At 41.3% G+C, this 1,153,433-nt stretch overlaps 9 protein-coding genes and 2 pseudogenes across 28 annotated transcripts; 7 read left to right on the forward strand and 4 right to left on the reverse strand.

Moving 5' to 3' along the window:
- Positions 1-307: 307 nt before the first annotated feature.
- On the reverse strand, positions 308-584,200 carry PRKG1 (protein kinase cGMP-dependent 1). Of its 5 annotated transcripts, none has more exons than XM_053388608.1 (19): positions 511,775-512,104; positions 463,693-463,859; positions 323,579-323,692; positions 179,991-180,096; positions 149,308-149,371; positions 125,090-125,167; positions 117,929-118,023; positions 83,067-83,132; positions 65,972-66,046; positions 31,715-31,811; positions 14,487-14,626; positions 13,210-13,299; positions 10,655-10,796; positions 9,061-9,224; positions 6,955-7,077; positions 6,365-6,427; positions 5,249-5,315; positions 3,826-3,930; positions 308-1,913 (listed from the first exon to the last, which is right to left on the reverse strand). In XM_053388608.1, the coding sequence occupies exons 1-19, from the start codon at positions 512,083-512,085 to the stop codon at positions 1,815-1,817; spliced, it is 2,166 nt and encodes a 721-aa protein (XP_053244583.1). In that variant the 5' UTR covers positions 512,086-512,104; the 3' UTR covers positions 308-1,814. The 5 variants fall into 5 exon arrangements, with proteins under 5 accessions (XP_053244583.1, XP_053244586.1, XP_053244584.1 ...); XM_053388607.1 differs by lacking the exons at positions 308-1,913; positions 511,775-512,104 and adding exons at positions 583,488-583,907; positions 584,046-584,200 and having other exon boundaries at positions 1,926-3,930; XM_053388611.1 differs by lacking the exons at positions 3,826-3,930; positions 511,775-512,104 and adding an exon at positions 583,488-584,188.
- A 36,060-nt stretch (positions 584,201-620,260) lies between these two features.
- Positions 620,261-647,971, forward strand: A1CF (APOBEC1 complementation factor). 6 transcript variants are annotated; one of them, XM_053388615.1, is made up of 12 exons: positions 620,261-620,352; positions 629,088-629,231; positions 630,031-630,165; positions 633,196-633,326; positions 634,491-634,729; positions 635,263-635,427; positions 637,778-637,875; positions 638,634-638,904; positions 640,879-641,087; positions 642,650-642,786; positions 643,539-643,672; positions 646,515-647,971. In XM_053388615.1, the coding sequence occupies exons 2-12, from the start codon at positions 629,133-629,135 to the stop codon at positions 646,661-646,663; spliced, it is 1,767 nt and encodes a 588-aa protein (XP_053244590.1). In that variant the 5' UTR covers positions 620,261-620,352; positions 629,088-629,132; the 3' UTR covers positions 646,664-647,971. The 6 variants fall into 6 exon arrangements, with proteins under 6 accessions (XP_053244590.1, XP_053244592.1, XP_053244591.1 ...); XM_053388617.1 differs by having other exon boundaries at positions 640,903-641,087; XM_053388616.1 differs by lacking the exon at positions 620,261-620,352 and adding an exon at positions 627,056-627,120.
- A 22,111-nt stretch (positions 647,972-670,082) lies between these two features.
- SGMS1 (sphingomyelin synthase 1) lies at positions 670,083-747,621 on the reverse strand. 4 transcript variants are annotated; one of them, XM_053388619.1, is made up of 8 exons: positions 747,429-747,621; positions 715,404-715,462; positions 706,082-706,153; positions 688,014-688,854; positions 684,993-685,110; positions 674,251-674,404; positions 672,348-672,514; positions 670,083-671,717 (listed from the first exon to the last, which is right to left on the reverse strand). In XM_053388619.1, exons 4-8 carry the CDS (start codon positions 688,631-688,633, stop codon positions 671,538-671,540), a joined length of 1,239 nt encoding a protein of 412 aa, XP_053244594.1. In that variant the 5' UTR covers positions 688,634-688,854; positions 706,082-706,153; positions 715,404-715,462; positions 747,429-747,621; the 3' UTR covers positions 670,083-671,537. The 4 variants fall into 4 exon arrangements, with proteins under 4 accessions (XP_053244594.1, XP_053244595.1, XP_053244596.1 ...); XM_053388620.1 differs by lacking the exon at positions 747,429-747,621 and adding an exon at positions 747,295-747,335; XM_053388621.1 differs by lacking the exon at positions 706,082-706,153.
- A 21,574-nt stretch (positions 747,622-769,195) lies between these two features.
- On the forward strand, positions 769,196-798,320 carry MINPP1 (multiple inositol-polyphosphate phosphatase 1). 2 transcript variants are annotated; one of them, XM_053388626.1, is made up of 5 exons: positions 769,196-769,955; positions 773,749-773,946; positions 776,883-776,980; positions 778,284-778,417; positions 798,008-798,320. In XM_053388626.1, the coding sequence occupies exons 1-5, from the start codon at positions 769,364-769,366 to the stop codon at positions 798,303-798,305; spliced, it is 1,320 nt and encodes a 439-aa protein (XP_053244601.1). In that variant the 5' UTR covers positions 769,196-769,363; the 3' UTR covers positions 798,306-798,320. The 2 variants fall into 2 exon arrangements, with proteins under 2 accessions (XP_053244601.1, XP_053244600.1); XM_053388625.1 differs by lacking the exon at positions 798,008-798,320 and adding an exon at positions 787,993-790,408 and having other exon boundaries at positions 769,226-769,955.
- Positions 798,321-809,957: 11,637 nt separating this feature from the next.
- PAPSS2 (3'-phosphoadenosine 5'-phosphosulfate synthase 2) lies at positions 809,958-855,129 on the forward strand. Its single transcript, XM_053387403.1, has 13 exons — positions 809,958-809,981; positions 832,001-832,115; positions 832,990-833,225; positions 834,014-834,152; positions 834,631-834,749; positions 834,872-834,985; positions 838,024-838,135; positions 839,204-839,233; positions 843,671-843,876; positions 847,982-848,117; positions 849,281-849,549; positions 850,716-850,945; positions 851,856-855,129. The coding sequence occupies exons 1-13, from the start codon at positions 809,958-809,960 to the stop codon at positions 851,995-851,997; spliced, it is 1,872 nt and encodes a 623-aa protein (XP_053243378.1). The 3' UTR covers positions 851,998-855,129.
- Positions 855,130-858,075: 2,946 nt separating this feature from the next.
- Positions 858,076-860,329, forward strand: LOC128413996 (Krueppel-like factor 1; annotated as a pseudogene).
- Positions 860,330-863,722: 3,393 nt separating this feature from the next.
- On the reverse strand, positions 863,723-882,138 carry ATAD1 (ATPase family AAA domain containing 1). 3 transcript variants are annotated; one of them, XM_053388627.1, is made up of 10 exons: positions 881,957-882,138; positions 873,968-874,143; positions 872,056-872,154; positions 871,370-871,490; positions 870,049-870,249; positions 868,743-868,849; positions 866,846-866,935; positions 866,317-866,367; positions 865,857-865,990; positions 863,723-864,907 (listed from the first exon to the last, which is right to left on the reverse strand). In XM_053388627.1, exons 1-10 carry the CDS (start codon positions 881,967-881,969, stop codon positions 864,787-864,789), a joined length of 1,113 nt encoding a protein of 370 aa, XP_053244602.1. In that variant the 5' UTR covers positions 881,970-882,138; the 3' UTR covers positions 863,723-864,786. The 3 variants fall into 3 exon arrangements, with proteins under 3 accessions (XP_053244602.1, XP_053244603.1, XP_053244604.1); XM_053388628.1 differs by lacking the exon at positions 881,957-882,138 and adding an exon at positions 877,863-878,021; XM_053388629.1 differs by lacking the exon at positions 881,957-882,138 and adding an exon at positions 877,859-878,021.
- Positions 882,139-892,524: 10,386 nt separating this feature from the next.
- PTEN (phosphatase and tensin homolog) lies at positions 892,525-944,751 on the forward strand. The gene is made up of 9 exons (XM_053388623.1): positions 892,525-893,505; positions 915,354-915,438; positions 918,215-918,259; positions 921,325-921,368; positions 922,233-922,471; positions 932,758-932,899; positions 934,881-935,047; positions 940,373-940,600; positions 941,906-944,751. The coding sequence occupies exons 1-9, from the start codon at positions 893,427-893,429 to the stop codon at positions 942,089-942,091; spliced, it is 1,215 nt and encodes a 404-aa protein (XP_053244598.1). The 5' UTR covers positions 892,525-893,426; the 3' UTR covers positions 942,092-944,751.
- An 89,440-nt stretch (positions 944,752-1,034,191) lies between these two features.
- RNLS (renalase, FAD dependent amine oxidase) lies at positions 1,034,192-1,132,435 on the reverse strand. 2 transcript variants are annotated; one of them, XM_053388630.1, is made up of 7 exons: positions 1,132,187-1,132,435; positions 1,131,038-1,131,143; positions 1,127,829-1,127,971; positions 1,125,580-1,125,741; positions 1,065,723-1,065,896; positions 1,051,452-1,051,627; positions 1,034,192-1,034,487 (listed from the first exon to the last, which is right to left on the reverse strand). In XM_053388630.1, the coding sequence occupies exons 1-7, from the start codon at positions 1,132,305-1,132,307 to the stop codon at positions 1,034,335-1,034,337; spliced, it is 1,035 nt and encodes a 344-aa protein (XP_053244605.1). In that variant the 5' UTR covers positions 1,132,308-1,132,435; the 3' UTR covers positions 1,034,192-1,034,334. The 2 variants fall into 2 exon arrangements, with proteins under 2 accessions (XP_053244605.1, XP_053244606.1); XM_053388631.1 differs by having other exon boundaries at positions 1,125,580-1,125,738; positions 1,132,187-1,132,411.
- A 6,867-nt stretch (positions 1,132,436-1,139,302) lies between these two features.
- Positions 1,139,303-1,148,227, forward strand: LOC128414000 (gastric triacylglycerol lipase-like). 4 transcript variants are annotated; one of them, XM_053388637.1, is made up of 11 exons: positions 1,139,304-1,139,422; positions 1,140,122-1,140,171; positions 1,141,488-1,141,600; positions 1,142,572-1,142,695; positions 1,144,148-1,144,346; positions 1,144,652-1,144,761; positions 1,145,095-1,145,231; positions 1,146,403-1,146,549; positions 1,147,072-1,147,143; positions 1,147,234-1,147,302; positions 1,147,892-1,148,226. In XM_053388637.1, exons 3-11 carry the CDS (start codon positions 1,141,499-1,141,501, stop codon positions 1,148,123-1,148,125), a joined length of 1,194 nt encoding a protein of 397 aa, XP_053244612.1. In that variant the 5' UTR covers positions 1,139,304-1,139,422; positions 1,140,122-1,140,171; positions 1,141,488-1,141,498; the 3' UTR covers positions 1,148,126-1,148,226. The 4 variants fall into 4 exon arrangements, with proteins under 4 accessions (XP_053244615.1, XP_053244612.1, XP_053244614.1 ...); XM_053388639.1 differs by having other exon boundaries at positions 1,142,572-1,142,689; XM_053388638.1 differs by lacking the exon at positions 1,139,304-1,139,422 and adding an exon at positions 1,139,933-1,140,027.
- LOC128414008 (small ubiquitin-related modifier 3-like) lies at positions 1,143,604-1,144,116 on the forward strand (annotated as a pseudogene).
- Positions 1,148,228-1,153,433: the final 5,206 nt, after the last annotated feature.

The following is a 1,153,433-nucleotide window of genomic DNA, read 5'->3' on the forward strand; positions in this document are numbered from 1 at the left end:
TGTAAGTACAAAAAAGATGGAAGCTAGGAGAAACACGGATTTTTTTTAAAAAAAGAGGGTTAAGTTAACTCATAAAGAGCAAAACTGGAGATGAAAATTGCTTTTTTGGATTCAGGTTATTGTGAGACTGCAGTGGTGTTACGTTGACGGAAATGAACAAGGGGATAGATGTGTTTATCTTCAGTGGCATTTCATATTATGTGATGGCATCTTAAAAGTGGGTTGTAGGGGTTGTTTTTTATTGAACTAATAAAAACTCTGTTGTATACGTAAGGCTGCATTAGGAGTGAGATTACTTCATCTAAAGGTGCAAGTATATTGGAAGTAAACGTTTCCTGGTAGATGTCTTCACCGAGATTGCTATCATTATTCTATGTTTTTATAATCTATTACTGTCAAAAGAGTGACACATATATGTTAGAAAGCTCAAGCCTAGTAAGTATGATTCACCCAAACTGGAACATTTTAAACTCTCATTAATTTCCGTATGCACTCAACTCTCCCTTTGAAATGAATAGGATTTTGAAGTGGCCCATTTCAGCTGCACACATTTCAGCTCCATGCTTTTTAGACTGATTGATATAACTTGTGGTTGTATTACGTTTCACGAGGAGAGTGGAATTATTTAATGTTTGCAATAAACAATCAAAATACAGCTAGAAAACAGTGGGTCTAAAGATTTGGCAAAAAGCAAAACAAATGATGGTAATGCTATATGAAGGAGCAGCAAAAACGCGTGTGTGTGACTATTATTTTGAGATTTTAGTTGACAGTCACATTCCGTGCTACATATTTTCCTGAAAAATGATTGTGGATGTTTGGTTATTTCATGGATTAAAAAATGTACATAGCACCTATATAGTATGCAGTGAGTCTTGCATTTTCCCTCCTTGGGCTCTAAAAGGTAAATGTTATTTTAAGTTCAGTGTAAATTCCTATTGGACCAGTTGGCTGCTATCATTTCCTTTCTAGGACCTTTTGATAAGCACATTTGTCTTTGTTTATAATATAGTTATTATATATATATATAATATGTAAAATGAGTAGTTTTATGAATAATCTTCTACATGCTCTTATGTAGCTGTACCAACAAAATTAAATGTTAGATATACCTTGTTCTCAGATACGTGTGAGAACCGACCGACCCATACTTGCTTTAACAGTTCAATAAAAACTGTAGCAGTTGTGCTTTTGTTATCAGTTTGGGAGGGGAAAAGCACATCAGAAATTAAATATGGAAAAGGGTAACATTCATTCTTGTCATGAATACTGCTCAAAAAGAAAGACAACCTATATAGCACTGCTTTGACATGAACTCCAAGACCAATAGCTTTGTGGTCCTCATTGGTTTAATACGTTGGCCCGCTTTAAGAGGCCCAACACACTCCTTTTGCTTTTTTGGGAGTACCCCAAATCCCACACTGTAGATTCTACAGTACTTAACATTTCAGAACAGAATTAGCAATACAGATATTGCAGCTAGAATTATGTGCATCTTATTCTATCAACTTTCAAATTACGACTGGAGCGAGTTCATTACAGTGATAGAAAACACATTTAATTACTGGTGAAAAAGGCTTTGCTTCAGGACCACCATGTCAACTGCTATGTTAAGTTCAAACAGAAAACATGTGAAGAGCACTATTGTCATCTAAGCAAGAAGTCCTAATGCCACTGTAGTGTTACTGTAGCAGCATCAATCAAGGCATCATGGTGACCCCGAGCACTAATCCTTCCCAATTCCTTCAGGTCTGCTGGCAGCCATGTCTCAGGAAGCTGTCTTCAGCAAGGCAGAAGCAGGTAAGAGAAATACATTAAAAGTCTATGTCCCATCCTGAGTTGTCATCAGGTGGTGGTTCATCGTTGTCCTCAGGGAAGCTATCAAAATTGCTTGTATCTGTTGGAGATGCAACCTGTCCAGTGGGGAGAAAAACAGACTTTGTACTGTTGATGATGATGATTTATGCCCAGGCTGGAATCATTAGACAGTTTTCCGATTTCAAAACTATAGCTTCATGCTTGCCAGTGAGAATTCCAAAGAACAGCTTTGGAAAGCACAATATTTCAGATACTAGAGTTTCCATTTACAGTACTGCCATGAGATGTTTTGTTTGTTTAAATTTTCTGAACAAGCATGTCATGGGTTTTGCATTTCTGGTTATATAGTTTGCGATCTGACTAATGTAAATGTTTTTTTACTGGCTGTTGATGGTCACTTGGATGAGAAATTTATCTGCAGCAATGGGATCTGTGATGAATGCTTGGAAAGGAGGCATGGGGGGTGGGGCTGGGGCCATGGGCACAGTTTTTTTGGGGGGCATACTTCTTATGATGCCCTGCCAGCCTGACAGTACGTCATGAGCTGTTGTGTCCTTTTCACAGTGCCCCCATAGCTGGAGGGTGCTATGAGAAGGACACAAGAGTTCACAGTGCCTGCAAGCCTGGCACTATTTTGCACCCTGCCCTGCTGCGTCCTTCTCAGCTGCTCTCAAACTGGAGGGTGGCTTGAGAAGAATGCAATAGGCATGCACTTTGCCTGACTTGCACCACTTTTGTAAGTCTTGCAAAGCAGTGCTGGGTTTTGCATAGGTGATATGAGTGAGCCCCTCGAAGCAGGACTGGGCTTCCCACTGTGCAGTTGCGAAGGTGGCACAGCACAGCCCTGTTTAGCTCCATTGGGCGCCCACAATGAATGCTCTGTCACTGTCTTGGAATATTTTGCATGAGAAACAGCAGTTCAGGAGCATTCAGCAGTTTGGAAAAGTCATAAAATGACATGAGAGAAATGTGCTGAGTGGGTCAGGGTACAAAGGGAGACTTTGTAAAACCTTCTCAGCCATGAAACTTACTGGGTGACCTTGGGCCACTCACCATCTCTCAGCCTAACCTACCTCACAGGTTTGTTCTGAGAATAAAGTGGAGAGGGGGAGAACCATGGCCACCACCTTGAGGTCCTTGGAGGAAAGGTGGGGCACAAATGTAGCAATAATCATCATACAAATTCTAGAAGGTACAGATAAAAATAGTACATGCTTTGTTTAACTAAATCTTGAAAAGAATTGATTTGTTTATTGAATTATATACAAATGGCTGTTGCAGTAGAAAAACAAGAACCAGTACAATGGCCAGAATAAACACAACGCTAGTAGAACAGACATAATTAGAAACGGTTGGGCCCAAATAGCGATGGTTAAGCATAGGGCACCACAGATACAAAAATATATGTTTGTAGTATAAACATGAAAGCCAGTGATACAGTGGGCTAGTTTGCATGACACAGTAAGCCAGACTATGACTCCATGAATGCTGCAGCCAAGGTTTCTTCTTGATTACAGCTCAAAATTAGTGAGGAGCCTGCTAAACCACAAATCCCAGTTTGGACAACTTGGGAAGCCAAACCTTGACTTAGCTCCTCTCCAGGAGACCACACATTTGTGTGTTAAAAACTAGTTATAAAGCTTACAAATTCATAAAGCTATATATGCATCCTTTATATTTCTCATAATTCCTTTTTCTATAGGGTCAAGGGGGGGGGGAAGCCCCTGACCACAGCAGAAGTTGGTGGTGAAGGAAATGTTATTTTATCCATATAAATATATTTTGAAAAGAAACAACAGGTGACAGTGTTAAATTTGGAAACATGGAGAGAAGGAAAGAGAGTTTTGAGTTGGCTGAAGGCAAAGCATCTTGGGGTGATGGAGGAGCTCTCTCTCTCTCTAGGGATGCATACAGCATAATGGAATTTCTAGGTTTCAAGACTGCCTGCTTGTCTCCACTTAGGTTCTGCTTGGATATTTGGAAATAAAGCAAATAGTACAAAGACACCTTAAGTCTCCAGTGCTCGCTCATCCAAAGGAAACTAAACTCGGAAGCGCTGCCCCTGGAACTTCTGATTGCTTGGGTAAGTGGGGAGAAGGTAACAGTCGGTACCTAAAGATAGAGGGGAACCCACTATTTTCAGAAAACTAAGCTTCATGACTCCTAAATAAATTTCAAGGTTTTGTACATTTAAAAGTGATAAATTCATTCATAATTTGCCACTTTAATTTGTGATTTACTATTTGTTTTAGGGATTTTCAAAATTGATGGATTGTTTTTCAATATATCACATGAGTTGCAGATGGGGGAAGCTTCAGTTTTCACAGTGAATTCTTAAAACCAGAAAAGTGAAATTTTAAAGTATAGTTCACTGTATGACTCAAAATCAAAAATTCACTTTCATTCAGACATTGGAAAAATACAATTTGGTTAAGTCATGAAGCTCATGCTTTCAGGATATACATTGCTTAGCTATATAATATGGGGAAAGGGTTGCTGAGGATCTGAGAATATTTGTTATCTAAATTAAAATATATAAAATTAGATTGTATCCAAAGAAAAACGCTAAAACAACCAGAGCTTTCACCATTCCTCCTTTTGGAACGGTCTGTGGGCTTAAAAGGTGAATGTTTGCAAGTATATAGTGACTACGGAGAGCTTTCTCCCATTGCTTCATTCCCTGCTGCTACAGTACCGAAACCTGGAGGTACATCCATGAAGTTTGGAGCTCTGGTACAGAAACAGCTGTGCTTCTGTTCAGTCACTTATAAACTACTGTGTTTGGAGGAATCTTTTGTATGACTGATGGAAGGGAAGTGATTACAACAAAGAAGAGGTACCAAAAAGCAAACTATTTTGGACTACTGTACTTTTTTTTGGGGGGGGGGAGTGTGCCGTCAGCTTTGACTCTGTTTTACTTTGACTTAGTCCCTGTTTTATCATTTGGACTAGCATGGAGTTAGTACAGCAGTTGCAGGTGGTAGAGATATGCCTGACAGCAGAAGCACAGCCTTTAGCACTGGTATAGAATTGCAGGAACTTGGCAATTGGGAAGGAAAGAAAGGGCATGTTGGAGAGACAGGAGGAAGGAGTAAAGGCGAAGCACAAGAGACCTAAAGCAAACTGGCTAGGAAAGAAGAACTAGCAGCTTTACTGCAATTAAAAGGAAAACAATATGTCTCTGGAAATACATCTCAGCCCAGGACTCCACATATGTGCACAAGCTCTGATGCATCAACGTCAGGGAAAACTCTGCACTCTTAATGCATGCCCCTGACAACAGCATCAGTGAGAAACATGCTTATATAGATAAGCTCCAGTATAGCTGGAGCCCCACAGGGCTTTCAACCAAAGCTGTTTGTTATTGTAGCAGTTTCTCTGTTCCAATCTAGCATGTATGAACAAATAACAGAATAAATGGTATACTCACACTTGGTATTATAGGAGGTGTCAATGTACCTTTTCTTAAACCTTCCCAGTTAAAGCCTTCAAACCACCTAAAAACAAGGAAATGAATAAGGCAAGGAGCAGGATTTGCAGCCCCCCTAAGTCTCCTGAGGGTCTACAACTGTATGGGATATGGCATAGAGTGTGGCAGTTGGTAGGGGGAGTGGTGAAAACGGGGTGCCTCATTGTGCACCACCCACAACCACTTATGCTAGTGAAAAGTCACACTGCATATAGCACTATAGGAACAAGAATGGCATTTCTCTATACATGGTAAATGTCAAACAAAATGGGACTTATATATATACAGAAAGCATGATGTTTGGCACTTCATTATGATATGTTGAGTGGGAACTATTCCTGCATTGGTATTTTTTAAAAATATATAAATTATGTTCTTTGAAGATACTGTCAGTTAAAAACCACCAATATATTAACCAACGTTCCAGGCATTTGTTTCAATGCAAATAGCTCACAGAGCCAATGGCACCCAGTTTTAGGAGCTATAAAGCTCAAGTCCATTGAATTCCCATCAGTGGGAATACAGTGGTGCCTCGCAAGAAATACAGTGGTGCCTCGCAAGACGAAAAGAATCCGTTCTGCGAGTCTCTTCGTCTAGCGCTTTTTTCGTCTTGCGAAGCAAGCCCATTGACGGATTAGCGGCTTTTAGCGGCTTAGAAAAAGGGTGGGGGGAGGAAAAAAACCCACAGGAACTCGCAAGACATTTTCGTCTTGCAAAGCAAGCCCATAGGAAATTCGTTTTGCGAAGCACCTCCAAAACGGAAAACTCTTTCGTCTAGCGAGTTTTCGTCTTGCGAGGCATTCGTCTTGCGGGGCACCACTGTATTGGTTGCACCCCAAAAGCCTAGAGGTGGTTTAAATTCAAAACAAATGCCTCATAATAAGCAATGAACTTGTTTCAAGCTTCAAACTAAAAGAAAGCCTAAACACTGCGTATATACTTCTCCTGTTGCCCTTGCTTCTGTCAGAATTTTCTCCCTCCGTTTAGTACTGGGGCAGGACTGTTGCTTCTTATACCATCTGGAAAATGTCCTATGAACTGATGGTAATAACTTTTCAGCATCTGAAACATACGTACTTGTGCTTTTGAATATCCTTGACACCGTTTTTTAAGTTCCCTAGTCTTTCTGATGGGTTGTCCCTGTAAGAAAAAGAAAAAATAACACCCCAGCACACAACAGAGTGGAACGAAAAAGCTAGGAGGTAATTCCATTCTCTACTATCCTTTATTTATTTAAACATTCTCTATCCCACTGTTGTTCTCAACAGCATGCAAGGGAGCTAACAATCAAAACAGTGGACTGTCTACTCCAAGTATGACTCTAAGGCTGTAATCTCAACCATGTCTATTTTACACCCAGGCCTTTGGCACCCGAGATGTGTTTTCAAGACCCACCCTATTATCGTGAATGTAGTATGCTTTATAACTGCCTTTAATTTGGAACATTAGGTTGTTGAAATCCACCCTTTGACCTGCTGGTGAAGGGCAGGTAAAAGAATTGATAACAACAACAACATCTATTCAGAAGTAATCAGGACCAACCCGAATACCAAAACATGCACAAAAATTCTATAGAATACAAGCAGCATCAAAACAGCAAGAACTTGTGGTGCTAATTCACATTCCCTTCTTGACAAAACTACTAATGCAATCTACAAAGTGTTTACCTGCATAGTTTTTTAGTTAGGTTAGCAGCATTTTTGGCAATCTTCTTTGGAAATTCAATCATGTCAATCCCCCTTAGTATGATGTTATATGTTTTCATGGGGTCTGGGCCTGAGAATGGTGGACTAAAGAAAAGAAAAGAAAAACCCAAAGTTAAAAATCTGTTTTAATATGTCGTCAAATGTTGTAAGATAAGGCAATAAAAATCTGTTAAACTCCTGAAAGCTTTCATTATATAGCAGTTACGTTCAAGCTGATTTTAGTGCTGTTACTAGATGCTATACCATCTACGGTATCTTTCCCCATTGTGGTGCCCTGCAGTTGTTTTAGACTACTACTCAATGGCTGGGGTTTATGGAAGCCGTAGTCCAAAACATCTGGAGGGCATCAGGTTGGGAAACAATGATGTGTAGGCCCTTAAAACCAGCAATACCCATGTTACCAGCAGCAAATACATATTAAGTTCTGCCACTTTAAACACAGGGAAACACACATTTTAATGTGATATGCCTATTTATTTAAACTATGACAGAATGCAGAATTTTTGTGTTTCTTTGGTGTAAGGTAATACAGCTCTTGTCATCATTCCTTCTGAGTTGTAAATCTATAAACTGATGAACCTATTTCTATATATCTGGCAAATAACTGTGCCTTTTTACAAGAGCAGGTACTACGATAATGCTGAATTCATATAATTTTGCATGCTATATATATGGGATGAGATTTCAGTTGAAAATCTTGCTTTTTCGCAACGTGAGAATACTTTTCCAGTTCTACATGGATTTATTAAACCAATATAGGCATCATGTTGGGAAAATCTGAGAATTATGGTCTGAAGAAGTGCATCATTCTAGGAACAGTCAAAGGTACTTTAAAATGCATATATTTGACCCTGATTTTATCACACAACAATTCTGAAAACTCTCCTGTAGGGGAGAGATAGAAAAGGGGTTGGTTCAGAATTTCTATGTGCTTATAGTTCATGGATACAAAAAGGAAAGGATAGGGTGCCTTAATGACTCCCCAACTAAGTGAAATATTGTCTTACACAGCAATGTTTCCTTTAACCTTTACACTCCACTAACACAACAGTTTAGCTGAATAATAGCTTTTGGTGTTCTTTAAAAAATGCCACTAACCATGGCCAAAACATATTTTGGAGGACAATATTTTTCCAGCATTTTTTGTGAATTGTAGCTTGCTAATGCTAAAATGAGGACCTAGACCATAGCATCATGAAATTGTTTTGTCCTGCGTGAGTTAAAACTGAATAACTTTTTGTGACTATTCTATTGTTTCTAGACAACGTGATGATTTGTCCGCTTACCAAATTACATAGTATTCTGAAGTTGCAATATCTAGAAATTACGCAAGGTGTGCTATTGTTACTAGAAATGGTTTCAGTACCACATCTTAGCATTCAAAGTGCGTTACAGGAATCCATTGTCCCTTTAAAGCTGGCATCCCCAAACTCGGACCTCCAGATGTTTTGGGACTACAACTCCCACCATCCCTAGCTAACAGGACCAGTGGTCAGGGATGATGGGAGTTGTAGTCCCAAAATAGCTGGAGGGCCGAGTTTGGGGATACCTGCTTAAAAGGCTAAGCTGTGGTGCTCCAGATGTTCTTGGACTCCAACTCCCACAATCCCTGACCATGCTTCTGGAAGGCCACAGGTTAGCCACCCACTGTTAAATCATTCCTGACAGATGCTTATGCTGCCTCTATTAGAAATGTAAAAACAGACCTGTTTTACATGTGTTTGCTGTACAAAAAACAACAACAAACGGCTGCCAGAAGAACAAGGAATGGAAACCAAGAGATTTAAATTTGTAACTCTGCACCTCAGTTGTCCAAGCTTTCCCCTTCTGCTGTCTGTTCCATACGTTTTATTTGCTAGAATTCTGACTGTGAACCAGGGCAAAATAATAATGAGCAGCCTCAACAATAAGTTTGTAGTCCTTTTTTTTGGGGGGGGGGGGAGAGGGCATAATCATTGCATATGCAAGCTCTGAACCTCTAGTGCTCCTAATCAAAGTGACAAAGGCAGAAATATTCTCTAATTTGCTGATCTATTTTTATCAGTAGCTCCAATTCAATGCCCATACCTGCCAGTCAAGAGTTCATACATTAAGATTCCCAGTGACCAGTAGTCTGCTGAAATGTCGTGACCTTTGTTCAGGATGATCTCTGGGGCTACATATTCTGGAGTTCCACAAAAAGTCCATGTTTTCTTTCCAAATCCTATTTTTTTTGCAAAGCCAAAATCAACCTGTGAAAGAAAGTTCACACACCCATCAAGAAAGAAAAAAATAAAGAGCAATTATGCAGACACAAAGGCTTGAGGAGATGCTCATGCTTTGCTTAGAATAAACCAGTTCAGAAAGAAATCTTTCATGGGAATATACTCAGAGTGAGAATGTTGATTGCCATATAGGGCTGTCACAGAAAGCAGAAGTACAGGAAGCTATGTAGGAACATCTTTCAGACTTAAGATTTGTACAAAAACAAAATAAATGAGTTCATAACACTTGTTTAAGACTTCACGTTTTACAGATGGTCAATAATTTGATCTGTCCACCGTCAGCCATCATAACTGGCTATTTTATGTAGGAGCTAACCATATGCAGGCAACTCCCGTTTTGCTCGCATTCAAAAAGTGTGCAACCCTGCAGGCATGGGCCATTTCCGAATTGGGAAGAGGGTGGGGTGGGGGGCGGGCTTATGCACACTCTACCAACACACGCAATGACCCAGAACGTAACCCCCATGCAAAGCAGGGGTTGCCTGTAAATAAATAACGTAGAGCAGTGTTAAACAGGTTCAGCTGTCCCTAGTTTTAAAATGATTCTATTGGGGTTAAGTTACAAGAGAGTAGATTTTGTCTCAACATTAGAATAAGCTTCTTAATGGCACTAATGGCCTAGATGGGTGGTGAGCTCTCACTGTAGGTCTTCAAGCAGAGGCTGAGCAGCCATCTGTTAGGAACACTTTAGTTCTGGATTTCTTGCATCAAGCAGGGGTTGGGCAATGAGCCCCCTCCTCCAGCTCTGTGATTCTGTGTGGTTTGTACTTGAACACTTCATGGTTTATAGCATAAAAGGAAAGGCACTCCTATCAGCCTTAACGATTGTCCCACCTGCAGCCATGATGATCTCTTTCAAGAACAGCATGTAATAAGTCAGGCATGTATGAGGCCTAATTATTTTTCTATCGATAATAGTGTAGCACAGCACACAAAAACTAGGGGATTGAAATAATGGACTATTCGCAGAAATAACAAAGGTATTGTTTGAAAAAGAGCCGTTACAGATTCAGTGTTTCTTTGGATGAAATGTTGGGGAAGATGTCAAGCTCTTTATCTAGTACTGGAATCATGTGGTATGAACAATAAATTTCTGAGCATAATGCCACAAAGGCTATTTAAAACCAACTGTGAACTTCAACTTCTGCTCATCTAAGATTCGGAAACAGTGAGATTAATTTGTTTTCATTAGTCTTTTTTACAAACTGATTTGTCCTGGCAGTACAGAGCTGAGTACTGCTGTTCAGCCAGAAGCACTATTTTATGGCTGTTATAAACCCATTGGAGAAGGCATTTTATTATAATGGCGAAGGAGACAGACCCTTAACTACAATGCAGTGAGCATCTCAATGTAATATTTTATTGCTATTTGGAAGAAAAACATCATGAGTACTCACCAGTTTGGCATAACCTCGGTGATCTAAAATGAGGTTTTCTGGCTTGAGGTCCCTATAAATGATTCCTTTGGAATGCAGATAGGCAAAAGCTTCTACCACACATGCAGTATAAAATCTGGTTGTAGAATCTTCAAATGAACCTCTGCAACCAGGGATATGGGGTGTGGGAAGTGAGAGGAGAAAGACTGAGAGATCAACAGTGCTTTACAATTTATGTTTCACATGAATATATTTGTATTTAAAACGTTTCATATGCATTGTTTCTGTAACAAACACATCTGTTTGGGGGTTTTTTAATCTCCATGTTGGAGATAATGAAATACAGTAGCAACTTACCTTAAGGCCACTTGCCACCATGGGCTCCTTCAGGAGGAAGGGCAGGATATAAATTGACATCATCTCATGACAAAGGTTAAAATTGAATTTAGGGTGCCCTGGTTCATAGCTCAATGTCTTAGCTATTACACAACACCAGCTCCAGTGTACGAATAAGCAGAGAGGCAAATCGTATCATTTTAAGGACTCTCTCCTCTGATATAAACTTAAACCAGTCAACTTAGCTCATCTCCTGATGCCCAGTGCTGTATCCTCCTACCATCTGACATACAGTGAGACAGGGCTCTCCTAGTGCTACTGATATAGAAGTGTGCTGCAGGTGCTGGAGGGTTTGGATGTGAAAAGGAGCAAAGAGGCATCCCTTCCCTTCTATACCTGCTAGTTGAGCAGGTACTGGGTACTGGGGCCTCTTGGGGATTTTGAGGATGAATCTGACCCTGTTAATGGTCCTCGTTATGACACAGTGGATGCTGCAGTATAATCTGACTAGTATAATCTTCAGAATAAACCTAGATATCCCCCCAGTTTTGTTTGGATGGAGAAGGGGGAAATTGCTGAGCCTGGTTGCTGAGCTTGGTTACAAGTCATACTAGAGAAGGCTTCACCAGTCGCTGATCTCTCACAAACCACCCTAATCACTCATAAGCCACTTTGTCCATTTTCCTTAGAAACCTAACTCCTAGGTGACAAATGCCCCCCCTTACCCTGTAGGGAAGGATCAAAATAGCAGGGACTGGCCAGTTAGAACCACAGAGCATGTCTGATTTGGGACGCAAAGAACCTAGAAGCTCCATCATTATGAAGGTAGGCATCAGATTAGTTTGGGTCTGCACTCTAAGAAAGGTTTGCTTTTGCATGGCTGAAAAGTACTTTGGGGGACATTGCAGTGACTTGTGTAACTACATACAGGGTTTTAAGTGTGGAGTAATTGCTTTGATCTCCACTGGCAGCAGTAAACCTTACAAACCGAGAAAGCATCGTTCAACCATTTTTAGCATGTAATGCATATAAAAACAACCTAAAGGACTTGTGGTGTCAGGAAAGCATATTTCATATATTAATGACTTGACTGCAGCAGCCCCACTGGCTGCCAGAAAAACACTACTGTGAAACAGCTGTAAGGTTATCATGGAATCATATTTCTTTGCTTGTTTGCTTAGTTGTTGAAGGCTTATGATTTTTTAAAAGCCACAAATATCTTCCTCACATGCTGCACTAAAAATAAAAATAAAAGTATTCGAGTGGGAACAAAGACAGGTATCGATACCACAATATTCTCACGAGCATACCGCAAGGTTGAAAATAATTGGTATATATTACAGTCAGCTGTCAAACATTGTATTTCAGGAATTGGAAATATTAGATCTTAAATTCTTTAATAATACTCCAAACTGTTTATTAGCAAGCTGTTTGCAGTATGCCCCCCACACCCCGTTAATAGAAAAAAAGTCTGCAGGTACAAACTTGTTTTCAACAACTATTCTACTCTTACATTCCCCACAAATACTTTAAAGAGAGCACTTTAAACCCTGGGCTGAAGCTTAGAAAGTGTTTCAAAAATCCAATCATTTACGAGCCATTTAAATATTGTACCAAGCATTTCCCCCCCAATATAAATTCAGCTTCTACCTTGAATTTCAATGTAAGCTGAGTTTCAATCATAGGTTAACATTTCTATTTCTGCCTTATAACTGGTCAGGAAATTACCTTTAAATCTACTGAAACTTTTTCTATTTCCAGAGGTGAATGCTGTTTTGATGCCATAATGTTTCAGTTACTAAGTAATATTAATGGATGGTCTGAGGAAAAGCAAAAGATAAACCCTTTTCAAAGCTAGATGGCAGTATATACCATGACTATCAGAGAAAAAGAGTTACAAGGATTTCAAAGGGTTTTTAAAAATAAGTAAATAAACAAACAAACCCCAGCACCTTGCAATTTGAATGTGTTTGTGTGTGTGGTTTTTGGTTTTGTTTTTTTTACTAAAGGTTAGGAATTTACTACTGAATTTTTTTTGAAGGACAAAAGAAAAGTAACTTTTGGTAAATAATTATTATACCCTTCCTCCCTTTGTTGTGCTATTATGTTAATGCTGCTGGTTCCTAACTTTCTCCCTATTATCAGTAGTTTATTCTCACTAGTTCTTAATTCAGAGTGACCATTCAGTATGCTGGAAGAATTTCATTTCCTATCCAAAGGAATGATGCAGTTTCCCTTACCTGTCCCTGAGAATTGTCCAAAGCTCTCCACCTAAACAGGCTTCCATCAACATATATAAATATTTGCTGTCCTTGAACGTCCTGTATAGCCTATTCGAGAGGGAGAAGAAAACTTGTAATTTTATGTTGTGAACTGCCCTGAGATCTACAGATATGGAGGGCGGTGTTAAACAAATGTAATTATTAAGAATAATAACACTAGGATTTGAACATTTTAATCAATATAATCTATGTATTATTATAATCTAGGGGGTAGAAGGAAGTACTGATCTCCAGAGAGTTTAGGGATGATATTTTTGATACTTTGGAACTATAATGCTATGCCCATTTGCTTGGATGTCACTCACTGAACTCAGTGGGGCTCGCTTCTAAGTCAACATGCATATGATTGCACTTAGTCAATAGATGCATCCAGCAACATTGTATGTAGGGCACCCTATACAGGCAGAGAGGCACCTGGCTGCAGAAGTTAACATTCCAACTCATTGAAAGTGATGGGGGCAGCAATGGGGCTTAAAGCTTAGCATGCTTGTCTTTTCCCCCCATCTTATGTTGAGTCCACTTGGAAGAAAAACGTCTTGTATACTAATAAAATGCATATATATATATTCCTGTATTTTGATCTCTTCTGTTATTTTGGAAGTTTTATATTGCGCTAGGTTTTACCTTCAAATACACTACAGATACAGACTACACTGCAACTCTCACATAAATCGTACATAAAGATAGAATAAAAGATAATTCACACACTATGCACACATGCACAAGCACAGCTTGCTCCACCCCTTCCTCCCTCTCTTGGTAAGGTTGTCAAAACTGCCAGCGAAGAAGGGATGGAAGGAGTGTTCCCGTCCCCTGTTTGAATGTTCTCCCGTGCTTTTGAAGTCTCCTTGAAAGGGTTTGAGATTGGATTATCAAGGTATTGGTATAAATCAAAGCTGTGCGTCACAATTCCTGCACTGCATTTGATGCCTCAGGGCATTTGAATGTCAGCTATAATGTTTAGAACACATAAGGAATAATCCATGTTTAATCAAACACTGCAAGTGGGGTTGAAAAGCACGTTCCATCTGCACACATAGGAACACACCCTTATGGTAGGTCAGATCAGTATCACCAGCATTGCCTGGCATCAGCTCTGCAGGATTTCAGACAGGTCTCTCGAAGCCCTACCTGGAGACAGTGGGATGGGACCTTCTGCATGCAAAACAAATGCTCTAACGCTGAGATACAACCTTCAACCAGTAAGGATTTATCAAGTGAAACCACAATAGTACCTCACAATAAAATCTGAGTGAGCCCCTTGCATGATCTGCTTCTCTGAGCGGATGTGCTCCTGCTGTCTTGTGTCCACTATGTGGCGTTTCTTTAGTATCTTCATTGCAAACGTTTTTGATTCATCGCTTTTCAACTGGACCTTAAGGGTGGGGGGAAAGAAAATGGCAGATTGGAATCAGGGCACATAATGACTCCTCAAGTAGCTAAAACGCTGAACTTTGAACTACAAGTGAAGATAAAAGTTAATACCGTTGATATATTTTAACATCTGGACCCTATCAAGTTTCTAAAAGTGCAAACACAAAACAGGTGGCCATATACATACATATATATCTATATATCTACATAAGAATAGTTGGTCTCAAACTGTTGAAAGGACTTGCAAACTTCCCTTTCCAGCATGCTCACCAACTCTGCATCCTGCCTCCTCGCATCATGTATTCTTCAGTTACAGAGCCTTTTGCAGTGAACCACATGCTAGCATTGATTTCAATTCAGAAATTCATCAGTTCCAACAAAACAGATGAGCTTCTCTGATATATGTGCACATCAAACTGATATTAAAAACATGTTTACCAAACAAAAAACAAACCCTATAATCCCTATTATCCACATCAGCTGCAGTTCTCATGTCATCTTCAAGGTCATCATACAGTAATCAGATCAAGAGGCTACCAGAGGATGGACTCCTGTGGATTTTCTGTGCAGGAATGGCTGCAGCTGGCTGACCAGCCAAAGTGGGCCAGACACACTTCAAGCAAATGAGGTCACCCAGTCCACATTTGGGCCTAGAAATACCTCCAAGTGTAACGTCTTCTAGAGTATGTCATCTGCCTAATACCTGGAGCTGAGAACCACAAACCCACAACTGTATCTTGTCAGAATCCAGCTTATTAGCCCTTATCCTGCTCACTTGATTCAGATGGCTAGAAATAGATACCGATGGCACCACACTCTGAATCCCCTGATTACCACTCCCACTGGCTTGAGGTATTCCACAGCTTAATTGCCATTGAGCAGAGCAAAAGTCACCCAGTGCCACCTTCCGGAAGTAACCCTGCAGTTAGGAATAGAGCCACCATATCACCATGCCTCCACCCTGCAGAGCCCATCTAGTAACATACAGTGGTCAATTGAACTGAACACTACTGAGAAATCTGGGAGTATCACACTCTCCTTGTCTATCTCCAAAAGAATGCCTAAAGCTGTCTAACCATCTCTCTTGATCACCTTGCCCAGGTCACAAATGGTCAGGCCCACTAATTATAATATGATTGCCAGAGTGCATACAAACACAACTTTAAACAGGCCCCAATTACTACATTTCCCCCTCCTTTGGGGCAAAACCACATTTGCAATCCATTAAACAGACATACTTTGGAGAAATTTGCTTATTCAGTTCTCTAACATTTGCTTTCTCACATACTTCTGGTGGCTCTCCCCTTTTTAAAAAAACCCCACCAAAAACACTATTACTCATTTTAGATGTTTGTTCATCATGATAGTTTTAGAAGAAGAAGAAGAAGAAGAAGAAGAATGAAAAAGTTGAAAATTGCTCCATGGATTAATTGGGCAATGGCGGCAATCAAAGGTAGATTTGTGATGAGGCAGTTCCCATCCAATCACCTTTCTGCACAATCTCTTTCTACTAACTGGAGGAACACATTTTCTTAAACTTAATCCTGGAAAGGAAACTGTTCACCTGAACACAATTCAGTGCATACACTTCCATAGCAACTTCACTGCTCAAGTAATATCCATTTGCATGCAGCTCCAGACCAAAAGCTGATTTGTTTAACAACCCTGTGCTCTGGGATGACTTGATATCACCAGTCTGCAGTGGATGAGGAAAACACTCTTTCATTCTCAATTTCTTTGCAGTCCCTAAAAGACAATTTGATCGCTTAAAAAGGCTTTCTGCCTGGATTCTTCTTTTGAATTCAATTGACATTTTCTCCAATAGGAGTAAACGAGCAATTTAGCAGTTTGGTTTCAAGAGCTAGGATGAGATACATGTGAAAATGTCTCACATGTATGGTTGGTTGGTGTGTGTGTATGTGTGTGTGTGTGACAGAGAGAGAGAGGGGGGGAGAGAGGAGGGAGGGCTTCATTTTACAATAGACCAATTAAGGCCACCAAAAGTATCCTACAACCAATGGCTTGACAGCTAAACTAATAATCCTAAAAAGAAAAGAAAAATGGCAGGTCATCTATAATTCAGGTGTAATAGAAAAGAATGCTAAAATTGAGACATTAACTTTTAAGAAGTTTCCCATTTATTTCAGTGGGAGAGTTAAACCAAAGTGTTTTTAAAAGGCTTCTAAGTGAACCTCTTTTTAACATTTGAAAAGCACATAAGCTAGGAATGAAATACCTGTGGGGTTCCTAGGGCCTTCCTCAACATTAAAATGAGTTGGACAGCTCACGCAGAGAGCCATATGTACTATGGAGCTGCTGGATTGAAGTGGTAGTTTCAGAAGTTGACTTGGGACAGAAAAGGTATGTATGGATTGATTGAATGAATGAATGTAATGAAGGTGCTTACGAACCATAGAATCACAGAATCATAGAGTTGGAAGAGACCACAAGGGCCATCGAGTCCAACCCCCTGCCAAGCAGGAAACACCATCAGAGCACTCCTGACATATGGTTGTCAAGCCTCTGCTTAAAGACCTCCAAAGAAGGAGACTCCACCACACTCCTTGGCAGCAAATTCCACTGTCGAACAGCTCTTACTGTCAGGAAGTTCTTCCTAATGTTTAGGTGGAATCTTCTTTCTTGTTCTTAAAAAGTTCCACCTGTGTTTGTCCTATGGCATGATAAGGCTTTTACCATGAATGTCTGCTTGTGTATCAGTGTGCCGAACATCACAGCTGAACATTCAACAGCAGTTCAGAGCTGGCAGAGTGAGGGATAGCAGAATTAGGACACATTCCTAGACACCCTTCCATGCCCCCCTTTCTGCTTGAGGAAAGAGGCTACTAGGTCATTCCCCAATTGACTTGATTCTTCACCATAATACAACTGGCAAATTATTGCTCTGGAAACCATTCAGAGAACTACAAATATTCATTATAAATACAAAGTACAGATGGACTGTGAGGGATGCTTATATGGGGTTCCAAAATACACACAGCCTGATAAAAACAAACACAATTCAAATTAGGTGGGTAATGCTTATTTTTTAAAAAATATATATGTTTTTATAGGGTTTGTCAGTGATTTTCTGTTTATGTATTGGTTGGTTGTCGCAGAACTATTCAGCTATAAAAATAAATGACAAAAGAAAACAAATCCTATTTGTAATGCCTGCATTACTAGCCTGGATGGCGTACTTGCTTTTGTTTGAAATTATTCATGTTGGCAGCTGTTTTCTTTTTATTGAATGCATAATTTTGAGAGGAGCCTGGGCAATTTGGCAATGCTAAATGGATTGTGCAGTAAATGCAGTACTAATTTTTAAAGCTTTGTAGACATAACACACAAAATAGAGGATAAATGCAAAACTTCCAACAGTGGGAAGTTGAAGGAAAACATTTCCCTTCCAGCTGACCAACAAAACTACACATTATCACATCAATTGCAGTCATAAATGTAAGCGCTGCATGAATGAGTATAACCTTGTGAAAAGCAGAACGGTTCTTCCTTGCAATAGGGTAGGAATGTCAGCCTAGGAGTATTGGTGGAGCACAGTAAGCTGCCTTATATTGAATAAGACCTCTGGACCATCTAGCTCCGTATTGTCTAGAGCAGTGTTTCCCAACCTTTGCTGTTTTCAGACTACAATTCCCATCATCTCTGACCATTGATCTTCCTAGCTAGGGATCATTGGAGTTGTAGTCCAAAAACAGCTGGAGATCCAAGGTTGGGAAACACTGGTCTAGAGTCTCTAGACTTACTGGCAGTGGCTCTCTAGTGTATCAGGCAGGGGACAATCCCATCCCTGTCTGTAGATGCTGGGGATTTAACCTCTGCATGCAAACATTTGCTCTGCAACTGAGCTATGACCCTTTTCCCATGCTAAGTTTCATGATGGATTCAAGCTGCTAGCCAAAAATGGAAAAACTCAAACACCAGAAATGAAATAATACTGAAACTCAAAAGCCATGATCCATCCTAATGTTTGTGCAACAGCCAAGGGTGTGCACACATAGCCTGATCGGTGAAAGAAGCTTGGATCCCACTGTTTGGCAGGAAAGAGAAGCTGGGGCAGAGCTGCATCCAAGTGCTCTGTTCTTCCAGATTTCCTGGGATTCCAGCTCTTTGTTTACTGGCCTCTGTATGTAGCATCTTGGTTGCTAGATTGGAGTGGGGAATTCTGTATTCAGTATTCATTTACACACATGAGTCTCCTCTAGGAACCCGACTTCTAGCTGGATCCAGATGGAAGAATTTCAGAATTTCAGAAAAATATATTGCCTCTTATTCCATAGGATCCATTTTCCTTTTACAAAAGGCAACAACACAGTTGCTCCAACAGCCATGGTAATAGTTTAAGCACACCAGGCTTTTGCAACAAGCAAGAAATGAACCCCGTTCAACTGGCTTTTCTGAAACAAAGCAGTTTTTTCTTCAAACAGGCAGGAACCTTTGCAGAAAGTGGATCCCTGGCAAGCAATATGCAAGAAATCTAAGTAATCTGAAGGAGTGCTATCTATCTTAAGTTTCCTGATATCATTAGAATTCATCAATCTTAAATAAACTGTGTCATACATAAGTCAAGAACTTCTGTCGCTTTTTCTAGGGGCAAAGAGTAAAAGTGATTGATGTCTCCGACAAACATCCACACGCTGTCTGTGTCTAAGGTCATTATAGGTGGAACTTCTTGTGTAGACTCAATAAAGCAATGATTTTATGAAGATTTTGTCTGCAGGGGGGAAAATGGAAAGTTCACAAGCAAAGGTTTTTTTCTTCTTCAAATATACATTTTAAAACTCTTAAATTCTTCATTGTAACATTCAAAATTCTGTGATAGTGGGCCCAAATCCTGCAGCTGGATAATCTTTTAAGGCTTTACAGAATGTGCTTATTTTACAGTTTGTTTCGAAGGCTTTCCGCACCCACAACAGAATTTATAAGTTTTGGGATTCACATCTCCTTTGGGAACAAGGCAAGTATAAGCTATTATTATTATTATTATTATTATTATTATTATTATTACCCCAATCCTTTTGGAGCTAGGTTCTTAAATTGCTGGCTGCTGCTATTACTTATTTGCTCTTATATGATATTTTAGGTTTTTTATAATGTTTCACAATGTTTTCCTTGTTTTGATGAAAACAATATTTGTGGAGTATTTCTACTTAGGGTAGAAAAGTAATATGTAAATAACAACAACAATAATAAAATGAGATCTCCATGTTTTCTATCTGGAACTGTGCAGGATAAACTGTAACCACATTACTGTGGAACTCAGTATTGCAAAACCTATTCCCATACTCACAAGTGCATGAATAGTTGAAGAGCTTCCTATGTATATTAAGTAAAAGCTGTGAAAAAGCATATGTGAAGCTTTATGTGTATGCTATAATGCTGTCTCATTTATTTTACAACTCATAATGCTAAACATCCATAATTGGCCTCAATTCATGCCTTTGTGCATCTTTCTATTTGCATATTCTGCACCCTGTTTAGGAGACATTTTACAGTTTCTGCTAAATATCTTTTTGTTTGGACATAAGGTCTATTTCTGCAGGGCATTAACTGAATAACAAAATGCAAAGAGACAACAATACTTGATATGATCTGGACTGCTCATAGCATGGGTCTGTGCACGTCCTCTTTATGGATTCTCGTAAATGAATACTCTCTCATGCATAATGAAACACTAAAAGTAACCTTGGTGCTTGAATCCCACACTGATATTTGCAGCATAACTGTACATGAGGCACACAAATAGAACTGAGGGTCTCTGTCTCTCTCTTTGGAGGGAGGGGGAAATGGTCTGCAGACTAATGACATGAGCAAAACGAATCCTTGGTTAAAAATAAATTAGCCAGCACAAGCTGAAACATGAGAAAAGCGGTGTCCTTTTTATTTTCTGAAATGCCTTGCTTCATCAAACACCATCATGCCTAAAATGCTGCATGGATAATTAACTAAACCACAGAACCTTATTTAGCCAATGCATGTGGTCAGTACAGTGTATTCCTGCTCAGGTTGCTATGTTCATGGTGACAAGATCAGCTGAATTTTGTGTGTTATGGCATCTGTGCAAAAGTTATGTGGATTGTCTCATTGCCCATTTGGAAAACAAAAACAGCCAACCACATTTTAGTGGACATTGTAACTGGTCCTGATACATATAGAGAGCAGGCCAAGATGTAACATTGGTTCCCTGCTAATTACAGTGAAAAATTGGGAGCCAGCTTCATGAACGTGCACTTCCTCCTTGTAGCCCAGGGATGGGGAGCCCAACCTTTTCAAAGTACTTGAACTGCTTAACACTGTAGTGAAGGACTGCCCTGGAGAGCAAAGAAGTTGTAGCATCTCCAGATGTTGTGGGCTACAGTTCCCATTATTCCTGACTGATGGCTCCACTTGCTAGGGCTGATCTGATGGAGCTTGAGTTCAACAGCATCCTGAGTGCCATGGGTTATTCATTCCTGCTACAGATTTTTTTCCTTCCTGGAGCAAACTCCTTCACTACAAGTTACAGTTAAGCAGTTCAGTGCTTCTGAGCTTAGCTTAGGTGAAGTCCTGGTCTCCCAAGATAGGCAGATACCAACAAAAGAAACATTATGGGGGAGTAGGATCTGACAGAATGTTGATGCTCTGAACCTCCCACATTAGGCTTAGCCTATATGAATACAAACCTGTGTGAATAAAATCATCAGGCTCAAGTAATCCTCATTCCAAGGAAACCAAACTCAAGGTACAGCTGGACCTCTGAAACTACTCACGTATCCATGATTGGGATGTGCAGAACAACATTATGCATTCTTAACACCCTGTACGTGCTGCTTGCTGCAAATACAAAGTGCAAGAAAGATGTTGATCAGCCTCCAGACTGATTTACACCCATTTTTAGGAAACTGGATTGAAGCTAATTTTGAATATTTTGCCTTTATGTATATGGGAAAGATTTGGCCTGCCTAACCTTACAAACTTCAATTCTAAGAGGTTATATAAATTTCTGGCCCATCTCCATGACAACAGGAAATTAGCTCTCCTCTCCCCCAAATATCTTAAATAATTTAAATAATTGGACATCTTTGTCCATTTTCTTTTTTTTCTTCAGATGCTCAGCTGACCTACTAATCAACTTTGTTGCCAGACAAAGTGAACGAGGTCACCATGCTTTGAGCACCTTTATTTTTTCTCTGTCTCACAAGTTATACATCTTATAGATTCAGAAACCACTGTTTAAAATAGATTTGACAAGCTTAACTGTGGTTTGGAAGGAAGGAGCATGGGGGAGTGAATTGTCTGGGAGTGCAGAGCAGGAGGGAATCACATTGTAGACAGGAAACCTAAGGCATTGGGGAGGCTGCATCCCTTCGCGTTCTAGGAAGAAAAACATGGCCAAGGAAAGACCAGCTTAGCCCTATCCTTTGGCCAGAGAAGGAGAAGTTGCAGAGGATTTGCTTCTCCCCTCCTTCCTTAACAGAAAGAACACTGGGACTGCAGAGTAAGAGGGAAAACCTGTCCTGGTTCTGTCATTGCCCAGGGAACTAAAAGCTACTGGATTTAAGGCATATGCATGAGCCGAAGTGTCTGTGTTTGTACTACTGCAACCGTGGGAAAATTTTGACTGAAAGGAGGGCTATAGATTTTAAAAGTAAATAAATAATAGTGTTGTACAACCATGACTAAACAGACTAGTGAATATCCTTGGGGGGGAGGGGGGAATCATGATTAAAACTATCTGTGTGTTTTTCTGTTGAAGTTAGGAGTCTCACTTCTGGGAGATTCAGGTTTCATTTGGAGAACTGGTTTCAGTTTAACCTCTCTGCCATGGGTAATTTTGATCCTCTTTTTTGTTGTCATGGAGAATATGTGCTGGAGCATAATGGAGGCAGGTGATAGCCTTGCTAAGTCCTAGATACAGCCTTGGACATGGACTCTCTTAAGAATACTGTAACTGTATAAGTATACAGCTCCTAAGTTGTGCAACTCCCCACAGAGGTTCATCTGGCAACTTCAGCCAGATGAACCTCTGGCTTCCGGCAAATGCTGAGGACATGCCTCTTTACCCTGGCTTTTGACATTTGAGATGCATATTTTTAAGATCAATCTTATTTCCATGACTGGAAGTTGTTCTGCAACTGTTTTAAATATTGTGTTCTAATGTTGTAATCTGCCCTGGGACCTTAGGGTGAATGGCAGAAATAACAACAACAACAATATACCCTACCCCCATGAGGTAAAGATATACTATGCTATTTGCTTTAAACCCTCTGCATCTAACCCACTTGTCAACTTACAGAGTGAAAGAGTAGATTGGGATCAAGACATGCACAGAAGCAATTGCATGAGCACGTACTCAGCTGAGGAAAATCTCAAACCACATGTATTCAACCAATATCCCCACTTTAAAAATCCTGCGTATGACGGGGCTCTATGAATTATATGAAAAATCCAACAACTATGATACAGACCAGTCAGGCCTATTCCATGCAGACATCACATCATGTTCTAAAACTGATTCAGGAATAGATGAAGTACTGCCAATTTGTAAAGTCTGCCCTTTCATATCTGATCACTCTTCCACATGAACAATGCTCAGTTCTTAAAGTTCCCATAAGTACAGTACATATTCACTGAGATATCTTAGAAACAATGAGTAAGTTTTTTTAAAAAACAACATTAAATTAAACAACATCCCACCATAATTCACTTCAGAATACAATAACACACAACTATACAATCTATACATCATCAATCATTACTGTTATCTATTACTAATCTACAGAACAGAAAGAAAAAAGAAAATAAAGAGAATTAAGAGAAAATAAAGTTGACTTCCGATTACACCATTGTACTATCACTTGATTGTTTTACACACAACATCATGGTATTATTTTGTTTTCCTAATTCTTATCCAAAGTACATGATTATTTATCACATTCGTCTTACAATGAATAACTTGGAGCTTTAGACTTGTAGTCAGGCTCTAATTTTATTTTTCAACTAATTTTGTACCTGATTAAATTTGCTGAACACTGCACATAAGATCACTTGGGTCAGGAGGTGCTAAAATTAGGCAGAATATTCTCCCACGCTGTTCTTGAAGTTCACATTTCATTTTCTTGACATGTGTATGGTTCACTCAGCTTCATATAAAATGTTTCCTTGTAGAAGTTGGTCCTAGGTTGCTACACTAATTGCATACAGGGTTGACATTTTTCTTGTATCATTTCAAACAATGATAGATATATTTTGATCTTTTTCTTTTTTATATCAACTGTTAAATAAATGTTCATTTTGCTGGAGAGTTAACAAATGAAGGAAGCAAAGTAACAAACAAAACCACCCCGTTGAAAAGCTTCATGGTGTTCTACAGGTTTTGGAGTAAGGAATTCCTGAGCACACTTGTGAATAATTAAGAGTTGCATATCTTGCCTTATTTTCTCTGCTTCAAATACTTGCTTGGGTTTGCTCTTTAAACTCTATTGTATAACTGAATCTCATCCATTGATTAAGTTAGTAAAAAGCTTAAAAAGATAAATGAAGGCCACAATCCAATGAAGGTTACACAATTTAAGTTAGAAATTGTCTCAAGGGGAGAATTAATGGGACTGAAAAGTGCTTAACTTTTTCCAAAATGTAGCCCAAATAAATAAATAGATAAATAAGCAGACCAGGAAGCACAAAACACTGTAATTATCTTAGAGAGGGAAGAAAGGGACATATCAAAGCAAAGGATGCTCACAATCTTTTAGAATTCTACTATTCATTTCATCAATGTAACCTTTGAATATTGATTAGATGAAGAAATTGCAATCACCTAATTCGCAATTATTTGTCTCCACAGGTTGTAAGTTAATGATCTAGGCCCTCTGGTGTATGAACTTACATTGTTTCATGAGCTTATGCTCCATAATATGGTTACATGCATTTCTTTTCTTTTTTTGAATGACTCTATTCACTCTGAGAACATTTAGAGTGGTCAAGAGTGATTACTGCTCTGCAGAATGGCACAGTTTTTATAGGATACAGCATCCTAACCAATGTAAACCACCTGCCCTGGTATGTGCTGTGTTGGGAGAGTTAAGCAGGCCCCCACTTCCTCAAACCCTCCTTTAAATTAATGGATCCACAAAGTGTATGTGTACTTCTGATAGGCCACGTGTAGAGGTCTTCATTTGTAAAGATAAAGTGATGCCTAGGCACCACTTGACAAGTATTAATTCATTGGAGGATAGGCACAAGAGCATACTTTCCTTCAGTCCTTCAGTCCTGAGTCCAACCAACTCTCTGCAAATGCATTTATGGGAATAGGGAAAGAAGCATTCTCAAGGATGGATGGCGGCTAACAGAATGAGGTTGAATCCTGACAGGACAGAAGTACTGTTTGGGGGTCAGGGGGTGGGCAGGTGTGGGGGACTCCCTGGCCCTGAATGGGATAACTGTGCCCCTGAAGGACCAGATGCGCAGCCTGGGAGTCATTTTGGACTCACAGCTGTCCATGGTGGTGCAGGTCAATTCTGTGTCCAGGGCAGCTGTCTGCCAGCTCCATCTGGTATGCAGGCTGAGACCCTACCTGCTCGCAGACTGTCTCGCCAGAGTGGTTATCTCCCGCTTGGACTACTGCAATGAGCTCTATGTGGGGCTACTTTTGAAGGTGACTCAGAAACTGCAATTAATCCAGAATGTGGCAGCTAGACTGGTGACTGGGAGTGGCCGCCAGGACCATATAACACTGGTCCTGAGAGACCTGCATTGGCTCCCAGTACGTTTCCAAGCACAATTCAAAGCGTTGGTGCTGACCTTTAAAGCCTCAGTCCTGTATACCTGAAGGAGCGCCTCCCTCCCCATCATTCAGCCGGACGCTGAGGTCCAGCGCCAAGGGCCTTCTGGCGGTTCTCTCACTGCGAGAAGCAAAGTTACAGGGAACCAGGCAGAGGGCCTTCTCGGTAGTGGTGCCTGCCCTGTGGAACGCCCTCCCATCGAATGTTAAGGAAACAAGCAACTATCCTACTTTTAAAAGACATCTGAAGGCAGCAGCACTGTTTAGGGAAGTTTTTAATGTTTAATGCTGTATTGTGTTTTTAATATTCAATTGGGAGCCGCCCAGAGTGGCTGGGGAAACCCAGCCAGATGGGCGGGGTATAAATAATATTTTTATAGTATAAGGATATCTCATTGGAGCATGGGATAAACCTGCACCATAAAATGGAAAAAGCAAGACTGCCTCTATCCACTCTAGACAGTCCTGTCCTGTGACTCATTTCTTGGCCATACTAGTGTGACAAAAAGATAGAATCCAGGAACTGAATCTCTCTCTCACACACATTTTTAACTATAGGTGTTGTTGTTATAATGGGTGATAAGAGGTATTATATATTGCAAGGCCTTCTTGAGTGGGTAGTGCAGTCCACAGAGACAAGCAGTTAGAAAAAAGCTCCTCTATCATAATTTTGTGCATGTATATGTGTGGAGAAGGGGGTGGGGAAGAGATATTATTTGAACTTGAAGCACCAGTGACATTGTAAAAAAGATACTCCACTGATTTTAAGGGGAAAGGAGAAGGTGGTTTTCAAAAGCATGTAAAGCAACCACTATGAGTTGTGACTGAAAAGCCATAGGAAGTCAGTGCACATTTTTGGCACTATTTTGGGCACATACAAAATAAGCTGATGGATAAAGTATATCTTAATAAGCACATGCTAATTTACACAAGGCATATGAGTAGATATTTTAAAGCAGGCATAGGCAAACTCAGCCCTCCAGATGTTTTGGGACTACAACTCGCATCATCCCTAGCTAACAGGACCAGTGGTCAGGGATGATGGGAGTTGTAGACCCAAAACATCTGGTGGGCCGAGTTTGCCTATGCCTGTTTTAAAGTATAGGAAGAAATGATATACTGAAGTGGAATCTTGGGCTTTGTACCAATGTACTGACAAGATCTGTACACAGCAAGTCAATAACAGAACCTCTCTGATAGCAATATGTTATGCTTAAATGATAGGTATTGCAGCAGACAGCCACTATATAATGGACCCACGAGAACAGTGGTAAACGGAAAACATTTCCAAATCAATAGTTCTGACTGACAGGGCTTGGGGAACAGACTATAATTTCTGCCAAAGTGTCCAAAAGTTTCAGATATGTTTTGTATTCACTGATTATTCTTTTTTGTCTTTCTATAAATATTCTCAACTTTAAAAGTGTTCCCCGCCATATACTCAAACAATTTTATCCCACCTTTCCACAATTATACACCCAAGTTTTGCGAACAATACAAAATAACAATTACAACATAATAAAAGTTAAAAAAATAAAACTATAAAAACATATAACGCAAGCCACTAAAAAGCAGTAGTCAACTTCAGTAATAAGGTTCTTCTGCTTAGCTTCAAGAGTCCACAAGGATGGTGGTGATCTTAATAGTACATCAATGCATGGGGGAGCAGTATATGCACTCCCTTTTTTCTGATATACACTCTAGGACAGGCATGGCCAAACTTGGCCCTCCAGATGTTTTGGGACTACAATTCCCACCATCCCTGACCACTGGTCCTGTTAGCTAGGGATGATGCGAGCTGTAGTCCCAAAACATCTGGAGGGCCAAGTTTGGCCATGCCTGCTCTAGGATCACCATTATTTTTATAAATTTGTATTTTTGTTAGCAGCCGTGGATGCTTAATTGTGGAAATGCAGGATAACAACAACAAATAATAATAATAATTAGTTCTTGGTCAGGTCCCCATTGGAAGCCAGAGAGATCATACTGTCTTGCTTTCAACACCCTACATTCATTATCAATAGGAGATTGAGCCCCCTGCACCCAACTCAAAAACTTGGATTATACATCGAAATAAGCCTAGATCCAGCTGCTGGGAGGATTCTTTTCCAGGAGCAACAACAAAATAACTTTCCCACAGCTTTCAAAACTTTGGCACATGTCAGTCAACCTCATGCATCAAGAGCAAATGACAATTAGCATCAACTTGATCCTTTGGATAATATTTTATATTAGGCTCTCATGACTGCTACTTCCCTGCTACCATCAAAATCTCCCTCCAAGTGTGTGCTCATATGGAAGGATCTTGGCAGTGTGATGCCACAATGGAAACCCACTGCTAGTGTGTCTTTCATGTAGTTTAACTAAAGGCTTATGCCAGACACAGTTAGTGAAATGTGGGTCTCAATATTTACTCATGTAAGGCAAGTTGACAATGCTTTTAGAGAATAAAGTTATACATCATTGCATCTAATTTTTATTTACATTTTTTCTGGTTTTTACAACAAAGACAAAAAGAGGTGGAATACCTGAATGATAAGGCCCATCAGGCCTGACCAGCACCCTTTAGGAATTAAGTGTGAAGTTTAGAATATGCCCTAAAGTTCTCTGGAGAAGACAGGATTCACTGTGGGTAGGGAGTTTGGAAGCCACTATGCAGAAAACTATTAAGTTACATTCATAATTGTTGATAGCTGACAGGCCCCGTTGGGACTAAAACCAGGTATTCTTGGTTTCCTATTTTTGGCTACTCCATGTAATGAGCCACCATGGCTGAAGCTGAGAGAAGCTTCTTAGGCAGTGAACTGTTGGACTTCCCATGCTCTGATTTGCTCCCCACCCACCCACCCATGCTGGCCATTGGTTCTTCCAAGACAGGACAAAGTATAAAATCTTCCTATCTGGACTCAGGTGTGTTCTTCAGCTTTGCCTCCTGGATTTGTCCCTCATCTTTGACTCAATTCTTAGTTCCCAGCACCTGGCTTTCCTCTGACAGCAGCTGACAACTGTCTTCAATGTATAAGCAGGGTCTTATCCAGTTAGGAGATTTGTTCATTTCCTGTCTTTCATTGAAGTAGTTGCTGCTAAAGGCTAGATTTTAGTTTTTTGCATTACAGCCTATGTGCTTTACAGAAGAGATGTTCCGTATGGCGCAATGTATGAGGTCTTACAGTCAGGCATAAAAAAGTCAGTGTGTGGAAACAGCCTCCCAGAGGGAAGGTAATGTGTAGCTCATCTCTTAGTCAAAAGACAAGAATGACTTTGTTTATTTCTGTGGCGCTATAGCTGTTAAAACAGGATGTCTGGTTATCTTATATTGCTTCCTTTTATTTCATCTTAGGCAGAAACATGAGCTGGACATTTCTTGGAATAGCCTCTACTTACTTGGCAGACTCGGTGGAGATTTATGATGGTGGCTGTTAGGAGGTCACTAAGACTGATAAATGTTTAGATCAGGCGTAGGCAAACTCGGCCCTCCAGATGTTTTGAGACTACAATCCCCATTATCCCTGTCCTGTTAGCTAGGGATGATGGGAGTTGTAGTCCCGAAACATCTGGAGGGCCGAGTTTGCCTATGCCTGGTGTAGACTGTGGGCATCATGAACTGTTATTTTTATGCATTTCCTTTACTTATTTATTTATTTACAAAAACAGACTAAGGGGGCAAAAGGGGTAGATTATATTCTATGGTTCTTTGATAGGAATGAATACTGAGGGGCCAGAGTTACAAACCCTACAAAGTCCTTTGTATGATTACTTAACCCATATTTCAAACACCTGATTTCTAAAGGCAACGTTACCAAGGCTATTCTGTTTGAATTATCAGTATTAATACCGGCATTTATTTATTTATTTATATTCCACTGGATGCCAAAATAGGCTTCTAAGCGCTTTGCAAATTTCATTATTTCTTAGTGGATGTGTGGAGATAGATTTGTAATTACTCTCACTAAGAACCCAACTCTGCAAGCCATTTATACTGTTTGCTTGAAAATTGAACAAGTCTCTTCCTGTCTCTTTCTGCAAGATCCTTATGGACACCACCAGCCATTTGAGGTGAAGAACAGGCCTAAAATAGTACCTACTGAGAGATAGTGTAATATGAGACTAAGACCAGATTTCTTAAAACAAAAAACCACCCAGGGAACTGCATGAATATACTAGTCTTCTCGAAATGTCTATTAACTTACAAAGACAACCAAATTATATAGGAGGGACCCCATTACTGCATATGATAGCTTACAATTTTCACTGCGTTAAGTTTTATGATGTGGCTTACTATGATGTGGCCTTTTATGCTGAGGAAAACTCCAAATTTCCTAAATGCCATTCCAATCTTCCTTGAACTGACAATTATTTAAATGTCTGTCTCGTTTAATGGACATGTACCTGCATCTAAATTGGTCCAGGGAACACATTCTTAAATCAACTGGCACTCACAAAGGTGTCTGGAGCACTATCCATGTACTTATAACAAGCCACATCTGAACATTAAACTGTCGGCCAGTGCATTCTTGACAGCCCACCAGCCAGTACTAGCTCTGAATCACAGATATTCCAGTTTTCAATCTTACCACTGATTACATGAAAGCAAAGTTACACCTTGGTGATGGGAGAATTCCCACCACAAAAGTCAAGTTAGTGCTATAAACGGCATTTAAGCAATGTGTTGTTGTTTTTTACTTAATTTTTTTCCAGAGAAATAAAAAATACAACTCTAAGAACATAAGAAGAGCCAAGCTGGACCAGGTAAGTGGCCCATCTTGTCCAGCATCCTGTTTGCATAGTGACCAACCAGATGTCCATAACATTCTACACCTGTAACTGCACAGTAATTTGGTGCTTGGCGGGGAATGGAGAAGAAATTGGTTTGGTCCACTTTTCACAGTGGTCTAACCCATTCCAAAGTTCTTGAACTTGCTTGATATGAAGTCTTTTAGCTTAGCATTTTCTTTTCACATGCCTGTAGTTAGGTTGGCTGAGATTATTCTTAGTCTAGGTAGATGAACCGGGCATGCCCAATTAAATGCCGGACATCCCTCCCAAATGGCAGGCCCCCAATGCCATATCATAATCTCACCTGAAACCCCAGTCTGTTTCAATATGCATTATATGAGCTGTTGTTCAAGGAATTGTGGCACAATCATATGCATATTTACTTGGAAGTAACTCCCACTCTGTGAGGCTTACGTCTTCCCTGGTAAGTGCATTTAGTATTGCAGCCTTAGCTGCAGAGTTCTTTGGCTCATAGCAAATCGCCTGCTTAAACTTTAAATACAAATAATTCTGGGTGTACTGTGTGTACATCTCTGGATTGTGCTCACAAACTGCAAGTCAATCCGAAGAAAAGGTTGTTAATGGCATGACTGCTTGCTTGCCTTGCTTTTATGGAAGGGATATCCCTTTATTTTTGGAAAGGCAGCAGAAAACCTGTTTACTGCACTGTACATAACTTAAAGGAGTTCCTAAGAGTCTGACAGGTGTCACGTATCAGGGAGTCCTCCTTGTTGCTATAAATTTGTTACTCACAAATGAGTCACCCAACTAATAATATATTCTCTTCTTATACATTTGATACATACACATGTATAGAACAAAAAAAATACATATTGATCACCAGTATCTTCATTTTATATATATTTAAAGGTCAATATAATTCTATTAATATTGTTTACTTATTTATGTAATATATATCTCATGCCTTCAACATAAACCTTTGTGTCATATATATCACATGCCTTCAGCATAAATTCCCACGGGACCTAACCATACAAAGCCATATAAAACAGAATGCAAACAGAATATATAAAATTAAAGCAACAACAACAGCTCATTAAAATTGCTATTTTGGTTATTGCATAATTCTATTACAAGTTGGGAAATGGTTGTTTTTTATCTTAATTGCAAATACCTAGAGCAGAGCAAACATAATCGCAATGAGGAAATGATAAATATTGCATTATTTCTGAAACTGTACCACAGCCCGTGTGAGTCCTTATTTCAATATATTGGCTGGAAGATTCCCCTGTTCCCCCAGCTGTCACATTATTTAAATACAAGGTACCCTGGAGAATGAAAAACCCAGACTTACAAAGGCAGTGACAGGAGTTTATTCAGATTTTTTCCCCCTCACTACTGCAAAGTTTATCACTGCTTTTTGGTGACTGACAGCTTTACACCCTTATCTTCACTAATATTTCTCTTCATTGGGTACCGAACAAGGAAAAGATAAATATCCTTCCCAATCCCCTCTCTCCCCCCACAAGCAAACCCACAAAACAGAGTTAACATGTTAAAAAGAGAACTGTTACCTACCAGCTCAACTCTTCCAAAACCTCCAACTCCAAGTGTGTCAATGATGTTGAAGTCAGATAGTTTCAGGTTGGCAAAGAAGGCAGCTTCGGCTTCATATCTGGATTTTTTAATGCGAAAAAATGGAAATTTCTTAGAAGTGCAAACATGAGTGCTACATAACTCTGTTCCTGGATGACATGCGCGCTGAATGGAGTTTACGAGCTTAATTTCCATCTTGTCTCTCAAAGTTTCTTTGTTTTCTCGCCCATTGTCTTATTGGTCCGCGTTCAAAACCTATTTGCATTTCCGCCCCCAAAATAAACCAGAGGTGCCAAGAGAATGTCTGTGTAATGCAAATGCTTTGCGCTATAATTCAATTCCAGTTATCAACTGAAGGCTACATCTTGACAGTTTCTATTAATCTTCTCGTGAAGGTGGGGTGGGGTGGGGTTTTTTTTGGAGGATTTTTTTTTTTTTTTTGCTTTTCAATATTTCTGGAAGATAAAGTCTTTCATATGAGTTTCTCTTGTCCGCAAGCTGGCAGTTTCTATAAATGTTTATTGAAAGTGGCAAGATCATTAAGGTCCCCGGAGAGAAACCACAGCCAGGTTTTATGAAATCAGATCCAATAAGCTGAGGAACTGGCGTGTGGATGTCTGAAAGGAATTATTTCAGACACCCATTAACATTTCTAAAAGAACATTTCCCCTCCTCCTGCGTTTAGAAACTCAGCCTACAAATTCAAAAGCTTTGTGGTTCCCAGATCCAGGAGTTGTCTCTCGAGTCTGTGTACAGAGAGGCTTGTAATAAGTGTGCACAGGACGAGCTATGTAAGCCATGTGAAACTGACACATGTGCGCATGCCAAAACTAAGCCTCCCAAGGGTATACCCATGCAGATGCATCTCCCAAAATAGCTTCTTCTTGGGGATTACAGTATTTTTAGAAAGGCTAAGAGGGCAAATGGGAGAACAGGTTCCACTCACTTACTGAAGTTTCATCTGGGAAGTACTTGGGTGCCAGAAAAAGAAAAAAAAGACCTCACGCATGTGCTGCCACCTTTGTTCTTCAGAAACTGTATACGGTTCTAACATTTACCATGAACAGAACAGATGGTTTCTCAAGCATTCCAAAACAGACTATGTGTAAGGTCACATGGGCTAACTAAGTAAAAATTAGAGGGTACTTATTTAGCTGTGCCCTTTTAGATCATTTATTCCAGCTGGATGTAGGTGTCTTCCTGAAACACACTCAAAAGCGCTTCTTCTTTTTTTAAAGTATACTCCTTTAGGTTTCAAAAACAGGTGACCATGTATTATGGGGGTGAACACAGTTCAGAAGAAACTCTTGGGCATTTAAAACTAGTTACACCTTGGTCAGTGTGTTTAATTTACTAGCATGCCTAATAAAAATGTGAATATTTGGTGTTAATGGTATTTTTTATTTTAATTACACATGTTTATTTTCTGCTGGTTGTCATTACTCGGGAGCACACTAAAATGCACACCTTCATTTGTGCCGGAGAGTACACCACCAGCAACAACAAAAAAATCACATGACCAAAAATAACCACATTTGACTGCTAACATGACCAGCAACACACACACACACACACACGATTAGAAATGTTAAATGCATGTGCAAAGCAACCATAAGACATTATGCTTGACTAAGGTTTCAACATTTTATTCATATTGCTAGACTAAAAAAAGAATGTAATTCTGATAGATCTTCATGAATATTATTTTTCTCCCAGTTTAATATATGTATATAGCAGTGATTCTGTCATACCTGTAACTGTTTAGAATCTAATCTATGTGCCTGGATAGACTTGTGTAAACAAAAATGTTTTAAGCAGGTGCAAACGAGTTCAGCAAAGGCACCTGCCTGATGTCAATAGGCAGGAAGTTCCAAAGTGTAGCTGCCACACAATATACAAATTTATTACAAGCACAGATATTATTTGACACTTGTAAGCAAGCAGTGCTGGTTCCACAGACTGAAACAGTAATTAAACAGACAAACAAGTTAACCAGTGCAGATCTTTGAGCAGAGGTGTCACATGCTGACAGCAACTGCAGTTTCCAGGTAAAGTGTAAGGGAAGCCCCACATATAGTATATGGTAGGTAAAAGGTAAAGGTACCCCTGCCCGTACGGGCCAGTCTTGACAGACTCTAGGGTTGTGCGCCCATCTCACTCAAGAGGCCGGGGGCCAGCGCTATCCGGAGACACTTCCAGGTCACGTGGCCAGCATGACATCGCTGCTCTGGCGAGCCAGAGCCGCACACGGAAACGCCGTTTACCTTCCTGCTAGTAAGCAGTCCCTATTTATCTACTTGCACCCGGGAGTGCTTTTGAACTGCTAGGTTGGCAGGCGCTGGGACCGAACAACGGGAGCGCACCCCGCCGCGGGGATTCGAACCGCCGACCTTTCGATCGGCAAGTCCTAGGCGCTGAGGCTTTTACCCACAGCGCCACCCGTGTCCCATATAGTATATGGTACCTCGGGTTAAGTACTTAATTTGTTCCGGAGGTCCATTCTTAACCTGAAACTGATCTTAACCTGAAGCACCACTTTAGCTAATGGGGCCTCCAGCTGCCGCTGCACCACCGGAGCACGGTTTCTGTTCTCATCCTGAAGCAAAGTTCTTAACCCAAGGTACTATTTCTGGGTTAGCGGAGTCTGTAACCTGAAGCGTTTGCAACCTGAAGCGTATGTAACCCGAGGTACCACTGTGCATTGCTTAGGCTCTCCTTTAGTTAAAGAACTTTGTTTGGGTGGGTGGCTGAGGTATGGCCAGCTGTCTTCTGTGCCCCTTGATCCACTGGTCCATTCACAAAACATGGGTTAGCTTTAAGGTAGAGAGTGTTCCCACTCTCTCTATAGGTGTTATTTTCCTTGTGTCCACTACTCAGTGGGTCCAGACCTAAAGGTGGCAATCAGCTGCAGCAAAAGTCCCCATCATCCCTCTCACTTTGGGTATGCCATGTGGCAGTTCATCCTTTTTCCTGCTGCTACCTGATGGACCCAGAGGGAGAAGGCTCTGGTTCTTGTGGTAGTCCCTGTTGCTGCTGCTCTACCTCATCTGATAATCTTATGAGCACTGAGGAGCATAAACACAGTGATAAAGAAAATTCAGCCACAATGTTGGGAACTCCAATCAGGGCTCCTGTCAGCTGTTACTGTCTGGGACTTGGGCCATGGCAGCTGCCCAACTATGTTGTCCCCTAATGGCCGTAGGTTGGGAGGGGGATGCTAGAAGTCAGAGGAGCAAAAAAAGATTACAAAAAGCAAAAGTAAATAGAAAAACTGCAAAAGCATATTGTGAAGCAATCCTGGTAATCCTATTTCAAAAGGTTCTGATGGGAAATAAACTCCATTTGATTGTTTATTAGGTCCTTTCCATAACCTTGCATCTATGGCCAACACATTACATCTGATCTTGGAAGCTAATCAGCTCAGAGCCTGTGGTGGTTCATGGAATAACCTTGTTTGACACAGTTGCTTATTGATCATTTTACACTTGCCATGATGTGCATGTTAAAGGGGTAGGAGGCTAAAATGCTGCCAAATGGAAGATCAACTTACAAATCTCTTCATAGCTGAATTATAAAGAACATATTGTGATAAGCTTTGTAACCTAGTCAATGTACTTCACAGATCTATTTTTAATCCAGTTAGGATGCTTTTTTTAGCTCTTACATTTTCCATCATAGTTTATACTGGGATGTTTCTATTTGTAATGTAGGTAAAATGTAAAGGTAAAGGACCCCTGGACAGTTAAGTCTAGTCAAAGGTGACTATGGGGTGTGGCGTTCTTCTTGCTTTCAGGCCAAGGGATCCGGTGTTTGTCCACAGACAGCTTTCTGAGTTATGTGGCCAGCGTGACTAAACTGCTTCTGGCACAGTGGAACACTGTGACAGAACCCAGAGTGCATGGAAACACCGTTTACCTACCCACCGCAGCAGTACGTATTTAACTACTTGCACTGGTATGCATTCAAACTGTTAGGTTGGCAGGAGCTGGGACAGAGCAATGGGAGTTCCCCCCATCACGTGGATTTGAACTGCTGACCTTTGGATCACCTTATGGTCTAAACCAAGAGACTCCGTGGTTTAGACCACAGCGCCACTGTATCCCTCTTATTTGTAATGTAACGTCACATTTGTCACAAGTCTTAGCTGAAATTACTAATCTTATTTATGTGGAAGCAAGTCTCACTAATCCAGAAACAAGTGCTTCAGAATTATCCTCCCTGTTGAGGATTACAGCAAAAGAATGGATTTGGAGGACCACACCATTCACATGATGATTACTAAAAGATAACCTGCATTTAATAAAACAGTAAATAGCCATACAAGGTCTATTCCTTAATGGAAAGACAGTTCCATATTAACGGGCTGTTAAACACATTGTCTGAATCCACTTTAAGCCTACATTGTTAAAATAACATAGCATCTTGTTTCCTTTGGGAAACAGGAAGCTGGAATAGATAGGCCTTTGGTGTGATGCAGCAGGAGTATTTTCCTTATGTTTGCATGTTTATACAACATCCTAGTAATCATAACCACATTCACCACCTAATTGTTGCCACACTGACAGTCCAAGGAAATGCCTATTTGATTTTTGTTCCAAATATCCTATTTTGTAGAACCCTTTAAAATGTAGCTTTTAGCTTACAGCTGCTACATATAAGTCCTTGCCTCTATTGGCCATCCAAGCATGGAGAATAATGTTTTAGATTCATGCCCTATCAGAAAATTTGCTAGTCCTGTTGCAGTTTTTTGTTCCTCTTCATACTCCTCAAATGTTTCTCTTGAGCAAGAATTTCCAAATTCACCTGGAAATCATGCTTCATGGAATAGTTGGTAGATACAATAGTGGTGCATTTAAGTCACTGTAAACCTGGTCTTATGGGAGTCTCTTGTTATAGATGGCAATGTGTATTACTTGGATTACTTCTAAACATGGTAGGCCAGGTCTGCTGCATTTGAGGACCCTCTTGCAATTTTTTCTGAGTGAGGAGCTAAGGCTTCTGCCTCAAAGGCATTCCCTAACTATCACCCTTGCTGCCCACACATAATTTCTTAATTGTTTCAGAACACCAAACAGGACGTCTAATCCTGGTAAGAAGCAGACGATAGTCTACAACACAGTTGGGCAACTTGCATTAATGTTTTTCTGGGTGCCAATACCACCTCTATGAAATTTCATTATTCCTCTCCCCCTCAAAATTCATTTTTCCTTCCAATCTAAGCTCCAAGATCTCACTTTAAACCAGATTTGGTGACCTCTCTACTCAGATACCCACAAGGACATGCACCACTTGAGTTCTAATGCTGCGTGATGCAACTGGAATGACAAATTTTCAAATGCAATTCTTTGAAATGTACTGAAAGCAACATAGCATTGGAGCAAAAAGAAAACTAAATTTCTGTCTGATCATGTTTCTGAAACCAGTTATATTACATAACATTTTATTAATTTTAAAGTGAATTGCTCATATAAAGAGAAAATCCGCTTGTGCTTCGAGCCCCAAAACCCATCCCCCATGGAAATAAAGACACAGTGGAGACAGAATTTAGTTTAAATGTTAATGGGCAAATTTTGGCCACAACTTTATTAAAATACACAAATGTGACTGGTATTGGTTTAGGCATTGGTATCAAACTATATCTGGCTCCTGCCCCACCCTGCAGGAAGCCTGGAAGGGTAAACAACCAGCAGGGGGAGTTCCATCAATGTACATAGACTGGTGCTCACCCCTGGAGTCCTGGCATGGCCCTAGCCCCTCTCCGGCTTCAGTTGAGATCCAGACCCCCGGATTCCTTTAACGGAATACCCTATTCATTGGAGGGGCAGGAGATGGCTGCACCTCCCCTCCCCACATTCCCCTAAACCAATGCCTAACCACCAAACCTTGCAAAGTTGTGATGATTGCTAAGAGGTAGGCAAAAACCAAGTGGCCACAGCCAATCTGCCACGTTGGAAAAAAATCCTACCTGGCCCCCATTCCCAAACAGGCGACCAACCAAAGTCCAAAACAAGGCCAAACACGACCTAATTAACGGGTGGGTGGGCAGGTGTTTGGCAGTGCAAAGCAAAAGGAGGTCCCTACGTCGTGCTGCAAATAAATACCCCCAGCCTTGCCACGCTGCTGATTGGCTAAAGGCCATTGGTATAACTGTGGCACCACCGGCTTGGAGTGGGGCAAGCCCTGCCCATAAGCCGATTAGGGAAGAGTTTCAGGGCCAAGCACAACATGGACCCTCTGTTTGTACATCAAAATTATGGGGGAACAGAAGGAGCTCATACAAAGAAGCCAAAAGCAGCGGGGAGACTTTATAGTTCCAAGGTTAAGAAACTCCTGTGTATACCTGTCAGTGTTTCATAGTTCACCTGGGCTGAACTTGGTGTAACAGGCAATTATAGCAGCAAACACAAAAGAGAAAGCCAATCTCAAGGCTATGAAGTTTAAGTATGTAAAACACGGCTACATTTAAATTCATCTCTTTTTACTCCTTCCTCTTTTACCTTTCCATCTGTAGTCTTCTTCCCATACACTGTCAAAATTTAGATTGTTAGCTCATTGGCACACAGATCACATAACCATTCCCTCTAGTAGCAAATACGGTGGCTTTGAGCCAACCAGAAGGGCAATGAAACTGGGTCACCCACAAACAAGGCACATGTTTCTGCATACACTCTATATATGCAGAAAAGCATTGCATTGTAAAAACATAACAAAATCACCCTGGAGCAAATCAAAAAACAAAACACCCAGAATACTGTCAAGAGCTATGGATGAGTAAATTCCTCCAATAAGAATGGAAATTAGAAGCACTTTAGAGGCCTGACAATGAGGCAAGTGGGAGAGGGGAAGTTGGGTGACAGAGTTGAAAATGACAGCCTGAACAACTGGAGCAAACTATCAGGAGTACTGTAGACTTTGTAAGAAAAAAGAAAAATACAGAATAAATCACAGGCCAATTTCTGAGACTGAGGATGGAAATATAATAGGAAAGTGTTATAGCATAAAATATTCCATTATATATCTGACAGAAGAAGGGGAAGAAAATAAAGTTTTGGCAGTTTGCAAAACATCAGTAAGATGTCCAGATTTCGAGAGCAGCAACTATTGAAATTGAGCAAATAGGTGATCAAATAAGTCATGAATTGGAGCCCCATGTTGGGCAAAAGATTCCTGCATTGCAGGGCATTGAATTAGATGATCCTCGTGGTCCTAACTCTATAATTCTATGAGGCATTCTAAGTCAAGGAAGGAGAAATGAAAAATATGAATGTGAGTTGACTTCAAATTAAGACACTAACCACTAATAGCAAGTCCAAACAATAGCTCAAGAACCAGAGTGCTAAGAAGCATTCATCCAGTGCTATCTTCTGGAACCATCCCTGGGGATAAATAAAACCAGAATCACAGCAGAAAAGTGCCCCCTATACCCATCTCCCATAGACAGCCCAGGAGGATACCATGGCCAATGGTATCAAAATCTGCTGAGAGATCTAGTAAGAGCAACAGGGGCACACTCCCCCTGCCCCTCTCTCTATAGAAGTCATCATCCACTAGGGCAACGAAGTCAGATTTAGTCCTGAACTCAGGCATGAGTTCAGATTGGAATGGGTCTAGATATCAGTTTCCTCCTTGTGAAATTTGGAAAATCAACAAAAATAATTTGAAAAAAGATAATTGGTTCCTGCCTGCAGCTACGTTGCCATGACTGGCAGGGGGTCCAAAGGGCCCATCATTGGGCTCATACTTGCAAGCCGCCTGTAAACCTCATCAGGCTGCAAAAAGTAGAATTGATCCCACAAAACATGGCTTATTATGTCATTGGAAACCTCATGAACTGTATCTATCGTGGCATCTAGCTCGCTACAGAGATGAATGACTTTGTCCTCTAAGTGCCCAGTAAAAAACTCACAGAGAATTTCAGAGGTGTCTCAGGCTCCACCCACTGAATGGACCAGTATGAATTAGCAACTCTTAAAATAGATGAATTGTGGGGGGTGGGGCGGGATTTGATCAAAGGACATCTATCATTTCGAAAGATAAAAGTTGGGTGTTTGGTTAAGAATGGGCACAGAAAGGTTGTAAGGGCTGGATACTTTGAGGTACCTATGTGTAAGAGTGAGCAATCCTTTCCCTCTCAAACATGGGAATTTGAATGGGTAAGATGGAGTTAGGAGGCTGTAAGTGTTATCTTCTATGTAGGATTCTCCATAAATGTTCCTATCCTTGTGGTTTCTCAGCTGGTTCTAACTTGTGATGGCAGGTTTGTGGCTGTGGGCTGATTCTCCCTTTCCCAATGGACACATTCCCACGCGCTGTCCTGATTCCAAGTCCTGGTTTTATACAACAGCTGCTATGAAATAGTTAATTATTAATGGCACATTGGAATATAACTAATCAAAATGCAGCATATCTGTAAAACAATGAACAAAGATATTCCAAAAGTGTGCCAATGCAAACCTCTAACAATTCTTGTTGTTATAGTAGAAAACTGCATAACAAATAGGCAAAAGTGTGTGAGAAGCAAATTGTTGCAAGCCCTATGTTTAAATGCTCCATTTTACTTAAAAGGCATCACAGTTCTAATCATTCACAAAATGATAAATGAGGTCTGAGTTTTGTAATTATTCTGCTTTAGGTTTATGAATTTGGTTTTAGTAAATAAAGGAGATGTGTTGAGAAACATCAGACATCTGTTACATGCAGCATCCTCTCAGATAAGCAGCATAGCTTGATTCAGCTACGCAGCAAACTACTATGTAGATAGGAATTATAGCCAGCTGGGAGACAGCAATATCTGAAATCAAAATAATCTAACATTAAATGATGAAGACCTGTCTTTCAAAAGGAAAGTTCATGCATGGTACCTCGGGTTACAAACACTTCAGGTTACAGACTCGGTTAACCCGGAAGTAGTACCTCAGGTTAAGAACTTTACCTCAGAACGGGAACAGAAATTGTTTGCTGGCGGTGCAGCAGCAGTGGGAGGCCCCATTAGCTAAAGTGGCACCCCAGGTTAAGAATGGTTACAGGTTAAGAATGGACATCCAGAACAAATTAAGTTCGTAACCAGAGGTACTACTGTAGTATAATGTGTAAGGCTACAAGTCAAAATATAGTGGTAGCAACTTCCCTAACTGGTTAGCCACATTTTGGACCTCTTCTAAACAATGACACATTCCTTGAGTACTCAAGTAGCCAGCTCAAGTTAGAAAAATCAGCCCTATATCCTTTGCACATCCCGTCAATTTGGCAAGCAGATGGGAGTTTGGGCTGCAGCTCCTTCCCACATCACTCCCACTTGCTTAATTTCCTTCCCCTTCCTTCCTTGTTTTAACTTCTTCCCTTTCATCCCCCAGATGGCAGAACAGGCACCCATTATCTTGTTTATTGCTGGTTGCATATCACTGTAGTCTTTGTACTACTATGTACTTAAACAGGAAGTATTCCACGTTCTGTATGTACATATATATTTTTTGTCCTAACTACAGATGAGTGAATCCATCCATTTCAATTCCTCTCAGGTTCTAATTCTTCCTATCTTAAATTCAGCTCTCCTCATTTGATTTTTTTTAAAAAAGTCCTAATGAAAATTCACCAGCATTTTAGTGTGAATTTCTCCTAATTCACATTTTTGTGTTCAATTTTGCCTAATATATTCACTTTTGCAAAGCAATTTCTTTAATATAATGTATTTTTGTAAGTTATTCTCACTAAAATATGCACTTTTATGCACACATTACCCTAGTATCTACTTGTTTGTACACATTTGTCCACTGGAGAATTGCATTTGTAAAAAATTGTGAATTTCAAAGGCTGGCTGTTGTTCAGTTTGCATATTGTTCCAGAAAGTGAGAATTATGTAGGCTTGCCTTTAAATGAGAACTGAATAAAATTGCTCCCCTTATCCCCTTGGCTGCTTGCAGATATATCCACATGAAGAATATAATAGGAGTTCAAGGAGACTATGCTGAAGAAAGCATATTCAGGGCATTTTGTGCATACATTATTTTAAAGCAGAGAGAGCAAGGGGCAAATGTTCAGTTGCAAAGTACAGCTAAACAAAGATAGCATTATAACGTGTGTTTGTTTCTCAAGGTAATGGTGCCAGGACTCATGTTTGGCTTCGATCCTCTTAAGGAATATGTGAGAAGAAATTCCTTTCTAGTATAGACATAATTTCTGTGCTCAAATATCGCTGCCAAGATTAATGTGAACCCTTGGCTCAAGATAGCATAAAACCACTTCAGCCAAATAGCTATGCAAGCCAACATGTTTTTTTTTATGTGTGTGTGTAATAATAGATTTTGGATGAAACATTTGGTCTAGGCCTGGCTGAATGCAGGTGTAGGTTATAAAAAAAGTAGCCAAGGTGAAGCTGCCAACTATGATGCTTTGTTACTCATGAAACTCAAAGGAAACACTAATGGACTGGCAATATAAATCAGTTGCAGTTGACTATGATAGATAGTCTCACTGCTCTAAAACAATAGCTCTGGGTCAATGGCTTGGTCTCAGGAACCCCCCATATTCTGATACTCTCTTTGGTTCATTGCAAAAATCTCTCAAATTCCTATGGCATAGTATATTATAGATAGTGTAGGCCTAGTACCTGTTAAATTCAGGCTTGGTAGAGCTTATTTCCTTTTTCTTCTTCTCATTTCAAAACAAGCAGTAGGGCATGTCACTGTGATCCAGTCTTTATTGGTCTAGCAAGGAATACAGGTATCCAAATACTAAGAAAAGTGGAAAATCTCAATGAGATTAGGCAATGGAGGCAGGGCAGTAAACCAGGCAGGGCTCTGTATCACATGATCAGCTTCTAAAAACCACTGTAGCCATGGAACACAGCTGCAAATTGAGCTATTTTTCTACCTTTCTCTTCCAAATTTTAGGTGCAGTTCTCCTAACACACATTTAGAGACATCATGTACATTCTCAGATAATTAGAGGATGTAAGCCAGGGCTGGCCCACACATGAAGCCAAGTGAGGCAACCCCCTCAGGTGTCAGGAACCACAGGAGCAGCAGATCCTGATGTATAGATTGAATCCCCTGCTTGTTCCAGATATAGACTGTCACTGACCCCTTCTTCCCTAGCAGGGAGGACAGCACCATTTTTGTGGGTCGCCTCAGGTGGCAAAAAGTCTTGGGCTGGCCCTGATGTAAGCACATCTATTGAAGCCTGCCCAGGTACCCTTGGAGGGGCATGAGGCTTTAGGTTTATGAAACACCTTTAAGGATTCTTGTGGGAATCTCCCATATGTTCATGTGCATCATTATGGCAAATGTTAGGTGACCACAGCAAACAGCACTCTGAGCTCTCCTGAATTCAGGATTCTGCAATTATTTTCTTGGGTTGTACTGCCGTTCATGAAGAAGAAGAAGAAGAAGAGTTTGGATTTGATATCCCGCTTTATCACTACCCTAAGGAGTCTCAAAGCGGCTAACATTCTCCTTTCCCTTCCTCCCCCACAACAAACACTCTGTGAGGTGAGTGGGGCTGAGAGACTTCAGAGAAGTGTGACTGGCCCAAGGTCACCCAGCAGCTGCATGTGGAGGAGCGGGGAATCGAACCCGGTTCCCCAGATTACGAGTCCACCGCTCTTAACCACTACACCACACTGGCTCTCATGCAGATTTCTGTAAAACATCTGCATCTATAAATAACTGCTGCTCTCCTACGATACCTGTCTTTGCTTCTACCTCTCAATAGCTTGAGGCAGATAAATACATATCGAGTTCTGCAATGCTAATGGATTAAAATATGATCATTAAAATGTTTTTATTAGTCAGCAAATGGGACTGGTGCACTGATGTTATAATATTGGCAAAGAGCTCCTAATTGGTCAACTGTGCTAATTCTGTACAGTGAATTCCACCCTACCTCTTTACCAAGTCTCACGAGCAGATAAATATATTTCACATTGTTAATTAGAGGCCGCGGACTCAAAATCTGATCATCTAAGCATGTAAATACTTGATGGGCCTCTTGTCTCTAGTCTGGAGACTGAAAGATAGCATGGCTTGCATAAATAAAATGTTCACCACGGCAACAGCAATGCTCTGCTGAATAACTTAATTGCTCTTTTTGTTTATTTTTTAAAAAGAGAAACAAAAAAAATGGAAAGGAGAAAAAGAATCACATACCATCTGCCTGCCATATATAACCTGTTTGGCATGGTGCATATTTATTTGTCCTGCTCTTCATGTCCTTTAATAACTATGTATTGATTGAAATTGCAATGGAGAACAAGTCATATTGCATTGCTCAGATCTCTGGCTCTTGGGAAACTATCATATTAACCTGTTCCATGTTCAAAGATTTCCTTTCAAAATCAATTGGAAATATTCCCTTGACAAATTCATAGCCTCCAAGCTTAAGCACTTGGACCTGTAAATATATCTGAGGACAATGAATATTGAGTTCATTGTATGTTTTATGGGCACTGACTTCTTGTTACAAATCTTTATTTACTGTAAATCATTTTGAGACATTTTATAGTAAGATGTCTGCAAGATGAAGAGATAAATAATATGAGAAGAATACATTTGGATTTTAGTTAGCTATTTTGTCAAAACTAAAAATCAATTTTTGTATTCATCAGGTATTTAAAAAACGTAAATATCATCTCTGATAGTGACTCAGGTTTAAACCACACATTTTAAAAACTTTTTAGTTTTATAGCTATGCCCATGTCACAAAGTTACCTAGTGTAAAATAATGAACGTTTACTGCCATCCTTATTGGTTCTGTCCCCAACTCCAAAGTTGTAATCAAAGTAGTCAACCATATTTCCTGACAATGAAGAATCAGGACCATATCTATACTGATTTCATAGGAATGAGTGTTTTAAACAAAACAATAAAGGCCAAGATATTCTAATCAGTGTTGTCTGTTGCTCTGTTTATATTTCCCATTTCGTTGTTGCAACTGCTGATTTCATACAAGAACATCTTAACTACAATAGTCTCCCTATAATTAGTTAATAGTGATTGCTTTATGAGTTTAGCAGATTGAATAGTTACAAAACTCTGTCTAGAAGGGAGGGGAGGCTAGAGTCAATGCATTTCCTCATTCCCCCACACTCACATTTCATTTTCCTGCTAAACAGCTGATTTGCAGGATTTCAACACACACACACACACACACACACACACACACACACACACAAAGGCTACTTGTGCTGTTTGGAGTTTTAAAAAGTTATTTAGGAGATTTAAAAACAACAATTTAAGTTCATTGAAAATTGATTATGTGTAAAATTGTCCATGTGTAAGTATCGGTGCACATAAATACAGGTTTAATAAATGAGAAGATGATACCAAATAATGGCCTGAGAACAGTAGTGAATGCATATGCAATGCAAAACACAAAATTCTGCATAGTGAAGTGGTAGTTTTGAAAAAAGTTTTTGCACTCTCTCTTACACAGCAGACTTAACATGTGCTAAAGGCTGCTGTGAGGTATGTTTTATACTTCCACTGGGGGGCAAACATGTTCTAGTCTTTAAAAAGGAAGAAGCCCTTCTTGTAAATGTCATTCATTTAGCATATACAGTGATGGACTTACATTCACTTGAGGAAAGGTTTTTATATCATGTAAGCTTTGGGATTTCCTTTCAATTTCTTACCAATCTAGATTTATTTATTTTTTAAAATCTACACCACAACTGGGCTTTCAGAGGAATCCCTGCTCTCCATGTTTTTGTGCTATAAAATGCAACTATTTGAATATAGCACAAGCCTGCATTTAAAAATAATGTATGCAGTCTTAAGGGGTGAAAACGATTCCCCTATGTAAACATTTATTTATTCATTCAGTCATTTATTTAAAGTGCTATGTTTCTGAGCCAAAAAGATAATAAGACAGCTCACAGTAATAACAAAAATAGTATCAGAATATGAAATATTCTAACTAAAACAACAACTTAATAGAATGAAAAACCAGCTCTGCAATCCACAGAAAACATAATGAGACTAAGTAGTGGTATTTTTAAAATCCATCAGATTTTATTAATAGTGGATTGAGGGGGAGGTGAGTTACTTAAGCCTCATTTAGAAATGGCTAATGAGGGGGACAAATGTTCATCCTGTGGGAGAGCGTTCCACAAAGATGAGGCCACTGCTGAAAGGGCCCTGACTCTTGGGCCCACCAATCTGATTATGCATCATTTAATCTATTTAATACTTGCTGATTCCACTTTTGAATCTCCTCACAAAGCAGCAAACATAACATATTGTTGCATATCACCCCAAACTCCAAGCGGTTCAAGTTGCCAGGGGTTCCAGGTGCTTACCCAGGGTATTTTCATTTGGAATAAGGTACGGAGGAGACTGAGGTGTCTTTATCCACAAAAGCTGGAAGGGACCACAAAGGCCATCTAGTCCAGCCCCCTGCCATGCAGGAAACTTTCTGCCCAATGTGGGGCTCGAACCTACAAACTGGAGGTTAAGAGTCTCATACTCTACAGGCTGAGCTATCCAGCTGGCAAGTCATATGGTTCATTTACACATACATACAACCTGAGCCTACAATGGAGGGGTTGGCAGCTTTAATACTGCAAGGGGGCCTTGCTTTCCCCATAGCCACAGACTTGGATTCAAACAGGAATCAAGCATCACTGTGCCCCTCTGGCTTCCCAACCTGCTGCTTCTAGCTTCTGTCACTCAACCCTCAACTCTTGCCTTTGTCTTTTTAACTATTAGCCAGTTGAGGAAGGGAGCCCATCCATTTGCTGCCTAGCACAGAGCTACACCACCTTACCAGGAAGTGAGCTTGGCTATTCCAAGAATTTGAGTCCCTGCTTGAATTTTAACACTTGCTGGATCCAGGAGTTAGAAGGGTCTCTGCATACAGCCTACTCCACACAAATCGTAACAATATGATAACACAATTTTATGTTTTAATACACCTTGGATCCTTAAAAATAGCCAGCATATAAAAGAAATTCAGCCAACATGGCTACAAAGCACAATAGTACCAGCAAAACAAAACAGTAGCACCACAGCAACAGCAGCAGAACACCAAAAATCATTCAATAAAGGGGCAGAGTACGGATATCAATGTGAATTTTTCCTTAGGGTAAAGCTATACACTACACTAGAGATCAGTGATTGTATTTACTGGTATATATATTTAAGTGCAGTTGGGGTCTGGGTTCTACCAGTTTGCATAACTGAGGAAGGTAACCATTCTCTCCAATACCATTTTTGTGATCTAAAGCCCCGCTCTCAAATCTGTTATCAGACCCATGTGTGAAAAACAAGTCAATGTTCCCTTTGCAGCATCATCTCCCCTATCTAAATCGACCACTCCATGCTACAATTAGCCTTGCGAGGCGGGGAGCATTCTCAAGCAAAGGTAAAGAAGGTAATGAAAAATGGCTTTAGGAGAAACAGCTCTGTAACTTTACACTTCCCTCTTATTCTGCAGATCATCTTTCTGCGTTTCCTCTCCCTTAATGGGCATATTGTCAATTGAAACTCCCAGCAGAGCTTTAATGGCTTCTATGTTTCCGGAAATTAGCACTAGTGGTTTCAAATTAGTATCTATTTCTACAATCTGGAGCTGGAAATGCACTTGAGAAGTCTGAACTTTCCTGGGCCTTTTACTGTAAAACACCTGACTATTACATAGAATTTGCTGTCTGATTAACAGTAGTGAAATCACTAACCTTCTCTTTTCCCAGCCTGAGAAAATTCAAATCTGAAATTGGCATCGTGAAATGCCACGGGCAATAATCCTGGACTTGGAGATGACATGAGAGCAAAATGCACAACATAATATCCACAGTCCAAGTGGGGGCAATTGTCATGTAAAGCAGGGGCTGGGGTTGATGGGAGTTGGGAATCTAACAATATCTAGAGGGCCACAGGATCCTCATCAGGAATTGTGAAAAGATTGGAAGACAACTTCAGTAGAATATTATTATTACTGCTTCTCATAGAAAGAAGGGGAACATAAATCCATCAGAAGTGCTACCTCTCCTTGTATTCCATAATGATAATTCCTTAGAAATACCATAAGTCTAGCCAATTCGTTGATTAAACATGCTGATTATTAACCCAACTCTTAAGGACCTGGCAGAACACAGGACAGACTGGTTTAGAAAAACAATTAGAAAACCATAACAACATGAAGCTCAAATGGACTGGGGCATGCATCTCTTGACTCACAAAATTTGCTGCCCCTCAGAAGTCCCTAAGCTTTAACTACAACAACTGTGCACTTCCACCAGGTGGGTGTAAAATAATGTGGCAATCTATATATGGGTTGGTTAAAGATGTTATTTTCATTACCTGAGGACTTCATTAAGTAAATCTATCTCACTATCTACCAGACATCTGCTTCCAATGAAAAAAGCAAAGAAAAATGATCTGTGACAGTTTTTACACCCTAATTGAATGGGGGGGGGGACAGTAATTGTACACAGGCTAAAGACATCAAGATAGCAGTAGAAAATAATGCAGACCAATATGTTGGATGAACAGAAAACAAATAGTATGGGAGTCATACAGTAACAGGAAAAGCCCTATGGTACAATTGCAATTCTCAGAATGGCTTGAAGTATATCTAAAATATTAATGTCAAGATTTTCACAGAGAATCATTTCACACATTATGCAGAGGCAAAACCAAGTGTACATTCCGCAGGGAACTGCAACTAATCACATATGATACATATTGTTTTCAAATCTGTGCAGTCACATAAATGCAAAGTGTCCCAGAAAGACAGTATATTGCTTAAAATCCTTTGGGGTTTATTTTGACTTTGCTTGGGGGCTATATACCTCCTTTGTAGGGCAGTTGACTCTCAGAGTGAAACTCTCAGTGGAACCTTACTTGCACTAAGGGGAGCAGACAGATGAGGGTGGCCATGTGTCCTGTTTAACACACGACAATTCTCAATTCTCACAAGCTTTCAGATGAGTCCTCTATTTCAGGGGTGGAGAACCTTTATGGCACTTTGTGGACCAACTTTGACAGACGAGTGGGGTAATACACTTGTCTATCACGCGGCATCAAATCTCTTATGCCAACCATTTAAGGTTGACCCCACAATCCTGTCTGAGCACAGGAGAGCTGGGACTCAATGCTCTTTGCAGCAGTCTAAACGCCCCTTTAAAGATCACTCCAGCAACCTTTGGAGGGGTGGGGGACAATGCTTCAAACAGTGCTGAAAAACACGTGCCTGTTTCTTTATCACTGTGCAACTGGGTGGTCCTTGTCAGAGTCAATGCCTGTATAAAGCAGACATTGCCTCTGGCAGGGATGCAGCAATGAAGAAAGAAAGAAAAACAAGAGTCTGCTTGCTTTCACTGCACATGCTGATTCTTTTTGGAGACTGAAGGGATCAGGGCAAGGTAGGTTTACATCACCCATTATGGCACCTGATGGACAGCTGGACATGGTTTGGGGAAAATGGGCTTGTGGGCCAAACTGGACTTCTTGGTGGGCCCAGATTGGCCCATGGGCTGTAGGTTTGAAGATTTGTGGGCTCTCTAGCCTGAGTCTGGTTTAAGAATAAGTAACCATAAAACAGAAGAGGAGCCTGAAGCTGCCAATTAGAAACACATGGCTAGCAGACTCAGCAGATATACAAATTCCCTTCCATATTCTCTACTGTGGTAAGATTGCATTTTTATTTACACCACTGCTGCACGCCACTCCAATCTTCAAGTGGTGTGGAATTCAAGGGTTCCAGGCACTGGCCCAGGGTTCATGTTTCCTTTTGGAAATGAGGCACAGCTAGGACTGTGGTGTCTTTATGATATATGGTTTATTTACACATATATACAACCTGAGCCTATGGTGGCGTCTTGTTTCTCCCATAGGACTGGATTCAAACAGACATAAAACACTACTCTGAAACATTGCTCTCCATCACATTTCTGCCAATTCTCACCTCTAAACTCAGGCCTTTGTCCTCTAAGAGTTGGAGGAGCAGCCCCACCCATTTGCTGTCTTTCCCTTTGCTCTCTCAATGGACCATCAACGTGCCTCTTTTCTTTTAATGACCCATCACCCAGGCAATTACCTCATGAGCAAGCTAGCCTGCCTTGTTTTTTCAAAAACACTTACTGAATCCTGGGGTTAAGAAAACTTTATTAATTTCTAACACATACTGGATTAAGGAATTACAGTGGACGCTCGGGTTGCGAATGTGATTCGTGTGGGAGGCACATTCGCAACCCACGTCTGCGCACGCGCGGGTTGCAATTCAGCGCTTCTGCGCATGCACGACCGCTGAAACCCGGAAGTAACCCATTCCGGTACTTTCAGGTTTTGGCTGTCCGCAACCCAAAAAAACACAACCTGAAGCGGCTGTAACCCGAGGTATGACTGTATAGGTATCTGGCACCCACAAACTCATAACACTATAGTAATTGTTTATAAATTTGACATAAAAACAACCACATGCAAAGTAGTGTCCTAATTTATAATTTTCTTTGGTGATGCAACTTATATTTTTTGGTCATGCACAACCCTCCAACATATTCTGTGAACCCCTGCAATCTGAACAAAGTTGGATGGGGATAATTTCATGTATACGTATGCCAGTGCTTTTACTCTAGAAAAAAAGGTGCTGGTACTGCATACCCTTGAGTAAAGAAAAAGGACTGCTTATACCATATGCTCTGACATTGGGCTGCCTTTGGGAATCTCACCGAGCTCTTTCCTTCAGAGCACTTCCCATTTCAGTGCATAAATGAACCAGGCACTTTAGTTATGTCAGGAGGACCAGAACAAGTTAATAATTAAGTTGAACAGAATAGGCCGTGCAGCGGGCATGGCTGCTTCCCTATGCTGAAGGCACTGAATTCTCAGGACCCCTGCCTGCCTGCCAACTTTAGTTCTGTGAGGTAGCTGTCAGTTGAATACATCCCGAGGTCTGCTTCACATGGCCATTCAATGCTCTCAGGGGCAAGTTTACCCACATATTTTCATGCATACATACTAAATGTCTCAGGCCAATCGTTCATCTATCCAGGTATGCTTTTCTCTGAAAAAAGTCTTTCACATTGCCTTCTACCCGATTCCTTTTCCTTTCAATATTCTTTTATTAGCAGAAGCCAGGAAAGTAACCTGGGACCTACAAAGCATGTAGTCTGTGGCTGAACTATGGTCCCATACATACAGTGTCCTTCAAATGTTATGGAAAATACGCTGTTGTGGAAATGTAAGAATTCATTATCTCAGCAACATGTGAATTCTCAACAATGAAGCCGAAAGGCACCAGTGGAAAGATAAAAAAGACATTGTTCCATGGTCATAAATATATTTGGTACATGGTGACATGTCCTCTGCATGGTACAACAATATACTTATGTTTTCTTTTTAGACATTTACAGCACCATGGTTTTTATTTATATCTCTATGAGAATGATTTGGTCTATTGAAAACCACTGTTCTTTAGGAGTAGGAATTTAGTAGCTATTGAAATAAACATATTATGGTTTTCAGCGTATTATGGACAAACCTTTGTATGAAATCTCCTATTTGGATAAAGGCCAGATATCAGCCTCTTCCAAGACTGAGTTTATTTATAAGATTTTATTAAAGATTTTTCATGATACAAATTAGCTTTTCATCTTTGTCTATATAAGTGTCTCTCTGTCAGTAGTGCTGACTTGGGCCCTAGATTGTGGGTGCCCAGCAGCACGAGCGCAACATGACACATGACGTGTGTGCACCCACTGCATAGTCTCTGCCTTCTGGTGCTGACCACTGCCTTGCCTCTGCTGGCTCTCTGTTGGGGCCTGCTGTGGCCTCAGACATGCTTGGGCACCCACAGTGGAAGTTTTGTGGGTGCCAAGGCACCCAGGACCCCCCAGAATTTATGCCTATGCTCTTTGCTGTCATAATATACTGAGATATTATTCCGTAGTTCTTTTCTTACTGTGTATTCATTATTTTGCACCCAGTTCAGTATATTCGGTCCCATTCTTGTTGTATTTGCCATAATTTTCATTCCATTTCCTTTTCTTCCATTCCATTTCCTTTTCTTCCATTCTTTTTCCAGAGAAGCACGAGAGGTTTTATAGCCTTTTCCTCTGAATTCATTCCAAATTATACACAGAATCCTTTCTCTCTGAACTCTATCTCTGCCATCTTAGAATATCTCTTGATCTCTCCATCCACACCTTTGTTCCACTCCTCCAACATCACAACTCTGCCATTTGGCTTTTCAATTCTTCTAGACACCTGTGTGAAGGACTTGTCTATTTCACCATCTGTTGCCTCCAGTTCTACCATTTCACTCTCCTGTTCTGGCAATCCATTATCAATATTGTTATCTAAAGTCTCTGATTCCCCTTTAATTTCATTTCATTCTTCTCTGTTCCAGTGTCATGCTCCATTTCATCAATCCCAGTTCTAATTTCTTTTAATTGCTTATCCAATAATTTCTGTAAGGTGCCAAGAGTCAATGGAATGTCCCACAATGTATTTCCCATATTGAATGTTCTTGGTTTTGTTAACAGTTTAATCTCCACCTTAAGATAATCACAGTCTCCACCTTAAGAACTTCAATTTCCCATCTCCACTATTAGATCTTCACAGCATTCTTCCTGTTCGAACCACATTCCTTTCCCAGGGGAGGAAATGTGATGTAGAAAAATTACTTTAGATATCCGTAGGAAAACAGAAAAGGTTCTTACATGGCTTCTGGGCACAATGTTGGTTCCTCTTAAGTTGCCCACCCTCATCTATGTTCCCAGGAGCTGGCAGCTTCTCAGTCTCCCAACTTAGTGATTTTTCCAGAGCATCAGAGGTTAATCCTCCATTCATTCTTATCTCTAGAGTGAATTTTGATAGCTAAGATTACCTTGGCTATCATCAATCATCATGTAATTATCTCCAACGCAGTTATTTCAGCACGCCCTGTATCGGGCATTTTTTGGGCATCAGATGGCAGGACAGAGCCTCAAACAACGATGTGCTCTCCCAAGACCACATTCCCAGCATGTTTGCACATCATCAATGTCTACACGACTTGGTCATGTCCACAGATTGGAAGATGGTAGGATCCCCAAGTATGTGCTCTACAGAGAATTGGCTTCAGGCACCAGGCCCGTCAGCAGACCAACTCTGCACTACAAATATGTCTGCAAATGTGACAAGAAGGTTGCCAACAACAAACCCGCCATGTGGGAACCTCCTGCAGACAACTGCAGTGCCTGGAGACAGTCAGTCAGGTTGTTCATCCACAGCAGTGATCAGAGGAGGACTGACCACTGAGAGGACCACAGAAAGAACGATGCCTTCATCTGCCTCTGCTGCAACAAAACATGTCTCTTAAACGTTGGTCTCTGCAGCCACAGCAGGCACTGTAACTCTCTGATGGTTTGACTTCATCCCTGAAGGTGCACTCTTCCATTGTCTCCCAAGACAGACAGATGTCAACGATGTAGCACAGGACAAAACCACCCTTACTTGCTTCTTACAGTGATCCCACATAGCACTTCAACTAGCATTAATTATGCTACTTTGACTTTCATAACAGATAGTACAGTTGAAGATGATTAATGGCATATTCAGACAGTAAAGGGATTAATGTGAGATGATCTAGATTCCATGCATTTCCATGCTAATGAGATTAAAAACTAGATAGCTAGCATTTGTCATGACAAACAACGGATACTGGATGTACCCCAGATAGGACACTTTCAATAGTGTTGGTGAGATAACTTAAGTGCTAAACTAGAAAGATATACTGAGAAAAGAAAGTAAAAAAAACCACAGGGTGGAATCTAGCATTTGGGTTGTGTCATCCATGCTGGTCTTGTTATTCCCCACTCTTCCATTTTAAACCAACCACGAGGGCCTCAGTACCCCTGTAGCTTGTGAGAGTCCAGTGTGTTAGATCAGAACTCCCCATTGACATCTCTATAAAAACATTTCCCCAAATGTAAGCAATTTTGTAATCTTATGAATGCTTACTTTCTATGTTCTTTATCCAATATTCCAGCCAGTCTTTTTGAGTATAGGTGCATGGATTACTAATAGAAACAGACTAGGAAATTAGACTATGCCCTTTCCACTCTCCCTCCATAAAATTTGCAATTTTATTTTCTAGAATATACACAGCTCAAATGCTAATACCTAGATTATTTCTGACGGGTATATAATCCATGGAATTCTATATTGAGTTCATTTATATCCTTGAAGAACTGTCTTCATCTCTTTATTCTCTGTTGTCATACCAATTCAGGTTTCCATGGAAACTGAGACGAAATAGGGAAATTGTAAAATCTAAATGAGCAGGAGTAAGTTGACAATGTTATGTTTCATAATACATAAAAATGCAAATAAGCCAAGAAGTTATGGAATGAACAAACTAGATATAAACCTAAAAAGATTACAAAGTATTGTAAAAAGTGATATTGCGTTTTAATGTGAAAACTAGTCGATAAACCTTAATAGCACACACTTGTACTAAATGAGATAATCTGCTATATATTAGAAACTGAGCACATTCAATCACCATATTTTGTGAAAATTACTGTTTATTTCTGTTGAAATTTTGGCGCTTCAGCTTTGGTGTGACATTTGCATCAGAATCTAAAACAGCTGAAAAATGAATTTGATTAAAGCAGTACAATTATTTGGTAACTTGAAATAAATAGTACAGGTCTACAAGAAGTAGACATGAGACATGGATGGGAAAACACACTTGCTTAAAAACTTTCTTGAAGTAGAAATCAAATGGCTATTCCAACTTTTAAGTACAGATCCATGGGATCTTTCTGCCACATATGCCACCAGATTGCTTGGGACAAAACTATGTGTGTTACATATATTTACATCATTTCTATGCTATTTGACACTCTCTTGTCCCTGTGGCTGCTGCCGTTTATTAGCCCCTTAAAAAGGTTGTCCTTGCTGCCAGTCCAACTTGCCATTATGGCATTAAATATGTTTGGCTGTGATGTGCCTGGTGGTTTTGTTGACCACTGTGATGCTAGCTCTAAAGTTCTGATGTCATAAACATCACAACACACACACACGTATCAGCACAGCTAATCAGATAACATATCAATGGTGTCCAATGGGGCCAAGGAAAGTGAGAACAAGAATTAAAGTTGAACTATGAAAATGAGAGACTTTCAATGTTTGGCAAAGTATTTTTTCAGCTATTGTTATTTGGAACACATATGCAAATTTTAAAGCAAATATCCAGTATTAAGACACTATCCAAGTGAATACTGATAATTATTTGGTTCAGGCCCAATTTATATATACCTGTTTCTGGCAGGTGTGTATGCACACAGTATATTTTTCTATCTTACTTTCCTTCCAATGTATGGCTAATCTGTAGCACATTGTACTTCAATACAGAGCTGCAAACACACAATCAACTGAAAGATTTTCACCTTTGCAAATGTAGGTTAAGAATGCAATCAGGAAACTAATTAACTACTCAAGGGTCTCATTGACTTTAACAGAACTTCTCATGAGTAAGCTGTTGAACGCTTAGAGCAGTTTAGAGGAACAGATGCAAAGATAATTGAGTTGTCCTTACGTATGGTTTCATTTCATCTGATACGATAAGGAGTCGCTTTCACTAAAACAACAGCTTCTATTGCTGATAACAGAATTATTTTAACAACTTATAATGCTTATCTCAGAAACCTTTTTGGTACTCAAAGGTATGTCCTGATCCTTTCCAAGGGAATCGCTTTATGATGTTGTAAACAATGCATTTTGTAAATTAGATACGTTGATGAATTAAAGACACAAAATAAGAGTAATTTAGATTTGCACTGAGACCTGAAATTTCAGATGAGACTAGAGCAGCATTTTCACTTCAGAAATAAGCTGGGGAAAACATATAGCAATTAGAACTCAGATACTTTGCGCTACAAACAACCATAAAAAGAAACACATGCAAATTTTCATAGGAAATAATTTAAAAGGAGTCAGAGAGTCATTTGTCTTTCTTCCAACTAAAATTGGTTATATTAAATATGCAAGTAGACACTTTAAATGTTATGTTTTATTTTATCCTTTATAAAACAACCTAAGCTTTATTCTTATTTTATTTGTTTTGCTTTTTTATTTATCCCAGCCTTTTTGATACCAAGGCATGTTCTAAACATAGAAAAACAATAAATAAAATACACATGAATTGCATACTATACAAAAAACGCAGCTAAAAACCAATACTCAGATCAATCTGCTTTATTATTAGTTACAGGTAGGTAGCTGTGTTGGTCTGCCGTAGTCGAAACAAAATAAAAAAAAACCTTCCAGTAGCACTTTAGAGACCAACTAAGTTTGTTATTGCTATGAGCTTTCGTGTGCATGCACACTTCTTTTTTATTTTGCTTTATTATTGTTTACTACAGCTTATTGCTTATTATAGTAATTTTTATTATAGCTATTGCCCCAATCAATTGAACCACATTCAACGTTATCCCTGAGTATCATCTTATATTAATTCCACACTCAATACACCCCTCTCTAGACTACATCCAGGCAAGCAAGAAGAATGATCAGAGTTCAGGGATACTTTCCAGCCAGACAAAAACACTCAAGGAGGGTATGAAGCAGGGTCAGTGAGGGATGAGGCTTGGGAAGGATGTAGCCAGTCTAGAGGGCCAGGCAGAGAGCTATGGAGGCCCATATTTGGTCCCCAGATCTGAGGCCCACCCCCCAATCTATCCCTTTCAGTACAGCTTCTCTCTGTGAGAGTGGCAGTAGTTGAATAATGTGCCCCCCCAGCCTGCTGATGGGGGGAACTGCCCAGACTATTTTGTGGTCCTGTCTATTTTATTTCTCTTTTAGATATGGTAGTCATGGGATCTTGAAGGCCTCCCAGAGGCTTCAAAATCCTTTACCTAAGATGGTTACACGGCTAAGCTTTATCTGCATTATTTACATTGCTGATCAGCAATGAAATTTCATAGTAATGAAACATCAATAGTGACATTGTCTTAAATAGTTTGGACTAGCAAATCTCCTCCATTGTATTATAGGGCTACAGTTTTGGCTTTATGTGCAGGGCGAGACAAATGAATCACAAATGAATCTGCCTTTATAAGCAGAAATTGGAGCAGATGGGTGGGGTAGGTGCTACAGCTTTTACTTAGAAAAATGGCTTAATTCTGCAAATTTATATATGATTCATTGAAAAGCATAAACTTCCACAAATGTTGACAATTAAAAATTATACATTATATAAAACTTCAGACATTAAAACTGTTCAACATTAGATAATTAACATTGCAGTACTGGTCACACTTCAGGGAAAACTGTGTAAAAATACATTTTTAGCAAATGTCTAGTGCAGAAGGAGCTTGCTTAACATGCACTGGAAGGGAGTTCCACACAATCAGTGGTGCCACATTGAATAATCTGATCCTGGTGACCGCAGAGTGGGAACTGCACAACACTATTAAGAAGAAGAAGAAGAAGAGGAGGAGTTTGGATTTGATATCCCGCCTTTCACTCCCTTTAAGGAGTCTAAAAGCGGCTAACATTCTCCTTTCCCTTCCTCCCCCACAACAAACACTCTGTGAGGTGAGTGGGGCTGAGAGACTTCAGAGAAGTGTGACTAGCCCAAGGTCACCCAGCAGCTGCATGTGGAGGAGTGGAGACGTGAACCCAGTTCCCCGCTCTTAACCACTACACCACACTGGCTCTCTTAAAAGCACTATCATTTATGAACATGGTGGTTATGAACAACACGTTGTTGTTGTTTAGTCATTTAGTGGTGTCCGACTCTTCGTGACCCCATGGACCAGAGCACGCCAGGCACTCCTGTCTTCCACTGCCTCCCGCAGTTTGGTCAAACTCATGGGTCACTGCCTTGCCGTGGTGAAGGGGCCTGAATAACTCAAGAGAAGCTATGAGCAATGCTGTGCAGGGCCACCCAAGATGGACTGGTCATAGTGGAGAGTTCTGACCAAATGTGATCCACCTGGAGCAGGAACCAGCAAGCCACTCCAGTATCTCTGCCAAGAAAACTCCATGGACAAAGACAACAGGACTAGAATATATGCGGCAAATAAATTGTCCCCCTACTTGCTTTTGGCCTTTAACATAACATGTGAAGCAGGAATGTTTTCTGTTAATTGAATTGGGTTGAATGTTTCACTCACATGAACTTGGTGGTCTTTTTGCAGCACAGTGTTAGATTTCACAACATTAGAATCTACATAAGCCAGAACATAGTTTTTGTAAAGAAAAGAAAAAGCACTATCCTGTTATTTTCAAACATTAACATAATGAGCAGCCCCATTACTTTGTGGAAAGATGTTTAATTTGGGAATAGAGGGCCAATAAACACATTCAACTTCTCATTATAGCTTTCCCTTGAACTAGCTTAATTGGTCTTTCTTCCACTCATTGGCAAGTTTACTGAAGTTTCATGGATAAGGAGGAAAACATTCTTAGCCTTCAAGACATGTTCTTAGCTGTTGGCACTTTTTAAATGTAAAAAGTTGCTCTTATTCAAGTATTTTCTTTGTTTAAAGATCAAAACGATGCCATTCAGCGTCTTCTCCTCAGTGCCTCTAGTGCTTTGTTTCCATCTACCCTACATTGCTCTTGGAGCCTGAGCAGCAGCATAATAATTGCAATGAGGAAAACTGCCTAAAGCTAGAGGAAAAGCCAGTGCTGAGTGCTGGACAGATTTGGAAACCTGCACTCAAACCCTCTGCTCAGCCATGAAGCCTTGGTCCAGTCACCATCTCTTCACGTCACAGTTTATGTTGTGAGTATAACATGCAAGACAACAGCCAGGGTTTTTCTTCAGCTGGAACTCACCAGAACACAGTTCCTATACCTCTTAGGTGGGCGCCATTGCTATTATAAGAGAACAAAGGAGGCTGGTGAGTTCCGTCACCTCTTCTTCTAGAAAAATAGCACTGACAACAACAAAAGGCCCATGTATGCCCCCTTGAGATCCTGGGAAGGGTAGTTTGCCAAACACGATTAAAATAGAGAATTCCTTGTGGGGGGGAAATGCAATGGAACCAAAAAATGACATCCTGTATGTGTAAAAGGTGGGGACGCGGGTGGCGCTGTGGGTAAAACCTCAGCGCCTAGGACTTGCCGATCGTATGGTCGGCGGTTCGAATCCCCGCGGCAGGGTGAGCTCCCGTCGTTCGGTCCCAGCTCCTGCCCACCTAGCAGTTTGAAAGCACTCCTAAGTGCAAGTAGATAAATAGGTACCGCTTTATAGCGGGAAGGTAAACGGCGTTTCCGTGTGCTGCGCTGGTGCAGGCTCGCCAGAGCAGCTTCGTCACGCTGGCCACATGACCCGGAAGTGTCTCCGGACAGCGCTGGCCCCCGGCCTCTTAATCGAGATGGGCGTGCAACCCCAGAGTCAGTCACGACTGGCCCGTATGGGCAGGGGTACCTTTACCTTTACCTTTATGTGTAAAAGGTAATTGGAGTCTGTCTTAATTTTAAGTAAATGTAAAGAAGGGATTTTTGTATCAATAAAAAATTGTAATTTGTTCTAATTTGATGTGACCCAAGTATAATGCATGGGACCAAGGATAAACATTACACATAAATTTATGTGTACTTTATTGTACTATTATTGTATATTTCTTTTATATTCATCTGCTTTGCACCACTTTGGGAGTCTATGGTATATACACAAACCATCATGTAACAAATATATGCCATCCAATTGCTTCTTGAGCAGTCCATAAAAATGACAGCATGGCATGCATTAGGCAACAGCATTTGCTCAAAGGCCATAAAGGATTCTGAAACAAAAATGAATTCCTACAGAGAAGCACAATATACAAGCCTAATTTCAGATAAAGGGATCTACCTTAGTAATGTTCATTAATTTCAGTGGATATACTCTGAATAAAACTTAGCTGAATATTACTCATAATTTTTAGGCAGGTAGGGCCAAGCTGTGTGTGTGTGTGTGTGTGTGTGTGTACTAAATGTACTAAACAGTCATGGATAACTTTGATATCCAAAGTTGATGCTTCCCATTATAGGAGATTAAGTGACTCTTTTTAAAGAGTGGTAGTTCACAGTGGTTCTATGTATATTGAGTTTATTATTATTTTATTATATTTCTACACAGCCTCCCAGCAACCCCTTCAAGGATTTTTTTAAAGCATAATAGGTGGATCACTCCAAAATACACAGCAGATTAAAAACAATAATTCAATACACCACAACTACATACTAGTGAGCTGCAACGGCTGAGGGACAATGAAGGGGGAGATGATTCCTCTACTTTCTTATGAAAAGGCATCAATGAGAGGAGAGACGGCAGAAATAGGGGTGCTAAAGGCAGCACTATGATGGTGCAGAGCTGTTGAAGACCTAGCAGCACCCAGCAAAAGACATGCTGCCAAACACTGTGTTCCTTTCCATCCTGCTCCATCCACCATTGATTTGGAGGGTTTTCAGAGGTTCCAATTGTAGCTGTTACTTTCATATTGTTAAAGGCAAGGAGTCCTGAATTTAAAAAAGGAAGGAAGGAAGGAAGGAAGGAAGGAAGGAAGGAAGGGGGAAGTGCCAACTCTACGTAACAGGTAAGATCCAATTTTCTGGCACAAGTGGAACACACCGTTGACCATGTCCCTTTAAGGGCAGACAGAACAAGTAATCACTACTGACGAGGAGCCCGTCATAGCACACAGAGTGCTGCTCCAGAGTATGATTGCTACAGCCACCCAGCCCGGTTCTTCTCCACTAAACGATGGGCCTTTAAAATATTTAGTTTTCAAAAACTACGCAGGTTCATCAGCACATCTTTATCTGGTAAGCTCCCAGGGTGTGTCGAGGCACCCACAAAGCCAATTGCTCACCCCTCTCCCCAAATCAGAACTGGGCCTGTCTGTTGTGAGGGAAAATGGGATAAAAAATACATATGTATGCCAAACCAAGTGTCTTGAAGGAAAGACAGGAGACCAGAATAATAAAGATTTAGATATTCCATAACTTAGGAAGCAAATTAAACATTAAAAAAGCAGACTTTTGCTGGCAATGAGTCAACTGCTTTCTTCAGCTGTTGCATATGGAATTTGCTTCACAGATAGGCAACAAGAATTAAGTCCTAATCTAAAATGCAGAGCGAAAATAGGGTTGGAAATTATTTTTTGTAGTGTTGCCATCTGTAATTCATTTAAGTTGATAGTTCTTTTCCAGACTTATTTCATGTGCAGCATAATTAAGCCATCAATAAAACAATGCTTTTTTTTTTTGAGAACTCAAGAATATTTAAAGGAAAAAGTGTAGATTCTTGTTCTTTTGGCACTACCACATTTTTTTTTTTGGCAACATGATATTAATATTGATGTTCAAAGCAGAATTTATGAAGGAATTGCTTTGAAATGTCTGTTTATGATATACTGTAATTTTTGTTTATTTTATATCAGTATTTAAATGTAAGTAGCTGGGTGAGATTCACCATAGTGCAAGTGGGTCTCTGTTCACTCAGTAGGGTTTCTCCTTTCTTTTGCCACCCCTGGCAGCTGCCCCTGTTCAAAAAAACCCCCTGCTCTGGAGGGTTGGGGGATCCTGCAGAGGTTTTGAGGGGACACAGTGGGCTGGAAGGTGAGAAGAGATGTTCTGCTGTGCAAACAAATTGCAGTTGTGCATCACAGGATGTCATTCATTGTTTACTTGATGATACAGCTGGAATTCTACTCATATGTAGGATTTGTACATTAGAGAAGATTTGTATATGCATTTACCAGGCTGACAGTATTTATGACTATACCATAACTAAGATAACGTGGTACTGAAAGGCATGCCCTTGTGGCTGCTTGTCTATAGGAAGAAAGCAAAGTTTTCTAGAGCACTGCCAGCACAAAGGCTGCATTCAGACATCACACAAAGCCACGGCTTCAACTGTGCTTGTTTCAGAGAAAAAACAGTTAACGTTAACCAGTTTATCAGTTCAGACACGAAAAGCTGTGGTTAAGTAAAAATGAAAACAACAGCTTTTGAGCTCCTCGCAGCTATACCAGGGGAGAGGGGAGTGCAAGTGCCCAAGGCTTGCTGCAGCAAATTCCAGCTCATTTGCACTGCACTACAGTATGGTTTGATGCAGGTGGCACTGTGGGTTAAACCACAGAGCCTAGGGCTTGCTGATCAGAAGGTCAGCGGTTCAAATCCCCGTGACGGGGTAAGCTCCCATTGCTCAGTCCCTGCTCCTGCCAACCTAGCAGTTCGAAAGCATGTCAAAGTGCAAGTAGATAAATAGGTTATGGAGCGAATGCAGTCTGCGCAGCTATCCCAGAAGCCAGAACAGCAAGAGGGATTGCTGCTTTCGCTGCGCAGCAATCCCTCTTGTTGTTCTGGCTTCTGAGATTCAGAATATATTTTTTCTTGTTTTCCACCTCCAAAAACTAGGTGCGTCTTGTGGTCTGGTGCGTCTTATAGAGCAAAAAATACTGTAGGTACCGCTCCAGTAGGAAGGTAAACGGCATTTCCGGGCACTGCTCTGGTTCGCCAGAAGTGCTTAGTCATGCTGGCCACATGACCCGGAAGCTGTACGCCGGCTCCCTTGGCCAATAAAGCAAGATGAGTGCCGCAACCCCAGAGTCGGCCACGACTGGACCTAATGGTCAGGGGTCCCGTTACCTTTACAGTATGGTTTAGGAATGCGGGTGGCGCTGTGGTCTAAACCACTGAGCCTCTTGTGCTTGCCAATCAGAAGGTCGGTAGCTTGAATCCCTGCAACAGGGTGAGCTCCCGTTGCTCGGTCCCAGCTCCTGCCAACCTAGCAGTTGAAAAGCACGCCCCCCCCAAAAGTGCAAGTAGATAAATAGATACCGCTCTGGCGGGAAGGTAAACGGTGTTTCCATGCGCTGCTCTGGTTTCAGTGTTCCTTTGCGCCATGAGCAGCTTAGTCATGCTGGCCACATGACCTGGAAAAACTGCCAAGCTAGATGAGAGCCGCAACCCCAGAGATATCTGCAAATAGGGGTCCTTTGTGGTGTAGTGGTTAAGAGCAGTGGACTCGTAATCTGGTGAACTGGGTTCGATTCCCCGCTCCTCCACATGCAGCTGCTGGGTGACCTTGGGCCAGTCACACTTCTCTGAAGTCTCTCAGCCCCACTCACCTTACAGAGTGTTTGTTGTGGGGGAGGAAGGGAAAGGAGAATGTTAGCCGCTTTGAGACTCCTTAAAGGCAGTGAAAGGCGGGATATCAAATCCAAACTCTTCTTCTTCTTCTTCTTCTTCTTTACCTTTTTTACAGTATGGTTTAGAGTGACATCCAAACATGGCAAAAATCTTTTCATTTCTCATAGCAGGTTAGATGCAATAGTGTGGAAGAAACACAAACACTTTAAGCTTACTTAAGACACTGTCTTATCTGAATGAATACACACACACACACACACACACACACACACACACTTCTTCACTATCTGGGAAATGCACAATCTGTTCCCACATCTCTGTTGCACATCCCCAAATGAGTGATATAAAAAGTCTGCGTTCCCTTGCACACATCATGTTGCTTTGTGACGCCATCTTATCTGAAGCTACTAATAGGAGCTCAGGCTGACAACAACCAAGTACAGTGGTATTATTGGTATCTACAAGATAACTAGCCAATGCTCATTGGCTGAGAATTATTCAGCATGATAGATTAAAATTGATCTGGTGCTGGGAAAAGGAGACAGCAACATGCTTGGGAATGTGAAATTGGGATTCGGGCATAGGTGCTGCCAAACAAGTACCCTATGTCCCTGCAAGTGATGAATCCTTGTGGTTACCTGAGGGAAAGGTACGTTTCACAAGCTGGTTCCCTGAAATTCACTTTGTCCAGTTTGTGTACCCGTGCCGCCCCCCATCTAGTGTTTTTCTCTGACACTGCCACTAGTAGGAGAGGCCAAAATAAAGCCACTGGTTGCAATCCAGCAGTTCAAATGCAAACAATGAGATTTCTGTGTGAGGGGAATTCTCCATTCCCTTCTCCAAGAAAGATAACACTGCACAATGTGAAATACCTGGGCACATTGGGGTTTATATTCTTTTATAGAGCAAACTAGAAGGAACCTCTGATGTGATAAATCTTTGAATTGCACACATTGTGGCCAGGAATCAATCACTGAGTCAGCTTTCTATATATAAATAAGTAACTTAAACATTCCTCAAAGTCACTATGATCGGTGCTCAATAATGTGATATTTTCCAGTGCAAACTGACAGAAAAGAATAATATTCTCCCACTTATCTTATTAGCAAGCGTGCACCTTGCTTACACAGAACTGTATCTCCTGCTGTCAATTCACAGCCTGATACTTGAAATATATTCCCTTGAAAGGCAATTAGTTGAAGTCAATTAGAGCAACATGAAAAACCATCTTATAGGAGCTCTGCCAGATGAAGGAACTGTTGAACAGAACACCTTTATGAAGCAGGTTTCAGTATGACTTCTGTTAGGTACAACAAATTCCATATGGATACTTTCAACATGCCTAGCAAATCTGTCTGTGGTATTTGACTAATATATTTTCTGAAAAGTTGTTGTGCTTTGTAACATCTAGATGTATGAAGCAGTGATACCTTCAGCTTAACAAAGTCAAAGACCACTTAATTCAGCGACTTCAAGATTGCATAGACATGCAAGAAAAGGATGGGCAGAGCAGTCTTAAGAGGGGCCTGGGAAGAGTGGAGAAGCAGATTATCCATAGCATCCTCAGCCCTGCCAGCTCCTGTCAAGCAGGATGGAACATTGGGAGATAATTTTTTGCAGCACTAGCTCCAGGCTGGCATAGCAGAGGCCCAAATCAGGCCCCCTCTGGGAAATGATTCAGAAGATCTATGAATGCCTCAGCTCTGCCACCACCCTAAAAATTAATGCCCTGTGTCAGGTTCCTCTGCTGGCTACCACTGGAGCTTGCTAGACATCTATAATGTTCTGACTTAACATCAGGGTCAAAAACATACTAGGCTCTCTTACACATTTCTCAACAATACCCTAGACTAGTTCCAAATATGGCAATAACAAGTTACCACTTAAACTTTATACTGTTTAGGCACCTTTCAATTTGTGCCTCTCAAGAACCTTGAATTCTGCTCATTTTATTGCAAAAAAAATAATAGAAGTCATTTCTGGTTTCACAGAGAAGATTAAACTATAATGCACACTTGTAAGACTTTCTATTAAGATCGTTCAGGCAGGAGAATGTCTAAGTCGCAATTATAGCAGCCCTTATCATCAATTTGTTGGAATGTGTACTATTATATACAGATTTCTGAGGAGTTGAGAACATATTCCCAGGTTGTCGGTGTCGTGATTCCAGCTAGTCTGCTGGTGGGAATATTATTCCTTTCTTAATATGAATGTTGACTGAAGCACTAGCTAGTCTGTCAAACCAACCTTTCTAACCTGCTAGGTTTTTTTAGCTGCAGTTTGTGTAATAATTCCTGATGTGGGGGGAGTTGGGTTTATCAACTAGGGGTGAAAAGGATGGTGTAAAGGGAGAAAGCAGGCTGTCCTCCTCTCTGTTGTCCTCTCCTTTCTATGTGCAGGACCAAGCAATTCAGAGGTTGCAATTGCTGCTGCAATGTGATCACTCAGCTGATCCTGGGATGTAGCTGCCTTGCTTTGGTGTTAAGAGTGAATCTACCAGCTCATCTTCTCCATGTCTTAGGCCAGAAGGGCAACTGCCTGCCTCCTTCCAGCCCATCCCAGGCCCATATCTCCTTGCGTCGCCACTCCTCTTTGACAGGACAAGCAATGGGAATAATTGCTGCTATAGGAGCCAGCCCAGGTCTCCACTACTTGAGAGCCACACATTTTTTTGACTTGTTGATCTTTTATTTATTGTCTCAAAGAAATACTGTGCAACAGAGTTGTACTTTTGGAATATGGCAAAAAAATTTACAGTGGTACCTTGGGTTACAGATGCTTCAGGTTACAGACTCTGCTTACCCAGAAATAGTACCTTGGGTTAAGAACTTTACCTCAGGATGTGAACAGAAATCATGCGCCAGTGGCGCGGCGGCAGCGGGAGGCCCCATTAGTTAAAGTGGTACCTCAGGTTAAGAACAGTTTCAGGTTAAGAACGGACCCCCAGAACAAATTAAGTTCTTAACCCGAGGTACCACTGTATACACATTGGTACTGGTCACATTTCTTTAATTTTATATTTTTAGGAGTTTTCTTTTACAACACTAAACGACTGTTTTCAGAAATATTTTAATTTGGTTCCCCCTCCCCTTTCTTTTAAATAAAGAAGCCCAAAGGCAAGTATTTTGAAAGAAAGTATATAAAAGAACCATTGACTGACACTTACTTTGCTTTTGCTTCGGCATCCTCATATGCTTTATTGGAAACATCATCCAGGCCTCCAATCAGATGTTTGAAAGAGCTGTAAAGTAAAAGGAAAATATTAAAGAAAAATATTCGAGTATAATAAAAACACCGTTAAAAAAAAATCACTCATTAATTACATCTTCCTTTCAAGAAACTTCTAAAACATCATGGTGGGAGGGGGGGAATGGAATATAATAAAGGTTGCAATTCTATACTGGTCCTGTTTGTTGCCAGTAATCAAGCCTAGTTGCCTTGCCTTCTTAAAAGCCTTTGTGGGCCTGCCAGAGGCTTCAACTTATTGTTAAGAAGGACTGAAAGATGAAGTACAAAGAAGAACCAAATTTGCTTTTGTGGTAACACGCAACAGAAGAATTATCTGCCTTTAATGAGCAGCAACAAATATAAGTGCCCCATTCCTGAGAAAACCAACATTTAAGTGAATAAAAACGGGATGCTCAATATGGGGTGGATCTTTGTTGTTGTTTAGTCGTTTAGTCGTGTCCGACTCTTCGTGACCCCATGGACCAGAGCACGCCAGGCACCTCTGTCCTCCACTACCTCCCGCAGTTTGGTCAGACTCATGTTTGTGGCTTCGAGAACACTATCCAACCATCTCATCCTCTGTCGCCCCCTTCTCCTTGTGCCCTCCATCTTTCCCAGCATCAGTGTCTTCTCCAGGGAGTCTTCTCTTCTCATGAGGTGGCCAAAGTACTGGAGCCTCAGCTTCACGATCTGTCCTTCCAGTGAGCACTCAGGGCTGATTTCATTAAGAATGGATGCGTTTGATCTTCTTGCAGTCCATGGGACTCTCAAGAGTCTTCTCCAGCACCATAATTCAAAAGCATCAATTCTTCGGCGATCAGCCTTCTTTATGGTCCAGCTCTCACTTCCATACATCACTACTGGGAAAACCATGGCTTTAACTATACGGACCTTTGTTGGCAAAGTGACGTCTCTGCTTTTTAAGATGCTGTCTAGGTTTGTCATTGCTTTTCTCCCAAGAAGCAGGCGTCTTTTAATTTCGTGGCTGCTGTCACCATCTGCAGTGATCATGGAGCCCAAGAAAGTAAAATCTCTCACTGCCTCCATTTCTTCCCCTTCTATTTGTCAGGAGGTGATGGGACCAGTGGCCATGATCTTCGTTTTTTTGATGTTGAGCCTCAGACCATATTTTGCGCTCTCCTCTTTCACCCTCATTAAAGGGTTCTTTAATTCCTCCTCACTTTCTACCATCAAGGTTGTGTCATCTGCATATCTGAGGTTGTTGATATTTCTTCCGGCAATCTTAATTCCAGCTTGGGATTCATCCAGCCCAGCCTTTCGCATGATGTATTCTGCGTATAAATTAAATAAGCAGGGAGACAAAATACAGCCTTGTCGTACGCCTTTCCCAATTTTGAACCAATCAGTTGTTCCATATCCAGTTCTAATTGTAGCTTCTTGTCCCACATAGAGATTTCTCAGGAGACAGATGAGGTGATCAGGCACTCCCATTTCTTTAAGAACTTGCCATAGTTTGCTGTGGTCGACACAGTCAAAGGCTTTTGCATAGTCAATGAAGCAGAAGTAGATGTCTTTCTGGAACTCTCTAGCTTTCTCCATAATCCAGCGCATGTTTGCAATTTGGTCTCTGGTTCCTCTGCCTCTTCTAAATCCAGCTTGCACTTCTGGGAGTTCTCGGTCCACATACTGTTTGAGCCTTCCTTGTAGAATTTTAAGCATAACCTTGCTAGCGTGTGAAATGAGTGCAATTGTGCGGTAGTTGGAGCATTCTTTGGCACTGCCCTTCTTTGGGATTGGGATGTAGACTGATCTTCTCCAATCTTCTGGCCACTGCTGAGTTTTCCAAATTTGCTGGCATATTGAGTGTAGCACCTTAACAGCATCATCTTTTAAAATTTTAAATAGTTCAGCTGGAATACCATCACTTCCACTGGCCTTGTTATTTGCAGTGCTTTCTAAGGCCCATTTGACTTCACTTTCCAGGATGTCTGGCTCAAGGTCAGCAACCACACTACCTGGGGTGTACGAGACATCCATATCTTTCTGGTATAATTCCTCTGTGTATTCTTGCCACCTCTTCTTGATGTCTTCTGCTTCTGTTAGGTCCTTACCACTTTTGTCCTTTATTATGGTAATCTTTGTACGAAATGTTCCTTTCATATCTCCAATTTTCTTGAACAGATCTCTGGTTCTTCCTATTCTGTTGTTTTCCTCTATTTGTTTGCATTGCTCGTTTAAGAAGGCCTTCTTGTCTCTCCTTGCTATTCTTTGGAAATCTGCATTCAATTTCCTGTATCTTTCACTATCTCCCTCGCATTTTGCTTGCCTTCTCTCCTCCGCTATTTGTAAGGCCTCGTTGGACAGCCACTTTGCTTTCTTGCATTTCCTTTTCATTGGGATGGTTTTCGTTGCTGCCTCCTGTACAATGTTACGAGCCTCCATCCATAGTTCTTCAGGCACTCTGTCCACCAAATCTAAATCCTTAAACCTGTTCGTCACTTCCACTGTGTATTCATAAGGGATTTGACTTAGATTGTATCTTACCGGCCCAGTGGTTTTTCCTACTTTCTTCAGTTTAAGCTTGAATTTTGCTATAAGAAGCTGATGATCTGAGCCACAGTCAGCTCCAGGTCTTGTTTTTGCTGACTGTATAGAGCTTCTCCATCTTTGGCTGCAGAGAATATAATCAATCTGATTTCGATACTGCCCATCTGGTGATGTCCATGTGTAGAGTCGTCTCTTGTGTTGTTGGAAAAGCGTGTTTGTGATGACCAGCTTGTTCTCTTGACAGAACTCTATTAGCCTTTGCCCTGCTTCGTTTTGATCTCCAAGGCCAAACTTGCCAGTTGTTCCTTTTATCTCTTGATTCCCTACTTTAGCATTCCAATCCCCTATAATGAGAAGAACATCCTTCTTTGGTGTCACTTCTATAAGGTCTTGTAAGTCTTCATAGAATCGGTCTATTTCAGTTTCTTCAGCACCAGTGGTTGGTGCATAAACTTGGATTACTGTGATGTTAAAAGGTCTGCCTTGGATTCGTATCGAGATCATTCTATCATTTTTGAGATTGCATCCCAGTACAGCTTTCGCCACTCTTTTGTTGACTATGAGGGCCACTCCATTTCTTTTACGGGTTTCTTGCCCACAGTAGTAGATGTGATGGTCATCCGAACTGAATTCGCCCATTCCCGTCCATTTTAGTTCACTGATGCCCAGGATGTCAATATTTATTCTTGCCATCTCATTTTTGACCACCTCCAACTTACCCAGGTTCATGGTTCTTACATTCCAGGTTCCTATGCAATATTTTTCTTTACAGCATTGGACTTTCCTTTCGCTTCCAGGCATATCCGCAACTGAGCGTCCTTTCGGCTTTGGCCCAGCCGCTTCATCAGCTCTGGATCTACTTGTACTTGCCCTCCGCTCTTCCCCAGTAGCATGTTGGACGCCTTCCGACCTGAGGGGCTCATCTTCCAGCGTCATAACTTTTATATGCCTGTTGTCTTTGTCCATGGAGTTTTCTTGGCAAGGATACTGGAGTGGCTTGCCGGTTCCTCCTCCAGGTGGATCACGTTTGGTCAAAACTCTCCACTATGACCTGTTCATCTTGTGTGCCCTGCTCGGCGTAGTTCATAGCTTCTCTGAGTTCTTCAAGCCCCTTCGCCACGGCAAGGCAGTGATCCATGAAGGGGGGGGTGGATCTTAGTGATTACTTATTTGAGGGTTTTTTTGGGGGGGGGAGGACAGCCAGTGTATTGGCTTTTAACCGCCAGAATAATTGCTCATCAAAGCAAACAATGGATATGTTTTTGACAAAATCAGCACTATTTATCTGATACTACGGAGACCTTGCTCCTAGTGTTGGAGAGCGCTCCCTCCAGAGGCAGTGAGGAGCACCAATCCAGATGGCTTTAAAGAATGATTTAGAAAAAAATTATGGAGGACAGCTTTCAATGGTTATTAGCCATGATGGCTGTGCACTGCCTCCACAGTTGGAGGCAGCAAGGCTTCTGAATACCAGTTGCTGGAAACCACAGGAGGGGACAGTGCTCTTGTGCTCGAATCCTTCTTGTGGGTTTTCCCCAGGCATTTGGTTGGCCACTGCGAAAACAGGATGCAGGACTAGATGGGCCAGTAGCCTGATCCAACTGGCTCTTCTTATGTTCTCTCGTTAGTATATTAATGAAAGAAGAACAAGCTGCCTGCTAATACAGTAGCAACATGGCCAAAGTTCAATTCTCCTTTGAAATGGAAGGTTATAGGAGGGTTCATATGTTATAAGCAACTAAAATGGTATTTTAAAAATAAAAAGTATTGGGGAAATCAATTCTTGGCAGGGTGAACATTAATATGTATTTAACTTTCACATTTTTTGAACTTCAACAGGAATGCAGAAATATTAAGGACATGGGCCAGTAAAGTCAATTCTTAAAGTATCACCTTGAGAAATGAGATAAGGAGCATTAAGCTGATCATAGCAACAACAAATACAAACCATTAATTAATTATTTGGTAGTGGTAATTGCCCGAAGCAAATATAAGAAACTAAATTAAACTTCGGCAACTTTCTAAATTAATAACTCTCTGAACTAATAATTAAAAAGGTTGCTGCTTTGGCTCTGTTTTTTATTCAACTGTTAAATACGAGATAAACATACTATTAAACATAACAAAACCATAGCAAAAGGATTTCACAGTTTTTGACATGCAGAATTATATGATTCCTCATAATCCCCTCCAGCCACTCATTTGTGCTTTCTACTTTACCTGTCATTCTTCTTCTTTTTTAAAAAAGTATCTACACACAAAAATATGGGAGGTTTTCCCCCACCCCATAAATTCTATTGAAACTTTTCATTGTAAAATAGACTAAAAAACAATCTAATCTAAAAAAAATTAAAACAAAACAAAATAACATCAAAAAATAAAGAGAGGAAGAGCAAAGAAAATACAGAGCCCTCTCTCAAAGGTAAATATTAATCCTTCTCTCACACTGAAGGGGGTGGAGCTCCCCCTAAATCACAGCACATCAGCATCCTTGACTAATTAACAACATGTATATTTTGGCACTTGTAAGTCATACATCAAATAACATTTCCAGAATAATGGAGACTATGGCATATGTGATTCGTTAAAATATATGGTTGAGATAAGCACAATTTTTAATTTAATTTGCAATCATTTAACATTAAAAATATGATGGGATTCATCTCTTAGGCATCACAAACCAAAAATATTTTGAAGAGAGAAACATTTTGTACATACTCAGCTGCACCTACTTGTTTTTGCACTTACAGAAATAAATTGTAACATTTAATGCACATGTTTTCCAGGGCTAAGGTTCCTCCATGCCAACTGGAAAGACATGTTGCCTTGCCAATCAGCTGAGAGAAAAAGGTGGCATAATACCTGAACGGGGGGAAGGAATGGCTTATCTAGGGCAATGTTGCCTTGGATTAGTGCTTTCCATACTGCTGGAATACACTAGTGTACTGCAATAAAATACTTTTGTTAAATATTTAAAACAGGCATAGGCAAACTCGGCCCTCCAGATGTTTTGGGACTACAACTCCCATCATCCCTAGCTAACAGGACCAGTGGTCAGGGATGATGGGAGTTGTAGTCCCAAAAACTTCTGGAGGGCTGAGTTTGCCTATGCCTGATTTAAAAGCTATGATGACCCTAATTTCAGAAGGGGGCACGGATAGAACCTGTGAGTGGCTGTTCCATCTGGTGAGCTATCAGAACTGCAGCTTGGAACATCTTAGTGTCAAGCCCTGGCTTTGATTTCAGATCTCCATTCTCAGTCCAGGCACCAGTTAATCTTGCAGCACACTTATTTCAGAAATTCCATAGCTAGATAGATATTTTATGGGATGCAACAGTAAGATGGGGGAGACAGTACTGCACCCAGTTTTCTTGTAGAATTAATGGTGCATGAGTAGTGCAAAGCTGAGGGAATTATTCAGGTTATATTATGGAACTTCCTTTTACTCAGGCTCTTGGTTCATCTAGCTAAGTAGTGTCCAGTCCATCTGACAGAAACTCTGCAAAGTTCCAAAGTTTGTAGCTGAAACCCATTAATTAGAGGCAGCAGGGACTAGAGTTGGGAGCTCCCAAATTCTACCTGAGAGTAGAAAAACCACACTTTTTTAAAATCATGGAAGTAGATCATCTGTGAGTCTCTTCCTCTGACATGACACCAGTCATGTGAATAGAGTAGCATTCATAGGTTGGCCAGCTATAGTAACATTCTGGGCCAGTTCAGTACAATGCTATGTCTAAATGCCATCGATTCCAACAGCCTGATTGATAGATATGGGTCTGGCAAATGGCTCGATTCCAACAGCCTGATTGAAAGATATGGGTCTGGCAAATGGCTCGATTCCAACAGCCTGATTGAAAGATATGGGTCTGGCAAATGGCTGGGAGCTGCTGGCAGAGTCTGAACAATCCTCAAAATTACAATATCAATAGCAGAGCTTTCCAAACTATGTGTCGTGACATGTTAGTGTGTCAGCTGAAGTGTGTAGGTGTGTCGTGTGAACTACAGTTACCAGCATTCTTTGGCGGAAGTCCACATGCTTTAAATGTGCTTTAAATGCATGGTGTGCGCACAGGAAACCAAATCTACCAAAATTCATTTTTCCTTCACCCAGTGTGAAGCCACTATTCCTGTTTTATCTGATAGCAGAAGATGTAGTTACTTAACTGGATTTATAGAGATGGTACAGCAATCACATTAAAAATTTAGAAAGGTACTTTGAGCAAATGGCGAATTTGTAACTCTGAAAAGCCTGAGAACATGTAATGCAGCAATCAGCACATTTTTACTCGTTCCTGTTACTCAGAGGCGGTAATAAAAGAAAGAAACCTAGTCAAGCAATTATGCAGATGATGCGTTGAACAAGAGGACAAACATTCCAGTTTGATTTCATGATAAGGTATGACATGTACGTTCCCAACATAGGGACAACATATTTTTCTGCTATTAACAGCTCCACTTTTTCCTAATTCTTTAATCACTCCCTCTAATAGCAAACACAGGCATTAAATAAGGCTGGAAAAAGGGGGGGGAGTATCAACATTCCTTTTCCATTTGGAAAATGAAAATGAAAAACTGGGGTCAGGGATGGAATGCCCTGCTTTATCCCCTTAAATATCCTGGAGAAACATGGCTAAATATGCAGGAAAATGATTTTGAGGAGATATGGAAAGTTTTTGTAGAATTTGTACAAATCATCGCAAGAGGTGTTTGGGAGGTTGGATAGTCTGGAATGGTCTCGGTGGTGGGGTGCACATTCTTATCCTTATTTATTTATTATTATTACTTTGTCAAGGAGGAGGAGGCGGCAGAGGAATCCTAAATATGAATACTCCTTCTAGCAGGAAACATACTTCAGTTGAAGGTCCCATCATTCAAATATAGAAACCAGTCAAAAGGGGCACAATTAAGGAGCAACAATAGCATACACACTATGCCAAAATGGTGTGCTGAAATTTAAACTGCTTATAGATATCCCCTAAGCACTCAAAAAAACAATCTGCATTTCAGTGCACAATTGTCAATAAATAGGGGTGTGGGGAAATATGGCATGTCCACTTTTATTTTTATTTGCTCTTTGGCTAGTTGCCAGATATGCAAGATCATGATGATGATGATAATTTTTATTATTTATACCCCGCCCATCTGGCTGGGTTTCTCCAGCCACTCTCATTCCTTCCTATTTTTCTTGCTATGTGCCTAATTTGATTCAACAATGGTTGTGCTGGGCTGTGGCTCCAGACCTCCTAAAACTGCTGGTACCAAAACCGCTGATTTCAAGAGCTTGGCAACCTTCCTTCAGTGATGCAAACTGTGGTAGGGAAAGCAGATAAAACTGATTACAGTCAGAGACTTCAAATGTGAGTCTAAGGGAACTGTAAGTAGTTTTGAACTGGGTTTTTCAGATGTTTGGGGCTTTGGGCAGAAACAGTCAGGAGTTTTCTGAGTTTGTTGGGCTTGGATTCTGTCTTGGGAATCCATCAGTCTAAGCTGGCTGTTCCTTCTCTACCATTCCTTCTCAGCTTTAGACTTCTAACAACAAATATATTTTCACAAATTCACCAAACAACTCCAATGATCTTTTCTCCAAAGGACAATGCCCTGGCAAATGTTGCTCAAACTTCCTACTGCCTGGGGTAATAAAAGCTGAAGAATTCTATTATTTTAATATACCATCCTGCAGAGCCAACTAAATATCCTAAACGAAGAAACAATAAGCTACTTGGGGAAGACTGTGATAGCATAATTCAGTTCACAGCAAAATGAAACACGGTTATAGACGTGGTGAAGGTGAAACCTCCTTCTCATGTGCAAAAAATGAAATGCAGCTCAACAGCTTTTGCTCTTAACATTGTGTATACATATTAATTAGACCAGTCTGCTTACCCACCTTGGGTGCAGCCGCATTGCAGGCTGGCAATGCCTCCTGGCACTGAGACCTGATGAGGACTTTGGCATCTGAGGATTGCCCTGCTAGGATGGGACAGCTTAGAGCTCACCTTGCTGGCTGGTGTCTTGGATCCAAGGGGCCTGCAAATTGGCCAATGACAGGCAGGCTTGGAGGCAGAGCTGTCCCAGGGGGAGGGCCTGATGGAGCAGGTAGGCTCCCTTCAGGTCCACTCCCAGGAGATTTAAGGTGGCCCTGTCCTAGCACCTTGTTTTTTATTGGATCTCCCTGTTGAATGGTCTCTTTAAATGTGAAGGTTCATTATTGTTTCACAAGATGTGTATGTCTTTAAGGGCTAGGGCAAATAACGAGATCCAGTTTTACAGCTGTGAAACATAGCAGGTGCTGCTAAGTTGTGTTAATTAAGCTGTGTCAGCAATTGGGTATAGTATATAAAGAGCAGCACCTAGCTCTCTCAGTACCCTGGGGGATGGGTTGGTGGTTAGGTCATGCTTGTTGTTATCTTTAGTGTAAAATGAGTTTTTGTTTTTGTTATTAAAACCTTGTTAAAGTTATTTTGAGTTCCTTGTTATGCATGGTCTCCCCAGCAAGCTCTCTGCAGCGCTACTAAACGGCAAATAGCCAACACTCCCACCCACCCACCTACCTCCTTTCATGCTGTCTCAGACCTTGCTATGGTATTGGTGGTCGCCATGTTCAGGCCTGAGCAGAAATTTGTCCACTAGGCAAATTGGCTCTAGCCTGGTGTTTTTGCCCACCTCATACCAATCATCACAACTTGGGCAGTTTAGGCATTGGGCAAACATTAGTCTTGCTTGGGGGAGGTTGTAGTTTCTGCCTGCCCATCCCAAAATCTAGGGTATCCAGTTAAAGGGGTCTGGGAGGAGTTGCTTCTGTCTGTATGCCCAGGCGGGGGCTTGGACCTCAGCACTCAAGGCAGAAACCCCCATGGGGGTGCCCCCATTTGATGTAAGTCACAGGAACTCCCATTGCCAGATTGACCCTTGACATCACTTCCGGCAGGTGGACTGGATGTAAACTGGGAGGGGTGGCTAACACCCCAGAGGACAGGATCACACTTCAAAATCACCTTGACAGATTAGAGAACTGGGCCAAAACAAACAAGATGAATTTTAACAGGGAGAAATGTAAAGTACTGCACTTGGGCAAAAAAAATGAGAGGCACAAATACAAGATGGGTGACACCTGGCTTGAGAGCACTACATGTGAAAAGGATCTAGGAGTCTTGGTTGACCACAAACTTGACATGACCCAACAATGTGATGCGGCAGCTAAAAAAGCCAATGCAATTCTGGGCTGCATCAATAGGAGTATAGCATCTAGATCAAGGGAAGTAATAGTGCCACTGTATTCTGCTCTGGTCAGACCTCACCTGGAGTACTGTGTCCAGTTCTGGGCACCACAGTTCAAGAAGGACACTGACAAACTGGAACGTGTCCAGAGGAGGGCAACCAAAATGGTCAAAGGCCTGGAAACGATGCCTTATGAGGAACGGCTAAGGGAGCTGGGCATGTTTAGCCTGGAGAAGAGGAGGTTAAGGGGTGATATGATAGCCATGTTCAAATATATAAAAGGATGTCACATAGAGGAGGGAGAAAGGTTGTTTTCTGCTGCTCCAGAGAAGCGGACACGGAGCAATGGATCCAAACTACAAGAAAGAAGACTCCACCTAAACATTAGGAAGAACTTCCTGACAGTAAGAGCTGTTCGACAGTGGAATTTGCGGCCAAGGAGTGTGGTGGAGTCTCCTTCTTTAGAGGTCTTTAAGCAAAGGCTTGACAACCATATGTCAGGAGTGCTCTGATGGTGTTTCCTGCTTGGCAGGGGGTTGGACTCGATGGCCCTTGTGGTCTCTTCCAACTCTATGATTCTATGGTTATCCAAAGCCTATGCCAAACCTCTTTCATTTTTTGTTAACATTAAGTTGTGTCCTGATTTGAGCCCATTCAAGCTGTGTTGGGTCCTTTTTTATTTACTGTTCAACTGCAGAGGTGGGGGCTGGGGGTGGGAACTGCGTAGTCTGAGCATGCAATCATAGAAGTTTCCTATTTGAGACACTGGAAAACAACCAAACAAGTCTTAACTGCATGAGGTTGGGCAAATCAATATTTGTTTCCCTCATGCTGCCCCAAGCATGTATACTTGGCTCAACATTTAATTCTCTTCTGCTTTTATATTTATCATATGCAGGTTTTTGAATCTTTTCATAAGGATTTAGCTGTGAATACCCACAGAACAACTCTAGTTGTTTTGGGCCACAAACTCATTCCAGCAACTGTTGAATATTTACTGCTAAATAGTGCCAACTTTATTACGGAGCTGGCTGCTCTTGAGACCACTGTCTGGAGAGTAGCATGGCCCACAAGATTACAGAATTTGGCCATCCCTGATCAACAGGCATTTTGTGATGTGACAATGCACTGACTGCTGGGGTTAGGATTTTTGAAAGAGCCTTTAGGAAACAGCTATGGGCTGAAGTAGAAAATAAAAATAAAAATCTGCTTGGGGTGACTGACCTGAAATACAGATAAACTAGATTCTATAGTCACTCCTTTTTTACATACGCTCTTCAAAAAGCCTGAGGAAAAAATAATTTATCCAAAGAGATTGAACTGAGCCACAGTCAGTCCATAAAAATAAAGAAGTATTTGAAATCTAAACCATGGCTGAAACCCATACTGCATAAATAAAATGTGTTTGGTATTATAACAATCACCAGATGTAAGTGCTCCGTGACCAAGAGAGTATAAAACTGACAGGAGTAAATGGTACTGAAAGTAGATGCAGCAAGTAGGTTTCTATAAAATTAGTCAGATCGTTTGGTAAAGTGATGTAAAGCTAGATAATGGTAGATGCTCCTTTTAATTTGAAAGGACATCAAAAGTTGTAACATCTACTCCAAAGGGTTTTGCTATGAATTTGATTGTGGCTTTGGAAACAGCATCCTCAGCCTGGAGCTGGTGCAGGGTCAGGCCCAATCTGCCTGCCTCACCTCACTCTCAACCTCTGACACCACAATGCAGATAAGGTGGCTGCTCTCCAGAGCCCCAGTGGCGGGAGTGGGGAGTTGGGATTGCTATGTTTTGTCTGTGGAAGAAGATGATAATTCATATTCAGAGGAACACTGTTTCTGTGTTTAGAGGGGGTGCATCTCTGAACACCCGTTGCTGGAGAAAAAACAATGTAAGCAGGCTGTCACCTTCATATCCTGCTTATTGGCTTCCAGCAATTATCTGTTGGGAAAGGTAGGACTGGCCTGAAAGTGGCTCACCATCTCTGAAGCCTTGTTCTCAAGCTGTAGAGATGGTAACTCAGTTTCTGCACATTTGAGAATGCACTAAAGAAATTGTTGTGATTTTCAGGAGTGGGAGATGAGTGAGGAACTTACAGTTTTAAAATTCTGGGAGACTGGAGGTGTTTCTATTTGTTGTTTATTATTTCTTTATTATTATTATTAAAAAATGGGTTTGCCTTTGTGGGAAAGTGGTGGCAGTGATCTGCCCCATTTGGGTCCATTTTTCCCTGCAAAGCATCTGAGGAAGAAATCTACATCACATTGTAGCATCCTTTAGAGTGCATGGCGGGAGGAGGCATCGCCAAGCCTACTACTACTACTACTACTACTACTACTACTACTACTACTACTGCTACTACTACTACTACTACTGTATGGAACAGGAGACAATTGTGTTTTCCTCTATCTGTAAATGAAACTATGAATTTCTTCCTCAGAGGCGCTGTGGTGACAATGCCCTGGAAATGGGGGTGATCATGGCCACCACTTGCCTATGCTGATAAAATCTATAAAAAATTATAAAAAGTGCAGGGGGGGGGGGAGAGAGAGAAGCCCCTGCTGGTGACTCATAGATTACAGTGTTTCTTAAATTCCGCTGGACCACAACTCCCATCATCCCTGACCATTGGCTCTGCTAGCTAGGGATGATGGGAGTTGTAGTCCAACAGCAGCTGGGGACCCAAGTTTGAGAAACACTGAATTACTTATAACAATAAGTAACTGCTCAAAAAGTGTTCCAGGCATCTTGATAATGTTTTCATGCCATTGTGTTTTTTTTGCCCTTCTCACACCCTCACGAATGTGCCAAAAATATTCCCGAAAGAATGTTCAGCACAGTCCTAGGGTGAAGATGGATGTTTCATCTGATCCAGCAAGGCTCTTCTTGTGTTTTTATTTACTTTTCAATTGTCTATTTTGTTGTTACTTTGGACTTCAACACATATACTCATTTGGCTAGTGGATAAAATGGGAAATTGCTGCAAATACTTTACTGGCATATTTCCTTTAATTCTGAAGCTATTCTCAGCATGGTGTTTCACTTCATATCACCAGTATTCTGTCAGCACTAATGAGGCTCTCTTTAAAAAAACATAAAAAAGAACCAGAACAACAAATTCAGAGAATTGATGTTGGGAATACTCGGTAAATCCATTAGTGTTATATTATACCAGCTGCCCTAGACCAAGCTATTTTAAGTCCTAACCTGTCTGCTCATACATCTGTTGTTAACATAGGGTTGGTTTCAGATAACCTTTTCTTTTTCTTTTTTGGTGCCACAATATTTTTATCCTTCAATTTCCCAATGTTTAAACATGGAGCTGTACTTCAGAACAGGCACTTATTTGCCTCAAAAGTCACGATCGTGAAAAGGAGAACCCATCTGCTGGTTGGATCACAAGGCTCGGCAGAGGTGTTTGGAGAGTTTGACGTGCAGGTGTCTGCTTGATGTGATGTCTACTGGTAGAGCAGTAGAGCCCAATGGAGAGGACAGGTGTGGTGCTTTGCCCTCAGTGATGTGTGTCACTGAGATGCACAGAAATAGAACCCATGCAATAGACATGAGATGCACAGAAATAGAACCCATGCAATAGACATGAGATTTGATGAAGGTCCAAACCTCTGAGCTGATCTGTTCTACTTGTTCTGGAGGAAGAGAAGTTGGGCCTCTGGAGGTGCCCAGCAGGGTTTTCAGGTAGACTAGCTGATTGTTTGGATTGGCTCTTCTTGAAGTTTACCAGGAACCTATAAGTCTGGAGGGTGTTGAGAGTGGAAATTTTCTTTGTCCCAGGTGATGGCAACCCATGCTATGCCACTGGCCAGGAGTAGGGTTCCTGAAGGAAGATGTCCCAAACAGCCTGCTTAATCTGTATAAGCATGGCTTCTATTGACTGAAAAGGTGGAGGAGAAAAATCAAAAGCGGTCTGAGGCAACAGGTGCCTTAGCAATAAAGAAAGGGGCCTCCCTGCGATTTCCCACCCCAGGGATTTCTTGCCACCAAGTCTTTTCTGGCTACCCGCTTATCTGTGTGGTATGAGGTAACAACTTTCTTGCCTAGTGAAGGCAGAAATTGTAAATGCTGCTGGCAAGCTGATCTAACTCCCTTTTTTAATTTTGACAGGAAAAGACAAAGAGAGAAGGAACCAAGGAAAAAACACCAGAGAAGGAGCTTGTGGACCAGCAGAACAGAGGAAGAACAAGCTACTGAATTAAAAACAGCAATGTAAGAAGGGGCAAGACAAGGTATGTATATGAAAAACACCCAAGGAGAGAGCAAAGAATGGGACAAATGGAGATTTGGCTGCACTCAACAAAGGCATGAGCAAACTGAATTCTGGGAACCCTGCATCCCCAAATGCTCCTAGCTACCTTTGAGCTGTGGGCAGAGCCAAGACCCAATCTGCTGACCTTTCATTTCAGGTATGGTAATTCTCATAACAAAAACCTTCTTTATGCTTTCTGTTCAGATTTAACCATTTCATGGGATTATACAGGAGAGGCTCAAATGTGATTAAATACTCATGTGTGAAAATTTTGCAAGCCTGGTTAAATTGGAATCCAAGGGATTTAGATTCTCTGTTACCTGTGATTAACTCTCTCTGGGGTTGCACTCAAATTTTCAAATTCAGTGGTCTTGTGAGAGCAGATTTCATTCACTACAAAGCTAGGGATAGTTCTGTGGAGCCACTCCCTTTGTTTCTAATGAGCCGCCACCTTCACGGAATTGAATAGAATTTAAGAATACAAGAGCAGCTCCTCTGGATTAGATCGAAAGCCTATTAAGTCCTGCAACCCGTTTCTTGTGGTGGTGGACAACAAGATTCCTCTGAGAAACCCAGAGACAATTCTTAAAGAAAATAACCCTCAGCTGTAGTTGTAGCCCAGCAATTTGGGGGAAGAGCTGTGGCTTAATAAAGCATCTGCTTTACATGCAGAAAATCCAAGATCTTCCCAAATTCTGGTGAGCTACTGCCAGGACATGTAGGCAATACTGAGCCAGATAGACCAATGGTATGACTCAGTGTAAGGCAGCATCCTACGTTTGAATGACATTCAGTGGCATACTACCTTTGAACGTGGTGATACCATATAGCCACTATGACGTGGTCATTGATGGACCTAAACTCCATGTATTTGTCTACTCCTCCTTTTAAAGCCATCTAACTTTGTCATATTCTTGTGGCAGTGACCTTCATACACTAATCAGAGAATATTCATTTACATCAAGGGAGCTCTGACACCCACAATAAAATATGTAAGTTTGACATCATTGATTTTAAGGGACATAAGCAAGATGATGATGATGATTAATGGTTTCGGGACTACATCCTCTATATGAAACTTGAATAATGTGTGAGGGAAGAAAGCATTGACGTAAGCTATTAAAGGAGACTTCAAGCATGTCCTTTATTTATTTATTTTTCTACAAAGCCTAATAGGTTTCCCATAATCTACAATGAGTTTCTCCACTTAGCTTCATGTATATAATTAATTGAGTGTTGGAAATGGATACGCTGTCTGCAAAATCAGATTCTCCAGGGTCACAATACAACTAAGTACATATTCCACTATAAATAGCATGAATGCAGTCACACTCAGCTGCACGACATTGTTGAAATCTCTGGTACGCAGTGGATTAACTTTGAGTCCCAGAAGTTTAGAGTTATATATGCACTCTCCTGCTACTTCAAGGACATTGTCAGTAGTAAAAGAAAAGCATATTAAGCTGCTGTCATAAGAATAAAAAATAATTACCAAATGATTAAAGACTAATTTTGGATTAATTCTACCTATTTATTTTGATTATGATTAAGTTCCAATTGCAAAATGTTTGTACTGAATAGTTCAAATAAAATGTGAGTAATTATTTAGCGGCTTTCCTCAATGAATATCTGTCGAATGTGTCTAATTGGGTTCATTAATTTCCATCTTTCCCTATGGATTTATGCAGCATAATGGCTGGTTTATGTAACATGGAACCTTTCTTGTAAATGTGTCACAGAAGCTATTTAGTTCAAATTCCTAACAGCCCCCATCTGTTTATATCAGATACAGCCCCAGTGAAATTCCAGTGGGTTGTAAGTTAAATTAACAATGTATTTCCTTTGAAGCAGTGTTTTCTTACACTTCAATAAATAGAATACATTGTCAATTAACTTCTTGCAGCTATGTATGTATGTATGTATGTATGTAAACCCCCCCCCTTACACATTTATGGTCACAATAGAGCTTTAAAGTAAAATAATCTAGAACTTTTTGCCATACTCCATACTCCATGTATTCTCTCAATGTTACTATCTAATGTTTCACCCTCCATCCCTTTGAGTGTATTTCAATTTGAGGATTTCATTAAAAGGGTATGGGGATCATTTATAGATTGATTAAAGTGAAATAAGAGCACATCCAACATATTGTAATTTATATGAAAACTCTCATTTAGCAACCCAATAATTGCTTCATATTGATGTAGGAATTAAGATAAAGAAATGCTAATTATTCTGTTGTTGTTGTTTTTTTAAAAAATCACATCTCCAGGAAGCTTGGAACTGCTGAATTTTTCTGTTGTGAACTGCCCTGGGACCTTTGGATTAAGGGTAGTAAAAAATTTTAACAACAACTACAACAACAGTGAAAGAATGACAGTATTGGGGATCTGTGAGACCAGATAGGAGTTATCCTTGTTAGTCATTTCAAATCCCAGAGTCCTTTTACTAGAACTGTGGTCACTGCCAAACATATCAACTGTAACTTAATTTGTGTATCTTATGCCAATACCGGATTAGTAAAGTGCCCCCCAATGTAGGAAGGGGGTACTCTTGGGGGTACTCTGTCACGAGGTCCAAGTGCTTTTGTGTGGCAAGGCGTGTCTTTTACCAGCTATGGCTGGTTCATCAGTTACAGCCATTCCTGGATCAGAATAACATTCCACTGTAGTGCATGCTTCCCTTGAGGATGGCCCGGAAACTGTGCCATAGTCTTTGGCAAAACCGCTGCCATGGACCAGTAAAGCACAAAAAGGAAGTCTTGTTTAAGGCTGCTTATTTCTTTGCAGTACTACGTGAAGGTGTGGCTGTTTGAGTATCTGAATCTACGATGTGCACAGTGAGGTTTGGGTACTAATTCCTCATGTTTGGATAAGTGAATTTTTCATATAAAGAGCATTTGGCTAGCGGGACCTAAGTGTATACAGTATTGTGTTAAAAGTCATCCTGTGATCACTTGTATGATGAAGGGCAATACACACAACTTCAATAAGGATCAGTTTGAGATAACTGGTATCATAGGGTAAAAAATGGCACACTTACTCTCTGTCGATGACAAGACATGTTACGGCTTCAGCAGCGATAACATTGGCTGTCCGAACATCTTCCCTGAAAGGACAATAATATGCATTTTACACAATTTGCCAACAGTCTCTACAGTAAAGTAAACAAATGAGAATTATGTTTTAGTGATTTATTATATTTTAAACCATTAAAAAATAATGTCTTGTTTTGTTTTAAATCTTGAGGCTCTTTAGAAATGCTTCCAAAACAACATTATCATAAGAAGTCATTTTCTCAGCAGATAGGTTACTCAGTCATTTCTATGCCTTTTTACAAATTCATTTATCTTGATTATGGGTCTCTCTGACTTTGCGGTTCAGTATGAGAGAAATGAGCAACTAATTCAGCACCAAGGGCCACGTAAGAAGCATGAATATTTAACTGAGTGTTATTATCATTATCTGCATGTCATTTTTAAAGATGCCAAAAAAGTTCTTCAGAAGATCACATCCCAAACTAGATGAGATTGCTGCAGAACTGCGGCTTTAAAAGCAGGCCTGTTCTGGATTAAAATCTATTTTATTTATTTATTTATTTAGACTATTTAAAGGCCACTTTTACAAGTTGAAATCACTCAATACCACATGCAAAATAGCAGGTAAAATACAATTCTTATGATAATAAAATATAATACATTACAAAACTTCCCATAAACCCAATTACTAAAACCAGTGATAACAAATACACATTCAGCCCTAAAGCAAAACGCAGCATTTTTTAAAGACCACTAAAGAACTAAAATGCAGCATCACAGAGAATCACACCTACACATGCCAGTGAAAATAATTAATTGGGTCTTCAAGGCTTTTCAGAGGAAACGAAATGCAGCAGCTTTGCTGGTAGTGAACTTCAAAGTCATGGGGCAACCACAGAGAAAGCCCTCACCTTTGTACCTGACAACAGGCAGTTGAGTTGCAATTTAAATAGTCAAATGTACTAAGCCTCCCCTTCTGCTTGGGTTCCCCCCTACAGCTTTTAGTAGACCACCTTCTGGTAGTGGACTGTCAGTTTGTGTGTGTGTGTGTGCATGTGTGTGTGTGTGAGAGAGAGAGAGAGGGGGGGGAGGGAGGGAGGGAGGGAGAGATGGGTTGCAGGGACAAAAGCAGTTGGCAGGGGCCCATTTACAGACCTCCAGTCTGCCACAGTCATGTAGTTTTGGGCCTTTATACCATCATTATTTTGAGCCAGTACTGGTATTTACCATATAGCCCACAGCCAGGGATAATGGGAGTTTTAATCCAGTGAAATCTGAAGAGTCATAGGTCCCTCACCCCTCAATATATACATATTGCAAACTCAGGAGGCAATACATAAGGTGCTAAAACTTCAGCAGGGCCTCTGAGGGTGGGAGTCACAATGGCCCAATGAAGATTGAGCATGATCAGTGGCAATAGAATATACAGTGACTATTAAAGGAGGCGGGGGAACTGAATGGAACAGTCCTCTGGAAAAGAAAATGTCACACTACAACATTTCACTGTAGCTGCCACTTGTTATCCTCACATTTGGATTTTATATTGTACCTGCAACACCATCTCTGTAATGCTGTTTGAAGGCCATTTGCAATATTGCACTGATAGCTTATCAACACTTTCCATAGAAGCACTGCTCAATCAAAAGGGGTTTTAGTACAAAAGAACTCTGTTCTCTTACTGATAAAAATGATACTTTTCTATGATATACAAGTATACAAATTGACTCTCAACTTTATAAATCAAAATCTGATATGAAGTTGGCAGTGTAATATGGCTTTTTAAAAAGGTATGTATTTAATAAAATTATGGTATCAGCAAACCTGCAGTAACACATCAATCCTGATCCACTGCTTTCAAAGTTTTAGCTAATTGCAGAATACTCCATTTCTTCATTGCATTGTGTATGCATCTTTAATGCTGGCTTTTGGTTACCGTCATTGATGACACTATATGATTTTTAGTGCCGAAGCACAATGTGCAAAACACAGAATTTACACATGCCTTCTTTTTCTTTTTTTAAAGTGCATTTCAGTACTGGCTGTGAAGGCAGGGGTAGATCAGGAAGAAACAAATGTTACTTAATGTTTTCTTTAACGTAAAGAGTCACACACAATGAAAACAGTAACGTAACAGAGCTTACTACAGTTTATTTTAGAAACTGAGCTCAAACTTTTAGAAAACTAGCAAAAAAGAGCCAAGTTTAATTACAATTTAGGAATACTAACCCAATTACATTAAGTTACATATCTGTCTGTCTATGGTGCTTAATATACCTCTAAGTTAATAACAGTTTGTTTACGTCAGTAGATTAAGATGTGAGAAATGATTCCAATTCCAAACATGCAGCAAGTTATTAATACTCCTTTCTATTAGTCTAATCCAAATGTTCATTATAATGCAGTACACAGTAGACAATCACACTGCCAACCCCGCTCCCCCCCCCAACCCACCAGCATAAAATCATTATGAAAATACAATCTGGTGAGCACTGACTCGCAGGTTTGTTCAACTTCTAGGCTGTATTCTTCATCACTACTTCCAGAGAGATAACCCTCATTCTCAGAGTCACTTTCACTGTCAGAGTAGCCCATAGTTAAGAGCTTGCAGTTACCATTTTCCTCCTTGGGAAAACTACTGTTCCCTTCTATCCAACGACCCTACCTTGGGCTCTGGCACAGCTCAGGAATTTTACAGACCTTCCAGCTTAAAACCTTTTAGGCTTGGAAAAGGTCACAGCTGCTCTGGGAAGTATCTCCTGCAAGCAGGATGCAAAATATAAGAAGAGCATATTGCTGAGCCACAAAGCAGCACAAAGTTCATCTACTTGAAGGCACCTCCTCTCATCATCCACACTCTCTTAACAGCTCTGCTGCACTGAGATCTTCTGCCGCCAACAGATGTAGTGGCAAATGCTTTATACTAGCACACACTTAAACATGACACCTGTTAACCCACATAAGGGATCAAGCTAATCTGCATGCCAAAACTTTTTTTTATTCTTATTTTCTTGTCTAGCTCAGCAGTTTCCTACAGTTCCTTGTGAAGAACACATTCTGTTCTTCAGTATCAAAATGAAGCTGCTTGCTAAAATCAAAATAAAACCCTTAAAGGTGGGTGGGGAGGAGCTTTATTCGGTTAATGATTCCTAGAATTGGTTCAAGATGCATAATAGTTTTATGACAGTGCTACTCATAAGTAAAACCCATTGATTGCAATAGAACCTAAGTGTGAATAAGACTGCAGCCCCAAACAGGCCACCAGAGCATATGACTAGTACTTGAAATACACCACGTGTTATTCTGGAGAAGAATAAATTTTCATGAATATTCATGCTAATAGTAATAATAAAAATAATAGTCCATAAATATACTGTAATTCAGATATATTTATCTCTTTCTAGTTATTTCAATACATGTGTTAAGTGTTATTTGTAGGTTGCGGGTAAATGCAAACTTTCTGCTGTTGTATTCATTAACATCTGATTGTGAAAATCACCTGATAAATGAAAAATGAAGGATAAGAACTATTATTTGAAAAATTGAGGTTTAAATTATTGGTCATTTGATTGTACTTCAAATGAGAAATGCAGAATATATGTTTTTAAAAATGAATGTCAGACACAGGTGTCATGTTTTACTGGGATCTCCACAAAGTACTATTACATCTGATTTCAGTATGGAAATCCTGCCTACAATCTCATGTACAGTTAAATGGGTTTAATCCTGTGTTGGATTGTGGCCAAAGTGTTTTACAATTCTTCTCTATCTTCCCTTTGAGGTAGGATGAGTGATAATGACTTGTTCCAGGCTGCCCAGATAGTGTCATGACAATTTCAACATTAATCTCCTATGTCAAATGCTATCCACTTCACCACACTGCCTCCAGGCAAATATGAATGAGAAATACATGTCTCCCACCAAAACCTATTGAAATAAATCCCTGTAGTTCCAAGTGTATGCCATTTCAAAAAAGGAGACAAGAGGTTCCTGGTTGAGGTTCCACATTTGACAGAATATCTCATGCCACTGTAAATTGAAGGGCGAAGAAGAATGCAAGCATTTATTTATTTTTAAAGGAAACAAACAGGAGTCTGTACCATGGCATAATTTCTATAAATGCAGGATTTTGACAGGGAAACCAGAACCTGCTAAACCTCTTTTGGCCAAGCTGCTATGAAAGCATTCCAAGAACTGGCCGTCATAATAAAAGACAGTTGTCTGCAGTGGCTACAAACTGCAAAAGCTGAGGATCTCATTGCTCAGTATCAAATGGAAGAGAAGTTGTGAAGGAAATGGATTTAAAATTCATTATGCTTGAGTATATAATTTATGGCACCATATGCCATGTTTCCTAAATATTTTTTATTAATTGCCACTGAAACCCTGCTAAGTGTAGCTTTTCAAATGAACCCCTGATTAATACAGTCAAGCTATAGTTTTCTGCTGTACACAATCTGTGCTAAGCAGGTGGCTATGCTGAACTGACAGTATTAATTTTTTTCTTAATTCACCAAAGAAGATTCAGATTACAGAGCAGGCAGAAGAAAATTATATCAGCAGTGTGTAATTCATAGCCATCACTGAGTCCTGGAGATTAGATGCTTCTGAAATGTCCCCTTTATCATGATTTAGTCATGCACTTCTTTCTGATTTCTGTTAGCAGGTTCACGCTGTGAGATTCTTTTCTTTTACTCCCTTGCTAGCACCACAGAAGTTCCGGTGCCAAGAAGTATTATTCGCCTTTGCTTTATGTGTTCTACTGTGGCTGCATCCTCTTGTGACTGGCATCTCCCCCCACCAATCCAGTACACCTCTGTCTATGCCCGTGCATGTGTATGATCTTGGCATGCATAAGTTTGGGAACAACTTGGAGCACCACCCTTAGACTATAATTCAGGGGTAGGGAACCCTTTTCAGCCTGAGGGCTGCATTTCATCAGAGGCAACATTATGGGGGCCAAATGCCAGGGACAAGTGTGGCAATGGATGCAATTCTTGTCTCTGTACAGTAGGCTGAAGTCCAACCATGAAAAATTCCACCGTTTCTACACATGCATCTATCTATCTATATCTATCTATCTATCATCTATCTATCTATCTATCTATCTAGCTATCTATCTATCTATCTATCATCTATCATCTCCATCCAGACAAGCAAAAGCAAACAAAAGAACTGGAGGAGGATGTGGAGCAGAACCAGCAAGGGGTCTGAAAAGTGGGTGTGTGGCCTGATGAGAATCTCAGCGTTCACACAGAGAAGTCTAGAGGGCAACCAATGACCCCCTCCCCTGGGCCTGAGTTTCCCCATGGCCCACTCAAGTCCCCCACGCTATATCCCATTCTGTTCTGAAGGGTGCCCCAATCTTCAGAAGCAGTCTTTGGGGTTTCATACGGTCACTGGGCAGGGGTGATCAGTGAAGATCAGTCTCTAGCCTTGCATGAGTCAAACCATGCTCTTGGGTATGAGCCAAAGTAATCCCCCCAGCCCAGGAATCATCGTTAATGTTTTATATTCATAAAACTCAAAGAAATTAACTTTTTTCGTTGTGAAAAATGTGTTATAAATACTTCTAAAGTCTCCTTTTTGCTGGAGGGCAACAAGAGTGGAACACAAGGAATAATTAAACCTCACAAAGGTAACAGAGTAGAGTTGAGAACACCCACTCATCCCTAGTAATGCCGAGAGGTCATAGAATGGACCTCTAGGGGTTTTGGTTGAGGGATATAAACTTAATCTCTGGCATTTTAAAACATGTTTTTGCCACTGGGATAACTGTAGCTTCAAAATTGTAAGATATACTGTCAAAGGATTTTTATATTTGTTTAGAAGAAAGCTTCCAGCTTTTGTGTTGAAAGGATGCTTCACCACCACCATCATCATCATCACAATGCCACCTGCCTTCTACGACAGTGGTTGAGGAAGAAGGGAGGCATGAGTATTGGTTTGTTTGTACACTCCAATCACAGCTAAAAGTAACACAGCAATATCTTATAATTTCGAATCTAAAACAGTGCCAATGGCAAAAACATATTTTATGTTACCAGATATTAGCTTTAAGAAAATAAACTCTAAAATGAATTTTTACCGACACTCCTTTTGAAGTATCATAAATATTTTATGCAAAGCTGCGCTCTGTAATCTTAAAAAGTCCATCCAAACTACGGAGCTGACTTGAAAAGAAATTAACTACTCTCTAGCTCCAGTGGGGGGTGACATTAGTTCGACCTACAGGAAATTATGTTGCTGGGCATATGATAGGAGTGTTAAGAGAGCAATTAGGGCTGTCATCCACCATATTCCCAGAAGGATAGGGATGGATTTTCATTTCTGTGTTTTACACAGATAATGCCTTGCTGTTGAATGTAACTCTTCTCTAAATCGAATCTTAAAATCAAAAAGCAGGCTTATCAAAGTTTGTACAGTGGTATCTCGGGTTAAGTACTTAATTCATTCCGGAGGTCCGTTCTTAACCTGAAACTGTTCTTAACCTGAAACACCACTTTAGCTAATGGGGCCTCCTGCTGCCGCCGCGCCACCGGAGCACGATTTCTGTTCTCATCCTGAAGCAAAGTTAACCTGAGGTAATATTTCTGGGTTAGCGGAGTCTGTAACCTGAAGCATATGTAACCTGAAACATATGTAACCCGAGGTACCACTTTACTTTTCTTTTTATGCTGGGAAATCCATCCCTGAGCTTTCGTTCTGACTTCTAACCAATGCATTAATTACATTTTTTGTCAACTTTATGGAAATTAGGTATATGTTCATTTGCATATAATAAAATACAGCTAGAACACAGGTCGAGGTTTGGTATTTAGCAAACTCTGAGGAGCCACAATTGGCTATTGACATGGTGTCAGAATGCTTTGCCTTCGTGACCTTGCCTTCCCTCACCTCTTCAAGCTTGCAAAACGTGTTCTTACTGATTCTGCTGTTAACACTTGCTTTCTGGCTTGCTGTTATGTATGTGTCACAGCTTTAGCCTGCATACAGTGAGGGATGGGAAAAGATGAAAGACAGGGTATAAATTTGACTTCTGAAACACTTGAATAAGCATGTTGGACCATTCTCCTGAAGGATTTCAAAACTTCAAGATGAAGGATGGAGCCATCCATTCTGTTTCTTGGAAAGCGTATTGATATTTATAATTCTGTTTCACAACAGAGCAACACAGCTATTCTGTTAGATGATGGCAAATTCTAAAAACAGATCACCTCCATATGCAATGTGTTGAGATGGTAAGGGAATCTCAGAACCAGTTATAAGATGCCAGTTACTTCCTCCAAGAAACTGGGAAGAATTTGTTGGTTGAATATCTGTTATGACTATTTTATGAGCTAGCTTGCACTTACTTTCTGTAAAAGCCCAAAAGAAAGACCTACTTTAGGGAGGACAAAGTGTAGGGTAATGGGGGGGGGATGCACCCCATGTGCTACCCTCTCCACTCCCAACTTTTGTGTACTTAACACTTATGTCTGCGCAGAGTTTCAACGCAGGTTCAGCTAAGAACATTTTGAAGGCTCCCTATAACTGGGATCTGTATTATCAGTGTTCTAAATCACAAGAAGGTTTCTACATGTTTAGACAAAGCCACTTAGGGCCCAGCCACACTTTTGTTTGTCAAGTCACAGGCCTGAGAAGTTTTGTGTTTGGCCCGCTGTTTTCCCCATGAAAACCCACTGTTTACTGCTGAATTGGAACAAATGTCAATTTGCAGAAAACCTGATAGATGTCTGTGGCCTATTTAATGTTCAAACAATGTGTGTGTGTTCCTTTTGGCCTTGTCCTGCAAAAAGTTGTATTCAAACGGCCATATGATCATATCTCTTTCATATAGCTTCTTAGAGCCACGAAGCACGTTTACATACAGGTGAGGTTTGCACATACAGTATTTGACTTATTAGTTGCAAAACTAGTTATTTAGTTCTGACCATGTTGGCTGAAACGTGCTTGGTTATGCTTAAGGCTGTTACCTTTATTTGTTCAGTTTGTTTTAATTCTTGTATATTTTTATGGAAGTTCATGAGCCATACTAATCAATTTTGAAAATTTTTGCTTTGGACGTTATTAGAGAAATAGTTTTCAATTGGTATTAGATGTTATTAAAATATCTTTAATATACTATAGACACTCCATCCATTTATATTTCCCCATCACATACAGGGAAGTCCCACACAATGCAACAACACTTAGAAAGTATGGCAAGTGTTCTTATGCTACTATATTCAAAATGTGTCTCCTTGCATTTCAAATCATTCTAGAAATCCTTAGATTTCCCAGGGAGTTTTCAGAGCAATAATGGAACATGGCATTTATACTGAACACTGAAAGTGCCCTTCCTATCGCAAAAATTATTGTGTGTCTAAGAATATAGCAGTAGGTACAGTTAATTTTATTCCCAATAAGAAGTAAGCTCTGAATAATTGATTAATTAGATGCATTAATTTACCATAAACTGCAGATTAATTTAGCAAAGTTCCACACTTAAAGAAATAAACAAGATTACAGTCTTCTTATTCCCTTCTCATTTCACACAAATTTCCTAAGTGCAATATGTGATTAACCATATTTACATAAGGCAAAGGGATTCTTTAGGTCATTAACATCATGTAACTACCAAACAGGGAAAGCAAGCACAGAGGAAAATGAGACTACCTCCACAAATGTCAGATTTCATTAGAATGATATACAGCAACTGTCAGATAGCCACGTGCTCTGAATTTCACTCGTTTATTTTGCAATTCGCTTGGTTGTATTTAAAATCCAAGGATTTATTTTCAACTAAATGATGTATGAATTTTTTTTACAATTTTGACACAAATCTTTAAAATTACTAACATTGGTAACTAAGAGATCAAGATCAAATATGAAAAAGGGCCGACTGCTAGGAACTCCTAAGTGACATATTATTTGGTTGAACAACATAAACAACCCAGGCCTGTGACCCACAAGGTTATAATCCCAGACTGCAGAGTAGGATGGCTTGATTTAAGCAGACCTTTCTAAACATAGTGTGTTTTTATTTCACTGTCCGATGCCCTTTTGCTTCCCTTCGCTGCTGCTTCTCAATACCATTTAACTTCTTTTTTGCCCTCATGGCACTCAGCGTATTACTGCTGCCTGATTTGATTGGTTGGAAGCTAATGGGATTTGCTTAGGGATATTAGTGATGTCATCACGTCAGACAGTGTTATGACATCATCAATGAAAATAAAGGTCTCCACAGCCAATCAAATCAAACAGCAGAGAAGACAAACAAGGCCAATGCAGGCAAAAGAGGAGAAAAATGCCACATACAGTGCATTTTGTCAACAGCAAACAGCTCTAACCCACTTAATCCATGTGATGACACAAAGTGGCTGCCTTCTGCACACGTGACCCATTTGAACAGGAAATCATGTGTGCAACTTATGGTCTCGTGTGCAGTTCCATCTCAGCTCAGTTAGCCAGGGCACCCCATCCAGGGTACTTTGGTGTGTGTGTTTTTAAAAAAAGCTACATAATGATGTGAGGAGCACTGGGGGTTGAACTCAGTCCCTCCTGCCCCTTTCCCCTAACAAACAGCTTCTTAAGGTTGTTAATAAAATACCTGTGAAGCCCTGAATGATCTGCAGAGCAACATTGGATCAGATCACTTTTTATGAGGCACTCAGAAAAGTTTTCTGTTTGGTTTCCACGACAGTAAAAGGTTTGACAGACAGCTATCATAGTAGCATAGGAAGGTTCAGGTTGGAGGGAAAGCATTCATGTAGAATGAATAAATAAAATTTTAACAGTGCTGAAAATATATAGAAATGTATGCTCTTCTTTGTTACCACTTGTGCATAGCATGTTATCTGTTTTAAAGCATTATAATTGCAAAGTTTTGACAGTTATATTCTCTTGCTTCGCAGTGAGGATTCTTCAATAGATTCCCATGACACCTGCTCTGTAAATCAAGTACAGCTCCAAGGAACAGAGAACAGCAACATTTCACTTCACTACTCTAGTTTTTGTTTAATTCACGATCTCACTGTTTGTAGGCAGCAAACAACTTGGTTGCATTTTTAAGCAGACTGATTTATTAGATGAACAGTTTTTCAGAGAATATGTTTCACAGTCCATATATATATATATAGAGAGAGAGAGAGAGAGAGAGAGTGTTATCATTTGTTACCTTCTTGATTTCATTATTAGTATTTGGGAGAAGTGATAAATCAGAAATCTAGATTAAAATAAAGTTGACAAAATTAAGAAGTGCCAGAGAAGTAGGATACATTTAATTTAATAGAACTAGACAACAAACACCACACAGGTGGAAAAGGGAATATGTGGCCCTCCATATGTTTTTGGATTATGACTATCATTATTCCTGATTATTGGTCATACTGGCTGAGGTTGATGGAGGTTTGAGTCTAACAACATCTAGAGGGGCAGAGGTTTCTCATCCCTGACATGCAGGCAGTGCTGGATTTATGTATAAGCAAACAAGCTATAGCTTAGGGCCCCACTCTCTTGCCCCTCCCCCAAATTTAAATTCTTCTTATTTGTATTTCAGTTCAACAATTACTTTGATAAAATACATATTTTTTATGTGCAAATGGCTTTAGATACCTATTAGGTCCATTAATTACTATATAGCATATATTCAACACAAAAAACAGCAACAATTTGTTGTTGACAAAGGACAGCTGGACATATAAAGGGCCCTATTACCTTCAGTAGCTTAGGGCCTCATCAAATCTAAACCCGGCCCTGCATGCAGGGTTGCAATAATTGTACTACAAGTGAGATCTATACAAAATTATTTCAGACAGAATGCTCAGTCTTGATTGGGGTTGCTTTGTCTCTTTAGGGCAGGCATGGCCAAACATGGCCCTCCAGATGTTTTGGGACTACAGTTCCCATGATCCCTGACCACTGGTCCTGTTAGCTAGGGATCATGGGAGTTGAAGTCCCAAAACTTCTGGAGGGCCAAGTTTGGCCATGCCTGCTTTAGGGTTTTTGTTTTAGTGATTCACTGTAATTCCACAAAACTTGGGTTTCCACTGAACAAGCTGATGCCTCCCCTCTTATTTCCCATGTTTTGACACTGGTTCTACTGGCAGTCACTACTCGAGTTTGCTATTAGAGCAGGCATGTCCAACTCCTAAGAGACTGCGATCTACTCCCAGTATAAAAAACTGGCAGTGGTCTACCCATTGTCATTGGAGAGAGGAGGAGTGTGTGTGGGGGGGGTGGATTGCCCAGAGTTGTTGAGCTATCTTTTTTTAGGAGGGAAGTGCCCAGAGTTGTTGAACTTTTTTGGGGAGGATTGCACAGAGATTTAAAGCATTTTGCACACGATAAGGATCCCACAATCTACCAGGATCAGCCAGGAATCTACCAGTAGATTGCGATCTACTGGTTGGACATCCCTGTATTAGAGGAAGGGCCAAGAAAGGTTAATGAGATGGAAAGAGAGAGAGAGAGGAAGAGATGCATCTGTCTAGCTTAGAAAAAGAGAAGATAGGGAAGACACAAAATATAAGGTTATCATTGTTCACATCCACAATATACATTTAAAGCACATGGTTTCCTCCAATGAATACCGAGAATACCTCTCAGAGCTACAATTCCTAGAACCCATAACAAACTATAGATCCCAGGATTCATTGGCGAAGTCATATTCTTTAAATGTAATTAAAAATGTATGGTTTGGATATGACCAAAGTGTAAATAAGGTTCAGTTGGCTACTATGCACAGGAAATAAATAATCAGTTCAAACAAACCAGGGTTGGATGTTCCACATAACACAAGCAGAATATCCTAGCTGCACAGGGGATATGGTGAAATCTTAATTGCTGGATAACTTTCAAAGCAAGTTAGACAAAAATGTGTTGAAATGAATTCAATTCCTGAGGCAGGAAGATCTCTGCTGGCCCATTATATATATTCCTTTATATCCAAGAGCACTGATAAGTGGGGGTCCTTTAAAATGAATTCTATTGTGTACTATCAAAGTGTGCATGCACACGAAAGCTCATACCAATAACAAACTTAGTTGGTTTCTAAGGTGCTATTGGAAAGATTGTTTTTATTTTATCCCTTGATGTATATATATATAAAATGTATTATATTTGTACAAATACTGCAATGCACTTTCACCTCAGGGACTCATGGAATAAATCTAAGCATTTACATTTTGCTCCTTCTAGTTAGTTGACATTAAAACAAAAGAAATTCAGAAATATTCTATTTACAGGTTTTCATGTTATTAGCAGCCCCGTTCAGAGATTTTCTTTACCTTCTTGCAACAATTTTTTCTAACTCCCACTGAATTATTTAATTGGTGTCATAGTCACATAGGTCGTGAGCAGTTTGTGAAAAATGCTAGATAATTAAAGAAAAATCCAACAAATGAGGCGAATTCCTCTGGTGCTCATGGTTTATTGATCAGTTATGGGTCACACTTTGTAAACAGTGTAAGAAGGCACTTCTGTCATTAGCTTTTTACACAACACATTCTACAGGAAGAGGCCTACTAGCCTGATTGCATAGATAGTAAGACTGATAATGAAGTAGCGGTAATTGTTGTCTTGCAAAGCAGCTTCAGAAATTCTCTGTTATTTTACCTGCCATTTACAGCTGCAAGCTTTTAGTGTATTTTATTTAATGCATGCAGAAATCTAAAGGAAGGGTACTCTGCTTAATGTAAATTGGAAGATGACTATATAAAAGTTTTTGATCAAAAATGGATCCATGTATATATAAGAGGCAGACATCTAGACCTAGACGGCTGAACCTGAGTGCCTCTCCCTGTATTGGCTTGCTCTAGCATTAAAATCTTCTGAGAAGGCATTTCTCTGCATCTCACTTTCAGGAGCTATGGGGACACAAAGGGGGGCCTTCTCCAAGGTGGCACCCTGCCTGTGGAAACTCTCCCCTTCTCTGAGGTCTGGCTGGCGCTGACTTCAGCATTGTTTCAGTGCTCTGAGACCAGTGTTGTATAGGCCAGGCTATAAATAATTTAAACAAATAAATATCTCTGGCTGATTTTTGAAAAAGAATGTTAAGTTGGGAGTTCTATTTACTGAAAGCCATTATAACCTGTAGTTTGGTCCTCGGATTTTCTCCTGCATACATGTACTATAATAGGTAGTAGAGGAAAAAATAGTAATTAATAAGGGAATATGAAGAGAATCTTCATATGAACATGCACTTTTATTTTAGGTTTTGAAATTGATTTTAAAGGTCAAATGAAATAAAACAGATACTAAGATATTAATGCAAATTATTCACAAATTCTGTTAGCTGTTTTAACAAATTACTCTTTCAGTACAACAAATTATTGGTTCACTGGTAAAATTAGCAAAAAGCTTGCTACCTAAAATCAAGTAGGGGGATCAAGTAGAGTACTCTTAATGGAATCCATGTGCTTAGAGAACAATGCTTGTTCCCCCGAATTATTCCCCCAGAAGAGTTCAGTTTGTTTATAATGCATTGAGATTTCTTGAATAAATATTATTTCTTTTACCATTTTCTATGTTATAGCTTGAAGGAGTTTTCTGTGAAAAAGATTTCCCAGTGTATAAACACTGAGCCAAATATTTCTTTGCAGCATGAAGAAAAAACTGGATGTCCCAAATTTATACCATGAAAGATAATGTGATATTTATGCCATTTAATTAAGCCCTTTGAAATTATGGCTTTGGAAGATGTTGCTAAAAATTAATATCCCACGTAGACGCATTTCTCATTAAAGTTACACAGCAATTTACCTACCTGAATATGAACAGCTTAGTAAGTGGAAAAGTTGGCATATAAAGATAAGTAGAATGTACAGGTGTCTTTTACCTATTCTTGCAAATCAGATGCAGGGGGGCGGGAGATAACAATAACTGTACATGCTTCTTTCACAGCCTCTGGCTGCATTTCAAAATCCCAGTTGTGGAATTTGATGTCAACTTCTTCCCCATGTAAACACTTTCCCACTGAGAAGCCACTTGAAGACTCAGGGAATACATTTCTGAGGCAACCTTTGAAGATGGCAAATGCATCGGTTGCAGTCCAAAGCTTTCTTGGATTCAGAAAGGTATGTGCAGGTGCCCTTCGGCTTGTTTGTTTCTAAGGAATGTGAGCCTCTTTCATGACATGAAAAAATATTTGTTGCTTTTTCTCCTTCCACATGAAATCCTTCAATTCAGAGGTTAATGTGTCTGGCTGGTCTGCAAAGTAGAGAAGTTTCTGAGGAAACAGCTTGTATGTTTCCAGCAGGGCTTACCTTCAATCAGTGGTCTTCCTCCTCTTCCTCATTATGTACAGTTTTCCCCCCATTAGTGGCCAACACTCTCTTGGCTCACCTCAATTTCTGTTGCATGAGTTAAGTAAACAGGGTACTAGGAGAAAGCCTCCTTAGAGATCAAGACAGGCACATGATTAAGGCCTGCCACTGCCTTTCTCTCTCTCTCTCTCTCTCTCTCTCTCTCTCTCTCTCTCTCTCTCTCTCTCTTCTTCCCTGTCCCTTACCCTCTCTGGCAGTCTCTGCCTCCCGTTGTCATGTTCTCTGTCTCTCTTCCAGAGACTGGAATATAGCAACTGCATATCCTAGGTGCAAGGAACCCCAGTGAAATTAATCTCCAGAGCTCCTGTCAATGGATAACACCCATGTGCATTGTACTGAATGGAGTTTCTGTTAAACCTTTTCTCTGTGATAGGTCATGTCTAGGACGGAATCAAACCATCTCCGTCTGTAGATTTGTCCATCTTCCATTTCTTTGGACCTAAACTATGTATATTCATCTTTTATTTGGCCTGTTCCACGTTAGCTCAGTTGCTGCCTTCCCCCTACTCTGAATCCCTGAAAAACAACATCATCCTGGCTGACTACTCTATAGAAGGACGAATAACAGAAATGTGTAACGATCTTTAAATGCCATTTAGAGATCTGTGTGACAATGTTTTCTAAAGATGCTTCAGGACTCCTGAGTGCAGAAAAGTGGCATTTGAGAAAATAAAACAGGCTGGCATTTGAGAAATGTGCTTATGTAGAGACCTCTGCCCCAAATATATTTAATAATGTCATTAGGGTCAGTCTGTACAAAGAAAGCATATGGGAATCCATTCTTCTTGAAGTATAGCCTAGCCTGGGATACAGTTATAACTAAATCTGGTTAAAAGATCAAAAAAGCATTGGCTGGAAGGAAACAAAGCCCTATTATTGGGGAATCAATGACTTTTCAAATCATGTTAATGAGCTGAATTTCGTGTAATTAAATAGGAGGAAAGTCTAGGATCAAAGTCTAGCTAACGAAAACAGATGCTCTCTGGATTAACTTGAACAGAATCAGTCAAGAATATGAATTCCCTCACTTTCCTTCATGTCCTAATTCAAGGCATTCTCACACATTTGAATTTTACAAAGGAGGGGAAAACAAGGAAGAAATGGTGGATGGAGGTTTTCCTTGTATTAATATTTCTCTGACAATACAAACAATGGGTGGCATTCAACTCAAAGTAGACCCACTGAAATTAGTATCACCCATTGTTATAGGCATGTTTTTCTATTATGGAATGTGGCTCCTTCATTGAGTTTGGCATGACATCATAGGGGAAAAAAATCTATTAACTATCCCAAGTATTTTGAGGTAATTAGAGTGGTCCGAGTTGGAATTGAAAGCTAATTTATAGTCTTGGGGGAAAAACAATGTGCACCAAGTGAGCTGAAGGAGAACAGGTTATTTTGGGTTTGGAGCTAACCCCAGGTGCTCAGGGCTTCTAGTTAAGAAATTTTGAGGTGTTAGGCTGATGTTGGTTTAGGAATAACACTGCCTTCTTGAGTGTTTGCTTGCTACTTGCTCTACTTGTAAATAACGTGATGAAGCCAATATCATGTTAGGCTCCCAAATGACTTTCAGGGCTATGAATGAGTTGTTTCAAAAGAGTTCACAGAATACAATTTTGATCATTATTTAATATGATCAAGGTAGTTTTTGAAACCTGGAGCCTACAAAAGAGTAGCAGATTGACTGCTGTTACACAACTCAATCTAATCTCTGAATTGATAAAACAAATTACAGAAAACAAGGGACTGAGGTTTTGAAAAGGCCGCACCACACTCAGGGGCTAAGTAGTATATTTCTGCATTAAGAGAATCACTTGTCCACTCCACAAGGCCTGCAATTTATTTCACGCCCTCCCCCAATTCCTTGGCATCGGCGACCTTTCAGAGCCAGAAGCTAAAGATCACCCTTCTTCAGTTTCCATCTTCAGTATGGCTGTCTCAAATTAGAATTCCCAGTCCTATGCAGGTGTATGCGGACGTAAGCCTCAATTGTGTTTTATGGGGTTACTCTCTCAATAAGAGTACAGAGACCTGGTTTTTCTGCAATAAAAGATAAAGCTGTTCTGGAAAGCAACAGAAAGTAATTATTGCCTGACTTTAGTGTGCCACACATGCACACATCACAAAGCCTGCCAGTTTGTTCTCAGATACCTAGGTGGGGTGGGATTCTTTTCCCCAATCCATACAACAAAAATGAAATGAAATGAAATTGGTTTGATCAAATAAAATGCCTCCCAATTGTTCTAAAACTATAGGGGACACCTTAAAAAGCCAGGAAAAATAATAATAGAACATACAGGAATGAAGGAGCTTTCAAGGGATGAGAGAATTGGGGTGTGTCTGGAGGTGTTAGGGCCTGCGCAAAATGAGGTTGGGGGGTCCATGTGGCCCCCCACTCACAGGTGGCTCACTTGTGCTTTAAGAGGAAAAAACACAGGCAGAGGTCATCTGGCGTCAGCTTCTTGCCCCAGTGAAGGGACAAAGTGATCACTAATATACTAGTCAGGGGAAATGGAACAGCCCTTTGCCTTTCATTTTGATATCTCCAGTTCAGCACACAAAAGGAAACTGTGTTTCATTCCTTTGCTTGTAAATTGAGAGCATAATTCTGCGGAAGGTTAAACAAACATTTTTTTTTAGACATAACAAGAAGAACTGTGTTAAACTATAACATGCTTTTCTAAATTAGTCTGTATTCCTCTGTGATTTCGTGCTTGGAAACATATTTGAAAAATGTCAAATCTTTCACAAGAGCACAATGGCATTAAGGATGAAACTTAAACCTTTTTGTAATTATTTTGCAGCAGCAGGGCAATACACCAACAGGAACAAAAGAATTTTGTGTTCAAAGTATTGCCAAGTCTCTTACATAGGACCTTCTTCTGCAAAAATGTCAAGCTGTTAATTTATTTCTTGGAGACGAGTGAAACCTTTAGCTCACAGGATGTGGCTCTTTGTCTAGCTGAAAGGCAGGTATCCTACACAAATGGCCTCACACAACATTACAACACCGGAATGAAATGAATGGCACTCTATTAGAATTAAAAATGAAGTCAGTGGCATTCAGTGCAAATACATCATTCACAGCATAATGCGTCAAAGTACCTAATAAAACCACTTGTGAAGATCTTAATCTTGGAAGTGGAACTTTATCTTCATCTTGGGATTGTCCTATTTGAGTGATTTTACGCCAGCTATGTGGACACCAATGTTTGCAGAGCTAAAGGCTTGCTGATACATAATTTGCTTGCAATCTACAGAAGATCCCGTGTTGGGCTCTTAGCATCTCTAGTTAAAAGATCTTGGAATGACCCTGAGAGTCTGGAAAACCTGTACAAACCAGACTAAAAGTACTGGGCTATACAGACCAGTGTTCTGAATCTATATAAGATGACTTCCTATTTCCAACTCCATAAAACGTAAGGAATGTAAGTCTGCCAACAGGGACACACAGTGGATTTTTACCAGCAAGCCCAGTACCAACCATGATTCTTATGGTCCACCACATGTGCCCAAGTATTTGGAGATATATGTCTGTCTTGTGTACCTAGATGCAGAGCCCCACCTCCATCCCCAGGAGCCTGGCCAACTAAGGGAGTAGAAGAAATGGAAACAGCCACTCACCCTGGAACCTAGTGAGCAGCAATTTCCTGCACACTTCATGGTATTTGGTATTGCTTAGCAAATACCATGCCCTTACTATGTAAAGTAAGACCTAGGTTTGGCCTAGGTTGACACTATGAAGTGTAGATCTCCTTGAAAAGTAAACAATTTTTCCTTTAGAATTACTTCTTGAGGTAAATTAGCAATTTCTGTGAGACACACACATTCCTATGTGGTTGTCTATCAATTTAGACACTTGCACTCAGCTAATAATCTTAAAATTGTACTTTCTTTCTCTCTGTATACTGATTTAATAGCATACATTTACTATGCATGTTTGCTGAAAAGTAAGCCCCAACATGGCTTCTTCCCAAGTAAGGGTGCACAGGTTTTTACTGCATTGGGAAATAAGATTTTTTTCCCCATTCTACTTCTGTTGAGTGTTATTTGTAATCATTAAGCATTTCAAACAAATTTGACCACTTTGCAAAGGCTTTTCTGTTCTGCAAGGCAACAGTGACAGAAATATCTTTGTTTCTTTGGCATTATGTCAAAGAACTCTTAATTACAATTACACTGCCATTCAATTCTTGGCCCAAGGAACAGGAAAACCATCTGATACGTAGCCAAGAGGAAAAGTTGATGGAAGAGAGAACAAGTTGCTTTAAATAAAAATATCAAAGATGGCTGTGTTTATCTGCAGATACATGATGTTATGCAAGCCTGAATTATGATGATTTCACTTTTGTCATACTTGTCAAGAATATACCACTTGCGTAGTTTACCATTTAAATACTAGCCTCCCATTGACATGTCTAACCATTTTGATGCAAATGTTTAAAACTCCTAAATGTGTGCTTTTAAGAAATTTCCCAAGAGCTGAATTTAAAAGAAATCAAGGCCCTTTTCTGCGAGGGTGCTAAGTGAACCACACAATAATAGATGTTTCTTGATATCATATTCCCTGGTTCTGCTACTATTTAAACTATGAAGGTTATACCAGAACTTGGCAGTACAACATCCATTCCACAAACTCACAAAGTGTTCCAGAAAATCTTCACAGTTACATTTATTTTTCTGGTAAACAGCCATGAGTGTAAAAGAAGGAACAGTGAACTGAACTCAAATGTACAAAGTTAGCATGGTGATGGTCAGTAATAAATGATAATGCCATGCATTTAAAGGTTTACTGATTTATATGTGTTTATCTTTCACCCTGCCACAAGTGCTCCATGCAGATAACAGCTTTATATCCCTGAATATATTTCTTAGTCTCAAAGTGCTGTAGCCCTTTCCACATTTACTTGGGAGGTTCACTGCACTCAGTGGGACTTACCTCAGAGTGCACATGTATAGTCATGAACTTATTATTCCCTTGTTGTTGTTGTTATTTAGTATTAGTATTATTAGTATACCACCTTGCATCCGAAGATGCAACACAAAACATAAAATGAGAATACAAAACAAATAAGCAAAACAACAACAACAACAAAACCCCACACTGGGCCAGGGGCAGAGGAAGGGGTGTGTGGTGGGGGCAGGCCATCCCAGGTGTCACCACTGAGGGGGAGATGACAAAATGCCGGGCAGCACTCACCACGGGTCCTGCATCACGCCTGAGCCATGCATCTCTCCTGGGAGAGACGTGGTGGTTTTGGCGCACGCAGGCTCCATGCTGCCCAAACAGTCCGCCCACTGCCTCCCCCCAGCTGAAGGGCGGCTGAGTGGGAGAAGGCAGGCAAAGTTCTCGGAGGCCCCGCGGAACATCCTACACTGGCTCGCCCCACCCCTGCAGGCGGCTGGCCCCACCTGTGCCGCCCCAGGTGCCCTTGCTCCACCACTGCATTGGGCCACATACTCCACTGGCAATACCTGCCTAAGGTAGGCAGACATCTCTCCCAGCAATGCTTTTAGCTGGCAAAGCTATGGGTTGAACACATTCCCTTTAGAGTGAAACGTATGTTCTCTAGCACTAAGCTATGACTCAAACATTCTTGGTGTTATGTACTGAAGTTCTCACCCTGGGCCAGCAGGGGGATACTGTAGATAGTTTTCACTCAGGTCCACATGTAAGGGATTGAAAGTGATGTTCAGTGATTGGATAGTTACAGAAAGTTGTTACAGTTGCGTGGTAGTGGAGCTCTATATAAGCAGGCTGGCTGAACCCTTCAGTTCAGTTCTGTTCTGGCCTGTGAATAAACAAGAGCTGTTTGAAGAATTGCTGTGTCGTCTGATATGTTCACCCACAACTTAACACTTGGTTTCCTCCTTTCTGTTACTTACTTTTAAAAGATAATAAATTAAATCACCTTATTTATTTTTAAGTCAGATTCATCTTGACACTAAAGGTAAAGGTAAAGGTACCCCTGCCCGTACGGGCCAGTCTTGACAGACTCTAGGGTTGTGCGCCCATCTCACTCTAGAGGCCGGGGGCCAGCGCTGTCCGGAGACACTTCCGGGTCACGTGGCCAGCGTGACATCGCTGCTCTGGCTAGCCAGAGCCGCACACGGAAACGCCGTTTACCTTCCCGCTGGTAAGCGGTCCCTATTTATCTACTTGCACCCGGGGGTGCTTTCGAACTGCTAGGTTGGCAGGCGCTGGGACCGAGCAGCGGGAGCACACCCCGCCGTGGGGATTCGAACCGCCGACCATGCGACCGGCAAGCCCTAGGCGCTGAGGCTTTTACCCACAGCGCCACCCGCGTCCCTATCTTGACACTAGGATGTGCATATTTCCCCCAAAAGCTACTCAAATTCTCAAAAGGCGAACCCTATTGCATCACAAATCATTCCCTCTCCTTCCCAACATACTATAGCTATAATCATGAAGATGATTCCAAAATATCTACCACAGCCACCAAAAATACCTCTGATTAGGTGCTGTTCCCTTTGACAGTTAAACTATGGCCCTTGAATTCGAGGCTGGGAGAACAAATGTGTTTTAATTAAGCGACAAAAGCTCATCAGCGATGGAGCGATTTATACTTCCAGGGGGATGGAGTTCCAGAGTCAGGGCACAAGGAAGGAGGCAGCCCTGTTTCTATGTACATATGATAACAGTGAGAAAAGTAACTAGATGATAACAGAAAGTGACATCAGAACAACCCTTCTGTGCATGCAAAGGTTAAGAACAATATGTATTCCATTTGGAAGGCCATGCTCAGATATCTTGTTTACTTAAAAACAACATGTGACCATGCATATTAATAGCACTGTCCTTGTATTTTTAAACACTGTGGGCACAATGCACCAAGCAGTGCTCCTGCTTCTTCCAGCTGGGCTTATTCAGGAGCCTCATGCAAACACCTATGAAGTGAACTGAGGCCAGTTGCAGTTTGGCATACTGGAATTTCCGGTCCGCAGGAAAGAGAGACAAAATATGCTCTTTGAGAGGCTGTGTGAATGGAGTGGTGTGTGTGTGTGTGTGTGTGTGAGAGAGAGAGAGAGAGAGAGAGAGAGAGAGAGAGAGAGAGACAGACAGACAGACAGACAGACAGACAGACAGACAGACAAACAGACGGTGGGGGGTGAGGAGAGAAAGTACAGTGGTACCTCGCAAGACAAATGCCTCACAAGACGGAAAACTCGCTAGACGAAAGGGTTTTCCGTTTTATGAGCTGCTTTGCAAGACGAATTTCCCTATGGGCTTGCTTTGCAAGATGAAAACGTTTTGCAAGTTTGTTTCCTTTTTCTTAACACCGTTAATACAGTTGCGACTTGACTTCGAGGAGCAACTCATAGAACGCAGTGTACATAGTAGCCTTTTTTGAGGTTTTTAAAGACTTTGGTGATTTTTGAAGCTTTTCCAAAACTTCTTTTGCAGCCATTGGGTAAGTTAAGCTTTTAAAACTTTTTTGGGGGGGGTTGGATTTTGGGTTGGAGTGTTTGGAATTCAAGGACTTGGTGTTGGGGAGGGGTTTGCAAGAATCTGGAAGCTTGTGTGTTTTTTTTCTGCATTTTTATGATTTTCTGTGACCATTGGGCCACTCTACTGTTTTTTTAAAAAAATCTGGATTTGAATTTCTGTGTGCTGGGTGGGTGGGGGAACAGTTGGGGAGGGGTTTGCAAGAATCTGGAAGCTTGTGATTTTTTTCTGCATTTTTATGATTTTCTGTGACCATTGGGCCACTCTGCTGTTTTTTTTTTTAATTTCTGGATTTGAATTTCTGTGTGCTAGGTGGCTGGGGGAACAGTTGGGGAGGGGTTTGCAAGAATCTGGAAGCTTGTGTGTTTTTTTTCTGCATTTTTATGATTTTCTGTGACCATTGGGCCACTCTACTGTTTTTTAAAAAAATTTCTGGGATTGAATTTTGAAATGCTCTTTACAGTATGTGTGACTTTAAAGAGCACTTAATAAACTCTTGTTGTACCAAATTTGGCTTTGTTTGGACTTTTTTTGACCATAGGAACGCATTAATTGATTTTCAATGCATTCCTATGGGATTTCGTGCTTCGCAAGACGAAAAATTCGCTAGACGAAAAAATTCGCAGAACGAATTAATTTCGTCTTGCGAGGCACCACTGTAATTGGGAAGCAATCATTTTTCCTTGTGCTGTCTATTCATGTTTTCTTGTCCTCTTTTCAGAGCCATACTTGTTCTACAGAAGGAAAATGAACGGCGGAATTTAGTCATTTACTCCAGTACAATGAATTGTTATTGAATATACTCCTAACGCAAAATACTGTTCTCAAGCATGTCAAGACTGTGCCAGTTAACTGGTGTGTGAGCACTTTTGTGTGGGAAGTTGGAGGCTAATGAGGTGTTTGATTCCTCAGAAGTTGGGCTAGATGTCCAATTGGTTCTTTCTAATACAATGTTATCTTAAAATACCAGCGTATTTTAAGAAAATACAAAAATAATCTTCTAGTACTTACAAGACGAAATAATCTTCTAGAACCCTGTAAGATTCATTGTGGAATAGGATTTGTGTACCATTCATCAGAATCCTTTTCCTTAAGGTTCCACTAAATTATTTTCTGTGTTTACTATAATCTTTCTGTAAGACTTCAAGTACCATTCCCAGCACAACTGAAAAGGTTGTGCTGAGTAACTTTTTCCCACATCTTCATTTGCATTCTCTCCCTTCACGTACTTTAATTGCTTCCATTTCCAGCTTCCTTGGAGATCAATCTTAGGGTTGGGCACAAAGCACAGCCAATGTTTCCCTACTTGCTTCAAAACCAGCCCTTTATACCTTAGGCAACCCTCACAAGTGGGAGCAAATCCTTCTGGGATGCATTAGCACTCAAATAATTAGAATGGGAAAAGGTGGCCGGGGAGGGGAGAGAGAGATGATAAGCTGAAGACAGGGATGCAGCAAAATTAAAATACAGTAAGCAGTAAGAAACATACATGTTATTTTGTTCCATTAAATGCTGGAGCAATCTCAGGCCAGGGAAGCGAGTGAGAAGGCTCTTAATTTCTATTTAGAAATCTCCTGTGTTATAAAGGATTGCCTGGGTCTATCTCATAGGCAACTGAAAGACTAGAAATGGTACAGTAAAATCTATGAAGATCAACCACTTCTGTATTACCTGAATGTTTCCATAGGTTGTAATCAAACTATTTATTCCGAAAGAGAGCTACTAAGAGTTCACCTAATTAGATTCACACAAGGGGCTATTGGGGAAGGTGGCGGTGAAGCTTTTTCCCCATGAACTTCCTTGAGTTAACTTATTTTGGGCAATTATCTCCTTCCCTAGCAGTACACTACTTCTCATTTCCCATTTCTCAGGAGGCTTTTTGGGGTGGAGCACAAGTAGCTGCAGGGGAAAAGAAGGGACAAGGAACTTTACTTCCATGAACTTCATTTGTTACATTATTAGGTAAGTTTTTTAAGGTGGTTGTAGCCACTTGCCCCGGTTTTATCCTTAAAATTATTTTTCTGCACTTCAGGTATTAAAGGTGAGTGCTTTTCTTATCCCTTCTATAACTCCACTGCCACCATTTAGTTGCAAATAATTCCAGTATTCACCTTTTCCCCAATATAATGGCTGTATTTAGGAATACAATATGATATAATATTATTGACAAGTAACATGTAACATCTTTGGTAGTTATTTGCTTTAAGATGTAATACATACTTTAAAGAGAAGACTCTTTACTTGTTCTTGTTCTCTTTCCTAATCTAAACTAACAGCCAGTTGCCTTTATGCTTCTCCTCCCTCAGTTAATTCACAGAGAGGAGTTCATCCAAAGTCTTCCTTCCGCTCAGGGATTCATTCACCCAATAAACCTACAGAATTCACCAGGGTCTTTACCCAAAGTCTTCTTTCTGGTCAGATTCATTGCTTCCTGAAGAAAACTGCCCCAAGCTGACTATTAGCTCTTCTGCAGAATTGCTGGATGACACTGACTGACTGACTGACCCCCAAATATGCTGCCCCAGTGCTCCCCAGTCTGAAGGCTCTCTCACCTGCTAAACTGTCTCTGGTGGTTTCCCTTGGTGGCAGCAGCTCCTGCTCCTCTTATCTGAAGCCTAGGGTGGGAGTCTTTTTAGAATAAAGCTATAAACTCAAACAAAAAAAAGCAACTTGTCCCTGGCAGGACCTCCTGGCTGTCTTAGCCCACTGAGGCCTGGGACAACTGTACCTGGCTGCCCCCACCCTTGGCACAGGCCTGCTCTCAAGCTGTCTCTAACCTCTTCTTTAGTGCCCCAACAAATCACATCAAGTCTCCTATAGACCAGCCAACTGATTTAATGGCTGCTAAATGGAGCCTACCCTTTTATTCTCTCCAGAGCCCTCCAATCAATCACCAGGTTCTTATTGAAAATCGAAAACCTTGTTGGCCTGTAACTGTGAACCAATTGGTTTCAGTGAGATGTCTACAAAATGACCTTTTAAACTGTACCCCATCATTTAAAAGCTAAATTCCACAGCCATTCTTACTAAAAACCTCACAAGTTACCTAGGGTGGATCTAAACACAGGGAAAAAAACTGCTATAAATTAAATCATTACAGCAAAAGATTGGGGGGGAGGACAATGCTATGTAAAAATGCTATAACAAGGTTATGTGCTCTCTGGTGCCATCTGGTATTTATGTTGTTGTTGTTTAGTCGTGTCTGATTCTTCATGACCCCATGGACCAGAGCACGCCAGGCACTCCCGTCTTTCACTGCCTCCCTCAGTTTCATCAAACTCATGCTGGTAGCTTCGAGAACACTATCCAACCATCTCATTCTCTGTCGTCCCCTTCTCCTTGTGCCCTCAATCTTTCCCAACATCAGGGTCTTTTCCAGGGAGTCTTCTCTTCTCATGAGGTGGCCAAAGTATTGGAGCCTCAGCTTCAGGATCTGTCCTTCCAGTGGGCACTCAGGGCTGATTTCCTTAAGAATGGATAGGTTTGATCTTCTTGCAGTCCATGGGACTCTCAAGAGTCTCCTCCAGCACCATAATTCAAAAGTTACATGTTTATAACACATTCAAATAGCTGTATTTTGACTAATGTAGCTGAGTCTCTAGTCTTCAGTGACACTATCGGCTCTATCTGTTCTTGTAGACTGTCAACTGAACCCCAATATCTCTCTAGTTTCGGTAAGGTCAGTCATTTCCCCTCTACACGGTTAACTGTTAGAAGAGAATTTCTCCCAATAAAGATCTGATTTCTTCACAGACAGACATACAGTTGTTTTAAAATATGGCCAGACAAATTAAACATGAAGCCTGACCTAGTATTTTTTCTTTGTAAATGTGTGACTAACTTACCTGGAAACAGCTTTAATTTATATTTTAATTATATTTCTCTTCATGTGGGGTAACCCATATTTGTCAAAATAGGACATTCTTAGAGACTTTTTTTGGGGGGGGGGTTCTAATTTCACAACAGTGAATTATGCCTAAATCTCCAGTCCCAGCAAGAACTTATTTTTAGAAAAAAACCAATTGTGTCATTCCTAAATTAGCACACTGCCAGTAGGGGAAGCTAGGCTTTCACAAACTGGAGGCACAGCTGGGCTCTCTGTGATACCATGTGTACCAAAAGCCATGTGCAAGCCACAGCGCCACTTGAAACTCTTTGAATCACTTGCACAAGCTCCAGGTCTGGATTGGAATGCCCTGCATTTATGGCACTTCTGAATCAGGAGCACTGACAAAGGAATGCAAGATCAGAGCAAGAACATGGGAAGTTTAAATAAGAAATTTCTGACAAAGTCAACCAATATTCTACTTCCCACAGAAACAAATGGTTCCCAAATTTTTTTCATTAAACTCTGCTTTTTACCTTTGCTTGAAGCCTTGTATTGATTTTGGAACTTCGCTTTATAAAAATACTTGTCTTACAGATTAAAAAAGAGTGGACAACTTTACTTCTCTTTTCTTGAAAGAAGCATAAACTATTCATGCATATTAAATAGAACTATAATTTATCTTCTAATAGACTTTTGCCAAGGGATCTATTTTTTTATCAGGCAGTCAATTAAAATTTGGCATTTTCTCCCTCTTACAATACATAGAAAGCAGGTTTTATTCATGGAATTTTTATTAACACGATTGTTTCCTTTGAGTATCTAATGCATTTCATTATTTTGTGTTTTATGTAAACATGTTTTTTTGAAATGCAAAGTGGCAATTTGAAATTCAGCGCAGAAGGCAGACAGCTGATAAGGCACAAAAGATTTCAGTTTTAGTGTTCACTGATCTTCCAGCTCCAGTGTATATTATATTCATTTGTTCATTACCCATAGTGCTGTATTTGCTAATGTTGTTCAACTGGGATGAATTGCTGTGGTTCCGTTTTATTATATAGGAAATCTACATAAAAGCACACAGGCAATTGCACATCATTTCAAAAAGTCTTAAGACATTTGCTGAAAAGTTGAAAAATAAGCTCTTGCTTTAATAATAAAAACAAGCTCTTGCATTACTTAAATCCAATATGGCTAGAGTCTTTTTATGCGACTAATACCACAGTTTCGAAAGAGATTCATTTAAGTCATAATCCCTCCCCATCAAATACATTCATGTTCCCACTTGAAAAACCTAATGAAAATTCTCTCAGGTATGTCAGCTGGAAAAGTCTCCCAGATGCACACTTGCTGAACGCTAATGTATCAGAATTCAAGATGACCAGCTGCTGATTTCACATGACATCTATGCATCTGAAGAAGCAGTTTTTCCTCAAGCACAGATTGCAATGTGAACACGAAGAAGTGATTGCCTGAATCATTCAAACTAAGCTGTAATCTTCCATGCCAATCAACTTCCATAAACATGTAAAACTGAGTGATGGCCCTTTCTCCAAAAATGTTGCCTGCATCATACTCCAACCATTTTGTATTTATTCTGAATGCTAAGCAGGTACTTAACTTTACCACTGAACTCTATGGTATGTTAGAGTACTTAGGTTTGCCTGAATCATGCCTTGAACTCCATCAAACTTGTCTCTATTAACACCGTCAATACTACAAATGTATTTTTTTATTTTTGCCATTTTCCAGAATATGTATGCAAAAATAAGTTTTGACATATTTAAAAGGAATATGCAACATATTGGATATCAAATTCGAATAAATGTTTTCAAATAAACAATGGAAGAATTAAAATGACAGTATCTTATAAATAAACGTTGAACGAATGAGAATAAAAATAGGATGTGATCTTATTTGTTACCTCAGTAGGTCTGTCATTTAAGCTGCCTACATGCCCATAGTATTAAAGATGTTCTTGAATTCATGTTTAAAAAGGAAACTATAATCTCCTTTCCCAGAGGGATCACATGAACAGCACTGGAAGGTTATTTCTGAATATAACCATCATGCTCTCCATGACAATGCCAACCACGAAAAGTATTATTTTTTTTAAAAAATGTGATCATAAATCCCTATGGTCCCACATATGTGCAACAAACAAAGGTGTCTGCTGCTATAATTTGGAGCAAGGCCATAGCTCATTGGGAAGCCTCATGATTTGTATGCAGAAGGTACAGGTGAAACCTATAGCATCTCCGTGTAAAGAACCTCATGTAGTAGGGCTGGAAAAAACACATTGACTAAAATTATACTGAAAGCACATGATGTATGTGCTTGTGCTCTCAGTATTTTGATCATATGAAATAAACTTTGCTGAAACTTTGATTGAATGTGTTTCAGTCAGAACAAAGCTACTAAAGACATTCCTATTGCGTAGGTCTGCAGCTTTTAGCTCAGGGGATGTACACAACACAGCTTCAGCATTTTTCATTGTCTTATGGAATAGCATTCCTCTGAACTTTAAGCAGATTTTTTTAAAAAAAGAGCTCAGAGATTAGTTTAACGCAATATCTTATTTTTGCTACAGGAGTGTAGAAATACTATCTTTTTCTCTAGTACTTCCCACCTTGTATATTGGAGCTCACCTGAAATCTTACTTAACTGGGATCAAACTTTCCTAATCATTGAGATTCCCACACTCTACATATTGGTTTACTACATAACAGAAACATATATAATAAGATAAACAATGTGGCACACATAAAGGCAGCCATCAACCCCCCTACTCTCTCTCTCACACACACACACACACAAACACACTCACATTATTACACATATTTCCAATTCTCCACCACTGCCGCCACACACACATTTGCGGGGTGTGGGAGACAGCAAGTCTTTCCTCCATTAAATATCGCCATATATATTCTTTCCCACTCATCCCTTCGTTTTATATATTAAGTCATTTTACTAATCAGCTCAGGATGAAAAAGCTCCCAACACCTGGTCTATATGGAGCAAATTAAGCTGCATTTACACATCCATGCAAACAGATTGTCAGAAGCATCAGGAAGATCTCCACAGGGGCACTCATGTGCACTAAGGTATTTTCAGAGTGGCTTTGAACATGCATTGCACGCAAATGCCACCAGCTGCCTGCACAATTACTTGCACACTTCTACCTTAAGAAGTTGTTTGTAATGTTCAAATGATTTAGTGCAAAGGAAAGTTATGTTGGCTGTGTAAGTAAAACCAACCTAGGCAGCAGCTGATAACAAGTCACCTGTAAAACCTGAAACTGCTCTCAGATTTCACTAAAACTTGCCCTAACTTGAGGTTATTCCTCACACACTCTTCTTAAGGATCAGAAGGTACAAGAATCAAAGAAGTTACAGGTAAGTAGAATTTGCCGTATTTTTACTACACTAAGATTGCTTAAATAAATTCCAGATTTGTTGATATAAATTGTCTAATAAATCCTACTTTCTGCAGAAACTGGAGATAATTGTGTTAAAAATCCAGCAGCTATTGAGATTCAAATGAAAGGCATGACATTATACAATCAGACTGACTCCAGAACTGATGCACCATGTTGATATTTAATGATAAATCTACTGAAGGCGATTCAAATGGCATTAAAATACACAACTATTCAGGCATAGCAGAGACGGAGAGGAATGAGAATGAATTTAGTAAATTAAAACTTGCATTATCTATCCCAACAGGTGATTTGTAATACGTTGTAACGTCCCTGTGTCAAATGAAGAGGAAAATAGGAAGCCATTTGGCAAACAATGGACTGAAAGAGCAAGTTATTTCTATTTGTAGCAGGAGACTAGCTTCAACAGAATCTCACTTTGTACCTGAGATTTGGTGGAAATGTACAGTCACCTTCTGAAACTGGGGCCGAATCTACCTAGATGCTATCCTGTGTCACTAACATGAAAGTGGCAGTGAAATGAATATGAATATCAAGACAAGTCTCAGGAAGACTAAGCTCAAGACCACATCCTCTGGGTCAGCTACAGTTCTAGTGGGGAATTGCACCAGAGCTTTTACACAGCTTTTGTTCATTTCAGTGAAGCTTATACAGAAGAACTTGCAGATGGTTCGTGCCCCTTACCACCTTGTGAATAGGCAACAAGTATATATATATATATATATATATATATATATATATATGCTCAAAAATGTACTGTTTGACATTTTTCAACATTTTGAACTAGGGAGGAAATTAAGAAGCAATTATGGAAAAAAATATGCATCTCAGTTCAGTAACTCAAGTAAACATAGTACAATTATTTTGAACATATTGTGTGGGATAGCTTTAGTTTTACTGTTGTTTAGCTGTTGTTTTAAAAGGATGTTTATATGCTGTGATTTCAGTTTTATTGCTTTCATGGAGGTTTTTATTGTTCCTTGATATTGTACCCTAGCTTGGTGAAGCTATGTTGACAGGATAGATAAAAGTTTGCTACAGTTCTACTTTGATGGTGCAAGTTCTATGCTGGAAATAAATAATGGCAGACAGATCTTCTGCAACGTGTTGAAGTAAAGACCTGGTTCACACATAACACTAAACCATGGTTTATGAAACTATAGTTTATGAAACTATAGTTTCATAAACCATGGCTTAGCATTATGTGTGAACTCTTCCCAGCAGCTTAACTATAGTTTGTTTACTGCCAACAAAGCACAGTCTGGAGTCATTGTTTGTTAAAATATGAAGCTTGGTTTGTTTTAACTATAGATCAGTGTTATATGCAAAGTCAGCATCTCTTTTAACCGGGACTTGTTTGAACACCCCACTGCAGATATTTGCAAAACTACAAAAACACTAGGCAAAAGTGGCTGAAAAATAAGAGGAACTTTGGTGGGGGGGACAAGTTGTAGTTTGTTCCATCACTTGTGGGAAACTCATGAATAATTCATGTTTTGTTAAGAAAACATTGGCTTTACACAAACCATGGTTAGCCTTACGTGTATGCCAGGTGTCTCTCAGACCCAGAAAAATCCCAGCAAGCACTCTCTCTCCAACCATCACAGCTACTGATGATCAATATGGTATCCTACACATTTCTGAAGTTCTTTTGGGCAGCAATGATGCTGAGTGAACTCTTGTACTTTGAAAGGTTGAGCTTGATTCAAAGTGGAGTATACAACTTACTTACCGTAACTCAGATGCACAAGACCTATTTGCTCTGTTGGATTGTGAATTGACTCCTATCAGCTATAGCTTTGGGATGTTCCTCCATTTAAGGAAAAATAATACCCTACTCTGCTTGGCTTTATGTGAAATAAGAAAGAAATAGGATGAGAAATATAATGATTAAACTGCACAGAAAACCTCCCGGGGTCTAGAACAGAAAAAATAGGTGCTAAAATAAAAATGTAATATTTGTATTTGTGCCTCTGAATAATTAAAGTATGCATGCATACCCCGCCCCCCCCCCCCCACCGCCACAGGTATATATTAAAAAATCAGCAACATTGCCCAAGCCACAGTGCATTAGTGTTCTAATGCATATTGATTTCTGGGCAAATATCATCTTCTATAAGCTCTTAAGAAAGTCTCTTTGGTTCCTTTTACAATCCACAAAACTTTATATAGATTTTACGCTCTAAAAAATTCTATATCTGAAAACCAACCTTTCCTAATGCATTTTTTCTAACTATTCATGGTAAGTTGGGGTTTTTTAAAACTCTAGTGAATACAAGCAAAAAGACACTGCACATTAGGCAAGGGAGCATAAGAAGAGCCAAAAATAAAATCCCAAACAGATTATCTTTCATGCAAAACTGCATGAAATCTAAACGGCATATCTAGTGCAGTCTCCTAGTTTTGGGGGGAACCCTATAGAAATGTTCCTCTCCTTTGCCAGCACACAGGACACACAAAAGGATGGCATTAATTTAAGATTTACTAGTGTGCAATAAGGATACGGAACACATTGTAGATATCTATCAGACCACAGAAAATAGCGATTATAATGGAAAATGTCACACACAGGGAAGCATAACAAAGCTTGTGGTCAAAGGAGCATTTAAAGATTTAAAAGGGGGGGAAGGACCAGCAAACAGAATGGTACAGTGCCCTTGTCAAATGGTCCATCAGATAGCAAAGAAGATGAAGCTCAACCAATAGTCAAGCTAAAGTTACCATCAACAGACCTTCTCATGGTATAAAAGATGGGTAGTTCCTTGATGTGCACATACTTTCCAAATTATTTTTTAAGCCTCATGGAAATTTCCCAGAATTTTAGTACAAAACATTTCTCCTGAGGACCACTTTTTTTTAACAAGCAATTTACTCTACTACAATGGCTTTCTGTAGGTTATTTGCACTGACATATGCATTTGTGTACACTTTTTGTTGTTGTTGGAGAACTGCCATCTCACAAAAGTGGAAGAAATGAGAATTTGGAAGCACAGCTGCATTTCACTTTGTGTATTTTTTTTTGAAATGCAAATTAAGTAGGTTTGCATTAAAATGTGAGGTGTACCAAATTTATTCCCCATTTCTAATGGTGGCATGCTTTTGTTCAGGGTTCTAGCTAGCCAAACACGCCCATTTTCAGGATCTGTTTTCCATTTCTTCACCCCAGCCTGATTTTCTGGTTTGTTTCCCACAAACAGAAACTCAGCATCCTATAGTCTTTCTTCATGTCCAGCCCTTACTAAATAAGGGTGGGAATGTGTATTCACAGTCCCCTCCCCCTAATATTCTATTAAAAGTACTTCTGCAAATTGGACTTCACCTAAGCCAAAACTGCCTTCTTGTTTGCCAGTGTTCTAGGTCTGGCAACATACCTGTCGCCACTCAGCATCTGAGTTTACTATCATAGGGTGTGATGGGCCAGGCTGCCTCGGAAACCCTCTGGCATTAGCCATTCAGGGTGAGAGAAAAGCAATTAGCTTCATTTGCCCTCTAGGATATAATTTAATTCCTGTCATAATTTTATTTGTATGTACAGGTTGCCAGAGAGGAAGAAGAAAGAAAACATAGTGTTGCTGCAGCAGTTGTTTTATGCAAACTACTATGGAAAAAGGTCAGAATTAGCACCAAGGAAGGCTTTTGGGGGGGGGGAGAAATCTCTTGTAAAAGTGCAAAATTTGCTCTAAAAAGTCAAGAAGTTGGATCAGCCCAAAGAATTTTTTTTCTTCCTGTAGTTGTAAGAAATTAGATAAGATTGTAGAATCAGCTCATCATTAGGAGCTTCACCCTCCTTATGCTATGAAGAAAGGTTTTTGTGGGGTGACACTGCCGTGAGGAGGACATACAACACAACCTCCTCTCATATGGTCCATGCCTTCTGACTTTGCTTGAGTGATCTGTGAAAAAGCCGCACTGCAGCAACTTCTGTTATGCAGAGATTCCCAAAGCTGGAATTGTCCTTTCAAAAAGTTTAACATCTCATAATCACAGAGTAAATATTCACAGCACTGGTTTAAAGGTCTTGCCCCGTATGAGAATCAACGGACAACAATCAGCTAAAATGCCAAAGAGGCTTTGAAAATATAATGCTAAAACGCAGGTGGGGAAAAATGATCCAATCTGTGAAAATAATAACATGCCAGCTGCTTATCTTGGGCAACTATTCACCAGCATATTTCACTGATATGTAGCGATATCTCAGCAATTTAACAAATATTGCTGAAATCAAGTCTTGCTCGAACACAACAAACTTGCTAGCAATCTAGGCCCTGCAGGAGTTCAAGAATGTATTTTCATTCAAAAAGGATTTGCATAATTAAGCTTTCCTCTATAAACTGGGAACGCTTGATAAATATTCCCACTGTTTCACCTGAATTTCAGAAATCAAAGTAATGGAGTATTTTAATGTACAAAAATTGCCCATGTACCCTTGTCAATGAATAAGAATTCAAATGAGTAAGAACTGCCATTTTGGAATAAATAATATCAATACAAACTGCTTAGGGAGATTCATCATTTCATTTTGAGCATCTGGTCTTCTGCTGAAATGGATTAGTTTGGTTTCTTCTAGTTTTTACGTTAATTTAATGGATAGTTTATAACAAGACAACTATAAAGTATCAATACTGGGAGGTGATGAGGAACACTCTGTGCTTTGTGTACCAATAGAGTATTTAGGAGAATGTGTATTATCTATTATATGAAAGAATGGAGCTGTACAATACAATAATATTTGGTAAAAATTAATGCCTATCTTAGAAGTAGGGATGCCTGAGAAATTCAGTCTCTGTAAATCTGATATAAACTGAGTTAATGTGCACCTCCCAAACTAATGTGCAGAGTAGAATTTAGATCAACTAGATTTCACATTTCTTGAATGGCCCAGCTCAAAATGCATATTAAAATACTTTTCAAAACGCTATTTGAGGAAAAAAATGTTTAGAAATTGGGGGGGGGGGGTTATATGAATTAAAATGTGAATTTGTGCAGGAATTCTTAAATATACAATGCAAATTAATGAAAACAACAGGACAGGCTTAGGGCAGATAAAGATGTTTATCTAGATAGCACTCACTGGGCAGTATCTAACATAGTACTTCTGCTAGTGCAATGGAACTTCTCCTCCCTTCCCTCCCACCCCAGGCCCTCCCCAGATTTGCTCTAGAGTGTTTGGGAAAAACACAGATTGGGGATGGTGTGGAGGGGTGCAAGGGAAGGAGGGGAAATTCTACTTTGCAGCCAAAAGTCATTGCACTCTTGGAAGTATGTTGTTGGATAATGACCCCCTGTCTCCAGTACTACCCTGGAACAGGTGAATAAGCAAGGAGATTTTTTCACACCATAGCTATGATCATCGGTTTGTACTAATGAACTGCCCCACCAGCCACAGAGTCTTCTCTTCACCATTCTTGCATAAAGTAATAAAATACAAATCTGAAAAGTCTATTTAGCAATCCAACCACAGCTTTATTTTACATCTTTTGACTTCTTACAATGCCCCAGCAAGGTTCAATGAAGAGAAAAGAAAAGAGGGGAAAGTGGGAGGCAGGAATGAAAGCAAACATTTTAGCAGCTTGATAGATCATTTAGAATCATAACAAGGCTTACATACAATTGCAAAGAATTATAAATCATATGCAGCCTGCCTTCTGCTTTAGTACAAAACGATGAGTGAGAGTGGCCGAGAATTCTATTTCCTTAAGTTCTAGCTTACAATTTAGCACAGCTTTCATTATAATGTGGCATTTATGCCACTAATTTTTCAGCTATTCAAGACAAACGTTACTTGAAGCAAATCTAAATTGTGTATGTAGGCAAAGTTTAATACTTACCCCTGGAGTGCTTTTTCTCCAAACCAATCTCCCTTTCCTAAAGTACGGAGGAAGATTGAATCTTCTCCAGGCGAATCTTCACGAGTAACATTTACCTGAACAGAAGAGTTTTTAAAAAATGACAGTGAAAGGATATTGGCTCTGAAAAGGTATATTGTACTGAGAAAAAGCTGTAAACTAAATTTTCTGTTCATATGCCAGTTCCATAATGAAGCCTTCAAGAGACCTTTTCCAAGCTAGCATTTTCAAACGTAGGCCCCATCTTGAAAAACGGGGCTATAATACTGGACTAGGAATCTTGCAAGTGTTACTAAGTTAATTTAAGGGTATACTACAGAGCACGGCATTTCTATGTGCTGCTCTGGTTCGCCAGAAGCGGCTTAGTCATGCTGGCCACATGACCCGGAAGCTGTACGCCGGCTCCCTCAGCCAATAAAGCGAGATGAGCGCCGCAACCCCAGAGTCGTCCGCGACTGGACCTAACAGTCAGGGGTACTTTTACCTTTTACAGAGCAAAAAGAAAAGATGTCATATCAATACTTTGATATCCTCTTCATCGTAACACTGTGATGTCAAATACCTAGATTTTGTAAAAGCATCTTATGATGCAGAATATCATGTGTTTCTTCACCCAAAGCCAACAGATTTTGTTTCACATGATTCACAACACATAACTAGAGCTGGATTGGGCCAGTGTTCTGAGTCTTACATTTATATAAGCCCTGGCTCATCCTGTTTTGAAACAGAAAAACAACAGAAATACTAAACAATACTCAACCATTTATGCAGTTCAACAACAGGGTTATAGGACACACACAAAGAACTCAAGTTATATTTTAAAGAACTGAGAAAATACTTGGGAATCTTTTTTCCTCTCCCAGAGGAATGATTGGCTCCATCGGTTACTATAGGGGTGGGGAAAAGATGCTGCAGGAGGTATATCTGCGGGGGGGAGGCCTTCACTGGGGAATGGGGACTTTGTCCAACCCCTGGATTTGGCCCTCACGTGTTTTAAAATCATCAATATGCAATGCAATGTGGGTATGTGGCCAACTTTCAGAGGGTTGTGGGTAGCTTTGCCAGCTGAAACAATTGCCAAAGCGCACACAATCCCTGGCTGACAAAGGCTTTGCTCAGGCAGTACAAAGCATTTTTCAGGCGGAGAAGGCAGTAATTCTTCTCCTGATGGATTTTCATCCAAGCGGGGGTGGGGGGAATGAAGGTTTTAAGAGCTTGCATCTCTCCTTTGAGACAGGCAATTTAACAAGCCCATGAAATTCTTTCCTGAGCCTGGCGCAGGAAATGTTCACTCACATTCCCAGTTTTGGTTGATATATTTTTCTCCTAATAGTTTCACAAGGCTGGAACTGAATGTTATGGCAGGTGCTGGGTTGCTGCCCAAAATAGCAGCCCCTCATTCTACCCCCTTGTTCACAATGTCAGGAATATGCTACATGGGACATAGATGACATCATACAGCTGCGAGTTTTCCTGTTTTAAGAGTGGAGTATGAAAACTTGCAATGTAATAAAGTCATGCAACATCAAGGATCTCTAGATATTTAAGGGAGAATAAAAGAGGCCTGTGGATGGGGGGCTTATATCTGTCATAAGGTGAGGTTTCAGATTCAGAACTGGCCCACCTGCTGGCAATTATGAAAGGTGGGGCTGCCCACCTGCCAGTCACATGACATCATATGACACCAGGTGATTCAACTTCAAAAGCAGGCTGCAATGGATGAATCAATGCAAACTATGGCTGTAAAGGAAGATTCTTTATTTGCAGCCTTGACTTGAATTCAAACAAGTATCTAATTCAAGCCGCAGTGGCAACTGCAAAGGAAGAACTAGAAGTGCACTCGGTGGCTGCATTCCTATGGCAGTTTATTTCATCTCCATTACTTTTCTCTAACTGTTAAGTTCTGCATTATATCTGAGCTTTCACACGACGTAAAGCCACTTCCGAAACTAAAGTGGGACATAGTGTAAGTTTAGTGTCAATTTCTGTGTTATTTACTTCCAGAAAAAAAGCAGTTTGCAAATAATATGGAAATGAGTTTTAAACTTGTGCTATATTCCACTATAGTTCTGGAACTGGCTTCTACATCGTGTGAAAACTCCAATATAGCATGGAAGTTAACAGTTAGGGAAACATTGTGAATGTGGAATAAATGGCTATCTGAACGCTCATCATGTATACAGCCGATTCCTCTTTTTCAGCTTTAATCTGGTGCTTTAGCTCTTCATTTTGTTGTCAGAGAGACAGAAAAAGGCGTCAAATTCAAAAACTGAACTCCACCTGCAGGTGGGAAAGGAAGAATTGGGAGTGCATTTCAATTTCTTTTGAATTTGGTACTACAGCTTTACCTGTCCCATGCCTGGTATCATATGTCATTATGGGATGGGCAGATGGGTGTGTTTTGGGCTAAGTCACAGCACAGGTCAAATGGGGAGGCTGGACTGTCATAATTAGGCCTGTAGGCTGAGGTTTCCTACTACTGATAATATGCTTCATTATTCCCTCTAGAAAAGCCAAGCCTCCACATGTTTCTTCCTAAACACAGTTGCCATGAAATCAGTTGCTGGAACTATGGCCAGGGAGGTGGGGGTGTGGGGAGAGAAAACTAATATGTAGTATACTTAACATAAATATAATAAATCCATTTTATTAATTTCTAAGGTATTTACATAACTTATGCTTTGAGCTTAAGTAAATATCCAACATTAGGGTCATTATGTTCGGTTACCAACTAGTCTTTGCTCATTCTAATTACCCTCCACATTAAGCAAACAGATAAAGCAAAGTTCACATCCAGTAGCTGCGAAACAGAAGAACTGCAGATTATGCAGTTTAAGGAGGAGGTCTCCATAACAGGTCAGAGACAGGTGGCATGCATATTTGTGGTACGACAAGGTTAAAGCACATAAAGCATTTAAAAACCATATTGTCAGGAAAGCATTGTTTAATATCTGGATAAGATATAAAGACTTACTTGAAAATAAAACCCCAAGGTGGTTATCACCGATGGAAGCAAAGGCTCAGAAAAAGCTCAATATGGAGGCCATGGCCGAAATATTGGGAAATTTTGGAGCAAGAAGGAGACAAAATGAAACTGCAGAGTTTTGAGAAATTAAAAGATAAAGTGCGAGACTGGCTTCACTATTATCAAACAAGAGAGGCTTATAATTTGGACAAAAAAATTGGCTTCCAGGTGGAAAAATCAAAACTGGAAACAGAACTGTTAGATCCCAAAACTAAGATACTTTCAAGAATGTATAACTTGTTGTTAAAATGGAATACTCAGGATGAAACGGTTAAATCTGCTATGATTAAATGGGCACAAGATGTTGGACATAACATTATGTTTGCTGACTGGGAACAGTTGTGGACCACTGGTATGAAATTTACGGCATGTAATGCCTTAAGAGAGAATATTATGAAAATGATATACAGGTGGTACATGACACCAGTCAAGCTTGCAAAAATATATCATTTGCCCGATAATAAATGCTGGAAATGTAAAGAAAATGAAGGTACATTCTTTCACCTTTGGTGGACGTGCCCAAGGATTAAGGCTTTCTGGGAGATGATCTATAATGAAATGAAAAAGGTATTTAAATATACCTTCCTGAAGAAACCAGAGGCCTTTCTCCTGGGCATAGTCGGCCAATTGGTGCCAAAGAAGGATAGAACTTTTTTTATGTACGCAACAACAGCAGCAAGAATACTTATTGCAAAGTATTGGAAGACACAAGATTTACCCACCCTGGAAGAGTGGCAGATGAAGGTGATGGACTATATGGAATTGGCGGAAATGACTGGCAGAATCCGAGACCAGGGAGAAGAGTTGGTGGAAGAAGATTGGAAGAAATTTAAAGACTATTTGCAGAAATATTGTAAAATTAATGAATGTTAAAATGATGCTGGATTGAAATTAAGTGGTATTAGCAACAAGGTTAATAAGAATATGCAAAAATGGATTGATAATGGATGAAATTATATAGATATAATATGCTAAGATATAGAGTTAAGACAAATGAAAGAGGGTAAGGATTTGCTGAATTGATTATGTAAATGGGAATACAAAAAGGGGAGGTGTGAGGAGGTCAAGGAAATATGCAAATGAGCTTAAAGATTTCAAAAAATGGATTTGTTTTTAATTTTTTTCTATCTATGTGTTTTTTGTATTTTGTATTTTCTTCTTCTTTTTTCTATGTATTTTTGTATTTTCTGTCTTTTCCCTTATTCCTTTCTTTTTTTGCTTTCTTTTTATTCTGTAAACTTCTGTTTTTTGTAAAACCTTAATAAATATTTCATAACAGGTCAGAGACAGTTGCAAGTTTGAAGGCCATGTTTCTGGCAGGCTGCCCTACATCCTTTCTCGATAAACCTGATCTCTGCAGTAAGAGGCAATGCATGTTCAGGACTTTCCCTCTAACTTATTTTTTTCTACTAATTTGTTTCATCCTTGTTAAACAAAACATATTAATAAAAATTAAAATAGAGCACAGCAAAACTATTAAGATAGCATTAAAATAGGAGTATAATTAATACAAAGCATATAATTTAATGTAGAATGCACCAACAGAAAAATCTCAGAGCCAGATTAAAATATTACTAAACTGGAAATAGAATCATAGAATCATAGAGTTGGAAGAGACCACAAGGGCCATCGAGTCCAACCCCCTGCCAAGCAGGAAACACCATCAGAGCACTCCTGACATATGGTTGTCAAGCCTCTGCTTAAAGACCTCCAAAGAAGGAGACTCCACCATACTCCTTGGCAGCAAATTCCACTGTCGAACAGCTCTTACTGTCAGGAAGTTTTTCCTAATGTTTAGGTGGAATCTTCTTTCTTGTAGTTTGGATCCATTGCTCCGTGTCCGCTTCTCTGGAGCAGCAGAAAACAACCTTTTTCCCTCCTCTATGTGACATCCTTTTATATATTTGAACATGGCTATCATATCACCCCTTAACCTCCTCTTCTCCAGGCTAAACATGCCCAGCTCCCTTAGCCGTTCCTCATAAGGCATCGTTTCCAGGCCTTTGACCATTTTGGTTGCCCTCCTCTGGACACGTTCCAGTTTGTCAGTGTCCTTCTTGAACTGTGGTGCCCAGAACTGGACACATACTCCAGGTGAGGTCTGACCAGAGCAGAATACAGTGGCACTATTACTTCCCTTGATCTAGATGCTATACTCCTATTGATGCAGCCCAGAATTGCATTGGCTTTTTTAGCTGCCGCGTCACACTGTTGGCTCATGTCAAGTTTGTGGTCAACCAAGACTCCTAGATCCTTTTCCCATGTACTGCTCTCAAGCCAGGTGTCACCCATCTTGTATTTGTGCCTCTCATTTTTTTTGCCCAAGTGCAATACTTTACATTTCTCCCTGTTAAAATTCATCTTGTTTGTTTTGGCCCAGTTCTCTAATCTGTCAAGGTCGTTTTGAAGTGTGATCCTGTCCTCTGGGGTGTTAGCCACCCCTCCCAGTTTGGTGTCATCTGCAAATTTGATCAGGATGCCCTTGAGTCCATCATCCAAGTCGTTGATAAAGATGTTGAATAAGACCGGGCCCAAGACAGAACCCTGTGGCACCCCACTAGTCACTCTTCTCCAAGATGAAGAGGAACCATTGATGAGCACCCTTTTCTCTCAAAAAAGCTTTTCTCTCAAAAAAGAACTCTACTTTCAGCCTGCTGTAACAGTATTTATTTATGCTCTACATCTTTGGTTTACTTTGTATATTAGTAATAAATAAAGAACTCTACTGAGTGGGCACTTCCACTGAAACCCTACCACCTACCATGGGGCCTGGCAGATTGGAGAGCCAACAGAATAGTACAGAATAGTAATCAGATGAATACAGAATACAGAATAGTAATCAGATGAATCAGCTAGAGACAAGCCATAAGATTCATATGGTACAGACTATTTAGACAAGTAAAGATGATAACCAGCACACTGAATTGGTCTGAAAAATAGGAAGAAAGTTTTTTCAGACAAGCTAGAAATGGAATAACGTGCTTTCATAACCTGGTCATGATAGATGTGGCACAGAATTCTGCACCGACCACAACAGAACCATGACTTAGCATTGGTGACAGGCCAAGTCCTCCCATCCTAACCAGATTTTCTATAAAAGAAGTTGAGCTTCTTTCCAGAAAACAATAAAGATAGACAGTTTGGCTCAGAAAAAAAGCCAAGCTAACTGCCCACCCCTTCCCTCTTGGCTAGTCATCCCATCCATGAATTGTCTTCCCTGATATTCCCGTGATGACCCCAAACCCCTTATACCTTTCTGTTCAAATTATATTTAGTGATGGCACACTAGGAGCAGAAATGGCGGTGAAGACTGCAGCAAGGACAGAGATAAGCCCTCTCCAATCTTTCCCTCTAATATGCTGCTACTATGCAGGACCAGAAGTCCTGGCAGCCCTTGCAGGTTGTAGTTTTTCCAAGGGTTACTGCCTCTCTCCTTATCTTAGTCTCTGATGCTGCCTGCCAATGCTATTGCTGCCCCACTTTCCAGTTACAAATGTTATTTAGGGGGAAAGGGATTAGGGAATCAATGAACTGATGGTGAGGAGGTCTGAGGTATTGGAGAAGCCAAAGAATAAATTCTGGAGCTCCTATCCGAGCCTGTTCATCTTTAATCTGCACATTGACTGTAATTCACAATTTATGTAAGTACCAAGTTTCAAAACTGTTGAGATTCAAAAGCCGTTTGCTATACAGTCTGAGTGGGCTGACGTGTCAAAACAGATGCAAAAACTCCAGAGAAACATGCAGATCTCCTGGATATAACTTTGTTGTATTATAAACTGGCGTGTTTATATTTCTGTACAGATCTGGGGATCGTTCACAGGAGTCTTATCGTGTTTGGGAAATGTAACAGGTAAATTAGTTTTAACAGCTACACAATCATGTGATCACTGCAAGGGAAAAATGTGTACAGCTCTGTGTAATAAAACTCTTTAGGTTTTTCATTTGAAAAGTGCAGCCTCCATCGCCAACACCAAGTCACAACATCAAATTAAATGTGAAATATTGCACCCCCCTTGGCACTGCATGGGGAAAAAGCGAGGGTTGGTGTTACATCCCTATAATATGCAACTATTGCTTATGACATGCACTTTAAATAGGGTGCCACAAGAGCTTACCTTGCCTTTGCTGATTATGAAGAAAGTGTCCCCGCGAGCACCTTGCCTGATAATGTACTCTCCATTTTCATAGTGCGTCTGCAGAAAATAAAAAATTACAAGAACAAAAGAAATGTTGAATGCTTGTCACCCAACTTGCAGCTTTACATTTTCATAACATAATTCTTAGTGATGCAGCAACAACAACAACAACTTTGTTCAGGCATTGCAACTTGCATACTTTAAGAAAATACCTGTGGCAAGGAGTAAAAACAACTCAAAAGAAATAAACAGTCTTTGTCATAGTTTTCATCAAAGTATATTTCACACACTGTCATATACAAAACTGGTGATTAAGAGACACTTCACAAGTCCTCCTATCATTGTTTGTAGTAGTAATTCTGCTTTTCACTTTTCTCATTATCAGTAGTCATGATGAAATGGGAAGATAATATAATTTTATTTCTGAATCAATCTGAATTTGGCCATTTAACCCACCAAAACATCCAGTCCTAAACTTGTCATTTGCAGAGGACCCAAGGGCATATTTTCCTGTTAAATTGACAGTTCCGCAAAAAAGGAAAGATCCTTCCGGCAGAGCAGGAGCTTAAAGGTAGCTGTATAGAGTAGCTGTCAGTATAGAGGCTACATTCCCAAAGCCGGGGGACGGGGAGGTTCCTCTTGCCCAAAAATTAAGTCCACTGAGGTAGTCAGTTCTTCTCCAGCAAGGATAATCAGGGGACAGTGTCTTTTATCAAAGTTTTAAATTACATTGTTCATTAAATGACATTCTATTATGTGGAAGTCAATGTAAAAAAACAACAACCCTGAACAAATAAGCATTGAAGCATAAAAAATGAGGAGTATTAAAAAGGTGTAACAAAGTATAGACCTAGTTTCCTTCCAAAAAGTTGTTCACCATACATACTGATTTGCTTGCAAGGAAATTAGACAATGTCAGCTATTTATTATAGCTCCCATATAAAACACAGTCACAGCAATATGCTTGTTCCTCAACTATGAGAAAAAGCAAGTGTATGTGTGTTTGTGTGTAGATCAGGAAAATAGTATAGGGGAAGGCCTTGAGGGATTATTGTCTGGAGTAATAATGGATTTTCCACATCTTGCTTGCTTAGGTCCTAAATTTAAACCAATAAATGGCTGTGATCACTGTGTCTCTATTTGGGGTTCGGAGACAGTGAATACTTCCATGAGAAGTAATCAGGGCTGACCCACCCATGAGGCAAAGTGAAGGGGGCAGGACCCAAAAGGGTGTTCCAGCCTTCAAGGAGCACATTACCAGCTGCTACAGTGCCAAGAGTGGCTGTAGCCACTTGGAGGCTGGGTCAGCCTCCTCCTCAGCAGCCCCCCCCCCCGCTAATTCCACAGCAACTCTGGGCAAACAGGCAGCACTGCTGGTCTCCTCCCACCCTTGAGGAGGGAATGTGGAGACTGCCCTCTGGGGTGTCCTGGACAGGCCTCTTCATCCTGTAATCACCTTTGTTTCCCAGTTCAGCTGTTGGGTGAGGTTAATTTGATTCCTCACTCCCTTGTTCCCAATGTAGATCTTCACTCCCCCTCGTCTCTGGCGGGGAAGCACCATTTTGTGGATAAACTCAGCTGCCAAAATACCGGTATATCAGGCCAGCTTTGGAAGTAATCACATTACTGTTTTTAAAGGGGGAGGTTTAGAAATAGTAAGATGCCTCATTTTAATTTCTGACAGGACTAACTGCATGGCAATTATTTGTAGAATGTAAATAATACATTTATTTATTAGTGGGATTTTTTTTATTAACCTCAGGGAGAAATTGTAAATTCTTCATGGGGGGGGTAACCAATAGGAAGGCCTCAGTTATCCAATAAAATAGCATAACATTTCATAGACGCTGTAGCTAATTATGCCCTGAAAGAATCCAGAATTTTCTTTGTTTTCCCCGTTTTCCTTTCCCTGTTTTTTTAGAGGCAAACATACATTTCAATGTATTCTATTAACTGTTAGCATAACATTACAATAACTCTAAGACTTGAAAATATATGCAAACTAGTTGTTGTTTTTTACAATGTTAATACCTAATACCTTGAGGCAAATAATTCTATTGTAAAATTATCCAGAGTAGCAACAGAATCCTATACATGTCTACTCAGAATTAAGTCTTATTGGATTCAGTGATGCTTTCTCCCAGGTAAAAGTTTATAGAATACCATCCTGAAATTATATCCAATTCTTATGTTTAAATTATTTATTTCTGAAAGAGCAGCACCCTTCCCCATTTCCTTTCCAAAAGAGACACCTTCACTCTTTTTAGACTCCATGCTCTTAATCGTTTTAGCTGCCCTTTCTGAACTACAGTCAGTCATGCAATATCCGTTCTGAGATGAGGTCAGCAGTATGGCAAGCTGTATTTCAGGTGAGGATGAACCATTGACTTCTATAATAGCATTATGGTGTTTTCTGTATTCCTCTCTATCCCATTTCTTACAAATCACACTCCAGGCAATTTACCCATGTAGAGCAATGCAGTATAGACAGTAATACAGGAGACACATTACTTACTTCCATTCCACTAATGTGAATGGCACTACTGTGATTGACATTGAATTTCACTCACACTAGAGAAGTTGAATTGCTAAGGTCAAGAAAGGCCAAGCATTATTAAATCCTCCTCCTCTTGGAATAAGTTAATTGTTGGTCCTAAATATAGTAGTAGTAGCAGTATATAGTAAAGGTAAAGGACCACTGGACAGTTAAGTCCAGTCAAAAGTGACTATGGGGTACGGGGCTCATCTTGCTTTCAGACTGAGGGAGCCAGTGTTTGCACACAGACTTCTTTCTGGGTCATGTGGCTAGCATGACTAAACCACTTCTGGAACAATGGGACACCGTGACGAGTACCAGAGTGCAAGGAAACACTGTTTACCTTCCCGCTGCAGCGGTACCTACTTATCTACTTGCACTGGCATGCTTTCGAACTGCTAGGTTGGCAGGAGCTGGGACACAGCAACGGGAACCGCCAACCTTCTGATTAGCAAGCCGAAGAGGCTCAGCGGTTTAGACCACAGTGCCATAATAATAATAATGCTCATTGCTATACCCAAGCCAGGATGGGAAGGAGCCTTATATATTGCATAAACACAACTGAGATTTACCAGTCAAAACCCTGAGAGATAATCTGCTTATATGCGCATTCATGGGTTGTTGTTCTTGCTAGCACTTGGTGATGAAATGGCAGGGCAGTAGGTGAGGCAAGGTATAATGTTAAAAGCATGCTGCCCCTTTCTGGGTTTTTCTTGCTACAGCCCTAAGGTCTTCTGCTGTCTTAATGACTCAATTTTTCAACTTTGCTATCTAGGATATCTCCCCACGGAAGCCCTCTGCAGATACATCCTGCATTTTCTGGAATGCAGCTGAAATTCCCTTAGGTAGCAGTTAGCCAAGAATAATAGGGCTCACAATGGGGTATTTTCACTAATAGCAGAAGCTGAAGGATCACATGAATCTTGACAATTAGGCAGTGTTGCCAATAACAGTTACTTGGATCTCTCATTAAGTTCGGTGGAAAAGTTTACTGCACTATCCAATGAGCAAAATGGGGAACATAGTTTTCACTTGCACAGATGCAGTCAGTACTTTTTATGCCTTTTCTCTCCCCATAGAGGGCTTAATGGAACTGCCAAACTTATTTTACTGTAAGTTTGTATATGTGCAGGAAATCTAAAATGGGTCATTTTTGTGAAATACCCAGCAAAGCCCTACAATTTATGGTGTGTGTTTTTTACCACTGTGGATTATATAGTTTCCTCAATCAAGCAATTAGTTTTTGTATTATTCAAATAACCCCTTCTCAGAAGCAAAGTCAAACACCTGCTAGATACTCTCAGGATTATAAAAATAAAAAGTTTGTTACCATTTAAAACTGTCACGTGAAGGTTTACATTAAAATTTTGGTAATTAGATTTCTAGCTGATTCAGTTTCCATTTAGCAGAAGACCGTGACACACTGAACAAATGAATAGGTGTTAAACCACAGCAGTATACAACAATTCAGAGGTAGCACTCCTGATGGTTAAAGGAGACAAGCACAAAGTTGTCACAAAATTCTTGTCAAACTCATAATCTAACCTCCCTCCTGGTATTGGGGATGCTGAATCTTTTCCCGAGGTACCTGAGCACCTAGGGGAGATGTCAGAAATCACATCCCAGTGCTCAGCAACACATGGGACATGTATCTTTAAGGATGCTGGATGTTCATATTAAGGACTAAGGCACCTTGGGAAACTACAGTGGCCTGGCAGTGGTTAGTTAGCCAAATGTTTCGCAGAGACTTAAAACCAGGGGCATTATGGTAATATTCATCTCCTTTGGTTACTCTACAACATTTAATAATGAATGTTTATTGTCTTAAAAGGCCAGTAGCTTAATTTATTGATCAATCCATCAGTTGACTAGAGCAGACTAATAATCACAATAATTTATGACAAGTGAATGGGGGCGAGTCATCTAGATAGGCTGGTGGACCAGGATTCTATCAGAAAACACACATATAACTAATTAGGAGTTTTAGAATGAAGGCTGCAATCCTGTCAGTGGTACTTGTGGGCAGGATTAAATTCCAGGTGAACAATTAATTTAAGCAGGGTGACAACAAATCATAATCAAAGATAGTTGATTCCATGTTGATAATTTAATTCTTCCAGCTACTGTACTTACAATCAGTCTATGAATACGGGACAGCTAGGAGAGTAGCAGTTATGGTAAGTTATTAACAAAGATTGAGAACTGTTATTAGGAGGTCTGCTGCCTGGAGATGAATCTGTTTGCAGGTGGCAAGTGATGATTGCCTCTCATAATGAGAACCTTTCAGTGGGGTGTGGCACTGTCTGCTTATTATTGTTGCTATTACCATTTTTATCTTAGTCTGCCTTTTGGTCAACAGGTCCTCAAGATAGCTTACCAAAATACACAGAAATATAAAGCATACTCAATAAAACCTCTTTAAAACAATCACAAAAACAGTTCCTGAAGCAAGTCTGCTGCATGAAATGAACTAAAGCAACCCCTTTCCATCAATATTGCATTCATTTCCCAAGAAGTGGTAAGAAGAGGATTTACAAGCCCTTCACATTTCCCCCTATTTTGGTCTAATTCCTGGAGCCATTCACTTATTCGGCAGTTACATAATAGCTGAAAAACAACCTCAAGTCATGTATTCTCTGGTTATTCTATTAATTGGAGGAAGTGAGAAGTGGTAGCGTAAAATTTCTGCTAAACATCGCTGGATGACAGCGTGCCTTCTCTGGGCTGCTGAGTGTTGTAAAACCAAGCTCTTGAATGGCGCTATAATTGCACTTGACAGATGTCTTTACTGTAATCTGTATTTAGAGTTTATGATGACTAGAGCTTACTTTAGGTATTTAATATATTGTCCTATGTTACCAAATTCCAGGTCAGCTTTCAAAATACAAGCTGCATATTTTAATACAACAGTATCTCTAAACATCAACACAACAAACCACAGTAAAAAAACAACAACACACAGCTTGTTATTAAAATCAACAAATGCTTGACAAAAATACTTTTATAACTTTTGCCAAAATACAATTAGTGTCATGGAACATGCCCCATTTGGGAAGATTGTTTTCATGTATGTTTTCTTAATTAACTCGTTTTTATTCCTTAACTTCTCAACTTGTTCTCAAAAAGCAAATATGACAATGATCAAGTTTTACTGATACCCGAGTGTCATTACCTGGGACCCAGGTGAATGTCATGATCTGAGACCCACTGGGGTCAACATAGCAGGCAGGCGTTTCTAAGCATACATTGCTTTCATACATTGCTTTCACAGCACTCATATTTCTGCTTTGAGTCAGTTTCTGCTGAACAATAGCTTACAGTCCACTATCAGCAGCTAGCAGGAAGAGCAAGGAGAGGTTGTGCCGATTAAGAACGCAGGAGATCTGCCAAGTTCCTTCAGGCTAGCTGGAAGGTGAAGTACAGAGTACCCCTATACTGACATGCTCTCGCCCTCTGTCACAGAACAGGTTTCTGATACACAACTGACGTCAGCCTGCTGAGCCTGCATAAACATTTTCAGTCACAACCACAACGTATCTGTGCCATTGTCCTGCATAAAGGTATATAACTAGCTAAGCAGAGATTTTTCATGCACCTCAACCTGTCTTTTTGCTAATAAGCAGGGGTTCGCTTATCAGCTTCACATACCAGAAATGTGAAGTGGCCTTGAAGAGAGTAGAAGCTCCAAAATGATCGCTTCATGTAACAGACGACCAAACATGCAACATTTTGAACAAGACAGAAGAGGAGTGAATTTATAAACTTTGTTCAGAACTATCTGTTGCCATGCTTATTTGTAAACCAATTAGAAGTAAACATGAGGAGTCCACAAGCTGTCCACACATTCTGTTATCCAATCATGTTGCTGAAAGGGATTGTTCATGAGGTAAGCATGTAAAGAAAATGTAAAGAAAAGTATCTTGAATTTTGTATTTGCGCTCCAGAATTTGGAGAACTCCTCGGGATCATTTATTCTGCAATAAATTTGAACCCTTTCCATGACGTTGCTGCCTTTATTTGGCTAAAGAGGACTGGCATATTTCCAGACCCCCTTTGTAGGGTAGCATTACTACTCCTTCAATAAATCCTTACATCATTTGCACAAATACTGAATAGGAAATCAATTAATATTGTGCAACAGGAGCTGACAATACATAGTGTAAACCAACATATTGGCGATTACATTTCCTCTTAATTTGAAAGACATTTCCTTTCCCCAACTCTGTCCCTTTTTCATATTTTGCCACAAGGAAAATATATATATACTTTTTCTGGTGAAATACAGGGTGTTGGTTTAAAAGAAAGAAGATTAAAAAAAAGATTAATTGGAGCTGTTCATACAGTTTCAGTGATATGCTGCAATATAATTGTATTCTTAGAGCCTAGATTGCAAGCCTTACCATACAAATCACAAGGCCTTAAGAGATGCACATATCAACAAAGAAATTATTACTTAAGCCAAGAGAAAAGTTACAGTATTGTTGAGTTGCATAGCTTTAGAATTATGCAAAAGAGAGAGACATAGAATTGTACAGTTGGAAAGGGACCAGCCCCCTGCAATGCAGCCATAAACAACTGTTCCATGCAGGGATCAAACCTGCAACCATGGGATTATCAGCACCAGGCTCTAATCAACCTCAGCCACTTCAATCTGATCATGGAGCACAGAGCAGTCCTTCACACAGCACATAGGTAAACTGTGGAATTCACTGCCACAAGTTGTAGTAATGGCCACCAACTTAGACAGCTTTAAAGGGGTTTAGACAAATTCATGGACGATAAGGCTATTAATAGCTACCAGCCACAATGGCTGTGTACTGCTTCTAGTTTCTTAGGTGGCATGCATCTGAATACCAGTTTCTGGAGAATTAGGGAGAGGGTGCTTTTGTCCATGTCCTGCTTATGGGCTTCCCAAAGGCATCTACTTGGCCACTGCGAGTGTAGATCACTGAACCATAGGCCTTTAATCTGACCCAGCAGGGTTCCTCTTTTGTTCTTATTTACACCCTTGCAGCAAGTCACCACAAACAATAGTCTGCTCAAGCTGCTATTTAAAATGAGAGATTTTTTTTACAATTACACACACACACACATTTTCCACTTAAAATAGTAGGGTGCCATGATAATGAAAACAATCACAAACATTCCTTTCAAATTGCAAATATGGCTGAATCAATTTGAATGTTTAACATCCATTTTCCTCCCTAGAAGGTCCAGAGCCAAAAATGAAAATCTAACCAAGCTTATTTCTAATACCAACAAATCAGGCAAACATTTTGGACCTGTACGCTTCAATGAAACAAAACAAAAACCACCTCTCTCTGAACCATAATCCCAGTACATAAATAATCCCAGTACCTATGTTAAAATGGAGTAATCCTCTGCACCAGAAACCAGAGTTATTAAGAAAAAGGGATATTAGATGTCATGAACTGGCAGGACAACAGAGGGAGGAAGGGGAGGATCCCAGCAAGGGCTGTAGCTGGGACTGGGACACACTGGGGCATGCTGGGGATGGGGAAAGAAAGGTTGATATAGGAAGTACTCACAGGGAGGAGGAGGAGGAGGTGGGAGCCAGTGCATAGGAACCAGAGCAGCAGCACGCCTCACCAGAGTAGGCCCTGTCTCCACTAACACAGCAGGCTCTGAGGCGTAAGGAGCAGCAGGCAGGGTGCTCCAGGAGGCTAAGGCAGGCAAGGGCCCACTAGCTAGTTCTGGGAAGAAGTGTGTGATTCCTCAGCTGGAGTAGGCTTGATACAGGTGAGGGTCATATGCCTCATCAAGCTCAGATGCTGCAATCAGCAGGCAAAGTATAAAGGAGCAGCAGAGCTGAGGTGCTGTGTCTGCTCAACTGCCTATGTTGATGGGCCTTGATTTGGATGCTTCTGGACCTCCATGGGACTGTGCTTCAGGTTTGACTCTAGTGTCTTGACTGCTGGCCTTGGCTACTTGGATTGACCCTGAACCTCATTTCCTGATCTTTGAATTTTGAACTTTGCTTGCATGGATCAACCCTGGGACTCTGAACTTTGGCATACTGACTTGCTGACAACTGTAGCTTACACTAAAGCACACACTTTATTTTGTGGCACTTTTGAATCATTCTGTTGACTAGAAATCTTGATTTCATAATTATACTACTTGTGATATGAAAGTTGAAATTCCATATACATTTGTAGTTGGCATTTTACCTAGGCAGGAAAAAACAATGCCCAGATTCCTGCCTAGCTCCTGGACTTGATCGCTTGTTAAGCAAGTGAATTTTTTTAACGTAAGAAAACCGACAACATACTTCTTACCCTCACAAGTTCCTATAGGAAGTGGCTTACTATTTCCTAAAATCCAAGACAAATAAAATAACGAGGGTGCAGTACATTGCAGTGGACAAAATGCTAATTCCAGCCAAGGGAAGTGAGTCAAATCAAATCCCTGCTCATCCATGAAGCTAACTGTATTATCTTAGCCAAGTCACGCAAGAAGAGTTTTGCTGGGTCAGGTTGACCTAGTCCAGCAGTCTAACTGGTCAGCCAGATGCAGCGAGTTCCATCCTTAGTTATGAGATAAGTATGTTATCACTTGAAAGAAACAGCAATATGATTATTAGATCCCCTTTGAAATCTCTTGCCTGCTGGAATGTTAGGATTTGTTTTGATGTTACTGGCTTCTTCTTCTTCTTTTTAGTTCCCCCCTCTCAATATTCCTTAATCTACCCCATTTCTTAATTAAACAAAACAACAGAGAAGTGTTCGAGTTTACTTGCTTTAATGTTGGAGTATGTTTTCCAAGTATGCCATCATTCTGGCACCATGTAATAGTTGTGAATGTCAACAAGGCTGCTTGCTCAGCGCTCAGAGGATTTCCCCTGCATTTGGAATCTAAATACAATATTGGCCCACTCCACATAGAGGGGCTTCTGCAGCACCACATCTGTCAGTTCTGACCTAGCTATAGGGATTTGGTAAATAAGAAAAATGATGCAGGCAGCTCATGTTATAGCCTCCAAGCATATAGTCATTGTGACAGCTAATATTTCATTTCTACTGCTAGACATCTGTTATATCAAAGTTGTAAACTGCTGATGAAGAATCAAATATCATGAATCAGGGGATTAAAGTTCCTTTTGCTGTGTATAACAAAGGTCCATAGAGAGAAACCAAAGATGATTCACTCAAAACTGACACTTGCCCTTGCAGCTGGTGTGTAACATCTAGGAATCACTAAGGCTTGCACATTGTACAGCTGGATGTATCTGCTCCTGTTAAACAATAAACATCTAAAGCTGTATTTGAAAGGCACGGCTCAAGTTCTTTACAAAAGCCTGCAAAATTTTCTTTTTTCTGCCTATGTTTTCCTATGAAAACTATTTCCATTTTTATGAGGGCATTTAATGTACAATTTCCCCCTCCCACCGGGAAGCTGGGTTTCTGGTGTTTTCATGCCCATCTGATAGGCAAATTGTTTTCCTCCTAACAAGTTGGTGCTGAACCGCATGCTCCAATGTCTGAAAATGATCACTATGTATCAATGCACAATGGTGTCTGAAAAAGTGCACAACTGCTTGGAGTCAGTGTGTGCTATGCCATGTTTAATTGCCTTTGCAGGCATTGCTATTCCACATGGCTTCATATCTGAAAAATATCAGCATGTATTAGTCCACAGCCAGTATAAATCTAGTGCTTTTCTGAAAAAGTGCACAACTCTTGTGAAAAACTGAGCGACATCACCACACTAGGTTTTTTCACTTTTGTTTAACATAATGGTGTTGTATTCTAATGAACAGCAAAAGACCATTGTGAAGTTTACATGGGAACATATAGGTATGCCTTACTATTGGTCAGGCTATAGGCTGGCAGTATGGTCTTAGGTCTTTCCCAGCCTTACTACATAAGATTGATCTAAATTGTAGATTCCAGAGACTGATCTTGGGTGCTCATGGATACAGAGAATTTGGGATAGCATCGGGCTATGTGTCTTCCCAATCAGGCAGCTAGACCTCATTTGGCAAGCAAAGATGCTGGTCCATGTACTAACACGTTTTGGCAACTTTGGTTCAGTGCACTGTTTGTGTATTGCTATTTGACCCTGCTGGGTGACATTTTAATGCCCAGAATCCTTTGAAACAATATTAACAAACAATCATGATGGTGAGCTGAAAACCATTTTTCTATTTAATGGAAAATAATTGTTTGAACAAAATGTTTATAATATCAACCTTTTCGACTAAAGGTTAGAGGCTGTTTTTTGTTTTTTTAGGATACACTTTATTAAGTTGTTAAATGTCATGTTCAAAAGAATATACAGAACAAATGAAAGAGAAATGTCCCAATCCAAACACCTATAAGTCACAACAACGTATCTTCTACCCCTCGTGTTAAATTCAGAGCATTCTTCTCAAAGCATATAACTCAACAGGTGGTGAGATCTAAAACTGAACAATCATTCCTAGTATGAAATAAAATATTAGTGCCAAGTCCTTTTTACATAAAGGTATATTATTTTAGGACGCGGGTGGCGCTGTGGGTAAAAGCCTCAGCGCCTAGGGCTTGCCGATCGAAAGGTCGGCGGTTCGAATCCCCGCGGCGGGGTGTGCTCCCGTCGTTCGGTCCCAGCGCCTGCCAACCTAGCAGTTCGAAAGCACCCCCGGGTGCAAGTAGATAAATAGGGACCGCTTACCAGCGGGAAGGTAAATGGCGTTCCGTGTGCTGCGCTGGCTCGCCAGATGCAGCTTGTCACGCTGGCCACGTGACCCGGAAGTGTCTGCGGACAGCGCTGGCTCCCGGCCTATAGAGTGAGATGAGCGCACAACCCTAGAGTCTGGCAAGACTGGCCCGTATGGGCAGGGGTACCTTTACTTTTATATTATTTTAAAAGCTATATGCTGCCTTATAGGTCCAGGCAAGACAGTGAACAAAATAAATGCATAACAACACAATGCAGTATTATAATAAAACTTTAAAATTAATATGTGTCAGAAGGCAGTACATGAAAACCAACCAGTATGAAAGCCATTTCCAGAGGCATCGCAATAAAGCATCAATAAAACAGCAGCATGACAATAAAACATACATTAAGAGACATGCATAACTGGTTGTTTTTCAAAGCCTTTTGAAATACTGCAAAAGAAGAGTCCAAGCACACCTCTTAGGTGGGGTTGGATTCCACAAGGCAGGGATCACTACTAAGATGACCCAGTCCCTACAGCCCACCAGTCTAACTCAAGACCAATAAGTAAAGTACGGCCTCCAATGCCAAGCTTATAGCATGGGCAGGTTTGTGTGGCAAAGGCAGTTCTTTAAACAAGGTGGGCCCAAACTAGGGCTTTAAAGGTCAAGTCCAGCACTTTAAATGTATCAATAAAATATGTTGTCTGGCCTCAACAGTCACACCAGTGGCCACATGTGGTACCAGCTGGTTTCCAGATCATCAAAGGCAGCCCTATGTACAGTGCATTAAAATTTTAGTTAACTAGATTGCAGTCTAATGCTAGTTAACCCCTATTCTCTTCACACGCTTTAGCTGACTTATTACTGGTTTCAACCTACGGTATATTTTTGTAGGCTACTTTGAAAAGGTTCCTTTAAAGTGAGTCAGAAATTCATCATCCTCATCATTAGAATTTATATACCGCCCTATACCCCGAGGTCTCAGAAATCATTTTAATGTAATCATTTAACAAATAAATTGTCTGAAATATCTGCCAGGGGCAACAAAAGACAAATGCATAAAAGCAGCTGGTGTCAAGGTGAGCACTGACATCTGGATTGAGGCAGAAGGTTGTGGTGTGTATGTAGATACAATATTAATTATTCCTTAATTGAAATAATTTGTTATTAAATCTGATTTTGCATCACAAATCCATAATATCACAGAACTAGATTCAGCTTAGCAATGTATTTATACCACAGAAGGTTAAACAGGAAGAAATTTGCTTTTGATGCAGCTATATATATATATATATATATATATATATATATATATATATATACTTTTGAAAAAGATAGATATTCTTATTGATTATTTTTAAAAACCAAGGCAGAGTAGCGTTCACTAAAACATTTCACCCTCTATGTTTAATCTTCAGCATTGCTTCACAATATGAATTAGGTCACAAAGAGTAATAATCTATTTTCACTGGGACAGAAAGATGCGGCCAATATGAGGCGAGATCTTCAGGGCTGCTATATTTTATACAAAAAGATAAAACTGCACACGTTTCTAAGAGCAGCCAGGGTCAACTAATAAATCAGAGTGATAGGGCAAAGTGCCGTAGCAGAGCACTACATAAAGCTTTCTAATCTAAGATATAAATCCAAGATGAAATGTTGTCATCCGGCAAGAGAGACAGACACAGCACTGGGGCAGTGTGGCTTGCATCATAGCAGAGGGCAGCACTGGAACATGCTGATTTCAGTACTGAGTGAGATTGCTCAGCGGTTCTTGCAGAATTGAGCCCACATGGCAATATGAGAATAAATCATATGGCAAAGCAAAAAGAAAAAGTGACATAAGAACTAATGGCTATGCCCACCTCTGTATATTACTCATTAGTGGGGAATGAGTGCCATTTCAGGAGTTTAATTTTCAGTGTATGTTGAAAGCATACTATCTGAGGGATAGAAGCATGTTTTAAAAGATGATATATACAGTGGTACCTCGGGTTGCAGACGCTTCAGGTTTCAGACTCTGCTAACCCAGAAATAGTACCTCAGGTTAAGAACTTTGCTTCAGGATGAGAACAGAAATTGTGCTCCGGCGGCGCAGCGGCAGCAGGAGGCCCCATTACCTAAAGTGGTGCTTCAGGTTAAGAACAGTTTCAGGTTAAGAACAGACCTCCAGAACGAATTAAGTACTTAACCCAAGGTACCACTGTACATATTTCTGTGGGTCTCTCTCTCCCTTGTGTATACATACATATATTCTGTAATATGTGTAAGTGGTTCTAATGATGTTCAGCACTGTGTTCCATTGTCTGTGAATCGAGTGCAAAAAGCCAACCCCCGATTGCACTCTGGGTCATTGCATGTGACGGCAGAGCATGCATAAGCCCACGCCACCCTGTTACGACCCCTTTCTGGCCACTTCCGGGTCACAGTGATATGCGCATAAATCGGTTGTTGCCTAAACACTGATATGAACTAATGTACATTGGCTGTAATAGGATGAATTTTCACTCCTCTTGCCTCAAGGGTTCCACAGTAGCCTGGGTTCTGTTAAGGCAGAGCTTTAATATTAGTGTGTGTCGCGGCACATTAGTGTGTTGGCTGCAGTGTGTAGGTCTGTCGCACCTAGTTTAACCTCCAGTTTGCTAGTAAAACTGAATCACTGTGCTGCAAAATGATCCTTGTCTAAAAAGTGTGTCACCCACACGGAAAGTTTGGAAAGCTCTGTGTTAAGGGGTCAGTGTTGCTGACTGTGGGAGCAAAGGAAGGAAAGGAGATGTGCGACAAGATTATGTTGTCCATTATTATGATTATGACAAGATTATGTTGTTCCATTATGTTGATGATATATGCCTTAACCAGTGCTACGTGTTACTACAGACGATAATGGCAAGCAACAACAGCTATTCTTGTGTATCTTGGGCAAAAATAAAATGGTTTAATTTTACCTCTCCCTTCTATCATCTGGTACTCAAATGTATGAATAAGGTCAAAAGGCCATGGCTTCCTATTTTACTATTTATAAAACAGTTTTCATCCTCTCTTTCACTTAAAAATATGTCTTAAGGAAAAGTTACACACTTGTTCAAACTTCTCTGAAGCAACACCCTAAGGCAGTATTATAACACCACACTCTTTAAATAGTAGCTCATCAGCCTTAAGTTTACACATGAATAATTCATTATTAAAACAGTCATTTTCTGCTCTTCAGTCCTTTAATTACTTGGCTGTCTATTAGGCTCTGCTCCAATTGTTCACTCAGAACCACTCAGGATTATACCAGATGAAATAACCAGAAAAGAACCCCGTGTTTTAAAAAAATTATCACAAATGATGTCAATATATGAAATTATGATTTATTTATTTATTTAGAAATCCAAAGAAATTCAATTTTTTTCTTTGTAAGAATAAGCTTATAACAATTTATTTTATATATATATATATATATATATATATATATATATATATATATATATGTGTGTGTGTGTGTGTGTGTGTGTGAAATGTAACTTCTCCTTTAACAACAATTAGCACTTTTGACCAGCACCCTATCTTCCATGTACTGAAATATAGAAACTAAAAAATATTTCCCAAAGGACTGTTGGAGAAAGAAATAACAGCAAAAGGGTAAAGTATGTATTCTGACCTGAAGGCCCCCCCCCCTTCCTGCCTCTTTCCACCTAGGGCGGGGCCTGACAGGCTTCATAAGAACTGCTGCTGCTCCTGCCCAGCAAGGACTGGGGTATTTGGGGGAAAATTTTGTCAAGAGTTTTTGCTGTTATTTATATTAATTATAACACAGGTGGTGCTGTGGTCTAAACCACTGAGCCTCTTGGGCTTGCCGATCAGAAGGTCAGCAGATACAATCCCCGCAATGGGGTGAGTTCCCGTAGCTCGGTCCCAGCGCCTGCCCACCTAGCAGTTTGAAAGCATGTCAAAGTGCAAGTAGTTAAATAGGTAAACGACACTCCAGCAGGAAGGTAAACAACATTTCCATGTGCTGCTTTGGTTTCGCCAGAAGCGGCTTAGTCATGCTGGCCACATGACCTGGAAAAAGCCATCTGCGGACAAACACCGGCTCCCTTGACCTTTAAAGCGAGATGAGTGCCGCAACATCAGAGTCGTCTGCGACTGGACTTAATTGTCAGGGGTCCTTTACCTTTACCTTTTTATATTATTATTTTTTGTTTCTTTTCTTTGTATTTATGTGGAAATTGTTCAGTTTGGTTATGTAGTTTTGATGTGTTTTATTTATGTTTATGACTACTTTGCTATGTTTGTAATTATGTAAATCTTTTCATATTGTAAGCCGCCTTGAGCATTGTTTTAACTGTGGAAAGGTGGCATACAAATAAAATGATGATGATGTCAGAAAAAAAAACAAAAATATTAAAAATCCATCTCATAAAACCAAGGACAGGATGAAACTAGCATTGAGGTAGGAGAGACAAACTTAGAATTTTTTTTGCCTAGCTTTTAATTTTAATGAGAGGAAAGTAACTAAACTGCTCAATCTGAAAACACTTTTTGGGAAGAATTTTCACCCCCCCCCACACACACACATTCTACGGAAGGTAAATGACACAGCTAATTAGTATTATTTTTTATATGCAGACCACTAGAGGAAGTGCATGATTGATGCACCTCCCATTCTATCCCTCTTTACTGCTCTCCTGCAGTGAGTAAAATCCATCACTAATTATAGAAAAGGTGAATGAATGCTGAGGAGAGCACCATGTTCTGAGTTACAGCATTTCACTGTTCATCAATATAATATTTATGAGTTGGCTGTGCATACATGGCCTAATTGAATTTCAGAAAAGTTAAAGCAGTTTTAAATCCCTTCTGAACAATTTTCCAGAGCTAACACCCTAATTTATAAAACCACCAGCAGATGATCACAAGGTACATTTTAATCTGCTTTATATGCTTGCAATTCAATGTTTTCTGGATTTCAACACACTTTGTTATTTGCTTAAAACAAAGATGGTGTGTCATCGCTGGGTCAATCCTTTCGTTTCTATCACAACTGCATAACAAAACACCAGCATAACCCCTAGGGGTTGACAAATACCAAGAAGGAAATTATGTAATTATGTAAATCCTTTACTTCTTTAGCTTCACACATTGGCTTAGATTCATACATTTGTGAAATGGGCATGGACCACTATAGAACAGGGTCAGTGCCAAACTGGAGACCCAACAAGAGAAAAATATGACACTATGTATGATCTAGTTAAGATTCCTGCAGAAGGTTGTGTTACAGTTAGATGATCCTTGGGGTCCCTTTCAACCCTATGTTTCTATGAATCCATTACCACATTGGTATGGATAGTATTGTTATTCTGGTTATAAAGACATTATCCCAAGCACATAAGTTGGAACCTTTACTTTATTACATAATCAAAGACCATGTTTCTTGTTGTGGGTGGCGGGGATCTGCTATGACCAGTTCTTTTTTCTGGGGGTACGCAGGGTTACGCATACACCTAAACATTTTGTGAATCTAAATTTGGCTTCATTGAGGGACAGCAATTCAATGAGTAGGAAAACGAGAGTACCCCTAAATTTTTTTAAAAGAAAAAAGCACTATTACTGTAATCCTGTGTACACCTACCTAATAGTAAGTACCATTAAAATCAGTGGGCTCTACTTCTGAGTAAACCTAATTAGTATTGTGCTTCACATAGTGTACAAGAATCAGAGAACTTGTGCCCCTAGTTACACCAATCAATAGTGCAATCCTATGCACAGTTTGCGTGGAAGTAAAGCACACTAAACTGTAAGTAAAACCAGGCATAGGACTGCTTCAGATTTATAAGCATTGCCATATATTTCTTACCAGTGGAGATACTGCAGTGATGTGACTGAATGTGGCAGGGGAGGAAACAGGAGGCTACAGAGGAGCAGGCAGCAGTGAGGGGGCAGAAGAGCGTGAGGAAAGTGGCTGACAAGTATGGATGGTGGAGAGATGCACACTCCTCATGGACCCGGATCTGCCGTACCCTCCCAGCTGCCCCCAGCCTGCCACCTGAGGCAGCTGACTCACAAAGCCTTATGGGTGGGCCAGCTCTGTTCTTGCAGAATGTAACAATCTTGGGAGGAGAAAGAAGTTTGCATTTCTTAGTAAAAATGCTCTCTGCTGTGAGAAAATGACCTTCCAGCTGTGAAAAGTTAATGGGCAGATTTCTATATAACTATGCTATTTAATAATGTAAGAACAGCATGTGGCTTCAGGACAATGGCTCATCTAGTCCAGGATCCAGTGGGCAAGCAGATGCCTGTGGGAAACACAGGCAGCACATGAGCACAACAGCCTCTGCCCACCTCCAGTTCATATTGCCTCTTGACCTCCAAGGAAGGGCATTTATCTACTTGTCATTTGTCCTATGGTCACATTGATAACAGGAAATAGAATAAAATCCCCATGAAACCCTAGCCCTAACAAAAGCATCTTACAGAATGGCAGGTGGATTGGCTCACTTGTTTATGTTTCATGGAACTATTGCTCTATGGACCTCTTTTCTTCCCTTGAACATATTATTTGATTAAAGTACACTGAGATTCTTGGTTGTCTAGGCTGAACTGTAGTAAGCTACTGTTTAGAAATCAATGTGCTTTGCTGGCACAGACTGTGCAATCTAATGTTCACAACTAGTTTTGTTTTTGTGTTAGCTAGACTTTAGATTTTAATAATCTTCCTCTCTTCTTCCCGAAGTTTGGGACTGACTTCCCCATACCTTTTATTCTAGACTCCTTTATGCTCCCAGAGTGTTCTGTGCCACACTATTACACTTCAATTTATCTTGAGTTTACAGATCAGTTTCTTTTTATGAGGTATGCTATTCAATTCTGTCAGCCTCTCCACTCTCATTATTCACAGAGAGTTGAATACAAACCTGTTATGGGAGCATTGAACAATTGAGTCCTCCCCACTTCAAAAATACTTTTTAGTGACAAATACTTGAGTCTGATGAAACAAACAAAAAAAAAGGGTCGCTTTAACAGCTTGCTCTAAAAGCCAGTTAAACTGAAATGCTAGAATTTAGTTGATAGCATAGGGGAAACTATTTTTCTCCCATCAAATAATTCAGGGCTCACATATCCATACTTAAGACTCACACAGAGGTATGTGTGTGCATGACTGCAGTCATGGGCTGCAATTTCTTACTTTATTTATAAAAAAATATCTATAAACCAACCACCTGCATAAAATATCAAGACAGTTTAAACCAATGCATACAGATACAGGCAACCCCCAATTTGCATGGGGGTTGCTTTCCGGGTCATTGTGTGCGATGGCAGGCCATGTGTAAGTCCACCTCACCATGTTATGCCCTATTCAGTGTCCAACCATGGCGCATGCATGTACGGTCATGCGTGCCTTGAACACACACAAAACGGTCGTTGTCTGTACAACACATATGCACCAGATCTATGCATGTATCTTTTGCTAAATGCCAACACTGTTGCTCAAATCCAGTAAACATTGTAAATATTTAAAAGTCAGGTTTTTTACCTGGATCTCTGCTGGGGTTTTTTTTATGTTATTACTATCACCTTTTTCCTATGCAAGTTAATGGAAAGATCTCTATCTCCCAAGAGGAAGATAGAGGCTGTATCCCCCAAAATCTGTGGTTGGGGCAGAGGTCCTACCTCTTAGCAATCACCCTTGGGGTGACAACTTGCTGGGAAGATGACATTTCTCCCAGGACTCAACTAGACTGGTAAAGGAAAAAAACGATTTACCGTATATGTGTTGTATGGGCGATATAACATGGTACCACCAGATGGCGACATGTAGTCCTGTTTTTTCTCTACCTGCTTTCCCTGGTTAAATTAAAACGCTTTAAACTGAAACACTTCTTTGATGTGTCTAGATCCAGCCCCAATCTTTCCTCAGGATCCATGGTCTTCGCCTGCTCTTTCCCCCTCAATCTCTTCTCAAGTTAATGGAGAGGTTTCTCTCTCCCAGTGAGAAGAAGCTGTATACCAAAAATCCAGGGTAGGGGAGCCACCACCACCAAAGACCTTGAGATACGAGGGCCCTTGCTGGAAAGGGCACAGTTTCTTCCACTACCGTCTTCTCTGGTGATCCAGAGGCTTTTTCCACCTATACAAGTCAAGAGAGAGATTTCGTCTCCAGGGAAAATAGGCTATAGCCCTCCAAATTGGGGGGTGGGGTAGGGGACAGAAGTCCACTTCTCAGCAACAACCCTTTGGGCGACAGGGACTTTACTGGGGATGACATTTTCCCACATCAGTCTTTCTTGGGGATCCATGTTCCTTCCCCCTCCCCCAATACCCACCTGCTATGATTCCTATTTCACCCCCAGGTCCAAGGTGAGATCTGTTCTTAAGGGAGAACCACTGCAGATATTCTGAAACTTGCCCTTTATGAAGGGGTATACTACAGTTCAAATTATGTGGGGTGGGGAAAGGGGGAGTTGCAGCCATTTTTAGATTCCCTATTATAGTGAATGGTGCTGAAACCAGAGTTGTTAAAGAAAAACAAGTCAAATTGGAAAGGCCCAGAGTAACAAATCACACTGCTTCCCACAGCTACAAATACAAGCTAGATCTTGGGGCTAGTGTGCACATTCTCCACACACACAGAGAGACCGGGGGGGGGGATTATTTTTGTGTGAAAGAGCTTTCAATCATGTCAGCTCTCACCTTTAGTCTAAAGTTGTACCATGCATTGGAACAGACTTCCAGAAATGTTTACACAGAATTGTGGCCTTAAGCTATTTTAGTTCAATGATCAGTATTATTCTTATACTATATATATTTAAAATAATTCACTGCTATTAGGCATGCCATAGGATGATGACTTGCAGGGCCATCTTAAGCATATGTGGTGCCAGAGTGCAAAGATCCGCCTGGCACCCCCCCCATTGCCCAGAGTGGTCGACCTGTTTTGGGGGGGTACCCCAAAGTTGTTGACTTTTTTTAGGGCAGGCCAGCGAGGCGCGCACGGCAGAGCTGGCCTGGCTGGCTGTCTCAGCAACAACAGAGGAGCCCGAGGCAGTGGCAGCAGAGCAAGGCCGGGGCTGGATGCCGGGGGAGGAGCAATCAGAGCCCAGTGCAACACCGCCTGAGGCGGTGGCAACTAAGCAAAGCCAGGCGCCTCGTGTTAGCAGCACGTGCAGGAGGGCGGAGCCGGCCGGCTGACTTAGTGAATCACTCGCCCGTAGCAGAAGAGATGCGGCGCTCTGACGGGCTCTGCACCGCTCAGCAGCGGCTGTCGGCTCTTCCCAATTCCTGGACCCCAAATCTTGGCTCCGGACTCTTGGCCTGGTGCCCCTGAGAGCCTGGCGCCCTGCACCCCTAGCGCCTATGGGTAACACGGCCCTGATGACTTGGTGCTTTGATAATTCACTTCCATTACAATATGCTAAATAAAATCATCATACAATTTCCAATTTTAAAGATGTGATCTCATTACATAACAGCCTTTTTACCACCATCCTCACAACAGCATTTGCACATAAGAATCGCCTAATAGGCAATTTCAAGTAGCTTTTTTTGCTTCTGTGTATTAGCTAACAGTTTGTAAGAGAGCTGCACTGCAGCCATCCTAGATTATTCACAGTTTCATAAGGAGAAAGAGGATATTAAATTGTGCTATGAAGAAAGGAGAGATTATTCCTTGCCTCAAACAGTGCCTGTCAGCTATTCTCATTCAGTGCTTGTAAGACTACCAACCTAGATAAAATGCTGTTACTTTGAAAGATAATTTAAGTACCTTTGATTTTGATGAAACATCACAGGCAGAGAGATTTCTATCATGCATATGGAATGCTACCCATAAATAAAAACAAAACAGAAATCCAGAAAACCTTCCGAGATAAACCATATTAGATAAGGTTGAAAAAGAAAAGCTGTGCTCCTAAGCACATGTATTGGTAATAGTGCAATCCTATATATTATGTGTTTGACCAAACTGTGGGAGGCAGTGGAAGACAGAAGTGCCTGGCGTGCTCTGGTCCATGGGGTCATAAAGAGTCAGACACGACTAAACAACAATAACAACATATATTAGCAGTGTGCAGAACCACAGAATTTGGTTCAGACCCTGCTTATGTGCTCTGCAGATCACCTGATTCAGCTTGGGGTCCTTAAAAAAAAATCTAATTAAAACTCCTCTGCTTTGCTGTCTGATGGAGGCTGAAGCTCCAAAACCAGCCCTTAGCATCCTAAATGCAATCAGAATGGGATGGAGGTAAGTGCAACTGGATGTATTTGCAAAAGGAAAAGCTATTGAGATGGCTTGCATGCACTTTTCTACTCTGCTTCCAGCCATTAGCTCCTATGTCAACAAGTTACCTACTTGACCAACTCTTCAGTTATGTAAAGAGAGAGATTTTTCTAGGGCCATGCCATTCTCAATGGAAGTGGAAACTGATTTGAACATTTTTGAAGTTTCTTTTATGGCCTAATGCAATGTATGCAGAAAAAGGAAATTGCTAAAATGATATATCCATTATAGATACATTATTTATTTATTTATTTACTTAGATCATTTTGATACTGCTTAATCTATATTAAAAAAAAATTGAAAGCAGTGTTTACAAGCATATAATACGTGAGCGCACGTAGTTGTTTATATTCTAATGCAAGCTGGAATGGGGAAACAGAGAGCAAGGAGCAAGACAGAAATTAGGGGGAAATGGTGTGGAATAACCCAACATTGAGATTTTTTAGAATGGTTTTCATTTCCAGAGGGGAGGAGTCTGATACTTGTATACATCTCATGTCAGGCTTCTTATCATTATTGATGGCTGATGTATTTAAAATTAGGATGCAAAATTAGGGTGGAACTATACAACACAAAGAACAAAGGGCTCCTTCACTGAATAATATTTAGTTCAGCCTGATATCATTAAGATCTGCACTAACAGCAGCCAATTATGTAGAGTAGGCAAAAGTAATGCTCATTGTAATAACACCAGGCACTAGAAAGAGGAAAACAGGTACTTGAAAAGGGGGCTATGGCTTCCAGCATCAATTTTTCTTAACATGTGGTGTGGGCCTGGCAACATTTAATTATAGTGTTTGTTCTGCAGGCTCACCACTTTCCCCATATACCTTATGTTTCAAAGGAACAGTTTACATGTTATACAATTTCCCACTTTCCCCAAATTACTATTTTTCCTGGCACATCAATTTCATTGTCCATGTGCTAGAATCTAGCAGCTAGATAAAAGCAGAAAAAGACAGTATATAAATATTAATGAAGGTCAGATGGTAACTGCTTTTAAAATGTCAAAACTATCCTTGTGAACATTTAAATAGTGAGTTGTTGCTCAAGAAACACAGCTTATTTTCTTGTATAAACCAAGAACATGTGAAAATACATAATCGCAAGGAGAACGGCACACACTTTGCATGTATAGATGTCATATAATTAACGCACATAAGATGACATATTAATGGACATTAATTGTGCCTACAGGACTTGCTAGTATGCAATTTTGCAGGTGCAAAAGTAGTAATTAGGAAGCAAATTACAAATAACATTCACAAGTTGCTTGATGTGAAATTAACATGTATTTAATACATTTTGAATGAGCGGATACAAGACTTCCCACATCCCCCAGGACTTGAGGGTCATTAAAAATGGTTCATCAAAATTCTAGCATTAGTATACCTTAATTGCATGGAATTATATGAAGCCTAGCTCATCAGAATTCCATTGAAAAGTGAGATGGGGCAGAACTGCAGAGAAGATGGAAGGCATAAGGCTACAAGAGTGATGGAGAAAAAGTGGGCACCGACTCTTCTATAGGCAGTGAAACATGTATTCATTTAAAAAATATTCATGCTAGCAGTGCAACTGCCGAAAGGCAATGTATTTTAAATCTAGTGAGCTAAATTTCAATGGAATAACTGCCTGGAAATATTTGTTAGACCAAGTAGCATAAGCTGGTCAAAACTTCTGTAGTGCCAGACCAGTCAGAAAAGACAAGGAAGTCTGGTAGAGAGGTATCTGAGACCCTGTTTTAAAATTCCTTCAGGTCTTTTATCACTTACGGTTTTCAGCCAGTCTGACATCCAGGAGCACTATGTCAGCTGTACATGCTGAAATCAACTGTTCAAAAAGCTGTGGTTACAACTGGACATGTGATTTCCCTTGAGATGAAATCTTAATTGACTAGATATTTTACACTTTTTTTCTCTCTGAGAGAGCTTGGAAAGACTGAGCCTGAGTGAGTTTTTACCAATCCTCCACAATTTCTGCTCTCCAAATTTTTTAAACTTCCCTTGCAAGGTGAGGAAAGGGAACCTAACAGTGAAGGCTGACAATGACAGAGACCTCTTCCTGAGGTCTCTAAGCTCCCTAGCAGAAATGGATGCTTATGGCTTTCTTGGCAACTATGGCTGCTATATGACTAAGGCATCCCCTACCATCTAAAGCCATTCTCCATTCCCACTGGAGGCTACGTTTAGGATTGTGGTGGGGTGGCTGTTAGGCTTCAGGTTGTAAAGAGCTGGGGATCATTCCTGAATTCACAATTCCAACCACAACCCCCATAACAGCACTAAGCACCACTATTAAATGAATGCCAAACCCAAATTGAGGACTGAGGTTATATCTGGTGCCGTGCTAATTCACATCCAATACAACGAGTATGAGTATGCTAAATACACTTTTTAAGTTGTTGTTTTTTCCAACTTTGAAGGTGTGATCTCATTGTTCACTCACAGTGTTTAGTCTACAAGCGCTGTGTGGACAAGTCTTCAGAAAAATGTCAATTTTGTAATTCCCTAGAAACAGAATCTCTGCTGAAGTAGACTATATGCCACTTGATCTTCTCACCTTATTTTTTTTTCAAAGGACATCAGTTGCACCATAAACACCATTATCCAAGAGAAGATACTTTACTTCAGCAGAAGTGCCCCAGAAGTGGCTGGCATAGGTGAACTACGTACTTTTGTAAACAAAAAACTCCCTACTATACTCCTCATACGAACACAAAACATTAAAAGTTAAATACCTCTTCCAGGACATCAGCAAGCTTACTGAGTATCTCTTCAGGAAGGCTCTGGAATGTAGGAACGCTGTAATATAAAGTGAAAAAGGCCATAAGGGTATAGATAAAATCACATCTAGAAGCTCGTAACCACTTACAACAGCAAAGTAAGTTATAGCTTTTAAACATCCATACAGATTAACACAGGTTCAATAGTTCTTTTCCAAATAAAAGGTTAAATGCCAATTTTATATTTAGCTAGAAGCATCAAAGTGTTTAGAACATACTAACAGAAAAAATTGACACCATTTTAGGAGGCAGATCAGAAATTCTGTGTATCTTTTCAAACTGTGTACATGCATATACCCATGAGGAACTTCTGTGTCTAGCAAAAGGAGATCAAGGACTGTAATATTACTCGGCACCACAATTTTAATGATATTAGGTTATTCTGAGTTTTCCTGGCAATAAGGATGTGAGTAAGAATACAAAATAGGAAATCAGTGTTGCGCCAAAATTTGTCTTCCAATTTCTTAAAAGTTTTCTTTCACCAAAAAAAGAGGCTTCCATCTTTCTGCTCATTCATAGGGCACTTTAAAATTTCTTTAGAATTTTGGGAAGTGGGAGGTTGCACTTATCACTGCAATATATGTGTTTTTCTTTCCATTAAACATTTCTCTAGCGCTCTGCTGCCGACTTTTCCTGATATGAAAATGCCCCATGGATAGAATTAACTCATATCTTTCCCTGGGCTTTAACTGAAGCATGGGAAGCTGGCTACAAAGTGCCGCAAATCAGCATTCTTGGTGGTTTGTTTTTAAATGGGAAGTCCTTCCTTATATTTACCTTGCCTGCATATATATATATATATATATACATATATATTATAGATTTTCACATTCACATTCTATATTATAGAATAGCAATAGGCATTTAACATAACAGTAAACCACAGATCCATCCTTCTGAGAACTTTCAAATTCCTATCCATGAGCATACTATCTAAGATAAGGTATTTTCGAGTAGTGAATAAAATTCTGTTAGGAAAGAATCTCAGCAATGTTGTGCAAGTCTGCAATATGGTTAGTGAAAAGACAAAGGCAACAAAGTGGTAATGCCCAGATCTCTTTGTAGGCAACGTATTCACGCCATCTCTGTTCCACACTGTCACTTGGAAAAAAAAAAAAAGAACGAAGCAGCACAGTAAAAAATTGCTGTGGAAATTGGTTAATTTTGCCCCCTGTCGTGCTCTGAATCACAGATTAAAGTCATAATTAACAGAAGCTAACTCAGCAAATTAGTGCAGGCAGAAAATGGAATGATATTTCAAACTGTTAATAATGGATAAAGATGGAGCTACCAAAGGGTATGCCCACAGGGAAAAGATTTCTGTGAGGGCTGCTGCTGGACTTGATTAAATCATTTCCTCGATCTTTGATATATCTGATGAACTTTATCTCAATGAACTAAAAAATCTCAACGTTGCAAATATAAGGTAAGGAGCAAATTAAGTTCACACGTAAGTAGGGAAAATTGGGGGGAGGGGGAGCATTCATTTCTAAAGCATTATTTCAGCAACAGAGCAGATAATTAGGCAATTAGAAATATTGACAGAGCACAAGTCCAAAATAAATGATGTCCCAGAGTGACAAAATTACTAGTATAGTAAACAAGACACTTTGAACAAGGATTGCCAACAGTACACATAACCCATGAATGCTTCTAAATACCTGGAAAGTGACAGCATTTATATATTTATACCTTATACTACTGAGATAGCATGATTTTTTTTAAAAAAAGAGCTCGATGAAAAATACATATTTACAAGAATGTATAAATGCAGAATTTCATACTTGAATTATCAGCAAAAAATATGCTTGAGTTCCTTGGCATCATCAAACTGATGACTAAGGACTTAACAGCATTTCAGTAAATGATTCGACAGCATGGTCCATACATAAAATTCTGTGGAATTTCTATGCATATAGAAAACAAGCAGAGGAGATTCTTTAAGGCGGGGAGTTCTTTATCTATTATCAGCCAACCTGAGAGGTTTAAATATGGTCCTTCCAGTGCATTTGCATTGCTCAGAGGGGCTTACAACAACGTTTAAAATACAAGGCTGTAATAAATCAATATAAAAACAGTAAGTGTTATGCCTCCTGCGATGTAAGGTTTTTCCAGCTGGGGATGGTGGAGATCTTACAGGTTTAGGATTATACAGCATAGCAAGACAAATCTACTCTGTCACGATGCATTATTTAGGAGCAGGGTACAGAACAGCCCCTCTGAAATAGTCTTTTTTCTTACATGTATTGAAGTTTTAAATGTCTGCAAAACCAAAATAATTCTAGCACCTGGAATTAATTTTATTTCTATCCTACTTCTCAAATATTGTTTCCCAAAGCAACTCACACCAATTTTTAAAAATGAGATAAACCGTGCCCTTTGGTTTAAAAACTAAAAAGGCATAACATACAGTACAAGGAAATGGGTGTGGAGGGAAAAGGTAGAGGAGAACCATCACAGCAATGCCAAAATGAAATACATACCGTATTTTTTGCACCATAACACTCACTTTTTTCCTCCTAAAAAGTAAGGGGAAATGTCTGTGCGTGTTATGGAGGGAATGCCTACAGATGGCATGCCTACGGATTTTCCTTCTCTAAAAACTACGTGCGTGTTATGGTCGGGTGCGTGTTATAGAGCGAAAAATACGGTAAGTTCCTGGCTGGCCCACTGGTTTTCAAACTTCCTTCCCCATTAAGCACTTTTAACTTTAACTTTAACAATAATTCCTCTGCTACAAAGCATCTCCTGTGCATTGCAAAGGATTCTGGAAATCACCATCTCTGTTGGGTCAATGTGGCTCACATGCACTAAGATGTAACCTGGAAAATATAAAAGCTCCCCTACAGTTGCATATTGAAGGGTAGAAAGGCTGTTTTTCGAGGGATATTTCTCCATGAGTACTGATCTTATCAAGGAACTTCAATATTCCTTATTTTAAAAGCCTAGATTTTAGTTTGCACTTCTGCGATCTGCTGATAAGGGGAACAAACATTTTACAAAAGCCATTTAGTAGTAATCGTGCTGCCGTGCTTATCCTTCACTTTTTCCTTAAGCCAGCAGTCTTTACAGATGTGTATATTGAACGAACAAAGTACTAGAATGAGCATGGGAACAACTCTCTATTTCCCCCCATGCTTCTGTGACTTATGAGCCACAGCATGTACTTTCCAATCACAACATCGTTTTTAAACTATCATGTAACAAAATTGGGGCAGGATGGTACATGAAATGACCCAAAAGGAAAAACTATATATAATAAAAATGCCCAAAATAAATAAATCAGCCAGTCACATGATTTGGAGCTATCAAGTCACATTACGTTAGGTTGCCTGAAGTGTGAATGATGAAATGAACTCTGATACCATCCTGCATTTAGCAGGCAAAATTTCTGCAGCAACTCAGAAGTATGGCAACATAATTTATTATGCATGGGATCCCACAATTTATGCTGGCTGTAGCACACTCATGACTCTTCATGAGTTACTGTGTAAGGCAGGGATAGAACACCTTTGCCAGCCTAAGAGCCACATTCCCTCTGGAGAATCAACTGGGAACTGCACAGCAGTGGTGGGCGGAGCTAGAGGTGAAAGTGGGTGGAGCAAAGGCAAAATTGGGCAGAGCAATGGATGCGATAACACTCTTTGAATAGCAGGCTACATTCAAGCCACACTAAAGCCAGGAGTTTCTACACACACACACACACACACACACACACACACACACACTTTCCATCCTCCTCGCCAGGCAATGAAGATACTTCACACTTCATGTCAGCTAAGCAAAAGCACTTGAGGAATATGAAGCAGATGATGGGCGGCGAAGGGGGGGTGAGGGTCAGATAGAGAGACCTCAGTCACCCCCAGGTTTCTGATTTTCAACATAAGAACAAAAAAAAGTCTTCAGAAGAATAGTTGCATTATTTGACAGTCAATTTCTTTTTGATATTTATGGGTCTGTTGGACACAAGATTACTTCAAGACTCTGACATTTGAACCTAGGGGGCTGTATTCAATCATGCCCCTTTGATAACTGAAGGCTGTTGGTATCTGCAGGGGCATTTGTTAGTGGAACAGGAAAACTAAACATCCCCCCCCCATATTTACACCCTCCCTTCAGCTCCATCACCCCTAGTTTGGGATATGCTTTTAAAACAGTGGGGAGAGGGGAGTGAAAATTGCATCCTTGCCCATTATATTGATTGGAGCTTCCACTGAATCAAAGAGTCTTCAGTCAGCAAACTGGATACAACTGACAATCATTTTGAAGACCATCAGGAAGCAATAGTATGCAATACAGGTTGCTTTCCGAGAAAGATGCATGGTACCTTGACATAAAGAAATAGGTTTTCTTTTTTCTGTTTAGCAAGTTACCTGAAAACAGAAGTGATGTGTGATAAGGGCTATAGGTACAATATGACAACTTTAGAAGCCTAAGTAGATGGAGCTGTGGCAACACTGTTATCTAAGAATGATGTTGGCACTAACAAGATGTTACACCTGGTATTCAGGGATTTCTGCATGGACAGCCATTGCATTGTTCAAGGGAGTGTAAGAAAATTGAATTTTAACAGGAGAAGCCAATAAAGCGTGGCATTTACCAATCTGTCAGCCATACTAATATTTGTCAAAAGGGACAGGGAGTACCAAATGGACAAAGTTTTGCTTCTACACAGAATATATGATCCATACAAGTGTAACAATTACATAGGCATCCTTGACTTGGAATATCATTTCAGAATTGTGCATTCACTCTTGTGAGTGTGTCCAAGGAAGTACTGTCTCTAAAGGCTATTTTTATATATTTAGACATTTGGGTATTAATCGCCTTAAAGACCAATGGGATCATTAGGGCAAGGGATACTGAACCCTGTCCGATATGTCTTCAATCAGTGATGGGAGCCAAATGCTCCAGGCCTCTCTACCCAGCCTCAAGACTCTCCCTAGAACACACCCCACATTGCCCCTGTTTTGTGCCCACCTCAAGTACTTTTGTCTGACTGAAAGATGCCCTTGAGCTACAAAGCCTCTTGCTTGCCTGGGTGGTGTTTGGGCGTGTGCAGAACCCTGTGATTTTGTGTGTGGCTGGAATATAGCCTGACGTATGAAGTTACGGTAAGTCACATCTATTGCACTACCCACTTTTTGCCCCCTGGCTCCACATATCACTGGCATCCAGCTCCTATAAGGTTGCCCATGGGTGGGTAAAAAATCCCCCAGCCCTAACGCAAAGGTTGCGGGCATTATCCCAGCCATAGAATATCTTTTTTAAAAGGGTCTCACTGGATGTAACAATCTAAATGAATTCTTTTGCATGGCAAAATGAGCATCTAATCCCCATAAAATCATAGAAAGCATACTGGAGGGAGAAAAAAGCCAAAACCTAATCCTCTTACTATTTTGACACTTTAGAGATAATAAAAACAAAACTGTCTTTGTAAAAGACAAGCTGAAGCTCAAAGTCACAGACAACACTAGCTCCTTTGTCTTAGTGAATGTCAAAGCTTCTAACTGAAGAAAAGGCATCACTACTCTGCAATTTACATTCATTGAGATATGAGCCTTATGATTTCAAAACTAGTTAAATATTCACTGACAATATCTACAAAGGATATTTATGATAACCTAAATCAAGTTCAACTGACCATTTGATTTCAGTCTAACAGCTATGCCTGCTACACTTGACAGTATATCAGCATAATAATATATGTTTTGAATATTACTTTGGCAGGACAAATGCAAGTCATTTTTCTCATTATTTTCAACAAAAAAGGAAGGAATTGTATTATTCATCTAATAAAATAGACTTCCTTTCTAATATTACACATTTTCTATACAGAATTATATACAGTCATACACCATGCTGTATTTTTCCTAGTGCATAATCATTCGGCAAATGAGGATCTTCTGTATGAAAATAATTGTATACCCTTTCTGATGGAGTTTTGGTACAAACAGATTGTGTTGAGCATAAAGTAGGTCCTCACCTTACAAAGAAATGCAACAAGTTTTTCACTGCATGCAATATTAACACATTCAGTACACTCTGCTTTGCCAAATTTCAGATGCAACCTCTGATGCAAACCCCTTGAAGGAAGGAATTTATTGTTTCTAATTATATTAAAATGTGTATCTTGAATGTGGAGGCAAAATGTATACACAGCACCCCTGTGAGAGAAAGGTCCTCCAGGAGCATCGGAGGAAGAGCCAGTTGACTGCTTCCCAGTGGTCCTTGGGGTCTCAAATTTCAGTGATGCCCTGTGCAATGCCAAAATTTGCCTCCCCACTGCTTCTCATGCTCCGTTCTAAATCACAGTTGTGGTGTCCCCTGCAGCACCCCCAAAGCTCAGTACCCAGTGCGACCGGACCAGTTGTGCTCCCCTAAATCCACCTTTGCAGTGGAGCACTTGAGGGTACGTGGCTCCTTGCTGGACTGAAGCTCTGACTCAATAGCTCCAAGGAACATCTGCCACATCACTCCCAGCTGAACTGCATCAGCTGGACAAAAACATTCTTCTCTCAGACCTTTGGCTAATGAAACAATCTATGGCCTTTTAAACTGTGAGGGAGTTACTATTTTTTGTTTATTATTGTGTTATGTATTATTGTGTTTTTATATTGTGCTCTTCAGATGAAGGGTAACATAGAAATTTATTAATAAAATAAAATAATTATACTCAAGATGGCTTACAATGCCTTAAACTAAAACATGGTAAAATATAATCAAATAATATTTGATATCAATAAGGAAGACTAAACTGTCTGGAAGGTATTGCTATCCTTGAGAAATGGTCACGAGATATATTTTTTATAATCTAAATAGATATTCATATTTATCTTACAAAAGAGGTATATGTTATAATGCATTGATACTGGGATCTTTTCCACAATGAATCCAAATATATTTAGAATTGTTTACAAGCAGAGATGCCAACAGCAGCAGTAAAGGTGTTCCAGATCTCTTGAAAGGCTGATACATCGGTTCAGAGATCTTTAGTTCTGAACACTAATTTCACTGAGCAGTTCAATTAGTGTGGCAGGACTCCATGAAAGCTGTTGTTTGACTAATTCCTGTGTCTCCCATCTAACATAGTGAAGAACAAAGTATCCTCTTAATCATATAACCTGCACAAGCTAAAGGCTAACCTAAGCAGAATGCTTCAATAATTGATACTTGTGCAGAGATGGAGGAAGAATACCCACTTCAGGATTTGCCCAAGGCAATAATATACTGACAACACGTCTATGCCTATTTTAAGAAATGTCACCACTATCTTTGCAATCTTCTCATTTGCTGGTTTTCTAAGTATAAATGGAACAGACATTATTGATTGTATGTTTTGTAATTCAGGACATTTACCCTCTGTGGATTCCTGAAAACTAACGAATAGTTGATGTTTTTAACTCAGCATTTAGGCCTGATTTTTATTATCACTGTTCAGTATTGACCTCTGTCCCAGTGTTTAACTTGACATGTAAGTGACTTATGTTCAAGAATTGTGTCCTTTGTAGTTCAGCATGTACCACTACACTTGTCTACTTACAGATAACCATCTACTTTTCACACAATTTTCCATAAAGAAACCTTCCTTCTGCTACAAAATTAGTGGTTTAGTAGAACCTCAGACACTATATCCTAGCACCAACAATTACTGTTAATCTGACAAATGAACAGACAAAAGTAGGGCTGGACCAAATATCCATTTGGGGATATATTTGGTGGTGGCTACTTGACAATTTCTGCATGTGAAGCATGTTCTCTGCTGGTAAAATATCTCTTCCTCTTGACAATGGAAACAGTGACAAAACTGGTTCCAAAGTCTCAGCATATTAGGGCTTCATTCACAGATGTTATCAATATTATTATGCCTTGGCCAGGATGAAACTCGACAGATGATCTGGCCTACCGCTTTCCCATTATAATGGAATCTGATTATTTCAATAACTTGTTGATCAGCACCAAAAGTGCATATTTTACTAAAATCTACCAAAATGTGTACAGTACAGAAATACATCTTGCATACAAATACATCCCAACCTCACCTGGACATGGGTTAGAGGTCAATGAGAATGGGGATCATGAGCACAACTGGGCTAATGGAGATGCCATATTCCAAGAGTTGCTAGATGTTCTGCTCAAGATTTCCCCAACATTGACACTGATGATGATAAGTAAAGCATGCAATTAGTTGCAAGCTTCACAATTCTGGCCCAGTTTGCATGTAACATATCTAACCCAACCCATGGCTAAGCATGCATGTGCAAGCATGCAAGCACATTGACTGAATATCATGGGTGATTTGTGCCTCATGTGATTGTGCTGCTGCCACACCACCCAGAATTAAGCCATGGCTTGGGTTTAGCAGTAATCCAAATCCAAACTTATGGAATGTCTTGGCCATGTGAGAGAAACCACAAGTCTGAGTTCACTGTTCTAACTTAGACTTGGGAGTACAGAAATGTGATATATTTCACTCCGTCCCATAGCAATAGATAATTCCTTGCCACTACACCGTTAAAAACTAAAATGTTTAAACACAGTTAGATATTTTAGTGTCTTGTTCTGCTGATTGCCAGGTTCCATGATAAGGTAGTTTTATTTGAAATCAATAGAAGTTACTTCCCAGGAAAAGTGTTTATAATTAGAAGACTGATCTACTATTTTTGACTATGCTAGTATTTCATCATTCAAGACTGCAGGACATGTTCATGTTCCAAGCTTTAGAATGCTGCTAGCTGTGATATACAATTCCTTTGAAGTTACTGTTACAAACAGGATATTGGACTAAAAGGGTACGATCCTTCAATTCTGTTCTAACGTTATTTAGTATATTCAGCTTCAGATGGCTGCTTTTCATGTCACACATTAAAGAAATGCAGTTCTCAGAAGCCATGCAAACATCTTAGCAAAAGCACTTATGAACAGCTGTTCATTTCTCATAGATTACCACAGTGAGTAATCCACCCATTTTGCCACAAGGAAAAAAAGCAAATTGGGTTCCCCTGATTTCATGTGTGGTGAGTCATAGTCAACAAGAAGTTAAATTACAACTGCTTTTATACAACACACTCTATTAAACATAGGGTTTTAAATAAGGTCTCCTTTAGACACTGCTTCTTTCTCTTATAATTTATTTTCTATTAATTATAAACACTGATATGTATGTATCAAAATACATTTGATATCTTAGTTCTTCAGCCTGTATAATCCCTTTAGGATAAGCTCATTATGGGTACTTTGTGGCGAAATGCCAAATCTCGAGTCAATTGCAAATCATGCTCTGTGCAACAAGTAAATTGAAAGGTCAAAATATCTGTCAAAGCATTCTCACAAATGACAAGATTTAGCCCTCCCTTTGCAGTTGTGTAGAGAAGGCCTTCCAAAAAGGGCATGGATAGTTGCCGAAAAGGTCATAGATGAATAGAACTATACTAGATATTTTCCTATCTTTTAAGAATTCTGAGAATTTAAATGGTTTGCACCAACTTGGTGGGTCTTGTGACCATTTTTCAGGTTTATATAAAGCAGGTTTTGATCACCGTCTCCATTCCTTATTTATTTTCCAGAATACAAATAAAGCATGGAGATGAGCAGCAGGTTAATTGGTGAGTTTGGGAGCTGACTAAGTGAGCTAGACATTACATAGCTCAATAGTAATAGTTCAGAGGAGACTGAGAGACATATACCCTCACTGCTAGTATTTTTTATTTTCTGGTTGTGGGTCATTGTTTGCAGTTGGATCTTCTCCCTGGTATTACCTGCTGCTCTGGTGTTGTGGTAACTCTAGGCTTCCCACTGGGCTTGCTGCTACCTTCTCTTCTGAGACTGAAGGGGGAGAATCAAGAATCTAGGCAGGGCTTGGGATGTGGTTGGAGTGGTTATTGAGTTGCTCATTCAATATATTCACGATACGGGGCACTCTAGGCTGTCTTTTTATAATTTCTGCATTGAAAGTATTTCAATTAAACAAGATAAAGTTGGAGGTAAAAAAGGAAACAAAAGGTGCCTAAAAATTACAAAAAAAAAGAATTTAAATTATTCATTATTATTCATACCCTGCCCATCTGGTTGGGTTTCCCCAGGGATCAGAGCCACTCCTCCTCCTATCCTGCAACTATAGTGTTGTGTCATTGTATAACTACTGGTCCAAGACTCCCTGGGGGAAAATAGTGACTATTGAGCCAGTTTGTGTAAGTGATATAGCTAGTTCCTTAAAATACACAGGATTTTTGAAAGGCAAATCTGTATAGTTTCTATGGTGAAGAGTTATATAGGGGTCTGGAAGTAAATTCTCTGAGAATGAAAATGACTCTCACATGTAAACTGGCACTCACAAGAAATGAAAGAGCATTGCAGTTATAATAATTTACATTTACTGAGATTTTTTTTAAGTCTTAACATTAATTCAGGCTACAAAAGGAAGATTAGCAAGTTGGAGATACTCTGAACTACAACTCAGATCAGCATAAGAAAAGTAATATGCAACATTTAAGAACTCAAGCTGGGTTGTATTTCTTAATACAGTTTTTAAAAGGCCCTTGCATTAAGTCACCCTCAATGTTATATAAACCAGATATTAAATCATTGCCATAGCAACAAAGCTTGTATTGCCTGCCCTACTTTTGTATCTTATGGTCATCATTCTCAGTATACTATTTTGCTGAATGAATTATAGCTCAGCTTGAAGTAGGAAAGCTATATATAGTTGTATAAGGTACCCAAAAGGCACTTCCCCCTCAGAAGGAATCTGGTTGAAATTCATTGGGGAGGAGGGAAGAGAAGAAGAAAAAACTATTTACAGTTTAATGGGGTTTTAAAATCAATTTTCAATAATTATGACAATACAGAGGTGAGAGCAACTCAGATAATGAAGATATGCACAGAGACAACATAATACATGCATGAAAACAAAAATTCTGGGTTGAATCAAGTACCAGCCACGGTCAGAGAAGATCCATTGAAATTAACAAATGTTACTAAGGTTCATTAATTTCAGTGGTTTAACTCTGAGCAGGACTTAATTGCCTACAACCCCTAAGTGCCTTAGACAATTTCTTATATGCTATACAATTCACCCTACTCCCATCAGAAGGATTCACAAATCACTGTCTGCCACCAAACTTAATGCAATCTAGACCTCTGTGTGCAACAAGCAGAAAGAACTGGTGTTTCACATTATGCTGCCTGAATGAATGAAGTATAGCAGCACATGCTTCAGTGGAAGATACAACTTCCAAACTTTCAAAATAGATGGTGCGCAACATGTTAATAACAGAATTCAATAGAATCTTTCTACATGCAAGCAGTTGGGATTTGAGTAACGAACACGGCCTTTTTACAGATTCAGTGCAGCTCAAAATATACAGTCATCCCGTGCTGAAAAATGTGAGTAGACGTGCTCCTGGGCTGTACCAATCATAAACTGGATTAATCCATTTGAAGGACTGTTTAGTCCGAGTCTGATTTAAAGATTAATAATCCCAATGGCAGGGGCCTTGAAGTTGTCAATCAACAATTATTACCTAGACAACCCAGTGAGCTGGAGCACAGCTTACCTGCTAAGCCTGCTATTATGAGATATATTGCATTTCTATCTAAATTATAGTAATTGTAAGCTAATTTTCATATAGCTTTGCAAATGAGCACATACAATTTTTCTGCAAACCTGTGCCCCCTTTTATTCTCTTTTTGGAGATGTTGTGTTTTATCGCCTCATTGAAGATGGCTACTGGGAAACATGGTCAACATTATGGGTATGTTAACAGAGAAGACTCTTTCTGTATTCACACAGGGAAAGTCTATAATTAACTATTTGTTGTAGCAAAGTATTACAGTATATTTATGTGAAGGCTGCCAGTATCATCCACTTAATCCCCACCCAAAGGTTCCAAGGAGGAAGACAAAACTGTATTTTTATTTAATTACACTCTATAAGGGTTTAATGCTTGATGGTTTTGCAAGTGAGTCACAAAACTTAGTTTACCGTAAACTCTTAACAGATAAACTTTTAATCAGTACTATTTTCCAACCAAGTCTCAGGTGGACTTTTCCCATCTAAAATGGCAGTGTTCCTAAACAGCAACACCCACTCAGTCCTTCAAGGATTTGACTTTCCCTCAGGGAATCAAAACCTCCTTGCATTGCCTAGCTAACCCCACTCAGAAAGTCCAACTTTGTCTGCCCACAGACAATCCCTATCTCTGAGAGCCAGTTCACTATCTGTCTCCACTGACAGAGTACTGTATCCTATCTGAGTGCCACTCAGATAGACAGAGACCTCATCTGCCCACCCAGAGAGAAAGTCCCTATCCGACTATTAAATTGTCAGCAGCTCACTTAAACTCCACTCTCTCCTGATTGGCTGATGGTCACACCAGTTCTGGTTATTGGGAAAGCTGGAAACAGAAGCAAGGAAAAGGCTGACAAGCTGGGGAAACTAGATGGCTGTGAGAACTCTTCTGCAGAAAAAAAGAGGGAGATGTGTAACAAAAGTGTCTCATAGCTTCTGCATGATCAAACATTTCAGTAATTTATAGACTGAGATTAAAGAGAGCGTTGTTTCTTGATCTTCCTGATATGTTACAGTAGGTAATTTTTGAACCCACAGGTTAAGGAACTTTACATTTGGGGAGAAAAAGAATCTGAATTTAATTAACTTTCAAATCATTGCCATTTGTTTATATATGAAATGGCATCCTCTAATCCTCCAGATCTGCCTCCTAAATCACCCTGTAATAATTAATGACCAATTGCCCAGTCAATAAAATATTATTATTCCTTGTCATTTGTATTTAGGCACTTGATTTGCTCAGTTCCAAAGGATGTGTCTGCCGTTGTATTAAATACTGGAAATGGGTTTGAAGAATATTTATTTTCAGTCCTTTCCATCTTTTGCTTGGAAATCACTGCAGTCAATCAAGTGACAACGGTTCAAAAGATTTAATAAAAAGTCACCATCTAAATTCAGGCAGCGTTCACACAATCATTTTACATGTGGGAAAAGGCACATCATCTCCCTAACCCCCCCCCCCCGATATTTATTTAATATCATTTGGCTTGTTAAGACAACATGAAATTCAACTGAAATGTCACTATGAAGCAGACAAAAAAAGGATAATGGGCCCTGTTTGCAATTGTCACTCAATAAAATTTCATAACTTTTCCTTCCTTTTTACAAGACAGCAACAACTAAAATCATTGTGTGTCTCTGAGAGAGAGAAACTGCGATGCCTTGGTCATTTTAGGGGTTTTGGTTTTTTTAAAAATAACTCAATGATTTCACTGAGGTCATTTTTCATGTGCTTACTTCCACGCGGGGTCTGGAGGATGGCAATGGGCATTTTCTGCAACAGCTTCCTGCTTATGGAATGCTCTCCCCAGGGAGGCTTGCCTGGTACCTTGGTTACATGTCTTGAGGCACCAGGCAAAAACATTTGTCTTCTCCCAGGCCTTTGCCTAATTATGGCCTTTCAAGCTGTGTGTGGGCTTATTGGCTTTGTTTGCTACTATGTTATGTATTTTTTGTGCTTTTTATTGTGCTCCGTGATCCTCAAATGAAGGGCGGTATAGAAATTTAATAAATAGATAATAATATTGTTTCTTCAAGGGGAGTATTGCCCCATCCAAAACACACCAAATTCCTGTTCTTTGCAAGAAAGACCACTACCTTGTGTGCATTAAGCTTCACTTGTTTTGGCCCCCTCCAGCTCAGCACTGCTACCAGGTTAAGCCACCTCAATCAATCCATCAATCAATCAATCATCTAGCCACACTAGCAATGCATATTGAAGAATCAAATCCATAGGTAACCCAGAGACTACTGATACTAACAAATAACACTGTGCACTGAAACACGCTATAGAACATTAATAACAAATTATAGTTATTTATGTGTATGCAGTTCAACCTACACACACATTCCTACACACAGCCGTAATGAACCACTGTTTATGCTGTTCAATTTCCTTTCATAATGTGAGCAAATGTAATCATTTGACAGGATAATTGCCTAAAATTAGTCAATTTACATTTGTTTGGATAGCTCTCTCTCATTTTTCCCCGAGTGTGAATTACTCTAATCAGGAAATGAAGGAACAAAATCTGTGAAAATAAAATAGATAGTGATGATCGGGAAATCTGTAAAGAAAAAGAAAAAAAGAATCTTGCACCCAAGGAACCACAGCAAAACAAAGTCAGGAAAGCACTTTCATTTTCTTAATTAGAGATATACAGCACGTTGGTTCCACTTCATTTATTTAGAAAAAATATAACTGGAGATTATTATTATTATTTGTTTTTAAAGTAGCTTAAAATTACCACAGCTCAGCTGTGTAGATTAATAAATACAGACCCATGGCCACGATAACCAATCTTCATTATGTATAGTGCTATTACATATTATCATTAAATAATTGTCCTGATTAGTACAACTGTAAACAGGATGAATCTTTGGCCCTGCAGTAGTTCATGCAAACATTAGCCTACACAGCTTGTTTGTTTTATTTTGTTTTTGAAAAGAAATACTTTTAGAATTCATTGAGCTTTGTCCATCCTCATCCAAGATGAAGCTGAGAGTGCATGAATATCAATAATAAAAAATACCGATACATGCAAGCATATTATAAAATATAGCAGCTGAAAGCCACAGTAAGAGTGTATAGCCCATATGGAGACATTATAAGCCAGTGATGTAACAGCACAATGGTAGCCAATGGAAACAAAGTTTGTTAATTTTTTTGTGGCAAATGCTAGACTTCTGCCTCGGGTGTACTTTAGAAATAGACTCTGTATGCATCTACTGGCAATTTTCCTGAGAATGGGATGAACCAGACTAAGTTGTTTGAACTTAAGTTCCATTGATTTCAATGAGAACTAAGCAATGACTAATCTTGCCCATTTATTTCAATGGTACCTAAATGTAACTTACTTATTCTGGAACCAATCCAATATACATAAAAGTAGCAATACCTCAGGTGGCGCAATGGGTCAGTGTGTCTGGCTATTAACCAGAAGGTTGATGGCTATGGCAGGACTAGATGACTCTCAAGGTCCCTTCCAACTCTACAAAAATTCTATGACTACTGAACTACTGAAAATTCTATGACTACTTCTTTGGAAGGATGTGATATTTATTTGTTTAATAAATTTGTAATCCGTGTTTAAAAATACATCCACAGCTCAATTTAAATTTAGCCATTGAAAGCCACAACAAAAATGTGGATCTTCCAGGCCAGTTTAAGTCTCTGTTACAGGGTCTTCTCAGACTCTTAAACACCTCTGTTTTCATTTATCCCGGGCAAGAAAGCTTCATTCCTTTTTTTATTATTATTTAATGCTTGTATTAGTATCCTCTATCCTATTTTGCAGAGCACCTCAAAACAAGTGAATGAATGCACAACCACAAACAAATTAATGCATAGCTCCCCACCCATACATAAAATTAAAAATCAATACTGTTTCATTTTAAATCAGAATCTACTCATTTTAAAAGAAGCAGTTTAAAACAGAAACAGCTGTAGATTAGATATTTGCAACTAATCTTTTTTCTTAAAGAAAAATCCTGGCATGTTCTTGCAAAGGATAAAGGTAAAGGTAATGTGACCCCTGACCATTAGGTCCAGTCGTGGCTGACTCTGGGGTTGCGGTGCTCATCTTGCTTTACTGGCCGAGGGAGCCGGCGTACAGCTTCCGGGTCATGTGGCCAGCATGACTAAGCCGCTTCTGGCAAACCAGAGCAGTGCACGGAAACGCCGTTTACCTTCCCGCCTGAGTGGTACCTATTTATCTACTTGCACTTTGACGTGCTTTTGAACTGCTAGGTTGGCAGGAGCAGGGACCGAGCAATGGGAGCTCACCCCGTTGCGGGGATTCGAACCGCCGACCTTCTGATTGGCAAGCCCTAGGCTCAGTGGTTTAACCCACAGCGCCACCCACTTAGCGACGATGAGGAAATAGTCACACATAGCCATGCACACGTATTTACGCACATATGGGAAGGCTTTTGGTCTGGTGGATGCCTCCAGCAATGAAAGAAGAGGGAAAGTGATATTTGCATATTTCTCCCCCATGCAGCCTTTGGCAAAAGCCGAAAATTGGCTCCCTCAGACCTTTCAGATCAGGGTGGAGGACGTCACCAATGCATGGGCACCAACTGGATCCCACTGTACACAATATCCTCCATACAGCTCTAATCTGAGCAACACCTGTAAAGCATCCCTAACCATATCTGAAAACCTGTCTTTATTTATTAACCACAAATTAATTTATCTTCCTTACTTCAATAAGTGTGTGAACTCCAACTTTTCAAATAAAGCTTGATGATTTGGGACAGGAAACAGGAAGAAGAGAAGAAGAAGAGTTTGGATTTGATATCCCGCCTTTCACTCCCCTTCAGGTGTCTCAAAGCGGCTAACATTCTCCTTTCCCTTCCTCCCCCACAACAAAAACTCTGTGAGGTGAGTGGGGCTGAGAGACTTCAAAGAAGTGTGACTGGCCCAAGGTCACCCAGCAGCTGAATGTGGAGGAGCGGAGACGCGAACCCGGTTCCCCAGATTACGAGACTACCACTCTTAACCACTACACCACACTGGCTCTCCGACTATGAGAGGAGGCAGTGCCAACAGGCAATCCGGTTCTTTAATACAAGTTACCTCAATAACTTTAAAGTGGTTGCTATTTTATTTATTTATTCAAAGGCATTGATGAACCACTTAATACCAAACAGAGCTATGCTGTAGACTGAAAACAGGCTCACCTCAACAAATATTTTTGTTTTAAAATAAGCACTGATCTCCTTTACTTCCTTTAGCTGCTCCAAAATCTACAGTTGGAAGCTGTTATGTACCTATGGACTTGGAATCCGTTGAACATAATTACTTATTTCCACTTACAAGGCTTTGACATATACAATGCATAGCTGTAAGCTAGTATATAAACTTTACTATATTATGACCAAATAATATAGTAAGTTTTCTTATTTACACAAGAAAGGCATCAAGAAAGGGCCTCTCATGCAACTGAAGTGAATCAACAGAACTAGATACCCTTATACACCCATGTGAAGCAAGAAACTTGTTCTATTGCAGTGATTCCAAGCTCATGCTACTCAGCGTATACAAATGTCTGAAGTTGAATGGCCAGATGCTTTATGTATGTTAGGACTGCAACAGGGACTAGAGGATCCTTTTTTGAAAATTGCAGCAAATAACTTGGGAGAACAAAATCAAATATAACTCCTTGTAAAGCTTCCAGTCATACATCTGGAAGAATTGAAAAACCTAAGAGCAAATCCCCAAATCTCTGGCAGCCAGAGCATTGACCCCATCTTTCTTGTTTATAGTGTGAGACAGGTCACTTGATTGCTTACAGCTATTTCTCCGATATCTGAAGATACAGCTGAACACCTAAAGGGCCAATATGATTTAGTGAAAATTGCTGCCTAATTGAGCCAATTTCTTGTCAGAAAGGCTTCTTTGTACTATTCCATCCAGCTGTCTACGCGATGGTCACCTACTGTATCCACTTGTTATTTCTTCCAAGGGGGATTGCTTTCCCAAAGGTTCACAAAAAGTGAAGCCAACTTGGTCACAATTCTCTCTTTAAAGACACTGAAACTTTATGAATTATCATTCCCAAGCCAAGTGGGGGAGAAAGGAATAGTACTCAAAATTTGCTAAGCTTTAACAAGGACTAAAAGCAAAATAGACAGCTGAAGTTAGATAAACCTTGAAAAATAGAGGGCTGTCTCATTGGCTTCTTACACCAGCATATCAATAGAAGCAAAGATTTAAAAAAGCCTAGGCTATCCAGGCATTTGCCCCAAACCTATTGGCTAAAAGTGGGGAGGGGGCAGGGGTGCACATGTAAGCCTTGCCTCAGGGTCTTCACATGTGCTGGATACACTTCAGATCTTCCTGCACTGATAGGGGAGGTATGAGGGGGCGTCAGAGTATGTTTAGCTAAATGTGCTTTAAATCTGCCCCATGACTGAAAATCTTGATAAGCTGGAAAGCGCTGAAGTAGAACAGCCACATGCAGGGACATTTGGGGCAAGGTTTGCATGCACACCCTGATGCCTACCCCTACTTTTAGCCCATGCTAAATACAGTTTCAGCCTCTACCTAATCTAGATTACTAGATCTCCACTCCCAATGTGAATATAGACTTGCACACTGGGAGAGTGAGGTGAAACCTAGGGAAGGTTTAGGGTCCTTGTGGGTAAATTTATGGGGAGGTAGGTTATAAGGTAGATCTTGCTTCTCTGGCACACCAACCAATCCCCCTACATATCATCTTGATTATTTTGTTTTTACAGTGGTACCTCGGGTTAAGTACTTAATTCATTCCGGAGGTCCGTTCTTAACCTGAAACTGTTCTTAACCTGAGGCACCACTTTAGCTAATGGGGCCTCCCATTGCCGCTGCGCCGCCAGAGCACAATTTCTGTTCTCACCCTGAAGCAAAGTTCTTAACCCGAGGTACTATTTCTGGGTTAGCGGAGTCTGTAATCTGAAGCGTATGTAACCTGAAGCGTATGTAACCCGAGGTACCACTGTACTGTACTTTAAAACCCTCCCCTTCCCCTTTTTATTGCTATGCAAATGCATGCTTCATTGCGAGACGACCCAACAAAATCCAAGGAATCTCACAGTAACTCTTCCATCAGAATCCATAGGCAAACTTATATACGGTGGTACCTTCGGTTGCAGACGGTATCCATTTTGGAGGTCTGGTCAGATCCTGAGGTTTCCGCAACCTGAGGACCGCTTCTGCGCATGTGCAGACTGTAATTTGCTTGCAGAAGTTCCAGTTATGTTGTGGCAGTGAGCTAGAGGAGTTGCAGATGCATAACTGTGTATGCAGTTAAGGATCACAGTTCCCCTAAATAGATCTTACACTGGCATTTCTTATAGGGAAAGATCTGCACCACTCTTTGGAGACTGGTTGGCTATAAGACCTACTGTGATAAAGCCCTCATTGTATGCAGCGATCTTTTGCATAAACACACACAGTTTAATTGGATTACAGTTTGCATTGATAACATTTTCAAAAACCACCAAGCTATGTGTTAAGTTTATTTTAACAAAACCAGATCATTTGCCTTTTCTTTGCCAACAAAAAGCAGTTTCTTCCTTTCATTAGAAGCCAGTAGAGTAAATGTAGTGAAAAGAACACTTACAATGAAGGTCTTGGTTTGTTTTGCTTTGAAACTTAACATTATATCTTCTAAAACAACAGACCCTCTGGCAAATTAGACCTTATCCCAGTAAGAAAACTCGTGGCTCTATTGAAAAGGACATTTTTAAAAAAGTCAAATACTTCAAAATCCTTAACATCCGCAGATGTCTTATTACCTGCTACCACCTGTGGCCTCTGTTGCAGAGTCTGTGGCTTTCATTTTTATGTGCTACAGTTCTCTATAACAAGCTGTTTCCTAGCAGACATACCAATTCATCATTTCAGGAAAGCCCTAAATTGCCCCACAGATGGACATTACAGAGAACAGGAACAGCCAACCCCCAGCCTTTTGTGAATTATTTGACAAGTCAGAATTATAACTGTCTTGGGCAGAGGTAATCATATGTATAGCACTGGGATGTATTGTGTTGGTTTTTTTAGCTATTAGGCAGGCCTTTGGTAAGAACGCAAAATAGCATATCCATATGAAAGAAGCAGCGAAAATACAGGTGGCAGCTATAAGAAATAAAAGAAAACTGAAAGCATCAACAGCGTTTGTTGCAGAACCTGTAATTATATAACTATAATAAACACCAGGTTATGTAGCTGTAGATTGAAACCACATGATCTTATTCAGCTGCTGCCATTGCTGAAAAGTTAAGAGAGTGGGATCAATGGATCTGAGAATTCCATGTTTCAAAAGCTTTTGGGGACAACCTAAACTGCCAAGGGCAGAGCCCTACAACCTAATTGCCATTCTCATTATACTGATGCATATTTATTTCATTTAGAAAATATTGCCCAATATACATGTCTCCTTCCAAATTGTTTCTACATCTTTTCAGGGAACCACTGTTCTTAGTTACGGAAGCAAGTGCTGAGCTATATTATTATGAGATAAAAAAAGAAATAAAAGAAGTTCTCCTAGTTTGCAATTGACTGGGAAGAAGGTAGGAGAACCTTGTGGGAAATATTCTGCCAATATTCTCCCGGCGTGAGCCCTTTGGAGAAGGGGCAAAAGCCATAGGTACTCACAAGGGCAAATGGAGTTGTGGGTTCTGTGCACAGATTCATCCAGTGAGTAGCCTTCTTTCTCAGAAGATATGCCTCAGAATATCTACCAGGGACCCATCTCCACAGAAAGTCAGGGAACAGATAATTTATGGTTATTGTATAAATATATATTGACTGGTTTGCCCCAAGACTGAAAAAGAAATAGAGCAGGAGCAAGAATTTCTCATTGTTCCTCTATTTCATACAAAAATGAAGAACTGCAATGGCCTGGTGGTGTATACCTGTATGCAGAGGGTACCAACGCTTGGCTTACGGACATCTCAAATGGTATTTGAGAATGGTTGCAGGAGCAATAGGGTTGTCAGCAAGCCGGTAAACTGCCATCTTTTGTGGCATAGGAGGCATTAGGCCAGGGGCCCTCAAACTTTTTCAGCAGGGGGCCGATCCACTGTCCCTCTGACCTTGTGGGGGGCGGGCTATAATTTTTTGGGGAGGGGAATGAACGAGAGACGATGAGCGGCGCGTGAAAGGGCTCCGGAGAGGGGCTGCTTTAAATGGCGGCCGCTCGAGAGGGGTGCTCAGCCAACCACGGCTCCTGTGTCTTGCGAGCAGTAGGGGCTGGCGGCGGAGGGACGATGAGCGGCACGCGAAAGGGCTCTGGAGAGGGGCTGGCACCAACAAAGCCCAGCCCCCTTCCTCCTCTAGGCAAGGCAGAGAGAAGCCAGGAGGAGGGAGGGAGGAGGCACTGCTGCTGCTGTGTGAGGGAGAGGGAACGAACACGTGCGCTGCCGATCCACACGGCGATTCCTGGACCGTCTGCTGGCCGGATTTAGAAGGCAATTGGGCCTGATCCGGCCCACGGACCTTAGTTTGCCGACCCATGCATTAGGCTGAAGGGATAGGGGAGGGGCACTCTGTCACAGCCCACAAGGGACCCCCTTAAGGTATCTTGGTGGGGGCGATTTATGTCCTGAAGTCTAGCTCTGGGACTGATGGGCCATGATGCCCTAGCTGCGGCTCATACCATGGTGAATCTCAGCAATTGTCAACCCTTGCTATCAAACAACGAGCTGGTTGATCATGTGGATATATGCCCAGTGCCTATGCCCAACCTGTTACATTGTAATTAATAAAGTTGTGGTCTATTTTTATCCAGTGCAGATTGTGTTTTTCATTCTTTACTACTTCCACCCCCACCCCACAGCTAAACTGTATGGGTCCATGATTATGTATGCTATGCTATGCTATGCTATGCTATGCTATGCTATGCTATGTTATGTATGTTTGCTCAAAAGTAAGTGTGCATAGGATTTCACCCTTAATTTATCTAAAATAGATGCCATTGACACTGCAGGTGGTGATATCTGGAAATTAATTTTCAATATGTGACTCTTAAATGTGATAGCATCTCTAATCTTTACTGTACTACCTTTTGTAGAGACTACAGCTGGCCACTAACGACATGCCATTTTTCTTGCTGTCTGCTATTTAAATATTTTGAAGCTCATGCTTAATTCTGAACTTAACTGACTTTCACATTGAAACACATCTAGCTTCCAGTACAATCCCTTATTGATATGCATGGGTTCTCCAGCTGTAGGAACCATTAGCATTAAAGTGAGTGCTCCATAGATGTCCCTGAACTTTATAATGATAGTAAAGAATCAGTGAAGGCTCTACTAATCAAAATATTGAATACAGTGAATACCTAATTTAAAATCACTTTACTACCTGTAAGTAGGCCTAAGGTATGTTATATAAATCCCCACAGACTTGTTAAGGAAAAGTTCATTTCCATTATTCAGATTTCCTTCTGTGTAAAACCAGTGAACCATTTTTTTAAAAATGTGACAGAAAAGGCACAAGCATTATTTAACACTTCTCACTGATTTCCTCTTCGGCTGGGGCATATTAACACTACAGGAGACACCCCAGAGAAAATTCCTAAGAAAAACTCAGTCCAGAAAAAAAGACTTCATGTATATAAAAATATAACATAATCTACTTTACATATTTTGCTAGCCATTGCTCGGTGTCACCCTGGCTGAGAAGTGATTATTAAACTTTCACACCCAATGTTAAAATTCTCAAAATGCCATCCCAATCCTATGCAGACTTTTAAATAAAAATAGAAAGTCAACTGACCAAGGCAAAAAAAACCAAACTTATTAAAATGGGGAGTATGAAATTGACAGCTTGATACTTTGGCACTTTAGTTCTGCTCCACTGCTTGGCTGTGCTCAGAGTTTTAGTGAAAAACACCTTATTGCTTTCAGTTCTTTACAAGCAAACCTCCTTCAGAAATAATATCCATGTGTTTGGACTTCTAGATGCACTTAAAGCAATATGGAAAAAGAGGATAAATAAGGAAAGGACCTGCTGTTCTTATAAAACTTGTGCCATATGCTGCCCTGAGGACCCACTTTAAGCCCAACATTTGTCTCGTAAAAAAACTACCCAACGCTGGAAGAAACTTGCACTGTGGTTTGAAAGCTGCCCTGTCTGTGCCAGTGCTTGATGGTATTTCACTGGTGATGAAATAAATCTTCCTACCACACATCTGGAGGACCACATACTGCAGGAGGAACAGCTTTTGCCATCCTGGTGCCCTCCAGATGTTTTGGATTACAACTCCAATCAGCCCCAGCCAGTTTATTATTTATTATTATTATTATTATTAATAATAGTTTTGTTCTTATTATTTCTAAAGAGCAGTGCGAAGCAGGGCTGCGTTCTCACCCCAAATCTCTTTAGCATATTCTTCTCCCTGGCGCTCTTATATGCCTTCAGCATGTAAGAACTGTTTCACTCGGCTCTTTGTAGGGAAGACATTATAAAGATGTCTGCAAATGTGTGACATGGAAGCTGCCAAAATCTTGGTTCGGTGAATTAGGTTATCACTAGCCTTCAATGAAATCTGTTTAGCTAATGTAGATATAACACACTCTGTGTTAGCATTTCACACCTCTGATGCTGCAGATGAGATTGGTGTAAATCACATGCTTGTCTGGGAAGAGTGTGGGAACGGAAGACAGTCTTATCTCTTCCACTGTATGTACTATTTGTACTGTACTTTTGCTTTTACTTCTGCCCATATCTTCTCTTGGAGCTGGAGAGAGAGAGACGCCATGATTCCTTTGTCTGTACATAGTGTGTAAATAAATATGTAGATTAGCTCTACAATGTCTCATGCTTCTTGCTGTGTTATGCTAAAAGATTAGTGTGCATATATCATTCGATATATGTCGCTGAAGCGCACTGGAGAAGAAGGGAAATGCCTTTTCCAGAGCTGCGCATACCAGAGGACGCTCAGACTTTGGGGGCTGCAGGGACACCCCAGGACGTTTTCCAACATGCTGTACCAAGAGAACTTGGGATCCAGATCTTGGATCCCCAGTCCTCTTTTCACTGCAGAATCTACACAGAAGTAGACCTATTGCATAGTCATCCTAGGACAGGATGGAAATCCTGTGGCCCTCCAAAGGTTGTTGAATTCCAACTCCCATAAGACTCAGGCATCATGGTCAATGGTCAAATATAGTGGGAGCCTCAGTTCTACAGATTCTCCATTCATATTTTAGCTTCTGATACCTGCATAGAAGCAAATAATGTCCCTGAATTTCATTTAACGTTACAGCTTTGTATCTGGCACAAAAATTGTACAGAATGTTTCTGGAGCATTTGAATTTGCTGCTGGGATGTCAATTTGTACCAGTTAATCTTAACATACTGCAGTAATTGAAACTCATCCAATGATGAAGATCTAAGTGTTTAGAAATTTTCTTTTGAAAACCAAAAAGAGCATGGGGGGGGGGAACTGCCCCAAGAAATTCTGATTTTTGCAAAAATGTTCCATTGTATTTTTCAAGCAATAACTGATCCAGGAAAGCAAATATCACATTTGGGTAGTGGGGTGGGGCATTTTAGTATCCCAAAATAAACCAATTTGCCAGTAAGGGTTTGATCAGTTGATCCCTTGCTTGCTTATACTGCCCACAATGCAGTAGGATATGCTTCATACAATTGATCCTGGGAACATAAACAAAGCCTATTCTGATAGGGGATGCCTCTCAGTCTGCCATTTAGAACTTCCAAGGGAAATACATTTAGTCTGGCTTTGGTAAATAAACCCCGATAGGTAGGTACAGAGAAATTCCTAAGGTATGAGGGTATCTGAAAATTGTACCCGTATTGGATTCCAGCTGATACTGGGATACAAATTACATAAGATTGGGATTGCAGGTCGCTATGTAAGATGTCCCAAAGCCTTTGCCTCAGGGATTCAAGGGCAGTGTCGGAACCCAGATGATATAAGAGGGATGATGGCAGTCCAATCGAGGTGGCTTTTCTGACCATAGTTTTTAGCCATGGGCTGACAAACTTCTTGTTGGTTAAATGTACTAATAATCCCTTCCCCAGGCCGAATACTGAGATCTTGAGTCAGTATCTCAAGGAAGCCCACCATGCTTTGGTGGAGAGTGGGCATTCACCTGTTTCCAGAAATAGAATAAACTGGAATGTAGCATGGGTCAAAAAAATACTTATAAGTTTTATTATAGTCCTGGGTCACAGGCCTAAAAGGAATGGGGAAGACAAGGAGGAAGGGGCTTGGTGAGCCTCAGAAATGATTAGGAAATCCAGAGACTTTACATCTGCACCAGGCCAGTATTAGAAAGCTCCTCTTAATTTCTGTCACATACTGCTTGCTTTCAAATTAAGGATGAGCAAACTCTGTGAAGTCTGCATCTAAATTAATCTTGACAATCTTTTAGAAAAGCTCTACTAAAATCTGAAGCTTAATCACTTAATATTGGCAGAGCTTTGAAAAAGACAGAGGGATAAAATTATAATTCTGAGATTGGAACTGAAAGTAGTCAGTGTATCATTTTGGGGGGGGTTCATAATTTCAGAAATCTCCTTAAAAGAACAAATCAACATTTTCATGCCTTCACCCAAAATAAAGTAAAAAGTGACAAATCTGTGGTGATCATGATTCAGAACCATTTTGTACAGTGTAAGAAACTCAGATATATAAGCTAGGCGCCAAAAGGCTCCTTAAACCAGGGTTACAGTTGCCAAAATGGAATGTCTAGTTGCCATTTTGGTTGTCGAAAGAGGCATGTTATTTTCTCTCTATTTTTGGTCAACAATATACTTTCCACTTAAAACTTTTGATTACATTACCTTGTACTATATGAAACTAACTGGCATCTTGGGATATTTTCTAAACAATAAGCTTTGATTCCATGGAGATCATCTCTTCTCTTTTAGACTGGGATGGAAACCAAGTGCAACAAAAGTAATTATCAGCGGCTGATTGCACAATACATAGGCAAGATAATAACTTAATCGGTGTACTCAATCAGATCATTTTTCCTGCGGGTTTTTTTTAGCACTGACCAAAATCAACAAGGAAATTGGAACCAATGATATAGTGACCACTATGTCCCTGGTGTGAACTGGTTATTGTAAGAAATAATAGATGCCAAAGGCCAACACAGAAATGTATTGAAATGTCTCCAGCTCTATATATGTCTATGCTGCAGTTACTTAGGGCCTTGTGCATCCTGGGGACGATTAAGGACTGAATCAACCATAAGCACTACAGTGTCATGATGCTTATGATTATTGAACATATTCATATAATGAGTTAGATGGTCCATTGCATTTGCCTTTTAATACATGAGCGTCTTTAACTGCAACATAATTTGAGCTCAGGCCACAGTTCCACTCAATTGCTATGAACCAGCACTAGGAACAGAATCAGCCTTAAATATTAGGATATCCAAGGTCTGCATGGTTTTGTTTTGATTGCAGAACTACAAGCAATAATAAGATCAAGAAAATTTAATATATATATATATGAAGTATCATAGTTGCAAGTCACTTTACAAACTATGAGTAATCATACCAAGTCTGTTTCAACTAGGTGTAGTATAACAAAATCCTAATTTCCTGAGGAAAATTATTTTCGTATTGGATTCTAATAAGAAATTCTGCCAAGTTACAACCCATCCACCTGAATGGAGATAACAGAATTCCTCCTGTTATGACTCAGTCCTTGTACCATTTGCAATAGTTTACTACCTATGCCATTAATTAACGTCACCCCCCCCCCGCCGAATACAGCCTATCACTCTTACCACATGAATGTCAAATGGATTTTACTTTATCAAAACCTGGTGGTAAGAATCACTGCTTGCACTTGGGTTTTGTGATGTACAAACATGATAGATTGCATCTAGTTGAAATGGACCCTTACTATCATTCTGTAATAATCAATATGATCATTTATATTTGCATGGTGCACTGCAATTATGATAATGTAAAATATATACATATATATGTTATATATATATATATATATATATATATATATATATATATATAGTATTTTGGCTATATATATGTTATGTGTGTGTGTGTGTTTATATATATATATATATATAGAGAGAGAGAGAGAGAGAGAGAGAGAGAGAAAGTATTTTGGCTCTCACACCGGTTTTTGTATTTTCTAACTCAGTACCACAATACCTCAAGGACCATCTCTCACCATATGCACCAACCCAGACCCTGCAACCATCATCTGAGGCCCTTTTTTGTGCCCTTCCTCCACAAGAGGTCCAGAGGATGGCCACAAAAGAATGGGCCTGTTCTGTGGTGGCTCCTTGTTTGTGGAGAATTGACACAGACCTAATTCTTTATCATGTGAGCCCCAGCCTATTGAATTACACTGGTCATGGGGGGATTCTGGTGCCCTTACCAGTTTTGTTGGTCATCTTTGTGACTGCTTGTAAAAAGCTACAGGGAGATATCAAATGGCTAAAATTTGCAGATATCAAGGAATGACTTGTGAATTCCATTACAGCCCCCTCTACCTTTCTCTTATAATTTGAACACTACAGTACCATCCCATAATTTAATATACTCTAGACATAACATTGGCACCTCACTAAGAACTAAGCTTTAGTTGGGCCTAGTAGCCCACTCAGCCCATTAGGACTGGAAGAGCTGTTCTGTTAATGGGTAGACAAAAAAAGCATAATTAAAACCATTCACTAATGAATAAAAACAGCAAGGGAAGATCAAATTATCTGAATTTCTAGATCTCAGCTAAGGAGTTCAGAACAAAATCTAAGTGACATATACATTACAATTCTACTATGTGAGTGTACAGGCATAGGTTCTCCAGTCTTCAAAGTTTTTCTTTCAGTATTTTCCACATCCAGTAAATCATTTGTCATTTTGCTGTGCTTTGGGGCTCAATGTAATAGAGCAGGTATCTGAATTTCAGCAACACGACTGGCTGGACCAAAGTCCATGTCCTAGTATTAAGATTCCCCTGTTTGTTTTCAATCAAGCTGAAAAAAGATTTCCACTCCAGTCTCAAGCCCTTGTCACTCCCTGTTATTGTGTTATAGGTTGGAATTGTGCAAGACAGCACGTTGTGACAGATTGTAGTGACAATGCTTATAAAGAGGGTGGTGGCATTAGGCAATAATAAGAAGACAATTTTACAAAGATCATTTCAGGCACTATGAAGAGTGCAATCCTTATTACTATATGGGAAATTCCAAAATGTTTAAATTTGTACAAAATAAGCAAATTTAATAACTATTCAGATTTGCTGACTTCATTGATTATATGGAATTTTAATATACTTTTTTCACGTTGTATATCCAGTCTACATTGCACTGTCTGGTGCTCTAACCACACTGTTCTTTCCTCCATTAAATATATGCTGATCAGAGTGTTCACTTAACAAATTATGCCAAATTAGGCATGCTTCATACTATACCAGCTGATCTAATCCACACTACCCATACTAATGTGCAGGCTGGAACTCAGGTTATTTCACACTTCCCCAATGTCATAACACAGTTATTGGCTCAATTAAAAAAATATCAAAATGAATATTTTGAGACCAAATACAGGAGCTTGGCATGTTTAGCCTGGAAAAGAGGAGACAGAGATGAGATAAGATAATCATCTACAAATATCTTAAGGGTTGTCACAAGGAAGATAGAGCAAGCTTGTTTTCTCCTGTTCTGGAGGGTAGGACTTGAACCAATGGCTTCTAGTTAGAAGAAAGCCGATTCCAAATAAACATCAGGAAGAACAAACCTGCTTCACTGGAGGTTTTTAAGCAGAGGTTGGATGGCCATCTATCTTGGATGCTTGGACTAGATTACCCTTGGGGGTCCCTTCCAACTTTATGATTCTATGTTTCTAAAATTCTATGTAAAACTATACAATTAAGAAATAATAATTCATAGCTTAATACAGGAAAAGATAGCCCAGATTTAAAAGTGAACACATACAAAAATGACATGGATTGGAAATAGTCTGATTTGTCCAGACCTACATCAGACACGCTCAATTAATAGATATAAGCAGCATTTGTATGTTTTGGGGACATACTATATGGACTCTGAAGGTAAATAAATCTTATAAGTAGGTCCCATGTTAAAAAAAAAATCCTTCAGAAAAACACAGACAGCTCAGAATCAATGTCAAGTTGTCTACTGTATAGCAAAATCCCTTATACTTCAGCTCTCATCACCCGTTAACCCATGAAATATTATATATATAGTATCATATAAGCAAAGTGATACAACATAATACAAGCACAGTGTAATAGATGCAAATACAAGGTGAGACATAGCCCAGTGGTAGACCATTGCTTTTCATGCAGAAGATTCCAGGTTCAACGCCTCGCATCTCCAGGAAGAGACGCCTGTCTGAAATCCTATCTCAAATCTTGGATAGCCCCCTAACAAGTCAGTGTAGCTAGATGGACCAATGATCTGACTCAGCTTACTATGTTCAAAGCAAATAGTTCTGGATAATTCAAGTAAGTGTGCCAAGTCAATCAATCCTCTTCCACCCCAGAAGAAGGACAAAGCAAGCAATCTAGCTTGGAGACACATTTTTTATGATCCCAAATATTCCCAGTAGTAAAACTGAGAGAATGTCCGGAAACCATATATCAGATAGTCCCCAAAGCTGTTTTCTAGGGTACCACCACCCAGTATTCAGTTGCTACAGCAACAGATGTAGGACAAGCAGAGGAAGGAGAAGTACGTTCTTATCAAAGGGCACTATGGAGCTTCCATTGATCTTTGTGAGTTCAGAGAGATTCAGTGAGACTTGCTCTCTAGTAATTCAACATAAGCATGCAGCATAAAGTCCAACCTTATGCTGAGTCAGGTATACCTAAGCCTCTTGGGAGACATACAATGATGCCCACCATGTTGCAAAACAAATTTCTGCTTCTGCTTCTTCTCACTTGCCCTGTAGCCCCCAACCCTCTGAACCAGGTTTTGGTGATGTGAGGGGGGCTGCAGGGAGGGAACAGAGGAAGGAGCCACACCTGCTTGCACAACATTATCCCTAACTCCACATGGGATCAAGATGAAAGCATATTTATTGATAATGGCTTTAATTTTTACAATTCCAGATTCACCATGAGATTAATCGACTTCATTTGGAAATGGCTTTAGCATATTTACTTAGTACTTCAGTTCATTAATCTACAAGATCTGTTCTCTTTCCAGGGCTCTGCAAGTTTGACACATAGAAACAAACCAATCATTGGACTGAAAGATTCAATGGGAGTAGGACAAAAGGCTAATGGGAACACTGTTGCCCAGGCAACAAGACTTGTTGGATATTCCTGGTGGCTTTTGGTGGTATTCGTTTTTTCTCTGAACAAGGACCACAAGTTTATTTTTAATCTTTGATTATTTATAATTAAAATACAACTAATATATACATTAATCAGCTGTGGTAGGTTTATAATGTGGTATGTTTATAATGTGGTATGTTTATAATGATGTGGTGGGGAAGAAATACTAGCATAATTTGTGAGAGTTTAAATTCAAGTTTAAGGGATAACAAGACACATCCTTATGCCTCTCTTCTTCTATGACTCATTTGACCCATATTTGCAGATGCCTCCAGCAAAAAAGCTTTTGTTTCTCTTAAGCCTCATAAATTGCCTCTATTTGGAAGTTATATATATGAAAAAATGTTTTAAGTGGAACAGTTTGCAAATTAGGTCATATACCATTTTTCTGAAACACATTTTTCTTCAACATGTCTTTTTTTTAATGAGAGATCTTTGATTTGCACATATTGAAAATGGTATTTATATGCTTACTGTATGTTTGATGTTGGTGTTATTTTTCCACAAACAACCATGCAGATGAATTATAATGAGTGAAAAGCAAACAGTTAACGAGGCTGAGATTTTCAGTTATCATTTCCCCTTCTTCAAGCTCTTATGCCAAACAAGTGGGTAAAACATAAAATTAAAAGTGATGAGCAGAAATGAGTGCTCATTACACTGCATTCAAAAAAGAAAGAGAAAAAAAGATCCCCACAAAAACCCAAGAAGTGAGGGCAGCAAATTTAGTGTGTGTTTCAAAAAATAAACAAGTGTCATACCTTTTTAAAAATTCCATATACTCTGTATGCTTGATGAGGCCTGTCCTCATCATTATTGTTTGAAAACATTGCCGATCAATAGCCCAAAGTTTCACATTTACGAGAGCTGGAAAAAAAAAACAAGACAAGGGGAAATTTTAATTAGCAAATCTTAATTCGAGGGGAAAAAACCTTTGTGAATTGCAAACAAAATAATTTGTGAGAAAACGTGAGAATGATCAATTTCTTTTTCCAAACTATAAAATTAAAAAGAAAGAAAGAAGGAGAAAGAAAGAAAGAAAGAAAGAAAGAAGGAAGGAAGGAAAATCTACCAAGCAATGGATTTCAGATGCATTATTCCAACTACAGAAGTTTTATTCATCATCAGCTGATTCAAAGATCTCATCATAAATTTGGAAACAAACTTAGAAAGAGTCATATCCTCAAGAATAATGAAAGGAAGATACAAAATGAGTTTTCTTAAGCAGAGCTCATACCTAGTAATTTAATAAAAAACCTTTTGACACGGCACAACCCTTTCCTAAGATCATATGATCATATGACATATGTAGTAGAATAAATTCATTTCTCTTGTTTTGTTTGAAATAAACAATCAAATTCCTAAGTACATCTAAAATAAAAAATAGGATTCTCCAATGAAAAGCTGACAAAATACGAGTTAATAAATACTTATTTATGACTGTCTACTATTATAATAGTTTATTGAGTCATATGACTTTTACAGAAAAGTTTTTTTAAAAAAACAAACAAAATATATACATTAGGATATATAACCATTTTTTAAAATTCTCACTTTTCAAAAGTCTGCTAAGTTCACAATGTTGGCAACTACAAGTGTGCACTGAAGTTAACCAGTGTAACAGTCCATCAACCTAAAAAGCTGATTTGACTTTTCACACCCAAATATCTACATCAGTTTTTAAAATATGCCTAGTCATTCTTATGATGATGACCATGACAATGTGAAGGCCATGCATTTCAAAGGCTGAGACACTAGACTGCTCACCAACTCCCAATCTCCCAGCCTCAGTTTCTCTCCCACAGAATATCCCTCTCCAGGACCACAATACCTCCCTCTGCCAGCCTGTTTCCCTCCCCATAACCACAAAATCTATATTCTCCATTCCTCAATTCCACCCCCCCCCCTCCGGCCACAATGTGTTTTTCACCCTCAAAAATTCTCCACAATAGATCCCCCACAGATCACACTTTCTCCTACCCACAGTACCCTGCCAAATGATATATATCCTGACAGAAAAAGCTTCCATTTATTTGTGCAGCATGTAGAACTTGACTTCCTAAACATATGCTGTGTGATGGGGGGCGGTGTTCAAAAAATTCTTCTCTGAGAAAGTTTGGCTCCACCCTAGGATTAATAACCAGAAACGACCAAAGCCACTCCTCCCTCTAAATGCCATGCTCAGTTCTTCTTTCATATAAAAAGCTATCTTAATTCAATAGAGCAGGGGGAGGGGGGAGTTCCTTAAAAGCAAAAATACATGAGTCCAAAACTAAGAAGGCAGAATGACAATTTCAAATGATCTCATGATTTGAAAACTTCCTGCATTAGGTGTTTGGATTGTCATTCAACTTTTCAGGCTGGGGCTTTCCGTACCCTGAATGAATGCATGGCCACTTGCATGGTGCTGAATAGCAAATACTCTGGTTGTCTGCAAGATGATAGAGCGACTGCAGAATGAATTGAGGCAGTGTGCTGTCATGCGTTTGAAGCTGGATTAAGAAGTCACTTAGAATTTTGCCACTGAAGTTTGCCATGCCTGCTGCATCCTTTTTTGGCCTATTTTTCTGGTTCTCTAAATCAATCACAAAACGATTCAAAATGCTCAAGAGTAAAAAAAAAACACAAAAAAAACTAAAAATCAGAAGAGTTGCCTTGAAGATAATGAAAATGTTCTGGTGCATTCATGCATCTGGTAAAACTCATCAATAGCCACCTGTTCAGTTTTGCTGAGGGATTACCTATATCCGTGCATATAAATATTATCTCATATGTAGACATAATACAAAGGCATAATTGTGAGGGCAGACGTTGCTGTGAAGTGGAGATAGACATGAAAACCCTTTTGAATTTGACTTGGTATTCTGTGTTTGAACATTTTGTGTTTGAATTTATCAGCTAAAATACCTAGGGAAAGAAGAACATGTTGTACTTGCTCCCCAAAGATGTGTCTGGTGATAAATGCAATATGAAGGAAAGCATTTGCTGGGCAGAAATGGCTTCGTGTGTTTGTGTTGCTAACCCTTCATGAGTTAGTCAATTTTAAAATGGAAATAACTTCACCTTCCTCAGTCATTTCTCTATGTGAGGAGGAAATAGGGGAAACCTGGCCAGGTAGCATGTGCAAGAAAGAATTGCAGGAACGGTTAAACAATGGCACCTGCCCATTAGCTGTCTGCTGCAAATCCTGTCTCAGTCCCACCTCCGCATTACTATCCTGAGGTGAAGGTGAATTTCCTTCACAATACATAGTTCTTCTCCAAGTCTCCATTTTTTAATAGATACCCTCTACTAATGTCTCCCTTACTGAGGAACATCATCTCAGGCAACATTATCAACTTCCATGAATATCCACTAATATAACAGAAATTCACAAATATCAATTTTAGTTATAGTTGCTGTGATATTTAGTGGTTAAAGATTCTCAGCCTAGGATTTAGGAGAGCCACTCAGGCACAAAGTCCATAGGATGACCTTGGGACCATCATTGTTTTTCAGTCTATAACCTGTTTCACGGAACTGCAGTCCGCAGGGATGGAGGGGGTGCTACTTTGAGCTTCTTGTTAGGGAGGGGAGAGAGAATGCAGGATATATACATAGTAATAATAATTAAAAAATGTAATCTACTTGCACTTTGATAGTGCAAGATATTTATCAAGAACAAATACATGCATGCAACATTACTCCACTGACCATTTTTAAATACGAAATCAGCTTACAGAAGAGTAATCTTAGAAATGGAAGCAGGGGGTATGTAACCCTGACCTGGTCCCACTTTTCCCATGAAGCCTTTTCCAGTGGGGTTCCATGTTTGCAGTGACCCTGATACTGATTTCCAGTGAGTTTTCAAAAACCAATTGAAACATTACTGAATGTGGCAGTTCCCTCACACTTTCAATAACCACTAGCCTGTCTCAATCAGGTACAGTTGGAGACTTGTCTTTATTTAGACAGAAATGCATAATTCTTATAAATTTGTTGTGGCACCTTGAAACTTGCTGTGCATGCCATTCAGAGCTCATACATACAGTGGTACTTTGGGTTATGAACGCTTCAGGTTACGAGCTCTGCTAACCCGGAAGTAGCTGCTCCTGGTTGCGAACTTTGCCCCAGGATGAGAACGGAAATCGTGTGCTGGCGGCACAGCGGCAGCAAGAGGCCCCATTAGCGAAAGCGTGCCTCAGGATAAGAACAGTTCAGCTTAAGAACGGACCTGCAGAATGAATTAAGTTCATAGCCAGAGGTACCACTGTAGATCCATGTGCAAGAGATCAGGAGTATCTTATGTGACTGCAGTGAAATGCTTAGATAAAAAGTATCTTTTACTTGCTACAATAAGATTCATAAAAACTTATCAATGGTTTGTGAAGATACTACATTCATTCGAAACACACCTCAAAGTGTGTGTGTGTGTGTGTTGCGATAAGCCACATGTAGACACTTGTATGTTCTTCATCAGCAAAGGCATTCTGAAATAGAACATCTTTCCCTCTCCACCACCCTTGCACCACAAAATATATCTTAGAGGATCACTGCTCTAATGCACTTGCTGGGTTCATACTTGTTTATAATTTGTTTCACAATCAAAGGCCCAATGAATTCAATTTAGTGTGCTTTTGGCAAAAAACTTATTGCTGTAAGTCTATGCCATGTAATGAACGTACATGGACTACTTATTAAAGGAAAATTAGGTTGGCCTATAATCAATCACACTTAACGGCTGCTGTTTATGCTGTTGCCCCTTTCAGCTGCAAATTAATATATGAACCTGAAAAACACTTAAGTGCTGGACTACGCAGTTAACATTTTAGTACACATTTGGGTACTATGCAAAAACAAAAACAAATCACAAATGAATAATTATAATCTCTGGGTTCCGCCAAGGACTATGAATTGTGTCTAAGGACTATCATCTTTCTCACTCTGAGGATAATAATGTATTCAACAGTAAAAGAACAAAACACTTTTTTTGTAAATTGCTTTAGGCTGCAATCCATATTCGTGTTCCTCAGGCTAAGTCACAGTGAACTCACTTACTTTGTGGGGTTGGGATGTTAAGAGCTTTGTCTTTCATTCTACATTTGTGCACACATCTGAATAGTAGTAATAATAATTCAACATAGGACTACTAGAAAGAATCTACAGAATGATCCAGAGTGTGAATTTGCTTTTGATTGTTTAGGACAGGGTTTACTACAGCATGATCCAAAGCTATGATACCCCAGAACAAAGTAAAACTCAAGCGCTCTCTCTCTCTCTACATACATATATATATATATATATTCTAATTTTAAAATAAATATAAACTGACCTGCGTTTGCATGGCATCAAAAGCAAAATGAGAAAATAATGCCATTCAGAAAGGACCAAAACAAGCAGAATTGTGGGGCAGAGAGAGAGAAAAATGATGCTTGTCAATGCAAGTCAAAGGCTTGTTTTGAAACTGTCATTTTTATTCCATGCTGAAGCATGGGAAAGTGATTGTAAAGTATATACGGAATAGAAAGCAATCTCAGCTTTTTGTAAAACACAAGCAAAAGGCTAATTCCTTTTCATATTCCAGAGTGGATGGAGATATATACACACACACACACACACACACTTCTAAAGTCTGCTTAGAGCTATCAGGCTAAAGCTATTTTAATAATAATACACAGTAACCTCTCTATAGCCGTTTTCCAGTAAGACAGACCATTATAATGTCACTGTTTTTCCTTCGAGCTATAACTCACCCACTACTAAAATATTCAAGAAACATTGTGGCAGTTGTGATTACATGTTTGAATGGTTTACTTTCAAATATATGTAATATTATACTCGGCATTCATTGTGCTGAGCGCAAATAAATGTAATTTTAGTCCAGGCTTACAATTTCACTAGGGGATGGGCTGCTGCCCCTTATTTGAGCTCCTGTTGCTTCTTCTCCCTTCCAACTGTCCACTTTTCACCAAAGAGAAAAAGTTCACAGGAACCACAGATGCCAAAACACTGTTGTCTGCCCCGAGTTCGGATCTTATGGTATGTGACACCCAACTTTGATGCGTGAATAAACTGAAGCTAAATCCTGGCAAGATGGAAGTTGCATAGGTAGGTGTTTCATCTGCTAATGGAGATGGGGTTCCACAACTTCTGGATGCAGTGACACTCTCCCGGAAGGTACACGGCTTGGGGTGCCCCTCAATACATCTTTGATATTAGACGCTCAAGAACAAGCAGCCTCTGTGGAGCTTAGTGCCTTCTACCAGCTGAGGTAGCTGTGTCGGCTGTCTCCTCTCCTCAGCAGAGATAGCTTGGCCACAGTTGTCCATGCTCTGGTGACATTCAGGAATGTCTGCTGTATTTTGTTCTACATCAAGCTGCCATTGATGATTATTTAGAAACTGCAGTTAATACAAAATACAGCAAGCTGGGTAGTAATAATTGGGACTGGGTGCAGGAAACATAGCACACCAGTGTTTTAATAGATTAAATGGCTCCCTGACTTTTCTTCTTCCTTTTTAGCAGACGTCAAAGTACTGGCACTCACTTTTAACACCATACACAGTTTGGAGACCTGGGTATCTGAGAATGCCTGATCCCATATCAGCCTGTTCATGCACCAAGGTTATCTACAAAGGCTTTCCACTGAGTGCTCCTTCAGTCTTATGTGAGACAGGCAGTAACCAGTGAGACAGCCTTCTTAGTTACAACACACACATAATGTTTGGAATTACCTTTGTAAATAAAAGTTTGCTTGACACCCACATTGTTATCCTGTTAGACCAAAGTAAAGACTTTTTGTTCTCCAATCCCTCCGAATTTGATGTATTGTTTTAATTTACCCTTTTATGATCTTGCATATTTACTACTATTTTTATACAGAACTCTATTGCTGCAAATGCAGAATATACATCACAAACACACACACACACACACACACACACAGAGAGAGAGAGAGAGAGAGAGAGAGTGTGAGTTAGTTAGTTTACCCTGCATATGCAACACGGAAGCCAGACCTGAAAACCTGAAATTTGCCAAATTTGAAGCAAAACATATGCAACAGTTACCCCCACCTTCTAACTTATTATATATTAAACATCCACAGTGCTAGTGTACAGACTGAGAGACACAGCAAGACACGGAGTGCACTGTCCAGGTGGTCCCAATTAATGGGGAGGGAGCACAACTCTGACATGTTTGGTTGTACTTGTTGCTAGGTGGCAGCAAGGTAAAAGGTGAACCAGGGTTAAAATCCAGTAGTACAGTATGTTGGCACAGCTTGCTTACATTGGTTGCTGTTGATCATGGCACCTAGAGCAGCGAATGCTGGCCCACCCCCAATTTTCTGCCTCTGCCAAGTTTTGGCTCCTACCAGTTAATACAACCTGCCCTCATCCTTCTATTCACATAAATTATTGAAAAGAACATTTTTACTGTTAGCTTAAGAAAGGTTTTTTGTTTTTTTTAAGTACAGAATTTTCTTCTTCTTTTGATTTCTACTTCCTACAGTTTTCTGGATAAAGAAAATAAATTTCATCAAGAAGCAGCACAAGTAAATTTAGTAGTTTTTCTTTTATGTCCAAAAAAGGACAAGTGATGCCCTATGCTTCAAAACCAGGCAAGAGCATAATATAAATTCACGATACCTAATTCTATCAATAAGATACTGATACCACAGGAATGGTCCAAAATGATAATTTAAAGCAAGGTGATTTATATGCTACATCTTGTTTAGAGTGAGCATTTTCATTAACAGGATTGGATATGACACTTTGAAGTGAAGGCATAAGATTAAAGACTTGTTATGTAACCACAATAATGCACAGAAGATGTAAAATCATCTTGACAAGCTTTTAGAAAATCTATTAAAGAATTGCAGATTATCTTTTCAAATATGAACTGTTCTGTTCAACATTTCTTCTACATTGCTACAATAATTGTAGTATACACCAGGCATTACTCTTTTTCTTTCTTTTGCTAGGAATTCATTCCTCTCCAACTCCCAAGTACAACATTGTTTTTAGGCTATAAAAATTATGTTGTACTAATGTGGATTAAGGAAACATTATAAAGTTTGGAATTGAAGATAAAAAAGGTATCCAGATGATAATATGAATCAACTTGGTATGTAACTAGATAAGAAGCTTGTACATTGGCAGCTAGAATTGTGATAGTATATTTGTAGGTCCCTCTGAAGCTGGTCAGAAGGCAAAAGGGGATTTGGAAAAGCTGGATTTGCTATGGAGGTCAGAAACGAAGCATTTGGTTCCTTAGCAAGAAGATATAGGTCAGAGAATAGGTCAGGCAAAACACCCAGAATTTACAATAATGTCTAGCTAAATTTGTAGCATAACATTCACAGCGAGCTTGTGCCCAATATATTTATGACTGCAATATGTACAGCATTGCTGTTTGGATCTAGAGCTTGGAGTCTGAAGAAGAGAAATGGGAAGCCAAAATGGAGTTTGCAACAGGAGCAGCTTGCAGGGAGGGGGTGGTGCCACAGACCTGGGCTCTTGGCAGCAGCATCACTGCCATGCACAAAGATGTGGAGGTTCAAGGCAGTAGTGAGGTTGCAGCAGTGTGAACATGCCAGTGGAGACAATCCAGTGCTCCCATCAGTGAGCCCACGCCACCACCCTGACCTTGCCTCTTCCCTTCAGTATCCTGATCAATGGCAGTGAGGCCAGTGCTAGGGGACTATCTTCATACTTTTCTGTCTGTTTTCCGTGGTGGGTGGGTTGTCCGCTTCTGTTTTGGTGTACTGACCTCAACTTGCTTCTTTTGATTTATGGCTCTGCCCTACCCTTCAGTGAGATGCTGTGTTCCAACTTGCTTTATAAAGAAACCCTGACCTTACCAAGAGGAGAAATGAGGGTCTCCACAGTGTGTGGCTTAGCCCTGTCTTGCATTACAGCTGATCTGGCAGAAAAGCAGCATGTGACAAGGGCATGTATGAAAATTCAACTCAGAACTGTTCATCTTAACTAGTTGTCCATCAAAGTTAACAACTGATGGCTCTTACATGTTGCAAACACCTGAGAAATTTTGCCGAAAGCTAAAAGCATTTGGATAAGGTTAGAAAAATAATAATTGGCGTGGTGGTGAGGTCCCATGTGCAGTTTACTGCACCACTGCAAAGTGTAGGCAGGAGTAGATGGAATGGTCATGGTGTGGTGTTCACCTGACCTTCTGACAGCTGAACCACTACTAATTTGTGAGGAAGAGAGGAGGACTAAGGCGGTAGGGAGGTCAGCATGGTGCAAGCAGGAGTGCCAGGAGTGCCAGCTTGGCTCTGCACTATGCCACTTCAATCAATTGACAGGTGGGAGCAGCAGACCCACCATGCTATCTACTACTGTGTGTTGGATTTTTCTCTATGGGCTGAGCACAATGATTAAATTATCAACCTATCAAATCTGAGAAACTGAAAATATGTCCCCACCTTGTTGATAAAAGAGAATGATAAAAGTCCACCAGTATGCAGAATTGTGGAATCTTACTCACCAAAAGGAAAAAGAAAAACAGATGGCAACAACACTTGGATTAACGTTTAGGATTTAACCATGCATAATACTGTCACCATTCATATTTTCTACAGCACATCTCTACATAATTTCTACAGCACATTAGTCTGGAGACTAATTATCATATTTGTCCTTAAGATAGCCTGCTGACATAGGCGATTGTTACTGTTCTTTTACAGAATGGCAGAAAATGACTTGCCCATGTGCATCTAGAGCTTAAGAAAGACTCCAGCCGAGATCCAAGTACGGCATTCAAGAGTCGTGCAAAGCTATATGCAGGCTAAGAAGACAGATTAGAAAATAAAGAATTCATTCAAGATAGGTCAATCGCATAACACTTTGGTAAAATACATTTATGACTAAACAAATTGTGGGAGGTAGTTTAATTTCATTATGTTTCATAATAACTAAAAAAAAGACATTATTTTCATGTCCTTCCAATTCTAAAGGATGCTTTTTGTGATATTACATCATTAGCTGGACAGATATATGGAAAATGGCTAGTGGAGCACACTCCTTATAAAGCTTATTCAAGCAACAGACCAGCATGAAGCCATGTGGAAATCCATTTACGCAGTTAGATACTTTCACTTACAATCCGGCCCTGCTGGATACTTTAATTCATGAATAATAATAACCCCCAAAAAGAGAAAGGGCGAGAGAATGAGGACTGGGCATGGCTTTGTTGTGTTTGAGAAACTCACAGAGCATCTCACAGCAATTCATTTTTTATTATTTGAATACCTCAAAATAAAAATAAAAACCTCTTGCCTCTAATTAGAGCCACAAACATTAGTAAAAGCAGAAAGAGAAACCCCATTCATTACGCAGAGTATAACAAGCATCAAAACATCCTTCTACTACTGCATCTCATGGTTATATTATGCATGGTAGCACCTGACACTTCTGAATACAGAGTTTACTGCTAAGCCTATTAAGTCCCCCAGGGTTTCATCCACAATTTCACTACTTTCTCATCTAACAGTCTCTCTCTTGGAATCACAGAACGGTGTATAATCTGAACAGCATTGAGAATGTAAAAATGTTTCATCCTAGTAAACTCCCCCAATCTCAATGATTGTTTCAGCAGGAGAGAAAAACTTACATACAGCACTAATTCTTAGTAAAAAAAGATAAGATAAAATTAAGTTAAAACAAAAACCACCCACACACCAAGAATACAGTACATTGACAGGGCTGGGGGGCGGGGGGGAATTACAGTCAGATTTTAAAAAAGCAAATTCTGAACATATATGTTTAGGAAGGGACATGCCCAAAACTGTACTATCAGGGTATTACAAAACACAGTATGGAACTGGAATGGAGGGAGATTTGTCAGAATAAATATACAGGACTGAGGTACCTAAGAGGCAAAACTAATCTGAGCACCTTTGGTCTAAGATGCTGTACTATAAGGAAAGCTGGAGTTCCATTCTGGGTCACTGTGCACATCACCATGACACATACAAGTGGGTATTCCCTGTTCTGCCCATGCCCCGCTCTACTCTATCCCCATTCAGTGCCATTTTTGGCACATGTGTCAGCACGTGTGCTGATTGTGTGCAAGTGGAGACACGCCTGTATAGAATTCCGCTAAAATGTTTCCTAACAAAATTGCCTTCTTGAATTTTGCGACATTTCTTATTTCTTTCAACATTTTTAATGGACAATAATATACCAGTGTTGTCTGCTTTCTTAAATCTGAGGATGAAAGCCCCTGGCAGATTTATGCATCCTCAAACCCTATAGCAAACATCTGCTAAGCACTTAGAAAGGAAACTATGTTCTCCACACTACCTATAGAAATTACTCATGGTGTCTGAATATGTTAGTCCTTTATTTAAATGGAAACCTGTTTTATCTGCTTAATACATCCTTTCTAATACTTTGAGCTTGCCTTATGCACACTAGAAGCAAATATTTTCTTTCTACACCTCTCTCGTTCAAGCAAATTTTAATCTTGCAATGTAGAATTTCCTCCTGGACTCATTTCTGTCAACCACTTTCTATATACAAACTTATCTTTCACTCTGTGTAACATGGTCAAAGGTTGACCATTATCTGTACTCCCTCTCTTTCTTTCTATCTCTAAATTGATGCTGCAGCTAAGTCATATTGCTTCTTTATGATGTCGCTGAAATTCATGTTTTACTTTCTACTGACTCAGCAAAATCCTTTAGCTTTTATTGCACATTTCTGCAAAGCTTTATTTTCAGTTGTTTCATAGTGCAAATACATCTTTGCGTCTTCTTCTTGTGTTATATAGCTCCCTTGCTGGAATGATCAAGTATCTTCGCTTTTCTCATCATCAACTTCCCCCATCATATAAAGTTGTTCCATCTTACTTTTTAAAAGTATTGATGGGCCTGGCATTCCCTATCCCTCTTCCTTACTCTCTCTTTACCTGCCTTTCCACACACATTCTTTTAGTTGAACTTTCTTCTCCCTGCACTCTTTTCTGTCTCACTGCCGATATGGTGATGTTCTATTTTATTTAAAACTCTCTGCAAGTATAATTCACCCCTCCATTTTCCTTTCCCATTTTGAACATTCACTCACCTCTCCCCAAATCTTTACTTACTTCCCTTTTTCTTCTTCCTAGCATCTAATGAATCTCTTTCCCTTCCTCTCTCCGTGTCCCTCCTACCTTCCTTTTTTGGTGTATGTGTGTGTGTGTTAAACACACAAACACATATAATATATATTAATAACAAGCTCCATGACCAAAGTTAAACTGTTAATAGATGGAAGAAATATAATTTAGTAGTATTAACTTCTTCCAATCTCACCACATGAAGCTCTATAAATCACTTTCAGCCTTAAAAAATAAAAAAATAGTAATGAACTAAATGCCAGGTGTTAACATTTGCTACAGATGATGAACAAATACTTATTAAAACAAGGCAGACAAAGGGAGCTTCACTGTCTGCAGAACATTGCTTCAGAGAAAGCACAGCAAGAGATTTACATTTCTGGAGAGAGCTATAATAGACTGCAGCCCTACAGGGTGGAACAGCTGAAGATAATGTGCCACACAATGATCCATTTTAGAAAGCCAATGCCAAAGCAATGAGTAGGCTTTCTCCCTCTTTTCAAGAAGACACAGCTGTTGTTAAAGCATACTCTTTATTTCCAGAAATGGTAGGGAGAATCCATTTATATTAAAGGTTTGCATTGTTCATGTATGTTTACTTTTGCTACATGTTTACTGACAGCATTTTCAAACAAACACATATGGAAGCCAAATTCAGAAATGAAGTAGAAGATAATTAATATTTCTAACCACAACAATGTTAAGCAGATTATTGCTTAAGCCACAGATGCATTAAATCTACTCAAGATAGAAAAAGCTCTGCAACTTGCCAAATCACGTTTTGGCTTTAAAAAAGTCCTTGATAAATGAAAATAAAGTGGGAAGGCTATGCACAACATAGTATAAATAAAAACTAAAACCTTAATAAGTTCAGAGTGGTCTCGAGAATTTAAAAGGCAGCTTTGTTCAACTAAAACATTATTTTTTACTAAAGGTTTGCTCCATATTAATAGATATAGTATTGCAATTCCATGTCTGTTACTTCTACCAAAAAGATGCCCTAGATAGTGAAAAACCGTCTAGAGTTTGTTTTTATTTACATTATTCTGGCTGTTTGCTTGAAATCTACCCGATGAGAGATATGGTTGGAAGTTGCCATTAACTATTAAGGAACTCAGACTCCTTCATAGCAATCCGATAGGAAGCATATAATAATACTTTACCAAAGATAGCCTTCTTGCTGTACAAAGATCCAGTACGCAGAGGCTTCAATGGGGCTTGTTGAGGAGAGATACAGCAGAGAAGTATGGTGCAGAGATGGGGGCCAGGAGGGGACTGCAACGGCTGGTGTGGGTATGAGGAAACAGTAGCAGGGTTGCACATTCTGATAACGATGAGGGATTGGCACAAGTTCTGGAAGAGGAAGATGTGGCGATGGAGACTCTTGGTATGGGAAGGTATGTCATGGCCCTGCCTTCCAAGTTTAGAGGAAAATGAGTGGCCAAGTCCAAAGCTTCTGTATCACTGGCTGAAGAACTGAAATGGGTTCCTAATATTGAACATGAGGTTAGCAGTGAAGAGCATGCAGAATCCAAGGTAGGATGAATTCACCCAAGCCTGATTCATCTGAACACCCACCCATTTCACAAATGCTGCCCAACAGTGCAAGGAGCACACTAAGTAGGAGGTCACACAAAGGAGTATACTTGCTTGCCTTCAGGGCAAGGGGATGGCCCACATGTTTCAGGTGAGGGGGGATGAGCTTGGAAAGGGTTGACTATATTTGGAGTATGTTCTTCATGATGCTGCAACCACAGGACTGCCTTGATGGATTGGGGGTACTTCCTATCGATGGATCAGAATGGTTTGCATGGTTTTTTTTCTTAAACAGATACTCTCTTGATCACTTCAACAGATTAGGAGTCTGAGCAAGAATTCCAAATGGAAAACATCCGACTCAGGTGGCAACCATTCTGCTGATGTCACCATGCTTGCTTTTAGCTAGAAGAGATTGGATCGGATGTCAGTATCTAATCATTGAGCCATCCTTTCTTTTCATAATAATAGTACTAGAAACAAATCAGCTGGATTACAGGAAGGATTTGCTGCCAGTGAAGCTTTTTCCAGGAGGAAAGGAAAGTGTTTTTTCAAGCTTTGCAAGCTAGTGACCATATTTCAGCTGCCTCTGATGATAACCGATAACAGTGGGTAATAAGAACGGCTTTCACAATATTCTCCCATGAATTCAATCAAAGTGCTCATTGCTCTAACACTGAACTTTTGTTTGTGCGAAAAAGAAAAAGAAAAACCATTTTCTATCTGGGGACTGTGTGGCTTAGAGACTGGAAATAGCACATAAAGCTCTTCACCTCTGGGGTCACTGCTCAAATCTGGCTAGGTCAGTGGAGCACCAAACTTACCACTGCATGCTGGTTATTAGCTGGCTTATATGGGGAGTGCAAGGAAGAAAGAGTTAATGATTTCAGAACTAAAGCCTGATCTGGTCACACTCCACTGAAACCATTTGCAGCAGCAGAACCCATATTGTTAATTTAGATAATCTCCCATAATAAGATGGGCCACATAAGGAAAACTCAAGTTCTGAGCAACAGAAGCTTATCTAACTTCCAGAACAGGAAGGGTTGTACAATCTGTCAAAGAGGAACCCCGTTCCTTTTGCAGAGGTTCAGGCAACAGCAAATGCTTTGCATCACTGTGTAGGGAGAAATAGCACCTCCTGCCCCAAAAGCTATTTGCCCTGTTGCTTAGTGGATTAACGACGACTTCTGAGTGATCAGAAATAGGTATCTGCTAGCAATGCAAGCCACACACCATGTGGTTCTTTGGATCCTGGCTCATGAGGAGACACAGGATTTTGTTCCCACCCATTTCCTTCATAATGTGAACACAAAGGCAGACATCTGCAGATGTAAATCAGCAAGAAGGAAGAGTGTTTAATAATTTCTTTGCATTCCAAATCTCTCCTGCAAATGCTGCCAACCCCTGCCATTTTAAGGTGTCTCTCTGTCTCCCCTTTTCCACCCCAGGCTTTTAGACCAAAAGAAACCTGCAACAAGGAAAAAGCATCCCATGGGCATTTGCTGAAGGGAATCAACAATGCATAAAGTGTTCAACATCCCTCTCTCGCCTACTAATCCTTCCTTCCAAATGCCTCTGCTCCAAGATTAGCATTAACCAGCAGGTGCGTGTTTGGGGAAAATATCTGTCATTATAAAATCCAGTTCTGCCCTCAGTCTTTAGCACTCACAAATAAAATGATGATGCGACATCCACCCCTATTACTCAGGCAAATGAAGAGTGCAAAACAATATTGTGTGTGAGGTGGCCCTTAGAATAATGCATAGCAGCTTGCCTAGGAGCAGTCTATATGTGAATGCATTTTAAATTATTTTTAATTATGTTACAAATGGGACCTGCAACCAGTGGTGGACCTTGGAGTCTTAAATTTCAGCAGCACCTTGTGCAACAGCAAAATTTGGCGCCCCCTTTGATTCTCACCTTCCATTTTACCTTATAGTAGTGGCGGCCCTGGCAGCGCCCCAGAGGCTCCATGCCCCAGTGCGACCAAATCAGTCATGCTCCTCTAAATTCACCTCTGCTGCAACAGTGTTATTCTTCGCAGTTGGTGTGCTCATGTTCAGGGTTCCAGCTACCCCATTCTTCCCCCCCCCCGCCCCGGTCTTTTCATTTTACTTCTACTACCAACATTTAGCATCCTCTAGCTACTGAGCATGCTCAGTCCTCACTGGTCCATGATGAATCAACACCATCTAAACAGATGGAATGGATATTCCCCTACAGTTAATCAGATTGTGCTTGTTCTGGTCATGACAGAAAAATCACAGCCAGCCTCTTTAGTCTCTCACATAGGCTCTCCCAAGATGGCAAAGCGCTCTTGCAAAATATCATGAATCCTGTTAAGAGTTCAGTTCTTAAACAATAAGTCATTTTTTCCTGGCTAAAACCTGAAAGATGACTCACAACTTGGTATGTTCCTTCTATTGACATCACATCCAGACATTTAGAATATACATACGCTTCAGGTTACATACGCTTCAGGTTACAGACTCTGCTAACCCAGAAATATTACCTCAGGTAGGCGGGATATCAAATCCAAACTTTGCTTCAGGATGAGAACAGAAATCGTGCAGCAGCGGCACAGCGGCAGCAGGAGGCCCCATTAGCTAAAGTGGTGCTTCAGGTTAAGAACAGTTTCAGGTTAAGAACAGACCTCCAGAACGAATTAAGTTTTTAACCCAAGGTTCCACTGTACTGTTTAAATTTAAGTAGATGTATCCCTTCATTTTCTTTGTCAATGAGTTTTATACTTCGTTGGCTATTTTCCAAGCTATTGAGTACATACCAAATCAAACACAATTCTGTACATTTTATTAGAGAAAGCAGCGGCTTTTCAAAATACACTGCAGGATGGCACTTAAGGGGGGGGGGACAGCTCTCCTTCTGCTTCCTTTGAAACTGTGTGGGTTGCACATCTAACACGAGCTGTTAATAAATATAGAAAGTGAATAGAAATATAGTGCTGTAATACAAAGGCACCATTCTACTGTTATAAACAATCTCTTTTTTAAACCAAAAAAAAATACCACTTAAATCATTGTCTGAAATGGGAACTCATGCTGAATAGGGTCTAAGGGAGCTCTTTTGTAGAGAGAAATAGATCTTTAAGGAAAATCATATTTTCTCCTAGTGGGCATTTCATACAGGTGCACTGATGTCAATAGAGACTAATACCCACTTACCGAGAGTAAGCCCTATTGAAACAAATAGAGTTTACTTCTGAGCAAGCAGGCATAGTATTGCACTGTAAGACACCAACAATGGCTGCAATTAGGTGTAAGTAATACCATAGATCTGGTGGGCTGAGAACATGTAGTTTTTCATAGGACTGGGCTGCAATTCTGCTGGTCTTTACAATTCAACTTATCACAGAGATCAGCAATATAAAGCAGTCCACAATCTACCTCAGTATCAGAATTTCATTATGGACAGTTCCTTCACATGGTCCATTTTAAAGAAGTTGTGAGTTATACCTATAAGCTGCCTTTGCATCCTACATAAACAAAACTACAGGTTCAGGCCTCTGTGAGCTATGACTGACCCCCGTTTCCTAGCATGTGTTCCCAAAAGTAAAAATGAATACACTTCAAGGAGTAATGAAAAGATTGCCTGCTCTCTTCCAGAGAGCCAGTGTGGTATAGTGGTTAAGAGCGATAGACTCGCAATCTGGGAAACCGGGTTCGCATCTCCGCTCCTCCACATGCAGCTGCTGGGTGACCTTGGGCCAGTCATACTTCTTTGAAGTCTCTCAGCCCCACTCACCTCACAGAGTGTTTGTTGTGGGGGAGGAAGGGAAAGAAGAATGTTAGCCGCTTTGAGACTCCTTAGGGTAGTGATAAAGCAGGATATCAATTCCAAACTCCTCTTCTTCTTCCATTTCTCATTTTCCCATTATTAAATTCAGCCCTCCACATTTCTGCAGCAATTTGCCCATAAAAAATCACAAAAATTGTTCAGCGTTTTAGTGCATTTCTCCCAATAAGCCTATTTTTGTATGTAGGTTTTGAATAGTGTATGCATTTTTGCAAGCAGTTCATTCTAATCAATGCATTTGTGTGTGCTATTTTAATATGTTTTAATATGTCCTGCAATAAATAGATTGGGGAATGCAATCTTGCAGCCCAATGCTAAATACATTCTGTGGAAAGTGAGGGATGGTTCATAGATGCATGTACGTCATTTTACTGCATATGTAGACAGCATTTGTTATGTTTTACCAATGCTAATATTTAGAATAACACTAGTGTGGTTTTGTTGCCAAAGTTGTTCAAGAGGTTCGCAAATGAAGATAAGCACCCCAAAAGATAACAATGAGTAGCACAATCAGGCTTGGAGTGAACTAGTTCAGTTTAATGAAGTTGACTGAATTAGTTCCAAAAAATCTGAAACATACATGAAAGTAGTTCTCAGCACTCCTGCGTGAACTGACTGTAAATTAAATTTGTTTTGGGGTAGAACTTTGAATGATCTCTAGTTAATCTTCAAGTTTATTCTCTTACATTTTTTGTTTTACTCCTTATTTGTTTTTATTTGTTATTTATTTATTGCACTTATATCCCACCTTACCTCCAAGGAACTCACGTGGCATACATAGTTTTCCTCCTCCCCATTTTATCATCACAACAACCCTGTGAAGTAGGTTAGGCTAAGGTTATCAGATTTTTTTCAATGAATCCAGGGACACTTTTCAACTTCAATGGATTTTGTATGGGGACTGATTTGTAAATCCGGGGAATGCCCCTGGGAAACGGGGGCATCTGGTAACCTTAGGTTAGGCTGAGAGTTATGACTGGCCAAAGGTCATGGCTGAATGGAGACGTGAACCCTGGTGGCCCAGGTCCTTGTCCAACACACTAACCACTACATGGCACTGATTCTTTGGGCTCTTAAAGATCAAAACTGCTGGGGAAAATAAACTAAACAACTCACATCCTACTGCATGTGTTCTTTGATGTTTTCTTAGTCTCCTTAAGTATATTTTACACTTCAGCACAGCAGCTTGTAACATTAGGAATGGTTAAAAAAAATGCTGGCGACCATTTGGATTAACTTGAATTGAATTATGAACAGAACTTGTTTGTTTCATAAAGAGCAAAAATGTGAGCAAAAATTAGTTCCTTTTGGGACATGCTGGACTCGAACTACAGCTAGTTCCTTTTCAAAACAAACTTTCCAAGCTCTGAGCACAAGTAATTAAAAACAATTATTTAAACAGATGGCTATTTAAAAAGCAGCTAACTAGGTAATCTGGGTGTGCTATTTTACTAACATATTCATTTGTATGCACATTTTACCCATTATATGCATTTTTAGAAACATTGGTTGACTGCAAACTGCATTGCAAAACTGGGATATATACAAATTTTGAAGGATGGATGTATTCCAGTTCTAATATTGTTTGAGAAGGTGCAAGTCTGATAAGATTCAGCTTTTAATGTCAACTGAATTGAAATTTTCTCCTCTCCTTCAGGCATGGCAGATACCCAACAAGTCTGTGATATGTACACATCAAAACAACAGAACTCACGCAAGGAAACAAAGATATTTCTTGGTTCTACAGATATCACTCTATGGAACAGCTTTCTTTGTAACTCTGTTTCTTATGCTAAACAAGCCACGAGCATTACATCACCCAGATATTACCCTTGCACATGGAGTTACCTCAGAGCAGCTCCAAAGGGAACTAGAGATTTCCTGAAGCGTAAGCTATTTTGGGAAACCAGAGAGGATGACATCATTTGCAGAAGTGGCTGTGTTTTGCTTTTAAAAGCAAATTTCCCCAGCTCCTGCTAGAAATATTTCAGTGTCTATTACCTATACCTCCTTCAAAACCTGCTTTTTACTTCCTCTCATTGGTACTGCAGATTTTCAAAAAAAATTCAACTACCTAAGGTCCCTCTATGGACTTGATCTCTGTATGGCAGACATCATTTTAGATTTTGCCAAATGGATGTAGCTACTGGTTTTTCTGTGTTGCATTGATTTATTTTTATCTTCGAAATGCACGTATCTTTAAAACGACGGAAGCTGAAATAAACATAATTAAACTCCTGCCCCCATTGAAAGAGTACAGACCTATGTAAAGGATAGCATATGACACTCTGCTTAGCACAAAAAGAAAACATTTTTTAATACTGAATTATAGCTACAGGAATACTTACTGCTTTCATTTATTTATGGAATATCACTTTTCAGCTGACATTCCAAAAGCAGCTTGTACAATAGAAATTAAAACCAATCCATAGAACAGTGCTCATGTGAACACAACCTAAGTAGCAGGGGCTGTTGTGGTGTCATTTCCACTGTGTCCAGAGACAGCACTATTGAGGCAGTGGCTTCAAGATCAAGGCCAAGGTTTGCTCTCTAACAAAAGTAGTTTTCTTCCATTACGCTGGAGTCAGATTCCTCCTCTTCAAGGGGAGGAAAGTGAGGTATCTGAAGGAGAAAGGAATGGCCATGCAGGGCGAGGTCCAGAAACACTCTTAGATGTGTCTGTGGGGCCAGTGAACAACCAGCTCATCCACCATAAACAGGGCCAGATTTAGGTTTGATGAGGTCCTAAGCTATTGAAGGTTATGGGGCCCTTTGTATGTCCAGCTGTCCTTTGTCAACAACAAATTGTCGCTGTTTTTTGTGTTGAATATTTTAGGGAGCAGGCTAGCAGGCAGGGCCCATTACTTATATCATAGGAGTCCCCAAAAGAGTGGGACCCTAAGCTATAGCTTGTTTAGCTTTTAAGTAAATCCGGCACTGACCATAAACTGCTGTAATAAATGCTCAGAGATGAGGTGGAGGAGAAAAGGAAATGGCACCTGGGACCTTATGCATGCAAACCAAATGCTTTACCATGAGGCTATGGCCTCTCCCCCCACTCCCAATTACTTGCTACAATTTTACTGTTGTTTAATGTGATCTTATCAATGTCTTTTAGTCCAACTTGTAAACTCACCCCCAGTACATAGGGATGGGTGAATCTGTCAGTTTCAGCTTCTCAGTTTTCCAATCTGTTCTACAGATTTCCACACCAGCTTTGCAAATAAATACGGTAAATAAGATCAAAACAAATCTTCACAAAAAATTATGAGCATTTTAATGTGAATTTCTCATAATATATACAGTTCTGCAAGCCATTTCCCTTAATATAATGCATGTTATGCTATTTTTATGAATATGTGATTGTTTATACACACACAGTGCTCTATTAGATGTATTTCTGTATGCAGTCTGTGGGTGGAGAGCTGCATTGCAAAATTCAGAGAAGGGTGAATTTCGAGGGAAGGCTGTGTTTCCATTTGCATATTATTTCAGAAAGTGTGAGTTAGTTAAGTTTGTTCAAAAATGTGAACCGAACTGAATTTCTACCCCACCAGTAAAGCAGGATATAAATAATTATAATGAAGAAAGCAGTGTGAGAAATGCAGGGTGGCCGTTTAGTCGAATTATAATTTTTTCCTGGCTCTCTTCAATCTTTCTGAGGTTGAGTTGTTGTATTAAACTTATTTCTTTTAAGCTGCTTTGGATGTGCATTTGCCCAGTATGGACATTTGTGGGATTAAACACCATTTTGCAGAGAACTCTCTTGTTGATGTATGGACATTTGACCTGTGGTGCTCCAAAGATCATATTGGGTGTCTACCCCCACTTCCTTATTCTTTTTCTACACATTTTGGTGTGCTTATATGCACTTGACCATCTCTTGAGGAAGCTTTGGCCTGGCAGGATTCAACACTCTCCCAGAAGCTTGGATGTATGATTTGTGGTGGCCCAAAGCATATTCTTCAGTGGCCTCTGCTGGTTCCTTATTTTCTATCATCATGTTTCAGCTATTTTTGAAGTGCATATATAGACTTCAACTGTGCATTTACTTTGTTTTGAACATGCATGCAAATAGGGGACTGAGAATGAATAACCAACTTCAGCATAGTATTTGTTATTTGTTAGATATGTGATAGTATAATTTATGTCACCCACCAACATAAACCAAGGATAAGCATTGGTTTTACAGCCTCATGGTTAGTCTGGAGAGAGCTAAACCACAAGCCTGGGTTCCATCACTATACTAAGCCAACCTGTGGAAGTGTGGCACAGCAGCAACATGAGCAGAGAGGAATAAAATGTCCACAATCTCCTCCCCAGGAGCCTGCATGTGTGGGAGCATAGTTTGTCATCACATGACATGCAAACCAGGCCATTCTCTTCAAACAAACCCAGCTTCTTCAGAGTACATTTTCAGTTCCACTTGTTTATCTAGAACAGGATTTACTTGAAGACTAATTAGCCATGTTTCTTACTTCTTGCACACATGACCTCCAGGACTACTCAGTCAGCTTCACACACACAACCAAGTTCAATGAAAAATGCAATAGATGCAAATACACACTGTCCGTTTCTCTTGCTCCTTCATTCTCCTTACTGTGCCTCTTTTCATTGTACAGTGGACGCCCCCCCTAGATATGAACTTAATTCGTTCCGGGGGTTTGTATGTACCCCAAAAAGTCCGCATCTAGAGGTGCCACTTCTGCGCACACGGGCAGCATGATAGAGCTCTTCTGCGCATGGCAAAATCCTGGTTTGCTGCGTTCGCAACCCGAAAGTTACGTTACCTGAAGGTAACGTAACCCAAGGGGCCACTGTATTTGTGTAGCACCTACAAATCTAGACACACAAAAATCTAAACAGATGCCATTCATATCAAGAGTGAAAGCCAGATAGACAGACATTTCTACAGAAAAGCATATATAAATTACTGTATACTAATTAAAAGGATGGCACAGAAGAGCAAATATTTTAGAAGGCACATTATACATTAGACTGAGTTAATTCACTCCAAATGAAACCTGCCAAATTTTACAAATGACAATGTCGCATTAAAGAAAAATACCTGAAGTTACACTTTATGGATTTGATTATGAATTGTATATAAATCAACTTCAATACTAAGATAAAAACACCCACAGGGAAAGAAGGTGTTTTGATTTGGGGGGGGGGCATGAGAATGACAATGCAATCCTGCATTCGGTTTTTCAAAAGCAAGTTCCACAGTGTCCAACAGGGCTGAGTCCTGGATAAATAGGTTTAGGACTACAGCCTAAAAGAAAGATGTAGGGAGGGAAAGAAGGAGAAGCCGACAGGATATCTTTAATATTACATAAGCATAGCATCTAATGGGCTTTTCAGCGCAGAAAACACAACAGTGTATCAAAACCAGTTCAGCATCCTTTGAGCTGGTGACAGTTCAACCTGAACAAAACAAAGCCCAAAACATACTGAGTAAGGGTAAGCATATCCTCTTGCTCTCCCAGGAGTTTGCCTTCATTGGTAACTCCAGTAACAATTGACAGTCTCTACACTAGCTGTGCTAATGGCAGTTGTCACAAAGGCAAGCATCTGTGCTTCAAGCTCAGCTATATTTACCCACACCTAGGTTTTCTTGCTCCTTTCTTTCTCCATCATCGTGAAGTTTAATTATTGTCATTTTATATCCTACTTATACAAGGGAGGCAATTCTCAGAGTGTCCTGCTAATGGAAGAAACGTGGGGAGTCCAGAATATACTATAGTGATTTCCCTATCATTACAGAATCAACTTCCCAGACACGCCAGGTTCACCCTTTACTGAGCTTCAGAAATACAGCTTTTTGTCAGGCCTTACCTAGTTAGCTGCTTTTTAAATAGCCATCTGTTTAAATAATTGTTTTCAATTAATTGTGGTCAGAGCCTGGAAAGTTTGTTTTGAAAAGGAACTAGCTGTAGTTCGAGTCCAGCATGTCCCAAAAGGAACTAATTTTTGCTCACATTTTTGCTCTTTATGAAACAAACAAGTTCTGTTCATAATTCAATTCAAGTTAATCCAAATGGTCGCCAGCATTTTTTTTAACCATTCCTAATGTTACAAGCTGCTGTGCTGAAGTGTAAAATATACTTAAGGAGACTAAGAAAACATCAAAGAACACATGCAGTAGGATGTGAGTTGTTTAGTTTATTTTCCCCAGCAGTTTTGATCTTTAAGAGCCCAAAGAGTCAGTGCCATGTAGTGGTTAGTGTGTTGGACAAGGACCTGGGCCACCAGGGTTCACGTCTCCATTCAGCCATGACCTTTGGCCAGTCACTAACTCTCAGCCTAACCGATGTTCCCATTTCCCGGGGACATTCCCCGGATTTACAAATCAGTCCCCATACAAAATCCATTGAAGTTGAAAAGTGTCCCTGGATTCATTGAAAAAAATCTGATAACCTTAGCCTAACCTACTTCACAGGGTTGTTGTGATGATAAAATGGGGAGGAGGAAAACTATGTATGCCACATGAGTTCCTTGGAGGTAAGGTGGGATATAAGTGCAATAAATAAATAACAAATAAAAACAAATAAGGAGTAAAACAAAAAATGTAAGAGAATAAACTTGAAGATTAACTAGAGATCATTCAAAGTTCTACCCCAAAACAAATTTAATTTACAGTCAGTTCACGCAGGAGTGCTGAGAACTACTTTCATGTATGTTTCTGATTTTTTGGAACTAATTCAGTCAACTTCATTAAACTGAACTAGTTCACTCCAAGCCTGATTGTGCTACTCATTGTTATCTTTTGGGGTGCTTATCTTCATTTGCGAACCTCTTGAACAACTTTGGCAACAAAACCACACTAGTGTTATTCTAAATATTAGCATTGGTAAAACATAACAAATGCTGTCTACATATGCAGTAAAATGACGTACATGCATCTATGAACCATCCCTCACTTTCCACAGAATGTATTTAGCATTGGGCTGCAAGATTGCATTCCCCAATCTATTTATTGCAGGACATATTAAAACCAAATAAAAAACAAGTGGTGCTTGCTTCATAATGTTGTGTTGTGAGGTGCTCCTACTCAGGGTTCTGGCCAGTCTGCCATGCCCCTTTCAAGGATATTTCATTTCAATCCCCTACCCGACAGCAGTCAGTCAACCCTCATTAAGCAGTTCCAGCTTTTTTTGGGGGGGGGGTATGTTTTCTGTTATTTTGGCTACATGAGGACCGGCACTCAGAAAATTGAGCGCAATGATGACTTCTGGTTAGTTTTCAGACGCATCATTTCATACCATCTGAAAGTTGACTCCTAGTCAGTCTTTTATTTTTTTCAACTGATTAACAAGTCAAGAAGCTTCAACTTTATTTTATGAAACTACAATTAGAATCTACAAATGGTATAATTTGGGAAATGTAATGGTATAAATTGGGACATGTAATCTATGCATGTAGAGGCATTCCTGTGTACATGCAGACATGACACCATAGAGCAGAGCTTTCCAAACTGTGTGTCGCGACACGTTAGTGTGTCGGCTGCAGTGTGTAGGTGTGTTATGCAGACCTCTGGTTTGCTAGTAAAACTGAAGTACTGTGTCGCAAAATGTTGCACGTATAAAAAGTGTATCACCGACATGAAAAGTTTGGAAAGCTCTGCCACAGAGTGCTACTTCCATTGAAATGAACAGTGTGGCCTGCAAAGCCAGGGACTCTATATGCATTAGAGAAGCACATGCTTTGTTGGGACAGCTGAATATATAAATCTGTCTTTACAGGCTATCATATGCTTATGGATTTTTTTATTACTCTTTCCATTCTATGTATTTATAATGAACAAAAATGTCACCAGCTAAAACGCAAACATTATTCTTAATTTACTACAAGATGAAAAGCATTAAGAAAACATGTACAGCATATTTCCGACAGGAGATAATTCTCATGTGAAATTAAATATAACTGCTCATTCCTCATAGGCAGAGGAACATCTATGCAGAGTCAGGCTGTATGTCAGGTTTCTTTTAATAAAGGAAACAGCTTTTTATTGCTCTTCATGTTAAGCTTAATCTAATGTCTTTGGTAAAGGCAGTTAGGTCCACCGCCGAGGGCCTTCTGGTGGTTCCCTCACTGCGAGAAGCAAAGCTACAGGGAACCAGGCAGAGGGCCTTCTCGGTAGTGGCACCCACCCTGTGGAATGCCCTCCCATCAAAGAGATAAACAACTACCTGACATTTAGAAGACATCTAAAGGAAGCCCTAAGGGAAGTTTTTAATGTGTGACATTTTAATGTATTTTTAATCTTTGCTGGAAGCTGCTCAGAGTGGCTGGAGAGACCCAGCCAGATGGGCGGGGTACAAATAAATTATTATTATTATTATTATTATTATTATTATTATTATTATTATTATTACTACTACTACTACTACTACTATTACTACTACTATTATCTAAAATTATTCATTCTTAGGAGACCTCCAGATGGAATGCTTTTTGAGTGTCAGGCACACTGATTCTGGAAGGTTAGACAGACAATTACATTGGGATATGGAACAGAACGAAGATCATGGCCACTGGTCCCATCACCTCCTGGCAAATAGAAGGGGAAGAAATGGAGGCAGTGAGAGATTTTACTTTCTTGGGCTCCATGATCACTGCAGATGGTGACAGCAGCCACGAAATTAAAAGACGCCTGCTTCTTGGGAGGAAAGCAATGACCAACCTAGACAGCATCTTAAAAAGTAGAGACATCACCTTGCCAACAAAGGTCCGTATAGTTAAAGCTATGGTTTTCCCAGTAGTGATGTATGGAAGTGAGAGCTGGACCATAAAGAAGGCTGATCGCCGAAGAATTGATGCTTTTGAATTATGGTGCTGGAGGAGACTCTTGAGAGTCCCATGGACTGCAAGAAGATCAAACGCATCCATTCTGAAGGAAATCAGCCCTGAGTGCTCACTGGAAGGACAGATCGTGAAGCTGAGGCTCCAATACTTTGGCCACCTCATGAGAAGAGAAGACTCCCTGGAAAAGACCCTGATGTTGGGAAAGATGGAGGGCACAAGGAGAAGGGGACGACAGAGGACGAGATGGTTGGATAGTGTCTTCGAAGCTACAAACATGAGTCTGAACAAACTGCGGGAGGCAGTGGAAGACAGGAGTGCCTGGCGTGCTCTGGTCCATGGGGTCACGAAGAGTCGGACACGACTAAACGACTAAACAACAACAATGGAACAGAGACAAGCTTTCTGATGCAGAAATTCCAGCCTAAAAGAAAATAATAATCAGTGGAATGGGGTTCTTTGGAGGAGAACTCTGCTAAATTGACCAAAAGCTGTGCTAAGCTTCACACAATCAAAACAAACTCAGCATTATTAAGCTTATAAATGTTGGCAGCTCTATCATTTCTCAAGCAACCATATAAACTTTGGTATTACTTTAGTATTGATTTGTTTTCAATTCCTTATTCCTCTAATGCAACAAGACATCTCTTTCATAAAATCCATGAAATGAATCCTTCGGAATTGTAAATGCTAGACCAAACATTGCCCCCCCCCCCGCTTTCTACTTGAAGTATCTTATCCAGTTGCTCTCTTGATGTTTGATATTGTCGCATTCCACCCCAATCTCTGAGCAGTGCAAGAGTCCAGGGGTCCCAGGCGTTTACCCAAGGTTTTTGTTTTCTTTTGGAATGAGGCACAGTGGAGACTGTGGTTTCTTTATGATATATGGTTTATTTACACATACACAACCTGAGCCTACGAGGGAGGGGTTCACAGCATTAACACCCCAAAAGGCTCTTGTTTCCCCTATAACCACAGCCTTGGATTCAAACAGAAAGCAAACATTGCTCTCAAACTTTGCTGTGACTCTCCTTCCAGGTCACATTACTGCAAACTCTCAACTCCAAACTCTGGCTTAATTCTTCTAACTAACCGCGAGCTAGGGGAGGGTCAGATTTCGGTGAGATCTTACCAGAAGAGACTACTGCTTCTCCAGCAGAGGCAGCAGGCTGGGCAGGAAGCCTGAAGGGGCACCTACCTCTTGAGGTTCCACCACCCAAGGCGGCTGTCTCAGCCCTGCCTGTAAGGGCATGTGTGCTAACACACAAGAAATAAAACAATTGCAGGTTTCCCTGGAGGAAATCAGGAGGCAGGGTGGATACTTACAGAACCATGTATGCTCTTACAAGTTGTGGGAAAGGCCTTACCTCATATGTTTGATTCAGCATCTAATAAATGCGTGAAAAATGGCTTTTGCCAAATATAGGCTGAATTATTGGGCGTGGCAAATAAAAGCTGCAGTTCATCAAGCGGATTTTACTAGAGCCACCACATATCTAGTTGGTTGTCTGAAACTTAAGTAAGAAAAAAACTGGTATTTTTCTCTTCTGCAAACTGCCCCCCCCTTTTGTCAACCTGTGGCAAACTTCTGAACTGAGTTTTGCATGTGCTAGTTTTATCACTGAGGGCTGGTGCTTCGAAACATTTGCAATGACTCAAGAGAGAACCAATGAATTCTGACTAATTCCCTGGATGTTCCATGAAGATCCCCTGTCATTATCGGGCTATGATTTATTCTGAAGAAACCAATGGTTTGGTCCATTTCTAAGAAAAATTGTTCCTAGAAACCTATGTCCAGGGTAAAATACATTCCCAGAACTAGAAAAGACTATTTAAAAGACACATGTGTTTTGAAGGTTTGAAAGGTTTACAAACCCAAACTGGAAGACATTTAAAGTGCATACCCATCTGCCACAGATTTTCTTTATTAAGTAAGTTATATTAACTGAAGTACCTAGAACTGTTGCAAATCCCAAAATAAAGGCTAAAACCAACTTGTTTTAACACCAACCAGGATTCAGCTAATACTCAGTGTAGCTCCTAGAGCTCAGGTCTGATATGATCTCTAGCTGAAACACCACTTAATAAAGCACTTTTCATTTTCTCTCCATCTGCTTTGGCACTTGAGATATAAAGCACCCTTTCTCCATTTTAATAGATTTTTTTTGCAGCAACAATGTGCTCTCATGCAGCTACTATAAAGGCAACACTTAATTTTATTTTAGTTAAAACTTCTGGTTCATTTTGTGAATGCTTTCTGATAATGGAGCAACTCCTAAGTGGCTGGAACTGTGGCTCACCTCCGAAGCAAGAAAGAAAAACAGAGGTCCTGCATCTTGCTGTATACTGAAATACACAGACCCTAAACATGTTTACTTAGAAGCAAGTTGTACTGAGCTCAATGGAAATTATAATACTGCATGGGACTGCAGCCTATGAAGCGTTATTTATGACAGCTAAACCCCCAAGGCATAACATAAGCAGAGCTAAGCTGAAATAATCTTTTTAGTTCTGTTTTCATTGTCACTATTGCTAAAAAACCACCTCTATACTTTCAGTTCCCTTTTCAGAATTTCATTTAGCTTTCATCTTGCAAGTCCTGGAAAACTGGAATGCACTATGCAAAAGCCTCCAAAGGCTGGCTTTCAATAATCCAGGGAATTGTGCAGTCCCTGAGCTACCCTACAAAAAGTACCATAAATATTCATGCTTTTTACAATAAAAAAAGCTTGTGGACTCTCATCGTACTAGACAACCAGTACCACCTGTTAACATAGGAACATAATACCGATAATATCCCTGCTGGATCAGGGCAATGGCCTATCAAGTCCAACATCCTGTTCTCACAGTAACTACCCAGATGTTCATGGGAAGCTTGCTTGCAGAAGTTAAACACAGCAGCACTCTCACCTCCTACAGTTTTCAGCCAATGGTATTCAAAAGCTTAGCCCTCCAACCATGGAGGCAGAATATAGCCATCGTGACTAGTAGCCATTAATAACGTGGTCCTCCGTGAATTTGTCTAATCCTCTTTTAAAGCCACTCAAGCCATTGGCCAGCACTGCTCTAATGGAAGAGCATTTCATAGTTAGTGGAGAAATAATTTATTTTGTCTGTTCTGAATCTTCCTACATTCAGCTTCACAAGATGTCTGTGAGTTCTCTTTTCTCTACCCGCTTTCTCTATGACATGCAAAATATTACACACTTCTATCACGTTGTCTCTTATTTGCCTTTTCTCTAAGACTAAAAAGCCCTAACTTCTGTAAACTTTCCTCATGTAGAAGTTTCTTCACGCCCCTGATCATTTTAGTTTCCCTTTTCTGAACCTTTTCCAAATCTACAATAACCTTTTTGAATTTAGGTGACCAAACTGCACACATTATTCAAAATGTGTTTTTACCACCTATTTGCATAACAGTATTATAATACAATTTTTATTTTATTTATGATCCCAGCATTAAGTTTCACAGAGCAGGGGGAAAAGTTGTGGATTAGCTTCAATGTGGTCAAATTCCAAGCTACAATCCTTTGATTTCATATTTTCACCACTGAAATTATTGTTTTTGTGTCCCCCAGGTAATCCAAGAACTGGATATCTCAGTGACAAGGGAGCAAAGGACAGCGATTAAAAAATACACTTGTCACAGAAGTTTGTGATAAAGTGTCTTGATAAAATCAGTGGAGTATTCCTTCTCTTTCAGATGTAGGCCATTTATTGTAGCATCTGTTTATAGTCAGATAATTTCTCTTAAAACACACTGCTTTCTTCCAACATCCTTCTCAGGGTTTTAGAATCAGTATCTTTGCCCACTGGTTACAACCTTATCGCTTATGCACTTCTGAGATAACAACAGAATCTGAAACATGTTCCGCTCCTGATTCAGTCTACTTTTTTTTCTTTTACGCATTCCTCTCCCATCACTGTGTTTTTTAACAAAGCACTAGGTATCCTGCTGGGTGTAAGAAATTATTTGGCTGCATACTCAGCTGCCTAAAGGAACTGAATTTTATTTAGCACACTTTGTTGACAGCCTTGCAATATAAGCGTGGGATAAACAGTTACACATTTATGTGGGTTAAATGTTAAGTATCAACTTTATTTGGGCTCATAGCATTCCCAAAGTGATAAAAGATAAAAAAGCTTTCTTCCCTCATGATTATATTCTATGTATCCATACTTTGTGACTGCTTAAAAACTTATTGTGGCATTATGCAGTATATACAGTAAGTAATAGTAGTAGTACTAATAATGATGGTGTATTCTCCTCCACAAAGGGGAAGATTCTTCTGTGACATTTCATACCCCTTTCTCACACTCTGCATGTGTTCCAATGGTGTGAAGATTTCATCAAAAGGGATTTAGAGTAAGTTAAATTGCAGTTAACATGAGAAGAAAAATGAACAGCATGTTATTGGGACCTAAATTACTCCAGCACTGTGAAAACTTTAACTTTACAGCAGGATACCTACTTTACGTTGATAATTAAGGAGGAGGGAATCATTCAGTGGTCCCCCCCACCCCACGTATTTTAACTAGAAGACAGCAAATCAGTACAACCCCATACATGTAATGATGTACAGCACAGCCCTGCCTGTTCCCCAAATGACCATTGGCCAAAACACCAAATCGCTGTATGTTTGGTAAGCATTAGAAAGGATTCCACACACAAGGGGGAAACCTAGGCGAATCTGGAATGCTCCTTGTGCAATGTTTATACATGGCTGAGCCAGGATCCACCCCTTACATGTAGAACACCTCATGCTTGCTGAACATGTGGCTGAGAATGATACTTTTGGGGTTGAGGCTATACAGTGTGACCCTAAAGCTTCCTCACATGTTTTTAAATGTGAGTGGTTAATCTGAACCCCAACCTCATGTATAGACTTAAGGTAAGAAGTGAGTAGGAAAGGTTTCAGAAGTGTGTGAGGCCATCATAATGTTCTACCCTACCATCCCTGTATGATTATACACTAAATAATATCCTAATAAATTGTTACATTAATTTGGAATCATCAACAAAAGTAATTTAACTGGGATTTATTTGATTCTAATACCACACACACACTCATACACACACAAAGTGTAGAAAGGTCAAGAGTTCTGTTTACTATTTATAATCAACTTGGTTTTTTCCTCTGTGCTGTTTGTTTGTTTTAGCCTCTCATTTCCTCTCCTTGCTGTTATTAATAAATGCAGTGGAGTATATCTTACCTGACAGCTGTGAAGTGCTGCCACAAAAGCACTTATGGGGTACATATATTTTTAGCATATAAAAATCCACCCTATGAATAACACAGGCTCATTAGTAACAAACATTATCATGGGGGGAAATAATAAATGATACAATGAAACCACTGTCTGATCTTGTTTGCATACTGCAAAACTGGTTGTGCCCCCTCAAGGAATGTCTTCCTGTCAAAACATATAACTCTACAAAGCCAAACAACCACGGGTGGTCATTTAAAGATTCATGTATGAGTAGGATGGAAAACAGAAAGACGATCCATTTGTTGTTTTAAATATACAACCACTGAAAGAATTTGTGTCTAAAAATATGTGTTTCCTCACTGAAGAAGCGAAGAAACAGATGGAAAACAATATGAGCAGCTTTAAGTACAGAAAATAAAGCTTCATTTTAGGACACATTTTAAGTTCACCTAATCTCAACGTCTCTCCAGGTTTTGGAGCTTGGTTTTGTTTCCCAGGCGGAACCAATGCATCAGAAATTCTCCAGTGCAGACAGCACAAAAGAGACAGACCTGATACTGGATTTTAAAAGGCCACAAATTTATGTAGTAAACAACAACCAGGCCAATGGTGAAGAAAGGACTGGTTTGGCTCTCCTGCCACAAATGTCCCATGAGCCCTCTGGTCAACCTGAACTGTTTATATTTGGGCAAGGGGACCCTCCCACCAAGGATGAGCAATGATCTCTTCAAGTCTCCTGAGCACCACCATCCATATATTACCCTTGCTATCCCTGGAGAAATCACAGTATCCGCTGCTGTCTGATCACTTCCCTATAATCCAACTATTTGTGTGTGTGTTCTTTTCCACCCAATAGCTCCTCCTCCACTGCTGGTCCACCTGCTGAGTTGTACTAAGAATTCCCATGTATAAATTGGCTCCATTCTGAACCCTCCATCAGTGTCTGGGGAGGATGAAAAACATATTCTACCACATGTGATCCATTTAAAAGTATTTCCCTGAGAGAAAAAATAGGGCACATGCTCATGATAAGAAAAAAAGAGGGGGACACGCATGAAGCCTGAGTGGCTCAAATTAAGTGGAAAGGGGTGCAGGAAACTGGTTTAAATAGCCCCATTTCTGGTTTATCTTTAATTTCTGGCAGTGCTTAGGAACTCCCAACTACCATAGTATTTCAACTGAAATGCCGTTCACTGATCACCACAAACCCTCGTGCTGCACAGTAGAGATGAGAGGTCTTATTCTACTTTTTTATTATTTCTTAATGTTGTTATTATTCGTATTATTTCTGAATTTTGTACAAAGCACTGTGTACAGTAGAACCTCAGGTTATATACCATCCTCCTTACGAATGCTTTGGGTAACGAGCTCCACTGACCCAGAAGTAGATGCCCCTAGTTGCAAACTTTGCCCTGGGATGCCAGCGGAAGTCACGCGCCGGTGGCACGGCAGCAGTGGGAGGCACCATTAGCGAAAGCGTGCCTCATCTTAAGAATGGTTTTGGCTTAAGAACGGACCTCCAGAACGAATTAAGTTTGTAACTGGAGGTACCACTGTATTTCAATTTTCCACTGTGTTCATATTAATATACGCATGCTCCCACATTTTTTTTAAAAAAAACCCTGATGTGAACAATACACAATAAGTAAGTCCCCTCTTTTTAATAATATTGGTGTGGCCAGAGCAAATAAAGAGGCCCCTCTTTCTTGTATTTTGTTCAGCTAATACATTATGCTTTTTTCAGTGAATACTAATACTACATCATGTAACAGATTTCTTTCAATATTAAGTGGTATATAATTTTATTTTCCCCCCCCAACAGTTCTGTAATGGTTCTTGTAAAGGCTGGTGCTTACTAGCAATCTTATTTAATATTTATTTATTGAAACAACTTATATAGAAGCAACAACCATTTTAGGCGCTTCTAATTGACGTCTGATCACCAATGTGTGGGTCCTTTTGGACACAGAAGAGGGCAGAACAGGAGCGGGGCAAGACATAATGGGGGGCAGCTATATGTGCTCCACTGACATGTGGGGGCCAGAAATGGAACCCCTTGCTTGAAATGGTCATAGCCTGTACCACTTATCTACAAATGCAATAAATAAAAATAAATGTCTCTAAACATTGTACAAGTAAATACAGGAAAAGCTAAAAATTAGTTAAGTAATATTGATGTGATTTTATTCTTGACTACATGCCATGTTTATTGACACATGTATATCAATGAATCATCCCTAAATTTGGTGTGTAATTCAGAATTAATTCAAGTGGCTATAGTTATCGGATGCTTTTTCATAGAGAACTGATTAAAAGCAAAACAAAATTCGTAAAAAATAAAATGTAAGTGCCACTTAATGTATCACAAAAGCCTTACAGGAAATCCTTTCATTGTCGGGAAACAAATGATTTAATTTGGCTGATAAGGTCAAAATGATCAGCCAGTCATCAGAGCATTATGGATCAAGTTTTTCATTAGATGATTAAAAAAGGAAGTTAAGTATTTCTGTGACTGTTTCAACTGCTTGAGATTATTACTGTACTCTGTAAACACTGTAAAGATGTTGTTTGAAATATTTATCTCACTCTTTGCAAGTTTATTAGGAAATATTAGCACCAGCTGTCTTTCCTGTGTGATAAATTCATCTCAGCTCATATCCATGGTTAGGTTGCTAATTCTACCTTTCTTCCTGGGGAAATCTGTTACCAATTAAGAGGTACCAACTTTGAGACATTAGATTATAGCACGAGAGAGTAGGAATCCTGACAGTGTTTGGAAAACTGAACTAGTTCTAGTTCACTCTGTCTAAAAAGGAACTATTTCCAGTTCACCCTTTTACAAAATGAATTAGTTCAGCTCAAATTCATAAAAAGTTGATTTGAAGATGAAAAATCAGAATTCAGTATTCAGAATGTTACAAACTTCTACACTGAAATATAGGTTCTAAAAGTAAACCAGGAGCCACACACAATTTATAAGATGTCTCACAGACAGAATGTCAGCTGGTGAAGCTTATTCATACCAAGTATGTGATTAATAAAATGTGGGGACAAGTACTTCTGGTACGTTGGTACTGCATGATTTGCTTCTCCTAATGCCTTGAAGAGGGGCAACCAAGGATTTAGCTTGTTTCTTTTCTAACAAACCAATATGTGTAGCCAAGGTTTATTTCCTAATCACGGTTTGCCTTGAGTGAGATAAGCTATGACCCCCAGGTTGGACATAACACTAGAGATTGTGGTTTGGTTCTCCTGCATGCTAGCATGGAGGAGCAAGGCAGACATGATTGTTGTGTTTGTGGTAAACAATAAAGTGTGACTTATTGTGATGGAGGAAATGGGATGGGCATTAGTGTGACATTGAGCCAGATGTTATTAATTATTCCAAACCGCTAGCATTTGCCAACAATTTAATTGGCTGACTTCAGCAGCATTACCAACTCTAGTTCGGGGGGGGAGGGGGGAATTATGAAAACTTTCATACTTCACAGTCCTATTATCATAGTAAAGAGTCAGAAAGGTACCCAAACAATCTCACTCCTCATCAGGTGCCTTTATGGCCCCAGGGCAAACACAGCATTGCTGGGAATAGCAAGCAGGATAAACCAACTTCAGTCAGTTGTCTGTCAAGTTGCTAACCAAAGTCGCCCAACAAAGGTGCTAAACAGTCCTTTGGGGCTCTGCTTCACAGCAGGTTTCATCTCCAGTTCAAAGACTACTGCCTAAAACCTACACACAGTTCTGAACTCGACCCTTTTTCAGATTGACATTATATTTCCTTCCCTTTCAAATTTGCTGGAAGAGGCTTTAAAGAATATATTGACAATATGCATTTCTCAGAGGAGCAGCAAAATGACCTCTTTTGCAACCTCTTTATAAGCCAAGCATAGAACCTATGATCATTAGATGAAAAACAGCTCGCTGCTCCTGACATTTCTAGAGTCTAGGCTCCCTGAAATCTGTAATGAGACCAAGATGTGCCTTGCAAAAAGAAGCTCAAAAGTTGCAGAGATTCATTGAAAACTGTCTGCATTACAGAAGGATCATTTGATCGAGGATGGTCACTAAGCAACTTGTGCTAGGCAGAGCTGAAATAAAATTCTGAAAATCATTCCAACTCTTTATTTTTTTTTTACTCTTTCTGTTTAGATAACCTATCTATTCTGTCGAACCAGGGGAGTTAAAAATGTGGTTTGCTTGTCTGGCAATAATTGATGGCTGCAGGAGTGAAAATTTGAACAAAACATCCAGCTGAATACAAGAAACAGTGCTTATAATATTTAAGAAGTATGCCAAAACCTTTATGAAAGAAGTTGTAGATACAATAGTCTTACTCATTTTAATTGGGATTTTGAAAAACTATCAGACTAATAACGTTTGCAGAGCCAGATTACACTTGGTGAAAATAACGGGAAACTGATGGATGACGGTGGGTCTACTTTGCCCAGTTCAAGTGTGGAGATGCTGCACGTGCTCAGAAACTTATAATGAGCAGCACTAGCAAAAAACAAAACTGTAAATTTTCACACATGGACTAGTGATGTTGTAAAGTAGTTCATGTTGCCACTAAATTCCTATGCTGACGAAGTAGTGGATGCCCTGTTCCTAAAATTAATGCAGCTGGTACATGTCTCAGCAAAAGCCAATCACACCTTAATTCATTGTAACATTGCTAGTAATTTGCTTCAGCAGGCTGGTGAGCATTCAAGACCTTACCATCAAAAAAGTTGATGGTATATACCATAACCCCTTCATGGATCACTGCCTTGTCATGGCGAAGGGGCTTGAATAACTCAGAGAAGCTCTGAGCTATGCCGTGCAGGGCCACCCAAGATGGACAGGTCATAGCCGAGAGTTTAGACTAAATGTGATCCACCTGGAGAAAGAAATGGCAAACCACTCCAGTATTTTGCCAAGACAACTCCATGGGCATAAAAAAGGAGAAGCTTTAAGAAGAAAGTGAGAGTTTCCAAGGCTTGCTTTGGTTCATGGTGTCATGGAGAGTCGAACCCGACTAAGACAACAAAACAACAATATACCACAACACTTTCTGTACTTCATTCAAATGTTAATTCTTAAGCACACATTTAAGTATTTCACTGAATTAGCCTACATTGTTCCAATTTCAGGTCTAATTTGACAGTCATAGTTCCAGAAAGATTAAAATCAAATGGTAACAAGTCTCCAGATAATTTAATTATTGTGGCAGGAACATGCTAGCTAGGTTGTATTATTATTATTATTATTTAATATGGAAAACACTGTCAAGTTTTTAAAAGATTTGTCCCACCAATTCACTTTCTTTTTTCTTCTGCAGAAGACAACACAAAATCAGGACACAATTATTTAGTTAAAATCACTCAGGACCAAATCTAGGCATGGGGAGATAAAGTATGCATAAAAATGCATGCATTCATGAAAATAATATACAAACTGCATTGTGTTGGGGGGAATGCTTGCAAAAGTGTGTATATTACATAACATTGCACAGAAAATTGTGTATATTAGGAGAAATGTACACTAAAATACTAATGCATTTTCAAGAGGACTCTCTATTTTTAAAAAAATGCAAACTGACATGAAGATGTGGCAAACAACTTAAGATTTTAAAAGAGTTTTAAAAACAAGAAGCAGAGAGAAACAGAAATTCTTATATCCTAATGTGATCTAGACACTTGTGACTGACATGTCAAGGAACATGTATCAGTATCAGTTGCTTATCTAAAAGTATAAACGCTTGATCTGAAGTTTTAACAGATAATATAAGTTCACCTGAAAGAATAGTTCAGCTCTTAAGAAGTTCACAGGTGGAAATTAAATCCTGGACGTCCAAGTTTACATCTTGGCATTCCTTTCTAGAGACGATGCAAGGTATATTATACCTTTTATAACTAATTTTACTTGTTGTCACCATAAGCTTAAATTTGTCTCTTCTTTGAGTGTTTGCATTTACCGGCCCAATGTTACTGCAAAGGTAATCCCTCACCTGCTTATGCATAAAGCCCATAATTAATATTTATTCCCAAAACTTGGGGTGATTGCTTTCAAGCTAATGTCACAAAATCACAGACTATTCATCAGAGGATTTCAAGTTTCAATTGCTACATCTAATTAACCTTTGCAAAATTTTGACACAAGTAGATAGATATATTAGCATAGATTTGATTGAAATAATATTTTGCCCCTGCATACCAAAGGGCTATCTAAGAAGCAACTGCATTAATATTTTCTCACTAAAAACCCCTTCTTTTAATTACATCAACTTGATTATGTCTCAACAAGCACTTAATGATTCAACAGACTCACCCAATTAAAATGACCTATGGTGATCGTTCCTGAAGAAACAAACCCCCAAAATGAATTCTTGGGGGAAAGGGATAGAACGAGAAAAACTACTAAATTTCATTATTTTAATCCAGATCTTGAACGCTTAATCAGTCAAACATACCATGGAATTTAATTTTCATATTGCTCCGGAACAGGACTCTAGCCCTTGAAGGGACTGCAGTGAAATGCACCCAGACACTTCACTTTCAAAAGTTATCAGAAATGGCTCCTAAGCCTTGCTCAGCTTTGCTATAGAAATTCACCTGAGGACACTTGTCTTGCCCTGTATCCTTCAATTGCAATAAACCTTATTAAAAAAAGAAGCAGGCAGAGACTGCTGACTGGCTGGTGTTATTAATCACTCCCCTTGGCTGTGCTCTGAACTCCCCCCTTTATTTATTTGTTTGTTTGTTTGTTTGTTTGTTTGTTTGTGTTGCAATACATATATGATTTGAACTTTTTTCTTACTCTTTTGTTATTTGCCTTGCTTCCTGAATCCTCATGGGTCTATCGGCCCTTGTATGTTATTTATTTACTGGAGATTATACTGCTTGCTATAATATAGAAATCTCTAAGAGGCTTACATAAAAACAGTAAAAATACAACTGTATTCAATAAAATTTCCTAAAACCAGATAAAAACAAAGTAGAACTGTATGTCTGTGGGTTTTGTGGGGGTATTTGACATATGTAACGTAAAATAATCAACTGATATTTTTTAAATAAAACTGAGCAGTGTAGAAGATAAAACATTAACAATTAAGAGTGAGAGTCCTTGAAAGCTTGGGTACAGATTCCTTAAGGGTTGGCATTCAAGGTGGGTGCTATCGACATGAAGACCTGCTTCCATGTTGTCACCAAGTGACAATCTGCTGACTATAAGCACAGGGCCTCATCAGAATCATTACCCTGGTCTGGAACTTCTCATTTGGGGCAGGAGCATGCGGTAGTGCTGCTCAGTAAATCACTATGTGGCCAAGAAAGAGAGTAGAGAAATGGTACAACAGGGAACAGGTAAAGGGATAGGGAAAAGCCCCTCTATATATGGCACCTTGTGCTCCTTAGTGGGACGGCAAAATACAATTCAGTCACCTTGTTCTTTTTGGTCCTCAGGAAGCCAGCTACATTGCCAGAAACCTACTTCCTTTCCATGGATACATCGATCTGTCTATCTAAATAGCAGTCTCAAGTCTTCAAGTGTGGAGTGTGTGTGGCTAAAACGACATCCTCCACATGTAAGAGGGAGGTATCAACAGGCTTGGGAGAAAGTCATGGTTGCAGAACTACAACATATCTTTAGAGGGAAAACTAAATGCAGGAGAGGCAGTTTTACTATGGGGAAGAGTTATCTAGTCTAGATTCTGTCTGGATTCATACCCACATCCATCTTTTTTTTAAAATTTTTTTTATTAAATTTCATATTTCCAAATTAAACACATCAAATCAATTAGTCCAAATTATAACAATACATATCATATAATCCAATTGTTTTCCAAATTATACATTTTTGTGGGGGGTACCCATGCTTCTTGATTGGCAGGAGTCCAATCCTTGAATATTTGTTCTGCTTCCATATTAAGAATGATGTTTCCAGTCTCCTCTTCTCAATACTTGTCATTACTCATTTTCCTTTCCATTTTCCTCTGATATGCTCCGCAAGTGGGTTGAAAAAGACAGTTTTATTTGTATTTCTGTGTGGGCTTTGTGCTGCTCTCTCGTAAATCACTCTCCCCCAACAGTCCTTTCCGCTCGAGCGAGTAATCGCCATTTTTGTCATTCCGATGAAATACAGTCTAGAAACTCGCTCTTTAGCTTTTCCGACCTGTTGCATCATAAATTAGTCTTTTTCCAGGAGGGCTGCCCCTTCCAGTTCGCAATCTCCTCGAAAATGATATATCTTCGGCTCGCCCTCCCCAAGACCAACTCCAGCAACACAGGTCTCTTATCAAGTTTCCATTCTTACTGCGTCACAAGAGAGAGCCCTTCTTCTTTCCAAATCCTTCACAGAGTAAAACCTTTAAGTTCATAATTATTCCCACACAATTCCTTTTTAGTCCCATTTGCAATTAATTTCTGTGACAGATCTTCAGAGGGAGGGTTATTAATAATCACATAGAGCAAAAGAAATAAAAAGTCGTTCCCCCCCCCTAGTTCCGGCATTCCAATCCACATACCATATTTGTAGTGCTTTGATGTAATCTTCCATCTCAGTCCGTCTCAGTCTTCTTCCTTTCAGTGGTAAAATTGTTAGCAGATAAAAACCTCCTGCCTCTCTTGAAGCATGTGCGTTATCTTTCCCAATTTTTTTCCTTTTAAGTAACGCAACTAGTTTCGCACCTGGAAGCAGCTTCGGAGGAGTTCCGAGGCCTGCCGAGGGTTGTGCACCCAGTGCCTCACCCCCTCCTTCTTCCAAACTCGGGCGTGATTTATGGCAACAGCGGGTGAAAACGGCATCTCTCCCCCCTGGAGAGATGAAGGGAGACTGATATACTCCCCATAATCAGCCTCTAATTACTTCGTGCGAGCTGGATAGATGTTAATATCTGCCATCTTCCAAGGCGCCCCCTAGCGGCCCCCCATACCCACATCCATCCTGGTGGGATGGTTATATTGTAATCGGCTTAGGTGAGTTGGAAAGAAGGAAAGAAAGAAAGAGTTGCCCCAAGCAGTTTTCCAAGTATCAGTAAAGAAAGTCTATTCATAAATGGAGGGGTGGCGGAGATTCCAAAAGAATTCAGGGAAGACTGAATGTGCTCACTGGCCCCAAAACGTTAAACGACTGTTGTCACAGGTGGGGTAAGGCAAAGAATGGGACATAAAAAAACAAATGGAAAGGGGAGAAGAATAGAGTATCATAAGGGGCAGCTCAAGAGACTGTGCAGCCTGAGTTGGGAGGAGGAAAGTGTTTATAATCAAATTGTAAGTCATAAACAGCACAGATAGTATCCCCACATGCTACATGTTGCTGGAATTAAGGTTGAAACTATTCTGCATGGCAGTACTGCAAGTATGCATATCTGTAAGATGGAGCACAGTTGTTAGTGAAAATCCTATATAAAATGCTAGAGAGTAAGTTGTGGTTGGTACTTAGCTTTCAAAGAGGGATGTAATCAAGAGTGGCGAATTAGCCAGACCGACATCTGTCAATTAGGCAAATTGCTTTTCATCCCAAGATCTTTTAAACTGTTGACTCACAAGGCATTTGGGCTGAAAATCTTTGAATAAGGCAGAGTTTTAAAAGATGTTAGTCATCAGCTGTATTCATTTTTCTTGCTTGTGATTTAGACAGAGGTGAAGCTGTTTGTATAAGAAAATAAATGTGCATAATTGCAGTGTTTTGTGACTGAATATAGAATGATTTGAGACTCTTCTAATTGAAGTGAAACAAGGAAAAATTACTTTCTCCTTTTTCTAGAAGGATCATACTTCAGTTAGTGTTATTTCATTCACCATAAAATCAAGTCAGCGTATCAAATGAATGTTTTCTAATTTCCATGATCAGAAATCAGAATCATTACCAGAGTTTCACTAAAGGCTCTAACCTGCCTTTACAACTTGTAACCACAAAACCAAATGCTACCAGTCATGTATTGCTTACAGCTGAGCGATACCTCCCCCTATCAAACAGCAGAAACAAGTGGTTTATCAAGCCCTATGGCTAGCAGGCTGCCATTTGCTTGAAGGCTCACAAGTTGGGCTAACCTAGTTTTAACTGAGAATAATTCTTAAAGAAAAACTTATAAATGAAATAATTAGAACAACAAAACCAAATAATCATATTTCCAGTATTTAATTATCAGCCACAATGGACTACAAAACAAACTGCTGGATAAAGTGTTTGTATTTTCTCATATAAAGCTATGGTTTAAAATAAACATACCATTCCTTATTAAATATATATTAAATATATATTCCTTATTAAATATATAAGTCCAAAATTAGTGAAGAATTCAGTAATATGCCTTCTAGCATGGGGGTGTTCAAACACGGAGTTTGGGTCCTGTTTCTGCAGTAGATGCCATGTAAGTGGAACCATGAGCCTCAACAGATTATTCTAGAGCAGTGTAATGTTTCAGAAGGGTAGAACCTGGTGATAAACATGTTTATTGAAATAATACAGGTTCATCTATCTCTCTTGCAGACAGTACCAGAAATTGACATGTCCTCGAATACCAGTGCACTAGAATATCCAAAGCACCCACCCAATACATGTGCAGCCAGCCAAGCCCTAGCAAAAACCAATGGCGCCTTCTGCAGTGGGGCTGTGATGGAGGACCCCCTTATGCAGAAAATATGTCAGTGACAAAGAGCAAGGCAACAGTTGACAGAGGTAAGAGTGTAGAGAAGCAGTAGCAGTGCAGCAGTGGGTCAGCCCTAGAAGCATGAAACCACTATCCAAATATGGGTTGAGCCAGACTTTGCCTGCTGCAAATGGAAACACTCATTTTCACCCACAGAATACTTTTAATCCAGCAGAGGGATCCCACTGATGGAGGGGTAGAAGCAACTTTTGTGGAGCTTCCCCTCCCCCTGTGGTTACAGTGTCATATCCCACATGGTTTCAGGCAGACCCCAAAGCCTTCAGGACAATGTTGGGAGTGATATTGGGGAAAGAAGAAGAAGAAGAGTTTGGATTTGATATCCCGCCTTTTACTCCCTTTAAGGAGTCTCAAAGCGGCTAACATTCTCCTTTCCCTTCCTCCCCCACAACAAACACTCTGTGAGGTGAGTGGGGCTGAGAGACTTCAAAGAAGTGTGACTGGCCCACGGTCACCCAGCAGCTGCATGTGGAGGAGCGGAGACGCGAACCCAGTTCCCCAGATTACGAGACTACCGCTCTTAACCACTACACCACACTGGCTCTCGCCAGTGCCTCCAGTGGCGGAATCTTCCCCTGGGGAGAACCCCACTTGCAAAATATTCCCACTGGTGGGAGCAAAGCCTCATCGAATCCTGGACGTTTTATTTCGGCACTAAACCCAATGAAACTGTATGGCAAAGTAAACCAAATATTACGCCAAGGAAATCAAAATAATCCTACCAGATTTGTTTATGTTGCATAATTCATTCTGTTTCAGCTACTCAGCTTTGGTTGGCCCGGAGGCTACAGATGGTGTGGCTTGGGTGGTATATAGTGCTTCATGTCAAACACATATCATGCCAGTGCTAAGGAATCTGCATTGGCTTCCTCTTAACTAATGAACCATTTCTAAAGCCCTGCTAATTCCATCCATTCAGTGTATTACCCAGTGTTTTGCCATGAACGGATGGTTATCAGATTGTGGTAACAAGGCAGGATGTTTCACTGGTGGCACCAATGTAGTGGAACGACTTCATTGCTTCAGGCCCCATTCCTCCTGTTTAGCAAGCATTCCCCTGAATATGGACTCCTCGATCTAAATGTTTAAATTGTTCTTTTAACTGTTTTAACTGTTATACTGTATGTTGTAATGGGCTTGATTTACTATATAATATAATTACAGGTGCTTTTTCTGTTTTGATGGAATTGTTTATTTCTTCATTTTAATTATGTACGCATATTTTATGATTGAATTTATACTTGTAAACTGTTTAGAAGCAGTATATACATTAATAATGATACTACTCAAAGGAGCTGTAATAAGATCACTCCCTGACTTATGAAGCTTCAGTAGACATTGGCGACACACATGCATCACTATTTTGACAACTATAAGAACTATCTTGGATGCTGAATTTTACACTGAAATCTATGCTTTGAGTGCAGTTTTTGTAGCCCTTGCTTATGAACACTCCATGTAAGGGTGAGCCGTTAAATTAAAGGATGTTGGGGTCTACCTGCAGACCTTTGAAGGAGATGCATTTTCTACCTATTTTCATTAATTTGTCAATGGCACAAGATACTGTTCTTCTCTATACAGGTATTTTTACAAACTAATTATCACATTATTCTGGTAATTGCAGCAATTTATCAAACTGTGCTCAACTAGATCTTTCTTTTTTAAAAAAAAATGCTACTTTTGCTGGTGGAAGGAGGGACTGTCAAGTCCCATCTTGTTATAACACAGCAAATTAAACCATCCTCATTATTATGTATGTCTAATCATAGTTCGTCAGGGTTACTGGTAGAAATGACTCCGGCAAATTTAGAAATAAATCAATGCCAAGAAAATGCTTTTAGGTTCTTAACCTTCAAGCCTGGTACAGCAGGCAATGTGTACTTCCCTAGAAATGGAATCATCCATGTCAAGCTATGTGTCATGAATGTGTCATTATTAAAGAATGCAACTCATTAAGAGTTTAGCCATTGTACACACATGAACAATTCCATATATTCCCTTTGTACTTCAGAACTAAGGGAATATATCATACTGCAGTTGCTTCATTCTGGACAAAATATATATTATTCTGTCGTAAGTTAACTTACAGCAAAACATGACCTTATGGCATTAAAACATGGCTCCCTAGTGTCCCTGCTTGAATATTTTCAGTTTTACCAGAGGGGCATTGGGCCGTGTTTTTCCTTAGAAAAATAAATAACTGAGGCACTGTACCAGCCACACCAGAGGAAGTGAGTTATGTTGCAGAGAGAGTTAGAGGGAGGCAGTTGAGTTTTATGACTAAAAAATACGAGCTACAATCCTCCATTCATAGCCTTTAAAAATGGCACTAGATATTTTGAGTGTGTAAGAAATGCGCAGTCAGGCCCTTTGTGGCAGTCTGCAAATCTAGAAGGAAAACTTGGAGGCATTAGATTACTCACTGGCATGTCAGATGTCAGGAAAGTTCACCCAATTTTATAGTCATGCTGGTATCTCAAGTTGTAGAAACAACTGTAAAGTTAACATGTCCCTTTGGGATGCTTTCATAGCTGAACTAACTTTTCGCTGTGTAGTGTCTAGACATTTTATACATTTCATTACCAGACTTGTCACTGGTAGACTTCACTTATATGCATTATTTAGAAGGACACAGCTAGAGTTTGCATATCAGTCTGAGGTTTAGACCAAAGTTCCCTGGTGAGTATCTACTACCTAGATTCCAACACAACTACCAGCAGCCCTTATAACCTTTACAAGCCAAATACCATATTCTCACAGGGGTCACACCTCAATCTTTTTTCATGTCCAAGAAACCACAGCTCTAGTTCCTTGAATCTTCTTTTAAATACCTACTGGATTTTCGCATCAAACTGTATTGGAAGAGACTGGCCTGCATTTTAATGAAATACAAGCAGCTAGTTCTAGTGCAGCTGTTCTTGAGTCTGCATTCAATACCTTAGAATACCGGCTACCCAAAATTTCAATACATAATAACATGACAGTGACATTTGTGTCAGTGTATGCTGTATGCTGGGACAGTCTCCTCACAAGTAGCCTGGTGGTAGCAGAGAGCACATGCATAGCTCTCTTATTTGGCAGCTGCTGGCGAGAGAAGGATGAACACTATTGAAAAGACTATTACAGATAAGGTCTTTCAATGCGTTTTATAATTTAAGATAATACATAACTGTTGCCACTCTGCTGAAGGCAGAGTCACTCTACACACTGAAGGAGAGTTGTGCTTTGGGATGCTTTCCATGAGCACATCTCTCCTCCTGCTCAAGGAGCCACAGTGTTCAATGACTGAAACTGAACAACAAGACACCCTCTGAGTGACTTCTTGCATACTGTGAAAGGAGTGATTACTCTGAGGTCACAATATGAGACGTGGGAGAGCATACAATGCAGCCACAAGGGTGGTGGCAGTACAAAGCCGATTAGGGTAGAAATACTCAGAAGGTCTCCTAACTTTTTGAGCAGCTATTAGCCCAAGTGAAGAAAAGAACGTATGCCTGTATCGTGCCTGGCTTTCATGCAAAACAGGCCAACAGCAATTGGGGAGGTGATATTCTGCTCAGGAAAGCAGTGCAAGGACAAAAAGTTAACCTTACTTCCCCAGTTGTACTTCTCCACTATGGCCTTTCACTCTATCCTACTTAGACCCTAACTTCTTCTGTAAGCCAAACACTTTAGATTCCAGTACAATATTTGTATATTTGGCCAGAGTCACATTAGGCCTGGATTACTACATGTTTCCTATCTAGGCATCAGGTCAAAAGCATACCACCAGCACACTTGAAAAAAGTATAATATGCAATAGCAGGGGTGCCAACTTGAATAAAATATTGGGGGGGGGGGAGACCAAGTATGCTCCACCCTGCATGATCAATCACATGACATAGTGTACGCCCACCATTTGAATGACAATGCCCATCAACTGGAGAGGGTGGCCCCCTCAAATGTTTTATTGCAGGGGCCGAAGCCCCCATGGCCCCTAGGAGTTGGCTCCTATGTGCAATAATATCTGCTCTTAGAGGCCCAGGCTACATACATCAGTTATAAACACCTATATAATGTGTACGCTGGTGTCTGACCACACATTAAATTCCCTAAATAAAAAGTACATTTACTCATTATCTCATAGCTGTAATGTTCTGTTCCCCTCTAATTAAGTTTATTTTCTTGACTTTTCCTGCTAATTTGCTCACTGAGTACTTAGTGTCTATGATTCAGAACTCTGGGCCAAATACAGCTTGGAGACATCCTGTACAGCTTGAAGCATCCCAGAGGATCACTATATCTCAAGTGTGGGGATGCTGATCGGAAATGCGAACAAAGCCTTCATCAAATAAATGTGAATCATTATACTTTTCATAGGCTGCATACAGCATTATACATCGAAAGCATTTTCTCCATCTTCATTTAAAAAAGCATTTGAAGCTTTGCACTTACTTGCCTTAAAAGCACACAGCAATTCAAAGGGTATCTTAGATATCTAGCTCCAGTATTCCCTTGGTAATTCAATAGCCAAGGAAAGTGGTGGTTAAACAAATAAGGAGAAAAACATTATGGCGTATGACATATTTACTTCTCAAGTCTTTGCAGTTTTTTAATGTCTGTGGTTCTTACGTTGTGAGGTAATTCCAGTTAGCCCCCCCCCAAAGGTAGGAAAATGAATAAAACTAATATAAAAATGTGGAATCGAAATGCCTATCTGTGAATTATTTGGCAGTGGGAATTATATCCAAACAGCAACTATGTACAGACAGTACTTTAATGACTGTACTCTTGATGATTCTATACTTTTTGTTTCCCCCCTCACTGGCCTCTGGAGTACCACAAATGCTTTCAGAAGGGCCTGGTTCAACAGCCCTAGGCTCTTTGGAAGAAACTAGATCTCTGCATTGTCCTCATTCCCAGCTACTGAAACCCTAAGAGTCCCTAACCAGTCCACAAGTGCCTTTCCAATATACTAAGAAAAATTCATTATGTAGTAAGTACTTAACTTTGTGATACAATCCATTTTATTGATGACCAGTACCAAAATAATCCCCCAATTATTATGCTGTTTTACAAACATCTCAATTTTCCAGTACCTGTGCAACATCTTTTAACACTTTGACATTTATTAATCTAAGTTTGTTTCAATTTGTCAAATCTTTAGAGCAGCATTCTTAAATAGATTACTGCCTTGTCCATTGATTGTTATCTACATGTCTGCCTTAAGTCAAAGCTTTTACACATTATCCTTCTCAAAATCTGGACTCCTCAGTGTAACATACTTTGACAAGTGTAACTCTTGTTCATCAATAATGACGGCACCACATATAATCAAAGCTGTCAACTTTTCCCTTTTTTTAAGGGAAATCCTATTTGGAATAAGGGAATTTCCCTTTAAAAAAGGGAAACATTGACAGCTATGCATAGAATAGGCATGCAGGTTTAAAAAAGGTTCAGAGCAGAGAAGTAAGGCAAATATTTTTCACAGGAGTCATTCTGCAATGTAGCCTAATGAGTAGCTGGGAGTAAATTTGCTTTAGTATGTTTTCAACAGATTCCTCCAATGTTCCTAATCATAAAGCAGATGCTTTCCTCAAAACTCTTAATTATTTCTTATAAAAGACAAAGACATGGGTGGCAAGTACTATCTAAGAAAATGCATTCCTTTGCACTTTCAAATTTAAGTGAAAAATTAGAGAAAGTATCCCTTTCCCCCTCCATACTTATAGCCATAGGTAAAATTAATTAAATTGATTAATTAATTAATTAAATTGACCTCAAGTTTTCCTCCCAGCATTTCTCAGGCTATGGATTTTGTTATAAAAATCCTCAGCTCCCTTTCCAAATGAGTTTTTAGCCCATGTGTTTTCCACATGGGTACATTACCCAAGGATTTGCTTTTCCTGTAAAATATACTGGTAGTTATCAAACAGAGGGCTTCTGCTAGTACAGAAAAATAATCTGACTGCAATAATTTAGGAGAAATGTTTTACACAGTAGAAGCCCCTACAACAAGTGAATGCATTCTAGCAGAGAGGGGAAATACCTTGCCTCTGTCCTCACAAGAAGGACATTTATAGATCAAACAGCTGGCAGGTTACCTCACAGGTTACAACACTGAAAGATTTCTAAATAATTCATTTTCAACATTCAAGTATCCCACCTGATACCAGTCTGAACTCCTCAAAATACCATCTGCTGTTCTTTCCAGTAATGTAAAGAACTAATTTAACTTCTGTATTTATTTGGGCAGGGTTTGATCAATGAGCAGGTTTTTGTCTATGTCTGGATACAGCTGGACACGATTTTTAATCAAGATGAAGAAATAAACCTTTCAAAACTGCTGTGTATGATACAAGAAAAATATTTCTGTGTCTTGCCATCATTTAATCTGTCTCCTTCTGTTCTGCAACCTATACATAATCCATGCACTCTAAACACACTGAGGATCTTGGGGGAAAATGGTAGTGCTGCTTTTCTCCAGTTTGTTCAGCACTCCAGCCACTAAGCTCCAGGTTACAGATGTGGGTTTGCAGATAATCATTTTATTGTGGTAGAATAGAAAAAGAACTTGTTCAGCTCATGTAACTTTTATAACAATGGTACTCCAATTTATACTGAACAAGTCAGCCTAGTCGTTGGAGGTCCAGGGCTTAATTGGCTGCATATTTGTCAGTTCCAGCATTTATTGGCTGATCCTATTCTCAAAGCACAAGCTTCTTGATACTTCTATGGGCCTATTAGGTTTCACATTTACCTGGGAGAAGGACCTACAATTAAAAATAATGACTCTAAATGGAATCAATATGGGAATCCTAAGTCCTACAAATCAATCTCAGCCTATATAAAGGAATGCTTCTTAAAAATTCAGCATAGGCAGCACTGTATTCCTGCGCAGCTTTCTCAAATAACCTACAGGCAGTGCTTTTTTCTAGAAAAAATGGTGCTGGTACTCACCATGTTGTTACAGCAAGTGCCACGGGACTCTCACACACACACAAATTACACATTTCTAAGGGTAAGGAAGATAAGAATTCTATGCAATTTGATACATTTTCACTTCTTACATGTCAAACTCAGATATACAAAACTCTCTTCTCTCACCAAATCATGAAATTTGACTTCCATGCTCTGTTTTGCTGCTTTTCATAGAATCATAGAGTTGTAAGGGACCCTGAGGTTCATAGAGTCCAAGCCCCATGCGATTCAGGAATCTCAAGTAAAGCATCCATAGCAGATGACAATCCAACCTCTGATTAAAAACCTCCAATGAGTCCACCATGTTCTGAGGGAGTCTGTTCCACTGTTGAACAGCTCATGCCATCAGAAAGTTCTTTTTGGTGTTTAGTCAGAATCTGTACCTATATTTAGTCAGAATCTATACCTGTGACTTCCACATTGACAGTATTTATTGTGGGCCAGAACCTGCAGATATGATATAATCAGAAAGTTGTTTTTTTTTTTATCAAAGGTTAGTATTGTGGAGACAAAGGAAGATTCTTCTTGAGGAGTCTGAAATGTTAATCCCAATTTAACACAAATAGTAATTTGAGTTGTTGTTTCTCAAAAATAATAAAATAATAAAATACAAAATTTAGATACATCTCTGACTCAACATAACTGGAGAGTCTGAAATAATTTGAGGCCTAATAGGAAAATTATTTATAATGTATTTCAAGAATAGTCTATCTTATACTCACTAAGGACAAGTGGATACTTCCATTTTAAAACATGGTCTTTGTCTTGAGAATTTAAATTGTACTTGGGCAATTATGCTTTAGCCTCAAGTTCAATTAACCTCTATCTGTTTAGGTCAAATAATGGCAGACATTTAATAGCTACAATAGGATCAAGCAGGAAGATATACAGGTTTTCCTCCTGCTGAAGCAAACTCCTGCAGTAAAATGACAATGTTAAGGACATTCCCTCTTGTGTGAATGTGAAGGGTGATTGTCTCTTCCAAGATGGGGCGTGCTGTCCGTAGTCTTATATTAAAAGTAAGTTACCGGTATCTTTCTTTAATGTCTGCCCCAATAATCAGGGACACCTTTTTGGATTTTAATACATTAATCCAAAGGATTAATCAACAATTAAAGGTGATACACCTACTGCCAATGACTGGAGCTCATCCCACCGTTTCATCATTGTATGCCTGAATGGGGTTCTGAGGGCTCATTACACATAGTCTAGAGTACACTATGCTAGGTCCCAAACTTAAAGAATGAAGCCCATGTCCAAGCCCCATAGTCTCTACTGTCACATGCTTGCTATACATATGGAAGATTTCCAGTTTATAACCCAATATTAGGATAAATCAGACATTGCCATGGCTACTTTCCTTTCCCCAGTTGAAGAGCAATGCACGGTTATTTTTCCTAAATAGAATTATCTGTGCTACAATAACTTTGCCAGCTGGTTCTTTTCATACTGTTCATACATCTCATTGTATTTTGTTGCAACCCTTTTACAGTCTGTGATGAGTTATTAGAGGCCTATTTTTTATTAGAGGCCCCCAGCCAACACTTTGGGTGATAAATACACAGAACCTCCCCAACTAACAGACTGTGGAAGAATCTCCAAACCATACAGAAACTTTGTTTTTCTCCCTTCACTTTCCAGTTTGCCTACCCCCATTGTGATAGTCGGTGTTGCTGCTACTGCTTGCATAATATAATGCAATCATATGTGAGACAAACCTTTCCTCTGACATTGCACAAGCCTGCAACAAATATTATCCAGTTCATTTTACTTCACTGAGGCCAGTGGTGTTCTTACAGGAATAGGCATTCATTCCAAAGGATATCTCAGAACCAAGCAATGTAGGCTTTAAAACTAGGGCAGCCAATGTGGAATCCTCCTCATGTTGCTGGACACCCATCAGTCCCAGCCAATATAGTCAATGGTCATGGTCTCATTAACACTAAAGACGGGCCAAGTTTCTCACTCATTTTGAGGGAACAGTTTCCTTCTCTCACAAAAATGAGGAGGAATTTTGACTGCTTTGAGAAGTGGTTTTCAGGGCATACCTTAAGTTTCAGTAGCAAGGTGGTCAATGGGGTGGATTTATTTGGCATGCTTTATTTCAAAACCTTGTGTGGATATCACACTGCTCCCTTTGCACACTCTCAACTATCCTTCCTTGCAGAATTTAAAAAAGAACATTGAGTAGTTGTTGCACAGCTCTCTCTGCAGCCTTCGAGCTTCCAGAACCAGAAACACAACTAAGACTCAATAGAGATAATCATGCCGCAACCATGTGAAGTTTTGTTTGAAGCACAGAAAGGTGCAAGGATCACCAATGGTGCAGCTCTCAAAGGGTTTAGAAAGTTCATTTTAAAAAACAACAACATCTAGTTCAAGCTCAGTGTGTCAAAAAGGAACTGAGTTCAGCTCATGTTTGTCCCTTTCCAAAATAAACTAGTTCAATTCACATTCCATTCACAGTTTAATTCAAGTTCATCTAAATGATCCTTGACAAATCAGAATTTACAAGCTGTTGTGCAGATGTGGAAAATGTACTTAAGATGACTAATAAAACATCAGCACACAAACTGAAATGTGTATTTATTATTACTACAATGGTAGCCTCGAGTTACAAACGCTTCAGGTTACAAACTCTGCTAACCTGGAAGAGTTACTCTCCGTTGAGAACTTTGCCCCAGGATGAGAACGGAAATCGTGTGCTGGCAGTGCAGCGGCAGCAAGAGCCCCCATTAGCGAAAGCACGCTTCTAGTTAAGAACAGCTTCAGGTCACTTCCGGAGGCGGCGCGAAACAGCAATGGCGGTCCTCTTCAGTTGTTGAAGAGGGGCTCCGCGGAAAAGGGTCGTGCGCTGCGGCACAGCGACGACCCGTTTAGGAAAACCACGGGTAGAGTGAGCCCGTGGCCGTGGGATTCGGCGGGCACCAGGAGCGACCTCGGATACGCAGAAGGGACCCCGTAAGGGGCTCCGGAACGTGGAGGGGGTAGCGGTGCTGTGAATCCATCGCTCTTTCCGCGGAAGCGAAGCCGCGCGGCTGCTGCTGATGAGCGCTGACCTTTCTTCTTTGAACATTTGATTGGAAACAACAAACTCGTGAGTAAGAAATTTGAGGCTTTATTTGGACATCAAATTGGTGAATTTCGGCTGAAAGCGGGAGACGCTAAAAAGGAAGTCAGTCTTCCGTCCCTGTTTAAAGTACTGAGCAAAGTTTTTTTAAAGCGGAAGCGTTGAAAGGAGTTTAAAAGAAGTTGGAACTTACCCTGCAAGTTTGGATTTGATTGTGAGACTGTGCTATACCTCTCTATATTTTGTGGATTATAAAGTTATAAGCCCCAGCTCACGGGCTGCCTGGATACAAAGTAACATCAGACTGTGGCAACTGTGTATAGAGACATAAAGTTACATTGGGCTACTTTGCAGTTACAAAAAAGGAACTGTTGTTCACACCTTCGCAAAGAACCTTTATCATCTGCAGTTTAAAGTGAATTTAGAGGGTTTCCCCCCTTTATTTTGGATTTTACCATATTTGGGAATTAAATGGTGGAAACTTTTGGGGAGCTCCCCCTGCTGGATTGTGGAAATATAAACCTCTGAGAACTGCTGGTTGTTTTGGAAATCTTTTTGCCTGGATGATTGCTTTTCCCATGGGATTTACAATTTGACCTTGAAACCTAGACAGTTGTGGAATGAGTGTGGCAGGAAAAACAAGGGCTGCCAAGAAAGCAAAACAAACTGAACTATTGCAATCAACTTTGCCTATGCAGCCACGTAGATCATCTGTTCCAATTGTGACAGGTCTGCAAGAAGGACAATTTAAACAGCCAGTTTTGGAGGATATGGCTGCAGGAGGATTAGACCCTATTTCTAAAGAAATATTGGATCAACTGGCAGCATTAAATAAGAAAGCTGATGAACAAGCGGCTAAATTTGACCAGGTTACAGCAACGATTAATAAGTTGACAGACCAAGTTGCTCAAAACACACAGGCGATAGGAAATTTTGAAAAGACTATATCAGAGAACCGAAAATTAGCTGAGGACGCAAACACGAAAGCAGACCAAAACAAAAAAAGGATTGAGGAATTAAGAGGGGAAGTAAGACCACTGAGTAGACAGGTCACTGAACAACAGGCCTATCTGTCTATGGCGGAGCTGAAAAACCGGGAAAGTAATCTTAGGATTAGAAATATTCCAGAACTAGAAAAGGAAGATTTGGCTGACTTTTTGACTGCAGAAATATCCAAGTTCTGGGGTTTGGCAGAAGAGAAAGACTTCAAAATCGTCACCGCTTTTAGATTGGGAAGAGTGGCCAAGAAAGATAAACCAAGGGATTGCTTGATCATATTGAGATACAAGCAAGAAAAAGACAACATACTTGGCCTACATTTTAAAAACCCATTGGTGATACAGGGAAAGACAGCAGAAATCTTCAGAGACATACCAAAACAATTGTTGGACTTAAGAACTACATACAAGGATCTGGCAAGATTATTAAGAAACAACACAATCCCTTACAGGTGGGAATTCCCCCAAGGATTATCTTTTAATTTGAAAGGGAAGAAGGTGAGAATCAGAACAGCAGAAGAGCAAGAAAAATTCCTAAACGATCACGGGGAGGACCTTCGAAAAGGGACAGCAGGTACCTGGCCACCCCCCACGCCTGGTACAAAAGATCCACCTCCAGACATAGACGAGAAGGGAGACAACCCCATCGGCTAACAAGTTGATCCAGGATGTCTCTGCAGCTTTTTAGTTGGAATATCCATGGGGCAAATTCCCCTGAAAAAAGGAAAAGGATTTTTCACATTTTGAGGAAAGAACAACTAGACGTCATTTGTCTCCAGGAAACCCATGTGACTAGGCTCCACAGAAGAGTGCTAATAAACAAGCGACTAGGCCAAGAATTTATTTCATCAGCTAAAGAAAAGAAAAGGGGAGTCGTGATATATGCAAAGGAGAGCCTAGCACCAAAATTTGTGTTCAAAGATGAACAAGGAAGAATTTTGGCGATCGAAATACAATCACAAGGAGAAAAATTTTTGATAATTGGAATTTATGCACCAAATGAGGGGAAATCTGAATTTTATGGGAAGCTGCATGAGACAATGCTGGACCATATGGACTATAATAACATCATTCTGATGGGAGATATGAATGGGGTTGTCTCCACACACATGGATAAGTCACAAAATCAAAATGTGACTAAAGATGGCAGACTACCAAAGACTTTTTTTGAACTCACAGACAATATGGACTTGATTGATATCTGGAGGACAAAGAACCCCCTAGGTAGAGAGGGAACATTCTTTTCTGAGGCCCACCTATCCTGGACAAGAATCGACCAAATCTGGATATCTAGAGGACTGGCACCCAAGACCAAAAAAGTAGAGATCTGCCCTAAAACTTGCTCCGACCATAACCCCTTGAAAATGGACTTGAGACTTACACCAGCTGGATCCTTCAGATGGAGAATGAATGATGCATTGTTTAGAGACCAGGAGATAGTGAAGAAGGCCCAAAAGACGATGAAAGACTACTTTGAACTAAATTTGAACACTTCGGTGGAAAAAAAAACAATCTGGGACGCAAGCAAAGCTGTTATGAGAGGGTTTCTGATACAGCAGAATTCTATTAAGAAAAAACTCTGGAACGGTAAAAAGGACAAGATCTTGGAAAGGATAAAAGACGGAGAGAAAAAGTTGAGACTAAATCCAAAATCAAAAGAAGTTTTGAGAGAAATAAAATTCCATCAAGCACAATATGCAAAACTGATAAATCAAGAAGTTGAATGGAAAATCAAACAGATGAAACAAAGATCATTTGAATCGGCAAATAAATGTGGGAAGCTGCTATCATGGCAGCTGAAAAAGAGACAAAAACTGAACTTTGTTACCAATCTAGAGGTTGAAGGAGAATGTATTCAGAAACCAGAGGAAATTAGAAAGTGTTTCCAGAGATATTTTAAAAAATTGTTTTCCCAAGGACCCCAAGTGGAGACTGAAATAAATAAATTTTTAAAAAGCTATGGCCTACAAAAACTAACACAAGACAAACAAACTGACCTGAATTATAAAATAACCCAACAGGAAATCGAAAATGCCATTCAGAACATGCAACTAGGCAAATCCCCGGGCCCAGATGGACTTACCTCCAAATACTATAAGATATTGAAGGAATACCTGACTCAGCCATTGATGGAGGTATGTAATCAAATTATGGAAGGGAAGGGGGCACCAGAATCGTGGAAAGAGGCATTCATCACTTTGATACCAAAATTGGAATCTGAAAAGACTCAACTTAAGAACTACCGTCCCATCTCACTCCTAAACGTGGATTACAAGATTTTTGTTGACATTTTGGCAAATAGATTGAAAAAAGTCTTAAATGGAGTTATTCATAAAGACCAAGCAGGCTTTCTCCCTGGCAGGCATTTGTCAGATAATACTAGGAACATTGTTGACGTTCTGGAACTTCTACAGACAAATTTGAATACAAAAGCAGTTTTGATATTTATAGACGCGGAGAAGGCCTTTGACAATATATCTTGGAAATTTATGAAGAAGAATTTGGAAGGGATGGGAGTGGGAAGGGCGTTCCAAAATGGCATAGATGCAATATATTCAGAACAAAAGGCTAAATTGATAGTAAACAATGTGGTGACAGAAGAGTTTAAAATTGAAAAAGGAACACGACAGGGGTGCCCCCTATCACCCTTGCTATTTATTTCTGTCCTTGAGGTTTTGCTAAATTTGATCAGGAAGGATCAGCAGGTGGAAGGAATACAGGTCGGAGGAAAACAATATAAACTGAAGGCCTTTGCAGATGACTTGGTTTTGACATTACAGGAGCCGGTGTCCAGCACAAAAAGAGTATTGGAATTAATTTCTGAGTTTGGTCGGGTGGCGGGATTCAAGTTAAACAAACAAAAAACTAAGGTTTTGGCAAAAAACTTGACACCTTTAGAAATAGATGGGTTTCAGAAGGAAACAGAACTAAACGTTGTTAATAAAGTGAAATACCTGGGGGTCAACTTGACTGGGAAAAATTTGAATCTGTTTAAAGATAATTATGAAAAATGTTGATCTGAAATTAAAAAGGATCTAGAAATCTGGTCAAGATTGAAACTTTCCTTGTTGGGAAGAATTGTAGCAGTAAAGATGAATGTATTGCCAAAAATGCTGTTTCTGTTCCAGACCCTACAGATCGTGGACAGAGTGGAATGTTTTGGAAAGTGGCAGAGGGACATTATGAAGTTTGTCTGGCAGGGCAAAAAGCCCCGAATAAAATTTAAAATATTAACAGATGCAAAGGAAAGAGGGGGTTTTGCCCTGCCGGACTTAAGGTTGTATTATGAAGCTGCATCCCTCTGCTGGCTGAAAGATTGGTTTTTGCTAGAAAACACTGATGTCCTAGATCTGGAAGGGTTCAACAATGCTTTTGGGTGGCATGCATATTTGTGGTACGACAAGGTAAAGTCTCATAAGTTGTTTAAAAACCATATTGTAAGGAAATCTCTGTTTTCTGTCTGGACTAAATACAAGGACTTATTTGAAAACAAGACTCCGAGGTGGTTATCACCGATGGAGGCTAAAGCCACAAAAATACTTAATATGGGGGGTGGCTGGGCAAAATACTGTGAAATAATAGAAAGAGTGGGTGACACTTGGAGGTTGCAGAGCTTTGAAAAATTGAAAGGGAAGGTGCGAGACTGGTTTCACTATGCCCAAATTTTAGAGATCTTTAAAAAAGATAAAAAAATTGGTTTCCAGGTGGAAAAATCAAAATTAGAACTAGAATTACTTGAACCTAAGACGAAAGTGCTTTCAAGAATGTACAACTTGCTGCTTAAATGGAATACTCAAGATGAGACAGTCAAATCAGCCATGATAAAATGGGCACAAGATATTGGATACAACATTATGTTTGAGGACTGGGAAAGGTTATGGACCACCGGTATGAAATTTACGGCATGTAGTGCCTTAAAGGAAAATATTATGAAAATGATGTACAGGTGGTACATGACCCCAGTCAAACTTGCAAAGATATACCATTTGTCTGATAATAAATGTTGGAAATGTAAGGAGGCTGAAGGAACTTTTTACCACCTCTGGTGGACATGCCCGAGGGTGAAGGCCTTCTGGGAAATGATTTATAACGAGTTGAAAAAGGTATTTAAGTATACCTTTCAGAAGAAACCAGAGGCCTTCCTCTTGGGCATTGTGGGCCAGAGGATACCTAAGAAAGACAGAACCTTCTTTCTATATGCAACGACTGCAGCAAGAATTCTCATAGCTAAATACTGGAAGGCACAGGAGCTACCCACACTGGAAGAATGGCACACACAACTGATGGACTATATGCAACTAGCCGAAATGACTGGCAGAATCCGAGACCTGGGAGAAGAGGCTGCGGAAGAGGATTGGAAAAAATTTAAGGACTATTTACAAAAACATTATAAGATATATGAATGTTAAAAATTTGCTAAGGTTTGAGGTAAATATGCTTCAGTATTGAAATTCGGAGTTGATAGAAACAAAGTTAATGATTGAGAAAAGTTTTAATTTCAGAGTGAATAATTAGATGAAAATACAAAAACACAGGAAACAAGGTATTAATTTGCTGTTTATATTTATTATAAAGAATGCAGGGATGGAGGAGATGGGGAAGTCCAGTGGATGATGAAAAAAAAAAAAAAGACTTCGAAAAATGAATTTTTTCTTGTTTAATTTCTTTTTCTTTCTGTAAAACCGCTTTTGTTGTGTTATTGATGATGGATTTAGATTCTGGAAAAAAGCAATAAAAAAATTTATAAAAAAAAAAAAAAAAGAACAGCTTCAGGTTAAGAACGGACCTCTGGAACGAATTAAGTTCATAACTAGAGGTACCACTGTATTATGTGAATTATTATTTTCATTTTTTCTTTCATTTCCCCCCAACAATTGTGACCTTTAAGCTTAAAGGCCCAAACAGTCTAAACTGAGAAATAAAAAACATAAGACAATGAACTGAAAGATAAACTAGAAATTGCTCAAAGCCACCCCTTAGCCTGAAATGTAGGTAAACTAACCTACTCTGAAAATTTCACAGAAACATGTTGACCTACACTCCTAAAAGCAAAGGAAATTGCTCACAAAAAAGTATATTATGATAAATTTTCTTCAGCATTTTTAGGGGGAAGAATCACAGAAATGTGGAGAACTGAATTTAAGATTGAAGAAAGTAGACAGTGAGAGAATCTAACCTGGTAGATTTGTCATTTCCTACCAGTGGCCCTTCCCAGGTAAAGGGGAGGGCTGCCATATTATGAACCAATTGAAATTTTCACGAGCCAAACTTTTTCATGAGCAGCATCAACTACAATGAAATACACTCATCAAGTTGAAATGTTATCGGAGCATGCATGACAGTGGCATGGTCTTGTATATCTATATCTACATCTATGTCCAGCCTAGTTGTTAACTTTCCTCTGTTCCCTTTTTTTAGCTTTACAAGGGGAATGCATTTCCTAAACAAAACAGAAGATCAATACTTGATTTCAAAGAGGTTTTTATGTTTATTTGCTTTGCCTTGATTCTAACAGTTGTTGCATGGATTAATGACCATAACATAGTTTGATTTTTTTAAATTGAAAAGTCAGCAAGAATCACATTTTATGTGATCAAATTAAAAGCAGAAACTTTTGAATTTGAAAAATTACACTACGTTTTTGCAGTGACCGACTTTAAAATAATTTGTAATAGATGCTGTATTGTGGACAATGTCCTATAAAGGCTGTGATTTTAAGACCTTTTCTTCTGGGATTCAGAGGTAATTACAGCTATTTGAGAGAAAACAGCAGGGCTTAAAAAACTTCCTTAGCACACAGATGTGCAATGTCTTTTTGGATGTGTGGGATGCTTCCACCTGCTGAGTTTCATTTCAAAAATGCACATAGATAGCCATTTACTCTTGCTTTTGGCTTGCACCAATTTTGTTTTAAAACCTTCTATGTTTGCTGTAATATGGCCCTACATGTTTCTTTCTGTCTGGCATGTACTGCATACCCAACTGTTTGGGGAGTTATTTATATCCCTGGCCAGCAGAGACAGGGCTTGATTTCACCAAAGCTCATGTTCAAAACTGTGTTGATTGTATGTCTTACTTAGGCCTAGGGATGGGTTCCTAAGAATTTTATTGAAGTAAGCCATTGTAAGTATTCATCTCTGATAGGAATTTACCTATAGGCTGATAGAAGAACCAGCTACAATTCAGTATCCTCTGAACATTAATTCAGTATCATGGGATAGTAAACAAAGTCAGCTGTAGGTAACACAAGGCCTGTGTTCCTTTCTTTGCCCATCAAGGCTTCTCTGTGCAGCTCCATGCTCATATTAGTCCATGCAGAGCCGGCCCAGCCATTAGGTTTGGCTGATCTTTATGCCTGAACCAGACTAGTTTGTCTGGAGCAAGACAAACCACAACCTGGGGTATAGATAGGATGCTAAGCCAAACCACCTGGGGAGTGCAGCAGCAGCAGCAGCAGCAGCAGGACTTGAGGAGTGCAGCAGCTGTGAGTTTTGCTCCATCAGCCCCACATTTGCTTGTTCATGCAAAGCTATGTTTTGGCTTTGTGTTCAATGTGGACCAGGTCTTCGTCTCACTTTTCACCATTTGTGGAGTTACTCTTCCAATGCAGGAAATGATGTATTATTTTTGCTCCCATTTAACTCTCTTTCAGTTACTAGTCTATTACTGGCACAGTATCTTCCAATATGGAACTCAACTTTATGGTGGACAGAGATAAATCTGCTATGAAGGTTCTGTTGCTTAGGAAAACCAGGGCTGCCATACGTCCGGGATTTCAAAGGCAGAAATGATGTCCGAGGGAAATGTGGCGCTTTGTCCTGAATCATAGGAAAGTTAATCAAAAAATTGAGCTCTTTTTAAAAAAGCTCAACAACTTTCAGGGTGTCCTTCAGCCACAACTTCCATACCCTGAGTATACTTTAAAATACACTCATGTTAGCAAATTAAATTTCAATGCCCCATGTTACTGGATCTTTAAATATCATTATTAGATGGAAATCAATTCATTGAATTTGTATAGGCACATCAAGTACCTGAAGTGTGAAGTGCAAAGAGGTCTATGAGCACTTAGTGATGGGGGGGAATCCTATGATTGGCATCTCAGAACATTACATACATTACATGCTCTAGTGCTTCAGTCTAAATGTGTCACAGCACTGGCAATATGTTTCTCAACATCCTATCTTATTGGTTTATAGTTTAGTTTATATAATGTACTGTAAATACGCAACCTATTTGAAAAACAAAGGTGATAGTCATGTTTCTGTTCGTCTGTCTTTCCTCCTAACAGTTTTGTTGGTGTGGGCTGAAGAGAATTAACTGGAAAGCTGAGAGTAAAGGGAACATAATGGAATGTGCCCCCTTCCCCAAATGTTTCTTTCTCCATGAAATCCATAGAGGAATAGCTTTTCCTAATTTTAAGGACACATCAGTGCCTTTGTGACATCAGCAGCTGTTTCTCAACACCCCATTTGTATCAACGTGGGTGAAACTAAGTAGGGGGTGTTGGAAAGCAGACAGGAAGAATAACTCAGTGACTCAGAAAGGACGGAGACAGAACGATAACTAGGAAGTGACTCAGCCCAACAGCAAATGGAGAAAGCAAGAGGGCAACAGAGTAAAGGAAGTTAAGCAACTACAGGCGCTAATAAGGCTGTTTCTGTAAGTAGTACTAATTTGATAACATATGACATAAAAAGGGGTAAATGGAATCAAAGTACAACCCCAGACATACACATACTTCTTTTTGGAAGAGGTTTTGGGGTACAATATGAAAGATAATTAAATGTCCAGGCTTTTGAAATCTTTTAAGTCTCTAGATTTGTATTTAAACATTTGTGTACCATGCCTGCTCTACTATTTCCCCCCACTCATTGTACAGTTTTATTGATGTTTGTGTTCTACTCTTAAAAATAATAATGTCTGTAATCCACTCTAGGAGTCCTTTGGGACTGAAGAGAGGAATAAATAGTATCTGAAATGAATGAATGAATACATGACAGCCTTAGAACATTTAGCTTGGCCCTACACCCCAGCCTTAATAAACTGTGGTGTATGGAAAGAACTTCCTGCTTTGAAATAATTAAATATTACTAAGAAGAGTGTCCAGCCCTATGTATAAGGGAAAACAACAAGAAGAATAACAGCCCACTAAAAATACGGCAACAGCTGCCTTTTCTGGCAGCATATTTTGTCTATCTGAATAATAATTGACTTATTATTAAGAAAGACCTTTGACCGGTGGTTTCATCATAGCATTTCCCCCCCATTTATGACAAATGCATCTTTATAGGTTAACATTTCTGTTCTACATGTTTTGACTGCTGTAGTTTAATAAACCGTTAGAATGAAGGGGATGTAAGACAAATATATTGCACTAGTTTAGGAATGCTTAGCAAGCTTCCATTCCAGTCCCCACACAAACTCGAACACTTTCTATACATCTGTTGATAATGTGAATCAGTTAAGCACAGGCTCCAAAACGGCACATAGCACAGTTGCAAGTTGCTATATGCCCAGCTTGCGGGGAGCTGATCAGAGGCCAAGGGCAGAAGTCTTGTCAAAGTTATAAACTCAAACAAAAAGGCTTATAAGATGAGCCCTTCAAGGCCCAGTACAAGTTTACCTGGCTCCCCCCACCCTGCAAGGCCTGCTACTAGCACTCAGTCACGAGTCTGCTGGCTATCACAGGCATGCATCCAAATGAGGGGTCAGTACTCTAGACTAGGGCTCCTGCAGGTATGATGGCATGCTGTGGCCTATGTGAGGTCTGGGAGATGTACGGTAATTAGGAGGGCACTATAGCTCCGCAGTAGAGTGCATGTGGAAGGTCCCCAGTTCAATTCTTGATATCCTCAGCCAGAAGAATCAGGTAGCAAGGGGTGATAAAGACTTCTGTTTGAGACTCCAGAGAGCTACTGTCAGGAAAGCCCACAGAAATAACTGGCCTCCTTCATTGGCAGCCAACTGAATCCTTAACACCACCTGGGTGGAAGTGGGGGAATTCTTCTTACAGTCCCCATCAGAATTTGAGGAAGAAGAGTTTGGATTTGATATCCCACTTTATCACTATCCTAAGGAGCCTCAAAGCAGCTAACATTCTTATTTCCCTTCCTCCCCCTCAACAAACACTCTGAGGTGAGTGAGGCTAAGAGACTTCAGAGAAGTGTGACTGGCCCAAGGTCACCCAGCAGCTGCATGTGGAGGAGCGGAGACACGAACCCGGTTCACCAGATTACAAGTCTACCACTCTTAACCACTGCACCACACAGAAGGGCCTTATCTGTGGTGTGGCCCTGACTCTAGAATGACACCCCCCTGGAAGCATGTCTGCTGCCCTCATTGCTCGTCATCAGATAGCAACTGAAGATCTTTATCTTTTGTGGCTTGGGTCTTTAATCCTTTGCAGCAAAGTCTGGTGCAGTGTTTTAATATTTATTCGTACTGCTATATTTTCGCTGTTTGTATTATGATGCTTACATGTTCTCTGAGAATCACCCTGAACTCCTTTGGAGGAAGGGTTATCTATAAATATTTTAAATTAATATATTTTAAATGCATAAACAAACATCAATGCATGGGCAATAGCAAGACTGAGAACAAGAAGACAGAGAGGGCATTACTTGTGTGATTCTAATTGAATCTGGGCAACTGAACACTTAAAAAAGGTGTGGGGGAGGGGGAGTGATTTCTGGTGGCAGCCAAAAGCAACCTTTCTTTACTAGTCTTTTATAAACATGAATGTTTCTCACTGAAGTTTGGTATCTAGATCACTGCACAAAGATCACATTAAGTGCTTCTTAGGTTGACTGACCACGTAATGCTTTTATATATCATAATTATGCACACACCTGTGCTAAATATGGTTTTATTTACTCAAAGTAATAGCCACACAATTTTTAATTAGTGACACGTTGGAACCTGATTTGATTATCTAGGCAAAACTGTAAATATATGAACAAAACATTTTATAGAATTCTCGTTCCTTTTGTGCTCTCCATCCTCCAAAAGCAGGCAGATGCCACTAACCAAGTTATTTATGTTTATATAAAAATATCATACTATGCAGAACTTTCAAAATGCTACGCTGTCTTAACAGCTAACACAGCCTTTGGAACAATAAGGAGCATAAGCTAAGTATTCCAACTCAGTAATCCAGTGACAAAATAATAAATTCAAAAGAGTGACCAGATGCATGTTGGTTTGATTTATTATCTGATATAGAATAGCGAGCAGGTGTGAGTAAGAGATAAAGACAGAAGAGCCCTGTCCACTTTGCACTCAAAGGAACTTCATGGATGACTTGTGGAAAGTTGCAGAAGAGGCAGGGTGGGCTCAAGGTTATGCTTATTCCTGTAACAACAAGCTGTGGGTTTAATTTCAATGAAGAAAAAAGTGTGCCTCACTGAGGACTAATCCTACCATGATGCATGTGTAAAGTGCATAAGCAGAACCGAAGCACAATAGCACTCTCCCTTCCTGCGGTTTCCACCAAATTGGTATTCAAAGGGATACTGCCTCCGACAGCAGACATGAGGCCCAAACTTGTAAGATTCGCTGCTTCAAGTGTCAAAATATTTTGACCAATCTTGGGTACTACACACCCTGAGAGAGGAGTTAAGGTAAGGATCTCTTGTTGCTGGTTAAGCAGCAAAACACCTTGGACTGGCTTTGTAGTTGACCTAACATGTAGTATTAGTCAACTTATGCATTGTCCCAACTGTTTGAAAAGTATATTCATTACAGCCAAAAGCTGGAGTGCCTGACAGTCATAGGAAGGCTCTCCATGTTGTGCCTATTTATTTATTAAATTTATATATCACCCTTCATCCAAGGATCACAGGATAGTTTACAATGTCACACAAAGCCATCATATCAGGACTCTTTCAGACATCCTCCATTAGGCAGGAGACCAAACTACAATTTCCTCATTCTGACCCTCGGTGAGACAACAGGCGTTGGCCCTAACCTTTTGAGTGCTTTCACTATACTACCTTCAGAACTGGTACTCCTCGCTGATAAGAAGAAAATAACATCCATAGAAAATACCGAAGAGCTGATCACTACTGCAATACTTTCTGTCCTCCCACTATGTACCTGTGGGACCTTAGCTCCGATTGGCAGCTCCAGGCATACATAATGCAGGCAAGAACTGAAGCACTTTCCTTTTTTATGTATTCACCTTTAAGTGCTAAGCACCTGGACTCTTCTAATAGCCTGGACTGTTCCGCTTCAAGTTCCTGGTGTGTGTGTGTGTGTGTGTACGCACACACAAACACAGTGGTTTCTGCAAGGATGACCATTCTACTCCTAAGTTGTTGGGATCAAAACTCCTTCTCCAAATTACAATGTAATCCTGTTGCTCCCACCAACTGTATTTACAAAGAAGCAACAATGAAATATGACAGGTTGGTTAAAAAGCAGTAAAGTTCTATCATTGTACACGTTAGAACAATCACACAGTGTGCTTTGATTCGGTGCCTGGCAAATGAGAAATGGCAGACAGAGGCTGAGAACTATGAATGTGATCAGACCCAAGCAAGATAATAATAAAGCACTAGCATCCCCCTCAAAAGTCAAATTATATTTTTTTAAAAATGAAACTATTGTCTTTGCTTTAGTTATTTTCAGTGTGTTCCTTTGAACAGCCTTGAAAATGCCAGCTGAGAGATGAAAAAGGGGGAAAGCAAAGTTACAAGGTAACATTATCTCAGGTAGGTTTTTTCTTCCCACAAAGTTGTCAACTGAAAGGCATTCTCAGAACCAATTCTGTCAGAATCTAATCTACTATCAGTATTCAAGTAACATACCAGCAGAATTTAAGGGACGATCACAAGAACTTTTCATCATGTGAGAGTTTATTCCAGCAGTATTTGCCTTCCATAAAATTCACATTCAATCAAGAATACTACAAATATCTAAAACCGGGAAGTGTCTCTTCTCTCCACAAGTGATGGCAATATTGCTTTGGAAACATGCACATGCTCACAAGATGTGGCAATATTGCTTTAGAAACACGTACAAAAGCAGAGATTTATATCACCTTATAGCATAAGTTCATAGATAATATGAGCCCAGACATACAATAGGACTGACAAACAATGTAAAAGCAATCTAAAGAAATAAGGAAGAAATAAAGATGTACTCAGTGAACAAAATAATGATTAAATTCCATACATCACTTTAAACTGCTCAAACTCCTTCATATACAGAGGCCTCATTAAGACATAGTGCTAAACTAGGAGCCTTGGACTTGCACAATACTTTCTCTCCTCCTTCCTCCTTTAGCATGGCTGCATGGAAGCTTTCGCATACATTTTTAAATTAACTACACTTTAGTGTTACTGCTAAATTCTAAACAGTGGTTAGCCTTAACTATCATTTAACAAGTCAGCTTCATAAACCACAGTTTGGTGTTTCAGCAAACCAGAGTTTAGACTAAGAACAATCGGTTCCTATCTGGACATAATGCTAAATTGCAAAAGCTTCCAATTTCTTCCTTGTAGCTATGGAAGAGGAGAGGGAAGGGAAGGGAAGGGAAGGGGGAGCACATACTTATTGTTGCTCATTCATGCCCTTCCAAGACCATAGTTTAGTGTAACATATGTTATCCTTGTAACACTCTCTTAGCTATCATCCTTACAACACACTCTTAGGGTAGTGTACTTCCAAACTGTAGATAGGGGCCTGAGGCTGAATGATAATAGCTTAGCTAAGACCGGGGCAGGGCAAAGGGGAGAATTGAACTGGGAGTGTCTTACTTGACTCTTACTTGACACTTAGTTGACACTTCAGCCTCTGTTGTAGCCATTATGCAACATAAGCTCTCAAAACAACTTTAAAACGGAGGGACTCCTTCATTGTTTACTTAATTCCCCTTTAATTTAAAGTAGTCCTAATTGAATGTTTGCCACTTAAAGTAGTTAAACAAGAAGCAGTATATTTTTAGCATCTTCCTTACTGCAAGGAGAGGGAATTGAGAATGACAGAAAATTAGGAGAGCATAGGAGAGCAAAAGTTTATCACAAAATCTGCAGTGTCCTAATCTTTCTACTTCTTTGGTCATATTCTTACATTTACAGGCTTATATTATATATTAAAAAGCATTTAGGAGAATAGTTCTCAAAGTTTGTTAAATAATTTTCAAGTTTCACTACTTCCTCATCCCGTTAAAGAAACAAACACAAATTCTGGCAGAAACAGCTAACACAGCATCTCTAAAGGTTTTGGTGAGTTAACTAAAGAGGAAAATAAGTTTGAAGCTGCCACATGCTAGGCAGCCTTTGTAGTTCAAATGGTGGCAGAAGTGTAATTTAAAAAATCATCCAAGTCAAATTTAGTGTTTAACCAAGAAGTCATAAAAACAATATGAAAATTTCAACCAGTGGTTCAAATACGTGTCTTTAAGACCAACAAAGGTAGAGGGGAAGTTGCATCAGTTTCTAAGCTCACAGCAAAGTTTACCAGGCTTTATGAACTATCAACATTTACTAAGGCTGCAACCCTATACATTCTTACTTGGAAGTAAATCCCATTGAATTCAGTGGGGCTTACTTTTTAGCAGACGTGTAGAGGGTCGCACTGTAAGTCCAGAAACAAGGCCTTTTACTGAATAACAGTTTCCATTTCTTTAGCCCCACAGCATTGTTCAATTTTTCTACTGCAACCCTCAAGATACTGTAAAGTCTCAATATAAACCCTTAACGTAAAGAAAGCTTTGGAAAGGCTGGCAGGTCCCAATCAGAGCTTTCTAAACCACTGTTAGCTTTAATGTAAAAATGGTAAAAAGTTAAGATTTGAAGTGCCCCCATATTCATACTAGAAGATTAATTGCTTAGGCTGGTGTCCATTGAAATTGAAAAACACAACTATGTTAGGTCCTTAAATTTCAGTAGGTCATAAAACTTCCGCCATCATAATGCCATTATATAAATCTGTGATGCAACCACATTTGTGTACAGTTCTGGTCACCTTACCTCAGAAAACATTGTAGAGTTCGAGAAGGTTCTGAAAAGGGCAACGGAAATGATCAAAGGGATGGAGTGACTCCACTATGAAGAAAAGGTTTCAGCATTTGGGGCTTTTTAGTTTAGAGAAAAGGCAAGTAAGAGGTGACATGATAGGAGTTTATAAAATTATGCATGGCATGGAGAAAGTGAATAGAGAAAAGTTTTTTATCCCCCTCATAATGCTAGAACTCATGGACATCCAACGAAGCTGAATGTTGAGAGATTCAGGACAGATAAAATAATGTACTTCTTCATGCAGTGCATAGTTATGCGGTGGAACTCCCTCCCACAGGAGGCAGTGATGGCCACCAACCTAGATGGCTTTAAAAGCAGATGAGACAAATTCATGGAGGAGAGGCCTCTCAATGGCTACTACCCATGAAGGCTGTGCTCTGCCTCCACAGTTGGAGGAAGCAATGCTTCTGAATACCAGTTCCTGGAAAGCACAGAAGGGGAAAGTGCTCTCATGCTCAAATCCTGCATCCGGTTGGCCATCGTGAGAATGGGATGCTGGACTAGATGGGCCTGATCCAAATACCCCCAGAGCATCCACACTCCTTTTGCCCTAACAACCTGTGAAGCACCAAATGTTATGTTGCCTCAATAGTAGAGCTTTCTATTGCTAGTAAAAGGAGGATCTGCACAGCAAGAGGTCTACAATATATTAATTAATTAATTAATTAATTAATTAATTAATAATTTATTATTTATTCCCCTCCCATCTGGCTGGGTTTCCCCAGCCACTCTGGGGAATACAATATCCTATGGCAAGCAGGACCGCAGGAATATAAGTGGCCCTGCAGATTTTTGATTAAGCACGCAATATTCATTCTGTTATTTTAAAGCCAAAAACAATGGTAATTGAATATAGAAATGCATTCTAAATTGTTATGACAACCTAACTTTAAAAAATACATTTAAAAACGATACCTCAACCAGAACAGCAGTGTGTTGTTATAGCAACTAAATTTTCCCAGAGTATTTGTGTTTAAAGTTATTTCTTCTTTTCAGGCTTTTACAAAATGGTATCGTCAAAAACATGGAAATTTAACATTTTGTATAATTGTGCTTGGTTTCAGTATATAAACAGAAAATGGAAATTATTTTTGATATCTGAATTGTGTAGTGAAATTATGTAGTGATAGCTGCAGGAAATTAAGCTTTATGCCGGTGTAATAAAGATCAGGCATGAGTCACTAGGCAAACCACTGGTTTGATATATACAAGTATGTTTTGTGTAGATTCATTTTACAGGAATAGCTTACATTTATACTGCATCATTAATTCGCTCATGTTTTGTAAGGTGTGACAAATACCTGAAATTTATTTTTACAAAATATAGTAAACAAGGTTTCAGAAATCCAAACACAAAACATAATTACCTATTGCATTCTAACATTATTCCTTTGATCCTTCTCTGTATTTGCAATGTGTCTTATGAAACATGATTTCCAACTTTACTCCAAATTATTTTTCTCATTGATCTATAGCACTGCTTCGGATAATACAAAAATGAATCTTTCCTACACCAGTTTAAATTAATAACATTACTTTTATGCAACCTTAAAATTATGCTTAAAATAAATGGAAACAACAGAAGCTTGCTTTAGATTCAATATTTACAGTTTCAGTGTTAAAACAACTGAAAATGCTATTGTGCAATTATTTTTTCTTAGAGTTGGTGGATTTGGAAACCACCTAGCCTTATAAGCTTCCTAATCACATGAATGGTTTGTGTGCCAGGGGTAAGTAACCTCTGACCCATGGGCCAAATATGGTTCAAATTGGCCCATGAGGCCATTTTCCCCAAACCATTCATGATGTCATCTGAAGGGTGGGAGGTCAGGGTTAAATCCTGTGTTGACTCAATGCACCTGTGCCCAGCAGGAAGTCAGTGCAATGCTAACATGAGTAGGATTTAGCCCCCCTCCCCTCATCACTTGATGGAGAAGGGCTCAAATCCTGCTCAGTTCAGCTAGAGTCCATGGAAACCCCTGCTAAAGCACAGGCGGGAAAACCTTAATTTTTGCAGTGCCTTGCAATGTGCTTTGAAGTCCTTGGTTAAAGATTTCAAAGCACCTTGCACTGACTTCATTGTGAAGACAGATAATTGACAGATGGCCCCACTCACCTATCAAATGTGGCCGATCATGCTAAGGATCTAGTCCATGAAGCAACAAAGGGTTCCCCATCTCTGCTGTACTCTTACCTGGTGGAACCTTTGCAAAGCTTGCAAACAATATGACCCTTGCACAGACCCTTCGATTGGGCTTGGGCTAACTGAAATTGCAAGGCTTTTTAAGAAGACTGGACTTTGCTGTTCTCAGAGCAAATTAGGATTGGATGGAGTGTAAATACTGGTGCACTCCAGTATTTACACTCACATTTATGTTTGGATTATTGTAAGAAAACATCTCCAGTATTCCCTCTTCCCAAGGATATTAATCTTGTAAAAGCTGCCTTGAATGAATGAATGAATGAATGAATGAGGGAAATAAATAAAGGAATAGTTCCCATTCATCTTCACAATGATATTAATATTAACTAAAAACAGATCACAATTACAAGTGTCCTCTAATACAGGAAATCATTTGTAATTTAACTCAGGCACTGTTATAATTTTTTAATGTGTTTTTTCTATTTACTGTTTTGGGGTTTGTTTTTTAAAAAGACCATATCTTCCTGGATGCTTAAAAATAACAATATGGTTCTTGTCAGCATATTCAATGGTATTCATACAGTTTACAGTTTAATAAGCACTGAAGAGAAAAATAGTAGTATCAAGCTGAGTTTTTTGCTTTCTCTGTTCAATATTTGTTTTGTCCTTTGTGTTTATTTACAGATAACACTTACTTTTATAAGCTTTTTATTCCCCCCTTTCTCTATTAGGGTTTAGAAGATAACTTCAAATCTCATTTAGCCCATTCTAGTCAGATTTCTCTAAGCAGTATGAGTCTCTCTTGCATCTCTTCCCCTCTCTGCAGGGATAAAGTACTGAATGAAATGGGTGGATCACATTTATTTGAATGCAGTGGATGGAATTCTATGTCACACATTTCAGTTTGTCAGATGGAACAATTCCTCCTTCCCTTCCCACACAAGCTATTCAGGGGGTTCTCCTAACCTCCCACCAATACACAGTGCCTCCATCATCTGAGGGTTCAAGCTTAGTGTATTGGCTCTCATCCAGTTCACTTCTGTGCCTAGACAATGGTGCAGCTCCTGTACAGACTCTCCTAACTCAGATGTTATGGAGCTGTGAGTTATTGGCTTACTGAACCCCAAATATAGCACACCATAGAGCAAGGACAATTGAGGTGATAATGCAGTTTCCCAAAGCTATTATCTGGACATGACCCTGTATGTAGGAGTGGAGCCACTGTAAAACAGTGTCTTCTATGCCTATTCCACAAAACCAGTTCAAGAGGCTACTACTCCTGTCCTGCTCCTGATACAGGTGATCCATCAGAGTAAATATGGCTGATTGAGTCACGAAACTGCACCTGAACCCAGATTGGCATAGATCCATGTAATTCAGATCCTCCAGTAAGTCCTGCAACTGCCTGGCCACCACCTTACCAAATAAAGGAGCTTGTGTGACTGGGTGATAGTTGTTAGAAACCGCAGGATCCAGGGTGGTCTTCTTTAGGAGGGGATGCACTCCTCACCATAATGGGGGAGACTGAGACTAGATGCTATCTGGTGTCTGCTTTGTCTGCTTCCAGGTGCTAATTGCTGATGGGCAACTTCAAGGCGCTTGCTCTTCCTTATCTTTAAAACAGCCCTTCAAACAGAGGTCCTGTAGTGTCACCTGATTTCCCAGGCGAGGAGGATCCCCAGTTATGTGAACACTATACTTGCATGGTTCAAACCCTACAGCACCGGGCAATATGGTTCTTCATGGTACACAAGAAAGGGGAGTGACAAAGTGCACAAATATCTCTTACACCTAGTCTCCATTTTCACCAGTATATAACACCTGAACATGCACACTAGGAACTGCCTTCACCCTATGGTGGTAACTCGGGTTAAGTACTTAATTCATTCCGGAGGTCTGTTCTTAACCTGAAACCGTTCTTAACCTGAAGCACCACTTCAGCTAATGGGGCCTCCTGCTGCCGCTGTGCCGCCGGAGCACAATTTCTGTTCTCATCCTGAAGCAAAGTTCTTAACCTGAAGCACTATTTCTGGGTTAGCAGAGTGTGTAACCTGAAGCATATGTAACCTGAAGCGTATGTAACCCGAGGTACCACCGTATTTACCTAATAATTTAGAGCACACTTCTTTCATAAATGTAACATCTGGCAGGTTTCAAATCCTGACAGATATGGAATAATATTGTAGCATTTTGCACTTGATAATTATTCATTATTATCAAGCTGATGGCATTGTTACATAAGCACTAAGAAACCACAGATGTAGTTGGGGGGGGCAGAGGTAGGGTGGATGTCTCAATAAATAGCAAACAAACAGTGATTGCCACTCTGCTTTGCTTTGTATGTGTGTCTGGGCTGGGCTGTGAAGGTGGTAAGTGTGAAGGCAAATGCTAAACATAAAATATCTGCAACTTTCTGCTATCTTTGGCTATTTCTGCTTTCCAGAAATTGCTCTTTAGGTCATTATTATGGCTTTTCAGAAGTCGGTATACTGTTGAAGAACCAACATTTTACTAGACAAAAATAAATAAATGCAGAACCATACAGTATGAAAACCTGTCACTGAAGCAGCAACAAAAAATACCCTTCAGTGTCCAACTTCATGTCCTGGCCTAACCACAGATTTGAAAAGAAATGAATGTAAAGAAATGACAAAAAAGGCATTCCACCTCCGACATCCATTCTATGACTAAGCTTATACACAGGGGATTTGGCTTTGAACAGAAAGTGAGAGGAAAGAAGAAAGAAATTCTGCCAAGAGCCTTGTTCAAGACTCATCTTGAGAAAACATGGCACTTTTTGGTTGCTTTTGTGGCTATATCATTGTGCTGTCAAGAAATGGATATTGTGCAGCAGAAATAGTCTGTTCTCCATTCCTATTGGTGCCCCTCAGTCCTGTTTTCTTCAAAGTTGGAAAACAACTGCATGTAATGTTAACAACACAATTTTTCTTTCTTTTTCAGCAAAAAATTTATTAGTTTTTACAATATCGACGACAAACAAAAACACAAAACAAACAAAACATAACAAACATAAATCATAACCTTATTGAAAATAACAGTTATTTACTTTGTAAAACGACTTCCTCGTTTCCCCTTAAGTTGAATTTCATTGCATATCCTTATAACGGTTTTCCAAATCCCAATTTTGATACCCTTTAAATTGAGCATTAACATCTTTAAATCTTCTCCTTCTTGTATTAAACATATTATTTTATCAGTTAACATAAATACAATCCTAAGCCCATTAAGTATCTGGAAGCTATTTTTCTTTTTAAGTTTGCTTATCACTGGCCACTATTGACATACATTTGAGGTTACCACCTGATGACTTGTTCTTGACATTCCCAATACTGCCTAGTTACCTACAACACTATTAACAATAGATTCTGCTGGTAGCTTGTATGAAAAAGGTTGGAGCTTTCACTCAGTCTCACAATGAGGCTGCCATTTGTTGTTGTTTAGTCGTTTAGTCGTGTCCGACTCTTCGTGACCCCATGGACCAGAGCACGCCAGGCACCTCTGTCTTTCACTGCCTCCTGCAGTTTGGACAGACTCATGTTTGTAGCTTCGAGAACACTGTCCAACCATCTCGTCCTCTGTCGCCCCCTTCTCCTTGTGCCCTCCATCTTTCCCAGCATCAGTGTCTTCTCCAGGGAGTCTTCTCTTCTCATGAGGTGGCCAAAGTACTGGAGCCTCAGCTTCACGATCTGTCCTTCCAGTGAGCACTCAGGGCTGATTTCCTTAATAGGCTGCCATAATAGAGGCCAAAAAACCCTACATGGCATATAGATTGACAGGCAACTCTGCAAGTATGCATTCACTCTCATTTAGCAGTGCCTGCCCTCATTCATTTACTTCTGTCCTTGGGATCATAGGCAGAATTTTAGTGTAGGTAATGGCAGGGGTGAAGGAAAGAAACATAAAACATGGGGTTCAAATCCCAACTATTATCAGAGGTTCCATGGTTAGCCCAGGGCAAGTGGCAAATTAAGTTCAACCACCAGACTAGATGGGTTAAGGGCATGCTCCATATATAAACAAATATATTTTTCCTTCAAAAGTTCTGAGTTTGGGATATGGCAGGACTTTTGGAAGCATGGGTGACTGTACCCATAGTGAAGCACAAACAGTATTGTATAATCTATATATAAAAAATGTATGGATGATATTTGATTTCAGCCATTATCTCGAAGTATCATATGCCATCTGCAAAGATATATATTGTCGCGTCTCAAAGGAGAGTTGCAAAGATAAGAGATTGACTATAAGCGCCTGACTATCGGTGGACTAGATAAACAAAAAGAATGATGGTTGTAATGAAATTCTGCCTAATGAGTTTACTAAGGCCTGGGAAACTGGGACCACACACACATTCTTCAAACAAACAGAGTCACAACTTTGACAGCTAAACTTTTGTTGTTGCTGCAATAAGGATAGCATTCACTGCTAAAAAAAACCCCTTGGGTGGCTCTTCCATCTTTAGGATATTCAAACACATCAGCTTTGATTTATACTGTTATCAGTATGTGGGTGCTAGACTCCCTTAAATTACTGAGTTCAGTGTTAAAACTGTGCTAAATCTATGTGTATTCCAGCTGTGCATTAGCTGCTTCCAATCCTCTGGAACCAGCATGTGTCAAAAGCTAATTAAGCCAGGACTAGCCTCCACGAGGTGATAGCCTAAAGGAAACATGGACCTTGGGTTAGTGCATTTTGAACCCCTGGAATGTACTTCTCACAAATAGCATGTAGTAATATGTGATGTGGTGTTCTTCACTGTGATTGTGTTTATATATCTTATATTCTAGTTAGATAAATATAATATCAGGAGGGGGGGGGACCTGCTGCTTAGCCACAGGCAACTGCAGAGATAACTTGAAACCTGTTTGTGAGTTATTCTCATTCTGGTCCAAAAGTGACATCAACTCTGCTAGGCTTAAATGATTTTATGGCAGATTCTTTCATGCAATCTTTGTGTTTTGCTTTGAAAAGTAAATACATTAACTCCAGAAGGACTAGCCACACATGTGGCAGTAAAAGTTAGGGTATGATTAGGTTCAAGCTGCTTTATTAGCTGAAATACAGAGGGAAAGAGACAAACCTTGCTTTTCAAAAGTTAAAAAAAAAGTCAGGAAAACATCCCTTCCCATCCAAACAGAATAATAATAATAATAATAATAATAATAATAATAATTTATTATTTATACCCCGCCCATCTGGCTTCCCCAGCCACTCTGGGTGGCTTCCAACAAAATATTAAAATACTGTAATGCATCAAACATTAAAAGCTTCCCTAAACAGGGCTGCCTTCAGATGTCTTCTAAAAGGCTGTCATTGCTAGTCCACCTTGTTTTAATTCAAAATTTTGCACTTATGAGAAGAGAACACTTCCTGGAAAAGTCCCTGATGTTGGGAAAGATGGATGGTACAAAGAGAAGGGGATGACAGAGGATGAGATGGTTGGACAGTGTTCTCAAAGCTACGAACATGAGTTTGACCAAGCTGCGGAAGGCAGTGGAAGATAGGAGTGCCTGGCGTGCTCTGGTCCATGGGGTCACGAGGAGTCAGACATGGCTAAACGACTAAACAACAACAACAAAAGGTAAAGGACCCTTGGATGGTTAAGTCCAGTCAAAGGTGACTATGGGGTGCCTGGTGTTGCCCAGGAATTCTAAGAAACCAAATAATATTGCCATTTTTAAATAGATAGTGTAATTTGTGAGTTTGGGGGTTGTGTACATACGTACATTGACACATGGTTCAGTGCATTCAGTGTCATCCAAACATAGTAAAAGCCATCTCCACCTCAGAAAACCTTGTTGGGCAACAATATTTTGAAAGGTATCTGATCAGGTGCAATTTTGAACCCTCATACTACATTGCGTGATGGTACCCCCAAACTGGGTCACAATATTGTTAGGGACTTTAAAATGGTTGTAGTTTGGATCCCATCATGCCAAATGATGCAAAAGCACACCAAATTTGGCCACAATATCTCCAGAGCCATCCAAATCGGCACATGTTGGATCAATCATGCTAAATTTGGCAAAGTTGTGCCAAACTGGGTGACAGTAACTTCAGACATGTCCTGATCAGCGTAGTTTGAGTCAATCATGCCCAAAATTGGGCAAAGTCATACCAAAGTCACATTCAAGTCTTGATTCAAAATGGCACCTAGCATCCCATCATTGATGAAGGCTACCACCCCTACCTCGTGAACTCGTGAACTCTCATGCGAAGTTTGACAATGTTGTCTCAAGAAGTGTCCAAAACTATTGAGAACAGATGGACCAATAGATAAACCACTTTCCAAAATATGTAGTAGATGGGGTGAGGGGTAATTTGTAGGTGGTCACCCTAGGGAAAGGCCACCCACACTAGCAAGGAAGGCTTTTTTGCACCAGTAGGCCAGAACTAGTCAGAATGAGTCAGTCTCTGGCTTCTGAGTTGTTTGTGGATCTTCCTGATCCTTTATGTGAATCAACCACCAGGTTCCTTAGCTTACCCTCAACCTAGCAAGAGCGAAGTCCGACACACTTAAGTCCACTGATTGATATGGGTTTTAGCAAGTTTTACTCTGTTTTGTATCCTGATTCTTAGCTTAATCTGAGTGATTCCAACACCAATTTGATAGCTTCCAAATTATTTTTTTCCATGCATCAGAACATTTCCGTTCAGTTTTTCAATTAGAACAATCCTTTGGGGTCTTTCACTGTGGCTGGCAGATACTAAAAGTATGTTGCTACAGGGCCCATGAGAGTTATCAAACCTTGCTTGTTGGCTCACCAGCTGATTCAGTAGGGAAGTAGCATTATCTGATAGTTCTCTCTCAGAGGCACTTCAACCTCTCATGGGAAATGAAAGCAGCTTAGCAGCAGGTGACTGAAGATGAAACTTTTGTTTTTAAGATGGGGCAGGAGTGTGTTGGGCTGAACACAAAGCAGGACCTGATGGTTCCAGATTGATCAAAAAGTTTGTTGCATTTATTATGGTTGCATAAATATGTCCTTTTCAGGTGGAAAAGGCTCTCATCAGAAATCTTCAAAATACCTTTTTGGATTATTTCCAACAAATGTTCATTTTATATCAGCTTCTTCTATAATGCAAATATGTCACTGCACAGTTTAGATAACGTTAAGGTAATACAGTAGATGAACAATAATTGTGTGAATGTTTACCTTATCATGTTGTTACCAAAGAAGGAAAAGCTTTAGTAACTTTACCTGTGCATCTTCATTCTGCCCTAAAAGTGATCTGATTATTTTACATTCAAACAATCTAGCGACTTCTATGGGCTTTTTTTCCTGAATGCCACACATCAGATAAATCAACCTCTCTGATTACAGCACTATGATTTGGTGCAAATTCATGTGAGCATAGGGTTTCTTCACCTTCCTTCATTTTCTTCCTGTCTTTAAATAAATTCTGAGCTTTATCTTGCTAACACGAATGGTCCAATTGAAAGCATCATCCAAACCATTTGGGATACTTTCAAAGAGACAATTCACTTTGCAACTTAAGTTAATGTGGGTGAAATTTAGTGCTATTACATGAAGTCGGAAGTGAAATTTTCCCAGTGACTCATGCTATTGAATACTGATTCTATTGAAATCAATATGATGCCACCTATTATTTATTTAATGCAATCAGAATGTCTGTATTGGTAGTGATGAAAGGGCAAATGCTTTTCAAACAGGACCATTACTGATTTAAGTGCAGGCTTGTCTTTCCAGGTGCAGATCAATTTGGAGGTTAGAAGTTATTATGCTAAACTTCTAAATTTAGCATTATACACATCCCACACTTGTAATAATCTATGACCCCAAATGATGGGTGTTGCATGGCATTAAATCAGAATGATTGATGACTTTGCTAGGTAAAAACTTGGCAGGTGGGAGTGCCACCCCATTAAGATGACTTTGCTGCTTCTGTGCAGTTCTGACCTCCTGTCCCTGACCCTAGACTCCATAAACCTGGACCTCTGCTCCTAGTGCAGCCAGCCTCACCTTTGCTGTCATGTAGCCTGTGCATATCAGCTACTGGGACTCATTACACATTGCTGAGCCTGAATTCCTTCTCTGCTGCCATAAATATTTCTTCCTTACCGTCACATAAGAGCCTCTGTCTTTGTGGTCTGGACAGGAGCCAGGACAGCACTAGCTGAGAGTAGACACGACGCCCCACCCCCTTGTTGAATTTCTAATCCCTGGCAACAATCTTTTTATTTCAGCAGTCATTTCAGCAGATTTTATGATCAGCTCAACTGATCTTCTTTTTATTTTATTGTATCTTTTTAACCTTACTGTATACAACTCAGAAATTATGGTATTAATCTGAAAATCATCATCATCACCAGTGTTAACCCACAAACATCTGTATTAACCCACAAGTGCAAATTTTACAGGAGATCAATTGCTTTTATCTGTTACAATAATGGTCTAAGGCCACAATTGTGCGCACACTTTCCTAGCAGTAGGCCTAATTCAGAGGTAATCAACGTTTTTATACCTACCACCCACTAATGCATCTTTCTTGATGGTAAAATTTCCTTACTGCACCAGTGCTCGATGGAAGGAGGATTCAGCTTGTGCCGTAGAACCCCCTACTGCCCACCTGGAATCCTGAAACACCCACTAGCAGGTGGTAGGGACCAGGTTGACAACCCCTGGCCTAATTGAACTTGATGGAACTTACCGTACTTATGAGTAGATAGTCACACTATTTTGTTCTAATTCTCAGATTAAGGAGTCATAAATAGCTTTCACAATCACAGCAAATAATCTAAAATAATACCCTTCCAAGAGGTAACAGTGAGTTGCCTACTAACAACCAGATTAGCAAATGATACAGTGTTTGAGATATTTATACATGTTTAATCTTTAAAGTGCTAGATACTAATGACTGATATAGCATGTTGCTATCTCTTTTCTACATAAAGCTGTCTGCTCTACAGTCACTGCAGAAAAAGCCCTACAAGGCTGCTGTGTTAGCTTAAACAGAGTTAATTTTCTCATAAACAATTATGTAAGTTCTTCAGCACATTTACACATATCCAAGAGAGGTGAGAAACCCTCCCAATTTTTACGTTAATCATGCTTTGGGGGATAGCTTTAATAACTCAAACATCTGCCACTTCACCTTGGGAACATTACGCAGAAGCGATGAAGAATAATTTTTCACAGCTCTGAGAAACATTTTAATTTTTATGCATAAATGCACTCATTGCTAAGGTACTTATAATCTAATTCACAATTATGTGGCATCACCTTTCTCTCTCTCTCTCTCTCTCTCTCTCTCTTTCTCTCTCTCTCTCTCTCTCTCTGTGTGTGTGTGTGTGTGTAAAAGAAGTATAAACAGTTTTCCACAGCAGGTCAGTATAAACAACCCACATGGTGGGTGTTTGTGGCAACTAACGGGTCTTGTGTCTAACACCCACTGGAGATCAAGACTAATAGTCTCATCTTACAGAGAATCAAGATCGTTATCACAGGATAATTAGGATAGCAGAAGCAGAATGGTGGGTGGAACTAGCAATAGTTGGGAGGGAATGACAACACATAAGACTGAGGTACAGAAGGTTTTCTGATGACTTACCAAGAGGAAAGATCTCTAAGAACTGGTTGAGCAGAATTTACTGAGGGCCCTTCTAACATTAATTGTGAAGCATGTCAGTTACTGCTGGGTTATATCAGAAGTTCATCTTTCTTTCTGCAAAAGCTAGTTTCTACACACACATCTCTCTATCCTCCATCCAAACAAAGAAGAGGCATTGTTAGAATTTGTTTTTTTTTTAAATAATAATAATAATAATATCAAATAGTAATATTTTAAATGCTGTAATCTGCCCTGGGATTTTAGGATGATGGGCAGATATAGAATATAATAATGATAAAAATTAAAAGATACATTATAACTAGGCAAAACACTTGGGGTGTGAAGCACAGCCAGTGAGGCGGTGGTCTGGGGGGGGGGGGGGAGAGTTTGAAGGCCAGCTTGAGAGGCCAGATTCAGGCCCTAGATCAGAGGTACTCCAAGAAAGTAAGCCGTAAATTTATAAACATTATTCACAATGCAAAATGCACATTGATAGAAAGTGTTGCACACAATACTGGTTAAAACAGGTGTTATTAGGTTGCATTAATTCCTAACACCACAATTATTTTAAAAGCTTAGAGGCTAGACTATTCCAATATAAAGTATCAATGGGCCAGTTCACATGTATGTAATGCGAAAGCATGGTATTACAACAGGGGCAGCTAACATGTCATTCTTCAGATGCCATTGGACTCCAGCTCCCATGAGTCCCAGTCAGTATTGGGGTTGTGGTGCTCATCTCGCTTTCAGGCTGAGGGACCCAGCATTTGTCCACAGACAGCTTTCCGGGTCATGTGGCCAGCATGACTAAACCGCTTCTGGCGCAACGGAACACCGTGACAGAAACCAGAGTGCACAGAAACGCCGTTTACCTTCATGCCGCAGCAGTACCTATTTATCTACTTGCACTGGCGTGCTTTCAAACTGCTAGGTTAGCAGAAGCTGGGGAAAAGCAATGGGAGCTCACTCCGTCGCAGGGATTTGAACCGCCAAGAGGCCACAGCGTCACACACATCCCTATTGTTCTTCTAATAGATCCCTAAGAGAATGAAAAACTAGAAAGATCCGGGATAGCCACCATTCATCCCTGATATTTATGCAAAGGAGATTAATTGTTTTCCAGGTAGTCTATAGACCAATTTAAATTAACTTCTCCCTGACTGGTTTTGTGAACAAGTTTTAAGTTCAGAGTGATAGATAGCAAGAGAAACTGGTGATGATTCAGCACACTAATGCTGTGTCAGTAGACAAAATTTACATCTCATCCTTTATACTGCAGATCTATGGTTAATACCTGTTAGGAACATTCTAGGCAAGACTGAGAAAGTCAGTCAAGGATGTCAGGTCTCCTACATGACAGGAAACACATTCTGTTGTTGTTGTATTGACTCCAAAAGTTGAGTGCACTTGTAATCCAGTTAAATGTTCATCAGCAAAATGCAGTTCACACAGGCCGCCATCAACATTTATCAACTGAGAGATTTCTATTTGGCAGGCTAAAAAAAAAAGTCACTTGTAATGATATGAAAAGCAGAGGCCTAGAAGAATATGTGTCTATCTTACTATACAGCAAAATAAATGAGTGTCAAATTTGATATTTTAAAAACGATAGGGAATGTTAGAAAATTTATTTCAGAACACTTACAGGCAAACTTTCATCTCACCAACTTTGACAGTAAGTTTCAGCTGCAAAGGAAATCAAAACTGACAGATTTGAACAGCTGTGAGATAAATTCAGTGTTTGGCTAGTTTTTATTTTGAGTCAATGCTGCTTGGCAGGTCCAATTACAAAAAAAAACCAACATTTTGGTTTTAAAAACTGTTAAACAAATTGTCTATACTGAAGCCTGACAGGGTACAATTTTCCACCAGAGCTAATGTATTTTCTCGGAATTTGTGCATTCTTACGATTTGATCATTTACTTCAGTAGACACACACACGTCAGAGCTTGTCAAGCAATGAAGCACACATTAATTTTGGACAGATAGGCAACAATGATTTTCCTATAAGATGAGTTGATTGCACCTTAAAACATTTCTTTGTGGTATAAGTTATAACAAGATGCACTTAAACTTTGTCCAGAGGATATTAAGGAAGAAACATATTTTTATTATCTATTAAATTTACTGACTTCTAGTCAATACCAAAGATGTTGATTTTATGCTGCTGATGTCCTATTGGTATGTGAATTTCCAGCAATATAGCAGGGATCCATTTGAGGAAAACAAGAGAGCAATTTTTACGTAGGTCACAGCTGAGAAAAATACTAGTTGTGCTAAAGCAATTTCTTCAGCAGCATGAAACCATGTGTGTCTTATATGGAACAATGACCTTGGAATTCATCTCTAGATTTGTTGTTTAATCTCAGAAGCAATATTTTAAAATGACCATTGTAAGAAAATGTATAACAGGTATATATGTTAGTCTTTAGAAAGTAGAATTCCCAATAATCAGCAATGAAATTCCCAAAAGGTACGATATGAGTATAAAGTTGTGGTGCCTATAATTCAAATTATATTTTGAAAATTCTAATACCAGACCAAAACCCACCACACTTTGGGTAAATACACCCTATTTTTGTTGGTGCTGGGAAAGAGAAAATCAATTCTATCATTTGCCTTTCCCAGGAAATGGAACCAGGCCACTTTTTATTATAAGAAAGTCCAAAAACATCAAGGCAGAGGCCAGGATTTTGGACCCATCAAGACAGATATAGCCCACCAGCCATGTATGGCAGCCTACAACAGAGTGGTGATATTTTTGTTTGCTTTGCCTAACAAGTCTACTGTAGGACTTAATATACCAAATTTTAAATTGTTGTGTTATTTGGAAGATACAGATGATACCTTTAGCATTTGTTGTGCTTTTAAAAACAGCTTCAACCTCTCCCCTTCCCAAATAACTGCCCCCCCCCCCGTGTTTGTTTACATTTCTTATTTCCTCAGCTTTATTGTTCCCAGGCTACTCAGCAGCTATTTCCAGAACAATTATCAATATTGGATTAATAAGGTCCACTGTGCTGCTCATATTCACAAATTGGTTGTTTGTGTTGTCTGTTTATTTTGTTTGGTGTTTTTGTTTCCCCACAACAAGGAGAACAAATCACTTTTGTCTGCATGAACAGGAAAGTGCAAATCAAGTTGTCACTCTCAGATAGTATTATGGACATACAACGAAAACATGTCCTCTAAAATAATGCCATGCTACACTGGATCAGCAAATGATTTACCAGATACACAGAGAATTTGAAATTGGTTTCTAATCATAGCACATCCCATTATTTTAGGCAGGGATTTATATGAGAATTATCTTCCCTTCAATGTAAGATTCTGTTAAAACAACAACACACTTGTTACTAATTTCATACTTAAGTTTAGGTGGTCTTACAAAATACACATTTAACAAGCCACCTTTCATTCTCTTAGCAATGCATGATCAAAATCTGAGCCTTTCTTGTATAAGAACCTCTGCCCTGTTTAACAAGCCCTTGTTTGCAAGGTGAGGAAGTTTATTTTTGTCCATATTCTCCAAAGTGGTCAGCTCATCAGTTGCAAAACATCTGGCAGAAAATAGATAAATATCCTCAGCTTTACACCTTTTGAGGACATTTCCAGATACTTATTGTTTTCTCTGTGCATGACGCATTTAGCAGCATCCAACATACTTTTGATGCTGTCACCTTTTCCCATGCAGCACACACTCTGTTTGCTTCTTGTGCAACATAAGCATGGCTATTTTTCTTTACATGTTTTGTCTTAGTCTGCCTGGAGATTTCTGCTTGTTACACCACAGTGATCTATGGTTTATGCTCCACATATAAAGGATGCTGTTCATTAAGTAAGTGCTGAAAGTCCACTTAGAAGTAATCCAGTACACCTCTAGTGCAGGCATAGGCAAACTCGGCCCTCCAGATGTTCTGAGACTACAGTTCCCATCATCCCTGATCACTGGTCCTGCTAGCTAGGGATCATAGGAGTTGTAGGCCAAAAACATCTGGAGGGTCGAGTTTGCCTCTAGTGTGTTAGTTATAAAGTTAATGTTTTCTTTTTGTTTCCAAAGCAGCCTGCTATTTTAATTCCTTAACTGAAACCTTCAGAATGTATGAAAATCAGAAGTCTAAAGTTGACTGACTTGAAGTATAGTTTGGGACTTGTATTACTCACATGTAACTAGCTTTAAATTTACATTTGCTTGTTGTTGTTGTTGTTGTTTAGTCGTTTAGTCGTGTCCGACTCTTCGCGACCCCATGGACCAGAGCGCGCCAGGCACTCCTGTCCTCCACTGCCTCCCACAGTTTGGTCAGACTCATGTTTGTAGCTTCAAGAACACTGTCCAGCCATCTCGTCCTCTGTGGTCCCCTTCTCCTTGTGCCCTCCATCCTTCCCAACATCAGGGTCTTTTCCAGGGAGTCTTCTCTTCTCATGAGGTGGCCAAAGTATTGGAGCCTCAGCTTCACGATCTGTCCTTCCAGTGAGCACTCAGGGCTGATTTCCTTAAGAATGGATGCGTTTGAACTTCTTGCAGTCCATGGGACTCTCAAGAGTCTCCTCCAGCACCATAATTCAAAAGCATCAATTCTTCGGCGATCAGCCTTCTTTATGGTCCAGCTCTCACTTCCATACATCACTGCTGGGAAAACCATGGCTTTAACTATACGGACCTTTGTTGGCAAGGTGATGTCTCTGCTTTTTAAGATGCTGTCTAGATTTGCCATCGCCTTTCTCCCAAGGAGCAGGCGTCTTTTTATTTTGTGACTGCTGCCACCATCTGCAGTGATCAGGGAGCCCAAGAAAGTAAAATCTCTCACTGCCTCCATTTCTTCCCCTTCTATTTGCCAGGAGGTGATGGGACCAGTGGCCATGATCTTCGTTTTTTTGATGTTGAGCTTCAGACCATATTTTGCTTAGTCATAGCTATTTAAAATCAAACCAAATGAAGACTGTTGATCAGAGTCTTCCATATTGTGTGTCGTGCAAACGTTCCCCATGCTCTTCCCGGGGCTGGAAAGGGGTTAGTTTAATTTCTGGTTTGCTAGTAAAACTGAATTACTGTGTCACGAAATGATACATGGCTAAAAGTTTAGAAAGATCTGCTGTAAGGTAAGCACCCTGCCAAGCTTTGCAAAACTTATTAGAGCTTGCATGGTAGAGGTACTTGATTGGCTATACTCATTAAGCCTACTTTAAGCATTGGGAGAAATGCTTAATCCATGGGTAGGCCAACTAAGGCCTGGGGGCCAGATCCGGCCCAATCGCCTTCTAAATCCGGCCCGCAGACGGTCCGGGAATCAGCGTGTTTTTTACATGAGTAGAATGTGTGCTTTTATTTAAAATGCATCTCTGGGTTATTTGTGGGGCATAGGTATTCGTTCACTCCCCCCCCCAAAAAAAAATAGTCCGGCCCCTGACAAGGTCTGAGGGCCCTCTGCTGAAAAAGTTTGCTGACCCTTAATCCAACTTTTTGCCAATGCTAGCTGGGGTTTATGAGAGTTGTCATGCAAAAAATCTGTACAGTAACAGGCTGGCAGAGGCTGGATTAGTCAATATTATAAATTTGTAAGTTGAAGTACACGTTAATAACCTTCATTCAGCTGACAGTGACCAGTTCCTTACTTATGCATAATTCTGAACTGTCTCCTGCCTCTATTCAGGAGATTTCAAGGTGGTGGGAGTGACAATTTAAAATAAAGGTAGCATCTCTTGAGTCCACAGCATGATGCAGAACAGTATGTAACTTCATTACACAGAAATAAACCAAAGACTGATCTGTAATGTCATTTGCAATCCCTTTACTGGGCTGCATCATTATGTGGAGAGGAAGAACAGTAAAGTTTGGACTTGTATTACGTGTGCTGTGTTATTCTCACAAATCTTTTAAGGTGCAACAACCACAATTTTTCAGCATCCCGCACTGACTCATAAGTGTCCTACCATGCTCCAAACAAGTGACGTTATTAATCTGTTTATAACATTTATTTCCCTATTCCTCAGTACAAGGGATCTAAGAGTGGTACACAATAAAATACCAACAATAAAGCATTGTCAGCATAAAAAATGTCAGTAACAAAACAATACTGGCTGTTTGACCGCAATAATAGACATTCATTCATTCATTTATTAACAAAGCAACTTATCTTACACGTGTGTCATGTCGCAGCTAGCAAATTCTTCATCAAAGAAGAACATGGCATCCCCAGCATTATACCAAGCCCTGGATCAGGCTCAGTCTAGGGGTGAGGAGCCAGGATCCATAAATAAGGCAAGAAATAAACTTGTCTCATCTAGAGAAGTTGTTAACTACAGACAAGGTCTCATTGGACTAAGACCCTCCTCTCAAGGAGACATCTAGTTGAAGATAGGTGATAGGAGTCACCTAAGGTCGGGGTGTGTTTTAGCAGCTCCAGCTCAAAAGTCCCACTGCTAGGCTAGAACAACAGCTGAAATAATGTCTTTGTACCAACATTATGCTTTATCAATCTCCTGCCTCCTAGTCAGAACCTGACTGTGGATTGCCCGTGACCTGTCTCATGCATTCTTCTAGAGTACTATTTATAAAATTAACCTATCGTGTGTAGAGTCGTACCTCGGGTTACAGATGCTTCAGGTTACAGACACTTTAAGTTACAGACTCCGCTAACCCAGAAATATTACCTTGGGTTAAGAACTTTGCTTCAGGATGAGAACAGAAATCATGCGGTAGCGGCGCGGCGGAAGCAGGAGGCCCCATTAGCTAAAGTGGTACCTCAGGTTAAGAACAATTTCAGTTAAGAACGGACCTCCAGAATGAATTAAGTTCTTAACCCGAGGTACCATTGTATTCCCTTCTTTGCCACGGGACAATTGGAACATGACCCTGGAGAACCCTGATCTTGCCATTTGCCTGACCCCCTTGTTTTGGACTCTGATTACTCAGACCCTGACCTTGAATCTACCCGGGAAACTGTTGCTTTTGCCCATGCTGGTCTTGCTGCTGAAAAGTACCGCAAGTGTTCAGGAACTTAGTGAGAAGAGGACAGCACACCTAAACATCTTTATAACCCAATGGGTAGACAAACTAAGGTCCGGGGGCTGGATGCGGCCCAATCGCCTTCTCAATCTGGCCCATGGGCAGTCTGGGAATCAGAATGTTTTTACATGAGTAGACTGTGTCCTTTTATTTAAAATTCATCTCTGGGTTATTTGTGGAGCATAGGAAATTGCTCATAATTTTTTTCAAATATAGTGCGGCCCACCACATGGTCTGAGGGATGGTGGACCGGCCCACGGCTGAAAAAGGTTGCTGAACCCTGTCATAACCTGACTGAAAATCACAACTCATATGTACTGATGAGTACAGGTCCATAGTTGTGCATCAGACGACAAATTTGGTTGAGATTTTCCCTTGGGGCACGAAGCCAGTGAAATATGCCGAAATGCTTACAGTGGGCTCAGTGAGTGTAGAGAACCCAGTACCACTTCCATTCAAGCCCTATTAAGTTCTGTAGAGCTTGGCAGGACACCTTTTTTTTTTGCTTACTTTAAAAGCTATTTTGAATGGCTACTGCTAAGCAAATTTAAATCAATCATCGTGATCACTCTCATCTCCTGAAAGGTTTAACTGTCACAGTCTATTTCAGAAACTAAATACCATGCAGTACATTTTTATTCCTTTTTTGTTCTTCCTTGCATGTTTTAAAGAGGCATTAAATTTCAGCACAGGTTGACTATTTGTATGAGTGCTGGCTGAGGCTGCCTCAGACATCATGTTAGTCTCCTGAACTAGAGACACAGGTGTGAGCAAATTCCTGGGATATAGGAAGGGCTCTTACTCACCAGTAGAGTACATATTTTGCATGGGCCATATTTAATAAATACAGTATCTGAGATAGCAGGGTTATACTACTACCCCGGAGGGTCACTGCCTGTCTCTGTAGTTAAATTTAATACTGATCTGATTGGTCAGTATAAGCCATTTTGTTATAAACAGCTCCCAAAGAAGAGGGGGCTTTACACGAGAAGATTTTAAAAAGCAGTATCTCTTCTTTCCAATATCTATATCCATTTCCTTCCAGGGAAAAATAATATTTTTCTTGTACTAACAAATACAATCAGGGCAATCAAGATGCATGTCTGTATAGATAAATAAGGCCAGGTTTTTAGGCCTAATGACTAAATTCGTTGATTGTTTCCAAAACTTATTTATTATTAAGTGGTGACTTGCATCACAGATAGGAGATCTGGAATGATGTAAAAAGCTTGTGGTATTTGATCTGTGATGCAAGTCAGCACTGGCTGTACATTTTTACCCTCAGCCTTGGTATTTTTTAAGGATGGTTCACCTGTATATTTATCACTTGATAACTGCAGCCTAACATTACAAGAAAAAAGAAATAGAAAGACCCCCACTGGCAGCTTCTGTTCTATGGAAAGCAGCTGAAGGGGGTGGGTATTGGCATCGGATAACTGTACTCCAAAAAAGCTTATGCCATAATAAATCTGTTAGTCCTTAGATGGTATTTTACATCTAGTAAATTAGCAAAAAATATGTGTCAGAATCAGATATCTGTTGGAAGTGTAACAAGAAAGAGGGTGCCTTTTTCCATATGTGGTGGCCATGTAAGGTGGCAAAAGCATTCTGGGAAATGATTTATAATGAGTTGATAAAAATGTTGAAGATAACTTTTATTTTAAAACCGGAAGCTTTTCTCTTAGGAATAATTGGTTCAGAGGTACCCAATGAACAGGAAAAAAGTATTTATGTATGACACCACAGGTGCTCGAATGATATATGCCCAGAGATGGAAAGAGGAAATGGTTCCAAACAAGGGAGATTGGCAACAAAAACTGATGGAGTATGCAGAAATGGCGAAACTTACCAGAAGATTAAGAAACCAAGAAAAGAGATGTTTTAATACAAAAGGGGGGAATTTATACATTAGTTGAAGAATTGTTGTAAACAGCTTAAATCATTAGTAGGATTCACATAAAAACATGCAGTAAGAATAACTTGAATAGAACATAGAGGATAACCAGTAAACAGATTTGAATTGGATATGCAGTGGTAAATATATATAAGTAACCACAAAAAGGGGGGAGGTCGATATTAAGATTTGGAGAAGATGGCGACGGAGTCAGCAGGCTAGTCAGACTCCTTTGCTTTTAACTAAGCTTTTAAGTAGTTTTTAAGTAGTTTTTAACCACTTCCTGGTTTTAAACTCTCAGTTTGAACGTTTTACTAGCTGTTTTATTACCTCCTCGCTTTCTTTTTAGTTTATTGTTTTATTGTTTTATTGTTTTATTGTTTGACTGGAGAACGGCGGGGCGGAGCAGTGGGTCGAGGGAAGCCACTTTCTACCTCCGAATAGCGATGCCCCAAGCTCGCAGAGAAAGCACCTTGCTCTCAAGTTAAAGAAATCTGGAGCATAAAGTGAAGTCTCGGAGCAACAAGGAGAACCCGGAGAGAAAAATTTCGTGGAGTTCAGCTGACAGCCGAAATCAGCACAGACGCAAAGCTATATGCAGAGCGGAAAAAGGAAAGTGAGTTGCCCTAGCGGCCATTGTTTCTTTCCCCCTACTAACTTTTTTTTTAAAAAAGTAACTTTTTAAGAAGATACACTGAGTGTTTTATCATTGTTTTAAGTGATAAGGAGGCTAATAGCTGAAGGAAACCTGCTGTGAACTTTTAATGCAGCTGAGCATTGTAGCGTGTTTATTACAACAATAAAGAAATAATTTACAACTTTAAAGAAACAATGGTGATGACCAGAAGTGGTTGCAAAACCTCAGGCTTTTCTCTGAAGGCTGTAAGACCCACCTTTAAAAGAACCACTCTAAAGAATGCGCAAACAAAAATCACTCGCTTCTACATGAACAAAGCAAAATGTGAAACAAATGAGGAAACGACTGAAATGAGCGAGAAAAAGAACAAGAAGGGAAGAGAAATTCTACTCTCTCCTACCAATCTCTCTTACAGCCATAGTGAAGGACTGGTTATGCAAAGAAAGGAGTGTACTAAAAGCAGTGATAAAAGCCTGAATATATTGGAAGCAACACAAAATATCCTCGATACAGCCGATGAGGCATCCCCGAAACTGAAAGCCAAATCCCAAGTTCCCCCCAAACCATCGTTAGATCAAAAAATGGAGGAACTAATGTTAAAACAAATTTCGGAATTGGCCTCGGGAAACAATAAACCTTCGAAAGACTCTTATCCTCATTCCCATGAGACAAATGAAGAGGGTCTCTCAATCATCAAATGGCTGGTGCTCCTTACTGAGGACATTGAATCCATAAAGTCCTACCTGGACATTTGCACAAAAATTCTTACCATCATGGCTGACTCCTGTAAAACTTTCTGGAGAAAACCCGTCGGAATGCCTGCAGAATCAGAAAGTAACCATGGCCTCGCCTCCACCCTCTGTAGGAGTGGCCCATTAAGGAAGGGTAAGAAAGCCTGCAGAGCTAATGCTTGTAAAAGAAGACCCATAGTTGTAAAGAATGTTAAAAAAAGTAAAAACATAAAAAATTTTAAGTCAGTGCATTATAAAAAAATGGTTTTTAAAAAGCTTTTTAACCTACTTGAGAGCACAACAGCCTCTGGGACTAGAGGGAACCTGGTGAAGTCTTTAGCCAAGAAGTCAGTTAAACAGGATTTGCCCCCAAGCGTCTGTGCTGATAAAGCTCTGGATTGTCTAAAACCTTCAGCGCATGCTCCACCACCAAGCCCTAAGCAAGATTTATTGCCCCAAGCCCCATGGTCCTACGTTTTAACCATAGACAACTCCAAATCCAATAAGGAGAGCATTCCAACAAATAAGAACTGGAAGCTGGTGTTGCTTCAAAACAAGCTTGTTTTTTCAAGCTATCCTAAGCCTCCAGGATTTATAGCACAAGAGGATCGCAAAGTCCATTTACTGAACTTCCTTAAGGCATACATGCCAGGTACTTTGAGTAATCCCTCGGAGTTGGACAAAGTGGAATATCTATATTTTGATGGCTTGCTTGCCAGGGCGGTGGTTACATTCCATGATCGGAGATTGGCAAAACTGATATATAAACACAGAGAACACCTAAAGACAAGTGGTGTAAAAATATCAAGATACTTTAAAAATGAGGCCTCTCCTATCCCACTATTCCCCAGTCCTGAATCCTCGACTGCAGCACCTCATCAAAAGGCTGAATACCACACTTTAATTGATATAAAAGCCAATGAGGACTCGCCTAATCACCATCCAGAGTTACCTACTAATGATCTTCTAAGACCAGACTCTCCTGGGACTTTATATGAGGCGAGCCAAGGTAACGGGTTCGATAGTTTTGAAAATAACTTAATTAACTCCTACTGCGCTCTCCCCCAAGAAACTCAGAACAAAATACTCTATAGACTGAATAACCTTCGTTCTTGTCTGACAAAGCTGACGAAGGACCAACTGGGACCACACAACCAAAACATATCTGATTATGTCCCAGATCAGGCTTCACACTTCTATCGTCACGAGCTGGATTTATGGGTCGGGAAACCCTCCGTCACCCCACGCCAATTGGTTGTTGCGGAGATGAATCCATCCTCTCAGATCTTGGAATCGAAACGCCCCTCCTATAACCCAGCTCGCATGCAACCCATCTCAGAGGCAAACCTGGTCACTACATTAGCATGGGATAAAATGAGAGAATTAAATGAGACTGAATTGGGCTCCCCAAATAAAGTCCCCAGCATGGGTGCGCCAGGTTGCAATCTTAGCATTCCACCCTCCTCAAATGTGAGCATACTGAATACTTCTTTAAACATCATCGAATTATCATCTGAACTATCTGAACCCGATGAAAGGGCTAATAGTAAGAATCAGAGGAACTTGGTGTGACATCCGGAATGCACCACGCATACCTCACTAGCACCCTTAAATCAAAGATCTCGCCAAACTCTTTCTATTATGTCCTGGAATGTAGCTGGACTCTCATGTAAATTAGCTGATTCTGATTTTATAAATTTTCTTGAGTCTTATGATATAATACTTCTGCAGGAAACCTGGTCTCTTAAACCTTTAAATATTCCTAATTTTATTACTTATAATTTACCTGCTACTAAAATGTCAACAAAAGGTCGCCCTAAAGCTGGTTTGATCTGTGGTATCAAACAGTCCTCTAACCTTAAAATTAATTATATCAGAAATATTGGACAGTATGCACAACTATTATCATTTTTCAGTGTTTACAGGGAAATTCTTCTTTTAAATATATATTTTCCTCCCTTAGAGTTAGAAATTAGACCAGATTATGGTTGGAATATAGTCTCTGAAGAGTTGTATTTAATACGTAGTAAATCCCCAAATATCCCCCTGATTGTAATGGGAGACACCAATGCTCGAATTGGATCAGATAATACAGCTCTCTATAAACACTATGTCTCAAATCTAGCTGAAGACGCCCCTCTTCCATTGAGAATAGGGAGGAATTCAAAGGACATCATTATTAATAAAGCGGGAGGAAAACTCTTACAATTGGTTTTAGAATTTAACCTCTCATTTTTGAATGGCTCAATGTGGCCGGATATTCCAGGAAATTTTACCTTCAGCTCCAAAAGGGGTAGGAGCGTAATCGACTATTCTCTAGTTTCCGTTGAAATGTTAAATGAAGTTGCCTCTTTTACAGTTGTACCTCGCTCAGAAAGTGACCACTTCCCAATAGTTTTAGAGATGTACATGAATCCTAGAAATAATGATATTAGTCCTCTTATTAGTATTGATAAGACTATCTATGCCAAAAGAGTTTATATAAGTGATAAAAATAGGGAGGATCTATTAGCAGTATTTGAAAATAACCCAGTTATTCTTGAACCTGTGGCTAACCAAAATTTGATGCCCCTGGAGGATAATGATTGTTATTATAAGACTATCCAGGATTTATTTTCTTCTTTTTTAGACCCTCAGTTCAGCAACAAACCTTCAAATAAGTATAACTGGTTTGATAAAGATTGCATTAACTATAAGAAAGAACTTAGAACTTGTCTAAAAGAAGCCTATATTACCAACTCTCAAGGTCTCTGGAAGACTTATTTTGAAATGAAAAAAGCTTTTAAGAACATGCTCCTGGAAAAAAAATCTGAGTTCGCACTAGCCAAATGGTCTAAAATTGTTACTGCATTAGAAATTAAAGATACCAAAACTTTTTGGTCACTTCTCTCAATAAAAGATATCATTGATTTCCCTAATATAAGCGATGAGGCTTGGATTTCACATTTTACTGCCGTTTTTTATGATCACCAAGCTTGTAAAAAGGAAAATTTTAAATTTTCTCTGGCAAAAACCACACAATTTCAAATTACTGTTGAGGAGATGAAAAGGATAATCTTTTCGTTTAAGCAAGGGAAATCACCTGGTATGGATGGCATTCCAATAGACCTGTTGAGATTAGATGTAGAATGGTGGGCCAATAAACTTGTACCGCTTTTTAATTCTATCTATCACTCAGCTCTTGTACCTAAGTCGTGGAACAACTCAATAGTGGTACCAATCTTTAAAAAAGGTGATAGGAATTGCCAAGAGAACTACAGGCCTATATGTTTGTTACCATGCATAAGTAAAATCTATGCCAAATCTTTGCTTATTAAATTGGAAGAATGGATGCTGACAAAAGGTCTACCTGGTAAAGAGCAGGCTGGTTTTAAGGCAGGCTCGTCAACTCTTGACCAGTGTCTAGTGTTAAGTCATCTTGTGGATAAATATGTCATGAGAAATAAACGTAAACTCTTTGTGGCATTTGTGGATTTAAAAAGTGCCTTTGATTCGGTTGATCGCAATAAACTATGGACTAAACTAGAACACCTTGGTATAGACCCATATCTACTTACACTGATTCAAAGTTTACATTCTAATAACCAAATATATGTTAAAGTATCAAAAGATGGTAGACTTGCAGGTCCTATTCTGAATAATCGAGGAGTTAGGCAAGGCTGTATCTTGGCCCCTACCCTATTTAATTTATTTCTATCTGACCTACCATTATTTCTTCAAAACGCAACCACTCATACTCCTTATTTAAACAATAGCCCACTCTTTTTATTACTTTATGCAGATGATGCTGTAATTATTTCACTCTCTGTTTTGGGTTTAAAAAAATTATTTAAGAGTTTCTCAAACTACTGCTCTCTCAATAATCTCAAAATTAATTATGATAAGACAAAGATTATGCAATTCAGAAGGAGAGGGAACCCAAAAGACTGTATAATTAATGGACATCTAATACAGGAAGTTAAGCACTTCAATTATCTGGGAATCACTTTCAAAAATAATATGAATTGGAATACACATATATGTGCTGCAATAGCTAAGGCCAAAGTGACAGCCCACCATATTAAATCCTATTTTTTTTCTCCAGTAGGAAACAGATTTATTCCAGCTGTATTGCAAGTGATTGACATGAAACTCTGTGCCCAACTTCTATACGGCACACCAGTGTGGATTTCAGGTGACCTCAAGAGGTTGGATAAATTTCACGCATCCCTTTTGAGGTCATTATTAGGACTTGCAAACTCTGTAAAATATGAAACAATATGTTGTGAGCTGGGAATACTGCCTTTATCAGTAAGGGCATGGCTGAGGACCTTGAAATATTGGATCTTCCTCCATTATAGAGCCCTATCCCCTAATACTATACTTTACGATCTTTTAAGTGATAGGGCAATCTACAATCTATCAGTGATTTGTAGGAGAAAACTGGATTCGATAGGGCTCTCCCTAACTGATTTTGAAACCTCTGATCCCAAAGATATATGGGAAATTATCAGGAAGACCCTCACAGAAAAAAGTGTTCTCGCCATGCTTGAGGTTGCAAAGCGCAGCACCTGCTCTCCTATCCACCTAAATCTCCCTTTGTGTAGAGATTTTCAAAAGGGATACATGACAAATCTGAAGAAACATGAATCGTGTAGGCTGTTTATGTTGGCCAGATTTAACATGTTTCCCTCGGCGGTAGTGAGAGGAAGATACTTAGCTATCCCAGAATCAGAGCGTCTCTGTAAATGCAGAAAACAGGAACCCGATACTCTAGACCATATATTCTTTTCCTGTGATTTTGGCAGCTATGCCAGAAGACAATTATTTGAGGCCCTAAAATTTAATAGACAGTTATTTACACAACCAACTGTTCAGGACCTGCTGGCGGACAGCGATGATCAAATTACTTTAATAGCGGCTGAATTTTTAAGTGCTGTCCATGAAGAAAGAATGGGCCATGATAAAGAGACTTAGTGGTTTTAATGGTAGGTGATGTTGCTGTGTTGTATTATATTATTTATGTACATTGATTTATTTTTTGGAGTTAAGAATAGGACTGGGATAAATTGTGTTCGCTGAGCCCGTATTTTATACAGTCTGTATATGATGTTTGTTTGTTAATGTGAGGTGTGATATGCCTAATAAAGGATTTTGAATTTGAATTTAAATTAAGATTTGGAGTCTTAAATTGGTTGTGTACATTTATTTTTGTTATAATGAGAAAAAATAAATAAATTTATTAAATAAATAAATAATTCTGTTAGTCTTTGCCACCCCCCCACCCCACCCCCCATTTTATTACATGTTTGCATGTGGTGATTGGCCCTGAGTGGGCCATGCACAACAAGAAACATCCAGCATATATCTGGGGAACCCTTCCCAAAGCAACCAAAGAAAAAAAGACTTGCTACTTTCCATAATTGATTATTTGAAAGAACTATTTACAGGTAGGTAGCCGTGTTGGTCTGCCGTAGTCAAAACAAACAAACAAACAAAATTCCTTCTAGTAGCACCTTAGAGGCCAACTAAGTTTGTTATTGGTATGAGCTTTCGTGTGATTTTTTTTTTAAAAAAGGACTATGTTTTTGTTACCATGGTTTTGGGGAAAACTATATATTGCATGCCAATCCATATACAATCGCCGCCCCTCTCATTTTTTCTTGCTAAAGAAACAGTGTGGGGTATTCTGTAGAGTGATTATTATCTTATTCGTCTCTTTTGAGAGCTTTGCTTTCAGTCTTTGGAGAGTGAAGAAGCTGACGCAAACAAGAGAGCAAATTTTTTTCTGATAACATGCAAAAAGCTGCATTCATGAAGCAGTAGTAAAGAGTGTAATTTCCCAACCAATTACATTCCCTGAATGCTCCTTTAAACTACTGTCAGGGAGAACAAGTTTAAGCATCGCAAAAATATCTACCTAATGATGAGGGAAATAACTCTTGTAGAAAATTAATATCTATAGTGTTAAGCCATAATTCTGAAATGAAAATACAGGGCAAATGTCATCATTGAATTCTATACAAATTGTAAACTAATGAAGCACTTCTTATCCAAGGGGTAAGCCTTTATATTCGGGGTAGGGTTAACTAGCATGCTTGGACAAGAGGCTCCGAACTCAATTCCTGTGGCACTATGTGGGCAGGACTATAAATGTTCATCACTCGTAGACAACAAAACCCTTTTGCAGGGGTACTGCAAACCCTGTGTCAGTTCACTGAACAAGGGGGTCATCTGGAGCTATGGCCTAATCCACTCAGGCCCCGCAACCAGAAAAGACCTCAGAGGTACATGGAATCACAAGCTGGAAGCAACTCTTCCAGCAACAGTTCTGGCAACACTCACCAGCCATGGGCCATGCATTTGTAACAAGCTTAACATTACAGTCATACCTTGAGCTGCGTTTGCTTCACATTGCATTTTTTCAGGTTACGAACGTGGCAAACCTGGAAGTGTTTACTTCCGGATTCGCCGCTTCGTGCATGCAGACTTTTCAGGGTGTGAACGGCACCCCAGAACGGATCGCATCTGTAAGTAGAGGTACCACTGTATATCCATCTGACACTACAACCTGTTGGATTGTTGAAGGGCCATTCCAAATCTGACAACTGCTAATATAGCCAAGTTGCAGGTCTGATCTCTCTTATACATAAGATAAGCTTCCCCCAGCCCAACTTTTCCTGCTATTTCTGGCATCTGGTTGTAAGAAGCTGAGCAACACCTGTGAAAAGAAGCATGAGGGCAAGTCAAGTCATGGAGCAATCCCTCTTGTAGCCTAGAATAATGTCATTCCTAGAATCTGAGCCTGCCAAATCTGCTTTGGATCTGATTCAGCAAAGCTGAGCAATATGCCAGCCACAAAATTGACTTGAACGCACTGGGAAACCTGGTGGAATCAAAAGCTTGCAACTATTCTAGGATAATAATCAAATTCATATTGTGACCTCTTAACAGCAGACATTTTGCTACCATTTCACATTATACAGAAACATGCTCCTCTTGAGAAGAATGGAAAAACAACCCCTGACATAATCAAAGCTTATTAGGATTTTTGACATTTATAAACCTCTAGCATTGACCACATAATTCCTGGGATAAAACTGCCTGCTGCTGATAACTGAGAAGCCTTTTTTACCCCCTCTTCCTCAATTTGAATTGCTGCTTGCAAACAAATTTCAATGTGCCTGTGTGTGCACACAAAACAAATATAAATGAATTAGCTTTCAAATGTTTGGGACAGAATCCAAGATAAAAATAAGGAATTTAAAAGTAAAAGGAAATGGTGGCTTGCAAATGTTTCGAAACATTTCATGCCATTAAGGCTGATTAGAGTAATACACCTGTCCTTGCATTGGAGGCAAACTCTGAGAATAAACCAACTACTACGGTGTATATATAAATGTTAGAATTCCATGATTGCAGTCATAGGATTTTTGTCTTTCACATGACGGTATATGTTTTGACTCCACAGAGTGGGAAGTGACGAAGACAGGATGTTTGTGTTACTGTGTTCCATGAAGTGGGACTATTGCCCTTTGTTCTTTTTCTCTTTGCTGTCCGATGCTAGATAGAGAGGGAGCCATGTTGCACTGTTCCGTGTGTGTTTATATGTAAATAAAGTAGATTAGCTAAAATGCTGAGTTGCTGAGATCTGTTACGCAACTGTGCAAACTCTGTGGACCCCTAAGTGTGCCGGTGTCGATTGGCATCGGTCGCTGTGATGTTCGGGCAGGAGAAAGCTTTTGAAGCTCCCGAATGATCGACCTAGAGGGAGGGAACATGCCAGTCGGGCATGTGTCTCTGCCAGAGTCCTACTCGAGTGTAGGCTGAACTCCTGACAATAAATACCTAAACAAGATACATACTTGGATTAAATCTAGGAGATATTTGGTTACTTTGTGAATTGTCAATCACATGGAAATATTTGTTCTAAAATAATAATAATAATAAAAATTATCTAACAATTATCTCTGAAAGACAGTTTGCCCACCATTGTTGGTATTCCTTGAAATGTGCAACCACCTGAGAGAGCATAGTATGTTTAGGGACACTCTTTCCTCACATAGGTCAACAACAAGCCTGAACAACACATCAACGGGAATGGGTGTGCATATCAGAATAATAATTTCCTAGAACTTAGAATGTCCACGGATCACTTGATAGACTAATTAATGTGGATAGGGTTCTTGTGAAGGTTTAATGTTTGAAAAGTATGGCTATAAATTGTTCACGGAAGACTTAAAAGAGATGTAGAAAACGCAGATATTTATTATGTGAATGCATACTGTAGCTCTTCTATTCTGCTGCAAATTCTAAGGGTTTCCCTCCCCCATAACCTTATGTTATGTGAAGTTGGTTTGCTTTTCATTTTAATCTTCAAGCTGCTTGACATTTTTGAAAATAAAGGATCCAACAGCATACATGCAGCACACGCGCACACACACACACACACACATATATATGCATGCAACATCTATCTCTATTTCCATTACAGCAATTTCCTGCATCCAACAAGCTTTCAAATTCAGCCTCATCCCCAAGTCAAGTGCTGAGTACTAATGTAGTTAAGAGCATCAAAAACAAAGAAAACAACCAGGTAAGTCCCAAATGTTCACAGGCCTACAAGGCTAAAAACAAACTGTAGCTACAGCTGGTGGTTTTTCTCAAGTAAGACAAACCATAAGCCTGGGTTCAGACATAATAATGCTAGGTCAAACCATAGCCTAGCTTTGGGTACAATGGCAGAAGCAGGAACGAGGAAGAGATGCATAGGCACAATTTTCCCTCCATGCACTCACACACTCACTCACTCATTCAAGCTTACTAATAGTTTGGCTTAGTATTACCACGCCTATGGTGATCATGGTTCTTGTGGATTTAAAAGTATGAAGTCCAGTCCTCAGCAGATTCTCTTGGAAGTAAGTCAATAAGTTCAATGGTCTCACAGAATTGCAGCCATGGACATTCATTTCCTATTGTTACATTGAAAACTTGAGTTTTTAGAAGCTTAAAACCTAGTAAGTAAATCCAATGAGAAACCAAAAGAGACTGTTTCATGATTCCCTCTTTTACAAGTGAGGGCTTAGTTTGGGCTTATGTTTCACACTTACTCCATACTATCTTTGAGCTCATTAGGAGTTTTGGCAGGCAGTAAAGAAAATGGATATCAAAGTTTATGTATGCATAGCATTTATGGGTAATAGTGCCCCACACGGGTGGTGCTGTGGGTTAAACGACAGAGCCTAGGGCTTGCCGATCAGAAGGTAGGCGGTTCGAATCTCCGTGACAGGGTGAGCTCCCGTTGCTCGGTCCCAGCTCCTGCCAACCTAGCAGTTCAAAAGCACATCAAAGTGCAAGTAGATAAATAGATACCACTCTGGCGGGAAGGTAAACAGCGTTTCTGTGCACTGCTCTGGTTTGCCAGAAGCGGCTTAGTCATGCTGGTCACATGGCCTGGAAGCTGTACACCGGCTCCTGTGGCCAATAAAGCAAGATGAGCGCCGCAACCCCAGAGTCGTCCGCAACTGGACCTAATGGTCAGGGGTCCCTTTACCTTTAGTGCCCCCCGCAGCTTTAACATGGGAACACTTGCATTATACCCTTAATAGTTGCAACCTAAGAAAAAGCACAAAAAGCAAGCATGGGGACAGGAGCACAACTCTTTCCATGGCAACAAGAGACCCATGGGAGAATCAACACATTAAAAAAAAGAGAAGATTCGACTCCAGGGTCTCTTCACTCCACAACTGACATTTTGAAATGAATGATACGACATTGCTCTAATGTGCACATTCATATAAATCACTAGGGCAAATGGAAACTGCTCCTATAAGAAATGCTGCCCTTCAACTCTGAACATTCTTTTCCCAATTAACTTTCACAAGAGGGGTGGCAGTGCTGGTGCTTGAGAATAAAATGGATCAGGAGCATATGGAAACTTAAAACTACATTATACTTTGTCTAGACGCCCATAACTGAAACAATTAACCTGACCCCAAAGGTTACACTACTACCTACTGTCATTTTAATAGAGAAATTAATATGGAAATTAAGTTACTCTTTATCTTCATTAAGTGACATGCAGTTGATATAATCCATTATTTCTTTTTCTGCCTATAAAGTCACACAAATAATGAATTAGGCTGACAATGCATAATAAATGAGATTCTTGCCAAAAGATTTTAAATGTCAGAGTTGTGAGATAAAAATGGCTAGCTTAGAAGAGCAGACCCAGCCCAGTGCCAAGTAATCCTTCCATGTATTACACTGGAAAAGCTTATGGTTTTTAATGGAATAAATGTGCTTAAATTAGTTTGGTCTTCATTTACTAATCACACATTGCTTTTGCATTTAAAAAATGCAAAAATTGGTGAACTCTAGAATTTGTTTATAACCACTGACGACTTCATAGTGCTATATTTAAGAACTGTGTTGCTGGGTCAGATAAAAAAAGCCATCTAGTCCCAACATCTTGTTTCCAACAAAAGCAATCTTCCAAGAGCTCAGATAGCAGGTCCACATGCTTGTGCTGAAGATCCTGAGTATGTGTTATGGTTCCTTCCTTCCTTCCTTCCTTCCTTCCTTCCTTCCTTCCTTCCTTCCTGATGATCTACAGGGTCATCAACCCGTTGCTAATTCTACATAATTTAAAGTTTAGTAGACAATTGATGGTTATGAATTGTATACAACTGTGTCTCTGTAGCCAGGGAATCCAACTGGGTCTCTCTTGTCATGGAAGGCTCTTTGATACAATATGCATGAAGTCTCCAGGGTAGCAGTGGACCTTTTCTGCTGGGTATGTCCCATATTGGGATAGGGTCATGGTGGGGGAGAGTAAGCACTTGTCAGTAAGCACTTTGGCAGAGTCTCAGTAATAAAGACAGAAACAGGACTGATGATGGCATGTAGTGACACTGCAGATAGGTGATATGATGAAGGTGATACAACACAAAGCAGCAGAAGTTTTTTTTCTCTGGCATCATTGTCCTTTACCAGGTACATAAGAATCAACCAGGAGACTCTTTTCTTTTCCTTTAATAAAAAACCCATTGAATTTACAAAAGAATTACTTCTGTAATTCTGGGTGTCTTGTGTTGCACTGTGCAAAAACGTATTGTTTCTTTCAGCTGTATCAGAATTATAATCACGCAGATCCACACTTAAGAAGATCAAAAGAAGATCAAGGTTATTACAGCATATGTTTGATTTGTTCTGAGAATTCCATTGATTTCATTGAAGAAAGGATCATCATAAAGCCAGCTGAAACAAAATAAACTAGAAATGTATTTTAATATGACTGTGGCCCTATAGCGCATATGGCTGCATGCAGTTTCCAATGGTCTTGATGGTAAAGGTATGAGATCAAAATATATTTTTTATAAACTTTGCAGATATACTTGGAAAAACAAGGTCATAGCTGAATGAAACAAGTCTGCATTCAAATGATATGATTTAAACTACTATGGACTTACATAGATGTTATCCAGGAGGAATCTTCCATTCATTCAGCAATAGAAGTCAGGCTACGTAAAGGCTATGTAACATTCCTACAAGTAAATAATTTAGTAATGAGGATGTGTACACTCTTGTTCTTCACCAGTTTAACATCTCCCTCTGGACTGGGGAACATGGCCATCCTGCTCATCAGTTAAACGTGTTCTCCCTAGCAGAGAGCACATGTTGCGGTGGGGGATACAAGCCACCCCAGTGTTGCTGGGCGGATTTGCGGAGTGACCCAAGCAGTGAATTGGTTAATTGGGTTGCTGGGGAGAATTGCTTGTTGCCAATTTTGAAGGAGGGGTCAGAGGTTTTAAATATTGGACGCCCAACTTTGGGCGTCCTCTTGGCTGCTTGCACCAGATCACCTGCCCACCCTCCCTGTATTGGGGGTGTTGTTCGCTTGACCTTGCTATGCCTGTCATGGGGTCGTCTGCTTTGAGGCAGGGGCCTGGTAGGAATTTTGTCCATTTGGCTGATTGGCTTGTGGCAACTTGTAAGGTTGGCGGTCAGGCATTGGTTCAAATTGGTTGGTGGAGGGGGTAAGTGCCTACCCCTCCAATGGTGGTGCGGAAAGGGAATTCCGTTAAAGGGATCCAGGGGCTTGCCATTCTTTTCGTCCTTGGCCCTGGCATCAGACTTGGGCCGTGCAAGCCACCAGGAGCATGAGGGTGAGAAGTGAGGGACTGAGGCCCAGCTTCATTTTCTCCCCAAAATTGTTTCCCTCACTGGCTTCCGCTGGAATCCGGAAGTCAGTTCTGTCCCTGGGTAAGGACAGATAGTCGGAACCAATGCCTAAGCAACCACTCACTTGTGTGTATTTAAATAAAGTTGTGGCCAAAATCATGCCAAAAACCCAAACCAAAATTGATGTGTGATGTGTGAATTATTGGGGGGTGGCTTGGGGACCTCGACACGCAATTTCCATTTCTATGTCCATAGCAGCTGTACCATGCTGAGAGGGAACAGATCACCTGCCTCATCTGAAAGAAACCAAAACTAGAAAACTACATGCCACCTTACACTTTATTGTGGGTTTACTAAAGGTAAAAGGACCCCTGACCATTAGGTCCAATCGTGGCCAACTCTGGGGTTGCGGCGCTCATCTCGCTTTACTGGCTGAGGGAGCCGGCGTACAGCTTCCGGGTGATGGCCAACATGACTAAGCCACTTCTGGCGACCCAGAGCAGTGCACGGAAACACCGTTTACCTTCCCGCCAGAGCGGTACCTATTTATCTACTTGCACTTTGACGTGCTTTTGAACTGCTAGGTTGGCAGGAGCAGGGACCGAGCAATGGGAGCTCATCGCGTCGCAGGGATTCGAACCGCCGTCCTTCTGATCGGCAAGTCCTAGGCTCTGTGGTTTAACCCACAGCGCCACCCACGTCCCATGTGGGCTTACTAGGGTCTTTCAAAATGCCACGTTTTGTGCCAGAGAGTATAAACCTAAATCTTTGTCTTGGCACAGAGTAAACAAGAACGAAATGTAATGAGTCCAAAACCCCATTAAAATGTTGAAGTATGCAAACATGTCTGGACATCTGAAGGTTAATTTTGGAGGACTGCCTCCCAGTGACATCTGCTGAATATTCTAAAGCAGCAGTTTTAAAATACTCAGATGTGTATTAATAATAAATAATAATAATAATAATAATAATAATAATAATAATAATTTATTATTTATACCCCGCACATCTGGCTGGGCCTCCCCTGCCACTCTGGGCGGCTTCCATAGAAACCAAAAATACAGTAAAATATCACACGTTAAAAACTTCCCTGAACAGGGCTGCCTTAAGATGTCTTCTGAATGTCAGGTAGTTGTTTATCGCTTTGACATCTGCTGGAAGGGCGTTCCACAGGGCGGGCGCCACTACCGAGAAGGCCCTCTGCCTGGTTCCCTGTAGCTTTGCTTCTCGCAATGAGGGAACTGCCAGAAGGCCCTCAGCGCTGGACCTCAGCGTCCGGGCAGAATGATGGGGGTGGAGACGCTCCTTCAGGTATACTGGACCGAGGCCGTTTAGGGCTTTAAAGGTCAGCACCAACACTTTGAATTGTTCTCGGAAACGTACTGGGAGCCAATGTAGGTCTTTCAAGACCGTTGTTATATGGTCTCAGCGGCCGCTCCCAGTCACCAGTCTAGCTGCCGCATTCTGGATTAGTTGTAGTTTCCGAGTCACCTTCAAAGGTAGCCCCACGTAGAGTGCATTGCAGTAGTCCAAGCGGGAGATAACCAGAGCATGCACCACTCTGGCGAGACAGTCCGCAGGCAGATAGGGTCTCAGCCTACGTACCAGATGGAGCTGGTAAACAGCTGCCCTGGACACAGATTTGACCTGTGCCTCCATGCACAGCTGTGAGTCCAAAATGACTCCCAGGCTGCGCACCTGGTCCTTCAGGGGCACAGTTACCCCATTCAGGACCAGGGAATCCTCCACACCTGCCCGCCTCCGGTCCCCCAAAAACAGTACTTCTGTCTTGTTTAGGGCTTTAAAGGTCAGCACCAACACTTTGAATTGTGCTCGGAAACGTACTGGGAGCCAATGTAGGTCTTTCAAGACCGGTGTTATATGGTCTCGGCGGCCGCCCCCAGTCACCAGTCTAGCTGCCGCATTCTGGATTAGTTGTAGTTTCCAAGTCACCTTCAAAGGTAGCCCCACGTAGAGTGCATTGCAGTAGTCCAAGCGGGAGATAACCAGAGCATGCACCACTCTGGCGAGACAGTCCGCAGGCAGATAGGGTCTCCGCCTACGTACCAGATGGAGCTGGTAAACAGCTGCCCTGGACACAGATTTGACCTGTGCCTCCATGGACAGCTGTGAGTCCAAAATGACTTCCAGGCTGCGCACCTGGTCCTTCAGGGGCACAGTTACCCCATTCAGGACCAGGGAATCCTCCACACCTGCCCGCCTCCTGTCCCCCAAAAACAGTACTTCTGTCTTGTCAGGATTCAACCTCAATCTGTTAGCCGCCATCCATCCTCCAACCGCCTCCAGACACTCACACAGGACCTTCACCACCCTCACTGGTTCTGATTTAAAAGAGAGGTAGACCTGGGTATCATCCGCATACTGATGAACACCCAGCCCAAACCTCATTAAAAGAAATGAACTCGTGTCTTTCCTGGTAAGATGGAAAACATATCTAAAAGCACATTACATCATAAGTCTTATCTGAAAGTTATGAGAAATTTGCTAAATTTCCCTCTAGATTATGTTTACCTAACAAAATATTGTAGCCCGATATTTTGGTGGTATGTTGTTCCAACTTTAAGCTATGCAAGCATTCAAAATGTTGTCCCCAATTCTAGCACAGAAGGTTTATTTCATAGGTGAGTATCATTATTCACTAAGGCATCTAGGGAGTTCCTGGAAAAATTCAAAGGCCACCTGGAACAGAATTAAGCATTTACTGGAATAATATAGTCACCTGTGAATGCTAGTTCTGAAAGGTGCGGTGTTCTAGAAATGTGGTTAATGTGCATTTTAGCAGTCACTCTAGTCTAGCCCCTCATTATCCAACTAAATTTTGCTAAGGCAAAGATGTGTTACACAGGACAAAATAATGCAAAAAGAGAGATTATTAAGCTAATTATTAAGATTTTTCATTACTTGTGTAGTATTAAATGGCATTGCAATTAATTAGAGAAGGCTTGCATGCTTTTCAAGCTCTCTGACATAATTATAATGAGATGCATAACTGGTTTAATGTTATAATTCTTCATAATTCTAACCCCACCCAACACACACATTACTGAATGCAAGGATATCATTCTAAACACCAGTATATTCTAGTATGTTGTGCCTAGCCCTTACCTAGTGCCAGGCATGCAATCTATGGAGGACAGACTGGAAACCCTTCAACGCCCCCCTCAGTCAACTGCTGAGAATTCCCTTGAGAGGCCCTCCAGGTTGGTACCATATGAGGAATACCTGGAACTCTCATAGAAAGGAATGGAGTGGCATGCTGAGTCCTTGAGAGCACTGTTGGCAGAAGCTTTAGGTGCAGGTTGAACAACAACAGCATGGTATGTTTCTATAGACTGAGTCAGTCTACTTATGAATAAGCCATCCCAGACCCTCCAAGTGTTTTTCAGGGACATCTCTGATACAGAGACGCTGTCCAGGTTTCTGATTTGATCCCAGAATGTCCTACTTTTCCTTAGGATGTCCCTATTTTCATTGGAGAAATGTTGGAGGGTATGGAGTTATCTGACCCCGAAGCCATCTAAAGGCAATCCTGTATAGAGAAGGTTTTTAAATGTTTTATTATATATGTTGGAAGCTACCCAGAGTGGCTGGGGCAACCTAGTAAGATGTGTGGGGTATAAATAGTAAAAATATTATTATGGAATGGGATGTCCTCTATTTTCATCAGATAAATGTTGGAAGGTATGCTATCCCTGTTACTCCTTCACTGCCAGAAGCTGTGGTTAGGGTTTGGTTTAGGAGGACAGAGCATATAAGGATGGTGTAACCATAAAACTTGTTGCTGTTGTTGTTTAGTCGTTTAGTCATGTCCGACTCTTCGTGACCCCATGGACCAGAGCACGCCAGGCATTCCTATCTTCCACTGCCTCCTGCAGTTTGGTCAAACTCATGCTGGAAGCTTTGAGAACACTGTCCAACCATCTCGTCCTCTGTCGTCCCCTTCTCCTTGTGCCCTCCATCTTTCCCAACATCAGGGTCTTTTCCAGGGAGTCTTCTCTTCTCATGAGGTAGCCAAAGTATTGGAGCCTCAGCTTCATGATCTGTCCTTCCAGTGAGCACTCAGGCCTGATTTCCATAAGAATGGATAGGTTTGATCTTCTTGCAGTCCATGGGACTCTCAAGAGTCTCCTCTAGTACCATAATTCAAAAGCATCAATTCTTCGGCGATCAGCCTTCTGTATGGTCCAGCTCTCACTTCCATACATCACTACGGGGAAAACCATAGCTTTAACTATACGGACCTTGTCGGCAATGTGATGTCTCTGCTTTTTAAGGTGCTGTCCAGGTTTGTCATTGCTTTTCTCCCAAGAAGAAACTCCATGGACAAATACAACCATAAAACTAATCTCTCCAAAAAAAGCACTTTGTGAGAGATGAGATTTGTTTTTACAGTGGTACCTTGGGTTAAGAACTTAATTCGTTCTGGAGGTCTGTTCTTAACCTGAAACTGATCTTAACCTGAAGTACCACTTTAGCTAATGGGGCCTCCCGCTGCCCCCACGCGATTTCTGTTCTCATCCTGAAGCAAAGTTCTTAATCCGAGGTACTATTTCTGGGTTAGCGGAGTCTCTAACCTGAAGCGTCTGTAACCCGAGGTACCACTGTATTTTCAGGAACTACTGACCTGTTTGAACAACAGTTTGCTTCTGATCCTGCTGGGCCCTAGTCTGAAGAATTTCCATGTTGTCATCACCACCACCAATTCAGTTATGTTCAACAGAGCCAGCCCAAGACATTTTGCTTCCTGAGTGAAGAACAAGATGATACCTTCTCCCATTTCTGTGGGAGATAAAGATGCAGCCAAAATAAAATTTCATGTGTTGCTAGATAAGCAAAGGGTTAAGACACATGGAGTACCCCCTGTAAATTCCTATAGAGGGGACTCACATCCCTTGCAGGAAAAGTAACAATAGGAAAATAATCCTTACTACTTCTTTCCTGTTCAGAGCTTAGTCTTTTTCTTCATCAAGTAACTAAAGAGAGAAGATGCTAGTCCTGTGCTCTCCTGAGCAGAGACTCCATTTTTATCTCAACCATGTGTTTTGTAATCTAGAAGCATATTCTGTCTAATTTATTTTCACTGATGCTTACTGCTGAATCAAGTCAGAAGCTTTATGTGAGTAAAGAATATTTTTACATTACAGACTTCTGTGTTATTCATTTTTTTAGAGGAATTAAAAGGGTGAAATTGAGACTACTAAAGCATTCTGGATAATTATTAATAAGGTTAAGCAACCTTAGTCCCGTAAGTTTCCAGACTTTATTCTGCAAATAAATGGTAATTTAAAACTTTGCTAACTAGTCATGAAACTCACACTAGTGAGTAAGAGGAAGGACTAATAATAATTAGTATCCTCTTCTTCCCTCCAAATTCATCCAACAATTCTGTGTCCAAAAGCTGCCTAGACTGGCATTCAAAATTACTTCAAGACTGGCACTAGGATAGAGTACTCCACCACATTTCAAGGCAGCATGCTAGCTTAGAGTACAGGGCAAGCCACAAAACACACAGCCCTTCCATTAGTGTTTGTTGCCTGAGGCACCTGCCTCACTTTGCCTCCTGGTAAGGTTGGCGGTTCGAATCCCCGCAACGGGGTGAGCTCCCGTTGTTCGGTCCCAGCTCCTGCCAACCTAGCAGTTCGAAAGCACATCAAAGCGCAAGTAGATAAATAGGTATGGGTCTGGCAGGAAGGTAAATGGCGTTTCCGTGTGCTGCTCTGGTCTCACCAGAAGCAGCTTAGTCATGCTAGCCACATAACCCGGAAAAAACTGTTTGTGGACAAATGTCGGCTCCCTCAGCCAGTAAAGTGAGATGAGCGCCGCAACCCCAGAGTCGTTCGTGATTGGATTTAACTGTCCTTTACCTTTTTAAAGGCTGAACCTGATGCTTAATAATATGCAGGCTGAAGGAGAATCAAGTCAGATTATTCAGTATTTTGAATCAGCAGCAGCGATGCCAGTAATTGTATTAGTGCATCTTAATATGTAAGGCATTACTCACAGTTAGAAGTTGCTAAGTGACAATTACATTTAGAAAAGAGTGACTTGATGTCAGATAGCTACAGTCATTTCAGTGACATTCATCATCTATCTTATCCTCTCAGAATCATCCTAGCAATTTAAAGGTAAAATGGTTTTGCATCTGTTTTGTGTGTGTGTTCACAGCTGTCAAGCACATGATGTATGACTATTGTCCGCTGTCCCCAAATGGACCGATTATTTTCATTCTGTGGTCTAAAATTATAGGATTATAGAAGCTCTAGAATGCATTCTGCTCTATCACAAAAGTTAAAAGGTGTATGGGGGAAAACAAATGTGTGACATAGTTCAATTCTGTATGAGGCTCATAATGTGAGCCTCACCATAGGCAAATAACCGTAAGAAGAAAAATTAAGTTGTCGTTTAACATAGCAGTTCAAGCCTGCACAGCTTGCGACCCAATAAGCTGTATGCAGCTCACTAGCTACGTATTGTGGCTGCCAGGTTCTTGATAACCTCCTTGTTTTTGCAGTCTCAGGCAAGCACCAGAAACAGCTGGTTGATTAAGTCCCTGATGGGCTGTCCTATATGGTTGGAAGGCTGTATTTTGGCTTGGCGGGTTGGGCAGTAAGTTATTCAATGCTAAGACTGTTATACTATAACAAAAGCAGTGTTGTATTGAAAGCTGTTTGCAATGTCACAGTTTTAAGAGGAATGGTATAGCTTATGCACATCACTGTATACATGCTGATGAATTCCAGATACAGAGTTCCTGAAAGACTTGAATAATCAAGTAGCTATTTGATGCAATGCTGTTGCAGATAATCTTACAGAATTCCCAGAGTTGATTTCAGTTTATAAATTCCTTGTTTGTTTGATGGTGTGTGTTGTCTAATTCTGATTGTGTGCCTGTGTTAATTTGTATAATGAAGCATTGTGTAGCAATGCTTTCATATTCTATTTCAATGTGAGCGAACTTGGGAGGGGTTTAGACTGAAAAGTGACATGCAAAAGCAGAAATTAATGAAATCAATAATTCATTGGTTACTATTGTTTCTGCATCTTAATCCCAAAAACGTCCCGAGGCCTATAGAGGTGTGGCTTTTAGGGGAAAATGTGTATATATTCTTTATTATCTAGAAAGACAACAGCTTTCTGCTACGTCATAAGGATTTCAGCAGATGGAAATGTGTGAAAAATTAATACTAGCCTTCAGCAGATTGTCAAGATTAAAGTTCTTGGATCAATAGAACCAACTGCATTTTTCCAATCGAAAATATCTGAAACAAGTCTCTGTGAATGTTATACTTTAAACTATTATTATCATAGCCTCTCAGTGGTTATACTAAATGTGATATGTAACATTTCTATTTCACTTCTTTTACGGTTACATCTTACAATGTGAGTGAAAATATTATCCTATGTGTGTTTACTCAAAGCAGATATGCCTAGGATTGCAACCTTATTGCAAGTCTTATTCATTATTATTAAAGAACACATTTAATTGGTCATGAAAATATTTTCATTTTATTGACTGCCTAAGTGGTGAGTGCTATGGATTCATAAGTGACAAGAACTTTTTAATAAAACAAAGTGGGAGGGAAATAATTTGCCATATATAAAGGAGAAGTGCTTTCAGATAGAGGCAAAGCAGGGGAAGAATGTTGCCTTTTTCTGCTTGTGGGCTTCCCGGAGGCATTTGACTAGCCAAAAGATACAAGATTAGGCAGACCTTTGATCTCATCCAACTGGGTTAGTTCAACTTAGGTTAGTTCTTCTGAGCTATCCTGTTTTTTATTATATTTTCAGAGGAAGAATGTGAAACTTATCTTGACATAAATGCCAAGTAGGTAAGGATCCTGAGACTTGGAGAGGAGGAGGAGAAATGGATAACTAAAAGGGAGATGGCTCACAAGAATCCATGAAGGAATGGTTGGAAATTTAAGTAAGTTGACTATATTAAGTGTGGATATGTAGAAAGAAGCTGGAATATTGGATTCAATACACTAAAGGTATTATAGAAGATCTGAGAGGGATCAAATAAGAAAAGAGTAAATAGTTACATAATTACTGAGTTCGCTTTCCTAATGGGACAATTTCAAATACAGTGGTACCTCGGGTTACATACGCTTCAGGTTACATACACTTCAGTTTACAGACTCCGCTAACCCAGAAATAGTACCTCGGGTTAAGAACTTTGCTTCAGGATGAGAACAGAAATCGTGCTCCGGCAGTGCAGCAGCAGCAGGAGGCCCGATTAGCTAAAGTGGTGCTTCAGGTTAAGAACAGTTTCAGGTTAAGAACGGACCTCCGGAACGAATTAAGTACTTAACCCGAGGTACCACTGTAATGCTGAATTCATTAACAGAGTGCCTGGTTTTCACAGGATATTTTGTTCTACATTTGGGCAATATTCACTACTCTGGGGAAATCTTCTCACATGAATAAATGTAAAATGCAAGCCAGGTAATCACAGAAACTGAAGACAGTGATTCTGATTTTTATGGCAGGACTTTCTCCAGATGTTACAATCGGAGTTATTGCTACTAACTAGATACACATTATATACTTTGTGTTTGCGTTAAAATTCATATTCCAGGACAGACTACTTGAAATGCAAGAAAATGTGAGAGCCAGCTCTCTCAATTTTTATTTATTTATTTATCCTTTGACACTCATCAAATTTGTTTGTTCATTTTAGCTGCAAATAACAGCCTGCCTGCCTTATACAAATGGGATTCTGTTGAATTTCTAGGAAAGAAATATATGCCAGCAGACTGCCAAAGGAAGCTGTGAAGATTTCCGACTTTGATACGCTCTGTTTTAGCTCAGCTTGGTTTCTAAATATAGCATACTCTGGGCAGATCAGCCAAGTTTGCATTTGTAATCTTTTTAATATGGCCTTATACCTTCTACCGGTGGGTGATTATCTTTGGACAGTGACTATTGTACAAGATTCACTGTTCCATACAGATTAAACTCTTTATAGTGTTTGGAAATGGAAGACCAAAGGAATTTAGCTGCCTTAACTGGAATCAAGTGTGTTCAAAGAAAGTCTCAAGCCAAAGCTCTGTTACCTGATACAGTTTCACAGAAGTACTCGGACAAGCTCAGCTCTGTGCAAAGCCACGCAATGCTCGTTGATAACTTTCCTCCATCAGTTTGTCATTAATGCATGCACAAATGCTGTACTGCAAGGTTTCTCTAACTTCCAGTAGCTTTAAAAATAATAATAATCTGACTTGCACTTGATTCCAAAAGCTTTGTTTTTAAAGTGTGTAGGAATACGTGTTGATGTACTCCCACACACTCTGTTTCCGCATGTTTCGTTGATATCCGTGTGCCACCTTGAGAGGCAAGTAATTCTGTTGTGCCTCTTTATTGGAAATGATTGATCCAATTGCACATGCTGGAGAGACAGGGAGGAATTGTGCACCCTCAGTAGTGGATGACAAGGAGTCAAGACCAGCAGGGACATAGTGAACAACCTCCTCTGGGTATAAATACTTCAGACTCATGAATGAAAAAAATTAAAGTATTTGCCATATAGATCACAAGTTCAACGAGAAGCCTAATTCATAAGGCTTACCTGACTGAAGGTAGCAGGAGTTTGCTCAGGGTGACATGCAAACTGAAAGCAGAGCTGAGAGAAGCACTCGATTTGCACAACTGGACTCACAGAACCCGGATTGCATTATATATAAATTAAAATTGCTGCCATAGCATCCAGCTACATAGAACAGCCATACCTTTCAGCATTGCATCTGATGGCCTAGTAATAGGGGCAAAGCATTGACAGGAATCTTGAGCCCATGCTGCTGGATTTGCTGGTGCTATGGTGTAGTGCCCATGACATATGTGCTGCAGGCATTGCCTTGTGGGAAAATTAAAGTGGTACCTGTGACAGCAAATCCAGCCACTTATGCCTCATGCTGCTATCAGAACTAGCCACTCAAAATTAAAGGGGGGGGGATTCATTGTGTGAGCAATGGGTCCTTACTGGAGCCCCACAGAGCTGTATGCTGCTACAAAGCCTACATGTTCTGCATGCAAAAAGGTCTGATCTCCAGGTCAGGCTGGCAAACTTATGTCTGAAACATGGGATAATAGCTGCTACTTAGTGTAGACCAGGGGTTGTCAAGCGCAAGTAGATAAATAGGTACCGCTCCAGCGGGAAGGTAAACAGCGTTTCCGTGCGCTGCTCTGGTTCGCCAGAAGTGGCTTAGTCATGCTGGCCACATGACCCGGAAGCTGTATGCCGGCTCCCTTGGCCAATAAAGTGAGATGAGCGCCGCAACCCCAGAGTCGTCCACGACTGGACCTAACAGTCAGGGGTCCCTTTACCTTTACCTTTACCCCTGGTGTAGACAGTGCTGAGTGAGGAGGAGAATGGTCTAACTAACTATAAGGCAGCTTCCTATGTTCCTGTTTGAAGCCTAGTTTAGACAAGCAAGCCATTGTGTTCATGTTCTGGATTATGATTCTTCATCTACCTACACTAGTCCTAGACTCAGCCATTAGTGAAAACAAGTAGTGGTGGTTGTTGCTCATTAGGACTGGTGGTGGACAGAGCAGCTAAGGAGGTTAAGGCACATTTACCTGTTCAAGTGGTGATGACATGAAATCTCTTTGCTTCAAGAATTCACCACATGATGAAAATTATAACTCGGCAAGCCCCGTTTCTCCATTGTTATTGTTTTTATTTAAACCACTCCATGAACCAAGAACGTGTACGTTGACCACTAATAATGAACCATATGTTGTAGATATTACTGCAAATCTATGCTGTTTTTGTGATGTACAAATGACATGAGAAGACTTGGTCTATTTATTTGAAAATTAAGCAACTTATAACTCCTTAAAGTAAGTACCTGCATTTAAGAACATGACTGGCAAAGCACATAAAGCTGAAAAGAGTGGGATGGCTATGCCAAAATTCTCAGCTGACCACTCAAGTTAAATTGAGCAATTTTTCTTGTGTGGGAAGGGAAATCTAAGAAATCAATGTACTTGATAAATTAGTTTGATAAATTAGATTGGAAGCTAGGCTGCAATGTAACAGTTGCCAAACTTTCTAGTAAAAAAGCAAGACAGGGCTAGATTTTGGACATGCCCTACAATTGGCTTGCTAGATATTGCATAGCAAGTATATAGTTCCAGAAGCAAACACCCTATAAGCAATTCAGAATAGCTGAGAGCAAATTAATTGGCATACTATGCTGTAAAAAGCCTAGGTTTTCTAGGATCCTAAAAATGTGTACAATGATGGCTCAAGCAAACATTTTTCAAGCTTGTACAAATATGTAACACAGGGGCCCCTTGCACATGCATACCATAATCCCATCCCGTACATAGATTAATGAGTCATGAAAGAAAACATTCTATTTTAATTCTGAAATTACATTAAATAAAATAAAATATATATCTAAAAAATGTAACACCCCTTCTAAAGAAGAGTCCTGCCCAAGCTTGTTGACTATTTTATAACTTTCTTTGGTCCTAATAAAGATATTATCTTGTCAATGTTTTGATTTTTTACAATCATTATTCTAAAGGACCCATTCGGCTGCAAACTTTTTGTAAAGTTTTATTGTTCTGGTCCTTTAATGGCAGAACCATTAGTTATTTCCCCACATTCGGTTTATCTTGCAAAGTCACTATCAACAGATAAAATAACTAGGTGGTTGAACTGTTCTTGCCCCATAGTAAAACACCTGCTGTTTTTCACAAGTGCCAATTTGCTCAAACTTCTCAGCATCTATCACAGTCAATGACTGTGTGCAAATAACCCATAGGACTATGCACACTCCACTGAAAATAAGATGAAGGAATGGAGGGATTCACACTCTCATCCAAAAGATTGTGTGTGTATTGAAGCAAGATATAAGCTAACATACATTTAGTGAATCGCCTTCAATTATTTTACCAACATACTACTACTGCTTCAGGAAAAAACTGACATGGAAAACAGTACATTGCTCAGTTTGTAGCTCTCAAGACAAGTCTGTCTCTACATATTTTCTCTCCCTTGTAAGAAGTCTTAAATTTGAAAAGAAATTTATTCACATTTAGGCTGGAAACCCTACCTGCACCATCACTATCCCCCAGTATTATGAGTTATCAATATCCCTGCTTGATTATTATGGTTCTTTATTCCACTCTCCTGGCTAGTCACAAAGAACTGTGGGACTGGTCGTTCTCAAGAGAGCATGCTGCACAAGGAAGCACAAATTTTCCTGTTTCCCAAATGCTAATTTTTAAGGCTCTAATGACCTGTGTGGGATGCCGGTGGCGCTGTGGGTTAAATCACAGAGCCTAGAACTTGCTGATCAGAAGGTCGGTGGTTTGAATCCCCGCAATGGGGTGAGCTCCCATTGCTCGGTCCCTGCTCCTGCCAACCTAGCAGTTTGAAAGCACGTCAAAGTGCAAGTAGATAAATAGGTACTGCTCCGGCGGGAAGGTAAACAGCGTTTCCGTGCACTGCTCTGGTTCACCAGAATCGGCTTAGTCATGCTGGCCACATGACCCGGAAGCTGTACGCCAGCTCCCTCGGCCAATAAAGCAAGATGAGCGCCGCAACCCCAGAGTCGTCCGCGACTGGACCTAATGGCCAAGGTCCCTTTACCTTTACCTTTAATGACCTATGTAGCTCCTGAGCCTTCCCAAAGGATTCAGGGGAGGAGGGAACCTTTGCAGCCTAAATCTGTCTGATTGAGTTTATACAAATATATGGTACATATACTCTGTAAGCCCTCCTGCATCTCATGATAGTCCTAGTCCTCCAGCCCATTATATAATCACGTGGGTTGGGATGAGGAAGATTTTAGTGAGACAGTTTCACTGAGTTTGGGTCTTCTGAACAGCTCCATTTATTGATAGACCTAGTGGGAGATAGGGAGGAAGCACTGTTTAAGTTCATGAAAATCTCACAAGTATCCTGCGCTATTCTGGGACAGTGCAGAACGGGCAGGACCCCAGGTGCATTCTGTTGTGGAAAAGGTTGCATTTTATTGATTATGATGTTCCTTGCACACTGCAGTACCTGATGCACTGTGGCTTTTTTACCAATAAGTGTGGTCAAAAATGTAGTAGCTTGCCATGCTAGGTTTCACTCATACTAGTGAGTGTTGTGTAACACAACAACAAGCGTCAACAAACGAAGTTGCAACCCCCTCACACTTCCTGCACATGCATGCTTCTGTTTCCCCACGAAAACACCAGGAAAGAAATGTATGCCAGCAGATTGCCCAACATTCTGCAGCTTTCCTCCAGCAATATTCTGGGTTAATGGGGTTGCAAATTATTTTTTATTGATGCAATTAACATGGAAATGAGCACTAAACTTCCACTACATTCCGCTACATTTTCTAGAAGTGGCTTTTACATTGTGCGTAAGCTCGCATATAATGTGGGAATTAAGAGTTGGGGAAATGTTCGGGAAAAGAAGTAAACTGGTGTGTGAATGCCCCCATGTATTCCACAAAGCCACTGGCTTAAGTCTTCTTCAACTCATTTTGCATTGATTCCTTCTTTATTTTTTATACATTTTTCAGATTTTGAATATACATAATACATTTTCCAAAAAATTATTAAAGAAAACCTACAAAAGGTGATGTACAGGTGGTACTTGACAAGGATCCAAACTTTGCTGGAAGTGTCAAGTGGTTGAGGAAACCTTAATGCACATGTGGTGGACATGCAAACAAGCCAAGGGTTATTGGGAAATGATCTATGTAGAACTATTTTTTTTTTTTAAAGTTACATTTCCCAAAAAATGTGAGGCCTTCCTACTAGGCATAACATATGATGATATCCCTAAAAAGACACTTTTTATCCTCTTATATACAACCGCAGCAAGCCAGAATAATATATGCCAAAAAATGAAAGGAAAGAAATCCTGACCAAAGAGCAATGGCAAAATAAATTGATAGAATACACAGAGCTAGCATACATGACAACGAAAATAAGAAACCAAGACGAAACTCAGATAAAGGATGAGTGGAAATACCCATGAGAATATTTAAAGAGAGATAATATTTACATTAACTTACAAATAGGAATAACAGTATGAGCAGCAGTTACCAACAATAAAGGATGTTTATCGGATAGAAAAGGATATGCAGCAAAATAAGGTTTGATTAGAATGCCATGGGGGAGGATGGAGTATGAAGTCCTGAGGGAAGTGGGTGTTTTTTTTCTTTTCTTTTGAAAAATGTATTGTGTATATTCAAAATCTGAAAAATGTATAAAATAAATACGGAAGAAGAAGAAGATTCTTCAACTCAAATGGCATTTAAGGACATGGATGATACTTGCTCCCTGTTTGTGTTTGCCTTGCCTCTCCCTTCCATCTCCTTGTTTTTATCCTGATTGCTGTTTGCTGAACTGTTGAAACTTGGATTGTGGGCTCATTGTGGCAGGGACCTGTCTTTTGTTGGTTATGTTATTATAGAAAGCCATGTATATAAAGAACAAACAACAATCTATTTAGCACTTACACCAGCCATATTTGGAGTTGGGATGACATTTTGGATTTTAGGTTATGGGGGATCCCTCCCCTTGCTCCTAATGTGTCCTTCATGTGTCACCAAATAAATTTATGCAGCATCTGTTGTGCTTGGTGATCTGCAAATGGTCAACGTCACAAAATAAAATCTCTAATTAGGCAGAAGCGTCTCTAATTAGGCAGAAACGTCATTATTTATTTCCAGGAATAATTCATTAGCAGACGTGTGCCCTGCCCTGAAGATTTAACAAAAGCAATTATGGTACATTCACGTCTTGGTGCTTCTTCCCTACCACATGCTTAAATAAGTATTTTTCTTCCCTTTTTGCTTACTAATAGCTTAGTGATAAACAAATCTATTTACAACTAATGGCAGGGTTCAGGAAGATTTAATAAAGTTTCTGGGAAATGACTTTTTAATAAGGACTCTTACAAGTTTTTGAAAGGTTAAAGATATACTTCAAGATTGAATGAATGCATAGCGTTTAAAAATACATGCATTTTTTTCATTTACATTTCCCTAGGGTGCAGCCAACTTCAAAAGCAAACAAACAGGAAACAATAAGCTGTTATGCAAGCTACAGCTGCCCATTATGGATAACTATAACAATGTTTGTTATAATGGAACCAAGTGTTCTGCAGTTTGGCTACTTGGGTATTCAAGGCATATCAGATGAAATACAAGCCATAAAAAAAAAAATCAAAACTATTACATATATATATATATATATATATATATATATATATGCAGAGTAACTAAAGATATGGTTTACTCAAGTATCTGGCGTGTATACACACACACACACACACACACACACACACACACACACATATACATATATATACCTTGGGTTACATACGCTTCAGGTTACAGACTCCGCTAACCCAGAAATAGTACCTCGGGTTAAGAACTTTGCTTCAGGATGAGAATAGAAATTGTGCGGCGGCAGCAGCAGGAGGCCCCATTAGCTAAAGTGCTTCAGGTTAAGAACAGTTTCAGGTTAAGAACGGACCTCCAGAACAAATTAAGTACATAACCAGAGGTACCACTGTACGCACACACCTGAAGGAATAGGCTGATTCTATTTACAATATGTTCTTGTCCACACAAAGAACTTTGAGAACAGGATATGTCTGCACTTAAGGTTTGAGTCAACATTTTCTGTTTATGAGCATAATAGAACAATATTTATATGGCACAACAGCTGATAAAAGGTGAAAGGGTAAAGAACAAGGAGGTCAGCATCCTATCAATTATTCCAGAATGAGGAGCAACCTTTGCACTACAGATCAAGGAAAATATGAGCAATGAGTAAAAGGGTAAAAACAAAACAAAACCCTAATATATTAGTCACACAGCCTTGTAGATCATCAACCCCCTGTACCCCATAACAGGGCAAGTTGAGAGCTATGAGAGCAATTAGCTTAGCTGCCAATCCTATAAACACCTTCCCGGTTTATGTTACAGTGGATAGATTACTGTGTTTGTCCTATAAGGATATCTTCCCCTGTCTTTAAGGAAATGCTGCAGTCACAGAGGATTTCCTTTTCTTCCTCACAAAAAAGAACTGAAAATAATAAAGGAGAAAGTGAGAGCTGGCAATGCAATTTTGCTTGAAAGCAAACACACACACACCCCAATCAGATATACAGAATTTCAAGGTAAGCAAAAGTTTGTTTTTTTTCTTAGATGAATTAAGTAAGAGTAGTAGTGGTCCATACAGCTGTAGGCAGAGCATTAATAGTGTGCCACATGCTTTTTGTTCAGTTTTTGTAGATAAGTAGAAAATGCAGGTGCCATTCCGGGCAAAGAGAGTAAAAAAGCAGCCCTGCTCAAGTTTCTTCCTATCTTCTGCTGCAGATGGATAGAGCCCTTCTTATTGTGATATTTGTAGCATACAGACACACACAGATATGTTCTTAGTCCCATGAGATAACTTCGTGTGTGTGTGTGTGTGTGTGTGTGTGTGTGTGTGTGTGTGTGTGTGAGAGAGAGAGAGAGAGAGAGAGAGAGAGAGAGAGAGAGAACTAGTGAGACAGAAAGTAGCAGGTTTTCAGCTCAAAAGGAGGTGAAAGGACTACAAAAGCAGCTATTCACAGAGTATAAATTCTTCTGATGTAAATTCTTCTCTTGTAGTATAAATCTGACAGAAAAGTGCAGCTCCTGACCAAAAAAAAAGGGGGGGTTTCGCTGTGCACAGCCACATCATTCAACCTCCTAGATACTCACTCCCCATCAATCAGGCTTGCGTGCACAGCACATAAACTTTCAGATAATGTGAACAATGACTTGAACTGACAGTAAATCCAAGTTTAAAAGACATTTGGCTGTTCCTAACGCAGAATAAGCTACTCATGAAATCATCCCCGCTTCCTCCTGAATTTACACACACACACACACAAACAAACATGAACACATGAAGCTGCTTCATGGGATTCAGAACATTGGTCTTTCTAGTCCAGTACTATATTTTGACTGATAAAGATAAGTAGGCAGAAGTCTTTGCCAAAGATCTTAACCAGAACTCCTTTCAATGGATATGTCCAGTTAAGAATTGAACCTGCCATATTCTGCATGAAAAAAGTACTACAATGTCCAGTCCCTGCAGGAATCTAGATGCAGGTATTTGAGCCAATCGGGGGTGGGAGTGGGGTGGGGGAGAAGAAGCTCATTTTGCCCGAGCCTCAAGCTCAAAGAGCATCTCATATTTAAACACTTGGCTTCTTTTTTTAGCATTTACTAAGTTTTGCAACTTGTTTTTATGCACGTCATACAAAAGTGTAGTACACTCTCGCAGCTTAGAGCTACAAATTTAAGCAAATGAGAGATTTGATTTGGTAAAATATTTAGTTTTTGATAATCAATAGCTAGCTTGTCTTGCTCTTGTGCCTTTGACAGAATTTTGATATGCAGAAATCTGCTGTGAAGCTTTGTAGGACAAGTAACAAACATTATCACATGCTAGTTTCTGTAGGAAAAAAACTTATGGTAGAGGAGCTGAACAAAACATAGCAATACTACTGGTATGCAACCCTACATCTGTGCCTATGTCCTCAACAGCTTTGATAAAATATATTAGAGGAAAAATCTGTCTTGGACACATTAGATACACAGGATGCACATTTTCTTTTTCTTTTTCTATAAAGTATTAGATCTCTGACTGTGTTCCAAAGGGAACTCAGGAATGCTTCTCCAAGCTTACTATCTAAAAGTGTTTGCAACAGAAAACCTCCATGTTAAATATTCTGAACACAATGCACTCCAGGGATCCTGTGTCAAATGCAGTTATCATCTTCAGAAAGTAAGGGAACAGAGTAATCTGTGCCATCATTATTGCTGTTCAGGAGGAGCAGAAATGTCCAAAATTTTAAAGGATCCTTAGCAAAGGAGACAACGAGCATTCATAATCTATTAGAATCCCTAAGACACTGATAGGCATTCAAATCAAACTGAGTTCATACATCGAGTTCAAAAAGTTACTTTTGTTTGAGGAAATTGTTGTTGCTGCTACTGCTGCTGCTAATCGTATCCATTTTCAACATATGTGTTTCCATTTACAGCTTTAGTAACTTTATTTTTTATTAGAATCTGGTAGGAATGTGATATGAAACAGAAAGTCACCAAGGTGAATACTGCCTCTGCCATGAACTCACTTTAGGAAAACTGCTCTTTCCTAGCCTCAGCTGCCCATCTGAAATATGGAGATAATAATATGGACCAGCTATTTATTTTAAGGAGCATGGCTTGGAATCTGAGATCTGTGAAAGGAAGGAAATTCAGAGAAATGTATTTTATTCCCCCATAGGGTCCCCCAAAGCCACTCTGCAGAACTGGGGACCTTCCTAATATGAATTGTGAAGACTGATAGGAGAGGCACTAATTGTCCCAAATTAATACATTTGCCTTGTATGAGTGAAGCTTTGGTCCTCCAAACTGCCTCTTCCCAAACATTGAGCCATGAAATGCAGCCTCTTAAAACAACAGTAATTTTATATGGATGGCACCTAATTAAATAGGAGTAAATCCACCTATCTGCAGTATAAAATCATTTAATAAGGAAGTCCTTCATATAAGGGATTATGAGTACTGAGAAACAAAAACAATTTCATTCCTAATGTACATCTTAAAATGAAGAAATAAGCAATAATTTTTAACCACTTTTTTAGAGTAGCCCCACCGATACTGGTAGGGTTAGTGCACAATAGTCTGAGGACTACCAAATAGCCCACAACCATACAGTCTGATTCTATGAAGTAAAGCTAGCTGAGTTCTAAGGAATTTACTTCTAGATAAGTGTGCAAGGATTGCAACTTTAGTTTTGTAAATTTGATCTAAAAGAATTGTATTCTGAATATAAGGGATGGCATTTGGATGAGTTTCAGTTAATTAGGGCTTCAAAAAAACTGGGGGGGAAACTTAAATAGTGCTTTACTTTGCTTACATTGGACATTTTTATATAAATTACTGGCATGTAAAGAAAGATAAATTTATTGTGCAAACATAAGGGTTTGACATTCCAGTGAAGAAGGCAGAACACTTCTTCATTTGCAAGAAGTTCTTTATCATGCCTTCTTCTATCTTCATTTTGAAAGTTCCTTTATATAGCTGAAAAGCATCTAAGCTAAAATCACCTTGATCTTGTATGAGTTATGAATATCAGAAGTTTCAGCACATCCTTCAGAACACATGTGAGTAAATGGTATGAATGAAATCAATTTGAGGACATAACTGACAGTTTCATGATTTGTAAAAAAAAACACCCAGCAACATTTTGAACCATCAATGCAGATTCGTGACCTACGGAACACAAACAGCACTATGCACAAAATTTCATCTATACTGTTCTAATCTTAAAACAGATAGTAAAACAAGATTCCTCCCAATCAACCACACACAAAAACTGGATTCTTCTGAACATCCAGAATACGATCCACAATCAGTAAGGTTGTAAGTAACATGTGTTCAGAGGCCTAATTGTGGACAGGCACAATTAGGACTGCATGGATGAACAACATGACCTATATAATCAGTGAAAACATCCAGAACTCCCAGATTCCAGTAGATCCCCAATCTAGGAGGGGCAATACTGCTATGGACAGACCAATAAAACCACACAAGATTCCAAATTCTTGGCAACCTCACCACCAGCCTCACCTTATATTAAAACACAGTTTAGTGCAAACTTGTAAGCAAGCAAACTTATAACCACTAAGATACAATGTATTGGTTTAGTAGTATAGTTCAACATTAAATGTGATGCACTCAAAATTACTTCACTGACAGCACTTGTAGTCCTTTAAATGGTTTTGTCTTTGAAACACAATTTCCATTCTAACCTATCAGGGCTATAGTTTTTCTAGAGAGCTGCAGAGGAAAATTCTTTTTGAGAAAACAAAATTTGTCACCAAATGGCTCGATGCACACTCTAAATGTTCCACATTAATTTTCTGTCATGCTAGGAATCATTTAGCCTCAATTTCTAGCAAGTTCCCACACACCAAATTTCTTGACACAGAGATTATGCCATGAAGTGGTTGCACTAACATTTTTAAATGTTAAATAGAGTAATTAATGCTGCCATCCTAAACACACTTACTTGGAAGTAAAAGTCATTAAAATCAATGTGACTAATTATAAGTAGAAATGTTCCATGAATAGTAAAATTGAGGAGAAGCAGCTGTGGCTACTAGATTTTGCTACACCTGAACCAGGGGAAGATAAAGATGAACGGCAAGAAACTCCTGCCTACCCATGCTGGATTCTTCTATGATACACCAGGCAGAAGCTTCTAGCAAAATATGTTGCCTTAATGGAATAGGGTCAAATACATTTTTGGACCAAGTGAGACTAGAGGACAGGCATAGCAAATACCTGCAGGATATCTGCTAAATTTTGCTGCCATCAACTAGGTTGATGCGGGTACAGGGACATACTGCAAACTCTGACTGCAGTTTCCTGACAGATTGTGCAACTCTTGGCAAAAGGTATAATCTATGCACTAAAGTGGGGATAGTCAACAAGGGGCTCTCTAGGTGTCCTGGAATACAACTCCCAGCAACCCCGACCATTGGCCCTGCTGAGTGAGGATGATGGGAGTTGTTTTCCCAAACATGTGGAGAGAACAAATTTTGAAAGACAGAGGTTTCAAAATTTGGCAAGAAGGCAGAAAATCTTTTACCGGAATTAATAACAGAGACATATTCCAGTATGCAGGCAACCAGATTGAAAGTAGCCAAGTCTGTACTCTACTGGTCAGGCTGAGGAGTCAAGGCAGAAGCAAAAGGTTTAATTGGACCATCTGCAACTCTTGTGTAACTTGAGGTAACTTGAGGTGATGACGACATACAATACTACCATGTTCCTGTCATAAGAGAAGGCCAGCAGTTCGTCACTCTGGCAAGTTATTATGACAGTGCAGTGAGTAAGGTGCCCGAGTTCCAATACCTTTTTAGCGAGTTCCAATACCAGCAAACCTGATTTAATATATCTATGTAATCCAGGAGTAGCCAACATGGTGCCCTCCAGATGTTGTAGACTACAACTCCCATCACCACTGAGCAGTTACTATACTGGCTGGGGCTTATGGGAGTTATAATCCATAACATCTGGAGGATACCATGTTGGCTACTCTTGGTGTAAGTGATAAATCAATTGTTACTACTACTGTGTTGGCTGGGTTTCAGACCCACAATGAATTTAGACCATTCATTGTACATAGGAGATTAACTTAAACCAAGTCTGGCCTTTGGTCCATCTAGCTCCTTATTGTCTATGCTGGCAGTGGCTCACCATGATTACAAACAGAAGTCCCAGTCCTACCAGGGGTGCCAAGGACTGAACCCAGGATCTTCTGTAGTGCATGTGCTTTGTCACCAAGGCATTGCCCTGAACCTTGTTACGTTATAAAGCATTTTTTTAGAAAATGAGAAGTGTTTGAAAAGCTGCTTTTGCAATATGGTGGGGGAGGGAGGGTGTCAGCTCAATGTTTGTTTTTTTAAAAATCCACTCAGCTAGCACAAACCCTTACTCTGAACCTTGGAACATATTTTGATTCTAGATTATGTCTAGTCTCTTTTCAGTCTGTGCTAGCTGTACCCGATATTGTTAAATCAAAGCATTGGTGATACAAGCGTCTTGATGATGTTTCTGCCTGCCATTGCTGCCGCAAGATAATGTTTTTGCCTCTTCTCATTTTACGAGGCAGTGTAGAGGCTGTGGAGACTGGAAACCATCTCCAGCGCATCTGAAATACTGATTGTTTTTCAGCACCGATGTAAAGGTTTGCACAATCATCATCAAGAAACAAATAAAGTTGTCAAAGTCTATTGTCTGGGGGTTCTCGAAATCTGTCGCGAGACAACTAAAAGTTTTCCATTCTAATTACCTTCAAAAAGGAGAGCCAATTCCTGCTACATAATGAGGTTTTCACTCTAGCAATGCTAAGAACCATTTTTTTATTCAAAGGTCTATTTGATGTTTTATTGATTTACTCTATATTCAAGAGGTTTTAAAAGGTTCTCACTCTGTGGGGTTTTAAATCCAACCTATCAAGGAATATATTTTGGACAAAATTGCAAATAAATTAAATGTGTCACCTCGTAATTCAAAATACAACAGTTCCCCATAAATATACTAGTCATGAGTGTGTGTGTGTGTGTGTGTGTGTGTGTGTGTATACTATTCCTATATCCATTTTTCTTCTATGTGTTTCTCTTTTCAGTGATTTCTTTTACCCCTTTTTGAAAGTATGTAAATGCATTCACAAGTAGTGTGTGAGGAAGTACATCACAATTACCCAAGGCAACTTGAGCAATGATACCTTCCCCCATCCAAATACACATAGTTACATATGACTAGCTGGAGCAGAATGTAAACAGAGCTGCCATTTATCTACACTATGTTTGTGGGAGGCGTACTCGAATGCCCATTTCCATCCATCTTTCCAGAACCACCACCATTTGGACAAGTAGGGCAGAAGGCATTGAGACCAACAGTATGCTGAGTCAGAGCCAATGAAAGACAAAGCCTACTAATTCCAGTTTTGTTCCCATTCTCTTTCCTGCTAAGTTTTACAAAAGCAGCCCTGAGACTTAAGAAGGCAGGCAGCCTGACAAGTGGGGACTGGCTGAGGGCAGACAGACTAGAGGAGTAGTCCCCCCATTTGCCCTAATAATTACATGACTACTGCATGAAACTATGTGTGACTAGAGCTGGGCTGGAGTAAATGGCTTCCCACACAGCACCGCCAGGCAGGCAATGAAACAAACAGTATAGTTTAGGGTACTGTACCTCACAGAAGGCGGCACATCAAATGAGAGGTATTCCGTATGTTCCATGGGCCCACACCTGACCAAGGGGTCAAAGAAGGAACTGCTGGAGTGATGGCTTTCTTTTCAGGTCTGTCGCTTCACAGGCAAACTTCCCATATCCCAGGTTACTCTCAATAATAAGTACAGTCAACCTGGAGGCCTCTAGTCTTGGGGTACCTGGCTTTTGTGCCCTTTGCCTCAGCAGGAATAGCCCAGAATTTCCTATGGAGGAAGCGGGCAGGGTAGAGGTGGAATGCAGATATTCCATATTTGGCCCAACCCAATAGGCTTAGGGAAAGAGTCTCTGGCAGAGGAGCAGGGCCAAACCTCCCTTCTTTGTGTGGAGGAGCCCTCACTTGGAGGCCTAGCAGCCCCAAACTATCCTCTGGACTTCTTCCCCGCTCTATGAGGTATTTTATATCCTCCAGATCTCCCCAACCTTCATTCTGGCTGAGGCTCTACAGCTGTACTCCTTCCCTCCCATCAGGCAGATTTATGAGAAGGCCCCACCCTGCTCCTTTTAACACAGGTGGAACCTTCAGGCTATGTCCAAACATAGGTCGTTATCTGATTGGTCCTTGGTGGTTGAGACAGGGGCCTCCTAAAAGGGCAAAGTGCTGGCAAAGGAACAGAAAGCCTCTGTGGCCCATCAAATATGCAAGAGCTTTGTTAGTCTTCGGTGATGCTGTAACATAGTCATAAATAAAGCAATGCTATGGTGCTAAGTATGTAATCCCTGATGGACGGGAGCCAGTGATGAAAAATAAAGAATATTTAAAAACAGCTTTGTTCCAGCTAATGCTGTGACTGTGATCAGGCATGAAAAAATGCCAATGATAATAAAGATAGTTTCAATAGGCTTTTCAGACTTCTGCTATTCCAAAGTTTTAGTGCAAAAAATTGTCACAGCACTTTAGTTGATTTGATTGACATCCTATGCCCTTTTAGCATGTGGGGGTTTTTTTGCAGGGGGGAGGGGTATTGGGTTGTTTTTATTTTGATCATATGTTTTGTGGTTTTATGTTTTGATTTTGTTCTGTAAACCATGTGAACTGCCCTGAGACCTCTGGGTATAGGGCGGCATATAAACAACAACAACAACAACAACAACAACAACAACAACAACAACAACAACAACAACAGTATAACTGATATTGCACAATGCTAGAAATATATGATACTCATAGCTCACTCAGAATTTGGTTAGAAAAAGAATTTCAGCTTATTTCAAGTGATCAGAATTTTGAGTACTATACACAAATGTTATTATTCCAAGAAAAAGGTATACAGGATTTTTTTAAAAACAAAACAAAACATTTTTAATGAATTGCACATGGTTTTCAATATGCATTACCCACATGACTCATCACTTCCCAATACTTCTTGATGCTGAAAGTACATTTTTGATACAGTTTGATGAGCCAGAGATATGCATTTTAATGAAACCAGTGGGACTTACCCTGCAACGAAATGTCACAGTGAATTGCAGCCTTGAAGGAGCCTTGTAAGCCTGTTGAGGCCCCACAAAAAGGGGGAACATAAGTGGAGAAAGAGGAAAATGCTATCTTTTTATTTCCCCTTCCCTGAGATTTCCTCTTCTATGTTAGAGAGCAGAACATAAACATTTTGTAGCTTGGGGGTGAGTGTAGTGAATCTGGAAAATGGGGAAAATGTGTCTTTCTGAAACATCCTTGAACAGTGAAGTATGCATTCCTTCCACCTCCAAGATACTCACTGTAAGTAAAATGTTAGTGGCATGAGCAAGTCAATTTATTTTCTACCTTTACCATCCACTTTCCTCTCTAGCCCTCGCAGCTGACACTCTCTGTTTCAAAAACTGTCAGGCAAAGCCTTCTCAGAAAACCCTGGGAAATTCCACACAGATTCTACTTTTGCCATCCCTTTCGTCTACCCCTTCTTTCTGTCAAGGAATCATTCTTTGTTTGTCCTGATGCATCTTTTTAACTGAGATCAGCTAATTTTTTTTAAAAAAAAAACAAGTAACCTACTTCAAACCAGAGATAACCAAATACATATCTGTGCCTTTGAAAGAATAAATAATTGGTGCTTCCCATTGGTGAAAACTTAACAGTAAATCAAGTAGCAGGCAACTTTTCTGCCCTTTCCTTGTAGCTCAATATCGGCTCCTTGAGGCAGGCTTCTTCTTCCCAATGTATTGGTAGAACAAGCTCTGCCCCCACCTGGTTACTTCACAATTTCCTAGTTCTGGTTTTCAAAGAAGAAACTGCTTTCCTCCCACACTGCAGAAGTGAATATAAAATACTGAGATATTGTGGTAGCAAAATAACAGGTGTCTTAGATAGTGGGTGGCTTTCAAACAGTCTCAATCCCCCCTCCCAAATTATTCACATACCCACATACCTGAATTTACACAGTACATATTTCCTTATCTAGTGATTTATATGGAAGTTGATGGAAAGCAATTGCAGTTTCCATGCTCAGACTTCCTGCACTACATTAATATTAATATTAAGCCAGCACTCTCAGTGTTCTGAACACGTCAGAAATAAGAATGCATAATAGTATTCTATTAGACAAGATACCTGAAAAGTATTGTGCCCTCTGTATTCCATGGTTTGGATCCCACTCCCCCCCCACTCCGGTTTTGTACTGTTTCTCATTTCTATAGGTAGCCAGAATCAGCTCCTTCCAGTGTTTCTGAGCCGTTTGAGAATGTACATTTGTCAATTATGCCTATGTTATGATCCCAATCTCATTGTGAAATCTTAAAATATAAGTCAGAAGAGATACAATATTTTAAACTGGCAGGTGTAGAAACTTTTGAAATAAATATGCATAATTTACTTCTATGTCAACTACACCACGAATCAGAATTTAATGAAATAAAATATTCCCGTGCCAAAGGGTAATTTTGAATCATTTGGTCACTAGCATATGAATTGTTAAAGACAATTTTAAATTAAATAAATTATCATTTGATACCTGAGGGTCTATTGAGACGAGAAACCTTGTCAGTGTGTTGTAACTTTAATTACTAAAGTCTTTAATTTAGAGGTTGAACAAAAGTGTAATTTCCTGAGGCTGAACCAGAATATTTTTACACGTATAATAATAATAATAATAATAATTTATTATTTGTACCCCGCCCATCTGGCTGGGTTTCCCCAGCCACTCTGGGCGGCTTCCATAGAAACCAAAAATACACTAAAATATCACAGATTAAAAACTTCCCTGAACAGGGCTGCCTTAAGATGTCTTCTGAATGTCAGGTAGTTATTTATCGCTTTGACATCTGATGGGAGGGCGTTCCACAGGGCAGGCGCCACTACCGAGAAGGCCCTCTGCCTGGTTCCCTGTAGCTTTGCTTCTCGCAATGAGGGAACCGCCAGAAGGCCCTCGGCGCTGGACCTCAGCATCCGGGCAGAACGATGTGGGTGGAGACGCTCCTTCAGGTATACTGGGCCGAGGCCGTTTAGGGCTTTAAAGGTCAACACCAGCACTTTGAATTGTGCTCGGAAACGTACTGGGAGCCAATGTAGGTCTTTCAAGACCGGTGTTATATGGTCTCGGCGGCCGCCCCCAGTCACCAGTCTAGCTGCCGCATTCTGGATTAGTTGTAGTTTCCGAGTCACCTTCAAAGGTAGCCCCACGTAGAGCGCATTGCAGTAGTCCAAGCGGGAGATAACCAGAGCATGCACCACTCTGGCGAGACAGTCCGCGGGCAGGTAGGGTCTCAGCCTGCGTACCAGGTGGAGTTGGTAGACAGCTGCCCTGGACACAGAATTGACCTGCGCCTCCATGGACAGCTGTGAGTCCAAAATGACTCCCAGGCTGCGCACCTGGTCCTTCAGGGGCACAGTTACCCTATTCAGGACCAGGGAGTCCTCCACACCAGCCCGCCCCCTGTCCCCCAAAAACAGTACTTCTGTCTTGTCAGGATTCAACCTCAATCCATTAGCCGCCATCCATCCTCCAACTGCCTCCAGGCACTCACACAGGACCTTCACCGCCTTCACTGGTTCTGATTTGAAAGAGAGGTAGAGCTGGGTATCATCTGCATATTGATGGACACCCAGTCCAAACCCCCTGATGATCTCTCCCAGTGGCTTCAAATAGATGTTAAAAAGCATGGGGGAGAGGACGGAACCCTGAGGCACCCCGCAAGTGAGGGCCCAGGGGTCTGAACACTCATCCCCCACCACCACTTTCTGAACACGGCCCAGGAGGAAGGAGCGAAACCACTGCATAACAGTGCCCCCAGCTCCCAGCCCCTCTAGACGGTCCAGAAGGATGTTATGGTCGATTGTATCAAAGGCCGCTGAGAGATCCAGCAGAACCAGGAAACAACTCTCACCTTTGTCCCTAGCTCGCCGGAGATCATCAACCAGCGCAACCAAGGCAGTTTCAGTCCCATGATGAGGCCTGAATCCTCCACGTACTTTTGGTCTGCGTTTACTTCTTTCTCCAGAGCAATGTTCTAATGGAGTTGCTATCCTACATGCACACACCTTCCCTGTGTAGTCATTGCACTTGATCATGCCAAGTGGCAGCCCAGGGAATACTAAGAACCTGTCAGAGCCCAAGCAAAGGCCCACTGGTTCTACAGCTAAGTTGGCTCTGCTGGGTGCTGGCAGGGACATGAAGATGGCTAGATCCACACATCACACCAAACCCAACAGCAGCAGCATCTGAATTACACCAGCCCTGGTCCCAACAAGCATGCCTAAGAAGCAGGTCCACGATTATTCAGACAGTGGCATTAGTGAATATAGGAACGTGGGCCAAGTGCTCTGCCATCCAACACACAAACACACACACACACACACACACATACACACACACACACACACAGAGAGAGAGAGAGAGAGAGAGAGAGAGAGAGACTGTTACATGGAAGTAAGAAAGTTTTTTATATATAACAATTTTTATTAATATTTCAGTTTATATATCTCAAAATAAACATTTTACATAATACCATGTAGCAACTGACTTCCCTCCTTCCCCTTTCATGGTTCATTTTACTTACCTATTATTCCTGCCTATTTTACTATAGGCAATCTAATTGTTTCTCCATTTTACATCCTTCAAATATTTACCATACTGTTGAATTTATGTAAATGCTACCAGCATTTTCAATTGTACACAATTATTTTTCAAATATTCAGCAAAAATATTCTTCTTGCTCTCTTATTCTATAAATTAAGCCTGCTGCTTCCGTATCTTTTATTATATATTTTATTATATTAAGCTGCCAATCTTCCTCACTAGGGATCTTGCTCCCTTTCCATCTTTGGGCTAGTAAAATTCGAACCGCTATGGTTGCATACATAAATGTTTTTCCCCCCTGATAACTGGGAGCTTCAGACTGAACTATTCCTTTTTTTAAAAGCCTCGGGTTTTGGGGGGGAGTGTTGTTGTTTTTAACTCATTGTAAATCATTTCCCAATAGCCTTTAACTTTTTTACATGGCCACCACATGTGAAAAAATGGTTCCATTTCTCTGCATTTCGAACACAGATCTGATCCAACTTTATACATCTTGACCAACCTTCTCAGGGTTAAATAACATCTAGGCATCATTTTCATATAATTCTCTTTCAAAGTATAACGTGGTAAATGTCAAATCATTCTTCCAGAATTTATCCCAGAGGTTTAGGTCTATGTTATGCCCTATATCCACAACATAAGAAAGAAATCTTTATCCAGACAAGGAGTAACAATTCAGGAGTTCAGGCGCAGGGCTAAATTGATGAAGATGTCCCAACAAATTTCTCCATATTCTGTACATGTGTAGAGTGAATTTTGCAACAACAAAGGATGTATTTGGATGTAAGCTGCACTATGGTTTAAGCATTACAAGAATGAGCCAAGGCTCTTTTGCCCCCTATTCTCTAGTGCAGCTGCAAGGAGATTGGAAACTTGCATTTTAGATTGAATACAGTTTGCCATGCCATCTAAATCTAGGCAAAATGTGATTTGCCTTAACTATAGCTAGTGGAAGCAAGACACCTTCCAAGTTCAAACTATAGTGTACCATAGTTTGTTTTTACTAGCCACAGTTAAGATGAGCCAAAGTTTAAGATCTGGAAGAAACAGAAAACTAGTTATTCATAAACGTAAGTGGACAGTTTAAAATTCCTCACTGCAGCAGAACTAGAAGAGATAAAGGACCATACAAAGCCTGAGGGGAGCAAGGAGCCTAGACTCATTTTTTGTAATGCTAAACTATATTTTAATATTACACCCAAGACAGCCCACTGTTGGTTCACATGCTTATAATATCAGAAATCTGCACATAATCAGTATTTCTTCCAGTATTTATTTTACAGTTACTGAAATTATGGAAATACTCAATAATTTTAATGATCTGTTGCTTTTTCCCTGATATATTTTTCAGGTAATAGATATCAAAATATTCAGAAAATCAAATTAACTGTCAGGCACATTTTAGTGTTTCATAAATTCTTAATTTCAGAATGCTAATTAAAGAATGTTTCTTTCAAATATGCATTACACCAACTCAGAAGGTACACATTATGACAATGAGGAACTTATTGTTGGGAGCAAGGGAGAGGAGAATGAGTAAATCCCATTGCACAGAAACAACAGCACTTCAATCAGAAATGAACAACTTTAACTGGTAACTCCTAAAATGTCTGCCTATCATTGCATTGCCAGAAAACTGTGTGTAACCCGCAAGTATATGCTGTTGAGACTCATCACTTGAAAAACAGGGAGAAACCGTTGTCTTTCAAGGTGAACTGTAAGTCTTCACATAGCCCCTAGAAGACCCTGAATGAGCTAGGTATTTAAGTAATAGTCTAGCTTTAAGCACATGAGGTGTTCAAATGAATCCACTCAGTTTGACTTCAGTAGGAGGTCTCACTTGCTTAAAATAGGTACATAATCATAGACGTATACTTCAATTTTCTGTTCCCTAATGTCCCTGGAATACTGCAAATAGCTTTAATTGTATCCAAGACTTCCAATGAGCCTCACAAAGCACCTCAGGGCATAGTCTTTTTCCTCGTGCCATTAAATAGGATTGCAATTTCTTCATTTGATAAAACAGCTCAGGCAGCTCCAAAATATTAATTGTTCCTGTGATTCAGGGAGCCCTCACAAAGCAGGACTCACACACACACAGGCTCCACTCCTAAATAATGAAAAACCTGTATTGCAGAAGTAGTGATTTGAAACCCAGGTATTGATGATGATGATGATGATGATGACAGTATCTGACAGTGGGCTACTGTAACCTGATCTGTTGAAGTTTCAAAAGACTTTTTAAAATAGGGTTCCTTGAAGCTGAAAATTAATCTTATGGCCTTTCTTCCATATCTCTCTGGAGTCACAAAAGTGATCTGGGATGTATTGTAGCTTTTGAAGATCAGTTGATGAGACAAACACCAACTTCTCTGCTTCATACCTACATGCTTTAAGCTCTGAATCTGGCTAACATTGGACAGTTGCTTCTTCTGGTAGCTGATCTCCAGCTGGGTTTGATTTCTGTCCATGGTCTAACTTCTGTACTTTATAACCTGTGTGGTAGTACTTTGTAATTAACCGTAACAGTAATAAGAGAAGCTGGCGTTTCTTCAATAGACGTTCGGTTTGAGTTCCCCCATCTCACCACCAATGGTTTTCTCTAGCTTCTTCTTACTACTGCATCATAACCTTGTTAGGGGAAGAAATTAGTTCACTTTGCATTTTGATATGTACTTCCAGATATGGACTTCACAAACCAACATATGAACCACAGCACGCCTTTCATGCTAAATTCCATTGTGATGTAGTTCTCTGATCAAAGAATGCACACAAAAATGCATACAACAGTGAAAGGCTCATACAGAAAGTGTAGAAAAATGCTTTCTACTAGGGGAAAACTGATTGCAATAAGCCACGTTATGTAAAATTGCATTGAAAATGTGTATGTTGGGAGAAATCTGCATGAAAATGTGTATGAACTTTCACAGAGACTTAAAAAATAATTCTGACATAAGCCACCCAAGGCTCTCTTGAAAGAAAGAGCAGGATATTAAATAAATAAATAAGAATAATATGCAGGAATAAGGTTAACTGAACTTAAGAATTGGAAAATGAGAAACCAAAACTGATTTTCCCATTTCTAGTTAAGAATCTCTCACTGGTGCTCTTATAGCTAGATTCTTAAACTGATATATCAAGAAGCAAGGCCCATTGAATCCATGAATAAATATATTTAGGACTGATCTGTACAGGCCAGCTTTCTAGCCAGGGCTTTTTTTCAGGGGGAACTCACTGGAACTCAGTTCCAGCACCTCTCAGTAGGGTTCTGGAACATGTTCAGTGAGTTCCGGCACCTCTCAAGAGGGTGCCATTGCTATTGTCCGACCTGGTGGAATGCTCTGTCCTATGAGACTTGGGCCCTTCAGTATTTAACCTCCTTCCATCAGGCCTGTAAGACAGAGCTATTCCACCTGGCATTTAATTTGAATTCAGCCTGATCTTTTATTTCCCTTTTCTTCCCTTCCCCTCCCCTTTTATGAAGATTACCCGCTCTGAGACCCCACAGCTAATTCTCCCCTGGCCTCCTCACAGGCCCAAGTAGGACCAATTCAGCCAGCTAGCCCTAGGGATTATCTAATGCTTATTTCCTCTAAATGGATTTCTGAATTTTGAATTTTATTGTTATTCACGTTTTTATACTGTATTTTATGCTGTTTTTACAATTAAGTGTTTTAAATTTGGGTCCAGTTCTTGAACCGGGAAGGGCGGGGTATAAATAAAAAATTATTATTATTTATTATTCTGAGAGAAAAAGGGAGGTGTTCATGGTGAGTTCCAGCACCTCTTTTTCTAGAAAAATAGCACTGTTTCTAACTCAGCAATCCCACACACACACTCACCCACTCATACATACAGTGTAAACTGACCAGAAATTGCACATGTTCATCTAATTCAACGGAAGATAGAAATGCTAGTAATCTTCTCTTTTAAGAAGAACATTTCAGTCTCCTATAGGGACGCATTCATACCCTACACCAATTTCTCTGCACAGAACATGTAGTTTCATTACAACACTAAATAAGCTTGTTACCAGTACTGCAAAAATCTCAATGTCATCTTGACATACAAGCTGGCAAGTCAGGAATTACGATATGGTTGCACAACAAAATGCTGGGTTGGCTGAAACTGTGTCTGGGGGTAAGGGTAGGTAAATAACACTTCCTCCTCCCCCAGCCACTTGAAGAGTTCTACTGTAGTGCTGTATAAAGGGCTAACTGCCCAGCCCAAAGCTAAGCACATTGTACCTATGTACTACAGGGTGTGTGTGGTTAGAATAGGGGTCCCTATTCTATTCTTGTCTCTGAACCAGGCTTCCTCAAACTCGGCCCTCCAGATGTTTTTGGCCTATAACTCCCATGATACCTAGCTAGCATCCCAATCAGGGATGATGGGAATTGTAGTCTCAAAACATCTGGAGGTCCGAGTTTGAGGAAGCCTGCCCTGAACTCTTCCTGCAGTTGTATCTATAACTTCGAAAACAGACATGCAGGCCAATCCTGTTCATGTCTATTAAAATATACATTCTGTGGAGTAATGAGGCTGATAGGACAGTTCAATTTGTGTCCATGTGAACAGTTTCAAGTAATCAAGGTACACATACTACATAAACAGTATGATTTTTCTAGTCGGACAGACATCATTTTCCTCAGTCTATCAAGGGAATAAGGTATGTGTGCGTATGCTTCCTACTCCCTTCACATACTTCTGGTTTATCAAACCACATTCTGCTGTGACAATCAAAATGGAAAACTTTTTGGATTCATCTCTACAATCCAGAGTCACAAACCACTGTTTTATCCCAGTTTGCAATCCTGGTTTTTAGGACTTGATCAAACCATAGTTTTCCAGTTCAACAACAAACAGAGATTTGATAAACTAGTAAGCATGCTATTAAGACCATAAGAAGAGCAAAGGGGAAGGGTAGAAAACACATACACATAACTCATTCCTTATTCTCCAAACAATAGTTTGGAAGATTAGAGAACATTCCAGACACATTATGTTAACTCATATGAGTACATATCCAAGGATGAAGTGCAGTGATACCAGATATAACTGAAATTATAATTTACAAATATAAACCAGAAGTAATAAAAGTATCAATCCTGGTAGTCTTGGCTTTAGGTTCATCATGGATCAGTCAGCAGTCAGCCAAATCCCATTCTGTTCACTTTTATATTAAGCCTTACCAAATTTTATGAAAGTTGCTGCGATGTGCATTTCAGTATTACTGCAGCCTTGTCAAGTTCTGAATTTTTAAAAAGTTGGGAACTATGGGAAATGGATAATATGACCAAGTAAAAGAATATTATGAAAACAGCTTAATGGGAGAGACAGACCACACAGAAGACAAAGTTAGCAAGAAAACAACAGAAAATGCCCATAGGACCCAGATATAATAAAGTTAAGTGACAATATTCTCTGCATCAGGAAATAAAGCAGGAAGGCTGAACACTGAAAATGCTAGAGGCAAACAAATAATTCTAATAAGTGAGTACTAAGGAACAAGAAATGAGTCAAGAAGTAGAGGAGCAAGACAAATTAAAGATCCCAAATGCTTCCCAAGAGGCAAACAAAATCAAAGCTTCAATTTTGTTAAGCATAAACACACACAAAAGAACTAACCAGCAATGTAATCTAGCCAGTTTAACAAATAGCAAACCCTTGGGAATGTTTTTGTATTGGTTTGTATTTGTTTGTTTTTTTCATTTAAAGGCATTCAAAGAAATCCTTGCTAAAAACTGGGAACTCAAGCAGATAGCCAACTGGAGGTTGACTACATCTCTGGTAACTTAAAAAACAACAACAACACAAACAACACAAAAAACCTAGCATTGTCCTCTGCAAGTTTTAAATTTATTGCCTGCAGTTCTTGGTATTAGGACTCAAGTGTATGGAAAATAATTTTGTATGAACAAAACTAGCTTCCTTATCCGCCCTCAGTATCCGCAATTTATGTCAGAGCCAAGTCGCATGTAATGCATCCAGTAATCATTGTGCATTGTGTCTGAACGGGGAGGCTCCATTCCTAAGTATTTTGACTTATGTGCCTTAGGGATGCATCTTCTCCATGAATGCATCCTATTCTTATTTGAAAGAGCTATTAAGTGGTATCCTTCCCTGCCACAAAGAATCCCATAAGTTTATTATGCATTGCATAAAGCAGTGTGTCAGGGAACTGACATCAGAGACTAGCGGAGAGGGAAGTCGCTCCAAGGATGCAGGGGAGGGAACTAGCAAGAGGAGAGAGAGAGCTTCCGCTGGGGAAGGAAACTAAGGTGACACCAGGAAGAAAGGGGAGGCTGAGAGTACTTCGGAGGGAAGGCTCCGAGACTCTTCCAGTGAGATCAGTGGGGAGAGCGCAGGACCTCCGCTTGGCACGCCTACTCTGCGCAGAAGGCTTCCGCGCAGAGAAGCTAGGCGGAGACTGGCGGTCAAGGAATTTTTATGTTGGAAGAAGTTCAGGAAACGCCCACTGACGGATTCTGCCAGTGATTGAGACAGTCGCGTTGTAAGGGGCTGTCAAACTAGGGAAAGGTTTAGCTATACAACCCGTTTGGAGCAGTTTGGAGTTTTACGCACAAGCAACCCCAATTCCCACTACACAGTGGTTCCCAATCAGCCATGTGGAACCCCTGTTTTTCAAAAGCCAAACCATGGGAATGTCAGTATCTTTGTGGTAGTTTGTGATATGTGAATGGTGCCACCACACCCTCCAACATGTTCCAGTGCAAAACCAGGGTGCACATCTTCTGGGTTGCGCTCCTGCACGAGTCGCACTCATTTTGGGTGGACCATGCTCTCACCCATTTGTATTATTGATTGGCACATAGTTTGAGTGCTTGAGTGCTCACTCTTCACTCCATTCATACTAAAGGTATGTGATACACACGAACACACTTCTCCTGGGTCATTTGTCCTCTGTGAAGTTGTTGGCAGGAGTATTTAGGGGCTTTTGAAAAACAGTCAATATTTAAAAACCTTTGGTGGGAAGGGTTGCATTACCTTAACATGAGTCAGCTGTGGGTTTTTCTTAATTCTTATTTTTCTTTCTTCTATGGGGAAAAAGTCTTGCTGATGCTTCATGTGGGTGTTCTGAGCAGCCAAGTAGCATTCCTGAGGACAGAATGCCCCTTGAAATGATGCACCGTACCCAAGGGCATTCTTGAAACAGCAGCAAGACTTTTTCCTTATCAAAAGGAGACGATAATAAAGGGAAAACCCATGATTACTTCTCCATGGAAGAAGGTAACCACCACCACCACCCCCGCCTTGAAAGGTTTAAGAATTCCCACCATCACCCTGAAGATGAATCAATCTTCAGGAATGCCTTCACCCCTACAGAATGCTGAGAAAAGCTAACAATTAATAATTTTATAAGCCTCTGTCACTATAATGATGTTTTGAAGTAGTGATTCATGGCCCGTAAGTGGATTGTTTGAAACCTGATGTGAATTGCAGCAACGGCACTACTTCCATTTTTGTTTGTTAATGTTTTAATAAAACAAAAACAAAGAAAAAATAAGAAATAGAATGTCCCAGTCCATACAAAATGACATTTGCTTAATAAACCATAGTTTGTTAAGCCACAAATGATTGGGTACAATGCCTGAGCACTTGAGCACCCTTGTAGGCACATTTCCCCCCTTAGATGAGACCAAGAAGCATGTGGGGCAGAGTTCATATGTTTTCTGTTGCTACTTTCCTGGGAATATTGGAAGTGGCTCACTCTCAGCAAATAAACTGCTCAAGTCTGGGAGATTAGCTACATGCCTTGAAAATTTCTACCTGGATATTATCACTGAAGTACACTGCAAACACGCACACACAAAAACAGAAGGTCAAAGCCAACAGTGATTTACTGAAGGATAGATATTAGTGCTTTCCAGAATTCCCAGTGCAGTTTGAAAGCACACATTCTTCTTCAGGGGAAATGTTACGTGCTTTATGCTTGTCGTAGGGTGGAAGCTGCTTCTACATTTTTCAGGTTTTTATTACCTAAAAAGAGAATGTCCGAATACCAAAAGCATACAAGAAAGGAGAAAAAGTATATTGTGTCAAATCTTCCCCCTTACCCAGAACTTAGCTGACTTTGGAATAGGAAAAATGCTGATAAAATATTTTTACAAGCTTAAAGTCCAGAAATGGAAATATGGTTTTGATTTTCCCAAGGAGGAATGGCTAACACTTTTCAAAGCATGGGAAAAGAGATAAAGCTGCAACCAATTATGTTCATATAATCTTGAATCTGCACTCAGAACGCAACCGTCGTTGTTTGTTACAATGTAAAGTGTCTGAACCCACATTATTCTGTACAGTTTTGCCATATTTGCTGTATTTGTCTACAACTAGAGAAGCTCCAGGTCCCAAAAGATCCCTAGGCAAAAATTAAGATTTAAAAACCATTGTTTTGCTCTTCTGCTTGCTTCTACACATCTAAACTATAGCATGTAGCCACTTTAGAGCAATCCAAATATAAATCTGGTCTCCTTTCTGTTGTTCAATAACAACGCCCCGTTAAGACTCAAAACATTTTTTGCTTATCGATGCTGTGCTTATTTGTCTTCTCCTTGACATTTTCTATCTAATTTTTAAAATGCAATCTTTTCACCTGTTTAATTCCTCTGAGTCTCCATGCTTTGCAGCACTCTGATTTGAAAACCAGGCAGAAGTTAATGAAAAGTATACGTTGTGTTTGCCAGTTCATCTAATTCTCATTAAAGTTCTGAATTCTTTTGGAATGTTACGCAGTTGCAGAGAGATAATGTTGTAAGACTAAGCTCTTGGACAATGTCACAAAGTGGTGAACTGACATCATGCTTGAAGAGGTAACCAAGCTCAACATCTCTAAGAGCAGGCATAGGCAAACTCCAGCCCTCCAGATGTTTTGAGACTACAACTCCCATCATCCCTGACCACTGGTCCTGTTAGCTAGGGATGATGGGAATTGTAGTTCCAAAACATCTGGAGGGCCGGAGTTTGCCTATGCCTGTCTAAGAGGCTTGTGTTGAACCACTGCCACATACTTATGGTTCTCCTTTACATAATTCACTGTTATCTTTTTGTAGGACCCCTATTCTTTACTGCACTTTACTGTTAGCTCTGGTTCTTGTTGTTTTTTGCTTATTGGCTTTTAATTATTATTATTATTAATAATAATACTACTAATAATAATACCCCACCCATCTGGCTGGGTTTCCCCAGCCACTCTGGGCAGCTTCCAGCAGAATATTAAAATACAATGATTCATCAGATATTAAAAGCTTCCCTAAACAGGGCTGCCTTCAGATGTCTTCTAAAAGTCCGATAGTTGTTTATTTCTTTGACATCTGATGGGAGGGCGTTCCACAGGGTGGGCGCCACTACCGAGAAGGCCCTCTCCTCTGCCTGGTTCCCTGTAACTTCGCTTCTCGCAGTGAAGGAACCGCCAGAAGGCCCTCGGCGCTGGATCTCAGTGTCCTTAAAAGCTCAAAGTTACTTAAAAGCTCAAAACGTTTCAAGTAACAACATTTCCGTTTGCAATGCATTATACACACACAGTGTGCAGTGGATATCTTACATTCGTGTGCAGTGATCACGGCATTACACAGCTCTGAGAGACTGAAATCATCGTCTTATTCACAGAGGAGCTATTGTAAGACCAAATGGCCATATCACTCTTCCAGAGGGCATCAGCTGTCCTAATGAGTTCCAACTGTGATATCGAGTCTAAGATTACGTATTCACTAAAAACTGCTCCGGAGGGAAGAATAAGACTTTTAGATATAGCATGACTGGAACAATGAAAAGGCCTTATCTACCGCATGCCCTATCACAGCTCAAACCTACATGATAAATGCAGCAGGAACTTGTCCTGCATTTGTATCTGATTCTTTGCTGTTCAGCAGATCAGAAGTGAACCTCATGTATACACAGCTGACTAGCTGGAGGGGAAAGCTGTCTCAAGGTTTTATAAGGATGTTTCCACTGTGCTTTCCACTATGATAAATGACAATGATAAATTACGTCCCACCCACCCACATTACCCTTATTTTTTATTTATTTTTTAAAGATCTATGCAATTACCGGTATATATTCCCACTATGCTGACTGACTTCAGGTTACGTTTTCACCACTGACAATACTAAAAGAAAAGTGTGTCTGTCTATATTTTCTCTGAAAAATATATTTGCTTATTTACTATACAGATATATAGCCCATGCATACTTACTATCCCAGGTGGTTTATGATAATTAAAATCACAACCGTAAAATACAGCAAGAGTAACATTCAAGGCTACAAACCCAGCCTGCTTTATGCAGGCAGTGGTAAAAACACCTCAAGAAACCCTCACTGGATTCAGAAAATCTAACTAATTACTGGCCAGTTGCCAGTCTCACCATCTTAGGCAATGTTCTTGAATGGGTAATTGCAGATGAGATCTATGTGCTCTTGGAAGAAACTGATTCTCTAGATCCATTGCATTTGGTTTTGTATAATTTTCCCTGGATCCCCAGCAGTAAATGTTGAAATCTTACCGGGAAACAAGAGACAATTATTCTCACCTCCCCACCAGTCACATTTTAGTTTCCAAATAGACATGACATACCGTATTTTTCACCCTATAGGACGCACTGGCCCATATGACGCACCTAATTTAGGGGGGGGGAAATAAAGGGGGGGAAATTTATTTTTCCCCCCCAGGTGCGGGGCTGGGGCGGGGGAAGCCTGAGCTTCCCCCGACCCCAGCCCCCAGAACATGCAGCTCTCCGCAAGCCGTGGGAGCCCAGCGCCAGGCTCCCACGGCTGAAGCTAAGCCTGGGCGCGTTGCGCCTCCCCGCTGTCCCCGAGCTTGCGGGGCTGGCGGCAGGGAGAAGAAGGCTTCTCCCTGCTGCCAGCCTCCAAAGGACGTCGGGAGACAGTGGGATGGCGCGCTGCGCCTCCCCGCTGTCCCCTGAGCTGGCGGGGCTGGCGGGGGGGAGAGGCAGGCTTCTCCCCGCTGCCAGCCTCCAAAGGATGTTGGGAGACAGCGGGATGGTGCGCTGCGCCTTCCCGCTGTCCCCCGAGCTTGCGGGGCTGGCGGGGGGGAGAGGCAGGCTTCTCCCCGCTGCCAGCCTCCAAAGGACGTCGGGAGACAGCGGGATGGCGGCATTCCGCCTCCCCGCTGTCCCCCCAGCTTGTGGGGCTGGCGGTGGGGCTCTCCTGAAGCCTGGAGAGCGAGAGGGGTCAGTGCGCACCGACCCCTCTCGCTCTCCAGGCTTCAGCGAAAGCCTGCATTCGCCCCATAGGACGCACTCACATTTCCCCTTCATTTTTGGAGGGGAAAAAGTGCGTCCTATAGGGCGAAAAATATGGTAGGTTTCTAATTATCAGGATACGTTGATCTCTTGACTTTCTCTAGAATGGTGAAAAATGAGTATAACACTGCAGTCGTGCTACTTTATTAGCACCACAGCTAATGGTGACATTTATAATTTAATTGTTTACTATCCTGGCACTGTAGAATGCGCAATCGTTTGAATAATTATTCGGAACCATTTCAATCACAGGCAAAAAATTAGCAGTTAATCATCTGCCCTGATTTCTGCTTTCTCTTCCATACATCATCAATATCTGTGATATTTCCTTAATAGTCTTGCGTTGTTTAACTTGTTTTTTGCTGCTCTCTTTTTGAGTGGCTGGAGCAGGAAGAGTTATTTGTTATTTTTGAAAAGTTCAAAGAAGCTGAAAGAAGACTGCTCTTTCACTAAACCTCTGCAGGCAGTTTTGGTTAATTCAGGTGGATAATGTGGTTAGTTCTATACCTCTCAGATGACTGGGGTGCAGCTGTAATCATCTGAAGTTGCCCTGAACCTCCTTCCTTGCTAAGGTTGCTATTGCCACTATTGCTCACTATAAATAGTTAAAACAAAAACAAAACAATAATAGTGATGTTCAGGTGTAAGTGCTGATTATTATATGCCTAAAACTGCACCTCACACACATGAAGAAGAAGTATCAACAGGCTATTGGAACTCTAAGGTTTGTAGAAGTAAGAAAACAATTTTTTTGGGTGGGGCCTAAGTAGACCCTTCACCCCTAAATCAGTCCAACAAGAACTGAAAATGCTCGGCAGCCACAGAAAGAAAAATGTTTAATTATTTTTATTTATTTTTTCAAACCTCTGAAAATGAAGAGGAATGTAATGTCGTGCCCTATAACAGGAGCACACTATGCTGCAACATTTTGTTGTAGGTTCCACTTGTAGTGCAACTTCAAATGACTAACTAGTTTGGGGGTCAATATGATTTAATGAGATAAATAGATAATTCTGTAAGATACTTATAATAACCAATTTGTATGTCTTTTACTGGATCTGACAGCTTGAGCCAGGGCTTTTTTTCAGTTAGAATACCCATCTGTTAACAAGAAAAAAGATTAATATCTTATTTTTGAAAGATCAGAGAATTGCTTTTTATCAATAATACTTTATGTGCTGTCTCCTTTATTCTGAATTTGAATCAGTGACCCATCACTTAATATGAACAAATGGAGGTATCAAGTGTAAAAACTAGCACAAAAGGAAACTGTTGAGCCCCACAAGCAGCACTCTTTATTTTATTCAGAGAGAAGGCTGGTGTGTGTGTGTGTGTGTGTGTGTGTGTGTGTGTTTGCATACTGATTATTTGGGAAGGGGGGAAAAAAACTAATGCAAGAGCAAGTGTTATCACGTGCCAGTGACTGACTTGAATGGGAAGGCATGCAAACACAGCAGAGACACACAGGTAGCAATACTGTAAAGATATTTACACACATTTACAGATGCAGTGTATGAGCATGCAAGACATGGTTTTAAACATCAATATCATGTGCTTTTTGAAAAGCAGGATGCAAAACGTAAGAATTTTTTTCAGGTGCAGTGACCTTTCAAAGTCCAACTGAGTACCTCTCGGGCAAAAATATATATATGGATTGCTCCACTTCCAAATGTCATTACCCTATTGTAATACTACACTGCAGTACCACTGCCATTGGGCAATACATGAGATGCACTGCATTTAAGGCCTCCTTGTTTGCTGTACAACAAGCCTGATTGCCATTGACATGTTTAATCTATGCAACCTTCAAGACTCAAGTCATGCAATTTGCATGTACTGGGCCATTAAAGAACAACTGATCGTGCAGATGCTGTCCTCCCCACCCCCCACCCCCGGCAAGCTGTGTGTTAGTTAGAAGAAGAAATAGCAGAGTTGGGTGGTGGAGGTTATGGGTGGTGTTATGTCACACAGGAAAAAATGTGTCCAGGTCGGGGAGCGGGGGGAGCAGACAGATGGGGAAGAGTTGTTTGGAGCAAGGGTTCTTGGGAAGAAGGGCGGAGCCAGCACTCCAGGCACAGGCCATGCAGGGCAGAGATGTCTGGGAATCCAATACTGGGCTGCTGTGAAGGACAGGATCCTCCTGAGATGTGAATGCTGTGAAATCTCTTTTGAAAGCTTCCAGTGTACATATGTGTAAATAAATCATATTTCAAAGATGCTGCAGACTCCGCCACACCTCATTTTCCCCAAAGGAACACCCTGGTTGAGTGCCAATACCCCTTGGTATGGTATCTTGTACACTGCTCAGCAGAGGTTGGGGTGGCCAGTAACAATATTTTACTGGCACTTGAGAAAGCTTACAAAAAACTATTTACAAAAAGACAAAACAAAAACAAAGCATACTTAAATTATCACAGAAGACCCAGCTAGATCCCAAAATCCCTTGCAAGCAGACTGACACCTCACTTCTTTAGGAAGACTAAAAATGAGGAGCACTGATGAATTTCTTCCGGTACCAAAGCTACAGAGCCAGAACTGTAAAGGTCCGGCTCTTTGCAGAACTTTAAAGTTACTCTGGAAGGAGAGAAAAAGGTTTTAACATGCAACAGTTAAAGAGAAATGGTTCTGCCAGAAATGAATTTTTTTTTGAGTATTTCAGGTTGCATTTTTGAAGCTGAATGCTTAACATTATCATTGTTTCCATACGGTTGCCATTCCTTCTTACCAGCTGCATATTCAGAGTTGCAACAAATAAGCCAAGTTGTCTTTAGACAGAATAGACAGATGTTCCAGCCAGTTTCAGAGGCAATAGCAATAATGTAAATGTGTTAGTCAATAATGTTTCTTAAATAAGCTCTCTGCACTTCAAGGAATTGCATGTGTTTATCTAGAACTAGCAGAAACGCCTCCAAATGCTAACTGGTGACCTCCCTGTCAGAGCGAAGGAATATCAAGCTAATTACAATTATGACTGCCATTCAGTTATTTATGCATTAATGAGCGAGTGAAATTACAATGAAGTGACTTGTTAGCATTCCAAGTGGCATTGTGCACAAAGTCATTGCCTACAGAAGATGCATAATTGCCATCAGCTGAAACATCCTTGGGGTGGAGGTGGGGAGGGATGAAACAAGTACAAAATTACTAACAAATATACTGCCAATTTCTCTTCAGAATTTCTCATTTCAGGATGACAATAGTTCTGGCCTCACCACCACTCCAGTTTAATGAGGAAAGAGAGTTGCTGTTAAATATCAGACACAAAACAACATCTTGGGAAGGAGGTGGATGAGAAGGGAGATGCTGTGAGGAATAATAGGTGTAACAGCACTGGCTGGCTATACACATTAACAGTTTCTAGCCTGTTTGCCCTAAGTATGTGCAAAAAGAAGGGCATGCGAACAATGAAAAAATAAGTGAGACTCTATATCTTTATCACAGCAACACTTCTATTCTCCACCAGCTCCTTTAGCTCATCTACTAGAGTCATCTAAGTTTTTTAAAATGCATTTTTTTCCTAATTTGAATAGGAAATGTAACAGTTTCAATTGCAGAAGCTTTTGAGAACTGAAGGAGGGAGGGTGCAGAATCTATTGACTGAACTTCCGAAACACAGATTCTGCAAACTGTCATATATCTAAACCACTTACTGTAAAACACAGTTGTTGACATATGAAACATGAATTTCTATAGCATGCCATGATACACTCACTCTTCAAAGACTACCTTGGAAAGAACAAACGTTTCTCAAAAATGTGTAGACCTAGAGCATTTTTGTTTCTTTTTACAGATACGAGCGCTTCACAAAACTGCTAACTGACCGAAATGCGTCTGGACTGAATATCAGTATATGTCAACATTATGACTTTAGGATTAAACTCCAAAATATCCTTACTTTTGACGGTGGCTGTCCGGGTACAGTTGTAAAGGATAGCGAGTTCCCCAAATACCTTGCCAGGTCCCATGGTGCACAGTTTCACACCTTCCTTTGTCACTTCAACCTTTCCATCTGTGAACAAAGAACAGTTCCACATCACAAACTTTTTATATCATTTAGAATTTGTCCTGCATAGCATTTCATGAGCATGAACTGCTGTAACAAGAGTGGGGAATTTGTGGCCCTTCAGATGGTGCTTCCATCATTCCTGACTATTGACCATGCTGGCTGGGGGTGATGGGAGTTGGAGTCCAACAACATCTATATGATCACAGCTTCCCCATCCCTGCCCTCTCACATTGCATAGATGGTGAAGAAATCAATGCTTTACAGTGTAAGTATGCTTTGTTTTCCATTTGTTTAATCTTTCAATCTGTAGTTGAGAGAGGCACTTGCACATACATATACATTCTACATATCCAGAAATGAGCCTCAAATGATATAAAACCAAAAGCGGATAAGCTTTGAAGATTGGGTAACTGTGCATTAAACAACAAGCAAACCTAGACACTAATTCTTAAAGTTGCAAAATTCTTAGGGAGACGAATGGTAACAGTTCAGGGAGAAAGGGAGCCAAACAAGGCTGATATCTCAGCCTAGCTGATTGAGTGACCCTGTAATCCCAACTCTCCCTCTGCTGTTCCAATGGTGAATGGCAGCCGAAAAGTGACCATTGAGGGAGTGGAGTCAAGTGCAGCTAGACTGAGCAGAACCAGCCTAGCTGTCCCTTTTTCTACTGTTTCTTAAGAGCAGGCTTTCCACCAGGCTGCAGCAGAGCCTGCAGCACTTTCTCAGCAGAGTCCGTGGAATGGGCCCTAGTTCCCACCCCCACCCCCTAAATAAACATATTCCTTGGCTGCCAAAGATGTAGACTCATAGTGTAAGAATCTGGATACATCATTTGGGAATTACTTTTTACTAATTCCAGGGACTGTAGTAAATAAAACAGACATTGAAAAAGTCTAGCCTCCCACTTTTTTTCTGAACTTGAAAAGATTGGACACTGACGTCTTCCCAGAAAGCACAAAACTCACATATTTTTTAGTTAAATGTCATGATACTCTGTTCAGCAAGCCCTCTTCTTATAAAGCAATCTAAGCAACTAGTTTTGGTCATTTTAAAAGGGGGGAAATCCTAATCCTTGTGAACATTCATCCATGAAGAAAGAAGCTGTTCTCAAAAGAAATTATTTTGACCCATTTCCATTGCATAATTGGCATTTTACATTGTATTTGCATTCAAAACAATTAAAATAATTTTATCATGTCATTAAATTAAAGTAATTTTATCATGTCTAAAATGAGGCATTTCATATCTAGAGGAAGAAAGAAGCCATGGCCAATCTGTCTACTTCAAAGTGGCAAGATACACCAATGTATTTGTATGCCTTAGGTTTGACTACCAGAAATGCAAGTTCCTTAGAGCCCACTTAATCTGGAGTTGCCCAATCACCACTCCTTTCTGAGCAAAAATATTTTTTTGAGTAAATATGTTCTGCAGTTCTTCATAATTGAGGGAATTAATGTTACATCTGTGTCGACTTCAAAGACCTGTGACCTCCCAACCAACCAGCAAGTCTGGTTTCAGACACTTACTAAATATATAATTATCCACCACTGCAAGAGCAAATCTATACCAATCACAAGAAATTGGTGGCAGATATATTGCAACAGGCAGCCATGGAACATTTCCATCTTTACAAAACTGAGTAACCCAGGTAAATTCAAATACACTGGGAGATCATTTCTGAAGCTATATATATTTTAGACAGTCTCCAGACTGCACTTACAGAAACACTGTGTACACAAGGAAACACTTGAGTACATGCAGGACCAAAAGGGTTCTTAGGTGAAGCATCAATGTGCTTAATGGCAGCCACATGTTCAAAGGTCTTTCCACAAAATGCAAGGTAAAGATGCCCCTTATCAAGCACTGAATAGCACCAGCCATTGCTTGCTGGAGAATTCATGTGTGCAACCTCTGTCTTATGAATTTCCCAACCTCTATGTCTTACCAATATTATATAGCCTATATACCCCTATTTGGGCAGGGATAGCCTAACCTCTGTTGATCTCTAGGTTAGATTACTGCAATGCATTATACATGGGGTTGCCTTTGAAGATGGTTAGGAAACTGAAGCTGGTGTATAACTTGGTGCTCAGGTTCCACACCAGGGCAAGATTGTCTGAGCACATAACACAAATCCTGGCTCAGCTGCTAGGCTACAAATTAGCTTTCAGGCCCAATTCAAAGTGCTGGACCTTGTGCATCTCAGGATCCCAATACTTCAAAGACCACCTCTCCTCATATTAACTGACCCAGAACATCCAGTCATCATCTTAGGCCCTTCTCTGTGTGCCTCCCTCCATGGAAGGGTCCAGAGGCTGGCAACATGAGAACGGACCTTTTCAATGGTGGCTCCCTGTTTGTGGAATGCCCTCCTCAGGTAGACTCACCTGTCACCATCATTGCATATATTTCGGTACTAGGCAAAAACGTTTCTTTTCTGCCAGGCCTTTGGCTTTTGATTATATGTAGCTTCCTTGAGTGGATGGGATTTTTTTAAATTTTAAATCCTGCCTTTTAAAAATATGAACACCATATATATATATATATATATATATATATATATATATATATATATAGTTTACATTGTAACGTATGTGTTTAGTGTTGTAAGTCACTTTGCACTTTTGTAAGCAGTATAGCAGCTGTCTCCCCGCCCTGCATAGATTCACTAGGCAGTGTACATTCAAACTATATGGGCACACTAAGTCTATGCACAATTTGTCTGCCCATAGTAATTGTTCCTGTAGTGAGAGCCTGTCGCTTGAAGGCAGGGCTTACTGCTTGCACACACATACACATGCTTCATGTAAAGAATGTCTGAAGACCTCTGTAGGAAACTGATCAACTTTTTGATGATTAGATATGCATATTTCTACAGTTAACAGTAATTTGAAAGCACTCCAGTTACAATAGTTAGTACCCTGATCTCTTTAAAAATATGCCTGAGGGTAAAATAATCCTGCAATATTTTTTTTATAAAAATATATATCAAAATCCTTGTTAGCTCATTTATTATATACTATTCTGCAAGTTCCAAAAATATGTTGTACCAGTCAGGAGTCAAGCAATCAGAACAGAACTGCCATAGGGCATTTTCTGCCATTGTAGAGCTGGGGGGGGTGTAGATTTTCATTGCCTGCATCCTTACATTAGGCTTTCCAGATAAACAACAGAATTTTGCATAATTAAGGTCCCTTGTTTAAAACTGCCAGAAGCTTGGAACAAATGAATATAATCATTAACTCACTAAGTCAGGAGACTGCACAAATAATGTTGGACATCACAGGCCCCAACAGCACTCAGAGAAAGAAGAACAAATGAAAATAGCAATACAGTCACAAACTACCAGTAATGAACATTTTCATTAGGGAAGATAGTATGTAGACTATTATTTCAGGATCCAGGTCCCAGGGAGAGCTGCTGCAGCTGCTGCATTTTGACTACTGAGAAATGCTGATGTTTCTGGCTTGGCAAAATAGCCAAAGAATTTCAAGGAAGGCAAATTACTTCAGTAAGGGATGGTGAATTTTATCAAAGTATATGAAAGTATATGAACACCGCTACCTCCCCAAGAACTAAACAGCCAATGGAGTTAATCATGCGGTTTGCCCTCAAGTGGATGATTTTTCTTTGCAAAATTCACAAGGAGGCATATTTGTATCAAGTTGGGTATTTTGAAGGGCCTGCAAATATACTGGAAAGTGACATCTCTGTTCCACTCTATTTGGTGAAGTCTGCTTGCTCAATCCAAATACAAACTCTGATCCTCAAAAACCCTAACTCAATATGGAGGCAAAATCGCACATTCTCTTGTCCTCCACAGTGAAAGCGAAAATAAACTAAGGGCTGCTTTTTTCGGTTACGGTGTGAACATTTGGTACTTTTAGTACATTCAGTTCAACCAATTAAAAATTAAATAACATCCTTAGCCGAATTGCACTTGCGTTTCTCTCATAAATTGGTATATAAACTAAACAGCCCTATCACATTCTCATTTATTGTAAGGATATTTTCCCCCTTCCAATAATTAAATGGCCATTTTCTCCTTCTTGCAAGCAGGGAGAAGGAAAAACAGATTAACAGACTCCGAGAATGTCAATCTTATAATGGCCAATAATCTAATGGTTTATTACTAACTTCCAGTTTTGCCGTTTAGGGTTAATATAGTTTTATGAAATTGAAACACTTATTGAGATCATTTTGATTCAAAAGCACCTTTATCAATATATAGCATCTTTATTCTGGTTGGATTAGCAAAATAATTCTACTAATGTTGCTGCTATAATACAGGCCTGTACAGCTTGTAACCCACAAAATTAGATGCAGTCTATGAGCTATGTATTGCTTCCTCACTGATAATGACAATTCCCCACTCTTCACCCAGGTTTTTTTTTGGGGGGGGAGCACTTCCCTACATGCACTGATATTGGTTGAAACCTTGCTCTGAAGCCCAGACCAACAACTACATCAGACATGAACTTTTCAGTGATGACACTAGCACTGTGGATCTGTCTTCTGGAGAAGGTTATCACTCTCAACTGTTTTTTAACTTTTCAGAAACTAACTCTGCACTGGTGTTGCTCTGAGTATCACACCCGAAGTCCTGTCAGTCAAAATGGAAAAAATTGGGGGAAGGGCTTTTTTCTGTGCCAACAACTCCCTGTTTGTAGGGGGGTTGCGTTCCAGGTTCTCAAAGACAGAATTTTATGTCCTATAATGTGCTTACTCACACACATACAGAAATATAGATAGAAACCCTACTTCCTCTTCTCACCAACCTATTAGCTGCAGCAGCATAAAGTCTCCTCAGTTTAGTGACAGCTATTTTTCTTTTAGGAAGAAGCTCCACCCTGGAAAGAGTCTTGATTTGACACTGAGCATGCCTTGCAAAAACATTGTCTGAAATATAGAGATAGCAATAATCTAAGTTGATTCAAATCATCATAAGTAGGAAACATCTTATCTCCCATATGTGCAGATGATACTTCCACATTTAAGTCTTTCTACATGTCCAAAGCTCACAAATCAGGGACTAGGCTTCTTTCACCATGTTTTTCCTGCATAGTCTGCCAACATTCCTGATAGACCTATTTAGTTCCTTTTCCAGAAATTTACTTGTACAAAAGAGATGGGACCTCACACACCCATTCCATCAGGGCCCCTGGCAAAATAGCAACTCTTGGGTCACCTTTATGCAATACATTTTTGGGGGAGGAATGAGGGAGCGATACTCAGATAGCAATAAAGGTGCCATAGGCAGCAGCACAGCATGGATGCCATGGGCATAAAAAGGGGTGTTGTTGCTTCATACCTGTGAGTACTGTCACAAAAGGCCCACTCTTTACGCATTTTTTGCTGACATTTCTTCCACTTTTATTTTACCATTGTGTTCATTTTTTATTGCCTCTCACATCATTAATATTTAGGCAGCAATCCAGAAGCCCTCTGATGTTTCAATACCGTTCCATACATGGCATGTTAAGGAGGAATGAGTTCACCTATGAAAACTAAATGACGCACACAACTTGAGACTGAGTCCTGAGACTTTTAAGAGGTAACAATTTCAGATTTTTCAGCCCCCAAAGCCATATTACTGAAGGTACGCAAAGCTGAAATCTAATCTTAAGAAGTCTAGAGGGGGAAAGGATTTAAAATATATAAAGGAAATAGGAGAGCTGAGCCTCAAAATCTGCAGGCAGAAGCCTGGGGGCGCATAACAGAATTGGCAGCTATCTGGGAATACATACAAACACACAGTTAAAGTTGTCTTGCTGTTGAAAAATTCTACTGCAAAGCTTAGATGAGAGGAATGCACTAAAGAGAGAGGTGAAGAAAAGTATTTGGGGGACACCAAATGCCCGTTGAAGAGAGATGCTCTTCAGTAATTAGTAGACGGAAGAACTTGATATCACAATAATCTGCCTTATGATTTATTTATATTTTACTAAACGAGTGCAGAAAGAAGAAACGCCATAGTGCATCTGCAGCAGTACAACCGCACGCTTTCATCTGCTCCAGCTGCAACAAAACATGTCTCTCCTGTATCGGTCTCTACAGCCACAGCAGGCAGTATAACCTTCCAACAGTTTGACTTCTCCCCCAAAGGTGCACTCCTAAATTATCTCCTAAGATACATGGATGCAACAGCTATGGGGAAGGGCTATAGCTCTGTGACAAAGCATCTGCTGTGCATGGAGAATATCCCAATTTCAATCCTTTGCACCTCCAGGCAGGGCTGAACAACTTTAGCCCAGGATAACAACTAAGGACAACCTTGCCCTGCATATCCAAAGCTGATCACTGAGATCATATGGGGAAGCACTAACTGTAGTCCCCCATGGACCAGTAGCATGACTCACGCCAATATGGAGTTTTTTGGATTTCATAGAACTCCCTCCCAACAAATCAGGCAGGCACTGTCTTTTCTTAGTTTCAGATGCCTGGTTAAAACTGTTTTATTCCAGGGGTCCTTTGCACCATGAATGCTGCTCTGATTATTTAATTCCTCAATTATTAAGTTATGTTTTAAATGTTCTATATTGTTTGTTTTTATTTTGTCAGCTGCTTTGGGACTCAAATAGTGAAAAGCAGGGCATTGTATACATTGCAAAAATAAATAAATTCTCAGCACAATAAACCATAGTTCATAATGACATCCGAATGCAGCCTGTATGCCTTTGAATACCAGATGCTAGGGCCAAACTATGGTAGAAAGTTATTGTCACCTTTATAACTGGCCTGTGAGTGCTATTGAGGCATTAGCTGGTTGCTGTTAGGAACAGAATGGTAGACTAAGGAAATCTTGCTCTGACCTTTGCCCTGGCTATACTGTCATCTGAGGCCAGAGGTCATACTATGGCAATGCAAGCTGTTGCCAGAAGAGATGCAAGTTCTTTCAGGCCTCAGGGAGCAGGCACACATTATGACCACTGGTTTCAGAGAGAAGAGGAGGAGCCTTTGTGAAGTACAGTGGTACCTTGGTTCTCAAACTTAATCCATTCTGGAAATCCATTCCTAAACGAAAGCATTCCAAAACCAAGGCACGCTTTCCCATAGAAAGTAGTGCAAAATGGATTAATCCATTCCAGACTTTTAAAAACCACCCCTAAAACATCAATTTAACATGAATTTTACTACCTAACAAGACCACTGATCCATAAAGTGAAAGCAATAAACACTGTACTGCAGTCACACAATCAATCAATCAATAGCTGAACTGGGTTCCACACAGTCACAAAAACAAAACAAAAAAGCCACAAAAACAAAAACACAAAATAAATAGCAAAAATAGACAGACCTCAGCGTGACACTCAAAACAGAAGTGTGGCACTCAAATCAGAAACTTAACACTCAAAACGGAGCACATTTGGCTTCTGAAAAAGTTTGCAAACCGGAACACTTACTTCTGGATTTGCATTGTTTGGGTTCCAAGTTGTTTGTGTACCAAGGTGTTAGAGAACCAAGGTACCACTGTACCATGAACAGTGATGCCCAGTCCATTTAATTATCATGTTAAGCCTATTCCTATTCCTATTTTACTTGAAAACAAAAACTAGGAGGCAGTGACTGCCCTGTTCTAATTCAAAACTTACACATAAAATCATTCCTATTTGGAAACTCATTAAATACTAATGCAGTTGGTTAGAGCAGGGTGCTGATAATGCCAAGGTTGCAGGTTCAATCCCCACATAACTGGCATATTCCTGCAATGCAGGGGTTTGGACTAGATCATGGGTAGGCAAACTAAGGCCCGGGGGCCAGATCCAGCCCAGTCGCCTTCTAAATCCGGCCCCCGGATGGTCTGGGAATCAGCGTGTTTTTACATGACTAGAATGTGTGCTTTTATTTAAAATGCATCTCTGGGTTATTTGTGGGGCACAGGAATTCATTAATTTCCCCCAAAAAAATATAGTCCAGCCCCCACAAGGTCTGAGGGACAGTGGACCGGCCCCCTGCTGAAAAAGTTTGCTGACCCCTGGACTAGATGATCCTCAGGGTCTCTTTGAACTTTACGATTCTATGGAGTGCCCCCTGATGTGGGTGTTGAATAACATGGAGGGCTACGGCCAGCCAGTTCAGCTCAAATATTTATTTATCAAATTCATAACTCAAGCTGTCTATAGAAACATACAACCTACCTAATAAAAACATCCTGACATGAAATACAGTAATTAATCAAAATAAACACTGTCATATTTGAACAATTGTTAATAAATGCATTCTACCTGGGTCAGACAGTTTTCCTACAATCCATTTTAGCTCTCTGATCCAACCTTAAGGGAGATCTTGGTGTTAACTCTTCATATATTAAATGCTTACTAGCCCTTTATACAATATCACATCAGCTCGTTTTCAGAAAAATAAATGCATTTGTAACTAAAGGACAAAAGCACCCCTTGATTTATTTTGGAAGTACCTAGATTGCTTATGTCACTCAAGAGATCTGATTACTTTCTGAACACTATCTCAAGTGTCTCTGATAATCACCTAAAAGACAAGATTCATTATGTTCATCAGTCCTAAACAGCTGTTGGATTATACCATTCAAATTTATATTTTAACCACAACAGCCATTCTTTTCCCTTTCGGGGTTATGCTCTTCATTTCCTGGCTTTTCAATGTGTCTTATAAATTTGTTGAAGGCTTTACCAATAAATAAATAAATCAGGCATTAGAAATTATAGCCCCATGAAATATTAGAGCTGACCATCCACGGCAACTTTAATTAATTCATTTTGTTACAATGGAGCGCATGTTTAGTATTTGCTGTGCTGAACAAGGAGGGGGGAACACATTGCAGTCTCTCATTATGACAGACAATGAAACACGGCCAAAGGTGGTGATTATCCCTTTGACAAGGACAATGACATTCTTCTCACATTTATGGACAATCATGTTGGCAGAACAATGAGTACATTTTAACTTATAGCAGATATGAAATAGTTGCCCTGTTGTGTAACTTCTCGGATACCAGACAAGCAAACTTGGCAAAACAAGCCAAAACTACAACTCTTCTAATCTCATTCTAAACCACTGAGTAGGATGGCTGTGGCTGGTAGGAGGAGGAGGAGTTTAGAAAGAGATGAAGGGCCACATCTTAGTCCCCTCCCTATTGCACAAATCCCATCCAATAGTGTCTATGCAACTATATTTTACTCTGAGTAGACCCATTGAAATTAATAAACATGACTAAATTAGGTCCATTGATTTCAGTGGTTCTTCTCTGATTAAAACTTAGTCGAATACCACCGCCCCATATGTTGTTGAAACAGCACTACTAGATTTTATTGCCTCACATCTTTACACCTATTTTTTTATGTGATGCAATGCATAAATACTGATCTATAATCACTCTTATTTTTCATTGTCCCTCTACAATGCGTGCAAAGAAAGCTGCTCCTTCGCTAAATACTGTTTTCACATGCTGTAAAATGGAGAGCAGAAAACAATTTGATAAGTTAAACCTTTGTTTCTGGGACGGAGTGCATGCCAGGCACAGGAAGTGATGACTTTACAACAGAGAGATCACCACCCAACAGTGAAAACGTAAGAGAGTTAAATATATATATATATATCAGGAGGAACTGCAGGAGGTTGTGAGTGGGTGCTCACAAAGTCAAATTGTTAAACAGAAAAAGTAACTATTGATATTGTGTAGCAACAGTTGTATCCAATGTATACAAGTTTTCAATCTTAGGTGTCTGAAACTAAGAAGGCAAATTCCATTTTAATTAAGTGTGCAACCAAGTATACATTGAACAAGCTTCACAAAGCAAACTTTTATACCAATAATGTTGCAATTTGTCATATTGCTAGTTAATCCAATACCTTTGATATTTAATATCTGAAATGTGTACTTTTTATTATCTTTTGATTTGTTTGTAACATTGACTTAATATTATTAAACATGTGATTTAACTCCAAGGACATCATGTGAATCTGAACACCACTGGCATTAAACAATGGAAACATTGACATGTTCAGTTCAGTTTCCTGACTATGGGAATCATTTACGATAAACATAAAAAAGCAATATCATTAAGACTGAGGCAAATAATCAGATTAGAGTATAAGGAGTTATTAAAAATCACTCACTCATCCTGTGCTAAGTTATACCATGCAACAACTTTCAAAGGCCTAACCCAGAGAAAACTGTATCATTTCCAACTGAATTAAGTAACTTGGAATAAAACATACTGATTTCATAAACAAAGTGTTAACACTGCAGCAAAAAAATACAGTGTTAGCAAAGGTCTAGGAAATTGCTACCAATCCAAGAAAAATATATTATCTAACAATGCTGAAAGTGATTTAAATTACAGAGGCTGGTGAAGATCAGAGAGTAATGCAAAGAATAGTACTTAATAGCCAGTATTGTATTGGAACAAAATCCATAAAACATGAACAATACACATTCTCAAAAATATGATTAAAGCTACTGTTGCTTCTAAGCCATGAACTTTCTACCCTATAGCCAGCATGATATTTTGACTTCCTGTTTTCTTTTCTGCCCAGAGTTCTGTACCTTATCTTGATTTTTTTCTTAACTGTTTCCTATAGACCACTTCCCCTGTAAATAGAAGCAATTGCCATAAGCTTCTGAAATAATAACATATTAATCAATTGCAAATGTGGCTTTCATTTATTATTGGTGAAACTGAGATAAGACTCACTTGGGGAAACTGTATTTTTTGTGATTTGACATATATTACCTTTAGATGCCATCTGATCTTCATCTATTTCAGGGTAGTGAGACAGAAACAGTGTTTCAGTAGCTGGTAGTGGGTCTTTCTTTCTTTCTTTCTTTCTTTCTTTCTTTCTTGAACTTAAATGACTTCGAAGGGTGGTAGATCACTGCCAGTTTTTAGTAGATCACAGCCTACTTGAGGTTGGACGTGCCTGCTTTAAACCATACAGCTATGGTGGCGGAAATGGGAGAAATGACACTCTAAATCAGGGATGTCCAACTCCCAAGAGATTGCAATCTACTCCCAGATAGAAAAAAGGATGATCTACCCATTTGGGGGATGATAACCCAAAGTTGTTGAACTTTTTTTAGAGGGGTAGAGCCAAAGTTGTTGGGCATTTTGGGGGTCGCAAAGTGATTTCATGCTCTTTATTCAGCTCATAGTGGTGAGGAGGAATGAATGAATGTCCCCTCAAAGTATCTGCTTTATATACATTATTTACACAATGGGCTGCACATGATTGGCTAATTCCGGAATTCTACTGTAAGCCAATCAGGTTGTGGATTCACTTTTATCTGGAGCATGATTGGGTGGTTCCTGCCAACCAATCATACTGCTGCATTGTTCTAGGACCAATCAGACTGCTGCATTCTGAATCCTATTGTTCTAGGACAAATCAGACTGCTGCCTTTTGGATCCTATTGTTCTAGGACCAATCAGACTGCTGCAGTTTGGATCCTATTCAACTCAGTACATAACAGGGGGGGGGGTGAATTTGTGCGAATGAAGGGAAGAGAGAGGTAGCAGGGCCAGATGCTCTTTTCCCCTGTTGAGGCAAGTGAGCCCACAATTGACTAATATCACCCAGTGGTCAACCGGTTGGACATCCCTATTCTAAATAATCTTCATTGAACTATCTCCCTACTTATTGATCTGAAGGGGAAAAGCTAGAGCATCTCCTTTGATTGCAGAAGGTCACAGGTTAAATCCCTGCCACCTCCAGGTAGGCCTGGGAGAAGACACTGCCTGAAACCCTGGAGAGCTGCTGCCAGTCAGAGTAAGGTAAAAAGGTAAATGACCCTTGGACGGTTAAGTCCAGTCAAAGGCGACTATGGGATGCGGTGCTCATCTTGCTTCAGGCCAAGGAAGCCAGTGTTTGCCCACAGACAGCTTTTCTGGATCATGTGGCCAGCATGACTAAACGGCTTCTGGCGCAATGGAACTCCATGACGGAAGCCAGAGCACACAGAAACACTGTCTACCTTCCTGCCACAGCGGTACCTATTTATCTACTTGCACTGGTGAGTTTTTGAACTGCTAGATTGGCAGAAGCTGGGACAGAGCAACAGGAGCTCACCCCATTGTGCAGATTCAAACCACCGACCTTCTGATCAGCAAGCCCAAGAGGCTCAGTGGTTTAGACCACAGCGCCACCCGCATCCCAGGCAGAGTAGACAACACTAAGCTAGATGCACCAAAGTTATGACTTGATATAAGACAGTTTCCAATGTATTTATGAACACACAAGTGAATTCATGCAATAAAATGTGTTTCTAAGATGTGCAGTACATATGGCTTTAGAGTTCAAAACCAGCAGGCCAAACAGCTGTGATAATCCTGGTTGCTTATGTTCCTATTTCCCCATAGCCAATTAGGAAGTAGCCTGCAGCACTCTGCACAAGCTGAAGCTCCTGTACCACTTTCAAGCAAGGTAGGAATTTGTTCTATTTATTACAGTATTGAGTTGTATATGAAATAATAATGGAAGACCGATGAAAAAGAACCCTAAAGAATAGAACTTAAGCATGAGAGAGAAAACAAGTGATGAAGGGTAAGAAGTTGGACGTGATGAGATAACTGATGGTAGAAACAAGGCATCCCGGCAGCCAAGATGGGACTACGTTATTTGCATGGAGGTATGCTTATAATGCAGGACCTCAGTCTAAAGTGATGCTACCCATGCTTTGTAGCTGTGAATAAAGAAGCAACTGCTGCCAATTTAATTGCATGGAATAAGCTTGCTGTACCGCCAGATGAAACATGAAGCTGGGAACTGAATGCAAAGTGTAACACTCAGCTGGTAATAAGGAGAAACCTGCCTGTTGCCTGCACGAAAGAAAGAAAAACCTGGTTTCCCATCACATTTGTGAAAGCTGCCACACACAATGAAAAGCTGGATGCCACAGTCCTAGATCATCAAAATGCAGGGCACTCTTTTTCCGTAACAATAAAGACGATGCACTGAGACTGGAGAGTTTCAGACATTTAAGCATGTTGATGCTTCCCCTGATTCACTGTTGTAATACTAACTCACACAGGTGGAGTAAAATATATGTGAAGATGCCCAGCTATTATCAAAGGAGGAAGGGCTTGTCTTACATTATGCTTTGGTCTGTGCCATCTACACTGACCCTAGTAGCTCTTTGGGGTGTGCAGATGAGGCATACTGACATTCAAAAAACACTTTACCTCAAAATGCTGTAAATATGATCTCTAGTATTAGGGGATAACCACATACTTAAATATTTGACCTCTTATAAAAGCTCTTTTTGTTCTAAAAAGATCAGGACAAAGTTAACCCTGATATATATATATATATATATATATATATATATATATATATATATGCAGTAAGATTTATCCAATGTGCTCATAATAAGGAAGATTATGTTTCTATTATCCATTCTGTCCTAGGCTACTGGCTGCAAAATGTCACAATGTTCTACTTTTGGCCTGCAAAAGTTGGAGTACTATTTCTCATTTTAATCAGGTGCTCATCCCAAAATTCACACACTTTCCCTCTAGCTTGGAGCCTGCAATCCAAATTCCATTACTTGTGGCATATATAAAATGTTTGTCATTTCCAACTTTCAGAATAAATCCGCACAATCCTGTCCAATGATGCCTAAAACTTTTGCAGGCTTTATTTTTTAAATAATGTGGTATTCAAAAGTCATTACTTTAGTTTAGATAGACAAACAGAGACAGGAAAATGCAACAATGTAACTCTGGCAACCACTTCCAAAATACCCCAATCCCAAACCCAATTTTCTTCCTATATGAAGGAAATAATAGCACACGCTTATTCAGAACCACATCTGAAAACAATCTAAGTAGTGGCCCTGAGTTTTCATGTTCAGCTCATTCATAATTTTAGAAGCCTACATAGTCTTCCATCTTAGGACACATTGGTATAAAATCATTTTTATTTAATGTGCTTATTCAAAACATCACCCAGAGAATCCAGATTATGAAAAGGAAACTAACAGATATAAATGATAAATGAATAAGAAATGTAATCCATCTGTTCTTATCTGCCAGTGTGGATGCATGGACAGGAAAAGATTTGTAAGGGAGAGCCAACGGACAAAGGAAGAGAAGCAAGCCCTCCTGCCTCCTGATTTCCAGCTGCATGTCCCACATACACACATCAGTTTGCAGCATGAATGTTGCAATGCAAACTCCAAAGGTGACAAGGAATTGCATGTAGGTGAGTGCATGAAATTGCATGCAAGCAAATCAGTGGGCTGGAAGAAGAGTGATGGAGTGCTCTGTCTCTCCTCTGTACCCAGCAAGGATGCTAAGACGGAAATGCAGCACTGTGCTGCACGAGGAACAGAGCTCTCCACCTCTCCTCTGTCAGCCCATAACAGGCTAGTAAAAAAAAACAAACCACCAAAAAAGACTGAAGGATAGCAGTTTCTCTTGAGTTTTTCTACAAGGCTGTAAAAACGTTTAGTTTGCCTTTTTACAACCTCATCACAATTTTTATTATTATTATTATTAATCTAGATTTTCAAGATAGCCTACAAAAGAGAACCATAAAACAAATATGAAACATCAAAACATCAGAAACAAAAGCAATTATTGTAGCAACAATAAAAATACACAAAGCAGCAGATATAAAATCAGTTAAAATCCAGTGCAATCATATGTGTGTGTGTGTGTGTGTGCACGCACGCATGTGTGTGTGTGTGTGTGTGTGTATGTATGTATATGTATGTCTAAAACGTGGCTCTCCGGGCAACCCAGTCACATGGCAATATATAAATAATAGTAATTATTATTAAGAAAGCCTACAGAGTGACAGGGATATTTAGAGAAGGACTTCTGGTGCCAGACTTAACAGGTTTTTTAAAAAAGAAAAGAGGGAAAAGCTAACATTTTCAATGAATATATCCCGTCCACAGACACCTCTGTGATGATGTTGGCATTGAAATATCATCACAATGCTCAAATCATTATTGGGTCCCCACTCCCTCCCCTTTTGGTTGGTCCAGCCTGAAGATGAGCGTGCAGCTGCCAGTTAGAACTTACTATGGAATATTATAATTGGGAGGAACTTCCCCTGAAGACAAGTTGACTGTCTGTAGGTGTTTGCTTGCCTCATAGCAATTGTCACAACGTAAGGCAATGGGTTGGAATTTTAGCTAAATGGGTACCCCATTAAAGAGTGTCTAGGAGGGTGTCTCTGTCTGGGGCTGATGGGCCATAACACCTTTCTGATGGTGATCTTGGGGAAGAGCACCCCAATTTGGCTTGAGTCATAGGGCGCTCTCCCTTCCAGGATTGACCCAGCCCATCATCAGCCGGCTAGTGTACCAAAGCCTACTCCATGTGTAATCAATAAACGTTGTGGCCTATTTCAACCCAAATAATGATGTTCTCTTATTTCTTCCCAAGGGGTGGGGAGCAGCCTGGCTGGGCAGCATAATCCCTGTACCTAGGCATGTAACAGGTACGCCGCCTTCAGCTCTTCAGAATATTTCTAAAAGTTCTGACACTCAGGAATTTGATAAAGACAAATATGCTTCAGTCCTTCACTTATAAGAACTCCCGTTGCTTTCAATGGGACCTCTTGCCAGGGGAGTAAGCTCAAGCTTGGAGCTTATGTCAGCTATTCAAACACAAATTCCGTAATAAGTTTTTTCTGATTTGTTTGTGCATGTTTGATTTGTTTAAATAGCTGTCCAAGGCAGCAGGGGCATTCTTCCCTCTTTATTTTGGCATTAATGCAAACAAATCACTAACACTGACAGGAAGCTGAAGCTGTGAGAGACGGCTGAAATGATAAGAAATGTTTAAGCCGCTGATTAGCGTTTAGACATTAGTTGCTTCAACATTTCTAGCGTACTGTCAATATCAAAAATGAACTGCAAAAGAGTGTCAGCGTGTATCGTTGAACATTTGCAATTTTTATCTCAACCTGGTACGGAATTAGATTTAGGGAGGATGTGGGTAGGGGGAGAGAAAGAAATAAGCTTAGAAAAACCTGCTTATGCAGGGGTGAAGATGTGGAAAAGGACAAGAATGCCAAGGAGAATCAAGAACATATATCTCTACAAATGATTCATCTTGTATGTGTCAGAGAGAGCCACGTTATAAAAAATATATTAAGGGAAATGTTAATCTATGCACCTTGCCACAATAAATGTCATTGAACAACATAGCAGTTCAGGGAAAAGTAATTAACATACTACTCTACAATTTTGTTTTGCTGTGGTATCTTAGAATTGCCAGATAAGGAATGTTGCTCATGGCATCAATTTTATCATAGCCCACCCAGATTTACATTTTGGTTGTTTTATGTCTGCCTTCTTAGAAATTAAAGGACTCAAAACAGTCTGGAGAAAAGTAACATCCAGATGAAAGAGTCCCTGATACAATGTGAGAGAAAACATTAACGATGGAGATGACACTTTGGAATTTCTCTTCAGGGATAAAAGAAAATGTAATGCTATAAATATTTCTGCATAAAACAAAGATGACATGCCAGACAGTATCAAGGGTAGGCCCTGTATATCACAGACAGCACCTTTTGGACTGTGTGTGCACCCAAGCAGGATTAATCATACTGGTAGCAATTCAATCACCAACTGATTTCTCTTCTCTGTCTCCTTCACAGGGCTAGAGTACCAAGGCTTCATCAGAAAGAAAGAAACTCTACACAATTATAACAGACCTTGAAATACCACAAATCCTTTCTTTCTATTTTTATTTTTCTCTTTCTTTCCTTTTGGAGACAGGAATTGAAAAAGGGTCAAAGTTTATGGTTTTATGACCCCAAAGAATAAATATCACATATCAGCTCCACCAGGCAAACAAATTTTACTTCTTTGCACTCCAAGATACATTCATCTTCTATTTTAAGAAAGGGGAAAATAATTAGGTGTGTTGCCAAATTATGCGTTATATGACAGATCATCTGGTATTTGGTGTTTCACTTAAAAGCAGTCACATGGTTCCCAAATTGGATGGGAATAGTGATTTAGTCCTTGCACCAATTCCCCCAACTCACTGCTATTTGCTCCACTGAAGGAAACATACATGCACATTTCCTTCAGTAGGGATAACTGCAGTTTTGTCAGGAAAGGGAGATTGCAACTTTTCTCCTTATCATCTGGGGAAAATGTATCGGGGGGAAGTTTAAAAGCCACAATGAGGCTGCTGCAATCTAATTCAGGGACCCCTGAATCAAGGCATCCGACCACAAGATGTCTCACATAATATAATTCTCACATGCACGCACAATTTGTGAGTACAAATTACTCTGGGCTGCACCCCTGTTCAGTCTGCTTACCAAAACCCCAGCCATTCCCCTCAGATCAATCCCCCATAGCTTCCCCTTCCCACCCCAATTTCTGAAGCCACTTCCCTTTTCTATTCTGCAGCCCCGTTTTGCATGCATGTTACTCAAACCTCTGTCATTGTTTAAACTCATCACCACCTTTCCTCTCAGTTTCCATCCATTCCTGCTTTATTCAACCATGTGCTATTGTTTAAAACTACTATTCTCCACCCACCCGCTAACTGCATGCAAATCCAAGATTATGATGCAGCACTACAAATCTTCCAATGCAATGACAGGATTGCATTTTTATGTATATTGGGGAAATAGATTCTTTCAAACAAAGGCATTAATTTCAATGCATACTTAACAACTACATCCAGATTTTCAGCACAAGAATTTTTACACTGGGTTTTTAACATCAGACCACATTGTGCAAGGTTGGGAGAGTTTAACCTTTTCCTTTGCAGCTGCAAACTTGGGCAATTTCTCCTCACACAGAAATTAAGAAAGTAATAGTCTCCCCTCAAGCACCATGGTCCTAACTGGACACATTTGCACCACAACATTCCCCCTCCGCAGATTTTCTAATGTCACATCTAATTGAATCTTCAGATTTCCAGTTTTGTTTCCCCCACTCTTGCCTTCATTTTGTAGTCTTTTCCCTTCCTATCAAGATCTCATCCTTTAAATCTCTTCCTCAAAACTTATTTCTTTCGCAAGCCTTTTCTTGGCCCAGTGTATCTTTTCTGCATTGCCTCCTAGTATTATTGCTACTCTCACTACTGCTTTCTTGTTTTGTTCCTTTGTTGGTGTCCTGTATGATTTATTTAGTTTAGTTAGGCTGAAGGCACTCCAAAGCATGATCCATATCATGACTCAATTACAAAAGCGGGAAGAAATAAGAGTTATGTAAATATAATTATTTTCTTCCTACACATGGTAGATAATAAAGATGCCTATATATGACTATGTGTTGGAGAGCGAATAAGGAACAGAAGTCTTGAAGCACAGATTCCTTATACGTAGATAACATTTTGTGGTAGAGGGTATTGTTTTAATGAATATGATTGCAAACCATGAACCAAATTCAGTCTTCTGGTATACACAACTCTCACGGTAGAAGAATGTATAACAACAGAAATGGGAAACCTCTGCCGCAAGGAAGCTGGATGTAGCAGCGAATGTTACATAGAAACCTGCATCCTCAGTCCATCCTCATGCAGTAATTAGGCTTTAAAAAGCTCCCATTGAATAAAAGTCCCCCCCCCCAAAAAAAACGTAATTGTGCTTTCCATACATTATGACCTCTGTGCACCCTCTCCCTAAGCAGCTTTTAGGATTTAAATAATTTTCCAGAGGGCAATTAGAGGGGAGGGCACAAATAGGGAGGGAAGGTCAATCCTCTTCTACCCATGTGCTGCAACACCTCCCACCAAGGCATAAAAAAACAGAGAAAACTGCACCCCCAGCCCCAAGTACCACTAGAATGTGCCCTCCAGAAAGTTCTCATGAGGGAATGCGACCCTTAAGCTGCAAAATGCTCCCAACCCTGTAGTATAAGCAAGATACAACTGCCATGAAAAACAGCAAATCTGAGTCAAGTTTGCAACATATATTAAACTCCCCTGATACTCTGCTTCTTCACACTCACTGGTGAGAGTCAGTGAAGTTGAGAAAGTTTCATGAAACACAGAAAGTGTTGAGAACCAGGCACTTTATATACATGATATAGGAAAGGATAAGAGCTGAAACAGGGGTGTCATAGTCTGTGGCTGGGTTATTTATTTAGAATATTGACCATGCCTGTTGTTCATACAGGGGCAACTTCCCAGTAATGACTGCTACAGTGCAAATCAACTCTTGGTTATTTGATTATTTAATTTCTATATTGCTCAATATATTATAAATATCTAAGCTGTGCACAAAAACCTGAAGCAACAACAGGCACTTAAATAGCACAAACATGTGCAGTTACATATAAAAATGTTACTTTAATACTAAGTTGCTGATATATAAAAATCAGTATCAATTCATTTTCCTTCTGACACACCCTCCCTCTCAGCCTCCAGGTTTTCACTCAGGATCCAAACAAACAAGCAACTCACCCACAAAAATATCACAATGAGAAGAGTTCCTGGAAACAGAGGAGTTTGCTCTAGACTTGTTTTTAATGGGCAGGCCCAATGTGCCTGGTACTTCCTCAGGCTGCCCAAAGCTGTGTCCCATTCATACCCAGTTCCAGGTGCTGCAGGTTTGTTGAGTTTCCTAGGGGCTCCAGAGGATGTGGAAAGGGCCCCACTCCAGCTACAGCTCTTTCTTCACCCTCTGTCCTCTCCTCCTCCTCCTCCTCCTCCTCCAGCTGCTTTACTGTTCCATGGCAGGGCAATATATACAATGTGTTCTTGTTACTGGTGGTGGCTAAGCAGACTGAGTAAATGAGGGTGGATAGGAGCCAGAAACACTATTTGCCACAGCGATGTATAAAATTTATCATTATAATGAAATGAAGCAGAAGAATTTGGATTTGATATCCCATTTTATCACTACCCTAAGGAGACTCAAAGTGGCTAACAATCTCCTTTCCCTTCCTCCCCCACAACAAACACTCTGTGAGGTGAGTGGGGCTGAGAGACTTCAGAGAAGTGTGACTAGCCCAAGGTCACCCAGCAGCTGCATGTGGAGGAGCAGGGAAGCGAACCCGGTTCACCAGATTACAAGTCCACTGTTCTTAACCACTACCCCACTGGTGAAGAGATGCTGTTGCATTTTATTTATTTATTTATTTGTATTGTGGTTTAAAAATCAGCTTTCTATTTTGTTGCTCTTCCTCAGTTTACTACTAGAAGAAGTCATGAAATATTTACTGCTTTTTCAACTCTTATCTTCTCTTGACATGCATACAGAAAGAGCTCCACACTGCAATTCTGCAGATAATTAAAGCTGAAGTGTAAAACAGAGTGGCAGCCATCAAGAGCATGCATTCCACTGATATGGAAAAACTGCACAAATGCTAACATTTCTTACTGGACATTACAACACTGCCTAGGCCAAACTGCCTGTTGCAGAGACCACAGAAAACACTGCAGCATGCCACTGAAATATTCAACCATTACAGCTGCTGAACACATAGAACAAAATAAAGAAAATGTCAGAGTTAGGACAAGAAAGAAACAGCAGTTCAGGGAGCAGGGTGAAGCCTGTTCTCCTCTGCTGACCAGTGATGCAAACTAGATCTTTGTTGGTTACCGCCAGAGATTCTAGAACCTGAACCAACAATTCAGAGGTCTTGATAATGCAATCTTCAGCCTTGCAATTTCTTCTGGGGATTCGTAAATGCATTTATTGGATTTATATCCCATCTTTCCTCCAAGGAACTCAAACCAGTGTACATAGTCCGCTGCATCTTTCTTTTATCCTCAAAATAATTCTGTGATGTATGCAAAACTCAGGAATGGTGACTGGGCCAACGTTATCCAGTGAGCCTCATTGGCTGAGTGGGGATTTGAACCTAGGCCTAATCAAACACTAACCACTACACCCTCCTCAATGGCACTTTCTTCTTTCTGTGGCGAAACTCCCGTTCTTAGTAATTATTCTGTTGCTACCTAAAGATGATAAGCTTAGCAAGTAGCTGGGAAAGGAGGATAGGATGAAGAAAACAGCAAACCTGGAATGGGATGGTGAAAAAGGTAAAACTGGGCAGAGAAGAGAGAGCAGAGATGAAAACAGAAAGCAATGTGGCCATTTCCTCAGTACCCTGGAATTTGTGTGTGGATGAAGATGTCAAAGAAGCCCTCCTCCCAGGTCCAAGGAGGACTAATTTAAATGCAGTGCAAGATGTGTAAGAAAATCTCATTTAAACTCTTTTTATCTCAACTATGCATGCATTACTAGCACACCACGGAGCAGGGGTGTACTGGTGTGTTAGCACTGCAAATGCAGCAGCTGGGGGCCAGTTTAAACATAGTACCTTTTGAAAGGAATGTCTCATAAATATGTTTTTCTTACAAACCCCAGCATCACATTTAAATTGGGCTTCAGGGGCCATTAAAGCTTCTTTGAAGAGAAAATGGATTGTTATCTAAGTTGAGAGAACAAAACAGAGAATAAACGTCACTTTTTTCAGCAGAACCTTCCTGAAAATGAATTAAAAATAAAAATAAAGCATAAAAGTGCCTCTCCAGAATGCTTAAAGCTCCTGGGTTCAGAATTCGGATCATTCCTGTGCTAGTGTTGCCCCAGTTGCAGCCCTTGATGACTCTAAGACTGTGTGCATGCCATTAATTTAAAGCACATTGCATCCCTCCGAAAGAATCACTTATCCCTAGAAATTTACTGTTTACAGAGATGAAATTCCTAGCACTCCCAACAAGCTACAGTTCCTTGAATATTTGTGGAGTGCTTTAAATGTATGGTGTGTAAGGTAAAAAAGGGAAAGGACCCCTGGATGGTCAAGTCCAGTCAAAGGCGACTCTGGGAGTCAGGACTGGTCATTATCCTCTTCAGATCACCACACAAATGCTTCTTGTCTTTTATAACTTTTTATTGTGTATTAACAAAACAATCTTATAAACGGTTCTTAACCATTATTCCTCAGAGTCACTTATTTCAGATACCTTCTGAGCTCTGCTTCTCCGTGACCAGCCACTCTCAAAATGGTGAAGGCGCCCTTCCCTTTGCTTTCCCGCTCTTTTTTCTAACCTCCTGGCTAGAGCTGGCTTGTATCTCCCCTCCTCCGAATCTGAGCTAGAACTTAACCCTTGCCTTTCCTGTGAACAGCCGGTCCCTCCCTGTTGTTCCTGTTGCTCTCTTCTATTAGATTCACTGCTCTCCTTCCCCCCTTGGGGAATGCTTTCTCCCTCTGAGAAACTGGAAACTTCTAACTCTTCCCTGACACTGGGGTTGCGGTGCTCATCTTGCTTCAGGCTGAGGGACCCGGCATTTGTCCACAGCTTTCCAGGTCATGTGGCCAGCATGACTAAACTGCTTCTGGTGCAATGGGACACTGAGACGGAAGCCAGAACACACGGAAATGCTTTTTCCCTTCCTGCCTCAACAGTACCTATTTATCTACTTGCACTAGTGTGCTTTCAAACTGCTTAGTTGACAGGAGCTGGGGCAGAGCAACAGGAGCTCACTCCATTGTGTGGATTCAAACCACCGACCTTCTGATTGGTAAGCCCAAGAGGCTCAGTGGTTTAGAATGTGACACATTTGAAAATAATTGTGTCTGAGGGATGATTGGCAAAGAAAAAGGTTTGTTTTCAGTGTGCCACTGCAATAGCTCGTTCACACATGGATTTTATCCCTTACTGTGTAGTCCTCAACCACAAATGTGGATGTGTGAATTAGACCATAAATACCTGCCCTGTGACTATGAACTGTGTATTTTATCTAGCAAACAGCACCAATAATACTTTTTCCATTGTTGGTAGTGAGTCACTATTTTTAGCATAAAAGTTGACTTGTCATTCACATTTGTTTCATTTTGTTTCAAAAGCTTCCTGCTGTTATTTAGAAAACATGCTCCCAGACAACATAAAGTAATGTCTTGTTCTAAATGGTATTTAAGGTTTAAATAATTTCATAGAGCAGATGGCTATTATGAAAGAAGGGGGAAATTCCAAGGCATCTCCCCCAGCCATTCTATTAAATCTGTTTAAAATGACTATACAAGAAAAAATAATACATCAAATGAATCTGATAAGGGGGATAGGGAAACCCAAGTTTTTTAATGCAATATGTCAAATTTTTCACGTACAAATCAAAGGATAGAATATCCTCCATCATCTATAACACTGAAAGTATGACCCTAATAATGAACATTTAGTAACAATGTTTTTTATTTCTGTTTCAATATTACTTGCAAGAACTCTATTAATTTTCATTCCCTTTTGTCTTTCTCCATATGATACATAAAAATAGAAAGGTATATGATTCACAAATTATCATGGCAACTAAGAATAACAGGATTATTAGACCCAAATGTTATTGTGTCATTTTATCCAGTGAATATGTGCAAATATGGTTTGATTCTCAGGAACAGATTAGATAATTTTATAAAGTTAGTTTAACATTTTTTCAATGTTTTCAGAAGCAGTGTGGGAGCAGTGGTAATGTAACTGCTTTCATTCTGCTCCCAATATTATTTCAAGTGAAGTGATCTTGTATGTAGCAGTGTTCATTATGTGGTGGTTACTTCCCATGGCTCCCAAGACAGAGTGCTGTCGGTATGGAAAGGAACCATGCTGTGAATTCCATGTATATATGACCTATTTCCTTCAAATGTGGTTGGGAGTAGCTACACCCTCAATTTAATGCTGTTTTAAAATAAGTATTTCCCTCTGTAAAAAGCTAGAATTATTAGGTACTTGTCTGCCTCAATTTCAAAGAACTGAGAAAAATGTCTAATACTCCTACTGAATTTGATCATAGCAACCCAAAACCAATTTTTTCTCCATTAAGATTCTACAATGCAGATTTGCACCAAAAAAAATGGAAACAGTGTACTGTACATTTTGCAGTATGGCCCTGTGAACTTTTGTGCATCAGTAATGAAAAAGTGGATAGGGTATTCAAAGAGACATGGTCTGTTGTTTCACCATTGCAACCTGCAGTGAAGCACAAAGGACCAGTGGCTCATCTCCATAATCTACGAAGTTGTACTGCAAAATATTTTCACAGGATACTTTTAAGAGACACACGGGGGCAGAGTTGAACTTCCAGTGAACATTTACTTGTTGCTTCCCCCCCCCCCCCGACCAAGTCACCACTGCAAAGGCACATCTGCTAAAGTGCCAATACAGAACTGGGCTGCAGATCATATTGTATTTAAGTATTATCTATTTTAAAGATTTTTATCATGCCTTTTGATTGTAATAGACACCAAGATGCTTTGCAATACCTGTTAAAACAAATTTAAAAGAGCAAGAATATCTATAGTAAGCAATAAACAGTCTAAAATAAATTAGTGATGCAAATTAACAGCAGCAAAAATACCAATACATTTGTTAGAGCTAAGCAGTGTTAATTGCTATTAAATTCTCAGGCAAACAGGACAGACTTGGCCTGGTGTCTAAAAGCTATTAATAGCAACACTACCTAACAGTATGAAGGGACGCGGGTGGTGCTGTGGTCTAAACCACTGTGCCCAGGGCTTGCAGATTGGAAGGTCGGCGGTTCGAATCCCTGTGACGGGGTGAGCTCCCATTGCTTGGCCCCTGCTCCTGCCAACCTAGCAGTTCGAAAGCACGCCAAAGTGCAAGTAGATAAATAAGTACGGGTCTGGCAGAAAGGTAAAAGGCGTTTCCGTGTGCTGCTCTGGTTCACCAGAAGCGGCCTAGTTGTGCTGGCCACATGACCCGGAAAAACTGTCTGCAGACAAACGTCAGCTCCCTCAGCCAGTAAAGTGAGATGAGCACCGCAACCCCAGAGTCGTTCGCAACTGGACTTAACTGTCAAGGGTCCTTTACCTTTACCTTTTTACCTAACAGTATAGCATTTTCAGAGCTTCAAATTGATTGACATGCATTATCTAGCTGAAATCCTTACAGCATCCTAAGTTACAGGACTGTCTGCCAGTCCATTTCTAGACACAATTCAAAGTGCTGGTTATGTCCTACAAATCCTTAAATAGCTTAAGACCAAGCTATCTCAAGTGCTGATATCCTCCCAAGATTTCATTCTATCTGTCCAACCAACATTTAACATGTACAGTGGTACCTCGGGTTAAGAACTTAATTCGTTCTGGAGGTCTGTTCTTAACCTGAAACTGTTCTTAACCTGAGGTACCACTTTAGCTAATGGGGCCTCCCGCTGCCGCCGTGGCGTGATTTCTGCTCTCATCCTGAAGCAAAGTTCTTAACCCGAGGTACTATTTCTGGGTTAGCGGAGTCTGTAACCTGAAGCGTCTGTAACCCGAGGTACCACTGTATTTGGTGAAAACTCAAAAAAAGGCCTTTCAGGGACTACATCCAGACTTTGGAGCTGTCTCCCAAGTAAGACTTGCCCAGACCCTTCATTGATGGCCATATGCAGGAAGGTAAAAACTATATTAAGCATGCATTTATTTTACTTTCCTAGGGCCAGCATGCAAACCATGTGCAGTTCCTAAATTAATTTCCACTTTTTTCCATGCATTATCTGTATGCTTATTAAGGAAACTTACAACCCTTGGATTATCACCAAAGGGGGGGAGCAACCATTACTACGAAAATGTACACACATCTCCTAGGAGTCTATTAGTGTTCTTACACAATTAAACTGCACTGCCCTTTTTGTTTATTGTGAATAAGTTCAACTACTGAGCTGATCTGAGGTGTGGAAAAAGCACTTTTGGTATGACATTTGCATACACAACTCCAAATGGTAGAAAGGTGTTTATTGTTAATGCACAAAATGCATCATTATTTAACACTGTGCACAACATGTTAGCAATGCCTTGGGTCCATACCAGAAACACAAATTCTACTTTTTAAGAGTGAAGATCAGAGAAGTTGAAGCTATATCTCTGTAAGTATCACAAGAGTAAACAGCAGTTACTGAAGACCTGAATCGCCTTTGCCTTGCTTTCCCTCTGCCATTGCATTATTGCACTGCCAACAAGTCAGGTCTGACAGAATATAGCAATAAGAAATGTATTGGCTTTTAACATAACATTGAATCCAAATATTAGAACACCTAACCTGGTTTTATTAGTAAATCATAAAACTGGATGGTGAAGCCTGAATCTAGGCATTTGGCACTTTGAAATGTTGGCATGTATCAGCTGGATTCTTTACTACATTCTATGAGGGCCTTTGAAAGATTTGTGCATTCCAGCCCTAAAAAATGCCAAGCAATAAATTAACAGGGAAAGGGAATTAAGGAATTCTTCACATTATAACCAAGCTCTTCATTTTGCTTAAGAGCAGCCTTTTGCTTCAGTATTCATGTATTACTTGAGCAAAGAATAACTTCCATGTCCACTGATTTCTTACACAGGAAAATAAAACATGTATTTCCACTACATAGCCTGAAACCTGGGAATTGCCTGGCTGGTTCAAATCAGTGTGTGAAATTCAGCCACTCCCTGCTCTCATTGTTACAATGGTCAGTGGTCATCTATTAAACATTAAAAGATATATCAAGATATCAAGCCTTTTGGGTTATAGATACTAGAGCAGGGATGGGTGACTTCTATCATGCTAGAACCATCAGCTGCAGACCCTTCAAGTTTCCCTATTTTCCAGGGACATCCCTGATTTAGAGACGCCATCCCAGTTTCTGGTTTGATTCCAGAATGTCCCACTTTTCCTTAGGATGTCCCTATTTTCATTTGAGAAATGTGGGAGAACATGGTAAAGGTAAAGGGACCCCTGACCATTAGGTCCAGTTGTGGCCGACTCTGGGGTTGCAGAGCTCATCTCACTTTATTGGCCAAGGGAGCCTGCGTACAGCTTCTGGGTCATGTGGCCAGCATGACTAAGCCGCTTCTGGTGAACCAGAGCAGCACACGGAAACACCGTTTACCTTTCCGCCGGAGTGGTACCTATTTATCTACTTGCACTTTGACGTGCTTTCGAACTACTAGGTTGGCAGGAGCAGGGACTGAACAACGGGAGCTCACCCTGTTGCGGGGATTCGAACCGCCGACCTTCTGATCAGCAAGTCCTAGGCTCTATGGTTTAACCCACAGCGACACCCGCATCCCTCGGAGAACATGGTAGGATGTCCCTATTTTCATGGGAGAAATGTTGGAGGATATGGAGTTATCTGACCCCCGAGCCGTCTGAAGGCAATCCTGTATAAGGAAGGTTTTTTAAAATGTTTACTGTTCTACTATTTTTTATATACGTTGGAAGCTGCCCAGAGTGGCTGGGGCAATCCAGCAAGATGTGTGGGATATAAATAGTTCTTTTTGCATCTTTTAAGGAACTGATATACTAAAACATCCAGAGTCCTCCTTAGCTATGGAGATCAAGATCATGAACTAGTGGGAGGCTCTCTGATGCTTAGACTAAAAGAAAACATAGAAGGAAATGAGTTTCACTGCAGTCTTCTGCACTATTAGATAGAGAAATGAAGTCAGCAAATGAACTCAGCACTTCTAAAGAGAATTTCACTGTCACTGCTCCAGTAAAAGCAGCTATTATACCAGACACCACTTCTGTGTGACAGCTTCTGCTGGCAAATACAAACTGAACAATTTGTCCTCTTCCACAAGCCATGCCAACCAGTCTGGAAAATGGAGGAAGATAATATTAATCTACCTACCTAACACATGGAAGTATTTCTGAATTTCTTTAAAGATCTAAACGACTCCATAAAACTTGACATTTGATAAAGACCAGTACATTAAGCTGCAGTGTAGTGTTTGGATTCCATTCATTTTTTGAGGGCTTGAAATATTGAGGTTTATTCAAATTCATCTACAGTACTAACAATAACTAGACATCAGAAACCAAGTTTTGGCTAGCTCTGGTGAAACAGTATGTGGAAATAATCTGCTACCCTTGCTATTAACACAAAGGAGCACATATAGCCCCCATCATGCCTGCCTTTTTTTATTTTTTGTCCAGAAATGCTGACCATTTGCTTTCCTAATACCAGCTATACCATTAATTGGCAATGGTTCACACCTACCACTAAACTGCAGTTTCACACCTACCACTAAACCACAGTTTAGCAAACTCTTGGACTGGGGTATTGTTTGGGGTTTTTGGGGGGGGGGATGTTGCTGTTCTTGATGTTAGTTTTTAGTATTTTTATTTTAGATTTTGTGATTTATATAGAAATTGTTCAGTTTAGCTGTGTATTTTTTGATGTTTTGTTTATGACTACTTTTTAATGTTGCAGTTACATATTTTTTCATGCTATAAGCTGCCTTGAGCATGGTTTGAACTGTGGAAAGGTGACATACAAATACAATTGTGTATGTATATATTATGAGGACAAACTTCAATGAGCCTTAGGGCTTGCCTGTTCCCAGCTGCCTTCATCCAAAGCGGTGACAAGGAGGTTGGAAACTTGTGCTTATGTTTTAGATTAACCACAATTCAGCGATATGTCTGTACCCTGAACTATTATTGAAACAAGCCAGCTTCTTAAACCAACTCATGAAGGGTGATCAGAATGGTGATAGCAGGTGGACGGCACTCATTCCCATAATTAAAGCTTGCAGGAGGATAGGACTGAATCCCAATATTACTTACAGTAACAGCCTCTTTCAATGGATGCTTCCAGAATATCACTACTGTGAGGGAGGAAATCAAGTGTGTAACGGAACTTTAGGTTTGCTCAGTTAAAGTGGATTAAAGGATTCTGTCACCATAGCACAACAAATCCACTCTAAAAAAAGAATCAGACTTTTTGTGAATCGGAAAGTAATGATGAAATATACTGGAAAAAGTGGGACGAATAAATGACTAATAGGAAGACATATAAATACTCCACAAGCCAATCAGGATAAATTCAGGACAAATGTTCCTTGTCGTATCACCATCCAAGAAAAAAGTCAGAACAAATACTCAGTAAAGACTGGATATAAATGAACTACATAAGCTTCATGCAAGCAAATGAGGATGAATGCCCAAAAATAGGTCATCTGGAGCGGCCCCAAACACAGGACAAAAGGTCCACAATTAGGGTAGTAAAACCCCAGAAAATGAAGAAAACACTTGAAGCAGGTACAGGCAGACACCAAAAATAAAAAAGGAGGCAGCCTTCAAGAACAAGCCAACAAGGATGCTGCTCAAATTACTTCTCCATATGCAGAACAGCAGATACTGGCCTTTCTCTTGAATAATGCAATCTGCACAGTATTTCATCATTGTACAATGAGTGCATGAATGGGAGAAGTATCTGGGTGTTATAGAATGTTGATCAGATCTGTCCTTCTGTACCTTACTGCCACTCCCTGCTTTCCCCAAACCCACCATCCGAAGCATCTGCTTCACTTTGCCTAATGGTAGGGTCAACATGGTAAATGGATAAATAAGAAGACAGATATTGGGAGGATCAGAACGCACTTGGGTGCAAGAGGACAAGAAGAGGGCATGGGAAGCATTTGCCAAGGCCTCTATAACCATTTCATTTTTGTCCAAGATGGCAGTGGATGTGCCTGTAGCCCGTGATTGGAACCTGTTGGGTGATCTCTGTTTACAAAACATAATGAAAAAGAAAACAAAAGCAACATCAGGTAAGAGGTACTTTATTATCATTGTTGGCAGAAACAATTCACCAACATGCTCAACCATTACCCCTTAAATCCACCTCAAAGAGGACATTTTGACCAATGAAAATGCTGATGAGGTTCAAGAGCTTATTGTTACCTCTTACGGACTTAACTTTTGTGTTTCATTTACTAGGCTGAGAGCCAACACAGCAGCTTTCATGAATATCAAAATCCATGCTCTTTTCTAGCCAGGCGTGTGTGAAATTATTCATCTCATCACTTGATAATGGAGCTAATTGTTCCCAAACTCCTTGATGGTATCTATAAAAACAGATTACCAGGTGGGGGGAAATTACTCACAGTTTCATTGCTTAACCATTCCTCATACTTAACACTGAAAGAATCCAGAGATCCCTGGTAGTTCTTACAGCAGGAACAGGGGAGGGGTGTTTTTGGTTGTTTTGTACAAGTCCTGACAGCTGGCATTTTGCATGCTCTGATACACCACAGGGTTCTTTTCACCCATACATGCCTTGTTTTTGAAAGGTGCTGTGCACATCAGCATCTTTGGGATTTGGAAGATTTATCCCCACCAGCTGCTATATGGCAACAACGGAGGAACCAAGGCAGAAAAAGGAGCCAGCATAATGAGACCAAAAGAGTATTAGGAATTACTGAAATGAGAAACAATTGCTTCGGTAAGAGCACACGGACTTTAAAATTGCAAATCTTTACCATTTCAACTTGCCTAATTGCTGCTACAGTTGATTTCCTTTCACTTAATAAATCAGAGTAGATTGAATTCCACAGAAAAGTTAATTACCTCAAATGACACTTGAAGAGGTAATAGATACACACTCTCCCATACCAAAAAAAAAGTTCTTCCCATTGAAATCAATGGGAAACTTAATTTATCTCAATTCCTTTCCTGCCCTATTCTTTTCTCAATGCACCGTAACCAAAACCGTGTCAGTTACAGTGAGTTGGAAGATGTCCAATAAGCTTCATGTTTGAACAAAGTTTTGAATCTGACTCTTCTGTGGTCAAACCCAACATTCCATCTCGCAGCTCCCACCTGGCACTTAAGCTCACTTAACAGGACGTGCTTTCCTTTCCCTTTCCTTCAGATAGTTTCTGCACAGCTGTTACTGCTCTTCCTCTTTTTATCTTGTTTCATTCAGTGTATACAAGCCTCTCCAAAATGCATGTGGAGGGCATTTGGAGCAGATATTACAAAACCTGAGGAAATTCCAAAAGCTGTCCTTCCTATTAACATAATCTCATTTGTTTATCTTGACTTTCTCCTTACTTCTCCCCAGATCCTAAACACTGAATCGTAAAAGCAAGGCATCAATCAGTGAAAACCACGTTCACAACATGGTTAAGATGCAGTACAGAATGAAGTCTTGACACTTGACAAATGGCAACGTTCTGCAACGTTCTGAAATTTCAAGCCTAATATCCTAGTACTTAGAAGAATTAAATGAAGCAATTACTGCAAATCTAGTAAACACCCAGCTGCTTTCTGTAAGGTAGTGTTGCTGCTGCTACTTCAACAGGGTGAAAAATGACTGGGAACCCTTCAGAATTCTTATACAGTGATACCTCGGGTTACATACGCTTCAAGTTACATACGCTTCAGGTTACAGACTCTGCTAAACCAGAAATATTACCTCGGGTTAAGAACTTTGCTTCAGGATGAAAACAGAAATTGCGCAGCGGCAGCGGGAGACCCCATTAGCTAAAGTGGTGCTTCAGGTTAAGTACAGTTTCAGGTTAAGAACGAACCTCCGGAACGAATTAAGTTCTTAACCCGAGGTACCACTGTACATGAAATCAATGAAAAGTGGTGGTGCTGCAGGCCTGCCAGCTTTGTGCTAACCCCAAGGCAGCTTCCAAATTAAGATGGGCTGAAACACAGAATTTCCACAAGTCAAGATGGATGCAATAGCATGGATGCTATTGTCTCCTTTTTCCATCCTTTCTCATGTGTTCTTTTTACACATGGATAGTTCTGAAGAACTAGCTATAGCAAATCAGCTAGGACACCTGAACACATAAGAAGATGGGAAATCTAGCTAGGATTAATCATTATTAGCACCGGTGCAGAAGTTAACAGTGAATCATGAATATGGTTAATAAAGGACTGCCGGGGGAAGGGAGGTTTGCACTGGATGGGAAAAGATAGCTCTTGATTTTGATACCGCTATGCAGGGAAGCAACACTGACTACAATGAAAATTATTTTTGTTGAAACTTTTTCTTTACAATCATAGATACTGACAATGAAGGAAGAGTTTAATGTCACAAACCAAGAAACACAAAGAAGTTATATGTAGCAGTACAGGAAATGAAGAGGTCCCCAAGTGTTTTGACTTGTGCTAGCTCTTCATCAGCTGACCCCCTGAGATGCTTACTTCCCCCCTATAGTTTTCAAGAGGAGCTGCATGACACCCATATCCTGCAATGAGTTACAGCAACAAGTCATTCTCTAGGGGTGGTTTTCAACTAAATTTTACTCAAAGCAGACCCACTGAAATTAATGAGTCCAATTTAGCCATGTACATTAATTTCAGTGGGTCTACTTTGAGTAAAATTGATTTGCATACCACCTGGAGTATCTAAGAGGGCTAACTAAGCCATTTTACCACAGGATTTCCAGACAATACTATCTTAAATGATACCAGAACAGGAATTCCATTGAGGAAATGGATAACAAATGCCACAGTAACACTTTCCCCATTTAATCAGAGATTCCTAGGCTTTCTCATGTCAAATTTATGGTGCGGGAACTGCTGCAACAAACTGCCTTCACATATTGCTATTGCAATGGCAATGTCAGAAGCCATGGGCTACACTGATATTTTTTCTGACCTCAATGTTTCCTCCTTCACCAAATGAGGTGATGCAGGTGTGAAGGAACCTGAACCAATGTGGCCCATGGCTTCTGGTATTACTTTCATTGCATGAAAAGGAGCAACAATACAGTGGCTTCCATTCTTCAAATGCCAAGGTTCCCAGAGACCAAAGGCACACAGATAAATACTCTATTCCTGAAGCGCTATATGGTCAGCCCTTACTGTACAGAGCAATGAAATCTAAAATGCGAACGCCCTGATCTTACTGAATACTTCATTCCTTGGAAGAATCGCAAGTGTCTGCTTGTTCTTGCAAAATGCTTCAGCCTCAAAGAGAGCCTAACTATGTGGAACGGCAGAGGAATTTAGATTTCATAAAACTTCCCATTGCTCTGAACTGTTCAGCTGGCTGTCACAGCATGAGCAAAGAACAACTTCTTTGTCTCTGTCACACTCCCAGCACTAGAACATAAAAATTCTCTCTGCTGTTATCAATCTGACTCGGAGTGCATTTCTTCCCATCATCACTTGAGCTTCCTTCCTTGTCACTTCATTAGTCACATGGTGACCTGTGAAGACCATGAAAAAGTAAAGGCCATATAGGTTTCAGGCTCCCAGTGTCTATGGATAAGTGATTTTTTATAATATATCACTAAAGCTCAGTGACAGAAAAGCTCAGAAGACACATGACAACAATATCTTTCAGACCAGGCTGAAGGGAGGGAATAAAGGTTAATATGTCTCTATGGGCAGCTCATCAAGAAGCATCTCCAACCCTCTTCCCAGAGGACAAATGGAATATCATTTGTCCTTGTGTCCACTGACATTTATCGACAAAACTCAAGAATAATTATCCCAATATTTGTTGAGGTTACTTTTAAATATTTCATTCTAATCAAAGAAAAAAGGGCAGCTAAAAATGGTCTGAAACAGGGGGTGAGGGGAGGTAACACTATTCCTAAAAGGTCTTCCTGACAGAATATCGTGAACCATTTCAGTACGGAAAAATTTCTATGACCCAAGATCTGAAGCTATCACCTTTCCTTTCTCCTTACCCTGACCCCAACATTTAGCCAAATGTTATTTAGTTGTTTGCTGAAATCCTATCAAGTCTCCTGATTGCAGAGGTAAGTTTGAACATTGGATGTTTCCCATTGTGTTCTTCAGGGTCAAAAAGACTTGCTTGTTGGTAATGATTAATGTATGCATTTTTATGTTCTGAGCACATGAACATTTGTCAATGCAAAAAGAATATACAGTAGGAGGATGTTCTGTAAAATGAACACAATCATCTTAATTGATTTTATACTTCCCAATCCATTTTGTTGTGACACACACTTTCCTAAGGCTAAGATTTCACCTGTTGTAACATCCTTGCCTTTGCATCATTTGCAAAACAAATAATTACTATAAAATGCTTCTGCCATGGTCGGTTTAGTAAAATGAGGAAGATTGGGTGCAGTATTTTTAAAAAAAACCTGTAAAGAACTGAAAAATTATCTGAAAACTATAATAAATGTCAGTAAAGAAGGGTGTTATTTTAAAGTCTATTAATAAAATGCTTCAAGCCTCTGTATCACTTTCCCTGGTGCAATTTTACTGAGGTCAATGGACCTGAATTCACAACACCATTTTAATGTCTGTCTCCTGTCCTGCCTCTAACATTTAGCTATTAAGTGCCAATCCACAGGACGGATTTTTAAGAGTAATGTCATCACAGCTTGATTTCTCCAGTGGTTTTTGTAGGGTCAACCAATCTTGTAAATGCTACATCCATCATCTGTCGAGATAACAATTCACCACTTTCTGAAAATGAGGAGACAAACTTTGTAAAAGTTGAAAAAGGCCTGCTTGATTCCAAGGAATAAAAGTGATCATATGAACTGGTTCTGAACACCTCATACCACAATAGAACCAAGCTTAGTAATGATTATGTCCCACTGAAAATATATGGATTTAGGTTAATTATGACTAACATGTTCTACTGGTTTTAATGGGAACCTGTGCCCACATCTAAATTCTCAGTTGCTTAATCTGCTGTTTTCTGCATTTCTTTTGTTGCTTTTATCTGTGATAATTAACAGAAGGCGAACCAATAAAGTTTGCCAGCCCATTTCCATCCGTTTTGCAAACAACATAAAGTTTGTTCCATATTCATGTATTTAAGCATTTCAGACATGATCAAGAAGCAGGTAGTTTAAATTTTATTTCTGTGTTCGTTGCTAGGTAACTGTGGCTGGATAGAATTTGATTGGCTATGTATTCAAAACGCTTGCCAGAAATGTTAGTACACACAAACGGGGGGGGGGGGGGCAAGCAGGCAGACAGACAGACAGACCGACCGACAGACCAAAACTCAGATACTTAAGGATGCTTTCTTTGGAAATCAGAAAGGAGTGACAGGTCGTCAGCCTGCTTTGTCCCTCACAATGACCAGAATTCTGTAATTAGGAAGCAGAAATAATAGAAGAACACATAAGCAAAAACTCTGATTCAGTATCTTTATTAATAAGTCCTCTATGTATAAATAATGTGCTGTATTTTAACAAGGGTGAGAGGCATTTCATGAGGTTTATTTGCTCATTTTATAACAAGTACGGGTGAGCTTGAATTTCCAGCATTAAAAAACAACAGCAGTCCACAAAGCACTAACAAAACTCTTACAATCTATTTTGGCCTTTTTTTCAGCTGCTACTCCACTTTACCCTATCCTCTGCTGTTGTTCTGCCCAAAGAAAAATAAAACATTTTTCTTAAAGTCCAGCAGCATCAGAGAGATCATTACCTTCAAATCCTTCATTGTTTCACACTAAATTGGCCCAGTTGACACAGGATGACCAATCCATGTTCTATCCATCATCAGGACTATGCCTTGGGCTTAGTTCAAACCTTCATTTCTAATTCAAGCCAAGTTCAAGATACAATTGCAGTTCTAATTTGCAGGCATACAATTGTTTTTGGTAACCATCATTTGCCAAATGTGAACATAATTATGAGTTATGGTTATCATGAACCAGGACGAGGAAATCAGAGTGCACAAGGTAAGGAGGGAATACATGAGCCCTGGCAGCCAAACCATGGTTTGACTGTGAAATGTGAAAGGTAAATATGTAAGAAGAGCCTGATGGCTCAGACTAATGGCCCATCTAGTCCAGTATCTTCTTCTCACAGTAGTCAAACAAATGCCTATGGGAAACATGCTTGAGAACAAGAGCACTTCCTGCCTTACTGTAAAGCATAAGCCTTACTCAGAATACCAACAAAAGCCTACACAGCACAGACTATGTAGATACTGGATCAGAGCTCTAACTCTAGCTACCAGGAACCTCCTAAACTAGAGACACGAAAACCAGAAGTTTCTGAACTGGTATCCCTCAAGACTGTATTTCTGGACTGGATACCACTAAGGGTCTTATCATGTTCCAGTTGACCATCACAGTCAGAGTACCAAGTGAGAGATTATGGACAGGCAAGAGTGTCAGCTTCCAGGCTCGAGGGCTACCCCTTTAAGATACGGATGGTGGGTGAGTGTGCAAAAACATAAGAAGAGCCCTTCTGGATCAGGCCACTGGCTCATCAAGTCCATCATCCTGTTCTCATAATGGCCAGTCAAATGCCTATGGAAGCCTGCAAGCTGTACACCAGCATGGCAGCACTCTCCCCACTTGTTATTCCCAGAAACTTGTAACCAGAGGCATACCATCTCCGACACAGGAGGCAGGATACAGCTAAGGGTTTAAGTAACAGCAAACACATTTTTGTCCAGGGTGCTGAAGTATCTGACCCAGACCACCCTTGTTTCCCAATTCCAATTCCCATTGTGCAAGTGGATACACAGTGCTATGCTCTTGCTATATGTACCAACCTGCTATAACCAATGCAAGCCCTGTTTACGCAAAGCTCCTCCAAGACTCATCATGAAATGAAGACAGAAAACTAGAAAGCTCATACTGCATAAACAGGAAGCACAAGGACATTAAAGAGCATATTAAATAACATTTTGCTAATATTGTCTCTACACTCCTGTGCTACACATATAATGGATGTGGTATAGATAATCCTGTTTATTTAAGTGACACCATGGACATCCAAGACATTGAGGCAATGAAAGAAAAAGCAGATGAAAAGATGTGCTGCTTACATAAACGTACCATTGACATGAGACTGTGTGGGTGGCAGCAAGTAAATTTAGATCACTAGATAATTCTAACTCAGAAAATGTATTAGCTGAATTCAGTCTTCATTTTGGAAAGTAAAAATATTCAGATATGAAGTATCAGGTCTGATGCCTCCCAAAAGATTTGTGGGTTCATCTTCACCATTCTTGGCCTGACATCTTTGCCACCAGTTTTTCAAAAACTAGCACCATTGCATGTATGTACCTAAAAGAGCCAATAATTCATATTACTCAACAAGTAATTGTCAGTGTCATAGGGATGAGCTGGGACACTCAGTATATTTAGACTAGGCATAGGCAAACTCCAGCCCTCCAGATGTTTGGAATACAGTTCCATTATTCCTGACCACTGGTCCTGTTAGCTAGGGATGATGGAAATTGTAGTCCCAAACATCTGGCGGGCCAGAGTTTGCCTGTGCCAGATTTAGTAGTACTATATAAATTAACTTTTTTTTTGGAGTGGCCTAATTGAAACAGCACAGCCAAGCCAATTACAAGGACTACTCTATGATTATAATGGATACTTCAAGGTGTCAATCAATTAAGGATGGGCAGGATCCCCTAAGAATTAATGAGATCTCACTGCAGTTCCATGGTGCCTCAAACCTACATACAGCTGTCCATAATAACCCCATTCATAATGGTTTACCACTTAGGCCTCCCTACTGATTCTTCCTAATTTGGAATCTTCTTAAACACACACACAGCTACATTCTCTGGAGCACCGAAATAGCTAGGACTTTCTCTCACCAGCTTATTTTAGCAAACATAAATTAGCTATGGAAAAATATCCATGAGAAGGAAAGCTGCTCTTGAAGATGGTTGGTCAAAAAATAAAGTTACATTACAAAATTTATTAAAAATAAAATGTATGTGTTAAACTATTAAATCTACATAGATTCAATATTATTATTTTACTTTTATAGAATAAAAATATGCACACTATTGCTGTCAAACTTATCCACTACAAAGTCCAATTGAATTCAGTGGGAAGGACAAAGTGTGTTCTCCCTCATAGAGAGCACATGTTGCTGTGGGGTCTGCCAGGCCACCCCTCTGCTGCCAGGCAGGGTTAGAAAGATGGCCTGTGGCAACAATTGGATGATTGGGTTGCTGGGGTAATTTCTATGTTGCCAACTCGGTGGGAGGGATCAAACGTTTTATATTATGTGTATACAGCTTGGAGCTTTCTCTTTCGCTGCATGCACCAGATCACCCGCCCACCCGCCCTAATTTTAGGGCTTTTTGCGTTGATCTTGCTATGCCTGTCATGGGGTCGTCTGCCATTGGGGCAGGGGGCTGGTCGGAATTTTGTCCATCTGGCTGATTGTCTGGGCCATTTGGTTTTTGCCTGCTGCGTAGCAAATCGTCATAACTTGTAGGGTTGCGGTTAGGAATTGGTTATCAGATTGGTTGGAGGAGGGGTAGGGATTGGCTGTGCCTGCCCCTCCAATGCTGCTGCTGAAAGGGAATTCTGTTAAAGGAATCCAGGGGCTTGCCATGTTTTCGTCCGAATCCCTGGAATGGGGCTAGGGCCGGCAAGCCCCGGGGAGCATGTGGGGAGAGGTGAGGGCCTGTGGCTCAGCTCCATTTCTCTCCAATATTGTTTTCCCTTACTGGCTTTCGCTGAAATCCAGAAGTCAGTTCTGTCCCCGGGCGGGCGGACAGATAGTTATAACCATTGCCTAAGCAACCACTTTATGTATTTTAATAAAGTTGTGGCGATAATTATGCCAAAAACCTTAAACAAAAATTATGTGTGAGTTGTGAGTTATTTGAGGGGTGGCTTGGGGACCTCAACACGCAACTGAGAAATCATACATAGCAGCCTTCCCAACCTGGTCTCCTCCAGATGTTTTGGATTACAACTCCCATCAGATCCAACCAGCAGAACCAATGATCAGGGATGGTGAGAGTTAAGTTCAACAACATTCAAAGGGTGCCAGGTAGGGGAAAGCTGATCTTGTAGACTGGTCTGGAAGTGCAATACTTTTCCAGAACAGTAGTCCAGATAAGTATTTAGTTATTTTTTAAAAAATGAATCTATTTATTAGAAAGAATGGTGTGTATAGTTTCGGTGAAGAAAAGCTTGACACACTTCTGAAAGTAACATTGGCCACAGTACAAATTTACTTACTTGCAAGTGTCAACCTAAATCCTTGAAGCTTACTGCATTGCAGTGGCTGTGTTATTATCTTTGTGCAGAAACAAAGAGATCAGATGAGAGAGATCTCAAAAGTAAGAAAAAAATGACAGGTTAGCAATGAAAGCTAAGTGTTCAACAGCTAAAAGGTTCATCCCCCCTCCTTTATTAAGGGCTTTGTCTCCAGGCAAAATTTATTTTTAAAACACAGCAATCACTATATATTGCTATACAGACTGAGTAATGGAAGTCTCTAGTAAGAATGGGGATAAGGAGAAGCACCTTTTACTCCCCTTCTGTAGCTCAGTGATTTATGGGCACGAGCCAAATTCCATTAAGGATTTCAGGCTTAAGATTGGGTCCTGATTTAAATATGCTCCTAGATTACTAAAACTGCATACCTATGTGGTGACCGCTTCACTTGGCTGTATGCTTAAAATAGGGCTCTCAGGTGTAATGTTAGCATGCTGCCATGGATCACTAGCCCAGCCAGTTGTCCCACTAACATGTTAATGCAAATGCATAGCAGCTGGATTTAAACATTAAGATGGATTGTTGGATATAGGTTTAGTTTTAGGGATGGCTCTTTAGCATTAGATTACCATGAGGATTGCTTCCTTGAAAAAGCTGAGTGCCGCTGAAATAAATGTGTATCAATGTACAGAGCGTCCTTTGAGGACATAAGGTTCTGATGGATCTGACCACAGGTACCCACTAGTTCATCATCCTCTGAATCACCCCAAGATCTTCAGGTGAAAGGCAGTATACAATTGTAAATAATAATAATAATAATAATAATAATAATAATAATAATAAACATCCTGTTCGCTACAGTGGCCATTTGTGCCACAGTGGGTTGCTCTGCATTGAAGTTCCCAGGGTTTGAAATGCTTTGAAGCACAAAATTTACTTTCTGAACTCTGGAAAAGCATTTATCAGGTTATGAAACGTATTATATGGACTGATTGCTGCCGTGGAACTAGTTTTTAAATGGCAATTTCAGAAAACAGAATGTGTGACCAATAACATTGAGGGAGAAGTTTGCTTCAGATTGCATTTCAGTGAATCAATTTGAAACAAACAAAACACAGCCATCCTTAGAAATTCAAGCTTCTCCAAATTTTGCAATGCAGTTTTCTAGCCAAGTAATGTGTACAAAAAATGATATGCTAATGTGCATATATTAGTGAAAATAACACACAAAAATGCATTATGTTAGGGGGCATTGCTTTACAAAAGTCTCTTAGGCAAAAGAGAAGTTTGATAATTAATTCTCATGCTGACTTTAAAAAGAAAACAAATCTCAAATTGATGTAGGAAAACTGAACCTAAGAATGGAAAATATGAGAAACTGAAATAAATTGAAATTGATAAATTTGCCCATCCCAGTTAACCGTCAGTCCCCTTACTAAACTGTTCCAGAAGTCTTCAGAACAGAACCATTGTCTATAGTGGTTGGAAAGTCTCAATGTTCTAACATTCTGATTTCTGATTATCTTTATTTGTACATTATATATTTTAATTATTGAGTATTTATCCATAGTGGTCCCTCTGCCTCTTGATGCTTAATACCTGATTCGGTGGAATATTATTTGAGAAATAATACACTCCAAAATATTCAGTTGTATGATCTGTATTCATGTTCTTATTTTGTTCAGGGACAAAACCAGGATTACCAAAGTTTTGCATTTCTTTTCTTTGTTTAACAATGAAATATGGCCTTGGTTAGTCTGCATAAGAAGAGAAGTTCAAGTGTGGGGGGAAAGGCATATTTGTTTTGCTCTCACCAATAAGAAAAACAAACAAAATATGAGGGCAAAGAAAAAGTGACAGAGCAGGAAAGAAGAATGATGGCATACATGACATATCTCCTTGAAACACAAGTTCTATTACAAATTCATTTCCTTCCTATCTTTTATGGTATTACAGCATAGTCCTGCCTAGATCAAAGCCTAGAAGTTATTTAAAATAGTACTTTCTCACACAAGGACCAGGAAAAGTGGCAAAAAGAAAAAGAAAATATTTTAAAGCAATCTCAACAATATAATGAATGTATTTTTAAAAAACAAAAAATGGGGATTGCTTTCCATAATGACTGTGCTTAGCAGTGCAGTACCAGGGAGCATAACACAGAACTTAAACAATGTAGTGATTGTCATAATCAGTGCTTTTTTTCCTTAAAAAATGTTTAGGGTTCTCTCATTTTCCTCCTCATATTGAAATACTGCCCCTCAATGAGGCTAAACTTAGATTCACAAAATGTTTAGGGGTATGCATACCCCCAGAAAAAAGCACTGGTCACAATATGTTCTTTTGCTGCATTTCAATACAGCACTATATTTTACTATATTTTACTATATTTTAAATGCTTTCACAAATGATGAATGATGATTTTTAGAATATTGTTTTAGATTACCATACTGGGGATTGGATCCAAAGGTGCAGCCTTTGGGGCTATTCTAAAGGCCTAAAAAGCAAGCCCATAACAAAAATGTTCTGGTAAAGAGGTCTTAGAGGGTGGAAAATCAATACAAAAAAGCGAGAAAATAGGTACAGGTGGCCTAAATATTTATTTGTTAGTAAACTATTGAGTAGAATACTGCCTCCATGCCATTCTAAGGTTGCGGGTCGCGGTGTTAGTTATAAATGGGTGGTGAAAATGAAGGAAAGGGTCCACATTAGGCAACATTTAAAAAGAAAAAAAATCTAATATCTAATCCTCTCCGAATTTCACATGAATATCTACTATATTACACTTTTTAATTCTTATTTTTCTTCAATGTAATTTTGCATGTTTACAAAACTGTACAATTAACATGTGTCCTATATGGAACAATTACTAAGTGTAAGTTGTTCGTATTTGCTGAAGAAAAATAGAGATTTGAAATGCTTCGGACAGAAGCTGCAAAGTATATTAACAAATGCAACTGTGTTTCCCCACACCCCATTCCTCACTCCTACCCCACAGTGATGCAATCTGCCTCCTCTGTAGCAATGTCCTAGCTATAGGACTCTTTCTACGGATTAAAGTTTCTTAAATGTGTTTTTTTTTAAAGCACAAAGAAACAACCTTTCTTCCTGATAAGAGGAGATTTAGTAATCTTTGTGTTTTCAAAGAGTTATGTGGATTTAGCCATATGATTCCCATTAGTGTCAATAGGAGCCATGCCGATTAATCCCAAAGAGTTATTTGAAAAGATGGAGTTGGTATGGCTAGATCACAAGAGCATCATATCTAATAGAGAATCAACTTCTAACTGATTTTTACTTGACAAAGCACTCCAATAACATTTGGAAGCGGTGCAAAGTCAGACTGTCAGCGGTTAAAAAACAAAAACATTTGTTGGACCAGACCTGTAAATCTTACTCCATAAACCTATGAAATATTTTAGTAGGCATGGTCTGTAGGTATGTAAAGAAGTCAGCTGTATCTAACTTATGCATTGCTGGCTCTTGACTGTTGCGATACACTCTTGATTAATGCTTTTTATACATTGTGGCTATTCCAAGTCACTGGAATTTGCACCATCCATCCTACCAGTTGGAGAGAAGCTAATTTTTTTAATCTGGATAGAGAGAAATGGCAAGAAGCAGCCTGGAAGAGATTCATGGTCATGCTCTTGTTTTTGAGAAGCTGATGCTGCTTCAGAATTAGTTCTAGTGTTGTCTGGGCCTGTCTGCCTGCTCTCCCACTTTGTAAAATACCCATGAAAAGGCATTATATAAGCACCATCTCTGTGTGCAGATCCAAATATGTAGTTGCTTCCATATTTAATATGGGTCAAGTGCAACACTCTTTATCCACATAGGTAAAGGTAAAGATACCCCTGACCGTTAGGTCCAGTCGTGGATGACTCTGGGGTTGCGGCGCTCATCTCGCTCTATAGGCCGAGGCAGCTGGCGTTTGTCCGCAGACAGCTTCCGAGTGTGGCCAGCATGACTAAGCCAACTAGCAGGCCCAGAGAGGGCAGAAAAGGAACCACAAGGACCGTGGCAGGTTATAATTGTTGTGAACTGCCTTAGATCTACAGATGAAGGGACGTGTACAAATTTAATAAAAATAAATCATGATCCTGCTCCCCTATCCTGCATTGACTCAACTAACCTAAAGCCTCATCTGAATCAACCTACTGACAATGCCAACAACTCACATATAGACATACAAATATTGTTTTTCTTTTTAAAAAAAATTGATTGTGTGCTCCAGAACAATGAGCTGATTATGAAACAAGCAGGGGGTACATACAATAACTGGATGCAAAATTATAGTTCTAAATAAATACAGATTAAAAAAATGAAAGGCTCATAAGGAGAGCTCTGCTTTATCAGATCAAAAGTCCATAGGTCTATGTACCTATGATGCCAACTAGATGAATATGGGATGCATCTTCACCACTTGATTCCCAGCAACCTTAAGAGGCATATTTAGACACAACTGGCCTTGTCATGAGTTATGTAGAATCATGTGGGCTTACGCACCAGATCCAAAGGATGCTACCTGAACGGCCACTTACAAGGCACAACTGACTGCGTTGCCAGTCACCACTGTGTCGATGCTTCAGCCCTTCTGACTGCCATTCCTCAGCTCCTTCCCTCTTGCTCATTCGCTCACTGCTGAGAAAGTAGCAGCAGTCAGATATTCCAGGCCTCACTCTGAGTGAGGCACTGTAGGTGAAGAGACCTATGGAGCATCTTCATAACCACTGCTTTGCCACGACATCACCTAATTACTATTTAAAGCTATTAGACGGTGAGGAGTTAAAATCTATCTATCTATCTAGTCCACAGCCACCTCACTTACAATCCCTCACTCTGAGAAAGGAACCCTGAGATTGTGACATGGAAAGGCTGCACAATCACCATTTTCTTGGCAGTGAATTGTGGAGGAAGATGAAAGAGGCAGCAGCTGAGGTCAGGAGGAGAAGGCAATAGGGGGGGGGGAGGAGATGCAGTGGTAGGTAGTGGTAGGTGGGGCTGCCCTTGAGACTGACCCAGAAACACCAGCGGGTGCAGAATGCTGCAGCGAGACTCCTTACGGGGTCTTCGCTGCGAGATCACATTCACCCGGTGCTATACCAGCTGCACTGGCTCCCGGTGGAGTACAGGATCAGGTTTAAGGTGCTGGTTTTAACCTTTAAAGCCCTATACGGCCTAGGACCCTCGTACCTACGGGACTGCCTCTCCTGGTATGCCCCACAGAGAAACTTACGGTCTTCAAATAAAAACATCTTGAAGGTCCCAGGCCAAAGAGAAGTTAGGCTGGCCTCAACTAGAGCCAGGGCTTTTTCGGCTGTGGCTCCGACCTGGTGGAACACTCTGTCACAAGAGACTAGGGCCCTGCGGGACTTGACATCTTTCCGCAGGGCCTGCAAGACAGAGCTGTTCCGCCAGGCCTTTGGCCAGGGCACAGCCTGACTGACTCCCTCCCTCGGCAATCTTCGCGGAGCTCTGGCCCAATGGTGGCCAGTGGCTTGAATTTAACTAATTTTATAATGAATGATTTTAGAGTGTTGTTTGTGCTGTACTTTTGTACTGTTTTATTGTTGTTAGCCGCCCTGAGCCCAGCTTCGGCTGGGGAGGGCGGGATATAAATAAAATTTATTATTATTATTATTATTAGGTAGGAACACCCTCCGGAGATGCAATGTCTTGCACAAACTTTGTTTTTAGATTTCGAGAAGCAGGTGTACTTGGGAACAGGTTACCTGGCTGTTGTTCCCCAGTAAGCTGCAGCTAGATATAGTAACTTCGTTGTGTTTTGTTTTGTATTTTTGGTATTCTATTTATATAATTAAAGGAGGGGGTGTTCCAAGGCAATGCTTATGTTCTTAAGATTTCTTGTATGATGACAAATAGTTTGCACATTGCCTAACAAGATTTCTCAAAGCAACAGCTGTTATGCATACATGCGGCATTGATATCAAACACCTCAACTTAGAAGTCAATACACAGATACTAATGATTAGGTTTTATTATTTAGACAGTGTATATCTGAAGGGAGTGGTTGGGCGGGGTTTATTTATTTAAGGTTGTCAATCACCCACTATTTTACCTACACTTTCGTATTTTTCTTTTGGGTGTGTTATCTGGTTTTTTGTTGAATACACCAGAGCTCGAAGATCCCCCCCCCCTTTAACCTACCTTCCTTAATTAGAGCAAACTCCCTGATGTGATGTGATCTAATCTGCCCAAAACTCCTCAAGCCCCTACTTCCAAATGCATCCACATCACTGGCTCTCCCCAGCAGGCAATGCCATATTCCTTGGTTTTATTAACTGACCAGATATTCTTGGAATCAAACTCGTCTAGTGCAGGAAATCTTGTCCAGTTTAAATACATGATGATCTATGAAGCAGTAACAAGTCCTGGGCCAATATACCTTCAAGGTCTCTCTCTTATTTTGTTTGCCTGGGCAATTTATTCATAACTTGAATTTAAACCAGATTTCCCAGTTGCATCAGAACATCTAAGTCCACCTTAGGCTTATTGTGAAGGCATGCCTTTTGTCAGAAGCAGAGTGGTTATGTTTTAAGCTCCAGTATCTCTCTCTCTCATACACACTTTAATTCTTCTTGTACAAATTAATCCCTATTTGGGATTATGCTGCATATCAGCTTCAATCACAATGCAATAGCTTGAATGGATTGTGAATCAGGCTGATGGAAGCTGGAGCCCCCCCACCCCCCCCTCATGTAAGCTAAGGAGAGGAAATAAACATTTCTCAGTTGCCTTTATTTTTAGAGTAATAAAAAAGGGCTGCTGAGGATTTCCCTAAACAGCATGTGAATGGATGTGAATGAATGTGAAAAGAGAACTGAGTGTGAAAAGATACAGCCTTAAATAGGTGCTGCCTCATTTGCATTCTATTTACAAAAAAAGATAGTTGCTTCTTGACAGTTTGCTGCTGGCTGACATCTTGGTGCGCTAGAATGACCTTAATTATGTACAGATTCCCTTTACGTCATTATTTGAGCACAAATATTTTTTTAAAAAAACAAACAAAAAAACCCACACATTTATTTAACACTTAGCATGTGCTGACCATTCTGTTCTGCAAAAAAGCATTCCCTGATTTGGGTGTAAAAAAATAAATATATTGCAAAGCTTTGGTTTCTTCCGTTTGAGGGATTTACTGCAAATCTCACACAGAGCTCTAGAACACTCAGAAAGCACTGAGAAAGCAGAGCGGAAGTGTGAGAGTATTATTTAGACAAGATGTTCCTGCTATGTTGAAAATGGGACGAAATGCTAAGATTTAGCAGTTTAACACCACAAAAGGAAGCTTACACCCCAACACAGCAACGTGCCACTAGTAAGCAGTGCCCTGGTTCCTTCTGAAAACACAAGCAGTAAGAATATGCCAACATCACACTGATGACTGCAATATGCTTTGAAGTCAGGTACTAATACAATTATTATGGGCTTGAATGACGCACCCTGAAACTAAAAGCAACTAAACACATACAATATGATATTATTATTTTTCTCTCTCCCCCCCCACCCCCACCCCTTCAGCTAATTATATGCTTCCCTAAGTTTAGGTTTTGTGCTTTATTTTCTTCCCACCTACACACAAGCAGTAAAGCCATAGAGGAAACATGCTGAAGCAGAGGCTTGAAGTTTGATGCAGGCCTTCCCAGTCAAGCATAGATGCTTACCAAGGGGAGTGTGAGCTGTTCCCTTGTCTCCAGCCCAATGGATCAGGAAACAGAAGCCCTTCTAGAAGTTATGGTAAACATGTGCACAGGAAGGGAGGTATGGTAGTGCATAAACTATATGCGTGTAGGTTCTGCACCTATACTTCAAACCCCTTCTCAGCCCGCCCCCCACAAAAAGAGTGCATTCCACAATCACAATGTTATTTGAACACCTGCACACTCTTCCACAACTATGCTGAATGTTCCCAAGATATGGGATCAGGGGCAGGTGGCTTCAACATCAGGACAGGTTGGCATCCCGGGGCAGCTGCCAGAACCCTGGCACTCCTGCAGAGTCCACAGCTGATAACCTCTCTAGGTTCTCCTTTAAACTATTTTTTCCAGCCTGATGCTCTTAGTAGATCTTGTTGGCCACTATCTTAATTTCTCACAGTGCCCAAGAATGATCTTACCTTAGGAATACTGCAGGAAATTGAAATGAGAGCTAGTGTCGGTTTCCCAATGCTGCTTAGAGCACACCTCAGAGCACTGCTGCTGCCACCTTCAGCAGCACCAGAAAACCCACTATTGCACTGATTAAGGAAGGGCACTTTGCCCTTCAAGCCTGGAACTGGCCCTGATGCTCATATTCTGTTACATACACTGTACCATTATGTTACATACTGTACCATTCAATAAGGGCCGGAATGTCAGTGCATTCTAAGGCAGAGCCTTGGATTGCAAGTTTACCGCCTTTACCCTATTATTCAAGTAGCAATATTTCTTGGGGAGGGGATGCAGCTTGTGTGGCGAGGCCCAGGGCCCCAAAGTTCCCCTTAGATAATAAACACATGGCCACAAATATTTTGAGTTAATGGGATAAATAAGGCCACAACTTTATTGGTTACAGACATGAGTGGTTTGGCTTAGGCGTTTGGGTGAAGCCAGACTATATCCTGATTCTCCTGCCCATCTGCAGGAAGTCTCTAAAGGGTCAACCACAGGGAAGGGGAGCCCTAAGATATACATCAATTAAGAGCACCCCCAGGGTCACTGATGGGGTCGTGGCATGGTCCTAGCCCACGCCCAGACTTCGGACAGGATCCACACCCCCGGATCCCTTTAACACGATACCCTTAATGAGGAGGGGCAGGCAGAGGCAACAACCTCCCCTCCATGAACCAGGCTTACCCAGTGCCTAACCGCCTAACCTTACAAAGTTGCTACAAGGTAGGTGAAAACCAAATGGCTGGTGCCAATTTGCCAAGTGGAAAAATTCCTACCTGGCCTCAACAATAAGGTAACTGACATAGCAAGGCCGAAGTCTTTACCCTATTGTTCAAGTAGCAATATTTCTTGGGGAGGGGGTGCAGCTTTCCAGAGTGGCCATGGTTTAGGAACTTCTGTAGATTGCAGCCTGCTTTCAGCCTGCTGTGTGGGGAGGTGGACCCATTATTGCCTCTTGAATGACCTCTGTTAACTGTTCCATCAGTTTCCAGTTCCACATAACTGTAGAGCTGAAAGGGATCACAAGGTCATCGGAATCAATTGAATAATTGAAGTTGATTCCACAAAAAAGGACAAGATACAATACCAAACACCTCCCTAGGAACTGCCATCATAATAGTTGTCCTAAATACAAGTGACTTTATTTTCAAAGTCTTATGCAAACATGCCACAGTGGGCCTTTGAAGGATCCAGAGGTGTGCCCTCCACAGACAACAACCTATGGACCAAGATGACAAATGGAGGATGCAAAGTATCTCTTCCTTGCTGTTCTTGGTACCACCTGATAGGTGTGATTTGTTGGCCTCAGAGTGATATTTCCACTACCTACATAACAGAATTGCATCCGCTCCTTTGCAATTCTATGAAGGATGAAGGGGAAATCAAGCTGAAAACAATATTAAATTTAAGCGAATATGCTGCATAAAAGCAATAGTCCCATGCATGATCTCATACAGTACATACATACTGCTTAGGCAGATGTTTTCATCAGTCACTTATTAATCTTATGATGGAGATGAACCACCACCAGATAATATGCAAAAATCCATTTTTATCCCCTCCTAAAATGCTTTTCTTCAGTTTTAACTTCCAAGACAATCAAATTCACATTAATCTGTTGTTAATGAACCAAAGCAAAGAAGAAAAGTATAACTTTCCCCCTAATACTGGTAGAAAAAAAATAGTTCAGATTTTTTAGATAATAATCAGAAAAACATCAACTGAGTTAATGATGCTCTGCGCTTCAGCCTTGGAAACAGCATTGCACTGACGTACTTATACACTTCTGCTTTTCAAAAAGAAATTTTGAAGCTGGCCTGCTTCAACTCCGTTATTAGTCCACATATTAAGGTGATTTTCTTCTTCTGCCTAAAGCCATATATCTCTCTGGCTGTTGCTGGTTATAATGCTTTAATAGTAATTCCCTGCTTGACAGCAGAAAGGTTGCGGGAAACAATTCACACTGCTGTCTGCAGATATTTCATGATTCTCAGGAGCATTTTATGAAAAACTGTTGTTTGCACAGTACTGACATGGTCCCTGTTGCCTACAGAATCATTCACTGATTTATTCAGCCCTTAGTTACCAATGGAGGTGGGGTGTTATGCAATCTTTCCCCAGATTGGTGCAGGGTAAAGGTTGCATGTGCCTACTGCTCTCCTATTAGGGATGCGGGTGGCGCTGTGGTCTAAACCACAGTGCCTAGGGCTTGCCAATCAGAACGTCGGCGGTTCGAATCCCTGCGACGGGGTGAGCTCCCGTTGCTCGGTCCCAGCTCCTGCCCACCTAGCAGTTCGAAAGCACATCAAAGTGCAAGTAGATAAATAGGTACTGCTCCAGCGGGAAGGTAAATGGCCTTTCCGTGTGCTGCTCTGGTTCGCCAGAAATGGCTTAGTCATGCTGGCCACATGACCTGGAAGCTGTACGCCGGCTCCCTCAGCCAGTAAAGCGAGATGAGCACCGCAACCCCAGAGTAATCCGCGACTGGACTTAACTGTCAGGGGTCCCTTTACCTTTACTGCTCTCCTGTTACGCTGCCACCAGAGAGAATAGCAAGCCATAGGTAGCTCTTGCTTGTCAGATCTGAAGTTTGGATTGCTGAAGAGAAGCCCTCCTGTTTTTGCATGCATGCAACATTAGCTAAACTGGGGTGCAAGACTTGTCCAAGGCTATCCGGGCTCCTGCCTGCCCAAGGCTCGTGGGTGAGTGAGGATTTCGACCCAGGTCTTTCTGTGCAAAGTTCACCACAACCGACTCTACACCATACTTCCTCCAAAGGGCCTGCACATCCAATCAAATGGGGTGTGGGGGAGCATGCTTCCCAGCAACACATGTCCCGTCACTCCTCCTAATCAGGATGCTCGTACAATTAAAACTCTTCATAAAAACATAAAGCTATTTTAAAATGCCTGCTGAAATAAGAAACTTTAAACCTACAGTTATAGATACAACAGCAGCAAAACCTAGTGGCAGTTCCTAGTGAGTGTCCATATAACACTCAAAAGAGTGCATCAGCTTAATCTATCACAAACTGTGCAGTTCTGAAGCAGAAAATGTGCTTCAAGAGAAACAGCCAAACAGGATACTTTGATAACTCAGTACATTTTACTCCAATAAATACCTTTAAGACCCTGAGATCCATAAGGTTTAAGGAGGTAAAGAGGCGGTTATTTCCTTTCCAATCTGCCTTCATCCATCCCAGTACTGTTTCCATTCTGCTGCAGTTTGGCTTCCACCAAATACTAAGCTATTAACTTCACCACCTGCTATTTAACATTATTTGTGTAATTATTTACACAATTTATGAAAGTTTTGATGTGAATGTAATTAATGATGTAATTATTTCCACAAAATTAATTTCAATGTAAAGGAAATGTCATAATAAGAACATTATAAAAGGGGGGGGGAATACATATCGTTTTCAGTCTTTTAAAAACCACAAGAATATTGTGAATGAATACCAATCACATTCACTGGACTGATACCAATGATATTTTCTGGATTGGTTTCTGTTCTAGAACTGGGACGAAAACATGAACAGCAGTCGTTTTCATTTCTGTTTCAGACAGAATTATCCAACATCACAAATAAGGCTACAAGCATAGAACAAAGTTTAGGTTTAATGTTGATGATCCAGGCTATCCTATGTACCTCAAGGAAGTGTAGTTGTTGTTTAGATGCTTTATAAAGAAGCATTTCCACTAAACCTCAATATTATGCTGTAGGTATGCATTTCAAATGCTACTAAAAGTTTTGAAAGTGTGTTCAGAAATTACAGCAAGTGCAAAGGGGAAAAAGAATCAGAAGTAAATACTGGGTCATATTTTGAGTTGCAGTATTTATTGTTTTCTTTAAAGAAAGTTTGGATTTTCAATAAAATGTTATAGTCTTTAGCTTTGGGGAAAATGCAATAGCAATAGCAAACATTTTGGGAATCGGTTTCACTAGCATTAGAATCTGTCTGCCCTATAGCAAAGAGAAAAATGTGTTTTGTTTGCAGTCGTGGCAGTTATTGAACTCAGAATATACATTATTCCCACTGCATTCAGTTCCACACAAGGCCTGTCTTTCAAAAACAAAACAAAACACTGAGGTAGAAAATATTATGGTCGTAAAGGGAAATATGGAACAAAACATGTTCCCCTACTGTTTTGGCTCTGGGCCTTTTCTAGGGAAATGATGATGTTATGATAAATCAAACACTTTATTTTGACATTGTTTTCTCATAATGCTGTGTTTAATCAAGGAATGCAATGGGGCCATTCACAATTGTTTCCATCTTTCATAAAGGTGCTATGCCAATTCCCTGTGCAATTAATTATCCTAAGTTCAGCTGTATATTGCAAAGCATCGGAGTTTTAAAAGTCACTGCATCACGAGAGACATGTGGGCTGTAAATTCAAGCAGCTCTCCTAAAGAATATGCTAATATTATCTGAAACAGCAGCAAGTTTATGTCATAAAAAGAAATATATCATATGCTTCAACCATCCCTATTCACCAGGTGCTAACCAATAAATCATAGTCCTTGTTTTGTCTTTAGGAGAGACATTTTAATGTGTGCCAATACGCACTAGGTTTCCTAATATCCTGATCCCTCCTACCACATGACACCTCCCAGCACTGCTGAATAGACTGGAATTGCATCTATTCTATGAAAAAAAACAAATCAGTTGAACACCCCTTCTAGAGGACTTAAAAACAGGGCACAGGACATATATTTAAAAGTAACATAAATGAAAAAGAGATTGTTATGATCAATTTACTAACTCGCTCAGTTCAGAAGTCAGTAAAGGTGGGCTAATACTAATGAACATTGCATGTGCCAATGTCATGAAAGAAGCCTGATTTTTACAAGTTGGTCAACCTGTGCAGCTCTCTGATTTCTAAAGCACAACCCCCCCCCCATATTCAATTTTCGGCTGTTTGTCTTCTGTGGAGGAGTTCTAGCAAACACAGGGAGTCAGATGTGAATTCAAGGTCACACAAGCCATAGAAGGTTGTCTTCCCCTTAATCTGCATAATATATGGAAACATCATATGCTTAATCTTCTGGTGTTGGATAGTTTTTTCAACCCCCCTCCACCTTTCACTGCCTAAATCAGGCATCCCCAAACTCGGCTCTCCAGCTTTTTTGGACTACAACTCCCATCATCCTTTGCTAACAGGACCAGTGGTCAGGGATGATGGGAATTGTAGTCCCAAAACATCTGGAGGGCCGAGTTTGGGGATGCCTGGCTTAAATAGTCATTCTACCTACTCTGATTGGATCAACCTTTTATGCAGCAGGAAAAATGCAAGCAATTAAGACAGCAACTTACTTTCTATTCCAGTTGGTGAGATTGAAATATGGGCTAGAATTCCTGCTTCTCCTTGCATCTTTAGCCCCTTTTGTGTGTTAATGGTATGAGGGGAGTTCTATGTGATGACTGGGGAGCAGGGCTGCACAGGCCCCACCTCTGGTGTTGGGATCACCAATCTGGATAATCGAAAGAGCTGGCCAATGATGTGCCTGAAAGTAGGGTGGTGGGAGACCAGCAGCACAGCTCTGTTCCCCAGTCATTTCATGGAGCCGCTTTGTGGGAGGTTAGTAACCAAACCAAACCTAACTAATGCATATTCTTGCTAGTTAGCATGAGAAGGGGCTAACACTACAGAGCTGTACTGGTGATACGCAGATACTCAGATCATAGAAATACAATTAGTAGAGGGGCCTCTGTGTGATGTCATTTCCCCTCCTCTCCTGGAGAGCAAGAAGCATTGCTTTGACCAGCACTGGATGCAGACATGCCTCTGCTTGCTCCAGCATTAGGCACTTACACTGTACAGTGGTACCTCAGGTTATAGACGCTTCAGGTTACAGACTCCGCTAACCCAGAAATAGTACCTTGGGTTATTATAGTCTAATGGCTATGCTTTTAATTTTGCCAAGGATGTGATCTTGCAACTCTGATAAACCCTCACACATGTGCCTGGAGGGATAAATTGCAATGGCGCTGTGGGTTAAACCACAGAGCCTAGGACTTGCCGATCAGAAGGTTGGCAGTTCAAATCCCCACGATGGGGTGAGCTCTCGTTCCTCGGTCCCTCCTCCTGCCAACCTAGCAGTTCGAAAACACATCAAAGTGCAAGTAGATAAATAGGTACGGCTCCAGCAGGAAGGTAAACGGCATTTCCGTGCACTGCTCTGGTTCGCCAAAAGCAGCTTAGCCATGCTGGCCACATGACCCGGAAGCTGTACGCCGGCTCCCTCAGCCAATAAAGCGAGATGAGCGCCGCAACCCCAGAGTCGGACACGACTGGACCTAATGGTCAGGGGTCCCTTTACCTATTAAAACCCATCCTGCAGCTTTCACATAATTAATGCATAAATAGGCTTCTATGGGGACAACCTCTGGTTGATTCCATTTTGAAATCACTTGAACAACAACAAAAAACCTCTGGGAAAAATGTAAATATTTGGCAAAGCCTACTGGATATAACGTCTAGGCATATCTTTCTTTTTGCAATTCATACTTTCACAAAAGAATTAACATACATATAAATACACATGTGAACTATTAGGGCTAGAGTGTAAAGCTTTTGGTCATCAAATATTTAAATTTTCTAATTTAATCTCTAAGCTGATCCCTATAACAATTATCTGCTCAAATAAATAAAAGATTTCTAGACAGAAATTTATGTGAGAGGACAGTGGGAATGTGAGCAATTATGATAAATGTGCATTGTGTTTCTGAAGTCATTTTAAAACCATCCAGGCTGCAGGCTGTTAAAAATGTCAAGGAGCACATGCTTTACATGTGAGCCAGTGAGGTGTAAGCGTGCATATAATGTGGTCTCAGGTTGCAGCCATATTAACTATAATTTACTTGTCATTTATCTGTGCTCTAGCTCCCCATTGTAATTTGCCTGTGTTGTAACTCTTGAACTTTAAACACTGTGTAAAACATGCATTTAAATGATTAATTAATTTCACTATACATGATTAATGTCCATTGAAGCATCATACTTAAAAACAAGTTATAAAAAAGGCAACAGTAAAACAAAAGAAATGCCTTAGACATTCCCATAAGGATCTGAGTATGACACTGTAGCCCATTACTAAATGATAAGATTTAATTTGCTAATTAATATCCCATGGAGAAAGAACTAATACTTTCTTCCATAGAAAAATGAGACCTGTAATTTTCCAGAGCATAGCAAATTTCATTGGAAATGTGTGTGCAGTCAGCTGCCTTCCATCTGTGTCTTACCATCTGCATATATAATACAGCTATTCTGTTCCTACTTATTGGATAGCATGTCAATCTGGATTATTCACCTTCTTCATTTAAGTACATTCGCTGCTTCTGGAAGGTAGTTATCTTGGAACGTCAAACACCTTATATGGCGCTCTTATATTGCTGCAAAGAGCAATTTGGTTTAAGCAGGCTATACAGGAGTACTGGGGATAAGCAAACCAAATTGCTACATGGTGAAATTTTGCACACGTTTCACATGTCAACGTGGCAACATACATATGTTTGCCAGCAACATGCATCACAACCAATGTGTAAAAACTGCCTCACAGGCATAGCTATGTACCTTATCACATTCAATGCTTTATGCTTTTTAGGCATTTCACACACACATACACACCACACTTTATAAACATATAAAACTACAGTGGTACCTCGGGTTACATAGGCTTCAGGTTACAGACTCCGCTAACCCAGAAAAAGTGCTTCAGGTTAAGAACTTTGCTTCAGGATGAGAACAGAAATCGTGCTCCGGTGGCGCGGCAGCAGCAGGAGGCCCCATTAGCTAAAGTGGTGCTTCAGGTTAAGAACAGTTTCAGGTTAAGAATGGACCTCTGGAACGAATTAAGTACTTTACCGGAGATACCATTGTATGTGTAAAAGACCATGGATAGCACCTTTAACCAAAAGGCTCCATGTGGTGTCTGTGGCAAAAGGAGGAACATTCTGCAAGCAGTGTGTTAAACTGCTAAAATGTGACAACAGCAGACCTTTATTGGAAAGCATCTTTTTTTCTTATTTAAGTTTGCATCAGTACTTTCAGGAGATGTTCCATTCCATCCTTACTAAATGTCATATACTGGGTCACTGATATTCTCATTTTAAATATGGGGAGCATGACTTGTTCAAGCACCTCAAGATAATTCATGACTGAGCAAGGTTTCAGGTCAGGTGCAGCCACCACACCACACAGACTGATGGGTTTATTAAAGTAACATTAACGGGCAAATATCCTCCGATTCAAAGCAGGCAGTATTTGCCAGGCTCTATATTTATGGGGGCTCAACAGTTTAACAGTTTGGGTGGTCTCCTTAAAAAAGCTCATCCCACAGTGCACATCTGTGTAAAAAAAAAAAGCTCCTAGGAGCACTTCTGTAATAAAAATAATTAGGAAAGTCTTGCCTAAGCACTGATATTTATTCAAATGTGTTATCTATTAAGACATATAGGTTTGATGTGCCCTGAAGGTGAACTATACTTGCTCTAAGCTACAAGTGTAGCTGATCTAGAATGTAGCACATGTAGCTAAGAAGGCTACCCTATTCACTTCTACCACCAACTGACCTATGGAAAGGATGCTAACGAATGGTAAAATCTTAATATTATTCATTGTGATTTTATTAATGTATCTATATGTTACTTGTAAACCACCTTGGAAGGATTTGTAACCTGAAAGGCGGGATATATAAATTTTTATATAGATATATCTATGTATGTATATATATAGATGGGGTGTATGGGGTATTGGGAAGGGGTAGTACCTCTGGTAGGGGAACACATATTGCTCCTTCTGGGGTAGTTTGTCCACTTTGGGTTAAAACCCTGCACTCAGGGTCAGCCGTCAGCATGTGAGAGTGACCACATCCTAGGAACAGCTTTGACTGGCTAGTTAAACCAGATGAGGTAGCCAATGGGACCCAAACCCTTGGTGAGTTAGGGACTTCCCCTGCATGCAAAGACAGGCTCCAGCAGATTGAGTAGACAAGACCAATAGTAGGTCCAAGGGTCAAGAAGGTGGTTTCTTCACATGCTGTAGAGGGAAGTGAGGGACAGATGGGTCTCATCAACCTGGGAAGGTAGCCCGTCTAGGAGGCGGAAAACTCTGATCCTAAACATCTGCTGCCTTGTGAGATATCTTCAGGAGAAGAAAAGATACTAAGGAGTAAACCCTATAGAAATCTGGAGTGGAGTCTCTAAGACAGTTGGATGGCGCCTTCTACACCTCCTTCTAGCAACTCCTGCAGCCAAGCTGTTGCCAAATGTATTGCTTGGCTTTCTTTTGGACCACATCTACAAGCCTGAAGGTGTCGTCTTGTTGTCTCGGCAGCCCAGGACCCCCATACACACTACCCAAGTTTGCACCCCAGGGAAGTCACTCCAGTGCTGCTAACACAGCAGTTTGACTCCAACCCTGGATGCCAACAGATATATAACTATATAGATATAGATGGTGGACCTGTATCTGCATCATTTTGTATACTGCAGCCCACCACTCATGTACCCTCAGGAGGCCCAGAACAGAAAGAACAGCGGTGAACATTAGACTTGCTTTATCTTTCAAGGGATGGCTGATGAATCCTCAGACCCATACTTTTCTTCCTTCATATTGCCCCCACTAAAGAGTGACTTGCTGGGCTGCTTATCTCTCAGAAAAAGGAGGCAACTTGTCTGTCATTCAGGAGGAGAAAAAGGAGTGAAGATTTTATCTGTCCTCTCTAGTGTGGCTGTTTTACATAAACAGATGTAAATCTCTCTGCTGATAACCTCTCCTTACATAATGAACCACTGTCTGCAGTTCACACTGGAGATTCTATTCTTGTCATTAGCAATACAATATTCTCATCTAACATCCACCTGACAGAGCAAGCAGTGTATCTCCCTACATGCATACCTAGCAAATGGAAGCATGGCACTGCAGACCTCTGGCAAAATAATATTTAGCAATGGTAAGTAACATCAATTTTTTGAAGTATCCTGTGAACAAAGACTAGGTCAGGACTAATATTGTATTTCCAGAGCTGAAAGTGCTCCAATACCTACATGAAAGACATCCAGAATCCTGCTTGGGAGATCCATGCTTGCAAATGTTATGCAGGTAACCAGTTTCCATTTTTGTATTCTTACTATTCATACCAAATATTACACGGGAATTGGTTTTAACATTCTGTGTCACAAACCTTAGTTTTATACCCTGCCATAAAAACTCATTCAATGTCAATTCTCGATACATTAATGATTTAGATATCAAGTGAACTAATTTTGTATCAGATTCATTGGTACCAATACTTTTCCCCTACGCATGCACATGGGCATAGGGTATGTAGGGGAGCAGCCCCCTCCCATCCTCATGAACGCTGGCTCTGCCTACAGCCTTTCCATATTGATCAGGTAGGACTGCTGAAACGCCTCACCATGATTAGGAGCTCTGCATTATCCTAATTTCTGATTGTCGGTAGACTTGCGTGCCCAGGTGCCCGCAGACCTGACACCCCGACTTTCAGAATAATAACCAGATAAGACACAATACACTTTTGGGTCAAAGAAGGCCACAAATTTTATTGACTACAGATGTAGGAGGTTTGACATACCCATTGGGTATAACCATCAACAACCAGCCTGCTTGCTGGAAGTATAACCATAGGGATCGGCCCCGAGGTGAAGAGGATCGGCTCTGTGGGATTCCTGCCTTGAAGAGTGCCATGGCTTAGCCCCCTCCTGGGCTATGGAGCACCTCCTCCTAGATCCCTTTAATGGGAAACCCCTTCCCTTGGAGGCGTGGGCAGAAGCTTACAACCTCCCCTCTACAAATAGTAAGGCCAACCCAATACCCAAACCACCAAAGTTGTGATGACTGCTATGAGATAGGCAAAAACCCTGGACAGGGCCAATTAACCAGAGGGAAAGATTTCTGCCTGGCCCAAAATATGGTGACCAACATAGTCCATAGCAAGGCCATGCATATACAGAGAAGAAAACTAAAAGGGAGGGTTGGGTGGGAGATTCGAGGAGGAACTGTGTGTGGAGGAAGGAGCCAGGCCTCTTTATATGCTTGAGGAGCAGTCCCAAGTGAAGCCTACTGGCTCACTTGGGCCCATTCTGGCTGAGTGCCTGCCCCGAAGCCTGCTGTTGAAGAATATTCCATTATTCCTGCCAGGATAGTGTTAGAGGAGACAGTGGCCAGCCCACAACACCGTGGCACCTTTAAACAGGTAAGTGGGCTTCGTAAAAGCCCACTTCAGATCTTCCTGCTCAACACAGAAAGATTGAGGATATAGCACGTACACTCAGTGTATGTGAGGACATTGGGGCATAACAGCAATGATCAGAATGACAGACTGAAAGAAAGGGAATGGCTACACAAACTGATTCATTGCTATCCTCTCCATTGTGCATTCATAGCTCCTTTTCTTTCACTTTGGTTATGACCTTCCACATATCAACACATTGTCAATCTAGGAAGAACACATACTTTAGCTACAAGCTAATATTTCACTGTTGACAATGAGCAAATTTTGACAAATATTTTGAACACAATGTGTGTTTGAAGGATTAGGACATGAATTAAGCCCCACTGAGGTCAACCATGGCTCCATTTCTTAATTTTGGAAATGTATCCTGCAGAATAGCATTTGGCATAATGCACCACCAGGAACATTTATTGCCCTGAAGAGAACCTCATTCTACTCTGTGTAGTTTTGAAAGAAATTCAGCCCCACACAAGAAAACAACCAGCTCCTTCAACTACGTATGTGCAATGTGTTCCTAGGAAATTAAAGTACTGGAGAGATAAAATAGAAAGTTTCTTAACTGAGTATGCACTCATGGGAATCTGTGTAAACCATCATAATTCACTAATTTTGTATTTATTTTCTTCCCAAGAACATACTTTATTATCTACTTAACACTTCTAGCAAAGATCCCTGAGTAATCTCATTTCCTCTTCATTTTATTGTGCACGGTTTGTTTCCATCTGCCTGATAAATGGTTATCATTTGGAGTGCAATTCCAGAGAGAACAGTTGTTCTAGTGCTTGTCATGTGAACCTGTTATGCTCCATAAAAAGATGTTGCAATCAATCTACTTTATGCTTAAGAATGCAACATTTCTCAGAGTTCCTCTACTAGTGAGATAGCATTTCTATGGCGCTGATTCATCCAACACAAAACGATTTCACATATTATGTTAATATGAAACAGTGTAATACCATTTCCTCTTTCATTTTTCTTTTTAAAATGTATTTTACTTCAACTCAAAATATGATAGCTTAAACTTTTAAAAGGCATCTGATGATAGTCTCTCAACTAAATTAATATTTCATGGTATTTTTGCATAACATTTCTTAAAGATCAGAATTTTTCAACTTTGCCAGATTGCAAAAATGTAATGCATCTAAGCAGAACTCCATATTTTTATGGAGCTTTCTGCGACAGCTGTACACCTGATAGATCTCCTTAAGTTCACGGAGCTATTTCCCCTTCCCCCGCCAGTAGTCAGAAACCCCATCTCTTTGTTGTTCGCTGCCCCCAATTAATTTTAACTGAGAGCTTTAAATGAAGTTCCAGAGTATGGCTGCACCCAAGCAATCAAATATTTTATTATGCACTGCCACATTTTAATTTTTTTCCATCTGTGTATCAATAGTTATAATGTGGGTTAGATCAGGACTCTATTCTTCCTTTCTACACATTTGATTTGATTCCTCAGAGGTGATAATATGGGGATAAAATGAATCCCTACACACATACCACACACCTCAGTCACCATCTCAAAGTTTTCTGCATAGACTGGATAACCAGTTAACACTGATTATCAGTCAAGGTCAGAGCTTTCCTCAAGAAACAGTAATTTGGAGCAGATAACCCCCAGATCCATTCCACTTATGCCACTCTTTGAATTAATCATCCATTAGTTATTTTAGCTCAAATTTTCAAAAACATATTTTTCAGATATATACATGTAATTTCTTTACCAGCAATACGCATATGAAAAGCAATTAAAGAGTGCCACTTAGTTTCATATACTAACAGCTGGTCAGAAAATCAACTTCTACAAATATAAATAATATGGCATATTAAAAAGTATTCTTTTTTTCAGAAATGAAAAGTGTGAGGCTATCCATCCTATAACATGACATAAAACATTTCTCCAGCTTTACTTCTCCAGATTGTACACTGCCCACAGCAACCTTGACTGAAGAAACACAAGAGAATGAATCACTGATTTCAATTAGTAACAAACACCATATGTTTTCATCTAAGGAAGATTACCTGTTACTCCTTCTTTTATATGGGTCAAAAATTCCACAACAAAAACCATAATTAAAGCCATCATTCATCAAGTAAAAGCTCAACTATGATTTCTCTCACACTAAAATGCACGTGTAGCCAATATTTGCACTGAAAGGAAGGCCAAAAACCACAGCTTGCCACCCACAAGCCACCAGGTGGATTATGAGACTTGAACAAGAAATATGTACAGAAAACCCAATGCGTGTAACCTTAAACTCACAATTCATTTCCATCATACAGCCTGAGAATCACTCCTTTAATTGGGAGCTCACATGCATTTCATTTAGCATTTTATATATGTATAGGCTGCATTGCAATATTGTGCTCCTTTGTGACCATCCAGTGGGAAAGTCACAGAGTGGGTGAATTCAGTAAGTGAGACCTGATTTTCCACCACCAAGGTAACAAGGTCATCAGGAAGAAAATATTGCCCTATGCAGGCCTCACAGTTGACACAAAATGCTAGAAAATTCTAAATACCACTGCACATCAGCTATTGAAGGGTCAGTTATTAAATATAAAAATCAAATATGGAAGTGATATGCTTTCAGATGTCAAACACTGTCACTGAATATTGAATACTTGGCAATTGTAAAAATGTACAGATGAAATTTTGCAGAACGTTTAACAGAGCTGCAGCTTTACACAAGTATTTTTGTCACCACTGTGGGTTGTCATGAACTAATGATGAATTATTGTTCTGTTCTGTTTTGTTTTCAAGCAAGTTATTTTTGTGTATTTAACAATATCTAAAAACCTGTATCTAACATTTGAGTTCATTTCTTAATTCTCCTAGATAATGAGCAGAAAATAAATTTGTAGACTAGAGGGTCAGAGACAGAAAAGTGAAGAATACAGAAAATACTCATTTTCTGAATCTTTAAAGATGGGCCAACAAATACCAGCTACCAATTAAATGTATCACAAAGTGTAGGCTGCTCCATTTCCTCTCAAGGACCAGTAGGGTTACAAACATTTTCTGCATACAAATTGAAATTACTCTCTCAAGGTTGGTAGGACAAACCACACATGGGCGTAATTTGAAATAGGATTCTTTTTACTGAGTTGATCATTGCAACGTGGACTGCTAAGCATCATTTGCCAATAAAAAACTGGAAATGATACTTAAATAAAGGTAATTACTGGTAATGTATAATTGTTACACAAGCCCTATTTATTTTATGGAAACAAGGACTTGTGTGGAAATCTCTATTTACTGGCCAAATTCACAAAACTAAAAGATTCAACTTTTCAACAGCATATTTTACATAACAGGTTTGAAATGTAAGGCATGAAGCTACATCTGAGTGCATGTGCTCTATCTTTGTGACACTTTTTATGCTTGATGGCATCAACCTATTACATAAATACTGACCAACTTTATGTGGCACAATAAATTCCTAGGCTACTATCTAGAGCACAAAAAGGCCTCCCAAGATTACAGAAACTAGCCAATCTCTGAGCTAAACCACACCCTCCCCCAGTATTTATTTTTATTTGAAATATTTCTATATTACCCTTCAGCAAAATTGGTTCCAGAACAATTTATATAATTAAATATATTTATGACGGGGGGAGTCAGTTACTGAGGACTCAGCTGAGCTTTTGATAGAAACCATGATCTGGGAATCCTGGTTGCTGCTAAACAATGGAGTGAGAGTGAGCACATTTTGTAGTGCGGAATCAGTCAGCCAATTAGCAGTGCTTAAAACTCCATGTGGCCTTCCATGGAGGAAGTGAGGGGAAAGTGGCACAGAGGGAAAGTTATAAGCCTCTCCTTTACTACTTTTCTACAGCATATCATGCCATCTCTCTACTCAGTGGTGGAGGAAGGGGTGTGCGGGGTGTGCGAGTCGCCCCGGGTGTCATCATTGAGGGGGGTGACAAAATGACAAAAAGATGAGTTTAAAAAAACTGGACTCACAAAACTTTTTAGTTCAGTCAACAAACATAAAGAAACATGGCTGGCACTGGGTGCCACACTGCGGCGGCCAGCACTTACCGCCCTACAGCTGAGGGGGAGGCAGCGGAGAGGCTCCATGCAGCACGCCCTGCCCCCATGGGCGGCTTGCCCTGCCCCCATGGGCGGCTTGCCCTGCCCCCATGGGCGGCTTGCCCCGCCCCTGGCTGCAGGACATGTGCGACTCACCAGGCACCCGAGTGGCTAGCTACACCACTGTCTCTACTGTTTTGTATTTGTTACCCTTCCACCTAGCTTCCATGTTTCTGGTCTGCCACTGAATGGGCTCTAAGTTACAACTTGGTTGATAATGGGTATGGCTAACTTGGGCCCATTAATTTCAATGGGTCTACCCTGAACAAGTTGGGTACAAGCCTCTCAAAAAATTAAGTGGTCAGGTTCATTCTTCTCTTTTCTGCGTAGTTGCTTGGCCAGAGAAAACAGGAATGTGTCTGTCCTCTTCTTACAGTAACTTGAAAGGCTTCCTGCCCCTAATAATAAAGGTAAACAATATCTCCACTCCTCCCTTCTTTTTTTAAAAAAAGAAAGATGAAAAAATAGTCATTAAAATATTTAAGGATGCACCATTTCAATGGAACTGAACAGTAATTACACCCACCCTCTTTCTCAAATAGCATGAAGCTATTACTTTGTCTGAAAATTAATGCTGCTTATTTGTAATAACTTGAAGCAATGGCACCTCATTATAGGACATAATCAACAGCCGTAGCACAAAAGGCCAAGCAAATGAGATTTCGTATGTTGGTGAAGTAAGTTCATATTTAAATATAATTTGCCTCTGGTGCTAAGATTTCTCCCCCAACCAGAAGTGGGAATGTTTATCTCTTTATGATCTGCTTCATAAATTATTTCAGCAAACAAAGTGACTACAATAATCATAAATGGAAATATCTGCCCTCTGACTCAGATTTGTTGAGAAAGCAAGGTCAGCTAATTATACATGAAAGATAGAGCTGCCTTTGTGAGCTGCACAGCGGATGAGAAGTGAATAGAAGTATAAAGATATCATTCAGGATGGAAAAAATAAGGTAATGTCATGCCACAGTCAGCATACAAGATTAGATCATCAGCTTCCATTAGTACATACTGTGTGTTCATTTTCAGGTTTCAGTGGGGAAGAAATACTAGCCTTTTTACTTTAGTCCTCAGAAACGTGACCCAGCAGATCTGAAACTCCAACAGCTTAAGAGATTCAGTGTTGGAATAAGAACATAGCTTTGAGAAATCTTCATTGGATTTCATGGTTTATTCAATGCAACAGCCATTTTGCCCTGTTCAGAAGTAGAGCTTAATATTTTTATCTTCCACAAGCACGTATGGTGGTTGGTATTGCCTAGCACAACTTAGGCAAACAAAAATTGCTGAAGCAATGATCGCCTGTTTGTGCTCAACTTCGGATTGCAATGCTAAGAGAAAATCCAGCTCCTTCCCCACTGAAACTGCTTTCTGCCGTCAGTATTTATTTAAAGTCAAGAAATCCCACCCGCTCTGCAAGTCCTCCATCATCAGTTTTAAACATTTCACTTGTAAACAGGAAGGGAATAGTCCTTTTACCGACTGACATGGCATAAATTACCAAGCCCCACCAGGAGCTCGATAACCTTCCTGATTTTGCAGCCTGTCTGAGATTGCAAAAAGCAAGTTGCCAGGCACCTATCAGGTAACATTCACTAGCAGCCAGGTAAGGCTGATGGACTATATTTGGCCTGGTAGAATTGCATGGACCTGCTCTGAGAGGGCACTTGGCAGTTACAATCTGGCATTAGCAAAAGACAAAATGAACCCTAAGGGCAGTCGACCATGAGATTAATGAAGGCTGGAGAGCAGCAGTGCTTGGCTGAATGCTTTTCTTTGGCCTCTCGTCAAATACCTTCAAACCTCAAATCCACCTCCTGGCTGTGTAAGTCCCCTGATCTTTCAGACAGCCTTTCTCTCAAATGAGCTTAACCACTCTTAGCCTTTGTTTTCTAGACATGATAAAATGCAATATGAAAATTTGTACAAATAAACTTCAAACAGTTCTCCTTGAATTAAGTTAACAACTGAGCTGACCCACCAAAAAGAGAGAGAGAGAGGCAGAGAGAGACAAAAGAGATAAGTGAAACAATAAGTGGTACAATTTGTATTATCCCTGGTCTATTCTTTGATTGTACAAAAAAGGATATTTTAGACATGTACTTAAGGCTTTAAGTGGTTTGCTGCCAGTTCATATCCTACACCAGCTAAGTATTACTAGCTCACAGCTATCAAAGCTTTTAGCTTGGGCTTCTATTTGCACATCATGCGTTTCTCACTGCAGGAGGAGGTTTTATTTTCTGCATTCCTTTCTGTCAAAGAAGGTTTTTAATAAAGGGTTTTTTGTTTCTGCATTCAGCTCCTCAAGACAACAGCTTCAGAAGAAAGAATATACTATAAATACAGATGCAAGGAACCATCAGAACTGTAAGGGTGACCATTCCATCTGTACAGCCAATGTGTGGAGGGGGCAAGAAGTTGACCTTGATAGTCCCACCCACAACATTTACAGCCATGCACCACTGTCTGTGTATTGTGTGCATTGTTATCAATGGGAAGTAAATGCATATAGGATGTGCAGAGTCCCCTTAGTGGGAACACTGGCGTTGGGACTCCTGTTTGTAGGGAGAGACTCTATGCATACCTATGTATGCACACAGCCCCTCCCACCATGCTGACATTCTTTTTAATGGACAGATACTGGGATGAGGCTGGCTCTAGCATTTCCCTCCAGACACTGGCTATATGAATAGACTGGACTTATTTCAAAGTGCCATTATTACATCCCTGCTAAAAATCCCCTTCGTTTTCTTACAGGAACCATTTGCACCAGTTTAATCCTGGGACTTCTGTTTGCATTACTCTATTTATTATTATGACCACTTTTACAAATTACCGTATTTTTCACTCTATAAGACGCACCTTTTCCCTCCTAAAAAGTAAGGGGAAATGTGTGTCTGTCTTATGGAGCGAATGCAGGCTGCGCAGCTATCCCAGAAGCCAGAACAGCATGAGGGATCGCTGCGCAGCGATCTCTCTTGCTGTTCTGGCTTCTGGGATTCATAATATTTTTTTTCTTGTTTTCCTCCTCCAAAAACTAGGTGTGTCTTATGGTCTTATAGAGTGAAAAATATTGGATAATATAGCACCTTTTTTGCTAAACAGCTTTTATGCTAAAACTCCCATGTACAACTCCTGATTTTTAAAAAAGAAATGCTGGAAATAAGATTCAGTATATAAACACCATATCCTGATTCTAATGCATGGAAGGTGTAATGGAACAAGGTTAAGTAGTACCTGCTGAAGAGCAGGAGCTACTTAACAGAACGTATTAAGCGCCACATAAGTGGTGCTACACTGTCCTTTGTAAATAAAATTAAAAAGCCAGTAAGTTTGGAGTGCACTTGAGACACAACACAAGTGGGGAAAAAACTAATTATCCACAATGAATTATATGAAAGTTGTGAAGACAAGGAAGAAGAAGGTAGCAGTCACAACAATTGATTGGCTCAACCTCCTTCCCCCTCCCATCATACAAAGTAAGATTTTCTGCAGGCAAAGGGGAAGCAAATGGTGCTGCAATGGTCACCAACCACTAGATTACTGTTTCAGACAAGTCTTTGGTTTGTACCTGGTACACATCCACAGTGCTGAGGTAGTGATGGAAGGCCATGATCTGCTTTTACAAGAAGACACTGCTGTATTGGGTGCATGAAATGTTCCTTTCACTCAGAAGTGTGTTGAGTGTGTATGCATGCACATGCACACATGCATGGCATCTCTCTCTCTCCTCCCCCCCCCTCTAGCTTTCTCTGTCCATTTCCACCACAAGCTATGCAAACAGCATGGAGACAGAAGGTGCACATTTCAGACACAGAAGCTGTCTATCTGCTTGGATGAAACGGCTGTGATACTGGAGCTAAGCAAAAGAGGGAGGAATGGGAGCAGCATTCCTGCTAGTATTAGTTGATATCCATCTACCCTGATCTGCAAATCATTGTGTACAGCAATGGGATACACACCCACAAACAAAGTGCTAGTGTTGAGTTGGTGACAAAAGTCTTTAGCATATCCAGAAGGGGCCCGAGTACATAAATCTTGAGAACAGTGGGCTTACATGGACCTGTGTCAGTACAAAATACTTCTTTTCCCCTAAAAAAGCTATTACTAGGCAGTGTCATTAACTTTGGCTGTAAGGAGACATAAGGATGGGTAAAGAGTTGAAGGCAGTTTGAAAGAGAAATGGCTGCTCATGCCATTTTTGCTCCTAGCAAATGGGTTTCCAATTTTTGCAAAAGGTTTAAAAAACATATGGAACCTGTTTGATCACAGTAATTGTCAAGGGGAGAATACACCTAAGTACACAATGGAAGGGAAGCCTCTATCACATCAGCTTGAACACATTTGACAAATACTGCATGTCATTTGACTTTTGGCATTTTGTACCATAGCATGCCCTAAAGAACATGGAATTATAAATACACCTACTGAAAAACATTTAAGACTTATTTGATCAGATGTTTATGAGCATAGAAATCCTGATGAGGGGCAGGAGAAGCACAGAACAGTACATCCGTCACTACATCGGTAACACTGCTGGCTTCTGCTGGCCAGGAGAGAAGGTGGAGGGTGTTTTTCTGTTCCAGTTTTTGTATGTCAGCTCCAGCTAGTAAAACTAGTAAGGCTTGAGGACTGGGCCCTTCAGGGATTTGATGGGGCTTAGGATCCAGCAGATCTCAAACCTCTGGCACCCCACCTCCATCATAGCCCAATATGCCTCATTTCGGGAGGTTCACACCCTAACCACTCCAGCCACCAACATGGTGGCAGGTAAGACCAAGGTCAAGAAAGCACTAATCCCATCACCTTCTATGCATGGATAAACTTTCTTAGCAAAACTGGCCAGCAACTGCAGGATGATTGGGTGGGTGTTTATCATAACATCAGGAACAAAAACCTACTGGAAGTATTTTTACCAATGTAACGGGAAAATGTAATTATCTATAGGAGCACAATCTTTTCTGTCTGCCTATACTAAAACAATAATAGTATGATGCAGTGTTAAGGTTGAATGACACTTATAGAAATTATCGTGTAAGAAATAAAGAAGGAATGTCTTGGTATCTTAATTGAAAGGAAGGCAATTGCAGTGATTTCATGAAAACAGTAAGCCAGATATAACAGCAAAAGCTTAACTCAATGACCTGGTAGTCTTGTCAAACTCAGTTTTTGTATCACAAAGTGCCTCAGAAGCAGGAAAAGTCAGAGGAGAAAAGCAAAGGGTAGAAATGTGATACAGACAAAGATGAAAGAACATGAGAGTGAAAGGTTTTTAAGAAGAACTAGACAGGAAGAAAAGAAAAGAGAAAACAGAGGAGTTGACAGCAAAGTGGGAAATTGGCAGTACAGATTGATGACAGCAAGGAGAGGTGAGTTATGACACGGGAGATATAAGAGGGAAAGAGAAAAATAACAGCGAGAAGCTGAAAATGTGATGAAGGCAAACTATTTAGGCATTTGCCTTAAGATGACAATAATCAGCTGATGTCATTAATTGAGTTCCAGATAAAAAAGGGTGTTACTGAATAAGATTTCCTCACTTTAACAAACAAGAATTTAAAAAATAAGTATGGAGATACAGCAACATTTAACCAACTGAGAAGCAAATCATAGAAGATGACAAAGACATAGACCCTAGATATTAGTGAATTAAATAAAAAAGGACTATCTAGCTAACAGTTACCAGGCAGTTACCTACTTGCCTAATAATTTCAGTATGCATATTTTGGTACTGCAAGGATGTAAAACAGCAGAGGACAGCTGTTGCCTTCGTGCTCTACTTGTGATATCCCACAGGCATCTGGCTGGTGGGTGTTAAAACCAGACCAACCAGACAATATGGCTTTTGGGGCTCATCTAGTAGGGTTCATCTTATATCCTAAGGACTCAGAAACAATATTTTTGTATACAGTATTGGGAAGTGAGGCTAATAACAACTTAGGCTTCCGGTCAGCTGGGAGATTAAGAACCAGATACTGCTACTTTAAATTACTGAAAATAATTAGTTCGAAACAGATTGAAACAGGTATCAGACATGAGGTAAATTAAGAATACAAGGCAAATGCTAAAGAATCATTTCATGTTGAGCTGAGGGTCTTCTACTGGGAACTTTTGGGTCAAGATTAGGGGGGCATGAGGCGAAATGGGGTAATTTAAGGGTGCATAAGACAGATTAACCTGTGGTCGCAGTTCTTTTTTCATTTAAAAAAAATGTTTGTATGTTGTTGCAGCCAATGTTGGCGTTGGTGGAGCTAACAGAAACAACACAATGGCAATTCAAATGTGAAAGCTGCCCCTTAGAGTTTCTGGTAGAGCGCTTTCTGAGCCCTGCTACCTGAATTTATTTTTTAAAGAAGGAAGGATGGGGATGATGAATGGAACTTTGGCATGCAAAGCTTAAGCTATGTCCCCTACCAAATGAAAAAGTAGTTTGCATGTGAATAAGTAGTATGGATTAGATTATATAAAGGCATACTGCACCAGGAACTTTTACTGTATAGACTCCAGGAAAATAGAAGGGAAATGTGAAAAACCCTTTGTTCTAGATCTATTAATTTAAATAGGGTTTGTGCAAGAGAATTTTCTTCTGCCAAAGGTAGTAGGTAACCCGCAACAACATCTTAATTATGCAGACTGGGTCAACCTCCAAGTGCCACAAGTGTTGGTGTTGTTTTTTAAAAAGCACACAATATTAGTGCTATAAGTAGAGAGGAATGACTCTCTTTGGTAAAACATAATTGCTATTATTAGCTGGATTTCAATTTAATTTTATCTACTTTTTGTTGTAACTGGATGGCTGTCATGCTGCTCCTGCCCCTCAAATGTAACACAAATAATCATCTCTATTATCTGAAAATGGCTACGTCTCACTCTTCCTTTCAGCTCCACCTTTGCTTTACAAGCTGGAGCTGAGATGAGCAATTTGCTGGTTAAAATTTGGAGTGCAGTTTTACATTAAATTAATCTGAGCACTCGATGAAATTAGATAGCTTTCAATATATAGGACAGTTCAAGCTCTCATCTACAGTATAATACAATTACACAGAGTAATTAACCTGATACTTCTCCTCAAGACAGCTTTTAAAAATAATAGTAGTGGTAGTAATAATAAATTTGCCAGATGACTAAAAGGATATACATACTGTAAAATATGCTCACAATGGTCTTTTCAAGCTCCCACAAAACCTCACTGAACCGCTTTTTGGCCCTGAATAGCAATTCTTGAAACTGGGGGAGCAGCATTTGAAATAGCATTAAGGCTGTAACTGGGAGGAAAAATTTGCCCTCTCTCATGCCCATTTGGAAGTGCGCTGACTGTGCCATGGACTACTTTACATCCCAAACTTTATTTTTTGTTTTATTTAGTTCCTTGTCTTGTTGAACAGATGAAGAGTACTTGCGGGGGTGAGGGCATAACAAACAGATCAAGAGGTGAAACATATTTAAAATATACCCATGGCTTGCTGACATTGGTTATTTCTTTGTATATTCATTAACATTTTTGTTTTTGTGTAAAATCTGAAGTTGATTTTTTTTTGTAAAAACCTGATTCCACAACTTTGTCTTTAATAATTGTTTCCTGCACTTTGCTACTCTTTTAAGTACTGAAAATGTCTCTGAAAATGTCAAATGTACACTGTTTGACTTACTGTTTCATTTAGAAGTGTTCTAAATTATTATGTTTTACACATGAGAAACATATAAACATATAGGCCACTATAAAAGATACATAGCTACACACACACACACACACACACACACACACACACACACTGCATTATTACGAGCACACAAGAATTGGGCATCTGTGGTCACAGAATCTTCATAAATACCAATGAGCTGAAAATGGAATGTGGATAAACCATAACTTCATGAACTGAATATTATTGATGGGCCTGGAAACTGCTAAGCAAACAAACAATTTATGAAGCTGAATATCAATCTGGAAGAGCACTCAAGAGCACTCATCCTCTCTATATCCTTTTCTCCTGGCAACTCCCAGCCTTTAACTGAAAAACTGATGACAAAAATGTTTGTGGCTACAGTATTGACATCCATCACATGGTCCTGACTCCTAACCCAGGGAAGAATTCAACCTCATGCTCTCCTGAACATTGCATCAGAGTTCTATACCATTCAGCCATGGCCTTTCTTTCTAAGGAGTAGGATCTAGGCTGTGGAATACTCTCCCCAGGGTTTTTAAATATATGATTTTATTTTCTGGACTATCTTTTATTGAGAACTCTTGCTGCAAAAGTGAGGTTCTTCCTCCCATCTGCATTTTTTGAAAATGTTGCAGTGTATCATATTATATCTTTAAAAACAAAAGAGAAGCAATATTTCTACTGTATGTGCAAAATTATGGATCAACTCACTGGCTTAATCAACCAATGTAAAACAACACTGTTGTAAAAACTAGCTTAGCCATGCTACATAAATGGACATTTGCCTTAGGAGCTGCCATAGGACTGCCAGAGAATGCCAGGGAGGGGGAGGAACATTCAGAGGGAGGTGGACAGGAAGCAACAGATGGGGAGAGCCAGGAGGTGGAAAGGCTCTTCGATGCAGAAGCAGAGCCCCAGCACCGCACAGGAAGTTCTGGCACCGATGGTGAGGTGGTGCCTATTCCGTCTCCCCAGGAGAGGAGAGAGTTAAAGAGGAGGGGGGAGAGGCGTCACAGGAAACTTCCCCGTCTTTTCTGTTGGAAGAGAAGCCGGCAAAAGCCATGCCCAGAATCTGAACTGGAGGAATCAGATGCATGATTGTAATGTGCTGCCTGTACATATGTAAAATAAAGAACTATAAATATCTCTGAGTGAGCAGAGGTGCTTATTGCAAAGAGCATATACAAGCCATCGCAGCAGCTCAGTTTTGTCATGAAATGCAAACAGATATTTTACCACTGAGAACATAAGAAGAGCCTATTGAATCAGGCCACACACCTACTGTACTCTCAGTGGTCAGCCAGATGCCTGTGGAAAACCCACAAGAAGCCCTGGAGCACAAGAGCACTGTCCCCTTCTCTGGTTTCCAGCTATGGGTATTCAGAAGACTTACTGCCTCCAATCATGCAAGCAGAGCAGATCCCCTATGGCTAGTAGCGACTGATAGCCTTATCCTCCATGAATTTGTCTAATCCTCTTTTAAAGACATCCAAGTTGGTGGCCATCACTACCTCCTGTGAGAGCAAATTCCATAGTTTTATCTTTCCTGAATCTGCCAACATTCGGCTTACATTCAACATTGTTTCAAACAGACATCACTTTACATCAGTCAGGATAATTTATCTTATTCATTCATTTTATCTCAGGAAAAAAAGGGCATATGCCAAACTACCCTCCAAGAAAATCATGATATCAAGGATCAAATTATATATCCTAAAACTTCAAAGGAAAAAAACCCTGTCTTGCAAGCAAAGGTATGCCACAGATGTACCTCACCTGTGAAATCTAATGGCTAGTTCTCTGAATATAGAGTGCCGGGTTAAAACGATGGAAAAGGAGGGGGGAGTACAGTTTGTGCAAGTATGGGCAACGTGCCCTGCTTGTTTAATAAAATCATCTTCTACAAGTGCTAAAGTACAATATGCAGCCTCTTTTAAAAATTGTCCACAATTTTCCAATCACTAAAACGGTTTCCAAAGAGGCGCTTTTTTGAGCATCGCAACAGCTGGGTTTCATGCAGTTTTACAAACAATCCAGATTTTGTGGTTTCAACATTTGGAACAACTTTCACTCTATGATGAAAAGTTCGTCTGCACAGATTTAGCAGGGTTCTTCTTCAGATCACTGCTTCCTCTACACTAAAGCTTGGTTGATTGTATCATCCTCCTATGGGTTTACACTTTCATTTAGCCCTGTGCTTTCTGGTCAAAAGTCCACGCTTAAAGTGCCATCCATGTCCAAGCCCTTTTAAAAAAACATTATTTTGTCCCGGTGCTTTCCCTGTGGAAAATTGCTCTTTAACACTGAATCAGGTAAAAAACAGCAATTTTGGTTTTCTGCAGATTGCAGTTTGCCCCAATTCAATGGGAAAAGGTGGGTTGTCTTGGGGAAAGCGCTGGGACAAAAGTAAATAAAAGCACTCAGGCACAGCGCTTTAAAACACAGACCTGTGCCTAGAAACACATAACGAAAGGAAGTCTCAATGAGCCCTAGAACGATTTTAGGTTTACCACACATTGGACACAGATCTGTGATAGAAGGTGTAGTAAAATAGGTATCTGTTCCCACCTAAAATCAGTGCAAATGCAATGAATTGGGTTAAAATGCATATTTTACTTGATTTTGATCAAAGCTGGTTTGGGGGCAAAACATCAAAATGCATTTCCAGGGAGGACATAGCAGGTCAGCTTCATCTGTCAGGATGATTAACAATAGATATTATCAGTCATTTTATCCCTGTGGAACAGAGGCAGCATTGGGATAAACTTCAAAATACTCTGGATGGATTGCTCTCTGTCATGGGATCAAGAAATCCGCTTGGCCTGTTGAGTGACCAGGAGTGGGTCTTTGCCAACCACCTTTGAGGTCCAAGGAGGATTTCTTTAGGAACAACCTCACAACTGCCTCCTTCAAGGCAGCCTACCCCACCGTAAGTGTCATTCTTCACTTTCTGGACACAGCCAGTCTATCCGTTTCTGCAAGAAAAATCTACCCATGAATAGTTAGGCAAAAATGCAGTCAGTCACACTGCACCAAATACCTTGTCTACACCCACACTAAGGTGACTTTAATTATAATGCAAATTTATTGTTATATTCCAGCAGCTGTTACTTATTTCAGCATAGCGTTGCCTATTTTAAGAAACCTTATTTTGGGTCGTAGAAGATTTATGAATTTATCACCTTCTCCCCAGCTAAGCACAAGACATAGTTTGAGGTTGAAGATACTATGACAAGCCTTCAAGTTGTTTGGGCGATAGTGTGCTGGCTCTGATCTGAATCTGTGATGGAACTCTTCATATGACCAAGGAACTGTGATAAAAATATAATAAGGGGGGCGGGCTCACCACACTCAATGACTTCGTTCGAGTTCACATATTAAATAATCTGTTCTGGTATTTTGTGAGCAAATTTTATCATCCAGTGATGCACTTATAGCTCAGACAGCAAGCTTGTTTCCATAGTAATTGAGTCAATGGCCTAGTGTATCTGCTGATTTTTTTTATACAACCCTGATTTATATGCAATTTTTATTGTTGTTTAAAGAAAGGGCCTCAAGAGACTTTAATAAAGTAATGAGCAAAGGTAGATACAGTATTTACTCTCTCTCTCTCTCTCTCTCTCTCTCTCTCTCTCTCTCTCACACACACACACACACACACACACACACACACACTTCATAAGGGGGTGCACCACAGAGGCTCTAGCTTCTCAGCACGATTGAGGGGGCCTGATGTGATGTCCTGTGCTTTGGCTCCTGGGAGCTAGTGCCTATGGTGCATCACTTTCCTTATTAGTTTTGTTTTAATCTATTCAAATTTAAGCCAACTTTTAGTCAAGTGAGTCATGTGATGACTCAGCCAACCTTCGCTATCCTTTATGGGATATTAAACTGGCTATTCCCCCTACCCCCCAAAAAATCCTGTTATTTCTCATTCTGGACAAATGGAGGCTGGTTGTGATTATTCAGTGATGCTCCCTGCACATGGTCAGATGTTATCTCACATCTGAAGCATCTAGCCATGACACTGGAAATAAGTTCAGATGGGCCATGACTCAAGTAAAAGCTTTGCGCTTTTTCTTTTTAAGCAGGAAGACCAGGACTTAAACAGTTCTCATCATTCTTTCATTTTACAAGTGCTGTGCAAAAGCAGGTGTGGAGAGCCATCATCTCAAAAAGCCACCAGCGGTTATCAAGCTCATCACCTAAGCATGGCTATTTAACTGCATGATGAGGCAGGTTGTCACACTTCAGCCGACGTGTAAAACTTGTGATATAGATTTTTCACAGGTCTTGCTTGAGTTGTAGTGCATAACTGTCAAATTCTACATAACCCAAAAATGTGCAATCGCAGCTGCTTAAATATAAAAAAAGGCACAACCTATTCATGCTCATAACAAAAGCAAGCTAGGTTAGCTGTAGCATCATGGTGGGGGGCAAGTTTCTAACTTACAAGAAGCATATTTGTAACAACTGTATGGTAGGGAAAACATCTGCAGGTTAATCTTTTCCTGACATAGTGTAATGCTATGATGTTGAAAGCCATGCCTCCATGCTAAACACACACACACACATGCACATCTTAGGCAAAGGCTCCCCCTGTGCTCAGAAGAAGCAGATCGACAAGAGTTTTACAAGGTCAGCTTTGTCTGCAGCAAAGAATTGGCAATCTTTTGATGAATGTGTAAGACTTATATAGCTACAAATATAAAATATGGGTTGAATAATCAGCAAGCTGTATAAACTGTTGGGGCTCACACAAGCCAAGGCAAAACCCCGCTTTTTAAAAACTGATGCTCAACTGCCCTTGATATTCCATGACTCAAAGAGGGGTAATAAGCATGCTTTAAAAATTAATGTTGTTATGCATACATAGTGAATTTCTTCAGGGCATAGAAACTCTATGAGCAGTCCCAGCTATTGCCCTGTTTATATGTACAGGACTACCATGTTCACTGTTACATGTGGTGGTGACAGTCACCTCATAGTTTCAGAATGAAATACAAACTTTCAATGTTTTTTTTAAAAATAGCCATTTGACTTGATTTTTGAACCTGAAGCAAAGTGTCAAAGTGACTCTTTTATGGGTTTGACCAATATAATGTGATGTGTACATCAAATAAATGAATACATAGATAATGTTCTAGCACCATGTTTGCTTTGGACTGGAACTCAGTTGTGAACACAAGAGATGAGAATGACAGCCTTCCTGAAATCTGCTGCTGGAAAACATCTGTCTCATGATACATGTTAAGCTTCTTTCTGTGTGTTTTAGCTTGAGCCTCAAGCTAGTCCTTTAATAATTTACTCTGAATTAAAGCAGCATGATATCATCTCATTTTTCTACATTTCTCTCCCTTAAGTTAGTTAGGTTTATGTATAGCATACAAGTGAAAGAAAATCCTATTCTCCCAAAAAGTAATTCACAAAAGATAACCATAGCAACACATTAACCTCAGAATTGATCTGTGGATTTCTGGGATACAGGATTCTCCTGGCCTTTAAGAAGCTGATATTTAACTTGAAGCCATGTCTAATTCAGCAGTTTTTATTTCAAGTGTTATGCTTACTCTGTTAAGCTGTTCCTTTCTCACTGGATTCTCAACCATCTAAATTTTACCTAATTTTGCCCATGAGCAGTGCATATGAAAACTGCTGGCCTGTCTTTCAAATATATTAACACTACTTCATTTAAAGTGAGAACATTTGCTCTGAAGTTTTTATCTGTTAGTGCTTCAATACTATGTAAACGTGATCTTCCCTATTTTGTTTATTCTGGTCTTTGTCTTTTTCCAATAAAACAGAAGCCACTACCGTCAGTGCCCAAGCATAATGCTTCTCTGAACTTTGTACAAACATATAGAGAACCCCTTCTTTTCTTTGCTTCCAAGGCCTTGTCTGTCTGTGTTTGTTTTTTGGTGGAGGGTGGGGTCAGAGTGAATATTGAGTGATGTCCTTTAGTGGCTTCTTTCACTCCCTTTATTGAAACTCCTAACAATTTGAATCTCCCTACAGATTTGTATTTATAGCAAGACATGGTACTATGATATGTACAGTATTAATTATTTAAGATGCAAATGCCCTTTAAACCCTGTTTTCCTGTACATGGGATACAGTGTTAGGTCTTCTATGCAGTTGTGGCCTAACTACACAACTAACAATTTGCCTACACATCTTCAAGCATTATGGCTTTATGATATCATTATTCAATCACACATGGTTGGCTATGTGACCTTTTCATGTCATCAGATATCAGGACATGATTCTCAGTTGACTGGGATCTATTATCATCAAGAAGCAGCCGGTTTCAAAGAAAACACACACAGTCCAAAACACATACTTACCAGGTAGCAAATAATCAGCAAAAATGGTGAGGGGGCAAGGGTGGATGCCACACCTACTTTCACACTGAAAAGGTTCATAGGCAGACATTTGACACAGTCCTCTTAAGAGTTATTGATACTGCCAACCAGATGCCGAAAGGAATTTGTCCCCAATACCTCCTAACAGGGAGCCTTATTGTCTCTGATCATAGAGATTACATTATTAGCAACCAACACCAATCACTATGAAATACCTTCCCTAACCCATCTCTGTTAGTGGCCATGACAACATTTTATTTCAGTAATTTAAGTAAATATGCATTATGCTCGAAAAAAGTATTTCAATGCAGTTAATGGTTAAGCAATTTCACATTTCAGTTTTTTAAGGACTTTCAAGTGAATGCCACACAGCCCCAGTGACCTTGTCAAACCAGTGTGAATGACATACATATATATCAGAAATACATGGCCAATCAAGCCCCCCAGAAACATGTACACAGGCTATCTACAGGCTGTCTTATGAACACAAGGGTGTAGTCCACACTTCATGTATTTGCTATCAGCCTATACTTTTTTTTGACTTATGGCTAATAGCACACAAATGGGGGGGGTGGATTTGGATCTGGGCTGCAGTGCAGGGACTCCTCCCCTCCAAACTGCCACCCCAATAAAAATCTCTGCAGTCCCATGATTGCTTTTTTGGAAAATAAAAATACACCAGACATTTCAATCATGGAATTTGTAACATCATGTGCTGTTGGACCCTATCATAGATACCAGATGTAGCAAATGACAAACATGATTGCAATACAAAGAATGAACCAGCTCATTACTAATAGACATCAGCATAGTCCAGACGGGGACACGGGTGGCGCTGTGGGTAAAACCTCAGCGCCTAGGACTTCCCAATCGCATGGTCGGCGGTTCGAATCCCCACGGCGGGGTGAGCTCCCGTTGTTCGGTCCCAGCTCCTGCCCACCTAGCAGTTCGAAAGCACCCTTAAGTGCAAGTAGATAAATAGGTACCGCTTCATAGCGGGAAGGTAAACGGCGTTTCCGTGTGCTGCTCTGGTGCCGGTTTGCCAGAGCAGCTTCGTCACGCTGGCCACGTGACCCGGAAGTGTCTGCGGACAGCGCTGGCTCCCGGCCTCTAGAGTGTGATGAGCGCACAACCCTAGAGTCTGTCAAGACTGGCCCGTATGGGCAGGGGTACCTTTACCTTTACCTTTTTTATAGTCCAGACATGTTCAACTGGTTGACTACAATCGACAGGTAGATTGTTGTGTTGCTCCAGATCGACTGTGGGATTAAAGTAAGTGATTGCCTGGTTTCTCCTGACTGATCGCGTCACGGCTCACCATGGCGCTATGTCGCATTGCCACTATAGAGTGGGGGGACGAGGGAGGACGGCAGACTGTTGGGTGAGCTATTTTATGCAAAAAAGCTCAACAACTCCAGGCACTTCTCCCTAAAAAAAGCTCAACAACTATAGCCAATCCTTCCACCAAAAAGCTTTGACAACTCTTGGCAATGGCAATGGGTAGATCACTGCTTAGAGAATGCTTGCTGCTGCTTCAGAACCTCAGACAAGGCCAAACACTGTTCAACATCCATCGGACTGAGCATAATATATTGGCATATAATATTATGCTATTCAACTCATCCACAATTTAACGTAAGACGTGCAGGTCCACTGCACATTGTGTTATTCAAGGTCCTGTTGTCCAAAAGTGAAAATAAAGTGAGGTTTATTTGTTAATTTCTCTTTAGCGTTCATATACTGCCCCATCAACCATGTCATCTGCACAGCTCATAATTTAAAATCAATAGCCAAGACATGCAATTATAATCGATCAACAGCTAAAACAACAAATTAAAAAAATGCATCAGCACAAAATTAGTTTGTCATAGAAAGCTGTGTAAGATCATTAAAAACAGCATTAAAGCCAACAAGAGTGTGTTGTGGGAAAACTACCAGACTGCAAGTTTGATATGTATGAAATTAACATTGCAACCCCATGCATATCTACCCCAAAATAAGCTTGACTGAGTTCAACAGGACTTAATCCCAGGTAAGGTGTGTGTAGAACCTTTTAGCCACTCACACCCCAAATGAATATGTGGATCAGAACTTAATATATTTGTTGACTATCGCCTCCTCCCTCCATGGCAATTGACTTCCCTGGGTTTGGCAGACACACACGCAGACATAGAAATGAATTTATTTTTAAAAGTTTGAGTGAGTGACTGAGAAGTAATATAAGAAAGCATAAGATTTTAAAAAATCACTTCAGACAAACTATACTATAAAGCAGACTAGTAAAGCACAATTAGTCAAGACTATTCTAAAGGAAAGGGGGATACCTCTGCCTCAAAATACAGTGGTACCTCTGGTTATGTACTTAATTCGTTCTGGAGGTCCGTTCTTAACATGAAACTATTCTTAACCTGAAGCACCACTTTAGCTAATGGGGCCTCCTGCTGCTGCCTGCCGCCGCCGCACGATTTCTGTTCTCATCCTGAAGCAAAGTTCTTAACCCGATGTATTATTTCTGGGCTAGCAGAGTCTGTAACCTGAAGCATATGTAACCTGAAGCATCTGTAACCCGAGGTACCACTGTAATAGAGTAAGCAACACTTAAGACAGTGTCAAAAGCAAACAGCAGCAAGATTAAGTCAAAACAGAATAAATGAAAAAGGAAGACTTGGGGAAGGGGAATAAAAAAACTGAGTATATGGTTTGGAATGTACTGGTAAGAATGCAAAAAAGCTTCCAAATAACTCCATTAGAATTCAGCTAGCATACTGTTCCTTACAGTACAGTGGTACCTCGGGATGTGAACGGGATCCATTTCGGAGCCCCATTCACATCCTGAAGCGAACGCAACCTGCGTTTGTGCGTGCGCGGGTTGCGTTTCGCCGCTTCCGCGCATGTGTTTTGACCGTCTGTGCATGCGCGCACGGCGAAACCCAGAAGTAATGCGCTCCGTTACTTCTGGGTCACCGTGGAGCGCAACCCATACATACATACATACATACATAACTTGAAGCACATTTATCCCGAGGTATGACTGTAGTTCTTACAAAAGAGCAAGAAACACTGGAGAACAAAGCTACTCATTGCATCAACATCCTTCCACCAGAGCACTATGATTGCAGAGCCCTTGTGAAATCATTCCCTCTGATTACAAACTAGATCTGTCAGTCGCAAAGGAAATTGTCATACCTTGGCAATTTCCATATATGGTAAGCTTAAAGACATACTTTCCCTTTTATCAGAAACAGTATCTGCAGATACTTTTATTTTAGCATCTGAATTGCTCATGTCCCCTAAAGCATTTTAGTACAGGGCAGACCCTACTTCATCTCAGGCAAGCCCAGAATCCTTTTAAAGCATCCTGTTTCAGCTCAGGATTTGACCAAATCTGCTGCACAGCCCTAGCATTAACACATTTTTAGTATGGTTTAACTGCAACTTTTGATGTACCGCATTTTTCGCTCCATAAGACGCACAAGACCATAAGACACACCTAGTTTTTGGAAGAGGAAAACAAGAAAAAAAATATTCTGAATCCCAGAAGCCAGGACAGCCAGCGGGATCACAGAGCAGCGATCCCGCTGGCTGTCCTGGCTTATGGGATAGCCGCACGCAGCCTCTCCCGGGCAAGGGGAGCCTTCATCCCCTGCCCGGGAGAGGCTGTGCGTGACTAAGGCTCCCCCAAGAGCCACGCTGCCTTTAAAGACAACGCGGAGTGTGTGTGCAGCTCTTGGGGGCTTTTCCCTGAGGAGGGAGAACGGCAGCCCTGGGAATAGCACACACGTCTGACCATCAGAAATAGAAGGGATGTTATTTACCATGATTTTTATAAAGGTAAGGTAAAGGACCCCTGGACAGTCAAGTCCAGTCAAAGGTGACTATGGGGTTGCAGCGCTCATCCCGCTTCCAGGCCAAGGGAGCCAGCGTTTGTCCACAGACAGCTTTCCAGGTCATGTGGCCAGCAGGACTAAACCGCTTCTGGCACAACGGAACACCACGACGGAGACCAGAGCACATGGAAACACTGTTTACCTTCCCACCGCAGCTGTACCCATTTATCTACTTGCACTGGCATGCTTTCAAACTGCTAGGTTGGCAGAAGCTGAGACAGAGCAATGGGAGCTCACTCCATCGTGGGGATTTGAACCGCTGACCTTCTGACTGGCAAGCCCAAGAGGCTCAGTGGTTTAAACCACAGCACCACCCGCATCCTTAGCTTCATAGTGGCTATGAAGGTGGTGGCAGCAGCAGAGCATAAAATTGTGAAATAATGCCTCCTTCAAGATGCTTCAAGCACCATCCTTTAGCATCTAAGCAACAACATTTAGCATCTAAGCATGCAAATAAAGCTAAATAATCAAGCTCTGCTGGACATGGACTCCAGTGATTAACAATTCAATAAGAGCTATGCATTAAACATCCATTTACCAGTTAGGAAGTAGCACTTATGAGGAGTAAAATAAAATGTGAAAGGTATGGAGACTGAAACAAGGGACATATTTAGCTTCCAGGATAACTAATGTGACTAGGCACTCTGTAAGAAAGCCTCAACTCCCCACCCACCCCTCTCAATCACTACCAAGGAAATATAATAAATGATTAGAAAGAGAACATACCCAAGTGACGCTGACATAAAACCCCCACATATATACTAAGTAAAAGCATATGTTTTACCACTCCACCCCTCCACCCTTTTCTTCTCCCCCCCCACCTTATTATGTATACAACACTAATGTCCCACATCAAAGTTAACTGATCTGTAGAAGACTCTATAACCTGAAAAAAGAGACAATGCACGTACTTTTGTAAACCAAGAAAATATTTAATAAAAATCATTTTTTTTAGAAAAGAAAGCTCCAATCAACAAGTATACTGAATTACTTAATACTAACCCCAATTTGAAGAGAAAACTTGGAAAGATTGCTGTGCATTGTAAAGCAGGGTTCCATTTTTTTCACTTTGTCCTACACCATCTGTTTCCTTCAGCCTTTCCCTCTTTGCTATCTTCCTTCCATGTCATTCACCTTCTTCCCACACAAAATAAGCAGCAGCTGCATAAGCCAACATTAAAGACCATGCTTCCAGTCACTTAATAAGCAGGCGAATGTCATTTTGTTTCTACCACGGAAACAAGACATCTCCAATTTGAAATGCCAAATGAGCTCATAAAGGGCAACATAAGAAGATCTCTGCTGGATTATTCCAATGGCCATCAAGTTAAGCATTTTGTTCCCACAGTGGTCAACCATATGACTATGGGAAGCCCTTAAGCATCTAGATGACTACTGTGAGAGTGCCATGTATTTTCCACAGAACAATAGATAACAACAATAGATTGCTCCCCACCTTTGTACAATCTAGTTAACCACCATATCAGTTTGAAACTCAATCTTCATTCCTTTATTTCCTATTAGCAGTCACATCCATACTAACAGGTGACAAAATTGAAGTTCACTAAATTAGCAGTTGAAGGCAGGAGTGCCTGGCGTGCTCTGGTCCATGGGGTCACGAAGAGTCGGACACAACTAAACAACAACAACAACAACAAAATAGCAGTAGTGGCCCAACTGCAATTGGTTTGGCCTCTTGCCAACTTATGAACAGTAAAAAAAAAACATGTCCTGACTAAAGGGCACTACTTTCTTTTCTGCTCCTTGTCCAAACATTAAGAGAGATTTATAGGAACAAGGAGAAGAAATGATAGGGCATGGATTTACAGAGAACCTACCTATTTGTATCCTATTATGATTGGGGGGAAAGATTATTTGAATCAGATAATTCATCTGAGTTTATTAATCCTTTGATTTGCCATAGGGATAATTTCAAATGGCACAGGTAGCAGTATTATAAGCATCCCTGTGTAGAAAATGCAACTAGAAGCCAAATTAAAATAATTTGGCAAAATTAACAGCAGCAGAATCTATCTAAGCTCCTCAGAGCAGGGGGCAATCCTTTTTGCTTGCATTGCCCTGTCAAGTGCCATGCATGTCAATGGAATTATGTAAATAAGAAACAATGAGCCAAGCTCTTTCAAAAGGAGCTTCCCATATCAGAAAAAGAACACATGTAGATGCTTGAAACATATGCAATTATTCCATAATTCATTATGTCCTCCACAAAGCATGTCAATATAGACAGGAAGCTTATAGTACATTCATTTGTCAGTATCACCACCTCTGCTGAAAAAACCATGTCTTATGTATATAACCAAAAATACTTTCTGAAAGAGCTGATCTTCATTTAGCTTATTCATATAAAGAATTACAGCAAAATTGGCAAAGATAAACTTTACTCACATCAGAAGCAAGGAAAGTGACCTATGACACCTTTGGCAGAGTAGATAATTGCTTTAAAAATATAGGCCACTGTTCATGAACATTTTGATTTCTTTCCCTATCTACAATGAAAGCCATCTGCTATGCATGGCTGACTTCATGAATTTTCAAGTCCATTTCTATACTGAAAATGCAGAAATGGCTTTTGTCATTAGGAAAAATATGGGAGAGCACAGAGCACTTCATTAAAACAGAATATTGCCTAGTCTAGGCATTGGGCTACCACTAAAATATAGATTTAAAAGCCTAACCTGATTACTGTGCTTTGTTTACAGATATTTTCAACATGTTTCAGAATTCACACTCACTATCTAACGCCCACTTCATTTTTTAGGTGTATACCTATTATACCTGTACATCTGAAATTGTAAATGCAACTAACACATGCTTCCAAATATGCATTATAGAGCTATCCTTGTCTGTGAACTGTTTTTACTGCAACTACATGCTAGATCTTTGCCGCTTGGCTAGCTTTGCCTATGCATAATGTGTGAATCGCCTCTATGCCTTAAGCAGGTCTTTTTTTAAAAAAAAAGAAGCCTAATTCAATATCACTTCAAGACACCAGACACTCTATTCCCCTTCCATTTCAGTCTGTTTTCCTTTATTTATTTTGCCTCCTAGTCATTCAGTATTCTATGCCCACTGAGCATCTCAGTCCTTATTTTGAGACACACACCCCCCCACACACATTTTGTATTTCCACCGTCTATGTGAGGGTTTGAGGAGACAGAGCCTGGTACCAAATCCTGCCTAGACCCTTTCGTGTCTATGTTTTCTAATCTTGGGAATATATTTTTAAAAATAGTTTCTCAGTGTGAACCAAGAAATGGCCTATCCAGACAATGAGATATTGTACGCTACCCTGTTTAGATCTTTGTCTCCACTCCTCCCTCTTCTCCTTTAAGTTACTTAATACCACTCCTTATCTATGGCTAAACAAAGAAAGCCTTGTGTAGTTAGTAAACACTCCCATTTTGCCCATGTGGCAGTGTAGAGTCCCAGCATTCCACACCATCTACTCCCCTTCATTTTCCTCCCTTCCATACCCCAACAGCATTCTGTGCCCATTGAGCTGCATCACTCTTTATTGGCCTTTTTTAGACTCTCTTGCCTCCATTTGGAGCCTCTCCCTAAATGGGGTATTTTGAGGGTGGGGGGCAATGGTGAATACAAACAGCCGATCCCAAATGTATTAAATTTTTTTAATTTGTGAATTAATATCCATGGGCAGCTCTCTTTTCCCTCCCTGGGATATTTAAAAATAGCTTCTCAGTGTAAGTCAGGAACTAACCTGCCCAGGTAATTAGAAAGCTCTTTTGGCCTTTTATAGGCCCTTCCATTAGACGGAGTGAGGCAGAAACCTCAGGTAGCATATGCTGAGTGATGGTGAGTCTGTCTTGAGCCTCCAAGTAACTTCTGCATGTGGAATGGGGTGTGGTCTTGTTCTTCAAGCCACAAAGAAGATCATCTCCACATGTCTTCACCAAATAAAGGGAGGCAGTTACTAGGGAAAGTGCCTTTTCGGTGGTGGTGCCAGAGATATGCAATGACTTCCCCAGAGTGTCTCACCGGGTGCCTATATTGTGGTCTTTTTAATGCCAGGGGAATACCCTTTTTCTTTCCCCAGGCTTTTTAGTTACAGTGGTACCTCAGGTTACATAAGCTTCAGGTTACATACGCTTCAGGTTACAGACTCCACTAACCCAGAAATAGTACCTTGGGTTAAGAACTTTGCTTCAGGATGAGAACAGAAATTGTGCTCCGGCGGCGTGGCAGCAGCAGGAGGCCCCATTAGCTAAAGTGGTGCTTCAGGTTAAGAACAGTTTCAGGTTAAGTACGGACCTCCGGAATGAATTAAGTACTTAACCTGAGGTACCACTGTATATGCTTTTACCACCTTTTGGATCTTTGGCACTAATTATTTTCCCCTACACTGTATTTTGGGTGGATTTTATTCTGATTTGATGTTAGCCTTTGTACTCAGTTTGTGTTGGTTTAATGCTGGACTTGATGGTTTTGTGTTCATTGCATAAATATTGTTTTTAATACATGTCTTGTATTTTTGGATTTATTGATTCACAACTTTTTAAAACTACCCTATAGGACTTTGTTGATGGTGATGTGCCCACTGATCCAAAAAGTTGGTGATTCCTGCTATAGATGATATAGTTGTGACGTACTTCCATGTAATCTCACAACAGTTAAACTGTGATACAAAATATTGCTTCTACCTGGACCCACTGGCTCCTTCCTTCTAGTAATGTGAAGCTAAAACTGAAGTGTGAAAATGAAGACAAAAATTCTGATGAAGCCAATGTCAACATGATTGCTAATATTAAACGAAAGAAGGATTAGAGGCACCAAGGAAACTGCATTATTTCTGAACCAGTAGCAGCAAAGTTTAATCTCTACAGCATGTTCTATCTTATTCATTGGTTTCTGGAAAGAAATTCATTATTGTCTGAGTAGAGGTAAGGAGCCTATAATTTCATCTTGTTAAGTCAAAATAAAAACAAACAAAAATAAAATAGGAAAAGTTTCTGAAAGATCTAATCACTGTAGTGTGAAATGAAGATAATGGACTCTGCTTATTCTATATAACTTTTGTTGTTGGTGTTCAAATCCATGGCAGAAAAACGCAGATTATACAAAGACTGAAACATGAAAAATCCAGATCATTCAGTTTACCCTGATAGGGAATTAGAGTTTTAGCTTCTGGAGGTTGCTGTTTATATATTTTACCATGAGGGGATTTTTTATTATTATTAAAAGCTAACAGCAGCAAGCCTGAGATTTTAAAAGCATTTCCATCAGATGAACAGCATTACTGTCAGTTTGATTTGGCCTGGAGTCTTTGGGTTAAGACGATATTTCTTGAAGTTAGTAAACGGTGGCCAGGAGCTTAAGCTGCAATGGTCCATTTCTAACATGACGCAGTAGGAAAGGGGGTCACAGTGGCTGCATTCAGCCACTACAAACCTCAGATGTTATGCATACAGTTAAGGAATATAATATCTGCAGTTACTTACTGATAAGAAGAACATGCAAGGAGGCAGTGTGTCTGCAGTGAGTTACTCCTCCTCTTGGCATCCAGTTGCTGAGCCCCACAAGCAGGGAAAGCTGCACTCAGGTCCTGTTTCTAAGCTTTCCATAGGCATCTGGTTGGCCACTATAACAGGATAGTAGACTAGAAGGGCCAGTGGTCTGTTGCAGCAGACTCTTCTTATGTTCTTATGCTTACCTACACAGTGCAAAGATCCTCTGTAGGGAAAGAGCCTTTGCACGGACAGGCTGCCACTCCCAATGGGACCCTGATTACTTAGGTTCCAGATCTTATGGAAGCTTGTATGTACATCCTTTTTTTCAAACACTTGTGCTGTACATATGGCTAGCAGGAGGAATAGCCCCACTCCTTGCACTTATTCTCCTTTACTGTAAGTTAATGCTCTGTTCTCCTTAACTGCAGGCATAATGGCTGTAAAGAAGTTATGGTTCGACATGTCTTCAGACCAAGATGAAGACCGATGTAAACAGAAGGGGTTGCTCACAATGCCTGTGTGCTGCAGTTACTACACACTTCAGATGATATATTTACAATTAAGGGGAACATGCAAGGATAGAGTGGGGCTGTGTGGGGTAGCCCCCTCTCTGTTCAGCATCTATCCATACAGTTCAAGCATGCTAATATCTGAAGGAGGGAGTGCTTTGTGTATAAAGGTTGCTCTGCGATTTGGAACCATGATCACTGAAGGTTACAAATCGTATGGAAGCCTGTACATGCAGAAAGCTTCTTTCTTCATTTCAGACATTTGCACTGCATGCATGGATAACAGGAGCGGGTCCTGCTACCTGAATGTGTGTTCTCCTTAACTGCATAATTTCTGAAGAGGTATTATGGTTTGACACAAAGTAAAAGCAAAATCTTCTAATCCCATCCCCTTTCAAATGAAGGCAGAGTTGTGCTTGATGAGTCTACTGCTATAATGCAGTTTTGACATTCTGAATTTTGAAACCCTCAACACTGTGAAATGCTTCAAGCTTCAGACCTTCCTTGACATAAAATCTGAAGGCTCTCAACTTATGCCACAGAGGAAGAACAATTAAATTAAAATTTAGCTATAAATAAGCAATAGATCAGATAATAGAATTCCTGGAAATTGCATAAACATTGTAGGGTAATGGGCCTATCAGACACTCAACACTCTGTCATGGACAAATACAAAATAACATTGGAGGTGAAGGGTTGGCTTAAACTCCACATACACTCATAACCTTCCACAAACCACCTTTTTAAACAATGCCAGAGGCAATATACGCTCTACTTAAGAGTAGATCCACTGAAATTAATGGGTATATCTAACTGGGGTCCATTCCATTCAGTAGGTCTACCCTGAGTAGTTTTACATAACCCAATGTATGCCTCACATCCTATGTTTCTCACCATAGAAAAGATTGGGCTGTTGCAATTGAACAATGAATGTGTGGTGTACTGGACAAACCTAAAATGTTGAACTAGGGTTGAAGAGACATAGGTTTAAATTCCCACTCATTCATGAAGCTCACTGTGCGATCTTGGGCCAATCATTCTCTCTCATAGGATTGTTGGGAGGATAAAATAGTAGTGGGACCATACATGCCACACTGAGTTCCTTGGAGGAAATGTGGAATATAAATGTAATAAATGGTTCTTATAACCTAACATATGAGTCATGTCAAGGTATTTTCCCATGCCTTATTAATTAAATATTATTTGCAAGCACTAATACCGCTAAGGGTTGGTTCACAGATACAAATCACACATACATTTCATGCAGACATCCATGGGTATGGGGTATGAGGAATGCCAGAGCAAACTGCTCTTGTTCACACAAGAGCTAGCAGAATCCAAGTGTGATGACAACGATGGCAGTAAAAACAGCTCAATGACACTATTTCAAAGACTGCTGCTAGCCACTAGCTGGTTGTGGCTCTATAGTCCCTTCTCACAGATTTTTCAACATGGTTCCACATGGGAACACAGCTGAGAAGGGATTGCACAGAAAAGGTAAAGTCAATGTGGTGCCCTCTAGATGTTACGAACTACAACACCCATCAGTCTCAGCCAACAGGGCAAATGGTCAGTGATGATGGGCATTCTAGCTCATTAACACCCAGTCGGTTCCACACAGGCTGCTTTCATGTGTGATATGGTCCTTCCGATACAGTTTCTTAACTGTATTTACTTACAGTTTCAATATTAAATCAGAATTATCTTTTTTGAAATGAATCACCGTTGTTGTTGTTTAGTCGTTTAGTCATGTCCGACTCTTCGTGACCCCTGGACCAGAGCACGCCAGGCACTGCTATCTTCCACCTCCTCCCGCAGTTTAGTCAAACTCATGTTAGTAGCTTCGAAAACAGCGTCCAACCATCTCGTCCTCTGTCATCCCCTTCTCCTTGTGCCCTCAATCTTTCCCAACATCAGGGTCTTTTCCAGGGAGTCTTCTCATCTCATCAATCACCATTAGCATCATATATTTAGAAGCAGTAGCAAACACAGACATTACATTTCCTATCTAACTGCAATGTGATTGAATGCCATTTTCAAACCATAATTATCAGCTAAAGTATAAGCTAAGTAAGTGGCAAAGCGGCACTTACTGCTGCATGCATACATCTTCAAGCAATAGCTTCAGGGCTGCAATGTTGCCCTTTCACACTGTACAAAGTAAAGGTAAAGGTACCCCTGACCATTAGGTCCAGTCACAGACGACTCTGGGGTTGCAATGCTCATCTTGCTCTACAGGCCGAGGGAGCCAGCGTTTGTCCACAGACAGCTTCCGGGTTATGTGGGCAACATGACTAAGCCGCTTCTGGAGAACCAGAGCAGCGCACGGAAACGCTGTTTACCTTCCCACCGGAGCAGTGCCTATTTATCTACTTGCACTTTGATGTGCTTTCAAACTGCTAGATGGGCAGGAGCTGGGAACGAACAATGGGAGCTCACCACGTCGCAGGGATTTGAACCACCGACCTTCTGAACGGCAAGCCCTAGGCTCTGTGGTTTAGACCACAGCGCCACCCGCATCCCCCACACTGTACACAGAAGTCTATTAAAGAGAAAACAGCCACCTCAGCTACCTAATGAATGAAGTAAAATATTAAAATAACTACTGTTCATCTTGAGATCATGTTTTAAATAGTATTTTCAAAGTTAAGCATATCAAAGGTATTCTAGAATGTGGATGTCATCAGTTGGCACTCAAGAGGCTTAAAGAGGTAACGGACAGATGATATCAGTTTGTCATAATTGTGTTCCTCCCCTCACCTTCTCCAGTGACCTCAGGGTGCACTGCATAGGATAGCCTCATTTTATTCACACTAAAACCCTGCCATGTAGATTATGGCAAGACTGTGACTTGCCCAGGTCTTGACTCAATTAACATTCTAGAATTATGTGTTCCTGCACTGAAACCCTATACCTGAGCTTTCAAAACTTTTCATATTGGTGACACACTTTTTAGACATGCCTCATTTCCTGACACAGTAATTCAGTTTATTAGCAAACCGGAGGTTAAACGAACCCCTTTCCAGCCCTGGGAGGATCACAGGGAATGTTCACATGCCACACCTACACACTGAAGACAACACACTAACGGGTTGTGACACACAGTTTGGAAAGCTCTGCTCTATATTGTAGTCACCATGCTGCACCAGCAATAGATAGAAAGTGTTAAACATTGTAAAACCTACTGGCAAACAGCTGTTTAAAAAAATTAGTTACCCTTCTCAATTTAAAAAGGATTGATAATCAAGTATACTGACAGCATTTTCTCCACTTCGTTTATTATTTATTTCTTAAAATCTATATACCGCTGGATAGTAAAAAGAAAAAAAGAAACCAAACAACTTCAAAGTAGTTTGGGGGTGGATTCAGTAAGAAGAAGTGACAGCAATAATTGAATTTGTATTGTTATCTTAACTTTTCAAAAAAAGGTGTAGATACAATTCATTATGGCCCAATGCATTATGTTTCTCTCCTAAGGCCGACATAGACAAGACAGCATTGTGCTGCCAGCACAAAACCAACGCCTTTTCACCTATTTGAAACTACACAGGTGGACTTCAGCACTTTCCTCACAATATCAGTAAATTTGCATACCTGTCCTTCTGTGTCTGACAATTACTACCCTCTTGCTGTATCTTTCATATGCCAATAAAAAGTCTAGTCTATCAAATTACTTGTCATTGTTTGGCTGTCAAAATGACAGTTTGCTGAAACTGGTTGAGAATACAGCAGTTGAGAATACAGCACAATATGCAGTTACTTTCTCTAACCCAAAAAGCAAAATTAAGATTCAAAATAGTGTACTTTCTGAAAAAACCTACACCTACTTTATAGTTATGACAGCAAAACACTTCTTGCATTTTATCTGCTGCATGTACTTACCTTGAACACTGCAAAGTTTCTGGGCAGCTTTATAGGGTCATTTTCTTATGGAGGTGAAAGCACTGGAGTTTCATCTTTCTAGACTTGCAAGTAAGTCCCCCAAAGTCACTCATCAATGTATATTTTCACTCGCCTGCCTGACCACATATATCAATGAGAGAAATTTGCAGCCTGAAAGGGAGGGGGCAATGTTTTTAAAAACTTCTTTGGCTGGTAGCCTAAAGACAATTTTTATTCACCCAAAGTGACCAAATTTGCAGCCTAAAAGGGAGAGGGCAATGTTTTTAAAAACTTCTTTGGCTGGTAGCCTAAAGACAATTTGTATTCACCCAAAGTTTCCATTATTTTCCTAATCAGTGTTTTTCTTGCAAACATAATTTTCAAAGATACTTGTCCCTTGTCTGCAATTCCTGGAATCATCCACCAAAACATAGACATCAAGGCTTGAGATGTGTTGTTACCTGAAACAATTTAGCAGCAGATGGTGCCTTTTGTTTAGAAGCTGAATGCTTTTAAAACAAAGAAAATTAAACTAGTCTAATTAACAACCTATTGACAAAAGTTGTTCATTATCAAAAATGAAGACAGCTGCCAAGGAGCAAACACAACTTCACCCTTACCCTAATAGGGGGGAAAGTACCTTTAAAATAAACATGTTTACAGAGAAAACTAATTTAAGGCCAGAGAGATTACTTTCCCGTAGCCTCTAAAATACTTAATAAAGTCATTACCATTTAGTGGGTGCACAAACACAAGGCAATTTTTTCCTAAACAGCATTTCATATAACAAAACACCCAAAAGCAAACAACAGAGGCTTTGGAAGAACAACTATTTGGACACCATTCTGGCAATGGGTCCAGTTGACATTCCCAATGTACCATCCAGTCAGGTTTTATGGAACCAGTTCCACCTCTGAGGCCTGAGGATGTGGACGAGGTGCTTACAAAAGTTCAGCTGACCACAGGCCATCTTGAGCCTAGCCCCTTATAGCTAATTCAAGCTAGTGGTGGGCAAGCGGTGTGGGGGCTGACTGACTAGGTCCAGGGTGTTGTAATAGGCCTTGTTTAATAATAATAAATATGTGAGGTCATATGCATACCATGTCCTCTATCCACTTCTTTCACATCATGCATAGCTTATTCACTTCTATCATATCCCTTCTTCCGTTTTTTCGAGACTAAACTATCTATCATATCCCTTCTTCTGTTTTTTCGAGACTAAACTAAAAAGGTCTAAACCAAACCTATTCTAACTGGGAAGCTACTCCAACACGAAAATCATTTGGGTTGCCTTTTTGCGAATCGTTTGCAATTCTACACTATCTTTTGTTGCATTTAAAACAGAAAACAAAAAAAACACTGATTCTAACAAACCACAGCTCACAATGAATCTGACTGTCCTGAAGCATTTGGATTATGGTCTAATAGGAGAATCCACCAAAAAAATAGATATGAGATATGCAAAATAATATGAAACGTGTAAGATTCAAACTGTCCTTGCAATGAGAAAAATAAGACATTCATTAATTGGAATCTAAACGTCTCTCCAGACTGTTTCCGCCCCCCATGTATATTCTGCAACATGCCATTGATGCAATAATAGTGAATTAATGGAGAATTTATACTGGATCATTCACACATTATTCTACTATATGGATTGTTCTGCAATGCTTCTCCAATGTTACTGTGCTACAGCCATCTGGAGGGGCACTTTTGCCCTGCAGCACAACAGAAGTGGAACAGAACAAAACCCAGAAAGTAGGAAAAGTTACAGGAATTCAACAGGAAACTACAGGGCATGCAACTACTGCAAACAAAGCGGTATGATCACCCCAAAACAATTGCTGTCACAAATGGTATTAAAAATGTGATCACTTGTAACTGCCCCAATAAATCATGAGCAGAAATCGAGCTAAAAAGGTTATCTAGAGCAAAAGCAGATACATTAATAATCTGATGCATTTGACGTTTCTGTACATCTCTGTCGGTTTGTTCTGCCTTTTTATTTGGTGTTTTTCATTTGTTTGTTACAATTAGAAAATAGTTAAAACAGATACATTTTTTTAAAAAGATATCTGTAGCGAGGGAGGGCCTAAATCTGGCAACTGTGTTACATTTTTTCCTTTCCTGTTGCAGTGATCATGCACAACGAGAAGTTATCCTGCATAAGCCTTGCTGAAATAAATGAGAGAAGCACTATGTGGTGTTAAGTTCTTCCTTTTCATTTCAATGGCTGTTGAAACATAGAGCAAGAGATGGAGGGACAATGAGCACTGCCGAAAAGTAACTATGACCAAAAGGAATGACTATTCCAAATGTCCTTTGTAAACTGCTGGCCCACTATCATTCTTATCCCTAGCATTCTCATCTTATACGGGTATGTAAAATAAATGACAATAATGAAACTAGACAAGGACAACTTCATTGTTTTCATACTCTACACTTCATTGTTATATATGTGAACCTCTTCCACATCCACCAGCGTTCTCCTGCCCAAACATATCTGATCATGATGCCTAAGCAATCTGTGTAGGGTTCATCAATCTATTTCTTCTCTTCTACCTCTGGCATGGTTCAGCTTTGTAGCTCTTTCCATTTGCTTGTGGCCAACTACAAATTGAACAACACAAAGTAATCTCATAGGATTTGAAGGAAAAATCTTGCCTCAAACCTTGTAACTGGACTCAGACTTTCTTCAGCTTCATGAATCACCAGATACTTTCCCCCCAATCTCTTCTCTGCAAAGGTGGAAAAATCAGACTAATAATTTATCTTCAGGAAGAAATCTGCTATGGGTCATGTAGTCTCTATTCATACCTCTACCTCTCAATTCATGCCCTTCTCTTGACAAAATTTGTGCTTTGGTACCGAATATTGCAAACTACTAAAATACTTATAATTCTCCTACTAAAACTGGAACAAATATGCAATGTAGCCTTTCCAATTACTCATCTCAACCACCTACTCATTTAAAACATCCACCCTGTCCTGTATTGTGCGCTAAGGGCCAAGGAACACTGTGTTTGTACCAATTGTGTGTGATCTTTGTTTTGTGACAGGCTAATGTCTATGTCTTGGCTCTTTCACACTGAACCGAATACATCAAACCTTTCCGCAGGAAGGCCAAGGTACTAGTCACCACTGGGAATTTGTCACATCAGGCATCTCCCTGCAAGATTCCTGTTATCTCCAATCAGCAGCTCTTCTCAAAAAGCCTGAAGATGAGAAGCATTGAATATGGGAAAGATCAGTATGAGCATTTGGAGAAGCAAAGAAGGAATAGAGTCAACAGGAAAGAAAAAAAAAGGAGGTGAGCATTTTAAAAATAGGGAGAATTAAAAGGGAAGCATCAGTGCCTAAACTCTCAATAACAGGAGCTGTATTCTTATGTTTGAAGGTGTGATAGGAATTCTGAGGTCTTAGATATATGTTAATTGTTCATAAGTGTACAAACCAAGCATATACATAGATCAGCACAGGAAGACCGACCTGAAACCATTTTGATTCCCAAACTGACCAAATGTTTTCCCTGCAAGGAGGGGGGGTGTCAGGGAGCCTTCCCATTGTCTCAGGAATTGAGTAATCAGCATTTTAATGGGTGACAGACCATCAGGAAAGGCAAGCAGAAATGGGTGGCAGACTATCAGGAAAGACAATCAGGAAAGACAATCAGATAACCTGGCAAACAGGAAAAACAGCATTCAAATTTCTGTTTTAGATGAAGGTACATTATTTCACCTTTGGTGGAAATGATATATAATGAATTGAAAAAGGTATTTAAATATACCTTCTTGAAGAAACCAGAGGCCTTTCTCTTGGGCATGGCCGGCCAAGTGGTGCCAAAGAAGGACAGAACTTTTTTCATGTATGCTACAACAGCAGCAAGAATACTCATCGCAAAGTATTGGAAGACGCAAGATCTACCCACTCTGGAAGAATGGCAGATGAAACTGATTGACTGTATGGGATTGGCAGAAATGACGAGCAGAATCCGTGACCAGGGAGAAGAGTCGGCAGAAGAAGACTGGAAAAAATTTAAGGACTATTTACAGAAATATTGTAAAATTAAGGAATGCTGAATGATGTTGGATTGAAATTGAGTGGTTTCTAGCTGTAATGATATAAAGGAACATGGATGAAAAAAGGGTTTGGATAGAAAATAAGGTGATATTATAAGCTGTAATGCTTTAAGTTAAGGATTTGCTGAACAAATGATCTGAAATGGAATACAAGAAGGGGAGGTATGAGGAGGTCAGAGAAATTTGTTATTGAAAAGTATGTTTTATGAACTATATGTTTTTTTTAATCTCTTTGTTTGTTTTTTGTTTGTATAAAAAATTGGAAACTTTAATAAATATCTTTTTAAAAAAAACAAATTTCTGTTTTAGACCGCCTTTTCTGTGATGTAGGTATGATGTATCTGGGGGGTGGTCTTAGGTTACACCCCTTCTGTGATGTATGTATGATGTTTCTGGGGGTGGTCTTGATCTATAGGGTGGCAATTTCAAAAGTCCATATAAGGCCTTGCGCACCATTGTTCTGGGTTCCTCCTCCCTCCTTCATGTGGTGAGTGAGGACCCAGTTGCAACAGATCAATAAAGATCAGGCTTACTAGCTGCTTTGCCTCTCAATATTCTCTGGTTGGCCTCTGTTATTTTCTCCTACCAATAGGGAACCTACGTAAGGACTCTATATGGGCTCTTGGATACCCCATAAGAGAAAAGGGCAATTTATGTTTACAACAAAGGTATAATAAGAACTGTGTCCCAAAACTAGCATGTGGAACAGAAATCCAAAGCCACAATAAATATACCCAACACTTCGGGAATGCATTTGACTGAAAGTTTTAGCAGTGGTATGTACTTTGAATAATGACAGAATTTGTACATGGCACTGGTAAAACCAAACATTTGAATCGAGTGTTCATTTTTACAGGCAAGGAAAATTCCTGCCTGCCTGTTTGGTCTCCTAGGTTTTGGGGACGAGATGAAGTAGCAGGAAATATATTCAGGAGGAAAAAGATCTCCCAAGTTGCTACAATACTTGACCAAAACTATTGACTTTCTGTCTCCATAGCGTGGTTCGGTGGAAAGTACGATCTGTCTGTAGTACAAAGCCTGACAATTTTCATCCTTACTCTGATAAAAATGCCTGACACATTTTTTTTTGGGGGGGGGGGTAGATTCAAGGTAAGCAGACATTTTACTGCTGATGTACAACTTTAGCATCCTCACTTTAAAATAAATAAATATCTCATAGTATCTCACAGCTGGATGCTTTCTTATGTGTTTTCAGCTAGGCTTCTTATTTCCTTTTTCACCCCTCTGACTCACCAACTCCACATAGGTTGTCTTTTCTCAAAAGTCAACAGTCAGGCAGCACTGCATGAGACAGATTTTCTGAACACAGCAGGACAGGAAGATTAGCACCACCAAGGAGGCTAAAAGCATTTTTAAAAAGATGTATTTCATACACTTCGAAGCAAAAGGAAACCATGACCAGATCAATAGAAAGGCAGAGAAAGGAAACTGACCTATTATATACTAATCTACACTGGAAAAAACCATCTATTGCAAAAGTGATATAAACCTAAACACATCTATGCCAATGGAGGCCCAATATTTTGCTAAATCACCCAGAAAATAGATTATTTGCTGAAAGGTCACTGAAAACATCCGCTCAAGGTATGAGGCGGTTTTAAAAAGGACATTTCAGTGTTGGATATTATAATAAAAATATATCAGCACATCAGAGTGCTTTTGTCTTATATCTATTATGTGCTCATGTTTAGAGTAAGCAGTACAATTCCATTGAAATGAGCTTTTTAAGAACATTTATAATGTCAATTTTGGTTTTTACATAGTTCGTATAAGGCCTCCAAGGTGAGGAGCTATGGGTTTAAAGAGAAAAAGGGTGGGGTACGTGCATAAGTCCCACCCCTCAGTGCTCCTCAATGCATCTAGGAAGTCTCTCCGTCAACTACCAGAAGCTCAGCTTTCTTAACCAAAATCAATCATCAATCACTTCGCAGGCTACAATCCTACAAAACACTTGCCTGAAAGTAAGCCTCAATGAACTTAGTGGGGCTTAATTCTGAGTAGACATGCACAGTTATTTAAAAAAAAACCTCTTCAAGTAGTCTTTTCTATTGGAAGAAGGGCTTTAAAAGTAAAGGCCTTTTAGATTAGAAGAGAAAACCAAGGGGAATGTGTTAGAGGAGGACTATAAAACTATCAGACAGAAATATTTGGCCAGATCCATCAAGGAACTTCTATTCCTAGGCTCTTAACTTGGGCCTTTACAACAACCAGACCAAGATGTCCATACCAATAAAAGTTCCTCTGCTTCCCCTTAACAACTCAACCCACTGTTGAGGAAACCAACCCAAGGGCTACATTCCCTCGTGTGCAAGCTGCCGGGAGCCAGATGCAAACTGAGCAAAGCAATAAATGTGAATATTACTTTTGTGCAGTAGGACCATTTCTACATGCACTTGCACACCTCTCTATTATCCATCTCTCCACTAGGGTTGCTGCTTGTCCCTAGAAAAATGTGATCACCTTTTTTTTGGAGAAAAGTGTCACCTGTCCTGTTTGGACTTCAAATTGGGTACCTTTTTTCACGTATTCAAATTCCTCCTCCTCCTCCTCTGCCTCCTCAAACTGTGTGGGCAGAGAGTGGGTCTGGGGGGGGGGGAGCGAGAGCCTAAGCAGGAGTTTGTGCAGGCAGAGGTTGGGTCCATGGAGAGGAGAGCTGAAAGTGAGTGTGAGAGTTATTGGGTGACCCAAGCAGAGGGTGGTGTGGGGCCAGGAGGAGGAGTTTGAGAAAGAGAGTTTTTGTGCAGGCAAAGGGTAGGTTGCAGAGAGCAAATGAGGGGGTTTGCAGGGGGCTGGTCTGGTGTGGGAGAGAGAGCTTTTCATGTGGGCAGAAGGGTCAGGGGTGGGTCAGACTCAGAGAGCAAGATATGGGGTTTACATGGCCCTGGTGGAGAGCGGGAAGAAAGAGAATTTCTGCATGAGCAGAAGCAGGTGTATCAGAGATGGAGACTCGGAGTCAGAGAGGAAGAGGGGTTTCTGCATTGAATAATCCACTGCAAACCCTGTGTGTTATTTTAATGGATTACTTTGAAGTCATTTCTGCACCAGGTAAAGTAATTTTTAGCTCCCCAATTGACCTGTCCCATATTTTGCCCGACCTGATCTTTATTTTGCCTGAACAAAGGTGGCAACCCTACTATATCCACCCTAGCAAGCAAGAAGCATTATCAGAGTTCAAATATTTGTTCCAGGCAGCCAAAAACACTTTAGGGGGATTCAAAGCATGGGCAGTGACGGGTGTATCCTGGGGAAAGGGTGCATGGCTAAGGAGTGTGTGTGGCCTGGAGAGAGTGCAGTTGAAAAACTTAAAGGTTTCAATGACCACATTTGGCCTCTACTAACCCAGGGATGGGGAACCCCAGGCCCAAACACAGAAAAGGAGAGGGAGCATGTTTGAGTGTGCCAGCTCCCTCTGCCTGCCCATCCCCATAACCTTACATATATTCAAGGGTGACTCCAGCAATGGAGAATTCTCCTGTACTTGTGGGGAGTCTTCGTATGCTGTGGAACCTTGGGAAATCTTTCCTGTTCCAGGCAGTCCTTGTTGGACGTGCATAAGGTGACATGAACATGGGTGGGTGGTGGAACTAGCATGTTCATGCATGCGCTTCTCCCCTCCCCCTTGTTTATTTGCTCACCCAAGACAAGCAAATCCCTGAATAGGGCTCTTATGAAGTACTAAGCACTTTCCTAAAACACAGAATGCTGAGCATGTAACACTTTTCAGCACTTGATTCAGTTAGATTTTTTGTTTTGTTTATTTTCACCATCTCATTTTACTGAACTGAGCTGCACAGCTGAAAAACTTGACAAAGCTGGCTTCAGTTTTCTGCTGAGTCCCTGAACATTTGAGTCAGATAGGAGGAAATGTTTTGAAGTTAGGATAATTATTTATTTACTGAAAGCATAATGACTGTATGCACAGTTTAGGAAATAACTTGACAGGCCCCGTTCAAGTCTCACATCTGAGCTTCCAAAGTGAATTCAGATTTTAAAAGCTGGTGCCTGATCTCCTGGAATTTCTCCTTCAGCTCCTTACTTGGAAATAAGCTGTACTGCAATTAAGGACCGTTGAGGAATTAGATTTATTTTTTTGGCAAATTTTGATTTGAACTGAACAAGACTAATGCAAGAATTGGAACTTTGTTCTCCACCAACATCTGCCTTTCCTGACTGCTCCAATGTACTCCTTGGCTCAGAAAAATGCTTCCAAGTTATATTTTTTAATGTACGTTTTAAGAGAGAACATGTTTAAAGACTACATATTTTTCTAAAAATGCTGATTAATGCAGAAACAGGATTGAACTGACTTACTGGTGAACACATGGGAAAGTGGCGTAGACCAGAAATAGACCACATCACCCATCCCTCTTGGTACTTTCATCAAAGAAAATTGATTGAGATTCTACGGCCACTCTAGGGTGACACAATTTAAGATTACAATATAAAAAAACACAGAATAAAGAATAAAAATATGAGCAAAAACAAACCAACAATCTCCTCTCTCACAACACATTTAAAAGGGCATTAGCTGTAAGTCAGCCAAAGGCCTAGCTGAAAATGAATATTTCGCCTGGCACCTAAATGTGCATAATGAAGGTGCCAACCAAACCTCCCTGAAGAAAACATTCTACTGCAGGACACTGCAAAGAAGGCCCGTTCTCGTGTTGCCACCCTACAGACCTCTTGTGGAGAAAGCACACAAAGAAGGACCTGAAAGGATGATCTCAGGATCCAGATAGGTGCATATGGAGAGAGGTGCTACCCCTGAAGGGAGAATGTTCCCCAAAATGTGTGCTGTTGTTGTTTTTGTAATCCCCGGAGAGTTGGCTTTGAGGGAATCCCCTGCAAGAAGGTCCCCTCAGAGACTCCTTAGGACCTTGTGTATTAGCATGTTGTTAAAGCACAAAAGCTTTTTTGTTCATTTAGTGCTCCAAAGCAAGGAAAGCCCAGGTTCCTGGGCTGTACAAGCATGGAATGGAAACATTTTATTGATTTGGATGCTGCCAATACAGTGCATGGGTGTAGTGGTTAAGAGCGGTAGACTCGTAATCTGGTGAACCAGGTTCGTGTCTCCGCTCCTCCACATGCAGCTGCTGGGTGACCTTGGGCTAGTCACACTTCTTTGAAGTCTCTCAGCCCCCTCACCTCACAGAGTGTTTGTTGTGGAGGAGGAAGAGAAAGGAGAATGTTAGCAGCTTTGAGACTCCTTCGGGTAGTGATAAAGCGGGATATCAAATCCAAACTCTTCTTCTACTCTTCTTCTTTATGGGAGTTCTGTAGTAAAGGAAAGCTCAGTAAAAACCTCAGTGACATTTTAAATAATAATAATAATAATAATAATAATAATAATTTATACCCCGCCCATCTGGCTGGGTTTCCCCAGGCACTCTGTAAAATACAGTAATCCATCAAACATTAAAAGCTTCCCTAAACAGGGCTGCCTTCAGATGTCTTCTAAAAGTCTGGTTGTTGTTGTTCTCTTTGACATCTGGTGGGAGGGCATTCCACAGGGCAGGTGCCACCACCGAGAAGGCCCTCTGCCTGGTTCCCTGTAACTTGGCTTCTCGCAGTGAGGGAACCACCAGAAGGCCCTTGGTGCTGGACCTCAGTGTCCGGGCAGAACGATGTGGTGGACACACTCCTTCAGGTATACTGGACCAAGGCTGTTTAGGGCTTTAAAGGTCAGCATCAACACTTTGAATTGTGCATGGAAACATACTGTCCAATCCTTCTGTGCAGGGCTGAATAGCATGGGGGGAGGTATGCCTGTTTACTGGCCACAGGTGGTACCCTAATGGAACAGAATCCCAAAAGTCCGCATTGTGCCCCTCACACTTACTAAGCTTGGACAGAGAAAGCATTGGCTACCCAGAACTGGATCTGGCAGTCCTCCTGCTTTCCTCCTGGATCTTGTAATCACAGGACCCCAAAGGTGTCATGCACTACTATAGCTTAATCACTCCTGCTCTGTCCCCTTGTCCTGTCCCCAAAAATTAAAGGGGCTTGGTGGCTTCATTTAAGAACAAATAATCTATATGTACTGCATTACGATTTTCAAATGCTGTAACATATAAGACATCTTCATTTCTTTTTTGCAGTAATAAATCTGAAGAATACTCATTTGATTTACTTTGGAGAGGCTAAGCATTCCCCTCATGTAAATTAGCATCAAATTTAGCCTTCCGCTACAGAACCTGGCTATAAATAGATATTTCCTGAGTAGATCAATTACTGGGGAACTAATTGTATTAACTATTTGTGTGAACAATAACCCAGTTCTCTAGCTTACAGCTTTTATTTAATAAAGCTGAAATAAAACACATGCATTGTACGATACCAGTGGGGCATTATCATGTAATCCAATTGCATCCAATGCAAGGCATACATAGGCATTTATTGGACATAATTTTTTCACTGATTTAAATAACCACATCTATCACTCAGCCAAAATGGTAACTGATGTACACGTATTTTTGGATCTCATATTGTTACCAACTTATGAGAATCCCAAACAATGACAGAGAGGTGGTAGGAAGTTCTCCAAGATGAGACAGCTGCATGCCACTTAGAATGGTTTTTAATATATATTAACAGAGCTTATTTCTATCTGTAAAGTTTCATCTTCATATGCTAGTGCAAGTTACCGACCCCTGAGGCATTATAAAGTTATACTGCAGAAATGCATTTACCCCTGTAGTTCTTCTGCAGAAAGAATGGAGGAGAGAATAACTCTAACATTTCCATGGGTAATGTCTATTTTATCCATTTTACCACACTGCCAAAAAACAAAACAGCGTAACAATAATCTGAATTAGCACTGTCTTCGGAAGAATATATCCATGTTATTAATAATGGCTAGCCATTTCTCATATTTTATTTTCCCAGACTTAACTTGGAAACATCTATGAAAAATAAGCTGATATAGTGAATATAAACATCCTTTTACATTTTTAGAACGAATTAAAATATTTCACTTCCTTCTCTCTGCAGACATTTGTTTTAGATTACTTGAAAGTTTTTCCCCCTCCATCCTACATGAAAGAGTATGGTTGTAATTTTTAAGTGTGCTTTCCTTGGCATAAATATCTTTGGTCACAAGGGAGCTTATTTTTTATTTAATTTCTTTATTACACCAGTTTTTATACCACTTAACATTAGAATACCAATATTTACTTTTGAATATGTAGGAATGTACCATATGAGATGTAGTAGAAGTCCATATTTATATAGAATATCCCTACACATCACACATATTCTTTAAAGATTTTTGATTTTCATATTATTGCAAACTGGGTTGAAAGGATTATAGCCATCCAAGTTCCTAACCTGGTTTACTGGAGGTCAGTCCTCCAAATCCAAATAAATACAATATTCTATATTCACTATGAAGCTGATAAATAACAAAAAATAAATAAATGCAGAATCCATAAAACTACTTTGGTTAAGTGAACTTAAAGGTAAAGGTAAAGGTACCCCTGACCATTAGGTCCAGTCACAGATGACTCTGGGGTTGCAGCGCTCATCTTGCTCTATAGACCGAGGGAGCAGGCATTTGTCCGCAGCTTCCGGGTCATGTGGCCAGCATGACTAAGCCGCTTCTGGTGAACCAGAGCAGCACACGGAAATGCTGTTTACCTTCCCACTGGAGCGGTACCTATTTAACTACTTGCACTTCGACGTGCTTTCGAACTGCTAGGTTGGCAGGAGCAGGGACCGAACAACGAAAGGTCACCCCGTCACGGTGATTCGAACCGCCAACCTTCTGATCGGCAAGCCCTAGGCTCTGTGGTTTAGACCACAGCGCCACCCACGTCCCTACTTACTTCCACTTAAATCTTTGAGACTAGTAGCCCAATATTTGCTTGAATTTTGATGTCAGCCTACATTTGGAAATGGAAGCTGGGTACATTAGTCTATTTCTGCTTCATGTCACTTTTGCATGTATTCACTCTGTGGTTTAAAATAAAAAATTTTAAAAATCCACACAAGCAGTTGTATATAACTGTATATTTCTGAATGTACATTTGTAAAGCTATTTTATCTCACAATATGGATTTTAAAATACGCTCTAATGTATGTTTTTTTTATCCAAGGACTGCATTTCAAAATTCAGAGAAGGATATAATCAGAATGATAACTATGCTCCAATCTATGCATTAGTCAAGGAGGTGTATACTATAATTCAAATGACAAAACACTAAACGGACCCAAGTTTCTGGGATGTTTGCAGCGGGGAGGGAATATTAATACACTGTTAGGATGCATTGAATTCTGCAGCACATTCTAAGCTTCTTGTCAGCATTAAATACATAGGAGTTCACAACACACACGGTTCTCCTTGTACATTCTCTTCTATTGACTTTATGTCCCATAGGGATTGCTATCAGGGTACACAAATTAAAACAAAAGGAGCTAAAAACAGGAGTGAAGCTCAAGGGTGGTTGGTGTGGTCCCTAGCTTTACACAATCTTCACACCAATTAATGACCTGTGTAATTAATGACCTTGTTTGGGCACTGGGAATTACAGCTCTGTGAACTTCAGTTCTAATGATTCCTGGAGGTGGAGCTGTACTTTAAATGCATGGTATGTACACAGCCTTAGAGCAAGCATCAAAAAATGAAGCTGTATAGTAGGCTCTTTCCAATGATGCAGAAGGAAAATGAATACCATCAAGGGAGAGTAGGACTGAAAATATGCCATGAATTATAGGAAGTGTTATGATAGGGTATCAATGACATAACATGATAACAAACCTAGGAAATACACCGAGATAGCTGCCAGAGGCCACAACAAACTATGGCAAGTTCTTAAAGAAATGGGAGTGCCTGATCATCTCATCTGTCTCCTGAGAAATCTCTATGTGGGACAAAAAGCTACAGTTAGAACTGGATATGGAACAACGGATTGGTTCAAAATTGGGAAAGGAGTACGACAAGGCTGTATATTGTCTCCCTGCTTATTTAACTTATATGCAGAATTCATCATGCGAAAGGCTGGGCTGGATGAATCCCAAGCCGGAATTAAGATTGCCGGAAGAAATATTAACAACCTCAGATATGCAGATGACACAACCTTGATGGCAGAAAGTGAGGAGGAATTAAATAACTTTTTAATGTGGGTGAAAGAGGACAGCGCAAAATATGGTCTGAAGCTCAACATCAAAAAAACGAAGATCATGGCCACTGGGCCCATCACCTCCTGGCAAATAGAAGGGGAAGAAATGGAGGCAGTGAGAGATTTTACTTTCTTGGGCTCCATGATCACTGCAGATGGTGAAAGCAGTCACGAAATTAAAAGACGCTTGCTTCTTGGGAGGAAAGCAATGACAAACCTAGACAGCATCTTAAAAAGCAGAGACATCACCTTGCCGACAAAGGTCCGTATAGTTAAAGCTATGTTTTTCCTAGTAGTGATGTATGGAAGTGAGAGCTGGACCATAAAGAAGGCTGATCACCGAAGAATTGGTGCTTTTGAATTATGGTGCTGGAGGAGACTCTTGAGAGTCCCATGGACTGCAAGAAGATCAAACCTCTCCATTCTTAAGGAAATCAGGCCTGAGTGCTCACTGGAAGGACAGATCGTGAAGCTGAGGCTCCAGTACTTTGGCCACCTCATGAGAAGACTCGACTCCCTGGAAAAGACCCTGATGATGGGAAAGACTGAGGGCACAAGGAGAAGGGGACGACAGAGGACAAGATGGTTGGACAGTGTTCTCGAAGCTACCAGCATGAGTTTGACCAAACTGCGGGAGGCAGTGGAAGACAAGAGTGCCTGGCATGCTCTGGTCCATGGGGTCACAAAGAGTCGGACACGACTAAACAACTAAACAACAACAACAAGCTGCCAGAGGAGCCTACTTGGGGAAAACGTTATGTTAATGGGGCACCACAACAAACACAAGCATACACACTCACCCCACCGAGTACAACTGTTTGTTGCATGTTCCTGGGATAGTGCATATACGCCAAAATGTGCATAGCCAAACTGCACCCTTGGAACAGCCCCAGCGAGACCATCCTTACCTTCCAAGCAAAGCAGAGCGCTTTTAATGTCTCTGCCTTAATTACCAGGGTGTGGGATGCTCTTGCAAGGTCTCACGGGACTGCCCAAGTTCCCACGAGATCTCCCAAGAGCACCCCAGAGCCCAGCAGGCAAATCTGAGAACTTAAAAATTCTTTCCGCCCCGGGAAAACCTGGTGCAAAAGGAGCTTTTAAGCTCTCTGCTTTGTGGAATTTTAACCAATCTGCTTTCAACCACACAAGGTTAAGATGAGATGGTACTTTATTTCTATCTACTCTAGAATTCTAATGTGTCAATCACCTCCCTATTAGCCATTTTTCTCTCTCCATTCAACTCTTTTCAGTATTTTCTTACGTGGAAGGTGTTCCCTGATCAACTATACCCCCTCACAAGAAGTAAATTACATACTTGAACCCAATATTTTAAGCTATGGATGAGTCAAGCATGTCGCCAGGAGAGCCATGATACTTTAAATATTTCTTATTATCCCTTTCCTGAAATTCCTAAATATTCTTACTGAATGTTTGGTGACTGTTGTGCAACAAGCTATTGAAAATTATATTTTTACAATTAGGAAAGCAATCAGCTAGAGCTGTCAGATAATTCCAACAAATACAGAAATAGGAGCAGAAATTGCCAATGTTCCCTAATTCTTCCCATGTCTGGAAAATGAAATCAGTTCAGGAATATAATCAATATCAACTGTTGTTATTTTCAGTCCACATAAGTTATTTAATTATGCATAACTGATTATTCCCACTACAATTTGCATTACATCTTCTTTACATTGAAATGAATAGAGTGAAATTACATAAAATTTTAGCATAGCAGGCAGTGAGGTGTACATCATAGATTCTGTCAGAAGCTGAACTGCAGCAGAACAGAAATATTGCTGCATGGGCAGGACAGAATGAAAACTAATGCCTTCTTACAACACTACCATCAGCCTCCATGCTTCTGAAAACAAAAAACAGTTTTACCATACAGTTCTATATTATCTCCTTAGGGGTAAGTTCCACTGAGTTCAGTGGATCTTTCGCCTCAGTACATGCATATAGAATTGAAGCATTTGCATAGCATTAAAACAATGATTGGCTCCCCTCCCCACGTATAACTAGAAGTTTTTGTCTATCACAGTACCCTGGTCTACAAAATATGTTGCATATACAGTGGTACCTCAGGATGCGAATGGGATCCGTTCCGGAGCCCCGTTTGCATCCTGAAGCGAACACAACCCGCGACTGCACGTCTGCGCGGGTCGCAATTCACCGTTTCCGCGCATGCGCGTGACGTCATTTTGACCATCTGCGCATGCGTGAGTGGCAAAACCCGGAAGCAATGCGTTCCGTTACTTCCGGGTCACCACAGAGCGCAACCCGAAAGTGCTCAACCTGAAGCGTATTCAACCCGAGGTATGACTGTATACATAGGCAGAAGAAAATAGGTCGTCTCCAATACACTGGGATCTTAATCATGCCTCCTCCGCTTTGTAAAAGCTTGACCTCTCTGTCATTTATATTGCAACCCAAGCATTAATACCACAAACTACTGAAACATCATCCCACAATTGACCTTGCCTGTAGGTTGCAGAAATGTGATTCTTGTAACTATAGAAACTAAGCCATCAACATTTCATCTTTGATTCATTTGATTAATTTGAAGGCAGAAGTATCGAGAAATTGAAAATTAAAGTTTGGTCCATCTCAAGAAAGCAATTCAAATGCTAATAGCAGGTAGGTTGCCTCAGGGGGCTTGGGATCCAATTCACTGATATTTAATTACAATATAAGATTATTGAAACATGTGTCAAAATTGACAAATAGCAGAGTTTCTACAAACCCAAATTTTGCAGCTCAATCTTATTAGAAATGTACAGTGCCACATTAGACTTCCTTATTATACGAAGAAAGAGTCAGACATCAACGCTAGGAATAAAATTCACGTTGAAATCTTATATATATATTTTCCAGCTTAGAGGTCCACCCCTGCTTCAACAGACTGGTTAAAATGTCAATTGACATAAATCTGCTTTACAGTTAACCAACTAAAGCCACTTTGTACATTACAATATGTGATTGAAGACTGACTCTGCCTTTTCCAGTGTTCCTGATCACAGGAACACAGCTGACATACGCTTCAGTACTTTTTTTTTAAAAAAAAAATCCAACCTTTAAAAAAATCATATTGTTTTGGGCTCTAATCCTGCATACAGCTAGGCTACTTAACTCCCCTTGTGGTCAGTGTTATAGCTGGAAAGGTGCAGTCTAGGTCTCTGCGGAACTGCAGTCGTTGTGTTTTTTACTGCACGAAGTAGAACTTGCCCTTCTGTCTTAGATGTCTTGAAGTTTTCCTTCATGTACAAAATCAGTCTTCCATGCTGGTTTCAAATACCCCGAAGAAAAAAGAACTTTACACAAAAGGAAAGGAAACAAAAGAAACCGGTCTGCTGTCCTTTTTCCTTACAAATAAAGGACTGCCAGCTTATACCCTTGTCTGAGCAGATGACAGTTCTTACAGAGCCAGTGCTTGGGTTTAATAGCTGCAAAATAATCAGTGACAGTATTCTGGTAGTCAGCCTGCAAGATGTCAAGAGCCAGAACCAATGGGAGCCTCGAAATCTTCACTGAAGCTTTGCCACTAGCTTGAAGCTACAATGAGGTTTAAATGGGCATAGGCAACTGGTGGCATAGCAAGCCATTGGAACCAGACAAACAACAAGTGGTGTGGGGAGAGAACACAATTCAGAGCCAACACAATTCAGAAAATTGCAACTAGCAGTCTTTATAGTTTAATCAGAGCTCATTAGAAAGAAAAGAGTCTAAAGTGTTGAGTAATAAGGAAAGCCAGGATATGAAAGGAAGGGGTGTGAAGAACCAGTTGACTCACAAAGAAGCAGTCGGAGTAGGGTAGGAATAATCACTGGGGCAAATCTCAGTTTCAGGACATATCCCAGAAAAGGACGGAAATGTAACTGATTAAAGGTCATGAGCTTGAAGACCACCACCCTAATTTCATCTACTGCCCAATTAAGGACGTTTCTGTTGTTGTTGTTGTTGTTGTTGTTGTTGTTATTGTTGTTGTTACTACAGGCCCTTTCCAGTGGTGGTTCCCAGGTTGTGGAATACTCTTCCTAAAGAGGTGTGTCTGCCTCAGTCATTATTAACTTTCAGCAGGAATTTGAAAATGTTACTGTTTACCCTGAAACAGTATGCCTGAAGAATACAATTCCTGGCAAACCCAAGAATGTTTGTAACTGTAACTGATTTTAGATGTTTTTAACTGCAATTGCTATTACAATATTTTAAGCCATTTTATAAGGGTTTTCTCATTTCTATATCTGTTTGCTGTCTTGGACTTCTTTGGGAGGAAGAGTAGAATGGAAATGCAGTAAGTAAGTAAGTAAGTAAGTAAGTAAGTAAGTAAGTAAGTAAGTAAATAAATAAATAGTTCTGTTTTTTACAGCCTCATACTAATCAAGAAAATAATTATGAATACATATCCATTAAAGATATTTGGAAGAGTGAAACTTCTGCAGTGCACATATATGTCTTCTTATATCTGGGACTCTACATTTCAGCACCCCTAAGTTCTCTAAGAGCCTTCAGCTACCACTCAAGTGGTCTCCAGTCTTGCTACGCTACTTAGAAAACATCAGGTATCTAAAAGCCAGCAGTAAGTGAAGTAGCATCATGTTGTGCTGCATCTTCTAGGGAAGAGCTAGAGATGGTTTGGACCAGTACAACTTCCATCTGCTACACAGTCATTTTAGGGATGGGGAATTTGAAAATGCAGCTGCAGCTACAGCAAGACCAACAGAGCTCATGAACGGTGATCTACTTTGCCTTCTGAGGACTGGATGCCTCTGCCTTCTTTTCAACATATGCAGTAGTCAAAAACTCTCATTTAATATTTAATAAATTTATTTATTTAATTAATTCAGAAGTCCACATGCTGCATCCAGTCTTCCTTTATAGTCATACACTGCAGAGGACATTTCCTTATAATTAATTTATTGAACTTTATTTTTGTATTCTGCATTTTTACTGACAGTATATATATATAGTTGTTTTTACTTGCATTTTAGCAATGCCATTTAATGGTTTTTAGTTTGTAAAACACTTAGAGGTCTTTTAAAAAATATGTTAAGTGGTATGTGCATTGATTAAATTTATATATTGATTGCACTATACCATATGGGAGAAACATGTGGCTCCCAATATATTGCTGGACTGCAGCTCCCAGCATCCCTGAACATTGGCCATTATGTTTGAGACTGGTGGGAGTTTGAATCTAAGAACATCAGGAGGGCCACGCATTGCGATTATTGTCTTTGACTGGCCTTTCAATAATTTCTCTACATTTACTCTTAAGTCACATGCCAGGTATTGTGTATTTTTGTGAATGACTGGTAAAGACACAATGACAGGGTGGGCTTGATGGATACAGCTCTGCTCCCTCCCTCTCTCTCATGGGAAATTAATCACTAAGGGTATACTTGCCTGAATAAGATGGCTTAAGTGAACTGAACTTTGGTCCCAATCAGGGCTTTTTTCAGCCGGAACTCACTGGAACTCAGTTCCGGCACCACTCTGGTGGGCGCCATTGCTATTATAAGAGAACAAGGGAGGCGTTCATGGTGAGTTCCTGAACATCTTTTTCTAGAAAAATAGCACTGGTCCCAATGAAATCAATGGGACACATTAGTCATGGGAAATCAGTGCAACTACCTTAGTTTGGATCCAGACAATTATTTCCAATATTCTCAGAATTACAGGCACTGCAAAAACCTTGAGCATGTTTCTAAACATTCTGATTAACATACTGTATACAGCTTTGATTTCCCCTTGTTTTGTGTGGACGTTTTTGGGGATGTAAATACCAAGCTCTGCCGCACATGGTTGCATGGCTGAAAACTCACATTACAAAACTGTGAACTCTGAGCTTTTAGACAGCACAGGAATCAAGTGTCTTCTAGCTTGGTGTGTCTATATTTGGCACCCTCAAATGTTATGTGGAGTTTGGACTTAATATGCAGATAGCTTTCATTTTACCAAACAGAAATGTTGGGAATTAATCCTGTCATGCTCCTAACTGCCCAACCCACCTACCAAATTCACGCTATCAGTTTGGTGCAATATTTTAAAAATCTAATATGCCAACTGTGGTAGTTCAGAATGCTGGGGGGTGGGAGTCGAAAACGTTGTGGTTTGGGGGAACATTTCCTCTCAAGCTAATTATATTCCACTCCTTAGCTAATTAAGAAGGTCCCCTGCTGTCATTTCTTATTAATATTTCAGCATAATTGAAAGAATTAATATTAGGAGATAAGACCACTTTTCCAGAAAAAGTTACTTTGGCATTACAGTACCTTCATTCAGAAACGAAAAAGCATAATTAAATGGTATCTGTCCAATCATCTGACTGTATACACAGCTAATGTAAATGAGCTCTGCAGTCTGCAAAATGCAAACAGAGCTAATGAAAGGAGTCTTCAGCATATTGTTTATAGAGCTGGTTTGATATTTTATTAACACACATTAGCAACAAACCAAAACCAGTGGTTTTTGAATTACTCACCATTATGTCTCAAGTCTGTACACTGGCTTATTCATTCTATTATCCACAAGCACACTGAAATCCTACATCCAGGACTTTGCTTAATTTCCAAGGGAAAAGGGAGCAGGAAAAACAACTGCTATATATTCATTTGTTGGAGGGATTCAGATTTGTAGGGTATGCAGTAAGTGGTATTTCAGATACTACTGAAGTTGTTTACCCGTGCAAATTTTGCACACGTTCATGACTGACACGTAAAGACAAACTGAAGATTTCAGTCCTACCTCTATGACGGGGGGGGGGTGGAATGCAGGTCAGTGGAACTAACATCTCCCTCTCTAAAGCAAGTGTTGGTTTCTCCAAGCATAGAAGGAAAATCACAGGTTTGCACATAGGAGTCAACTTCTAGGCGCCATGGGGGCTTCACCCCCCATAAAATATTCAAGGGGGCTGACCCCCAAAAAGTTGATGGGCATTGCCATTCAAATGGTGTGTGTGCACTGTGTCATGTGATTGATTATAAAATAAACAATATTTTATTCAAGTTGGCACTCCTGGGTTTGCAACACACATACCAATTCTGCTGCTTTTTTGAGGGGGAAGAGCAGTAAAATTCTAAGAGTTTTTCAAGGGGGTTAATTTACTCTAGTGTACTACAAGGGGAATAAGAGTTCCTTCCCTGTTTTCAGGTTTTTTTATATTCTCATTGTGTCCTCTTGTAACAAGCAACGAGGCAGCTCCCTGCCTGGCCCCAGTGCTTCCCCATTGCATCTCCTGGGGGCAGGGAAAGGCCCATTGCATCCCCCCATAGTGAGTGTGAAGCTTTTCTGTGCAGGCCCACACTTCTTCCCTACAACATTTACTGGGCATTCAACAGGAAGGTTCCTTTGCACATTCTTCTGGCCCAAACCCCAGGAAATGTCACTGCTTTGAGACCAATGTAAGTTGCTATGAAAAAATCTGCCTGAGGAGATATGGCAGCAAATATATGCTGCCGTGTAGAAAGACTCATCATTCCTATAAGCAGACAGATATGACAAGGCTTTTTCAGAACTGTAAAGTGGGATGGAGGGACAGGGACCCTTGGCCACTTATTTATTCAAAACATGGATATTGCCAAGACTCCCAAAATAGCTTACATATCTATAAAAGCAATATGGTCCCTGCTGTCAGGCCCATCATATAAAAAAGCACAACCCAAAATGGAAAGGGGAGGGGTAGAGGAAAACCAGCAAACTCACACACCAAATGGTAAATGAAATTCTGTGTCCCCATCCCTGTAGCAGCTTTTTTTTTTTAATCACCATCTTGAATTGCCAAATTTGCACTGTGCTGAAATATTGGTTAAGTCAGCTGCACTAACATCTGCATCATCACAGTGACTGAAATAAAAAGATCTGTGTGGGTTGTGTTTTTTTTAATGCATTGCTGACCTGGGAAAACTAAATATTTGGTCTCCTACTGAGACTGACAAATAGGAAAGTTGATTGTTTGCCAAATCATTCCTTTTTTAGCAAGACCTCTTGGGTTGCCTTTGATATCTCAATGAACTTAATACATGCAGCAGCCTTTCAACTCTATAGGATACGCATCGGCCCTCCTTACAGCATCAGATGTAATACAGTGTGGAAACAGCAGATCCTTTGTAAGCTATTTGTCAACTTTTAAAAGTCTCACAAGGAGGATCTAAGAGACAGTGTGGGGAGACAGTCATCCAATAGCTCAGGCTGCAGAAAGCCATCTTTCCCCCCACAAACATAGCTAAATCCCGTGGCTATTTTCTCAAAAATAACCAGGGCTGGATTTAGAAGAGAGGAGGAAGAGGTGACAAAACTGATTTCCAATAAGTGCCCCCCTTTTATTTCTATAACAAGTACTTGAGTCTGTACTCTGAATAGTGACACCAGGGACCTAGAAGATGCAGGGCTTGTCAGTCCAACCCCAGCACAGTCTCATCAGGGCTGACCTTAAGGCAATTGGAGCAACTGGGCCAAATTGGGCCCCGTATGCCTCTCCTAGGGGGCCCCCCACACCAGGGCAATCTAGATGGATTTTATTTATATCTATAAGATTTTGCAGATTTTGGCTGTGAACTGGTGCCCTGCAAAAAAAAAAAAAGTTGCGCCCCACTGCTTCAAATTGGGCCCCACTGGCTAGCCCTGAGTCTCATAGTTGCTGGGCCTGAGTTGCCCTGCCCTCACAGGAAGTCTTGGGTTTGCAGTTTTGAGAGAGGGGAGACTGTGGCACTGGGGAGAGGACAGAAGGGTGAGGCCCCCTAGACTTAGAGGCCCGAGTTGCCCTGCCCTCTCATGAAGTCTTGGGTTTGCAGTTTTGAGAGAGGGGAGACTGCGGCACTGGGGAGAGGACAGAAGGGTGAGGCCCCCTAGACTTAGAGGCCCGAGTTGCCCTGCCCTCTCATGAAGTCTTGGGTTTGCAATTTTGGGAGAGGGGTGACTGCCCGATGGGAGCGGGAGGGCTGGCGAGGCCCCCTAGATTTAGAGGCCCTAGGCTTCAGCCTACTTAGCCTATACATAAATCTGGCACTGTAAAGAACCCTACTCTGTTCAATGGGGCTTACTCTCAGTTTTAGGAATGAAGCCTAGGACTAGTTTAGGATTTCGCATTTCAAGGGAGAAATAAAAAGTGTGGTTTGTAATTTAAGTTCTATGCATATAGTTGCAACTTCTGAAGTGTAACTTGCACAACTTTGTTGCAATGAAATGTGTGAACCTCAGACAGAAGCACCTAATGCATCGTGCAACTTCCCCCTGCAACACGTTTTTCTTATTGCCCACATATTGCAAAAGCATAAAAAATGAACTGAAAACTATCTGACCCAGATGTCTTTCACAACTAAGAAATGAAGGAGAAAAACTGCAATGAATTAAATTTCTGTCGGTTTATTTAGATTTAGAATATCCAATGAAGAGCCTCTGTGTCTCCCCCAAGCAACTGATTTGTGTTTCCTCTACATTACCCCAGCTGCTTTAAATATCTGGACCTATTTTAGCTGTAGAAAAATAGACTGTGGCTGCTTACCACACAATACTAAGTAAAACCATGGCTTAATATGGTGTGACAGCTGTGCCAAAGTTTAGCTTAGTGTATCGTCAAAACGTGGTATAGTGGTTAAACTTTCTCCTCAACATTACATTAGTGAGGAGAGAGCTTAACCATGAACCCATGTCATGCTAAGTCATATTGAGCTAAAAGGACCAGATGCAAGCAGGCGCAAGCAGGAGCCAGCATGTTCATGAAGTTCCAGCTAACCAGACATACTGTGTGTCATGATAATCTAGGATGCCCCCGCTGAAAGATTCCAAGGGCCAAATTAGATATGAAGTGAATTGCAGTTAACATACACATTTTTATTAATGTACAGGACAACTGTGAGCAAGCCTATGCAGCCTTGGGATTGTTAAGTGTTGGTATGGGGAAGTTGCTCTCTTTCCCACCCTGCACAGTACAAAAAAAAACCCTCACCAAAATTACTATTTAAAGTTCCTATTGGCACAAATGAGTATCTACTTTGACCTTCAGGGAATGCAAATATTGGAGAGTTCAGAAACTTAATGTTTTGTTTTGCCTATTTGTTTCCAAGGGCTGAAATAAAATCATTAACAAAATGCCATCCATTTGGCTTAATAAAAGAGAGGCAATAAAATGACTTGAATATTTATAGTGGTCTCTTACAGACCTAGCAAGTGGTTTTTCTCCCCCTTTCATGGTATCTTGAAATCTCTATAAGTAATATTGCTTAAACAGAACTGCACAAAAGTTATGTTCAGTAACAAAACAGGTGTGTGTCACTCAATTTCACATCTCTAATCCATTTGGCTTCATGACATGTTTGAACCGTAATACTGCCAGGCTAGAAGTAATTTTCAAACACATTCATGCCCAGATTTATAACAAAGGGTGTTTACAATAAGGCTAGCTGCAGATATTGGCAAGCACATTTCAAGTACTTCAGCAATCACCTATTTTCACAGGGGCTAATTTTCTTTTCATACAACCTAAGATCAGATTTAGGGCTCAGTTGCTCTGTCAGCATCACTGCCATGATGAACCATATATGGCAAGTGGCTATATTTAAAGGAAAAACAGTATAATAACGATCCAGTATCAACAGGTTTATACTTTTTGGCAGATCAAAAGCACAACTACTGCATTTTATGTCTTTTATTTACTTACAATATTTCTGAAGTTTCAAGCATTATGGGATTATATCTATTACATATACGTGACTAATAAGCCATATTGCAAGGGAGCAGTCAACGGACACAAAATTTATATGCAGCCATGAAAGATAATGTACTGCATTTTAAACAACTATGGTGAGACAGCAACTTTTATTAGACCACCTAGTTATGAAAATTTGCTAGCAAGTTTCCAAAAGAAAATGGAAACAATCCAACAACATGCACAGACAGAACAGCTCCAGCCAGATCATTGATAGTGCTGCCAATCTTCTGTTCAAAGATAAGGCAAGGGAAAATGTACCCATTTCACTTTCTCCAAGTGCTATTTTTCTAGAAAAAGAGGTGCCAGAACTCACCATGGACACCTCCCTTGTTCTCTTAGAATGGCAATGACATCCATCTGAGGGGTGCCAGAACCCACCTGAGAGATGCTAGAACTCAGATCCTGCAAGTTCCCCTGAAAAAATGCCCTGCTCTCTCATACACCCCAAACCAACAGTTAGCACTACTGCCAATCGGCTGATCGGACTTGCTTTCTTCTGGATTAAGTAAGGAACTGTACAAACAACACTGGTTTGCTTGTATAGTTCTTGATCCAGATAGTGCTCCCTAGTACCAGCCCTACCATTAGGCAAAGTGAAGTGACTGCTTCAGGTGGCAGATTTTGAGAGAACAGGGACAGCAGAGACCTTCGTGCTTCTCCTAAGCCCCTTGCCACTCCTCATTTGACCCAGGAAGCTGTTTAATCCAAGCCACCCCCATCTGCCCTACACTATGTCATACAATATCAGGTGTGAGGCAGGTAAAAGCTTGCTAAGAGCAGGCTTTACAGACACCTCTGACTAGCTATGCCTTTGTAACACCCGTTTCTTTGCAAGCACCACCAAACAGCTGGTCCATGGAGGTTGCAAAGCACAACAGGGTCTTGCAACTGCCTCTGATCAGCTGGTTGTCAGTGCTTGCAAAACCCTGTGCCTGTGGTTTCCAGTTGCATGGGCAAAGAAAAACGGGGCTACCTGATGGCATCAAGAGATGGGAAGCCCCACCCACCAGTCACAGTCATCCCATGGGGGGGGGCAAGAGGAGATAAGGGTCCTCTTCCCACTGGCCAGATACATTTCTCTGCCCCTGTACTAATGTAAGCACATTCTCTCATTGTTTTTGTTTTAAGAAACGGAAGTCAGAATGCTGTCACTATACAGTTGAGTAGACATTAACCTCCAGGTGCACATCTAGGATCGCTTGCTTTCTGTTGGCCCTGCCTTTACTAGCAGCACTGCACAGAGAAATCAAGCAGGCAAAGCTTTTAAAGACATAGAAACAACTTTTTCCTGCTAAATTTCTGTGTGACAGCCTTTTGTTAGGAACAGAGCCAGCAACATAGTAACCATGTGAATGAGGTTACAAAACCCTGAACTGACCCCAATATTTTCCTTCTGTGACTCAAAAATAGTCAATTTCTGCCAAGTTATTTCTTTATTTTTCAGCAATGACTGTAAACTGAGCTGCGTGTTTATAGTTTGTGACTGATACAAGCCAGCTCCACAAATCACGGTCTGAAGTAGCATTTCCCCACTTGGTCACTTGGGGGCTATTATTACTTAGTGGGGACAACCTGGTAGCACATCTTGCTGGCTCTTGCCTTGTGCTTGTAACATAATATTTTCCATGTGATGTGGAAGATCCAGGCTTAAAGTATAGTGCAATCGTAGTCCATTCAGTCATTTATTCTAACCACTACACACACACACACACACACACTGAATGAGAGAGAAACAAAAAAGTGTATTAATTCTGCCCATTAGAAATTTAATGTATGAACCGTTACAAAATGTTATTCTATTGGGAGGCAATGTAGATTAAAGCTGTTGGCATAGCTCATGAGTAGGGGTGACAACTGCTACACCATTCAGAGGCAGTGTACCACCTTGCTTTCTGCTCCCTTTACAATGTCTAATACAGCAGCAATTTTTTAAATACCCCAGGGTAGATTAGCATAATAGTGAAGTGCTCACTGAGAATAGGAGCAGTTTTTTTAACTGAATAATGTTCCACTCTGAATATATGCTATAATTCTCCATTTTCACATGTACTGCAGTGCACCTTTATTACAAAGTTATAATCAAAGCCAAGGTAAGAACATTTAATAGCAACATAAATATCATTTATATAAGATGCTTCCCAGGGATGCCAGTATGCTGATATTAATATCTGCTTTTTCATAATCTTCTGTATTATAGCAATACCTGGTAGAGGTTAATCATAGATTACAAAATATTTTATGCACCAAGGTGAGTTGTTGTTTTTATATCACCGGAGGTACTGCTGCCCCTGCAAATAAAGATATTTGCATTCTGTGACATGGCATGTGTGGAAAATATCAGCTACAAGTTTGGAAAAACAGGTGTAAGATTGGCAATCTGATGTCAACAGTGGGTTGATTTCAACACTATGGGGCAACCTCATATTGTTGAGACATTTTTGTAGTAAACTATGAATAAATGCAATAAATAGTAATACATGTTGATAATCTACATTAATGCTTTTCTGCAGTACTGCTGTTCATGGTTTACTTGTTAGGCATATAATACCTGCCGGTAATAACACCAATACTTCTTCCCCTTTATTACCGCATTTTGCATTCTATGTTTATGACAACTTTTTTTTACTGAATTGCATTTTTCTTTTCCTGTGTATTCATGTAAACCAAGCTTCTGCTATTATTACTATTTTCATATTGTTGGCTTCCGTCTAACTCTAGTGCTGTGCCAATCAGCAATGTGCAAGGCTCTTCATGATGTGGGTGTCCATGGAGGAGGAGAGCTAGCTGTAGAGGGCTACCTCTTCTCTCAGTCAGAGTCTGTGCTCACACTGCGACCCTCGGCACCCAGTCCTTTCTGGAATGGCTTTCTTCTTCTGAGCCACCTCCTGCCTCTATCACCTCCCAGCTTGACCCTTCCACAGACCAGTCCTGAGTGTCCTACTACCACTGTCCCGCATCTAAGTCTTCTTCCTCTGTGTCATCCCTTGGGGGTTCTTGGGCTGGCATCTCTCACCACTCTTCATCATCCAGCCAGTCCCTAACAGCTACAACTTTTGCCATTAAATTATAAGCATGTTTCTATTTTAATCATGTTTCTATGACTGTGGATTATTCCATATTATGCTCACAACAGCTCAGTTAAATTAGGGTTAGAGCTAGTGGTTGTCCTATGATCAGCCAGCTAGCGTCATTGCTGAGTATTATGATTCCATGTGATTTAAACAAAGGCAGGGATTTTAGTTCATTTTTTAAAAGGACATTTGCATGCCACCCAACCACATGAGGTCCACTGGGCAAATTGCAATAAATAACTATTAAAAAACAATCTAAGTACAAAACAAAACCATAAAATAAAAAGGCACATAACTATAACAAAACTCATAGTGCGTCCTAAGCGAAAATACTTTGGTCAAGAGGCTCAAACTACACAAGTTGTTAAACAAGCCACCACCAGAAGCAGACTGGGAGAAAGTGCAGCTAACAAAGCACAGATGTAATATGATCAACCCACTTAAAAATCTTTTATACATATTCTGGACCAGCTGCAGTATCTGGACCATTTTTAAAGTCAGCCCCACGTATAAGATACTACAAAAGTATAAACAGGATGCTGTTAACTTCCTGTACTTAGCAGGGGGTTGCAGTAGATGACATCCAAGGTCTCTTCCATCTGTAAAATTCTAAGATTATGTGAAGCATCAAGAGCGCCACAGGGACCCATAACACAATATGAAGATCAGAAATGGCAGTTGTGGGAAGCAACAGTGTCAGATGGAAGCATCATGGAAAAAACGTGAACACCACACTCCTGAACTTGCACTCGTTCTCACCTGTGCTACCTTAAGGTATACTACTCACTGTGAAATTCTTCTGTCTTTTTTTTCAAAACCGAGCTACTCCTAAATTATCTCTTGCCATTGTGCATTGTGATTCAAGCGGCCAAATACTGTAGTATTTAAAATGTAAAGCAGCACTGTGAGTATAAGGATCAACTCGTCAAATAAATTTGAGTAATACTAACAATTCCCATGCCTCTGCATCAGTGTGATAGATTAACAGCATAATGTAGAGTATCTCATCATAAAAATAAAAGATGAGAATCATTTATCTTCAGTACAGTTTGTAGACAAATAATAGGAATATATGAGAAAGGCACTCAGTGTATTTAAGTCCTTGGCATAACACAGAATTAGGAGGGGAAACACTAATGGGAGAATGAGACAATTTCTAGACATTATTTCCAACAAGTTATTTACTGGAGACAAAATGTCATATTTCTCAAGTTCTGTGGCTAATTCAGAACCCTGACTCTGTTTAATTATGATATTGGATGCTTTTTGCCTGACATTTGTTCAGAAAGGCCTTACATATATATTTGTTCTACCTTTTCTTTCAGCACCTTTTTAATATTAATGAGGTTTATTTAGCTGCTGGAAGCCCAACCCAGTCCTCTCACTTTCGTTTCGGTGGATCAAGCAGACAGTTGTGCTGAATTAACTGGAACTGTATTGTTCCCTTTAGAAAACCCTCTCTTCCCTTGAAAGGGCAATTTGCTAATGCTAATTATGCTAGTATCATGCTAGCGTTGTACAAAGGAGATGAGATGTACAATGAAGCATAGGATAACATTTTCTTCAGCCCGTCTTAACTTGCACTCTTCTCTCCCGGAGAAGCCACATTGAGGTTTTCCAAGCAGTTGAACCATGCAATAAGTTCTCCAGAGAGCTGACACCAGTGTGGTGATTATGTCACTTTGAACAACTTGAGGCTCATCATCTGATCTTGTACTCCACTGTTACTCAAAGCTAAGCGTAGGATCTTGATGACTCTCAAGTGGATAAAAGCAAAATTAATTTGCATATTACTAAGACAATTGCAATAATATATTGTACAGTGGTACCTCGGCTTACATACGCTTCAGGTTACAGACTCCGCTAACCCAGAAATAGTACCTTGGGTTAAGAACTTTGCTTCAAGATGAGAACAGAAAACGTGCACCGGTGGCGCAGTGGCAGCAGGAGGCCCCATTAGCTAAAGTGGTGCTTCAGGTTAAGAACAGTTTCAGGTTAAGAACAGACCTCTGGAACGAATTAAGTACAGTGGTACCTCGGGTTAAGTACTTAATTCGTTCTGGAGGTCCATTCTTAATCTGAAACTGTATTTCAGATACTTACAAATCCACTAGCAGAAGATTTGGGCTCAATTACAGCCTAAACACACAACCACCACAGTACGTTTCTGCCTCCAGAAAATACCCAGTAATGTAGCTACAGGTGTTACACAAGTACCACTGATGCATACTGCACTGAATGGTTTTTTGCGCATCTCCACAAAAGTCAAACTATAACCAGCTGAAACGTATGCTCAGCATTCACTAATATAATGACACAGGCCTCGTCAGTGTGCTGCCATGACTGGAACTCAAACACACAACATCAGGTACATACAAAAAAGGTAAACCATCTGCATGAGGACTTCCACTTGTGCAGCAGGACTTCCCCTCTTTCTCCTCTTCCCATGCACTCCTTATTTACCACTGCTCCCCACCCTGGTTTCTACTCCAGAGGGTTGAGGGAGGCAATCCAGAACATATTTGGGGTAAGCTCAGGAAAACAGCAGTCTATGTGACTTCTGCTATGCATGCAGAAGACAATCCAAGCTGAACCCAGTAGCAGCAGGCACATAGACAGTTACAACTGGAAGTTAGCTAAAATATATATAGGAATGGATGCTGGATTGAATTCTGGCACTGGACATGTAGACTGAGTTGGGAGCTTAATACACATTTTTTGTTGTGTGAATGTTTAGTCTGACAATAGCAAAAAGTGAACAAGAGAGAATAAAAATAATTGTTTCTCTCTTACATCCATATATTAATCTTTTTTAAAAAAGAGAGATAGAGGGGGAGAATTTGTATGCAATTTTCCTCAGCTCAAGAAAAGCCCTTTTGAAGTTACTATTAATCTCCACCCTTCTCAAAAAGTAATCAAAGTATTTTATAAGAAGCTGAAATGGAACAGAAAAATCAGGTTAATCCAAAGGTGTCATAATTTTTCACTCATTGTTATGTTCTTAATTGACAACAAGACAGATGAGAAATGTTTAATGTTTTCTTTCGTGAGTGTGTCCAGTGTGTATGTGTGTGCAGATAAATAAATAGATATGGATTATATCCTACTATATATAGATAAAGCAGGGAAGCAGGGAAGAAGCATGTGGACATGCTGAAATCATAAATTGAAAAGGAGCATGGTAGGAATGGATCTTTACTAGTGTAAAAAAGATCCTAGTATTGTAGAAAAATACAGGATGATCAAAATGTCTCTTTAACTATATTTTTGTTAAGGAGTAGGGTGAAAAAATCATAGTCCCAGGGAATGGTATAAAGACACCACCTTTCTAAAGCTAAGCAGATCTGGATCTAATCAGTGCCCGGATGGGAGACCTCCAGAGAACCAGATGCATGACACTTGGCTAGAAATAAGAAAATAAACAAATAGGTTGGTGGGCACATGAAACAGGGCCTTCTTTATAGTAGCCCCCGTCCCCCCTATTCTGGTAGTCAATTCTGAGTGTGGACTTAAATTAAAAAGTTGGTGTTTGATAATAGGTTTAGCTGTGCTGTTTTGTGTTTTGCTGGTTTTTATATTTCCACTGTAAAATATTTATCATTTTTTTGTAATTTTAAATGCTTTATGTACTTTTAAATACTTCATTGTTTTTCTTTTTATTGTAAACTGCTTTCAGAGACAATCTTCCCTGAAAATCAGTGCAGAAGCCTAATTAAGAAATAAAATGCAATGCTTAGAATAGACTAGACTAGACTAGACTACACTAGACTAGACTAGAACAGAATAGAATACACCCTCTGCCCTGCCCCCCAAAAAACAGCTCTGGATGAATTGCATTGGATGAGCACTGCCTAAGCGTGCTCATTCAATCTTCTGCAGATGCCTTCATGGCAAAAGGAGAGGAGGAAATAACTAGGCTTCAAGACTGGACTTTTTGGTATGTTGCCTCCACCTGCAACTTTCCCTCCCTGCTCCTTCCCCCACTGCTAGCATGATTGTCTGGTGGCAAAGTGAGGCTGATACATTCTTCTTCAATGCAACCACAGGATTTGGAGGTGAGGTGAAGAAAAGTTGAATTAAGAGACAGCACACACCTCAGAAAACACCACTTAGTTGACACAAGTCTCTGAAACCAAATTTCTCTCCTCACCACCAATGGGCACCTGGGGATCAAGGGAGAACTCAAATGGAAATGTATGGGGAAAAGTGATTTCCCCCATGCCATTCTCCCCATTTCAGCAATAAAGAATTTATCAAGGTGAGGACAGAGCTCAAGAAAGTAGTCCTCTCATCCCCTTTCCCAGCAATTCATCTTCCCGTTCACTCACAGTTTTGTGGTAATCCACCCTTTTATCATTCCTACTTACAACCTCTTTTCCAATAAAAAAAAATTCATCAAGTGATACAGGAGTCTGTTTTGAGTAAGGATTACAATGGTGTAATTGTAAAATAATAAAATAAAATAATAATAGTGGCTTACATGAAAATGTGCTCTGTCTGCATCTACCACATTTACTGACACTTTTTGATATTAAATGTGTTATGCTGCTTACTTGCTGTTCTATATCGTATTGGCCCGAATATAAGCTGCACTTTCGCCCAAATTCCGACCATGAAAAGTTAAAGTGTGGCTTAAATTCTCAACCTTACAAAAATTGGCTTTTACGATATCACTATAGGATTTTCTTCTACATTTGCCATTTACAGGTTTGAGTGCCTGCAGAATTTTAAGGGAGCGGCTTCTATTCGGGTACAGTGGTACCTCGGGTTAAGAACTTAATTCGTTCCAGAGGTCCGTTCTTAACCTGAAACTGTTCTTAACCTGAGGTACCACTTTAGCTAATGGGACCTCCTGCTGCTGCCGTGCCACCAGAGCACGATTTCTGTTCTCATCCTGAAGCAAAGTTCTTAACCTGAGGTACTATTTCTGGGTTAGTGGAGTCTGTAACCTGAAATGTCTGTAACCTGAAGCGTCTGTAACCAGAAGTACCACTGTATTGTCTCCCCCCCCCCCTTGAATTTTAACGGTGTGGCTTATTTGCGGGTGTGGCTTATATCTGGGGCAATAGGGCATTTTTTTAATGCTGTCATTAAAAATCAAGGCCAAATGCACTTTTGCATAATATACAATTTTAGCATCTGACTTGTTAGTGTCTCAGTGATAATCGTTCCTTCCAACAGTGCACTGGGGTGATCAAATCGCTCAGTCGGTACAGCCTGAGATTCTTAATTGCAGTGTCATGGATTCGCGCCCCATGTTGGGCAAAAGATTCCTGCATTGCAGTGGGTTGGATGTGATGGTCCCTTCCAACTCTACGATTCCATGAAATGCCTATTTGTTTGGAAGCAAAACAGGGCCACCCATGTACTCAAAGGATTCCCTATGTTTCCAGAAGCATATAGGTTTATAAATTACATTGGTAGAGATGTGTAAAATTGTAGGGAGATCTTTTTCTAACTAGGGGCATCCAATGAGGTTGACTGCTGGGAGATTCAGGACAAAAAGAAAGTTATTCTTCTCCCAATGCATAGCTAAACTAGTCCACAAGATGTTGAGATCATTGGCAATTTGGATGACTTCAATTCATCAATAGAGGATAAGGCTACCAATAGCTATTTGTCATCAATACAGCCTCTGAATACCAATTCCTGGAGCTCATGGGGGAAAGATAACTATTCCACTCATGACATACTTGTGCACTTCCTAAGGCAGTTGGTTGGCCACTCCAGGAGCCTAATGCTGGATTAGATGAGCTTTGGGGCTGATCCAGCAGCACTCTTTTTATGCACTGCTATACAATTACCTTTGCAACTTTCCTGCAATCATTTCCTACCTTTAGTCCAAGAGGACTGTTCTGGTGATAAGCAAAAGAAAGATGGTGGAGAAATACGCACACATCCATGGTTCATTACAGACATTTTATCCATCCTGGAGCCTTACCAAAACTCCCACCCAGGTTTATCACAGCAAAGGCTGATGAAATTTCTTCAAGAAACCCACCAGCAGAGCCAAGACATTCATCCTGAGATCCAATCACGCCATTCATTCAAAACCCTTTTAATCCTTGCAAGTTAGGAACTGAATTTACGACTAATAAACTTCTGCAACAATTAGATATAATTGGAATCTTAGCTTTGGTGTGAATGCAACTAAGTAAATGTAAATTAGCTTTATATGGGGCACAAGGAAAATTAAAGAAAGCCTCTCTTAATTGCATCTCTCATTTTGGAACAATGCCGCCTGTGTAATGTGATTTGGACAGGCTTCTTATGTAAATAATCCATTTTTTAAAAATCCCCTTACCCCCAATTTCATCCATTTTACTGTTCTGAGTTTTACTGGCTTCCACTTAAGAGCAGGTGCAAGCAGGACTTGTGTCTTGGACTGTATCAGAGAGGACAGCAAATAAGGTATTGGAGTGTGATGAGCTGCCTTGAAGGATTTAACAAAGGGATGGAGAAATCTGCAACCCTCCAGATGTTGGACTACAACTCCCAGTACCCTTGGTGGCCATACTGACTGGGGCTGATGGGAGTTCAACAACAAATGTGTAAATTTCTTGTTGTGTAAACAGCAGTTGAGAAGAAAGCTGAGCAGACCTGACCACAGCCCTGACAAAAATCCGCTCCCTGAAGCTGCTGTTTAGCTCCTTTCCCCAGCACTGGGATTATTATTATTAATAATAATTGAATTTCTATCCTGACCTACACCCACAGGTCTCAGGGCTGTTAACAGGATAAAAATAATACACACACTATATAGATACACACACACACACAGAGAGAGAGAGAGAGAGAGAGATGGTAGGAATTCTTGAATGCTGTTGTGAACCACTTGCTATTATGTATTTTGTATTCAGATAAAGGGTGGTATACAAATTTAAGAAATAAATAAAAATCAACAGAATACTATTAAAACCCTTATTGTGATATATTTCAGCTGTTTTTAGAAAAGATAAAATAAATGGTATCTAGTGGGAGTGGTGGGAAAGGAGGGCTGACAAGAAGAAAATTCTTGAGGCTCTATTAACTTCTATGAAAATAAATGAGTCCATTATCTAAGTGATCTGCTTGATAAAAGAAAGCTTTGCTTGAGTCTATAATGCTGGGAAAGAAGTAGGGACAAACAACATCAACATCAACTATGATTACAGAATGAGGAAAAGCATAGAATTCACTGACTTTCTTCAGGAATGTAAAGCTGGCAACAAACTAATAGGTAGCAAAAGTCTTTAAAAGAGCACAGGCTAGAACAAGGTCAGTTTGATTGTTTATAATCAGAAACAAAAATCCATTTTGTTTTTAATATGTTTATGTCATCCTTACATCTATCCTTTCTGCACGTTGTACACTGAAGTTCTAACCTTTAAGCAAAGGGAAGAAAGCAAGAAGCTAATATTTTAAAGAAAGCTAAGGACACACAGTGGGCAAAATGTCAGGACTAATCAGAAAAAAGGTGAATATGGACAAGTCCTAAAGCAAACTCAGTGTGTCACCTTTAAATTATTAATACCTTGCCAAAATCTCCAGGTCAATTTCATACATGATTCAGAGATGGGATTTTCCCCACAGAGCAATTTAAAGTCTGTATTTACATGCCTGCCAACAGAGATAGTACCACGCCTCTGGAGACAGGCTGAATGCAATGTATAGGGGAAACAGTACTATATCAATGTTTGGTTTTTCTATTGCTCACAATTTAGACAAAGCTTCCTAGATTTAGTTACTGTAGAATCTGTATAATTAACAATTGATTGGGTTGCAAGGCAATTTGTTAATATCATATTCATTAGCTTATATTTGAATTGTTTCCTCCAGAACTTGAACCACTAAGCTTTCATTAACCGCAGTTGCGTTCATTGACACTTCTGTCGGAGTGGATTAACTATCAAACAAATGCATTGCTTGAGGGTTTTATTTTAAAAAGGCCTCCGCTCACCAGTACTCAAGAGTACTCTTAAATTTTCAAATACAGCTAAAGAACAATCCATGAAAGAAGTACACAGAAGTGAGTATGTCCTGCCTGATTGTTCTTCCACCAGACAATATAGCATCTACAGTGGTACCTCCGGTTACATACACTTCAGGTTACAGACACTTCAGGTTACAGACTCTGCTAACCCAGAAATAGTACCTTGGGTTAAGAACTTTGCTTCAGGATGAGAACAGAAATCGTGCTCTGGCAGCGCGGCGGCAGCAGGAGGCCCCATTAGCTAAAGTGGTGCTTCAGGTTAAGAACAGTTTCAGGTTAAGAACAGACCTCCAGAATGAATTAAGTACTTAACCCAAGTTACCACTGTATATGAACATTATTAAGTGCCAAGATCCTCTTGTAAGACCTGCTACATATGGTGCTATTAACTATTATCGTTATTAAATAATAATAATAATAATAATAATAATAATAAAAACTGCATTTTACTTTTCTATACTCATGCACACAAAGCAGCTCACAACATAAAAATAGAAATGTTATTATTTGTTTCATTCATATGTTGTTGTTTTTTTAAAAGACCCTTTTGTTCAGTCTCGTCAAAAGAGAGAGAGAGAGAGAGAGAGATACCACCCTTCATCCATAGATGTCAGGCTGGGTCACAATAGAAGAATACAATATAAAAACATAAACTACGTAATAATCACAAGAACAAAAAAACACAAACCAATAACCCCCCCACAAAAAAATTTAAAAGATGTATAGCATAGTAATCAGTCAAAGACATTCCACAATTTGGGAGCCACTGCAGACAAAGCCCTTCTCATGTTGCCACCCTCTGATCTCTCATGAGGAAGAGTTTTGCCATAACGTTTCCACATGGGCTTGTGCTAGGCAGAAGGGTAAGACAGGAGGTCATTTCTACTCCCTGCTATTTTTCTGAACTAGTATATTTTCCTAGGATGCCTGCCCATGCCATACCCACTTTAAAAACATACATGTCTGTGGTCCATTTGTACAGATTGAGAATAAATTCTCTTCCGTACATACAAAAAGAAGGAAGTTTATTTACTAAGGATGAAAACCAGACATCTCTGCACATATGAGGATCTGTGCATGAACTAAATAAAAAGGTAAAGGTACCCCTGCCCGTTTGGGCCAGTCTTGCCAGACTCTAGGGTTGTGCGCTCATCTCACTCTATAGGCCGGGAGCCAGCGCTGTCCGGAGACACTTCCGGGTCACGTGGCCAGCGTGACAAAGCTGCATCTGGCGAGCCAGCGCAGCACACGGAACGCCGTTTACCTTCCCACTGGTAAGCGGTCCCTATTTATCTACTTGCACCCGAAGGTGCTTTCGAACTGCTAGGTTGGCAGGCACTGGGACCGAACGACGGGAGCGCACCCCGCCGCGGGGATTCGAACTGCCGACCTTTCGATCGGCAAGTCCTAGGCGCTGAGGCTTTAACCCACAGCGCCACCCGTGTCCTGCATGAACTAAATAAATAACCACTATGAAGTGGCTGAAATAAGTGTGCCAAGAATTCTTAAGAACAATAATTGCAGAGAGTGATTGTAACTTTGTACTCACATAAAACAGCATAAAGCTCATCTCTTGTAGTCACTTCTCATATTTCTTATTAAAATCCCTCCCCCCACAGCCCCCATCCACGAAGCATGCAGGATGTTTCCCAAATGTTGTTAATCCCATACAATGTAACTGTGGATGATCTCATTAATGACTAATCTTTCTGAATAAAGTTAATCTCTTTAAGTCAATGATATCTTGCTTCACAGGTTAATTATGTGTTACGAAAAGTCCTTCTTTTTAACCATTTTAAATAGGGCACCTTTCAGTTTCTCTAGATGCCTTCTTGTGTTTATCTTATGGTGTGTGTTTTTTAAAAAAATGACTGCCCCAATTCATCTTTCTGTACATTATTTTGTATGTTACAATGTTGTCCTTTATAACCAGGCTTCCGACTGTTCTCACTGTCCATTTATGCAACCTGAGAATTACACAACCACAAAAATGAAAGGACAGTTTAGCCTGCAGTTCATCATGTCACACAGAATCAGTGGGAACTTCCAAGGTGAACTGTGTTAAAGATGCTTGCAGGCCATTTGGTTACATGTGTTCAGATAGCTTGTGATAAAAGGCAGAAAAGCAAAAGCAATCCCCCAAGATCATGACTTTTGTTTTCCCTCAAGTTTACAACTAGACATGGGGAGAAGGGTATCCTTCATGATTTCAACCAAGGTCTTCTCAGCCGTACACAATAGAACAACAACAACAACAACAACAACAAAACAACAACAACAACAACAACAACAACAATAATATCAGGGCACCTAACCCTTATCACACCAATGGCCACATTGACTGCTGGCTAATCTTCCAAATAATGCCAGTGATGTGCATTTTAAAGTGAAAACTGACATAGCCAGTTTATGGAAAGACACACAGGAAGACATAATAGTGTCCCCTCTTTCCTCTGCCAATCCATGCCAATCAGTAGAGGTGTGGAAGGAGGAGTGAAGATCAACTTCTGTAGAGCAGAGAGAGATATTTTCCTTCCTATTACACACTGGCCTGGATGGAAAGGTTCCTGGATGGGGAGAAAGATATCCCTGTCCAGTGCTTTCCTTTCAAAAATGTTTCTCCTTCCCTTTGAAAGCCACCACTCATGGAGCTCAGGCGACAGAAGGAGCAGCACAAATTTTACCGGGGGCTTGTGAGACATTAAAAGCATTTTGTTGGGCCTGATCAACATACTCTTCCACACCCTGGAAAAAGGCAATAGTTCCTGACTTGCAGCAGCTTTTCTTTCTCTTCCCATACTTCACAAAGCGTATTTTCTTTCTTCTAACAATCCAATTCATAAAAGTTTGTTCTTTCATTGCTACTGCTACTGATTAAAGTATTCTTGAATAATCATAATCATCAAACCCATTGGACCTGAATAGAAACACTTGCTGCAAGTGGTTGTGAGGCTGAGAGATTATTTATCTTTACTGTACAGAATATGAAGATCTTATTGCATAAATGAAATTTGATATTTCTGTTGCAAAGACAGCTTACTAACTTATTGATAAGATTTATTATGCATTTTCAAAATTATTCTTAAATATATTTACCTTAATTAACTTAACATGCTTGCTGTTATATACAGTTTCTATAGTAAAGTTTCTACCACACTGAATGATTCCCCCCCCCCCGCCCAGTAAAATATGGTGTGGGAGCACACACTTCATTGGAAAGGCATGCAAGCAAATGCTTTTGAAGCAGCCTAAACTCTCAGCCTGCTTCTAGAAATCTGCAAGGCTGTTTCATATTCCCGTGCTAACTTTTTCCATATCAAAGTGAAAGTGGAGAGAGTCTCTGGGAAAACAGTCCCCCATCCCATTTTAGCAAATGGTACTATGTCAATTTTTTTCTGAGTGGTTCAGTCTCTTCCTTATTATTATTTCAAAGCTATGTAATGAATAAGGAGCTCTCTGTATGACTTCTACATCCTACCAAAACTGTTTATATGCATAAGGGCTTCAATTACATGTCAAAATATGCTGTCACTTTTTGTACCAAATCTCAGGCACTACTGCAGGAACTGTATAACTACTCCTTTGATTTCATGCATAATTTATGCTGATTTTCTTTTCTTGCAAGCTTTTCACACTACATTAACAAAAAGCTGACGGCTTTAAATCATAAGACTTTTTAAAAAAAAAATTACTTGTGTTGCAAGAAAAGGAACAGAGACACATTTTTAGGTATCATTTAACAATACTAATGAAACATTGTTTTGTTCCATGCTAGTAAAAATAAATAAAATAAAAATATCCATTGCTGTGAATCCAAACTACTACAAAAATAGCACAGCATATTCCAACCACCAGAGCCAGCTCCTAGGAACATAAGATGAGCCCTACTGGATCCCACAAAGACCCATCTAGCCCAGCATCCCATTCTCACTGTGGCCACTAGATGCCCACAGGAAGTTTGCAACTGGTAATGGATACTCATCCAATGTCTATTGTTGTAGCTTTTGAATATAAAGCTTCATGGTCATCAGCTCATGTTCAGCCAAAGGCCATTTGAATCCTCCCCTCTCAGTACTATTATCTGTTCGTGGATATTATACCTGGCTGCAGAAGAGTGAGGCCCACTTCATCAGACTGAGGAGTTCAGTTGCAATAGCAGCCATTCCACCTCACCATTAATCCTTAATGTAATGTTTCTGAATTTGCTGGGTTTTCCTGTTCCCACCCCATCCTTTCATTCTTTTGAATTATGCTGAATCATGGGACACAAACCAGAACAAACCATAGACCAACCAAAGGCAGACATACTGTATTTTTCCATGTATAAGACTAGGTTTTATCCCTTAAAAATAAAGTCAAAAATTAGGGGGCGTCTTATACATGAATACATCTCCCCCCATTTTCTTATATCTGAGTCCCCCAAAATAGGTGGCGTCTTATACATTCTTATACATGGGGGCGTCTTATAGTCGGAAAAATACGTTCGTTGGCATGCAAGTGTGGGAATTCGCAATACTCATCAGCTGGGAATCAGATAGAGGGGCACAACAAACAGTGATCCCATCTTTCACCAGATGATTGCTGCTGGCAGTTATGCTTCCCATAGCCTGACTAACAGCTGTTTGGTAAGGAGGGAAGAGTGACTATGATGGGCAGGAAGGTGCATGGGGAAAGTTATTCATGCACACCTTCCTACCAATGTAAATTATACTCCCTGTTTAGCAGACTAATAGGGCACTGGGAAATCCTGGGTGGGTTGTGGGTTGTCCACCTATGTTGTAAATGATCATGTAACTGTCATTTCAGTATTTGCAAAGACTTTCCCTGAGCTAAATACCTTCACTTCCAATCAGTGCTGCAGAATGGAGGGTACAGTGGTACCTCGGGTTAAGTACTTAATTAAGCACCACTTTAGCTAATGGGGCCTCCAGCTGCCGCCAAGCCGCCGGAGCACGATTTCTGTTCTTATCTGAAGCAAAGTTCTTAACCCAAGGTGCTATTTCCGGGTTAGCGGAGTCTGTAACCTTAAGTGTCTGTAACCTGAAGCTTATGTAACCCGAGGTACCACTGTACATCTGAAATTCCAAATTATTTCTATGTCAGTTTGTGTCATATGATCTGTGCCATATCATCTGTGTTGATATGCAGCAGCAACACATTGCTATTTTATGAAACACTCTGCTTCGTCTCTGGTGTCCTATCTACTAAACAAAATTTGAGCTGAACTATGTGCAGATTATGCACATAGATTATGCACGCAGTTTCTGCAATGCGGACAGAGAAAACAATCCTATCAACATCAGCATTAAGTTTGTTGCTATTAATTACAAGATTCCATTTCCCTGTTCCGAAGTAAATTTGGGAGCCAGGCTCCTCCCTCTATCAGCAGTCACTTGGCAGTAGCCATCACATCAGGCTACAGAAGAGGAAAGAGAAAGGATACTCTGTTGGAGCCCCTAAAAAACAAGCAACTTTTGCTTCCTATTCTCTGAACGTTTTCACCCAAGCTGCTCATTAGAAGAATTTGCAACTAAGAATGTGCACAGGAGTTTCCTTACATTCCTTCTCAACCCATTTTCCTTTTTGTGTCATGCCTTTTTAGATTAGAAGCCCAATGTCAAGGGCTGCCTCCTTTTTGTGATCTGTAAAGCACCTTGAGGACTTTTTCTGACTGAAGAGCAGGATTAATAAATATTTAAATAAAGTAAATAAACAAAATCCATTATCTACCCTTGCTGACCCTGATCCTACTTCAGTGAGTGAAAATTATTTGTGAGGAAGGTGATTACGAACTGAAAGACAACCAGAGAAGATGTTGAGCCCTGCCGGTCCTTTCCCTGCTCCACTTCACAGTCTGCCCAGACTAGTTTTTTGGGGTCTTTTATTTTTAAAAAGGTCACATAGCTCAACATAATATGGAATTTCAACTAGTCTATCCTCATTTATTTGTTCTAGCATTTTGTGAAGTAATGCAAACACCTCTAGTTTATGTATTTTCAATATAGGGATCTGATTTGCTTTAAATCAAAATTTGATCTCTTCCTATGAGCATCCAGCTCTAAAATAAAATATTATTAATTACTTGCCCTCATATTTCATGAAACTGCAGTTCTTGTGAAATAATATTATAAAACTGTAAATTTATTTATATTGGCATTCATTAAAAAGCTTATAGTAGGGCTATCATTTAAGTGATCAATTATATTGTTGTGGTGGAATCATGATGATTCAGTTGTTAAATATGGCACACTAATGTAGACACCTTTGGAAGAAGCGCAATAGGATAAAGATTTCTACTTCCAAAATGTGAAATAACACATTGATCCTCATTAGGAAGAAGCAACACCCACACATCTGATAGCTGTTAACCTAGTGCAGCCTTGGCGGTATTAAAATGCCGCACCATCTCTTCATAATGACCTTTGTGAATAGTTTAATTAAAAATAATGACTGAAGAAAGCTGAACATGTTTAGCAAAAGGAGGCACACAAAGAAAGCAGAACAGTGAACTACTGCTTTGCATTAAGATAACAAAATGAAGTATAACTGAGCTCTAAGCTTCAGCTGTTTATTCTTTATCTAAACTAAGCAAAGATACTGGCTCAGGTGGGGAAAGTGTGGCCTTCAAGCTGTTATTGGACTACATCTCCCAGCACTCCCTGACCATTGGCTATGCTTGCTGGGAATAATGGGAGCTGGAACCCAACAACAGCTGGAAGGCCACAAGAAAACCAACCAAAAATTATTGCCTTGTGGCATCAATGGCAGGAAGCGTGGTTTTGAATATCACACAGAAATTTATTTCATGGACTTTACAGTAAACATAACTACATTTCTTTGAAACACTGTTGGAACACTGTAACAATGTTTTGGGCCAAGTATAATTGGAAAAAGGATAATTGGCTTTGGCCCTGGCGACTGTACTATACGTGTCCAGCCCAATTTTGCTTTGTTTGCTCCTCAACTTTAAAAGTCTCCTTTCTTTCACTTCTCCCTTTTCTGTGTCAGCTTCAGCATTCTAGCAGAATTTAGGAGTTGTGAGAGGTCATGGAGAATTAGCCTGATGCTTTCAAGCAGTCTCCAGAGAACATTTACTCACACCACACACACAAATCTTCCAACACTTTATTCGCTCTAGGACATGGTTGCTAAGTTACCTCCAGGTATTGCTCAGGTTCATGGGGTGTGACAGCCTCAGCTGATGCCTTAAAGCAGGTGCACAGAAATGAAAACCAACCATCCCACAACTGCAAAGTCTTCGCTATCCTGAACTTTCAACTTCGTAGAAATAAATCTAATTTCTTGCAATGGGAACTAAATGGCGATGTCACTGAAGTGAAGGTATGTACCCTGGTCCACCCATGATGTGCACTTAGGCGGGTAGTGACCCTATGGGAACCCTGACTATCGTTGCCATCAGTGGCAGAGAAGCAGAGAGATTTCACTGGAAGCTGGGTATACATAGGACAGTACATGACCTTGAGCTCCATGGGGGATACATGGGATAGAAATGTAATACAAGCATCACCCTCCCCACCCCCTTAGGTGCATCCAAGTCTCTGCAAAATTAATAAATAAATAGGCTGGCTTTCCCTCCTGCTTGGAAGTCGCTCAGAGCTGCTGACCAAGCAAGGGAAGGGCTACAGCACTTTCAAAACTGCCAAGTCTTAAAGTAGCCGGAGCCCTCCTGGCGCACAGAGGGAGAGGTGCCTCAGCTTGCCTTCTGACCACCTGCTTGTTCACTCGCCTGCCTTCTGGCCAGGGCAGCACATTCACCCTCCTGAGACTGTCCACCTGCCTCTGCCTGGCGCCCCATCTGGGCGGCACTCCATGCCCGTCTGTGGCATGTTGCAGCCAGTGTGCTTTGGGGTGGAGCCTGCACACATGCAGAGCACCCCGATCCCCCGCTTGGGAATGAGGCACCAACTCTCTCTCTCTCCCTGACTTTGCTCATGCTTGGGCTTGGGGGGGAAGTGGAGGGGGGGCAGAAGGTCAACCTGCCTAGCCCAACCTCATCCCCCTGACACTTGCCTGGTCCACCTCACTCCCCCTGCCCTCCACCACTGCCTCTCCGCACACTGGGAGAGTTGCCAGTTTCCAAGTCTTCTTACTCTGGAGTCATGTTGTGCACCCTCTCTATCTCTCTCCTCCTCACATTCCCTCCTTATAAAGTGGGGTGCTCCCCACTTTATGTGATTGCACTTATCATGCAGGGGCCTGGAATGTAAGCCCTGCGTAAGTGGGGGGAAGCCTGCAATGATAACAATAAGCGAAGTACAAATGGAGCATGTGCTATCTCATTTCATGCACAAACAGCACAACCCTTATAGAAGCATGGTTGCTGTTATTGATGGCTGCTCTGACACTGCTCTGTTAGTGCATCCAATGACCATGACTAGGTTATGCATGGCTATTTCATACCATTCCAGTGACAGTCATCCTTATTAGGGAGAAAGTGCAGGTTTGCATAACCTTTCAGACTTTTCTCTCTTTTTTCCAGTCCTGGTTTTTAAAAGACTTAGCACATGCTAGGCATCATAAAAATACTAATGTGTATCATAATCACCAATGAGAAGTGGGAGGTCAGAAGACGATTGGGGGAAAAATCGTTGACAGGTTGAGGGGAAATTGTTTGCCGGAATTCATGCTAATAAATGCCATGCTTCTTCACTGAGTGCTCTTATGGGGAATGTATAACCACAACAAACACATCCTGTTTATGATATTGTTTTTTTGCATGGTGTTATACAACTAATCTCTCATGCAGAAACATGACCAAAAGTGTAATAACAAAACACTGCTAAAAATCAAGTGGGTTTAGGAAAATTCAGACAAGCTAATAACACAATCATCAAAACCAAAATTATGTCTTGAAATTGCAAACACTCATGGGCATAGACAATAACAATAAAGAAAAATATTGGTAGTTATGCAATATAAGTAATACAATGTAATACCTCTATGTAACTAATTTCCCTTTTAAACATAATGGGTGGAATTCACCTAATGAGCTCCATCAGCAAAAGCCCTGCAAAGAACAATCACCCTCTCCTCCCCCACGTTCCCCCTGCCCACATACAGAGGGAGTAGAGGGGGAATAGTTCTGTCTAGTAAGCTGAAATGCTTGCACACAGTGGCGGACCTTCATGCTCCGGCACCGGGGGGGGCGGGCAGAGAGCAGGCGGAGGCGGGGCTGGCGCGTGTCCTGGGGGTGGGGCGCGCCATCTGCGGGGGTGGGGCACCCAGCACGGGCAGGGAAGCAGCCAAGATGGAACCCCACTGAGATTGCGCTGCCAGGGGCAATGTGCTCCCCCTGCCCCCTCTTTCCTCCGCCAGTGCTTGCACACACTGAAAATACATCATAACGCAACAGTGAATTCCACTCAGTGTGTTCTCTTGGATGCATAACCATCCCTTGCACCATTGTTCACAGAAAAGTAAAGTAAATCATTTAGTAAAGCAGTAGAACATGTTACTGCAAGTGAAGAAACAAGGATAACACAAGATTCCTAAGAAGATAAGAAAAGTCTGCTGGATCAGACCAGTGAACCGTCTAGTCCAGAATCCTCACAGAGCTTAATCACTGGCAAATTGTTGCTAGATATTGTTGGGGAGGAGGCCTGCTTGATTGCCCCACTTTGCAGAAGAGAACTAGAGTTGATGCGCTTTTGTTCCCTTTATAATATTCCATAAAACATCCAAGTTCTACCCGTATAATTTTACAGGCAATGTATCTAGTGTACACTTCAGTCTTTACTCTATATACTGGAATTATTGCACTAGAGATGCAATTGTGGACATCATAAACATTTTAGCATGCAGAGCTTAGAATGTCTGTAAGCTGCACCTTTGGGTTTTGTAAACTCCACAGCAGCAATTAGAGTTTACATATGCTGCAAACTGCATACAGATTTCTAAAACTGTTTGAAGAAAATTCATTAGGGGCTGCAGAAAGGAGAACGTTCATCTATGCACCAATTTCTATTGCAGTTGAAAAGCAGATTGGCCCCCTCTGAATAATTGTTTCTTAAAAATAATTTGAGGTCTGATGCTGATATGTGTTGTGCAGGAAAATAAGGAAAGAGGAAGGTATGGGAGGCTGGTCCACTTTGGATCACTGCTAACGGTTGACCCAGGAAGACCCTGGAATTATGGAGCTCAACATTTCATGAAGCTTAAAGAACAAAAATTGTGTTTTCTACCAGATGTAGTGCAGGTAGAAGGGAGACACTTCTGGAAGTATTTCTAAGGTTCCACATAAATGTTGAAACACAAAATATGTCAACTAATTAAATATATGCTCCTCTGTGTGGTAAATGAGTACAGAATAAGCAGTATATTCTGCAGGTAGTCATGAATCAGTAAGCTCTAGTGAAAATGTATATTACCAGTGAAAACAAGCATTTGATCTTGCTACCATCACATCACTCTAGTTGCCATTATCCATTACTTTGTTTAATTTCTTTATAATTTCATTTTCAGTACGCAGATACACCTAGACTGGTTAAGCCAGATAAATTCCAGAAGCCTGGAAGCATTCTCTGCATTATCACATCTGGTGACCATCAACAGACTGGGCTGCACTTCCCAGTAACAGCTAGCTGACGTTGCAGGGACCTTACAACTCTATGGGAGCCAATAGTACTGTGGCACATGAATTCTTACAATCCAGGTTAGCACTAATTCTCAACCTTTTTAAGGTTCTCTATTTATTGCAAGAGCTCTGTAGAAATTGGACCCCATTTATATCTATATATTGACCCAGTCTGCCAAACCATGGCTTAGTGTGAATAGGAAGCTTTGTAGATTTCCAGAGATAAGATAGCAGCTGCTTTACTCCTTCTGCCCTCTTGCCACTACTGCACAACTGTGAGGTAAGCCATGGATTGGCTTAACATTACATCATTCAAAACCAGGCTCCTGGTTTATCTCACTCTAGACCAATCATGGTCCATCTGTATTAATTTACGAAGCCCTGTACCTTAGGAACAGCCAAAACCCTTATATCCCAACTCAGTCATCAATATATGTCATTGGCTAGCTCTGGAGTTGGAAAGCTCATCAGACAACAAGAACCCAAGTCTTTAGTGTCATTGGCCTAGTCTTGTGGAATGCTCTGCCACTAGAGATTCAGCTGGTGCCTTCTGTTTCAGCTTTTAACAACACCTGCTGAAAGCACTTCTGTGCCACCAGTCCTATGGAGAAAATTATGCAATCCTCTTTTCATAATAGCTGATGGCTCTTGACTTTAAGCATTTACATTGTTTTTATTATATGTTGATATTGTTGTAAATTGCTTTGATATTTTTTATGATACAGTGCTACACAAGTATTTTTTAATAAATAAATAATACGAGAATTTCATTTTGAAAAGTACTTCCGTTTCACATAAAATTAAGATGTGCCCATGCCCATGCATTTTAACACATCCAGATGCTGGAAGCAGCTCATTTACAAAATAAAGTAGTTGCTATTTCACCTAGGATGATGCTGCATAATTGTGTCAAGTGATAAGTGTTCCCAAAAGTATAACACGAACTGAGGGCAACACTTGCAGGGGAGAATCACTAGGTGGGAGGAAGAGGTGCATAACCCTCCAGCACCCACTGATTCTTCTCTGCAAAAGTCCCATCCCTGAGACCATTTCCCCCCTAGCTGTGCTTATTTTTAGTCTCAGAGACTGCCAGGATGAGGGAAGGTAATAAAAATGTCCTGGAGACTTTTGTAGTGGGAGGATTAAGCACTCTTAATTGAACCTGAAGTTCTCCTCTGCCAGTGTCACTTAAATACCAATATAATACTAACATTTTGAGAAACGCCATTATTTCCTGGTAATGTATTTTTTTGTTCTCATATATTATGCCAATGGAAATTTTGAAGTTATTGCTTCCTATATGAAACTGCAACATAAAATTTGTTAGTACTGCTTCCCACACAGTATGGAAAAATTGCAATCATAACCACCACACTTACCTGGGAGTAAACCCTATTTAATTTGATAGGACTTAAATCTGAGTAGACATAGTTAGGATTGAGCTACCAAGTTCAGGGACCTCTCTCAGTCACCAATTCATAATGCACAACATTGTTCTAGTCAAGCATGCATTCCCAAAGCTGAAAGAAAAACAAAACTGCTCTTCGACAAAAGGGCTTAGCCTTAAAAGGATAGGAAAACAAACTTACGACAGCAGCTTTTTTAAAAAAGTGATTTAAGAGTAGCATTAAGGTTTTGGAATAAAATTACATTTCAAAGCATAATTTGTAACTTTGAGGCTCCTTTTATTTATTTAAGCAACCAAAACAAGGAAGGGCATGATTGACACAGGCAAAGTTAAACATTGTTCCATAGATTTCAACAGGTAAGTATGTGCTTAAATTTCTGTCATTGAAAACATTTAACTAAAAATGCTTCAATCAGGGCTGGATCATTTTACCCAGAAAATCAATATACTACACAATATTGTAATAATAGGTCCATTTTTTTCACACCAAACCAGAAAGCTAGAGACTTATAGGAGATGCACTGAGCCCCGTAAAAACTCTACAATCCAACCCCTACCAAGCAGCCTTAAATATCTTGGAAATCCATGGTATTAGGTTGTGACCAGAAAATGTATCAATTTCCCTGGGTTGTTTACTGGTGCAAAACCCCCCACAAATATGAACAAAAATCTGCCAAATTAGGCCCTTTGATAATGACAGATAAAACATGTATAAATGCAGTGCCAACAACTGCACCACCAGCTGTTTTTCAAAGGTGTTGAAAACACAAGGAGAAAACTCAGTCAGTTCTCAGAAGCCTGTCATACTCTCTGAAATTAAATTGTTATACAGGAAACAGATAGATTATTAAACCTATCTTGGGCCCTTGAGACTGTAAAGCTCTTCAGTTCCTCCTTTCAGAACATCTGACAGTGCTGTAGCAACATGATAAAACTTCTTACATCATGTAATACAAATTAAGGATAAGAACAATATTTTGCAATTAAGTGATACGTATAATTCATGAAGCTATCAAGGTACTTTATAATCAGCAATCTTAGTATTAAAAACACTGCACTAAGTGATAATTTTTCACTTTTCTGATCTCCTAAAATGAATGATCTACCGTATTTTTCACCCCATAGGACACACTTTTTCCCCTCCAAAAATGAAGGGGAAATGTGTGTGCGTCCTATGGGGCGAATGCAGGCTTTCGCTGAAGCCTGGAGAGCGAGAGGCATCGGTGCGCACCGACCCCTCTCGCTCTCCGGGCTTCAGGAAGCTATCCGCAAGCCTTGCAAGCCCGGCGGGAGTTCCCATGGGCTCACAAGGCTTGCGGGCAGCAGCCTGCAGCCCGAAGCACGGGGCACCCTCTGGAGGGTGCCCTGTGCTTCGGGCGGGTGTCCGCAAGCCTTGCGCGCCCGGCGGGACCTCCCGCCGGGCGCGCAAGGCTTGGGGAGGCAGCCTGCAGCCCAAAGCACAGGGAGCCCTCCGGAGTGTGCCCCGTGCTTCGGGCAGGTGTGCGCAAGGCTTGGGGCGGCAGCCGCGGCTGGGGGGGAAATAATTTTTTTTCATTCCCCCCCCCCAAAAAAACGAGGTGCGTCCTATGGGCCGGTGTGCCCTATAGGACGAAAAATACGGTATATGTAGTAATGACAACAGGTCATTTCAAGTTTTCAAATACAGGTCTTCAAACTTCTAGTTTTTTGACAGTCTAAAACTACAGTCACTACCTTCTTATGTTGTGTACAAAGATGACAACAGGATTCCACATGTAACCAAATAGTTAAAGAGATGATAGGGTATGATAGGACTGCCATATGCCTGGATTTTCCCAGACATTACCAGGATTTCAAACGTGGAATTGAGGTCCGAGGGGGATTTCTGAAAGGCGGCACTTTGTCCTGGATCTTAGGCAAATCAATCGCATTATTTCGGCATTATTTTTTTAAGGAAAAAAAAAGCTTGGGGTGTCCTGGTTTTTACTTTTTGAAATATGACAACCCTAGGGTATGATCAAAGTATTAAGTCCGCTTTCCAGTTTAGAATTTCACAGAAACTGTGAATCATCCCCAGATCTGAAAACATCATGCAAACGTGATTAAAATATACATCTAGATAATACGCATAGTGAAATTTCCTAAGTAGTTCTGCAATGTGTGTGCCTTTCACTCAGCTGAATATGCACAATATAGCAGTGTTCTAAACTGTTATATTAGGAAGCAATCCTCAGGTTGTGTCTGTATCAACAAAAATCTGCACTGGATTCTGCCCAGTGTAGTCCAATCCATTCACTCAATATGTACTCTAGCCCTGCACCCAATCTGCAGATAAGTGTGTTCACAACCTCTGTATAGCAGCAGGGTACCACACACCACCACATGGTTTCTCACTCAAAGTGAAAGAGACTAGATTTGCAACACTCTCACTTCAGCGGTATTGTTCAAAACAATGCACTGTAATCAGGGTGGGTTACCTGTAGCCCTAATGACCAGGAGTGGGCAGATATGGATCTACTGCAAGGTCTCTGGGTAGTTTGAAATAGACAAGGAGTTCTTAGTTGTAGTTATTTAAGAACAGCAGTAACAAGACGTGTTTCCCCACTCACCCTAAATTATAGCATTGAAATGAAGAATCCTTGAAGGTAACAAGGAGTGGACTATGAGCTCCAGGCAGTTCTAGAACTCAAAACAAGTCCTGGGCTCAGAATTCTTTACATCTAAGTGTGTGTCTTTTGCACTAGGCTCTGGCTCATAAATCTCAGGGTTTGAGCAAAGAACAAAAAAGATCACTCAAATATGAATTCTGCCCACCCTTGCACCAGGTGTTGTTGAACTCCAGTTCTATCAGCCTCAGCCATCAGGACCAATGGTCAATGATAATAGGAGATTGAGGCCAATAATCACCTGGAATGCCACAGATTTCCCAATCCTGAATTGGTGTAAGTGCAGATACACTGCACTTACTGATATAGTTAAAAATGGATTCTAGTATTAAAGTACCATACTGGGTATGAAAGCAACATGCAATGAGTGGAAACGCTTTATAAGAGTAGCCTCCTCTAGCCACTATGGAATGTTCCATGTAATATACCGATAGTCCCTCTGGAAGCAGCTAAGAGGGAAAACATATATATATATATATATGAATGAAACAGCTGTACGACATACCTTCCATGACATATACCAGTGAACCGACATCTCCCTCTTTGATAATGCAACTGTCCTTGCCATATTCCACTGGATACATACAATCCACAATCTCCTGGATCTGTGACAGTTCTAGATTCTTCATGAAGTCATTGTCAAGAATAGCTTCCTTTATTAGATCCTTTGACCTATGGAGAGAAAGGAAAGATATGTCAAAATGTGCTAATCAACTCCCAAAAGCAGCATGTGTGAATGTCATTGTGTGATGTGAAATATTTTTTTTAAAAAAACTTCTTACTTTTCAGTTTGGGAAAATACTTATAACAAACAATTCACATACCACACACACACACACACACACACACACACACACACCATTGCATGCATATACAATACAACTTATTCACAAAATCTAAATCTAGAAGCAGGGGAGTGGGGGTGGGAAGTGGGGTGCTGAACACCTGTATGTTCAGAATTTGTTTTTAAGATTGACCTTTCCTGTTTATGAACCACAAGAGGAGGATAGTTATGCAAATACTGTCACTACTTGGTCTATGCTTAGCACCCATTGAAACAGAATGTACATAAACTGGGGACTTGTTAATTGTTCTCTCTTAGTCAAAAATACAAAAAACTGCAATCATGTTGTGGGAATAAAGCAGTCCAAAATTCAGACAACTCCGCAAGAAAAACTACCATATTTTTTGCTCTATAAGACTCCCCTTTTCCCTCCTAAAAAGTAAGGGGAAATGTGTGTGCGTCTTATGGAGTGAATGCAGGCTGCGCAGCTATCTCAGATGCCAGAACAGCAAGAGGGATTGCTGCTTTCACTGCGCAGTGATCCCTCTTGCTGTTCTGGCTTCTGAGATTCAGAATATTTTTTTTCTTGTTTTCCTCCTCCAAAAACTAGGTGCGTCTTGTGGTCTGGTGCATCTTATATAGCGAAAAATACGGAATGTTGTTATGAACAACAATAACTTCATGTATTAACTCCCACCAACTTTACCTCAGCAGTTCCCCCAGCTTCAAATACCAAAAATTATAGAGGTATCTTAGTTACATAAAAACTTCTTTAAAGGTTTGAGGTCGTCTGGTTTTAATGAAAGAAATATAGAGTAACCACATAGCTTTTCGTAATTATATTTTTCAATAACCGTTAAAAGGACCATGTTCTTCCCAGTGGTACTTGTAATAGTTCTGTAATTTTTGAATAACCTTTTCAAAAATCAGTATCTCAACAATGCAGGTAGGACCAATCCCTTTGTTTTTTCATAATGTTTTACAAAGCTTTTAATGAAGCATCAGCATAAGACTTGAAGAATTATCTACTACTCTGAATCACTCAAGCACAAATGTTAACTGTGCTCTAGTCATCATAATTTACATATTGAATTTCCCCCAGTATGTCTATCAAATCTATCTTTATCCATCTGATAATACAGTGAACAACATAAAGATTACAGACAATAATTGTTTAAAAGCTTCTTAAGGGATTTTGTGCAAATGAGCATCTGAAAATTATAAATGTGAACAAACAGGGGCTTAAAGAACATAATTTATAAATGGTAACATTCAAAAGATAAATATCATACATCCATGTGTCTTTGTGAGATTCTTGGTTAATTTTGTTTGCCAAATCCTGCCTTTAGTTATTATTTAAATATATGCCAAATAAATATTTTATGGTCTCAAGGTAGCTTCAACATTAAGGGAGAGCATGTGGGTGACTGTGGGTACATGCAAATAGCACTTCACATACAATGTGCGGAGCAGAAACATCTGCTGTTTCCTAGATTCTCCAACCAACCAGGGGAGAGAAGGTTGGCTGGTTTAATTGCTTAGAGAACTATGTTTTGAAGGTTGTTTCCCCCCCCTCTCAGTTTTTTTTCCAAAAACTTATACAGAGGCAGGAAACTTGTGGCTCTCCTGGTGTTGCTGGGGAGTACAAGGTAGTGTTATGAATTTGGGACTCTTCTAACCCCTGGATCCAGCAAAGGTTAACATATAAGCCAGGCTATCCTCCTGTGTTGAGGTGATAGCCTGGATGAGGTCCTGCTTCTCCCATAGCCATAGCCTTGGATTCCAACAGAAATCAGGTCTCTCTCTCTCTCTCTCTCTCTCTCTCTCTCTCTACCTTTCTAGCCTGCTGGTTTTGCTTCTGGCTTCTAGCTCACATCACTCAACTCTCCAAAAATCTGGCCTTTTGTCTTTTTAACAAACAGACAGTTGAAGGCAGGAGACCCACTCGTTTTTTTCCTCTGGCACAGAGCCACTCCCTTTGTTACCTTAACGACCCATACTTACTTAACGGACCATTACAAGGCTGGCCTGGCTATTCCAGCAATTGAATCCATGCTGCATCCAGGAATTTGAAGCGGGGCTCAAGCCTACAGCCTTCTTTTCTCCCCCACAAAAAAGCTCATAACAATATTATACATAGCCTTCTAAATAAGGGGCACCCATCTAGGAGCAATGGTCTTCGTAATGAGTTACAATTTGTTGTTACTTCATTCATAGCACCGAGCTGATCATCCGGTCATTCAGCATAAGTAAGCTCATCCTCAAGCTTTGTATGTTCTCATGCTGTTACACTCAGACTCTCCAAGTGACCCTATTTTCCAGGGACAGTCTCGAATCTACACAAGCCATCCTGGTTTCTGATTTGATCCTGGAATGTCCCGCTTTTCCCTAGAACATCCCTATTTTCATCAGAGAAATGTTGGAGGGTATGGAATAGGACATCCCCATGGCCTTTTTCCGGCCGGAACTCACCTGAATTCAGTTCCAGAACCTCTCAGGTGGGCACCATGGCCATTCTAAGAGAATGAGGGAGGTGCTCGTGGTGAGTTCCAGCACCTCTTTTTCTAGAAAAATAGCACTGGATGTCACTATTTTCACCAGAAATGTTGGAGAGTATGTATGCTGCCCTATCAGATAGTCTGTTGCAACCGTATTATAATCACCTCACCAAACTGTACACCTTGGCATTTTAACAGCACAAACTAGAAGTATTGTTCTTTTTTATATATATAAAATACACATAATGTAATCTGTGACTCTTCCAAAAAGATATACAAGTCAGTCTTTCAATACTATCTCCTCTGCAGTGCCTCTGGGGACATCTCTGCATGCTGTCACTTTGGTTAGCTGCTGAACCAGTCTGGATCATACAGCACATGCCCAGCCATGCCAGCTGCTAGAGCTAGACATGGCCAGGAGTCTAAGTGGCATGCATAATTATATTTAATGCATCGCATAGTCTCTACCCCCCAAATTGATATGGTAGAAGCGTCTTCACAAGAACACCAAGGTAACCTATTTGAGAACAAAGCCACATTGCTCTTCTTCCATAATAACAGTCAACTTTCAATCTATAGAATATTATACAGTTGCAACATAAATGCATGTATGTTTACTCAGATGTAAGTCAGTGTTCACTGAGGCTTACTCCCAGGTAAGTGTGCATAGCTGTAGGTTATTAACATTTCTTTCCAGTATGTCCTTCAAGTTTCAGCCACAATACAAAGATCTTTGTTCTTTTATTCTTTTAAAATTCATTCTTGTAACCTTTTATTGAAAGTACAGGAACTTCCTTCTCCCTGATCTTCCTTTAGTTTAGTACATCTTTCTCAAATTCTGGTCAGTAGGATTATTTGCCTTGTTAGCTGTGCAGACGGCATAAAAATTATTTTCAGTTATCTCCACTAGCTATTCTTCTGTCTTTGATCAAATACAAACTGTTTTCCAGTTCTGTATACCTTGACCCACTGTGACCTTTGACTGACATCTCTGGCTCAGTTCAGACATGATGGCAAACTAGTACGATTTGGCACTATGTTGAAGAGCTTGGAATTAGGCATGTGTTCAAAGATTCTCTCTTATCTTCCCCCTTGCACACAGAAATTCCTCCCAAACTTGCAAATTATGGTTTGTGCTAGCCCTGCAAGCTGGGATTTTAGACAAAAATTGTAAACAAACAATACTTAACTGAGAATGACAACAGCGAAAGGTTCCTGCAGTAATTGGACAACTGCACCCCGGACAAATCCCACAAGCAAATTAAATATTATGCACAGTATTTTTTTATATAAACTTGCTGCTAACATAAACTTCAAATTGAGCATTTGGGGAGGATTGAAAAGCTCTGCAGAAAGAAGTGAACTGAAACACACCTAAATATTTAAAGCCACATTTCTTGCTAGTAAAATGATACAGCTTCTCAAACAATGACACTACTAGGGTTGGTCTACGGAAGGTCCTACATTCATTGAACAAAATACCGGTATATTTGCCCTTTGATTGTAATGAGACCTCTAAGCAGCGTAAAAAAATGATAGTGCCACATTAATGACACAGGTCATACATAATGTGTTTTCTTTCTTCTTCATTTTAAACTTTTTCTACAATGGCTGCACCGTTGCTGGTGGAGCAAAGATCCAGAATGATATGTCCACCTTTTTTTTATTGACCCGTGTGCCTCTGGGTCTCCTCAAACCCATTATCATCACCACTGCTCCCCAAATATTACACTGGCAGGGATTTTCATGTAAAACACAAACAAATGTTGTGCATTTTACTAAAAAGTTATTATATATAATGTAATATACAATGATCACACTGCAAAGTATGTAGGTGTAGACAAGTGCTTTGTAGAACGGCTGCAATTATACTGTTTCTTTGTACAACCAAGTGATGTTTCTTGATAATAGCAGCATCATTAAAATGGAATCTAAACCAAATTTCCCTCAAAATTCACACCAGCAAATTCCAAGTGAAAGTGATATTTGCATCTCAAGACTTCCCCCTTAAAACGGTTTTGGAGTTGGCATCTCTCTCATACACTCTCTCTCTCTCTCTCTCTCTCACACACACACACACACACACACATCATTTGTGAGCAGCACTTCTACAATTGCCAATGCTTATAAAAGCTCCATGTGCTCACAGTTTCCATATACAGTGGTACCTCGGGTTACATACGCTTCAGGTTACAGACTCCGCTAACCCAGAAATAGTACCTGGGGTTAAGAACTTTGCTTCAGGATGAGAACAGAAATCGTGCTCCGGCGGCACGGCAGCAGCAGGAGGCCCCATTAGCTAAAGTGGTGCTTCAGGTTAAGAACAGTTTCAGGTTAAGAACGGACCTCTGGAACGAATTAAGTACTTAACTCGAGGTACCACTGTATTGATTTCATGTAATCTCACACTTAAAACCACAATTTTATCATTTGATTCAATTTCAAAAGTTGATCATGTTTCTCCTAAGTCCCATCTTATATCGCTCAGTTCATTCATCCTACCATGTACTTTAGTCAAAAGAACAACAGCAGAAGTGTAGCAGTGGTGGAAGAATCTTTTTGCCTTACTTAGTTGTACACAGTGTTATGGCAGATAACTAATTAAAATACAACTAGTACGTGTTTTTCATCTTGGTGAGGTTTAATTCATTACAGAGACCATGAGAGCAGCTTAGCACCATTGCAAATCTTGTACATTCACATTTTTCCCAGGTACCTGCCACACAGCAGTGATTAATTTCCTCTAGGGCATTTAATGAAATGCAGTTTACATCTTGTATAATTGAATAGTTACTTCAGATAAAAATACATTGATATTAGGGACAGTTCTGAAAGTATCTGAACCTCATATCATGCTTTATTAAAAACCAAACCCACACAGTTGTGCTTAAGTTTTACATAATTTCTGTTATCTATGAAATAAGACATTTAACTCATCCTTTGCTTTTCTTTTTCGGGACAACAAATAGCCTTTGGCTACTGTACTTTCCTTTGTTTTTGGAAACAAAAAGCCACTTCATTGAACTGAGCTAAAGGATGAGTTTATTAGAGACAATCTAAACAAGCCTACCATTTTTACTGGACACATTTCAAGGCAGGTAGGCTTTTGGGAATATTCATTTAGCCTTGGGGCCACCAACGTTGTGTTTAGAGGTGCCCCCGACATCTCCATTGTCACCACCACCCCATGCTTCCTGTCCTTCCTAATTAGTAGCAAATTTGGGGAGTTATTATGGTTCACTGATATGTAGTTTTACCATTGGGAGAAAAGCTTGAGTTTCCAGTCACTGTCTTCTCCCCAAAATGCCTCTGAACTCCACCTGGACCCAGAGGCACTCTTAGAATAGGAAAGGAAGAAGGGCGCTTGGAGCTGGTGCTTTGCTTTCCAGTTTGCACAGCTGAACTGACTTTTTATTCTTTTTTTTTTTAAGGAAAGGAAGAGGAACTGCCTGATAGGTGTCTGGAAGAACTGGGGGAATGATGGGAAGGGAGAGCATTTGGAAGTGCTGCCTGTTACAATTTGAGGAGGGTGATGTGTTGGGTGTTTTTGTGGGGGGGTGTTGTGGGGAGGAACAGACTGTTGCTTGGCTGATTTGCGGGGGTTGTGGTTTGTTTTGGTTTTCCAGGGAATAATACCAAAAGACAATGTAAGCCTCTCACTTTTTTGCATTTCATAAGACTAGAAAGGTTTAATGTGATCACTGACACAGAACACCATTAAGTGCTGTACACTTAGAAAACAAGAGAAGTTCAGACTAGTATAATTAGCAGGTAATTTGCTCACAGTGCAGTGATTGAGTAGAGTTAATCTGCCAGTTATACATAAATTATACAGAGCACAATTACTGTTTATGGAAGTCTTTTGAAAACATTTGGACAATGTGGACGTTTTAATTCCTCGTAGGGTTAATAGCATCAGTCACATATAATAAACATTATGACAAAAGTTAATTAGCATCTCTTTCTAAATCAATCACAAAGCATAAAAGAGCAGAGATTAGAATTTCAGAACTGGATTGAACACCTGATGAGTTTACATTATATTAAGGGGTTCAGACTTTTAACAGCTCAGGAGGTGCACAAGGTGTCGTGACATACAACCGAGCTTGAATTTCAGCTGAGTTTTGTACCACAAAAGACATCAAAAACAGCTCTAAAGAAGCACGAACACCAAGGTTGTCAACATTTCCAAAGGGCAGAGAGGGGATACAGCCAATGCACATTTCTTTATTTGTTCATTTAATCCAGGAGTGCAGATTCATTTTTTTGTGTAGGGCAATATTGACAGTAATCTGTGAGGGACCACACACTGGTGGTGGGTGAGACCACAGCCCAAAGTGAATGGGGCCTTTCGGGGAAGCAGGTTTGTTGTGCAATGCGACCCACACAATTATATTTATGCAACCTGAGTTTGTTGGTACGTGACTGAATGCCATTGAAAAGTGGCAACAGTCTGGAATCACAGAGAGTGAAGGCAGGTTTGTTTGCTTGAATGAAGAGGCGGGGGAAGGGGAAGGCATGACCTTTCTTTCATTCCTCCTTATTCCTGATGGCAATTCCTGATGGCAGATGAACCCAATATAAAATTAACACAGATGCTGGTGACAGGCTAACTAACCTTTGTATTTTCATTGCACTGCTGCTTTGCAACTTAATACAGCAGGAGATTCTAACATGTATTTTGTTCCTCACTGACTAGAGTCTTCAAGCCAAAGCACTGAAATCTTTAAAATTTAAGAATTGTTTCTCTGGATTAGTGGGGGCTGTACTGCCCTAAACAAGGTCAATCCCATTTAATCTGGGAAGCTCACTGGGACCAGACTAAGTCAGTACCTGGATGGGAGTCTGCTGCAAGGGAGAGGGCCATGGGTCAGTGGTAAAGCCCATACTTTAAAAACATAAGGCTCTAGGTTCAACCCCTATCATCTCCAGATTAAGCTGGGAAAGACTCATCTGAAACCATGGAGTGCCTCTACCAGTCAGTGTCAACAATTCTGAGTTAGATGGATCAATGATCTGACAGCATAAGGCAGCTTCCTATATTCCTATGATTTTATGAATAGCTGAAGATCCATTTCTCCAGAAGTCTCTGAAACTTGCAAGCAGGGCATGAAAGTGTTGTTTGAGCCCAGGCATGTTAAGGCATCGTTTGGTTATCATCCCTCATTTTCATTGATAGACCTCTATACCACATATGTATCTAATATTTCCCCCCAAAGCTATCTATTGCAGAAGGTTTAATAAGATTATACATCAACCAGTTTACCAAGACAACTTTCTAAACAATAGCAAGTATCATTATTTTAGAAATGGAAGTCACTTCGAATGGGAATTGAAAAATGATATAGGCCTAAACCCAGAGAAAATATTTTTTCACTTTAATTTATTGAAAATGAACACTGCAGCATCTGTCTCACTTTAATCCCATTCCACCACCCTACCTGTGGAATTATTAGGGTTCCCAAATTAAACTAGACAACGTCATTCATACAGAGTTGGAGGCTAATTCTTCCTACCAAAGGTCACTGGGAAATTTGACTTCACTAAGCACAGGCAAAGTCACTAATTTGCTCTACTTAAAGGCTGTTATTGAAAGTGAAATTTAAAAGAACATATGTGATCATTGTGAACTCTTTTGCTTAAAGCAGAGAGAAGTATTTCCTAAGCCTGAATTAGAGTCAGTGACATTAATACAGAAATCAGGTGGTGAGTGCTGACAGAAATGGAGCCAAAACTTGGCTAAGAAACTAAGAAACAAGAGGGAGGTATCAACATGTTCAGGAGAATCCTATGATTTGCAGAAATACCAACAAACAAACAAACCTACCTAACATACACAATTCATTGAGAGCTGAATTATGACTCAGAATGCTCAGATTTGGATAAAATATGCATATGGTGATTCATAAGTATATATGCAAAATTAGCAATAATTACTATAATTTAAATAGAAATGTAATACATCTCATCATAGTGGGGAACCAAGTATGACCAGGTGACCTGTGTGCTCAGTCTGCCATCCAGGTGTTGCTAACTGTTGGTGGACAACTTCAAGGTTCTTAATCTTTAAAGTGGACTTGGAATGGAGGCACTTCAAACAGAGGACCGTTCTTTTTTTAAAAGCAGGTCACATGGCCACCCCCTAACAGCAGCTAAAACTTTTGTGTGTGTGAAAGTTTCAAGAATTAAATGTGTAAACAATGTGACTGTAAAACAATCTGACAAGATTTAACTGGGAGGGAAGAAAAGCCAAAGTAACAAATTGTTAGGACATAGGAAGAAGGATGGTTGTCTCTGGAAGGCTTACAGATCTGGCAGCAGGGGGAAATGATTTCTGGTAGCTTTCCCATGGCCAAAGGATGCCAAGACTGAGAACACTGCTTTCCAGGATTTGAATATACAGTGATGTTGTTTTCTATATTAAGCACACAATCCAACTGAATATACTAGTTACCATTATCTAATATTTAGCTTTTAAAAACAAAGCAAAACACATAGTTAATACAATCTGTTTCCAACTTTTTTATCTCATTCAGAAAAATTCAATGTCAGCATAATGATGAAGTAGTTGCAAGTAGACTTGGGGTACAATGTGGAAATGCCACATTTTGATTTTTACGATATGCACCCTTTTTACCCCAGCATACCAGCTCTGACCTCCTGTGACAGTGAAGGGAAGCACATGCAAAGTGTCATTGGTTGCATGATTCCAAGAGGGACTATTCCAGGTCTTAGGACAGGGTTAGTCAATATGGCAAACCCTCACCATGAAAAACTCCTGTCTGGAAACCTATGTTGTCTCCACTGTGGAAGGATGTGTGGATCCAGAAATGGCCTCCACAGTTACTTATGGATTTGGTGTTAAGACCGTGTTCATGGAAGACAATCTTACTTGGCTACAAGTGATCGCCAAAGAAGGAGAAGGAGAAGGAGAAGGAGAAGGAGGAGGAGGAGGAGGAGGAGGAGGAGGAGGAGGAGGAGAAGAAGAAGAAGAAGAAGAAGAAGAAGAAGAAGAAGAAGAAGAAGAAGAAGAAGAAGTGGTGAATGGAATTATAGTCCAGCAACATCTGGAGACACCACATTGGGTACCCCTGCCCTAAGAAGTCTGCATGTAGGAAATATGGCCAGCACCATCTTAGAGGCACTTTACCAGAGAAGAAAACAGAGGTTACTAATTCATTAATACTGACTTTTCCATGAGAAAAATTATGAACATCACATCTTGTGGTGTCTCCTTCTCTTCTCTTTCCTTGATGCTATAAATATTCAGGCTGCATTAATAAAACATATTACATCAACACTAAAATTTAATGTTACAAGTTTAAAACGCATGGCTTAGTGTAATTACAAACTTTCCTGTATTGTATTATGCTCTATATTGGGGAAATTCCTTTCCAGAACGTGTTTAGGAGATTAGATTCTCAATGGAAGCTGAGCTGTTTTGTCTGAAAAGATGATGATTCACCCCTTAGGTCCTCAAAAGGCTAATGAACCTTTTAAGACTCTCTTTGAGCTCTGCATCTCTTTAACAAGTATATGACAGCAGAAATAATGCTGGTTGTGATAGAGAACAAATTGAGAAAGGAATATAGTCATAAATAAGGACATGGTCAGTCAACACTTGACCACCCCAGACCAGATACACCTGTGTTTTACCATGTTCTTTTTGTTTCCTAATTGAAATAAAATATAGTTACCTGTCATTTATTCCACCGCAAAACCTGGAGTTCAAATGCCAGTGGGAAATCAGCTTAGCGATTTCTTAGGCTTGCTAGTTTCTCTTTGTAGGTGAGTATACCCAGGAGACCTACTCACAGAGCCAGAAGGATCAACTGATTAAATTATCTCAAAAGATTTCTACTATCCTGAGTGACAGACAACTTGCAACAATTCTTCCCCCTCCCCTTTTCCTTCTTTGATTGCACTTGAGATGCAGCTGTAACATGGACTGTTAAATGCTGATACATGTATTTCGGAATTGAGAAACAAGGGGTAACATTCTACTCTCTTCTGCAGCCACTACAAAATGTCATTTGTATACATTATGCTCCTTTTCTGCTGCTCTGATTAGAAAGATAGAGAACCTTGTTTACCTTGTCTTTGTAATTTACTGTTTATTCCTGTGTGAATCAAGTACATTCACTTTAACAAGTAGGCTGGTTTTTCATTTTTTCAAACTGGCTAATTTTGTATGGGGCCCGAAGGGTTAGTAAGTTTGCAAATGTTACAGTTTGAAAAGGAAGCATCAAATTCTACACACAAATGTACAGTACTGCAAACCCCACACCAAGTACTGTGTAAATAGGCCAGCATCCATCAGAATTCAGATCCAGAGTCTATTTTGAATGTGAGGGCTGAGACTGGAATGTATGATAGAAAAAAGAGTGACCAATAGTAGGAAGACCCAGAGCCAACGACAGGCAGAGCCTGACTGGCTGTATGTAAAAAACAAAAAACAAAACACAACATACAGATAAGGGCAGAATGAGAGTGATGAGGCAGTTTCTCATTCACTCTAATGGACTAACCTTCACTGATTACCAGTTCACTTGTATCTGGAATTAAGCCCATTGATTCCAACACTGAAAGAACAGCTTCACGGAAGTATTGAGCCCCAAGCAAACAGCTCCGAAGACATTTTGCTACCTGAAACAAAGGACAAGATGCTACCCACCCTCCGCCCCCACCCTGATAAAAGCTGACTGGTTTGACATTTGAATCTTACTTTAAGACTGTTGAAAACTGATCATCAATTGCACCTAAATGCAGTCAGCTATCTTAGAGAACACACAGCCCTGCCCTCTGTAACAAAAGTATGGAGCAGGCAGGAGAGGCAGAGAAAACCCTTGGCTGGTGCCTAGGGTTGCCAGGTGTCCTACTTTACAGAGGGCAGTCCTCTGAATGTCTCCACTCCTATTCAAAATATTTTTGTTTTTGTTTTTACAAGAACAAATTTAAAACAACGAAGAAAAGCTTTTTAACATATCCATATATGAGATTTTCTGAATCTCATGACTTCCCCCATCCCTTGCAAGGGTCCTTAAAATAATTTTTCTAAGACTACATATCATTACGTTCTCCACAGTTTTCATCTCTCTAAATTATCCATGTCTTTTGTTTCTTTACAAGTTATTTTTAAAGTCCAGCTAATGTTTTTATTTGTTTACAATGGTCTCCTAAGTAAGTTATGCATTTTCCCCATTCTTTTTAAAAGTCGTTATCTTCCTGATTCCTGAGTCTCCCAGTCAGTTTTTGCCATTTCAGTATAGTCCAGCAGTTTGGCTTGCCATTCTTCCCTAGTCTGGACTGTTGGTTCTTTCCATCTATGAATGTCTCCAGTCCTAATCCACTTTAGAGATAAAGAACCACTAGAAGGGAGAGCAGGGACTCTGAAGTTCTCCATCAACAGTTAGCAGCACGGATACAGCAAAATGAGCAGACACACAGGTCACATGATCACACGGCTATCTTGAACACATGGCTTGATGTTCTGTGCCACTAGTTTGCTATATTGTATATATGAACTCTAATAGATTTCTTTCTATTTTTTGAATGATATCATTATTCTATTATATATGCTTTAACAGTTATTAGCCTACGTGTTGTGTCTATATTTCTGTGCCTCAATCATTCTGCCTAATGGTAGGACTGCTGGTTTTCTGTAATTATAATTAGCAGTTGTGTTTAGAAGGCCTGCAAAGTCTGTTCTCTCAGTCTTGCAAATGAGCCCACAGAAGTTACTAGCCCAAACATTCATGTCAGTCTGTCTACCCACACATACCCATGTTTGTGCCACATAGATGGCATGCAAGAAAAAGAAGGGGGGATAGTTATCCAATTTATAAAGGTTTTCCTGTGTGATCACGTGGAAGAGATTCATGCCTACTACAAATAACTAGGCAAATACGGTAGCTGGTTGCAGGACTGCAAGAGTTTTACCTTGTGTTACCACAATTTTCAAGTTTTTCTGACAACCTAAAGCCTCTTCATAGCAAAAGTTTCTTTTCAAAGTTGGAAACTTACAAAAGTGTACTAATTGGCCCTGAATGCACCCAGGAACAAAAGATTATAGCCTCTGAAATTTACTGAACACACTGGAAGTCACTCTTCTGACTATTATCCTTTTAAACCATGGGTAGGCAAACTAAGACCCGGGGGCCGGATCCAGCCTAGTTGCCTTCTAAATCCGGCTCATGGATGGTCTGGGAATCAGCGTGTTTTTGCATGAGTAGAATGTGTCCTTTTATTTAAAATGCATCTCTGGGTTATTTGTGGGGCATAGGAATTCATTCATCCCCCCCAAAAAAAAATAGTCCGGCCCCCCACAAGGTCTGAGGGACAGTGGACCAGCCCCCTGCTGAAAAAGTTTGCTGACCCCTGTTTTAAACACTCTTACAGCTCCCCTCACTTGCATGCTTTTTCTCATTCTACAAACTAAAAGTTAACATTGAGGAACATAATCTGCCATAACAAAGAACAGAACGAAAGAGCTGCTACAAGAATGTAAGAATGCACTTAGGTCAGCAGTAAATTGCAATAGATCTCTTCTCAGCCAGTGTAAACTACTTCACTTTCATGCCTGCAGATAAAACAACCTATTTTTATTTTTTATTTTTTTAAGATGACCACTATATCTGCAACCATTCTGGAAAAATAAACCTTTAAGGTTGTGTTCTCCATTTAAGAGTAACAATTTGGCACTTCCAGTTGGAAGGGATTGTAATAAATGCAGCAGATTGCCAGGATGTCATAAATTAGCACAAAAATGCTTCCTGGCAACTTGGCACTAAAAGAACAACTGTGTCTATTAAGCTTGCAATCCTAGACATACTTACCTGGTGTTAGTTCCATTGAAATACATAGGGCTTGCTCCTGAGCAGACATACTGTGACTTACTGTGGAGAATAAGCATTCAGAAGGAGAGTTCCACAAGAAAAAGGAGGGCGATCCAAGTACCACTGAACCTTGTGCATCTCTGAGAGACATGCTTGGTCTTCACCTGTTCCTAGAATGCCAAGTGTCCTGCTTTACAGAAGATGTTCTAGTCCTCAAAGAAGGGTTGTCAGATGACAGTCCTCTGCTTGAAGAACTGTTCAGTTCAAGTTCATTTTAAAGATAAATAGCCATAAGAAGGGACAGCAGGTCCCCTGAAGTTGCCCATCTACCTGGACTGAGCAGGCACACTAGTCACCTGGTTACCATGCATTTCTATAAAAAAATTAATGGTAAAGGTAAAGGACCCGACAGTTAAGTCCAGTCGCGAACAACTCTGGGGTTACGGCGCTCATCTCGCTTTACTGGCTGAGGGAGCCAACGTTTGTCTGCAGACAGTTTTTCTGGGTCATGTGGCCAGCATGAGTAAGCTGCTTCTGGCGAAACCAGAGCAGTGCATGGAAACGCCGTTTACCTTCCCGCTGGAGCGGTACTTACCGTATTTTTTGCACCATAACACTCACTTTTTTCCTCCTAGAAAGTAAGGGGAAATGTCTGTGCGTGTTATGGAGGAAATGCCTACGGGTGGCATGCCTACGGATTTTCCTCCTCTAAAAACTACGTGCGTGTTATGGTCAGGTGCGTGTTATAGAGCGAAAAATACGGTATTTATCTACTTGCACTTTGATGTGCTTTCGAACTGCTAGGTGGGCAGGAGCTGGGACCGAACAACAGGAGCTCACCCCGTCACAGGGCTTCAAACCGCCGACCTTCTGATCAGCTCAGTGGTTTAGACCACAGCACCACCCACATTCTTATTATTATTTCTATTTATGAGTTGATTCCCACACAATTCTCAAAGCAATGTACAAGAATTAAAAAGCTAATACAAAGAACAGTATTAAAACCTGATGGAGTACAATTATTGCATTACAATAAGTGTTTCCAACATGTAAATTGCCATATAGAATTGCCATACAGAAATTACATGTAGGAAAAAATTCAACACACTCTTCCAAGTGCAAAAGCACACACACTCAAAACAAATAAAAGATATTGGTGTGTGTCCCCCGCCCTGCTTTAACTGTTTCGTGGTTAAAATAATAATCAAGATATTCCAATTACACATCTTACACCTCATCTATGTCTTGATATTTGATACCATGTGGTAGGCTTTAGTTCAGCTACTATCCTTTCAACACAATGTTGAAACAAATCATCACAACTACTTTAAGAATTTAGGCCTAGAAACAGAAGTACAAATGTGACAGGAAGAATAAAGGCTAATAACTAGTAAAGGCTAAGCTTAGCTGCATAGTTTAAAATAAATAGCTAAATTACACTCTGTTCTTAACTAAGACTAACAGCTGTTTCTTCTTGAATGAGTATAGTGAGACAGTGATTTCTTTATAACACTCTTTTGCCTTTGCTAGCTGTGATTATTCTGGGGGAGGGGGAGGCAGTTACCTTTCTTACAAGCCTTTGCAAATCTTGCACTCTTGCTTAATAATACTGTATTGCCTACAATTACTCTCTTGGCCATTTTAGATAAGTTTAAAATAAATTAAAAAGCAACCAGTCACAGCGAGTAAAAGCTAGATTTGCATAGCACCTTGAAAATATATCCATTTTGTTGTCTACAAGTTTTTTTTCCTCCTAAAGTGTTGTTATGGCAATGGTCTGTTTGAAGTTCTGCAGTATTGTCAGTGGGCTGAGCAAGGCATCAGACTGCACAGAAGTACTGTGTCTACTTTGTTTGCTTCCTAGACAAACTGCAGCAAGGTAGCTTCCATAGTAATATAAAAGAGATGCTTTCATCAGATAAAATATGCTGGAGGGTTCAAGTGGAAACTGCACCAAATGCTGCAGTGTGCAGTGTTCTTGTTCACTCTCCCAGTCTGTCAGCCATTCTTTCCTACACAATACTCCATTGCAACCCCCTTGCCCACCCCACCCAGTCATTCAGCATTATGTGGCCACTGAGCAGACTCAGTCTACATCAGGCTGCTTTGGTTCCTCTCCCTTCACCTTAGAGGTTTCCTCCCCTTTTCTTTTCTGTATGCAGCTTCCAATCATCCTGTCTAAGGCAGTTCTGCTTCCTCCATTCCTGGAAGAACAGGCACAAAGAGAAAGAAAGGTGAGCCAAAGCCAGATCTCTACAACACAGGGATGATGGGAATTGCAGTCACATAGCCTCTTAACTGTAGGCCATACAGATTCATATCATTTGATGGACAATGTAGGAATTCACAACTTCCTAAAGCCAATCAGACACCTCCTGGGATGAATGTTATTAAGCAACATGGGCAGTGGTTGAGCATGCTAGTTGTAGGTCAACACTCTCCTAGTGCCTAACAGCATCTTCAGGGAGCAGTAAATGAGGCTCATTCAAGCAATAGCAGCAAAAATGGATAAGGAGATAGACAGACCATTAGTGCACCTAGCTCAATATTGTCTATACTGACCACCACCAGCTCTTCATGATTTCACAGGAAGGATACATTTCTCAGCCTGAGGATGCCAGGGATTGAATGTGGGAACTTCTGCATACAGGGCAGATGCTCTACCACTAAGCTTTGGCGCATCTCCCAGGATGTCCTGTGATAGTGCTGTACCCAACATGGAATCCACATCTAAGAAGATCTGAGCAATTTTTTTTCAGAAAAATGCTTAGCAAATGAGTCACAGATTGTCGCTAGAGTTTCAGAATATGCCTTACTACAACAGTTCCATTGTTTGGCACTGCATAGCATCTCCAACGTATGCAATATCACCAGCTGATAAGCTGACAAGCATATCTGCAGAATTCAGCATTACTTTACAATGTAAGCTGCAATCATTTTCTCAGACCTCATTTTGCCCCATGCTACTGCTGATGATCTGAAGAATCATAAGCATCTCCCTCTTGACTAATTGATAAACTTCAGAGGACCACCATAAAAGTGGCAGCCAGTTTTGATGAGGGACAGCTAGATTGTTCTTGGTCTTGGATAACAGATGTTTCTGAGAAATGTACCAGGATGGTTGATGGAGAAGATAATGATACTTGGAAAAGCAGACGGCATAGCAGATGTTGTTGCTTAGTAGGAGCAGGGATCTGGCAGTATGAGAATCAAAGCGAGTTCCCCCTTGTGCCTGATATCTAATAAACAAGAATGGCACACAAAAAAGGACAGGGCTTGTATTGCTGGTGGGGAAATTGTGCCATTCAGCCTTGCCATATTTCCCCAATTAAATGCCCACACACCCTATTGGCCTTCTTCCTGCAACCAGATCAACCAGATTAATAAATCTATCAAATGCTTTGAGAAAGGTAGTTCAGAAGTGGCTCATTCCCTGGAGATTTTCAAACGAAAAAGAGTATATGGCCACAGAATGGAAAGAATATGAAGGAGAGATAGAATTTCTCTCCTTAGAATGACATAAGACCTTATTCTGCCAACATTATCTCTGGGCATGAAATGCCATGTCAATGACAGCAATTGACAAAAGAAAAAGAACAGAATTCAAACAACCCTGCCACTTTATATTATGGAAGGCCAAAAAAAAATGAGAAAGTTATTCCCATTGTGAGAAACTTCATTTCAAATAGCAAAGGGCAGCATGTGTTTATACTCTAAAATAAAACTGCAAGCCAAAGGAATACTAATCAAAATTGTGCTTTTAAACATTTACATATATCTGCATCCAGATAGTCAGGTTTCTTATATCAGTTCTTGCTTAAGCAATAATCAACCACTAGAATGGAAATTGCGATCAGGTAAGCCTCACCATGCCAGCTGTGCTTCACTGATTTATTCCTTGCCATTCCAACAGTAGCCTATTCATGTCAAGTGCCAAAAATTATAGGCAGGGCTATGGCTAGGAAAGACCACTGGCTGAGCACTTGTGCCATTTGGAAATTAATTTAAAGCAGAGCCTTATGATGTTTTCTTTGCTATAGGATTCTTCCAGGAGCAGAAGCAACCTGGAAAGCTGATTTTAATTATATAGGTTTGAATTCTAAGCTGCATTAAATTAAGGAATTGCACAGAAGGAAGAAATTCTCTACTCCCTACGCCACCTCCATGGTCTCTTGGAGAGACTCTCTGGAGGTCAGGAGCCTCCTGAATAAGATGGGATGGAACTTGAGGGATTGCTTGGGTGGGGTGAAGGGTGAATCACCGCAAGTCAGGCTTGAATCGTAATATACTAACTTAGGAAGTGCATAGGAATTTCCCCTCCACTCTCCATAGCAGCCGTCTCTTATATAAACTTCCTTAATCCAAACCATTGTTTTTTCCAATAATGGTACAGCAAATTTTACTCATATTCTCCCCCAGGCATATTTTCAGCTATTTCACTTGGAAAGAACAGCATACAAACATTCACGAATGGATAAACAGCTCTCCTTCTGCCTTTTCTACTTCCACTGACACAAACAATGGAATTACTGAAGTGCATGCAAATATGAAGCCAAATTATTCAGCTACTTCCATTAACCCCAAATTTGGTGCCACATCTTGGTGAATCAGATCCTTAGGAATGAAAAGATTTATAATAGTCTAGTAGAGTCGAAGTTCCCCTTTATTATGATGACTTGCAGAAAGACATAAAAACAATCACTGCTGGGTTTTCATTCAGCACAATGTTTGCATGATCATGTTTTGTCTATACAGTATAGCTCAATGTCAATCAGATCTGGAGCACAAACGAAGCAAGCTGCTGCGGCTGTCATACCATGTCCGCTAGTGGTTTCAAAGGTTATGCAGAGGCAGCAATGGTGGAAATGCAGATGAATGTGACTTCTGGTGTAGCTTTCAAGAAAGAGCTCATTAACCTCTCCCTGTGATGAAATGCATGAGCACTTTCCACACCTGGAAATTTTTATCATGGGGAAAAAGCATGATGAGATCCTGCTTCAGATGCTGCACTAGGAACATGACAAGTAAGACATGTCAATAGCCAATAGATTCTGTGAACAATGTAAGATTCAATAGAGTTCTGGTTCATCTTGCTGGCCTAGTTCACATATCATGGTACGCTGAACCAGGACCACACAAATATACGTTGGCACCCAAAAAGTGCCAACTCTCTTTCCTTCACCCCTGTTCTTTCAGGCCAGGCCAGCATCTAAGCCAAAGTTGACTTAGCATGTTGGCTGCAGCCAGGATCATGGTTAAACTCTCTCAACCATGAGCTGTAGCCAAGCCCCAGCTACAGCTCATGGTTAAGGAGAGGAGCTTAACCTTGATCCCAGGTTCAGATGATACTCTAAACTTTGGCTTAGCTGCTACACTATACTGAGCTAAAAGGACCAAGGAAGAGTCAAGCAGCTGCAGTCTCCTTCCGGGGAGCCTATACATTGATGCTAAGCAACGGTTTAGCTTAGTATTATTACCTGCAAGTGTAGCTGAGAGAACAAATAAGGTGTGTAACATACAGAAAAGACTCCCATGCTTTCCTATCTTTTCATGGGCTCCACCACCTTTACAAAGAATTAGAGCAAATGTTGGCATGAACATGATAAAGCAACAGTAGCTAATCAGGTTGATATAATGTAAAACCACTTTTTACAACTCTTTCCCATCCTATTTAATGGCATTTGTTTTGTTAATACAAAGAGCACTGCACTTGTATATTTACTGGTCCACTAAAGCTACACACTTCCAAATTTTCATAAAAGGCATACCACAGTACAATTAGAATCTGGACTTAATGTCTTCTGAAATGTGATTTAATCCATTTAATCTTATCTGTCCATTAAGACATGGTGTCCATTTCCTGAAAGCAGTTTTCTTCATTTATGTTTAGAGTCACAAAAACACAAATCAATTTATCTCCTCCTCGATGGATTTTTTTTACCCGAGTCACATCAGATAGTGTATAGACAGAGTAATAAGCAATGGCAGATTCTAAGCCCTGTTATTGTGATATGAAGTGGATGAAAAGAAGACTTAAAGCCTCTATGTCTGCAATTAATTTTTCTAAGGTATTATATGAATTTGTGGTTGCCAAGCTGCAGAAACCAATACAGTTTCTTCCCTCAAAGACTAATTCCTTTTGAGGCACATATTTTTAAGTATACTTTTAAAACAAGCTGTAGTATGATCCAAGTTGTCATGCACAGTGCATTTGAACCAGTACAGATGCAAACACACACTTTTCAAACTGCAGTTCAAAAGGGGGGGGGTGCAGCTGAAGCAATAACGATTTCCATAAGCATGTAATATTAAATAGGTCTTGTCTACAAATGTAGTTAAAGATGTGATCTGAGTTCACTTCATTATTTTTAAATCTGTTCATTTTAGCGCATTTATCCACATTTTTAAAAGATAGTATCTTCTCTTCTTTTCCATAGCAAACCTTTAGAGTGTTTTCACAAGGATCACCAAGAATGCCTTTCCTTCTGAGATACATTCAATAGTGGATTTTGTAAATGCAGGCACTGCCTTACATATGTTTTAATGGTCTGTTACACTGTTACACACCCATAATAGTTTGGATCAGGCCATCAAAATGCTAAATAATTTCATATTTGGTCTGGAAAAATGTAGCTACAGTCATACCTCGGGATGAATACACTTCAAGATAAGTATTTTCGGGTTGCGCTCCGCAACGACCCGGAAGTAACACGCTCCGTTACTTCCGGGTTTTGCCTGGAAGCGTGTTACTTCCGGGTTTTGCTGCTCGTGCATGCGCAGACGGTCAAAATGACGTCACGCACATGGGCGGAAGCGGCAAAACGTGACCTGCGCACGCGCAGACACACTGTCGCATCTTGCGTTCTGTTCAGGATGCGATTGGGCCTCCAGAATGGATCCTGTTCACATCCCGAGGTACCACTCTATGTCATAACAGTTGTTTTACATTTCAACATCTCCAGAAAATATTTTCATAATCTAAAGTGTGTCCTCCCTCAAAGAGGGCACATGTTGCGGTGAGATCTGGAGACTGACCTCCTGTGTTGTGGGTGGGTATATTGGACAAGCTACAACACCCAATTGGTAGGTCCTTCATTGCTGGGCTTAATCTGGCCAATGGGGTGCAGTCTAAATGGTTCAAGGGACCTATATATGCCTATGCATGTGACCCAGAGCTTCCTCTTTTGGCTTGTGCATCGGAACAGCTAACAGCATGCCCACTGCACAGCTGAGAGACTTGCCTTCAACGATGGTCTTTGGTGATACATTTCCGTTATTCCATTTATTTTATTTCATTTAATTTATTTATTTCCATTCCCCCTTTATTTTAAGTTGATCCCTTCCCCTTCCCCTCTCTTCCTTCAGGGGCTTTCAGCCCCTTGAGCGCTCCCAGCTACGGAGCTTGCTGCTTGTCCTTTTAATTTCCGCCAATGGGCGCAATTGCGATGGCTTTGCTCTTGGACTTTGGCTGGCTGGCTGTGGCTTCGGGGCTTTATAGCCATAGGGCAGCTTGGAGGATTTCGCGATTCTTGCTGCCTTGGGCGGCTGCCTTTAACAGGTTTCAGTTATGAGAGTTCCCTCTCCTAAAAAGAATTGCTGTTTTCAGTTTGTGTAAAAAGGCTATTTGGAGTTTGTTATTAAGGGCGGGAATCTCTCTCCCGCCCTCCGCCCCGCCTGGTCGCCATTTTGGGTTCCCTTTTCGCTTTGGAAGAGGTTCAACCCCACTTGGTTTTGGCGGGAGCACCATTTTAAGTGTTGGGGGTGCCTATTTTATAGCGGGGGCCTTGATTCAATACCCTCCCACCCAGTAAGAAAGGGTTCAAAAGAGATGCCTGTTAAAAGGAATCCCAGCCCCGCTCTCCCTTCTAAGAGGGTGATTAGGGATCAGTCGCAATCCCTGCATTCTGTACCGGCCTCTGCGGTTCCCCGGCACACGCTGGATCATTTGGGTGCAATTGTGGCTAATATCGATTCAGACCCTGCCGCAATTGCTAGGTTCAGCACTGAACTTGAGACCTTGGCCCAGCAGTTTGGGAGGCCGCCTGATTTACAGTCTGGCCCTTCCACGTCATCCACTGTTTTTGAGGCTCATGGTCCTTCAGATGTGAGTGAGGGGAGTGAGGCTTATGACACTTCGGGTGCTTTGCCCTCTCAATTTCAGCCTTCCAGGATCCCCGTTCTAGCCAGTCCTAGGGGTCACCCTAGGAGTCTGAGTGCCATGATGCAGCGGGCCTTTCGGTCAGGAATGCCTCATTTGCAGTCAGCACCCCCAGGGTCTGGGAATGTTGAGCCTCAATTAGCACCACATGTGGGTGGAGGTGTCTTTCCCCAGCCAAGCACCTCACATATTTTTAGTTGTGCGCAGGTTCGATTGGCCTCTGCAAGGCAGACGCTCAGTGTCCAGTCTTCGGAGGAGGATCTCCCGGTGCCTAGAATCCCTTCATCTGGTGGCAAGTGGCAGAGGAGTTGTCACTCCAAGCGGAGGGCCAAGAGGCACAGAGATGGCAATTCCGCCTCATCTAGTGCTACGTCCTCTCAGACCTATGATGATGACTCAGACGCGGTTCTGGGTTTGTACTGGGGTCATGGTGAGGGAGCTTCAGGCCTTCCCGGGTGGAAGTCCAGTGGAAAGTTGTCTTGCATAAACCACTTTATTATTAGTATGACCTGTGCAAGAGCAAGGTATGTATTTTGGTGAAGCTTAACCAGGAAAGCTTCCTCGTGGATTTCACTACAGGCCTTGATACCAGGGGAGGGGAAAACAATCACTTGAATCTTATCTTGCATCCCCGTTTTAAAATCTTAACACCTATTATTTGCTGGTAATATTAAAAACCAAAGTCTAGTGTTAAAAGTTTTGGTATACATTCTTATGCACTAGTTTCCTAGGAAACCAGCAGTTTCATGGGGTGGGGGGAATCTTGTGTTTGTTGTTGCACCAAAAAGTCCACAATGCTGAAGGTATACATGCATATGCTCTGCTACTGATGCTTTTATAGTTGAAGAAAAATTCAAAGGCATGTCCACTGCACATCTGTATCCATTCTAAATAGGAGAGGTGAGGAGGGAGATGTCTAGGGAAGATAGTCAAAGGAGGAGGACGGGGAGGAGAGTGTCTATAGCTTGCTATAAACTGATACACATCTACCATACCTCCATTATTACAGGCACCCCTGAGATTATATGCAAGGGCTTCTATGGTAGAGTGTGAGTTCTTGTTACACTTTAAGTGCAGCACTCCTTGTTTTAGAAATTAACCACTAGCTGTACATGCCAGCTGCATTAGAAATGAACAAATATATTTAGCTTGGCCTATTGCAAGGCAAACACACTCAAAAAGAATAAGAATGGGGATTGTATGTTTGTCCGATTTTGTGCCTATGAACCAGTGCGACTTTTTGGAGAAGGCTTCTATCCTTAATCTTCTGCCTCTGGTTAGAACAAACTATCTTTGGCTATCTGGAATCATTTGCCATAAGTGCATTACAGTAACATTTTAGTACAGAAGGTCCTGCCTCAATAATGTTGCCTGCACCTGAGGATCTTTGTTAGGTACATGTTTGCTCAACATTTCTCTAACAATGCTGAATATGAAAAATGGGAAACAATTCCCGTCCCGCCCCCATTATAGTTTGTTCAATAGTTTTTTCTTAAAAGCCTACAACAATCAACAGTGCATTTGATTCAAGCAACAGACTGAAGACTGCTAGATTTACTTCTAAACACAGAGAAAGCTGAGATGGCAAAATCTTCAAGATAAACTCCTTGAAAAGAGATTTTTTTTAAAAAAATGAAATGCTACACCTGAAAAAAGTTCCACTCACTAGTGCTATTTTAATACCAGGAATAGAGCCACCCTCTACCCACCCAGATAAAAAAACAACTCCATTTACCGAGGTTAAAAAAAATGCCATTAATACAATATGGGATCAATAATACGAGCCGAACCATCCATAAGGCAAGGTGAGACCTCAGGTGGCAGAAAAACAAGAGACAATGGTCCTCCTACCCCACCACTTTTACCACTACCAGAATGCACCCTTCTTGCCATTGACAGAAAGGCATTCCAGCATGCAACATTGCCTCTCGGCTTCCCCAATCTCAGATGGAGAAGCCGAACAACAATGCTTTGTGGAATGCCCTGTATCCCACAGCTTGGCAAGAGCTGGGGCGTTCCTGCATGCCATGTTGTTGCTCAGTTTCCCAGGAAGTGGTGGGAGGGCAGCAGAAAGGGGTGCATAGTGGCAGGGGTGCAGGAGGCAGCAATTCCTGTTTTGCCTCTGGTGGCAAAACGAGAGTAGGTGTCCCAATGCCAGGTACTTAATTACATCCCTATCATTTTTCAGTAAAAGACATTAAGCGATGGGAATAGTTGTGGCTCAGTGATAGAGCACATGCTTTGAATGCAGAAGGTCCCAGAGTAAATCCCTGACACCTCCTGGCAGGCATGGGGAAAACCCTCTCTGAAATCCTAAAGAACCACCGCCGGTCACTGTAGACAATACTCAGCTAGATCAACCAATGGTCTGACTCAGCCTAAGGCAGCTTATGCTACTTATGCTACTGAGACATGGCAGGTGATCTGCGTTTAGCTTGGTGAATCACACACTGTCTAGGTGGGATGTAAAGATTTGAGGAACCCTTATGCCTGGCAGGCAAGAAGAAAACAGATGATACAACTTTCTCAAACAACTCTAGTACCGTAATATGTTGCTAGATATGCAGAGAATACATCACGGCCAAAAATCTCCATGCAGTATCTCATAAATTATGTGTATACAATCAGTTCCTTAGAACGTAAGAAGGGCCAATGTTCCATCTAATCCAGCAGCCTGTTCTCAAAGAGGCCATCCAAAGAGGACATCCAAGCCTATGGGAAACCTGGAAGTAGGACCTAAGCACAAGAGCCCTCCTGTGCTTTCTAGCAACTTGTATTCAGAAGCATTACTACCTCCCACTGTGGATAAGTGTAAAAATATTAGGAACGCAAGTCTCTTGCTTCCAAGGTAGCTGAATCTTACTGATGCTCCTGAACGTCACTCAATGGAGAATTAACAGAATTCCCACACACAAGCACATAAATTGTATTTGTTAACAAAGATGACAGCCAATTCATTTAAAATTCTATCAGTTTCCCAGCAGGATTAGTCTATGTGTGCTAATAGGAGCTAACAGAACAGTGACAGCTTATTAGAGGATCCCTCCCTTTCAGACTGTTTTAGTCGTACAAATGGCAAGACATCTTAGTTTGCTACTATTTTTATGCAACAAAACAAACATTTATAGTTTTATCATTATCAGAAAGGTCAGGTGCTAACATGAGGCTTTCTTCATAACTTGCTACATGATAAGTAAGGATGCCAATTGCACAAGAAGAAAATGACCCAAGCAGGTTTCGGATATCCAGTTCCTATACAAGAAAGGGGAAAGCCTGGGTCTGTGTGAACACAAGGGGCAGGACAGGAGAAAAACAGAGCAAACTTCATAGGTCTGATCTTAGACCAGAGTGGGAAACATGTGGCCCTTCAGATGTTGCTTGACTCCAACTCCATCAGCCCCAACCATCACAACTGATGGACAGGGATGACAGGAATTGGAGTCACAGCAACACATAGAGGGCCACAAATTCCTGATCCATCTTAGGTTCTCAGTCTATGATGAATCTGGATCACGCAAATCCATGAGAAATGTTTGGACTAATGCGGCAGCTCTGCTGACCAATAGCTGATGGTGTGGTAGGGCTGTGCTGCTACTTGATCTCTTTCTGGTTGAGGCATGGCTGAATACCACGAGGGCAAGGCTGCCAAAGCCAACTTGGTGTTCCTACCAGCACATTTGCACCTCACCAGCATCTTGCCCCTTCCTCTCTCCATCAGGCTGTGGAGCAGCCACTCAGTTAGAAGGAACATGTGAGCAGCAAAGCCCCACATGCTCTCTATTACTGCTGCAACAGGCTTCTTCTCTGCCCCCCATGCCCTCAAAATCAACCCCAGAGGATTGGGGGACCCTCAGGAACAGATTTGGGGGGGGCATGAAATGGTAGAAACAGAAGTTGCATTATGAAAGCAGAACTTTCATAATGTGTTTTCTATGTGCTTGATTCTATGACCACATAATGCATGTGTGTGATTTTCTTGGTCTATGGCTTGACATTTTCCTGAATGATTCACTCTGCATGTGATTTGAGTTCTCTGCCATGGATTCACTGGTGACCCTTGCCGTTAGCAGAATGGGAACATAATTTTTAGAATGTTCTCTAAATGCTCAGTTCTTAACAGTATGCTGCATGTGTGTGTATCATACAGGTAGTATGCAGCTGAGTTCCCCAGGTTGAGTTATTTATTCTGCATGAATGTTTACAGTTCTTGCTTTCTGCATGTGATGCAGATGTAGTTTGGGCAGCATTAGGGTCATCTGTGTTAGCCTGATGTGATTTGTGGGTGTATTGCTCAGTGGCAGGTGAAAGAGGGCATGTGTTCTTTTTCACACATACCGTAAAAAGCTGTCTGCAGCAGAACAGGAAAAATAGATGTGTTTAGTCTTGCGGTTAGACTGAAGCAAAAATAGAAAGCAAGCAGAATAAATGAAAAGGTCAGAGGCACATGATGGGAAGTAAACACCTATGGACTTCCTGGGACACTCATAGACAGTACATGGGTGATATTCAACTAAGTTTTGCTCAGAGTAGGCCCACTGAAATTAGCGAACATGAGTAAGTTGGGTCCATTAATTTCAGTGGGTCTACTCTGAGTAAAACTTTGTTGACTACCACTCCATGTGTCTGACTTCTGGGACGGAGGCCAAATTCACATGTGTAGAAAAGGAGGTGTTTAGAAATACTGCAATTGAGGCACATCACCTTACACGGACTGCACCCCTACACTTATGGACTATGTCAGAACAGTGGTCCAGGCAGACAGATCAGCATCAATATCCCTGCTGTCTTGGAATGTAAGAAATGTCTCTTTTGTTTATTCTTTATATGCTTATGTGCCTTTATTCCCTTAGAGGTTAAACCATAGGCTAAAGGTTAAACTGTAAGTGAGATTAAGCCATAACTTCATTTGTTCTGTTGACACCATAAGTCCAGTGGATGACCAAAAGCTCCACAGACCGGGTGAAAGTGATAAGGAAGTTTAGAAGGAGCTTCCAGATCAAACTTTTAATTAACTAATTAAAAATCCTCCTAAAATTAAAACCCTACATAGGTGACTTAGAAGTGCATACAAGTAGTTGTACAGCTTAGATCAGGGTTTCGCAAACTTGGGTCTCCAGCTGTTTTGGACTACAGTTCTCATCATCCATGACCACTGGTCCTGCTAGCTAGGGATGAAGGGAGTCCAAAAACAGATAGGGACCCAAGTTTTAAAACTCTGCCTTAGATGAACACAGTGGTTTCTGTGGTCACCATGCCATGGGTGTACTAGGCTCCATTTTTTTTTCCTGTTGGGCTATGCCCAGGGTGCACCAGACTTCATCCCCCAGGTGGGCCTGATGAACTATGCCTGGGTGCCATAACTTTATTTAAGTAGAGTCAAGTTGAGCGCACCAAGACAAAGGCCTCATGCATCAATTACAACTGTTGGCGCAATATACCATTTCTCACAGTGAAGCATGAAAATGTTTTGTTTTGAAAATGTTGTATGATAGACATTTAATATTGCAAACGTTTGTGCCTTCAGCCTCACTTCAGAACTTGGAAAGCTATGACTTTCTTAGGCCTGTTTCTGGAAGAGTGTCAAAAACTGTTTGGCTACAATTTTTAGATATATTGTTTGTTTTGTAGCATAATCTTGGAAGAGTGCCATACATTTGCAGACCTTTATACATGTCTACAAAAAGCATTTCAGTGATATCATGGAAGTACTGTTCTACACATTTTGCAGGATGTGGTCATTAGACAGAGTGAGGCAGTCACTTCAGGTGGCAGATGCTGGAGTGACAGATGCCAGAGGGGCAGTAGCAGCCCCAAACCCTAAGTCATTCCTCCTGAGCCCCCAGCCAAACCCCTCTGTAAAAAAGATCAGAGCACTGGAAGACACTAAGCCATTGCCATTGTTGAAGTAAGATTCTCCAGTTCAGTGAACTTCTGTACATGGAATAGAGAGTGCCATCTTGTCCTTTGCTTCAGACAGCTAAATGTCATGGGCAAGCCCTGAATATAGTAGTAACTCTGGATTAAACTAGTTCAGACCACATATATTTGACTCCCACTTAAAAAAACAAACGAACACCACTTTACTTGTATTGAGAAAACTAGCACATCAGGTAGGATGTTAATTTCATTGAATGTGTAGAACAGTTCTTTATATAAAGTGTATAAAATCTGGTTTCTGGTTTCTAAAACCCTTTCTCCCTGTGAAAGTGGTTTTCTTTTTTTCTGCCTCATTCTCGGGGTACTTTATTTAGGAATGGTTGGTGATGTGATGTTGTGGATAATTGTGAAGTGGATGAGAGTTGTGTATTCCCCCCCCATTAAGCACTTCTCCAATGCCCTGCAGCCTCTTTAACTACCTGCACATTGAACCAAAAAAGACCCGTGGGACGAATTGCTTCATGCTGCCTTCCCCTGAGCTTTAATTGAAGGATGGAAAACTAGAGAAGCCTGCTACTGAATGCCTGAGGTTAGTACACTCACTGATTTAGTTTTTAAGGCAAGCCATTCCTTTCATTTACAGGGTGGGTGGGGAACCTGGAATGATTTTTTTCAACAGTAAAAAGATGTTACTTTAAAAAATATGAACTGCTGTTACACAATAGGAAGCCCCCCTCCCCCCCAATTTCCTGCAATTACTAGCAAGCTCAGCCAAGGACATCACAGCTTTTTTTAAAAAAAAGTCTGGAAAGTTATTCCACCACTCCAAAAACATAAAGCCAAAGCTCCTTTTGAGAATGCACTAGTTAGGGATGGAGACACCTGTTGTCTTTGGAAAAAATGAGAAACAATATTAAATGCAGTTCTCCCCATTTTACACATTTCTGCAGCAATTTGCAATTTTAAAATCCGCATGAAAATTCAGTAGCATTTTAGTATAAATGTCTCCTAATAATTGTGTTTTGTATGAAGCTTTGACTACTATACAAATTTTGTCTTCCCTAATATAATGCAATATTATGTTATTTCCACTAATACATATAATTTTATGCATGTGCTTCCCTAATATATGTGTATTTTAGTTGGAGAACCATATCACAGAATTCAGAGTGCAAATTTCAAAGGCTAGTTGTGTTTCGATTAGTCTGATGAATATTAATTGGGTAGGTTTTAATTAAAATTAGCACAGCCTTCCCCAACCTGGCTCCAGCTGTTTTGGACAGCTGGAGGTTTGGGGAAGGCTGTGCTAGTCCTTGAATGGGTCTTACTTAAAGCTCTCTGGATCCCAGGCAACACTTGTGGCTGTTACTTGGAATTCATTCAAATCACTAGGATTTACTTCCAAATAAACAGGGTTAGTTGGACTTAGATCTTTGTGACTTTCCTGGGGCCTGCTTCAAACATTAGAGAGGGGACAGCACCTCCATGGGAAAAAATACAGGAAAGTCACGTATAGGATCACCACAAGTGTTTTTATACAAAATATAAAAACTGCATGTGATATGACTCTAACCTGTGCAAGAGACAAGGGCCCTGCAGGACTTGACATCTTTCCGCAGGGCCTGCAAGACAGAGCTGTTCCACCAGGCCTTTGGTCAGGGCACAGCCTGACTCCCTCCTTTGGCAATCTTTACAAAACTTTAGTTTATGGTTGCCATCAATTTTTATTTTAATTAATTTTTATAATGTTTTTATAATGTTGCACTGTTTTAGTGTTGTTAGCCACCCTGAGCCCAGCTTCGGCTGGGGAGGGCGGGATATAAATAAAAATTATTATTATTATTATTATTATTATTATTATTATTATTATTATCAGCTTGCACATTCCTCATGGCTAGGTACAAAACTAGGGCCCATGCCATCATCAAGCAAAATGAGGTGGCGTCTGAGGCAACAAGTGCTGGCCATCATGAAAGGGCAACAAATTGTCCATTACTTATTATGTAGATGTTGTTGTTTTACACGGGAATGGGTGATTTTGATCATTTGCCCCGGGCACAAAAAATGTTTTGAGCCACTTCACTAGAAAACGATAACTCTTTAAGATAAAAAATGTCTAGATATGTTTCTTTTCTTTTTTTACAACTACGAAGGCTACTACAATTGGGAACCTTTTTGAGCTAGAGCACATAATATCCATCCAAGCAGTCCATTGGAGTCCCCAATCTGGAAAGGCTATAAAATACTTTGTCAAGTAAGGCTTGAACTCCACCTTGGTGACAAGTACTTATAACTACAACTGCCTCACTCTAAGCTCCGTGGAGACTGGTTTTGTTGCTTGCCCACTTCAGAATTATTGCTTCTCAGGCATCACCACCATCAGCACCCCATCCCTGAAATTCCAGCCAATTTCTCGATCTGATGTTCCCAGCAGAATAAAAACTTTGTAAGAGATAAAACAGATCGATTTCTCTTTTTGTCAAAGTACTCACTCTGTATAGAATACACTCCTTTGGATTGGTCCAAGACATTTTGCTGCCTGAGGCAAAGGACAAGATGGTGCTCCTCTCCCAATTTCATATACAGAAGCTGAACAGCCAGGCACTTGAATTGTGCTTCAACACTAGCAGCCAATTGCACCCCACACTGCCCCTGAGGACAGCAGGCTAGCTTAGGGAGTGCAGGGCAGGCTAGTTTATGGTGCTTAGAGGAAACTAACCCCCAGTCTGAGGCAACCACCTCACTCTGCCTAACAGTAGGACTGGAATTGCTACTCCAGTCTTGTACACCAATACACACAAATGGATATGCATTTTTGAATCAGTCATCCAAGTCCTGTTTCCCCTATGACTAATATTAGTGACCTCTGGAAGAGAGCTGGAGAGGGATCCAATGTAGAATGTGTACCCTCTCGACTCTTTATTCTGTTTGACATAAAATATGTACTCCCAGCAAAGTTTGTGATTTCCACAGGGACATGCTGTACAGTTTTCAAAATGCATACAGCTGTTGCCCATCAGAAAAGAAAGCATTTTTAAAAAACATAGTTCCTTTCCCATAGTGAAGAAATAATAAAAGGGCCCTTATAAAGTGTAGTATTTGTTAAGGATCAGTTTGAAGCACACGGTCTAAAAATAGTTTTCTGTAATACAAACTGCTATGAGAGAGTTCATTCCAGGCTAGGATAAAAGACTGATCCATTCATGTTGTGTTTTTTAAGGCCACATCTTACGTACTTAACCATTTTTGCACTAACATATTTGTGGTAGGAACATTATTTTCCTTATTTTCCAAATAAACAGAGTATTGTTTACAGAAACTGGTTTTTCACTGACCCGAGCTTTGGAAACACACCTTTTTCTCAAAAATAAAGTTCACATGTCGAGTTACACTTAACAGCAACTTTTTTTAACATTGAAAAAGCTTGTTCATTTGGAGATAGGAAAGAAAGCTGAGAAAGCTAGAGTGAAGCACATGTAGAAACAGAACAAGATGATATTAATAAAATAAGGTTTCTACAACATAGGAAGCTGCCTTATGCTGAGACAGCCCATTCGTCCATATAACTCAGTACTGTCTACAACGATTGGCAGTGGCTCTCCACAATTTCTGACAGGTCTCTTTCAGTCCTATCTGGTTGAATCTGAGACCTTCAGCACACAAAGAATATGCTCTACTACTGAGTAATGGCCTCCTAAAAGCACTTCTTTTTCCATATTTCCAAATACTTCTTTTTTTGCTCCTATGTACACTTGGGTAGTTAGGTAGTTCTAGAGACTGGTCTAAATGTAATGGTCTTCTTACAGTTCTTCTTACATGAGATGTTCTTTAAATAATGTGAAGGGCTGTGAATAGGATGTCGTTAAAGACCAGATCATCAACTAAATCAGGCTAATTCAGACAGATTCAAGCTTGGGCTTGATCAAGTTAAGACAGCCCTGGATCACTCCACCTGGAGCAATCTGGGGAGGTCAAACAGTGAGCCAGTCAGATGGTGCAGAGGAGGAAGGAGAGATAGGTGGCTTCCATAGGATGTGTTTTGCCAGCATGTTCCCTGCAGTGAGTGTACTGGCAAAGAAGCACCCAACAGGACTGAACTCGCCATTCATCAACTGGTGAACAGAAGATCTAATCCTGCTCTCTGCAGGGATTAGCTTCACTAGTGCATTCTCCACAAGGAACACACTGTTGGAGCTGCACCCAGCATGAGTGAAGTCTGAGTCAAAGGTTCAGTTGTGCTCTGTGTAGTGTGTTCAGGAGGGAATGATACACAGCATCTCCCTCTTTCCCCACCCCCTCCCAACTGTATATTTAATTAGGAATTTAAAACTCTGATTAAACATGTGACTGGGAAATGGAGAAGGAGAAATCACAGCACCATCTTCTCCCTTTCCACTGCATGTTTAATAGGGTTTAAAATCCTAACTGAATTTTAGGGGTTCTCTTAAATTGATTTGGGGCCCACATCCAGGTTGGGTCAGTCCCAGATTGGCCTGGGTTTGGTAAGGGCTGACACAAAGTGCCAGATCGAATAGAGGGAGACCATGCACAACCCTAGTAACGGAATTACTTCAATTTCTTCAAAATGTGGTAACCCAGCCCTGCTGTGTTTAGGGGCCCTCCTCTTCATTCTGCTGAATGGGACCCTGGGCCTCTGCCCCCAAACCCTGCCCTGATGGCACCACTGTTAAAATGGGGGGGGGGATCAGTAATCCAAGAATTCATGAAAGTAATCGTCAACAATATAACCAGCAACTTACATTGTCTTAGATGTCCTTGAGGTGATTTTTACTCAGGCACAGTAACCAAATCTGGCTCTCAGAACTCTTCCCAGTTCACAATATCATGATTCTTTGCACCTCAAGTATTTTTGCCTGACAAGAAAGTGCCTCTAACCTCTGATAAAGCCTCCTTGTCTGGATGGAGGATAGAGGGAGCAGGTGTACAAATTAGCCTACACTATGCAGATAAAATTTACATTATTTGCTTCACCACCGTTTGCCTCTGGCCCCACCCACCACTGGTACATAGTCCTCAGAAGGCTGCCCTGAAGGGAATGTGGCCCACAGGCTGAAAAGGGTTCATCGCCCCTTCTCTATACAGGTACATGCTTCAGACTGATGCAGGAATCTCAGAAGTAGAGCAGGGTTAGAATGGACAGCCAAGACCAAAAACATTTCAAGATGCATTGTCTTTACATCACAAAATCCAAGCTGATTTAATAAGTACCTCTTGAGTGAAATATCTGTTGGAATTCCAAGGGAACTTATTTCAGTAAATTTCAGGGTGCGCTTGTCTGCACATCTCCTTTGAATGGAGATGTCAATATATTGTGTCCATAATTTCCTCAAAATTATATTTTGCTCTTCTCAGGTGGCATAATTGGCAAAGAAGTTTCGCAGTCAGTAAGAGTTAGTAATTTCAGCTTATTTGGATGCCTTCGAATGGAGAGTTAGAAAAGGAGATGGAAATCTAGAATTAAACTGAAGCCAAATTCCTAAGGCAATAATGATGCAAATTGAGGTGAGGTAGGAAAGATCCTGCAAGACCAGTGCAGTCAGCAACCATTGAGGAGTTATAACAACCCAGCCTTTGTCCCACACACCTACTTGTAAGGAGCGGAGCAGCACCGGTATGTTTCTACCAAATACAAGCTTAGATACACTTGCTGGCTAAAGAGGGGAGCAAGCTCTGAAGCAACAAGGTTGCCCTGACCAAAGTGCTGCTTGGTTCAAGCTTTCATAAACTATCAATTCAGGCTGGAGTGTGGCATGCTGGAAACAAAAACAAGAGGAGACAGAAACTTCCCTGCTGTAGTCACCACTGAAAAAAACAGCTGCTTCTGAGATAGGAGAGCAAGAGAAAGAATTCCCTCCAAAAAAATAAATAAAGAGCAGCTTTATAGGTACGGTAAATAACGTTATCTGGCAGCTGGCTGTGAGTCTTCCTATACATTAACTCTTCCTGGGTCCTTGAGAAGAAGTCTCGTATCTTAGCTTCTCAGAATCACAGTTTCCCACCTTAGCAGTTTCAGGGTTGGAGGCTGTCCTGCAGGGCATAGGTCATTTCCTGACAAATCTTTTATTGAGAATTCACCCTGATTTGGGGGCATCAAGTTTGCAGGGAGGTTAAATGCCATTGGCTATTTATTCTGATCTGTTTCTGGCAAGATTACAGGATGTTGCATCATTCAAATGTTATTCCACACTTTCCACTGCATTTCCCCATCACTTTCCTAATTGCAAAAAGTCTTATTTTGGGGGTACAGGGAGGATGAGTTTGTTGTTCACTAAAAGAATTTTAATTGCACAACCTGAATCTGCTGGCACATGAATATCCCTATTTTCAGGTGAGATTCAGTCTCGAAGAACCCTTAGTTTAAGCATCACCTTCTTTTATTACATCCAGCAGATATATATCAGCAATGATTACTCCAGTTTATCCCTCCTAACAGAGGTTATTTCAATTTTTTGCTTCAGGTGCCAGAATGTCTAAGCAACATTCCTAGACATTATGTCCTCATAACGTACCATGCTCTTTACAATAATAATACAGTACATGTACTCCTGGCAACAACAACAAAAGAGATTAAACAATGTAGTAAAAACAAATGGCATTTGTCTATGTTCAAATTTCTGGTAACCTTACAATTCAGTCATTAACCACTTTGGTAATGACTTCTAAAAAGGAGATGTATAGCTATTGATGTCTTCTTCAGAAACATGCAAGATACAGCCTTCAGGAAAAGATGGATGGCTGGATGGCTGCAACTGGAGAGAATGCTAAACCAGTTTACCACTACTGTATGCCTGAGTGAGCCACAGGCTCACGTGCAGCCATGAAGAGACTAAAAGCTTTCACTTCCATGTTTTGTCTGAGCCAAGAACCGTGGTTAGGAGAAACCAGGATTATGAACAGTTTGGTCCTTAAACCATGGCTGAAACTAAGCACAATGACTAACCATAGTTTGTTAAAAAGAGAAGCAAAAACATCTGATTTATGTAATCCAAACATTAAAATTTGTAGAAACTCTTGTCCTAGTTCATGAACTATAGACGGTCCTCAACATTCTGTTTCAAGTGTGAATTCCACACACTTGAAATTCACCTAGATATGCACATAAAGAATAATTATTAATGTACTATTTTTCTTTCTCTCAATATACAACTGCATTTATAAAATGCAGCCCACTGGCACAGGTACTATTCTGCAAACAACATTCATTGCCCAGGGGTTATAATTCCTTAGAGAAATTGCAATGAAGTGAATAATGACTGTTCAACAGCAGTGTCTGTTGGAGTGTTATTCACAGTATTTAAGTGTAATAGGCAGATTTATGATATAATAATGTATTCATAATGGAAGTATTTATTTTTTATTATTTTCTCTCTGTAATGAATGCCCCAGTATCTCTAGTAATTCTTATTACACTTAATGTGTTTTGTATGCTCTATATCTCCTGAATGCATTTTCATATTTTAAAACCAGGAATGAAAATAATACCTAGTCATTGACACTGATTAGATGAAGCTTATTATCATTAAAAGTTATTTGCAATTCTATTAAACGTTCACCCTGCATATAAAGCATTCCATATTGACAATCTTAGCCCAAGGTATAATGATTAAATTACATACTGAAATGGGCCTTATCAGGAACAATTAGTAACATGTAGCAACTTACCAGAGAGTTTATTGGTACAGAAAGGCAGATAAAAAGTACAACCTCCTAGACAGATGCTTTGGTAGTCTAGAAGGTGTTCCTGTCCTGAGATAGCAGGTTAGGGAACAGCTGCGTTAAAATATAATAATCTACCTAGTCAAAATCCCATAATTAAAATACACAGTCAATATCTTCTTTGGAGGGCACAGACTGTAATTTTCCAGTTGATATTATATGAGAAACTATGGTCTGTGTTAACAGTAGCAACACAATCCAGTTAGGTTGGGATAAGAACCACTGATCTCAACGAGACTTACTCCTGAATAAGCATGCATAAGATTGAATAACCAATTAATTCTGAGTTAGCATGGGGAGGAGTGAGCCTGTGAGTCCTCAGGAACTTCTTTGTTCTCCAGATTATTTGGAGAATTGTGTGTGACCATTTATCTTTAGCAAATGGCCCCCAAACCTGACAAATTTAGCTCACAAACATTCAGAACACTAGCAAAGTTGTTTTTTTAAAAAAGTGTGTGCATGCTTGAGGGACATATGCCCTATTAAGCAAATGCAGCCCGTATGTATGATTGCCCTGTGTAGCTGGCTTACTGGAACTGCAAATACAGGGGAAGCTGTCAAGTTATAATCATGACTGGGGAGTAGGTAGAATGACAAGCGACATCTGCTGAAATTCTCAACTCTGCTTAACTATGAAAGGTGCAGGAGTTATGTCATGTCTTCCCCCCCACACACACACACATTTGGCCAGCCTGCTGGTGGGCTGGTTCAGCTTGGTGGGTCACGAATTGTACAATCCTGTTTGTATATAATGGAGAGCATGATAGACAGTGGTGATGGGGTGGAGGTGGATGAGGAGCTATTGTTGGTGTGTTGCATCCAAGTTCCCAAAATATCCATTTCTCATTATGCAAAAAGACAATTAGTCATCATTTAAAACACACACACACACACACACGTTTTTTATAGCAGCAGAGGCAGGCAGAGAGTTCCATTGGTGTTTGGGGAAGAGAAAATACAAGCACTATGAACTGGCATATTATTAGAGAATGGATTTAGGTGAAGTATTTCAATTCCTTAGACAAACAGGTAAAATGAAATGCAGTTGCTAGTAAAATGCTTTTGTTAAAACATACAGAAAATATGAGCATTGTCTTTCATATACTGAAGGGACCACTTTTCGCCCTTGCACATAAGAATCCCAAAGCTAGAAAAAAATCTACATAGATGGGTGGATACAGTTTGCATTCAAACCTATCAGTCACCAATCAATATCATGCAAATGTACTAAATAAAATAACAAAGGTAGTCTCCACATTGAATTCAGACTACAGAATTAAAGCACAACCTTTGACAGGAGACAGGTATCAGCTGCAATGTTTGCACACGGATCAATTTATGCTGATCTGTTGTGACTGCTAGAAGATGTCAGGACCCAGGTTTTACGTCTTGGGATTTGATGCTGGCCAGAAGTATAACCAAGTCCGAAATAAAATGTTCATATACATCTTTCCAAATACTAGTCTTATGGTATGTCAGGGGTTGCTAACATGGTGCCCAACCAGGGGGAGGGCTGTAGATAGTGGTAGATCACCTGCTTTGTATTCAAAAGATTCCAGGTTCAATTCCTGGCATCTTCGGTTCAGTTTGGGAAAGATGTCCTGCCTGTAACTCTGGGGAGCTGCTGCCCATCAGTGTAAACAATACTGAGCCAGAATACCAATGGGCCTGACTCTGTATATGGCAGCTTCCTAGGTTCCTATGACAGGAATTGTAATTCAAAACATCTAGATTAGAGGGTGCAACATTGGCAACCCCTATGGTAGGGTTTGGGCTCTCTCTCTCTCTCTTTTGGGGGGGGATTCTGTTGCAGAAGAATAGTGCTATTGGGAGATTATCTTGAGGAATTGGGAGGTAATGAAAGACACAAAAGGGGGATAGAAATTGAATGCTAAATCCCATTTCACTGTCCACCCCAATCTTCTTTTAGCATGCTTCCCCTTCTCCTGGCTTTTCCTCTCGATTAGTACTTTCAGCAGCAGCACGTAGCTCTGTGACTTTTCGCAGAAAGCCAGATGTTTGCAGGGGATGGACAGAGGAAATTAAGAGAGAGCTTTTTAAAAAATGTCCTGGTACTCTGTCACTGCTAGTGTAGTCTGTTTAAAATCGAGACTCAGCACTGATCAAGCTATTTGCCTTAAAAGGGCAAAATATCTGTGAAAATAAACTTCAGCTGGAAAGACAGGAAAGAAGGGGATGCTGAGGTCTACAGCAACTTAGTCACTATTGTGAATGCCCTACTCCTTCACAAAGAAAACACCAGCTTCCTAGAAACTGAGAACAAACCAGTAAGGACAAAGGGAAAGTTATTGGTTACAGAATGGCACAAGGGATGGTATTATTATTGGGAAGAGCATTGTTGTTATAAATGTGCTGGTGGTGTTCCTGTTTGCAGTCTGAAGTGTATGAACTTGGGCCTGCTTGATGCAGTTACGTAATTTTGGACTTAAAGGTTGCATCCATCGCTGCCATTCCACTTGTGCAACACTCTTCTGCTTGTGCCATGGAATCTTCCCCCTCCTCTCCCTCGCACAGCCTCAGCTCCTGCTCCAGAGGACTCTAAGAGCAGATGGGGATGGGAGGAGCATGTGGAGAGAGAAGAGGAAGGGGAGGTCCCATTGTACAAATGGAATTCTCACACAGTGCTGAATATAACACAGTGGTCTTACATCCACCAGCTTTAGTAACATGTATTACTTCATTTATTTCAAAAATTAGGAAGTCAGTCTTGCTGCCTTTGGAAGCCCCCCCGGATTTCTGTCCCAAAGTCCTAATGGTTCTCACACACACATTTTCACAACCTGATCACTGCAACATGAACTGAACAGCTCACATCTGGGTGAACTATCACAAATCACAAAAATGTGTGACGTCCCCACATACTCCATGCTTTCCCATGTAGTACTTCCTTCTCTGATACTATAAATTAAACTGGACTGGAAGAAAAGTATCCCTGGAAGGATGGACTGGGGGTTATGAACAGCAAGCAGGGAAAAGGCTCTGAATGCTTTCTCACTCACATACTACTCTAGCCCTTGAAATTTCACCTTATTCCTTACATATCAGTGGAGCAAATCTGCATTAAACATCCAGGTCTGCATCAGCCTTCATGTGCTATCTGGGTCCGAGAGAGAGAAAAACCTGAAGTAAGTGAGCGAAACAAGACAGATCTAAAGAGACTGTCCTCTGCCTGTGCTGCCCATCAAACACTGAATAGTTTTCCAGCATACAGCTGAGGCTTCATCACAGTGGATTCTAAAACAAGGAGCAGGAAGAACAAACAGAGAAGCGACAGCACCGTTCAGGTTTTGTAGCAGGCTCTGATGCTACTTAACCTGAAGAACCTGCCTCTGTAAACTAGAGATCTCCCTTCAGATTGAGGCGAGTTCCCCAAGGCATCAGTCCTGCCACCTCATTGACACAGTCAAGGCAACTAAGTGGGTGGGGGAGAGAGAGAGGCAGAGATGGCAAAAAGACCAGCAGCCAAGCATTTTAGCCTGTGGTTGCTAGGATACTGTGGAGACCCTCCACTGCTAAGCAGACAAGGGAGAAAATAATAATAATAATAATAATAATAATAATAATAATAATAATATGTGGCTAGGCCCTATCGACAAACAGCAGTAACAATAGAAAGATGCCGCTTCCTCTTGCCCATCTCCACTAGTGAATGAGTTTCCGGTGAAATAATATGCTTTACAAACCTGGAAACTGTTACTCAGTAGGCTAAGGAGAAGAAAGACAATTCATATTCTAGAGCAGCAGACACTGGGCCTCTGGTTAATGGCCATTCAATCTGCAATTTGAAAGCCAGTTTTCTAGGACACAAATCTCCCCTACCCCCTAGAGCATTTAGAGGTTATCTTATCAATGTCCTAAAGGTTTCCATGGCAATGAGCAGGGCTCTTTTTTATTTAGAGAGAAAGAGAGAGAGAGAGAGAGATCAATTCTGATTATTTTCTTCTTTAATAAGTAGTTATTAATGCAAGAGAGGTTATCTGAAAGATTACAGTGTCATTCTATATAAAACTGCCAGGAATTTTTTGCTGAAGGGTTAACGAACATAAGCAGGAGTCTTATTTGGCTGTTTGTCCAAACACAGGAGGACATAAAATGGGAAGAGGACACTGCATCAGCTTTGTCCCCAGTGCCCCCGTGCACCCAGATATCTCTTCAGACCTTTATGTGTGTTTTACATGAAGGTATGAAGAACACATCTACTACACATGTCCCCTGCCTTATCAGGGTTTCCAGTCCTGAGAAGGCTTCTGCATGTGTTCAGCCAAGCGAATGTAGAAACCGCCTTCAGACCTTTGTGCTAAATATGCAAAGGTCTGAAGAAGACCCTGCCTGCGTGAGGGCACTGTGGGCAGGCCTTGCATGCATGCTACCCCTCCCCACTTCAATCCCTTGAATGTTCATATGTCATAAGGTTACCAGATTTTTTTCAATGAATCCAGGGACACTTTTCAACTTCCTACTAAATAGATGGATTTTGTATGGGGGCCTATTTGTAAATCCGAGGACTGTGCCCAGGAAATGGGGATGTCTGGTAACATATGAGCATCTGAACAGGGCTAGCTTATTCACATCATCTCAGTGTTTGCATTTTCTTTTCAACAGCATGGTTCTAGCAGTTATTACTGTCAACAACAAAATATATTATGGGTATTGCTTAATGATGATCATAACACACCCCTTCTAATAGATTTCACAGTTTCAGAGAGAATGAAGATCACAGTCCTACAAATCCTAAATTTATGTTCTAAAAGTAACTGTATTCTAAAACTTTGCTAAGACATATAGTGAACTATTCCAAATAAAAGTTTCTCCCGTGTTATAGAACAACCCACAACTTTCTCCTACATTGCTCTAAAGGTGGCTGAAACAATTTTATAAAATGCGTCATTTGTAACTGAATTCCTTAAACGGAATGACACTGGCAAAGTAACTTATTTTGAAATGGCTGAGGCAAATACTGACACAACACAGTGAATTAAGCCTCCCACTATCTATCTTATAGCTGGTTATAAATGGTCAGTGTACTACCACACAGAATGGAAGTCTGAACAACAGAAGTGAATATATATATATATATATATATATATATATATATATATATATATATGTAGTTCTTTATTTTGATGTTAGCCTGCTGCCATGTATAGTGCCATGTATAGTATACATTTCCCTTTTTTTTATTTTATTTAAAAACCATTAGTTATCCAGATAGCTTAGCTAGGACTGGGTTGGCACAACCATTCAGGCAGCTGTTTGAAGTGGCACATATAAAAAAAAACACCACTTCTGGAAATAGGGTAAAAGCTCAGGTTTACGCACTGCATCTGCCTGAGCTGGTTCCCCATGAAAGCATCTCTAACAACATTCCAAATAGAATTTTCACACACATCTCTGAGAAGGGATAAGCTCACAAGAAGAGCCCTGCTGGATCAGGTCAAATGTCCATCTACTCCAGAATCCTGTTCTCACAGTAGCCCACCATATTCCTATGGGAATCCTGCTTGCAGGACCTGAATGCAAAAGCCCTGTCCCCACTTTTAATTTCAACAACTTGGGCCATGTGAACATCTCCCCAGGGGGACATTGTGGAGAAACACCAGCACACAAGCAGGAAATGGCACTTGCACTTCCTATTTCCCCCTCACATCTTCTCAATCATGCCCCATCAGTAAGATCTCAGAAGCCTCCTCAATGACACTGAAATGGATTTTGGGATGCACTTTATTCTGTTTATGGATCCTCTTGCGCTGCTCCTACCCCTTCTCCACACATAATAGCAAAAGCTCTTGAGCTAGCCCTGATCATAGGCATCTGGCCTATATTCACCACCCTGTCAGAAAATTACATTCCCCTTGAGTAAATGCAAATACAATTTACGCAAATCCTTTTGAGTCCTCTCCCTCACCTCCCATTTATACAAATCAGTCCATAGTCTGTGCCAAAATTTCTCATGAAGTCTGCAGGTACATAATGAATACTTTCAAAAGCATTTTGCCTCGTATGTGTTTGGCAGCTCAGGCTTAGTCAAAGGGTGAAACCCAGCCTCACAATAAAAATCTCAGCAAAATGCCCACAATGAGAAACAATGGTAACTCTGCAAACATAAAGTTGTAAAGGACTAGGATCATTGTGCAATAGACCTTGATGGCACTTTGTGTGCTGTGCAGAGATGCTTTAAAAATTTGTTCTTTGCTATACATTAACTAACCTGATTCTACAATTCCCAGACTACTGCAATGTTTGGAATGTAGTTACTTCGCAGATTTCACATCTCCAAATTTTACCATGTGCTTAGTGGTTCAAAAAATAAGGTCCAAAAATGTATATAAAGATGTGTACTTTAGGATAAAATACACACTCCATAGAGATTTTTTTAAAAAATTGCAGCTTAATGTGGAAATGGGATGGAATGAACATACGCAAAACGGGCAAGGACTGACCTGCCCATCCCTAGTGTTGAAATGTAGCCTATATATTTACTTGGAAATAGATCCCCACTGAAATAAGTGGAATTTACTTCTGAATAAACAGTACAACTACATACTTTATTGTTTTATGAGACGGGGAGAGGGAGGATAGCCTATAATCCAAAAACTTGTTAAAACAGATTTTTTAAAAAAATAATTCCTGTTTTATCACTTAAGAGAAACAGATGAGTAAAAAGAGGCCTCATTTCGAAACATCCACCTTAGTTGCAACGCTTGAAACTTACTGAATGTTTAAAGTGCAAAATAAACCTGTATTTTATTTTGATCAATACTGCTAATTGTTTGTTTTATTTATATCCCATATTACTCCAAGTGCAGGATCCAAGGCAGCAATGGGGCAAAAAAAATAATACTGTAGCCTTTAAGGTGCAATTTTTACTGCTTATCTTGGGATTTACTTACGCCCACGTTATTTTGCATAGGAGTCACCTTTCTATAGGGGAAGAGAAAGCAAACTAACAAGAAAACAATAATCACAGATCCCAGCAAACAGCAAAGAATGCCCTCATTTATAGTATTTATATGAATGAGAGAGTTAATGTGTAACATAATTCCTTGCTATTCAGAGCAGTGAGCAGCAAACCTGCCTTCATTCACAAGTTAATTGATCATATTATAAGGGGGAAATGTTATTCATAAACATTAGACATTGAAGTAATGAGGTTTCTCTCTCCTTCTGGTCTATGATTACTTATAAGTGACCATAAGTAAGGGAGAAACTCTCCACAGAAGCAACAGTTCTGAATGTTAACTCTCAGAAAGAAAAGCTTGATGGTTATGCATAACCCCCAAGCAGATCATGCATTTGATCATATCAAATGGCTAAACAGAACATTAGTTCATCAGTGAGCTGTATCAAATAGGGAAAGCGTAGACAGCAACATTGTGCTTACAGAAATCAACATTTAAGCTATATAGTCTATCTTCGAGAAGATTTCTCACATCTGCAGGTATTTTATCTACCTCACAGGAATTTTTAATATAGCATCTAAATTTGTCAAAATGAACTCTATTTGCAAAATACCAATGCAAGTAGCAACTGGGATGCTACTAATAAATGGAATCATATAGTGTGTTTTGACATAAGCCATGAATTGCTTCTTTTTTTAAAAAAAGAAGTATGCGTGCTTTTTCATGATTACCAAACGGTATACATGAAGATTGATTGGACAGTCATGAAAGGAAATTAAGAATCATGTGAAGGATGCTGTATTTCTTCTTCAGAGGTTTCAATTTCTCAATTAAAAACTTGTGGCAGCAAGTGAGAATCAAGAATAGATTATTTCCCTCAAATTTATTTTAAAAGATTCAAAGTCAGATTTATTACAACTGTCCTTTCACCATCTCCTTTCTGAGCAGGTAAGCCAAGCACAGGAAAAATATTCTGAAAGGATTCTTTTTTCTTCTTCCTCTCCTTTGAAGACATTTCAAAACCACAGAGAGAAGCAAGATCAGGAACGCTAGGGCAATCCTCTGAGTAAGTGCCAAATGGGACTTGTGTGCTGTGTTCAGGCTCTGTATCTTATCTATGTCACAATGGATCTTCCCTGATTTTTCTGCTAGTTGCAAAGAATGTCAGACAATAAGGAGCTCCCTACACTGAATGCCCATTCACTCAGCAGCATCTTATTGACTGTCGCTCCACAGTTTGCTGCCCACAAGGTTTCCAATAGGATTTTGTTTTATGAGAGTATTGTACCTTCCCTCCCCCTTTTTCAGAACACACTGTCACAACCTCTCTCCCATTTTGTCATTTCTTATAATTTTATTGCTTGGTCATTTTTTTATTCTGAAGCCATGTATAAATCCAATGGGATGCCACAAATCTGTCCTCCGTAAAGGAAATGCACTTTGCAAATTCTTCCTTACCTGAACATGTATTGTTATTTTTAAAAGGGCCAGAAACATCATTCGATAAATAGGCATGATTAGGACCCCCAATAGTATATTCTGGAGGAATGATGGCTCACCTGCTTTGCACGAAGAAGGTTCTTAGTTCAATCTCCAGTTAAAATAATCAGGTAGCAAGTGAGAAATACCTCTGCTTGAGTCTCTGGAGAGTCACTGCCAGTCAGAGAAGGTAATACCAGGCCAAATGGACAGACAGTGGTATAAAACAGCTTCTCATGTTCCTGTGTTATGGGCTGGCCCACAATTTGCATTTTGACTCCCACTGGAAGGGAGAATCTCTAACTGAATAATTATCCCCTCCACAAGTTATACTCCCCCATACAAGATATGCCTACCGTGCCCCCTTTATCTGTGACTCTGGATATGACAGCCAGTGAATTCAATTACCGTATTTTTTGCTCTATAAGACTCACTTTTCCCTCCTAAAAAGTTAGGGGAAATGTGTGTGCGTCTTATGGAGCGAATGCAGGCTGCGCAGCTATCCCAGAAGCCAGAACAGCAAGAGGGATTGCTGCTTTCACTGCGCAGTGATCCCTCTTGCTGTTCTGGCTTCTGAGATTCAAAAATATTATTTTCTTGTTTTCCTCCTCCAAAAACTAGGTGCGTCTTGTGGTCTGGTGCGTCTTATAGAGCGAAAAATATGGTAATTGACAAGTGACAAGCTAAATCACCTCTTACATCCTCTGTTATCACTTTCTTCTATCACATACAGAAGGACAGCAGGCATCAGTGATACAAGGAAATCCCAAGATATTCTCAGGCATTTGAACAAAGGGAATGTTTTCACAGAAGTCATATAGAAAAATATGTATCAGAACATTATGGAACTGGGAAACAAAGAAAACCATTTACACTCCTACCCTTTGAGTGTTTTTGCATATATATTGTTGATGGTGATGTAGAAGCATGTATGTTCGAATCACAAAGTACTTCATGTCTCCACAGAGCTGAATGTAAACTGGGGCATTTGTTTTAACAGAATTTTACTTATTCTGTATTCTCAGTGGAACATAACGCTGAAGTGAGAAAACTCTTTGTTTTTGTTAACTGCGTGAACCTTTACAATTCAGTGATTTAATTTGCATGTGGGTAAATTAAATCCAATGTTTCTTTCAGCCTCTTTGAGCCTTCTAACATGGGGCTGGCTATTCATCTGACAAAAAAACAAACAAACTGTAAGCCACCTCAGTGTACTTTCCAACTGACCAGTTGTTTGTACACCCAGATAGGCTTAAACTGGCCTTGAAAGCTGATGAAAGGAATTACTCACATCATTGGTTAAACAGAAATGTGGCAATGATGGAGCAATTTGACAACTGCCTATCCAAATGGCCGGCTCCAACATGCAATGGATTCCCTTAATGTTGCCACAAACTGAGAGCCAACTCTTGAATATGCGACTCAATCCTAAACTTGTGTGGAGGCATCTTTAGCTTCCAGAGTGTGAGCCAGAAAAAGTGTTTGTGTGTGTCACATAAGCACACAAGTGAATTTGCTAGAGTTTCATTCTAGTACAACAGGGATAACCGGCATGATGTCCTCCATATGCTGTGGCCAACCAGGGAGTTCTAAAAATGTACAAATATGGATTGACGGTAACGATAACCCAGAGGTGAAATCCCAAGATAATCAAACACATTTTCTGTGTTCTAACAATTGTGTTACACACGGTAAGTTCCTGTGAGTCTTTCAATTCATGCCTTCATCCTGAGTAGCAATTCTAACTTGTGTTGATGATTATGAGTATAGGAATATACAGAGTTGTTGTTATGTAATCCTGAATTTATTTATCCTGATGTAAAAGGTATGATATGGGGGAGTATTCTTAAAATGTTTTCACTCAGTAATAAAAACCTGGTGTTAAGGGATTTACACTAATATATGTGCCTTGAGAACTACAGCTTATGTTGATCAAAAGTTTTTCCTTAAGCTGAGAAAAGAAAAACAATGTAACTCAGAGAACCCCAAAGTCCAACAAGAATTTGAAACCACATGAGGAAACTGAAAAGCAATGTATATTTTATGGATGTGAGTAAGTTTCCAACACTCATTTTTCAATTTTACTCAGAAGTACAGCTCAATTCAATTTACTCCACAGACTTGTCATTATGTAGTCCTGGATTTATATCCTGAGGAAAAGGGAACGATATGGGATGGGTGTTCTTCACTCAAGAATAAAGCCCTTGTATTTACTCCCTTTGGGAGTAAGTCCAATTGAACTCAATGCCCCCTAATGCTTACTAAATGTGTATAGGATCATACTGTCCAAAGGAACAACTGAACTCACACCAACATCTGTCGACTATTGCAACCCATAGCTTCCTTCTTTCGAAGCAAAAACATTGCATTAGCTTTTGACACCTCTTAAATTCTAACTTAGGTTGTCAGAAAGAGCAAAACAGACACCTTTCCCCCTTGCTCTCCCCTCTAAAAAGCCTTGTCAGTTTTGACTGCCTTGGTGGACTTGATGAGCTGTGAACGGTGAAGCGGACCAGACTTCTCCAAAGAAACTCAAGAGAGATGAGAGGAAGAAGTAATGCTGGCGAATGGAGAGGAATCAGAAGGAAGTCCTGCACTGGTGTCGCTGTGCCCCAGAGACACACTAAATTATGTGCTGGAGAAAGCCCAGGCTGCAAACTCATGCGGACCAGCACTGGCAGTATAAATCCAACGCACCTCTCTGTTTCAGACAGCAGTACAGCCAAGAAGAAAGACAGAAGAGATGAAGGTCTAAGAGTAAGCCACACTCTTCTCAGGGTCACTCGGAAGAATGCAGAGAATGGGGCTATCACAGTACATATTTTGAGTGCAAGGACTGAGTCTCCCCTGCCCCCGTACATGGGATGCAGTAACCAATAAATGCAAAGTGTGCACAGCGTCCCTGCCTTTACTTCATCACCAAATAATTGCAACAAGGCACCATATAGCTTGAATTAAAGGGTTAGGATGTCAGGGACAGAGGCAGGCTTGACCCTTGGGCACTTTACTTTTGAGAAATTAAGCTCTGGTCTTCTGTGTTTCCTCTCTTTCTTTGCAGCCTCACAGCCCCCACCTCAATACACCAGTAAGGAACTGCGGACAAAGTTTGAAATGAAAGAGTAAATAGACCCAAAGCCTTCCACTACCCAGGAGGAGAGAACAACAACCACCTGAGGGTCAGAGGAACAAAGAAATCTCCACAGTAGAAAAGGAAACTTGTTCTGAGGTGTAGAAAGATAAGGCTGCCTCTTCAGATTCTGAGAGGACACTAAAGATGGCAATTCAGTGTCCACTGACCTGGAAGTAAGCCCCATTTGACTCAAAGTGGTTTACTTCTGAGTAGACATATAGGACTGTACTGTGAAGGGGCTGTCTAAACCCTTATAGTCTTTGTATTCTCACTGGGAACAGAAAGAGGAAAGTGACTGAGTGGGGAAGGTTGTCACTCACATTCTTACCTCTACCTTGTGATACCACCAATGCTCAGCTTGCACATAGATGGCCTTGCAGGCAAAGAAGTGAAAAGCAGCTTTGCAGAGAGCTACTAAGTCATAGATATATGTCACAGATAAAGAGCATCCAGGTCACCTTTTTATGTCACACAAAACGGTTAAAGAAACTACCCCAAATATTTTTGCCTGAGTAGGTTCCAAAGAAAACTTAGGTTCATAGGAGAACATGTTAGCAAAAACACCCCTCTCTCTTTAATAAATACCTTGTAAATAGGAAACGGGTGCAATTTAAAAAAAAAAAGGTCCGTGAATTTGGTTCACATAGTTCAAATGACAGGCAGTCCCCAGTTAAATTCAGGGCAGAAAGCCACAACAATATCAAAATCCCAGACAGAAACGACATACCACACTGGAAGAGACAGTCTGATGATGCGGTTACTGCTGTGATAATTTTGAGAAAGGGAGAAGGGGATAAAATGAGAGAAACTGTGCTCCCCCGCCCTTCACATTTCCACACTCTAGGAACTCTCATTTTTCTGCAGGGGGATTTGGATACCTTGATATCTGAAAAGGACACAGAGGAATGTGGCGTTGGAAATGTGGGCAGCTCAAAAGATAAAAGAGTTTTTAGCGCTAGGAGGGAGGGAAGGCAGATTGGGTGGAAGCAATTTCTGAAGCTGAGGAGGAAAGCGATGGGAAGCAGAAGGCGGCGCACAGGGATCCACAAGGCGAGTGAATGGGCAGTGCGGGCGACAGAGACAGATACACGGGGGAGAGAGAGAAAGAGAGAGACCGAGACCACATCACAGGGACGCCACACGGACACAACGCTTAACCCCTGGCTTACTGTGGGCTCTTGGGGTAGAAAGGCAGGGTGACATGGCTGAGGTCCTGGATGTCAAAAGCGGTGGGCTCGGCTGAAATGGCCTGCCTCTTGGTCCTCTGCTCGCCATGCAAGGTGGTGGAGCTTTGCTGGTGCGCCTGTTGGGTGGCGGGCCGGATAACCGAGCGGTACTTGTCCAGTTCGTTCTGCAGCTTCTGGATCAGCTCGTCCTTCTGGTCCAGCTCCAGCTCCAGCTCGTCGATGAGCGCATCCCGTTGCCTCAGCTCCTCGATCTTCTCTTGCAAGGCATATTGTAAATCCCGCAGCGTCCCCATCCTTCAACCTCCTCCTCCTCCTCCGCCACCACCTCCTCCTCCACCTCCGTGGGGCTCCTGCCTGCGCCCCCCTCTCCGCGCGTGGCAACTTTCCCCCCCGCCCCACAAAGAAGTAGTAGTAGCCGCCGCCTCCTCCTCCTGCCGCTTGTCCCACTTCAAGCCAACTTTGCCAATCGTTCCTCCGATCGACCTGCTGCTGCTGCTGCTGTTGCCGCCGCCGCCGCCGCAACCTCCGCCCGCAGCTCCTGTTAGCCTTTTAACGCGCGCCTCCTCCAGCCTGGCTGGCTTGGAGTCGGCGCTGTTTTTGGCTCGGCGCGGCGATTCAGGCTACGCGAGGAGGCTTCGAAGAAACATCATCGTCTTAAATGGTGCCCCATCGGCACCAGTTCAGCGACGGCTGGGTGGTTAACTGTGATTTCTATCTTGCCTGCGTCAAGCTAGACTGGAGAGAAAGGCAGCGAGAGGGAGAGAGAGGGGGAGAGAGAGAAGGAAACGGAGGGAGGGAAGGAAGGAACAGAGCGCGCGAGGGGCGTCTGCAGCATGCCGTAGTCCAGGCACTTTCCCTCCGTCGCTCTTCAGAGGGCTACTAGGACTCGGCTCAACTAGACAGCCAGCGGCTCGCTTCTCCCCACTCCCACCCCCCTGGCCGCCCCGCCTGCTCGAGGTAGGTGAGGGGGTGGGCGGTGTGGCATGCCAGGCACTTCACGCTGAAATGGGCACGCCACGTTTGCAAAGGAATGTGCAGCCTCTCTGGACACTTTTCATCGGGAGGGCGGGCGGGCAGACAGCCTTAGTTACGCACGCAGACAGGCACTTCGGCTATAAACATCCACAGGAGTAAGGGCTTGGCCAGACCTTCTCCAGCCGTCCCCCCCAAGCAACCTCCAGCTGTGGTAGAAGAAGTTCCGTTTGGACGATGGGCATATGCAAGATCTCACACGCGCACCAAGCAGTGCCTTGCGGTTTAAAAACGCACAAATAAATTAGAAGCAACAGGGACTGCAGAGCCCATTGCTGTCTGGGGTTGGCGAATGCCCCCTTCAGCTCCAGTTAAAGTGCATAGTGCCCAGCGCTGGACAGGTTGCTTTGGAACCCAAGGTAGAAAATAGCACAAGCATTTATTTCCCAGGGTTTTGTTTGTTTGGTTGGTTTTTTAAAAACAACAACAACAACAACAACAATTAAATTACTAAGAGTTCGCTGGTCATTTATAACACCCAGAAGCACTCTACTTAATAGTAAGAAGTGCTTTAATTAACCCCCAATATGTATTTTGGACTGTTTATGGCCACTCAGTTGGAAAGCACATATCACTCTGTATATGCCAAGGCTCCACATGTTGCAGAGAACACAGTGACTGCTCCTCCGCATTCTCCTTAAGCACTCCTAGTAAAAGACAGATCTTCATAGCCTGCCCAAAGCAACCTAGCCTGCCCAAAGCAAACTCCAGGTTTAGGGAAAGATTTATCTGTAGCGCCAAACACTTAGAGACACACACATCTAAAATATTCATTGTGAAGCCATTACCAGGTCATTTCAAACAGCCCTATAGCAACCTCCAGGGGTTTTCTATCTTTCTGCTTTCTGATACCTGAATTTCAATTTTTGAGAGCTTAAGGAGGCAGGGCATAATTAGTTTTTCCAGAACATCCACTTTTTCTCAGGACAGTTATGTCACTTGTCCTACTGTACTACAGTTGGGTAGTAAACTCACTCACCCACTGTGTCATTACAGCCACACACAAAAAGAAGGCAATTATCTGAAAAGAAAAACAACTAATTGACCAGAGGCTGGGAAAAGTAACATTTTAAATGGGTTTTGAAAGAAAAGCTTTGGAAGAGCTCACTGGAAAAGGCTGCTGACTATAAAGTTTTTTTAAAAAATCATACTCATTCTTGCTTCAGTCATGAATGGGTTGAAAGGTAACAACTTCATCAACCTGGGATCTTGCTGGGTTTTGGCCTCACACCCTCAAACTGTGTAATCAGAGGAGAGAAACAGGTGCAGCCTTCATTCTGCACCAAAATCCAAACTAATTTAGGCCCAGGCTGTCCCTACTTAGCAACTGATGCATGACTTCAGATAAAGCACCTGGATCCTGCACACTCTAGCCAATATTCTTTCCCACCTGCAATTCCAAATCTCATACCAGGAAACAAAACACTGCCATGAAACCCCCTTGCTGCAGAAGAAGAAAGGAGGTAGTGTGTGCAATGTGTCTTACTACAAATGCTTTGAGATATGACATTTCATGGCAAAAACAGATTATTTATGCTTCTTTCTGCAGGCTATTTCTGCCTTATATATGTGCAAACTCAGAACTACAATTCTGGCTTCTTAATCCTGCCAAATCTGCATAAAAGTTAAGTTCATCCACAAAACTCAAAGGTGGAGCTGCTCTTCAGCTCACTTCTATGTTATAGAATGAAATGCTCCCCCATAAACATCCTAAAGTGGTTTTACAATAAAAACATCAACAACAAAATCTACATTAAAAAACCCCAATTTATTGGCCAATGCAGATGAACACTGTAAAATAATGTATACTTAAAAGGTTTGTTGGAAGAGGAAGGTGCTGAAAATACAGTAAAAGTCTGATATATAATGGGAGAGAGTTCCAAAGGGCAGGTGCTGCCACTCGGAAAGTTTGATTCATACATCATATGGAATGGGCTTCCTGATGAGATGGTATCTGCAGGAGGTCCCTTCCTGCAGAGCACAGTAAATGAGGGGTGAGATTATATTTTAGGTATCTTGGTTGGAAGCTATACAAAGTTTTATACATCAGCACTAGCATCTTGAACTTTGCCCACTACCTAAGTGGCAAGTCTTTCAACAGTGCAACTCCTTCAACAGCAGCATAAAATGATGAGATATTCTGCTGCAGTGAGTACTTAAGCTGATGCATGTCATAGTTGCTGCAGCTTCCAGTTCAACCTCAGCAGCAACCTTACAAAAAGCATCTTCCAGTGGTTCAAACTGGAAATTACTAGTACATGGACAACAGTAGTCAGGCTGTCAAACACAACATGTCACACAGATGAAGGTCAAGTTTACACTGGTCTACTACAAACATGGTTCACAGGATTGATGCAAACATATATGTCGTGCAATAGCATCAACTTCACATGTCACAGAAGAAGAAGAAGAAGAAGAAGAAGAAGAAGAAGAAGAAGAAGAAGAAGTGACCATCACAGAATTTTAGTATCTCCTCACATTGTCTCAATGCTTTTTCAGTAGAGTCAGTTCACACATTTAGCTACTGCCAACCAAGTGTTTAGTACTAAGGTTTAAATAAACCAAGGGATGAGCATACATGTGTGGTGCAAACATCAAAAGTTTGAAATGGCATACTCCCATAAGGTAAAGGTAATTGGCAGGAGAGATGCAGTATCTAATGGCATTAGCCATCACAGCTAAACTTTGAACTTCCATGTACTGAGGCAGTAGAGCCAGATTATAAACTGTTAACAATGAGGGTGGCAGTATTCATCATTCTCTGGTTGTTGGCTCCCAGTGGCAATTGGCTGGCTGTTCCTTGGCATAGTGCTGGTTCAGACAGGCCAGGGGCGTGGAATGGAGATCTGTGGCCCTCCAGGTGTTGCTGGAGTACAGCTCCTACCATCTCAGACCCTTGGCCATTCTGGCTGGAGCTAATGGAAGGCAGAGGCGGACAATATAGGTCTTCAGTGAGATACAGCAAGGCATTTTTTTCTGTTCTTAGATATGAGTACTTTCCTCGCCTAACTCTCTTAAAGTTATTTATTGTTTGCATTTTTAGAATGGCTTGATGCACTGGAACGATGATTACATTTGTCTCCCAAACACCATAATGAGGGCAGCTGTGTCAGTAAAGACAGATGCGATGTTTCTGTTTGTGACAAATTTGGAGGGAGAGTACCCGCATGAAAGTAATATGCCCCTAGTGAAGAAATGTACACTTCAAAGTAGTTGAGCTGGCAGGTTTGCTCATAGCTTTATGAAGAACAGGCGTACAATGAGGTTTAACATTTTTCCTCCATGGAGGAACGCTCATGAAAAATGTTACATTGCAACAGAAAATTGGCATGGATTGTGCAAGAAAGATCTATGAACACAAGCAGATAACACTATAATCCCTTCTTACAGAACTTTCTTGTACAAGAAGAAAGATCTGTGAAGATTTTGAATTCTGGGCTGGATTCTTAGAAATGCTTCGACTCTGATGGAAGAGACTACAAACAACACATACAGTTCATTTTTAAACAAAGAGCATCCTTGGACGGAGGACTAGCAAGAAGAGAAGCTGCTTAACCACTTCATCTCTGCTCCCACCAGCTATGTTCTTCTGCTCAGAATAATACTTCAGTGGCTTCTACTCCCCCACTCACTCCCCCCCTGGAAAGTATAGGCACCATTTGTGTTTGTAGAGTTGTATCCTTGGCAAGGAGCCATATTGGCATCCCCCATTCCTTGTGCCCTTGACAAAGAGCTGTATAATCATATCCAAAGCTGGCAGAGATCATGTACCAGAAATTCAACAACTTAGCTTTTCGTCACCTTTCATGCCCCACCAGTGATTTTCTCTGCATCTATTAGGATTAGGCCTGCTCTGCTCTGTTTTCCCTCCTCCTCCATCGGTCCGTCTATCTGTTTCCCTTGCTTCCTCCTTCCCTCTGCTTGCTGCTTTCCCTTCTGCCTCCTTCCCTTTTCCTGAAACTCTCTCTGTCTGCCTTCACTCAGAGCCCTGCTGGGCCCTCCACTCATACTTCTAATAGTGCCACCAGCCAACTGGGGACTTCCTCCACCGAGGCATCCAGAGGAATGGAGGAGCGGTCCAAGAAGCAGGTGGATGGGCTCATAGCCACTATGAGCCAGAGTGGAGAGGCAAGATTTTTGCGCCTCCCTGGGACAACCCCTAGGAACATCCCTATGTGTATGTGTTAGTGAGAGAGAACAGTGAGACTGAGGTTTTGAGCGCAAAGGTTAAAGCAGCCACTCCACTAGTAGCTCTGTTTTGTGGTGGCTTTGTTCCTGCCTGACAGAAAGTGCCAAGTAGCACTGGGACATTAATTAGTATACTGATTCTACTCAGCTATAGTTCATCTTTGCTTTGAATCCAAGTGATGCAATGGGAATTGCATTTCCCCTTCTTAAATATTTGTTTTGGATTATTTTTAAAATCTTTATAATTATTTATAGAATACTGTTTGTTTTGATCATTTTTAGCTGCCTTGAATACTATAGCAGAAAGAAAGGGCACAAATATTTTAAATCAAGCTATCAGTTCCCATGAGTCTCTTGGCAGGAAAGTTTGTGGACGGAACTATGGTTGAATGGTGTGTGGAATGACGGGTATATTTTGAAGTCATGTTTGAAATCACAGTACAGCTTCCTAGTAGTTAATGGTCTTAATGCTATCAAATGCAGGCTTGGGGGAGTATTTGTGCATGGTGCTGGGGTCCATAGAAGGGCAAGACTATTTTGTGTAAACATCTGTAATGTGATGTTTGTTTCAATCTTCATATTACAGATGAATAACTTGCTTTCAACCTCTGGAAGTACTCCAAGTGCTCATCTTGTACGGTTTCACAAACAAATGCATAATTTCATGAGTATTCATGTGAGAAAAACATTTTATCAAAATCAGCTGTAAGTGTTTGAAACAACTTGTAACAATCTTGAGTCACATCTCTCAGGATTCTTTTAATAGTATCAATGAGCATGTAGATGGGGGGGGGGGGAATCTGGTAAAGATTGTATGTTCAGACTTCCACAAAGCCTTTGACCAAGTTCTTCACTGAACAGTCCCGAGAAAACTTTGCAATCACAGAATAAGGAGCCAAAGCAAATCACGGTCAGAGCTAGAGCTGGCACCACCTAATTCTGCTTTTATCTCCATCCTCCCCTCTGTTGAGTTCTACAGAGGTAACACAGAGACTATGGCAGAAGAGACTGCCAGCCAGCAAGTGCCACCCACTAGCCTGGTTGTAAATAAGAAGGCAGGCAGATGGGGTCTGGCAGAGGGCAGCCTGGGGGGGGGGGTGGAGCAGTGCTCCTCTTGCCCTAACTGACTAGTCGCCATTGAATTTATCTCCTTTAAAGCAGAATAAGTGTGGCAGAGACACCAAAAGGAGGTCAAGCACTTCATTCAAAATATTTCAAGATGATTTGATTAATGAAACTTCAGAAGGACAGATAGTCATTCTGTTTTTATAGTTTACAAGGCAGGTTTCATTTTCTGACATACATTTCTCAAGAGACATATTTTAGTTCCTCCCAGCCCCTTCCATCCCCATTACAAGTTTCACAGTAGTATGTGCTACAGCCTTGATAAAACTGGAATTTCCAAAAATTTAGGTTACTAAAGGTCTGTACATTTGAATCTTAGTGGTTTGTGGATGTCCTTCTAAAGACAATCTGCACAGCCACATTCTTTAATGCCTTGCTAAGATCAAAGGGTTTGCAATTAATGCTATAAAGAAATGCTTAACATCAGAGAGATTTCTTTCTGTATGAAAGGAAAAAACCTAACCACCATGAAATAAAACCAGCTCAGTCTGCCAAAGTACAAGACACAAAATACTTGTGGGGCTGGAATCCTACACAAAGGTCTGTGCAGCGCAACATAACATTACTGAAATACATAACTGTGGTGTGAGTACAGTCAGCTACATGCAAGAAGTCAGCTACATGCTAGATATTATGAAAGTAGCCATTCCTTCTTTCAGCTCATCTCAGGAAGGAAAGAAGGAAAGTAGCCATTCCTTCTTTCAGCTCATCTCAGAACACATCATCCTTCTCTTTCTCTCTCCCACAATGAAAAGTGATTACTGTCATAATATTTATCAGGCAGAACCAGCAAAACTAAGACTATTGCTGCAAAGCACATACATCCCAATAACATAACTTTTTAAGAATAATCGTATATTGATACGTCATAGAAAAAGCACTTTATAGAGTGGGCTTCTTGAATATTAATCAAGGGGGGGAGCCCAAACCATTATATACAATCAATAATCCCATAACAAGCATAGAAGGTCAGGAATGATATGATTTATGAAGCAGCACATACCCAATGGTATTCTGTAACAACTAATTGACAGCTCTGGGCATAGAAACCTGTGCACATACAGCTCACCCAATCTATAATTCTCACACAGATAATAATCCATAAGGATGCTGGTTCTTTGGTTTTGAAAGATTATGAAAACAAAAATATAATGAAGTACACTGGCCTGGATTTTAAAATAAGTCAACTCAACAAGTTCATTTGAATAAGGCTTCCTGTCCCCCCCCCTCCATTTACAGTACCCTGAAAAGTCTCCCCAGAAGATCAGGGGCCCCTCCTAAACAATGCAGGATGGGTCATGGGGGCTAGGAGACAGAAAAGGAAAATTGTGTAGATTGAATAATTTTGTGCAACTCCCTCCTTTCCAAGCAAGCCCCGCCCCCTTCCAGTCACACACACATTGTTTTGTCTTAGGATGCAAGTCACAGACTGCAAATAATATAGGCCTTCCTAGGATTCAGTGGCCCTAGAACTGCTACAGAGCTAGTCTTGCCATGTAGCAGCCTGGAACAACTTGCTTCAGACAGCATTAAAACAGGGGATTGGATAAAGGCAGGAATTGGAATCTAAACTGTGCAGCAAGGCAGTTTAAAAGTATATTATAGTGGGAAGGGGGATGCCATTTAGGCTCTGCTTTATGCAGCGAAATGTTTGGGGCCAGCACTTGAGTTGATGTTCGAGAAGGGCTAATCAGAATGTGAGCCTGATTCAAATCTCGTCTCAACCATAAATTTACCAGATGGCTTTCAGCAAGCCACCATTTCTCAGTCTCCCACTGACCTATCTTACTATGTTGCATACTTGGGAGAAAAGCAGTAGACGGTAGGACTGGTAGATATATCATCCAAAACCAGTCTGAAGTCTGATATGATATTGGTTTCCTAATTTTTGACCTGGCAATATATTATGAATCATGATGTCTGTGCGTGTTTCTGCATGCACTTTGCAAAGATCACTATGTGGGGGGAACCATGAAGCCATCCAATGCCTCTACATAGCTTCTACCTTATTTCAGACATCATGATATAAGGGTGTATCATGGTGTTAGCTAGTGATATATTGTGATGCTGAAAACCAGGTATCACCCAGCCCTAGCAGCCGGAACCAACTGCAAAGCAGGCAAAACGTTTGCCACCATCTTCCTGCAGCACTGGAATGCAAGGAGCTCAATGCAAGGAGTCAACAACGGGTCTTCTATGACCGTTGCATCATGGAGATTTTTCTATTCAAGATAATTCAATTATCAAGATTACTGCTGCATTTGCAAATGCATGGAATGAATTTTGCCTTTCCAGTATCTCTGAAAGAAATGTTCCATATATTGATACTGTTGCATTTTCACCTTTTACCTGTTCATCTGCTATAAACTAACATCCAATGCAATAATATGGGGGGGGATCTACTTGTTCCCACCTCTACTATGGAAGGTTATAAGAGTGTGAGAGAGTAATAACCGACAGAATCTGAAGGGTTGGTTGCAGGTCACAGGTAACACAAGGCATATAAAGATACATATATGACTCATCTTATGACCTATATGACTTTGTGAAATAGTTGAAATCACCTCAAAATGTAGATTCTTGCTTTTAAAAAAACCCCAGAAAGAATGTTTAGAGATAGCATTTGTTTGATCAAATGTCTGTTCAAGGCTACCTGGCCAAGAATGGTATTCTGAAACCAAGGAAGAGTTTAGATAACTAAAAGCAGATGGCTCACAAAGAGGAGGGGGCTAGAGAGAGACCAAATCTATGCTACAATAGAAAGAAAAGAAGACACCTGCTGCAGTGACTAAAAATAAATGATGCACTGAGCTATAACTGGTAATATACTTTAGCTTTTTATATCTCATTAGAGCCATAATACAAGAACAGCAAAAATGAATGGCAGTCACGCAATTTAAAACTGAAGCATTACTGCACTTGCAAATAAAATTAGTCAGTTCTGCCTCTGTTCTATCATCCCATGCTCTGTAAAATAAACAGATAATGTTATTTTTGTATTTCCTTGCACCTCCCAAAATAATAAATAAGATAAAAGGGAAAATATGTTCACAAAGACCAACTTCTCCTTGTTTATTATTGTTGTTGAATATGGTAGATCCCTTCATCCTTGATGAATTTGTGGGGTAGAAGAAAAACAGCAGCGTAGTTAAACTGGTTCAGTAAAATGTCCTTCCATATAGCTTGCTATACCCATCCTTAAGCAGTTCTGTAATGCAAATATATGCACAGATGGGTGTGCACCAGGGACACAGTGTGCGGGGGGACCCGGGGGGTCATAGCCCCGGGCACACAATTTTTAGGAGGCATGAGCCAGATGCCCCCATGCAAGGATCCCCATCCTGCCATGCCTGCCATTGGGGGTCTGGACCTTGGAGCCTGGCCTCGCCACCGCATCCCCGGCTGCCTTGCTGAATGGCCGCCTGGCCAGTGTCAGGGGGATTTGTCCACCAAGGGCCTGCCTCCTTCCTGCATGGGTGGGCTGGGGCACAATGCAGCCCTGCTTGGCTCCAGTGGCCAGGGCTGAACTGGCACATGGGCTCCGTGAATCCTCCGCACCCTGTGTGTGCACGCCCAGTAGTGTTGACGGTGAGACCAGGGCTGGCGCAGTGGCTTCTGTTGACTCTCCATGCCCCAACCCCGCCTGGCATGCACACCCTGGGCACCAAGAAAAGGATGCAACACCGCTGATGCATGTGTGCATACACACAGAACTGGAAAGGGAGGCACAGGGAACATAGCAGAGAGACATGCTGCAGGACAAAAATAACACTTTTAGTGGGGAAACAGTAAGAACACAAATCAAGATCCAGCCAAATCCGAGCAGTTAGCAGTCCTGCATATTAAATATTATTTCTGTCCTGTGTACATTTTCATGCTGCAGAACTATTCTATTTACAGTGGTACCTCAGGTTACAGACGCTTCAGGTTAAAGACTCCCAGAAATAGTACCTCAGGTTAAGAACTTTGCTTCAGGATGAGAACAGAAATTGTGTGGCAGCGGAATGGTAGCAGCGGGAGGCCCCATTAGCTAAAGTGGTACCTCAGGTTAAGAACAGTTTCAGGTTAAGAACAGACCTCCAGAATGAATTAACTTCTTAACCTGAGGTACCACTGTAGTTTATATCTAATTCCCCTCCTTTTAAACACACACACACACACACATATTTGCAACAACACACCGATCCACACACAAGGACTGAAACATCACATGTGTGTGCAAATCATTCCATGATTGAGCATTCGAATTATGTACATACATACATGTTCAAATCAGTCTCCAAAAGACAAATCCAGAGGGCCCAATTTGCAGTGCTATTTTCTATAAGATTGTAAAGAGATAAAAGTTAATATACAGCAATGAGCCATGAGCATAACTGAAAGCCTCATGCAGGGTTTCTTTAGCTGAGATGAAACAAGTCTCAGAGACAGGTAATCACTTTCGCACAGGAGATAATTAAGCCAAACAATGCTGTTTATTCAGTCAGAAACCTTGCATGAGCCAAGCATGGCATGTTTTGAAATGTTTTTATTAGGTTATTCTATAAAAAATAAAATAAATAAAATCAGCTTTAGATACTTTCATATAGCCAAATCTGGTTCCAAAATAGAATAGTATTTGTCTCATTCAGACTCACAAAAACTTTAGCTGACATTAGAACTAGGCATAGGCGGAAATAGGTTAATTCAGCAACAAAAGGAAGAACTGATAACTACAGACCCTCCAAGTGTCCCTATTTTCCAGGAACAGTCCCAGATTTACAGAAGCAGTCCCGGTTTCTGATTTGATCCTGGAATATGCAGCTTTTCCTTAGGATGGCCCTATTTTCATTGGAGAAATGTTGGTGGGTGTGGCAGTTATCTGGTTCCTGAGCCAAGGAGATAAGTAACTATACAAGAGACATGACCAGACTAGGCTCTCCAGACGTTTTGGGACTACAACTCCCATCATCCCCAGCTAACAAGACCAGTGGTCAGGGATGATGGGGATTGTAGTCCCAAAACATCTGGAGGGCCAAGTTTGGCCATGCCTGCTATACAACCTTTAGAAGACACAGGGAAGTTATTTTTAATGTTTGATGTTTTGTTATGTTTTTATGTATGTTGGACACTGCTCAGAGTGTTGTTGTTGTTGTTGTTAAATACAACGTCCCTATTTGCACTGGAAAAATGTTGGAGGGTTTGTATCTAGCGGGCAATGGAAACTTTTTCACCATCAATTGACCATTTACAGACTACTTCTAACTCTACCACTTCTGTGCTCTTGTAATTTCTTAAAGGTCCAGACTCTTGAGGCTTTGTTTGCACTTGCAACTGAACTAATTGGGAATGAGTTGGAGAATGGACCATACCACTTCAGGCTGCACTTGAGTGCTGCTCTCCTACCTGAAGAAGTCCCTGCAGATAGAACATTAGCACAACAGGGAATGAGCAGAGCTAAAGCATTTGTCTCTGATGTGTAACTTTTGCTTGCAGGGCCTTTACATGCCTCAGTTGGGAACACCCTACTCCAGGGGTTGTCAACCTGGTCCCTACTGCCCACCAGTGAGTGGGCGTTTCAGGATTCTAGGTGGGCGGTAGGGGGTTCTATGGCACAAGCTGAATCCTCCTTCCACCAAGCACTGGTGGGCGGTAAGGAAATTTTACCATCAAGAAAGGTGCATTAGTGGGCAGTAGGTACTCTACTCCACCATGTCAGGATTCTGACTTTTCAATCTGCTGTGTATACAGAGCTGGCCTCAGCAACCACACTTTTCAGTGCTTCATAACATTTTAAAAAAATACCACACACACACTCGCACACAAAAACAAAAAAAAGCCTCTGTGTAAGTAGAGTATTAGTACAGCAAGGAGAGAACAAGGCCAGCACCTTTCACCCCAGCTGCCTCAGTTCCCCCACGTTACTGCCTCAGTTCACTACCTCTGTCTTCTACTACCTAATTCAACTGCTTAGGTAGCTACCTGAGTTACCTATCTTGTACTTCACCATATCTGTAAGTGTCATTAATACCACTCACCCTCCAATGAACCTGGAACTTCAAACCTGCTGGGCAGGAATTCATGCTGTTTGCCATTCACGATTCCTATATCCAAGCAACCCAAGCTGTGGGTTGGGTTAGTGAAGCCACAAACTAGATGTAAAAAGGTTATTGGGCAGTAGTTGGCCTGAACAGGTGATTTGGTAAGGCAGCTGATCCCTATATCTAAGTTCTCTGGTGTGAGCAGCAAAGATTATTCCGCCACAGCTTTGAGGGCTTACTGTAGACCCAACTTTTTCCTTGGTGTTGGTTGGCTCTACTTCATTGCAACCTCCCTCCCTCCCAGGACATTGTAACCTGACTGTAGAAGTTCAGTCTCACACCCCTGCAGGAGCAGGGTATCAGAAAAACAGCTCCTAGCTTAATATTTCACCTGGCCTTTGGTTCTCGACCTATTCTTGACCTAACTATTTCTGATATATTTTTAAAGCTGGTTGTATGAAACAAAGTCAGAATTTCCTAAATGAATGTATAATATATATGGCAACCTCCCTCCTCAACATTTTGCTCCTGAAGCTTTCAATAGCATCTTTGTAGCATCACCCTTGAATATCATGTTAGGCGATCTCATGCATAAATATGGGTTATAACACAGCTGAGTAAAATATATCAAATTTATTTGTACACTAGCTTTCATGTTACCACTGTGGCATTGTTTACTTTCAAAGCATTAGTTGCTGTGGCAGCTAAGATCAAGCATCTGCACTCAACGTAACTCATCTCACAACACCAGAAATGTCATCTCCCATTTCCAGAAGCCTTCAGCAATTCTTACAAAATGCAGAATACATTTTTATTGTAGCTGTGAGACAATAATAAAACAGTTTAGAATAACAAATTTAAGAAAAACCACAACTGTAAGTCATATCAGGAAATGGAAAGACATTCATAGATACCTTAGTCATTATATATATGTATGTATAAATAGTTCATTTTATATTTTATTGCTTCTGCTCTTGCTAGCTTCCAGTACCAACAGTCTTAGCTGTACTATCAACGTCTGATGTCTGGAGTTCCGGACTACTCATCCAACAGCCTTCTAAGCCCAGCAGCACACCTTATCTCCTCCTGCCAGTAATAGACCACTTTGCTATAATTTATAATCAACTAGGCCCATGTGTTACATAGCAAGTCCTCAGAAGAGCTGATTTCTTATACTCGGAAGTGGATCCTTTATAAATGAACATTATGTCAGTGAGATCAAAGTTGCAATTCTGCATTTAATATTGTACAGGATGACAGTTACAAAAAGTGTGTGTGTTTATGTAAACACACACACGGCCCTCTGCTTGCTGTAATTGAAATACATATTACTCCTAAGCCTAGCTGGTGGGATGGGGTGAGTGAGTATGGACATACATGTAGAATTAAGGAACAGGATGCATCTCAGTATGTGTGCAGCCCAGAAATCTGTCTCAGTACTAGAATTGAGTTTACATTCCATTAAACCAAAATGTATTCCATGTTTCTTCTTTCCCCAAACTGTCTTAGTTTAGGGCAGGAGGAGGCACCTTTGTTGCTATTGTTAAAACAAATTTGAGTCAGAAATTCTGCCAATCTGCTGCAAATCACCCAGAGTTCTCCCAGCAGCCCCCAATGTACATGCTGCCCACTCCAGACTATGGACACACCATCTATTTAAAGCACATCTGCCTCCAAGAATCCTGGGAACTGTAGCTTTCCCCTAACAGAGCTACAATTCCCAGCACTCTCATATTCCCAGGATTCTAGGTGGGTGCTTTACATGTATGGTGTGTACGCTGCCTCTATCTAAGTCTAAGCAGTCAATCATGAGGCCCCAGAATGTCATCCCCCTGTGACATCACAACAGCTAAGCCATTTTTTTAATTCCTGACTTTGCCATGTTGTTGGACTTAGGATAGCAGAAGAAGTGTGGTTAGTAGGCAACTATCTCTGCTTTATGAAAACCAAAGTAGGTAAAGATGAAGAAGGGGAATAGCACCAACATGTATAGGGCTGACTCTGTACTTGTCATAGAGCTAGGCACTTGCTTTAATTACAGAAGACAATGCTAAAATCAAAACAAAAAGCAACCCAAGTTCTGCTGTTTCCATCAAAACTTATAGCAGGAAAAACTGATTTTAAGTTCTAAAAAACATGTCTCCTTTTAATTCCTCTGATCATAAGATTATATGTTGAAAATTGACAAGAGGTTGGTTTAGTAACCAGGTTCATTTTTAATGAAAATTTATTCTTAATGTACAGATAACCCTAAAGTCTTTATGTGGGGGGGGACACAGTTGGATTTTTTAATTTTATTTTTAAGTTGACTTTATTGTGTTTCACCACAGAGGACTATTGAAATCAACCATTACACTCTTTCCCCCTCCCATCCTTAGTGTTAGTGTCCTAGAATTAAAAGAACAACATCTCTTTCTGTCTTCAGCCTACACAAAGTTCCAAATTTGGCAACATTTGACATAACATTCTTGTGCAAATGCATATGCAATGAGCAATGCTCCTCAGTCCTGACAATCCAGGTCCAAGTACGGTAAATATTTTGTAATTATAGTGTGCCATGCAAACTGCTACCGCTTCCCTATATGTTCCTCAACAATGACCTACAAAGCACTGAGTTTTACCAATAATTGTAATATATCTTAATATTCTACCCCTTTTGCCTTTAAGACGCTACACTATTTTGCAGTCATGTTCTCAAGCATTTCTGCATAATCATTAATTCCAGAAAGCGTTTATGAAAATTCACATTCTTAGCATTCCAAGCACAGAAGTCCTAAGAATACTACTAACTACCCAAGGGGTAGACAATCTTTCTTCTGTTGAAAGGAAAATCTGTTGGGGGCTGCATGCTGGTGGTAGGTTTAACAGGATTACTCTCAAGTAAGCAGGAAGAGGGGTTGTTGGTTTTTTTAAGTACAACAGATAAATACAACTACAGTTCTGGCAAAAAAGTGAAAGCAATGCTTTTCTGACTTCAGTGTCCTCCACACATACCCTTGACAAAATCCTACACATTTGTTCTCATATGGATGGTGCAGTGTAAAAAAAAAAGTTTCCCAAGCAATATAATCTGAAAAGGTTTTAAAACATCAGTTAATTTTTTTATCAAATAAAATACTGCCCCTTACAATTGCGTCAAATTACATAGAAAGAGTGGGGTGTGCTCTAAAAGGCCCAGAAAAAGCAGGAGGTTGAAACAAATAATAAGGAAGGAACTTGAGGTATTGGGTAGGGCACATAAAATGAAGCTGGAAGCCTCAGGTTGTCTACCTGTGATTGATTGATTGATTGATTGATTGATTGATTGATGTGATTGCATCTATTCCATGTCATTTAGCCAAAAAAGGTATCAGAGCAACTTGCAATAATCAGTCCTAAGATGGTTCATGCCCTCAAGCTCATAATCTAAAAAAGAAGCAACACCCCAAAAAATGGAATGGGAGGGGGAAGGGAAAGCAAGCTCAAGCACAAGTCACAATGCTTCAAGTTATGGTTCTTGCAATGCAAATTATACAGTTCTGTCTATGCAGATTTTGGATGTTTAGAAGAGTAGCAACTCCTCGCCAATGTCAGTGGTGGTTCTGGCTGTCATGCCTTTGATGAAGAGCAGTTTCTCTCCTAAGCACCCTCCCCCACACCAGATCATATCCTGGTGACATTTCTGGTCCAAGCCTGGAGGACAGGGCAGCTCCTGCTACACAGTCCTTCCCTCATAGACCATTGGCCTATGACTGACAGCTTGATTGTCCCCTGAGCAAAGGCGGGTTTATCAGTGGCACCACATCCATCCAGCCATCCATTCACCGATTCATTTTCCTCTTTTTTAGAGAGAGAGAGAAAGACTGTAGAAGTAAAGGACTGCTTCAGACATTAGGATCTTTATGTGGAGTGGCATTATGATTGCAGTGTATGGAGGAAGCAGCATGTGACTCAAAGCATCCATGAATAGGAGTGATAATTCATAGATCATTTTTAAGCTGTCTCACATAAACTGACACAGGAAACAGCATCTGTGTTAGTTGATGTGCCAGTATAGCATTTTCTTTTCTTTTCCCCTATAGTACCAGTATAAGTAATGGAACAGTAACCAAGTAGTCTCAGAGAGATAATTTTTAAGTAAATGATCCATATGCAGATTTATATGCTCCTGACTTTCCCAAATAGCAAGAAGTTCCAAGGGCAACAATACCCAAAGCACAAGAGGAAGCAAGCAGAATACATGCTCCTGCCAGGCAAAAGCTTGGGTGCCTCACATCAATTCTCCATAAATATACCCTGTGCTTCAGGATGCTTCCGGCCTTCAACTAAAACTGTGCTCACACTCCTGTTTACTGCACCTTCACTGCATTTCCAATGCCATTTTTTAAACCCACATTAACATGATGTTATCCAAAATGCATATGTATCCTCTACTTTGTTATAAAATCCTACTGTTTGGTGTATTGTTTCTCAAACCAGCTTCACACCAACTGGAGTCCTTATGCCATTCCTTCTTCATCTCTAGTCAAGGTATAAACACTTTTGGATAGGGTAAAAGACATCCCCACCACCATCGATGTCCCCTGGTGCGTACACAAATAGAAATGAAATTGACACTAATGAAATCATGCTGATGTGAACAGCTTGGGCATAAAGAGCTGTGAAACACATGGGGCAAGAGATCACAACTTCACTGCACTCTAAGACACTAATGAGCACACACCCTAACTCTTAGCTCTTTCTTGCTCACTCTGCTTCTTTCGTCCCTTCATGAATATATTTTATATCATCACACACTCCCCAGTTGGGGTGGAAGTGGGAAGAATAAACTTGTTAAAAGCTGAAGAGTGATATGCAGGTACTATCCAACTATGAGAGTCAACTGAGAAACTATCAGCCACCCTGGACCATTAGCAAGAGCAAGGATAGCTCAGTCAGTGAGCATGAGTCTTTAAATCTAAGGGTTGTGGGTTCAGCCAGAGTTTTCCTCCACTCACGGTTGAGCTGCCTCCCAGCTTGTTTCCTCCAGTAAACTCTGGAGTATACCAGGGAGCCAAGCAGTCTCCATGAAGCGGGAGGGGGCACTCAGGGACAATTGTATCATCGGCCCAAACCATTCAGATGTCCCAGAGGAGTGCCAGTCATACCAGTCAGAAAACCAGAGCCATCTGGAAACCCATTGAATTCATCAGCTTCTGAGAGTGGACCATCCTAATCAGTCCCCTGCTTCTGCAGAAGGGAAAAGATGCTGAAAGAAGCATCTGACCATGACAAGGGACTGATGCAATATCCACCACTTTCAGATCATCCTCTCCCTATCCCTTTGAGAAAACAAGGTCCGGTGTGGCCTGCCACATATGTTGGGCCAGTGACATGTTGGGACAGCCCCATTGTTGTCATGGCAGCTATGGAGTCCTGAGCCAGTCGCCAAGCCTCAGTGATACAGACCAGATCAGCCTCCTCATCCATAATCACACCATGGATGAGGGGTGATTTAGTCAGAGCTGACCTGGCATTAAACAACAGCAGCTGCAGACCCAAGGGCTGGCTGGTAGGACAACTGCAATTCCCCAGGTTGGAGGAGGGGCTGGCGCATGCCATAGTCACCAACTGCCTGTGTCGTGTGCCCCTTATCTAATGTGACCTCACCCCACCCCTTGCCCAGAACTACTTTGATAGGGGGCACCCCTGCTCTCCCCTGCTCCTCTCTTCCCTGGAACATCTTACATTCCTTAATCACAACAAAGCAAATTTTAAAACACACAAGTTAAAAACCATTTTAAACAATTAGAGCAATAATAACAGCATTAGAACCTCCCAACAAAATGCCCTAAACAATATCCCAACCCAAGAGTCTGTTCAGCTTCCGTGGCTGGAGTCAGTCAGGGTCTGCAAGGCAGGGAGCAGGTCTTCCAGGATTCACAGCCAAGATATTGCAGATACTTTTTGATCCTGAGAGAGGAGTAAAAACCAAACCCACAGAACCTGCATTTAAGTGAGTGGGGTGAGAGGAAAATAGAGGTGGCAATGCAACAAGACTTGTACTTTCATCTAAGTTACAAGCCAGTTTCTCTCAGCATATAGAGCTCAACTACCCAACACAACAAGACTATGAAGAACAAACTACATTTTAGGGCCTCTGTCTCAGCCCCACCCCCACAATATGGGCATGATATATTTCAGCCTCATTCCAACTCATCCATAATATGGCTGCAATATTATTGCACAGTGATATCCGGATGAAAGGCAGTATATAAATGTAATAAATAAATATTTGTCTATGTTTGGATATAATTAGATGTTGTTTTGGATCAAAATAGTGAAGTTAAGCTTTTAAAACTGCCCCGATTTTTGTGTTGTGGTTTCTTAGAATTCCCAAGCAACACCGGGTACAAGGTTTCCAGTAAACTATACAATGATGCAATCCACACTGCATGACAGTATCAAGAAGAAGAGGGAACAGGATCATAGTTACCCAACTCTGTCTTTCTCAAATAATATATAATGTAGGGGACTACAAGGAGTGTGTACTAACCGTAAGTAATAAAAGGGTGCTACTCCTATAACCTGCATGAAGTCTGGGATTCCACAGGAGCATGGGGGGGGGGGACAAAGAATGTGATATTAGCCATTTAAAAAGTAGTATCTTTCTAACCATTATGGTATCAAAGATATGCTGTAAAGCTGGGTAGCAAATGTGGCATCCTCTAGCTGTTGTTGAACTACATTTCTCCCAGTCTCTGGCAGTATAGTAAATGATCAGGAATGATGGGATTCATAGTTCAACCTTTAGAGGGCACCGCAAGCTGTGACACCTTGTGGACAATCTATCTGCTTGCCACACCTTGACGTATTCCGCCGCCACTGCCCCCCCCCGAAATGGTATTCTTGTTTTTGTCCTGCACAGTGTCGCCACATCATTCATTTCATGCCTTTCTTTAATGGAACTGAAAGCAACATACCTTGGACTACCAGGCAATCTTTCATTCAAACATTGACTAGGCCTGGTCCACTTAGTTCCAACAAGGGTGCTGCTCCATGAGCCTTCAGACAGTGCCCCAGAACAGTGGCATGTGTCCAAGTGAAACTCAGTTTTTAAACCTACAAATTCCTTTATTATAATGTGACTTGGCATGAATGGCATTCTTAAAGAGTTTTAAGGGATACAAAGTGACCTTTTTAGTCTATGACCTTCCTAAAAGTCTTTACATGCTTTCTAAATATACGTTTAGGGGTCATGATAATTATCCCTTCTGTTAAGGCTATAAAGCTAACATACTATTTCAATTCTGCATCAAATAGCTTTGGTGACATTTCATGAAAGCTGCAGATCTGCAAGGCCAAAAAGCTTTCTCACTTTAGTTACTAAACATTCTATTAGTGGTTGCATTGCCGATATAACATCATGAAAGAGATAATGCTTGCAACATCTTGCCTTTTTTCATAATGATAGGCTAGCTAACAGCAAATAGATTTATAATGCATTTCTGCCATTCAAATACAATAGTGTAACTTCTGTGCCATTTTTCTTAAATGTCACTGTTCTTTTGCGAATACATTGACTTCTCTTTTTCAAATATAATTTGTATTTTTATCCTTCTAGTAAGCGGATGTCATGTTTTTCCTTCTTACTACAGCCGAAAACAATCAGAAAGTTATTTCCCCTCCTTTCTTTTTTCTGTTGCTTTTTTTGTTTAGCATTTTTTCTGTTGCCTTAAATGGGCTGTAGGTTTACCATGCACCACATTCATCAGATTTTCTTTCTGTGTTAATTTATGGGAAGGATAAAATACAAAATCTGAAGGTACAATTGTGCCCTCTAGTGTCTCGTGTTCCATGACCATATTTGAGTCATCACATCACTTCACCGGAATACAACACAAACCTGCCTTTAGGCTTTCAATCATTCATCCAAACTTTTCAAAATGAATGAAATAAGCATATATTTTAGAGAAGTATTTGAAGATCGTAAGTCAAATGACTTTGTCAGATTTCTGATGACTGAATTTAACTTTTATATACTGAGCAATTTTAAAGGCATGTTACTCATCTAGGCACATTTCAGTCGAGCTCCAGGCTTGGTTATGGTACCAAAACAGCCTTAGTCCCCCTCACTGATAACCTTTACTGGGAGAGAGATAGTGAAAGTGCCACGCTTATGATTTTCCATGATATCTCTGCAGCTTTTGCTATCACTGATTGTGATAATCTTCTGGGATCACTCTGAACTTCTACTTACAGGTTCATTACCAAAGAACAGTACTGAATGACTACTGTTTAGGTCCATGGTATGTATATGTGCTATGCATTCCTCAAGGGGCCATCTAACCCCACTGCTCTTTAACATCTATATAAAACTATTGGAAGCTGTTATGCATGCAGCATGCAGATGATACTCAATACTATCTCTTGGTTCTACCTGAATCAAGAGAAGGTATTCAGGTGAATCAGTATCTGGACACTGACAGTCGTCCTGTGGGTCAACAATACACAGGTTCAGTAACTGGAATGTTGACCTGTTCTGGTCTGTGTAACATTCCCCCTGAGGGAGCAAGTACATATATGAAAGAGTGCCTTCTCCAATACCTTTCAACTCAAAATTTGTGATCTAGGACATAGGCCAAATAGTGGTCCCATCAGCAGGAATAGTATGAAGAACAGGAACCTACAATAGGGCATTCTTGGCAGTGGCACCCTAGGCTATGGATCTCACCCCACCTCACCCAAGGGAAAGCAGGCCATCCCCCTCTTTAACTACATCCAGGAAACATGTAAAGACTGTATTTTATTCATTCAGGCTTTTGGCCAATAATTCTATTAAGGTTTTATTCAGCTAGTTTTGATAGTTAGTGGTGTATCTTCTTATATACATAAAAATGTAAGGCTGCCATCGTGCAGTCCCCATTGAAGGATTTATAGTGCGGTATCATAATTGTGGATTGCATGAAATCAGAATGGAGCCACCACTGGAGAATTTGTAGTGCCTCATCCCAATTCTGGATTTGCAGAAAGTCAGAGTAGGGGAAGGGAGCAAAAGAGAAGGCAGGTTTTATGGCAGTTTTAAACACGGGCAGTTTTAAACACTAGCAGAGGTTTGAATTCAGAGGAGTAACATTTGATTATTTTGAAGTATTATTGTATCTACAACTGACATGGATAGTTGAAAATCCTTTTTACTTATATCTTTTATTTTCCTCTTTATTCCTATATTATTTCCTTTAATAATATTATCTCTTTGTTCCCTTTCCTTTTCTGCTTTATTTTTGTTTGTCCTCTGCTCTGGTCTTTTATATTTTTTGTGGTTCTCTATTCAGCATTAAAGAGGGGCTAACATGCAGCTGAAGTTGATGAATAGTTGATGAAGATCCCTGAGTGTGATGTGGGGAAGAACTCCCAGGGTAGGAGGGTGGGAGAAGAAAAGGAAGCCCCCAGGTGAAAACCTGGGAGGGTTCACCTTTCTCTATGTGGGGCAAGTTAAGATTTATCTATGAAAAAGGACTTCTTCTTCTTTAAGTTTCTGGTTTTGCTTCGTTTTTTTATTGTAATGTATTATGAAGATCTTAATAACATTTTATTTTTTAATAAGAGGGGGGAAAGGAGGAGAATGATTCTAAATGGCGCCTGGGGTTCAAATGCAATGCCAACACCCCCACCTCAGAAACCCCCGAGATGAGTTGTGCAACAATATCCTAAGAGGTATCCAAACACAGAGAGAACAAACAAACCATTTTTCAAAATATACAGTAGATATTGTCAGACCTATACTTTATAATCCAGTTTCCACTAACACAACTATATGAACCATATCACTTTAATATGCAATTTCCTCCTAGCTGTGAGCTTTATAGATTAATTAAGGATAATTACTCATTATCATGGTCAGTTTGCTAAATTTATGTACTGTATTTCCAGCTTGAATTATTTAAGACATATTAATTATTTACATCTTTTTATTTCATTCAAGGAAGTTATTAGGAGCCAGATGCGGTTATTAGGCTTGGCAGACAAAGCAAAGTGCTGTCTCATGAGGGTAAACTACACAGGGAAGGGAAAGGGGCTGGCTTACTCATGATGACATCTGTGGATTACCGAAGAGATGCAGGACATGCTTTTAACTCCATCAAATGATGAAGACTCTGTATTACCTCTCTACTTACTGTCTAGCGCATATTCCGATAAATCCTTGCCCGTGACCTTCACTCTTCCAACTCCAGAACCTTCAAACTGCCCCCCCAAAAAAGACCTCTTGCACCTCAAATAAATCCATTTTTGTCCCTTACTGTTCCCTGTGCCTGGCATACTTCTACTATACTACTTCACTCCTCAAAACCCAACTTTGCCATGAAGGTGTTGGCACAAATTTACATTCATAAATTCACTAGGAGAGACAAGAGCCACCATGCCACTTACCTGGCAGATGGGTTGCTGTTGCTTACCGGGTGGTGAAGTGAAGCAGCAGGGAGGTTGGCATAGTGCAATGGTACCAGCGGAACTAATCTGGTGCTTTTGCTGATTCGTTTGCACCACACTGGCATCCCTACCACCTCCTGCTCCGGGTAAGTGGCTGCTACCCACCAGGCAGGAAGCTAGTTTTGTGGCTCTCACCTGTTTGGCAGGTCACTTCTGATTGTAATTCAGCTGTAACTGAACAGCATGCATATTCTTCCCATTCCTATCTCACTTTTTCTCCCCACCCCACCCCACAGTGTCCAATTTTAGCTTCTTTAAGCAAGGACTAGACCTCTTACACTGACTAGACGTCTTACACTGCATCATCAATCTATGTTTCAATACAACTGGATAGCCTTTTGAATAAAGATGGGGGGTAAGGCTTTCAAAACTGTACTAATTTTAATCACTGATTTCAAAACAGCAGTGGTGGTGGTGGTGGTGGTGTTTTTTGGGGGGAGGTTAAAAATTCCCGAGCAATGCTGGGTACTGGGCTGCCAGTTGTTCCTCACTTCTGAATAAATGGTCAGCTTCAAAAATACAATATGGCAACAGCACAACTTTTTAAAAAATAAACAGATCTCTTTCCACCCCCACTAAGCTTCTCTTCTATACCAGAGGTTTGCAATCCTCCTCAAATCAGAATAACAAATACTTGAGCCTTCCCAAGTGTAACTAAGGCCCCATTGCACACGACACTAAATAGCACTGGGGACCCAATCAGGTCTCCCCTCCCCCCATTAATAGCAGGCATAAGGAGGGGGTTGATTTTCACTAGGGCCACTCTTTCTTCCCCTGCTGTTGTCCTGATGAAAGCAATGTGAAAACAGCCATAAATGAAAATCCTACTTGTCTGCCCTTTCTGAAAATATCATTAGTGGAGTGAGAGCCTGCTATGGAGAAGGCTTTGTCATCGCTCTTTCCCATGTCAGCATCACCCTTGCAAGGAACTAAAACAGCACTGGCATGGGAAGGAGGCATAGTGCAGACTATTCCCAAAGGAACTCTTACTTTTGACACTATCTTCTTGAGCTTTGGGAAAGGTGACACTGCAGTGGCTTCCATGCCACAAAAAAAGCCAAGAGGAGCCCACGGCAGATGGAGCTGCTGGAAAACGGTTGTGTAAAAAGGGGCAAGGCAAAAAGAAAAACAATCTCACCAAAGCAAAAACATAAAAAGCTTCCTTATGCTCAGTTAGAATATTTATTCTTTCAGCCCACAAACTGGTGGCCTGTAGAGATTGTTGGACTACAACTCCCATCTTTCTTGGTCATGCTGGTTGGGACTGATGGGAGTTGAAGCCCAAAACTTCTGAAGGTTTGTGAGGGGTGACTGACAGTGACTCTCCAGGTGTTCAGGCATATGGTTATCACATCATCTGCTACTTGATTCTTTTAGCTAGAAATGGCAGGAACTGAACATGGGGCCTTTTGCATGCAAAGCATGATGTAATCTACAACTGAGGGAAAGTCACCCCAGCATGTTTCTGCAGAAAACAATTCAGGAAAAGGGTAGTGCATCCATCTCCCCCAGCCATGGTTTTAATCTCTATAAGGGTGCCCACCTCCCATTTTAATAACATTAGGTTAGTGAACTTTTCTGTCTGGGCATTTTCCAGTCATCTAAAATGGATATTCCATATATAGTTTTCTGACAGCAGTAAAAGTATTTGCTGCATTCCAATTCTGTTTGGAATCCAACCTCAGAGGCTTCTCCCCACCTAACATTTGTTTTTTTTCCAGTCGGGTGGATTTGACACAAATTCTTCTCTAGGGTTAGAACTGATAAAAATACCAGTGATTAAACACTGGAGCTTTTCATTCCCTCTCGCCTTGCCAGGCCCAACACCAGCCTCAGTTTATATCTGTGCAACCCCACTGAGAATGTGGCACTCTGTCTATGTACTGTAGCTTGTTTAAAGCACACACAGAGAGACAAAACATTAAACCTTGTTTGAAAATTTGGTCTTTCAGGATTCTCTGAGGCTCTTTTCTATGAAAGGACAACATGCAGCCCCAAATTGAAAAGCATTTTCCATTCACGGCACAGATTTTGCTCTCTGACACTCTTGCCTCACTGTTAGCTCTTCGTCTTGAAATTGCCTTAGGCTGCAATCTTATAGATACTTACCTGGAAGTAAATTCTATTGACCTCAATAGAGCTTATTTCTGAGTAGACATGAATAAGATTGCAGTGTTTCTTTTTATCCAAATCTCTCATGTGCATATAGAAGCTAAAGAAAATTTCTGAAACTTCTTGAACAAGTAACATAATCTGGAACAGGTTTTCCTGTGTTGTGAATTGTGTTTAGTGCTAATACATTTGCATCTCCTTTAACATTTCACAGATGGAAATAGTCGCACACCAGCATACTTGCAACAGCCCTATTCTAACACCATGGATTGCTGCCGGAGAACTCCCACGCACACTATTACACATTGTAGAAGGTTCTTCTGTGCTGTGTTCATTTACTCTGCAACAGACTGTTCTGCACTGGCTTGCTTCCTCATCACAGTTTCCTTATTTGTTTGTTTAGACTTACTTTTGAGGCCCCTGGAGCTTTAGGTTGCTGGGTTTTTGTTTTTTTTTTTAAGTTAAAGAACACTTAATCTCACAATGAATCTGGCTGCAGCTATTATACTCTAAGACTTGCCCTAACTTTTCCAAATAGTGAGAAATTCCAGGGGTGCAGTGCTTACTCAGGTTTTGTTTCCTCTGGGAAAAAAGTCACTGGGGAGCATAACAGGGATTTATAATGTGCAGCTGGAAAAATGTTAGGTGTTTGATAAGTACAAACACTGGGGGAAACAAAGGTGTGAACTATCTCCAGGCAAGAGCCCAATGCATCCCACTGTTCCACAGTATGACAGGGACTTCAACCAGCTCACTTGCTCATATGGACTGCTTTAATATGAATCCTCATCAAGCCTCATTCTTAAACATTCACCCTTATGTAAGTCAGACAATGAGCTGACAAAACGAAGCTGATAGTTGCATGAAATGTTTTGATTCCACCCCAACCCCCCCCCATAATTATAACTTCTGAACTGAAAACACCACATACTCAGTTCTCAAAACTAGCAATGAGCTATTTGTTACACTATTTCAATTATTGATTTTTGCAAAACTACTGTAAAATACTCCTCAATAGATCTTTGACATGTTTTATTTCCCCCTCTACAGAGCGGCTTGCCTCCTTCAGCCCCAACAGCATAATTTTGGTCTGAGCAGAATCCAAGTACATAGCCATAATAATAATTTAGTGTCACGATCCTAATCCAAGTATGCTCATATTTCTTTGACAGATGCCCATGATTTCACTTTTAACTGATCCATTACATCTCCAAAATGTTACTTCTCTGTATGAAATGTCAGCTAATCATTTCTTTTCAATGTTACGAATGCATTGTTCTGTAGTTTAGACACTTGAACTTTTTTTTTAATTAAAAAAAGGGGAACACTGACTATTTCCAAGGACACATTCACATTAAGAATACAATGTGGTCCTGCTAGTTCATGCATAGAGTTGCAATTTGCAATTTCTGCAACCATGGCAGCACACGTTTCCTGCAATAGTTGTAGGAATTGTTCCTGGGATTCAGAGCCATACTGCGACTGTGGACCACCATATGTGTATCTCTAGACTTAGTGTGTGTGTTCTCCTGAGGTCAGTGGATACTGGAGCCTGCAACATTAACACACAATATTTAAAACAGATTTAAATAACAATATCAGTTCCAACCAATCTAGAGGTGTTATACCGTCTGCCAAACACAGGGACCGAGATTTGTATTGTCTTCTACACCTGAAGTGGGTGAGACCTGAACACATAAGACTCACTAGCTTGGGTCCTACCCACAGACTCTGAGGCTCCCATTCAAGCATCAGAAACCCTCATACTAGCTAGCTACATACCAGATCAAACATTATAATCCTCACATGGATATGTTCCGAGATGCAATCCATAAATAATTTACAGTGGGAGAAATTGACATTTCCTCTTTTCTTAAGTCTTTCTGGCCTGAGAAGTCTCCTCTTTATTTCGATTGTGGCCCCAATAAATTGAGATATGGCTCCATTTTGTGCTATCTTAGTCAGACCTCTGCTCCTAATAGCGTGAGATAATGTATCAGCAAAGCATTGCTTGAAAGGATTCACAATAAATGGAAATGTACGCAGATTTCTTATCTTTTAAGTTGTGACAGATGCATATTTATTGTCTTACTGAGCATTAAAAAAAAATCAATATGAGAACCTTTTATGCTACTCTGATATTCATAGTTAAAATATTCATTAGCCTTTTCCTGAACTATAAAGAGACAGCTGCATTCAGACACAAAGTAGCTTGGAACTTTGAATGTGAATGACATGTGCCCCACCCACGATTTTATACAGTGTTTAATTCAAGGCACTTTCTTGTGCGTCATCTGCTGATTCTGTGAAGTGTTGGCTCCTAGACAGCTAGCTAACAACACAGTAGCATAGTGTAGCATCATGATCACAAAGCCCCATTTTTTCACAAAGGCACACTAGCACAAGCATATCTTATGCACGAATGCACCCATCCACCCACCAAAGAGAAGTGTTCGTTCTACTGTGAACCTACTGGTCATTCTACAGAACTTACATATTAGATCAGAAAATTGTTGTTCGTGCATAAATAATATGCAAGGAACAGTGAAATAAACACAGCTGATTGTAACCAATTATTGGAATACAAAGGACTATGATAGCACAGCACTAACAATACCTGAAATAAATAGCTATATGAAGGTTACTTAAAGTTCATTAGATTTACACTTGAAATAGTGGGAAACAGTAACCCAGGCTAATAAAAGCAGCAGGCTTATTTAGGACTATAAGCAGATCAGGTACTCTAAGGGGAAATAAATTTGTAGAGCACTAAAGGATGCAAAGCCCATGACTTGACCTTAACAACATCATAGGAACTGTAATTTATTGATTGTAACAGTAACATATTGCAGAACACTTTTTATCAAGATTTCCAAAGGCTCACATTCACTACCCATTTTATCCACTAACCATTCCATCCACTTCATTCAAACGTAAAATGAGTAGATGATTTATTCCCATCCTAGCAACCAGGGATTAACAGAAGCAGGGGAAGAAACTAGTAAAATAATGCCATTGCTGGGGCCACCAGGTGGCGCGTTGGAAGATGGCCGACAATAACATCTCTCTGACCCATACGAGGTAATTAAGGGGCTGCTATGGGAAGTATGCAGCCTTCCCACCCACCCCAGGAGGTGGGGGGCCCTGTCTTGCCAGCGGTGTTCACAATGCACCCCCTGATCCGAGAGATGGGGTGCTGAACACTTGGCACAAGCCCTCGGTGAAGTCAGATCTTCCTGACGCCGATTCCAATTAGCGCATGCTGGTTGCTTCAGCTCGGAATTATAATTGGAAACATACGATCGGAAATGAAGCTGAAGCACATACATCAAGTAAAGCTTGACAGATAAGCTGATTAATGGATCTCTGTGACCGGGAGTGATGGATGGATAAGTAAATCTTCTGATGAATCACCACTAGGAGACTGTATGTTTGGAACGAAGGGGGGGGTGGAGGAAAAAACTCTTTTTTTCTTTACACGATGCGATATTAATAACCCTTCACCCCAGAAAGAAATAAGATCGTCGCGTTTTTACTAATCATAAGCAGGATTTTAAGAACTGTGTGGGATGGATTACAACAGGAGAGAAGACTGGTGAACGGTGAGAAAGAGGAATTTTTTTATGACGCAGTTAAAAAATGGCGTCTCGCCAAGACAGGCTTGCCGGAGAAAGAAGGACAGGGGGAGGAGAATCAGGATCGTTCGAAAGAGAAGGAGTGTTGGAATGCAAGTTTGACCTGACAGAACCCCCTGATTTATTTGATTTATTTGGCTAGCCTGAGAAAAAATAAAGGACAGACCGAAGATTAACTTTGTTTATGGAAGCGTTGAACAGAGGCTGTCCCTGAGCAATATGGTCTTTGAAGAGTACAAAACCCATAGTTTTCAATCTGCTTGTGAGAATCATCAGAGATCGCAAAGAAAGGAATATATGATAACAAGATGAGAAAGAAAGTAATAAAGGACTATCCGGATCGAACTGGATAGAACTGTCTAATTAAAGCAGTAAAATAAGTGATGCCTGGAATTATCCGGAATTTTGGACTTGTGCGGAGCTTGATGTATGGGTACCCTCAACAAAATTTAAAATTTGGCTGTATAATTTGGAACTAATGTAATTTGAATAATGTGATGTGATTGGCCTGTTAATAAAAATTATTTATAAATAATAATAATAATAATGCCATTGCTGAACATGTTTGTGAAACATTGAAGTACCATATGGCCAAAAGCTTATTCCAGTTTGCTCTCTTTTTAAAAAGTTTTTGGTTTTTCACATTGTAGTCTCATTTTTTTGTATTAAATAGAAAACTAAACTTTAGGCAGGCTTTGGCTTGGATTTCCCATCATGCATAGGCTAATTTTTATGTTACATGGGAGTGGAAGAGTGGTTGTTGTTGAAAGTTTTGCATTTTCTTCATGTTTAATCACTCAGAGCTTCAAACTCCCAAATCTAACCTTTATTTATTAACAAAATGTGATTTTGTTGGTGACTAAATGTCACTTGTTATCCTAAGAATAATTCTTGTTTGCTATATCTATGTGTCATAGCAAAAAACTTGTATGTGTAACAGTGCATATGCACAAATATCTTCCAACATTACCTCCCCTAATAAAATGAAATATGTTTAGGTCTCAACTGATTCAATCGTAAATAAAACACAAGTCTTTTCCAGAGCTGAATGACCCTCTTTTGGCCTCCTTTGAGATTTGCAAGTAAAATCAAAGATGTTTTCTGAAATGCAAATTGTACTTTCCTATGATGTATCAACAGATGGCTTTCATTCGTCCTTACAGACTAATTTCCAATGGACCAAGTTTTATGTCTAAAATCTAACAATGCTAGCACTAAAGAATTAGATTTTTTTTAAAAAAAAATACAGCATCAGAAAGACATTTGGCTTGACTGTTTTCTTGCATATGTGTACACAGATGTAAGATACAAAATATGGCATGTGTATACCATTACACATGTAATTCACAAGTACATGTTTTGTTACGCATACATGTTTTAGAAAGCACCACACGTCTTTGTAAGGCAAATTATGTGCTCTGTCAATTTTCACATGTGACTGTGCATCTAGGGTTTACAACTTTTTATTGTGACATCTCTGCAGCGAAAAATGTAATATGCAAAATTGCTCTTTACATGCTTCCTTATTAATGAGCTCACAGAGAAATAGTCACACAGCACACTTTAGCCAAGTTGACCCAGGGTTGCAGTCAGTGAAGTTTTCCTGTTTGCACAAGGACTTCCACTTGTACAGCAGAACCTCCTCAACCTCTCCTTCTCCTGTGCACACTAACTCTGTGAGAAGTATTTCACCAACCCTCCAGAGCAGATTTGTGAGTGGGGATGAGCAAGAAAGAGAGGAGAGGGAGGGGAAGTTCTGCTGCGCAATTGGAAGTCCTAGTGTAAATGGGAAAGCTTCATTAGATACAACCCATATACACTTTCTCTGGCACTAAGGTTGCAATCTTTAGCATAGTTACTGGAAAACTCAGTGAACTTATTTCCACACTAGGTGACTGTTACATAATTGCCATTCACTGCTCTGCACTGGTTTTTATGGGGTATCTACATATTATCATCAAAACAGTGTCCTCTGTTTTCCCCACACTCTTTCCATCTTTTCTCAGGTGGCAGAAGTCAAACTTTTGCAAGGAAGGAGACAACAACACAGTCTCCACAGATGCGGGCAAGAAAAGGCACAAACTGAGGTACATGTACTGATCTTCACTATAGGGACAGGCATTGTGCAACTGTTATGGGAAACATTTTGGCATATTAACTGCTGCATGGAACCTCAATTTTAATTATACTTCCAGCTGATAGTGGGAAGAGCAAACTTCTTCAAAGCCTTAGATGTCCCTAGTGTAGCTGACTAAATAAGCATGTATCACTACTATCCTGTGAGCAATTATTTAAGATTAAGCTCCACTGAACTCAATGGGAGTTACTTCTGAGGAAACACATATAACTGCGAGATTAACTCTCTGTCAAATTGTCAAATAGAAAATGGGCATTAATTGGTTCACCATCTAGTACCAATAATACAAACAATACTAGCAATCTTTGCCACCATACAGTTTCACAGTCCATCTTCAGCTTGTTCTGTCTCTTCCCTTTGCTGGAAAGAGCCCTGGAACATGAACTTTGACTTCAACTGCTGCACAAACACCCATGTATAATGTAATGTAAGTGTAAGCCACTTTGGTAGTCAATCTGACTCTAAATATAATACAAACAAGCATAAAATATCATAACCAGGAATAATTTGTAACATTTGTAAACTTTTCTGAAATATGTGCTTCTTTCCTTTATGCAGGACCTTCTAAAACAATATATGACCAAAACCTTTTTCAACCTGAGAGCCACATTTCCCCATGAGCAACATTCTAGGGGCCACATACTAGTGGTGGGTGGGACTAGATGTGAAAGTAGGCAGAGCAACTGAAGTGAAACTTGTCCAGTAGGTTACATTCCAACCATGCAAAAGACAGAATTTTCTACACACACACACACACACACACACACACAGAGTTCTCCATCCTGCTTCTAGGCAAGCAGCGGGCATTATCACAGTTAAAGAGCAGTTTAAGGTGTGGCCTGTGAGAGACTGTTTAGTCTGTGAAGAGTCAATATCTGAATGACACAAGGTTACCCATGTCTTCTGTATGATAACAATAGCACCTGCCATGGGAGATATGTCGTGGAACAGGGACAGTGCTTTTTTCTGGGGGGATGCAGAGGTACGCATAACCCTAAACATTTTGTGAAGTTTGGCCTCACTGAGGGGCAGTATTTCAATATGAGTAGGAATATGAGAGTGCCCCTAAACATTTTTCTTTAGAAAAAAAGCACTGAACAGAGACATACACTTGGGGAAAGGGCTACAATACAAAATTACAGGAAAATATTTTTAAAAAAAATCATAGGGTTGTGTGGATCCATTTAGAAGATGCTGTTTTATTTCCATACTTCTGACTCTTAATTGCTTTTCTCACATCAACTCCTTCCTCTAGGTATCTTCTTTCCTTTCTGCCAGTTCCTACCCCCAGACAAAGATTAACAGGTGCATTTTTTCTCTGTGCATTTATATATGTACAAAACTGTTTATTTTATTCTCCAAAGTCATCAGAATCGCAACCAATGACCATCCCCTCCACTTTCCCCTGCTAGATATACAGTATATAATCCTGCTCCTGGGCATACTCCATTTCTACAGTGACACTGGGATCTAACATTAGGTAACTGTACCAGCAGTGAAAATTAAAAAGATTAAAAAATATGTTACCTAAGAAAACTATCAACATAAGTGGCTCAGACAGGGGATGGTGGGGAATTTACATTTACACTGACCGTAGATAAACACCTTTCCTAGATCTATAGCGATCAACTTCTTGTGCTATGGAGTGGTAAATCAAGAGGTAATCAATTTATGAAATTCTTGTTTGCGTTAAAAAAAGAAAACCTCTCAAAGTGGTTTGCAAAACAACAACAACAAACCAACCCAAGAAAAATCAAGAAAAAAATTACAGTCATACTGTAACACATAACAAAAGCTAAAATACTAGAACACATTAAAATCACCTCCACTTTCCAAGCATTTACCAAAACACAGAAGCAAAAAAAGGACAAGAAGGCCATTATCAGAAGCAATCACTGTCCTAGGTTCCTCCACCTATGAAGCACAATTGGCTCACTTGACCCAGGTTTGGTTGCAGTGGCCTAGAGCATGCAAAGAGCGAGGCTGGCTCAGCTGCACTACATTGAGGTGACTTGCTTCAGATGACCCAAGCAACAAGCTTTATGGGAAGAAACATGTTTTATTAATGTTCATTCTATTTATATTTAAATATCTCTGCTGCTTTTCTATCGCAATATATGCTTCAGGATATTACTGAGGGGAATCCTGCCTGATTGCCAATGGGACACAAGTAAAATGCACGGTAATTGAAATCACAAAATAGCCTGCTGTAAGGTTCTCTTAAATCCACCAGCAAAGACAAGTATCAGATTTCTTCAATATAATGTTGTTTCAGGGAATAGTTTTAGCTCTGAGCTGCGCTAGCTGCCTTGCACATAACTCCCAGCCACAGTTAAATAAACCTTCCAGAGGGTTTCCCACCAAAAAACATACCCAAATTCTTAAAAGGATAGAACTTTCTTTTTCTTTTCTTTTTTAAAGTAACACTAAAAATCAGTAATAAACAACAGTACAACAAGGTAATATCAGCACACAACAACTTTCAATAAGTGTGTCTATCTTTCTTCTGGCTTTGTTAAAACATTTAAAAATTGTATTAGTTTCTGATGCCTGTTTGCTCATAGTTTTCTTTTAATGGGATTTGGGGAGTTTTCTCCCTCCAAAACATACCAAACCACAGGCTCCCACACACTAGTTACACAAAAGAGGTTCTTTTCCCTCACAACCCTTTCAGGGAGAGCACTTCATAATTTTATACTTCTCGGGTGCATTCCTTTGAACTTAACTAGCACTACTAACTTTGTTTAATTGCCAGTTTAATACTTAGAAAATTGCCTTCTGATTTTCAATGTGCAGTCATTAACGGTTGAATAGATGGTGTGCTCACAGTTGTCTTGAACCTAAATAATTCTCTCACATCTATTAAAAATGACTATAATAATGAAGGGCATTGCTTATGCTTTCTGTGCCTTTTTTTTTTTTTACCAGACCAAGCCGCTTCACATCAATGTGCCTAGCATAATAAGCATACTACTATAACAGCTTAAATGTTTGGCAGTCGCATGAATTCTGTGAGAGAAGCTCAACCATTTCCATAAACTATACAACATGACAAAGCACCCTAATACAAAAATAATATCTGGGGAAAGATACCTTCTTGTTCGGGACTGGCCCAAGACATTTTGCTGCCTAAGGTGAAGGGCAAAATGACAATTCCCTCCAAGCCACGTAGGGAAGCTAAGCCCTGCAGTCGAATCTTACTTCAGTACTGGTGATGGGATAATATGCTTCACTGCACCTGAGGGCAAGAACTCAGCCACACCTGTGCTAAGCATTTAAAGCACTATCATCTCATTTTAAACAGTCCTGGCTTCCCCCGAAGAATCCTGGGAACTGTTGTCTGTTAAGGATGCTGGGAGCTGTTTAGGACACAGCTGACGATCACCAGACTGGTTTAAAAGTTCATCCCTCTTCCCAGGGAACTCTGGGAAATACAGCTCTGTGAAGGTCTCCTAACAAGTCTCAGCACCCTAACAAACCAAAGTTCCCAGGATTCCTTGGGGAAAAGCACAAACAGTCAACTGTTCAAAGTAGTATGATATTATTTTAAATTTATAAGCTTTGATGGGGCCTTTGGGGATGCAGGGCATGTTAGTCCAGTCCACTCCCCACAGCTGCATCAGTCTGCCTAATGGTGGGGTTGGGCCTGTTTATATTTGCTGCATACTAGGCCAGCTTCAGAATTCCAATAGCAGATACAGCAAAATAATAGTATTTAAAAAAAAAAAACAGAGGACGATGAACTGTACCTACTGGCACAGAGCTTCCTAAAGTAATAGTCTGTGCATTTGGTTTCTTAGCACCGTATTGAAACAATAACAGTTTTAGTTTAGCCCTGCTCAGACAGTGACCCTCCCTTTTACACACACAACACCAACACCACCCTCTCATGTTGCCTGGTGCTTGACAAAATTACTGTTCTTATAGTCCCAGGCAGGCAGCAACAAGAGGTTTATTGAGTCCTTGGAGGAGTGCCATACACACTGGTGATTTGCATTTGGCGTGATGGCTCAGAAATGTCACAGGCCTGTTTTAATACTTTTAGAGAGCAGAAGTTAGGCCCCCTAATTTCAGTAAGAGAGCCACTCTAGATGTCTTTTTTATTGTGCATTCATGATTATTTGTGCTCATAATGCTACCGGGGTAGTCATGCACAATCCCACTTTCAATAGTTTGTGGATGCAAAATCAGTGCATACCCCATAACTTCCTCCTGAAATCCCGTAGCATTTTATACCACAAATCTGGTTTATTTTTGCATCACTTTTGTTGCACTATATCCCCTCCAGACAGCAATAATATAGTAGTAACATTGGGGAAGCATTGCAGATCAAATTAGAACAGAATAAATCCACCCCAAATGTACTATTATTGTGTTAAAAACATTGCGGAATACACCTGGACATGAGTCTAGAAGTTCCATAGAAAGTGTGCTTAGGAATACTGTAGGTATTATCAAAAACCAGAGTTAAGTGAACAATATTTTGGCTTTCAACTAAACAAATCCTTCTTGGTGGTTCTTGTGGATTTCTGTTTTGTCATAGGCACCAAACTCTGATCACAGCCCAGTCAATTCTGACAGCTCATGTAAATATAATATTGTTGAGCAACAATGGACTTTAAAAGGGTAGGCAGCTGTGGAGCAAACTTCAGTCTGACAATTAATTGTAATTGTTGCTTATTATAAATACAGGGCAAATTAAAATTATCTAGCTACAGATAATTTTGAGACTATAATTTCCATGAGTTTGTTTTCAGATGTCACAGGCCTAGCTGTGATACTGATTACATTGACTCACATTGCAACCTAACGTGTCAAGGGAGCAATTCACGGTCTGTACTTCCTTGCACATGCTACAGTATTCCATATACAGTAGCATCCCTTATGATACATTACGGATCTGGGTGACACAACCAGCCCTCTGCCCCCAATTGTAGTGCTTTCCTGAATTTGGGTTAGTGCCTGCCAGTGTGCTGATTACTAAGATCACATCTACACCAAATATTACGGGGCTTCTGCAGCAAGGCCTTTAAATGTGGCTTTGGCATTATTGCTCTTGTACAATCAGCTGGAAGTGAAATTAAAATGATGGTCCCACACAACACTTACAATGCAATCCTATGCACATTTACTCAGAAGTTCTGTGGGGCTTGCTATCTGGAAAAGGAACACACAGGAATGCAGCTTTAAAGAGCATTATTTTTTCCTGCTAAATATCTGCAACTACCTACTTTTCAAACATAATTATGTGTGAATCAAATGGAAGTGGACCTCTTGCCATATATATATATGGAACAGTGTCCAGATATGGAGCTTCCTTTTCATTCTTCTTCATCATGCAGGACCACATGATGACCACTTGAATTTGGACATGGTACTGTACTTGGAGAAGGCATCCTAGCATGGCTTGCCTGGGTCCTGGTGACAGCAGAAACATGAATACTGCCCTGTCTATGAAATCTAGCAACAGGCAACTGCATCTAATACTGGAGTTCTGATGCCTGCCCCACTACACAAACTTGCAACCCTAGGTGACTTATTCTCTCCCATGAGGTTAGAGCTGACATGATAGAGAATCTAGCTGCACCTTTCTCCCTTTCCCATTAAAAAATTACTCAAGAAGCTCTCTCCTTTCTCAGGGAAATTTGGGGGTTTGGGGGTGGGGTGTTTGGATGGGACAATCATATTGTGAGATGTGGAAGAGGGCATAAAAACAATCTTAAACTGGTGTAACAGTGATTCCCTCCCACCCCAAGGAACTCTGGGAACTGTACTTTCAGGAGGGAGAAACTTATCTAGGTCCTTACCGAACTACAATTCCCAGAATCCTGGCCTGACAACAAAACTTCTCCTTCTCCTTCTCGTCCTCCTCCTCCTCCTCCTTCTTCATAGTCTGCCCATCTGGCAAACTGTATAAAACTAATATAACTCGTAACATAGAAGTGTGATTTTACAGCAATGTAGATGTAAATCTGACAACCTATTTTAATGCCATTTTTTAAAAAAGGATCATCACATCAACATGCATTTCCCCAAAATATGAGGACAAAAAGGGACAAATAGAGATTTTGAAAATGTTTTGTTTTATAGCTATTGTGTTTCCAGAAAGTGCACAATTTGTTCCCGTTTTCTTTTAATGCTCAAGACCAACTTTAAGAAAAAGAAAAAAGTACTGTCTTGTATGGTTCCAAGTGAATATGGAATTAATTTTGTTCACAGCAACCACATATACTGTATTACAAATGTTCCTTGCTAATTTCCGCTAGAACCTCACTTTGCTCTGGGTTACTAAGCACCCAATTAGCCTTCATTCAAGTATTAACCTCATTTTAACAATTCTGTTAACAGCTGCACTAGTAACTACCCATGCTGGGTCAGGCACGATGTCTGTCACACTGGAACAACACCATGGAAACAGCTACCATTGACAGATGTAGTACTATAGGGTACAGAGAAGTGGAAAGAGAGGAAAATGTCAGGCTAGTGGAAGGACTTAAGGCTGTATTAAGGAACCTTCAGACCCATTAAAATCCAGGAATAAAAATACAGTTATACTCACTTGCTAAGCAAAGCAATTATAAAGGGTATTGCAACCAACAGAAATCATAACAGGATGGAATCATTACCACCCTTTGCTTAGTTTAGGATGCTGCTATAATTACACCAGGGCTGCTTACACACTCTACCTTCAAAGCGCATTTCCCTCTTCCAAGAATTCTGGGCACTGAAGTTTGTAAAGCGTGTCCTCCGTAAAAGAGGGCACGTGTTGCGGTGAGACCTGGAGACTGACCTTCTTGTTGTGGGTGGGTATACTGGACAGCCACAACACCCGACTGGTAGGTCCCCCGTTGCTGGGTTTAATCTGGCCAAATGGGGTGCTGTCTTAGCGGATCGAGGGACCTATAAATACCAATGCACATGACCCAGAGCTTCCTCTTTCAGCTTGTGCATCAGAACACCCGCCCACCTCTCCCTATATTTAGGGAATTTTGTGATTGACCTTGCTATGCCGTCGTGTGTCGTCTGTCATTGGGACAGGGGCACGGCAGGAATTTTCCTCACTTGGCTGATTGGCTGTTGCCATTTGGGTTTCGCCTGCCGCATAGCAAACCATCACAACTTGTAAGGTTGCGGATAGACACTTGTTCAGGTGATAGGGATGGGGGAATGGTCTCGCCATCCCTATGTGAAGGATATTCCGTTAAAGGAATCCAGGGACTCAACTTGGTTTGGTCAACCCCCAGGAAGGGGGTTGTGCCCGTGCCTGAGTCCAGGGGAGCATTTGGGGAGTGGACATAGCCTGTACCCAGGCTTTCCACCTACCCCAGGTGTTCACCCTTGGCTGACCTACGACAGAGCTCTGGGTCAGCGGTACCTGCAAAGGTGCAGGGAGCTAGTTGAACCAGAGCCTATGCAACCACTCACTTTCTGTAATCCATAAAGTTGTGGCCTAAATTCCACCAAAAACCAAACTAAAATATGAGTCAAATGTATTTTTATTTAGGGGGGAGGTCTCTGGGTCTGAACATGCAAAGGGTTTCTGAGAATTATAACTCTGTGAGGGATAAATGACAGTGCCCAGAATTCTTCGAGGGAAAGAATGTGCTTTGAACGTGCTTTAAAGGTACAGTTGTACTCAGTCAAGCACAAGCTATTCCTTTCACAACTGCAGCTCTGCACTGCACTGCAATAAAATGCAAGTTGTTACCTTGAGGATTGTTTCTGAGTAGGTCTACTTCTTTACCTTAACCATACTAATCATCACTATGGTCAGGGTGCATGGACTGAACTGCCACATTTTAATGTAAAAGGTTACATTATCTTTTGTAAAAGGGTGTATATTGAAATGCTTCAGAAATAAAGAGTACTGTCATTTCCTGCACAACTGTTCCTTAATCTTTACCTGTGTGTTTTCTGAGCCTGTTTGATCTCTAGATAAGTCACTTCAGCTGTAACAAGGTGTTCTGCACCCTCTGCAAACACTTAAGGCAGGCAGAGAAGATGAAAATAGACAGGTCAATGGGCTTTAGAAGCTTCCATGGATTACAGATGCCTTTCTAAAAACATATGCCAAATGGGAGAACGCCAGCAAATAATGCATAGCACAAAGTAAGTTCCTACTGAATTCAATGGGTTTTACCCTCCAATAAATGGGATTAGGGATTGCACCTAAATTCAGCAATTATTCAAACCCTGTTCCACAGTCACAATTTATGGCACAATTTAGAGCTGCTATACCAGACTCCATAAAGTGTGGGAGACAGAAAGGAAACAATTGCTATGTAGCTATAACAGCTTCAGACTGGCGTGCTCTGGTCCATGGGGTCACAAAGAGTGGGACATGACTAAACGACTTAAACAACAACAACAACAACCTTATTTGAACAAGGTGATGTCACCTGCAATGAGCATGCACAGGATACAAGTTGATACAAAGCAAAACTCCAGAGCACATGAAGCATAGCATATGAAGAAAGCCTTATATGTAAGAGAGTCTATGGTAAAAGTTGGCTATTAGTCCCTGCAAAAGTTTCTATCTCGGGACCTCTCATACGCACTCAGGAATTAAATTCTGTAATTGTACTTTATACTAACTGAGCCTGACAAGTATTTATTCTTCTAAATATCGCACTCAAGAGAAGTGTTCTCCTGCTATAATTAAATATAACATGTCTTACTGATGAATGCCAAGGCAAAGAAAAATCAAGTATCAAGAATAATAAACACAGGGGCAAACCTGAGCTTCATGTAGTATTTTTTTATTCAAATAGCTGCCTTTTTCATTCCATGTTATAATACTAAATATATAGATGAACTGATGTAGAAGATGAACATTCTGGTATAACAATAAAGCTGCACTGCTGGCAGTTTAATGCATGAATTTACAATTTAAATTTACATCCATTGCACTCCAACAATTCACAGCTTGGATGCATCAAGTTAACTACTTAAAGTTCTCATATTGGTTAGGCAGTTGTTCATAATAATTTTACAGGAGTGCTTACACTTCATGTGCTCACAAATTACATGGCAGTATCTGAACAGATTCATAAGCATTTACCTTCTGGGGGGCCCAGATAGTAGGATGAATACTTACCACATTATCCAGCTCATGCAGATGTATCCAGATCTTTCTTGAGTCTGTGATGGTTCTATGTTTCTGCATGTGGTCCATGGGTGCTATTCCAGAATTGCATGCATCTAACATTTAAAAGCCATATCTGTGTCTAATCTAAATGCATTAAGGTTGTAGACACTGGTTCTTGCATCTATAGCGTTCCTTTACCTAATTAGCCATTTTCTTTTCTGTGTTAGCCTCTGTGATGCTTTTGTGGGGTGCTATCATATCCCCCTCCATGACCTTTTTGCTTGCCTTAACAGAACAAGCTTTATCATTATCTGCTTGTAAGATAAATGGTCTGTTCCTCTGATCATTTTGGTTGCCTGGTCTCATGTGTTTCAGCATGAATGCCTCCTTCTTCAACCTTAATAATTTAGAGTGGGCACATTATTGAACGCACAATCTTAACAATGCCTGCTACAAGGATGTCAGTACTTTCCAAAGCTGTCCGTACTCAACAAAGCTGATATTCCAAAATGAGAATAATAGATGATGGGGGTCAGGTGCCAATTTAGACTGGGGAATGGTGCCATAAAAAGAGTTCTGTACCTCACCACCTCGTGTTCTGGTTCTAATTTTCAGTTCATGTGGCCTGCTTTGCAGTAAATAATAAAAATGGTCACAATTTTCTCACGTCAGATGTGTTTTGGCCCATAGTGCAGTTACATTTTTTGATCATCTCTGAAGACTTAATTTCTGTACTGGGGCATCAAAGACACTTAGGGGTTAATTTAACATTAGATAAAATCCTTATACTGATATCTTTTCCCTCTTCAATCATTTCCCACTGCTGAATGTCCCACCCAGTGACGCAAATGCTAATTATCTGTCCCCAGATGCATGACCTTGAACTCTACACTACTGAAGTTCAGCAGGTCTGTTACTTAAATTCAGTTCATTCTGTTTGATTTGTGGATTCTTCTCCATATGTGGGATATTTCTGATCCAGGGCTTTATTCAAAAAATTATCTAATTTTTTAAGCAAGCATATGAGTACCTCCAAGTAGAAAAGGTACAGTGAGAACTGCTCCACTACCCAAGATCCTAGATTTTTGTTGCATCCAATATTTAGACACAGTTCCACTGAAAGAGCTTGATGAATAATGGAAAGGATAACTCCCACATAACATTCCCATGTGCCCGTGTTCATAAAATCACTTTCAAAAGTCTGTTGTGGTCTCTGACAACTACATCAGAAATGTAAAATGTCTCCTCCTTTTTAATCACCTGAAAATAGGATCAGTATGTGCTTACTTCCTCCAGTAAATAAAATACAGTGGTACCTCGGGTTAAGAACTTAATCCGTTCTGGAGGTCCGTTCTTAACCTGAGGTACCACTTTAGCGAATGGGGCCTCCTGCTGCCGCTGTGCTGCCAGAGCACGATTTCTGTTCTCATCCTGAAGCAAAGTTCTTAACCCGAAGTATTATTTCTGGGTTATTGGAGTCTGTAACCTGAAGCATCTGTAACCTGAAGCATCTGTAACCCGAGGTACCACTGTATTGCATAAAATAAACTGCAAGGATGATCCCATTCATAGCTCACCTGAAAACTGAATTTGGTCTCTTCCCACTGCTAAACTGCCACCAGTTGCAGAGATATCAGAGAGTTCCAATAAAAATGGAAACAGGATCAGAAACTGCCGGTGTTGCTTATTCATATGTCCAGAACGGAATTCAATTCAGCAAATACTATTGGTATTACCGGTAAATGCCACTGTTGCTTTCAATCCACAAATTATATACAGTGGTACCTCTAGTTACGAACTTAATTCATTCCGGAGGTCTGTTCTTAACCTGAAACTGTTCTTAACTAGAGGTGTGCTTTCGCTAATGGGGCCTCTTGCTGCCACTGTGCCACCGGCACACAATTTCCGTTCTCATCCTGGGACAAAGTTCTCAACTCGAGGTAACACTTCCAGGTTAGCGGAGTTTGTAACCTGAAGTGTTTGTAACCTGAGGCGTTTGTAACTCGAGGTACCACTGTGTAATTGTTTATGTTCTCTCTGCCCCATTTGTATTACCATATGTTTCCTTCATTGAAATGAATTGGGTGGAGAGAGAAAAAGACAATGTAATGATATAATGAATTGTGTAAATTACGGTATGTATTTTCAGCACAGTGGACAGAAATAGTGTAGTTTTTTAGCAGAAGATGAACTGCAACAGAACATAAACAGTGCTGCATGTGATGAATGCAGGGCAGAACAGAAAATGATCCCTACACTCAAACAGCATATAGCAGAAAACCACAAGCTGACAAGCTTGGTGTAGCATAGAGCAACGTACATAGCAAAGGTTCCAAATGCTAGTGATATATTTACTCACCAAGCTTGACAGAATTCTTCACAGTCAAGAGAAAATGCTTAAAAGAAAACACTATGTGCACCTATAGTTTTGCAGTTATCTTGGTAGAACATTGGCCACCCTGTAAGCAGTGCTAGCCCTGCCATGCAACTGGATGAAGCTACCTGCTTCAGGTGTGGCACCATGAAGAAGGATAGATGAAGAAAGGAACTGATGTTTGTATATTGCAGCAAGGTTTTTGTTTTCAGTGTTGGCCCAAGCAATAGGGAGATGCCATTTGGGCTCCACTTCAGGCAGCAAAATGGCTTAGGCCAGCACTGACTGAAAGTGCCATTTCATTCTTTCTTTGAGTGTAATCCAGTCTTTGTGCCCCAACCTTTAGTGGCGGCAGAAGAAGAGCGGTGCTTGTTGGTGCAGGGGAAGTCTGGTACATAATCCACCCAGTCCTTCTGTGTACTGATGACTCTCCTGAAAGTGGTGTATTTTTTGGAAGGGGGAAAAACAAAAAACAGGATGGCCTGGAATGTTATCTCTCTGAATGCCCTTTCATATCATCACTGACAATGAAAGCTGATGTTTCACCTTGTGTGCCCTCCTCCAGCTTTAACATAGAGATCAAGTTACTTTCTGGAGGCTGAGCAACTGCATTTCCTGAAACCCAAGCTTCTTACACCTTGTGATGGAAAAAACAATTAGGGCAAGGAAGAGTAACAAAAAACATTTGAGTATGAAAAAGGAGAAAAGAATGTGAATTAAAAAGAATCAAGGGTGGAGGGGACATACTTGATGGATTTCCCTCTTTTTGGTAAGTTAAAGTAAGATGGCATTGTAATGGGGAAGAATGGCTGGAAGCCAGGGATTGGACTGCTTATTTTGCATCATGCCTGGTGCTTCCCTTGGCTGCTATGGGCATTTGCCAATAAGCAGATTAGGACCAGTGAGAGGAATATTTAGTCATAGTGGAGGACCCACACAGGTTCCATCTGCCTCATCCAACGTGCAAGAATATGGGAGGTATGGGATAATCCCATGGAAAAGCAGGTTTCACCACTGTACAAATGAAGCTAATTGTGGGAACATGAGGTAGGGACATCAAGGCCAGAAAAAGAAAAGCACATAAATATAAGATCAGAAACACATCAAATCCAGCATGTGGGGAGCCGCTTTAACCAAAATGTATGAATTGGGAATGAAATGGTATTTGAGTAATTGTATTTATCGGGAAGCAATTGCTATTGTTATAATTGGGCTATTATTGGAAAACTAATAAAAATTTATTTGGAGGCAATGAGATAGCATGTCCCTACAACAGCTGGAAAGGAAGGGTGGCAGTAGCAGAGTAACAGCTTATTCAGAAGCACATTATCAACCTTCCTCTATTCTTGAAGAAGTTATTAGATGAGATAATTTAAGATCTGTGATGTCTTTATGTAATGCTTCTTTAATGTGCCACAATATTACAATTTTGTTTAAGTATTAAAGAATATTTGCTTTGGAAAACAAAAACAAATGTGCATTATTAATGAACAATGACAACAAAAATTTACAGTTCACGCAAGGGTAAGTTTTAACCAAGGCTTACAAAGGGGAAAAACAACCTTCATTTAACTGCTAGCCAAAGATATTTATGTAATACATTCCTGGTCATTTATTTATTTATTCAGAGATTTCTCTACCGCCCATCACCAAAAATGGTCCCAATGTGGTTTACAAAATGAAGAAGAAAGGGGGTTATTAAAAAACATAATACATAACAAAAATATTAAAATATAAGGTGCAATTCTCATACATTACATAAATAATATAATATAATTAAAAGAACTATAAGATAACCCATCAACCACTAAAAGCCTGGTGAAAAATGTACTGTTCCTATTTCTTATGATTAATAGTGATATATATCTTTCTTACAGCATATTGAACTGGTCCCTAATGGGTTGTAAGATCTTATAGAACTGCCACTTCACTAGTGGAAACGAGCTATTTTTGGTGAGGTTGGAACACACAGACCAGGAGGAGACCCCAGGAACTTCAACTACAACGATGGAAAACTCCAAATGCATAAATGCTTCTGTGGTGGTAAAAGGGGGGGGAAGGTTGTGTTGAGATCTGACCAGGAGAGGCACTGGATCTGCAAGATCCAAAGTCCCCTTGTTCTTTTGAAGGGTGAAAGAAGAGTTGAAAAGTCTACCTTCCCCTGAGCTGGCACAATTATCAGGGTCAATGGAAGAGAGGAGGAGGTGGGAGTCCAAATAGGAGGAAATGGAAAATGTACACACACATATGCACACACCAGGTCACCGCCCCCTGCCTAACACAAGCTGGTTGTTTCTCTGCCACAGAATCTCTCCTCCACTGCCACTTTAGGATTGCTTTGATACAGCACAATCCTATGCTTCTACTCAGAAATAAGCCTCATTGATTACAACAAACCAAAAGATTTCAAGATTGGAATTCTGCTACATTGCATTGGGGCCAGACATGAGAAAATATTTTTAAAATGCTGAATATACATGCAAATATAACCAAGGCCATCACCTTCACCAAAGGAAGGAGAAGAGCTGCTATTACGATCCGGGTCTGCTCTTAAAGAGATAGGTCATGCATGCTACAATTGATTACCATTCATTTCTCTTAAGCCCTCCCTGGGAATGTGGCAGCCCCACCTGCACAGATGTCTCAGGCAGAGATGATAAATTATAGACAAGAGGTCAGCAGGGAATGCTGCTGTTGTCTATCTGAAGTAAAGGTGCTTAGATCCACAGATCAAATGGGTCAATATTCAGAAATGTACGACCATTTATAATGGCGGAAAGAAAGAAAAACACTAGCAGAATCTGTTGGCTCAAAGTCACACAGAAGTCTTAAGGGAAAAAAAGGCAGTTCTATCTCCCTGAAATTATATGTGGTTTTCATGCTGTCGCAGATGGACCCTCAAGAGTTTCAGGTGAAGATGAAATTGTTAAATAAGTAAAAATCCAAAAGGCTCCAGGCTAGTTTTGAAAAACCTCCTACCCTAATGATCAATGCTGTGTACAACTTGCAGAGCACAAACAGCAGTGAAGTCATAAGAGAAAAATGGAAATCCATACCATTTTTTGTATTATTTATCCAAAGTTTTGGTCTTTTTCATCTTCTCTTCAGACATTATTGCCCTCCAGTGATAAATGTGTAAAGACCAATAGCAGAAATGATTTCAAGTCCCCAAGGGAGAAATGCTCTGTCACTGCAACTGCATATATATATGCATATATATATAAATATATATATGCACACACACACACACACACACACACACACACATGGCAGAAGTGAATTTCTTCCTTAATATTGTGCAGAAATATTGTGCTTTACTTCAGTATCGCACTTTTATGTTTGTGTGATAAAGACTCTCCTCCCTGGAAGAGAGGGGAGTGGTTGTGGGTGGGAGCCCGAGCTCCGCCCCTGGCCAGGGGCCTTAGCCCCCGCCCCTCCTCACCTGGCTGGTGCCCACGCCCACCGGAGGCAGCCAACCAGGTGTCTCTGGGGGGCGTGTTTAGCAGCTTAATGCTGCGGCTCCAGCTCCGCCTCCTCCTCCCCCTTTGCGGCTCGGGTGGCGGTTAGGCATTGGATTCATGTGTGTCAAGGGCTAGGTGTGGCCATCGCCTATGCTATCTACCGTGGGTTATTCCGTTAAAGGAATCTGGCGGTCGTGTATTCCGTCCGATGCCTGCTTGGCGGGAGGCCATGGCACGACCCTCGGTGACATCAGGGGGTGAGCCTATAGTTGGATTAGCATCAACAGGCTCCACCTACTGTTGAATAAACCCACCTCCTATAGTCATCCAATGCCTAAGCCAATACCTTTTCACTGCTGTAATCAATAAAGTTGTGGCCTTTTCTTGCCCATTAACCTTATATCACGTGTCCTTGTGTGTTTATTTCACATAGCGGGGGTCGGGCCCTCGATCCACAATCATCCACCTTTTCTCCAAGCTAGACTCAAGTCACATTTGTCAGCAGCTATATACAAAAAAAGGGTGATATCTCTAGAGAAATGTGAACAAAAAATGGAAGGTCCTAGCAAAATTCTAGGCATACAGCCAAAGTATACATGCATAATCACATCCTTTTATTATGTAAAAATTTAATTTAATTTAGCTCACCACTGCTGACACAATTTAGAAACACTAGCCAGTCCAAGCACACATACTGAAAGAGAAGAGAAGGAATGGAAAATTCATTTTTAGTAATCCAACTTGGTGCCTTTCAGTTGTTTTGGACTACAACTCCCATCACTGATGGAGCTAATGGAAATTATAGTCCAAAACATCTGGAGGGTTAGAGGAAGGCTTTAGTAATCCTTTCAGCACCCAAGCACAGAAGAAAATGTACTTGCCTATTACATGTAAAGGAGTTTAACGTGGCATGCATGGCTCCCCACCCTTACCCCCCCAAACCCAACTTTATCATCACAGCAACCTTTTGAGGTGGGTTAGCTTGGTACATGGTTATCCAGTGAGTTTTGTAGCTAAGTAGAGATTTGAACCTAGGTCTCCCGAATCCAAGTCCAACACTCTGACCACTAAATTACACTGGCTTCATTACTTCTCAAATGATCTTGAAAATGCAACCAGAGGTACAGTGCTAGATGGGAAGTGGGTAGAAAATAAGAAGAGAGGTGATGTCTTAGCATTGAGCCTTTAAAGCCTATGTCCCGGGGTCTGAAAATTGTGCACACTGAAGGCCAGTGGCACTTTCAGTGCTTGCAAAGTCCATTTTTAACAGGAACTCGTTCCAGTTCATAGATCACAGAGTTGGAAGGGACCACGAGGATCATCTAGCCCCAACCCCTGCAAATGCAGGAATCATCTCGTCCAAAAAAGGAACTAACTCCAGTTCCAATTCATCCTTTTACAAAACAAACTAGTTAAATTCAAGTTCACCCAAACACTCATTTTACCCTTTGGGAACACCCTAGTGCAGCTGAGGGAGCTCATTTGTTCTGTTTCAAAGTGGTTTTCATTCAAGCAGCTTCCAAAAACGGTGCTAGGAAGGGGTTTGAAAGGGAGAAAGCTCCTTCAAAGGCCCTCTTCCAGCATTGATCAGCTGAGTGGCCCTGGGAGCCATCCTTCATAAGGGCTTGCTGCCCTTGCTTGAAGCAGTTGCATTCAAACTGCTTCTTAAAATGGGCCTTTTTCCTCCTCTGCTGCTTCTACCATAGTCTAACTTGCTGATTTTCTTTTGCCTTTGAAAACTATTTTTACGGTTTCCTTTATATAGTTAGTTATTTTTAGGCACATGAAAATATTTCACTTTTTTTTTAGTGTCCAAGTATTTCAGAAAGGCAATAATTCTGAACAGCAACTATTTTATTCCCTTTTGAGAAAAGCGCACATCAGAGATGTAACATTTTAAACTGAAAAACTGTAAAACAACTCATACTGTTTTACTGGCTTCTGTATAACTAAATTCTTAAAAAATCAGTGCTTGGGTCCAGTAGGGTGGGATTGAGTTTCTTTTTGGTCCTGCTCTTATCTAACATAAAGTACTGCTTTCATTTTAGGGCTGTCTCAACCCCTGCCTGCCCCACCTCTGAAAGCAATTCAAAAGAACTCAAATTAGAGGCTGTCTTTAGAGAATAACTAATCAATGTCATGTCCTCTGGGGTTTGAAGTTATAGCAGCCACTAGCTTTTTCCTGTCTAAAGTTGCAATTTTTACATCACAGCCTCTCAGTGGTACATGCCATTTATGTCAAACCTGAGTCTGGGGTCATTTTGTACCTGATCAGTTTTCTCTTTCCCATCCCCTACCCGTGCGCCCCCCAAAGGAGTATTCAGGATATTCTCCACTTTTTAAAATTCTTTTTGTGCCAGCTGCTACCCAGAAATCACCTTGACTGACAATATGCCTGGGTTGTTGTGGATGGTGCAAAACGGCAGCCAAGTGGCCAGCACTATTGCTACTGCTGCTCCTTGCCATGGCAGCAAAACATGTATCAGGAAAGGAGAAAAAGCTGTGCCAGTGCCATTGCTAATGGCCACCTCAGAAAAACTGCTAGAGAATTTATTCTCCTCCTGGAGAAATGTGGTATAGTAAATTCCTCAATTCCTTTGCCCATAAATAGGGTGGAAAAACGGAACAAGCCATTTGCTCACAGCTCTACTACAGTCACACTAAGGATTAGATGTCTGAATCAGTTAACTCAGACTTGCTACTGAAGTCACATCGGGGGGGGGGTGTTTCTCCAGTAGCCTGCCTTGCAATGGCCATTGAAGGGTGGCACATTAGCAAGCTGACCATAACATAAACTATTTCTTTAAAACTGAATAATGTTAACTAGATGCTCACTTATTGTAGCATGGCTGGAACAACTCAAACATGTGTACTATCCAGATATGCATTTGCAAGATGCAAAAAGAGTGGATGGGTGGTGTGATGGGATGATGAGCTGCTTGTGCGTAAAGTCCTAGTCCCTCAGAGTTTGGCTAAGTCCACAAACCTCTGTCTGTGACGGAGCTCCTTAAGCATGGCTCCATCAGTCGCTCGTAGAATCGGACAGTGGGCGTTTACGGAACCTCTTCCAGCATAAAAGCTCCTTAACGGAAACCCGTCTTCTGGACTCTCGGCGTGACAGTTTCCGGCGAGGAGTGGGTGTCCCTATGGGAGGTCCTGAAACCTCCCCGCTATTTTCGCTGGAAGTGTCTCTGAGCCCTCCCTCCGACTCACTTTCCCTTGGAGCTCTTCCTCTCCCCCTGCTGGTTCCCTCCTCAGCTGATAAGTCTCTCTCAGCCTCTGTGAGCCCTTTCACCTCCTGTTTCTCCGATGGCAGTTCCCTGACAGGTGGAAACATAGAAAACCTTATCCTGAGCAAGACCATTGGTCAACCAAGCTCAGTTATATCTGCATTGACTGGCAACCACTTTCCAGGGTTTCAGACTGGGTCTCTTTACCAGCCCTACCTGGAGATGCCTGGGTTTGAACCAGCAACCTTCTATATACAAAGCTTGTGCTCTAGCACTGAGCTATGGTCAGTGAGTAATGGTGGGGAATGGAAACCAACCTTCCACTTGTATATGCAGTAACATTTTACAATGATAATCCCCAAAATTTCTTTCTAAGGCAAAAGAGCCAGTGTGTAGTAGTTGGGAGTGCTGGACAAGTATATGGGAGACAAAGGTTCAATCCGCACTCACCCATGATGCTCACTGGGTGACCTAACCTACCTCACACTATTGTTTTGAGGATGAAATTTAGAGAACTATGCATGCCACCTTGAGCTCCTTGGAGGAAAGCTGGGATATAAATGTAAAAATAAGGATGAAATGAAATGAAAGCAAGCACAATAATTTCCTGGGGAAATGGGGATTAGACAGGCAAAATCAGCCTTCAAGAATACTCTTTGAAGCACTTTGATTCTGAATAATCATGTCAAGGTGTACTTATTTTATGAGCACACTCAAAATTTGAGCAAAGATAGCTTTGGATAGAATGGGTGGTATGCAACTAACATAGCTCATCAAATGAAAGAATTTTGGCTTGTGCAATAGGGCTCCTCCTCCCAATGCACACCTCATGCCCACCCCAAATCTACTCCAGAGGGTTGGCAAGGAACCCCAGAACAGATTTAGTGGGCACATGGGGGGAGAAGAGAGTGACAAGTCCCGTTGCACAAAGGGAAATCCTTGTGCTAAGAGAAGGCTTACTTAGATACTTTGGAATACCAATGAAACTGATCAACAGCAAGAAGTGCAAGCAGCTGATTCTGTTTGTCCATTTATCTATTTTTGCACTGTCTCAACTAGAATGAATACACATCCTCTTGCTGTGAGATGCTTGTAAGGAAAGGACAGCTTGTGCATGTTTCTGTCAGGTGCTTGTTCAAATTCTGCTTCAGAAATACACAGAAATGCTGAGCAGGAAGAATGACGAACCCTTCCTTTCTTCACTGTACATCTTTTACCATGGAAGGTAAATGGAACCTTTAGATACAACACCATGTGCATATTTTTCACAGTTGTATCTTCCACCACTATACACTGGCATTTACAGTACAAGTTTTAGTTGTAAACTGCTTTTCACTTACTTCTGTCTTTATTTTATTTTTTTAATTCCTGCATAGATTGCAGCCTGAATGTACATTCTTCTAGACAATGTCATTTTTTCCCAGTAAAATATAATTCGGAAACAATTCAATACCACATGCAGAAAAAGACAACAATGACTTAGTTGAAAAGCCATCATTTCACTTCCAACTCCTCATTGGCACCTAGAATGGCACTGCAGCTATAGCCTGCTCAAGGATTTGAAGTCTGTGCTGTGGCTATAAAGCATTATCTCCCATTACCCAATCCACACACCTGTGAAGTTGCAGTTTGGCTCCTTTGGATATGAGGACATGCTTGGCAGCCACTTGTCTCTTCTTCACAACAATATTTAGCATTTAAATAGCTTACTTTCAGTATTCAGAGGGCTTTCCATATATTCTTTCAGTAATCCTTACAACTGTCCTATAAAACAGGCTAGGATTAGATGGGACTTTTTTAAAAAACATCTTCAGATGGCAGTGGCTCCCTAAAGTCTCTCAAGGAGATGGGAGAGGAGAGGAGGCTGAGGGGACATTTCACAAGAGAGGGTGTTTGAGGACGGATGAGAGGCTGCCAGCTCTGCAGGCAAGGGCTCCTGAGCCCCCCAGCGATGTCACAGAAATAATGTACTTGGACAAGGGAGCAGTGGACTCAAAACAGTTGAAAACCTCTAAACTAAAGGAATGTGCTGCTGGTTCCTAAGGTACCAGAATACTTTTGCCTTCTTGTTTATACAGACTTAACACAGCCATTTCCCCAAAGTACATAGTTTGAGGATTTCACAACAGTGCCCTTTTTAATCCTACCGCCAGCAACTCATATCAAAGTGTCTGCCACAGCAGAATTCTATCCTGCCCACATGCTATCTTGGGAATTATGCAAAGAATAGATAACACGTTTTCCTGCAATTTAAAAAATGAGCTCATATGAAAGATGTGATCGATTGGAGCAGTTTATCACAGCATTGTCTTGAAGCACCTCCACAATATTTCTTAGGTTTCTGTATAACCATATTTTTGAAAATTCATAACAAAGCCATGAAAAATCTCTGCAGGCTGAACATTGTATTAAAATGTAATATCTCAAATCCTGTGAAATCTATAAGACAGTGGATTACTTCCCTGAGGGAACCTCCTATCATTTCAGTTATTTGGAAGTGGGCAGAAGAAAGCATTTTAGTGAACACTCTTGGGAACAATCCCATTTTTTCGGGGGGGGAGGGAATGCATGAAATACTCATCCTATAACTCTCACAAATATATGCACATGCCTGGTCCCACTGAATTAACTACAGAGCTACCTCTGGTTACGAACTTAGTTCATTCCAGAGATCTGTTCTTAATCTGAAACAGTTCTTAACCTGAGGTACCACTTTAGCTAATGGGGCCTCCCGTTGCTGCTGCACCGCTGGCACATGATTTCTGTTCTCATCCTGGGACAAAGTTCTTAACCCAAGGTACTATTTCCGGGTTAGCAGAGTCTGTAACCCGAAGTGTTTGTAACCCAAGCTGTTGAAGTCGGGTTACATACGCTTCAGGTTACAGACTCCGCTAACCCAGAAATAGTACCTTGGGTTAAGAACTTTGCTTCAGGATGAGAACAGAAATTGTGTGGCGGTGGCGTGGCAGCAGTGGGAGGCCCCATTAGCTAAAGTGGTACCTCAGGTTAAGAACAGTTTCAGGTTAAGAATGGACCTCCGGAACGAACTCAGTTATTAACCCGAGGTACCACTGTACACAGTAATTTTTCAAGTTAATAAGATTCCTACCTTGGGTTTATTTAAATGTTACTCTCAGAATTGGAGAAACACAAAATTATGCCTTTTGCACTATCAGATCTAGGGTATCATATGTGATGATGTCATTGTCTTTGAGTCTCAAGGTATTCATGTGAAAAACTGCTTGCTGTTACTGTGGAGAGGGTGCATTTGAAATGAGCATTCTGATCAGTTTGGGTTTTTAACTATTTTAGATGATGACTCCATGCATCTGTCAAAGTGGGCTCTTGCCCCTGAAAGCAGTTAAAAACCAACTGCAGCAAGAAATGCATAAGGTTTCATGTGTAACAATGCCCACTGCTTGCCTTCAAACTGCCAGTGTTTTCCAGGAGGTGTTCAGGTACATACTGGAAATTTAGGTTTATGCAAATAAAGCTGATCAAAATGCTCTGTTGCCATAGTGCAACATATAAACTTGGAAAAATAAACAGGCCATTTGCAATTAGGAAAGTAATGAGGAAATGCATTGAAAAGTATGCAATGAATGAATAATTAATGGAAAGATATAAACACCGCACAAGCAAATCAGGATAAATATTCATTGTCGTAAAACCTCCCAAATAGTCTAACTTTAGCATGGTAAAAGGTAAAGGTAAAGGTACCCCTGCCCGTACGGGCCAGTCTTGACAGACTCTGGGGTTGTGCGCCCATCTCACTCAAGAGGCCGGGGGCCAGCGCTGTCCGGAGACACTTCCGGGTCACGTGGCCAGCGTGACAAAGCTGCATCTGGCGAGCCAGCGCAGCACACGGAAACGCCGTTTACCTTCCCGCCAGTAAGCGGTCCCTATTTATCTACTTGGACCCAGGGGTGCTTTCGAACTGCTAGGTTGGCAGGCGCTGGGACCGAGCAGCGGGAGCGCACCCCGCCACGGGGATTCAAACCGCCGGCCTTTCGATCGGCAAGCCCTAGGCGCTGAGGCTTTTACCCACAGCGCCACCCGCGTCCCTAACTTTAGCATGAGCTTTGTAAAAATGAATGTTCAATAAACAGGACGTTGTTTCACTTGCTGCTATTCACATTATCTATATGTCCATTGAAAGGAATTATTAAAGCCTTATTCACATGGTACAATTGGCTGTTGGCCTTCCTTTTTCTCCAGCTCTCATATGAGTGGTTTGTTCACATAAGCAGTATAAATGTAAACTGGACACCAACAAAAGTGTGTGAAAGCAACTCTTGTTATTAGAGAAGCTCTAAGATTCCTTGATGCCATTAGTTACTGCTGTTCCCAGATTACATCAGTTCCCATAATACATGTTACACTGCTTGTACAAGTAGATGATTTGTGCAAGCAGCACTGGGGATCAGGGAGATTGAAAATTAGCCAGCTATAACATGCAAAATCTGCCCACAGCTATTCATAACCAACCTTAGCACAATTCCATTGATGGACTTGTACATTAATGTTCTTGTGGAATATTCATACTGAGTGTTATAAAATGCAAGCCATGACATCAGAAAAGATTGCTTCACTTCCAGGCTCTGGAGGATTATTGCGATTACAGGCAGGTACAAATGAATGAAATCACCTTCTTGCAAAATGCTGAATGGAATGCTCCAGGGGAATATTGATTCAGAAAATTGAAGTCAATTAGACATGACCTCATTATATCTCATTCCCTGCTGTGCTACCCCATCAGTGGGAAATGGATCTTTTCCTTGCAACAAAAAAAGGCTGATAGCACTTCCTAGATACTGTCTTCTTTGAGGGAGAGATTTTATAAAGTTTCTGCACTTTCATGCACACATAAAAAAAATTGTGAATGGTATTTGTACCGCAACATTTCACACACTTCACACAGAGACACCTTCATGGATGGGATAACTCCTCTGGATTTGGTTTCACTGTTCTCCAAACTGCTAGGTTGGAAACAGCCATTAAGCAAGAAGTTTTGTTGGATTCCATCTGTAGTCAAACATCTGGAAGGCCATAGGTTTCTCACTTCTGCCTTACAATAGGTTCTTCTTGTATTCAGCTTCTTCTCTGAGCAGCACATTGTAGCAAACATGATTCTCTCTTCTATTTTTTGTAGCAAACATGATTCTCCCTTCTATTTTTCCCCTTACAAGAGTCTTGTTAGGTAGCTTAGGCTGAGAGATAGTAAGTGGCCAAAGTTTATCCACTGAGTTTCATGCCTGAGTGGGGATTTGAATCTGGATCTCCCTCATTCTTAACAACTTTTGGATCCATGCTGAAGTATTTGGTTATTTTTAATACTGTGGTTATTTCTAAGCAAATGAATTTGTACCTTTGGTAAGCATACCTAGTGCATTGGTTCATTCAGTGCTGTTTTTCTAGAAAAAAAGAGGTGCCAGAATTCACCATGAACGCCTCCCTTCTTCTCTTACAATGGCGATGGGACCTACCCGAGAGGTGCCAGAACTGAGTTCTAGCAAGTTCTGGCTGAAAAAAAGCCCTGGGCTCATCCAATTGCTTATTATAATAATAGTCAGGTCTCAATCCTAAACACACTTATTAGGGAGTAAGCTCCACTACTGAGTACATATGTAGACTTTCATAGTCAGGTACACAGAACCGGGGGGAAATATCACATGGGGTCTGAAATGCAGGGAAAACTGAAAACACTCTGCACACTCTTCCTTTCTTGACTATTTTGTAATCTGGCATATAAAATAAAGCCCAGTAGCCAGGGCAATTAAAGAACAATAGGAGTTCAACACAGCACTAAGGAGATTGTCCCATCAGCACAAGTGCTTCTGCACTTGCTTGATAGAATTATCTCCCCCCCACTCCTCCTACCTGTTCCCTGTTTTGGGAGTTCTCCCCTCGACCCCCCCCCCTTCAGTCAATACCGTGGTACCTCGGGTTAAGTACTTAATTCGTTCTGGAGGTCTGTACTTAACTTGAAACTGTTCTTAACCTGAAGCACCACTTTAGATAATGGGGCCTCCTGCTGCTGCCGTGCCGCCGGAGCACAATTTCTGTTCTCATCCTGAAGCAAAGTTCTTAACCTGAAGCACTATTTCTGGGTTAGCGGAGTCTGTAACCTGAAGCGTATGTAACCTGAAGCGTATGTAACCCAAGGTACCACTGTACTATTAATTCTTTCATAAAGTTACATCATGATGTAGGATGGCAGAAAGCAATTCTGACTGCCATCATATATTCACTTACCTAGGAGTAAGTCCCACTGAATTTAATTCTGAATAGACATGGATAGAATTGTGTCCATAGAGGAATGGAAGTTTCGCAGTTTATAAAACATATTCCAGTGGAATTGTATGGGGCTTTTTTAAAGTGTTGGCTGTTTCATGTCTGCCTAACTCTGTAAACTGCCTAAGTTTACAGAATAAGTTAAATTTTATTGATCTTAAAAACTCGGAACTTGCTTTATTTACTTGCTTATAATTTGTTACATTTATATACCAAATTTTCTCCCAAGGATTTCAAGGTAGTGCACATGATTCTCCTCACAACCCTGTGAAGTAGGTTAGGCTGAGAGATGGTTACTGGCCCAAGGTCACCTAGTAAGCTTTACGGCTGAATAAAGATTTGAACTCTGGTCTACCATAACTAACCATAATACCACAGAAATATATAGTGGAAACCAGTCTGTGTCCGTGAAATTACAAAACGAAACAGACTCATTTAATGCTGCCTGGTAAGTATCCCCCCCCCAAAACCACTGCTGCCTGGAGATGAAAAGGCAGACTTTTTGAAAACTGAACACCCCCCACCCCAATAATGCAAGTTAAACCTTAGCTCCCGCTGCCATCTTGTGGCTAACTGCATGACAACCCTGTGAGAAATTAGAGTTTAGAGCTTTAAAACAAAAATAAATACTTTTTGGCATAACTCTCTGTGTATATGCAATGGGGTATATTAAGAAAAACAACATTAGCAAAGGGAAGAGATCAAAAATATAGGCATTTTTAATGAACAGCAGTGCATCACTGCCACATTATATCCAATTTTACCTCAAAATGTGCTGTATCCTTTACATTTCCCCTTTGTTAACATAATCTGGGACTCTTGGTATTTGGAATCTAAAAACATTATTAAAGCTTATGTGCCAACATACATTTGAAGCACATGACTTCCTCCAAAGCATTCTGGGAACAGTAGTTTGTTAAGGGTTCTATAGCTCTGTGAGGGGAAGCTACAGTTCCCAAGATTCTTCAGGGGTTGTCATGTGCTTTAAATGAGTGTTGGGTGTGTTTTAAATGTATGGTGTGGATCTGCAGTACATGTCTTAATTGGCTTACTATTCCAGGCAGAAGAAGCGTGCTGGATGGGGTAAAGCTACTACACTAGCTTCACAGCAGGTGGGTCACTGTTGCTTAGGGAGAGAGAGAAGGGACAAATGTACCAACAGAGTCTACCCAGTACTTCTGCTGGTGAATGTGCACCATGTTGTCCCATACCTTTCCAGTGAGCAACAGCTACTTCACTTGCTAAGAAGCTTGTGCAGTGGGGCTTTGCACCACCAGGCAAGCAGCTTCTGATGCCAGGATGTCTCTGTTGCTAGAAGATTCTCCTCTGTGTTCACAGGAATGTAAACATTCTGCATTATAATAGAAGATATTTTGGTTTACTGCAGAAAAATAGCTACTATGGTGCCTTATAGCATCATTTATTCACTGCTGTATTCATAACAAGTGTTAGCACAAAGGGAAATTCTGTAAAATTTCCTGAATGCATGCAAGAGTGAACTCTGGTGGGCTTCTTTACATGGGGCAAGTACAAATAATGGCCTGCTTCTTGTAGAGGCTATCCTTACTTCCTACAATGATGGAAAAGGTAGCCAGGCATTCAGTGAGTATCTTCCTTGGCAAATATGAACAGGTGGGGAGAGGGGGAGGCTTAAAGGTTTGTCAGTCCCAGGTGGCAAAGGAATTTAAAGAATAGAAACAGAACCTTGAACGGGGCTCAGAATGCAGCTGGAAGGCAGTGCACGCAGCACAAATTTTGTTGACTATTTGCCCACCTCTTCACATTATTAAGGAAGCAGGCCAAAGCACTTTGCATGAGCTGAAAGTTCTGAGTTGTCTTCAAGGGCTGCCCCGTATGAAGCGCATTACAGTAGTCAAGCCAAAAGGGTGTGCACATGTGGATGTGGGTGGTCAGATTCCCTTTCTCTGAGAAGAAGCAGTACCTTCATCTTTAATGTAACTCTTAGAAGACACTTTTACAGTACATGTAACTGTTGTTGTTTAGTCGTTTAGTCGTGTCCACCTCTTCATCACCCCATGGACCAGAGCACCCCAGGCACTCCTGTCTTCCACTGCCTCCCACAGTTTGGTCAAACTCATGTTTGTAGCTTCGAGAACACTGTCCAACCATCTCGTCCTCTGTCGTCCCCTTCTCCTTGTGCTCTCAATCTTTCCGAGCATCAGGGTCTTTTCCAGGGAGTCTTCTCTTCTCACATGTAACTGTTAGTACCATCATAATGTCTTCCTCCAGGTACAAAGATGGATCCAGAGACCCATACAAGGAATAGTTATTTCTGTCCAGTTTCCAGGATAGCAACAGCAACAGCAACAATTTTATTATCTTTATGCTGCCCATCGGATCGGGTTGCCCCAGCCACTCTGGGTGGCTTCCAACACACTATGAAAACACAAAGGATGAGGTTCTATTCCTCCTCCTCATGGTATGGCAAGAAGAATAAAACTTTGTAAGGGCCAGTTTTCAATCTACATTGACGCAGACAAAAAGTCAAACTACCTAAAATAAATGGAAATAGGATCAAATGGCAATGCTTTTCCTTATTAGCTTTTTTTTTTTTGCTCCAAATGCTTATGAAATGTTTTAAATGACTTTTGTTCAATTGTGCATGAAATAAACCTGATTACAATCATAAAGCTGTATTAGCACGCAGGCACGCAGGCACACACATATATATCTGCCATATATTCTTCTTCTAATGACACGTTTAAATAGCATTTTACCATTTCTGGAAACATGACGCTTCCTAATGGCTTGAGGAAGTTATAAGAATGTAAAAATGGTTACAAAAAAACCCCAGGTTAAATACTTCTTTTCCAATATTCTCAGTTACTATTAAAATAGTTTTATTGTAGTTCTAGTCTCAATAACTCTTTATACATTTGTTATGGTTTCATCTCCCCAAGGAAATCAGGGTATGGATCCCTCCCTCTCACCATTTTACCACTCTCTACAATATTGTACAGTAGGTTAAGCTGAAAGAATGTTCCTGGAAGGTAGCTCCAGGAGTTTTCAGACTAGCCATCTTTAAAGATTATATTTTTTTTCAAAAAGTAGAACAGCCATAACTTTCTTGTGGCTTTGTTCAAACGGAGGTCTATGTTGATCCAAAACCAAGCTCAACACTATATCCACCGCACCATGCAGGCCCTCAAGGTATCTATTCACCTGTTCAGATCTCAATCTACCATAACTCAGGGACCATAACTCTACGGTAGAGGGCACGTTTAACAAGCGGAAACTTTCGGATTCATTTCCTGGCCTCTTTGGGCAAAGGGATCATGGTAACAGTTGGTGGGAATGACATGTGACCCATCCAAGACCTTGGACACCAGCATAAGACCTTAAATAGCCCTGCTGAATCAGGCCAGTGGCTTCCTGTTCTCATGGTGGTCAGCCTGATGTTCATGGGAAGCTTTCAAGTAGACCCTGAGTGGAGCAGCACTCTTCTCATCTGTAGTTTCCAGCAACTGGCATTAAGAAGCACACTGCATGTCACTGTCACTCAGCTAGCCTACCTCACAGGGCTCTTGTGAGGATGAAATGAAGAGGTGGAAATGTGTAGGCTACTTTGAGCTTCTTGGAGGAAACGGTGGGAGATAAATGTAATAAATAAATAAAATAAACTTAGGTTGTGAGACTAAAGTGACTTTCTTGCATCACTGGTGTGAATGCCTACAGGTTGCTTTATTCTGAAATAAAATTTATCAGGAGATATCAAAGATTATTAAAACAACATATTTAAATTTCTCCCCAGTTAACCCTACTAAATATGTGGACAGATACTTATGAAGACATCTCACCAAAAGGAAGTTTTGACATGGACACTGCCAACTGCCAGGATGTCTGCAGCACAACAGCAGAAATCTTTTTTTTTTAATGTGACTTCAAAAAAACTCTGAAATTTGGTTATTGCAGGACAAAAAAGTAAGGCATAAGTTAGAGTCTCTAAGGGACAAGTAAGGTTCAGTATGGTGGGATTTTATTTCAAATATTTTAGTTTCAGATTTAAAGGTATCTTTGCTATCTAGAAAAAAGATGGTGGTCATGATTTTATATTGGGTGTTATTTAATAAGCTTAGGTTTTGTATGTCCTGTCTTTAGTGGGATATATTATTAAATATTTGTTATTTGTTTACTTGTCTTTGCAGCTCCATAATAATTTGAAAAAATAAACATTCTTTAAAAACTTAGCTCAACCTACTTCAAAGTGCTGTTGCAAATACAAAAGGTGGAGAGGAAGAAAACATTCAAAACCTTGAGCTTCTGGGTGGAGAAGCAAGAAATAAATTTATGACACACAGCACATGGTTAAACAATGGAATACACTCCCACAGGAGGCAGCAAGGGCCACCAATTTGGACAGTTTTGTGCAGGATAAGCCTATGAATGGCTACTAGCCCCAACAGCTATGCTTTGCCTCCATTGTTGCAAGCAGTATGCTTCTGAATACTAGGTGGTTTAAACCACAGGAGGAAGGTTTCTCCTGTGTGCTGGTGGAGGAAGAGGTGTACGGGGGGAGTGCACCAACCCCAGCAGCGCGATCCCGGTGGGGTGCCATCATGGCTGCCCCCCCACCCGTGCTGGGCCCCACGCCCCAGGATGCGTACCACGCCCCTATGTGTGGCATGCCCCATCCCAAGGACGCATGCCACACCCCCGGGACACAGGCCAGCTCCACCCCCGCCTGCTCTTCGCCCCTGGTGCCGGAGCATGAAGCTCCGTCACTGCTCCTGTGCTCAGGTCCTGCTTGTGGGCTTCTCACAGGCATCTGGTTGGCTGCCGGGAGAACAGCATGTTAGCATAAATGGGCCACTGGCTGACCCAGCAGGGGTCTTCTTATGTTGCTATTCAATGACATTCACAGTTTATGCAAATATAGCCAGAAAAGCAGCCTTCTAGCTATAACTGCACCATTCTACAGTCCTCATAATTACAGCACAGTAACAAAACCAAGAAAAGGTTTGCCAGCCCTGATAAATAACAACAAGCTAAACATGTTTCATTGTAATTTGCAAGCTTGCTTGAATGGCAGGCACAAAGGAAAGAGCAGCATAATATCAAGGATAGGGAACGTGTGGCCCTCCAGGTGTTTTTGGACTACAACCCCCCCCCCATCATCCCTGACCATCAGCTGTGCTGATGGGAGTTGGAGTCCAACAACATCTGGAGGGCCACAGGTTCCCCATCCCTCATATAAATCAATCAATAATTGTGACGTTCCCATTTTGCTAGTGGTTCTGTTTACTAGTTGTGCTTGGTTACAGCTTTATCTCCACGGAGGGTGTCTGCCCCCACAAGAGAATGCCTGTTGATCAGAAATTGTTGGCAAAACAGGAAAGGAGACGAACTTCACCACTGTCAATTCTTCAGGCAAAGGTGGTGCTTGGAGAGAATTGCAATTAGCTGTGGCCTTATTTTTATGCCAAACTGCAAAGAAAGAAAGAAAGAAAGAAAGAAAGAAAGAAAGAGAAAGAAAAGTTCTCCTTCAAGAGACTGTTGGCTATCCCAAGGCATAAAACAAGCTTTACAGCCCTAAACTTCACACATTAAATTAGTACTCAAGTATAATTTTACAGTTGACTGTATGAAGGGCACCCTAGAAATAAATAAACCAAAGCAGCATTAATTAAGGGGGCGGGGGAGCGGGAAGACTACCGGCTGTTGTCACCATAATTGCAACGGCTGGGTGGATATTTAATATCAAAGAGCTGTGTTTCACACACACCCCTAAAATTAGCTGCACTTTGGAAATCTAAATTTCTCACTTCAGGTATACACATTTCTAAATTTAAAGTATATATACTACAATCTATTGACGTCTAAACTCGTGATGACCATCCCCTTTTCTGCCAGCTATATAGCACTTTCAATATGCATAGGGCTTTGCAATGTTTTTAAAATAGCTAGCACTTCCCAAATAAAGATGGAACTAGAAGTTACAGTATAAGATTCATGGAGCTGTCTCCACTCCTTCTCTCTTCCTTCCTTCCTCCCAGAAACAAGGAGTATGGAGGTAGGGAATCTGTGACCCTGCAGATGATGCCGCACTCCAACTCCCATCAACCCCAGCCAACTTGGCCAAAGGTCAAGGATAATAGGAGTTACAATCCAGCAACATCTGGTGGCCCACATGTTCTCCATCCCTAATGTAGTATAACACAACCCATAACATGACATCACCATGCTGTGCATTTCCCCCTCTCCTACCTAACACAGTTGGCTGCCAGCTAGATTTCCTCCTCAGGCTGCTGACCTTTTGCTGACACATATATTATTCAAATGCAGCACATAAAAGAATACGCAAACCTTCCCCAAATGATTGCCCCTTCCTTATAGCATTTAACAAGGCTGCAACACAAGGTATTATTAAAGGAGGTCCAGAATAAAGATTAAGAATATATTTTATTGCCTTTGATCTACAATAATTGGATATCATCCAAGAACAAAATTACACCGGGTGTCTTATAATTAAAAATAAAAACTAAAACACAAGACTGGATCCAAGCTTAGGTCTCATATGCGTTCGTGGATTCCCCCAAAGAATACTGGGAACTGTAGTTTGTGACGGGTGCTAAGAATTGTTAGGACTGGAGAGCCATATTCCTCTTTACAGAGCTACGATTTCCAGAGTGGTTTAACAATCAACCCTCTTTGCAGGGAACTCTGGGGAGTGCCTTGAGGGTCAGAGAGAGAGGCTTGGAAGGCTGCCTTTGGCCCCTGAGCCCAAGGATCTGCACCCTGATCTAAAAGATCTAAAGATGGAAAAGCTTGGGATGCTAAATTCTTCATCTGGTGCCAAAATGTCCACTGCATAATGCCAGGTAAGCCTCTCTGTAGGGGTCAATGCTGCCACCACTTCAAAGAAGGGGTAGGATAGCTCAGCTGGTTAGTTAGAGCATGGTGCTAACAGCAACAATGTTGCAAGTTCGATTCCCATAATGGACAACTGCATATTCCTGCATTGCCAGGGGGTTGGACTAGATAATCCAATTCTATGATTCTATGACTAATCAGTAGTTGTGATTTAGACATGTTCCTGCTTAGCTATTATTATTTCTTGCACTTTTCTTCAAGCTGCCACCAGAAATGGAAGACTCAATGAGATTTGAAGAAGAACCTTCACCACACTGATGAAAGGGCAGTAAGGAAGTCCAGTTCTTACATCAAGGAAGGGAACTTGTGGTTCTCCTGATGAGACTCCAGTTCGCAGTAGCCCCAGCCAGCAGACCCAAGGGTCAGGTATGATGCGAGTCACAGACCTTCAACATCTACAGAGCCAAAGGTCCCCCACCACTGACTTACCTGCACCCAAACTATTCTGAGGTTCACTATCTTTGCATCTGTGTGGCTAAGGCTCCAATTTTAAGCACAGTGGCTAAGGAATAAGTCCCACTGTAAACAGCAGGACTTACTTCTGAGTAAACATGCATACAATTACACTTTTGCAGAAGTTCATCCTATGTACTTACTTAGGTAACTGTAACTTGTTCATCAATTGATCCAGCAAGTGGTAGGTACCATTTTACTATGTAAGATATACATTGAGGCTGAACTAAATGCACACAAAATCACTGGTTCTCCTGACTCAGGGTGGAGTGGGATGTCAGGAGAGGTGACATTTCAAGTATTGTGAGTGAGAGACAAAACCTACTGGGGCACCAAGGACAGCTCCCAGACTTTCCTTTAAAGCAGGGGTAGGAAACCTCATGCCTGGGGGACAAATGTGTCTCTCTAAACGCCTCGATCTGACCGTCAGGACACTCCCCAGCCATACCCCCTTTCATCAAACCTCAGCCATCATTGGCCCTCCTTCACACGTTCCTTGAGTTTTTCGACCTAGCCTGTGTCCATCAACTCTGATAATGCCTCTTCCTTGCCTGAAGGCAGGATGGAGAGGGCCACCACTGGCATGTGGCCCGAGGAAGGTTGCCCAGAAGGCAATGCGGCCCTCAGACAGAAAAAGACTTCCCATCCACGCTTTCAAGTTTCAGGAAAAAGCAGCTACCGCATACCTTCCAAGTGCCATGATTTAACCATGGCACCCCCAGAAATACAGAAGCCATCTTGGCTTCTGATTTGATCTGGGAATGTCCCGGAAATGTAGAAGGGCCTGGGGTACCTGGGTAAAGGTGGGGTTGCAGGGAGGATCCTATAGTCCTCCTGCTTCCTTCCTGAAGCTGGCAAGAACTTACCGGCAGTGGCGGAGAGCAGGCGGGGGCGGGGCTGGCTGCCTGCAGGGGCGGGGTGCCAAGCATAGGCAGGGGGCAGCTGTGATGGCACCCTGGGGTCGCGCTGCTGGGGGCGGTGCGCTCCCCCCACACTCCTCTTCCTCCACCAGTGCTTACCGGGCTTTGGAAAGGAAGCAGGAATGCTCTCAGACCCTGCCAGAGCATCGCACCTCCTTCCCAAAACAGGGCAAGGTCTTACCAGGCTTGGAGAAGGAGGGAGGAGAATCTGCATTTCCCTGTTTTCCCTATTATAATCTGTCCCAATTTTCATCTTTTGAATGTTTGAGGGTATGCTACTGTGGTGGCAGCAAGTTTTTGCCTTTTTATTACACTTTAAAATGCTGCTTGTTGTAGGGTAGCAGTGGCCCAAGCTCCAGGAAGCTGCTGTGAAAGTGTGGGGTGGTTTGTTCAGAACCCTTTTTACTTTTTTCATGCTAAAGGAAACTTTTTATGGGTGCAACAGGAAATGTGCCTTCAATTCAGAAAGAAAGTGTGTTTTGGCTACCAGAAATCTGGGGAACAAAAAGATAAGAGAACAGCTTCATATATCATTTTGCCACAAGCAAAGATGCCAGCTCATCACTAACAACATCACAGCTCTCAAAATTCTCAACAGAAATGGCTGCGGAGGATTCATGTTAATGGTAAATAAAGTCAGGAATTACAAGCAATTATGATAGATTTGTTTATCATTTCACACATACCAGAAGTAGAGAACTTGCAACACTATCACATGAACCAAAGGAAGTGTTTTTTTCACAGCACATGCCTGATCTTTGGAATTTTGTGTAATGTCATGCGATAATGCCCATCTGGATAGCATACTGCAAAGAACTAATCCAGGGCCTTGCAACAGAAATAAACCATATTGACAGTCACAAATATTTTCCATTTTTTCGTTCGCATGCGTAACATAATTTGCATTATGAATCCCAAGCTATGTTTGTGGACATGAGCTTTTTTTCTTAGTCTAAAAGGGCGAAGAAGAGCTTTTGAAGCAACTCTTTAAAACCTTGCTGGAGGGAATTAAACAGAATAGTAATTGGAATAAACAATTAATCTGGGTGCCTCTTAATTTGCAACTTAGCTTCCAGGCTCTTTGCTGGGTAGTTTTTTCTATTATATTTTCAAACCTCTCTGCAGTTACTATGAGAGCTCAGTTGGAGAACCTCAGCATACGCAAGTACCAAGCTTCCATTGCCAAATCAGAACAACCAGTTCACGGAAGATGTGGATATTAGGGGTTTATTGCTTAATAGATTAATCTGTTAGATAAAACTCTTTTTTAAAAAAAGATTGACTAAAAAGATGCCCAAGCAGCAGATTTTTTTAATGTATTATTATTTTTTAACACATGTTATTATTGTTAGATTTTACTCCCTTCCTTCCACCAAGGATCTCAAGATTTCCCCAGTCCCCTTAACCTCACAACAACCCTGTGAAGTTGGTTAGGGCTGAGAGTGATTGACTCAAGGTCCTGCAGTGAGCTTCATGGCTGAGCCAAGACAGGGGTAGGCAACCTAAGGCCCATGGGCCGGATACAGCCCAATCGCCTTCTCAATCCGGCCTGCGGACGGTCTGGGAATCAGTGTGTTTTCACATGAGTAGAATGTGTCGTTTTATTTAAAACGCATCTCTCGGTTATTTGTGGGGCCTGCCTGGTGTTTTTACATGAGTAGAATGTGTCCTTTTATGTAAAATGCATCTCTGGGTTATTTCTGGGGCAAAGGAATTCGTTCATCCCCCCCCCCCAAAAAAAATAGTTCGGCCCATCACATGGTCTGAGGGACGGTAGACCGGCCCACGGCTGAAAAAGGTTGCTGACCCCTGAGCCAAGGCCTCCAGGCTTACAATGCTAATCATTACAAAATGCTAACCTTGTTATACAAACTGCAATGACCTTTTGAAAAGAGACGTCCCTCCTCTTCTAAGAGGGAAAGCCTGTTCTAAAACATTTGCATGCAACATCTAAGAAAGAATGCTTCCAAACTATTGTTTTTAATCATAAACAAGTTTACTCAATAAATTGACTTAGGATGCAATCCTATACACATTTACCTGGAGAAAGCCCCATTGGATTTCTAAGGATTTCTGCATAGGATTGCAGTGTTAGAACTCATACTGTAAATTGGTTGAGATTTATTTTATTGAGTGACAAGTGTAGTAGCGAGGATCACTGGATCGTATTAACTGAGCACAAATTCACACATGCATGTGCATTTTTTGTTTGTCCTGGACAAACAAAACACGCCCCATTAATAACCACTGTGTGTGAAATGGTTGATACGAAAGTTCTGTCTGTGTCAGATGGCTCAATCAAATATTCCAGTGACAAAATATGAATGGTGAACCAGGCCATCTATTATGATAGTTGATGTGGCCAAATAAGTGATTACTGAAATCTAAAAATAATCAATGAAGCCTGACAGAACTGATACCTCCAGTCTGAAGTATCTAGTACTATCAAGAATAGTGCTATTTGGACCATTGCTCTGAACCAGGAAGTTGTTTTGCATGGCGTAGGGAAACTCTATGATTTTGCAGCATCTTTTATGTTTGCACTTCTTACGAGGCAAAAAAGGATGCATGGAGTCCGCTATGTGAGCAGATTTTAGCATTGCTCCCCCACACCTTAAATGTCCAGCTGTCACATTGCCCAAATGTCAGATCAGCTCCTATTATTGGATTCAGACTCCTCACTACAGTTTTCAAGCAATCTGGCCAATCTGCACTATGCATTGCCAGAGGGACTCCAAATTATTCAGCAGTGCATTTGGACTCCTGAGGGAGGGAAAGGGAAGGGGTACTATTTCAATAATTTAATCACATACTTGAAAAATGCCATAAACGTTTCATATCATTCACAGGAGCCTTTAGCATATCATGTGTTGACACATAAATCAACATAAAGACTTTGATTAATGTATATATTTGTTTTATTACCGGAAAAAACCCTTAGCATTTACCAAGTGAATATCATGTGCCCAAAATGCTTCATAGACATCACCTCCGTAATCAGAGAAATCTCAGCCCAACAGAAGTTGTGTTGTTTGAATATTATAGGAATAATATTTAAGTGGGAATGAAACATACAGTATTTGTATTTGTTTTCCCAACAATGAGAGAGGTCAAGGTGGAGTTTCAGTAAAACAAATTTTTAAAAGGATCCTGCCATTTTAACAGCTGTTGTTCACTCTGTATACTTTAGGATCTGTGTTTGACCGGACTCTTCAATTCATCTTTCCATCTCTAGTATTCAATCCATCAGTATATGGCCCTTTCCATTCCCAGCACTAAATCTATCACTATTAATTTGTCACTATTTATCATCATCTTTTAGCAGAGAAATCCAGAAAATACTCTTTCATCCTGATCTTAAGCATATTTACTCCTGTTTACTTACATCAGAAGTTAACCGCATAGAGTTCAACTGCGGTTTGTGGACCATCACTGGTCTGTGGATTTGTGATAGAAGATGGGGGCTAGCCCACTTGCCCCACCAAATACACTAAACTCGTAACTTCTGCTCACTTTTTTTACATGGATGCAAACTTATGTGGTTAATCGAAAAACAGATAAATCAGGAAAATGCAGGGGGAATCAAAAAAATCAGTAGAAAAACGTCAAAAGGAGGTGTGTGTGTGGGGACAACAATTGGCAGTCCCACCAGCCATTGCACTCACCCTGGGAGTGTGTTCAGGCATCATCAGAGAGTCCTAGCGAGAGCAGAGAGAAGGGTGGTCTAAGAGCAAGGGGAGGTGATCTGAAGCATGGCCCCAACATGCAAGACAGCTTCCTCTTCAACTGGTGGGAGAGCTAAAAAGCAGAGATGGTCTTCCTGGCTTTACACCTTTTTGTGTTTGCGCATGGTTCCTGGGAACCAAACCCTCGAGTAAATTGTGGGCTTACTGTTCATCTTGATTTTTAATTGTATTTTTATTTCTTCTTCCATTTTTTAAAAAAGAATTATTTATTATAGATGTATTATATTGCCTTAGAGTTTGAATACTATGGAATTAAAATTGCTTCAACAGGCAGACAAATCATTAAGTGGTCTGCCAAGACCCTCAGCAACTTTCCAGTGGTCCATGGGAGGGGGCAGTTTGAGACCCACTGTATACATATCTACTCAGAAGTAAGTTATATTGAGTTCAAAGGGGATTACTCCCAGGTAAGTGTGTATTAATTTAGTTTAATTAATTAGTTTTAATTTAAATACTTTAAAGTAAAGCCTATAAAACCATAGTACGATATAATAACACAGATATAACTTTTTTAAAAATCCTAAAAACCTTTAGAGCCAACATTTTGTATCTTTTAGGGGTGGGGGTAGAGAGAAAACTGCCTGTGGTATTGTTACTAAAAAGACATTCTGTTCCTTTAAATGTTCTTGTGCATCTCTCCCACCCTCAATTCCAACCATTACTATCTCCATATATTATACTTGTCATAACTCCCTGTTACAGTGAGTCAGTGTGCTGAAAATAAACTTCATGGCTTGTATTCTATTCAAAAGCAGAAGCCCAAACATTGAGGGGGGGGCGGCGGCGAGAATTTACCCTCTGTCCTAGTGTAAACCACAAAGAAGAGGAAGTTGGGACTTAATAATTGCAATGAATGTTGGAAGAAAAATGTGTGCTCTTGACATCTGATGGAAGAGATAAATCTGTCTCTGTGAACTGAGACTAACTCTCCATCCCCACAAGTTTCCCAGTTTGGGAAAGAGCGGGGAGGCGTGCAGGAGTGCGACATCCACAGCCTTGCGAAACCTCTTTGAAAGTCATTTTTCCAGTGGGAATATCAGTCTCATGGAACCCCTCACTTAAATCCTATATTTACAAGGCCAGTTTAATTTTGACACAAAAGACCTACAGTGCTCTCTTTTAAGCAAAGCTGTGGCTTCAGAAGCAGGACTTTCAAAATTCATAAAATAACCCCAGTCATTAATGCAGCCTTATTTTTAAAAAGTGACTGCAGCAAAGGGGCCAGTGCATCCATTTTTTAAAAAAAAATTAAAAAGCCTCTAAGCGAACTGGGTGTATTAAAGATGATGACAGCCTTCCCCAATCCTACCCCGACCTCCCAAACTCCAGGCGTTTTGAAAGATGAGACACCCAAAAACAGAAATAAACTAAGGAACTACACCAAACCCACACACTCACACACATTCAAGCCACAGTTGACACTGTGAGGAAGCCAATTTTTAATCACACCCTTCTGGCTTTTTTGTATGGGATGTGTCTAACACAGTTTTACAGAGACCACTTGGACCGCTGTGTAATTTTGTCACTCCAGCAACTTCTTTTTCAACAGAAACAAATCTTTACTGTTCCTCATTCAGACAACCTCATCTTCTCCCCCCCACATCCAGACTCCCTCTCCTAGATTTAAGAGCAGTAACAATTATTTCACATTTGCTGATTCCACGTTCTAGACAACTTCTTATAGGGTTTAGGCTACCTGGGAGCAAGTTCCCTTGAATTCAGTAGAACTTTTTTCCAAGCATGGTTAGGCCTGCAGCCAACATACAGATGTCACAAGAGTCAGCAGTGTTTATGTAATTGACTAAAAACGTTCTCATATATTTAAAAAAAGATCCCCTCAAGTAACCAAGCAGTGTTTATAAATAAAACATGCAATTTATATTCTTTTATTATAGAAATAACTTTATATATTACTTTTATCCATTATAATATTATTATTATTATTATTATTATTATTATTATTATTATGTCTGTATTACTTGAATGGGGGACGCGGGAGGTGCTGTGGTGTAAACCACTGAGCCTCTTGGGCTTGCTGATCAGAAGATCAGCGGTTCAAATCCCTGCGACGGGGTGAGCTCCCGTTGCTCGGTCCCTGCTCCTGCCCACCTAGCAGTTCGAAAGCACATCAAAGTGCGAGTAGATAAATAGGTACTGCTCCGGCGGGAAGGTAAACAGTGTTTCTGTGCACTGCTCTGGTTTCACCAGAAGCAGCATAGTCATGCTGGCCACCACAGCCCCAGAGTCATCTGCGACTGGACTTAACTGTCAGGGATCCTTTACCTTTACCTTTTTATTACTTGAATGAATATAAAGCACTACCACAGAAGAGGAATTTTCCACACACACAGGAAGCACTGCTTCTTCTAGCAGATAGTGTCTGCTGCAGTGCGTGTAAATCATCTAAAAAAATTGTTTATAGGTGCCCCCCCCCTTTAGACCTATTGTTTTGTTCAAGGGCAAATCAATTAAAACTCATGATTCATTAAGTACTTAAAAAAAATCCTTATTAATGACACTTTTTCTGATTGTTCATTGTTTTCATAGTGTCAACAAGGTGCATGGTACTGTAGACGCATATAAGTGGTTGGGTCCCTGCACTGAGAAGCTTACAGTTAAACGTAAATTAAAGTGAATGAAGATGCAGGAAGGTTTTAAATCTGTCATCATCCCTGAAAAAGGAGAAAACGAGCCATGCCCATTCTGAGCAGTTAAGTTTATTGTAGCGCTATAAAGAAGGACTCTTTTACGTTTCCTATTGTAGTTGGAAGGTAATTGTGCTTCCCAGATCCCAATACTTGGAACAGTGGCCACTCCAATGACCTCTCCTGCTCACCTTCATCGCTCTGGGAGCCTACCTCAGGTTAACATTTCTACACAAGAAACAATGCAAAAGGGTCTCAGAGAGATTTGAGGGCCAGTTTAAAAAAGTCAAGAAATATGGACACAGCAGTAAAGGTGGCAAGAGAGGAGATTCCAGCTGGACATCAGGAAGAACTTTCTGACAGTGGGAGAGGTAGTGGACTCTCCTTCCTCAAAGGTTTTTAAACAGAGCTTGGATGGCCATCTGTCATGGATGTTTTTGTTGAAATTCCTGTGTTGCCCGGGGTCCCTTCCAACTCTATAACTGATTCTAATACATACAAACTCTGAAATCCTCATCAGCACGAAAACCAAGTCTCTAGCTCAAACCGTCCCATCCCTACCAGACAAAACTTTGGCCCCCTCGAGTTCTAAGTTTACACACAAACACACACACACGTGTCCAGCACGTGCCTGGTACCTCTCCTTTCTCACTAAGATCCTTCCCCTCCCTCCAAGGTATGATCATTCAAACTAGGCAGGAGAGTAACAGATGATGATGATGAAAGGAAAAGAGTCGGGGTGGGGTGAGAGAGGGAGAAGGAGAGACGCCGTTTAATGGGATATTCAATATCCTGCAACATGCATTTTGAGCTCTGCACTTCCAGCGGCTTAAAAGCTCATAATGCGCTCTGTACTTCCTCTCGCTAATGTCCACAGGGGGTTTAATGCTGGGGCCGATCGATGGGGCTCCTCTGGTGTCACGATCTCTCTCTCTTTTTCTTTACTTTTTCTTTCGCAAAAAGCAGCAACATAAACCAGACTGGGAAGGGACGGGCTAGAGGAGGCGGGATTATTTTGGAGCGCCGGGAGAGGGGGGAGAAAGGAAGGGGTGAAGGAAAAGGGAGGGATTTGGGCTTCTCTCCACCAGGACCTCCCCTCCAGATTTCTTCCTCTCCCCTCCTTTTTTATTTCCCAAACGTAGATTGCCCACTCTACACCTCCTCCGCCCCCCCCCCCGCGTTGTGAGAGCAGCCAATTCTAAGGGCAAAGGGAGGAAAGGGCAAGCGGCTTCGACCGTCGCGACTACGCATGCCCGGCCATCCAGGCATGCTCAACAAAAATAGAAGGGCAGCCCAACTGCCAAATGATGGGGAGCAAAAGAGGCTCTTCATCCCGGTAGGCGATGGGCTTGCAAAGAAGAGAAGCAGGGGAGGGGAGGGGGCACAGGAGGTGGGTGAGGACTCTTCCAAAATATCCCCAAGAACTCCTGGAGGAACTTTGCCACGCTTTGAGAGCGCACTATTCAGATGCCCGAGAGGGTTTGCTGTCAGCCCGGGTTTATTTTTTATTTTTTATTTTATTGGACTCTTCTGCACCGCTCCAAGGCAGCACGTGATGGGCAGGGCAAGAAGGCTCCACCGCTTTCTTCACCCTTGAGAAACTTGTCCCCCTAACCTTGGGAAGCGGGGCTGGTTGGAGGGGGGGAGAGAGGGAGAGAAGCGGCAGCCCCGCCAAGGAGAAAAGGCAGCAGAGAGCGAGGAGGGGGTTTGCACACACCCCAACTCCGCCCCTCACTTGGCTGTAGCCATCCAGCTTTAAGGAGACTTTGGGGCTGGAGGAGACAAGGGTGTAAAATGTGACACACGTATCTGCACGCGCTCACGCGCGCACGTATCCCCCTCCCCTCTCCAAACACACATACACCCTCTCCGTTTTCGTCGTCCACCGTCCCTACCTTTCGGATTTGGTGAATTTCCGAAACGCCTGCCGGAGATCGTGGAAGGAGCGATAGGTCTGGGGCTCGGCGGAGATGCCTTGCGCCCGGGTGGTGCGGGGTCCGATGTGGGTGGTGGGCGCGGGCAGCACGGACTGACACTTGTGCAGCTTCCTCCTCAGCTCCTGGATCTCCTCGTCCTTCTCGGACAAGCGCTTCTCCAGCTCTTTAATCCGCTCATCCTTCAGCAGCAAGAGCTTGGCAAAGTCCCCTTCCAGCTCGCTCATGTTTCGAAAGCCCTCGCTCCGCTGCAACTTTTTTTCCCTTCTTCTTTTTGGTATCCCGTAAGGAAGCGAGCGGGGGAGCGAAGGAGCAGCAGCAGCAAAAGCAGCAGCAGCAGCAGCAGCAGCGACCCAGGCGAGCGCGGAGTGAATGGAGCCTCTAAGTAAGAGAGGGAGAGAGAGGAAAGGGGAAAGAGAGGGAGTGAAGAAGAAGGGGGGGAAAGTCAGTCCAAAGCAGTGGGGAGAGATCTGCTGTCACTAATGGGTGGTGGTGAGCGGCTTTCTTCGATCCACTTACTGCTGAATGGGCTGTAAATGGAGGCAGCAGGATGAGAGAGGGCTGAGATCACTGGATGTTGAGTGCTAATCTGGAAGCGTCCCTCGGGACCGGGTGATTATCTTTCATTGAGAAAGCAATTAGAGCTACCCTCCTGCTGCCGCCGCCGCCGCCGCCGCCCTTCATACCTACCGGATTCACTCGGGGAGGAGGAAGAGGAGGAGAAGGAGGAGGAGGAGGATGGAAAGAAGAGGCATGCGAATAGCCAACAGCAGCCCCACCAAACTCCTAAGCTCTCTCATCAGGACAAGAGCTCTCCCTTCCTCCATCTCTCTCTCTCTCACTCACACACACCACATCTTCTGTGTTAAGTGGTACAGACAACAGAGAGAGGAAGAAAGTTGATGGAGAGAGAGAGATGCAGTCCTTAAAATAGCAACCATTATTACTATGCAGCCTGAAGGGTGACACAGCTCCCTGTAACCAAAGCTTCGGGTCCGGGGTTGTAAAATTAGATGTCCTTCATAAATTATTGATCCCTCCCCTCCCCTCAAAATAACCTCCACAAATTGGTTCCTTCATAATGGTACTTAGCATTTGGCCAGGCGTATGTCAAGGGCTCCAAGCACTCCTGGTGCGTTTTTCTCCTCGAGAATCCTAACAACAGCCTTGTAAAGTGGGTCAGTGTTACTAACCGGCTTGCTGTAATTGGGAACTGAAGGCACTGGTGGCTCGCTTAATAGGACACGTAGGGTAAATGTGAGGAGGGCTCCAAAAGCTGTGGCCAAGCGCCTCCAAAAAGCTAAGGAGCAGATCATGAAGGAAATTGGCGTCTGCACGTTTGTCCCCAGTATTTGCTATTCAGAGATATACGTTTCTCTGAACATGGAAGTTCAGCTATTACAGCTGATGGGGGAGGGTCATAGACCTATAGTACAGACCTAACAAACCCATCACTGCATCCTGTGGCAACTAATTCCACGAGTTAACTCTGCATAGTTTGAAAAAGTAGGCGCCTTCTTTTTCTGAACCTGTTCCCAATTAAATTGTTTAGATGACCCCAAGTTCTAATATTAAAAGAGGAGCAGGGAAATCTCTCCTTTCATTCATAATTTTACAGTATTAACTTTTGTCACGTCTCCCCTTCCCTTCCAAATTAAACAATTCCAAAAGTGTAGCCTTTTCTTGTATGGATAACATTTCTTATCAACTGGCTTGTTTTTGTTCTATATCTTTTCCAGGACTGCAGTATTCTTTTTTCTTTTTAATGATGGTGTGATCAGAACAGTACAAGAAAATTCCAAATGTGGCTGGGGCACAGATTTGCATAAGGGCATTGTGACAATGGCAGTTTTCTTTTTGACCTCTTTTCTATAATTCCTGACATAGAATTTGCCTTTTTCTCTGCTGCTACGCACTGAGTTGACATTTTCAGTGACCTATTCACTACTAATCTTTCCTGGGTAGTCGTAGACTAATCAGACCTCATCGGTGTGCGTATATAGATTTTTGGTTTTGTTGTGGGTTTTCTTTTTCACCCCAATGTGTATGACTATGCACTTATATTAAATCTCATTCACCATTTTGCTGTACCTTCATGCAGTATGGAGAAATCCTTCCAATATTTATTCACAGGCTATCTTGAGTTTCATAATCAAATAAATTTGGCAACTTCGCTGCTCACTCCTGATGCCATTTTTGAATAACACAGCTGACTTTCCTTGGGCATGAAAACTTGCTAGTTTATTGCTGACCTCTGCTTCCTACCCTTTTGACCACATAAGGGTCACTTGATGTGAGATTTGAACTGAGGACATGTCAGCTCATGGCCTGCTATTACACCATAGTACTCTTAATAGGGATGCGGGTGGCGCTGTGGGTTAAACCACAGAGCCTAGAACTTGCCGATCAGAAGGTCGGTGGTTCAAATCCCCGCAACGGGGTGAGCTCCCGTTGCTCGGTCCCAGCTCCTGCCAACCTAGCAGTTCGAAAGCACGTCAAAGTGCAAGTAGATAAATAGGTACCGCTCCGGCGGGAAGGTAAACGGCGTTTCCGTGCGCTGCTCTGGTTCGCCAGAAGTGGCTTAGTCATGCCAGCCACATGACCCGGAAGCTGTACGCCGGCTCCCTCGGCCAATAAAGCAAGATGAGCGCCGCAACCCCAGAGTCGGTCATGACTGGACCTAATGGTCAGGGGTCCCTTTACCTTTTTACTCTCAGTAATCTTTTTATTCCTTCCTTACTGGGGCCTCTCAGAATTCCACGGCAGAGATCTCTTGCTCCCATTTCGAGTACCCCAAGTGCTGCTTTGGTGAGTGCCTATGCATTTAGAGTATATAATCTTCACAATAACATATATGTGAAGATACTGTTCTCATATTGTGCAGTGTAACCCTTCCATAATAACAAAAAAATAAGTCCCACTGATTTCAATGGCTAGAGGTTGGTACTGAAAGGCAATGTTCTCAAGTACACCTACTGGGTTCAATGGGGCTTTCCTCGAGAAAGTCTGGAAACGATTGCAGCACCAGGCGGAAATCCTAAAAGCGCCATAGCTGCAGGCAAGCCGTGCTTCTTCAAGGATGTTCCAGCTGCACATCTTTCATCTACGTGGGGCTGCCCTTGAAACTGACCCAGAAACTCCAGCGGGTGCAGAATGCCATGGCAAGACTCCTCACGGGGTCCTCGCCATGGGAGCACATTCATCTGGTGCTTTACCAGCTGCACTGGCTCCTGGTGGAGTACAGGATCAGGTTTAAGGTGCTGGTTTTAACCTTTAAAGCCCTATATGGCCTAGGACTCTCATACCTATGGGACCACCTCTCCTGGTATGCCCCACGGATGACCTTAAGGTCTGCAAATAATAACACCCTGAAGATCCCAGGCCCCAGAGAGATTAGACTGGCCTTGACCAGGGCCTCTTCGGCCATGGCCCTGGCCCGGTGGCATGCTCTCTCACAAGAGACAAGAGCCCTGCGGGATCTGCCATCTTTCGCAGGGCCTGCAAGACAGATCTGTTCCGCCAGGCCTTTGGTCGGGGTTCAGTCTGATTCTTTTCTTTCTGTATAAGAACAAGCATTAAAGAGGCCTCCTAGCCTGCTCACAGGTCCTTTATAAGACCAGTGATAACATTTGGCCCTGGAGAATATTAACCACTCTCAATTTTACCCATGGACTGCCATCTGCCCATATTTTAATTTGCTCTGAACTAATTTTAAGATGTATTTTAATTAACTGATTGCCTGTTTTTATGTTCTTATGTTCTTTGTATACTGTGTTAGTTTTATAATGTTAGCCGCGCTGAGCCCAGCTCCGGCCAGGGAGGGCAGGGTGCAAATAAAAATTGTTGTTGTTGTTTTAAGGGGATAAGCCTCTAGTGTAGCTCCATAGGTTGTTGGACTACAATTTACTCATTCTCTGGTCATTACCCTTGCTAGATGGGAAGTCCCCAAAATATCTGGAGGGCTACAGGTTTCTTACCCCTAACTCTAGCGTTGTTGTTGTTTAGTCGTTTGGTCATGTCCAACTCTTTGTGACCCCATGGACCAGAGCACGCCAGGCACTCCTGTCTTCCACTGCCTCCCGCAGTTTGGTCAGACTCATGTTAATAGCTTCGAGAACACTGTCCAACCATCTCGTCCTCTGTAGTTCCCTTCTCCTTGTGCCCTCAATCTTTCCCAACATCAGGGTCTTTTCCAGGGAGTCTACTCTTCTCATGAGGTGGCCAAAGTATTGGAGCCTCAGCTTCAGGATCTGTCCTTCCAGTGAGCACTCAGGGCTGATTTCCTTCAGAACGGATAAGTTTGATCTTCTTGCAGTCCATGGGACTCTCAAGAGTCTCCTCCAGCACCATAATTCAAAAGCATCAATTCTTCAGTGATCAGCCTTCTTTATGGTCCAGCTCTCACTTTCATACATCACTACTGGGAAAACCATAGCTTTAACTATATGGACCTTTGTCGGCAAGGTGATGTCTCTGCTTTTTAAGATGCTGTCTAGGTTTGTCATCGCTTTTCTCCCAAGAAGCAGGCGTCTTTTAATTTTGTGACTGCTGTCACCATCTGCAGTGATCATGGAGCCCAAGAAAGCAAAATCTCTCGCTGCTTCCATTTCTGCCCCTTCTATTTGCCAGGAGGTGATGCGACCAGGAGGAGAAAGGAGTTGGGGTGGGAAAGGAGAATTGAGAGCAAAAAGACCTTGCTGAAAGCTCGAAGCATCTCTGCAGTGGGGTGGGGGTGGGGATCTTGCTGTTGTGGACAGGTGAGTTATTACTACTAAGTGAGGTGGCTGAGAACAGTGTGTCACACTCTGCTTCAGGGAGGGGCAACTGTAGATTTTGGCAATCTGTCATGGATGCTTTCCTTGCGATTCCTGCATTGCAAAGGATTGGAACTAGATGACCCCCAGGGTCCCTTCCCACTCTGCAATTCTACAAAATAACTACAAAAAAGTTAGATGCATATCTGGACGGAGAAACCAGTAGCCCTTGAGATGTTGTAGGACTATAACTCCCATTACCTCTGGCCACCAAGCATACTACTTGGGACTAATGGAAGTTGTAGTGCCACACATTGGCCACCCATGCCCTAGACATAAGTTCCACTGAAATCTATTTAATTATATATTTATATTGAATTTATACATTTATATTGAATTTATATACCACCCTTCATCTGAAGATCACAGGGCAGTTTGCAATATAAAAATGCAAAAATACATAGCATAGTAACAAAAAAGAATACTCCCCCTCCCGCCCCACCACCCCAGTTTAAAAGGCCATAGATTGTTTACTTAGCCAAAGGTCTGGGAGAAGAGGAATGTTTTTGCCTGGTGCCTAAAGATATGAAACAAAGAAGCCAGGTGAGCCTCCCTGGAGAGAACATTCCACAAGGGGGAGCTGTTGCAGGGAAGGTCCATTTTCATGTTGCCATGCTCTGGGCCTCTCATGGAGGAGGCACATGAAGAAGGGACTCAGATGATGATCTCAGGGTCTGGGTAAGTTCATAAGGGGAGAGAAGGTCTTTGAGGTATTGCGGTTACAGTTCAACAGCATCTGGGAGCTAAAGATTGAGGAGGTTGTTTAAGTTGTCCCCTTTGCTAATCTCCATTGCTGAAGAATTGTGTGGTCCCCATGAGCAGCTTGGCTGGGTTCCGATGTTGAACAGAGCAAGGAAAAGCTTTGCTTTTCTAGTTGCATTTTCCATGCTTATCACAGAGCTCTGGTTGAGGTGGGGCTAGAGCATGCACTGCCCTACCCGGACTACCGATTTACTACCAACAAACACAAGGCAACATACAATTGCCTTGTATACAATCTGTGTATACAATACAATTTGTAACATTTTCATTAAAGTAAAAACATTTTGGGAATATTTATTTTATTTATAATAAAACCATTGTAGCAACCTCACATGCATTACACAAAGTAGCTTACATCAATTAAAATCACAATATAAAAATAAAAAAGCAACATCGCCAATATAAAAATCACAGCGTAACATCCACAGGTGACAGATGCAATTCGCCAAAGGCAGGCAGAGCACATAAAACAAAGTTTGTCACTAGAATCAACCCAGCCTAACAAATTAAACACATGCTAGAATAAAGAAGTCTTCATAAGCTGGTGAAAGGCCATCAAAGATGGAACCACTCAGGTACTGAGAAGGCCTTATTTCTTCCCTGTAGATCTTAATGAATGGGCAGGCTGGCATGGGAGGAGGCAATCCCTCAGGTGTCCTTGACCCAAGTCATTTAGTGCTTAAAAAGGCAAGCACCAATGCCCTGAACCTCAACAAATTGGTAATCAGTGCAGTTACTGCATGACAAGTGAAATGTGATCAAACAAACATCCTGACCACCACATGATGGACCAACGTAATTTCCCGAGGACTCATCAAAGTTAGCTCCGTGTTGAACATGTTGCAGTAATATAGTCCAGATGTAACTAAAGGGCAAGGCACATTTAATTAGGGTCAAATCAGACCTCTTTAGGAAAAGGCACTGCTGGTTCATCAGCTAAGCTAGCCAAAGGCACTCCTAGCAACTGCCACCACCTGGGCATCCAGGTTCAAGGATGAATCTAGGAACATCCACAAATTGAATACCTGATTCTTCAACCTGCAAACTCAATACCTGATTTCTCCCCCCTCCCAAACCCCCCCCCCACTTTGAAGTTCTATTCTAGAGTCTATCTTCTTCCTGATGAGGAACAGCTCTCTCATCTGGATTAAGCTTCAGTTGATTAGTCCTCACCTCCAGCCTATTGCTATCAGCAGGCAGCAGTTCAGAACATCAACAACTTGGTATTAGATAGAAAGGAGAAATGAAACTCTGTGCTATCTCCATGTTGATTACAACACACTCTAAACATTCAGACAACCCCGTTCAGTAGTATGTAGATATTGAACAACCTACCAAAGAAGATAGTGATGCCATATGCAAATGACCAAGGTGTTTAATTAGTCCTCCAGCATCACTTTCTGACACTCAATGAAGAGCCAGAACCATAGCACAGTACCTCCTAGGGCAGGAGTTGTGGGGGACTTGTGGCCCTCCAGATGTTGTTGGACTACAACTCTTGTAAGCCCCAGCCAGCATGGCTGATGGTCAGAGCTGGTGGAAGTTGGAGCCTAACAACACTTGGAGGGCCATGGGTTCCCCAGCCCTGTCCTGGGTGCATTCCCTTCAGACTGTCTGGAAGTGTACAATGGTCAACAGCATCAAACATTCCTGAAAGGTCCAGCAGAACCAAATGACATGTAAATTCCTGGTTAAGAAAAAAAGGGGGGGTCAAAAAATATCATTTTGGTGCCACCCAAAATAATAGCGCTCTAAATAATATCCAGCTTACCCAATAAGCTCTGCCTATCCCAAACTCTTCCTGGTGGATGTTTTAAAATCATTATCACCACTTTTATTATACTTAAATGATCCTGAAAGAGATCCTGATTATACTGAAAGAAATGGCAGAGTGCTTAAAGGGGCAACTTCAGGAAACTTTAAAGAACTTTTAATAAACTTTAGTTTATTTAAGGAAAATGCTGTGGATGTATCAGTAAAAGCCTCTTAACTTAAAAATAATGGTCCCTATCAGCATACATGATTCTTCTGCTAACAACTCATGGACACTAAAATATACAGAGACTGTGGAGCTTTGAGAGAGTTACAGAAATCTCTGATGGAGCCTCACCTGGAAATGCGGCAGCCCCACCTAATGAGAAAGGATGGCTACCATCCTGCATCTCTGGTTGTGAGCCATCACTGTAATTGAATGCCTGCTGTCCTCACTACCTGCAAGTAAGATAATGTAACACATGAAAGGTAAGACCTAGGCTGCAAAAGGTAAAGGTAAAGGACCCCTGGATGGTTGAGTCCAGTTGAATTCAACTATGGGGTGCAGCACTCATCTCGCTTTTCAGGCCAACGGAGCTGACGTTTGTCTGCAGACAGCTTTTCCGGGCCATGTGGCCAGCATGACTAAACTGCTTCTGGTGCAACGAGACACCGTGATGAGTGCCACAGCGCAAGGAAACACCGTTTACCTTCCTGATGCAGCAGTACCTATTTATCTACTCGTGCTGGTATGCTTTTGAACTGCTAGGTTGGCAGGAGCTGGGACAAAGCAATGGTAGCTCACCCTGTTGTGCGGATTTGAACTGCTGACCTTACGATTGGCAAGCTCAAGAGGCTCAATGGATTAGACCACAGTGCCACCTGCATCCCTAGGCTGTAATGCTATGCACACTTACCTGGGAGTAAGCTTCGTTTATCTCAGTGGGGCTTCCTTCTGAATAGTAGAACTTTGCACATAGGGTAATGTTTATCATTCATGGATTTGCTCCTGAGCACATGAATAGCTTCCACTGAAAGCAGCCCGGTGACTTTCAACTGTTTTAGACTACAACTCCCATCATGCTGACTGGGCTTATTGGAGTTGTAGTCTGAAGCATTTGGAGGGCACTGGCTTGGGAGAAAGCTATGCTTGATTATATAAACTTTTGGGTTTCTGATAGCTACACCACAAATGGAAGTCATCACTTATTGTGTGCAGCCTCCAAACCCTGAATTGTGTGTGAACGTATCTTTGGTAAAGATATTGGTTGTAAACTGAACTTTGGAAACATACAACTGTGACTTTTTCTTCAATGCTATATAATAAAAAACAATACAGCTAGGATATGACCATTCTGAGTTTTGTGTGTGAAGATTTCCCCATTATCTTCCTTTCTCTTTATCAACGCATCCACAGCATCAAATAAACAATGCCCACAGGCATTCAGTTGTTATATGTGAGTTTTCCTTGTAAATTCGTTAGGCTTTGAAATCCCTGTTCATGCTGCCACTGCCGCCTTGTGAGAAGTAGCCTTATGGTGCTATTTGCAAAGTAGTCTTAAATGTTTCCACATTAAAAAAGAAAATTAAATACAACTCTCTCTATTGTTCCAAAAAGGAGAGAGACAGCTCTAAATAGCACCAACATGATATATCAGAGACATAATTAGCAAGCCTTGCTTGATATTTAAAAAACCCCAGTAACCTGAAAATGTCACTTCTTGAAGAAACTATCATGATGTAATTAAGTGGAAAGTTAGATAGTTTTAAAATGAAACCAATTAGGTTTCACCAGCAAATTATAAAGGCATATTAGAACACCTTGTATCCCAATTTACAGCCAGCATGATGCTTGAATCTTATTCCATGCAGTTGTAATTATACTATTTTCTATCAGTCACGTACATAATCTATTTTTCATAAGCCCCACAGTTTCAGCACATTGCCACTCTCCCACATTTAGCACCCCTAGAGAACCACTCCTGCCAATGTTACTGGAATTATTTGGGGAGACAATTCACAGGCAGCTTATAAGTGGTGTTGGCTTCTGCTTTGGGGAAGAGTTTCAAAAATAAAGCCCATTTAAGTCATTGGTGACCTTGAAGTTGACTGCCCAGATACAGTGGAAGCAAGTTGGATATGGCAATGGAGGTTGTGCATAACCTCCTCCCAGCTAGATTGGACCCAGATGCTCAAAGGATTGCTATCAGGTGTGTCAGACCCTGTACCAGGCCACCCAGTCTGCTCCCTCCTAAATCTGTTCTAGGTTCTCTCCAACCCTCTGGAAGAGATTTGGGGAGGATGTGGGGTATATGTGGGGAGAAGAGAAGGGGGGGAGTTCCATTGTCAAGCAGATATCCTTGCATGGATGGAACACATTACTTGAATACTGCCCTGTCTGTTACATCTTCTTAGTGCAAATCTCCCCTCCTCAAATATTACAAGCAATTGCCAATCCAGTGGGGTTAAAGCACCAGACGTTCACTTGGAAGAGCTAGATTCAAATCCACACTTGGTCATGAAGCTTCTTTGATGACCTTGGGTCAATTGCTTTCTCTCAACAAAGGGTGGGAGATATATTTGATTCAGTTCACATTTAAAGCCAAATTTCCAAAACAGCACAAGAACTGAAACATAGCTTAAAAATTCACACTTATCTGAATTTTGTATCTGAATTTTGGGATGCAGTTTTTCATCCAAACAACATTTTGAAAGATGCATGTATTAGGGGGAAATGGGCATAAAGGTGAATATACTAGTAAAAATAACATACAAAATGTAAATTGCTTGCAAAAATGGGTACATTATTCAATAATATGCTTTTATTAGGTGAAATTCACATTGAAATGCTGAAGGATTTCTTTAGAATTCTTTTTTTAAAGCAAATTGCTGCAGAAACCTGGAAGACTGAATTTAAGATTATAAAAGTGAGAAACTAAGGTGAACCAAAATTTACAAATATTGGAAGCCGCCCAGAGTGGCTGGGGAAAACCAGCCAGGTGGGCGGGTTTAAATAATAATTTATTATTATTATTATTATTATTATTATTATTATTATTATTATTTCCATCAGTACTCTCAACCTAACTGACTTTGCGGGATTTGTGGGAAGGATGAAAAGGATAGATAGAGGAAAGGTGAGGTGTAAATAAATAGATAAAAGTCAGATGAAATGGTGGCAGGCAGAAAACAGAGTTTAAGTGAAAACAGATATTCTACAGCTGCTCCTGTCAAATGTTTCAAATGGTGCCTTACACAGATGTGTGGCTGTTGGTAGAAACTGGCCCTTCAAGCTCAATGAGAATGGATGAGAGGGAAGGCTCTTTAGGGAGTGTCCTTATCCAAAAAGGAAAATGGAATTCCATCCAGTCAGTGCTTCTGCAAATCCATACCATACTTGAACAATTCTCATGGGTCGTAGGGAAGGGATTTAGCTAGGGGGGATGGGGAAGGGGAGCCATGGTGAAACACAACACTTTTGTGCAAAGCCAAGGCAGATATGACTTTTTATGGAATATTTTGATGGAATACTTGGGTCATTAACAAAAATGAAAAATGCTTCTAAAATAGAAATTACGTTACATAAACTTTGATAGGTAGAAGGATGTAACCAATAGCTCTATGGCCCTATCCACACATTACACAAAGGCATGGCATTGCCGGAAGCAGGCCTGTGCTTTCTATTGCCACCCCTGACAAGCAACCATCTGATGCGCTTATTTGTCTGTAGAGAAATCTATATGCAGGTGGTCTTGCTCACCTGTAAAGGCATCAAGCAGTCAGAACCCCCAGCTGTGCAGAAGAAAGGCACAACTCTTTTGAGGAAGGTGGTGCAGTTTCAGAAGTAGGGCTAAAAGCATGGCCCCTCTCCAAAGTAAACATGGCCATGCCTTACGTTTGAGTAATGTGTGAAAAGGGCTTATGTTTCATAACAGTAATTTGGGGAGAATTTAAAAAGGGATGCCCAATACTCCCCTGAAATTCCCCCTGGGAAGTTTTGAATCCCGTCCACCACCCTTGCCAGGCTCCACAATGCAGTGGAGAACTGGCACGCAGTGTGGAGTTTAAGACATTTGTATCCCTTGCTTGATTTTATTCTGCAAGCATTTACCCTGCCCTTAAACTCTTAAGAAAATGTGCATTTGGCAACACACATGTGCTGACTCTGCATGTAGTTCCATCCTTTTGCAGGGAGAAGGATGGTGGGAGATCTGAGTAACTTGAGAAGGGCTGCGCTCAGGCAATTGCCAAAAACATAGCAGAGAGGAGGGAGGAGGCTTATTTAAAGAAAGTTCAAGTTGCTATTTAAGGAATCCTTATTTTTTTAAAAAAATCTTCTCATGGGAAAAAAAAGAATCAGTTCTAAAATGATGAGATAGAAGCCTTTCTCACTATTGTAGATTAGCCTACCTAACGACAGAAAATAGTTTCTTCATAAGCTACTTCATAAGTTTCTGGCCTGGTCAGACTTAAATATATTTAAACTGATTTCTGAAAACACAAAATCATTGGACACAAATCAGGGGAAATGAAGCGTTACTCAAGTCCTGTTGATTTCATCTGAAGAATTAAGCTCCCTCCTGTTTATGGAAGCATGGAGTGGGGAAGTTTCCCAAGTGAAAGCAGCCCTAAAAGGGAATTAAATGTTATATCGCATGTTACTTGTAAGTAACAGAAGGCTTGGTTAGGTCTTTTTTCTTTTAAAAAACTAACTAAAAAAAACAAATAAAAGGAAAACAGCGCCCTCTCGTGTCTGAAAGCACCTTGTTGGAGCACTGAAGGATGTGGAAAGAAATATGACCATGGTCCCAGAATACAAAACTAAAATGATACTTGGTGAAAGGTATTTGACGTTGTAGCAGTCTAAACTGGTTCCCTGGCTGGGCTGTTTTTAGCTTTCTAAGCCTGCCTGCTGTTTTAAAGGATATTTGAAGAGCAAGCAATGATTTTAAGTGATGCACTGCATGGGGGGGGGACTGTATTACTATTATTATTTATTATTATTTCATTACATATGACCCATTGCCTGTTACAGTTACAGACTGCTACAGAGTTACAGACCCCTGCCTCAAGAAGCTTACAATCTAATTTTCAGTGCAGGTGAAGACCAAAAATAGAGGGGAGAAAAAATAATGTGGAAGAACAACTGTGCCTTTTCTTTCACTAGTACTTAAGTTGCGTAGGGTTTTATGTCAAATTAGGAAACATGGGTTTTGAGAAGTTATTTGACAGTAAAGAGAGGTGATGGGATGGGAAGCCTGATGGGACTCCCAACTCTCATCAGCCCCAGCCAGTATGGTCAGTGATAATGATCTTGATAACTGCAGATGGAATCAAGCTATAACCCTAATGCTAATAATCCTAATCCTAATAATCCTAATAATAATCCTAATAATCCTAATCCTGTGTGTTTGCAGTTGTTACGTTTAACGTCCTGGCCCACAAGCCAATGTGTTGCAGCTTGAATGTGTTGCGGTCAGGGTGACTGATGGACTTGGACTAAAAGTCAACAGCCTTTGGACTTGGTTATTACAAGTACATAAATGAAATGAGGATAAAGGGCTTCGTGTGGTGGTAGAGAGGTGTGCCCACCACTCTCCGATACCACAAAGATGTCAGTTATGAACTTGCCAGTGCCCAACTGTGCACAGGGGTGAACGAAGGCTAACCAACACCTGGGGCAGGGCAAACCACTGCCTGCACATGCGTTGTACCGCTACGTACGACACAGCGCATGTGTGTGACACCGTGCATGTGTTGTATGTAGCGGTTTGCCGCCAGCGCTGCCCGAGTGCTGTACGGACGGTGGTGGGATCCTCTGCTCGCGGCTGCAGTGGCGGCGGCGGAGGGATCATCCGCAGCTGTAGCGGCAACAGAGGGATTCCACCGCTGTCCATATGGCACTCAGGCAGCGCCAGCTGCAAACCGCTATGTACAGCATATGTGCAGCATTGCTACATACAGCGCATGCGTGTGACACCGCGCATGCGTTGTACATAGCAGTTTGCCGCCAGCACCCGAGCGCTGTACGGACGGTGGTCAGATCCTCCACATGCGGCTGTGGCGGCGCGATGGCTGCTCACACCGCCGTGCCCAGGGGTGGCGGGGCAAACACCCCATGGGATGCCTTCTTGTCACCCCTCCAGACTTGGCACCCGGGGCGAACACACACACCCCGCTCTCCCTTGCAACACCACTGGCTGTGCAGAGATATGTGCATGGTTCTTTCCATGCTGGCTGGAAGGGGGTGCAGGGATACCTCTTCCTCTGCTCTCCCAGGAACCATGGAAACTTATTGGATTTTTTTGATTTTTTATTTTGGAGAACATGCAACTTTTGTTTTGAGCATGGAATGCTCTTTTGATTCTGTGATTCAGTATTCTTTGCATTTTGTTGTAGCTTTATAAACATCTCTAAGTAATTTATATCACAATGATGGTATCATTAAAAAAAAAAATGATGGCCCTGGCCAGGTCATAGCTCTCCTGACAGATGATTTGGTCTGGAGCCACAGTGTGGAAATCAAGGATGAGATTGTCCACCAGATGAGTGATAGGAACTGGAGTTGAACAACATCTGATGGACCACAGGTTCCCCATCCCTGTCATAGGCAGTCTGCCATTTCCCTGACCTAAAACAACTTTCGGGGTGTCCTGGTTTTACTTTTTGAAATATGCAACCCTAGGATATTGCAGAAGAGAGAGAGAAAGGGCCAAGAACTCCTCTGCAGCACAGCTGCTCCTAGGTCAAAATGAAACCAGATTGCTGATTTAACCTACACTTGTCTATCTTGGCTCTTCCTTCCAGGTAAGCAAGTTTAGGACTACAGCCGTATATTGTTTTAAGATTTAGGTAGAAATGCTGCATCATGCTAGGTCTTAATGGTATTTAAGTTCTCTTTTTTCCTGTGCTGTACAAAAATAGGTTTTGAACACCTTGCAGGAAATTTTTGCAGAAGTTTCTCAATGCTGAAATTTAACACCTCCTGCCATTAGCATAAATGATTTGCCATTTGCCAACACATCTCACTGGCTTCGGCCTGATAAGCTGCCAGACACATTTCCTGGTTAAAATAAATAAATTGATACCACAGTATGCCGACTATTTCCTCCACCGCCCCCTACTTCAAAGCAGGTTTCTGGTAGTTCATAATTCTGTCAGTGGTTTTAATATAAAAAAATGAGGGGGGGATAAATATTCTGGGGGATTTTCAGGATCAGTCACTGTTATCTCGCATACCAACCTGTGTCATATTTAAATGGTGTGGCTGGTACAGAAGGCATTTGCCAGCTACTGAATTCATTTCTGCCTCTCCTGGAAATCAGCATACATTTGGCCTAGTTTGGTAGAAACACTAGAAGACCAGTTGTTATTTTAGGACCTACATGGCATAATATTTCATTCCTAATTGCCCCTCAGACAGTGATCTTGTATATTCTAAGTAGTACATGAATGCCATGACAATTTTACTTTTCGTACTTGGTATTTTATGTTCAGTTCTAATCTTAATAGGTCAAGTTAACCACGGTGTAGAGATTGAGCACATTATTTTTAAAAAATTTGAAGGATATTAAATTATATTTATTAAAACTGAAAGCAGATTAAAAAGGGCGAGTTATTTAAAACCACCTGATGCACAAAGTCAGAAAAGGTCATGCTCTTAATCCTGGAATAGTCCTGTGTTTGTGGTTTCGGGGAGATTGTTTGCTGGAATATTCCCAGAGGCCTTCATGTGGGGAACTTCCATTCCTTTGCTCTGAGGTGCCTTTTAATGGAAGAAATGAATAAATGTCTGTGAACCACAGTATTATTGCGAGCTACAGTTTGAGAATACCATTCCTCTCTCTTAACCCTTCAAACATTACTCAGACTCACCCTTGCACAACTTCTGCCACACCAAGCCCAACCCAGGCCATCAGTCATGTATTATGTTTATTGTGCATTCATCATGATTAGTACTCGGGATGCTGTCAGGGCAGTTGTACGCGATCATGCTTTCAATACCATTTGTGCTTGCAAAAGTTTTAGAATGGTTGTACTGCTTCAGCTGCAACTGGTGTGTGTCCAACAGTTTCTTGCTAGGATCCTGTAGCTTTCTATACTACAGGTGTTCTGTTTGTTTGGGGGGGGTTACTCCCATTTTTAATGTGCTTTATAGCACAAGAGGTCCTTGACAATACACTGAAATATATCCATTTCCTTGGGGCATAGCTAGTTGCACATACTTCTTAAATGTTCCAAATAGAGGCATTCCCACGAGGGCCTTGTATATGCATGTGGAAATGAGTGATGGTTTAGCACAGCAATCTCAGCCTGACCACAAAAACTTCAAAAGTGTAAAAAATGAAAGTACAGTTGGTACATCAGGTCACGTACTTAATCCGTTCCGGAGGTCCATTCTTACACCAAAGCGCTCTTAAACAGAGGCACACACTTTCTCTAATAAGGCCTCCCACCACCAGTGTTCGTCTTCCGTTCGTCTTCCAGGGCAAAGTGCGCTAACTGGAACACCTACTTCCGGTTTTGGGGAGGTCGTTGTCCACAGCGTTCATTAACAGGACTGTTCTTAGACTGAGGTACCACTGTATGGTGGCGTGGCATCATAGGGCAATTAACTTGCACAAAGGCAGGAAGGGGAGATATGAGGATTCATTCATTTATTTCATAAAATGTATACACCACTTGATTGTAAAAAACAAACAAACTTCCAAGTGGTTTAACAAAGGATAGTGGGAACATAGACAATGGAATGGGCAGAGTTAAATTGTGGGTGAAATAAAGCAAGAACCTTGGGAAAGCATCACTGAGCACCTAATAATGCAGGATAACATGGGGTCAGTCCAGTATAAATCCCCTTCAAATATGCTGTTGGCAGCAGGTTTCTGCAGACACCTGTAATGAAACCTGGATGGGCCCAAAGTTATGGCTTTGTTCTCTCCCCTCCTCCACCAAAGAATGCAAAAACAGGGGTTGTCATGCATCTAGCAGACTACCAGTGCATGGCTCGTGGGGTGTCTCATTTCCAATGAGGCCCTGCTACACCCCTCCAATGTTCTCTCTCAAAAGCCGGCAATTGAAACTATTCCCAAGGCATGGAAGTTTTGAAAAAGAGTTGCACTGTAATTGTGCATGTATGAAGAATTAATTTTCTGGTTCAAGTACACCACAGATACACGTGCAACATGTTCACTCAGAAGCAGGTGCCACTAAGTTTAATTGAGCTTACTTCCAAATAAGCAGGCAAAGATTTTCCACTGTACGACACCACACGTTGATGAAAAGTCAGTGCAAATATATTCCATTGCATTGATTTCTCTATGGAATCCACTCCACAGGCCAACTCCCTGATGAGTAATCGGCAAGTGCCAGAGACACCCAAACCCACAATGCTTTAAAGGACCCTCATTCCCCCAGCTGTCATTTGATCCTTCATCTCCTGACCTCTCTGGGTTTACCTGCTTTTGGGGCATATGCAATGAGATCCTGCTCCATCCTTAGCCCTGTGCATCCAGTTATGTGCTGTTTCAACCTTCCTGGCAGCCCAGCATGAACACTGAGAACATCACGTCCCTTTTGTTGGCTGTGCAATGCACAAAAGACTCAAGGGGCAGCCTATCTCCCTTTGTACTGGATCCTTTGAAGTTTGATGCACTATAAGAGAGACTTGCTCTGTATCTGATCTTCCTAAGAGTCCAGTGTGCTGCACAGCTAAAAAAAGGCAACATAGCAGAACCAGAGGGTCCTTCACAGATTTATGAAGCAGCCTCTGACCTGGCCCTGATTTCCTCCTTAATCACAAAAATTAGCCACTGATTTTTTCAAAGAATCTAACCCCTGGTTATGCTTGGGGTTGGGGTGGGGGTCATTCTGTGGCTTTTTTATCATTAACTTCACAGGGTTACACAGCCAAGATTGCCAGAACATTGTCTCAACTCCTAATGGTGTTATTACTACTACTCCCCACCCCTGCAGAAAAGAAACTGCAGATAGTAGATATCAAAGACTCGCCAGCTATTGAACCAGGAAGAGCGGGTGCCTTCATTCCTCACTGAGAACTCCCTCTGACAAAAGGAGATCACTTTACAAGACAGAATCACACAGACATTACTCACACAGTGGCTGCAGTTATCCATTTAGGTATCATTCCAGTAAATCTTTTGTGTGGCTTCTGCAGAATATTCAAGATACCACTGGGTTGTATTCAGGTGAGGGGAAAGACTCAACAGACTTACTATTACACAGAAAATTTGGTTATCTGCTAGTCTCAACCCTCAGTATGCACATAGCTTCCAAACTTTCCCTTCTGAAATTCTGAACTTCCCTTTCTGAATCATACACTGTACCATGTAAGGTAGGGTTAGCTAAGATGGTGTCCTCCAGATGTTGTAGACTACAGCTCCCATCACTCCTGCCCAGTGGTCAAACCCTTCCAGGGCAGCATAACTGTTTGGGGACAACAGAGAAGTTCTTTCCCCATGCTGTTAATGATATATGTTCTGACAGTGTGAGAGACAACAAGAACCTGCTGGATCTGGCCATTTAGTCCAGCACCCTGTTTTCACTGTGACCGCCCAGATGCCCTCAATCAGGATCTGAGCACAAGAGCAGTCTCCCCTCCTGCAGTTTGCAGCAACTAGTATTCAGAAGCTTACAGCCTATGGCAGTAGAGCCAGAGCTTAGCCATCAAAGCTAGTAGTCATTGATATAGCCTTATCTTCCGTACATTTGTCTAATCCACCTTTAAAGCTATCCAAGGTGGTGGCAATCCCTGCCTCCTGTGGGAGTGAGGTCCATAGTCTAACTATGTCCTATGTGAAGAAGTACTTTCCATTACCTCCTTTGTTTCATCTGACTTATTTTCCCATGCCTGCAACACCCCCAAACTCTCATTCACTGAAGCCACGATCTGTGCATATGCTACAGATGTCTGAAATCCATACACCTCACGTTGGCTTACATTTTCCAATCTGAAGCTGGTTTGATAGAAAACATGCCAAACACCAGTATTACTCAAGAAACTACAGAACTCCTATGCAAAAAAATGTCCTGTCTTCTCATCTTCAAACACAAGTTTGGGGAGCGCACTAGAGCCACAGTAAATGGTAATGTGTACACAGCCCAACTAAGCTGAAATCTGAAACTAACCCAGTGGTATTTACATAACAGAAAGGGGCAAAGCTATGATCTGAAAGCTTTTTTCCCTGCAGTACCATTTAAATCAGACCACAAATTCTGTTGAGAGTCTATTGAGTGATGCACATGGATGTAGGCTTGAACCAGCCCTTGCATAAAAGTGGGGCAATTCATACTGTTCCTTTCTGAAGTGTGTGATGAGAGGGCACTCTCCATCTGACCATATGAGGACTCCTTCAAAATTCTATGCTTCTAGCTCTCACATGGAAATACAATACAAAAACACCATACAATACAAAAATAGATCCCTCACAACACTGGACAATAGAGCTCTTTCACAATGCGAGTCTGTGTGTTTTCAGAGCTGTTCTGGATGATTTACAGGTGTTCAGGAGGGGGATGTTTGGGGATGACTTACCCCCCCCCATCCTTCTCATTACAGAAAGCAAAAAATAAAAATTGGGGTGTGTGAGAAGGAGTATGGATAGGCTTTAGCTATAAACTTCTCATATATATATATATATATATATATATATATATATATATATATATATATATTATTAAGCCCAAGAACCACAAGTTATGGTCAATGTTAGTATTTTCAATTTTCTTTTCATTTTGAAACTTGGACAATTTTCTTATCCTTTTTTTTGTCTCTGTGCATGTATATAAATAATGCCTAATTTTAAAAATTGGTGCTGCATAGGTAGACAGCAGAATTCCTGGGCAGCAGGATTTGGCCATAGGCAGGTGGCGATTGGGGAATTTGGTGGGAGGGCAGTTTATGGGAGCTGCATCCAATCCATGGGTTGCCTCCATGTGGTTTAAGAGACACTCTGTAATTACCCAGTGTTAGAAACCATGCAGAGTCACTGGGAAACTGTTAAGTGCACCTGCCAGTTAGTTATTATTTTACATTCTGTTTTATGAAGTGATTATGACATTCACAGAAGCGAAGAATAGCATAAAATTCAGAACGTGCTAATTTGCATTTTTTTAGACCTGGCTCACAACTCTGTATGAGGCTTGCAGAACCCTATCTCATTTATTCTATTTCTGTTGTTGCCTGGAAAGCTTAGCTGTGTTCTTCTAATCACCTTGGATGTACTCTGTCTCGTTGTTATACTTTCAAAGCCATAAAGACTTTCTCTCCATGCACAACTAGTATAGCCATTTTCCTAGACAAGTCTACTCGTTTTGCCATAGTTCTCAACGATACTAATAACAAAGGGACTGCTTTCAAAGCAGCATCCTGAGGGTGAATGTTAAAGCAGTGCTGTGAAGCCAAAAGGGACTTTAAAATAGTTAACATACTTGCTTTCTTACCTATACCCGGTATATCCCACCCTTCTTCCACAGTATGGCCTAAAATTATGAACATATGGGTTCTAAGCAGTTGCCCAGGTACTGCCCAGAACCAGACATCTTCACAAACAGGTGTCCTGATCAAAGGAAGGATTCCACTGAACACAGCTGCAGTCCCTGCAGACCTTGATGTCACTCAGATAGCTCAGCTGGTAGAGCATAGCACTTAATCTCAGGGTCTTGGGTTCAAGCCCCACATTGGGTGAAAGATTCCTGCACTGCAGAGAGTTGGACTGGATGACCCTTGTGGTCCCTTCCAACTCTACAATTCTATGGGTCTAGGAAGTGGAGGGAGTGGTGTACACTAAGACATTGGGGTAAAGCCAACACATGCACACTCATGCCCTCTTCCCAGTCATTGCACATTCTTTTGAACACCTGAAAAGTGCTATTGTTTGCTGGATATCAAGTGATAAACGCTACATTATTTGATAGGACAGTTCAGAACTTCTGAATTTATTGATCTATAGCATATACTGCTATTCTTATTGATTTCACTAGCTCTTAGAATTATTTTATATGATTGTATTATTATTATTATTTATCATTTTTTTCTAGCTGAAACTATTACAAAAGATAAAATAAACAAAACAGAATACAAACAAAATAAAGTGCATTGCACAGTTAAAATAATTATTAAAACCAGACATCCTGTCAGATAAGAGTTTGGTCCCCTGAATAATTTAACTTATCATCCCCACAAACTTTTCTGCTTAAGATTGCCACTCTAAAGGCGAAACAGGCCACTTTTTCCAAGATGTATGGGAAACCTGTCCCCTAATAAAAAGTTAATCAAATTCTCAATTGATCTCCCAAGTGGGAGATTTAAATTTTTGAACAAAGCTGGTCTAAAGTCCTTGTAGATCCGAGAGCTGTTCAACGAACTTATTCCCCACGGGAACTGTGGTTTGTTAAGGGTGCTGAGAATGGCAACTCTGTGAAGAGTAAAGTACATTTTCCAGAATTCTGTGGGAGAGGTTATGTGCTTTAAATGCACTTAAAATGTATAGTATGTATGGCTTCTTCTTTGGCAGTAGTATGTATGTAGCCCTAATTAAAATGTTATTGGGCTGAATGTGTGAAAGCTACTCATTACTGATGACCAACATGACTGATAATAACAGTCACTTCATTTTTGGACCACTGGAACATAGACTATGGAATGACTGTAGATGGTTTCCCTACTTAGTATACTGAACCCAAACTTATTGCAAACTATAAGGCCACCTTGTGAGTTTAGGTCAGAGAGGTGAGATTTAAATTGGGGCACTTCCTTGTTTGGACCTCAGCCTTTGAGCCATTAAGCTTCTCCAGCTCTGAGACAGTTTTTTGCATTTAAAAGACCTCTGCATGGGCTCTGCTAATCACTGTATTCAAATGACAGATGCAGCAGATGTGTTGTGCGATTTCCCAGTCCAGTGAGAACACCTGGATTTTTAAAAAAGGAAAGGAATTTGCTACAGTTTAAAACAATGTGGGTAAAAGTCAAATCTCTCGTCAAGATATCCTAATAAGGCAGTGAGCTGCATAACTGTTACTACACATGGAGGCACAAACACACGTCTCCCCAAACAGATTATTAGTACTGTCAGCTTTGGTGGTTCTGATTACTTGGTGGGGAAGGAGGAGATTAAATCAGTGCTCAGTTTTGTTCTCTGAAACCTCAAGCTGACCCAATGCAAATGAATAATGTATAAAAGAGGGAGCATATTCATGTGATGGATGCAGCGTTCTTCCTTCTGTGGGTGCAAAGCAAGAAGAACTCAGAGAAGTGAACCCATACACAAAACAACACAGATTGCCTTTGCTGAATCAGGCTGCATGTCTTCAACAGCATATATATGTTAAAATAGGCAATGTGGTTTTAATAATGAGCCTGCCCAACTCCGTAGAAACAAAGTTTGAGAAACAGTATGCTGCTTGGCTCTTGGAAATGTTGGTGAGTGCCTAGCAACAGATCTATTGTATTGGAATAAAAAGGGAGGGGGAATCTTATTGAAGGGGAAATAAAACCAATATAACTTCTTCTAAAAATCTTTTCAGTGTTTTTGTTTTGTTTGTAGAAAATGATTTTCACAAACAAGGATAAAGCAATCTGCCATAAGCAAGTATTCAAGGCGACTCCTTTCACTCTGCATTTATTACAATTGGTCAAATTATACCTCCACTCTTAGACCAGGCAGCCAGGGTCACCTGTGTAAGCCTCGATGAAGCTTTGACATTTGCTTGTAGATTGATGTTAGCAATGCAAGGCTTTCTTATAGAAATTATGGTATGTTTGTTTCTTTAAATTGCTTTTTTTAATAAATAAAAAAGGCTGCATTTAATGAAGTAATGTACTGTAATCCACTTTATTGGGAAAGGGTGAGTTTCTAAGCTTTAAGATAAGATAAAGGTAAAGGTAAAGGGACCCCTGACCATTAGGTCCAGTCGTGACCAACTCTGGGGTTGTGGCGCTCATCTCGCTTTATTGGCAGAGGGAGCCAGCATACAGCTTCCGGGTCCTGTGGCCAGCATGACTAAGCCGCTTCTGGAAACCAGAGCAGCACACAGAAACGCCGTTTACCTTCCCGCCGGAGCGGTACCTATTTATCTACTTGCACATTGACGTGCTTTCAAACTGCTAGATGGGCAGGAGCAGGGACCGAGCGACGGGAGCTCACCCCGTTGTGGGGATTTGGAACAATGACCTTCTGATCAGCAAGTCCTAGGCTCTGTGGTTTAACCCACAGCGCCACCCGCATCGCTAAGCTTTAAGATAAAGAGAACTGCAATCCAATGCATGTCTGCTCAGACATAAGTCACACTGAATTCAATGGGCCACACACCCAGGTAAGCGGCCTACATTATTTATGTAATTATTTGTTGAGCCCTGAATATTTATTTGTTTATTTACAAAAGTATCTATATATATATATTGCCCTCTCATCAAACATCAGGGTGGAACACAGTGATTTAAAAAACTTTTAAAGCCTATGCAGAACAATCATTGAAATGGCTGGCTAGTCAATAAAGTTTTAAATAGCTGCATAGAGACATTTGAAAATCAAAAGCGAGGCCGCCTGCCCTATCTTTCCTGGAAGAGCATTCCACAGCCTGGGACTGGCGAAGCTCAACTTCTGGCTGAGGCCAGTCATGCCTCTGTAATGGGGGGGGGGGGAGAGAGAAACTAGCAGCATTCCTCCAGGTGATCTCAGTGGCCAGGTTTCAATTTAAGGGCTCAGGTAACCTCTTAAAGCATCCTGGATCCAAGTTGTTCAGGGCTCTGAATCTCAACACAAGAGCCCTGGACCTGGTCCAGTAGCATATGAGCAGATGTTTGAGCAGAGGGGTCTGCTATTGTTAGTTGTCTGCTTCCATTGGCTGGGCACTCTACATGTGGATGCTAAGGGGTGGGGCAGGAGTGGCTGTCAGCGAGGGGTGCTGCTATGGACCTGGCACCCTAGCAGTGCTGCGGCCTTCTGGGATGGTGCAGGAGGTAAGGGCAGTCCAGGTGCACGGGTGGAGCCCATTCGGCTTGCCTCAATCATCCTAATTGCCCTGAAACCCACGCATCCCATTGAATGCCCAATACTGCTTCTGGGAAGCCACATCCATAACCTCTGGCTGCTCCTGGGCTGGGGCTATATTGTCCAAAGAGGGCTTTTAAACGCACACTCGGAACCTTATAACGTTGCCAAAAAAAAGAATGCCGGAACAAAGCAGCATTTTTTTTGAAAACTTCTGTCTAAATTTAGACCAGAAGAGCTAGTCGTAATTAGGTGATGTCAAGAACTTTGTAAGGATTTTGATGTGGAATCTTTCCAATTTGAAATGTTATGTGGTAGAATCAGGGAGCACTCGGCTGCCAAAACTCAGCTGGAGGCCAAAAATCAAACAGAGAAAAGCCTCTGCTGAGTTTCAGATATATTTCAGGCTAGCTCCTAGTTCAAAGAAAGCACAACTAACAGAGGGGGGGAAATCCCAGCACATTTGCACTCTTCAAAAAGGCCACCTTCTTTTCTTGGTTTATATTAATATAATAAAATTATAGGGAGAAACGGACTGCAAAAAATTAACTCTTGAGGGTTCATGTTATTTCTTCTGGCAACATTGACAAAGAAAGGCAAAACAATTCTGGGAAAGGAAGCAGGCTTGTGTTAAGATAGAAGAGAAATTTAAAATCCTTGATAACTTAGATTTCCAGGTTGTGCTTCATAGCAGTCAATAACAAAGAATTGCAGCAGGTCCCTGGGTAAAGCAATTACACAAATATATACATTCTGCTGTTCTCTAGTACAAAGGTTGCTCCAAAATCCTGGAGCTAGAATGAGTACCTAGAGTTTTGAGATTATGGCTAACGATCTAAGGAAAAAAGGGTCATGTCAGAGATAGAATGGAGCTGGAACATTTCCAGCAGACTATGTGGTAAAATGGCTTAGATGTAGAGCTGAAGATAAGACAATGGAGCAAGAATGTTTTTATATATGCTCGAAACTGCCCTGAGTGGCTGGGACAACCCAGTCAGATGGGTGGGTTACAAATTAATATAATAAGAATAAGAATAAGAATAATTTGTAAGCTAACCACATCGTAGGGTGCTCACTGCCTCTCTCTGGAGAGCTTATGCTGGCAGTGAATCTGAAGTTTCAGAGTTTTTCAGCTGTGCATCCACCCTTGCCTACTCAAATATTACAAAACACCATAGGGCTCTAGTAGGGGTGGAAGAGACATTTGATTCAGTTCTCATTTAAAGATGAACCCAGCAAATTCTCACTGCCTGAAACAATGTGCAAACTAAAATTCACACTTCTCTGAATTTTCCAATGCAGGTCTATCAGCAAATAAAGTGTACAAAAATGCATTACACTAGGGTAAAGTAAATATATAAATGCAAATATTACTAGGGAAAAACTTACAAAATGCATCTTATTAGGGCAAATTACTTTGCAGAAATGTGTACATTAGGAGAAATTTGCAAAAAAAACCCACAACTGGTGAATTTTCATGAAGATAAATACAGAAATATCAAAAACTGAATTTAAAAGTGGAAAAATTGGAAAACTGAGAGAAACCAAAAAGGGTGCATACACCCATCACAACCACCAATCCATGGTCTTATCCTTGACTATGAAAGGAGGAGCATTCACACAAACTGGCCAACTTCCACTGCTATAACAATGGGGGGAGAGTGGATTATAATGTGCTAGATTGTAATGTTGGTTCACACCCCAAAGACATCTCTGCCATATGTATTTATTCTTTACACACAGGCATTCTGACATCAAGGATATATTGGGTGCTGCTACTGCCATTACAGAATTCTTAGGGATTTTCTTGAAAACTCAGGTAGCTGACAGCATGGACAGATTTTCAAAAGCAAAATTTAGGGGAACCTTACAAAGCTCTTCAAGGTGGTCTTTGATTTCTAAAGGAGAAGAAAAGTTGTGAAGAAAAGTTAAAAATGTTCTGCCCATTGTTTGTGGAACACCAGTCAAAGGATTTGATCAAATCAAGCATTTCTAGTTGTATTGATTGCACTGGGAGAGACCTAACACATGAGTCACTATCCCATTAACATATGGGTAACCAATGTGGAGATCTCTAGATGTTGCTCAACTGCAGTTCCCATTATCCTCTACCACTGACCATTCTGGGTGAGGCTAATAAGAGATGAAGTTCACAAAATCTAGAGGGTACGACATTGGCTACCCCTGCATTAACACTAAGGTTCCTACCATTGGCTGGGTTGTGACCATTAATTGTACAAAATAATGAATTTTTAATATTAGTTAATAATCGCATACATGGATTTACTTTGGATGTTCTCCTGTTCTTATTCTTTTTGGTGTGCAGAATGTAATTTCAGTATTTTGGGTATTTTGGCATTATAAATTTCTCCCTTGGAGGTATAGCCATAGAAATATTAGTCAGAAAAGTATCCTTTTAAGAAGTGCTTTTTCCTCTCTCTTTCTGCCCATTTCTTAAAAAAATTTTTTTAAAAAACTATATATTTAAGGTGTGGTTGTGCCATATTCCTGTGATCTTCCCTCAGAGAACATTTTTTGAATCACACAAATATTTTGTAATAAAAATATTTTTATGGCTGTGTCCTGGTCTCAACCACTCTACTGCCATAATCCTAATTTACTTAAATGAAGAATGTCTGCTAGTAGAGTCAATGAACTAGGGCTTTTTTTTCCCACGAGGGGAAAAGGAAAAAGCTATCATATTAAACCTGCAAAACCTTTTATTCAAGTTCTTTCATGTGTCTTTATATTGGCAATGATTCTGATCATTGTCTCCTATTAAATTGGTTCTTATTACAGTGGTACTTCAGGTTACAAACACTTCTGGTTACAGACTCCACTAACCCGGAAGTAGTACCTCGGGTTAAGAACTTTACCTCAGGATGAGAACAGAAATCACACGGCAGTGGCATGGTGGCAGCGGGAGGCCCCATTAGCTAAAGTGGTACCTCAGGTTAAGAAATGTTTCAGGTTAAGAACAGACCTCCAGAACGAATTAAGTTTGTAACCAGAGGTACCACTGTTATTGTTTCCATCACTGAAGTGTCTCTTTCTGCACTTCTCTCAGCTATCGTATCATTTTAGTGGAACTGCAGATTTGGAAGCGGGACATTGGATCACCTTGTATGAACCACAATGTATCCCATACTGAAGCATGACTCTTCAATTGATGGAAGGTGCAAAGTCAGGTAAAATGCATCAGTGGTTCCACTGTAAATTTCTCTTAAAAAACTTAAATTAAGGGGCAAGCAGATAAAGGAGAATAATATATACAGTGAAAAAATAAAATAGAAGTGGGTTCCTCATTTCAGGATGGTCTCCAGATCCTCTAATGAAAGTTCTTGGAGAAATAAAAACATTTTAAAAAAATGATAATAATTAAAAACAATGGGTTAAAGACTATTGATCTAAACAATCACTAGCACATTTTTGTAAGATTGGTTGATTAATCATATGTGCAAAGGCTAAATAATGAAGTATTCAAATTTCATAAAAATGTTATTATAATGGGCTGGTTAGTCATGCTTTGGTCCCATTCTATAATTATTTATGTAAAATGTGCAAACACTGAGTCAGCCACGTAATGAATGCTTGAATTGTATTTCCTATAATTTAAATTTTGCACATTAAAAAAAAAACTGAGATAGATTCACACTGCTCCTTATTTAACTGCAATGGGTTATTCCCCCCCCCCCCACATCATCACTACCTGGAAATAAAATAATTTAAGGAGGAAAATAATATTAATCTGACAGTGCGTCTATTTATATCTAAGATCAAACTTTGATGAAGTACATTTTTCATGGTGCATCAGCAAAGCGTATGGTGCAGGAAAAACTGTACCCATTGTATTATCTTCAGGTCCATCAGTTTTTATCAAGTTTATGCTGTATGAAGACTTTTAATGGAAATCAGCAACTGTAGCCATCTAGTGCATGTTGTTATATAATGAACTGGTGTAAGACCCCAGGAAGACATAATTACTTGCACTGGGAACAGCCTTAAGCACATTGTGTAAGTTGTTGTAACCGCACGCAGATTAAAACACGATAGTCTCTGCCCACAGCCTCACAATCTGGAAGATATGGCACAAAAAGAAAAAGGAATGAGAAGGAAAAGAAAATATATAATCAGTTCTAAACAAAAAACACTACAGATCTTAAAATGACCAGCTGGAATAGAGGCAGTCCAAGGAAGGGGAGAGCCAGATGACAGATGGCTTATCAACTGAACTAATGGAGTTGGCCTTGCAGCCCCCTCTCTCCCACCTGGGCATTCAGGCTGAATTTTCTCCCACAAGAGATGTCCACCAACTTGGAGGGCTTTAAAAGAGTATTGGATGAATTCATGGAAGAGAAGACTAACTGTGTTTACTAGCCTCAAGGGCTACGATCTACCTCCACTGTTGGAGGCAGTATGCCTCTGAATATGAGCTGCTGGGAATTAGTTTACCTTCCTGCCGGAGCGGTACTTACCGTATTTTTTGCACCATAACACTCACTTTTTTCTTCCTAAAAAGTAAGGGGAAATGTCTGTGCGTGTTATAGAGGGAATGCCTACGGGTGGCATGCCTACAGATTTTCCTCCTCTAAAAACTATGTGCGTGTTATGGTCGGGTGCGTGTTATAGAGCGAAAAATACGGTATTTATCTACTTGCATTTCGTGCTTTTGAACTGCTAGGTTGGCAGGAGCAGGGACCGAGCAATGGGAGCTCACCCCATCACGGAGATTCAAACCGCCAACCTTCTGACTGGCAAGCCCTCGGCTCTGTGGTTTAACCCACAGCGCCACCCACATCCATTGAAAAGTTTACAGGATTCAATATTATTTTTTTACACACTGTTCCTGCCTGCTCATTTTCACTGCATTTTCTGTGTGCTAAAACTACTAAAAAACTGCAAGAGCACAGCTTCCTGAGGCAGGCATCCTATACACACTTACCTGGGAGTAAGTTCCATTGAACTCAGTGGGTCTTACTTCTGAGCAGAAATCTACAAGATTGTGCTCTAAAGCTTACAAAAACTATTTCCCCAATAGACTTTATGAAAAGATTTTTTTAAAAAATGAACCTGAAATGTTTGTTCAGTTACTTGAATTGCCATTTCTGTACAACAATTTGGAAAACGGGACTGGAAAAATACTCTCACAGATGTGGAATTTTTTATTTATTTAAACTAACACATTTTTTTAAAAAAGAAAAAAGGGGACGACGATACAAGGAAACTTTTAAGGCTGAAAGTTGGCTCCTGTTTAAACATACACACACACAAGTGGTTTGTTTTAAAAGTCAACATTTGAAAATAGTAGCATTTCCCAAACATCATTATGCCATGGCAGTAGTGGCTAAATATCAATAATACTAGCCTTCAGATGAAAAGGAGAGAGAAAAATATGGATGGTATGATGACCAAATAGTATTTCATACTAGACACCTACGGTGAAGGGAAAATGAAAAGCAAACATTGACATGAAGGCTGAAATCCAGTGCTCAGTTACCTGAGAGTGTGCCCCATTCTTGCCCAGTAAAAACACTAAAATCAAATATACAAATCACAGCAGTAAGAATTATCTAAAACAAGCATAAGTGTAAGCAGCTAAAACATTTACAAGTCATATAAAATGTACAAGCTGTATAAAACCAGCAAGGAACAAAATTTGGTGCAAATATCTAACACACCAGGTAGATGTAGTCACTATGATTAAAACTGAAATTAAAATGGAAAATTATATGAAACTCAAAATAGAGAGCCACTAGTCTTAGGAACGAAAGATTAAACAAGTCCTTTTCATACATTTTCTAAACGCTTTCATCACACACTTCCAATATGTTTATACTTTTCACACCTTCAAATCACAAGGGCACACATAAAATAGGATCTGCCAAAGCAGAAACGCGTTCACCACTGCATGTTCATTTCAGTGGTATACCTTGTAAAATGTTCTGTATGGATTGAGAAGCTACCCTTTTTCTCCATAGAATGATCCCACCCACATCACTCAAGCTTGTGACTCTTTTTTAAAATAAAAAGCTAAACATTTACATTTTCCACTGTTTCTTTTTTCTGTGAACATTCAAGCCAAATGTTTCCCGAGTGCTGCTTTTCATATCCTCAAGGAAAAGCAGGAATGTTCAATATTGTTTTACAATTCTTTTGCAGCCCCAGAGGGGAGAGAAATTAGACAATGCCTGTTATGCACTGCCAAAAAAAGAGAGAGGACCAAAAATCACACCACTTTGCATGAGATTTGCATATGGTTGTGTGTGTGTGTGTGTGTGTTTGAAAATTTAGAAAGAATTACTATAATTTAAATACTGGCAATTCCCCATTTACGCAAGCTCTATTTGCTTACAACTATGCACACACATGGAGCCGGGAACCCGGAAATGGGGAGCACCCTGCAGAGTTCTCCTGGCTCGCAAGGAGACCCTCCCCAGAGCATGAAGAGGATGTCCTAACATGCAGGGTAGCTCATCGGCTGTCACTTTGCCATGCATCAGCTGAGCAAGCCCCGCTGCCCCTCTGGCTCACTCAAGCTGGAGGGGCAGCACATCTTCTTGACCAGCTCAACTGACATACAGGGAAGAAGCAAGGCCCGCTGCCAATCCCCTGGCTAGAAGAAAAAAGATAACACAATGGAAGTCAATAAAAATAAAAACTCACTTTTCCCCCCAACTCCAAAATGCCCTTCTGCAACAGCCTTCAAAATGCCCGGCATTTACACATTGTAAGTCTTCTCTCCCTTTAAGCCCTTGCATTTATTTCCTTCCCATCATTAGTTCACCAGATAGCTGACATTCTCTGGGCAGTCAGGAAGCATAGTTCTTGTGTGCCACCTACAGTAGATCAAGTATTTAAATTATGATCAGGTCTAATGTGACATTTGAGCACCAAGACTAAAGAGCTTTAGCAGGAGGTGGATGCTTCCTCACACCCTCAACTCTATAAACCCGTTCTACACAACCTCAGCACATGAAAGTACAATTGGAGACGAATAATTTTGTCTCTGTAAAAGCAAGTGAAATCCATTCCACTATTTTTAAATAAAAAATGTTTAATAACATGTCCAAATTTTTAAGCTAGATCAAAATGACATAGCTTTTCTAAAATACTAAATAAAAAAAGCTTTAGAGGCTGAAAACAATCAACTGGTTTCAGTTTGATTTTTTTAAAAAATGAGTCTTAGGTCAAGAGTTGATCTGTTACACAGAACACAGGCAGGAATTTATACCAAACACTACAAAGGGGAATAGAAAACAAAGAGAGAAAAGAACTAAGCAATGTGTTCTTAATAAAAACAAAAGGAACATCAACTTCAGACTGTCATGTGACTAAGGACTATATAACAAATGATTCCCACCCCCTGAGAGAAATAATTTCCTGTGGGAAAAGTGGGCAGAATTATTATGTGTGACGTATTGTGTGCTAAGGTTTATTGCAACACACTTTGAGAAGTCCATGTTGGAGATACACAGTTTAGGACAGTATTATTCAACCTTGAGTTCCCATATATTGTTGAACTACAAATCCCATCATCCCCAACTAGTTTAGCCAATGGTCAGGGTGGAAGATGAGTTTGTAGTCCAGCAACATCTGGAGGGCACCTGATGAGGCTAGGTAGTTTAGGAAATGTCTTGAAGTTGAATCAGTCCATAAGTATGTGAAACCTACGAGAAGGATACAGTACTATTATATATTTATATCTCACTTTTCTGTTTTAAAAAATTTATACGTACCCTGAACTGACTTCAAAAATAGAAAAAGATGTCTAGAGGTTGTTATCAGCATGTGTACATAAGAAGAGCCTGCTAGATCATGCCAGTGGCGTATCTAGTCCAGTTTCCTCTTTCTACAGTAATAATAATAATAATAATTTATTATTTATATCCCGCCCATCTGGCTGAGTTTCCCCAGCCACTCTGGGCGGCTCCCAATCAGTGTTAAAAACAGTACAGCGTTACATATTAAAAACTTCCCTGAACAGGGTTGCCTTAAGATGTCTTCTGAATGTCAGGTAATTATTTATCTCTTTGACATCTGATGGGAGGGCGTTCCACAGGGCGGGCGCCACTACCGAGAAGACCCTCTGTCTGGTTCCCTGTAGCCTCACTTCTCGCAATGAGGGAACCGCCAGAAGGCCCTCGGCGCTGGATCTCAGTGTCCGGGCTGAACGATGGGGGTGGAGACACTCCTTCAGGTATACAGGACCGAGGCAGTAGCTGACCAGATGCCTATGGAAAACCTGTAAGCAGGATTTCAGTGCAAGAGCACCCTCCCCTCCTGTGACTTCCAGAGACTGGTATTCAGCACCTGACTATGGAGCCACAAAACAGCAGTTGTGGCTAGTAGCCACTGATTGCTTTATCCTCCATAAGTTTGTCCAATTCTCTTTTAAAACCATGTAAGTTGATGGCAGGGGACATGGGTGGGGATCTAAACCACTGAGCCTTGCCGATCAGAAGGTCGGCGGTTCAAATCCCTGCGATGGGCTGAGCTCCCATTGCTCAGTCCCAGCTCCTGCCAACCTAGCAGTTCGAAAGCATGTCAAAGTGCAAGTAGATAAATAGGTACCACTCCGGCGGGAAGGTAAACGGTGTTTCCATGTGCTGCTCTGGTTTTGCCAGAAGTGGCTTGGTCATGTTGGCCACATGACCCGGAAAAACTGTCTGTGGAAGTGAACAAATGCCGGCTCCCTTGGCCAGTCAAGCGAGATGAGCGTCGCAACCCCAGAGTCATTCGCGACTGGACTTAATTGTCAGGGGTCCTTTACCTTTACCTTTAAGTTGATGGCTATCACTGCCCTTGTAGAAGTGAGTTCTATTCCTTAACTATGTGCTGTGTGAATAAGCACTTTCTTTGTAATATGACAAATAAAAGAACTTGTCAGGGAACTGACATCGGAGCCAGAGGTGGAGGCAAGGCTCCCAAGCGATGCTGGAGAAGGGCCCAGCAGGGAGAGAGGGAGCTCATTGGCTGGGGAAGGAAATCAGCGTAACACCAGGGATAAAGAGGGGCAGATGGGGGAATCGGCGAGGGGGCTCCAGGACTCCTCGCTGGAGACCAGCGGGGAGAGCATGGGTCCTCCGCTACCCACACCCACCCTGCGCAGAAGACTTCCGCGCAGGGAAAGTAGGCGTAGACTTGGCGTCAAAGAACTTCTTTGCTGGAAGAAGTTCAAGAAACGCCAACTGACGGATTCTGCTAGCGACTGAAGCAGCCACGAAGTGAAGGGCTGTCCAGCCAGAAAAAGGTTTAACCAGGCAACCTAGCCAGGAGTGGCGGCAACTTACGCACGAGCAACCCCATATAACCATTACAGAACTGTTGTGTGTTCATGATGAATTTCCCACAATGTGCCAGTTCTATTTTACCCTGTCATTTTTATATTTTACCAGAATTGAAAATAGGAGTACAATAAAGGATGGTCAAAGTCTAAGCCCATTCAAGGTTGTAATCTTCTACTTGATACCTCACCCTTTATTCACCCAGCACAAAGCTCTACCCTTCCAATATACCTTCTAGATATTATTGGACTAAAACTCCCATCATCCCTGACTATTGGCCATGCTGACTTGTGATGATGGGAGTTGTAGTCTAAAAACATCTGGAGAGCATCAGGTTGACTAAGAGCAAAAATCCGTGTTGGCTTCAGATAATTTTTGTACCAAATCAAAAAGAAAAAATGAAACATACTTCAAAGTGCTTTGAACCAAAGCACCTCCTTCTACCAAATGATGCAAAGATAGTTGCCATATTTCAAACAGTGAAAATCACAAAAAAGGCCCTTTGGGAGCTATTTTTATGGGAAATCAGCAAAAATGGCACCGACGACATGGGCAGCCATATGTCCAGATTTTTCTGGACATTAGAACGATTTCCGTCCAGACACTGCTGCCGACCGCAGCATTTCAGATATGTCCAGGAAATTTCAGGTGTATAGTAACTCTAGCAAAGATATGAAGGTTGTAGGAGGGAGGGAAAGGGAATATGGTTTATTTCACAATTTACTGCCAAGTTACCTGATTCACACTTCCAGAAAAAAAATATGCAAACTGAAACAGAGCTTTCCTTCACATTTTGCACATTCTCTGAATTTTTCAGTGCAGCTCTCTAACCCAAAATGGTGTACAAAATGCATATATCAGGGCGGAAATATGTATTAAAATACATATACAGTGGTACCTCAGGTTACATACGCTTCAGGTTACAGACTCCACTAACCCAGAAATATTACCTCGGGTTAAGAACTTTGCTTCAGGATGAGAACAGAAATTGTGCTCCATTGGTGCAGCGGCAGGAGGACGCCCCATCAGCTAAAGTGGTGCTTTAGGTTACGAACAGTTTCAGGTTAAGAACAAACCTCCAGAATGAATTACTGTCTTACCTGACAGTAAGAGCTGTTCAACAGTGGAATTTGCTGCCAAGGAGTGTGGTGGAGTCTCCTTCTTTGGAGGTCTTTAAGCAGAGGCTTGACAACCATATGTCAGGAGTGCTCTGATGGTGTTTCCTGCTTGGCAGGGGGTTGGACTCGATGGCCCTTGTGGTCTCTTCCAACTCTATGATTCTATGAATTAAGTTCTTAACCCAAGGTACCATTGTATTGGTGAAATTAACATAAAATAATGCATTGTATTAGGGAGAATTGCTTGGAAAATTACATACAAATAGGTTTATATTATGTTGGATGTGCAGAGAAACCTTAACAATTTTTTGTGAAACTATTGTTGACAAATTTGTCTATCCTTAGCATTGGAAGCAAGAATGTGGAGCCCCCTCCTGGAATCTGCCATCAAAGCAACTACTTGCCATTACATCATAAGAAGGCTGGTCTTGCTTAAAATATCCGCAAGGCCCTTTTTAAACAGCGTGCATTCCTGAACTCTGACAAATATATTTCAACACTGATTTTCCATGTGTCTCCCATTATAGTACAAAAAGGGGGGCACACTGCAATCTTGATGATTCAACTGTTAGAAAAAGGACATGAAAATGGCTTATTTATCTCCAAAGGCCATTTTCCCTAACATTTTTCTGCTTCTTCCTAAAGTCCCAAACTTTAAACCCAAACTGATCTGCAGTTGCTGCTAATTAAGGCAGCCTACTTTCGGACTTATTATAGGTGACTTTCAAAGTTTCTGGTTCCAACTTTATGAGAGGAAGCTATCACTTTATAACAGTTTGGGGGGTAATAGAATGTAAATCTATTGATTGATACATACATATATACTATATATATACTACACACACACACACACACACAGAGAGAGAGAGAGAGAGAGAGAGAGAGAGAGAGAGAAGAATTGGTCTTAATTTAAGTTCCAAAAAGCAAACCAAAACCACAGAGTCTGTACACTGTTCACTAGAGTTATTCACTATCCACAGAGCTAGCTTTTCATGCCCCTATTCCACTGTCCTACAGTTTCCTCTTCCTTGGATATTTATTCTGCATGTTACTAAAACCTGTCTTTAGTTGTTTTTCTTGGTACAGTTTTTAAAAGAATTTTTAATTGATTTTATGGTATGTTTGCAAATTGCCATGTGACTCGTGTGAACAGCAAATCATTATACACACACACAAACATACTTTTTATATATTATATATGTCTATATACACACATATTTGAGATAATCATAAACTGCACTGTATCCAGGCTGAGTCCTTGGTGAGGGCAGGATAGAAATCCAGTCAATATACACTAAGTGCTTTTTTTGTGTGTTTTCAAAAATTAAGTACCAGTATTCACATCTTGCTAAAAGCGCTGTGGGTGCCCACACATAATAGTGGCCATGGTCAGCGAGAAAATTGGTGCCAATATTCCATGCTGGTGAATACTGTCACAAAAAAGCTCTGAATACACTAAAATCCATTTTATTTGGTATATGGTCATGTTCTATACTCAAAAACACTATGCAGCAAAAAGATAGAGATGGGTTGATGGTATAACGTATTCGTATATGCAAATAAGCAAAAACATTGATGCTATGGAGATTAGAAAAATCTGCCTGGCATTTGGCATTGGGATAAACATTGTCTGAGATTGCTGTCCTATGTACAGTAACGTGGGTATAAATTGCACCAAAATCAGTGAGACTTAATTAAAAGGAACCTTGCATAGGATTGCATTGCGAGCCCCCTTCAGTTTATCTTCATGAAAAAACTGCTGTGTAGGAAGTTTGAGAATCTGTTATCTTGTTCTAGGCATGAATTCATTAACGCTGTGTCCTGTTTACCAATTAACGCCGTGTGTCCTGTTTACAGAGCACAATGTGAGACATGAACAAAAGAAACCAGATTCTGCTCTTAAGACAAAAATAGATTTTGCTCACTTTGAGTTTCCATTATCTAACCTCCCTACAAAAACAGCCTGTTTCTCTAAAACTGATGCAAGAGAGACAATGGCACGTGTGGTTTTTCATGTCTAAAAATATTGCTTAAATATATGTTAACATACATATTTATTTAACTATGTATTTTTCCATCTCTCGTGTTTGGTATGTATTAGCATTTGTGTGTATTTTGTGTTACATCATTAACTGCAAATTGGTATCAAGAAGACGGGTGAGTAAATAGAAGTTGAACTTTCTGCAGTGAGTATGTGGCAAAGTGTTCATGTGATCCCTTCATTTCATGCTCAGATCCCATTTTTACCACCTGACTACTCAACCCACTTTCCAAGAATAGCAATGTGGTGTCAAGCATCCAGAAGACAAAAGACGAATGGAGGCCTCGTCTTACAACCCAAAGACTGTCCCCACTCACTTTAATTAATAGAATATTATGTCAGCTTAATTTATCCCAGATACTGTACTGAGTTAGGATTTAAGTTGTTAGTTCATCACAACTACCCACTCAAAAGACCTATTTTTCATTTGTGTTTGTATAAAAAATATACTATTCCTAACGGTAGTCATCTTTGTTTTCCTACGCTTGCAGTTTATCCCCCCCCCACAAGACCATGCACTTCTGTTTATAACACAGATTCTTATCAAGCAACATGGAAAACCTTGTCATTGGATCATATGACTTTAAAAGCTAGACATCATACAAACCCAGGTCAACAATCCGAACTTTCTGAAGTTCTGAGGATTATTTAAGGGACGTTCAGCTGTGTGATAAAGTCAATTACTTTCAGTTAAAAATTCTCTGTCCGAAATAACATTTCCCCAGCTAACCTAGCAGACTGGTTTTCAAATGATATCCATCTCACCTCGCACACATTTATTCAGACCCACAAGTGACTTTTGCCTTGTGCATTTTGTAAACATTGTGTAGACAGTGAGCTGCAATGACCTAGCTATCTGGTCAAAGGGCTGCATGGAGCAGAGAGATACGGCCAGTTAAAGTTTAACCGACAGAACTGTAAACCAACCTGGGGTTTGTTGAACCTTTGGAGTTTGATATGATGATTAGAGTATAACCAGAGTGACACGTCGCAAATTCAGCATAATCAAGGAGAACCCTTCCAGGTGGTGATCTCTGAAATTGCTCAGGTACAGTTTTATTCACTCTGATACCTTATTTAAAAATAGGGGATAGGCTGCTAAGTTTCTTACTGTCAGTTATTATAATTTGTAAGGAAGGACTTAATCTCAGCTTGTTCAGAACAAGAGAAGCATTTGAAATGTAAAAATTCAATTGCATGAGTCTGCAGCTCGCAGGATGTATATGGCTTTGTCTGCAATCATGTGTTTATCATACAATTTCCCCAGTGCTGGTAATCAGTTGTTTACCAGGGGCATGAGAATGTTGATTTTTAGTATTTGCAAGATGCAGACAACTGCTGGGACAGATACACTAGCGGCAAAGGCTAAAAAGTTGCCTTCTTGTTGTTTGCATGGCTTGCCTTCTCTAGCTTTTCGCCCAAAGCATTGGACATCAAATGCAGACACTGCATCCAGTTTTATAGGATAGGTAGCAAGACCAAACAGCCACCAGAGAGAAATTGGTTGCTTTCATTTAGAAAGAACTGAGGAGGAGGTAAAAGAGGGGTTCCTAACCTCCCCCGCTCCACCAATTCAATTTAGATTTGTTAAAACACAACTCATGGAGGCTAATCATTGTGTGAATGTTTCACTTACAAAGCAGCTACTCTCTAAGATAAACAGAATTCTTGTTCTATTTCTGCATCCATAGCTGTCTGGTTTGTAAGCAAGCACCTCTATGGCTAGCCAAGATAGGTGCCTTTCACTACCGTGTACCAAAGTGTGTACTATAATTTAAAACCAGGGAATGCAAGATAACAAGTAGTATCTTTTAATCACGACTATTACCTCTGGCCTCATGGTGTTCTATTTTAGATCTGGAAAAGATGAACTGAACACCAAATTAAACAAAATGGTTCATATTAAATTGCCTGCTGACAGTTCAGCATTTAATGCAAATAGTGTAGCAGCAAAAGACAGACCCGCTAAATTATTAGCGTTGTGGGCCCAGAGTCACCTTTTGAGGATGACATACATTATACCTTTGAGGGCAGGGACTGAACGAATAAAGTTATCTGTATTACTGATACGGTGCCATTGCAAGAAAAACTGAACACAACTTAAAGCATACATGGAGGGGATGGGAGAAAGAGATGGTGTATTTTGCCTCATTGTTGCCTCTGTGTTCAATGGATTACTACTTCTTGCTAAGAAGCAGTATCATGGGCAGTCAAAGGCAGGGAGAGAAATGCAACTACTGTACAAGTGGAACCAGCAACAAAATGTTGCAGAGTGGAGCACACCTATTCAGTGTTCCAGACAGCCGTTTCTTCTTTCAGGAGACCCCATTCCATTCAGCCTGCACCTTGGTTTCTCATGTTTTCCTTCCTAACAGTCAGCATTCTGTAGCCCCTGAGCATGTTCAGACATCCTTGAGCTTTTTTGCAGAACAGTTGGTACGCTTAGATTACCCCACAAAAAAAAATTAAAAAATATTTTTGTTCTGTAAACTTTGGGGGTTTCCTGACTATGCTGACATTTCTCTCTTGATTGAAGTTGGTGTCATTTTGGCTACACAGGAGAACAGCTCTCAGAGAAATGAGTTTGCTATTAGTGTAGTTCCCATCAACCACGTTTAGTTATCTCATGCTGCACCTTAAAAAGGCAAGCTTTGTGTTTATCTTTATCATGAACTGGATTGTGCATGATGTTGAAGAATACTTGCCTTGTGACATATACATGTGTTGCTTACACACACACACACACAAACAAACAAACACAAGCACACACACACAACCCCTAATCCTATCTCACACAATCAGAGGTGTTTGTTTCAGTATTGGAGCTGCTGGCATACTGTCAGCTGCTATCCTCAGGTAGGAGATCTTGGGCTCTAACATTAATTCTTACTTTCTCTCCCACCCAGCAATGAAAGGAATATTGGCAGGGCAGAGGGGAGAACAGGCAAGTGCATCAACTTGAGGGCTAACTCCCTATTCCACTCTTGGGGGGGAAATCCTAGATTTGGAAGTAGGAATAATTTCTGTTCAAGCCCAATGAATACATACTGAAATTTGCTGGTATCTTATAGTGAGAAAAATCCAATCATGATGTAGTCCATTTATGAATTGCTTGGCAACTGTAGTTCGCAGTACTTTTTGTTCCACACTCAGGCTACATTCACACCGTACATTTAAAGCACTCTTATAGCACTTCAAGGGTCATTGCTTCCCCGAAATAATCCTGAGAAGTGTAGTTCCTAAGGGTGCTGAGAGTTGACAGGAGACCTCTGCAGACGGCAACAATTCCCAGCACCCTCAAAAAAGTACCGTTCCCAGGATTAAAGTGCTATAAGCATGCTTTAAATGTATGTAGATGTAACATCTGTTCACCTAAGATGAAGTTGCGGTCTGCTTTTTTTCATTTGTTCCCAAACATACTGTCCTTTACCATTCCAATGCGATTTGTCTAGAAGTGTCTCTGGCAAGTCAGTGTTTTCAAGTGAGTTGGTCTATTGATCTGCAGAAGACAAACACCATTTTTCTTATCTTATTCATGGGCACAGTTACTAGGCTTCCAGCAAGAGCAGCTAACAAGCAGCCTCCAGAAGCAAAAAAGGGGGGGAAAGCACAGCAGGAGCCTGGAGGGAATGGTAATACACTGGAAACCTGTGTTTCCATCAGATTGAGAAATCCCACGATCTCTATCTTCGCAGTGTGCATTGATCTTTGAACAGTCAAGACAAATGTGTCTGCAGATTGGGAGAGGAGGGGGAGGAGAAACCACAGCAGAGTGAAGCATTATGAATTAGACTGTTCCAGCTAGATCCTCAAAGGGAACCGAGAGCCAGCCATTCAAATGAGAGCGCAACATGTAGCACGGCTTGTCAATCTTTGGTTATTTTGGCAATGCTGGCGTTATTATTTGCCCATGGCCGTGCAAACGAAAAGGAGCTGGCATCAAAAGAACATGCAGCAGAGGTGGGGTGGCCACAGCTCAGTGGTGCCATGCATGCAGAGGATCCTAGTTTTATCCCATTCTAAAAAATAATAATAAACACAGATATTAACCAACACTACAAGACTATTTTATATATTGGCATGACGAGCAATGATTAAGATGAAAAAAGATGGTAATGGGATAGTTATCTTATATAATCTAATGCTGTAATCAGTTGGTTTAAAAAAAACAACATGGGGAGAGGGCTATTGAAAGCTACTAGCCATGATGGCTAGGCTCTACCTCCACATCTGGAGGCAGCAATGCTTCTGGATGCCACTGGCTGGAAACAACAAGATCTTGTACTCAAATACTGTTTGTGGGTTTCCCCCAAGCAGTAGGTTGGCCACTGCAAGAACAGGATACTGAACTAAATGGGTCATTGGCCTCATCCAGCAGTCTTAAGTCTTAAGTTATTATTCCTTAAGTCTTAATTTATTATTCCTTAAAAAAACCAAAACCACTTACTAAATGCATAACGGATGACATACTGTTAGGGAAATATAACCCACCTCCCCACCCCAACCCCAGAAATGAAATGCCACAGTGAGCAATAAGGAATATGTTTCCCCAGTTTACTTGGGAACTCTTACTTATGTACCATATATATGAAATGAAGAGAATAAGTCTTGTATGCTGGCTAGAGTGCTACCTTAGAGAAGGAAGACTCAGGTTCAAATACCTGCTCAGCTATGAAGATCACTGGATAACCTTCAGTCAGTCACCATCTGACTGAAAAAGTCTGCTGTTCTAATCTAGACTTGAGTGTATAAAAGGGGAGAATGGGGTTAAGTTCCCCGGTTCAATCCCAGTGTCTCCAAGCAGGATTTCCTCTCTGAATCCCTGGAGAACTGTTCCTGGTCACTATAGACCAGGGTTGGGAAAACTGTGACTATCCGAGATGTTGCTGGACCTCAACACCTTTTTAAATTTTCTGCTAGAATTGGATGTGATTTGGAGGCATGGTCTCCCCCTCCAAGGGGATGAAGCTTTCTGAATTTCAGAATACTAGCTGCAGTGGTTGTCAGTGTTTGTAAAAAGCAAAAAAAGGGTTCTGACCTCCCTTTGTCACCTCAGCCTGGTCCTCGGACCCTTGTCAGCATAAAAGAGTCCACGAGAAAAGTATCCTTGCAGAGTACTTTCTGCTTTTATTCTTAGAAGTCTTTCTGCAAAAGCGACTGACCAACTGCACACACATCAACACTACCAGCTTTCACTAACTAACCAACCAACCAACCAACCCAACTCAACACCAAACTAACATTTCTCACTCTATATATACAACCTGGTGCAGGCCGCTGACTCATGCTGACCCAGCTTTTTTAAGCATTAAAGAAACAGCGGCCATTTTAGCCGTGACAGTGGTTCTCTGACTTCACCATTTTTGGGTGGGTAAAATATAAATCATGGGGTGGAGAGAGCATGGGTCTGCAAGAAGACTGGGGTGGAGAAAATGTGAAAAAAAAAACACCCAGTAAGAACTCTTTTTGCCCAAGGGTCGCTGGTGTGAGGTGGACTTATGCCCTGAGGTATTTGGGGAGATATAATGAAGATTTCACAGGGGAAAGCATAGATTCGCATGAAAAGCAAACACTTTTTTTAACCTCCACCAAATCCCCGTGACTGGAATGCCCTGGAAAAATAATTCACTGTGATTAAAAACTAGATCTGTCTGTCAAAATGAATTATCTTCCCCGCCTCTCTATCCCCTGCCTTATAAAGCTCTGGTCATTTCCCGAGTCAGCTTGGTTGTGTTTTTCAAGAAAAAGAGGGAAGAAATGGTTGTAAAATTTTTGGACAGTCGAGGCTACAGAGTGACTGCTCAGAGTCCCTGATCTGCCTTGAGATGCCTTGTTAATTGTGAAGTCTGACTTGGAAACATGAGAAACTTCTCTGCCTCCCCTTGATTTGCATAATTTGGGGTGCACATGTAAGTCGGTGCACATTCCTAGCTGCTACTTCTTCTCTCTGGGCTCACCTCCTTCCAATCAGCATCTTATGCAGAAACACACTGTGTGGTCTGGTCTGTGAGAGAATAATTGGGAAATGTTGCTTTGGATGGCAAAATAGTGTCAGTCAGGTTTTTCCTTCCCTTGGTGATCGAAAATATGCTATGTATTACAAAGTAATTTAGATACAGTCATGTGTATTGTCTGAGGTTTTCTGCTGGTTTCAGTGCTCTGAGATACATTCCCAGAAGATGGGAATTTAATGGGTGTCTAGACAAAGGGAGCCTCTATTGTACTCAGATTTAATTATTTATTTTACTTGTTGCATGAGCTGACAATGCCCACATCAAAATTATATTAAAAGGGCAAAAAGATTGTAAGTATTTCGACTAAAAAAAGGAGAAATTATATTAAAAGTCCCCTTCTGAAGCAGCTTTTGAATGGGAATAAAAAAGATGCTCTAATTTTAACTGGCCAATAGAATCCCTTTCTTTTTGTAACACTGCGCTTCCAATTCTGAGCTACAAAATACTAAGGAAATTAGAGTCTTAAAAGCAATCTGATAGTGAATAATATCCACCCTATAACAATTTTGCAAACATTGGCAGCTTCCAGTGTTTAACAGAAGCCACCTTAGAAGAAGTGAGATACTGTAAATGTGAAATGGTAATGCAACTTCAGACAGTACTTCACAATCAAACAACAATTAAAAATTGTTAAATTCCCCTGTTAAAGCAGGGAAGTAATTTGATAACAAAGGCTTAAACTGGATATGAATAGGGCAGCCATATGTATTAATGGGTATGCCTGCACATTTTTGGGGGGAGTAAAAAAGTGCATGGGTGAGGGTAGCTAACCCCCCCAACACACCCCAGACACTTATACTTCACTGGGTGGTATTCAGCCAACTGTTACTCAGAGCAGACCCATTGAAATCAATGTACTTGATTAAGTTGGGTCCATTAATTTCAGTAGGGTTGACTAAAACTTAGTTGACTACCACACACTGTGTTCTATGACTTCAAACATTTGTATCCTCCAATCCAGGCTTGCTTCTGGTATCACAACACATTCCCATTCCCCTGTTTTATATGTGAAAGGGGCGGATACATACATAAATCCATGTATCTGCCCTGTTACATCTCGTTTCACTCTTACCTATCAAAGCATATCCTCCAGCATGTTTAGGGCAAAAACCGGGACACACATCTTCCCAGCTATGTTCCCACATGAGTCACAGGACCCACATGAGATCACAGAGCCCAGAAAAGTGCACTTTGGGACTCTGCAATCTTGTGCATTTGCGGGGCTCTGTGATCTTGCAAAAACAGATTGAAACAGTTGAGAGGTATGTCAAACTTATTTACCTAGTTTAAACATTTTAAATTATCCTTTGATGGTAGTGGCTTTCCAAGTTGAGTGTTACTGTTTTCAGATTCATCTTACTACTACTAAGCTGGTGTCTGCTAAATTCTGGAAGCTACTACAGTTTGCAAAGCTGTTACAGGCTAAAAATGGCCATGAAGCTGGGTGGTCTTAGGCCAGTTACTGCCTCTCAGCCTAACCATCCTCACAGAGTTGTTGTAGAGATTAAGTGTGGAGGAAGAGAACCATGTACACCACCTTAAGCTCCTTGGAGAAAAAAGTGGGATAGAATGCAATAAATAAATATTATCCATCACTCATTAGTGCTAACTTGAGCATTATTTAATGTAGATTCTCTCCCCCAAATTAAAACTTCTATTTTATGCTGTAATTAGGATGCAGTCCCATACCCACTTACTATCCTAATACAAAAAGGTTCCTAAAATTTGAGTTTCTTTGTACAGGTGTTCATTCCAACAGCATTGTTTACATAAAGTCACAAAGCCATCATTATTTACTCAAGGTATGTACAGATCTCAAACTGACAAAGCAAAACAAACTATCAGTTTTCACGTTGGTTTAAAATCACCAACCACTGTCACACAAGCAGGATATGTGAAGTGGTGAAACTTTCATTATTATATTACAAGGGGTAAAGGTAAAGGGACCCCTGACTGTTAGGTCCAGTCGTGGCAGACTCTGGGGTTGCGGCGCTCATCTCGCTTTATTGGCTGAGGGAGCCGGCGTACAGCTTCCGGGTCATGTGGCCAGCATGACTAAGCCGCTTCTGGCGAACCAGAGCAGCGCACGGAAACGCCGTTTACCTTCCCGCCGGAGCGGTACCTATTTATCTACTTGCACTTTGACGTGCTTTCGAACTGCTAGGTTGGCAGGAGCATTACAAGGGGAAGGAGCTCCATATATACAAAACTCCAGCAAGTAGTAATGAAAAGAGAAGGGGGAGATAATAGTTTGCCTTAAATCCACACACTGCTTTTGTTAGGGCTAAAAGGCACTTCTCTACATGTGCTGTTGCTTTTTAATGCAAATTGCAACAGAAGGATGAGGAGCTGAAAATTAAAAGACCAGAGAAGGCATGGCAGGTGAATTTAATCTCATCCTTTTGTGTTGTGATCCAGAGGGGAATCCCGCCAGTATTTGCTATAGGTAAAATCTCCCACTGACATGAAACACTAACTTCAAAAGACCCACACCAAGGGAGGAAAGGCTTAAATTTCTTCTCCACACCTGCTCTCAGCCCATCAGCCTCCTTGCCCCCCACAAACTGATTCAGCTCACATTTTTAAAATAGTGCTCATTAGGCACATTTAGATAAACTTAAGACCATAGATAAAGGTAAAGGTAAAGGGACCCTTGACCATTAGGTCCAGTTGTGGCTGACTCTGGGGTTGTGGCGCTCATCTCGCTTTACTGGCCGAGGGAGCTGGCGTACAGCTTCCGGGTCATGTGGCCAGCATGACTAAGCCGCTTCTGGCAAACCAGAGCAGCGCATGGAAATGCCGTTTACCTTCCTGCCAGAGCGGTACCTATTTATCTACTTGCACCTTGACATGCTTTTGAACTCCTAGGTTGGCAGGAGCAGGGACCGAGCAACGGGAGCTCACCCCATTGCGGGGATTCGAACCGCCAACCTTCTGATCGGCAAGACCTAGGCTCTGTGGTTTAACCCACAGTGCCACCCGTGTCCCTTTGTAGATAAAGTAAGGGCCTAACTATACATGATGCCACAATTTAAGGAAATAATCATTCCAAGGGGACCAATGGGATATTCCACCACCCCCTCAGTGTTAATTGCTATGCTGGGTTGTTAACCGAAAATATGGCCCATTAAGGGAAAGTGGGCCAGGTGCCTACAACAGCCACCATTGCCCCTCAATGACGCAAGTTAATGACGTGTGTGTGTGTGTGATACTGATGTGATTGAGAAACATGCCCACACATTCATGGTACAAGAGGCAGTTCATTGGACTTGACCATGGGGGGGACTTTTTGTTCTCTCTCTTTTTAAATACAACTTCTCTCAAAGCCTACTACCTGAAATCACACATTCCCTAAACACAACCATTCCCTGAAGAAGGCTTTTCTGAAACATGACCCAGTCATGTTATACAATATTAACTGTACAATTGTAGAAATTGTTTTATTGTTTTTAGTTTATTGAGTCTGTGTCTTATGTATTTCATCTTTTCGTACACCACCAGGGTTGCTTGTGGGTGTGAAGTGTTTTATAAATCTTCAAAATAAAATAGCCTTTATAGTTCACTTTGTAGTGAGGCCTGCTGTATATTTCTTGTCTGAGAAATCTACAAAGTCCCCCCTTGATTCTCTTTGCTTCGTTCAGGTGTTGGATCATCTACTTTTGTTTTCTAATTCTTTTGAATGATTCGTGTACAGTGTCCCCACTCATATTGTGGCGCTTTCTTTTTCAAAAATATTAATCTGCTTAATTTATCTCAAATTTGATTACAGTGAGCACCCCTAATTAACCTGATTTTTTGGTGATAATCACTCACAATGGAATCAAATCAAAAATCCGGGGATGGATTGGCCGGCACACAGAAAGAAGCTACCCTCCGCACATTAATGCAGCGCACAGGATATAGTTTGATTCAGGTAGGAGTTTTCCCTGTCAAATTATTTCTCCTTTGGGACTGCTATTTTCAAGGTAAATTAGGCACCCCAGCTAAAGTTCGATCAATGACTTTCAGAACTTAGTGCTTAAATAAGCTGCCTCTCCCTTCCCACCCACAATGTGTATTGCAAAAATATAAATATTATTCTGTTATAAGGTACAGTACTGCATGCAATGGGACATTTGATTCCTACCTATGCTGCGCCTGGTGGTATTCCAGATACAGAATGCGGGGGAAACCCCCATGTGATCTGGCTTATACAGCAGCCATGCAATCTCCTTCAGGAGGGTGTGGTCTTCCAGGGGGTTCACATTCCCACAACTGGAATGAAAAAGGAAGGAAGCAGCGGTTGCATGGTGAGGGCAGCATTTGCATGCACTTACAGCTTCACATGATAGCTCTACAGTCAAGCACTACAATGTAAGCAATTTAATTGGCAAAACAAAACTCCACTGCAACCATACAAATCCTACTATCTGTATATTCTACCCTCTCAAGTCTGTCCTGGTCCCACAATCTCAAGTGGGCTATGGGACAGTGTTGCTTTTGGGGGGGCACCAAATATATTGACTTGGCTGAAGTCTTGAACTGTGTCCCCTCCAACTGTTTTGGACTAAAACTCCCAATTTTTCTAAGATACATCTAATGAAAGCCAAGATGCAAGAACAGACAAAAGTTATGACCAGGCAAAGAAAACCTTCTGGTGTGTATAAAAAGATATGCAGTGTTGAGAAGAATTAAGCCAGTTTTCACAACATCTTTTGTTCTCTTCAATTCAGGAAAATGGCCAAAGGAAATATGGAGGGCCGCCACCAGGCTGGGATGGACCACCACCAGAAAGAGGCTGTGAGATTTTCATTGGAAAATTACCCCGTGACCTCTTTGAAGATGAACTCATCCCGTTATGTGAAAAAGTAATGATTTAAACTGGGCAGATTTCATTCACTTACACACACACACACACACACACACACACACACACACACATTCATATTCTAGGAATTTGACTGTGCAAACAGCAGCAATCCTGAACCTCTCAGCAGAATCAGGGTGGTAAAATAGAAGACTCGTGCAGCTCTTCACACATAATAGGACAGGCATGTTTCCTACTCTGAGAATGTCTCTAGTAGGAAGAACACTGCCATATGGGAAACTGCCAGTGTGCCACAGTGGCTCAAGCATTAGCCTTCTGTGTCTAAAAGCCCAGGATCAAATCTCTGGTTGACTATAGCTATAACTAGGTGGCCTCACAAAAGTCCTACCTTTCAACCTAATAGTTGCTGAGTGATTCTTATAAGGCCAAGATATTGCTTTGAGCTTCTTAGACTGCAGGTTTCCCACGGTCATCTAGTTGGAACAGAATGGGAGACTACATGGGCCTTTGACCTCATCCACCAGGGCCTTTCTTATATTCTTATGATGCAATTCTGAACAAAACACAGTTCTAATAATTTGCATATGACTATGACCCTGTGTGGTTTTAAGTACTTACTGGAGGTCGCTAATTTGCAAATACAATTCTCAAGTCAGCTTCCAGCTTCCGGGGTGCAAGCCACAGAAAGCTAAGTATATAGTATCAGGAGGACTTTGTGTGCGCAATGCCTAAGAATGATTTCACAAGTGATACTAAGAATACTTTTTAGCCTTGTCTATGCCACTTCTAAGTGTTGTTAGTGAGATATATAAAATGGAAAGAGAATTTTTTAACTGAATGTAATTATTGAGCATATGGTGCTATTTTCATTTCCAGTTACGGGAATTTTGAAATGCTAATTCAGATCCAGATACCCCTTCACCAAAGTAGCTGGAACCAACCACAAATACTTACAATAGTTTCCACTGCTTTATATAAATGTTTTGAGCATATTTTATATGTCTGGTAACTTGCATCTGATGAGGTTGACACTTGCTTCCTCTAGTCTCCTGAGACATTAAATGTGTTATGTCTTTAAAGGTGCCACAGGATTCATTGCTGTTTTTTCTTGCAGCGGACAAACTTCTGTAGCTTTTGGATTATGTATTCTCAAAGCCCATTTATAAAATACCTAAACAAGTCAATTGCTTTCTATGCTGAGATACCACATTAACCAATCCACGTTCATTTGGAAACATCAATTCATATTAAGATTCACAATGTAAACCCACAGGTTAAAATGGGGAGCGCCAGAGCAGTTGGGATGATCTATTACATGCTCAAGGCTGCCAATCAAGCAACAGCCACCATATCACTTCATCACTTATTCCACCTGTATCCCACTATCTTGGTTGAAATGTAAGTGCAGAATCAGGAGAAGCAAGGAAAAGTTGGTATCTTGAACTAGGTTGTATTGTTTGTAATACTGATATTGACAATACTAGTGACACCCATACAGTGCAATGGACAGTTTGGGCCTGGAAAGACCAGAATTTGAATTCCTGCTCGGCTATGAAACTCAGTGAGTAATCAGGTGGCCAGGTGGCCTGCACTTTTGATATTCATATAGAAGATGGAATTTCAGCAAGTGAAATTTCCCTCTTCCACACAACTCTTAAATGTGCAGCAGCACAGTCTTCTTTTGCACCTGCCCCCCTTGCCAGATGTACTTCACAAGTTTTTGTGGTGATATCATGGGAATACGCCATATACTCTCTTGAACTCCTTGGAAGAAGTACAAGAAGCAAACATGATAAAATAAACAGTACAAATCTTCCTCCAATAGGATTATCCCTGCATTTTGGGATCTATGTCCCATTTTTTATATTCAGCACCATAATAATCACTTTCTTGCAGCTTAGTTCTGAGTGATAGAACCTCTGAATATGGCAGAGTGAGCTCTTTAGACATGAATTACTATAATTGTGTCCTGAGAGAACATTCTTATAGCCTTTATTCACATCATTGCTCCCATTAACATGAGTAAAACCATTTTTGACAGTACCGCCTAGAGATACAAGCCTTGGCAACAGGGTCAAAGGTTTCTGCGATGAGACAAAGTATGAGGTGAAATAATGGGTGGATGGGGTAAATATGACAAGTCCTCAACCACAGCCCATTTCCTACTTAGCCAAAAACAAGTATGGCCACTGCTCATGACAGTGCTGTTAAAGATGTGGAAAAAGAAAACTGCATTGCGTGAGTATTTAGCTAAATCTTCATGTGCAATGGAGCATTGTCTTTTCTGCTGTTATCAGAGCTTTGGTTTTTGCTGTCTGTGGAACTGGAATTGTTCATCAAACTTTTGAAGTGTGGTTGCAATGCCCGTGAAGACTACTAAGGGCATCATTAGCACAGACACAGTCCTGCGTCATATGCCAACACCTTCTTGTTTTGATGCCTTGTAGTGATTCTTAGTGAGTGCACAAACCATGCTTCCCCTCTCATGAGACACACCACCAATATGCAGGGGCAATTGGCTAGTGGTACAGTATTTATACCCAGGCTTTTAATGAGGGCTGGAAGGGTTCCAGTCATGATAACCCTTTGGGTGAAGGCAAGACCCGGCAAATCCAAACAGTAGCTAAGTAATATAGGGTGTGTTATTGTCTAATGTGTGAAAGCTGCTCTAAGCCAGAGCACCCTGCAAGACATAGATACACATGTGTGTCCCCCATCCCAAGTTTATGGTGTTAACTGCACACAGGAGCTCAGACAGGGTGTTATCAAGGTGTGTTAATTGAGGTCATTTGCTTTGCTAACCTGCCCAACGGCTCCAGCTCAGCACAGCCTGGACTTCGATACATGCTGCCTCTGTTTATTTTGACTTTGTACATGGGTCAGAAAGCAAATCTTGAGTAAAATGTGCTCTGGTTTACGGTCAAGGCAATGGCCAAGCTAATCTAGAGTGAAGCAGAAATACAAACAGAATCACAAGAACAAGAGAACTTTGTCCAGAGATGTTCTCTAGTGGAGACAAAAGCTCCCTTTCCGTGCTCGTTTATGGAAGTTCATGCTTTTGCTTTTGCAGATTGGAAAAATCTATGAAATGCGGATGATGATGGACTTCAATGGAAACAACAGGGGATATGCTTTTGTGACATTTTCTAACAAACAGGAGGCCAAAAATGCAATCAGGCAACTGAATAATTATGAAATTAGGTAAGCATTGTTTGTTTAGTAGTTTTGCATATCTCGCTGACACCTGCAAAGCAGGTCTCAATTTGAATATAATGCAACAAATGCAATAAAAGTTGTGCTCTTTAAAACAAAACAAAAAAGGGAAAACTATAGAAATTTTCTTATATCAAGTTGGACTATTGGCCTGCTTAGCTTAGTATTGTCTACAGTTATTAACACCAGGAGTAGGTGCTCCTTGCCTAAAACCATGTGCAGCAGAACAAAGCGTCATGTTACTAATCAGCAGCTGAAAAGCCTGTGGGCCATGTCTGTATGCCTAAGACTCCACAGCTGCCAACTAGAAGCAAGAAGGTCATGGAAGGAAAGTGGCCTTTATGGCAAAAGAGAATTCAAGAAGGCCAGTTTGGGTGCAAGAGGAGTTGATCCCCAACTCCACTGACAAAGTGATACTATGAGAAGCATAGTTGGTGTCTAGAGATGACTACTATTACTACTACTACAACAACAAGAAATCATTACTATTTTTGTCACAGAATAAATACACATCTGTTGATTATGTGTTAACTAGTGCTTGTTGCATGTGAAACCTGATCTTGTTAATATCATTATTTTTGGTGAGAACTACTTGCATGAGCAAATTCTCTAGCCCAAGGATAGCCAGTGTGATATTCACCTGATGCTTTACCGCTCTCATCAGTCCCAACCAACATAGCCAATGGTCAGGGATGAGGGGACCTGTAGCAGAGCAAAATTTAGAGAGAACCACCCTGACTATCCCTGCTCTAGGCTACTCTTAACATTTCTCCTCTAAAAAAAAACACCTCTGAATTTTATTGCTAAGTAATGAAAACTGGGTATTCTGCAGCCCTTTATATCAGGGCACAGGCAAACTCAGCCCGCCAGATGTTTTGGGACTACAACTCCCATCACCCCTGACCACTGGTCCTGTTAGCTAGGGTGATGGGAGTTGTAGTTCCAAAACATCTGGAGGGCCGAGTTTGCCTATGCCTGCTTTATATTTTTAAGGGCTGGTTCACTTGACTTCTGCTTGACTAACTACACTGTTCAGAAAGTTTGACATGAGAGCATTGGCTCTAAACTGTAATCATGGGTCAAGATTTCACAAAGAGCTAAGCCTGTTTCACCATAAAAACAAACAAACCTGGAACTGTTGTTTGTATGCAGGAATGGTCGACTCCTAGGGGTTTGTGCCAGTGTAGACAACTGCCGTTTATTTGTAGGAGGAATCCCGAAAACGAAGAGGAGGGAAGAAATTTTGGCAGAGATGAGGAAAGTTACGGATGGTGTCATTGATGTCATTGTGTATCCCAGCGCTGCCGATAAAGCCAAGAATCGTGGTTTCGCTTTTGTGGAATATGGAAGCCATCGGGCAGCAGCTATGGCAAGGCGGAAACTGCTGCCAGGTAATGTGGAAAGAAAGGGGATTTTAGCATGTCTTACACTCTTCACTTTTCTCCATTCCTTATGCCTATTCGCTTTTAGCTATCGTTTGTGCCTCTTTTATATATAATTTGAACATGAATAGTGGAAAAATTCCCCTAGGATTCAGTACATTATATGCTAGCATTTTAGGGTAAGCATTAGCACAGTTCTGATTATTTCACAAAGTGAAGCTTCACTCACAGTGCACGCCTGAGCAATGAAGAAATCAAATAGTAACTATGAGAGCCTGTGTGTTCTCATCTATATGCAATCAATAGCACATTTTACAATTGTGTAAAATCATTTTAGCAATAAACTTAAGTAGAGAAAACCTGTATTGTCAAAATCATCTACTTAATGGGTTGTATCTAAGTTACACTCAGAGTAGACACACTGAAACCAATGTACTTGATTTCAATGAACTGTTCTTGAGTAGGACTTAATTGGACTTCTTCGTCCCATTATCTTTCATTTTATTTATTGTCATAGTTATGGAATTCTGATTACTCCACAGGAAGGATACAATTATGGGGACATCCCATAGCTGTAGACTGGGCAGAGCCAGAGGTTGAAGTTGATGAAGATACAATGTCATCAGTCAAAATCCTCTATGTGCGAAATCTTATGTTATCAACCACGGAAGAGACAATTGAAAAAGAATTCAACAATATTAAACCAGGTAAATAAAATTTTAAAGGCAGCTTGGTCAGAGTTGCTCAGAGTTTGTTGGTAAACTAATGCAAGAACAATAAACTGTTTTTCAAAAGTACTAAAAGGAAATATTTTTAAAGTGGGAATATCAGGAAAGAAACAAAGCATTTTCCATGAAAAATCTAGGATTGAAAAAAGAATACCACAATTTACACGCTACTATGAGAATATATCTTCTCCACTTTCCTCTTGTGGATCCAGAGCTAAACACTAGAATACATATGCTATATAATAAACTAATATAATTTAGGAAATATATATATAGGAAATGTTTTATTATAATATATATTTAGGAAATATAATAAAATATAAGAAATTTATTTCATTCAGGATGATGCATTAACTAGAAAATGCCCAGAATGGATATTTTTAATGGGAGAAATTGGCAATCCTCTGCAAGTTTGACAAGAAAACAGATATGCTTTCTCCTACTCGTATGAAGTTTGACTACTGACTGCTTTAAATCATATGAAATCTAAGATGTTACTAAGTGCTCAGGTTTCAAAACAAGTATGGAATGTTCTTAAGAGCAATATTTCACTTTTATAGAATTCAGCATTGCATTCCCTTTCAAGAACTCAGCAAGCTCATTCTTCAAGACCTACACCCCAAAGATTTCCTGCCCACCCTTCCAGCACATAGAAGATGGCATGAGCAAGGCAATGTCATTCATTGCAATGTCAGGAGGCAGTGGTGTAGTGGTTGGAGAGCAAGACTAAAATTAGGGGGGGACTCAATTCAAATCCCTACCCAACCATGAAGCTCACCTTGCGCTAGTCACCATCTCTCAGCCAAACCTGAGGATAAAACCTGAGGATAAAACATGCATGCCACTTTGAAGTCCTTAGGAGAAATATTTGATGAAAGGATATAATGATCAAATTGTCAGACCAGGACTTGGAACTGGCACACCGCATAGCCAGCATGCAGATTATTTTTGTGTTCTGACCTGTGCAAGCAACCAAGTTATGGCATCATTGGTGGCTCCTCCACTCTGTTAAACTGGACTGCCGGCTGCCAGAAGTTAGGATTGTTCCATAAACTAACTAACACTCAGTTTTGTTTAATTGCATATGCTTGGAAGAAAGCTAACCCCCCCCCCTTTGTTTTTTGGTTCTGCAAACCCAGGACCTCAATTAACATTTTTAACAGACCATACTCTCTGAAATAATTTAATAAAATATTGCATAATCGGCCATCAAAACAGAAATTAACAGGCGTAAAACTTCCATTCCATTGCGCAGAACTCTGAACACAAATTCTCCAGTGGCTCATTACAGGCCCAAAGCTACGATATAAAAACTGAGTGATAAGAGAAGCAATTATACTCAGCTTCAGAAGTCTACATGCTTAGCTAAAGATATAGCTTCTGTGAGAGGATATTTTTTAAGCTTTATTTTTCCTGAAGTTATATGTGTGTTTATTCAATATTACAGTTCCGTTAGTTTGGATTTTTACTCTTCCTCTATCCCTGAGGGGTTCACAACAAATTTAGTAGACGTAAAATACCCAAGTGTTCAGAAATCAAAACCACAGCCCAAACATGTCCACCCATGGCACCTCATTCTACCATTTTCCCAGTGCCATGTGCTCATCTATTGTTGTGCATTCAACTTTAAGTAACTGAGATTAGACACAGGAACTTTGCTGGTAGTCGCTTCTGCTTCTTATCTATCAGCAAAGTGATGATTCGGGCAAGAATTCTTGGGAAATTCCCACTCATCCAGAAAATCGGGTTTCAAATCTAGAGAAGAAAATCTGGAACATTAAGTTGTGAGGATTAAGTAAGGACTGCAAACCTTCCCATCACTACCCACCCACATCCCCCTCTCTAACTATGGACTTCCTCACCATAAAAATGTTTTAACAATTTAAGATAGTGTAGAAATATTTTGCTTTTAAGCTAAACCCTGACCTTCCTTAAATTAATTACATCAGGCTGACATCCACACACAAAATCAGACCATGTCTCAGAACTACTTTTCACATGCACTTGGGGAGGGGGTGTCTTTATGTTAACATGATGCTTCCTAATAGGTGGATAAGCCAATGTGCCAAGAGGTTCATCATACCCATTTTAGGAGCACCTTTCTGCAGACCAAAGGACAAAATAAGCAAGACTGGGCACATAAGTAAGTTTCTATAAATGGTCCATGGCTTGCAATGCCCAGATCTAATATTTATTTACTGTAGAATATTTTTTAAAAAAAATTAATCATATTAGCATGGCAGATTAATTACCAAGCACACAACTCAAGCAGACACTTTCCACTGTAGCAATATCCAAGACAGACCTAACCTCCAAATCTTTTCTACAGGGTCAGTGGAACGGGTAAAGAAAATCAGAGACTATGCATTTGTGCACTTTAATAACAGAGAAGATGCTGTTGAAGCCATGAAAGTGTTAAATGGAAAGGTAATGCTGCATTAATTTAGTATTGGCTAGAAGGGATGTAGAGAGAGTTGCATGTATATGGCAAAATAAGATTTTACAATGTGTGTATATGTGTGTATATGCACTATAGTGCTAGCAGAGGCTTGCCAGAATTGTGCATGTTTGACCTGGATGGCTTTGGTTTACGCTAAAGTTATTTACTGGTCTTTCAAATCTGTGATACTTGTTCCATTGTTATGGTTTGGATCTTGACACCACTGCAGTAAGACTAAAATCATGCTTCCTATTTATGGTTCTAGAATTGTTCGAAGTACCAGTGCAAACCGTTCCCCTTTCATTATGCAATTTCCCCTCCCTCTGGAAAGGTCAACCGTCAGATTACAATTCATATACCGTACCACTTGACTGCTACTTGCCCACTGAGCAATAGTGTGGGCATATCCAAAGCACCAGGAATGCATGGTGCTGGCATGGAAACTGCCCATGCACCCATGTGATGGCAGGCTTTCAAACATCATAATCCTCCTACATGGACCCACTGTTATATGGAGACATCTTCAATAACCTTCCATATGAGGGCTCTTAGATGGGAAACGGCAGGGCCTGTAGGGGTGACCTCATATGAGAGGAAGCTCCATACAGAAGGAAGCATCCCTTCAGGTACTGTGATCCCAGATCATATCTGAGATGTGAGAGGTTTAGTATCTGCCACAGTATTGGAGAGTGTATTCGTGCATTGATATGCCTCATTTTTCTGTCATGTCTTTTTTTGTTTAAAGGTAGTGGATGGCTCTCCCATTGAAGTCACATTAGCCAAGCCAGTAGACAAAGACAGCTATGTTAGATACACCAGAGGCACAGGAGGGCGAGGAACAGTGTTGCCAGAATATACTTATACATTTGGGCACGTATATGATCCTACTGCAGCCTACTTGGGAGCCCCAGTATTCTATGCACCTCAAGCCTATGCTGCTATTCCCAACCTTCATTTTCCTGCTGCGAAAGGACATCTCACCAACAGGGGCATTATCAGGCCACCATCCATCAGAGGTAATGCTTGCTCACTGGAAGTATATAATGTTACCAGTACAGCCAAAGTTCAGAGGAATCTTGTTTACATCCTTTATAGCATGGCAAGTAATTACATCATTGCAGTAAAAAAAACCAAAAACCTGGGCACTTTCTCTCAGATGGTAAGGCAACTAAATAATAGCTTCCATAGGCAACCTGAGCGCACAGGTAGGTTGGGATCAGGCATTCCTTCAGGTAAGCACCAGATATTTGAACTGTGCTTAGAAATAAAGCAAAAGTCAACGTTCTGTTGCATACCTTCAGTTTGCCTTTAAAGGAGGAATGTGGCCCTCCAGCCAGCATAATCAATGATCAGGAATGGTGGGAGTTGTAGTCTGTCAGTACCTAGAGGGCCACAAAGCCCTAAAGCTTACTACAATGGTTCGCCTTAATACAGTTGTCTATGCTACCACATATTTTATTATTATAGTTCTCTATCCTGCCCTTCCTCCAGCAATCTGTGGATGTTGCTTTACTCACGCTCCCATCAGCTCCAGCCAACATGGCCAATGGCCAAGGATGATGGGAGTTGTAGTCCAACAGCATATGGAAAGCCACAAATTCTCCATCCTTGCCCTAACAGTCTCCCCCCCCCCTCTTATTTTGCATTCACATCTAACTTAAGTACCACCTCTCCCATTTATGAGTCTCCACATAAAAATTAGACTTTAAGCAAATGAAAATAAAATTGCACAAAGAATCTTAAACAATGCGGTATATGTCCTCTATAACTGAATGGGGCTTACCTCTGTGTAGGCACATATAGGACTGCACTGTGAGGGATGAATTACTAAATTACATACATGTGAGTGTGTACCATCCCATAATCTCAGTTGGAATCTGTGATAGGATTGGGGTGGCATATAAAAAGAAGTTCCTAGTTTGATGAAAATGGGGTCAAATGTAAACACCGAAACTGATAAATTTAAATTTATTCCTTTGTATGTTGATCAGTCTAATTTGTAGCTATTGCTCTTCATCCATAAAACGGGGATAGATTTAAAAATGGGTATAATAAATCAAAATAATCTGTGCATGAGCTCAATGGAAAGGTAAGCTTCTTATTAAGCCAAACAGAAGAAAGGAGATGAGGAGAGCAATATATAATTAATATGTTTTTACCCAAACCACCATGTATTCCGGCAAATCACAAAATGAAGACTGGCCCGAGACCTGGCTTGTATTATTAACAGTATGCCTGGAATTCAGTGCAAAATGATACTGCTGGAAGGATGCACTTGTGGCGTATACATTGCAGCAGGCTGCAGCTCCCCAGTTCACATTGTTTTCTTGACTGAGGCCTTTTTTTTAAAAAATGAACCCAAGGTGCCTGAAGCTTTGTGAGCTAAAATTACAGATACTAAAAATAACAAACCCCTCCACAAGGTACAGTCCCATCGGTGCTTGTGCATATCCATGCACATTATTGCCCTTCACTTCAAAGGCAATAAAGGGATTCTGTGCTTTGAACATGGCTACTTTTCATTGAACTATGTTCTGTAAACACAGAAGCAGCACAATAAACTTTAGTATCAGAGGCATAGGGCTGTATTCAACTAAGTTCTACTCAGAGGAGTCCCACTGGAATTAATGACCTAAGTCAGTCATGTTTCTTAACTTCAATGGGTCTAATCTGAGTTGGACTAGCATTGAATGCAACCCATAAAAGCTTTACTCCACACTGGTGGGGCTAAATATATTGAAGTGATTGAAAAATTGTCTACGCAGCACTGTCAAAATCTTCTGCCTGAGCTCAGCCACATCTCCTTATCTAACTGTAGGGCTTGCCTTGCCCAACAGTTGAGCTGGTCATGGTGCCCAATAGAATTTTATACCGCCATCACCAGTCTCTGTAATCATGTGTCAGTGTGTGGGATCAAAGTCTTCCAATGAATTAAGAATCGGAGATTTTCCGGTAATTTGATTCAGTTTAATACCTTCTTACATTCCTAGAAATTTACATGAATGTACCTGTAGGGGCTGCCGGAGTTAGAGGACTAGGAGGACGTGGCTACTTGGCTAACCCTGCCCTGGGTCGTGCATACCAGCTCAAGGGAGAGAAAAAAGGGGATGACAAGCTCTACGACCTTTTGCCAGGAATGGAGCTTACGCCAATGAATCATGGCAGTTTAAAACCGCAAGGAATCAAACTTGCTCCACAGGTGGGTAAGACATATTTAGAATAAATGATGCTCCAGCTTTTGGCCAATGCATGTGTCTTTCTGTTAGCTCTAGATATGTAAAGCAGATGTAAAGAAAAATAATTCCTCGGGTTCATCTTTGTCTTCCCAGTGGCTATGGGGTTTTTCCAGCTACAATTTCTGCTTCTGCTTCTCTCTCTCTCTCTTTACCAATTTTATCAAGCCAAATTTGAATCTGAAATAGCTGTCTTAAGGCTGATAGATCCAATTGTTCTTTTAAGTGGAAAATGTCCATAAGAAAAAAAATTCCTCCACTTTCCTCATCTATTTGTGGACAAACTGTGGGGATGTTACCAGCTACTAGGACTGTAACTCAGTGGGAAAGCACCTGCTTTGCATGCAGAAGTTCCCAGTTTCAATTCCTGGCATCTCCAGGCAGGAGCTTTTGCCAATCACTATAGACAATGCTGAGATGGACCAATGGCCTGCTTCAGTATAAGGCAGGTTCCTGTGTCCTGGAAACTAGAGATAATCCAGCAGAGCAGGAGATGGCCAGTTCATCCCTTACAGAAGGCTTACTACACAGCAAGATCAGATTAGGGTAATATATGTAAATGTTATTTGTGGGACTGATCCAGAAGGAAAGTGTCTTCCAGCCAAACAATCTGCAAATTACAAATCAGGATAGCTTTGATGAGGTCAGATTAAACATTGTTTGCGCCATTGCACTGTGGCCTTTCTGATTAGGTCTTGTAGACTGATTTGGGTCTGTAGACTGGATAGAACCTAGAAACTACTCAGAGAAAGATACAACATGTTTAATTTAGTTGTAGTCAGCATCAGTGTGTCTCAAATTACAAACTGTGTTTATTCAGTTTATTTTAAATTGCTTGGATTGAATAAATTGTTTTGCCTGCAAAACAGTGCTTTTATCCTTTTACTTGCACTCCTTCAAAAAAGTTGGTCCTAAGGGTTGGGGGGGGTCATTAGAGAATAGCATGGGGTCTGCAGATGGAGGAAGGCAGCAGTGGATATCCCCCTCACATGAGCTGAAGTCACTTCCCACGCCCTTTGGATCCAACCCGTAATTTATATCCTGCCTTTCCACCTCAAGGTCTAGACTTCAAGGCATCTTGCAATCCATCATTTTAAAAGAATCAATATGACCAGCCTAAAAAGTAATAAAAGTTATCAGCCTCAACAAAAGACAAAACAATTAACAAAGTCAATTAGCAGCAGACATAAAGATGACATAAGATCATAATGTCATGAACTAAAAATCTGGAGAAAAAATAGTTTTCACTTGGGTGCCTAAAGAATAAAAGTGGACCCCAAGCAAATATTTCCAGGAAGGATGTTCTATAGTGAAGTTTCCATCCCAGAAAATGTCCTGTCTCCCATTGCTATGCATCTAAATACAATAGTATGTTTGCTGATCTCAAGAAACAGTGACCCTGTATCAAGGGAGGGCACAAATAACCGGGCAAATATAATGTATTCAAAAAATTTAAAGGATGCGATAATATAGTTTCCAGACTGCAGTAATGTATTCTGTTATTCAATGGCTGCATTTTTCATTCTAGATATTAGAAGAGATCTGCCAGAAGAATAACTGGGGACAGCCAGTCTACCAACTTCATTCTGCCATTGGGCAAGACCAAAGACAGCTGTTCTTGTACAAAATCACCATTCCTGCCCTTGCCAGTCAAAATCCAACTATGTATGTAACTACTGCACTTGCTGGGTTTAACCCTTGTGTTTGAGTGGGGGGAGGGCTGTAAAGTTTTATAAAATAAAGGCATTTGATATCACCACTAATCCCTCAGTCATACAATGCATTGTTTATAATATATGCAATTTGGGAAGAAGGGGAAACGTTAACAATATAGATAATTTAAAATATATTTTAAAAATACTTAGAGCTAGTTTCAACCAAACAGTCCTGCTTTCAGAAGCCATTGTGAGGTCTTCCTCCAGCACAACAACAACAACAACAACAACAACAACAACAACAACAATAATAATAATAATAATAATAATTTATTATTTATACCCCGCCCATCTGGCTGGGCCTCCCTTCTCCTCCCCTTGCACATCCCACCCACTCCTAAATTAGCTCAGGGGGCTCTGTGGAAACCCCAAAACAGCATGTGGGAGCTGAAGAAGGGAGATTGTTCCATGTGTCAAGCTGAAATGCTTGTGCTAACAGAACAATCTCTTTAGCGCTCTGTTGAATGCCACCCACATAAATTGCGGTTTGCCATCAGGTGCAAATTGTACATACCCTGAACCATTATCCTCTCAATTTTTTAAACAAGTAGATTTTCAGAGTTTGGGGCATTATTTAATTAGTGGTTTCGGTGATTCAGTCAAACAACAACACTTTAACATCTTGCATCAAAGGATACGATGGATGTTTGCCAAGATGCCAACCATAGGAAAATGAAATTAATGTTTACCACTGATTTGCAGGCATCCCTTCACGCCATCCAAGCTAAGTGCCTATGTAGATGAAGCCAAAACATATGCAGCAGAATATACTCTTCAGACCTTGGGCATTTCCATTGAAGCAACAGAGGCCCCTGCGGCTACAGCAACTTTCCCAGGTATGTTAAGGTTGTGCAAACATTTTCTTCTCTGGGCTATTTAACTGCACCTCATAGGTAGCTCAGCCACAGTTGGTGGTAGAGAATCTGCAGAAGGTCCAAGATTCAATTTCTGGCATCTCCAGGTAGTGTTGGGAAAGATTCCCTGTCTGCCTGAAACCCAGGAGACAATGACCAAGGGGACGTGGGTTAAAATCCCAACATAGCTGTGAGGGTCTCATTGGATGACCTTGGCCCAGCCACACACAGACTCAGCCTAATGTATCTCACAAGATTACCGAGATGATCACAAGTATGCCACCTTCAGCTCCTTAGAGAAAAGCTGGGGTATAAATGTAACAAACAAACAAAAACTCAACAGAGTGGCGTTCCCGTCTATTAGCCACTTCATTTTAAAAAGGCAATTCTAAGCAGTGTACCTATACTAATATTAAATAATTATCAATAATGCACAGTAAAAACTTGTGCCGCACCACATGTTAGGCTCCCCACATGGTTTGAAAATTGATCTCTCAAATATGAGCATGCAAATTCATGAGCATCTTTTCACTAGTGTGTGTGTGTGTGCATGCATGCGTGTTGTGCAACTTCTCTATCTCTTGCTCTGTTTACCCTCTCCCTCTCTGGCTCTTCCCCTTGCCCGGGTCCTGGTCATTTCACTCTGCTCTCCTTCCCAGTCCTCACCTGTCTCTTCGGATCCCAGATGCATTCTAGGGAAATGAAGTTGGTGGGTGGCCAGCTGTTTACTTTCATAGAGGCATAGAATTCTAGAGTTGGAAAAGATCCCTGGGGGCCACCCCTGCAATGCACACTTTACTTTGCAATGCACACTTTACTACACACCCAGCAACCAGGTAAATAAACACAGTGGGACCTTGGTTCTCAGACAGCTTAGTTGTCGAACAAATTGGAACCCGAACGCTGCAAACCTGGAAGTAAGTGTTCTGAACATTTTTCAGAAGCTGAACATCCGATGCAGCTTCCTCTTGAGTGCATGAAACACTTGCAGCCAGCTGGAAGCCACGCCTTGGTTTCTGAACGATTTTGGGAGTCGAACCGACTTCTGCAACGGATTAAGTTCAAGAACCAAGGTACCACTATCTTTTAAAAGAAGTCATCAGGGGTCTCACAGGCACCAAGGAGGTCTCTTGTACTCATTGCAGCACTCATGGGTGCCAAATGGGAGAAAGGAAGACTGTTTCATAGCACGCTGATCATATTATGAATTAGCTAGTTAGAACAATATGATTATTTTAATTAACATCTTTTTAGAATATCTTTCGTATACAGAAAGCTTGGTTAGGTAAATTAGTGCATATAAGGAGCCAAAACATAAATTGAAATAACATTATAAGTAAAGCTTTCTGCACTGTATTTATAATTCTTTCTTTCACATTACTGGAAATATGTGCCCATTAATATTAATATGTGTTGATTAATATGGAATCTTTCAGGAACATCAAGGCTTTTTTAAAAAAAGAAAAAAAAAGTTTAAAATCTATCCAGCTTCCTGCCACAGAGAAAAATCAATTTGTCTAGGCTTGTTCAAGCTTCCGCATTATGTAAGATACACTGATGCTTTATTGAACCCAGTGCCATTTACGGCTTAATTACAATGACCTCTCTCTTTCCTTTATTTTCTGTTACATATGACTTGGAAGACTGAGGGGTGCCTTTTCTCCATTCCAGTTAGGTGTCTTTGGTAGTCTGGGAACAATCTCTCAGGTTAGCCAAAGCTAACAGAAAATGCATCATTCTAAAGAATATTTTCTTCTACTTCTTGGTGGAAGAAAGGAGTTGTCTAGATATTCATTGTCGAAACAGGGCTAAGTGTCATTTATAGAGGCTACATAAGGGAAGGATGTTATTCTTTACTGTAGTGTTGGATGAATGTTTGGCCTCCTTACAGTCTATTTACCATTTTTATGTGTATATAAAAAAGTGTACAAATAGAAAGCAAGATAAAACAAATCAAGGCTGTAATTCTACTGTTTTGAGTAAAGGGTTCCGCTGTAAGTGTCAATAATTAAGGCAGGCGCTATCAGTAAAAGCAATATATGGCAAAAGTAAAACAAAACTAAATAGCACCAATAGCTCTGGGATGGCTCAGTTGGTAGAGTATGAGGCTCTTGATCTCAGATTTGTGGGTAACAGCACCATGTTGGGCAAAAGATTCCTGCATTGCAGGGGGTTAGACTAGATGACCCTCGCAACTTTGTTTTGGCTTGTGTGATTTGTGTGTGTGTAATTTAGGGGTTTTGTGTAATTTAGGGTTGCCATAAGCCTGAAATTTCCCGGACATAGCCAGGATTTGGCCATTGGAAACAGCGTCCGGGCGGAAATCGCATATTCTTTTCTACTGTCCATTGTACAACCACCTATGCAAACCCATGCTACCCCCCCTTTTTTGGGTAGTCTAACATCACAGCACTATGAAAATATCAGATTCTATCTGTCTGACATTAACCCAGAAGTAACTGCAAGGGTGGCTGAGGTTTTTGCCAATAGTATCTCTTAGAATGGTGAATGGCACTATTTAGCGGGAAGAAATCCCAATGAAAATCCTCATTATTATATATTTTACATGGCTGTTTAAAGCTCAGCAACTTTGCCCCAAAAAAAGGCTCAACTACCTTTGTGTCTGGATTTTCACTCTTGAAATACAGCAACCCTATTATATTCATTTTGCAGCCAAATCTGCACATTCAGTTAAATCAAAGTCCTTGAACAAGAATGTTTAAGTTGTTCCCAAATAAAGAAGTGAATAAAGGATTATAGTCAGTCTCTGCAGCTATAGCAAAATAGCCTTGTGTTTTTTGTTTTGTTTTTAATGTCCCTGCAGGATACATTGCTAATGCAACTGCCGCAGTGGCAGCTACTCAACTCAAGCAAGCAGTGACTCTGGGACAAGATTTGGCAACCTACGCAACCTATGAAGCTTATCCAGCATTTGCAGTAGCTACTCGGAGTGATGGATATGGAGCATTCTAAAAAAACAACCCAAATGGCCTGTGTAATTTAAAGCAATGTCTTACATTTAATCAAGCTATGGCAGGGGGCAGGAGCTACTTCAAGCTAATGATTAGTCAGGTTCAATATGATTCTGAATTAGTGATAGGGCAAATTCTGATGTAGCAAGGCTTCACTGCTTTTAGAATAGCAGTTTAATAATGGTAGACACTGATTTTTATTTTTAAATCCACTTTTTTTTTTACAAGCAGGGGGGTAAGCCTAACCTAAGAAGGAAAAGAAAACTTAAAGCGTGTGTTGTTTCATTTGTGTTTACAAACGATGTTCCTTAATTGCAATTTTCAATAGTATTTTTGTAATAATGTAAAGCAATGGTTTTCAACCAGTATGCCGTGGCACCCTTGGGTGCCTTGAATGATGGTCAGTGGGCCATGGGCAACACTGGCCTCTGTCCCTCTTTCCTCCCCTCCCTTCCTCTAATGCCCTCTCACATCTCTGCCTCCCCAAGGCTTGCACAGCTGTTTATTGCAGCAGCCCTGGCTACAAGCTTCCCAGGCGAATGGTGCCTCTGGGGCTGGCCAGAGGGTGCTTCCCAGGCCCCTGTAGGGCAGTGTGAGGAGGCACCTCTCCTTGGGGCAGTGGCAGCAGCTGCCTGGAGGACTCCCAAGGCTAGGGGAGAGGAGAGAGGAGGCTAAGGGAACACTCCACAAGGGAGGGTGATCAAACAAGGGTGAGAGGCTGCCAGCTCTGCAGGCAAGGAGTGACATAACTGGGCTCCTGAGCCCCACAGGGGTGCTGTAGAAAGAATGTAGTTGGTCAAGGAAGCCGTGGACTCAAAAAGGTTGAAAACCTCTGACGTAGAGTTTTTTAAGTCGTGGGGCTTTTATATTTCTCAGATATTCTTGTTGTGAAGCATTTCATGTAGGTATGAATCCTGCTTATGACGGTGTGCTAGCTATAATCTTAGGGCTAAACTAGATGCTCCATTAGATGCTTGACTGCATTTAAAGGTGTTTTTAAATGCAAATAGCAGACACTGCAGGGGAGGGGACCCTGAATATTGCTGAGGTCACTGCAGACAGGATGGGGAAATTTAACCCTTTCCTCTCCTACGGTTGCCCTATTCATCCAAGGCTCTCATTGGTACCACTGGCTTCTGTCCTGCATGCTGGAAAGTATATTGGAGCTTAGAAGTATGGAAGCAATGTCTCAAAGATAAATAAATTGGTCCCAATGTTCATTTTCAATCTTTTAGAAACATTATATGGCTGAATAATTATTCTGGAATTTTTAGCTTCAAATATTAAAGAAAGGTCCTATTCAACTTTACTCAGAAGCAAGAGCCACTTTGTTCAATGGGTACTTACTTCCAAGTAAACATGCATAGGATTGCAGCATAGCTATCTCAAGTGATTTTTAATTGAATTGTGCAATCCAATCCCCACATTTGTAAACCAAAGGAACACCCTAGATAAACTAGAATATACACCCGAAAGAAAGATGGGAAGGATCATTTTGTATCTTCTATGAGCATCATTTAGAAATGATGCTTTCCTGACTTAAGATGTTATTTTAGCATCTTCACAAATGTGATTATAAATTGACTGATTTGCGCATGGGTTTGGGGGAGGATAATATGTTGTGCGCCCGGCTACCTGCCCCCAAAAAGTCATGTTGCAGTACTGCACCTGAAAGGAAATAAAAGCAGGTTTGGAGATAGTGATAGTGGATTTGGCTATTGTATTGCAGCACAACTGCAATGGGTGTGGATAGTGCCAGTCTGAGCTGATTCAGGCGAGTCTCAAGCTTGTGGTTCTTAGAGGGCCTCTAATATCAAAGTTGCCAACTACTGCGATGGCTTACAGTGTCATGAGATTGCCAACTATTTGGTGAGAAGTTGCAATAAAGAAGGGACCTCTAGCAGAGGTCCACAAACATAGTTGTCTCATGTGTCCAGTTGTCCAGTGGCAGTGATCATAAATTTAATCCTGGTGACCAACAGGGAAAGCCTCTAAAAAGCCTCCAGTGACAACACAGGAATGCAAAATGCCTCTTTTATAATTTTGTCAGGCTGCAGCTTGCAGTGAGACCAAATACAGGACTGCTGCTGCCCCTCCACCAAAAAAAACACCTCTGCTTGTTCAGCAATAGATGCAGAAGGGCAGCATTAATTTGCTTCCATGGAGCAAGGTAAGAAAGCAAAAACTTGCCGCCTGCCAGAAACATGGGGTGACTTCCAAGGCCAAGCACAATTTGCAGGTGTCTGACATTTAGACTACTGCCAGAACCTTATTGCTAGAAAACCACATTCTGTGTCAGGAAGATAGTACGCTGTGCATTGCATGCACGATGACTTACTGCATCAGGAGACCCCGACAAGGCTTCCTCCTGATGCGACAGTTGCCTGCCAGGCTGTGCTAGTCTGTGTGGCCTCTCCCAATGGTGCATGGCGTGGTGCAACATCCTGCCAGGCTGTGCAGCATCTCTTAATGTGTCACGACCAGGAGCGACTTCACACCAAGCTGTGCTGCATTGGGAGAAGTTGCACAGCCCAGGGCAACTTACCTCCAGGCCTCCTTGGCCCCCTCAAGATTGGGAGGGGCTGAACCCCATCCCAGCAGAACTTGGGGGTTGTGGAGGCCTCGTGGAGGTGATGCCCCTGTCTAAAGTCCAGGCCATCCCTGGACTTCAGACAGGGATTGAACCTGGAGCCTTATGACATTCTACTCATCTATGATCCCACTTCTAAGGTCCAGTATTCTGAACACGTGCAGACCAATCCACCTTCCGCCACCTCGGATGATCCATATGTATGCATTGGAATCAAGCTAAATTGGAACTTTCTTTCCATGCTAGCACCAAATTTGTAGGTGGAGGGTGAGTTTATAGGGGTCTTCAAATAGCCTCCATGTGTGAGTTCAACCTAAATCATTTTTGTTAATTATACACTTGTGAAACTTGCCTAGTGTCACTGTATTCACACCTCTAATGTTAGCAACAAAATACTTCTATCTGGTTGAAATCATTTCTTACTTTTATTTAACTGTATACTCCCCCCCCCAGCTATTATTTATACACAGTAAGATAAAGCAGGTGCCTGAGACACAGAAACAGTATTAAAATGTGTGCATAAAAGCACTTATATTTTTCATACTTTTACTAGTCTTTGTATAGAACTGCGGCAACACTGTGAAATCATGGAGGTAACTTTATTTGGAACAACTGTTCATTTCAAAAATGGAAATTCAGCAAATTGAATAGTGAGCCATCAATTAAGAAAAATAATGTCAGGTGTGAAATTCTGTAAAACTGTGTTGTAAATCAAATTGTGATCAAATGGACGTTAAGAAATGATTAAACTTCCTTAAATAATGTTGACGTGTCTGCTTCTTTTATAGCATTCTGCCTGACAGATATCTTTAAAAGATGGTATTCCAACAACACTTAACATCCACCAGAATATCAACATCTGATTCTACTTCCATGGCCATCTATCTATGGCCGCAGTTGTTAAGCTTCTTTTAGCAAAGTTGTTGAGCTTTTTTCCCTTGGAGGGGGGGGGGGCAAAATCCCAATAACAACAAATAGTTTTTGAGCTATTTCTTAGGAAATTCACCAAAAGCTACATTTCCAACATGAGTTGCCATACATACTTCTGGACATCTCAGCGATTTCCGCTCAGACACTGTTTCCGACTGCCAAATTCCAGCTATGTCCAGAAAATTCCAGATGTATGGCAACCCTAGCATATTAACTGGTGTCTTCTTTCTGACCACTTGAAACCACTCCATCCAACATTTAATGGATGAAAGTAGGAACACTCTTATGTGGGCATCATAACATACTCATTCTCACACCAAGGATCATGACCCTCTCTGCTACTATATTCTGCTAACTAAAGGTTCTTTGTTGGTTATATTCTGCAATAATTTACTCTGTAACAATATATTCTGCATTGGTTTCTGAATCCGATGTGCTAGTAAACAGACTAAAAGAGTTTCCTTTTTTTATTTGTTTTTAATAAACAGCTCTTTACCCTCCTTGCATGTTTTTCCCTGGCTGAAATTTGTCCCTGAACTGTGCTCATCCCCTTACTTTCTCTGGGTATGGGATGGAAAAGAGTGTGCATTACTCCACCCATTTTTGCCCCTTAGCCCACCCAGCAGCAATATTTCCTAGGTATATTGCCCAGGGCTACTAGAATGTCTGGCTCTTTAAAAAGCAATTACTGGTGCAGTTTTAAAAACAGAAACATGAAACATGACATTTGAAGCCCAACGTTTACTGCAAGATGCATGGGTCATCTATAAATGCCCATTTAAGTCTAGGCCAGCAATTGCTCGGTTCCTTTCCTATAGACACCGTATACTGTGTTGATACATGCTGGCACTTTTCCACTAGGTGTGCCACAATCAGGCAAATAAAACAATGAAATTAAATTGCATCAAAGGGCAAAGGTGCGTGAAATCAGGATTCAACATCTCCACTAACTGTGCATTAGGTACACATTCTGATGTTCTGAAAGAACATGGATTGTGCCATCTAGTGGAGGCTGGGCTCCTTTTTTTCCTTGGTAATTGTGCCAGTTATGTTGTAGAAATGATGTGAAGAACCTTGTCACTACCGCTTGTCAAAGTTAGGCCCCAGATCCATAGGAGCAAAGGACTTACACTGTGTGGGGAGGGGAGGAGCTGTTTCTCCTAAAAAGAGGCCCAATGTATAGCTTGAGCATTTGAAAAGACTTGCACATTTCTGTTGTTTTATGTTAAGTTCTAAACTCCAGAAACTACAATCTGTGCTCAGTAAAAACATCTTACATGGTGATGTGTTTTACTTCATTTACTTCAAAATGTGGCTGGGGTTCGGACTCCCCTGCTCATTCTGCTGGAAGTTTGCCTCAGAGTCCTGCCCTGATACCATCACTGGTAGTGGCTGCAAAGTTAAGGGCCATGGCGAGGGAGGTGGGGGGTGGGCCTGTAGCCAACCTAAAAAAGATCCTGCATACTGTAGAGGGACTGACAGCCAGTGCTAGATCAGGAAGAGCAGAATTCAAATTCCAGCTCAGATATCAAGCTTAGAATGTGGCATTGGCAAAGTCACTGTCTAAGCCTAGCCTATTTTAGCAGGCTGTCATCAGTGTAAATTGGAGTAACCTGATACGCCAATAGTGGGCCTTCACTATGCCAGATTTTGTTGGACTACAACTCCCATCATCCCTGACCATTGGCTATGCCAACTGGGACTCATGGGAGATGGAGTCCAACAATGTCTGGAGGGTTGCAACATCTTGAGCTTCTTGGGGTAAGGGTAGGATACAATGTGATGCCAGACAGACAGGGTCCTGCAAATGGCAGCAAGCCCCTTCCTCAGTGCAAGATGCAGAGGCCTCCAAAACAAAGGACTTTTTGTGATAAGGAAAGAGGCAGGAAAATTCACCAGGAAGTGTGGGACAACACTTGCTTTGTTACAGAAACATCTAACCTCCCAGCAAACAAATCAGGATTAATACTCACTGAATAGTCAGCGCCATCTAATCTCTCTACAAATTAACCAGGATAAATGCTAAAACAAAACCAGTCATTTGGAAATGCCCTGTGCTGAACAGAAGTGGAAAACTGAGAGAAAATTCACATGGGGGGAAGGGACTGTTTCTCCTAAAAAGTGGCCCAGTGTATAGCTTGAACATTTGAAAAGACTTGCACATTTCTGTTATTTTATGTTAGGTTCTAAACTCCAGAAAGTACAATGCAATACAATATAATACGTGCACAGTAAAAACATCACCACAGCAATCTCTGTTTTTCCATGCAACTGCAGTCCATCAGGTCAGATAATAGCAAATTGTTTCGTACAGTCAAGGTCTCTCCAAAGCATGAGATAACAGCATTTGTTTGAAATGTGGCCAGACCTGACCTGTTGCAGAGTGGGGGGTGGTGGGGAGGGAGGCAAGAAGCCCAACCATTTTCAAAGCACATGGCTACTTTTTCTTTTTACCTTTCATGAGCAACTAAACAAGCCCCCATTTCTCGTGCTTCAAAGGGCCATCAGAGTTTCCACATCAAAACCAAAGGGCTCTTTCTGAGCAAAGGCAACTTAGTTCCCAATTCCTTTATCACTCAGACTTAGGGTGACTGGTTAACAATTGTTTTTAAGAAATAATAATCTAAAACATGCTAAAATACATCAAATTCAAGAGCTGGGCCAAAAGTTTCTTTAAAAAATTATCAAAATGTCGAGTTTCATCACTCAAATACTGAAAGCAATATGTTTCATCCTACATTCAAATTTGTACTTATGAATATACAGTATATCCCTCCAGTCTTGAAATTCTAGTAGTATTCTAGTTTCATTGGCACCTCTTGATTGTTCTGGCAGACATCATATATGCAACATGCACAGCAAGCAGAAAATGTTGATGTTGCTGGTATCCATCTGTCTCAAGAGACAATGGGATGTGCCTCCAGGGGTGAAATTAACCTGTTGCATTAGCCGCACTGATGTGGCTACTCTGGGGTGCAAGCCTGGTGGTGTGTATGGAGTTCCTGGGCTGCCCAGATGACAAGACCTCCCTCTTGGCCTCACTGATGTGGTCCAAAGGAAAGCAGAGCAATACTTTTGGCACCAGCTTGGCTGGAAGGAGGCATACAAGGTGCACATCCAACCGTCTTAGGGACTCCAAATTTGTGTAGGGTTTACAACAGAGCCTCCGGGTGCTTTTTTTCTGGGAGGGGACGCATGGGTACATATACCCCTAAACATTTTGTGAATCTAAGTTTGGCCTCATTTCAATATGAGTAGGAAAATGAGAGTACCCCTAAACATCTTTTTAGAAAAAAGCACTGGTCGTGACACCTTAGTGTGTCAACTGCAGTGTGTAGGTGTCTGGTGCAAAAGCTGCCCACTCTCCTCCCAGGGCTGGATAGCAGTGAGTTTAACCTCTGATTTGCTAGTAAAACTGAATTACTGTGTCGCGAAATGATGCAAAAGTGAATTGCTGTGCTGTGAAATGATACATGCCTCCTTTAAGAACGAGGCATGAGTTCTCTTTTTTAAAACCCCTCCTTCCCTAGCGGTTTTTCCTTTCATGTCATGTCTTTTAAGATTGTAAGCCTACATACAAGCAGAGACTGTCTTTTTATAAATTTGTAAGCTGGTCTGAGAGCTTTCAGATGTGGAGCAAAGCAAACATGCTTTAAATTAAGATAGTTAACAACAACAATATCTTGGACACAACCTTTTAAAAATCTCAGATGTTGCAGTTGATAAGTCTTAAAGCTCAGTTTAGTGAAAAATGTTTAAAGTAATAAAACTGAAAATTTGAATCTTTGCCATTTTATAGGAGTGATGCCTTGTAGTCAAACGTATTTGCTCACAGCAGCAAATCGTAGCATGAATTGTGCAGAAAACTGCAGGATGAATTCATCAACTATCAGCACTGTGCAACAATGCCCATGAATAAGTGGTTCTTGCAAGGCAATGCTGAACAAATCCAAATGAACTAAATGGAGACCAGCAGTGTTTAACACAGTATCCGTTGCATCCTTCTGTCATTGTAAAGATGGGGCAAAGCATGTCCCATCTGTGCTCTTGGCTCACGTGGTGTTACTGGACTGTGTCAATGTTCTTTAGACTGGAAGGAGGAGATGGGATGGTAGAACTGGCTTGTTCATTTTCTGCTCACAATTTTGGACTATGCAAGGGAATGTCACATTTAAGTACTAAGCTACATTTTAATCAAAGTCATAGATTAGGGAGGGAAACCATCTAGAGAAAGCTTGCTGACTCCAGTTACAGCCGTCTCAAGGACTATATTTACATGCACGCTGCTGATGCCCTGTAGCCATATAATAATACTAACACTAATCCTCAGCGTGGGAAAGAAAACAAGCAGGAGACAGATTAACATCAACAACAAAAAGTAATTAGACCAGTTAAAGTGGGCTAATACTAGAATGAAGGAAGACTAAGGAACAGTCCAACATCTATCACTGACCAGTGGCATAAATAAGTGTAAGTACTTGGCCAGAAAGGGTAAATATAGTGGAGATAAACAGTACACTAGTCCAAGCTGCATAAGGCAGTGAACTGCAAATGGCCTGCTACTGCACTGAGGTTTGTAAGCAATGACTGGATTCGCTTTTGAGTTAAACCCTTTCCTGTAGTAAGATTTACAGCATTTAAATGTCTCCGATTTACACCAGTGGGTTATGTACGCCTGGCAGTCAGCCCCTTCACTGACATCTGAAAGCTGCAGTTCATTTGGTGTCGTGTCTGCAAAAGTTCAGGTTTCTGTATCGCTTCCACGCTGTCTTTTAGTTTTTGCTATCTTGAGTAAAGCAATGCCTGAAATAAGCAGCTGTGCTGACGAACGGCAATAGTGGCGTCATTGTCTCAAAAGATAATGCCAGGCTGCTTAATGCATTTTGATGCACAGCACAATTAACCTTGTCCTGTGTGCCAGAATTTCCACTAGAAACAATGACCTACTTGCCAAGAGGTGTCAATGAAAATAGCAATTATATTTAACCAGGGTACAAAGGCAAGATATTGGATGTTGCAGAGCTCTGCTGTTCCCCATTTCTCTTCCTTTGGGGGGGACATTAAAAGCAGATCTACAGAGCCGGCAGCCTTTTTTGCAACTGTTCCATCTCAGATTACAGAATGGGAGGTGTCAGATTTCAACCCTTCTCAGAAAAACCCTTCCTGCAAATGGGAGGGTTAAGTATTCTAGCTAGCTGGTCTTTTCTGTGATGTACCAAGGCTTGTATCCAATGCAATGCTAAGCAATTATCCCATCAGTGCAAGGATTTCTGCTTGTGCCTTGGGACTTTGCCCCGCTACCCTTGTCCTGTCCCACTCCCTGCACATGCAAAGATGATATCGAATCATAGTACTGTAGAGCTGGAAGGGATCTCAAGGGTCATCTTGTCCAACCCCCTGCAATGCAGGAATCTAAACTAAAGCATCCATAACAGATGGGTATGTCAAAGAAACTCCTAGTCTTCTCTCTTGCCAAGGTACTATTGACATGCTGGGAGTCATATTCAATACTGGCATTCCACCAGCTTTTAAAGATACACCTCCTTACATAAGCAGTCTCCTGACTGAAACTCCTATTTTACTTGTCTTAATCGCTGGCTTGACAGTTTTAATTGCCGTGGTGTGTTAATAGGTTTGTTTTGTTGCTCCATTTTAATTGTGAAGGTTTATTTTTATTCGTGTGAACTGCTCAGAAGCCACCTTGCCAATTAAGCAGTATATACATTTAATGATATTAATAAACATTGAAACGTATGTACTATCCATTCACTCAGATACACTGCACACGTCTGCTAAGATGGTGTGCTCTTTCTCAAAGGGCATTTTCTTGTGTTGTGAGCACCAGGTGGTCAAACTTTATTTGTTGCTAGCTGTCTTTTAAAGCATATTTTTAAATAACCAATGTAAAGACCTATCAATAAGCCCAGACAGGAAACGTGTGATGACTGACAGTAGGGTGGATCATCAGGCAATGAAACGCTGGCAGAACTATATTGTCAGATACATTAAAACTATCAACAACAGCTACTAGCTATGTTCTGCCTTCATGGTGTTTTGTCAATGGGTTCTTTATCTAGGATGTATGAAGCAAATGCAAAACACAAGCAGTGAAGGAAGTCTTAAACTTATTGAGCAGCAGGCTTCTCACACACAAGGATACAGAATCACTCCTTTGCACAAGCATAGACACAAGATAGGATAGACTAACATACCAGGTCCTCCTTTACACAAGGATATCAAGCAAGCAACAATCCCTCCTTTACACAAGTATAGACACAAGAATAGAATGCACTAACATACCAGGCGAATGGCAGAATCCCTGCTTTCAGCTGCTGGAAGCACCAAGGATGTAGCAGCAGAGTAGACCCTAATCTGGCCAGACTATACAGCACATTCATCAGTTTAGGCCTGCATCAATACTGCTACCCCCCCAAGTTACCTTCACCTGGCTTGATTGTTACTACCTTCATCTGCCTTGGGGGTCTCATGAGCTAGGCCAGCAGGCAAGCAAATAATTTTGTGCCAGAAGCCCTCCTGTGAGCGCAATCAAGTCAGCAGAACTCAGCATTAGAATCACTGTTGCTGAACTCATGTTGACATGAAGGATTCATTGTGCAAGGCCACCTACATGTCCTTGGTAACCATCCATCTCCTGCATTTCCACTACTCGTAATCAGAGGAAGTATGCTTCTGAATATTACGGTAGTTGCTGGAAATCACATGTGGAGAGAATGCTGTTGGATCCTGTTTATGAGCTTCCTACACAAAGGCATCTGGTTAGTCACTGTGAGAACAGGATGCTGGACTAGACGGGCCATTGGCCTCATCCAGCAGGCTCTTTATTATATTTAAATATTATCATGGTTGTTTTTTGTTTTGCTTTTGTTTGTTTGTTTTGCTTTTAACAGGAGAGCTTTTCACAGCAAATCACCCCATTCATTGATCTTGTCCGGCGCTGCTTACTCAAACCAACAACAGCTCTTCAAGGGCAAAGGTCTCTATGGATCCTGCTACCAAGATCCTTTATCTGGAAAAGCTGGGCAGTGAATCTGGTGATTTCTAAATTCAGAGCACAGGCACTGCCAGTGGGTTACGCTACATTAAATATATACAATTGGAACATGCAACAAAATCCCTTTTGTAGTAAATCCTCACCTTCTACCAGCCGTGCTCCTGTTTAGGGTTTTAGTCAGCCATGTCCCATTCCAGGAGGATAGGCCATTCCACTTAATTCCATCCCATCCCACAGCACTAGTTTCTTCTTCTTCCAGTCATTAGAATTTGTGTCATGCTCAGTCCTCATTGGGCTGTTTGGAATGTTGTGAGTTTCTGCATCTTTAAGGTCCTATTTTCTACTTGCCATTTTGCAAATCTCAAGGATCCCCCAAGCATGCTGATATCCTCCTCATTTCTCAGTTGTTTTGTTTTGACTACAGTTCTGTCAGCACTCACCACCTGAGTTTGCTATTAGACGGACTGCTAGCTACCTCTTGACGACAACTCTTGGCAGGGCTTGTAAAATGAGAACCATTTTAAGAACATTTTAACCAGCCTTTCAAGGGGCATAACTTTGAGTGCCTCTTTATTTCCCCCTCATTGCTGGCTGCGCAGGAAAAGTCTAGACATTACTCTTCATGCAGAGAGGAGGAGGAGAATAACAAAGAGATAGAGGCAAATTCCCACTGAAATGAGTGAGATGTGATTTCAAATGCAGGTGTGTATCATTCAAGGTGCACAGTTTGGATAATGGATTTTTGCCTGTATAATCCCCGCAGAAGCAAATTCAGTTTTGTTGCCACTGATCTTATCCAAGTGAAGAAAATAGGCTGAGGAATACTCTAACCTGCCTTCTGGAATATTTATAGCTTCCCATTCTTGCATTAATTCTGTATTCTACAGTGAAACAAGTTGTGTTTCTTTCTCCCAGAGGGAGAAACAGGTAGCATTAAAATTAGGTTCTTGCTGCCTCCTTAATGAGGCATCCTCATTTGTTATGGATGTGCTGTACTCTGCCAACCAGAGAGGTTTTGACTTCAGCTACCATTTTCCTATACAAAAGACCTCAGAGTCTGATTGGGGAAAATATCAGAGATCTTTTTAAAAGTGGATGTGCTTGTGAAAAGGCCCTTGGTTTTGTTAGGCACCTGTGTTTCAGCTCCAAATGCAATTAAATCATTACATTGTACCTTTAAATTCCCTGACATGGAATGGGCATGAGCACAAAATTTGCATTCTCAAGAATCTCCATTTTAATAATAATAACAATATTAATAATAATAAACCTAACCAAGGATTTTATCCGATTAGTCCTACTCAGAGTGGGTCCATTGAAACAAATGGGCCTAAGTTAGTCATGTTCATTAGCATCAGTGGGTCTGCCCCAATTATGATTTCCCTCATGGCTATAAATATATTTGTGAACATGAGCGGGCTGGATGATGCTTGCCAAAAATCAATAAAATAATAATAATAATAATAATAATAATAATAATAATAATAATAATATATTTATACCCCGCCCATCTGGCTGGGTTTCCCCAGCCACTCTGGGCGGCTCCCAACAGAATATTAACAACACATTGAAAAATCAAACATTTAAAACTTCCCTGAACAGGGATGCCTTCAGATGTCTTCTAAAAGTCAGATATGGTAGTTGTTTATAGTGGTCCCTCAGGTTAAGTACTTAATTCGTTCCGGAGGTCCGTACTTAACCTGAAACTGTTCTTAACCTGAAGCACCACTTTAGCTAATGGGGCCTCCTGCTGCTGCCGCACTGCCGGAGCACAATTTCTGTTCTCATCTTGAAGCAACGTTCTTAACCTGAGGTAATATTTCTGGGTTAGCGGAGTGTGTAACCTGAAGCGTATGTAACCTGAAGCGTATGTAACCCGAGGTACCACTGTATTTCCTTGACATCTGGCAGGAGGGCGTTCCACAGGGTGGGCACCACAACCGAGAAGACCCTCTGCCTGGTTTCCTGTAACCTTACTTTTCACAGTGAAGAAGGCCCTCGGAGCTGGCCCTCAGTGTCCAAGTTGAGTGATGGGAGTGGAGACGCTCCTTCGGGTATACTGGGCTAAGGCAGTTTAGGGCTTTAAAGATCAGCACCAACACTTTGAATTGTGCTCGGAAACGTACTGGGAGCCAATGTAGGTCTTTCAGGACCAGTGTTATATGGTCTTGGCAGCCACTCCCAGCCACCAGTCTAGCTGCCGCATTCTAGATTAGTTGTAGTTTCTGGGTCACCTTCAAAGGTAGCCCCACATGGAGCGCATTGCAGTAGTCCAAGCGGGAGATAACTATAGCATGCACCACTCTGGCGAGACAGCCTGCGTACCAGATGGAGCTGGCAGACAGCTGCCCTGGACACAGAATTGACCTGCGCCTCCATGCACAGCTGTGAGTGCAAAATGACTCCCAGGCTGCGCACCTGCTCCTTCAGGGGCACAGTTACCCCATTCAGGACCAGGGAGTCTCCCACACCTGCCTGTCCCCCCAAATCAGTACCAGAGAGATGGCGGAATAGGAGTTTCACTGGGTGGAGTTAAGCATTCAATGTGTCCTACAATTTAGCAAAACATGGAAAACTTCAATATAGATGAGGTGGGGAAATAAGGTAAAAATACAAATTTGCTTGATATGTACCATTTGGGCATGTCACAGAGTTTACTGTGGCCTGCCACGGGCTTAGAATTGCCCAGGTGCAGAATTTTAGTTGGATTTTAGCCTAGATTAGTAAATCAGCTCCAACTAGCCTTATAGCTCCATGTGGTGTTCAAGGGGCTACTTGGGAGCAGAAAAAGAACAGTGGCACTTCACAGTCTCTCCTAAGAACACTCAGAACAGCCACATGTCCCTGGCAATAGTACACAACAGGGCAACATCACCATTCTTGCGACACTTGGAAACTCTGTTAAATTGATTTATTCCCACCCACAATTCCATTTATTGTTCAGTTTATCATGCTGACACTCAGTTGTCCTTCCCTTTTCACGCTGGGTTGTTTTTGTGAAATAGTTTCAGATGCGCTGAGAAAACTAGAAAACAAACCACTACCCAGACATACCAACCACACCTCAAATCTGTAAGCATGCTAGACAACCAGGCACATTTTTTAGCACATATAAAGACTTGTTTTACTTCTGGCATTCCATGTGCCGACAACTAGAAAGAAGTTTGGGAACCATAAAATCAAACGAACTCTGGTGTTTTTTCAATTATTTTCAGGTGATTTCATTGGTAGGACCAAGGAATTGCTTTTTTTAAAAAGTGTTTTGGTCAAGGTTTTGCAGGAAGTATTCAAGCGCATGTCGAGATTGCACAACTGGAGTGGATTAAAGTGCTCTGTTTGGCCTAACACAATAAATCCACTTTATAAAAAAAACTGGACTTTTTGCAGTTTAGAAAGTAATGGGGAAATTCATTGAAAAGTGTGGGGTGGAGATTCATGGGAAGACATATGAACACTATGCAAGCAAATCAGGATGAGTGCTTGTTTGTTGTCACATCACCTTCCCGTAAACAAGTCAGAACAAACACCCAAGCAAGAAAATACATAGTCTAACCTCTCCATTAGCATTACGCAAGCAAATCAGGATGAACACTCAGTAAACAGGATGTTATAGCCCTGCCTTCTCTAGTGCTGCTCAGACACCTCTTCCTTTCCTTTTCTTGCTTGGTGCGGCTGAAAGCGCTGTCATGCTTTGAAGGGGACTACTTTAAGCTTAGTCCTCCCTAAGAGCAGATGAGGTGGTAAATCTGTTTGTGGACTGTACCATGTCAGATGGAAGGAGGGGTAATGGCAGAGCTTTTTTTTTTCAATTGGAACTCCCTGGAACTGAATTACAGCAGCTCTTAGAAGGTGGAGGTCCTAAAGCTCAACAACCTTGGGTGGGTGCTCAGCAAGTTCCACCACCTCTTTTTTCTAGAAATAAAGCCCTGGGTAATGAAATGGTCAAATGCTCCCTCCCCCCACAGACATTTCTTGCACATAGAAAAGTGGCATGTCCCTTGGACTTTATGGATTGGCACGCCAAGGGTGTCTGATGTAAATGCCCTACACCCACCCTCCCCTTCTTCAGACATAACAGCACCCCAGCCTCTGCAAGCAGGCCTATGCAGAGCTTGTTTAAGGCCTGGGGTATGAGTCTTATTAGAATAAAGTTATAAACTCAAACAAAAAAGCAGCTTATAATTTACTGGGATGCTTTCTTAGGGAGGTCTCTGATTTTATGTGGAACACTAGTGACACCCGGTGGTTGCTTGTACTCATTACAGTTTTACTTTTTTGAACAGTATCTCTACTGCATGCAAGAACAGGCCTAACAACCAAGGTCAATTTAAAAGGAGTATATCAACAAGCCTTCAGGGTTTTTTGGTGTTGTTTTGTTTTTTTGCAGAAATAGAAATGGCAGCAGCAGTAGCAGTAGCAGCAGCAGCAGCAGCAGCAGCAGCAGCAGCAAGTAAGCACATTTCTGACCTTAGTGGCTGTAGAATACAGTGTAAAGATCACAGTTTAATGATTTCCAGAAAGGAGCAGCCAAGTTAGGCATGTCTGGAATGTACTTCGGCACATTTTTGAAAAGGGAATTATTGGGGTTAATGCTATTCTAATACTGTCATAGTACTAGATCTGTTCCACAGAACTTATGCGTTACCTAGCCCTCACATACAAAAGGGAGCATTTTTGTTGTCACGTTGAAGTAAGCTACTGTAGCTAAGCAACTTCTTCAAGTTCTCCCACCAGCCAAACCTGCCCACTGGGTTCTGAGACAGGGCCAGCCATAGCTCAGTGGTAGAGCATCTGCTTTGCATGCCAAAGGTTACAAGTTCAATCCCTGGCATCTCCAGCTAGAGATGGGAATGCTCTTTGTCTGAAGCCCTGGAGAACCACTCACTGACAGTGTTGACAGTACTGAGATGGACCATAATATCTAAGAGCAGGGAAGCTTCCTATATACGAAATGTCTGATGCAGGACATTCTGTTGCCTGAAGCGAAGGGCAAGATGCCACCTTCTCATTCCACATACAAAAATCAACCAGACTGGCAAATTAAATCATATTTCAACACTCTAGCAATGAGACAGTGTATTTTACAACACCTGAAGGCCAACGGCTAACTTAGTGGGTGCAGGGCAAACTATCTCCAAAACAACAGCAATGGACAGTTCACATTCAATAGCTTTACACTGCTATTGCACAAGAAGTTGGATGTTTTTTAAAAAAAATCACTTCAGATCTGGCCCCAACTCTCCTTTATTTTTTGGATTCCTGGCTTGTTCTTTTCATGAGCTCATTTCTGCCTTGGGCATTTTGATGGTTTTTCTGACACAGAATGTGCAAATGAATTCAGTCCCCAACTCCAACCCCTAGCTGATGGATAAAAAACACGTACCCTTCTTTCAGGACACCTACAAATGCAACAGGTAGAAAAGGGCGTTCAATCATCATGTTGTCCCTTCTGTCTTTGAACCTGAAATGGCTATTCATGCATTCTGCTTAATGGATAACTTATCCCTAGAAAATATTTTTGTCAGTAATAATTGGGAGATAATATCCAAGAATTCCATGTGCATTATCCATGCACACACAGAGAGACTGAAAGTGTCAATCAGTATTATCAGCATCTACTAAATGCCTTCCATCCTAAACTCTTTTTATAAGGAAGTTAAAATATACCGTATTTTTCGCTCTATAAGACACACCAGACCACAAGACGCACCTAGTTTTTGGAGGATGGAAACAAGAAAAAAAATATTCTGAATCTCAGAAGCCAGAACAGCAAGAGGGATCGCTGTGCAGCGAAAGCAGTGATTCCTCTTGCTGTTCTGGCTTCTGGGATAGCTGCGCAGCCTGCATTCGCTCCAAAAGACGCACACACATTTCCCCTTACTTTTTAGGAGGGAAAAAGTGAGTCTTATAGAGCAAAAAGTACGGTAATCCAAACATGGAAAAGTTTGAGGAAAGCGAAGGAGAAAGGGATAATGACACATGATCCAGGTTTAGTCTTCTGCAATTGTTAAAAGCCTTGGATGGGATTCATATAAGTTATCCAGCTAGTTTAATAGGGCCCAGCTGAGCATTAACACATGGATACAAATGAGTATTCAGGTTCACATTTGGAGTCTCATTCATTGCACATCTGTAAACCTGCTTGTGCTATCAACATCTCTTGCTAGATTAGATGCTGCTTGCAAGCCTGAATAGGTAAGATAAATTGACATATGGAGGCAGCTTGTTCCAAAGAGAAGAAATAGAAAGCAAAAACCGTCAAAGATGCAACATGAAAGAACAAACCTTAGGCATATAATATGTGTCCACTCTTAAAGAAAACTTCATTAGATCCCTTAGACCTATCCAATTACCGCCCAGTTTCAAATCTTCCATACCTTAGTAAGGTAATTGAGAGAGCGGTTGCTGAACAGCTTGGTAGGTTTCTGGAGGAAACATCGGCATTAGATCCATTTCAGTCCGGTTTCCGTCCTGGTTTTGGGACGGAGACGGCTCTGGTTGCCCTAACAGATGACCTCCGTAGACAACTGGATCGAGGCGGGTCAGGACTGCTGATCCTTTTAGATTTGTCAGCAGCCTTTGACATGGTCGATCATGATCTTCTGGACCACCGCCTCGCAGACGTGGGGATACAAGGCATAGCCCGTAACTGGCTGTGCTCTTTTATCTCTGGTCGGGGACAGAGGGTGGCACTAGGGAGGGAAATGTCGTCGCGCCACTCCTTGGTGTGTGGAGTGCCGCAGGGCGCAATTCTCTCCCCGATGCTTTTTAACATCTTTATGCGTCCCCTTGCCCAGATTACCCGGAGCTTTGGGCTGGGCTGTCACCAATATGCTGATGACACTCAGCTCTATCTGCTGATGGATGGCCACACCGACTCGGCCCCGAACACACTGACCAGATGCTTGGAAGCTGTGGCTGGATGGTTTCGTGGGAGCCGATTGAAACTAAATCCTTCAAAGACAGAGGTCCTATGGCTAGGTCGGGATGGCATGGGGATGAGGGACCAACTCCCTTCTCTTGCGGGGGTCCAATTAGTGCCATTGCCTTCCGTTAAGAGTTTGGGTGTAATCCTTGATGGCTCCCTTTCCATGGAGGCGCAAGTTACAGCAACAGCCAAGGCGACATTTTTCCACCTTCGCCGCATCAAGCGGTTGGTCCCTTACCTTTCCCGCCCCGACCTGGCCACAGTGATCCATGCGACGGTCATCTCCAGGCTTGACTACTGTAATTCGCTCTACGCGGGGCTGCCCTTGAAGCTGTCCCAGAAGCTCCAGCGGGTACAGAATGCTGCAGCGAGGCTCCTCATGGGGTCTCTGCCATGGGAGCATATTCACCCAGTGCTTTTCAAGCTGCACTGGCTCCTGGTGGAGTACAGGGTCAGATTTAAGGTGCTGCTTTTGACCTTTAAAGCCCTTCACGGCCTAGGACCCTCGTACCTACGGGACCGCCTCTCCTGGTATGCCCCACGGAGAGCCTCAAGGTCCATAAATAACAACACCCTAGTGGTCCCAGGCCCTAAGGAAGTTAGATTGGCCTCAACCAGAGCCAGGGCCTTTTCAACTCTGGCTCCAGCCTGGTGGAACGCTCTGCCTCATGAGACCAGGGCCCTGCAGGATCTGATTTCTTTCCGCAGGGCCTGTAAGACAGAGTTGTTCCGCCTGGCCTTTGGCTTGGAGCCAATTTGATTCCCTCCCTCCCTCTCTTTCTTTTTTCTTTTCCTTCTCCTCCTGCGATGAGGCTACATCTTAATATTTTAATGTTCCATTATTTTAATGTTGTATTTTATTTTTGTTTTTAAGTTGTAATCATTCATCTTGTTTTTATTATTGCTTGTAAGCCGCTCTGAGCCCGGCCTTGGCTGGGGAGGGCGGGGTATAAATAAAAAATATTATTATTATTATTATTATTATTATTATTATTATATGTAAGGCAGCCAAAGGTAACAGGGAAACAGATGCCTTGTGACAGGTTTCGCCAGCCTTCTAGTGCTGGGAAGTTGCATAAACACAAGGTCAAAGTCTTCAAAGCAGAATAGAAGGAAAAGCAGCCAGCAGGTTTTTCCCCATGCCAGGAAGTCAATGGTCAAAGCATGAGAGTGCTTAGGAAAGGGTACAGTTCCCCTCTCTGATAAGACTAAGTTACGCATTTGAGGCAAAGGCAAAGATTGACACACCTGCAGTCCTTGGGGTTGTGGGTGGGTGTTTATATATCTGTATCTATAATCCTCTTAAGTGAAAAATTCTCAACAGAGAAGAGCCTTTTTAAAAAGCAGGAAGTCACCAGAGAATTGCTCACCTGAGGCCCCACGAGGCATCATTATGAATTACTTGCTCATTTCCTGAAGTGTTGGAATATTTCTCCTCTGCAAGGAAAGTGTGAAAAGCCTGGAATAAAAATGCAAACAGCCAGATGTCAAATTGTAAGATGCTAATTGACTCGGTGTATAGCATTACACAATGGATAACCTGCCAACATGCAGTTGTAGCCAGCTAACCTCTACACAGAGTAGACCCTTCAAAATGAATAGACCTAAGGTAGTCATCTCCATTAATTTCAGTATGACTAACACTGTACAATACTCAATTGAGGGTGTGATAGTATATCTCTTTTCAACCACCTTCATTGGCTTCCTGTTTGCTTCTCTACTGAATTCAAAGTGCTGGTGCTTATTTATTTACCAAGTTTTACATCCTGCCTTCCTTCAAGGAATTCAAGCTGATTGCATGGGATTCCCTGTGTAACTTCAGCAAAATGGTTGCCTCATGACCCTTCAGATCAAATTTTCACTTTGGAAATGGTGTTTGAACTTGCCAGCAGCTGAGGAATGGATGCTGAAATGGCAGTAAAATCCAGGGGTGTTGTTTTTTTTGTAACCAACTTAGGTTTGCTTACCCTACCTGGAGAGAATGGACCTTGCCTTATTTATTATCCAGGATGCCCTACTTCAATGAACGCTATGTGTGTGTGGGGGGGGGGTGTCTCCTTAGAGATGGTTTGGAAATTTCAGCTGCTCCAAAATGCTGTTTGGGGTCAGTCAGTCAGAGCATATCATATCATGCCCATATTGTTACTTCAGTCTCATTTCTTTATTGAGTTTATGACAGGTGTTACAGTTAAAATGCTTTTGACACTTCATAGCTTAATACTTTGGTTCATGAGCGAGGGACACTTTTCGTCAGTTACCCACACTATTTGCAATTCTACCACTGAGGTACTCCAATTAGTACCCAGGGAGTTACCTCACCCCTTGTTACCGGCTTGGGAATCTTTTCCGAGAAAAACTCTCTCCTCCTGACTGGAATGAGACCCAGGGAGTCTGTATTCCCACTGCTTCTACCTCTCCTGCCTCAGACACAGCCCTCCAGTGAACTCCTGTCTGTTTACCTTCCTCAGACACTCAACCCCATCTTCCTTTCGAAGCTGCGAGGCTCTTTCCTCTTGCTGTGGACGGTCTCCTCAGAACAGATGTTCAATTCAAATCAGATTCTCTCAGACAAACCCTCTCCTAATCCCCACCTCCCATTTCAAATTGAGCCTTCTCTCTCTCAAACTAAACCCTCTCCCTTCTCTGACCCTGTCTAACTCTTGTCCCTCAGAAACTGCTCCTTTTATTCTTCCCTCCAAAGTGCTGTTCCACAACCCCACCCCGCCCCCCGGCTAGCTGTCTTGGTGGTCATCAGGGTCTGGGTGCAATTCTGAAGGACTTCATCACCAGATTTTGGTCTGGTTCCGCTGTCTATCACAAATACTATTATGTTGGTGGTTATATGCAACAAGACCTTCTCAGAGGTGGCCTCACAGCTGTGGAATTTCATCCCATGTGAGGTCAGGCAAGCCCCGCCCCTGGATAATTTTAAACTGGCCTTTTGACGCTAATTGCAAATATTGCTGTATAAATGGCATTGTGGCCTAGTTTCTAAATAGGCTATTTGCTATTTCCCTGCTGGCTTTTAGAAAATACGACACAGATATTTTAAATGGTTTTAAAATGTGTTTTCAAATATAAATCATTGTCAATTAGGGTTTGACGTGAGTGTGGAGAAATTACCATTTAAAATGTGTTTCCTGAGACAGGGTTTTGTTTTTTTAAAATAAGAGTTTGCTGTGGATGTGGGGTTATGTGAAGGATTAAGTTTAAAATACCATGAATCTGAGGGTAGATGGCAGTTGGCAGCTACTCGGTTGCAAAAAGAATGGTCATGGAAAAGCGGGTTCTTTTTATATGAACCAAGAGGATTGTAAAATTTCACTGGGTAGAAATTCTTGGTCACTTATTGGATACAAACAAAGTGGTCTGGTGAGGGGGTAGAATTATATGCCCCTCAAATCTGACTGGTTGGTTGCAAGGGTAGGCTGGCTGGAACATAAAAAGAACCATTCTCAATGTATTTTTGCTCTGCAACACATTTGAAAAGGGCGTGTTCATTCTTCCACTGCTGCTGCAGCAGCTGCTTCTGCCATTTTCATCCCGCACTATTTCAGTTACTTTTGAGTTGAAATCTGACAAACTTTTTTTGTGGTTGCTTTGCACGAGGAACCTGTTAATGCAATGTCGGGGTTATTTGCAATGAATAATACATTGACATTTTATTCTCCTGAGGAAACAACTTTATTTTGAATTCTTTGTTTTGCTGTGCTCATTTGAGGCTGGAACATTTTGTACACTTAGCTGCAGGAACCGGAATAGCTGGTTGCACCCTTCTGCTCCACTTATTAGGATCCCAGCAATAAAATTGTCTAATTTCATACCTACTCCCGTATGTTCCCCCCCCCCTTCACTGCTGATGTAATTATTTTAATCAAAACTGCCCTGTTCCCACAGGCTCAGGCAAACTTACTATTAATAAAGCAACATTTCCTTTGCTTTTTGCTTATCCTCATCATTTACTTAACCTCACTACAAATACTTTTCATTGAAATGATTTTAAACAAAATCTTAAAAATTGTCCTCTGCCCCCCCGGGGGGGGGCAGGGAAAATGAAGCAGGCACTGGGTAGAATGTGCTAATTATTTTGTTCCTATCAGCATCCTATTGGTTGCATAGCGAACTGACGGCAATCTCCAAAGGCAGCCACAGACAGGTAGCAATCCCAGGAGCCCAGTCTGAATTTAAGCAGTGCAGCAGTAACCAAAAGCAAATTGCCATTTTCTGCTAGCTTTGGCATCCTAGCAAAAGCTGGTGTTTCTAGAGAGCAATGCTGCCTGGGTAAGCAGAAACACTGAATCACAGAGAACACCCAAATTGCATCCTTACCTTTTTTAGCTCTCTCCATATCTTCACCCCTATCTTTGTACCATTGTTTCCAGTTCTATCTCTCCCCATGAGCTTCAGTCCTCCAGTTTGAACCAGCTCAGCCACCGGCTCTGCCTACTCTTCCTTGCTACCTCTCGTGCCTACTTCCAAGAGTATCTAGAGAACGGGTAGGTGATGTGGTGCCCTCCAGATGTTTAGTGGACTACAACTCTCATCAGCCCCAGCCAGCATCACCAATGGGCAAGAATGATGGGAGATGCACTCCATTGGTGATATTCCATTAAATATTTGCACCAGTGCAATGGGATTTCCTCCCTCTCCTCCCCTCCTGTGTGACCTGAACCTTTACCAAATCTGCTCTGGAGGGTTGGAGGAACCTCCAGTACAGATTTTGGGGATACATGGTGTGTGTGAGAACAGTCTATTGTACAAGGAGAAATCTTGCATTGGGGGAATGTTCTCCTTATTGTTAGGTTGAATACAAGCCTATTACACCAAGAGGGCACTACGTTGGCTACCCCTGATCTAGATAGTGCTCCCTTTTTGTCTTCATTCAGATCCCCGCCTTTAAGCTTCACCTTGCCGGTAAAACCTTTGGCCTACCCTCTTAAATCACCATCGCAGGCTAAATTTTAAGCTGTGTTTTTATCTTGTGTTCTCGTCCTGTGAACCACACCGGGATCTTTTTATGAAGGGAGGTATATAAATCTAAATAGTAGCAGTAGCGGCATCTAAAGTACATGGATTCATTCATACCCACCCCTTAAGATCAGCTTCTCTCGGCAGAAGCTCGTCTTTTGGGCTTAAGTCTGTACAGCAGCACATAGACTGATAAGATTTCAACCAGCGCTGGCAACAGGGCCCTATATTGTTACAAGTTCCTTAACATGCATCCCAAGCTGCCTATGGCTGGAAACGAGGATACTGGACTTTGATGGGCTACTTGCTTCACCTAGTGTTCATTGCAGTTTGAATCTGAAGCTGCAAGCAAGAACCGACTGCAACCAGTGCACAGAGTTGGTGTTTGGTGTTGCCACAGTCATCCCCACCATTAAGGAGAAAACTCCCAACTGATGCAGCAAGCTGGAGAGATGAAATGGCACAATAAGAGCATTTTGGAAAGCAGATGAAAATGATGCTGCAAAAGAAATGCAGGAGCCAGGTGGGAACACTCAGTAAGGTGTCGGATAGGTGTGAAAGCATGAGATCCACTACATTTAGAACAGGTTTAAACATATTAAAATTCTGGACCCACTTTCAATAAGGCACAGGATTGATGTTTGTTTGTTTTCTTTTACCATATACCATTCCTCCCCCCCTTTTTACACCCTTACATTATCCAGAGACACAGAAAGAGAGAGGAAGCTAAAAGTATATTGTTCATAATCATAGCATAGGTTGCTTTGTGGACAAAAAGAACTACTTTTAATTATATAGTTTCAAAATTCCGAGGGGTAAAGAGAAAAATCATATATTGTTTGTTTGCAGAACTCAGCATAGCTAAAATTGTACAACCCTTCTAGAAAAGCTGAACATTTAAAGCCAAGTTTTAAAGCCAAGCCAAACAGAATGAGCCCCACAAAAAGCCAAAGCCAACACAGATGGCATTAACATTATAAAAAAGAGACTACTTGTTTAAAAGCCTTTTTATTTTCCTTCACCATTATTGTTTTACAATACAAATTTCACCTTGTTGAACACACAAAAAAACCCTACAGAAGATAACTCTGTTTCACGTAAAATACAGAATGAATATATATATTTTTATATAGATAGATAGATATATGCTTCTTCATTCTTAAAAAACTATTTTGTTCTGCACGTTGGCAAGTATAGGATAGAATACTTCCCCCAGACACAATATGTATGGCAGGACTGAAATTTTAGAGTTACATGCAGTTTCTGCACAATTCTGTTTTCAAGAAATCAATTGTTTTTCAACAAAATTTTTCATTCAGGGATGAGACATTGTTTATAGTTTGATTTTTGATTTGCTAATCATTTGGGGAGAAAAATAATTTTATAAAAAGGAATCCATAGCTGTTTTCTTGCTATAGTTAAAATCCATGTATGGAATGGACAATAAAATAATTTAAGAAGCAAATTTCACTCTAACATCTCCACAATATGTGAAGACTTGATTATGGTATTTGGTTTTTCTTCCAATTTAGTCATCTGAACATTGCAAGCAGATTCCCAATTTAATTTAGATATAAAATCAAAATTTAGTAATGTATACAATACATATAATATTTGTTTCATGGAATACTTTATTTTAAATTAAAACTTGTAAAGACTGCCTACTGACCATACTATCAAGACAAGAAAGGCACTAGAAACAGATACATCTCTCTCCCAAGAAGCTTTTTTTTATTTTAACTCTTTTCTCTGACATGTAAAAATCTTTTTTAGATTTTATTTTTACGCATATCATTTTGAAAAATAAAGTTAGGAAATACTTAGAAAAATCACTTTACAACAGAATAATTTTTTTGCACTTTTTGACACTGTCACTGCAGATTTACAAAATCAAAGTTTACCAAACCTTTCTGTGTCTATCATTAGTAGCTTCAGTGAAACAGGTAGAAAGATTCCTGTATATTATTATCCCAATCAGGTATTTAGAAACCTTCATATAGACATTTGCTAGAAAATGGCTTACAGCCCAATCTTTGGGGCAAGAGATATGAAAATTATGTTTTCCCAAGAAAATAATACGCTTTGTTCCCAGACGAGACTGGAAAGACCAGAACTTATGATATAAAAGCCTCTTTTTCTGTTTACGCTGCTGCATCATATACAAAGAAACATGGTGATGAGCAATGCAAATCCAAAATCTATTAACAAGAAATGTATACAGTGCATGATAATTTACGGTTTCCTTATTGTTGTCCATCGCAGATCCTTTGGAGAGAGAAAAAGATCACAGTGCTTACCAGGTAAGAGACTAGATTACAGTCAAGGTAATGGTTAAAAGGTAGAGGAAAGGGAGCAGTTCAGTTTTTATGGCATCTCTTCTTGCGGAGTTCTTAGCACTTTTGGACAGTTCTTTTGCCATCTCTTCTTCTTCTTCTTTTTTGTAGCTGTTATGTGTCATTCACCAATCTGCTGTACTTAGGCTGTCTACCCAGTCGGAGAGCTTGCCAGGAAAATGGCCAGTGGTAAGAGCGTGGGACAATGCCCGGAACATTCTTTTCAAAGTACTGGAAGGGTCTATACCACCACACTCGTGCAAGGAGGTTTGTCTGGGAAGCTTCTTTTAGCACCTGCAAAACAACAGTGTTTACAAATGAAGCCTCAATAAAGGAAAACCCACAGGCAGCAGTTTATTTGCTCTTCCAATATATTTCATGCCTGAAACACATTATTAGGGTCCCATTATGACTACTACTTTTTGGGGCTGGGGGACAGCAGAAACACAGGGGAGAGCTTGCTATGTACCCCATCACACCAACAGAAAAGATGAGCACAACAGAAGTGGCACATGGAAACTATGATTTAAATGTGCTTTGCTTCAGGAACTCTTTTTCCTTATCATACCTTATTATATCTTGGGAAGCAATCAATGTTTTTGCATACTATCTATTAAAAATGGTTTCACATCTTAGAACAAAAAAAAACCCCTGTCCCTGACTGTTTCACAAGTAGGAAAGCACCGAGCAGGAAGTACTTAACATATTTAGGACAAGCCTGAAAGGCAGATATGAGTAGCCAAACTTGTTTGAGCTTGTTGCTTCTCACTCTCCCCCCAAGTCCCCTCCTCATGACAGAAAGTGTGAATGTACACACATATATATATTGCCTTCCCAGAGGGTCTGGATAAAAAATCAGATCCAGTACAAGAACAAATGTATTGGAATAGGTCAGCTTAAGCTATTGGGGGAAGAGAGACTCACTTGTTGGTTGGCCATTGTGTGATACCACCAGAAAAGTCTTGTAGTGATGTAGTAAGCCACCACCACATCCACAGTGTAGTGGTCGTGAGCCAAGAGGATACAGAACATCCCCACTAAGCTGAGAGTCCAACAAACCCAATGATACCACCAGAGTCGCCGAGGTGAATCTGAAGGCAAGGAAAGGTGGAAAGCATTAATGCCATGCACATAGCACATTCTCCTTCACAGGATGAAGAATTAAACACAGTATCATAAGCTGAACATCTTCAAATGGGATAACCCTCAGCATTCTGTGGAATGGAAAGAGGATAGTAACAATATCATAGATATCTGTGGCTTCAGAACTCTAGCTGCCATTGCCTCCCTGAGAACGTTTCAGGGAATAGTGCAGCCATTCAAATGAGAGCTCAATTTAAGTATGCATTTCTTGTTTACTTACTATTGCTATCATTGTCACTACAATTTATTACCTGCCCTTCTTCACCCCCAAGCCCCAGGGTGGGTTACCACAATTAAAACACAGTATTAAAAGAAGTTTTAAGCAATTTAAAATTGCCAGACACACTTCTGTTGGAAGGGAGTTTCACAGCCTAGGGTCTGCCACAGATAATGCCTCTCCCTGGACCATCACCCTCCAAGCTTCTGAAGGCTGTGGAAGGGTGCTCCCTCCAATGATCTTACTATCCAAGGCAGTCTGTAGGGAATAAGGTGGCTTTTTTTCCAGATTTTTGGGGCCTAAGTCATTTAGGGCTTTAAACACTAACATGAACACATGAATTGAGCCCAGAAACTTACTGGCAACTTGTGCAGCTGTTTTAAACAGGGGTCATATGAGATCTGAAGGGAACCACAGACCACTGCACTCCCTCCATCTCTCCCTCAATAATTGTTATCAAGCACGGCTAGCAAAGTGGTCTGAAACCAGACTGGAATGGATCCAAATAACCAGCTTCCTCCAAGCATGCCTGAAGCTGGACTGCCACCAGCTTCTTGAGCACCTTGGCGGAATGGGATGGGGTGGGGGAATGGGGTGTTTGCAGGCTTTATCAATGGTGTTTCAAATATATGCAATTTCACTTACACACGCAGTGCCTCAGAACATAAATGGGGAGTTGCCTGTATACTGTACTAGTTTCCACTTTTAATAAGCAGTTATCAGCCATAAAGCATACAAAAACAAAATTGAAAGAACCAAAATGAATGGGAGGATCATGATTCTCCAAGAATTACAAGTGTATGGGTATTTATTGATGCTTCAACTCTGCAACTGGTTTATAAACGGCTAATACTGAAATTTGGTAGCAGAGAATTAATCATGACAAAGGGAACCAAAGACTTAGGCTAATCTTCTTCCAATCTCAGTTGCTTTAGAGTTGAATTGGTTTTCCCATTAATCTTGGCTGCAGATCAGAAATGACTGAGCCAGCCACACCAGACCAGCATAACTGTATTAGCATTCAGATGTGATGTCAGGTAAAACTTTTATTCAGCAACTATTTTCCTTGGAAAATACATTAACATAGACTACACTCCAATCCCAGTAAACAAATATTATTAAGATGAGATGTGCCTTTCCTTTTCCCCCAGTTTCTTTTACACCGTAAGTTGTTGTTGTCATAATAAGAGAAGGATGAGAATGCTGTGCAATGAGTTTGGATAGAAGGGCTAAATTACATTTTAATCCCATTGTATGTTCCCCTAAAAACATGCTCAAAGGAAGGCTAGCGTTCTTTGTTAAGAGTTTCTGTGTTTACTTTCATTGTTGGATATTTATTTCCACTGACATACTTTTTAGCAAAAATATCAAGGTACAAAGCGCTAACAGCAAGGCAGTATTTTATAGTGTGTTCTCATATTAACCAAGATACATTTTTTAGTCCGAAACTGAAAAAGTCAAACTTACACTCTTTGATAAATAAGTATGTGAGTGTTAGCATAACTGTGTGACCGCTGAACAAGTAGTCACCACACAGATCGTGTGATCCTGTGATGGACAGCCCGCCTCCAGCAAGCATCTTCATTATCCTCCTCATGTGCGATTCCCAGTCTCCAAAGAGCTGGTGGAAGGAGAGGGGGGAGGAAACATCAGCACATTTCATCGATACCATTTAGAATAATCTTATAAAAGAAAGCTTAATTTACATTCAGAACCTGGCAATTAAAATAAATAAATCTTATTAGGCATTAAAACTCTATACCACTTAATGTATCATAGCATTCAATAAATATCTTTTTTAAACACACACACACACACACACACGATCCTAAGAAGCCAACAACCATGTCTTTGCATTCATGAATTTTTCAGCAAGGGAAAGGCTTAAGAATTGAAATAATATCACTTTAATTATTTCAACTGCAAATGCATGAGTAATTAAAAATATAGGGTTGTATCGAACAAAGCCATCCCATTAGCGCTAGGACTTCTGCTTGCATAATTGGATTTCTTCTCCTTTGCTCATACCTTCCCTGCCCCTCCCTCCAAATCAGCTCCAGAGGGTTGAGGAACCCCCTGAACACATTTGGGAGGCATTCAGAGAGAAGAACTCCCACTGCACAGGTGCTAATAGTATGACTTTGTTCGATACAACCCAAAGCCAAAAAAGCAAATTACTTGCCCAGAACCATCATTTGCTAGGTTTGAATAATTTGGCGAAAGAGAAATCAATTGGCATCTTCTTTAAAGAAGCTTGTTGGCTAATAAGAAATGGCTGGCATGCATGTTATCCTCCGTGGCTACTATGTACATAAGGCAAGATCCAGCCAGTGTTGCACACTTTTAATTGCCAATGGTCTCACATGTTAAACACATGCCTATTAAACATTATAAATCTCGCCTGAAAAATCATGATATTGGAATTCATAAAACATCTGGGATTCACATTGGCTTCTGAGATCATTACTCTCACTGCTATTACATTTCTCTCTCTCTCTCTCTCTCTCTCTGAGATTTCCCTGTGATTTCCCTGTGCAACAAAAGGAGCTAAAGATACCGTATTTTTCGCCCTATAGGACGCACTTTTTCCCCTCCAAAAATGAAGGGGAAATGTGTGTGCGTCCTATGGGGCGAATGCAGGCTTTTGCTGAAGCCTGGAGAGCGAGAGGGGTTGGTGTGCACCGACCCCTCTCACTCTCCAGGCTTCAGGAGAGCCGCAGCGCCAGCCCCACAAGGTCGGGGGACAGCGGGGAGGCGGAACGCCGCCATCCCGCTGTCTCCCGATGTGGTTTGGAGGCTGACGGGGAGACGCGTGCTTCTCCCCGCCGCCAGCCCCGCAAGCTCCGGGGACAGCGGGGAGGCGCAGCGCGTCTTCCCGCTGCCCCCGGACCTGGTCTGCAGGCGGGCGGCAGGGAGAAGAGCGCTTCTCCCCGCTGCCTGCCCCGCAAGCTCTGGGGACAGCTGGGAGGCGCAGCGCGTCTTCCCGCTGTCCCTGGACCTGTTCTGCAGGCGGGCGGCGGGGGAGAAGAGCGCTTCTCCCCGCTGCCGGCCCCACAAGCGCTCTTTTTTTCTTTATTTCCCCCCAAAAAAACTTAGTGCGTCCTATGGGCCGGTGCGTCCTATGGGGCGAAAAATACGGTAATTAACAGGCTGTAAGCAGCTCACCTCCAATGACCATGCCTGGGAGCATATCTTAACAGCAGATAAATGGCCATTCAGATACAATAAAATAAAAGTAGCAAGGAATAGCGAAATGTTTATAAGTGCTCCCATTTAAAATCCTGTCCCTGCCCCCAACCGGGTGTGCATGGCTCACAATGTTAAATGATGCCCATTACTGTGTAGAAAAAGTGTTCCCGCTCAAGCCATGTAAATGGGTAACTTGTCTGTATTCTCTCAGTAGCTATAAAGGCATAATTGAGAATGGTTTGTAAACTGTGGCAGCACACTGTGGAATGAAAAGGAGAGATGTAGAGCTCCTCCTAGAAGAACAGCTGTTCAATCTTGTATCTAGCACTTGCCTTCTATAATATACAAGTGCTGGAACACAGACAATAAACCAATAGCAACCATGTATGAGATGTTCCTTATAAGTACCATGGCTTCATATTATTTCAGCCAAATAGTAATTAAACTTGTCAAACTGCAATATCCAGTGGAGCCCTGCAGGCACTAACTCTGCATGAATCGGGTCAAAACAGATAAACAGGAAGCTCCAGCTGCCTCTCACAAGCTGCTCGCCATCGTCTTGGATTCCTCTCACCCCAACATTAGTTCTACAAAATAAGAAGGTTCACCTTTGGATATACAAGTGTATACAAGCCTTGGTCTGCAGGATTTGTACATCGACACCAATGACTGTTTTGGCATCCAATAAAGACCTACAGGTCCACTGGAATAGTATGCTAACCCTTGACATGGTATATTTAGGAGCTCCTCTTTCTCTATCCCAGGGGTGACAAACTTGCAGCCATCCAGCTGTTGTGGGAGCCTCATCTGCTCTAACTAGCATAGCCAATTGTCAGGGATTATGGGATCTGTAGTTTAGCATCATCTGTAGGGCCACTTCTCCTTAGGTTTGTTTAGAAACAGGGAGCTTTGCGATGGCAAGGCAAACAACGGACAAGAGATTCACAAAAACCTTGCTGCAAATGGCATGCACAGTGCTTGAGAAAACATTATGCAGTGAAGAATATAACTCTTTCCCGTTATTGTGTCTGCCCTCTATCATGCAATGAAGACTTATAGAGGATTGTTGAGGCTACTCCTCTTCCAGTGACAGAGTTATGGCATGTTTGTGGGATATTGTGCAGATAGCAACGCTTGCATGTATATAATCTGAAATGCCATTGGTAGAACAAGGTTGATGCCAGAGATAGCAACAACAACCTCCTGTCATGCTTGCTTGTACAACCAACGGACCTCATCTGTCCTGCTTGGTGAAAATCACTAAGCATCCCCAGTGCTCTACTGCATGGTATAAAAGTAACAATTGCCACTGAAGATGGTAGTCACAAACAATCCCATAAATTATGAACCAGTCTTTTGCATTTTCATTTCAGGGATGGTGACTTGATGGTTGCAACTCAGCTCCTGACTACCCTGGCTTTTCAAGGATTTTTATTTATTTATTTAGCAGGATTTATATACTGTTTAATCATCAAAACCTAAGTGAGTTACAAAATTTACTAATAAAACTCAGGTATTCCAACACAAAGTTAGCCTAAAGGTTTTCAAAATAAAATCAAAGAGTTTTTTAAAATAGGCATTGTAAATCAAACTACATGTTTAAACACATGTCAAATGCATGTCTCTAGGCAGGTTCCTCAAAAACAAGCAAAAAAACAACCCTTTCTAGTGGTTTCTGAAAACAGTACAGCAAAAGCACCTGCCTAATATCAATGGGCAAGGAGTTCCAAAGTGTACTGTAGGCGCCACTGCACTGAAAGTGATGATTCCCGGCGGCTTCCGGTTCAGCGTGACTCTGAGCTAGGCGGGGGTTTTTTCCTTAGGGAAGAATCCCGAGCTTTTCGGAGAAAATAGGGGTTCCACAGGGCGCCGTGGTCCCCTGAAAAGTATCTGGTGGGCGTTCAGATACACTGGTTCCCGCGGAGCTAAAAAGCGGACCTCCCGGCCGTCAGGTAACTCCGTTTCGGAGCGAAGAGTACAGCGGGGGGAGAAGCGGGCTGAGGGAAGCCATAGCTGTCTCCGAAAAAGCGAAGCCCCGAGCCTGCAGGAGAAGCGCTGGATTCTCAAAAGAAAGAAATTCGAGCTTAAAAAGGATAAAATTAAAGTGGATGTCATTTAAGGAAAGACTCGAAGAAGAGGAAGTCAAAAAGAGCTCGACTTTTATCTGAAATCAGCGTGGACGCAGAGACCTAAACAAAGCGGAGGAAAGTGTAAGTGACGCTAGCGGTCAAAGTTCTTCTCCCCGCTCTACGTTCTTTAAGACTACTTTAGAGGATACAAAATAACTGGCAAGAGAGGAAAGTAGAGGGGGAGCAAAGAGGCAACATTTGGATACTATTTGATACGACCCAGCCCTCTATTGAGATAGTGGAAAAGAGGAGGAATTCAGCCTCTCTCCTGAAAGCTCTGAGGAACGGAAGACTCCATTGTGTTACGGCGTGGACGCCATTACTTACTGTTTTTGCATGTCTCAGAGGAGGGAGGGAAGGGAGGGTACGGCGTCGGTGCTCTCTCCCCCTCCCCCTGAAGCTTTGAAACTCCGAAATATTAATAGGTGGAACTAAGCAATTTAAATAGACGGACTGCAGTGGATACTGCATTTCCCTCTTTGAGGAAAGGAATTGGAAAATCCCCTCCTCTCCCCCTCTTTTTTTTCTCTTTTCTGTGTGCTGTCCTTTATTACTCTGTGGTTGGTAGACCCCTGGTGGACGGGAGAGAAACTACAACTCATTTTGATAGTACTTGCTAATCTCTCTGGGCTGGCTTAACGTCTCTGAAAGTTGGACTTAAATACATGAGGGAAGAAAGTTGGTATGTTTGAACTTCTTCGGGACCCTCTTGTTGATCTCATTCGCAGTGGAATTTAGCCCAATTGAGGGCAAGAAGATAAAGAAGAAAAAGAGTGGTTCTATTAAAAAGATATTTCTCTCTTTTCTTATCTTTTTTCTTCTTTGCAAAAGATATCATAAGGAATAGACTATTTTGAGGTAGGAAGAATTGACTTAACTACCGACGGATCTGGCCCAGCTTCAAACCTCGGATATTATGACTGGAATATAATTTGAACTCTGATCTAAGTCCTGAACTTTGATTTTGGGATTTTTATTTTTATTTTTATTTTTTTTTTCTTGGTGGGACGTTGGACTACTTTATAGTGGGTTAACCTAATTGGTGACACCAAGAGGGAATTATTGGAGTATTACCTTAAATCATTTAGTGGAATTGGTTGTGAGTTTTGTAAAGATTTATAGAATTGAATTATCATAATTATCATTACCTTTTTACATTTAATTGAAAATGTCCTACCCACCAAAGAAAGGTGGGAATGGGGGGACTCCAGTAGAAAGAAAGGGGTCCAAGCCAGAATCAGACTTCAGATCGGAAATCTTAAAAATGTTTGCAGAAATTAGACAAAGTGAGAAGAATCTAGAAACAAAAATAGAACAAGTAGACTTAAAGATAGGGAAAATGGATAAGAAAATAGATGAAACTGTAAATGAATTGAAAGGCCAAATTAAAGAGGTATCCAAAAGAACTCATGTATTAGAGGAGGGAATGAAAAAGACAAAATTGGAAATGAAAGAACTAAAACGTGAAGATGGTAAAATTAGAGTAGGCCTCTTAGAAACTAATAAATCACAAGAAGAAATGTGGGATGCGATCTCTATGAACGAACTTAGACAACGGGAAATTAATTTAAGGATGAGAGGGGTCCCAGAAAATCAAGGTGAAAATATTAGACAAAAATTAGTAACAGAATTGGCACAATGGTTGGAGTACCAAATAGAAGAGATAGCAGGCATGGTACAGAATGCTTTTAGAATGAAAGTGAGAACGACTAAGGCAAGAAGACTGCCTGGGGATTGTCTGATAACCTTTAAGGATAGAGATATGAGGAATTTGGTACTCCAAAAAAATAGAGAAAAAAGACTAATGATAGATGGGAGTTATATAATTATTTTTAAAGACATTCCAATTAGACTGCTAAAACGAAGAGACCCTTATAAGCCACAGGTGCAAATTCTTAAAAAGAATAATATAGAATTCAAATGGGAGTTCCCGGAGGGGATCTCCTTCACTTACAAAAACAAGAGACACAGATTGACCAGCCCGGAAGAGATAGGTAAATTTCAGAGGAAATATAAGGAATTGTTAATAGAGGAAGAAGAAGAACTTAAAGGAGCAGTAGGAGGAGTGGAGGTTAAAGGTGTGAAGGATTTGGGGGAGAGGAAGAAATTGGGAGAAAGGCTAGAGGGAGAGGAGGAAGAGGAGGGAGAGGAAGAGGAAGAGGAGGAAGAAGAAGAAAGATTATAAAGAACTACTTTATAGGAAAAAAAAATTTTTTTTTGATTATTCGGAAATAAAATGGCGTTAAAATTGTGGAACTGGAATATTAATGGACTGAATGATAAAAAAAAACGGAATAAGGTGGAACAATTTCTAAAGAAAAAAAATTTAGATATAATCTGTTTGCAGGAGACACACGTGGCGAAAAGGCATAGGAGAATTTTGGTTAATAAAAGACTTGGAAATGAATTTATATCATCAGATAAAAAAAAGAAAAGAGGAGTGATATTGTATATAAAAAGTAAAATTGAGGCTCAGCAAGTATTTAAGGATGAGGAGGGAAGAATTATAGCTGTCCAAATCAACTGGCAAGGTGAAAAACTAATAATTGTTGGGATCTATGCACCTAATGGAAACAAAACGGACTTTTATAAAAATTTGGAAGAAAAACTGTTGGAATATGTAGACCAAAAGATAATTTTGATGGGTGATATGAACGGGGTAGTGTCAATAGAAATGGACAGACTGAGAGACAGTGGGACAAAAGAAGGTAAATTACCTAAAACATTTTTCGAAATGGTTAAAGATTGTAACCTAATTGATATTTGGAGACTGAAACACCCGCTGGAAAAACAATTTACCTTTTATTCAGAACCAAATCAGTCGATGTCCAGAATTGATCAAGTCTGGATTTCGAGTGAACTAACTCCAAGAATTACTCAAGTGGAAATTGAACCAAGAGTAATCTCAGATCATAGCCCAATCAAATTAGAACTTAAAGGCTTTGAAGAAAGATCATTTAGGTGGAGAATAAATGAAGGCCTATTTGATGATCAAAATTTTATCCAAGAGGCACAGAAGAAAGTGAGTGATTACTTTGTGGATAACTGTAATAAAGGAACGAAGATGAGTATAGTATGGGACGCAAGCAAGGCAGTGATGAGGGGGTTTTTTATACAGAAAAATTCATTCAAAAAGAAGAACAGAGAGAAAGCAAAGACAGAGATCTTAAAACAAATTACGGAAAATGAGAAAAAACTAATTAAAAAACCAAATAATATAAGAATTAAACAAAGCATTAAAGCTCTGCAAACTCAGTTTGCAATGATAATAAACAAAGAAGTGGAATGGAACATCAAAAGATTTAGACAAAAAAATTTTGAATTTGCAAATAAATCAGGAAAATGGCTTGCTTGGCAGATTAAGAAAAGGAAAGAACAAAGTACAATAAATAACATTAATGTGGATGGAGAAGAGATAACTAGCCCTAAGGGTATTAGAAAAGGATTTTTGGACTTTTATAGACAGTTGTATAAGAACAAAGAAAAGAACAGTATGAGGAAAATAGAAAGATATTTAAAAGGAAAAGAGGTGCAAAAGATTCCAACAGAGGTAACAGAAAGGCTGAATACCCCGATTAATAATGAGGAAATTAAGGAGGTAATAACAGAATTGAAAAATGGGAAATCCCCAGGACCAGATGGGTTTACAGCAAGGTACTATAAAGAGTTGAGAACAGTCCTAACAACACCATTAAAAGAAGTAATGAACAATATTCTAAAAGAGAGAGAGATTCCGGGGACTTGGAAAGATGCATTTATAACCTTTATTCCAAAAGAGGATGCGGACCAAACACAAGTAAAGAATTATAGACCGATTTCCCTATTAAATACGGATTATAAAATCTTTGCAGGAATAATGGCGAAGAGATTAAAAAAGGTGTTACAAGAAATCATCCATGAGGACCAAACGGGTTTTCTTCCTGGCAGACAGATGAGAGACAATGTGAGGAATATAATAAATACTTTAGAATATCTGACAGCTAGGAACGAAAGACAGGCAATGTTAATATTCGTTGATGCCAAAAAGGCATTTGACAACGTATCATGGGATTTTATGTTGAAAAACATGGAATATATGGAATTGGGGAATGATTTCTTGAATGGAATTAAGGCAATATATACTGATCAAAAGGCGAAATTGATAGTGAATAATGTGATAACAGAAGAAATTAAAATATCAAAAGGTACCAGACAGGGCTGTCCGCTTTCACCCCTGCTGTTCATAATGGTCTTGGAGGTTTTGCTGAATTCAATTAGGAAAAATGAAAGGATAAAGGGGGTGGCAGTAGGCCAAAATGAATATAAAGTCAAGGCCTTTGCCGACGACTTGGTAATAATGGTGGAAGATCCGATGAATAGTGCCCTTGAAGTGTTGGAGGAGATTGAAAAGTTTGGTGAGGTGGCAGGCTTTAAGTTAAATAGGAAAAAAACTAAAATTATAATCAAAAATATGGACCAAACAATGACTGAAGTGCTGCAGCAACAAGTGGGTATTGAAGCTGTAAAAAAGGTTAAATATCTGGGAATATGGATAACACCAAAGAACATCGATTTGTATCAAAATAATTATGTTCCGGTGTGGAATCGAATTAAGAAAGATTTGGAGGGATGGGGGAGGTTAAAATTATCTTTTTGGGGCAGAATCTCAATGGTAAAGATGAACGTGCTCCCAAGGATGCTATTCTTATTTCAAATGATCCCAATATTAAAAGGAGTAAAGATATTTGAGGAATGGCAAAGAATGATTTCAAGATATGTCTGGCAGGGCAAAAAGCCGAGAATTAAATATAAATTGTTAACAGATGCAAAAGAAAGAGGAGGCTTTGCCCTGCCAGATCTAAAATTATATTATGAGGCGTCATGTCTTTGCTGGGTAAAAGAATGGATAAAACTTAAAAATACCAAACTATTGGATTTAGAAGGCTTTGATGCCAGATTTGGGTGGCACGCGCATCTATGGCAAGGGAAGAAATTGGGCTATAAATCGTTTGAAAACCACATCTTCCGGAAATCATTAATGGAAGTGTGGGACAGATATAAGAACATATTGGAAATGGGAGTCCCACACTGGTTATCCCCACTAGAGATTATGGGAGTTAAGAAAATCAATATGAGAAGTAACTGGATTACTTATGGAGATTTAGTGGTAAAAGAAGATGGGAAATGGAGATTAAAATCATACGAACAAGTAAAAGAACATGTGTCTGACTGGCTGCACTACTATCAGATAAGTAATATGTTTAAAAAGGATATGAAAGAAAGAGGGTATAAGGAAAAAGATTCGAAATTCCAAATAGAAATTGTTAATAATGATTGTAAGATAATTTCAAAAATGTATAAAATTCTATTGGAATGGTATACGTTGGATGAGGAAGTTAAAGCAGTAATGATCCATTGGGCCAGGGATTTAGGGTACAGTATAGATTTGGAAGATTGGCAAAAAATATGGAATGAAAACTTGAAGTTTACAGCATGCACTACGTTGAAGGAAAACACCATGAAGATGGTATACAGATGGTATATGACCCCTGCTAAATTAGCAAAAATGTACAAAATCTGTAATAAATGTTGGAAATGCGGGGAGAAGGAGGGTACATTTATACATATGTGGTGGGAGTGCAAAAAAGTGAAGGGATTCTGGGAACTGGTTTATAATGAGTTAAAGAAAATGCTGAAATATAGCTTTGTGAAGAAACCAGAGACCTTCTTGTTGGGAATAACTAGAAATGATATAAAGAGGAGGGATCGCAAAATCTTCCAATATGCAATAACAGCTGCGAGAACATTACTGGCCCAAAGGTGGAAGCAGAAAGAACTTCCAAGTATTGAAGAATGGAGAGAAAAACTGACAAATTTCGCAGAACTTGATAAACTAACTGGGAAAATCAGATTTCAGAGAGACCATGAGTTTTTAGAGGACTGGGGGAAATTTAGAGATTATTTGAAAATTGTATGTGAGGAAAATATAACGCTAGTGTGTTTCAAAGAAGCTTTGTGAAAAAAACAAGGAATATTGCAAAAATGTAAAAGAGGATGGAAAATGTATCAAAATAGTAATATTATAATTAAGGAATGTGTAGATAAGAAATTAAGTATGGATGATTGTCAGAGGAGTTGAGGGAGGTCGGATAAGTTAAAATAAGTGATGTTTAAAATTGTATGATTGGAGATATTATGAAAAAAACTCAATAAATATTATTAAAAAAAAAAAAAGAAAGTGATGATTCCCTGCAAGTTTGTCAGCAACATTATGTGGCACCTGTAGAAGTGGCGGTTCTATAGTTCTTGTCCAGGTTCTGGCCTAAGCACGAGGCAGAGATATAGTAAACCATAGTATGAGTTGCATCTCTATACCAGCAGAGGGAAATCAACACTACTGAGCTTCCTGGAAATTTCAGCAACCTGCTACATGTGTCTCCAGCAGAGCTGATGGCATAAGCACAGGTTAGTCCTAGTAATGTCTAAAAACCATGTTCAAAATGTGGCAATAGGGGACTCCCTACATTCTGGGGAATGTATACAGCTCTATCCTTTGTAGTGAGGAAGTCACTAGTAGTTGTGCTCAAGCTCCGACGGTGCTGATCACCTTTCAAGAGGGCTGGTGGGAATGTGGACTGCCTTCAGAATGACAATCATATGACTGCTCTCAAATTGAACACTGTTTGTTTCAGGTGATCCAAGGAAGGTGGTACTGAGCTAAATTCTGATAGAACCTGTTTATTATCAAACACTACGGTTGAGCAACAAGCAATACTGATCAGCCGTGAAAGAACTGTTGCCAATTCTCCTTGGCCAGCAATTCGCAGCTCACCCTGACTAAAGTTTTCCAAATCTTTGGGAAAATAAAGAGTAAGATTTTAGACAACAATAACACAAAGGGGGGGAAGTTACCTTTGGAGAACAGTTGAAATGCATGCCAGGTACCGGGAGGGTAGTAACATACATCGTAATACACCGATACAGGTACAGTGTGCCAACTATACAAAAATATCGCCTGCTAATAATGGACCTGGAGAGAAAAGGGAGGAAATTATGCATCACTTGAAGTTCTTCAGGATTGTAAGTGTTTTCAAGGCAAAATAAGCATGAGGCTCTAGATGCAATTTATGTGCTCTAGGACAATAAATAATTCATATTCATTTTGGTAAATGAAACATTCATTTAAAAACAAATGGAAGCTATTCTTCTCACTTAGTGGAACAGACCAGAAAAATCAAGATAGCAATGGCAGCAGGGTAATCGGTTCCAAACATTCCCTCCTAACCTGACCAAGAACAGAACTGGGCAGAATCATCCAGATATCAGCAGGCTATTGGACAAAGCACAGGCTGTAATCTGGGATCCAGCTGAGGGGCAGAACCAGTGGCATGTGGTGAATTTTTGCATAGGGGAACAGTCAGGGCCAGAGGCGCCAGCTTGCAAGGCAGATGGCGTCACGCACATGAGCATCGTGCTTCCCTCTGGCAGGATGTTGGAGCCCTCCTGCTTCCTTCCCAAAGCTGGGTGGGCTTTGGGAAGGTCGTGGGCAGGCTTTTGGACCCTCTGGAGCATCATGCCTCCCTCCTTAAGCCGGGTAGAAGCTTCCCAGGCTTTGGGAAGGAGACGCCAGGGGAACATTTAGGGGACTAGCCTAGTCTCCCTAGTCCAATGACCGCACGCCACTGAGCAGAACCCGCCTCTAAAGGGGCAAAATACAGCCTAGACTCCAAGTGGGTCCTTAAATAAATGCCTTTATTCTCCCCATGCCCCCATAAATGAGAGGTTGTCATTTATTCCTTTGGGGAAAGGTGAAGTGCACTGGAGGTCCAGTATGACAATGCTCCTGCAGAGGAAGGCAACAGGCTTCCATGAACATTGTGCAGAAGCTTCTGTTTCTCCAGTACATCAGTGTGAACCATTTGTTTCTATGGAAGAAAGAGGCTTAGAGGAGAAAATCGGGAAGACCTGAAGGTAGGCTCCCCTATTGCCTCAACAACCCCCCTCCCTGTTTACACAGACTTAACTTTCTTTCACATAAGCCAATAAAAGGCATTCAAGAGAGAAAAATAAATGTCTCTTGCCATGTTTATGGGCACCTCACTTGTTCTGTACAGGCCAATTTTAAGTGCAGCCAGCCAATTAGTATAGCTTCATTCTAGGTCTTTTTGATATCTACACTAAGCTAGCTTGGAACATAAATAAATATCACAAGACATTAAATGCCATTTATTGCTATTCCTTTTACATTTGGAACTAGTAAGTACTTTATATATTAGAAAAAAATATTATGAAACACATTTTGAAGTTTTCTTTATAGCCTTATAAGGCAGAATTTCAGTTGTACTGGTAGCAAAGTGTGGTTATAAACAATTTTCATAACATTCCAAACTATCAGTGCATTATAGCCTGTGGAGAATTTTTATTCTTATCTCTTAGGAAGTGAAGATAATGACCTGAGGACAGAGGATATACTCACGGAATGAATATATGTGTGTGCATGCGCAAGCACAAGTACACACGCGCGCACATGCACACACACACACTATATTGTGTATAATGTACACACACACACACACAAATGTGTTTGAGGTGTAATGTAGATAACAATGAACAGGATCCAAAACAGCATGGGACTTTAGGCTATTTTCTCTTAAGTCCAAACATACACTTCATAACTGAGGCCATATCTCATACTGCTTTTGCAAATCCCCCTCCTGCCTCCCCAGTTTAAAAAATGCCATGCCATGAGGCAGGAGCTGCTATGCAAAAAGCTTTACTAGATGCACGGAGCTATCTTTGTGCACATCCTATTTTGGAAATACAATGGAATCTTTCCCTCATAAAACATCAACACATTTTCAAAACTAAACAAACGAACAAAAAATGAACTTGAGGCTTGAGATTGCATTTGTGCAGGCAACATTCTAGGGGGAAACCATGCTGCAATACTACTATAAAGGGCCCTCTTCATCATGCCCTTTAAAAGCAAGAGTGGCCGTCTTTTTCAGCCAGGTGGCAGCACTGAGAGTTGGCCAACCCTCTGACAGCGGCATGCCAGCAACAGGAATTGCTGAAGGGGCCAATGCACATTCACACATGCTGACATACATACACTCCACACATTCTGATGCCCCCCCAACCCCCGGAAGGAAAACTCCCTCCCTCGTTACCTAAACCTCTACAGCTTTCTTTTTAATGGTGCTATGCCAGAGAGAGAAGAGGCACTTTTCCAAAGTAAGGTGAGGTGCCCAATTTTGGCAGAGGAAAGGCTGACTGCTCTAGGCTCTTTCATGGGCCTGATCTGGCCCATGGGTCATAGATGTGCCGTGTCTGCTTTAAGGGTTTCAGCAGATCAGGCACCAGTGATCTTAGCTGCATGAGCAGCCCAAGTGCTTTCCCCTCCTATGGACATGGCTCTGAAGGCACATCATGCAGCAGCCTGGCTGAAGCTAAGCAGGTCCATGTATTAACTGGATGGGACACTGCCAGGGACTCCCATGCAAGCTGCCTTGAATTGCATGGAAGGAAGGAAAACAAAATGAATAAAATGGTCCTTTGATACTAGAGGAGAGCAACATAACTAGTATGGAGAAGCATCGTCATCCTGCAAGGAGAAGGAGGGGTAAATTACCAATGCAAGTGAGCAGTATTGGGGCTGGTGGGAAACTTCTTTCTAAATAATTACTTACAAGCCAAGTTAACATCTTAGTATAAAAAAATCCTTATATATCTGTTTAACATACAGATTTCATAAAATTACTGTTCTTGCCTCCGACTGTATTTAACACATCTCTCCACCACATTTTACAAGCCAGGCTCATTATTAAAGAAGCAGAGTCAGCTTGAAAAAAATAAATCAGCAAAGTGTAAAAAATAAAATAATATTAGTATCTGGGACTGAATTAAATATTATCAAAATATGCATGTACTTACTTGTATTTTAAGAGCAGCCACTGAACTACCCAGAGTCCTACAAGGATCAAACCATTAATTTCACAGATAGAAAAGGCCCATTGAACTCGACTAAAGTGATCAAAAAAAGCGTCTGGTAGGGGCGGATCCACCTCCTTGGGAGGCACTCGTTCATGGACAACTGAGATTGTCACTGTTGTAAGGACTAGACAGCAAAGTGCATAAAAGAAAGCCAAAAATGTCTTCCCCCATTCCATGGGATACTGAGAACGTTCCGGTTCTGGCATGTGGATTTGTATCATATCCTTCCTGTACCCATTTGGCATCCCGTTTGGTTTGCTTTTGCTGCTGAAACCATTTTCATTGGTGAGGGCCTCCGTACTGATGACCAAGTGGCCGTTGGCATGCCCGTTCTTGTGTACCTCAATATGGTGCTCCATTTTCAAAGTCTCTATCATGTCCAGCAGACGTTGGCCATTGTCTGAAGACACACGCGACAAAGGGGGCTTCTTGAAATCCTCCTTCGTTAGGTTCACCAAGTCCTGCCCAGTGAAATTCTTCAATGGCTCACAGTATTCTGGCACAACATCTGACAACCAATCGACCACTTCCTCACATGACCAGAGTGCGATTTCTTTCATTTCGTCCAAACACTTGTCTGCAGTCTTAAAAATCACGTTTAAACAGGACAGTTGTCACTATTTTTGCTTAACAGGAAGTCCTTCTTTGACTCGCTCATCCTGTCTAAAGATCAGTAGAAACCAGTTTTGCAGGTCGATGCACAACAGCTTCAAATCGCCTGGTACAGATATTGACATGTGGCATGTAAAAGGAATGTTCACTTCATTTTGCATTTGCCTTTCTACAGTTAAGGGAGAGAAAGAGAGAAATGCAGTTAGAACATTCATTTTTCTTACTGCTGCAAAAGACATGATATTCAGGCAATATCTGCTTTAATAGAATCAGATGCATTTCATTTATTTATTATTTGTACTCACAACCTGCCCTTCACCAATGGTCCCAGGGAAGATTACAAAAAAACCCCCACAAAATTAAAGCAGCTAAAAAACTAAAATAAGCTACAATTGTAGTAAACCCATAAAATAAAAACTGTGAAATTAACAAAGTGGCACAGAACATCAATTCAGCAGGAGGGATAACCCCTACTCAACCAAAAGCCTGGATAAAAACATATAATGATTTGGGGGAGGGGGGACTCATTCCACAATTTGTAGCTTCTCTTTACTTTGTGCCAGCAAATAATCATGGCCAATGTGTGTCTGTGTCATTCCAAACACTTTGAATCACGGATGGCATGAACTTGCTGGCGGAAGTAGAGAATAAGGTAACCGGAGCCCCATCCCTTCAATGATCAGAAGCCAACCAGACAGGCAGCTGAATCTTACTTTGACACTGGCAACAGGACAGCATCTCATTCTGCACCAGAGGGCAGCAAGATAGGGGACAGAGGATGGCCATATAGCAAAGCATGGGGGTGGGGGGGTATGGTTGTGGCTGTGACTGTGACTGTATGTGACAAAAGGCAAAAATATACTGCATGACCCAAGACAAAGCAATTTGCCCTAAGTGGGAAGGGTTTATTCACTGGTGAAATCTCAATGGACCACAGGAGGTTAAGGGATTCCACCTGCGATGCCTTAAAATTAAAAGAGATGATGAAATTGTCATTCGGATCAATTTCTTCTGGCAAGTGTCGGGGTGTGGGTGGGAAAATCACTCTATTGAGAAGATGGTTTGAGATCACATAAGTACCAACAGGCAACCTGTTGGGAGAATCAGAAAACAATACCTTGGGCCGCAATTCTTAAGCATAGCTTTCCTTTAAAGTGAATTACACAGAGAATTGGGACGCGAGTGGCGCTGTGGTCTAAACCACAGAGTCTAGGCCTTTCTGATCAGGTCGGCGGTTCGAAACCCCACGACGGGGTGAGCTCCCGTTGCTCAGTCCCTGCTCCTGCCAACCTAGCAGTTCAAAAGCACATCAAAGTGCAAGTAGATAAATAGGTACCGATCCGGCGGGAAGGTAAACGGCGTTTCCGTGCACTGCTCTGGTTCGCCAGAAGGAGCTTAGTCATGCTGGCCACATGACCCGGAAGCTGTACACTGACTCCCTCGGCCAATAAAGCAAGATGAGCGCCGCAACCCCAGAGTCGTCCGCGACTGGACCTAACAGTCAGGGGTCACTTTACCTTTACACAGAGAATTAAAGGGCACTTTCAAGTAGAGGTTCTTAGGCTGAAAGTGCAAGTCACATTCACCCTTCTGCAAGTCAATGAAGAGAACAAAACACATGATGAAAACGGGTCCCTAGCCCTACTGTTGGAGGTGAGGGGGGGGAGAAGCCTGGAAGCATGTGGGCAGTGCATGAAGAACCTCAGACAGCCTACTGTTGCTGAAAAGGGAATTTCACATCCACCCACAGAGACACATATAACCCTTCTCTCTCCCTGACCCCCATGCATAAGGCAATATAGTCAGCTTTGTGAATTGTGAGACTTTTAAATATCAAGTCCCCCAAAGCAGCCCCCACAACCACATTGCAAGGGGAAAAAGACTCCAGAAACTCTGGTTTTCAAAAGGTTCTTTGGCAGAATAAGAAGCTAATTCTTGGGGTTGGAACACCCCTGTGTGTGCAAATCCAAGTCTTTTATAGTGGGGTCGTTTGGACTACGGCAGTTCAAAATGAAATCTGTTTCTTTGGGATTTGTTTAGCCTTATGCTGGTTACTTCTCCCTTTAGAACAGCATGCTAGCTGAAAAATGACATCTGGGTAAATAATCTTGGATAAAGCAAAGTATTAACTTCAGTGGAGATACCAAGAGACAAGGGATTGCACAAGGCTAACTTGCTGGCAGAGGAACAGTTTAATATTTTTCAAGAATTCAGCACAGATGTCTGCCTATTAATTGTCTGTGCAATCCAAGTAGGTGAAAGGTTGGGTTGAACAGTAAGACATAAGATGGGAGCATGTGTTTGGAAACTGAGTGGGTGAAAAAAATGGAGTGGGTGAAAAAAATGGGTGCAGCAATACTGAACCTGTTCCCATATAAACACAGTACAGTGGTACCTCGGGTTACAGATGCTTCAGGTTACAGACACTTCAGGTTACAGACTCCGCTAACCCCAAAATAGTACCTCGGGTTATGAACTTTGCTTCAGGATGAGAACAAAAATCGCACAGCTGCGCGGTGGCAGCGGAAGGCCCCATTAGCTAAAGTGGTACTCCAGATTAAGAACGGTTTCAGGTTAAGAACGGACCTCCGGAACGAATTAAGTTCTTAACCCGAGGTACCACTGTAGTAGGGACTCAGGACACACTGTTACTCAATCTATTGTTTGGAAGTTCATGTAGATTCAAGTAAATAAAGTAAACATGTTTAACCAAGGAAATATATAAAGCAGAAGGCAGAAGTTTTCATTGAAAAATTGTGCTTGCTAATGTACGGTCTGATTAACTAGCCAAAATGGCCCAATGTAATTTGGTATCATGATTCTGATGACAGATTCTGCTTTAAGAAGTAAAAAATCATATGGTTACATACTGTCATCCATATGTACAGCAATGGTAGCCAATATGGTGCCCTCCAATGGTTTTGGACTCCAACCCCCATCAGCCTCAGCCAGCATGGCTTGTAATTAGGGATGATGAGCAGTTATAGTCCAACAACATCTGGAGGGCAGTGTGTTGGCTTTACAAAGAATTAGAGGACAACTCCCTGGCCCAAGGGGCTTACAATCTAGATAATGAAAGAAATAAAAAGCAGTGGAAGAGGAGGGGAATAGAGGCAAGAATAAAGAATGATCAGTGACTAAACCGATTCATTCCTTTGATGTAATACATATGTAGGAATTATTCATTTCATTATTGCTGTTTTGTTTTGTCACTTGCAGGTTTTCCAATTAACTATTTATTAGGGTTCTGGGTCCCTTTATATCAGTAAGGAGCTAAAATAATTTCTTCATTGCATTCTGTTAAACTTAAAGTATTGCTCCTGTTGCAAGTTCTCCTCTCCAGAATTTGCATCATTGGTAGCAGTGTAGCACTTGACTGCATAGGCAATAAATAGGCTGTAGTTTACAAAAATGTTTCATTTCTTATTCTTCCTGCATTTCTGGTTCTACCGCATCTCATGCAATTGGTGAGCACTAGTTCTAAAAATGGTTAGCTTATTTTGTTATGCTTGTTTCCATGCTTGTGCATTTCAGACATTTTTGTATATATAGCCCAACAGAGTTGCCAAACTGATGTATCCAAAATTGTAGTGGCCTATGTCACATCTCTTCCCCAAAATTTATTTCAATGAAGCATTTTTAGGCATAATCTGTCCATGGTAAAATAAAAAGAATCTGACATGCATAAACCATGCTGTAATCTATCTGCTAGCTCAAACAAAACTCAAATTAATTCTGCAATAGGCTTTACCAATGTTCAAACTATCCCAGGCTGAGCCAATAATGTGCTGACAGCCAGTTATTTCTTTGAGTAAGGCTACAGAGCATTAAAAAGACAAAAGGGCAAAAGTGTATGCTTACTGTGAACACAATCAGTGGATACTTTATTCATTAAAAAAAAATGTGCCAGAGTGTTATTTCTTTGTAGACTACTTTCAAAACAACTGGTCTGTAAGTGGTCACTTTCAGGAACCCTAGGAGACAAAGACAGGTGCTGGAAGAGACACAAAGTTTGCTCTGATCTTTCCCTATAACGGTTTCTATTAACTGCTTCATAAATGACAGCCAAACTAATGTGTGACTTTTCAGAGAACTAATACACTACAATGTAATCTAGTGATTAAGAGAATCGGTTGTGAAATTGGTTATCAAAAGTGGGGTAGAGAGACTAGATTTTGTGGTGTACTGTACACTAGAATATGATGCAAGCAGCTGTTTTTATGTTTTCCATTCAGTTAAAAGCTTCTTTCTGTCAGCAACCTGGATCCAGTTGTTTCCAAGGTCTTAAATAGGTACTCACAGAAAAGCTAATTTTGGGGAATTAGCAATATTACTGCTGGGAACTTTACTGGCGACAATTGTGCACACACAGAACACCATTGGCTTTGAACGTGGTGCTTACTACAAGAGATATGGCAAAGACCAATAAGAACCTGATATTAGTGTGCCTCCTCCACGGAGCCAACAATAACCACACTGTTGTTGCAAGTGTGATATTTATTCATATAAAAAAGGTTTAAAGGTAGTAACGTGACAAAACAAAATGATTCTGAAGCAAAAAAATGTCGCTGCAACTTGAAATGCCACTATAAAACTAATGCGTACACAGGCTACCCCAAAGTGTTGCCTGGTCTATATGCTTAGTTACTGTAGCAGGGATAAGACTAGAGATGGAGAGTCACCCAATTTTGAATTGTGAGGTGGAATCCTAAGAGCTTTGCTACAGGAAAATGAAAGAACAGGGAAGAGAAGGAGCGATGTTAGATGCAATTATAGAATTTTTTCCTGTCTCATGAGAGCCACAGAACTCTGGAAAAACAGGAAGGCATCCAAAGGTTGAGATTCCATATTTATGCATCAGGTGGTAGGGAAACAGCTTAATTTCTTCACCATAACTTAAAGGTTCACTTTCACAGACAGGCAAAAGGAATCTTATTGAAGTAGGTCGCAGAATGGCAGCTATCCATCAGAATTCGTTTGCAAACCCTTTGGTAGCATCAGCCTCATCCTTTTGCTACCCATTACAACTTGGAGATAACAAGCCAATGCTGTTATAAGAATTACTGAGATGTTATACGTGAAGCACTTTGAGGACTTTGGGAAATTGCTTTTGAAGTGCAGTTTATAAAAAATATACTACGGCTGCAGTTCTGTGTACATTTATGTTGAACCTTGAAGCAATTCATTACGAAGTAGCCTGCACAGCATTGGGCTGCATAGTGCAAACCTATGTACAATTACTTCAGATTAAGCCTTGTTGATTTTAGTGGGATTTACTTTCAAATTAAAACGCAGAGCATCTGGCCATCAGAATAAATCTGCAGGGATTCAGAAGCATACATTTATTTTGTGCTTTGCCACCTTGAAGCATATTATGGATTGCTGAAATTCTGTTCCCTCACTTTTGCTGAACTCACTGCAAAAGATAAACAGGGCAAGATGAAGCATTTCACTGCTGTGCAGCAATGCAGTTAGTGAAATTTTCTTCACTCAGCCACATCACTTTGCCTTAAGGGGAGACATAAGAAACAGTTGCAAGTTATTTGCCATTTTTGCTATATTATGCATCCTGCACTCAGCTCTCACCTGTGGATCCTAGAAACTGTCAGCATGCGACAGTGGCCATACCCTGGGATCAGCTTCAACTAGCTGGTTAAACCAGGTGAGGGTAGCCAATGGGTCTCAAACCCTCAGTGAGTTAGGGACATGCCCTGTATGCAAAGATAGACCCTGGCGGATGGAGCGGACAAGACCAATAGTGGGTCCAACAGTCAAGAAAGCAGTTTCTTCACATGCTGTAGAGCAGACTTCCTCAACCTCGGCCCTCCAGATGTTTTTGGCTTACAACTCCCTAGTTAGCAGGAGCAGAAGTCAAGGATGATGGGAATTGTAGTCTCAAAACATCTGGAGGGCCGAGGTTGAGGAAGCCTGCTGTAGAGGGAAGTAAGGGGCAGATGAGGCTCAACCTTTTCCATCTAAGAAAAAGAAATCTCTGATCCTAAATCTATGCTGCCTTGTGGGATATCTTCAGGAGAAGAAAAACCTAAGGGGTAAACCATGGGTAGGCAAACTAAGGCCTGGGGGCCGCATCCAGCCCAATCGCCTTCTAAATCCAGCCCGCGGATAGTCCGGGAATCAGTGTGTTTTTACATGAGTACAATGTGTGCTTTTATTTAAAAGGCATCTCTGGGTTATTTGTGGGGCATAGGAATTTGTTCATTATTATTTTTTTCAAAATATAGTCCGGGCCCCCACAAGATCTGAGGGACAGTGGACTGGCCCCCTGCTGAAAAAGTTTGCTGACCCCTGGAGTAAATCCTACACAAATCTGGAGTGGACTCCCTAAGACAGTTGGATGGTGCCTTGTACACCTTCTTCCAGGCTGATACCAAACATATTGCTCTGCTTTGCTTTCGACCACATCAGTGAGGCTGGGGGTATTGTCATCTGACAGCCTAGGACTTCCATACACACCGCCCAGGCTTGCACCCCGGAGAGGTCACTTTGTTGCAGCTAATGCAGCAGTTTGACTTCACCCCCAGAGACGCACTCAGTTGTATCTTGAGACAGACGGATGCCAACTATAACATTACCAATTTCCTTGACAGTTTATTGTGAAGCTAAAGGAGTTTGCGATACAAAAGAGTGAGTCACTGTAATAACACTAAACTGTCAACCTAAACCAAAGAGGTGATTCAGAAAAACCATGGCAAGCAAAACAAACTTCCTACTTCTTTACAACCCAATCAGCAAACTTTCCAGCCTCTGCCGTTTTAAAATGCAATGCAAGTAATTTTAAAATACTAACTGGAAATTTTCTTCACCATAAGTATCCATATCAGTGTCTGACATTTGTCATTTTAAATACCCTTCCAAGAAGGAGAGTGTTTTAAAATATTTACCCCAAGAACCAGGTGAGCCAGAGTTGAAGAAGAGAGACTGACTGCTATTGATTTCCTATCTATTTAAGTCAAGGCTGAATGAGAATTTGAACTGAGATCTAAAACTACCCATTTTTCTACTCAACCCGCTTGGCTCTTATGCATTTAATGCCTGGAATTGCATTGCAAGGGCAAACACAAAATAACAAACCAAACAAAGGAGTTTTCAGTAAAAGCCTAAATGACATTGGATTGATCTTTAAATGCACGTATGCATTACCTGGTGTATATGCACTGGACAAAAAAAAAAGGAGGAGAGAAGAATGTTGTCTTCTACCACAAACGTGAAGCCTACTTAAGGGCACAAGTATGTAGAAAAAGGCAACATTTTCTTCGGGACTCCTATTCAGATAGCTCTCTTATATCAAAACCTGACAAAATTGTCCAGTTACTGGTGAACCAAAAGTAGCACAAAATATTCACACTGCTTTTGCCAGCATTTTTCCCCTAATCCCATGTCTTGTCTTAAAATTCCCAAGGAAATTTTACCTCTATGAAACTTTCATCTCAAACCCACATGCCTAAAGCCATTCCATTACACCACTGTTCTGTCTGTAGGTTATGATGTATCCCTGCCTGTAATGCATGGTATCTATGGCTACATTAAAGGTAAAGGTAAAGGGACCCCTGACCATTAGGTCCAGTCGTGACTGACTCTGGGGTTGTGGCGCTCATCTCGCTTTATTGGCCAAGGGAGCCGGCGTAAGCTGCCGGGTCATGTGGCCAGCATGACTAAGCCGCTTCTGGTGAACCAGAGCAGCGCACGGAAACGCCATTTACCTTCCTGCCTATTTATCTACTTGCACTTTGGCGTGCTTTCGAACTGCTAGGTTGGCAGGAGCAGGGACCAAGCAACAGGAGCTCACTCCGTCACAGGGATTCGAACCGCCGACCTTCTGATCAGCAAGTCCTAAGGTCTGTGGTTTAAACCACAGCACTACCTGCATCCCTATGGCTACTTTACCTTGTAACATATTGGGACATGGTTTTGTTTTATATACGCAGTGTATATAAATTCACAATGTATGTGGGATTACACGAAAGGTTCAGTTCAAAATACAAAGTATCTGTTGGTGGTTGTCACATAAGACTAGCCTGGGAAAAGTGGGTTCTTTTTATACTGAGCTAGAGGAATTGTAAAACCTCGCTTCTAATTGGCCTGCTGGACAGAAATTCTGGATCGTTCGCCACACAGGAAAAGCAGAGGAGAAAGAATTCTATGCCACTCAAATCTGATTGATTGAAGCGTGGGCTGGCAGGAACATAAGCAGACTGGGTCTACCACTGTTCGGAGTGTGTTGACCAGAAGGAGTAGAAAAAAGAAAAAGCTGGGATAGAAGACAGAAGGCTTCTGGATGGACAGGAGGCTACTGAGGCAAGGGAAAACCAGGAAGTACAGTCTGCCCCCAAAAGAGCTGATTCACTGGCTTATGCCAAAGATTAGCAGAGAAACCATGAAAAGTCTGTGAGCAGTGAAGGGAGAGTTTATAGCAAGAAAGCTTCTGGAGCTGAACAGAGAGAAATTCCGGCAAGCCTGGCTGATAGGAAAACCAGCAGAAGCCATCTGCACCCGATAGTGGTGATAGCTGCATGCCTGAGGAAAAGAGACTATGGATAATTGGCACTTTTAGGAACTGCGTTTTACAAATCCATCTTAATTCAATTTCTGTATTTGAAAGCAACTGTCATTATAACAGTGTCGTTATAAAAGCAAGCATTAGTGACAAATTTAACTGCAGTATTGCCCTTATTTTACCCCTGCGGGTGGTAATAAATAAAGAACATTTCGTTGTTTTGATTTGCTTACAAAGCTGCTTGGCTACTGGGTTATAGTTTAACATGTCTGTAAACAGTAAAGCATAGATCACATGGTGGCAGTGCTTAAAGGGTTTTGAAACATACAATAATGGTGGGAGTATAACAGAAACTGTTTCATACATCTGATGAATCAACAGGGAGAAATAGAGGCTGTTTCTGTGCATATAAGAAGAAGTAATTCTCCATCACAGAACATTACAGCGCGGCTGAATGGACCCTTATGATAAGAGAAGGGGGAGCTACACTAACAACACACTGCAGCCCTCAGCAAAACAACTTTGTAGGCTGGCGTGCATGAGAAAAACAGGCTGAATATTGCTATCATATCTTAACACTTGTACAGTATAAGTAAAAAACCCAAAAAACTAGCAATGCCAGTTTCCCAACAACTTCAGGGTATGATTATTTTCCTACCTAGTGTAAGAAAACAAGTGTTAAATGGTTGCAAAACGTTAGCCACACTACTTTAATTCTGTTTTTCAACAGGAGACACTCTCCAGAATTAAGACAAGTCACCTAATATCCATTCTAGCCACAATTTGAAAAGCACTAACATGCTGCTAGGTCTTTCTACTCATGCTAGAGCAACAATCCAGAAAGCACCAGTGGTTTTGGCCTACTAGAGAGTTTCCTCTTTAATTTCTACAGCAGCTTACCATGGACCGGGAGGGAGGGAGGGAGGGAGGGAGGGAGGGAGGAAGAAAGAAAGAAAGAAAGAAAGAAAGAAAGAAAGAAAGAAAGAAAGAAAGAGGGGAGGGAGGGAGAGTGCTGCTGTTGCTGTTTGACGGGAGGAGAGTGTGTGCCTCCTAGCTAGTCACATTGTTCTCTGGGTTGTGGCCAAGACTTGAGCTTAGTTTTGCAGCTTAGAGTTGCTTGAATTGTGTGCTTTTACGTAACTTGAAGCTGGTCCTGAACAGATATTACGGCTTCGACCAGTTATACTATCTTTATTACCTACTCACGTGGAACTGCAGTGATTTCAAAAGATCACCACATATGTTGTGGATACTGAGAATGAGCCATAGGCACAGGAGCAGATGTCAGTCATGTGGACAGTATGGGGGGAGTTGCAAAAGGGCAGACTGTGTGGTGCTTCTCTGAGACAACAACTATGGCTGCTTCTAATTACATCACTGCCTACAAATTATCCTGAAGACATTGCCCTGTGGGTTTCTGGGAGTGGCATCTGAAATGCTAAAGATTAAGAACATAGCACAGCCTATTTCCACTCTCTTTAAAAACAACAACTGGAGACTTCAGATTTGTCCTGGCTCTTTTGACTTTAGCATAATACTTTATGTGAACCTGAATAGTTTTGCTGTTCCCCCCCCCCTTGAGCCTCCAATGTGTTGGCCCCACAGTGACCAAGTGTCCTACACTACAGATGACAGTCCTCTGTTGGGAGGGCTGTCCAGTCCAAGTCCAGTTTAACAGACAAATAACTTTCAAAGGGGAGAGCAAAGCCCCTGAATTTTCCCATTAACAGCTAACATCAGGACATCAGACCGAGAAAGACACAGTGGTCACTTGTTCAGTCTTATTATTTGCTATTGGCAAGGTATATAATATTTCTACGTATAGTAATTCTTTCTAAATTTGTGTATGTACCTGTAAATTAGCACATGCACATTTTACATAGTTCTGTGCCCTCTTTTGACTTTTTTGAGGATGCATTTCTTCCTTTTCATGGCAACACAGAAGGAAAGGTTCATCATACATCGAGCTCAACCAGCACAGTTCCCACTCGTCACAGGGGATCCATATTGTGCATGCACTCCTGTCTGAAAAAAGTGTTAAATCTTTTAAGACTATTTTACTAATGTTTAGCTATAAAGACTACCTCACTTCATAATCTCTCCTTATGTTCAACCAGTCCAGTACTCAAGCCTTCTTCAAAAGATGAGCAAGATCTCTAAAATGTTTGGGGAAAGCAAATTTACTATGGTTTTACCTAAAGTTACATTCAACGTCTATTGATATTTTTAGTGTTTCTAGATGGAGATTTTGCCTGTTACTCATAAAGCAGCCACTGCTGAACAGCATTTTTCCTGCAATATCTTCAAATTCAGCAAGACACTATGCAGAAACGTAATAGACTCAAGGCACTTTGGAGTACTAAAATTGCATTTGCTAGTGTTCATTTCACTTACAAAATATATGTAGCTGCAGTAAGTGGAGAATTCCCATCAGGAATTCCTAATACTACCTAAATTGTTTAGTCAACCATGGAGACAATGAACCTCATACACTAGTCTGAAGTTCACAGACTGTGATCCATTGCTAAAGTGTTGGCCGTTCCTCAGATCCCAACACCTACACTGCATTTGAAGATGCTAAAAATACAATTGTGCCATGGCATAATCCTATTATGCCGTGAGTCACCAAGTGACTATTAAAGACACAGCACAGTCCTAAACAAGTTAACTACTAAAGTATTAGGGCACCCTTGGCTGGAATCCTTTATACAGAGATTACAGCTGACCCAGATAATGAAGACAGCTTTGTTACGGAAACCTGGATGAAAGAAACACGCCGACAAAAGTGCCCATTAAACAGCCAGTACAATGGACCCTGAAACCTGTTCGCTTTTGAAATTGCCCACTATTGTAATGATACAGAAAGTGCACCCTAAAGAGAAACAGTGATGGCAACTTCTATATTCTAAAACATACAATGGTAGAGAACAGAGGTAGGTAACCTAAGGCCCGGGGACCGGATGCGGCCCAATCATCATCTCAATCCAGCCCGCAGACGGTCCTGGAATCAGTGTGTTTTCACATTAGTAGAATGTGTACTTTTATTTAAAAGGCATCTCTAGGTTATTTGTGGGTCATAGGAATTTGTTCATTTTTTTCCTCTTCAAAATATAGTCCAGCCCACCACATGGTCTGAGGGACGGTGGACCGGCCCACGGCTGAAAAAGGTTGCTGACCCCTGGTGTAGAACAATATTGTTAAGTCTTAAGTAGGTTTTAATTTGCTTTTCAATTTATCACAATTTCTAAGCAACCAATCGGCACGTCCACACAGTGAAATACAACACTGCAATCATTATCCCTATTTCAAGTGAGAAAATTTGGTTCCTTGTTTTCTTTAACCGCTGCCTTTGCCATGTGCAAGTGCAAGAGGCACTTTGGCAGACTGGCTTCAGAGTGCTCACATTTGAGAACTGCTACTTCCCTGCCTTAGTGAGAACTCCCCCATGCTGTGTGATCAGAGAGTAAGGGGAGGCTACGATTACATGAAATCATAAGGAAAAAGAAAAGAGTCGGAACTTCACTGAAAGTCACACAGAGAGCAGCAACGCCACAACAGACCAAGTCATACATGCCTAGATAAAGCTCTTAAATAAAACACTCACGTTTCCCCCCCTCCAGCTGCATTTCTCCATACAATGTGTACAAAGCGCGACATCAGTAGATTTTAAGAAAAAGAGGCGGAGGAGAAGACTTTACTGGGGAATTCGGTTCATCTGGAGGAAGCCTGTAACTTATGTGGGAGGAACTATGTACCGTTAGAGAGAACTTTAAGCCTATCGCCATTCACAAATGCTAGATTTATTTCACTGCAGCTTTCACAGATCAGAGAATGAGGAAGGGTGTGCCAAGAGAATGTAGATTACATGGTATGTTGAGTGTGGTGGTATTCAGCAAGCTCAGTTTTCCAGTGCTTAAAAATGGTGGGGCAATTTTAGGATTAAAATATATTGCTTTTAAATTCTTTTTTGCTCCTGAAAAGTATATGCAACCTAGATAATTAAAGCTGAGTTACAAAACTCCAGTTTTGAGTATCTTAAGTATATTAATGGGGCAATCCAAAATTCATTCCAATTCCTACCTATGTAAGTATTTGCAGATGCTAAAGTTGCAAATTGAAAACACAACAGTCAGTTACTGTAAAGAAAGCCTTTGTTTTCATTGGTTTTACAAACAAAGCTAATTCTTTTAAGAAGGGTGCAAAATCACAGAGAGTGGATTTTAAGGGGGGGGACTGAGAAAAGGCAATCCTATTTTTACCAAATTACTCTGTCAAAATATTAAACAATTACAGGGAAAAGGAGGTTTCTAAAACTGATCTTTTAAACCCAAGTTCCCTTAACAGAACACGGGACACGGGTGGCGGTGTGGGTTAAACCACAGAGCCTAGGACTTGCCGATCAGAAGGTCGGCGGTTTGAATCCCCGCAATGGGGTGAGCTCCCGTTGCTCGGTCCCTGCTCCTGCCAACCTAGCAGTTCGAAAGCACTTCAAAGTGCAAGTAGATAAAAAGGTACCACTCCGGTGGGAAGGTAAACGGCATTTCCGTGCGCTGCTCTGGTTCTCCAGAAGTGGCTTAGTCATGCTGGCCACATGACCTGGAAACTGTATGCCGGCTCCCTCGGTCAATAAAGCGAGATGAGCGCCGCAACCCCAGAGTCATCTGTGACTGGACCTAATGGTCAGGGGTCCTTTTACCTTTCCCTTTCCCTTAACAGAGACACATCAGAGGTCAAGGGACTGTACTGTGCCAATCTGATCTTTTTGACAGTATAAGAACTTATAGACCAATTCATATTGTAATGCTACTACTGTAGTTGCAGTTGCTACCTGCTACTAGTTAACACCTGTAACAAAGTCTGACTGCCATTCAATGTCCCTTTGCCACTACTGATACACACTTACCGCTGGTCTTAGAAACACTTCTCCAATGCAACACTCCAAATATAACAGCTGTCCCCAATAACTACTGTGGTTCTCAGGCATGACCCATCCCATTTCACCACTTGAGGCGAAACAGGAATTACCGCCTCCTGCCCCCTCCTACTTTCCCACCAACATTGAAATGTCCCAGCTCTCACTGAGCTCGGCAAGCATTGGGGTGTTCCTCAAAGTGTTGCCTCTCAACTTTTCCACCTTGGGTGAGGGAAGACTAGCAGCAATGCTGCATGCTGAAACGCCTCCCTCTTGCCAGCAAGAAGGGGCGTTCCAGCAGCAGTGGAAGTGGTGAGGTGGGCAGAGTTCTGCCTCTTGCGCTTTGCCCACCTGAAGCAGGTGGTTCTGCTCAAGTAAACATTCTCAACGGAAGTTACCACGGTTGGTAGCTTACCAATGGTGCAACAACTACTGCTAAAAATATTAGCACTTAAAAGAGTCAGCAGAAGAGGTAAGAAAGAGCAAGAGTCAAGAAGTAAAAAACAACACATGGTGTAAATCACGGGTGTCAAACACAAGGCCCGCGGGCCGAATCCGGCCCGCCAGACCTCATCATGTGGCCTGTGTAGCTGCCGCCAGCCTTCACCTTTTATTCTCGCTTTTTTTTTTTTTACACAAGAAAGCCGCCTCTTCAGCGCATACGCGGCAGCCTACAAGCCAGAGAACGTCTGTTCTCTAGCTGCGCCGGCCATTCTACACAGGAAACCTCCACTTTACATGCATTCAGGAAACCTCCACTTGTTTTTATATTGAGAGCATGCCATCCTGTGATGTGACAGATCCAACGGCTGCCTGAACCCTTCTCTCCTGTACTGTAAGTCCTACAGATACAACCGGCCCTTTGAGGGTGACCAAACTGCTGATGCAGCCCCCGATGAATTTGAGTTAGACACCCCTGGTGTAAATAATCAAAGTGCCAGCACACGTTCCTAAATAAGAATGAAAAAACTGCAAGTAAACACACACACATAAAGGTAGAAATTGTTTCATGTGTGGTCAGAGAGAATATCAAAGCAACTTCAGCCAGGCAACAAATAACTAACATTCATAGAAAATCATTTAGTATGGTAACATGGGGGGAAGGAATAAACCAGAACTACAATTCAATGCATGTCTATAGAAAAGTAAGCCCCACTGACTTAAATGGGGTAATGTAAGTATGCACAGGTAATATGCACAGTAGGGCTGGGCGATGATTTTCAACATCGCAGTGTATCACCAGCTAAACACTGCAGTTTGGCAATATATCGCAATGCTGAAAAGACAAGATGCATTGGCCTCTGTCCGCGAGACATCAGGTAAAACTGCCCCAGCTCTCACCTCAAGAGCTGAGGCAGTCTCACCCAGGCTCACGGGCTGGGACAATGCAGCTTGTTTGTGCCTCTCAGTTGTGGGGAGGGAACTCCCCCCCCCCCCCGACTGAGACAGCCCCGGTGCTCTCGCCACTGGCACGTGAACGGCAAGATCATCGGGGCTCCTTTAACTGCTCGCTGCAGGGAGCGGCAACCGCAACTCCCCTCAGTCAAGCACTCTAAAGATGCAGAGGGAGGAACAAGCTCTATCCACACCTAGCCATGTGAGGGCAGAGTGGGCAGTTTCCCTCAGCGATATATCGCTGGTGAAAGCGTCACCGCTGCTGAGTCCCTCTGCTAGCGGTGCCGCTAGAGGAAGGAACTCTTGAAATGCAATGTCACAAAAATTAAATGGAAGTGTAAAATTAATTCTTGAATCAAAATAGGAAGGAGAAACAAGGCAAGTGTACTTGCTGAGTTTTAACATTTCCCACGCAAAATGCAGTTCAAGTCTGCACAGGATTAAACAGAAAGGGCAGGCATTGCCTCTTTCTCCTGCCTCAGTGCCACTGCCTTTCCATAAGAATTGCCATCTACATCACCAACGCAGAACGTGTGTTATGTGGACTGTGGACAGGACAAAGTCAAAAGATTAGCCATGATAAAAAGATTTATATTCTCCCCTAGAGTTTATGTTCTAAGAATAATGCTGGTCATTGACCATAACAAAGAGATTGATTGATGAAGGCAGAAAGATTAGCAAATTCTACATATGGTATAAGCTTCTTTGCACTCTGAACCTCAAAAGCATGGAGTACATTCTGCAATCTCGTATCAGATATAGATCTCTGAGTGGTTACTTATAGTTCATGGGCTAGCTGAGGAGTAGCTAACATAGTGCTTAACTACAAAATTCCTGATTTGCCATGCTGGCTGAGACAGTAGCATTATAGCTTAACAGCAACCTTGCTTTAAATATACTATTCCCTCTTATTTTCTTTCCATGAAAAAGAAAATAAGAGGGAATAGTAGAAGATTAGCCACATCCACACAGTCAATAAATAATCTATGGAAGTAAACTGTAAAGTGGCAAACTTGATTCAGGACCTGCAGGAGTATCAGCGGGGGGGAGAAAAAACCTCAACTTTGCTGAAGCCTCCCTCGAAGAAGCTCAACAAATGTGGGTGTTCCTCTCCCCAAAAAGCTCAACAACTTTGATAAAGGCTCCCCTAAAAAAGCTCAACCAATGGGTAGATCATTGCCACTTTTTTATAGTGGGAGTAGATCGCAGTCTCTTGGAAGCTGGACATCCCTGATATGAAGCGGGCGAGAACCTTTACAAAAAAAGATTGTCAGCCACTAGAATACATATTTGGAAAGCTATTCAAAACAATGCACAAAATATTTATTTAGCACATTTATATACCTCCCTTCATAATGCAAATTTCAGGACCGTTAAAATACGAATTGAAACTTGCAGGAAAATCTTATATCCCACATTGTTAGTCAAGCTGATGTTACTTCATGTGCTCACTTTTAGTACTTTAGCCTGTGTTTGCACACAGACACACACACAAACACAGATGTCTGTATGTGGGAGAGATTTGATGGTGCTTGCAAAAGTACATGGGAAAGGTGAAAGAATGCAAGAGATTTTACCTTCAGGGATGACTGATGCAGTACAGTGATAACTGCAAGTTGTTGGGCTTTAAAAAAAAAAAATTATCAGCATTTCTTAGGAATGTAAGCTTTCTTGTTTTGCCAAAATCCAGAGATCCCCTCCCTCTATCTAGACTTTACAACAAAACACATTTCACATGCTTTTTTTTATAAAAAAAAAAACTTGGCTTCAAAGTTTCCCCAGATATTGCAAATGAAAGGATCACTTACACATGAACCAAACTACATTGCAATTTTGATTTCAAAGTATTTGTAAAAACAAACCGGATAGTATGAACTTTGAAGGTGGAAAAAAAAAATACAGTCGTACCTTGGTTTTCAAACGCCTTGTCAGTCAAAATGTTTTGGCTACCGAACGTCGCAAACCCGGAAGTGACTGTTCCAGTTTCCAAACTATTTTTGGACCTCAGACATCCAACAGGGCTTGTGCGGCTTCAGAAGCTGTGCTCTGATTTTTGAACAATTTGGAAGTTGAATGGACCTCCAAGGTATGAATGTATATTCTAAATGCACACTAAAAAAAACCAAACTACTATAAAATGTGTGAAATAGCCAGATTAAGATTTGAACTTTGCAAGGTGCTTTTAGACAACTCTTGCATAGTACTAATACAGCTATCTATACTATTTCCTAAACTGGCTACTGTAACACCCTAGCAGGAACAAATTTAACATCTTAAGTATATGACATCAGAGTTTTCTTCCATGCAATTAAAGCTTTTTATTTTATCATGAACAGTACAAACAAGTATTTGAAACAAATATTTAATCAGATGTCACACATGGTGGGGGAAAACCTCTTCTTAATTCAGAAACATGGCCTCTGAAAGAACATACTCAACTGTGCAGATAGTTGGTGACTTGAAACTGGGCTAAGAAGACATGCCTGCATGAATTAAACAGCACCAGTCTTTTTCTCTCTGGTGTGATACTTTACACATGTACTTTTTAAAAATAAAGAAATGGAACTGCCTTACCTATCTTGCTCCTTGAAGTCATAGTGTCACCCATCCTTTCAATTTGTTGCTGTCTTGCCTTTCATTTGTCTCCTACCAAGCAAGAAGAACTTTTTCACTAATTTCTCACTCAATGACATTGTTTCATATATATTTTTCTTACATACATTCTATAATACCAGGAAATACAAATTTAATTTTGCAAACATGTGTTTGGTTGCTGCTGGAATTCTCCTCATATACCCCACCCGCACACAATCTTGAGGATTGGACAAAAGTCCAATGTATATTTTTTTGTCTAATTTTTTATTCCTGGGCAGCACTACAAATGTCCTCTTCCCCAATCCAATACTTATTTAGAACTCACATCGCAGCATTCCTGTGCCTCTGTGCCAGTTGCTGTGATGATAGGAGGCAAAGGTGAGTTAAAACAGTATCTGTGCCAAATTTCAACTACCTCAATCACTTTTCAGCGAGTGAATGAAGATCAAGCTTCATCACATAGAGACACTTGAAAGTCAATGTTCACAAACAATCCCAGCTACTTAACATAGGTAAAATACAACTGTAATTGCAGTGCAGTTAAGGAAAATTCATTTAACACATCAGAAAACAAAATACAGTGGTACCTCGGGTTACAGACGCTTCAGGTTACAGACGCTGTTAACCCAGAAATAGTACCTCGGGTTAAGAACTTTGCTTCAGGATGAGAACAGAAATTGCGCAGTGGCGGCGCGGCAGCAGCGGGAGGCCCCATTAGCTAAAGTGGTGCTTCAGGTTAAGAACAATTTCAGGTTAAGAACGGACCTCCAGAACGAATTAAGTTCTTAACCTGAGGTACCACTGTACTTTACTGAAACTACAACATCTCGTTAACATATATCTGCACACGCATATATCTAGCAAGAGCCAGACAAAGCACTTGTAGGCGGCCAGCACAAGGTCTGAGGTGAAAATTCCTTGCTTGATTGTCCTGTCCCTGTTTGCAAGCCAAACAAGAACATTCTTTGATCCACTGAGATACAGGGCCCCAGAATGCAACAAGACCAACCTTATACATTTTGAGAAGAATGTAGCTATGCTGGAAGAATTTGACCAGCTTCCAGGAACAGAAACAGATGCTGTTTCAAACTAAAAACAGCAGGAACAGGCGCACACATTGCTACACAAGTGTGGAGTGGTGGTCAGAGTGCTAGATTTCAGTGTGGGAAAACCCAGGTTAAAGAGCTTTACTCAGCTGCAATATTTATGGAATGTCTAGGGCAAGTCACTGTTCTCTCTGCTTTATCCCACCTCTCTGGGATAAAGATCCTTGAATCAGCTGGCTATATATAATAAAAAATGGTTACCCATTCTGATTTTGAGATGCCTATTCTCAGCAGCACATTTCTCAACAATTGCACACTATGAATCGGGTTGTTACTTTTATTGGTTTCTAAAGATACAGAATAAGGATTTCTGCAAGTCACCTAAGAGAATGTGGGGCCTTTCGAATTCAGCTGTCTTCAGTGGTTTGGAACAAGATCAGATCAGTGATCTTCTTGCATGATAGGCTACCAATAACTGCAGAGGGTATACCATGTACGTTATATGCATAGAGTTTCTCTTATACTCCCCATCCTCATGCTGTTAACGAACCAGGAAAATAAGCCAAGATAGACATACAGACATTAAACCAGGGTTCCCTGGTTTGGATGCAATAGGGAATGACGGCTTAATACAAACTAGAAGGGGTGAGGTATAGGAGCACTCAGCCCAAACATTAAATAGTGTGTGTGTGTGTGTGTGTGTGTGTGTGTGTGTGTGTAAAACCTGCAGGACTGCAGCTAACTTGCGTATTATTTTATAAATGGTTTAACAAAGGACAAATGCCAAGTTTTAGTGGGTGGGGGATGTATGTGCGTACTTTACAATAGTCTGATCTAGAATTGTAAAAACTCTGGAAAGTGTTTGACTGATTACATGCACAGTAACCACATTGGGTCTCTCTTTAAAAAAAACCAAAAAACACCTCTTCAATCTTTTCAGCATTTCTGCCATCTTTAACAGTAAGAACTAGAAACTTTAAATAAACACACAGCTGATGGTGTTCTTGGAAGGGTCTGACCCAAAAAAAAAATGCACACGGGGCTGTATTGCAGTCACTTTCCTACATGCAGCCTGCCTCAGCCTTCTTAAGCCAAAAGGGTGTTTCCCCAAATGCTTTGCTGTGGCAACAGCTCCAAAACAAAAACAGTTGCATTGTACAGCCATGAATAATTTGCAATATTCAACAGCAACAGTTTCAGTTCTTCCCCGAAATGAATCATAACATAATACTTTCAAGTCAGTCATTTCCATGTCAGTATCCGTTGCCATAGTGGCAGACAAATGCCACCTTTATTGCCTTACCCAAAATCTTATGATGAAGCAGTGTGCTTTTACAAATACACCTTCTAAAGTTGCATCAAAAACACTGAGCAGGTCTCCACAGAAGCTATTAAATATGCTCATTTTGAGAAAGGTTTGTTAAGATGCATGTTAATCAAGTACAATAAATCCCAAGAGATAGATGTGTTTTCCTCTGCTGTCCTTGGCAATTATCCAAGTTCTTAAAAAACACATGAAAAAACCTCCAGAAAGAGTTGTGATCATTTTCCAAGACAACTCAAGGCTTAGAAAATGTGTTCCTCCATGCACAACAGATCTTGCATCTTCTAAAACAACTTTCCTGCTGGCCCCTCCAAACACCCCACCTTCCAACTGGTTATTGGTGTGTAGAAACGGGAGCACCTCTTCATCACTCTAGTGTTTTGCTATACTGTATACTAAGGAGAAAGGTACTTTGGGTGTCATAGTCCATAAATATCAAGGGCATTTGTGCCAGTGTGCTGGAAATGGAGGAAGGGGATAGATCTTCCTTCCCTATATATCTCCAGGGTGGGGAGGGGGAGAGAGAAAGGTGGGCAGGGAATTTAATCTGAGACTGAAATGAATCAGAGAACTTGTAAGGCTCACCTCCACCTTCAGGTAGGCTTTTTTAGGAGCCATCAAAGTTATTCTCAAAGTTCTTGACCTGGGAGAACTTTGCCAGCAATCTCCAGTGATTTCCTTGAAACTTGGTAGTCCAGGTGCCATCAAATCTTTCTGTTAACCAACAACTTAACTGCAGGCTTAGCCACATTATTTATTAGAAGTACATCCTGCCCTTCTAACAGCATGCTCACAAACAGCTTAGCAAAACTGTGAAAAGGAGTATCAAATTAATAAAATTCACAATATCTACTTCTTCCAGAAGGGATGACAAATTGAAGGCTGTTCGTCTCCTCTTAGCAATTGGTAGACCTGTAGCTACACCAGGAATTGAGAGCTTTATTGATTTGAGTACTCCTGGAACTGAAAAATGTGGTTTTCAACAAGGGTGAAGAGATGATCACACTGTGGATAGTGGCAGTTAAAGAAAGCAAACATATATATATATATATCACGAGTTACGGGGCAGTGGTTTGCCAACTTTGTTGTATTGCAGAACACACTGCTAGTTCTTTGGGTTCTCAGCACATTTTTCAGCTCCAGGAGTACTCCAAACAATAGGAATCAAAAGTAAATAAATGTTAACAGCATAGGATCAAAACAATTGGTGTGAGCCGCAGATCTTACAAGCTTTAGACAATGCTGAAGTGAAGGAACTAAATCAAATTCAGTGTTGCCTGTGGGACCCAAGGGTCATCTAGTCCAGCCCCCTGCCATGCAGGAATCTTGACTCAAACATCCATGACAGGTGGCTTAAAAACCTCCATGGAAGGAAAGTCCACCACGTCCCGAGGAAGACTCAGAATCTGAGCATCTGAGAACTTCCTTGCCAGGGAGCTGAAAAACAATAATAGGCATCAAGACACAGTTTGCCCTCTTTTTCACTATGTTGAGCAGAATACCCCCCAAAAATATTTCAAAACTGAGTCAGAACATGGTATGTACTAAGCATGTGTAATCCAGAGTGTTTTTATAAATAAAAATTACTAATGAGGATCAGGATTGGGTACTGCTCAGGCTCAGTATGCCCAAAGCCAAACATGAAGTTCACGAGCTTGAAGGCGTCCCTCGGAAACCCAGGTCCCAAGCCATTTAGAACTTCATTGCTTACTGCAAGCACTTTGAATTATTACTGAGATAGACTAGAGGCCTTTGATCTGAAATTAACTTGGCTGATGGGTTTCAAAAGAACTTCATTGTGATTAACTTCCACTGGATCAGACCCAAAGTCAATTTCCATAATTTCACTACTGTTGCTAACACCAAATCATAAAGGTCAATAACCAGTTCCATCTTCACCAATGGAAAGGTGAGAGAAGATGTGAGGTTATGAAAGAGTCCAAATTTCTAAACACTGGCCATAATCCAGAGCACATGCTGGACTTTCTCCCTGCCAGCTGTGAAAGAGAAAGAACCTGATGTACTCAGAGCTGTTTATCATAGGTGTCACTAGAAGACCTATAATCTGGGCATTGCTCTGAAGTACTGATGTGCAAGATATATTTGTTAATAAACTAGTAGCACTTATCAACTTGCCAGCGGCAACAAGAGCTTGGGCTCTTTTTTTGTGGAAAGAAGAGCTCATTTTGTTTAGCATGACTTTCCTGGAATGACTTGCTATTCCAAGCAGTTCAATAATCCAGTAAGTCTGTGCTTACCAGGAATGAGATAGATAGCATAGGCTAGTTTACATGATGTGGTTTGACGGGAGAAATCCAATTATTTTTTCAAAGGCTTAAGTAACCAAGTTGCAACACTATTACCAGTTCAGTGGAAAACTCATAGTGAAAATGCATCTACATCACAAATACTATACCCTGTCCAGTTAAAATTACTCTGCTTTCAACAGAATAAATTCTACCCCCTGTCAGTATTGCTACACTTTTAATACAGCACATGTCCAGAAACAGGTTTCATTACATTGGCCCATTTATTAGGTTCAAAATAGCATGCAATGGAGTTTTTATTTACTTTGTGATTACACTGTCTTTGCAACTTACTGAGGTCATGTCCTCTTTGCAACTCTTGTACTGCCAGGATTTCAACAAAAACTGAAAGGGCACTTTATGAACTGTAATATATAACAAGTCAAGAACTGGATGTTACTCTGAACGAGACTGCAATGTTCACTGGGAAATTATATGCGATACTATCAAGAGAATAAAAAGGTAAAGGTACCCCTGCCCATACGGGCCAGTTGTGTCCGACTCTAGGGTTGTGCGCCCATTTCACTTAAGAGGCCGGGGGCCAGCGCTGTCCGGAGACACTTCCGGGTCATGTGGCCAGCGTGACGAAGCTGCTCTGGTGAGCCGGCACCAGCGCAGCACATGGAAACGCTGTTTACCTTCCCGCTATTAAGCGGTACCTATTTATCTACTTGCACATAGGGTGCTTTCGAACTGCTAGGTGGGCAGGAGCTGGGACCGAAAGACGGGAGCTCACCCCACTGCGGGGATTTGAACCGCCAACCATACGATCGGCAAGCCCTAGGCACTGTGGTTTTACCCACAGCGCCACCCGCGTCCCCTATCAAGAGAATAGCAGCAAGCAATAATACAGTTGTACCTTGGATGCTGAACGCCTTGCAAATTAAACGTTTTGGCTCCCAAACGCCGCAAACCCGGAAGTGAGTGTTCCAGTTTGCTAACGTTCTTTAGAACCCGAACATCCGTCGGGGCTTCTACGACTTCCAATTGGTCGCAGGAGTTTCCTGTAGCCAATTGGAAGCCGTGCCTTAGTTTCTGAACGTTTTGGAAGTCGGATGGACTTCCAGAATGGATTCCGTTCTGACTTCCGAGGTAAAACTGTATGCCGAGTATGAACAATTACCATCATATCTACTTCACCACTGTTTAACTCACCAGTGGAATTCTACAATGGTGAAATTGGGAAAGAGTCCCAAAAAGGCACAATGCATCATTTAAAATTGGAGGGTGGTATGAGAGGGTGGGGTCAGGAACCTATCTTAATAGAAACTGCACAGGCAGGGGTGTGGGAAGCAAACCTCCCTTTCTCTTAGAGAATGATCAATTCCTCAGTAAGTATGGCAAAAGAAAAATTCAAAAACATGGAGGGAAAGCTCCAATCCTTCAGGTAGCAAGGCCTGATTAATAGTTGCTAAAATAGGTTATGTTATGGTTTATTTCTATGCTGCTTTTTGACCCAACGACCCCCTAAACAGTGAATATATTAATACAGAATAAATATGCAGTAAAAATACAACACATACAGTAAATCAAAACAATGTACGACAACAGCATCACAAAATACCTGCCAGCCACACTGGGTATGAGTTTGTAAGCTGCATTCATGCTCTCACTACAGATACAGCTCCCCTGCATAACTTTCTCCCAGAAACCAAGTTAACCCATATCCCTCCCACCCCATGCCTCAGCTGCCACAACCTCTCACCTAGAAGCAAGCCCATCTACAAACAATCGCCCAGGAAGAGTGCCCTCACTCTCATCATGGCACAAAAAAGTGGGGAAACCCTTTCGGTGTTTCACCCTTCCAGACCATCCCATTAGCGCTGGCCTGCCAGCACTAACCCACCACCAACAGAGGCTTTCCCATTGGAAGCCAGCTACAGTTGTGGCAAAATTCATGCTCTTTACTGGCAGGTCTAGCTAGCCAAACTTTCTGTTTCCACTGACAGGCTGCAACAGAAAAGGGCTGGGGGGGCTAAGGCTGCTATCCTAGCCTCCTAGCGAGCATCAGTCATGTTACGGCTACCTGCTTCCTCTCTGATCCAGTGGTGGCTAGACTCAAGAGGGAATGGAAATCTTCATCAACCAATAGATCTTGGGAAGAAGTAGGCTCCTACTGGATGAGAAGAGACACTACCCATTGTGGAGTGCTGTCTGGTACAAGCAGAAATGAATGTACACTGCAGTTACCCTTTCTGACATAGGCTGTCTTACAAACCTAGGTATATGGAGGTCTAACCCTTCAAATAATTTCATATGGTATGCTCGGCTCTATGAAGAAGTGACAGTTTTTCAAATATTTGGTTCATTGCACCCAACTGGCATATTCTACACTAAAAAAAGAACCATTGTTACATTTATGTTAACACTCAATATTTTTCTTTCGCAGCAGGTATTATATCCCTGACTGCACAAGGAGACTTGTCTATTTATCAGAACCAGAATGCATCACTTATTCATCATAATCTTTTTTATTATGTACCTAAGGATACATTGTCTTTATTCTACAGACACAGGAGAATAACTAGGACAAATTATTCCATATCAGTGACAAACTCTTTTTCCAACCTGCTGTAAACCTCTGGCTGGAGCTAGCAGGATCAACATTCATCATTTCTGAATTAAGTACACCAACTGAATTTGGGGTGGGTGAGGTGTTATTTTTTATTCGGTTTTTGTATTAATTTTTGGCTATGCATTTTGTAGGGTAATTCTCTTCTACTTGTACTATTATCTGACAACTGATCTTGGAATCTGTACTTGATGTTTTATTACAGTATGATTATTTTTTTAAAAAATCCTTATATTTATTCTCATAAGGCTAGGCAAGAAAGCGTGGGGGTTTTTTTGTTTGTTTTGCATGAACATCCTACAGTGCTCTCACAGTCATCATAGAATGAACTACTGAAGAAACCCTGTGGCAGACAAACTGCAATACAATCCCAAATGCACCATTACAAACTGGGGGGGGGGGGGAGGAACCAAGCAAGGTGGTTTCTGCTGCATCTGCTCTAAAACTAATTCCTCTTCTCTAACCCTACATTTTTCCCCTCCCAATATTGCCTCAAGTATTTTTCTTAGATGTGTTAAAATATTCAGAACAGGAATATTCCTTCAAGCGAAACGCAAATTACTTATTTCTCAAACCCTTAATTAAAACGTGTTGTAAGAAAATTAGCATTTAAGTAAAAGGTGGGGGGACTGCATGAATAACTCTGCCTCACAGCATGGGATGGGAACACATGGGAGTCTTGGCCCTTCCAAATCCAATCTGTGTACAGTGCGAGTCTGCATGGGGAATACATAGAAAAACACATGAACCTCCTAGCAGAACAAATGACATTTTATCTGTGTAAAGTGATTGATTCAAAACGTTAATAAGCAAAGTTACAACCATGGCGATCTCCTGGTGCTGTTGGAAACAAACACCCATCAGTCCCAGCCAATGGCGAAGCTGCATGCTCCAGCAGTGGGGGTGGAGAGCAGGCGTGGCTGGCGCACATCCCGGGGGCGTGGTGTGCATCCCAGGGGCATGGCGCGCTACCTGGCACGGCAGAGGGGGTACGCGGTGCATTCAGGGGGCAGCCATGATAGATCCCCCCTCCCCCATGGTGCCAGGGGCAATGCTCTCCCCCTGCCCCCCCATTCCTCTGCCCGTGGTCCCAACAATGCATAGGGATGATGGGAATTGTAGGCCACCGAGGCCAGAAAGGCATCACTGATCTAGAGGGTAGGAACATTAAAATAAGAGGTGGGGGTCACACTGAAACATCCACACTTTGACTCCTTTAAAGTTAATACATCTAAATTTGACTTAGTATATGAAAGAGCAGCTATATAATTGTAACATCATGTGGGCAACAACACTGGAGAGAGCAGGGTGCTCACTGTTAATGAAGCCTCTTTCAGCAATGGGCTTTCATTAAGATCCAAAATTTCCACGTTTTGCTCAGCTGATATACATGTTGTCAGTTTTTGGTCTTCTGAAATTACGCTTTTATGTGCTCCAACTATAACCACAAAGGGATTGTCTGCAGTTGTTGTTTTTTAGTCTTTTAAAACTATTGGTATATTTATGTGTTGCCCAATTAATTCAAGGGCAGCTTTTTAGTAATCAAAATATTTTTAATTTAATTTAATTAACTGACTGATCAGTGAAAAGCTTTACAGGGGTAGAAAATGTACACTTGCATAATAATAGGTAAGCAATTTAACAATACCAAGCAAAAAAGAAAAACAAGTTGTGAATAAGTATAATAGAGGGGCTGACAAAACCACAAATCCCCCTTCAGCCAGGCAACTCACTAGGGGGTCTTGGGCCAGTCACTATTTTTCAGCCTAATCTGCCTAACAAGATAAGGGGGGGGAGGCAGAGAATACTACTGATGCTACCTTGAGCGTCTTCAAAGAAGGTATAAATGCAGCAAACAAATTTGTAATTTTTAATCACTTTTTTCCCAAAGGCTATGCAAAGTTTTTTGAAAAAACATTAACCACATAGGTGAAAAGCACCTTAACAAACCACTCATTACACAAACTGCCCCAGAATAACCATTGACATAGTTTCAGATAAGTGCATTCTATTTTCTAAATTGAACAAACTCAACAGAATAGTGGGAATTTACCATCATAATGCAATTTTCCATCTGAGATTAATCTTCTTCTTAGCTTCAAACGTCTCTTTCTAGAAAGAGAGAGAGAGAGAGAATATGAGTAAGCCTATAGTTCTTTTTTAATATTTCAGATAATTATAGCTTTCAGAGTGAATGCATTCCCCATTGCTTAGTTTCTCATTCTTGAACACTGGATACACAAAAGGGGGTTATCATCATTACCTATCCCATGCACACAATACTTTTGCTGCAGCTTGGCTTCCCAAACTATGCACGTGAAACAACACTCAAGGGTGTGTGCATTCTTCCCTGCAGGCAGCTTATCTTTGTGTAAAAAAACAAACAAACAAAAAACCTCCTGAAGGGGTCCTAGATTCAGGCATGATATTGCTCAAATATTCTCAAACTATTATTTCTCCCATGGCTTGTGCACTGTAACCAACCATATTAATTACATACATTAACAGGCTAAAGCATTATTTTTCTTTATGGCCAGCAGTTTTCTTTGCCAGGTTTTTCTGATGCTGAAAGCATGGGCGTAGGGAAGAGGGGGTAGCTGCCCCCCCATTCAAGTAAATAAATAAAAATGCTTAACTAACTAGCCAATTGCATCACAGATAACTTGGTTCTGCCCACCAAAACATAAAGCCTGCCCCCCCCCATTAAGTCCTGGCTACGCCAATGTGCTTAAGTACCAGATTTAGTTACCGTATTTTTCGCACCATAGGACGCACTTTTTCCCTCCTAAAAAGCAAGGGAAAATGTGTGTGCGTCCTATGGAGCGAATGCAGGCTTTCGCTGAAGCCTGGAAAGTGAGAGGGGTCGGTGCGCACCGACCCTTCTCGCTCTCCAGGCTTCAGTAAGCTATCCGCTAGCCGTGGGAGACCCAGCTCTCCCACGGCTAGCGGAGCGCTGCATTAATCCCGAAGCTTGGGGCGTGCGGAGCTCAGCGCGCCCCAAGCTTCTGGGTGCCGGCAAGGGTGCCCCAAGCTTCGGGATTAGCGCTCCGCTAGCCGTGTCTAGGCTGCGGATAGCAGCCTGCTTCCCGGAGCGTCGGGCGCCCTGAAAGCAGAGTGCCCGGCGCTTCAGGAACACATCCGCAGCCTAGGCAACCCTGCGGGAGATCCCGCAGGGATGTCTAGGCTGCGGATAGCAGCCTGCTTCCCGGAGCGTCGGGCGCCCTGAAAGCAGAGCGCCCGGCGCTTCGGGAAGACATCCGCAGCCTAGGCAACCCTGCGGGAGATCCCGCAGGGATGTCTAGGCTGCGGATAGCAGCCTGCTTCCCGGAGCGTCGGGCGCCCTGAAAGCAGAGCGCCCGGCGCTTCGGGAAGACATCCGCAGCCTAGGCAACCCTGCGGGAGGTCCCGCAGGGATGTCTAGGCTGCGGATAGCAGCCTGCTTCCCGGAGCGTCGGGCGCCCTGAAAGCAGAGCGCCCGGCGCTTCGGGAACACATCCGCAGGGTGGGGAGCCCTGCAGGAGTTCCCGCAAGGCTCCCCACGCTGCGGATAGCAGCCTGCCGCCCGGCGGGCGGGGCGCCCTGAATCAGAGCGCCCCTCGCGCCAGGCAGACATCCGCAGGGTGGGGAGCCCTGCAGGAGTTCCCTGCAAGGCTCCCCACGCTGCGGATAGCAGCCTGCCGCCCGGCGGGCGGGGCGCCCTGAAGCAGAGCGCCCCGCGCGCCAGGCAGACATCCGCAGGGTGGGGAGCCCTGCAGGAGTTCCCTGCAAGGCTCCCCACGCTGCGGATAGCAGCCTGCCGCCCGGCGGGCGGGGCGCCCTGAAGCAGAGTGCCCCGCGCGCCAGGCAGACATCCGCAGGGTGGGGAGCCCTGCAGGAGTTCCCGCAAGGCTCCCCACGCTGCGGATAGCAGCCTGCCGCCCGGCGGGCGGGGCGCCCTGAATCAGAGCGCCCCGCGCGCCAGGCAGACATCCGCAGGGTGGGGAGCCCTGCAGGAGTTCCCGCAAGGCTCCCCACGCTGCGGATAGCAGCCTGCCGCCCGGCGGGCGGGGCGCCCTGAATCAGAGCGCCCCTCGCGCCAGGCAGATATCCGCAGGGTGGGGAGCCCTGCAGGAGTTCCCTGCAAGGCTCCCCACGCTGCGGATAGCAGCCTGCCGCCCGGCGGACGGGGCGCCCTGAAGCAGAGCGCCCCGCGCGCCAGGCAGACATCCGCAGGGTGGGGAGCCCTGCAGGAGTTCCCTGCAAGGCTCCCCACGCTGCGGATAGCAGCCTGCCGCCCGGCGGGCGGGGCGCCCTGAATCAGAGCGCCCCGCGCGCCAGGCAGACATCCGCAGGGTGGGGAGCCCTGCAGGAGTTCCCTGCAAGGCTCCCCACGCTGCGGATAGCAGCCTGCCGCCCGGCGGGCGGGGCGCCCTGAAGCAGAGTGCCCCGCGCGCCAGGCAGACATCCGCAGGGTGGGGAGCCCTGCAGGAGTTCCCTGCAAGGCTCCCCACGCTGCGGATAGCAGCCTGCCGCCCGGCGGGCGGGGCGCCCTGAAGCAGAGCGCCCCGCGCGCCAGGCAGACATCCGCAGGGTGGGGAGCCCTGCAGGAGTTCCCTGCAAGGCTCCCCACGCTGCGGATAGCAGCCTGCCGCCCGGCGGGCGGGGCGCCCTGAAGCAGAGCGCCCCGCGCGCCAGGCAGACATCCGCAGGGTGGGGAGCCCTGCAGGAGTTCCCTGCAAGGCTCCCCACGCTGCGGATAGCAGCCTGCCGCCCGGCGGGCGGGGCGCCCTGAAGCAGAGCGCCCCGCGCGCCAGGCAGACATCCGCAGGGTGGGGAGCCCTGCAGGAGTTCCCTGCAAGGCTCCCCACGCTGCGGATAGCAGCCTGCCGCCCGGCGGGCGGGGCGCCCTGAAGCAGAGCGCCCCGCGCGCCAGGCAGACATCAGCCAGCCCCACAAGCTCGGGGGACAGCAGGGAGGCGCAGCGCCACTATCCCGCTGTTTCTCGACCTGGTTCGGTTTCCCTGACCTGCTTTTGGGGGGAAAATAAAGGGAATTTTTTTTCCCTTTATTTCCCCCCAAAAAAACTAGGTGCGCCCTATGGTCCGGTGCGTCCAATCGTGCGAAAAATACGGTACTCTTTAATTAGGAATAACTTAGAAATTTTGCTTATGATGCCTACGACACAGATGAAATCCAGTGTAAGTTTGGATTTTGCCCTCAAATGAAGCATCGTCAATGTGTTTTATAGCCATAATTTTACTGTTATTTCTTACTGTGAATAATGACTTGGAAAGTATGTTGATAACTTCTAAAACAAACTAGTTCCCTCCGCCATCAAAAGCTGCGCAGTATGTGCACTAGGAAACAGCAACGGATACTGATATTATGGGTAATGTTATTTTTGGTCTCAGAGCATAATTGATTGCTATGTTAGGGATCAGGAAGGATTTTCCACATTTTTCCGATCTGGTGGCTGACTCAGGCAAGAAAGGAAATGTTGACCTTTCTGTGCAGCATGAAGGATTGTTATATCCCTGCCTGAGTCACAGGAGAACCATTTTACTGTGCATACCTATCCTCCTAGCATCCAAAGCAATCAGTACTTTATGCTAATGTGACAAGCCCAATTAACAGGAAACAAATAGTAAGCCAACGGTATTATCTCAACAGCATGGGGCCCCCAACAGTCATTTGATTCAGCGGTACATAGAGAAACTGCTGTCCTTGCCACCATTACAAATCCACACCATGTTCCACAGAAAGATACAATATGAATTATTGGGAAATATAATGGGAAAAGTCCACATTTCATGGATTTAAATAAAAGACTGCAACTACACATGTGTTCCTCTGGGAACATACTATTAGCTTCCATATTTTGGAGCAGTGGCATCTAATACCACATGTCCTATGAGTAGCGCAGGCATTAAGCACTCGCCTTTTCCATCTTGAGTTACATTAACAATGCAATTCTAATCATGTCTACTTAGAAGAAAATCCTACTGAATTCAACAGATAAGTGGGGTTAGCACTTGAAGCCCAATCTATCTTCTTGACCGAGAGCTCTTGTATCATAAACCTGGCCAACCCAAGGAAATTTTGAAGTTAAATGTTAAGGAGTTAAATCTAACCCTTTTCAATGTTCAATCTACCCAATCCTAAAATCTGTGACCCAAGCTTTGGTACTGATTGTGAAGATTCTCTATCTAAGCCAAGTCCATTATGTAATTTCAGTAATCTTTCATACTAACCCTCATTAGCTTGGCACATTCTCCAGGGTATCTTGGGTCATGTGTTACATACTGTTCCCCTTTCCAGTCAATAAATTAAGGCACATATACACAAAAATCGTATAGATCATGCAACAGCATTCTGCCTATTTGTTGTGAATTAGGGATGGCTGAAGATCTCCAATTAGCTGATAGTAACGCCATCCTTATTCCAAAATCAGTGGTAATACCATTTCCTACTGCTCCTTCCCAGTTTAAGGCCCTATACAAAGAAAGCCAGTCTTCCTCCCTTATGTTGACCTCTACAGTCCTAATAGGAGTGTTGGCCATTCCCACCATGTAGTGGTACCTCGGGTTAAGAACTTAATTCGTTCTGGAGGTCCGTTCTTAACCTGAAACTGTTCTTAACCTGAGGTACCACTCCCGCTACTGCCACACCGCCATGCAATTTCTGTTCTCATCCTGAAGCAAAGTTCTTAACCCGAGGTACTATTTCTGGGTTAGTGGAGTCTGTAACCTGAAGCGTCTGTAACTCGAGGTACCACTGTACGCAGCATGGCAAAGCATCTTCACCCCGGTGCATCCGTCTCATGAAGGTAAGGCAGCTGGCAGTGGGTGGGTGGCGGGCCAAGTCGGCCTGGCCAGGTGGGGGGGTGGCGTGTGACATCATGCACACGCAATGCCCCCCCAAATGTTGGAGGGACCCCTGCATATATCTGTTTACACTTCCATTCTTGCAGCTGTCAAATAATCATAGAATAGTAGATTTGGAGGGGGACCCAAGGGTCATCTAGTCCAACCCCCTGAAATGCAGGAATCTGACAGGTGGCCATCCAGCCTCTGCTTAAAAACCTTCAATGAAGGAGAAACCACCACCTCTCATAGGAGTCTTTTAAACTGTCAAAGTTCTTCCTGTTTAGTCAGAATCTCCTTACTCGTAACTTGAATCCACTGGTCATCTTCACGTTTGATTAGCATTCCCTCAATACATTAATCCAAGTTGTTTATAAATATGTTGAACAACAGCGAGCCCAGGGTAGAATCCTGCAGCACCCCACCTGTCACCTTCCCCCCAGAATGATGAGGAGACGCTAGTGAGCACTTTCAGGCAAATTCTTTATTACCGTATTTTTCGGCCCGAGCTTCCCCCGACCCCAGAACAGGCAGCTCTCCACAAGCCGTGGGAGAGCTCTCCAGGCTTCAGCAAAAGCCTGCATTCACCCCATAGGACGCACACACATTTCCCCTTCATTTTTGGAGGGGGAAAAGTGCGTCCTAAAGGGCGAAAAATACGGTATTTCTTTTTTTCCCCCTCACCTGTACTGTGTTCCCTGTGTTTCCTGCAAGTATTTTGTTCTAGCTTTGCCTTTCTTAGCATTCCTCTCTCTTCTGAGTGTCAGTACAGTACAAGGTGAACTTTTCGTCACTGTTACAGTTAGTACATTGTTTTTGTCTAATCAAGCATCATCTCACTTTCTACGACAAGACCAAATAAGCTCACATTAACCTGCTATCCTCTGCATAAGAAATAATTCAAAATAGAAAGCAATTCCCTTTCCTTACCAAAAGACTGCAAGTTTTTAAAATATTTGCCATTTCCCTGCAACCATCAGGATGTAGTACAAGTAATTTAATATATTTGTATCTGTATATGAACTGAATAATTATTTGATTGCTATACTGTACTAAATATCAAAAAACCTCACCCAAATATAAAAGCCAGCAAATGGGGGGGGAATAACCTGACATTTCTCTGGCATACAATTATGTTGAAATTCAAAGCAATCATCAGACAAAAAATTAATATAAACATTATGAGTCACAGCGTTGGTCTGTGCGAACCTCGCGTATCTATCAGCCTGGGGGTCCTTGCAACAGGAATCTCACCTGCAATATCAACAGTTGGGAATATAGGTGTGGTGTTACCACACAGGGAATTTAATCTGGTTCAAACAGGGTCAACATTTCCTTGCTTAAAACAAAGTACTTCACATGGAAATATAATTGTACCTGAAAGAATTATCCATGAAATATTCCAGAAGTAGGATTCTAGCTCAAATGTTTGGGTTTTTGGTTTTTTGTTTTTTAAAGGAACTGTTGCCTAAACTATGGGAAGTGACGACTGTCAATTTAGCAAATGAATGGCCTATTTAAAAGTGAATATAAAGGGGTGCAGGATGCGGGTGGCGCTGTGGGTTAAACCACAGAGCCTAGAACTTGTTGATCAGAAGGTCGGCGGTTCGAATACCTGTGACGGGGTGAGCTCCCGTTTTTCAGTCCCTGCTCCTGCCAACCTAGCAGTTCAAAAGCACATCAAAGTGCAAGTAGATAAATAGGTACCGCTCTGGTGGGAAGGTAAATGGAGTTTCCGTGCGCTGCTCTGGTTCGCCAGAAGCGGCTTAGTCATGCTGGCCACATGACCCGGAAGCTGTACGCCGGCTCCCTCGGCCAATAAAGCGAGATGAGCACCGCAACCCCAGAGTCGGTCACGACTGGACCTAATGGTCAGGGGTTACCTTACCTTTACCTTATAAAGGGGTGCAAAAGAAGTTTGTTTTTTTAAAAAAACAATGAACCTGGGCTTCTCTTGTCATGTTTCTAAGGAACAAGCCTTCATTTGGAATTCAAGACAAATATCCTTTTTAAAAACACATTTTAAATTACAACCTTCTAATAATAGAAATCAGTCACTACCGGTTATTTTGTAATTTGTGAAACATTAAACAGCAAATGAGAATTAGATAGTTTCATTTTCAGAGATTGGCAGGAAAGTCCAACACTGTTGCATTTGATTTCATAAAAGGAAATTTATCTAAAATGACAGGGCTAATAAAAAAGTTAAAAGGGAAAGCCAATGGATTCAATTCTCTCCAGAACACTGTGGGTGGATCCAACTAAGTTTTTGTATGAGTAGAATGAGGTTCGCTCGTGCAATGGGACTTCCCCAGTCTCCCCCCCCCCAAAAAAAAATCTGCTCTGGAGGGCTGGGGGGAAACCCAGAATAGGTTCAGGGGGTTTGGGGCATGAATTTCCACTTTTATATTTTAACACTATACTGAATTGCACCTTTGGGGATTAATCAAAAACGCATTCAAAGAAGCTGAGCTGGAATGCATACTGTCACATGAAGGGTTGGTTTTCATTAGAAGCATGGTAGGGAAGGGGTTAAGCCTCTCCTCCTGTGCACCGTACTCTGGATGAATATTGCCTTCCCTGAACCTATGCTGAAGTTAGACAATATGTTAAATCATGTGGTTAGCAACCATGTAAGGGGATTTTGAAAAATACTAGGTACTAACTTTACGGATGCATCCTCTCTACAAGAAAAGTCCACAGTTTCAACACTTTGTAGTTCAGCAAAAGGGAAATTACAGAGGAACATGATCAACGTTCATAAAAACCTTGCAAGGGTGTAGAGTCTAGATGAAGCTTCTTTTTCCACCCCTCCCTCAATATACTGAACCTCAGGCCATCCAATTAAGTCAAAAAGTGGAAGATTCAGAACAGACAAAATGGACTTCTTCGCATTGTGCAAAAACTATGAAATTAGGCAACACAAGATGTGGTGATGGCCACTACCCTGGAGGCTTCTAAAGGGGATTGGACAAACTCATATCAATGATACGATGGCTATCTGCTACCTCCAGGATCAGAATGTGCCACTTTTTATTTATTTGTTCCTTTATGATCAATTTTAATTAAGGTTTTCCAACACACTATACAATAAGAAACTAACTAATCTAGAAAGAAATAATAGAGAACAATATATAAAAAAGGAAAGAAGGCAGGAGGGGGGAAACAAAATAGTAACAACCGCCATAATAGTACTGATTCTAATAAACACGAAGTTATATATTTATGTACATAGGTCTCTATCATCATTTAATCTTAATCTTCCATCTACATACAGAGTTTCCTCCTCCTAGCTCCCACCTGGGAGGCTTCCCCCCTTTCTCAGCCTCATACCCAGAGAAAGACCATATACTTGAATACAACCCTGTCTTGCCTAAAGCCACCCAGAGAGTGCCAAGTCTTAAAATGGAGATGAGTACCCGTAGCTCAGCTGTGTGTTTTTAAACTAGAAGGGAACCCGCTGGATTTCATAGAATCATAGAATTGTAAAGTTGAAGGGGCCTTAAGAATCATGTAGTCCAATGCCTGGAATGCAGGAATATGCAGCTGTCCTGTACTTGCAACCTTGGCATTAATCAGCACCATGCTCTTATCAACTGAGCTACCAATCCTCATACTGCAGCCTTATGCAAACACAGTGTTGTAACTTAACCCCAGCAACAGTATAAGCACACCTGCTTGGCTGGAGATTATTGCTACTTGGTCAGCCAGAAAAAGAGAAAAATTGTTTTACTAACATATCACATCTAGCCTATTGGATGCTAGAAACCCTTCATGTCAAATGGTGAAATTTTAGACACATATATTTCTATGCTTCTTAACTATGAATCAGAACGGTGGTCCAGTATATGGGATGTTGGACTTTGATTGAGGACCCTGCACTCAGAAAGACTCACCGAATAATACTCAATAGGGCTGTTGTGAAGATTAATGTTGTATTACCCCTACCTGAGTTTTAGGTCTGCAGTCTCTTTGAATAAATTAACCCGAATCCATCCATTTATCGGCAACAAGAGGAGAGTAGGGATATAGATTTCTACATATGTGCAACTCTTAAGTGTTTGCTTTACTTTTTTTAGTCTTCCTTTATTTCTATGAGACAAAATAGCAGCTACGTACTTGAAAATCACAGAAATGTCAAAGTTGAAGGGTTTTTAAAAAGAGAGTCCTAATGCAAATGAGTTCCAATAATCAATTCTGTAGTGGAGAACAAAACAAAAAAAAGGTGAAAATATATGCATCCACTACTAAAACTATTCATACTATTGCAAATAATGATGTTCCTAAATGGAAAGAACACTGCTAATTGCCTGCTGTCTGAAACCAGAATTTGATAAATAAGTTCAATTATTTTCCCTTGTAAATCCTTAATGGCACCTTGTCTGGCACAGGATATTTATTCTTATTGAAGGTTTGCAAAACCTGGCAGGTGCTATGAGACTTCCTTTATCTAGGCAATAAATGGTTAAAGCTGGGAGAATATTTATTTGAAGCATGTATCATATTTACCGTGCAAGATGATCTAGAAGAAAATAACAGTTTCTTGGTTTTTTTTAAAGCCAGGCAATGAAATAACGCCACTACAAAACATTCCCCAAACGGAAACAGTTTTACTTCCAAAATGCACTTTCTCACTATGTTAGAAGTGGGTGTAATATCCCATGTTCAAATAGCCAATTTAACTTAGAATCTTAACAGTTGCCTTTGAGATAACATCATTCCTCAGTCTACATCTACTTTGCAGGCTCACCGTGAGGCTAAGATCCTGCTCTAAAACCCATGGGGAAAGGGTTAGATGCAAATCAATCAAAACCAATAAAATTCTTTAAGATCCCACTGATTTCAACACAACTCACTTTAAAAAAGAATGTGTAAACAACAGGTAAGTTCCAAAGAGCATCAATGGCCAACACTAAGGGTAGTCAATGTGATGTGCTCCAGATGATGTGGGACTACAACTGTCATCATCTCTGCTTATTGGTCATGCTGCCTGGGGCTGCTGAGAGCTGAAGTTCAACAACATCTGGAAAGCACCATGTTGGCTAGACCTGACCAACACATACTAAAGGCATACTTCTGAGTAGACATGGACAAGATAACTGTACATCCCAATGAGTTAAATGGAGCTTAGTCACAGGTATAGTAGGATTACAGCCTTGGGTGGTTTGTTTTTACTTGATTAAATGAACTGCTGTAGCTAGCTTCTTATATTTATTGGAAGCTGCTCCAGAAACTCCTATAGCCCACTGGGTGTAAGGACATTTGGCCGCCTATCTCCCTCTGGACTCCGGCATAAGTAAATATGTACATAAGGGACTGAATGGCAATCAACATTTACATCCATTTAATACAAACAACATACATTGATTATCAGGTTTCACTGAGATAAAGAAGGGTGGGGAATCTGTGGCCCTCAGCTTAATTTAGGGAGGTGGGGGAGTCTGCAAGGAGAGATGGAGGGTGAATACTAAAACGAATGGAGCAATGTGAAGAGAAAGGGGGAAAGCCCTATTCAAGCATGCAATTCAGACCTCAGACTACAGCAATTTCTTCCTTCCAAGGTAACCCACTAGGGCAGGGGTCAGCAAACTTTTCCAACTGTCCCTCAGACCTTGTGGGGGACCGTGTCATGTGACAAAGACACATGAGAGCAGAAGCAGCAAAGCAGGCTGGGAAGTGCTGGGACTGCACAATCATTTGGGCCTACTAAGGTTATTCAGGCCTAACTGCTAACTGTTGAGTCACTCTGACATGTGACTTAGCATCCAGTTTCTCTTTTGTGCTCTCTGTAAGATGTCAGTCAGAGTCAGTCTGTTTCAGTTGTGAACAGTCAGCATGTAATTTCAGTCAAACTGTTTGGAACCATGTTGTTTATGAATAAATTTTAATTCAGTAAAGCTTTTATTCTTTAAAACTCTGCATTATTAATTTACGCTGCGTGTCAGACAGGACTATATTTTGAAAAATAAATAAATGAATGAATTCCTATGCCCCACAAATAACCCAGATACGCATTTTAAATAAAAGCACACATTCTACTCATGTAAAAACACCAGGCAGGCCCCACAAATAACCCAGAGATGCATTCTAAATAAAAGGACACATTCTACTCATGTAAAAACATGCTGATTCCCAGACCGTCCGTGGGCCACATTTAGAAGGTGATTGGGCCAGATCCAGCCCCCGGGCCTTAGTTTGCCTACCCATGCACTAGGATGAGAAGAAAGATTGTATGTGAGGGTGACAAAGGGTAGCCCTACCTACTTTTTGCTCCAGCCCCACCACTCACTGCTACTCAAATCCACCCTCCCCCAATCATTCATTTGCCAAAACAGCATTAGGAAGCTATTAGGATCAGAAAGTCATCATTTATAGATAACTTAGACTAAATTAAAATTTAAGAATAATTCTAAAGAAGTGTAATTAAATGCCTTTGAAAGAATATACATATAAACAGAGGTGTCCATGTGGCAAATCCAGAGGGTGCTCCTGTACTGATTTACAACTGAAAGAAAATTTCATACAATTGAAATAAATGCATAAGTTCCTTTTGAAAAACAATGATTGCCTCAAAATACCCCTTTGAATACTATTTTTTGGTCATAATTCCAACTCTTATATCACTTCCAGTAGACTTTTATAAAGGGCACTGACGAACATCTAGGGAAAGCTGTAAAACATCAAATTGTTCTACAATTATGGTGCTGCCTTCAAAAGTCTCTGTGTGGGTCAGCATTGTATAATGGTACTGATGGTGTCAGCATGAGACCATCGTAGCACCACCACAGGTTACAATGAACTTTTGTAGTCTATCTTGCAGCTTTTGAAAAATGCAGAATCCATGCAGCCTACAAGCTTTAAGCCAATTCTTCTCTATTTAAGCAAAACAATTTATTTGCAAGAATACATAGAGAGCAATCAAAGGCAGGAAGATCTGCCAACACTTTCCATTTATTAAGGCAGAAAAGTGTCAATTACAGTATTAATTTATAGCACACTGAAAAGACAATCATTAACATCTGCCTAAATTATTCATAGCATTTTACTACAGAAAAGGGAGAGAAAAAGAGCAGCAAAGTTTGAATTCATAGGGTGCTGCTAGTCACTGCTGTTTCTAGGAGAAGAGAATGTGTTCCATTGTTAGTCTTTACATAAGTGAAAAGCTTGGCAGGAATTTTAAAGTCCCTCATGAAAAAGAGGCCCAGGTTCCACAAAGATTTCTGCAGAACTGTCAAGCTAACATTATTCTAAAAATGTTGGAGACACAGAAAGCCTCTTTTCCAACTTAACAGCATTTGGACCCGTGTGCCCCAAAATGTCAACATTAACAAACCCAGAATTAACAATAACTATATTTGGCCACCTCATGAGAAGAGAAGACTCCCTGGAAAAGACCCTGGTGTTGAGAAAGATTGAGGGCACAAGAACAAGGGGACGACAGAGGACAAGATGGCTGGTCAGTGTTCTTGAAGCTACTATCATGAATTTCACCAAATTGAGGGAGGCAATGGAAGACAGGAGTGCCTGGCGTGCTCTGGTCCATGGGGTCACGAAGAGTCGGACACGACTAAACAACAATATTTTATTTTGTATAGACAATGGGCAGGCAAACTAAGGCCCAGGGGCCGGATTCAGCCCAATCACCTTCTAAATCCGGCCTGCGGACGGTCTGGGAATCAGCATGTTTTTACATGAGTAGAATGTGTCCTTTTATTTAGAATGCACCTCTGGGTTATTTGTGGGGCCTGCCTGGTGTTTTTACATGAGTAGAATGTGTGCTTTTATTTAAAATGCATCTCTGGGTTATTTGTGGGGCATAGGAATTCATTCAATTTTATTTTATTTTTCAAAATATAGTCCGGCCCCCCACAAGGTCTGAGGGACAGGGAGTCTTCTCTTCTCATGAGGTGGCCAAAGTATTGGAGCCTCAGCTTCAGGATCTGTCCTTCCAGCGAGCACTCAGGGCTGATTTCCTTAAGAATGGATCGGTTTGATCTTCTTGCAGTCCATGGGACTGTCAAGAGTCTCCTCCAGCACCATACTTCAAAAGCATCAATTATCCAGCGATCAGCCTTCTTTATGGTCCAGCTCTCAATTCCATACATCACTACTGGGAAAACCATAGCTTTAACTATACGGGCCTTTATTGGCAAGGTGATGTCTCTGCTTTTTAAGATGCTGTCTAGGTTTGTCATTGCTTTTCTCCCAAGAAGCAGGCGTCTTTTAATAGGGTAAGCCTAATCTCTACTCAGGGTCTAAAGCAGGAATGGGGCAGGAAACATAATTTTGACGCTTCTTGTATGTCAGGTGTACGAAAGTGTCAAAAGAAAAGACTGCTGTGGCAAAGATTGAGTGGACATTTTGTAGCAAACAAAGAATTCCTCAGCATCAACAAGCTACTGTTCTCCACGAGACAAAAGCAAGCTCTAACTTCTGTAACTTAGTACATTTACTGAATTCTGAATTACAAACCAAAAGGAAGAAGAGGGTTTTAGCTCAAACGCTTTGATTCCAGCAACTCCAATACATATTTGTAGCTCCAGGTGCACAAAAGCTTCACTGAATGCAAACCTTTCCCTTCCAAAGGAGAGGGCAGAAATTGTTGGGCATATATGTCTTGTGCGCATTCCATTTATCTATAAAACGTGCTGTGAAAAAAATATTGCCTGCTTAATAAATGAGGCGGTCAACAAAATCATTTACGCTCGCTTGCTCCATCAATGGACACCCTTTCTTGATCAAATGTAAATTACTGCCAACTAATTTTAAACTTTGATGTCTCTTGCTTGATATCTGTGTGAAAACATGTTTGTATTTATAGCACGAAAAGGAAGCAGTTCTAGAAAAATAGCTCTATTATCTGAAGAACAAAACAAAAGTTCAAGAACTGCCCAAAATATTCTTAGAAGAGATCAAGTGTTCAGCAAACAATAGACATTTCCTTCAGGACCTAATGTACTTGCTATGGGACAGGGTGAGGGAAGCCAAGGGAATAACTTGCTACACAGGACAACAAAAGTCCCAGCTAATTGAAAAAGCTCCACATTATGGATGTATTCCCCGTATTGTCTACAAACAACAACACTGACTATCTTGTTTTCTGGAAACACACACCTACAAGGTCATAACAAAAACTGAGAGAGATATTGCTTCTATTTTGCTGTAGTTTTGTTCAACACATTCTCTTCTAATATATCACACATGAGGTTACCATTATCTTCCTCAACAAGGCAAGATCGGGAATATTATACTTGTAATATTCTAAGATAGATTCTTTACACAATCATTGTCACTCCAGCTCTCAACGGCAATTTTCTTAAACTCTAAATGCTTGAATATCGGCAAAGCAAATTTGTTTGTCTTTTCAGCAGGATAACACTCCTGGCTGCCCAGCCTGGCATACACATAGAAACATGAAAATAAAGTTTTATAAAGCAGACAAAATTCAATTCAATCAGAAAAAGTCCTGGTAACAACCACAAACCTATTGGTTATTTTTAGTAAAATATGTAACAGTAAGATTATATAATTGAATTTAGGTCTTCTGTCCTTTAATTCTGGTGGGAAAAACTCCACTTTATATATGCCAACCTACTGACTTGTCTACGAGCATTCAGTATCTTGTTCATAAGAGAAGGTTTAGCCATGTGCATGGCTTGGACCTTGAGCCAATCCTACTCTTCTTTTTATAAAAGTACCCTGTCTTGTTGGGGAAATGGGTGGCGCTGTAGTCTAAACCACAGAGCCTAGGGCTTGCCGATCAGAAGGTCGGCGGTTTGAATCCCAGCAATGAGGTGAGCTCCTGTTGTTCAGTCCCAGTTCCTGCCAACCTAGCAGTTTGAAAGCAAGTCAAAGTGCAAGTAGATAAATAGGTATCACTCCTGCGGGAAGGTAAACGGTGTTTCTGTGCGCTGCTCTGGTTTCGCCAAAAGCGGCTTAGTCATGCTGGCCACATGACCTGGAAGCTGTCTGTGGACAAACGCCGGCTCCTTCGACCTATAGAGCGAGATGAGTGCCACAACCCCAGAGTCGTCCGCGACTTGACTTAACAGTCAGGGGTCCCTTTACCTTTACCCTGTCTTGTTACATGCTGGTTTAAGTTTCAAAACTAGAATTAGCAATTATCTGCTTTCTAACGAGCATGAGGAAGCAGCAGCTCAATATGGTTTTATAGCAAAGCCCCAGGGACCATAACAAGACAACTGATCAACAAGACTGTGGATGGAGATGGAGAAATGCAGACACAACAACACTGGATGCATTTGTGAGTGACATGATCACTCCCCAGTACCCTCTCTGGCTGCAGGAAACCCAGAAACCTTATTGATCTTCTGAGGAATTCCAGGCAATGAAATGGGCTGGATGGTTAGAGCACAGGTGGCACGAGTCTTGGGTGAATACAGCAGAGAATATGTGAAAGCATATAACCATGGCTACCATGTGGCGCTGTTGGCAGAGTGGAAAGTCTATTTATCTGCCTCTATTGCATCCTCAGAACAGCTCTGGCTGAACAGGCTGGTTAAACCCAATCTGAGGGGGGAGAAACAGCTAATCACTCAGAAGTGCACTGGGATGCATTTACAAAAGCACCGAGAACAAAGCTGCAGACATCTGTATCAAACTAGACACCACAGTTGAGGCAGGTCCTGCAGATCTGTGGGATCAGTTTCAATTCCTGAGGTCTGAGAATAATAAACTGGACATTTGCAGGCAGTGTTAGAAACTCAGATATGTAAGCTAGGCACCAAATGGCTCCTTAAAACAGGGTTATGGCCACCAAAATTGAATGCCTAGTTGCCATTGGGGGCCAGATGGCTCGAAAGTCGTATTTTTCTATATGCATTTTTGGTTCCTGAAATTTGTTCTGATTGTGCAAATAAAATATTACAGATAGAATTATTGTTGCTTGTTTGGGAAAACAGGCAAGATCCAAGGATTCCTAGGCATGCACCTCCAGATGGTGGAGACATCAGGTGCCATCCTGGCACCCAGGCATCTTCACTTAGTGACAAGCTACATACAATGCGCCTGGTGCCTGATGAATTTCGAACACTGCTTTCAGGGGTTAGGCTCTTCGAATGCTCTCACCCCATAGTTTAGAGGAGATCACAGTTTAAACCAGCCTTCCCTCACCTGGTGTCCTTCAGATATTGTTGGCCTCAAACTCCCAGTCTCGGCCAGCCTGCCAATGGTCAGGGAAGACAGGAATTTTAGTCCAAAACACCTCGAGGTGTAACCCATATATCTTCAAAATAAGTTTTCACATCACATTTTGGTCTTCAGTTTCACTTCCAAATGATAAGAATCCTATCAATGGACTACCTTATTTCTGTTGTTCTAAGTATTAAAGTTGTCCATAATACACTAAAGCTAGTTATTCTGCTGCAAATATGAAACATAAAAGAAAAACAGTGCAAAAACAGGGGTGTGATGGCCATTAATGAGCTAATTATCAGATTTCCAGAACCTGTAAATTACTTTCTATTGGGAAAAAACCTAAGAAGTGCATACTAATTGTGTGTGACTGGAACAGTCATGCAAAGGCACTGTTAATTAACTTTTAAGTTCAACTTGCTGTGATAGTTGCATTTTATTTACGATCTTGTATACCTCTTTTTAGTCATAATTGTTCTGACAAGTGCAATATGAATGACAAATAGTTGTAGCTGATGTCCAACATGCTAGTAGTGTTCAAAGCCTGTTCCCAGCTCCAGCTACTTAGCCCTTACACATGCTTGCCATTTCTTTTAAGAAGTTTCACAGGCTACAGCCATAAATGTGCTCATACACACCTCTAAGTATTCCATTGTCTAAATATTTAATGTACTGCAAAATAGAATCACTGAGAAAAAATACTTATACATGAGTGTATCCATATAGTGCAATAATAATATGAATTTCCCATATGTTTGAAAATTTCAGTGTAAGAATTCACTGCTGTGATACATATAAAAGGCACCCCAAACATAATGCAGTCCTAAAATTGCACCAAGAAAGCAGCTTGTCTGTTCCCCATAAGTTTATAAAATGACAGAATTGTAGACATGGAAGGAACCCCAAGGATCAACTAGTCCAATCCTCTGCAATGCAAAAATCACTACTAAAGAATCTCTGGCAGATGACCATCCAACCTCTGTTTAAAAATTTCTGATGATGGGGAGTCCATCATCTTCCAAGATAATCTGTTCCACGGTCAAATAGCTCTTACTGACCAAAGTTCTTCCTAATGTTCAGTTCGAATCTCCTTCCTTGTAACTTGAATCCATTGGTTCAGAGCCTACCCTCTGGAGCAGAAGAAAACAAGCTTGCTTCATTTTCCATGTGACAGCCTTTCAGTTATTTGAGGATGGCTATCATATCACATCTCAGTCTTCTCTTATACAAACTGGACATACCTAACTCCCTCAACCATTCCTCATAAGGCTTGGTTTCCAGACCCTCTGTCATCTTGGCCACCTTCCTGTGCAGACATTCTAGCTTGTCAATATGTTTCTTAAACTGTGGTGCCCAGATCTGAGCCCAGTCTCTTCCTGTAAAGCCTCTTCCCTTGCAAATGTAAAAGCAGCTTGGTAAGAAAATTTTCAACAGGAAAATGCCCAAAGGAAAGTGGTTTAACCATCTATATTAGTACGAGTTCTCAAACAACTTGGAAAGGAGCTACTTCTCCCTTGCTTCAATTCTCAATCTTGTTTCTCTCCCCCTCCCCCACTTATAAGACTATCAAAAACAGTAAATATTTTAGCTTCAGCTGAGAGAGTTGCTTTTTTAAAATGTTATTTCATACTACTGCTTATTGTTTTTTGACTGTAAGTTGCCCTGGACTTTTATGGAGGGGAGGATATAATTGTTTTAAGTAACAAATTGTCACTGAGTGGTTGGACACAGAGGAATAGTGAGAAGAACCAGCTGGGAAACCACCAAGGGAAGAAGGCTTAGAGCCAGGGGAGCAGTGGTAGGATGACAACAACGACTGGTCAGAGGGAGAAGAGGGAGAAGACTGGGAAAGGGAGGTGTTGGAAGCTAAAGATGTAACACAGCTTAGTGAGCTGGGAGAGTCTATGGCAGAGAGAAGTCCAGAATCAGAGGCGGAAGCCAAGGCCAGCGAGTGGGAGGAGAAATGAGGGCAAGAGGCAGAAATGAGTCAGGATGGTGAAGAATCATGGGTATCTCCCCCTCCTACTATGCCAACAAGCACCCCTCCTCCCCATATCCCAGAACCAGAAGGGGGCTGAAACGGGCGGAGAAGCGACAGGCTGAATGCAGGTGAAGTGTCTGATTGCTTGGGGAAAGCCCTGGAAAGGAGAAAATTTAGAAAACTCTGGGGAGGCGGGAACTTTCGGTCTCAGCAACTGATTCATGGGATAAGACCTACCAGGAATGAGGTGCAGTGCTCATTAGGCCTGACACTCTGCCAAGTCTGTGGAGATCATGTTTTTGCTTACAAAGAGTTAACTCCCAACTTTGAATGGTCTGATTTACTGCCAACTCGCTCTTTGACATAAATACACAAATAATAAATTTCCAGCATCCACTGTTAGGAAAAAGAGGTGTATGATTGATATTCAGAGGGCAAAAAGGAATGTCAAGTATGCTGTTTCTCACTCTCATCCAAACATGTTTGAGTTAGCAATTACAAGACTCCTGGGCATACTAGCTAAACAGAAGTATCAGCTGGTAAGAGAGAGATGGCAAACAAAACCTCCCATAAGAAACTGTTGAAGGCATGCAACTCATGTGAGAAAAAAATGTGAACACACGTATACATGTTTGATCTGAATAAATAAAACGATGTTCTCCTTCTTCCTGTCCCCCATTACTTGAAGCTGCTAACAACTCAAAATACCAAATGCTAGAAAAGATTTGGAAATATTACCAGAATTTCTCTACTGAATTGCATACGGAGGACAATTGCTGCATGACTAACTGTCCAATGTCCTCATTTCCCCTAAATATCTTGGGAAAGGGGAAGGGAAACTTTTCTATCCCGTAGAGAAATGTTGTGCCTGGATGGAATGGCATTTATTTAAGCAATGCAATGCAACTGTATTGCCCAGCACAAGAAACACTGCCACATTCCAGGGACTCACATTATAAATCAAACTCCCTATCAACTTTTGCTTTCATTCGATAGCAAAACTGCTTCTTTGTTTAAGCTACAGAATGGTATCCTTGTTATTATTGGGCTATCTTGTCCAAACAGCTGTGTACTGCACTTCTCACAGCAAGACATTGCAGTTCACTCAAGCCAAAAGGTAAGAGAGAATGACAGAGTAGTTCTGCAGCAACTAATAATCCAGATTTGCAATACATATTTCTCAAATTTCTTTAATAGTTTCCAAATAATAGCCTTGTTAATCTCCTACCCTAATGAAGACATATCTTGCCCTTTTTAATTTGCCACAATAGGTCAAATTACTTTTCCTCTTCTCAATCCCTCAATACCTACCAACTTTTAAAACTAAATAGTTAATCCACCCAATGTGCTCTGGTCCATAAAACATAATGCAGCAATAAAATTATTAAGTCTGTAAAGTATCCCAGAACTTTCCTCGTTTTTCTTGACTACCCAATCTCTATCCACCTATACATTTCAAGTTTGCAGTTGCCTTTTATTATATGCCTAAAAAGAAGAACACATAGTTTATGCTGTGAGGATTCCACTAAACCTGTAATCGCATTACATTCTTTGTATTCTCAAATAATTCCCAAAAAGCCTTTATCACTGTTACCTTTTTGCTCCCTCTCTAAACTGAAAACCTGTCTGGTGTCTTCAAGAGATACAGAAAGGCTAGATATCAGTGCTGACTGGTGAATGTTGGTGTCAGACAAGGAATCACTCACTTCATTTCCTGTACATCACTGTAAGTTTACCAAGTACTAAAATCCATTTGTCATTTCATAAGCTGGACATTTTATCTTGACAAAACTCAGGGTTTCACTTCCCATTTATGTGGTACTCTGCTGAAGTGACTAAGCGGAACCTCCTGTAAGTAAAAAATGAACAGTGGTATTTCCTTTGGTAGACCTTTGGGCAGTATTCCACTAAAGAGTCTTGTCAGTGCAAGGATTTTGACTTCTACAACAGGCCTTTCCCACCCTCTTCTCCACCCACACGAGCCCAGCACCTACCTCAAATCTTCTCCAGATGGTTGAGGGAACCCCTGGAATAGATTTAGGGGCACAGGGAAGGAGAAGAGGATTAAGTTCTGTTGCACAAGCAGAAATCCTTATGCTGATGAATGGGCTCTCCTTAATGCTATTCTGGATTCCACCCTTTGACTTTGAAACCAATTCCTTTCTTACTTGGATAGTTATGAGTGGATGCCAAATGTGAAAACCAAGGGAGTACAACCAGACTTCATTTAATTAGACACCTGAAAGGTTGTTTTCTATTATGACGAGAAAGTGTATTCTCCAGACACAAAGAAAGCAATATTGTTTTACATGCCCAATGGGTTTCCCCATAGGATTTTTTATTATTATTCTGTTATAAACACTTGTTGTGCTACATTTTGGAATTAAAAAGAACATTTATGTTGCAGAACAATGATTTATCACATTTTTTAAAAATGTAGGAAATATAGGTCTGTACTACAGACAGAGTTCAAAGATTCACATTGCCCCTATTAGGAAGAAAAATACTTAATTTCCAACCTACATTGCAGAGCCCAGAGAGAATATTATGAAAATGATATACAGGTGGTACATGACACCAGTCAAGCTTGCAAAAATCTATCATTTGCCCGATAATAAATGTTGGAAATGTAAAGACACTGAAGGTACATTCTTTCACCTTTGGTGGATGTGCCCAAAGATTAAGGCTTTCTGGGAGATGATCTATAATGAAATGAAAAAGGTATTTAAATATACCTTCCTGAAGAAACCAGAGGCCTTTCTCCTGGGCATGGTTGGCCAATTGGTGCCAAAGAAGGATAGAACTTTTTTTATGTATGCAACAACAGCAGCAAGAATACTTATAGCGAAGTATTGGAAGACACAAGATCTACCCACCCGGGAAGAATGGCAGATGAAAGTGATGGACTATATGGAACTGGCGGAAATGACTGGCAGAATCCGAGACCAGGGAGAAGAGTCGGTAGAAGAAGACTGGAAGAAATTTAAAGACTATCTACAGAAACATTGTAAAATTAAGGAATGCTAAAAGGATGTTGGAATGAAGTAATGTGGTTTTTGCAGTAATGTTATATAGGGTTAAGGAAGATTGGATTGTTAACAGGTCAGAATGTAAAGTTACAATATATTAAGATAAATTAATAAGATAAATACAAGAATGGAAAGGACTTGCTGAAATAATCAATTGAACTAGAATACAAAAAAGGGAGGTGTGAGGAGGTCAAGGAAAGAAGTAAATGATGTTTTTAAGTTAAAATGGGTTAATTAAATTGATAGGGTGAATTTAGGAAAAGTTTTTTAAGAATAAGTATTGATATATAAAGATTGAGGTTTATAAGTTAAAATTGGTTAATTAAAATGAATTAGAGAAAATAAGGCAAAGTGTGGGGACAAGAATTTGCTGAGCTAAAAATTGGAATTGGAATACAAGAAGGGCAAGTGTGGGGAAGTCAAGGAAATTGGTTATGGAAAGTAAGCAATGTAAACTTTTTTTAATTGTTCCTTTTTCTTCTTCTTTTTTCTCTCTCTTCTCTTTTTTGTCTTTCTTTTTTAATTTTTTTTTTTTGAAAATTTCAATAAATATATATATATTTTTTTTAAAAAAGGAAAGAAGTAAATGAAAGACAAGTCATGGAAAGATGGATTTCTTTTTAACTGTTTTTACTTTTTCTGTATTTTGTATTTTCTGTTTTTTCTTTTTCTTTATTTTTGTAATCTTTTTGAAACTTTAATAAATATTATTTTAAAAAAATACATTGCAGAGCCCAAACACCGAAAAATGCTGTGGCACCTTTGAAAAGGTCTGACTAATTGCTTTGAGCCTCCTTAGGCTCCTTAGTCCAAGCATGTATCTGTACAATTCCTTTCTGTACACTGGTGGTAGTTCTGCAGAACATTTCACAATACTTATGGTCTAATCTGTATATATCATAAATAGGTCTCTTCTGGTTTGGCATAGCAAGAGGAACTTCAATAGCATGGTGAGTTATTACTTTAAAGCAAATGAAAGATTGCACCAGAAGTTGACATAGTATGCCAAGTCAGCAGTAAGAGGTCAAAGGTTCATTACAAGAAAATTTCATGAACTTAAGGAGCAGTCTGAGATAGCAAGTGAGACCATCTACCTAAAAGGGCACAATACTGTAGAGCAGGCATGTCCAAAGTCCGTTTCAGGGGCCTAATTCGGCCCGCCGGTCGGTTTAATGCGGCCCCTGTGGCAGCATATGTCCTGGGCTAAAATCCTAAAGAAAAGCTCAACAATTTTGGTTGGCCCTCACGCATGTTCCCTTCAGCAAATCTGGCCCTCTTTTCAAAGTTTGGGCACCCCTGCTGTAGAGGCAGAAGTCTGCTGCTGATGGTTGTCACAAACTTCAGTTGATTACATAGCTATTACATATAACACACATACTCATGGCTCAACCCTATGCACGATCATTTCAGTCTTTCAGAAATGAGGTGTACATGCATGGGTAGTCATGCCAACATACTACCACAATCAACAGCACTGAAGTAATGACCAGAGTAGCCCCCAAAACTGATGCTACAGAAGTGGCCTGCCTACCCATTTTTGTCAGAAACCCGAGACCCAGCCAGGATCTAGAGGTGGGGTTTATTGCTTTATTTTTACTGATAATGCTAGTATTTCTGTCCCAATTTCAACCATTCATTTTACACTGCAGTACCTACTATGTTATGGAACCATGGCTTTTTTTTATCCATATACTGCCAAGTTGTGTTAACTTTTATATAGCAGGAAAGAACTGCATACTAAGATACCACCCAAGATTTCAACACATCTTCAGCAGTGGTGCAATCATGTAAACCTGAGGAAAAGCACAATGCAAATCTCTGTGGTTTTCCAAGCTAACAGGATTGCTACCCATTTTTATCCAAAAATGGATAACATGAAATGAGCACTAGATTTCTGCTAGACTCCACTGGATTACCAAAAGTGATTTTTAAGTTGTAATAGTAATAATAGTAAAAATAGTAATAATAATTGTTTATATGCCACCCATCTGACTGGGCTGCATAGCCACTCTGCTCTGGGTGGCTCCCAACAAAAAATAGTAAAAGATCAGATAAAATGTGGAAATTAACAGGTAAGGAAACATCAGGAAGATGGGGGGGAAGTGCCATCTGAATGCAGTCATTGTGACAAGTGACAGCATTGTGTCACTATGGATGAGGCATGAAGCTTATATTAGTAGAGATTCATCAGCCAGTGAAACCACACATACTTGAATCAGCAAACTTTCCTCGCGTTATTTGATGAGAGCACATGAATCATCATAGCATGGGAACCAAGTCAGTTGCTTCATAGTAGGCTTAATATAAAACCCCCAGGTGAGGAAAGAGAAGTGAAATTCAGGAGTGCTTCTATAAGAACAAGACATTTTTCAATCTCTTTGCACAATCATCAGCTAACACGAGACCTCATGCAGCACCTTGCAGAACATGTCAATATGCATGCTTGTGCTATGTTCCACATTTTGCTAACTCTTGTGCAACATTTTACAAAACAGTACCACTGGCAGAATTCTTTCCATTGTTCACATCGAGAGTATTAGAGAGGATACTACTTTTAGTATCAATTTTAAAAGTCTGAGTGCACAGTAAACAGAAGCTTTCTTATTCCCACCCTCCTCAATATCATTGCAACCAGCCTCTTCTTTAGATACAGAATATATATATACTGTATGGATACCATTGCTATCTACAACATCTACTGAAAATAACCACAGAAGACAGGAGACAAGAAATGAAAGGTAACAAAAATGAACAATTTGCAGAAAGGGTTATGCAATACTAAAAAAAAAGAAGTATTTTAAAGTGCTGTAATATATGTAGTACTGTTTATCTGAAAGACTTTCTATACAGTCTATATATATTGCTTTTTAAAGAAAAAGAAAAGAAAACAATCAAGAAAGTACTCATTATTCAGTTTTAATGACATCGTTCTAAAGACACATTCTAGAGACTTGTTGATGTATTTTGCAGCCCAACCATAAGAGAAATTCCTGATTTATAGGACTTATTTCCAAGTTAAAGTGTTCTTAGTATTGCAATCTTAGCTGCAACAAGCTACCTGGCATTCGCAATTTCAGCAGAACGTGTCAAAGCCAACAACAAAATTAACCCACATGTTAAGCAGGAAGTGGCAGAGAAGGTACTAGAAACATCACTATGAAAGACTGCGTTAATATTTGAAGCAGTACTTTAGGTGAACACTGCTGTGTGTCAATCCCTCAAACAGCTGCTAGATCTTAAGCGTCAGGCTGATCCTATGCATACTTACACAAATGTAAGCTCTATGTCCAGTGGAGGTAACTTAGAAGTAAGGAGCATATATTTTCTATCTTTGTAATACAGCATATAGACCATACCACCTTCTATTAATAAATCACCCCTTCAAGAAAATAAAAGCCCTATAATGACAGCAACCCCCTGCTGTTGACAACAATAATCATAAATTCACGTACAGCCTCATTCCTTTGGTTTTTGACAATCCAAGCTTGTGGGTGCATTTCTTGCAAGAAGAAACATAAAATAGGAATAGAAAATATATGTGAAAGGGAGCCCTATACTAGCAGCTGTCCACAAGTTGTTGGACTCCAACCCCAGTCAACACCGTAAGAAATGACGGGAGCTGTACTCCATCCAGCACCAACTAGAAGAGTTTGGGGTTCCCTACTCCTGCCCCATAATATGCTCTCCTGTTCAGCATTATTTATTAATGGAACAGATTTATATCATACTTTCTGCTATCTAGGTCTCTAAAATGGCTTACAAACATGTTTGTATAAAATGTATCTTCTGAGCAGGGACAGGCCTTAATCTTATAGATAACCTATTTTCCAGGTTATCTTTTAGCATTAAATCAGACCTAGCAATCAAAGTTAAATATCAAAAACCTAAAGAAGAAAGGGAACTACTGATGAACTACAACACACAAGTCCAAGTTTACGACTTATTTTGCGAGGAAGCTAAGCTAACACAAACTGATAAAACTATCAGATATATTGATTATCTTGTGTGGCAAAGCTAAAGCAGAAACCTATGTGCAGCAGAGTACTGAATAAAGATGTAAGACTCCAGTCCTTAGCACACTTGCAAGTGCGGTTCATTGAAATTGCCAGGAGTCTCTTTCAGGTAACCTCATTATAGTCAAGTTGTAAGAATCTTGATTATGAGTTGAATTCCCTGCTGTGCAGAGTTCACAGTGAAAACTCTCATGCCAGCTCTTCAGATCATCTTCTGTAACTGAAAATTGCATTATCTCACTTAGCTGTTATTAACCATTATTAATATTTCATACAAAGCCACAGCTGGAATACAGTAAGCTCAGGAGTAATCTCAACTACAAAAGAGAAGAGGGTGTGGGAAGAAAAAGGACCTAACATTCTTTTACTTTGAAGCACTTTTCAAAGCAAAAACTCCACCCCTCCAGAAGAATTGTTTAAATATCATGTTTATTATTGTTTCCAAATCAAAGACAACAGCTTCTAAACACAACTTTATCTGCTGCAACAGCAGATGAACAAGTGACTTGTACATCACATCTGCAGTTCCTGTGTGCAACATTTGGAACTGACTTGGGATGGGTGGAGAGACTTTATGGTACAATGGCATCTAGGACAAGTAGCAATGTTAAAGTTTCTAGTCCATTCATGCAGAAACTTTCTTCCGTAAGCAATCAAGTTTCAATAGTTTGAAAAGCCTTAAATAAAGGGCAGCTGGCCACCCGGTTTTATAAGCAGGCAAATCACTGCCAATGCTAACATGTGAAACTCAACTAAGCTGCTCTGTATTGTGTACAAATAGTTGCTAGCTCAATGAGTGCTACTTGACCCAGAGGACTGAGGTAAGCCACATGCTCTGCTCCCACCATCATAGCAAACCTTCTGCTAGGCAGAAGTCCTACTATGCAAGATGCATGGAAACATAGGAAACTGCCTTATAACTGGATCAGACCAGTGGCCCATCTAGGTCACTACCTTCTTTGCTGATTGGCAACAGTTCATCAGGACTCGATACAGTAATTTTTCCCAGGCTTAACAAGAGATGCTATGGATTACAGGCTTGTTAGCTGCTACATTTATACTAGAGCAAGTGGAAGATAAGCCAAAAATAATTAAATGCAAGCTCCTCCTACAATTCTTTTCAGCTTCCTAACTAGGCCGAAATCCCACTGTTACACAACGTAATAGCATCAACTGTCTTCCCAAGCTCCTTATTGCAATACACAAGTTCTCAAACTCTCATTGCCTACTGATCAGGAGAACTGACCAAGATTTTGTTATACTCTGTGGAAAGCTGTATTTACTGTTAATTATTCTTCTAGTCAGCAGAGAGTGGGGCACAGAGGAAAGGATTAACTCCACTTCTAGAAGGCAAGGTCAAAACGGTATTAAGCTTCCTGTGACCATCCAGAAGAGGAGGGGGTCAGTCCCCCAGTCCATAGACTTGGTCCTAGCAATAACAGTGTCTCCCACAGACAACCCTAGAGCAGTGGCAAACCAGAACTAGGTAACTAGAAGAGAACAAGGAACCCAGAATAAATCTGAGATAGAATAGTGAAAGGAACACTGCAAAGTGCAGAAGATACAAAACAGAAATCTCTCCCCACTTCATAATATTCCAGGCTGAACTCACAAGGCAGGGCTATCTGCTCCAGAGGAACACTTCATGGTAAATTCAACTTTCCACTGTCAGTCAGCCGAGGACTGGAGCACACAGGAAAAGTTTTTCAGAAGCTAGGTGGGAGAATTTCCAGTCACAGGACCTGCTGAAGGACCCTCCTGCTAAAGGCCACCTCGTCAAGGACATATTTGTCTCCCTTGTAGAGTCTCCCAAAGATGAAGCAATGGGCTTAGCGGTTGGCTAAGATAGAATGGGTCACAGTGCCTAAGAGAATAGCCTGAGACTTAGAATGGTAGGTACACCAGTGCTATACATTCCCTGACCAACCAGTTAATGGTTCCTCTGGACACTTTCTTTGCCCTGGGCCTCTGCCTTGTAAAACACAAATAGGGATTCTGTGCATTTCAACTCTTTGGTACGTGACAAATAGATCCAGACTTCCCTCCGGACATCCAGTTTATGCCATTTCTTTTCCTATGCTTTCTTTTTTCTTTTCCTAGCTTTTTCCTAGCTTTGAGAAGTCAAGCAATATAGACCCCAGGAACGGGTGACAACTAGAGTTCACCTTGGGTAGGAAACTGAGATCAGGATGCAAGGCAACCCAGTTCAGGATAGATGCCACATAGTTCCTGTCTGACTGATTGATAGCACCCACAATTTCCCTATCTGCTCATGGAAGCAACTGCCACCAGGAACACAAACTTCCACATAAGCTCATGTGGGATGGAACCCAATGATTTGAAGGAAGATACCATGAAGGTCCTCTGCATAAAAGGAGACATCCCAGTCAGGAGGTATGTGGATTACCAGAGGGGAAATTATGGAAGCCACTCACAAAAACTGAGATGTACTCTGGTACCCACATAATGCTATCCAGGGCCACTGGCTGGTGTTTAAAAATGTTGGGAGCAAGGCCTTGCTTCAGATCTGCCTTCAAGAAATCCAAGACTACTGGGACTCTAGCCTCCAAATGGCAGACTGTGTCACGTGCACCTCTGGAAAGCCTTCCACAAAAAATGTTGCAAAATGTGTTAGCAAAATGTGGAACATAGCACAAGCATGCATATTGACATATTGTACAAGTTGCTGTATTAGGTCTTGTGTTAGATGATGATTGTGCAAGAGACTGAAAAATGTCTTGTGCTTGCAGAAACACTCCTGAATTTCATTTCTCTTTTCTTGCCTGAGAGTTTTATATTAAGCCTACCACAGAGCAACTGACTTGGTTCCCATGCAATGATGTTATCATGTGCGCTCATCAAACAATGTGAGCAAAGTTTGCTGATCCAAGTATGTGTGGTTTCACTGGTTGATGAATCTCTACTAATATACCGTATTTTTCGCCCTATAGGACACACTTTTTCCCCTCCAAAAATGAAGGGGAAATGTGTGTGCGTCCTATGGGGTGAATGCAGGCTTTCGCTGAAGCCTGGAGAGTGAGAGGCGTCAGTGCGCACCGACCCCTCTCGCTCTCCAGGCTTCAGGAAGCTATCCACAAGCCTTGCGCACTTGGCGGGAGTTCCCGCAGGCTCGCAAGGCTTGCGGGCAGTAGTCTGCAGCGCGGAGCATGGGGCGCCCTCCGGAGGACGCCCCGTGCTTCGCGCAGGTGTCCACAAGCCTGCAGCGCCCGGGGGAACTCCCCCTGGGCGCGCAAGGCTTGCCGGCGGCAGCCTGCAACGCGGAGCACGGGGCGCCCTCCAGGGGACGCCCCGTGCTTCGCGCAGGTGTCCCTAAGCCTTGCGAGCCCGGAGGGAGTTGCCGCCAGGCTCGCAAGGCTTGCGGATAGCAGTCTGTTCTGGGGGCTGGGGTCGGGGGAAATAATTTTTTTTTATTCATTTCCCCCCCCCCCAAAAAAAATGAGGTGCATCCTATGGGCCAGTGCGCCCTATAGGGCGAAAAATACGGTAATCTGCATGCATAGTGACACATAATCTCATATATCCAATTAGTAGATACTTGTCAGTGACTATGTTGAGGAATCCCTCTTCTAGCAATGTGTGTTGTTCAAACTCCCGATGCAGAGTTGGAGCTAGTGCATGTGTAGAACTGCCCTTGGAAAAGCCCAGGCATAATGGAAGTCACCATGCCAGAATGGAAAGTCCAAAAACCATGGTCCCCACAGTGCAGAGCCACTAGAAGGACCTGGGCCCAGAGAGCCCTAGTCTGTTGTATGCACCTTGGGGTCCCAGAATCTGGACACAAAGAAGTCCATTTTCTTGTTGTTCGTGGCAAATGGATCAACCGTGGGAGGCCCACCTTTGTTTATGATGGATTGAAACACTACTGGATAGAGATACCACTCCCCTGATCAATCTCCATTCTGTTCAGCTAATCCACCTTGATGCTGTGGATTACCCAAATGTGTTCTACTGAAATTACAAGGAAATGTTCTTCCTTGTAGGACAGTAATAAGTTATTTCTGTTTGATCAGATCAACAAAGGCTAGGAGGATTAAGTAGACAGACCTCAACTCTAGTCAGCTGATGGGAGTGGGCTGCCTTCTCCACACACACTTGGACAAAGCTGCCTCTCCATCCAATCAAGCAGACATCTGGAACAACCCTGAGCAGTTTTGGGAAGTGCAATCACCACTGGAGGAGGTGGTGGTGGCGTTCCCTAGACAGACATACCAACCAACTTCCCAGCTGTCAAGGTCTGGAAGGGCAGAAGAAGCCATTGCAGCGAATGTGGCATGGAACCGCCCTAGGGCAGCAAGCTGATGACTGCCATGGAGCCCTGAAGGCAAGCAAAGTCCATGGTCTAATGGTTAAAACTTGGAATTGGCCAGTTCTCTCTCTTTTGAGCAGTGCTTATGGTCACCTCAATATGTTGAATTTAATGTTAAATGTTGAGAGAACTCTTCCAGTGATTCTTATCTGAAGGAGCATGGGTTCATGATGAAAAAAATAACCTGAACATTCCTGGTTGATTTGGTGTAGGAAAGACCCTGATCATCTTACCATTGACACAAGGATACGAGTATACCCCTATGAGCCACAGCTGGGCCAACAGTGCCAAGGACTGAAGAACAACTCACACACCCTCCCCCTACAAAAAAGGTATGGTGGAAAACCTTGATTTAGATTATTGATTGCCTTACCAGGGTTTGAGCCACAGGTTATGTCCCTGCAGCACTTTCTGGAAGAGCTGATGAAGAAAAAGAGAAAGATGGTGGGGGGAATGAATGTTCCCTTTGTCTCTTTGATCTATGCTCTCAGTGCCTAGGCAGGCATGAAATACATTCGGCAAGTGTTTCTTTCATAACCTCTTCATTAAGCCAGCCCAATATCTCTGTGGGCAAGTGGATCTGATCCCCTGAAGGATTCACTGTCCTTGCAGCAGGGCTATCCCCAGATAAAAGCTCCTGTCCTTTGCTACATGTCTGAAGTTTCCCTCCATCCAAGGAGATGATGCCTCGCAAGCAATGGAAGCACGTCCCACTCTTCTCACTAAGAGACATGTTGGGCCTTCAATTCCTTCCCTACACTCTCAAAACATATAGTCTGTATTCCCAAGCAACTGGCATGGGCCAAACTTTCCTGCTAAAACCTGCCTCCTTACTGTTTTTAGAGATGGTGAGGAGACACAGGGCTGCCTGGAGCACATTCCTTGCCTATCAACCTGGCCCCAAAGAAACAGAGCACCAACATGAGCTAGCCATGCTGTGTTTAGCACTGGCCCCAATTTTTTGCTTGCTCAGGAAGAAAGGGGGGGGGTGGAAGGACAGATACATGCTAAGCTGTACAAAAGCATGTTGTTGTCCCTCTGCAAGGTGGTACGCTAGGGAGGGGAAGAGCCAGAAGAGGCCTCTAGATATACCCTCCCCTTAATCTGGATCCCTGTCTCTCCTGGTTACAACGCTGGGGTGTGAACGAAAGATAAAATAAGAAGCTTCCCTTCCTTCAAAACATGTGATGCTGGAGAGCAAAGGAAAAGGAAAAGGAAAGGGAAAGAAATCGTAACTGCTCCTGCCTGCAAAGCACACAGACCTAAAAATTAGTCATGCTCTCCAATTGAAAGAGTCAAAACTGTGGGGGAAAGGTTCCTTCCTCTTCTGGGCAGCCACAGCAAACCGTTTTTTAAAATATAGTTTTGACCCTGCCTTCTAAAAGCAAAGTTAAACTTTTTGTCAATGCTCCACTCCTCCAGTGACCAAGAACTAGGTATAGTATTAAAAAAATACTTTACAACCACAGAAGATCTTTGACAATTCTAACAGTGCATGCAACATGGCATGTGATATGGTTATTTAAATGTTCTCCTAAGAACTGCTATCCATAGAAAAACTGCTAAAAGAGACTAACAAACAGCACACTAGCCAGGTCCAATATTTCCCAAACACACCCCTCTCCAACCTTCACATTAACCTCAGATAGTACACAAATCTTCTTTCCAAATCAATTTCCTCTATGGTGAAAACTCTAATTTTAATCTTAGCACACCTTCAGATAGCATGCTAAGGCTACAACTCTAATAATTTCTACTCAAAAGAATTGACAGGGATTGCTTCTACATAAGTGGGATTAGAGCTGCTTCCTAAGCAACTAGTTCAAAGCCAACATCAGGTATGAACTCAAATGATGGCTTTATGCCAGAGGCGTAGCTAAGGGGCAGCTAGCCAGGTTTTTTGCCCTGGGTGAAGTCTCCAGAGGGGTGTGCCATTGAGGCTCCCAGCTTGTGTGTGTGTGTGTGTGTGTGTGTACACAAATGCACATGGGGGGTAGCCAAACTGAGTCTTTGACACGGGTGAAATAAAGCCTAGTTTTACCCCTGCTTTATGCCATCACCCAAAGCCCCTCATCTGCATGGTGTCTAATACTGCCGCACTGTGCATGTGCACTGATATAAATGCACACAAAGCATTTGACGGAACAACAGGTGTTATCTAGTTTTCACTGCAAAACATCCCGTAGCCTCCTGTTCACACACACAGTTAAAACCTTACTACTCTTAACCAGAATCACCAGCCCCACCTCATCCCACTTCCTGCCTTATATATTTACCCCAGGCTGTAATCCTATGCACACTTGAGCGTAAACCCATTTAAGTCACTGGGACTTCATAGGCCCAGCCTTTCTACAAAGCTGCTGTCTCACCCCCACACACAGCCCTGGCCCTGTAACTGCCTCCAGTCATAGTATTAAGAACCTAAGAGCTGCCTTTGCAGGATCAGACCAAAGGCCTACCAAGTTAAGCCCAGCTTTCTGTTGACCAAGCCAGCTGATACCTGGGGGAGGCGAGGGAAACCCACAAGCGGGGCGGAAAGCACAACAGCACTCTCTGCCGTCCACGTTCCCCAGCAACTGGTCTCACGAAATACTTCACCTGGTCACTTCAGACGGGCAAGGCGTGTGTACTCAACAGCTCTCGACTCGACCGGCTCCTGGCTGAGGCGACGAGGCCCCTCCGCCTCAATTCCCTCCTCCTCCTCCTCGCCCCCCCATATCGTAGCAACTCACCTGGCCAACAACCGCAACCCCGTCCTACGTAACACACCAGCCGCACCTCGACCTCGGCCGCCGGAGTTGCTGTCCTCCTTTCCTCGCCAGCGCGCGCCCCGCCCCGGCCGCATCTCCTCGCTCGAGCAGAAACCCCGCCGCCCTCAGCCGCCCCGACGTTGCTACCAGAGCAAAGGCTTAATAGGAGGACGAAAAAATACCACCACCACTATTACTACTATTACTACTGCTGCTGCGACTAGCTGGAGTGCAATTCCTCAAGTGTCGACCCCCGCTCTCCCGGCCCCCTCCCCCGGCCACTCTTGCAAACATCCCAACCCCACACTCGCGCCTCCCTCGCCCCCAACTTCGGCGCGTTTCGCCTCTGCTCCCACCTCCCCCCCCCCTCCAGCCACCAGTTCGCATATGTCTCCAAACCTGGCCCTCTGCCCGCGCTCCCCTGACGCGTCAAGAGCTATATTGGGAATCCCGGTTGCTCCCGCTGGCGCCGCTGCTTAGCAAGCGGGCGGCGGCGGCGGGGGGGAAGGTTCCCGAGGGGACCCACCGGGCACTCACCTACCTTCCGTGGGCCGCTTTCCCTCCGGAGGCTCCCGGTTGCCAGTGCCTGGCGTGCAGCAGCAGCAGCTGTGGTTCTGCAGCAGGCGCTTCTCCGCCGGCTGGGCTAGCTCGCGACGGGATGGAGGAGGCTTCTTTGGACGGGGCTGCCTCGCCTCCTCGCCCGCCAGCAACACTGAGAGCGCGGCGGCGGCGGCGGCCCGTGCGGTCTCGGACGGAGGCGGAGGAGGAGGGGACTGTCGGCCGGGCGGGCGAGCAGGCAGGCAAGCAGGGAAAGAGGGAGGGAGGGAAAAGCGACGGCTCCGCCACGTGACGGGCAGTGTCATCCTGCGCAGCCATCTTGCGTCCTTGCCGCGCCTCCTCCTGGAAGAAGGCGGCGGCGACAGGGCAGCGGCATCCCGTCGGCCTCGGAGCTGGCTTCCCAGGCGCGGCCTAGACGGTTTCCCGAAAGAGGAGGCGGCCCGGGGAAAAGGGACGTGATGCATGCAAGGGTGGCTACTCGGCCGGCTTGTAGGGGCAGCGGGAGACCCGCCGGCGCCGCTTTCTATAGGCGGAAAGCCGGTGACTTGACTCGGGTGTGAAAGCTGCCAGGTTACTCGGGACCTCACCTACCTCGCAGGGTTGTTAGTGAGGGTGAAATGGGAGGGGGGGAGAAGCATGTTGAGTTGAGCTCCTCGGGTGGCCAAGCGGAGTGTCCGTGTGAGTAGGAATTAAAATGGTACAAACCACCGACTGGGGAAACCCAACTAGGAGCTGCGAGTACGTGTGTGCTGTTTGAGTGGTTTGCTCAAATATTCCCCATTATGCCCAGTGGAGCAAATGTGCACAGGGTTGCATCTTGAGCCTGTGCACTTAACTGAGCAGTGAATCCCACCGGGATCCAGAACTCTTAAACAAGAGTGTGGAGGGTTGCGTCCCCACATGCAGGCATTTGAACGCGTGAAACCTTTCCCGGTATATACGGATTGGGGTTAGTTGGGAGCTTCAAGCTGCTGGTATTTCTGCATGGCAGTTTACTGTTAAAAGATTGCTAAAGCGAATTACATTCGCTTACAGAGAGTGAGTAGTTATCCCAGGGTAACTTCAAAGAAGTTTTCTTTGTTTTGTACAGTAGTATCTGTTTCCAAGCAAGCATGTCCCTAGCATATATCTAAGTTACAGAATGGGAATTTCTGACACCCTGTATATGTGAGAAGACTTGTGCACAAAACAGTATTTTGATCACCCCAGACAACCCCCCCTGGTTTTGGGAGTTTGATCTGGAGAAATTCTGCTGGTGCAAAGTAGCAGTAGTGGTTTTATTGGAGAGGAGGAAAGAGACTGACATAAATAGCAGTAGACAGTGCCTGGTGTTCATAAATAGCTCCATTTCCTCAGTGATGAAACCACTTCAACATACACAATTTTTGTAATACTTCAGATGATGCTAGCCTGTAAAGTAAACTTTACCTGTCTGTCTCTGTATTATAGACTAGCAGGATAGAAGTTGAGAGAACAGTGACTTGTCTGAGGCCACCTGAAAAGGTGACGGCTGAAATGGGATTTGAACTGCGAATTGTCTAGCTTACATTCATAGTCACTATACTATAATGCTTCCTCACAGTGCTTTTTTTTCCCAGGGGATACCTCTTTTGTTGTTGAAAAGTGTGGCACTTGACTTACTGTGACAACTCAATGGTGAGTACCTGCACCTCTTTCTTTTTGGTTAAAAAGTGTGATACTTACTATAATAGCTTCATGGTGAATACCAACACCTCTTTTTCTAGAAAAGAAACACCACTTCCTTATAACAGTTTAAGTAAAGGGGGGTGGTTTTTAAATATAAAATGTAAACAATATGGAAGGGCACCCTTTGTATTAATTACATACATATTTTTAATACCAAAGTACATTCTCTATTTCCCCCTATAAATAAAATCATCCTGAAATCAGTATATCTGACCTAGAATCTTTTCCGCTCACACTCTGCTCTCTAGGAAGGAAGTATTTCTCTGTGGTGGGTGAACCTAGAAAGCAGTGTATGATTGCCCCCCCCCCCCGCCTACCAATTCTCAACAAATATATCTAAAATGTCCAGACATTGTTGGGAAGGGAGAGGTTAATAAAACATTACAGGCAGTAACTGGCATAAAAGGAGCCTTGAATACTGTTCTAAATAGCAACCATAGCATATGACAGTTATACAAATGCTTATACTTCAAAGTCCAATAACTTTAATAAGCTTTAGACCTAGCTCTATGACAAATAGTTCAGTAGTTACGGAAGAGAAACACAAAAGGCTACATCACAAGGAAGGACAACAAAGAAGGGACTTTAAAAATAATTGGAATGGGGGTGTATTGAAAGAACAAGGTGTGATAAATTGGATAAAAGGAGAATAAGCACTTAGCCAACATTAGGTGTTGACTTGGAATTTTTGCAGTTCATCTCTCCTACATAAATTCAACAACTAATGGGCTGTAAAATTGACTGTATAATACAACTAGTGTTCAGTGCTTGACATACTCAGCCAAAGAGGAGTCCTCTGTAAGTAAGCAAAATACTTGGGGAGAAACATGCAGGAGTTTTTATTATTATTTTCAATTGCTTGTGCTTCCTTTTTAAGGAAGGTCATTGCCCACAAGGTGAATCTTGGTTTTAGCAACTTCTACACTATCATTCATTGTCACATTTCATTTCCATTTATCCTAAAACTGCCACTCACTTTTTGACTGTAGAAAAACACACTTTCTCCTCTTGGGATGTTGGGCTCATGTTTTTATATATCCTGCCCTCTCCCCAATCATAATGATAAACTGTGTGCCTCTACAGGTATCAATATTTTTTATATAGCATTCTAAAATGAAGGGAGGAGGTGGCTGAGTGGGCCCAACCTTGAATACTTTTAACAGTATGAAGCATTTAACATCAAATAAACATTTATAAATGAATGCACATGAAACTGCATTACACTGGAAGGAAACACATTACAAGCAATTGGTCTGTCTATGCCAGTAGACATAATCTGGCTCTCGGCATCAAGTGAATGTCTTTTGGATCTGAAATCCTTGTAGCTGGAGATTCCAGTTACTGAAGCTTTGACTTTTTGCATGTACAGCATGTGTTCTTAATAAAAGTATGCACAGAAGGCAAGTGCAGAGCAGAAGCTCATGCAGAATTGCAACAGGCAAACTCTCCTGAAGGCAGAGAATGCAACAGCATACCTGCATGGACAATGAAGGAGTAGCCCTTGTCCACTTGGAAACCCAGCACAATTATGCCTACTTTACTCTCACAGGCTTCAGGAGTAAACCCCAAGGAAAAATCCACACCCAGTGCCTTGTGAGACATCTTTGGGAGAATAAAGAGCTAAGGAGTAAACCCTACACAAATCTGGAGTGGTGTCCCTAAAACAGTTGGGTGGCGTCTTGTACACCTCCTTCCGGCAACTCCTGTCCCCAAGCTGGTGCCAAATGCATTGCCCTGCTTTCCTTTTCTCAGGGCAGTTCAGAACATTTCAATAAGATTCAACATAATCTAACATTTTGTTAAAATACAACATATCAAATAAAACATAGAACCCCCATAAAATCAATGTCATTCTTCAAAGTAGCTAAGAGGCAAGCAGAAAGAAAGAAAGACAAAGAAAGAAAAAGAATTGGGTGGAAGTTCTAGAAGAGAATCCAGGAAAATGGAAAGTGATTAAAGAGGGTTTCAAAAGACTAGTAAACTGGGAAAGCAGAATCCATGGCAGCCTCCTGTGGGCTTCTAACCTCAAGCTGCTACCACAGCCATTGGCTGTTCTTCTTCAAAAGGTTTGCAGTTTTTCTGGTTTATGCAACTAGTTTATTGCTGCTTCCCCTCTGGGAACTTGAAGGAAACCCATCAAACCTTACTTTATTTGGACTGTGTGCAATGAAAATACTTTTTTTGGTGCCTTTAAGACAGCAGGGAAAGTGTCTTGGTCGGTTTTGAACTAGAGTCCCTGAGGTTTCAAATACATTCATACAAAAATCCTGTGGTGGCACCAGACTTGGGAGCACATTCCCACATCCTCTTTCAAGCTGTACATATGTGTTTCATGTCAACTATTTCTGAAAGACAGAAGGCAAAGACCGCAACATGCCTAAACTCTTCTGTTAATCTATTGTCATGAACTGGCTGGATGCCATGGAGTGGTGGGAGGCACCAGCTGGGAAACCCCCAGGGGAAGAAGGCTCAGAGCCACTGGAGTGGTGGTGGGATGATGATGAATAGTCAGAGGGAGAAGACTGGGAAGAGGAGGTGTTGGAAGCTGAAGAGGCAACAGAGTTTAGTGAGCAGGAAGTGGCTGTGGCAGAGGGCAGTCCAGACTCAGAGGCAGGAAAGGAGGGGGGGCCAGGAGATAGAGATAAGGCAGGCTGCTGAAGAATATAGGGAAGCCCCCACTCCTGCTGCAACCAGCTCCCCTCTCCCCTGGTCTCTCAGAACATGCAGAGAAATGAACGAGAGGCAAGTTGACAAAGCCTTAGACTGCTAGGGAAGGAACCAAGGGGTGGGGAGCTTCAGTGGTGGGAAGGTGAGGACTTTCAGTCCTCACAACTGCTTCATTGGAGCAAGACCTACTGGGAAGGGTTGTTGCAGCTGCTAGGACTGACCTGCTTGCTTTCTTTGAATAAAGAGTTAACTTCACTGACATTGGCTGCTTTATTGTTTTATTTCTGACCTATCCCTGACTCCAGCTCCTGGCATCTATTGATTTATTCCATTTTGTGTGAATTTCACTCTTAAGTATACCTTTGGCCTCATTTATACAATGAGCTTTTCTGTGGTTGTCTTTCTACCTACTGCATTTTTCGCTCTATAAGATACACCAGACCATAAGACGCACCTAGTTTTTGGAAGAGGAAAACAAGAAAAAAAAATATTATGAATCCCAGAAGCCAGGACAGCAAGCAGGATCGCTGTGCGGCTTTTTAAAGGGAGCTGGAGCGCTCCACGTGGCTCTTTAAAGGGAGCGCTAAGCAGAGCCTCCCACCTGCATTCGCTCCATAAGACGCACACACATTTCCCCTTACTTTTTAGGAGGGTGAAAGTGCGTCTTTACAGAGCGAAAAATACGGTGACATGCCTGACTTCACATGTGCTTCAGCCTGGCTTCCGGTCATTTATTCCAATGATGGTTCATGATCAGCAGGTCAGTTGTTACCAAGTTGATGGTAATAACCACTAAAGATCATACGGCACAATGTTTTAATAAGAGATGAGTTGGGGTGGGGGAATGAAAGGACCTTATTATTTAGCCTATTTCTTAAAATTGGGTGATTGCAGCAGCATAGTACATATTCAAACAGTAAGGCATTCATTTCAGATTTCATTGCATTACATTAAGCATTTGACCACTGTAGATTGCTTTAGTTTCAGTGAATTAGCATATATGTATATCTTGTTTTGTTCCCCACCCCCCTGACGCAATACAGCTCTCCATAAAAGTGTGGGCTGTCCTTTACAGATTAATACCTTCACGAAAAATTTTATATGTGATCTTAGCAATGGAATTTTGATTATGCTTTATTGTATTGTTGTGTGGTTTGTCTATAATCTTTTGATTGTGAGCAGCTTTGGGAGGACTTTCGGCTTTGAATACATTGCAATATAATAATAATTATTAACACTAATGAAACAGCCTGGGCCCCTTGGAGATTTTCCAATATGATTTGACTGCGATCTGGTGGTTGTTGAGTTCCTGCATAGTAAATCCACATAAGCCAGTGCAATTTTCCCATAAGATTATTTCTGCAGCATCTGTTGTAGAGGTACAGAATCTTTTTCTGGGCTGATTGCCATTTCATCTGTTGACACTAAAGGAATAAGAGCAAGACTATATCCTGTAGATCCTGTGTCAGGCTTTAGTATGTGGTACTTTACCTAATGCCTTTGTCTATATTTGCTTGTAAAATTAGGTTTCGTGCATTTTTACTTAGAAAAACCAATTTGTATATGTACGCCGAGGTTCATTGCTTTCCGGATGACAAGGATAACTCTTTCTTGTTTCTCAAATATTTTGTAAAGGTGGTCTCTGACATTAGTCAGAATAGATCCAGTCAAAATCCACTGATTTCTGTGAGCCTATCCTTAGTGTGACTTAGTTCATCCTAAACTTTGTAGTGTTAATTCTCAAAAGAGGATATAATCACATCCATAATGTTGTCCTTGTTTAACTATTTGCTAAACTTTTAGTTTTGAATACAGTACTGTACTGGACCTAAAGTCAGCTTTAGCTTTAAGACACTGAACTATCCTGCTTTCTCAAGGTGGTGTTCCCAGTTGTAGGACTCCCAAGAACATTTCATAACAATAATTGGGATCCTTTAGTGGCTTCAAAGAAAAGCAATTTATTGTTGTTGCTCCTTCAGTGGTATTTCATTAGCAGTGGCTCAAACAGTGAGCAAGGGAGGTTGCTCTTGAGATTTCTAATACATGATCTGGCAAGATGAAAAATGAAAGAGAACCACTATTGATATTTTTTCCCAGTCTGCTTTTATCCAGTTTGGCCCTTCCCATCATTTAAAGCTTTTTCTTCCATCCATACAATTAATGCATAATCATATTGGTATCTTTATTAAAGGTTATGTAAACTGTGTGGCTGCATTCCAAAACCTTTCTTTTAATGTGGGGTTTTCCAAAATGTTGACTACAGGAAACTTAAACAGCTTCTCAGCATAATTATTTAGATTAAATCTGTATAGAGTTCATCCTGGGTTATAATGACATGTCTGAAAATGCTGAAACTAGTATATTTGTATAGATGGGATTCCCATTTCTTCTGCTAAGTTTCCTAGATCCTGAGATCTAGAACAGTCTTCCTCAACCTCGGCCCTCCAGATGCTTTTGGCCTACAACTCCCATGATCCCTAGCTAGCAGGACCAGTGGTCAGGGGTGATGGGAATTGTAGTCTCAAAACATCTGGAAGGCCTGATCTAGAACATGACTATTAAGCTAAAGATGTTTGCCTTTTTTCTTCCCATGCTCCTGCAATTTATTTATTTTAGTTTAACTAAAACTCACGTTGTTGGCATCCATATGTCTCGCAAGACAATGGAATGTGCCATATGTGGCCATATGTCTCGCAAGACAATGGAATGTGCCTCCGCTGCATTAGCAGCACTGAAGTGACCTACCCAGGACACAAACTTGGGCAGTCTGTATGGAGGTCCAGATGGCAAGACCCCACCTCTTGGCCTCGCTGATGTGGTCCAAAGGAAAGCAGAGAAATACGTTTTGGCACCAGCTTGGCTTGTAGGAGTTGCCAGAAGAAGACATACAACACGCCATCCAACCATCTTAGGGACTCCACTATGGATTTCTGTAGGGTTTACACCATAGCCTTTCTTCTCCCAAAGATATCCCGCGAGGCAGTGGAGGTTTAGGATCAGTGTTTTCCTTCTAGATGAGTTATTTCCCAGGTTGACATGCTGCATCTGCCCCTCACTTCTTTCTACAGCATATGCAAAAACTGCTTTCTTGACCACTGGACCCACTATTAGTCTCATCCATTCAGTCCACCAATGGCTGTCTTCGCATGCAGGGGAAGTCCCTAATTCACCAAGGGTTTGAGACCCATTGGCTACCCTCATCTGGTTTAGCGGGCCAGTCAGAGCTGTTCCTGGAGTGTTGCCACTGTCGCATGCTGACAGCTTCTAGGAGGCACAAGTGAGAGCTGAATGCAGGGTGAGAACCAAAAGCAGACATACAAGGCAAAGGTAAAGGACCCCTGGATGGTTAAGTCCAGTCAAAGGTGACAATGGGGTTGTGGTGCTCATCTCGCTTTCAGGCCGAGGGAGCCAGCTTTTATCCACAGACAGCTTTCCAGGTCATGTGGCCAGCATGACTAAACCGCTTCTGGCATATCGGAACATCATGATATAAGCCAGAGCGCACAGAAATGCTGTTTATCTTCCCCGCCACAGTGGTACCTATTTATCTACTTACACTGGCGTGCTTTTGAACTGCTAGGTTGGCAGGAGCTGCAACAGAGCAATGGGAGCTCACTCTGTCTTGGGGATTTGAACTGCCGACCCTCCGATCGGCAAGCCCAAGAGGCTCAGTAGTTTAGACCACAGCACCACCCACATCCCTACAATGACTACAAAGACATATTATCCCAGAAGGAGCACAACATGTCCCTCACCATTGGTACTATCCTTCCCCTAACACCCCACACAGCCTTATATTTACTCATATTTCTTATATAAAAAGAGGCCTACTAGATCAGGCCAAAGGGCAATATTGCCCAGCTTTCTCGCAGCAATCAGATGCTCATGGGAAGTCCACATGCAGGGTATGAGTACAATAGCTTTCTCCTCACTTGCAATTTGCAGCAACTTGTATTTGCAGGCATATTGCCTCTTACAAGATACATAGGATCCATGTGGCCCTTTCTTTCTGCCGCTTCTCATATTTCGCTTGAAATGTTACTGCCTCAGTGAAAGTGAATGTTCAAAGAAAGAAAGAAAGAAAGATGGTTTTAGAAGCCTGCAAAGAAGTGGTTTATGGCAGCAGAAACACAATAGTCTCAAGGCAAAGCTCTGGGTCACGTCACAAGGCTGGCCAAAAATCTAGCCAAAGTATTACCAGCGCTCTAGGCCAACATGTGGCTGGCCACTCTGGGAAGCAAAATGCTAAATTTGATGGATCTTTGCTCTCTTAGGTGGTGGTGGGTGTCTCTGACAGCAGAGGGATTTGTGAAACGAACAGGCCTCTTCTCTGTGCTTGCAGTGATATTGTTAAGCTACACCAATTTTGTGAGCTAAAGTCATATGGAGACTAAAATAGAATTTTATTATAGGAGTTCATTGCAGCCAACACAACAATATTTCACAGTTAGCGGTCGGGAACTGTACTATATCACACCATTATTCCAGCCTTATAATCCTCCCCAGGTTCAATATATTGTCAAAATGAAAGGTTCTCGGTGAAATGACCCAGTTGTCTTTAGTCAGCTAATGTTATTGCTGCTTTTTGCAATGGCTGTGATTAATTTTCCCATGCGATAAAGTACTGTATTTGGAAATAATATATATTTTGCTGTCTGAATAGATAGATGTACAGCTTCTCTCCTGGGAAAAGATCTAATTACTTGTTTGAAATAACTTATTGCAGCCAATTTGGACTTTCTGTTAAGATTAATTGACTTTAATTGGTCATTGAATAATAAGGAGATGAGAAAAATAGGGGACAAATAAGCATGTAGAAAAATGGAGAACTATTAAGTCCTCTGCAATCCACCAAAGCTTTTATGATTATTTTATTGTTTTAAGCGAAGCGAGCCCATAGGGAAATTCGTCTGGCGAAGCACCTCGAAAAACGGAAAACTCTTTCTTCTTGCGAGTTTTCCGTCTTGCGAGGCATTCGTCTTGCGAGGTACCACTGTATCAGTAGCAAGCATAAAAGTGCTGAAATGGAGATAGGAGAACAAACTCAATACTGATTTTATTTATATATATAGTGTTGTATTCTAGATTTTTCCAGATTGCATATTATGCTTATTATGAAAGATTGAGGCAGTGTTTTGAAAAGTAGCTCCTCAGTTGTCAGTGTAATGTGTGCATTATCAACTAGGCATCCTGGCACACGAGCCCTTTAAGAAAAATAGCTATGACCCAGGAAGCCTGCTTCCAGAGAGCGGACGCAGAAGTATGGTCTGGCTGGAGAAGTTTTTTACTACTCGAAGAAGTTTCCCAAACATCATCAGAAATCGAGTCTGTTAACCATTAACCTGGCCTGAGGTGAGTTTCTGCATAAAAAGCTGAAAACAACACTGAGAGGAAATCCATAGGGATTTTTTTTGGCTAAAAGGAGATGAGGAACCTGAGTGTTTCTTGTTTCATTTTTCATTTTATGCAATTGTACGATACTCTATTGTAAACAATGACAGTGGTACCTTGGTTTACAGACTTAATCTGTTCCAGAAGTCCGTTCTTAAACCAAAACCATTCTTAAACTGAGGCGTACTTTCCCTCATGAGGCCTCCAGCCACCGGTGCCCTTCCACCATTCGGCTTCCATTCTTAGACTGAGGTAAAGTTCGCAAACCGGGACACTACTTTGGGTTTTGCGGAGTTCGTAAACCGAATCGTTCGTAAACAGGGCTGTTATTAAACTGAGGTACCACTCTATGTATATATCAGTGGAACCATGTTCAACAGTTTAAAGATGAAAGTGAATAAAAACTCTCATTACCCCAAAAGGTGGGGTTGAGGCATTATAGTGTTACTGAGAAAATTAAACGTCCTCCCCCTGCCACTTTTAGATTTAATTTCAAATTATTTAATTCACATTTTTACTTTTGAGAATGAACACCTCCCCACTACAACAAGATGTGATTATGGTACCTGCAGAAGCTAAAAAAGAAAGGAAGACCGTGAGGTCTCCTTTCAGCAACCACCAGCCATTTTTGTTTGTATTTTTAAAATGGTGTTATTTAGGAACATAGAAATCTGCCTTATACTGAATCAAACCCATTGTTCCATCTATCTCAGACTGGGGACATTCCCAGCCCCGCTCAGAAACGCCAGGGATTAATCTGGGAACTTCTGCATGTCAGACAGGTTTTGTACCACTGAGCAATGGCCCATATGAGTTCCAAGTACTACTTTAAACCTATAGATCCATTGGATGTTCCTGAGCTTTTGCACTGTATGTATAAATAACTCTTCCCTATCCAGTCCCTTCAGAATGCTTGTAAATTTTATATAAGCCTATCGTATCTCCAGTGCAGATTGGGATAAGGTTAACTCGTTGGTGTTTCCCAGCATGCTCATCATTTAAGGAGTTAGGAAAGTCCAATGAAAAGATACCATAAATCTCTGGTGTTTTGATAGCACAAAGATAAGAAAGGTTAATGGAACTATTAACATTGGGAAACCAAGATCAGTAAGAAGAGCGCTGGGAGGAGAAAACAGGTTTTGAGTTTTAGTGCTTGCATTGTCCCTGCTAGGAAGTACATTACCATTAATCTTTATTAATGCTGTCATGCCACCCATTATAATGCCAACGCCAGGGACAAAAAATAACCAGTACCCTTGAGGAAGAGAATGTAAATTGAATTAGTTTAGAAACTTAGCTAAACTACAGGGAATCTGCCAGAGGATGCTTTTTTAAACGATTTGGCTCAAAACACCACTTTGGAACCTGTCTGTATAAATAAAAGGGGGAAGATCAAGCAAGAGGAAACAAAAGAATGGAAAATAAATTCAACAATATTTCAAAAGAGATTCTGGATTGGATCTGAAGGTGCTGTACTGCTCAGGGAATGACTCCTTTGGACCCAGTCAAATATCTTTGGCTTTTTAGAGCTAATTTAAGTACAGTGGTACCTCGGGTTAAGTACTTAATTCGTTCTGGAGTTCCGTTCTTAACTTGAAACTGTTCTTAACCTGAAGCACCACTTTAGCTAATGGGGCCTCCTGCTGCCGCCGCGCCGCCAGAGCACATTTCTGTTCTCATCCTGAAGCAAAGTTCTTAACCTGAGGTACTATTTCTGAGTTAGTGGAGTCTGTAACCTGAAGTGTATGTAACCTGAAGCGTATGTAACCACTGTATCTGATCCAAAGCATATTTAGATGCAAGGATGTACACGAATTACCGGTACTTGGCGGAGGTGCTTCTTTGTAAGCATAGAATTGCTGTGTAAGTTTGAAATCCTGTGCACATTTATTTTAATTAAATTATTTGTTATTGTTTTTATTATTTAAAATCCTCTCCTCAAGAGGATCAATCCAGTCTGGAACTGTATGAAGTCCATATAGCAAAAATGTAACATTAATTTAGTTTTCCTGGGATTTTGTAGATTCATTTGACTTTTTAGCATCACCAAAGATCCTGGGATCTACTTCATTACCAATTGTAAGGAATGATGTTTCTGTCTTGCAAAAGAGGTTTTGACTAAGTGGCCATTTGGTCACTTTCAACCAAGGTCTTTATTGATAAATAGTTTAAAAAAACCTATAGCATTTTAACTATACCTGAAAATCTATCAGTCTAAATAATTTGAGGGACAATATCAGGAAGAAAATATGGGAAGGTATGAAGATGCCTCCTGATTTATACTGCTGAATCAGAAACATACTCAACATTTTCCATTGTTTCTTAAGTAGCTAACAGAAAAGAAGTTACTTATCATTAGGAATGCAGGTGGAATTTGATATCTGTGAGTTCCAAAGCGGACTGACCTGATCCACGTCACCCCAACTAGCATGTGGACTGGAGCATAATTGTCCTTCAGACTTCTCTGAATTTTTCCTATACATTTCTCAGCTCAAAAACATACCACAATGCATATTTTTAAAATGTATCTTTTGTGTTAAAATGTGTTTTTAGAAACACATACTTTGAGATAAAATACCGTACATATTTTGTGAAAGAAATCAAAGTTAAATATAATTCTCATGGTTTTTTAAAAAGATATATTTTTACAAATTAATGTGTAAACAGGGGAGAACAGACTTATGAATGAGTACATGCATGCACAATTCACACAGATTGAAAATAGGCTGATCCAGCCATAATCAACAGTATATGCCTCTCTGACCCTGTTTGGTAGCATAGAAATGTAATGCCCCCAAGTGGAATATACCAACACAGCACCTTAAGGCAGTATGAAGAGCAAGGCATCTTTTCTAAGTTCACAAAGCTTTAACCTTTTATGATATTCTGATTAGTTCTTTTTTTAAAAAAAAGTATGTGCATGTAAGGGGGTGGTGCAATGCACTGTCTAAATTATACAGATTCGTTCCTGGAAGCTAATTTGCTTTCTAGCAGTAAAGAAAGTGAAATCCAGGAAATAGAATGAAGTGCTCTTCAAAGGATGACTTGTGTGCACTTGGCAATAAAATGCATCCCTTCTTGAAAATATGCCATAGAGTAGGATCATTACTCAGTCCTGTGTGAAAGATGCAGACACTTTTTTGAGAATTACTAGAGTTGGTTCACATCCAGACCCCACATTTAAAACACCCTTATCCTACTTTTAACAATCATGACTTTCCTGCAAAGATACCTAGAAACTGTAGTTTTGTCAGGATGCTTGGAGTTGTTAGGAGACCATTAACTAACTGCAATTCCCATGTCTCTTTGGCGAAAGCCATGATGCAATAAAAGTGCTTTAAATGTGTAGTGTTGACAGTACCAGTATTAAATGGGACATTTCATAAAGAAAAGCAAAAGTTGAAATCTGCCGCACAGTGCAGGTGTTTCAATAGTTCAGTTATGATTAGATGTTTAAATTAGGAAACTGAAAACCTACAGGCTATATAGATGGATGGTTTGCTTTGACATCACTGACTGACAGACTCGAAAGAGTATCAAAATTGTTTGGGTTTTCCCCTGACCGACAACTGATATTCATGGATTCCAATATATCTTGCATTTTAGACACATCTGAAAATAATATTTTCTTACGCAGTTTCTTTGGCACCTGGACTACGTACATTACCTCAATGTAACAATTGGTTCATATGGACAACGGATTGCCAGAATGTGCTAGTTTCTTAAATGAACACCAGATTTGTGGAGCAGGGAAGGGAATGTAAGGGAGGCTGGGAATGTAAATCTGTATCTGGGACAAACCACAATCCATCATGAGGAGAGATTTTTGCCTCCTACGTTATTTAACAGAGGCAGTGGGAGGGTATTTACACTAGCAACTGGGAACACCTCTACATTCAAAATTCAAGCTGGTTATGTAGACAGAGACTGGATACACATATGGCATCCGTCCCATGTGCTGGGTTGAAACCGGGTGTGTACCTGACTCTGAAGCTCTTGTAGAAAACAGTACCCTGTAAATATCCTTTTTGGCCACAGCAAGCTGTAATGCTGTTTTCCTATATCAGAGGGATGGTATTGCTTGAAAGTGCATATCTTGAAATTAAACCCTTGAGCTGCACAGATAATGGGAGGTACTGCCCCAGGAATTTTAACTTTTGCTCAGAACAGACAAAATATGTGACTGCTGTCTTTGCATCACATTATATGTTTTATTTTCTGTCAAATAATATTTTTTAGCTTTCCAATATTTTAACGAATCAATATCAAATCACATCAGATTTAAATTATTTCCCCCCAAAAAAGTTGGCTTCCAACTCTTTGCCCTAGACGCATCTCTACTCCCCCCCCCATTGCTGCTTGATATTACATATTTATCTCTAATTCACATTTCATTCCTTATATCAGATTTTATTTTCGGATATATCTTTCCTCAGTGATGTAGATAGGAGATGGCTGTGGAAAGGACTGCTCTGTAAAAGGGGAAGGTAGTGATTTTGCAGAGAGAGCCAAGCTCATGGGGAGGGAAGCTGCAATGTACCCCATATGCCCCCCCTTTATAGCAATGAGTTCCTGTAGAAGAGTTTTATCAAGCCTGATTGATGTACACAGTGCAGGGAAGGAGGTGAGGCAATACCCATGGCTAGAGTGTTCCCATTGCTGCATATAGCTTAGGCCTGGGATACGGCTAACTAGTTTCTGTATTACTTCATGAGAAGCAGGTCACATGTGCTGCCAGTACCTCTTATCTTTTATTTGGCTAATCAATCCTCCTTCTCTGACAGGCCAGACCTTGCCATGCGGCTCTAGGCTTGATTACTGCAATGTGCCCAACGTGGGGCTACCCTTGACGACTACTATGCAGCTTCAACAGGTACAGATTCCAGTTCTGCGCTTTCTAAGTGGTTTTAAGGATTCACCCATATCCGTTTGGGTGTCTGCTTCCAGTTCCAGTTCAAGGCACTAGTTTGAACGAGTGTTCAAAACTCCCATTGTTCTAGGCGCATTTTTGCGACAGGGAATTTCATTAGTGCGAGCAGTTTCTGAGCTCTGGGCGCAATACTGTGCCTAAGATTTCAGAGTGGAAGGAAAGGAGGACCCCTTTCTGCCTCCCCAATTCTAGCTCCTCACTGAAGACTGGAAAAGAGACCTCCTTAAGAATATTAGGGGGGTGGGCAGGGGAAGGACTAGACCATGTGAAAAATGAACATAATATTTTAGTTGCAATTCATTCATTTTTAGCTTTGTATTCTTGTTATAAAAAAGCATGCCTAGACACTCTTTTGCTGCACCCATAACCTAAGTTTAAGATGCCATTTATCTCCTAGCTTTCATATTTCAGTTTCTAACACTGGTTCGAACTTTTCAAGCCTTCCATGACCCCAGTCCCTTGCCTTTCCCTATAAAAGCCCACCTACAGGTTTTCTCATCTATGCCACCTTTGCAGCAGGCATGGGCAGCTTATATTTAGATTTTTACAGTAGCTGACACTGGACTGTCTTCCCAGTGGAAGGGAAGAAGTTTGCAGGCCTGGACCTTTGAAAGGGCTGTAGGAGTATGTAATCTTTTCCACCAGATTTTTGCCCAGTTTCTGTAGGAACTGTTAAGATTTAGAATATTTGGTACTGCTGGTGGTATTTAGGTTGTTTTAAAATGTATTCTTTTATTGCTATGTAAACTGCTTTGTACATTGGGGAAAGTAGTATAAGAATCATTTAAATAAATATGGTTCAAAAATATTCATTATAGGGTAATCACTTCTTAAGCAACTTGGCACAGCAATATAGGAGGAGGCAGGATAATGTGGAGGGTAGGAACTCATAGTACCCAGTATAAGCTTGGGGATCACTTTGACCCACTCCAGCCCACATCAGTTTCGTGGGAGGAGGAAGTTACCCTACATACCAGCTGGCTGAGCCAGTCCTGCCAGTGGGATTGGTGGCAATTGACTCTAGTAACTGCAGCACATTGTATTTCACATGTGCAGCAATGGAATAATTAGACAACATGTTTACTCAGTAATAGAATCATAGAATTGTAGAGTTGTAAGGCGTCCCAAGGGTCATCTAGTCTGCAAGTAGCAAATCACTGCATATATCATATGTAGTAGATATATGGCAAGATGTTTAGAACTCTGTTCATAATAGCTCAGTTGATAAAGCATGATGCTCTTCCTTTCAGAGTCATGGGTTCGAGCCCCATGTTGGCCTAAAGATTCCTGCATTGCAGGGGGTTGGACTAGATGACCCTCAGGATCCCTTCCAACTCTACAATTCTATGATTCCATGTCACTAACATGTTCCTCCATTCACTCTCAGGTTCACCTGATGGTCTTATTAAGATAGATGTCTTCTAGGGAGTTCCTTAAATATGCCCCATAATCAGACTAGGAGACCTTGGTTCCAGTCCCTATTTAGCCACAGATCTTTTGGAGTTAAAGACAAAAAAATGTGACTGCTATATTAGCATCAGACTATATTTTCTTTTCAGGGACACATGCAGGCATATATTTTTAAAACACCCATACTGCACCAACTTGAATGCAAACTGAAGGCACTCGGGGGGGAGGGATGCATTATCAGTAATTAGGTCTATAAGCAATAAAAGTGCAGGGTGTTTTTCCAAGTGGGGAATCATGTCCCCACTAGTATTACTAAAAGGAGGGTTACCCTAGGCTGGGCAGAAAGCTATGCAACAATGATGTTGAAAGACTGGGCATGTGGTTGGCTGTGTGTGTGTAAAAGATTTAGTACACTCAGGAGCCATAAAGCTGACTTTCTTCTAAAGCTTAAGGAATATGTTTCGTGATACACTTAATTATGCCACCCACTTCCCATTATTAGAGTCAGTAACAAAAATTATCATTGGCTTCAAGTTATTTGGCCAATGAAATAGAGCCAGACTGTCCCTCGACTTCGCAGTCCCAGAACACCGGGTAGTTATAACACAGTTCTTACTGGCAGTGGGTGTGGAAGAAGATGTGATTTTTCTAGCCAAGGGCTGGGCCTAGTCTGATCTTCCTCATACCATGGATCGTTTGCATTTTTTCTGTAAAAGAAGTAGTATGGTGTCCTATTGCCTCTTGAGTCCTCTGGCAGATGGATGGGGACCATGTGGGCTTCCCTTCAATTCTGAAGTCCCAGGGTAACTAATAGATTATTAGGGGGGCTCAAACTTTTTTCAAAGAGGGCCAGATTTGATGGAGTGAACATGCATGAGGGCTGACCAAAGTTGTTGAGCTTTTTTTACCATTTCCTACCAATTGTTGAGCTTTATTTAGGACTTTACCCCAGGACATATACTGCCACGGAGGCCGGATTAAATTGACTGGCAGGCTGGATTAGACCCCTAAAATGGACTTTGGACATGCCTGGATTAAATGGTAGCTAGAGTTTCAAATATGCTTTTAATTGCTTCTGTTTGCTTCTAGTTTGCTCAACACTCTAGCCACATTTGGCACTGGTTTCTGGATTGCCTTCATAAGTAGACCCACATAGAGTGTGTTGTGTTATGTTTGCTTTTGGTACCTCATTTATTGTATTTGCTTTTTCATTTATTTTACATAAATCAAACACCATGGGTTTCCTTGGTGGCTGCTCCCAGACTACCTGCCAAAGAAGACCAAGGTAATACTGTCTTTTACGACTTTTTCAGGCTCCTGATGCCAATCTGTACAAATTGGCTTCTACTGGCTGTGTTTGTTTATGTTTATGTGCCTTGTTTTTTATTTGTATTTTATTACACTTCTTTGCATCTATATTATATTAACTGTCACAGTGGACAGTTTGTATCCTGAAAAGTCAGGATACAAATGTAACAAATAAACATATTTATAATAATAAATCAGTCTTTGCACCAGTCTTTGATACATTTGCCTTTCTCTTCAATCTGATTTGAATTAGGCCATCTAAAGGGTCTTTCATTATTCCTTGGAATTGTAACACACCAAGCCCAGATGCTTCCAAAACATTTGTGCACAAATCTGCATATATTTGTTCAGCGCTTGCCCTTCATTCAGAGTTACAGGGAAAGAAATGTGATGATCTGTTCATTATTTCATTTTATAAATGCAAAGATTACCCAACACCACAGACTGAATAGGAAAGAGACATGACTCAGAGCCACGTGGACTCAAAACAGATGATCAAACTTTCCTTCTGCCAGAAATGTTACCTTTGCTTTGCTGATGTTGCAACTTCTTTCAGAGTACACAGTGGTGATGTATTTGTGAATACCTCCCATTTCTTCCTAACATCTTCTGTTTGCTTCCCAGTCTGCACTAATTAAAGGTGTGCCTTTCTCAGTCACTGACTCGCATGTGTTTGAACAAAGCTATTAAAAGGGAGCTGCTCTGTAGTTTTTAAGGAAAAGAGTGTTTTTTATACTGGGAGTTGTCTCTCTGAGACAGTTCTTCACCCTGAAGTTCAGTATCTGAAACCCCTTCCAAATAGTGTGAGCCACTTTACATATTTAGTGAAAAGTGTAGGATTAGAATCATTCTCTCTTCTTCTGTTTCACTCACCAGGTCCTCCGCACAAGAAAACTCTTCTTGCATTTGTACTGAGTGTTTGTTTGTTTGTTTGTTTGAGACCATTTCTAAACCTCTTCATATTAAAAATCTCTACACAGTCTCCAATAAATCCCAAATGTACAATAAAACCAGCCATATAAGCCACTAAAAACAACATCATAGAAAAACACAAATGCAATACACCATCATAAAGTCCAAAAGGACAGGGCCCACCTTTAGGGAAGCTCGAAAAAAGAGGAAACACAAAACTAATAGCTCTTCTTGCATAAGAAAGGTGAAATGTGATGTTTCTTTGATGTTTTGTTGCTGCTTTTATTTCCATTTCACATGCTTCCAAATAAGAGAGCATATGGACTGCAGTCTTCGTACTTTTGAGGAAGGGAGATCTGAGTGAATTATTTTTTTTTTTAAGAACCTTATGTGTCAAAGAAAGACATATGGGATCATGCTTTTTATTGATTTTGGTTTTTAATTGCTCGGCACAGATTTTCTCTGTTATTTTATCAAATTGCAATATTTCTGTAGCTGTGGGTGAAGTAACTTCCTCTAGGATGCCTGGAACACAGCCCTTTTTTCACCATTATAGGCAGTGCTTTTTTCCTTTAAAAATGTTTAGGGGTACTCTCATTTTCCTACCCATATTTAAATACTGCCCCTCAATGAGGCCAAACTTCCATTCACAAAATGTTTAGGGGTACACGTGCCCCTGCATCCCCCCAGAAAAAGAGCACTGATTATAGGAACTGCCAAAGGGAAGGGAAGAGGAGAAAGTTGATGATCTGAGAGAGAATAGAAATACTGGGGAGATGGTGGGGGGGAAGGGAGGGAACCATAAAAGATCACGGAGAAGAAAACAGCCACAACCTTCTTTCCTCACACAAAAGCAAAAGCTCCACTGTAGGAGTGTGTGGCAAAGCATCTCAGGACTGTATTGGGTCCTCTCTTACTGTGTTTTCATAGAGCAGAGTCATTCAGACGTACTTTGTTGTTTTGGGGTGTGGTTTTTTAAAAACTAAAATCCCGCTCCACCAGCTGGAGCCTGGTGTAACACTTCAAATTAAAGAATTCTGAGGCCAAGAATTAAGGAATTTGAAGGGCCATGGTTTGTTTTCTAAAAAACTGAATGGAGCTTACACTCTTACCACACAAACCCCTCCCTTGGTTAACCAATCCCCACCTGAGCTTTCTTCATTTCAGCAGTGTCAATTATGGGGCAGTGGGGTGTAAGTTTCTTGCTGCTAATGTTAAATAGGAGCAACTCACTCAGAGATCTGTCACTCAGAGATCTCTAAGCAATGGTCAGGGATGATGGGAGTTGTAGTCCAACAGTGTCTGAAAAGCCACAGGTTCCCCATCTCTGCTCTGGGTGAAAACATGGTAAAATAAAAGTGTTTGTCTAAAGGCATGAAAACACCACCAATGATGGGGTCAGCTGGGCCTCCCTGGGCACAAAAGCCTGGGTGCCACAATGGAAAAGGCCTTGCTATGTCCTCACCAACCTCTGTTTGTGGTAGGAGGCGGATGAGGGCCTCTGCCAAAGACCTGAGTGGAAAGACAGAATCACTTGGCACCAGGCAGTCTTTTGAGTACCTTGACATGATACCTAGTTTGTTGGGCACGCTATTTGACAACTTAAAGAGAGACAATTGCACTGAGACATAAATGCATGTTCTATCTGTGGTATCACATTACAACTCTTTATTTGAAGCATCCCACTCAGGGTGCTACTATTTTTAAACACTGACGTTAGTTTTTCCATGCTTATTATCCGCCTTGTATGTAAATTATCCATTGATTGCAAGATGCCAGGGAGGGATGTTTGCAATGCTTAATAATCTGTTTGTGGCCTGCTAATAACAGCAATCTGGTTAGTTTCTATGAGCTGGCACTCTGCTTATTAGATAGCCTCAGTATTTCCCCTGCTCTCCCAGGGAGAAGTCTCTCATCAATGGGTATGAATCACGGCACATTGTTGTTGTTTTGGAATCTTGTAGCTTGGAAGCAGAAATTTAGCATATGCTCAATATACAGTTTCCCCTCTTCCCTCCCCAAGGTATTTTTTTGTTGTTGTTTGGTTTTTTGCAGGATTGTGGCTGAGGTATAGCAGGATCTAGAATATTCATAAAGAGCAGCTCTCCCCTCTCTGGAGGGGTGAGAATCTCAGCTCCCTGCACAGGGTCCTCTCAGACCAGGAATTGTCTCTGATTCCTGCAAGCAAGCAGCTTGGCAGCCTTGCATTGCCGTCCCCCCCCCCCCCCCCGCTTTTTAAAGGCAAAACCACCAGATCTTTGACAATTTGCCAGTATTATCTATAGTTTGAGCCTGTTTGTTGTAAGGACCTAGATGTTCCTTAGAATGTAACAATGTTGGGTAATTACAGAGAAATTACACTGCAAGTTTGCTGTAAATCTTTCAGCCTTAGCCTCTACTGTTTCCCAGATTATGAGGATACTAGGACTGGACTGCATTGCAAGGTTGTTGTTAACCACTCACTCAGCCTTGACCCCAGCTTCATATGAGCACAGGGCTACTTTGAGCCACGGAGGTGGGGAGTCTAAACATATCTAAAATAACAGCGTTGGCATCACCCAAAATCCATTCAACCTGCAGTCAAAGCAGCCTTATAATAACTGGGATCCGCAGCAGCATTTTTTGTTGTTTGAGTATTTCTGACAAGACCCTCAGTAAGATATATGGTCGTGTGCTTATTTTGCACAATTATTCCGCCTTCCCGAGGAGGCTGAACTCCACTTAGGGCTGGGCACTGTTGTATATATAGGATGGCGGGGAGAACGGGGAGGGATGGGAAGCAACAACCGCCATCTTGCTTGAGGGCGGCAGTGGCTTAAAACGTTTAGAAGTCATGCGGCGAGGTGGCCATTTTGGCTGCGGGCAAGCAGAAAGTGGGCGGGGAGTCGCCGACCAATCAGCGGAAAGGAAAAGCCAAAGCGCGGAGGGGGAGGCCCCTGTGGCTCGACTTCCTGCGTGGGCTTCGCGCTTTACACCGGGGTTGCGGTCCGGGCACCGCGCTTAGGAGGAGAACAGCCGCTTCCCTGCCGCTCTCATGCTGCGACCCGACGGCTGCCTCTTGCTGCTGCCGCTGCTCTTCCTCCTGGCGCCGGGGCCCGCCGAGGGGAAGGCGGAGGCGGCGGCCGAGAGGCTGAGCCCCTACTTCGGCACCAAGTCCCGCTACGAGGAGCTGCACCCGGAGCTCCTGCGGGACCCGCTGTCGCTCGGGCCGCCGCAGCCGGGCTTCCCGCTGCCGCCGGCTTCCTGCGCCCCACTGCAGCTCGGCGCCGTCTTCCGCCACGGCACCCGCTTTCCGACGCGCAAGCAGATCCAGAAGCTGGGCCGCCTCCACGGACTCGTCCAGGGAAACGCCGGGAAATGCAACGCCAGCGCCGCCTCCCGCCTGGCGCGCTGGACCATGTGGCTCCGGCCGGACATGGACGGCAAGCTGGCCCCTCGGGGGCGCCGCGACATGGAGATGCTGGCCAGGCGCCTCGCCCGCCGCTTCCCCAGCCTCCTGGCCCGGAACCGACGCTTCGCCTTCGTCAGCAGCTCCAAGCACCGGTGCCTGGACAGCGCCGCTGCCTTCCGCGAAGGGCTCCGGCAGGCGCTCGACGGCCAGCGGCAGGGCACGTCCCAAAAGCATGGTGAGAGTAACCCCGCATCCTTCCCACTCCCAGCAAGCCGTCCATTCTCTGCTTCATTATAACCTGCATGGGCGTAGCTAGGATTTATGTTAGTGAGGGCGGGGACACCCACCTGTCATCGTCCTCTGTTTGGCTCTGTCCAGCAGTTTCCGAATGATATGTCTCAACAACAGTTTTTTTACTACTTTCTTTTGACCCCAAGAGTGATTCTACAATTGCTACTTTCAGTTAAGTATTTGGAGGGGCGACTGCCCCCTGCTCCCCACCCCCAGCTATGCTCATGATAGCTGATGGCACTTTGGGGTGTGGGTGCAGAGGTCCAGACCATTTAAAGACCCCAAGGCGGCAATAATGTACCCCACTTACTATTTTTATTATTATTATTATTTATTATTTGCACGTATTAGGCACTTTAGGCAAAGAAAAAGCATCAAAATGAAATGCACCACGTGAAAGCAGTTTGGCGCCTGGGAGTAAGTGCCATCATTGAATTCAGTAGGACAGGGTTGTCAGTAGAGAAGCCTAGGTTTGCAATATGAGACCCTCCCCACCCCCAAGCAGATACATTAAAACCAAGAGGAAAAGAATTAAATTAAAACACACCCCATCCACTTCTAAAAGGCCACAGAGAGAAAGGCCACAGAGAGAAAGAGGAAAGGTTTTGCCTAGCAATGCCAGGCTGGCGTCTAAATATATATAATCATGGCGCCAGACAATACTTTCTGGAGAAAGCATTCTGTAAGTTGGGAGGCACTGCATAAAAGGCACCTTCTGGTGTTGCCACCCTCTGGGACTCATGGAAAAGTCCTGCAATGCTGATCACAGGGTCTGGGTCAGTTCAAATGCGGAGAGGCAGCCCTGGAGGTATTGCAGTTTTGAACCATTTAAGGCTTTATAGGTCGAAACCTGCAATTTGAATTGGGCCGGAAATTAATTGGCAGCCAGTGCAGTTGGGCCAGGATTGGTGTTATATGTTCAAATGGTCTTGCTCTGATGAGCAACCTGGCTGCCAAATGTGAGCCCCACAGATAATATGTTGCAGTAATCTAACCTAGAGGTTGCCAGAGCATAGACGACAGAAGTTAGGTTATCACTGTCCCTGGGCCACCAGCTGAAGCGGATGGAAGACACTTTGTGCCACCAAGGCCACCTGAGCCTCAAGCGACAGCAAAGGATCCAGAAATACCCGCAAGTTGCATACCTGCTCAAATCATAGTTAATGTGCTTATCTAATATTCCTGCTCACTGCACAGCTAACTTAAATACCAGCCTTTTTTGTTGTGGTTTAGCACTCGCAAAATGTTTGAAGGCATGAAGGTAGCCTTTGGACCAGGAGTGATGCCTCAAGGCCTTCCATATGCATTGCATCAGGTAGATTTTGGACAGAGTCTCAAATAAAGGTGTGTTCTCCCAAGCCCACATTCCCAGCATGTTCGTAGTTCTGTCTCAGTGACATCCCTGCTGGCTTGGTCATGTACACAGAATGGAAGATGGCAGGATCCCGAAAAGGGAGCTGTCACTAGACCTGTTGGCAGACCAAGTCTACATTACAAAGATGGCTGCCAACATGACACAAAGGCTGGCAACATCAGTCCCGTTGTATGGGAATCCCTTGCAGATGACTGGAGTGCCTGGAGAACGACAGACAGGTTGTGCATTTACAGCAGTGACCAGAGGAGGAATGACCACTCGGAGGAACGCAGACAGAAGAAACGCCATAGTACACCTGCATCAGCACAGCCAGACTCCTTCATCTGCCCCAGCTGCAATAAAACATGTCTCTCCCTTATTGGTCTCTACAGCCACAGCAGACGCTGTATCGCTCCCAACGGTTCGACTTTATCCTCGAAGGCACACTCCTACATTGGCTCCTGAGACTGATAGAAACCAGCAACAATTATGATCAGGAACATCTGTTCTTTTTCCTTGTGTTCATAATAGCAAGCATTTCTATTTTATTTTTTCATAAAATGCCTTATAGGTTCTGTTTATTCTTCCGGAACAGAACTGGCGAATTATGAATTGTTTCCTAACTTTCCTTAAATGTTTTTATTCATCCTTAAATTGACATCCCCCCCCCTCGCCCTTCTACATTTATCAATATCTATTTGCCATGCTAAGTAAGTTAATGGAAACTGCAAGTTCAGAACTTGCAGTAGCTTAGAATATCAGAAGCTGTGGATAAAGAGGGTCAGCATGTCTGTGTCCTGTTTTATGAGCTTCCCAGAAGCAACTGTTGTATGGAACAGTAGGCTGAATTGGATGGATTTTGGTGTTGTTCAGCATCTGGTTGAAGAAGTAAAGCCAGATTTTTTACTGATCTTTTGCTTACTCAAGCTGTTTTTCCAAAAGCCATACTTTCCCATTTTACTTTCTGAGGATTATTTAACAAATCACAGAATTACACGGGCCGCTGTCCCACAGAACCTTTAGATTAAATCTTATTCCACAACAGAAATTAAGCTGAGGTTAATTAATTAAACTATCATTCTCTAACCCTGATTCTCAAAAGTTGGCCTCACTCTCCCCCCTGCACCCTGGTTAGGTTGGCTCTTCAAAAACGTTTGTGCAGGCATTTGCTTTTGTTATTGTATGAAATGACACGTACTGTACAGAGATAGCTCTTAATACTAATACTACTACTAATACATGGCAGATATGCTTGCATAGGTATAGATATAGATTGGAAACGCTGGCATTTAAGACATTTCAGGTATGAAATATATTGCAGTATATTTAAACATACAAATTTTAGTAATAAGGAAATTGAATAAATAAAGTACAAATATTTTATGTAAATCACTTCAATGATTAAGCGATACACTCATTGTGTTAAATAAACAAATAACATAAGACACACTGTTGGTAGCTGGACAGTACTGCATATACCAGCAGTTAAAATTAATCTTGAACCAAAGGTTCCTTGGGTCATATTCAGTGTTTGGGCCATTTGTTCCTCGCTCACGATGAAAACAGTGCATACTGAGAACTGCAACCAACAGATTGAAAAACTAATGTGATTGACATCAGAGTAGGTTAAATTTACATGAGATTTTCATATTAATTGTTACACAGAAGATAGGCATGTTGAAACACATGAAACATTCCGAGGTAGTGTATTTTGTTTATATGTAGGAACCGGGGGAGAGGAAGATCAGTCTCAGATTTTTGTACTGGGCTTTCAGGTAGGGGCACTCAGAATGCTAATGAGCTGTAGCACAAAGTTGGGAGATAAGGAATAATGGATGTTCTAAAGGGCACTGAGCAAAATCACTTCCTTAAGTTCCAAGTGCCCAGAAGTGAGGGGTGGTAGTTACTGGGAAGATAATCATAATTTTATGAACTAGGAAAAGTGCAGAGCTCAGTATTTGGAAAGGATAAAATAAGAGCGGTCCAGGATCGTTCAGATGGTTGATTTTAGTGAGACCCTAAATAGTGTCAGGCAGGCTATTGCCTGTGATGACTTTATAGTCCATTGTTTCTAGAATCAAGCCCACAATATTCTTTCCACAAACCATTTGTCCAGTTTACTTTTAGCAAGGTTTTATGTTGATAGAGGATTTCACAGAAGCCTTGGTTTCAGAACCCTTTTGAGAAATTCTGTGCAAAATGCTTTATATAAAAAAGCAAATGCCCCCTGTATTTGCTTGAAGCAACTACCTTTAACTCAGTGTTTGACTGAAGATTATTCAGTTTTAACAGTATATTTTGCAACGTGCTTGCTTTTGTGAATTTATATTCCACTTTAAAGCAACTTACGACATTTAATAACCTTTTGGCCTTTCATTTTCAGCCACGACAACAGAAGGAATTGAAACCAACGACAAACTGATGAGGTTTTTTGATCTATGTGAAAGATTTGTTAAAGATATAGAAGACAATGATACGGCTATGCATGAGCTGGATGCCTTCAAGGAAGGTCCTGAGATGAAGGAAGTAGTGGGGAAAATCGCAAATACCTTGTGTCTACCAGTGAATGACTTAAACGCAGGTAATGTTCTTTTATCAGCTTCCTACCTGTTCTTAGTTATTACGAAGAGCAAATAAGCAGTAAACATAAACATCTGTTGGAAAAGCTTTAAAGGTTAACTTCTGTTGAACCTGACTGGGGGACATAAAATATTTACCCTTCCCCCGCCGCCGCCCCCCCCCCCCCAGTGCCTTGTTTTCATTTTCATCGCTCTTAGGGACTGGTTCACATAAGTTAAAGTATCTCAGCTGCATGCATTGTATGACTCTCACAAGTGCAGAGATGCACACTTGTGCCACGCAGAGCGAAAACTGAAGCCTAGTTCATGTTTCTGTGGTAGCCTGGAGAGAGCAGACAGTCGTGCTCCATTGAGACACACTCTTAGAAGTATTGGAAGATGCTTGGGAAAATTTGTACGATGGAGTGCGGAATGCAGAAAGGAAATGGCCTATCAACTCTTGCATGCGGTTTTCAGGTAATGGTGCACACATGCCTATTTCACTGCTACAGTGCTTTTTTTTTTTTTTAACTACAAAACATCCACTACCAGCAAGCTCTGTAGCTAGTAACTAACAACATCCATGTCACGAGCCATTATCAACATTGTCTTTTAATAAGCTTTATTTTGGTGTGTGGCACAAGCTACTGGTGTCGGCACCCTTTCAAGAACCTCTGTAGGAAGAGCAAGCAACTAAAACTATCTACCACAAGAGCTGCAACTTTTCCAAAATTATGCCTAGAAGAAATGTACAACTAGTTCTCTGTGCCCACCTGATATCTACCCACAACTGACTGCTGCCAGAGTTGTTTAAAGAACAGCTGGCGGTGAAGCATAGAGGAAGGATGTTTGTGGTTGGTTTTCTTGGTAAGTCTGTTTCTCCTGGGTACATGCAGATGTCTGGGGCTGCCTAAAGGAATGCTCTGGCTTGTGGTCAAACACTTAAGAAGCATGAGAAACCAACTATCGTGTACAAGTTCTTTGTGGCAACCTTTTCCCCCTTCCTGGGCCACAGGCTAACTTTATTAGATTTTACCAGGAAGAAAGTATTTTCATGAGAAAGGAGAGGTCCTCATCTTGCTGTTGTCGTACAAACTTTATGGATCCAGATAGTGATAGTGCTTTTTTTCTGTGGGGGATGCAGGGGTAAGCATACCCCTAAACATTTTGTGAATCTAAGTTTGGCCTCATTGAGGGACAGTATTTCAATATGAGTAGGAAAATGAGAGTACCCCTAAACATATTTTTAGAAGATAAACACTGGTGATAGATATTCCGCATAACTTTGTGAATCCAGATGGCGTTAGGTATTCCAGTCTGCACTAAAAACCCACATGCACCCAGTTTAGTGGGACACAGATGAACAGTGAAATGGGCATCTGGATGTGCATTTGCATTAATTTTTTGCATTATGGGTCTCCTTTTACTGAATCAGGAAGTATTATTTCATTCTACAGTATTTTATCCTTCCTATCAACCGTTTCAGGTGGTTAACATTCCATTTAAAATACAACAGAACATCACTTAAGCACCAATAAAACACAAAAAGTGGGGGAAAGACATACTTTTTATCGGATATATGCATCGATTCAAGTTTTCTAGCAGCATAAAAAGTCCTTTCTGTCTCACTCTTGAATTCATTAGGCAAGGGATTTTGAGCCATAATTGATGGAGGAGGAGCTCTAAGATATGCAGATATAAATGTAGTAAAGAAGGTCAATGTCATATGATACAGTATTGACACTTCCGTAACTCCAACTTCTGAAACATCTCTCTCTTGTTACGGAGTGTAACTAAGCATTATCCTGTTACTAAATGTGCATAGATGCAGTTTTGACAGTTTCATTTGTCACTTGCCTTTTCTACAGATTGGGTTCTGGTGTCCTTTTTCACTTGACCATCTGAACTAACTAAAGAATATTGTGTTTCCTGTAGTGTACATGCAACAATGATTTCTAGTTACTTTAATCATAACCCTGCTAAAAGTGATTGAAACAAGAGCAGGTAGTAAGATGTTGTCTGAGTATACGTATTCACTTATATGTTGGGTTTTTTACAGAATATATGATTATGATTCTTTCAATGGTAGAAAGGTTAACATGTTAAGTTTCACCTAACAGCCTTAAAAACGAGGCTTATATTTATACAGTTTGCAATTTTAATTAAGTTGAGTTTTTGAACAAGTTTGTGAATATTTTCAGAAGCACTTGCATGCATAAAACACTCCAGGCACTGATGTGTTCTTGTTCATACGAATCTAATCAAATAATTCCATTGCAAATATTTAATACCCACCATGTATTCCGTGTTTATATATGTTAAAAACATTCTTGAAATACATAAAAATCCCGCATTCACTAGCTCATTTCTTTTTGCTTATAGTTTGTAGTGTATTATATGTATTGATTCCAGGGATGCAGAAGACTACGGACCCATTTGTGGAATTGCAAGCATAGTTCTTGCACGTCACCCCTCTGTTTGTGCCAGGGATAGGGGAATTTCTTGCCTGCAGGCTAGGTCTAGCTCCTGGTGCCTTTGGATCCATTCTGTCTCATCCCTCTTTGCCCCTCCTTGACACAGTAATTAGACTAGAAAAAAGCTTCTGTTGTTGCCAATGGAAGCTTTTGTTTCAAAGCCTAATTGATGTACGGAGGATAGGAGTTCAGAAGTGACAGAAAATCATGACATTGCCCACACTTGTTATCCATTTCCCAAGATGTTATCCCTGAGGAAATACGACTCTCAGCATACAAAGGGTTCCCTAGCCTTGTTCTATACACAGGACTTGGTTCCCAAATTGTATCTCTTTTTATTGCAGTTTTGTAAAGGGGCATTTCGTTCACCACTGACGTGGTCCTTGTATGTTGCCCTTTCTGCGTAAACATTTCATTGATGGCTTGTGGCATCCTACCTGATGTACTGTCGGTGTGTTGCTAACTGTTGCTTTTCTTTACAACAGATTTGGTTCAGGTGGCATTTTTCACTTGCTCATTTGAGCTGGCCATAAAAAACATTAGCTCCCCCTGGTGTTCGCTCTTCAGTGAAGAAGATGCCAAGGTAGGTACTGTGTATACGTCTGCAACCCCCTTAACTAAAGAAGTGGAGAATTGAATGTTTCAGTGTATTGTGAAAAAAACTGTTATTCGGTCTCACAGAATTATATAGGACATAGCAGGTAGTATTCAACCAAGTTTTTACTCAAGAGTAGAGCCTCTGAAAGTGATGCGGGTGGCACTGTGGGTTAAACCACAGACCTAGGGCTTACCGATCAGAAGGTTGGTGGTTCGAATCCCCTTGATGGGGTGAGCTCCCATTGCTCGGTCCCTGCTTCTGCCAACCTAGCAGTTCAAAAGCACATCAAAGTGCAAGTAGATAAATAGGTACCGCTCTGGCAGGAAGGTAAACGGTGTTTCCTTGCGCTGCTCTGGTTTGCCAGAAGTGGCTTAGTCATGCTTGCCACATGACCCCGGAAGCTGTACACCAGCTCCCTTGGCCAATAAAGCGAGATGAGCGCCACAACCCCAGAGTCATCCGCGACTGGACCTAATGGTCAAGGGGCCCCTTTACCTTTACCTAGAGCTGCTGAAATTAATCAGCATTACTCAGCTAAGTCCATTAATTTCAGTGGTCTACCATGAGGAAAACTTGAATTCTAACCATGAGCTGAAATCTGGCACTCACTTAACATGATTTAATTTGACCAAAACAACCTGCTGCGGCAGGACAAGTGCTAGCACAAATGATACTACCACAGTTTGATCTTGGGGAGTGTCATTTAACATTCCTGCTCTCATTAGATACCCTCTCCTACTCTGCCCAACCTTCCAGCCTGTCACCCTGAGCATCTGCGTGTAGACACCTAGGATAACAGATGCATATATATTGGCTATATTCAGTCTCTTTCTAAGGAACACTAAATTCCTAAAAGTAGAGTCTGCTTTTAACAAGGCTCATAACCAATGTCTTTAGCATTAGCTGCACCTATTGACTTCACTCCTGTGCAGAAAAACAATCCTTTGCCTACCTTTTCACTCATATTCCTATTAAATTGTAGAATTCTGTGCTCATTCCCGTTTGCTGTTCCTGGCTTGCCCCTGGGAGGCTGCAACTGCAGTGTTATAAAGGCAGGTCTCTGCCAAAGCATTTGCTCCTGATTGCAATGGTGGTAGGGAGGGAAGAGGAAAGAACCCATTGCCTGAGGTGGAAAACGGGATATCTATCTATATTGATGGTGTTAGGTACCAATAGTTATATGAAAGTTTGTGTGCGTTGGAATGGCCTGCCTGCAATTTACTATAATATCTTGTTGCGTGTAAAATAATCCTTCTTTGTAACAACTTTCAAATGTGTGTGATACCAGGTACTTGAATATCTGAATGATCTGAAGCAGTACTGGAAGAGAGCTTATGGTTATCCTATCAACAGCCGCTCCAGCTGCATTCTTATGCAGGATATCTTCAAACATTTGGACCAGGCTGTTACAGAGAGTAAAAGGTAAAAAGTTGGTGGTGGTGGTGGGAAAACACATACTCTGTTTCGTGGTCCCATTCACTAAAATGGTTCCATCTTCTTGAATGTGCCACAGCTGCTGTTTGTGGAACGATCAGTATATGTAAGCATTCTTTTTTATGTTTTAAAAGACCAAAATGTGTGTGTGCTTGTGGCACAGAGCTTTCCAAACTTTTCATGTTGGTGACACACTTTTTAGACATGCATCATTTCGCTGCACAGTAATTCAGTTTTACCAGCTAACCAGAGGTTAAACTAACCCCTTTCCAGCCCTGGGAAGAGTGCGGGAAGCGTTCACTCGACACACCCACACACTGCAGCTAACACACTAATGTGGTGTAACATGCAATTTGAAAAGCTCTGGTGTAGCAGGTGGTGGAAGAAGGGGACAGGGAATGTGGGAATGTGGGTTGGGGAACCTTTTTCAGCCCAAGGGTTGCATTCCCTTCTGGGCTACGTTCCAGGGACAAAAAGAGGCAGAGCAACAAGTTTGAATGTTAACTTTGTACAATAGGCTACTTTTTCTACACCCCTGCCTCTTCCTACAGTCAGGAAAGCCCAAAGCATCGCAGTTCAAGGACTCATTCTAGCCAGTCAAAAGCACTTGAGGCCACAGAGCAGGGAAAGTGGCCTAGGGAGGAGGGAGCAGCCTGGAAAAAGTCCTGAATGTCAGATATAGATGCTTACAAAACAAGAGGATGATTTATCGAGAGAAGTGTCTTCTACAGGACTGCCTCTCCTGGCAAGCCCCGCGGAGGACCTTAAGGTCCACAAATGACAACACTTTGGAGGTCCCAAGTCGCAAGGTGGTTAGATTGATCTCAACTAGGGCCAGGGCCTTTTCAGTACTGGCCCCAACTTGGTGGAACGCTCTGTCACAAGAGACCAGGGCTCTTCAGGACTTGACATCTTTCCGCAGGGCCTGCGAGACAGAGCTGTTCCGCCTGGCCTTTGGTTTGGACTCAGTCTGACCCTTATGTTTCCCTCTCCTTATGGTTTTGATCTATGGACTACTTTTAAAATGAATCTGCATTTTAAATTGTATTTTAACTTGTATTTTAAATTGGTTTTTTTCTTTCTCTTTTTCCTATTATTTTTTTATTGTTATTTTACTGGTGTTAGCTGCCCTGAGCCCGGCTCTAGCCGGGGAGGGAGGGGTATAAATAAAATATATTATTATTATTATTATTACATTTAAATTCAATTGAACTGCTATGGTCACAGTTAGGTGTATGAGCAGGTATTTTATTTGGCTTGCAGCCCACTTAAGACTGATTTCCCACTTCAGTTTGGATCTGTGGCAAAACCTCCCTTCAGTTTGTTTCTGGATGCCTGGATATCAAACACATGACTATAACTTTTTATATTCTAACGTGAGTGGAGAACATATGGTGTCCGTTCTTTAGTGAGCATTTGTTTTGATTCGTTTGCAGAAAGGCTATATGACTTCCCATCAAACATTATCCCAGTTTTTAGGGCACTTCCTGTCACTTTCCTTACTGCAATAAGTCATTTTGTTTTATTTTTAAAATGGATTTGTTGCACCAGAGCACTTTAAATTGTGCAGACCTAAATATCCATAAGCTATTGAATCTCTCCTGAAAAATAGTGGCAGTCTGTAGGCAGCTGATTGTTAAACAACAAAAAGCTGCAGGAGATCCCGGTTATGAATTGCCTGCATCGTGTCTAGATTTGATATACCGTATTTTTCGCACCATAGGACGCACTTTTTCCCTCCTAAAAAGCAAGGGAAAATGTGTGTGCGTCCTATGGAGCGAATGCAGGCTTTCGCTGAAGCCTGGAAAGTGAGAGGGGTCGGTGCGCACCGACCCCTCTCGCTCGCCAGGATTCAGGAAGCTATCCGCTAGCCGTGGGAGACCCAGCTCTCCCACGGCTAGCGGAGCGCTGCATTAATCCCGAAGCTTGGGGCGTGCGGAGCTCAGCGCGCCCCAAGCTTCTGGGTGCCGGCAAGGTCTCCGCTAGCCGTCTAGACCTTGCCGGCACCCAGAAGCTTGGGGCGCGCTGAGCTCCGCAGCCCCAAGCTTCGGGATTAGCGCTCCGCTAGCCGTGTCTGGGCTGCGGATAGCAGCCTGTTTCCCGGAGCGTCGGGCGCCCTGAAAGCAGAGCGCCCGGCGCTTCGGGAACACATCCGCAGCCTAGGCAACCCTGCGGGAGGTCCCGCAGGGATGTCTAGGCTGCGGATAGCAGCCTGCTTCCCGGAGCGTCGGGCGCCCTGAAAGCAGAGCGCCCGGCGCTTTGGGAACACATCTGCAGCCTAGGCAACCCTGCGGGAGGTCCCGCAGGGATGTCTAGGCTGCGGATAGCAGCCTGCTTCCCGGAGCGTCGGGCGCCCTGAAAGCAGAGCGCCCGGCGCTTCGGGAACACATCCGCAGCCTAGGCAACCCTGCGGGAGATCCCGCAGGGATGTCTAGGCTGCGGATAGCAGCCTGCTTCCCGGAGCGTCGGGCGCCCTGAAAGCAGAGCGCCCGGCGCTTCGGGAAGACATCCACAGCCTAGGCAACCCTGCGGGAGATCCCGCAGGGATGTCTAGGCTGCGGATAGCAGCCTGCTTCCCGGAGCGTCGGGCGCCCTGAAAGCAGAGCGCCCGGCTCTTCGGGAACACATCGGCAGCGTGGGGAGCCTTGCAGGAGTTCACCGCAGGACTCCCCACGCTGCGGATAGCAGCCTGCCGCCCGGCGCGAGGGGCGCCCTGAAGCAGAGCGCCCCTCGTGCCAGGCAGACATCAGCCAGCCCCACAAGCTCGGGGGACAGCAGGGAGGCGCAGCGCCACTTTCCCGCTGTTCCTCGACCTGGTTCGGTTTCCCTGACCTGCTTTTGGGGGGGAAATAAAGGGAAATTTTTTTTCCTTTATTTCCCCCCAAAAAAACTAGGTGCGCCCTATGGTCCGGTGCGTCCAATCGTGCGAAAAATACGGTAATTAGGAGCTCTGTGAAACGGTGCTGTTCCTTTTCCTAACAGTTGATGGCAGTATAAACAGAGGATGCTAATCTAAATTTTGAATAGGTTTCTCTTAACTAAGCTTAGTAAACTAAAGTACCTAATTGCCTCTTTCACCTACCAGCTTTTTCTGAATACTGATCATTGTTTATCCTGACAGGGGAGCAGAGGGCAGCTGTTGCCTTCTATGGAGGGTGAGTTGAGACACGGGGAGACCAAGTGACTTGCCGTATGTGACACCTAGTATCGAGTAGATAAGTTTAACTTCCAGCCACTAATCCCCGATTAAAGCTGCAGCTAGATGAGATAACGTATGCAGAGCTACTGTAAAATAAGCATTCTCATACCTCGTTCAAAATAACAAGCCACTTTTTTATCTATCATTTTTCTATTAAAATGTACTCTTAGTATGGAATAGTAGAGTATTTAATCAGCGTTACTTGTACCAAGAGGCAAACAGTTCTTTCCCACAACATGAATTAATGTTTAAAAGACACTGTGAAATCATTGGAAGTCTTTAAACTCTATTATAATTTGGGGTTGAACTTAATTTTCTTCTATGCGGAGGTAACATTTTAAGAAGTACCCACCTCTAGATATGTCCTATTGCACAATTCCATTCAGTATCATTCATATATATATATACACACACACACACACACACATGACCAGACATTTGACTAAGCCAGGCATAGGCAAACTCCCATCATCCCTAGCTAACAGGTCAGGGGAGTTGTAGTCCCAAAACATCTGGGGGGGCCGAGTTTGCCTGTGCCTGGACTAAGCTACATAGAAACATAAAATTGTAGAGTTGGAAGGGACCCCAAGTGTCATCTAGTCTAGCCCCCTGCAATGCAGGAATCTCAAGCAAAGCATCCAAGGCAGATGGATAGTTGCTTCATAGTTTCTTCCTCCTCACTTCATAAATTGTCCCCCCCCCCTTAGAATTTTAATTGGTATATGTTACGATTATTATAAGGTTAACACCTGCCTTAATAGTGACCATATGCAAAGGAAAGCACTGCCTCTGTGCTTTTTTAACTGAGGAAGGAATTTCAGCAGGTGCATCCTATCCTATGCATGGATAAGAGACACTTCGCCTGCTTAAATCTTCTTCTACACAACTTTTAAACGTTCAGAAGTTCAATTGGGTTATTCAGCATTGTGATTCCTTAATACCTTATGACCAAGGGTTTATTTGAATCAGTGGAGATATGTGTGTGTGTGTGTGTGTGTGTGTGTGTGTGTGTGTAAGAGAGAGAGAAAGAAAGAAAGAAAGAAAGAAAGAAAGAAAGAAAGAAAGAAAGAAAGAAAGAAAGATTCTCTTCAGTGACTGGGAGGGATCACTATTTGACATTAGAAGACAGCCTTATTATTGACCCTATATGAGATATGCTTCTCTGTGTAATAATCTTTGTGTGTTTAGGGATTAGCTTTGTTTGGAATGGTTTTATGGAATGTTTAATTATATAACCTTGTAAAGATTTTTAAGAGCTCTAAACAGTTTAGGGGAGAAATTGACTTGTCCCAACCACAGTGACTTAAAACTCCATCCTGAGGTTGAGGAACAACTTCTCTCATTTGATTCCTATCGGAAGTTAAGACTCCCCTTGGTGGACCGTAGCCACAGCCTCAGCTTCTGAACAACGCACACTGAACATTTCAAAGCCCTTTGAAGTGAATGGTTGCGCTTCTGTTGTGGATTCCGTTTATTTTTACAAAGGCACGGCCATGTTTTTAGTCCTCTTGCGTGCTATAGAAAGAAATTGAAGAAAACTTAGAAGGAGCAACGGCAGTCCTCATAGTTGGAATCATGGAATTGCAGAGTTGGAAGGGATCCCAAGGTTCATCTAGTCCAACTATACCTGCAAACCCAGTGACCTTTGTGACGCTATCAGCTGGCAGCTGATGTTCGAATAGAGATAATGCATTATATTCTCTTCCTTACTGAGAACAGTACACAGATCAGAGCTGTTTGGTTGTCATCGGGCCAACAGGTGGTAGGGAGGGCAGCATTAGGGTTGGTTTGAGAATTCAGTGTTGAGCTGTGAGTGCCGAGTTCTGTCACCGTTGCCTTATAAGCTTTGGGCCAATTTCTGCCTATTTTTGGTCTTCCTGCGTAGTACTGCTTTACAAGCATAACTGAACGCAGTAAGGCATGTGCATGAGTAAGACATGCACAGGTTTACACTGCCAGATACTTTTCAGAAGGGCAGGGAGAAGCAGAGCAAGAACTGAAGACACTATCACTATAGTCAGGCATTCAGATGGCTCCAGTGTTATTTCATCAGATTAAGCCTTTGCCAATACAGTGTCCTTCAAATACTCTAGGGCTACAAGGGCTACAACTCCCAACATGCTGCCTGGAATTGAGTTTTAGACTGAGCTTTCTTCATTGCAGCTTAGAAATGAGAGGGTAGTTTCTAGTTGTAATATCATTTCAAAAGGCATTTGGTAGTCAACAGAAGGAGTAACAGGAGTCCTTTAACAACGATTGAAGTTGAGATTATGTTCTCTGGTTATGGGTATATACACCTTCCTTCTTCTGAGTCATACCATCTGTCCATCTTCGAGAACAGTGTTCCTCTACCTTCACTTCCCAGATGACGTTGGACCACGACAACATCCCTGACCACTGGCTAACTGGATGGATGGGAGTTGTAATCCAACAACATCTGGGGATCCAAGGTTGAAGAACACTGCTCTAGAGCGTGGGTGGGGAATCTTTTCCAGGGGCCATATTGAAAGCTCCCACCTTGTCTCATGGGCCATCGTGACAGGTAGATGGGGTGCAATGGGAACTCCGATACCTGCAGACTTGCTGATTTGCTTTGTCAAGAAACAATAGAGAATGCTCTCTAAGGCTCCTAATTGTTGGCAAACACGTCTCTACTTGCTCCACACTTAACATCGCAGATAATATCAGGTGTCAGGCAGGTTGGTGTGGCTTGGAGAAAATGGTCTCATAGACCAATCTGGAACCCATGCTGGGCCTGACTAGACTTGTAGGCCGGAGGTTACCCATCTCTGCTGTAGAGTCTAGACTGGGACTGGTGGTATTTGAAGTCCAAAACATCTGAAGCAGGCTTCTTCAAACTCAGCCCTCCAGATGTTTTGAGATTACAATTCCCATCATCCCTGACCACTGGTCCTGCTAGCCAGGTATCATGGGAGTTGTAGGCCAAAAACATCTGGAGGGCCGAGGTTGAGGAAGCCTGATCTGGAGAGTGCCAGATTGACCAAGGCCGATCCAGCCCTGTATTATGTATTGTGACTTGCAGCAGCTCACTCAATAGCGAGGGATAGGTTTTAGGGTTTCTGAACACATCTTGACAGCTTGGTGGCGAGGTATTCTGTGTGCTGAATTGACTTTGGAGTACCCACTTCCGATTCTTTGAAACAGAAATAAAACTTTAAAATGCCAGCATGTAAATTCAGATTTGATTGTTTTCTGATATCTCTTTACTGAATGGGTTTGTACGTTACTCCCAAACTCTTATTACACAAGCTAAAGAATTTTGGATGTTGTTGTTGTTGTTTAGTCGTTTAGTCGTGTCCGACTCTTCTGACCCCATGGACCAGAGCACGCCAGGCACTCCTGTCTTCCACTGCCTCCCACAGTTTGGTCAGAAGAGAATTTTGGATACAGTGGACTATCTCATTAGGCATTAAACTCCTGAGTTCATGCTTGAGAGAAACGCCTTCTTTCTAAACCAGTCAGACACTGCCTTCATTTGTGGGTGAGGCTTCTAAGCTGGCAGCCAACAGATGAAAATGCCAAGCATCACCTTTTGCCTAAAGAAAAAGAACAAAGATCTGTTTGCTGTGATAGTTTACTAAACAGAAAGCAATTTGTGCTTTCAGATGTCAGATGTTGGCAGAAACATTTCTGCTCCCAGAATTTTGATACTGATTTCTGATCAGTGTTCAAAAATGTGTGGTAGCACATTGGTACAGCCTTCATTTATTTGAGTTTTATGTTGGAGTTACCTAGCTTATTCTTATGTGCCTTATTAGGCTATGTATCACCTGCCAACCTAGCAGTTCGAAAGCACGTCAAAGTGATAAATAGGTACCGCTCCGGCGGGAAGGTAAACGGCGTTTCCGTGTGCTGCTCTGGTTCGCCAGAAGCGGCTTAGTCATGCTGGCCACATGACCCGGAAGCTGTACGCCAGCTCCCTCGGCCAATAAAGCGAAATGAGCGCTGCAACCCCAGAGTCGGCCACGACTGGACCTAATGGTCAGGGGTCCCTTTACCTTTAGGCTATGCATCAGAGAAACCTGAGTGTAAGAAGCATGTACTGAGAAGCACTAGCCACGTGGCAAAAGACTATAGGAAGCAATGACTTTGGTAAAGGAGGCATCTCATGAAACAGCTAAAATGTTCATCCTGACCAAAGACTAAATTCACTTGTGTTGGTTTTCTTAATAAAATAAAATAAAATAAATAAAAGAAAGAAAGAAGGAAATTTGGTATTTGTCACTTGCATTGGGTCAGTAATTGTGGGAAAGGGAATATTGTATACCTTCATTTCCTTATGTAAAAACAGTTTTTAGTCTGACTTCTTGGGCTTGCTAAATCACAGTATGGTGGGGAATTTCTTCTGTACTACCCCACCATAAGCACAAAAATATGTATATGAATTCTTGGAGAAATGAGTAATCCATCTTATTTCCTTAAAGCTTGCGACCGGTTATAAAGAACTGAGGATATAACATAACTTATGCAGTACTTTATTATGTCAAAATGTCATTTTTAAACTTCAGAAACAGGATACTTCAAAGCACTCTTCTCTAAATGGGACAGGTCAAACAAGTAGTTGCATTTTATTTCCTTTTTGATGTTACAGGTTAACTTAAAGTACGAAGAACTTTCCTCGGTTGAATTAAAAACTGTATTTTAGCTTTGGCTTGTTGCTTGGCCTTCGTATGCTTGTCATAGCTGCTGCTAATAATTCTAAGACTTGAAAGTTTTTACATTTAATTGTGATGAAAACCTGGATTTATGAACTGGGCTTTGTTTATTCCACTCACAAAACACAACATATGTAAAGCATGGTGTCCCCTAATGCAAATTATAGTTACACCTGTATGTTCCTTTATATAGATTATGTTACAAGCTTCTAAAGGTAGGGACAGCGTAATGTGATAAGTATCATATAAAGCTTATTACTGAGAAGCTTGGTTTAGCTGGAACTCTAAACATACTTGATGCGGGGGACAACAACCTCAAAGCAGTTTACAAAAAGTTAAAACAGAGAAAAATCTACAACCTTACTTCAAAGCATACAAAGAATAAAAATACTGGGGTTGACATTCTGCTTTACTATAACATGAGCACATGGAATCATGAGTAACATGGGATCTCGGACCTTTAAATTTTCTAATAAATTTATTAACTATAAATAGTAGCGTTGATAATAGTTTTGGGGAGAAGAAACTAGACAGCTGCTTTTGCATTACTTTTTTATATTGTACCATCACCGCGGTACATTAGAGTTACATAAGCAACATTGACTCGGTAGGAACTTACAATCTGAAATGAAACAGGCATTTGGTCAGTTGACTGTCAAGGTGGAGGAGTGGAGCTCATGGGCAGAGATAAAATGAGAAATAGGAGTCAAAATATAGGTTTAGCAGGGGCAAAGAGAGTTCTTGAAGGCCAGGCTTTCTATTGACTATAGAAGATCATGGGAAGTCAGGGAAGGAAACAAATGATGTGGTCAGATCAGTGAGAAATGAGAATAATTTTGGTTTTGGTTTCTCGATAGATGGGAGAGGACTAAGATGTGAAAGAGGAAGAGGCCAGAGGGCTTACATGAACCAGAGTTGTAGCCACGAGGACAGAGAGGAACGGTTGGCTTTTTAGTATGTAGTACAGGGAGAAAGGTCCATAACATGGCCGTTCTAAACAGGTGGGTAGCAGTGGACAGAAACTAATCCAAGATAAGCTGTGACACTGTGCCTGGACAATAGGATGAATGAAGTAGTCGCCATTCATGTGCAAAAAAAATCACTACAGAGTGAGCGCATCATCTGTAGATGAGTTGCGAGTTGCACATTCTCTGCTTTGCCATTCATTCTCTTTAGAGAATTGCTCTCTTCCACTGCACCCCAATATCCACATGATCTCAGCAGGTCATCTCTAACCTGGAATGAGATTGAACTCTGTAATCTTCTAGTTCGTTTCTTTAAAATAACATATTATTATTATTATTATTTTATTTTAAAAATGATTTCTTGACCAAGTGTTCTTTAGCAGTCAAATGCCATTCCTACGGTTCAGACCACCAAAAGTAAAACAACTCTTTTACAGTAGCATAGTTTGCTAATTCTTGTAACCATACAGTAGTTGTGCCTCACTGCTTGGGACTCCACTACATTAGTCAAAAAACAGCGTTTTGAATGCGTTATAAACATGCAACACCAGATGGTGCTGGAGAATAATAAAAAAATATGTGATTTTTCCATAGCATTTCTTTTTCTTTTGTTATAACGATTTGATTTCTGACTTATTTATAGCGTGTGTTTTTCCGAATGTGTAGATCCACCCTTAGATTCATCTGACTAACCATCTTTTGCTTGGCTTTTAAACTTTCTAGTTCGAAGCCTATTTCCTCTCCCGTGATCCTCCAGTTTGGACATGCAGAAACCCTTCAACCTCTCCTTGCTCTCATGGGCTACTTCAAAGACGAAGAGCCTCTTAAAGCTAACAACTACCACAGGCAGATGCATCGGAAATTTCGTAGTGGCCGCATCGTCCCTTATGCCGCAAACCTGTTGTTTGTGCTTTATCACTGTGATCAAGCCACAAGTCCAAAGGAAGAGTACAAGATCCAGATACTGCTCAACGAGAAGCTGCTGCAATTTCCACACACGGGAGAAACAGTTGCTTTGTACACCGACCTGAAAAACCACTATAATGAAGCCCTCCAAAATTGTCACTTTTCCGAAGTGTGCGACATGCCAAAAAATACTACTGAAGGTGATCTGTATATAAAGGGGACAAAGTAGAGGAAGCGTTTTTGTGTGTGGAAGTGTTTGATAAAATGTAGCTCTTTTGCTCTTGCTACTTTTTAGGAAGATGTACCATTACACTTTAAAAAAACAACTTCATAAACTGGTTTCTGAAATTCAAAAACAAAATTACAAAAACAAAGATATAGGACATCTCAAAACATTCAGATAAACTTCTGAAGCTGTTTCTGGAAAAAAGCTGCCTTTTCTAGGATCAAGAATGATCTAGGTGTAACCACATGGTATTTGGCATGCAGTTTACTTCATAGCTATGCCAGTTATTTAATGTGAATAGTTTGGAAGTTATTGTGGATCTCAATTGCTGCTTCACTGGAATATTCACTTGTGAATACAGCCTATTATGTACAAACATCTCCTAAGTACAAACATCTCTTATATAAGATTCCAGGTGGTTTTCATGGTTATGTTTTACAAAAATAATTGGTTTTTGCCAAGTATTTTGGAGACCTTGCATAAAAGGTTGCATCTAGTTAAGTTATACTAAAATAGTCCACTGAAATAATGGACTTTACTAATTACTGATTTTAGTGGGTCTGCTCTGAATATGACCTAATTGCGCACAACCCCCAAATTGTAAATCAATAGGAGAATACCAGTGCTGCTTAATCTATTTTCATAATTCAGTCTTTTTTGTGTTTTGTTTTGGTAGCTTTCGCCCAGCAATAATGTGGTTCTGTGGCTGCAAAAAGAGGGGTGGTACATTTGCCAATTGGGCAGATGCCAATCTGTGATGGGCATTTAGGTATTCCATAATAATAACATTGAAGAGAAGGGGGTCACTGCTTTGAGTTCAGTTTCAAAAAGAACAAAATTACTCAGCCAGAGAGAGCACAGTCGTACCTTGGAAGTCAAACGGAATCCATTCTGGGAATCTGTTTGACTTCCAAAATATTTGGAAGCCAAAACATGGCTTTTGATTGGCTGCAGGAAGCTCCTGCAGCCAATCAGAAGCCCCGTCAGAAGTCCGGCTTCCAAAAATAGTTTGCAAACCGGAATAGTCACTTCTGGGTTTGCGGCGTTCGGGAGGCAAAACATTCAAGAACTTATCTGTTCAGAAACTAAGGTACGACTGTAGTTCATAGTGCACATTTTAAAGAGGAAATCCATGATGCTTTAATATGGTTCCCCCTTTAAATCCATTCTTGGGGGTGGTTTCCATATGTAAACTGTAAAGAGACTGCTTTTCCCAACTAAATATATTCAATCATGCATTGAAGCAGGAATTAGGTTTTTCAGAATTGAAAATAGTATTATCACCTCAGTCTTGGCTTTTTTTGGTCTGTTTCTCTATAGCTTTTTTTCATTCCTATGAACCATTCCTTGAAACCGGAGTGTTGTTTTTTTAGTGGGGCACTATCTTGGATACAGTATTGCTAAACACTTTGAAGATTTTGGTTTTGGTTTTTACCAAGAGTTGCTACTAAAAAAAACCATGCTTTTAAGAAAAATAATAAAGAACAAATATCCATAAAAGGGACTGCATCATGGTTATACAGTGTGCAGCGTATCTCTGTGTTAAATTGCTGGTCTATAACGTGAGATGCCATACACCACCATTTTGAAGGGAGCTCTTTCTAAAGAGAAGGTTATACTGACAATTTTGGGGGGTGGGGTAGGGAGGGGAGGTTCTTGATTGGGAGTGTCAGGTGAACAAACCTGTAAGGATAGGTCTGTTGACACTGTAGTCCCGTCTATCTAATTCCACAGGATAAACGAAATGTAGCATATCGCATGATAAAGCTGCTTTCATACTGGATGAATATAAGTATTTGTGAGCAATGTGGTTGCTAAGGTGTGTGCTTACAGTGGAGCCTTTTGTGTGCCTATAATTCAGTTTATGGTTTCAAACTTCTCCTGCATATCATATAATGGTTTGGTTGCTGTATAACAAAAGAAGGAAAACTTCACGATAGTACAAGCTGTTTAAACACCTCAAATGTTGTCAGATAGCTATCACGCCATTCCAAAAAAAAAAAGTAATTATTGGACTGATTTGTCTCATTTGTTAAATGCAGGATAGATGTTTAGGCTTAAGGCACAAAATGCACCATACAGACCTAAAATGTGGGGAGTAGTCATTTCAAGTGGAAGAAGAGCAAATGAGAGAGGCTAGTGAACTTTTCTCAGCCAGCTGCTTTTTCCCCCCTGACTGGGCTTGGAGACAGGAAATGAGCTCAGTTTCGGGAAGGTGTTGTGGTGACAGGGCTGGGAAAGGGTTTAGCACCTCCCATTGCAGCCTCTTCCTCTCTGCTTGAAGTTGTATTCTATACATATATACCTGTATGTGCACACACATATACACGCACAATTTTATACCTGTTCAACAACCCATGTCCTAAGATAAGAATCAACAGAAAGTGATGAGTCATCAAAAGGAAGTGATGAGTCATAGAACAGGGCTATGTAGATAAAAGGTGGAATAATGAAGAGATGCAAAAAATGCATGCAATTCCCAATGAATAACTCTACCAACTAGAGGCATCATGCAGCTTTCCTTTCTACTTGTGGCAGGGCAGGGAGATGGAAGAACTATATACCATATTTTTCACTCTATAAGATGCACCAGACCACAAGACACACCTAGTTTTTGGAGGAGGAAAATAAGAAAAAAAATATTCTGAATCTCAGAAGCCAGAACAGCAAGAGGGATCGCTGCGCAGTGAAAGCAGCGATCCCTCTTGCTGTTCTGGCTTCTGGGATAGCTGCGAAGCCTGCATTCACTCCATAAGATGCACACACATTTCCCCTTACTTTTTAGGAGGGAAAAAGTGAGTCTTATAGAGCAAAAAATATAGTATTTCATTACTTGAAAACTAGGGTGAAAGAATGGCACCCCTTTCTGTACGTTAAATAAAACAATTTAATTATTGTTCTGCACTTTCAGGTTGGCAGTCAGCCTGACCTACCTCTCAGGGTCGTTTTGTGGGGATTATATGAGGGGGGGGAAAACTATTTATGCTACTTTACGCTCCTTGGAGAATAAAGCTAAAGTATATAAACAATAATACTAAGGTAGCTCCATTCACTGCGGTGGGGCCAGCAAGTTTGCTATTTGAAGAAATAATGATGACTCGTACCTGATGCCCTACTTAAATGTGGTATGAGGTTATGGTAGCACACCTGCTTTCTAAATTGCCACTCCTAAGCGCTTGTTAAAATAGTGATTTGAGCGGCTACTTTTAAAGCATTGAAGATAAAACAGGGACATGATTTGTAATCAATTAAAAATGTTTGCAGAAGGTGGGGAAATGTGTTTTAGTGCAGGAACAGGCTTTGGCTTCTGTAATTTACAAAGTGGGTCAAATGCTTCTGTGCTTGAGCTTTAAGCTGGCAGCCCTTGGGTCTTTCATTCAGCTGTTCATTGGTAGTCCTAGCATGGGTCATAACACTTAAGATATCTCCATATTTTAAGACTACAGTGGTACCTCGGAAGTTGAACAGAATCCGTTTGACTTCCAAAATGTTTGGAAACCAAGGCATGGGTTCCTATTGGCTGCAGGAAGCAGCACTGGATGTTTGGGTTCCAAAGAACATTTGTGAATTGGATCACTCCCGGGTTTGCGGTGCTTGGGAGCCAAAACGTTCAAGTTGCAAGGCGTTCATCAACCAAGGTACGACTGTATAATGTTAAATGTAGTCAAATGTCTAGGAAAATGCAGTTTCATGTTTACAGAGCAGCTGCCCCAAAATAGTTACTACCTACAAAGTAACAATTGCATTGTATTTGCCTTATGTAAGCTTTTTCTTTTTCTTCTTGGCAGCAATCCATTAGTCCTCAACAACTTTCAATGAAGTGATGACAAGTGGATTAAAAAGTATTGTTTACATTGCTTCAAAGTAATTAAAACTCCCTGCAACTAAGCTTTTTTTTTTTATAAGGTAAAACTGTCTTCTTGAATGGTTACACAATTTACCCTTATGAGTTTTCTACCTTCCTGCTGATCAGGAAGCTGACACAGCAGAATTGACAACATGGATCATTTGTTAGAGCAGGGATGGAGGAGGGAGAGAGAGAGACAGAAAAAGGTTCACTTAAATTGTTCTGTGTACAGTCCGAACCCAATAATGGTAATACACTGCAATGCACAGTTTGGGATACAGAGAAATAAGAGCATAGAGAAATTATGCAGACAGATGGAGGTGCTGAGAGTCACATTGATGGCTCACTGGAGAGAAATTTCCTTCTCACAAGGCAGTCAGTTTGTACACACATGCAAAAATATCTTAGCACTCCATCGCCCTCCACAAACACCCTTCTTAAGAAACAAAATAACAAAATGGATTTTTTTAGTGGCTCCCTAATTGTGGCTCCATCCCTGTTCTAGAAAAATTTTCTGCGTTTTCAACCATAGGATGAATTCTGGCATCATGCAAATATTTTGGTGAGTCATAACGTGGGTAAATTTATTACAAATTCTATAAAGAAATCTACTTGCACTTATACTACCTTGTCATGAGGAAACAATGCAATGCTTGCTCACATAAACGTTCTCTGCTGCTCGCTTTCATTTGCTGTTCGCATATCGCAGCATCTGTAAATGAATCTAATTTCTCATTTGGGGTAGCTAGTGCCGGTACTTGGAATACGATTTGCCTAATAGACAAGCTGTATGATCTTTGGGTGTACTTCCCAATCTTTGACTAAAAGCAAGGCAAACAGTTGCCTGACTTCTTGAAGTCTTAGACTACTGCCTTAGACTGCAGCAGCAATCTGTATGTTTAAAAATGCAAGAGTAAACATGTTGATGCAAAGCCAGTCCTCCTCATCTCCATAGGCCTTGCATGCATGCTTAGACTTAGAGGACCTGAGTGACACGTAACCTTTTGAAACAGGCAATACTGATTATTTGCATGTTGTGGCAAAGATATTTCTAATCAGGCAAATGGAGGGAAAGGGAAGTAGAGGGCTGTCTAGCTGCAGCAGCAACAAAGGTATTTAAGCCTGTATAACCAGCTTTGCAGTCAGTTGGGTTTTTTGCTTGTTTGTTCTTTGCGGCTCTTAGGAGGGAAGAGGTGTGGGTTTGTTTCCGTAGTGAAAAGCCACAGCTTCTCCATGGAAAGCTTTATGACTCCTTTTTCAGCCTCTCTTCACCACACCCTCCCTTGCATTGATGAAGCAGTCCCAAGTGAAGGTGGAATAATGCACACACATAAAAGCAAGTTGCATACGTGTTAATACATCACGTGGACAGAGGCTTTAGCGCACACAGCGTTATAGATTTTAGGACCTTCCTAAAACATGAATTACTAGCAGGCTTGTGTCTGGCATTGCTTGGAAGTCCTAAGAAAAAAAGAAAAATCAGTACAATTTTGAAAGGGTTCAGTCCACCATCTTGATTCAACATGGAATCCAATTGTATCTTAAGAGGTGTCCAAGTGCACAGTGGACCAATGAACAATTTCCCAGAATAGATACTAGATATAGCTGAATTTAGGGACGCGGGTGGCGCTGTGGGTTAAACCACAGAGCCTAGGACTTGCCGATCAGAAGGTCAGCAGTTCGAATCCCCGTGACGGGGTGAGCTCCCGTTGCTTGGTCGCTGCTCCTACCAACCTAGCAGTTCGAAAGCATGTCAAAGTGCAAGTAGATAAATAGGTAAACGGCGTTTCCGTGCGCTGCTCTGGTTCGCCAGAAGCGGCTTAGTCATGCTAGCCACATGACCCGGAAGCTGTGCGCCGGCTACCCTGGCCGATAAAGCGAGATGAGCGCCGCAACCCCAGAGTCGGTCACGACTGGACCTAATGGTCAGGGGTCCCTTTACCTATAGCTGAATTAAAAGCTTTGAATTGATCTTACTCCCATCTTCTTGGAGTAGAGGTCCCCTAATACCTATATACACAATGTTTTTACCAGCAATAACAACAAAAGAGAGAACAGGGCGATAGTATCTCTTCCATATGACAGTCTTCTGTGAATGGTATAGTATGCTTATGCATATAAATCATTGTGGGAAGTCACGTTTCTTATCATCATCTGAGCATTTGGGATTGGTTTCTATCTGTCTCAATAGACAATGGAGTGTGCCTCCAGGGGTGAAGTCAAACTGGTGCGTTAGCAGCTCTGAAGTGATCTCTCCAGGGCGCAAGCCTGGGCATTGTGTATGGAGGTCCTGGGCTGTCCAGATGACAAGACCCCACCTCTTGGCCTCACTGATGTGGCCCAAAGGAAAGCAGAGCAATGTGTTGGGAACCAGCTTGGCTACAGGAGTTGCTGGAAGGAAGCATTCAAGGCGCCATCCAACCATCTTAGGGACTCTGGATTTGTGTAGGGTTTACTCCTTAGCCATTTCTTCTCCCACAGATATCCCACTAGGCTAGCGGAGGTTTAGGATCAGAGTTTTCCTTCTCTTAGCTACCTACAGAGGTGGTTGAACCCCACCTGCCACTCACTCCCCTCTACAATACAGCAATCATCTTCCTGACCAGTGGACCCACTATTGGTTTTGTCCGCTCAAGCTGTTGGAGACTGTCTTCACATGCAGGGGAAGTCCCAGACTCACTGAGGGTTTGAGACCCACTGGCTATCCTCACCTGGTTTAGTCGGCCAGGTGAAGCTCTTCCCCGGGTGTGGCTACTGTCCTATGCTAACAGCTTCTAAGAGCCACAGGTGAGAGCTGAGTGCAGAGTCGGGACCAAGGGGGGACAAACCCCAGAAAGAGCACATCATGTCCACTACCAGAAGTACTACTCCACTCCTAGCACCCCATGCATCCCATCATCTGAACAACTGGCTGTGAATTTCAACATCACCGGTGCTTGGAAAGTAGTTCATGCAGAACTAATAGTATGATGATTTCATTTTTTGTAGTCACGTAAAGACATAGCTTTCCTAATGATTGGGCTCAAATGTGCGTGCCAGTAACTCATGATGACTTGGCAACTTATGTTTCCCTGTAAATATTGAGTAATTCTTTCAGCAGTCCTTCTCTCCAATTCCTGACTTTCTTTTAGCAGCTGAATGATGCTAAAATCACTCAAAATGCATCACAGGAAGTATAGCTTGCAGCGGGCATCTTCTTATCCTTGTTATATGTCACAGATGAGAATAGAGACACATACATGTTTGTGTGTGTGTGTGTGTGTGTGTGTGTGTGTATTGCTTCTCTTCTCGCCCCTCCAATGCTAGACCATTCCCTTCCATATACCGTAGTTGGAGATTCTCTTTCACCTGCTTGACAGTAACCTGACTATAGCTGTTTGCTTTATAAAAAAAAAGGAAAGCACAATATCACAATCGTTTCAGCTGTTCTTCCTATATAACAGATGCAGGTCACACACCCCCATAAACATTTATTCTGTGTATATAGACATTTATTGAGGGGATGAGGTAGAAGGGCATGACACTCACATATGCATTTATTTGCATGCACACTGAAGTCAGATTGCAACACACACACATACACCCTCTAAACTGTAACTTCTAGAGCAGAGCTGAGGGGCATTTTCAGCCCAAGGGCTGCATTCTCAGCTGGTAGAGCATGAGAGTCAAGGTCAAGGGTTCGAGCCCCATGTTGGGCCAAAGATTCCTAAATTGTAGGGGGTTGCGCTTGATGACCCTTCCAACTCTACAATTCTATAAAACCTTCTGAAGGTTGCAGGCCAGTGTTGGGCAGGGCCAGGAGCAAAAGTAGGTGGAGCGAGATATGCTAATCTTACCTCCCTGCAGTGGCCTAATGGCTACACAAACTCACACTTCCCTCAGAGGCATTATTAGAGCTCAAGGACACATTTTAGTCAGACGAAAGCACTGATGGTTGCGTTCAGGAGACAGTTCAGAGGGCTAGGTAGAAGGACCTGAAGGACCTTTCAGCTCTTGTGCCTGAGGTTCTCCAACCCTGAGAGAAAATCCAGTGGAAAGGGTTGAAACCTAACAAGTTCTTGGGCAGCCTTCCCCAACCTTAGGGTGCTTTTGGACTCCTGTCATCTCAGACCATTGGTCATGGTGGCTGAGGGTGGTCATACTTCAACAACATCTGGGGACCCAAGGTTGTAGGACATGGGTGCAGTGCAGACAAGTTATTTTTTTAAAGGCATTGTCATCTACCAATGGTAGCTGTTACCATGGTGTTGTTCCAGTGTGACAGGCAATGTGCCTGATCCAGCACTTCTACCAGTTACTAGTGCGACGTATGTTGCGTATGCAGTGTATAATTGCATAATTAGAGTGACTTCTACATGAATGGAAGATTTGTCTTCTCTTAACTGTTCACTTTAGACTAATGCATAAAAGGCATATTTTCGAATGATAATGTTCCCTATGTGAGTTTCTGGCTTGTAGTGGGGCAGCTTGTTCCTTTAAGGCGGTGATCCCCCGCCGCACTGAAAACTCCCTTTGTCAACTTTTGGCCTGTTTACTCTCTCTCTCACACACACAAAAATCTAACGCTCTGCAAAGGCTGTTTGTTCTGAACAGCCCCACTGGAATCAAGTGTGTACACACTTAGCTGTAGTTTCCCAGGTAATATAGCGTGGAAGAACCAGCCTCCCAACGCTGGCATTGTTGTGGCTGACCTGACCAGGATAGAGATGGGTCAGTAGTCGGAGAAGGGCTATGTGAATGCCCAGTGGAGCCAATCCAGTATTCACATAGCCCAGTTCTACTCCCATGCAAGAAAGTAGCAGAGGTGGCTCTGGTGTCAAGAGAGTGGCTCCACTCCACAGCTTGTACCGCTATGGCACTGTAGAGCTCTACGTTCTGCTTATCCTCATGCATCTACTAATAATGAGTTCAGGAGGCTCCCGTTTAAAAATGTCCCTTCACAAAGCATTTTGGGTCTATGTTCTAAAAACAATTTCATCTTAGCTGAGCCTCAGATACTGGATTAGAAGGGGGGTGCTTTATTAGTGTGCTCCTACGCGGGTGGTGCTGTGGGTTAAACCACAGAGCCTAGGACTTGCCGGTCAGAAGGTTGGCGGTTCGAATCCCCGCGATGGGGCGAGCTCCCGTTGTTCGGTCCCAGCTCCTGCCCATCTAGCAGTTTGAAAGCACATCAAAGTGCAAGTAGATAAATAGGTACCTCTTTGGCAGGAAGGTAAGTGGCGTTTCCGTGTGCTGCTCTGGTTCGCCAGAAGCGGCTTAGTCATGCTGGCCACATGACCCGGAAGCTGTATGCCGGCTCCCTCGGCCAATAAAGCAAGATGAACCCCAGAGTCGGTCACGACTGGACCTAATGGTCAGGGGTCCCTTTATCTTTACCTTTTACCAAACTATATGCAAAACTGAAATGATTCAGGTCTTCTTAGCTTGATGGTGTCACCCAGAACTTGTTCCCCACAAAAACCATTTCTAAATCACAATAGTTCCTTCTTGCATCACAGTCTCCTCCTCCAGTTTTACTGTCATCCAGTGATTTTTTTTATTTTTAAAGGTGCTGGTACTTCGTACCCTTTGAGTACACCCCCCCCCAAAAAAAGCACTGTGTCATTTTCTGTGATAAACTGCCCATGACCTTCACTTTGTCACTTGGACTCCTCCCTTATATTATTCAGTTCATTCTCCCTTTCAGCCAGTTTTGCCTTGACCTGTCTCCAGGAAAACTCCACACATTGAAGTTACCTCTCCCCCCTCTTTTCTTTTAGATTCCTCATGAAAACACACCTTTTCCAGGAAGTCTATAAAGAAAACACTCACATTACAGTAGCAAGACACATTGCTTCAACTCATCAGTGCATAAAATTAACGTTGCTGTTGCGTTTTAGTTTTTTTGGGGGGGGGTCCTTGTTTGTTTCTTACTGGTGTTGTGTGATCAACCTGCAACCAATAAAACTGCATGAGGTGGGATGCTCCTTAATTAATTGTGTGCACTTTTATGTGGGAGGAAGTGGAACACCTCAGGGTCTACTTCTGAGTAAATGTGCACAGGATCGGTCTGCTTAGTAATAATTAATTTGAAGACTAACACAGCTGTTGGGAAACTAGTAATTCCCATTTCTGAACACTTGCCAGAGGCAAGATTAGTTTCGCATTTGTTTGAAATCCAACACATCTTTGTGTTAGCAAAAGCTTCAAATGCATTCCTCTTTGTTGCTTGAGGTCAATGTGGAGGCAAGAAGGAAGCAAAATGTTCTCAACTACATCATTTTTCAGCTGCTTGGGACCTCTACACAGTAATGCCCCTGCCTTTTTAATCCTTTGGCAAAAGGATTTATTCTGAGGCTGTGTATATGTTACCGCTTACTCTGGCTCCAGAACGCTCCCACCTCTGCTGTTTTGAAGAAGACATTAGCCGCAATGCATAGGTGTTGTGTAGTTTCTTGAGAAATGGCCCCATCTGTTGCTCTTTCACTCTTACCATCTTCCATCCAATTAGCAAATGGAAGCCATGGTTAAACTGAAGTGGTGTGTACATTTCAGGAAGCTGTTGCACATGCAACAGGTGACAGCGCATGCAGATGACAGCTTCGATGAATTGGAATTTGGCACTGGGGAACGAATCAGGTAATGGGCACCAGGTGAAGACATCCACGCCTCCTCTCTAGTGTGAAGAGCAACATAAAAAGTGACTTGAAACGCTCGGGGGGGGGGGGGATAGTGGCAGGAATGACCTCACTGCTTTTTGAGCTGTTGGTGTGTACATAGCCTGAGTTTAGATGTGAGTGGCAAATAGCTGAATCAGCCATTTACACAACTCTGTTCAGAGTCCTGACAAAAAAACAAAACTGTGAGCAAATAACTACCTGCAGAAAATGTACCTTGATCAGGCTGTGAACTTTGTGTGATGTTAGATAACTAGCTTAAGGGCAACTACAAAAAGGGGATAATGGGAATTATCTGATACTGAGCTCCCTCCATTCTCTTTAACTGAATCCTTTCAAATTACCTTGCTGGTTTTGAGTGCTTCTAGGTGAAGATTCCCCCCCCCCCGAAGATCTCAAGCATACTTTATGAACACACCCAATACTTGCCAAGATTAGCAGAGTCAAAATAACTGCCACAATCCAAAAGAGGAATTGCACAGGGCTTGTTGCATAACAGACACACATTCATAGAACTTTTGTACTGCTTCTCCGCCCCTCTCTATTCAGAGAACTTCTTGCCAAACATCTTAGCTGTGTGAAAGCTTGCTGTTTTCTGAGCTTGGTTAACTAGGGGAAAACATTAACACTGATGCAAAATCAAAGCCAAAAGATATACCATATTAACTTTGCAATCCTATGCAATGTTCACACGGCAGCAAGTCTCATTTTGTTGAAAAGGGCTTTCTCCCTAGTTAGTATGTTTATACTGAAGGCTAAGCCAGATAAATTCTAGATATTTTTTCTTCAGCATGTGCTGTGTGAATAATATTTCTTTTTGTTCCACTTCTGCTTAACATGATTCATCTAGAGCACAGAGAAAGAGAGAGGTTAAAGACGGCAATGAAATGTAATCTACCAGCACTGTGCAACCACAACATTTAATTATAATCTGAACAACAGAAAGCCTCATACATTTTTCAAGCAAAGCTAGAACAAACATATGCTAGGAGGCCATATCTTGAAATGGTGTGGGTGTACTTTTAAATTAATCACTGGGTCATTTCCAGATAAGATTCATCAAAAGCACAAAGACAGATTTTGAGTGCCGTACAAAATGTTACACCCAGAATACGATGATAGTTTCACAAAACCATTGGCCCAAGACAGCGATTGCATTTGATGTATGTAGGCCTGGTCTTTCAGACCTGCATAATCCACTTTGACTCTCTTTTGGGGTGGGGGGCAGAATTGTGTATCCCTTTTCACACTATGTCTCTGGGTCTTCTCTCCATCCCCATTCATCCTTCATTCTCCAACTTGGTGCCCTCCAGGTATTTCAGTGAATGACAAATATCACTCATTGGCCATTCTGGCTGGCATCGACGAGAATTGTGATGTGAAACATCTAAAAGGGCACCAGGTTAAGGAAGGCTAGTTTAGAATCTAAAGTTTTAGGGCAGGGGTAGCCAGTGTAGTGCTGCAGAGGAACATAGGAAGTGACATTATACTGACTGGCAGCAGCTTTCTGGGATTTCAGAAAGTGGCATTCCCAGCCCTGCCTTCAGTTGCTGCTGATTAAACCTGAGACCTTCTGCCATTGATCTACTGCCCTTTCCCACAGCTGATGTGGAATAATAATAATAATAATAGTACTTTATTTATACCCCGCCCTTCCCAGATTAAAAATTGGGCTCAGGGTGGCTCAGGGCAGCTAACAGCAAATATAAAATATTAATTATTGTAGTCCAATAACATCTGGAGGGTGTTGGCTACTCCTGTTTCAGAGCCAAAGACTGGATGAAGGGGCGTGGTACCAAAGCAGTGGAGTTAAGCCACTGCTCTGTTAATATATTTGGCTGGTATTACAAGAGAAGAGGTTTCTGGCAAGACTACTCCATTGATTATGTTGTGTCATCATCCTAAATGTTTACTGAACTACATTCCAGAATTCATGTAGGACCCGCTTAAGGTCTACCTGGCCAGTCCTTATTGCTGTTGGGGTGGCTGAATGTGCTGAAACAGCACAGCTGAAGCCCAAAGGAGCTCCAGGACACACAAGAACTTGGGAACTGTTCTTACCTATACTCCATTGAAGTGTTTCCCTTGAACAAGTCTTGCGCTTTCCCTGTAAGAAGTAAACAAAGGCAAAGGCCAGCCACTATGAAGTACTTCTCCAGGACGGGTAAATGGTCCCCTTTAACATTGTAAGAAGGGGCTGGATGAGATCATCTGAAGGCTGAACGTCTATTTTTCATTTTCAGTCAACCTGAAGTCATTTTCTCCACTGTGGATCTTTGCTTGGGGAGGGATATTAATGGGCTAGATGTGAGTGAATAAACAAAGCCGAACATTGGTAAAATACAATGTTGTGATGCTGGGTGTTACCCTGGTTAGTTTAGCTGGGAGAGTGTTTGGAATCAGCAGATCATTCCCTACTACAGCAGACTTGCCAACAAATATAACAGTTTCTGAACATTTCCCTTTGGGATTTTTGAAATATTAAAAAAGAGCAATAAATGTCAACAAATTTCTGACATCACAACGTATGTATGTTTCCATAAATGCCAAAAACATAATTCTTAAGCTTTTAAGAGGATGTATCTGTGCACATTGCAGCACATTTAAAACACATACTTAAAAAAATAAAAAAGAATATTGGGAACTGTAGTTCTTCAAAGGTGCTGGAACTGTAGCTTTGTAAGGGGCAAACTAGTATCATTTTAAAATATTGGTGATAAATGGCAGTTGACGTGAGCGAGGTAACAAAACTCACACTAAAGGTTACATTTTTCAGGCTCCCCTTTGTGCCACAACAACATAATCCTGTCTACATACAAGAGGAGTGCAATTAACAGTGATGAAAGCATTGCGTGAGAAATCTCTCCCTACAAATGTGTGGTATATCATAAACCTGTGTTTGATGAGGTCGTTACCACCTGACATCTTCCAGGTCATGCAAGATATTTGTGCAAGCCTTTGCACAGGCATTCTTACTTGTTCAGAAGAATTATTACGCTGCCTGGGGCTTCATAGCAACTTTTGCCCCAGTTCTTCCCATAGCCTCAGAGTAAGCTACTGAAATCGATTCAGTGTTGGAGAACATGGGTACCATTAAGCAAACATTTGAGCTGCCTAACTAACACTCGCTTAGATTGGTTGGTGTTAAGCAGCTTGTGGACACGACTGCAACCTTTTAAAAAATGTAAATTCTAATTAACAATTGTGGCACATTGCCAAATGCTACACCTCTCCCTGACCCTGCAGCGCTCTCCAAACATAATTACCAGCCCTACAGATTCTAAGACAGAGGAATGACCGCTCCCCACATCAAATGGGGGGCACCTTTTGCGTGGTCGCGTGCAGCCCCCCGGATCCTATGTGGCTCCCAGCCATATAGCCTGGCTTCGCCCTTCCCAGGTTGGAAATCTGGAGGTCTCCACCTACCTCAAGCAGTTACCCAATCCCACCTGGGAAGGCGTTGCCAGGGGACCTGGCCAGGTAGGAGGAGGGACCGCCATACTCACACAATAGAGGGTGGATCTTACCTGGGAATTGTCAGTTGGCTCCAGAGCTTCTCCCACCCTGCCCTCCCTCAGTTAAGCCTTCCTTTGCAGGTTAATCTCTTCTCCACAGGTACGAGGGCGCTGCTACATTATGGTCGCTGTTGAAAGGCCGGAAAGGAATTTTCCTGCATTGGCAGGTTTTGCCTTCCTTATAGCAAAATGTCACAACTTTGGCGGTTTCAGGCATTGGGCAGAATCCTTTACTCTATCTTCCCTTAATGGGGGGGGGGTAAGCAGTGGCCCACGCTCCCCCTGCAGCGGCGATCCCAGGGTTCCCTGTTAAAGGGGTTGTTTTGAGGGGAGGCATTGGCCATACGCCAATTGGATGTCATTGCTCTTCCCTGCAATGGCGGCGAAATGGGGGGCGGGCTCTCTGCTTGAACATATGTTCTCCAGAGCCAGCCCAATCCCCACACATTCTGGATAACCCTGATGTTCCCCAGATCCCCGGCCAGGGACTGGGAGGGATAAACGCCCAATGCCTAAGCCAAGGTCTCCCTACATCTGAAACTTTAACAAAGTTGTGGCCAATTTTAATTCCGTAGCACGTTGTCTTGAGTTGTTATTCCACTCGGGAGTCGCCTGGGGCTGGGGGGACTCCACCTGTCCATGCAATCCCCTCCCTTTGCTGCCCCACTTTGTCCAGCAGGGCTAGCACACCCCACCTTAAGGTTGGATCCAACACATGTGGCTTAAGAGTTCTTCATCCTCCTCAACAGCCTGCCCAATCGTCTGTGCTCCTTTTGCAAGTTCAGGAGGCAGAGCTGAGGCTTGCAGTTTCCCATCTTCTGGACTGTGTGTAGATAAACTGTACTTGAATTGCTCCATCCACTTTTGCTTCAGGCCCTACCCACCTCTGATATGTGGTCCTCAGGCTGTAAAATTCATCCTGCCCCTGCCAGCTTATTTCAGGAGCAAACTGTACTACTTTTCCTGCCAACCTGTTCAACCTGGGAAGCACTGCAACAAATGGGATGTGTGTGTGTGTGTGTGTGTGTGTGTGTGTGTGTGTGTTAGGCCTGTCGCTCCCCTCCAGTTACCGTAGTCTCCCATGAAAAGCAGCCTCAGGCACTTAGACTGGTTTCCTTTATTCCTTCCATCCACAGGATTCTGGAGCCTTGCAACCTCTTAAGCAATATCCCCGCTTTTCTAGCTGCAGTCCCTACTGGCTGGGCAAGCAACGAATCTAGCACGAGTGAGCAACCAGCCCAGCAAAAGTTAAAATCCCATGAGTTACTATGGATGTTCAGCCTCAGATTAGGGGGGAAAAACAAACCTCTTTAAAGATGAGTGCAGTACTCTGTTTCCTTTGGGCAGACACAAGGGTATTTCAACACCTCATCAAAACAGGAGGGTATTTTAAATGCTTAACTTAATACACATTTGTTTGTTTTTAAAAAAGCTCCTGTTATTTTTTCCTAAAACCTATTATGCAAGGACAAACTTCACAAGCATTTGACCTGTAACCTGCAGTATTGATATTGGCTCCATTGCATGGCTGTTGTGAACCTCTCTCTTGCTCTCTCTCAACCTCCAAAACAGCAATATGGGAATAATATATTATATTTACACTGGCGTTTCATTGGCAGGATTATTTCAAAATGTTGTTTTTTTCTCTTGTGGACAAGATGGACTGTTTCAAGAAGTGGCAGAAAGATATTTCTAGATTTGTCTGGCAGGGCAAGAAACCCAGAATAAAATTTAAGATATTAACTGATGCAAAGGAAAGGGGTGGATTTGCCCTGCCAGACTTTAAACTTTATTATGAATCAGCAGCGTTCTGCTGGCTGAAAGACTGGCTGCTTCTTGAGAACACAGACATTTTGGATTTAGAAGGTTTTAACAATGTCTTTGGGTGGCATGCATATTTGTGGTACGACAAGGTTAAAGTACATAAAGCATTTAAAAATCATATTGTCAGGAAAGCATTGTTTAATGTTTGGATTAGATATAAGGACTTATTGGAGAATAAAACCCCAAGGTGGTTGTCACCAATGGAAGCAAAAGCTCAGAAAAAGCTTAATATGGAGGCCAAATGGCCGAAATACTGGGAAATTTTAGAACAAGAAGGAGATAGACTGAAACTGCAGAGTTTTGAAAAATTAAAAGACAAAGTGCGAGACTGGCTTCATTATTATCAGATAATGGAGGCTTACAATATAGATAAGAAAGTCGGCTTCCAGGTGGAAAAATCTAAATTGGAAACAGAACTGTTAGAGTCCAAAACTAAGATTTTGTCAAAAATGTATAACTTGTTGCTGAAATGGAATACCCAGGATGAGACGGTTAAATCTGCTATGATTAAATGGGCACAAGATGTGGGACATAACATTATGTTTGCTGACTGGGAACAGTTGTGGTCCACTGGTATGAAATTTACGGCATGTAATGCCTTAAGAGAAAATATTATGAAAATGATATATAGGTGGTACATGACCCCAGTCAAGCTTGCAAAAATTTACCATTTGCCCGATAATAAATGTTGGAAATGCAAAGAAAATGAAGGTACATTCTTTCACTTTTGGTGGACGTGCCCTAAGATTAAGGCTTTCTGGGAAATGATATATAATGAACTGAAAAAGGTATTTAAATATACCTTCCTGAAGAAACCAGAGGCCTTTCTCCTGGGCATGGTCGGCCAATTGGTGCCAAAGAAGGATAGAACTTTTTTTATGTATGCTACAACAGCAGCAAGAATACTTATCGCAAAGTATTGGAAGACGCAAGATTTACCCACTCTGGAAGAATGGCAGATGAAGATGATGGACTGTATGGGATTGGCAGAAATGACTGGCAGAATCCGTGACCAGGGAGAAGAGTCGGCGGAAGAAGATTGGAAGAAATTCAAGGACTATTTACAGAAATATTGTAAAATTAATGAATGTTGAATGATGTTGGATAGAAATTAATGGGTTTCTAGCTGTAATGTGATAGGGGGGAAAAATAGGGTATATAAATAGGTTAAAATTATGGATAAGGATTTGCTGAACTAACAATTTGAATTGGAATACAAGAAGGGGAGGTATGAGGAGGTCAGTGAAATATGTTACTGAAAATAAGTATTGTGAACTTTATGTGTTTTTAAACTTTTTTGCTTTTTTCTTTCTGATTTTTCTTTTTATTGTATTAAATTTGAAAATCTTAATAAAAATCTTTTTTAAAAAATTAATGTTTTTTTCTCATGGAATATGACAATAGAGTAGTAAATCCTATCTCTGCTGATTCTTTTGCATGGCAGTAGGCATGCTGCTGCCCAGCCACTACTAAGATGTTGGTGTTCTCCACTGATTTCCATGGGTAGCACTCACTTCCATCCTTGGGGAGGTTGAATCACTTCCAATAAAAACCTGGAACCTCCCTCTCCAGACAGTGAGATGGATCTCTGGTTTCATTTTGTGGAGACTGTGTTCACACTCCCATTTATTGTGCACTCACTGTGGGTTTATCCACACTTCCTCTTGACCCACTGCTTCCTCCCAATCCTGGGGGAAACTGCTCTTAAGTGCTCAGTCGGAACAAACATCAATTTGAGTTTTCCTCTTCATGCAGACCTTTGACTTATTTGAGGTGTGAGTTTGTTTTTGTTGGATTATGTTCCCTGGTGATAACTGGTATTTATTAGCTGCCATTTCAACCGTTTTGCCCTCTTCTGACCCACAAGTCAATTGAATGCCCGCAAAATGGTCACAGCCTGTACTTTCACACCCTTGTGTTCTTGCTTAACCATAGTTTAGCTCGGCTTCACATGCAAACTGGACCATTGTTTGTAAACCAGTTTCGCTCCATTACCTATGAGTGTTCAGTATGCATTTTTCAGGTTTTGCAATTTATTGTTCTAAGAGAACAAACCATATTTAGGAATAACAGTCAGCAACTACATTGGTCAATGGGCCAGTGTATGGAAACAAAAAAAAACAAAAGGCCAAGCCCCTTCCCTTGCTCTTATCAGTGGACACTTTATTTTTATTTTTTTAACAACTTATGAACTGCTAGAAGACCTGGGATATGTGTGCAGGGAAGTAACACACACTCCCACTTTTCCCAGTTTCCCAGCCAGCCATCTTAATTTTACTAATACCTGAATAAGCTCGAATAATGTTTCTTGTCTTAGGGAAGCTCATTGTCACAAGTATGAGAATATGTGCTCATGAGATATTATTTTTCACCAGCTGTAGGACAAAAAGCAACCCTGAGAGAATTCACAGTAAGTAAATCCTCTGAAACAACAGAAGCATAGAATAATAAATGTAGTAAATGTATACTAATCTGTACTAATCCTCATTATTACAAGAAGGGAGCTGTGTTGTGTTGCCAGAGGGGCAGTTTTTATTTGTTCAAGAAGAAATATCTCAGGCCAACATATTCACTCTATTTAGATATTTGTTAGCAAAAGTGACCAACAGTTTAAAATGTTATCCAGGAAATATTGTGTACAGATTGCAGTTCTTTGAGGAAGGGAGTGAGAAGAGTGCTGCTTTTGAAAAAAGGCTCTCTGCTTATCTGTACCTACCTGGAGTTACATCAGTTATATAGTATTCTAACACTTTACTTCAATTTCCTTTGTGACAAAGCTTTTGCTGGATCTTCCAGCCCAGTTTTAACTCTTGGAGCCACAAATAAACAAACAAACAAACACATCTCAATGGATTACATTCCAAATGAGTACAGAGACTCTAAGCATGTTGTTGGTTCAAACTCGTCTGTGTGACATAATGGAAATTTTATCACACCATAAGTACCTTTCTGTGGATTAGCTATTCACGTTTTATGGCTTGGTTTTACATTTTCTTATCTATGTAATCAACTGCTTATAGAGTATAGCATGTTCTCCTTCTATATCACTTAAAATGTGTGACAGAGCAATTGCTTGTTCTGTACAAAGGGTTTATTTTAGTGCAATGAACCACAAGATGTATGCCGGGTTTACCTTCCCACTATAATGCTATTTACAGGGCTGGCCCACCAAGGAGGCCAGGTGAGATGACTGCCTCAGGTGGCAGGATCCACAGGGGCAGCAGATCCTGATGTAGAGCTTTATCTCTCCGCCCTCTGTTCCCAATGTAGACCTTTACTCTCCCATTCTTCCCTGACGGGGAAAGGAGCACCCTTTTGTGGTTTGCTTCAGGTGCCAAAATGTCTTGGGCTGGCCCTGACTATTTACACACATGACAAGAAGAAAGAACAGGTGTCATAAATTTATTTTCCAATTAAATTGCCTTTCTTACTGCAGTAAATGAAGAATGACCACCTAAATGTATCTGCAGCAGCTCTTTGGGGCCAACATGGGGAAACCCTGCCAGACGGGCAGGGTATAAATAATAAATTATTATAAATTATTATTATAACATTTGAAGTTCTCACACATCTGGACCTCCATGGCACACACAGCTACTCAGTTTTTTCAGCATCACATTCCCAGTCTCCCCAAGGCAACACTTAACAATTTAGGGCCAAGGCAGGCTGTGCATCTTGCACTGTTGGCTTTCTACTCTTGATACTAGGGATTCCTGAAAAACAACAACGAATCCCTGCCCTTTCTATACTGTATTATATATAGTGGCCTTGTCAGATGATGTGGGCTCCAGTCCACAAAATCTTATGCCATAATAAAATTTGCCTGTCTTTAAGCTTCCTGTTGTTTATGTAGCAGCAGGCTAACAAGAGCAGCCCCTGTGGAAATTGTCTCAAGTGTGTGAGCTTCTCCTAGCACTGCTGCTTCTTTGCAGCTGGAGTGAAAGAAAATACAGGGATGCAGTTGGCTTGAAGCAGAGGCGAGGAAGGACAGAAGAATTAAGGTAAGTGGTGCTGTGGGTTAAACCACAGAGCCTAGGACTTGCCAATCAGAAGGTCAGCAGTTCGAATCCCCGTGACGGGGTGAGCTCCCGTTGCTCAGTCCCTGCTCCTGCCAACCTAGCAGTTCGAAAGCACGTCAAAGTGCAAGTAGATAAATAGGTATCGCTCCGGCGGGAAGGTAAACGGCGTTTCCGTGCGCTACTCTGGTTTGCCACAAGCGGCTTAGTCATGCTGGCCACATGACCCGGAATCTGTAAGCCGGCTCCCTCGGCCAATAAAGCGAGATGAGTGCCGCAACCCCAGAGTCGGTCACGACTGGACCTGGTCAGGGGTCACCTTTACCTTTATGGAGGAGAGGACTTTTCATGGCACTACTGCCTGAAGCTGCCACGGTGTTGCTTTTGTGCCTGAAAGCTGTGTGTGTGTCTTTTAAATGTGCTGGTAGCACTGCCACCTCACGCCCTGCCTGTAGGGTTGAAACACACCGCTGCAGTGGCGTAGCGTGGGGGGTGCAGGGGGGGCTGGCCGCACCGGGCGCAACATCTGGGGGTTAGGGTTAGGGGGCGCAAATCCACAGGTTAGGGGGTGCAAATTACTTGCCTTGCCCTGGGTGCTGACAACCCACGCTACGCCACTGCACCGTTGGGTCGTTATTCTTACTATGATCCATCGGCCCATGTCTCCACCTTACAGCTTCTTCTTTCTAGAACACATGTGAAGCACTCTTATGCCACTTTAGCAGCCACAGAGAATCCTGGGAAATGTAGTTTCCGTGGGTGCTGGGAACTGTAGTTCTCTAAGGTCAGCAGCCTTTGACAAACCGCTGATTCTCCATGACTGTTGTGTCATCAGAGTGCTTTAAAGGTGTGCTGAGGATGTGGCTGGCTGTGATAGGCTATGATAACAACTGCCGAGGACCAGAAGGAAGTGCTATAAACACCTCCAAGTATCCCTAATATATCGCGCCTTTACTTGCCTGCGTGGCTGTGTCACTGCAAGCTGCTTTGGGCTGGGAAGCAGGGTTTATATAGAAAAACAAAATAGGCAGCCACTTTCGCAGCCCAGAATCACCCAAAGTGTCCTTTGACATACAGTACTTTGCTTTTTTTGCTCTCAGGCTTCCCTAAACCAGCGTTTAAGGCGAGGGAAAGCCCGGGGTTGTTGTTGCTTTTGTTCGTTGCACAAAGGTGAGATTCTTGGCGAGGGTTGGACCTCGCCTCCGTCCAGCACCAGCCTGCAAACCTATAGCCAGGGAAACGCGTGGGTGAGACGGTGTCCCCTATCCGAGCAAGAACACACGTTTTTGTTAAGCGAGCGCCGTCTGAGGCGATTTAAACAATAAAAAAGCGCGGGTCCTAACTGGCACGGGGGGGGGGAGGACGCAGGCACGAGAGGAGAAGTTTTCCTGTGAATATACTCTCGCGGAGCCCTTTCCCCTCACAGGGAAGGAAGAAAAAACCCGCACTCTTCCCGCCTGTGGCAGCCGGGAGCAGAGCAAGCAGCGAGGGGAGGAGCGAGAGGAGGGCGCGGGGTGTGAGCCGTGGGCTGGAAAGGCGGTCCGGGGAAGTGCTACGTGTCTCCTCGGCCGCTTTTATACCTACTCCCTTCCCCTCGCAGCTTCTCAGCAGCCCGCGGGAGCCAGCCGCTTGCTTTCCTGCCCGCCACCCCACCCTGTCACTGCTGCCAGGAGCCGAGGGAGCCGCGAAGCCGGCGACATGTCCGACACCAAGAAAAGGATGGTAGGTGCTGCCTCAGCAGTTCTCTCGCGGCGGCGGCGGCAGCAGCAGCAGTAGCAGCAGCAGCGGCATAGTGCCGGCGCCCTGCGGGAGGCGCCTTTTTGTTTCTTTATAAGCATCTGCCCCGCCACGCTACGCTCGCGCGCTTCTTTTTCTCCCTTTTCGCTGATGGGCGGCTGGCTGCAGCCCCCTTCTCCGCTGGGGCAGAGGCAGTCGCGCCAGGGTGCAGCTGGAAGATGCCATCCTGGTCCGCGCAGCAGCTCCCGGGTCTACCACCAGCGGGGCAGGGGAAGTCCTCTCCCTTTACTAGTCCTCTTTGCGCCGACAGAAAGGTGATTTTTGTCAGAGAGACCATCGTTAGAGGAGAAGGTAGGTTGCGTTAGCATCCTGTGGCTAAGAGTTAAACTGGCACTTTGTGACTGAGGTGGGTTGGGGTCATAGCTGTCAACGTTTCCCTTTTCCCCTTATTCCGAATAGGATTCCTCGCAAGAAAAGGGAAAAGTTGACAGCTATGGTTGGGGTGTCTTCCCAAACCCCATGGTTATGGCCATGAATGCTGAGCAAACTTTTGAGTCCGCTAGGCTGGTGTGTGAGTGTGAGAGGACATTGAAGTCATGATGCCCGTGTCTTGGCAAATATCCTGTTTTTGTTGTAGAGTCGTGGCTGCGTTCAGACGCATGGTACCCTTAAAGCACCTTTGAAGCACATTCATGGATGCTTTAGCTGAGATTCCTGCATTGCAGGGGGTTGGACTGGCTGACCCTTGGGGTCCCTTCCAACTCTACAATTCTACGATGCTATTATTCTTTCACTCAAAGATTTCTGGGCAGTGTAGTCTACCCATCATGGAGTTACAGTGCCCAGGACTCCTAAATAAACTCTCTCTCTCTCTCTCTCTCTCTCTCTCTCTGTGTGTGTGTGTGTGTTCTTCAAATGTGTTTTAAAGGCATAGTAGTCATCGTCTTAAGAATTGGCACTGTTAGTGGGGCTTCGTTTCCTAGTATAGGAGTTTGGGCTGCAAGTCTCAGGGCCAAGTAACCACAGGTGTCCTGGTCTAGGTTTACAGGGGGAGAGTCAAAGACCTTGTGACTATTATTTCTTTAGTGGGGCCCCTGCCCCCAACATCTAAGAGCTGCCTGGTCAGCAAGAAATGAGAGCTTTGTAGCTACTGAGAAGAAATCTTCTCACCTTCTGTGCTGATTGGAGACAGAGTGAAAAGAGGTGAGTCAGCTGCTGAGGATCGGGTCCTAGGGTCACTCTGGTGAAAGCGTTCAGGAAGGGACACAGAGGAATTGCTGTTCTGTATGCTCCAAAGCTAAGCATTTGGGAACACTGAAAACGTGAGCCGCTTCGGTTTCAGGAGAATGGTGTGCAAGTCCTGTTACGTACAATGGAACTTCAAGGAAAACATAAGCTCTCCTCTCTTGGCACCATGCAGAGGAGATTGGACATGAACCGCAAGCAGCCACCTCTGTCTACTAACCCACCCTCTTTGTCATCCCAGTCCACATAACAGTGCCGCCTACAGGGAGAGTGCAGGTGGTCAAGTGGCAAGTGGTGGCTCCTTCCCTGACATTCAGCTGTGCTTCACCACCTGTAGAGAGCAAGTAAGAGAGTGAGCAGATTGGGCTTTGTCTTCTTAGAAGCAGTGGCCATTTCCTCTTTTTGCTCGCTCACTCATTCATCCGGGGGCTTCTTTGGGGCCCAGTCATTCCATTGCACAGCCTAGGGAGCAAGGATGTGCAAGCAGTGAGAGGCACTGGGGTAGCCATCCTTTGCCTGATCCTTCCTGTCAAGAGAAGAACAGTCTGAGCAATTATATGGAAACGCAGCAGCTGCTCCTGCCTCTTCTCAATCACCCTGTCTCATTGAGTGGTATGTTATGGATTGTTTATGCCAAGGATGGGGAGCCTCACACCCATGGCCCCCAAGTGACCCCAAGGTCCCCCTATCTGGCCCCTGGAACTCTCTTCAGGCCACACACCCCATAGTGGTCCCGCTTCACACCCTAAGTGCTTTTGCTTGGTTGGAATGCATCCTGGAATTTTGATGATGCTTCTTGCTTGCCTACTGTGGCAACTGTGATTATTAAGTGACAGGGCAAAAACACTCTGCATATGGACAGAGGAAAGAAGTCTGTTTCCATGCATCAAAAGCTTTGAAAATAGATTCTGGATTTGAAGCCTAAATCAGTTCAATGCTTGCTTGAAAGTTTCTAGATTAACATTTTAAAATAACAAGTTTTTAACAAGGGGTGCTTGATTAATATTGATTTATTAGCATTTCCTACACCCATGGGAATTTATGTACACATTCTATATTGTCTGAAACATATGTTCCATTTAAAAGTGGTTTCCTTCGACATTCTGCCTGGCATTAACAGGAACATACATGTGTGATGAATTATAGATTCAAATACTTTCTTGGCATGACTTGTGAAAGCTGCCTAAGTTGGAAGTGTCTGTTTTGTGGTGCCATAGTATTCGGGGGGTGGGCGGGGCGCTGATGTATTGTGTCAAGATGCTTAGGGAATGACTGCATAGTGGGGATGTATTTGAGACATTTACCTGACAGGGTGATTTAGCTGGTTTACCTTTCCTTTCAGTACCCAGCATCATTTTCTTTGCACAGAACCCAAAGTTTAACCTATGTGGTCCCCTGCCCATCAGCATAGTAGACACGAGTGATAACAATATGTTAAGTCACTCTGTGTAGATATACAACTGTTTTTTAAAAAAAGAGGTGTGGTTATTTAATTAAGAGCATTTATAACTCTGGATTCATTTCACTGGATACTAGGATGCGGCAAAAGGTACAGATTCCATAAAATTACATTGCACTATTTGCAACCTACAATTACTGACCCAATGCAAGCAACAAATACCAAATTTCCTTCTTTCTTTTCTTTATTTTATTAAGAAAACCAACACAAGTGAATTTAGTCTTTGGTCAGGATGAACATTTTAGCTGTTTGATGAGATGCCTGCTTTACCAAAGTCATTGCTTCCTATAGTCTTCTGCCATGTGGCTAGTGCTTCTTATCACATGCTTCTTACATTCAGGTTTCTCTGATGCGTAGCCTAAAGGTAAAGGGACCCCTGACCATTAGGTCCAGTCGTGGATGACTCTGGGGTTGCGGCGCTCATCTCACTTTACTGGCCAAGGGAGCCGGCGTACAGCTTCTGGGTCATGTGGCCAGCATGACTAAGCCACTTCTGGCGAACCAGAGCAGCGTACGGAAATGCCATTTACCTTTCCACCGGAGCGGTATCTATTTATCTACTTGCACTTTGACATGCTTTCGAACTGCTAGGTTGGCAGGAGCAGGGACCGAGCAACAGGAGCTCACCCCGTCACGGGGATTCAAACTGCAGACCTTCTGATCAGCAAGTCCAAAGCTCTGTGGTTTAACCCACAGCGCCACCCTCATCCCCATCCACATTTTAGTGTATTTGCAATGACTTATGCTTACAAGCAATAAATATGCATACTGTATTTGCAATGACCTATGCTTACAAGCAATAAATATCAGTTGTGTTGGATTTAAGGATAAAGATCAGCTAAAACCAGGCTACAGTTACTGCAGTTGATTGCTATAGCAAAACACTGAAAAGCAGCGTGGAGAAAGGGGTACTCCGGGGGTGGGGGTGGGGAACCTAACAAAACCCACTAGGGAGATAGAGTTATTTTGCACAGCAAAGTTTGCAAAGTTTCCACAGTGACCACCTTAACTACTTTGTCTGCCATTTCTTCCAAGGTGCCAGTAGAGTTAGATTGCAGGACACAACTTCTGTATCTGGAAATGTCTTCATTGAGCACAGAATGCTGGAAAGTCCCTTCCTTGTAGTAATTATGGTCCAGAATGCTGTGTTCCTAGAGCAGAGAGAAAGAGGGGCCCAAAGTACGGGAAGCCAGAGGTTGTTTCAGGAGAAGGAATGATATTAGCAAGACACACCTAGGTGGCTCAGGCAAGAAAACCACCCGCTGTGTAAACTGCAAAGAGAAAAGCCAGTGTTCTGAAATGCTTAGCAGTTACAACATCATCCTCTGTGCCCGTTAGGAGACTTGCCAGATACTGAGCATATAATCTTGTGGCTGGGCTGGGGTTATATGGTTCTTTCAAGAATGTTAATAAATCAGAAACTGCTGTCAGGGCTCGGGTACAGAGATGTCAGAGTGACAAGGCTGGGGCCCAGATTATAGTTTTATATCCTGTAGCTAGGTGATCCCGCTGTATTATTTACATTATTTCATCAGAGTTACTCGGCTGGTAGCATATATTCTGCTTCAACTGCAATGCATTCTTGAGGAAGTAGCTAAGAGATATAAGATGACAGGAGAGTAGAAACACTGTAAGATCCTCCCTCCCTCCACTATTATCATGGTTTTCTTCATATTGTGACTGCTGCAGCCTAGGAAGCTCTCTAATCTCATTTGCTTCCTTTTTAACGTTCAGCTTCATTGTTTGACAAATTGGCACTCTTGACTTGTGTTTCCTAGGCTGTTTGAAGGTTCTCTCAAAAATCTTATTGTACACAGGACTGAAGTGACAATACAGAAGATGTAACTCTTTATTGCTCTAATTTCTTTTGGGTGAGCAGTGATGGGAAAATATTTGAAATTGTTTAGGGGCAGGGGGGAAAGCAACAACAAAGGACAGCACCAAACAGTAATGTGGCCCTGAATGTTGTCCCTGAATGTGTTCAGAAATGTAATTGAATGAATAAATACTCTCTTTTTATACCTGCTTGAAGTTTGCTTCTTTTCTTTGTCTTTTTGAATCATGTTTGTAGGACCCAGACTTACAGAAGGCCTGAATAAAGATGTCATATATGCCCAGGAAACAACATAATATTTTGATGTGCCTGGGATTTTTGCAGTCCCCAAATCAGGGTGTGCACACTTTCAGACTTCACATAGCTGTTTACAAGAGAAGAGAACTACGAAGCGTGAAAGCTTGTAGCACTGTTGCCAACATAGCTTGGGTGGGTCTTATAAACCATGATTACTTTTGTCTCTAGCTGATTGTCATCTTTCAGTATATGAAAACAAAATAAAGAAGAAAGAAGCCCATTTCTCCCTAGTTGGATGTTACACTTACATAACTATTTGTTATTTTTTTTAGAACCTCATGTCCTTGGCTTAGATCTGAACTGTGCTTGTTAAGAAACAACTCCAAATGTCGGGAATGGATGTGTAGATAAAGAGTTTCACTCACCAACATTAATCACAGCCAATTAGGCACATTGCATCTCACAACAGTTTAAATGCTTAACATTGTCACAAGGGACACCTCAGGGTTTGTACAGCTGTCATGTTTTCTGGATATGTTGGTGTATTGTATCTAACAAGGAAAAAAAACCATAAATAAACTGATGCCAACAGACAGAATTAGTGACCCCTTGCTTTTAAAAATGGGTAGTTTAAAGCTGGGTGAGTGGAATGCACGCTTTAAAACAGTATAGTAGTTTGTTTGTTTTTGTCTGAAAATAAAATACCCAATGTATTTACATATAATCTACATTGAACTGCTTGACAGTTCTTGGCAATAGGAACTTTGCCAGCATATTAAAAGTTGAAACTAAGGGCTCATTGCAGCCAAAGTCCTTTCAGTACCTCCAAGTCCCATTTGTTTAAGCATGGGAAATCAATGAGACTAAAAAGTGCCTAGCTTTGGGTTGGGGCATACCTCAACCTACTTTATGTGCCCTATTTCCATTCATATTTACAGTGGTGCCCCGCAAGACGAATGCCTCGCAAAACGAAAAACGCGCAAGACAAAAGGGTTTTTCGGTTTTTGCGTCGCTTCGCTAGACGATTTTCCCTATGGGCTTGCTTCGCAAGACGAAACGTCTTGCGAGTTCTTGTGAGTTTGTTTCCTTTTTCTTAAAGCCGCTAAGCCGTTAATAGCCGCTAAGCCGCTAATATCCGTGCTTTGCAAGACGAAAAAACCGCAAGACGAAGAGACTCGCGGAATGGATTAATTTCGTCTTGCGAGGCACCACTGTATTGGGAAGTTAAGTCCTATTGTTTACAGTGGAGCCTGCTCCTCCTCCTGAGTCAGTGTGTGGTATGATCTAGGGTTGCTCTACCAAATAAGTGTACTCTGGGGTTACGTGGCTTAGAGCCAGCCAGCCACTGTAGCTTTGCCTGTAACAGCAGAATGATGTTCAGACACTGACAATCAGATGGTGATGTTTCTCTATATGCTGTGAAAAGGTTCATGTGCTGCTTTCTGCTTATCCAGCTTTTCTGAAAGGCACACAAGAATGCCACACCCCTTTTCTCTTGGATAGTTAGAAGCCCTCATGTGCATAGGATTGCGACCTAGGACATAGGGCACCTGTTAGTTGCCTGCACCTCACTTCTGGGAGTATAGGCAGGAAACAACCTATACTCAGACTGGCTGTGAGTTACCATTACCTCACAGTGAGCTGGGTTTAGACTTGTTATTTCCCAGGTTTCCTCTCGCTCTCAGCCTCTTTCAAAATGATCCCCCATGCCACCTGACCTGACTAAACCTTAAGGTACTGAGCAATGTAATTGGATATCCATCTTCACTTGCTCGTGCTTCCTAAATACACAGGTGCAGAATGTAAACATGGGTAATGCGCAAGTTCACAGGCAAATCCTGTGTAAAAATCAGATACCGTATTTTTCGCCCCATAGGATGCACTTTTCCCCCTCCAAAAATGAAGGGGAAATGTGTGTGCGTCCTATGGGGCGAATGCAGGCTTTCGCTGAAGCCTGGAGAGTGAGAGGCATCGGTGCGCACCGACCCCTCTCGCTCTCCAGGCTTCAGGAAGCTATCCGCAAGCCTTGCAAACCTGGCGGGAGTTCCTGTGGGCTCCCAAGGCTTGCGGGCAGCAGCCTGCAGCCCCGGTGAGTGTCCGCAAGCCTTGCGCGCCCGGTGGGAGGTCCCGCCGGGCGTGCGAGGCTTGGGGCGGCAGCCTGCAGCCCGAAGCACGCGGAGCCCTCCGGAGGGTGCCCCGTGCTTCGGGCAGGTGTGCGCAAGGCTTGGGGCGGCAGCCGCGGCTGGGGGAGGGAAATAATTTTTTTTATTCATTTCCCCCCTCCAAAAAAACAAGGTGCGTCCTATGGGCCGGTGCGCCCTATAGGGCGAAAAATACGGTGTTTTTAACACTTCTCCTGGATTAACAGCTCTATTTGTACAAACACTATACATAGCAAGTGTAAAGGTAAATGGTAAAGGCCCCTTAGATGATTAAGGCGAGTTCAATGTGACTATGGGGTGTGACGCTCAACTCGCTTCAGGCCAAGGGAGCTCGCGTTTGTCCACGGACAGCTTTCTGCATAGCAAGTGTAGTCAGACAATTGCTTCCTTACATTCTGGGTGCATTTACCTGAGGGGGGGGATACTGTTGTTCTGTTACCAGCATTACTAATATGCATTGGAATAACCACTCTGTAGTTCAGAGAATGTAGGTTAGTTAGCTGTCATCATTGTTTATGTACTAATCCGCAGCGGTACCTATTTATCTACTTGCACTGGCATGCTTTCGAACTGCTCGGTTGGCAGAAGCTGGGACAGAGCAAGCGTCTCTGTAACTGGACCATCTATTGTCTGCAGACTGGCAGCGGCTCTCCAGGGTTTCAGGTAGGGGGCAATTCCCAGCCCTACGTAGAGATGCTGGAAGCTGAACATGCGACATTCTGCAGATGCTCTACCACTGAGCTGTGGCTCTTCTCCTTGCATGTAGACAAGACATATTAATATGATTGGTAATATGCAAATCATTTAAATTAATTTGTTAAAATCCAGGAAATTGGTCACCTAAACACTGTTAACTAGTTCACAATCTTATTTTTCAAAATCGTAACAGTTTCATTGTGGATTAATGTTCGACGTAGGAGTCACCAGGATGGATGAGACTATTACTCTGCCCTCTAGAAATTCCTTAGATGAATGTTATATAACAGCTCTATAATACATATAAGTGATATAATCTTGCAGGACATGAGTGGATAAGCTGTCAACCTTATGGACTTGCTGCCATAATAAATGTTAACTTGATAACCTTGTTGGCAGCCTGGAAGTTAAAGGACAATACACTTGGCGAGTGAATGATTTTCTCACATCGGGAGCAGAGTCTGAAGGCCACTCATGGCTGACATGTACTGGCAAGGCAGACTGAATCAAGCTCATAAATCTTTCAGTGTACACTTCAGGACTGTGAGCTAATAAACCTTGGGTTTAAAACTTGTTTAAAATTTTCAATACAGAGGTCAATGAAGGAATCAACCTAGAAGTAAGAATTGCATTCTGCTTTGCTATTCCTTTTTAAAAACGGGGGGGGGACCCCCAAAACCTGAAATTTAACTTACGTTTAATCTGCTTCTAGCTATTCAGCTTGCTCCATAGTAGACTGATTGATTCCAATGGATCTTATTTTAAAGCAAACATGTTGTAGATTGAGACCCAGGACTGCTGTCCTCAAATGACATGCTCTAGATAACTCAATTATTTTAAGAGTTGTGCTATGCCTGTTTTAAATCAAAACCTTAAGAACCATAAGGTATGGTTTGCTGCTCATCTGGGATTACTCTGAGAGAGAAATGTGAACTTGTGCTTTGGTGCTCTTTTTGAGTTGGGGAAATACTACAGAATGCAGAAATGGTGAGCAGCTAGGCAGGGGAAGAAATGACATGTGGGAACTGGGTGGGTTTTCAACAGTATTTGAAAGGCTGCTTCGGACAGCAATGCATTATTTTTTTTACTGATAATTGACACATAATCACATAAACCGACTTTAGCAAATTTTAGAAGAGTGGATGCATGCTCAGACAACAATGAAATCAACAGAGTGTGCATAAGATGACGGTTTACGGTAATATTTATGTCCTTTTTGGCAGCAAAACCATGTTGCATTGCTTTTGTTGTTCTTCCACATTAATTGTGCTGTTTCCTAGTCACTACTCATTAGGGGAGTTCTTTGGCTGGAAATAAATCATTAGAGAGATATCCTCATGGGACTTGTCATAGTCCAAAGGATGTAAAATCTGGTTAGCTTATGCTGTGTGCTCAGTTGTATGTGTTCTGTGCCAAGATGTGTTAGAAAACTGCAAGGTGTAATCATGGCAAGGCCGTTGTAGATCAGGTCAACGTATGACTGTGTGTCTTTCATTGTAATAATTCCACATTCTTTCTTCCTACTGGTAAAAGCCCGTTTGGAATCCAGAGATCTGCAGTGATTAATCTTCATTACTATTTTGAACATGACACTTTATATACGCTAAAACAGCTCAAATAAGGCCAGACGGAACCATTTCCTTGGAATTAAAGAATGAGACATGCCCAACATTCCAAACAGCAGAATTGTTGTGCTTCAAATAAAGTGCTTAAAAACTATTCTGTACAGATAGTTACTGTTACTGCCTTGCTAACTAGGTCTTGAAAGTATTGCCACACAAAGACACGTTAGTTATTTCTGGAATGTGAGGGACCTTAAGAGAGAATTATAGTCAGTTTTTAAAAGTTTTAAAAAGTTTCCAAGCCTGGTCAACTAGACAGAATTCTTGGTCTCCCCAAGTTATCGGAGGAGTAGCTAATTACATGTTTGAATGATCATCAAAAGTATTTGGCTTTTGTACAGCAGGCCTATGAGTAGAAATGACTGGTGTTTTGAAGTCACCACCCACTCTATTCCCTTGGCAAAAAAAAGGCAAATTAGAGACTAGATGGTAGTTGTTCATTACCAAAGGTTCTAAATTTGGCTGTTTAAGGAGCGGTCTCACTGTCACCTCCTTGAGGTAGGAAAAAACCATTCCCTCTCTCAAAGTGGCATTAACAACCCAGTCCCCCAAATCTCAAAATGAAGTGCAAGGGTCAAGCAAGGAAGTTGTAGGTCTTAAAACTCCAAGCAGTTTGTCCAGATCTTCATGCAAAACAAGCTAAAAATCATCTGTCCTACAAGCGGAAGATAGTATCCTGGTCCCATCCATCTCTGAAATTGGACAGAATTCTACAGCTTTTATTTCAGTCTAGTAGATCTTGATTTCAGGTACACATGCAGGGCCTCTGAGGCTTCTCTCAAGGCCCAGGCAGATTCATAGGAGTGCAGGCAGCCCTTCAGAGAACCTGGTCCCTTTAAAAGTCCATATCAGCACTGTAACTTCAAACAAAAAATGTATGGGCATCCAATGCAGCTGGTATATTTTATATGTAGCTGTGAGAAACTGGGTCATAAAGTTTTTTGTACAGTTCTCCTGTGATCCCCATTTATGTGTTAGAGGTGTAAACATTGTGATGCTGTGGAAATTAAGGTTTAAGACTTCGTTGCCATGTGAAAACTTTAATTTGGTTCCAGATTATACAAAGCAGACTTATCCAGTGGAGACCAAAAAAGGAAATTACTTTTCCCCCAGAAGATAAGAGTTACACTAGGGATTCTTATTTTCATAACAGAAACTCCCTCAAGTAGAAAAATAACTATTTCTTCCCTACTGCTCTCCTTTATTATGTTATTCTCTGTCACAAACACCTAGTTTCTTCTCAGGCACCATAGGTTAATAGGTGGATGGAGGGCTCAGGTGCTTAATGAAAACATTTCACCCACATATATCACTAAGTATAGAATGCCAATGTAATGTTACGGAAGAGGATGGGATCTGCTTTCTGTTGATGAGGTGGTTTTGAGGGATAGTTCTCTAATCTTTGCAAACTTAAAGGCATGCAGCAGCAGCAATGCTGAGAGTGGTCAAGTTAGAATTCATGCCTTTGCTTGCCAACTGCCCAAGAGTCATGGCAGGTGTCAGAAAATAAATGGATCAACATACTACACACAGAAAGAGACAGACAGAATTATAGCTGTCCATTAACAATTGAGTTGCAAACACAACTCACTAGATACAAAGTGCACGAAACCAAGGCCGCTCAGAAAACACAAATCGAGTAAGATACACAGAGTACATCTGCACCAATAAAAAGATACTAGACAGGAAGAGAAACAAGCTGTTACAACTGATCCACAAATAACAGTTCAGTAGTCCAGCTGCTATCAGTTGCATGGCTCCATGGGAGGCAGGCTCAGCAAGCTAGCCTATTTCATTTAAAACTTTGGTCATGAATGTAAACAGTGCTTGAAATACATTCTCATGTATATATTCAGGGGAGAAGAGTTTCATTTCCCAAACCATTAAGAACTCAGAAGACTGGTGATCTAGGGCTGCAGAAAGATTATGCAACACAAGTGAATGTTTTCTTTTCTTTTCTTTTCTTTTCTAGTTTATTTTTGGCGAAAGAAAGGCATTTTGTTGGATTCAATGAGCAACTCTAGAGCCAAGTAACATCTGTTTGTTATAACAGAAGTTTTCTGCCATTCTCCCCACCATCACCTCTCTTGTGCTTTATTTCTTGGCCCTAAGTCTGGAGCTTCCTGAGATCTTCTAACCAGTTTTGGACATTATAATACTGTATAATAGTTGTATGTCTGCAACCCTTTTGAAGAGTTATAGCTACAAAGAGCAAGAAGCAAGCAAGGAAGCCATTTCTTTACATTCCACCTTACTGGCTGCTTTAAGACTGTAATGTGAAGTTTAAAGGTTATAATCCAAAGGGAAGTGGCTTTTTAATAGTTAAGAATAGAGCACGTGCAGTAAGAGCTTACACTGGAGTGTGCAAATAATTGCATTGTCAGAACATCCTAATGCCTCTTTTGTACCAATACATTGATGCAAATATTTAGACCTGATGTTAGCATAACTTTGAATCCCTGCATGAGTAAGGCAGGACTATGGCAAATATAATTTCTTTTGTTTGTTTAAGCACATGGTTTCTCCCAAAGAATAAGGGAAAACACACTTTATCCCTTGCAGAGCTACAATTCCAAGTACCCTGAGGAAACTAGAGTTCCCAGGATTCTTTGTGCATTGGATGTTTGGTGTGAATATGACCTGCATCCCACCCCTTGCTTCTCATTACTTAATCTGATTTGCCTTGGGGCAAGTTTCTTCCTTGTTTCTTAACAGTGGTAAAATGTTACTTCAGCAAATATGTTAAGTATGTTAAATACTAACTTGGGTTCCTCTCTCAATCAGAATTTGAACGCCAGAGTTTAACACCTGAAATATTTCTAGACTGAGGTCAAAGAGACTGCAATTCTACAATGGCTTATCAAAGAACATTTTATGGATAAGAGCAATTACTTTAAACAAACACAATGTTCTTGTATTATTGCAGAAATTAAGTACATTGCATTAGCTGAACATCTTGAGCTGAAACCATAATGTTAAAAAAAGGGAGATTTATAATGTGTCGTGAATGGTATGAATTTAGATAAGGTTGCACAAAATGTCATAAGGTTGGCCAGTAACTACATTATAAATTTGCTCTGCACATTTCAAGAAATCACAGATACTAAAAAAGTAATAATAGTGAAATGTTAACATCCAAGACTGCAATAAACTGATTTTACTGCAATTGTACATGATGGATTTTTTCCCCTTGACATTTTTCCCTCAAGTGTGTTTACTTCCAAGCTGTGATATATAATGCCATTAACTTACACAGTATTGGTGAAATACAGCTGGTTTATTTCTAGTTAGTGGAGATTTTGTAGCCTTGTAAAGCAAAATAAACATTGTCTAAAATATACGACACTCCATTTTGCTTTAGAATTTTGTTTCAGTATATCTTTCAGGTCCAGTATGCATCTCAATATGGAAAGCAGATTTTTAAATTTATTTATTCAGCACTTTAATGTGTAAAATACTTGCCTTAGGTTGACTTTAACGCTATCTGCTTTGTTGAGCAGCACTGGGTTGTCAAGTTTGATTGTGCACACACACGGACAGCCAGCTGCTATAGAGGCATTCAGGAGACTGATATTAATATTAACTTTTCAGATAAAAAGTATTATTTCCTCCAATCCTTTTTTCTTTGCTTTAGCCACCTGGACCATCACAGCACCAGTCTGACTTCAGACACTTCCTTTCTCTCCTTCTTTAGATGATCAGCCCTGTTAACTGATCTGTCTGGTGGGGCTAACGTCAAGCACAGCAACAGGAGTGCCGGTTAGCTTTGTGGACTTTGTTGTTTAGTCGTTTAGTTGTGTCCGACTCTTCGTGACCCCATGGACCAGAGCACGCCAGGCACTCCCGTCTTCCACTGCCTCCCGCAATTTAGTCAAACTCATGCAGGTAGCTTCGAGAACACTGTCCAACCATCTCGTCCTCTGTTGTTCCCTTCTCCTTGTGCCCTCCATCTTTCCCAACATCAGGGTCTTTTCCAGGGAGTCTTCTCTTCTCATGAGGTGGCCAAAGTATTAGAGCCTCAGCTTCACGATCTGTCCTTCCAGTGAACACTCAGGGCTGATTTCCTTAAGAATGGATAGGTTTGATCTTCTTGCAGTCCATGGGACTCTCAAGGGTCTCCTCCAGCACCATAATTCAAAAGCATCAATTGTTCGGCGATCAGCCTTCTTTATGGTCCAGCTCTCACTTCCATACATCACTACTGGGAAAACCATAGCTTTAACTATACGGACCTTTGTTGGCAAGGGGATTCCTTATTGTGAACTTCCCTGAGATCTATGGTTATAGGACAGTATACAAATTTAACAAATGAATAAATAAAAATTCTTGAGCTGGAGGTCATATGTTTTTAGCAGGAAAATGGAGAAGAATGAAATTTCCCCAACCTTATCAGGAGCTATGTTTTGGTTCATCAGAATGGTTTTGAAGCTTGCATTAACTTGAGAACAACTATGTTTCAATATGACTCCTTAAAAGTGGGAGACATTCTGTTTTTAATCTTGGGTTTATCAGTTTTAGATAAGCTTTGCAGTTAACAGATGATTGTGTTATGATCTATGATGATGAAGATTATCTTGCTTATCTTGAACCGGTGCAGCAGTAACAAAGGTAATGTTCTTTTATCGTTCCCCCTTGGACAGAAGGGACTTGAGTTGAGTCCCAGGTTCATTTAAGGTAGTGAAGAAGAGAGGGGAATGGCCATATGGAGCATGTGATTTGCATACAAAAGGTTGCGGGTTTGGTCCTCCACATCTTTGGGTCTGGCTGGGAAAGATGCCTGATGGAGCAGTGTAGATAATATTGATCTAGATGGAGTGACAGTTGGATTTGGTGCAAGGCAGCTGCTTAAGGTATGTTGTGTGCTCTGAAATAGTACCTAAGCATTTTCTACTTTCACATATATGCAAAGTCTAGAAAGCCCACATACTATGTCCTGCTACAACTTTGAGGTAGTAACTTAAAACAGGAACTTTCTTTAAACCTGCTCTTCCATTGCTACAGTATAGTACATGCGCTTGGAGCTTATTATTTGTGGAAAATTGGTCACTATCAACTTAAGCCCAGTGGGATCTAAATATGATGAATTTGCTCAGGATTCAGCTTTGGTTGTCCTTCAGTGTTATGGATCCTTCCATAGCAATTTGGATATGCTTATAGTTTGCCTGTGTTGTGCAAATTTCATGTTGCTTGCCATAGGCAACCCATCCTTACTCTGAATACAAAGCTCCTTTTTGCCTGCTGTTGTAGATGCTTAGACAGGATTTTATATGTGAACTTAAGCTAGGATAAGGTAGTCTAGGGTTAAACTTTTGCTCTGCCTGAGGAATATGGCTGGTAATGGCATTTGGAAAGGCAGGGCAGTTGTTCAGGGCCGATGGTTGTTTGAAGGGCTCATCAAGCTGAACCATAGCTATGGCGTAATTATCCACCCTCTTCAGTTCCTGTGCTCAGAAGATCAGGAAGAAGTGAATTGAGAAGTGTGCAGATGATAAACTCTTTCCTTGAGGGATGGAGAAATAGCCACTGTTTCTTGTCTAGGGCTTCACACAAAAAATGGGAGATGGCCTTAGTGGTCAGCAAGCTGTTGTAAAACCAGGACCTTGGCTATTGCGTGATCTTTGCATGTGTTTTAAAGGAAATGACAATGGAAGAAAAGTGTGTCTAATACAATATAAAAAGACTAATACACAGGCACTGGCTGATCTTGGAAGGAACAAAACATTCAAGTGCATTTCCCAATTTTTATTCATGTGCGTTGGCCCTTTTGATTGTTTTGTAGAAACTTGCATTCACTTTGCTTTGGGGAAAATGTATGCTATGAGATTTATTCTACCTTTTCCACCTATGTTTCATATTTGCTTAACTTTTTTTTTACCTAGTCACTTTCATTAAAAGAGTACCATGTAATTATTCTGTCAAACTGAGGAACCCTAAAGGTTACTTGGAGTAGCTTATTAACTTGAAAATAAGAGACGGTCCATCAAAAAATCCTCCCTGTAGGTCCCATCAACCCCCATGGGCTGCTCTATTGGGTCCCCCAACCCTTAAGAGGACATTTTGGGATGGGGGGGAGGACTATAGGAGCAAGTGGAAGAAGGGAAAATTCCATTGCATGAGCAGGTTTGCTCCTGCAACATTGGATTTCCCTCTATATTATTGTCACAACATAGGATCGGAAATCAGTTGATCTAGTTTTTCACTAGATTGTGGAACTAATGCTAAGTGGAACCCTTCAATTTGCTGGACTAATGAACAGACATTATTGTCTAGCTGCCATTTCAACTCGAGTCCATTTAATTAAAAGCAGTGTTTAGAGTAACTTTGGTGGCAGTTCTCAAAAGCAGCCACAGTGAACAAAAGCAACTTCAACATTGCAGTTGGATTTTTATTTTTGCAATTCTCTTTTAAAAAATAAAATAAAAATGCACGAACCTCATGTGTAACTTTTGGTGTTCTGTCTTGTTTATTTGCTGTATCATCTTCCACTACCTTAAATGTTTTCACTGGTCTCTCAGGTTAGCAGGGTCACTCTGGATGTATTGTCCAGCTCATGGGTAATAATTCCCAGGCGTCTGGCAAAACTTACTTTTCAAGCCTTCTACACAAATTTCATCAGTTTACAGAAATGACTCAAAATAATCAATTCATTTCAACATTGAGAGGAAAATAGTGTGATATACAGTATATGTATTGTGTGTTTACAATGCAGCAGGATGGTGTGTTAACTTCTACAAACTTTAAAGATTCTGTTTCGCAAGTTTTTCTTGTGTGCTTTAAAATCTTATTTATGTGCAGTTGCCCTTCCTGTGTTGGAAAATGGGCATTGCACACATTCCCATTTACCCAAGGGCACACATATTTACATTTCACTAGGACTGGAGCTATACTGCTGCTGTGATGAATACTCAGGGAGGGGATGGAAAAACCATACAGCTAGAAAATACAAAAATGGCATTAAAATGACAGGCATTTTCCCCAGCATCCCTAGAAACGCTGCCAATGGACCAGTCAAGAACTGTGCCAGCAATGACACCCAATGCTGCTCACACATTGAGAGAGCCAACACAATGTGATAAGGATATACCCCCAGCCCACATCCCTGCACCACCATATACACAACATGCAAGACAATCCTGCAGTGCCCCAGTTTCATCAGCCCTGCAGACTCAGCCCGTAACAAGTCTGCTGTTGCCAAACCCCAAGCATCCCTTCAGACAGTGGTCTGAAGCCCCCTTATGCGCCTTCCAAGCACTGCTTTATGAGCCCAACATGCAAAGGGGAGGAAGGACAGCCTGTACAATGCAGCACCCATGCAGCTCCCCCTGGGCAGAGTACACACAGTCCTGCCTGGCACCCCCAGTTGTTGGGAGTGGCGTAGAGTTTGGTATGGCGTATTTGTACCTGGAGTCTCGAGCTGAGGTGCTTTAGAGCTGTAGGCAGAGAAGTGTAGCAGTGAGCTCAAGTTCTCAGGTGTGTTCTGAAGACAGACTGTTTTGTGCAAAGGTATCCCTTTTTTGTGTGAAGTGCCCTTTCTCCGGGTTTCCATCACCAGAGTTCTGCTGTGCAAGGGTCTAATTGTGCAGAAGGTGGGGCCAGAGAGATACAGCTCCATGCCACATGCCATAATATCAGAGAAGTGGTCTCACCATTGTGGGGCTTGCATACTGGTTGTAATGTGTTTTCATAGGGTGTATGTGGAGTTACACTATAATCTAGGCTCTGCCATGGTGACGTGAGCAGATCTGTTGACAGAGTACTGCTTTGTTTTTGTTTTTTTAAAAAAACCTCCTGTTGACTTTATTGGGGGGGGGGGAGATTTCTTGCACCAGGTTTGGGGCTGGTATAAAGTTGTGCCATCCATGGGATTGTGGCCATTGATTTAAAGGGCACAGGGGTTTGCTGCCATTATGCTTTCCCCAAGATGGCCCCATTCCGCCATTTTGCCAGAGTGCCTCTCCCAATGTCACTGCACCTGTGCCAACATGCTGCCTACAACTCCCATAATCCTTGGCCATTGGCCACGTTGGCAGGATTGATGGGAGTTGCAGTCCCACAACATAAGGAGGGCACCGTATTAGTTAGCCCTGCTGCACCCTTTTAGCTTGTGGAACTTCAGAACAAATTTGCGCTCCACCTCAAATGATTAAGGATCTCTTGAAAAATCTCCACTTGTAAAGTGACGATTTACAGTTGAAAGATTATTGCTTCCTTCATTTCGCTATAATTTACTGTCAGGGAACTGCCATCGGAGCTAGAGGCGGAGGGAAGGCTCCAGAGGGATGCCAGAGAGGGTCCCAGTAGGGAGAGAGGCAGCCCATCTGCTGGGGAAGGAAATCAGCGCAACACCAGTGGAGAAGGGGGGCAGATGGGGGAATCGGAGAGGAGGCTCCAGGACTCTTCACCGGAGACCAGTGGGGAGAGCACGGGTCCTCCGCTGCCCACACCCTCCCTGCGCAGAAGACTTCCGCGCAGGGAGAGTAGGAGGAGACTTGGCGTCAAAGAACTTCTTTGCTGGAAGAAGTTCAAGAAACGCCCACTGATGGATTCTGCCAGCGACTGAGACAGCCACGAAATGAAAGGCTGTCCAGACAGAAAGGGTTCAACCAGGTAACCTAGCCAGGAGTGGCAGCAACTTACGCACGAGCAACCCCTAGAACCATTACATTTACCATGACTATAAATTGCTTCCTTAATTTATTAGTAATAGAAGGGGGGAAAGGTTGTATTTTATTATATGTTACTATGCAAAAAGAGTTTTGAATTTATTAATGAAACTGCTGATTCATCGCTGCAGAGGACAAAACAGTGTGGATTTCTTTTGACTATGTGATTGAAACATATTGTTTTTCTCTGTTTTGGGAAGACTATCCATTAGGTTTGTCACACTTTGTAACAAATTTTGAAACTGCCACTTTCTCCTTGTCATATTTTAGCAATGTTTTAGCCAAATCAATAAAACCAATATGAAATATTCACTTTGTCACAGCTTTGTGATTCCTTTCTTTCCCCTCAATGGGTGGCATATTCCTGATGGGTCCCTGAAGTATGGATAATTACTTATTTAGTGAACAGAAACACAGTGACATATAAACACCTATATAAATACAGTCGCACCTTGGAGGTTGAACGGAATCCATTCTGGAACTCTGTTCGACTTCCAAAACGTTCGGAAACCAAGACGCAGCTTCTGATTGGCTGCAGGAAGCTCCTGCTGCCAATTGGAAGCTGCGGAACCTGCGTTGGACATTCAGGTTCCAAAGAATATTGGCAAACTGGAAAATTCACTTCCGGGTTTGTGGTGTTCGGGAGCCAAAACGTTTGACTTGCAAGGCGTTCGACTGTATATTCTTAATTGGTTCTGATTATGCCTCAGTGTAACAGCACTTGCAGTTCCACAGACAGAAAGATCTAGGTATATTAAAATGAACTTTATGTGCTGCATTTCATGTTTAATGATACATGAAAGCTTGATTTCTTAACAGCTAGAGTATTGTTGGGCTAGCAGCTGAGGAGGAAATTTTTTGTCAGTTCAGAGACCTTGGCATTTTGGTCTGTCTGTCTCCAAGCTGAATAGCTGCTTGTTTGAGGTAACTAGGTTGTCTTTGTGGATCTCCTTGGGAGAAAAAAAAACCTTCTGTGTTACATATCCCAGTAGAGGCGAAAGACTGGGGTACTAGTGCCAAAATTAACAGGAACAAAGTGCTAAGATTGTACCAATGGGCAAAAGTGGTTTCTCTCAAGTTTGCTCAAAGAGCACTGAATGAAAAATGAGATTCTGAAAGAGCAATTGCTCTGGCACTGGTAGGTAACTATAGCTGAGGCCATGGAATAAATGAGTATTTATGTAGGAGATTCTGTACCTCCATGTCAGACTGCTGCTTTTTAGGCTACAAGGAAGCCTTTTTGGCACTGGAGACACTGAGGACTAAGGCTGGACTCAGGAATACCCTGCTCAATTATGCACTACGCAGGAGTGAATGAGGACAGCGTGTACACAAACTGTAGAGTTCCTAAAGGAACATCTTGTTCAGGGGCCTGCCTATTCTGAGGGAGGATGCCCTGCTATCTAAAATATTCCCTGAATGTGTATTTCCACCATTTCCCTGAAAAACCTCAAAAGGTACAAGGTGTACAACTGTTAGTGACTGCTACTGTAATGAGCTGCTCTGATTTAAACTTTATTCTTTAAAGTTTAACTTCAACCTAGATCCCTGGCTGTCAGCTAGCTTTCTTGGAAGAACACTTTAAGAACTGAATGAGGGGTTATAGCCCATCTCCTCAGCTCCATTGGCTTCCTAAGTGGGCCTGCTGGCAAGTTCAGTTCCCACCTTATTTCACATTATTTTCTGGCCTACATCGGCACTTGAGTGTTCCGTTACGCCAGAAGCGGTTTAGTCATGCTGGCCACATGACCTAGAAAGCTGTCTGTGGACAAACGCTGGCTCCCTCAGCCTGAAAGCGAGATGAGCACCACAATCCCATAGTCGCCTTTGACTGGACTTAACTGTCCAGGGGTTCTTTACCTAGGATACCGTAGTAGGTACGAGCATGTTGCATGTTAATTTGGAGGGGTTTTTTTGTCGCTGAAACAGGATTTTCAAAAGTATCAGCGTTCCCAACCCCACTTGCCTTGCACATTAGCAGTGTTATAGTTTGAAGCCTAGGAAGTGGGTGAGTAGTTGATAGTCTGCAGTTTGCCTGCTCCTTCATGCTTTCTAGATTGGTTGCTTCATCTGGGATGCAGATGTGTTGTGAAAAACCAACACTGTCTCTCTCTCTTTAAAGACTTGGGACTTCAATGGCATTATAAATATACATGTTTCTCTAGAATATATTTGCATTAGATTGATAAGGTCTATGAATAACAGTGATTTCTTTTAGATCAGAAAGATAGATTTCAGTTATATGTACAGTACTGGTAAAGACAGCTTTCCGCGTTTGTCAAATTTTAATAAACATTTCTCCCCCAACAGTGCAGATATATTCTGCTTACAACTTGTAGCGCAAAAGCATAGCAACATTATTTTATATTATAGAGTTGCAATCTTCTTCTAGGAATCATTCTCAAACGTCTGATATATATACAGAGAGTTTTGATGACGACATTTTTGGCTGTACTCTAGTTGTTGCTGTTTACGTTTCTGAATGGTTGTGGATTAAGGCGGTATGTCCTGGTGAACAATCAGACTTTGTATAGCCCACTTTCAACCAGTGTTGGAAACTGAGATATGAAAGCTAGGAGCTAAATGGCATCTTAAGCTTAGGTTATGGGTGCAACAACAGAATGTCTAGGCACATTTTTTAATAAGAATACCAAGCTGAAAATGAATGAACTAAAATATTATGTTCATTTTTCACATGATCTAGTCCTTCTCCTGCCCACCCCCCTAATATTCTTAAGAGGGTCTCTTATCCAGTCTTCAGAGAGTAGCTGGAAATGGGGAGGCAGAAAAAGCTCCTCCTTTCCTTCCACTCTGCAGTTTTAATCTGAAATCTTGGGCACAGTACTGCACCCAGAGCTCAGAAACTGCTTGCGCTAATGAAATTCCCTGTCACAAAATGCACCTAAAACAATGGGAGTTTCGAACACTGCTTTCGACCCATCTGATTTTTTTAAAAGGTTCATAAGGTTGCCTGACTGTAATAATATGAAACTTATGCATATTGAAAACAACAGAAGATTTGTTGGGAGGGATGAATAAGTGTGGATTTATTCTGCACAAAACACAGCTGCTAGGGACTTTTGTCTCTTTAAGAATGATTCAGCTAAAAGGCGAAGAAAGAACAGGTCAAAAGGGAGTTTGGGCCCATGCTGGTATTTCCTGCAAGCTAAATAACTCCAGCAGGGTACAGAGCTAAACAAACCTTGAACGTTTCTAGAGTTTATAAAGACAAGCTTCTTACTTGGGACTCCGTGGTGATAAACAAAAACGGATTTTAGTTGGAATTTTATAGAGTTTTGGGAGATGCTATAGTGAAGATTCAAAGAGTGCGATATACAAAGTCCTCCTTTCAAATCTCTCTTCAATGTGATAAGGAAGCTTCTGTCTGTGACTCTTAGGCTGTGTACACACCATACATTTAAACCACACACCTTGCCACATCAAATCTTGGGAAATTTAGTTTAAGGTGCCGGGAAATGTAGCTTTGTAAACTACAGTTCCCAGAAATCTTTGGGGTGGAAATGTGCTTTAAATGTATCTGCAGTCTTAGTCCCTGATTCTGCAGTATGAGAATCAAAGTATGCGGGGATGTTGACTTCCAGGATTGTTGTAAGACTTATTGAGATAAGGGAGGGTTGTCCAATGGTGACCTTTAAGCTAACTGAAAGGACTTCTGCTTGTGCATGGCTGAGAACCTGGTTTTCACTGATTCCAACCCCCTGCCCTGCTCAGCCACCTGCGCCCCAGCCCAAAAGCTGCTCCTGAGGATTGAGGGGTGCTCCAAAACAGTATGGAATATAGCACAGAATGGTTCAGTGCATAGTGTCCTGTCTCGTATGAACAGAAGTACGTTCTGCAAGCATGGGGGTTGGGGCTCTGTTCCCAGAGCCCACTTGAGAGGGCTGAAGATTCCTGAGGATCAAACCCCTCCCCCTTTGTAAAGCCTCATAGCCCTGTGGTTGCGCAGCAACATGTGTTCCTTCTTCTTATTTTTGCTCTATGATACGCTCAGGTTGTTTCGTTACTGTCAGTCATGACATAAACGGTTTCATTTCATGTTATCTGTGTGTGTTTCTGTGTGCTTAGAATCTCCATAGGTCCACCAATGTGGTCTACCAAGCTCACCACGTTAGCAGGAGTAAGAGAGGGCAAGTCGTGGGCTCAAGAGGTGGCTTTCGAGGCTGTACAGTGTGGCTCACAGGTATTGTACTCATGATTAACTCAGCAAGTTGGCGCATGGGAAAAGCTATTCACACAGTGAACAAAGTTACTGTATTGCAACTGATGGGTCCATTATAATAAGTCACATATAAGGAGAAAGAGGTGTTGTTTAATGTTCAGTTCAGCATGGCCAAGAGGTGTGAGTTCCAAATGCTTTAATACAGCGGTGGTGAATTGCTGGCCCATGGTTTGTGCTTGGCTCCCCAACCATTTTATTTTTATTTCATTTGTTCCTGCCACAGACACCCACCAGCCTTGCCAGTGGCGTGGCTCATCTGACAAATAGTTAGGGGGTGACAACCCCTGTGTGTCAGCTGATCTACGTGTGCCCTGTATCTGTGTGTGTTTGGTGCGTGTGGCATAGGTGCATATGTGAGGCAATGTATTTGTTACTGTCACTGGATGCTCAGAAATTGAGACTTCATGTAGAGCCATACTTCATGTAGAGCAGTCCTGGGTGGCCACAGCAGCTCCCTGGCTCCCATTTCCCCAGCTAGAGCTTTTTTTTATGTCTATCTGTAGCCAAAATGGACTGAAAGAAGCTTCCACAAACTGTTCTGTTAGTCAACACTCCACTGTAGACACCTTTTCCCTGAGCAGTTAGAATATTTGTGAACATTTCCCAGCAGCTCAGTCAATGGATAAAGAGACTCATACATGACCAAAGACAAACATACATACCTGTTGTTTGATAAGTTAGATAACTTGTTTATAAAGGAATAAAAATGTTTTATTAAATGAGTTTAGTTGCATGATCTTTGAGAACTTATTTTATGACACATTTGTGAATGTGATGGGTCCTTTGGTTTACATGAAAAATCACAGATTTTATGCACTGCCTATTATTAATACAGGTCTTTCTGGTGCTGGCAAGACAACCATTGGGTTTGCACTTGAAGAGTACCTTGTGTCTCATGGCATCCCTTGTTACTCCCTTGATGGGGATAACATTCGTCACGGACTCAACAAAAACCTTGGCTTCTCTGCTGATGACCGAGAAGAAAATATCCGCCGCGTTGCTGAAGTTGCCAGGCTGTTTGCCGATGCCGGACTTGTTTGTATAACAAGTTTCATTTCGCCATTCTCAAAGGTAAACCTTTCAAGAAAAACAGCATATTTCCCATGCTGTAAAAGCTACTTTTACTAGTATTTGTGGAAAGAAGATACATAATTTCCACCCTCCCTTCCCAACAGGTGGGCGGGGTTTGCGACACTGAGCGGGCTTACCTGGTCTGGTGCCTCCCACCTGGGTCAGGGTGGCTATCGTCCGGCCCCCGGCCTGGGAGGACAATGGACGGCCAGCTGGGGGTGGGGTGAAGGCCAAGGGAAAGAGGCCAACCCCTTTGGCCAAACCTCACTTTGTTTCTTCCTCTTCAACATTTGGGGGCTAAAAATACAGTCCTTTAAATATATTGTTTCCATGTAAAGCATTGTCAAGGAGTGTTGGAATGGAGGTTGGTCCAATATTTTTATTCAGCATTATGCAAGAGAATTCTGTTTATAAAATATAAGCATGTTTCTGGCAGAGAGAGAGAGAGAGAGGCTGTGTCCTGTGTTTGTGTGCCCTGTAGGTCTGGATACATCCCATGTTTGGATTGATGTTGGCATTTTAAATGTGGGTATATCTCTTCTTTTATTTTAAATGTTAACTTAATGCTGACGTATCGTGCTGTTTTGCTGCTATTTGTGGGTAGATGCCCTGAAAAAGCAGGATAAATACCTAGAAACAAATATACAAATAATATGAGAGAGAGAGAGAGCTTTCAATGTCCTGTCATGTCTCTCTCTGTGTGAGTGTGAGTGTTTGTACTGTAACACAAAAGGAAACAAATGTTAGCATTGGTATGCTCTTATTTACTCTGCTTTCCTTTTATACAGGACCGCCAGAATGCAAGAAACATTCATGAGGCAGCTGGACTTCCTTTCTTTGAAATCTTTGTGGATGCTCCCCTGAATATCTGTGAGAGCAGGGATGTGAAAGGCCTTTATAAAAAAGCACGAGCTGGAGAAATAAAAGGTATGCCAGTTTTTGCATCTACTGATAATGTATTCTATTCCCCACATGGAATCCCCAGTTCACATCACCCCCCATCCCACTTCTTCCAGAAGTCTCCCTTGAGCAGCAGACTTGCTTTGGCTGAACTCTGCTCCAGTCTGAATTTGTGTGTTACTAGATACCCAGCTGAGAGATGCCAGGGGCCTCCCATGGCTGTGCCATGGCTAACTGCAGCTATGGACCCAACACAGCTGTGTTGCAGGAAGGAAGGGGCACTCTTCTAGATAGCTAGATAGGAAACTCTGCTGCCTTGGAATGTAGCGATTTCTCTGTTGTGTTTTCACTTAAGTAGTTGATGAGAGGTCTCCAGCAGTTCGTGCAAAAGATGCAAAAGCCATTCCTAAGCATGGGTGTCCTGAAAGAGAACACATTTCATTGCCCTTTTTAACCGCTTGACTGCCATGCTTATGTTTATGTAAATGAATATTCCACACTCTAGGATTCACTGGAATTGACTCAGATTATGAGAAACCAGAAGCGCCTGAGATTGTGCTGAAAACCAACGTATATTCTGTCACTGAATGCATCCAGCAGATTGTGGACCTCTTGCAAGACCAGGTACACTGTTTAAGTAACGAAACCTAGAAAAGCATGAATGTCTCTCCCCCCCCCCTTCCCAGACCCATTTTTAAAAATGAATATTGTCACTAAGGGCCTACACATCTTCTTTTTATCCTCAGAACATTGTTCCGCCAACTGCGATCAAAGATGTTCTTGAACTGTTTGTCCCTGAAAATAAAGTTGAACAAGCTCGGGCTGAAGCCAATACACTGCCTTCTGTGAAGATTACCAAGGTAAAAGAGTAGTAATCTGGAGGAGTGAAATTGTGTTAATCTGCTGTCGCAAAACCATCCAATGGTAGTAGATTTCTTCATCCTTACATTCCTTCCTGTGTTCCAAGGATTATGCATTGTTTGGTGCACTGTGTATCAGGGAGGTCTATCAGTGCATGGAGCCACTAATTCTTGTTGGTGCCACTTCACCACCGTCTTCATTCACATCTAAAGCAGCATCATAATACCACTTTAAACAGTCATGGCTTCCTCCCAAAGCATCCTGGGAGCTGTAGTTTGCTAGAGGGCACTGAAAGTTGTTAGGACTGCAGACCTCTATTCCCCCTCATAGAGCTACAATTCTCAGAGATCCCTGGGAAGAGGGCTTGATTGTTAAAACCTCTCTGGGAATTGTAGCTCTGTAAAGGGGATGGGGGTCTTTGAACAACTCTCAGCACCCTTTAATGAATTACAGTTTCCAGGATTCTTTTGAGGAGAAGCCTTGGCTGTTTAAAGTGAAATGATGCTACTTTAAATGTATAGTGCAGATGGGATTAAAGCCTGTGGCAGTATATTCCCAAGAAGGCTCTCCAATCCTTATTTCTATATATGTTCTATCAGAAGATAACCAAAAAAAGACCCAGAACTAGCTCTGCCATCAAGCCGATCGAGCAAACTGCACCAGCTTGCCAATTTTATAGTTTAGTATATTTTTATTACTCTTGGAGGGGTGCCATCTGAACGTTCTGCATCGGGTATCAAAATCTCTTGGATTGCCTTTTGAATGCTTTCCAATCCTAGATTTTTACTGGCTTCTTTTAACTACTTCTGGATTTTAATGGATATATATTTATTATAAAATAGTTGTTTTCCTGTTTGTATTGCATTTTGGAAGTGATCTTTGTAGATTTTAATTATGAATTTATTGTAAGTTCATTGCCCATCACTTTGTCCACCTACCTGGTAGAGAGGCGGCTGGCAAAGGCGGTAAATAAACATTCCCAGGGCATCTTAAAGACTGACACATTCACTGTGGCATATGCCTTTGTAGACTAGGATCTACTTATTCAAATGCAAGATGCGAGAGTAAATTGGATAAATAGTTCTGTTCCAGATAATCATCCATATCACTCTGTCTACTGTATACCTAGGGAAATCAGAGTCCAGCTAAATATACATAGCCTTCTCATTGTGTTCAGTAAAATACTGTCATATGTAATCAGTACTTAAAACATTTCTTTGCTACCTTATGCCTTAGTGTCATCATTGGGTGCACCAGGGGTGAGGAACTATTTGTTGAACTATAACTCCCATAATCTCTGACCATTGGCTATGCAGACTGGGCTTGTTGGGAGTTACATCTGGAGAATTAAGGCTTTCCCTTCCTGATTTACACTATGGAAAGGTTCCTCAGAAAGACTCGTTTCCTCTCAGCTAACTCTGGCAGAAGTTGCTGGCCCCCTTATGTGTCATGGACATGCGAATGAGAGAGTTTACAAGATGGGTTGCCATTATGCCTCAGGGAGCCAGAATCCAAAATCCTGCGTGTACCTTAGGTTTTCCCAGTTCCATAATATTCAAACCGTATTCTAAGGAACCCTCTAAAGCTTATCCAGACTTTCATAATAATAAGAGGAGTAAAAGGCTGCTTGTTTGCCACTGCCAGTCTCCCTCTAGAATGCACTAAGTTGATAAAGGAGAGTCTTTGATGTATGCTTAGGCCACCAACCTTTAACTTACCTGTGAGTTTGGGGACCCATTTCCTAATTGTTATTATTATTTTTACTGTGTATCTGTGTACTGTGTACTGTGTATGGTGGTAGTGCTGTTGTTGTGGCCCACTTCAGATCAGGCCACAACCATGTAAGTGTGAGGGAACTTCACCATCTGAAGACCAATGTTCTAGGTTAGTCATTCACTTCAGCCAGGACTACACCAAGGCCCAGTGGCCCCAGTCTGCACCCTGTGTTAATTCCAGGGTCAAAAACATTCCTTAAGGTACTCAGCTACACACAGGTGTCCTGTGGCCGACTTACAGACAAATCAGTTTAGAAAGGATTCTCTGAGGGCAAGATGTTTGAAATTCCTTGTACTAGCTAAGAATAGATCTCTTTAAATGCAATGCCCTTGCTGTTTTCTTTTTTTAAAAAAACCAAACAAACATAAAATGAAGATTTAACAACTGCTAGTCAACACTGAGTTTATTCCAGGCTTCTTTTATCTTTGATGCTTTTGATCCCAATGCAATTGGACTCAAAATGATTCCCACAACACCTGTGGCCATCTACTGGATAATATTTGCAGGTGCAGCCATTTACGCTTCTACAACTGCATGATTAGAAATTAATATCTGGCTGCTTCTGTAGAAATTCTAGCTTTTTTTTTTTTTTGAGGGCTGTGTGTGTATTATTATTAATTGCATGCCCTTCGTATATATTTGAGTTGGGAGTATGTTGATATAAACCGGCTATAAGCAAGCAGTAAATTTCCAGAGCTGTGAGGGGGATCCAAAACCTGCCTCCTACACAGTGTCTACCAGGTTAAGAGGCTTTACAACCTTAATGATGAATCCAAGTGCACCTTTTATTTATTCTTATATCAGAGAATGGTTGGTATTGCTGTTGAAGGAAGAGGAATTACATGTGGGGATAATATTGCATTGTAGCGAAGGTTTCCCAATATTGCTGGCATTGTGTGATCTGGTCATGAACCATGAGAAATCTCTTGGGGAGATACAGTTCACAGTATATGGGTTTCCCTCAACATAACCTGCCCATTATAATGACTGACACCTGCTAGTAAAAAACATGTGGTTGTGATGTTTTATGCCTTTTGTTTTGGTCATAAGTAACTTACACTTTTTAGTAATTGGGCTTGTATTTTAGTAGTGGAAATGTAGTTGCTTTTATCTAAGAAAATATTTTTTGGGGGGGCCAAACAAGAATTGGGGACGCTCCATTGTATTTAATTAGAAAGTAATTTGCAATACTTAAATGTGTGAAAACAGGCAGTCTTTACTTGTGTTGTAAATCTGCCATATGGTGTTCTCTTTTTTTCAGTTGGATCTACAGTGGGTTCAAGTCCTAAGTGAAGGTTGGGCCAGCCCATTGAAAGGGTTTATGCGGGAGAAAGAATACTTGCAAGTTATCCATTTTGGCACCTTGCTTGATGGTATGATTTGCCGGCTCCTACACTTTGTCTTTAGAGCTTTTGCCTGCCTATATGCACATTGCGGGAAATTCAGCAGAAGAAATCAGTTCAGAACACTTACCTGTTGAGGTGACTGGAGCATAGCTTTTGAATGAAACAGTTCACATTACTGCTGTATTGGGAGATGTGAAAAAACCTGCTGATCACAGGTGCATCCATGCCAGATTCTGGGCATGTCCAGTTGAACTAGACCTAGCCTCACTCCCAAGGGCCACAGAAAATGCACAAAGCCTAAGCCTTTGTTTTGGGGGAGCATTTCAGGCAGTCATAAAAGCTTTCCTCTTTATTTCCCAAGTCGCTGGGCTTTAAAATGCTATTTGTGGTGTAATGGATAGAGTGTTGGTCTAGGAAGCCTTGGGTTCAAACCCCCACATGCATGAATCTCAATCAGTTATCTTGGATCACTAACTGGGCATAATGCAGCAAAAGTGAGTTGTAACTAAATTCCCCCAAAACCTAGAGCTGAAAGTAGTTTAAGGGATGCTTTATTTCCCATAGGGTATGCACACATTTCTTATGTCCCACCATTGCCCCCTGCAAATAGGATTTTGTTTTTTTGAAAGAATACACAACCTGGAAATCTTAGGAAAGTGGAATGGAGCCCTCTTCACTTAAGTCCTATTCCACTGCTTGCCATAATATTTATTTGCAAAGAACCTTCATGAGATAACACGTGTGATCTTTTAATCTTGCCTACTATATGGAGTTGTTGTTATTAACATAAAATAGGAAAACCTCAGAGCCCTTATCATGTGCAACTAGCGGCCCCAAATAAAAACCTACATTCTCACCTGCATAAAAGGACAGATTCAGTCAGTGGGTTCCAGCCTTGCATCATAATACAGAACAGGATGCACAACTGCACCTGCGTTAGCTGCACCCTTGAGAACCTTTTCCTCTCTTCCTGCATTGGTCTGAATGAAGCAATAGGATGTTGAGGGTTAGAACATCAAATTGAAGTTATTTGCCTGGGGGTAGGGGGGTGGGCCAGTTAAAATATGGTTGATAATTGTGCTTATATTTTGCCAGGAAGGGGTAGAGTTGATATATCCGAGCTTGGTACGTATTCATTTGTTTTCTTCCCCCACTATGGTATGAAAATAATTACAGTTATGAGATTTTCATTTAAAAGGTTAGAAAATGTATGTTATAGAAATGAAATTTTGATGTAGAGGGCTGCAATCTGTTACGAGTATATTCGTGATCCAACCAGTTACCAGTACCAGGTTCCTCAAGCATTTTTATTGGCTGGGAAAGGATATGTCTTAATTGGCTTTGATCCCTGATTGGCAAAGCTCTTATTAATTTCCATAGATCAGGCTTGCACTCAGTTCTTTTGTTTAAGGCGATTCCTCACTGAATATTAGCCATGTGCAACTTGTCAACCACTGACCCACATGCAGCTCTCCAGTCCCATACGCTGAATATTTGATGATAAGGCCATTGGCGGAATCCGCAGTTTTATCTCTAAAATCTATATATTTCCAAAGAGCTTTCGATAAGACTTAAATAAAAATGCATCTGGTTGAATTGCACTATGAATATATTAAAAAGTTCCTGATTATGCATGGATTAAATATGGGTGACCTATAGACTTGGTAAGTATAAAATTTAAACTAAGGTCAGCAGAATCTGCACGGTGGCTTGGATTCAAAGGTTCCCCCTCCGTGAGCAGAAAACCTCTTTTGATCATGGAAGGGCTGTGGAAGAGTGTTGCATAAGAACAGTTCTTCTGTTTCCGCAATACCATTTGCTATTATTGCTCTGGATTCCATACAGTAACTGGTTTTACTTTACATCCCTGACACATGTGCAAAGCAAGCCCTCGCAGCTGGAATGCAGAAAAGCACTTACACCAGCCACTTGCAAACACAGCTATTTAAAATCCCCAAGCACCAAGAGCCAAGCAAGCCTGGCTTTCCTAATGTTTGTTAAGTGGCTATTGCAAGCACTTTTCAATGGGGACATGTTTGCTCTCCAGCCATGATGTCATACTTTCCAGGGGTGAACGGCATGTGTCCAATGTAGTTGCACAATTAATTTGGATGCTGCAGTGTAGTCCAAGATACTTTATTGCATTAGACCTTCAGCTTGTAACCCAGCCATTAAGGCTTGCTTTGCCCAAATGTAAAGGATTTAAATAAAGTCTTCAAAGAACAGTGCTAACGACTGTACTTGCTTTTTGCTTGTGCGTCTTTGGATCCAACCCATAACCAAGATGATCCTTGGATAATCTCAAGGATAGTTAGAGTAGTGCAAATAATCACCAAATCCATTAAAATTTTACTTTGGAATTGTAATGAAAATCACATGCATTCAATGGTTAAAACTGCCATGATACTTCATTTCAAATTTGTCATTGATTATATTTTTTATGAACTGAAACCTTCAAAAAAAGTTTTAATATGTTTGCAAGCGTTAAAAACAACCACCAGCTAAAAAAAAAATTGGGTAAGTTTACTAGAGGGTATAGTTTTTACAAAGTAAATGTTGTGTTTGAACAACAGCAAAACAAAACTGATTGTAAATATAGGAACACTGGATGCACAACAAAACAGAAAGGCAAAGTGATATTTTGATGCTAAGAAATGGCATAAACTCAGTATGTGATAGCCAACATTAGTCACAGTCTGAGTAGACCTATTGAAATAAATGAATTTACATAACTCTGAGTAGGTCTTATGTTGGGTATTACTCAGTATTGCACATACTGGAATGAGCAAGAGCATGAGTAACAGGGTTTTTTAGTGTGTGGGGGGGTGGATATGCATTTGGAAAATGTGCATTTGGAAAAATTGGTGTGAGGGATGAGACATGTTAGGTATATTTGTTTATTAAGCACTTTACTGTGTTGAGGGCAATATGAACAAAATCATATAAGGAAAGAATGCACTGAATTTCCATATTACTGTATTAAAAGACTTTTTTCTCTGGGGCCAGAACCTCCTTTGCTGCACCTTCATCTTTGAGAAGATAATGCTTCTTTGCATCCTTGTAAATACTCTCAAAGTACTCCTGTTTTGTGCCTTAGGCCTGTCTCACACCCTGTGTTCCTTCTTCAGTCTATTCAAACACAGCTGGTGTTTTGATATTCTATTATATATTTTGATGTTATAATGATGTTATATTATAATGGATGTATTAGAAGTGTTTTGTTTCAACAAATTGTTGGGTCCTGCTTTTCATTTTGAGTCCAGTGTTTGCACTTACCAGCCTTTTGGTGCTGGCATGATGGGTTTTGGTAGCAAATATACGGGTGAGGATTGCAGAAGGGTTATTGCAAATTGATGACCCTACAAAGAATTTGACCTTGCCCTTCAAATCCATGGAGCACACACTCTCAGCACAAAATGGCCCAATTTTTCATTAATGAAAACATAGTTCACATGTATGTATATATGTATGGATACATATCTTGGAGGAGTGCTACACTCACCATTTTCCTTCCCCCATTGCATGAAAGACAAATATCTAACTTCAGCTGGGTATGACAGGCAGAGGAGATCCAGTCAGTGAACTACCGTAATCCAGATAACTCCCCACTAATTTATTAATCCCTTTTGGTTTTGCTCACTAAACTCCTCTTTTTCCTAGTCAGGCCTTTCAGTTGACCAGACCAAATATAGGCCTGGACTGAGTCTGAGGCAGACCTTCTAAAAACACTTTGAAAAAGCTTTGTTGGTTGGCAGCTTAATTCTGCAGACAAAATACAGCTGTGGCAGAAGAAATTGAGCAGGCCACTCTGCTGATTTGAGAGCACACTGAACCGAACTGAACTGAACTATAGCTTGCTATAGCTGTGCTGTGACTCCACTGAGTCACCTACTTGAAGGAGCAATTTGTGCAGAGTTTATGGCTATATATGTCATTTGATCAGTGTAGCAATCATATGTCCTCTTTTTCCAGGACACTTCCTCTTTTTCATGGGTAGAGTCATCCTAGAGATCCATAATTAAAAGTAGAAGTTGGCCAATGTCTCCTCTTTTTTCGCTCTTCAAAATATGGCAACCCTACAAATTTATAGATAAATTTTGCTGCAAAATCAAAGAAAACGAACCTTAGTTTAAAAAAGAAGAGAGTAGCTACTGGTGAAGAGCAAAGGTCCAAAGATCACTCATATAAAATGCTAACGATTATATGAGTCTTGGAAGCAATCAGCAAACAAACCAGTAATCATTACAAGACATCATATCGTTCTGAACTCTGGTTCTGAACTAAGGGATTCACTTTGTCCTTGATCCAGGAGTTGCACAGCCACTCCTAAGTGTTCCTGTGTGTTTTTCCCCATTTGCTCCAATAAGAGGGCACAGTACTGTGTGCATAAAGGGATGTTGACACAGAACTCCTCCTATTGAATGAAGAAATCCTTACTTGCACCTGAATGCTCATTCCTTGTGGCAACATGCGAGGAACCAGTGTGTATGGATCTGTAACGTTCTAAATAAAAGCAACAACTTGAAAGTCCAATAAGGAGGTAGATATTGCATCCTCTAACATCTTTGTTGAGGTTGATGTGGTACCAACAAACTGTAGTGGTATGAAAGGGTGATTGTTTTTTACAAGTTGAATAAACTTTTTATTTAGTAACTCATTTGGTGTCCAACCTTTCAAGTCAGTTCAAGTTAAGTCCAAAGTATGAGGTTATGCCATCCAGTGTACTCTCTTGTGACTCCCCGTGCTTTGGTGTTATTTAACCTGGTTTTAATCACAGATTTAATGTAAAATGTTTTTCATTGCTCCGATGCTTTAATTATTGCAAATGGTTTTTTATTGCATTTTGAAGGGTATTGCCCTTGGAGCAGAAACACCAAAAGGTTCATTTATAAAACAAATACATTCACCATTGGGTCTGTCAACTGTGACAGCTCCTGGACAGAGACAACCTTAGCAAAGTGATCCATTCTCTGCTAACCTACAGATTAGACTACTGCAATATGTTAAAGGTGCAGCTGTCTTTGAAGACTGTTTGGAAACTACAGTTAGTTCAAAATATGGTTGTTAGACTGTGAAGTGGGGCAGCTGATTGGGAGGTGTCTCAGCATGGAGAAATTGGATGGGGACAAGTTTTTCTCTTTTACACATCAATTTATGCTGGATCTGTTTTTAATTGCTGCTGTTTTTATCCTGGGGGTCCCACCCTTTTCTTTTCTTTTCTTTTCTTTTCTTTTAAAGTTTTATGTTGTAAGCTTCCCTGGGTGTTTTGTTTTAACATTAAAGCATGATGTATAGATTAATTGATTGATTGATTAAATAAATAAATAAGCAAGTAAATCGCCAAAGGACCTTCTCGTTTCAGTGCTTCCAGATGAGCAACTTAACCATCCTTTTCACATATCTGTGTGCCCTGCCCCATCTTGTTGAGCCACAGCTCTGATCATCAGTGGCTATTGGCCATGCTGGCTGGAGCTGGAGCCCAGCAACATCTGTGGATCCATCCCTGATGTACTTTTATATATATATATATAAAGTTAATTGAAATAAAATTTCTTTCAACAGATGGCGTTATTAACCTGACCATTCCAATTGTACTACCAATAACTGCGGAAGACAAGAAACGCCTGGAAGGATGCAATGCGTTTACACTGGAGTACAATGGGCGGAGGGTGGCCATACTGCAAAATCCAGAATTTTTTGAGCACAGGAAAGAAGAACGTTGCGCACGTGTTTGGGGAACCACATGTGCAAAGCACCCGCATGTAAAGGCAAGTGATCACAGAATAAGTTCCTCTATTTCTGTGGCGATGAATATGAGAAACCTGTCTACCTATTTAGGTTGATAGCTCTGCATCACTTCAATAGAAAATATAAATTCTCCAGCAAGAATTAGGGCCTCCTCGGGAGTGGCCCCAGGACTCTTTCAAGAGGTGCGGTTGCATACCCTCCTCCAACGGCAATGTAAAAGCTCACTCACTTATCAGGAAAAACTTTGGGGTTTCAGTAGCCACTTGCTATGTTTTTAAATTGCTCACAACATATCTATTTTGGGGCAGGTGAGAAAGGTGATACAGTCGCATTTGTAATTACACTGGGCGCTTTTCAACTAAATTATGGTGCTAGTGCAAGGATTTGCGCTAGTGTAATGGGTTGTCCCCCCACGTGCCACTTACATCATTTCCAGTTGTGCTCTGGAGAATTAGTGGAACCCCCAGAACAGATTTAGGGGGTTTAGGAGAGGGTGAGATCATTCCGTTGCACAGTGAGAAATGCCTGTGCTGACAGAACAATATGCTTAACGCTACGTTGAATACAACACATGGTTGTTGTTGTTTACTGTGGCTATTAATACTGGGTTTTTAAATGCCTTGAGGTTTTTCTTTTCTTTAAAATGAAGGTTGGCAAGGTTTGAAATAAATACATCTTTGTATTAGGAGCTAAAGATAGCAAGTTTCATAAGAAGGAAGTATGCAGAAGTCTCAATGGCTATTTTGCACCAGTCCACCTCCCACCCCCTGGCCTTTTGAATGGCTGCTGAGACATAAAAGTCCTCCTAAATTCCCCTGAGATCCTAGCCTTGAAAGCTCAGCTGTTAACAACGAATGTGAATCATTTCTCAACTTTCCAGCAAATTCTAGCCTACTTGCTTCCTTCACTCACGAAACCTCCCCGTGCGATTCTAACCTGGAAGAATCAAACTTGGTTCGACCAAGAATGCAAACAGTGCAGAAGTTGGCTTAGATTTCTTCAGTCTGATATGAAATCAGACAGCTCCCAGAGCAAAATCAGGGAGTTAGCCCAATTCCGTTCATACTACAAGAAGTTGCTTCAACATAAGAAATTGCTCTTTGCGAAAGAACGCTGGACGGCCCTGTCAGTGGCCATTAAAACCCGTGACGACAAGAAATTCTGGAATTTAATTAATGCAGGTTTAAGACCCCACTCATTCATCGTTAATAACATCACAGCAGCCAGTTGGCACTCTCACTTTGCTCAGCTGTATTCCGCCCCAGATCCTGAAGTAAACGTAGTCTCTTCTCTTCCAGCATCTGCCTTGCCCACCTGGGAACCAGTTTCCCCAGAGAGATGTTTACAACTAATTAGCATGCTATCAGGGGATAAATCCCCGGGGGAGGATATGATACCACCTGAGGTATTTTTATCGAACCAGACGTGGTGGGCCCCTATTTTAGCATCTCTCTTTACCACTATTAATGCTACTCTTAAGATTCCACCTAACTGGAAACAGAGCATAGTCATCCCAATACATAAAAAGAGGGACCCACAAGATCCGCGTAACTATCGACCTATTAGCCTGCTGGACATATCATACAAGGTTTACTCTAGATTCTTGTTAGAGAAATTAATCGAGTGGGCAGAAGAAACAAAGCTATTCCATCCGGAACAGGCTGGCTTCCGTAAAGGTCATAGTACATCTGGCCAATGTCTTGTTCTATTTACATTGATTGATAAATACCTAAACAGGTTCAACTGCAAACTACACGCGGCTTTTGTGGACCTGACCTCCGCTTTTGACTCCATCCCTAGAGATAGGCTATGGCAGAAGCTTAGTTACACCAACATAGATAAGAGACTCCTCCACCTTCTTATGGAAACTCATAATGACATATCGGCCAGAGTAAAATTTGGCCCTCTGGGAGCTCTTTCTGATTCTTTCCCTCTGAATAAAGGGGTCAAACAGGGCTGCCTCTTGGCCCCTTTTCTATTTAATTTCTACATTAATGACATCGTTACAACCATGAAGGCCCTAAACCAATCTGCCCCCTCTTTACAACAGCGCAAGATCCCCATATTACTCTATGCGGACGACATGGTGATACTGTCTTTAACCAAGCAGGGCTTAAACGACATGCTCAGAGGACTCATGACATATTGTGATACCAACTCCCTCAAAATCAATTTCGCCAAAACCAAAATTCTTACTTTTGGCACGAAAACTCGGAAGCCATTCTGGAATTTTGAGGGCCACTCTATTGAATATTGTTCAGCATTCAAGTATTTGGGCATCACTTTTCAGCATGGGCTTAGTTGGTCAGCTCACCTAAATATGACCATCCTGGCTGCCCGTAGAACCATCAAAGCCTTGGAGAAATTCTTCTATGCAAAAGGCGGCCAGTTGGTTCCTCCAATCAGAAAAGCATTTATCAGCAAAGTCCTCCCGATGTTACTGTATGGGGTTGAAATCTGGGGGTGGAATTTAAAAACACTACAACGGCTCGAGATTCTACAAAACTCTTTTGCACGAAAGTTACTGGGCCTCCCCAGGGGCTCGGTTGCTGTACAGTTAAGAACAGAACTGGGCCTCCCCTCTATTGTTGCGAGAGCCCACATTAGAATAATTAGTTTTTATTGTAAATTAATCAAAGCCCCAGGCTCCCTACTAGCCAGGCAAGCCTTTTTAACTTGTGCTTATAACAACAAATGGTCCAAGGCCATGGAGATTATCACGGCACGCTACTCCCTCCCAGATCTTGACACGCTGTCATCTTGGGACCATCATAATATCCGGGCCTGGATTCTTACAAGAGATGAGGCCATGGACCGGGCACAGTCCGCCACAGCTCGCCTCTCCAAGTGGCTCCCTAAAGTGAAAGTGGTAAGATCACTTGCCAACTACTTGATAGACCTGACGGAGCCCAATTTGAGAAGAGCGTTTACCATGGCCCGTTTCCATTCTATACCCACGGCCTTCTTGCAGGGGATTTACTTTAAGACCCCCATTACTCAGCGTCTATGTCTATGCACAATGAATGAAGTAGAGGACTTCATACACTTCTTTTTCTACTGCCCTATTTATGAGCTAATAAGAACTAAGCTCCTCCTCTTGATCCCGCCCACCATCACATCTAAGGAAGACTGTTTGAAATTCCTTCTTGTGGACGCAAATCCCCAAATTTCACGTGGGGTGGCAATCTTTATAGTGCAGGCTTTGAAACTTAGGGCTACACTGACTGGGTAGTGTGTCCCAGACCTGGACCTGTTTTAATTCTTTGTATTACCTTTTTAACCAAATGTGCCGAGCCTATTTTGGGGCCATTATATGTTTTATATACATCTGCATTTTAGATTCCTGGCGCTGGCAACTAAATTTTTATATTATTGTTTTAGGGTAATTTAAATGTCACAATGCCAGTAATATCGTTTGAATTTTGTTTTATCAGGTTGCTTCTCTCTAGCATTTTTGTCTTATCTTGCTATGGCTGTATGCTAATGCAATAAAGGTTTGATGGAACTAATAAACTGAATGGCTGCTGGGGTTGCTGAAGGCTTGTGCCTTCCAGCTAAGCCTGAGCCTTTGCAACTCTCACCTAAGCACTGCCTGAAAATTGAAAAATTGAAAGGATGGCAGTGCATGGGGGGCGGGGACAGATTAGAATGCACCAGTGAGAACAGAATCTGCCCTCCCTGGCATGCTCAGGGCTCCACATGTCACTCCTTCCAACCTAGTTCCTGGAAAGTCTTTCTGAACTCATTGCAAAATCAAGTTTATGAATCGGAAGCTAGCAACAGTAGACAATTTATACTGTAAATAGGCAAAGTTCCAAGATCTAAGTATATGGCAATATGGCCATCATATCAGAATTTTCAAGCAATGTTTTTCTAAACATGTAACTGGGAGAGGAGAAGCGAAAGTTGTCATTCTCTGCTTCAAATTATCTTGAACTTTCTTGAACTGCCTGGAAGCCACAGTTTGCCTGCCACTCCTGCTACATTTCTGCTTTTTAAGCAGTCAGCACCACAAAACCTCTTTGATAAGGTCCCTCCTTCATTTTACCATGGCTAGCAGCTGTAACCCCACAGTTCCATTATAAGTATCATTTTGCCTTAATTAACTGTGGTGTCCTTTGATAGATGGTGATGGAAAGTGGAGACTGGTTGGCTGGTGGAGACCTCCTTGTATTAGAGAGAATTAAGTGGAATGATGGGCTGGACCAATACCGCTTGACTCCCTTGGAGCTGAGACAGAAGTTCGCAGAAATGAATGCTGGTAAGTGTTTGCATTTGCAACATTGCTTATACCATGTGGCAGGGAGCAGGGCCTTCTCCCTGGTGGTTCCAACACTCTGGAACTAGATGCCCTGCAAGTGTTAAGGAACATATATAAACCACACTGATCCAAGACATTATGTTGCCTGATGTTGAGCCCAAGTGGCGTCCCCCACTAAGGTAAATTGTTAAAAAGATTTGCACCATGCAGGCACCAATTCCTGCCTTCATCTATTCCCACCCTCCAGGCAGAAGCAGATGGTTTGACCCTGCTCTATAGTCCACTGAGACTAACACAGTGGTGGCTGTCCTGTCCTTCCAAATGATGGGACAGCAGCATTTTCAAAGCCTCAAAAAGGCAGTAAAACAGGAGTTTTCCTGAGCGCATAGCTGGCGTTGAGCAGCTCTGTTGGAGAGCAATGTTGGAGAGAGGTTTTGATTTAGGATGCTTAATTTTCTTATTAGGATGATTGTTTCTGATGTGCAGATTTGGAAGTGTCTCTGTGACGGCTTTATTGTTCTTTTATTAGGATTTTTGTTGTTGTGGAAGTCAAGAGATGTTGAAAATGAGGCAGACCATAAAATGTTTAGAAATGAAAACAATGTGATTCTCTCTTTCATGGAAGGTGGGGAGAGAACGAAAAGTTATGTTCTTTGGATCGTGCCTTGGAGAGAAAAAATTAGTTTCCTACTATAGAAAGTCAAAGGCCTCCCAGGAGTGAATGATATTCATGCTAGAATTCCAATGCTGATGTTGGCTTTATTAACAGGGATGGGGAACCAGTGGCCCTACAGAAGTCACTAGACTCCAGCTTCCATTGGCCCCCACCAGCGGTCAGGGATGATGGGAATTACAGTCCAGCAACATCCAATGTGGAAGGTTCCCCACCCCTACTTTATAACGACCCTGGTTTAGGGATCTCTGTGTGTATGTTTTATATTATTATTAAGCCTGTAAATATTAAAAGCTGCTGCGTTTAATGTAGGTCCATATCATCTACTTTTCACTGCTTAACATCATGGTGCAGTTTTGCATGTCCTGGATCCTTTCACATCTGAATCATAGAATCATAGAGTTGGAAGAGACCACAAGGGCCATCGAGTCCAACCCCCTGCCAAGCAGGAAATCACCACCATCTGCATTTCCCACTTCTTATGTTTCAGATGCGGTGTTTGCTTTCCAGCTGCGCAACCCTGTGCACAACGGACATGCCCTGCTGATGCAGGATACCAAACGGCGCCTCCTTGAGAGGGGCTATAAGCATCCTGTGCTGCTCTTGCACCCTCTCGGGGGATGGACCAAGGATGATGATGTGCCCCTCGAGTGGCGCATGAAGCAGCATGCTGCAGTGCTGGAGGAGCACGTGCTGGATCCAAAGTCCACCATTGTGGCCATTTTCCCTTCTCCAATGTTGTATGCTGGACCAACAGAGGTATGCATCGTTTTGCTGTCCTCCTTTGCTTCTCCCTACAGTGGGATTCGTTTCCTTTTAAATTATTTCTCTTAAGTCTTGGGAATTCCCTGGGAATTGTAGCTGCAGTGATGGGGACTACAAATCTCCAACAGAACATGACCAATGCCCTAACAGAACAATCCAATGCCCTAACAGAACAATCCTGTGCATACTTAGTTCAGTGGGGCTTATTCTCAAGTAAATGTGTATAGGATTTTCGCCTAAACTATTATTTACAGGATTCTTTGGAGATAAACATTGCAAACTGGTGCAAAACCATTGTAAGCTCAAAAGGGCTTACAAATATCAGTGAGAAGACAGTCACAGCCCTCAAGCTCACTATAAAGGTAAAGGTAAAGGGAGCCCTGACCATTAGGTCCAGTCGTGGACGACTCTGGGGTTGTGGCACTCATCTCGCTTTATTGGCCGAGGAAGCCAGTGTACAGCTTCTGGGTCATGTGGCCAGCATGACTAAGCCGCTTCTGGCAAACCTGAGCAGCGCACGGAAACGCCGTTTACCTTCCTGCCAGAGCGGTATCTATTTATCTACTTGCACTTTGACGTGCTTTTGAACTGCTAGGTTGGCAGGAGCAGGGACTAAGCAATGGGAGGTCACTCTATGGCGGGGATTCAAACTGCCACCGTCTAATCAGCAAGTCCTAGGCTCTGTGGTTTAACCCACAGCACCACCCCATCCCCAGGCTCACTATAGATGCAACACAAAAGAGGGATTGGGAGGGAGCAGGCAAAATCAAGTTCAGGCATTAATTCTTAGTTACAGGGATTTTGTGGTGAGCATATGGAGCTGGGGGGAGATGGAGAGGGGAGTAAAATTGCTGATCTTCCAGCAAAGCCGAGGGAGAAGTCCTGTAGCCTGCCTTTTCTCCTCTCCTATAGTGTGATGGAATGGCTGCTGAAAGTTGAGGGAGGACCATGAATTTGTTATGGGTTTTCATCCAACCCCCTTGGAAGCTTTTAAGCAGAGGTTGAATGGCCATCTGTCATGGATGCTTTAGCTGAGATTCCTGCATTGCAGGGAGTTGTGGACTTCCAAGTCTACCATTTTGTGATCCCTCAAAGTTTTTTCAGCCAAATTCAATCCATCCATCCATCCGTCAAACTCTAATCCTGTGGCACTTCCTCAGGTCCAGTGGCACTGTCGGGCTCGGATGATTGCTGGAGCCAATTTCTACATTGTGGGCCGAGATCCAGCTGGTATGCCTCACCCAGAGACCAAGAAAGATCTGTACGAACCCACACAAGGTGGGAAGGTGCTTAGCATGGCTCCAGGACTGAACTCTGTGGAAATCATTCCCTTCCGAGTAGCAGCATACAGCATAGTACAAAAGGCGATGGTCTTCTATGATCCAGACAGGTAAGTGACACGGTAAATGACCACCTGTAGCAGAGGCTTAGTGGTTTTGTAATGGCTTACCTAGGCCTATGTGCCCATGTGCATCAGAAACGGTTCTTTTCCACATTCTCCTCCACATGAACTATGATGAGACTTCAAATGAAATGGCACGAGGTATGTTGAAAGGCAATTGAAGCCTCACAGATGAAAAAAGTATATGTTGTTAATTCATATTGCTCAAAACTGTGGGGAGGCTCATTTTGCAGCATGCGAAAATGTTTGAAAAATCTGTTTCTGGGTTTTGGATTAGCCAGGATGTTGAAATATAACTGCCTGTAGCTGCGTGGCAGCTAGCCCTGTCCAAGATTCATTTTGGAAAATCACAAAATCAGAGTTTACAAAAAGACCTGCCGAGTTGATAAGTGCCCATAGAGAAATAGCACGGCAAACATTATGTTCTGGTTCATGGGCTTGATTTTCTCCTGCGTGATATTGTGAAGCGCAATCTTGAAATCTGGGTTTCAGTTCTAGGATTGTTGGAGAGACCATTGCAACCATATTCATCTCATTTGTATGTTCATTAAGATGAACAGAAAATTTGCAACTTCTGTGCGTTGCTGCTGGTATTTTATTCTTTCTACAGTCATACCTTGGAAGTCGAACAGAATCCTTTCCGGAAGTCTCTTCGACTTCCAAAACATTCAGAAACCAAAGCATGGCTTCTGATTGGCTGCAGGAAGCTCCTGCAGCCCATCGGAAGCCACAGAAGCCCCGTCGGATGTTGGGCTTCCAAAAATAGTTCGCAAACCGGAACACTCATTTCCGGGGTTGTGGTGTTCGGGAGCCAAAATGTTCGAGAACTAAGCTGTTCGAAAACCAAGGTAGAACTGTATTTGTAATGTTTTCATGGATAACTTTTTTTGCTTACTAGGCACAATGAATTTGACTTCATTTCTGGCACACGCATGAGGAAGCTGGCTCGTGAAGGCGAAAACCCCCCTGAAGGATTCATGGCGCCAAAAGCTTGGAAAGTGCTAACTGAGTACTACATGTCACTGGGGAAAAATAATTAATTTTGCTTTTATCCAAGTGCGTCTTGGTTTTTAAAGATGGGCTCTTTCAATTGATTTATATGCTGTTCTACATCTTCTACTTTGAAATTTTCTGCTGTTTGTGGGCATTTTCTTCCCAGCTTTCCCCCCTCTGAAGTTATTAGGACATTTCCTCTTAATTTCAAAGGAAAGCCATAGAAGAGATTTTATTGTACATATATATATATATATATATAAATAAAGAGAAAGATTATGGGAGTCCAAAGCCATATATTGATTTATCACAGCCTTTCGAAAGAGGTTGTCTGAACTGTGCAGAATTATGCAGCTGAAAAAAATTGGAGTTATTTATCTGTTCTTCTTTGTTGCTTTTAATTCATTCCCAGCTTGCTCAATGCAATTAAGTAGGACTTTTGCTCCTCCTCCTCCTGAGCAGCACTAAATGAGAAGTTTACCTTCTGCCTAACTTTGGCATGGCCTTTCATATCCCTTTTAGCGGGTTGATGCGACATTGTTTTTTAAATTATGGTGATTATTAATAAACACCAGCATCCTGATTCATCTGCAGAAACCCTCATAAGTCCACATCAGATTTCTCCCATCTCAAATCAATTTTCAAACTGTTGCAAGCAATTTGGAGAGTCCTGGGAAGTTGATTTAACACTTAGCAGGGGCTGCAGGGCCAGCTCAGAGCACTTTGTTGTTTGAGGCAGAACAGCAAACAGTGCCCTGCCTTCCAGTTCAAAGTGCATAGTATCCAAAGCCAGTCTAGTTATTTTGGCACCTGAGGCAGAAAATTCGCTGTACAGCTCAGTTGGTTAGAGCATGATACTGATAAATCCAACGTCGCAGGTTTGATCATTGTTCTACTTTTGAACTCCTAGATTTTTACACATTGGACGGTAAACATTGCAGGTGCCGTGAGGGAACTAGGGTGTTGTGGTCTGAAGTTGATACCATGAATCCATTGCTGAGGTTTGTCTGCCACATTCAATATGTGAAGCTCTTTGGAACAGCCTGGAACTTTTATTGAATCCAAGCTTTTTAAGTGAATCCCTAGCCTTCATGAATGCAGACTGGATGTTGTATTGGCAAAGATGGTTCCATAATGCAGAACAGATCAGCCATCCCTGGGGCTGTATGGGAATTCCAGCTGCTAGTCATATTCTCACAATTTAGCAATAGTTGTACTAAACCTCATTGAGGTTTCTGGTTAATCTAAGGTTCTTCCGAAATGTGATCTAGGCATTCGAGTGCAAACACGATTTGTTATACAAATATTAATAAGCTTACAAAAGCAGTGGTTGTTTGTGCCAGTGCTTCAGTCGATTGTGACTGCATATTAAATTTATTATGAGACTTTAGCATAGAGGGGGGGAGAAAGCAGGATATATTCCTTCTCTTCAATCTTAACTGCTGTAGTTAAAATAAAAAAGGCACTTGAAGCCCAACACTGAGTTAGGCACAAGAGCTAGCACACTGGTATCAGTCCACCTTATTCTTTCAGAATAGTAACTAAATAGTTCCCTAGTCTGCTAAAAATGCCTTTTTTAACAGTGCATTCCTATGCATGCTAACTCAGAAGTCTCATTAAGTTTAATGCCGCTTACTCTCGGGTGAGTATAGGATTGCTGCCTTAATTTCTTCCACATGTGAACATTGTTCATATGGAATACAAAGAGAAATGTATTTTGTAGCCCACGTAGGTTTTACATTCAATTTACAGATTCTGGAACCGTAGCATGTGTTTTGGTCATGAAAAGCATCCATAGATTTAGAAGAGGAACCATAGATTTAGCAGAGAGAGTCCCATCTATTTGTCTTGGAGAAGAGGACAGCTTATCTGCAGAATTCACAAAATGCTGGTGGTAGTAGTAGTTGGATTTAAGATAACACAAACCCATTGAAGTCAATTTCACCAAATCCACCTGATCTGAATGTTATTCAGTCGTACAAGGGACAGAGCACAGAAACAGGCAGTACTTGTGTATGTAAAGTTGCTGTAAAAGTTAAGAATATAACAGGTTAATGACAATACATGGGGACCAAACCCTTCTCCCATGTGAGCAGATTGCATATGTGGGACTCCCTCCCTTCCTGCTCTTCTTCTGATAAGTTTTCCTCCCAACATGTTGAGAGCTGAGCTGGCCCAACAGAGGCCCTAGGCCAGGGAATGGACCGGATTGCGCCCAAACTTTGGCCAAGTGTTTAAGTCAATACAAATTGCAAACTTAAAAAAAGGATCTGCCTCTCCATCTGTCTTATCTAGGAATGAAATAATAAGGTTTCTAAAGATTGTGAAATGATGTTCTTATTTCCTGTAGCAATCATGCAACAAACGCATCTTTACCGTCTCAAAATCGTATTTGAGAATGCCTTTTAACGGTTCCAGCTTTTAAAGTTTTGGAATCCTCATGACAAAAACCCTAAAAGTATAGTAGGGCTGCATCCAAAAGTTGTTCTGTTGGCGCAAGGACTTTTGCTTGTGCACTGGAATTCCTCCTCCCCCTGTGCATCCCAGATCTGTTCTGGTGGTTCCTCCAAAACTCCAGAACAGATTTGTGGTTGGGGGTGCGGCAGCATTCAGGAAGAGGAAGGGGAAGTTCCGTTGTGCAAGCAGAAGTCCTTGGGCTGATGGGATGACTTGGTCAGATACAGCCCATGTGTTCTTACAACTTGTGTGAAACAAATGCAGCCACTGGGCAGAGAGAATCAGCTGTTTTTGCTGTACAACAGGCTGCATGGGATCTGCAGCAAACTGCAATGAATTAACTAGAGATTGAAAATCAGCTAATGTATATTAACAAGAGTGCCTTTTGTATCCAAGCCCTCTGGAAGGGACCTTGAAGATAGAAACGATCTTGCCATTTTATAATTTAATTGATATTTTAAATAGTGTTTATATATTTCTTTTCTTTTTAACCTTATACTACTATATCCATTGCCATCAGTTCAAATATATATGGGGTACTACTCCTTTTAAATAGTTAAAAGAAGAATATTCTGTAATATTTTATAGCATATTTATTACAGACACGAGACTGGAATGTATGCCTTAACTGATATATATATATCTTGATTAAAATGTCTTCTGAATTTCGTATTCTACTACTAGAATTTGCTTTTAATATCAATAAATATTTCTATGTTTAACTATTTCCTGACATTTCTTATTTATCGAAGGCCAAAGCCTGCTGCCTACTGTCTGCAACCCCAAAAGCCATTGGCTAAGATGCTGTGATGTCATGGAATGTTCTGTGTGGCACTGTGTCATGCTCAGTGTGAAGTTGCCAGTGGCAGAATGTTGTCAGGGTCCAACTTGGAAGAAAGTGAAGCTTCATTTACATAGGCAGCTATGTGCTGTTACTAGGAAGGCAAGATGGAGACAGGAACAAATCGGGTGTGCAGAGTGAAGGCCGAGAACAGAATAGGAAGCAATCACATGGCAAGCTTTTGCTAAAAAGCATGATGTTAAGTATTTTAAATCAAAAGGAGAGTCAGTAAGATGATTCCATGGAAGTGTCTCAGAAGTACTGAGCAGAAGCAGAGAGAGAGCTGAGGAAAAAACCCAAAGGCGAGACAGAAATCTCTGGCAGCTGATTTTCCCCTGCTGCTTCGTTATGGCAACACTATCACTGGAATGAAGTAACCTGGTTTTAACCTGGTTTGAAGGGGGAAGATGGCTATATGGAATGAGACTGGAGCTTCAGGTAGGGAGGGCTCTGCACTGAAATTGGGTTACATGTTCTACAAACCCAGCTCTTCTCCACTTATTCCCCACTTGCCTCACATTCAAACAACCAGTTTGCACATGACAGGTTGTGCTTGGGCAGCCCAAGAATGTGCAGAAGGGACTGGGCTTGAAACACGCATGCAGCTATGTCCAGTCCCTATGCTCCGTCATCCACCACAGGTGGGTGAGGCATAGATGCATGGAAGGATGTACGTAAAAGTCCAATCCAGGCATTAGGCTTTTGACATACGGTGAGGGGAGATGTGCTAACCTGAGTCCTGCTCTTGTGCCTTGCATTTGTAAAAGTCACACAGCAAATCAGCATGAAATGGTCCAAGACCTCTAGTGGCTTAAATAATTCTTTTAAGGGAGAAAAAAGAGTTCCTCTTTAATGAAAAATGAGATTAGGAGGGGGGGGAGTGGAATTAATTTTTCCATGTACACACTTTGGAGATTTAACTGCTCACTTGAAGGACAACAAGCACCTTTTGGACAAGGTTAAGTGTTTTAAGCTCTAGAGCTCTGTAATACCACAGATTTCTTTACAAGGGATGTCTGAGACCAGAAGTAGGTATGTTTGTGAACTTTACTCAGGCATCTGGCCTTAGTACCATCTGGCACTTACTACCATGAGGGAGAAAATGGGGGCTAAATTGAAGATTGTGCTCAAACAAGTTTATGCAAACATATCTCCCTTTCTAGGGTGTCCGGATCTTGCGATACACTCAGCAGCAGTGTTAGAATGAAACAAGGTATATTCGGAACAATGATACTGACTCCAGCCTTCCTTTAGGACAGAGAGTGTACAGGAAACTCTAGTATAGAGCGTGTTAAAAGAGGAGTGCCACTCAAGGTGACCTGATTTCTCAACAACACACAAGACCCCAAATTCCTTCCTGCTGGCATTGCTTGTGCACAGGCAGCAGGGTGTGGCAGCTGCCTGGCAAGCCCTAGAACACTCAGGTTCATTGAGATTCCAGAAATCACAAGGCAGGGCTGATAAGAACAGCATTTACTGGCACAAGAACATATATTATGCTTTTGGTCTCCATCCAGAGGAACTGATATTAGATCCTGCACTCTGAAAGCAGGATTTAAATAGCATTTGCATGTAATTAATATGCACCCAGGCAAAACTGCTGTGTCGGGCCATAAATACAGGTAAGATTAGAGTTGGAGGAATCTTGTCAACTTCTTGCTGGAGCTGGAAAGTCCAGTTTAGAGCAGCCTCACCCAACTTGGTGCCCTCCACGTTCTTTGGACTACAACTGCCATCGTCCTCAGCCATTAGTCACACTGGCTGGGGTTGATGGGAGTTGGTCCCAACACCATCTGAGAGACCAGGCTGAGAAAAGCTGGTTTAGAACATCTCCCAAGAGATGGCTGTCCAGATGCACCTTAAAGCCCTCTAGTGAGGCAGACTTCAACCATCCCTTTAGACAACTGGTCCATTGTTGAACTGAGTTTACGGATAGGAGAACTTAATGGTCAATTGAAAGCTACCCTCCTGAACCTTAAGTCCATTAGATCTACTCTGCCCCCTCTAGTAGCAGAAACAAAGCCTCTTTTATGAGACAGCCCTTCAAGTATTTTTAAGAATGCCATCATAGTCTCCCTTAGTCCTCTCTGGGAAAACCACACGCAGTTCCTTCAGCCTTTCCTTATCAGACTCGCTTTCCAGGCAGCTGACCATCTTTGTTGCCCTCCTGTCAATCCATTCCAGTTTGCTTACGAATTTCACAGTGTAACACTCAGAACAAGAGACAGTCCTCCAGCCTGAATGAAACACTATGAGCTTAAATAAAGGGTCAGAAATAAGTTGCAAAAGGAAACCAATAATTCTCCTGAATTTTGAAAAGACAAGCAAAGGGCTTTGGGGAGGCTAACATTACAACTTTTACAAGGGTCGTACAAATTATGCTCGGGCATTCAAGGAGGCAAACTTAATTCAAAACGTCATTAACTCAAATCCATCAACATTCTGCTTGCCATCACTCCAATGCAACTTTCTTTTTATAAAAGGTATGGGACTTCCTAATTTGGATTATAATGGCAGCAGGGAGAGAGCCGTGCTAAACCAGGTGCTGCTCTAGTCTTGCTAGTCACTGAGGGAAAAGCTTACTACTGAATAAAGCTGCACTGCAAAATCTTATTATGCTCAACGAACTTTACACCTTTGCAATGGTAGGGGAAACATGCAGGCTGAAGACTGTAATCCTGAACACACTAACAGCAGCAACTCAAGCAGGGGGATCTGGAGCAGAGCTCACAGCAACACAGACAGAAAGGGGTAGACCTCTATCCCCCATCTCCACCCAAGGCCACCCACAGCTTCTTTTACAAGATGAACATTACATCAAATGAGAGGAGGAATTAAGAAGGGGAAAGGGTTATTAGAATAGAAAGTTTTTATTTTTGGAGAAAGAGGAGAAGCTGTAGGGTTTAGGTGAATGAGAAGAAAGGTGCGCTCCTGGACCAAACCTCTGAATTTTTGCGTTCTTGTCTTCAAGTTGGTTTGTTACTTGCAGGTCATGGCATTTGTGGATACTGTAATATCCTCAGCTGGGTTCAACCACTTGCAGGATGTACAATCTGAACTTATCCAGTCATAGAATCCTGGATCTAGAAGGCACATTGGAAACAATATGCTCCAAATGGTTCCCCAGTCAAGGTTTCTATCCTGCCTCTGTTTATATACCTCCAGTGAAGGAGAGTCCAACCATCTCCTGAGGCAGTCTGTGCTGCTTTTCTTACTGTTGGGAAGTTTCTGCCTACCTGCAATTTTCACCTATTGGTTCTAGACACAGTGGTGGAAACAGGAGGATTCCTTAGCCCATTCATCTCGGGGGCTCTTAGATGTGCCCCAGCCTGAGGGGGTTCAGCAGATGAAGCAAGAATATGAAGCCTACTGGGATGTTGACTTCCTCATGAGAAACTTCTCTGCCTCGGAGCCAGCCACTGCTAGTGCTACTTGGGTTGGCCAAGAGGAACAACCTGCAGTGTCCACTGCCTGCCTGCCAGTAACCACTGAGGAGGGGATGAGAGGCAGGCTACCCAAAACCAACAGAGGGGTGCCTGATGCTCCTTGGGCACCAGGGTTTGACACCAAACTCCAACCAGGAGATAGCTCTGTGAATTATGTTCCTCCTGCCCATCACGGCTACGCCCAGAATGTGATGGATCCAAGAGCCTAGCATTGTCCAGTGATCATCTGCAGCACTTCCTTGCCCAGGCAGATTTTGGGGCTTTTGCTCCCACCGTACAACACCATGGAGAGCCAAAGCAGAGAGTTCATGGGCAGTACTACCAGCTGACCTATGTACACCCAGGTCCTTCTTTGCAGAGCAAACATGGATCTCACAGTCAGCTTCCACCGGCGCAATCCCAGCTGCCACACTGCAGTCTGCTGAGCAGCAGTTTCCCTAACTACCCTGGCCACTACCAAGCCACATTCCAGCTTTACCAGACAGATGCAGCTGTGTCTACTACATCTTCCCTTTACAGCACCCTGACGCCTCCCTTGCCTGCCAAGGAAGCCGCAGACAAGCCTAAGAAAGGACACAAGGCTTCATCCCGTAAGCAGCCCGCCAGCCACATCTGCAATTATCCCAACTGTGGGAAAACTTACACCAAGAGCTCCCATCTCAAGGCCCATCTTCGCACTCACACAGGTGAGAAGCCATACCCATGCCTGTATGAAGGGTGTGCTTGGAAATTTGCCCGCTCTGATGAGCTGACTCGCCATTATCGTAAGCACACTGGGCAACGCCCATTCAAGTGTCAGGTCTGCCTGCGCACTTTCTCCCGTTCGGATCACCTCTCCCTCCATGTGAAGAAACACGTGTAACTGATGCCCAAACCCTGGACTGCAGTGGACATTCTGGGTCAACAGGAGGTCTTGAAGAAGAGGGTGGTAGGGGTGGGTCATTGGGTAACTGCAGGTGTAAGCCTTTCTCTCCTTGTAGCCCCTTGTCCTTTGCAAGTGCTGTGTTCTGCATCTGTGGTAGGGAACTAATTAGGCCTGGCAAGGGTCTTAATCTGGCCAGTTAGGCCACTTCCCCCTAAACTATGGCCATCTCAATGGTGTGGCAATTAAAGACATGGCTGGGATTGGCTGCACTAGCGAGTTCTGGTGCAGCTGCTCTCTGTGCTGATCCAGGCTCTAACTGGATCAAGTCTGCCACTGTTCTATATATGTATTAATTTCTATGAAATAAAGCCAAGCCATTGCAGAATGATTGGGGTAACAACTCATCTATCTCAGAGGTGAGCATTTTGTGGCCCTTCAGACGTTGTTTGGCTAAAGTTCCCATCATACCATTGCTTGTTCTGGTTTATGGGAACATTGCTTGTTCCTTGCTCATGGGGAATAGAATCTTCTCCCTGTATTTTGCTTTTCTGACCCAGTCGTCATCCATGCAGACCAATGTCTTCAGTCCCCCCAGAATGTTCCTGTAGCTACGGCTTGCTCACATATGTTGAGTTGGCGTCCAAGGGATGTGGGCACCCCAAGGCAACTGCGTCCTGCGGGTTCTCTAACTATATAAAGGGAAAGTGGAGTAATAGTACCATCCAGGGGCAAAAGCCTACAGCTTTCTTTATTAAAATTAATTGGCTGAAAAAAAAAAAAAAAGATGAACATTACATTTGTGTGCAGTTTGCCTCTTACTTGGGGGGGGGGCATACCACCCTAACGGAAGAATCTTCTTGGGAAATGAAATGGAACACAAAGACAGAGCTGGACTTCGAAAGGAGGCCAGATAAGAGTTTTATTTCTTTCCCCCTCATTTACATTTCACCATTAATACGTGTACTTTTGCTTGATCCTAAAAACCATGTGGAAAATGTTTTTGCTGCAGCAGCACACAGGAAAAAAAAGCACAGTTGCAAATGTTTTGCTACAATCATCATCAAGCTTATTGCTTCGTCATCCATTTAAACACAGCCAAGGCCAGTCTCATTTGTCACAACATTTTTTTTTTGGATTTGGGGGTTGGGACCATACAGATAACAATTCTTGGTTAACAGTAGTAGCTGTATTGTTTTCTGCTGAGACCCAAGGAACTCTGCTTTGCATTCAGGTAGGAGCAGGTGTGCCTTAGAGACAAAGCACTTTGTTCGTTGCTTATATGTTAAGTACCGTATTTTTCCGCGTATAAGACTAGGTCTCCCCCCCCCTAAAAATAATGTCAAAAATTAGGGGGCATCTTATACACGGATGTATCCTCCCATTTTCTTAAATCTGAGTCCCCAGAAATAGGGGCCGTCTTATACATGAGGGTGTCTTATAGACGGAAAAATATGGTAACTCACCAAAGCAAAGCTTCCTCAAGCAAATGGGAAAAAATTGTGAAAAGAAAGACAACTTTTCAGCTTTCAAAACGAGGAAGGATAAGCAATGGCCACCCACAAAACTACTGTTCGCAGGTCCACTTTAGACATCTTTGTGTGTTGGAGAAACAAGTATAGACTCCTTCCCTCCTCCTCCTCCACACACACACACACACACACACACACACACACGGCAGGAGCTCCATGTACAGCTACATGGTACATGACATGTACACCTGATCTTTTCTCTGTCTCTTTTCCAAGAGGTGCACACAATGAACCCCAACCTCACGTTAAGTGCATGGTACAGGGGAAAGGTGTTCAAACGTTTTTGCACTGTGCAAAAAAAGGTTGCTGAATCAATCTAGTGTTCCAAGAAGTAGGGTAAGCCATGAAGCAGCATAACTTGACAATTCCACCGCCGCCGCCACCACCACCAACAAATCCCAAGTGGGCTGAAAAGCTCCACAAAGATTTCTCCAGAATAAGTGACTGGATACTGCTTAAGACTCAGCCTTGAAAAACGTGGAGAAAACGAGCAGAGCATTAAGTTGAAATTACTGTAAGGAAGAGATGGCTTGGTTGCAGTGAAGGCAGTTGTTTCAGCAAAAAGGCAAAAAAACATTGTTAGGGTTTACTGGGGTATTTGAGGGAGCAATAAAAAAATAAAACAATGTTATCACAGTAAAGACTTCAATCCAGAGAAAATGTGATTTGCCTGATTTTTAACTGAGAGAGAGAAGTGCCCAAAACTCAGGCAGACATCTGCTGGACTGGGGCATCTCTCCTTTTTGAGGAAAGGATGCTGCGAATAACAACTTAGTATAGCAACTTCAGAACCTACACTTATAGTGAAGAATTAAGTCACTGGCTGGAAAGCTAGAGACATACCAGCAGACAAGAGATAAATGTGCAGAACATGCAGCGACAAAGCAGGTAGAAATATAAGTATAAAAGAATTATTGGAAGGATAAATGCCCAAAGAATTGTTCTGGGAATTATTATGGCAGAATGGTCCAATTTATGTTGCATTAGTAATTTAAAATCTTCGTATGGTTTACTGCCCTCAACCATTCTAAATCATGCCCAGCAAACAAGCACTATGGGAAAAGCAGTTGGGGGGGGACACAAACACTTTGAAATTTCCAAATAATGTATCACATATAGTGATATAGCTAGGCTTCTTGTTTCAAAGGCTCTATTGTTTGAAATCACAGGAATACTGAGCAGGATCCAAAGAGACTTGTATGGACACTTAGTATTTCTGTGCAGGCAGAGAGATGATGCTGAGTTTCCTGAGCTGCTACTACCTTTGGAGCCTAGCAATCACAAACGAAATTCCATTTTCCTCCAGGAAAATTGGCAACTGTAAATAACTGGAAAAGGGATTCAATAAAGCCTTTCACTTGGTTGGGGGGGGGAACCTTCCTGTTGAATGGCACACCTTCTATTATTTGGGGCTGCTTTGCGCCTGAGTTAACAAAATTGTAAATTAACATATTGGGTAGAATGCAAGCAGGAACAATACACTGACAACTTCTTATTTTTGCAGGAAATGGTTATATTTTTTTTTTTAAAGGCACAAATTTTCTGATATGAACTCATTATTTGGAGGTTTAGCTCAATTTGTGTGACCTTTTTATTCACAAGCAATAGGAAATGATAGAAACAAACAGCACGCCTATGAGGTGCTCAGATAATTATACTGATTTTGAATTCTGTGCTTTTAATGAAATTCAGAAAAATAAAATGAAGGGCATGAACATAAAAATGCTATCTATTCACTCTCTCAAAATATAGACACTCATGATTATCAAAAGGAACTGACAGGTGACAGACTGTACAAAGCAGTACTTTTGTCATAATTCTACCTATGCACTCCAGTGTCCAAGGATTCAGTTTTGCAAAAGCAGCTCACATAAACCGCTCTTAAAAGGATTCAGTAACACAGATGTATTGGCAGACACTAGCTGCAAGAACAAGTAACAACATTTCAGACAAAAAATGGCTGAAATCCAGAGCAGCACATAAATAAGCATCAGGATTTTCCTCTAGAAGTTGTTCCACAAAATCGTCCCCAATAACCATTTTGGGACTGGATGAGAGAGGTTTTGAAAGACAAACAGAGTAAAAGAAATCACATACTGCAGCAATATTTCCCCTTAAAGAAGGAAATGCTTCATGCAAAACCTCAAATACCTGTTCAATCTAACCCAAATAGTAAAACGGATCTGGGGATTTACTTACAGGCTCCTTCTGGGAAGAAAACTGAGAAAAAGTGATGTAAACACAGGTTATAAACCCACACCCACAAGCCCCTCTGGATCTTGACCTGAAACCTGCACTGCACTTGGTTTTATTTAGCCACAAACCATTTGCTAACTTCCTTCCTTGAAAGAAAATGCAAGCCTATGAGCTAAGATGCAGGAACATTCTGCATTTTATATAAACGTGTTGTGCCCAAAATAGCACCTGCAAGAATAACCATAATCAAGTTATAAAACGAGTTGAGGGAAGTCTAGAATTAATCATTCCCTTCATCAGTTTTTTTATGCATCTTTTTCAACACTCATTTCAAAAAAAAACCCCCAACTTACGAAGGCTGTGACTGTTTTGGGTAATTGGCTACTTTGATTAGTGTGGATTCATATGACCATTGAACAGCTTTAAGGGTGAACAAAATTTTACTCTTAATGCTGAAATGCCACCTCACCATTACTGAAGAATATCTGAATGTTATGTCATTCCCTCTATCCACTAGAAGACCTGTGGAGAGCTTCTCAATGGAGCAAAGGTAGGGGAGAAATTAAATGAAGCAAATGTTTAAGATCATTGTACTTAATGTTATAATGTTGTGACCACTTATAGATACCAGCAAGTGAGACAATATAGTCTTACAGTGATAAAGGAACTTCAGCAATAGGAGCCCTCCAGGTCTTTGAAGTTCAGAAATTCAGAAGTAGAAAAATAAATTTTGGTAATATGCAGTTACTGATGTTCCATAATGGTTATCATGTGACCATATAAAAAAAGTTATTTAAAAAAAAGTATTGGATTCTTATAAAATCAAAAGGTTCACGAGGCATTATGTGTGTTTTTTCTACCTAAACTGATTGGCACCAGTGGATACCATAAGTTAAATGGAAGAAGTCAAATTTGTCTGCATTCCAGAAATTTATTTTCCTGAAGCAGGTTTTCTTCCTTCATATTAAGGTACTACACAAAAAATAGATGTTTACTGAAATATTTTAATCCCCTGACTTGGTTTGATCCTGAAAATGAGGTTGTTTTTTTTAAGGAAAAGAGGGAAAAGAAAAAAAAGAGAGAGAAGGCTTTTCATATTCAAGTTATCTACACATTATGTCTATATATAAAAACTGTGTGGATATATATATATATATATACATATCATACACACACTCATACATATATATACATGAACTGAGTTTGCTCCTCCCCAAAGAAACAATGTGCCATACTTGAACCAACCAACAGGCTTTTAAGGCTGAAACCATGAAGCAAGACATTATTTTTGAGCTAGACTACATTCTCCCATGTCATGATCTGTTACAGAGGCCATATCCAATTTTGCAATATTATCAGATTTCAATAACTTAAGATATCTGCATATAAAAAAACAATTCTGTCAACACTTATTAAAAGGATATTTCTGCTTCCAATTCATTTCCACTATCTAAACGACAAAAAAGTCACCAAATGAGACCGTGTGAGGGCATTCCTTAGCCTTAATCTAAACTAACGTGCATTAGAACACTCTGATTTGTAGCATCCTTGGACTTCCTCATCTTCTCAATTGCCCGGTTCAGATCCCTCTGCTGCACGGGTCGAATTTCATCTTCTTCGTTACTAAAAAAACCCCAAAAAGCATGAAGAGGATTTAAATGCTGTGCAACACAAGTATGGTAGTTTAATACTCAGTAAGGAAACACACAAAGAACACGGTACATATAAAAGGTGAGTTCTTTGAATGACTCTCGCTTCCTGTTCTTTGAACTCCTCTGTAAAGTCCAATGTGGAATTAGTGAATATTCTGCTTCCCATAGGCAGAGAGATGTGCACACTGTTCCTGCCTCAGGCGCACACGGATCCCACCAGGGAAAGTGAAGGGATAGGAAGGATGTCATTCCGGTTTTTGTTGTACTCTGTGTAAGGTAAAGGGACCCCTGACCATTAGGTCCAGTCGTGGCCGACTCTGGGGTTGTGGCGCTCATCTCGCTTTACTGGCCGAAGGAGCCGGCGTACAGCTTCCGGCTCATGTGCCCAGCATGAGTAAGCCACTTCTGGCGAACCAAAGCAGCGCACGGAAATGCCGTTTACCTTCCCACCGGAGCAGCACCTATTTATCTACTTGCACTGTGATGTGCTTTTGAACTGCTAGGTTGGCAGGAGCAGGGACCGAGCAACGGGAACTCACCCCGTCACAGGGATTCGAACCCCCGACCTTCTGATCGGCAAGTCCTAGGCTTTGTGGTTTAACCCACAGCACCACCCGCGTCCCTTTGTACTCTGTGTACATTTAACTAAATGTGAAGTTGTACTTTCCAATGCAACATCCTGAGATAGCTCAGTCAGTAGAGCACGAGGCTCTTAATCTCAGGATCCTGGGTTCGAGCCCCAAACTGGGCAAAAGATTTTTGCATTGCAGGGGGTTGGCCTAGATGACCCTTGGTACTCCCCCCCCTTCCCACTCTACAATGCTATGAGTCTATGATTTCTGTTTTTTAAAAAACACTTTAAAGATAGACACCGGGTTAGAGATCATATTAAAAATCTCTGTAGTTTCAATGAAAGTTACCTGTCTTCATATGTTGAATTAACATATTCCCTGACGCAGAGCAGCGCGGCATCACGGCACATTTCCTTCAAGTCGCTTCCTGAGAACCCGTCTGTTTCCTTAGCAACTTCAAGGAGATTGACACGCCTGTCCACCTACCAGCAAACAAGCAGCAGCATATGAATGCCTTGAAAACATTTTACCAAGTTCTAACAGCGGTTCAGATTGAAGGAGGATTAAGAAACGTTATCACAACCGATTCTGTTCCAACATGGACCTTAGCAAACAGCAGCAACAACAAAAGGCTATGGGTATAACCCACAGTGAAAGCTGTGCCCTTTCAGCTTAACCGGCTTCCATTAGAGAATATTAAGCACCGTGACTGGGATGCAATAGCTGGCTGAAGCCATTACGGATCCTACAGCCCTTCCAATAATGCAAACCATTCCAAGTTCTGCTGCATAAGAAACAACCGACTTACATTCTCATTCTTCAAAATCAGCTTCAAGATTGCCTCTCTCTGCTTCAGTGCCTTTAAATTGAGAACAAAACATTTGTTACAAAGAACAGGGTGTCAGCATTCTCACTGATTTTGGATAAACAGAAATTGATGTGCTGTAATGGCACGGCATCACGCTTGTGCAATTCCCATTCGTGTCACTGGGGCTACAGAAGGACAGCAGAGTGGTCATGTATTCACAATCTTCAAAAGTAAGTGAGGACTACCCCTTGAAGCAATAGGCTTTTACTCTCCCCCCGTTAGCAGCGCCCAAAGTTCCCTTCCCTCTTCAAGGAAGAACTAGGACTGGCTGGGACAATAAACTCCAGGGGAAGGAACTTTAACCTTTTTTTAAACTCCTAGATTGTATTACATTTTTATCAGTATATTGTATACTGTCTTAGGGATCCTTTGGTCAGAAAAGTAGCTATAAATAATAAATAATAATGGTCAACAGATAACTGAGGAGTCAGGCCATACAATTCACGGCTGTGAATCTTCTATGACTTACAGGTTGATTGACATGAAATCGTGTGGGCATTCTTCTCATAATAGCTGAGTCAAGATCCTGAGGGCGATTGGTAGCTCCCATCACTATCACCTAAAAGAAGTCAAAAAAGGAAGGAAGAGCAGAAAGGTTTTTTGTTGCAAGACGAATCAGAATCAGAATTCAACACAGGCCAGACAAGCTCAGGGAATATATAGCTCCCACGAGTATTTAAAACCAAAAGTGATTAGTGCCCAGGATTTGGGTGAAAAGTAGAGATACACTTCCTGTTTTGAAAGACAAAAAAAGTTCACCGCAGCTGAAGATGCAAATTTTGGCATGACAATCGAGATTCTAAAAGGTTTGGCTCAGCTCAATGTACTTTATGAAGCAGTATGTTCCATAATATATTCCAGAATTCTCCCCAAGTACTAAAGTGCTTTGGTGTAATTGGTTTAAAAAGCTCTCCTGCCCAATATGAAGCAAAATAGGTCAGACTCAAAAACCTGAGAAAATACCACCATATTTCCTCTAAACAATGAAAGAAACAGGCTGATTAAAGACGCCATCAATAAATTGCTGGGGAATAATCTTAGAAGCCTTCCACCCCAAAAGTTATCTGTTAGTAACAAAACTGGTATCTGGAGTCAATTGTCACACTTTCAAAGTTGCATGTGGTTTCAGAGATATAAAATAGCTCTAATGAAAAGTTCTAAAATCTAATCTACAACTGATGCAAAGTAATATTTAACCATTCTAGGTTACGTGTCTCCCAGTGACCATTTCCCAAACTTGAACTTGACCAAGCATAAATACTAAGACTTTTTATGGAGTGGGGGTTTCTTTTTAATTCATTTAGTTCGACATTCATCCTCAAATACTGCTTTCTCAGTCTTGTACCCTTGCCCTGCAAATGCCACTGGCTTAGATTTGTTCCAAGCATCATCACTTTTTGTACAACACCCACAATGAGACAAACACACATTTGTGCCACAGACAACCCTATACAGAGAAAAATGCAATGTGTAAAGGAGCCCTGCTTCGAAATATTGCTGTATTTCCTCTGAGAGGGAGAGAAAGAGAAAGAGAAAGAGAAAGAGAAAGAGAAAGAGAGAGAGAGAGAGAGAGAGAGAGAGAGAGAGAGAGAGAGAGAGACTGCCCTCTAGAGTTGAAAAGACAAACCATGCCAAAGGAATTCCCCTTTATGCAGAGGAGAAAGTGAGGTAGTGGCCTGCCAACAGGACAACACTAGTCATTAGTAGTGGGAGCCAAAGATATCACCAGAGCCTCTGAGCATATGAGATCTCATTGAAATTTTGGAGGCTTCCTATTGTAAGCCTATATTGGACAGAGAGGCTTTATCTGTAACTTGCACGCCAATTTCCCTCCTGCAAAGCTGACTTGAGGCCTTGTCCCTCTCTGATCTCTGTGGTGGCAACCACAAAATTCTGTGGTTATGAGATCACCACCTCAAGTTTCTTAATCTGAGATGCTTCAGAGATACAGATCTCAACTGCCAGAGTCATCTACCCTTTTCCTGAATGAAGTAAGGCTTCCTTACACACACGACCAAGCCAAGTAAGAGTGAATCCAATTAAATACCCAATATGACAATCATCTCAGGAAAGATTGGTGGCCGTCTACAGGATACTGAAGCCAAAGTCCCAGGAGCCTGCCTTGTGTAGCTGCCTTGAGAGGGGCATTCCTGTCCAACCTTTTAAAACCTCCACATGGGAAAGTGAACCTTGGTGTTAATTCCTTGATCTCAAGGAACAGCAAAAAGGTAAAATAAAATACCAGTTTAGCTGCAGCTAGCAGAAACGGATGAATTTTGCATGTCCTTGCTCTTCAGCATTTAAATTGTCCTGGCCTTTTTATGCATATAAATTTCTGCCCTTTTCTCTTAAAAATTATTACTTACTTGGCAGTTATAGTCGGTGTCCAGGCCATCCCAGAGACTCATGAACTGGGCTTTCATCATAGCTGTGGCTTCATGATCGGAACTTGAACGACTTCGTAGAAAGGAATCTGAATTTTAAGAGAGCGTTTGAATTAAGTGTGTGCTCATGGCTATTTTATCTTATTATTCTGGCTACCGCTGTTGTATTGAACATTATTGAATAAACATGCACCAACCACATAACACTAGATGATTCCCAGAAACCATACAACTAATTCTATATACTTGGGGGGGGGGTCTTGGCTGGTGTTTCTCAAGCAAGAAGCCCACAGTTCCTCTCTTGCCATAGAGTAAACTACTTCTGACTATGATATGGGAAGAATGGAGAGAAGGCTGCAAGGAATGTCAAACTAAGTGAATTTTGTTCAGATCCTGCAATACAAGCTGCCTCACCTAATGCTGTTCATTTTTCTAGATGAAAAGGATTAGTCTCTCAGAGAACTGGATGTGCCATCATAAAAAAGAAGAATCTGTCATATCTTCTAAGTAGCATCACCTCCAACTATTTTTCCTAAACAATACAGTCATCTGCCAGCACACAACTACTATTTTAAAAAGTGAATGAAAAAGTGCAAGTTCAACAAAGAATGAAGTATGCAAATGTACAGTACTAAACTGATTAACACCAACTATTATTGATTTCTTCTGGGCAAATAAATTGTATTTGCTTGGTTCAGAATTCTCCCCCCTCTAGCATGCCTCCTGCCTCACTCTTGTAAGAATTAAGTGGCATACAACCTATAATATTCACACCTAAGTGCAACATTAGGCAAACGTTACTTTAATTTCCACCCCCCACCATATTTTAATTGTTCAGCTCCTGGAATAGCCAAATTGACAATATGTAAATAATAAATTAAGAGCTAAACAATTAAAACATGCAAAAATTTAAAGAGGTTTAATTTGTACATTACTTTTGAAATTTGGAGCTTCATAGTAAGTGTAAATGAAGGTTGAAATGGGTGAGGTAACTCTGTTACTTCATCAATATCTGCATCCAAATGAAAGCAGAAAACCTTTCAATTTCTTCCTGCAGTAAACACCAGATACTGAGTACACATATATTTGGCATTAGCAATAAAGATCTTTGACTACAACCAAGTTAAACTTGTGCTACCAAGCATTTCCTTATTTTCAGAGTGACTGCCTTCTTAACATTGATATTTTGCCAAATAAGGCATGCATACCTGATGAAATTCATTTCATTTTTAAAACTTCAATGCAATTATATTTTCCTATGACTACATACAGAAAGTACGCATTTTACCTATTTCATCAATAAAGATGATGGAAGGTTGAAGCTTCATAGCAAGAGAAAAAACAGCTGCAGCCAGCTTCTGAGACTCCCCGTACCATTTGTCTGTCAGTGTGGAGGGTTGAAGATTAATAAATCGGCAACCTGCTTCCTTTGCTGTAGCTTTGGCAATCAAGGTTTTACCACAGCCTGGAGGGCCGTAGAGAAGTACTCCTAAAAAGCAACACACTGTTAACATTTTATTGCAGCTTGGTTTGACAGACACAGCATGAACACCAACAGAGTCACATTTGCTATGAATAAGATTGCTCCTAAGTGCCTTTGGATACTCAAGATTTGCACTGCCATTCATATATGGCTCCCATACTCAATGAATCCTGAACATGTTACTTTGTCCAGGCTACAATCTTTCTGGTAAAAACAAAAGTGATCTCAATGGAAGAAAAAAGGGAGCAACAGAGGCATAAACTGTCACTAAGATCTGTTCAGCTGAAAGTTAAAGAGCACTGGTTGCATATAGCTTAGCATTTAAAGGTGTATTTGGAAATAAATCCCACTGAGTTCACCAGAAGTTGCTCTCATGTAAATACACATAGCGTTGTGCCTTAGTTTCACCAAGATTCATAGGAAATGGTAGTAATGTTTCAATCTGCATTCTTCTGTTCACATAGAGTAATAGAGGATCCTGCGGCTCTCCAGATATTGCTATACTGGAACTCCCATCAGCCCCGGCCAGCCTGGGGTGATGGGAAATGTAGTCTAGCAACACCTGAAGAAATACAGGTTCTGCAACTCTCAACATAAAGGGTTCTTGCTTTTTGTTAAGGAAACATCTTTTAAACCTTTTGATTACTACTAATTGAATATTTGAAATCTTAGCCCCTGCCTCTCTGGAAGAATATCATGGCAAGGGGCAGAACAATCACTCCACCGGCCAGTGAAAGAACAGCTGCTCTAGTGCCTGCTTTTCTCTTCCTTTCCCATTCTTTTTCCTTTTGTATGTCTATTGGATTACTAGCCTGCAGGAAGGGTCTATCTTACCTTTTAATTTATGTACAATCAGTGCAAGTGTTAATCATAATAATGGCTTGGTAATCATGGCTCATGCCAAAGCTATTAATCAGATTCCTGCTTCGGAAGAAAGAAAATTGTAGTTAAGAGAAGACTTCCCGATTCATTTGCTCACTTGCTCTGAAAATGGGCTCTATGTGTGTGCTTGAAAAGGCTTGTTCATGTCTTCGTTTATTAAGATGAGATACAAGTGTCTGAATGCAGGTGAAATCTACCATGGCCAGTTTCAAGAAAACATCCTCTATGACCTTTCCATACTTACCTTTTGGTGGCTGTAAGAGTCTGGAGTTCTGAAACAGATGTTTCTTCCTGATTGGCAAAATTACTGTGTCCTTCAGGTCTGTAATAACTTCATCTAAACCTGCAATGTCATTCCATGTTACCTGAGGCACAAATACAATATTAAAGAGTCATCATCAAGTAAGAAAACAGTCACATTCTCAGCTAAATAAGTTTATGGCTATCTGTAATTGTGTGTATTCAGATATAGCAGATAAGAGTGGAGCCACAGTAAGATCTGTGGTATTACTTTTTTGATTATCATGTTTTAAGTCAATTTAAGATGCAATCCTAAATCATCTCATTGAACTAAGTGTGGCTAACTTCCGAATAAACATGAATAGGATCACATTATCTGTATTGTACAGATCTGACTGCAATTATAATTAGTTTTGTGATATGCAAAGCAGATTATAGTTGGCCCTGAAGTAAAGTCTCCTGACCCACGTCTTGTTCTGGAAAACATAGAAGATGATTTCCTGCTAGAAAGCAGTCAGGAACACTTGGAAGTTTCCTGAGGAAGACTCTTAATTTATTAGAGTGTAATCCCTGCATGAGTAACAGCAGCTGCATTTTACAAAGTTTTATCCCAAATACTACACTTTACTATCTCCCTGAAGCACCATTTTTCTAAATGAGTAAGAAAAAGTGAGAAAGAGAGATGCTTACGTGCATGCTAAGAGGGTCTACGAGATGTGCAGCAATGCTCATTTCATACTCTGTAAGCTTCACATTTTTCACGCCTATTTGCTTCATTAACTTTTCTGCCTATAAAGAGTTTTTTAAAAAAAGTTAACATTCAGTAACATTACACCGTTCACTTTTTAAAGTTAATAATTTGGAGGTGTGTTGTTACTTGAAAACACAGACAGCCAAAGAATTGAAATTCGAAGATCTTTACACAGAACCGTCAAATTTTTCACCTGTTTGAATGTAGCGTGACTTCACCCCCACCCCTTTTAGTTAAAATGTGACTCCTCTGTTATTTGATAATTGTTCAACAGGTTAAGTAAACAGAACGAGGCCAGTGTCTCAGGGTCTTCCTCTGTGATAAATGAAGGCAAGCCCCAATTGCATTTTACTACTGTTAGAGTAAGGCAGCAGCACAACATCCTATCAAAACATAACAGATTGGGGCAGGAGGGGAAAAAAAGGGGGAGGGACAGCCTTGATGCAAATTTCCATTGCCCTTTTTACGAACAATATTCGAGGGAGATGCTGTGACAAAAAACTCAGCTGACTTTCATGCAGGAATTAAAACAGCAACATACACTATTGGGGGAAATAATATTTCCTCAGCAAAAAACAAAACAAAAACACCTGTGGTTTCAAAAAAGGAACAATGCAACAACCACGTAAGAAGACGAACTGATGCAGGGCAGACGTAAATCAACGCTTGGGTAAGGGATATAGTACAGTGGCAGAGCAAGTGCTTTGTGTGAAGAATGTCCTGGGTTCAATCCCTGGTATCTCCAGGTAGGCCTGGGAAGACTCCTGTATGAAAGGACACTGCCAGTCAGCACACAATGCTAAGATAGATGGATCAATGGTCTGACTCCTCTTCCTATATTTCTAACTAGCCCAGGAGCCTAGGACCATTTATAGCCCTAGGGCTTCACTCACTCATGGCTAGTTGGCCGTAGGCCACATGTCCATGGTGGGTGAAGCCACTTCACACTTACATGTGAATGTGCACACACCTCTTCCTGCTCCTCAGCTGATTTTGTATCAGTTAGATGGTGTGCGTATGCAGGTTCGTGATTTTTTTGTGTGTGGATTAGAGAAAGAGGGAAGTGATTCATGGGAAAGCAGATCAGGCTTCTAGCAAAGGCACTGTGTGCGTGTAAAACTGGCTTCTGCTTTTCCTTCCTTCTTCCGCCTTTAGTGATGCAAATCCAAAAAATGTGGCAAGTACTTTCCAGAAGCTTGAAGGGGGGCAGCAAATCAAATGTGCTCTCGCGTCTCAGACCATGCTGAGCAGCGGGCATAGCAAAAAGTGGCTTGACTGACCTGGTAAAGGGGCGGGGGGGCTGATTGCTTTGCCACCACTTGCTCAGGGCAAATTTGAGGAAATGCCCCATGAAAGTCAAGCTGGAAAGCAGGCAAGTGCCTTACTGCTTACCCTCTTCCTTAAAAATATCCTAGACCAGGGATGTGAAAGGTGAGTGAGAGTAGGTCCAGGCTCCAAACTTCTCAGCTGACAGGTACTGACTTTAAGCTTTGGGAGCTCTAGCAAGAAGTGGAGCGTAACACTGGCAGTCACTTTAAAGCCCTGTTTGTTTGGGCTTGGATTTTCCTTTCTAGCGTGCCTTAATTCACTACAGCACATAGGAAAATTGGTCACTTGACACCACAGTGACATCAGATGATTGACTAGTTTGTACCTCCTCTAAAAATGGCCCACCATTGGCCAGATTCAGTTCCTCACTCCCAGTCTAAATATTAGCAGCCATTAATGACAACATTAAGGATTTAGAAAACGTCCTTGAGCACCTGGCCTTCCCACTTGGCTTTTATGCTCCAAAATGAACATTCTGAATAATTGATATTTAAGAAGAAATATTTTATTATATGCTCCTACCTGTTTCTGAGCTTCTACTTTTTGCTTCCTCGTTGGATCGATTGCATCTACCATCCACTTAATAGTAAAATAGGTCACAGCACCAAATATTGTCAATCGGAAAATTAAACCTACAACTTCATTCCGACTAAGAGGACGAGAGAAGGCTTCAGCATGTACCATTTTGCCTGTTTCACCTACGACAAAAGAAAGGAAAGACAAAGTTCTTATAAAAGGGTGTTTTCATATTGTGTTTAACTGGCAAAGTGGCAAGACTATTGATGTGTCCAGCTCATGCGTCTTTATTCCTACTTGCTATCAAGGAACTGCAGTCATCTGAAGCACTGTTCCCATCTTAAGATATACAGTATTTAAAAACAGTCTATACCACTACAGTCGTACCTTGTTTTGCAACCAGGATCCGTTCTGGAGCCCCGGACACTAGACGAAAAGGACACACGGCAAAGCGCCGCTCTGCGCACTCAGCGGTTTGCGCTTCTGCTCATGCGGCAAACCCGGAAGTAACCCGTTCCGGTACTTCCGGGTTTGCTGCGGATGTTCAACAAAATGGACACTCGATGCGGCAGACTCAAAACGAGGTACCACTGTATGAAGCCTGCAGAATGTCCTCAGCCTTAGATGCACCAAGCAAGAATTACAGCTGCTAAGTTCTGGATACTAGAGGGAATTGCAAACTGCAAACATCACCTGAATTCATAGGCCTTGCACTGTGAAAATGCTGCTTTCTACTACTGCCTTTACAAACAGAGGTGGCAACTAATTTGCATGGGGATTCCATTCCTGGCTCCTGCCTGTGTTGGCTGAGCATACATAAGCCTGCTACACCCCTTGTTCTACCCTTTTCTGGGTCCAAAAGGACTCGTGCATCAGTTGAACACACACAAAATGTTTCAGCCCTTCTTCAGGTACAAACTCTTGCCAGGAGCCAGATCTGATACATGGACCCAGAACTACATAATTTTGGGGACCTGTGGGCATTGCCCTTAGAATGGATCCTCCAGATAAAACATGAGAATGCATTACCTTCATATATGATATTGATACAAAAATGTAATACACCACAGATGGGACAGAGGCAGTACAAAAAAGTCATACAACGTGGATGGAGTTCCAACCAAATCTCACATACATGGAAGGAGCTGAAGACCAAGAAAAACAAAGAAGGCACCTATTAAGAGTCTTTGCTCTCACTTTCCACTCTGCTTCCATACAGCTTACGCTCCAACTAATGATTGCAATTAAAACACATCAATGGCTTCAAGCCGTAGGCTAACCTAGACCCTACTGCAACAGAAGAGAATAACTGGAGAGAGGCACATGGCAGTCAACTTGGTATTTGGGTCAAATTGATTATTTGCCCTGTGGATATATTATGCCTGCATTTCTTACAAGTACTTATTGATCAGAATTATTCATCTATTGTCACTTTACTTCATACCCTGCTCTATGGTCCCCCTTCCCTCCCTGCAACCAACAAGACTGATAATTTTGCATTCTGAACTAATGCAAAGCAATTCCACACAGAGACTGAATCCTGATGCCCAAACATATTTCCTAATCTTAATTCAAACTGAGATTTTGTGTCAACTAAACACAACCTTTTTATCTGTTTCTCATAACATGCGTCATTTCCCCCCCTTTCAACAGTGCTTAATTTACTATAAGCAGAACTTCTGGTACTAAAAATAGCTTTTTTGGTGGAAAATGTCCCCCCCTGTGAAGAGCACCAAAGCCCACAACAAGGATATTTGAGAAGACAGAAGGAAATTTACATTATCCCAGTGTTTCTTCTTACGTTCAAAACAACTGAGTTAACTTAGCTCTAAATGTTTGTCCATAACATAATGGGAATGTCAACAAACAGCTAACTGCCTCTTCTAGCTCTTCAGTGAAAAGGAGAATACTGTAGTTTCATTAAAGTTGAGCCAATTACATCACTCAATATTATATATTGACTTAAAGAGTTACATTTAAGTTTACCAGTCTTAAGTCTTCTCTTTTCTTAAATAGGAACATTTACATAGAAGCAAATACAAATCAAATGTAAGGCCAATAGACTACAAGAGGTACTATTTATCTGCCAGAAAGTGGTCAAGCATCCATAGCTAGTATGCCACATACAGCCAAAAGCTGAAGCCCTCAAGCCATATACAGAATATTATCAATAAGCTGTGGCCTGTCAGGTGCATTGTAGTCACAATTCTTGTTGCCTGCTCAGGGTCGCAAAAATTGGATTCATCAAGAACGTGACAAACCTCACATATCACCAGTGTCCTATGCTGCCAGGCTGCTTAGCTAAGATGTGCCAAGTGCATAGACATTGTATGACATTCTCTACCTGCTTTCTGAGTTTCTTTAAAAAGCTGAGTTAAAAGAGCCAGGACCACAGTACTATTAACCTGCGTTGTGATAGCTCCAACTTCAGTGAGAAGCACTGACATGATGAACAGCACGTTACAACATTTGTAGCACAATTCTAACCCTATCTACTCAGAAGTCCTGCTGAATTCCATGGGACTTATTCCAGGTAAATGGGAGTTAGGACTGCAGCCTTGGACAACTATTTGAACACTCAGAAGAGCAAGGCAGGGAGTGCTATTTGTAAAAAAAAAAAATATTTATATACCATTGTATCATAGAAATATCACAGTGGTTTACAACAATATAAAAATGTTAAACCATACAATAAAATAATAAAAAAGGAAAACAAGTTAAAAGGAAAATAATTAAAAACAAACTTCAGTAGACAATTATGGGGGATGTACTCTTAATTGCCTGCATAGGCCTGACAGGCGTTTAAAAGTTGTTACAAAAGGAGCCCACTGAATTTCCATTGGCAGTGTATTCCACAGGGAGGAAGCAGCATGGCAAAGGCAAAACAGCTTGAACCTGTGCCTAGAAAGCAGAGAACAAGCAGAAGTATGAATGAGCCCTCGGTGGCTAGAAGACCTTTTACTAGCTGCAACTGGTAAACTACCACCACAGTAGTTCTTGTATTAGCTACTTCAAGCCGGGATTACTGCAATGCACTCTATACGGGACCTCCCTCGTGCTTGGACCAGAAGCTTCTATGACTGCAAAATGCTGCAGCAGGATTGCTGAAAGGAATGAGACCATGCATGCATGCATACAACACCTCTCCTCAGAAACCTGCACTGGTTGCCAATTTGGCTACCGGGCCCAGTTTAAGGTGTTGCTATCCGTATATAAATCCCCATAAAAGCTTGGAGCCCGTTTACCAGCAGGGACACCTTACCCCTCCCCCTCTAGCCTGCATGGCCAATGGTCAGGGAGGGTAGGAGTTGTAGCCCAAACTTTCTGGTGTGCACCAGGCTGGGGAAGGCTGCTTGCAAAGCAATACATAGATGCCAAGTGCTCTGAGCGGTATTAACGACACCCGTACAGGTAGCGTTTGTGGAGGGATGCGGAGGGAGGAAATGGAGAAACCAATGCCTGGGGTGACCTTGGGTCAGCGGGAGGAGACTGACCTTAAAGCGGAGTGGGTGGGCTTTGAGCCTGGCAAGCGCACAAAAGGGAAAGCAAGACCACATAAGGGGGGAGGACACAATATATTAATAATCATAATAATCTATTATTGATACCCCGCCCACCTGGCTGGGTTTCCCAGAGACTCGCCTTCCACCCCCCAAAGTCACCCAGGCTCTGAGGCCTCTCGACAGAGCTTGCACAGGAAGGCGCTTGACACGGTCCCGACGAGCCCGAGAAGGAATATGAAAGCGAAAGGAGCAGCCACCGCCGCCGGGCTCCCTCGCGGTGACCTTCCCGCCCGGCTTCCTTTCCCCTTGCAGCGCCTCCTCCTCGGCGCCGGGACAGAGGAGGAGCAGGGCGCGGCGCCCCCAAAGGGGACTGGGCTTGCAGCACGAGGGACACTCACCCCGACCGGCCAGCCAGCCAGCCAGCGACGAGAAAGGAAGGGGCTTCCAGCGGCACCAACAGAAGCAGCAGCAGCAGCCGCCAGTGCCTTGTAGGCCTCGCCTCTTTCCCCGCCTGCGCCAGGGCCGCTTGCGAATTCCCTCCGCTTCTGCCCCGGAGCCTCGTCGCAAAGGTTCCGCTCGAGACGGAAGGGGGAAGAGCTGCCGCTGTGGCAACGGCGAACGGGGATGGTTTCGTTACTAGGACTTCCCCTTCTCTGACTTTGGGCGCGCGCTGCGGGGTGGGGACGCGCATTCTTGAGGCAGGAAGTCAAGAGCCCAGGCTAATAATAATAATGATGATTTTATTATTGGTACCCGGGGCCCATCTGACTGGGTCGCCCCCAGCCACTCTGGGCGGCTTTGCAAAGTGTGTGTGTATATGTGTGTGTGTATGTGTATACAGATACACACACACACACACACACACATATATATATATATATATATATATATATATATAAATTTATACATATATAAAAGACATTACGCGTTAAAAGGCTTCCCTATACAGTACTGTCTCTTCGGATGCAAAGGCAGCACAATCCCAAATATATTTATTGAGTCCTAAGTATCATGGGACTGGCTCCCATGCGGAGCCCCTTCCTGTCCTTGCTTACTTGTCAGTACATCGCAGCGTTCTGGAGGATTAAATGAACCGCAGTCCTGCGCGGTACTCGTTTTTGGGAGGAATTAATGGCAGCACAACTGATATGAAAGTTGGCGGGTGTTTTCCCTGTAGCAAGTTCCTGAGCGTGCATAAAAAAAAATCAAAAAATCATTTTCATCCCGACTTTCCTCCAAGGAGGTTGAGGCTTCCCAAATGGTTCCCCCTTCTCTCCCTCGTTTCATTCTCAGGATACAGTGGCTTCGTGGCCAGTGGCGTAGCGTGGGTTTTCAGCACCCGGGGCAAGGCAAGTAATTTGCGCCCCCTAACCCGTGGATTTGCGCCCCCTAACCCTACAAATCTATGCCTATGAATGATGGTCCCTCTCTCTCTCTCTTTCTCATATTCCAATTGATTCCCATTTCCGCCGATCGATCCCCGAAGCTCTCACCCAGCGAAATTCGTGCGTAATTATGCTTCGGCATCCCTAATCCTGCCGCTTCCACCGGGAAATCATGACGGTGCGTTTCTCCTCTCCAAACTTTCCCCGGCCCTTTGCCGGCCGGTGCAGCCCTTTTGGCTACGAGCTCCCCTCCTTCTCTGCCCGCTTCCGACCCCACCTCCCCGTCCAGCCTCCCTACCTCCTGAAAAAAGGCGCCGGCGCCGAGCAGGACACCCCCCGTGGCCATCGGAGAGAGGCGGGGCCGAGGGAGGCGAGCCAATGGGCGAGGCGGGGCGGGGTAGGTGGCCACGGGGGCGGGCGCTGCCGCAGTCCTTGGGTGGGCAAGGTAGGAGCAGGCGGAGGCTGGCCGGCCGCTCTGACAATAGGGGCGGGCCGAGGGCACGACGCGGCTGGGCCCTCTGGACTCGCGCCCCCCCCAGATGTTGCGCCCGGTGCGGCCGGCACCCCTGGCACCCCCCACGCTACGCCACTGTTCGTGGCTGAATTTGGGATCACACCTGGATTGCTTCAATCCTTAGTCTTCTAACCAGACCTTGTCTGTAACCACTACATCACCACACTGGCACCGATAAGCAGAATTCAGCAGCTGAAGTTCTTACTTTCACTGTACTTCCAAGTTGTGAAAAGCAGTCTCTTTCAGGCAGCTGATGGGAATCATTGGCATTATGGTGGGGATCTGTGGCAACCCTATGTAACCCACACATATTTTCTACTCTGCCTTTTATTAAACAAACAATTTGTTCTTATTATTTTAAAAAAAACATTTTCTTTTAGAGTGTGGTCAGATTTTAAAAGTAGATTATTGGGGTGGGTTTGGTGTTCTTAGTTCATTTCTACATCCTCTAGATTTCAGTGGGATATTCTTAATAAATACAGGTCAGGTGATAAATTGAATGACATGAGGGTATTTTAGAATGAGGCACGGGATCTGATTGCGTAGGAACTGTATGGCTATTGAGTTGAGCTCTAGTTAAATGCTAATTATCAGAAAGTATTTATATTTTTAATAGGATAAGGGTGTGATCCTGTACATGCACACTACAATCTAAGGCTGCAGTTGCTTGTATGTTTTCTCAGAAGTCCTGTTGTGTCTGTGGAGATTACTCTCAGATAAGTGTACACAGGATTGCAACCTTAAATTCCTTTGGACATGTTGGAACTTACTCCTGAGTAATCATGCCTAGGATTCTACTATGAAGAGTGTTACATTATTTTATTGCTTGCCCTGAGAAAAAAACCCCAATTTGGTGAGGTTGGCTAATGTTACAAATCCCCACCCAAATTAAGGAACTGAGGTTGAAAGTGACTTATCTAAATGAGTCATTGTCTGAAATGAGATTAGGTCAAAATTTCCCAGGAGCAATACTAATACTTTACCAACTGGTCTCTAAAAGGAAGTAATTCATTCCTTTTAAGCTTTCGTGGTCTCTCACCCTGACAGTGTACATGATACAAAGATGTCACCCAGGGTGAGTGCTATGTGATTCCAGAAATCCCTATTTTACAGTTGGTTTGCTTTCAAAATATCACAGTTCCAGCAAACAGGTTGGATGACCTTAATTACACAGTATATTGGACAGGCACGACGTTCCAAAATGGAGTTGTATTTTTAACAGTGTGGGGCCCAATAATGAATGAAATTATAAGGACTAATGACATGGATTGGGTTTCGTGAACGTTTCCCACCATTTCTCCACAATCATGAGAGAAAAATAGATTTTCTACAAGAGGTCCACACCATTTGCTGCATGTTTATATATGCAAATATATGGACATTTGTATTTGTAGTTGTTCTACTGTGAACTAGACTCTACCTGGCAATATTGTAGCCTACCTTAAATATATCTTAAGGAAAGATTACAACTACCCATCAGAATAAGATATTATAGAGAAATCTATTTTCATTGAGCTTGCCTAACTTGGTCCTGATTCTCATGGTACCCCACCATCAAAATCTACTTTCAGTCACCTCATTCTTGTCTTAATGTAAGGAGTCTGAGGTGTCACAAACAAATTAGATGAGGGGGGATATGCATATTGTTTTGAGTTTGGGGTAAAGAAAGTAGGCTGTATGGAAGATCCAGCAAGTGTTAAAATATAACCCAGGCTAGCTTCCTGTGTTAAGGTGATATACTGGGTGATGGGCCATTAAAAGAAACAAAGGAAAGCCGCTCTATGTGAGACAGCAAATGGGCGGGACCCCAGCTTGTGGTTAGTTAGAAGAAGGAAGCCAGATTTTGGAGTTGAGAGTTGCAGTGATGTGACCTAGAAGTAAAGCAGCAAGCTGGAGAAAGAGTCAGAGTAATGTTTGATGTCTGTTTGAATCCAAGGCTGCAGCTATGAGAGAAACAAGTCCCTGTTCGGATGCTAATGCTGCGAACCCCTCTATTATAGGCTCCAATTGTATATATGTGTAAATAAACCATGTATTTTAAAAGACACCACAGTCTCCGCTATGCCTTTTTCCTGAAGGAAACATGAACCCTGGATAAGCCCCTGGAATCTCGCACTGCTCAGAGATTGGGGTTGGTGTACAACAATATTAAATGAATGCACTCATGGCAGTGCTTCTACAATCAAAGCATTGTAGCCAACTAGTAGCAAAATCTGAATCATGTCTACTCAGGTCCTACTGAAACCAGTGGGCTTTAGGCAATCAGCGGGGTTCTGGGGGGGGAGGTGCCAGTACTCACCATGAAGTTGTTACACTAAGTGCCACATTTTAAACCAGTGCTTTTCTTCCAGAAAAAAGGTGCAGGTACTGCGTACCCTTGAGTGTCCCCAGGAAAAAATCACTGGGTTTAGGATTGCGGCCTATGTCACATGCAGAATAGTCTCATTGAAATCAGTAGCTTTGACTAACTTAATCAGTGTGTCTAATCTCACTTACCTGGTTACAACTCAGAAAGATTGAACAGCTTTGCTGCCCATATGTACGTGATACAATAAAAGGGAAAAAACAATATTTCAGATATTTCATGCCTTACCGAAAGATTCCATGTTTTTCTAAGTGGTATAATCACGCTGTCTTAACAGTTGAGAAAACTAACTAGTGAATCCCCTCTTCCACCTCCCATTTTCTTGTTTTGGCTCCTCATCCCATCCTTCTTCTTTATTTGCAAATTTAGATTGTTTATGTAGTCACAGTACATTATACCTAATCTACTTCAAGACATTTACACAGTGCATTGAACAGGTTTTAAAAAATCAGCAAGGCCACATGTTAAGGATGTGTGATCTGTACATGCATAATACAATGGTCTTGTGACTACCACACGCATAATAATACAGTAGGTATGGGAGCAACACAGACATAAAACAGTAGTATTTTGAATATCTTTAAAGTTTGACTAATGTGTCAGTCTTCTGCAGAGATACATTGAGCTGAAGCTGATTTTGCTAGCCTTTAATCTGCAGTCTATAAACTAAAATCCTAACTTTATTTGTTTCTAAGACGCATATGCCTCCCTTCAACATAAAGGTTGGTACAGTGGTACCTCGGGTTACATTCGCTTCAGGTTACATACGCTTCAGGTTACAGACTCCGCTAACCCAGAAATAGTGCTTCAGGTTAAGAACTTTGCTTCAGGATGAGAACAGAAATTGTGCTCCAGCGGTGCGGTGGCAGCGGGAGGCCCCATTAGCTAAAGTGGTGCTTCAGGTTAAGTACGGACCTCCGGAACGAATTAAGTACTTAACCCGAGGTACCACTGTAATCAGCTACGTTTTACTCAGAGTATACCCATTGAAATGAATGAATATGGCTAAGTTAGGTCCATTAATTTTAATGGGTCTACTCTGAGTAAAACTTAGTTGAAAAGCACCCAAGGTATTCTCAGGGTGCCTCCCAAGTACAAACAGGCAATACAAGGTTGAAGAATGACCCACAGAATCAATAATAAAAATTGAGCAGTGAGTAAATGTGGCATAAAATTTAACAGTGGCATTCATTATCATCATAGGCCTCACCACAGGAGAGAAAGGGAAGTTCTGTTGCGCAATAGGAAATCCTGACGGGACTTGTTAGAATACTGCCCCATGACTTAATCAGTACTTTCTAGTATGAAAAAGACTGTCTACAGATTTGTGGGTGCTTTGTTTGCCCCCACTTCACTGTCCCTATGGTATAAGTATTTTCCCTCCCAGATTAGTATCAAGTATAACTACTGGGATCAGCTGCAACTGTACCCAATTTTCACACGTGACTTGCTGCCTTATAGACAAACCCTTACATTCTGCAAACCTTTCGTTGGGAGATAACATTCTATGTAGCACCTTGACCTTGTTTTATTGGCCTAAGCTGCTGTTATGCAAGTAGTGGCTTGTGCCAGTGAAGGTGAATTCAATGCTGAGCGAGTTGAGACTGCCCTGCTTCTCTGGAAACTCCAGTCCCTGTGGCTGATGCAGGACTGTGCAGATCTCTACAGCTTCAATGAACCATAAAACCCTGTAAGAGTAGATCCTGCCCTTCTCCAACTTCAACGCTACATTGGTGAAATAGTGGGCTGGGATTGGGGATGAAGCAGTATATCGAATATATTTCCTATAGCTTGGCAAACCTGTTCCAGCATGACAAATAGTTCTTATACAACACTTCCTAAATGTGTCTTCGTTTTTGGGGGGTAGGGGGTGGGGGTAGAATTATCAAATAATACAAGAGCTACACTGTATGACACCAAGCCTCTTAAGTTATGCAGAAACTCTTAACTTTGAAATGACTTTTAAAAAAAACACTGCTGCATTTATCTGAAGGTATTCATGGGGTTTTTTTGCCCCCCTGCTGTCACTGAGAAATATAAGCTTACTGAGATGTTTAAAAGACCTTTGGAGATGTGGAAATGTGGGGTTATATTGGAATATTTCTTACAGTCTCTGCTAACTTTATAACATATAAAATTTTATTGCAACTTTTAATTGAAAGACATTGGAAGGTAGTTACCCATGATCCTTCAATGTGACCTCTGCAGATGTCCATCCGCATTGCTTTGGGGTGAAGTAATGACCACAGTTCTGGGATATATCAGTCATGAAGCAATGATGTGTGGTTTGAAATGTTAATTCTCTAGTCCCATAAAGCAGATTGATAGATGAGGCATAAAATGGTTCCAGATGCTGTGTTTTCCTAACTGTTCAGCTGTGCTCGCTTTCCCTATCTCTATAACCCGGAGCTATGTTATTGTAAGTAGGCCACCTGCAACTTCTGATTTACCTGCATGTGGAAGAATGCCCTTGAATGTATTTGTAAAACAGTATGTCACCACTTCATTTTATTTCTGAGTGGTTGGAAAGCTATGGCAAACTGAACTAGGTAGTAATTATAGAATTATTGCAACACTCTTGCATTAATCCTATTTATATTTATATTCTTTATTACTGTACAAGAAAATCAAGGTGGCATAGATGTCTGCCTCCCCTCTCCAGTGTATCCGTACAACAACCCTGTGAGGTTGGTTAGGCTGAGAGACAATGGCTGGCCAAAGATCAAGTAGTGAAATTAACGGTTGAGTGGGAATTTGTACCCAGATACCCCCAGATCTGAATTTGACACTGTCTGACCACTACAATGTACCAGCTAGTTGCAAATTCGTATGATATATGAATAGCAAACTCGTTCTCCGAGTGTTGATCCTTGACACCATCCAGGTACAAGAGAGAGGTATCAGCAGACTTGTACAAGCCCCAAGATTTGCAGAAACATCCCCCCTTAGAAAAAAAGACCCTAAGGGGGCAGCCCCCCTACCCCAAATATACCAATTCAGTGAGCATGCTCAGTGGCTATGAAATGCCGGTTGTCTGTTGGGTGGGTGGGGAACAGGAAAAGCAGAAGTGTGGGTGGCGGAAGGCACAGCAGATGGGTTTCCTGAGTGGTTTGTGCCCTGAATAGGAGTACTATACAACAACTTTTGTTGCAGATCCCCTTGTTAAAGCTATATATTATGATATGAATATTATGTACAGTATGGGCACAATGCAGCCAAAGTTAAGTCCCATTTATTTAAATAGGAGATTTATAGAACGATCCTATGGGGCTTGTGAAGAGGGAGACCCATGAATGAAAACGTTTGTCCTTGGAAATCTCCCTCTTGCATGTTCAGAACTGCCCTTCACTCTTCTTGCTGTCATGCTGTAATGGCAAAAAGAGGGAATGCTGGATCCCAAAGTCCTCTCAGTCCTGAGAAGGTGAAACAGGGGGCGGAAGTACCAGCTGATTTACTAATTTTCCCTCTCACTGGGACCATTGCAGGGAACATTTTGAGTGAAGGGGGCCCACGGATGCAAAGGGGGAGGGGGGGAGGAAAAACACTGCCTGCTCCCAATTCTATTTCAGATTTGTTAGTGCATCCACCATAACTCTTTCCTCCCCATACCAGGTAGGCTTGCTTAACTCTGACCTTGTAATCATGTGACCTGTCTTTTTTTTACTGAACGTATTGGAAGAAATTTGAAGAATCAGAAGGATGGACTGTTAGTTTACTTGAGCTGCAATAAGATGGAGCTTTCTATGGAGTCCACAGTGTGAACTAGGATAACTACTAGTTAAGCAGCTTTACTAATGAGAGTTGGGCCTTGGCCAACTTTTAGTCTCCTCTTTTCCTTCTGGGATAATTTATACACTGCAGTTTTGAGTCTTGTGACAGACGTGGAATATATAAAATTTAATTCTGTAATAAGCTCCCACAACCTCCCAAAACCAGAGTAGGATATGAAAATCAAAATAAATAAACCTTTATGACTTTTCCATGTTTTAAAAACTCCAAACTAGTCACCTTTACCAAATTTTATGTGGAGCTGCCATTGAAAAGCATGAGGTCCAAAAGATTGCTGTCAGGTTTTTGTCTGGGGCTGTTTGGATAGAGCACATTACTATGCCCCTTTGTAATTTCCATTGATTTTCTGCTTGTTTGGGGGCTTAATTCAAGGTGTCTGGAAAACCCCTGAATGGCCTAGGGACCATATTCTATAAATTCATTCCTGAGAACTCAAGAGATCCTGCACTGGGTTCCACCATTGACTTTGTGAAAGAAGACCATTTCATTTGCCATGTCAGGATTATGGAATACCCTTCTCAAGTAAGCCTTCCTGTTTTGTTCTGCTGTCTTGTTAAGATGTGGCTTTTAACAGGCAGGCTTTTTACTGTTTTTTGGTGGAGACTGATAGATGTTGTTGGACTACCTACCATCCGACCAAGCCTACATACCACTGGTCTACATCTGCTAGACTACATCTGGAGGGCTACTCCTGGCTACTCCATATTACTCCACTAATAATGAAAACACTGGTTTAACTACAGTGGTCTTACTATTGTATGAAAATTGTCAGCCTTGCAGTTTGCAAATGGCAAGCTAATTTCCATTTAATATAGTTTATTATTATGTAATTTTGCACAGTCTTTAGTCTCTTTTGTTGACATTCCCGAAAAGAGAGTTGTGTGACTCATCTTGTCGTGTTCTGTAAAGTGGGTGGGGGAAAATGATGGGGGAGCTGTTACCAAACCAAACAAAAACTGGCTTGGAGGATTCTATTTCATCCCACTTGAGAGGCAAACAGTTCATTATAAAGCTCATACAGCTTTATTATTCCCGGACATTCCACTTTTACGGGACTTTAAATTTACACTGTGCTTTGCAAATACAGATTAAGATGTGTTCTTTACCCTGAAGAGCTTGCTATATAAATAGCTGCTGCTAAAGGTGACTTGTAAGAGAAAATCCTGAGTTGATACAATTTTGCCCCTAGCCAAGTTAATTTTTTTTAAAGGCAAGTATGTGTAGTAAGTCCCTACACTGTACATCTGATTTAATGTTTGTTCTACTGTTTCATGGTTTTGCACCTAATGTCCAGCACAGGCTGAGCTGTTGGATAATAATATATTTAAACTGAGACAAACATTAAGTAGGCCTAGAAATTAAAGCTATTTGCCTTTGTTAATGTGGGTACTGAGACAGATTTCAAGTGGCGAGCTATATAGCCCATTATAGGTCTCTGAAGTATTTGCTTTCTCGCTATACTGTACCTCAGTTTTCTTAACTATCAGTTAACGGTCTTCAGCTGCTGGTTTGGAACATGCTACCTGACATGGCTTGCACTGGTAGCATTGTTCCATCATTTTTGTTTTGGGATTTAGTTTTTATATAGGGAAATAATTGGGAGGTAAAAAGCAGGGAAGACAGGTGTACATAGCAATAATTGGGTTACATATTTTGGCCTAACAGTGATTTTGAAAAGGCTGAAAGGCTGAAGCAAGCGCTAGGAGGTTACTTAACTTTTACATCCTCACTGTAGATGTGCTGAGTTTTTGCAAAGAATGAAAAAAATGTAGCACTTACGCAGATGAGCCAAGCACCTAGTATAGGCCAGTTTCATTCTATTGCAGTAATCATATACAACCATTGAGGAGGATGTGGAGTGCATTCCACCTCCCTCTGAAACCAGCTGGTTGTTTGGAGCTAGTTATAAATGATGTATCAGAACTGCCTTGCTTGAGCTGTGATGTCAACATGCTGTGTTACTGCAAAGAAAATCAGACAGTACGGCTGTGAATAGGGGCTTCCCCTCTTCAAACACTTCAGAAATGTTTGTAGACAAAAATATGCAAATGGAGACACAAGATCTACCCACCGTGGAGGAATGGCAGACGCAAGTGATTGACTACATGGAGATGGCTGAAATGACTGGCAGAATCCGTGACCAGGGAGAAGAATTGATGGAACAGGACTGGAAAAAGTTTAAGGACTATTTACAAAAACACTGCAAAATGTCTGAGTGTTAATATGATGTGGGAAGTGAAGGTAACAGGGTTTGTGGGATCTGGTTAAATGTGAATGAAAAGAAGAATGTTAAAAAGGAGAAGGGGTTACGAACAGAATAATATTATGTCATAGCATATAAGATGAGGAATCGGGCTAAAACAATGAAAAATTGGGACATAATAATTAGAAGAATATAAATTTAAGTATGGTTTAAACAAGGGTTTGCATTTGCTGAAATTGATTGGAATAAAGAGGAACACAAAAAAGGGGGATGTGAGGAGGTCAAGACAGAGGGGTATGGAATTTTGTAAATGTAAGAAAGTGGATTTTTCTTTTTTCTTTTTTTCTGTTTTTTTATTTTTGGTTATATATCTTTGTTTTTCTGTTTTTTATGTGAGCCTCATTTATGGTAATGTTATATTTGAAATGATGAATTTTTTGATTTGTAAAACTTTAATAAACATTTATTTAAAAACAAAACAAAAATATGCAAATGGGACACCAGAGGCCTCATCTGTGACCAGCTTGTTCTGTTCTTGCCCCCTCCTTAGTTCCTGCCCCGTAACGATTCCTTGTTACCAAGGTGAAGCAATCTCCCCCCTCCCAATATTTTCTACCCTTGTGCAATCTGAGGCGTGCATTAAATGTGTCTCTAGAGGCTCCTAGATAGGAAATAACCTTGAAAATGCAAAACCATTTTTAATTAAAGCAGGTACAAATGATTTCAATGCATACACAATTGCACAATTCTCACAGTAAGCATCTGGAGGTAGAGAGGATGTAGGAGAACAATAGATACCAAAGTATACCAACACCTCCCTAGGAATAGCCGAAGTTGCCTTAGAAAAAACAAAATGTGTGTGAGCATGCAATTATTTCCGAAATGTATGGTGATGAAGTTTCCAATTATGTTATGTACACGCCACAGCAATTTCACACGATATGTTCAAGGCACAGAAGTTGGAGTTGGATCTTCTCTTTGAACCTGTTATTACATGTAGCATCTACATGCAGTTCTCAAGAGCTTAAGTTCGTGGGCTTTCCCAAAAAATATTCTTAGAACTCTACTTACAAGTCCAATAAAGTTGGACTGTGAGCGAACTCAAATGTTATTGTCTAAACAATTCCTTTATAGCAATGATGTTTTGACGACAGTAAGAATGGACTTGGGGTATTAGCGCAATAATAAAGACTAGCTCAGAATAGCTATTCTCCTCACGAGAACATAATGCTATGAGTTTGTGGGTGCCAGACATCTATAATACATGGATCCAGGAAGTGTTAGAATTTAATCAGGGCTTGGGATGTTAAACTGGATGACAGACCTTTTAAATCCCTGTATCCAAAAGTGCTAAAAATATAAACCAGGCAAGCTTCAGGCAATCTCCTAATGATGGGCCATTAAGAAAAGAGCAAAGGAAAAGTGATAGGCCATTAAGAGAGCAAAGGAGAGGGGGACTCTGTGCTAGACACCAAATGAGTAGGGCCCTTCCTCCAGCTTTTAAATAGCGAAAACAACAAGGTCAGAGTTGAGAGTTGGCTGTAATGTGACCCAAAGGAAAAAAAGGTTGCTGGCTGATGAAGGCAGAGAGCGCTGTGGCTGAATGCAAGGCTGCGACTATGGGAGAAACAAGACCCTTCTGAGGTGTTAATGCTGTGAACCCCTCCATTGCAGGCTTGGGCTGAATATATATGTAAATAAACCACATAACATAAAGACACCACAGTCTCCACTATGCCTCATTTCCAAAAGGAAACATGCACCCCGTGTAAGCATGGAACCTGGAATGCCTGGAATCCTGCACCGTTCGGGGATTGGAGTGGTGTGCAGCAATATTGTTGTCATACAAAGCAGTCTCATGGCATGGCATTCATAAATGGTGTAGCATCAACTTAAATATCTACTGTCCTAAAGGTTTCTCCTTCATTCTAAAGTGAAATAAGTCTGTGAAAGTAGTTACAATGAGATAGCTACTAATGTGCAAAATAAGGAAATAGATGCAATTCCACTTGTTTTGTTTAGGAAACCACTGTGTTCTCCCCCTTTTATCAGAGCCCCAAGTGGAGTGGATTCCATAAGCAAACTATTAGCTGGTAGGAAGTTGCAACCATTATTATAAATGAATAAAATACATTTCTACATCTTTTGAAGAAAGGGGAGAAATCACAATCTTCATTACACTCTTGATGTGAGTTTAGTAATAAAAATGGTAGGATAGTAATCAGGGTTTAAAAATAGTGCATGTTCTCTAGAGTGTTCTGTGAACCCTTTTAGAAGCACCTTAGCCTTTTTAAAATTCAAGTTAGTTTAAAAGCTTTCTAGGGATGTTTGATGAGGGAGTTCCTGGAAGGGAAGTAGGAAAACTAAAGTGTGCATATTAATGGTTCACAGCCACAGGTTATAACAGAATAACTAAAACGAGTAAAATCCAAGTGCTCATACTTTCTCATGATAGAAAGATACATTAAAATTCACTAAAGGCAGGAAAATTACCAAAGAACTAGCCAGGCCACCAGAGCACCAAGGCATGAGACAACCACTTAAGACAGGAACGCTGCAGAAAAGCTAATGAAGTCTCCCCATCTGTCCTCACAAAGGGAGATGGTGAAGGACCATCAGCTGAAAAATGTTCATCAGCCTGAGGGGGGGAAAAGACTGTAAACTGATGCAAAGCAAAGTACTGTACAGTGCTGTAAAAGACACAAGATCTAGTTTGCTAAAAATTATCGCTTGGCAACCCTCAATCTGCAGCATGTGCAAGATAAAATTCCTCATAATACCATGGAATCCTAAGGAACTGATAAATATTTTAATGCCTTCTCTAGTCCACATAATGAAGAACATTTTTAAAGGTTGGGAAAGCAGAGGTGTGTGATCAGTTTTGCTTTTCGCTGTTGTTTGGCTTTGAGTATTTCCCCACCCCTTCGTGCAAGCACTGAAGCATAGCTTGGGTGCCCTAACAAGAGGTGGGTGGGGCCGACTGGGCCGGTGGCCCTGGGAATTTTGAGGAGCAGGACAGCGGCGGGGTGAGGGCGGGCGTTGTGTGCGCTCATTGCAACTGCGGTTTCCTCTTCCAAGGCAATAGGTGGCGCAGCAGCCCTGGCGACCGCTGCATCCGTTTCTTGCCATGCTTCGCTGTTAAAGACCAAGCTCAGACGGAAGCCATGGAGCGAAGGGTGGCTGCTGATAGTTCGCGCTGCGTTGCAGCCACCTGGGGGCCACCGCGTTCAGGGCTGCTCTTGGCACTTCCCTGTATTCGCCCCGCTGCTTTTGATCACTACTTGCTCTTGCACGATCGCCCCGACTCGCCTGGCCTGTCTCCTCTTTTCCTGCAGCCACTTGTAACCAGGACGACTTTACTGTCAGTTTGTTGAGCGCCGAGTGACATCAGCAACTAGGCACGCAAAGCCACGAAAGGCAACCCTTCCCTGTTAAAAGTTTACAGGTGTCTACAGGACTGAGAAAGAACACTTTATTTTTTAAAGATCCAGCACCACGCAGGAGGCTAAGAGCCACATTGTAAGGATCCAACGCTCAGCTTTGCACATAATACGCCCCGGCTGAAAGGACGACGCAGCCACCCATTTCGCCCACCGCTTTCTATCGAATAATGCTGCTGAAGGAACCAGATTTCCAAGGCCCAGTCTGTTAATTTTACCAACATTAAAGCACACACACGCACATATCTGCAGACGTTATCAGGCGATAACCGTTGCAAACTTGCACCTGCTGATTTCTACAAAAACCAAACTACTGCAAAAAGCGCAAGAGCAGGCGAGGTCAGGCTACCCCCCCCCCCAGTCACTTTGGCTACCATATTTGCAAACGGCCCGGACTTCAGCGACAAGATTTGCAACGGCCAACGTCTAATATCTCCAGTCCCTGTTACTAAAGTACAAAAAACCTGAACACTTAAGAAGAAGAAAAAAAGCCCCGTCGCTGCATAGGAGCGCGGTCGAGGCTGGCAGCAGCGGTGGTTAGGGAGACAGGGAAGCGGGAAGTCCCCCCGCTCCTAGCGCTCGTCACGTGACTCCGCAGGGAATTAGCCCGTCATTGAAATGAGGCGATAGTCTATTGTATCCTTCCGCCACTCAGTACGTGTGTGTGTGTGTGTGTGCGCGCGCGCGCGCGCTCTCCCTGTTCCTCCCCACCCCCTTTGATCGGTTATGTCTCGGCCAGACCCTTCCGTGTGAGAAGAGCCAAACCTCCTCTCGTTAGGCTCTATAAGGAACCCGGACGGCGGCGGTAGGGGGAGGGGGTTGCTACTTGGCCAGAGCGCGCAGCGAGCTCGCTGGAGCCGAGGAGGCGGTGATGTGGCGGTGGAGAACTAATTTTTTCGTACGCGGCGGCAGCAACGGCGGAAGGACCTAAGCGAGGAGTGGTGCCGTAGCTCCGATTCTCTCTTTCTCTCTCTCACTCTGAGTCTCCCCCCACCCGCTTCTTTCCCCCTCTCTCGCTGCCGTTCCCTCTTCTCCCTTCCCCCCTCCCTGCTTCCCTTCCCTCATTCTCCTCCTCCTCCACCCCCCTCCTCTCGGAAACTGCAGCCATGATGGCAGTTTGAAGCTCAGGCGGTTGGCGCTGGGGCTCGGGAGCCACAGCCCAACGGCCGGGGAACGGTCGGAGGAACTGACGGCAGTGACGCTCGTGGAAGCCGGGCGCGCGGCGGAGACGGCAGCAGCAGCAGCGGCGACGACGACGACGACGCGGGAGCGGCGGTGTGAGGGGGGGGGGGTGGCGCTCGCTCGCGGTGACAGAGATCTGGCGCTGAGGCGACGAGGGAGCGCGCTCGCCCCGATGGACTGAGGGAGAAGGAACTATAACGTCGGCGGCAGCAGAGAAAAGGAAAATGACACGGGGCAGCCTCCAGCCCCGCGCGCCCCTCAGGACCTGAGCTTGCTCTTTCCCTCTCCGCTTCCCTCCCTCCCTCCCTCCAGGCCCAGCCGCCTCCCCCTCCCTTTCCTTCCCCCCCTTTCCCCGCCTGCTGCCCCCCCACCGGAGGTGCGAGCCAAAGGAGCACCGAAACTTTCAAGCCGGCCGCCTTCCGCGGAAAAGCCTCAGCCTGCTCGCCCGCCCGCCCGCCCGGCCCCGGTTCACGCGGGGTGCGGTGCTCGGCGGGGGGCGCGGAGAGAAGGAAGCCAGCCGGGGGCCCAGAGCCCCTCCGCGGCCGCGGAGCTGCTGTCACCGTTTGTGCTGGAGCGCCGCCGTTCGAGCGAGAGGGAAAGGGAGCGCGGCGGCGGCGGCGGCGGTTCCTCTTTCTCGCCCAGCAGCAGCAGCGCTAAGGAGACTCGGGGCCCCATTTCTCCCCCTCCGCCGCCGCGCTCAAGGTATAGCCTGCCTGAGCTGAGGGGAGCCGCGCCAGTGGCGGGAGCTGCAGCAGCGGCAGGAGGACTTTCCTTGCAGCAGCAGCCGCCGCCGCCGCCTTCTGGCCAGGGCCCTTGTGCCGCTGCGGGGCCTTCGCCTGAATTGCCGCCGCAACCAGCAGCAGCGGGCCCTGTCCGCGGTGCCGCCGTCCTCGCAGCGCCCGAAGAAGGAGCAGCAGCAGCAGCAGCATCGCTTTCCAGCCGCCGCCGCGGCCGCCCTCTTCATCACCGGCGGCGGGGAGAGGTGGGGGAACAGCCTCCTCCGCCGAGGCTCCGAGCCATCTGCGCCCTGCAGCCGCCGCCGTGCCTATCCGCGCTGTTCCTGAGCGGCTCCCGGCTCCCAGACATGACCGCCATCATCAAAGAGATCGTCAGCAGGAACAAAAGGCGATACCAGGAGGATGGCTTCGATTTAGACCTGACCTGTATCCCAAATTTTGAGCAGGCCTAGCCTGGCTGGGCCGGGGACGCTTTTCATTTTTTCTTCTTCCTTAGGGGAGGTGGAACCCATATGTCTTAAATTCCCCCCACCCTCCCTGTACTCCCCACCCCCACCCTCAGTCAAAGGGAGACCTGTGTCCCCCTGTCCCTCATCGCTTTCTCTCTCCCCATTAGGTAATACTTTCTTTCAAAAAAGCTGCTGTGATTCCCCCCTCGCCTCGCGTCCCCTCCCCCCCTCGCTGATTTGCAGCAGCTAGAATCTGGCAGGCTCAGGCCTAGGCCTGGCACTAAAAGGCAGAGATGAAATTCAAGTGGAAAGCAGTAGTGCACATACAGCTGTTGCATCAGAATTATGCAGCGATTATCTAGCATGTTTCTTTCAGTGTCTTTTGTATAATGCGATACATGGTGTAGTGCAATCTAGGATTGCAGCTTCGTCTGTTTAAGACTTTACCAGTTACAGTGACAAAGATCTGGTTGGTTAGTTTGTAATGCCTTTTGTCTTCTGGAAAATGCTCCTTTTTGGAGTAAAGAAAATGCACACTGAGTCAATTTACAGTACTTAGTGTTGTTCCTTTTCTTGCCTGTAGAATGAGTAGATTGAGGGTTGTTCATAAGTTGCAATTTTTGTGTTTTATCATAGCTAGTAAAATAAGACTCCTAAATGATAATGCCTCATAGATTAATGCTTATTTATATGTTTTAAAGTATGATTGCAAAGAGTATTAGTGGTCATTTGGAATAAAATTATTGTGTGGCATTTTTTAACATGCATTTAATGTGGGGTGTTACGTCCTACTTAAAAATACCTAATAAGATTCAGACTATTACTGCAGTAACTATTTTCTGTTAAAGTATTGGTGTGGTTGATGTACCCATGGTTGACGGCAGCATCACTTTAAATACATAGGGATGAGAAGACAATTTTCTATAACAGTCCTAAAATACTGCATTGATAATATGACCCCAAAGCAGTTAGAACTGGGAAGTTGGTTCTTAACAAAACTTTCATCCAATAGTTTATGTTGCATCTTCAAATGCCTACATTGTTTAACATTGTGAATTCTTTCACCTCCCCCAATAGAAACAGCATGTTATAGGGAAGTGATTCTGTGTTAAATTGTAGCTTAGTAAATTTGAGAAACAATGAAAGTGGGAACACTTTTTCAGTATAGTATGCCAGCATTAGGCTAATATCTCTTCAGAAGGAATACTGATGAGATAGGTGGTTTTATGGGGTGGGAGGCTGCTAAATTTGTAAAGATTTTGTATTGAGAAGCTCTGTGGTCTTACTCTAGATTTCTCTAATTGGAATCTCAAGTGTTCAGAACTGCTTACCAAACGGTTTGTTACATCTGCTTAACCCTTTGGTGGTTTTTCTAATCTTTTGAATGTTAGGTATTCTTAATTGGTGAAAGATACATATTCTTATAATAAAATATTCGTTTAAGCAACAAAACTTAATTTTTTTTTATTAGCTCAAATTACATTCCATCTTTCAATTAGTTTACCACATTTGCAGTACTTGTGTATGTTTCCTCAGAAGTACGGCTATGTTCAGTGGGCTTACTGCCAGGTAAATATGTATAGTATATTTGTGCTGCTGATATTGTAGCAAGCAATTCACACTGCATGAAAGTGATAACTTAATTATATCACTGATCATTTTAAATATATGAATAATAGAGCTGCTTTTACATGGTAAGATTTTTGATCATAGAGCAAGAAAATTCAAATTATCTTGCCACTGGTGTTTCTGCTAACAGCATTAAAAATATTTAAAAATGAAAACTAGTTAGTTCTTATTCCAATACATAATTGAAAGACAGCTCTTTTAACTCACAGTTGGACAGTGTGTGTGAAGTTGTAACACGGAGAATCCAAAGGTTAAATATTTGATACTGGAACAGTAAAGTGTCACCAGTGTATTGGAGAATCCTCCAGCCATTTAGTAAGTTGAAATCTCTTCACACATCACAAGGTTAAAATGAATCTCTTAGGCCAGGCACAGGCAGAAGTTAGATCAGAATCTACTGATAGATACTCTTGATCTACTGCAATAATCCAAAGATCTGAGTCTCCAATTGTTTAACAATAAGAACAACAAAGTGCCCCCCTCCCCAAATAAGTTGCTGACATAAGCAAACTTTTGGGTAACCAAGAATAGATTTTTGTAGGAAGTAACTGAACTCATTTTTGGTTCTTTTGGTCAGTAGCTGCTCAGAGACATCCTTTTCTTTAATTCTAAGTGAATGTCTTTTGTACCTGGCTCTAGTTGTTGGGTCTTGGAGTTAAGGTAAAAAATAAGTAGAGTCTGCAAACCTGAGGTCTGTCCACCACTGTCTTAGGCTGCAATATTAGCAACATTTCTTAGAGCTTGAGGTTGCAAACTTATCCCTGGGAATAAGCTTCGCTGAACACAGATTGCTTCCAAGGAAATATGTATAGTGTTATGTTGCATGTCCCATTGAACTTAGATGGGGTTATTTCTGAGAAAACATACCTATGGCTGTGCTGTTACACAAACAAAAATAATCCAAACCATTTGTTAAGCCAATAGATTTTAAATTAAATCAAATAATATATAGAAACAACCTATTGGTAAGCATAGAAGTATTGGACAAGGAATTTCTTAGTCATATATACAAAAAGCAATAAATGAAAATACCTATTTCAGAATTACTCCTCTGGAATCAATTACCTAAGGATTGTAGTTGTGCTGTGGCATGGGTATTTCTTCCTCAGATGTAGCCTGGAAATATTTCGCTTCTTCCATTTGTAGAAAATTGTACTTCCTACTTAACTTGATGAGACAAGTAATTATATGTCCTGTTCGCTAATATGAAAGACAGTGTACATGATCAAACAGAAGTTAGTTGCAGCTAATTGCAATCCTGTTCATACTTGGTTGAGCTTGTTTAAACTTGGGGAGACTTTACTTTTGAGTATACATGCTTAGAATTACGTATTGTAAATCCTCTTCCATTGCTTTCAGTGGAATGTAATACCTAATGTAATGGGGCTTACTCCCAGGTAAGTGGGCTTGGGAGACTTCAGTCCTAAACTCACGTACCTGTGAATAAGTCTCATTGAATTAAATAGAGCTTACTTCAGAGTAGATATGATTAAGGCAGTGCTGTAGTTTGGATTTTGTAAATTTAGTTACCTAACTTTAATGAAAACAGAACGGGACGTTTTGATTTCTCAGACATAACTTCGTATATTTTAAATTCTGTCTCTGTAGTATATCTGTCTTTTCATGCTCTCTTTTTAGGAGGAGCATTGTTATCAAAATCTAAATTGCTGTACACTTCAAATACCCGATAAATGGAGTAATTGTGGATATTTTCATGGAAGTAAGATCTTCTGTGTTCAATGCAGTTTACATGTCCATGTGTTTAGGACTGCAGCCTAATATAGGTAGAATTTCTAATCTGAAAGATTGCATGCTTTTTTAAAATTAGCTGTTACTCTGTATATGATTACAATGTAAGTCATAGTATGTGAATAAGAGTGGATATTTGATCCTGAAAGAGGTAGTAGAGTTTACCTTAATTTCCTTAAGATTTACATTTTATTTGCAAAAGGTGTAATTACTCTACTTTGCCAATTTGAAAGTCATTAAAATAGATAGTTAATAGATTCTCTTATTGTGTGTACGTGTGAGATCATATAGTTTTGGTACATAGTGGTAAATTTAAATACCTGATTGATTCTTGTTGTAGTTCCTTTGAGTTTTCCTCGGTTCTTTCAAGTGATGTGGAATGGCATCCCCTTCAGCTGGAATTACTTAACTTGTGTTTTAGAAAGTTGTATATAGAATGTGCAGATTTGTAAAGTTATACAAGTTAAACATGAAGTTAACAATTAACAAGTGTTACTGTGTACACAGTTTAAGTCTCAACTTTTGGTCCTCTTTTTGTCAGTAATAGTTGTAGTACAAGCAGTACCTATATGATCTGTGTTTTAGTAGAAACTTTGAAATGGTGAGTAACCTATACATTAATTTGCACTGAAAATGGCATTGAATTTTTTCCTGATTGTGACTTTGTGAGTGTGTATAAGTTAGGCCATTGCTCTGCCTAGATTAATATTGCTTGTTTGGACTGGCAGTGGCACCCCATGACCTCAGAAAGGTGTTTCTCAGCCTTACTGTTGAATACGCCTTTTAATTGGAGTTCTAGGTTTTGAACTTTGGGCCTTTATGAATGCAAAATGTGCTATCTTCTGATGCTTGTGCATCCGTCTTTATAAACTTACTTCAAACTGCTTTTTAAAGTACCTCCTCCCATATTGAGGATAGATTAATCAGAGGCTTTATCTTACACGTAGGAGAAACAATGCATTTTTACAGCAATATTTTAAATCTCTTTAGATTCTGAACTGTGTTACAAATTACACATTTAATATCTGTAATTTACAAGTCAATCTGTGCACTCATAAGCATCTTCAGCATCTGTCAAGTAGCATGGAAAACACCACTTTCTTTCCTTCCTGGTGGGTAAGGAGTACACTTCCCATGTCCCACTGAAAATAATTTTTTGGCATCTACAGTTTATTTTCACTAATTCTGACACAAAACCACTATTTCATAGTAATGATGCATATAATGGATACCTATAAATATCATGGTTTTCAGATATTGCATAGAAGTGCTTTAAAGGTGAGTCTACCCCAGGATTTCCCTATACCCATATTCCTAAGAGTTTAGGAATAAAATAAACATTTTAGTTTGCAAATGTCCAGATTATGGTGTGCAGAAAGTAGAATGGCTTACTCTGTCAGTAGTGTCCCTTGTTAACACAAGTGTTTCAAAGATGGAAAATTCGTAGAAATTCAGGGTGTTAACTGCACATTTTCATTTGCTGTCTTGGGTCTCAAATAATATTTTACCTGCTTTGAGGTGAGCCAAGTACCACACAAAGTAGATGGTAATCTGCAATGGAGTGTACCTTGTCAGTTGGATTATATAACACAAACACATCATCTCTAGTAATACTTTCATACTTTTTTAATTTAGTGAATATAATGCAGGCTTCTGGGAGACTGTTTCTCTATCTGGACTTCTTTCTGCCTCTGGGAATGCTCAGTGGCTTACTGTAGTTTTCCAGAGAGATGGAACTCCCTTGACTTTGTCTCTGTTTTTTCAGCGTAGGTTCAACAGGTAGTTACTCCCCCCCTCCAGTAGCAAAGCTTTCCATTTGAATTGACTGTTGGTCATGCAGTCTTGATAGGTGCATTTTGAGTGGTTGAGTGGTTGATTCTCATGTTTTTTTAGCCTTTAGAGACAGATCCTGCTTTTTGTCTTGGGAGTTTCGCTTCCCTCTGCATCATGAATGGTATGGGTTTAGCCGGTTGCATCCTACCACAAAAGGCAAAATCAAAATGGCAACACTGCTGCTGTGCAGCTATGAACTGCCTTTTGGCTATAGTTGGCCAGCTGATTTAATAGGATTTTGTTTAACTTCAATAAGATTGTTTAACTTTTGCATTTGTGAAGATCATGAAATATTATTCTTAGTATGACAATTTTATCTTGCTTAAAGTGTTCAAAATATTAAGGCCAATGATGAATGTAAATCAACTTATAAGTGTTGGTATTGTGGATTTAGGTTGGACCAGCCTAAAATGTAATTCCTGTGTAAAACGGATCCAGAAATAACCTGCCTTTTTATTGGACTGGCTAAATTGAATGTATGTTTCTGTCAATACTTGGCTATACTTTAGCAGTATAGAGTAGTATATAATCTGAGATTAGGCTGAGAGAAAGACTTGCCCAAGGTCACCTAGTGACTTTTTTGAGTAAGAGATCTGAAGCTATGTCTTCTCTCCTGTAAGTCAAATATCCTTGCCACTAACTATACCACAATGACTTTTGTGATTGCAGTATGTCTTTTCTGACAGATAGGGTGCTATACAATCTGTTCCAGAATGAAAGGCAGGGTTTGAATGGAAGCAGTGTTTGGAAGACCTTTCCACTTTTGATGCTTATTTCCATGTATGCACTTGCACTTTCTTATGACAGGGACTTGAAATAGAAGACACAAGATTGCAGCATGGAGTGCTCCCATTCAGGGTGTCAGCCAACCACCATGCTCTTTCTAGCCTACCGCTAGGATTTGTATTCCCCCCCCCCGCAACAGTCAGTCTGCACTCTATAGCTGCTGAGCATGCTCAGTCGTTGTCCTGATTTTTGAGTACCCCCACCTTGTTGTTGTTGTTGTTTAGTCGTTTAGTCGTGTCCGACTCTTCGTGACCCCATGGACCAGGGCACGCCAGGCACCTCTGTCCTCCACTACCTCCCGCAGTTTGGTCAAACTCATGCTGGTAACCTCGAAAACGCTATCCAACCATCTCATCCTCTGTCGCCCCCTTCTCCTTGTGCCCTCCATCTTTCCCAGCATCAGTGTCTTCTCCAGGGAGTCTTCTCTTCTCATGAGGTGGCCAAAGTACTGGAGCCTCAGCTTCACGATCTGTCCTTCCAGTGAGCACTCAGGGCTGATTTCATTAAGAATGGATGCGTTTGATCTTCTTGCAGTCCATGGGACTCTCAAGAGTCTTCTCCAGCACCATAATTCAAAAGCATCAATTCTTCGGCGATCAGCCTTCTTTATGGTCCAGCTCTCACTTCCATACATCACTACTGGGAAAACCATGGCTTTAACTATACGGACCTTTGTTGGTAAGGTGACGTCTCTACTTCTCAAGATGCTGTCTAGGCCTGTCATTGCCCTTCTCCCAAGAAGCAGGCGTCTTTTAATTTCGTGGCTGCTGTCACCATCTGCAGTGATCATGGAGCCCAAGAAAGTAAAATCTCTCACTGCCTCCATTTCTTCCCCTTCTATTTGCCAGGAGGTGATGGGACCAGTGGCCATGATCTTCGTTTTTTTGATGTTGAGCCTCAGACCATATTTTGCGCTCTCCTCTTTCACCCTCATTAAAAGGTTCTTTAATTCCTCCTCACTTTCTGCCATCAAGGTTGTGTCATCTGCATATCTGAGGTTGTTGATATTTCTTCCGGCAATCTTAATTCCAGCTTGGGATTCATCCAGCCCAGCCTTTCGCATGATGTATTCTGCGTATAAATTAAATAAGCAGGGAGACAAAATACAGCCTTGTCGTACGCCTTTCCCAATTTTGAACCAATCAGTTGTTCCATATCCAGTTCTAACTGTAGCTTCTTGTCCCACATAGAGATTTCTCAGGAGACAGATGAGGTGATCAGGCACTCCCATTTCTTTAAGAACTTGCCATAGTTTGCTGTGGTCGACACAGTCAAAGGCTTTTGCATAGTCAATGAAGCAGAAGTAGATGTCTTTCTGGAACTCTCTAGCTTTCTCCATAATCCAGCGCATGTTTGCAATTTGGTCTCTGGTTCCTCTGCCTCTTCTAAATCCAGCTTGCACTTCTGGGAGTTCTCGATCCACATACTGCTTGAGCCTTCCTTGTAGAATTTTAAGCATAACCTTGCTAGCGTGTGAAATGAGTGCAATTGTGCGGTAGTTGGAGCATTCTTTGGCACTGCCCTTCTTTGGGATTGGGATGTAGACTGATCTTCTCCAATCTTCTGGCCACTGCTGAGTTTTCCAAATTTGCTGGCATATTGAGTGTAACACCTTAATAGCATCATCTTTTAAAATTTTAAATAGTTCAGCTGGAATACCATCACTTCCACTGGCCTTGTTATTTGCAGTGCTTTCTAAGGCCCATTTGACTTCACTTTCCCGGATGTCTGGCTCAAGGTCAGCAACCACACTACCTGGGGTGTACGAGACATCCATATCTTTCTGGTATAATTCCTCTGTGTATTCTTGCCACCTCTTCTTGATGTCTTCTGCTTCTGTTAGGTCCTTACCACTTTTGTCCTTTATTATCACCTTAGGGATTTCCTAATTTGCTTTTACTTCTACATAACTTGGTTTCCCCCCAAGCCTGTTGATGCATCTCTCTGGAGTTTGTATGATCCTGTTTTTGCTATGTAAGGATATTCACTTTGAGAACTGGATTCATTCTGTGTTTGTGCGCACAGAGATAGACGCATACATATATGTCTTAAAACAAAATGCTTCAGATTGTAGATTTTTAGCTGCTCCATTTGTAAGATATATCTAACTTAAAATACAGTGTTTCTCTCTCTCTCTCTCTCTCTCTCTCTCTCTCTGTGTGTGTGTGTGTGTGTATTAAGCAAGTATGTGATGTACATGAACAATATTGGTTCTGTAGATGAAGTTTCATCCAGAAGGGGTACACTGGTAAAGGCATTAGTTTTGTGGTGCCAAAGAAAATGGGGTGGGGAAGAAGAGTTCTGAATAGCAGAACCTTCCCATTTCTCCAGTGGTTGGGCAAACAAGGCTAAATAATGTTTCTAATCTGTACACTTCCTCTCAGAAAGGATGCGTCGTTTTCATAAAGTTCGACACTATGTACAATGTGCATTTACTCTTGGCAGCAAAGAAACCAGAAATAATTCTATTGTAAATCTGATATTTATCTGCATTTCCCACTAGTTCCTGAAAACTGCTGAATGCCTTTCCTATGGGCTTTGTGCTTAGCAACACTGGTCAGTGCAAATTAAGCACAGTTTCTCTTAATATTATGTGACTTGGCCCCCACTAACACGGTTCTTGCAGAAGTATGTCATGTAGTCTTCTAACTGTAAGCTAACATAGCTTACAGAAGCATTGTGTCCCTTGGTATTCCTGCAGTGTATGGGTCCTTTGCTCACATTTTTTGTTGTATATTGTTACTAATACCTAAAAAGCAGTGGGGTTAAATACTTTAAAAAGGTACGGTAGTTTCAGTGCTATTTGAACAAAATTGTTTAGTTTGTCAGCAGCTGCACTTTGGAACTCCCTGCCTATTGAGATAAAGCAGGCACCTTCACCATACTCTTTGGCACCTGCTAATAGCATTCCTGTTTAGACAAGGCTACTAAAATGCTTAGAAAGTTGAGATAATTTTAATCTGTTTTATTACTTTAACTTTTGTAGGTTTTAATGTAGGGTTGTAATTTTTTTCTTGATTTTACAGTTTTGTTTTCTGTAAAGCGCTTTGAGATTTTTTATAATCATACATGTATAAATTTTTATGGAATGAATAAGTAAGTAAAATAAATAAATTGATTCCTTTGGTGCAATGAATACAGTCATCCCATGCCATATATTGGTATGTGAAAGCTGTTACTCATTTTTTATGCTTCTAATCCTCCTGGATTTTTATGAATTTGGTAATGTTCATATGACCCAATATAACAAGTTTCACGTAAAATGGGAATTTTATTCTTCTGCCATAGAAAAACCATTATGGGGGCCCCTGCTCCCTGGACAGGCTTTTTTAATGGGTAGATGCAGAATATGCATGAAATGTTTTTTCTGCTATGAAATAAATTAAGTCGGGTCATAAATGTTCTGAAAGTTGCGCCAGATGTTCATTGGGAAAAGAGCAGTGTTATAGTTTAAGACCATATATTTGACATCCTCAGTGGATTGTATTTTTTTGGATTAAAAAAAATGCTTCTGTACCTATCTCAAGAACAATAATGATAGAATACAGTAATATTTTAATGCAGAAAAGTTTCCTTGTGGTAGTGCATATTTTTAGGGAAAGTAGTGATGACTCTGAAAAAAATATGCAAAAGGAATAATGAGTTATAAAATAGTTCTGGTTTGGCTTAAAAAGTGTATTTTTCCTGGCAGGCATTTTTTTTCTTTTTGCATGTGTGTGTTATGCACATATATATGAGTTATATGAGCTGCTTTGGTAAATATTCTAATGATACAGTTCAGTAACTTTAAGAAGACTTTATTGAAAATTCAGAGAAATGCCATTTTTGCAGTAAGAATCCATTACTATTTTGCTGTTTGTTTTAACAGGCCATTTGTGTGTTCCCCAACTAAATGAAAATGAGTCCTTAGTCTCTAGCAAATTTAAAATCCTTACATTGATAGGGCGACAGTAGAATAAAAACACCTACAAGGGTGTTTTATTATGTCTTATTCACATGATGTATGCATAGAACTTTCCAACTGAGTGATTTTCAAAACAAGTAATGCCCAGAACTTTTTCCTCCCAGAAGTTGGTGTTTACATGCATGGACTAATGTTCTGGAATTTGATCTTTAAGGTTTTTAAGAATTTAGATTGAAATCTATACATGCACACTTGGGTATAAATATCAATGAACTCAATGAGATTTACTGCCAAGTAAGTCTGCCATAAGATGTATTAGTTCAGTTAGAAAGTGGTGGTTCCTAACTAGTGCTGTCATTTTAAATTTGAATATAATGTTGGAGGGCCCATGCTCTCCTACTTGCCTTTATCTCTTTACTTGGAAAATATTGCCATCAGAGTAAACTAATAAAGACTAGTTGCTGGGGGATGATGAACAGTAGGAGATGGCTGTTACCTGCATGACCTGGTAGTATGCTTTCTGGATGTATCTGGCTAGGCAGTGTTAGAAGCAGGATGCTAAACTAGATTGATCTTTGTTCTCATCCAGCAAAGCTGCTCTTATTATATTATCAATTTTTTTTGCAGTTTATCTACATTGTTGTTGACTTCTGTTGCCCAGAATTGAACACAAATGAGATCTTCATCAGTGCTGAATAGAATGCTATGGTTATTCATTTGTATTTTAAAGACAGTATTGCTCTTACTGTGGTCTATAATGGCATTGCTATTTTGTTCCACTACATCACATTGACTCATTCAGTTTATTCCCTATAAGCTGAAGTTTTTAGAAGTGCAGCTGTTCACCCAGTTAATTTTTTTCTCCCTCGTCTCCCCTGCCCACAGTATTGTATGTGTTTCTGTACAGTTCTTTGTTTTAAATATACAACTTTTTTTTGTTTTTATCATATTGCTGTTCACCTTACTTTTCATAGATACATCTAACATTTTAGTGTTTGCAATCCCTTTATTTTGGATCCAACATGGTGTATGGTCATCTTCAGCTGTGTTGATTACGAAATTGAAGAGAGAACTACCAGCATGGCTAGAAATCTCTTTACAATTTGATATTGATCTATTTTATTTCTTTGTGCAGTTTTTCAACAAATTATATCCCTCTTGCAACAGTTTGTTGTTTGTTTGCTACCCTCCCAAATAACTTTTCTGGTGTGGTTGTCATGAAGACGGAGATCAGAAGCCTCGGCATAGCTAAGATATATCAGTGGGTCTGGCTTCTTAAAAATGCAACTTCGTTTCGGTAGGTACAATTTATAACCATTGAATGCTAGTCACTCATATTCTTCTCCGTGCTTCAGTATGTGCTCCAATTTTAAAATGCAGAAGCCAGAATAATTTTTCTGCTTTCCTTTTAAAATAAAAAAGATGCACTTTACTTTTGCTCTGTAGCCTTTTGGGACCATGCCATTTCCCATGAGTTCACACACATAATCACTAGTGGTTCTGAGAGACCAGCGTAACTCCCATGGGATCCTTGAGTGAATGTCATCAGGACCTGCTGACTTGAATATGCTTACATTCTCCAATATTTCTTTGATTTCCTCTTTGGTTATTTATATACCACTTGATGGTAAAAAAAAAACCCCTCAAAGCAGGGTGCAAAAAATAAAACAATAAAATTGAGAAAAAATCATAATCATACATAGAAAACTTAAATTACTAAAACAAATCAAAAAATACCTCAACTGTCTCAGTATCTCAGTAGGCTTCTCCAGACAAGAGTGTTTTTAGCAGATGACAAAAAGAGTATGGTGAAGAGTTATTTATTTATTTCATATATATCTATATCTATAGATACGGGACGCGGGTGGCGCTGTGGGTAAAACCTCAGCGCCTAGGACTTGCCGATCGTCAGGTCGGCGGTTCGAATCCCCATGGCGGGGTGCGCTCCCGTCGTTCGGTCCCAGCGCCTGCCAACCTAGCAGTTCGAAAGCACCCCCGGGTGCAAGTAGATAAATAGGGACCGCTTACTAGCGGGAAGGTAAACGGTGTTCCGTGTGCTGCGCTGGCTCGCCAGATGCAGCTTGTCACGCTGGCCACGTGACCCGGAAGTGTCTGCTGACAGCACTGGCTCCCGGCCTATAGAGTGAGATGAGCGCACAACCCTAGAGTCTGTCAAGACTGGCCCATACGGGCAGGGGTACCTTTACCTTTTTATATCTATAGATATATAGATATATATATACTGCTTGATTGTTGAAAAAAACTTCAAAGCAGTTTACAAAAAAGATAAAACAATGACATTATTACTAAAAAATTATCATAATTTAAAACATACAAAAAGTTAAAAGCACAATAGAACAGACTAAAACAAATTAAAATTCATGATCTGTGACCTTTCCTCTCCCTTGGTCCCCCTCCCCATTGTGAAATACCCTATGATTTATTATTTTTTATAAATAGCTTTCCTTACATAATTAAGTCACATTGCACTGCATACCTTTTGCTTAATTCATATGACTTGGTACTTGGTTCTTTTGAAGCATTCCTTGGTACTTGGTTCTTTTGAATCATTCCTAGGCATTTGAGCAATGCTTTCTAGAAATTTGCTGCTGCTAGATGAGTTCTTTAGTAATTTGCATTCTACTAGAGAAGAAACAATATGGGGGAAACTAGGCTTTTGATTTTATCAAACCATGAGATACTAAGGAGGCAGGTTTTTAAATTAATGGCTGTACAGAGATGGCTGGTCTCCTTCAACAAGTTACCTTTGAAGGGGGAAAGCTGTTCCTTGGCCTGCTCCTAGATCAGCATTCTCAGAGGTTAAGTGCACACTGATAATAAATCCTTTGGTGTCTTTTTCTGAAGAATTCTAGGAAGAAAATAGCATTGAATTCAATGGGAACTATTCTGAAATAGGTGTGGATAGAACACAAGTTTGTGTTTTCTGCAGGCCTTATGCTGTACTGTGTAGCTTCAACATAAGAGTATTGGTTTTGTATGTTTTACTTGGGACACCTCCAGCCAGAACGTAACTATATCTTGCTGTCAACTGCAGAGAGGTGGAGTAAGATCTCTCCTAAAATGCCATGTATTTAAAAGTATGCAATGGCTGAGGCCTTTTACAAAGAGGTTTTTGCAGGGTTGATAAGTGCTGGAGAAAGAAATAGGGCATGTGACTAAGGGTGTGCACATATGATTTCTTCCTGGAGATTAATACTTGCATATTTAAGCTGGTCAGTCAGAACTTGTTGTTCCTGAAAGATGAGTTTATGTTTTCTGATGTCATGTTCCCCTCCTGCTCTGTTCATTGCTCTCCCATTCCATCACTTTGTACTAAAATGTTAGCAAAGAGGAATGCTGGACATCAGGTAGAATAGCAAAACCAAATTCACTGCCAATAGCTAATAAGCCATAAGTCTTCAACTATAGCTTGCTTCCACTTCTAAAACAAGCTTTTAACCTCTTTGCATTATAGCTGTACAGCATAAAAAAACTGTTAAGGCACACTGGGGTTATGCAGTGACAATAATTTTTTTTTACTCTTCCAGGAGTGCTGATAAATTAATTATTTATTACATTAAACCTCCTAAAATTGATAGTAGTTTATTTGTAAATTGGAGATCAGTCCACATCTATAGGCTATATAAATCAGTGCTTCTCAAGCTATCTGATGTGGTGAACCTGTAATCCCTCCCCATTCAAATAAGCCAGGGACCAGTCCCTGAAGTGTCCCACCCAAACTGGGCTGTGGTAGAGTCATCAGGGACCAGTAGCTAATGGCTTGCAAATCGACACCAGTCTGCAGTCCACCACATTGAGTAGGGCATGCAAAAATGATATATAATATTCGGCAGTTGCTGATGTTTAGAGTCTAGGCATGGGGTTTCCAAACTATGGACCACCAATGGTCTGTGATCTTCATTCAGGTGGTCTGGTATGTCCACTATTAAATATTCATACTGATTTTTAATTGCAGTTTTATTGCTTCTTTTAAAAGAAACAAAAAAAATTATACAGTATATCTCATACACTCCCTACAACAGGCAGAAAAACCGTTAAACCGTCTACCAAGACCATCAGCTGTTTTCTAGTGTTCTAAGGGTGAGGGAGGTTGAGAACCACTGGTTTAGACTTCTTATTGCAAAGGTAAGTCTCTGGTAGAAAAGTACAATAGGTTGGAGTGATTCTTGGAAACCATCTACATTTTAGCTTCTTTTTTTTTTGGTCCTTCCATTTTATACACAGCCCCACCTGGAGAAGAACAGCTGGGCAGCTCTTGTGAGTGAAGAAACTGAAAAATCCTCCTTCCTGCCCTTGTTGCACTTCTATACCCCCCCCCCCGCCCCCGGAAATCAGCAGTGACTAGATTTCTTGGACACTGGTTTGCTGCCATGATGTCTGGTTTGCTCCTTAGTCTATGTAAACATCTTAAGCAGCTTTGCAAATAATTACACAGGGAATGTTTGCCCGCCCTAACTAACCCTGTATACTTTGTACTGCTGCTCCTTCATCCTTCCCCATCCTGCCTCTACTATAGTACCCCTACTATAAACGTGCCATCTTCTTGTTGCTGCGACACTTCACCATGAGCTTAAAAGTCAGGTTAATTGATAACTGGACTTCAGTATCAAATCTACATGGCTAGGATATCTGGATTCGTAAGTCTTTAACACTTATGGTTGAAAGAGATGGGTGATAGAATGTTGAGGTAGAACTGACAGGTAATAGAGCACTGTGCTGCAGTTTTTCCTAACTAGGTGAAACAGTATAGAACTGTGGTTGTTAGTATGTTTGCATGCCTATGTTCTCTATTGCAGACTTTTATATTAGTTGGCCCTTAAATATGAAAAAGGTAGAGAAGTGCAGCAATTAACTTTGACACCTGACTCCTAAAATAGCTTTTCAAGAATAGCAGCAATAGTGGATGGGTAGGGTGAGTAAGTATGATGCAACCTAAGACTGGGGACAGTGACTGGTTATCCTTCGCAAGTTGCAGACTGGATGGCTAGATAAAGTTTTTTTTGACTGTAGCCTTTGCTTATCTGTGCTTCCTTGTTAATGCAATTTAGTAAAATTGTTTCACTGGTCTTTCTCCTCATACCCACAGGTATTTGCAGTTGTCTCTCGTGGTCATAACTGCACTTTAGGTATACCTATAGATATAATATTTTTGAATTCTAGTTTTCAGAAGTGTTTGTGCTGCTCTTTTATGCATATACTCATTGGAAACTACAGTGCAACTGTTAATCTTCCCCCCCACAATTTTTTGAAAAGCTTGATAAGTAGAAATTGGAATAATCTCTAGGAGTGTAATTTACGGTAATAGATTTCACTTCTTAATATCTCATTGTGCAGAGGTGGTGAACACAAGGCATAGTGGGTTATGCTGCCCTCTTGTGCTGAAAGTCAGGAAACACATACCTTTGTCCATTAATAGCTCCCTTCCTCCTCTTGACCAGTCTGTTTCCTGTCTTGACCAGGAGCAGAGGTGTGTGTGTACTCCTCAGTTGCCTACTCCTCAGACTTGTGGTTAGTGTTTTAAATACATTTTGTCAGTGTGTGTGTGTGTGTGTGTGTGTGTGTGTGTGTGGTCTTTGTCTGATCTGTGTTTTGTATTGCTTGCCAGAAGTCCCCCCTCCAGGTTTTACCTTACTGGTGTTTTCCTGCAACATCATTTTTCCTCAGCTTTTATTATCTGACTTTCACCATCAGGTCCAAAGGGTGTGTTACAACAGTTTAAAATTCAACATTTAAACAGTTAAAACAAATGACACCTTTGATAGTACTTAGTTCTTGGTAGAATTTGAGTGACTTGGCTAAGGGTTTACACAGGATGGTAGATGCAAGCTGAGATACTATGTATATATGGACAGTACAGTAATAAAATAAGTATACTTTAAATATAAGTTAAATTGGCTTTAATTGTTTCTTTGACAGATAGTCTTCTGGATAGTTTTTGAAGATGTCAGTACTGTAGAATCAAAGACAAATAGATGAGTCTTTCTATATTGTGTAATTAAACCAAAAATAAGGTTTCTGGGTCTTATACTGCTCCTTTGTGTCCATTTAAATAGCAGAATAGCAGTTTAAGCTTTAGGTTACTAGCACTGTGCAAGTTCTTATTGCATGACAATATTCTGCCATTGCCTGGAGGTTTGAGAAGATACTACTTTCTTTCACTGACTTTAAAGTGGGGCTTTGTTACCTAATTTTTCTTTTGCCCATTAGTGGTTCTCTTTCTCCTCTGATTGCAGGATGCTGAGCAGATATATCTATTCCAGTATTCTGGTTGTAGTTCAGGTACTGAGCCAGAAATGTTTTGGAGTATTTATTCCATTTTCTTTGTTTAAGTATGTAAACACATGTGAAGCCTCAAGATAATAATAGAGGCTGTCAAGGAAGGGAACTCCCCACCGTTTGTGGATTCCATGAAGTGTGTTGTCTTTTCTGCCAATGCCAGAGCACAAGGAACTCTGATAGGCTTCTGAAGACAATTGTGCTAGAACATTACTTTCATCAAGTGCTCAACTTTCAGAATTTCTTCCAGTGCTGATTGCTTATCTGACTCAAGACTTCATCTGTGCACTTTCACTTCTAGTTGCCTAAACAGTGCAGTTGGCTTATACTTTCAGTAGAATTCTGAAGTTTTCAGGTGACCCTGCAGTGCAGTGCTTAATGGGTTCTTCAGCAAGTAGTCAAATATCTGTCAGGTTCCATGCCTCTTTATCAGGGAGAGCTTAGTGCTGATTGCAAAGGAGTGAATCCTATACAGGTGACTCAACTTACACGCGGGTTACATTCCAGGGATAGTGCATAAAGCCAAAATCTCATATAGTCAAAACACATTTTGGGTTCAGTGGTGGGTGGGATTGCCAAAGTAATATTTTCCTGGACACCTGCCCTCTTTCTGCCTCCTTTTCAATTTTCTAAAAATAAAGAATTGCCTACTGTGTAAAGCTGAATGTGTGCAAGTTAAATGCATGTAAGTTGTGAGTTACCTGTATAGTTAAGAAAACTTAACACTCTCTAGGCAGGCACAATTCTATACCACTGCTCTGCAGTCACCATAGCCATCAGGTCTCCTTTTCACTTTTCCACCAATGCCACTATTGAGAAGAACATGTCTCAAGGTATGCTTCTGCATTCCAGTCTGCCTTGGCTGTATGTCTCTGCCTAGAAGTTGAATAGAAGGCTCCTAAAGGCCACCCACCTAAAGTGGTAGGTACAGTTCTGTCATCCAGGTATCCTTCCATGCTCTGCATTTATCATTCTGCATGATCAGTCTTCCTAGACAGTGTAAAGAAGGTCAACTGCACTTGAAGAATGCTGGGATCACTGCAGCATCTTCATACTACCTTGTCAGCATTGCAGAAGCTGTCATTTGAGTTGTTAAAATCTGTGTCTCTTTGTTGTTTCTCAGATTGGTTTTTTTAAACCCCTAGTTGTCATCACTTCAGTCTGTCATGGTGGTTGTTCTTTGCACAAATTTGTCATTCATCTCATAAACATGCTTCCATTTTCAGCAGGAGCAGGAGCTTGTCCTTATAACCTGTTGCTTTCCAGCCTTGGAAAGGGCATGGTATTGTCTGGCTGTGTGAAGAGCTTTGAGGTTTGCTTTGGGAACCAAACAGTTTAGGCAGTCGGAGGCTTTCTTTAACTTTTTTCAGCCAAAGTGACAGGGCGAGCGTCCACCAGAGCAAGGTGAATAAAAGGCTATGTTTTCCTTGCTTTCATATTCTCTGACATAGACTTTCCCAGCCTTGAGTCCCCCAGGTGTTGTTGGACTATGACTCCCATCAGCTTCATCCAGCATGGCCCAGTGGTCAGGGATGATGGGAATTGTAGTCTCAACAACATATGGGGACATAGGGTTGGGAAAGGTTACTCTAAATTACCTGTTCCATCTAACATTATAACTTACTCTGCAGATTGGTGGTAGTATCTGCAGTTTTTGCAAATAATACCCTACACAAAGTTTGTTGAATCTCCACATGGTCACATCCTAACCTGAGAATGGTTGGCAGTCTCTTGATGTGTGCAGGACTTTTCGATATTAATTTATTGTTCCTAACCTTTCAGACAATCTGATTTCTTGTTTGTTTCGTTTCACTCAGCTTCTCGGAAGAGAAAGTTGTTTAGCTGTACCCTGTCTCTCCTGCTTCTGGAGTTTAAGATGTATCAGCTCTCACTAGCAAAACATCTGTATGTATTTTCATTCAGGCAGGGTTGTTCTAAGGACATGCCTAAAATAAATTCAATTTTGCAGCAACAAGAAGAATTGATATTGCCAAAGTTTTATCCCACTTCTCCATGAGTAGGCTTGGCATTCTTTAGATGTGTGAAGAGCTATTAGAGCATACGTTAATACAACAAACTACTGAGGCAAACAAACTCTTTCCACCCTAACACCTTAGGATAGAAAGTAAGAAGCTACACCTTAGTTAGGTGGATTAAAGCGTGCATCACACTAGCTTATGAATCACTGAAGTTATTTGTGCCAGAACATCTCAGCATATTCAACCCTGACAACTTCAGCAGCTTTTTTCAGCAAATGCGCCTTTTTGCAAGGTATGCAGAGTGGCTGTGCAGGCTACACCAACAGCATTCATTAGGCATTACAAAGTTGATAAATGTTCTTCAGCAAAGGCAGCTTTGGGGAGGAAGTCCTCCAGCACGTTATTTAATAGGCAACTGTTGCATGGTTCCCACTGAGAGGTTTTTAGCTTAGTGCATCTCACCATACCATATATTAGCACCTCTAGAGAAGGAACCCTTGCTCTCACTTGAAAGGGGTTTCTCAGAGGCATTGAACACATGGTAGGTCCTTGAATTTTGGGGATGACGGGCAGGCTGTACAAATGCTTAATTCTGTGAACTGCCCTGAGATCTTATAATGAAGCGTGTCATATAAATTGAATGAATGAATGAATGTAGCGAGGATTGTTCTGCTTTCACAGTTGGAGGCAATATGCTTCTGAATACTAGTTGCTGGAACCTACAAAAGGGGAGAATACGCTTGTGTTCAGGTCCAGCACAGGTTCTGGTTTCCCCCCGGCAACTGATTGGCTACTGTAAGAACAGGATGCTGGATTAGATGGGCCATTGGCCTGATTCAGCAGACTCTTCTTATGTTCTTAGGTTTTCTCCTGTGCTGCATTGCTTTGGTGATTTGTTCTGTATATCAGTAATGAAAGAGACTGGTCAAGAGATGGAGGAGCAAGGAACAGAGAAAGGTCTGTGCTTTGTGTCTTTGGGCAAAAATGGGTAGCATAGCCCACCATGCCATCTGAGAAACATATTTCAGGCAAGAAAAACGGTTCCTTTCCTTTTAGTAGGCTTAAGTGCTTATGCAAAGGTAATTTGATAGAGTGCAGTATATCAGGCTAAATATATGATACTTTGCTTCTTTATTACAGTACTTAGTGACAATCTAATGTTAACGTGAGGCTTCTGTTTGTTTGCTGAATTTATGCTATTTCAATTCCTGGATGAGATGGCTATAAAAAGATCTAGTTTGAGAACCTATAGAAAATTATCTGTAGTTTTACTTAAGAGGAATGTAGGCTGTGTATAGCCCGTGATGGTTGAAATTATGCAAATGAGCCTGACTGGACTCTTGGCCTCATGTGCTTTCTCCACCCTCGCTTTATTTTTTAATATATATGTATACACTATACTTAAATAAAATTCTCAACCCCACTTAAAAATTAGATCTTCTTTCCTAGTTAGTAGGGCAAGGGCAAACCATATGTTTGCTGGTTTGGATTAAATGGAACATCATGGCTACCTTACATCAGGAGGGGAGAGAGGGATATCCCATGTCAGCAAGGCTAAGGCCCAGGCATGTTAATGTCAGAACGTAGCTTACCATTATTTTTGAACTATACCTGTACTTAGATCATGTATATTGCTTCAGTGGAATTAAGATTTCACTTTCTTTTATGTAAGTTCCCAATGAAGTGCAGAAATCAGCGAAAGACTGATTTAAAATCATATTATGTATAATCTGGTGAAAAGTGTAGAATAGACGAACTTACTCTCTTTCTGGATGTCTTGCAAATTACTCCAACACAAAAGTTACTAGTGTACAAGATAGTGTGCAGGTTGTTTTTTTAAAAGATAAAATCAGATAATTCTGCATTTACCTTGAAACGAATCTCATTTCTATCAAGCATACGAAATGAATTTCTGTGTAGATTTTTTTTTAAAAAAATACTTCTGAAGACAACGTGTTTGTGCATTTGTTTATTCACATAACACAGTTTGTGTGTGTCTATATGAATTATTGTTGCAAATTTTAAAAAATTAGCATGATCAACCAAACAACATGGATGCTTACACTTGGATAAGTGCTATTTTGGTTTGTAATTACCTGTTTTGTTTACTTGCAGGTGCAAGTGAAGGTTTTTGCTTTTGTTTGGTTACACTTGACTATGATTTTGGGAAACAAGCCAACTTCAAAATATGGTTCACGATCCTGGCTTTGTTTCCTACCATGTATAATAATCACAATTCTCTGATTGGGTGAAATGAGTTGCTGTCATCAGTTTAAAATGAGTGGCATGCATGGAAAAGTTTTTTTCTTTTGTTACATTTATATCCTGCCTTTACACCAATGAGCTCAAGGTGTCCTATACAGGTCTCTCCCTTTCCATTTTATCTTTGCAACAGCCCTATGCTGTGGGTTAGGCTGTGAGGTAGGTGAGACCATAACTGACCCAAGGTAATCCAGTGAGCATCATGGCTCAGTGGATATTACTATACAGAAGGTTCTGGAGATAACAGCTGGTATCTGTTGAGCAGGTGCATTTTGCTGCAGATGATGGAAAGGCAAGTGTCAGTCTAGTTTTGTAGTTGTGAACAAATATTTATAACAATGAGAGTTTAACAAATTGTAAAACTTGGAGTACATAAAATAGTGTGAGCTGGATTTGAGTGAATTATCCTGGTGAGAGACAGGATGGTGGCTTTTGGAGTAGAGACTAGATCTTAACAAATCAGAACATTTTCTTTTCCCTGTGTTTATATGCAGATTTATATGTACCTTCATGCATACAAAAGAGCTGAAGGACAGCTTTCAAGCTCCCAGGACTTGCATTCTGCTCCCCTGTGTTGTGTGTGAGAGGCTTGGAGCCATATGATGCTGTGGTACAGGAACAGGAGATGTTCTATATCTCTTGGCAGCATATGCAGCTACCCAATCTCTGAATACTTAGAGCTTGCCGAAGTAGCCCAAATGGACAGACTGCTTCTGTTTGTACTCCACAGATGGTCTGACTGCAGCAAGCTTGCAACTTGGGAGGTTCTGGTGAAGGGAAGGAAGCGCCCTGGATGTGGAGATTCTGTAGCTCTTCAGTATTCTGATCCTTGCAAGGCTGTGTCTTGGCAGCTAGGAAACACTAGAGAGCAACTAAGTCAAACTTAGTGGTCAACTATGCATAAATCACCAGATCCATGGTGGCTGTTTTGATGACCGGGGCTGCATGGGTATGAAACAGTTTCTTGACCCTCAAGCTGAAGGGTAGACTGAATAAAATTGTGAGTTATATGACATATAATACTGTTGTTACACTGCTTGATCTTTCAAAATGGTAGATATTAATTTCTCTCTATTGAAAACATGAGCATTCTGCTTCCAAGTAATTGTTAAGATTACATGTGAGCAATCCAAGGCCCTCAGAGACCTTCCCTATGGGTTGGCAAACCACCGCCTGTGCCCCTCTGTACCCCCAGTCCTGTTCTTCTTAGCCTGCCAAACAGTTGTTTCCCTGATGGTGGAATACTAGAACCTTTTTCACTATAGAAAGTGTCTGAAATGGTTGCTTAAATCCAGTCTCTATAGTTACTTACTTGAAATATTTAACACTTTATTTACTATTTCACAATGTTACTCTGTAAATATTTCTCTTAACTTGACTATTCAGATATTTATCCAAATATAATTGCAATGGGTTTTCCTGCAGAAAGACTTGAAGGAGTATACAGAAACAATATTGATGACGTTGTGAGGTAAGAATTTGTGTCTGTGCATCTTAATGTCATCTGGGAGTAAATGTATAAATATGAGATTTCTTGGGGACAAATGTTACATCCCTGTGTATGTTCCCTTCCACAGGTTTCCCCATTTCTGAGATTATCACATATTTTATTCAAATGAGAACTAAAACAATATTTTGGTATCTTTTACAATGCAGTGTGTTTTTCTCTGCCAAATCTGAAACAAAAGCAAATATTAAGATTTGAAGTTTTAAGGTAATTAACTGAAGTATTACTTTTTTACATGACAATATATCAGCGTTATGTTTAATCTAGCTAGTGCATTCATCATTACTATTTTTATTTTTGTATAATTCTGCAGTTTGGTGTCAGTTCAGCAAATCTAGTACCTCTGAATTCATCTATGCACTTAATAGCCATATTGTGTAAGGCAGAAATTAGTTGACAAGTTTGGCTGTTAATTCTCCAGCTCTTTAATGAACGTTTGCCTCTCTAATTTTAATCTCTGCTAGTATGTGAAATCTGCGTATTAGGTGTAACATTAACAGATTCCAATCCCAATCCCCTTCACTTTTCTTTCTAATGCTCTCCTTCCATGCCAGCCCACAGATAGCAGTTCACACACGTACAATAGATGGAAGAAAGGGAGGGGGATGACAGAACAGGAATGACCTCATGATGATTTTATATAGTCTTGTTCCTTTTTTTGTCACTGTTTTGTGAAACTGTAATTCAAGTATTTACCCTCCCAAAATTTTCCACCGTAAATGACTTCTAGGGTGACTATAACAATTTATTTTAGCATTGTAATCTAACAGCTGCGGGAGGGCAGCTACACAAAGTTCTGGTGATAGAGAAGTATCATATTTTAGTGCTGAAAGGTGAAACTCATCTAAAACCAGGGTAAATAAGATCAATGATTTAATAAAAACATTATTTTAAAAGAAAACCCACTTTTTTGGGGGGGGGAGAATCATATTACATGCTAGACTAATATTAAATATGGATATAAGCATGTAAGTCCTGTTACTAATCTTTAAGCTAAGTAGATGCTTCTACGAGATCAATTGAGTTAAAGGAGAATTTGATGATTTCTGAAATATGAATGTTCATGCTCTATCTCCAACATAGGCGTTTCATTTTCACCTGTTAAAATTGGGGGGGGGGGCGGGTTAGGAAAATGCATTGCACTGGCATATGCATTGCACTGGAACTCTTTGGATGTTGCAGTTGCATCTGTACATAAAATTACAACCTTTCACAAAGTAGTTCAGGTGTTTCCACCTTCGTCCAATTTCTCATTACCTACCACAGTCTCTAGCACATACCTCCTTCACATATCATATACACAAAATGTTCCTGGCCAATAAAGGTTAGGTGTTGATTGTGTGAGAAAAATGTATGGAGCAGAGCATCATGATAGCTTACTGAGCTTGCATGTCCTCATATTGGTGGCTACTATACAGTTCCCTAGATTTTTATTAGTTAGTTGTGGTTTGATATGCTGGTTATCTAATAGCTTTACAATGGAGCACTTCTGTATATTTAGAAAGGAATAGCCACATATAAGTTAATTCTTTTAAAAAACCATTCTAAAAATTTTTTTTACACAAAAAGTAAAGGTAAGAAAATTGCAAATATTAGCACAAAACCTTTATTAACACCTTTAGTAGACCAACCAAAAAGCAGCTCATATTAAAATATTTTGCAAGCTTTCAAGTTCTCCAGAACTCTTCATCAGACTCCTTGGTGAAAATTGCAGTTGAGCGGGGGAGGGAGAAAATTTGGCTATTGAAACCATAGAGTGAGTTTCTTGTCATATTTTTAACATGAAATGGTCAAGGAAATAGCAGATACTTAAGTGATATGCAGGTATCACGGTTTTTAAAAAAGGGTGGGGGCCGAACTATATTTTTTGGGGGGGGAAATGAATGAATTCCTATGCCCCACAAATAACCCAGAGATGCATTTTAAATAAAAGCACACATTCTACTCATGTAGAAACACTAGGCAGGCCCTACAAATAACCCAGAGATGCATTTTAAATAATAGGGCACATTCTACTCATGTAGAAACATGCTGATTCCTGGGCCATCCGCAGGCCGGATTTAGAAGGTGATTGGGCCGGATACGGCCCCCGGGCCTTAGTTTGCCTACCCATGATTTGGACCCTTGCTAAATTCTTGTTTGCTTCCTCACTGTGACCTTGCTTTGTTCCCTGTTTTGTGAGAGCAGAGTACTGGAGAATTGTGCAAAAGTGAAAGTGTGCATAGAACAATAGGCAGTGTTTTTCATTGGTTATGCAATGAGCAGGGATTGATTATATGAGATTAAGGCTTGCACTTTCTCAGTTGCATTTATTTTGCAAGTTATTTGGAATTGGGCAATTAATGTAGTCTGTGATTAACTTTCATTTAGCTGCTTTAGTTTTCCTCATCTAAATTGAGGTTGAATCCCTTATTCTGAGGCAGATTCTATGAAATCTAAAATTAAATGCCAATATTAAAGAGTACTAATTCTTACCCTTGCATAGAACAATAAGGCCATCTTTAGAACAACATCTGCTTCAGTTTCTCAGTAAAAATGCTTTGTGGAGTAAACTGCAATTTTAATTTCACACACTTTCCCACATTTGTGCAAATTAAGGGCAGCAGCAATAGTAGGTACTACATACACATCAAAATTGATATCAACATTTAGGTGGAGATAGATATGTCTTATCGAGCAACTATGTAAAATAATGATGTCAAATATATGTTTGTGTGACTTGTGTGTATTTTTCTTTAAGGTTTTTGGATTCAAAACATAAAAACCATTACAAGATATACAATCTGTAAGTATGCTTCTTACATATACTTACCCAAATATTTCTAACAGAGGAAGTTAAGTTCCTTTTTATTTGAGAGGTAGATCTCAAAGATATTCAACAGACTTAAACATGAAAAAATGCTGAATGTAAGCATTGTGAACTTATTTTGTAAGGGTGGTGGTATGGTGCAGTTTAATGTTACTTGGGCTGCTTTAAATAACATGGTAGAATGCCTACCTTGCAGCTTGTAACCTTATGATAAAGTGAAATTATTCAGGCAGCTTTTGTTGATTTGATGACATCGTCACATTGAAGCAAAATTGTTATGTGTTTCATTAAACTTTTTGTGGAAAGCCTTAGTTTGCTATTCTCAGGCTACATTTTATATATTGAATTCTTTCAGATTTTGCTACATAGTTAAATTTCATGTCAAGGATCCTAGGACTTATAGTAAACCCGAAAGAAACAGATGTATGAGTAACATTTTTATCAATTGAAAAATATATATAAAGAAAAACATATAAGAATGACTACATCCACACATGATACTTAAGTTCCAAATTTGATTTTTAATCAACTGAACAGTTGATTTTTTTAAAATCCAGAATAGTTTACCATTTTTTAAAAAGTTATAATGTTTTTCAAGCTGTTAAATGTTTAGGATTTTTAATAAAAGAAATGATGTAACATTTCTTGATGTAACAGCTAGAGCAAAGAAAACCGATAAAAAGAGCAGCAGCCATCAGTTGCCCATTAAAAACAACAACATAAATTTACATTCATATGGGAGAAAGTGATCCCTGAAGTACCTAAGGTCAAAATCATTTGAATTGTGCCTGGGAACTCAGTAGGACCCAATAAAACTTTTTCAACCCAGATGTAATATGATCAGACCAACATGTCTCAGTTTTGTTCTAATAGTGTCAAGTGGTTTCCATTGAAACAGCTGGTAAAATAGAGGGGGAAAGCTCAGTTTTAGCAGCAGTTTCAATGCAAACCACTCGGTGCTACAGGAGCAGCAAATCTGCTTATGTTGCAGTTCTCAGGTGCCTGACAAACAGCTGGTTGTCGGGCACTTGAGAAGTACTATCCAGCTACATTATGTGGGCATGACAACCTACCTGTCACCCATCTTTTGTCATAATGAGATCAGATTGACAGGTTGATTGTCATGCCCCTCCGTCAAAGTTAGCTGGCAGTTTGGGGTCAGCTAAAGAGCTGGCCCATTGGGCCAAAAACGTTTTCCACCCTATGTTAAAGAAATAAGCCTACACAAGCCTCAGACTTGTACTGTTCCTGTCTGTCTTCCTAGTTTGTGCATGCACAGAGAAAATTGAAAGCTTTCCCTCTAGAACTAATCACAGTGACATCCAAATTCTGCAAAATGATTGGTTTTAACTAAGAATATCAGTGGCAAAGCTTTCTTCCTTTTTTGTGTTACAGGTTCATGTTATTGTTCAAGTCTGTAATATCTGTTACTTCTCCAGAATGTTACTCATTAATAGTAATTCAATTTGGTGGAATAATCGGCTTGGTATTTTGATTTGCTGAGCTTCTTTTTGTTTTAACTTCACCTATTTCTACTGGCTTCAAATGTTTTACCTATGTGGTACTTAGGACTGTCACTTGGATACTGTACATGGTGAACTTTTAAATACCTTTTTAAAAACTCCATGGTAGATTCAAAATGTTGCATTTCATAGGCTTCCTTAAATGTAATATATACAACTTGCAATGGAAGCATTTTTTACAACTCCAACCATATTAGCTTTAGAAGAAATTGCACACTTTTCAGTAACTGGCTTCATGACAGCTGTGGTATTGATCTAGCACAGGGATCAGCAACCCAGTAGGTGTCCCAGACTCTGAGCTTTCATTTTTTTTTTAAAGTCTAGCCCTCCTAGAGGAAAAATTGTGGAGCAAAATGTGCAGGTATCTTTAAAGTGATTAGTGTGCCGACCTCACCCCCCCCCCCGGTAGTGAGAAATGCTCCCTGTTATTAAACAGCAACAGCATCTCTCTCTTTCTCTGTGTATGTGGTCTCCAGAATCAGGAATCAGGACCAGCAGCATATAGCTGACTTCCCGTGATGAGCATGTCAGGGGTGGTGTTGTCTCTCTAATGTGTTATGCGATGCTCCTTCCATGACTGCCATAATTGGTGCTCCCAGCACTCTCAAAAATGTCCCATTCACCAGGGCAGATTTCAATCTAAAATTCAGAAATAGCTTGCTGGCCAGTTGAGAATGTTACCATTATAAAGCAGTTTACCAGCAGCCTGTTGATTGCGGTTGGAGGACGGAATACAGCATTTAGTTTTTGGGGACCAAATATATACACTGTGTTTTGTAAACCTATGGGGTACTATTAAATTCACAGTACAATTTGTAGTGATCTTAAGGAAATTGAAAAAGTTGTCTATCTTGAAAGTATTGTTTTTACCCTCTATGCTCCTCTTTTACAAGAAATTAAAGAACTAGTTTTGTGCTAAGTATCTGTAGACATAATGAGTACCTAATACATAGCAGTCTGCAGGGTCACATAGATCCACAGGAACATCTGTGTATGGTTTTCAGTTTTCTCAGTCATTCCAGTAGGGATAGAATTGATCCCCAAAACTGTAGGAAAGAAAAAAAAGGAAAATTTCACTAAATAAAGGAATCTTCTAAAATGTCATATGGCAATATAGTAGAAAGGGAACCTCCATCTAAATCTGTCTTCATAACAACTTTTTGGAGTAGGCTTATTAGGCCAGGAGTTGGTGGTCTGACAGAGCGTGAAGGTCACCCATTGAGCTTCATGAGAGCATGGAAATGTGGATTTGGTTCTCTCTGATCCAGGTCTGATGCCTCACTGTTACAGACTTACCCTCCCTTCCATATCTGTGGACTTACATGCACCACATATTTATTTATATGGCTTGAAGAACATCTGAAACTTCTGGCTAAACATATATATTAAGCTTAATGGAAGTGTTGTTTCTAATATGAATATAGTATTAGTTAAAAATGTATTTGAAAATGATAAATTTTCTCCCTGGTGAGTAGTTTTGTTGAACTTGTAGTTAATGTATTGCAACTTTTATTTCAGATGTGCTGAAAGACATTATGACACCGCCAAATTTAACTGCAGAGGTATGCCTGTTCTTTCATATTATTTCTCCTAAACTAAGAAGCAAAATGGATTGCAAGTGATTAGAGAGGGATGTTGCTAATGTAGCAAGCCACAGATTTCCTGTTAATTTGATATCCAGTAATTTCTGTGTTGGCCCCAGACAGTAAATAATGATTAGGAAAGGAATTTATCTTTTCAATGAATCAATTTTTCCTGTTCTATATCATTCAGAATTTATTCGGAAGAGTCTTGTACTTGGCAAGGACTGACATTCCCATGTATGGATACTAAGTACAATGTCTGTGCATAAAGCACTGTGTTTTCTCAGGTGTCAGTCACCTGATGTCATTATGACATCAAACGATTACTTGTGGGTCCTCCCCACCTGTCAAGTTGACCCGCGGAATGGAGGAAGATAAAAATCTGGCATACCCAGCCAAAAAGGAGCCCCACCCCACCCTGTGTTAAACGGTAGTGAAGACTTTTTGGATATAACAGTATGGCTATAACAGGCTGCTCTATGTACTGCAGTCTCTCTATAAATTTTTGATAATATAAATTACTGATTTTTGGCTGGCTCTGTTTTATTCCACGACCAAATTATGACATACCAAACTCTGTGTAGGCCATGAACAGCATATAGTAGCCCACGTATGACTTAATTTTTTGCTGCCTTACTGGGATTCCCAAACACTTGGCAGGTCATAATAAATGCCTGATGGGCTGCATTTGCCATGGTATGTGACAAATTACACAAGCCTTTAATAGATGATTGCTTATGTAATTTGTATACTGTAAATCCTATAATGATTAAAACATCTAATATTGATATGTTAGATTTAACAGTAATCTGACTTGACTAATCAGTACACTCTGTTTTATAGTTGCACAGTATCCTTTTGAAGACCATAATCCGCCGCAGCTGGAGCTTATCAAACCTTTTTGTGAAGATCTTGACCAATGGCTTAGTGAAGATGGCAGTCATGTTGCAGCAATCCACTGTAAAGCTGGAAAGGGACGAACTGGTGTAATGATTTGTGCATATTTGTTACATCGAGGAAGATTTCAGAAGGCACAAGAAGCCCTAGATTTCTATGGGGAAGTAAGGACCAGAGATAAAAAGGTAAGAAGCTTGATTTTACTACATATGCATTATGCCTTTATTTGTAAATCAATTGTGTAGGGTATCTTGAAACTGGTGGGTGGTTTGTTTTTTGTTTGCTTTTTTGACATGCTTATGTTTGTGCCATGAATGTACAGTAATTCTAAAAATGGTACCATTTTTTAGATTTTTTTCTTCCACAAATGTAGTCAGCAACCTTTGCCAATAAAAGGTTGGGGGAGAGGAAACTCAGTCTTAGGTATGGGCAAAATAAAAAAAATCCTTCCAGTAGCACTTTAGAGACCAACTAAGTTTGTTATTGGTATGAGCTTTCATGTGCATGCACACTTCTTCAGATACTTCTTCAGATACCTCCAGATACCTCCAGATAGTTGGTCTCTAAGGTGCTACTGGAAGAAATTTTTTTATTTTTATTTTTTATTTCCCCCCGACTACGGCAGACCAACATGGCTACCTACCTGTAATTAGGTATGGGCAGTCATGGGCAGGAATTCCGTTCCAAGATGGCGGCACATTATACGCTGCGGCTCTGAGCTCCCAATACCTTACCTACTCACGCACAAAACTGGTAAACATCGGGCTCACAAGAAAAATAGAGATAACTAGAGAGTTTCAAAGGTCTCACTGTATACCAAACTGCATAGTAAGACCTCCAGGATCTCTATGGATTGTCGACAGGAGGGGGAAGTGCCGAAAGAAGCGAAAGAGAAAAGAGCGAAAGCAAAAACATGGTTGCAGAGCTGGTCTGTTAACCTGGCTTCGAAAAAGACCCACGGGACCAGCACTGCCAAGCGTCTTCCTGACCAACACCAGATCTCTCGTCCACAAAATTGACCAACTGCAGCTGCTGATGGCAGCAAACAAGCTTCTTTGTGAGAGCTGTGTAGTAATTATTACAGAAACTTAGCTACATTCAGCAGTACCGGATGCGGCAGTTGAGCTGATAAATCGAATAATTTATCGCTCTGATAGAAATGGTAATTCTGGTAAAGCTAGGGGCGGAGGAGTCTGTATTTACATACACAATGGTTGGTGCGTTAACAGCAAAGTAGCTTACAAGTATTGCTCCCCAGATCTAGAATTGATGGCAGTTACATGTCGGCCATTTTATTTGCCTAGAGAAGGAACTGTCATTATTATAGCTGTTTATATTCTATCCGATGCTAATGTCGGTGCGGCACTTTCTAAGCTATATGACGTCATCTCCGAGCAGCAGCATATCCACCCAAAGGGCGCTGTTGTTGTGGCAGGGGACTTCAATCAAGCCTGCCTAAAGACGGTTTTTCCTAAGTTTGAACAGTTTGTGAAATTTCCCACTAGAGGACAGAATATTCTAGATCTCGCGTATTCCAATTTGAAACAGGCATACAGGGCAATCCCCTCCCCCCACTTAGGCTCATCCAACCATTCTTCAGTTTTTCTATGTCCGAAGTACATCCCTCTCAGGAGAAGAATTCAGTCAGTTATAAAAACAGTTAGAATTTGGCCAGAGGGTGCTCTTAGTCAGCTCCAGGATTGTTTTGAGAGCACTGATTGGAGCGTGTTTGAACATCAAGATCTGCATAGATACACAGATGCTATACTCTCCTATATTAAAGTGTGCATCTAACATCGCAGAGATGCATTAGACTCTATGGGAACTGTAAACCATGGATGACTGCTGAAGTAAGAGGACTCCTGAAAATCCGGGATTCTGCCTTTAAGACAGGGAATATAGACATATACAGAGAGGTAAGAATAAATCTCAAAAAAGGCATTAAGGCAGCAAAACAACAGTATAAGCTTAAGGTGGAAAAATACTTAGCTGATAACATCATGAAACAAGTGTGGCGACGACTGCAGCACCTAACCAACTACAAGGGCAATACAAGGAACATGGTTAAGACTGATGCCTCATTGGCAGAGGAACTGAATACCTTCTTTGCTCAGGGTGCGGTTGGTTGGGTTTTATCTTCTAGGGATAATTACCCTATCAAACTTTCACCTCTTCCCCATACCATTCTGACCCAAGAGTCCTGGCCCAGAGATGAGATGACTTGTTATTGAGGAGATCTTACCCCTCTATTGGGGAGGCTAGTGTGGGGTCTGGGACTCCCACTATTGAAGGGCTAGGGAAGAATGGCGGTGGGGGTAAATATCACTATATTTTGAGATGCAGTGATGCTCAAACCCCATCCAATCTACGCCCCTTCCCAAAGGACAAGGGTAGGGTGAGCAGGGATTACCAACCTCCGTCATTGGTGTTGTGCAATGCCAGGTCCATAGGCAATAAAACCGCCACCATGCGTGACTTTTTTGTCTCGCAGGGGATTGACCTGGCTTGCGTGACAGATACCTGGGTACAGGAAGGCGAAGTAATCTCCCTACATGAGATAACACCTCCAGGTTTCTCTGTCCTCCATCTATCGCGGACTGTGGGTCGGGGGGGGGAGGAGTAGCGTTATTAATCCGGGAGGATTGCTTTTTCAGGGCTCTGGCACCACTGGCGATCTCCGGCATTGAATGTGTTGGTCTCGTTTGGGGCACCAAGGAGAACTTAGCTGTCTGGCTGGTGTACCGACCCCTAGCGCACCGGCAGCCACCCTGTCAGACCTGCTGGAGGTGGCGGCAGGCTGGGCTTTGGAGTTTCCAAACCTTTTGGTTTTGGGAGACTTCAACGTCCATGCCAATGCCGCCCCCTCCTCACAGGCTCTGGACCTAGTGTAGGTCTTCCGTTCACAGATGCCGAGCCTCTTCTTCCTTCCAACAGCAGCTCAAATGGTCAAATGGAGTGTAGTATAATTGGTATATGATTACTTATTTCAGAATATGAATTTGAGCATGAAGCATGAGAAATAAAGTAGTTGCTGGTGCCCATTGGGACTGGTAGGACAGAAGCCTGGCAGTCCCCACAGTAGGTGGAGCCAGAGCCAGTGAAGGGCAGAGCCAACTAATTCTTCCCCACCCTCATCCCAGCTGTGTTCTAGAAGGGCAACACTGAGAGTAAGGAGGAGGAAACTGACAGGCAGGGCCACCTTTCTGATTGGAGGCAAGTAAGCAGGTAGGCAGGACCAGGATAGGACCATTAGCCCTAATAGACCAGTCACCACTAGAGAAATATATAATAAAAACATTACAGATTTGACTACAATAATTTTAAGGGTGTTTTGACATTCTACCTTTTTAAATTGTTACCCTATAGGTTCTGTCATACTATATTTTAATCCAAATACTAATTGGCTTTGTGCAGTCCTATATGTAGGAATACACCTGTACAGATTGCCATTGGAACCTAAATAGCTCTCGAAAATTAGGAGCATTGCCTACCAATCATGCAGTAAACTCCCTCATGGGGATTGGAGGATGTGATTTCCGCTTTAGTTTCTTCCTGACCACACAGGAAATAGCATCAGAAAGGGACCTCTCTTTGGGAGCTCTGTAAGTCTGTTGTGGTGTTTGAATCTCTTAGTTCATCTTTTCATCAACATAGTGGCTTTCATCTTGCTTCTGTAATAATTGAAACCTTACTTTAGAAATTATGTATTTTTTATTAATTGTTTTCATCGTTTATACCCTGCCATTTAGCCAGAAGGGCTCTCAAAGCAACTTACAAAATCAGTTCTAAGACATGCTGAAAATGCAGTAGTAAATTCTCAGAGTCATTTACATGGCATCTGCTTGGGAGAGGATCCTGTTGTTGACACAAGTAAGAATGGTCAAACTCACCCAGAAAGCTTAACGTTTATTGGACAAATGCTTTTAGGCTATCATGTGGTCGCACTTTCTTTGTGTTCAACACCCTCTCGCACTCTCTTCTGACGGACACTCATTCTGTGTTGTTCATACAAGCTACAGGGTCCACTTCTTCAAAGACTTATCATCTGTCCTCTAAGTTGTCATGCAAGCCTTCCACTTTTAAGATGATTAGCTTTAAATTTTTGGCATTGAGATATTTTACTTTTTATATCTTGGCATTGAGATTTTTTTTTCTAGATCTGAAGCTATGGAACCTTCCTTCTTTGTTATTTCTAATTCCATGGCCGCTAAATCTCCCTTGATAGCAAATACAAGGTTACTTTCAAATGATTATGATTTGGGAAATGGCATCTGGCTCTACAGTAGTTGGTTGCATTGAGTTTGTAATTTCTCCTTTGAAGATATATCTCCTCGAATAAAAACAACTTTATTTCTGTCCTATCAGGAACTTATGCTGGAATTTATGATTCTCCTCCTCCATGTGTTATCCTTATGACTGAGACGTAGGCTGATAGTGAGTAGCCCAAGGTCACCCAGGGAGCTTCATAGCTGTGTGGTGATTTTAACGCTGGTCTCCTACATCCTAGTCCATTTATTATCCCTCCATGTTCTGGAAAGGCAAAGAAGTGAATACATTGGGGTGGGGATTATATTATCAGTAGGGTTGAAAGTTTAGGGTGTGACCTTTTTTAGCAGTTCAGTTTGGCACCTTTAAACAGTTCAGGCTCTGGTCCTATCTGGGAGCCATCCCCATGAAATTTAGTTGGTTTACTTCTGAGCAATGTATGGTTATTGTGACATTAACACACACTCAAAATTGTGACAGCAGGGATCCCTTCTAAATGAAGATTGGACAGTTTTCAGTTTGGTTAGGCACTAAGTATGTAACTGCAATGCTTTAGTGTCCACACCTTTGCAAGAGAGGATGGGGTAAAACCAAATGGCCCTGCCCATGTGACCTTATTGGCGTCACCTACACCACCTCTTTGGTCATGTCATGTAACCATTGCAGTTAAGCACTTCTCTTTCAAGTCCATTATTTTCAATACACCTCTCACTTCTTATTTCTCCACCATTCATGTTTGGTGGAGGGGAGTGTGGATATACTTATTAATGCTTGAAAACTTTCCACCCACAAGGTTTGCTTATCTAAGTGCAAACTGCTCTCTCTCTCTGGATTTCTTGATTATTTTCCTCCTAGGGTGCCTCTATGTATAGTACTTAGTAGTGAATCATCTTGATCTTTGATCAAAGTACATGCACTGGCAGGTTGGGCTTCCCATTTGCCTCTGGACAAGATGCTGTGGTTGATATGCCATAGTGAAAAACTTTCTTGTCATATTTAATTTGAGTACCACACCTGGAGTTTGCTCTTCCATCAGTCATAAGTAAACTCTTGGAACCTATGGTTAAGATAGGGTACAAATTGTGACCCTACAATATTGTTGCTTTGGCACTTACTTCAGCCAGTCATATTAGTGAATTTTCAGCTTTGTATGTTAACTCTTAAAGGTAAAGGGACTCCTGACCATTAGGTCCAGTCGTGACTGACGCTGGGGTTGCGGCGCTCATCTCGCTTTATTGGCCGAGGGAGCTGGCATACAGCTTACGGGTCATGTGGCCAGCATGACTAAACCACTTCTGGCGAACCAGAGCAGCGCACGGAAATGCCGTTTACCTTCCCGCTGGAGCGGTACCTATTTATCTACTTGCACTTTGACGTGCTTTTGAACTGCTAGGTTGGCAGGAGCAGGGACCGAGCAACGGGAGCTCACCCCGTCGCGGGGATTAAAACTGCCGACCTTCTGATCGGCAAGTCCTAGGCTCTGTGGTTTAACCCACAGCACCACCCACATCCCATGTTAACTCTTACCTGCTTTTAATCCACTAATTTCATGATTTTCACAACAGTTACTCACAACGTTTTTCCTCCTCTAAGGTTTCTGGGGAAGAACATGCTGTTGTGCTTGAACTTGCAGGAAGTTTTAGCCATCAGTATTGATAGAATCAGATCCTCCCTTAAATTTCACTCCCTCTTTATTGCTTACGGCAATGGCAAAACTTAACTCATTTGATTGTAAGTACAGTAGAGTAGGTGGCGTTGTGGGTAAAACCTCAGTGCCTAGGACTTGCTGATCGTAAGGTTGGCGGTTTGAATCCCCGCAGCGGGGTGAGCTCCCGTCGTTCGGCCCCAGCTCCTGCCCACCTAGCAGTTCGAAAGCACCCCTAAGTGCAAGTAGATAAATAGGTACCGCTTTATAGCGGGAAGGTAAACGGCATTTCCGTGTGTGGCACTGGTGCTGGTTTGCCAGTTGCAGCTTCGTCATGCTGGCCACTTGACCCGGAAGTGTCTTCGGACGGCGCCGGCTCCCGGCCTCTTGAGCGAGATGAGCACGCAACGCTAGAGTCGGTCACGACTGGCCCGTACGAGCAGGGGTACCTTTACCTTGATTTTACCGTAGAGTTTGGAAACTAGCATATGTTCCTACTGTTAGGGATATCAGCTTGTACTCCTACTGTTAGGGATATCACTAACATGCCTAATTGCTTATATCTGAAATATCTTTCCACTTGTTATTATCTTTACTGGTTGATCAGCTTTATTTGGTTCTAGACAACATTTTTGCATCTTGATAGACCTGCCTGTACTGTATCTGATCAGTACAGAGGTAGTTGTAAGCATCTTTGAAGTTTGGGTGCTGCAGTACTTTGTTCTTAGAGTATAGAACTTGCATGGTTGCTTCTTGTATCGATTCGGTATTATTTGGACATGGTTACTTTCCATTAGCAAGTTGAGAGACGTAGGCTGGTAGGGCATGGTCTGGTGTGTGAAATAGCAGTGCTTGATCGTCATAGTATATCAATCTTTATAGAGCTGCTGAGAGGTGGAAAAGCAGTAACCCTATTCAGATTCACCTTGAAAAACATGAGGCATCATGGTGCTAGTGTTCTTGTACAAAGTCTTATATTAATTGCACTAGCATTATAAAATCCAAGGAGCCGTATTTAATTACCCATGATCTCTGAGCAGGCAAGGGCTTCAGGAGGTAACTGGAGTTCTTTAACTTTCTCTTCTTCCATAGCATTGCAGCCTATGAAGAATATGGGCTTCTCCACTGCAATATATTTCGGAGGATAACAGGGTTAATCCTCCAAGCTACCTTTCTTAATAGGTTTCATACCTGGAAGCTCTTTAATTCTCTCCACCTTCCCATCCCCTGGTAGCTCTGAACTTCACAACTCTTTCTTTTCACATGGGGTCCAGTAACATTTTTATGCTTTCACTTGAGTCCCTGTTCTCTGTAGTGCTAGTTGAATACATTTCCTGTTGATCTTGCTCATGGGAGGGGAGGGGGGGAATAGGATATGTATGTATTTGGTATTATGACATAAGGAATTTATTGTAAATACAGTGTTTTGCTTGGAGCCTTGAGGTTTTTGCAGAATTGAGCTGCTTTTTAAAGGGTCTAAAAAGGTTCAGAATTAATCTTGCTTTAGTAGGCTGAACATCAAAACAAATGGAAAATCTCTGAATGTTACAGGTATCAATATTTTTCTCTTCATTTGGAATGCAGAATTGAGGGTACCTTGCTGGAGTTGGATTGTGTATATACCCTCAGAAGTGGATGATTAACTCAGTGTTATCAGAGTTGAGTTGTCATTTTCAGTACATTAATGTACTGCTATTTAGTGGTTTTCTACAGGTGATATCCCTGGTTCAACATTCTGGCTTGCTTGAGGGGTTTTTTTTGTCTGAAGTTTTAGTGTTGCATTTATGTTTGGGGACAACAACAATGACTTACAGCTTGAAACAGAAATCAGTTACATGTGAAGAATCTGGAGGATAGAAATGTTACGAACAGTGAAAGTTAATGAGAGAAATTTTCCAGTGATTTTTGTTTCATTTGGATGCAGTTTGGCAAGAGTGAGTCTGAACACTTTACGTAACTATACCTGAATGTATTGATGCTCAGCACTGGTTAAGGTCAAAATGATTTTCTAAACGTTTATTGAATATATGTAAAATAATTCTTTACAGCTGAAAACGCTGGCAGCATTAAGATAAATTCAACAGTGTAAATAAGTCTTGAAGGATGCAATAATGGAATACTGATTGGTATAGTTTTTGTAAAATATGCAGGGATTTAAGATATGTAAAATGAACCATGGAAAGAGAAGAACGGAAGTCACTGATATCTTAAGGATTTAAAATGAGTATTTGAAATTGTAAAACAGAAAATTTAATAAAAACAAACAACATGATTTTCTAGTTTCTAATCTCAATAAATACCTTGTTTCATTTTGGGCTGAATAGAATCAACATTTGTTTTGAGTTGTACCATGTAAATGGCTTACAGTATTGAACAAATATGGCATAGATTACGAGAACTACCCCTTGTTTAAAATAAATTGTTTTCAGCATACCAAAATATTTTGTATGTGCTGCAATGTTCGGTCATTAATATATTTAGCTATATTCCAAACTTCTGAAAAACGACTGGTGTGTTTAGAAACTGGAAAAGAACATGTCTGTGAATAGAAAATTCTGAAAAATAGTTACTTCATTATAGAAGAAAAAGCCTCCATAGTTTACAATGCAGATGCTTTCATGTGCATGCAGATCAAAGTATAGTGCAGAATGGAAAAATAATGTACAGTCCTGGTTTTGAAAACAGTTTTACGATTCTCAGTATTGGTTTGCAAAGGAAAAGGATAGTGGTTATACTATAACTTTCAGCTCTCATGATCAGAATTGGACCTGTACAAATATTCCATCCTATTCTCTGTGTGGAATATATATGAATTTAGGCCTATGTTCAGATAAACTATGACAACTCAGCTGTGATTTCCATGACTAAAACAGTTGACTGCACTTTTATTTGTTTTAAGGACTGGTACTTATTTCCATACAATAATAGGAGCATGATGACTAGTGATAGTTGGTGATGTGTAGTCTGTTTTGAACAACTGAACTGGAACTTAATCTTCTGTATTAGTATTTTTATACATGGTAAAGTAGAGAAAAGCAGAAGATCAGTGGAGTCTAGTAGAATAAATTAGTGTTATCTTGATGCTTTCTATGGATACTTCCTGCTACCATTTAAAATATCAGAACTACAGGGCCTGCTGAAATTTCTCCTTCTGCCCATTTCTCCTTATATTTCTACTTCTTATAATGAACTACTTATGTATTTTTGCATGTAACTTTGCTGCAATGGAAGACAGGACCTGGATAATCCACTATTTAATTAACCCCACCCAATGGACTAGAATGTGGTCTAAATCTCCCTTTTAGTCCATCTCAGCCAAAAGAAGGGAACTCACCCTGAAACTCACCTACAGGTGGTACTTAACACTATGGAAACAGGCGCTGATATGCCCAGGAACCTCACCAAAATGTTGGAGAGATTGCAGCTCCACAGGCACATACCTCCACATGTGGTGGGAACGCCCCCAAATCCAACTCTTCTGGACAGCAGTCCTACAAGAAATATGCCAAATAACTAAACCAGTTTTAGAACTCAACCCAGAACTGGCACCACAGAACACCTTCCAAGACCATAATGACCACTCACATTATACAGAGCTTATAACCCACCTACTCTCAGCAGCCAGAAGCCTCATAGCCAGACACTGGAGAGACCTGTCGGGGTGAACATGGACCAGTGGTACCAAATCATATGGGAAACAGCCTTGCTAGAAAAGCTAACCAATAAACTGGAACTGACACGGGGACAAATAGAAGAGGGCGCCTTCACCCCGATATGGCTTTACTTCATCACATACATAGCCCAGCAAGACAACAACAACCCACCAACAGCAATACAAATCAACCTGGCTTACTTGACCCAGCAAGCCGCCCCCCATGCAAACACACCCCATTGCAACTAATCACAGACCCTGGGCCTCCAAAGTCTTTCACTACCAAGGAAAAGTAACAAGTGAATAGAAAGATAACATATCTAGTTGATGGTGACACAAAACCCCGCACGTACACTGTAAAAAAATATAAATTTCACCACCACCCCTCCTCTCTCCGCTCTTCTTTCTGACCTTATACTGTTCTCAACACTAATATCTCATAACAAAGGTAAATGATCTGTAGAAAAGACTGTACAACTTGTAAAAAGAGACAAGACATGTACTTTTGTAAACCAAGAAAATCTTTAATAATAATAAAAACTAACTATTGTAGGCAACCAGTCTTTTATGCAGCATCATGGAAGTGAGTGACAGAATATGGAATTAAACTGTTATAAAAGAAGAAGTTCAAGAAACATTGAATATATATAGAAAACCATTCCAAGATTTAATGGGAAAGCATTTACTGATAGCTTTTTTCTTTTCTTTTTGGTTACATTTAATTTTATAACATGCTAATGTTTAAGTGCTCTCATACTGTCTTTGAAGTGTACATATTAAGGAGCATAGGAATTAATTGAGAGATAAGATTCATATTCAGAAATCTATGAAAGTCAAGTAACAAAGCGTGAAAAATGGCATACATGATTAGCATTCTTGATCTCATAGATATTTATTTATTTATTTAGGGAGTAACTATTCCCAGTCAGAGGCGCTATGTATATTACTATAGCTACCTGTTAAAGAATCATCTGGATTACAGACCAGTGGCCCTCCTGTTTCATAAGATGATGTTTGAAACTATTCCGATGTTTAGTGGCGGCACTTGCAGTAAGTATCTTTTTAAACATTTTTACTGTGAAAGGTTGTCTCTAATATTTGTATTTACATCTGTTCACTGTTGCTCTCATTTCATAACCACTTTAATATTGGCAGAGTTAGCCATGTCTATAGACTAAGGGTCAGAGTCAACTAGCCTGGTGCACAGTGGCAGCTAGTGTAAGGACTTACACTAGCACAACAGGGCTTTCCTCCTCTGTGCCCCCCACCTCCCTCAGATCCTCTCTGGAGGGTCAGGAGACACCTAAAACAGCACATGGGAGGAGAGGGGAGGCCATTTGTCTGGCAAGTAAAAATGCTTGTGTTGATGGAACTATCGTCTTAGTACAACGTTAAATTCCATTTTCTCTCTTCCCTCCCTGTCTGCTAAAGAAATTGGCTGGAGTATTCATTTGTTCACCTAAATGCTTCATTACATTTTTTTCCCTGTCGCTTCTCCTTTCTAGTTTAGTTTGTAATTCAGAATGAATTATGAAATTCCCACTCTACATTCCATGTAAGAGGCACACAGCCTAATCATATGCATGTTTAAGCTGCTCGAAAATAAGTACCAATGAGTTGAATAGAGCTTATTCCCACATATGTATGCATAGGATTGTTGTCTTGGTCAGCAAGCTTATTTTGCTTTTGCCCAAATTCTTGGACAGGCAAGGTAAGACCTTTCCATACTAGCCTTTAGTTCAAGCCATAAATTCTCATTACTGTATTTTCTGGTTTTTTAAAAACTTAACATCATATCATAATATACATAATTGGTGAGAAGATGCTGAGAAGCTTTAGAGGTGAGAAGATGGGCTCTCAAGAGAGAAGCTTGTAGCTGTTTTGTTACTCCCTGGTCCTTTTTGCTGCTGCACCAAGCCAGGAATTGGCTTATTGTGTCATCTGACCCATGGCTTATAGTTAAATTCTGTCCTCAGTAAGCACAAGCTGTGTTAGAAGGGGAAAAGGAATGAGCTCCCCTGCCACATGGATACTTGGCAGCAAGAATACCTAATTTTTAAGAGATTCAGTATCTTTACACGTGTAATTTGACAATTTGACAAGAGCTTAATTTGTTTCAACTCTATTATATTAACTGTTTGCATTAATTTAAACTTGTATGTGATCAAGTATATAGAACAAACTTTCTTCCCAGTTTAGAAATCATAACTGATTCTTAACAATACTTTGCTGCTATGAGTCTGAAGTGAACAAACTAGTTTGGCCTTCACATAGTCCCAGTAAGCCATAGCTTTGCTTGCCATTATGCAAACCAGGCCATTATATTAAATCTGTGGTTCTGTTAAGTAGTTCTGTTCCTTGGTTGGCTAGACGTTTTCTAGCTAATTCAGCTGATTAAATTGCCAGTCACTTGCGTTCTAGTTGAGGCTCACTGTATTAACATTCTTCTATAGAAGGGATGCGGGTGGTGCTGTGGGTAAAACCTCAGCGCCTAGGACTTGCCGATCGTCAGGTCGGCGGTTCGAATCCCCGTGGCGTGGTGCGCTCCCGTCGTTCGGTCCCAGCGCCTGCCAACCTAGCAGTTCGAAAGCACCTTCGGGTGCAAGTAGATAAATAGGGACCGCTTACCAGCGGGAAGGTAAACGGCGTTCCGTGTGCTGCGCTGGCTCGCCAGATGCAGCTTGTCACGCTGGCCACGTGACCCGGAAGTGTCTGCGGACAGCGCTGGCTCCCGGCCTATAGAGTGAGATGAGCGCACAACCCTAGAGTCTGGCAAGACTGACCTGTACGGGCAGGGGTACCTTTACCTTTATAGAAGGCTCTTAAGTAATCCAGTGCTAGATTGATGTATGTATTGAAAATGTCACTGTTCACAACAGACTTAACTTGGAATGGTTGACTGCTTAGTATAACAACATTCATATTGATAGTCATGACTCAAACGCTTTAAAAATACTTGCTTCAGGTAAGTGTCTTTCTAATTCTGGACTTTAAATTAATTTTAAACTGCTTGGCTATTTTTATCTTGCAGATCCTCAGTTTGTGGTCTACCAACTTAAGGTAAAGATATTCACCTCCTCTTCAGGACCCCCAAGACGTGAAGACAAATATATGTACTTCGAATTCCCTCAGCCATTGCCAGTGTGTGGTGATATCAAGGTGGAATTCTTCCATAAGCAAAACAAGATGTTGAAAAAGGTGTGTTTGTTTTAATCTGAGAAAATATTGATTCCAACCCCCCCCCCCAATTCCTTGCAGTTCAGTCTGCTATTGGTGGCTTTAGGCATTCTACCAAAGTGATAAGGAAGGAGATATGACTCACTCATGCTTTTCTTGTCATTGCTTCTGGATATTGTGTGAAAGGGGACAATGTACCGTATTTTTTGCACCATAACACTCACTTTTTTCCTCCTAGAAAGTAAGGGGAAATGTCTGTGCGTGTTATGGAGGGAATGCCTACGGGTGGCATGCCTATGGATTTTCCTCCTCTAAAAACTACGTGCGTGTTATGGTCAGGTGCGTGTTATAGAGCGAAAAATACGGCATATATGCCATCTGCCCACTTAGTATTGTATCAAATGTTATAGGAAGTCAGTGCAGATGACTTATTTCTGCTTTGTTTTCCATGACTTTAACTAAGAGATGTGGACTACCACATTTTGCACTATCTGAAGTTTCCAAACCATCAGTTGCTGAAGTCTTTAGCTTATATATTCATGAATGGTGGTTGTTGAGCCCAAATCAGAAAGAATGGCAACTTGCTAATTAGGTGGTTAAATGTTTCTAAATGCTTCAGTGGACCCACAAGTGCTTCAAGTCTGAGGGTCAAATCGAATATTATGGCAGGCTGCTGCTCACATGTCTGCCCTAGTTATGTGTAAAGAATTAGGGTAGGATAGGTCTAATCTTAGCATAAAAGGGAACATGTTGGTACAGTCTTATCTTCTTTTGCTGTTATCATCTGAGCAACCTTTTGTGAAAAATGAGATTGCAGGGCTGAAGCCCAAACATTGCAAGTGGTACCAGTAGTACTGGGCTTGTAAGCTGGGGTTTCCCAGCCTTTTCCCACAGCTACAGTCCATTCCCCTTGCCACAGAAAAGCTGTTCTTTGTAGTCAGAGGATATTGGCATGAGATATTGCAATTTTACAGGCTTCTCTGCAGTAATCTCAAGAGGGACTTTGTTAAAAGTCTTACTGAAATCAAGATACACTGCATCCACAGTGTTCCCCTGATCCACCTAGCTTGTAACTTTATAATTAATAATAATAATAATAATAATAATAATAATAATAATAATAATAATGAGATTTGTCTGGCATGGCTTGTTTTTGAGAAACTGATGCTGGGTCTTAGTAATCACAGCATCCTTTTCTAAGTGCTCACAGACTGACCATTTAATTATTTGTTCTACAACATTTCCAAGTATTGATGTCAAGCTGACCGGTTGGTAGTTAGTTTTTCTAACTACCAGTCAGCATTTCTTAACAGAAATGAGCAAAGACACTGAAACATAATTTCGTAGGACGAGGTTGGCTCAACTGTACCCAGTTTTTCAGCCTGTGCTAATTGAGCTGCTTTGAACAAAAGTAACTTTTGTTTTTGAACTGGCTTCAGATGTATTGCATTAGCAGAATGTGTTCAGGGATGGAAGCAGCCCAGTTGCACTAGGTCATTGGGAGCACTTTTGAACTGTGCTTTGGTACAGTCGTACCACCTGCAAAGGAAGCTTTCTTTGCTGCTGGTTTTTGCACGATGAGAGTATTTTTTAAAAAGATGTTGCTATAATTGGCTTCAGCACAAATAGAATACAATTTGCATTTCTAGTAAGTTTCATTTCTATTTTTAGCAACCTCTTGTATCCTATATACCAGAGTGTCCTCTGCCACTGTAATAATGAGATATAGTTGCAGCCAACATCTTTCACCCAGATCATCAACAGTTATCCAAATCAGTAATTCCTAAATAATTCTGGAATCTAGTTATGTTGGTCTGCCTTTAGAGATTTGTGGACTTACCTGGCTTTATGCCCTGAAAGCACAGATGAGTGTGCATTTAAGACATTAGAAGGTTATGATCCTGACTATCACAATGGTGTCTTAATACACATAACTACTTGGAATGTGGGACGCGGGTGGCGCTGTGGGTAAAACCTTAGTGCCTAGGACTTGCTGATCATATGGTCGGCGGTTCGAATCCCCGCGGCAGGGTGAGCTCCCATCTTTCGGTCCCAGCTCCTGTCCACCTAGCAGTTCGAAAGTACCCTAAGTGCAAGTAGATAAATAGGTACCGCTCTATAGCGGGAAGGTAGACGGCGTTTCCGTGTGCTGCGCTGGTGCTGGCTCGCCAGAGCAGCTTCGTCACGCTGGCCACGTGACCCGGAAGTGTCTCCAGACAGCGCTGGCCCCCGGCCTCTTAAGTGAGATGGGCGCACAACCCTAGAGTCGGACACGACTGGCCTGTACAGGCAGGGGTACCTTTACCTTTTACTTGGAATGTAATCTGCCCTCTTGCGTACATGACTACCTTGTATATATACAGGTGAAACTTGGAAAATTAGAATATTGTGGAAAAGTTCATTTATTTCAGTAATTCAACTTAAAAGGTGAAACTAATATATGAGATAGATTCATGACATGCAAAGCGAGATATGTCAAGCCTTTATTTGTTATAATTGTGATATTTATGGCGTACAGCTGATGAAAACCCCAAATTAACAATCTCAGAAAATTAGAATATTAAATGAAATCAGCCTGGACTTAATGAAGCACAGTGGACCAACACCAGCTGATGACATGGCTCCCCAAATCAACACAGACTGTGAAAACTTCACATTGGACCTCAAGCATCTGGCATTGTGTGCCTCCCCATTCTTCCTCCAGACTCTGGGTCCTTGGTTTCCAAATGAGATGCAAAAGCTGCTCTCATCAGAAAAGAGATTTAGGGAGCCATGTCATCAGCTGGTGTTGGTCCACTGTGCTTCATTAAGTCCAGGGTCAACGTAGCCATCTACCAGGAGATTTTGGAGCACTTCATGGTTCCTTCCGCAGACGAGCTTTATGGGGATGCTGATTTCATTTTCCAGCAGGACTTTGTCACCTGCCCACACTGCCAAAAGTAGCAAAATCTGGTTCAATGCCCATGGGATTACTGTGCTTGATTGGCCAGCAAACTCGCCTGACCTGAACCCCATAGAAAATCTATGGGGCATTGCCAAGAGAAAGATGAGAGACATGAGACTGAGCAATGCAGAAGAGCTGAAGGCTGCTATTGAAGCTTCCTGGTCTTCCATAACACCTCAGCAGTGCCACAGGCTGATAGCATCCATGCCACGCCGCATTGAGGCAGTAATTGATGCAAAAGGGGCCCAAACCAAGTACTGAGTACATGCGCATGCTTCTACTTCTCAGAGGTCCAATATTGCTCCATTTGCAGTCCTTGTTTTGCTGATTTCATTTAATATTCTAATTTTCTGAGATTGTTAATTTGGGGTTTTCATCAGCTGTATGCCATAAACATCACAATTATAACAAATAAAGGCTTGACATATCTCGCTTTGCATGTCATGAATCTATCTCATATATTAGTTTAACCTTTTAAGTTGAATTACTGAAATAAATGAACTTTTCCACAATATTCTAATTTTTCTGAGTTTCACTTGTAGAAAAGCAGTACAAAAGACTTCTAAATCTTGCAGATACAATTTATTGAGTAGTTGTAGGTTGAGTAGGTGCTCGGTTTAGCAGCCTTTTCATAGAATCCCCAGACCAGGAAAGTAAATATAGAAGTGTAGAATCATTTCTGTTTTTTCTATGATCCTTTCAGTATAGAACTATGAAACATCTGACTAAAACAATCAGCACAAACTTTTTTGGAGGGACGGGATGGCAATAGCTTTCTAGTGGAGTGTAAGGCAACATCTTGTTCTTTATCTTCTTTAACATTACTGTAACAGCAAAGTTACTCCTTATAGAAACAATGTTTCTTTAATATGGCAACTTGTTATGCTTTCCTTGCACTGATGAAAAGCAGGTTGTCTCCTTTTTCAACTTAAAAGGCAGAATATACATGTGAGAAAACGAACAGTTTCTTATAGGAAGTATATCATGGAAAACATTTCTTGAAGGGAATTTGACTGTAGCAATGGATAATTTCAGTATCCCCATTGTGGTTAATTTTATTCCTCGGTTAATGGGTACTTTCGTTTCTTACCAATTGCAGCTACCACTAGCAGTTTCTAATCTACCATACAGACTTTCATGGATGTTTAACTTCAGTAGACACACATATCAGAGGTTGTGAATGTTTTGTTTTGTACTAGGCCTGTTTTAATTGTACTTGTACAGAGTGGTGGTACTTAGTTGACGTGATCCTTAATTGTTGGAAAGGCCTCTAATGAATTGCATCTGATGCTGCCACATCTTGTAACCTCCAGGCCTGGATTATGAACCCTGGTTTATAGTGCTCGCTTTTTAATAAGAGGATGAGCATTACAGTCACTGCATTCTTTTTTAGTGCATGGTTGAATATGAGTGAGAGAACTCAAATCTTTCTCCTTCCCTTCCAACTGCCATCCATACCTTTTCCTGCACCTATTCATTCACTTGACGGTGGTGGCTGCTGCAGCAGTAGCAAAGGAAGATCTATCTCTTCCTGCTCCTCCAGTGACACTGGTGTGATGCTGTACCAGTAAACTATGTACCAGCACTTGTATAAAGTGGATATACAGCTTACCTTCTGCTGGAAAAGGAAGCTGAGGATGGAGGTGACCCCATCACAACCTCATTGCAATCATCACAAGTTCAACTTATAATTACTCCTGAAATATGTCAAGCCACTTCTCAATTTTTAAGGAAGTGGGAGAGAAGAGGAAGAAAAAGTTCAGTTCCCCAGGCCAATAAAGAGTTGGACTGAGGTGGGGTGGGGTTGTGTTAAAATTCTTGCCATGGTAGTTACAGTTAGGGGGACAGCATGCTCCTAATTCACATGTTTCATCTCATGATTTCGGCTGACCAGATTTCAGGATGTAACAGCTGTGTATACAGGTATACATAAATTCAGAGTGGGAAGAGCATGCAGCGAATTCTAACACATACAGCCTTCTCCCCAAGATTGGAATTAGGGGTAACCTCCCCAATTTTTCATATCTATTGTGTCATCTGCCCTCTTCTCAGAGAAGGCCTTATATGCAGCACTGATCATCTGGTCTTTGTGCCAGTTAGAAAGCTACTTATTATTGCAGTCAATTTTCAAACGGTAAAAAAGAGGAGAAAAGATTTTGAAATTAAGCACTCAACAAAATTTTAATGAATAATCATGCTAGACATTGGGGCAGCTCTACCAGAAAGGAGGGCAGTGGAGGTATATGTGTCAGTGCAGAAATGAAGATGGGGGAAAACTCTCCCCACCATAAAACTTCTTGTGTATCTGTGTATGTATTTGTGCAGCCAAATTTCAATAGAATATATTCATATGGTGCCATGTTTATGTTATGTTAAAACAAGTTTTTTCTTTTTGTCTCTAGGACAAAATGTTTCATTTCTGGGTAAATACATTCTTCATACCAGGACCAGAAGAAAATTCTGACAAAGTAGAAAACGGAAGTCTTCTTGGAGATCAGGAACTTGATGGGATTTTCAGTACAGAGCGTTCAGATAATGATAAGGAATATCTAATACTTACACTAACAAAAAATGATTTGGACAAGGCAAATAAAGACAAGGCAAATCGTTACTTTTCTCCAAACTTCAAGGTAGGTATATTCAGAGGCATCAAAGAAACTTGAAGTGTACTCAGAGAGATTGAAAGTATGCCATGCATAGTAAATCCGGGGTCTTATTGTACAGTGGTACCTCTGGTTATGAACTTAATTTGTTGCGGAGGTCCGTTCTTAACGTGAAACCGTTCTTAACATGAGGAGCGCTTTCGCTAATGGGGTTTTCCGCTGCTGCCGCGCGACTTCCGCTTGCATCCTGGGACAAAGTTCACAACCAGGAGCATCTAATTCCGGGTTAGCAGAGCTCATTACCCAAAGCGTTCGTAAGGAAGACGGTACGTATCCTGAGGTTCCACTGTATACCTTAAGGGTAAATGTGTGACAACCCAGCAATGAATTTATTTATTTAAAATATTTTTAGCCCACTCTTCATCACAAGTGATCCCAGTGTATGGTACAAAAACACAACTTAACATCATTCTGCCCAATAAATATAAAATGAGAGTGGCAGCTTCAGAATCAGTATCATAAGATTTCCAGCAGACTGCACTGCTTCCAGGTCATCTTCAAGGGCACCCCTATGTAAAGCATATTATAGTGATCTACCTGGCAGTTACTAGAGCATGAATTACTCTGGCAATCTTACCTTTGAATATCAATAACAGGAAGATGTTCAAATTTGAGAGAATTTTGTGTTAAACTGTTTTATTTGTATGTTAAAACTACTATTACACTGACTTGTTTTCCTCTTTCATTTGTGTTACCCGTATCTGCATACAAATACAGCAAGAGCTGATTTTGGCAGAACCCAAGCTGAATTCTGTTAATTGATGTTTGGTCTATAGTATGTGTGTGTGTGGGGGGGAGAATAGCTTCCTTTTATAATTCTATTTCAGAAGCACACATTTAATAAGTACTTTGTTAGACTTTTCTTAAGGTTTCCGGGATCTCGCTAAAATCTTTTGATAGAGTAGACAGTGGCCAGATCCTGAGTAGAATAACTGTTAGAATAACTACGAAGAAGCTAAAAATATGAGGCTTTGCCATATTAATAGAAGATTGGATCAGTCAGTCTAGAAGAAATGAAAAATGTAAGATACTAATAAGCCTTGAAATTACTGGTGCTGCCTTAAAAATCCTCAGTTAATCACATAAAGTACTTGCTATTTGGGTTTCTGTTTAGTGTTAATGCTTAGGTTGTGATAATATTCTGCATTCACTTTTCTTGTTCATAACAGTGCTGTGCACAGATGACCACACAAAGAACTACAGATGCAGTGAGCAACCTATTCCTTCTTTTCCAAGCAAATATGGACTGATATCTTTTGTCTTTTTTTCTAGGTGAAGCTATTTTTCACAAAAACAGTAGAAGAGCCATCAAACCCAGAGGCTAGCAGCTCAACTTCAGTAACACCGGATGTTAGTGATAATGAACCTGATCATTATAGGTATTCTGACACCACTGACTCTGATCCAGAGAATGAACCTTTTGACGAAGATCAGCATACGCAAATTACAAAAGTCTGAATATTTTTTTTTATTTGGGAAAAAATACCACAAAGAAGAAAACTTGAATAAACTGAATTATGGACCTTTTGAAATGGCAATAGGACATTGTGTCACAATTATCAGTTGTAGGAACAGTTCTTTTCCTGACCAATCTCATTTTGCCCTATGAAGTCTCTGGGCTTGACACTTCTTGTCCAGTTGAAAAAAAAGGTTACGTAGCTATGTTATGTATATACCTTTTCGTGTCAAGAGAACATTTAAACTTCAATTAGGAAAACACAAAGATGGCACTTTCCCATTTGATTCCAGTTTTATAAAAGTGGAGACAGATCTGATGTGTATACGTAGGGAATTTTCCTTTTGTGTTCTGTCACCAATTGAAGTGGCTGTAAAGCTCTTTCTAATACACAGGTTCACATCCTGCCCCTTTCTTTGCACTTATGTGGCAACAGATAAGTCTGCAGTTGGCTTGGAGAAGTAACGGGTTTTACTACATTCAAATGCATGTAATATGGGTAGGAGAGTGGAAAGAGAAGCTCAGAAAGGATTGTTTTGTGCTGGACCCTGGACTGTGTACCATTTCCAGCTTACTTACATGCACCTCTTTAGCATGCTACAGTAATAAATCCTGGACATTTGAGGAATCGCCGCTGTCACTGCTTGTTTGTGCATTTTATTTTTTTTAAAGCATAATGGTGCTAGAAAAGGCAGCTAGAGGGAGTGGTTCTGTATTAGGGGTACAGGAATGAACCTTCTACAGCATCTTAAAAGATCTACAAATGAAGGGATATGAAAATTTGGTTACATGTGAGACACCGTAACAATGACTTAACCATACAAATGTGGAGGCTGTCTACCAGAAATGGGCTTACACAGTTGTTTGTGTGTTACAGTTGCCATGCCCCCAGCTGTGGATGATAAATGTTGAAGTAATATTTTTTCTAAAAAAAGAAAATAAAAAAAAATCCTTGTCTTTCAAACATTTGGAACTGCTATTTCGAATTTCATGGTGTAAAATCCCATTGGTTTATTGGAGTTAAACTTGTTTATTATTGTCCCATTTGAGTAAAAGAATTTGGAATAATCCATTTTTCCTAGTCCGTTAGCATTGATAACAAGGGTATATATGGTAACTAGTCAAGGCAGAACTCAGGCTGAATACCGAACAAAGGGGCAGCATGCTGCTTCAACATTCATTGGTAAATTTGCTCCCTTTTCTAATCTGTGTAGTTGCGTGCCTATAACTTCATATTATTTTTAGTGGAACTTGCGTGTAACTGCACAGGATCATAGCTTTCATCTATTACATAAACTTTTTTCAAAGCTAATGTTCAGATTTCCTCAAATTCGATCCAGTTCTACGATACCATAGATGGACCTTATTGGTGAGAGGTGACAACCGTGTCACCGTTGACTTTCTCCTGCAACTTACGTTGAGCCTGATTTATGTTAAGACAATTTGAAAGCCACATTAGCCAACTAAAAAGTTTGTGCTTTAAAATGTTTGGATGTTGACAGTGTTCGGTGTCTTGTACAGTTCTACTGTGTAACATGGGAGGGTCAGATTGGAAATATTTCAGTGGCCTTTTGCACTGTTCTTCCTTTGGAATGTGAAGGTCTGAATGAGGGTTTGGATTTTGAATGTGTCAGTGGTTCTGAGAAGCCTTGCTTACGTTTTTATGGTATAGTCATTGGAAAAGGAAAATGGTATTATATATATATATTATATATATAATATATATTATGCATACTCTCCTATACTTTATTTCAGCTACCATCCCCATAGAACATGGCAAGAATTACTATGACTGAAAGGTTTGAGTCCTAATTAAAACTTTATTTATGACAGTATTCATCATTTAGCTTGAAAATGCATTCTTGTAGGTAATTTCTTGAGTTTCTGGACTGTGTGCTTAAATTCTTGGATGTGCAGCAGCTTACATGTCTGAAATTACTTGAAGGCATCACTTTGACAGGAGCTTACTCTTAGGCCCTGTGCCATCCCTCATCATCTGTAGCCCCATTTAAAATAGTTTGTCACAGTAGTTAAAGGGCAGTTGTATAAAATAGCACCAAGGTTATATGCTGTGGCACAAATTGTAAACTGAAGGGATGTTTACATGCAGCATCAATTGTTTTCAGCTTTAAGGAAAAAGAGTTTGGGGTGCCAGTGTGCAGTTCCATGTTTAAAATTCTAGCAAACGTGCAATATGTTAACGATGCCTGTGGTTGCCACAAAGTGCCTCGTTTACCTTTTTAAAATACTGTTAAAATGTGTCATGCATGCAGATGGAAGGGGTGGAACTGTGCACTAAAAGGAGGCTTTAACTGCAATGTTTGGTAGAGCTGCCTCTTTACTCCGCCAGTTCAAAATTCTCAGTCTGTTTTCATATAGAATATTATATATATATATATATATATATATACATATATATATACACTAAGAAAAAAAGTCTGTTAAGCAGCCTTATTCTGATTCAGCCTCTTCAGATACTATTGTGCTGTGCAACAGTGGCTCTGTGTGTAATGCTATGCACCGAGGATACACAAAACAAGAAAATGACATGTACAGGATAATGTCTCATACAAATCAGATGTCCGTTTGTTATTGTGTTTAACAGCCCTTTATCGTAGTGTTAAAACTCCACTTAAAACTGATTAAAGTCTCATTCTTGTCACTGTGTTGGGTGTATTATTATATGGAAGCACATGGAATAAAATCACTTATATTTCAGTAAAATAATGAAAAGCACATGTGATTAAAAGCCTGGGGATTGCTTAATAGAGACAAACATGTTCAAAAGTATACCCAAATTTCATTGGGGGGAAAAATTGGTGGGGTTTTGACAATTTGTGATTAGACTAGTGTAGGAATATGAATATGACTACATAATTTGGTTTTGTATTTTTGAATCTTCTGTAATAACTTCAGTATGGTGAACTTTTTTCTGGTGCAGGAAAGAGGGTATAGCTTAGTGGGGTAAAGCTCAAGCATTACATAATAAAGTTCTAGGTTAATACAGAGCATATCCTCAATGGCTGTTTTTAGTACTGTAGTTGCAAGGACGAGAAAAACCTGTTTGAGACCTTAGAGCTAAGAAAGACAGTGCTCTGCTAAATTGCCCATTGGTCTAAAATGATTATTTGGCAGCTCCTTTATATCTGTGCAGATCTAGAGCAATTAAACTATTCCTGTTCATTCTAATATACATCTAGCACAGGACAATTTGCACACCTAGCTATTTTCATGGTAAACTGTCAGCCTGAATACGTAAATGAAACTTGAACATCCGGGGTGGGTTAATTTTGTAGCTTTAAAAATATTACCACCAGAAACAAGTATTTATATCAACCTGTTCCTGTGTAAGAAGTCAAATGCTTTGATGCATTGTTTCAGAGGTGACTGCTACTGAACAATCAATTTTTTCCCATTGGTCCAGAATGGTTTTTGATGCTAGTTTTTTGTATTTATTGTGCTCAAAAGAGCCTATTCAGATCTTACAGTGGACACTATATATTGCTTTACCATTTTTTATAAAGCGTGAAGAAAGGAAACTATATGCTTTTGTTAAATTAGGCAAGATTGTCTAATTTCTAGCGTTGCCATGTTAGTATTCATTAAGTTGTGAAAAGCTGTATGGGGCAAAGATTGCTCCTAATTGTCCTAGATCTTTGTACAATACTTTCAGAATAATACGAATGTATGTCTAAAACCACAGAATAGTGTTAATGGAGGCTCAGAGCAGCCTTGTACTGTAACCGTTCCATGTTTACATGAAATGAAAACTGAAAAGTAGAGCCTTATGATACACTTACATTTCAGATTTTTTCCATTTTGTGATGCATAGTCCCAAAATCATGTTGGAGTGCTTGCTTATCTGTTGGTTTAAAAATCCCTAACCTTTCAGTTCTTTCCTACAAGTAGTCAAGCTTTTGATAGTAACACTTGAAGAAGAGAGAGAAAAGACCCATTTATTGCTCATTATATATTACCTGATTTCCCATTTCATCATATGGAAACATACATTCTAAATTGAATGAGGACACAACTGTCCTTTTCAGACACTCTGTAAGTTCCACCTTTAAAGTCACACCTCTCCTGCTTCCACTGCCACTGTGATGAATGTAATTCCCAGAGTATGGTCTGAAAGCGCATGAGCCTACCTTCTGCTAAAGCAAAGCAGGCCTTAGTCTGGATGGGTGACCGCCTGGAAGCCACATTTGGTTTGAATTTCATGACAGAAGAAGCAGGATATAAATGTAAGAAAAATTAACAGCTGCAGAATGTTCTATCAAGGTTCTAAACCCTGTAAGGAGCCTCCATCAGAAAAGATCCCCTGCTGCAGAAAGTATGCTTAGCACGGTGATGGGAGCAGGAGGAGGAGGAACACAATTCTGGGGGTCTGGGCTAAAAACTCTGCCATTTCCACCATGGTTTTCCTTCTGCATGCACATAATGTGTGAAGAGGGCTACATTGATGACACATTTATCTGAAGTTCTTGCATACTTTTAAAAAATGTTTTTATTTGTTTTTCATGGTACAGAAAGTACATTTTGAGAAAACAATTGTTGCAACAGTAAACAAACAACTTGCCCCGATAAAATTACAGACTTTTCAAGTATAAAATACCGGTATGCAGAATATATGAAATTAACTGGTAGTTAACCCAGTGTTGCTTGGGAATGATAAGAAACCAAAACAACACAACAGCCTCCAAGATTTATTAATGGATTGTTTAATTTGTTGATTTCTGGGCTATACACAAAGCCCAGGTCCGGGGTGTTTCAGAGGGGAGGGATCATGGCAGACTGAAGGTTTCTCATCGGCTTCTTACTGATAGACATAGCAGTGTAGCCTCTGATGATAGCCAAACACATGTTTGTCAAAAGAAGTTGAACCGAAGGAATGGAACTGTTGCTTTAAAAGTTTGTTCTTTGTGAGATAGGGAGATTGCAAATTTTCCTGCCTTGTGGGTTGAGTGACAGGAGGCCAAGGACTGTCATCTTGCCCAAACCATGCTGCAGTCCTATTATGGACACTGACCGCAAACACGTCCCTTTCTTAATTATCTTCGGAACAAGATAATTTACAACTTGGAAGTGTTTCTGCGTCAGCCAGTGAAAATCGTAGGTTAACTGCTTTCTGGAATAAAGGAGAAGGAAAAAGCTACTGCTTATAGCGTCAAGTAAAAATGACGAAAAGCTGGATTTATGGCGTGGAATGAGAAAGTTTTAACCTGACAAGGGGAATCTATAGAGCTTGAAGTGGATTATTTTTTAATTATTATTTTGGCGAATGTGTGTTTAGGAAATTGAAAGTTACTTTGCCAGCTGACACTATTCCTGGGAATGGAATATGCTTCTTTCAAAACGAGGCAGGTGCAAGCTGTGAAATTGTTGTAGTGATGGAAGCTGTTTAGAGACAGAAGTAATATACCGTACTTTTCCGTGTATAAGACTAGGGTTTTTTTACTTTAAAATAAGGTTAAAAATCTGGGGGCGTCTTATACACGAATAGTGCATATGCCCATTTTCTAAATTTGGGGTCCCCCAAAGTAGGGGGCATCTTATACATGGGGGTGTATTATACACGGAAAAATATGGGGTATATAAAAATGCAGGGAAAGCATTAAAATTCAGAATATCACAAGAATGAAAAGGAAAAAGAGGCAAAAGGAAAAACGGTGGAAGAAATGAGATCTTCAGGGTCCCTTCTTATGGTGGATATTCTTAAGCAGATACTGACAGAGCAAACAAAGTCTCTTAATGCAAAAACGGAGGTTTTAGAGGGGGAGAATAGATAAAAATTTGCCAAGATTAGGAGGAACAGTCAATGAAATGAGCAGGAGAGCCAGTGTGGTGGTTAAGAGTGATAGACTCGTAATCTGGTGAACCGGGTTTGCGTCTCTGTTCCTCCACATGCAGCTGCTGGGTGACCTTGGGCCAGTCACACTTCTTTGAAGTCTCTCAGCCCCACTCACCTCACAGAGTGTTTGTTGTGGGGGAGGAAGGGAAAGGAGAATGTTAGCCGCTTTGAGACTCCTTCGAGTAGTGATAAAGCGGGATATCAAATCCAAACACTTCAATGAAACTAAACCAGAGATGAATGAAATGGAAAAAGGGATCAGAAATGTTATAGATGCTCTAGATGATAAAGAACAGGTAGGACTGAGGGATGAAACTGGCAAAGCTAGAAGGAGCAACTGATCAGGTGGAAGAATCCACTATACAAATGTATGGAGAAATAAAGAGAAAGATAAAGCTGAGATTCTGGAAAATAAAAACAAAGTTAAAAATGGAGAGATATTTGGATAATCTGACATCTATGGAATTGAGGGAGGAAGAGTTTTACCTATGACTTGGGAGTGATCCCAGGGGATAAAGCTATTAAATCCCTGGTATTCTTTTTGGAAAAAGAATGGAAGAAATGCACATGGAAACTGAAAAGAGAAGGCTGGAAAAACATGGTAAATACATCAGGAAGTGGAAATTGACGATACAGAACTGAGTGGATCAATGGATATGGAATATTGTCTCTGTGTTCACAGCAGAGAGACTTATCAGCACAGAGCGGGAAAGATTTATCATAATTTAACATAGAGGCATGGTTGCTGAAATGGTTGGCGGCAAAATTGTTATGTTTAATTAGAAACTATTAGAGGGACATATCAATATTATTAATTGGGGACCCTTTTTGTGCAATATTTGGGTTTGAAGATTGGGAAAATACTTTTTTATGGAAAGTGCAATAGTTGGATGTTGTCATGGAGCAAATGTTTTGAATAATTCTTTTAATGTAACTGACAGATGGAGAATCAGAAGTCCCTTTTCTCCTTTTTTTCTCCCCCCCTTTTTATTTTGCTGTATCAAAAAAAAGCTTTAATAAAAATTAGCAAAGTAATAGTAATAAAAAAGCCCAGGTCCAGATCAGTTTGGGAATGCAGCTAATGTTTCATTAGGGATTGGGGGACAATGACACTGCAGCTTGTTTCCCCACCTCCTGATGAACTGTAGAGAGCATAATGGTTCAATCCTGCTGGATGCTGGTATGCTGGCATGTTCACTGCAGGAACACATCAGCAAAGCAGTCCACTGCAGCCAACAGTCCTGCATAATTGGTGGGTCTCTCCTGCACTGCTGCTGCATGAGCTTGGCTCTTAGGTTGGGTCTGCTTTCCCTCCCCTCTCTGCAACTAAGGTAGTTTCTTTTGTCAACCACAATTTTAGCAAATGCTGCAGTCCTTCCTCTGTCTTGAGTAAACTTCATAATTTACTGACGTTGAGAATTTTCCATCAGACCTAATGAGAGATGCTGAGATAGATAAGATGTAGTGAGTGAGTTCTAATGCCATTATTGTTTTACAGATAGCATTATTTTACTATAGAATCCCTTCTGTCTCATCTTAAAAATTCCTTTCTTTAGGTAGGAGTCTTACCTTTATACAGTGAAATCCCACACATACCTCAGCATCTTCCAGCCAGGCAAGCAAGGGGCATTGCCACAGTTCAAGGACACATTCCAGCCAGAAAAAAAGCACTTGAAGGTACAGAGGAGGACCATGAGGGGCAAAGTCTAGGGATAGAGGGCATAGCCTGGAAAGAGTCCAGAGGGACATACTTCTGGGCCTGAAGTTCCCCACCACTCTGGTAAATGATCAACCTGAGTTGCTGTGCCCTCAGTTGATGCATTCAGTTGCATATGGAGGAGGCCATCTTGCCTCTTAAGGATTATATAAGCTGCTTTTCTTTTCTGTCCTTTTATATCCCATTCAGCTCTTCTCAGGCCAGAGGAAAAGGAAATCTTAGGCATCCTACCACCAGCTTTGGCAGAAAGCATGCTGGATGCTTTTCTTGTCTTTGTAGTTTTGCTTCATTCATATACTGTTCCTTTACTCCTAATAATTATTGTTGTTGGATTGGCTAGTTTGTACAATCAGCTTTCGTTATTCATTTTAGAGGTTCACCATATTTGACAGATATTTGGGTGTATCTCTTGAGCGAAAGAACTGTCCACTCCAAGGTCCATAAATTCAGTCTGATTCAGTTTACATACTTTCGCTCGCCTAGCTCTTGAATTTGACCCCAGCATTAAAAGGGTTGAACAAAGCTGCATGAAATTGACTTAAATTCCTCTCATAAGTTGCAAAATATTTAATATGGGGGCGGGGGAAGAATAGTGGAAAAAGAGACTACTGAGCTATGCAAAATGAAAGTGATACAGAAGTGAGCAGAACTCCTTTTACTGTCTTCAAAATCTTTACTAGCTATAGCCTTCACCTTCATAAAAGTGATTTCTGAAAACACAAAGTTGGGCCGCTGCAGCAGACGTAGAAACCTATGTAAACACATTTATTGCTATCTACCAGTAGCAAACTAAGGCTATGTAGACCTTGCTACTTACACAGGTTTCAGCATGCTTCTGCCACTGGTGTTTGATGCATAAAACACATAATGTACTTGGTCACAGTCCAAAGGTCATAGAACTGTAGAATTGGAAAGGACCCTGAGGCTCATCTTCTCCCAACCCCCTGCAATGCAGGAATCTCAACTAAAGCACTCATGGCAGATGGCCATCCAACCTCTGCTTCAAAACCTCCAAGGAAGGAGAGTCCACCACCTTCTGAGGGAGTCCGTTCCACTGTCAAACAGCTCTTCTTGTCAGAAAGTTCTTCCTGGTGCTTAGTCAGAATCTGCTTTCTTGTAACTTGAAGCCATTGGATTGAGTCCTACCCTCCAAAGCAGGAGAAAACAAGCTTGCTCCATCTTCCATGTGACAGCCCTTTAGACATTTGAAGACGGCTATCACATCTCCTTCTTCAAATGTCTAAAGGGCTGTCACATGGAAGATGGAGCAAGCTATCACATCTCCTTCCCCTTCATGGATCACTGCCTTGCCGTGGCGAAGGGGCTTGAAGAACTCAGAGAAGCTATGAACTATGCCGAGCAGGGCACCCAAGATGAACAGGTCATAGTGGAGAGTTTTGACCAAACGTGATCCACCTGGAGGAGGAACCGGCAAGCCACTCCAGTATCCCTGCCAAGAAAACTCCATGGACAAAGACAACAGGCATATAAAAGTTATGACGCTGGAAGATGAGCCCCTCAGGTTGGAAGGCGTCCAACATGCTACTGGGGAAGAGCGGAGGGCAAGTACAAGTAGATCCAGAGCTGATGAAGCGCCTGGGCCAAAGCCGAAAGGACGCTCAGTTGCGGATATGCCTGGAAGCGAAAGGAAAGTCCAATGCTGTAAATAAAAATATTGCATAGGAACCTGGAATGTAAGAACCATGAACCTGGGTAAGTTGGAGGTGGTCAAAAATGAGATGGCAAGAATAAATATTGACATCCTGGGCATCAGTGAACTAAAATGGACGGGAATGGGTGAATTCAGTTCGGATGACCATCATATCTACTACTGTGGGCAAGAAACCCGTAAAAGAAATGGAGTGGCCCTCATAGTCAACAAAAGAGTGGCGAAAGCTGTACTGGGATGCAATCTCAAAAATGATAGAATGATCTCGATACGAATCCAAGGCAGACCTTTTAACATCACAGTAATCCAAGTTTATGCACCAACTACTGGTGCTGAAGAAACTGAAATAGACCAATTCTATGAAGACTTAAAACACCTTATAGAAGTGACACCAAAGAAGGATGTTCTTCTCATTATAGGGGATTGGAATGCTAAAGTAGGGAGTCAAGAGATAAAAGGAACAACTGGCAAGTTTGGCCTTGGAGATCAAAACGAAGCAGGGCAAAGGCTAATAGAGTTCTGTCAAGAGAACAAGCTGGTCATCACAAACACGCTTTTCCAACAACACAAGAGACGACTCTACACATGGACATCACCAGATGGGCAGCATCGAAATCAGATTGATTATATTCTCTGCAGCCAAAGATGGAGAAGCTCTATACAGTTAGCAAAAACAAGACCTGGAGCTGACTGTGGCTCAGATCATCAGCTTCTTATAGCAAAATTCAAGCTTAAACTGAAGAAAGTAGGAAAAACCACTGGGCCGGTAAGATACAATCTAAGTCAAATCCCTTATGAATACACAGTGGAAGTGAGGAACAGGTTTAAGGATTTAGATTTGGTGGACAGAGTGCCTGAAGAACTATGGATGGAGGCTCGTAACATTATACAGGAGGCAGCAACGAAAACCATCCCAATGAAAAGAAAATGCAAGAAAGCAAAGTGGCTGTCCAATGAGGCCTTACAAATAGCGGGGGAGAGAAGGCAAGCAAAATGCGAGGGAGATAGTGATAGATACAGGAAATTGAATGCAGATTTCCAAAGAATAGCAAGGAGAGACAAGAAGACCTTCTTAAATGAGCAATGCAAAGAAATAGAGGAAAGCAATAGAATGGGAAGAACCAGAGATCTGTTCAAGAAAATTGGAGATATGAAAGGAACATTTCGTACAAAGATTTCCATAATAAAGGACAAAAGTGGAAAGGACCTAACAGAAGCAGAAGACATCAAGAAGAGGTGGCAAGAATACACAGAGGAATTATACCAGAAAGAAATGGATGTCTCGTATACCCCAGGTAGTGTAGTTGCTGACCTTGAGCCAGACATCCTGGAGAGTGAAGTCAAATGGGCCTTAGAAAGCACTGCAAATAACAAGGCCAGTGGAAGTGATGGTATTCCAGCTGAACTATTTAAAATTTTAAAGGATGATGCTGTTAAGGTGCTACACTCAATATGCCAGCAAGTTTGGAAAACTCAGCAGTGGCCAGAAGATTGGAGAAGATCAGTCTACATCCCAGTCCCAAAGAAGGGCAGTGCCAAAGAATGTTCCAACTACAGCACAATTGCACTCATTTCACACGCTAGCAAGGTTATGCTTAAAATTCTACAAGGAAGGCTCAAGCAGTATGTGGACCGAGAACTCCCAGAAGTGCAAGCTGGATTTCGAAGAGGCAGAGGAACCAGAGACCAAATTGCAAACATGCGCTGGGTTATGGAGAAAGCTAGAGAGTTCCAGAAAGACATCTACTTCTGCTTCATTGACTATGCAAAAGCCTTTGACTGTGTCGACCACGGCAAACTATGGCAAGTTCTTAAAGAAATGGGAGTGCCTGATCGCCTCATCTGTCTCCTGAGAAATCTCTATGTGGGACAAGAAGCTACAGTTAGAACTGGATATGGAACAACTGATTGGTTCAAAATTGGAAAAGGAGTACGACAAGGCTGTATTTTGTCTCCCTGCTTATTTAACTTATATGCAGAATTCATCATGCGAAAGGCTGGGCTGGATGAATCCCTAGCCGGAATTAAGATTGTCGGAAGAAATATCAACAACCTCAGATATGCAGATGACACAACTTTGATGGCAGAAAGTGAGGAGGAATTAAAGAACCTTTTAATGAGGGTGAAAGAGGAGAGCGCAAAATATGGTCTGAAGCTCAATATCAAAAAAACGAAGATCATGGCCACTGGTCCCATCACCTCCTGGCAAATAGAAGGGGAAGAAATGGAGGCAGTGAGAGATTTTACTTTCTTGGGCTCCATGATCACTGCAGATGGTGACAGCAGTCACGAAATTAAAAGACGTCTGCTTCTTGGGAGAAGGGCAATGACAGGCCTAGACAGCATCTTGAGAAGTAGAGACATCACCTTGCCAACAAAGGTTCATATAGTTAAAGCTATGGTTTTCCCAGTAGTGATGTATGGAAGTGAGAGCTGGACCATAAAGAAGGCTGATTGCCGAAGAATTGATGCTTTTGAATTATGGTGCTGGAGGAGACTCTTGAGGGTCCCATGGACTGCAAGAAGATCAAACCTCTCCATTCTGAAGGAAATCAGCCCTGAGTGCTCACTGGAAGGACAGATTGTGAAGCTGAGGCTCCAGTACTTTGGCCACCTCATGAGAAGAGAAGACTCCCTGGAGAAGACCCTGAAGTTGGGAAAGATGGAGGGCACAAGGAGAAGGGGGCGACAGAGGACGAGATGGTTGGATCGTGTTTTCGAGGTTACCAGCATGAGTTTGACCAAACTGCGGGAGGCAGTGGAGGACAGAGGTGCCTGGCGTTCTCTGGTCCATGGGGTCACGAAGAGTCGGACACGACTAAACGACTAAACAACAACATCACATCTCCTTTCAGCCGCCTCTTATCCAGGCTAAACATACCAAACTTCCTCAACCGTTCCTCATAAGGCTTCGTTTCCAGACCCTTGATCATCTTGGGCACACGTTCCAGCATGTCAATATCTTTAAACTGTGGGGCCCAGAATTACACACACTGTTCCAGGTGATGTCTCACCAAGTCAGAATAGAACAGTACTATTACTTCCCTTGATTGGGACACTATACTTCTGTTGATGCAGCCAAGAATAGCATTAGGGTTGTTTTTGCTGCTGTATCATGTTGTAGACTCATGTTAAGCTTGTGATCTACTAAGACCCCTAGATCTTTTACGCATGTACTACTGGCAAGTCAGGCTTCCCCCGCCTTATATTTGTGCAGCTGGTTCTTCCTGTATAAATGTAGACCCTTACATTTGTCCCTATTGAAATTCATTTTGTTAGGTGGGGGGGGGGGTCACTTCTCCAACCTGTTAAGGTCATATTGAATCCTGATTCCACATTCTGTGGCATTAGCTACCCCTCCTGTTTCCTGTCATCTAGCAATTGGATGAGCATTCCCCCAGTTCCTTCATCCAAATTGTTTATAAAGGCGCTGAACAACAGGCCCAGGACAGAACCCTACAGCACCTCACTGGTCACTTTTCCCCAGGATGATGAGGAACCATTTGTGAACACTCGTCGGCCAATGAACCAGCTACAAAACCACCTAGCAGTAACCTCGTCCTGCCCACGTTTTGCCAGCTTCTCCACACAAATACCATGGGGGACTTTGTCAAAAAGCCTTACTGAAATCAAGATACACTATGTCCACAGCATTCCACTGAATTGGAGTTCAGTGAGGGAAATAAATGAGGGAATGGGCATTGGGTGAAGGCCTCCCCACCTATGCTCTGGTGTGAACATCAGCATAAAAATGCAACTTGAAATGCAACGGGTTTCCTCGCTGCAGTTCAAGCTGTTAATGTGTACATAGTCAAACTGTCTGAAGAATCTCTTTCAAAGAGAAGCTGTGGAGAGAACAATATAATGCATTGTGGAACAATAATTTCCAATCCTCTGACTGCAAATGCACAAATGCCAGCTTACAGGTATTTTAGCATATCTCCCCTGTGGGCATAGTTTGGAGTTTCAAAGCTGTAAATGCTTTCCCCACCGCATAAGCAGATAATTCAGAAAAGTAATCTGAAAGACCATAATCGTATTTCTGAGAATAATAAAATGATGAAAATTGCATCGCTTGAAGATCACATCTAGTTAGCAAGAGATCCTACTCTTTAACCTTATTTTTAAATCACTGCTTTTGCTAAAGGAGTTGCAACCTTAAGGAGGTTGGGAAACGGTCCATGCTGAGTTAAGAGGGTTTGACATTTATTAACCTAGTTTAGTGCACATCTATTAGCAATTTGCTTCAAATAGCGTTTTTGGGCAACTTTGTACCTTGCATATGCTGTAATTTCCAAACAGTACAAAAGCAAGGCAGTATAACTGGGCAATCTAGAAGAAACCTCAAATCTCATCATGGCACAGGGTAGGTTCAAAAGCAGCCTCAAATAATTTTTGAATACGTAGTTTCTTGCTTGGCAACATTAGTCCAGCCCCAAAAAGAGTGACAGTAGTGCTTTTTATGAGTGGCTTGGGAAACTGCGAAGGGCTTTTATTTTACACTTCTCAAATGATTACATTGTCTCACAAGCTCTTATTATCAATTAGGAACATGCAAAAGAAGTGTTAAACTTCTGTTTGTGGAGAGACTTTTCTTCTAAAATATTTGAGTAGGTTTTTGACAGCATCTAAAATGATTCACCAGCAACAAAGTAAATCACAAATCAGAAAGAGGTATAGGAAGCCTAGGAAGCTATTCCAGAGTTGGGGTGCCATCACTGAAAAGGCCCCTTCCGCACTTAATCTCCGAAAGAGGAAGGCCTTAGTGCACTGGGTTCTGCACTAGATGTGCTGCTCTTCAGACTGTATCACTTCAAGAAGATTGAGGTTGCATTTCCCCCAATGTTGACAGGAGGGAGAATTTCCTGAATAGCATGTGTTGATAGCTGATTTGGTTCTGCCCTAACATTGGGCAGAGTAAAATACCATAAACTGGGGGGGGGGGATGCCAAAAGCTATATGTACCCCATGGCCTTCCCTGTGCCTTGTAAGGTAGTGTCTCCCTCAGGTATGGTGGATGGTGTCACTTCCACACTGCTAATGGAAAATTCAGCTGCCAATCCAGATGTGGAATGGGGAGGGTGGCATAATGTATTTCTCTGAGGCCTGCTTGGCAGGGGGTTGGACTCGATGGCCCTTGTGGTCTCTTCCAACTCTATGATTCTATGATTCTAAGTGTGTTGTCTAGGAGACCTTTCAATACCACATGTACATTTTCTTTCGGGTTACTTTTCACAAGAGAGGAAAGGCACTAATCCTTTGAGAATATTGATGTATTTTAGGATTCAGGCAGGGTTTACGCTCGAGTGACAAGGTTTTTTAAAAAATAATAATAAAAAAGCCAAGAAAAATGGCAGTGGCGGTGACCCTGACTAACCCGCTCTAGTATCCCAGCTCATTCACTGAAGACACTTCATGGAATGCATCTGTTCCCAAGATCTTCCTTGTCCTTGTCCCTATTTTTGTTGTTGCTCAGAATAGATAATGTTCTGCTTCCTCAGTACTGCGAACTTGCTTGTCTGGCAAGAGGATTCAAGTATGGCAAGCTTTCCATAGTTTTAAATTAGCTGTTGTTTGTTTTGTTTTTTAAGTTGAAAGTGGTTATTTGAGGTGGGCCTAGCCAATGTATGCAGGCAATTTCGGACAAGATATTAGAGTTACGACCTGTAAATTAGATTTAAGGGTGTGGGAGGGGGAAAGAGCAAAAATTGACTGGAATGAATGCTAGCAGGCAGGTTTTTATTGGAGGCAGATTGGGGTATGTGGGAAAATGCCTTTTTGACCAGGAAAGATGAAAACAAATGAATAAACAAAACAAATGCCTCAAAACCAAATAGTACACAGTAGATCAAAGGCACAGTCATTTAGGAATGCAAGTGAGTCCTTACCCAGCCTTTAATGGAGAGAGAAGTGCTGGCTTGACATTGGTCAGCGTGGATTTCCCCCCATCTTCTTTGATGTTGTGCTTAGAGTGGGTTCAGCACTGCTAAGTCATTCTAAAACCATTCTTTATTATTAAGATATTGAGAAATATCCCCTTACTAGCCAACATATTTAAAGATCTCATTGATATGTACCAAGGGCAAATGTGCCTACATACACATACAGAGAAATCACAAATGCATGGAAATTAGATCAGAAAGATTAAAACATTTAAAAGCCAAGTAAATAAGGGACAATAAAGTATACAGGTAGACATCATGATTTTGCTTCATCTATAAATGTACTAAATTTCTCTGTTAAGCTGTCTGTACACTATGCATCTATTCTAAAATATGCAAGTTTATTTAAAAAAGACCCCAAGTATGAGTATGAAGTATGAGTAGTTCTGACCGATTTCCAGTGAGCACCAATGGACTGTCTAGTTGAGATTAGCAAATCTGTAAACAGTTCTAAGTACTTCTGAGGCTGGGTCTTTTAAAAGTCACATGAAGACAAGCCATTCTTGACCCTTGAAGAATTGCCCTTGTGTTTTGAGAACAGCATTGTTTGCTTACAAAGTTGGGCAATGCTATTAAAACAGAGTCCGCCAACCATTCTGGGTCCATGGGCGCATTTGTGCACTGGAGAAACATTTGGGCATACTTCATGCACCACAAGCTACACTCATTGGCTACAACAGAATGTTTCTTTCAATTTCAGTAGGGGGATGTACCCTTTGGGTGCCATGGAAGACCTGCTACGTGTTGCAAACCCTGTATTAAAAGTAATGTCTCTACCTCAGTCACATGGGTTGGAACCTCAAACCTTATATGGTAGGGCTGCTACCTTGACACTGGATGCAAATCTTCCATTCTTTCTTGGAGAGTGTTTGTGGATCTTTCCAACCACCTCATCTCCTGGCCCTGTAGTTTTCCCCCAACAGTATGCAGAAGGTCCCTTCTTCAATCCCTGGCATCTCCAGTTACAAGGATCAGTTAGTTGGTTTATGGACCAAACAGTCAAACCTGGTATAAGGCAGCTTCTGATGCACCTACAGAAGTGAGGGGAATGTTGAGTATCTGGTAGGGGGAGACCCATAGCTAGCTGGGCGCATTTGTCCACAACGGCTCACAAGTGGCGTGCGTTGCCCTCTTTGGAAATATACCTCATCAACTAAAAATATCTAAAGGGCAGACTCGAATGACCTTTCATCCCCTTTTCCTTTTTTGCTTTATGGCATGATTTTATTTCTCGTAAGAATATTGAGGCACAAGGTCTCTCAGTGTCACCATAATATTCAAACGCCTGGCTCGTCCAAAACTTAATTGTTTGCTCTCAATAATGATGTCACTCACAGGTGGAGGATACTTTTATTTTTACATAACTTTGTTACTTGTAAAGGGAATCTTTCTATGAATCAGACTACTTCTTTGGAGCTGCCCTGTACCTTTCTACTTTTGTCCTTCCAAGATTTTTTTATTCTTTGCTTTTCTTCTTTTTGTTATGTTTACACTTCTTAACAAAATCAGTAAAATGTTAAGTGGAAAACACAGACACACAAGAGGTGTGTTACATTTGTGGGCATCCTTCACTGAGTACAGCAGCCATGCATATTGTTTTCGTTAGGAAAGTGAATTGCTAAGGATTCCTTGTGGGAAAGTACCTTGTAAGACACTGTGAAACTTGCACACATGCAAGTAACGTGGTCTGATAAATTGTGGTGCCATTATTTGCAAGGCTGTGGTAGTGTTGTAAAAAGTAAAGAGTTTTGTTCTGCTGTCATGGAATCCAGAAGAGCTGACCTGCCGTTTGTCACTGCAGAAGTTTTTTGGAAACATACTATTTCCCCACCCCTGCCCAAGTAGGAGAGAAAAATAAAGGCAACTCTGCCTTAAAGGAATGGAGTTTTCTCTGTTTTTGTCATACTCTTAATATGTACCGTTCTTTGTCTAATATTCTAATTAACTAGACCCATGTTTTTATTACTACATTTTGAGTCTTCCCTTGGGTAATGACTTATGTTGAGTTCAGGCCTTGTGGGCTGCAGTAAAATGAGTTGTTAGGATTGCATAATAACACACTTTGCACACTGTGTGTTCAGATCAGTTTACGTGGGTGGTGAGGAAAGAAGAATGGAGGGGAAAGTGGCGGAGTGAGGGAGAGGAAATAAGGTGATGGAGATAAAGGGAACAGCCTCCTCTCTTTGGGCTTTGGCCCCACCTACTTTTGGGTTAGGCCTGACTCACAGCAGCACACTACCCCCAGAGAGTGTGGGCCAGATGAGAAAAAAAGGAAGAAAGCCAAAAGGGAGTTTGCAAGAAGCAAAGCAAAGAAGCCATAAATGTGAGCAAAAGCAATTTTGTGGATTGAGATGCGTGCATATAAATAAATTCTGGAGTGGTGCTTGTTCATACCTCTGTTCAAGCCCAGCTATGGCCCTGTGTGTTCCACTGAACTTCCCTAAGACTTCCTGCATTTTGGAACCAACCCGTAGACCCTCTGGGCAAACCTGGGATTTATAACAGTCATGTGGGGAAAACCATGACCTCAATCCACAGGATTATTGTAGGGACAAATTTTCACATGGTGGAAGTATATTGTTTGAAATTAAATCCCATGGAAATGACTAAGATCTCCCAAATAACTTTTTTAGGATGGGAGTGTAAAGAGTGCCATGGCAATGGCTAGTAATGTATGGACTTGTGCTGGAGCAGAGATGGGGAACATGTGGCCCTCCAAATAGTGTTACACTCCATTGCCGATCAGGTCCAGCCGCCGTGACCAGGGATGGTTAGGGATAAGGAGAGCTGCAGTCTAACAATAACAGGAGGACTACAAGTTCCTCACCTCTGTGTTAGATGGATGATGAATGCACAGGAGGTCCTCCTAGGCACACCAACCAAGTTGGCATTGTTGTGCTTGCACTACAACTTTTTGCAGTATGTCCACTGACATTAGAGAGCCGAGCCTTCCATCCTTTCTAGTCATCCTATCTGATCATGCCTCACATCAAAGGACTACTTGTACAAAGTACTACTTTTGTAAAAAACAAAAAGAAAACAAAGCAGGCTTCTCTGTTTTCTCCAAGCAGTTCTTGGCTCTTAGCCTGCCTAACTTTTGCAATGAGTTTAAGCAACATCTGCTCTGCCCATTAAAGTGATTTTTCCTTGCACTGGCCTCGAGCCTATGTCTTTGCTGCAACTCATTAACAGCAATTTCCTTCCCAAACCTAAGAGTTCACTGAACTCCAAATTGGATTGTAGTCCCACACATCTATATCATGAAATGCATGAGATTTCTGTATAACCAATCCCGGCTCCATGTTTCTATGTGCCTTGGCCAGCGGAGTATTAGGGGGCCCACATGACATGCCTGGCATTTGGCAAAGGCGCTGGTGCTTCAGAAGTGGTAGCAGGCAATTATGCAGCATGGACCTCTTCTCCTGCGGCACAGCTGGCATTAATTACTAGCGAAGGGACTGCCAGTCAGTGGGCTACATTTATGTCCTTCCATTTTAAAAAAAGTGTCATGTTTCTGGTGCCATTTGAAAAGGCCAGTGGGGTAACAGAGTCATCTAAGAGTGACTGATCATAGTGATGAATCAGCAGAGAGATTTCAAAGTCCCTCTTGTTGCCATTGGCTTAGCTGCTCTGATGTCACAGATGCACGGTAAGCTAGGCTGGAACCAAGAGGCTTGCCCTCTGGAGGGTGTTTGACAGGGACAGATGTTTCTGTGATTCTCCAAGTTAGTGTGTGCTGCATGCCAATTCCAGATTTAGGGCTAGTTTCCATGTGTGCATGCTTGGTGTCCTAATTTCTCTGACACTCCTGAGCCTATACTGGCTTAGGAGCTGTGTGTTAACATAGCAGGAGTGGACAGAAGACTGGCTACTACCAATTATCCAAGCATAGTGCTGCCTGACACTTTAAACTATGGAGCTAGAACAACAAGTGCCCAGCCTGTGTCCTGAACTCATGGATCATGGCAGGACCCCTAATTTAGAACCAGCCTTCAAGCTGTGGCTACCACACCACTGAATTTCCTGGTTTTGCTCATGCTGTCGTTATGTGCTGCTCACTTCCTATATTCTGGTATCTTAGGTTGATGGTACAGTCACAGAGGTGCAACTGGAATTTGGCAGCTACTGTAGGAGCAGATGAGTTTCTCTTAATAGTTTGCATGTGTGAGGCAGAACTCTACCCCAGAAGCTCATTTGCCTCTCAGTATTCCCCCCACCAACTGAATATCTGGCTCTGGAGCACAGTTTTTAACTCGAAGCATTCTATGTTAACATCTCTTATGTCTGGGGCAATTTTTTAGCATTGTGTCTCAATTGCTCGATCCTGGCGACAGCTCGTCCCGTGCTGACCACTTAAAAGTTCACTGAGAGGCAACTGGTATTGTAAGAGGAGCCAGTCATCAGCTGGAGGCTCCAGGCACAAAGTAGGTCAGATTTTACAAATTCCCCACTATCCTCCTTATCAGTTCATCAGTTTTACAGCTAACCACATGTGGTTGCAGTTACTTTGCAAGAAGCAACTGCAGGACAAATGCTCACATGAAACTGCCTTATACTGAGTCAGAGTGTGCAGTCATTAAGCTCAGCACCATCTATTCTGATGGAGAGGAGGCCTGCTAAGTCTCCGGCCCTTTTAAGCAGAGATGCTGGATATGTAGACCAGATCCAGGCACTTTTGGAAGAAACTGATTTTCTGGATCCATTTCAATTGGGGTTTAGGTCTGGTTTTGGCACAGAAACTCCTTTGGTCACCCTGTATGATGACCTCTGTTGAGAGAAGAAGAGTTTGGATTTGATATCCCGCCTTTCACTCCCTTTAAGGAGTCTCAAAGCGGCTAACATTCTCCTTTCCCTTCCTCCCTCACAACAAACACTCTGTGAGGTGAGTGGGGCTGAGAGACTTCAAAGGAGTGTGACTAGCCCAAGGTCACCCAGCAGCTGCATGTGGAGGAGCGGAGACGCGAACCCGGTTCCCCAGATTACGAGACTACCGCTCTTAACCACTACACCACACTGGCAAGAGACAAGAGAAACATGTCCCTGTTAATTTTTCTCAACCCTGTTAATTCTTCTCTGTACCATTGACCACGATATCCTTCTGGAGTGACTGTCCAAACTAGGGGTGGGTGGCACCCCTTTGCGGTGGTTCCAGTCCTACTTGGTCATTCCCAGAGGGTGTGGCTTGGGGAATGCTTTTCAGCCCTATGGAACCTTCAATGTGGGGTCCTGCAGGGCTCAATCCTATCCCCCACTTTGTGTAACATCTACATGAAACTGCTGGGTGGGGTTATCTGGAGGTTTGAAGTATGTTGTCAGCAGTATGCTGATGACACTCAGCTCTATTTCCCCTTTACATCTGCAGGTGAGGCAGTGGAAGTGCTGGGCCAGTGTCTTGCCTCAGTAATGGACTGAATGAGAGCCAACAAACTGAAACTCAATCTAGATAAGACTGAGGCACTGTTAGTGGGTGGGAGAAGATGGGTGGGAGATCACCTGCTCTGGATGGGTTACACTTCCTCTGAAGGTGCATGTTCGTAGCTCGGGGGTACTCCTGGATCCTTTGTTGTTGCTCGAGGCTCAGGTGGCCTAAGTGGCCTGGAGTGCCTTCCATCAGCTTTGGCCGATGGCCCAGCTACGCCCCTATCTGGCCAGAGATAGCCTAACTACTGTTGTCTATGCTCTGGTAACCTCAGGGTTAGATTACTGCAATGTGTTATACATAGGGCTGCCTCTGAAGATGGTTTGGAATCTTCAGTGCAGAATTCAGTGGCCAGATTGCTCACTGGAGCAAGACGGTTTGAGCATATTACACTGATCCTGGTCTGACTGCACTGGCTATCAATTAGATTCTGGGCCCAATTCAAAGTGCTGGTCTTGACCTATAAAGCCTTAAACAGCTCAGGACCACAATACCTCAAGGACCGCCTCTTTTCATATGAACCCAACCGGACCCTGAGATCATTTTCTAAGGCCCTCCTTCGTGTGCCTCCTCCTTGAGAGGTCAGGAGGGGGTAACATAATAATAATAATAATAATAATAATTTATTATTTGTACCCCACCCATCTGGCTGGGTTTCCCCAGCCACTCTGGGCGGCTTCCAACAAAGATGAAAAATACACTAAAATGTCACATGTTAAAAACTTCCCTGAACAGGGCTGCCTTCAGATGTCTTCTGAATGTCACAAGAACAGGCCTTCTCTGCAGTGGCTCCCCATCTGAGGAATGCTCTCCCCAGGGAAGTTCGCCTGCCGCCTTCATTATACACCTTTAGGTGCCAGGCAAAAGCATTCCTTTTTAACCAGGTCTTTGGTTGATTTGATTGACATCCTATGACCTTTTAAAATGTGGATTTTTTTGGGGGGGGTATTGGGTTGTTGTTTTTATTTTGATTGTGTATTTTGTGGTTTTATATTTTGATTTTATTCTGTGAACTGCCCTGAGACCTCTGGGTGTAGGGTGGTATATAAATTCTAATAATAATAATAATAATAATAATAATAAGAAGAAGAAGAAGAAGAAGAAGAAGAAGAAGAAGAATCTGAGCTTTCTGCATACAAAGCATATGCTTTTCTATTAGTATTTGGGTCATCTCTGTTTAGCAAGCAGTGAAAAGTGAATAAAGAGCTGCAGCCGACAAGCCCCAGGTGATGAATCTGTTGTTGGGCTCTACGAGGCTTCAACCCAATTCAAAGAAGTGTTAATCAATCAGAAGAGGTTTAGTTGATTAACCTATTGATTTAAATTTTGCATATGGGTATAAGTATTTCTGATGCATACTTCTTTCTTAGTTTGTAGCACCAGGCTATCTCAAAAGAGGCATTCTTCTGGTCTGCGAGAGATGTGCGAATAATGCCTCTTTCAACATGGTGTCACATTCTTGCCTTTGTACCTTTCAGGATCCAAAAAGGAGGCAAACCAACTGTAAAACCTTCTTAACTATTTACATTATTAAAAAGGAGTCATTAATGAAGGTTAAAAATAGACAGGACTGAAGCAGGGGGTTGGACTAGATGACCCTCTGGGGTCCCTTCCAACTCTAAGATTCTATGATGTTTGATCACACAACTAAGAGGCTGCAAGTAAAATCACACAGCAATACTATTTAGGCACAACCCTCTTAAAATGATAGTGTCTTCACAGAGGCTATTAATTAAAAAACAAACAAACCAATTCATGAGGGACACCTATTTTGTTAATTAAATGTTTTGGATCAACTGAATCTCAGCATTTAATTGATTAAGCTATGGTTCACCACCCTTTTTTTGGACAAGTGGATATATCTGGAATTTTGAGGAAGTGCTGTGGGTGCTAGTCACAAAATGGCTGCCATGGGGATGAGCCACAATATAAAATGTCTGCCATGGGGTGTGTGTGTCATAACCCCAAATGTCTGCTATGGGGGACAGCAGAATAACACAAAAGAAGAGGAGGAAGAAGAAGAGTTTGGATTTGATATCCCGCTTTATCACTACCCGAAGGAGTCTCAAAGCGGCTAACATTCTCCTTTCCCTTCTTCCCCCACAACAAACACTCTGTGAGGTGAGTGAGGCTGAGAGACTTCAGAGAAGTGTGACTGGCTCAAGGTCACCCAGCAGCTGCATGTGGAGGAGCAGAGATGCGAACCCGGTTCACCAGATTACGAGTCTACCGCTCTTAACCACTACACCACACTGGCTCTCAAAACGGCCACCACATTTCAAAAGAAAAGAAAAAAGAGCAGAGACACAAAAAGGTATGAGTAATTGTGTCCTCTTCACGGAGGGCACGTGTTGCGGTGAGATCACGAAGACTGACCTCACTGTGTGGGTGGGATCGTTTGGCTAGCCACAACAACCCGACTGAGTCCCTCAGTTGCTGGGGTAATTCTGGCCAATGGGGTTGAGAGAATTGGCAGGGGGGGACCTAATTATACCACTGCATGTTACGTTGAGCTTTCTCTTTTCTCCTTGTGCATCAGATCTCCCGCCCACCCTTCCTATATTTAGGGTTCATTATGACCTTGCTATGCCGTTGTGGGTTGTCTGCTTTTGGGGCAGGGGCCTGGTAGGAATTTTCCCATTTGGCTGATTGGCTAGTGCCACTTGGGTTTCACCTGCCGCATAGCAAATCGTCACAACTTTGTAAGGTTTGGCGGTTAGGCATTGGTTCAAGGTGTGGTGAGGGAAGGTTGTCACACCTGTCCCTCCCAATGTGCGATAGGGTATTCCATTAAAGGAATCCAGGTGCTCGCCATGCTTTTGTACGATCCCTTTCCAGGGGTTAGGGCCACGCCAGAGCACCTGGGAGCATTTTGAGGTGAGGTTGCATCTGTGGTAGGACCAATGCTCCCCCAGTATGTTTACCCTTACTGACTTCTGCCAGTTGTCAGTGCTGCCCTGCCGGCAGTGTAGGTGCAGCTAGTCGAACCAATACCTAACCCTAACCCTAACCCTAACTACTCACATTCTGTAATCAATAAAGTTGTGGCTAAAATTATGCCAATAACATTAAACTAATATTGGTGTCAACTGTTTCTTTGCGAGGTCTTGGGGGTCTTCATACGCAATGCATACACCCACCCATGTAAAAAAGGCATCTACATCAGTCATCCCTATGCTCACTTGCAGAAAGAAGTTCTTTGCAACTCTCCTCTGTTCAGAACAGCAGGGAGAGTACCTGTCAAGTCCTGGCATCCAGTGAAATGTGGACATGCTTAAGGGGCACGTTTAAGGAAAGAAAGGCCATGCCAGAACAAACAGGAAGTGAGCAGGAGGAGCAAACAGCCTCTCGTGCATTGCAGATTATTAAGGTGATAGTTACTGAGACCACTGCTACGTTTCTAGGAAAAGAGGTGCCGGAAATCACCACGAACTCCTCCCTTGATGTCACGAACTGGCAGGACAATGGGGAGGAGGAAGAGAATCCCAGCCATGGGTGTAGCCAGGATTGGGACATGCCGGAGCAAGCTGGAGATGGGGAAGGAGAGGTTGGTGTAGGAAGTACAGGGTGATGGAGGACGATAAGGGGATGGGGGGGGTGTCAGTGCACAGGAACTGGAGCAGCAGGACCCATCACAAGAGCCAGAGGGGCTCTGAGGCATAGGGAGCAGCAGACAGGGCACTCCAGGAGATTGAGGCAGGCAAGGGCCCACAGCCCAGCTCCCTAGCTGGCCAGGTGGGTCTCGCTAGCTTTGGCAGCAGGTGAGAGATTCCTCAGTTGGAGTAGGCTTGGAACAGGTGAGGGTCATATGCCTCGTCAAGCCCAGATGCTGCAATCAGCAGGCAAAGTGCAAAAGGGAAGCAGAGCTGAGGTGCTGTGTCTGCTCAACTGCCCTTGTTGAAGGACTTCAGCTTGGGTGTGCCAGGATCTCTGTGGGACTTTGGACATGTGGATTTAACCCTGGTCTAGACCTACTGACTTGCTGCCAGGTAGGCTAGAGGTTCTTTACACTTTTGGAATGGCAATGGTGCCCACCTGAGAGGTGCTCGAACTGGAAAAATAAGCCCTTTTGTGGGTACAATAGGATAGGGGTGGCCAACTTCCAAGAGACTGCGATCTACTCACAAAATTAAAAACTGGCAGTGATCTACCACTGTTTTTTAGGGGTTCAGGCCAAACTTGTTGAGCTTTTTAGAGGGAGGGGAATACGTTAGGTGGCATACATTCCTTAGCCAAACAATGTGGTCCGAGGCTTTGCTGTTTCATACTGAATGTGAAGGACGGGCAGTTTGGATGTTCTTACAAAACTAGCACAATGGGGGGGGGAGTTTCTAATGTAACCCTTTCCAGGCCATTGGGCAGAGTGAGACGGTTGCCTTAGGCAGCAGGAGTGAGGACTTGTGGGATAGAGCAGTCTGTACCCCTTAATTCAGCCTGCATCCCTCAAATGCAATGGAGGAGGACAGTCTTCCAACACCAGATACAGGCGCCAAACTGGTCTCCTTCTAAAGGGGAAAGAGGAGGATGCCATCTTGCCCTTCTCCCCAGGCATCTTGGGTGAGCCTAGGTGGAAAGGATTTATGTGGGGGACACTTGATCCTCCACCAGTGGTAGCGTGAAATGACATGACTCAGCCAAGAAATATAACATGAAGCTTTTGCTTCTCAGTTTTTAGATCTTGGAGTCCGCAAGAAACCCAAGGTGCACGGAAGTCCATGCTTTTTATCCTCCCTCCCCCTCTGTTCTATAAAATCTTTCGCATGTTATTTTGTTCTGCCCACGCTTTGCTTGCGGACAGGGATGTTTTCAAGCCTATTATGTGTTAATGTTTACGAACCTTCCAGTGCTGTAAGCTTTTGGCATGGGTCTGATAACAGGAATAAAACTTTGTTAAAGTGACAGTGTTCATCTTAAACCTTTTGCCCTGAGTTTCTAAAGGGTCGTGCGTTTGCTCAACCATCTGCTGTTGGGATTCTTACTTTGCAGTTTGTTTGTGGGGGGTGGGTGGGTTGGGGGAATTCATAATTATGAATGAGCTGGCAAGTCACCGTTTTGGAAGGACAGATAAATGTTCTGAAGGCTCCTGCCATATTCACTGGAGAGGGTGGGGGGAATGGGAAGGAATAGACAATTCAGTAGGGCACAATAATCTGGACTCTTGGTAAGCTTGTGGAAGCCCCATGGGTAGGGCTGAAGCCACCCCAGCAGCCAGCTGTGGAGCCAAACAACAAGCATGGGAAGATGCCAAACAGATGCTGCTTTCAGAAAAATGCATGCCAGAATATCTTGGCCTAGTTGAGGAATAATCTTGCCAGCACACCTCGGCTGTGTGTTAAGGTCTCGGAGTCCTTTGCTGAACTTTCAAATGCTATCTTAAGCAATGAGTGTAAAAGAAATAAGAACAATGGGATTTTCACGCTGTGCAGTAGGGACCACGTATTTATCTAAGACGGCTGTGAATGTGATGCCAAAGCAACAACTATTACCTGGTTGCCCTCTGTATGGAGGTGGCAGTGGAATGTGCTGCTCTACGCTGGCCACTCTGATATTCATACATGGTGCTGGTTTTGGCCTCTTTTGTCAAAATGCACTCCCCTCACCCCGGCCGCCATTTGACTGTGAAATAGTTGTTATTACGGAGATGAATACTCTGCCTCTGTATTTAAATGATCCCCAAGGCAGTTTAAGGCAGATTATGCCATTCAATATAAAGCTATTAACTTGTCTTGATGGAGGACAGTTAAGGGAGATGGTGAAGGAACATGACATTAAAACTCCCCCACCAACCTTCTGCTGTTCCTGGCCTGATGGAGCTTTCTACAAGTCCAGGGCAAATGCCCGCAAACACACCCCACCATAAAACAACTCGATGAATTAATCCCAAAGCACTGGTATATGATGACAAGATATATATTTTAGTGTACAGCCCCTTTCCTGTTTCTGTGTAAGATTCCAATTGTTTCAAAGCTGTCGGAGTCTCTTAAACACTTCACATGTAATATTATGCAAGTGTTGCCTATAAAATGTCAGCTCTTCAGCAGGGCTGGATTAACCACATTGCTGAATAAACTATAGCTGAGGGCCCAAGTCTTCAGGAAGAGGCACATAAATTAGTATCCCTGGGAATTTAGCATTTCACTTTGAGGCTTAAAAGAAAAAGAAAGAGAAAATCCTCTTCACAATCTTAAAAACTACAAGCCCGATACTTTTAAAAGAAGGCTAGTATCCCCAGGGTGCTGAAAGCGATGTCCAGTGCTGGTTAGTGCACTTGTGAGGTGCAAGTGCAGAATTACAAACCCCACGACCGCCTCAAGTGAGGATTGCTGTGGACAGCACAATTTCCCTTCTCACTCTTCATAATATGAACAACTAACTGCCGCAGCATATCCCACACCTTGCTTGTAACAATCATCCTGGTGGTTGCAATTCTCTCTTTGAATATCTTATCACAATTAAAACTGTGCTCCAGCATTGATTATCTAATGTCCTGAAAGGTACACAGATCAGTACTTTCATCTGCGGCATGACTAGGGAGTGCCCCATTGGGAGCATCTCTTTTCCCATCCCTCCAAAAAATAGTTACAGAGGTGGGGGGATTTGGACTGGGGCAATGGCATAAGGGAAAGGAGAGTCTAACTTTTATTCCCCACAGTCCAAACCTACCCCAAGTATTGCTATTAGCTGTGGAGGTGGGATGTATGAGCTGAAAAGCTGAAGGACGGTGCAAACAGCTGCACCTCCCATTTTTCACAATGAAGGAGGAGCCAATCATTACACACACACACACAGACACACACACACGCACGCACACACACACACACACACACACACACACACACACACACACATTATCCCACCCACCCCTTCTCATTTGTACATCACCCTGAGAACCCTAGTAATGCCACAAATAAATAAGGAAGCTGCAGAGTGTTTTGCATGAGACTGATGAAAAAAGGATAAGGTTGAGTAGTATCATCACACAATGGGAAACTCTCCCACAATTATGCCACAGCAGAAACTTGGATTGGGCTTGGGCCTTCCACTATAGCTTATTCAGCATTGTGGTTAATCCAACCCCTTTGAGGAGTAGACATTATGAAACACATCTTGCGTTTTCCTTAGCTGTGGGTTGCCAAGGCTCTAGTCGCTACAAGCCCTAATCGCTTGGAACGGTCTACTTAATTATAATCAAGATCAAATGTAGCCCCTTCAAAATTACGTTTACTTACAGATTCAGTCATTTGGCAAGCATTTATTTGGTGTTAAATGAGCAGCGCGTGCGAATTAAACATGTTATTTGGGATAATAGATGCTGCATGGATGCAATAGACTAGGATTGTGTTTCTGCTGCAGCTATGTGCTTAGGCACGTAGTTTCTAGGTTTACACTTGCAGAACTAGAGCCCAAATAAGCAATAAAATAAATTTTTCTGTTGTGGAAAGGAAACGGACATACTTGCGTAGATAATTTGAATGAAATCTGTGCTGTAATGGAGATGAATGGGCAATTTCAAACAGATGCAGAAGGATAGCAGAGGGTGGTTTTGTCTGTCATTGGCAACCAACTTATTCTGGATGACTCCTGCAGCTTTAGGATGAATGAATACCTTGTTTTGAAATGCTGATCCCAAAGCAGTGGCCATACACCTACGTGTGCTCATGTTACACTAGAGGCAATGTCAGTTTGTCCCTAAGACAGTCTCACCTCTAGTGAATTACTGTAAGCCAGAAGTGTATTCCAACGGCCACAATAGTCTTGGGTTGCAGTATTAAAGTAATTGAGTTGTGCCTTTTTCGACTAATTATTAATACAGCATCAGCTTTCATAGGTTATACTTTACCACTTCAGATGGAAAAATTGAATAGCTGGCAGCAAACGGTACAGGGCAATTAATGGGATGTTAACTCTGAATAATCCGATTTTTAAAAGAACATATAATGGTTCAGCAAGGCTGTAATCCCCTACACACTTACTTGGCACTTACTCAGTAGGACTTACTTCTGAGTAGACAGTCTGAGTTGGATGGTGCGAGTCTTTTTTAATGGGAGGAAAAAATGCAGTCCCATTTCAAGCCTGCCTTACACAGTCAAAAGTGGTTTCTGAACTACTTCTAGAGGTACACGCTGAAAGTGGAAGGAAAAGAATAGGGCACATGAAGAAAAAGACACAGAGATGAAGAGCAGGAGAAATAGGCAGAAAAGGGCAGTGTCACGAAAGCCTATTGGTGTGATTAATTTTTTTAAGAAGTTTTTAATATGTTGCTATTTACTTTCTAATAGCCTTTTGTTCCTCCTGACTTTGGAAATGATGGAGGATCAGGGCAAATGTCCTGTTCTCAGGGAGCACTTTAAACATATGCCAAGGAAGCCTGAGTATTACAGAGAACTTTGGTAAACACTGTAGGGCACACTCTGCAATTACACATGGCACAAGCCAGAAAGCGAGACTATTGCCATGAACTGAGAGTTCACTCTAAAAGGCACAACACATTCTCTCGTGGCTGTGCATCCCTGAGGAGGACAAGTAATGACGGGCACTGGTCAAGCTGATGCTCAGGGCAGCTTTCTGCTGCTCTTGATCTTCTCCTCAGGGGAACCTGAATAAGGTTCAGTGGCGCCCCAATGTTCCCTGAACTACTGCTGTGCGCATGACTTGCCCTTCAAGTTCGTGTTTTGGATGGCTTGAAGCCTACAGTTATTCTTGGCCACGATCCCTCAAAAGACTGTCTACACTGTGTGTCTTTCAAATAGTAGACCGGATCTGCTTGTGAATGATACTTCCCTTGTGTTTGTTGACATTTGTGCCAGTTTTAGGTTGTGGTATCATACTATGTTCTTCTCAAATCCCCTCCTGCCTATATAGGTCAGCCAAATTATTATTCCATCCAAGGCAAGATCTGTTTTAGTTTTAAAGCTGCTTCTGCAGGTCATGGAAAGTTTGCAAAAAGATAAAAATAAGAATGATTTAAAATGTATTTTGATTTCCTTTGTGCTTTGGTAGCGCCTATTTTATTATCGTACTTCTCTTCCGTGTGCAGCTTTATATTATGGAATGGTATTGAAAACTTTAAAATCACCAGGCTGCTTATAATGCTGTTGAGCAAAGATGAATTTTCTGATTTGGTTTTCCATTTGGAAATATACATACGTATATCATTTACTGTATTTTTCGCCCCATAGGGCGCACCGCCCCATAGGACGCACCTAGTTTTTTTTTTGGGGGGGAAATAAAGAAAAAAAATTATCCCCCCCCCCAGGCGCGGGGGAATCCCGAGCTTCCCCCAGCCCCAGCCCTGAGAACAGCCTGCTATCCACAAGCCTAGGGAGCCCGGCGGGAAGTCGCGCCGGTCTCCCCAGGCTTGCGGAGAGCTGCGCAAAGCCCGGGCACGCTCTTCAGTGCGCCCCAGGCTTCGGAATGCAGGCAGCTCTGCGCAGCCCTCGGGAGACCGGCACGACTTTGCGCCGGGCTCCCGAGGGCTGTGCAGAGCTGCGCAGAGCCCGGGACTGCAGGCAGCTCTGTGCAACCCTCGGGAGACCGGCGCAAAGTCGCGCCGGTCTCCTGAGGGTTGCACAGAGCTTCCTGAAGCCTGGAGAGCGAAAGGGGTCGGTGCGCACAGACCCCTCTCGCTCTCCAGGCTTCACCGAAAGCCTGCATTCGCCCCATAGGACGCACACACATTTCCCCTTCATTTTTGGAGGGGAAAAAGTGTGTCCTATAGGGCAAAAAATACGGTATCCTCATTTTTATCAGAGCAACTGATAAAGGTGAAAGCTAAAATGTTTTGCTATAAGATTTTAAAATTTCTGTTTGGTTAGTCAATGCAACAAATACATGGTTTTAGTGATCAACTGCATGCTACCAAGATGCAGAACAAACTTGTCTGATGCTTTCACCACTATCTAAGAAAAGGAGGGAAGGTGACAGCATGGGTTGTAGTCTGCCTAGTGAGAAGGACAGGAGGCAAGCTAGCCAGCTAATCCAGGAATATCCAATGTGGTGGTGCCCTACAGATGTTTTGAACTATACCTTCCACTGGTCCCAGCCGGCATAGGCCACAGTCAGAGATTATGGGAGTTGTGGTCCACCACATCTGAAGAGCACCATGTTGGCTACTGGTGAGCTAACCTAGCACCAACTATGATTCTCACTGGATGTCACCAACTGGATGTTGCTAGTTCTTGCATGCCTCCACTAAAGTCAGGATGGGCAATAGGTTCCTACCTGCTAGCCTTCACTGGAAGGGAGGCACACCACCAGTGAATGGCTTCCTCTGCAGCAGAGACCAAGATGAGTGGTAAGCTTCCACTGGTGGTTCTCCCACTGGCAACAGAGTCCAGACAGTGTAGTCATCTGTAGCCCCACTGATTCTCCAAAGGGTTTGATCCTTGGGCCCCTTGGCTATGCTAGCCTGGAGCTGGCACAGCAGATATTTTTTAAACAACAACAACACTGCCACTTTCCTCCCTGGCTGATAGATGCAGTGCTGGTTCTGTCATTTGGTCCCTCCCAGGCCCCCCCGGTTTGGAATGCTATGCTTATGTACTAGTGTGCTAAGACAATTAGGCTGAGGTGAAGAAGAAAAAAAAGGCATCCAGCCAAGGGAAAACAAACCAAGTTTTTATTAAAATTTTTGAAAAGCAGCAATTAAACTGATTACTATTAAAGTTGCAGTTAAGATATTTCTGGGTGGGGAAGTCAAAAGCAGTTCTAGCAATTAACCATAAACACAGTTGGGATATGGAAAAATGCATCCCCTGAAACCTGGGCTGGTGTTTTCATATTTAAGCCAAGGTTTAGCAATGTCAGCCCATCCCACTCCGCTGATATAGTGCAGCTTCCAGCTTCTTTTTGTTCCTGGAGTCCAGTTTTTCTGCAGCACTCACCATTTTGACATCTTCTGATTTCTAGTTCATTTTCTCTCCCAAATTCCCCAGCAACAGATTGGAGAACTGGGCCAAAACTAACAAAATGATTTCAGGAGGGACAAATGTTAGGTTTGTTAGGTACTCAAGCAGGAATCACTAGTTGCACAAATATAAGCTGGGGGATACCTGGCTTTGCCAGCAGTCCATGTGAAAATGATACATATAGGTAAAATTATATATGACTTTATTACCAGCTGTCCACATGCACACTGTAGCAAGTAAATAGTAGCTTGGCTGAGAGGACAAGCTAACTTCTGTTCTGTCCAGATTCTTCCTTCTGCCACAGAGAGAAGCACCACAAAGAACCTGCTGCTGACTGTTTTCCTCCAGAGATTCTTTTCTCCAGTTGCTCATCTTTTACTTGACCTTTATTCTTTCTCTATTTTCCCTCCTTTTGAGTGTTTTAGTTGATCCTGTCCCTTCTCTCCTGTACATCTCTGATGCTGTCTGTTGCTGCAATTTCTATAATTCATTTTTGAGGATGGGTGGCAATTAAATGGATATAAAACTTTTATAAGTGTGTGGTGTGGTGTAGATATGAGGTCTTGGATGTTCAGTCAGCGTAATGTTGTCTGTTCATCACAGCCACATGTACAGCTGCCTTCTCTCTCTTATCTCTTGTATTAAGATCCCACACACCTTGTCATCAAATCATGATGCTATTCAGTTGAACTTGCTTCCAAGTTAGAAAACCCCAAGACTGCGGACTTAATTGACAAACATTGATCTGATCTGTATCATAAACTTTAGCCAAACAAATTATTCTTGAGTTGGGGATTTAAAGCCAAATAGAAATAGGTACCATCAGAGGGACCATAAAGCAACCTTAATCAATTGAAGTAATGGTATAATCTGCATTATGGATGTTTTGAGTTTTGCCCTTGACTCCCTTTTTATTTTCCTTCTAATGACCTAAAGCTCCCTAACCAGTAGTAGCTATAATCACATTTTCTACTGCTTACACCAGGGTTCCTACTGCTGCAGCTGCTGCTCCCAAATCAGTGCCATTGGCCTCAGTCCCACCCGAAGGATGAAGGCAATGCTCTTGAATCCTCTAGCTGCCTGATGTGAGAAAAGCCCTGCTGGATCAGACCAAAGGTCTCTCTAGCCCACTATTCTGTTCTTGAAATGGCCAGCCAGGTGCCTACTGGAAGACAACAAGCGGTATATGAACACACTAATAACATAACAAGAGCCAATGGCCCATCTACTCCAGCATTCTGTTCTCACAGTGGTCAACTGGATGCCGGTGGGAAACCCATGAGCAGAATCTGAGCACAAAAGCCCTCTCTCCTTCTGTGTTCTCCAGCAACTGGTATTCGGAAGTATTACTGTCTCCACCTGTGAAGGCAGAGCGTAGCCCTTGTTGCCAGTAGTCCCCAATAGCCTTCTCCTCCCTGAATTTGTCTAATCCTCTTTTAAAGCCATCTAAGTTAGCGGCCACCACTGCCTCCCCTGGGAGCAAGAAATACTTCCCTGAGCAACTGGCATTCAGAGTCATACTACCACTGATTCTCATCATGACTAGTAGTCAGTGACAGCTTTGTCCTCCATTTAATTTGTCTAATCCAGGCATAGGCAAACACAGCCCTCCAGATGTTTTGGGACTACAACTCTCATCATCCCTAGCTAACAGGACCAGTGGTCAGGGATGATGGGAGTTGTAGTCCCCAAACACCTGGAGGGCCGAGTTTGCCTATGCCTGGTCTAATCCCTTTCAGGCTGACGAATAATGAGTAGTCCAAGGTCACTCAGTGAGTTTCATGGCTATGTGGATATTTTAACCCAGGTCAGGCTGCTCATAGCTTAACAAACTAGTCTCTAATTAAAGTAGTGCTGATTTTTTTGTCCTTGCTACTTGCTAAAAAGTAGCACTAGGAAAGCTTTGGGAGCTGCCATGTCTGGTTTCAGCTTCTCTCCAGTGCTGACCAGTCATGTCTCCATGTCTCCAGCTGCACGTCCAGTAACTAGTAAAGGTAAAGGGACCCCTGACCATTAGGTCCAATTGTGACCGACTCTGGGGTTGCGGCGCTCATCTTGCTTTATTGGCCGAGGGAGCTGGCGTACAGCTTCCGGGTCATGTGGCCAGCATCACTAAGCTGCTTCTGGCGAACCTTCCCGCCGGAGTGGTACCTATTTATCTACTTGCACTCTGATGTGTTTTTGAACTGCTAGGTTGGCAGGAGCAGGGACGGAGCAACGGGAGATCACCCCGTCACAGGGATTCAAACTGCCGACCTTCAGATCAGCAAGTCCTAGGCTCTGTGGTTTAACCCACAGCGCCACCCACGTCCCTGTCCAGTAACTAGTAGGTGTCAAAGTCTACAAAGATGGCATTCTCTAGCCATTAACGCCCATCTTTAGTTATTACCTAAACAAGGGCCTGATGATCTCTTCTTCACTTGGCACTATGGAACAGGATTATCTTTACAATACTTTAGTCCTAGTTCCAAGTACAGCTAAGGCTCTAGTTCGAAATTAATATGTAGTGGATGCATTGCTTCCAGAAGAAAAGCTGTTTTGCTTTAGGAGCATACAACAAGTTCTGTCATTGTAAGGATAAAAATTCTATAGATTATAGGAGTTGCATCTGTTGGGCTAATAACTTGAAACTTGGCAGACGTGATCCACCTGTTAAAATCTACAAAAGTGCCAATTTGAGGATCCAAGATGGCGTCGTCGTTAGTAGTAGCGTCGACTTGAGCTCCGCATCAGTTGATGCTGTTTTTATTATTTTTATCAGTTTTTATTAGCTTTTATCAGTTTTTATTAGCTTTTATCACGGGTTCAACATGGCGCCGAGGTAAGACGCGCTTACCGGTGCTCTTCGGATTTCTTTTAATCTTCTTTTAATTCTTTATATTTTATCTTAACTGACCCAGTCAGTCTTTGAAGCATTTTATAATTGCTGCAGCTACATGCTATGGCAACTTTCTGAGAGATTTGGCCCTGCTCCAGATTGTAGCAGACTGCTCCTTGTTTCTCTCTTATCTGCGGGCCGGCCTCGGCTGCTAAAAGAGAAGAGAACGCCATTATCCTAATTGGAGAGAGGGTTATTATGTTATTTTAAGAATCGTAAAATCCTTGGCCTGAGGAAAGCATGGGTCAGAACAAACGCTTGAGAGACTTTGACGAGCCCCTATCATCCCCTAAACCAAAACTATCAAGGTTGGTGCCACACCGGAATAGAAGAGGGAGTGACAATGCTGAGCATTGCTTTGCGGTGGAAACCCAAAATCGCTTCCTACCTCTAATTGATTTAGAAGCCACTCCAACTCGGACAACTCAAAATTTTTCAAAAGTAAAGCCTGTAAAGGAGAATACGAAAGAAAAACTCTCAACACAGGATGATGGTTTAACATCTGATATGGGGGAGTTCCCCAGTTGTGAGCAGTTACACTTAGTAATTAAGACCCTTCACTGTATCTTTAAAAGGCTGGATGAGGTATCTTCACAATTATCCAATATCCTACTGAAAGTCGAAAAACTTGAATCAACAACTCAATCTTCAGTTTGTGAGGTCAAAAACTTATTGCCTCACCCCAATTCAGATAAAAGAAAGGAGACTAAAATTAAATATATCTTAAATTCCCAATTGAATAATCAGATATTAACTCTGCAACCCAAGAAAAGTTGCCTTTCTGTCAGGTCGGAAATAGGAAGATGGTCATCGCTAGAAGGGGCTAAAGACTGTTTAAGCAAACTTTTAAAAATTAAGAAACACCAGATTGACCTATATGCGGTGATGCCCCTGTTCCGACAGACAAACTTCTTGAAGGTGATACTTGCGTTCCACTCTGAAAAGATACCATCTATTATTGTTAGGCGGAAAACGCTTTTGTCCATGGCCGATATCGTAGCAACGAGGGTTTTTGCAGATAGCAAGATCAAACCCCTTCTAAAAAGGTGCCCTGGCGGTGAGGACATTAGGACAAGAGACTCTGCCTTACTTCAAAATACTGTTAGGCCCCACTGCGATGATTCTGCAGCGTGCCATTCTCGACCAATCTCGATACCCTCTCAAACAGACATATATGAGGACGGAAACCTGCAGACTGCCCTTGATGAAAGGGAACTTATTGATTCATTCAGAGCCCTCCCTCCGAAAGAACAGTCGGTGATGATGCAAAGATTTGACACGCTTAAATCGCAGCTTTTGCAAGTCCAACACAGAGGGGAAGATACTAACGATGCTTCAAACAACCCCACTTGGGTTCACCGGACAGAAGTGGTCGACCTTCTTCAGCTCAGCCCCACTTTGAAAACAAAAACCATCCTGCAAGACTCAAATCTTCAAGTTGTTTCTGCCCCCAGTGCTATTCCACGAGACGACCAGGCTCTGCCATCCTCACTTAACCTTCATCTACATCCATCGACCAACACACCTAAGGACGAAACTCTGATTTCCCTGCCTGACTCAAATCCCTCTTTAACTCACTCATCTATGCCAGAGCTAGAAAAGTGCCAATTTTCAAACCCAATCCAGCAAATCAAGTGCTGAAAATGACAGCCTCCCCCCCCCCAAGTTTTTAAGAAAGTATATTCTGCATTTCTTTTCAGTTTTTATAATGTGCTTTATTCGGGCTTGAACCAACATGAGATAGTTTTAACTCCGATCTTAAGCTAGGAGGTTCTTTTTTTTAAATCAGCAAATAGAATATTCAAACTTAATTAAAAAAAAAGTTTGCTATTTGGGTGTGTATAGTGAGCTGCTCTCTCCCTGGAAAAGTTTTAAATCCAAAGGCTTATAGGTAAGAGGTTTTTTACCTGATGCATTCGCCCCACAGTCCTACTCTGATCTTTCTCCATCCATCACTCTGTTGGCTCTCTCTGTTGCAGTTCAGATATGCCCAAACAAAGTTTGGTTTCTGGCGGCGGCTGGGGGTGGGGGGCTGGATTCAGAAACAGCAATTCAGTTCTTTGATTTTAAAAACACTAAGGAAGTGCTGATTCTAAAACCCCCAAAATATCATATGCTCTAGCTTGTTTAAAGACCTGCCAGGATGCTCAAGGGAGAACCACATACACAATACAGAGCATGCGCACACCAATTAACTGCTTATCCAAGATACATCTGCATATACACTAAGGGCCCAGACCCAGATTAGAATCTCTCACAGCTGCTTATGCAGAAGACAGGTTCGGTGTATTCTTTTTCCATTTGACAGTACATAATTTCTTGCGAGATTCCATCCAGCCGAGAACATTAGTGACTCCTTAGGCTATTTGAAAACCAATGTTTTGCATCAATGTTCAGATTGAGTTTGATGTTACCATTCCCACTGGATAGCTATGTACAACTCTTCATTTTTAAAACAGCTTGTCGCGATCAAATGCACACAGGAAGGAGATGAAGAAACTGTAGAGTCTCCTCCCCTTCAAACAAAAATTAGCAGAAATGAAATAAAAGAAGCTGCAGAATCTCCTGCAAACAAACAAACAAAATGAGTAGAAATGAAATATTAGTGCTTTTAAAGCTCTTAAATCTCTTCTTTCTCTCTCTTTCTCAATAAACTTCAACTTAGTTGCACTGCATTATAAGGCAGTGAGAGATTTTACTTTCTTGGGCTCCATGATCACTGCAGATGGTGACAGCAGTCACGAAATTAAAAGACGTCTGCTCCTTGGGAGAAAGGCGATGGCAAACCTAGACAGCATATTAAAAAGCAGAGAAATCACATTGCCAACAAAGGTCCGTATAGTAAAAGCTATGGTTTTCCCAGTAGTGATGTATGGAAGTGAGAGCTGGACCATTAAGAAGGCTGATCGCCGAAGAATTGATGCTTTTGAATTATGGTGCTGGAGGAGACTTGAGAGTCCCATGGACTGCAAGAAGATCAAATGCATCCATTCTTAAGGAAATTAGCCCTGAGTGCTCACTGGAAGGACAGATCATGAAGCTGAGGCTCCAATACTTTGGCCACCTCATGAGAAGAGAAGACTCCCTGGAAAAGACCCTGATGTTGGGAAAGATGGAGGGCACAAGGAGAAGGGGACGACAGAGGACGAGATGATTGGACAGTGTTCTCGAAGCTACAAACATGAGTCTGACCAAACTGCAGGAGGCAGTGGAAGACAGGAGTGCCTGGTGTGCTCTGGTCCATGGGGTCACGAAGAGTCGGACACGACTAAACAACAACATAATACGTTAAGAGACAGAAACAAGCTGCATGTGTCTCAAACCAATATATAAGAACAGGCCAACACCACCTTGTCACTAGACAAGGTGTGGGGAACCACTGGCCCCCTAGATGTGTTCGATTCCAACACCCATCATCCCCAGCCAACAAGCCAGTGGACAGGATGATGGGAATTGCAGTCCAACACCACGTGGAAGGCTTCCCATCGCTGCTCTAGAACAACAAAATTTATTCAGGCTTCCGGTACTTTCTTTTCAGCAGTGTGGAGTAACTATATCACTCTCTCTGGTATCCTGCAAGAACATATACATTGTGTGTTCTAGATAGTACACAACAGATACAGTGGTACCTCTGGTTACGTACTTAATTCGTTCTGGAGGTCCGTTCTTAACCTGAAACTGTTCTTAACCTGAAGCACCACTTTAGCTAATGGGGCCTCCCACTGCTGCCGCGCCGCCGGAGCACGATTTCTGTTCTCATCCTGAATCAAAGTTCTTAACCCAAGGTAATATTTCTGGGTTAGCAGAGTCTGTAACCTGAAGCATATGTAACCTGAGGTACCACTGTAGTATATATGACTAAATCAAGAAATATATTTTCCCCTTATTGAATTGTTTTGAACACCCAGCTTGCGGAACAGTTTTGTGTAACCTAAAAGCTCACATTCAGCATACTTTGATTTAAGAGCCAAAGCTGGAAACCCCCAATTTCAATGAGGAAAGATGCGCCTCTCTCCCCCTTTGAATCCAGTAGGAGCTAAATATGCTTATTTAACTTTATAATTAAAACACTGAACTTTGGGTTGTTCTAATAAATATATCATTTTACTATACCTTTTGTTGATCTGTATGAAAACTGAGACTTCTGGTGAACTGGAAATTTTCTTGAATGATAAAAGCACTTTAAAAACAACAACGAGTTAAGCAAAATAATTGATTTCAGTAGGATTATGCTGGATTAAACTGAAGCATCTCAGCTGAGTGTTTAGTTGGCTGGGCTGTGTCACACTTCAGTGTTAGGTTATCTTGACCTCTTCATTTTTGAATCTTAACTCTTTGGTCTTGATTATATATAAAAATAGCTAAATAGTGACTGGCGCCACAGTCCTGTGCAACTTCATTAGCAGATAGGCTTACAACCATCTGCTCGCAAGCTTGCAACGATGTCGTAATAACAAGGAAAGTTTCCAGAGCAGAGAAATCTCATATCAGTTGCAAATATTTTTTTAAAAACCGTAATTTAATGTTGTGTTTGTATCTATTTCTATTGTGGCTATATACACGTATTAAATTATTAGTACTACTACTACTAGTATTCCCGCTTTCGGGACACAGGAAGCTAGCTTATACCAAATCAGTCCATTATTCCATCTAGCTCACTATTCCCCCCCCTTGACTGGCAGTGCCCCTCCAGGGTTGCAGTCAGGGTTCTCTCCTAACCTTGGCTGGAGATGCTAGGGATTGAACCTGAGAGCTTTTGCATGCAAAGCAGATATTTGGCCACTGAGCCAATGCCTTTCCTAAAGGGAAGTCAGTCATTTGCACTGCATACTGGTTTCATATTGTTCTCTCTCAATCACATGGACTGAAGTGGCGTACTCAAGTGTAGCATGGGGGTTCAGAGCCCATATATATATTATAGCTTGGTTCAGACACTCAGCCTGCAAGGAATCTTACAGAAAAACAAAAGGGGCAGGTGCCTCTCATCAGGGTAGGATGCTGTGGGTATTTTGCATGTACATCTACAGATGAGTAGTGCCAATTCAGGCAATCCTCTCCATCATACAGGCGACTCTCAACTCATCCTGGGCTTACATTCTGGGAAGAGCGCATAAAGCCAACATTGTGTATCGTCAAAACATATCTCGTTCAATGGTGGGTGGGATTGCCAAAGTCTTTTTTTCCTTGCACTCACACACCTCCTTTCTGGACCCTTTTTAATTGTTTACTTTTTTCTCTTTTCTTGCCAAGCGTGTAAAGCTGAATCCACACAAGTTGAATGTGTGTTAAGCTGCAAGTTACCTACACTCCCAGAGTTTTGGTTCTTCCTGTGGAGGCATGGCTTTAGAGGCTCCATACAGGAATCCTAACTGATTGAAAAGCAATATATAATGGTAGAAATGGCTCAAAATAACTGAGTCTAACCTTCTGTTGCAATGTAAGGATATTTTGCACTTCAACAAGTGGAGCCTGCAGCGAAATGCAGGAGTTGGGTGTTATGTACTGAAGTTCTCACCCTGGGCCAGCAGGGGGATACTGTAGATAGTTTTCACTCAGGTCCACATCAGTTATTTTAGGCGGGAAACCCTGGGTTGTTGTTGCTACAATGTTGACAGCCGGCTGCCTATAAAAGCAGGCCGGCTGAGCTGTTTGCTGTTCAGTTCTGTCCAGCTTACAAGTAAAGAGCTGCTCTGGAGAAATCGCTGTGTCGTCTGCTATGTTCGCCCACAACTTAACATTGGCGTTCTAGCGAATGGAATGGTGTATTAGACAGTCCATCTACTCCAACATCCTAGATTCCAGCCCTTTTACTCCCTTCAAGGATCTGCTGAGAAATGGGCCATTTAATTTGATGACTTAGCAAACCATAGCTCATGAGAAAGTCTGTTTAAGGAGGGTTCTTAAGGAGGGAACTGGTTAACTGACTAATCATGGTTGTTGTTTTACCACACAGCCTTTCAACACACTTGCAGGTAACGTGTACTTAGTCCCTGAGTTAATATGGCCTCCATATGAGCCTACCTGCTTACTCAGCTCCTCACTTAGCTTTATGCTCCCCTTCCTCTCATCTGATGTAAGGCAGGTGATCACACAGGCTAGGTAGGGACTTTTCGGTGATTGCTCCCACACAGCCATGAAACCAAAGAAGATGTTCACTTAGGTATGTAGCATGAAGCTTCATATCTATCTGTTATCTGATAAGTGCCCTTGGAATGGAGAGAGCCATTGGCACAAATGGGGAATCCCACTGGCAAGGCTCCTAGTCTCATGGTGTGTGTGAGAAATCTCCAGTTCCCTTGAAATAAGGCTTCACCCCTATATGCTGCCTTTCCAGTAAGAGTCACCCTCCATGCCAGCAATTAAGTAACAGCACAAAACCTAGATATGTACTTACATGCTGCATATCTAAGAAATGTCTAGTTTGTCCCTAGAACTCCCTTTTCCTGGAAAGGTTGTCTGGCTCTGTGACTCATCACTTAGTTCTTGGGTCTTGATGTGTCATGAAGATAATTCTGCCCTGCTGCCCCCTGGGCATTTAGACTGAGTTATGAAGAACTGAAAATACCCCGATGCTGCTTGATTTAATTTATCTGCTTATTCGAAGTACACACGCACCACTTTTCAGGTGCACAGCTTCCAAAACAGTCTAAAAACTGTGAAATGGTGTTGTCTCGAAGTACAACTAAACATAATTGCAACAGAAGACCATTTTAAAAGCCAGGTAAACCCATCCGTCGTAATAAACATTCTGGGCAAATGAAGAAGGGTTTCAGCTTACTGCTGAAAAGATAACTGCATACCCTCTAACATCTCTCCAATGAACACAGGGATGCCTTAAGGAAAAGCGGGGCATTCCAGGATCAAATCAGAAACCAGGATGGCTTCTGTAAATCCAGGACTGTCCCTGGAAAATAGGGACACCTGGAGGTTCTGTAATTGAGGAGGTTCCAGTTGAACTTAGTTGGGGTGTAAGTTCCAAAGTTGGAGCCCCACATCAGAAAAGGCCTGACTTTGTATATAATTATCAAGATTTTGGCTGTATTTAGTATTACATTTGTGTTATGTTCTAGTTGTGGTGTTTCTCTATATAGTAACCTTGAATATGTGTGTCTGTAAGCTTATATCCAGTTACCTGGAAATAACTTCATCAATATCAGTAGGACACACGTCTGAGTAGACGCATGTAGGCTTGCACTATAAGTGATCAAAACTAGGATATAAAATTGTAAACAAAAAGCAATGCAGGGTAGGGATTGGACGGGGGACGGGACAGGTAGCCTGCCTAGTTTCATTTCAAAGGGAAGTACAATCATCATGCCAGGGATGAAAGCTATTTGCAGAACACTTTTTACTTGACTGAAGTGAAGACATAGGATAAACATGAAGGCCAACAAGTGGGCGTACTAATCAAAGTGGAAAAGGGATCGGGATGAGAAATGGTAGGGGCTTATACACTTCAGTTCTCTGAGCAGTGAAAACGCCAGGGGTCCAGTGGGTGCTCAGGGTTTTGTTTCCCTTTGAAATAAGGTTGTGGAAGGTTTTTGGCATTTTATGATACAGGATTGATTTACACACAAATATAGGCAGGTTTCACAACATTAACCCCCCAACATGTACTGTTGCTCCATCAGATTTCTAGGGGAAATGTTAGCCCTGTCATATTGCTTACAGAGAGCAGCTCAGCTGTCTCTCTCCTTTCCTCTGCCTCAACTCAGTCTACCCCCCAAACAAGTGCAGGTTGCTTGCTTTGATCTTTCTCACAGGTATATCTCCTCTCCCTAGGACAGTGGGAAGGAGTTTTCTCCTTGTACCACCTATTTTGTATTCAGCTATCTTCTGGCTCTCTGGCTCTCTATAGTCTTTTGCAAGCCTTGAGAGGTATTGTCTTAGAGATACCCACATTGAAATCAGAGAGTTGGAAGGGATCCCAAGGTATCGCCTAGAACAATCTTTTATGAACAGATATATACAACAAAGGGTGAATTTTTGACATGCTCTGAAGCAAGAGGACTTGGCAATGATCTGGTTGTTGGATGAAAGGAAGGAGAAGGAACTGAAGACTCTGAGAAAGATGAAATTATTTACAGACCTGAGATGAAAGCTGCAATCTGATACACATCTACTTGGGTATAAGCCCCACTGAAATCCCCTAAACAGGAGTAGAGATTTCTACTGGAGAGCTCCTAGCACCTCACAAACTCACAAACTAATCTTTGGGACAAAGCCATGACAATTAAAAGATGTATACTGTTTTAAGTTTTTGAGGGGCCAAGGATCTCCTAAGCTTTTGGGTGCCAGATCTTCCTCATAATTCCTGGATTTAGTAAAAGTTAGAATTAATCAAGGTTTGATTAAACTGCACCAAGCACTGAAATCCCTGGGTTCTGTTTATGCTAATGAGAAGGCCAGCCTGGTAGAGCTCGCTGAGCATGGATTGTTAGGAGGGCAAAAGAAGATGGTCAGTCATTAACCCATCAGTGAAAGCAAGAGACTCTCAGACACAGAGCGGGGAGACCCTGTCCTGAGAGCTGGGTAATTAGCAAAAGATAATACCAGAGTTGGGAGAGGGAAGTTTCCAGAACTGCAGTGGGTGATAAAGTAAACGAACAGGAAAAAAGAGCCCCTTTTGCAAGCTGGAGTGAGGGGGGCAGAGCACAAGGCAATCAGTCAGTTTTATGCTTCAGGGAGGTCAGACATGATGTTTGGGGCCTCTTGGAATCTGAGGCTGCAGCAACAGGAGAATCGGGACCCTCTTGGGATGTGAATGCTCCACACTCTCTCCATCTTGTTGTATATATGTGTAAATAAACCATATATCATAAAGAGACCAAAGTCTCTGCTGGACCTCTGGAATCTTTCACTGCTGTGGAGATAGGGGTGGCATGTAACAATACAATTAATGCCGCTTTGTAGTGCAGCTACAAATGAGCGATTTGGGTTCAGAGGAAAAGTTCAAAGCCCCACATAGCCCCACACATCAAAGCTTATGTGGGAACCCGATCATTCATTACTTACGTTCAGATCCCCAAACTATTCATTCTAGAATAGCCCCACTGAGATCCAGCCTGTTTGCTTTCTCCTGCCCCCTACAATCCCTGCTTCTTTTGTTGAAAATATCTCTCACAAATGCAGCATTTGACTTCATTATGTCAAACTCGCTTTAATTTGGCCAGGGTGTAGGAGGCTGTAATGGTGGTTTTGGAAGGGCCAGGGGCGTTTTCCTTGCCATCTGTTATTTTTAATCCACTTGTTTATTATTGTCAGGCTCATCTTTCTCCCCCTCTCCTTCTTTTCGCCACCACTTTTCTACCTTATTTTTCTGTTCCCTCGTGTATAAACTTTAAATAAAAAACCCCCTCACACTATTAAAATGTGTTAATCTCTCACATTCTGAACTGAACACAAGCATCTGAAAGATTCACATCTTGTATCCAAAGCCATGCCCCTCCCCCATACTTTTCTCCAAAGCCCCTTGGCCAAACCTATCCTTGCAAAACCCAGAAAAGTTAAGAGGTCCCGTCAGAGCAAACTGCCTCTCGTGAGTTTGCAGAGCCTGTTCACATGCGGTTGTAGAAAAGTTTAGTCATGTGACTGTGCAAAAGGAATTTACACTTTAACCTTCAGATTTCTAGCTGGCATGTTTCGCCCTGACTCGTAAGGCACAAGAGCGCTTTTGTTTACCATGAAATTTCATGGATCTGCTTTAGCTGAAAGAAGGATATCCCTATGTTTGGGAGGCTGCAGGAAAGGCCAAATTCTATGTATAAAAGTCTACCCCAGTTGGGCTGTTGGGGGCTTTAGAAGCCATTCTCATGACTCCAGAGGGCCATGCATTTAAATGCGCCGGGGGGAGGGGATCTCCTGCAGGTATTTCAGCTTTATTTATTTCTATTATTATTATTATTGCATTTGTATCTCAACTTCCCACAAGGTCGTGCATATGATTCTCTCCCTGCACCCTCATCCTCACAACCACCCTGTGAGGCAACTGGCTCAAAGCCACCCAGCAAGCTTCATGCCCGAGGCTGATACTCTAACCACTGCACCACACTGGCTCTCTGTTTTGATCTCTGTTATACATTTGAACTGTCATGCAGCCTTTTACCTCAATGTGCATTGCTGCTCTTTCCCTTGCTGCTGTGCCTGGGCAACAGAAGGCATTCTGGACCACGTGGAAACAGTGCCTCCTTATGCAGAAGCCACCTTTCACTAACGCGGGTTACCACTGGCTTCTGAAACGAGCAGCTTTAGATGTTGCTTCAGGCACAGGAAGGTGCAGTACATACCCTCCAACATTTCTCCGATAAAAATAGGGACGTCCTAAGGAAACACGGGATATTCTGGGATCAAATCAGAAACCAGGCTGGCTTCTGTAAATCTGGGACTGTCCCTGGAAAATGGGGACACTTGGAGGGTCTTGGCAGTGAAGCCGCAACTCCTGTACACATGAAGTAACATATTTGAATCTGCAGTCACAATTCTCTTAGTAGATAATTACGTTGCACCCGCAATTCTGTAGTAATTACTAGTTTCACATATTTGTGTTATGCAATTAAAGTACTCTGTTTTGAACCAATCATTCCTGATAATTGATCATGCTGGCTGGGGCTGATGGGAGCTGTAGTCTGAGGACCTAAGGTTAGAAAAAGCTGTTCTAGGCTATGCATAGATGAGTCCAACCAGATCTTACAGAGGATTATGTAAGGAAAAACACCAGTCTGCATGTATCTGTGAGCAAAGACAGTACTCTAAAATAAACCTCTTCAGACAACAACCATAGCTTTAGTCCTGGTTCTTATTTCTGAGAGTCTACCCACTCACCCCAGGCCTCTAAACAGCACAGCAGCAGGTCCTCTTTTTCAATTTCAGGTACGATCATGGGGTTCATCTCTCAGTTTACACATTGTGTCCTTAGCACCACCGTCCATTTGGGTGATACTAGCAGCCTTTGGGCTTATTGTCCAGTTGGCTTGCCTCTCACCAGTTTGGATCTTGGTTTACTCAGGGGCCTTTGTAACGATAGAAGTGTATCTGCCGACGTTCGACATTCCAGAGAGGAAAATTCCCATGACCTTGAGGTTGCTGCCATATATCAAACTCACCCCTCCTTGATCCATAACAGGATTATTGTAAGACTCACTAGGGTAATGTATATAAAACACTTCTACTATGTAAGTGCTATGTATTATTAGTATCTGTTGCCTCTGCACTTGTAAACTAAGCCATGAGCTCAATAAACAAGCTCTTTGGGCTGGAACCGTCCTTGTATTTTTCCTTTGCCACCACATTTTCTGTAGTTCTAATGAGCTCGCTCACTATACTCAGTCAAATCCATCATTCTCACATTTTCTTTTTCAAGCAGTGTAACACTGAGAAGTTCTACACATCAGATTTTGTGTGCATATCGGTTTCATTATGGACTCTCTGCACTCTTTAGATTTCCTTTGCTTTCCAAACCGCACTCATCATGAGCCAGTACTCGCCAATCCCTGCCAAGACTTTTGATGGTGTCGACTGTGACTAATGTATCTTCCTGCTGTTCCATGTAGTATCTTCCTCAAAGCATTTGCAACCGGCTTTGATAGGTTATCAGTCTGCTGCATAGATAACCACTTGTAACATGGACATTTCATCTATCTTCCTGACCCCTCTCATCATAATACTTGTGCGTGAGTGTGTCTACCTATCTTTCTATCACGGCAACTCCAAAAATTCTGGATGGGAAAGGCTGCAGATAAGGGGAGTGAAAGGTTAGCAAATTTGGGGAGTAAGGATGTGCTCTGCACATTAAATATACATATGCCGTGACTTGCACCTGGGAGGGCAAATTGGGTAATGGGAAATATTTGGGGGGTGGAGGGCTCAGTAACCCCTTGTTACTTCTTGGTGTTCCCCCACTGATCTAAGTGCTGTTGAAGACAATAATTACCTGCAGGATATCTGCAGGACTGCCGCTGCTCATAGAAATGTACATGCTCAGACCAACACCTGAGACCTTACTGTACCTGTGGCCCACCTCCCCAGGCCACTTATCATAACACGAGCGGGCAATAGTGAGATGTCCTTTTCAGCTGCTGCTTTCAATGGGGAGGTCCATTTTGACCTTTTCACTTCTTGCACTTTTCACATTAGGCAGGCACCTTCACAATACTGTTATAGATGCTTGTGTAAAACCTCTAGGTTTTAGCAGGCCTATCCAGACACATTTGGTTTCATCTGCTTTTACACTTGTTGTAATGTTTTATTGTTTGGAAATATTTTTAAGATTCTTTCAAATTCTTCCTAAATATGTGCTTACTGCCCTACACTCCTTTGGGAGGAAGGGCAAATACATTCAATATTCAATACAGTCTCAATGGGACTTCCATAGAAATTATTTTTCTACACAGGAGTAAGAGGACATGAATAAGAAATCAATAATTGGCATCACCTTCCTTCTTGGGGACTACCCATCTCAGGGAATATATTTTTCATGTCATAATCTTTTCTTTTCTTTTCTTTTTGGAAAAAAAATCCAATTGTTTTGAAAAATATCCAATTGTTTGCTGTTTGCGTGCTGAGATCCCCACTTTCCAGTAGACCTTGCACTAATAAAATACTATGTACTGAATGCTGTTGCCTCACATTCTTTCCATTCTTTCTTTTTCTTTCTTTTTGGGAGTGAGTCAGAGTGCAAAGATTCTTGGACAAGCTGAAAAGAAAGAGATCTGTCTAATTTCCATGGGCACACAGAGTACCCGCATCTGGACAAAGTTAGCAGCAGGCAGAAACTGCATGCAGCATTTAAATATCAGCACATGAAGTCTCCATTTCTTGACCATATGAGGCCTTTGGGTACTTGTGTCAGACCAAATTTTTAAAAAGTTCAACTTATTATTAAAAGAGGCTCCTTGGCCACTAAAAGTCTAGTCACCCTCAGAGAGATTGATAAAAGAAAAAGAAGCAAAGGGTGGAATCCATTCACCTGGCAATTACAGTAGCTGGAGTTTTTGTTGTCATTAAACTGACTTGTTCACATCTGGGCAATGAAGATTTGTCCAGTATATTCCAGGCCAGGTCTCCAGAAAGCAAGGGATCATTTCTCCCATTTTTTGAGACACTTTGGATCTATGTTATTTTTGGAAGTCCCGTATGGGACCGTTGCAAAGGGAAATGTATCACGGATGATCTTCAAGTTTTTCTTTGACAGATCTTAGACTTCACTTTATGCAGCTAGATCAATAACATCCACCATTAAGAACCAGAACTGTGAGAAAGTGCCAGGTCCAGATGGATCCCCTGCAGAGAGGGATGAAAGATGTGGTTAAATTATTATTCCGTGCTGCTCCTCAACATATGTTGAAGCCCTGGCGTGTAAGCTCTTGCCACCTACACTTTGTGAAGTCTACATGCCAATGAATCACACTGAAGACCTCCCAGCCCTGCTTCTTACAGATCAATGTCCCTCTAGAAAAAGAAGCTAATGAAAAGAAAGGCCATCTTATCTCTGGATGTTTCAAAACTGAGCAAGGGATCTTTAGGAATGGCCAGATTTGTGTTTCTATCACCCCCCTGCCATTTTTAAACTGGGTACACCATATGGAGATACACCTGGTGCCAAAGAGCTCGAGGAATACGCAGGATGCCGTTGCTTCTGGTGGGGGAGAATGCTAAGGTATGAGGCAAAAGCATTGCCAAAATGCCATTTCCCTACCACACAAAGACACCATTTGATTCCCTGGCAGGAAGTTCAGCAGTACCTTTAAGCAACTGGGAGGAGGAAACTCAGGGAAGCAGAGAAATGTGCAGGAGGGAGGGAGCTGAAGCAGGGTTTGTATGAATGGGGAGGATGGAGCTCTGAACTCAATTTCCCACCCAATAGAATATTTCCTGCAGCGAGGAGAACTACAGTGGTACCTCAGGTTATGAACTTAATTCGTTCTGGAGGTCTGTTCTTAACTGAAACTGTTCTCAACCTGAGGTACCACTAATGGGGCCTCCCGCTGCCGCCGTTCCCCCAGCGCGCAATTTCTGTTCTCATCCTGGGGCAAAGTTATTAACCCGAGGTACTGCTTCCGGGTTAGCGGAGCCTGTAACCCGGAGTGTTTGTAACCTGAGGTACCGCTGTATCTCCTAGCAGTTGAAAGGTAAGGGGAATTGTCTGTGGCAGCCAATCCATTCTTCCAAGCCAAATCCCCCCTATAAGAGACTTCTCAGAGCCCCTACAACTAGGAACTTCTGGTCTGAGTAAAGAAGGTATAGGACCAACCCAGATTAGTTTTTCTTTTCTTTTCCTGGGAGTGCAGCAGCATAGGCACAATCGTAGCACATTAGTGGTGAATTTAGTGGACTGGCCACACCTCATTCCACTTTGAGTTGTCCTGTTATGTTTTTCCAACGTTACTGCTTTATTGCCATCTGAAGAGGCACTCTTGCACATATCTGTGGTGTACAAGGTTACAGGATTTCAGCAGAAGGTTATAGGATGTGCACCGACTGGAAACAAAGCAGCATCTCTGATACTTTTGCGCATACACAGAGTTTTGAAAGTGGGATCCTGTATGACTGCCTGATTCTATGAAAGCACAAATAATAATGAATGCACCATAAAGATGACATCTGGGGCATGGCGGAGGGCTGTATTGATTTATTCTTGGAGCACTGAGCCATGAGCCTGGCTAAGAGAGTGGAGTGGAAGGTTGGAAAATGCCTTCCTCTTTGCCCAGCACCTTTTTGCAAACCAGTAGCATTTTGGCAGCTGCTTAATGCTTGCTACCATCATTGCCGAGAAGCATATTCCAGTTCCCCACCCACCCACCCAAGTAGTCACATGGGGATTTAGCCAATGGTTTTTGTTAATTGGCGACTACTTTGCACCAGCAGAAATAAACTCAGGAAAAGCATTTGTATACACACACCAGGTCTTTTTTTAAAAAGTGAAAACAGAGTCAAAGTACGATTTGAGTAAACTCTCAAAGTGAAAGCCTATAGTCCTTGCTCCCATTAACTTCCATTTATGCAGCCGATTATCCTGTTTATAATAATGTATAAATAAAAAAACCTCTTTGATTGCATTTCACTTTTCAAGCAGTATCAGAGGCAGGGATAGGCTTGAAAAGAGGCTAGTCCAGGTGGTTGAAAAGTTTTGTTTTGTTGCTTTAGTGGTTAAAACACATACGCACCCCAGCTCTTCACCAATGGATTAATAACTCCCGAGACCTGCTTTGCAGAAGAAAACTTCCTTAACCATCATTATTAGGATGTTAACATTTTGGATCAGCTTATGCAAGACATTTTTAACAGAGTTGGAGAGGAAGTTTATGTTAGATGTTTATAGTGGAGGCATACTATTAAGGACACCCAGTCATTAATGTTATTACTTAGGCACTGACATAGGGGTTCAGTGCCGTGATCGGTTTTCTAGCCTGTTAGAAGATGACAAAATGGCTGCCATCCTTCACCAAATCCATGGCAATCCAGGATCCTGGGAAGGACTTATTCAGCCTGCAGTCTCCATCTTGGAACTGAGTCTACAAGTTGACTTTGTGGCTACAACATGTTTCTTACCTTGAACTCCCCACCCCCCAATTTAATTAAATAAGACTAAAAAAGGGCTGGTTCTCTTCTGGAAAACCCACTGGAACTCCCAGTCCTCTTATAGATGGCTTCTTGAGCAAGGCCTCCCCTTCAGAGCAGGACTGCAGAGCAGCTCCTTAGCATTTGGGACACTTCACCGTAAGCACTCATGTAGGAGGCAAGGCAGAGAGTCCTCAAATGCATCCAGTCTTGTGAGATCCTAATCCGCTTCTCTGACTTTATCAGAACATTTTCTTGAGAGATACTTAACCTTTCTAAGAAACAGATCATAAAACGTCTGGTAAGTCTTGCTCAACTCTGCCTCTTTAAAATAGCCGTGGTACAAATCATAGCCTATAAAGAACACAGGAGATAAGAAGTGAACTGCAGAGGCTTCCAAGAAACTGAGCTGGTGAGAAGTAAAAACACGAAGGGAGAATAGTTAAAGCAAGGGAATGAAAGATGTGTGTATTCAGAACAACCTTATTTTACCCTTTCGACCGTGCATTTAGTGCATGTCATGTTGGGACAGTGTCCGTTACCATTTGTGGAGCAGATTTGAGGTAGGATTAGCAGTACCCAGGATGTGATTTGTAGAGCAGACTAATGAACATACAAGGAAAGAAGGGAGCCAAAGGAAGAAGGGGAAGCAGAGGGGAGAAAGAAACATTGCGCCTCGTTGGCGTGATGTTCAGTATTGTTGCAGACCAGACTCAGAACATTAACATACAGCATCAAAATTGATTAGAAAGCTGGGCTTAGGAGCCTATAACAGGGCCTAGGTAAGCCCATAAAGGAAAGGGACACGTAAAGAAAAGGTTGCACCAGAATTTCTCCAATGGCCATTGGGAAGAGCAAAGCAACCTCCATCCTTTATGCTGGGCTGTGGGAGGTAGGCTAGGCTAGTGAGGTCTCTTCACCCAACTGTACTGGGCTCCATTGGCCTCCAGCTGGCTGCCAGCTATGATGTGATGTTTCCAGAAATGTTTCCAGCAGATCTTGACTGGTGGCATCCAGTAGAAAGCCCCACCACCACAAAAAACACACAAAAAAACCAGGCTTTCTGGGGCCAGGGAGGAGAAATGATTGAACTGCCCTAGTTCTCACTGGATCCCAAATTTGCCCCACTGCCATCTATTTAGGCCTGATCACTGCACCAGCTCCAGTCTGGTACAAAGAGCTGCCTGCTCCCAACTTTTGTCCCAGTTGCCATGTGTGCCATTGTAAAATCCCACCAAGCCGGTATGATAAATTAGGATTGCTCCCTCAAGCTTTACTACCGTGAACCTACTTTCTCTATATAAGCTTGCACCTATCATTTTATTCTTTGGATGTGCTGTCTTCCACTATTGGGGAAAAAATGGTCTTAAGCTGTCTCAATGAGAGCAGCAGGGATTGGTGGAGGCTAGAGCACTGTGTGCAACACGTAGCCGGGCTGTGGTATCTAAATAAGCCGCCTGCTCTCTGATGCTGTGGAGGATGCTGCTCCTGTAGCAGTGGTGAAGTAAAATCTGCTTGCCTGTCTAGTTGGCTTCTGTATGTGGAAATGGGAGGGGGCACCATGTTTGCTCTTCCTCTCCCTCACATGGCAAAATGCTTTCAGATGGCCATGGAGACCTAAGGTGCTGTGAGCTATTCAAGGAATTCAAAGTGTGAGAAACAAATAAATGAAGTTGATTTTACACATTATTTATCATTTCATTTATGCATCTCTTCCTATGAAGCACCTCAATGCAATTTTTGAACACACTTAACGCGTACAGAAAAACACTTAAGACAATTACGTGCACACACATAGAAAACAAATCCAGCACATATCCTGCTTGGGACACAAAAAATAAAATAAAATCTCCTTTTTGAAGACTTGTTGGAAGAGGTAAGTCTTCAGCAGATGCCAGGAAAAAAATACAGCAGACATGGGGCTTGTCTGATATGTAATGGGGAAGAGTTCAAAAGGCTCAGGTAATGCCACACTCAAGACCCAGTTCTGACATTGTGTGGGACGGACCTCTCAAGAAGGTGGTATCTGCAGGGCACAGAGATTTGTTTTGTATTTAAGGGATAAGATAATACCATGTGGAACAGGTATAAGTTCAGCTCCTGAGCCACAATGTGAATGGAAGTCCTTAAAAAACAGTAATAATTCCACAAACACCCAGTAGAACAAGAGTTGAGAACTTCAGTTACACCCAGAGAAAGAATCTTCTGGTTCCTGCCTGGGCACAACTAACAACCACACTAACAAACAGGCTTGAAACTTAAACTGAACTAAAGCAATTGCTTTGCCCTAAGGGGCTGTGTCAAAATTCCAAACAGTACAGTTAAGGAATATCCCCAAATTCCAAATGCCAACAACAGATATTCCTCACGTTGTGATGCAAGCAATCCCTGAATGGTCTCTTCCAAGTGGTGGTGTTTATCCAGAGATGAATAATTTCCTACAGGCTGCAGCCATTTGGCACAAGGTGCTCTCATTGACATGGGCTACTCTGAAAATCTCTGTCCAAAACAAGTTTATGAGTAAAATGCTCAAGCTGCTGCCAGATCCTTTGTAGCGTCAGCTGTTTGAAATATTGGGAAGGTGAGGATGCCTTGCTTTATGTGGTCCTATCCATACTGTGGAATAGGAATACTGTATTGTAAGCAAATGCTCCGTTATTACTTAATGGTGCCTACAGATAAAATTATTTTAGTTGATTAATTACCTGCCTTTTATTTCAGAGAATTGTTTCAAATCACATTTAAATAAATCACTGTACTATACAAATCTCAATATAGGTGATTTTTATGTAGAGTAAAGAAAGTATGAGATCCTAAGCCTCATTTATTAGAGGGAAAGGCAATCTTTAGTATTTCATCCCCTCTCATAATAAAACACCGGAGATAAATTAGCCTCTGATTTTAATAATAATAAAGTGCTCTTGGCTCCAGTTTAAAATTTGACCTCACCAAATAAACAAATAACAACACAATCCTTTGCATGTTTATTTAGAAATAAGTTCCAGTGTATTCAGTGTGGTTGATTCCTAGGTAAGCATGATTAATCCAGCTTTACTTAATTAATCTACCAATTCCAATTGATTAACATTTGGGATTTCAAACCCTCTTTATTAAACATTAACTGGGATGTAGAAGAACACAGTTTCTTTTACAAAGGAGTTATACATAGGAGGCAGATAGGAACCATCTACTGTTAGAGAGCTTTGTTTTTCAACAAGCCTTTAAACGGATTTCCCCTGCCCCCCCAGACAGTATTTGTATTGGATTTGAAATTGTTGGTGTTTTTATTGTTAATTGCTTCAAGATGCTTTCATGGGAAACAATGTGTGCTTGTGTGCACGTGCATGCGCGCGCGCACACACACACACTGAAATCAAGCAACTCCCACAGGCTCAATATAATATTTCACCAGATCTTTAACATTTTCATGAGAGGCCCTTCTCTACTTCCAGATATGGGGAGACATTTGTAATGTTATAAAACAAAAAGGGCCTCCTTTGTGGTGGCACCCCACTGTTTCTGAACTCCTTTCCCCTCTGTTGGCACTCGTTCTTTTTCCAGGTCGAGATACATTTATCTGCTCAGGTCTTTAAGGACTGTTAACCTATGGAAACTGGTGCAATTGTGTAGTGTTGTGGAAACGTTAGAGATTGTTTAATAAATGTTGTGTCAATGATGCTGTCACAGCCAGACCCTGGGTGAGCTTCCTGGCGACCCAGAAACCAATCAGGGCTGGGTGTAGTATCATCCAATCAGAAGCTGGTAGGGAGTTAGTTCTTCTATCAAGTAGGGCTTATCGATCAGTGAGTGTTTTCCAAGTTAGGGCTGATGGGGATCAGTTTTGAACCTGGTTAGGGCTGAGTTAGGGCTTTGCTAGACTGGGCAACCCAGATTGTTTCTCTGAGGGGAAAGTAAAGACCCTAGAAGAGGCTGGGTGTAAGACCAATAGCCATTCTATGAGGAATTCGTCTAATTAGAGACAGGTTTCAAGTGTGAATTTTAAGAAAGTTATTAGCTATCTCTGTAAAGGGTGTTTGCTTGAAATGAAGTGTTGTGCCTTTTCAATGTAACCATTAAGCTATAACCCTCTTGGAGTGTAAATATGTGAAGTTCTAGTTTAGTTCCAAAAGTGCCAAAACATAGCCTCTGAGTCAAGGATAAGTGGTCCCAAGTTTCCCTTTCACACAATTGCCATACCTTGCTGCTGATTATCAAGAAATGCTACCACATACAGTTAATAACAGACTTCTCAAGTGTTCTGACAGGGAGAGTCCAAGTTTTTAAAACCACACAAAAATCTATTACCTCACTCCCATCTTTATGGAGGGAAGATGCCACAGAAGCTCCTGTCTGTTGTAACTGAATTTTTTGTTTTATGTTGTGATTTCATGCTGCTAAGCCCATCCTAGGATTGACAGCAATGAAGGGTAGGCTAGAAATTTATTAAATAACAAATAAATAAACACATAACAGCCATGTTAGAGCTATAGAGCAAAAGCAAGAACTCTTAATAATAGGAATGCAACATAACCACATGAATACACACTGGCAACAGAAATGTAGTTATAAAATGCCATTAAACAGGAGGCATGAAAGAAAGTCAAATGCAAATTAATTCCAGGCAGTCAAAACATTATTATATAACTTCATCCCAGTAAGGTCTTGAGAATCCAAATGTGGAATGCATTATATCAAGAAAGGAAATACTCCAAATATAACTCCAAGAGCACTATCTAGCCAAAATTAGGCATTTTTGAAGTCCCATTGACTTTGGTGGGAGACTTAAGCATTGAACACAGTTGACATTTGATTGGCTTGTGGGGCAGATATGCCAGGATCACCCTCAGCATCACGCACAGAAACACGTGCCCATATCAGGCACTTAAAACAACAAGAAAAAATCCAGCAGGTGTCAAATACTAGCAAGTCATAGCTGAACACAATTCTTAAAACTTTCAGATGGCTGGTGACTTCTGACTCACACAAAATTAGTCAATTTTATCATCTCTACAATTTGCCAAATTCTTTTAAAGCAATCATAAAAATGATGGTATCATTTTACTCCTCTCCAGCTAGCTGAACTTGCCGTTCTGGTTGCACAACATAGTTCAGATCATGTCATTCCAGGACAGTAACCTGGTTGAGTAGAAACCAACCAAAATTCTGTTTTTCATATGTACGTATTCTTGTTGATGTCTTCCCACCCCTAATTGCCCATTTATAAAATCATATTTCATGCTATTTTGAAGTTTTCCATTTCTGACAGAAGCTCTTTCAAATACTTTTCAGGATGACACAAAAATTGCAGGTGACCCTGTGGTCCATTTAAGAAAAACAATAGCAATCTAAATGTAACTGAGGGTAATACCTTGATTATGACTATTCAAATATCTCAAATTAGCGAGCAAGCTTTTGGTATGTTTTCACCCAGCATGATTTATTTAAGTTTGCATAACTCCTCTTGCATTCTAGCTTGAGATTGTTACAATTGTCCAAGAGGCTGATTCTGAAAAAGCTAGAAAGACAAAACAGGCTGAGATATGGATCGTTGGTCTCATGGGGGAGGAATTTGTTCACATTTAAATGCAAATGTATCCATTGTGCACTTCCTGAAACCATATATGAACCAAAACATAGCTAGTCTCTCAAATCCACATTTTCCCCAATTTTGCACCAAAAATAAAAAAGTGTACAAAAAGTATGTTACAGAAAGGTCTGTACAAATATGCCCGTGTTAGTGAAAACAGCATGCAAAAATGCATTTTACTGGGGAAATTGCTTAAAAAAATGTGTATATTAGAAGAAATGTAAAATACTTACACATTTTAATGCAAACTTTAAGAAAAGTTTTCAAACTGCCGAGGGCAAGCTGAACTTAAGGATGAAAAAGTTATAAATGGAGAGGAACCAAAACTGACAATTTTTTGTCAGGTCTTAGCTCTTGCAGTCAATGAGATACTGACTTACATGAAATGGGAGAAACTAGCTATATCTGAAGATACTTGGCAGGGCTTCCTTGACCTCTTCAGGAATTAAGAGGGCGTTTTGGTCTTCTGCTTACACTGAGTGGCTAACAGAGAATATCAGACATTCCCTTTTCCCTTTTTTGGTGCTGTTACTATTATTTTATCATAATTATATTTCTCTCTTCCCTCTTGCTTCTCTTTCACTATTTGTTTGCTAATTTAGTTAGTTGTGCCTTTTGAGGCTTGAGCATTCTAGGGATAGGACTTTCAGAGGGTAGGAGAATACTTAAAGGTCTTTACTGGGATAGCCAACATGGTCGCCTCCAGACGTTTTGAACTACAACTTCCATCAACCTCTACTATTGGCCATGCTTGCTGAGGCTGATGGGAGTTGTAGTCCAAACATATGGAGGGCACCATGTTAGCTCTTCTCTAAAGAAGGCATGGGTGCACTTGGGGTGGGAAGAGTTGAAATTTCCATGTGGACCAAACACCTTTGGAATAGAAGTTATTTTATTGTACTGCTACATTTCAGATAATAAAAAGGCCATAGTTGATGGGAAGCTTCATGTGGAAAGATGTGGTCTTCAGATTTCCTGGCCCCAAGTTGTTTAACATCCTGCCTGAAGAAGCATTATGGGGAACTTCAAAACTTGCTCAGTACATTAAGACACTTATTTGGCCCTGATTTAGGTACCTTTGGATATGGGCGTCATATGTTAACAAGTTTCTGCTAGTCTGAGGGAAATTATGCTTGGACGGTGATGTTCAGTCAGATTGCGTGACACTTGAAATCCATATAGAAGCCAGGAGCTCTGCTACTATTATATTTGAAGTAGATTGAATTATGCGTCTCCACTAATTATCAACTGAAGCATCTTTACTTACATATTTTGCACACTTGGTCTGATTTCAACAAATCTTCCTTTTTTACATTTGTTTCTTGGAGGAAAATAAAAGTGGGTTTCCTTATGTTTGGTAAATAGGCCACATTTTAGTTAGCCCAATTATGTTAATCTCTTACGGGAAGCAATTCGTTTGAAGCTGTGGTTTGAAACTTGTAAGATTGCATTAGATCATATCAAATGCCCTTTAAAAAGCATGTGCCCTGCTTTGACTTGTAATCCTGAAGATGAGCAAGCAAACTCAACAGTGTGGGCATGAAATGCAAATAATAGGGTTGCTGCTTCCTTGCCAAAGGAGCTGGTTGGGAGTATGGTGCCTGCCAATCTGTGGCTCACAAACAACATGTAGCTTATGGTCCTTCTGATGCAACTTCTACTCCCTTGACTTTGAATTTGAGCTGGTGCTCTTTGGAAATTGCTGCCAGTCCCATGGAGAAAGGACTAGTGGTTTTCTGAGTCTGCAAAGAGGCAAACTGGAAGAGGGCAATAGTTATTGTTTGTACTCAGATAGGAATGTGTGTTTGCTTTCTCGGTCCTTGGCAGTGCTTGGAAAGTTCATTTTAAAAAGGAAGTAGTTCCATTTCCAGTTCACCTTCTTCAAAAAGGAATTAGCTCCACTTTAATTCACCTCCTCCAAAAGGGAACCAGTTAAATTCACAGTCTTGGTGCTTGGCAATCTTTGTCAGCCGTCAGAATCTTACAAATAGCCCTGTTAAAGTATAAAAAATACAGGAAGAAGAAGAAGAAGATACCAACACACACAGTGTTAGGTGAATAACTGGGCCCCACAGTGGTTTAGGGGTGTGTTGCTGAGTTTGGAATAAGAGGTATTGGTGGTGGCCAAATTTTCTTCCAGACTCCAGATACAGGCCACTAGTTATTTATCTGTGGTCTTTAAATCCCACCCTTTTCCTCCAAGGAGCTCAGGGTGGTGTATGTGGCTATCCCTTTCCATATTTAATCCCCACCACAACCCTCTGAGGGAGGTTAGGCTGAGCAGCAGTGACTGGGCCAAGATCCCCCACTGAGCTCTATGGCCTTGTGGGGATTTGAACCCTGGTCTCCCAGGTCCTAGTCTGACACTCCAACCACTACACCACGCTGGATCTCTTCCTGCAACGGGTGGGCGGTTTGTGACCTATCTATGCAAGTAGCACTGCCATTTGCTGCTGCTTGAACTCACTGGTGCACTGCCACTCTCTGCTCAGCTACAATTCCCACGCATGAAACAATAACAACAATAAAAAATTCCCACCCACATGGCATACAGGCACAGGCTTGCTGGCCTTGCCACCTGCTGCTGATCAGTTGCCTCACCACCACATGTATCCTCCCTGCTGCTGCTGCTTCTGTGAGCTTCAAGTTGCTGCAGGCAGCAGATGCAATAGGATGCACCTCCTTCAGGCATGGTGCTTATCTCACCAATATCACTTCCCCTTCATTCCAAGTGCTGGAGAACATTCCACAGACAGGGAGCCACTGCTGAAAAGGCCCATTTTTCCCATAGCTACCCTCTGCACTTCATTTGGAGGGACCATTCAGAGCAAGGCCTCCAAAGATACATATGGGAAGAGGTGTTCCTTTAGATAGGAATGGCTAACTTATGGCGCTCCAGATGTTGTTGAACTCCCATCTTCCCTGAATGTTGACTATGCTATCTGGGGCTGATGGGTGTTGGAAGAATAAGAGGGGGTAACTGTCATTGTGGCTGGTTGCATCTCCAGTGACAATGATGGATCCATGAGCTGAAGACCCCCAGACCATGAACACGATCCTTTAAGGTGGGTGAACTAGATCCAACTGGCAGATTGGATCTTTTTCTTGCCCTGCCCTAAACAGGTGAAGTTTGACAGATGGTGTCACAATGACATGAGGTGACCTGCTATTGGACATGTGGCCACTCAGCTGAAGCTGGTGGAGGAAGCAACTACCCCATCTGGGTGGAGGAGACCCTCCTAACAGTGCCTTTGTCTTATGTGGGTTGAGCTTCAGTTTGCACGTCATGGCATCTGTGTACAAGATCAAAATTAACCAAAATACCCCCCCGCCCAAATCTAAAGAACTATTTAAATCATTTCTAGAGATTTACAGTGCTATGTCATAAATGGTTGGATTGCACCTTCATCTAGTCCCGTGACCTCAGCCAGGCACTGGTCTAGCATTTTCTTCCACTTCACCAGAGCCAGATGAATAAGAGAAATAGAATTGCATCCATGCCATCTGCATGCTGATGGCAAAGCACTTCAAACCCCTGGAGAACCTCGCTCGGCAATTTCCAGTAGATATTGCACAGCACAGGGTAGAGCTTGCGACCCTACAGAATCCCAAAGCACAAATCCCACCTCCTCCTGACTATTCACAACAAAGAATAACAACTCCACATTTTAAAGAGCTCTGTTATTCCTATTTTTTAAAATTCATTTAATAACAAAGGCTTCTGTTAAACCTGAAAGACGTTCTCCTCTGCTTTGCATAAGCCCCCAGAATGACCCAGACCTTGCTTTCAAGTTGCCAGCATCACACTGAATTTTGACACCAGTTCCACCCAGTTGTGCAAGAGGCCCCCCACTTCTGTGTGTGTGAAGTCAAAAGTGGCTTGGAAACATTCATGGGAAAGTCTATTGACTCTATATTTCAGAATAATGAATCCTTGGAGGCAACACCAAAAAAGAAAAAAGGAAAAAATCCCCAGCAGACTTCATGTCCTTGGCTACATGACTGCAAGCAAGCTGTAATAAAGCTAAACAAACAAACAATACTACATGGGATGATCCAAAGGCAGCGTTCTTGACTGAATGGCAGATTAGTAGTTGGCTTTTGGAACTCCTATTTGCGTTCTTATTGAATTAATTGCATTAGTGCTTCTTGAAATTCTTGCCTACCCAACCAATTACCCAGTTCGACAACTTTGCTCCCAAGGCTGGAACTAGATATTATGAGAGGCTTGTGGTGCTGATGCCAAAAGCAGCAGCCCTGCATCTCCTCCCTCTCTCCCACCATAAATAAACCTAATAAAAAAGATATATGCATGACTCAATGTCATTGCACTGAGTTTCTTTGTTCCTGCAAGTGGCAGAGAATGGATTGCTCACCAGTATCCTTTCAGCTGCCTTCTGGACCAGCTAAAGCTTCCAAGGATTTTCTAAAAGTAGCCTAATGTAGAGCGTGTGGCAACCAAGGCATGACCAAAGCTGACCTCAGGAATGGGTGCGGCAGGCTCACTAGCTTTAGGCACCCCTGACCCACAGCCGCCACTGATCATGCAACTGTAAATCTGAACCCAGTAGTAACACCCCCCACCCAATGGTGAAGCTGCTTCTTCATGGGGACTTCTATGCCATTCAGAGCAGGTTACATTCCTACTCCAGGGTCCAAATGCTTTCTGACCAATGACACTTCTATCTTTTCCTGGATTAAGATCACCCATATCCAATCCATTACTGATTCCAAGCATTGATTCATAAGATTTGCAGCTTCCTTGATATTGTTTACTGTTTGCTTGTTTTGGCAATTGGTATATTGCTTCGCCACAGGAGATCAAACACAATAAAAACAAAAACAAGAGAAAACTATAAAATATGAATTCTATTAAAAGGCCTGCTATATTATTATTTTTCATGTCTTCAGTAAGTATCAGAAGTTGAGAGGGGCCCTGTCTGACCTCAACTGGAAGGAAATTCCACAATTACAAGTTGAAAAGGAGAGAGATGTCCCTAATAAGCAGATGGAATGCAGCACACCCCAAATCCCCCAGATGATCTCTCCCAGCAATTCCATGCAAATATTAAATAACATGGGGATGTGATTGAGCCCTGTGGGACTCAAGAAGCCAATGGCCTTAGGCACTTGGGCCGGCCAGCCCATGACGCAAGCTGAGGCAACCACCTTGGGTAGTAGGAACCACAGGGGTAGCAGATCCAGCCTCCAAGGAATGCGTCACCAGCAACAGCTGTGGCACACTCCCTGGACGAAAGATTTGCTGCCTCCTCAGCAGCCCCCCCCCCCGAGTGCTGTCCCCACAATGGCCTTTCAGCAAATAGGGGATGCTGTTGGTCTCCTCCCAACCCTAGGAAGGAAACGGCAGGGGATGCCTTCTGGGGTTCCCTGGGCTCTGTAATTTAGAGCACCTCCTTATTGGCTTTAGATTTCAGCTTCAACTGTCAGGTAATATTGAATTAAACCCTGATGTAGATCTTTGCTCATCCATTCTTCCCTGGGCAGGGAGGGCGCCATTTTGTGTTTCGCCTCAGGTGTCAAAATGTCTTGGGCTGGCTCTGCTAGGCAGTGAGCAAGAAACCCACCCAACGCTAATATCCTGGAACCGACCCTCAAGAGAGGCCTGAAACCGTCAGAAAGCACCTCCTTCTAACCCCATCCTTGTAAGGTGGTCTGGAAAGATATCACAGTCAATGTTTTCTCTAATGCCCTTTACCCAACCAGGTGGGAGCCATCGGCTTGTGGTGGGATCCCATGCAGCTTCGGTAGTGTGTGTTTTATTGATCGCAGGACAGAAACTCATTGAAGCAAAACCATAGTGACACTTACACTACTTAATGGTGATGCTGTGAAGCTAAGCAAGAACCAGGAGTTATTTTGTTGTCAGACGAAGGACTCTGTGTGCATCTGTGTAGTCAGAACAGAATGTAAACTTCCAGCACCGCCACATGTTATGTATCATTTTGGGCAGTAATAGTATCTGAAATGAAGGAGCATGATAAAACACACACACACACATGGCTGGCCTTGGGAATGGTGATCTGTTCCATATGGTCACCACATATGAAAAGCTAAAAATAATACGGAAAACCTCACTGCTGACTCATCTGAATTATGCTCCATGAAGGATGGGAATCAGACAGAAGAGATAGCCTTGCTTGTGTAGCTCAGGGGGCAAAATGGGTGAAATGTTTGTTTAAGCAGGCCCTCAAACGAGGCTTAGTGAGTTGCCTCCTGACCCTCCTGGCCAGCTGCAGGCAGACTCTTTAAGCTCCTGGCTGTGGATTTTCCCCAGCATTCTGAGTTACTTATGGTAGCCAACTGGGAAAATGGCTATGTAGGGAAAGTGACAAATCATGTTTGCTTTTTTTCCAGCTAGCCTTTTAAATTGGGGGTGTTTGTTTGCACAGCTTTAGTCTCCTGAGATCTCTGGGAAGAGGAAGTAAAGCTAAGAGATCATCTGCAGTAATGGGACAGTAAGGGAGAAACAAAGAGATAATATTTTTCAGTGATAGTACACCAAAAAGATATTTCTGACCTTTGAACAAGTTTTAGAAGCTGGGGGTGCTGGATTTCTGCCAGTAATACCCATGTTCTATAAACAGCTTCATCCAGAAATTTACTTTTTGAAGCAAAGCTAATTCAGAGAGATCAAATCCCACTTCCCTTTATGCCTCCTTCCAAAAGGGCTCTCATTAGGCTATAATAAAATTTTCTGCTATTTGATTTTTTAAGCATCTCATTTTTTTTGGTGTCTCTTTTTGAAAGAAAACTAAGACATCCCATCATTCTTGCCAAGGCATTGCACTCGTTTTGCACAGGTAACAATAAATATTTAAGGTGACATAAATACAGCTTTATTTTTGGGGAGGAGGGGAGAGTCAATGCTGGTTTATTCTTCTCAGCAGACAGCTGAATGACAAAGCACACATTCCTTTCTCCTTAATAACAAAATATCACATTGGTGAAATGACATGAACAAGTTGTGGGGTAAAGCAAAATGGTATCATCACATCCACATTCTGATGCCTGTTTCTTTGAAGAATTATGGTGTCTTGCTGTGGAACTCTGACCTTTTCCATTTGCAGACTGGCTAACACGGCTGTCCCCCTCCCACAAGGCTGACACAGCTAGAAATGCACCCAGAATAGAACAATCGTAACATTCTACTTGTTTTCTGTTAAGGGCCATATCAGCCATGGCTTTAGGTGGCTTGTGGAACCCGGGGCCTTGATTTAATAGATTGTGGTGGGGTGATGCCTTCTATTTTGTTTGTTGTCCTTGTTCATATCAAGGAAATATGACCAAGTATACATGTGGAAACAATCACTTTGCAGCTATCAGCTTGACCTTCCAAAACACCCCTCTTCCTGCTTTCTCTCTTTCTGAGAGGCCTTGTAAGACAAAAATATTTCAGTCCCAGAGGGGGCAGCAAGAAATGTTTGCTGTAGGTGGCTTCTGGACTAGATATAGGCTTGAAGCTGATCCAAAAGAAGGATCCCTAAATAGTAAAAAGAAGAAGTGTTTCTGTATTTGATGAAGCTGCTACTTCCAATATTTTTTGCTATTGCAGATATATATATATATATATCCAGACTTGTTTGCAGACCAACCATGCCTTATGTCATACCATGTATATAGATATAAATGCATTATGCTGTGCTGCTAGGACATTTCTGAGACATTTCTGAGAGCCAGTGTGGTGTAGTGGTTAGGAGCGGTAGTCTCGTAATCTGGGGAACCGGGTTCGCGTCTCTGCTCCTCCACATGCAGCTGCTGGGTGACCTTGGGCCAGTCACACTTCTCTGAAGTCTCTCAGCCCCACTCACCTCACAGAGTGTTTGTTGTGGAGGAGGAAGGGAAAGGAGAATGTTAGCCGCTTTCAGACTCCTTCGGGTAGTGATAAAGCAGGATATCAAAGCCAAACGCTGCTGCTGCTGCTGCTGCTGCTGCTGCTGCTGCTTCTTCTTCTTCTTCTTCTTCTTCTTCTTCTTCTTCTTCTTCTTCTTCTTCTTCTTCTTCTTCTTCTTCAGCCCTATGTTCTGCAGTGGCATATACTGGTGTCAGTGTTGGCCCACCTGAGGTCTTGTAGGAACATTTCTGATTTTGTAGGAAGATTTATGATAAAGGCATGTGTGTGCGCGTGCCAACAGTCATTTGACTCATCGCTGTATGCGAAAACATTTGAGAAAACGCTGACCCCTGTGTTAACTCCAGCCACGCCTGCAGCTCATGACAAGCTTGTCATGTGCACATTCCGCCACATGTGGGATTCAGTTTTTGTCATACCATCGCAAACCACCCTAAATGTGGATTACCGGTAGCATGACCAAAGCTGAATCCCGAATACAGTTACAGGTTAGAAGTGGTTGAAATCATGCGGCAAGTTTTATGAAACTGGGTCACCCACAGCACGCTCATAAAAGAATCCCATGGACTTGGGAAGCTGCCTTCTACAGCAAGAGCCACTAGCTGTTGTTTGTTTTAAACCAAGTTTTCACTAAGCCAAGATTCTTTGAAATGGAAAGTCCTCTGCAGGAGTCTGAGGTCTGATGTTTTTCCAAGGCAGCTTCCTATGTTCCTATCTTCCTCAGGCTGAAGACTGGGGGTGCAGCGATGCGGGGCACACACGTGACATCACATGTGCACCATGAACCGTGTGCCTGTGTCACATCACGCAGCCTCGTCAGAAGAGGAGTGTCATTGGGAGGAGGCCTTGCAGCCATTGAAGCTGTGCGGCGCTGGGCGACTCCTCCTGCCTTATGCTCAAGAGCAGCCTGCCTTTGATGCTGTGCCGCACTAAGCTCAGTGGTTCAGCTTTCTCCACCCACTCAATATTGTGGGGGCTGACGACACCTCTGTCCCCTAGAGTTGGCACATCTGTTGTGTATTTTGTGTTCTCATTTTGTATTTTTATGTTGTGAACTGCCCTGGGACCTTTGGATGAAGGGCAGTATGCAAGTTGTCTGTCTGTCTATCCATCTATTGTCGCCAGCTATGACGACTGCTTTTTTGAAGTTTGTATCAGCTTAGACCCGTGGATTCCCTGCTTTCTCCTTGATGTAGCTGAGAAGAGATACAAGTGCAACATGCTAGACATGTGACTAGTCGGAGCATACCTAAAACTATTAAAAAGCATTACTGAGGAGGCAGTAAGGGAGGCGAGAGAAGCTTATGCTCTTAATAAGTTTGATTTTGTTTTTTAATGAACCATTTCTGGGAGGTAAAATGAATCGATCCTGTGTTAGCTGATTTAAAAGCTAGTTGTGGGGATGAGGACGAATGTGGACAAATTGACCTGGTTGCTGAAGAAATACATGACTTCCGTTTACATGTAAAATCCATGACTTCTCCCTCTGCCTAAGTTTACTTCTAGTAAAGAGGAGGATGCATGGGCTCTTGATGGTGCCTGGATGCAGGACTTCTCATGGGTGGAGAGGCACACCCACTACCCCTTTGCACACCAGCTTCCAAGTGCAAATAAAAGGGCAAGGGTGATTCACTTTTTCACTACTCTCTGGTGATGTCTAGAAACAAGTAATAAGCAAATAACAAAGGACAGATGATGGCACCACCACCTACTCATCACCACACTTGCTTTTTCGTGTCATGCTTTGATGGCACTTAGCACATTAATAAATCATAGCCATCTGTAAAACTGTTCTTGGGAAAGGAGGCTGCAGTTTTGTTCTAAGCTCAATTTTGTTCTAAGGTTTCTCTCTTGGGTTGGCAGGGCTGCAACTTCCTTTCTTCTTCCTGTTGCAGCACGCAACTCACCTGAGAAATATGCCTTTTCATGTTGGTTTTAAAAGTACTGTTCCTTCTCCAGCCTAGGAGTAGAGACTAGCAGCAGAAGCCGCTGAGAGAAGCCTGCTTTTCAGGTGTAGCAAAAGTAGAAATTTCCGAGGGCAAAGTGCCTTGCATTCTCTCTTTAGAATATAAGATGGGTTACATCTCAAAGCTGCAGGGCTGACTACAATTAGCAAGTCCATTCTCTAGGCTGGTGGTTTTGCCAGCCCTTTCTTAAGGAAGCCCTGGAACGCATTGTGATACCCTACAAAACCCCAGCCCTCTCTCCCTGTCCCGGACCCACCCCACAAGGTGAAAACGGATAACAAGTAATCTGATTAACAATTGGATCAAAGGAACACAGGAAGTGGCCTATACTGACAATATTGAGGTTGGCGAACCAGTGGCCTATACTGAGCTAGGCCACTGGTTCGCCAACCTCAGTATGTCTACAAGGACTGGCAGCGGTTCTCCAGGGCTGCAAGTCAACGGTCTCTCCCAGCCCGATGTGGAGATGCCAGAGATTGAACATGCAAAGCAGATGCTCAGCCACTGAGCCATGTGGCAGTTCCCCAGAGCAATTTGCATAATGCAAAGTCAACATCGATAATTATATCTTGGGTATGCTTCCAATATCATGAACCAAACGTAAACTCAAGGCATGGTGGGCACTAACATTTTGGCCACTCCTGGGGGATGCTAGTGGAGCCCAGAAGCATAGCTGGAAAACATTGCTCTAGGCATAGAGAATACCTTGCTGGAAAAGTTGCCACATATACCAGTGTGGCTGGCAAGTCTTTGTGACTCCCCCTTCCAAATCCCCATTACTAGGCCATTACAGTATATAAACCATTAGACTAATGTATGCTGCCGTCATTGCCGTTCATGGAAAGTGAGAAAGGGCTCTTTATTGTATAGTTTTACTCAAGAAGGCTGCTGGATTGCTGGCATTTAAATTTGAGGAGAGAGAGAGAGAGAGGGATAGGGAACAATGAAGCTTTTTACAGAGTCAAGATTTATATGAATACAAGTAGACATTTAAGAAGTGTTCCAGATACGAGGTCTGGCTCGCTACCTCCTCCAACTGCATTTCTAGGCTGTTATCACACACATGTCACTTAAGAGCCTTGCGGACAATAGAAATTAACCCAAAAATAAACCTCCAATGTGGCAGAGTTAAGGTTGCTCTCTGCATTATCTTTCAGAACTGAGATGGGTGATAAGCAAAATAAACCCAAGTTAAGTAAGGGGGAATGATTTGCATGCTCATCCTTGCCACGGGTTGGAGACGTTCTTGTAAGTTTAATGCATGCTGATTGGCCTCCGAGTGCAGTGTCGCTTGGGGTCTGCAACAGAGCCCCCGTTGACCCATAACAATTTAAGATGTGTTGAGATGGCAGCTTCTTGAGCTTGCTGCTTGGTGGTGCCAAATCAATAATTAGGTTAGGTATGCTGTGGTGTGGTGCAGTGATGTTTCAGTCCCCAATAAGGTAGAACTTCCTATGAGTGTAGCTACATAGCAGTTTCCTATGTTCTCAGTTCATGGGAGAATTTGTATAAAGCTATTCATACCCTGAAAAAGGAGGCACATTTCACAAACTGCCCACAGTTGTCGTCATCTGTACCTGTTGGGTCTAAGGGACTGGACTGAAGGGGGAAAGATTGAGGAATGGTGGAGGTTGCCTCCCTCCTTCTCCTGGAGCTTCCAGAGGAGAGGAAGACAGCCTTGAACTACAGCAGTGGTTTGAGGAAGGTCACAGCTCAGAGACAGGTGAACAGAAGAGTTGGGAGGTGTTAGAAGAAGGGAGGGGGGAAGCCAGAGACAAGGGAGACAGAGACAGGGCAGCCAGCTGACAGGTTATCACTGGAGAGTATTTCTGACCTTCCTTCTCCCAGAACTCGGCGTTCATTGAGAGGGTGCAAGAGCAAAGGTCTCAGAGACAATTAGCCCCTGATGGACACCGTAAACAGAAGTGCTGTTGGTAGGAAGGGAGGCAGGAGGAGCTCAGATGGAGCAACAACATCAAGGGAGGCAGCCTGCACTCTTTGTCTCCTGCTGTGATGATTGAATAAACTCATTAGTAAGAACTCTTTGTTTTTATCTGCTCCTTGCGGCCACCAGGGGAGGGAGAGAATTTCCCAGAGTCTGACACATATTTTAGGGGGTAAAGCAACAAGACAACCATCAAGGTATTAGGGGCATCGGCACTGTTTGCATGCAGTTAGTTAGTGCAATCCTAGCTTTTGATAGCTAAGGCTGAGCCAACGTATCTATTTTCACTTGATAAATATTAGAAAATATGCTTTATTTTCCTACTCATCACCAAATAAGTTCACCCTCTTACCAGCCCACTGTTACCACATACTCCTAATGAAGCCCTTTATCCTGGAACCTGTCATTTAAATGGCAGGTGTGTTTTGTTTCGGTACTTTTCAACTTCCTAGAATGCACAGCGCAAGTTCTCTCTGTCCCTTCTTCTTTATTCTGCAGCTCTATTCTTGTTCCGTCCGCTTTCCTCCCCACTGCACCTCTCCCACTCTCTTCACAGGATGGGAGCTGGCACTCCAATGGCAGCCACAGTTTAAATCTGTGGTGCTAGATCTTCCACCTAGCGGCATCTGACAAACTGCAGAGACGCCTGCGACACGAGAGCAATTATCGCACAAAAATACCCGTCTCTGCAGCGTCCACCCCTCTAGGCAAGTTTAGGCAAGACTGTTAATCAGCGAAGTTTTGGTAAATGTTAATTTGGCATTTTTCTCCTAATTGCAATGTTGTACCGAGAAATAATGCAACATCTGAAGCCTCTGTGGCGCTTGAGGAGCGCCCATCAACCCAACACCGCTTTTCACTCGGTTTTATTACAGCAGCTTGAGTCACCATCTGTCATCATGGCTGTTGGAAGTGTATATGTTGCTGTACTAACACAACCTGCTTATATACACAAATCGAGACCTGTGAAAATCTTTCCACCATTTGGGTGTTTTGCCCCTTCTCTCTCTCTCTCTCTCTCTCTCTCTCTCTCTCTCTCTCTCTCTCGTTTACATTTTACCCACCCTCTTTTTATTTGCAGTATGAATTACAAAGAACACTATTTTGATTTTTAAAATTGCTTCTTTGCTTTTCAGCAAAGCTTCCTTTTCTTTGAAAATAAAGACAACATCTTTTTGGTTTTTTTAAATTGCTTTTCAATTTTTTAAAATAAAAAAGTAAATACATACATAAAGGTAAGCATGTTCCTATAAGAATCTACTTCTACATATGTGATTCACTTCTAAAAAATTCCTTACCGAACTGTAAGAAGTATCAATAATTGCTAATCAGTTTGATTTCTTTTCCATTTTTAAAGCTTTTCTCTGGTTTCTACCTTTGGGCAGAGCAGGGCAGCTGGAGGAGAGGGAAGTTGAAGGAAAGAGCTGTGTGCATGTCAGGCAACCTGTTATGTGCCCCCAAAGCTCACCTGTTGCCCTCAGGTGCTGTGTAGGCAGCCACTGTTGAAGTCTGATTCAATATCAGCCTGGTTGGCTCCTTCATGTAGAATTGGGGGTGGGTGACATCTTATCAGCAAATGTCTTCGGCGCAGCTCTGTCAACTGTTGCTGCAGCCCTTCTGTTCAATCTGGAACCACTCATATGATGGTGAACAGCAACTCTGGAGTGCCTTTTCAGACATGGGTCTATTGAGCCAACATAAAAGATACCTGATACTGCTGCACATCTTCTGACCGTTGGCTTGAGCAGAGGGGCAATTGGGGAAGTAGGCGTGTTCTCTGCACCCGACTCTAGGACGATTCACAGCACAGAGATGGAAGGATCTGTCCATTTCAGTTCCGTGCCAAGGCCCCATGACCCGCAGTTCCCTAGTAGTTAATAAACACATGGACCTGAGTATTTAGGTTTATAGGTTCAAAGAGGCCACAACTTAATTGGTTACAGATGTGAGCGGTTTGGCTTAGGCATTGGGTGAAGCCAGGCTATATCTCGACTCCCACCCATCTGCAGGGAGTCCATCTAAGGGTAAACCACCAATAGAGGGATCCCTATGACTTGCATTGAATAGGGGCACCCCGATGGGTCCCCGTTAGGGTTGTGGCAACCACAAACTGAGTGCAGCTCAGCATTGTCTGCGCCGAATGGCAGTGACCACAAACTGAGTGTAGCTCAATATTATGGAACACCCCAAAAGTTGTTGAGCTTTTTTTTAGACCAATTTTACAAAAATGCCAAAATTGAAGTGATATTTTGATTGACTTGCCTAAGATCCAGGACAAAGTACCGCCTTTCGGAAATTCCCCCTGGATGTCAATTCCGCCTTTGAAAGTCCTAGGTAAGGCTGGCCTTTGTAATCTTAGGAGATAGTTTTTCTCTCCGCCAGGATTGGAACCCATCAAATATGAAGCTAGCCTTTAAACTATTGAGCAGAGGCCATCAAATCAGTTTTTTAAAAATCATAAATCACATCCAATCAGTCTGGGAGATGTTTCTTTAAACCGTTTCTTTAAAAGAGATACACAAAGAGGAGGCATGTCAGTGCTCTTTGCAGTAAGCGAGAATATCTGAGTTGAACTCGTATCACTTGAGCCTTTAGTCTCTGTCCCAATCATTTCATCGAAACCAAATTAAAGGCAAGAGCATTGGCAGGGGGCCAGAAGGACAGAATTTGCAAGAAAGTGAAAAGCTATTCCTGAAAGATTAGGCGACTATCAATCATTTCCTGCAACAATTTCCCCAAGACACTTAATGCTAATTCATACACGAAGCAGCAACATCAAGCAACAGAGCCCCGAGGAAAGTCTTTGCACGATGTCATTTGCACATCTGCAATAAGCAACTGATCCCCCCCCCACTCCCTCGCTTCATAGTCATTTTCTCTTTCTTTCGTTCCAAAGGGTAATGCTGGATAATGGTCAACTGTTCACCTTTTGCAAAATGAGAGCCTGGGCTCCCATTTGTCAAATGAAAAGAATAAAACTTGTGGATGCATTTTAATGAGGTGTATAAATAGCAACTAACAATCTATTATGCCTGTAAGGCTGAAGTACATTGATACACACACACACACACACACACACACACACTAAAGCATGGATGAACTCCGAGTCTTCTGCTAGTAATGGCCAATTGGGAATAAGAGTTATTTCTCTCTAACAGATGTGGAGATTAAAGTTCACTGGAAGAGCATTCTCACAGCGAGCTCAGCATGTATTATTCTGTAAGAAGACCAAGACTAGTCCTTCAAGAGACTGTGGAACAACTAATTTCATTATTCAGAGGAAATGAGAGGGAGGGGGAACAGGGAAAGGAGGGGATTAACTCTTTCATATTCATTTTTTCCCTTTTTTTGTTTCTCTCTGTTTCCCTCCTTTTTGAGATCTGCTGTACATGTTTCTCATTAGAGGCAAGAAAGAGTGTGGTGCTCATATGGACACAACACACATGTAGGGGTCTGCTCATCAACTTTTGTCATCAGCATAAAAATTCATTTCAAACAGATGTTCTTTCTAAAATTACCAGTTTTACTGGGCACAAAGCTTGGCTTCCCGGGGATTGAATCCTGTGGGCCGATAATAAATCAAGCCATGCCACTTGGGTTGCTGTCTGTAAACAATTACCGCCAATCCCATCCCGCTATTTCTCCCAACCTTTTGAGCAATAGAATAGACAGCAGTCGCAGGGGCTGCAAGACCTTTTCTTTTTTCGTTTTGCTAACGGGTGATGAGGGAAATGATGCAGATTTGAAGAAAGGGGGATATATAAAGATTTTAAGTAAGCTGTTTGCCCCAAAGGGCCAAACTAGAGGTGAAGGTTTGTCATAAAGCTTGCCTTTGTGCAACTTTCTTCAAAACTAGAAATAGTGCAATTTTCTATCCCCCCGCATTCTAACTGGGACCATGGAAAGAGTCAATGGTTAATGGTTCTGATCCAATTCTGCCCCCCGCTCCCCGGCTATTTTAAAAATCAGCTGTGTGAGGGCAAACATTTTGGTCTGCAGTTTAATTCTGTACTTGGCCAGGGAACTCTGAAGCGTCAGTTTAAAAGCAGGTCTCTGTTAAAGCCAGCTCTTAAAACACCAACAACATGGTTATCTTTTCTATGCAGCTGCTTCCCATATCACATGGGCAATGTGAGGAATGGGCAAACTGCATAGAAGGTGGCACAGCCACCCATGCCGATTGCCCTGACTTTTTGAGGAGGGGTGGTACTGGTGCAGGAAGTAAAACCACTCTTATTTATTAACTCAAATGTGCATATCTAATCTTTCAGTTGCAGATACCCACCCAAGGTGGCCCACAAATTAACGCTTAGGAATATCTTGCAACACCTTGATATTCGACTTCAAAAAGCAGAAGAAACCATTTATTTATTTATTTAAAATATTCATCAGAAAATCTCAAAATCTCAAAAAACAGATAGCACTGTTCTGGAGAGCCTGGGCATTCCAGTGGGGAAATCCCTCTCCCATGTCCCTGCCAACTGAGTGTTTTTTGGATCACAATGGGATCTGGAGGCCTCTTTGGATGGCCTGCATGGATGGCCCTTTAAGTAACCTGGCCCCAAGCCATTTAAAATAATAGCCAGTATTTTGAACTGAACCTGAACATGGACTGGAAGCCAGTATACTTTGACCAACAACAAATTACATGCTGTAACTCCCCATGCTCAGCTCTGGTCAACTGAAAGTTTTCAAACACTTTTCAAAGCCAGTTCCACAATAATAATAATAAAATGACATGCATCCAATTATGATGTGTTGTTGTCATAACCAAGGCTGTGTTCCATATGGCTTCAGAGTATGGGTCACAGCAATATGGAAATGTCAACCAAACTACATAAGTGCCTCTTATTTTGAGAATCTAACAATATCTTTGGAGGTGGGCCATAGGGTGATAATACTCAAGCCAAGATTCAGTTCCATTTGCTGGCTTCCAAATGAGTGCATACTAGTACGAACAGCAGTTTTACCTATTCTTTTCAATGTCAGGGAAAGCTCCATATGTGACTTGAGTCCTGAATCATGGCCTTTCTGTTCTAGAGGGACATCAGCTAGCATCTCTTTAATATTTCTGGTTTACACTTGCATTTGGTTTTCCGGCACTTGACCAGCAGCTGAAGGTGTGTCTGAACTGACTTAGTTGGAAAGTGATAGAAACCTTTTCTGGTTATAGTATTTTGACTTACCTGAACATGCATGGCACCACTTGGTACATCTGTTATCAAGTGTTGAACATACATGCATGAATCAGCCCTAGGACATAAAGTTACACCCCAAAAGAAGAACTCAGTCCTGTTGACCAACGTCATTGCCAGTCAAACTCAGGGTTCCAGAGTTTTTTCTGCTTGCTAGCTTTCTAAAATGATTTTGTTCATTTTTGTTTTGAAATTAAAAGCTAAAAAATAAAATAAAGAATAAGTCACCGGTTTAATCCAAAATGAAAGGAACAATGGATGAACTGATGGTACTGCTCTGTGTCAGAAAACCACCTTGCTATCAATAGTGCCACATAGCACCAGCAAGTGGCTAATGTATTGACATTACTAGTCACAGTTCGTTGTCTGAATGCAGGTCCAACTAGTTTTTTCTGGTGGAAGCACAGCCTGAAAGGAAGTCACCCTTATCCTTTGCAGTAAAAAAGTCCCAGGGGTGCCCAATACACACATACATCATCTACAGATGTTCAAAGAAACTTTTCCCCCTGTCCTTCCCCCTCTCTTGCTCTCTAGGTCTTTGCACATAAGAAAAGTGTAGGAATTATCTGGATGCAAAATGCATACATTGCAGTTAGATGTACTATTAATCTCTTGCTGGTGGATGGAGGGGAGGAGTCCTCATCTCCTCCTTTCATCAGTGGAGTCTACTAGATTTGCTTTGATTTGCTGTACGGAGCACATTTTCTCAAATGCATGAAATAATTAGAGGGGAAAGGTGTTGCTATGGCAGCTGTATGCTTTTCTGCTGGGAGAGAACCCATGAGAAATTCTAACTGAGTCAGCAGCAAGAATTCTTCCCTCCTGGGGCTTCTGAAGCTGCAGACGGCCTCCTACTTCCTGTTTTCTGCTTGTTGAGAACGTGCCACTTGTGGCTGTTTCTGAAATGTCCCAGCGTTTCCCAGCCTTCCAGGTTACTGACTTCCAATTACATGCCTTTTATTTCCCTTTTGCCTCTGCTGCAATTGTAATCGCCGCTGCTGAAACTGTGGCAAGGGGTCCCGACTTTGGCAACAAAAGACATTTCAAAATCACATGCGAAACTGTGTGCAGCTCAGCAATAGGAATAGTAAAGGTAAAGGTAAAGGGACCCCTGACCATTAGGTCCAGTCGTGACTGACTCTGGGGTTGCGGTGCTCATCTCGCTTTATTGGCTGAGGGAGCCGGCGTACAGCTTCCGGGTCATGTGGTCAGCATGACTAAGGTGCTTCTGGCGAACCAGAGCAGTGCACGGAAACACCGTTTACCTTCCCGCCAGAGTGGTACCTATTGATCTACTTGCACTTTGACGTGCTTTTGAACTGCTAGGTTGGCAGAAGCAGGGACAGAACAACAGGAGCTTACCCCGTCGCGGGGATTCGAACTGCCGACCTTCTGATTGGCAAGTCCTAGGCTCTGGTTTAACCCACAGCGCCACCCGTGTCCCTTCAATAGGAATAGAAATGGGAGTAAAGTCCAAAATTGTAACTTTGTTATTCTGTCATATTAGAAAGACCAATGAGGCCTGATCTCTACTAGGCATTCAAAGCAATATCATACCATGTTAAACAGTTATAGTGGGATTGCTAAACTGCCTTGGGCATTTTATAAATTTTTTTTATTAGTTTTTTCCACACATAATACAAGACAATACAACACAATACAAGACAGACAAACATACAAACACGTATAATTTCTTGACCTTTCATTTCATAAACCTTCTTTCAGCGACTTCCCCATACCTCCCCTTTCTGCATCCCTGTTGACAATCTTTTCAGCATCCCCTAATATCAATATAATACTTTCTTTAAGTCTTATTTCTCATGTCCAATTGCTAATCGCTGCAATTCTATTTTGCATTACCCAAAACATTTTAGCATTCATTAATTTTACAAAAGTTCTTAAGATAGATTTTAAACTTCTTCCAATCCTCTTCCACCGTCTCTTTCCCTTGGTCACGGATTCTGCCGGTCATCTCAGCTAGTCCCATATAGTCTATTACCTTAGTCTGCCATTCTTCCAGTGTGGGTAGTTCTTGTGTCTTCCAATACTTCGCTAATAGTACTCTTGCTGCTGTTGTAGCGTACATAAAAAACGTCCTATCTTTCCTTGACACCAATTGGCCTACCATGCCCAGGAGGAAGGCTTCTGGTTTCTTCACAAACGTGCATTTAAGCACCTTTTTCATTTCATTATAAATCATTTCCCAGAATACCTTGATCCTTGGGCACGTCCACCAAAGGTGGTAGAAAGTACCTTCAGTTTCCTTACATTTCCAACATTTGTTATCGGGCATGTGATAAATTTTTGCAAGCTTGACTGGGGTCACGTACCACCTATAAATCATTTTCATAATGTTCTCTCTCAAGGCATTACATGCCGTGAACTTTATACCGGTGGTCCATAACTGCTCCCAGTCAGCAAACATAATATTATGACCAATGTCTTGTGCCCATTTAATCATAGCTGATTTAACCGTCTCATCCTGTGTATTCCATTTCAACAGCAAGTTGTACATTCTTGACAAGTTCTGCCTTGGGCATTTTAGCTCTGTGAGGGAAACAGGGGTCTCTAACTATTGCTAACTATCATGTCTGTAGCAGTATTAACCATGGTTAACACACACAAACAATGGTCACCACTTAATTCAGGATGTGAAATTTTGGCTTGTTTCAGATCCTGCTTTGAGAAGGATCCTGATCTAGCTTAGGAACATAGCTTATGCTGAGTCAGATCCTTGGTTTAAGCCCCGCCCCGCCAGTTTTATTTGCACTGAGTGGTAGGGGATTTCTGAGTTTTCAGGTAGGGGTCTCTCCTAACCCCGTTCTATTCACCTTAACTCTAGAGATGTGAGGGACTGAACTTCGGACTTTTGCAAACGCAAAGCATGTTAAAGATACAGCCCTCTCCTTAAACACAGCGTAGCACTAGCTACAACGAGTGTCTTTGGAGATATAATAGTTATAGTGTATGGTTTATTGTGGTGTTAATGGTGAAACCTTGTTGGGGCAATTCATGTTCCAGAAGTGAAGGAGGCTGGGTGTAATCTTCCTTAATTATGCTTATATAATTAGAAATGTCACACCATCTACACTGAGTATCGCAGCATAGAAAGACTGAAAGCGTATTCACAGTGGAGGTCAGTAAATATGTTTGTTTTATACCCAGCAACTTTCCCCCAATTTAAGGACGTGGTATTCTCATTCCAGCTCCTGCTCTGTCAATTCTGTTGGACTTAAGTTTGGTCGCAACTGGACTTACCTCCAAGTGTGTGGCATCAACAACAGCTTCTCTTATCAGGCCATATTGCCGTTTCAAATCAGTGTGTGTGAGAGTACCGATTCGAAACTGCAAGTGGGGTAGGGAGATTTAACACCCCTTCTGCTGCTATTTGAATTTTAGAAAAGCACAACAGATCGGTGAGATGCAATGACACGTTTCACATACAGCTTTGTTTAGCCTTGAGCACCACCCACAGAGATGGCCCCTCAGCCCTTGCTAAATTCAGAATGCGGCCCCTGATCAAAATGAGTTCCTGAGCAGGGGTTTCACCACCTGAGCATACACTTGAAATTTGTGTGCAATGTGTGTGTATGTGGACAGCAACGAAGAGAAAAACAACAGGGCTTTCTTATCTTGCGACCCTGCCAAGGGGTGGGGGGTTCATTAGGGCTGATCCTCAGCTCCCATAAAGCTGTGCATTATTTGTCCTCTCCCACCCAGGGAAGGAGGCAGTCCAGCCTCTGAGCCAAAGCAGTGGGAGTCGAAGAGATACGTGGAATATGTCAGCTGCACAGCGACGTGGTGGGAATTTACAGAACACTCATGCTCGGCTAACAAAAATAACAGACAGCTTCTTCCCAGACGTTATGAAAACAACAAGAATAGCAATAATTGAGAGCCCTAGGAGTGAGGAATGACATCACTCGGCTGCAGTTGGAGAAATGCACGCAGGAGCAGGTTGTACTGCCGGGATGTCTGCTCCACAGCTGTAATTTTAGGAGCAGCTTCAAATCTGGGTAATGTGACTGTTTACTGATACCCAAAGCCTGCGTTTTCTCTTACTAAGAACCAGCATTGCTGGCTTGCGCTGCTAGCCTGGGTTGGGGTGTGGGGAGAGAGAGATACAGGGACCCAATGACTGCCCCCACCCCACTTATTTGGTCAGGGTTTCCTGCAGCCTCGGCGACGATTCGACTCATTGTGGGACAAGCACTCGTCTTTTTCCCCCCTTAAATGACTTGAAAAGGTTGGCTCCGCTGTGGTTAACCCATCCAAGGCCTCTTCCTGTAAACTCAGAGGACAGCAAGATTCAACATGTGCTGGCCGTTTGAAGAACAGATTTGTGCTGAAACTGATACAGCCGTTTGGAAGGCTAGGAAGGGTGTGTCTCCGCCCCCCCCTTTAAAAAGGCAAGCGTCTGAAAACAGTGCAGCATTTGATTGTTTCAGATTGACACATAGGGACAAAAAAAAACACAAACCACATTAGTGAAATTTGAAGCAACCTGGATTAAAGGACATAAACTGGCTGGGTTCAATAGAAGGCATTATCTCAGTGCTGTAAAGTTGGCTTTTACTGGATCAGGTGAATGGTCTATGTGCCTATGGTAACTTTCCAGATTTCAGTAGTAGGGGATATGCGAGGCCAGCCCTGCCATTAGGCATGCTGGGTGTGCATAAGATAGCCCAGGCTGCACACTCTAGCAGGTGCATGATGACCTGCTCATGTGACAAATGCTGGCTGCATTTCTGCATTTGTTCTGAGTGCAGGGCCTGCACAAGAAATATTGCAGCCTGAGACGAAAGACAAGTTGGTGCCTCTCCTTGCCTCATTCCATGTACATAAGTTGACCAAACTAGAAGCTGAACCTTACATGGACTCTGGTGGTGTCCTGCTCTGCAACAGAGGGCAGCAGGCTAATTTGGGGGGCACCACACCACATCTCCCAGCAACTGCCGCCTGAGGTGCCTCCCTCACTCTGCCTCATGGTAGGGCCAGTCCTGCTTGAGTGGATAGTGAACAGGTATTGGGCAGAGCAGTGAGCGAGCCGCAGCAAGGCACTGGAAGACGGAGCTGCATAAGCCACGTGATCTGTCCTGCACCCCCAAATACAGCCCACTGCCCTCAGGTGTAGTGGAGGACGCTGCAGGTGCAACGGAAAGGGGATGTCATCTTGAGCTTCACCTCAGGCAGCCAAGTGGCATGGATTCTGAGCAAGGTATAAAAGGCCTTCTCTTTCATCTATCCAAGATTTGGACTGCACACTCACCAGGGAGGAGAAGCGCCACTGGTCACAGTGAGACTTACCTTGGAGTAAACATGCAGAGGGCTGCGGTACAAATCGCAAAGCAAAACCCCCAAACGAAACAACCACTAGCTTGCATGTTGAAAGCATTTGCCTGGGCTGCTTTTTTTTTTTACATCCCATAATAACTATAGCAGGGGGAGCCAATATGCCCTCCAGATGTTGCTGGACTCCAATCCCCATCAGCCCCAGCCCGTGGCCAGGAATGATGGGAGTTAAATAACTTCTGTAGGGCACAGAATTACAGAAATGCTATTAGCATAGGTAACAAAAAAATAGGGGGACTGCTATAGCTCATCTTTGTGTGTAGCATCTGCTCTGTGTGTCAGAAAGTCCCAGGTTCCATCCACAGCATCTCTGGGCAGCTGTGGGAATGTCCCCCATCTGAAACCATGGAAAGCTGTTGCCGGTCAAACGTAGGCAGCCCTGAGCCGTATGGACCAATGGCCTGACTTGGTATAAAGCAGATGCCTATGAAAGCTGGCCTAGAAGGATTAGTTCTTTTAAGGTAAAGGTAAAGGTACCCCTGCCCGTATGGGCCAGTCGTGTCTGACTCTAGGGTTGTGCACCCATCTCACTTAAGAGGCCGGGGGCCAGCGCTGTCCGGAGACACTTCCGGATCACGTGGCCAGCGTGACGAAGCTGCTCTGGCGAGCCGGCACCAGCGCAGCACACGGAAACGCCGTTTACCTTCCCGCTATAAAGCGGTACCTATTTATCTACTTGCACTTAGGGGTGCTTTCGAACTGCTAGGTGGGCAGGAGCTGGGACCAAGAGACGGGAGCTCACCCCGCCGCGGGGATTCGAACTGCCGGCCATGCGATTGGCAAGCCCTAGGCGCTGAGGTTTTACCCACAGCGCCACCCGCGTCCCTTAGTTCTTTTACGGTTCTGCAATTGGTTAAACAACAGGAAGCAAAGACAAGGAATAATTGGGCTGTTCTTACAGTGTAGGAGGTGGGGGAGCAAGCAGCAGGCTCACCCAAGGGCCCTGGGGCCAGTGCTTTCCAATTCTGCCATAGACAGCCTCAGCCCCTACACACAATTGCACTCTCAAAGGAGTCCCCGAGAGCTAAACGTTTCCAAGCTGCAGTTTGTCCATGCCCATGCATGCAGGGTTGTCTCTGATTCTGCAGAGCTGTACTCCCTCCCCTGGGATAGCCAGAGCCGTGCACGACTGAAGGACATATCATCATTATTTTTTGCTGAATTGTATTTCTTTGTACTTTTGTAGACTGTCTCTAACTTCCCTCTGCTCTTTTTAAAACTTCTTGTCCCCTCTGAATTTCTGCTTTTGACGTTGCCAATGACAACATGCATCACCACATCCTCTGACTGCAGCATACAGTGACACCGACTCTGCCTTCAAAAGTTTGGTTATTGTGCGCGTATAGAGACTCCACATACATCCTCTGCCATTTAACCCATTACTTCACCATATGTCATTGGCAAATAAAGCCACCGCCTATGCAGTAGAAGGGTCTGATTCGCTTGACTTCCCTCCCTTCCCCGCCACATCTCTCCATTCTCACCTTTTCAGGGTTGTAGGTTTGCTGGAATTTTACAGGCACACCCAATTTTCATCTTCCTGGCCAGTTTCCAGAATAAGAAAGCAAAATTTTTGCTGAGCTGTTTTTGCTGTCATAACTATATGCACGCACCGTGTAGGAATGGTGCCTCAGATTGCAATGTGAATTCTGTATGCTGTGCAACGTAAAATCTCTAGAAATATCTGGATAAGGATTCTGCACATGCTCAGGAGTTATCTGTCAAAGATGCCGATGTTTTTGCTCCCCTTTCTTTCTGCTCTCCTGGCCAAGTTGCAGCAGCAGTAGTACTAACCACATGAAGCTGTTCCCTACTTCAGTAAGGAATGGTGTGCCGAACTTTTTCAGAACAGGTAGGCAGGCATTTTCCTGCCCAGTGAATATTGCCTCCCATACTATGGTAGCGAATATGTGAACAGTACTGTTAGCAAGTCGGTAGTTAATATGTAGAAGAGGAGCTGTCTATCTTCTAAAGTAGCGTGTAAAGTAGAAGCTGTTTTTTGTTGTTGTAGTTGTTAAGATGCTAGTTAGTGGTTCTTGGCCTTGCTCATTTCCCCTTCAAAAATAAGAAGTGCAAGGCTTCTTTTTGCCCTTCTTGCAATTCACATGTCCTGGCACACGGTTGTGTTGAAAGTAGAGATGGGCAAATCTGTCAATTTCAGTGTCTCTCAGTTCCTCATTTTTCTAACCTGAAATTCAGTTCTCCCCATTTCCAACAGCAGGCTATGACTCCCCCCCCCCCCCCGCAGTAGTCCTCATGAAAACACACCAGCATTTCTGTGTGAATTTCTTGTTACAAGTTTTTCCATGCACTTTAGCCTAGTTTACATGTTTTAGCAAAACAATTTCCCCTGATATAATGCATTTCTCCCCATATCCTTTTCACTAATATATGCATTTCTGTACACATTACTTGGCTGTATAAGTGCATTGCAAAATTTAGAGAAGTGCCAAGTTTGAAGGACGGCTGTGGTTCAGTTCAAGTACTGTTTCGAAAAATGCAAATTGGGTGGGGTGGGGGGTTTGCCTTTAAGTGTGAACTGACTCAAATGTTTCCCCCCATCCCTGGTTGAAAGGGAATATGACATAGCGTGTGGGTGCTATGCTTGATTCAGGACGTGTGCTTCCGACATGCAAATAGTTCTGTTCTGCCTCGCTTTTTCAGATGGGAATCCTATGCACATTTGCTTGGGAGGAACTCTGATTTAACTCCCATAGTTGAAGACACAGGCTTAGGAACTAGGCTGGAAGTACTCATGTGTTTTTGTGAAGCTCTCATACTTGTAAGAGGGCTTTCTGGTGGCTCATGTCCTCTGCCAATTAGTTTTTATGGGCCATTTCGGTTTTCCACTTCTAGCTCCAAAGTGACATGGACTGGATGGATCTGAGCAGTTTTAATTTATGCGAATTAGTTCTCCATTTACCATCATATTTAGAATCTAAGCAGATTTAGAGCCAGTCATTGTAAGCTCACTTATTGGGGGCCAAACAAGATGTGACACTATTCGAACAATTGGAGCCGGCCCTACCACTGGGCAGAGTGAGCTAGCTGCCTCAGGCAACAGATTGGGGGCAGTAAATTGTTGGTTATTATTTTTATATTCCCTACTCCCTGGCGGATTTTCTGCCTCAAGTGTCCAAATAACCCAACCAGCCATAACTTGACCACAATCAGCAAATTGACCCTGCAAGCAATTAGCAGTATCATGAAAGCATTTTTTTATTAAAAAAAGAAGTAAATAATAGGGGTCCCTAGTCCAGATGGAGACTCTGGTGGGAGGGTTTAAAGGGACTTCATCCCTTTGACCATAACCCACTGTGGTCCTGATCCAGATATGGGACCTCGTGCCTCATCTTTAATTTTATTTTTAATGTAATTGCTAATTGTGCGAATGGTGTCACATCTAGTTTGGTCCTTGGAAGCAACTGGACATGGAAATATGTCAAAGATTCGGATGTTAGTTACATTATGACAAATTCAACTTCATGCTATTATGTTTGTGCCATAAGCTCAAGTGTTTGAGCTTGCCAGGTGGAATGATCTCCCCTCTCCTCCCACCCATGGCCATTCTCAGGGCTCTCCTTCCCAGAAACTTGTTTTGTTGGATCTGGGCCATATACCACAGACCCAAGCATTTGGGGTGCAGATTGGCTTGTACAGCTTTGTTCTGGGGCTAGCCCTACAAGGCAGAGGACTCCAGCAGAAGCTGACCTATATATTCTGTAAGGCATGTTAAGAGAGCTAAGCATTGCATTGCATTGCATTAAGTTGGTTAAGCTGGAAATGGAGGAGTATAGCCGGCTTTGTACAGCCGGCTTGTCTCTATCCTGGATGAGCAGTGCTTTGTATCAGCAGAGCATGTAACAGCATTAAGTAATGCTAGGAGAAAAGCTCTAAGATACTCATATCTAATATCACAATTTGTTTTTGTATGCAATTTTAGCTAATGTACATATTTTTGCAAAGCAATTTCCCCTGGTGTAATGGCTCACCCAGTGAACTTACAGTGAAACCCTCCTGGCAGTGGCATCCCTGTTGTTTACTGGGAGTGGGCAGTGAGGTCAGTGTTGTGGGGGTGCACCAGCAGAGCCAATCCAGTACTCCTGCTGGTGCATCTGTTGCAGCCCCAGCCTTGCCATCACCTCACATAAGGAGCAGTGGGACCTCTGCCCCATTGAGGGAGCTGCCCCGGTCCTGGGAGAGGGTTGTGTCCTAGAGGGAGTTTTGAGGTCCCAATAAGAGATGACTGAGTGGGCTGTATTTGGATTCTAGAAATTTCCCACCTATACAGTATCATAAAATCATAACATACACCTGTACATTTTTATCTTATTTTTTCATGGGCACCAAATTCTTAAATTGTGAATCCCTATTATTTTAATTCATTACTACTTACATTACCCTCATTTATTTATTTACAGCAGCATTGTTATATCTGAACATAAGCATTTTGTGTAGTTTACATGGTAAGATCTTGCAAGAGCTGAGAAATCATGTATCTAAGTCTTGTTTGTTTGGATGCTCTTGTGTGATGCTGTTGCTTAAATCCTACTCAACTTGCAACACCGTTTTCCTCTTTATTTAATCAGCGTACTGTATTTTTGTTTTCAAACCTTCCGTTGTCGTTAGTTAAGCTGCAGATTGTGTACTTGGCTGCATCCTTTGTCGTGCACACGACAACTAACCCAACTGAGAAGCTATCGGTCTGCTAATCAGACAAAGGTTTGATGTGTGTTTGTTGTAATGGTGTTATCAAGGAGTATACAACCATGTTCAGAAAAGATAAAAGATGAGGAAGGAAGGCCATCTCGGTGCAGGAGCAAGGTGATGCAAGAGGTACCATCCAGTCCTACCGGAACTATGTTCTAAAAAAGATCTCTGAAGCTTAGCTGTGGTTTACCACAATGCTCTACTGATCAGCTGAGTGGTCAGATGCATAAGGCGACTGAAAGCAAGTTCATTTTCCCACAGTAAGAGAAATGCAGACATGTGCACATATGGGCGTGCCCATGCACAAAACCTCTCTGCATGCATGCAGAGGTCATTTGTGCATTACAGATGCTGGCTGCAGCAAGGCTTAAGACATTCCCCCCCCCAACCCTTGTGACTTAGGCTTAAGCGGAACATTCACAATACAAACAAACTTCTGTCCTTTAATTGCATCAGCTTAACCCATTCTTTCTTTAAAATTTTCACTTATAAACATAAGCAGCCTTTTGAGTGCATTATGGATGTACGTGCTCCCACAGTTCAAGAAAGCATGAGAGTCAAGCACGATCTCTTTCTCTATAAAAGAACGGAGGCCAGAAATGAACAAAGACTCTTCCATCTCCAGGTCTAAGGACAATGGAACATTGTCGTCTCTCAATACTTGAGGAAGCCAGATCCTTATATAATCATAGGAATCAAAGAAGCTCTGTTGATGTCCTGTTAGTGGTTCCTTGCCCTCGCGGTTGGTTGATGTGTACCTAAAACGAAGCCTTCTCAGTAGTGGCACCAAAACTCCAGGGTTCTCTTTTTCTGGGCATGTGGCAGAATGCATTCCTGTATAGCTGTAGACACTTCATTAAATACTTCCATAGCCCTAGTCTTTTGTTACTTAGCATTCTCCTTATCCTTCGTATGTTAAGGTTGCTTTTAGTGTGTGCGAGTATATGCTCAGCTGCCTATATGGCTGGTTGTGTTCGTGCATTAGGATTATATTATTATTATTGGAATGACTTTTATTGATTTATTATACACCACTTTTTAATCTATCAGTTGGACTTATGCCCTACCTTTCCTTCAATATGGAGTCTAAGGCATCATACAAAAAAGGAAACACATGTGTCTATAGTTATCTCTGTGTGTGTGTGTACACACACACACACACACACACACACGCACACGTGCACACACACACACATACAAATAAAGCCACAATTAAAACGTCATAAGCTACAGAGATACTTTGTGCACCGCTTGTAAAACAAAAATAACCTTATAAACCAGTAAATAAATCTAAAATGGCAATTTAAGATGCCATGTGAGGACTACACACTATTTCTCTGGTGTATTCTGTGAATCACTGACAAGAACAGGAGGATGTTTAAAATGTGTGGGATGCACGTAGTGTACAAAGGGTTAAGATATCGTCTGTGATTGCAGAAATGGCTTTTAGCACTAATCCTCCCAGACTGAAGGCTGGGTGGGGGTGGTTGGATGGGTCGTTTTAATGCAGTTCAATTTTCTTTTATGATTATATGCACTCTCGTCGTTCCACTTGTAATTTAATGATAACCCTGAATGGCTTATCAAACGGGACAGTTATCTCCTCTCCCCCAATAAGATGTTTGTAGATGGCGAACACAGCAGGGAGCTCAAAATATAATGTCGGGAATGTTTAATTTTTTTGCAGGCTTTACTCTGGCATGAGATGGATAGCACCAGCCTTACTCAGCAGATAACCTTTTCTTCAGAGCCCTTGCCTATTTTTTTTTTTGACATAGTGGCTGCAAGCCTCCTTGTTCTTGCATGTCCTGCTGCCCAAATCTCACTTATCCAAACTTGAGGAATTAGGACCCAAACCTCACTATACACACTGCAAATTCAGATATCCAAACAACTGGACCTGTGTCAGTACTGTACACAAATAAGCAATCTTAAACAAGCCTTACTTTTTGTGTTTTGTTGGTCCGTGATAGCCGTTTTGCCAGAAACCATGGAGAGAAAGAGGGAGGAGGTAGGAAGGGGGAGGGAATGGTTATATTAGAGAATTTTTCATTTCCACATTTGCCTTTTGCAAGGTTTCACAGGGGTTTCTTGTCCCCACCCCCTTTCCAGAGTCAAAATTCTGTGGTCAGGAACGCATTAGAAATTTCCCCATAGAGATCAATGGAAAATGTTGCCTCGTCATGCAAATGCTTGCCTAACAATATCCTGTGAATGCATTGTTTTCGATAGTGAGACCTTCATGTATACCATTTCAGAAAGACTCACACATATTGTCAAGGAGCCAAGATGTCAAATTTGACAATTAGTACCTTTGGTACCACCTAGGTGAGCGTGTTTGTGTGTGTGAGTCATACTGAAACAGTGTGTTCATAGGCATGCAGGATTGCAATGGCTGCATCAGGAAAATAGTCAAGAACTCAGGAGGGATAGGAAACAGGTGATAGCAGATCATAACACTTGACTTCTCTGTGTTGTCAACCATTCATCTGAGCTTGCCTGTGGCTAGATTTCTGAAGCTGCACTGCAGGGCCTCCCTATCAATTTCTAACAACAGCAAAGAATTATGCATTTCTAGCACCAATTTTCAATCTCTAGTGGTCCAGACTAAAATTATAATAAGCATTTATCTCCCTGTGTGGTCATCAACCAACCTCGCTGGTTCAGGGACTATATAACTATTCCAAAGCTGGCACTGGGCAGTATGGTGTAGGGCTGCTTTATCAACCAGTTTAATATCAGCTACTTTCCCAAATAGTATACTGGTACCATTCTGGATACAGATTGATTTGACTGAAAGTGCAACGCATAACAAACCGCTATTATCCAACTAATACAATGCCTGGGGCAGTGGCCGAAGGTGACATCATCAATGTCTCTGGATTTTAGCAAAGCAGCTTACCAACTGCACATCAGAACCAGGATTAGAAAGGGGGGTGGGGAGGAAATCACAGCCCCCCGATTTCTCCTGAATGTCTGCTCGCCAGCTCAAGAGTAAACAGGCTCAGGAAGAAGATCCCTTATTCTCTCTCAAACAGATCATCTGATCCGCCAGACACAATCACTGTTGTCTAGCCCACTCATAACTGCGCCTTAATGATAGGCATTTGAGCCTCACTCTTCATTATTTCACTTCTGGTTTGTGAAGTTAAATCTGGTGGGTGGGAGGGAGCATGTAGTTCTACGATGCAACGAGCAAAACCTAATGCTACAGAGCTGTGCCACATCAGCCTTCTAGTTCTGCATTTTTCAAACAGGAACTTGCCAGTTTGTAACCATCTGCAATTTTAGGAACAACTGTTACAAAATCTGTGTGCTTCTGCTAACCGAGGTTGAGCTAATGTTTAAGAAAGGTATTGTACCTGAAATTTCACCTAAAGCAGAAGAAAAAATGGGGTGGCCCTCCTTAGGTGAAACATTAGAATAATTTCAAGGGAAACCAAAAGGATTTCAGTAAAAGCAGTGAAATGGCTCAGTGTGTCAATTCTATCCTCACATCCTTGACTGGAGCAACCACCACACAGATATGTTTTAATTCGCTTCCACCTGACCAGGTATAGACCGTTCTCAGGCTGGGAATAGTAACTTTGTGAGGCATAAACTACAGTGCCTGGAATTCTTTGAGGGAAATAATGTATTTTGAATGTGCTTTACAGGCAGTGCTTCCCCTCCCCCCCAAAGTACTTAAGGGTACACAGTACTGGTACCTCCTTTTGTTGTTGTTAAAAAGTGAGGCACTTACTGTAACAACTTCTTGGTGAGTAGCTGCACCTCTTTTGCTAGAAAAAAAAAGCACTGTTTACAGGTATAGTGTGTACACAGCCTAAGTGAGTGGTGGGGGGCTAGGTTGAAGTTAGGTGGCTTGCTTACACCATGTGCATTACTTAATCTTTCTTTGCTTGAAGACTAGCAGCTGAGTGTGTGACTTGGCTCCTTTGAAAAAACATTGCTTTTGAGTCTATGCAAGGTGTTAAGGAGATTCCATATTTGGTGTATAGTACTTCTGTTATGATGATGCAATATACTGAACTGGGGGTATACATATATGTGAACCAGTGCTGTATATACCCCAAGTTGCCTGCAAAAGACTATAGTCTGTTGCAGGCAATTTGGAATAATTTATTAGTTTAAATGGAGAGGACATACCAGGAAGTTGTACCTAGTAAGGAGAGGTAAGGCAGTGAACAGAAGAAGACAGTGTGGATGAGCACTGCTTTTAAACACATAATTAAACCACAGATAGAGACTGTAAGCTTGATGGAACCCTAAGCTTTATTTTTTTAGCTTCTTTTTTATAGTAGAAACCCACTTAAAACATTTATATTATTATTACTACGTTTATATTCTACCTTTGATACAAGGAGCTCAAGGTGGTTTTACATACTTCTTCTCTCCCTCTCCATTCTATCCTCACGACCACCCTGTGAGGTTAGGTGAGGTTGAGAGTGGCTGGTCCAAGGTCACACAGCAGACTTTATGGCTGATTAGGGCTTTGAACCCCAGCAGTCTAGCCACGACACCCCAGTGGCTCTATTCAGTGATGGTGGTGGTGTAAAATACCACATGTAACACATTTGAGATGCTGTGAAATGTCTCAAGTTTCAAGGCTGGAGTAGAAGTCACAGGCCTGCTTAAGACACCACATATGTAGACTAGACAAACATGACATGCACCCTAAACCTGGATGAAGCTACTAAGTCACTGTGTACATATTGTGTGCTTCAAGTGCCTTTCTTGCTTGCCCTTTTTTTAAAAGAAAAAGAAAAGCAGTAAGAGAAGATCTCTCTTCAACAAGACTTTAGGGAACAAGATTTTCAGTGGCCAAATCTATTGTGAGGCCTATGTTGGTTTTCATCTCCCCTCACAAAGCCTTGTTTAGGACCTAAAAACCAACTATCTTTCATCTTTTTTCATCTTCTATTTTTACCCTCTCTGACATTTCTCATCTTTCCCAGTTGGTTTCTCTGAACATTTTTGAAAGTTGGGCAGATTTATGATGACAAGTTGATGCAGCTCTGATGCACAACTGATAAACACCCCTCTATAATAGCGAATATGAGCTTTTGCATCCCTCCAAAATACATTGCGAATGGCCTTAGCAGAAAAGAAGCCTACAGTCCATACATTACAGCTTTCCTTGTTCATTTGCAGAATAACAAACATCCGCAGCTTAAGTTTGACTTAGTTTACTTTTTTTCTCTAATAGCTAGATGAAACTTCTATGTCACAGTGTAGAGATGTTAAATCCATCTATATTTTCAACAATTGAGAGTAAATAAATAATATGAAAGTTAACAAATAATACGAGCAGAGGTGATTTTAGACACTGGATTTCATAGTCTTACCTGGGTGGCTTTTTAGATGGTTCTGAGTATTATTTCACTCACTTTAAAATCTATTAAGCCAGCCTTGATGTTTTTCAGAACCTCTAGCTCATTTGGCTGAGTGGGGCCCTGGACTTCTGCTCTGAAGTCATGACTGATGACACCAGTGAATTTGATCTTCCACAAATATCTTGGAAGTGAATCTATGCTAGGATGTTAGTTAAGACCACAAGTTTCTGAATCTGTGGAAATTCTATTCCTCTGCTTTGATCTTAAATGTGTACCACACCAAGAACCCTATTTTTTCCTTCTACCACCCTGATTTTTTGGGGGGTAATCTCTTTTTTAACCCTCCCAAACCCAAATTCTTTGAAGTTTCATAGCTCAAATATATTAGATTACATACAAACAGAACTAAACATACAAACCATAACCTAAATACATGCAAATAAAACAAAACACAAAATTACAAAACCAAACAAAGGATCTTTCCTTAAAATAATAATAATATGCACCTTATCTGTAGAAGTATATCCTACCTATCTATAATCTGAAACTACACAGCCCTCATCAGGTCAGAGAGCAACTTGCAACCTTTAAGGAATATATCTTTAATATCTGAACAGGTGCTTAAATATCAGTAGAAGATTCTGGAAATGAGGCACAGATGAATCTTGGTCTTCTTCAATGCAGATTTTTATATACATCAAATCCAGCTTCAAACTTTTTGTCTTATTCTCTGAACCGTATGTCACATTCTAGTGTGACCAAGGAACAGAAACTAAGACAGGGCTATCTAAATGGGAGCAGGCTTCCTTAAGAAGAAGAGTATAAGGAGAACTCTGCTAGATCACAAAAAAGCTCCAGCATAAAATTTTTATGTCAACAACATAAAATCAAACAAAACAATATCCAATGTCCATAAATTAACATGACAGCAATGTTTAACCCATAGCTTAACAATACCTATTTCCTTACAAGTCTTGGACAAATAAAAATGTCTTCAAATTTCTGTTGAACGTAGACAGGGAAGAGGACAGTCTTACTTCCCATGGAAAGGAATTCCAGAGGTGGGGATGCTCCCACAGTGAAAGGTCTCTGCTGCATTCCTGTCCTCCTTGCCACCCACAGAGGTGGCACTGAGAGAAGTCCACCTTCCCTAAATCTGGGCATATGGAGGAAGGCTCTCCTTGTGTTCCAAGTCATTTAGGGCTTTGTACACTAGTACCAAGGGACACGGGTGGCACTGTGGGTTAAACCAGAGCCTAGGACTTGCCGATCAGAAGGTTGGCGGTTCAAATCCCCATGACTGTTGCTCGGTCCCTGCTCCTGCCAACCTAGCAGTTCGAAAGCACGTCAAAGTGCAAGTAAATAAATAAATAGGTACCACTCCGGCAGGAAGGTAAACGGCGTCTCCATGTGCTGCTCTGGTTCGCCAGAAGCGGTTTAGTCATGCTGGCCACATGACCCGGAAGCTGTACGCCGGCTCCCTCGGCCAATAAAGCGAGATGAGCGCCGCAACCCCAGAGTCGGCCACGACTGGACCTAATGGTCAGGGGTCCCTTTACCTTTACACTAGTACCAATGCCTGAAAGGGGACCTGATAGGTCACTGGCAGCCAACACAGACCTCTCAAAATTCGAGTGATGTGCTGTTCTCTAACAGCTCCACTCCACATGTAATATCTTCATGTAAATGCAGATGAGTAGATTAATTTTCCTTTCACTGTGAGGACCACCCCCTGCCCCCAAATTCTCAGATCAAAATGTCAATGCTGGTCTCAACAACACATTTTTTTCCCAAAGGATTTTAACAATGTTAAAATAGCTTCTCTACAACCCCCCCTTCTTTTTTGGCAAGGTAATTTCCTGCTTGCAGAAAACATTCAAGGTGGAAAAAAATTACTGCTCACTTGTGATCATTTGTCATCCTCAGCTCCTGAACAGGACATGTGGGCTGACAGTTTGTTAATTAAGCTTTTCCAACACAGCATCGTAAAGTTTTATTTCGGCAAAGGCTGTGCTTACTAGCCAACATGCATTATATCACGCAGCTACTAACCCCATTTCCCAGCTGAACACACATATGCTTAAAAATAAAAATAAAAATGATTAGCTTCTGTCAATTTCCTAAAGTTTTTTTGTTTTTTTAGGAAATGGGCTGACGGGTTCTCAATAAAAGACAAATACACACTCATAAGTGTTTCTTGGAAGGGCCATAGAAGTGCTTAATGGGGCCAAACTCAAATGGTCTCCAAATTCTGAATTTCTGTTCACTAGTGATAAATTTGGGGGACATTTTTTTCAAGGTTTGTTAAGTTTGTGTGTTATGTGTCAGTCACAGTGGGAATCCTTCACCTCCCTTCTGAACCCACAGAGTGTGGAAGAGGTGGCTATCATGGCTGCCATTTTTTCCTCACAACGCACTGGACGCAAGGAACTGTGTTCTTCCTACCCTACTTCACCAGTCAGATTACCGAGGAGAACCAGGCACATGGCCTGAAGTTTTATTGATGTTTCTGTTGTAGCCACTTGTGCTGCTGAAGAGTCAAGCTGCTTTTCAACTTCACATTTTCAACACCATCAGCAACAAAACTAATTTTTTTTTCACCATACAGGCAGCTACCATATTTCAAATAACCTGCTGGCTTTTCAGCATTTCCCTCTATTTCCATTGTTATCTTAGAGGCAACCTCCAAGTTGCTGTGGACTGTGCAACAGTTTAAGAATCACAGACTCATCTAGCAAACAACTGAGCTATTGCAATTGTCTCCCGGTTTTGTTTTTGTCTGTTACACTGAAAGTTGCAGCAGCCCAAATGCAAGCGAGTATATGTTAGCGGACACTTCAAGATAACAATAAATCGACTTAAGTTTCTTTCAAATCCTCTTAATTCTTTCCTTATTGTGCACGGTCAGATTGTTTGTTGGCCAGACAACATACAGGATAAGAAAAAGCAAAGTATTTTCATTCACTATCAAAGAGGAAATGGGGTAACAGTGCTCTCCTCTACATGTCTATGATTGAGTAAGTCCCACTAAGTTTAATGGACTCACTCCCAGGTAAATGGGTATAGAATAGCTCTGCAATTCTGGTAGATTCCTTAGATACTCTGCACACAAAGCCACTGCCTGTATACGACAAAGAACTGTGGTAAATAAGTCAGGGTAATGGCTTTTAAAAAATCACAAACTGTTAATTGTTTTAGGACACATTATTATCTCGTTCAGTGATTCTCAAACTATATTCCAGCAAGCAATATGTTGAGGGAAATAATTAGTGAAGTTTGCAAGGAAAACTCAAGCCACAAAATATTCGATATATGCTCTTCAGTGAAACCATGCAATTCCACAATTCTCTCAGAAGGCCTTTGTTTGGCAATAGTGATTTTAGGTGACCATTTTAAAAGGTGGAATAATCACCATGAGGTGACATTCCTTTGCATTCACATGGTAAAACAGTTCTGTAAAAAAGTGCAAGGCCATGAGGTACTATGAGAGACTTTGGGTGCTACCTTGCTGCACAGGAAAAGATTTCATCAGTTCCCCTGCACTTCCTGTTCTGTCACCACACCACCTTCCCATTTTGCATTGACATCACTGCGTAGAGAACTGGTTTGTGTCATTTCTGTGCAACAGAGAAACATCCAAAGCATGTTTTGAAATAGAAGCTGTGTCATGATATTGGCTTCCCAGGATTTGGCAACTTGAACATTTTGCAAGACCGTTTTAGCGTGTGAACATGGGCAGGAAAGCCATACCACCATGGCTTGTATATCCCAACTTTGTTCCATTGTGGAACTCAATCTAGTCTCCACTGGTTTTCCAGGTGGCCTCCCATCTAGGCCCTCACTGCATCCAGCATGGTGGTTGCATCATGTGACTTCATAAGATGTTAAAACTGGTGAATACAGATGACTGATCCCAGTTAGACTCACACAACCACCCATTTACCACACTGGCTTGCTGTTCTTTGGTGGTTGAACCCTATAATAATTAAGGAGGTAGTCAACGGTTTCCTCCCCCTTACCCATCTAAAACTGGTGGAAATATTTTGCCCAGAGCTGGAATGTGGGTGAAGACAGATGGCATACAACCATTTTGATGTATGTCTGACACTCTGTGAAGCCAGAAAAGTTATCACAGTGAGTGTCTTCAAGGCAGAGCAAATAAATAAGCAACATTTCCAACTATTGCAATAAATCTGTGAAACGTCTGAAGACTTCTCATGATTTATTTCCTTAAAACAGAGGTCAAGTAGGTCAAGTATATCAAGCTTTAGTATATTGTATAATTCGTCATAGAAATAAGATGGCATGGGGGTGGGACAGGAAACAAACAAACAAATGATGAAAAATCCTACAAACTGGACTTCAAAGCCTGCACAATACTCATTGCTGAATCTATGCACCCATCAAAGTTGGAATGAATAAATCCATCACCTCCACAGACAAGAAACGGTTTTGTATGGAGAGTTATTTGTCCTGGACTGCCAGGGAAAGCTTTGGTAACCTGGAAAAAAAGCAAAACACAGAGGGGATTAGAAAAATAAGTAGCTATTCATTATATTGCATGACATATGAGTAACTCATATCTCAAGGAAAGACGTGTGTTGATTGGAAGAAACAGTCCCTTCGTTTTAATAATTATTGACACCTATCACAACAAACATGTTTAGTGCTCTTTCATTCTATGGTAAAATGCTTTATGACATGAGAAGGGAAAAGGAACTGAAACCTCTATAAAATTCATGAAGGCCATCTGCCTAAAATACATTTGCACTACTGACGTTGCCGAGTTTGGAACAGCGGCAATACGAATCTTAGCAGCACACAATACTTGTCTCAAAGAAAATACAAAGTACCGAAGCCTGCTTTTTCTGGTTCCAAAGCCATTTCCACTCACTCGTAAATTTACCTTCCTTGCTGGATCTCATGGGGGAATCGAAGGAGGTCTTTCATTCTCCTCTCTTGCACATGGCATGCTGCCGCACATGTGAGCCAACCTGCCAAGCCAAGTTGGTTTGGTATGCCTCACCTGCACCTGCCAACATGGGTACCAACTTGAATAAAATATTGGGGGGGGGGAGGTAAGTCCCACCCCGCATATTCGATCAAAAGACATGGCATACCATTTGAATGGGAATTCCCTTTCAACTTTTCGGGAGAGTGGCCCCTTCAAATATTTTATGGGGTGGGGACGAAGGGACCTCAGCTCCTAGGAGTTGCCTTCTATGCTCACCAATTTCAGCATAGTCTGAAGCTGCATGATACAACACCCATGATTGCTAGAGTTAAGCAGGTCTGGGTGCAAAAAGATTCTGGATGGGAGTCCCCCTGGGAAAATCAATTGACGCTGCCTTGGGTTTCAGGTTGGAACAAAGGTGGGATATAAATGTAAATAAATGGATGCATGACTAGATCGATAAATAAACAGATTTAAACTTGGAAAGATTGAATCCCCATGTCTTATATAGGCTATGACTCCAATTAAGAGATTTCTTATGACAGCTAGTACTACAGCACCATCATCATTTAATATAGCTACCCACCAAAAATATCCCTTGTTTGACTTGTAACAAAACAATGTTAAAAAGACAAGATATAGCAATTAAAAGCAACCACAACAGTAAGAGGTAGCAAAAACCTCCTTACAACTGAGAGCAAATGAATCAAGTTAAGAGTCTGGATTTAAGTACAATTTGCAAGTCTGGGTAAATAAAAAGTTTTTCAGCTGGCTCCAAAAAGATGATAAAGAAGGCATCCAGGTAGGCCTCTCTGGACAGAGCATGCCTAAGCCTCTGCCCACAAGCCATGTTATCACTGTGCAGGTTTGCATTATGGCTGTGAATGCCCCTAATCTGATTCAGGGCCTCATTTGGCCCTTTTGAGTGGCCCTAATCTGTTCCTGACCTTGATCCAGGGCCCGAAATGGATTGGGGCCTTGCAGAGTTTTTAATTAGGGCTTAAAACCACAATTGAACATTGGGTGGGTAGGTGGGGGAGGGAGAAGGAGGCAGTGTGCATGTGTTTCCTTCTACTCCTTCCTCACCTCACCTCCTGACCGACCCTTTAAACAAGCACAGATTGATCTGGGAGACCTGGGGCCGCCTCAACCCACTCTGGCCAAATCCTGGGTCAACCAGAATCAGTTCAGGATTTGGGATTTGGCTGGAGCAATGGTTTGCAGATATTCAGCATTATTAAAATGAAAAACAAAACAAAAACACCTCTCAATTTGACGAGAGCACAGAAGCAGTGGTCCGAATCAAGTACATTAAAACACAATGTATGTTGATCCTATGATATTGCTAATGGTCAAGGAATTCTCTAAACAGTGAGAAACGGCATTACATTTCTCTGGGCAAAGTAAACACTGCATGCGTGGTCCCCCACCCCCCTTGACTTTGTTAGGAGAGGAGTGGAATAGATTCCTTTTAGCATCAATAGACCTGTTTACAGAAAGAGAGTACAATATAAATAAAAAGGAACATAGACTGTGATTACTGCTGATGCAAATGGAAATAGCTGTTTATATGTTTACAGATATGGAATTTGCCTGGGCTTTATAAAAGGGACACATCCACAGATTAATGTCAACAGGGCAAAACAGCAACGACTGCTTATCGAAACCTCTGACTCAGATGAAAGAAGCGATACGGAAATACTTTATCTTGAATTAAAGAGATGCCTGCCATATGGCCGTATGGCTATAAAGATGAGCCACAGCTGAGCCAGCAAGCTATTGCCAGCCCCATCTTCCTTCCTCTTGGCCTCGCTTTCTGTCCTCCTTCACTCTTAGCCTTCTCCTGCTTCCCGCCTTTTCCTGCTCATCTTGCCTCACCTGCCCTGTTCATCCCCATCCCTTCTCCATTTGGCTATCACTTCTACCATATGCCTTTTCCTAGGCTACCTACTGCCTCCCTCTTTTGACCCCCATGTTTACCCTCTTGCCTACTCACCTGACCTTTCTGCATTTGCCCCTTCTTCCACAGCTCAGTGGTAAAGCATCTGCTTTGTATAGAAGGTCCCAGGTTTAACCCCCAGCCTGACACCATGGAGAGCTCCTGCCAGGCAGCGTGGACAGCACTGAGGCAGATGGAGGAAAGGTCTGCTTCAGTACAAGATATCTTCCTATGCTGCCTTGTTTCCATATATATAACTCATAGCAAAGTTCACCCAGCCTTGAGATGGCTGAATCCTTCTAACAACAAGCAGAATTTATTATTATTATTATTATTATTATTATTATTATTATTATTATTATTCACTCCTGCAAACCTGTAAAGTCTGCTTTTAGAAATCCTGCATTGTCATGTAGCAGTCTATATTACTAGACAATGTCTATGCACTGGGTTGCTTGCTTCTGTAGGTTTGAATTCCTTCTTTGACAATTATTGTCCCCCCCCCCAAAAAAAATGGCATTGGTAATGCTTACAAATATGCCTAGTTAATGTTAGACTTAATCAGTGCTATTTTTTTTTATAGAAAAAGAGGTGCCGGAACTCACCATGAAACCTCCCTCGTTCTCTTAGAATGGAAATGGCACCCACCTGAGACGTGCTGGAACTGACGTCCAGCGAGCTCTGACTGAACAAAAGCACTGGACTTAATAGTCTAATAGCAGCCCTCACCCCCAATGGTAATGTGTATTACTCTACATCCTTCTCAAAATGTAGTTAGCTGGTTGCTCTACTGCATTTGGTGGCCCACTTCCACATTCTGCCGAGAGGGGCCATTTGACTTTTGCCCCGAAATCCTGCTCCGGCGGCACCAACAATTTTTAACCTTTAACCCTTTTCAACTCTGAACTGAATTTAGCTTGCAGATGAAAGGCATATTTTATTTATTTCATGTGTTAAAATTTGTACCCAGTTTTCCACCAAATGGTGCTCAAGACAGCTAACAGCCACAATGTAAATACAATATGAGAAAGCATCAATAAAACACACTATAAAAAAGAACTAAAGTAAGGCAGGCAAAACATTACTAACAACTCTTAAAGCAAATCCAACATCAAGTCTTAAACCTCAGCATTCTTGTTTTGCATTCAAATTAACAACTAAAGACATTCACAGGAACATCATGCTCAGCCTGACTGATGGAGACATTCCTCCTTAATCAGTTTTATTTTACTCATTTATTGCTTTATCTTATACATGTTTATCACCAAGCGTTGCAACACCAACTTTTGCAAAACTTTTATTTAGAAGGCAGTTGTTAACAAAGAGCATCAGCCTTTGTATCATAAAAATTGACAAGGTGTGTGAACTGAAACATCCCAAGTGGCTTTTGCTGAAGTCTGCTGAAAATCTCAAGGGAATGAATAACGTGGGTGATGCTAATGGCTGCATGTGACGACAAAGCAATCAACATGGCTGAAAAAAGGTCCAATTTTATGCTCTCCCTGGTTAAGTTTTTTACTGCGATGGATGCCAATATTTATGAATGTTGCTGTCTAATATTTATTGAATCAGAGATACGCTTGTAATATTGACTGAAATGTACATCTTCTGGCAAGACCAAGAGAAGGAATTGTGCATCATGTTAACTGAGATCAATGAATAATTTAGAGTGGCCTGCATTTTCATTTTCCTTTATGCACGTAATATAAAGCCCAATACCCATCCTTACCATCGACAGAGCCATGTAAAGCCAGGGCTTTACATTACATGCACTTCATGCCAAGTAGCATGCTTGGCTATTGCACCAATTCAATATCCACTGTTGTGTGTGTGTGTGTGTGTGTGTGTGTGTGTGTGCGCGCGCTGAGTGTCGATGGAGTTAGGGGACAGAACCCAGGCCCTTTTCTTTCCTCTGGAGAAAGGTGGGGTGATAGGGCTCATCATGATATTTGATCGAGGGAACTTCCAAGCTGTCAACAATCTATGGGAAGGGCTGAAGTGCATACTGGGAAATTTATTTTTGCATAGCTGAAGTGGGTTAAAACACTCCGCCATCCTAGCACAACAAATACACTTTTTAAAAAATAAACAGGCTTTTTGCAGTTAGGAAGGTGATGGGGAAATGCACTGAAAAGCGTGGAATGAATGAATGATTAACCAGGAGTACAAATGCCCTGAAAGCATATCAGAATGCTCATTGTTGTATCCAGGCAGAGACTGGGTACAATCCAACCTCCTTGTAAACTTAGTGCAAGCAAATCAGGATGCTCAACAGATTGTCTGGAGGAGCCATGAAACTGAAAATACAGTGAGAGAAGGCTGAGCTTCTCTTACCCTGCTGCTCCCTGAGCATAGTTTAAAAACCATCTAAGTATGCAGTGCCTTGAACTTTCTAAATTTAACATTGGATTTTGTTTTTAGATACTTTTGTCCAATTTAGTTCTTTTTTCCCCTTCCATTCTGGGGGTGGGGGGAGCAGCCCCTTGGAAATTCCCAACTGACCCATTACAGAGAACAAATAGCTGAGCCTGCAGGATGAGAGAAAGAAAGGGAAAGAAATTATTTAGTACAAGGAGGAAAAGGGGAAGATAGGGTGTGAAAACCAAGTGGAGCAGGGGCCAACAGGAAAGTGATGTGACCAAATTAAGCCATGGCCTAAGAAGAGCCCGCCAGGCCCATCTAATCCAACATCCTGTTATCAGGGGCCAGACACATTCCTATGGGAAAGAGGACTATTGGATCTCTCTCTGTCTTTCTCTCCTCGCCTCCTGCACCAGCCTTTCCAACACAGTCAGTGGATATTCCCCCTACATATTCTACCACTGTGGTTAAGGATCTGCAGCCAAGAACAAACTGCGCAGTAAACCCAGCGAAGTTTCTCCTCCCCATGTGTATCAGCTCCCTTTAACATTTAGCATGCCCAGTGGCCTTCTTTTTGTTTAAAAGGCAGGGGGGGGGGGAGAGAAGGAAAGAACTGTCTCCAGCCATTGCAAGCCAGCTGCCATATGTGGGCCACTGAGCTTTCTTTAATAATGGAAGGGATGTGCTTTTAGGAAGCAGTTCGAGACTTGACAGCTCGTGGTGGCCTGTTTGGCCTGCCTGATTCCACCTTTTGCAAACAAGCCCATATAAAAAAAGCAGGACTCTCTGGAGAGCGCAGAGTACAGTAGATGAGTCATGCAGAGCACTACTGTGACATCTGCTACCACGGCTATCGTTGTGGATCCGTAAGCCTGCCTGTTCAGGCTGACGGTGTATGTGTGTGGGAGGAGTTAATGGGAGAGAGAGAGAGAGGGAGAGAATTTCTGTTTCCCGAACTCTGTAACGCAGTGCCAGACTGCAGTTTTCAAAGCTGCAGCTCCTCAAGGGACATGCGGAGGGGCACGGCATCTATGGCAGTGCCTAGGAGCAATCTGTCTGCAGAGAACATACGTGCAGGAGGAATCCAGGCGCACGCTTCTGGGACCAGCTTTCGCTGCTCCATATTGTCACGGAAAGGAGGGCAGGGGCAGGGCATGCCCCAGTGAAATGGCAGTTGTATCCAGGAATGAATACAACAAGGGGAAGGAAGGAAAGGAAAAGAATGACCAAACCCAGTGGGGCCTTGTAGGCATCTAGTGCAACCCCCTCCTGGGTACAAGAAACCCATAGCTAGATGATTTGACTAGACTCTGCTTAAAGACCTTCATCTCTTCCTTAGATAACTGGTTCGACTATAGGCTTGTTCTTACTAAGACGTTTCTCCAGCTGAAAGCCACCCTCCTATATCAATTTAAGCCCAATAGTTTTAGTCCTATCCTCTGGGGCAGCAGAGAACAAATTTTTGCTGTCTTCTGTGTAAGAATCTTTGGGTATCTGAGTACTGTTGCAATCTGCCTCAGACTTCACCAGACCCAAATTGCCCATTTTTTTTTTCAAGCTTTCCTCATAGGCCTTATTTTCCAGATTGTCAATCATCTTTGTTGCCTTTCTCTGAACCTGTTTTGGTTTTTCTATATCCTTCTTAAAGTGTGAAGGCAGAACTGTGCACAGTGCTTCCAGATGAGCTCTGAACTGTGCAGAATAAAGTGGTGCCTTTACTTCTTACATATTGGAAACCATGGCTCTATTAACTGCAGGCTAAAACTGCATTAGCCTGTATTGATGCTACATCACACAGCTGACTCATGTTCACGTTGTGCAGGACTGTGATCCAGACATCACAGCCAGGTATTCCCCCCAAATCCTATACTTGTACAATTGATTTCCTTCCCTCTGACTGAAGAACTCTGCAATTTTCTCTGTTGAATTCGGTTTCTTTTTGTTTCAGACCAGTTTTCTATTCCTTTTCATTTTGCCAGAAATATTGATCAACAATGGGAAAACATCCAGAAATTTCAAACGCTATGAAAATTGTATTATATTTATCAGGACACCTAATGTCCATTATTACTTCCATTATTATGTGGCTTACATTATTAAGATTCACTTGCAATTATCACTCTTTTTAGAGAAGCTAATCAGTGCCATACTTTACTCAAATCCTGTACTGTGATGTATGGTTGCTTCTGAAGAGTTCTTGTGAACAATTAGTACTAAATGTGGAAGCTCCTGCAACCAATCAGAAGCTGCAGAAGCCCCGTCGGACGTTCGGCTTCCAAAAGAACATTTGCAAAGTGGAACAATCACTTCCAGGTTTGCAGCGTTCGGGAGCCAAAACGTCCAGGGCATTCGGGATCCAAGGTATGACTGTATGTCAATTCTGATGAACTCTAGTCGTTCCCAATTCATTTTCTGGGCCCAATTCATTAATCTTTGACTGCCATTCAGAGTAGTTAAAGGACCATCTTCTCCACTATAAACCTACCTATTCTTCAAAATATTCCTTGTAGGCCTTCTTTCACTTCAAGTATGGGAGGGAATTGCCCTGGGCAGGGTCTTTACCATGGTGGCTTCAAGGCTTTGGATCTCCGAGACAAACAGTGTGTTTGCAAGGCGCCTTTTGCTTTCTGTCTATGGTAGGGGGAAGGGTCTGCTGCTTTTTTGATTTTGTTGTTGCTGTTTCAAATAACTGTATTTGGTTTTGATGCTGTTTAGCTGCCTTAGAGTATCAGTGTTGTGAAATGTGACACTAGATGAAATAGAATAGAGTGGCAACTGAAATGACAACTGGACCAAAAGTCATCTGTACAACCAAACCCCATTTTAACACACAGTAGAAATGAATATTATTGATGTTTTTGGTGGTGGTGCCGGGGAATGGGACATAGATCTACGCTTTGTTCAGAGTAAAGGTGCTTTTAGGTAGATCAAAAGATGTACATCCGTCTGGCAGTGAGACCAAAGAATATACTGTAGAAGTGAAAGACAGCAAAACAAATGAGAAGGTTTAAAAAAATAACAAACAACAGCTTAAGAAGAAGAATGCAACCCCCCCTTCAAATCTTCTCAGTAAAATTTCCCACTTGACTCTTCCCTGGAATCTGTTGTTGTTTAGTTTGGGTTTGCTTCTTCCGGATCAAAGATTTGTTTAGAAGTGCAGCTGAACTACAAATGTCAAGTTTACTGCTCTACTTCCCTTGTGTTATTGTATGCCACTAGGTACAGGGCAGCACAAAGCATCAACCTTAGTAAGAAACCGATGGTACCGAGCAACAACAGCTCCGATCATTCGTAAGAAAAATAATTGTCCACAAGATAATAAATCTCATGAGCCTCAGGTGTTTAACTGGGACTGGGAAAATCCAGCCCCTCTGTTGTTAAGAATTTACTTAGTGCTCTAAGCCAGTTAAAACTAGGGAAACTAGCTCACCTGTTCCTGGACTGTAATTGGGAGGAGAACGGGCAAAGCAAAAGAGGGCCATCTGAAAGGGAGCAGGGTGCAATAGGAGTGAACAACAGGTGTGCAGAAGCAACTGGGCAAGACACAAGCCTCTGGACCTACAATTCTTGATTCAAACAATGGACAGAAGAGAACCCTATCCTATGGAGGGGAAGAGATTTAAAAGAGGTCTTCTGTCCTTTGGCCACATTGGATCTTCTAGTCAGTGTGCACATAGAATAATAGCATTGTAGAGTTGGATAAGATGCTGAGGGTAATCTAGTCCAAACCCCCCTGTAATCCAGCAATCACGCAAGTATGCACACATATGCTCGCATACAGGGAAGAAATGCCCATGTAGGATTATTATTAGCTGGCAGTGCTGTACTTCCAAATTCAAAATCCCCTTCCACAGGGTCGTTTGGGCTGTACGATACCCGTGGCAGAGATGCCCTTCCGATTCAGCAGGAGAGACCAAGCCAACGTGCCTCTTGACACTTTGAGCTTGGGAATGGGAGGCAGGTCTGCTTTTAAATGGCGCTAGCTCTTTGCTTTAGGAATGTGGGCTCCTTTAACATATAATTTCAATGATACAGCAAATGCACTGCTTATAAAAAAGAATGAAATGGCCATATTGCTCAGGCTATGCCCCCCCCCCGAGTCCTACCACAATGCAACATGATGGCTGAAAAGACTTTCTGGCTCAGGAATCCTTGATTGCTGATGCTAATGTTGTCTTATCATAATTAAACATGCTCCTGGAAAAAAAATCTGAGTTCGCACTAGCCAAATGGTCTAAAATTGTTACTGCATTAGAAATTAAAGATACCAAAACTTTTTGGTCACTTCTCTCAATAAAAGATATCATTGATTTCCCTAATATAAGCGATGAGGCTTGGATTTCACATTTTACTGCTGTTTTTTATGATCACCAAGTTTGTAAAAAGGAAAATTTTAAATTTTCTCTGGCAAAAACCACACAATTTCAAATTACTGTTGAGGAGATGAAAAGGATAATCTTTTCGTTTAAGCAAGGGAAATCACCTGGTATGGATGGCATTCCAATAGACCTGTTGAGATTAGATCTAGAATGGTGGGCCAATAAACTTGTACCGCTTTTTAATTCTATCTATCACTCAGCTCTTGTACCTAAGTCGTGGAACAACTCAATAGTGGTACCAATCTTTAAAAAAGGTGATAGGAATTGCCAAGAGAACTACAGGCCTATAAGTTTGTTACCATGCATAAGTAAAATCTATGCCAAATCTCTGCTTATTAAATTGGAAGAATGGATGCTGACAAAAGGTCTACCTGGTAAAGAGCAGGCTGGTTTTAAGGCAGGCTCGTCAACTCTTGACCAGTGTCTAGTGTTAAGTCATCTTGTGGATAAATATGTCATGAGAAATAAACGAAAACTCTTTGTGGCATTTGTGGATTTAAAAAGTGCCTTTGATTCGGTCGACCGCAATAAACTATGGACTAAACTAGAACACCTTGGTATCGACCCATATCTACTTACACTGATTCAAAGTTTACATTCTAATAACCAAATATATGTTAAAGTATCAAAAGATGGTAGACTTGCAGGTCCTATTCTGAATAATCGAGGAGTTAGGCAAGGCTGTATCTTGGCCCCTACCCTATTTAATTTATTTCTATCTGACCTACCATTATTTCTTCAAAATGCAACCACTCATACTCCTTATTTAAACAATAGCCCACTCTTTTTATTACTTTATGCAGATGATGCTGTAATTATTTCACTCTCTGTTTTGGGTTTAAAAAAATTATTTAAGAGTTTCTCAAACTACTGCTCTCTCAATAATCTCAAAATTAATTATGATAAGACAAAGATTATGCAATTCAGAAAGAGAGGGAACCCAAAAGGCTGTATAATTAATGGACATCTAATACAGGAAGTTAAGCACTTCAATTATCTGGGAATCACATTCAAAAATAATATGAATTGGAATACACATATATGTGCTGCAATAGCTAAGGCCAAAGTAACAGCCCACCATATTAAATCCTATTTTTTTTCTCCAGTAGGAAACAGATTTATTCCAGCTGTATTGCAAGTGATTGACATGAAACTCTGTGCCCAACTTCTATACGGCACACCAGTGTGGATTTCAGGTGACCTCAAGAGGTTGGATAAATTTCACGCATCCCTTTTGAGGTCATTATTAGGACTTGCAAACTCTGTAAAATATGAAACAATATGTTGTGAGCTGGGAATACTGCCTTTATCAGTAAGGGCATGGCTGAGGACCTTGAAATATTGGATCCTCCTGCATTATAGAGCCCTATCCCCTAATACTATACTTTACGATCTTTTAAGTGATAGGGCAATCTACAATCTATCAGTGATTTGTAGGAGAAAACTGGATTCGATAGGGCTCACTTTAACTGATTTTGAAATCTCTGATCCCAAAGATATATGGGAAATTATCAGGAAGACCCTCACAGAAAAAAGTGTTCTCGCCATGCTTGAGGTTGCAAAGCGCAGCACCTGCTCTCCTATTCACCTAAATCTCCCTTTGTGTAGAGATTTCCAAAAGGGATACATGACAAATCTGAAGAAACATGAATCGTGTAGGCTGTTTATGTTGGCCAGATTTAACATGTTTCCCTCGGCGGTAGTGAGAGGAAGATACTTAGCTATCCCAGAATCAGAGCGTCTCTGTAAATGCAGAAAACAGGAACCCGATACTCTAGAACATATATTCTTTTCCTGTGATTTTGGCAGTTATGCCAGAAGACAATTATTTGAGGCCCTAAAATTTAATGGACAGTTTTTTACACAACCAACTGTTCAGGACCTGCTGGCGGACAGCGATGATAAAATTACTTTAATAGCGGCTGAATTTTTAAGTGCTGTCCATGAAGAAAGAATGGGCCATGATAAAGAGACTTAGTGGTTTTAATGGTAGGTGATGTTGCTGTGTTGTATTATATTATTTATGTACATTGATTTATTTTTTGGAGTTAAGAATAGGACTGGGATAAATTGTGTTCGCTGAGCCCGTATTTTATACAGTCTGTATATGATGTTTGTTTGTTAATGTGAGGTGTGATATGCCTAATAAAGGATTTTGAATTGAATTAAACCATGGGATAGAGCACGGCAGCTGTGCTGCTAAGTAGTATCAATAGAAGTTTGGGAGGACTAATCCCACATCTTCCATGGATAATTGTAATGTCTGCATTTTAATCCTGGGATTGTATTTGGCCCATATGAAGGGCATAATGGCTGTACTGAATTAACAAAAAGAATAAACCCCGCTTGAAAGCCTCGGGGGGTTGGGGGGGGACCACATCCACCCTTCATTTTCTCCTTTTGCTGCTATGTCAATAGTTGATTGGAATGTTGAAGCAAAAATGGCTGTAAGGTAATTAGTGAGCACCACTGTATAGCACTTAAGCATAGTCAGTTCTTGTAGGGAGCTTCCTTTCTGAGAATGCATTCTTTAATTACATTCACTTAATGCCATCTACGGGGACAGATCTATGGCTGACAAATAAGCTTCTTATGAATCAGCCACATCTAATATATAAGCATGTGTGAATTAATCGGGCAGGCAAAGACCTCTTTGTCACCGTCATCACCACCACCACCACCATTGTTATTTATTAAATTTCTATACCACCTTTTACTTGAAGATCACAGGGTGGTTTACAATATAAAAACAGAAGAAATACATACCATAATAACAAACCAATACAATACAACCTTGGTTCTTGAATGTAATCCGTTCCGGAAGTCCGTTCGACTTCCGAAACGTTCAAAAACCGGAACACTTACATCCGGGTTTTCGGCATCAACTAAGCTGTTTGAGAACCAAGGTTCCACTGTATCTCTCTTCCCCTCCCCAGATTAAAAGGTCACAGTTTAATTATCTTAAGGCCTAGGAGAAGAGGTATGGTTTTGCCTGATACCTAAAGATATGCAAGACTCCCTGGGGAGAGAATTCCACAAATGGGGAGTCACTGCAGAAAAGGCCCTTTCACATGTTGTGGTCCTTGAGGTACTGCAGTTCTAAGCTGTTTAAGGTTTTATAGGTCAAACCAGCAGTCTGAAATGGGCCCAGAAACTAATTGGCAGCCTGTGCAGTTGGGCCAAGATTGTGATTATATGCTCAAAGCGTCTTGCCCCAGAGAGCAACCTGACCACTAAATTCTGCACCAGCTAAAGTTTCCGAACTGTCATCAGAGGCTGCTCCACGTATAACACATTGCTGTAATCTAACCTAGAAGTTACCAGAGCATACACAACAGTAGTTAGACCGTCCCTGTCCTGATACGGGTGCAGCTGGCCCACCAGCCAAACTAATGGAAGGAATTCCACGGCACTGAGGCCACGTGAACCTCAAGTGACAGCAAAGTACCCCTGAGCTGTGTACCTGCTTCTTCAGAAGAAGTGTAACCCCATCAAGAGCAGACAACCTTCTAGCCATTCAGTCTAGGGAACCACTCACTAACAATGCCTCATTCTTATCTGGATTGAGCTTCAGTTTATTGGCTCTCATGCAGTCCATTACCAAAGCAAGAAAATGGTCCAGCACATACCCTGCCTCAACTGCAAATGTAAAGGAGAAGTGGAGCTATATGCCATCAGCATATTGCTGACAATGTTCTCCAAAACACTAGGTGATTTATGATTTCACGTGCAGAGGACATTATCTGGCATGTGGGTTATTATGTGCATTATAAGGTTTGCATAAATGTTAAATGCAAAGTTTCATGTCCCATTTACTTTGGCCCTGAGCCATATGCCTAGCCCTAAAGTACCATGCCACACAACCCTATGCTTGGTTCTTGGCTAACCTCTAGTGGACACAGAAGGCCACCTCCATCGTTCTGCCCGGACACTGAGGTCCAGCACAGAGGGCCTTCTGGCGGTTCCCTCGCTGCGAGAAGCCAAGTTGCAGGGAACCAGACAGAGGGCCTTCTCCTCCCACCAGATGTCAAAGAGAAAAATAACTACCAAACTTTTAGAAGACATCTGAAGGCAGCCCTGTTTAGGGAAGCTTTTAACGTTTAATAAATTATTGTACCCAGCCAGATGGGCGGGGTATAAATAATAAATTATTTATATTTATTATTTAATAATTTATTTAATAATTATTAAATAAAAATATTTAATAATTTATTTAATAATTTATTTAATAATTTATTTAATAATTTATTTAATAAGTAGTTGTTATTATTATTATTATTATTATTATTATTATTATTATTGGCTAGGGAATATCTAGGTCCAAGGAAAGATCTGTTCAAAGCTCCCTTATTATTTTTGATGTGGCCAGCTGGTGCAACCTTGCTACATTTATAGTACTGAAATGTTGTCTTTTGCATGATCTTACGTTCCTTATATGTTGCTGTTTTATTATTGCTGTTGGTGTGAAATTATTCTTACAATTGTTGATTACGTGATGTATTGTTGTTGTTGTTGTGGACAACACAACATCTTTTTTGTGTGGAAAGGCAGTGTACAAATAAAGTGATGACGCTGATGATGTTTGTTAGGGAAGCTCACTCCTAGGGTAAGGGTGCATAGGATTGAAACTTTAGATGCCTACCTAAAAGATGAATGTGGCAAACAGATAATTGCAAAAACGTTTACGAGACACACACTTGTCAAGCACTGGCTGCCTCAGTTTTTGCCCCATGGTAGCCCTAAGATCCATGAATCATGTTCAGAGTTGTGCATCTCGCTTCCTCTCTCTGGGCTCCAGGAATTAAATACCATGTCCCTAATTTCAACCAGCTATTACAGTGCAGGCATTGTGGGCATTACAGTAGCACGAGTGATGAATTATAATAACCACAATAAACCTAATTAACAACCTGGTGTTTTTATCTTTGTAATTAAATCTAGCTGCCATAATGATAACCACTCTGGAAATCCTGCTGCTGCTGCTATTATATTATGATCAAAACAGATTACCTTATGGTAGTATTTTTAACCTCTGGTCCTCAGACGGCCTCTTGCTGGTTCAGAGGCTGCTTCCTGCCACTCTGGAGCAAGAGTGGCATTTGAGCCTCCTGCTGCTGAGGCAGAAGCTCAATTTGCCCCTTCCTTCGACAGGAGTCCCAGAGCCAAATCACTCTGCAGCTAGATGAAAGTGGGGAGATGAGCGAGTGATAAAACTCAACTTTCAGGGTAGCTATGCTCACCTCCTAAGAGGCTGTTGCACATGTGTTGTGGTTGCAACATTTAAGAACAAGGGACAAACCCACGCTACAAGATGAATATGAATCATGTACATTGGGCAAAAACCGTGGCTTCAAATTTACTTTTCCTCTTTTAATTTCAAAAACACAGGCTCCAGAGCCATGACAGAAATGGAAAGGTGACTGACTATTCAGCGGCTAAGTTTATATGGCCTCTTTCTGTCAACGCATACAAGACAATTGGCTATTTAAAATAATGGCTTATAAGGCACAGTACAAAATGAAAACAAAGCAGAGAAATAGGAAAACAAGCAAATGCAGTTATCAAAGATACCCACTGTTTCCAGGGGAATTTATTTTTCAAGCTCATCATAGTTTTGATTTTTAATGCTAAGCAGCCTGAGGTCAGGGTGTGTAAAGAACCACCACTTTCAACATGAACTTATCTTCAGAGTCCCTTCAGTCTTCTGGGGGCAGGGAGGTGCTTGCAAGCAAGGGGGTCCTTTTAGTGGTGGTGCCAAATTATGGAATCTTGTCCCCAGATATACTTTATGGGATCTTTCCTTAGTTATATTTTGGGTGCCAGGCAAAGATTATACTGTTCTTTCATGCTTTTAAAGTATCTAAGATCCTCTCATTGTCTTTTTTTGTTTTTTTTTAGCTGCTGTTTAATTTGCTGGCCTTGATGTTTTTATCTTGCAGTTTGATTGTTGTTTACTTTGCTTTTTGGTATTGTTTATTCTTCTGCTGGTTACTTGAGGGTACTGTCTTTAAAAAATGGACTTTTTTATAAAACAAACAAACAAACAAACAAACGAAATAGTTTCTTAACTTAGTTCAGGGGCAGTGTGCGATGTGATGTCCTCTGTCGAAAACCTTGGTTATGGGGCATCATGGAAGAACCATAACTAACTGCTAACTATATATCTATATCTATATCTATATATCTATACACATGCACACACACACCATTTTGAGTTGCACTAAGTGGTTAGGCTGCTAAATTTCATTTAAAAAGGGAAAAAAAGAATTTTGAAAAGCCTGGCCTGAATTAGACACTTCAGATATGTGTCCATCTTTATTTTTACAACTGGTAACTATCAGCATCTTCTGGTAATTATCTGCACACACATACAGTATATACACACATTACAGTTGCTTAATATACCATATACCATATTTTTCGTTCTATAAGATGCACTTTTTCCCTCCTAAAAAGTAAGGGGAAATGTGTGTGCGTCTTATGGGGCGAATGCAGGATGCGCGGCTATCCCAGAAGCTAGAACAGCAAGAGGGATCCCTGCGCAGCGATCTCTCTTGCTGTTCTGGCTTCTGGGATAGCCCCGCGAAGCCTCTTCAGGGCAGGGGGAGTGTTGCTTCCGCTGCCCTGAAGAGGCTTTGCGTTGCTGCGATCTCTCTTGCTGTTCTGACTTCTGGGATTCAGAATATTTTTTTCTTGTTTTCCTCCTCCAAAAACTAGGTGCGTCTTATGGTCTGGTGCGTCTTATAGAGCGAAAAATACGGTATATATATATATTTCATTCTCCTTCTACAAATGTTATGGCTCCATTTTTTTATGTGAAGGCATAGAAGAAGAGAAGGAGCTATGCCAAAAGAGAGACATATATGAAGAAAACAGCCATTTCAGCCACCAGAGCAAGGTGTCTCATATTTGACAGTCATCTATATACTATTTCCCTTTATCACCTTTTATCCAGAGAAAGGAAAATAGCTAACCAGGATTGCATTAGAGGCACCATGTTTTTGTTCCCAGCATCTGGCTAGCTGGAGGCCCAGCCTGGGATGGGGGGCGTGTATCTCCAGAAGGGACTCACACGGGGAACCAAGATAGCAATAGCTTCTCTGCTCCATTTCACACATTTGATAAGTTACTGTCCTGCAACGCTCAGTTGTCCTGTAGCAAGAACAAAGAACTAACAGGGTCAGAAAGGATAAAGCAGAATAAAGAATAGACTTCAGGCCCTCTGTGCGACCAGGTTTTCACACCACAGTGGTGCATGGATATAGGATCTCTTTCTGTGATACGCTTGACCACCATGATTGCTGCTGATGCCATTGCAGCATGGAATCCCAGCCATGCAGGGTGGTTTTCTAAAAAAGGTGGGTATGAACCTACCTTAGAATGGGTCAACCTCACGGAATGCTTAGCCCAATTTTGCACATTTTCCCTAGTTGGCGGCAGGCATAATTCTTAACTGGAGATGCCAATAATTCAACTAAACTCACACATACAGAACTCAAAGTGCTGTAAATGGTGTTGGTAGGTGGTCTCCCTTCTGTCTGGATCTAGACCTGCTTAGCTTCAATGAGGTGACTGCATCATGTGCCCTCATAACAAAGCCCTGGCTCTTTGTGCTCTACCACAGAGCTTCACCAAGGGGCCACATCCTGATACAATTGAGCTATGTAGGTGGCTTGCATTCAGATGTCTCACCAAATGCTGAACAAACTACAGCGAGTCAGTGTTCAGAAGCCAGTGCAATGCTTGAATAAAAATCCTGTGCGCCTCTCACATTCCTGAACAAGCTATCATTGGACTTGAGCATTTTGCTATCATCCTTTATTACAGATTACCTGAGAATACCTCCACCTATGGCACTTGATGCTGGCTGGTTTAGGCAAATTAGGTACAACATCTTTGAGCTGGTCTAGGATCAACTGCTGAACCTTTTCCTTGTCTGACTCCAAGTGGCTAGTTCCAAAGGGAACGCTGGTGTGAACAACAACAGATGGAGCGACATCAGGTGATTCTGCAAGAGACACAAAGAAATATATATATTATTTGGTGTACAAATCATTATGTTCGAGATTTAGCACTGTTTTTTACCTTAAACGCAGCTTCAATTGGAATCCAAAAGCAACTAACGGCATAGTAGCTTCCTAAGAGTTAATATGGATAGCACAAAGTAAGCATTATAATCTGTTTTCTCTCTGAACAACATTTAATTCAGGGGTGGGGAACCTTTTTCAGCCTGAAGACTGCATCCCCTTCTGAGGGCCACATGCCAGAGGGAATAAATGTATTTTTTACTTTTGTACAATGGGCTAGTATCTTTACATATTCACAAGCCCCTCTCTGTCATCTATCTGTGCAAGCAGGAGGCATTATTGGAGTTCAAGGACATAATATAAGCTGGCAGAAACACTAAAGTTGTGGCTTGGGGACGGGGTTTAGCTTAGAGAGAGAGTCCTGAGGACCATATAGAGAGGAATGTACCACCTAGTAACTAAAGTATATAAAAGCTAAAAAGTAAATGACCCCTGGATGGTTAAGTCCAGTCAAAGGTGACTATGGGGTTGCAGTGCTCATCTCGCTTTCAGGCCGAGGGAGCCAGTGTTTGTCCACAGACAGCTTTCCGGGTCACGTGGCCAGCATGACTAAACCACTTCTGGCACAACGGAACATTGTGATGTAAGCCAGAGCATACAGAAACACTGTTTCCCTTCCTGCCGCAGCAGTACCTATTTATCTACTTGCACTGGCGTGCTTTCAAACTGCTAGGTTGGCAGGAGCTGGGACAGAGCAACGGGAGCTCACCCCGTCGTGGGGATTTGAACCGCTGACCTTCTGATTGGCAAGCCGAAGAGGCTCAGCACTAGGCACACAGTGTGCCAAGGATGCAGAACCTGTGTCCTCCAGATGTTGCTGAACTCCATTTCCCATCAACCCCACCTAATATGATCAATGGTCAGTGATGAAGGAAGTTGTAGTCCAGCAATATGCAATATGTTGTAGTAGGTAAAGGGTTAGACTAGGACCAGTGCATTCCAGGTTTAAATGCCTACTCAGCCACAAAGCTCATTGGTAAACACTTGTACTGGTCGTATTCTCTTCACTTAACCTATTTTCCAGAGTTGGCATGAGGCTAAAACAGGTTAGCGGACAGCCATGTGCACCATACTGAGTTGCTTGGAGAAATAATTGTAGTAAGACAATAAATCAAAGTGTGCTGCCACCAGTGAGACGGTGGTAGATCCTGCTGCCTGGTCCTGTCAGCTGCTTTCTCCCTTCCCTCACTATTCAGACCAACCATGTCCCTATTAACCACAATGGGTGAATGCATTAGCAGGATGAATTAGGGATGTTTTACAGTGGAAAATTTAATGCCGTGAATCTGATTGCAAGGTGGCAACCCTGAGATACTTCCAGGGGTAGAGGCAGCTCTTACTAGACCTCCTTCAAGTCTCTGTCTAGCTTCAGATATTCTTTCTTTCTTAGAACTTTTGTAGGTCACACCTAAAATCCTCCCAAGCCACCTGAGGCTGCTTTGGGCCTAACTTTGTGTAATGTGTAAATGATTTATCTGCCAACACAAGCTCTTCTCAGCTCGTCCCCAAAGGGGTGCTGTGAGGGTTGTGTTGCCCAGGAGCAATGAACCACAGAGGAGATGGGAAGCTTCCTAGTAAAAGTAAAAGAAGAGAGGGACGCTGTGCTCACTCAGCAATAAGAAACGGCAACCGAGAAGCTGTTTTTTGTTGGGATGGCAGCAGAGAACTGTGTGTGACTGAGGCTGAAACCCAAACTGCAATGGATTTAACGCTGAGGTTACTGGAGCAAGATCGTTCTTAAAATTAAGGGTTATTCTTAGAAGCTGACATTCGAAAACACACGAAGCGAAATCGAATTCTGAAGGGCTATGTTTTTATGGGGGCGCGGGGGAATCACAGTTAAGTTCCATGAAAATGGTGGTGTGGTGAAATGCAGAAGCTGACCAAAACTAAAAGTGATACAATAGGAGTGCATCTTCCTGTATTCTGTGTATTTGCTGCTCTTTCTACACTTTGCTCAGCATGTGCCTCATCTGATTTCAGGCACAGAACTCATTTATCACTCAGAAATGTCAAACATGCTTGTGTTTGGAGCCAAAATGTAAACAGGGCTCAAGCACTTGGTACAGCCCCAGTTCTGTTGCGTATGACCACCAGGATAGTCTCGAAACAAACCTAAAAAACTTGTTACCGCTCAAAGGCTAGGGGAGGATTATTTATTGGGAACCAGAAGCTTGCTACGGCGAAGTATCACTGCCCACTCCGAAAAGATGGCCGATACCACATGGAAAATAAACAAATAGCAGGGGCGAGTCTAACTCAGAGAAACAAAGTATCACAACAGTGAAGAAAGAGAGAAAGAGAGAGGCCAATAAGAAGAAAGTACCATATTTGTGATTTTAGCTATAGGAAAGATCTTGGTACCAATGTCCCTCCAACTTATTGCCAACTACCATTCATTCACTCACTCATTATTGCCAACTAAGGAATGAATCAGTAACATTCTAGGAACTGGACTAACACAACTAAATTTGGTTAGATGCTTCCAAAACAAGTTAGGCAGCAAACGTAACCCTACCTACTTGGGAATAAGCCCCACTTAACTCAATAGGACTTACTACTCAGTTAGGATTGCCAACTACATGAAAAAGGCATTTGGGTCATATTGATGCTCCTGTTCATCCTTCTCTCCCACTGCGTCTTTTTTCATGACTCTCCTGTATATGTTTATAGGCATACATTTCCTGCTCTGTCTCCTGTTAATTTGATTCTTTCCCTTTTCTCGACTGAATTATCTGAGCGATTTCTTCTTCGTTCCCAGGGTGTACCTGCACTCCGATGGAGGAACATTATGATTTGAGGTGTATGAGTTGATTGGTTTCTGCTGTAATTATTGATTGTTACTGTATGCTAATGCTTTATCGTTGTAGATGGCTAGAGAACAGTGCTATGGGGAGACAGATAAATATTGCAAAGAAAAGAAAAGAAAAAAGTCTGCTCTTCCTTTCCTCCTTTTCCTTCAGCAGTTACCATATTCACCCCATGGGCTGTGAGCAGTAGATATCTTTGATGTTTTCCAGCCCTGCTGTATCCATGCTAGGCTGTTTCCCCACACCCCTCTTCTTGGTATAGTTAAAATGTAAGAGAATAAGGCATTCTTTTTCCCCTTTTGATTTTAAAAAGAGTCCTTTCATCCCTTCTTCAGAAGGCAGAAAATAACCTAAGGAGAAAAACTGCAGTTGATCCCCCAATTTCTGATGCAAATTATTCAGAGTGTTAGAGATTTTGCAGAAGTCTTTCCCCTGTAACTATCAAACAAACAGCCCTTTCACTGCATTTATAGTCGTCTTTCTGCCAGGGGACCATCATACTACTTGCATTCTGCACAGAAGAAAGTTCTTGGGGTAATGAAACCTCATGAAGATTTTGCACTGGACTGTTCTACGTATTTTTGCTCGTGCCCCTGCCACCCTCTTTCCTCCCAGCCCATAGTGTCCTTATCTGTTTGCCTTTCTATCTAGTCAATTCCTTAAACTAGACCTGCTTGAGACAGGTTTCTCAGTTTGCACCCTGACTTGCAGGTGATTATTCCATATGAACCTTCCTGTGGGTTTGTTTCAAGAGCTCCATTGCAATTCTGATCCCAGTCCTAATAGAGCTCACCTTTCAAATAATTGACAGCCTATGGGACCGATGCTGGTGGAAAGGCAAACAGAAATAAGCAAGTCAGAATTTGCTCAGGAAATAACACCAGAACATGCTGAGTCACTATATGGAAATATATCTCAAGAAGCACTGTGCTGTGGCCCCTCGCTCCATACACAATGACACTGGGAAAAGTCAACTTTGTTGACTTCCAGCACATAAAAAGGACTTCTCCAATCTGGCTGACACAAATCCATAATAAGGCTGGGGAGGTGGAACCTGCAGTGCCTGGGTGCTACTCTGTCCTCAAAGCTGCTGTCATCATGAATATTGGCAACAGAGTTTTAGGCTGTCCCTAAAACAATCACCTATTAGCTTGTATTGACTGCTGCTTGCATAGCCAACACAGGCAAGAAGACTGCAAGCCCTTTTGTGACAGTTTACAAATACTGTCACTTGATGCTAACCAGAAATCCCACTGGTCAGAAGTCCAGGGTGTATTTAGTAGGGTTGTAGCATTTGGTTAATTAATTGTTTCAGTTGGTATATTCATGTCTTGACTGGCTAGAAACTTGCTACCCGATGAATTGGGAGGCTGATATTTTAAAATAACTTACAAAAACCTGTCGGTATTAGCTGCTATCTTAGTAGAGAAATTCCCTCTTGAGCAAAGGATATGTTTTTTTCTACGTGGCTTCTGCTGTGACAAATGCTTGCATTGTCCAAAAACAAAAAAGGTTCTCTATTCTATTATTTGTTTTATTCACACGAAAAACCACGCAGCTTTGATCAATCAACTAACCATTCAGCTAAAACTCATATAGTTAATCAGCTAGGGTTTATCATTTTTATTGTGTTATATTTAGGACTCATGTGCTGAAATAAAAAAAAGCAAAGAGACAGGTCAAATAAATTTGAGGAAAGATACAACGCAAACAACAACAAGTTGGTTTCCCAAAAGTTCTGATTCTAGCACTTTTGTAGCTACACTGTTTTCAAACCATCCCATTAAAAAATTGTTTCTATGAATTGGCCCACATCTGATATTATGTAATGGGGGCTATGAATCTTAAGTTAGGGAAAAATATATTAGCACTGTTGATGTCATACATCTTAAAATATTAATTGCTTTCCATTTTCATTTTATCAGCTGAAACACAGAAGGATTACAGCACAACAATGAAATCATTTAATCTAATCTCAGTTGAACAGTATTTTTGTTCTGTGCTAATTCGCCTTTAAAGGTGAACCCACCTAATTTACACTTTCTGAAACAATACATGAACCAAAAAAAACATACCCATTTCTTTAAAATTCACACTTCTCCAAATCTTCCGGTGCAGTTTTTGCCCCAGTGATGTGTACATAATAATGTACATATTAGTGAAAATTCAGTGCTGCCACATTTGCAAAGCAAATATAATATAAATTCCCTAATATACAGTGGTACCATGGTTGTCAAACTCCCTGGAACTCAGACATTTTGGCTCCCGAACGTTCGAAACCTGGAAGTGACTTTTCCAGTCCAATGGGGCTTCCGTGGCTTCCAATTGGCTCTAGGAGCTTCCTGCAGCCAATCGGAAGCCGCTATTTGGAAGTTGAACGCTTTGGAAGTTGAATGGACTTCTGGAACGGATTCCGTTTGACTTCCAAGGTACGACTGTGTCTTAGGGAATTTATATTATATTTGCTTTGCAAATATGGCAGCACTGAATTAAAAATGTGTATATTATGAGAAATTTGCATTAAATGCTGAATTTTCATGAACACCTTTTTGAAAAATTGCAAACTGATCTGGAAATGTAGAGAACTGAAGACTAGAAAAATGGGGAACTGGGATAAACCGAAAGTGATAACATAGCTAACATGTAGCTATGTTATTGCTACTTGTTTCTGATAAAAGAAGGACTTTGGGATGGACAGATATGGATATTGCATGCTTTCCCACATATTTTCAAGAAACAATTTTGTTCACATGTATTTTGCCTATGGGAAAATGGATTAAAAAAAAAAGAATTAAAGAAAAATAAGGAGTTTAAGATAACTAACTGCCAGAAAGGGGTCTGGGAGTATCACGATAAACATAAGTTCATGTTAAAGAGACATTAAATGTTTAAGAAGTTATAGTGATTTAACTTTTTAATCTTAATGATTAAAAGTGCTCATGACATCCATGAAGTTTGAAGGAAAATGGTTCTACAGTATTCTTAGCTAAACTACAAACCTGAGCTCAGTAATGTCTAAGCTATCTTAGCAGATTGTAAATCATGAAGAATTAAAGGTTTTGCTTGAGTAAATGTCTCTCTCAATACACTTCACAACGTGAGAACTCTTCCCGTGGAGATTGGAGAAGGTAGAAATTATACATAGTCTATGAAAGTGGGAAACAATACAGCAATTCAGGAAGGTTTTAGAAAGTGGTGAGGTCTGAAAACAACAGTTTGAAGTCAAGCAGGCAGGGATGCCTGGTCTGTTCAACCAAGAAACTTCTTTTTGCAAAATTCGCTACTGTGTTCTCCAGCTACCTTTTCATTTACATTACAGTATTTCTTATACATGTGAAATAAAGGTAAAGGGACCCCGACCATTAGGTCCAGTCGTGACCGACTCTGGGGTTGCGGCGCTCATCTCACTTTATTGGCTGAGGGAGCCAGAGTACAGCTTCCGAGTCATGTGGCCAGCATGACTAAGCCGCTTCTGGCGAACCAGAGCAGTGCACGGAAACACCGTTTACCTTCCCGCTGGAGCGGTACCTATTTATCTACTTGCACTTTGACATGCTTCCAAACTGCTAGGTTGGCAGGAGCAGGGACCAATCAACGGGAGCTCACCCTGTTGTGGGGATTCGAGCCGCCGACCTTCTGATCAGCAAGTCCTAGGCTTGGTGGTTTAACCCACAGCGCCACCCACGTCCCACACATGTGAAATAGGGAAGGAATAAACCACTGACAGCCAATGCGGCATTTTCCAGGTGCTGTGGGACTCTTATTCCCATCAGCCCAAGTTAGCATTAGACAACGGTCAGGGATGATGCAGCTTCTGAAGGGCCCCACATACCATGCCCCCATGAATAAGTGGTCTCTGCTCTTATTCATTTTTTAGACAACCGCACAGAAAGCCACAGAATTAGAATAATTCTGCCGTTGTTTTAAAATGCTGTTTTGACAAGTTATCAAGCAAGTTCTCACAGAAACTGACATTTCTTATAATAAAAAAGAAAGCTCTAAAATCTTTGATTTTTCTTTAGTATAAAAAACACAAACAAACTGTATTTGCCCAAGTATAATCGCATTCTGTGCAAATTGAATCGGTGATTGTTACCCAGTTCTGAACTTAAAAAAGGATTTGATGCCAAAAGTCCCTACCACAATCAACACTTTTGTTCACGGTCTCCACAGGGATACAGAGAACAGAATGTGCTGAGAAACTAAACCACATTTGCTTTTAGAAGTGGTAGTTCCTCCCGTTTGTGAATGAAGTGGTATTTCTAGGGCAAACTGAGGAAGCATGTGCTAGTTTCCATATGCATCTCTGCCCCGTGGTTCATAGTGTTTTATTTTATTGATGTGTGTGTGAGAGAGAAAAGGAGAACAGTATGACTATAAAAAAACCCTTTTTAAAAGAACCATAGGTATTTGTTTCAGGCCTGGTTGAGATGGTCAGTCCATACGATGACCTAGAATCAGAGCTTGGTCACTTTGTGAAAGGCCGATATAAAAATGTTGGGTGTAAACATGCAAATAAATCAATAATCTCCCTTTAAAGCCATCTGAACTCACGTGAGAGGCGGGAGGTTGCATGTAATGTATGTGCAATGTGCCTAACCCTTCTCCCTCCCAAAACAGCCCTTCCCCCAACACCATAATTTATGTGATCCTGGGCAATTAGGTTTCTCAGGTCTCATCCTTATTCTCACCATATGAATGCTATTGCCCAAGGGCAAAATGACCAAACCACATCCTCAGGTTTCTTTTAAAAAGATATTTCAGTTAGCCACTTGATTTTATGGTACAGTAGACATTTTATGGTATGGTGTACACATAGCATGTGTTCAGTACTTTTAAGTGGTAAGAGACAACACTCTGTCTTTTAGCGTAGATAGAATCCGCTGTGCCATGCATGTTTTGCCCTGAAATATTGCTAAAACAACGGCAATTAGTCTGCCTACTGAAGCGGGGTTTGTGCTCACTGTTTTTTAAATGTTGCATTTGTGTCCTGATCTAACGATCCGTTCCAGGTGCGAAAATTCTGACACATGCCCTGAGTTCATTCCTTGCAATGGTTTTGCCATTCGTGTCCTGTTTAATGGGAAGTTAAGACCTGCTTGTTCAGGAAGATGACTGGCTTGCCTTTTCTTTTTTTAGTTTTAAATACTACTGCTTATTTTATTGTGTTTTTTTAATTTTGTTTTATTTTACAGGATCGATATATGGCTCAATCAGCAAAATCTCTAAGTGGTTTACATAAAATGCACATTAAATTTACCAATAAAATCAGATGCTAAAGCAAGTTAGTCTGAACTTTTTCAAAATAAACCCAGCATGTTAAAATACATATCAAATGTGTAAGTCTAGGTAAGCTTGCATAAACAAAAACGTTTTTAGCAGGCATCAAAAGCAGTGCAGTCTCAATGGGCAGAGAGTTCCACAGTGTAGGTGCTGCCATGGTGAAGGACTGATTTCTTGCAAGTGCTGAACGAATATTATGTGGCAGTTTGTATTTTTATAAGCTATTAGGCACTTCACAGTCCACTGTGCTGAGACTGCATGATTAGAATTTTTGAAATAAATAAGAAAGTATTTATATAAGAGGCTAGCCTCCAGTGCAATTTATTTTAATTATGTAGAGACAATGGCAGGAAAAAAATGCCATTTCTGACTACTCCCCTTTCCTTTCCCCTAAACAACAAAGCAGAGGTCTCCAACCCAGTGCCCATGGGCACCATTGGGCAAGTTCCCTAGACCCCAAGTGTTCATTTAAAAAATAAATAAAATCTCTAGCTCTCCTATAAAGGAAGTTGCAGGGCAAATATGTGGGAAACTTTTATGCATTTTCTGTGAAATGAGACTGGTGGTGTGGCTACCTTGTATATTTTTTCCTAGTGCTTAGGAATGATCTCTCTCTCTCTCTCTCTCTGTGTGTGTGTGTGTGTGAGAGAGAGAGAGAGAGAGAGAGAGATCTCCATAATCAGGACCAGTAGGACATAGCTAACTTCCCATGGAAAGCATAAGGATGTCAGGGGTGCCCTTCTCTCTAATTTTGAATTATGCCATGCTCCCTGTGGCAGCCATTTTGTGATATTCCATGCCTCCTCCATGGTAGCCATTTTGTGACTGGCACTTCCAGCCCTCTTTTAGAATTTGAAATGCTCCCCAAAGGGCTGGCAACCCCTGAATTAAAGTCTGAATGGTAATCTGTAAGGGAAAATGACACACACAAATAGAGATCTAATGACAAGCAGGGTGAGAAGAAAAAAACCTGGAAAGTAGGTAATCCGTTATTTGAGCGGACTGGGTGCCTCTAAAATATCTATTGAGAAAAATCATTTTGGATTTAATAAGATGTATCTAGCTATGAATAATGAATAAAAATAAATTCCTTCGAATCTAAAAATAAACTTGGAATTTCCTCTGAAATGTCAGTACTGACGTTAATGTACTACTTTGCAAACGGATGGGCTGTTCTTGGTTTTTCTATTAAAAATTCACATGGCTTGTCGAGTTTCTTCTATTCCTCCTGGAATCGCCTTAATGTATAGAGCACATATCAGAGGGAGTCCTGCAAAGAGAATGCTGGATAACCTATTCTGTCTTTCGTTATCTTCGTGAATAATTTCTTAGTGGCCTTGAAAGGAGCTACGAAAGGGGCTATAAAGCAAACCGATAAAGTAAAGAGGAGTCAAATGTATTGGTGGAGTAACCTGCTGATGGAGGCAAAGTAAATAAAGGCCTTTTTGCAACAGGAGGAGGAGAACAAACTGTATATGCGGAGGCTAGAGCAAGCTTGAAAAAGCTGAAAACGTTTTCCTGCAAATTTCTTAATTGCAAAGCAAGCCACAAGAGAGGCAGTATGCAGCATGTCTAGTGGTTAAGGATGATGATCACTGTAGTTCAATAACTTCTGGAGGGCCACAGGTTCCCCATCCCTGATCTACTGAGTCTCACCAGGCGAGAATGAGCCTTGCAAGGAACACTGTTTTCTGCTCTGTCTGATGCATATTGGCATGACACAACTGGCACCACGTCAAGAAGCCTACACGAAGCTTGTAGGCAGGACAAAGAAGAATGACACCTTCTGTCTGCACCCTATGGCTTGCTTCTTCTTTCGGCAAAGCCCACTCTTTGTGGGTTTCGTGCACCAGAGTTGGCCAAACATGTTATGCACTGCAGACTGAGAACAATGTGTATGAGTTCAGTTTTAAGCACTTATTTATACCCTTGTACTTATCTTCCTTCCAATGGGAGCACAGGGCAGCTAACATGCCTGTGCATGTGAAGCATCTATAATATATATGCAATGACTGTGAGCATTATAGTTTTGGGGAATCTATCTATCTATCTATCTATCTATCTATCATCTATATCTATCTATCTATCTATCATCTATCTATCTATCTATCTATCTATCTATCTATCTATCTATCATCATCTATCAGTCATCTATCACCATCATCTATCTATCATCTATCTATCATCTATCTATCTATCTATCTATATCTATCATCTATCTATCTATCTATCTATCTATCTATCTATCTATCTATCATCTATCTATCTATCTATCTATCTATCATCTATCAGTCATCTATCATCATCATCTATCTATCATCTATCTATCATCTATCATCTATATCTATCTATCTATCTATCTATCTATCTATCTATCTATCATCTATCTAATTATCATCTATCTATCTATCTATCTATCTATCTATCTATCTATTATCTATCTATCTATCTATCTATCTATCTATCTATCTATCTATCCCTGGCTAGATAGTCTTCATCATAAGCATTCTGGCTTGCAATAATGCTCATTAAACATGGAAAACGAAGTATGTCCTTAAGGACAAAAATCCCCTTCACTCTTATGTTCTAATTCAGCTATTTCATTGCTATTTTTAAAAATTAAAGAAAACCCAGAGAATATGGAACCATCTCATAAAACCCCTGAGATTAAATAGAGCCCTTGCCATCACAACTATTTCTGTTTTGCTGCTAATAAGCACATTGTCCTACTACTACTTTTCTTGAAACGGAGTTGCAATTTGCAAAATTCAACCGAGTTAACAAGGGGCAACAGAGTACAAAAGAGAAGGAGGACCATATGTCATAATGAGGTCTTGTGGGAAGAAATTCATCTGCAACTGCTGGTCTTTAGCATTTTTTTTAAAAAAGCTTATAACAGTTATATAGTTCACTCCCTCTGAGAAAGCTGGTTATCTTAGACAAATTACTGCCAACAAATATTTCTCCCCCACCCCCACCTCACTCCCAACTCTCAATTTATAAATCTGTGTCATGAAGGATGAGCATGCTTTGATACACTGTGGCTTTCTCTTAATCCATCAGGAGCAGCTGGTTAAATCAGGCTTACATGTATACAGGCACAATGGCATGATATTTCAATCAACGGAGGCTGACATTTTATTCCCCCTTCCCTTCTTGTTTTGTTTATTATTAATTAAACACAATAGAAACAATAATGGAGTTGGCACTTCATTGGGCAATACAAGTTTCCTAACAGGCACCTGCCCATCCCATTACTGTAGCTATTAGCTCCAAATATTTCTCCCCAATGTTCCAGAAGTGGCTAGCTGCTTCTGTTGTGCGTTTTCTCAGTTTGCAGAAGAGAAATATCCATTTGCAGGTGTGGTCTGAATCCAAACTGCACCTGCAAGAACGTTGTCAGGTGGGTGGGGCTGTCCACCTGTCAACGTTGGCCACAGGAGGTGGGCCCTTGCAGGATTATGGTTGATCTGGGCAAGCACAGCTGCCACAATCGCAGGACCATAAGTTGGCTGATGGCAAGATGGCAATGGATGAGAAAAAGAAGAAGAGAAGATGGGGAAAAGAAGCAACTAGCCAAGCCAGATTCTCTGACAAACCATGCAGAGAATTCAGGTGAAAAGTTACATCTTTCCCCTCTGCTAAAAAAAAGAGATGTCCTTAAATATCAATTCTTAACCTATACTTTAATATAACTAATATATTTTCATGTTTCAGATGTTTTAAATGTGAGAATCCTCACAGCACACATGATTTTGTACTAAATGCAGAATATAATGGAAGGTTAAAATTCCTCTCCCACATCACAAACATAAACCATAAGCCAACTGGGAGAGCAGAGCAATATTTGGGAAACAGTCCAAGGGATGCTGATTGAAGTGAAAACTGGGAAGTGAAAACTGGGAATTTTATGGAAGGGTACGATATGAATCTCTAAAATAAATAAAACAAAGACAGTATGACTGTTGTTGACAATGAGGACAGATAAAAGTAGTTATTAATAACTGTATTTTTCTGGTTATAAATTGAGGTGTGGGGGTGTTACTGGCTTGTTTTGGTTTTGTCCTTGTTTTTATAATATATTTAGTGCTTTTATCTTGTATTTTTATGCTGTGAACCACCCTGAGGATCTACAGATGAAGGGTGGGATACAAATTTATAAATACTACTACTATATATTTTTTTAAAAAGTATGTCTTCTATATGGTTCTTACACTATTGGAAGTCAGGGCTTGCCTAATAATAATAATAATAATAATAATAATAATAAAATATCCTGCACAACCAAACTAAATCTGTGCAATTTTTATTTAGTGATCTGAGCAGAGAAATGAAGGCTGGGAAATATATAAAGTCATCTATATCTAGATCTTTACATACATAGACATAGATGCTATGTATATATAACCATCTTTGAATGAAGACCAACTTAGAAAGTCATCTAGGAAACAGGCAGGCTGCAACTGAAAGCACATCACTCTAGTACTTCTCATGCTTCATTGCCCTGTGTTCAATATTGGATTTAGGTCAAGGTCCAGATCTTGACCTTCTATGCCCTTGGTGGGCTGCAGCTCCCATGGCCTCCTGATATGACCTACATGACAGCTGCATTCATTAGTGATGCTGCAGTTACAGGGACAAGGGTGAAACGAGTAGGAGCAGAGGGCAGCCTTTCCTGGCAGATGGCCCACAGCAGTGCCCTTAAAGAGCAGAGGCTCGAATGTCTACAGATTCTACCCAATTGGTGCAAATTGCCGCTGCACTTGCACCTTTGCAACAGCACCTCTGCAGAAAGAGCTTGGCACAGTTTCCCCTGAAAGAATACAGTCTTAAGACACAACATGCGGACTGTGTGCGTTCCTGCCTTGGAAAAAGGCAAGACTCACTTCATTTCGAGAAGACACCTTTGGAAATATACAATCTAAAGGGACTTCTAAGGAAGGGGTGCTGGAAATAGGACTTCACTTTCAGGGGCCCATGCCACAGATAGATGACGACAACCATTTGCACATCATTAGAACCTGTGGCAAAATGCAGAATTCTGGAGACTTTAGAGCCAAAGTATACATTAAATGTGTGGTTTGTTAACTGCGTCTTGGAAACTGCAATGTAGGAGCAGCTGAAGTTGGGGGAAGCACATCCTAACTGCGACAGGAGAAACGAGGTGGAAGGTGGGTGGGTGTTAAAACCTTTCTTTCCATGCCACAGTCCTGATGAAAATCTCTCCTCCTCCAAAGAAGACATTTGCCTTGGGGGGGGGGGAATAAAAGTGGCACCCAATGCCTTTTCCTCAGCCATTTTCAACAACGTATCCAGAAACACTGACAAAAGCAGCACTTTGGGGGGGGGGAGGGAAAGGTCTTCTTGAATAATATATGGAATTACGGAAATGTCATGGTCCTTCCATGCTAACACCCCCCCCCCCCCAGCACTGCCACAGGACTGGGCTCAGCAGCCATGCCTACACATTTCATTTCTGGAGCCAAGCATACTCAGCGGGGAAGAGTGACGAAGGGTAGTAAAATTCTGGATGGACGGTAGAATAAATTGTGCAAAAATCAAAGCTTTAAACAGCAGAACCAGGGCATTTCTTGGAATAGCCAGGTTTTGATGTTTTCCTTTGTTCTTCCTCTTTCTCTTTTTAACCCATCTTTGACACTGCTTTCATAAAATGCTATAATATAAACCATGTGTCGGGTGATGATGATGATGATTTTTAAAAATCCTTCTTAATTTCATTGTGCATTTTATTACAGGCCAAATGTGACATTACTTTTTTTTTTTGTTAATCCCCTACGGCATGGAGTTAAATACTTGCTCTGTTCAGAATAGCAACACTCAATTAAGTCGCTTCTCCCCCCGCCCTTCATGATCTACACCCTCCTTTGTTACTGTGCTTAAAGGAAATAATGGGAGCACTGACCTATATTGCGCTTCTTATTATCAATGGAGATGAAGCGTATGCAGGGATTATCGGAGATGTACCGTGCTGCCCAAGGGACATCAATCTGTGTGCCGGCTTCATAAAAAAGGCCCAGAGCGTAACGAGAGGAGTAGCTCACAGATTCCAGTTGCTGCCTTTGACTTTTGTTAATTACTGTGGAGAGAAAAAAAGACAAATAAAGGAATTAGACAATTACTTTTCTCTCAGAGCATTAAACCTGCAAATAATGCTATAGTTAAGCCGCTTAGACTTTTCCTAAAACAGCACTCATATGTGCCTAGAAATAAAAGGAAGGGGGGTTGCGGGCGGCAGAAGTCATGCACCGTTGCATAGTTTCAAATGACAGAACACGAATGTAGTCCTGGGTCTTTGTTACTGTCACACAGAGGGTCATCAGACAGTTTTAAGGACACTTAAGAAGCCACGTTTTATGAAACATGGGATATATCCTTGTGCATAAAATGGAAAAGGTAGGTGCGAGCGGAGGTGAAACAGAGCAAAGGGTGGGGAGGCGATATAACCCACTTGCACACACAAAAAAGGGGGGGTGGAGAGCTTTGCCACAACAGAATCTTGAGAACACATTACGGCTAAGAGGAAAGTCCTGCAAGATAAAATCGTATCATCCACAAAATATATGTAATCGGATTACTAGTTAATGGCTATAACGAGGAGAAGAGGAAGAAGAAGAAGAAGAATTACATCTCACAAAGGGTATCATATCACATATTAATACATTTAATTTGGGACATTTCATAACTTACAGTAAATTCTAAAAGCCCACTCAAGAACAGAGACGTGGTACTCCATTCAGAAACCCGTTCCAAAAATGTTATTAGGCAAATAGGAATCCATTTCCTCCCAAGGAATAAAACTCAAAGGAAGTCCCAAGAGGCCATGTCCCTGAGTGTACTTTCAAATCTTTGTTATTATTGCTATTACATTTCTACCCCACCTTCCCTTCAAGGACCTCAAGGTGGCATATGTGGTTCTCTATTATATCCTCACAACAATCCTGTGGGGTAGGTTAGGATGCGCAATAGTGCCTGGCCCAAGGTTGCCCAACGGCTGAGTGGGCTTTCAAACCTGGGTTTCCCCAGTCCTACTCTGACACTCTGACCACTACAACACCGTGTGTTAACCGTGAGGAGCCTACATCATTATTCATGCCCTAAGAACTACTTTCAGATTTGCTGGTGGAAGTACAGTGGTACCTCAGGTTACAGACGCTTCAGGATACAGACTCCAGAAATAGTACTATTTCTGGGTTAGCGGAGTCTGTAACCTGAAGCGTCTGTAACCCGAGGTACCACTGTAACCCCCTGCTGTGGTGGGCCGCTGTGGTGGTCTGGGCTGCTGACCTTGTCCTCTTATTATAATGCAGACATAAATTCAAGAATGTGAGTCTTATTTTAGTCTCTTTCTCCTTAAAAGTAGTCAAGGAGAATACTTTCAAGCTTCCATAATAAATAACAATACATATGCAATATTGTACTCAGTAGAATTAACCGCGTAGGTAGATTTCCTTTGCATGCAAAAAATTACTAAAAAGTCATGCAACCACATGTGTGCATCTGCATGTTTGGAATTTAGAACAAGGACTCCAGAAAATATCAATCTTAAGCACCAAATAATCTTTTCATTACTAATCAGCAACATTCTTGACAATGCAGACTCAGTTCTTGGTGACCTCTAGATCTGGGAGTTCATGAGTACAAAAATATATATGTCTATGCTGCTGTGAGTATAGATAAGATTGTGAGTCGTGGACAAGAACCAGTGCATTCACGATTAGAGATTAAAAGTGCTGTTTCATTTCAACATGGCTCCAGAGTAATTTCCCTGGACTAAACACACATGGAGACATTCATTCATTTATTTATTCCAGTTTCACGCCTGCTAAGGACCCTCAAAGCAGTTGGTACCATAAAACTAACCCCCCCCACAGAAACATGCTTATATATATATATATATTTGCAGATTTCTTGACAAATAAACAATTTCAGATAAGAACAGAGGAGACTAACTAGTCTCTAACCTAGTAAGAAACCATTAACTGGTTACTACCTCGCTAAAGCATGGTAGAAAGCAAAAGTCTACATTTCTAGCAATTTCAACAGAGCCATCCACCCGCACATTGAGAGAAAATTCCACAAAATCAGAATGGTATTTCCTGATAACAGATATTCTTGTTCATGTTCAGTACAGAGGGGCTTTAGGCTCAGGTGGGGTACCTGCTTTGCATGCAGAAGGTCACAGGTTCAATCTCTAGCTAGGGTTGGGAGATACCCTGTGTGAAACCACAGAGAGGCACCGCTAATCAGTGTAGACAGTCCTGAGCCTGATGCAGCAATGATCTGACTTCCCATGTTCTTAATGGTGGCACCCAAAGTTTTATAAGTCCATTATTCTCTGAAGGTCCTCCAAAATATGGCCAGTATTCTGAAGAGTGCTATTCCATTGGACAGGCAACATTTTCACACGTCTCCTGTGAAAAGGAAAATTACAGTGCTCTGGCCTGAAAAAGAATGCAACGGTATGTGATATTATATTTTAAAAAGTCATTAGGAAAAATGAAGGAGCATCAGGGGGGAAAGGATCCACCAGATCATTGTGTAAGGCAAAGACAAATACAGTGGTACCTCAGAAGACAAATGGAATCCGTTCCAGAAGTCCGTTCGACTTCCAAAATGTTCGGAAACCAAGGCGCGGCTTCTGATTGGCTGCAGGAAGCTCCTGCAGCCAATTGGAAGCCATGGAAGCCCCGTCGGACGTTCGGCTTCCAAAGAACGTTCGCAAACCAGAACACTCACTTGCGGCGTTCGGGAGCCAAAATGGACAAGTACCAAGGGCGTTTGACAACCAAGGTACGACTGTATGTTCTAAATGAAGGTGATGCTTCCTTGAAATTGCAGAAATCACCAGTGCCATCTGCAGGTAGTCACAGCTGTCACTGCTTCGCGTCACCCAGCAGTGGTTCTGAAGCAAACTCCAGAGCCGCAAGCCCCACAGGGCAATAGGAAGGGCTGCTAATCCATAGCTGTCATGCACTTCAACTGTATTCACAGCCTCCGCCCTGACTACTTGACTCACCCTTTCATCGGTGCCTCGTTCACCCCACGGGCATTGAAGTTTAATGACTCTTTAAAACACTTTATATACACCAATGAAGTGGGAGGCGACACAACCCCGTCTGCCCTCCCCACCCCCATTTCATTCAGCTGAATACAAGAAATCTGCAGCTAAAGCATCCCCAACAGTTATTAATTTTATTATAGAGGTGAGGAAACCTACCCCCACCCCCAGTCTGAGGGCAGTATTCCCTCATGAGAAACCTTCCGGGAGCTATATGGCAATGATGGGCAGGGCCCATTGTGAAAGCTGGTGAAGCAGTGGCTGTGATTCGTGTATTTGCACAGCAGGATGCATTCAAGCTATGCAAACGTCACAAGGTTTCCATACAGACATCTGTATATCCTCCATCCATTATTGCAGTTCAATAACACATTTTAGCCAGGCAAAAGCAATAAGAGAGGGTGTAGGTATGTAGCTTTGTGTGTGTCTTTTTTGGGGGGGGGGCAGATAGGAGAACAGCTAGGAGAAGCCAGGAGGCCTGAGGTCCTGGGCCCTATGTTTTATTATAATGCAGGGGTGGTGAAGGGACGCGGGTGGCGCTGTGGGTTAAACCACAGAGCCTAGGACTTGCCGATCAGAAGGTCAGCGGTTCGAATCCCTATGACGGGGTGAGCTCCTGTTGTTCTGTCCCTGCTCCTGCCAACCTAGCAGTTCGAAAGCACATCAAAGTGCAAGTAGATAAATTGGTACCACTCCGGCGGGAAGGTAAACAGCATTTCCGTGCACTGCTCTCGTTCACCAGAAACGGCTTAGTCATGCTGGCCACGTGACCCAGAAGCTGTACGCCGGCTCCCTCGGCCAATAAAGCGAGATGAGCGCCGCAACCCCAGAGTCGGTCACAACTGGACCTAACAGTTAGGGGTCCCTTTACCTTTAGGGTTAGTGAACTGGTTGGTTGGGTGGAACCAAATGCCAAGGGTGGCCAGGGCTAGAGGCAAAAGTGAGTGGGGCAACAAACGTAAATGTTAGCTTTGTACTATATGTTAGCTGGTTTCTACACATACCTCTATCCTCCATCCAGGCAAGCAAATGCCATTATCAGAGCTACAGGACACATTTCAATATGAAAAGAGGGACTAAAGCAGGGTAGATGGGGAGTATGGCCTGGGGAGAGGTTCTGTGGCATGAGGAGAGTCCAGAAGGTCAGATAGGAAGGCCTGGAAGACTGCATCTGGCCCCCAGATCTGAGATTCCCCACCCCGATATGAAGATTTATGCCTCACTTTTTCAATACAGGCAGCAACCATTTTAGGAGTATCCAATATGTGCTCAACCATGCACACGCGCATCGTGCCGAACCTGGAAGTGACCCAAAAACATCACCAAAATGCCACCAAAATGGCGACGGAACGGGGTAGGCTGACATGGGCCCCACCGATACGCATGGGAGTCCGGAACTGATTGTTGCCTGTATATATGAGCTATTCAAAGCACCCTGCAATAATTAAAATCACAGTAAGAAAATACAGCAACAAGAAGAAATATATATAAGAGACACAGGCATGGCAGATAAAACAGTCCTTCAATAAAAACACCTCAATGTGGAAAATTAAAAGATTGATAAAATAAAAGGATGTCTTCACAAGTCAGCAGAAGGCCATCAAAGAGGAGGCTCCCCAAACCTCACAGAATGAAGCATTCCACCATCCTAGTTGCTGTGGCTGTTGTCCTGCTCCTCATCAGAACTGACCATTCTCCCAAAGTGGGACATAGACAAGGGCTCTGTGGTGGCTACCCACTCCTGCTTAGAGACACCCCATGAAGTCACAACCTGGTGCCACCATAAATAACTGGTTCCAAAGTAAAATCACTCTTACCATCAATAGTCCCCCCAAAGAAACTTCAATGCAAATCTATCCTCCTGTAAATTAAGCCCATGAGGTCTAGGCATGCCATCTGAGGCAGCCGAGGACAAGTCTTTGCCTTCTTGCACAGGGCAGCCATCCAGGTTTTTGTAGACTTCCATCATATCCCCCCTCAATATTCCTTTAACCTAGTTCATAGGACTTTGCTTCAAACGCCCACCAGGTTCCTTGCTCTCCTCTTAATTTGCCCCAATTTGGCTATATATTCCTTAATATGTGGTGCCCAGAACTGGGCACAGTACTCTAGATGAGGTGTGACGACTGCAGGATATAATGGGACTATTACTTATTGCTACTTGGAAACGATGTCTCTATTAATGTAGCCTAAAACTGCATTTTCCTTTATTGCAGCCATGTTATACTACTGACTTACGATCAACTCAAGATTGCCCACAATCCTGAGGTCTTTTCACTACAGCTAAGCCACTATACCCGTGCATTTAATTTTACCCCTTCCTGCCAGCCTATACCTGTGTATCTGATTTCCCTCACCAAGCGCAGCACTTCAAAATATGAAACACACCAAAGTAGTCCAACTACATTCAATTCTACAAGTAAGGGATGACTAACCTTTTCAGGCCTGTGGGCACACTTTAACCCTCTAGCCACTTATCTCCCCCTCCTCTGGATCAACCTCACTGAAAGACAGAGAGAGATAAGGGGGCACACACACAAACACACTTCACTTTTCCAAGAGATCTATGTCAAAGTCGGATCTTGTGGAGTTAATCTGACCTTTGAAAAACACTTAAGATAGGAAAGAGGAAGTGGGAAAGAATGTGGCACATCCAGCTTCAGCTCCATGTATTTTTCTACAGAGAAAAATGTAGCCACCCTCACCACTTCATGAGCAGTCAGTTGTGTGTGTGTGTCTCAGAAGACTTGTGGGTGCCAGGGAAAGACCTCATGGGTGCCATGTTTGTGACCCCTTCTACAAGTTGTGTTAAGAAGTCCTGCTTCCTTAGTTGTGGCTCTTGTGAACTATTGAGTGACAGTATTCCATGTGCCAGACATTTCAGGTGAAGGCTAAGCTGAAATTAATACCATTTTACATTCACATGGGATAGCTGATCATCTGTGAACAGGCACAATCTGGATCTTATAGAGTTCCCCCGTGTGCTCAGACTTCTGAATGAAGCACCCTCCCCATGGTGCCCTTCACCTTTTGTTAGCTATCTCAGTAATAACCGTGACTGAATAGTCACTGGAAACATGGCTTAAATCTCAAGGTGAAACACCAGTTAAATGGTTAATGTGACAAAAAAGGATATAAAGCAGATGCTTCCCTTAAAAGAGTCTGTGCCAAACTAACCAATCCTCTACTAGGTTTATCTTTTAAAGTAAGTTTATATGATTATTCAAATTACCAATGCACTTGCACCAACTTTCTCCTTTAATTGGAACAGATGGATATATATATACACAAAATATGCAATATCCTCCCCATGGATCTACACTACTGCGCTGTTTCATTATTAAGAAGCCATTTGGCAGGTGAAAGTGTACATGTATGGTCGTGTTTGAGGGCCTATTAGCATCTAGTCTGAGCAAATAAAAGCCTTTGTGAACTGAACGTCAACGTAAAATTCAAGTTTCGAATGAAAGACAAAAAATGTTCAAGTTAAGTGTTGTCTTTCACCCATTGCCTAGATCAGATTAACAGAAATATTGCATAACAATGCACAGTTATATGCCTGGCATTGTGAAGATTTCTACTAAGGACAGTGAGGTGAGTCAAGTTCAATCAAGGTGAGAGTTTCAGTTTTGGGAATTCTGTGTGTGTTGGTTTGAATTTGAACAAGGTAGATTATTTGACATGGTTTCTAAAATAATATATATATCTCCTTCCTTCCCAAAGCAGGTATGATTTAATAACAACTCTAGAGTGTGGGTGTTGGGGGCAGAGTTGCGCTCTTGCTTTTAGACTGCACTCATACAGAGTACAAGATGCTGGAGCTCTCTGAGAGTTCTAAAAAGCCAAGCTAATTAAGTCATGGATAGAAGGTTTGCAACAGACCACCACAACTAGAGCATAAACGGAAGCCTTGGTCATAACTGTCCCACTGGCAATTTAATTACAAAGAAACAGAGATGGTTATTTCCCCCTGAAACAAACTAAAAACAAAACTGTATTATCATTCAGATGTAGCAACACCTCTTCCATTTATGACTTAGAAAGAAAAACTGCTATCCCGATGCTACAACATTCAAACAAAGATGCTAGTGCTCCATCCTAATATGGACAAGTGATAAATTAAGGACTCCAATGTGCAGAAGCCAGAAGACACTCCCATGTACCATGAGAGCTGGGAGATAACCACGTTGAGCACTTATAAATTAAGAAATGAGAACCAACAAACTCTCTATAGAGAGTGAAGGAATTGACCTGAATACCCAATATTGACTTGGAAGTGGTAGAGCAGTGGGACAATGCTCAGCAAGAGTCATCTGCTGGGTCAAGGACAGTGATGACTTGTGTGTAGGCTCTAGGTTGGTGCAACTGGATGAAAGCAAAGGGCAGATGGGTTCTGTAAAGAGGAAAGCAGAAAACACATGGCAGGGGTTCAAGGTATGCCTCACCTTGCTAAGGCTCCCAGATACAGGGGGAAGGGCTGTAGCCCAGTGTTAAGAGTACTATTGTGCATGGAAAAGGTCCCAAGTTCAATAAATGGCATCTCCAAGTAGGGTTGGGAAAGAGTCCTGTCTAAAACCCTGGAGAATTGTTGGGTAGCCAACACTGTGCCCTCTAGATTAACTGGACAGTAAATCCCACCATCCCTACCCATTGGCTATCCTAGAGATGATGGGAGCTGGAGTTCAATAGCAATTAGAGGGCCACAGGTTCACCCACTTTTGCTGTAGACAATACTGAGTGAGATGGACCCACAGATTGATGTGCTGTAAGGCAGCATCCTGTATTTCTTATAAGAGTGGTGGTACCCAAGATGAAGCTGGATGGGGGAATGAGCTAGGAAGGAGAAAAAAGAGACCCATGTCCTTGATCTGGAGGGAAAACCCCTCATAAGCAGTAGTATGTGTCGGAATTAAGGACCATTTATGAGCAAGGAGAGGGAGACTGTAGGAAGTGGGATCAGTTGAATGAGATATATTAAATGGCAAGGATAAAGGAAACTAGGGATAAAGGAGCTCTTGATAGTAAAAGAAAAGAAGAAACAGGCTCCTTGTATGAATCTTCTTCATACTAGGTCAGGTCATTTTGCAATGTACTCTCTATTGATTCATCTATTTGGAAAAAATCATAGACAGTTAAAAATTAGTGGTGTGCAATAATAAAAACACAACAAATAAGGCAGATTAAAAACAGTTTCCCAAAAGAAATCTGATATCTGACATTGAGTCGACAGAACCTTTTGGGAAGGCCTGTAGAAATCGTTTCTAGCATCTGATGAAATGTGTATGATGTTGGTACTTGTCTAACTTTCGTGGACAGGCGTGCTTAAGGACCTGATCTGAGTAACCATGAAACAAACCTCTGGTGCCCATGGAACCATGAGGTGGGCCCATACAGTGAGCAGACAGGTATATAGGGAGTAAACTGATCTCTCAAACGTGTTTAGGGCTTTATACACTACCGGTAAACTTTAAATTTGGCCCGGGAGCATATTAGCAACCAGCGTAACTCTCAGCGCACTAGTGTTATGAGTTGACTCTAATGTCCTATACACAGAGATAGGCTGCAAACCAGGTGAGGCTGTTTATCCACCTTGCCCAATGTTCACTACCCAGGCTGGCTGTGACTCTCCAGATTCTCAGGCCAAAGTCCTCCAAATCACCTGATGCTTCAGGTAATGGGGACTGAACCTGGGAACTTTTGCATGCCCGAGGCAGTATGCTTCTGAATACAGTTGCTAGAAACCAAAGGAGGGGAAGAGAGTCCTGCTGCTTGCTTCTGTGCTTCTTTCCCCCATGACTGTTTCTTGTCAAACAGAGGTTTGAATCAGTAGAAAAATCTAGGGCTTGGTGAACTACCCTTCTTTCATGTCAGAAGGTTGATCTGATATGGGGAATATGTGGCGATGAGGTGATATTCTAAAGCTTTTGGAGGAGGGTTTAAATATTGGGTGGCTGAAAGTCTTTCTTTCTTTCTTTCTTTCTTTCTTTCTTTCTTTCTTTCTTTCTTTCTTTCTTTCTTTCTCAAACACTTATCTCACCCTTCCTCAGGTACAGTGTGCAGTCCTCCTTTCTCCTCATATGATCATCAGAACAACCCCCAGTGACCTTCATGAGAATTTGAACCTAGATGTCCCCAGTTCTCTAGCTCTGATACTTTAAGCACTGAATTATGCTGGATCTATTCACACAAGGAAAGGTTAAGTGAGACTGGCAGATCTGGACTGCTCAGTAGAGGAGCATAGAATTGTACTGTTATTTTGTTACTTTCCTTTTGTATGTATATACATATGCTTGGGTTTGTGTGAACACACACACACACACACACACACACACACACAATGTTCAATGCAGTGCAAAAATATATTATTTCTTCCTTCAACAGACTGTTTTGTTTAAGATGATTTTATTTGTAGTGTCTGACTAAATCATACTTTGGCCAAGAATTTAAAACTAGTCAATTAGATACAGATTGCCTGAACGAGCTGTAGTATTTGGAGCTGCTGCTGATTGCTGTTTCAAGTTAAAAAGGAAATTGTGGTTAAACTGTAACATAGGTATTTTTAGCGTGGGCATTCTGTTTAACAGAATTCAGAAGAACATTTGCCCTGACAGATTATGCAGCCTGACCTTTTTTTTACCTTGGAGCTGATGGTTGCCAAGACCAAATTCCAAGAAGAAGGGATACAAGAAAAGATGTGGTGTTAGTTCCGTGGAGTTGGAATGTTCCAAAAAACAAGGAACATCGATTGTGCCATAACTAGCAATAGGATTGTTGAAGTGGTGCCCAATTAAATGTTCTTTTGGGATGACTCACTGGAGGGGATCTGACTGATCCAACAGACTCCAGGCTGCGAAGGAATCCTCCTCTTCCCACCCACCCTGGCTAAATTGGCTGGAGACCCTGGGAATTTTATGCCTTCTCCTTGCATTGTGTGGTTGGGCTCTTTGCCTGAATCATCTACAGCTATTCATAAGTATCTTGTTGCTGTGCTGCACCTGCTCCCTTGCTTGTTGGCCAACGTGGACTGGACTGTGAAGGCTGCCGGGTGGACGGATACAGCCCTTGCTTGTTTCAGGGGGTTAAACCAGAACACATGTAGTCCCTTTCTCCATTCCATGAGACTGATGGCGAAGCAATGAATGTCTAGAATAAGGGGGTGGGGTGGGAAATGGAAAGAAAGGCAACTTCCTGAAATGTTTTGATCAAGGAGATTCATTTACTCATGAGACTAAAAGCCATGTCTGAACATGCATGGGAAGATACCGGGGGGGGGGATTAATACATGCACAACAATAGCTAAGAGAAGAACAATACAAAGCAAAGTTCAAGCATTCTGCAGTTCCCACTATACTTGGGAGATGGATCCAGATTTAGTCATCCTTTAGAGAATACTCATAGAAATAAATGGGACTTCAGCTAGTGATGATTAACATAATCTCCATTGATTTCAGTGGATGTACTATAAACCTGAATTTGACTCTCAGAAATCACAGAATCATAGAGTTCGTGCCACAAGATTCCTGAAGCGAAAGCACTTCCACATAGGAAATATTTGGTATATTTATAACCCTGGCTTTCTTCCCATTATGGAACTCAAGGAGATGTACATGGGTTTCCCAGAATGTCTCACATCTAGGCACTGACGAAACCCAAACCTGCTTCACTTCAACTAGATTGCTCCTTCATGTGCCTTGTACACCACGCACTGTGGCACAGTATCTTGAATCCTTAATATGGGTTGGCATATGAAAGCAGCACAAATGTGGTAAAGATAAACAACGATTAGTTGCAGCCAGATTACATGAACGTGCATTTTTTAAATGGGTATCACATATCTATCTTGGCAATCCTATACATGTCTCCTCAGACATAGGCCCCACTGAGTTCAGTGGGAGTTACTCCTACGCAAGTCAGTATAGGATTTCAGCCTAAATCCGTTGAGTATGCTTCCTGTGCACCAACCAAATTAATTTCAAACTAGGTAAAACTCAAGTTAAACATTAGCACTGAACAGACATATAAGCAAAGCTTCCACATGTTACAATAAATATGCTATTCTGGTGTGTTATTAAGGGTGTAAACAGTAACAATAATATTTGATAACTGACACCACAATCCTAGGCATGTCTGCTCAAAAGTAAGGCCCATTGAACAGGAAAGTATGTACTGTATTGTAGCCTAAATTTTATTCAAAAGTGTTGGTAACTGGGAGCTCATGCACAGTAATTGCATTATTTTATGTGTGAGTTCGAGACGGTTGCTCTGATACCAGTTGTCCGAAGCCCCACATGCTATGGTGACATGCAAGTCTAGAGATAGGTAAGTTTTTTTGATTCTGTTTGATTCTATAAAGCCAAACCTACCTAATTTGTATTTTCCGAAAGAATACATGAACCAAAACACAGCCATCTTTCAAAATTACGCTTCTCTGAATTTTGCAATGCAATTCTCCAGCCAATGTGTATACCAATGAAAGCAACACACACCCTTTGATTATATTAGGGTACATTGCTTTCAAAGAATGTGTACATTAGGCAAAACTGCACACAAACATCTTTATTACAACAAATACACACTAAAATGATGGTGAATTTTCATGATAATTTTTTTCCTTAATGCAATCTAGAAATGGAAGTGTGGTGAACTGAATTTAAGGGTGGAGAAACAGAGAGAAATCAAAATTAACAGATCCACCCTTGTCTATAAGCAACTTTGGACATACTCTTTATGTAAGACTATAGAGAATTACTGTTTGCGTTATGGAGAAAACTTTTAGAAGCACTTCTGAGAACGAAACCATAACATAGGAAACCGCCCTTGAACACTGTTGCGACTTGTAAGGATAGAGCTGTATTTTTAAAACGCAATGTGAGAACGAGCCTGAAATACTTTATTTCCCTTTAGAATAAAGGACATTTTGCAATCAGAAGCGACACTGTTTCAACCTGACAGGCCTTAAACTCTATACAGCATTATGTCTGAGGTCTTGAATTATACAAAATTACACATTACATTAAAAGTTGATGAAGTCAGCAAGCAAGAAAACCATTCCTTCCTTTGTGGGATTTCTCTACCAGAGAATCAGAAGCTGCTTATTAAGATACTATTAAGATACTATCTGTGAGGAGGCTATAAAGAAGAGACTTTAAAAAGAAAAAAAAGAAGCCATTTGTTAATCATTAAGGTTTTTTTTTAAACTGTCACAGTGAAAGGATGCTGGCTTCTTGCCACCGCATAGGCCATTTCCAGCTGCAGAGCATTTGACTGCTTTTATACTTACGTAGGAGGTAGCAAAGGTTATGAGAAAGACATGGTCCTCGAGCTGAGTTTCCTTATCATGTCTTCAGATTTTAAAGGGCAGCACTGCAGATAAATTCAGCCATGTTAAGGCTTGCACAATAATGGCAATTTAAAAAAAAGAGATATGCAAAAATGTAAGTGCACTTCGAATGTGCTGAACTTCCATTTTGGTGTTTCTACTGAGAGCCGCAGCATAATAGTTATCTTTGCAAGAGCACAGTCCTTAGGAACATTACGGCAATTGTCTATTAACGAGCGGCATTTCTAAATCACTGTCGTCATGAATGGTTTCCTATAAAGTTTATTGCCTGAAGTTTGTGACACGTGAAAGATGTGTAAAGGGTACATTTATGGAGTTATATAATCAAAGCAGGGGAAAAGACACGAAGAATTACGTCGCAATGAGTTTTATGAAGTAACATAATGAGTTACAACAACTTTTCAGGTGCGTGTATCAGTTCAGTGAAACAACTGAAAAACAAAATCTGGCCTACATTATAAGAAACTCATATAAAATCCTAAATTACTCAGCTAGAACGCTGTTCTGATACAGACCAACTTAAGTGGAATACCCTGATTCTAAAAATATTACGTAGGCATACGCCTCTCAGTGATATCATTGCCACATATTTCCAGATCAAATGTGCTATCTGGCTAAGGCAAAACACCCCTGTTCTCTTTGGGAAGGAGTGAAGTACATCCTCTGAAAAGTGCAGCAAAAAGAGCTATAGCTGTGTAAACTTTCATGTATTGAGATTATGAATCATCTTTCTAAATACAGAAAGTGCAGGGAGAAAGCAAGGACACCCAATAGTAGTTTCTTGTAAGCTCATGCTTAACCAGAAAAACCTTCCTCCAAAACCGATCATAATGATTTGGAGGGCCCTGCTCATAAATATGCTGTTTCATTATGCAAAGGGGAGAAATGGCTCTTCTGTTAGCCTAGGCATTGTACTGGTAGGTGGTGAGAGCCACCCTGAATGCCTGCCTGTGCCAAGAGACTGGAACGTCAATTACACCCATCTGACAGGCTGCACCTTCCAACTATTCAAAGGTTTGCTTCACAGAATCATATGCACACGTCTCCCAAAAGGAATATAAGGAATATCTATCTATCATCTATCTATCTATCTATCTATCTATCTATCTATCTATCTATCTATCTTTGGTTCATTTATTTCCCACCTTTCTTCCAAGGAGCTCAAGGTGGGGTACGTGGCTACCCGCTCCCAATTTCAGTCCAAAGTTGCCCATTGAGCTTCATGACCAAGGGAAGATTTGAACCCTAGTCTCCCAGGTCCTAGCCGAACATTCTAACAACTACACCACACTGGCTCTCCTTATGGTTGTGACCTAGGTTTTAATGTGTTCATAGACACTTCCTAGAGTGTTATAGGACTAAGAAGCTGGAACAAGTGTGGTTAACGGAAAAGGGTCTAGCGGGCATGATTAACCCCTAGTTCTATAAGCAAATTGAGTCACTAGGCAGTTCCTGAGCTTAGCTAAGCACCACATGTGTTAGAATTGCAGATCTTGTTGCAATCATGCCAATAAAAATTGTGTTCCTGGCTATCCAATACTCTGATGTCTTATTTCTTTGTTCTAGTAAGTACCTGCACCAGCATTACAAGTGAGATCTGTAACAAAACGTTTCAGTATATTGCCGCCTAATAATAGGAATACTTCTGTTCTAGCTGCCAGCCAGCCAGCCAGCCAGCCAGCTGTGCCCTCCTTTAGGTTGCAACAAATCAGGAAATGGTAGCTTGTGACCACCCAGATGTTGTAAAATTCCAATGTCCACCCGTCTCAGTTAGCATGGTCAGTGTTCAGGTATGATGAGAGAACAACAGTATCTGCTATAAGGCATTAAGAGGTCAAACTGGGCATTTCACACCACACAACTTTCTTCCCTTTCTTGAGTGTTAACTCAATCTTCTGTAGGTAAACACTATTGTTGTTGTTGTTGTTTAGTCGTTTAGTCGTGTCCGACTCTTCGTGACCCCATGGACCAGAGCACGCCAGGCACTTCTGTCCTCCACTGCCTCCCGCAGTTTGATCAAACTCATGCTGGTAGCTTCAAGAACACCATCCAACCATCTCATCCTCTGTCGTCCCCTTCTCCTTGTGCCCTCCATCTTTCCCAACATCAGGGTCTTTTCCAGGGAGTCTTCTCTTCTCATGAGGTGGCCAAAGTATTGGAGCCTCAGCTTCACGATCTGTCCTTCCAGTGAGCACTCAGGGCTGATTTCCTTAAGAATGGATACGTTTGATCTTCTTGCAGTCCATGGGACTCTCAAGAGTCTCCTCCAGCACCATAATTCAAAAGCATCAATTCTTCGGCGATCAGCCTTCTTTATGGTCCAGCTCTCACTTCCATACATCACTACTGGGAAAACCATAGCTTTTACTATACGGACCTTTGTTGGCAAGGTGATGTCTCTGCTTTTTAAGATGTTGTCTAGGTTTGCCATCGCCTTTCTCCCAAGGAGCAGGCGTCTTTTAATTTCGTGACTGCTTTCACCATCTGCAGTGATCATGGAGCCCAAGAAAGTAAAATCTCTTACTGCCTCCATTTCTTCCCCTTCTATTTGCCAGGAGGTGATGAGACCAGTGGCCATGATCTTCGTTTTTTTGATGTTGAGCTTCAGACCATATTTTGCGCTCTCCTCTTTCACCCTCAATAAAAGGTTCTTTAATTCCTCCTCACTTTCTGCCATCAAGGTTGTGTCATCTGCATATCTGAGGTTATTGATATTTCTTTTGGCTATCTTAATTCCGGCTTCGGATTCATCCAGCCTAGCCTTTCGCATGATGAATTCTGCATATAAGTTAAATAAGCAGGGAGACAATATACAGCCTTGTCATACTCCTTTCCCAATTTTGAACCAATCAGTTGTTCCATATCCAGTTCTAACTGTAGCTTCTTGTCCCACATAGAGATTTCTCCGGAGACAGATGAGGTGATCAGGCACTCCCATTTCTTTAAGAACTTGCCATAGTTTGCTGTGGTCGACACAGTCAAAGGCTTTTGCATAGTCAATGAAGCAGAAGTAGATGTCTTTCTGGAACTCTCTAGCTTTCTCCATAATCCAGCGCATGTTTGCAATTTGGTCTCTGGTTCCTCTGCCTCTTCGAAATCCAGCTTGCACTTCTGGGAGTTCTCGGTCCACATACTGCTTGAGCCTTCCTTGTAGAATTTTAAGCATAACCTTGCTAGCGTGTGAAATGAGTGCAATTGTGCGGTAGTTGGAGCATTCTTTGGCACTGCCCTTCTTTGGGATTGGGATGTAGACTGATCTTCTCCAATCCTCTGGCCACTGCTGAGTTTTCCAAACTTGCTGGCATATTGAGTGTAGCACCTTAACAGCATCATCTTTTACAATTTTAAATAGTTCAGCTGGAATACCATCACTTCCACTGGCCTTGTTATTTGCAGTGCTTTCTAAGGCCCATTTGACTTCATTCTCCAGGATGTCTGGCTCAAGGTCAGCAACCACACTACCTGGGGTGTACGAGACATCCATATCTTTCTGGTATAATTCCTCTGTGTATTCTTGCCACCTCTTCTTGATGTCTTCTGCTTCTGTTAGGTCCTTACCACTTTTGTCCTTTATTATGGTGATCTTTGTACAAAATGTTCCTTTCATATTTCCGATTTTCTTGAACAGATCTCTGGTTCTTCCCATTCTGTTGTTTTCCTCTATTTCTTTGCATTGCTCGTTTAAGAAGGCCTTCTTGTCTCTCCTTGCTATTCTTTGGAAATCTGCATTCAATTTCCTTTATCTTTCACTATCTCCCTCGCATTTTGCTTGCCTTCTCTCCTTATTGGGGTTTTGTTTTAGGAATTTGGGTTATATTTAATGTTAATCTTACTCACAGTAGACCCACTGATGTTAATAGACATGACTAATTAAGGTTCCTTAATTTCAGTGGGCCTACTTTGAACAGAACTTAGTTGAACACAGTCCTCGCCTCCTTAGGGTTTTTTTTTGGTTAACAATTTGTTGTGCTTCGGTAAAACTTAGGGTTCCCTTCAGCATACTGATACCTCTCTCTTCTTTCTCAGTAACCCCATTTTGGCTACAATCCTGATGGTACCTCGTACGAAAATTCACTATTAGGACTGATATTTAGCTTATGGGGTTCAGTAGTTCATATTTTGGCAAACCCAGCTTCTCCTCTGGGGATGGGTCATAGAGCATCTGCTTTGCATGCAAAAGGTTGCAAGTTCAATCCCTGGCATCTCTAGGTAGGGCTGGGAGACAATTCTAGAAAATTACTGCCAGTCTGTGCAGACAATACTGAGTAGATGGACTAAGGCAACTTTCTGTGTTCCTGAAGTGCACACATACTGTATTCTGTTCTGTGCATTTTGAAAACAAGGAAACTGGTTCACTTTTATCAAGTGATAAAATTATGAATTCCAATTCTCTGACTTTAAGATCATGTGCTGGCAAAAGGGTGCATGGCATACCAACAGCCTCCCCCCCCCCCGCCCCCATGGATGTATTTATTAATTAAGCTGGAATTACTCCATGGTCTTTGTAATCATTTGGACCACGCCATGGCAGCTTTGTTTCCTACCTTGAAGTGCGGAGATTTAGACAATGAACCTTTTCACGGTACATGCCATAAATATAAAACTCTCATTGCTTATATAATCTTAATTACAAAGCACTTAGCAAATAACTTTTGCATAAAGCATAGCATGCCTCAAGCAGTTGAGGTGAACAATGAAATAAGAGCATTCATTTTCTTCGTGCATGACACTATTTGCAGAAATGGCACTAAAAGCCTTTTAAGTCACACAAAAGAGAATCTGGGTTTCTGAGGGGGCCCCTCCCTCGTCAGAGAACAAAGGCATGTCTAGTGATCTTGACCGACCTGTTTATCTCCTCCACACTCATGATGGATCAAAATAATATTTGGTTTAGGAGAATTCACTCATGCACCTAGCTCTAGCTGGTAGATCTCAGGTTTTACGCACCTGTGCTAAGGCACCCGGCTTAACCTCTGCACCACGTAAGCCAGGGATGGGTAACTTGTGGTCCTCCAGTTACTGTTGGAGTCTAACTCCAATGAGCCCCAATCAGCATGGACAATGGTTCAAATCACTTGGCTCCCCGTCCCTGATGTAAGGTTTGGAGCGGGCTGCCCTCTGTGTACTACCCAGATCTATGTATTCTTTCCCTCTGAACCAGATAGGGGCAAAGGCAGAAATCGAATGGATGAATCTCTGCACCCTGATGTCATTGCTCAGTGGGACGCTTAAAAGTCTTCCGGCAGGAGAAGTGGGAAGAGCAGGCCTAACGTGGCCTAAAGCATGAAGTCAAAAATAACTGTGAGACCAGCTGGAAGGGAAATGAAAAAAATATATGGGCAATACCCCAGTTTGGCGGATCAAAATTTAAGGCAATCCCATCTTCCTTAGGCACAACACCAGCTTCCTTTCCTGTTTCATCCAGAGATGGAATATACCCACAAGATTCACAAAGGTTCCTTAATGCTTCTACACAAAACAGATTGGCCCAGTGATTCAGGAGTGGGTAAGAGGATCTGGCCAAATCCCAGTTCTCCATGTACCATGCTGACAGGGAGGCAGGGGTGCCCACCTGCCAATCACCTGGCAAGACGCCAGGAGACCCAACATCAAAAGAAGTAATAGTTTAATGGCATTCTGAGCACGCTGCCCATTCTTTCCTTTCTTCCTTTGTAGCCTGGCTTAGACACAAGTCAAGCTACACCAGGGAGTTCTCAGTTGGCTGATTGGCACTGACAACATGCCTTTCTTACCAATGAACAATTAGGTGTGAATTCCAAGGCTCCCACTTGTTCCTTTGCAGCTGTGTCTTTACCTGCCCCCCACATCTGACAGGTGTGGGCCAACTGGGTGTTATTTGTGGAATGGCCTCATGGGTCTATTTGGGTCTAATTTTGCCTGTGGGCCATAGACCCCCCACTTCTGCAGTAATGTACCACCACATTCATTTTGCATGGCTCATTTTTTGGAGTCAGAATATTGACAGATCTTTCCGCCAAGTGCAGTCTTAGTTTCCCTCCAAACCGAGTTTCCATTGTGCTACGGACACTGTCAAGGATTCTCAGCAGCACCACACAGAGTTGCTGAAGTGAAAATAATGGCTTGTTACCTCCAGCAGATTGGAAGCCACTTCTCCCCACTCTTTGGGGTGGGGTGGGGCCCTGTTGAATGGAAGGGAAGCAGGTAGAGTGGAAGTTCACATGTGAATGCATCCCAGGCACAAAAATCATCTGACCCAGCCTATCCTTCTGGGGCCAGAACAAAGAGCTGACATCTACTCCCACTTAAAGTCCTCAAGTGATTCAGCGAAACCACATCAAAACACTATGGGAAGCAGCTGATGGGCTGAGCAGCACAAAAGACATACTATAAGCATAAAACAATCTTTCTTCACTTCTGTGAAGCGAAGCATAGTCAACCCCTGTATTTTCTTGTCATGCTTTCTTAAAAAAAAAAGTCTATTACAACATACAGTGGGACCTCGGGTTATATACACTTCAGGTTACATACGCTTCAGGTTACAGACTCCGCTAACCGAGAAATATTACCTTGGGTTAAGAACTTTGCTTCAGGGTGAGAACAGAAATCATGCAGCAGCAGTGCAGCTACAGCAAGAGGCCCCATTAGCTAAAGTGGTGCTTCAGGTTAAGAGCAGTTTCAGGTTAAGAACAGACCTCCAGAATGAATTAAATTCTTAACCCGAGGTACCAATGTATACCACTTAATGCATTGTCTTGATACACTTGCATATTGCTCTCACAGCCCACCCAATGAAGTATTGATCCTTCATAGCAATTGCTGCTCCGCTTTCATTCCCATGAACATATCACTGTGTATAAGAAACAGTATTTCTTGCGCAGGACTATGTCCTCATGATTGCATGTCCTTAACATTATGGGCTGGTTAGTTTTACTTCCACTAATTAATCCCTCTGTGTATTTTCCCCACCTGGCATTTCCCTTTAAAATAATTCCTTCCTGTTTCTAAGAAACATTCATGGGGGGGTTGTGAACACATTTTTTAAAAAACTGGTCCACTTCATATTTGGATAGAGGTCTGTATTATACACCTGGTACAGTGAGTTCTATGTAAGCTCACACCATAATAAAGCAATACACTTTGGGGGTGTTTACAACCAGGAACAGATTAAAGCAATGAGGATCTTGTTATACTCAGCCAAAGACTGAGAACCCACCTCCCAGATGGGGGAGGAACATATCTGTCAGTTTTGGGTTCTCTCCTTTTCTCACCCACCCCTCACACACAGAGTCCTATATCCTCTCAAAACAACCTTTGGACACCAGTGGTTGGTGCTGATAGCGTAGTGGCAAATTCAGAAGTGCAGGGTTCCTTTATGACAGTCATTCCACACCTCCTCACAGCCATGCCGCCTTCTAAGATTATGCAATCTTCTAAGATTATACATCAAAAATGAGCTTTCAGTCTCTTACTTTTGTTTGGAGTTCTGATGAACAATATATACAGGATCAGGGTATGGGTTGGTTGGTTTGTTTTTAGTTCATCAAGAAGACGACAAAGGTAGAAAGAGCAAAAAAGCTTGGCTTTTGCTGAGAATAAGTTGCAACTCAGAGCAAATCACACAAACACACGCTCAGAGCAAAACATTTTTGGGTTTTTGCAGAACAAAGCAAAGCAGCTTTTAAAGTTTCAATAACACAGCCCACAAGTAAAATATTTTTTTTTTTAAAAAACCAACCCTTACAGGGCAGAGACATAAATGTGCAGAAATTAAATTACAAGTCCTCAGCTTCAAAATACCAGGGTCCTTCCCAAAGCAATAGCAATTTGCCTTCAAATGAAGCCCGTTTCAAGTGTTTCCCCAGAGGGAAGGAGGAGGCAGAGAGCAGAGCCTTTAGATAGCCCAGAATGTCCTTGGCAATGCTCTTGGCAAGGACATTCTGGTGCAAAATTGCAAAACTGCCTGAGGGAAAAATCTTGGGTGCTGCAGATAATGACCTATTAGTCTCGTTCTTTAGCTACTTAGAGGGCAATTAATATGAGAACTTTGCAGCAGCAATGCACAAGTCAATGCAAATCATCACTCGTTGGGAGCAGGGTTGTAGGGTGCCAACATGGGGACTTTCCTAGAACTCTGCTCCCAAAAAACATAATGGATCAATGACCCGCAACCCTGGCTAACTACACCCCTGGTTGGCACAATCCTAAACTAACCCAAGGTTAGTTAAAGGACAATGCACTAGAAAAGTCTCTTGACGTTGTTTAGCGCACAAGTAATTGAGCAAGAAATAACTATAAGGCTAAACCCACTGACTCCAGGCCACAAAGTGAAACAGGAAACAAAATATAACTTCACGGTCTTTAAAAGAGATATGGGAATTGCTATGGCAGAATATAAATGACATTTTTTTTCTTTCCTGTCCCTACATTTCTTTGAAAGCAAAATCTCAAGTGAATTGTGTTGGGCCAAGGAACCGTTTACTTCAAGGTGGAGTCAGTGAATCATGAGGAAAAACTGGAAGTGCTGGCAGGCAAATGCTAATCCGCTGTACAGTTTGTTCTCTTGACATATATTAGGAAATTGCTTAAATAATAATAACAATATTAATATATTTAAGTATTTCCAGCTGGCATACATATCCTTGATCCAGCACATTATCTGCTGCACCAGCTGGGTTAACCGAAATCCGTTTATTAGTGACAGAAAACAATTGTCACTGTTCTGGTCAAAAGGCGCTGCTCAATAAGGAAATTAAACTCCCTGCTTTCTCCTCAAATTTCATATCACCCTGATTGGGCAGATGAAAGATATTTGATAAGATAAGTGGAAGTAATTGGCATTACTCAAAATATGTATTAATTACCTGTGACTGGACGTATCAAGTTATTCAAGCCTGTACATTAGAAATTAATGAAGGATATGCAATATTTGCCAGTGAGGCTTCGGGAATCTTCGGTGATCTAAATATATTGCAGATAACAGCCTTCTAGCATTGTCAGGTTCTCTGTGCTTGCGCCAGATAACCTTCAAGGTTCCTGTCCACATGTGTGACAGAAGGCCTGTGACAGAGCTGTGAGCAAATGCCTTCACAAAATTCTCTAACTCAGAGGTTTTCAACCTTTTTGAGTCCATGGCTCCCTTGACCAACTGCATTCTTTCTGCAGCACCCCTGTGGGGCTCAGGAGCCCAGTTATGTCACCCCTTGCCTGCAGAGCTGGCAGCCTCTCACCCTTGTTTGATCACCCTCCCTTGTGCAGTGTTCTCTCAGCTTCCTCTCCTCTCCCCCCTCTTGGGAGTCCTCTGGGCTCTGCTGCCCTGGTGTCTGAGCTGCCCCTACCATCCCAAAGAGAGGTACCTCCTCACACTGCCCCACAGGGGCCTGGGAAGAGGATGCACCAAGCCTTAGTGGTCTAATGGAGACTGGCCAAGGGTGAACACTTTACCTTGGGAAGCAGCAGTGGCAGCAGTGGGTGCTGCAGGGCCTACATGGTGGAAAGGCTCACCTTCAGCACCAGTCATTCTGCTCCCAGGCAGGCCTTGCACACAGCAAGCACAAGAAAGGCCAGCACAGTGCCTGCCCGCTTGCCCAGCCTCCCACTTGTCTGTCCATTCCCAACTGCAAGGGCTGGTGGACTGGCTGGCTAGGCTCCCTCACCTGCTTACTCCAAGGCCGCCTCAGCTCCAGACGACAAGCACCCCCTGACCAGCCCCAGAGCCACCATTTGCCTACGGAGCTTGTAGCCAGGGCTGCTGCAACAAACAGCTGATCAAGCCCTGGGGAGGCAGAGACACGAAGAGTGGGGGAAGGAAAGAGGGACAGAGGCCAGTGTTGCCTGTGGCACCCCTGACCAGCATTCAGGGCACCTCAGGGTGCCACGGCACACTGGTTGAAAACCCCTGCTCTATTCTATCTGTGGGCAAATAAACTGATGTGTTAAAAATAAATAAATCCTGAACTTCTGCAGTGGGGAGTAAAAATTATCCCAAAGGTGCTATTTTTTCTAGAAAAAGAGATGCTGGAACTTACTATGAGCGCCTCCCTTGTTCTCTTATAATGGCAATGGTGCCCACCTAAGAGGTGCTGGAGATGAGTTCTGGTGAGTTCTGGCTGAAAAAAAGCCCTGGTTCTAGTGGTGGAGACTAGTGGGTCTCACCAACAACAGTCACAATAGCACACTTGAGGTTGTTTGTTTGTTTGCCTTTCAGGGTTGGGGGTTGTTGCTGCTGCTTCTGCAAGTGGGAGCAGTAGCAACTGTGCTGGTAGTCTGGCTACTGTTTACATCTTCCAAAAATCCCTGAACCTACCTAGTGCCATTCTGCGACACTGGAGGAAGGTGGCCTACAGAGAGGATGACATCTACTCTCTCTCTCCCCCACCCCCAGCACATGATGGAGAAGATTATGAAAAGCAGACTTTATCTAGCTAAGAAAAATAAAAGATTTCTTCCACAAAAAAAGGTCTTCTGAGAAACGTCTCATGTTATCCTCAGCTTCGGGAAGCACAGGCAGAAATAGGATGGGGCCAGGAACTTGTTGCAGTGGGAAATGGTGGGTTAAGGAGTTTGGCCTGGCAAGTCAGGAGGCAGACAGTTTAGGTGGTACTCAATGCTAGCCCTACTCAGAGTAGACCCACTCAAATTAACGACGATGACTAAGTTAGTTCCACTAATGTCATTGGGTCCAATGTGCGCAAAACTCTTCCACAGGGGTGGGAAATCAAAAGATCAGGAAGAAACATCCATTAACTATTTCTGCAGAGAATGCGATGTGGTAGATAAAATGTTAAGCAGAAACCATTCTACAATAGTGATCCTCTGAACACAGCCTCTGTAACACTACACTCTAGAGGTCATATTATATTTCAGTCCATCTCAGATCTCAGTCCTGAAAGATTGTTGGCAACAAGGTGAAAAGATGAAAAAGATTGCAAAACGCATTGCATACCATTGGATCACCTTTCTGTGGAAATGATACTGGGTAGACTTTTAAGCAAGGCATAATAATTATTCATGACATGATGCAGATTGTGATGAACAGTTCTGTGTACCTGCCAGTTGTATATTGCTGCACCTATGAAAGTTGAGCTTACCTATAATGGATTTGACTGCAATCTGAAACACCAGAGACAGGGAACCGGCAGCCCTCCAGATGATTTTCGACTCCCAACTCCTGTCAACCCCAGCTATTGTGGTTGAGAACAACAGGGGTTGTAGTCCAGCAAGATCTGAAGGGCAACAGGCTTCCAACCCCTGCTAGACACACCTCCCCAGGAGTAAGTCTCGCTTAACTCAATGAAACAAGGTTCTGAGTAGACATGTATAGGATTGCCCTACAAGTTAGCTGCACGATGCTCAACAGATGGGGCAAGTTATTCATCAAAACTTGACTTAAGTCCCATTGATTTTACCTGGATCCTGACTTAGTCTTGATCCAACGCATTAATTTTTCGTACTTTCAAGCAATCGAAAGAAAATGTCCTAAATTACTGAGAGATACATACACACATTTCCAGCACAGGCAGAAAGGCTAATGAGTTTTGCTAAGCAAGATTGCCACAGTGAACTGATAAAGGTGAAAGCAGCTGTCCCCACTCTTAGCTTGTGTCATGGAAGGTGGTAGTGGAGGTGAGGGATGACAAAGGCCAGTGTCATTTCACTGCAGAGCCACTGTTGACATCAGAAGTAATCAGAATCTGCATGCTTGCAACCAGGAATGCTAAAAGGATTTCCTGGGCCCAGAATACTGCATGCGCATTGGTTCCCTTGCTTTCTCCCCTCCCCAAGCAATCTACTGCCAAGACGCAGGGATGGGTCTAGCTTCCTAGGGGCCCTTAGGGTCAGGTAGCGGTAGGCATTTTGTCCCCCACACCTTGTTCCTCCTCAAACCACACTCCTTCTCCTCCCTTGTGGCCCAACCCCTTTAAAATAAATCTTTACCGATATGGCAGTCCCCCTTTGTTAAGGAAAAATATAAAATTTTGAATTTGTTGGGGGTAAAACTCACCCATTTTCTATGCCTCACCTCCAAAGGAATCATTATGGTTTACCATGCTAGTTATAGCCAGATTACAGCAACAGACTGGGATCTCCCTGGAATCTTCCACACAGCGTACAGATGAAAAATAATTTCAATTTTGGCTGTTTCTATTTGTTCACTTTTCTATATTCATGTTTCCACACTCAAAAAGTGTGTGTTGGAGGACAAAAACCATTCTTTACTGGCATTTGCAGGAATCTTGGAAAATATGCACTTTGAATAAACAACTTACTTTCGTTATTCACCAGGATTTTCTACTCGCAACTTAAACACACTATGCTTAGACATTAGAAGGTATTCTAGGATTGATCTTTATTATCATGTGCCCCTGTTATATTGGTATACCAATGCACAAGGCGGAAGAGTAAATTAAAGTCTACTTTCTTAAACTAAATACTTTTTTTAAAAAAAAGTTAATTTGCTTTCTCAAAATAAAAAAAAGCCTTTCATAATTATTCAGCTACAATTCAACCACATGTGAAGCATGTATACAGTGAACAAAAATGGCACACTGAAAACCCCAAGGGGATTCCCCTCCCACAGTCTTTGATCTTCTGGACCTCATCCTAGTTTTCCAGAGAGAGAATGAATGATGGGTTCAATCACAGCTCTGGCTTCACTCATTGGCTAAAACCCTTAGTGGCTAGGCTAGTTTATTTCACAGCAACTGTACAAGGGGGGCGGGCAAGGAGATGTTTCGGTTTATAATTTATTTTACAGATCATGCAAGGACTCCCCCGCCCCTTTTAAAATGCAAGGTTAAGAGTCTATGTGCCCTGCAGGGTTTGCATTTATCTGCCCTGAGCAAATCTGCTCATTTCCTACATTTTGTCAGTTTTCATGGCAAATTAGCAAGTTGTATTGGCTTTTAAAAAAGAATTTTGTATCCATAACGTAACGACACAGTATACGTTATGCTGACATTATTGTATCCAAATGATATCGTTTATCCTTAGATACAAGGGCAACCAATCACATATACTTGGCCAAGTCTTTAGTTCTGCAAAGGCCCATTGTCCCTACAAAAGAGAATGTGCTAAGCGATCTACTTAACAAAAGAAGCAGATTATGTTGAACATGATTCCTTATGTACTGAATCTAAATATGAGCTTGATGAACAACGTATAATCTGTTGTGTGATGCCAACAACAACAACAATGGGATAGGGAGAAAAAACTATTTCAACATGTTGGATGGGGTAATGAGGGGAAGGGAATACAAGCTGCGCCCTGGACAGCAAAGTCCACAAATCTCTAATTTCTGTTAGCTCTTCCACACTCCAAATTAAAACTTTTATTAGATGCAGATATAGATAGATTTATCACCAGATCATTTTTCTCTTCTCCCACACCTTTTTATTTTTATTTTTATTTTTAAGAAGCTGTCTAGTCTAATGAAGAGTTGTGGACTGCTTGAAAACTTGAAGATCTTTTTGTGACATTTTTGTTTGCCTAATAAAAAGTACTGCCCTACTTTTGAAGTGAGTTTATTTTAAAATAACCATAGTTCATGTTAACACAGTTTCATATGCTCCACCAAAAGAACCTGCTTCGTCAAGCAAAAAAATAATAGAGGAGAACTAATCTCAAGAGGAAAATAAAGGGGGGGGGAGAAATGGGTGGACAAAGGAAGAATTTCAGAACTAGGCACTGGGGGAACATGTTAGACCTTTAATCTGAATATGGTGGCTTGTCATCTCAAAAGATGTTTGGAGCATACCATGTGAAAGCAAGCATAAAAAAACTGACTTTGGTTTGAGAAAGTGAAGATGAATCATGGGGCTATGAATCATGAGATTGATTCCTATTGTGTATTCTGGTAGCCTCAGAGAAGGGTTCTAGTGAGAGACCGAAAGAGGACTCTTGCTAGATGAAATGTATCAGAATGAACGGGGCACAGATAAGCAACGGCAAAGGAAGATATAACCTAATCTGGGGAAATACATACAAATACACACAGACATACACCAACACATATCTCAGCCTTTGGTTGATTACTCATCGCTAGAGAACGTTTTATTGTGTTGTGCAAGTCCTTTTCATTTCTGAACATTTTTAGCTAATGGCCCACCACCTTTATTACATACCACAAATCCCTTCCTTTTAAAATAATGGTTATAGTTCAGATGTCTATTTCAAACAGCACGTAATTGGCATTTCAGTTTTAAACAAAGTATGCCTGGTACACACCTTTCTTGCCCTTATACTGGGAAATAAAACTTGCAGATCAAAGCATAGCTTTATAGAAAGTACTATCTAAGCGAGGGGGAAAAACACTTTTGTGGAGTATCACTACATTAGTATGTATAATTTAAGTGTGTTTGGGGTCTGAAGTTCTGAAGGACCCAAATATTGATATGAATTTGCATACCACTGAAATTCCATAATTTATTGATAGGGAAGCCTATTAAATAATAGAGGTGATGCTTGCAGCAGTTAGAAAGCTTATGTATAATTTACAAATTAAAAAAAAACCACATAGGTGGAATTCCAGTTTACTTGCACAGAAGTACTGTGCATACTGTACATTTAAAAGTCAACTTCTAATTTCTATTTCCACAAGATGCATTTTGAGATCTTGGGAGCAAGTGAAAGCTTTGTTTGAGAAAACCGGCTTTGCTAAATAAACATCTCTCTGAATATTAAATATTCCCAGTAATCGGAGACCCTCTTGTTACCCAGATCAGGAGCTGGCTTGAGCATCTAGCAGAGAGAGGCAGACACCAGTAAATTTCTGTTCTTCATTATCAAAGGAGGACAGAACGCATAAAGACCACTCCCTTCTTCCAGGACCTGGCACCTTATTTATTGAGGAAGATTTATATCGTGCAGGGATGATGAACCCTGTGCCTGTCCAGATATTGTTGTACTCCAACTGCCATCATCCCTGACCACTGGCCATGCTGCCTGGGGCTGGGGGGAGCTGGAGTCCTTAAAACATCTGGAGGGCCACAGGTTACCCACCCCTGATATACTGCTTTATCATAAAACTCTCTAAGTGGTGTACAAATCCTGAAAGAAAAGCAATACAGGAAGGGACATTGCAGATTGGCACTGCAAACAGGAAATGGTAAAATCACTAATCCACACCATTACTTCACTAGAAGAACACAGAAAGAGCTTTCAGGATCTGACCATCTAGACCAGCATCCTGTTCTTGACAGTGGCCAACCAGATGCCAAGTCCAGAAGAGGACCCGAGGGAGAGACAACTCCCCACTCCTGTGGTCTCCTGAACCATCCCCCCCGGGTATCTCAACTGCAGTTTTTCTCGAACACACCTATGGAAAATCACTCTACTGTGCCATGCTATATTATTCTTTGTACAAATAAATGACCACATTTTCTGCAGTCTCAATAATGATTGTGGGGGATCAAACATAAAACGGCAGAAAAATGACTGGACACCACATAAAATGTGAATGAACCAAGTATGGCTATTCTTGTATGTAACCGTCTCCTATGGAAGCATCTCTAATCTTTCCTTGAGCTACCTCATTCCTAAGCACAAAAAGTCAGATCAAATAAAAAAAAATGGTTTAACAAGATTTTCAGAAAATGCCTAGGCTCGGACTTTAGCAAGAGCAAAAGTGGGCAGATGCCAAAAATACATCCTCACATGCCCTCTGTATTGGCCTTGCACACTGCATTGCTGATAGCTCTCCTGGTTGAACTTAGAGCTTGTGATGGGTGGTCTTTTAGGTACACAGGACCGAGACATTTTTGCAAATGCAAGCCTTGCTTTTAACAGCATCAGATCACTTTGACTGGCATCTCCTTGTTCTAGAGCATGAAGAACAAGACTGGTGTCACACGAGAGCTGATTTAGTTACATGCCACTGAAAACGAGCATCTCAGAAGCCTTACTTGCATAACTTAATTTGTTTTATTATTTTTTCAAAATTTGAGAAAACGTTTTCAGGCTGAGACAGGCCGCCTAGAGCAAATTTTTACAGCCGAGCAATAAACCTCTTAAAACATGGGCTTATAATGGAAATCCTGTCAGGGCCTTAATTAAAGTAGGCGCCACAAAAGCGCAACCACTTAGACAACAAATGGATTTTGCCGAGAACACTGAGCATCTACTGACCCGTCTGCCTTAAATGCTTCCATTTCTATTGAATTCCCAACCCTTTCGGTCCATTATTCCAAACGATGGTTCCAAAGACGTCTCTGAATCAGATCTCTTGTTCATCTTGCAGTAGAATTTGTGTTACACAAAAGCCCCATTCACTCGCTGTCCCCTCATGTGATTACCACTGTGTAAGGGGAAGAGTAGGACTGTACTCGAAGGCCCAGCCCCCCTCTTTAACCCCCTCCCCCACCTTCCATGCATGGAGGAGGGGAAGGTCTGAATGAAGGTGACCTCTAGGCAAGTAGGCTCCCCACATGGTTTAGAGCGCTAAACCCACATGGTTCAGAACTCTACACTCAGGTCCTGCATGCAAGCTCCCATGGGCATCTAGTTCACTACTGTAATAGGATGCTAGACAAGGCACATCTACACCACACATCAGAAGCACATTTAACACACATTTAAAGAATATGGCTTGCCCCCAAAGAATCCTGGGAACTGTAGCCACCAACATATTGTTAAAAGGGCCGTAAAGAGTTACAAAGTACACAGACTTGCATAAAACCGTCACATGCTAATTTATAGGCATAGATGCAAATTTGGAAATAATTAGTAAAATTTAAATAGAAACAGTGGGATACATCTGTGTGCCTGGTCAAGTCTGTGACTCAATATGCTTATTGCTGATGAGAAACCTCAAGGCCCCTATCTACTTTTCCTTAGTGGAGTTATTTTTTTATCATTAATCTGACCTTGGACTGGACACCACTTCCAACAGAGAACTGTCCTCTGAACTTGGAAAGATCAGGGTTCTTAGCTGCAAGGGGAGTCTTCACAAGTAGAAAAGGTTTCCTGCTGCAGAAGTAATCACAGCCAGTGCATGTTGTATGATGGCAGGAGTGCGTCTAATCGTGTAGCCTTGCCACCCTTTTCTTCTCATGTTAGCTTTTCAGGACTGTAATACCTAAGCTCTGCAGAGGGCTTAGGTATAAGTTCTAACCACAGCATGACCTTCTGTTAATCCCTTCCCTCTATCTAACAGAGACCCATGGGAATATCCACAACCAAACTTACTCATAACCAATGCAAAATGTGAGTGTTAATGATCTGTATCCCACAGACTTGCCATAAGGTTTAATGAGTTCGTCACGCCTGCAAAGCAATTTGCACTTTTAAATGTACTCGGAACCATTTCTTGGCAAACCGGGGCAAATGAGACTTCAGAAAAGAATTCAAATTCAAATAGTGTAATGTGCTGTAACCTCCTACAGGGATCACAAAGGCACTACTGCTTAAATGTTAAATATGGTGTGTGGATTTTGCATCCAACTATATATAAACATCAAAATACATTTGGAAATTCACTTGTCAGCTCCCATCTCAACCTGGAAGTGGATGATGGAAATGTACTTGATTGTGACAATTCCCTGAGCAGAAATCTCCCCCCCCCAAAAAAAAAACATGGGGTGTGCTTGCAGCTGTTTCCATTCCCATTTAATCTGTATAGTCCACATGACGCTACCCGCAAACACCAATCTCAGTGCTTTCCTCTGAGATCTGGACTAATTTAAATAGGAAAAGCATGGATTAATAGCCAAATATTGCTCAAATATGGAAAAGGCCTATATAGGTTTAAAAATACAAACAACCCTCTGTTGTTAGATTCCAACTCCCATCAGACCCAGCCAGCTTGGCCAATTGTCAGGGCCACAAGTTTCCCATTCCTAGCGCACTAGGATTCACAAGAGTCAAGGCCCACGTGAAAGCTGGTTGTTTGATGTAAGAAAGTGAAGGGCGTCTGGGAAATGATTTAGAATGAGATAAAAAAATGTTGAAATATACATTTGTTAAAAAACCAGAAGCCCTTCTATTGGGTATTGTGGGTACAGAAATTCATATGAATGATAAAAAATTGTTTTTATATGCGATAACTGCAGCAAGGATACTATTAGCCCAAAAATGGAAGCAAGAAGAAACACCAACTAAAGAAGAGTGGAAAGAGAAACTGATGAACTATGTTGAGATGGAGAGACTAACAGGGAAAATTTGAAACCAGCAGGACCAAATTTTCCTAAAGGAATGGAAGAAGTTTTGGATATATTTGGAAAGCAATTGTAACCAGTTGACATTGCTTGTAGGGTTAAAAGAAGTTTTGTAAGGAGCAATTTATAAATTATTGTGAAAATAATTAAGAATAGATGTATTGGAAATTTGAGTTTATAGCAATAATTATAGTAACAAAATGCATAATTAGAAAGACTTTAGAAAACCATCAGTTGAGATTGAAGGAAGTCTTAGGCTGTGATAGCCAAAAATTTCAAAATGATGTTTAAAAGGATGTTATGCTAGAGAATATGTGTAAAAACTAATTAAAAATATTTTTTTTAAAAAAAAGGAAGTAAAGGATGCTGGTTGTTTGAAGTCTGCTCATAACTCAACTTCTGAAAATTGCCACACGGGGCAAAAAAAAAAAAAGGCAACCTGTCTCAACCACAATGCAAATTAGATGTGCAAAGTGGCACACAAAGTAGGCAAACCATTGTTAGTGATGGGGACACACACAATACTTTTTAGCTGTGCTACAGAGATGTTTCAATTCTATATTTTCCCCCTCTCTTTTCCTCCTGATTAAATGTACTATCTTCTATTTTGTTCCCAAATCTAGATACTTAAATTACTTGTATTGACTTTATCCATACATCAATGATACTGATTTATTGTTTATGTTTACTGTTGTTTACAAAAGCCATATATTGTAAGAAATTAGAAATTGGGGGTGGGGATAAGAAAAGAGAAAAAACTGCAAGTCTCTACCAGAGTCTCTTCATAGACATAGAGCATCCAAGGCCAAATGATCGTGAAAGGGACTCGTAGACAGGATCAAACCACTTTATCGGTAATTCCAGGAATTAGAAGTATTATACTACTCAGGTATATATTAAAAAATGTAATGTGTGAAGTGGTGCTTAAGCTTTCATGTTTTCTGGGTAGATTAAGATCTGTAGTTTTGATGTCCACATAGGGAAAATGTGTTTTAAAATACTTTTCTCTAATAGTATTTTTCCCCTGGTCAGACAAGTCTCCTATAAATCTGCAAGTCAGTCGTTGCAGGGGTTTGTAAATGATCCAAAAGTACAATATGATTAAGCCTTTAATGGACAAACTGTAAACCTTAACAGATGCACTGAAATATTTAAAAGATCCTTATGACCTAGTTCTGATTCCATTGTTTCACCCCTCTAATGATGTTTTGAATTACACTATAAGCATTTAGAAGCTGCACCTACTCATAATGCTGGCAACTTCTCAGAGTTTTAAGCATATTATGTTATTACTATTAGCAATCCCTTGCTGGTATTATTTTGGAATTATGTTCTTAAAGCATCCATTTTAAAATTATGTCTTTAAAATGCCCTAACAGAGGAGGGAGGGAGGCAGGCACAAAATCACATAATATATTCACATTTCATTATTGTAATTTACCAACAAAACAATCTGCTGTATTGCGCACTATTGTTGTCCTTATATTAATTTAATTTTGAGAACTAAAATATAAGTTCTCGCTGTGTCATTGTGAAGCCTTCATCTCATCCGCAGAAGTACCTGTAGGGTTTTAAGGACAAGAATCTGCTGGGAAAATATTGCCACACAATGTCATAGGATTTTTAAATGGCTAAGCTAGATACATTAAATGAAGTTGCAAAAGGGCGTTTTTTTCAAGTATTAAAATACACAAACTTCAAAGCAATACATAGAACAACCTTGTACGCTTCTGAGTTCTCTGCATGAAGGACAGTATTCAAATATTGTTACGAGAAATAGTGGTAACTGAAAGGTTTGGTGTGTTGGAAGTCATGAAGAATATGATCCTCTTGCACACAATGGAACAGCCAACACAATTCAATATTAGCACCATCCCTTCAAAGTGTAGTAGTTATAAAGCTACAATAGGAGTAAATGCTGTCTGGGGGAATTGTTGCATTAGGAGAAGGCGAAGAATATAACCCACTGCATAAATTATTAAATCACAGTTAGTCTCTGCACCTTTCTATAGTAGTCTCAGGTTTCATATATTGACTTGGCATTCCTTCAGTTCAAAGCACTTTAAAACACAATTAGAAAATTGTGCAGCCTTTCCAGTTGCAGCAGGGCACCAAATCCACAATAAGTTGTTGCTATTACTCAAACTCTGTTTGGATGCTGTCCTTTGTCCAAGGAACTCCAAGGTGTGCACAAGGTTATCTTGGAACAATCTGATGACCTACTTTAGGCTCAGAGACTGTCCTCTCCAAAGCCACCTAGACTATTTCAGAAGCCTGGATTTCAAGCCTGATATGTTCTTTAATGGCTATCTGATAGAAAGCGAAACAGGGCTACCCTGAAATAGGGCAGCCATATAGAAGCACGTCAGGTTGTAATTTCAAAAGACAATTACATTTTACAAAATTGCATTCCCACCACCCTGTCCCTAAATGGCCAGAGAGCCCATGCTTTTCAACTTCCAGTACCGATGAAACGTTGAGCACCGAGTCATAGAATTGTAAAGTTGGAAGGGACCACAATGTCACCTAGTCCAACCTCCTGCAATGCAGGAATCTTTTGCCCAACTTGGGGTTCGAAGCTGCGATGCTGAGATTAAGAGTCAGAGTGTCTGTTCGAGAAAAAGAAGGAAATGTTTGTTGGGGGCAGGATTGGCCTTCTGGAGCGCTAACAACCTATGACATCCTTGAGGTGAAGTCCTTTCCCTAAACTACGGGAGGAAAAGAAAGAGTGGAAAAGGGGGGGGGGAATTACCAGAACCCCCTGATCCCAAATATAGCAATAAAGTACTAGGGTTTGATGTGGGCACTACAAGGCTCCTGAAAAGGCACACACTCTTGTGAGCAATTAACTATTTAGAACCAGTTGCAATAACTGCTGCATCTCCAGCAGAAGCACATCACTGCTTTGAGTAGCGATGCAGGACATGCAACCTCTTTTCCCCCAATGGTGCTTGAAAAACCAAATGGAATTTTGCTAATCTAAGTGGATTCATTCATTGCTCCCTTCACTCTGTACTTCTTCCTACTGATCAGGATTTTACTTTCTTTCATTGCAATGCTTTCCCCGTCTTTTGTTATTGCTTTCCCTGTCTTTAGTTATTACAGTAATCACCCTGAAGAACAACAGCCATATCTCAAGAAGTTGGGAGGGAAAATGGGCTTGGCCACTCAAAACGTGAAAACCTTTGACATCTCTTTTTTAGGCTGGGAAGGAATTAACCAGCAGCTTTCCCCTTACTTTAAATTATCAAGTAGCTGTGGTATCCCAGCACTCGTTCACATGAATGGTTATTTCATAACATGGCTCTAACTCACTTTACACCGAGCAAGCACTGAATAACCAGGAAATGAATAATGAAAGCTACACTTAAAAAGACACCCAAACAAGTTAAGGTATGACAACATACAGTGCAAGTGGAGATGAATTTGAAAATCACTCCAGATAAGCAGAGAAATGCAAAAGTTCACGTAGTGGCTATGAGTGGAAACTCGAAAGCCTCCAGCTGAAATTTCCCCTTATTCATGAAGTTGGAAAAGCAAATAGGAATAGGAGTATTTCCACCTTGTGAGTGTTGTAAGAGCTACAGCAACACAGAATATTAGTAAGCAGATTTATTACCTAACAACTCAGTGCTTTTTGTTTAAATTATTGCATTTAATAAAATATACTTTATTATGCTTAATTGGCACAGGGCATGAAGACTGATCTAGTGACTTCTTGTACTAAAAAATAATAATACTCAGTCTTCTTCTTTTTTTTTTGCCATGCTCTGCTGCAGGAAAAAATAAATAAAATCCCAGAGCAGCTTTCAAGTATCAGTAGGAAGACTGTCCCTGCTGTTAGGCCTACAATCTAGTAGATACACAAAACAAAAAAATGGATTAGCATATGGAACTCATGTGTGAGTAAGCCCTGGCATCCTTATGAACAGGGAAGCCCATGACTGGCTAGAGCTCCATGTGCTCCAAAAATGCACATGTGGAGCATGAGAACTGTGCTGTTTGTGAAATGGCGCTTGTCAGTTTCGTGGCAATTTTTAAAAGACAGAATGTTCTCTAAATTCTGGAAAGTAAACAGATCAGAAATGCAGTAAGTGCTCCCACTTATTTTTGCACGATAAGTAAAACCTCTGTTCATTAAATATCAGACAGCCAATTTTTATTCTACAAAAGATGACTGTTTGGACAGAAAGACATTCTTTTAATCTAGCGACGTCTGGGCATTCTGTGTTTATGAGTGGGAGCTCCCTTTAAAACGAACATAAAAGGACAAAGCTTACACAAGAAGCCCATCCACAGTCAAGAAAACAATAAATAGCAGAGTAAGATAAGACAGATAATACAACAACACTTTACATTTCTCTCTTTTTTTTAAGTTCAGAGGTCCCATTTCTTCTTAAAAGCATGAAAAAGCCGTACATATTGTAGCAATCATATAATTAAGATTTCAGAAGAACAACCGATGGGAGTGTGGGGGGAGCTATGATAACAAACGCCTACTTTAACATATTTGGGCAGCAAGTCCCACACAGATCTCTGAGAACACAATAATCTCTCTTCATGTTGGGATTCCCACAAGTTTAAAAAGAGCTTCTTCTCCTTCTTCTTCACTGTGGGTTCCCATTATCCTATGGAAAATCTGCTAAGATCCAGAAAGCTAAAAATAAAACAATGACGATCATACCAAATCCGACCAAGATTTATGATTGGGCTGGGTTAACAATAATTGGAAAGGAAAGGAAGGAAGGAAGATGAAACAGCAACAGAAACATGAACAACAACAACCAGAGGCAGGTAACTACCTATGTCCTATAATCAATGGAGTCATTCCAAGTGATAAGAGTGGAGTAAGATTTTTGTAGGGTAGGACATGTCAAGCCAGAGGTGGAGGGAAGGCAGGAGGGAAGGCAACATAAGATCAGCAGGCAGCAGTGAGCATATGGGGGGGGGGGAGGATGTGCATATTTGTCCATTTCTCCTTCATGTCACTTCTGCAACAGTTCACTGCTAAGGTCACTGCCTTTTTGCATCAATCTAAAACCTCTTTTTCTTGCAAAGCGAATTACTAAGTTGCACCAATGATTGCACAGGTTACCATCAATGAATGAATACAAGGAAAGCTGTTCTGGAAGCTAATGGGGGCCTTTGTAAAAGTCATTGCCGCAGGACACTTTTGACACACCTGCAAGTGAGTAATGTCTGATAAACAATTAAATCTGAATGGTTATTTTATTGCACTCCCAAGGTAGATGTCAACATCTTTACCAGTTTTGCTTTCTTTAAACAAACAACAACAAACGTAAGGCGAACCTGCTGGACCAGACCAAAGGCCCAGCTAGCGCGGCATCCTGTTCTCCCAGTGCCAACCACAGAAAGCCCAGAAGCAGTACCTGAACACAACAGTACTTTCCCCACATGTGACTTTATTTTATTTATTATTAATTTTCTATTCTACTCTTCTGAGCAAGGGAAACCAGGGCAGCAAACATCAAAATATTAAAATAGTACAATTTAAAATAAAATAAACTCACGTTTAAAACAATGTAAAACATTTAAAAACAATTCAGAACACCACCCCTCACAAGCCATTGCATACCTTCAATCAGTTGCTAAGATTAGCACTTGCCAGATTTCTGGTTTTATCACACATTTTAATAGTCAGCTGTGACTATAAACAGACATGTTCTATGTGTGGAAGGCATCCTGATCAAACAGACCAGTTCCACTCACTAAGTAATAAAAATATAATATAATAATAAAATTACTTATACCCTGCTCATCTGGCCAGGCTTCCCCAGCCACTCCGGGCGGCTCCCAACAGAATATTAAAAACACAATAAAACATCAAACATTAAAAACTTCCCTAAACAGGTACATCTGACGTAGTTAGGAACCTTGCAAGCTGTCTTACACCCAGGCAGAACAATGGTCCGTCCAGCTCAGTATTGTCTAAACTGATTAGTAGAGGGTGGAGACATGGGGAACGAGCAAAGCATAACCTGCACTGCTGAAGGCCAAATGACACACGGCCACATCTGCATAGTTCTGTCTGAGTATTTAACAATAATAATAATAATAATGAATTGTCACCATAGGGGCTCCAATCTAGACTGGGACCCTATAGTATAAGAAATTAGGGGGGCTTCTTTCCTGGTCCTGATTTGGAATAAAAGGTCCTACTGAAACTTAAGTCATAGCTAACTTAGCTTGCAATCCTTTAATCTCTACTCACAAGCAAGTTCCATGAGTCTGATGGAATTGACTCCCAAGACAAGTGGGTATAGGACTGCAGCCTTAGTCCAATGCGTGGGTAAAAGTTTATTGAGTATTCTGATCCAATGCTATGGGGGTATTCAGAACTGTGGAAGGAGGACCTCATAAGATGTCTGGATGGTGGGGTGGCAACTTTTCGTTTCCATGTCTGAGACTCGTATGGAGTAATTATTTTGTTAAGATGAAAGTCAGCTACACAGTGTAGCAATGCTGAAGCTACGTAGGCGTAGCGAGTGATCTGTTGTTAAATGAGAGACTTTTGAGAGTCTTATAAATGTTGCTTGGTACTTTCCAAAAGGAGATGAGTCAAATAAATAAGTAACTGGAAGTATCCTTAAAATAATTCAAAGCAAAAGCTAGGAGGATAGAAATGGGAGAAGAATACACATAGAAGAATACTCGTGCAGCAATGCAAAATTATGACATTGCACTTCTGCATTTTAAGAGGGTCACAGAACATCATCCAATGAAGACATAAAGGATCATTGTTCTCCTATGCAACACAACTGCCCACAGGAAATTAACATGGCCCTGAGAGTCTTTGAGACATGCTTTAGAAATCTAATTCCGTACTTTTTTACAGCAGATTTGTAGATTTTATCTTTAATATATCCTAGATGGATGCTGTGTCTCCCGCTTCCCCCCTTCTTTCTCTTTATCTGATTGCTGGGAAAAGGCTGAAATAATTATCATCTTAATTGAGAATGAGGTTGTTGGGTTTTTTTAAGTCTTGGAGAAGGTTTTCACATTCTAAAACTGAGGAATCATAACTCATACTCTCGGAAGGTAAAATCCACTGCCAACCAAATTGCTGCTAGTTGCTACGTCCCATGAAAAATGTATCACACTTCTTTACCGCTAACCAGTCAGCTCCTATATGTACGAAGGGAGACACAAAATCTAAAATCAAATGGCAACTAGTCCTACATTTAGAAAACAGAGCAGGATAATATCAGCCTGCTCTATTGCCCCCATGATGTGCACTGCCCCCCTCATTTATGAGCTAAACAAGTGCAAACTGATTCTGCAAAAGAAGTTGCTTTGCAACCTAATCCAACACGGTGTGCAGTCGCAGTCCCTCAGAGTATTGGATATCAAGGCATAAGTGGGAAGGAAATCTATCCTTTCTGGAATTTCTAGAATCCAATGCCAGCTCTGGAGCAGCAGGTTTTACATCCGTTCATCAGACTGCTTTAAAATTCCTTAACTATAGTTTGTGCTGCAGCAGACCAGAGAAGCTCTCCTGAGTTACACGTTCGTCATTGTCATCTGTGGGCCCTAATTATATGCTGGGGCCTTTTAGAAAACCTGTCTGTAAAAAGAAATAGCTGAGTATGGAATATTGGCTGATTTTGTAGTCCTTGCTTGTTGATTTATAGCTGCCTTGGTCAACCTGGTGCCCTTCAGATGTTGTTGGACTACAACTCCCATCAGCCCCAGCCAGCTCTTCTTAATTTCATTTATCTGTCTCTTTCCAGGAGTGACTTATAGATTCATTATAGCATGGGCTTTTTCCCCAGATGGAACTTGCCAGGACTCAGTTCTGGCACCTCTCAGGTGTGCGCCATTGGCATTCTAAAAGAACGAGAGATGTTCATGGTGAGTTCCAGCACCTCTTTTTCTAGAAAAATAGTGCTGATTATAGCCATTACATAACTATCCTCTAGGGATAACATGCTTAATAAAAACGTTTTGGTTTTTTTAAAGGAATCAGCTTTCAGTGAACAGCAGCAGCAGCAGCACAGTATTTCAAGCATTAAAAACATTGAATGAAAGGCTCAAAAACCTACCGTATTTTTCGCTCTATAAGATGCACTTTTCCCCTCCTAAAAAGTAAGGGGAAATGTGTGTGCGTCTTATGGAGCGAATGCAGGCTGCGCAGCTATCGCTGAAGCCAGAAGAGCTAGAGGGATCGGTGTGCATCGATCCCTCTTGCTCTCCTGGCTTCAGGGATAGCCATGCAAAGCCTCTTGAGTGCAGCCGAAGCGCTCCTGCCTCTTTGCTCAAGAGGCTTTGCGTTGCTTTCTTGTTTCTTGTTTTTGTCCTCTAAAAACTAGGGGCGTCTCATGGTCGGGTGTGTCTTATAGAGCGAAAAATACGGTAATTTCCAAATCGAATTTCTTTTTTTTAACATGACTGTTGGCAGTTAAAGTGGTTCTAGATTCAATACTAGTTGAAAATGATTTTTGTTGTCAAGTTAGACAACAAATTCTGGATGTTATCCAGTGGGTAAGCAGCCTTGCCAAAAAAATTAAAAACTGTATCATGTGATTACAACAACAAAAGCGATTATGACAACAAAGCACACACACACACAATTTCAAAAATTGAAATCTACCCCAATTTTATATTTCCTAGTTAGGTCTGGAACAATACTTGCCAAGGAGCCCCATGGCCAGCAGTTTGATCAAGATCGTAGACTTGCCCCTGTTCAATTCATTCTACGGTCACTCAAGAACCAATTTCCTTATGAGTTTTATTTAAGGCTAGGTCAAAGCTTTATTCCTTTCTCTAGGTGAAAAGGAGTTTCAAAGCTGCAGAGGAGTTCTGAGGTGCACTGTTTGGGTCGTATGTGGCATGGATGTAGAAACTGTTTCCTTACAGATGTTGGATACCAACTCCCCTCAACCCCAGCTACCATGACCAATTGTCAACCATGATGAGAATTGTATACAACAACAGCCAGAGGACCACAGGTTCCCCAAAGTACTGATGCTAACTCACAAAAAAGTCCAATCACCTAATAAACCTAATAACGAGGAAGGACAGCATTAGTCTTAGCATTGTATGTTTTGCCTTGTATTAATTTGTTCCTGTGAGCCTGTCTTGTAAGCCGCAAAACCTCGGTTTTTCTCCTTTAATTGGAGCATATGATTTACAGCTTTCTTCTGTAGCTTTTATGAAAGACATTTTTAGCTGTCCCGTGTGAGTTGCTAACATCTGCACTGATGAAGAAATTGCAAAAAGAGGGGGGGAGGGAATGCATCTCACAAAGGATTACAACTATCAGATTTTTAAAGAGCAGTTATATATTATAATTTGATGTGCTGATAGTTTTTGAAGTACAGTCCAATGTAAACTTCAAAAGATAATGAATATTTCATTACCATGGAGCTGACAGAAAAAGTTCAGAATTAGGACAGTTAGACTATATATAACCACTTAAACGGCCTCAACCGTATTTAGAGGCTTCAATTGTATTTCCTGATTGGTTATGAACTGTCCTTTTCTGCCCTGCAATACTGAGGGATGTTGGTGAAAACTGCAGGCGCATCAAGATCTTTCAAGGAGGGCACCGGGAAGCCTCTCTGGAGTGGAGGTTGACGGCTTCCCTAATGCCTCGCTTCCTCTGCCCCATGACAACTTCCACTCTTCTGATCTCCAAAATAAATATTTTATTCTTCTTTCTGCTCAGCATCCTGAAGGGTGTTTATTTTATTTTATTTCATAAAAAATATTCATTTTTGCCAGAGTTCCACTGTGGGTGGGCTCGCAGCGAAACAATGCTGAATGAAGATGCCCTATTTTTCTGAACTGGGAACTGACTAGGGAGATTTCAAAAGCAATTAATTCTACAAACACAGCTATGCTGGTTTGGGAAAGACCTTTGAGAGGAAACATCAACATGCTGTGTGGAAAGTGTGCCCTCCCAAAGAAAAGCCACCATCCAGCCTTTGTGGAAATATTTAGACTGAAGGGCAGGATACAAATCCATTAAGTTCATACATGCACCCACCGTTTGCTTGGTTCTTGTGCCTCACTGCTGATCAGCCTGCTCTCCTTCCCATTGGGTAGTATTTTTAAAAGCAGGAGCATAATGCATATTACTGGCTAGCAGTGTTTCCCAACCTTAGGTCTCCAGCTGCTGTTGGACTACAACTCCCATCATCCCTAGCTAGCAAGACCAGTGGTCGGGGATGATGGGAATTGTAGTCTAAAAACTGCTGGAGACCCAAGGTTGAGAAACACTGGACTAGAGGATATCAACCCAAGGCGGATCTACACTCATGGTTTTTAACGTTAAGGAAGGGTTAAGGAATGGTTTTGATAATACCGACGTCCTACTTTTTACGTTCGTAATTCATTATTAACTTGTCTTTTTAATCACTTATTTTTTAATCATTTTATGCCGCTATATCGGTGAAACACTGCTCGTATGTCCCTATGCAGTGTTTTACCTTTTCTTTTTTACTGCATTCAAACTCTGACCTCCCTCCATTGGTATTTGAGGGGCAGATAACAAAAGACAAGAGGTGGCGGGGGGGGGTGTTAAATGGTGACCCCAGAGTGGAGCAGAGTAACCAGCATGGAAAGAATCAGCATTTTGGAAAATCATGTGGCCGGGTATTACTTACATTTGACGGGGGGAGGGAGGGGGATCACCAAGGTAAAAAAAACGTTTTAATTAACAAGGACGTGGGTGGCGCTGTGGGTTAAACCACAGAGCCAAGGACTTGCTGATCAGAAGGTCGGCAGTTCAAATCCCTGTGACGGGGTGAGCTACCGTTTCTCGGTCCCTGCTCCTGCCAACCTAGCAGTTTGAAAGCATGTCAAAGGGCAAGTAGGAAGGTAAACGGCATTTCCGTGCGCTGCTCTGGTTCACCAGAAGCGGCTTAGTCATGCTGGCTACATGACCCGGAAGCTGTACACCGGCTCCCTCGGCCAGTAAAGCGAGATGAGCGCTGCAACCCCAGAGTCGGTCACGACTGGACCTAATGGTCAGGGGCCCCTTTACCTTTACTTTATGCCCTGTTTTAAAAGTTTTAAAATGACATATCTAATGTCGTTCTATTAGGATGAAATAATGTTAAAGGGGTCGATGTAGATCCAGCCCCAGTGGTGATAGTTAAAAAGGATATTTCTGAGAACACCTTCCCAAAAGCTGGCATTAGTATATATTAATCAATGAAAGTGCACGGGGAGCAAATCTGAGCAGGGCTACAAGGTGCAAGGGAAGAGTTAAGCACCCGCTCCTTCTCATGCTGCCCATCTACTCTGACTGGCCCAGCTCCTCCAAACATTGAGGAATTCATCTACATACACACTATTGGTTTGCTTAACCCTTTCCCCGCACACCACATCCGTGCTCCAAATTGCCCCCCTCCTCTACGCATCTTTTGGGGCTTAAAGAGGGGAGATACACATTCAAAAACTGAATGGGATGGACACACTACGTGCAATGCACAAATGTCAAGAAGACTCATGTATTTATTGTGTTAGCCATAGCATGTGGCACAGTTGCCTCAATTTGCAAACTGGGTAACTATACGGTTAAATTTTCTGGCGGACTATAAAAATCACTAAGCTGAAAGTAGTGACTAGTTGAAGTAATTAATCAAGGAGATAACCTTTGAATGCATTGCTCTTTTCAGGAATATGGTTGCTAGTTAAATATGAACATCTGGGAAGCCATTATGAATTCACTGTGCATAAACCTACTGACCTGTACATAAAACTCCATTTTATTACAAAGAAATTAAACGTAATAAGGAATGAAACAACAGCAAAAGTGTGCTTTCCTTTGCACCGTTCCCAGTCTCCTGCTCACTAATTACAAAAGACAGCAACACCTTGACAAAAGTTTGGGATACTTAAGTACAATATGTCTTATTTGTGTGGACGGTATAAGGCGCATAAGCATAGAGGTGTGTGCATAAAGAAAACTCATGTCCTTTGATACCTGCTCACATGAAATGGGAATGATTCTACAGAGAAGCAGATGCAAGATCCCGACATTTTTCAGGGGCTCAAAGCAGTGATTACATCAAAGTTTGGAGATGGGGCCCATGCGAAGCCAAACCATGGTGAAAATACTCAGGACTTTGTTTTCTTTTTATCTTTGGCTCTCGCTGTTGCATCAGGTAAGGGAACAATGAACAGAGCATCTACTGGCGTATGTGGATCCCCATTCAGCAAGGGCCACAAAAACAGAAATCTACTTCTCTGGCCCCAGCTGGATTTGGACATCCAAAACATGTTGCCACTTAGAAAAGTACCTTTTAAAACAGGCCTGAAGAATCAGGTATTGAGACAGAACAGAACAGAACAGAACAGGGCCCCCAAACACAAACTGTTCCAAGCATTGCTGCATCAAATTTTCAAGTTCTACTTGGGTTTTTGCTTTGTTCCTGCCTTTACATTGGTTTTTATTGTGTTGCATTCGCATGTGAGTGTGTAACAAAAATCCTAAACAGTTTTTCTTCTTCTTCACCTGCTCACTGTGAAGATTCAAAATAAATCTAATCATATGTATACCTGAAGGAGCGTCTCCACCCCCATCGTTCAGCCCAGACACTGAGATCCAGCGCCGAGGGCCTTCTGGCGGTTCCCTCATTGCGAGAAGTGAGGCTACAGGGAACCAGACAGAGGGCCTTCTCGGTAATGGCGCCCGCCTTGTGGAACGCCCTCCCATCAGATGTCAAAGAGATAAATAATTACCTGACATTCAGAAGACATCTTAAGGCAGCCCTGTTCAGGGAAGTTTTTAATAAGTAACGCTGTACTGTTTTTAACACTGATTGGGAGCCGCCCAGAGTGGCTGGGGAAACTCAGCCAGATGGGCGGGGTATAAATAATAAATTATTATTATTATTATTATTATTATTATTATTATTATTATTATTATTAGTGTGCAAAACACCCAAACTTTTAATGGGAGCAAGTGTTTGTGCTGAAATATACGGTGCCTCGTCTCTAGTACGAAGAACTAAAACCAAACAAGTGGTTGATTCTAACTGAGTGGGAGACATTTAAAAGCAGTACTTAACAATACAAAATCCTGCCACTTCACTTTGAACACATTGCTAACTTTTGCCTGGGGGGGGGGAACATTTGGAGATAATCACGCCTTCTTGCTGGGGCAAGATGAGAAATTAGGGAAACCCTGAACAAAGCTGCCAATTAGCGCTATCATTTCAAACCAAAAGGAAGAACTGATACAATTGAGCTTACAGATGAGATGCATGGCTGCCCAAGTTAAATGGTACAGCGACTTCCTCCGTGAAATTCAGAAGAAAAGCGAGAAGCAAATATCGGAAAGCCCTTCAGTTTTACATCTAAAACTGGAGCTGGAGAACAAAAGCATATAGCTCTGCAGTTTTCAAAAGCTATGACTCAGCAATACCTCATCCCCTTTCCCAGCTTTCCACTCCCTAAGAAACTACAGCCACCCATATATATGAGGTAAAATCTATGGGAATAGCTGTACAGGCACAATGTTTCAAAACCTAAGGCTCCAAAAAGTTAACACAAGCCTTCATTTTAACACTTGCTGCCCTGGGAGATGCTTTCTTCAGCTTGCCTAAGGATTTTGCAAACGGTTGCCAATTTTCAATTTTCCACTGGATAATAAATACATTTTATTGCTATTATTAAATAGATGTTCGTTCGACTTCCCTATAAAAACTTTGTATTCAAACCAGCTGACAAATCCCAACGTCTCCGCACTCTGCTGTGTATCAACAACAATCAGTAAAAGTATAAAATACAAATTCACACGCACACACACAAATTGTACCTAAACCACTCTTAAAACACACAGCAGTGACAACAAAACAAAGTACAAAAGCAGCTGACCACTTTGAAACCAAAAGCATGCTTGGGGCTTAAGCAAACATCTAAAAATGGGAAGGGAAGGAAAACAGATTTGCACATATAATAATAATAATAATCAGTACAGCCTCTGATTATACGCAAAAGGAAGAAAAAAGTTGTGCAACTGACATTTTGGGAAAGCAACATAACAAAAGACATGAACAGAAAAACTGAGCATGGCTATGCATCAATTGATCTTGGTAAGTGCTCAAAGTGTTGCCTTAGTTTGCAGTTCCATAAATACTATCTGAGAATAAGTCCCATTGAATTGAGTGGGCTTATTTCCAAATAGGTATGTACAGTATAGGATTCCACGGGACACAAGAAAGTTAACTGATCTCCTAAGTATACTTCAAAAGATATGTGGTTATAAATTAGTGAAAGTCTTAATCAGGCCTCCCCAACCCATGATCCCTAGCTAACAGGACCAGTGGTCAGGGATGATGGGAACTGTAGTCCAAAACATCTGGAGGGGCGAAGGTTGGGGATGCCTGGTCTTAATCATATAGAAATAAAACATTATTACTGCCTCTGAGTCTAGGAGTAAAATGATCTATGATTATAAATAAATCTTGCCAATGATAATTTTGATCAACTGATAATTAAAAGCATGACATAGATGGAACGCCATAGATGGAACAAGTAACAGATATAAAAAATAAGTGTTAGTTTCTGTTTTTAAAATAATCATAGTAAGGACGCCACAACACATGTTTAATTCAATAAGCGATGAATCACTTTATATGAGCAACGAGATACTGCTAATACAGTTAAAAACAATGCAACAGAGTACTGGGGGTGATTTAGAGACCCCCAAATATTATAAAATATTACACAATAGTTTTGCCTGTGAAAGATATCTATTCTCTCATCATTTCATCATGTACTATGATTAAAAACTTCCAGTGCTAATTAACCATTGGTTTCAATAACTTTAAAACTTGAATACTATGTGGTTACCAGTTTTGGAACAAGTCAGAACCTTAAACCAACTTAAACCATGGTTTAATATCGAGGTTTGCACCAAATGGGAAACTATGGTTAATTGGAGATTTATGACCTCCATTCAGACGTGGCAGAAAGGAAGGAAGGAAGGAAGTGGCTGTGGGAGGCACAAGACTTGTTTATATCTGGTTATTACACCAAGATATGAGAGTCTGAACCTAGCCTTTGTCATAACAAGAAATGACAGTAATTTTGCTGCCTTAGAAAGTACCAGCTTCACTAATCTAATTATATTTTCAACATCTACAATTTAGGGACCTGTTTTGAAGGGTGCAAACAGAAGGACCAAACATGATTTAAAGGTGTATTGGCTGAATATATCCATAGGACTTAAAAAAAAAAAAGTATAGCATCTTGATGAAAATTATATTTAAGGGTTTTATTTAGGCGGCTCAATAACAGTGTTCTCTGGGCAGCTAACAATATAAAATACAATACCATAAAACAACAAATTGTATCATTAAAAAATTACAGCAGAGATAGCAATAAAACCAGTTTTACAGCATGACTGAAAATACACAGCCTATAAACAGACTAAGACCAGAAATTATCTAAAGTTGTGGGAGAATAAAAACAAAACAACTTCACTTGATATAAAAATGACCATAAACATGACTCTGGGTGCACCTCTCTGAGAAGGGCATTCCACAGCTGGGGTGCCACCACTGAGAAGACCCTACTGAGAAGCAGATTTCAAGATATCAAGAGGAGTAGATATATGTGAAGCTATCTTTCAGGAATCAAGGCCCTAAGCCATTAATTGTTTTAAAATGGGAAAATTACCATCAGACTGACTTATCCAAGAAATGATAGAATTATATTTGGGAAGCAAGTCCCTGAGAAATTTAACCTGCGGCAATAAAATTTATTTTTCAATAGTATTACAAACCGGGAGGAAAATAAAAATGCATTGCATTGAGTGATATAGCTCACAGGAGACCAAAACGAAAGAACAAATCTAGCTTCTTACATATATGGCCGGGCTGAAAATTATGAAGTATGTTTGGAAATAAGCAATCTTTCCATAATCTCTTTGCACCTTTAAAACCAGGTCCCCAACTTGAAGATACTGATAAAAATATATAAGTAATAAAACTAATAGGTTGTGACATTTTATACCACATGCAGTTTTCACATGCAAGACGTATAAAAAAGAGAAACAGTAGGGCACATATTAGAAGCACAAAGCAATTTGGGCAAAAATAATATAAAATAACTTGGGAAAAGGAGTTTTAATTATCTGTTTGAAGAATGTGTTAGAAAAATCTAATTTTCGCAATTTTATAAAATTACAACAATTATATTCCTGTGTTTCAAGCAGGAAAAGACATTACAGTACAGTGGTACCTTGGTTTATGAACTTAATCCATTCCGGAAGTCCGTTCTTAAACCAAAGCATTCTTAAACCAAGGCGTGCTTTCCCATAGCACTCAATTTACAAATGGAACACACTCGGCAGGAAGTGGAACATGTTCTGCTTCCAAGGCAAAGTTCACAAACCAAAACACCTACTTCCTGGTTTGCAGAGTTCTTAATCCAAGTTGTTCATAAACTAAGCTGTTCTTAAACCAAGGTACCACTGTACAAGCTTTCAGAGAAAAATAGGTTTTTGTTTTAAACAAATAAATATTTTGGGAGAATTGCAAAAACATGCACAGATCCCAGGTAAAACAGATACAATTGTAACCTCAAGTTTCAATCCTAAAGCCCATTCAACACAAAGGGTGTTGACTTCAGATAGACGGTTATAGGACTACAATTGTTAATTATGCTAACATGTAGTACAGAAATATTGAATGATAATATCCACCCTGCAACTTTCTGCCATTTGCTCTGGGATTCTACCTAAGTTTGTAAAATGTCTCTCTCACCCACATATTACTACCATTTCGCTCTCTCGCAACTTTCCCCAAGGATGGAAATTTGGGCATAGAAGATTTGATATAAATTTGGGAGTGGGGGGCGCAGTCGAATAACAGAAGAACAATCATAGAAGTGATTCTCTGATTGTTCATTTCTGATGCTTGATGTGAAAACAAGATGAAATTAAAGCGCAGCTTTATTTTATTTTGTGCAAAGACTTCCTTCCTTCCTGTTGTATTTTATGAGACAGCATTTGCTGAAGAGAACGACGCTGTGGAAATGAAAGCTTGCATGCATGAGCAGCTGAGGTGGTTCGGAGGAATTGGTTTATAATGCTAAATAATGGAATAATTTTCCTAGCAACGTCCTTGGTAAGCACACAGAGCGTGGCACGCTAGCATTAATTATACAGTCCATTTTCATCTCAGATTGCCTGAGTTTAGCATGAATTGGTGAATCTTATTCATTTGGAAGGAAGTTCTTCAAGGCATCAGATAAAGCTCTCTGATGGCGAAAAGGTCTTCTGAGGGCCCTATCTCCTGGCATTGCGTAACAAGATGTTCATCCTTTTTTCCATGTTGAAAAAATAAGAATAATCCGGTAGAGTAAATACTGGCTGCATGCAAGACGGATGGAAAAATTCCACAACTTTATATTCAAATTAAAAATTCAACAGATGGGAGGCATATACATCCCCTGAACAGCCCATGTGCTTTTATTAATATGGTTAGTATGGCATTTGACAAGTACCGCAGTCGTCAGCATTGATCACTGTGTAACCAACCAATTTTCCCCCTCTCTAAAGACAGCTCACTTTCTTATACCGCGCCACTGCACTTCTACCCAATTTCAAATATTTATAAAGCATCCCTTCGTTAAAGAGCGATAAGTTCAGAGGACTCGGAGAGCGGCTACGTTGTCGCAATTCCCCTCCGTCTCAAGGCACCAGAAGAGAATTGCCCAGATTGTCTCCACATGTGCCCTGATTCAGCTCAAGACGACTGACCCAAGCTGCAGCCACACACATTATATAACTGCAATAGCCAGCGCTTATTCTTAATAACTGCTAAGAACGGCACACAGATACATGCTGCAGGAACTCTGCCTGAATAATCTCCCTTCCTTTACTGTTCTACGGTGCACGAGAAGCTGGGACAAACAACACTGAATTTCCACATCCAAAAGTATGCTCAGGGTACCTCGGGGTTAGTGCACCAAGGAGGAACAGAGCAGGTTCATGGGCCATCACAGCAAGCTGTTTTGGTCATCTTGTATTGAATGTTTGTGGGTATGGAGAAGGAATCAGTTCAGGGCTCATCCATACTTCCTGTTCAATGCAAACAGTAGGCGTCCTGTGCCTCCATTAATTCTACCTCATCCATATGAGGTTTCCCACCAAATCACTGCCTTCCCACACGTACCCCCTCTGGATTTTTTCATACTAAGCATACTCTGAAAAATAGAGCATATGAGAAAGGAGGAGATGGTACAAGCTTACTATTCACATTAAACAACACTATAGATGAGATTTGGGTACCTTGAACTGGGCCCAGATCCTCATGGTTAATCCTATTTCTCAAGCACCTAATGTTGCACTAATCCCAATCTACTGCACCATTACAACATCTGCAGTCTTTTTATGGCATTTAGAGTGGTGTGCTGAATTTAGATCTTGGGCCACAGGGGAATGCTCAGATGCTCACTTCACAAAAAGCCCACGTTCCACATAGGCTGATAAAAAGATGACACATTAGATTGAAACCAGTCCACCAAAATGGTTGTGGGAATTGTCCCCAGGAGCTTGATTTCTAGGGGGAATTTTTATTTAGAAAAACGCTGCCAACAACGAAAGCCTGATAAGGAGCAGAATGTACCACAGTAAGAATCGTCATATCATTGAATTCCAGAATATCAATCACCATGAAGACTTCGAAGACATAAAAGCATACAAATACTACGAAGGAAATTCAGAAATTATTTTCGTAATTTATGGAACACGTGTGTCTTGTCAGAGAATAAAAAGACCAAAACCGAACAGTTTTGATTTGTTACAGTGTCAAAACTGCCAACATCTTTTCCAGATGCCTCTACATCACTCAGAAATTAGAAGGCAAAGTTGTGAATGCAGTAGCTACATGTTACACAAGAACTGTTGTTGTAACAGAGCTTTTGTCTCCCATCCAATAATTAGCTAACCAATTATGGAAAATATGATTTTGTACTTCCATCTAATAATATCCTAGCTGTGTTTCTCTGTCCTTATTGCTGGTTCTAAAATACATAATGCTTTAGACATGGTCTTGTGATGTACACTTACCCCCAAACCACATTCAGCTGTACGTTCTGCCATGGGTGCAGAGGTGGGGAGTGGGGAAAACTGCCCCATCTGGTTTTTTACCTTGGACCTTCAGTGCAGCGGTTACGGACCAGAAAAGAAGGCCATGCACAAAACTGAGCAGGTATTCTAAAGCCCACCCTTGACCCCTTGAAGTACACAGCCTCCAGAGTTCTGCATACCCACCTATCATTTTGGAAACCGTCCTGTCCCCCAGACACTTTTTGCTCAGGTAGACCTTCCCCTCAGGCAGCAAAAATTCTCAGCCTTCCTGGGTTGCTCCAGTCAGCCCAAGGGAAGTGTGGAGGATGCTACAACCCCAGCCAAGTCCGTTCTTTGCCTCGTTCACTCCATTACCTTCCCTGTTTGGTTAGTCAGGACCTTTAAGGGTGGAACACAAAGCTATGTGTTTTCCTTAAAGGTCATTTCCCAGTATTTCAACCATCTGGGGAGGGTTCTAAGGAACACAAGTTATCTATTAAATACAAGACTAAAGGCAACCTAAGAAGGCATATCTACTTGTGGATGACATCCAGGAACCTGGGCATAGACTCTCTAGGAACCTTGACATAAAATGGTCTTTAACTCTTGGGTCACTGGGGAATTTGGGAAACTTGATTCTACTCAGTCTCCTCTTCTTGCGACAAGTAACAGCACTCCACTTCCTGGTTCCCCCTAACCACCCCCATTTCTCAGTTTCCCCTGTCCTTTCTGTTCTAATGGGAGCCAAACCTCCTCCATTCTATTAGTTTTCACTACTGAATTTTCAGCTTCCATTTCAGCCTACCAAATCTCTAGCATCCCACTCTGCTTCTGTTAAAGCAGGGGTCAGCAAACTTTTTCAGCAAGGGACCAGTCCACTGTCCCTCAGACCTTGTGGGGGTCCAGACTATATTTTGGAAAAACAACAACCCACAAGAATGAATTCCTATGTCCCACAAATAACCCAGAGATGCATTTTAAATAAAAGCACACATTCTTCTCACGTAAAAACACCAGGCAGGCCCCACAAATAACCCAGAGATGCATTTTAAATACAAGGACACATTCTACTCATGTAAAAACAAGCTGATTCCCGGACCATTCGCGGGCCAGATTGAGAAGGCAATTGGGCCGGATCCGGCCCCTGGGCCTTAGGGTTGCTTTAACACATGGGTAGGCAAACTAAGTCTCTCTTTCCCAATCTATCCCTATCACAGAAGCAAAGCAGCAACTGTAAGCCATTAGTCCAGGCATGCTGGTGCTTACGCATACATTCTACTCCCAAGTAACCATTTTATGATCTCTAACCATTTTGGTGGTATTAACCACACAGCCCTTTCCCTCTCCGATACTGTTTTGGTGTTCTGCAACTAAACCCACGCTGATTTAATCCAAATTGAGACTGAGTGGTATGGTGCTAATTCCCCATGGCAACTGACATGCAGAGCAACCTCCTCATGGAGACTCTGGGCCCAAGATCTAAAAATATCATGCCTCTGCAGTAATGTTGCACATGAGTTCATGTGTTTCATGTGATCAGGAACACATGTAGGCTTGGCAGCATGATGTAGTGCTTCCTTGGCTGAAGACTTAAGTTGGAACAAGCAACAAGAAAGAGGAGGACTGGGCCCAAACACCCACTCGAAGAAGCTTTACCATGCTGCAGCCTATCCTTGTTGGATTCGCTGCACACACAATTAACTAATTTATGTACCCACATTGTTGCAAGGACACAGTCAGCAATGAATAAAGGACTCAGAACAGTGTGACAACCTCAGTTAAATTCCAGCATAGGCTGCACCAGACAAGCATACCTTTAGTAAACTGAAACTATTAAAGGTCTGCATAATGTTAAGATCTACCACATGCTTTAACCACCTTATTATGCTCTCTGCAGGAAGCAAGCTTGTGGGGCAACTCTTCCTCTTTGCCAATGTAACTGGTAAGTTTGCCAAAATGACAACAAAGGAAAAGCTATTTAAGTGGGCTACCTGTTTAAGTATTAGATGATTCATTAATTATTGTAGGAAAAGGTTTGTTTGTTTGTATCATGCAGATGTTTGATAATTTATGCTCTTAATTTCAGTCATCCTAAATGTTTCTGGATACTATTATGATTCATAATTTCCCACGACTGTTCCTCCTGTGTTCCATTAAAGTAAGTTAAAATAGACACAGTACATTCATTAGTAACCTTTAATGTTGATTCACTAGATAGGTTTATCTATGTGAATCAATGTTCAGTGTTACTAATCAATTTCATCATATAGTTTAGCACAAATAAACTATATAGTACATATATTATGACAGTAATCTTATGTGCTTAAATATGTGATGTTATCTGACAGCCTTTCAGTGTCTCTGTGGAACAGCAATGGCTTGTCTGTAAGAAAGACATCCATTCATCGGCAGTTTCTGAACTGTGAGGGCAGGTGAGCTTTTAAGAAGGACTGGCAATCTTTACACCTGCAGATGAGAGATGGGGAAATGGTTGAGAGAGATCTCAGAACTAGGAGATAAGGCTACCATACAAAATATGCAAATTAACTGTGGCGAGCTTCTGTGGAATGTCCTATGGGAATAAAGACTCACCCCCACCTGCCTGCTACATTTTGAATGCTACCATTTTATTTCCCTGTTGGATAATATTCTCTCTTCTGTTTAGTTTTAAGCTTTTAAATTAGGTTAGCTTATTTGTACTGCTTCTGTATGGATTTATTTACTTTTTGCATTTATTGACATTATTTCTATCTGTTCTCAATGAATTGTTGGTATGTAATGAGCCGTTTTGAGCACCACTGTAGAAAAGTGGAATGCAAATGAACTGATGATGATAGATCTTAAAACAGACTCGGCTTTCATGTCGCAAGCCAACCGCCTTATCCCCCCCCCCAAATGAGGGCTCAGTGTTTCCTTTTTTAAAAAGAAAGAAAACGCATGCAGAGCTGAAAGACCAAACTGGCTTCACATTAGAAGCTGGATTCTGACATTCCCAGGACAATTATGAAGTTGTGCAAATCTGTAGCTGCCTGCTAGTCAGCAGAAAATAACTCTATAAAAAAGCAATCTAAACAACAACAAAAAGCTTACTTCTTTTAAAGACATACTTCCTCATATCATGGCAGTATGGAAAATGGCGTGATGTTTTCAGAAAGGCAAATGTTATACAGATATTGCTACAGAAACTTCACTGGGTTGATAAGGGCTTGGAATAAGCAAATCACCAGTGTTATAAAAGCATGGGAATGTTTATCTTTTGGCTCCATTAGCACCTTTTTATTAAACAATTTTGGCTGAGTGAAGGCCTCTCAAGCTAAGTGTGGGGTGCTGGAACATGACAACAATAAGAAATTATGCCTGCACAATATCAGACGTGCACAATTTGTGACCCCAAAAGCTGGATTCAGCCTACTAGAAGCTTAATAAATCTCCTGTTTTTACTGCCTGCCTGGGCCTGCAAAAACAGGAGTTAAGGACTTGGCAGGCTACAATACATTTGGGCTACATTTGGTTGTGTAGGCCAGCCTGACACCTTTTGAAATTCCCACGATGAAGCAAGACATGTTATATAGGCTGTTACACACACACACAAAAAAACCCCTCAAGTTAATTGCATGCAAAAACTGCAAAAAAATTAGCAGGGGCAGTCAGAATAAGATCTATTATTTGATTAATTTTCTAACATTGCTCAGCTTTTTTCCTTTTCTTTTTTTAATCAAACGAAAGCCTATTGGCTCAACATGTTTTCTCTGTGGCTAAACGATCATGTATCAATTCTGCCATTTGTATTGATGTAAACCTCCAGAATGTATTTTGTATAGCTAACTATTTATCTCTATCCCCAGTATATTTTCCTTTATTGCTACAGCTAGTGGCTAATGAAAATAAAGTTTCTATCTATCTACTAAACTCAAGTTAATTGCATGCTTGTTGAGGTATGAAGGAAGTTAGGAATAACCTTATCTTGCTGTATATAGAGATTAGCATTTTTGTGATTGAACTACATGTACAGTACGTCCCATCATTTCTCTGAGGAGAAGCAGCGCCCCTCCATTTTCTTCCCCTCATACAACCTGTTTGTGGGCTAGACAGTATGTGGCCACCCAGTGAACTTCAAATATGAGGGTTTTTAACCTGGGTTTCCTCAGTCCTGGCCTAGCCTAGCCCTCTATTAAGGATACTACCCAGGTTCCCAAGTGAAGCACTTACTTATACAGGAGCAAATTCCTAAGGAAGTAGGTGGTATTTTACAGTTTGGGTACAGTTTGGCTCTCACCTAGTAAAAGGTTTTAAGACATATTCCACAAATTACTTTCTCTTTCTCTTATAGTCTGGTCTACTGCATTTGCAAGCATAAATATTAGAATCTGTTATCATTATCATTATTTAAACAGGGCTGCTATATTTCAAAAAATTAAAACCAGGACACCCCAAAGGTGGTTGAGCTTTCCCCCCCCCCAGGAAACACCCAAAACTGATGAGCTTTTTAAAGGAAAACCCCAAAATGCCAAAAAAGGTGATTTTTCGATTGACTTGCCTAAGATCCAGGACAAAGCGCCACAGCTAAAAACAAGAAGCACTTACAGATAAAAACAAGAATTGCTAAAAACATAGAAAAAAACAATTGTTGAAACAATTAAACATCATATAAATTTTTAAAAACCAGCATACAAATATTTACAATAAAAGCCGCATAGCACCAGTTATGCTTCCTCTCTATCTGGGCACTCAAAAGTCCTGACTCTTTCAGAATAATTTTCTTCCCCCAGCTACACCCCCACCAGTTTGTGACAACATGGTTTTCACAGAAAGCAGATGGTATGCTAGATATCAGCTTTCCATGCTTCTGTTTTAATACAGCTTACAGCAGTCTTGCGCTTCTCTCAAGCTAACTCTTGATGAACAGGCAGGGATGAAAAGGAAGCTCACGTGCGTGACACCGTACCCAGCTGAAAGGGGACAGTCACACAAACCAAACTGCCGAATGAGAGTAAAGAAAGAAAGACAAAAGGAAAAGAAACATTCTTGTTTCTTTTTTCCCTTTGGAGTCCTATGTTTGGGGTACTTGCTAAGTTCCAGGGACTGTGTACTAATGCAGGTGGTGAATGGCTGATGGAGGACCCTGGATGCAAGACAGGGAAATGTCGGTTTCCCAGGGTGAGATGTTAGGAGGGAAAAACAGGGGTGCCAGGTGAGAGCTGGGAGGAGCTATTTGTGGGTAATAGGGGCTGAAAACCCTTTAGGAGACGACTCCATATTTTACTTGTTCTGTTTGTATTTTTTTGTAGCCGTTATTGTATTGTGAAAAACTTGAATAAAAATATTATTTAAAACAAAAAAATACAAACAGGAAAAAAACTGTCGAATGGAGGGAATGCATGCATGTATACAACCCCAAGTAGTCAATATAATCACTTCACACATCTGAAGTGTTGGTGGTGTCTTTCAGCTAACACTATTATCAGGAAACTCTGGTAGCAGTGTTAGCTGAAAGAAGGTATACACGGATAGGAGACAGCCTTGCCCAGCCAGCAAAGCCAATGCGAGTTGCAGTCCCAAACATCTCAATCAGGAAAAAGATGATCCATTCTGCAGCATCCTTATATAGCCAGCTGGGAGAACTGCAAGCTGCAGAGTTAAACAGAAGACACTTGGTTATCCCTCTTGATTAGCCAGCCTCAGACTCTGCCCTTTTCCTCAGTGAAGAAGACAGCTTGACTGCTCCACTTCACCCTCAACCATACATTAAAATGGAAAGGGAAAATAATTGACTGAAGATTCTACAAGTAACTGACTGTGCTATGGAACAATTGTGTTGTGTAACGGTATGGAACAAAGCCATGGGGAATTGCTCTAAAAGGCATCAGAGAACAAATGTGAATTATCATGCCCATTGGCATTTTCATTAATGCAAAGCGAGCGAGCAATAGAAACTTCACCAAGGAGAGATCTAGATTTTTCGATTTTTTTTTTGCTTTAGCATCCCAAATTCTCCAGTCCAAATAACATTGTTCAAATAAGGCATGAGGTGGGTCTCCTCTGTTTCCAAAACAAATTCCGACGATAAGTGTTGGCAGATGTACAGAACTTGGAATATTTTGACACGGATTTGGATAGAAGATGAGGAGAGGGGAAAAAAGAGGGAAGAAGCCTTAAAAATGGAAAGGTAGAGTTTTATGGAACGAAGACACAAAGACATTTATTCATTCACTCACTCACTGACAGTATAACACAGACATCTGCCGGTATACAAAAAGGCTTTGAGCTGTCAGAGAAGACCCATTGAAATGAATGGCTATAATTAGCTTTGGTCTGTTAATTTCAATGAGTCTGCTCTGAATAAAAGTATATTTAAACAACTCAGGACCGCAATACCTCAAGGACGGCCTCTTCCCATATGAACCTACCCAGTCCCTGAGATCATCTTCTGAGGCCCTCCTTCATGTGCCTCCTCCTTGAGAGGCCCAGAGGGTGGCAACTCGAGAACGGGCCTCTTCTGCAGTGGCTCCCTGTTGGGGAATGCTCTCTCCAGAGAAGTTCACCTGACGCCTTCATTATACACCTTTAGGCACCAGGTAAAAATGATCCTCTTTAACTAGGCCTTTGGTTGACTGACGTTCAATGCCCTTTTAAAATGTATTTTTTTCTGGGGGTGTTATTGGGTTGTTCTTGTTTTTATTTTGATTATGTATTCTGTGTTTTTATATTGTGATTTTATCCTGTGAACAGCCCTGAGACCTGTGGGTATATACTACTACTACTACTAATAATAATAATAATAATTGATGACAAATCTTTATTGCTTTGCAGTTCACCTCTTATTGAATTTTAACAGAACATGCCAACCAAAACCCCCCAAAAGGTACCAAGGGCTAAAAAAAAGTGTTATTTTAATGGGAAATTTGGGGGGAAAGAGGAGCTAGGCAAGAATGCATGCTTAAATTTAGGGACTGCCTATGGAGCACAATGAATGCCCCAACCCTAAAATTAAGGAATGGACCCACCTTGTGATTACTTCTGTTGGGACACCCTTGCATTCCCAGTTCAGGAAAGCCTTTATGTTACTACAGGGGAATGTTGGGGTGGGGGTTTATTTATTGAAATTGAAAATAATTCCCACTCTCCTGAAATCCACCTGAAAATCTGTAAAATGCCCTCTTAGCGCTTGTTTACACACAATTTTGCAGTCGTAGGCATGTTAAGTGGTGACCTGCATGTGGGAATGAGCTGCCAAGGATCTAACACCAAATATGGGACTTTCATATTTTAATCACCAGGCATCCCCTCAACCTCGAGGCTGTGCTGGAGCTGCAAGTCATCAAGGGTGAGTCTGGACATGCTTCATCATGTGTGTGGCCGAGAGTGCAATCCTATACACAATGTTGTTAGCCTCGTCATCCCTGACCTTTTATCAGTTTGGCTTGGGCTGATGGGAGTTGCAGTCTAACAACATCTGGGGAGCCTCACACTGGCTACCCTTGCTTTACACACTTACCTGGGAGTCAATCCCATTGAACTCAGAGGCTGTTACTTCCATGCTTAGGATTGCACTGTTAATGTGATGGATAATTAAAATCTCACTTCCCTACACATGTGTGGATGAGGAACTTCCTATTATTTATAACATTTCCCCCCTTCAAATTTTAAATAAACCTTATGAAGTCAGCACAAATGTTTTAATTGCAGAAAACACTGATTTAGAGTCCGAAGTTGAGCTTGAAATAATAGCTGGCGTTTATTCACAGCTAAACCGAACCTACCTTCCGATTTTTAAAGGCATTTTGATCTAGCCATTTCAAAGGCCATTAAAATGCTGCCATCCACTGCCTCTTTAAAATACTGCAGCTTAGAAGAGGATTGCCTCATCCCCTGCAAGACTGGTTCCAGTGCAACATGCGAAACACTTCCAGGTTCATTAAATGGTAACCCTTCAAGTGCCAAACATTTCTCCTGCCCAATAAAGCCAATGCAAGGAAGTGCTAGACTTGAAACATGTCAAAATATTGGTTCTTTTGAAGCTTAACTCTGACAGTTAAGTGTCACAGTGGAGATTCAATTTGATAAACTTATGCTGCTCCTGGTTTTTAAGTTTTAGCTTGCAGGCTTTTTGCATTCTGAAACTGAATGTTTAGAATTTGTGTTTCTGAAACCGCCCCCCCCCCCCAATTCCGTGGAAAGTGGCAATAGCCATTGACTGACAGCAATTTTTTTGTTTTTAAATCACCGGCTCATTTTGAGAAAAAACATCTTAATAATTAAAATATTTGCACATGTAGGGTAAAATTGCTAAAGGTAAATGCCAAGTAAAAATAAGCTTAAACTTATAAATAAGGGAGCAGCTTTTGTCTTCCCATAGAAGGAGTCTATTCATTTGAATGTGTTCGAACTGATCAGGATAAATATTAGGCTGCAGCCTGCTCAAGATTCTGTGTCCTGTGAAATAGTCTTCAATTGCAGAATCACAACCACAAGAGAAAAGGCATTAAAGCAACAATGAGAAACAAAAATAAAATTAACATAGATGAGTAATGTGGATATGCCAGTGCCTCTGTTCTAAGCAACAGAAGCAACCACAGAAATCACTACACATCTCTCAGTATTTCCAGTTATCACACTATCATTTCCTTTGTTATGAGACCTAGTAAACAAATAAGATAAACCCAATTATGCACTGCCCCCAAGATTAGGTCCAGACCCCATTCAGAGCTTCAAAAAACAGCATGCCTCAATCTGAAGGGTTTTTGAAGGCTGTTTAACTCAGTTTTAGGGCCCAAGGCAAAGTCTCTTTGGTGGTGGGGAGGTTTCATCCTCCACCCCTCAATTTGCTGTTGGGAAACAAACAATAATCTATATTTTTTTCATTTTGAAAAGTGGATAGAATTTGCATGCCCAGCATCCCTTTAGTGAGGAAAGAAGAAAGAAAGAAGATTCCACCTAAACATTAGGAAGAACTTCCTGACAGTAAGAGCTGTTCGACAGTGGAATTTGCTGCCAAGGAGTGTGGTGGAGTCTCCTTCTTTGGAGGTCTTTTTAAGCAGAGGCTTGACAACCATATGTCAGGAGTGCTCTGATGGTGTTTCCTGCTTGGCAGGGGGTTGGACTCGATGGCCCTTGTGGTCTCTTCCAACTCTATGATTCTATGAGGATTAAAACTGCCACTGCACAAGCAAACAGGTCCAAGAATCTTTCTACTGGGCATGTTGAAATTCAGATTTTTGATTATTATTTTTTAAAGGAAAAACCTTACAATTTCCCCTGCAACTGTGGCTAGAACTAGGTGAGAATGCTTAGTAACTCCTATACCTAGCTTTCTATGGGCTGGGATGTTTTGTTTGTTTATTTATCTATCACCTGAGATGTCCCTTTCTGTACCTATAGTCTAAAGTAGCACAGCCCAGGCACCTTAATGACAATTATGCCTTCAGTTGTCCTAGATGTAATGGACAAATCAATTACAGATTTATTTAGAGAATTTGTATGCCACACTTAAAAAACAAAAGCAATGAACCTCTCCGGATGGCTTGCAATAAAGACAACTGAAATACAAAACCATTCCAAGGTGGAATCTGCATCAAAACGAAACACTTCGGCAGAACAGACAAAACCTGACCCAAATGAGCTTACAGCACATGCCAGAATGCACAACAAATACAAAGATCTTTGCCCGGTGCAGAAACGGCATCAAAGACGGTGCCAGCTGAGCCTCCCTAGGGATATTATTCCATAGATTCCCTTTTCAATCATGGCACCTCATCGCTCCAATTGCCACATGCCTAACATCAAATGGCTGGGGCACAGGGGGGCATGGAGGCATGTCTCCGATAATGTCTGCAAAGTTCAGATATATGTTTGCATATATATTACACTACATAAAAACACATATAAATTACATTAATAACTGAACATTGTGGTCTTCACAACGCCAGTATGAACTGACAGCCAGCCAGCATGGAAGCCCTGGCTGCAAATCCGGTCAGCCATGACACTCGCTGGAAGACCTTGAGCCACTCTCTCTCAGCCACACCTACCTTGCAGGGTTGTTTTTTGAGGATAAACTGTGGGGTAGGGGAGAAAACCACGTATACTTCTTTAAGCTCCTTGTGAGAAGCGAACAATATAAATATAACAAGCAAAGCAAACAAACAAGTATGTAAAACTAAACTAAATGAGGAACCTTACTGTTCACAATGTCTCCCTGAAGCTGAAGAATCTGTGGGACAGGCATTGTGAGAATAACTATGTCAAACTGGTCTGAGGAGCCTGTACTGACACAGACCTCCCACTTCTCATCTCTGAGGCAGATTTGTGTGACGTGGCGGTTATAGAAGACATCAGCACCTGCTTCGAAAGAAAGAGAGAACCTAAGAGATATCTGAACCAATTAACAAACAAACATCACCCGTGCTTTAGTCACATCAAGGCTGATGCTACACACTTTTCTCACAGATGCCTTTGAAGGCTGTCCAGCAACTTCATCCTCTTAAGAACACAGCTGTGCAGGTTTTGACTGGACACAGTTAGGCACATGCAACTCCAGTTCTTTCCCATCTTTATTGGCGCCTGGTCTGTCTCAAGTCCCACATAAACCTGCTTGCGCAGTAGATCAGAGCAGCCTTTTCCAAATTTGTGCCCTCCAGATGTTTTGGACAACAACTTCCATCAGTCCCAGTCCCTGCTGCAGCTGACAGGAGTTGTAGTCTAAAATTACAGCACCAGGTTGGCAAGGGCTGCCCCAGGGAGGCCCTCCTCTGGGTTTTTCGGCCATCTTAGATGAGGTGGGCTGTGACAGTGGAGAGGGGAAGGTTCTCCATTGTGGAACCTCACTTTGGGAATTCTCGCAGCGCCTTCCTTTGCATATCTACTGAGAGGCAAGCTCCGTTCAACAGGACTTTCTCCTGAATATGGGACAGTGCCTGAAATATTTTACACACTTCCCTATGATTAAGAGCTATTGAACCCAACAAGGCTTACCTTTGAGTAGACACATATGTTGCAAATGCCTTTTCGGTGACAAAGACCTTTACATTTTCTAAGGTCTTTAAGTTTCACGTGGTATTTTATGTAGCTGTTCATTATTGTCTTTCATCTATAAATGTTGTTTTTAAATTGTATTGATTAGTTTGTATCTTTCTTTTTGTCACATTGAAGCAACTCCACTGCTACTAATGGACCTTATTTTCACATGGTTTTCCTCTAGCAGCTGAGAATAAGCCAGCTAAATATGCCATAGGTTCTTGGCTTTAATCCCACCTTAAATCACAATGGACCTGGTTCTTCTCTGCTCCATGAAGAGACAGAAAGAAAAACCAATCTGCAAATATTCTTTTCTCTCCCAGCACCTTCCTGGCCGGACCTCACTTGCAAGCTTGTCCTTCTGTCCGCCCTGCCACACCAGCTAATACAAGTGATATATTAACTTTCTGGTTTTCTCCTCTGACATGAACTACTGTAAACAGAGGGTGGACTATGAGAGTCAAAGTGTAAGTCTGGGACACTGAAACAAGCAATGGTAGAGTAGGGTAGGTATGTAAGAGAATGGAAAGAATTTGGGGCTCTGTTTCTTCCAGCTGGATGGAACCCAACTTGAAGAGGTTCAACAGCTTTTTCTTTGGTTTTCATTAGTTAATCTCAGGCCTGTGGTAAGGAAAGCAGCTATCCTCCAAGAAACAAATCTGTCTTCATAACTGACACCTGTTTGGTTAAGAGAGCCAGCCAGATCTTGCTCACCTGCTTGGAGTGGTAGTCAGGAAGGCAAAGTAGCACATCCCCGATGGCTTTTAGAATGGGCTGCAAGACCTTCCGTATGCAAACGGCAATGGGGAGGTGAGGTCACTTTGGCTGGATATTTAACTGCTGCAGCAGATGTTTTACTTGTCTGCAATTTGCTTTTATTAACAGTGGATGCTGCAGTTTTAATTATGAGTGAAGAACCTACCAGCTTCTCCGGAGCCGTTTTATCATCATAACCAGGTTGGAAGCCCAAATGAAAAAGGCCAGAAACTGCTTTGCCACCATGCGCACAATAATTTGCTGAACTGAGCATAGGATGCAGAGAGAGATAAATATTTTAACTAAGTACAATAATGCATAGACAGGCCAAATCCAGTAGCTCTATTTCTGTTCCACCATTCATTTGTGTATGTGTGTGTGTGTGTGTGTGTGTGGAGAGAGAGAAGCATGAATTTATAGTAACAAATAAAAATAGACTATAGGGTTTATCCATAGTAAGATGTTACCTGCCAAATGTGATTTTATAAACACACCAAGAATGCAATTCTATACACAATGGCCTGAAAGCAAACTGCATTCGTCTCAATGGAGCTTCCTTCCTATTAAACATGTGTAGGATTGCACTGAAAGATTCACTTTTAAATGTGGGGCATGCTCCCACAATAATATATTTAGGATCATTGTTTCAAGGTCTATACCTGACTCCTTTAAATAGTGCTTCACAATTGATGAAATTCCCTCTGGTGTTACAAAGTTCTCCGCCCCTTCCTTCATCTGCATTCCTTCTACAGGGGCAGTCAATGGCCGCAGCACTCCGTGAGTCAGCAGATCTTCATAAAAGCTGAAAACAAGCAAAACAAAAGCATAAACACATCAATGTCAGATTGTCTATAGCTACTGTATTAACTACGTCCCCAAAAGGATGCTTCTGTTTGAAATACCCAACTTAAAGTTGAGTGATCAAATCCACAACCATTAAAATCAAAAGGAAAAAAATATCCACATGCACAGCAATGGCCTTTGCACTCACCAGAAAGCTATTGCTACTTAAGATATATTACCAAGAACTGATTTCACAGCCCTAATTTTAAGATCTGATTGACCAGTTTATGTGTGCTTGTGTGTGTGTATGAAGCTAACCTGCTGCCCTCAAGATGCTATGTAAGACAGTTGTCAACCTATGGGAAGCCATAGGTTCCCATAGGTTGGGAATAATAGCACTCTCCCCATTTGTGATCCAAGCAACTGGCATTCAGAGGCATATTTTCTTCAACAGTGGAGGTAAAACCCCAACTACCAAACCCCAGTCAGCACTGCCAGTGGTCAAGGATGCTGGAACTTCAATAACATCTGGTACTAGGCCACTTTAGCCACTCCCAATGCTTGACAATACATCAGGCCTGAGGAACTTTTGGCCCTCTGGATATGCACAGAATGCAGGCATGGATACAGGAATCAGCTGCCTGAAAAAGGCCTGAAAGTGCACGAATGCTGCTTGTTAAAACCTCAGAAGTCAAAGGTCTGTTAGTGCCAGTATCCTCCTGCAACTAGTAAAACCAGGACAAATGATGCAAAAATATCTGAAATTGCAGTAGAAATGATTAAAGTAAGGGGGAAAAAATAAGCAAACTGCAAAATATGTTTATTTTAGTCAGGTCTTTATTCTCTTCTGTGATGAATTAATTGCTACACACCCAGTTTAAAGGGAATGCAATGTGGTCTTAATTTGGATGACTACATTATTGGGTACTCCTATTGTTATTGTTCTATTATAAAATCTTGAGCACAGCCTTGGGAGGGCAATTGTACCCTGGGAGAGATTTTTATAACCCACTGAGAGAGTAAGTAAATAATAAATAAAAATAAAAATTGCCCTGATTACACAAGTCACAGATTCTGGCTTTCCTTGATGAAAGGATCTGGATTTAATATATTTCATTCTAGCACAGACTCTTTTCAGCCCAGTTCAAATAACATATTCCTACGTTCCATGGGAAGGAAACAGCAGGTGTAAGAGGACTACACAGCTCACACAATGCATCAGTGGTGGGCCGTCTGTGCCCTCCAGATGTTGTTGAACCTCAGTTCACATCAGGCAGTATGGCCAATGGTCAGGAATGACGGGAGTTGGGAGTCCAGGCCACATATCCCCACCCTTGCCTTATGTTCTGGTTGGGAGAAGCAAGCCCTCCTGCCGAGCCTCTCAAGATAAAGTAGCAATCTACAAGCTGGAAGCAGGTGTGAAAGTGCCCAACTCCCTCTCTCTTCCTAGTGAAAGATGACTATACAGTTGCTCATCATCACACATTTATCATCACACCTATCAAGCTTACCAAGAATGGAAGCTACTCAAATTCTTGTTGAAGCTGCCCACGTTCTTACCACACTGTCGTGTCCGAAGGAAAACACAAGGATAAACAACGTGTCATGGGAGAACATGAAAAGGAAATGATGCATGCCTCAGGCCATAAAGACTTTGCTGTTTCCACAAAATAGTCCTGTGCAATAGCTCTGCCAACAGAGATTCAGCAGGTGCCTTCTCTTTCAACTTCAAAAAACATGCCAAAAACTTTCGTATTCTGTCAGGTTTATGCAGGCAACTAAGAAGGCATATTTCTGTAACAGTAAGCTGATCTGTGATTTTGATTGTATTTTTTTTTAATGGTATGGTTTTGTGAACTTGAAGAGTTCACTAGCACGAGATGTAGTAGTTCCTTCCTGGTTGCATGTCTGGCAGCAGCTACTACCCACTACGTACAGAGAAACAGAACAAATGGGGCCCAAACCTGTCAATTACATCAGAGATCCTTGTTCAAAGCTACAAATGGAACTTTCTTTTTAAAAAGCAAGTGATTTAGATCAGGGTTGTGCTGTACGTGAAGGGAAATACCTGTCTAGGGCCTCCCTTGCCATGTGCCGGGTTGCTTTGAGCCACCATTTTAAGTTTCCCACAATACCTTGAAGCACTTGATATAGCATTGTTCGAGGCCAGTAAAATGGTCGCCAATAGGCACCGATTGGCAGAGCAGCATCACGAGGTAAGCCTACCGGATGCATGGAGGACAATTTGCCGATGTCTGCTTCAAGCCTGTAGTCAGTCGTAAGTAGAACAGTCCTCTTCTAACAACTTGTGAGCTTCCATAGGCACTGGATCAATGCAGACATGCCAACTGATCAGGCAAAAATAGGCTGCCAAACTCTTAAACCTTTCACAGGAATTTGATGTCAAGAAATTAACAGGTGAAGCTTTTCACAGAATGGAGATAGGTAGGGCTGCTAGCTAAAACTGTCTGCTACTCACACTAAAGGCATAGGTGCATTAGCTGGTTGAGAACTTGGCAACCTTACACTACCTGCTCTCTGAAACAGAAGACTAAACTTGATGGGGGGGGAATCTCAACTTTCACAGTATCCTTATGTTAACAAAGATTTGCAACTGCTCTTTCATATACTAAGAATGTGCAAAAGACCTACATGAGCCACTTAGGATGCTTCAACACATTCAGACACCAATACTTCACAAATGATGAAACACAACTGTAGCTTACAAGTGTGTACAAAATTAAAGCAATCTCTTATTTTATAAAAAAACAAAACAAAAAGTGAAACAGGAAAAAGCTGAGCATGAACAGAGAAAATGCCAAGTGAGATTCCATCTCAAGAGTTTCAGTAAGATCTAATTAGCAAAATTAAGGTACTTTCATTAGCAGTGTCACTTTCCTTCTTAAAAGTCACTTTACCAAATTCCCTTTAATCTTTCATTCATTGGTGCTCAGCGGTAGATTGCAATGTAATCAATAACCACGGGTTGCTATAACAGTATTGGCAGGTCTCACCCTTGACATATGAACCCCCCACCCCCCCAAAAGAAAAACCCAGCCCGTTGTCATTCATTTCCCCCGCTCACCCTTGATGCTTTTTGGCATATTCGGGCATCCGAGTGACGTACTGGGCTCCTAGGTCTGCCGTGCATTTCGGATCCTGAGTGCTGCGGCTTGTAGCCATTCTTCCCCCTTAAAAATCACGTGCGTGGAGACAAGAAGTTTTTTAAAGCACAGCCGCGCGTATCCAATCAGCTTCCTCCGTGGGGCAAAATAAGCCAGTGGCGCCTAGTAACTGGGAAGCGGCAGGGGTATGGTCAAGTCATTCCGAGCAGGGGGCGATGGTTTGTTGCCTAGCGCTTAATTAAGAGCTCAGTCCCAGATAAGTGCATCTATAGGATTGCTGCCTAAAGCTGTCTGTTTAGGAATCCGGTTCCAAGTTATAAAGACCCAACAACCCCAGCTTCGTCGGGAATTGGATTTTTCATCGTGTATATCGGGGGAGAACAGACTTCAGGGCTCTTGTGTTTTCCCTCCACCCAAAATCCACTAGCTGTAGCTAGGTGCAAAGGACATGCATTCGTTGATTGATTGATTGATTGATTGACTGACTGACTCTACAAACCTATAAATATACCTAAGCGATGTAGAGTGTTAAAACACAACAACAGCTCTTCCACACAAAAATCGAGACCGGTTAACTCGAGTTTTCTGCGGTCTAATTTGGAAAGCGCGTGCGTCATTTTATTAAAACGGTGAGTCAGAAATCCTTGACGCTCCCCTGGCAAATCGGCCGCAGATCTATTAGTAGATCCCGATCTACCTGTATCCAAGCTTGAGTATAATGAACGCTGCCTCGGAAATAAGCCCTGCATGGGAGGGCGTCTTCTGAAGCCGTGTGTGCTATGCTTAGCGCATTTAGCTCCGGGGCTCGCTCAACTTTTTATTTTTTAGTTTAGGACTGCGCTGCAGGACGGCCACAGACCCTGTGCAAAATTACCTGCAAGTCCCAAGGAAGGAACACGGCGGGACTTGCCTCTGAGTAAACGTGCAAAGGATTAGGGCGGACACTTTGCAGCTTGCTCATGTGGAGAAGCGGGACTTGGGCGCGTTTATTCCCGGCACCTCTCCTGCCAGCCTTCCCAGATCCCGCAGCCTGCCTGCCCGGTTTATTTATTTATTTATTAATTCTTTTACCCAACAGGATCTACTACGGCCGAAGACGAGAGACCCACCTGCGCCGCGCGCCTTGTCCCACAGCACGATGCGCAGGAGGCGCTGCGGCAGCTCCCTGCGCAAAAGCGCAGCGCACAGGCTGCCCGTCAGCCCCGCGCCCACAATCAGAACCCGCGCCATGGCAGGACCGGCCGGCGGATGGGGGTGGGATCCTCTCCCTCTTCCTGGGTTGCTTGTGCAACCGGGAGGCGGAGCCGACTCGCTGCGGGCCGCCGGCAGAGGGAGATCGCGCCGCTTCCTCGAGAAGGCAGCCGCTGCTTGGTAGCTTGTTCCCCGGTCCTGGTGCCACTGCGAGCGCGGAGGTTCCTCAGAGCCGGCCTTGTCGGTGGAGGAGGCAGGAAAAGGACCCTAATTTCTCCAAGTTGGGAAGCGTGCATAGGAACCCTGTTTTGTGCAAAAACACACCCCGCTCCCTGTTCAGTTGGACTGCGCACCAGAACCAAATTACATACTTAATTACCGGCGCAGGGCCTGCCCAAGACATTTTGGCACCTGAGGTAAACCACAAAAGAGTGCCCCACTCCCCACAGGGGCAGAAGGCGAGGAGTGAAGATCTAAATCAGGAACAAGCAGGGGAATGAAAATAGACATTAGGATCTGCTGCCGCTGTGCATCCTGCCGCCTGAGGTCCCCTTGTCTCCCCTTGCCTCATGGGTGGGGGTCCTGGGCAGCCTTGTCCTGACTGGAAAGGAAACGAAGAAATATAATGAAAGATGCATGCGATTTTTTTAAAAAAAGAATATATATATAAATTACAGAAGCATCTTCATATGTAATAGTGACACATCTCAATATTAAGAATATTTCACAATACTCAGTGTAACATACATTAAAACGTTCCAAGAAAAGTTCACAGCTCAGATGCATTAAGCATGTTTCTTGCTTTGAGATGAGCAAGCCATAGTTTGCAGCAGTGTCTCAAATGAACACAGGTCAGCTCAGCCACAGCTTACGTTTTCAAATCGGGTGGAAGCTGGTTTGAGGGAAAGTGCATCGGAACAGTAGCATTTCTCAAGAAAGTAACAGAATGCATATGGATTGTGGCCAGTGTTAGGTGTACTTAGCTTGAAATACCAGTGGTGGGAGTGCCGTGGATCTGGAGTACATTTCAATGTGCGTACAGCCTAGTTTCTGTCATAGGGTGAAGACAGGGCCAGTGCTATAATTAGGTCAGCTAGACAGTTGCCTAGGGCAGAGACCTCAGAGAGGAGCAGCTTTATACAGATTAGTTTTTGTTATATCTGATAAATTTCTGAAAATATTTTCCTTTTATATTTTGGATAATTTTATCATTTTTGAAGTAATTCATACATTAGAATTGTTGGGGTTTTTTTGGTATATGGTACACACCCTCAACTTGCATGCATTTAACTTGTGCATATTCAGCTTTATGTGCTTGGCAAAATAAAAGTTCATAAAAATAAAAAGGGGGATGGGGAGAGGACAGGCAATTTGCTAAAAAAACTTTGGCAAACCTGCCCACCATTGCAGCTAGAGTGTTTGGTTATACCGGATTTTGGCTTTAGGTGCGATCCCCAGAACCTAACCCCATGTAATTCGTGGACTTACTCACTTACTGTATATGAGATAGAACATAAAGTTGATTGGAATTTATGTTTCATGTGAAAAATTCCTTAATTTTAAATGTATTACAGTCGTATCTTAATTTTATTTCAAAATGTATTCATTTTTCTAGAGCTATGGGTGATAAAAAGCTACCGTCTGCAGTTCAGTGCTGCAAATGAAAGGCAAAGAAAAAGCTAAGGAGCAAGGAAAGCGAGAGGGTTTTCCCCTGAAATACCTTTGTGCACAGAAAGAAATGGAAGAACAAGAATATGACTATACTCTTGTTGAAACTAGCACTGAAGGAGCTGAAATTGATTGATTGATTGCATTTATAAACTCTAAGCCGGAAGTTTCACAAATTGGAGATATTTCTGGAAAACACAAAGGAAAAAAAGGATGTCAAGAAATGTGAGAGGACTGTAAAGTCTGCAAAAGAAGGTGGTATTTTTTATACTTTATCTGAATTACAGCGACCCTGCTAACTGGCCTAACAGCTGCAGTGATAATTTGCAGAGGCTTATAAAACATGGACCACAGCAGGTTGTTTCATAAGCTTTTCTCAAAAGTTCAAACTTATAAAAATTTACAAACGCTCAACTATATTGCAACGAGGTTGCAAAAGAAACTTAGTTGGCTTGGTAGCTATATCAGTTGAACATGTCAAAGCACCAACACTTTGACCTGAAAGTGACAGCATTTGCAAAGGAAAAGGCATATAAAGCGAGATTTTGATGTGCCTGAAATTGAGAACAGCCTGGGGTGAAGATAAAGCTCACTCTTTACTCTGGCCTTGTGAAACCCGATTTGTCTGATTCGGGGTTTTTTAAGCACACCACAATATCGCACAGGGTAGGGATTTGGAAACTGTGGCCCTGCAGATGCTGAACTCCATACTCGCATCAGCTCCAGCCAGCAAGGGCCGTGGTCAGAGATTATGAGATTTGTAGTCTAGCAACATCTGGAGGGCCACAGGTTCCCTAATCCTGATGTAAGAAGACATTGCGGGATCAGAGCAAAGGCCCATGTCATCCAGGATCCTGGCAGCCAACCTATGGGCTTAATGTGTAATGTAAAATATTTTCCAAGTCTGTTTTAATGCTCTGTGGATGACCGCATACAAGACTTTACATCTTTCCGTCAATTGTCCTGGAAGGCAACACTTTGTGCTTGGTAATTTATTTATTTTTTAAAGTTCAGTAATGGTTTATAATAAAAAGGAGGAGGGACTGAGTGACTGAGTTTCCACTTGTGACTCCTAAACACAGGTATTTGGAGGCCTGTAGGCCTATACAGTGGTACCTCAGGTTAAGTACTTAATTCGTTCCAGAGGTCCGTACTTAACCTGAAACTGTTCTTAACCTGAAGCACCACTTTAGCTAATGGGGTCTCCTGCTGCTGCCGCGCCGCCGGATTACGATTTCTGTTCTCATCCTGAAGCAAAGTACTTAGCCCGAGGTAATATTTCTGGGTTAGCAGAGTCTGTAACCTGAAGCATATGTAACCTGAAGCATATGTAACCTGAGGTACCACTGTACTTCAGAAACCATTTGAAAGTTCCTAAAGAATCTGTTTAGATATCAGTATTATGTGCACCAAAGTAACTTGTATCAAATAATAGTTACCTGGTTTCTGTTTTTAAGCAAATACATTTCAGTGTATTTTTAAAAAAACTACAATTGTTGTAAACTGTTCCAATTTAAAAAAAAACAAAACAAATTAGCGGTATATAACTATTTCTTAGAAAACAAATACGTAAATACTGTAGCGAGTTTGAAACTGTGGCATGGAGTAGCTGCAACTTTCAAAGGCTATTGAAGGCAGCTTATTAAGTACTTGCTTTTGTTTGTGCAGAAATAAGTTTCAACCCTGTTTCCTTTTCAAAAATGTGTAGATATGCGTGCTGGATGTGCACTGGAAATCCAAAACGTACTTCCTTAGAAACAGCTGAGTGATTATGGAACAAGCTGGCACTCTTTGATTGGGCTAGGGGATGGGAGGGAAGCACGATGCAGTTCACATTTAAGGATGAACCTGCCCTATTTTCACTTTCCAAAACAATGTGCAAACAAGACGCAGCCATCCTGGGAAATTCAAACTTCTCTGAGCTTTGCTGTGCAGTTTTCTAGCCAAGCCATATGTATAAAACTGCACACCAGGGTAAAATGTGCACATATGCCTATATTAGTGAGAATAACATACAAAATGCATTATATTAGGGGAAACCACTTTGAAGCAGCAGCAACAATGATGATGATGAGGTACCCCACTCATCTGACTGGGTTGTCCCACCCACTCTGGGAGGCTATTTGTATCTATATTTGGGGGAAGTGCATAGAAAAATGGGTATATTAGGAGAGGTGCATGCCAAAATTCTGATGAGCATTTGTGAGGACTTTAATTCTCTCTGCCCCACCTTGCAAACTGGTATGCTAACATAGGGAACTGAATTTAAGATGATAAAAATTAGAAACAGAGAAATTGAAATTGACACATTGCCCATCCCTAGTTAAAGAGTTTAGATTGTGCTTAACACTGAATTCAGCAGGACTAGAAAGTGCTTAACTTGGGATATGTATCCAATTCCTTTTTTTATTATTAGAACTATGCATTGGTTTGTGAAATTTGTATGTATCTATTGTGAATGAGAAATATTCGTCTCTGTGTGAACTGGTACTATGTACGGCCAGAAGAGGGCAGGCGTATCCTTTGGAATTGCTCTTCACAGTTGCAGTAGCAAATTAGTTGATGCAGTTTAGCTACATCTCCGTACAGAAGAAAGTGCTAAGTAACATATATTTATTCTCTCTCTTGCTCTCTCTCTGTGTTTTCTATACTTTAGAGATCTCTCAGAAGTGTATTGATTGCAGAAGCGTATTGATTGTTTTAGAAGCATATTGATTGTAGAAGTTAGACACTGTGACACTTGCACACACTTTTCTTATGCTGTCTCTTTAATCACATGCAACAAATTCCCGGTTTGCAGAATCGGGGAATAGAAACAACTAGGCAAGTGTAGAATATGAAACCCAGACTCGCACTGAGGAAGCCAGGGCACTTAAATAATTTTTTGTAAGGTAGACACAGTGGCCTAAAATATCAAGCATGATATAAAAGAAGAACTGAACCTGGTCCTTGGTTCTGACCCAAGTATTAAATGTATATGTGTATGTATGTGTGTGTGGCTTGGGAGTTGCACAGTCAGGGAAAAAACAATGCTGTCCAGGGTTGTAAAGACTGCAGAGAGAATAATTGGGTGCACTCTTCCCACCTTGGATCAAATCTATGCTGCCAGGTGTCATAAGAAAGCTGTAGAGATAGTGCAGGACAGTGCGCATCCCGGAAATGATCTCTTTCAGCTTCTGCCTTCTGGAAGAAGGTACAGGGTTATAAAGACTAGGAATAGCCGCCTGAGAAACTCTTTTTATCCAAATGCGATTTTGGTTTTAAACACAGTGTAAGGTAGTCTCTGTGGGAGTATATGGCATTTAATTATGGGGTATCAGAGTTTTTAGGGGGTTAACCAGGCTGGGATAGCTGGGATAGCAGGCTTGTTGGTTTCTGAATGTCTGATGTAGATTTTTAAAATTTTGTTGTTCTGTATGGGACAATGACAATAAAGTTTATAGTATTGTATCGTATATAAAAGCATTGTGATAATAAATGATAATAATAAATTTTATTTATATCCCGCCCTCCCCAGCCGAAGCTGGGCTCAGGGCGGCTAACAACAATCAAAATAATTCAACATTCTAAAAACATTCATTATAAAATTAATTAAAATCAAATTAAAATCAAATTGATGGCAACCATTAAGCAAAATTCTGTGCAGATTGCCAGAGGAGGGGGTCAGGCTGCGCCCTGACCAAAGGCCTGGTGGAACAGCTCTGTCTTGCAGGCCCTGTGGAAAGATGTCAGGTCCTGCAGGGCCCTAGTCTCTTGTGACAGAGCGTTCCACCAGATTGGAGCCGCGGCCGAGAAAGCCCTGGCTCTAGTTGAGGCCAGCCTAACCTCTCTGTGGCCTGGGATCTTCAGGATGTTTTTATTTGCAGACCGTAAATTTCTCTGTGGGACATACCAGGAGAGGCGGTCCCGTAGGTACGAGGGTCCTAGGCCGTATAGGGCTTTAAAGGTTAAAACCAGCACCTTAAACCTGATCCTGTACTCCACCGGGAGCCAGTGCAGCTGGTATAGTACCGGATGAATATGATCTCGCAGCGAAGACCCCATAAGGGGTCTCGCCGCGGCATTCTGCACCCGCTGGAGTTTCTGGGTCAGTCTCAAGGGCAGCCCCACGTAGAGCGAGTTACAATAATCCAGTCTGGAGGTGACCGTCGCGTGGATCACAGTGGCTAGGTCAAGTGATACTAGCAGTTTTATTTTTCAAGCTGCAACAGGCCCGTTGGGCAGACCAACCGTGTGTTGCAAAGATGTCTGCAAGCGTGACCTGAAGGCTGGCAACATCAACCCCACCATGTAAGAACCCCATGCAGACAACTGCAGTGCCTGGAGACAGTCAGGTCATGTATACATGGCAGTGACCAGAAGTGGAACGACTGCTGGGGGAGTGCAAATAAATGTCATAGGGCATCCGAAGCACCACAACCAGGTGCCTTCATTTGCCCCAACTGCAACAAAACATGTCTTTCCCATATGTCCATCTCTACAGCTGCAGTGGGCACTGCAACCGCCCAACAGTTTGACTTCACCCCCAGAGGCGCTCCCTCCATTGTTGCCTGAGACAGATGTATGCCAACAACATATCTTGAAGGCAGCCAGCAGAGGTTTGTTCCAGGTTTTCCCAGGTCCAGACAAGAATCTCAGTACCTGCAGACGCACACCCCGGTTGGGCTGAGTTGACTCGATCAGGCTGGGGCTTGGGATGACTTAATCCTTGGCACTACGGTTGCTGCTGCTTTGTGTTGCTGCCCACTGGACCTCAGCAGCCCCAACCCCTGGAGTCTATGACCTGAAATGGTGTAGTGATGGATAGGCGGCAGAAGAGCAAGAAGGCCACACAGAAAGACTGGGCCAAGTCAAGTCAGTTTATTGTGTGTTAGCAGACAGCCATTGTGTGTTAATAGCACAGATTTTTTGAAGCAGGAAACTTAGATATTTTGAAGTATATACTACATCAGACAGCAGAAAACAGGTCTTTGCTAGGGATCAGCTTCCCTTCCTTGATCTTAACAATGGGTAAATATACCTGCAATTGTTTCTAAGATCATTATAAAAAGGGCATTCATGAATTATATCTTCTATTGACTAAACCACAAGCTCTGTCCTTCTTAGGAATTCCTTTGTTTCAGCCCATCCAATCTGCTCGTGGAAGGACATTTAATCTTGCCGATGTGAAGGCTACCCTCATTTTGACGTTTGGTAGGTGGGGGCATTGCAGCAGGGTTTTTTTTTTTAAACTGACTTAGCTGAGTTTGCTTAGCACCACCAGCAGCAGCTGTTTACTGCTCTAGTTGAACCTTTGCTTCTTTTCCCCCATTTTTTAAAAAGTGCTTTGTACATGGTGCAAAGGTAATAGTCCAATGGTATGTCTGGCGTGGCAGTCAGTTGCAGGGGTGCAACTTGGCAGTGCACTGAATGCTAGTGCCTGGGCTGTCAGCCTGGGCAGATGTCTGACCTTACTGACACATCCTTATCCCACCAGTTGTCCACAGGTAAGAACAGGGGGAAACCCTCGCAGTTTCCCCATTCCACTGAAGGATCACCACAAGGCTGTGATTTTGAAACCGCATGATTTACTGATTTCTTCATTCTCTTATTTATACAAACCCTGCTTTTTTAAGATTAGCTTTAAGATTAATGTTAATCCTAAAATTAACTTTGAGATTAACATTAACCTTGTTTGACAAAAACTTTCAAAATAGCCTCTGGAAGCCAACAATTAATTGGCTGTCCAAACGTAATTTGCGTAGCTGTTTCACAATAGCTTAGGAAAGCACGCAACTGCTCTGATTTATGAGCTAACCTTTTCATGAAGGTTAACTGGGACCCTGTAAAGATGTTAGATGTATCATTTTTTAAAAGTGTACTTAAATATTTTTTGGGAGGAGGAAAGGGGGATGTAAGCAGAACCGACCCAAGTGGTTGCTTAAACTGTAAGAAGATCTTATCTCAAGTGGCTTGTTGTCTTTTGATAGCCAAGACAGTGTCACAGTTATTTACGCCACCCCTGCATTCTTCTCCCCTCCCTAGCCCCTGAGCTCCACAGTTTATATATTAGAAAGGCTCGGTCAACAAGAGACACAGTTTATTCTAAACGGTATGTAGTGAGAGAACTGTGGCTCCCTTTGGCCATCTTAAATGTTTTAGCTCTGCCCTTCATTAGGTTTACTTGCGTTTTCTGACTTTTGCAGGTGCTGCTGTTTTTGCAGTTGAACCATTTCGAAGCATCGGATCTTCAGAGGTAAGGTTCTCGGAACTGTCCAGGGTGTGTATAAGTGTGTATACGGTTAGATCGAAGATGTTTTTAATACTAGATTTATCGTTCACACACAATGTGTACAGCACATGGATTCTGCTGATATAGGTGTAGAAGATGTCCTCTCTCTACACAGAGAGGGGCAGATTGACAGAAAACTGATGGTCGCTGCCTACTGCAGAAGAGAGACCTATGATATATAATGTGGAGAATGTATATGGATGGAGAAAACTTGAGTTGCAGCGGTAGCCATGTTTCATACAAGGGCCAAAAGATATGGTACGTTTAGCTCCATATCTGTGCCTTTAAATGCAGGGCTGGTTTGTTTGTTTTACACAGATTGTAAGCATAGGGACCCTGATGCAGACAGGGACCCTAGCATGGTGTTAGGGTGACTTTAACCCACCTGCTGCAGTCCTGGTTCAGACCACCCAACCGACTCCTCAGTGCCTACAATCTGCATTGACGAAACCCCCCTCTAATTTTCACTTTGATGAGAACTTATTTTTCCCTATTGCTGATCTGGTTTGCTGCTGTGTAGGGGGAAGGGTAGAAACCTAAAGGCACAGATACGCAGCTAATGTAACATGTTATTTGACAGGAAGTGCTTTGTTTATTTTTGTTATTGCAGAAGTGGACCAAATTGGAGGTGCTGTTAATTTCTTTGTTCTTGCAAACTTTAATAAGTGGCCAACATTGCAATACTTCTTATCTGCTGAGTGTTGATTTCTGTCTAGGACGGTGTTCCTAAAAGGTAAAGGTAAAGGGACCCCTGACCACTAGGTCCAGTTGTGACCGACTCTGGGGTTGCAGCGCTCATCTCGCTTTATTGGCCGGGGGAGCCGGCGTACAGCTTCCGGGTCATGTGGCCAGCTTCCGGGTCATGTGACGAAGCCGCTTCTGGCGAACCAGAGCAGCACACGGAAACGCCGTTTATCTTCCTGCCAGTTATCTACTTGCACTTTGACGTGCTTTCGAACTGCTAGGTTGGCAGGTGCAGGGACCGAGCAACGGGAGCTCACCCCATCGCAGGGATTCGAACCGCCGACCTTCTGATCGGCAAGTCCTAGGCTCTGTGGTTTAACCCACAGCGCCACCTGCGTCCCAGGACGGTGCTCCTAAGAGCAGTTAATTCACTTTTTTCTTTGAAAACACTGTCGACTTACCTGAAGTGCAATGACCCGATGAAAGACGCCAAGGTGATCGTTTTAGAAGCCTTGAGTATGCATAACATTGACGCATGTGAAGTTAGCTCAAACTCATCAAATTTGGGTGTGCTAATTAAGATCCATTCCCAACAGGCAAACAGACGATGTCGTGGGCTTCCATTCTCATCTGCTTGGTTTATGGCTCTGCATTAGCTCATGGACTTCTTGGGGATAGATCGGTTGATTATGAAGCCACTTTAAATGCGGTAAGTAATGTAAAGCAGGGAATGTTCCTCAAGACACAGAATGAGAGAAGCCCATTAGGGGATCAGTTAAATGGGTTCAACCCACAAAATGTGTGACCTGTTCTCTGCCAAACATCATTCCACGCTGACTGAGCTCAGATCTACTCCAGGGGACACATGAGTCAAAGGCCTGGAAACGATGCCTTATGAGGAACGGCTAAGGGAGCTGGGCATGTTTAGCCTGGAGAAGAGGAGGTTAAGGGGTGATATGATAGCCATGTTCAAATATATAAAAGGATGTCACATAGAGGAGGGAGAAAGGTTGTTTTCTGCTGCTCCAGAGAAGCGGACACGGAGCAATGGATCCAAACTACAAGAAAGAAGATTCCACCTAAACATTAGGAAGAACTTCCTGACAGTAAGAGCTGTTCGACAGTGGAATTTGCTGCCAAGGAGTGTGGTGGAGTCTCCTTCTTTGGAGGTCTTTAAGCAGAGGCTTGACAACCATATGTCAGGAGTGCTCTGATGGTGTTTCCTGCTTGGCAGGGGGTTGGACTCGATGGCCCTTGTGGTCTCTTCCAACTCTATGATTCTATGATTCTATGAGTTGGAAAGCTTCTAGGGGCCACAATGATTATTATCATTGGAAAAAGAGAAGCATCCCTAAAAAGAAACGTTATGAGGGATGGGTGAGGGCCAGGTTATTACTACCATTGTTCTGTACCAAGAGGGTGAGGCAGATTCTTTTCTTCCCCCTTCCCCATACATGGTATGCTCCTTTCCTGCCTCCCACAACATTGTCAAAGATGTGAGAGGAAGTGACAAAGAAGGGACTGCATGAGCAAGGCGTGCTCTCATTCACAAGGCTGTGTCTGGATTTTACTCCTCCTCCAGACCTTATGAGCTGTGACAGAATACTTACAATACTTACTTGTAGCAGAGCCTTTTAAAGCTTCTCAAACTGATTTTAAATATTGTGTGTGTCCCTGTAGAAATCACTCATCGAGTACTGGGAATACCCTGCTGAAGAATATGATGTCACGACAGACGATGGCTATATACTTACCATCTTCAGAATTCCACATGGCAGAGCTGACAGGCCGGACCCAGGCGCGGGTTTGTACTATAAATTCTTATTTGCTTGATTTCCATTATGACTTAACAATGCTTAAGAATTAATATGCTTTTAAAGGGGGAATCATTTCCCCCCTCCCTTCAATCTGTGTATAAATATCTAGTTTGCCTCCTGAATTTTAAAATTGCTCAACTTTCCTCTGCTCCCCACTCCCACTCATCTGACCCTTCTCTGTACATGTCTGGGGCACTGAAAGTGGGGTTAAAAATTAGAGTGGCATCACTGCTACTGGGGACAGGTTAGCTCAGATAGAGCATGTCAAAATATTTGCAGCCAGTAGTTACAATAGACATACAGACTTTTCCAGATATGTATTTAGCAATAGATCCATAATCTAATATAGCAGCAAGTGATATATTACAGGACAAAAGTTACCATTGAGTGGTGATGTAAGAAATCATCAATTTCAATTATGACCTGCATTCATTGCATTCAGCACTGTTTCCAATCTGCAGTTCAGCTTCTGACAAAACTAAGTTATTCCTTTCACTGTCCTCTGGCAGAATTTTACATTACAGAGGTAATCATTTTATTGTTACATTATTCCACACCATTTATTTAAATGCAGAGGAAATGCAAGTCGTGTGTGTGTGTGTGTGTGTGTGTGTGTGTGTGTGTGTGTAGTAATCAATTACATATCATTTGTGGACTGAAAACAACAGCAAATGCCAATTGTATTTGCTGGATTGATTTCTGCTCTGGACATGGGACTAAGAAGTGAATATCAACAATTTCTGCTTCTGTTTCCTATGGAATCCTCCGACATCATTGCCTTTGAGCTTGCCAAAGTTCAAAGATAATGATGGGAGGCCAGAAAGTGGGCGGGAGAGGAGAGTGCAGGAAGACGGGGGCTCCGAGCATGCGCAGACTGGCTCCTTGAGAGGTCCCTGCCTGACGCGACACCATGTCCTAGGAGAAGCCCAAGGAAGGAGTAAAAAACGGAGAATGACCATATCAATTTAAAAGTAAAACAAAATGCAACACACCACTAAGTAAACTAATGAAGGCCTATTGTGAGAGGCAGGGTTTGTCAATGAGACAGTTTATATTCAGACTTGATGGACGACCAATTAATGAAACAGATACACCTGCACAGTTGGAAATGGAAGATGAGGATACTATTGATGCGTTTCAACAGTAGACGGGTGGCATGTGCTAAATATCCTGTCCTTTTAGGAAGAGGAATGTAAAATTTCAACTCACTTTATCATCTGTCCTTGGATGTGCTATTAAATAGTAAACAAATGAACATGACAATCATACAAGAATCTTCTCATGTTCTGAAGACATTTATCCAAATTCTTTCCCTGTCCCTGATATACTGTGTGTGCAAGTTGAAGCTGCACCTGTGGAAAATTACTGCGTCATAAAAATGGGCCCAGTCAAAGCATCCCCCAGATTGTTCAGCGTCCCTCTCTTTTCCTTTCTTTCAGGGCCAAGGCCAGTAGTATTTCTGCAGCATGGCTTGCTTGTAGATGCTGCAAACTGGTTCCAAAACCTTCCTCATAACAGCCTGGCATTCATGCTAGCTGATGCTGGCTATGATGTTTGGCTAGGAAACAGCCGAGGGAACAGCTGGTCCAGAAGACATCACTTTCTTTCACCCAGATCAGTGGAGTTCTGGGAATTCAGGTAACCTGATTGTTGCACAGCAAAAGTGTGCAGTCTGGCAGCAGTATTCCTGTCCCAGCTATAAAGCTCTCATTACAAACAGCCCCACATTGGAGAATGCATTGATCACATCAGCATCTATTGTGCTGAAAAGATCATAATGTTAGGCCCTCTTCTCTCAGTAACCTCCGAGTATCTGCAGTTACTGAGCACAGTGCAAATGGGAAGATAATAGTCCTGACATAACATTCTGGAATTCAAAGAGTCTGGAAAGTCCTTTGTTATCCCATGAAGCCAGCTTAATGTGGATAATATTTCCCCCCCAGCTTTGATCAGATGGCAAAATATGACCTTCCGGCATCTATAGATTATGTTCTGCAGAAAACTGGACAGAAACAACTGTTTTATATTGGCCATTCACAAGGAACCACCATGGGTAAGTTCAAAAGCTTGCAACTTGACCAGCAGGTACACGTAAAACTTATTTCCAAATAGGCAAGCCTAGAATTGCAACCTATTTAAAGGTTCCTGTTTACATTCACTCTGCATAGCCACATGCAGTGAAATATGAAGTTGTAGATGACAATTTTGCTAAACTTGTTTGCTTGTAGTTGTGTGATGGGTGGGGTGTGGGGTCCTGGCTTTGCCTTGTCCCTAGAAGCTAAAATGTCAACAAACCAGTTCTTCAAGTTTACCATTAAACTCCCCCCCCCATAGTTCCTTTCTTTGATGACAAAACCTGTTCCTCTCTCCTCTTTCTTCCCCTCAGCTTTTATAGCTTTTTCTACCAATCCTCGACTGGCTGCAAAAATCAAGCTGTACATTGCCTTGGCTCCCGTTGCCACAGTTAAATATGCTAAAACTCCTCTGGCAAAGCTCTCTCTGCTTCCTGAAGTGCAAATCAAGGTATGCCGTTCTTCTGAGTCTTCACTATACAGATCCAGAGCGGAATACCCTGTAGTGGTAAACAATTTAGTGCTGCTGCGGCCTAAGAACCACGAGAGCAACTCCTTACCCTTTAGCACTGTGTGATGCCTGACAGGCTGGGCATCAACACCTGACGTGGGTTGGGCAAGCATTGGAGCTGACATCAGCCTCTTTTTTTCTCTGTGGCCTGGCGCTGTGAAGTGAAGCATGGCGGCAGTCGTAGTATCGGGTGGCTAGGTCTGCAGTGCCTTCACCGCAGCTGCCCATTTCCTCTGCTGCCTGCCACTGCCAACACCCATCTCTTGGTAAGCTTCGGGTGAAACAACTGGGAGGCTGTGAAAGGGCACCACCAGAGGGCACTTTGGCCAGGCCCTTATTAAACCTTGCAGTGGCCCCGTGAAAAAAGTGCATCAGTGGACAACTTTGCCTTGTAAACTAGGCAGACGGTTGGTTTAACTCAGCACTGGCTATATGTTTTTGACTTGAGGACCACATTCACTCATGGCTAAGCCTCTGGGGGGCCCCATGCCAAGAGCGGTTGTGGACAGCAGTGGGTGTGGCCACCTCGCACTCTTGCTCACACACTTATCCCATGCACACACAGGATACACAGTGCAGGTCAGCTGAGAAGGAGGAGGATTGTTTCCTCACACTCCATCAAATCTGCTGACCAGGGAGGGGATGATTTGCATCTCCATTGAGGTGCATTCTGTCTGCTTTAAGTCCTGCCCCCACCTCACTTTGTTCCTGCCACTCCTGGTCTTTAACTTTTCAGGACTTTAGGATTGTCCTTCATATATGATGTACAATTACTTTAGATTTTACCGCATTACACTGAACGTTGTTGTTTTAATATTGTACAAATGTTTGTATTTTCATTTGCACTGGAATCCATGTGCAGATGCCTTTCCAAAATTTTAATCAATTAATAGATAATATAGTCTATTAGAAGGGCTCTCTTAAGGCCCACATTTCATCGCATTCCAATAGTACTTAAACTAGAGATATTTGCCATGCAGAGCAGTGTCTGTGCCTGGCCTATCTTAAGTGCTTATAATATGGGACTTTTTAGATCATATTATCACTCTACGGAACTGGAATAACGAGGATTCCGTATCCTTAACACAAGTGTCACTTTGAAATTTTGCAGGCTATGTTTGGAATGAAAGAATTTTTACCAAAAACTTTTTTTGGTTCTTCGGTTGCTGCTGAATTTTGCAGCCGAAACTTATTGGCCCCCATTTGTGGCAACCTCCTGTTCATGTTGTGTGGATTTAATGAGAAGAACCTAAACCTGGTGAGTAGAATTTTTTAATATATGCTCTTCTGCATTCTCAAGACTATCTGTTCCATCCACCTACTCCTCCTGAATCGCATGTATTATGAAAAGCAATGGCCACACTCAAGTATAGACCACTTAAAGACCAAGGAAGGAGCCTGAACATGCAACTGAGTAGATGGTGCCTGGCTTGGATAAACAGAGACACATTATCTGTCTGGTTCTGTCTAAACCAAGTACCTCCGGTCATCCAGATATTGGACTACAATTCCCATGATTCCTGACCTTTGAACATGCTGTCTGGGGCTGATGGGAGTCCAACAATGTCCACTAGGTTCCCCATCACTGGTCTAAGCAGTCGAGGCAAGAAGGGAACAAACTGCAATCATACACAAAATTTCAGCTGTCTTCAGGCCACAGTTCTGTACATCACTGCATGCTCGTTTAGCTAATCATATAAATATTGTTATTCTGAGTCACTTGTTTAACCTTTTCGATGCCTGGGTGGGGTTGTGAAAAAGAAGCTGTTTTATCTTTCAGAGCCGAATAGATGTGTATGCAGCCCAAGTCCCATCTGGAACATCTGTGCAGAATATAATCCATTGGAAGCAGGTATGGTCCACCGGAAATATTAACCTCCCCCTCTCCCATTGTTCCTTTTCTTGATACATGCATACATTTGAGATTCTCTTCTATCTGCAGAGCGTCCTTAGTGGTAAACTCCAAGCTTATGATTATGGATTGTTTGACAACCTAGCTCGTTATGGCAAGGTAGAGACTTTCCCAACTTTTTCAGATTTTGTTCCAAAATGAAAATAAAAATACTGAAAGTTTGCAAATGCCCTTACTATCTCCACTGCCCTTAAAGCATTGAATGCCATGCTGTATTTATTCTAAAAAGCAACTGACAGGTGACAGTGGGGCAAGGGTGAGAAGGCGAAAGAAAGAAAGTAGATTGTTCAAGAGAGTAAGCTGGCTTACACTGCCTGATGAAGTGATTAAAACATTGAAGTGATTAAAATTAATTAAATAATAATAATAATAATAATCTGTACCTTTTACCAAACAACTAAAGTAAAACAAGCTAATAAAAAAATGCTACAGGATCTCAATCTGTTTTTTGTTATTTTAACTTTGCAGAAGTATTAGATTATTGTTGTTAACTCTTCTTATTGATTTTTTTAAAAATCTCCTTTGTAAACCATATTTAGGGTTCTTCTTGTTTAACAGTGCATAACTTTTATGAAATATTTCTTTACATTTCTTCTCCCTCCCCTTACACATAAAAAATGGACAAAACTTTGCTAAAATCTTATTCTGTTTCATTTGAGCTCATTTTCTCTTTCAATCTTTTTTAAAGGTTCAACCTCCTGAATACAATATAAGGAATATGAATGTAACAACAATAGTCTGGAGTTCTGGAGAAGATTGGCTTTCTGGCCCTGAGGATGTCAATATGTTAATCCCCAAGATCAAAAACCTTCTTTACCACGAGTATATTCCTGAATGGAATCATCTGGATTTTGTGTTTGGTCTTGATGCTGCTGATCGAATGTATTATAAAATCATTGAGAATTTAAAAGAGAACCTTTAAGGAAATGTTTCTCTTGGAATAGGAACAAAGTCCCTTTGCTTTCCTGATTGTCTGATTTTTTAAAATAAAGAAATAAACTAATACTTTATAAAACTTTCTCATAGTATTACTGTACCCAGTACATTTTCACCCCACCTCAGATTTAAATGCACATCAGTCAAATTGGATTTGATAAATATATTGCCCAATTTACACATCACCCAGGACATTCCTGATGATGATGATGATGATGATGATTTATTGAATTTATATACAGCCCTATACCCAAGGGTCTCAGGGCAGTTCACAGAATAAAATCAAGATATAAAACAATATAATAACTAATAAAAATAAAAACAATAACCCAATACCCCTGCAAACCACATTTTAAAAGAGCATAGGTTGTAAATCAGATCTATCAACAGCCTGCTTAAAAAGGAACATTTTTGCCTGGCTCCTAAAGATGTATAATGAAGGCACCAGGCAATCTTCCCTGGGGAGAGCATTCCACAGACAGGGAGTCACTGCAGAGAAGTCCTGTTCTCGTGTTGCCACCCTCTAGACCTCTCAAGGAAGAGGCACATGAAGAAGGGCCTCAGGAGATGATCTCAGGGTCTGATATCTCCTGTCCTGCTGAATTCTACCTGAAAATCATGGAGAATGGCCTTTTCTGTGGTGGTTCCCCATTTGTGAAATGCTCTCGCCAGTGGGGCTTGCCTGGCACCATCATCGTATATCTTTAGGCACCAAGCAAAAGCTTTCCATTATTTTATTGTAATATTGTGCTCCACCTCAATCTCCAAGCGTTGCAAGATTCCAGGGTTTTTGGATATGTGGCACAGCAGAGACTCTGGTGTCCTCTCGATATGCAGTTTATTTACACATATATAGTGGTACCTTTGTATTCGAGCAGCTTGTCTCTCGAACAAATCGACTCCCAAACACCGCAAACCCAGAAGTAAGTGTTCTGGTTTGCAATTTTTTTTTGGAAGTTGAACGTCTCATGCGGCTTCTTTTTGAGTGCAGGAAGCTCCTGCAGCCAATCAGAAGCTGCGCCTTGGTTTTCGAACAGTTTCGGGAGTCGAACAGACTCCCAGAGCAGATTAAGTTCGAGAACTAAGATACCACTGTATACAACCTGAGCCAACAATGGAGGGGTTCACAGCATCCACACCCAAAAGGGGTCTTGTTTCTGTTAGAATTCCTGCTCCATGATTGCAGTCATGGGATTGTTGTCTTTCACATGACGTGGTATGTTTTGACTCCACAGAGTGGGATGTGATGGAGACAGGATGTTTGTGTTACTGTGTTCCATGAAGTGGGACTATTGTCCTTTGTTCTTTTTTCCCTTTGCTGTCTGATGCTAGAGAGAGAGGGAGCCATGTTGCAGTGCTCCGTGTGTGTTTATATGCAAATAAAGTAGATTAGCCAAAATGCTGAGTTGCTGAGGTCTGTCATGCGAAGCTGTGAAGACTCTGAGGATCCCTAAATGTGCCGGTGATGTTCTGGCTGAAGAAAGCTTTTGAAGCTCCTGAACGATTAACCAGGAGGGAGAGAACATGCCAATTGGGCATGGGTCTCTGCCAGGGTCCTACTCGAGTGTAGGCTGAGCTCCTAACAGTTTTCCCCATAGTCGCAGCCTTGGATTCAAACGTAAATCAAACATTGCTCTTCAGCGTTGCTCTGACTCTCTCTCCAGCTTGCTGTTTTACCTCAAGGTCACATCACTCCACTCTCATCTCTTGTCTTTTGACTTTCTGAAGCTAGCAGCCAGCTGAGGGAAAGCGTGGGCAGCCAGACTAACACCTCAACATGGAAAGTTAACCTGGCTTATATTTTCACACTTGCTGGATCCAGGCTTAGAATGACATAAAGCCTAGTCCCCAACCCACACGGTCAAACTCATGACAGTATCAATGTGATTTATTATTATTATTATTTGGTTGTTTGGTTGGAAGTTGCTTTGGGTTGCCCTGGGCAACATAAAGCAACTAACAAATGTAATAATAATAATTATTTTTTTATTGCACTGGAGACAGTCACTCTGCTGGAGCAAAAGCACCAGCTTAGTATGTAAGCATTCAAGCTGCCCAAATTGTGTGTTTGTTAATTCTACTTGACCTCTCAGCAGCTTTCGATACCATCAGCCATGGTATCTTTCTGGAGCAGCTGTCTGAGTTTAGGGATGGGTGGCACCACTTGGTGCTGCTTCCAGTCCTACTTAGATGGTTGTTTCCAGAGAGGGATGCTTGGAGAGTGCTCTTTGACCCTGTGGAGCCTTCAGTGTGTGGTTGGTATGGGCAGAAGGGAGTTTAAAGACCCCTCTTCCAACGCTTATCTGAATTATACGTATCTTTCGTCCCTCAATTCCCAAGCTAATAATGGATCATTTTATGCCATTCCATCTGTGTCAGGCTACAGATATACAAAACTGCCCACAAATTGTGTGTTTCTTCCATCTTTTGGTTTCAGGACCTGACACGTTGTTTGGTTTCCCATTCTTCATTTCTACCTCTTTTCTTTTATTTTCTCTTCTCTTCTCTTCTCTTCTCTTCTCTCTCTCTGTCTGTCTCTTGCTCTCTCTCTTTCAAAAAAACAGAAATAAGTTCATTTGCAGAAATTCCTGCTATGCAGGCTATAAAATCCAGCACTACTTAAGCACTTAAAAAAAATAAAGAATAAAAATGCTATTGATCTGAATGGGGGAAAGTATAGGAGGGATGCAATGCAGAGCCTGCGGACTCAGCTGCAAATAAAACATTTTAAGTGTGTTTTAAGTGTAATATACATGTGACACTAGATGGTGATGGTGAGACTTATGGAAAATTGAATGTATTTTTAAAACAAGCATTTTCAGAATGCTTTTATATGTGTGTAGATTCCACCTGTGTCTATAGGGAGAAGCTTTCCAGAAACAAGTAACATATTGCTATTCATTTCCTGGACAAGTCAGTAGGTGGCAGCAGAAGAAAGTAAATAGCTCATGCCCTTGGCTTCCCTGGCAGTTTCTTCTCATTCTTGGGTTAAGCTATCTAAGAAAGGATGTGTGTTATTGTCTCCCCAAGTCTCCTTTATTTCAGCATTCTGTTTTGTCCATTTGCCACCTTCTCCCTTCCTTTATTTTCTTAATGAAATTTCATATTTCTAAGTTGCTCAATCACTGCCAGAGTGTCCTGTCTCCTGGCAGAACAAGAGGAGCAGATGATAGCAAAGCTTGCACAATCAGAATAAGATCCACTATCTGACTGCTGACTCAAGACCCTAAACTGTGTTTTTATAATCAACTTTTTGTTTTGTTCTATTAATGAATGCATCACACATAAGGAGAAGAAGTCACAGACTGCAATTTGTTCAGCGTGTTTCCCAATTATATTGCAATGTTCTTTTGTTGTTATGGCTGACGGCTGACGCAAATAAAGTTTCATTCATTCATTCATTCATTCATTCATATAATTTGGAGGACTAGAGTGTATATGCTTGCCAAACTCAAAGATTGTGTAATCTCCCACAGGCTTAGATCACTTGGGTTGATACTACAGGAGCTTAGGATCAGGGTTGTTAAAGACTAGCAGGCTCCAATGAGCTCTAAAGAGTTCAGAGAACTGTGGGCTGGCTTTACTCTCTGAGTAGACTGCAAGGGATCTGGCTCGGAAATGCAGGGAGTGTTATCCCAGGATCTTAGAGGTTGTAATAAGCACCCCCAGATTTCTTCCTGGCTGTGGGTTGAGATGGAAGTTAAGTAGTGACTATCAGATTATTAAGAAGCAATTGGCCAACCCAAACAGGTCATGCCATAGAGTTACATGAGAAAGTGTTATAGTGTCCTTTGGTCTCTTTATGCATGGAATAAAGCCATTATGTCCCTTTAAAGCTTTCTTCTTCTTCTTCACCCAAACAGGTCATGCCATAGAGTTACATGAGAAAGTGTTATAGTGTCCTTTGGTCTCTTTATGCATGGAATAAAGCCATTATGTCCCTTTAAAGCTTTCTTCTTCTTCTTCACCCAAACAGGTCATGCCATAGAGTTACATGAGAAAGTGTTATAGTGTCCTTTGGTCTCTTTATGTATGGAATAAAGCCATTGCTGCTGACCCACAAAATAATCCTCACAGTCTGGCCATCTCAGTGCTTGAAGTTGTTTGCTCAGTTCCTCAGCTAGTGCATTATTCCAGACAAAGTTATGTACTGCATGCATCCTCAACCATCCAATGGTTCTTTATTTGAGACATGGACAAATAACAGCACCATCCTATCTTGTAGCTTTTATCCACTAATTATACAAAAATTATCAATGGGTATAATAACATGGGTTGGACCCAGCTTTAGCCTACACTCCTAATCCCACTTACCACATTGCATTAAATAGAAATTACTTCTAAGGTGATGCTAGGATTGTACTGTTAGTCATGCTTTGAGCAGATTCACTGAGATCAAGTTAGATGTGACCAATTTAAGCCCCATTGTTTTCAGTGCGTCTATTCTAAGCATGCCTAAATCTGGATCCAGCCTAATAATCCTAGAATATAATGTGTCTTTTTCAAGCAATTTTTCTGCCATGATGATATTATCAGCTAAGAAAGAGGCCGAGAACTCGATTCTGTATGATATGAGGGTACTTCAGGCTTCCATTACTTCCAGATAGGAATGGAACGATCTGTTGATATCAGTTCTCCCAGTTTCCCATGTTTCCAATCTTACGTTCACTTCTCTACATTCCTGCAGCAATTTGTGATTTTTAAAAATAATCCTTCGTGAAAATTCTCCAGCATTTTAGGGTGAATTTCTCAGAATAAACACTTTTCCATGTAGCTTTGACTACTGTAAGCACATTTACAAGCAATATAATGCATTTGTATACGTATGTTATTTCCATTAATATAGTCATTTTTATGCATTTCCTAATATATGCATTTTTGTAAACATTGGTTGATTAGACAACTGGATTGCAAAATTCAGTGAATTCTAAGGATAACTGTATTTCAGTCCACATATTGTTTTGGAAAGTACGGATTTTATAGATTTTGCTTTCAATGTGAACTGAATTGAATCTCTCTCCTATCCCTACTTCCAGATTATTATTTTGCCTACTACCTCCTGCAAGTCCCATGTACATTTCAGACAGTGCAGTGAATAAATGAATAAACCAGTTTCCTGGTTATGCTTATATACAATTGATCCTCTACTAGTTTAGCTTCTTAATACATAATGGCATAAATTCAGCAACCCCACTGTTCTGAGATGAGAATTCAAAAGGCATACCAGTTGATCCAGAGGCTATAGAACCAGGAATGTCGGGTTTCTAAACCTGAACTTCTTCTAGATTACAACC

The sequence above is a fragment of the Podarcis raffonei genome, chromosome 5, assembly GCF_027172205.1.
Source record: "Podarcis raffonei isolate rPodRaf1 chromosome 5, rPodRaf1.pri, whole genome shotgun sequence".
In the NCBI taxonomy this organism is placed as follows: Eukaryota; Metazoa; Chordata; class Lepidosauria; order Squamata; family Lacertidae; genus Podarcis; species Podarcis raffonei.

What these genes read in the sequence shown, in the direction of transcription:
- PTEN (XM_053388623.1), top strand. Translation starts at nt 893,427, where the DNA reads ATGACCGCCATCATCAAAGAGATCGTCAGCAGGAACAAAAGGCGATAC. An exon ending in CATTACAAGATATACAATCT is followed by an intron (nt 918,260 to 921,324) that starts GTAAGTATGCTT and finishes CTTTTATTTCAG; the next exon opens with ATGTGCTGAAAGACATTATG. An exon ending in GTTTAGTGGCGGCACTTGCA is followed by an intron (nt 932,900 to 934,880) that starts GTAAGTATCTTT and finishes TTTATCTTGCAG; the next exon opens with ATCCTCAGTTTGTGGTCTAC.
- LOC128414000 (XM_053388637.1), top strand. Translation starts at nt 1,141,499, where the DNA reads ATGTCGTGGGCTTCCATTCTCATCTGCTTGGTTTATGGCTCTGCATTA. An exon ending in GTGGAGTTCTGGGAATTCAG is followed by an intron (nt 1,144,347 to 1,144,651) that starts GTAACCTGATTG and finishes TTTCCCCCCCAG; the next exon opens with CTTTGATCAGATGGCAAAAT. An exon ending in ATATAATCCATTGGAAGCAG is followed by an intron (nt 1,147,144 to 1,147,233) that starts GTATGGTCCACC and finishes TTCTATCTGCAG; the next exon opens with AGCGTCCTTAGTGGTAAACT.
- PRKG1 (XM_053388607.1), bottom strand. Translation starts at nt 583,753, where the DNA reads ATGAGCGAGCTGGAAGGGGACTTTGCCAAGCTCTTGCTGCTGAAGGAT. An exon ending in TGGACAATTCTCAGGGACAG is followed by an intron (nt 10,797 to 13,209) that starts GTAAGGGAAACT and finishes CCCTGGTTGCAG; the next exon opens with AGGTTCATTTGAAGATTCTA. An exon ending in CACCTCCTATAATACCAAGT is followed by an intron (nt 3,931 to 5,248) that starts GTGAGTATACCA and finishes CTCTATCTTTAG; the next exon opens with GTACCGACTGTTACCTTCTC.
- PAPSS2 (XM_053387403.1), top strand. Translation starts at nt 809,958, where the DNA reads ATGTCCGACACCAAGAAAAGGATG. An exon ending in ACGAGCTGGAGAAATAAAAG is followed by an intron (nt 834,153 to 834,630) that starts GTATGCCAGTTT and finishes TCCACACTCTAG; the next exon opens with GATTCACTGGAATTGACTCA. An exon ending in TGTATGCTGGACCAACAGAG is followed by an intron (nt 849,550 to 850,715) that starts GTATGCATCGTT and finishes GCACTTCCTCAG; the next exon opens with GTCCAGTGGCACTGTCGGGC.
- A1CF (XM_053388613.1), top strand. Translation starts at nt 629,425, where the DNA reads ATGGGACATTTGATTCCTACCTATGCTGCGCCTGGTGGTATTCCAGAT. An exon ending in CAGGCCACCATCCATCAGAG is followed by an intron (nt 638,905 to 640,878) that starts GTAATGCTTGCT and finishes TTACATTCCTAG; the next exon opens with AAATTTACATGAATGTACCT. An exon ending in GCCAGTCAAAATCCAACTAT is followed by an intron (nt 642,787 to 643,538) that starts GTATGTAACTAC and finishes ACTGATTTGCAG; the next exon opens with GCATCCCTTCACGCCATCCA.
- SGMS1 (XM_053388621.1), bottom strand. Translation starts at nt 688,633, where the DNA reads ATGAAAGAAATCGCACTCTGGTCATGTGAGGAAGTGGTCGATTGGTTG. An exon ending in ATTTCAACTGTTCTCCAAAG is followed by an intron (nt 674,405 to 684,992) that starts GTAACTTCCCCC and finishes TCCTTCCACCAG; the next exon opens with CTCTTTGGAGACTGGGAATC. An exon ending in ATACTTATTTATCAAAGAGT is followed by an intron (nt 672,515 to 674,250) that starts GTAAGTTTGACT and finishes CCTTGCCTTCAG; the next exon opens with ATTCACCTCGGCGACTCTGG.
- ATAD1 (XM_053388627.1), bottom strand. An exon ending in AAGTAGAAGCTCAGAAACAG is followed by an intron (nt 872,155 to 873,967) that starts GTAGGAGCATAT and finishes AACTCTTTATAG; the next exon opens with GCAGAAAAGTTAATGAAGCA. An exon ending in TAGACCCTCTTAGCATGCAC is followed by an intron (nt 871,491 to 872,055) that starts GTAAGCATCTCT and finishes TTTGTGCCTCAG; the next exon opens with GTAACATGGAATGACATTGC.
- MINPP1 (XM_053388625.1), top strand. Translation starts at nt 769,364, where the DNA reads ATGCTGCGACCCGACGGCTGCCTCTTGCTGCTGCCGCTGCTCTTCCTC. An exon ending in GGGCACGTCCCAAAAGCATG is followed by an intron (nt 769,956 to 773,748) that starts GTGAGAGTAACC and finishes TTTCATTTTCAG; the next exon opens with CCACGACAACAGAAGGAATT. An exon ending in GCTGTTACAGAGAGTAAAAG is followed by an intron (nt 778,418 to 787,992) that starts GTAAAAAGTTGG and finishes TAAACTTTCTAG; the next exon opens with TTCGAAGCCTATTTCCTCTC.
- RNLS (XM_053388630.1), bottom strand. Translation starts at nt 1,132,307, where the DNA reads ATGGCGCGGGTTCTGATTGTGGGCGCGGGGCTGACGGGCAGCCTGTGC. An exon ending in GGACAAGGCGCGCGGCGCAG is followed by an intron (nt 1,131,144 to 1,132,186) that starts GTGGGTCTCTCG and finishes GTGATTTTTAAG; the next exon opens with GGGGAAGAATGGCTACAAGC. An exon ending in TATGCCAAAAAGCATCAAGG is followed by an intron (nt 1,127,972 to 1,131,037) that starts GTGAGCGGGGGA and finishes GCTTGTTTTCAG; the next exon opens with CTTTTATGAAGATCTGCTGA.